The sequence below is a fragment of the Apodemus sylvaticus genome, chromosome 2 (genome assembly GCF_947179515.1).
Source record: "Apodemus sylvaticus chromosome 2, mApoSyl1.1, whole genome shotgun sequence".
NCBI lineage: Eukaryota > Metazoa > Chordata > Mammalia > Rodentia > Muridae > Apodemus > Apodemus sylvaticus.
This window is the reverse complement of record NC_067473.1, coordinates 149,991,497-151,144,929: the sequence shown is the minus strand read 5'-3', so window position 1 is coordinate 151,144,929 and position 1,153,433 is coordinate 149,991,497. Positions and strand designations below refer to the sequence as shown.

The window sequence follows — 1,153,433 nt, the reverse complement described above, 5'->3', positions numbered from 1 at the left end:
ATCCTCTCCCGGCTCCTGGGCCCCCAGTTGCCCTACCTGCCGCATGGCTGCCCAGAACTGGCGCTGCAGGTATTCTGCTTGCATCTGGATGCCCACGGCTGCAGGAGACAGGAAGGAGGAAGGCAGGGTCAGAGGAATGTTTGGGGAGGGAGGAGACAGTGAGAGAAGAAAATGATAGCGCCCAGGAAGACAGCCAGGAGAAGCACGGGCAGGCGGAAACAGTGAAGGCTGATCTCTGGTAAGGGGCGTCTAGGGCCTCTGGGAGCAGGAGCCTGGTGGGAATCCAGGCCAGTGGGTTGTCCCAGTGCGAAAAGCAATACCAAGAGAAATACCGAGAAAGGTCAGGCTCTAAGGCCAGAGATTCATGGGAATGGTTTCCTCTCGGGTCCGGGAGCTCAAGGCGCACTCGCTGCGTGCTTGTTTCCCTTTGACCCAGTTGAAAAAAAAAAGAAGCTGGGAGAGCATTATGCAAGATCATGGGACCAAAGGTGGTAAACCGAGTCTGGAATGAAGGCCTTTGAGAGTCTGGCAGCTCACGGGCCTTGTGGATCTCAGGCCTGGTGGAACCTCCTCTGTAAGTCCGGTCTCTGCTCATACGTGGGAAGAGAGCTGAGCTGCTGAAGGCCGAGTCATAGCCAGACCACCCGCGTTTGCGAGGCCATCAGTGCACAGATGCTACCCCTGTGATGTCTTCCATCACAGGAACCATCTGCCTCTTTGATTCCCAAATAGGTCTGGAGAACCCAAGGGGGCACTCACATACTAAGAGAAATCTGGGACAAAGAACGACAGGAGAACTTGGGGCCAAAGAATAGAACGAAAAGGCAGAGCTATGCGGAATAGAAGGGCTTCAAAGTAGGCCAACTTCTTAGTGTCTAGAATAATATTAAAGATATTCTGGATGCTCCGGGTGAGTCAGGCACCTTTATAGGCAGGAGGGTGTTTAATTCTTCACAGACTGGCGCTAGCCTCATTTAGACTTCATGGGCTGAGGGAACAGAAGCTGAGTAGAGGTTTCATGGCTCAGCCAAGTTGCCAGCCAGGAAGTAACAAATCTAGCTTCGGTCTGGGGCCCTGAGCCTGTAAGGCATGGTTCTGAGTTCTTCCCTCCATGTCTGGGTGGGAGGCCTGGCAGGCAAATCGGTCTGCAGCACGTGGGCAGGCCTCTCATACACACTGAGCACAGGATTGGCGTCTTCATTGTTATGACACCTGCCTAAGAAATTCTAAAGTCACTCAATGCCCATTCTGACTCTAGTGCCGGGGGGTGGGGGGGCGCTCTTCCATGATGCCCTTGAGTTCCAGTATGGCACAGAATACAGATCTGCGTCTTTCTCAAAGACAGTGGGAATCCACCTGCCATTAGCCTGGGAGATTTGATGGGGAAGGAGATGATGGAGTACTCATGCCAGTGGACTTCCAGCTAGCACAGCCGTAGCACTGGGCTTTCCAGGGCTAGAGTGCTGCTCTGGGTCACTTGGGCAATGAGTCGAAATTGCCATTTGGCCATTAAGCTGCATCTCCAGACTTTCTGGTGTTTTTCCTCTTGAAACTGGGTTTTGCTAAGTTGCCCAGGCTAGCCTTGAACTTGTGATGCGTCTGCCTCAACCTCTTGAGTAGCTGTGATTACAAGCCTGTACCACTGTTGAGACTCAGGGGACAGAAGTTGCAAAGGACTAGACCAGAGCCTCCTGGAGCAAAGCTGGAAGTCACTGCAGAGTTTTTACCCAGGGGGCAGGCTAGGACCGAGAACCTGGACTTTTTGTGGTGACAGGTGATTCTGTGGCAGGTCCCGGGAGCCCCTGACCCAAAGCTTCCCCATGTAGATGGGGTTTACAGGGTGATGGTGATGTCCTGTAACCACTAATTACCTGTGGCTGCTGGAAACTCTACATGTGGCTTGTGAGATTGGGGACCCGAATTTTTAATATTATTTCTTCTTAACAGAGATGTGGGTGTCCCTGTGTAGTTGGTAGCCTCCATGTTGGATAGGATAGTCGTTCAGCTGAGTTTGCAGCTGAAAAACCCTGAGGTCCTAAGAGGCCCCTCCCACAGCCTTAGGATTTCTGAGGTGGATATGGGGTGCTCTGTGATAGGGGCAGCCAGGCTTGAAGGTCCAGGTGGCCGAGAGGGGTAGGTGGGCAGGTAGGTCCCTGAGAAGAAGCACAGATAAGACCCGCCATCCCAAGTGGGCAGGGGCTCTGCCCCAGCAAGCATGGCGGCGCTCAGCTCTCAGGATGCAGGGCCCTCTGAGGATGCAGGGCCTGTCTGCCCTTCTCCTTTCTCACTGAGGTGCTCACTACACACGGATTTCCTTCACCCACGCAAACACTTCCTGCTTCCAAGCACAAGCAGCGGGGCTGATGTTGAGGACAGTCGACCCTTTGGGACGGAAGGAAGCTTATGGCTTCATCCTTGGCTCCAGGAGTCAAAGGGTCCCAGAGTATTTCTAGAATGGAACTCAACTCTTTCTTCAGTGGCTGAGGGTGGGGCGATTTCCAAGATGGAGGAGGTGTTAACGACTCTAATAGGGAAGTCTGAAGAAGGCAGGGTTTGCTTCTACCTCAGTGAAAGTCCGGCTTCAGGGCTCCTTGGGTAGAAATGAGGGCAGGGCAGAGGGCAGGCTCTGGGCTGTTCCAGCCCCAGCTCCTAAGAGGCCAACTGCCTACCTAGTGCAGAATTCGGTATATTCCAGGCGCCACCTGAGGCACTGTGTCATTGTGAGCAACACATTTTGAGAAGCTGAGCCCATCTTCTCTGTGAAGGCTGATCTCCTCACACTGTCTGCCTTTCAAGGCTCATTATCTCTGCGGTAGCCATTTCTCTTGGTTCACCTTGGTTCTGAAGACCTTGGTTCCAGGACTCCATACCAAAATGAGTACACACTGAACACACACACACACACTGCTCATTTCTGCTGTGACTGCCAAGCCAAACTTGTCTTGCAATGTGCTTTTAGGGTTCCAGTTTCCTCCTCTGGCCTTTCTTGGATCCATTCTCCATATGACCACAGGGATCTCTCAGAAGGCCAAACCCCACCACTCCTTGACTCTTACCCAACTTTCCCATTTAGAACAAAATTGAGATCCCTGCAAACCCACGAGGCGGCCTTGCTGGTGTCTTTGACTTCAGCCCGAATCACTGTCTTCCTCAAACAAGTCGGTTCACTTCACTTCAGAGCACCAAGTCTGCCATCTCTCTCTGGAATTTGCTTACCCCAGAGCTCAGCATGGCTGGCTGGTATAATCAGATCTCAGATCTTTATAAAACCAACTCAGGCCTCATCACCTGGCAGAGACTTCCTTGACCTCCTGAGGTAAAGTAGCCTTCTCTGTCATCATTTGAGGGGTCTTGCTGTCTTTCTCTGTCTCTCTCTCTCCTCCCTCTCTTTCTCTCTCTCCCTCCCTCTTCATCTCTTTCCCCATCCCCTCCCTGTCTCCCTCTCTCTATTTGCTCTCTCTTACTCTCTCTTCCTCTCCTCACCTCCCCCCTCTCCCTTATTATTTGTTCTCTCTCCCTTTCTCCCTTGCTTCCTCTGTCTCCCCCTCTCTTCCTCCTCTCTCCCCTCCTCTCTCCATCTTCCCCCTCCCCTCCCTCTCTCTTTCTCACTTTATGTTCTAAGTGAGGAGATTTGTTTCTGTGTTTGATGTCTCACCTCATGGACAGCCCGTGTGGGTTCACAGAGGGTAAGCAGACCGAGCTCTGATTCTAGACCTCGAGTCACACTGTCACACAACAGGGTTCAGCAAATGTTTCTTGGGCTAAGCAAATAAATGTGTCAGCCCTTGACTGGGAGGCGAGTTCACGTGTGGCCTCACTTCCCTGTCTGCTCAAGTTCAGATCTTCCCAGACTCCTCCTCCCCGTGGAGCATCACAGAGACCCGTCACCTAAGAGATTTATCTCTGTGTCCCGAGCCCTTTAGCAATCCACTGGGAAACGAGAGATTTAAGTGAGAACAAAGTGGACCTTCTTTCTGGCAAGAAGGGCAAGCATGGACACAGAAGAGGGCACAGGGCACAGGAATCTTCAGCCGGGGACCTGCCCTGCCAGAGGTGGTGCCCCCAGGCTTTAGTCCTGTCCTGTACACCCAGAGACAGAGCTCAGCCTTCAGGCCAGAATCCCTGTTCTGTCGCTGTGGTAGACCCTAGGGACCAGAGGCTCTTGGCAGATTCACCCAAGTGCCCGGGAGGACAATCTTCCTGAGTCACCTCCTGCTACCTGTCGTGTGGCTGCATCTGCCCAGGATTTTTGATGAGGAGAGACAAAGGTAAGAAGCCTCGCTGAGTGGCTTTCCTGGGGGGAGTTAAGAGAGCTTTCCTTATGGTTGGGTCTGATCGGTCCCCGTCTTAGACCTTGGCCTTAGTTTGTGAGAAACCTGCCGTAGATGAAGGATAAATCTCAGTCGTCTCTCCACCTGCCACAGCTTACCTGGGTCCTTCCCCTGCCCCTGTCCTCCCTGTCCCAGCTGCCTTCCCATCCTGCTGTCCTTCCACAGCTGGGCTCATAGCCTGACAGAGCACCTCAGTAAGACCACAGGTAGCTGGAGCCTTAATGGGGCATTCACCCTTGATCTGTGGTGCTGCTTTGTCATCAGGGATGGCAAAGCAAAGGACACACAGACCAGCACAAGCATTCGAGTGTACACACACACACACACACACACCTGGAGCACCAACGTTCCCCTGCTGGCCTCTGCACCGTGTTGATCCTTCTTGGCCTCTGACTGGCTAAACAGAGACTGTGAGGGAGGGGCCTGATTTCTGCAGCTGTTAGCTGTGGCCCTGGCAGGTACTCAGCAGTACCAGCAAGCTAGGATTCCAGGGTGCAGGTAACTGAAGAGCTCAGGCCACCTGCTTATTCTGTAAGCCAAGAACCCAGCAAGGGGTAACTGCTTAGCTGCTAAGAAGCTGAGAAGCAAAAGGGTGGATGTAACCAACAGGAGGGCCCAGTGATAGGTAAGGCGAGTTACCCCCAAACAGCTCACCACACAGGACAAAAAGCTACCATACAGATTTCTCTGTGATCAGAACCATAAAGTAGCACAGAGAAAATGTCCCTACAGAGGGGGTGTTGCTGTTATTTGTACTTATGTGGTGTGTGTGTATGTGTGTGTGTATGTGTGTGTGTATGTGTGTGTGTGTGCCTGTTTGTGTGTCTATCCCAGGAACAGCCTGTGGGAGTCTCTTATGTCCATGTGGGTTCTGGGGGGTCAACCCCAGGCGAGTGCTGTTACCTGCTAGGAGAGCCATCTTGCCCCCTCCCCCACCTTCCAGAGCTGAGATTTTAAGGCAGGGGTAGATCACTGTGCACAGAGATCACCATGCTCCTGAAGGGCCTGTTTTCCTGAGACAGGAGGTGGCAGTGTGTTAGGGTAGTGGCTGCTTGCTTTGTTGGAAGGGCAGGCAGAGGGGACTTCAGAGAGGATGGGGACTCTCGCAGCTCTCTTGGATTGCAGTCCTGAATTAAGGTGCCCCCAGCCTTCATCCCCAGGCCTGAATATAACACAGAGGAAGGACCCTGGGATTCATAGTCATGCTGTGTCACCTACAAGCTAGACCATCTGCTGGACAGGCAGAGTGTAAAGGAATGAGGCCCGTTTCATGCTGCAGGCTAGGAAGGCCAGCTCTGGCTCAGTCCCGCTTTGGAAGGAACCCTCTTTATGCCGGTGAATGGCAACTTGTTAGACTTGCTCTGTCTTGACTGGGAGAGAGGCCTTCCCATTCCTGAATGCAGCTTTCTGACCCTCCCTTTAGACCAGCAAGGCCAGGTCCTTCAGTTCCCAGTGGGCACCGAGGCACATGGTCTGCTCGTTGGGCACCTGGTCCTCCGGGTTGCAGCTGCCTGCTCTGGCAGCTCCTCTCTCCCAAACAGTCCTGGCCAAGGGTGATCACATCTAGAGACCCAGCCTCTTGTCTAAAGGGCGCTCTGATGCCTTGACATCTCTGAAGACCCTCAGCGCTCCTCTTGCAAGAGAGCTCAGTCTTTACGGAGCTGGCTTTTCCTTGTCACAGCTGGGGTCTGACACTGGCGACAGACCCAGTGTTCCAGCGGGTTTAAGATCCAAGACAGTCGGCGGGGCTGTGGTCTGGGTCCTGTACCCCTTGGAAGGTCCTGCCTTCCAAACAGAGATGGCCTCTTGCAGAATTGCTGGGAGGTGAGAGGAGACAAGGGTACCTCTAGTCGGGGACAGCGGAGATTCACCCACAAACGCACTCCTGCTGCCACAGAGCTTCGGAGGCCGGTGCGCGCGCCCGCCATCGCAGATGCGCCCCAGCTGTCCCTCTGCTGCGCGCTCTCCTCCCTCCGCTTGCTTGCTGTTGAGCACGCGCGCTCTGATCCTTCTGCCTCTCCCCCTCTTCGGTCTGTCTTCCTCCCGCCCTCCCTCTTTCGCTTCAGTTTGTCGCTGACCCTGCAGCCCCCTCCCCGGCAGCGGCAGCTCAGCCTGCGGGTCCGCCTCCTTCACAGGCGCTGCCCAGTCTCCCGCTGCCCTGAATCAGACCGGACATCCCGGCGTTCTGCCTGCCAAGCTGCCCGTGTCCAGCTACCTGGTCTGAGCATCAGGTCCCAGTGCAAAAAGGTGAGTTGTGAGCAGCTTCTGGGAGAGAATGGGGTTGGCGCAAAAGGCTTGGGTATGGGAACTAGGGACCACCTGTCCCTGCACGATTAGCAGGGCTTTCTTCCCAGGGCAGTTGCTGAGGTGGGGTGGGGGAACCACTTAGGACCAGATACCTGGGCAACGCCAAGGTCCAGAGCATTAGGAACTCTGACTCCTCAGTGCTGGGGCCATAGCGGTGCATTCTGCTAAGGAGGGGGTATGGAGGAGGGGACAGGGAGGAGAGCAGTGCTGGTGCCACATGATGGCCCCGGGTAACATGGAAATGTCCCTGCAGCGGGAGGAGCGGCAGCTATGGGAGGGGGAGACAGCTTGGGTGTTGGAAACAGGCTGGCATTCTGAGAGGCTTGAGTGGGGGGTGGAAGGTGGCGGACCCACGGATCGAGGAGGCAAGGGCTGGATCTTTTGACCAGTTGCTCTCGCTGGGCTTGCTGGCCTTTGGGTGTAGCTGTCCTTGGACAAGGGTGCAAAGGAGCCCTTCCTAGTTGGAATAGTCTTTGCAGTCCTGACAGAGCCTCCCTGGTGGGGGTGTGGCTGGGAGTGAAGGAGGGGTGTCTGGTAGCTCTTCCTTACAAACCCAGGCCTTGATTTTAGCACACTGGACGGCCAGGCAAGCCAGGAACCTGAGATGCTTAGGCAGTCCATCACTGCAGAATGGCCTTTGCAGCAGGTGGGCCAGCTGCCTTCGGAAAGAGCACTGGACACTTAGTGTAGGGCGCAGCGCACAGCGAGGTCACATTCACCTGCTTGCCTGGCTCACATGGGCACGGATGCCCGACTCGGAGGAGCAGGACATTGGTTCTTCAGGAGCCCCAGGCCCATTTCATAACGCTGGATTCTGCCCAGGAATCTGCAGTTCAAATTCCTGTATGGCCGGCAGGTCTAGGACTGGGCTCTGATTGGTTGCTCTGCCTCCCACCCCCAGCTGTCTGCATTCCAGGGTGGTGGTGGGGATGCTGGCACCAGGCTGCCAGGGTTTGTTGGGCATTGCCTTGTGTGACTCAGATTGACAGGCCCACAGCTTAGATAACTACAGCAGGTGGGGGGAGGGGAAGGAGCCAGCATGTGGCACTGGGCGGGGGAAGTCCAGCTGGTAGGGAAATCCAACATCAGCTCCCAAGCTGCCAAGAAGAGCCCAGCGCTCCCACCCCCACCTTCCCACTGCAGGAGGGCTCCGGCTCTGCCAGAAGAGGGAGACGGAAAACCGAGCCGGGCAGGCAAAGAGGGGGCTTCTTAAGCCCCCCAAACTGTGTTCTTTGAGGTTTGGCTAGAGGATATGTCTGCACTCAGGACAAGCTTACCCTATTCTCATTTTTCAAGTGCCAAGACCCAGAGCCAGGGTCTTCTTGCTTTAGTCAGGTGGGTGGCAAAGGAAGGAGCTCGGATGGGTGATTGTGTGTACGAGGTTGGGGAGAGCGGGGAGCCAGGATGGAGCTTGGGCGTGGGGTGAGTGATCTTTCTTGGCGCCTGCCCTGGGAGGCAGTTGAATGGTGGGAGTCTCCCGGGCCCTCAATGGCTTCTTCAGCTTCACAGAGCAAGCCCGTGTGTGTTGGGTTCCCTTCCCACTCTGCTTTCCAAGGCTTCTGTCAGAGGCAGGGAGAATTTGACAAGGAAAGTGGCTCAAGAGGCTGTTGGGAGAAGACGCTGTACCGAGAGGAACCCGGAGGAAGGCTGTTCTCAGCAGAAGGGGTTTCAAAACTGCTTCATGGGATAGTATGTGTTTAGGGGTGACTGATAGGGGACAGATGTGGGGGTATTTTCTAGAAGGGCCTCATGGCCGGACAGGTGACATCAGCTCGGGGACGGTTCAGTTTCCCGTGTTCTGGGCTACCAGGAATTCCAGGTGCCTAGACCAGAGGTCCAGACTCCCTGGAAGTCCTCTGAGATGGGACAGGATGACCTGCGGGCCACTCACTAGCCTTGAGCGTCCCTGAAGAACAAATCGGGTCGAGCATCCGGAGCCCTTTCTGCTTCCTCTCTGTAGGTACAGAGAGGGGGGGGGGATGCAGGAGCCTCGACCCTGGAGAGGCAGACTGGGAAGACAAGCACAGAGCTGAGGGCACTCCCTGCTGCATGTTGTAAATACTTGATTTGAGGGGTACTAAGAAGGAGCTCAGAGGACTCTGTGGATTCCAGGTCTGGGGTGAGGGTTTTTTTTTTTTTTTTTTTTTTGTCTTTAGTGGCGTGTGAGCCCACATAGTAGGCCTACATCTATGGGAGAAATTGGAGGGAAGGTGCACTCTGTCATCCTAACCTCAATTTTCTGCAAGCAAGCCTGGCTGGATGCTTCAAGCTGGGGTTGCAGGGGAAATGGCTTCCACGTCCTATCAGTCGTGGGTACAGCAGCCATTGGGTTAGCGGGAACACGTGAAGGCTCTGGCCGCCCTCTCCCCTGCCTCACCTGTCTGCAGCTCCAACCCTCCACGCCCCAACTTCCCCACCACATCCCCCAGATCCCAGCCCGGAGGGGATTTCTGGATTTCTTCCAACCTATGGGTGGGATGGGGAAAGGAAAGGCTGGTCAGAGGGTGATGGGGAGATGCCTTATACACCGTACAGTTCTGTATGGATGAGGGCTGTGTGTCTGTTTCTGAATCAGCTTTTACCTGAGGGATAGGACTGAGGCAGGAACTTGTGAGGGCAACCGGGTCGGAAATTTTGTGGGCAGGAAACAGGTCCAATTGGTATTCTTCCATTTGCCTAATCTTTTCCAGGCCTCAGTTTCCCTGTGATGCTGACAATGACTCTAGCCTTACTGAACTGTGTAAGGATCAAGAACACAACACTGGGTAGTCCTTTGTCTGTGGCCATCAACTTGTCCCCACGTCACGGGCTTGTAGGAGGCCCTCGGGTTGGTGCCCTTGTCTTGGCCTGCCTTAGGCAAGGTTAATTAATGTTCTGGGTGAGCCCTGGACTTATTTTTCTGTCACAGCTTCTCTAGGATAACTGTGTGCAGCCTATGCTGTCCCCAGTTGCCTGACCTAGCGCTGTACCAGCATGACCTTCTGGGTAGTGTTAGGCCCTGGCTGAGTCTGCTGGCCGATACCTCTCAATCTTGAATATGTCCCCCAGCTGCCAGGGATTTTGTTATGTGTGTGGGACCTGGGATTTAGCATTTCTGAAAGGTTCCAGGCTAGCTGATCTTATTAGCCCATCAGAGTCAAAACTGCATGTTTATGATTTGGTGCTTCAAAGGCTGGTTAATCCTAGCTTGCCTGCGCCATTCTCCAGCCTGACTCTGGGATCCTGCCCAGCCCAGCCTTGACCCTTTGTTCTGTTTGGGTGGCAGGGGAATAAGGTAAAACACAGGTTAGTGTTGGGTGCAGGTCCTGAGGATGGGGGTGGGGTGGGGGCGGGGGTGGGGGAGGGGTGAGGACCATTTCTTTCCTTCAAGTAGGACCTCCAACTTCACTCTGCCCCCCACTCCCACAGAGTGTTAATTTATTCCAGCAGTTGGCCAGTGCCTGCTGCTGCAGCTGTCCTCTGCCTCCCAATGTAGGTCACCCCTTTCCTGAGGAGTCTCTGCGGTTCAGGGCCAGAAGGGTCTTTTGCTGGGAGGTGTGTGTGTGTGTGTGAGTGGACTTGGGGTGGAAAGGCTAGGAAGGGCCCCTCCCCCCACATCCCTCCAAGGCTCAGGATAGCACTGACATCCATCAGAGGAGACAGGTCAGCTACCTAGGCAGAGTGGGGGTAGCTTCTAGACTCCTGGCCTCTTTTCTCCAGAGGATCTCGGCCACCAGAGTCCTTTCTGTTACTTCAGTAGACAACCAACACCCTAGGCCGCACCGTTGCCTCAGGGCCCCTGGGCATCACCAGCTCGGGGGCTCTGAGGGGGCAACATGGGAGGAAGAGCCTTGGTGGAACTTCAGGTGGAGGACAACCTGACGGAGGCTCGTCCATGGCCTGTCGCCCTGTGGGAGGGAGGGAGGGAGGGCACAGGCATGGGAGCAGAAGCTGGCCTGGGCCTTCATTCATCCCTGGGCCTGAACAGCAACAACAATAAAAAAGACGGGCCTGGCTTTAAGGCTGCCTCGTGGGGTGGGGGTCTCGGCAGATCTTCCTTGCAGGTTGGAAGTGCCCTGGGCCTTCCTGCTGGGGCTATGCGGGGACTCTGAGGCATCCCTTTGCTGCCTGAATGATGGCATCTAAGTGGTGCTGGAATGCTAGGCATGTGCACCTGTGTGGGTGTGCATGCGTGAGCCTACGTACATGCCTAGCTACTTGGGTGTGGGAGTGCATGTGTGCAAGCACATGTGTTATGATGCACTCAGTTGCATGTCTTTGTATGCGCCTACCGCATTCTGCTTCCTGGCTGTGTCTAGGAGCTCTGTGCACACACACACACACACGTGTTTCCCCACCAGGGCCCCTGCAGGGTGACAGCCATCAGGAAGTGGGTAACCAGCCTGACTCAGAAGCCTGTGACCCATCCTGACTGACCACGTAACCTTGGCGAGCTGGTTAGATAGCTGTGCATTTGGGTGGCTGGAGCCTGCTTGCTATTTAACAGGTAGTGTGACTGTGGTTTGGCTGATGTTTTGAAGGTCAGGGATGGGGGCGGGGGTGTTTCACAGCAAGAGACTGCTGTCTGAGATGGCAGGTCTGTGTGGGCATTACATGTAAGGGGGCAGAGATATATAGAACAAGAACATGGTGAACATGACATGGAGTAAAGACCTGTGACTGGTCACAGCCCGCAACAGGCTCAGGCATCCGTGGAATTGGCCTCCCTTGATGGTGAAGAAACCCACCACAGTCTGAGGGCCAGCTGGGCCTTTGCCGATGTTCCTTATGTGATGTCACTCATGCCAACTGTTTCAACCCACTGATCACCAGGTTCTCACTTTTAGGGTTGGGGAGCTGGGGCAGAGTTTAAGCAGTGTATCAGAAGGAGATGGGGGGACATGGATCTGAACCCAGAGATTCTTTGCCTGTGATTCTGAGCCAGGAGAGTCCCAGGAGAATGGAAGCAAAGCCACTGTAACCACTAAGATCCGGGGCCTGCCCACGTGGCTTCTGTCCTCAGCCTGCAACTGTGCTGAGTTATAGCCATGCCCAGTTACGGCGCACAAACCCGGCCGGACCCTTTGCAAGCGGTTACCTCCTAACTGGGAAGTGGAGGGGGGAGGTCAAGGCTGGCAGTCGGTACTGAATTCCTGAGCAAGCTGCCGTTGCCGGGAGAGCCGGGCAGAGTATCTGAGGGCCACAAAGGTCACAGCGGTACAGGTCACCTTGGTGGCTTCCTGAAGATCACTAGGGTGGCATGCAGTGGAGGTTAGAGAACGGAGAATGCAGCTGGGTGTGGTGGCACACGCCTTTGATCCCAGCACTTGGGAGGCAGAGACAGGGGGATCTCTGAGAATTTGAAGCCAGCCTGATCTACACAACAGGTTCCCAGTCAGCTTCAGTTCAAACAACAAAACACGGATTAAATGGGGGTCCGGATGGGGCCTGGGATGCCATGGGAGCCTTCTCTGAGCCTGAGGGGAACCTGGCGAGGCTGCCTGGGCTCACCTCGGTGTCAGCTCCGCTCACGGCTCACCTCAGTGTCGGCTCCGCTATCTATCGGCTGGGAGCTCCCGAACAAGACAGAATCATGAGAGCTGCAACCGGAACTCTACAGGAGCCACGGAAGGTGGAAACCTGCAGCTATCCTGGGAGGAGTGGTCCCAGAGAACGGTGCCCTTTGGGTCCTAAAAGGGAGCTGGGGTATACCACAGCCTCCTCTGTCTGACCCTTTCCTGGGAGGAGGAGGAGGAGGCTGGCAGGGTGCAGGCTCTGGCTCGCCACCTCATAGCTCTTACTCACATCTCACAGGGTGCTAAGGAGGCCTCGGGCCCCTTTAGGGGAAACACTGGGTTGTGGAAAACCCTAGAAAAAGTAAGTAGCCCACTTGGCCTCTTCTGCTTGGCCTACTGCTAGCCATTTTACCCTCTCCTCTAGGTCTCTGTGTCTCCTGGGACAGCAGCAGAAGAGCAGGAACCCCTGAGCTGTGACAGTTATAGATCGGCTAGCTGGCGGAAGACCAAGCCTGTAATTCCCCTCAAGGTGATAGTGGGCCCGGAAGCAGGGGGGCGGGGCAGCGGCTCACACCCCACCTGTCAGCAGCAGCAGCTACAAAGGGAAGGGCCTGGCCTCTGCCTCCCCACAGCTATGGTAAGCTGGGCACTGGGGGAATGCCAGGGCTGATGCATCTAGGTGGAGGGGCACAGGGGGGAGCTGGGGTCTCACTTATTTACTTAGGAGAGAGTGCCTTCATTTTCTCCCCTGTGGTGTGGCAACCCCGGGTGGGGGGGGGGGAGGAAGCACTATTGCAAGGGAATAATTTTTAAAGCTCACCAGAGTGTAAAGGGGCCTCAGGGGAGGGAGGGAAAGACAGGGGGTGTAGGGGGCTGAGGAGGGGTTCAGCTGGCAGTACTTGTACCTTCCAGCCTACTTCTACAGGTAAATATCTTGTTTGATCCTCTTGACCCTTCCTTATAGAGCACCAGGGGCAACAGGAGAGGGGCGAAGTATGTAAAGAGACACCGAGGCCTTGTCCCTGACCCCTGGGCTGGAACGGGCTCTCAATGCTTCGCTCCACCCATCTCTCTCTCTCTCTCTCTCTCTCTCTCTCTCTCTCTCTCTCTCTCTCTCTCAGGACTGACAAGTGGTGCATGCTGAGGGACTCTCTCCAGAGCTGCAGAGCGTGTGAGTTTCACCATGTTGGCACCAGGCAGTGGCCCAGAGCAGAGGAGCAAGCTTCTCCTGCAGTGGAGGCAGGTCTCCTGTGAGTATGCACTCAGCAGGGGAGTGGGGGTGGGGGTGTATCTGACAGGGTGACAACACCATCTCTGACCTTCCTGGATGCCCGCAGCTTTGCTTTGGAGGCCCAGACTCATACCCTTGTGAAGTAAAGACAGTCCCTGCAGAGTGCTTTCTAGAGGCTGGGAGACAGAGGCTGAGCAGCTGGCTCTGCCCCATGCGTCTCTCCGTCCCTCGAAGTCACAAGCTAAGAGTCCTGTAAGAGAGTCACCCAGCTGCAGTGTGCATAGGAGGTGTGGAGAAATCAGCCCCACTATGGTCACAGTGCCAGCCATACTCGGTTATAAGAACGCTACCTTGGCCTCGGCCATCTTGTCTGCCGGATGAAGCCAGAGGCCCCAGGGGGATCTGCATGCTGCAGAGTTCCCAGCTCTGTAGACACACTAGGGAGTTCTTAGGGTGCAGCAGTGGGAGAAAGGATCACAGGAACTGGATCCATCGCTCTCTCTCTACACACAGAACACTGAGGTAACTTGGTGCTAGTGAAAGCAGCCTTGTCTGGGAACATTCTCTTCAAAGGGACAAGGTCAGCCGTGGCTGGTTTGCCCACGGCTACACAGTAAGAAGTGAGAAATGGCCGAAGGGACATTGCCTGACCTCCCGTGGCCTTCGGGCCAGCTGCCCTGTCAGGGAGCGGTCTGAATTATTCACCAGGTGAATGGCGGATCCAGGGCTTCAGATCCCTTTCAACCCGGGATCACTCTGACACCTCTCAGTGCAGGGTTAGGCTTTCTTCTCACTAGAGCTTTGGTGCAAGTCTGAATTTGGTGATGGGGTGGGGGTGGAAGTGAGGGGTTGGGGGGTTGTTTTCTCCCTATCCAGCTGCTACTTTCTCCATGGAGAAAGCCCACATGGAGTGTGACTCTCACTGCTGTCTGTCCTTAAGGGTTCGGCTTCCTTCCTCCTCTCTCTCTCTCCCCTCTTCCCCGCCTCTCCTTTATTCTCCCCCCCCCACTGTCCCCTATCCTTCCCTCCTGTCTCCTCTACTCATTGGTTTCTCTCTCCTGTGCACATGCATGTGCATGCGTGAGTTTGTGCATGCATGCGTGTGTGCATGCGTGTATGCGTGTGTGTGTGTGTGTGTGTGTGTATGTGCGTGTTATGAGGCAGGCTAACCCTGTAGATGGTCTCAGAGGGGTTGGAGGTCATTTCAGGCTCAGGCAGCAGAGAGAGGTCTCCAGGTGACTGTGTAAGTTGTGCTCATTTTTCCACCGAGAACCAAGTAGCTCAGGTGTCGGTCTCACAGCATATCCTTCACTGTCATTAATCCCACAAGAAAGGGCAGGGAGAGTGTCATCTTGTCCTCCCTCAAACTCTCTGTCCTCTGGGACTTTAGATGAGCAGACACCCACCAGACAGACGGGAGACTGTCTCATCTTGTTGCCCTGGCTGGGTTGGCTGCTGGCCATTCAGCAGGGCCAGCTGGGAGGCGACCGGCTTTGGACCTCCTCAGTTCTCCATCTGGAGGTTGTCCTCAGGACTCACAGAACTGTGTGAGCTTATTCTCCCGGGTCCCCGAACAGGCGGGCCTCTCTGGCACTTGAGGCAGTGGGACTGACTACAGGGTCACTGTCAGAAAGGGCTGCTTTCTGGGGTTCACTCCCAGCAGCTGTCTCCAGGCTGGACCCATATATTCTACTCAGAAGGGTCTTGGGAAAAAAACAGGACAGGGCAGGAATCCTGTTATTTGATCCACCCAGAAATGCTAGCTTGCCCTCTAAGGCTGGAAGGACAGGATGGGCCTGGCAGCTTCAGAGTTCAAGTGCAGACTGAGCCACTGCTGGTCAGACTTCTTCTAGTATTGTAAGCTGTGTGCTTTACTGTGTGTTATCACAATGTTCCGTGGCTTCAGGTGGGGATGAGGTCCCCAGGAGAAGGACCCAGGCTCGTGGTGGCCACAGAATTTGAAAAGTTTCCCTGGTATTCTAAAAATTTGTATTTTATAAACAGTGGGCACATTAGGACATCTAAGTTCTGTGACACCTAGCGGTAGAGCTGTGAGCAGGAACTGAGAGCCTGCATGGTTTGTCTTCCGCTACTCCACTGACAACAGGTGACTTTTTGGTCACAGTGTGGTGTCACTCATGTTTAACGTGAGTGTCTCGCCTTCCTGTGTGGTGGTCAATGAATACCTGTGAACTGACTGTAGCTTGTGCCCAAGGAGACGAGGCCAGGAAGGCATTTGGGCATGAGCTGGGAAGAGGGAAACTGAGGCAGGACAGTCCAAGCCTGTTACTCTCTCCTCCTGACTCCTCCCTAGGGATCACCTGCTGGATTGCTCTGTGTGCTGTGGAGGTGCTCCCCGCCTGCCCCTTCTCCTGCACGTGTGACAGTCGCAGCTTGGAGGTGGACTGCAGTGGCCTGGGCCTCACCACTGTACCCCCGGATGTGCCCGCTGCCACCCAAAGCCTTTTGCTCCTGAACAATAAGCTGAGTGCCCTGCCAAGCTGGGCATTCGCCAACCTGTCCAACCTGCAGCGGCTGGACCTGTCCAACAACTTTCTAGACCAGCTCCCCCGGTCCATTTTCGAGGACCTGGTCAATCTGACCGAGCTCCAGCTTCGGAACAACAGCATCAGGACCCTGGACAGGGACCTGCTCCAGCATTCCCCGCTCCTCCGACATCTGGATCTGTCTATCAACGGCTTGGCCCAGCTGCCCCTGGGGCTTTTTGATGGGCTCCTGGCTCTGCGGTCCTTGTCCCTCCGCTCCAATCGTCTGCAGAGCCTGGACCGGCTCACGTTCGAGCCCCTGGCAAGCCTGCAGCTGCTTCAGGTTGGGGACAACCCGTGGGAGTGTGACTGCAACCTTCGAGAGTTCAAACACTGGCTGGAGTGGTTCTCCTACAGAGGTGAGTCCTACCACCCCACAGGCAAGAGGGGAGCTGGGATGGGGGCAGGGGAAGGAGAGCCACAGCCCCCACCCCAAACCTCGCCACTTCCTGCAGTCAGTGGCGGCCTGGTGCCTCTCATCAATGCCATTAAGACTCTTTAAGGGTGCTCTGAGCCTTCGCCTCCCCTTTCTTAGGGAAATTTCATATGGGAACTTAAAGACACAGATGCTTTTCCTATGCTCTCTACCCAACCCGTATGCCCCTGGGCTTCCCTGGAGGGACAGGAAGAGGAACACTTCCCTTCCTGGGAATAATAAGGTCATCTGCCTCTTACATGAGTGTGGCATGTAACTGAAACCCACAGACGTAAGTATTTCCCTCTGAAGGTGATACTAGCTTCCAGTCCCAAGAAATTCTGACAGAAAACTTAAGCAGATGAATGGTTTCAATTTTGCCTTCTTATCCTTCTTTTTTAAAAGCTTATTTATTTATTTATTTGCACACGGCTGCTTGAGCGCAGGTGCGTGCGCACACGCCACAGAAAGCGTGTGATAATCAGAGGACAGCTTTAGGAGTTGGCTCTCTCCTTCCACAGGTAGGCTCCAGAGATGGAACTCAGGCCATCAGGATTGCCAGCACGTGGTTCTACCCACTGTGCTATCTCCGACGCTCTTTACTGTTAGGCCAGAGCCGGCCTCTTGGCTCAGGCTTGGAATTCACTTTGTATTCTAGGTTGAACCTAAACTCTGGGAGGCTACACCCCTGATTTCTCCCCTAACTTTTAAAAGCTTTATCTATTTACTTAATGTGTATGCATGTGTGTGTACCCTAGTGTATTACACACATCATATGCATGCAGTGCCCTCAAGGCCAGAAGAGGGTGTCCCCTGGAGCTAAAGTAGGTGCTGGGAATTGAACTGTCTCCTCAAAAGAACAGCAAGTACTCTTACCTGCTGAGCCATCTTTCCAGCTTCCTCTTTCTTTAAGCTGAGAAAGTTCTACAATGAACACGTGAGTTGATCAAACGGATGCTTAGCCAGGCTCACACCCGTAATCCCAGCACTTGGGCGGTGGAAGCAGGATCAGGAGTTCAAGGGCCCACCTGGACTACAAGAGACTGTGTCTAAAAACAAATAACTAGACGAATAAATAAGAAAAGAGGAGATGGGATGGAATGGGAGGGGGGAAACAAGTACAGTGCCGAAAGGGCCAGGTCTTGTTTGAATTTTGGCCCTGCCACCTCCTAGCTGTGTGATCTTGAGACATTAATCAACATCTCTGTGGTATATCTGTCAAAGGGAGAAAGGCCAATTGTGAGAATTAAAAAGGGCAATGCGTATGAGGTGGTTTGAAAAGTGCCCAGCAGAAAGGAAGTGCACAGGGGAACACTGATTCTCTCCCGCACTTGCTCATTGGTATTCATAACTCAAGAGCACCCAGGAAGACACAGTCCGTGCCCAGCACGAGGCAGCTGTTTGGTGTATGCGGAATTAACAAATCAGCACCAGAATTCTGGAAATAACACAATGCTTTCCCTCACCCTGACCTCAGCCATTTCCTACCCAGCCACTAACTCAGTATTTCCACGCTACTCAAATGCATTAATTAAGAACACTTTACAAACTATAAAGTGCTTTGAGATGTTAGTCATTCTGAGGATGCTGATTTTGTAAGTGGAGAAGTGATTAATGCTGTTGTCTAGCTGCCAGTTTACAGATACCTTTTCATGCACATTATCTATTTTAATCTCCCAGGCAGCTAATTGAGATAGATATCCTCACTTAGCAGCTAAGAATCCGGAGATTCAGACATAATTCAATACTCTAGTTAAATAATTTTCATGTGACAACACATCCAGGATTTAACCTCGGATCTCTAGCCTAGGAAAATGAGGTCACTCCCTTCTCACTCCTAGGCTCTCTGCCAGTCTAACCAAAGGCGGCCATGGTTACAGGGCACATCCTTACCCTTAGCAGGCAGGAGCCAGTTTCACAGACCCAGTCTCCAACCGTGTACTCCTTAGAAAGCAAAACAAAAGACCAGACTGGATGTCTCCATTAGCATCCTGAGCATCCTAGGCTAAGATGGCATCTTTGTGAGATTGTACTTGAGGCCTCTGGGCTGGGAGAGGGAGCTAGCTCTCTTACCTTGCCCAGCTAGGTACTGATACTTGTCCTCAGCCCTGTCTGGTATGCCCAGTGTCGTGAGGGTGGTTTGGTGGCCTACCTAAACACCATAATCAACTCTAGTCTCCTGTATCTCCAGGATTTGCTCCATAAATATCCCTGTGCTGGTACACCTGACAGACCCACGAAGATACCATGCCCGCCTCTGGGTATTCACAGGCCACCAAAACCCTGTGTGGTGGAGCAGATGAGGCTGTGGCTTTTGCTTTCATTCTCTTTCTGAGAAGCGACACAGGCCAAGGCTTGTGTTGACAACAGTGGCAAGTGTTCAGGACATCAGCAAGCACTCAGGTTTTAGGCAGAGAAGCAGATGCATGGTCTGGGCAGGGTCATGACTGAATGTACCAAATCCATGTCCTGAGCATGCCCCCAGCTGTGGCTGAAGGTCAGGGTGACCTTGGAGAGACAGGCTTGAATGAGACGGCTGGGGGAGTCTCTGGGTAATAAAAGTAACAGTAACGTCCATTTTCAATGGCTTTGGCAGCAGTGGCAGCCTCCTCTGCGACACAGCCATCATAGCCCCTAGTGTACTGGTGCTAGTTCCTGCCTGCTCTTCCTCATCCGTAACCAGGACTGACTACATTACTGGCAGGACTGTACCTTTTGTGCCTTCCAATTTGAGGGCACCCCAGTTCTAGATGTTTTGTTCACCTCCTCGTTGTTTCCACCTGGATACAGGGGGGCGCCTGGACCAGCTTGCCTGTACCCTACCCAAGGAGCTGAGGGGGAAGGACATGCGTGCGGTCCCCATGGAGATGTTTAACTACTGTTCCCAGCTCGAGGATGAGAACAACTCCGCCGGGCTGGATGCTCCAGGGCCCCCATGCACCAAGGCTAGCCCAGAGCCTCCTAAACCTAAGCCCGGGGCTGAGCCTGAGCCCGAGGCCAGCACGGCCTGCCCTCAGAAGCAGAGGTACCGGCCCGTGAGTGTGCGGCGAGCCATCGGCACAGTGATCATCGCCGGGGTCGTGTGTGGCATCGTCTGCATCATGATGGTAGTGGCTGCCGCGTACGGCTGCATCTATGCTTCCCTCATGGCCAAGTACCACCGGGAGCTCAAGAAGCGCCAGCCGCTGATGGGGGACCCCGAGGGTGAGCATGAAGATCAGAAGCAGATCTCTTCTGTGGCATGAGAGCTGTCTGTCTGGCCCAGGTAGGACAGCAAGGAGACTCCATGGGACTGCTACCAAAAGGGCTGCCCTTCCCTCCATCACAGGTCCTGTCTCAGTCTGACACTGGTACTGCCTCCCTCAGCTCCCTGGTCCCCAATCTCTTTCCAAGCTTCCCAGAAGCTTCCCTGGGGCCAAAGATTCCTATGGAAGGCCGACTCTGAGCCTCTTGACTTTGGAAGCCCTGAGCCTCTCTGATCTGAGGCTTCTGGTCACAGGGAGGAAAGAACCCATACTGGAGACATCATGGGCACCAGGCTCGTCCCTCCTGCCCAGGGCCACCACAGCTGGTGACTCTCCCTACCTCTGCTCATTCCCACTCCAGTCTGCATTAGGGCCTGGGAGGGAGGGACAGGAGACCCAAAGCCAGAAAGACATTCTTAAGTCCTTGCAGTGTGAAGTTTGTCCAGCTCTCAGCAGCTGGTGCCAACGTGTAAACACCCCGGCCCTGTGATCTGGGTCCAAAGCTTAGAAAAACCAAAGTGGCTATAATGTCCCCCTTAGATGGATGTCATTATGTCCCTTTATTTGCTATAGACCCCTCTGACATTATTGCTCCAGGTTTATGAATTCTGTCCATACTTTTTGTTCTAGTGTGAGGTTTAGAGACAGGGCCTTATTCACTGTCAGACAGCGCATCACTATGACGGTCCCAGATCAAAGTCTCTCTCTCTCTCTCTCTCTCTCTCTCTCTCACACACACACACACACACACACACACACACACACACCGTGAGAACTTGGGGCAGAGGCCCACTATCCCCTGATCCTGGAGCCCACAGTCCCTCTTCCTGACTACAGTCTTCCCATGTCATCAGGGGTTGGGTCCTCAACAATAACACAGGGATCCTTTGAGACCCTTTAAATCGGGCCAAAGTATGCAGCTGGAAGAATTGCCCATTGCCATGGCAACCGCAGCACCTCTCCTGCTAGGATTACCAGAGGTGTGCGTGTATGCATCTGAGAGCTCAGCTGCAGACCCCTGGGCATGCCTGGGGTCTCCTCCCTGCTGGGTTCCAGGTACACCCCGGCAGTTTCTACTCCCACAGCCTGGCTTCTCCTGTCTCCTCTGTCAACTGCATCTTTTGTTCGTGACCTCAAAGGCTGGGTCTGGGCTGTGCTCTGAGACTGGTGTCTCCTCACCTTAAGGAAAGCAGATGTCAGGCAGTAAGTCCTTAAGAAAGCTGGCTGCCTTCAACACATCCCCAACAGACTGCAGGCACAGGAACAGGATGGCTACATTCTGTTCGGAGTCCTGGGTGACGGGGCTTTCTTCCCCAGGGGCTCATGGGCTCTGCCTGGTTTCCTGGGAGAGTGTGATTGCTCCTGGACTACCCAGGGTATACAATGGCCGCAGTCCTATTTGGGATGGAGATTGTTACCTCTGGGCTGTGCACATCTTCAAGGTCACCGCCCTCTGTTCTCAACTGCCCCCTCCTTAGAGACTGGATACCTCTGTAGGAGATGCCAGACTGATGCCTTGCCCTGGGCAGGGTCTTGGTAGTAGCCAGGTACACACTTAGGCACTGACAATACACCTATGAGGGCGGCAGGGCAGCCTCTCTGCCCTCCTTCTGGTCCTCCGCCACCTACTCAACTAGCAAGGGGTGAGTCCTGGGAGTCTCAGGAGAGCCTTCAAGGTTGTTCTCTGGCTGGCAGACAGAGAGCACAGGCTGCTCTTCAGGATCACAGGATCCTCTAGGCTGGGCCACAGTCTTCCTTCCTCTTTTGGCTGATGGGCCAATCCCAGAGCCGGGATTTTCTAAGGGCCTGGGGGAGGGAGGGTGTTGTCACTGGTGATATCTTTAGCCTGAGACAGAAGATTTTTAAAGGCAAATTATATTTCTGGTTTGTCGTTTCAGAAGACCAATAAAGACTATTTTCCTATGTATTTCCTTGCTTCATTGGGTGGGAGTCGGGATGTGGGCATTGGGAGAGTGGTGCCCTGTCTCTCTGCTGTGCCAGGTAGCCAAGCCATTTGTGTCACCCTGATGCAGAGAGCTCTATGTGACAGATGGGCCTCCCTGCACTATACCCAGGACCTCAGGGCTGGGAAGGACATGGGAGCAGCATCCTGGGTGTGAATTGGCTCAGGACAAGGGTGATGGGCACTGGGCAGGGCTGGGCTGGGATTTTAAACCTGTCCGTGTTCCTGCCTGGCAGCGACAAGTGTGAGCCTCAGGGCAGAGCGAGGCTTGTGCAGCAGAGGTGAGCAACTGTGTTAGACATTCCCTGGGGTCTGTGCGGGGTTGGGGCGGGGTTGCTGGAGTCTCAGTGAGCTAATGCCTGTCACCTTGGTCTTTTAGGACTGGCTATCTAAGTACCCCACACGTAGGTTTATGATTATGCCGCTTCAGCCAGTGGGAAGCTAGAATTAGGGACTGGAAAGCTGGGGGTACAGCACCGAAGAGAGGGGAAGAGAAAACCTGTCTTCTGGATTGCTGGTCCAGCCCAGGAGGACAAGCTCGGCTCCCTGCGGCCTCATCATCTCCAGCGCAGGACTGGCCTCTAGCCCAGTGGCTCTGAACTCTTGGCCTTCAGAGACTCACAGGGAACCTTCATCTTGGGAACCTTCTTGGAATGGCAACTCACTAAGGCAGGAACAGACCCCCAGGGAGACGTGAACCCCCAGGGTACACAAAGCCATGAAGCCAGAGAGCCTCTCTTCCTAGGTGTGGTCAGAGCCGGGGGTCACCCTCCTCTGGTCTCTATAGCAGAGCCACATCTGTTCTCCCCTGAACCCCCTGCAGGAACAGGACAGCACGGAGCAGCGCAACACAACACACATTGCTACTGAAGCCAAAGGCCCAATTCATAGAAGGAGACGCGCAGAGGGCAACAGTCCTGTCTATCCGGACCCGTAATGTGTCTCAAGACTCTCCAGACAGCAGGACAGGCTTGGCACAGTCCCTGCCTAGACACTGTGCACCATGGTTGCCTGCTCTGGAGGGTACCCAAGGCCCCAGCTTCCAGAGACAGCACACGCCACCTACTCCTCCTTGAGGTGAAGGTCCCAGCCGGTCCCGGGATCAGGGAAGTTGTGCCAGGGACCAGGGAAAGGAGGATACGGAATGAGATGCAGATGAATTCACAGTATCGGGTCTTCAGCGCCTCATGCTTTTCCTGTCACAACCGTGCACCCTGAGCGTCACGGGGACTGTCTGAAGGAGTTCAACTCGAGGCACTGGGACATGGTTTCTATGGCAACCCCTCCTGGCTCTAACTCAGCTCTGAGTTAAAAATTATATCAGGTAATTGGAGAGTGTGGGGAAGCACAGCCGGCAGGCTGGTCTCACACTCCTCTCCTTTGCTAGGTCTTCAAGGTAGAGGGGCTGAGAAGGCCACCTTCAGGCAGAACACAGTAGCTACAGGTCTGCAGGGACTAAACCACAGGAGGATTTTAGGGAGAAAAGTGGGCACCACTTCTGGTCTGGGATTAGGACGCCATGGGCTCTGGAAGAATTGTGCTGTGGGAGCTGCTGGAATGTAATACATCGATCGCCTCTACAGGGCTGGAGGGAGGCATCTTACAGTATGCTAGAGATGCCGAGGTGGACACGTCATTGGGCCTCCTGCCCCTACCTCAGCTCAGAGGAGACTACACAGAAACCCTGACTCTGGGTAACACATGCTCCTTGAGGAGACATGGGCCTTCCCCCCTTGTACCTCCCTACTAGATGCCTGCAGCCTTGGGAAGAGGCCAGGGTTCTGCCGGCCACTGCCCCCCCCCCTGCAGACCCCTGGGTCTGAGACAAGTGCTTGGCACCCCAGTTCCACCAGGTTGAGTAACCACTGGACTGCAGAGCTGCAGAGCTTTGTGAGGAACACGGAGGGCATGATCACAGAGGCTCAAACAGCAAGACACAGATGCCGTGGACTGGCCTCGCCACCAAGAAACTGCCAAGTCAGGCCAAGCTTATGAGGGCTACTGGATGCTCTCCTTCTCTTAGAAACCAGGCAACAGGATTGACTCTGGGTGTCAAAGAGAGCTGGTCTGAATCCAGGATCTACCTTTATTACGTGAGACTTTGGACAAGTAACTTATCCATGCCTCGGTTTCTTTGTCTATCATGTGCTCTCCCCTGGTCACCCCAAATTCCAGGTAAAAAGTGCAGAGTCACAAACTTAGGTCTAGAGCTCAAGGTAATGTCTTAGGGAAGTAGTGTCCCAGGGACAGGGTGGAGGTCTAGAATGCTCCTGTCCTGTGTGATCTTGAGCGGGTCTCTTAACCTCCCTGGGCTGCATTTTACCCCACAAACCTTTTTTTTTTTTTTTTGGTTTTATGATTTTACAAACAAAATGATATAAGCATCTACTTCCTTCCTCCAGCATTTCTCTTTGGAAAATTTAGAGTCCCTATATCCAGGGCACCTTTATTCTTCCTTCCTTCCTGTGTGTGTGTGTGTGTGTGTGTGTGTGTGTGTGTGTGTGTGTGGTGCTGGGGATGAAATGGCCTCAGGCCAGATAGACAGGTGCTCTAGCTAAGCCAGCCCCACCCTGCCAGCCTTCACAGTGACGTCACCTAGAAGCTCCCACCAGAGCAGTTCAGGGCAGCACTTACCTGCTGCAATGGCCGTTTTCCCGTCCACTGTCACGGTTATTGCGGTGCTGGCCCTTACCGCCACTGGCTTGCCTGGGCTATCTGGGAAAATGAGAATTATTGTTATTCTCGGCGCCTGCAGAGGCGGGTTGGGTGTTGAGCCTGTCTCTTGGAATGCGGGGCAAATAGGAATGCCAGGATAAGCTATCCTCGGAATAGCTGAGGTGGGAGGAAGGGTCCTGTGGCTCTCATGGGTTACAGCTGTCCACCACCTAACGGCCCCTTGCCATCCCTGCATCTGAACAACTCTGAGCCTGCCAGATCAACCCTGAGCCTCTGCCGGCCTGAGCCGAGACACTAGCACCACAGCGACCCCGTGGACTTTGCTCCATCCTGCCTGCCTGCTGCTCCTGATTAGCTCTCCCTTGCAGTGGCCGCAGGACCATGGCATGGCCTGTCCTCTGACGTGCCTTACCCATCAGAAGCTCTGTCCCAGTTTGTGTTTTTGTTGCTGGGGTAATCACCACAACCAAAAGCAACTTGGGAAGGAAAGGGTTTATTTCATTGTACACTTCCAGGTCATAGTTCCATCACTGAGGGGAGGCAGGGCAGGAGCAGGAAGCAGGAGTTATGGAGTAATGCTGGCTACAGGTTTGCTTTCTAGATCAGCCCGTGGTTCATGCTCAGCCTGCTTCTTTACACAGCTCAGGACTCCCTATCTAAGGATGGATCCATCCTTGGCAGTCTAGGCCCTTCTACACCTAACAATAAAGAGGCTAATCTGGCCAAGGCAACTCTTAAGCTGGGGTTCCCTGCCCTCTTGGCAGGTGACTCTATGCTATCGAGTTGACGATAAGTGCACTTTATATTAAAGGGAAGGCTGTAGGCATCCCAGGCCTGGGTGGTGGGTGACCCTGCCTTGTCTTTATGAGTCACAGAAAGTGACAGTGATGGTTCTGCTCAGGAGCCAGATACAGCAGAGGAGCCACCCCAGCAGTCAGGATGATATGTGACACACCTACAAGGCTTCATGGATCCTAGCTGGTGGTGCCCAACTCGCCACCAGGATGATTCCCTTTTCCATTCCTGCCCTTCTAGAACTTTCTGCCAGGCTCCTGGAGACCTGGGTTGCCTTTCACTTCCTTTAGAAGAACCAGGCCATCCTGGGAACAAGTTCAGGGGGTAGTCTCAGCTCTACATGAGAACAGCTTTCTGGTAGGCTGCTGTCTGGCCTCTGGCTTCCGTCCATCCATGTCCTTGAGTCAGCTTCCCAAAGGCCCCTTGTCTGCAGTCCAAGATTGTGTGCTGTTCTGTTCTGTCACACTGCCTGTGGTAACCAGCTCTCAAAGCCTCGTGGAAACTGCTGAGCAGGGGTGCCTCTGTACTGGGGCCATGCATGGTTTCATACGGAAAGCGTTCTTATGGTTTCCCCTGATACCCTGCTGTCTTCAACACGTCTCAAGAATCTAACTGTGCTCAGACTATAGGACTCCTCGAGTTGTTCTCTATTCCAGAAATTTGCCACGGCAAAGCCAAAGGAACCAGACTGGAGACAGAGACCAGATGCCTCACTTTGTTTCTGGAAACATCTATAAGACATGAGCGTAGGGAACCCCTGGTGGAGTCTTTGGCTCTGTAGCCAGCTTTCCAGTTAGCACAGACTTTTGGGAAACACTCTGTCAATCTCTGGGGATCTTGAGAATTTCAACGTTAGTGTCAATGGTCACATGACACAGGGCCTGTGTGAACAAGTCCAGGATGAGGCATGTGGGAGAGGCCCAGGCCTAGGTCCTTGTGCTGGCAGACTGAAGTGTACCTGCAAGTGGTATAGGCTCCAGCTACAGGACAACCCAAGTGGGCAGCAGTCAGTCTAGCAGAGCTCAGGCTAGCCTGGAGGTTACCCCTCTCTGCCTCTGCCTTCGCAGCTCCCTGACCCCATTGGAATGAAATTATTTTCTTTCTCTTGGGGAGGACTAGGAGGCCCAGAAATGTCCACGTGGCTTTACGCATGTGCTCGGGCTGAGCAAGTGTGTAGGGGCGTGGGAAGGGAGCGCGCTCCTGCCTCCCTCCCTCCCCCCCTCCCTCCCTCCTCAGCAGTCCCCTTTTGGGTTGCTAGCTTCCCTCTCTTCTGGCAGCTCCGTTCCCCACCCACCTGCCCTCCTACCTCGTGGACACATAAAGCTTCCATAGCAGCCAGCAGGCAGTTCTGGTGACAGTGCAGGCAGGAGGGGAGCCTGTCACCCTGGCTGGGCGGGGCTCAGGGTCTCACCCAGGGAACATCTATGGAGTCTGTGGGTGTTTGTCCTTTGGGAGCCCTTCGTGTGGGAGGAGCCGCCTCTCTGCCTTAGGTGTGCAACCTGGGAAGACCTCCAGTTTGGCTGCAGAGAACCTCCTCTGTGGGTCTTTTCTTTCTCTGTGTCCTGCCCCATGTCTGGGGTGTCAAAATTACCTGGACTTCAATGAGGTGGACCAGGCTCTAGCTTGCTGTGTAACCTGAGCAAGTCGCAGAGTGTCTCTGAGCCTTCCTCTCTCCCCATGTAAGAAGAGAGAGAGGAGCAACAGCACGTATCTCACATGGTTGCAGCAAGGAAATGTTTGTGCAGCACATTTAACACTGGTGTGTGGGCAGAGAGAGCTACACAAGGTGGAGTGACAGGCTTAGTAGCTAGTAAGGACACTAGGGTTATAGAGCAGGATCTCCCTTGTTGTTTTCTGCTTAGTGGGACAACCCTGGAAAGCCTGGGCTCCTGAAGCTGACAGTCCCAGGGCAGCCCTCCACCGTGTGCATGTGTCTCCATGTGTGCACGCAGGCAGACACACAGTGGTGTTTCTCTGCAGGCCAACACACACACACACACACACACACACACACACACACACACACCACTGGAGAGTGTCATCTCTGAGATGTCTGCCCTTGCCCTCTTGCCCTCTTGCCCCCTTGCCCACCTCATTCAGTCAACCACAAGTGGGTACTGTCCAAGTTCCAGCCCCTCTGCACTGGGCTCAGCCCCACTGTGGCAACCTGACCAATACTTGCTGCTTAGACTTCTGGGTCTTGGACACACTCCCAGCCTCTCTGGACCCTTTCCTCAAGGGTAACTAATTGTTTAAGGGTGCACAGAAGGCTCCACAGGCTCTCAGGAATCTGAGTTTCCTCACACCCAGTGAAGGTCTTGGCGTTCTTTTTTGCCATCCTCCAGAGTGACCAGGGCTGGAAGTTGGAGTCCCCAGCTTGGTGCTACTTCTCCCTGTCTGGTGGCCTGGGCCTATAGGGGTCTGCTGGCTGGTCTTGGCTGTCTCCCCTATGCCCTGGGAGCTGCCTTCTGGGTAATCTGAGAGGAGGGGAGACTAGAAGAGCCACGTGGGCAAGCCCTCTGAGGCTGTGGAGCTTTAAAGCTGGAATGTGGGCCAGGAGTCAGACTGGTTGACTTCCGGGTCAAATCTCTTTCCTTTGCTCCATGCTGGAGCTTGAGGGCCAGGTGGGGGTGGGAACACACAGTCCTACATTCTGTGTGCTGCACCAGGCGTGTCCCGAGCTGCAGGGTCAGGAGAGAAGGCAGGGAGGGAGCCCTGGGTCTTCCTCTCTTCCATATCACCCTGCCTCCCACTTTCTACTCTTGGGAAGAGCACAGAGGTGTAGGTTACCTGGTCCCTCTGCCCAGCGGAGATTGAAGACAAAGCTGCCTGGGGGCTGCTCAGAGGCCTGCCGATACCACAGTGGAAAGTGGTCCATGGTGAAAATACTGGCTTCATCTTCTGGGGTCAGGAACTTCCTGTGAGAGTAGGGTTGATGTCTACTCAAATCTGGGAAGATGTTTGTCCCTTTCCCCAGTGCCATATATGATCATCCTGGCTGTGCTAAGACCAGCATCCTGTGCTGGCTGGGTTGCAGGTAGGAAACAGCCCCTGCACCTAGCAGAGGTTAGCCTGGCGCTCCCAGGACTAGAGAGGATGTTCATGGTTCTCAGTTATGTCAGCTCCACGGCAAGACCTGTCTCAAGTTCCCTCACTAAAAGAGAATGAAGAGCTAGCAGCTCTTAAGTTGCTCCAGGCAGTTCCTGCCTTTCCAGAAGCAAATGCTGGAGCATCAGGGCAGCAGAGGCGGAGCTGGTACCCAGCGGGTACATGCAGCTGTATTGGCAACAAAGTACACCTCCTTTGGGTATAGATGATTTCTTTTGTTGGGCTCACTGGCAGATCTGAGTGAGGAAATCCCACAGTCAATTCGATCACTGCAGTAAAGAGGCACGGATTGCCCTAAATGGTTACTTTGAAAGGTTTTGGTGTACAACATTAGTCTCCTTTTGGAGAAGCTTTTCCTTGCTAATTATGGGTTTGCTTTCCCCGAGCACGCAAAAGCCTACAGAGGGAGGCTGGTCCAGAGCTGACTAGGAAGTGGGCGAAGCTGGGTGGGGTGCAAAATTAAGTGGCACCTGTGGGTATTTCCCAGGTAGAGGACTGACATTTGAGTGAGTGGTTTGCCTGCTCTGCAAGCAGCTCTGTTGTTTCACAGTCCCCAGATTGCTTATTGCATCATGGGCACACACAGTGCACCTGTGGCCCTCCAGGCAGCTGTCTGTCTTCCCAGCTTCCCAAAGTCCTTGATCGCCTGTTTGTGTTGCCACGGCATCCTTTAGAAGCTCTTTTACCTCTCAGCCCCCTTCTCTGGGAAGTAGGGGAGGGAAAGAGGAAAGGAGAGGGAAAACCCACCAAAACTGTTTTCCTAGAAAGCCTTCCAACCTTGCTCGGGGTGTGTGGACTTGTCGCTGAGTCCTGAGAGAGGCACTGAGGAGCTCCGTAGCTGAAGGCATTGGGACTTAGTGAGAGGGACCTTGAGTGGATGGGAGGAAGGATGGGGGTCTGACAGCACCCATCAGTCAACTGTTCTCCTGGTGTCTACGGCAATGGATTCACAGGGCACAGCAAATTGAGACCGTCTCTGCTCTGCATGCCTCAAAAGGGACCGAAGACTTGTGCCATGTTCCTTCCTCCCAGAGGTCCCCTGCCCCGGGGTGCCCAGCAAGACTCACCTATCAGAGACTTTCTCAGAGCCTACGAACAAGCTTCTTCTTAGAAGACCAGCCCGGGTCCCCAGAAAGGCCACATCCACGCCAGGCTCTGACTCTCTGCAAGGCAAAGCAATGATAACATGCAAGAGACATCTTCTCTAGTACCTGGGTTTGTGGCTACTTAAGGACATGGGCAGTAGCACCTAAGCATTGCCACAGTTGGAGATTACGTGGTTATGTGGTCTTCACTGGCAGCATCCACATCTAGACACAGTACCAGGCCTGGGTCAACACAGTTGGTGAGAGGCCTGGGGAGTCAGTCCCTGATGAGAAGGGTCTAGAGAGACGGGGCCTCTGCAGGTGGGTGTTGGGGTTACTTGGGGTTTAAACGTCACAGGTACCAGCCCCCGGTGGTAGCTGCACTGAATCAGACCCTAAGGTAGGGCATCTCTCAAAAGTACCAATCCAGTTTGCTGATTTTACTGAGCTCTTCCATAGGCTAGTTTCACACACACCAACCCAGGTTTCTCAAGGCATGACAGCAACCTGATATGCCCAAGCAAATCCTAGATATTTAATCAGTAAATATTTCAACTTATATCATCAGAACAAAACAAATCACAAGAAAACCCCTGGTGTTACCAACACTCCTTTAAAAACAAAACAAAACAAAACAAAAAACTCCACAATGCCCAGTGTCATCAGACAACCCAAGAGCTTCATGACATTAGCCTGGGCGAATCAGAACTCGACCACGGTCTGTTCAACACAGCAGCTTAACATCTGTTCTCCCTCTTCCCCGACTTGAGCTACAATTGGCATATAATTTACCATATGTCGTATACCATATAATTTCCACATCTAAAGTATTGCTTTCAGTGGACTCACCATACGGCATAGCCATTGCCACTGTGACTTTAGACTACTTATTAGAAACTCCATGCCCATGGCAGCCATCAATCTTTTTAACCTGACTCTGGGTCTCTTTGTCCCGGCTTCTCTTCCTGCAGATCACTTTCTGCAACACCAGACCACCTGTCGTCTGCGTGAAGACAATGTACTGTGTAGAATACTCTTTTTTCCCCCTTTTGTCCCTTGTATCTCTTCCCTCGTAGACCTGGATATGGGGTGGACCTGTTCATACCCAGCTGTGAGCTTTTACTCTCTGGTTTGCACGAATGCCCCTCAATACCAGTTACGGAAGGCTTGGTTCCCTGGGTAGTTTTATCAGGAGGCCGTGGCACCTTTGAGAAGTGAGGTATGGTGGAGAGGGTGTCTTTGATGGGACCCTGGTGCTCTCCACCCCCATAAGCAATATACTCTGCCACGATGTGTCACCCTAGCTAGCCCTTCAGCTATGGGTCAGCCTGACACGTGGTTGCCGTGGAAGCCAGGCAAACTTCCTCCTTTCTAAGTTATTTGCATATTTATATATATGCAGGTGCACACTGCCTGCTGACTGGGGACACTCACAGGCTCACCTCTTCATTGTCCCCTTGTTTTGCTTTTACTGGAAATACAATTTGCACGGAAGAGGCGAGAGAAGTAACTGATGTTTTTTGTTCATTTAAACTAGTGTTTGTCTTACACTGCCAAAGGCGACCAATGAATGGGCTTTCTCTTGCGCGGACTCTGTGGATGCAGGGTTTGGAGGTCACCCACTGCAGTCATGGCCACTTTCTGCCCTCATCCCATCCTTGCCTCATGAGCTCTCTGCAGGGGCTCTGAGTCTCATTAGTCTTGCTAGCTTCTCGCTTCCTGGTGTGACAGGATGCTCCTGGTCCACCTGGCTCATTTCCGGCCCCTGTCCTATAGTCAGGGATGTCTCCAGACTCTCTTTAATGAGGGCCAGCATTGCCAGTCACTGAGACAGCTGAGGTTGTGCTCCCCCAGCAGGACAGGCTAGGGACTCAGAGGCTGTACTCCCCAAAGCAGTACAGGATAGGGGCAGCCTCTTTATCTCTTGAAGAGAAAACAGAACATGAACTCAGATGGATGTTTACAATTCATATTTTAGTTTTGTATTTAAATATTTTTTTTGATTTTTTTGGAACTTGCATCTCTTTTGCTTTTGCTGGAATGTTGACTCCCACCGAAGCGAATGCAGCGTGACCTCAGGCCATCCACACCAGCATCCTTTCTAGCCGCCCGATTACCAAGCACAGGCCACAGCTCTATCAGTTTCTGCTCACAGCATACATGCTGCTGCTAAGTGTCCCAACAAGAGTGTTTGCTGACAGACTCAGTTCTGCACTGGCTGGCAAACAGGCGCTGTCTTGCGTGGTTTTAGATGCACTTCTTTTCTTATGAGCTGGGTCAACACATATTTAAGGACTGATCTTTTTCTCTTGGCTGCTGTCCCTGTACGGTTCTGTGTTCTGTTTGTCTGTCCCTGAAGCTCTCTGTCATCCACACAGTAGCTGCAGAGGTGGGACCTCCGCCCGCTCATGGCTGCAGCCCCCAGTTCCACTTCCCTTTGCACCCTCCCAAGACAGACATTTCCCGGCTGTTAAATATACCAGTCATCCCAGTGTTGCGGCCGAGCCTTGACTCAGTGTTAGGAAAAGCTTGCAGCCTCCCAGATCTCGGAGCAGCAGGATCACAGTTTCTGAGAGTGCTTACAAGGCTTCTTGTCTTGTGTGTTTGAGGATGAGTCACTACCCAGGTGTGTGGTGTGAGGAACTTGCCCAGTGGCATTAGTGTCACCAGCTATTAGGCCCACCTCCCCTCACTGATATGACACAGTCCCTTGGGATCTGTACCTCCTGGGTTTGGCTTCCCTTTTGTGTACCAGCACCATAATGCATAGTGGGCAGCGTTTGGTGATGCCTTCCTGTCTCTGTGGGACTGTCCCGAGGATTGAGACATTGGATGTTCTTGATTGTTCTTCTAATGGACTTTACAATCAGTCAGCTGGATGCAGAGAGACAGTCCCCAGGCATTCCCTTTGAGGTCCATACACTAGGAAGGATGGCTAGCTTCATCACACTAGAAAGGATGGCGTGTCTTCCCACTCAGAGATACTGTGGGCCTTGCCGTGTATTCAGGCCTACTTAACCATCCTCTACCCCCTAAGATTAAACCTAGGGCTTTATGCCTGCTGCCACCGAGCTGTAGCCTGTATTACTTTTTGAGTCAGTGTCTTACCCTGCAGCCCAGGTGGGCCTGGAGCCTTCAGTCCTCCTGCCTCAGTTCTCTGGGTAGTTGGACCTACAGGCTGGTACCACAGGCCAATGTTTTCTGTGTTTTGACACTTCTCACTCGGTATACTCAGCATGATCTTACAGTCCCAGAACAACATTTTTATTTTTACCATCCTAAAGAAGTCTTTTTTTATATTGTATCTTTTCGGAGGGGTTTATTTATATACATAAATATTATTAATTATTAAGATAAATGACATAAATGAACAAGTCTGTGTGTGGGTATATGTATGTGAGTGCAGACACCCACGGAGGTTGGAAGATAGTCTCAGCTCCCCAGGAGCTGGAGTTATAGGCAGCTGGAAGCCACTGAGCGTGGGTGCTGGGAACCAAACTCCGATTCTCTGTAAGAGCAGTATGTGTTTTTAACCACTAAGCTGTCTCCCCAGCTCCAGGTATTATTACTTTTTGAATATTGATATTATAACCTGCTACTTAACTAAATTCTCTTAATTCCTTTTCCTTCGCAGTCTCCTGGTATATTTAACATTTATTTATGTATTTATTTGCCAGTGTTGGGATGGTGCCCAGGGCTTCTTATTTGCTAGGCCAGTGCTCCACCACGGAGTCACCCTCCCCCACCCCAATTATGTCATCTTTAACCAGAGGTCATTTTCTTTTTCTCTTTCCAGTCCCCACGGGCTGTAAGTCTGTTCTCTTGTCCAGCTGGTTATACGCTTTCTGACCTTGCTGTACAGGAGTACACTGAGGCAGGCTTGTCCCTGTCTTTAGTGGGAGAGCCTTCAGCCCCACAGCATGTTGGTTTTCAGTTTAAGTGTGTGTTGTATCTGTGTACATGTGTTTGCATGTGTGCATGCATGTGTGTGTGTGTGTGTGTATGGGGCAGTCAGAGGTTGACACTGAGGGTCTTTTTTGACTGCTCTCTACTTTTTATAATTTTCACTGATTTGGCCAATGAATGTAAGGACCTGCCTATCTCTGTCTCCCCAGCACTGGGGTTACAGCAGTGGGATGCTACAGCCGGCCTTTTGGGGGGGGGGAGGCGCCAAACTTGGGCAGTCACAGTTGTGTGGCAAACACTTTATCAAGCCATCTCTCTTATCTCTCATCCCCATCTCATCCCCCACCAGACCTTTTTTTTTTTTTTTTTTTTTTTTTTTTGTAGTATAGGAGCTAGTGAGGGGCACTTGCCCCTCAGGACACAGTGTGCTAGTATCTCGTCCTATAGATTTTCTTTCAGTTTCAGGTTTATTTGTATTCTTACATTTATATGGTTTAAAGTTACATAAGGCCCATTCAGCAACCTAGTTTTTGAAGCAGAGAGCAGCACTCAGAACCCTTCCCAGATGACCTTCCGTGGACACCGGATGCACATGTGGAGGACATGCACATGAACGCTGTATTCCAGCCCCTCTCTCTCGAAGAAATGGAGAACACTGCACACATGCTTTTAAACACAGGAGATGGCTTTGGTAGAGGAGCAGCTAAGGGCTTGAGCGCTATGGAGGTTTGACATTTACAATTTTGGATTTTCCTATTCAGAAACAAGCGCTACAGCCCTCACGTCATTAACGTCACTCTGACCCCCACCTCCCGTGCCTCTTATGCAATACTCAGTTTTTTCTGTCTAGCCATGAAACAATGTCAACAAGAAAAAGCCAACAAGAGAATGAGGACCCAGGAGTCTGGGAAGCACAGAGGTCAAGGCCACTAGAAACTTTCCCTCAAAGGTCCATGTGTGGTGCTTAGTGGGGGCATTTATTGGGCGGTGGGATCCTGTGGCTGGGGACTGACCCAGAGAGCAAACCCAGCGTGGGTTTTGGACTGGGATGCAGTAAGGACACCTGCGTTTGCACCTGGGAAAGCCATACAACGTTTTTGAGTGAGGAGCTATCAGGAGCTGGGAGGTTGGAGGCATGTTTGAGAAGACCGTTCTCACCCCATTCTACCATATTCCTGTGTCCCTGGGGGGTGTGTATTTCTGAGGGTCCTGACTCAATCAGGGACCGCTGGGTTTGAATATGTTACCTGCTCTCCTGGGGTCACCCCCCTCATGTACATACTCAGAGATGTTGAGTGCCAGTGCAGTCCAATAGGCTTCCATGGGGGCTGTCACCACTGCATCAAACAGCACCTCCCGCACCAGCTCCTCGTCACCTGGGGGTGAAGTCACAGGAACCAGTCGCATGTCATCTGTTATCTCTGGTCCCACCCCATTAAGAAAAGCACACATCCTAGAAGCTGGGGACATAGCTCAGATGACACGGCACAAGTCTGGGATCCCAGCTCTTGCAGGGACAGGCTCAGAAGTTGGAGGTCATCTTTGGCCATATAGCAAGTTTGAGACTAGCCTGTCCAATAATATCAACCATGTCCACAGCACAGCCCCCTACCCTATAGTAGTTCAGGAGAAGGCTGAGCTATGTGTGTAGGCGTCCTGGGCGTTAAAGCTATCTGTGTGGGCATAAAGGTATCAATCCTCTCTGTTTTGCTTTCAAATTCTCAACTACAGAATAGACGTTGGTTGCCATTGAAGGCCCTCCCAGGTCAACACTGTGGAGTCTACATAGTCTCTTGAGCCAGCCAGAGCCTGTTCAGCCTGTGTCACCTCCCACCCTCTCTGTTCCCCGAGGCAGGACATGCTGGTGGCTGTGTGTGCTCCAGACCTGACCTGGTTCAGTGCCCCAGTACCTGCTGCTTTCCTGGCCTGGTTGCTCATCTTACACTCTCCACAGGCGGCATTCTCGTCTCCTCTTAGAATTGTTTTAATTTTTTATTGAAGGGAAATTTACATGGCACAAAACTAACTTACAATATTCGACTCAATTGCTACATGTGCACCACTGTATAACCCACTCCCTTCTACTTCCAAGATATCTTCATCACCTTCAAAGAGGATCCCAGACACTTGGGGCTCTTCTTCATCTGCAGTGACCCCACTTTCACCTGTCTGCACCCCGCACCCCCATCAGTACTCTGTCCATGGCATGTCTGACGGTAACACTGTGTATGTGTGTATGTGTGAATATGTGCAGACTTGCTCACTGTCTGGCTTCTCCCCCAAACTGTGCAGGCCTTGGTTGGCTTGTCTGACTCTCAGCCCTTGCCCAGGGCTGGTGCAAGAACATACTCACTTCAGCCTTGTTGACTGATGGATAGATAGATAGATGGCTTCCCTCATAGGTTAGTTTGGGAGAGGGTCTTTTCATGGGGAGAACATATATGTAGCAGGGCAACTGAAGAGGAGAAAGGGGCTTCCTGGAGGCCATGGTCAAGTGAGCTGGCCAGGGGCCCGAGTGCACAGACATGGAAGACCCTCCCAGTTTGTAGGATTGAGAAGACTGCCTGGCCAAATACGATGCTTGGTGGAACTGAGGACTTCAAGGCAGGGTCTGCTCCTTGCCTACTGGGAAGTAGTGGTGGGGACAGACTGGGCAAGCAGGAGGGTTGGAAGGGGCTAAGATCCTGGTTTCTGACACAAGGATCCTTGGTGCAGGCCTTGAGTTCCCAGAATGCCTACATCCCACACAGCCCACTGACCCCGCCAGCTCTGCCTGTTTCTTTGGGGATCTTCTTGCTTTCCTCAAACCACCCTTGTGGTCCCAGGGTAGGTCCATGGCACTCTCCACTCTTGGGAAGCCCTGGGACCCTGGCACCCACAGGACAACTTCAGAGGTATGGGTAAGGGGACTCACACTCCAGGTCTGGATCCACTGCTGTCAGGAAACGGACCACAGCTTCCAGCTGGCTGAGTTTCCGGTGGTCTGGGTCGATATCCGTGATACAGTAGATCCTGGAAGCCCCAGGAGCCTGGTTACCTGAGATCCTCCCTTTCCCTTCCCACCCAAACCATCTTACCTACCAGTCGCTGGCCAGGGTCAGATCCGGATGAAGCAAGTCGTGCAGGCCTGAAAGCAGAGTCCACACTCAGGCTGATACCCTCCCTGGGGCTTGGGCACACCCCAGGTCTGCGAACCCCTTTGCAGGAAGAGTTTGCTTGAGCATACCTTTAGCATCTTGCTGCAAGTTTTAGTGGCTACAGCCTTAAGACTCTTTAGTTAGCACTGCCTTGCACAGCCCCACCCTCTTAACACATCCATCCAAGGAGCTAACACTTTGAAAGCAGTGATTTTTGCCTTTTTTGGTTCTATCATACACAGCGACTACAGTGACCGGCCAGAGAGGAGCCAGGGGTGAGCTGTGCCTGCCTAGCGAGCTCCGGGCCTCACTGGGCTCTCAGGCTCTGTGCTGTGCACTCCGGACAAATGCTGATGGAATGAGTGAACCATCTCCTGGAAGCTCAGGGCTCGAACATAAGTAGGTGCTCAATAAAGCGTCAAGGAAGAGACAGCGGACAAATGACTGAGTTAGTCAGCTCGGGGACTTCAGGTGAGTGACAGACGGCTCCCTCTGTACCATGCAGGAATACAACTGAGACAAATCGGTCAGTGGGAGAAAGGTTGAGGGAAGAAGAGGTACATTGAAGACCAAGGGAGCATAGGGGCGTAGTGACTGAGGACAGAGGGAGGGAGCTCCAGCAGCTGGGCCTCTTGCTGTGGAAGGATGCTCCAGGGGCCACGGTGGTAGGGCAGGGCCATCCTGGGAAGCTGGAGTGGGCGGTGGCATCTAGGGCCAGGGTCAGCTGGAGGGAGGGTCCAAGAAGAGAGATTTCAGGGAAGCCTCTCCCAGCTTCTGTTAGCCAGCCCCTTGTCTCATCCCCACTACACTCTGAACCTCACCTTTGCTGTCACCACAAAGCTCCTCCCCTCAGCTGTCAATTAAAAACATTATTGTTATTATTTTATGTGTCTGGTGTTTTGCCCTCATGCATGGTCTATGTACCATATACATGAGGCCTGAAGATGGCGTCAGATCCCCTGGAACTGACGTTCCAGATGATTGTGAGCCTGGTATCCAGGTCCTTTGCAAGGACAGCAAATGCTCGTAACTGATGAGCGAGCTCTCTAGACCTTAGCCATCTGTTCCTTCACGAGACTCCAATCCCATGAGTCTGGCCCATCTGAATGATGTCCTCTTGGCTTGAGCACATCTACTAATACTCTAATCCTGAGAAGGTCACACCCACAGTTTCCAAGAGTCAGAACTTCTGCACATGTTTTGATGGGATCGGAAGGTTAAGAGTGTGACCCTGGGAGATGTGGCAGAAAAAGCACTGGGAGAGAAGGCACTTCTAGAAAGATTCTGTGTATGAAGTCAGAGACAGAGGTGAGGTGAAGAGCTGGAGGCCACCGTAATTGTCTAGGGATGAGGGGGCTGTGATTAGCCTGATGGTAGAATGGTGGGGGATGGGATGTACCCGAGGGATGGGAAAGAAGAATGGACAGACGCTGACGTGTCCCATCTCTCAGGGCTCCCAGAGGACATCTTGCTTCATAAGAAGGCTGATTCTCTAGAGGTGCCCAGGTAGGGTCATGGGCAGTTAAGGTGTGTTGACTGGTTTTGTGTGTCAACTTGACATAGGCTGGAGTTATCACAGGGAAAGGAGATTCAGGTGAGGAAATGCCTCCATGACATCATACCCCAGCTGTGGGGCATTTTCTCAATTAGGGATCAAGGGTGGGAGGGCTCCTTGAGGGTGGTGCCATTCCTGGGCTGGTAGTCCTGGGTTCTATAAGAGAGCAAGCTGAGCGAGCTAGGAGAAGCAAGCCAGTAAGAACCATCCCTCCATGGCCTCTGCATCAGCTCCTGCTTCCTGACCTCCTTGAGTTCCAGTTCTGACTTCCTTTGGTGATGAACAGCAATGTGGAAGTGTAAGCTGAATAAACCCTTTCCTCCAAAACTTGCTTCTTGGTCATGATGTTTTGAGCAGGATTAGAAACCCCGACTAAGACACAGGGTCATGAGCATCTGTGATAGGGGTGAGGTCCTCCTTCCCCACCCCACCTGGTGGGAATGCTCACTTCACCTGGTGGGAATGCTCACCTTGATTCCACCCTGGTTGATCCTGCTTGGCAACCTGGGAGTGCATCCCCACCACACATCATATCAAGTCAGCACATGGCTTGACCTACCTTCCTCCACAGATGTGTTTCCCAGGAGGATGTACTCCCCGTGGCCCCTGGTCAGCACCACGCCCAAACTAGAGAGAAGAGAAGGCAGCTGTGTCCACACTGGCTGTGTGCACTTGAGATGCTCACCGAGCAAGGAGATTTGGGGCACAGGGCAATGATACCCCCTAGATCCCGTCCTTTAGCCTGACCTCACAGGTTACCCCTTTGAGAACCAGGAAGGCACTGCTAATTTATCAGCCATTCCTCCCAAGAAGGGCCCTGGAGATGCCACAGACTATGATCCCTGTTGCACCCATATTCCTTAAGGAGGCCTTGAACTTCCAGGGATTACCTAAAATGTTCAGAGGTCTCATGATCCCCGTAGGTTCCTTTCCTACTGCACCCCATCTCTTGGTAGCATGTTAGATTTGAACCTGGGGAGCATTAAAAGACATGGTGCCTGGGCTCTGCCTCACAGCTCCGATGCAGTTGGTTTGCATGGACTGGGGAGTTAGCACTTTTGAGACGTTCTCAGGTATTCTAGCAGGCTGTTGGAGCAGGAGTCTGAGCTCTGCTGGGAAATGAGGGAGGGAAGCTTAGAACGATTTGACTCGGATCTTCTTATCCTACCAGCCTGTGTCAACATCTACACGGACTGTGTCACGTCACCAACACAGTCAAGAAGTAGCTGCTACTGTCACCATTCACTCTTGTAGGTGACACATTTGAGGCACAGAGAGTGTCTTGACTCAGGTCCCAAAGCCCATTAGTGGTGGAGCTGGGATTCAAACTAGGAGACTAGCTGCAGAACCAGACATTAGCTCTCATTTCCTGAATGCTAGCTGGCCAGGATCTTTTGCTAATAGCACAAAACTGCTAACACCACTCTCAAACCCGGAAGTCCTGTCTTGAGCTGGGAGTGCTTGTGCTTCATCTTGAGTCCCTGCCTTGTGACATCATCCCCTCACCTGAAAGGCGTGTCACTGATGTCTGTGAAGAAGTAGTCATTGGTCAGGAATAGAACTCGTTTCTGAAAGCAAAAGAAAAGTGTCCCGGTTAGGGGACGGTGTGGTGCTGGCTGCCCGCCCTCGGGCCACACCCTTGTCTGCTTGCCATCACTCTGGGCCTCCCCCACTCCTCACCCCTTCTCTAATCAACCACAACAGCCTCCTTCATGGACAGAAACAGCTCAGAGATCAGCAAACTGACTTTTTGGATGGCGTCTTTAAGGCGTAGGCTTGCCTAGCCCACGTGGCCAGCTCAGCACTTGAAACACCTTAGTTAATTTTAACCAGAATCAATGTAACTTAGATCTCCGGTGCGGCTGCCATGTTGGACTCAGCAGGAAGTGCGAGCCCGGGCTTCCTTTGGAACAGTGCGGTGACGACGCTGGGCCTGGAAACATCAAGAGCTGGGCTGGCGTGTATATGTTTGGTTGGGGTGTATATATTTGGCTAACATCTTCCCAGGGAAAGTGGGACACCGCTCTCTCCTGAATCTACCTCCTTAACTTCTCAAAAGACTGCTAGGAAAAAAATAGATCTACTCTAAAGAGTGAAAGAGAGAGACAGAAAGAGAGAGACAGAGAGAGGGGGAGGGAGGAAGAGGTGGAACACAGAGAAGTCAGGATTCAATCTCAGCCATGCAGCTCATGGAGGTAGAGGTGGGGTAGGGAAGCAGAAACCACAGCCTGGAAGAGTCAGCCTGAGGAAAGTTGGTAAGCCTGCCCTCAAGCATACCCACAGCCCCACAGTGAGCCCACAGCCCCACAGTGAGTCCACAGCCCCACAGTGAGCCCACAGCCCACAGTGAGCCCACACCCCCACAGTGAGCCCACAGCCCCACAGTGAGCCTACACCCCCACAGTGAGTCCACAGCCCCACAGTGAGTCCACAGCCCCACAGTGAGTCCACAGCCCCACAGTGAGCCCACAGCCCACAGTGAGCCCACACCCCCACAGTGAGCCCACACCCCCACAGTGAGCCTACACCCCCACAGTGAGTCCACAGCCCCACAGTGAGCCCACAGTGAGCCCACACCCCCCACAGTGAGTCCACAGCCCCACAGTGAGCCCACAGCCCCACAGTGAGCCCACAGCCCCACAGTGAGCCCACAGCCCCACAGTGAGCCCACAGCCCCACAGTGAGCCCACAGCCCCACAGTGAACCCACAGCCTCACAGTGAGCCCACAGCCCCACAGTGATCCCACAGCCCCACAGTGAGCCCACAGCCCCACAGTGAGCCCACAGCCCCCACAGTGAGCCCACAGCCCCCACAGTGAGCCCACAGCCCCCACAGTGAGCCCACAGCCCCCACAGTGAGCCCACAGCCCCACAGTGAGCCCACAGCCCCCACAGTGAGCCCACAGCCCCCACAGTGAGCCCACAGCCCCACAGTGAGTCCACAGCCCCACAGTGAGCCCACAGCCCCACAGTGAACCCACAGCCCCACAGTGAGCCCACACCCCACAGTGAGCCCACAGCCCCACAGTGAGTCCACAGCCCCCACAGTGAGTCCACAGCCCCACAGTGAGCCCACAGCCCCACAGTGAGTCCACAGCCCCCACAGTGAGTCCACAGCCCCACAGTGAGTCCACAGCCCCACAGTGAGCCCACAGCTCCACAGTGAGCCCACAGCCCCCACAGTGAGCCCACAGCCCCACAGTGAGCCCACAGCCCCACAGTGAGCCCACAGCCCCCACAGTGAGCCCACAGCCCCCACAGTGAGCCCACAGCCCCCACAGTGAGCCCACAGCCCCACAGTGAGCCCACAGCCCCACAGTGAGCTCAAAGTCCCCATGTTGAGATCACAGTCTCCACAGTAAGCCCACAGCCTCATACTGAGCCCACAAACCCCACAATGAGCCCAAGAGGGACTTGGTGAGACAGTGATTCCTCACGTGGATGGGTAGGTGACAGAGAGAAGTTCCATTTGGTCCTTGTGTGTATGGCTTGTAGGACAGAGGCCATCTTGATTGTAAATCAATGTTAAAACCAAGCTGCCCTGCTGGTCTAAGATAAGGGACCAAGCACAGGACAGGCTAGCCACAGCACAGTGATAGTGGGTGGTGTCAGGGTCCCATTCTCAGCAACAGACAGGTCAGCTAGGGGAAAAACTAATCAGAGACACCTCTGGAGTTAAATAACATCATAAGCCAAATGGACTTAAACATGAACAGAACCTTCCACCTGAACACATTCTTGCCAGTCCATGAAGCAGTCTCAAGGTCAGATTACATATTAGAACAAAGCAAATCTCAACAAATATAGGAGAATTGAAATAGCACCTTATATTGTATGTGACCACAATAAAATAATATGAATAACAATAGAAAGTGTAGAAAGTACAGAAACTCATGGGTATGAAACAAAACACTAGTGAATAATGAAGAGATTACTGGAGAAATCAAGTAAGAAGAAAAAAAGTCTAGGACGAGACACACAAGGAAGCACAAATACCAGGAGCTATGGGACACAAGGAAGGCCAAGTGTATCCTGAGTAACTGCATAAGAAATAGAGAACCCAAAGAACCTAATGATGCACTTTAAGGACTTGGCCAAACAAGAACAAACTAAACTCCAAGGCAGTAGATGGGGGGAAATAATTAAGATCAGGGCAGAAAGTAATGAAACTGTTTCAGAAAGAACGAAAACAAAACAAGGTATTGAGGAAATGAAGAGCTGGTTGGCTGAAAAGAGGAACAACACTGACAGCCCTCAGCCGAATCATCCAAAGGAAATGGAAGGGAGTGCCCCACAGTGACACCCTTAGACTTGAAAGGGGAGACACCATAGATACCAATGGAATTCAGAAAACCCTAAGAATACACCTTAAACATATATTCTAGGGTTGAAGAGATGGCTCAGCGGTTAAGAGCACTGACTGCTCTTCCAGAGGTCTTGAGTTCAATTTCCAGCAACCACACGGTGGCTCACAACCATCTGTAATGGGATCCGATGCCCTCTTCTGGGGTGTCTGAAGACAGCTACAATGTTCTCATACATAAGACTGACCAAAATTAAACCGAGGTGAAATAAGTAATCTCATCCGATCCATAACCAGCAATAAGACTAAAGAAGCAATAAAAACAATTTTGCAAGCTGGGCAGTGATGTCACACATCCTTAATCCCAGCACTCAGGAGGCAGAGGCAGGTGGATTGCTCAGTTTGATGCTAGCCGGTTCAACAGAGTGAGTTCTCCGATAGTCAGGGCTACACAGAGAAACCCCGTCTCAAAACAACAACCCCCTAAACTCCTTAACTTTATCTTCTGCCCTAACACTCAGGTGTTCCCCATAACCTGAATCCAGAAAATCCAGAACAATGACCCCAGGTGCTCAGGCCCAGCCTAACACACTGTTTCAGCTTGGCCTACACACTCTTGTCCCCAGTGGTCCCACAACCAGGGCAGCAGAGAAACATCCCGCTCTTCCAGGCTTGGCTAACACTCCAGCTTTTTGCTCACACCTCGTAACGGCACCCTGATGTCAGCAGGAAGTAGTCAGAGATGATTACGTTATTCATTTTATTGTCAACACTCAGCCTAGATGCTTCTCTTTGCAGAGAATGGTGGCTAATACAGGGGCTTGTGGTTGAGGCACTGGGAACGCGTAACTGCTGGGCTTTAAACAGAACACTCACAACTCCTTCAAGAGACACTTTGGAAGAAATGTCAGAAAGACTGTAAGTTGTGGACAGCAGGTAGGAGGGCCATCTTAAGGGCATGCAGAGCCCTTGCTGCTTCCTGGTGCAGGCAGAATGTGACCAGTCATTTGCTGTTCCGGCTGCCATGTCTATCCTTGTCTGTTGCCGTGCCTTCCCTGCCATCGTGGACTTTTTCCTTCTGGAGCAGAGACAGGCCACCTCGGTCGTGACCAAAGCGTACAGGATCAGGACTGCACAGTCTCTTCTCCGCCCTGCTGTACCTTCTGAAGCTCTTGACTTCTAGTTCTGCAACTGACATCTGACTGTGGCCAAGTGTCTGTCTCATGAGGGAGGAAGTGAGGAGCCCAGCTGGCCTTGAGCACTGTCCCCACACTGTTCTGGCTTCCCTCCTCCCTGCCCACCCCTCCCTGAGTCAACATTCCTGTTCCCACACAGGCAGTGCCGGGATGCCACCACACCACACAGTGTAACTCACTGAACTGTAAAATTTCACTGAGACGCAGCTTTTTTATTCCCCTTTTGATAATAACAGGTTTGTTGTCTACTGTGGCATAGCGTATCATCAGAGGAGAAGAAGAGTTATAAAACTTGGTAGAAAAATAAACCTGTGAATGTGTTATGCTCTAGGGCTCATAGAAGCTGCAGTTTCCTATGTGGAATGGGCACAAGGCTAAACTCAAGCCTTCCAGAGGGGGAGGGGAAAGGTTCGTGTCTTCATCCCACAGAGGAGAACAGCAGCCAAGTGGCTCCTGGGAGCAGACAATTCTTCAGTGATGTAGCCACTAGAAAGTCTCTCATCTTCCAGTGGATAGGTTTGCATCTATGCGCATGAGTGTCCCTGCATAAACACAGTGGGTCACAAAGCAAAGACAAAAGGAAAGCAACAGCCATGAAAGTGGAATGGGGGACTTGGTGGGGTCAGGAGATGGGGGACTCGGTGGGGGAGGGGAAGAGAGGGGTATATGGTGGGGGAAGGATGTTGGTGAGGGTAGGGGAAAGATAAGAGAGAAGGGAGAGATGAAGTTTTAGAAACTAAAAAAAAAAAAAAAAAGGAATGGATGAAATAAAAAACACGGTGGAAAAACATCCCCAATAGATCACATAGACTACCACACTGGAACATCAGTAAGAACAGAAGTGAACCTGATCGCAGCTTCCAAGAACTCTGGGATATATTCAAGAGACCAAACCTAAGAATCTCCATGAGCATTAAGAGCTGAGACTAAACACTAAAGGCAAAGAAAATACACGGAATGAATTATAGCAGAATCTCCCAGGTTTACAGAAAGACAGACACACAAATACAATAGGCATTTAGAACCCCAAATAGACACAGCCAGAGATCCTTGCCATGACATATGACAGACAGGAAGTCAACACTGAAAAGCAAAAGGAAGAGTACTAAAGCCTATGATGGCAGGGCAGAGAGGCGGCTCTGCGCTTGAGAGCACTCACTCTCTTGCAGAGGGCCTGGGCTTGAGTCTCATCACCCACATGGTGGCTTACAATCCCTATAACTACAGTTCCAGGGGGATCTCAGGCTCTCTTTTGGGTCTCCTAGAACATATGCACTTCCCTGCATCTACCCATATACATACACATAACTGAAAATAAAATTTAAAAAAGCAGTAAGAGGAAATAACCCAACACATCGACAAAGAGAGAGAAACATCAGAATAACATCAGACATCTTGTCAGCAGAACTCAAAGCCAGGAAAAGAGGAAATAATGTACTTCAAGTCCTGAAAGTAAGTAACTGCCCTCTAAGACTGCTGTGTCTAGCACTGATATCTTGAAAAATTGATAGAGAAGTAAGGACATTACAAGAAACACAAACTTGAGCAGTTCATGCCACCAAGTCAACAATGCAGGAGATTCTTAAAAGAATATTATAGACAGAGGAAGTGGAGAGACCATTTCCATCATGAGAACATAGAAAAGAATGTTTTATGAAAGAAGTAGATAAAGAAGAATCAGGAAGAAATCTGCACTCCAACACAGCAAACCAGCAGACCTCTAATAGACCAATAGGGAAGAAAACAAAGACAATTCAGCAAACAAGAAAAACAATCTGGAAAGATTGTAGGAATCAGTAAACATCTCTCAATAATAACCTTCAATGTGAATGTCTTCAACTAGCAACAAAACAAACCAACAAAACATAAAACAAAACAACAATAAACTACTACCAACAAAACCAAACCTAGACTGCTTGGCCAGGCATGGTGATGGCACACACCTTTAATCTCAGCACTTGGGAGACAGAGACAGGCAGATCTTTGAATTCAAGGTCAGCCTGGTCTACAGAGTGAGTTCTAGGATAGCCAGGGTTGTTACAGAGAAACTGTGACTAGAAAAAAATCAACCAACCAACCAACAACTAACCAACCAACCAACTAACCAACTAACCAACCAAAACCCAGACTGCTGAGTGGATTAAAAATCTAGATCTGTTTTTCCATTGTCTCCATGAGACACACCTCACTGGCAAAGACACCGGACTCAAAGTTAAAGGATGGGAAAAAATCTACCAAGTGAATGGAAACCCAAGCCAAACTGGCATAGTTATCTGATATAGACTCCAAATCAAACTTAGTCTGAAGAGTTAAAGAAGTCTGCTACCAGTAACAAGTGAAACAATTCTTCACAAAGATGAATGAAATTCCATTTTGTATATTACCATATTTTCATTATGCTTCATCTGTTGGTCGACACATAGACTGGTTCCATTTCCTCACTAATTAAACACACACACACACACACACACACACACACACACACACACACCAAACGGAGACTTTTAATTTCACAAAATGATCACTAATAGACCTAAAAGATCAGATAATGACTAATAAAATCACAATTGGTAATTTTAATACCCCACTCTCATTTCTACCTAGGTCACCAAAAACTCAAAATCAACAAAGAAAACTCAAGAACTACACTACAAGTCAAATGTACTTAATATATATACACAGAATATTCCATCTAATAGATGTAGAATACATATCCCTTTCAACTGCCCATGAGACTTTCTTCAAAATAGATCACATTCAAGGTAAAAAATCAGGTCTTACCAAATATAAAAGAATCAAAACAATCATTTATATTTTATCACATCACAGCACAAAAAAGCTAGAGTTCAAAAGCAAAAACCTAAAGCAATTATATATATATATATACATATATATATATATATAATTTCATATATTATATAAATAAAGCAATAAATCACTTTTCCAGTTTTAAATTTTTAAATTTTAATTAGCATGCAAAATATGCCCTGGCTGACTGTAACTCCTGATGTAGAGTAGGCTGGCCTTGAGCTCATACAGATCCCCTCGCTTCTCCTGAGTACCGGGACTAAAGGCGCGCATCACCATGCCTGCTGTAAACTTTTGTTATCCCTCCTTCTCCTCTTGCTCTTTCCCACTCCTGGTACCCTCTTACCTGCGTTCATGTCACACACCTCCTTTCATTCCCTGTACACATATCTCCTCATCCTCTGGCTGGTAAAAACACAGTACACATGTGCATTGAAACTTTTCTCTGCCATACAAAAGCGAACTTTGTATTGTGTTCTCTTGAGGCACATCTATTCCTTTAACAGACGACTTGTTAATTGGTAGTCTTGTTCTGTTGGTGCTTAATTTTTTTCAGTTTTTAATTTATTCTAGTTATTAACCACCTATCTGGGGCACCGATAAAAAAATTCTCCCAATCTCTAGACATCTATTTACTTTGTTCAAGTTTCCTTTGTTTTGCAGAGGCTTTTCCTATAGCCCCAGTAGTCAGTTCTTGGGGCTATTCCTGTGCTATTGGCTCCTGTTTAGAAATGCCTTGCCAGTAGGTGCACTTTAAATCTTAGCACTGGGGAGTCAGAATCAGGTGGATCTCTGAGTTCAAGGTCAGCCTGGTCTACATAGCAAGCCATAGGATAGCCAGGACTACACAAAAAAATTCCATCTCAACAAACAAAACAAAACAAAGCACAAAAAGAAAAAATAAAGTTCTTGCCATGCTTGTGTCTTTTGGGGGGTGGTATATGTGGACTCATTATTTGCTCTAATTTCTTATACAAAATTTTATTGGCATATATTGATTTATACTATAGGGTGTTTCCTTATGACATTTTCATAATGCACTTTAGTCATGTTCACCCATCATCCATTTCTGAGTGAGAATGTCCCCCGTAGGTACATACATTTAAAACTTGGTTTTCCCATATGTCCCTCAACAGAGGAATGGATACAAAAATGTGGTACATTCACACAATGGAGTACTACTCAGTTATTAAAAACAGTGAATTCATGAAATTCGTAGGCAAATGGATGGAACTAGAAAATATCATCCTGAGTGAGGTAACCCAATCACAAAAGAACACACATAGTATGCACTTACTGATAAGTGGATATTAGCCCAGAAGCTTGGAATACCCAAGATATAATTCACAGACCACATGAAACTCAAGAAGAGGGAAGAACAAAGTATGGATACTCTGGTCCTTCTTAGAAAGGGGGAACAAAATACTCATAGGAGGAGATACAGAGACAAAGTGTGGAATAGAGACTGAGGGAAAGACCATCCAGGGACTCTCCCTACTAGGGATCCATCCCATATACAAAACCCAGACACTATTGTGGATGCCAACAAGTGCTTGCTGACAGGAGCCTGATATAGCTGTCAGAGGCTCTACCAGTGCATGACAAATACAGAGGGGGACACTCAGCCAACCATTGAACTGAGCACAAGGTCCCCAATGGAGCTAGAGAAAGTACCCAAGGAGCTGAAGGGGTTTTCAGCCCCATAGGAGGAACAACAATTTGAACCACCCAGTATCCCCAGAGCTCCCAGGGACTAAACCACCAGCTAAAGAGTACATGGAGGGATCCATGGCTCCAGATGTATAGGCAGCAGAGGATGGCCTTGTTGGACATCAAAGGGAGGAGAGGCCCTTGGTCCTGAGAAGGCTAGATGTCCCAGTATAGGGGAATGCCAGAACAGAGAAGTGGGAATGGGTGGATCGGTGCGCAGGGGAAGGGGGCATGGGTTAGGGGATTTTGGGGGAGGGACAGGAAAGGGGAAAACATTTGAAATGTAAATAAAGAATATGTCTAATAAAAAATAAAATGAATTTTGAAAGTCTCTAAAAAAAAACAAAAAACAAAAACAAACAAACAAACAAAAAAACCCTTGGTTCTCAGTTGGGAACTGTTTGGGAAGGATTTGGAGGTGTGGCCTTGCTAGGTGTGTGTCACTGGGAGGTTGGCTTGAAGAGGGGACACTCTCAGCCAACCATTCCTAGCCTCCCCTCTCTTCCTTCTGCTCGTGGTTTAAACTGAGCTCTGACTCAGCCACCTTTCATCACGCCTTCGCTCTGCCTCCATGGCACCAAATGCAAAACCGATTAAATTCTTCCTTTTGCAGGCCGCCTTGGTCCCAACAATAGAAAGTAGTCAAGACACCCACCATTGCCTGCCCCCTCCCATGCCTCTTAATCCCCCCACTTCTCCCAATTATCTCCCTTCCACTTTCTTGTCTTCTTTGGCGGGGGTGACAGAATGAGTTTCATTAGGGTTTGTTTACAGGAGTATGGACATTTCCCCCGTGCCATGCTGATATGTCTGCAATGATAGTGCTTAAGATCAAAATTAGTATATATTACCTATTTTTGAGTTGATTTTTGTGCAATGTAAGAGATATGAACACATTTTATTCTTTTTCAGGCAGATATCCAGTTTTGCCAGGCCACTTGTTGCATAGGCTGTCTTTCCTCCACTCAATTCAGTGGATGTTTCTGACACTTTTGTCAAATATTTCTGTGTGTTTATTCATGGGTCCTCTCTCTGCTTGGTAAATGTCCTGGTGCCATTACCATGCTGCCTTGTCACTGTGGCTATGGTGTCATTTGGAGTAAGATACTGTGATATCCATCAGCATTCTCTCTACCTAGGATTGCTTTAGCTGCTGCTGGCTTTCTGTTTGTGTGTGTTTATTTCTATACAAATTTTGAACTTTTCCCGTAGTTTTGTGTAAATGTTGTTGGAATTTTGCTATTGCAATGGGTCTGTCCATTACTTTTGGTGGCACAGCCGTGTTCATCATGTCAATTCTGTCCCGTAAGTGTGGAAGGTCTTTCCACACTTACCATTGTCTTCAATTTATTTTTTTCAGTGCCCTAAAGCTTACATTGAATAGGCCTTTAACTTTCTGGGCTAGGTTTATTCCTAACTTAATTAAATTTCAGAAAACACTGTGAAGGAGATTTTTTTTTTCTTATCTTCTTTCTCACCAAGTTTGTTGCTGGCATTTAAGAAAGCTATTGATGTTTGTGTGTTGAATTTGCATCCTGGAACTTTAATGAAAGTGTTTATTAGATGGAGGAATCTTCTGGTGGAGTCTACAGTATCCTTTAAGTATGCAATTATGCTGTCTGCATATAGAGATAATTTGAATTCTTTCTTATTTTTATCCCTTTTATCTTTCTCGTGTCTTATTGTTCTAAAATGTTGAGAACTGTATTGGATAAGAACAAGGAGCTTGAGAACCTTGTTTCATTTCAGAACTCAGAGGGACGGCCCTCAGTTTCCACCCAGTTAGTATACTGTTGGTTCATGGTTTATTATATTTGGCCTCTAGTCTTTGGAAGTACTCCATCTTTCCCTGAGTCTTCAGTACTGTCTCAGTCACCGTTCTATTGCTGTGAAGAGACACCATGACCGAGGCAACTCATATAAAAGAAAGCATTGGAGGCTTGCTTGCAGCTTGAGAGGGTTGGTCCATTGTCATCACGGAGTGTGGGAGCACACAGCCAGCCAGCGATGGTGCTGGGCCAGTAAGTAGCTAAGAGCTGCATCTTGACCCCCAGGCAGCGGGCAAAGAAAGAGAGAGACTGTGCCTGGTATGGGGTTTTGATGCCTCAGAGCCAACTGTCAGAGACACACCTCCTCCAACAAGGACACATCTCCCAATCCTTCCCAAAGAACTCCATTAACAACTGGGGACCAAGCATTCAAGAACCTAAGGGGCCATGCTCATTCAAACCACCACAAGCACCTTAATTATGAAGTTATGCTGAACTTCGTCAAATGTGTTTCCTGCATCTATCTAGGTGGTTGTATAATTTCTATCTTTTACACTCATTTATATGGTGCTATTGGCACATATTATTGATCATTACCACATTTATTGATTTATGTATGTTGAGCTAGCTTTGCATTCATAGGATGAAAGAAACTTGGCTGCAGTCTGTGTTTTTAATGTGTTCCTGAATTTGTTTTGTTGGCATTTTGTTGAGAATTTTTGCATATGTGTTGCTCTGTGGTTTAATTTCATCTTGGTATCAGGGAAATTCTGATTTCATGGGATGTGTTTAGTAGTGTTCCTTCCATTTTGATTTTGTAGAACAGTTTGAAGAGTCTCTGTGTTAGAGCTTCCTTTAAAGTTCTGTGAATTCAGCAACACGTGCAAAGATCATTGTCTTCCTCCTCCAGCAACCATTACCTGCCCTTAACTCCTCTGTAAGAGGTGGACCCCGTTAGCTCCTCCTGTATTTCTGATAGTGATGACTGTAATGTTTGCAGGTGTTGGGGACTCCTGGTACAACAGTTGTAGCTTGTGTCTGGGAGATCGCATTTCACGACACCCCTCCCCTCCCTGTCTCTGCTGCTTGCATCCTTTCTACCCCCTTTCCTAGGATATTTTTTGAAGCTTGAGTGTAGTTATATTGATGTCCCATTTAGGGACACTCGACAGTCACTTGCTCTCAGCAAATGACTTGGGTTAGTTACAAATGAGTCTCTGCTGTAACTGTTGCCCAGAGCAAAAATGGGCTTTGCTTTCCAGAATGAAGAGAGCACCACTAATCTATGGGTAGAATCATAAATATTTAAAGGACAGCTCAACAGGCATACCATGTCAGCAAAACATTTGCGGAGACTTTCATTACCACTTCAATCTCCTTGCTTGTTATGGATTGATTTGAATTGTTTATAACTTCTGGATTTAATTTAAGTAGGTCAGCTGTAATTTAGTAGAAATTCATCTCTTTCTTTTAGGTTTTCCAACTTTTTGTAATGCAAGTCTGCTAAGTATACTGTAATGATCTTCTAGATTTCAGTGGACACCACAGTGACAACTCCCCTTTCATGCCTACTTTTACTCACCCCCTCGCTGTCACTCCATCTGTCTGTCTGTCTGTCTGTCTCCTTTTTTAAAGCTTGGCTAGAGGTTTTGTCAACTTTCTCAAGGAAGCAACTCTTCATTTTACAGATTCAAAGTATTGTTATTTCAGTCTTTATTTCATTCATTTTTGTTACATTCTTCATTGTTTCTTGTCACCTACTGGGTTTGGTTAGACTCTTATGATATTTTTGTAGCCATAAGATGCATCTTTAGTCAATCTACTTGCTATCTTCCTGATTTTTCAATGAGAGTGCTTGGTGCTGTAAATTTTCCTTTCAGGGATACTCTGGCTGCCACCTGGGGATTCTGGGAGGCTGTGCTATTGTTTGAGTTTCCATTTAGGACTTTAGAAGTCGACTACCTGATTTTTTTTTCAAGTATCACTGCTCTTGCATAAACCAATTGTTCAGGGCTAGTGAGATGGCTCAGGAAGTAAGGGAGCTTGTCCCCGAGGCAGATGGCCTGACTTCAGGCTCCAGAAGCCACATGATAGGAAGAGAAGTGACTCTACAAGCTGGTCTCTGACTTCCATGCACATGCCGCGGCACATATACATCCACATAGAAACGTACACCAAAATAAATAAACAAATAAGTAAAATCCAAGTCTCGGACAACACATTCTTGTGTGACTACAGAGTCATTAAAGAAAGCAAGGAGGAAATAAAAAAAATTCTAGTATCAAGTGAATACAAGCATATCTTATCAGAACTTCTGGGTTACAGATAAAGCAGTTGTCTATGTGTGCTTACACTAAAAAATAAGGAAAGTGCCACTGAGATCACTCAAGGGACAGACTGCTCGCTGCCAAAAGCTGATGACCCGAGTTTCGTCCCTCAAATCACATGGTGAAAGGTGAGAACTCCAACTCCCACAAGTTGTCCTCTGATCCCTACAGGCAAATTGTGGTGTGTGTGTGAATGTGTGTGGTACAAATATACATGTAGTAACTAACTAAACAAATATACATGTACTAATTAACTAAACAAACAAATAAATAAATATATTTTTAAAAGCCAGAAAGATTCAAAATAAATAACCCAATGGTGTACCTCAAGTCTTAGAACAAAATGAATCCAAACCAAAAGCAGTAGAAGGCAAGAAATAATAAAGACAATGACAAAAATTAATGAAATTAAAAAAATAATGTATAGACTTAATAAACTTGGTATTTTGAAAAAATAAATAAGATAAGCCTTTAGCCAAAACAAATAAAAGAAAGACCAAGATTAATAAAATTAAATAAAAAGTAGAAGTTACTATAGAGTTTAATGAAATCCAGAAGAACATTAAGGAATATTTTGAAAACTCATATTCTAAAAAAAATGTAAACTAGAAAATTTAGAAGAGAGAAATTTTTGAATACACATGATCAATTAAATTTAAGTCAGTAAGATAGAAACAACTTAAATATATTTGCAGCAATCAATAAGAGTGAAGTTGTACAGAAAGTCTCTCAAAAAGAAAAGCCCAAGACAGATGGATTCACTCCCTAAGTCTTATCCAACCCTCAAAGACCAATGCTGCTCAGAAATGGAAGGAACTTCCGAACATATCCTACAAGTCAGTGTGTGGAAGTCAGAACAGCATCTAGGGGCCAAAACTTGATGCCCATTTTATTTGTTAATACAGATTCTTTCTATCAGTTCTATTTCCAATAGAGAACCTTACCTGATATGACCTTGATAATCCCAAACAATTCTTGGCAGAAAGAAGAATGCTTGAGGTATCATAATTCCTTATCTCAACTTGCATTCCATAGTTATGGTAACAAACCAGCATGGTATTGGCGCAAACACAGGCATGTAGGTCAGTGGAACAGTAGAGAGAATCCAAAGACCAATCCATACAGCTACCTAACGTCTGACAAAGGCGTCAATATATACACTGGAGAGAAGAGAGACTTCAGCACAGGTGCCAGGGAAAACTGGATTTCTATATGCACGAGTTAATAGAATTAGATTCGTGTAGCTGACCTGGCTCAATAGTCAATTAAAAACAAATCAAGGCCTTTTATATAGCATCTAAAACTTAGAAGCTACTAGAAGAAACATAGGGGAAAAACTTCAGGATACAGACAAAGGAAGGACTTTCTGGAAAGGACTCTAGTGGCATAACATCCTAAGAACTGACAAAGGGATCACATGGGTAAAAAAAGGGATCCATGCACAGCAAAGGAGGCTGTCTCTACCAGGAAGAGCCTCCTGGAACAAATCTTTGCCAACTACATGTCAATCATGGAATTAATTTCTAGACCAAATAAAGAGCTGCAGAACCAAACACTGGAACCGTTATACAATGCCAGTGGAAAGAGAAACTTGTCTAGTCACCGTGGAGATCAGTATGGCACTTTCATTCCCATGTGACCCAGTCATATCGCCCCTGGGTGTGTGCCTGGAGGAATCCAAGCCGACATATCACATGGGCCTCGTCCTTCCTTGTTTATTGCTGTTCTGTTCCCAACCGCTAAGAAATGAACCAGGCTAGGTGTCTGCTGCTGGTCTTTGTTAAGTTGTGGGTTGTTTTTCCCACCCTTTATTGCCCCCCCCCATTTCACCCCCTAACACCAGATAGGAGAGAAACAGGATAGAGGGGAGAGAGATAGAGACATAGATAGATAGATAGATAGATAGATAGATAGATAGATAGATAGATAGATTCTTGAATACAATTTCATTATTCTTGTTTCTTTTTTGAGCACAACTACTGATAAACCACAACCAACACTCCTGAATGACCAACCACTAACCCCACACTTTGGGGCTCTAGCATTTATAGACCCTCTGAAAGATTCCCAGAATTCCAAATGTCACACAGTTGCAGAAACTATCTGCTGCTGGCAAAACCATGTTCCTCTGTTAGAGCACAAGGTAAATCATAGTCAGTTTCTGCAAAGCAGCTCTACATCCCTACACCTGGGATGAAAATAAAAACATATTCTTATAAGATTTTTAAAAAGAAACCAAAATTCCAGAATTCTCAAAACTTGTCACTACAAATGTCCATCAACAGATTTCAAAACAAAAGTAATACACACACACACACACACACGGGAGTTCTAGAACTCCCTAAAGAAAAGTGAAATCAGAACATCTGCAGGAGACTGGATGGAACTGGAGATCATTATGATGAGTGCAATAAGCCAGACTAATAAAGACAAATACTCCATGTGATCACCCATATGTGAGATCTAGATTTAAAATGACATATGGGTGGGCGCCTGTATAAACTTGAGTATTTATGTATCCATGTGCAAAGGCTAGGAAACTTTAAAGGGGATCCTAAAGAGCTGGGTAACATGGTGAAGGAGGGAGGAGAAGATACGGGAATACATGTTACATGAAGCAGAGGAGGGCAGGGTCTCTGGGGAGGAAGGGAAGTAGCCAAAAAGGGCACTCAGTGTGACAGGCCCAAAAGAGAAACGCTGTGCGTTTTCTATCACATGTGAGTCCTAGCTTCTAATTATGAATATATACCCCATATAATACACATGATTACATATTACATAAAAATATATAATTATGTATAACACATACATGTATATATATGTGTGTGTGTATACATATACATACACATACACACACATACATATACATATATGACCAAGTGTGTGTAGAGGCTAGGAAACCAGAAAGGAGCACATGAAAGGAAAAAAGAGACTTTAAAAGAGAGGAATGGGGAGGGTAATAGAACAAATGTAATGCAAATGTGGAAGAGACCCACAGACAGGGGATGAGAAGGGGGGAAGGGTGACTGGAGGGCTAATTACAAGTAAGCATGTAGGAAACTGCCACGGATACCTGCTACTTCATAATTTAATCTTATAAAGAAAAATATTTTTCCAGACAATTGGGAGTCTTTAAGACTGGCGCTGTGAGTATACAGGTCTCAAAGACTTCCTGTCTAGAATTTGTGATGTGCTGTGATCCTAGACTCATTTCTGGCTTCTCTGAATGTCTCCATCTCTAAGAATCAGACAGTTAGGAACCTGCCTTGTAGATCTGCTGAATAAATGGGCATCTGTACAGTCCCACATCTGGGAAATCTGACTGTCATTATCAGTGTGATTAGCAGTAGGAAGACTCGACAACTGTGTGCTCTGAAGCAAGCACCAAAGCTACCATTGCCACTAGCATCCTGCTTTCTTGATGCACTCATGTTAAAGCAAGTCTTGACACTCTCAAATGGCTTATTAGTAGCAACGAGCAAAATTCCCAGGCAAGAAGAAGTTCCTGTAGAAGTGTAGACTGCTGTTCTGGTTAGGACTCTGCCTGGTGACTTTGAGAGGCACTGGAGATGCCTTGAGAGGACCCTGGCCCTGGGAGAAAGGGTGAGAACAGACTCCACCCACTGTGTGCACCACTGTGATGGCCACAGCACAGCTGTTCTGGTTGCTAAGCGGGCATGCACACCTGAGGTTTCTCATGCTAGGTTCTATGTCCTGGTGGCTGGGTCTCACCAGGAGTCTTAGGACATGCTGAGGACACAGAGAAGGGACCATGACTCTTGAGCCAGTTATCTCTGTTGATCTGGTGTTACTGACATCCCCAGTGTGCCTGATGGGCACACACAGCAGTCTTGGTGGAGACCAGTACGCTGTGTAGAAGGGACACTGGCTGCGCCTCTCAGTTCAGTCTCTGCAGAGTTCTGTGTACAGGCAAGGACTCAGGTCTAATTGCTGCAGACAGATGCTTTGTTCTTGGAGCGGAGGCAGGTGGGTAATGAAGGAGGCGGTGGGGGTGGCTGTACAGGGGGAGGTGACATTTGTTAATATGTCAAGGGATGGTGTGAATTCAGAGGATGCGTCAGAATCGTTTGAGTGAGAAGATGAAACGGTCTTTTCTAATGACACACAGGTCTGTAGAGACAGCAGGGGGTTTCCGGTTTTGATTCTCTGTAGTAAGGGTATTTGTTTCCGTTTCTCAGTATTTGGAAGAAAATCAGCTTCAGAGAGGAGTGAATACTCCCAACCTTTCCCCATGCGACGCGTTTTAGCACAGCTTCTGGCGGTTTGCAAAATTAACTGTCACTTTCTCCCCTTCTATCATAAACAACCAAAGGGCCAAATAGCAAGCAGCAGAGGGAAGCAGGAAGAGCTGCCTGTGATCTGGCAGCCTCCATACCAGCAGTCTCCACAGAACGGAGCATCAGTAAGATCAACAGAGCACTTCCTACCCCATGCCTTCCCCTCTCTCCTCATCCCCCCAGGCCATGGTGAAGTCCAAGCCCAGGCTCAGTGCTGCCTGCCTGGACCTCGTGGCCACTGCCTCCAGCTCCTTACCCCTTTGTCCAGTGGCACCTTCACATCCATGGAGTGAGACCCTGTTTCCCCATTGATCATGGCGGTCCTCAGCTTTAAGAGGAAAGAAAAGGGAATTGGTTCCTAGTCACCTGGCTTTGGGCTTTGACTATGACTTAGGATCCCTGGGACACTGGCTCTTCCCTTTGCCTCTGAGCAGATTTCTAGGAGGGAAGATGGACCAGGGTCTAGGTGCCACTGGTTCACAGTCGTGGGCTTCCACTGAGGCAGGGCTCTAGGGATAGATGCTCTGGGATACAGCGTTGTGTTGCTGAGACATAATCTCCTCTAGGATGTAATATGGAGACTAGAAGTTAAGCACAACCCTGAAACCATGCTGGGCTCATAGGCACGAGCTCAGCCTGTCTCAGTAACCTGTGATGCCAGGGTCATGGCTCGACAGCCACAGTTGCTGAAAGAATCACAGGCACAGAACCCAACTGCTCTGTTTCAGAGCTTCCTGGAGGCCTCCCGCGGCACCCAGGGCTCCTTTGGCCACTACAGGGCTAACTGGGGGGGGGGGGAGGGAGGGAGGGGGAGGGGGTGCGGGGGGGGGGAGCTTCTCCCTCCCTTGTTCTTCACTCACGATTTCAGCTCGGTCCTCCCACTCCACTTCTGAGAGGTCCACACTGTTGTAGTTGGGTTTGGGTCTCAGCTTCTTTCCTTCTCTGTACTGGAGTGGGCCAGACAGGATGGAAAAGGTGGGGTTAGCATGAACCCTGTCCCCCTTCCCTCTTCTTTAAAATCTTCCAAGTACCCTCATAAAATCAAAGCATCCCATAATCTTCCAGGATGAGTCAGGCCAAACTTTTACTCAATGCAAAGCTTCTATGACCAATGTGTGCCACAGATGGCTTCCAAGACACACACACACACACACACACACACACACACACACACACACACACGTGTCATGACAGGCATCTCCCTATTTTGAGAGACAACTTGTCAGTTTGGACAGCTCTTATTACTAGAAAGTTCTCCCTCCTGTGGAGTTCAAATCTGTCTCCTAACTTTTGCTTCTCATTGTCAGCTTTCATCAGGAACCACCTAGAACCTGTTCCTCCTGACAAGGCTTGAGATGTTCAATCTTGTCACTTCTAAGACTTGACTGTCTCCAGCTAAACATTTCCAGTCTGAAGACACCTCAGTTCTCTGAAGATGCTCAGCTCTGTCAATGTCACCCTGAAAATGGAGCTGTCAGGGAAGAAATCAATATTGCTCATTGAGTCTGGCCAGGAGATGAGAGGGGTGTGGTTTGTGAGCTGAAGCACCGTGGCCTCTGCCTGGGTTTCTGAAGGCTGCTTGGACAGGCAGGCCAGCTTGGCTGCCCAGATGGTGCCATCAGCCAGGCAAATCCCCTTGGTGCTGTCACATGGTGCTCTCCCACACGTGGGTGTTTAGTTTGCAGAGCGCCCCCCTATTTCTCATGTATTTCATTTTGTTAATCTCAGATGATCATTTTAGAACGCTTCATGAGCAATCATCTTCTCCAGATTTTAAGGCATCTGCAGAAGTATCTCCTCTCAATAGATTTTTTTTTTAAATTGGTCAGATCCAAGGCAGATCTGCAGTGCTTAATAACCACCTGTCTCCAAAATTTGACAGAGATCCATGAACCAATTCTCGGAGCGGAATCATTCTCGTTTTTTCTCCCTCTCTCCCTCTCTTACCCTTTTGCTCTCTTTCACTCTCTCTCCCTGACAGATATCATCATGTTATCTGTAATTACGCCCATGGTACTTCCCTGATTTAGTTTAGTAGTGCCATCCATAAAGGAGAGAGGAGAGTTTATCACCAGAGTATATTATAAATAGCTCCATCTACTTCTGTAAATGGGTCCCCAGTAGATATTTGGGGGTTTCAGTCACTGTCACTGTGTATCTTATTTCTGCTGGTTGTTTCATTTACTTGGCTTTTATTGTTTCTCTCCTGATTGTAGTATGCTGCTGCTCCACTGTCCCTGCTGTGATCACCTCCTTACCCGTGGCCACACAATGCTCTGTCTTCAGCCTTCCCGACATCCAGGGTCATCAAGGCTGTGCTGTCTTCTTCTACTTGAGCTGTCTCTCTGGCAACATTCCAGTGCCATTTCCTAAGTCTCAGCTACACCTGACACATTGTAGCCCATCCTTAGCCTCTCAAAATAAACACATGATTTCATGTAGTTGGGGGACAGTGACATAGAAAGGGTTTTAGGCCCTAGTATGTCTCTTGACCTTTCTTGTTCTATTGCTAAGTATATTCTCTATTATTTTGCTTTCTGGAATTCTACCATTTGCTTTCCTGATAATACCTTCCTTACAGAGTATCCAGTGTAAGCCCTACTGTGTTCTTTGGTAAGCAATTCATATTGCTTATGTGCCTTCACGCATCAGATTTTGATTAGATGTACTCTTCTGTTTACAACACTCTTACTAGCATGATAATGTCAGGCACACAGTAGGTCCTCAATATGAACTGTGAAAGCATTCTTCATGTGAGTTACCTAGATGGATGCATGCAGGTGGCTTTCTGATTCATGTCCCTTAATTCTATATGTCCCTTAACTCTTTAAGTCAACTTTGGTATCAACCTACATGTCCTCTCCCTGTGAGTCACTTGATAGCACTGGTCCAAGGACCTGTTAGTGTAAGACTGCTCATTATAGGTTCAGATAAATGCCCTGCTGAGTCTGGGTTGGGAAGGCAGTGGGGATAGACCAATGCATCTCCCATCTGAGCCCTACCATTTGCCTTGAGCGGTTCAGTCAAACGTCTTAGGAGATTCTGTATCCACTTGAGCTAACTGCTATAAGACTCAGTTCAGCTGGTCTCCCCAAATAACTCCTGAGGCAGAGACGCCTCTTTGTAAATTCTGCTATCCAAGCCTCTTGGGGTTCCTCAGAAGACAGAAGAGGAGTAGGTTTAAGATGCCTCCAGGCCTTTAGATGCACTCCTCCCTTATGCCTCCAGCCTCACACCAGCAATGTGGCCACTGCAACTGCGAATAGGGCCAATTCCCAGGGCCAATCCCCAGAGGTTGAGTATTCAGACACTAGGTACTCGGGAGAACTCATGAAAATACCCACATCTCCTGGACAGAGTCACAGGGGGACAGGGGTCCTAGGCAGCATGGAAGGTAGACTCAGGGAACCTTCCCTGCCCTTGTGAGAGGCCTTGCTATTTTTGTTGTTCACATTCCCTCCTTGGGCCTCTGGGGCTCTGCTGATCCATCTGTCAGATTGTAGGAGGGATGGAGTCACCGAGACAGTGAGGGTTTGTCATGTCTGTAGTGATGAGACTTTAAAAAAGATTTATTTGACTTGAAATTAAGTGTATGTGTGTGTCCGTGGCTATGTCCATGTGAAGGCAGGTGCCCATGGAGACCAGAGGCATCCCATCCCCGGGGACTGGAGTTAAAGAATGTTGTGAGCTGGCTGAAGGGGGTTCTGGGACTGAACTCGGGTGCTCTTAGCTGCTGAGCCATCTCTCCCTCATGGTTTGGCTCTTACACAACTCTCGAAGGCCTCTTTATAGGCAGCTAGATTCCAGCACAGCACTGTTGGAAAATGCTGGAATGTCTGGGGATGAAAAGCTTAGTGAGAGGTTTGATGTCCTTCAGGAGGGGTACAGAACTGGCGTCTCTTTCTCATTGTTTTTCTGGGGTCAACAGGTTCATTCTGTCCCATGCTCCCACGCAGGCACGCCATGCTTGCTGTATGCACCCCACCAGAGCATAAAGCAATAGGCTTAGCCAGCTACGGACTGAAATAGTTCTTTCTTTATAGGCTTGCGACTGCAGATGTTTTATCACGGAAATGGAAACTGGCTGTCCTGCCGGACTCCACTCTCACAAGCCCAGCCTGTATCACTGCTCTCTGTTCTGTCCGCCAATCCTTCCATCTATTTTTACCTTGTGCATCCTCCTAGATAACACTTTGGAAATAGGTACAATGGTGTTGATGTTCCTCTTGTATGATCCAAGGAATTTTAGCCATTTTTTTTTCTTGTGAACTGTCTCCGAATGTCACATTGTTAGAATCTTGAGGCTGCACTTACCAAAGGTCGGAGGTCAGGATGAGAGAGGATGTAGCCATTGTTAGTGTTCAAAAAGGCGTATCCATGCACCCCAAGCTGCCAAGGTCAAGGGTTGGGGGCATTAGACACGTTGGATGGCTGGGCAGGGGAAGAGGAGAGGGGATCGTTGAAATCAGCTTTAAATAGGGATTCACAGTAAGCCAGTGTCACGCTCCCACCTATTGGTCTCTGGTCCAGCAACCATGGACAGAAGCCAAGACACTGAAACTGTGAGCCCAAATAACTCTCTCCTCCCTCTGAGCTGATCTCTGTCACAGCAATGGAGAGCTGTGGCTTAGGCACCATCCCCCTGGGGTCCACTCAGGCTCACCTTGTATCGGGGTGCCAGCTTCATGAGCTCTCTGAGGGTCACGTCCGAGCCCACTACACCCAGGAGAATGCCGTGGGATCTCTAGAGGGAACAGTGCAAGGGTCAGGGAAACTGGGCTTCCCAGACGAGACTCTAGGCCTCCTTGGATCCTGGAAAGGGAAGTGTTTACTGATCTTCCTTTGCAGTTAGATTGCAGGCTGAGTTCGGGGCCCCAGGGGCAAGCTCAGCTGTTAGGAAGATTAATGCCCTGCATTAATATTTAAGTAGTAACATTTAAATGAAACACAAAGCTAAGTGAGATATTAATATTCATGCCAGAGGATGAAATAAAAGGACCATAACTTACATAATTTATAAAAATTTATAATTTTTATATAGCCTCCAGAGCACAAATGACCCATAGGGAAGTGTTTTCTCGCCAGACATACTATGGAAAGCTCTAGAGATCCCCTCACTAGAGGCCTTCATGTAGAAGCCCACTTTGGCTAGTTAAGTGTGATTAACCTGGAAGGCTAGCAGAAACCCCGTAGCCTTCTATCATCTCCAGAGCAAAGCAGGGGCTGCCCCACCCCGACAAGCCTGCGGGAACTTGGGGGGAAAGCATGGACATCAGCCCCGTAGTTGGCCAGGAGGTTCTTCCACAGCTGGCCTAGGATGGCTGTGAAGCTCAGTGGGTAGAACTCTAACCTCCGTGCTGCAGCACAGGGAAGGGCTACTCACTGTTTCGTTCTTTTTGCTGAAGACTGGCATGGCCACTGTGGTGAGGAGCATCAGGCTTTGTGCCTCTGAGGTGAAGAGCTGTGGGGAGAGGGGAAGCAGACTAGGTTCACATCACTCAGCAAAAGCAATCTCATCTGGGCAGACCAAGGACGAGCCCAAGCCCAGCACACAGAGTACAGCACAGCACAGCTTTTCCCAGAAGCCTCTGATGCAGACCCGAGGTCTCTGCACCGCATGGCCCAGGCCAGCGGATAGAAAGGAAGACATTTCTGTACAGCGGCTCAGACACACAGACATGGGTCAGGAGCAACGGCCTGAGGGCAGGGTGTCTGAGCATCGGCTGCCTCGGGTCACCCCTAACACACATGGGGAAGACCCCTAGCTCTGTCCACTCAGAAGACAGAACCAGAACCAAATCAGGAAGGGACTCCTGCTACCCAGAAGGGGCCTGCACATGTGCCTCTCTCATAATGAAAACGACAACAGGCAAGCACCCTGTGCAAGGAGCCTGTTGCTCGGGTTGCCGAAGGCCATTGTGTGTGCCAGACCTCCTCGGGTCAGTGCCAGGTTTGCCTCTTCTCTTCCTCCGATGTCTCAGCACGGAGCTGGGAAGCCAGGCTTCCCTGCATGGACCCCACAGCATCTCCTTTACTCTAGGTTCAGTCTTCCCAGCTACACAAGACTTGTAGGACCTCGAGGAGCTGTGGCTCTCCCAAACCAGGGAAGCATCTTCAGGGGCGCTGCAGCCAAGGGGCGCTTGGCTGGGCCTCCTCTACCTCCCTTAGGCGTCATCTCATACTTGGGTAGTGTGAGCTGTCCCCACGCCCTCGGCTTTGGATCGTGGTACAGGAAAAGGTTACCTGTTCTCCGAGGACTACTGTCCTTAACCTGACGGGCCCAGGCATCTATCTGCACGTGGGCCTGGTTTTCAGACATGCTTGAAGTTTCAGAGGATATGTAAGGGGAGACTGGAGATGTGACACCAAGGGCTTTAACTGAGGAGACAGAGGTCATTTGTTCCTCACCTAATGTTTGGTCATTAGGTGAGGATAAAGCCAGACCCTGGGAGGCCATCTGAGTGTGATGTACCTCAGTATGGCTGACAGGAACTGCCTGAAATCATGTGCACAGTGGCTCACTGAAGCAAGGCTTGGTCTCTGCCACTGTCCCTTCCTTCCTAATTCTCTGCTGGACTCCCATCCACTGCTACCTAACTGGGGCTGCTATCAAGGCACGGCCGCCACTGTCCACAGCCCAGTTTCCTCTTACATTGCAAGTTCTCAGACTTCCTTCTGCCGGCTCCTCCGCATGCCCTTACTGTGCACATGGGAGAGAGACCCAGGGAGCACATGCCGGGCTGGGGGCGGGAGGAACGAGCAAGGAAGAATGAGTGTAAGCTCACAACAAGAGGGCATCGAGACAGAGCCACAGCAGGTCTCCGCCTCTCTCTTCTGGCCTCCCCCTTTCCCCTCCCATCTCTCCAACCAGGGTCAGATGGCCTGTGACCAACGAGCACCTGGACAACAGAGGGGACAGCAGATGGAGAATGCTTTTCCCATGGTCTCAGCTCAGGGAGTGGCCATCAGTGTGGGACAGATGGGGATCTCCTGGGCAAGGCTTCCGGGAAGAGCCCGCTCCAGCTGGTCAGGCGCACTGAAGGAACTTTAGAATGGATTCCTGAGGCTTTTGGCCCCAGCTTGGCAAAGTGGTTTATAGTTACAGTTCCATGCTAGAGTACATGCGCCCTTGTCCTCAGACACAGAGTACAGAAAAGGGTGTCTTCTCAGCCGCCTCGGGAGCTTGGGAGGCAACACAGATTTGTGGTGAATAAGAGGTGAGTGTGTGAGCCCTGAGGACTCCTGTGTGGTTGCCTTCTAAGGGGCTCAGCAGGACCGCCATGCTATCCCCTAGAAGCAGAGAGCTGGGGCTTGATCTGGGGAGTTAAAGTATGGCAGGAAGGAGCCTGGTTGCTGTGACCAGGAGCCTCACCAGCTGAGATGCCCAGAGACAAATCTCTTACGCTTCTTCTCTGCCTTGGTCTTACTTAAGCTGCTTATTTAATCCTGGTTTGTTTATTGTCACAAGGTAGGTGGCTACACACAGGTGCGATTTGGGAGGAGGTGGGAAAGTCTCCCTCACATCCCCCAAAACATCTTCAATGACCTCCTGTTTTGGAGATTTCTATTCCTCTGGTAAGACATTGCCTCTTCCAGCCTGTGACATGCAGGACGTGCCAGGATGAAGCTACAGAATGGTGGATCACTGCTGTGAATATTTTCTTCCCATGGCTGGTAGGAGAGGACAATATGGCGGGCGATGGGGAGTGGAAAGGAACACAGGGGTGGGGTGTCGGTTGCGCAGGGATCTAGGCCTCTGGGGCAGGTGGATACAAAGTGGTGCTCTGCTTAGGCTGAGGGCTGCGGGAGGGGGGGGGAGGGAGGGCGTGGAAGGCTTTTTATCACACTTGATGACTCCTCCCATGGAGGCACAATGTTGGGCTCTCCGGACCAAGGGACCAAGACGTCATCTTTTGCTCCTCTCCTTAACCCTGGCCTCCCCGCCCGTCAGTGTACGCACCCGGCTGTCCATATAAGCCTCCGTCCAGATGATGTCGTGGTCGTGGTTGATGACCATGGGACGGCTAAGCACGTGCAGGTACTCCATCACGTTCTCCTGCGCGTCAGCCAGTGTGGAGATCTGTGTGTAGTAGCCTGCAGAGGGCAGGGCTCTGTGACCACAGGACGCAAAGGACAAGCAAACCCTGCTTGGTCACTTGTAGAGTCCATGCGCACTCCCAGAGTCTGGGTGCTCCTACCTGGGCCCCCCTCCTTCCTGGAGGTCATGCCTTGTCTCCTAGTACAAGACAAAGAAAGGCCCTCTCTGCTCCAGTTTGGAAGATCTTGGAGGAATCCTCCCATCACTAATATTTCCCCAAACAGCAGCAGGGGCTTCTGCGGCAGCAGTGGCGCCCACCAACGAATCTCACACGTGTCATGCTCAACGAGAATCGGTTTGGAGACCCCAACAAGATGGCAGCTCTCGTCCTCCCGTGTCCACAGCTCCTAGTTTCCCTCCTCACCAGTCTTCCTCAGGCTACGGAGCAGTCTGCTCTATTCTTTTCAGGATAGCCACAGCACTATTGAGAAGGGCACCTGGCTAACGAGGCCGTGCATGGTTTAGACTTCCGGTCTCACTGCCCACTACCTCCCTGAGCCATGTGTTTCACATGCCAGCAAAATGGGACCGCTTTGCTTTCTACCACGCCTCACACCTGGGGCGTGCTAGTCCCCTGAGGTGAAAGGCCCTTCTTTAAACTCCCAAACTGGGGGAGTATCTTTCCCATTGGTCCTTGCACCCTGCCCAGCCTGCACCCTGTCCAGCGCATGTCCTGGTGCCATCATGACACATTCAAGTTATATTACACCCCAGGGCCACACACTGGCTCCACCAAGGTCAAGACTGAGCCATTTGTCCCATCAGCCCTTGAGCCACAGCCTTCGAACAGCACCGAGTACAAAGATCATGCACAGTAAATTTTGTTGAATCAACAGAATTATAATTGCAAGCCTAGGTCATGGGTTCTAATCCCATATAGAAGAGAATTCTTGGTACACACACACACACACACACACACACACACAAACCATTATTCCGTGGAAAGTGCTGACTTGTTGCATATGGTAACTTGTACATGTGATCCTAGCACTTGGGAGGCTGAGGCAGTAGGATCACCATGACTTGAAGTTGTTCTGGGATATCCAGCAAAAGCTTGTCTTGTACAACTAATGAATAGGGTTGGTAGGATGGCTCAGTGGGTAGAGGCACTTGCCAAGAAGTCTGACAATCTAGTAGGTTCAATGCCTGGAACCTCACGATTGAAGGAGAGAATTGACTTCCACATGTATGTGACTGGGCACGTGCACAGACAGATATGCACGCATACACAAAGAATAAATAAATGAAAAGTTAAAAAAGTTAACCACCTTCATAAAAAAAATCAATCAAGAAATAAAAAGGGGTGGAGTAATGGATCAGTCAGTGACACACTTGCCAAACATGAAGACCTGAGTCTCACCCCCAGAATCCATGTTAAATTTTTTTTTTTTACTGGCTTGCTCTCACAGTCCAGTGCTGGAGAGGCAGAGATGGGTGGATCCCCGAGCCTCTCCAGATAGCCAGTCCAGCTCAGTCAGTAAGAAAAATCCAAGATAGATGGTCTCTCCTCAGGGACGTCCTGTCTCCTGACATCCTCAGGCCTACACACACACACACACACACATACACACACACACACACACACACACACACACACACACACACACACACGTGCACACAGATAAGGAAGAGAAAAGGTGACTGTCTGCTTTTGTCTTTGAACAGAGTCAATGCCTTAATCTTCCACAACAGGAATGAAGGCGGGGCCTGAGACAGCTGATATTGAAAATGTGGGTCCCTTCTTGCTTCCCACCTGTCTTCTGTGTTGTGTATTTGTACAAGGCTTTGTTTGAGGAGACAGTTCTCTTGTGTAAGTGACTTCTGATTTGCAATTCGGATGACTGTAAGCCTGGAGTCCCTGCGGAGTTGACTGTCTGCTCCAGCTTCAGAGAAATCTGCCCTCCCTTTCTCTGAACAATGGGGGGCAGGCTGCACTGTACAGCTCCAGAAGAGGCCTGGCCCTCAGTATTGCTATCCCTCTGTCTCTGTGTGGACTGCAGAGCACTTCCCCAAGACATTTCCCTCTTGGTTGTGAGTCTAGCCTTTAATGGCCGAGCCATCTCTCCAGCCTGCTCCTCCACTGCTGGTGGGGTTGTAGGCTGGTGCAACCACTCTGGAAATCAGTTTGTTGGTCCCTCAGAAAACTGGGCATAATATTACTGGAGGACCCTGTTATACCACTCCTGGGCATACACCCAGAGGATTTTCCAGCATGTAATAAGGACACATGCTCCACTATGTTCAAAGCAGCCCTATTTATAATAGCCAGGGGCTGGAAAGAGCCCGGATGTCCCTCAACGAAGGAATGAATACAGAAAATGTGGTATATTTGTACAATGGAATACTAATCAGCTACTGAAAAACAATGAATTCATGAAATTCTTAGGCAAACGGATGGAAGTGGAAAATATCATCCTGAGTGAGGTGACCCAGTCATGAAAGAGCACACACCGTATGCACTCACTGATGAGTGGATAGTAGCCCAGAAGCTTGGAATACCCAAGACACCATTCACATATCAAATGATGCCCAAGAAGAAGGAAGAACAAAGTATGGATACTCTGGTCCTTCTTAGAAGAGGGAACAAAATATCCAGAGATGGAGATACAGAGACAAAGTATGGAGCAGAGTCTGAGGGAAAGACCATCCAGAGAGACTACCCCACCTAGTGCTCCATCCCACGTTCAGTTACAAAACCCAGACACTATTATCGATGCCCACAAGTACTTGCTGACCCGAGCCGGATATAGCTGTCACCTGGGAGGCTCTGCTAGTGCATGACAAATACAGAGGGGGACACTCTCAGCCAGCCATTGAACTGAGCACAGGGTCCCCAATGGGGGAGCTAGAGAAAGGACCCAAGGAGCTGAAGGGGTTTGCAGTGCCATAGGAGGAACAACGATATGAGCCACCCAGTACTCCCAGAGCTCCCAGGGACAAAACCATCAACCAGATCATACACATGGTGTTACCCATGGCTCCAGGTGCATAGGCAGCAGAGGATGGCCTTGTTGGACATCAAAGGGAGGAGAGGCCCCTGGTCCTGGAAAGGCTCGATGCAGCAGTGTAGGGGAATACCAGGACAGGGAAGCGGGAGAATGTTGATTAGGGAACAGGGGAAGGGGAGATGGCTTATGGGATTTTTTTTGGGGGGGGACCAGGAAAGGGGAAATCATTTGTAATGTAAATAAAGAATATATCTAAAAAAAAATACGCGTTTCACTTAAAAATTAGTCATTTACCTTTATTGTTGCAGGCAATCCACTTCATGCGGTCAGCGAAAGTCACTTCTCTTCCAATAAGGTAGGTGAAGACGCGGACCTGTCCGTAAGAGATGGGCTGAGCAGCTGCAGGCAGCATCGGTGTATTCATGCAGGGCTCACATCTAGGGCCATGCATGTCTCTGTTCTGGACTCTCCAGTTGCACCCTCTTAGGTTGGAGAAAGTTCAGAGGGGCCTGGCAGGGTCCTGATGAGCATGGAGCAGTTCTTAAGTCTCAAAACCATGCCCGTCCTATGACCCGCAGCTGTTACAGCCCTCCTGTGGGCCCAGGTTGCTGTAACTTTGGGATACTCAGAACCTAGGGGAACAGGTAAACAAGTCTAATGGGAAAGAATTTTGGACTTGGGGTTGCACTACACACAAGACTACTGTGACTTAGGAGATGGCTCCCTTGGCATCGGGAGAGGCGTCAGTCACCTTGCGGTCTGGCCAGTTATAGGTCTCAAACACGGGCTCATAGTCTTCCACAGCCCCGTCAGAGATAAGCATGATGGCCTGGTTGCAGAGACTTCCTTGTCTGGACTCTTGGAACTGAGGGATAGAAATGAGGGCTTCATGACGGGCCACAACCTGCATTTGTAAACAGTCTTCCTCTCTCCCCACCCTCCCAGGCTCCACCAGCAGTTAGTACCTGCTTCAAGATCTGGAAAGCTTCAGTTAGAGCTTGACTCACGATTCCCACGCCTTTGACCATCAGCTCATCCACCAACTGCTTGAAATGCTGTCAGGGCATGGGGGTGGGGTGGGGTGGGGTGGGGGGTGGGGAGGGTGTGTAAATACAAGGTGAGGCTAGGAGGATCAAATGGGTCCAGGAATCCTTGTCTCTGCTCCTAATTGGGGAGGGTGCTTAGAATGTTGTCAGTGCCTGGCTGCTCCACAGGGCAGCCAGACACACTCACTTGAGTCCATGTTTTTCAAATGCCCAAAGATGAACTAAGTGTGGAAGGCTTGGTGCCAATCTCTCTTCTCCTAGAAGGCAGTGCCAAGGATTTGGCTAAATAGAGGGTGTACAGTCCAGAGTAACCACTGTGTACTGGCTGGTTTTGTGTGTCAACTTGACACAGGCTGGAGTGATCACAAAGAAAGGAGCTTCAGTTGGGGAAGTGCCTCCATGAGATCCAGCTGTGGGGCATTTTCTCAATTAGTGATCAGGGGGGAAGGGCCCCTTGTGGGTGGTGCCATCCCTGGGCTGGTGCTCTTGGGTTCTATAAGAGAGCAGGCTGAGCAAGCCAGGGGAAGCACGCCAGTAAGTAACATCCCTCCATGGCCTCTGTATCAGCTCCTGCCTTCCTGATCTGCTTGAGTTCTAGTCCTGACTTCCTTTGGTGACAGCAATGTGGAAGTGTAAGCTGAATAAATCCTTTCCTCCCCAGCTTCTTGGTCATGATGTTTTGTTCAGGAATAGAAACCCTGAGGAAGACACACTGACTTGCTTTGCTCTTCCCAGGGGCCACGTGGGGGGCAGGGCACTGTATAGCAGCCTTCGCGGCTACCTTCTCTGACCCCGATGGGCGCTTCTGCTGTGGAGGACACTCACCTCTCTGTTGTCTCGATCTGCTTGGACGAGGATGCCTTTGAAGCAGGGCTCGATGTAGTGGACATAGTCATTGTACTGAGAGCCAAGTAAAGGAGAGAGAGAGAGAGAGAGAGAGAGAGAGAGAGAGAGAGAGAGAGAGAGAACATGTCTCACCTGGGCAACTGAGCAGCACTATCTTGGGTTGCCTGAACAGAGTAAGCAGAGGATCTTGACTCTACAACTGCTCCCTAAATCCTTGTTCTGATGTGAGGTGCACCTTCTTGAGTGTGCTGAGAACCCGCCAATCCTTAGAGAATTCCTGTGTGTACCAGCAGGCACTTTCCACCAATCCCAGAGCCCTCCTTGCATAGATCCTTCCCCGGCCTGAGTAGGGATTCCAAACTACTGGTTGCTGTTCTTTGATAGAAGGTCTTATCATGCAGCCCAGGCTGGCCTGAAATTTAAGCCATATCTCTTGGCTTGGGTTCTAGACTCCTGAGATTATAGGTTTGGGCCAACAGCTAGTTACATATATAGCTCCTCTTTGTCTGTACACATGTCAGTGGCCATTTAGCTATCCAGAGGGAGAAACGTGAATTATTATTGCCTCCCTTTCTATTTCCCTGGTAGTTTGAATACAGATGTTCAGGGTCTATAACCCACTGTCTGCTTAAGTAAGATGGGAGAGAGAAGACACATAATTACACCATGGAAGAGCTAGGGCTACACTGGGACTGCTGGGAGTTTCTCTGAGGAAGCAGAGCTGAGTGTGGGATGGTAGAGCTGCAGGCTGAGGGACAGTGGTCTTCCCCTCCCTGGTAGAGCATGGAACCTGTCTATGTGGCCATCAGACAGTACAGGCTCCAAGATGGAGGCAGAAGTCAGCCCAGGGAAGAGCTGTCTAGCAGTGAGGGAGGCCATGGGCAAGCTGAGCCTTGGGTAGCAACTCAGGGTCTGGACCCCGCAGCAGGATCATTCTGAAGTGAGACACTTTTGCCCAAGCCTGTCTACACGGTACATAAATTCCACCAACAGCTAGATATGGTAGCAACTGTGCAGACTGGCGAAGGATTTTGCATCAAGTGGCCTTCAAAATGACACACCAGGGTGGTTGTCAATGCTGCTTCTGTGGAGCTCAAGTGGTCCCTGTTTGGTTATACTTTTAGGCATCTCCTTTCCGCCTGTGTATCTGGGCTTTTGGGAAGAGGAAAGGGAGAAGAAGAATAGCAGAGTGAGTGTGCAAGGCCACCGACCTCCTGTGGATGGGATCCGCCAGCAGCCACCCTGCCAGGAGCCCACGGAGGGTACGGAGCACTGCAAAGGCTGGTGGTTCTCCGTAGCAGAGCCCAGACGCTGAGAAGCTGCTGGAGAATGCGGCCTTGACGAGGGGTGTGCACATTCACAAATTATTTCAGATGCTTTGAGGGGCCTTGTAACGCCACCTTGCAAAACCCCAGGCAGAGTGTGGGTGCTAATTCAGGAGTCCTCACTGTGGAGGAAGGTGTACCCCTTTATGGTGGGAAGCACTTGCGGCGGGAGACTCAGGCTCTTATGGTGAAGGGACTGAGGTAGCAGAATAAACTCCATTTTGTTTTTAAGACTCCATTCTAAGTTGACTTGCCCTTAGAGAGACATGGCCAACGAAGAAGCAAAAAACAGCAGGACAGATTCCATCCTTGTTCTCCAAACTCTATTTTAAGCTGCTGTCCTTGGAGAAAGCTACTGTCTAGAAAGCTACTGTCTGCTCTCCTTGAAGTGATATGGCCCTCACCCTTGGGCTCTGGGAAAGAGACCACCATTCCTTTGCCCTTTCATGTGATGCCAAAGCTTAGAAGCCCTGCTTGTGTTTTTTTGTCCTTTCTAACCCCCCCTCACCTAGAGCTGGGGGTGCTCTCCTTCCTGTTCTATCAGGAAGGTAGCATGCATGGCCCTGGCTCGAGTTTGAATAAAGACCCTCACGGGCTTGCATCGGAATTGTGGTTCCTGGTGGTCTCTTTGGGGGTTTTTGCAATCTGGGGACAACAACAGTACAGGAAAAAAATATTTCCCCAGAGCAGGTGAGAGCAAGGAGCAACTGTAGACCAGGAGGCCACCATTACCGCTAGGATGTTCACGAAGTCGTTCTCCCCCAGGGTGTCCAGTATGGTAGTGATGGTGTGCTTGGCAATCGCCATCCTCAGCCCTTTCATGCTGCCGCTCACGTCCACCAGAATGACGATGTCCTTGGGAGAAGTGGCGGCTTGTATGTACCTTAGCAGAAAGAAAGGCATCGGGAGGAAGGCCAAGGCTGCACTGCCCCTGACCGGGAGCCTCCGGTTCATTTATTTGGTCTGGACCATGGGTTTCCCCAAGTTTAGGCCAACGTCCCCTCGTCCCTAGGTTTCACTGAATGCTGTAACCCCTGGACATGGAGGCTGTTGAGGTGCTGAGATGGGGAATAAGCCTTCTTATTTTTGGCAGAGGACAGCCAGGGTCACTGAGGGCCTGGCAGCAGGAAAGGAGGGGGCTCAAATACACTGCTGATCTACCAGGAACAGGGCTGGGCAAGAACAGAGCTGGAGGCAGCCTGGGGTCCTGGAGGGAGGCCTGAGTTGGAGATAATGGGGAGGGAGGGAGGGAGGACGGTAGCCGGCAAGTCTTCCTATTCCTTGGTTGGATTAAATCACTGAGGTCCCCCTTAGTGTAGGGGAGGGTGGGAGGAAGCCACACAAAGCCCAGAGGATGGGTGAAATGCCGGGGTACAGTACCCCTCCTCTGGGGAGGGGGTGCTTACCAGCCACGGTTTCTGCAGTCGAAGGCGATGACTCCATTTTCATCAGGCGTCCACTTTATTCCTGGGGAAACAAAGGCTGCATTTCTCACCACCCAGCGAGTTGCCTGGAGGCCCTGGCTGTTGCTGACTAACCCTGGGATAGGTTCTGCTTCCGATACATGGTGATAATGCAGGTGATAATACACTGATAATGCAGGTGATAATACACGGCGACCGTGACATGGTGAGGGTACTAAGCTACACCCTGTAAACTGCGGCAGCTGGCAAGGTTGGCGGCCTCTTACTCTTCACAGAAAGGAAGATACTTACTGTCAAGACTGTCAGAGCCATAGTAGAGACCCACAGTGCCGGGGGCTTATTCGTGAGGCGAAACCTCATTTCAGATAGAGAAGAAGAGCTGTGGGAGCCATGCCCATCTGGCTGTGGGCACAGCAGTGAGATCCAGTGCTCTGACCTGCTCCCTCCCCAGCCAGGTGGCTCATTAGCATGCGTGGTCCCTCCTGGGCTGAGAACATGTTACTAGCTAATTTGATTTCAGGAACTCTCTCGTGATGGCAAAGCAGAGTTGGGGTTCAGTAGCTGTCTCCTGGATGGGGGGGGGGAGCCTGAGTAACCTTGCTTGAACCCTAGCAGAGTGCGGGTGTTGGATTTCGTCTCTTCTTCTAAACATGAGTTGGGACAAATGCACAAAAAACCCCACAGCAGCGTGCTGCACAAACCCTCCGTGGAGAAAGAATAATCAGGAATAATGGGTTCAAAATGAGTGAGAACAGATGGGATTGTGATATGCTAGACAAAGCGCTGAGGCGAAACCCAGCAGCCTTGCTGCCTTCTGGCTTGATGGCAGGTGGGAACCGAGAGGCTGGGGCTTCAGGGCCTTTCCCCAAGAGCACCAAGTGTCAATGGAGTCCTCAGGGTGAGGGAGCAGCCAAAAGCCAAGTTCTTGAAGGAAGAAAGCAGGGTAGGAGGAAAGGGAAGGCTGTGTGGGGTTGTGTGGCATGGGTTTGACCTAGGCTACAGGTCAAAGAAGAGCGAAGCCCTCCCGAGCCACACTGACAGCAGCGAGGTCATGGGCTGATCTCAGATTGACAGCGGTGGGGTCATGGGAGTCTGATCTGAGATTGGCAACGGTGGGGTCATGGGAAACTTGGTTTCAGAACGGTGAGGAGGAGGAGGAGCTGAGCTGACAATCTTGGCCTGAACCAAAACCTTAGAACAGAAGGCTTTGGCCACCCTGGAGGCCTTACCTTCAAGTTGAAACAGAAATGAAGGTTCCTTCCCTTCCTTCCTCCCTCCCTTCCTCCCTCTCACCCTCCCTCCTTCCCCAAGCCCTCACCAGTCCTTCCCTCATGGTTCCAGGCCTACAGGATTCCCCAGGGTTCGAGCAGCACTGGCTCACACAAGAAGATCAAAGGCACAAGGAACAAGAGTGAGAGGCAGAGGCAGTGAAAGCAAGGCCTTGGGAGGTGTCTTCCCCAGAGCTACAGATAGTGCAGTCACCAAATACAAAACACAGGCCGGGTGTGTTACATCACCCAGATCTGAAATGACCCCACCTGGTCCCCAGCACATGGTGTCCCATGGGGAATGTTGAAGTGTTGCCCGAGTGGGAGGAGGTTAGGTTACTGGTGTGTACACCTTCAAGTGGGTATCGGGACCCTGCGCCTATTTTTCCTTTTGATTTCCCTGTCACCATAGCGTAAGTAGCTTTGCTTTACCATGCACCCTATCATGATGTTCTGTATTGTCATGGGAACAAAGTGACAGGGCCAGGTGACCATGACAACTTATGGCAACATAAGCCACAATAACCCTGTCTTCCTCGTAAGCTCATTATTTCAGGTATTCTGTCATACTGAGGAGAAACGAATCAGCACAGAATGTTTGAGAAACCACAGTGAACAGTCGATGAAAAAAGACAAAAAAGTGAAAAATCAAAGCTAGGCAGTGGGCCAACCTGGTCTACATAGCAAGTTCCAGGATAACAAGAGGTATGTAATAGAGAGACCCCCTTTCAAAGAAAGAAAGAAAGAATGAGAGAGAGAAAGGAGAGAGAGAGAAAGAGAGAGAGAGAGAGGAAGGAAGGAAGGAAGGAAGGAAGGAAGAAAGAAAGAGAAAGAAAGAAAGAAAGAAAGAAAGAAAGAGAAAGAAAGAAAGAAAGAAAGAAAGAAAGAAAGAAAGAAAGAAAGAAAGAAAGAAAGAAAGAAAGAAAGAAAGAAAGAAAGAAAGAAAGAAAGAAGGCAAGCAATCTGGGAGTTGTGGAGCATGCCTTTGATCCCAGCACTCAAAAGATGAGGCAGGAGGATGTCTATGAGTTAGAGGCCAGCCAGCCTGGGTTGTGTAATGAGACTCTGTGAAGAAGAGAGGGTGGGGGAGGAAAAGGAGGAGGACAAGGAGAATAAGCTGGGACGTGCAGCCCTGGGTGCACGAAGGGACAGGGAGCAGAGACTGCAATTTTTAAGTCAGGTCATAGTAATCTTATCTGTGGGGATGAAAATTTTGAAATGCTAGTTGATGATAAAGTGAAATCAGGACAGGGGAGGGGTCAGGATAGGGGTGGGGGTCAGGACAGGGGAAGGGTCAGGACAGGGGAAGGGTCAGGACAGGGGAGGAGTCAGGACAGGGGAGGAGTCAGGACAGGGGAGAGGTCAGGACAGGGGAGAGGTCAGGGCAGGGGAGGGGTCAGGAGCACAGGACTTCTAAAGTCCTTTCTTGGAAGGAATTCTTTTGTTTGGAAGATAATAGTATGTATTTGTAGTGCTCTGCTGTGTTGAATATGCCTGAGGAGATCGTAAAGTAATAGCAGAAGGATTGGAAGCAGGTGGGGAGCTTATTTTTAAATGGATACACCAAGAAGGAGGAAGAAAATGGATGAAGGAGATTTATCAAAAAAGATGATGGTTTAAAAAAGAAAAAATATGGAGACTAGAAAAAAATTTAAAATAAGACTTTACACTCCAACAACAACAAAAATGCAAACACCATTAACTAGTCAGTACAAACAAACGACTGTCCACTTGGGTAAAAATTTAAGAGCTATAAAGTACTTTTAAGAGACATTGAGGTAAAATTGTTAGGATTCTGTCTGAACTCCTCCCCAAAAGCTCCCTGGCAACAGCCAGGTATGCCCCGCCCCACTGTTACCTGGCAACAGCCAGGTATGCCCCGCCCACTGTTACCTTGCCCCGCCCACTGCAAAAGGGGATGCTTGGCCCCTCCCCTCTCATCTCTCTTGCCCTCTTGGGCTTTTCCCTCCCCTCTCTCTCCACGTGGTCCTGGCCGGCCTCTACTTCTCTCTGCTCTCTCCCTCTCTCTGCCTCTACTACTGTCTTAACTCCCCTTCCCATGCCCTAAATAAACTCTATTCTATACTATACCTATAGGGATGCCTCGGCATGGGCCCGCTGAGGCACCCCCTTCCCCTACACACCCATAGAACATATTCTTATGCCTAGTTCTCTTTTTATGATCACAACAAAAATGACATTAAAAAGCTAAAAACAAAAAGATGGAAAAATGTGTCCTGTGAATGCCACTCTCTGACATCCAAGAAAGCAATTTAAAATGAAGTGTTGGGCAGGGTTGGGGGGGTGTGTGTGATGAAAATCCAGACACAATAAGCAGACACAGCCACAGCGACCCAAAACATTGAAACAAAACCATCAGTACGACAGAGCCAAAGATGCAGGGTTTTCTATTGACCCGAAGAACTCATACATTTCCTCTCTAGCACACACAGGGTGTTAACAGCTGGAGATGTACCAGACATTAAAACCAGTTTCAGTTGACTTCAGTTATTACCACACAGATCACAGAGCAACGGAGTCAGGAATTTATTGTATTATTTTTAACTAGACATATGTGTGTGGGAGCCAGAAGAGGAAAACGTGTCTTAGGACGCTGAGATTGCCAGTGTCCACAGAGGCCAAAGCTGCAGAATTCCCCCGAGCTGGAAAGACAGGCAGTCAGGACAGGCAGTCGTAAGACACCCTGACCTAAGCACTTGAGCCCTCTTCGAGGACAATGTCCATTCTCACCCACTGGGCTGTCTCCCTCAGCCAGGGTTTTAGAATTTATAGTGAAAACATAAGTTGAAATGGCTGTATGTTTGGAAGTTAAAATTATGCTTCATATAACTAAAGCATTGCTGGATAAATCATGGGAAATTGGAGATGCAGCGGGGTTGGTCAGTGCTTGTCTGGCGCGCACCGTGCCCTGGTCCATCTCCAGCACCACATAAAGCAGGTCCGATGGCACGTGCGTGCGTGCCTGCCGTCCTAGCGCTGGGGGTGGAGGAGCCTGAGCCCAGGTCAGCCGGAGAGCTGGCTTGTGGATAAAGGTGCGTCCTGCCCAGCTGATGACCAGTTCAGTCCCTGGGGCCCACAGAGTGAGGGCGAGACCTGAGTCCTGAGGTTGTCCTCCGACTCCACACTCAGGCTAGAGCATGTGTGTGCCCGCCAAACAAACAGTGTGACAAAACAAAAAGAGAAACCAAGGTCATTCTTGGCTACACAGAGAGTTTGAGACCAACCTGGACTATAGACTCTATAGACTGAAACTCTCTCTCTCTCTCTCTCTCTCTCTCTCTCTCTCTCTCTCTCTCTCTCTCTCTCTCTCTCTCTCTCTCTCTCTCTCTCCCTCTCTCCTCTCTCCTCTCTTTCTCCCTCTCTCTCCTCTCCATATGTGTCTGTCAGTCTGTCTGTCTCTAAAAAATATTTAATCATTTCTTGTGCAGTCCTTACTGGATTTTCAAAATTTTATTAGCTTCATAGACTAGATTGGAAAGTATTTTCTCTTTTTATGGTTTCTGCAATTATTTGAATAAGACTAGAGTGCTCATTCTTCTGAAAGCTTAATTAGCTATTTTTAAAAACATTGTTTTTTAAGAGAGACATTGTTTTGAAATTCACTTAGACCATCAATATGTTTACATGAAATTGATTATGTCTTTATATTTTTCTCTTTCTTTCCTTCTTTTTTCTTCCTTCCTCCCTTCTTCCCTCCCTCCCTCCCTCTCTTCCTTCCCTTTCTTCCTTTCCTTTCTTTGTCCATTTTTAACACAGGGCCTTACCGTGTAGCCCTAGCTGGCCTAGAATTCACTATGTAGAGTAGGCTGGCCTTGCAATTACAAAGATTTGCCTGCCTCTGCCTCTGGGGTGCCAGGATTAAAGGTGAGTCCATCACCATGCCCTGCTATTTCTTCTTGAAAATTAAATGAAATACCTTTTTCAAAATTCAAAATTAATTCATTCACCTGAGTTTTCAGATTGATTTGTATGCATTAATATCTTTGAAATGTCTCCTATATATGTAACTATGTTTCTTTTTATTTATAATATTTGACATTTTTAAAATTAATTTCCAAATAATTGGCTGGTCTTGCTGGGAACTCTCTGTTGTTCTTGTTCAGTGCTGGGGTGAAATCCAAGCCCTGGGCATGCTGGGAAAGTGCTCTCCAGCCCTTCAGACATCATTCTGTGTCTTTATTTCTTAGTTTCCTCTTTCATCTATTTTAGTTCTAACTTTTTATGTTTATGTTGACATGTTGGGATTACAATTCTCTCTCTTCTCTCTCTCTCCCTCACCCTCCCTCCCTCCCTTTCTCCCCCCCCCCTCTCTCTCTCTCTCTCTCTCTCTCTCTCTCTCTCTCTCGCTCACACACACACACACACACACACCTGGAACTCGTCGTGTAGCTCAGGCCGAGCTTCACCGTGTGTCAGTTCTCTTGTCTAACTAAGCGCCCTGAATGACTATTATAGGTGTGAGCCTCCATGTCTGGTAAGAAAGGAAAGTCACATGACCATTTTCTTTACAAGTTGCCTTAGTTAAGGTTTTATTGCTGTGAAGGGACACCACGCAACTCTTATAAAGGATATTTAACTGGGGCTGGCTTACAGTTTTAGAAGCGTAGTCCATTAGCATCATGGCAGGAAACATGGTGGCATACAGGCAGACATAGTGCTGGAGAAGTTGAGAGTGCTACATCTTGATCTGCAGGCAGCAGGAGACTGCCACATTAGGCCTAGCTTGAGCACAGGAGACCTCAAAGCCCACCCCTACAGTGACAAGCTTCCTGCAACAAGGCCACACCTCCTCCAACAAGGCCACACCTCCTCCAACAAGGCCACACCTCCTCCAACAAGGCCACACCTCCTCCAGCAAGGCCACACCTCCTAGTCATGCCACTTGCTATGGGCCAAGCATTCAAACATGTGAGTCTATGGAGACCATTCTTATTCAAACCATCACATTCTCTCCCTGGCCCCATAGGCTTGTAGTCATATCATGGGGCAGAAATATATTCAGTCCAGCTTCAAGTGCCGCTCCTTATGGACCAAGCATTCAGACACTTAAGCCAATGGGGGCCATTCCTGACCAAAGCACCATGCAAGTACAAATGCAAAAGTCATAGACAAGACATCAAGGAGTTCAATGTAGCGATGCATGAAAGGGTTTGCTAAAAGCAAGTCAGGGTATTGATAGGAATGCAAATACAGGTTCACAGTAGAAAATCCAAGAGTTAAGTGGGAAAAATGCAACATAACTTTCACAGAGGGGGAACATATCCAGTTAAGAACGAATGGAGAAGTGCTACTCTTACTGCTCAGGAGACTGTGACGTCAGACCACAGTGAAATACCATTATAGACTAACAGAGAATGTTGAGGGTCAGCAATACTCAGCTAAGTGTGACTCAGTACGATATCTTATTCATCACTTTAAGGGAATATAACTGATTCAAGTGTTTCGGAAAACATTTTTTTCCAAAGCTGAATATCTAGATATCTTAAGACCTAGCAAATTTATTCCTAGATACAGACTCAAGGGAAACCCCTGCAACATGCCTCAAAGGATGAGAATACTCACGGGTGGGGACAGGGTTCAGTGGTGGAACACTTGCCTAGCATGCAGAGGATCCTCTGTGTCATCCACAGTGTGTGTGTGTGTGTGTGTGAGAGAGACAGACAGACAGACAGACAGACAAAGAGACACAGACAGAGACAGAGAGAACGTGTCCAGAGCAATACTGTTCCTAAGGGTGAAAGACACGAGTGGGAAGCAGCCCATAGGGGACAAGGAGGATGGAGAGACTGTGACGCTGAGTCCTGGTGGCATCACACTGAATGAAAAAGCAAATTCTAAGAGTGCGTACACTAAGCGCTGGCTTCATATATTTTTAAAACAAGTGAAGCAGAGAAAGCCTGGAAGATGAGATGGCTGAGTGGGCGGCCCTGGGAGCCTGCCCACCTAGACAATAATTGCATGGTTTGAATGTGACTGATATCACTATTTGGGAACTTTTGAGTCTATTAAAGGCTTTCACCTTGGGGGAGAATTCTTGGAGGGTAAATTGTAGTTAGTGTCTATCAGTTTCGGCTCCTAGCATAGTAGCTGCCCACCTCCCATGCCAGTCCCGGGGCAGGCAGCTGTGTATGTATTCTTAGAGCAGCTAACGCACAGCTTACAGGAGTCAAGTTTGGCCCCAAAGATCCGGCTTTCCTAAAATAGAGGGTCCTGCCGACTTTGCTGAATCTGGTTACCAGGATGCACGCATGGAGACATGAAGACCGCTGGTGTCTCTGTTGTATTTCTCACTTTGGTGTGAGTCCCAACTCCTACCCCAAGTTACTCCTAGAAAATTTACAGATAAGGTATTTTCCTTCTCATCAATTCATTTTGCTGTTCTTGGAGACATGCATTAAAGGGAAGACTATTTTAAAACAACTGCACATATCAAAGTAGTCGTGCGTGTGACCAGAGATGTCTGAGACATTAAATATATACTTCAGACAGATCTTCAGTACAGAGTCAGCCTAGAACAATAAAGAAGGAAAAATAAAAAATAATAGCAAACCATGGAGAAGGTGTCTGATCTGCAGGATTACTACAGCAGTAGATTTAAATGTCCACTTTTCAATGAAAAAACAAACAAACAAACAAACAAACAAAAAAACCACCAGGCATACAAGGAAGTAGGAAAGTATGGCCCATTCAAAGGACTGGGAATTAATTGATAGAAACCATCTCTGAAAATAACCAGAACCTCAGATCTATCAGACAGAGAGACTTTGCAAAAGTCTTCAAGACATCCAAAGGAACAGAGGAAGGCATGGAGAAAGCCAAGCAACAATATATGAACAAAATGAAATATCAACAAAGAAAAAGATAAAAAAAATAAAAGGAAAATTTGGAGTTGTAAACACCGTAACTAAAATGAAAAAAAAAAAAAAAACCAAACAAACCTGACTACAATGTTTCAAAGGTAGACTCTGGCAGACAGAAAACTCAGTCAGTCAATGCACAGGTCAGACAATAGAGATTAGTGAGTGTGAAGAAAGTATAAGGTGTAGCAAAGAGTTCAGAGATGCATGAGAGGAGTGCCGGGAGGAGGAGAATGAGACAGAGACAGAGAGAGAGAGAGACAGAGACAGAGACAGAGAGACAAAGAGGAGAGGAAGTGAGGGAGAGAGACTATTTGAAGAAATAATGCTTCCAAACTTCTCAAAATTGATGAAGTATATAAATGGATAAATATAGCATTGATGATGTATAAAAATATAAACCTCCCCCTCAATTTTAAGTAAGATCAACAGAAAGGGACAATTTTAAGAGACACTATGGTCAAACTTTCAAAAGCCAACAAACAAGAAGGAAACAATGTTAAAGGCATCAGGAAAGAATGGATTCATCAATAAGGTAATCAGGAGATTTCTCATCAGAACTTAGGAGGCCAGAAGTCAATGGGCTGATTTATTAAAAGTGTATATGGATAGAATCATTACCATATCACAGTCACACATTAATTGTCACTAAAAGGTAGAAAGTGGGGGAGGAGTAATAATAGCAGATATTATACGATAAATAATAGCAGAGGGAGTGGTTTGTTGCTATTACATCTGTCCTACATGAGAGGCTCAAGGAAGTCCTGTACTTAAAAAGGAAAACACATTAGTTGTCACCCCAGATTCCAAGTCACAGTGCAGAGCTACAGCAATAAAACCAGTGTGGCACTGGCGTACAACCAGACACCCTGATCAACAAGGTTTCACATGTCAGCCCACACTCCTATAGCCGACTGATTTTTGACAGAGACCAACAATAAACATTGGAGAACAAAGCCCATCTTCAACAAACAATGTTGGTAGCTAAATGCAGACAAAAGAAACTAAGTTTTTCTTTCTCACCCTACTTAAAACTCAACTCTAGATGGATAAAAAGCCTCAACAAAAGACCTGGTACACTGTATGTATTCTATTCCAAAGCATTAAATACACTGAAGTGGTAGGCACAGGAAAGGGCTTTCTGAATGGGATCAGGATAGCACAGGCAGTAAGACCAACAGTTAATAAATGGTACCTTGTGAACTAAAACATAAAATATACCATCATTCACATGAAAAGGCAGATTGCAGAATGGGAAAAAAACATTTGCTAGCTGTACTGTCTGGTTTTGTGTCAACTTGACACAGGCTGGAGTTATCACAAGGAAAAGAGCTTCAGGTGAGGAAATGCCTCCATGAGATCCAGCTGTAAGGCATTTTCTCAATTAGTGATCAAGAGGGGAGTGCCCCTTGTGGATGGTGCCATCTTTGGGCTGGTAGTCTTGGGTTTTATAAGAAAGCAAGCTGAGGCAAGCCAGGGGAGTCAAGCCAGAAGTAACATGCCTCCATGGCCTCAGCTCCTGCTTCCTGACCTGCTAGAGTTCCAGTCCTGACTTCCTTTGGTGATGAACAGCAATGTGGAAATGTAAGCTTAATAAACCCTTTCCTCCTCAACTTGTTTCTGGGTCATGATGTTTGTGCAGGAAAAGAAATCCTGACAAAGACAAATTGGTACCAGCATAGTGGGGTATTCCTGTGACAACCTGACCATGTTTTGGGGAGGACTTTGGAAGGACTTTGGAACTTTGGGCTAGATGATCCATTTGGTGATAAGAGTTCTGTGGGATGTTATGTAGGAGCTTAGAAGATAATGTTGGGTACAGTGTAGAAGATGGAGGCCTGGCTTGTAAAATTTCAGAGGGAAGATTAAAGACTCTTATCAAGGCCACGTTTTGATTGTAAAGATTCTATGGTTTTGGTTAGCTGGGGCTGAAGAATCAGTTGTAATTAACAAAATACCAGAACTACTAAAGTGAAATCTTTGCATTACTGGGAGGACTATTGATGGTTAGCTGGAGCTAAGAAATTAGCAGTGATTAAGAAGAGACCAGCATCACTGAGGTGAAATCTTCTGGGAAGGGTTTCTAAGAGCACACAGAGGCTGTGTTCCAGAGATAGCTAAGGTTGTACCTTGTGCTGGTGTGGCTGGACTTGGTACTGTGTAAGTCACCCAGGTGGTACTGGTTTTAAAGGCATGAAGGGGTCATGAAGAGCAGCTGAGGCTTGGCACTGTGAGAGGCTGTGGAAAGCTATTGGTAAAGTGCAGCCTCAGTTGCAGTTGATGGCGCAGGACTGAAGGAGTCATGCAAAGGAGTTGAGGCTTGGCACCATGAAGAGAGCCTACGAGAGGTTATTGGTGATGCCTAGTTACAGCAGAAGACAGACGTGTTTTGGAGATGCTAGTGACATGAGATGACCACCAAGAACAGCAGCAACAGTGGAGTACAGGCAGCTGGAGCCTAGAAGACAAGCTGTGTGCTACAAAGGGCAGGGATTGCTCCGCGATCGTGTCTCCCAGCAATGACAGGGATGCTTCACCTATGACACTTCAACAATATGGCTGCCTAAACAAGACCTGACCAAGCACAACAGTAATAAACATGCTAACATGGAAGAGGTAAATCCCATGAAGTTTCAGTCCTACACCAAGAACTACAGGCAACTGAGAAATGCTGAGAGTGTAAGAAATTACACAGGGATGAACCTCCTAACTGGTTATCAGGTACTAATCGGTCAGCTCTGAAACTGTATCCATGCACTGAAAAAGTTGTATTTATATACTTATGCATATATGTACATATATGTGTGTGTATAATAACAAAGAAAAAGAAGCCATGAATTTGAGCAAGGAAGGGGGGCATAGAAGAGGTGGAGGAGGGAGGAAAGGAAAGGGAAGGGAGGAAATGATGCAATTATATATTAATTTGAAAAATAAGAAAAATAAAAATAAAAGAAATCATATAATTTGCGGGTAAATGGATAGAGCTGAAAACAGCCATTCTGAGTGAAGAAACCCAGGCCTAGATGGACAAGTGTCGCTCATTTGTGGAGAGTGATTCTGAATCTTCAGATACATGCACGCCACGTGCAATACCCACAGAGATAGAACATTAGCCAGAGACCACGGGGAACGGATTTACAGGGGAGGTAGTCTGCAGTGGAACCAAGGGATAAAGGGACCAATGGGGAAGAGTTACATGGCGTGGGCGTGGGAGGACGATGGCGAGGTGAGGATACAGGTAGCGGTAACTGACGCTACAGACCTTTTAAGAAAGTCACATGGAAACCCATTACCATAGAAGCTTCCTAGTGGAGTGACACAACAATGGGGTGACGATTCCTCCATTTGACACTGCAGGCTACAAATACAAAGCTCCGTGCCAGGGATAGGTTACCTCTTTTGCAGTTGACGTCCCACAGACCCCCAAACCTTTCATGATACTGCCAGTGCTCTTAGTTAGTCTCCAGGATTTGCTGGTAAGCCCCTATTGCTGAACATACCACATATGTGAGTCATAGAAAACAAAAAAAAAACCCAAGCTGATATTAATCTGGAAGTTTAATCCCTACTGGTTAGCTTTCATAGTGCTGGGAAGGGCTATGCAAGGTAGCGAGGGAGGATGGTAATCAGCAGTTTTACTATCCGTGGACTCTACAAGTGACAGCAATGATCAGCACAGAGAGACACGCCCACTGGTGCAAGGGTGGCATGAAGGTTCTGGGGGCAACCAATCACCCTCTGCTTGGATCTAAGGCCTTCTTTATGAGATGAAAATAGTTTAGCCGGGCAGAGGTGGCGCACGCCTTTAATCCCAGCACTCTGGGAGGCAGAGGCAGGCAGATTTCTGAGTTCGAGGCCAGCCTGGTCTACAGAGTGAGTTCCAGGACAGCCAGGGCTACGCAGAGAAACCCTGTCTCGAAAAACCCAAATCAAAAAAAAAAAATACCCCCAAAAACAAAAAACAGAAAATAGTTTCCAGCACTAATATTAGGGCTAAGAACCTGTGGTAGACAGGTTATAGGCCTAAGGGAGAACTGATTACTATTAATCTGTTAAATAGACATAGTATTAAACTGACTTGTAATGACCCTTATACCAAGAGATTAGTGCATTTCTCAGTCCTCTTCAGAGAAGCTGCTTTTGCAGTCGATGGTGATTAACACACTGGTCAAGGTGCAGAGTAAGAGGCTACCGAGTGCTCAGCCCTAAATGGGACATGTATATCTCTCCTCCTCCTCCATCTTCCTCCTCCTCCATCTCCCTCCTCTTTCTTCTCTTCCTCCTCCTCCATCTCCCTCCTCCTCCTTCTCCTCCTCCTCCTCATCTCCCTCCTCCTCCTCCCCCTCCTCCTCATCTCCCTCCTCCTTCTCCCCTCCTTCTCCTTATCTCCCTCCTCCTCCCCCTCCTTCTCCTCCCCCTCTTCCTTCTCCTCCTCCTCATCTCCCTCCTCATCTCCCTCCTCCTCCTCCCCCTCCTCCTCATCTCCCTCCTCCTTCTCCCCTCCTCCTCCTCATCTCCCTCCTCCTCCTCCCCCTCTTCCTTCTCCTCCTCCTCATCTCCCTCCTCATCTTCCTCCTCCTCCTTTTCCCCCCTCCTCCCCCTCTTCCTCCCCCTAAGGCTCTGGGATCATTGTGGAAGACTGGGTGGAAAGGTTGTAAGAGGCAGGGTTGATGACTACAGGAAACAGTGTTTTCCAGGCACAGCAGGACAGTTGTACACATAAGTCTATAACAGGAGACAACATGTACAAGGGTTGTGCAAGCACAAGCCAGACAAAACCCGAGCATGGAGAAAGGATGTGGGCATGAAGTCCCATCCCTACCTAAGGAGCTATTGGCATCTGCTAGCTACCAGGAGTGGGGAGTGGGCATTTTTAAGGTACAACTCAGGTAGGTTGACTATGCTCCAATGGAAGACCATTGAAGTTTTTTTTTTAATTTTTAATTTTTTAAAGGATAAACAAAATTGATAAACCATTAGCCAACCTAAATAAAAAATAGATCAAAGGCCTAAATTAGTAAAGTTAGCTATGAAAAGGGAGCCAGTCTGACAGACATCAATGAAGTTCAGAAAATAATTATGATATACCTTAAAAACATTTATTACATTGAATTGAAAAAATTTAAAAGAAGTAGGTGATTTTCTAGGTGTGTAGGGCCTACTAAATGAGTCAGATAGGATAAATAACTTAGACAGATCTGTAACACACATCATGTGCCTCAAAACTGCCTACAAACCCAGGTTTGGGGATCATCCTTCTCTTCTGGCCTCCATGGGTGCCTGTATACATACGGAATGAAAATAAATACACACACACACACACAAACACACACACACACACACACACATGAGGTCTCAATATAATGATGCATCTCAAGACTTTTAAAATAGTATAATAAGCCAATTCTAAAACAATAGCAAAAATTATAGAGGGAATAATAACCAAAAGAATACATAAATCAACCAAGCCAAGCACTTGTTCTTTGAAAACGTTCACATGATTGACAAATCACTAGGCAACCTGACAGAAAAGAAAGAGGAAGACTCTAATCAGCAAAATAGAGGGAAACGTTACAACAGACTCCAAGAAAACCCAGAACGTGATTAGAGAACACTTTCCTAACGCACACTCCCCAAAGCATGAAAACCTAGAAGAAATGGATGCGTTCCTAAATCCATGTGACCTGCCAAAATTAAAACTAGACTATATAAATAACTAGAAGCTCTCCATTACAAGCAATGAGACCAAAACTGTAATTAAACATCTTCCCTGAAAGAAAAGTTCAGGACCAGATGGAGTCACTGCTGGGTCCTATTAAAGGCTGGCTTAACAGCAGCTCTTCTTACTTATATCCAACTTATAAGACATGTTTATTCTTGCTAGATGTCAGAACACAGTTCTAGGACCCAATCGGGTAAAAGGACAGCTGAGGGCTGTCCTCGGTGTGCCCTGGGCATGGCCTCCTGCCTTGCTTTCACGTGTCTCCAGATATAATCTACGGTATGTGCCAGCCAATTGTGTTTAAACCAGTCTGTCCTGAGGATGTTGTAGAAGAGGGCTGCTGTGTAAATATTTAGTATGTGCTTATGGGGTTTACATGTCTGAATTCACACGACCTTCCTTGGATCACTGCTTTCTTTGTTACACTTGTGTAGAGAAGCACACCGCCACTGAGACAGAGCCGTCCACAGTATTAGACTGCAGTCTGCCCTGTTGTTTAAGGCTTTTCTAATCCCAGGTCTTTCAGAGAGATCTGCATAGGTCAAAAAAAAAAAATCCCGGATTGGCAGAATGAATACTGTGAAAATGGCTATATGACCACAACTAATCTATAGATTTAATATAAGATGTATCAAAATTTTGGTGTCATATTTTACAGATCTAGAAAAAAACAATCCAAGATTTTGCACGGAATCATGAAAGACCGTGAATATCCAAAGCTGTCTTAAGTAAAAAACAGGTTGGAAGCATTGCGATGCCTGACCTCACTTATCCTACAGGGTAGATGCAGTGTCTGATGCAGTCCTCCAGTGATCAGGACAGCTTGGCAGGCAGACTAATGAGACAAAATGGCGGACCTGGAAACCAGCAGACCAAGCTATGACCATCCAGCCTCTGACAAAGGAGGCAACCATTTGCAATGGAGAAAGAGCCCATTCAACAACGGTTCTGATGAACCCGGACGTCTACTGACAGAATGATGAAAGTAGATCTGAGGCTTTCACCTTATGCAAAAGTCAGTTGGAAATAAATCTTAATTTAAAATCTGAAACACTGAAAAGTCCTAAAGGAAAACTGGGGATACTCTTCAAGACACAGGTTAGGAAGGAACTATCTCAAACAACAACAAAAACAAAACAAACAAAACAAAACAAAACAAGAAACACAAAAAACAAAAACAAACCCCAAAACCTGCAACAGCACAAGAATAAGTTCCACAGATGGAATGGGCCACATGAGATTAAAAAGCAAAAGAAACCATCAGCCCACAGAATAGGAGAAAATCTACCCCCTACACTTTAGGCCTGGGGCTGATATTCAGAATTTTCAAAGAACTTCAAATATTCCACACCTTGAGCCCCCCAAGTTGCCACTCAAGAGGTGGCCTAATGAAATGAACAGCTCTCAAGAGAAGAAACACAAATTGCTAATAATGATTTCTTAAAGTATTGAACATTCCTCACCATCAAGGAAATGCAAATTAAAAGCACTTTGGGACACCTGCTCACCCTAGTCAAAATGGCTGTCATCAAGAGATATACAGCAAATATCCATGAGGAAAAATCTTTATCCACTGCTGGCAGGAGTAAAAGTTGATATAGTCAGTACAGAAGTCAGTTTGGAGGTTCCTCAACAAGTCAAAAATAGAAGTACGGTAAGACCCTGCTATTCCACTTCTGGGCATTTACCCAGAGAGCTCCATATCCTACTATGGAGATATGTTCATATGCATGCTTGTTGCTGCCCTATTTAGAATGGTTAGCTACCCAGCAGAGGATGAATGGACAAAGATCATGCTACGTATACAGAATGGAATATTATTTAGAGACAAATGACATAATACAGAGAAATGGATGGACTTGGCAGGTGTAGTATTTGGAGCTGGCCCAAACTCAGAACGATGTGGGTCGTGGCCTCCAATGTCTACATGCACACATGTAGACAGATGTAAGTGTGAGAAGGAAGGAGGGCAGGACGGGGTGATGCCAGGTGACAAGAAGGGACAAAATGGAAGCAGGAGTGCACAAGTCAAGACAGAGTACCTGACACTTAAATTAAAAAAAATTTCAACTCTGTAATTGTGTGTGTGTGTGTGTGTGTGTGTGTGTGTTTGATACCTGAATAAAAATGTAATTGATTGGGGCTGGGGAGATGGCTCAGGAATTAGGAGCACTGGACAGTCTTTCAGAGGACCCAAGTTCTATTCCCACATGGCAGCTCACAACCATCTGTAATTCTAGTCCCAGAACACCTGACATCCTCTTCTGGCTTCCGTGTGCACCAAGCATGCATGTGGTGCACAAACATGCAGATAAAACACCAATGGATATAACATAAGATAAAGTAATGGATAACGAAAACTCAAAGCCTCAAGGGAGGCTCCATGGCCTCACAACGGCCATTCGGACTGTAACAGAGGTTCACGGAGATGTGTGGAGTCTGGGGCGGGGCAAGAGTTGGAGTGGCTCCCTTAAACCGCCTGTGTGATGCTTTATGAATTAATTAGAATAAATCAATTCCATTTCTTTTAAAAAAGAAGTATAAAGCAGAAGAAACCAAGTACAAAGATGTAAGAAACTAAATTAAATCAGGACAGAAGATTAAATAAAATAATAAAAAACTACAGAGAAAACAAGTCAAATATTGACATGATCAATAAAACTGACAAGGCTATTAAGAAAAGAGACTCAGAGCCGGAGAAATGGCTCAGTGGTTAAGAGCACTGACTGCTCTTCCAAAAGTCCTGAGTTCAATTCCCAGCAACCACATGGTGGCTCACAACTATTTGTAATGGGATCTGATGCCCTCTTCTGGTATGTCTGAAGACAGTGACAGTGTACTCACATGGATAAAATAAATAAGTCTTTAAAAACAGACTCAAATTACTATAATAAAAAATGAAAATGGGCTGGTCATTCTAATTCTGTGGAAGTAAAAGAAAGTCTGGTGCAGTTACATGTCAACCAGTTAGACAGCCTATGTGAGACAGACAAATTGTAGAAACACAAGAGCTACCACAACTAAATCATGAAAATAGTCCAAACTGGCTCATAACTAATAAGGAGATTGAAACAAAATTTAAAAATCGTTCTACAAAGTGAAGTCCAAATCCAGTACCAAACTCTTAAAAGCTTCATGCAAATCTGCAAATTTTTCTCTAGATCTCAAGAGATTACTATTTCTTAATATAGTCCACGAAACCAGCATTGCCCTGATGCCATAGAAAGACACTCAAGAAACCTAGAGCACAGTACCCCCCAAAACAGAAATGATCGACTCAGAACTCCAAAACAGCCCAGCAAAGTAAATCCAGCAGCAATTTAAAAGATTAAATTTAAATACTATTCCTTGAATACAAGGATTTCCTAACCTGTGAAAGCAGGCTGATACAAAATGTCACATTAACAGAAGGAGGGAAAAACACAAAACAAAAACAAACCCAGCATGATCATCCCAAACAAAGCAGAAAACAAATTTGGCAAAATCCAACTCACTTTCATGACAAAAAAGGTTCAGTAAACTCTCAGCAGAAGAAAATCCACTGCAATATAACTAAAACCATGGATGGAAAAAGCCACAACATAAGGTTGGAAGTGCTTGCTCGTAGGTGTCAGAAAACAGACTCATCTTTAAAACGTTTAGCTTAAACCAGTACTGGAAGTTCTAGCCAGAGCAATGAGGCAAGAAAACGAAAAAGGGCAAAGGAAAAAGAAAGATGCTCAATGCTCACACATTGTAGGCTTGATTTCCATAGAGTCCAGAAGGCAGGTGTTAGGCCTCATAAACAAACTCAGCAAACAAAATCAGTTGCCATGAGCAACCTAGAGAGGAAGTTACTAAAATGATTCAATTTTCAGTTACAGCAGAAAGGAAGTAAAAAAATTGTGCAATAAAAACTAGAAACTGTTGGGGATCTGGAAAAATGGCTCAGTGGTTAAGAGTGCTTTCTGCTCTTGCTAAGGACCAGACTCAGCTTTGGGCACCCATAATAACCTGTAACTCCGGTTCTAAGGCGTCTAGTGCCCTCTTCTGGCCACCATGGGCACTGCACCCATGTGCACACATGTGCAGGCACACAATCATATAGATAAAGTCATACGTTCTGGCCCCCAATTGTGATACTTTTTCTGCTTACTGGACTGCTGTAAGCTGAGGGGTCTTGGTGACATGTTCCTGCTGCTATGAACTCTGTTATACTTCCCTTTCGCAGTGGACTGAGACCCTCTGAAGCCATGAATCAAGATACATCTTTCCTCCCCGAAGCTGTTTTGGACAGACGTTTTTGTCTCAGTGATACAAAAGTGAGGAATACTCAAATGAGTCATATCTTTTGATTCTTAGCACTTATTGTAAGGCTTCAGTAACCAAAATAGTATGTTATGAATACACAGATACAGCAACCCATGAAACAAAAGAGAGACTCTAGGAAGAAACCCTTGCATCGGGAGGCCAAGTCTACCTGAGAACAAACAACAGTCTTCAAACAAATAATGCTGAGAAAACTGGGCAGCCACATGTAAAAGACAGAAGTGGAACCCTTACTAACACAGTATACAGAATCAACTCAGAATGAGTAAAAGTTTTAGCATAAGACTCACAACTGCAGAATTCATACTAAAACACATAGTGGAGAATTCTCACACACTGGAACTGGCAACGATTTCTTGGCTGTAGCACCAAAGGCATCGGCAACAAAAGGAAGATGGGCTAATTTAAGTACTATCCATTAAAAGACTATAAGACAATATCAACAAATTAAAAAGGCAACCCACAAAATGGGAGGAAATATTTGTAAATCATTATGCGGACAGGGAATTAATAGCCAGGATATACAGAGAACTCAACAAGAAGAAAACAATCCAATTAAAAAACGAGCAAGAGGGTTCCACACAGGAATTCTGCTCTGGGGACAGCCTGAGTTCCTCGAGCATCAAGGGTTTGGAATCAGGGACGGTTAAAGGAATCCAGGCACAGAAGCAGATGCCACAGCCAACTGGGGGTGTCTGACAGACACAGGGAGCGTGTCAGTGATGGGAGCCACACTTGTTCCTTGCACTCTCTGAGAGGGGCTAACTTTCCAGCCTGGAGCCAGAGAGGACTGTTTTTGCCATTCCAGTGTCTTTCCAGAAGAGGAGACACCACAAGTCTTTCTGGACATAGATACCTGACATGAGGTGAATTTCTCTAAGTGGCAAGAAACCAGAAGTCAAGACCCACAAACATAAGTATGTCCATGTGTGGGTCTGTGCATGGGTCTGTGTGTGTGTGTGTGTGTGTGTGCGCGCGCGCGCGCGTGTCTGTGTGTGTGTGTTTATACATACGTGTATGTGGAGGATAGCACTAGTATGTGCATCTGTGGAGGCAAATGACCAACAGTGTGTGTCTTCCTCTGTTGTTCTCCACCTTAATCTTTGAGACTCAGTCTTCACTGAATGTGGCACTCACCAGTTGCACCAGAGTGGGTGCCCAGTGATTTCCCAGGATCTTCCTGTTTCCATCCTGCAGTACTGGGGTCACAGGTGTGCACATGCCCAGTTTTTCACAAGGGTTCTAAGGCTCTGAGTTCACGTTGTGTGGCACGTTGCCAGTGAGCTGTCCCCACCCACTGTTCTGTTTCTCTGTAAGAGAGCTTTTCCCACCATATGTGAGGACAGTGCACTCTGCTTCCAGACCAGGAACACCCCTCAAGTTGAGGAATTGCGCTCACCCAATATTGGTGACAACTACTATGATGCTCCCGCCATGTGTGACTGTCACAGTAGGTTGTCAGAAGGCAAGAGTGGGTCAAACATGCCTTGTCTATGAGGGCCCTTCATTCACAGGGGCTGAGTGCTAGGAGCTGTCTTCAGTACTTTATTTTCAGAGAACAAGCCCAGAGGTGACAGAGATGCCACTCTGTGCCTCACCTGGATAGATCCTGAAGAACCCAGTTGAACTGCCAAAATACTGCCAGGTCAACGTAGGGTCTCTCTGAAAGTTCTCCACAAACACGGGGTTCAGGGCTTCCGACATATAGACTCCATTTAAAATCTCTGGGTCTGAAAGTGGGAACATGGAAGGCACTTCTTGAGATGTGAAATTAGCATCACAAGACACATAAATACGGATAAGCGTTCTCTGCTTCCCCTGGGGTGGGGCTGCATCTGGCTTATGTGTAGCCCATGCTCACTAATTCAGAAGTATTACCTCCCTCCCAAGCCACATGCTGATGTTTGTCTGTACATGTGTGTGTTAAGGTTTGTATGTACATGTGTGTGCTGAAGTTTGTATGTACATGTGTGTGCTGAGGTTTGTCTGTAACACGTGTATGGTGAATGTGTGTGTGCTAAGGTATGTCTGTAAGCACGTGTGTGGTAAATGTTTCTCTGTAGCATGTGTGTGCTGAGGCTTGTCTGTACATATGTGTGCTGAGGTTTGTCTGTACATGCGTGTGCTAAGGTTTGTCTATAGCATGTATGGGCTAAATGTTCATCTACAGATGTGTGTGCTGAGTTTTGTCTGTAGCATGTGTGTGGTTAATGTTTGTCTGTAGCATGTGTGTACTGAGGTCTGTACATGTGTGTGCTAAATGTTTGTAGCATATGTGTGGTAAATGTTTGTAGCATTGTGTGTTGAGGTTTATCTGTAGCATGTATGTGCTAAATGTTCATCTGTAGCATATGTGTGCTGAGATTTGTCTGTACATGTGTGTGCTGAGGTTTGTCTGTACATGTGTGTGTTGTTTGTCTGTACATGTGTGTGTGCTGAGGTATGTACTTGTGTGTGGTAAATATCTGTAGCATGTGGGTGCTGAGGTTTGTCTATAGCAGGTATGTGTTTCCAGGGTTTGGATGTGTGATGTTCAGTACAGTCATAAGAGAAAGATGGAGTTTAGGGAGAGGTGGTTGGCTCATGGTGAGTGTTACCCTAAGACAGAGTCTGTAGAATTTTATGGACTCTGGTGAATTCTCTTGAAAGCATTGCTGTAGAAGAGAGAGGCTGGCTTTTCCCACTCTCTAACTCCCTGCTTCCCTGCATAGCTGAGCCCCTCTATCCAGACACCCACCATGACACCTTTGCCACAGTGGGATACAGCTGGGAAGTTCACCAATGCAGTGCCGCGCTGGCTAAACTCAGCCTCCCAGACCTTGAGCTAGGGAAACCTCTCCTGTGTTACTCAGCTTCAGGCATTTTGTCATAGCAACAGGGAACAGAATACTCTAGGCTGTGTAGAGTAATTTATTTTCTCATCGTATCAAGGAGGCTGGAGAGACAGCCAATGCTTCTTGGGAAAATGGACACAAAATGTTTAAAACCCTCTAGGATCCGCATCCTATCCCCTGGACTGCCCGGTGCCGAGGGGACAGTCACCTTTGTTGTAGACGTTGGTGGGCAGCTGCACGCTGCTCATGGAGACATTCACCCTCAGGTTGCTGAAGTGCGCGTCGGACTCGAGCAGAAACTCAGCTCCCAGCTCCACGTAGTTGCCCTTGTCATCCTTCTCATTGATCAGAACCGAGTTGTAGTAGTTAAACTGGGGCGAAAGGGGAACAGGCCCAGAAGAGTCAGCCGGAAACAAGAGGGGAGGGGAGGAAGCGAGTGTGGGGGAGAATGAGAGAGAGGGAAGGGAGGAGGGACCCAGGGAAAGGAGCCAAAGGAAGCAGCAGCAGGAACCGGAAGTGAGGCTCAGGGTGGGGTGGATTGCAGAGCTCAGTTATGCGCCCGTGGTGGATGGAGATGTGTGGACACAATGCTCATCAAGATTACTGAGGGTTCACTGGCTGGTTGGGGCCAAATTGGCCCAATCATTGCTTTGATTTTCCACTTGGTTTAGTGTATGTGGCAAAATCAACAAGTCAGAGATAGACAGACTGACAGACAGATGGAGACTCAAGGAGCCAGAAAGAGGCAAAGGACCTTGTGGACACTGTCCGATTCTTCCAGATGGCGAGGGTGCTGCAGAGCCGGATGGCTCAAGGAGCCTCTGGGGTCCTGCCCTGCAAGTGGGCCCATGTCCTGCTGTTTCCTCCCCAGAGGGCAGGAAGGCTGTGAGCCAAGGGATAATCATATCCGGTTCTTCTGACTCCCCACCCCCACCCACTACACGCCTCATTCCGCTCCATCTCTAGTCAGTATTAGCTCTGTAAGCCTGGGTCCAGCCTGACGCCAGCCCTCACACCCTGAGAGCTGCTTCGTTTCCAGTCGACTTGACACAAGTTTGGACCATCTCAGAAGAAAAATCCTAAACTGAGAAAAATGCCTCGGTCAGATTGGCCTGGAGGCCAGTCTGTGGGAGCATTTCCTTGATTAAAGATCAATGGGGGGGTGCGGTGGTCCACTGTGAGGGGGCAGGTGGTGAATGGTTATGTAAGAAAGCAAATTGAGAGAACCAAGGGGAAAACCCAGTGATCGGGGTTTCCCGCCAGGGGTCTGCCTCAGTTTCTGACTCCGGATTCTTGCCTTGAATTCCCACCTTGGCTTCCACAGCCATCAATGGGCTGTGACTGTGATGTGTAAGCCAGAGCTGCTTCTGACCCTGGTGTTTACCACAGTAGCAGGAAGCAGCCGGGACACCCAGAATCCCAAACCACATCTTGACCCTGGCCCCTCTCAGGTGATACCCCAACCTGCTGTCCCCCAGACACAGAGGGGTTGCATTGGTCACCTCCTCAAGCAATCTGATCCCTCTTCTTCCTGTGTGTTCTGTTTCTCAGCACAGAGATGCACCTTAGTGCTTCAGCCTGCCAAGTCCCCACCCGAGCTATCCCTGCTGAGCAGCCCCTCTTCCCTCTGCTTCCCCTGGCCCACTGACCCCCGCCCCCCTATGTGTTTATTCTATTCTTTCTCTGAGAGCCTTAGGAGGTGGGGAGAATGCCTCAGTGACAAAGCCAGGGCACAGCCTGGCACAGGGACTGCGTAGAATGCGTAGAATGCTGTAGAACAGCTGGTCCTCCAGCTGCCGTGGGGGTGTGGGGGGTGTGGGTGTGGGTTGTGGGGGGTGTGGAACATGTGGGTGTGGGTGTGCGGGGGCAGAGCCAGCCAGCCTAGCACCCCCTCCCTAGAGGACTTACCACCAGAGATGCATTGAACTCATGATTCAGGTCAGCCTCCTCAGCGGCCTCCACCAGGCTCTGAGGGAGGGGGCGCAAAGGAAAGGGAGCGTCACCAGCAATGGATCTCCTAGGCCTCCACAGCCCAAGCTCTCTGCTTCTCCCTCCCCTGTTCAACGCCTCTGCTTTCTTCTCTCAGCCTTTCCACCATGAGACTCAACCCTCTATGGTTGTTCTGAGGTACTTAGGTAACCTCGTCCCTGAATATCTACAAAGCCTGGCTGGGAACAAGAGGTGTCCCCTTCCTTGTATGACATGCCTACCCTGATGGCTGTGGAGACCTTGTTAGTATAACACAGTGTGAGCCCCACCCAGCCAGGAGAGAACCATCTACAATCCTAAAAGGGTCCATAAGGCCAGTGCTGGGGATGGACAGACAGTGTCACCTCAACAGCCTCGACTTTCCTCCGAAGCATGGTCTCCATGTCCTCTGAGAACTTCCTCACCAGCTCCAAGCCATCCACCTCTTTGATCTTCAGACTGGGTTCTGCATCCTTGTACTTCTGGGCAGGGTAAAGATGGAAAGGAGTACGTTCATCTTTGCTTGGGACCAGGGAGCCTGCACCTGAATGCACCAGGGTCATTTTTATGTCCTAAAACCTTACCAGCTCCCCTACACTCAGATACTCATGGCCATCAGTCTCCAGCTGTCTGCCTTCAAATGTCCTCTGTGTAGGCCTCCAGACACAGGGCAGCTTTTATCCTCAGTGGGAGTTGACTGACATTTGGTGGCGATTAAACTTGACACCAGTCAGAGCCAGTGAGCCGGGCAGCCTGGGGGAGACTGGACACTGGGAGAGATGGGATACCAGCAGTTCTGTCCTTGCATTTGCTGTGGCACCCGCGAAGGTGACAAACAAGCAGCCTCTGTGTCCATTCACCTCTGCTCAGCCCCCCAGAGCAGTACACTGTGTGAGTGTGCCCGCGTCCTACTACCAAATCCAGCCTAGGGACCAGCTTCAAGTTCTTATCTGCTCAGGGACAATCCTCAAAGAGTCACTCTTGATCAGCCCTGTAAACTGTTGGCCATGTGATCTTGGGCAGGCTCCTCTGTAAGACATGATGTTTCTACAGCTTTTGATAATGCGTTTACCCCTAATGACTATGCAATTCCTCTTCCTCACAAGGGGCTGCAAGGTACACAACAGAATGGGGTGTCTTGAGGGTTCCTGGGTTCTTAGGTCTGTGGGAGACCCCAGGGCCGACCCTGGCTCCTCCCACTTTCTGCAGCATAAAGGGGTTGAGGGAGGGCATCAGTGTGCTCACGGCTGGTGTAAAACCTAAGGATCCCGTCACTTGCAAGATGGAGAAGATTGGGATTGTGGTTAATTTCAATTAAAGCATGTCACACTCTCTTAGGTTACGGTACAGCAGAAGCCAAGCCCTTGTGAACATGTCCAGGGGTCAGATACTGGAAAGAGATGCCAGCTCATGAGCTGGCTGAGCACGGGCCAGCCATGGGTTAGCACTTGGACACTTAATGAACAAGTGTGGCAGGGTTGCCCTTCTGTCAGGCCCATTTCTGCTGGGAGCCAGGCCGAGGCTCAGCCTGCCGGAGTGCATGGATGCTGCATCCTTGGGCACTGCTTGGGTCCCAGGGCCCAGTGGAACTGCTCTACCTGCATTAAGGAAATTGATACCAGGCTGCCTGCTGCCCCCTCGGCCTGCATGTCTGTGCTCTAATCAGCTTCTCTCTCTCTCTCTCTCTCTCTCTCTCTCTCTCTCTCTCTCTCTCTCTCTCTCTCTCTCTCTGTGGCTGCAGGTTCGATCTTGTTCTTGGCTTCCTGTGCATCTGAACTGACAGAATGCTCTTGACCCCACTGTTCACGCTGGTTAACCCTGTAAGTGGAGTCTCCCCGGGCTCCATCTGAATAGGAGAAGATCAACAGACAAGGTCTCCCGGGCCTCCTACAGCTCTGATGTTGGGATGTCTGTCTCTGGGAAGAGGCCCCCTGACTCTGCTTGAGTTCCCTGGGAGAAGCCACTGACCTTCTGCAGCAGGAGAGAGCCCGAGTATCTGGCCACCGTGTTGTACAGATTCCCGCCGAAGGTATTGGCCCACAGCTTCACTCTGCATGATAGGAAAGCCTCTGTGTACGTTCTTATTGAGATCAGATGTCAGATCCTCCAAGGGCACAGCTGCATCACATACATGCAAAGCAGACATCTAACACATACAAACCCATATGGATGTAACCCACAGACATCCATATCCACGAACACGTACATACACCCAGCACTCCTGTGGTGATTAGCTTTGTCGACTTGACATAACCTAGAACCACCCAGGAGGAGAGTACCAATGAGAGACTGTCTACGTTGGGTGGGCTGTGGGTATGTCTATTGGGGAGCTGTCTTAATTAATTCATCTGGAAAGTAGAGGAGACAGAGTCCAAGTTCAGCATTTACAGTGAGGTAGATATTAACCTGGCGAGAATTTTAGGTAGAGAGCCTAGAGGAGGGGAACATGACTTGAGAGCCTCCATCTTGGCTTGTTGACCATAGCTGAGAATGCACAGAAGGCAGCCTGAGTGAATCAGGGAGAGAGGAGGAGGATGCTTGTAGCCTGGGCCATGTTAAATGTGAGCCTCCTGACACAGGGTCACTGGGTGTCATTGGGTAGGTTGTACATTCCATAACCTTAGGGGTTACCAGGACAAACTCCCATGATGCTCAGGAAGAAGTATGCATAGGCATGGAGTATGGAGTCTGACAGGGAAGAGAGTGGAAGGAGCCTTAGGCATTCGTGGGATTGAGAGACAGGGCAAGCGGACTCTTGGCAAGACAAGTGTGTAGCATGTGGGGTCAGGCTGTGGGACATCCTGTGGTTTCAGGGACATGCAGATGGCAAGGTTCTCATGAAGGTGGCAGAGAAATCACTTGGGCGCCTGTGGAAAGCCAGTCTCTGTGCTCCAGGAATCAAGAGGTGGGATATCAAGAGAAAAGGGGAGCACCTCAAGCACCCAGGTGTGTGGGCCATAGTCTCCAGGGGAGCACCTCAAGCACCCAGGTGTATGGGTCACAGTCCCCAGGGGAGCACCTCGAGCACCCAGGTGTGTGGGCCATAGTCTCCAGGGGAGCACCTCAAGCACCCAGGTGTGTGGGCCACAGTCCCCAGGGGAGCACCTCGAGCACCCAGGTGTGTGGGCCATAGTCCCCAGGGGAGCACCTCAAGCACCCAGGTGTGTGGGCCATAGTCTCCAGGGGAGCACCTCAAGCACCCAGGTGTGTGGGCCACAGTCCCCAGGGGAGCACCTCAAGCACCCAGGTGTGTGAGCCACAGTCTCCAGGGGAGCACCTCAAGCACCCAGGTGTGTGCGCTGTCTCCAGGGGAGCACCTCGAGCACCCAGGTGTGTAGGCCACAGTCTCCAGGATCGGGCACCAGGAGGTTTGTGGCAGCCTTGTATAGGGAGGGCAAGTGGCTAAGGCTGAGATGACTGAGTGGGAGGTTCAACAGGACAGGGGTGAAGGGCTGCTGGGGACCTGGTGAGCATGCGAGGGGAGGGTGTGGTAGAGCCCCGTCCTCCTGTGAACAGAAGGCAGCAGTGGGCCTTTGGGAGGTGGCTGTCTCATGCTGCTCTCGAGGTTTCTGTGTGGATGGACACCCTGGATACCAGCCATCTTTGCTTGGCCCCCTGCCATCCTGGAAATTGCCTTCTGAGATAAAGACTGCCCAGCTTGTGGAAGGCTGCAGGGGCTGTCTGAAAAGCCAGGCTGGCTCAGCAGTACAGATTCCAGCACTTTCATCTGTGGGCCTGCGTGCTTGGAGAATGGAATTACCTCCCTCGCTGAGAGATCGTCCGGCTGAAAGCCACCATTGGAACAGCGCTAAGCCGAGCCAGGGAGTAGGGGGTGGGGGGGTGGGGGGGGTCACCCAGTGTCATGGAAACCCATTCTTCCCAAATCACACACATGGCTTGGGCCCCTGTCCTATCAGCTAGGCACAGATGGGGACTGGGAAGAGTCATCTTAGGACCCTCGGCTACCTTTAGTGTCTGGAATGTTCTTGACTGGAGAGAGAAAAAACATCCGGGGAGATTGTATCAGCTGCACTAACTGTTTCTAAACACCAGCTTTAATGTGTGGTGCAGAATGGAAGCCTTGAAGGAGACAGGTATGGAGGGAAGAAGGCCAACAGAGGCCACCCTGAGTCCCTAGACAAGGCCCTGCCGTAGGCACCAGCCTGCCCGTGCATTTACAGGTATTTTACCCCTTCTTTGTGTTCAAGCACAGGTCACCCAATGAGCTCCGGGGGTGGGGCACAATGGTCATTTCCAGGACCACTGAAGCCCAGACCCACCTCTCTGTTGGATGCCTGCACCGTCATCTAACCCCGACATCAACTACACAAAGCCAGAGGGTAAGGGCAGGTGGACTCCAAAATCAGTAAGGGCATGAGGAGGCTGGGAGGTAGGAAGGAAAGGCTCTCTCTGAGGCAGGGCAGCTGGCCAGAGGGAAGAAGCCTCAAGAAGGGTCTCCAGGGTAGGATCAAACTCAAGGCTCACGTTTCCAGAGGAACTGTGGTCTGGCCCCTTGCAGTAGGCAGGGAGGTGTCCAACAGCAGCAGACACAGGATGATTGGCATCTTCCACAGGAAGGTCCTCACTGCTGTCCACTGTCCACTGTGGTTCCCGTTGTGGCTGGAGGAAAATGTAGGACATCTTGCCATGGTGTATCCACTGGGGGAGGGGCAGGGGAGGAGGACAGAGCCCCTGCGGTGGGTGAATTTGCTTCCACCCAGATCCCTGGGCATGCAAGTGTTCTGTCTGCTGGCCAGCCCCAAGTAAAAGATGCTGCCTCCAGCAGCAGCTGGCAGAGGGTCCCCCCCCCACCAGGTGATCAAACGGGGAAGCAGTGAGCAAGCCCCCCCTAATCCATTGGCCTCTCCTCTAATCCCTTCTTGTTGTCAAAGGAGGGGGCTGGTGCAGGAGTGGGGTGACCTCAGCAGGATTGCCCTGATTCCAGCTCTGAGCAGCTGGGCCAGCATGCCCTTCTGCTCCAAAGAGGCCAACCGATATCCACAGAACAGCCTCTGAACTGGGGGGGACGAGGAAACCCCACCCTGGTCACTGAGTTTGCTCAGAGCTGTGCCAGCGCCAGCCAGCCCCTGAAGGACCCTCGTAGCCCTCTGAGCATTCCCTAGGAAGGGCATGGGCAGCTCACTTTGTGGGGCAAGGCTCTGTGGGTGCGGAGAGATGGAAGGAAGTGGTGTGGCTCACTTTTCCAGGCCTGGAACTTTGGGGCCTGCCAATCGAGGCAGGCAAGCCCAGAGAATACCTTAGCAACCCGGAGGTCTGCCTGCCTTGGGGGCGCACATCCCTTTATTCTGATAATGCACTTGGAAACCTAAGGACCCTACCCTTCCATGCTGGGCACACATACTGCTCAGCAAACGACGCACCAGAGTTTCCGCCTGCTCCAAGGTAAACCTGCTAGACAGAGCTTCACTGTCTCCGCTGGAAGCCATCACCCCACCTCCTGTCTTTGATTTTTGACTGCCTCATTTCAGTCAAATGTCATCTTCGTCCTCTCACCATGGTCTCACCTTAACTTAGCACAGTGTCCTTAGTTCACACGTGTAGCACGCACCAGAAGAAGTTCTTCCCAAGGCTGTGTTGCTCTGCCTGGAGTATATACGTTTTGCTTGACTATCCAGCCCTCAGTAGACATTTAGTCAACCATCACATTAGGCAAAATCCTCTTCTTTCCCTCTACCTTGCAGCCCTTAGCCAGTGCTGGCCCCTGCGAGGCCACGCCCCTTTACTTCCCTGTCAGTTTCAGCAGGCATCCATCAGTCATGGCTGTGTGTCACCTGCTGTCTATGTGTGTCACCTGCTTTCCTCGCGTCTGGCCCCACCAAGAGCTCCTGTCAACCAGCTGTGCGTGGGTTATCACATGAAGTCCCTGCACTTCCTGTGGGTCTTGTCTGACTGCTGGTCTCCTTGGCCCTGGCCCCATCCCACATCAACCTGTATTTTAAAAATGCAGGAACTCTTTGAAAATGTAAGGCCTTTGTCTTCACTCTGCTCAGGGGACCCTGTGCCTGCCACCTGACTACAGGTTTTAACTGCAGGACACATGGTACCAACCCACTGGGCCTGGCTGGCTTCCTTGCTATAGCAGTCCCCCTCCCTGCTCTGGTCCCTGCGGGTCCTTGGGCACACTGGGTGATCTCTGCTTCAGGGCCTCCACTATGGACTCGGTGGCCCCCTCTGTGCTCTGTCTGCAATGCTGCCCTCCCCTTCCCCTGGCTGGCTCCCTCACATGGGTCAAGAGTCCTTCAGCTGCAGTTTGTTTTGAGTCTGTGACAGTGGGTGAAATGAGCCGATGGTTTCTGTCCATGGTCCTGGAGGCAGGAGGCTGGCTTCTGGGGAGGGCCTGGGCTGACTGTCCTCTCACCTCAGGAAGCAGAAGGGAGAGGTGAGGCTCACTGACAAAAAGTTACCAAGACAAAATGAAAATTGTATGTGCGCGCGCGCAAACACACACACACACACACACACACACACACGGTGGTGGGGGGAGGGAGAGAAGGGGTGTGGGGGAGAGAGAAATCCATTTCATGTTAGTCAGATAAATACTCCTAGGCATGGGGACTGCTCTGTAGTGTTGACATGCCCAGTGACAATCCATTGGAGAAAAGTGAAATTTCCCTTCTCGGCAGGCATCAGCAGCAAACAGCTTCTTGGTCATATCAAGGGGTTTGTGTCCACTTCTTCTCTGGAAGATTTTTTCTTCTCCAATTTGGGTATATTTGTAGTTGTAATAGGATGTTCCTAATCAGGGATTTGACATTTGAAGTCTGAGATGACCTGATCAAAGCCATCATTCCAGAGTCCCATCTTTCAGGTGACACCACCTGGTTTATTGTTACTTTGAAACAAGATCTCATGCATCCCAGGATGGCTTTGAAGTCACTATGTGACCAACAGTGGCTGTGAACTCCAGATGCCCCTGCTTCTACCTCCTGATTGTAAATGAACACACAACGTATATGCATACCCAGACACGTGCACATACTGACATGTGCACACACACATACACAAAGGTACACACATCAACATGCAAGCACATGCAAGCACACATGAAGATACACAAACATTTATACACACATGGACATATGCATGCATAATATATTGTTACTTTTCTGTTGTAATAAAACATCACAGCTAAGGCTGCTGAAATAAGGAAAATTCAATATCCCACCAGAAGGCTAGAGGCCGGTGGTCCCAGCATTGGTTAATGCAGGTCAAAGATGCCACCAAGGACCCAAGTTCCTTGCACTGTCATCATCTGTCATTCTCAGAATTTTGGATCATCCAGATGTTGAAATTGTTCCATGCACCGCACACATGATAACATCTTGACAGAGGACACTGACTAATTTTTCTGTAGGTCTCTTTAAACAAAATACTGCCAGCAGACTTTGATCAACCTGTCTTTGGGCATTCTCCACCTGTGCTGGAGGTAGTCAAGGAATAGGACACAGTGACTAAGTCAGAGCAGTCACAGCTCCCTCCTGGATGGGAGGAATAGAATTGCCACACAGGCAATCCCAGAAAACCTGGGGTCTGCTAGGATGTCAGCAGGCTGGGGAAGGACAGCTGCCTGCTATAGAACAGAACGGCAAGAAGTGGCTGATCAGATACACACATGGCAACAGGGACTGGAAGCAGCGATGCCGCATTTGGTGGGAAAAACAAAACCAAGTTCATAACACAATAGCATTGACAGAAATGAAAAAAATAGGGGGCTATTTCTCACAGTGCAAAACTCACTAATAGAAAAATTATAACATACTTCACGAGCAACATGAGCAGGTGTACAAGAAGCACTGTTAAGGTTGGAGGGTGGTGGTGAACAACAGATGGGAAGAAAGTGTTTCTGTCCTAGCCAACAACTGACACATGTGAGAATTTATGAAGAATTACAACCAATATGGAAGAGCAAATAGTCCACAGGAAAATAGGGATGTATGTTGGACAAGCTTTTCCCACAAGATTATCTACAAAGAGTGGTCATTCCATCTGCAGCAGGGCACAGACCTTAAGCTGTGCTCTACCAGACTGACTGGAAGGGTGGGCCGGTGTCTTGCTGTGATGTGGATGTGTAGCCTATGTGGAGTTCCTACGTGGCCCAAGGAAGAGTCTCTGGGCTTGGGAACATCTGTCTCACAGTTCTACCTTTGAGAATAAATAAGCTCACCATGGCCCTCACAAGTTCTACGTAACAGGTATTCTCCCTTTACTCAAGTAAATGAGGGCAGGTGTCAGATAAGGTCTCATAATCACATTTTTATGAAGTGAAGAATTATTTTCAAGATAAGAATCCATGACAGCATGAGTCAAGACAGTGGCATCTCATGCTGGGAAATCCCCAGCACTTACCTACACACCCCTAAGCTCAGTTTGCAGAAACTTGCACTTCAAATGTGGTTTGAGTTCTCTGGCTGAGAATATAATTAGCATAGCCAGTGGACCAGGATCCTGGTTTCTTCTCGGAAACATCTGAGATGCCACCAGTGAGTCCCTGAAGGTTACCTGTCAATGCAGGAAGGGCTCCTTGGTTTGTTTGAACTCCAGAAACACAGTTGCTTTAAATTGAATGATGTCACCTCTTAGAAGCACATGTTGAAGTCCTGGCTTTCCATGACCCTAGAGTAAGTCCTTATTTGGAAACAGGACCATAGTGTCATTGATCAAGGTGAGATCTTGCAGTTGACTGGATCCTAATCCAACATGGCTGATGTCCTTGCAGAAAGGGGCATTTGGACACAGCAAGGAGAGCAATATGTGCAGATGGTGGGGACATTGTGATGTGTGTGTGTGTGTATGTGCATGCACGAACACACACCCACACCCACACATGCACACAATTGTATATAAAAGTGTGTGTATGTGCATGTGTGTGCAATGGGCCTGAATGTGTGTATCATTACTTTTGTCTGCTTGTGTTATGGAGAAGTTGAGAACTTAAAGAAAAAGCTAAGGGAGGGACCCAGCTGGGGGCACTGGCCAAGTAAAGAATGTCAGCTGTCGGCTGCCAGCTGTCAGAGAGAAGGGAGGGAGGGAGGGAGGGAGGGAGGGAGAGAGAGAGAGAGAGAGAGAGAGAGAGAGAGAGAGAGAGAGAGAGAGAGAGAGAGAGAGAGAGAGCTGCTGGTGCTTTGGTCTGGATGGTTGGGCTCGAAAGCTGTGGGACAGTAAGTTGAAGTTTCTATTGTTAAAGGGACCCAGGTGGTGGCATCTGTTTAGGAAGCCCCAGAAAGAGAGGCAGTGTGCCACAGATCCTGGATCACCCTCCTGGGTAGTAACCCCTCTCTGTGTACCTATCCCATCCTCATGGGCAGAAAAGTGAAAGGTCACTTCTCTACAGCAGGGGAATGACAGCGGTGGGAGTGTGTAGGGCTTTCTGAAGTGGAACTTTTAGTGGAGGGGAAGGGTCATGCAAGATGACAAGCAAGATCACTGCTTTCCTCTGACTGCATCCATTCGGAAGAGCTGGTAGGTACCAATCCATCAGTGATAAAGCTAGGGACAATAGAACAACAGTGATAAAGGGTTCTGTGAAGGATGCTGGAAACAGCCTGGAAAAGTGTGTGTGTGGGCGTGCATGCGTGTGCACGTGCATGTGTGCGTATGCATGTGTGTGTGTGTGTGTGTGTGTTTGTGCACTCACACGCCTGTATATATGGGCATGAATGTGTGGTGTCATCACCTTTGTCTATTTGTGTTCTGGGGAAGTTGAGAACTTAAAGAAAGCGCTAGGAGAGGGGGAACTGGCTCTTTAAAGAATCCCCAAATTTCTCCTACTCTCCTTGTAGGCTCACTTTCTTAATTAATGCCTGTAGGGTGTGTTTAGATGCCAGAAGGAGAAGCAGCAGCTTTATAAATAAACCCAGACTTCCAAGGGTTGACTAATGGCGGAGCCTTTAGCTGGAGGAGAAAGGTGTGTGGTGTCTGGGAAGGGCCCAGTCCAAAGGAGGCTGTAGAGGGCTGAAGGTGCACCAAGGGCTGTGTCTGCACCCCAAAGCTGTGTCTCTGGGCAGCATACAGCTCCACACTGAGCTGGTGTCTGAGACATTCTTCCTTACACTCAACACTCTACCAATCACCTATGCCCAAGGTGGTACAGTTGTACCAAGCTGAACAGGAAAGGCATGGAGAGAAGTAGGCAGGCGCCGTTCAGCTGCTCCCATGTGCAGATGCGCAGGGCTGGCTTAGAACCGCCCACACACAGCCTGCTTATGGAGGTTTCGCGCTAGGCTTTCCAAGGGAGGCTTAGTCTTCAGATCCCAAGGACGGACAGCAGAGCTGGATGGGAATGCGAAGCCACCCACTGAACTCCCAGGAGTCCCTTTCCTGGCTTGGGGGGGAGGGCGCGGCTGCCATTGGGTGGTGGTGGAGAGAGGGTGACGGCCATTTCCCACTCTCCCGTTGGCAGTGATCTCTCTAACCTTATATCTTAACCAAAGGTGTGAGGCCCAAGCGGAGAAAGGCTAGATGTGAAGACTGGAAAATATCACATGTGGCTCAAGTCTCCTTCAGCAGAGATGAGTGTGCCTAGAATTTGTACCACCTGACTTTCATCCCGGGAAAGCAGAGTCTCAGCCTGGCTGGCTGGCAGTCAGGCTCCCTGTCTGAGGGGAGCTACTTGTCTGCAGCCTGCTTTCTTCCAGGCAGGTGCTCTAAGGCTAGTGTTAATTTCATGACTGAGTGATACAGTCCCTAGGGCTGAATGTGTGGCTGTGTGTCTATGGTGGTACATACAGTGACCATTTGTCCTTGTTCCCCAAGTACAGTCCAAGGTTATAGCTAGTGTCGTCACATAGACAGTTGACACTTAGAAGCATCTCAGTTGGGTAGACTACAAGATGGTACCCAAGAAGAGAGATTTCATTCTTCAGCATCCCTAACTTGTAGAACTTATGAGTCATTCCTGTCCTCATCAGAGTAGGGCACCGAGCCAGCTCCGGGAGGCTCCACATGGTTCCTAAGCCAGGCACCAGGCCGTCTTCCTGGTCTGCCAATTGTCTAATGTCAGCATCCGTGCGGTACTGGACTACCTAGTTCATGGATCTTGGAGTCTCAATCAGTAGAGCTATGTTTCTTCTCAAGTCCTCTCTACCTTATTCTTCAAACAGAGAAACAGATTTTGAGGTATGTATGTGCTTGTGTGTGTGTGTGTGTGTGGGTTTAGAGTCAAGGTCAGGAAGCTGTCCATCAGCAAAAATGGGCAGACAAGATGTATATCTTGTGACCTTTCCACAAGAAGCTATTTGTTTGTGCTTGGCTGTCCATATGCAGCAGGACAAGACCTTACTGGCATCAAGGTGGAGGCAGGGGTGGGTAGAGATGTCCTCATCTTCCAGAGTCCTCCTTTCCAGGTCCCGAAACAAAAGAATAATGGAGGGAGTGGCAGCTAGGGCAGATGGAAGGGTTACAGCACCTGTAACAATGCCTTCTGGGAAACTGAGAAACACACGGGCCCCCATCTGAGGGAGCAGGGAACTTCCAGAAAGGGCTTACTGAGCAGTGGGACCATCACAGGGTCCCCAGCACCTATCAGATATGCACTCACAGAATGTCAGGACCAGACCCTGGGAGGTTGTCTGACTGGGCCTGAGAATTCAGACCCCTCGCTCCTGTGACCCATCCTGTTCTGCCATCATTAGCTCTGGGGAGGCTCTTGGTCTTGGTGACTTGTGTGGTCTCCAGTTACTCAAGTCCAGGCCAGCCTCTGCTTCTTGCTTCCATCCAGGACAATTGGCACCCTGGGGAGAACATGTCTGCCTCTACAGAGGTTGAGGGAAGTGATTTGCTGAGGAGGGGACATCAACTCTGGCCTTGAGGTTCCTCAGCTGCACAATGAGAGGCAACACACCCAGAAGGACTTCGGTGGTGGCCGGATGACACAGGGAGGTCCGAGAACACTGCCTGGTTTGGGCACCTGATGCCGGCTGTTATTGTCAGTGCTAGCCAGCAGTTCTTCATTTTGGCTCAGTGCCGCGAACTTAGTCATCAAGGCATGACACCTGGTGTCAGTGACTACTCCCTCGCTAGCTACAGGCGATCTAGGACGAAACCTTGCCGGTTTTGTTTCCTAAATCTTAAAAACTCAAGCCTTTATAAACAAACAAGTAAACAAAAACAGCACCCAACTACCACCATCCTTTCCTATTTGGGATCACTACTGTTGTTATGCATTTAGATGGCCTCCAAAAGGCCATTGTTAAAGGTTTTGTTCCATTCTCTTGATGCCAGTGGAAGATGAGGGAGCCTTTAGGAGGATAGGGTAGAATTGGAGGAAGTTAGGTTATTGGGGTGTACATTTCGAGAGGATATTGGGATCCCTGAGTCTTCCCTGTGTGTTTCTATCCCACAGCATCTTCCTCTACCACATGCAGTCACCATGATGCGAACTTTGAGCCTTTGTGGAGGCTCAAAGCAATGGAGCTAACAGATATGGTCACAAAGTTAACCATGAAGCACTGTTACTCCACCGCCTCCCATAATGCCTTGGACGCATCCTCACAGAGAGGGACGAATGTCCGACGGTCACAGCTGCTTGTGCTCTCTTGCACTTTCCCTCTCCTCAGCTGTGAGGGAGTGGAGGAAAGGCGAGGAGCTGAGCAACCTTTCTCCTGGAATCCGCGCATGGCCTCATTGTCTGTAAGTCCTGACTGCTCTCTTCAGTCCCACCTAACTTCCAGCACACAGCTTTGTACTGTTTCCTGCCTACGTGGAACACCTGACTGCCCCCTGCCTTCCTCTCTAGGCCTCGAGCACCAACCCTTGCCCCTTGGATCTGCTCTTCCCATTCCTCAGGGGCTGCCCGGGTATTACCTCCTCTGAGAACGCTCGCCACACTTCCTATTTGCTTCATGGGCCTCACAACATCTCAGGCTCAATAACAATTACCCCGATGATAGTTTTATAATTCATTTCCCTCCATCCTGGACTGCGAGTGTGAGCAGTGCCACCCACAGCCTGTGCAGAGGCCGGATGCATACTGATGCCACAGGCGAATGGAGTGGGTTCAAACTCTGTATGGTAAGAAGGCTGGGAAACAGCCTGTTCCCAGAAGGTGGAAAGGCAGACGTGTTTCCTGGATACCTGAGGCCACATGGAGACATCACTCTGACCTGTTGGGAGTAAAGTGGAGGATTGGGAAAGGCAGTGAGGAGAACAGGAAGCTGTTAAAATTCCAAAGCCAGCAATGGCTGCCTCTCAGCTAATACCGCTGTCTGACATAGATCAGTCGGCAGCATCTGATGGGGCGTGGCCCGAAACACGAGGCTTGCTCCAGAATGGAGCCCCTTGGCTTTTTAGGGTTCATTATCATGGTGATTGTATGAAGCTCCCTTCTCTGTCCCTGGAAACACTGGAAGAACACAACTGGAATAAACTTAAATATAAAAGTGTCACACGGGCCATTTAAGAGAGGACTCTGGGTGGTGACAAAGAAGAGCTGGACCATGTGTCCCCTTTGAGATTGAGTGAAGCACTGTGACCAGGAGTTGCTGTGACAAGGACTGCTGTTGCAATCATGTGTGCTGTGAGCTGTGTCAACTCTAGGCTCAGGAACCCCCCAAACCCCAGACCCTCATCCCAGTACTTATGAGGTGGGAGACAGGTGGGATCCAGGTCATTCTCACTCAACGCAGCACCTGGCACCGCATCCCTTGGTGTGAGGAGCTCATGACAGCCCAGATCTTGAGCCTGCCATCTTGGTCTCAAGCCCTGGAATGACGTAGGTGCCAGTGTGCTATGTATACCAGACAGATGGTGGGGGTAAGGACAGATCTCTGACAGGAGTTAGCTACCTGTTGAGTGGCTGGTAGGTGTGCACAGCTGCTAAGACACGTCACAGAGAATGCCGGGACTTGTGTTGCCCAGTGTCTGTGGAGATGGGCTCCAGTTAACTCTCCCTAAATGACTGGGAGGCTCATCACGACCTTTTCACAAGTATTCTGGGCTCTTCCCTTGGTCCTCACACTCCTGGGGACACCGTCAGCACTGGTTCACGACGCCTTCCCTTGCCTATTTAGAGCACCCTTTACTCCCAATCTGTCATGCCCCTAGTCAACTTGCCAGGGTTTGAATTGAGTGCGCTTCTATCTGCAGCAGCTCCGGACTCAGCCTAAGCTGCATTCAGAGCTGGCGCAGAGCCCCCCTCCCCTCCCCCACCCCATGCTGTCTGCCTGGCCCCGGGACCCCATTCATTACCAACAGTGGACTGCTTTTCTTTGCCCCGTGGTGTTTTAAGATCACAGTCTGCACACACGGTTTTTATTTGTGTATTTTGTGTGGATCCCTAAGCTGTTGGAAGACATTATTCAGAACTAAATTTGGTGAAAATCTGTCTGGATAAGCAAGGTTGGGTTACACCTACTAAGAATCTGTAACCAACCGCCCTTCTCCTCTTGCTCCCTAATTGTAAGAGGGTTAGGGTGCCAAACATTCGCAATCTGCAAGTTACACCAGGGAGGCTCACCAACATGGGCAGCCAGCCAGCTTCACATGACAGAGCATGGCTGCCGATGACAAATTAACCTTAACAGTGACTCAATACTCCAGAGCTGGGAAGCAAGCTGATGCCTCTGAAACCAGGGAGGGCAGCCATGTCTAGATGAAGCAGACACTGTTTGGGGTGGTGGTGGTGCGGGGGAGGCTGCTGTGCTATAAGTGAATGAGCAGTGGGTTTGGCCACGTGACCTGGAGCCCTCAGCCCCGTGTGCCCCGTGTGCCCTCAGCCCCGAGCGCCCCTTCAGGCTTGTCTTCTCTGCACCTGTGCTGGCTGATGGCTGAAGGTGGCAAAGACTGGGCCTGGGTGCTTGTTTTCTATGTACCCTTCCCGTCCTTAGTACCACTCACAGGGCCCAGGCAAACAACTCAACATATAAAAAACGGTGGTCTCTCTTTAACACCCACGAGAGAGAACAGGACGGCTAAGGTACCCAGGACTGGAGTTTGGTGAGGAGAGGCACACTGTCTTTTGATTTGTGTGTAAAAGCTGACCACCACCACCAATGTGTGTCCCTGGGAGCTTCCTCGGCCTGGGCCACCAATGCCCTGGGTCTTCCTCTCTTTTTAATGGTAATTTTTCTATACTTTATGTACTGGGATTTCTCTTTGTATGAATTAAGTTTGATTTTAGATAATGTCACACATGTATGCACCGTGCGCCAGCCACTCTCACCCCCACCTTCCTTTCATCCCTGTCAACCCTTTTCCCCACAAGTCCAAGTTACTGTCTAGTCAGTGTTTTTTGACTCCTGGAAATCGCAGGGCCTTCCGTGCGCCCATGGATTTGGAACCACCTGTTGTAATCTGGTGAGCTCGGCAATGGGTCACATCTAAAGACATCAAAGTGGTTCCTCCCTCCCAAAGCCTACCGACCGTAGCCATTATTTCGGAGGTAAAGGGTGGGGCCCGTGAGCTCCCCCTCTTCCATGAGAGGAAGTCTTGGGTGGGTGTGCAGGTACCTCTAGCTGTGGGTGAATGGCCGGATGATGTGTGTCAAGTTCAGACAGTGGTGTCTTGTCGCCTTTCGCTCTACTCTGTGGCTCTTGCTTGCTTCTGCCGCGTCTTCCGCAATGTCCCCTGAGCCTGACGGATGGTGGTTTGTCTTGTTTGGAGCTAGCTATAGACCTAGCTTTTGAAAAGGCTGGAAACAGCTGGTTGCAAATAGCAAATGGCTAAGGAGCAGTAGGGCTGCCGGCAAGCTAGGCAGTTCGTAGAGATGTGCACACAGTGTCTTTCCCATCGCAGTGGCCACCTTGCCTGGTCTATGTGGGGAGGTGGAGGGGCGTGTCTTCAGAAGGTTTGGAGCCAATATGTTACTGAACAGCACGGCCTTCTCTGACTTAGTAAGTCGAATGGTGCTTGTAGCTTTGATTTGCAATGTGATGTTACTAGGAGGCAGAGGATAGTGTGAAAGAATTTGGAGGCATGCCCTTGAAGGGAATACTAGGACCCTGTCTAGTTAGGGTAACTGTTGCCACGATAAAACACCATGACCAAAAGCATGGTGGGGGAGGGGAGGGGAGGGGTATTTGGTTTACAGTTCCACATCGCTGAAGAAAGCCAAGACAGAAACTCGGGCAGGGCCAGAACCTGATGCAGGTTCTGATGCAGAGGCCACGGAGAGTGCTGCTTACTGGCTTGCGCCATACGGCTTGCTCAGCCTGCTTTCTTATAGGACCCATGACCACCGGGGCCCAGGGGTGGCCCCACCCATAATAGACTGGGCCACCCCTCATCAATTGCTAATTAAGAAAATGCCTACAGCTGCATCGATGGAGGCATTGTTTCAGCTTTCCTGCCTTCGGATAACACCGGCTTGTGTCAAGCTGACTTGTATCTAGCCAGCACTCGTCTCCTTTTTTATCTCTTTGCTTTCTGGCTGTCGCAAAGCAAACAGCTCCATTCCACTGTGGCCTTCTGCCTCGTATTGATGGACCCCCACGTTGGAGGAGCTACAGAGACCCCGGACTAAAGCCTGGGAAACTGTGCCAAGGCAGACTGTTCATCCTTTAAGTGGCTCCGACTCAGGTTTGTTGCCACGATGACTGAAACGTTCCGCAAGTTGGGGGCAGGCATCATTCCATCCATGTGACACCAGCACTGCGGCCCACGGAGGCCCTTCCTAAAGAAGGGACAGTGCTACTTCCATTGCATCAATGAAGCAGGAGGAGCACAGCGAGGTGGCCCTCAGGCATGTGCTGCCACTGTGGTGGTAGGAAGCTGTTGCTCCTTCCCAATGGCTGGCATGCAGCCCTGGGCGGTGACGTGACGTGACGTGACAATCTAGTCCTCTGGACTCTGTGAAGTCTCTCACTTCATAAACAAGGCGCCCTGCCTAGGAGCCTAAGGCGGGGCCAGGGGACTCCACTCTGCTCCACCTTCTACTCCCTTGGCTCTGCAAGGTGACTGTACTGGATGAAGCTGCCTTTAGCCACCCCTCCCCCACTCCCACCCCCCCACCCCCCAAAATTCAAGAAGATTAAAACTGCTGCTGGGGCAGAGACCCTGAAGTGAGGGCTGACATCCTGGATTCGAGGTGAGGAGGATCAGGGAAGATGAAATGCTGATTTACATAGGAAGTTCCGTCCTGGGGGGGGGGGTCTATAGAAAACCCCTGATCTGTCTCTTCCCACGTCCTCTGGAGAAGCACCTGCTGAGGTGAGGCAGTACGCACCCCACCTGCAGGTGGCCGGCCATCCACCTTGACTATCTTGCAGGTGGCCATCTTTGGTCTGAATGAACCCACCCATTGCCTTTAAGATGACTCACTACAGTGGTTGAAGAACATGCTGATTGGTCAAAACAGATCACTGTAGCATTGGTCTGCAAAGGCTGTGTCCTCTGACCTCGGGGTTCTGGCTTGCTCTGCTGTGGTGGCTGTGGTGGCTGTTTTACTTATTCATGTGAAGAAAGGGAAACTATTTTATGAAATGAAGCCATTCATTGCCTCAAATACATTAGAAATGTTTTTGGTTTTTTTTTCCCCTCTAGACAGGGTTTCTCTGTATAGCCCTGGCTGTCCTGGAACTCAGGCTGTAGACCAGGCTGGCCTCGAACTCAGAAATCCGCCTGCCTCTGCCTCCCAAGTGCTGGGATTAAAGGCATGCGCCACCACCGCCCAGCCTACATTAGAAATGTTAAGAATGAAATTTATGTCCCCCTGGCTATAGAAGGTTAAATGTGCCAGTATAGAGTTTTAAGTGTTTTCCATACTTTTTATTTTTTTTTATCACCAAATCACATTCCCAGCCCTCACAGATTAATTTTAAAGATTAGCTATTGGCCAAATAACTTTTTTTTTAAGCTCTAGGGATTGAACCAAGAGCCTCGTGCGCTAGGCTCTATCATGTGTGTGCTCTACAGAGGAGGTACACCCTAGCTGAATGCTGCTCCGATCTTAGTGAACACACCGGCAAGTGACACGTTTCCCTGGCTCTGGACCGCAGAACCATGGCCGGCTCTTGCTTTACCCTCCTTACCAGACTTTAGTGCTGTGTGTATTCACTGTCAAGCGCTGGGGAGAGTCCTCTGAGTTCAGCACAGTGCTGGATGCAGTGGGAGGCACGCACCCCTTCCCGAGGCCCACACAGTCCATATACGCTGTGCTGTTCAGATGAGCAGAGGCTGACCCCTCTTTAGCCCAGCTTTCCTCCTTAGGGGAAAGCATGCCCTCCCAAGGGCGAGGTGGTGTCCCAGCAGCCCCAGGCTGCTGCTAGGAGACGGGAACGAGGGTCAAAAGCTCCCTGGTCCCGGTATCAGAAGCTGTAAGGAGACCTGTACCCTGACTCCCAGCCTCCATTTTAAATTCTCCACAGAAAGAATAAGATTCGACTTTAAAGCGCTAACCCAAAGATCTTTTGATGATCCAGGAATAACTAAGGCAGTAAAAACAAGCTTTCTCCACTGTGCACACTCAGCAGGGCTGGCTCCCACACGCACTGTTTGGGGACTGCAAGGCGGCTCTGCCGCTTCCTCTAGGATTGTGCTTCTGGTCTCTCTGCACAGCATACAGCAGCGAGCTCTACAGAGCTCGGAGAATCTTCGACCCATTCTCACGTGGCATTTCCTAACTGGGTCTGTCTGGAAGCCAGGGCTGGCTGTTTGGGCCCCAACTTGAATTGAGAAACCGAGTATTGCTTCAAGCCTGGGCCACTGTCGACACCTAGAACCATTACCTTCTAGACGAAAGCTGGCTACAAATGTCTTCAGAAAGATTCTTCCTCCAAAGGCTCAGATCAAACATGCCAAATGGAGCTTTACAAATAAAAGGCTAACTCTGTTAAAGAAAAGTCCTCATTGCTTCCAAAATCACAGGAAACCCTTAGTAGGTAACTTGTGGGGTAATATTGCCCCCTGGTGGTTATCATGCACCATGGCACACAGAGCCCAACACTGGGTACTTCCATTCTCTACCCTGGGCTATTCTATGAATAAACAGCTCTGAGAACATCCCTTCCCCCGAAAAACCTTACTCTTCTTAAAATGGCCTTATAAATGGAAGAAAAATTCAATCTTATATGACCTGGACAAACCATCTAGCTACTCAGTTTGTAGTAAAGGGAGGGTGTGAGTTTTTTAAAACAAGGAACAAAAGCCCCAGACATCAGCAGACAGTACAAAACATTTTACTCTGTATCACTATACTTTGTTAAAAAGGCATAAATGTGTTTGGTCACACCAGTTCACATGAAGAACCTGGAAAATCAGTTCTCAGTCTTTGTTTTCATGTAGCTGGTTACGTGGCTTTTCTCATGGCTGCTTGTGTCACACTGAAGAGATAGGCTTCATAGATTATGCTTAAGAAGTTGTCATCATTCTGGAAAACAAAGCCAGCAGGCCCAGGGACCATTACTTGAATAGCAAAAGCCAGCACTTCCTGCCTGCGTGGAGCTGAGCTGTCCTTCCCCACCTGGGCTGTCTGTCGGTGCAGACAGCTGGCGGCTGGCTGGCCTGTGAGTGTGGATGCACGGGGGCTGGAGGCGAGGCTGGGGCAGAGCTGTCCATATGTGAAGGCCATGTGCTCAGAACACCCAGCACAGCCAGCAGCCCTGCCACGTGGAACCTAGCTGAGCTGTGTGCAGGCCAGGCCAGGCCAGGCCTGAGCTGCAGTGTTTCGGCCATAGGGTAGGAGTTAGCGAGTTGGATGGTCCTTCCTAAGCACCCTGCAGGCTGCCGGTAATATCTGTGCATTACCTTTTCAGGCATCCACTGAGATTTCACCCACAGTGTGGCTCTTGGTACTTTACCAAAGCCAGCACGGTTCTTCCCATGACCTGTGGGAAGTCTCTGGCCTTGGCAAATGAACAGCAGTAGATAGGGAGTCTCTGTGCTCTTGTCTGAGGAGGGAGGGAAGGGAACTCTGGGTCTGAGCAGTGGTGTTCTTGATGAACGCTAGAGGCTTTCCCCTCCCACTCAAACGCAATGAAGCTTCTGCAGTCACCTGCGTTTCACCCTCTCTGACTTATTCCCTCTCCACACCAGTCAGCGGCATGCTCAAACTATGCATAAAGAGATTATTCCTGCTTTTCCTACAAAGATGCCCTGAGTCACTTTTAGCAGTATATCAGGAATACCAAATCAGCCATGGAGAAGTGTGACACGCACACAGAGACTGGAGAGCACAGGACTGAATGGCTAAGTCACAACATACAGCCTTGGGTAATGTGACAGGAGGGGAATGAGCCAAGAAAACCAACCATCGTTAACACCTAAACTTATGTTTACATTTTTTATTGTTCTGATAATGAAATTTGCAGGCAGTTGTTCTAAATTCTCATGAACTTACCATGCCTAGGCTACCTTATTTATAAGAATTTCTATCTTAGTGCATATTTAAGCTTAGTGATATAATTAAACTGGGAAGGCTCAATCGTAGCGGACTGTATTCTCCTGCCAAACAGATGCTCATTCCCAGCCCCATCGTTTTTGTTCTTTCTAAAACATGTTATCTTAGAAATGTTTTCAGTAATAGGGATTAAACAGCAACTGGAGAACCAGAAACACAAAGGCTGGCCTGGTCTCCTGCAGCAGCCTGGTGATTACACAGCGCCTACAAATACCTTCAAGGCGGCCTACAAAGATTCCGAAACACACTAGTTGAGGTGTCTGCTTCTGTGTGGCTTCGAGCACTACCCTTTCCAAGGCCTATCATTCACCCGGGAGTATGCTCCGCTATACAATGGAACATTAATTTATAAAGTACACACAGGAGGAGATGGGAGCACGGCAGCCAGTCTCAGCATAACACCAGACCAAACACAAGCCTCAGTTTCCTTGTCTGTGGAATTAGACAAATAAGAGGGTCTTAACTGTTACTTTTATAGATTTATTTTGTGTGAATGCATCTATGTATCTGTGTGTGCACGGGTGTGTGTGTGTGCAAATGTGGAGATGCCATGATGCACACGTGGTAAGAAGACAACACGTGGAATCTCTTCTCCCATTATGTGGGCCGTCAGGCTTGGTGGTACGCACCTTCACCTGATCTCGTTGGTCCATATAAGAGGGTTTCTTGTAAGCATTATTAAACTTAAAATAGTGCAGCCTGAGTGACCACACAGTACAGCAGACACTCAAGGCAGGGGCTGACGAGGCCCCCTAGCATTTCCACCCTGTTCTCAGCAGCGGGTCTCAAAACCACAGCTGACTACATTGACAGCAGTCATAGCTGGTACAGCTTAAGACTGAAGCTTGCCCAAGATGGCTCTACGACTGTTCCCAATAGTGAGCTCCCAGAGTGCCCTGGTCAGTCCATTCTTCATCAAACGGTCCCTTCCTTTCTGGCTGCTGGCACCTAGGAGGCCTTACTCATTCCTCCAAGTCACAAATCTCTTGAAGGCTTGAGATATATCAGGCCCCAAGTAATATTCTAAATATCATCCAGTGACTTGAGTTCAGAAGCTGTTGGGGGAGGTGGCGGCACTCTACAGAGTAGACATCAGATAACTCAGTCCACCCTGGTCCCGACTGCGGGTCAGCAGTCTTACCTGGACGAGGTTCAGCAGTGCTTCCTGGAGCTGCAGCCTGGTGAGAGGCCTGCTGGCCACGGAGGAGGAGTCCCAGTTCTGCAGGGGCAGAAGGAGGCTGGAGGGGGCAGCAGGAAGTTCTTGGCCTCCTAGGGCCATGAGCCCCTTATCTGTCTCCCTCAGTGGGGCACAGGTAGACTGTGTGAAAACCACAGAGGGCGTGAGCAGAAAGCCACTGCGGCGGGGACACACTGAGGTGAGACGGTCTGCTCACAGCAAAGACACACAAGGCAGGGTTAGGAAGCAGCCCACAAGCTGTAGCTCCCGAGATGAAGGGCCACATTCACAATGGTGGTGGTGATGGGTGCTCGGATGCCGTGGGTGGGAAAGGCTGGCAGGTCGATCCCTGTCTACCCTCGGCACTTTCCTCAGTGGTTGTTACCTAGCTCTGGAGCCAGCTGCTGATGTCGAGACCTCTGTGCATGACACCAAGCCCCCGGGCGGGAGTTTAGTTTTCAGGCAGCATGCAATTAGGTTTGCTGGCTTTCCTCAGCCAGTACCGCTGCCCACTGCCCTGACCCACGTCCCATCACACACACGCTCGGGTACACACAGCTCCCCACTCTGGCTCAAGGAGACACCTCCCCTGCCACTAGGAGGGACTGTGATTTGTGCATTTGTCCCTTCTGTTCCTTCTCTAATTATCTACAGAGAGCATGCTTTCTGCTTCTCCTGGCTCTCATGAGCATGGGGACAGGGTGAGGGTAGGTCCTGGGATGAAGGGTAAGGTCTGGGCACATGGAGCGTGGAACACTGTGACCCATCTGTCTGCTGAGTCAATCTAATCTCTTGGCTGGCAGGTCTAAAACCAAGTTCTCAAATGGCTTTCCCAATTACGCAAGTGACATTCTGAACTAGGCCTGACTGACTCCTACAGCTGCCATGTGTCTCTAAGTCAGGTAACAAAAAGGCATCTTGTTTCTCAGCCTCCAAGTACTCTAAAACTCACGGGAAAGAAGCGTAGAGGCAGCAATCTAGAAGTGGCTGTAATTTTATCATCATTCTCTTGGTGTCTTTGGGGGCAGACAATGGCCGAGGAAGACAGGCTGTTGTCTCTCCTAGCTTTCCCTATTTGATCTCCCAAGGAGAGGTGTTAAGAGCTGATGCTCCCAAAGGGAGGAGTTGCAGCAGCAGCAGGAGCACAGCGTGGGCACAGAATGCACACTTCCCTTATTTGGTCCCTGGCATTTGTGAACTGAAAACAAAGAGAACTGTATCTGTAGAAACTTAGGTCTGATTGTTAACCCTGGTTTTCTGATTCCAAATCAACAGAGAGAAATGAAAAGCAGACATTTAAAAATGGAATCAATGCTGCCTTGCAATGAGAGAGGACAGAGCCTCGGTTTCCAACAGAAGGCACTCGCATCTGGGATTTAATAAAAAAGAACACCCTGACATGTTCACATACCCAAACATATACAGTGATGCCCACGGCCTTTGTTTTTAAAAAACATGAACAATTTCTGAGGACCTATTCTGAGCAATGTGATAAAACAAGTCAAAAAGATTAAGTTTTAAATAAATAAAATAAAATATAAATAAAATAAGGAGGGGGAACTTTCCAATCTTTAAAAGCAGGTATGTTTTCAGCCACTCTGAAACAGACCTGGCCAGACCTTCAGCTGCCGTTACAGGCAGCCGGTCAGCAGAGCCTGGCTCACTGTCCCGGTAGCTGGTGGGCAGAGACAACTCTCCTCCCAGAAAGATACACTAGCTCTAGCAATCACACTGCTCCCTTCTCTGGCAGTTTGTGGGTGCTACACTTGCTCCTGCCTGGTCTTCATAATATTGTTCACCTAGAAGGCAATAAAAACAATAGTATCTTTACTGTTATTTCTGTTTCCTTTAAGAACCTGCATGACTGTTGGCAGTGTAGAAAAGTGGCCACTAACATGTAGGAAACACTCAAAACCACACACCGGGCCAATGAGCAAGCAAAAACCAACCACAGGGTGAAAACCAGGAGTCAGCCAGATGTTTTCATCCTAAAATGTTAGAGATAACTGCCATGGGTCTTCATAGTCAAAGACTGGGTGTTTTCCCACATCTGGGCTGGTGGTCAGGCCTCATGACATAAGGAGTCAACTCTACAAACACACTCTCTCTGAATGGCAGAGGAGCAGCAGGCCGACCGTAAGCACACACAAGCTTCTCTACCCCGGCAAAAAGACAAGGTGAAAGCCAGAGACCCCAGGGGCTTTGTGCAGCTGCTCTAAAGGAGACCCACGTGATACACATTCCCTGTAGCACCGCAGCCAGCTACAGATTCCACTGGATTACTAGAGCAGCCGTCTCCCCAGTCCATATTTACCTGCAGAAGAGGAGCCTGCTTCTCCATGCTGGCTGTCTTGCTGACCCAGGCTTCCAAGGGCTTTTCTGTCCCTGATCCCTGGGCTGACACAGGGAACTTGGCTGCCAAGGCTGGCCGGGGGGCTGCCTGCTGCTCCTGTTGCACTACCTGGAGCTTTCTTAGCAGCTCCTGGGTAGGGAGCACAGTGGGGCTGCTCTCCTGGCTGCCAGAGACTGACAGCGTGTGTGCTGGCAGTGTGCCCTGCTCCTTCCTGAGAGCTTGAGGCCCTGGTGCGGGAGGTGGAAGGGGGCCGCCGAAATACACCAGCTGTGACTGGGCCACACTCGGGCCCGGAGCCACCCGAGCGGCCACAGCCGGACTGGCAGTCACACAGGGGTTACACTTATGCACTGCCCCAGGGACACCTTGAAGCTGCTCTAATAGCTTGTGGCTTCTGCAAGGGCTCTGTGTGCAGTACACAGCCCTACCATTCCAGGGGGACCACAGCTGGGCAGGACCAGGAGGAATTCCCCCTGCAGGACTCAGGCTGCCACTTTCGCAGGGCCACTGTTCAGGGTGCTGTGCCGGGCGGTGCAGCCCCATGCTCCCGACCATGAGTTTCTGAATGGCTGGGCACAGCTGCTTCTCCACTGGGAGTGAGAGCTTCCTGGGCTCCTCACAGGGCAGGGAGCATGCAACCCCGTGAGGAACTAGAAGCGCCTCTTGCTGCTGCTGCTGCTGCTGGTGATGGTGATGGTGGTGATGGTGGTGCGCAAAGGTCCGGGCTGGTCTCATGGTTTCCTGACAAGGAGCTCCGTCTTGTTTCCCAAATAGCGCTGTCAACGATAAGTGCTGGGGCTCTGGGTCCAAGGTCTGGGAAAACAGATATCCCAAGATAGGTTCACACAGTTCACTTATGGGAGGGGGAGGCCGTGAAGGGTAACTCAGCTAACTGATGGCTTCTTCTATTCACAAAGGACCAGTGACAGAGGTGAAACTTACGACCTTCGAGAGCCTGAGACCACCTCTGAAACATCTAACATCTTCAGAGCACCCTCCCCTCCCCAGGACGGTTGATAAAACATGCATGCGATCCTTGAGGGGTCTGCAGCTCACAGATCAGCGTGTAAAACTATACTCTACAGCGGAAGACTGCCTGTCTTCATGGTAACCCATCTCCCCAGCCAGGTCCATCTAGGGATGCTGAGAATAAGATGCGCTGAAAATAGAAGAATGTAGGAGCGCAGGTTCTTGGCTGCTTTCCAGAGAACTACAGAAAGCCAAGGTTGGAAAGAAAAGGGTATTCGAATCAGATGTGCCAGGCCCAGGTAGACACAGTGCCCCGGCCTGGCTGCCACGCCGCTCCCGCCCTCCTGCCCCTGCGCCCTGCCTCTTTCTGCATGTTCTGCTTGAGAACATGAGCCCCATTCTAAAGCTACTTGGTTTCCTCTACTAAAATGAAAGAAAATATTCTCATGGAAAGCAATAAAAAGCTAAAATAAGTTAGAATATACTTCCTTATTTTTTTTTTTTAAGAATTCAAAACATGATTTACATTGGGCAAACTATTTTATATCTTTTGGCTCATGTTCATTTTTGGAACTTATTTAACCCAATTCCTTGAAAAATACCTCTTTACTTAGGAAGAACTATGATGAAAGAACAGACATATTTCCTTTACAATCAATAATGGGCCCTGCTAATCAGTGACTTTTGCCTCTTCTGAATAGCACACAACACACAACACACATAGCACCACAGGCCTGTGGGGCATAGACGACATCCTGGCCCAGTGCTAACCCGGAACAGGCGCTCTAAGCTGCACGCAGTGCCTGGCCTTGCTCCTGGAACAGAGCAGTGTGTGCTCAAAACTTCTATCATAGTGGACTGCCACGGTGGTTCCTCCTCCAGGGGCCTAGAAGATCACAGACCCAGTGGCTTATGATTCTGTGTTCACCAACACTTGTCATGAGCCATGCGCACAGCACGTGGTAAGTGTGACAGTCCCCAGGAGGGATGTCGGTGCTACACATCACGGATGAACAGTGTCCTTCAGCACTGCAGGCCCTCCCTGCAGAGCATGGGCAAAGCTCTTTGAGAACACCAGAGAAGCCACAGATAAAGGCGGAGGGTCTCCTGGTCTGTAGTCACTCCAGGTTTCATGCTCAGATTTTGAGATCTGGAGCCGGGAGCATCAGTGAGAGAGACTGTGTGACATTTGTCTTTCTGAGTCTGGCCCGCCTTACTCAGTACTACCTGTTCTAGCTCTCCCCAGTTACCTACACATTTTATTTTTCTTTACAGCTGAGTTGTACTCCACAGTGTGTATGCACCATGTTTCATTATCCACTGTCATTTAGGATGGCTTCATTCCCAAGCCATTGTGAATAGACTGACTTGACACAAGCAGAAGGCAGGCTGGCATGGCGGGGGTGATCCCATGAGGCCTCGCTCCTAGACAAACAACTCCAGCAAATAAAGAGATCTGAAAGCAAGAGAAACAGTCTTCCCCAGGGAAGAGCACACCAACTGGTTATCTGACTCCAAATGGCCACCCTGACAACGTGTACATGTGAGCAACACTATATACATATACATAACAGAGCATGGACTGAACAAGTTTTACTTAGATATTTAGGAATATATAGTATTTAGGAATTAAAGAAATAGAAGTCATGAATGAGAAAGTATGGGGAACTTACGAAAGGAGGGTTGGAGGGAGGAAAGGAGAGGGAATTGTGTAATTATACTTAAATTTCAAAAATAAAAAATATTTTAAAACAGAAGACAAAACAAAATTCAGAGGATTCCTACCTTGCTGGACATGGGTTCTTGCAGCCTCTGGCTGCTGCTGGGTCTCACAGGGACAGGTTTGATAAGTTTAGGGTTGTCACAGATGGCAGAAGAACTGGTCATCTGTTTTGGCTCAGAACAGGTCTTACACTGGAATGGAAAAATGTAAAAACTTCATTTTTGATGTTAATAAGAGAAGCATTAGCGCTTTTACCTGCTCTTGTCTATCTAATTGGTAAACGGCTATTTTAGAATAAGTTTCCATGCATGAAGGACAATCTATGCTAACTTTCTGATGGGAGCTATAGTTGAGTAGAAACTAACTACACATTTGCTTTAGTGTGTAACTCAGTGCCCTGAAATACCACCACCATCAGGTAGCCCCAAGGATTCACACACTGCTGGAGAGTTGCAAAGCTATGTGCTTACTTAAGATGACATAGTTTAAAAACAACCAGGCTAAGAAGTTTCAATGGTAAGCAATCATGGAAATAAAATATCTAGAGTAGAATATGCGGAACTGCTACAAATATTTAACCTAAGCACCTAAACCTTTTTGGTCTACAAACTAAAATGCAAAGCTGTCTCAAACCACTGATTTAAAAATTGCTAACACCATCTTTATTTAATAGATGACTTCTTGCATAAACAGGATAATTTAAATGAAGTGTTCTGTGACACTCACTACAAATTAGAATTTCATAAGCAGACGAGACAAGCCTCATCATTTCAAATACTGACTCATTATCACCTGTTAATCTAACCAACCGTGCAACTGCTAACAGTAGGATTCATAACATAAGTGTCTAGCAATAATGCCGGGGCTTATTTTGTACACCTTGCAGACTATAGCGTTTGCTTCAGCTGCCAATCAAGGCCTCAGGCCTGAAAGCACTGTCACCACATCCGGAAAAGCATGAGAAAGAGAGGCATCATCTCACACCTCGGGAGCCCATAGTTCCCAAGGGGTTCCCAGGTCTTGGCAATAGCTAGCAGGCCTGGGGTTGGCTGCCCCTGTGCCCATCTGTTAGATCACCTAGACAAAAGTCTAAACTGCAGTTCCTGAGCTCTGTCAACTCCTTGGCTAGCGTTGGGCATTAGTACTGAAGAGAGTTTGGAACTGCTGCTGAATCATGAACTGTTATCTCTGCATTCTTCTCCTGTGTGAGCGTGATGGGGGTGTCGCTGCACCGGGCAGTGCAGGCAAGGCAAGGCCAGAACAGTAAGATACTCGGCATATAAAATGCCAGCCAGAGGAGTTGTTAGCCTCTCTGCTGCTTACAAGGAGGTGGGTGTTAATTCTATAGAATGACTTTATTTTAAGCAAAGAACAGACTTTCCTCACCTTTCCTGCACCCTGAGACATAGCTTTGCCTCTTGTATATATCACTCCTTAGATCTTCTACCCTTTCTCTTTTTTAACTGCAAAACACAGTCTGGACTCAAAATGGCACTTATGATCATCATGGAAATGGTAATCAAAGTTATAATGGGACCTCACATGACTCCAGGTAGAATGTGCACTCTCAAAAAGGCAAGAGGTCTGAAGAGATGGCTCAAAGGGTAAGAGGACCCAGCTTTGGTACCCAGACCCAGCACTCATAACACTAGTTCCAGGAGATCTGATGCCTGCTACTGACTTCTGTGGGGACTGGGTACACATGCACACAGACATAAAAGAAAAATAATTTTTTAAAAAGGCAAGAGACAAGAAAGTGTTGGTGTAGCTGGAAAGCAACTGGCACAGTACTGCTGGTAATCTGTGTAGAAAGTTCCTCAAAAATATAAAAATGTAACTACCAAAAGGCCTACCAACCCACTTCTGGGCACATAACTAAAAGGGTATGAAACAATTATGTCCAAGAGACATCTGTACTTCCATGCTTACTGAAACATCATTTATAACAGCCAAGACATGGGTCACTTAAATGCGTGGGTTGATTAATAAATAAAATCACACAGGCACACAGACCCAGACAGACACACACACACACTCACATGCATGGGATATTTAATTTTCAAAAAAGAAAAAAAAGTAGTTCTGTCATTTGTGATCACACGTGGATAAAACTGGAGGGTAAGGTGTTGAATCAATCCCACACAGAAAGATGTAGATGATGTGACATCACATCCACGTGGACTCTAGGAAAGCAGACCTCCAAGGACAGAGAGCACGGTGGCTGTTAGAGGCTTGGGGTGCAGGCTATTGTGGGGATGTTCATAAGACACCAGACAGGACAGGGAATTCAAAGGATCCATGCACACCACAGTGACTACAGCTAATAATAGCATCTGTGAAAGGGGCTGAGAGCGAATTTTAAGTGTTCTCACCACAAGAATGCTAAGCATGTAAGATAATAATAATGTAGGGAATGCCAGGCATGGACGGTGAGTGTGTGCTCACTCACTTGATCCAGCCACTCCACATGTATGTGTAACAAAACCTCATGCTTTCATTTATACAAATTGTACTTTTTAATTGAAGTTTAAAAAATAATTTAAAAATAAAACTGAACTCCCCACCAAATTCCAGAGTCAAAAAGGATCTCAGACGTCTTTGTTTAATTCTTATCGAGAGACATGGGATTCTTTTACATCTCTACTATGTCTCTTTAAGTATGTGCAATAATGGAGATATACTTCACATGAAGAATTCTGAGGAAAAAAAAAATCTTGTGGGTTTTTTTCATTACTGTTTCCATTTCCCACTTCTTCATACCAGACCTATTTTACTAATGATCTGCACATTGCATACTCTAACATACTTATATGCACACATGAAAGGTGACAGCACAGATGGGACAGGGCTTATGGAATGTGACTGATGTGAATAGGAGAGCCTTCCATCCAGCAGGGAAGGCCAGGCGTGGCTCCTGTGATGCAGGGTAGGAGGACCCTGAAGGGCTCACCTTGTTTGGATGGGTGCAGAAGGGGAGGAAAGGCAGGAAGACACGTTCAGGAAGCAACACTAGTTTCCAATGCTTAGAGAATACCCCAAAGACCATGTGATAGCAAGTCTGACGACCCCAAGAGCTCACTACCAAGAAGAATGCACAAAGGGAGTATTATGAGCTGACTAGTGGGAGAAAGGGGCCTGGCCACCGGCCACCTGGGTTTAATGCCTGGGCTTGTCAATGATCTTAGCTTGTTCCCAGAAGCCACAACCCACAGGACAGAGGGACCTGTCTTTTGAAAGGTGTTCTCTGACCTTCACATGTGATCTGTGGCTTGTTTGTGACTCTGTGTGTGTGTGTGTGTGTGTGTGTGAGTGCACATGTGCATACACGCATGTATGTGTGAGAGCACTCAAACATCAGTGTCAGAGGCAGGTTTGGTGTCTGAGTACTTTCAAAACAAGATAGCAATAGTTTATTTTTGGTAGAATTGGTCCACACTCTCTCTCTCATCCTCACCATGATATGATGGATTACTATACACAATTCCACACCCAGCACTCTGTCCTCACTGCTGCTGGGTTCCACTGGCTCTCTTGTAAGCTGGCTGCAGTGCCCATGACATAGGATCCCATTTGCCCAGCAACCAGGAACTTTTTCAGGAAATAACCCAGGGCAACAGAGGTGCCAACTGCTGCTGGGTGTCAATCATTTCTGAGTCTTTTCAGGAAGTCAGAAGTCTGTAGTTTTTATTTAACAACACATGAACTAATTTTGCTATCTCTACTTAATACTGAGGATGTAACTTTAACTTAGTTTGGTTTTCTTCTCTAATGTCAAGGTTTGGTCCAGGCACACTAATGTAATTTTTCATTTATTGTATCTGTAACAGCTGAAAAATTATAAGGTCAACATTTCTACTAATAACAAGACTACTGAATTAAGTTCCTAATTTGTATTCTTTTCATCTTTAAAGTACAATCTACTGAGACTGTTCAAACACTGTGACTTGAAGGCATGACTTTTCTAATTGTGTCAAAATGTAATATTCAGGTACATTTTCTTATTTTTTACCCAGTTTCGAAATCTAAGCTTATTTTACTTCCTTCTTTTATTTTATTTTGCTCATTTTTTAGAGTGTTAATCTTTTATATTTCAATTTTTAGGGATTTTAACCCATTCCTAGTTTTTAAGTGTGAATATTTCTTCTCATTTGTTATAAAACGTCATTTTGGGTTTTTCTAATTTGCAAAACGTTAATTTTTTATATAGTTAAAATTAATTTGTTTTGAGTTTTAAGGCACAGTTAGGAAGATTTATTTTTTTCTAGATTGCAAAGAGATCCAAGTACATTTTCTTTTGGAACCTGAATTTTCTAACATATTTGACATTTATCCTGGGATTTAGTTTGAGGTACAGTTTGAATTCTGTACTTTTCCAAATGGGTACCAGTTGACTCAGCACTCTTTAATTAATAATCCATTTGTATACCTGAGCTGAAACAGTTCTTTATTATACCATAAACGTGATCTATAATTACATCTAATTCCGGCCTCACCTATTCTGTTGGTCCATCCAGCTTCTGTGTATGAACACCCACAATCCACAGCACCCTCAATGTTCATAACCAACCTTCAGCATCAAATAAAGCCTGCTCCACGGTCCCTACTCCACCTCCTGTAACTGTTGTTTACAGCTCAAGCCCACTACTCTTTCTTGTCTATTTTCCTTTATCATCAGCTTGTCTGCTCCAAGAACAGAAGAAGAAAACAGCAGCATTTATTTAAAATCGCCTCAAATATTCAGACTAAAGGAGAAATGACATCTTTACAGTCACACACAACAGGGCATATACTTCTGTCTGTTCAAGTCTACTTTTATGCCTTTTGTTTTGATTTATACTTTTTAAATTACCTTTTATTTATTCCTTGGGGAGGAGTACCACAGCACATGTATGGAGTTGAGAAGAGGAGACACCTTGTGAAAGTTGGTTCTCTCCTTCCACCATGTGGATTCCAAGGACCAAACTCATGCCGTGAAGCTTGGCGGCAGGTGTCCTTACCTACCGAGCCCTGTTGCTGGGGCTCATGTTTTGAGTTATGAAATGTTTCACTATGTAGTCCAGGCTAGTCTGAAACTCACCATCCTCCTGTTTCAGCTTCCCAAATGCTGGGATTACAGGCTCACCTTACCAATGAAGACATGAATTTGGTTTACACGTTGCCACTGTAAATCTAGTAGGCCTTGTAACTGAATACAATCCGTACGACAGATACTGATTTCTTAGGCTCCCTGTAATTTACTTAAGAGGCAAACCCCAGCTCCTGCTCTGCAGACGTTCCCCGCTGTCCTCAGTGGCCGTCTTTGTCACCGTGGTATCACCACAGGAAGAGGAGACTCACCTTGGTGTACTCATCCTTGGCCTTGGTGAGCATCTGCAGGATATCGACTTCTCGACCCTCTCCTGACCCCAGGGCCACTGGGGAGGATCCAGCTCCGTGACAGGCTTTCAGCTGCTCGCACTGAGTGAGGCTAGAAAGACGGGAAGCTGCGACTCAGGAAACTAAAGTCAAAAGCGATGACGCTATTTATTACTCAGACTCTCTCCCAAGGGTGTGCATCCCATTAGAGCCATCTTAGAAGGACTGCTTAAGCACTTGGAATAGAAATGGAGAGAAGAGGCCCTGAGTCAGGACCCATAAGCAAATCCAGGGTAGGAGTCGGGAAGCTGTGGCCTGTGGACTCTAGCCTGCTCCATCAGTTTTAATAAAGAGGTAACAAACACCGGCCTGCTCATTGCTGGACACAGCAGTCACGGCTGTGTTTACAGCCGCAGAGCTGCTGCGGACTGTGGAGAGAGCCTTCTACAAAATATTCAGCAGGGAAGATCGCCATAGCACAGAGAGCCCCTTCCTTCCAAAACGCTGTGAGGTCAAGCAAGGCAGACTATAGCACCTCAGACCCTGCAGTTCTCTGGCAATTTGGAAATATGGAAAAGGTCCCATCCTAACTCTGACCCCATGGTCCTAAATTGCTACAGGGAAACATTAAAAAAAAAAAAAGCCTTTTCTTTGTGTGCTTTAATTTTCAGCTCAAATTCTTATGTTAACTATGAAGATAATGGTAAAGACCTGTGAAGTTACCAACAGATTTTATTCTAACTAGAGAACGCATCTGAATCCACACAAATCAACTGCTCCTTGCTACCAATAATCAGTTTCCTGCCCAAGGCGTGAGGCAATCAGTGCAGAACGCCACCAGGTTTACCATGTCCTCTTGGCTGAGTTACAGGGTATTTTTTAATCCATATGAAATCCTGCTATTATTGTCCCTTGCACAATTTACAACAACATGAAATGTTTAAGGAACTAGTTGTTATGGTGGTAAATACCGGTTTGAACACACTTAATCACCATCTGGGACTTGAGCTGGTTGCCTAAAATTAGCTCTCACAAGCGGGAGTTTCAGGAGTCAATTTTATTTATAAAAATGTGTTCCCTGGTTTTCATCTCCTTGTGGGGGTCACTTTTTCATTTCACTGCTCTGGGATTTAGAAACGAATACTGGTCCTTTGCAAGCAGAGAGCATCACATCCACCTGGGGAACAGCTATCCTAGACAGAGACCCAGCTTCATTAGGAAACGCCCTTAATTCTGAACTGATAGAGCAAACAGCTTGGCTATTTGCATAACCAGCAGCAAAACTGAGCAGCCAGGTCCACAACCGTTAGATCCCACCACTCAATCACCTGAGCCTCCTGTTGATGCAATTAGGGAAGCCAAAGTCAGATAGCACTTCAGAACAGCATGCGAGAAAGAGACTAATAAGGGGAGGGGGAGAGGGAGAGAGGGAGAGAGAGAGATATAGAGAGAGGGAGAGAGATAGGGATAGAGATAAAGGGAGAGAGAGAGAGGGAGAGAGGGGGAGAGAGAGGGAGAGGGGGGAGAGATAGAGATATAGAGAGAGGGAGAGAGAGATATATAGAGAGGGAGAGAGATAGGGATAGAGAGAGAGGGAGAGAGGGGGAGAGAGATATAGAGAGAGGGAGAGAGATAGGGATAGAGATAAAGGGAGAGAGAGAGAGGGAGAGAGGGGGAGAGAGAGGGAGAGAGGGGGAGAGATAGAGATATAGAGAGAGGGAGAGAGAGATATATAGAGAGGGAGAGAGATAGGGATAGAGAGAGAGGGAGAGAGGGGGAGAGAGATATAGAGAGAGGGAGAGAGAGATATATAGAGAGGGAGAGAGAGGGAGAGAGGGGGAGAGAGAGGGAGAGAGAGATAGAGATAGATAGAGAGGGAGGGAGGTAGAGATAGAGAGGGAGAGAGGGAGGGAGAGAGGGAGAGAGGGAGAATGAAAGGGGGAGATAGAGATAGAGAGAGAGGGGGGAGAGAGGGAGAGGGAGAGAGGAAGAGAGAAAGGGGGAGATAGAGATAGAGAGAGAGGGGGGAGAGAGGGAGAGGAAGAGAGAAAGGGAGAGATAGAAAGGGGGAAGAGAGAGGGAGAGGGCGGGGAGAGGGAGAGAAGAAAGAGACAGAAAGAGAGAGAGAGAGAGAGAGAGAGAGAGAGAGAGAGACAGAGAGAGAGGACTGATTGTGTACTGATTGCTAAACTAACAGGAACTGACTCTGACTTCCCAGAGACTGGAACGGAGGAGGCTTCTTCCTAAGCACTCAGTGTCTGAGGCATCTGGGACTTCTGAGCAAGAAGCCCAGTTTAAACGTAAAGCCGTTAAAGGTCAGGAAGGAAGTGGAGGGGACCAAGGGCTCTGGAGCCTTTCAGGAAGACTCTGCATGTTCATTTTACTGATGGACACAAAACTTTCCAGAGAAAAATACTATTTATTTACAAATGAAGAAAATCCCAAAGAAAACGGCCATGTGGAAGAGCTCACAGCACATGGAGAGAGCAGGAAGCCACAGCGTGAGCTGAGGGCGGACCTGCAGACTCTTTCTTAGTCTCTTCTCGCGCTAAGCAGTGTCTGGGTCTGGGGGGTCAGGGCGAGGAGGACAGCCGAGAACTACTTCCTGCTAGTGTTGATTCATACATTTAGAAATACGAGCCACAGTGCCAGCTCCTAGGACACGGTCCACCTTTTAATACTTACTTTTTCATTAGTTTTGCAATTCTCTGGCACTCTTCCTTATCATAAAACCAAATTCCATAAATGGACACTGGGGAAAAACACATCAAACAAACTGTAAGCATCCTTAAAGCCACGCATTGGGAACAAATTCCTTTTCCGTCTCAGAGGAAAATATATAATAATCAGTCATGGAATGAATTCATTCAATTAATTATTAAAGCGATGAAAGCAGTCATTGGAGTGGAAGCCAGGGCTACATGAGACCACGCGCCACAAGGAAAAGCACGTGCTATTAGAGGCACTGCTGAGCGGCCTGCACACCGAAGCCTGCTTCCCTGCCTCTACCCCACAGGCAGCTGGGAAATGCTTCTTAAACAAGCGGCTACAGATTGAAAACGAGATCAGGATTCTAAACTTCTTGGCTTGGAGACTTCATTGTTTCTATATTCCATTTGCACATTTCACAAACACATTTCATCTTTATTTTTAAATATTCGGAAATCTGATGCTCATATTATGCCTAGAAACCTCCTCCCCTCTCCCTTCTCCAAGGAATATGTTAACTGAAAAATTGGCTATGAGTTATTAGGGTAGGAAACTAGAAAAATAAAATTTTAATAATCAATTTCATTTTAAGATGTCTGTACAGAAAATTTACAAATGTCAGGAAGTATGATGGTGGTGTAACCATTTAGCCATGAACAGAAATAATATAATTGTGGTTGATTTTAATCATTTTTCAAATAAGCTGTCCATTAAATTTAGTGTCTAGCTCTATTAGTTCTGTAGTGCAGGTTAAAACAACTGCAGAGAACATCTGTAATTATCTAGTTTAGGTCCTGGTCTCATACGCAAATAATCAAATATGTAACACATGAGCACTAAACATAAGCACTAAACAACACTTCACTGAAAATAACAGCCATATCATGACGGAGCAATGAAAATTAGCAAAATGTATTTGAAAGGAAAACACAAAATTAGACCTTCAAAGCAGGGAGCTGCTCTGCATGAAGACAGCTCTGACTGGCTCACATCCTTTTCTTTTCCCAAGTCTCACCAATGCCCAGGATAGGACTAATAGAAATAGCCAAAGGTACAGGAAATGTCTTCTTAATGCTAGTTTAAGCAGGTATCAAAAAAAAAAAAAAACAAAAACAAAAACAAAACCCCTTTATGAATCCAAATCACCTGCTTGCCAAAAGTCATCACTGAGACTTTAAACTTTTGCCCTGATTAAGTGCACGAATGCATGCGAGAGCGCGTGTGCGCACACACAGAGGTCAGGAAGGGATCAGATCTAACGTTGCAGCTAGTTGAACTTCCAGATGTACTGGAAGCCAAACCTGGTCCTTTGGGAAAGCAGTAAATGCTGTTAGCCCCTGAGTCAGGTGACTCAGTCAGATGACTGAGTCAGCCACTTGTGTGCAGGACCATTTGCCTCAGACATCTACACATGAAGGCAAAAGGAAATGACACCCCAAGCTTTCTCAACCTGGTTACTCTCTCAGATAGAAATACACACATCCAACCCAGGGACTCTGACAGAGCTAAGGAAAATGAGCGCATCAATGTCTTCAAACCAGTGTGCTATCAGCGCTTGCACATCAAAACAGAACCTTTGCATCAAGACTAAATGTGTTTGTGGGAACTCAGATGTAAGCCTATTCCCACAAAATCCTGGCCTCTGTTCTTGTAAGGTCAGGCTGGATCACCAGCACCTAGCCCTGTGAGGAATCTAAGTATAGCTAACATTTTTTTTTGTCTTAGTCACAATAGGTGCTTTAGACCAATCAACCACAGTGAAAACTTTCCTTCTTCAGAGACTAAGTTTTCCAAAATGGCAGGTCAGGAACCCACAGTGCAACCAGACACTAAAGCCCAGTGGCAGAGAAGGTGGCAATGGGTGTATTACCAGGGAACTAAACTAACAAGCAGTCCGACTGCCATTCTTCCTCCTGTGTGACATCTGACATAAGGAACTAGAGTTCTGTAAGGGTAGGATGCCAAGGAGCTGTTGGCACGAACAAACACCTTTTGCCATCTTCATCACCATGAGATGCTGACACACAGGTTTAGGGTAGAAAAACAACAGAAAACCCTCAAGTGTTCAAACAGAACGAAGGAACGTTCACATACGATCATTTGAAACAGCTCTTTTTATCAGTTAATATTTAGCTTGAACATAAGGTTTAAATAGGCAGGGAGAAGGAAAGATAAAGCACACATTTACCAACATTCCTGGCTACTAAAAGGAGCACCAAGATAGAGGACTGGGCCTGCACTTTCTCTCCTTAAAATAGTTTCGCAGCCCAGCAGCACCGTGAATCCATGGAAGTCCACATTCCAGCTCAAGTTCTCTGTGTCTCGGGCCCAGGCCCCCACCTTCACCAGGCCTATTACCCTTCCACACAAGAGGCTGTGCCAGACAGCCTGTGCTGATATACAAAGACCAGAGCTCATCAGGCCTTCAGGAGGTGACGAGCTGACAGGCTGACAGAAGCCATTTGCTTCACATTTCCCTCCAAGGGCTCTACTGGGGAAGGGCTTGTCTCTGCATAGGTCTGAACGCAGCAGCAAAGTCAGAGCGACGCAGCAGAGAAGACCCAAGAAAAGAGGAGCCCTTTCAGAATTCTAAGCAGACGCTCGGATTCACAGCTCAGTGACAGGGCCACATGCAATTTTATGGCCTTCAAATGTGGCCACAGAAATTGTTTGTGAGTTTTTAAAAGATACAAGGAAAGATTACAGTGGGACACTTGTTCAGTTGTGAAGTCAGCTGTAGGTACCCAACTGGAAGCCACAATGATTCGGGCCTTCGTTCAGCCGTCTACGCCCCCATACCAGCCACTCTCCAGTCACACGTCTGAAGAAACTGAGAGGAAGTTCAAGGGCAAGGTGGTTCGTGAAGCTCAGCTCAACTGCTTCTACATTTCTCCGGGAGGTAAGAACCCCGAGGAGGGGCAGAGAAACAGACAAGTGAGTTGAGAGCGATCCTAGAAAGTAGGAGCCTAGAAGGTTCCTACACATGCTCCTGCATGTCTCAGCAAGGCCTTGTGTTTATCTAGAGCTTCTTGTTGCGGTTGTGAAGCCCTGCCTGGCATTGCCTGCCTGGCACTGCCCTTTCTACAATGCCACGTTTGCTCCGTTCTTCATAGGAAATATACTTTCCGCGGTGACACATGTGTCTTCTGTTGTTCTTTCAGGAGGGGAGTGATATTTCCATGTCTTCTGCATCTAGATTTGTGGGCACATGCAGACAAGCGTGAGTGAGCTGGCTGTAGAGAACTGCAGTAATTCTTCTTTAGTTTCTTCTGGAGGAAACTTGACAGCCAATCAGGTTTCAATGGGCCAAGTAAGCAGTCATCAGAGGCAGGACCACATGTCACTTAAATGCCCGTTCTCACTTGGGCCCTCTGACTTCCACTGGTAGAGCAAGCACAGCAGTTCATTTTGGATGAATGCTCACAGGACCCCTCCCCCAATCCTGTTTATGCTTCTAATAAATGTTTCTATTTAATATGACCTTAGAGATACTTACCATTTGTTCTCTATTTTATGCCAAGCATTTTTTCAACTTGAAACTATTTAATAAGGATTTGGGCTAAAATTTTGAAAGAAAGCATAATATATCCATACAGTTAGCAAGTGGTATGTGAATGTGTTAAGGAATAAAGAGAAAACGTTAAACGGGAGCGCTGGCGTGATTACACTTTCTCTTCCGGAGCACCCTGCTCTTCCTTCCTTCCTTCCATTGTCCGTCCTTCTCTCCCTCCATTCTTTTCTTCCTCTCTTCAGTTACTGCTGTCTAAGGGTCCAGCCATTAGCATGCCTTCGGAAGCCCTTCTCTTGCCACTGGGAAGCCGGCTATCATCAGCTCTGCACCTTGCATGGGTATTTGAGGACTCAAAAACATCAAATCCCTTCCGACCTCACTTACGTTCTGGTCTTTCTCAAATGAGTGAGATAATGATCTCTAACCCAATTGTGTAACTGCTGTACACATCTGCCTGGTGGACTTTGTTTTTTATTTACTGTCCTGTTTACCCAGTTCAAGCAGTTGTGTGCTTGAGCAAGCTGAAGATGTCTACTTCCTAGAGACAGGTGGCAGGCACTCCCATAGCACCCACGGTTCTAAAGACCTACCGTGCTTTAGAGGAGACAGACAGGCGTGAAGGCACTGCAGCCACTAGGAGTGTAGGGCTCAGAACTCCTCCTCCTCCTGCTCCTGTTCCTCCCAGGAGCCTCTGTGGCCACACAAGGCTCCACGACCAAAGTCAGCCAAACATTTCCCCTGATTTTACCTATTTTCTCTAAAATATTCTCCTGCACATCCCTCTAAATTAGACACAGGTTTACATGCTTTGATTTGTATCACCTTTTGTTTATTTGTGTGTATGTGCCTGGAGGTCAGAGGACAGGAGCAGGCGCCAGCTCACCTTTAACAGTGTGGACTTGGGATGTACTCAGGTCCGCAGCCTTGGCCTCAAGCACCTTTACCTTTGCTCAGAGACAGGGTTCTGGGAAGCAGCCTTCGCTGGAGTGTTCCTTACTTTGTAGGCTGTGCTGTCCTTGACTTCTGGGTAATCTGACTTTGTGGATTACCTGGGATTTGTATTTTTTAGGCCACGTTGTTTTTCAGAATAAGAAGGGGGAGGGGAGGAAGCCGGAGAGGCTTGTATAAGCTGCGGGGTTTACAGTAGGAAGCTCTAGAGTGTCACCTGAGGACTCTGTCCTGGCTCCATAGATGGGAAGGCACGGCTGTGGCGGCTGACTGGCCTGCGTCAGTCCTGTCCTGCGCATGTGGAATGCCTGGACTGAATGCTGCTTCCTTCGGTGTGCGCTCTAATGCCTTTAAAGTAATGTTCTTTCATCCACCTTCCGCTCTGGCTTTACTGACCAAACACGGACACGTCTTGTAAAACACACTCTTCACGGCCTCAGAACAGCTCTGTAGAGTTGTTATCTCTCGCTCTGGGTCTGGTTCTTTTCATATGACATAGTTTTACTGCAACTCACAAATCAGCAGTCCTGATCCCATGATCTTTGGACACTGGAAGGTTCACAGCAGATGAGAAGCGGTCGCTATTTAATGGGAACTAACACCACTGAGCACTGGGAGCCAAGAGCAGAAACCCTGACTAGTAAAAACAAACTCCCCATTCTGGACAAATGAACTGTCTTAGAGAGTTAACACTATTAAAACTGGATAGTTAAAAACTCTATACCCAAAGCATTATGTTCAGGTGAATTAATATGCATTTCCAACCATCTATAAGAACCTGCTACTTGAAAAGTAAAAGCTGTATTTAATTTTTAGAGAATCTCATTTATCACCAAGGTTACGTGTACCATGAGCCTGCCTCCTCTCAGAACCTCTGCCCCCTCTCTGCAGTGGGGAGACAACCTCTCCTCAAGGGCAGAGGAGTCTTCCAAATACACTGACTACCTCATTGTATTTCTCTCAGGGGAAAGTTACTTTAACAAGTTCAGCAGCACAAAGAAATGCCCAAAGAAACTAAGAATCAGGAAAAGCGTAGGTTAACCTCAATAGAAATAGGAACAGTTTACTCTTCCTTGTTGACCACTTAAGTATGTCTCCATTTTATTCCTAATTTTGCTGATAATTTTCAAAATCTGAGCCACAAATAACAAATGGATTCCCTAACCCATTTCCCCATGGCTCCGAGCACCTATTTATCCTTGACAACCCAATCTTCACTGCTCCTGGGGTAAACGTCCAATGGTTTTCGTTCCACCCAGTCTTTCTGTGTATCTTTATGCTAAAAAAAATGTCCTACTTAAGCATGTACACATCTGCTGCCTGGGTCCGACCACAAGCTCCTGGAAGACTTCAACAATGCAGTGCAGTGAGCGGACTGTGCAGCCCGTCAAAAAGTGTCTGCTGAGTTAAACTAGCCAAAGACTTTATTCTCCCAATAACCCTTACCATGGCTAATATCCGTTCTGGCTTAATTCACCATCACGGACCCAATAGGCCAGAGTCCGCTGCCAAGTGATCTGCTCTACCAGACAGTAGGCAGCTGTTCATAAGGCCCTACAGTCTTCTAACTGTGCTGAGAGGTGACTCTGCTTCAAGCACTTTGCATTCTTAGGTGACAGGACTTTGCCATTAGATGTGAGTTTCCAGAGATGACAGTTTTCGTGTCTTGGCACTGGGCTGATGCTCATGTACTTATTTTATGTGTGTTATGATTACAACTCATTCTTCCTGACGACTACTTCTCCCACTGGCAACTGAGAGATGAAGCACATACTTCTCTTTCTCACAGAAGGTCAGTAGGACTTGGTAGAGCAAACAACTACTATACTCACACGCTAGCCATGTGTTGCAACAGTAACCTTGAACTTACACCTGCCTAAGTCATCTTAATTGTTCCAAAAACACTCTGAAAAGCTATTATCAAAAATGATAATCAACAAAGGGAAATCTTACCTCATAATTAGACTTTGTGATGCTTAAAGCTAAAACATAAAACAATATTCCTACAAGTCAAAAATTGTTCTCAAAAAAAAAAAAAAATCCCAAAGGCACAGACGTCTTCATATTCGAGCTGCATGATTTGATCGGGTGTGTGATGATGAAGCTTTGCTGAACAGTCTAACTAGAAACCACCTGATGACTAGATGGCGTCTAAGGCTTGGCACAGAGGCTATGCAGCCAGGAAGAAGTGGAGTGAATCAGAGGCTCTGCGCCTCTGTCATTCTGACCTTTATCTACTGTGGATACCAGAGATACCAAATGTTCCAAAGTCCTTTATGTTGAAAACAATTAGGTCATGTTTCAGGTCTGTCCTGGGATGAGGACTGGGATTGTGTATGCAATTACTCGTGGCCACCTTGTTTTCTTTCTCCTGAACATTTAAGACTATAGAACAAATACAAGATTCCTTCTGCAAGCAGTTAGCCTTGATTCTAGAACATGATTATTTGCATTATCTTGTGATTTTTGAACAAAAATAAGCAGTATAAAAATAGAATGCAAAATGCACACCAACTCTCTGAAGCCATACTGCCCACTCTCTGAATGCCGAGGCAGGGAGACTGAAGGATGCTTCTCTCATAAAGACAGAGAAGAGTGTTTGGGAACACAGGTTTTCTCTGCCAAGATTTAGGCTTTTATCATATCAAATTTGGCTCTCTAAAACAAAATATAAAATACTGTATAACCACAAGCCACAAATGCAGCATATGAATCGAAAGAGCATCACTATGTGAATACTTATTTCCTTGGATGCCAAGAATCTCACATCTGCATGGCTGAGGACAAAGCAGAAGTGACTTCACTCAGAGTTCACTCCACGGTAGCTGTGGGTTACCTGTGATGTGTGAGTTCGGCTCATGAATTCTCTCTCACCCAAGCATGCCATGTTATTCCATGAGTGAGCATGTGTATACAAGTGCACACACACACACACACACACACAAAACCTGCTCATTAAATTCTGTAAGCTCCCCCCCCCCAACGAGTCCCCTAACATTCTACAGTGAGGCGCAGAGTCCTCAGGCTGGGTGCTCTGGATAAACAGGATGGCTTGCTCAGGTAGTGTGGGTGGGGTGCAGATAGGAACCTGTTTCCAGAGCTATCGGATGTCTTACCTCAATGCATAGAAACCAAAATTATGACACCCAATACTCAAAAGTGAAATATTGCTTTACTTAACATCCTCTGGAGTTTTCTGTAACTGACAGAATGCCAGTTTTTACATAAATCATATCCTTTAGAGTTTAGATCCTCTCAACATGAGCACAGTCCTGACAGATTCTAGATGTAAAGTCTAAGTGACAAATTTCATCACTTAAGTCAAAGGAGGAGGCGTGCAATCCTTAACCACTCACTAAAGGGTAGCAGCCCTGTGCACAGGCCATAGTAAAGAGGCTGGCTCTCACTTGAAACAGAAATGGTGGCTCAAAGACACCAACTGAGATTCTCTGACCAAATAATGAGTTTTAACTTTAAGGGAACTTCTTTCTCTTTTATTAAGAAGTACACCGCAGCCCCTGAAGGTCACCAAGGGTGGCAATCACACGCACCACATGCAGTAAGAGCCTGGGTTTGTGAAGGTTCCTACTCTGACTAAACACAAAATGTCAAGGTCTTGTCTCCTGCTCTACATTATTTGGGTGAGTTTCCCGTGAGGATCTTATATTACTAGACAGATCTGGGAGAGAAAAGCATGCTGTCGTTATTCTTGCAAATATCAAGTTTCTGTCTAAAAAGGATGCAAGGACTTTCAGCTGTCTCATTTAAAGGTGTGTGTTGACCTTAGATGGCCTCAGGAGCTCCACAGCATCTCTAGAATTGGGTCTATAACATGGTGTGCACAGACATTCCAAGGGTGAGACATGACACACGAACCTTAAAAGGATAACAGGCGCATAGAAGGCAGTCAAAACCATCTGCAGAGGGGCGGGGCCTGGGGGAGGGAGGGAGAAGAAGTAAATAGGAATCAGACTCTATGGCCCCCAAAGGGTTACAAATTAGTACTCAAAATGGCTGGAGAGAAGGTGGAGAGATAGCTCAGTGGTTAAGAGCACTTGCTGCTCTTACAGAGGAAAGAGGTTCAGTTCCCAGCACACACATGGTGGTTGGCAACTATCTGTAACTCCAGTTCCAAGAGGATCCAATCCTCTTTTCTGACCTGTATGGACACCAGGAATGCACACACACACACACATACACACACACACACACACACACACACACACACACACACACACACAAAGGCAAGCTATTCATACACATTAAAATAAACAAGTCTCAAAATGAAAACTTTACCATTTGAGAATATCAATAGAGCAGCAAATATCCTAAAATGGAAAAAAATAAGCACAGCTGTCTGTGGGCAGGCGACAAGGCTTTCGTTCCCTTTGTAGTGTGTTTCCATAAGGCTCAGTTGCTTTTATTTATTTTTATTATTTTTGTTTTTCAAGATAGGGTCTCTCTGTGCAGAACTGAACTTCCTCTGTAGATCAGGCTGGCCTCAACCTCATAAAGATCAGCCTGCCTCTGCCTCCCAAGTGCTGGGATTAAAGGTATATATGCTGCCACCACTTCCCACCCTGCTTGGGTTAAAGGTAACAAATCTCAGGACTTTAGAACCTGCGGAGGTACAAGACTTTTATTCCTTTAAACACATTGAAATATTAAGAAGCCTAAATCTCATTCCAGAGGCAGAGGCAGGTGGATCTCTGTGAGTCTGAGGCCAGCATGGACCACATAACAACCAGGACTACATAGGGAAACCCTGTCTCAAAGACCAAACTAAAACAAGAGCCCAGACCCACGAGGGGACCACACAGTTCAGCCTGCTTAGCGCCTTGTGTGAGTTTAGGAGGCAAGTTGGTCCCTCTGACATGAGGTGAGGGTTAGTGAAGAATTCCTGAAATCTGGGCAATCCTGTAGCCATTCTAGATCAATCACTCCATGCAGAATATCTTCCAAGCTTTGTCTAAAGCGCATTTGACTAGAATGCTAGACAAAAATCACTAGGTGTACCTCACACTCACACTCACCCACCCATACATCCAGATTCTGCAATTGGTACAAACGATTTGGGAATTACTTTAAGTCTGCCTGTCCATTTTTTTTTTTATCCTGACTCACTTATTTACCAGGCCCTTGTGGAATCACAGAACACAATTAAAATATAAGATACAGTCTCTGTCCACAAGGGACTTGAAATTTATTACTCATGTCTACAAAGCAACTTACTGATTTATGGTAGTATAATGGCAGAGCAAAGGGTTCAGAGAATACATTCTTATTAGAGTGAGCGGTGCTTCTTCCAAATTATGCCCAACCTTTATTTGTAAACATATTTCTTACTGCTGGTGTGTGTGTGTGTGTGTGTATGTGTGTGTGTATACAATTTAGCTAAAGCTCTGGAATAAAGTATATTCTTTATAATGGCCATCAAGAAAATACTTAAAATTACAGAAAACTGCATCTCTGCTAGAAAACTGACTATTTTAAAAAGTGAATTTTGTGACAAAAACAGGCAAAGAGTCAATGAAGATGATAAGGGAGACTCTGGTCTCACCTGCTCTTCCTAACCTAGCATGCAACTCACATTATGTCACAGTTAATACAAGGGGCTGGGTAGTGTTACGGTGCTTGTCCATCACGCCCAAGGCCCTAAGGTTCCTGGGAGAGGGTAAGAAGAGGGGCAGAAGAAGGGAGGCAAGGGGCAAGGGAGGAAAGGATCAGAGAGGGAAGGGAGGGGAGATTTTGCAGTGTGTAGATCTGTTTTTCCATTTCCTAATCAACACTGGCTTTGTGCTGCCAGTGTAACTGTGTGTCCCTTAGGAGAAACACTTGGGACCAGGGTGTTTTAAGATTTCAGAGGGTTTTTTGTTGTTGCTGCTGCTATTATTGTTGTTGCTGGAATATTTTCATAGACTTCACCTGTAATTCAACCTGAAATTCACCTGAAACTCTCCGATCTGAAAAAGTTAAAATTTGCATAAGAAACAATGGAAAATCCCAAATCCAAATCTTTGTACTGTCATTTCAACACTTAAAACATTTTGGACATTTTGTTATTTCTTAAAATTTATGTGTATGGGCATTTTGCCTCCATGTGTGTCTGTGTGCCACTTGCATGCCTGAAGCCCACAGAGGCCAGAAGAGGGGACTGGAGCCCCTGGAACTGAAGTTACAGACAGCTGTGAGCAACCTTGTGGACGCTGGGAACTGAACTAGGTCCTCTAGAAGAGCAGCCAGTGATCTTAGCCCCTGAGCTATTTTTCCAGCTCAGTATCCTCATTGGTCAAACACAAAACAGTATTTCCAACAAAAGGCACAAGAATTTATTAGGCTAACGCATACAAAGTCCAACACAGCACCTGGCAGACAGTAAGTGTTTGTTGAACAAATGAATGCAAGCAATCTCACCTCAGATTTAACAACTATCTTATTTGCTTTTTACAACTTTGTTTTAAAAGCTGTGCATGACCGTGCATGCACACAACCCAAGCCCTAGAGGAGAGGGAGAAGTATTAAAGACAGGCGCAGTCTGTGAGCTGGCAGGCTAGCCATCCCAGTAAACACAGCAAGTTTCCAGTGTGTGAGAGACCTTGTCTCAAAGGAATAGGGAAGGAAATAATGGAGAAAGAACTCTGATATCTTCCTCTGGTCTCTGCATGCACTCACAGGTCCATATCCCTGTACATCCATGTGTATGTCACATACACACACACACACACACACACACACAAAGCTCACTTAGGTCAAATCTCATTTCAGTCAACTCTAATAAAGCTTAGACTATGAACCCCTTTATACAATAATCTATTTTGTATTTGATTAAAATTCTAAATTACCTATCAAATTTTTTTGTTTACTAATTAGGGGAAGAGAGTTTTGGATTTTTCTACTTTCTTATTTCATTCTTCTAGATTCATCTAATTAACTTTTTTTTTTTCCTTTATCCAATGAGTCTAAAAAATCCTGTGAGGAAAAATCTGCCATGAAGCTGTTCCAGCCCTGCTGCACTGCAATGGCAAACACGACTCAGGAGCTGGGTGGCAGAAAAGGCAGAGGACCTCGAGAGGTCTGTACAGAGTCCAATGACAGTTACTGGGATGCACAACCCTGGCCCAAGGGGCAAATGCAATGGTTACATAAATACCTGAGCTGGAGGAAACACTAGAGAGGGAGGTGCCCAGCCCCTGACTTCACGCTGAGAGACCTTCTGTGGATGGATGTCAGGGGCTGAGAAGCCTGGAGCAAAGGCCTGGCTTCACAGGCAGTCAGCGGCAGATAGTAAGGAGAACAAAATGGGGCAAAATGAATGCAGAAGAGTAAAAAAGACATTGCACACACTCTTCTGTTGAACCCATTTCATTTTTGTATATGGAGACTGACCAGAAACAACCACACATGCATCCCAAAGACTGGCTTCCATTCGTAGCCATGCTCAACAGCAGAGGGAGCAGTGCAGAGTGTGGAGCACAAGCAGGGGCAGGGCCAGAGGTAAAGTGCTGGGTCCCCACCCACTCACCCACCCACCCACACACCCACCCACCCACCGCAGCCTCCATTTTCACATCTGTAAGCTGCCACCCAAGAGCAGGGCAGGCTTCTATAGAAACATAAGACCCGCAGGTGTGGATCGCCCCTGACATTTTAAGTTAGAAATAACAAAGTAGAAGGTACAAGTAAATTTAACAATACATTTTATTTAGCCCAATTATCCAAATTACTATCATTTCAACATTAAACAATATAAAATTATTAGCTCGCTCTCTCTCTCTCTCTCTCTCTCTCTCTCTCTCTCTCTCTCTCTCTCATGCTAAGACTCTGAAACATGTTGTGTGCTTTAAACACATACTCCTGTGCCTCCAGACAAGCTGCACTGAGGTAACAGTCACGGGGCTGCAGACTACCATCCCGAGCATACTTAGAAACAGTGAGTGTCCTGTGGGCTCACTCACTCCACACAGCACTTGCTGTCAGACAGGCCCTGTGAAACTTAGGAAATTATTTTCAAAATCAATGCATTAGAGAAATTAAAATTTTTGGTATAGTTTATGCCATAATCATATATAAGAATTCAAAATATCTATAGTGGCTAGATCAATTATTTATCCAAAATAAGAGCAGCCAGGAATGATTATAAGCCAGGTCACTAGTATTCATTTATTCTACATTCATTTTTAAATATTTATTTTTATTTTACTTACATATTACATGCATACACACACACACACACACACATGAGTACCATTATTGCCTGGTGCCTGTGAAGGCAAGAAGGGAGTGTTGGGTCTCCTGAAACTGTAGTTACAGATAGTTGTGAGCTACAGTGTGAGTGCTGGGAATCGAACCTTGAGCTTCTGGAAGAACAGCCAGTGTTCTTAACTGCAGCGTCATCTCTCCAGCCTCTGTTCTACATTATTTTTGTGGCTTCTTTATCAGTATTTGAATATGTTAGTTTGACACAGGACATAGCAGTTTTGGGTGTTTGGGTAGATCTCTACTTTAGCATCATTCTTTCTAAGGTGCTGTCCTCTTGTCTTTTGAGGCGGGCTCTCTGGCTTAGAGCTCACCAGTGAGTGAGGCTAGCTGGCCCATAAGCCTCAAGGACCTCCTGTCTCTGCTTCCTAGGATTATGAGCACAATCTCCACCTCGCCCAGCTTTTTTGTATGGGTTCTGAGGAATTGAACATAGGTGATAATGTTTGCACAATAAGCTCTTTACTGAGTTAGCTCCTTAGCTCAAATATAATATCCTTTAAAAATTCTGACATAACTGTAAACATACAGTAAAGAAACAGCAAGAAACCATTTTTTAAAGTTATTGCAAAACCTTTCTTTTCATGAGACCTACCATTGGTAAATCATGTTACAGTTTTAATAGTTCTAATTTTTTTCTCATAAAACTTTAAGGAATGGACATTTATCATGACAACCTAATTATGTACAATTAAATATAGCATCATATTTAATGTATTAAATGTTACATCTAGTTTTAAACTAGTCATTGGGATTTTCTTCACATATTACTTGTATTACATTATTAAAATTCTGAATTCTATACATGCGGCAAGTTCTGTGTGTATTGGAGGTGTGTGGTGGATCTATGTGCATATGTGTGCAAGTGTGCTCACCAATGTGTGCATATGTGTGCAAGTGTGCTCACCAATGCAGAAGCATGTAGAGGCTAGAGGCTGATGTCAGAATGCCTTCCTCTAGCATGTCTCCATTTTATTTTAAAGATGGTCTCTCAGAGAACCTGTAGCTAACCTTCAGGCTAGACTGAATAGGCACAAGTCCCATGCCCTGCCTATCTCTGCCCCAGCACTGGGCAAGTGGGGTTGGGCAGTGGGCAGTCCAGGGCACAAGCAGAACATACACACACCGCCATGCTGGACTCTATGTAGGTGCTAGGGACTGGGACTCAGCTCACCATGTTTGCAGACCAAGGACCTTAAACACCAAGCCATTTCCTAACCGTTTTGGTATTTGTGTGTTGTATGCAACTCTGTGTGTGTGTTAGGCTGTCAGACTTGGCAGTAAAGGCCTTGACCTGCTGAACCATTTTGTCAACTACCTTAGTTTTTGAGACAGGGTCTCTCACTGAACTTGGATCTCCCAGGATTAGCTAGAGTGGCAGACCAGCAAGCTCTGGGAATCCACCTGACTTTGCCTTCCAATACTGGAATTACAAATGTACACTGCCACCCCGACTTCTGGTGTGTGTGTGTGTGTGTGTGTGTGCTGGAGTGTTGAACTCAGGTCCTCATGTTGTAAGCACATTACCCACTGAACCATCTCCCTAGTACCGACTTCCTGTATCATCAATTCAAAGGGTAGAAACCATTCCTAGATTGCAGTCTCTCTGAAAGTCACCCTCAAGCCTGAGAGCGTGCAATATTTACCTTCCAGGCAGTCTGCTCCTGTGGTGAAGGAACACCGAAGCTGACAGCTTCATTAGTCTTTCTCTGGTACAACACAGGTGTCAGGTAAGACACATGAGGGAAACAAAGGCACAATACTACACAGGCCACTGCTGTTTCATCTCAAGACCATCAAGGACCAGTTAGTGATCTACTCTAATCTCACCATTACTAACAATTAAGAGAATCAAAAAAGGCCAAATTATTTGGACTCTGGCTTTTCAATGACTACATATTCAAAAGACAGTTCTTCAGAAATACAGACCCTCTCCCTCAATCTCTCTCCACTATACTTGGTCAGAGGAGATACACAAGGGAAAACTTCCACTAACCAAGTCATTAGTTCTGTGTTCAGTGACACATCTGCGCCCCTCTCCTGTCTCCTGACCAAGCACCCCTCCCCCATTCCGGGATTAAAGTCAGTGACTGGTTCATTCCACCAGGCAAAGAGCCGCTTAAGACAGGGCTTAAGGGGACTCTCACTTTCTTTTTTTTCTTTTTCTTTTTTTTGTTTTTTGTTTTTTTGAGACAGGGTTTCTCTGTGTAGTCCTGGCTGTCCTGGAACTCACTCTGTAGACCAGGCTGGCCTCGAACTTAGAAATCTGCCTGCCTCTGCCTCCCAAGTGCTGGGATTACAGGTGTGCGCCACCACCGACCGGCGACTCTTACTTCTCTAAGAAAAAAGCCATTTCCAAGCCAAGAAACGCTAACCCCTCAGTCCCTGATACGAACTGCAGAACACAGGAGGACATTGTGACTTTCAATATCTGACCAGCTGTCAGAAACATGACAAGCACTGTAAGAGACTCACGTGTGCCATTTCTGTAGAGGAGGAAAGGGTCCTGGAGCTGGAAGTCTAGGTCTTTAGTAATGGGTTCTGTTCTGTTCTCCATGCTGAGCCTATTCATAATGGTGAATCCATGCTTTGGAGAGGCAGACCTGGAAATCAGGGAGCAGGGGGAAAGATAGATTGCTAAGCATGGCATAGCTGCAGGGTGGCCACATTCCAGTGTGTCTGTTAACTCTGCTGTGAGCATCCAGTTTCCCAGAGCTGTCTGTACACATATGAAGCAGTACTTCTTTACTCTTGGCATCTTATACCAACAAGACTCTCCGCACCACAGACTGTCCTGCAGGTCATCGTTTCTAACCTATGAGCCTGTGTATATTTTGTGTGTAACGGACATGCCTACCTAAGTTGTACTTTCCTTTAAGACAAAGATACTAACGGCTTTAAAAAAAAATCCTACTGGCAGATACTTTCAAAGGATTTCAGAGTTCAACAAGTGGACACCATTCTAAAAAGATAATTTTCACTGAAAGTGTAAATGTTAGTTTAAAATTGAGAACTTCAGGAAAACGATGCAACTCTGTCAGTGAACCTGTGAGGCAAGGTACCAAGGCAGCTCATGTGATGGCCTAAGGTGCAGATGCCTTGGTCTATGCAACACAAGCAGATGGCTGTCTGGACAAGTCACTAGAAAGCGTTTCTCAGTAAAAGCATGACCTTCAGTGAATTTGATTTTTCATTCCATTCAATAAATCTTGAGTACCCCCCTCTGCCAGGCACAGAGGGCCCTGATATATATCATGTGTACCTTTGCTTGTGCTGGGGTGACAGCTATATCATAATTCAGCCATGAGCCATAGGCACACATCACATTTAACAGAAGTCAGCGGGGCTCGTTCATCGAAGCTAACGAGGCTGCCGAGACTATCACTCACCATCAGGAAGAGAATCAGTTTTACTTCATTTGTAACCACTGTATACTGATAAAGTACAACACTGCTACCTGGACACTTACAGGATTTTATTTTTAAACCCCAACTTTTTAATTGATGGAAGGCAATCTTTGATAAGCTTATTCTATAAAAAAGCACTGGCAGGCATTGCCCCAATTCCTCTAAAGACTCACAGAGGGCCCAGAACATTAAATTTCTGAAATGCAGACATTCTGAAGACTGTCTTCATGAACTGTATCTCAGAGACAAAGACATGGAAAGGCAGGGGTGGTCCTTAAGGTGGGTGAGGCATCTATGTACATCAATGGAAATGGGTCTCCTGGCATGAATGGCAAGAGATGACACTGCAGGCCAGGAACGAGGACACTGGGGCATGACTGAGAGTGAAGCCAAGGTAAAGCCTCCACGGTCAGTGCCTTGGCTCCAACTACTATCATTCCACAGTAAGGCAAGGCCGCGCCACAGCAGACACACACGGGCATTTGGGATGGGCAGGCGCACACTGGAGGAGGGCAGGAGCCGCAGGCATCATTTCAGAGACAGTTGGGAGCAGGAGTGAGAACCAGGCAAGAATTGTTTTCTCAGTTTAGTGGTGTAACTCATTGTTTCATTAGCAATGTGGAGTCCAGCATATTGCTGTAATTGCAGCACTTGGATCAGAAGTTCAAAGTGGTCTCAAACACAACCGGTTAGTTTGAGACCAACCTGGTCTGCATGAGTCACTAGTCCAAAAATAAAATAATATGCTTGAAAATTCCAAGCTATATTTAGTTTGGGCACAAAAAAAAGAAAATAATTGTATAATTTAGCAGAAAATACCTTAAAATCACCATTAATATATATTAATGCATCATTCTCCTCAAAAGAATCCTTCTTAGGAATGAAAGAGAATTTTCATTGTGTGCTTTAGTTTTTCTCTATACATTTTACATTCTGAACAGTATTCATGCCAAACAAATCCATGTGGTGGTTCTAGAATGTTCTGAATACAACATGGACTAAAATGTCAATAATTCTTGGGTATTCACAACCCTAAACTGACTTGCTGCCTGGCCTGCAGCCTGGCTAGGGCCCCCCCTTACCCCCCCCCCACTGTTCCCATACTGTGCCCGCAGTTCTTAAGGTTACCCTCCTTCTGCTTCTTATGCCCCTATTGACCCCAGGAGTCCACCCTCAGCTCATACCCACTCCTCTTAGGTAGTCCTTTAAGACAGCGCCAAGCTCTCCAACAATCACCTTATGCCAAGTGGCTGAATTCCTTAATCTGAATTCAGAGACCACCAAGGAAAGTGTTATGTCAAAACCTCGAAAACTAAAGGCTGGGGGTGGGGTGGGGGTGGGGGTGGGGGGTGGGGGGACGGGGTGTGGCTTGGTGGGAAGAGTGTGGAAGCTTGAGGCCCTCGAGTTCCCAGCGCAAAATACACAGAGATCAAGTAGAAACCCAGCCCCTCCTCCCTGTCGCTGTTTGAATTCTGCCAGCAATTTTGTCATTCAGTTCAAAGGCTGGCCTTTACCCAGAGGGCCCATTTCTCAATGTCACTGTCCCTCTGTCCACGCACTTTCACTGCAGCTTCAGCTGCTCTGGCCCCAGCTCTAGCTTCCCCTGTCCACTTCAAGGCAATCACCCTCTTAACACCCGAACTCTAGTTTTAGACTTGAGTGTCTCCTTGTGCTAACACACTGACTCTCCACACATTTTCTCACAGCTTATATGTACATATTCTTGTGACCATAAGCCTTCAGTTACTCCCTACTGCTTGCTAGAAAAATAAGCCTCAGAATCCTTAGTCTGCCATAATACAAGCCCTTTACACCAGAGTAAATCCTTACTCTCCCTTTATAGAGGAGGCTCTGTGTCTCTACTTTTGTCTTTCTTCCCGTTGAGACTTTCTGTCCTGAAGCCCAGCCTAAGACTAGTCATTCATTGTACAATGCCTACAGCAGCCCAGGGAGTCTTAGATAGGAACCAGTCCTTGGGACGGCATATCCTGCATTGTATTTATCTTAAACCGGAATGTGGGTAAATATGCTTACATTGATCAAAGTTTACACTAGTTTTGTATTTCATCTGTGTGCTCCCACTAGGTGACAGAATTCAGGGAAGAGATTTATGAAGAAATTTGTATGAATAAAATGAAGTCATTAAGACCATATATGTACTGCATGTTTGCGTGAATGTGTGATATTAATGATATCTGATAAAAAGAAATGACTTAAAAGCATGAGCTTATTAATTAAATTAATCCTGAAACATCATTAACTAAACAATGGAAGACTGAGAGACAGCCTCAGTCTTGGGGTGTGTGCTTTTTTAAGCAGTTAAGGGTGAGGGAAGGTGAACCTCAAAGCCCTTTCCAACCGCTGACTAATTTAGCTTTCCTAACAGTGCACCTCTTATCTCTTGGCAGTGCACAGTGTTCAAGAACTGTGTGCAATTCACTGGCATCAAACGATGAATATGTTCTGTTAAACCAAATATTAAGGTTGAAGTTGGAATTATGGCCTGAAATTAGTATCATCAGGATGTAGCAGGTGACATTATATGTTATTTTATTCCTCTTGCTGATTAGTAATTTCAGATGGATTTGGTTGTTCTTTCAAATAAAACTGCCCTTCAAGAAGTGACAAAATTACATTAAAATATTTCAAGTCATTTTTCTAAAAATAGAATATGCTTACCTTGTATAAACAAATAAGGTTCCTTCCACACCAGTCTTCTCCTAGAAACAAAGCAAACACATTCCATCTGTACGTCTCTTCATTCTAAGGCAGAGTGTGAACTGACACAACACCAGGGAAACACACCCACTCTCTAGTGGGCAATGTGGCAGTATAGAACAGAGAGGCCACCAAAGGGGAAGGTGTGGGCTTTGATATGACCAGGGCCTGCGAGTGGGCACTACCTGGTCACTATTCTCTTTTCCAGACATGGTGTGAGTGGCCCACCTGGCTGGAAGAGAGAAAGTGTGCCCCAGATCTCATCAGAAAGAGATGGTGGGTGTGCGCCTTCTCCTCCATCCACCAAACTTCATGCCCAGCAAGCTGTCGAAGAAACTGTTATCTGGATCTCATCACCCTTCGCTGCCTCTTGAGTTCACTGCCATGTCCTGTCTCAAGGAGAACAGATCATCTGTCAGTAACTACTCTGACTACGACACAGGCAAGGACTGTGCTAGAGTCTTCAAGTAAACAAGCCCCTTCTTGGCATGAACTTTTCTGCAGTCATTTTGGCCAAAGACTTGAAATAACACTACACAGAAATATTACCAAGTTCGGACTTGAGAACAGTCAGGGAAAACCTGGGGGAGGTGAAGCTACAAGGAGAGTTTGGGTTCTCTGGTTTTCCTTCCATTTCTCCAAGATAGGAGGAACTTGGGCTCTCCGGGCTCACACCACAATGCAGCTCTCTTGCTTAACTAGTAATGAGATTATTGTAATTCAGAATTTAACGTGCACTTTTGGCATTTACATAGTTTAATTTCAGCATTCTATTATCCTACTTAAGGCCTTAATATTTTATAGTATTCATTACCCAAATCATATAAAACTAAGTACTCTATAATTCTGATGCAAGATATACTCTTTAAGAAAAAGGTGTAACATTACAGTCACATTTGTTTTAAAGGCAAGGAGGTGAAAGCATGATCTTTTCAAGTAATCTTTATGATTACAATTGTTTTCTGTACTAATTGTGACTTAGTACAGGGGTTTTTGAAGGGTGGTGTCCAGATGAGAAGCAGTAGCGTCACCTGGGAGCCTGTTAGAAACCACACCCTTATGCCTCTGAGCTGACAGAACTAGCAAGAATTTAGGCAATACCTAACACCTTACAAGGAAATTGCAAAAGCCAAGCATTCGGTACTATGAGTTACATTGATGGGAAACTAAGGCAGAGACAGAGATTTCAGGAGCACGCACTGTCAGGCCCCCTGGCCACTGACCAAAGCAGTTTCCTGCTCTGCAGTAATTGACTTGGGCCTGTTCTCATGGAAATGCAAATCAGACCTTTCATGTCCTCAGCACACATCAACTAATTGCTTCCAACTGTATTTTCCCCCCTTGCAACAAAAATTCTCTTTATTTATTTATTTATTTAATTTTATTTCTTTTCTTTTTTTTTTTTTCTTTTCCCTGAGACAGGGTTTCTCTGTGTAGCCCTGGCTGTCCTGGAACTCACTCTGTAGACCAGGCTGGCCTTGAACTCATAAATCCCCCTACCTCTGCCTCCCAAGTGCTGGGATTAAAGGTGTGCACTACCACTGCCGGGCTTCTCTTTACTTTAAACACACAAAAAAATTTAATGACTTTAGTTTAGAATAATCCAAAATCAGAATTTTAACTATAACTCACAAAAAACCAATTCTCAAACTTGAGTCTTGTTTGGAGTTACGCACGGGAAGGAATTATGGCTCAGTAATTACAATATGGGCCTGGAGTAAGGATTCTGCCAGACCACACTGGGATAATTCACTTACTGTTCTCTCTTATCTTCTCCAATCAAAGGGTAACTGGCTTACACAACTCAAATCTTTTAATAATTAAAAAAAAAAAGCCGTATTTTAAGAGCTCTTGCTTGGCTAACGGGAGCTGTGGAAATGTATTTTGCTGCTAGATCTGTACCTCAGCCTGACTTTCAAAGGCAGCCAAATGTATTTCTTTTTTTCTTTTTTTGTTCTTTCTATACAAATCAGTGGATTTAAGGTATAGCAATTAGCTCTCCTCAGACCCTTAAGTAAGGCAGACTTATATTTGTAAGTTCAGCTCTGGAGTATTTTAGTCTAAACTCTGAAAATAAAGGTAAAACACACATATACACACAGAGTTGTTCATTATTCAAAATAATGAAGAGTATAACTAATGCTGTTTCATAAATCATTGGAAGTAAATACATTGACATATCTAGAACAATGAAAGCAATCTCAACGTCACTGAACATTCTAAGTTAAAATAATCAAAAGTGGGTCCACTTCATCTTTCTGAAGCAGTCTCTCTCTGTCACATATAGTAGCTTCCAACACTATCAAAGCTGTCTAGATCTCATCTAGAGATCTGGTCTGATGCACTGAGCTGCACCTCTGAACTGTAACTGTGATGCACAGAAAATTCAGAATTGTGACCTGAAAATAAGGGGTGCCCGTGGCTCTAAGACACCCTTCAACTTTGCATTGCACATGTTTTAGACTAATTCTATAATGCCTGCTCACTGCACAGCAGTTGGCAACACCCCTGCTTCTACTCTGCAGATGCCACCCACACCTTCATCCTCAAAGTTTCCTGATAGTGCCAAATGTCACTGGCGTGTATGGGTGTGGGGGGGAATCAAATCCAGCTGAGAAGAAATGGTCTGACCAGCTGTAGACTTTCATTGATACATTAGGTATTTTGGGGAAGAATTCCTTCCTGGCAAAAAGAAGTAAATTTAGTTCTAAAATTCCTATTCTAGTCATAGCAGATGACGTGTGTGTGTGTGTGTGTGTGTGTGTGTGTGTGTGTGTGTGCAATGCTGGGGATTAAACCAGGGCTGTGCACACACTACGCACAGGACCTACAGGGCTAAGCACGCGGCTCTATCACTTTGCTGTACCCACAATCCCTTGCTTCTCATTCCCCGTGCACCCATCATCCCTCATTTTGCCTCTGAACACCTCATGTTGATTTCCAGTGAGATAAGAACTCCCTGCTTGCACCTCACCTGTCTTCTTGTCATTACTTTCTCTTTCATTCTTAAGGATATTTTTATACTTCCGTCCAGAGACCTGAGTGATGCAGCACAGGGAAGCAGCAGGGACGACTTGACTGCCCCCAGTGACTGCTCTATTGTTGAACTAAGACTGTCTCCTTTGCCAGGCAACCAGAGCCTAGGAGATTAGGACTTGGAAAGAATGACCTTTTACTGAATGAATTATGCCCTGTCTGAAGAAAACAAGTCCAGGAAGCAGGAAAACAAAATTCCTGTAAATAATACAGTGTGACACTTTCGATGTAGCATTTGTTGCTGGCCTTCAATGAGTATTTGGTCCAACCTCTGTAGAGATTTTAAAAGGTTTCTGCCACACAAAGCTATGAAGAGGCTTTAGGAAAACTACTACCCAGTCAGGGATATGGTCCACTGTACATTTCAACAGCTTCTGATCTTCTAGATTGAGCCTTCTGCTGAGTCAATTTACACCATTAACTCTTATTGGGTCCTACTCCATATATACTAACTGAATTACCCCCATAATATTATGCATGGATGGGCAGGCAGAGGCCAGTCCAAGTAGAGAGCAAGCAAGCTGTGGGTTGCAACCCCTTTGGCATACCTCTGTCTTCAAACATATTTGCATTACAATCTTAACAGTATCAAAGTTACAGTTAAGAAGTAGCAATGAAAATAATTTTATGTTAGGGGTCACCACAACATGAGGAACTGTATTAAGAGTCCCAGAATTAGGAAGGTTGAGGATCAATGATCTAGAGAGGTAAAGCACCTATATGTACAATATCTTCACATAAACGTTTATCTTCATATATAAACATTTCAGTTTATTTATAATGGCCCATATTTTAATTTCCTCCGGTGTCCAAGAAAAATAGCCGTAATTAATCAAGTTAGGAATATTCAGACCTTTAGAGCTCTGCAGATTTCCCCTTTGAGTTTGGCTACTAGGAGGACAGACATGAATTCTTTGCCTCACTTCAGTTAAGAACTTAGATAAAACTATCGGAAAAGACTCGAAGCCTCTTTCAGGGATGCTGGGGATGGACACGGTACCTGCTCCAAGCCCTATATCCAAGAACTTCATTCTTTTGTGTGCATGGTTTTTGGGTTGTTCTTATTACAGCCTAATTAGTCATAAATCTGCTAAAAAAGGAAAGTTTTCTTTGTACACATTTTGATGTTTGTTTCAGTCTTAGCGACACACACACACAAATTTGAAATTTTGCAAGGTGTTTTTCATATACCCACGAACACCGTATTAAAACCATTGGTTATATACTGATGAATATTTGGACAAAAGTCACAAAAGAGGGGGAAGTGACACTTTTATATTCAAAGGGGTGGTTTATAAATGATAAGAACAAATGCCTAGGCCAGAACTAATTTGTCTCCAGTTGCAATTCCATACTAGTTGTGAGGAAACCGAAACTTCATCCAGTTACGGTAGGTTGGGGTTCGGTCTTGTTGGAAATGGACTGAAATGGTCAGGTAACCAACCCTGGTCTCCTACATCCAAGTCCGGGGTGTCCCACCCATGCCCATTTCCTCTTTATTCTCCCAGGCTTGCTCTCAGGTGGGTGCCTGCCCTGCATGTCTGACTCGGGCTTCTCCTCGTCGGCGAGGCGGGACTCATCCGAGCCCGTCTAAGCTTGGGGTTTCCGGTCTGCCCTCCGCTGCCGGAGAGCTTTTCTTCAAGACCTGTGCAGGCTCTCAGTGGAGCCGGCCACATGCGGAGACCCTCTTCCCCCACCTGCCGGTGGGCCCGCAGGTCGCCTTCCACCAGGACCGGCCCCCGTCTGCCTAGTGCCCAGCATCTCCCGCCCTGTCCCCGCCCCGCCTTCCGCACGCACCCACTCGTTGGCCCGATGAACAAAAGTGTACAGAGCCACCTGGCTGGCCACGTCCACGATGCGACTGATGTAAGGATCGTGGCGCCGCAGGGCTGCCAGGCTGATATCGTGCCCCTTCCCGGGAAGGCCACCTGCCGCCGCAGCCGCCATCTTCCCACCCACCCTCTTGCCCAGCCTTCAAGAAGCCCCCTCAATCGACCGCCGAGCGAGCGAGCGCGCGCTGCTGGGCGACCTTCCGGCATTTGGAGACCCGGGCTAGGCTTCGCCAATCGATGGCCGGGTCCTCTCGCGGAGGATCGTCGCCTCGGCAACAGGAAGCTCAGGAAGCTCATTTAATCTGCTGTTTCTTCCTTCAGGAGCCTTTGAGCCCTGTGCATTTCCTTCTTGAATAAGGCCCACACCTTTGCAGAACTCTTCTTTGGCTCTCCGATGACCAAACCCAATCAAGCATAGTAACTCCCAAAAAGAACTCTGAGAATTCTTAAACGGTGCTCCCCAATATCCATGAGAGAGTCCTTGAGTGCCTCAGAGGCCTGCAAGGTTGAGATTGTCCATGACAATTTTGAGACTTGTGTGATGTGTGCACAAGGACGAGTGCACCGATAAGGAACCTAGGGAGGCCCCAAACTGCACTGGTATCAGTGTATTCTTGCTACTGTGCATTCTCTAGAAAACTTGACGGAACCACTGAAGCCAGGTGTCTCTTGATCAAAGTATTACCTTTGTTAAAAATCAGTCTTTGGGTATATATACTTTTAAAATTAATGTGGGGGAAAAATAGAAAGTATGGATAAAGCAGAGCAGTTGCACACCATATTTGCCTCTAGGAAAACTGTTTTGTGCTTGAGATGGGTTGAATGTGTGGTTTTATTGTTAGTTTTGCTGGGGTTGGGGACTTGTTTCTTGAGACAGAGTCTTTGGTAGGCTTCAACCTGTGCTTTGAGGCTTTCAGTGCTAGGATTGCTGGAGTGTGTCACCACCCAGCCCAGGGGTTTTATTTTTGCTTCCACAGAGCATTAGTTTAACATGAAAGAAAGATGAACAAACTTATGGTTATTTAGATAGATACTGGACAGGCCTTTTCAAAACTAAGATTTTCCTGTCTCTTTCAAGAAACAGGTATTGTTGCCAAAGATATTTTTTTTGAGATTAGTTTTTTAAAAGGGGCCATGAGCTTGACAGTGTCTCAATACTTGAATCTTTTCAGATGAGACTGTGGTGCTATCAGTGAGCACACTTTTTAAAGATTACAGTCTTATGGAAACTGTCAACATTTGGAAGATACAGCTCCCTTAGCTCAGTTATTCAATGATTTTCAGATAATAAAATGGTGACACAAATTCACATATAGGTAGGAGATTCATTTAAGGTCAAGATGGACCAATGGATTTCAATGTGCCACGGACTATGAAAAGTTGATAGGATTTCAGATAACTAGCCTTCAAGAAACTGTACTTTGTCAACTTTTGATATATCATCAAAGAATAAAGTTGCATCCCTTGTACAATTACATTGTCTTTGTGAGGCTAGGGCTTATTCATGTATGCGATTTATTAAATCAGTTTACATTAAAACGGTAATATCAGCTGTCTCACATGTGGAATGCTGAGAATCTGGTAGTTAGTTGCTCAGTGCATAAAGCTGAGCCTCACGAGTTCCAATATGGCACTGAATACCTGGGGACCTGGGGACCGGGACAGCGGATGGTCCTTACTCAACAGTGGAAGCCTGGAAACACTGATTCTCATAACAGTATCAGCATCAAACCAACCCTGTGGCAATAGGGAAGACCAAAGCAAGAGGTGAATAATCTTCCTTCTGCCACACAGTCTATTTATCTGGGCTGCATTTAGAAGGCACTGTCCACACTTGGGGTAGATCTTTGCATATCAGTCAACTGGTGAATCAAGGCAATCGGGACAATTCTTCAGGTGAGGCTCTTACTCAGGTGGTTGTAATTTGTGGCAAGTTGATGTTAAAACCAGCCATCACAGATATTATTTGTTATAAATAAATACATAAATAGTTGGATAGCAGGGAAAGCACACACACACACACACACACACACACACACACACACACACACACTTTTTATTTAAAACTGTTGACTCTGACTCTATAAAGTTGATTTCATGATCCACTGAAGAAATGTGACTTGCAGTTTGAGAAACAGAGCAAAACCATGTTGTCTAAATAATGTTTGGTCCTCAGAACTTTCTATTTCCTTCAAGTGGTCACACAAAGCTGACTAGTGTTGCAGGCTAGCCCACCAACTTACTGCTGGTTCCACTAAGTTCTGTGCTTCTGGTCACATGCTTCTAAGAGTCAGTTTGTCACTCAAATTCCTTCCTTGCAGAGACAATGTCTACAACCTACTCATAAGGTCCCAACAATAAACCAAAGTTTGACTCCATCAAAGTTCACCTTGAAGAGCCAGTGACTTTATTGGTGTTACTGAGAGAGCATGGGTGGCCTTAAAGCTGTAGCATGGCAAAGTCTTTACCCAGCATTGGTGATGTCCGTGTTTCCTCAGTAACCTAGATAAATCCCTTTCTTTTTTCCCAAGCCCATATGCTTCAGACTTTTCATGAGACCCTAAGGCCATATGGCATTAGGCAAAATTGCATGTAAATTGCATGCAAATTGCTGAATACTTTAGGTGACGGTCCACTGATGTACCATGTCCCTCCTTCCTGGAGGAAATGTCAGTTGTCCACAGGCCCAGCTCTGACGAACTCTCAGAAGCAGGCACAGTAAAACTCTTGAAAACAGTGGCTGTTTTGCTTGGAGGATAACACTGTACATAACGTAAACAGAGTTGAATTTGCCATATGGGCAAAGCAGAATTTTCTGAGCCCTCCCTCAGCCCTCTCTTTCATTCTCTCAGCATGAGCACACAGATCCTGCTGGGTGCCTCCCTCATTTACAGTGGGTCATTGCTTTCTCTCCCCTTAGTCTTTCCCCATTGTTCCCACAAACCATTTTTCTCTTAATCTTTCAGTCTGTCCATGGTTAAAGAGAGATGAATAAATCCTGCTTTCCAAAGAATGGGCTGCTTTGAGTTCAGTAGAGAAGCCACTATGATCCCAGAAATACTCAGAAACACACCCAGGCCTTATCACCTGAGGGACCAATCCAGCCAGTCACGGGGTGCTAACAGAGAGTACACGGCATGACATCGGTTCATGCCTTCCCGGTGACATTCAGCGCCTTGACTTTCCCAGGCCTGAACTCACACACAAGGAATTACAAGAGCATCCTGCCACCTGCTTAGAGATTCACAGGTAAGTCTTAGTGAAGGATTTGTCCCCTGTCTCTGTCTGGTCTTAATGAAGGAAGTGCCCACCTCTGTTCAACCTTTCTGTGCTTTTGGAGTTTTCTCCCAGGTCCCTCACACGCTGCCATCTGGGTCCCTTCCTTCTCCTTGAATGACCTTTTCCCAGAGTGCTCACTCCCTCCCTGCCTTTCTCTGTGGAACTCTTTCTGCTTTGGAAACCTCCGTGTGCTCCAATGTCATTTTTCTTGTGGCGCTTAACTTAGTAGGCCCTGAATCAGAGCTATTCATGTATTTATGTGACATATAATTATAATTCTAAAAAGGATAAAATATGAATTTCCATGATAAAAGGGAATTATTACAGAAAGCCTAAAAACAGGTTTTGCATTCGTACAAACCTAGCTTAGAGTTTCTTTGCAAATAAGGACAGATTTCATACAGTAACATTTTTATTTCATATGTGTTTGGTTTTCATTCCCTTTGTGGTCCCTGTACTGCTTGGTCCAGTGCCTGTTGGATTATGGAAATTTCAAAAATGCTAACTCTGTTGGATGAAACCTGAACTGGTTGACTTTCTCCACTACATATCTTTTTAAGAGCCCTGAAATTACAGAGTATTGAAATCCAAGTTAAGATAAAGGAACACACTTTACTGAATTCTGAGCTTTCAGAGTTAAATTGTAAGGGGGAATGAGGAGAGCTGGAAAGAGGTTTTGTTTATTTTGTTTATAATTTCTCGAATCATTTTGATGTCCTAACAATCAGAAACCACACGTGGCAAAAGAAAAGCACCAACGACACTGAAATGACGTCAGCAGCAGCAGGCAGGTTGTTCCTCTCTGGCCCCCAGAGCATCGCTCTTTTTCTTTTTTTTCTCCCAAATGCTCCAAGTCTGGCTTTCGAGGGTGGTGCCAGGAGTCTGTGTACTTTCTGTTTGAATAATCTGTTTTAGAATCAGTTCATCACAGCAAAGGACTGCTTCAAACAGACAAAGACCTTTTAATCCACATCTCTTCCACTTCCACAGGCTCTACACGCTCCCCAGGCTTCCCAGAGCTGCAGGATTCTATTCTGTCTCTGCAGTCCTCAGCCTGGTGCTGCAGGCGGACAGTGTGCCTCCAGGTTTCATGGTTATCTTGTGGTTGTCATTATGCCAGAACTTTGTTCTATGAAGTTAGATACTGCAATTCAAAATAAGTATGTAGACTGATAAAGGATAGTGTCTGTGCCTGGGGTATTTATACCAGTGTGATGACAAGACAAAAATTGGCCACATAATTCAACAAGGTAATTGTAAATAGAAAATGCTAAAATTGTTTGAAAATATGACAGTATAGAAACAAATTCGTCTTTGTAGAGTGTATAAATGTTTGCATACAAATACAGGCAGTCTTATTTTTCATAATAATTTTCAAACACAAATACACAGTCTGCGTTCTTGTTCTCTTTGTTCTGTTAATCGACCTCTAAGTTAGACTGTAGCAGGCTGGGTATTTTATTCCAAACAATGGTAGAAACTGAATCGTTCACTCTCTCCCCTAGTAGAGAAGCAGCTTGACGAATGTGTTATTGGTTGTTTTCAACACACAGCTCACTTATTTCTTAGGCAGCTGAGCAAAGTAGAAAGCAACCCGCTCCCCAAAGCAAAACAATAGCTTAATCTCTTTATTTTAAAAATCGAGATTATAAATAATTAATTACATCATATCTCACCTTCCCTCCCCTCCCTCCAGCCTCTCCCAAACTCATGGCTGCCTTTTCCTTAAGTGATGATGATGATGATGATGGTGTGTGTGTGTGTGTGTGTGTGTAGCTCCTGTGTGGTCTGTATTACGTTACTTATATGTATGCGTTTCCATGGCTGACTATATGATATTGGATTACCAGTTAATGGGCTCTTTCTTAGGGAGGACTATCTCTCTGTTCTTAGCATTGCTTAGTTACATGTAAATTTTTGTCTAGGGTTGAAGTCCCACAAGTTTTCCCTTTTCCATTTCAACATGTCCACTGGTATCATCCTTTGTTCAGGTCTTGTTTAGGCAGCCATGTTTGTGAGGCTTCATGGGTATAGTATGTCTGACATTTTTAGAAGACACATTCTCACAGCAAACGTCCTGTCCCCTCTGGCTCTTACAATCTTCCCACCCCGTCTTCTGCACCGATCTCTGAGCCTCAGGTTCAGGAGTTGTTTTGTAGGACTCCCCAACTCTGCATTTTGATTGGTCGTAGTTTTCTGTAATGGTCCCTATATGTTGTAAGGATAAATTTCCTTGATGTGGAGTGAGAACTGTATTTATCTGTGAGCACAGGATGAATATTTAGAATGTAGTTAAGGATTGTGCTGGTTAGGTAACGTGGTCAGCTCCATAACTTGCCTAACCCCAGGAAGTTGGTTAGGTTTCCAGTACTAGGCGTGACTTCTCTCTTGTTGGGTTGGCCTTGAGTCCAATTAGAGAGCTGTTGGTTACCACGAAGGTCTGTGTGCCACCTTTGCACCATTAGGATTATCATGCTGCCCTGCTCACTGTGGCTCATAGGCGACTTACCTGGTCATGACATGGGACTTCTTTGCTCCTTTGGAAGTTTGCATGGTGTCTTATGCTACCATGAAGGCTAATCCTTAGGAAGAAGCTTTCAGGTCAGATCCAGCTCAGAGGATCTTCTGGGTCCTGTGTCTGAAGTGCATGGTGTCTTCAGCAATAGAGATGTACCTTCCACACTGGGAGGCAAACTTGTACACAGCACCTCTCCTTGCTGGTCCATCTTGCTGGTCACATCGTCTGTTTTCGTATTTCTTGGCCTCTCTTTACCAGCCCCATAAATGCTATTAATTTTAATGTCATTTTTAGAAGTAAAGGGAAGATTTAGTTGGTGTACACAATCTCTATCATAGTATCCTTTGAGTTCTGAGGCAAGAGAGAGTGCCTTTAATTGCACACGAAGAGATAATTGGCTTAAAATGCTAAGACCCAATGGTGGCAATTCAGATCCCTGATTCTTAGTTACAGCCAACTAGATGCTTGGTTAATAAGAAGGAGGAAATGGCGTGGAAAGGGTGGGCTAATGTTGCAAAAGACAAGTCTTTCTGCTTTCTGCTTAGTGTGCCACGGAAGGACCAATGGAACATGTCTCCAGGTAGCCTGCTGTGCCTGGGAAATCATAAGTGTCAGGTCATTGAAGGTGACTTAATGTTTTGTATGCAGGAATCTTGTCCTGGGCAGAGGGGAGGGTGGGAGTAGTTACTAGATTGTCCCACATTCTTGTCTCACCATGTAGGTATGGCCAAAATGACTATTTGGTTTGAGCAAATACAATTCTGGGCATATCAGCTTGCTTCTGTGTGGAATAAAGGAGTTGGATGTCTGCTTCCCAGCTTTCAATTCTGTGGCTGCCTCTTACATGCCTTCTGAGCATATCAAATGCACATCAAACTTTTACAGACATGTAGCTAAGTCTAGAAACAAAGCTAAACAATCATCACTGTGAAATTAGCTTAGGGTGGCAGCCCATTAAAGATGTCTTACTGTTGCCCAGAACTGAGGCTGTGAACTTTGGACAAAAAGAGACATTCTGCTTTCATTTTCTGTGTTGTCTTATCCTCAAGGAAGACAGTTACTGTGGAGAGGAAGGAAGGTTAAGTTTTGCCATGCCTTGAGTGGCTGACTGCCAGGGAGACCCGCCTTCTCTCCAGGCTGTCTATTCGCTGACTGCCAGGAGACCCGCCTTCTCTCCAGGCTCTCTATTCAGGTGAGCACATGTTCCACCTGGCCTGCAGTTGATGAGAGCAATAGAAAAGAGTTCCAGGAACTATGGGAACGCTAATTATCACATAGAGTAATGGCCTATTGCACTGGCTTTGACTTGTGCTTGAGTTCTCTTTGCTTACATGGATGTTTAAAGCCTGAAGGAAATGGAACTTATAGTAATGTAGGTGCTGAACTGAACTTTTTAAAACATTTAAAAAATTTTTTAATATATATTTTTATATTTTATCATCCTGCAATGCCTCCTAGATCTTTTACACCTCTCTAACCACTCAACTTCATGTTATTTTTCTCAAAAAAGAAAGAAAGAAAGAAAGAAAGAAAGAAAGAAAGAAAGAAAGAAAGAAAGAAAAACAAAGAAACAAGCAAAAAAATACTGGGCATGGTAGCACATGCTTTTAATCCAAGCATTTGGGGAAGCAGAAGCAGGCAGATCTCTGTGTATTTAAGGGCAGCCTGGACTACAAAGTAAATCCAGGACAGCTAGGTCTCTGTTATACAGATAAACCCTGTCTTGAAAAACCAACCAACCAACCAACAAATAAATAAATAAACAAAAATCAGACAAAAACCACAAAGATCAATAAGACAAAAATACCAAGACACACACACACACACACACACACACACACACCACCAACAACAACAACAACAAGGAAAAAATCCACAAAGAACATTGAGTTTGTTTTGTGTTGGCCAACTACTCCTGGGCACAGGGCACCCTAGTGTGATTGGTACCATGACAATCCACTGGAGAAGACTGATTTTTCTAACGTATATCAATTGCAAATAGCTTATTGGTTAGAGACTTTCTTTCTCCCTCCTCTTCTCAGTGCTGGTATTTTGTCTGTTTTGAACTTGCACAGAGTTAATTCATTCCATCACAGTCTGTGTGCGTTCCTATGTGTAGCAGTCCTGTTGTTCCTGGGAGATCCTGTTTCCCTGGAGTCATACACTACTTCTAGCTCTTTCAACCTTTTTGCTGCACCAGCAACAGAGACCTGCCTGCAAGATACATTGGTGTATACAATAGTGGCACAGATGTCAAGGAAGCAACCCACCACTTTGATTGGATTGAAGGTGTTCTTTATCAGATAAAACCCATACCTGACACTGTGAACGTAGTTGAAAACCTGATATTAGATGGATCATGGATCTAGGAGAAAGTCTACCACTACTATTCTGCTAAATAAGCATAAGGATAAAATAACTCCTAATGATACCTTCCTATACCCAGAGATCCTAACATCGCTCAAGCCTCATCAGAGACACCTCTTCTTACAGTATCTGGTAATTAACAAGACTCACAACCAGACAATGTGCAGACAGTGAGAGACTTTGAAACACTCAGCCTTAAGTGGGTTATGTTCACCACCCCCTCTCATCAGAGCTCAGGCTTCTTTCCAGAAGAGGAGATAGAAAGATTATACCAATTTTACCTTAAGTTCAAGGTGAGAGGCTTTCAAAAATGACATGTTTTAGTCAGAAGTCAGGACCTGAAAACATTGAGAATTGGGAGGGGCAAAGGGAAAGGGGCAGTAGAGAATCTACCTGCTGCAAAGCATGTGGAGACTATTTCCCTGATTAGTCTTCTAAGCCCATGATCAATAGTCCATGCTAGATGCATCTCTGCGAGCCCATAGGCAAATCTGTCCATTATATGTCTTGTAAATCAAATTTTACTGGGACACAGCCACAATACTGCCTTGTTCATGCCTGATTTTACCTCACAACAATACCATTGAACAGCAGCCACAGAAACCCTGTGATGTGTTAAGCCTACAGTATTTACTATCTGGGCCTTTACAGAAGAGGGTTTTGGTCTTTTCATCAATCTTTTACAAATTAATGAAGATCTTATGCTGATAATATTGAACCTTCCGAGCAGACATACAAATTTCTGTGCATTGTAAACATATAATAGGTTGGAAACAGTAACAAAATAATCTTCTACTTTCTATTCTCAAGGAATTTAAACTCTAATTGAAAAGATAAAGACAAGCACACATATAAAATGACAACAACAACAACAACAACAACTCCACAATATATAATTAGAAACTTAGCTTAATACAGAAGCAAGTACCAGAATTTGGAGAGGAGGGAAAGGTGGGAGGGGCAGAGATATCTCTGGTAGAAAGAGAGGGTTGTATGTGGTGTGATGAAATTCCAGGACAAGATTTGAAGTCTCCCTGGAATTATGGTATGATTTGTCTTTCCTGTATGTCTACAGTAGTAGAAATCTAAGTCACGGCTTAGAACTGAACTTTAGCCAGACCCTGAACCTGTTAACAATGACCATCGCTGGCCAGCCGGGCTGCAAGCAGCGTAGTTACAGCACTTTTCACCGCACTGAAGCCACATCAGAACTCTGCCTCCAGCCAGTCAGTTACGAGAGGCTCTCCACCATCTTGGCTCTTGCCAAAGAGAACTGACAGCCCAAGGTACGCAGACGTAGCCCCAGGCCAACATCGCGGGGTTCTAAGTCCGACAGGCATTGGCCTGCACCCAGGCCCTGAGTTGTTTGGGGGGCCATCAGTGTGCCAACCTGGCCAGGAGGTTGTTTGCCCAGCAGTCTGTCCTGGCACTTAAAGGAAGCACACACGGCCATTTTGGCTATCTGACAGAACCAGTTAGCAGTCATAGCCCGAGGCGAACATTGCTCGGGCCTAAGCCTATCAGGCTTTTGCCTGGACTCAGGGCCTGAGCAGCTAGGCTAGCCTTGTGTGCACCAACCTGGTTGGGGGATTGGCTGCCAAGCAGAGTGATCAGCATTCGGAAAAGGTCCCTGAAGCATACACCATCAGCACGCCCTGAAGGAACAAACGGGCATCACCTGGTTCACAGAGACAATCTGGGGCAAGGCACACTAGGGTTCCAAGGGCACCCAAGAGGAGGGCAGCACATTAGCAATAGGGGAAACCCAGCCATCCAGTGTTGTGAAAATAGTCTTACAGCCTCACAGGAGGCTCAAACACCAGCCAGAGACAAGACCAACAAACACCAGAGATAACAAGATGGCAAAAAGTAAACATAGGAACGCTACCAACAGAAATCTAGGCAATATGGCAGCGTCTGAACCAAACTCTCCAATGACAGCAAATCCTGGATACCCTAACACACCAGAAAAACAAGATTTGGATTTAAAATCACTGGTCATGATGCTGCTAGAGGAACACAAAAAGGACATAAATGAATCTCTTAAAGAAATACAGGGGAACATGAATAAGCTAGAAACCCGTAAAATGGAAACACAAAATTCACTTAATGCAGGAGAATAAGGCTCAAGAGATAGAAGTCAATGAGGAAGAAACGCAAAAAAAAAACTTAAAGAAATGCAGGAGAACTTGAGTCATCAGGCAGAAGTCATGAAAGAGGAAACACAAAAATCTCTTAAAGAATTAAAGGAAAACACAAACAAACAAATGAAGGAACTGAGCAAAGCCATCCTAGATCTAAAAACAGAAGTAGAAAGAACTAAGAAATCACAAAGGGGGACAACTTTGGAGATAGAAAACCTTGGGAAGAAATCGGGGGCTATAGATACAAATAACAACAGAATACAAGAGATGGAAAAAAGAATCTCAGATGCCGAAGATACTCTAGAAACCATTGACTCAACAGTCAAAGAAAACGAAAAATGCAAAAGCTTGTATCCCAGAACATCCAGGAAATCCAGGACACAATGAGAAGACCAAACCTAGGGATTATAGGTATAGATGAGAGTGAAGATTTACAACAGAAAGGGCCAGCAAATATCTTCAACAAAATTATGGAAGAAAACTTCCCTAACCTAAAGAGAGAGATGCCCATGAATATACAAGAAGCCTACAGAACTCCAAACAGACTGGACCTGAGCTGAAATACTTCCTGTCACATAATAATCAAAACCCCAAATGTATTAAACAAAGAAAGAATATTAAAGGCAGTAAGAGAAAAAGGTCAAGTAACATATAAAGGAAGACCTATCAGAATCACACCAGACTTCTCACCAGAGACCATGAAAGCTAGAAGATCCTGGGCAGATCTCATGCAGACTCTAAGAGAACAAAAATGTCAGCCAAGATTAATATACCCAGCAAAACTCTCAATCACCATAGATGGAGAAACCAAGATATCCCATAACAAAACCAAATTTATACAATATCTTTCCACAAACCCAGCCCTACAAAGAATAATAGGAGGAAAACTCCAATACAAGGAGGGAAATGACACCCTGGAAAAAGCAAGATAGTAACCTTCTTTCATCAAACCCAAAAGAAGATAACCACTCAAATATAAAAGTAACATCAAAAATGACAGGAAGTAATAATCACTATTCCTTAATATCTCTTAACATCAATGGATTCAATTCCCCAATAAAAAGACATAGACTAACAGACTGGATCAGGAAACAGGACCCTACATTTTGCTGCATACAGGAAACACACCTCAGTGTCAAAGACAAAAACTACCTTAGAGTAAAAGGCTGGAAGACAATTTTACAAGCCAATGGTCTCTGGAAACGAGCCAGAGTAGTCATTCTAATATCAGATAGAGTTGACTTTCAACCTAAAGCCATCAAAAGAGACACAGAAGGACACTTCTTGCTGGTCAAAGGAAAAATTCACCAAGAAGAACTCTCAATTCTGAACATCTACGTGCCAAATGCAAGGGCACCCCCATTTGTAAAAGAAATTTTACTAAAGCTCAAAGCACACATTGCACCTAACACAATAATTGTGGGTGACTTCAACACTCCAGTATCCTCAATGGACCAATCAGGAAGACAGAAACTAAACAGGGACATAGTAAAACTAATTGAAGCTTTGGACCAATTGGATTTGACTGATACTTATAGAACATTTCACCCTAAAGCAAAAGAATATACCTTTTTCTCAGCACCTCTTGGTACCTTCTCCAAAATCGACGATATAATTGGTCACAAGACAGACCTCAACAAATATAAGAAGATCAAACTAATCCCATGCCTCCTATCAGATCACTATGGAGTAAGAGTGGTCTTCAATAGCAACAAAAACAACAGAAAGCCCACATACACATGGAGGCTGAACAATACTCTACTCAATGACACCTTGGTCAAAGAAGAAATAAAGAAAAAAATCAGAGACTTTTTAGAATTTAATGAAAATGAAGGCACAACATGCCCAAATCTTTGGGACACAATGAAAGCAGTGCTAAGAGGAAAACACATAGCTCTGAGTGCCTCCAAAAAGAAACGGGAAAGAGCATACACTAGCAGCTTAATGGCACATGTGAAAGCTCTGGAGCAAAAAGAAGCAAATTCACCCAGGAGGAGTAGAAGACAGGAAATCATCAAACTCAGAGCTGAAATCAATCAAGTGGAAACAAAGAGAACCATACAAAGAATCAACGAATCCAGGAACTGGTTCTTTGAGAAAATCAACAAGATAGATAAACCCTTAGCCAGACTGACCAAAGGGCACAGAGAAAGTATCTAAATTAACAAAATTAGAAATGAAAAGGGGGATATAACAACAGAAACAGAGGAAATTCAAAAAATCATCAGATCCTACTACAAAAGCCTATACTCAACACAACTGGAGAATCTGGAGGAAATGGACAATTTCCTAGACAGATACCAAATACTGAAATTAAATCAGGACCAAATAGATCATCTAAACAGTCCCATAACCCCTAAAGAAATAGAAGGGGTCATAGAAAGTCTTCCAACCAAAAAAAGTGCAGGACCAGATGGTTTCAGTGCAGAATTCTATGAGACCTTCAAAGAAGTCCTAACACCAATACTCTTCAAACTATTCCACAAAATAGAAATGGAAGGAACACTACCCAACTCCCTCTATGAAGCCACAATTACACTGATACCAAAACCACACAAAGATCCAACAAAGAAAGAGAACTTCAGACCAATTTCCCTTATGAACATCGATGCAAAAATACTCAATACAATTCTTGCCAACCGAATCGAAGAACACATAAAAATGATCATCCACCATGATCAAGTAGGCTTTATCCCAGGGATGCAGGGATGGTTCAATATAGGGAAATCCATCAATGCAATCCACTACATAAACAAACTCAAAGAAAAAAACCACATGGTCATCTCATTAGATGCTGAAAAAGCATTTGATAAAATTCAGCATCCTTTCATGCTTAAAGTCTTGGAAAGAACAAGAATTCAAGGCCCATACCTACACATAGTAAAAGCAATATGCAGCAAACCGGTAGCCAACATCAAACTAAATGGAGAGAAACTTGAAGCAATCCCACTAAAATCAGGGACTAGACAAGGCTGCCCCCTCTCTCCTTATCTTTTCAATATTGTACTTGAGGTGCTAGCTGGGGCAATCAGACAACATAAGGATGTCAAAGGGATACAAATTGGAAACGAAGAAGTTAAACTATCACTATTTGTAGATGATATGATAGTCTACCTAAGTGACCCAACAAACTCCACTTGAGAACTCCTACAGCTGATAAACAACTTCAGCAAAGTGACAGGTTATAAAATCAACTCAAGCAAATCAGTAGCCTTTCTATACTCAAAGGATAAGCAGGCTGAGAAAGAAATTAGGGAAATGACACCCTTCACAATAGCCACAAATAGTTATACCTTGGTTATACAAACAGAGTACCTTGGTGTGATTCTGACCAAACAAGTGAAAGATCTGTATGACAAGAACTTCAAGACTCTGAAGAAGGAAATGGAAGAAATCCTCAGAAAATGGAAAAATCTGGGCGATGGTGGTGCATGCCTTTAATCCCAGCACTTGGGAGGCAGAGGCAGGTGGATTTCTGAGTTCGAGGCCAGCCTGGTCTACAGAGTGAGTTCCAGGACAGCCAGGGCTACACAGAGAAACCCTGTCTCAAAAAAAAAAGAGAGAAGAAAGAAAGAAAGAAAGAAAGAAAGAAAGAAAGAAAGAAAGAAAGAAAGAAAGAAAGAAAGAAAAGAAAAGAAAGGAAAAGAAAATGGAAAAATCTCCCATGCTCATGGATTGTCAGGATTAATATAGTTAAAATGGCCATTTTGCCAAAAGCAATATACAGATTCAATGCAATACCCATCAAAATCCCAACTCAGTTCTTCATAGAGTTAGAAAGAGCAATTCTCAAATTTATCGGGAATAACAAAAAACTCAGGATAGCTAAAACTATTCTCAACAACAAAAGAAATTCTGGGGGAATCAGTATCCCAGACCTCAAGCAATACTACAGAGCAATAGTGTTAAAAACTGCATGGTATTGGTACAGTGACAGGCAGGCGGATCAATGGAATAGGATTGGAGATCCAGAAATGAACCCACACACCTACGGCCACTTGATCCTCCACAAAGGAGCTGAAAATATCCAGTAGAAAAAAGATAGCCTTTTCAACAAATGGTGCTGGTTCAACTGGAGGTCAGCATGCAGAAGAATGCGAATTGATCTATCCTTATCTCCTTGTACTAAGCTCAACTCCAAATGGATCAAGGACCTCCACATAAAGAAACTGGGGAAGACCCTTGAGGACATCGGTACAGGGGGAAAGTTCCTGAACAGAACACCAATAGCGTATGCTCTAAGATCAAGAATTGACAAATGGGACCTCATAAAATTACAAAGTTTCTGTAAGGCAAAGGACACCATCAAAAGGACAAATCGGCAACCAACAAATTGGGAAAAGATCTTCACCAACCCTACATCAGATAGAGGGCTAATATCCAATATATATATAGAACTCAAGAAGTTAGACTCCAGAAAACCAAACAACCCTATTAAAAATGGGGCACAGAGTTAAACAAAGAATTCTCACCTGAAGAACTTCGGATGGCAGAGAAGCATCTTAAAAAATGCTCAACTTCGTTAGTCATTAGGGAAATGCAAATCAAAACAACCCTGAGATTTCACCTCACACCAGTCAGAATCGCTAAGATTAAAAACTCAGGAGACAGCAGGTATTATCGAGAATGTGGAGAAAGAGGAACACTCCTCCACTGCTGGTGGGGTTGCAAATTGGTACAACCACTCTGGAAATCAGTCTTGTGGTTCCTCAGAAAACTGGGTCCATCACTTCTGGAGAATCCTGATATACCACTCCTGGGCATATACCCAGAGGATTCCCCAGCAGGTAATAAGGATACGTGCTCCACTATGTTCATAGCAGCCCTATTTATAATAGCCAGAACCTGGAAAGAACCCAGGTATCCCTCAACGGAAGAATGGATGCAAAAAATGTGGTATATACAATGGAGTACTATTCAGCCATTAGAAACAATGAATTCATGAAATTCTTAGACAAATGGATGGAGCTGGAGAACATCATACTAAGTGAGGTAACCCAGTCTCAAAAGATTAATCATGGTATGCACTCACTAATAAGTGGATATTAGCCTAGAAAATTGGAATACCCAAAACATAATCCACACATCAAATGATGTCCAAGAAGAATGGAGGAGTGGCCTGGTTCTGGAAAGACTCAGTGTAGCAGTATAGGGCAAAACCAGTACAGGGAAGTGGGAAGGGGTGGATGGGGGAACAGGGCGAGGGAAGAGGGCTTATGGGACTTTCGGGGAGTAGGGGGCCAGAAAAGAGGAAATCATTTGAAATGTAAATAAAAAATATATTGAATAAAAAATATAAATAAAAAAGAAATGAAAAAAAATCTAAGTCACTGCTCTTTTTGGTTTTGTAATTACCCTACTGACCAGAATTATTTCTGAGTAACTTTAGTTGACTGATTTTTTTTTCTGGGATTTGGAATTCCTTCAAACTCTCAAAACTATAGAGAATTTACTCACAGAGATTAATGCTCTTCTATGGAGACAATCTCCATAAACGATCTTTGAACCCTAAGGGACCCTTCTAAATCTTGGCTCTGTCTCCTAGTTGTCTCACCTTGGGAGGTCTCTGGGAACACTGGCCATCGGTTTCTTCATAATAAAACAGAGCTATTAATAACATCAACCTCATAAGCTGTTAAGAGAGCTAAGAGGTTTCAAGTGTTTAGAATATAAAGTGCCCATTACAAAGATAGGTCTCCATACATATTTAGCCATTGATCATTGCCCTCAGCCATAGTAAGATTTATATTCTGGACAAGAGGGCAATATGGCTTACAAAACAAAATTGGCACTTTGCTGTATAGTATTTGATATACACAGAGGTCATGTGTGGAGGCATTTCTCCTTGTTCTTTGCTTACTGATTGGTTGTGACTTTCAGTGGTTGTCAGCACTAGGCTCTGCCATGTATCTGGGATGTCCTTAGGTACCCTGGGTCAGGAAGTATGGGACAAAAAGTGCAAATAATGATCCGCATGAATCAGTTGCTGCAAGACTCTGGCATTTTCAGGGACCTTGGTGGCTGGATATGAAGGTATGGCTGATGGTGGGGACACAGCCTCTGGAGTTTTTGTCTCTGCTATTCTGGAAGGACCGCAGAAATCACACCAGTTCTTATCTGTGATAAGAAGATAACGAGATTTATTCTTCTGGCTATTGTGAGAATTGCTGAAAGAGCTCTCTAAAACACTTTAAATGTTTTGATATGATCATAAAACACAAGGCTTTCAAAACAGGATCCGAGAGTCCAGAGGCAGCTGGGCTTTCTCTATGCATCAGGACTGACATGGTATTGTTCGTTGTTTTCTTTGTGTTGTTTGAGGATGAAGGGGAAGATAGTTTTCACATTTCCTGGTGATAATAAGTAGTTCTTCCCCAATGTGTTAGCCTTGCTGTGTAATGGAGACTTTCAGGTGTGGTAACTAGAACTCCACCCAGTAGCACAGGATATTGGCAGGATTATTTCTCGGACTTCTAGCACTAATGTGTTTATTAAGAAATTTAAATATTGCTGTTGGAGTTTATTTGGTTTTGTTAAGAATAATATGGACTTATAAAAGAAGACAAGGAGCTGTCAGAAAGGCAGATTTTTTTTTTTAATACAAATGAACCATGTTTAATCTAAATTGGGAGAGCAACCCATCCTGGTCATTCCCTTGTGAAAGAGGAAGTAGTTCTGTTTTCTTGTATGCCAGATAACCTTTAGGCTTAATTGCCCCCTTACCCCACAGATTTTTTTTTTAAAGATTTATTTATTTATTATGTATAAGTACACTGTAGCTGTCTTCAGAAACACCAGAAGAGGGCATCAGATCTCATTACAGATGATTGTGAGCCACCATGTATGTGGTTGCTGGGATTTGAACTCCGGAACTCTGGAAGAATAGTCAGTGCTCTTAACCACTGAGCCATCTCTCCAGCCCCCCTACAGATGCTTATTATGACTTTATGTTGGAAAGGATGCTGAGCGGGGTGTGGGGAATACTTCTATGAGTGACACAGACACACCCCTTCCCTCTTGTAACTTAGCACCTCATTAGATGCTCATAGATGAACAGGTAATCATGGTAGGGTGAGGTGATACATTTTCCAAAAGTTCAGGGTGCTCTAGGAGAGGAGCATGAGAGGCTTCAGTTACTTGAAATGAGTGACCCAGTGTAACAAAATGAAGAATACTACACCCTGTCTTTGTGCTCACACCAGAGTAGAATGTCCCTGATAGTCCTAGGCTGATCCTGGCTTTTCCAGGACACTAGACACTTCTGATTTGGTTTGGGATATAGTCCTCATAGAGGATCCAGAGACTTGTCTGAGTAAGGTCAGGGTTCATCTTAAGGCCGCCTGGGTCCCCACTGGTATTGTGGGCATACGAGACCAGGAAAGAGCGTCTGAAGAGCATCTAGAATTAGGTTGAACTCTTCCTCAGAGACTGAAGGCCTGGACCCAGTGTCCCCTGTATGAAGAAACCTGCCTTTAGTTTCACTTTTTTAACTTTCTCTTGTTCCTTTCCTAAGAGAACAGATTGCAATGCCAATGTCTTCACATCTGCCACTCTAAAGGAGCAAGTAGAATCCCAGGTCAGTCTGGAAAGGGCCAGCTGCATCTGGTATGCTTTTACCTTAAGATGAAAAGTCACCATCTAGTAGAAGCAATGAGGCATACTGTCTATGGGGCCATATTTGTTCCTTTGCTGGCAAAGGAGTGATGTGACATTTCTTTCTGTTAGTGGACATCACAAAACAAGACAGTGCTAGGTTATCACAGCCCCATGGTCCCTCTCTTAGATGCTGTAAAGTTCAGGGAAATGCTGGCTAAGCCACTTAGGAGGCTCCAGGAGCCCCTGATTTTCTTAGACCAGAGGCTGTGGCAGAGGGTGAATAGGGATGATTTCCAGACACTCCAGCTAGAATTATGGCTAAAGTAAGTGGCCCCAGCCACTCTTTGTACAGAGGAGACTAGCATTCAGAGAAGTGGCTTTCAAGTGGTCCCATCAGGATAGACTAGAGAGATGCAGGAACCAAAATTCTCATCCCTGACCACATGATGGAGTTGCTGGAAGGCATTTACAAAGAAGTACCAGAGACCAGAGCTCATACAGAGTCAGTTAGACCAGAAGGTTGACAAAGCTTCATGGGATTCTAGCTGCATGCAGCCTAAAGACAGAGCCCACTGGGGAGCATGTATGGTAGTCTCTGGGTCAAGAACAAACTTCCTGGTTGTGTTTAAATCTGAGTCTGCCAATGAAACTGTAGAAAGTCATGTGTCTATGCAAATTGCCACAGCCTTCTCCTTTGGATGAGGTTGTTAATAATGCCTACTGGGTGATTTGGGAAGGTAGAATAGAAGACAGTGAGTAAAGCACATGGGACACAACAGACCCTGTATGCAAACAAGTGACTGGCTACTGTTATTTAATGGCTTAGGGATTGGACTTCATATCTCCTGTCTTCCTGGTAAGGCTCTTTCCACCAATACTGTCCAAGGAGGCCATCAGTTCAGTGGAAAATGGAGTACTTACTTCAAAAGGATACCCTGGGTTTCTTTTAAAATTGGAAATGGTGACTTTGTTTCTTTTCTAAGATTTCTTTTTATTTATGTTTATGTGTGTATATCTCTGTGTCTGTCACAGGTATGTAGGTTTCCTAGGAGGCCAGAAGAAAGAGGTTGGATCTCCTGCAATTGGAGTAACATAGTTATAAACCTTCAGAAGTAGGTGCAGGGAGCTGATTTTGAATTCTCTATAAGTCCAAGTGCTCTTTGATGCTAAGCTAACTCTCTAGTCCCATGACCTTATTTTTGAAGTAATAAAGAATACCCATTTTAATTGAAAAATTTGTATAATGCATTTTGATTGTAATCATTACTTTCTCTTTTAACACCCTACCCCTATTCTATCCCCTTCACTCCTCACCCAACTCTGCCATTAAAAAAAAAAAAATCCACCAAGCTCAATTTGTGCTATCTGTATTTTCTTAGGTGTGTTAGTATCCATTGGAGTGCGGTTGATCCAAGGGACCATATCCTTAAAGAAAATTGATCCTCTTTCACCCAGCAGCTGTCAATTGACAATAGCTCTTTAGTTGGGGTGGGATTCCAGGCCCACATCTTCCTGTCTGTGCTGGAATTTTGTCTAGCTTGAGCTTGTGCAGGTCTGTGCATGCTGTCACAGCTACTTCGAATTCACGTGTTCATGAATACAACTGTTCCCCTGTGCGTGGAAAGCACATTTCCTTATAGTCAACCACTTCCTTTGACTCATAAAATCTCTGTCACCTCTCCCACAATGATCCCTGAGCCTTTGGAGGGAGGGCATGATATAGACACCCTTCTTAATGATGATCAGTCCACAGTCTCTTATTCTCTATATCTTGACCAGTTACAGGTCTTTGTATTAATTGCAGTCTACTAAAAGAAGCTTCTGTGGTGAGGACCGAGGGATTCACTTATATATGGGAATAGCAAAAAGTTATTAGGAGTTGGTATAATATTATACCCATTTAGTAGAATAATAGCAGTAGGTTCTCTCCTAGAGCTGATGACCTGTCACTTAGCACAGGTTCTTGGCCTTGAATATTGGTGCCAGATATGATTCATCTTGTAGATCAGGCCTTACAGTCAATCAGAGGCTGGTTGGTTACCCTTATGATATCTGTGCAATATTACACCATTGGGCATGTCTTGCCAGGCCAGTCATTTTCATAGTTTATAGGATTCCCAGATGCGTGAGCTTGAGGATGACTTGCCTCCTCTAATACTGTGCACAGTGCCTCCCAGCACCAAGAAAGCTGGCTAGTAGGGATGAAGTTTTCAGGTGAGTGCCAGCTCGATTTCCTCATATTCTATCCTCAAGTATGTGCTGTATGCAGGGAATAAGCACGGAGCTCAGTCCAGGACAATGGCAATAGCCTGTAAGGTTCGTGAGTCTACAGGATCTGATTGGCCAACAACTCCGAAAGAGGAAACCCATCACTTTTATCTGTTAGCCTCTGGGTCTAGTGGACCACTGTTGCCTCATTCTAGGGTAACTCAACTTAAACTCATTTTATATGTGTTCATGTATGTGTTTTAGGAAGCTTCATCAATAGTAGGTTCCCATGCTGCTTTTTCAGGTCTTTGTTGTTAGCAATCCTTCTGACATTCTCTCCTCCATGCTGCCTTCCCATTCCTCACCTCATTTAATCCTTCCTGCTTCATTATTTCCCATCACTCCTTTATACCCCTGTGTTCTAGCTCACCTCCCTTGGAAACACCTCTTCATTATGGTCACTTACTAACTGCCTGATCTCTATGGATATTCCAAAGGAAGCACACTGCATTAGTTACTGTTCTGTTGCTGTTACAAAACACCATGACCAAAAGTGTCATATAGAGCAAAGGGTTTATTATGACTTGCAATTCCAGAGGGTAAGAGTCCATCATGGCAGAAATCCACATGAGCAGCTTGTAGGTATGGCGGCGGGTGCACGAAGCTGAAAGATCACACCTTTAAACATGAAGTAGGGAGAGCAAACTGGAAGTCGGGCAAGGCTGTAAAGTTTCAAGGCCCAACCCCAGTGCTAGAGGAGTCTAGCAAGGCCACACCTCCTTAAACATCCTAAACAGTACCACAAAAATAACGACCAACTGTTCAAATGACTGAGTCTGTGTGTCACACCTTGAGTTCAAATTACCACACATGCATAGCTAAAGATGTAAATCTAACGTCCACATACGAGTGAAAACACGTTATATTGGTCTTTCTGGTTCTGGGTCACCTCCTTCAGAATGACTGTTTCTGACTTCATCAATTTACCTGTTAGTGTCATTTTCCTTTCTCTCTCTCTCTCTCTCTCTCTCTCTCTCTCTCTCTCTCTCTCTCTCTCTCTCTCCCTTCCTTTCTTTCTTTCTCTCTCCCCCTTCTTCCTTCTTTCCTTCCTTCCTTCCTTCCTTCCTTCCTTCCTTCCTTTCTTTCTTTCTTTCTTTCTTTCTTTCTTTCTTTCTTTCTTTCTTTCTTTCTTTCTTTCGTAAAGATTTATTTGTTATATGTAAGTACACTGTAACTGTCTTCAGACACACCAGAAGAGGGCGTCAGATCTCATTACAGATGGTTGTGAGCCTCCATGTGGTTGCTGGGATTTGAACTCAGGACCTTCTGAAGAGAAGTCAGTGCTCTTAACCACTAAGCCATCTCTCTGTCATTTTTCTTAAGATCTAATTGATATTCTTTCTTTCTCTCTCTCCCTTCTTCCTTCTTTCCTTCCTTCCTTCCTTCCTTCCTTCCTTCCTTTCCTTCTTTCTTTCTTTCTTTCTTTCTTTCTTTCTTTCTTTCTTTCTTTCTTTCTTTCGTAAAGATTTATTTGTTATATGTAAGTACACTGTAACTGTCTTCAGACACACCAGAAGAGGGCGTCAGATCTCATTACAGATGGTTGTGAGCCTCCATGTGGTTGCTGGGATTTGAACTCAGGACCTTCTGAAGAGAAGTCAGTGCTCTTAACCACTAAGCCATCTCTCTGTCATTTTTCTTAAGATCTAATTGATATTCCATTTAAAGTGTCCATTTGTCCACTTCATTTACTGGCTATTGAGGGTAGGCAGCATGGATGAGCAAGGATCTCTGAAGCAGGGTGTGTATATGCCTATCTTTCTTGGGTTTTATTGCTGTGATAGAACGCCTGCAGCAAAAGCAACTTGGAGAGGAAAGGATTTATTGAAGCTTACACTTCCAGATAATGCTTCATCACTGAGGGAAGCCGAATACTCAAGGCAGGACAAGAACCTGGATGCAGGAGCTAAAGAAAACAGAGAGGAATACTGCCTGCTTACCCGCCACGGCTGCCTTCCCAGGGGTGACACCACTCACAATGGACTGGGACCTCCTACATCAATCTCTAATCAAGGAGATTCCCTACAGGCTTGTCTACAGCTAATTCTGTGGAGATATTTTCTTGATTAAGATTCTCTCCAAATAACCCAAGTGTGTGTCAAGTTGACATAAAACTAGCTAGCCCAAAGCTCAAGAGTGGTCTCAGCAGAGTCATGCAGTAGGCTTATTTCTAGCTTTTCCCCCCAGGATTTCCAGAGTGGCTGTACCAGTTTGCACTCCTACTAGCAGTGAATAATTGTTTCCCCTTACCCACATCCAAGTCAGCATTTGTTGTCTTTTCTTTTTCTCTTAGCCATTCTAACTAGGGTAAGATTTTCTCTCAAAGTGGTTTTAATTTACATTTCCCTGATGGCTAAGTATGTTAAACATTTATAAAAGTATTTCTCACCATATGCATTCCATCATTTGGGAACAAACTCTGTTTAGTTCCATGCCCCATTTTTAAATTAAGTTGTTTTTAGCTCTTTATATATTCTAGATACTAACTCTCTGTCAGATGCATAACTGGTAAATATTTTTTTTTTTACCCATTCTGCAGGCAGATCTTCACTCCAATGATGGTCTCCTTAGCTGTAGAAAACCTTTTAGTTTCATGGGGTTCCATTTATCTCTTGTTTTTAATTAATGCACGTGATACCAGAGTCCTATTCAGAAACTCGTTTCCCGTGTGTGTTCAAGCCTATTTTCTACTTTCTCTTCTTTCTGGATCAGTATCAGATCTTTTGTTGAGGTCTGTCTTGGGGTTTCTATTTCTGTGATAAATATAATAACCAAAAGCAACTTGGGGAGGAAGGGGTTTATTTTGCTAACACTTCCACATCTCAGTCTATCACTGAAGGAGATCAGGGCAGGCACTCACCTGGAGGTGGGAGCTGAAGCAGAGGCATGGAGGAGCTCTGCTTGCTGCCTTGCTCCCCATGGCTTGCTCAGTTGGCTTTCTTAGACTACCAAGGAGCATCAGCTCAGAAGGAACATTGCCCACTGTGACCTAGGTCCTACCAGATCAATAATGATCCCACAGGCCTGTCTGGTGGCGACATTTTCTCAGTTGAGTTTCCCTCTTTCCAAATAAGTCTAACATGTCAAGTTGACACAAAGCTAGCCAGTCCAAGATCCTTGATCCATTTGGAGTTGAATGTTGTACAGAGTGAGAGAAAAGGATCAGTTTTAATTCTATTTATAGCTACACAGTTTGACCAGTACTCTTCGTCGGAGCGTTTGTCTATTCTCTAATGTGCATTGGCCTCTTTGTTAGAAGTCAGGCAACTGTATGCTCTGGCATGAGAGGCCTCCATGCTATTCCATCACTTAATGTGTCTGGTTTTATATCAGTACCATGTTGTTTTTATTTCTGTAGCTCTAGAGTATAGCATGAAATATGGGTGGTGATACCTCCAACAGTTTTTTTGTTTTTGTTTTTGTTTTGATCATCCAGGAATGTTTTTTTCTCCCTCTTCCTCTTCCTCCCTCCCTCCCTCCCACTCCCTCTCCCTCTCTCTCTTCCTTTCTCTCTTCCTCCCCCCTCCCTCCCTCCCTCTCTCTTTCTCATTCTCTCTCTCTCTCATTCTCTCTCTCTCTCTCCTTCCTTCCCTCCCTTCCCCCTTACCCCCTCTCTGTGTTTGTGTTTCTGTATGAAGTTTAAAATTATGCTTCAATTTTTTTTTGAGAACTGGGTTAGAAATTTGATAGAGATTGTGTTGAATCTGTAGATTGCTTTTGGTAGGATGACCACACAGTCAAAGTATTAATCCTACCAAACCACAATCAAGGAAGTCTTTCTGCTTTCTGGTATCATCTTCAGTTATTTTCTCGGAGTCTTAATGTTCTCATTGCACAGATCTCTCACCTCCTAAGATACATTTATTTGAAAATATTTTGTTTGTGGCTTTCATGACTGTTATCATTTCCCCAATTTTTTCAGTATGTTTTCATTTGTGTATAGGAAGGCTACTGATTTTGCATGTTAATTGTGTATCCTTCCATTTTGCTAAGTGTATTTATCTGTTGAAGGAATTTTGTGATGAACTCCTTAGGGACTTTTCTATACAGAACAATATCATTTGCAAATAAGGACACTTTGACTTTCCCATTTGTATTCTCTTTGTCTTCATTTGGCTTCGGTGAACTTCAAGCACTCTATTAAACAGGAGAGGAGATTGAACATCATGTCTTGTTCCTAATTAATGGAAATGGTCTGAGTTTTTCTGTTTGCCATGATTTTGGCTGTGGGCTTGCAGTATATTGCCTTTCTTATGTTAAGATATTTCTCATATATTCCTAAATTCTTCAGCAATTTTATGTTGTAGGAATGTTGGATTTTGTCAAAGGCCCTGTCTGTATCTAATGAGATGATGGTCTCTGTCCTTGAGTCTATTTATCTGGTAAATTTTATGTGGTAGTTTTATTTATTAATGTATGCATATTAATTCATCCCTGCAATCCTGGGACGAAGACAACTTAATCATGGGAGATTTTTCTCTTTCTCTCCCCACCCCCAGACAGGGCTTCTCTGTGTAGCCCTGGCTGTCCTAGAACTCACTCTGTAGATCAGGCTGTCCTTGAACTCAGAAATTGCCTGCCTCTGCCTCCCACGTGCTGGGATTAAAGGCATGCATCACCACTGCTAGGCTGAGATAATTTTTTAAAATAATCTTTACTATAAAATTTGCATGTTGATAAAAGTGTCACACCCCCAAATTAACGAGATCTAAAATGTTATATAATCTTTTTGATGTGTTCTTGGAATTTGTTTGCAAGTTTTTATTAAGAGTTTTTGTAGTTGGAGGAGGGAAAAATGTGACCAAAATATCTTGTATGAAATTCTGAAAATATAAAACATTTTAAAACAGATTTTTTGTATCCATCTTCATTAGATATTGGCATACATACTTATTCGTACATATGTAAATAAACATACATTAGATTTTTGGTTTTACTTCAGGGTAATAATGGCTTTCTAAAAAGAATTTGAAATGCTTTTTCCTTTTCTATTTTATTAAATAATTTGAAGAATATTGGTAATTAGTTATTTTTTTGAAGGTCAGACAGAAGAATTCTGCTCTGGCCTTGGGTTTTTTACCTGGGAAATTTTAATTACTGAATCCCTTTGTGTGTTTAATTATTTGTCTATTTAATTATTTACTTCATCTTAATTTAAATTTGGTCATATATATCTAGAAATCCATACCTTTCTTTTAATTTTCTAGTTTCCTGAAATATAGATTATAAAGTCTATCCTTATGATTCTCTGAACTTCTTCAGAGTCTGTTGTCTCTATTAGATATTTAATTTTATTAATTTGTGTCCTTTCTTTTTTTGTTAATCCAGCTAAAAGTTTATCCATGTTGTTAACTTTTTTAAAGAACCAACCCCTTGTTTCATTGAATCTTTTTTTTTTTTTTTCATTTCTATTTCATCAATTTCAGTCCTGATCTTATCTTTTCCTATCTAGGTCTTATTTTCCCCCAGGGGAAGGGTGTTGTTCTTCTTTTTCCAAGTTCTTTATGTACATTATTAGGTTACTAATTTGAGATTTCTCAAATGTTTTGATGTAGACATTTAGAGCTATAAACCAGCACTACTTTCATTGTGTGCTACAAGTTTTAGATGTTATTTTTATTTTCATTTAATTCTAGGATTTTTAATTTTTCCTTCTTGATTTTTCCCTTAATCCAGTTACCACTCAGTAGTGTGCGGTTTGGTTCTCAGGAGTTTGTGTGCTTTATGCAGCTCCTGTTGATGTTGATGTTCAGCCTTATCACATCATGATGAGAGAGAACGCACGATGGTATTTCAATCTTCATATATTGCAACTTGTTTTGTGTCCTAATACGTAATCTGTTTTGGAGTAAGTTCCATGGGCTGCCGAGAAGAAGATGTCTTCATTGGTGTTTGGGTATGTAGGATATTCTGCAGGTATTTGGTTAATCCACTTTATTTATGGTGTCATATAACTTTACAGCTTCTCTGCTTAGTGTTTTTCTAGATGACCTGTTTGCTGTCAAGGGCAGGATACTGAAGTCACTCACTCTCTCTGTGTTTTGGCTAACTTGTGGTTTCAGAGCTAGTAATTTTTCTTTATGAAGTTGGGTGCCCTTGTACTGGTGTGTATAGAATTAGGGTTGTAATATCTTATTGGTGGGTTTTTCTTATGAGTTTGATTTTTAGTCCCATTTGCTTGGAATACCCCTTTCATCTTTGTAGCCTAAGGTCGTATCTGTCATTGATTGTAAGGTGTGTTTCTTGGAGGACGTAAAAGGATGGATCTAGTCTGGAAGTCTGTCTTTTATTGAAGAATTGAGGTCATTAGTATTTGGAATTGTTATTAAAAGGTGTATATCAATTCCTGCTATTTTGCCGGCTTTGTGGTATGTTCTCAGACGTCCTTCATTTACCTACCCTAGCATTGCTGATTCAGTCTCTGTGACCTGTTGGATACGTTTATCCTTCTTCAGACTGAAGCATCCTCTTTAGAGCTGGGCTAGTAGTGAATTCCTTAAATCTGTGATTATCATAGAAAGTTTCCCCTCTCAGTTAGGAATGCTGTTTTTTTCTGAATATAAATCACTCTGTGGCCCTGTGGACTATTAGAACTTGTAGAACATTGGTCCAGGCTCCTATACCTTTTAAAGTCTCCATTAAATTCTGCTAGGCATGCCTTTATATGTCTTTTTCTCTTCATGATCTCAATAGCCTTTCTTTGTCTTGCACCTTGAATGCTTTGATCATTATGTGTGTAATGTAGGAAGCTTCTTTTTAAGTGCTATTTAATGTTGTATATGCCCTTTATACCTTTACAAGCATCTCCTTTCTTTAGATTTGGAGATTTTATTCTATGATTTTGCTGAGAATACTTTTGTATGACTTTTACTGGAGTTTCTTCCTCTTTAACTACCATGCATAGGATTAGTCTTTTAATAGTTTCCCAGATTTCTTTCATGTTCATTTCCTGGGTGGGTTATTTTATTTGTTTGTGTAGAGTTAACATTTTCTTTGAGTAATTGAATTCCTTCAACTTTGCCTTCAATTCTCAATAGCCTTTCTTTCACTTGATTCGTTCTTTTCGTGAGGCATTCCATTAATTTTTAAAAATTTCTCTGACTGAATTTTTTTTTTATTTCAAGTTGTATTTCAATTTGGCTTTTCTTAGAAACTGAATTCTCTTTAAGTTTATCTCTTCATTAAATTTTACTTCATATCACAGTTTGTTTATTCACTTATTCATGTTTTCTAGTCTTCATTGCAGAATTGATGCATATGGTCTTTTAGTTCCTTGAACATACTTACAATAGATGGCTACTTTGAAATCATTGTCTTATTCATCAACTAAGTTGCTTTCTTCAGGGAACACACCATGGGGATACTAATTTCTGAAGGATATATACATATCGTCTTGGTTATTCATGTCTGTCTTTTGTGATGGGACCTAGGCATCTGGAGTTAGGTTGTTGGTTCTGGTTTTGGCATTAGTGTCTGGTCTCACCTTCATTGACTGAGTGTCTGGATCTTTATTTGCTGTTACCTTACCTTGTACGTTTGTGGACCAGGTGAATGATGCTTAGGTTCAGTCTTAGCACACCTCTGTGTTGATATGTGAACTGGATGTCAGATGCGTTCCCAGATTACCTTGGAATAAGGGAGACTCCTTTACACAGGAAGAAACTTTCTGTAGCAGTAGAAGAGCCTTGCTGATGGTCTTTAGGAGTCTGTGGAGGGCTTCCTGGGTTCTACAGGTTGTCCTTGGGTTTCAGGGGTTAGAGTCATGGTGCTAGTGGGTAGTGCTTCCTTAAGGTAGGGTACAGGACACTGCACCATCCTCAGGTGGAGTGGAGGCTGGGCTTCTGGGTCTCCCCCGGCAGTCAGGACCAAAGATTGCTGTGTGGTTCCTAGGTGGCATATTAGGTGGTATGGTTGGCAGGCAGGTGAGAGGTCCCTGCTTTGGAGGGTAGCTTCCTGAGGGTCAGGGTTGTAGGATGCCATGGGGTACTAGGGTGGCATGGTGGGCATCATCATTACAGATTTTGAAGTTATCTTACATGCTGAGTATTGCCTTAGCCTTGATGTTCTGATTTAAATGATATGTGTGATTTTGGCATGAAGACATTTTTAAGCTCCCAAAAGGTCATGCTGTGTACTAAAGTTTGAGAGCCAGTGATTTAGAAGCTTCATATTTACTAAGGACTCAGTTAATCCTGGGCTGGAAGTTAAGGCGCCATCTTCGTCCTGTTTTGGACTTTGAACACTGGGAATAGATTCTCTGGACAATGGAGAATGCAATGGATAATTTTTGTTATGACATTTTTATATAGACACCATGAACTTTGTTGTATTCACTCAACCTACCCACCCAAAATCTTTTTTTCCCCAAAATCTTTTATAGTGTTTGACTTTATTTTTGAGATGTGATTTCATGTAGCCCAGGAGGACTTTAAATTCTCTATGTGGCAAACAATGATGAAGAACTTCTGATCTCCCCACCTCTGACTCCAAGAGCTGGGATTACTGGGTTATTTGATGATGGTGATGGGGTTCAGGGCTTTGTGCATGTCAGGCTAACACTCTGCCCACTGAGCCATATCCCCAGCCTTTGAAGTTTCTTTTGTTTTGTTTTTATTTTAGTTTTTTTTTGTTTTGTTTTTAATGAGTGACACAATGATTAAGTTTCAGAAAAAGACCATAAGTAAACCACAAGTGAGGCCAGAGACAGGAAGGTCAGGTAGGATGGAGTGGCAGCAGCCAGGGCCTAACTTAGGCTCTGACATCATGCGATGGGGGAGTAAAAGAAAGGGTCTGAAATCTATTCTTTTCCTTGTTTCCAGTTGTGGGGTCACTTTCTTGCCTTTTTGGTAGGCGTTTAGAGAACCCTAGTGGTTCTTCTTACGGGTTGACATTAAATAAGAACATCTGTCAAAACCTCACATATTTATTGGTCTCAGAATGGCACAGACATGAATAACCATCCCTTTAAAAGTTAAGGGATACAGTTAGCTTCATAACGACGCAGTTAATCTTGGCAGTGTAGATCATTAAGCTCCCATATGGATTTTTCACCAGGAGGGGGAAACATGAGCAGTTGGCTACTTCAAATTGATCCAACTACTTGGATGATTGCCAAATATCCAATTAAAGCTGTGATATGGAGATGGCTTTAGTCAATATATCTTTTTAAATGTTTTCCCCCCACTCATCTAATGCCTTTACCAGTTAAGACATTTTTACTGTTATCAGTTCTGGGGTGTTAATATGACTCTGGTGGTGAGATGATTGGATTTTATTTGCTATGTGTTCCACCAAAAGCAGTTGCTAGTGTCTAGCCCAACCATAGACACATCAGTAAGGTGTCAGCTGGTAGCCCACAGGTTGGCTTGCAGGTATCTAAAACCAATTAGAAAATTATGATTTGCCTTCTAAACTGATGCAACACAATATTATACTCTCTGCTTATGTAAGGTGATTTAAAAAACATGATCCTTTAAAATATATACACGAACTCTCTGTGGAATGTGTAGCTGACAATGATTCCCCCCATGGGGAAACTCTTCACTTAATTAATGATTTATTCTACAAAAGTATTCTAGTCCCATGAGATCCTGCCTGTTAACTGGTTTCACTCTCTATGTTACACTTTCCATGTTAGTCAGGAGGTCTTTTCCTGTGCTGTAAGGTGGGTCCTATACTCCACTTTCCTCTCTAGCTGTTTTGTTTCTCAGTGTTGGGTTTTATGTTGAGGAACTGATCCCTCTGGAGTTTTGTGTATGGTGAAAGAGAAGGTTCCAGTTTCATTTTTCTGCATGTTTAGATCTAGTTTTCCCATCACTATTTATTGGAGATCCTTCCTTTTCTCTAATGTATATTTTGAGCATCTTTATTAAAAAACTATAAGTAGTTGAATGGATATCTGAGTCCTCTCTTCTATTCCTTTGATCTGAGTGTCTATTTTCATGCCAGTCCTATCCCATTTTTTAATATAGTAGCTCTGCAGTGTGATTGAAGCCAGGTGGGATGACACATCCTGTAATTATATATACCTTTCCTGGAACTCACTATGTAGACTAGACTGGCCTCAAACTCACATAGACCTACCTGCTTCTGCATCCATAATGCTTAGATTAAAGACGATCATCACCACACCTGGCTTTGTAGTATTCAATATTTCTTTGGCTATCTTTGTTTGGCCATGTACATGTTAACATCCTTGCCTCCTCCTCCCAGCTCTGCCCCACAGTGACTATGAAGAATGGTCCTGGAATTTTGATTGCGATTTCCCTGACTCTGCAGATTACTTTTTGTGGGCTGGCCATTTATCAAAGTTAATTCTTCCAAGACATGATCATGAAAGGTGTTTCTTTCTTGTTGTGTCTTCCTCAATTCCTTACAACACAGTCTTCAGGTTTTTTTTTTTTTTTTTGTAGAGGTCTTTGTTCCTTTGGCTAGGTTTGCTATAAAGCATTTTATTTTTCTTGTGGCTTTTGTGAATAGGATTGCTTATCCGATTTATCTGATTTCTTTTCAGATGTTTGTCTTTGGTATATAACAAAGCTACTGATTTGCATGTGTTAATTTTGTATCTTGACACTGGGCTGAAAGTATTTATCAGCTGTAAGAGTTTTTAAAAATATTTTAAAAATTTGTATATTTTTCATGTCAGCAGAAGGTCCCATGCAAGCTTCCAAATGAGGGAAACAATCAACAGTCATAGCCAGCGATGACTTCTATAAAGCATAGTCATGAGCAGAATTTCACAATGGCCCTAAGCATGCAGTGTGAGATTTCTTTACGTGTCATTGAAAATGTTCTGGTGGTTGTACAGTGTTACAAATTTACTAAAATCACAAAACTCCATTTGTGTTTCAAATAGAGTTTCAATGTCCAGAAAGCAATCAAATAAATATCACTTAAAGTTGGGCTCTCTCCAGTGCCTGGTAGATGCTAAGCACCTGAAATATGGCTGATTTCAAATTAAATGTGCTACAAGTAAATAATGAATATCAAATTTAAAGCAAACTAAACTAGATAGATAATGTATCTCAACGTTACAAGATGAAATGGTAGCACTTTCAGTGTGTAGGTTAAAAATAAAAACTAAATTGAAATTAAAATTAAAGTTCTCCTTTTAAAGTACTGTCTTGCTCAACTACCAACATCAGAGAAGCATCTTCCTGCAGGAGATGGGGATACATAAAGAGAGCCACAGCTAGACAAAGTTCAGAAAATAAGACATTGGAAGACTCCATTGTAAACAGGATGGATTTTTTCAAATCACTCCCTTTGGTTCTAAGGAAACACAGCAGAAGAGGAGGCAGAAAGATTGTAAGAGCTAGAGTATAGAGGATACCAAAGGAGAATCCAAGACAATAAGGCCTTCCAATCACAGCAGAACCTATGAACATATAAACTCTCAGAGACAGTGGGAACAAGCAAAGGGCAATCTACGTCTCATGGGACCCCAGCACTGAGGAGGAAACACAAGCCCTCACTCATAACTAAGAAACTATCTCCACTTGATATCCTCTGGCAAATAGTAAATGAGCCACACAAAAGAATTTCCCCATCACTTTTGGACACTCTTTGTTTCATGATGCTTTGTCAGGGCTCTATTTTTTTTTTTTAAACCTTACAGGTTCTTTGAATATATATCAGTGTTTCCAGTCTTGCATTTTGTTTTTCTTTGCTTTGTTTAATGAGTTTTTTATGTGTGCAAACATGTGTCTTTGCATCTACATGTCATTCTTGTGCTTCTTTTTCCCACCTTCTTCTTTTGACTATTTTATCCTATTATGGTTTCTTTTTATATTATTATATCTTATTAATATTGTAGATGCTTCTTTGTATTCTAACAAGAGAATGAAAAGGTGTGGATTTGGTGGGTGAGGAAATGTGGAGGATCTAGGAGCAGTTGGGTGACAGGAAACTGGCAAGAATATATTCTATGAAAAAATCTATTTTCAATAAAAAATGATTGTCAGAAAAAATTTTTGTATATTTTATGTGTGTGAGTCTTTGAGGTGTATGTGAGTCTTTGGTGTGTGTGTGTGTGTGTGTGTGTGTGTGTGTGTATGTGTGTGTGTGTGTGTGTGTGTGCCACATGTTTCTTGGATGCTGGAGGACATCAAAAGAGAACATCTGATTCCCTTGAGAGTGGAGTTATAGATGGTTGTGAAACACTAGGTATAGTGGGACTTTTGTCTACTTTGTGGATCCTTACTTTTTTCTGCCGTTTCAACTCCCTAGCGCTAGACAGGAGAGAAAAAAGGATAGAGGGGGGAAAGGGATGTTGTTATCATTAGACTACTTCCTGCTGATTAGGGCCATTGAACTCCTTGGGGTAAGTTTGATCTTTACCATTAGGCTATTTAATTTCTTTCTTTCTTTCTTTCTTTCTTTCTTTCTTTCTTTCTTTCTTTCTTTCTTTCTTTCTTTCTTTCTTTCTTTCTTTCTTTCTTTCTTCCTTCCTTCCTTCCTTCCTTCCTTCCTTCCTTCCTTCCTTCCTTCCTTTCTTTCTTTCTTTCTTTCTTTCTTTCTTTCTTTCTTTCTTTCTTTCTTTCTTTCTTTCTTTCTTTCTTTCTTTTTTTTTTCAAACAACTCCTTAACAAACTGCAACCAACAGTATTCTACCAACAACCAACAACTTACCAACAACAACCTTACCTCTTGGGGCCCTAGAATTTGTATACTCTCAGAAGAATCCTCAGAATTTATAACATCATACAATCATAGAAACTGTCTGCCTTCTGGCAAAATCATGCCCCTGCTAGAGCATGAGGCAAATCATCTGCTGTGGACAATCTGCAGCAGCCCCACATACCACACCTGGGGTTAAAATAAAAACACATTCTTATAATATTTCTGGATTAAAAAAAAAAAACTAAAATTCTTAATATGACCGTGTAGATGTTGAGAACTGAACTAAGGTCCTCTGCAAGAAGATCAGTGCTCTTAACTGCTAAGAAAATTCCCCAGCCCTTTTAGAATCTTTAAGGTTTCTTTTGGAGGAATCATACTGTCTGCAAATATGGATATGTTGACTCCTATCCCTTGAATCCGTTTTATTCTGTTCTCTCATCTTATTGCTCTCATTAAGACTACAAATGCTTTGTGAAATATAAGAGGGGAGGGCAAGCAACTGGTCTTGATCTTTATCTCACTGGGACACCTTGAATTTTTCTTCATTTAGCATGATATTGGTTATAGGTTTGTAGTATAAAACCTTTAACATGCCGAGGTATGTTCCCACCATCCCTAGCCTCTCCATGTTGGAATTGCTCAAGGCCTTTTCTGTCTCTATTGAGATGATCACATGATTTCTGTCTTTGAGTCTACTTATGTAATATATAGCAGTTTTTGTTTGTTTTTGAGACAGGTTTTCTCTGTGTAGCTCTGGCCGTCCTGGAACTCACCTTGTAGATCAGATTGGCCTCAAATCAGAGATCCACCTGCTTCTGCATCCCAAGTGCTGGGATTAAAGGTGCGCCTTACCACCTTCCAGCTATGGATAATAGTTATTGATTTACACACAATGAACCTATCCCACATCTCTGTAATAAAATAAACTTTGTTATGGTGAATGATCTTCTTGATATGATCTTGACTTGGTTCTGCTAGTACTGTATAATTTTTGTATCTGTTCAGTGGGGATATTAGTCTATAATATTTATTTGTTGTTTTGTCTTTATTTGGTTTGGGTAATGGGCAAAGCTGACTCTGTAAAGTGTTTGGAAGACTTCCCTCCTTTTTTATTTCATGGGATAATTGAAGTAGTATTGGTGTAAAATTCTGTGGTGAATCCATCTGGTCTTGGGCTTGCTTTTTTTTTTCCTGCTTCAAACCCATTGCAGGTCTGTTTAAATAATTTACTTCTTCTTACTTTAATTTTGGTATGTGACATGTATCTAAAAATTTATTCTCTTCTTTTCAATTTTTCAGCTTAGCAGAATGTTCTTGTGATTTTTTTGAATTTCACTGGAATCCGTTGTAATGTTTCCCTTTATATGAATATGAAGTTTCTCAAGTAGTAGGTTTCCATATGGCCCTTCCAAACATCCTTAGCATTAGTTATGCCATCTCAGCCCTCCACCTTTCTCTTCCATCTTGGCTCTATAAAACCTCCTTCCCCAATGAGACCATTGATATTCATAGATATTATTGGAAGATGTTATTCCTTTCATTTTGTCAATTTGGAAGATTTTTCATAGACTTCTTTTGGTGAGTTATTCTATCATTATTTATCACTGTGACATTTTTGTTGTATTTATCCCTCTCTTCATCCTAAAGTATTTCTTGTAGAACCCTCTATATTAGGGTTAGTTGTCATTAAATTACTTTGGTCTATTTTTATCATGGAACATTTTTATTTCTCTCTTATTTTAATAGATAGTTTTTCTAGGTATAATACCCTGTGTTGATAATTGTGGTCCTTCAGGGATTGGAAGATATCTTCTTAACCCTACTGGTTTTGAAAATTTCCATCAAATTTCAGGTATTTTTCAAGTCCATATTTATAGGCAACTTGACCTTTCTCTCTCTCAAAGCTTACAATATCCATTCTTTATTCTGTGTTATTAGTGTCTTAACACTAATATGCTATGGAGGGTTTCTTTCTTGGTTCTCTCTATTTGGTGTTTTGCATGCCTCTTGTACCTAGATATGTCTTTCTTTGGGTTTGGAAAATTTTCTTCTACAATTATACTGAAGATATTTTCTATGCCTTTGGTGTGGTATTCCCCTTCTTCCATGCCAATAATTCAAAGAATTTAGCTTTTTATGGTGTCCTAAAGCTCTTTCATGACTGTTCATATTAAAATAAATTAATCATTGACCATTCTGATTCAATTCCTCTGCTTTGCCATCCTCCTCAGATACTGTTTTTCACACCATCTATTCTATTCATGAAGTTTTCTACTGAGGTTTTTGTTCAGATTTACTGAGTTTTTTATTTAGAGTATCATTTCAGTTTGGATTTCTTCACTAATGCTGTCTCTTTATTGGATTCTACTTTCGCATCTTTGACTTCCTCATTTCATTCAGCCTTTTGTTTTTGTGGTTTTCTTGAGGTATGTATATTCATCTCTTCTTCAAGTTATTTGAATATAGTAATAAATTTTATGAATTTGGTCTAGAGTTTCTTTCAGATCATTTTCACTGAGGTCCATGACTATGGGTTTAGACATTTTTGAAGGGGCTAGGTTGTTGTGGCTTTTTATGCTGTTTTATTTTTCCTATGTGAGGACTTGACTACTTTGAGTAGTTGAGTGTGTCTTTTTTCCTTTCTCCTTTCTTCTTTCTTTCTCTCTCTTTCTCTCTTTCACCCTTTATTTCTTTCTTCCTGTGTTTCTTTTTAAAGTCACCTTTACTGTAGTTATATATAGTATTCAGGAAGAGAAGTTGTAAGAGGGTTGAAACATTGTTTTTCTTTATGAGATCCATATTTGAGGGATGTGAGTTCTATCTTTAGTTTCCTTTTAATAATCAGCTACTATCATAGGATGGTACAACACTTGTTTGTCCTGTTCTCTGCCACCAGATGGCTTTTTCCACCTGGATACACTACCTTGAGTCAGCTCTGGTCAACTGAAGTTTAGGTGAATAAGATTCCTGGAAGTCATGTCTGGAGTTGGAAGGCCTAGAGAGTAGTGAGGAACAGTGGTTACTGTATGTTTATATTTTTCAAAACCTAGTTTAATAAGGGTATTTAAATGTTTTAACCTCCCTTTTAGTCCACCACCCACCACGGGTAATGGAAAGGAAAGGTTAGTAGAGGAAAGGAAGATGTCTGCCTTTTTAGAACTAGTTCTTTGGAGCCAATCCAATCTGCATTGTCAGAATATAAGCAGTTTAGTTCACATAAATCAGTAGCAGTAGCTAGATCCATTCACAGACACCATCCACAAACCAGCAATGGCAATTCATTCCAGAAGAAACTTTGAGGCTCTGTCAATTGGCTCAAGTCTGAGGAAGCAGCAAGAAGCCAATGGAATACCACCAGAAGTTCTTTGATTCATTTCTCTCTATGAAGTTATGATAATGATCAGCAAAGAGTGGCAAGGTGAACCAATGCCACACAGGGTCGTCTACTGCCTGTTGGGTTATATTTATTCCCTTTCCAAACATCCTGTGTTCTCTTAAACATCCACTCTAGCGAAATATCACATGTCCCTTTTCCTGGCAACTTCCAGAAAAACACCACTTGTCTGTTCTCAACAAAACATCCTCTCATAAGAAAATTTCCAGCAAAACATCACATGACACAATGAGTTTCCAAAAAAAACCCAGAAATTTCCACTTCAGGTTACTTTAGCAGAATGAGAAACAAGTCCCCGCCCTATGGGATGGTGTCTTAGTTGGGGTTTTACTGCTGTGAACAGACATCATGACCAAGACAACTCTTTTAAGAACAATGTTTAATTGGGGCTGGCTTATAGGTTCAGAGGTTCAGTCCATTAAATCAAGGCAGGAACATGGTAGTATCCAGGCAGGCATGATGCAGGAGGAGCTGAGAGTTCTACATCTTCATCTGAAGGCTGCTAGCAGAATACTGATTCCCAGGCAGCTAGGGTGAGGGTCTTAAAGCCACAGTGACACACCTACTCCAACAGGGCCACACATACTCCAACAGGGCCACACATACTCCCACCTACTCCCACACAGCCATGCCCTCTAATAGTGCCACTCACTGGGCCAAGTATATGCAAACCATCACAGATGGAAAGAAATGAAAAACTATCTCATGGTGCAGTGAGGTGGGATCTCAGAAGATCTTGGCAGCCTATGGTGTAGAAAGGAGTGGATCCTAGCTGGTGGCATAGGGGCATGTGATCTGGGAGAAGCAGGGAACTTTGACAGATCAGGGAAGTGAAATCATGGAGGTGCTTCACCACCTATGGAGTGGGAAGGGGAAAGCCCTATTTGGATATAAGAGGATACAAAATGCTAAGGATCCAGGTGGGTTGGTGGTACAGAAAAGACAGATTCTGGAGAAACTGATCAGGAATTCTGGTGGCCTTGGGGCACAAGAAACCAGGTAGCCAGGCAACCTAAGGAAGCTGGTTTTTGCATTCATTATATATTTATGTGTGTAGGAGGATGCAACACTCACAGCACAGAGTGAGTGGAGATCAGAGCATAGCTCACAGAAACTGGTTCTCTCTCTTCTTTAAGTGGGCTCTGTGAATTAAACTCAGTGTTGGTAAACAGGGTTAGTGGTATGAACCTTGGCCCATTAAGTTTTCTCACTGGCCCAAGCTTGCTGCCTTTGTAACTACCCGTGCTGTTACTTGATCTCACAGTGCTAATGTGCTCATCAATGAGCATGGCAGACATTTGCAGTAACACGGCATTATTTAACCAACTGTAGATACAAAAGATGTAAGTTCTTCAGAGAACAGAGATGATGCTAAGATGCAATAGAATAGCAAGTGATGAAATTTTGAGTAGTTCTAGCTTATATCCCTAAAGTAAATCAATTGATTTTAAGTTGGTATGATTTCATTTTTGTTCTGGCTCACAGACGTTCTGAAAATTTAAGTCTTCTCTCACAAGCCAGTATAAGCTGGTTTCAGCACATCGCTGCTGGGAGAAGTCAGCTAGGATCAAGTTGAAGGCTAATACCCCAGATAGCACCAAGCATAGGCATTGCACACACGAGTGGCTAATGTTATAGACCTTGTTTCGGCTTTCTATGTTGAGCATGATTTAACTGATTAGAGAAGAAAATAGTTTAGCTGGACTGATTGGCACACAATTGAACTTACTATGTGGTAAATCTGACTTTTAAAATACAGCACTAAAATTTATGTTGAAATAGAATTATCTTAGTAAAACAATAAAGTTTTCTCCTCACAGTAATGTTGAAGTATGCTAGTTATTTTGTTGCTGCAATGACAAAAACCAACAAGAAGCAATGGAAGGGAGGATTTACTCTGGCTTACAGTTAGAGGGGATACATTCCATCATGATGGGGAAGGCAGGGCCTTGGAAGTGAAAGAATGGCTGGTCATATTGCGTCTCCAGTCAGGGAGCAGAAAATGAACTGGAAGTGGAACAGGATATAAAATGACAACCCCCCGCCAGTGACCCACTTCTGTGTGTGGGAAGCAGAAGCCAAACTGGGTGACTCTCTAGGCACTGTGCGTGTGTCTTCCAAGGCCCTGGGTGGCATGGGAAGGAATGATTGATAGTTGGGCACAGGAAAGGGAAGAACAGAGGCCATGTCAGCTGGAGGTCAGAGAAATTCATGCGATTTTCTCACAGACTAGTGTATGGTACTCATGATGTGCTAAATATTATCTGATAGGAAGTATACACCTTTAATGTGTACATTTACCATGTAATGACATCTCTAACATGTCAATGGTTGGGTGGTTTTATGTTTCTTTCTCTTTAAAAAATATCTTTAAAATATTTTTCTTTGTTGTGTGGGTATGACGTGTATGAATGCAGGTCTCTGTGTGCTTTGGCATGGATGCAGAGATCAGAGGACAACCTGGGGTGTCAGTTCTCACCTCCCATTGTTTGAGAGCTTCTTTGTTTTTGAGGTTCTGTTTTTCAGGCCAGTTGGCCTGTGAGGCTCCAGGATTCTCTGTCTCTACACCTCACCTCACCATAGGAGTGCAGGCATACAGTATATCAGACCATGTGGATACGGATATCTGAGCTCAGGCCCTCACATATGCAGAGCAAGCACTTACCCCTCAGCTTCACAATCGTGCTGAACACAATGTAAAGGGAGTAGGATTTTTTCAGGGTCCCCCCAATTACCCCCTACAAACAATAAAAGACATGAAAATATAAGAGTAGGACCCCACCAGAAAATATCCTTAAAATGACTCCACAAACCAGTCACTGACATTATCCAGATCTTTCAACTGGTATACCAATGAAGCCCAGAGAGGTTATATATACACCCAGGGTCACACGCCATAGATGGGGGCTGACATGGGTGCCAGGGTTGTCTGTCTCTTCGCTACACCACAGTGCGAGCTCCCGCCTTAATGAATCTGCTAAGCAGACTAGGTTTCCTGAGGTGAGAATGAGAGGGGAAGGTTTGAGCACCAGGCACAGGTGGACTGCTGCCGTCTCATAGAGTGCGGCAGGAGAAGAAAACCTCAGGCTTCCTGAGACTGGATATACACTTGGCTGTAGCGAAGTGGTTGAGCAGGAAAGGAGGGAAGACAGAAGGCTGATTTGGTGGAGGGCCATGGCAGGAGTAAAATTAGTCACTGTAGCTACAGAATAGAAGCCCTGAAACTACATGGCATCTATAGAGTCTCAGGGTGGGAAAAATCTTGAGAGCCATCTGCCTAATACATAAATTTGCTCTGCATATTGACAAGGTGGTGGCTCAGCCTCCTTGGATGTCCTTGGAAATGGAGAACTCATTAGCTTCTTTCCACAGATGGCACAACAGACAATTCTTCCCTGTGTGGAACCTCAATTTGCCAACTAGTAATTTCTACTCTGGCCAGGAGTAGGTTCTTGGGTCACACACAAGCTTCTTGCAGAACAGTCTCTGGGGCCATCACCTTGGAGACCTTGTTTACTGGTCACTGACAAGCTTCTGAGGCATGCCTTTATGCACACTAGTTAATATACCACATACAGGCTGATTGAACGTGCTTCATGGTAGTGGCTTTGTATAAGTTTATTTTTCTGTATTGGTGATTGCAACAAAGGCATGTAGTACTATGCTCTTTCCTCTTTAAAACATTTTTTAAAGGTAGAATTTTGGTTAATGTGAAGGTTTTGAAACATGAAAAGACCAGACTGACCTTGAACTCACTCTGTAGCCCAGATAGATCTTAAAAATGTGATTCTCCTGCCCCAGCCTCCTCTGCCGAGATTCTATGCCTGTGCCATCCAGCACAGCTTGTGTACTTTTTCTGTGTCATCATTTCTTTACCACAGTTGTGCAAGATGAGGACCAGAGCTCTTCCATGCCTTGCTCAGGGTCGATTGGAGACCTTGCACCTGTAGCAGTCTGGGCTTGTATACAGACAGGCTCATCTTCTGGCTGGTTTGTGCTGCTACAATAGAGTTCTCAAGACTAGGAAGTTTACAAAGAATACAAATGTATTCTTACAGCTCTGGAAGCCAAGAAGTCCAACATTATGGTGCTCTAGGCTGGGGTGGCTACAGTAAGGGCCATCACATCACAGAAGGTACTGGGACAAGAGAGGGCAAAGCTACAGCATTTCTCACCGTGACCTTAGTCCACCAGGGGTTGTCACTTTCAAGACCTGAGCATTTGTTCCATGGGCACATTTGGAGGATTAACTTTCCAATGCATCAGTTTTCGGGAACACATTCAGCTCATAGTGAGTACCTAAAAATAAAACCTCCATTTTACCTAGAATAAAAAGAGAATGCTCTGGAAGGTAGGGTCTACTTGGTGCTTGCAGCTTGTACAGTCCCCCACCCCCACCCCACAGAAGGTCTTCATATTGGTTTCCTACCCTGATACTGGAAATGCTTAACATATTTTGAACAGGGAGCTCTGAAGTTTCACTTTGTATGAAGACTCAAAACCATTACCTGTTCTTGGTCTACTGTGGAAAAGAAGGAAGAGAGTGATCAGCTGATGAACAGCCCCTCTTTTGGCAGCACACTGTGTCTAGTGTTCTGCAGGCTAGTATGTGTCTGAGTCCTCTTTAAGACCCACGCCTCATTCGGTGCTCCTACTCCTCCCACCAAGGAAGTCCTGGGATGGGGGCTGCAGGGTTGGGGCACGGAGTAGCAAGGTCTTCCTTCCTTGTATCCTTAGTTCCATGCTGGGGACAAGCTGAGTTCTGGCAAGAAGACTTTCATGGTTTTGCCTCATTTGGCCACTTTCTATTTCTTTAACATAATGTCTCCTGTCAAATGAAATTTATGGATATAGAATAGGAATTAGAGTTTAAGATCTTCCCTGGAGATCCCAGGGCCTTTACCTGTTCAGGCAACAACTCCTCATGACTCTGTCTCTGTCTCTCTGTCTCTCTGTCTCTCTGTCTCTCTGTCTCTCTGTCTCTCTCTCTCTCTCTCTCTCTCTCTCACACACACACACACACACACACACACACACACACACACACTTCCCTCACTTGCCCCTCCTCTTTCCTCTGTCTCCTTCTTTGCTCTCTCCTCTTTCCTTCCTCCTTCCCCTCCCCTCTCTCACTTGACCCTCCTCTCTCCTCTCTTTCTCTCCTCTTCCTCCATCACCCTCCTCTCTTCTCTCTTTTCTTCCTCTCTTCCCATTCCTCACTATCCCCTCCTCTCTCCTTCCTCTCTGACTGTCTCTCTGACTCTCTGTCTGTCTGTCTGTCTGTCTGTCTGTCCGTCCGTCTGTCCGTCTGTCTATCTGGAGGGTACCCTGTTTCTAGGCATCCTTGTAGACTCAGTTTGGTCAGTGTACTCTGCCTAAGACTGACAAGAGCACACATCCACACAGCCCTTCTTTGCAACCCCAGTGCGTGTCATTACTATTGCTGGCCAGGTGTCACCTTGATTACAGATTCCATCAAAGTGTGTATTGGGAGAGAGCACTGGAATGGGGCAGGAAACTTGGCTTCCTGCCCTAGTGTATCTTTCCAGAGTAGATGAAGAGGTGAGAGTAGGCAATGCCCAAGGCCTTTTCTTGGTACCCAGCACAGAAGTTTGTGAGGCTTTGTGGTAGGGAATGGAGAGATGCTGGGTTTAGGTTTCCTTCTCTTGGCTCAAAGTAAACAGGCTCTCTCCATCAATCAGGGTGTATTTGTTGAGGTCCTTTAATTTACTACACTGTGATCCCTATGTCAAAGTGATAAGTGGCCTGTCCAGGTAACTGGAGGCTCATTGGGAGGAAAGTGCGCATGGGTGATCTCCCAACTTTCACTTACCCATGGGGCTGTCTCTGTGCCAGTCACTATCCACGCAGTCTAGGCACCTGTCCATGACATCCTTAGAAGGGGGAATGCAGACTCAGCTGCTGTAATAGTGAACTAGTCAGATCTTTCTTGCCATCAGTAACTTCCTGTCTGAGACGATCGGTTGAGAACACTGAGCTCACCATTTTGAGGTTCTAGTTTATAATCAATTGATCCCATTGCTTGGTGGCAGAACATTGTGGCTAGAGTATGTGGTAGAACATACTCTCACGGTGAGAAAGTGAAATAAAGAGGAAAGGGCTAGGGTGCCATCAATGCTTTCAAGGTCATATCCCCAGTGACCTGAAAATGTCTCCTTACTCTCTTAAAGCATCAAGCATTGCTCAGAAGGGTTACGCTGAGTATTCCAGATGTAGCCTGTATTCTCTACACATATTTTGTTTTGTGGCTGTATCAAAAATAAGGAGATCCATTTTGATAGGAATGAATATTTGTTATTTAGATTCAGAAAGGAAAACTGACCATAAACCATATAGAAACATGCTCCATGATTCCATGTTTCTTGTAACATCTGGAGAAACTGATGTAAGAGATATCTCAGTGAAGCTGAGGTGTTGCCATCTGATCTCCTTTCCCTTCCCAAGCCAACATGATCAGCAAGTGTATTAGGGTTCTCCAGAGGAACAGTGTGTGTGTGTGTGTGTGTGTGTGTGTGTGTGTTTATTAGATTGACTTACATAATTAAAAGCTGGATAATACCGTACAGATACCTTGTATGCTGTAGAGCCAAAGAATGTTAGCTTCTCAATCTAGGAAATTAGAAGCTCCAAATAAGGGAAGTCAATGATGCAGTCCTGGTCCGAGGCTAGTAGCCCAAGAGCTCCCTGAAGAGTTGATAGCATCAGCCATGCGATGCTAGCTTTGTAGACACAAAGAATGCAAGAGTTACAGGGCCATGGAGGGTCCTACTTAGAAGGCCTGGGGAGGGGTCTGAAAATGTGTGGCAGAGTTAGAATTCTTGCTGGTGGCATGCAGGAGAGCAAATGTGTGAAGCTATGAGGATGGGGCCCATGTTACAGTCAAGACTGGTGGTTTTAAGGAAAAATGTACCCCTTAGGCTCAGATATTTGAACACTTGGCCCCCAGGTGACAGTGCTGTTAGGGAAGGCTGTCGGATGTTTAGGACATGGAGTCTTGCTGGAGGAAGTTCATCACTAGGAGCCAGCTTTGGGAATTTATAGCCTTCCCCAGTCCCAGTTTGCTCTCTCTCTACTTTTTGCCTATGGTTGCAGATATGATCTGTCAGCTTCCTGCTCTGGCAGCCTGCTGTCAAACCGCCCCCCCCCCCCCCCAGTTATGGACTCTCCCTCTGGAGACCTAAGCCAAATAATAACACTCTTTATTCCATAGATTGCTTTTGGTCACGGTGTTTTATCACCACAACTAGAAGTAACTGCAGGGGATTAGAGAGTCTGAGAGCAAGGCGTATGAGCTAAGAAAGACTATAGTTGCTGAGCAGAGTCAGGTTGGGAGTAAGGTGTGTGGGCTGCAAGTGACAAGGCAATAGGGTGGAGGATACCCAGGCCTTTGGAGCTGGTACAATGCCAACATGTGTCTTGGGTGGAGCTATAGGGTTTACTGCTTGCCCTGCTGGCTCTGGGTCTTGTACTCCTCTAATCTTTCCTTACTATTCTCTTACTCCTCTCTTTTGGTGTGGGAATGTTTCTTCAGTGTCATTGACTTAGCAGTATATGAACTGTTATATGATTTTTTTGCTCTGAGTCTCAAGATATTTTGGATTTGGACATTTGAACACTACTAAAACTGCTGAGATTTTTGGTGATGGAAGTTGTATACCTTTTGCTTGTACTCAGAATGGTCACGCCATGCAGAATTGTGAGTTGGTCATTGCCTTTACTTGGAGGATGAAGTTTGGTATAAGGAGTTGTGCTGAGGTGTTGAGTTGCCATTTATGAAGGTTGATCTTGGCTGCCAACTTTATTGGACTGAGAAGAACTTAGTCAATTAGTAAAACATGCTTAGTCAATTAGTAAAAAAAAAAAGGTGTACTTTTGAGGGTGCTTCAAGAGAGGACTAACTGAGGGTAAGGTGGGGGAGACTGGTCTTACATGTAGGAGGTACCATCCCATAGGCAGGGTCCCCCAGTGCAAGGAAGAAGACTGGGAGTCCAGAAGCTCCGTCTCTGGTTCTTGACCATCACACAGTGAGCTGCCCCTTCTGCCCATGCTTCTGCTCCTACGATGCTCAGCCTCACCTTAGGGCCAAAGTGACAGGGTTAGAGGACCATGGTCTAAAGCCTCTGAGACCCTCAACTAGAACGGTTCTTCCTTTTAACTTGTTTCCTCAGGTGCTTGTCACAGTAAAGGAGAGTTTGGCCAACACAGCAAGTAGCACAGACGCTGTGCGTGTGAATATGGGGACAACGATCCCACGCTCCCTGCCACCTGCAGGATGGAACAGTAGAGAGAGCTTCTTGTTGGAGCCAGTGACTCTTAGCCTTCCAAAGTGCTTCTGTTTTGCTTTCTGTCTCCAAAACTCCAAGGGTTGAGCTTTGCCACTTTCCTTTCCTTTGTTTCATCTTTCTGGAATGCTAGTCCAGCTTGTGACGCACGCACCACTCAGATGCTTTTCCCACTCTCACCACACAGAGGTCTCCTCCTGGGGAAGCTTGTCTGCAAACATTCCCGAAATGTGATGCCTCCTGTTGACTCCTTATCTCTATTGCCCGACGCTCAACTTTGTTTTTGTGTTTGTTCAGGTTATAAACTGCTGGCTTTCTAACCTATGCCTTTGTCAGTCACCTTTGCTGTGTGAGGCACTGTCCTGTGCACAGAACACACTTCCACTTCCTGGCCGGGAGAAGGGAGGAGATGCAGACATGGGAGACAATAGGGAAGAAATGTGCTTTTCTCATGGCTGCAGATACACAATCTTTTCAAGGGTTAAATCACCTGCATGGGAAGGTAGGGAAACCTCACAGAGGGTCTGACATTTTTTTTTTTGTTGGCCTGTAAGGGTGGGAGCTGTTGCTGGCTGCAGGCATATACAGGGTAACCATTCAATAGTCTGACAAAGGAGGGAGATGGTGGAGGATCAGTGTTGGTGTTGGGAAGGGAAGATGAAAGAAGAGGATGAATGGGTGAGACCAGAAAGTGTGTTGGTATAAAAGTGGCTCAGATAAAGCTTTGGATTGTCATCTGGATAGCAGGGAGCTTCCAGGGTCTTCCAAGGGGTCCTCCATTGCTTCAGAAGGTTGATATTAGATTTGAAGTGATGGAGGATAGGAGCTGAGCATGGAGGCAGGCTGTTAGGCACAATTCTTGTTGGATGTTGACATCCAGCCAGCCAAGGCTGAGGGCTGAGGAGGAACCTGAGTGAGTGACAGCCACAGACACCACCAAAGCTGTAGCTCACTCGGTAGGATCAGACTCTGACTGATTTGTAACCATTGCATAAAATATATGTATTCTTCAGTGAACATTTTGTTTTTCATGCAAATCCCTGAAAGTAGGTGACTATTCCTTTGCAGACTGCTTATTCAGACATCCATGAGAGTTCACTGTGGGAATTGCAAGCTTGTGCAGTGCTGGTCAGTCTAGTTGGTGGGCAGTAGCTTCTTACCAGTGTGTGTGTGTGTGTGTGTATGAATGATATTTTGGGGTTTTGGAAAAACGCAGTCAAAACACACATTCTGCCATGTTTTAAAAGAATCAGCCCTGCCAAGGATGCTTTTCTTTCGGTTTAAAAAAATGTCTTTCCAATAATTTCTTGTCATTTCTCCAAAAAAGGTACTGTAGTATTTCATTAAGTCCATTCTGTTATCTGTGTTGTTTATTGCTGTTTATGGGCCAACAATATAAGCAATGGGGGTAGGTCATAAGGAGAAGGACAATGCTTTCTGATGTAGTCGTCTTGTAGTGAAAAAGTGTTATCCTCTTTGCATGGCACACACCACCCAAAGGACAGACAAGGGGGCTTGGAAGAATGTCTTTTCCTTCTTGCCTGGCATTGCCCAGACCACATAATTGCTTTTTGGTTAATTGGTTTAGATGATGCCTTGTAATCAGTCTTTTTTCTCTGTTTCTTTCTGCCCTTTTCTGTCTCTCCATGCGGTTAGCTACTTTGCCTTAGTTCCTAACTGCTTAACAGTCTATCTACTGATCCTCTCAGCTTCCAGATACTGAAAATAAATTTTCTTTATGTTAAGGTTGCTATTAATATATTCCTGTTTGTCTTTGACTGAGTTATGAGTATCCCTCTGCCCAGAGCATTGCATCATGGCCATTGTGTAACCTTGTCCAGCACTGCGGTAACTTCAGGGTAGAAATGCCTGTAGAGGGAAAGCAGAGAACAGGCAGGTTTGAATGTGTGGACATTGAAAACAAAGACTGTTCTCTCTAGAGCAAGCAAAACCTAACTTGTCCTGTGCTCCTGATGCTCTTCACCTCAGTTACCCATTGGTCATATTTAGTTGTAGAGACCATGTGAGGCCCCCGCACCAAGTTTTGTGAAGCACCCTTTAGTACTGTCTCAATGGTGAACAGCCTGTCTCCAAAGAAGGCCCAAGTGGGTTTGTTATCTGAGCAGGTATGAGGGGTGACAAGGCCTGTGAAGGTTTGGATATTGAACATTGCTCCTTGTCCTCAGAGGCTACCTATGCATCTTACCTAGGACGTCACCTCAACTACTTCAATCTACCAATCTGTCTAGTTTCTATGGGTAAAGTACTGGGACAGTGCTGATCTTTCCTGTGTTAAAGGATGCCACAGAAGCAGCATTGGAATTTAAGGTTTTTTTTTTTGAAAGAATTCTCAGAGTGTCTGACTGAATAGTCAAGTACTTTGAACTGTGTTTCAGAGTTACATGGAATCCAGGACAGTGACTTAGGAAGCTTTCCACCTGATTTTACTGCCACAAAATATTTTAAAACATTTTAATAGAAAATTCAAACTGAAACTCAAGCATTTTGTGACAAGTTTCTACTCATGCATTTTAAAAAGTTTCCTCAGGTTTCTCTTCAGCCTTCTAACTCAAAGTGTAAGCTTTCCACCAGGGAAGGAATCTTGCATCCTGCCTCTTCCACTAAAAAACAAAACCAAAAACAACAAAACAAAACACCCACTTTATTGAAAAATCATTCTGTGCGATATATTTTGATCATGTTTTCCTCTTCCCCAATCCCTCCTAGATCCTCTCCACCACTCTACCACCCAACTTAATGTTTCTTTTTTACTCACTTTCTTTCAAAGCAAATGGCCAAAAGAAACAAAAATAGTAGCACAAACCAAAAATCAAAACAAACAAAACACCAACATGACAAAAAATGCTCAAACAAAACAATTTGAAACAAGAAGTCCACAAAAATACACTGAGGTCATTTCATGTTGGCCAACTACTCATAGGCATGGGGTTTGCCCTGAAGTGAGGTTGATATCCCCGTCAGAGTTGATCAGATATCAGTTGTACCAATTACAGATAGCTTCTTGATTGGGGAGGAGGTTCAGCGTTTGCTTCTCTAGTCCTGGGACCCTATCTGTCTTGAATGTTGTTGGTCTTGTGCTTGCTGCCACAGTCTCTGTGAGTTCCCATGCATATCAGTCCTGTTGGATCTGGAAGACAGTTTCTTAGCAGTCATCTATCATCTCTGACTCTTATGATCTTTCTGCCCTCTCTTATGCATGGATTCCTGAGCCTTGAGAGGAGAGTTTTGTGGGGCACTGGACTGTGCCAGGAAACTTCGTAAGGTTGAGTGGGTTCAGAGACCCCCCCAGTTCCCACCTGAGGATGGTAGGAGTTTCCCTTCTCCTAACCAGATTCCTGGCCTGGAACATGTGACTATAGCTCCTCACATAAGAACATGACCACTGGTCACTTAGCACAGCACACCCAGTTCTCCATGCTAATGAGGTATCTAGATGGGCCCTGAGGGTTTAGCCAATGAGTGTTCCTTCCCAAGCATTCCTTCCTGCAAAAGATGTTTAATCTCTAGTACACCCTGAGGAAGTGGCATGCACCCATCTTCCATGAGGAACAGTCAATAAACAGTATGGCAAGCTAGGATTGTCTCTTTCATCAAGAACAGCCACGGGAAGCAGGGAGACATCTACAGAGCCATGCCCAAGTTTTCAACAGAAGGCACCTCAAGGCTCTGGACCTTCACCCCTGAGCTAAGTCAGAGATCCCCCTCCTCTCAACTTTCCGACCTCATCACAGGCCCTCAGATCCCCTCTGTTCCTGACTCCTCCTGGTGATTTCCAGTGGTGTCTGGATGCCTGGGAGTCAGGGAACCCCAGCCTCAACCTTCACTGTTCCTAGCTCAGGCTGGATTCCCCATTTTAGGCTGCATTTTCCCACCCCTGTGCAGTGTATTGGCATTTCCCACAAGCCCAACACCCATTGTCGATGTTGACATAGGGTGAATGGAGTCTAGCATCCTGCGTTTCATCTGTCTGGTGGATTTCCTACAGCTGGGGCAGCCAGACAGAATGCAGAACCACAAGTTTGCATGAAGACATTCCATTTAAGACTGAGTGCTCCAAAGTCTCCTGATCTCTGCACATTGTCCAGTTGTTGATATCTGTGTTCATTCCTATTTACTGCAAGAAGTCTCTCTGATGCAGGTTGAGTGTTGGCTCCTCTACTTGGAGTGAAAATGGTGATGTTCTTCATTCTCTTTGTGGCTTGTGTTGAGTTTTGGCTATGTTATGTTCTTCTTCATTGTGTGCCATTTCTTCTTGAAGAGCCTGGCATAGTGTTGCATAACTTTAATCCTACTGCTCAGAGCAAGGAAGATCTCTGTGAGTTCCTGGCCAGTCTGGTCTATATAGAGAGTTAGTTACAGGACAGTCAGGGCTATATAGACCATGTCTTAATAAAATAAAAAAAAAACAAAACCCTCAACAACAACAACAACATCAACAACAACAACAACACCAGCACCCTGGTTCTGATTGGATTCTCTTGTCATGTCCCTGCCTCCTCTTCCTCCCCAACCTCAGGCTTGATAAGGCAGTAATATTGATAGGACTCCAGGTCCTCTCATAAATCTGTCCCTGATATCTCAGGTCATTCATCTATTGTTTCTGAGAGTCTGCTTACACACACCTGTGTCTACATCCTGAGACAGAAGGGATACCAGGGGCTGGAAGACTCTCTGTCAAAAGATTCTTGAATTTGCACAGAGCCTATATGGTGGTAGAATGCTTTTGGAATGTTGAAGGAATCTCCTTTGTTAGGGGGGAAAATCTTTGAAGCTAAAGATGGATGCCTGACTGGGAAAGGACATATTTAAAAACTGTAACATTGGAGTAAACCGGGCCCAGCAGGCCTTGTGTAGCTTGTCTATAACACTGAGGAATCCCAGCATTCTTCCTAAGAATCAGCTGCACTCAATTTCTTCATGTTTACATCTGTTAAAGGAATATTGTCAAGACAGACTCTTTGCAGCATAGTTTGTATGTTCATGAATGTATGTGTGTATGTGTGTGTGTGTATTTAAATTTTTTTACTCTCATAAACCAAACACTTCATGGATAATTTTGCCAACAGCGTACTTCTAAGCCACACCTATCCGATGTGTTGACCTTCTGACCCTCACTGGGAAGCTACGATCCCTGGTTTTCCCCATGGTCTCCATGTGGGGTCTGCTGAGGCTACAGCTGGCTTACATACAGAGCCTGTGTCTTGGCTCTGTAGCTCTAGTGGGGGGTGTCTGTCTTAAGAGTGGGTTTATTTGTGCCCATCTTTCTAGGGCCCAGGCATAGGACCCATCAGGGCAGAGTGGCCTAGAAGGGACCGGGTTCTCAACCAGGCACCTGCTGACCTGTGGCCATCATCCACAGGGCTGCAGGGCTGACCAGTGCTGTGGGTCTAGGCTTGCACTCGGGTAACCTCACTGAGGAAGAAAGAATCAAGCATCTAGAGACCAGAGGGGAGGCAGTGAAAGCTGGAGATCCAGCAACAGAAGGGGGCTCTAAAACCATGTTAGGTCGTAAGGCAAAGGTTGGCTTTATCCTCTCCTGGATTTTATTTTTTGTTCCTTGTGTTTGAGGGAATCTATGCTCTCCAGAGCCTGTCTCTGAGGAAGACAACAGTGGCCTAGACCTTTCCAGAGCATACCCAATGTGAGTTGCTCCTGAGATATTGCTTGTGAGCTGAGACAAAAGGACACATAGGCCTGCTGTTTATCTGCCTACAACCAACTCTGAGTCTGTGCAGCCAGATAGACCATAAAAATGCTCCTAACACTGGGATGTCTAATTCCCTCCAGGGAAGACTTCCTTATGACCAGTATTATAGTCTTCAGGGACTCCAGAGGCATTTATGCCTCTGAAATGGTGGCTCTGGTTCTGGGAATGAATCAGTAGATTTCGGTCTACAAAAGAAGTATGTGGATACCAGTTTTGGAGTAAATAGCTCGCTAGCTTCTTTTCCAGACTTCTGATTTTCAAGTTTTTGTAAAGAGTTCTCCAGATTCTGCATAGTTTTTTTTTCAAGATGCTTGGAGAATCCCAACTTCTGCAGGGACAGCTGTTTCACAGGAGTGAGAGAACAGCAGGAGCTGTTTCTGTTCAACCCACCTATGAACATGTGGTGATCATCTTTGCCATCTTTCCATATAGGGACAAAAATGTAGTATTCTCTCTCTCTCTCTCTCTCTCTCTCTCTCTGTGTGTGTGTGTGGGGGTATGTATGCGATCTGTGTGGTAAATAACACACATATAAGCTTGTATGGTATGTGTATGTTTTGCATTCAGTATTTGTGTATGATGTGTGCATGTGTTATCTCTACATGCATATGATATGTATGGCATGTAATGTGTATGTGTGTGGTATGCAGGTTGTATGTATGTGTGTGGTATGTGTGTTCTGTACAGTATGTGGGGTGAGTAGGTTGTATGAATGAAGGTAGGTTGTATGAATGTAGGTAGCATGTAAGGTGTACAGTGTGTGTGTATGTGGCATGCGTGTGGTGTCGTATGTGTGTCTCCTCATGTGTATCTATGAGTGATTTGGAATGAATGATGTGACCATATGCTCCCACTTGAAACTCCCCCAAGCTACCAAGCTAAGCAGGGCTGACTCAGGTGACCTTGAGTCACAGTAACTGGAGATGGGGACATGTTCTGGGTGCAACCTAGGGAAAACTCTTCAATCCTAAATACTCTCCATCTCCGATTATGTTAATTCCCTTTTAGATTTTACGCACGTGCATACAGCAGTATGGTACGTCAGCCTCAGTGTCAAAGACAGTGCTTGCCTGAGCAGTAATTTCCCTGCCACCCACTGCTTTCTGAGTGACCCAGGGAGTCGGGCATAGCCAGCCCGGATGCTCATCTGCATGCTTAAAGATGAGCATGTTAAGAATGGCCTCTTTTGCTCTGAGCAAAAAGATTTGAAGATGAAATTAGCATCTGCTTTTGCTTCCATCGCCTCTCACTGTCACTGGAGTCTGGGCGAGGACAGTTGATGTTGCTGAATGACTGACAGGTGTAAAAGCTGGCTGGAAGCAGCAACGTTGTCAGGAGACCGTGTCTGTGGGTGTTCAGACGGGAATTGAACCAGTCCATTACACTTGTTTGGTGTTCATTGGGGCTGCAATATTTTTATGCAGAACTCGAGGCACAGTTCAGTAGTGTTTATTAGCGACCTTGTCGCGTCCTCTGAGTTATGGACGAGTGGCTCAGAACAAGGGGGGGGGGGGCTGGGGTAAATAACTGGGCCACCGTTTCTCCCGTTCCGTATCCCTGAGGTGCTGCTGCCATCTCGGGCCTGGATTTTGAAGTAGATGATGCGAATGTGGTTTTTCATATCAGAAATATTTATAGAATTCAGTCTGATAGAACAATTTCTAAAGCCCCTGTGTTGGAAACAATACCAGTCAGGAAGGGAGAATCTCTTATTCTTTAAAGCACACCCACAAGGACTTAGATGTCTTTGGGGTGCTTTTTGGTGAAAAAGTAAGGTTTACCAAGCTGCTCGGCTGATTTTCTTTTCTTTCTATTTGTGTGGGTGTGCTTGCGCATGTGTGCATGTGTAATGTTGTACGTATGTGTGTATTACGATATCTGTGTATACAAAGGTCAGAGGTTGACATTGGTTTTCTTCTTGGATTGCTCTCCACTGTATTTTTGAGTCAGGGTCTCCTGCTGAACCTGGAAGATTGCTGATTGGCTAGACTGGCTGCCGAATGATTTCGGGATCCGCCTCCTGGTGCTCCACTTACAGACTCAAACCACCACACCCAGCTTCTGTGAGGGTGTTTAGGGATCTGACTCAAGGTGCTTGTGCTCCTGCTGCAGGGCACGTTGCCAGCAAAGCCATTTCCCAGCCTTGGCAGACCGGGTTTAAGCTGCAGGTGTGGGTGATAGAGTGCCCGAGAACTCCAGGGCACTGCCGGGAGTATTCGTCTGGCATGGTAATGTGCCCACGCCATCTTTGAGGGAGTCCTGATTCTTGATGTGGTTGGGCTCCCTATCCTCCACTTCCCAAGAATCCTGAGGGAGGTGTGAGCTGGATCTCCCTGGGCCTGTGGAGCTCGGCCTGTTTCCAGCTGGATTCCTGTTGATGGTGCCGAGGCAGGGACAGGCTTCTCGACTTGTGTAAACCCACGTATCCTGTAAGTAACAAAGTTAGGGTTCACATCAAAGGCTATGCTCCTCCTGTGTCTCCCTGGAATCTGGGAGAGAGAGAACATTTTCTGTGTGTGAAGCCAGAGAGCCAATGAAAATCACAGGAAAAACTTGCAAGGAGCAGACAGTCCATGGCCTGCTGTCAACATCTAAAGGTGGAAAGGACCAGGCATGGGACAAGATGAAGGTAGCCAAGAAAACGGACCTAGTAGATTATAGTATACTGTATCTTGTAGTATATATGCATTCCGTAAAGATCCTCTCTTTTTTCATTTTTAAAATTAAATCCCCAAACATGCAAGCACAGTGGAGTCAGTGAGGTTTGCCGGGCCAGCTTCTGATTAGTTGGAAATAATGTCTCCTAGTTTTAGTCAAGGTGGTAGTCTTGCATTCATTCATTTATCTACCAACTTATCAACAAATATTTTTTCCAAGTGCTTCCTACGTGTCAGGTTCTGGACACGCAATGTTTGACCACGGTGCCTGTCCACAAAGAATCCGCGGGCACCGTTAGGATACAAGTGTGGTGGTGGAGGGCTTGCCTGGCATGGACGGGATCCTGGATTCCATCCTGAGTGCCGGGGCCGGGGGAGGAAGTTTGAATGTAAAAGCGGAGAGCCATGTGCACAGGTGTTTTGAATTCCATGTATAAAAATTTACAAGGTATAGATTGTGGAAACTTGACCCAACGTCAGGGCAAAGAAGATTTAGGATCTAGCAAAAGAGCATACAAGATCGTCTTAGTGGGCAGAGCTGGAGATCACCATGCGAAAGGAAATAAGTTCCGTTTGTCATATGCGAAAATACATATTTAAACACACGCATATACATATGCACACGTGCATATGACACGAAAGTACAAGGGACTCTGAGGAGGAATTTTGAGAACCGTGATGGGGAAGGAAAGGGCCCAAGAGAGAGTGGGAAGAGGAAGGGGGATGTTTTAGATTTAGATAGGACGTGAAGGTGAAGGGATGCTGATGGCCGTTGGAAGACCGGAGGAGAGACAGAGGATGGACGGCGAATATGAGCAGGGTACAGTGATGCATGTGAATGTACGAGAATGAAAACGTTATTATGAAACTCATTATTCTGTGTGCTAACTGGGGGAGGGAGCATGGGTCTCTCGGTGGGTGCGCCCCCTGCTGGTGGATGGAGGCTTACTTGCCCCAGGGGGCAGAGTTTTCTTCTGCCCAATCTAGGATGTTCGGTCCCTTGTTGCTCTAGTGTCCAGCTTTAAAGTCCTGAGAATAAGCGGTGTCTCTGAAATTTTCACCTGGCCGGCTACTGAATTAAAAAAACAAAAAACAAAAACGGGGAAGCTGTTGTTCAACTCCTATTTTGTGCTACGTTTTCTCATTGAACACCGTGTGCCTATGTTTAGTAGAGTCCTTCAGTCTGCCCACAATAGCTGCAGTCTGTTGTCACAAGCTAGGGATTGGGAAGCAAGGTGTTACAAGAGGTCCTTGGCGGGTGACAAATAGACATTTACCTCCAATTCCTTTCCCTCTGCCAGAAGCCCCGTTGCAGAATCTCTCAATGCAGGTACCTTCCGATCTCAGCCAAATAGAGCTCTGTGGCCTCCTGCTTTCTCGCCAGAATGGACTCATCTGAGCCCTGGTTGGGGACACAACCAGATTTAACCTGGGATCCCCGTATCATATGCATCCACTCCAGGTGTGATTATAGAAGCCAGAATGCGGCAGGTGAGCGAATTGACTTCTTGTTTTCCTACCTCCAAGGCAGGACTGTACTTAAATCATCTCAGACAGATGGTTAACTGTCCTATTTTAACAGGTCTCCAGGGAGGAAGATTTCAAAATTCCCCACGGCTGTCTGTTCTAGTATTTAATCATCTTTATTACCAGAGAGTTCTTCATCCCCATTCTAAGTCTCCTTGGCTGTGATTTAAGCCCTTTTTTTCCTGGGGGGGGGGCTAGGGATCTTAGGCTTTGGGGGAGGAGGCAGACTCTGTTTTTAATTTGGCTGTCTCAGGGATCACTTATTTGAACACCCGTTGCAGTTTGTTTTCTTCGTTGGTAAACAGGATAGAATTAGGATGGTTCTCGAGGACTCTTCTAGCTCCCAAAGCCGTGAGTTCGCAGTTTAAAGTGCTGCCCTGTGGCTGTGTGCACAGCCATGTTGTGGAAGTATCTGTGCTTGGCTATGTAGAAAGCTCGGAGCTGAACTTGGAAGCAATGACGTGCAGTCCCGGTGTGATGCCTCTCACCCCCGAAGACAGTAGCGCTGCACGGGGTGGGGTGGGAGTGGGGGAGCAGACAGCGAGGGACTCTAGGCTTTTCCAAAGTCCCGTTGCAGTTAGCTGGCTGGTAGGATAAGGATGGCATGTTTCAAAGGTGCTGCCCTGCCTCCAGCTCCAGAGGACATATGAATAACTGGTTAGATTTTCCCTTTCTACCTCCTGACCTTTGAAGAACAAATGTTGGAGGATAGTGACACCACCAATCATTATCAAGCAATCCTTAGGTGGCCTGTCAGCTCCAAACAGGAAGCAAGTCATAGAGGTATTACACGGTCTACGGACAGCAGGGATTAGTACAACAGGATTCCAGGTGCCGTTGGGAGGCAGCCATGCTAGGGGAAGGCTCTCTCAGGAAGCCAGAGGGTATTCAAGACAATTCACCCCTTTCCTGCTGGTTCTAAAAATTCTGGTATGTGTCCTGAGAGCCAGGACTTGCTGCACACAGCATTTGTAGCTTTGTTTATGGGCATGCCAGTTGTTCATCCTGGGCAAAGTTCTTTCAGCTGAAGGGCCAAGAGCCCTGGGCCGTGCAGTAGGCAGGAGCAAATACGGGGCTGCCAATGACCCATTCCACCATGAGATATGCTAATCTGTCAGTTGTGGTATAGTCTTACCTCCTCAAGCTCCTTAAAGGGAGAGAGGAGAAAGCCCTTCTTGTTGAGTAGGCTGGCAAGGAATGTTAATCTCTTGCATGTGACAACACAAGGCAGTAGAATTCTACTGCCCTGGGGCCTGCTATCACTGACAGAAATTCACATGGTATTTCAGAGTTAGCTTGAGGTTATAGTACCTCTGACCCAAGCCAGTCTTGAAATTGTTCAAAAGTGTGGCATTGGGTTACACCAAAATGGCCTTAGGCCTCTGGGGGTGTACTGAGGGAAAGCACTGATTCCAATGTAGGTGTGGCTCTCCTGAGAGGGGCCAGGAATCTCCACTTGGTGTAGGGATGCCCTACAGAACTGTTTCTTACCAGAATGACAGCAGAGAAGGATCACTTTAGTGTCAGATTGTGCTCCACTGGATAAATAGCACGGAGTTTGCAGATTCTTGAGGTTTTTGTTGTTTCTAAACATTTAGTTTTTCTTGTCCCCAGGACTAAATGTCTGGCAGAACTTTTTTTTTTTTTTGGCTTTATTGAAAATAGTTTTTTTTCATACCATACACTGTGATTATGACTTTCCTTCCCTGAACTCCTCCCATTTTCTCCCCATCTCTCCTCCCCTCCAGATCCACATTCTTTTTCTGACAGAACAATTCATAATTTCAGAGGACTCAGTTCAGAAAGGCTTGGCTCCACATGGTTGGATAGTGCATCACCAGTAGTAGTAGGTCTGTGTGGGAGAGGTTTACTGTTCACTTTAAAATTGCATTTTAAAATTGTGTGTGTGTGTGTGTGTGTGTGTGTGTGTGTGTAGGTTGTAAGTCAGAGAGTAATTTAGAAGATTTTGTTCCCTTCTTCTACCATGTGAGTTCTAAGGACAGAATTCATGACCTCAGCCTTGGTAACAAGTACCTTTACCTACTGAGCCACATTGTTAGCCCTGTTATTCACTTCTTGATAGATGAGAAACAAAGAGAAGGATAGCAGAAGGGAACAGGAAGCTTTGTGACCCCCAGGGACAGGCCCCTTCCTCCACCTAGGCCCCACCTTGTCCCTTCACCTACCTCCTTGTTTTTTTTTTTTTAATGAGTTATCTAATTTTTTCCCATATATTCTTTATTTACATTTCAAGTGATTTTCCCTTTCCTGGATCCCTCCCTGAAAGTCCTATAAGTCCTCTTCCCTCCCCCGTTCCCCAATCCACCCCTTCCCACTCCCCTGTCCTGGTATTCCCCAACACTGCTGCACTGAGCTTTTCCAGGACCGGGGACCACTCCTTTCTTCTTCTTGGGCATCATTTGATATGTGCATTGTGTCTTCGGTATTCCAAGCTTCTAGGCTAATATCCACTTATTAGGGAGTGCATACCATGAGTGTTCTTTTGAGACTGGGTTACCTCACTTAGGATGATGTTCTCCAGTTCCATCCATTTGTCTAAGAATTTCATGAATTCATTGTTTCTAATGGCTGAATAGTACTCCATTGTGTTTTATTGCATACATATATGAAATACTCAAGAATAAAGAAAAATAATATTAAAAAAGAAATGTATCCAGAAAATGGATACACATTTTCTGTATCCATTCCTCCATTTAGGGACATCTGGGTTCTTTCCAGCTTCTGGCTATTATAAATAGGGCTGCTATGAACATAGTGGAGCATGTATCCTTATTACATGCTGGGGAATCCTCTGGGTATATGCCCAGGAGTGGTATAGCGCCACCTACCTCCTTGTAATGGTGGCCTTCAGATGCAATGCATAGGCTAGGCAATCCAGAGTTCTTATGATCTACTAATCTCTGGAAATTCAACATGGACACAACCTAGAGGTATGCCTCGTTCATTCTGAGACATTTCTTTTTTAATATTATTTTTCTTTATTTTTGAGTATTTCATATATGTATGCAATAAAACATAAGCATATCCACCTACCATTTTCCCACATTTTCTTCCCCCAACTTCATGTCATATTTTTACTATAACCCACTAAGTCTAATTTGCGCTGCATATATGTATATGGATATGGATATGGATAAGGATATGGATATGGATATAGGCATCTATTGGAGCATGAAAAACTTACTAGTGGCTATTCACTAAGTAAAAACAACAACAGGAACAATTTTCCCTCCTCTGGCAGGAATCACTGACAATAACTCCTCAATAAGGGGCAGGGCCTGGAGAGCACCTCCTCCATCTATGCCAGCCTTTTGGCTGGCTCAATCTTGTGCAGATCTAAGGATGGTAATCCCAGCTCCTGTGGATTACTGAGTGCAGTAGCCCTGTCAACACTAGATGTTTACATTTCAAAGCATTCTTTCCACCATCTGGATCTTTCCTTCTGCCTCTTCTCCCAGCATGTTCTTTATACCTTGGTGATAGTGGGGAAGAGGTGCTGAGAAAGATGTCTCACTTAAGACTGAGCACTCTGTCTCTTATTCTCGGCACTTTGACCAGGTACACATCTCAGCGTTGACTGTTGACATCTGGATCAAGGATATGCTGCTTACACACTCATGAGTAGGGGCCATCCCTCGTGGCACAGTTGATCTACTAAAGGCCATACCATTAAAGAAGACTGATTCTCCCTCCCTAGAAGCTGTCAGTCACCAATAGCTCCTCATATAGAAGTGTGAAGGTATCAGGAGCCCATTCCCTCTCTGTGATGGAATTTTTACTAGCTTGATCTTGCATGGGTCTTGTGCAGGCAACTACAATGCTATCAGCCCATCAATCTTGTCATATCCCGAGGACACCATTTTGCTCTGGTTCTTGTCAACCTCTATCTTTTATATTCCCATCTCCTGTAATGGCCCCTGAACTTTGGGGGGATGTTGTGATATAGATGTCCAACTTGTAGTGGATCATCTCACAGACCCTTTTTCTCTGCATTGAGTTTCTGCTGTGTACTATAAAGAGCTACTTCTCTGATGAGGTCTGAGAGCTGCCTTCATCTGTGGTAGTGATATAAATTTAGAGGGCAGTATGATGCTAGGTCTGTTTAGCAAAATAATAGCAGTTGGCCCTTTCACGGAGTCTATGAGCTCCCCAAACAATGGGTTTTTGTCAGGTTTATAGTACCAGGATTGCATTTCCTTCTGTGGTAGGCATGCCTTAAGTCCAATCAGGAAGCAGTTGGTTACCTTCATAACATTCATGTCGCCATTGCACCTATGTCATGTCTTGTTGCACCAGGTAGGTCAAATTGGGCCTCTTCTTTCCCCCAACAATCACTACAATGAAAGTTAACTATTCTAGAGCAAGCTTCCTGGTCATTATTAACAACTTGGCTTCTCCTTGTTCTGTGATAAAGTGTGTGGTATCATCAGTAATTGGGTCTTACAATGGAGTTCTTGTGGGCAACAAAAATCAATAACAATATCCTATATTATATTTGGAGCCTCTAGGACATGCCTTACTAACATTTGGGTGGGGTATATCTCTCCCACACCTAGCACTGAGTTTTTATATGTTAACTGATAGGTTCTAAGAGGAGCATTATCCTCTGTGTAGGCTATCCCCATATAAACTAGAAATTCCATATAGATTTTGGCAAATAGCTTTAGTGTTAATTATCTTTTCTTCTAGCTATTCCTCCCACCCCTTTCCACTTAAACCTCCCTTACCCTTGAGGAGACCGTTAATATTCAGAGTTATTGCTAAAAGATAAATATTGATTCCTGTCATTTTATTGATTTTGTGGCATTTTCTTAGATCACTTTGGATTGATTATCCCAGTGTTGCTGTTATCCCTGTGCCATCTTTGTTCTGCTTATCCTTGTCTTCAGATGAAACCATCGCTTCCACTCTCTTCTGTAGATCTGGCTTACTGGTCATGAATTCCCTTAGTCTATTTTAATTATGGAAACTTTTTATTTCTCTTTCTATTTTAACAGATAGTTTTGCTGGCTATAATACTCTGGCTTGGCAGTTGTGGCCTTTCGGGGTTTGGAATATATCTTTTGAGACCCATATGGCTTTAGAAGTTTCTGTCAAATGATCAGGTGTTACTCTAGTGGATTGCCTTAAGAGGTGACGAGACCTTTCTCTCTTTCAGCCTTCAATGTCTGTTATTTAGCTTGCATTTTTGGTGTTTGTACTGGCTGGTTTTGTGTCAATTTGACACAAGCTGGAACTATCACAGAGAAAGGAGATTCAGGTGAGGAAATGCCTCCACAAGATTTAGCTGTAAGGCATTTTCCCAATTAGAGATCAAGGTGGGAGGGCCCCTTGTGGGCGGTACCATCTCTGGGCTGGTAGTCTTGGGTTCTATAAGAAAGCAAGCTGAGCAAGCCAGGGGAAGCAAGCCAGTAAGTAACATCCCTCCATGGCCTCTGCATCAGCTCCTGCTTCCCGATCTGCTTGAGTTCCAGTCTTGACTTCCTTTAGTCATGAACAGCTGTGTGGAAGTGTAAGCTGAATAAACCCTTTCCTCTCCAACTTGCTTCTTGGTCATGGTGTTTTGTCCAGGAATAGAAACTCTGACTAAGGCAGTGTTTTAACTATAATTTGTTGTGGGGAATTTTCTCTTCTGGTTCTCTCTATTTGGTATTTTGCATGCTTCTTGTATCTGGATAATATCTCTCTTTCATTAGGTTTGAGAAACTTTTCTTCTAGGATTTATTGAAAATATATTCTATGACCCTGGTTTGGCAGTCTTCTCCTTCTTCTATGCCCATAACTCGGAGATCTGAGCTTTTCATGGTGTCGCAGAACTCTTCCATCATGATGGTTTTTCCTAAGTGAACTAATGGCGCTCATCTGTGCTCGCCATGTTGCTCTTTTCCCACACAGTCCATTCACGGGCGAAGCTCAGCACTGAGCATGTGGTTTGGTTGTGGAGCAGAGCGTCACTTTCAGCACATTTCAGGGTTTCCCTCGGTGATTCTCTTTTCACATTTGGACTGAAGTCCTATTTCATCCAGCTCTTGGCCTTCGTGCTCTTGATGTGAGCACACAGCTTTACATTGTTTGAACATAATTATAATTATGGTTTTAAATTCCTTATCTGGAAGTTCTTCCAATTTGCTCTCATTAGGGGCCATTTCTCTGGGATTGATAATTTTGGGGGAGGACATGTTATCTTGGATTTTCTTATTGTTTTTGTTTCTATGCTAAGACTGGTATATCTGGACCTAGTTGTTAGTCCAGTCTTCTTCCTTCCTTCCTTCCTTCCTTCCTTCCTTCCTTCCTTCCTTCCTTCCTTCCTTCCTTTTTTCTTTCCTTCATTCCTTCATTTATTTCTTTTCTTTCTTTCATGTTTTTTATTTTTAAGTTCAAGTATCTTTTCTTCTTTGAGTGGAGGCATTTACAATGTTAAGGAGAAGGCTAAACTGTAGCAGAGAGTTTGTTTTTCCTGTGTGCAGCTTCACTGTGCACTGGGAATTGGGGAACTCCCCATGTTTATAGGCTTTACTCTGGGTCACCTCAGTCTCCGCCCTCGGTCTATAGCTTCCACTGCCCCTGTGTGCGCCCGTGAGCTTAAATTTGAGTGAGACTACATTAACCCACTAGAACACAGAGTCATTCTTGCAGATAGATTGTGTGTGTGTGTTTGTGTGTGTGTGTGTGTGTTATCAAAAGCAGTCTCTTGAGTGTTATAGCTTTCTTGGAACCACACCAATCTTCCTGTATTCTTTTCTCTCATCGCCGTTTTCTTCTTACTCTACTGTACACCCTTTCCCTAGTTTACTTTTTGTTGCTGTGATAAACACCATGAGCATAAACAACTTTTGGAAGAAAGTGTGTTTGGTATACACATCCCTATCACAGCTCATCCTTGAGGGAGGTTAGGCAGGAACTCAAGCAGGGTGCAAGCATGCAGAGGCCATGAAGGGGTGCTGCTTCCTGGCTTTCTCAGCCGCTTTCTTATATAACCCAGGACTAGTTGCCCAGAGATGGCACTGCGGGGACCCAGCCCTCAGGCTGCCTATAGGTCCATCTGATGAAGGCATTTTCTCAGTTGAGGATTTTCTTTCTCCTAGATAAGTCTGGCCTGTGTCTAGTTGACAAAAAACTAACCAGCACACCTCTTCCTACCCACAAAACACAGGCAAGCAAATTACAACACACACTGTGCACTTAACATGGCCCAAGCTATACTGGACTTTAGAGTTTTGAGAGGATAGGACTCTATCGAGCTGTTGTGACTTAGAAACAGGAAGAGTTCTTTCTCAAAGGGATATCACACTTTAAAATAGGTTACTTCATGAGTCACTGTTTAACCTAAAGATTCCATTTCCATTCATGGAACTTGAGTCACTATGACACTCTGATAGAGACTGTGGATACCCAAGGGATACTGTGACTTTCTTCTTCATGGGGATGACATTGTGTGGGTAGCCACTTAACACAAACCATAACAGCAGACCCTCACTGAAAGGGCGACCCAGACTTTGAAAGCTTCCTCATTGCTTGCAGTCAGTTCTGTTAGCTGTTTCCTAGGCAATTGCTTTCTTACCTTTGCTGATATACCAAGCCACTTGAGACACAAAGTTCATGGGGCTGGAGAGATGGCAAAACAGTTTAGAGTACATACTGTTCTTGTATAGGGGCTGAGTTTAGTTCCCAGCACCTATGTTGGGTGGCTTCTAACCACCCACAAGCCCATGGCCAGGGACTCTGACACCCTGTACTTGCCCTTGGAGCCAATGGCACTCCTGTGTGCATACACCCCCACTATGCATTCTTTTTCAAAAAAGATAAAAAGTTTATTTTTAAAATAATTAATATATTTAGGGCAAGTTTTTGACAAGGCAAAGAACCACAGAATGAGAGGAGTGTTGAGCTGTGGTGCAGAAGCTGTTCCTGGAGATGGCTGGACCCAGGTTATTAAATGCTATTACGCATGCTGGGTCTGTGCCTGGCATCTCGGAGTCAGGATGACTGCTCAGGCAGCTTTAAGTGTCTGTTTCCAGTCATCGCAGGGACAGGTCTGGCTTCTACAACATTTCTTTTCTTCATTGCCTGATCTGATTTTTTTTCCTCAGTCAAGTTATTCCCCAAGGGTCCAATCCACTTCCATAGCAATGTCCTGTCTGCTCGGGTCCAGATGTTTAGCAGCACATTCCTCTCTGTGACTTTTGTCAAAACAGAGCTTATAAAAGACAGACACAAGAGAAGGAAAATGGGCAAATCCGGCTGAAAGTGTTGTGAAAGCAAACACACCTTTTGTGGGTAAGAATTGCAAAAGACAGAGGCTGTGTTTGATGGTCCCTGGGGCTCCATGCACACAATGCAGGCCTCTTAGTGGCAAGATAAGAGCCGAAATATTCATGCAGAGTCCCAGCCCCCCAGTGAAGGGTCTGCTCAGCAGAGCAACTCACTGAAAACTGATGAGAGGACAGTTTTCTTTTGAACTAATCTTCCTGATAACCTTCCAGGGAGATTATTATTATTATTATTTTAGAAACATTATCTACCAGCTCAAGGCCAGCCTTTCATGTACATACTTCTGTGAAGTGATTGAAAGAAGGAGGGCAGGTCTCTTGGTCCTCGTTGCTTTCCCTTATCAGCCTGAAATTATACCATTAACTATTAGCCACTTATCACATTGTATTAATTCTCCGCTACCTTCAGTGACAAAGAAATCATCCATCTATTCATTCATCCACCTATACATCCTCCCTCCTACCCATCCATCCACCCATTCACTCACTCACCTATTCATCCATCCATCCATCCATCCATCCATCTGCCCACCTATCCACTCACCCACCCATCCACCTACTCATTCATCCACCCGCCCATCCATCCATCCATCCATCCATCCCCATCCATCCATCCGTCCACTATCTCACCTATCCATCCATCCATCTATCCATCCATCCTCTCACCTATCCATCCATCTATCCATTTACCCACACACACCCATCCATCTGTTCACCCACACACCTATCTACCCACCCACCCTCCCATCCATTCATCCATCCATCCATCCATCCATCCACCCATCCATCCATCCATCTGTCAAATGTTTCATAAGTACTTTCAACTTCAAAGGTTAGGTGGAACAGAGTTACTGCCCTTGGGCTGCTCACAGTCTAGCAGGAGGTGCAGGAGATGAGTTGCTCACAGCCACTGTGACCAGTGTTTCCGTAGAGGTAAGGGTATGGTTGTTTGAGTGCAGAGGAAGAGCAGTCCAAGCCATGTCTTTTGGACTGCTCTTAAATGATAAGTAAGATTCAAGGGACAAAAACTGTCAGGCCAGGTATGGGAAAGGAGAAGAAATAAGTGTTGACTCTGAGCCTAGAGCCTCCTGAACACTGTGTTGGTGTTGGATGCCAAGGTGTGCTCAGAGTGCTAGTGAAGAATGGAGGTGGAGCAGTCTGTCTCCTGGGTACTGGTGCATGCATGAAGGATTCAGTTCCCCTGCCCCCCAAATAGCACTTCTCCAGTTGCCTTGCAAACCATGGAGGGGCTCCCACCCTGGGGGCACAGCTAGCTGTTAACTTCGCCAGTGTGAGTGCACCAAGAGGTCTTGAGGTTGGACATAGATCTGTTTTTCTTTTAATATTCATAATTTGGACATTTCAAAACTATGGAAGATGGCTCGAGTGAGGCCCATGTGTGATGGGAAATGATTTTTAGCCCTGTGTTCCCAAGCCTTGGCAGCAGCCGTGGGCCTCAGAGGATAGAGCGTGCGGATCTCTTGTCTCAGAACACTGCCAGCGAAGGGCCTTTGCCAGACACTTAGATGGAGAAGCGAGTACTAACCCAAGTACCCAGCCCCACCCCTGGATTGCTTTCAGAGCTTTAAGGGAAATTTTCAAGATCAAATTGTTACTTGGACAAAATAATCGAAATTTAATTTGACTTTTTGAAACATTTGGCAGAATTTGGCTATGAAAATCTCTCTCAGCAGTTGGCTGGGCACTGGGGAGGTATCAAATACCCTTGATTTTCATTTATGAAGATTGGCTCCATACTCTCTCTCTGCAAATAGTGAATTCTTATTTTTTTTTTCAAAAAACAAACTGTTTACATTTATTTGTGTGTATACTCGTGCATGCATGTGGGTGAGTGTGTCCCACAGAACATGTGAGGAGTTCAGAGGATCAGTCGGCTCTCCTCTCTCCTTCTATCCTGTGGGTCCTCATAGAAAATGGCTTTACCTGCTGAGCCACCTTGCCAGCCCTGCCCTCCCCCCCCTCTCTCTCCCTCTGGGTGTGTGTACATACACACATGCATGTGTAGCGTGCCTGCTTGTGTGCCTATGTGGAGGCTGGAGGAAGATACCAGGTGTTCTCCTTCACAATGCTCCCTCTCATTTCCTTGAGAAAAGGTCTCTCATTAACTCCGGATCTGAGATGGGAACTGGCAGGTCACAGTGACCTCTCTGCGTCCCTCTCTGGTTACCCTAGCACTGAGGTTGCAGGCATATGCATGGCCAGGAGCAGCTTTTTTGCACAGGTGTTAGGGATTCGAACTAAGGTCATTATGCTTCAAGAGCAAATGCTCTTACCAACAGAACCTGTTCTCAGCCCAGTGTAGCCTTCCTTATACACAAGAGACGATGACCCACATATGTCCATTTTGGACTAAGCTCCTGTGGTGCTGGGGTTCTAGCTTGCTTCTACCACAGGAGACCCGAAGCCCCGTCTCTAACTTAGAGGTAAAGCAGGGAGAACGTTTTGTGGCTCCTCTTAGGCACAGATGATGTCCCTCACCTGCACTGGAGAAGTTGTAGGAGACTGATAGATCCTCATCCTTCTGTCGCCCCAAAAGATTCTTGGGACCGTAGCTCTCTGCAAGGAATTGTGGTAGGAAGAGTAGGATTGGGGAGATTAACACCAAGGTTTACATATAAACGATATTTGTTGGGGCTGGAGAGATGATGGCTCAGTGGTTAAGAGCACTGGCTGCCCTTCCAGAGGACTTGGGTTTGAATCCCAGCACCTTCTTGGTAGCTAACAGTTTTCTGTAACTCCAGTTCAATGACATCCAACGCCCTCTTCTGGCCTCTGTGGGTACTGCATGTATGTGGTACCCAGACATAACATGCAGGCAATACACCTATACACATAAAAAAAAATTAAAAAACGGAATGCCTGCCACACCTAGGCTATGTGTTGCAAACAGAGAAAGCATAGAAAAAGCTGCTGCTGTGCTAATGTAGAAGAAGATGGGCGTGAGTCTCAGGAGACTCTGCCCAGCCCTGCTTCTGAGTGTATGCTGCTTCCCAGCTCACTAACCCAAACCCATTTTCGGGAGTGCCTTTTACTTCTTAACAAACTGCCTCTATTTCTAGTATTTCTATTATTTTTTTAAAAATCCACCAGTTGTTCCTTTTTTTTCCCAAAGGAAAGGAGGGTAAAACTAGAGGGCTGGATTTTTGGTAATGATATTTAGGTGGGAGCAGGAGTAATTACTGGGTGCTATAAAAGATCATTGGAGACATAAAACATTTCATCTTCACAGTAGTAAACAACCTGCTACTTCTATATATTTTTTAAGCAACTATTTTCATGCTAATATTTTATTTTGTACCCAAACTCTATTCTTGGGTCCCCAGTTTATAGTTAAAGGAAATGAGACTCAGCACACAAGCCAGACAGCAACAGACACAAGTTTGCTGTGAGCACTCATTCTACTGTGTGACCTTTGGCTTCTCCACCATAAACAAAGACACAGCACATCCAGATTTGTCCAATAAACTGCACAGAAGGACAGACTCAAAGAATTTCTTTGGCAGCTTGGACTATCCAACCTTTGGAAGATTAGGTAGTGAATTTACAGTGTTAGCTCTGTCTGGCCTCTCTGGATTAAAAACACATTTAAAAAAATAGAGTGATTTCTCATGGTATGAAATATAAGCAGCCCACGGTTCAAGAGCTGCCTGGGAATTCGTGGGTGGCAGCATCCCAAGGGTAACAAATGTTGTGTTTCTTGGAGATGTGTTCAGCACTGATATCAAGGAGATACAAATCCTTGACAAGGGACGTAAACTGCTTCTTTAGATCATGTTGGGGACAGAAGGCAGAGTGGGAACGAGGACCAGAGTTGTTGGTTTCCTGAGTGCTCACTTACAGGTCACAGTCTTAAGGGCTTGCTGCTCTCCCACCAGCTTAGCATCCTGTGTGGTGTTCAGAGGCAGCCCGCGGCTGGGCGTGGCCCTTCCGGGGTCTCAGCTTCACCTTCCTTCCTCTCACTCAGTTTCTCAATTTTGGGGAAAGTGTAAGCTGTATCAGCCAGTCTCAACTTGCTTGTGAATGACGCCATTTCCAGCACATTGACAGGTTTTTTTTTTTTTTTTTTTTTTTTTTTTTGTGGAAAAACTGGATTGTTTGGGAAGCTTCCAATCAAATGCAAGCACCAGACCTACCTGATGTCATTTGGTGGCACCATTTGGGAAGCTTTAGAAGGTGTGGTCTTGATGGAGGAAGTATGTCACTGGGGACCCACTGTGAAAGCATACAGCCCCTCCCTACTTCCCATTGGTTCTTTCTGCCATGACCTTGCTGTTAAAGAGGTGACGCAGTCTCCTGTTCCTGTCTCTAAGCCTGCTGCTTAGTGCTGTGCCTTCCCACCATGATGGACTCTACTCCTCTGGAAGCACAATCCAAATAAAACAGGTCCCTCCGGAACTGCCTTTAGTTACTGTGTAATATCACCACAGCAGAAGCATGGCAGAGACCCCTTCTATCATCCCTTTACAAATACAGAAAGTTGGGGGCTGGAGAAAGATGGCTTAGAGGTTAAAGGTACTGGCTGCTCTTCTAGAGATCCTGAGGTCAATTCCTAGCAACCAAAAGGTGGCTTACAACCATCCATAATGAGATCTGGTGCTGTCTTCTGGTGGTGTGTAGGCATACATGTGGGCAGAACACTGTGTACATGTCTGTATTAAAAAAAATACAGACAGTCTTGTGTTTGGTAGTCAAAGATGTTGCTTGACTTTCTTTTTGCCTTGGAAATACACTCCACTTCTTCCTTAAAAATATCCTACCTGTAGTGTGTGTGTGTGTGTGTGTGGTGTGTGTGTGTGTGTGATTGAAACTCTTTCACTAACCATGGAGTCACTCTGCATCAAAAAGAAGTATAGAAATTGAAATTAATCATTTTTATGTGGCCATAAGGCTCTCTTTTACATAGTTTTCTATTCAATATTCTTTCATTTTTTAAAAATTAAAATGTATACATGGACTAAAAATATGTATGTATATCCAGTGATCACAGCAATTAGTATTTCCATTTCCTTGAACATTTATCATTTCCATGTGTTGGAAACCTCTGAACTCTTCTGGTTATTTTGGGATATATCATTAATTCTAGACTGTTAATTACATTACTGTGCTATATAGCAGTATGACAAATTCCATCTATCTACCTGTGTCTTGGTACCTCTTATTTAACCTCCCTTCCCATCCTCACTCTCCCCTCCTTAATCTCTAGTGACCACTGTCTCATTACAGAAATTATTAATGTATGATTGAGCAAAACAATGTACTCACATTATGAGCTTTTAAAAGTAATTAGAATCGTGCTGGCAGCATGCCTTGTGGAAATCTAGATAATCGGAAGAGTGTGGTGTCTGGTTACAGAGGCTTTCTGGATCCTCACATCAATGTGTCCCTGGTGGGTGTCCATCCACAGGAGGACATTGGTGACAGGTGGGAGGAGAGGGATGTCTGTGACAGAAATGAGAGGCAGCAAGTGGGTTCTGGCTTCCTCTGGCTGCCCTCTCCAGACTAAGGTGGAGTATATATAAATGCTGGGTGTCTGGAAATGGATTCCACATATGTCAGGAGAGCTGCTTTCATAGCAACTGGAAGAGGTTCTAAGCCACCCAACCACGAAGGGTCACGTGGGAGACTGGTGACAGCTTTGAATCCTTCCACTGGGGAGCAGTTTGCACAAACTGCTTCACAAGAGGAGAAACTTATTCTGTATGTGACACCATCACAAGATTGCTAGGGTTACAACTTGTCCTATCTGAGGAACAAGTGATGGACACCTCATTGATTGGAAAGGAAGTCAGTTTAATGAGGACAGCTTAGCAGACTCTCATCGCCTGCTGGTCACATGCAGAGAGCAGTTGGTTTATTCCAGACGGCTGGTCAAAAAGGGCAATGCTATACTGTGACAATGACTTCCAGATTCCTGGGGCTTCATATAATAATTGTGACTTTTAAACCTTTTAATTTGAATTTTTATGTTCTTGAGAATTTCACCTTTGAGTGCACACTTATTTTTTATGTATTTTAAAGTAAGCTTATAAAATAACATTTCCTTATGGCTTTCCCAAAATGTTCTTAATGTTATTTAACCCCCCTTTTGTATTACCTTTCTTTCACCACCACAGATAAAGCACCCGTATCTTTCCCACCTCTCCCCCCCCATAGCACCTGCATCCTATACTCTCGATCCAGAACCAGATAGTGTGTACTTCGAAAAGTCACATAGGGTTCCTGACTGAAGGATGCTTCTCCATTTTGTAGCCACACCATTTGTATTTCATGGCAGAAGTAGAGACAAGAGAATTGCATTTTTAAAAAGTAACCTTGGGGCTAGAGGGATGGATCAGTGGTTAAGAGCACTGACAGCTCTTTTAGAGGACCTGGGTTCAATTCCCAGCATCTGTATAGCAGCTAACAACCATCTGCAATTCCAGTTCCAGGGGATCCATTGGCCTCTTCTGGTCCCCAGGGGTGTTACATGCATGTGGTACACAGATATATACACAGGCAAGACATCCACATGTGTTAAATAAAAACTAAATCTCAAAAGATTAGAAAATATAAAAAAACATTTACAAAGTAATCTTACTAAAAGTGACACCTGTCATGTCATTACTCAGAGCTTGTTCAAAAGATGCATCCAGATGCAGAGTGACTGGGAAGGGGACAGAACAGCATCTTATAAACAGCATTGGTCATGTTAGGGAAAAGTGCTCACTAAGAGTTGTTGTTTAGTAATCACTCAATACAGCTATATTATTTGAAAAGATGATTACATAAAGTTGAACCAAGTATGGGTGACTATCCTGGCCCCACTGGCCACTCAATCGAGTCTTAATGTATAAATGTAAGTTTCATAAGTGAAGTAAAGAAACAGCCATGGTGAGCTTTCTAGGAGTTACAGAGCTCATAGGTGTTAGTTCTGAGTCGCAGAGGAGTTTGAGTGAAGGGCCATTAGCTTTGATGAGGGTCCGCGGTAGCCGAATGGTGGTCTACCCAAACAGAAGCCAGTGTCCGTGGAACGGCGGGCACCAATACATTTGGAAAAAGGATCTTTGCAGATGTAGCTGCCTTGAGGATCTTGAGATGAAGAAATCAACTTGGATTATCCAATGACCCTTCAATCCTAAAGCAAGTGTCTTCATTAGAGTACAGCAGAAGGAGATTTGGCAGTTAAGAAAGAGGACAATGTGACCATAGAGTCATCTGGCCACAAGCCAAGGGTTGTGCCAGCCAGCAGAAGCTAGAGGAGAAGAATGGGCCTTCCCTATAGCCCCAATGACACATGACCCTGTCTGGTTTTGAACTTGCAGTCACCAAAGAAGGAAGAACACGTTGGTGTTGTTTGAATCCTCTTATTAGTGACAATTTTGTATAAAAGCCTTGGGAAATCTATTCACTCTGTAGTGGCCACCTCCTTAATGTTAGATGTTACAAAATGATGATATTCAGTAACTTCATAGTGAGTAGCCTGGTGAAAGGGGGACATATTTCCCTGACACATCATTTAAAGTTTGATGGGGGAAGCCGTCCCATTATATAAAATATCGAGCAAGAGTTTGATAACGGAGCTTGGATCTTGCTTGTCCAACTGTGGGGCTAGGGAAGAACCAACAGAAAGCTGCACTCTGTAACCAGTGATGGGTCTGAAGTTGCTGTAGGTGACAGGACCAGAAGTGTGTGTGTGTGGGGAAGCCAGTAAGATGTATGAGTAGTCATGGTCAAATGGACAAATAGCTACAAAGACAACTGGAATCTCTACCTGTTCTCAGCACTTTGGGCTTTGACTCTGAAACAAAGCTGGAATCTTTCTGTAAAGCTGGCTTCCACGCAGGCCCCTGTAGCTGGAGGAGAGAGAAGAAAGAGGGCCAGGAGGAGCCGTGGTTCTCCAGGAAGGATGCACCAGTGTTCCGATGAGTGTGGCCACACGCATAAAAGCGGCTGCTTTGCTTCCAACGTTCAAATGTTCCCAGAGACCTCTGTAGACAGCTGAGACCTGGGGCCAAGTGAAGAGGATGGTGCTGAGGAAGAAGTCTCCAGCGGCTAAGTTGAGCAGTGAAGGATAGCTATGATGGTGCTGCTTCAGACAGCATGCTCTGAGGACCCGTGGCAGAAGAGAGCAGTCTGCTGACCATTCTGACTCCTCCCTTCTCTCCATTTACTGATCTGATCTGTTACCTGGTTTCAACTGTCCATAGTTGACATGTCCTTTGTTAGGAATTAAGTAACAGAACGCCGCTTACCCATGAAGGCTGATGTTAGATTGTCCCCGACACCTTCTTGCCCACAGCTTTCTGCTTAATTTCTGAATGATTATTAGCACCTTGATGTGAGGGAGGACATTTAGGCTTGGAACATTGATCAGGGAATAGTTCAGGTTTTTGGTCTTGTTGCTGTGACAACACATCTGGCAATGTAGTTTAAGGAAGGAGAGATTTATTTGGGTTCACAGTTTGAGGGTACAGTCCATCATGGCGGGGGAGGCGCAGCTGTGGAAGCTCCAGACAGTTAGTCAGAGCCTCAGCATCAGGAAGAGATGGAGCCTGGCCCTCCAGCCTTCTCCTAAACGGTCCACATTTCAGATGAGTTAAGGTGGGTCTGTTCCGATAGATGAACCTAATTTAATCAATCCCTCCAGGCCCACATAAAGGATCGCCACAGAGGTGACTGTCAGGTTGACAACACTGATGGTCAAAGGGAACTTCTGCAGGTGGGTGATATGTTGAGGGGAAGTGCTTGTCAGGTGCGCAGAAGGACACCTTGGGGCTCAGCTTCTGTCCTCTAGTGCAAGGCCACAGGGTCCTCTTCCCTATGACTGGGATGTGCCTGCTTAGTCGCCTGGCTCCCCCTACGGTCAGACAAGAAGATGAGAAAAAACTTACTTATTCGTGCAGCTCCCCAGGGAGTTACTGCCAGCAGATTGGTGGGACTCCTCCCCTTGTTCAAAAATTCATATCCTTAAAAAAGGGAACCATGCACGACGTGATATTTCATAACTGATTTTTCCCTTGACACTAATACTTCTCTGTAGTATTACTTATGCTAGTTGGATTGTCTATGTTCATGTGCCCTAGCTTACAGGTAGAGTGGTTCAGAGACAGGTGGAGGAAGAGAGACTGCCGGGATCACTGGGGTTTGAACACCACACGAGTCTGTCACAATGTGAGCAAGTGAACAAACCTCTCTGCTTTTGTTTTCTTCCTCATGACAACAGAAGCACCTCACAGGGCTGTGCTTCACACACACACACACACACACACACACACACACACACACACACGACACAAATGATTTAAAAATATTATTTAACCAACGTTATGTTTAGATTATTTTCAGGTTTCCTCACTCACACAAATACACTGCAATTAACTTGTTCGCTATACCGCTATACCCTTAATTTCTTCCAAAGGAAGCATTTGTGAACATGGAATAGAATCTTATCCTGAGTAAGTCACACACAAAGAGTATCCATATGTACAGGAGGGAGCACAGTTCACTTTAAGACATGGAAGGTGTGTGTGTGTGTGTGTCTTGGGGATGGGGGAGCATGCGCCCACGTCCAATACTGTGAGGCAGGCCTGGCACAGGGGAAGACTTGGGGCGAAGGTAGAGAAGAGAGAGCACTTGTAGCTAGGGTCAAAGCTCTCAGGGAGAGAGGCAGGCGGCTACTCCCCCCCCATGCCACCTCCCACAGCCCTGCATCACAATTCTAAATGGTTTCTGGTGGTGGAGAATTTGTTACCTTGCAAAAGAACACCCAGGGCTGCCTTCCAAAGTTATAAAGTGGGAAATGGGTGTACTTTGAAGACCAAATACTTAGGAAACACTTTTTTTTTTTAAAGGAAAGAATACACTAAGAGCCGAAAAGAGGAGCGAGAAACAAAATGGAAGCAGCACAGAGAGAGTATTTGCCTACTTACAAAAGTTAGGCTGTCAATCAAACACGTGACCCCAGCATGCAAGGGCTTGGTTCTCAATCCCACAGCAGTTTGTGAGGTATATTCTGTAGTCAGCTCTTGCGACTCTACCCTCACCATGTCACCCTTGACCATCCGCTCAGCAGAGAGCAAGATAAACACAAGAAAGTGAATTTGGTGCCAGGTTCTCCTGGGTGAAGTCCCAGTTGGGTGCCCCTGGCCATGGAGCATGGGTTTCGGACTCCCCCATCTCTAAAATGGAGACAATAACTGCTCCCTCCTGCTGTAGCAGCGTGGACTCAGTGAGGCAATGCCTACACAGTACTGCTCCCCGGCTGCCACGGAGTACGTGACAATATTAGCCCTCAGTCTTCCTGGGCCACAGGGCACGATGGGACTGCAGACCAATTTTGTTATTGGCTTATACAATCAGCCACACTTGCCCTTGAGGTACAGTCCAATAAGCTCCCCAAATGGGACTGTGTAATTCTAATTTTCTTTCTCAGACTGGAGGTTGGAAATTGAGTAATCAAATACCAGGATGGCAAAGACACACCCCTTAGAACAGCAACTGCAACAACAGTTAGGCCACTGTTGAGTTTAACACCTTTCCTGGGGGGCGCGGGTGGGAGGCTTGCATTTTAACCTGGTGCCCAAAGCACTGCACAAAGGAAAATGAGGAGCCGTAAGGTTCTGGGTCTCAAGCAGTGGTCAGGGAGGCGTTTTGAGACAATGCAGTGAATGGTACTCCTGAATCTTCTGGAAATATCCATTCATTCATTCATTCATTCATTCACTCAGCATGAATGTATTAGGTACCTGCTACCTACCAGACATTGCTGTATAAACTGATAATGGACAAGATACCTGCCTTTGAGGAGAGAGAGAGAGAGAGAGAGAGAGAGAGAGAGAGAGAGAGAGAATAAAGTAACAAATACATAAGCTATACTCTGTTAGCACGAAGAAACACAGTGAAAAACAGTACAGGGATGTGATGCTGGGGGTTGGCAGGTTGCAGTGTACTCGGGGTAAAGCTAAGAGCAGGGGACAAGAGGTTTGTGTGTGCAGGGCATGTGTGCAGGTGAGGGGATAGTTTCTGGCATGCTTGGAGGAACAGCAAGGGGAAGGAATAGGAAAGTGTGTGATGGAAGTCATACCTAGCCGTTCCTACAGTCCTTGTAGGATAGTGTCATTTTCGCTAAAGTGACAGAGGCCACTCGAGGGTCTGGGTTAGAAGAACACCCTTTGACGTGGATTGTTCCAACTGAGGTGAGGAGAACATACTCGAGGAGAGGAGGGTGACTAGAGAAGCAGCCACTGCAGAGCGCCAGGTGGAGACCATTGGCTCAGCCATGGACAGTGGGGACAGCAGAAAAAGCGAGAGGAGGTTCCACTGCGTTCTATCTGAGGTGAATTCCTCGATCCGCTGATGTGAGGCGATGGGAGAGATCAAGTCAAGATGACTCCAGGGTTCTTACATGAGCAACCAGAGGAGTCAGCTGAGTTGGGGGAAAGCTGTGTGAGGAGAAGGCCTGGACATATAAGGTTTGATTCTCAAGTGGAAAGGCCTGTTGGCAGGCACGTATGGGTCAGATGGAAGGTTTAGACTGGAGGTTTGCAGCTGACAAATACTTAGCCTTGCTTAAAGCCAGGTAGATGATAGGGTCTTTTAGGGAACCTGGAGACAGGGCTTGAACTCTTCTAAGGGTTGATTTCTATCTAGATCGGGTTTTCCAGTGGTAGGCCCTTCCAAAATGGTCTCACCAGCCCCATCTAGAGGGTCGTGCGTGTGGGAGGTGCCATGCCTGTTTCTGTGACGGCGAGAGTCAGGGAGAAGTGCTTCGTAGCTCCCTGCCAGGCTGGCAGAAATAATTAAGAGAAGTAGGTAAGGAGACAGTGGCAGAACACGTGTTCGCCTGACCCTCAAGAAGGGAGCAAACCTGGCTGTATTAATCTGTTCAGACATCTGGGCACCACCGCTGCCTTGCCCACGAGGCTCCGCCTCTTGGGCTCTTTCTCTCTCCCCGCCCATCTGCCCATCCTCGCCTGTATGTGTCACTTCTACAACCGCTCTGATTGTAATCGATCAACAGAATCACGGCTCATTTTGCTGTTTCGTTCAGTCGATGTGAAAGAGGCCGGGAGTTGGGCACATTGTAGTCCGTGTTGCCGGGATTCCCTTCCCAGGCCTTGCTGGCGTGGCGCCCCCCCCCCCCCCATAACCCCCAGGGACGCGCAGTGGCCGCGGGGCCTCGGGAGGGTGGGGGTCTTGCAGCCAGGCTTTCGGAGGTGTGTCCGCGCCCCGGCTCGTTCTCCGCCGTCGCGAAGCCAGGGGGTTCTCGCGTGGCGCCACCGCTCCACTCGGGCTCCGGTCCCCGCCGCGCGCCGCCGCCACATCTGGAAGCGTTCAGCTCGTCTGCTCCGGCGCGCCGGGCGGGCGGGCGGGCGGGCGGGCGCGGGCAGGGGCGGGCGCGGGCGCGGCGGGGCTGGAGGGAGGAGGGAGGCCGCGCCGCGCTCTCGCGCCCGGTGTCTCCCTCTCGCTGCCTCTGCAGAAACAGCTCCTGCCAGAACGGCGCTCGGCGCGGCGCGGCCCGGAGCGGCGGCAGTGGCGGCGGCAGCGCTTCCCGCGGGCTCGCCCTCAGGTGTTCGCGGCTGCCGTCGCCGAAGATCGCGGGTCCGGGCCTCGCAGCGATCGCCCTGGGCGGGCCGGAGACGCCTCGGGCCCCCTGGTGGCTCGGGGTCCACCCGGCGCCGCGGGCCCGCCGCTCTTCCTCGCCTCGCCTTTGCGCCTCTTCTCGCTCTGCCTCTTCATTTATTATTATTATCATTTTTATTTTCAAATGGTGTAGCCGCCAGAGGTGCGGTGCTAAATTCTTGGAAGGGGCCCGGATGTACTGAGGATGCATTACAATCTCACGAAAGGAGGCGGTAGTGGAAAGCAGCAGTTTTTGGTGTTTGGTGCAATAATGGGGATCAGGTAATCACCCGAAGGGAGCAAGAACCACTGCGGATCCACGGCTTCCTGGATTTACGCGAGAGCCACCGGCCTCGGAGGAGGGATCCATCCCGAGCTGCTCTCGGCTGTTGCTGCATTTCTTCCTCTTTGTGGCTTCTCCTTTCCAAGCAGTTTTTGGCCAATGGTCAATGAAAACACGAGGATGTACGTTCCAGAGGAAAACCACCAAGGTAAGCGGGACCCCAGCGCCTCGCCCGGCTCGCCCGCGCTGCCCACGGCGGGTCCCGGTGGAGCGGCCCGCGCCGCGTGCGCGAGGGGCGCCAACGCCGCGCGCGGGAGCCCGCCGGAGCCGGCCGAGCCGCCGTGCGAGCCGGAGCGGAAAATTCCCGCCCCTCCCCCTCCGCGGCCCGGGTTCTACGGAGCATGTGGTTCCCATGAAATCCCGAGCGAGGGGGAAAGTTCCCCAAGTGTCGGCGCTGCCTGGATTTCTCGCCTTTGCCTCGAAAGCCGGCCGGCCAGTCTGGCCACGGCAGCGAGCCGGGGAGCGGCTGCTTCGGGGTCCCTTGCTTTGCTGGGGCGCGGCAGGGAACGCGCGCGATTGCGCGCACCCCACGGAGACCAGCCCCACGCTGGTGGCCCCCCAGGCTGCCCCGCGTCCACTCTTCTCTAAGCCACTTCCTCGGGCAGTGCGCTCTGGGTCGCGGGTGGGGGTGGGGGCGGGGGCTGCAGCTGTGCGTCTCAGCGCGCCTCCTCTCTCCCAGTTCTCGGCTCCTGGCTTCTCAACACCGCCCACCTCTCCACTGCCATTGACCCCGAGCGAGCCCACGCCGGGTGTGTTACTGTTCGCACCCCAGTGTGGACTCGCACCTGAGGAGGGAAAGCGGTTAGAAGCCCCAGTGATGTGTGGGCTTTGCTTTTCCATGTTTTCAGGGAATCATGAAAGGGTGTGACTAGCTCTGAGGCTCCATACTTAGTGTTTCTCTAAGCATCTTCATCCTGGGCATCAAGTGTCACTAGCTCCCCTCTAATGGTGAATGGCTTTCGGGTAACTCCCCACTTCTTGGAAACTTTCTCCCTCTCCTCCCCAGTCCCTATCGACAAGTTAATATTTTTGACATTGCTTAGTGATTAAGGGGATCAAGCCGAAGTGTCTTGCAGTTCCAAGATGCCCTTTCTACGGGCTCTCTGCCCCGCTGGTTGACTGTTCCCTTTCTCTTTCGCCCTCAAAGGCCACTATCGCTCTTCCACATTGTGTCTTTCCTTGCTTTGCCAGGGTACTTCTTAGTGACTCTCCAGAGCCCAGCCTTGTGGAAGTAGTCTCCAGGCCAGATATTGGTACCCAGCCCCTTCCCCCTTTTACCCTATTGTCACCATCTGGGGACAGGGCCATCGCCTTTGCAGATTAAGGCTGCTGGGGAGCTGGCTTTACAGCTGGTCTTCTGATTTGGGGCCAGCTGTCTTTCTGCTTCCCATCTTGGGTGGCAGCATTGGGATTTTGGCCTCCTTAAGAAGAAAGACTTGTCCAGGGTCGTGGATACTAGGTCTTTTATGTCTTAAGTCTCAGTCTCTGGATTAGCTATCCCCATCCTTCCTCTGTCCTCAAATCCCTTTCCTAGCTGATGGAGTTATGGATGGTTTAGGAGGAGGAGAGAATGAGACACAGAGGAAAGGGTGATATTTTTGAAGAGTGGGGGTGGGCTAGCTTTTTCAGGTCCTACCCATGCCCTCAGTGTAAACAACTTGGCAGAGGAGAAGCCAGCAGTGTTGTCCCAGCTGTTACTACCCAGGGCAGGACATCTTTGTAAAAACAGGTATGCCCATAGTTGACAAGGTCTCCTGGTGGTGTCGGATAAAGCCCTTCTTAGCTTATTTCTTACTCTGCTTCTTTTCTCTTGCTACTTTGCTTCTCAGTGCCATCCCAAATCCCTTTGCAGGGAGCAGGCATTAAATGCAGGAGCAATAGCCCTACAGGTTCTGGAGAAGGATGTAGGGGAAGAGGAGGTAGCAGTGGCCAGGAACTCTACCTTTCCAGCAGAGAGTCAGCAGGCACTATAGAACCTGGATGGCACTCTCCCTCGAGCTGCAGTGGTTACATAATTCACAGGAGCACTTTCGCCTCCATCCCTAGATGCGGTTCTTAGGTAAAAGAGCGCCAGGGTCCTTGTCCCTCTCTGCCTCCCACCTTTTTGCTCTTGATTGGCTAAGGCTTCTTTTGAGGAGGGCTGGGGAAGGTGGCAGGGGTGGGAAGGACAGACCTGGAGGAGTGTGAATATTTACAAGAAAGAAGTGGCTGCCTTAGTAACTCCTGGCTGATGAAACATAGTTGGGGGCTAGAGTTTCAGGAGGCAGGGAGAAGAGGAGCCAAGTGATGACCTCAGAACAGCAGCGGTGACCAATCAGAGCAGAGAACCAAAGAAGTTGCCAGGTGGCTGTTTTCTTCTCTCCTGACTGGCTTGCAAGGATTGAGTGCACCTCCTTCTCACAGCTTTTCAGTGGTGTATGTGCACCTGTGATCAGATTGTGGAGGTCCAAGGCCAGCACCACGAAACAACCTAGAAGTTGAGGAAAGGAAGGTCTCCGCCCTCAGGCTTCAGGCTGGAGGTTATGTATTTGCACAAGCTGTGCCTCGCTTCCGCTACTCTCTCGGCTCTGGTCCTGTTCCAACCTTCTCCTTTTCTGGGTTGATTATCCAGTGTAAGCTCCAGTTAGCAAGTGAATGTCTTAATAGTCAACCATTTAACACAAAAACATCAGCATGTCCCCTATCTTCTGGAAACAAGGCAGAGGGGAGGGAAAAACACAGTGTGCCTTAAAAAAAAAAAAAAAAAACTACTTAGCCATACAAGAGAATAGCAATTATCATTTAAAATACGGTAATAATACAATGATCACAGTTAACTCTTTTCAAAGAGTCCGAGAGCTGTGGGACTTGCCCCTCAGCTTGTGAAGCTCATAAGCAGGCTTCTTGACATTAGTTTCTCCTTCTCTGAAAGTTGCAGGGAGGAAGCTGGAGAAAGAAGGCCTTTTTTATTTTTTTTTGCTTTCCAAAGGCTGTTCCTGGGAATGGCTGGGTGATTTTCAACATACCAACACAGTATAAGAGAATCAATGATTATTTCCATAGAATACATCTAATGATTAGACATGTGCACACGCAGAGAATTAGAGAGGCCTCTGGAAGCAGATCACATAGGACTTAATACACCTTGCCCTGAGTGTTATGCAAAGGGATGTTGAGTAGTAGTCTCCTAAAATGGTGTGTGTGTGTGTGTGTGTGTGTGTGTGTGAATCTTTTATTAAGTAGAGACTCATTCTGTTAGGGTATATGCCACGAGGGTTGCAGTGCTTTGTCAACGCAGTGGTGAGCCAGAACCCCTGCCCCCAGTTACCTTTTAGAGACTTGGAAAGGATTTAGTATTTGTTTAATTGCCTCTTCTACTCCAAACTGCTTTCGGTGGGCTTGTCTGTGAATAGGATATACTAAAGGAGCCAGAAGGAGTACCAAATGGAGGGGTTCGAGGCCTGGCTGATCTTCGGATTCTACTTCCTAGTATAAGTATGGCTCATTGCAGGGACCTGGATGTCTTATTGACAATAATCTCGCAGGAACGGACTTCCTAGGACCACCAGTACTTCTGCCTCTACCAGTAGGTGGCGCTACAGGGCTTAAGAGTCAGGCCATGGGCTCCAGGGCCACAGAGGTGAGAAAAGACATTGGAGGATGGAGAACCTGTGCCCTGGTGCAGAGGACCTTGAAGACCACCATATGTCTCCATGGCACTATTCACCAGAGGCCTTGTAGAATGAGGGACTGCCCCAGTCCCTGCGTCGATCTTCCCCTTTGGATTGTTTGAGTACATTGCACGTCCTTACCTTGGACTTCTGTTGACCTGGGATGTAGACAACACCCCCCACAGAGGCTTGAGGAAACCTTTGGATGGGCAGCTGAACACAGCGTGGACATATGCTGATTTCCTTCATGCTTTGAAAGGGATAGTCCAAAAACTAGTAGTCCCACTGTCCGAAAGCTAGACAAGTCTGAGATAACCTGAAGATGCTGCGGGCTTGCAAAGTCCATCAGTTGCTCCACAGTAAGAAGGCATTTCCTCAACCTTGATAAGGGGAAGACTAAGAGCTGTGGGCATATTTCTCCACTGATTTCCACCTCAGCCATCTCCTGTCAGGTGGTGACAGGAAGGCCCCGGAGACCAAGGCAGGAAGTCACTGAAGTTCATTCTGCCACTGACTGCTACTTTCCAACCCCTGACACTTTCTTCTGATCTCTTTTGCCCCAAGTTTTTGAGTCATATGGCAGCTTCTGTTCGGACTGAAGAACCTAGCTAAGAAAGTGTGTGAGTGGCTGGCAGTGCTTCCTTCCTTTTATAGTAGTTGTGGCAGCCTGGTGTTACAGCTCTGGGCCACGGCAGCGAGCCATACCAGCTCTTTCTCGCGCTGTCCCCTGAAGAATGGAGAAGATGAGTTTATTTCCAGAATAAACTACAGAAAGCTCCTGGTCTGTTGGGGAAACCTGGCTGAAGACATTAAAAGCAAAGACTGATTAGCAAGATAGCCAGAGTTTAGTCTGTCTTCTCGGTTGCTTAAGCTAATGTTAGGTACCACAGAAGATAGCATAACTGAATCAAAAAGAGAGAGGCATGGGGAATTGTTTAGCAACATATCAGGTGCTAAATGCTTAGCAGCATGCTAAACTAAACATTCTGCTAAATGAAATGACATTTAGCGTCCTGGCTGTCAGCATTAAAGTAATTTAGTAAACACTTGTTTACTGTTCCTCAAGGTTAGGTACTGAATGAAATGAGTAGTAGTGACAGGACAAGTGACAGACTCCCTCAGGGAAAATGAGATGTTGTCAGTGCCCTTCCAGAGCCCAGTGCCTAGGCTTCTGATAGGCTCTTGCAGAGGTAGCTAAACAGGGTGGATGTGGCGTTCTGTGGAACTGATTGCTACTTGGCTGCAGTGTGCCTGTGCCTAGGCCTTGCTGATCCCATGTAGGTGAGGCCAGAGGGCCTCAGCAGGCCAGAGCTGCTGCCACAGTTTGGACACTCTTAGAGGTAGTCACTTGTCATGGCAACAAGTGAAGTGGCATTGACTCTGTGCTGTCCCCCTTTTCATAATGAATATTGGACCTTGGGGACATTCCAAGGTGCTGCTAGAGTTCCCAATGTGTGTTATGTGGGAGAGGAATCCCAGTGGGGTGACTGGGGGCCGAGGGTCACCTCACAGAGTGTGCAGTTGTGAAAAGACTGCTACTTTAGAAAGTCAGGGTCCCAGAATATGACAGAAAGGGACAAGAGGCCCAGCTGACCATGCTGTGTGCAGGGAGCATGGGGAAGGTCACAGGGCATACAGTTCCTACCTGTGGACTTGGGCTCAACTTAAGAACGGACTTCCGGTTCTACAAGAGGGAAGGTTTGGACCTTGGCATCTGAGAGCCAAATGAAGGTTGAAAATAGACTGCTTCTTCCCCAGGGAACGGAAAGAATAGTTAGGTTGGCTTTGGCCAGAGGATAAAGAAAGCAGGGGTGACTGGCAAACTTGGCCCCTCTGTTTCTACCCTTCCAAAACCCCACAAAATCTCCACGATACCTTAACTGCTAGATGGTCTTATGCTGTGTGCTTGTGTGTGAGTGTGTGTGTGTGTGTGTGTATGTGTGTGTGTACACGGGACAGGAGTTAGAATTTCTGAATTCATGTTCTTAGAGGGGCCTGTCAAACATAGAAAGAATAAGATGTCTCTTTAGAGTTTACTTTCTAGGTTCACAGTATTTGATGGGTAAAGGAACCTCAGGAAAAATTTCCATTTTCATTTGAGGCTCCAAAAGGGTCATTTGGGCTGGATGTTATTAGAAACTTGTCATGAGGCTCCATTCCCTGCCTTTTCCAGAGCATTCTGAGGGCAGCCTAAGCACCTGTGCTGTTTTAGGGGTGCTGGTTGGGCTTTGTGCAGTGAACCCCTCTACCTCTCCCTCTTCTTGGATCTCCTGCCTCTGCTTAGGTACTGACTTTAATTAATGTCTGAGGCATTTGATTTTAGGAACAGAGTTGAGAGGGGGTGGGAGGTATCTATCATTGGAAAGGCTTAAAAATAACTTCTTAAACTGCAGAGTGAAAGTCCATATGTGTCCATAGAAACACAGAAGCCATGATTTTGCACCCCCTCCCTAGTAGATGTGTCTTCAAAACTGTTTTTGTTTGGGGACTTCCCATCTGCACCAAGCTCTCTTGGGTTCCAGAGGTAGAGTATCTGAGTTTGAGAATACAACATATGGAAACAATGCTGGCAGCATTTCACAAGTGTTACCAGAGGCCTCAGGTACTCCAGAATTTTACAGATGAAGACATAAAATCAAACAAAAGAGTCTGAGTTGGACTTGCTTATACCTGAATAATCAAGGAAGAAGCAAATAAAACCAAAAACCAAAAACCTTAGCCCAAAACAAACCAGGAAAGATAAGTCTATTATTTTGACATTGAGAGCTCTTCTTGACAACTGGCAGTTGATAACTTATTGATAACTTATCAGTAAGATGCTGGGGCTAAGGCTCCATTTGTTCCAACTTGGGGGGTAAGGACCTGGGGTGTGCAGAGGCTGGGAGTTACCTTATGGGGCCAGCTGACATGTCACCAAATGGGCCCATCTTTGGATGGGCAGGCTATGTACAGATAGAAGTGGACCAGAGACTACTTGATGCTAGGTTCCCCTTTCCAATGTTGAGTTCACCAGATCTTGTCCCCATTGCCCTGTGCAGATGGTCAGACATCCTGGAAAGAAAAAAATATCTTTGCTTCAAAAATACACCTTACTTTTAGAAAATGGACCAAGTTCTTCTTTTAATTGGCAAAAGTCTTGGTTATTTGTAGATAAAGAGACACTTATTAAATGGGGAAGGGCTTGAATGTTCCATCTTAAGTTGCAGGATTAACTTTTTAATCTCCTAAAATAAGAACAGTCTCGTCATCAAAAAATATGCTGGGAAATTTTTGTATATACTTTGCAACTTGCTCTTCTAGCCTCTGGTCCCAGGATCTGTAGGGCCATTCATGTTTTAATTTTGTGTTGTGATCTTTACGTAAGGGGGGAATCCTTGTACAGAAACAATCGACCTTTTTATATTTTACAACAGACCAGGAGTATTACCTAATAGTCACTGAACACATAGCATGTTCCAGGTACAATTCTTGGAGTATCACTTGCTTGTGCTTAGTATAATTCATCTTTATAATGAGGTGGGTATTCACAACATTTCCCACGAGGTTGAGAACTATGTCTGTTGGGACTTAAAAGTAGAACAGATAAAAATTGTTCTATTACTTTTCCATTGTCAGCTCTCACTTAACGATATCTGCAATAACCAACTTATACAGAAGGAAGGGTCACTCTGTGGCAGCCTCAGAGGTCTATTATCTCCATGGTCTGTTGGCTTTGGGGCCTGTGGTGAAGCAGGACAGCATGGCCGGGAGGATATGTGGAAGTGAAGATGCGCGCCTTGTGGCAAGGAGGAAAGAAGGGCTTAGAGTTCCAGTATCTTCTTCAAAGACTTGCTTCAATGACCTAACATCCTCCCACCAGGCCCCACCTCCTAAAGGATTGCTATGTTTATGTATGGCTGAAGGCTGGTAAGTAAGCCTTCAACACCATGGCCTTGAGGGACATTTCAGATCAGAACTCTAGCAATTCATGTCGGGAAGAATTGGAAGGGAAATCTGCTCCCCATGTTGGGAAAACATCTGTAGCCTCATGGAGCTGCCCTCAGACTTGCTTTGTTTCTCCCGTGAGAGTTGTGGATGAAGAGCTGAAGGCGGGGTCTTCACTAACAGGGGCTCTGGGGTCTTTCTCTGGCCTCCTCTCTTCAGCCTACATTCTGGCCAATGGCTTTGTCCAGTTTCTGCCAGGTCTCTTTGAGCCCTTTCAGTTCACTTAAGATTAGTTCTAAGGCCTATGGAAGTGTAGCCTTGTTGTAGCCTGTTCTTGGAGAGCTCTTGGTGACCCTCTAGGGAGACAGGCAATCTCTCTCTAGCAGGCTTCTAGTACACTTGCTTGTCCTTGCCGCAAACTCCCCAACACTATACATTATATACATTTACTTACTTAATTTTATTTGTTTATTTGTTTATAGTCTTGCTCTGTAGCTAAGGCTAGCCTGAAGCTCCTGATTCCTCTTCCTGTGTCTTTCAAGGATAGAGGATCACAGGCAGGTGCCACTATGTCTGGCAATTTATTTTTAAATAGCAACTTTGTTGAGATACAATTCACAAGGTATAACATATATTCACCCAATGCAGCTTTTAGGGTATTTAGAATTTTGAGGTCATCTCCACCATCCCAAACAGCTTCATTGATCTTAATAGGAGGCCCTGGACTCTGGTGGACACATTTCCTTTCTGGTCCAGATCTTGGCTTCCCAAGAGTTTGCTTCTGCTTCTGTGGCTTTTAATGCTCTGTTGACAGCAATAGTAATTCTACAGGTAGAGTTATCCACATAGATAATGCTTGGTTGTACATAGAAATATTGGAATGTTTGTGCTAACCTGTGTTAGACAACAGAAAGAAACATGGAATAGGTAGTAGAGTCCTAGCTCATCGTGGAATGGGATCAACAGGCAAAATCCCAGGATGAAAAGGGAAATAAATGGTCACTAACTTCCATCTCTAATCAAGAAGCGGTTTCATTTTATACCTGCTAGGAAAGGAAAACCCCATTTCTCCCAGTAGAGTGTCTCTGGATATATCAATCGTACTTCAGGGCAGGCCCCAAGCCCAGGAGTAGTTGGCCAATGCAAAACAGATGTGTATGTGTGTGTGTGTGTGTGTGTGTGTGTGTGTGTGTGTGTGTATGCTTTTGTTTTGGCTTAGTTTGTGTTTTTCATTGAGAGTTTTTTGGGCTGTTGTTTTTTATTTTCATTTTCTTGTTTTGAGAGAGAGAGAGAGAGAGAGAGAGAGAGAGAGAGAGAGAGAGAGAGGGAGGTTTGGCAGGTAGAGAGATATGGGAGGATCTGGAAAGAGTAGGAAGAGGGAAAGCATATTACCAAGATATGTTGTATGAAAAATTTAAATAATAAGATATTAAAAATGGAAAAGAATATCAAGTGGGATTTAAAATGTTTTTATGTGAGTCTGCACTGCTGCTAAGTCTGTGAGACTTACGGATTACTACGATCTTTTAGAATCTGTCATGTAACATGGGCTGTTTGAAGCCTGTGACCTGGCAGCATTGACTATATTCACAGTGCCGTGCAATCTTCACTATTCCAAAATGTCTTCTTTGCCTCTAATAAAAACTCTACAGTCTTCAGAGAGTGTCTCCCTATGTCCCTACTCCCTCCCGTAGTCTGATGACATTTAAGCCACTTTCTGTCTGGATGAGTTGGCCTACTCTGGATACCTCATGTTCTTTTGCTTCTGGCTCATTTGCTTAGCAGAGTGTCTTTGAGTTTCAACCACACTGCAACTTGTGCCCGACTCTATCCTTTCCTTTTGCTGAATCCTCCTCCGTCAGTCTATCACACTTTCTCTCTCTGCTTGTCTGTTGGCTGCTTGAGCATTTCTACTTGTGGCTATTACTGTAATTCTGTGTTGTAGGTTGGACCATGATCACACATATGAGTTCCTTTGGGCCTGAACTATAAAAATAACCATTGTGCTGGCCATCTCCTTATGCGGATTCCTGGGTTTGAATCCCTTGGGCTTAGGAAATCCCACTGTGTCAGGAGTAAGGGTCTGGTGTAGCCACCGGGTACCCAACCCCCATAATCTGAGACTCAACATTGACTCGCTGACAGTCAGGCAGCTGCTTTCTGGTGAAGACTGCCTATCTCTGCCCCATTCCCCAGAGATAACAGAGCTTTTGCCTTGAGTTCAGCCCTCCCGTCCCTGCTCACAGGGCTCTGTAATTGGACAAGAAATGGGTATGGCAAAACAAAGCTAGTTTCTCTTGTTCTCTTTCAGTCTCAGTGGATTGCGTGTGTCAGTGTTAGCTGAGGGGTGTCATGTGGCCTGTGGATGACAGCGTCTGCGTCTAGCCGTACTGCGAGAAATAGCATCTTAGGGCTCTTACCTGTGCATGTTCAGCTGAGAACTGGGCAAGGAAGAAGATCAGAAATGGTTTTTTTCTTACTCTCTCTTTCTTGTGTGTATGTGTGTGTGTGTGTGTATGTATGTATGTGTCTGTTTTGTGTAGTGTATTTTCTGTGTAGTGGATCATGAAAAGAGGATAGCATAAAAGGAGAGAGCAGGGCTGACAGACCAAGGGAAATAGTGGTGTGTGCTGTGGACTGATGACCAAATGACTTTGAAAGCTACTTTCCAAACTTGAGGTAATCATTAAATTAATTAATTGATTGTTAAAATGATTAAAAGTAACTATTTTATTTGAAAGTAGTAATATAATCATCGTGCTTCTGCCTTGGATGGCCCTGTGCGTGGAGGTGTGTGAAGGCCTATGTATGTGGTTTGACCCCCACACTAATATGTTTCGTCTTGTAGGCTCTGCCTTAACTTTCTTCCTGGTCTCGTGTACAGGTGCATCTGGCCCTGTTCAGAGTTGGAGTGTGGTTGCCATGTTTCCTGGGTTTTCCCAGGTTGATGTTACGGTTGCCTTGTCTGGCTTTAGCAGACATCCCGGGGATCCACGTAGATTTCAGTGACTCAGACTTCATGTTTGGTCTACATTGGACAGGATCTTACACTTCCAGTTTTTAAATATTTAAAAGGCAAAAAATTTGACCTGTGCCCAGCTGTCTGAAAGACATGGAGATAAACCTTTTGAGGATAACTGCCTATGGAATGTTTCTGAAAATGGGATATGTCAGACCAGCTGTAATGAAGACAATCCTAAACAATTCTCCACACAGCATGGGGTAGTTAGTCATTAACAGAAAGTTATAAGACATCTACTTCTTACAAGGCAGTTTAGTTGCAGGATCTCTGGCCTGAAGGCCATAGGCTGTGGACATCCCTCCTACTAACAAAGATAAGACATCTACCCACATATATAGACACATAGACTCTAGTTGTATGAAAATGCAGAATAGTCTTGCTGTTACAAGAAGGTTAATGTCTTTTAAACTGGTGCAATGACATAGCAATAAACTGCTCTCTAAGTTCTTGTCTGTATCCTTACTGTATCTCTCAGTCCTGAGAGAGACGCTTCTTTGTATAGGTAGGTAGCCATTAATACAACTGGTCAACCTGCAGAAGATAAGAGACTATGGAGTGTTCAGCACTAAATGGGACATCTATATCATACTCCTTCTTACCAAAGTTCAGGGATCACTGAGGAAAAGGAGATGCAAAGTTTGTAATAGTCAGAGGTAGTTGGCATCTTCAGAGAAACAATGTTGCCAGACAAACACACGAATTCACAACTTCTGGGGCTGGACACACAAGCTGGCCAAAATCCCAGCCTGACTGGAGAAGGTGCTCATGAAGTCTTGCCCTTAGCTGAGGAGCTCTTAGTAATTACAGCTGGTAGGGGTGGGAAGAGTCTGTTTTCTTTAAGGATTTGGTTCCTGAGAGGATTACCCTGCCTCATAGGATGGCCCTATACCAATGAGGATATAGACAGCATTAAGTAGACTCAATGGATTTAATTTAAATGGAGTGTATAAAGTTGTAACTGAAAATTGGGAGAGGGGATAGGGGAGCTGTTCATGGGGGGAGGGAATGTGGGTGGATTTGGTCAAAATGCATTATATGCATGTATGAAATTCTTAATTAAGAAACAGAAGGATTCTATCTGGCCAGTTGGTATTATTAGTGGTGGGAGCTTTGGCCATTTGGGCAAAATGGGGTAGAGATGGGAGGTAGACGTATTCCTGGTACAGAGAGCAGTAATGTGATAATGGCACAAAGATTGGGTTTTAAAGGAGCTCAGTTGAGCTTGGGGACTATGCAAGGGCTGTGGACATCTGATGGGAAAGAAGTAGGGAAGGGTGGGGAAGGATGGATGGCTGTGGAGGGCCCTTGTCTGAGGCGAGAGCATTTGTTCCCATTTGGTAGACGATGGAAAGACATTCAAAGTGAGTGAGGGGTTCCTATGATTGATGGTGAGGAAGGCTTGCTAAGGCTGCAGGTGTGGGCTCATCCTGGGGTAAGTGGCATTGTCTGTGCAGGACAACAAGAAGGAGAGGGTTTCCTAAAGCACAGCCAGAGGAGCCCCTCCAGAGAGTAGAATTCTTTTTAAAAGGTGGCAGTTGATGGGGCTGGGGGAGACAGCTCAGTCAGCAAAGTGCTTGTGTGCAAGCATAAGGAACTGAGTTTGGATCCCTGGCATCTGGGTACAAGCCACGTGTGGTAACACAAGACAGAAGACAGACAGACAGAAGGAAGCGGTCTGCTTTCAAACAGATATGAGCTATCAAAAGGTGAGGACATATGGAGTGGCCTTGTGGGGAGAGCCTGAAGCTTGCCCCCTAAGGCCCTCAGGAGCAGTGCTGCGTGTAGGCGATGGAGTGCAGGCTGGGGAGAATGGAGCAGGCAACAGAGGGACTTCTAGGGACATCCAGAGAAGTCACTAAGGCTTCCCAAGTCCCCAAGGGAGCTGGCTTGTGCTAGAGGGCAGCATTTCTAGTGAAAGGCTTTTCAGTGCCATGTGGCCAAATGAGACATGTGCTAGCCAGGCCAAATGGGCAGAAGACTCTGGCCCTTCCAGGAGACAGGGCAGCTAGAGTCCGTGTTGGAGACTTGGGATGGCTCTGGCCAGTTGAAGTGGCTGGTGGAGTAGAGGGTCACAGGACATACAGTGCAGGAAGAGGCTTGGGAGTTTAAGCCATACAGCCCGCCTGGTCCCACAGTCAGCCCCTTGACATTTTCTCAGTGAAGGTATGGGATAGGAAGGCTTTCATTGGGAAGCTTGGAACACAAGATACCAAGCTCGGGCAGCAGGACGGTTTCTGTTTCAGGGGGTTGAGTGTGTGGTCTGAATCTTTTTTTTTTTTTTTTTCCGAGACAGGGGTTCTCTGTGTAGTCCTGGCTGTCCTGGAACTCACTCTGTAGACCAGGCTGGCCTCAAACTCAGAAATCTGCCTGCCTCTGCCTCCCAAGTGCTGGGATTACAGGCGTGAGTCACCACGCCCGGCCTGTGGTCTGAATTGTAACTCTCTCCCAAGGTCCCTATGTTAAAGGCTGCTCTCTGGTGGTAATTTAGGGAGGTGGTCCCCTTAAGAGGTAAGACCTAGTGGGAGGTCTTTGGGTCATTGGGAACATGCCTCCTAGGGGAGTCCTGGGTGCCTGGGCCAGCTCTGTCTTGACTTCATGGTTATCAGGCAAGTGGATTTGTGCTGCCAAACTCTTTCGAGACTGGTCAAAAGGGATGCACCAACCAGCCATAGGCCGAAACCTCCACATACCTGTAAACCAATACAAACGTTTGCTTTTGTTGGTTGGTTAACTTGGGTATTTGTTCCCAGAACAGCTACCTAGCCAATGGCTTAGTGCGGGCGTGGGATGCTGGATAAGTGTGCGTGTGTATGTACGCATAGACACATAAAGATGAACCTCACTGGCCTCACACTCTGGCCTCCCCAGTGTCTTCTAGATGCTGAAACCGAGTTAAAGTGCATGGCTTAGAGACCTAAGACTGTATTCAGTATGCGGATTGAAGGTTAGCTGGAGGACTACTGGAGGCGGATGTTAAACTATAGTCATATGATGTCCAGCCAAGTGACAAACATGATACCGTGGGGATGTGGACACAGAGCTTGCTCTGCTAGCCCCAGTCACAGGAGTCCTGTGTGACAGGAGAGAATAATGTCCCAGCACTGCATGTGGGGAGTGCCATCCTTAGAAGCTGTCACCTGGGGAACACCCATCTCCCTCTTTTCTTCCTGGAGTTCCCAAGTTTTCCATCTACACTGTCCTAGCCTTCAGCCTGAAATATTGGCTCTCCGAAGGGCCCATGTGGCATTGAAGCCCCGTGATTCTTGCAGAGTATAATTATTGCAGAGTATCAAATCCTGAGAACAGAACATTTTATTGCTTTTTCTTTATCCTTGCCACCTTATAACACTGTAACTGAGATGTTATGACCATGGGAAAATCTGGGTTGGACCCTTAAGCTTTGCAATACTTACATTTCTCTGTAATTGAGAAAAAATATATCTGGAGCGTTCCGTGAAAAGGTTTGAGTGTTGGGTGCCAAGGACAACATTAGAACCCCCTGGGTGCCATGGGAATACAACTGCAGGATGGCTCTGGGCTTCCTCTTTGCAGGAGGGAGTTAGTGGTCATGAGGTACCTCTTAGGTCCCTATCCAAGCTCTGAAATGTGTGCAGGGATCTGTGATCGAGATAATCAGGTCGACATCATTAGTGGGCAGAAAGGTTGGCTTTCCCAGTTGGGGGAGCTGGTACCCACACCCAACAAGTTCTCTGCAGTGGCCCGTGCTGCTGGCTTGAATGGTGAGTAGTTTTGTCCTCATATGATGAGAAGTGTTAGTTTCTCACCCCAGAGGACAATCCACATTTGTGCAGAAAAGGCCACTGTGAGAGGCACACACAGCCCACCAGCCTCAGAGCTTTGCTATTTGTCTTTCTTGGTAGGGAGTAGTCATACGTGGTAGGGAGTAGTCATACTGACAGCCTTACTTGGAAGTGGTGTCTTTTTGACAGCCTTCCTAGGAACTGCACGGTCCCTGGGCAGCTACCATCTCACATGGTCTGTCTTCATCTGGAGTTTTACTTGCAGAAAGTAACTTTTTTCTAGTGACCATGGCAATGCTGACCCACCTCTGTCTTATGCGGAGTCTGGGCAGCAAAACACTTTGGGATTGTTCTTTTGCTTTCCCACTTTAGTAAACTTGAGCAGAATGAAATGTTTTCATCGGAGAGTCAGCTGTGGCATGAACTCAGGGTCCAGATGGGCAGGCTTCTTCCATTTCAGTTGCTGTCATGCTCTGTACAACTGGCTTTGACATGTCTTTGGAGTTTGGCTTTTGTAAGACAAAGGAGAAAAGGAATTCTAGAAGACAACATCTCAAAGAAATACATACTTGTGTAGAGAGAAGCAGAGGGATATGCAGAATCTCCGACGAGGGGGCAAAGGCAGACTGATGGGCTGGGTCCTCACTGCAGGGAGAGGCAGAGGTGTGGGCTGGATCACGGCAGGCATCTTGGTTGTCCTAGAGTCCCGGGGCATCTGAGGCTGTTCTCAGGTCCATTTGTTGAGTGGCACAACTACACCTGCTAATGGTTATGTTTAGGTCATGATTGATTTGTAAGGGGATATGCCAGATATGGTGACTTGGGTCTAACCACAGCATTTAGGAGTCTAAGACAGGAGGAGAAGCAAGAGTCTTAGGACTGAGTTAATAAGGGAAATTCTGTCTCAAACAAAACTAGTCTGGGCTCTCTAGGGAGAGTCTGGCTTAAAAAGCAAGCAAGCGAACAAGCAAATAAACAAACAAAACAAAAAGAAAGAAAGAGAAACTGAGAGGAGGAATGTGTCTTCCAGGCCTACAAGTTCTCCAACAGAAATTCTAAACTAGGGACTCTGAGGGACAGGTTCTAACCCTGGCCCTACTGTAAAAAGAATTTGCAGGTGTGTGTGCATGCATGTGCATGGTGCATGTGTGTCCCTTATGGGTGGGGTTAGCAAGGTGTGTGAGAGAAGAGTGTGGCTTAGCTTGAAATCTCAGGATGGATGTTGTTACAGATGCAGCCATGTCTGGAATAAGGACATTTTATGTCTAGAGGGACATAAACTTCTGTTTTGTTCATTTTGTTTGTTTGTTTATTTTATTTGAGGGGGGGTTGGTTTATTTTGTATTCTCCTTGTCAATAGTTCTTAATTCTTCTTACCCTGCCTCCAACTAAGAACCTGTTTATTCTTTTAAAGCCATTTTATAAAGGACAATTTGAGAATTGCAAAAGGATGGCTTGAAATACAAGAGGAGAAAACCTCGTGTCTGGTTCCTTTTGTATCATCCGCTACATTGGGGAACTGTAAAATAGCCCCGATATTTAAAGAATACTCCTGAGCTGAACGTACACTCCGTACAAATGTTTTGAGGCTGAGCAGGAAGAATATAGACGATCCCCCTCTCTCTACCTTGCAGAGCAGTGCCAGAGGGTTGGTAGCTTTAAAGGTGTGGAACCTGCAGTTCCTCTGCTGCCCTCAGCCTCATTCCTTCACGACAAGGTCTCCTGTTGAGCCAGAAGCTCACCCCTCCGGCCCGACTGCTCCCGGCATCTGCCTGTCTCTGCCCCACAAGACTGAGGATATAGACATGTACAGCCTTCCCCAGCTGTTTACATGGGTGCTGGGGACGCAAATTCAGTTCCCCAAGCTAGCACAGCAAACTCTTTACCCATTGAACCATCTCCCTATCCCCCTGACTCACATTTCTGTAGCTTCGTGTATGAAACTATTGAGGGCTGTTGATTCAGATATGCAGTAGTGGTGACTAAGAAATCACACCCACTTCTTAGAAAGTCTTAGGGTGGATGACTTCCTGTATCTTGTTGTATTTCTTCCTTTTGGATTCTTCTTAGTTCTCTCTCTCTCTCTCTCTCTCTCTCTCTCTCTCTCTCTCTCTCTCACACACACACACACACACACACTCACACACACCATCATATATTCAGTATATTAAAGTGTGTGTGTGTATGGGGGTACATGTCTGTGCATGTGTGTGTGGCTACCACTACTGAGCTATATCCCTGGCACCCCCTCCCTTGTATCCCTTCCTCTCTCTCCCCCCCTTTTGAGACCAGATTGTTAGATTATCTAGGCTGGCTTTGAACTTGGACCTGTCTTCCTCCCATCCTAGCCTCCTTAATAGGAGATTACAGGCCTGCGCTCCCTGGCCCAGGGGCTTATTTATTCTGATAATGGTTTAGACAGGTGTATAACTGTATCAACAACTATTCTACATCAAATTAAAGATAGCCATTTCCTGGACCCTGCCGTGTACACGAAACTTCTGCTGTCAGCACTATTCTGCCTCTGCCCATGTGGCAACACAGTGCCATAGTGTTGTGTTAAACCCATCGGCATTGGTAACAGCCTGCCTGGACCTGGTAAGTGGTAAATTCTACCACTATCTATTTTCCTTATAAAATGTATACTTATTAGTGGGTAAAATATAACGTATCTATACCACATATATTATGTGATTAAATTGGGTTCAGTTATTATCTTATCAAATGTAGCCTGCCATTAGATGGTTTTATTCTCCTGAAACTCTATTATTCAACAATATATTGACCAGGTGTGGTGGTGCACACCTGTCATCTTGTGATCCTGGAGGGTGAGCAGGCCTGTAAACTATAGGCCAAGCCTGGGTTTCAAGGCAAGGCCTTTCATAGAAACAGCCCTGCCCCACAATCTCTCCCCTAAACCCACAAAAATCTAAACCAAGAAAACAAAGTCTGTACTGAAAGTCCTTATTTTTTCCCTTTTCCTTAGAAGCTCTCTCGTGTTCTGCATTGCACTATCTCTTTGCTCTGACTGTGCACCCTCTTGGCCTCTCTCTCCTAATTTACCAGTTTTCCTCGCCTGAGAGTAGTTTTGGTTTCAATGACATTTTGTTTTTAAAATTTCTACTTTCTTATTATATAGTTATAAGGTTATATAGTGTTTCCTCTTTACGCTTCTACTTTATATTTCCGGTTTTTAATGGAGCACTCTGTTTTGTGGGCTCTGGCTCTTGGGGAACAGCAATTCTGCTGTTGAGTCTGTAGACCTTTGTAGATTATTTGTGTTTCCTTATGTGATATGAATGTGCTGAGGCGATCCCTCCCACCCTGTGATTTCTGCCCCATGGAGTTCTGAGCACCTTGAAGTTTGAATGTTTTGTGCTATTGCTGCTTTGCCTGGGCGTCTTCGTTCTTTTCCCCTGTGTGGAAACTGTTTTCAATGTTTGCTTCTTGATTTTAGAGCTAGAGCACACCGGTGCAGTAAGTTTCACCACACAGGATCCCAGTAAGACTAGGGTAGCCTATGTGCGGAATAACCGAGTTCAGTGTATGTCCCCAAGTCACTTAACTTTTGACACTTGTGCTCACGTTAACCCCACGGGACTCCCTGTTCCTGGCCTTTGTTATGATCTATGCCGGGTTCACTTCCTACTCACACCCAGGTTTTAGAAACAGTCTCATCTCAGTAACTGGGATGCGTTTACGGTTAATAGCTCCGCTAGTCTGCTGGGATAGAGGCTCTAGCTTCTATCTTAGGCCTTCCTTGTCTGTGGCTTCAGAATTGGGCAGAGGAAAAGGACCAGGGGGACCCTCTGCCTCTTTCCTGTGCTGAGGCTTCCAGGCTTAGGGAGGGGGAAAGTCACAGAGGAACCAGGGCCAGAGAGCTTTCCCTCGGTGGTGTTTTTGCCTGACCTTGGCTGGCTGCCATCTGTGTTAGCCAGCCCAAACTAGCACTTCCTTGGGGCATCTGTGTGAGTTCTCCGAAGGCTCCTCCTGGACTCTTTCATGTTGCCGAGAACCCTGCAACGTTGATGGTGATGCAGTCTCTGGCAGAGCTTGGTTCACTTTTGCAACCTCTTCTGGAGAGGCAGCCTTCTTGGGAAGAACTTTCTAGTGGCTTGGAGCCAGCTGCTCTTGTATCATCTACTCGGGCTGGTGGAGGACACCATATTTAGTTAGAACTCGGAGTCAGGCTGTTTCCCATTGTTACCCTCCCTCCGTGCTTTGCCAGAAGTCCTGTGAGAATTCTCTAGGTAGAAAATAGGTACCATCTTGGTTTATATGCAGCCGTCAGGCTCAGCACGTGAGGCAGGAATGCTTCAGGAATATGCTCTGCTCTGTTACATTGGGAGGTTACGGGTTCTGTTGCTGGTAGGTGCCACACAGGGCATGAGAGGCTAGCCTGTTGATGGCATCACCCTAATCCCTAAAGAGGCCCACCCTGAGGCCTGCAGCCTTTGCTTGGGTAGCAGGAGGAAAAGGTGTCTGAGTTCATACTTTGTCTAGCTTCCATGTCTCTGACTCTGTGATTATATAGATAGTGTGGCTGATAGAGGGATAGTCTTAGGGCCATTTCAGCTCCTCTGGTCCTGCAGCAAGGTATCTAGCTCTGTTGTGAGAGGAACATGTTATCAACGGTTCTTAGGTTTAGGGCTCCAGCTAGGACTCCAAGATAGCAGGAAAAAGTCCAAGTTAATACCTGTCTGTCCATATTTCCTGCTTTTCCCTGGGCAGGCAGGAGGAGGCTTTGGATCCTTTTTACTGAATAGAAGTTGTTTTCAGCTCTGGGCTTTATGCCAGAGCTTAGTCCTGGCCCTGTGCTTGTGGTGTCACAGCTACATCTCCTGTCCCATGGAGAACCTCTGACCCAACCCTGGCTCATGGTCGTGTGTATGACCAACCCGCACCCTGGCTTTCTCAGTGGCACTGTCTCAGCCGTTTACTCACGTGTCACCTTCTCACTTCCTGCCGTGGAAGGGTTCCCTCTCCTTTGTGCTCAGTTCACATTGCTTAGCATTTCTCTTCACTGTAAAAATAACAAACTCTCCATTCCTTTTGGGCATGCGCTGGGAATGAGTGTTAGAGCTGGAAGGATGGGGCTGTGCTCCGAAGGCCACTAGCAACACCTATGTTTCCATCACAAGGATGCTGAGAGGACGGCGAGACAGTGGCTATGCTTTGAGAGTACGGAAGCATCTATGGGGATGAGATTATGGGAACAACTTCACTTGGTTTGTTAAGCAGTTCTCCCGAAGATCGGATGTTTATAGACACTGTGTTTATAAGGAGACACTCAGAGACCGATGCGATGTGAGGGTTAGTAGTGTACTTCCTTAACTCCACCTCAAACCCTGTGAGCTCTGGTCTGTGTGCTAGAAAGTCCTTGTTTATAGACGCTTAACCTTGCAGGCTATCAGCTCATTGTCCCTTTCTAAGTCATTTCTATAAAAGGCACAGACTACATCTACATTAAAATATGCACTTAGGACATGAGGTGTGTTCATTAGCTTTTTATTACTGTAACAAATATCTGAGATGATAAGCCTATAGAGAAAAAGTGATTTTCATTATGTTTCTGGGAGTTTGAGGATCAGCTGGTTCTGTGACTCAGCTCTGGCTCTGCCTCTTTTTGGAGCCTTTGACGATTTAGTTTATCATGAGAGCTTGTATTAGAGCAAAAATGCCCACTTTTAGGGCCAGGAGGGGGAGGGGCGGAGTGCAGGAGGAGAATCAAAGGAAAGGGGAAGATGAGAGATTGGGGCCCCAGTGTCCCTTTCAAGGGCATGTTTCTAATAACCCAAGATCTCCTACTAGGCCTCAGAGTTTCCTTTACCTCCTAATAGCACCAAGCTGGAGAAGACTTATCACTTGAGCCTTTGGGGAACATTCAGAACCAAGCAAAACTATAGCCTTAGGTAAGTTGTGCGTGTCAGGTGTGTACAATACACCAGGCACATCAGGCTAACTTACTATGTGTCTTACTAAGGGAACAAGAGTTGGGACATCCTAGCAGGTGTCGATTCAGTCTTTTACCAGTGTGGCCGGAGTGCTTCCTTGTGAAACTGTGTGGCGCTGATGGACGTATATAAAAGCATGACCAGTTCTGGCAGTCAGGCAGTAGGAACCAGCAGGCACTGGACAGTTGAAATGTTGGGCACATTGGTGAGTGAAGCAGATAGGCACCTGCCACACCAGAGGTGCAGGTTGCTGGTGTCCCTTATTGTGGCTGCACTGTTAGAAGCAAGTGGACCTCTGCACCCAGAAGGCCTTGCGGGGCCCTGAACGCCATTCTGATTGATACCTTGAGTTTATCAAGCACAAAAATCACAAACTGTAAATTCAGAAGCTTTTGACAAGGTAGGTGGGACACAGTGGGGATGACATTCCGGGAGTGATGGTGAAGGTTCCACCTTTGCTTGTTACCTGCCTGGACAGGTCCCTCACTCTGGAGCTTTTGCAAGGCACTCTGGGTAGCCCAGGGCTTCTGCCCCTCACCTCTCTTTTCCTACAGCAGGAAGGAAGGACAGGAGGGAGGGAGGGAGGGAGGGAGGGAGGGAGAGAGAGAGAGAGAGAGAGAGAGAGAGAGAGAGAGAGAGAGAGAGAGAGAGAGAAAGAGAGAGAAAGAGGCCTCACAGCAGTGGCTTCCTCCTCCTTCCCTGGCAGTCCTGGGCGTGTCTTGGATGAGCTTGGCGGTCTCTGGAGGTCCGCTGTGTGGGGAATAGACTGTCAGAGGAGACCTGCCCTTTTAAGGAAGTGACTAAGACTCCACTGGGAAGGGCTGGGCCACCTGGGCCCTGCTCAGAGGACAGCTGGAGTCGTCTATTTACGTTTTATATAAGTTTATCATTTTATGCTCTCTCTGAAGTATTTGCACGTTCAGCCTTTTCTCTAATTGTGAAGTGAACAATTCTGTCTCCTAACCAGGAATTTCTGGCATCAGCAAATAAGTTCAGGGAGAATGAAGAATACTCAAAATCAGGCTGAGGAGATTCTATTGAGCCAGGCTTTTCAAAGTAAGGCAGAAGAAATTCTTAAGGTGACAAGTAGGTTTCAGATTTGTAACTGGCTAGGACTCCCTGGGCTGCTGTGTTGAAAGAATTTAGAACTGCTAGCTAGCTCCACAGGAAAGTCCTCGCTGGCAGATGAGTGATGTCTGCTAGAGACAGGGGGAAGATAAGACATGTAGCCTGTCTACTATTTTGGCCATTGGTTAGTGACGGCACACAGGGAGGTGGTAGGGTAAGACAGACTGCATGTCTAGTATTTTGTCAATTCCACACAGTTAGAGAGGAGCTTATGTTGTACTTTGTATAGTTGGTTGAATCTGTCATATCTGTCAAACAAGTAGCCCATTCAATCAAAGTAAATATCAGTTGAAATATGTGTGGTATAATGTAGAATAATAACAATAATAATTATTTAAAAAACCCTTTTACCTTTTATTCAGCTAGGTGATAAATATAGACACAGTTTGAAAGGTGAATTTCATCCAAGAGCTTCTTTTATCTGATGAGTTATTTATAGTTTTAGTGTGCTTTCTTTCTCAGTATTTTTCAGAATAGCTCACATGTATTGTCTCACTTTATTGGCACTTGACCCTTGCGACAGCGTTGTTTCTAGTAGGGACAGGAAACATGCTCAGATAATCCTGGCTTGTCCTAGGTACCATAGCAGTCAGCAAAAGGTGCCAGTGAACCCGGTCTTCTTGCTTGCTAAGAACTCTCAGGAACCTCTCTGGGGTCTCCAGGAAGGGTGGAAATTTCCATCCTGTTGGGTCTTGAGGTGCTCTCAGGCAGGGCTGTATGCTGGTGTCCTGACTCAAAATAGCCGTCTATTCCCTGCTTACGAGGCTGCCCTTTTTATAGCAAACTGATGAGTTAGACCCTACTGCTTTGATAACATACTTTGGGGTTTATAGGATGGAAATTTTTGCTTGGAAATGAAAACAGCCCGTAGCCACTCCTGCCTGGAAGTGGCAGCTAATGCTGTGACTCACTGCTCACAGACTGTCTCTGGCCCTCGTGGGGGGCCTCTCTGTGGTCCACCTAGAGTGGTCTGAGTTTAGCCATATTTGGCTTTCTCAAGCGCTTAGCTTTGGAAGTGCCTTTCAACCTGCCAACACCCAAGGGCGACCTGAGCAGGCCATGCATTTAAATGGCAAGACTTCGAAAGAGAGCTCCAGGGGAGGCTGCCACTGCCTTGGGGCCATTTACTTAACATAAATCAGCTCTCAGGGTGCAAGCGCCTTCATACATTCCTTTGCCTCTAAACAGTTTGGAGTCCTTTCAGCCGCAGTTCCTCCCTGGCCTCTTTAGCCTGGGCCTTCATGTGGACTTGAAGCTGGGAATCTGGTGATTGCAATGCATGGTGAGGGGGTTACTCTGAAGAACAAGGTTCTTGGATTCCATCCTGAGCTGCTCATGGGGACAGACACAGCATGAGCCCTCAGCAACTCTTGGCTGAGTGCTTCATGCCTTTCCGCATGTAATCCTCACGTCTGAGTTATGGGGTGAGTCCTACTGTTGCCCCCATTTTACAAAGGAGGAAATCAGAGGTTCTGAGAGCCTGAGTGCTTTTACATTGGTCACAGAGCGGAACAAACAACAAGGCTGGACTCTGACTTTGGAAGACCTGCTTCCTGTGTCCATACCATCCCTCTAGGAGAGGGTGTTATCGGACCTTGGGGACTTCCCCCCAACCCCTGTTGTCATCACTTAAGTGAACAGAAGAAACCTGTAGATACTGTTGGATCTGGAACTCTGTCCTGGAAGCTCTGTTAGGCATCAAAATGATGGATTCATTCTGGTCCTACCCTCAAATGTAGATCAGCTAGGCTGGGAGCCCAGAGTTTTAGTCTCCCCACATCCCTAGTTTCCTCTGGGAAGCCATTGCACTAGGGCTTGTATTCGAGCCTGCCTGCACCATGAATAGCCAGGGAATCCGTTTTGGTATAAACAGGGAAGGGTATATTTAGACACAGTCTCCAGAGGCTGTCATATGTGTTTATCTGCATGCTCTGAGATCAAAGTCAGGGAGGGGGTCAGGAAGAAAATGCTTGGGTTGACATCTAGTTGACATATGGCTCTTTCTCAGGGACACAGGGCAGCCTGAGACACAGAGCCTATTTTAGGGTCTTCCTTTATCAGTTGGGAATTGGCGCTGTCTGTTCTGCAGTAAATGACTACCTTGGATCAGCCTTGCCTGATAGAAAGGAAAGATCACGCTGGTCGACTCTCTCTACCTCACAGACTTTCCACAATATGCTCACGTGGTGCAGTGCTAATCCCCCAGCCCTGACCCAAGCCCACCCACAAGATGTGACCTTCTGATTCACATCTAGGGCAAAAACTTGAAGAGCAATGTCAAGAGGGTCTATTTTCAAGGCTGCACATTACGCATGCTGAATGTTCTGCCTTTGAATGTGTTCCAAGAGGACACAACAAAACCCCTAAGTCAAAAACAAAAACACAAAAAACCAAAACCAACCAACCAATCAAAAGAGAAAGAAGCCATCTTAGTGGCTGCATTGCTAGCTGCTTGAAGGAAGCCCATTTCTGTCTCTCCCCTCTTCCCTCTCCTCCCTCCTCCCCTTCTTTCATTGAGCAAAACACATTGTCGCTCATTAGACAGTTTCTAAGAAATGGGGAGTGGGCACAGAGACCTCCCCAGCACTAGGGGTTACGCCCTATAATCATCTGCTTCCTGCTCTTCTTCCTAGTTGCTTGCCAATCATCCTGGAGTCAGCTACATCTGTACTGGACTGTTGCTATTTCCCATGAGGTGACCGATTAAGACAATACTTGCTTTGTATGATGCAACTCTTCACTCTCTTTGGAAGGCTCAGAGACTCCAGACACCTCCTGCCCTTCGCATGTGCAGTAACTTGTATTTAGGGAGCGCCCTGGTTCTTTCTGCTGTGCAGTCTGCTTTGTGCACTGACAAGTGCATCTGGGATCAAATGCCCTTGAAAGTAGGAGAGGGATGAAGCACCAGCTGGGGCAGGACAACCTGTCACAGTCAGGATTAGGACTCAGCTTAGTCAAAGTCCACCGTGATAGTCACAGGAGAGATGAATGGACAGTTGGAAAATTTAATTTAGGGACAACAAATAGCTGTGCCTGCGACTTTTGAATGGTGGATTGCTGAGAGCTTCATATGTTGTATTTAACTTAGACAATTAGCTGACCTAAGCAGGAGTTTGAATCTGAGATACCTCACAAATTACCATAATACTACTGGATGGTACAGTTGGTTATAGATATCTGTTGTCTAAACTTTCCCTTTTGCCTCTTCCAAGGCAGAGGAAGCTTTTAATATACGGCTAGACTGTGGTATGTGATGTTGAATTTTACAGTTTTAATTATTATTTTAGGAAGGAGGAAAATAACATTGGCTAGACTGGGCTGAGCTGAGATTTGGAAGAAAAAACAGCTACATTTCCTTGTCTATATATGACAGTCTATGCTGTGTGTGTGTGTGTGTGTGTGTGTGTGTGTGTAAGTGAACATAGTAAAGACTACACAAAAAGTAGCAGGTGATCACAGAGGTATGGATCTCGATATAAGGTATCTAGCTTGAAACTTGGAGGTCTAAGAGTCATGGCTTCAGGCCTCTGAGGTTAGAGGGGTGGGAATGCAGCCCCTGACAAAGGCCAGACCTTAAGGAACTTCCTGGTTAGGGAGGTGAGAAGAGAAAAGCTGTCGACTTCCCTAGGTCAGTAGCAAGGATGCTTTCTGCCAGTGGCTTTGCCATATCACCCATAAGAAAGGATTCCCAAGTTGAGGCCATTTACAGGCATAGTGTTCGGTTCTGTGGACACACGCCACACTCTGGCTGGTACAGGATGGGTCTAGTAGCCTACTGACTCAGGCACACTTTTGTAAACACACTACAATGTTTTGCACTGATGAAATCACCTGTCATTGCAGTTCTCAGGGCATGACTGAACTTGTACTTTGCAGGAAGCTCTAATAAAAATTCAATACAACGATATGTATGATGTCAATGAATAGATAAAGTTTCGTGTATGAATATTGCTGTGGACTGGATTATGCCTCTTCAAATTCCTGTGCAGGAGCCCTAGCCTGTACTGCATATGGGGATGAGGCCTTGGGCAGGTTCTTAGGTTTGTATCAGACAATAAGGAGGAGGCCTTGTTTTGGTTGTCTTTACTGTCAACTTAACTGGATTTTGAATCACCTAGGAGATACATATTTAAGGGAAGACCTGCCTTAAACATGGCCCCTTGGGTTGGCGTCTCAGGGTGAATAAAAAGGGAACAAGGAGAAGGAACAGATGAGCGGTGGCAGCCCTTTTCTCTGCCTAGGCTCTTAAAATATCTTTCTTATAAGAGGTACCACATAGCCAAACTCAGTGGATCAAAGAACAAAACAAAGAGGTCTGTGGGGGAGGGGACAAGTCGGTAGGGGTAGCATGGAGCTAGAGGAAGGCGGGGAAGCAGAGTGGTTGGTCTACATCATAATCATGTGACATTATCTGAGAACACGTGTAATAGAAGTGAAAAGCAAACAAAGAAAAAACTAAAAATGAAAAGACTTCTTAAAAAGGACCTAGACACACACACACACACAGACACACACACACACACACACACACACACACACACACACACACATTTATAGAACTAACCATGTTGCAGTAAATATCTTAATGGCTGGGTTAAACATAGCAGAAGATAAAATCAGTGTATTAGAAGCTAGATCCAAGGAAATTGCCCAGAAACAAACAGCAAAGAGATAAATGGTGCATTTACGGGAAAGCAATGGAGAGAGTTTAAGGAAAGAGGGCAAAGATTCATTGTATCTTTCCAAAGACTCCTGAGCAGTATTGGGAGTGATGGAAAGGTAGTGTTTTAAAAGCCAGCGCCAAAAATATTTTAAAATTTAGGAAAGGTAACAATTTTTAGATTGTGAGAGTGTACTGAATATGGAGAGGATAATTAGCAGTATACCCACCAGTGTGGAAAACAACTCAAACATTAAAAGGAGGTCATAATAAAATGGGTGGATCCCCTCCCCACAGACAACAATTCTTCCCCAGCATAGCAGGGGCCATAGGGCAGGGCATATATTTAAAGTGCTCAACTGAGTTTCAAACTTGAGTTCTGAGCTCAGCTGGGTTCTCCTTTATGAGTCAGGATGAAAAGACACTTTTTACAGAAAGAACAAATGCAGGACATTTGCTTCTCAACTGATGCTTGTTGAAAGAGCTACCAAGGGACGTGCTTTGTAAAGATGCTTTAATCTTATTTTAAAGAATAGGATTCAGAGTGTTTTAAATACGAACGACAAGGTGGATGATGTGAGCCGGGCTGGGTAGATCAGCATTGAACGGATCCCAAGGTCTTGGTATTTTCCAGAGGGAGAATGAGTTACTATTGAAAATATCTCATAATTCAAAAGAAAGAAAGAAAGAAAGAACCTAGACTCTGACCTTCGGGCACTGTCATTACCCATGGAGTAACGACTGACACGCACCGAGTTCTTACCGTGTGCAGGGTGTCTCATTGATGTTGTCTTACCTGGTCTCACAGTGACCACATGGAAAAGGCACTGCCTTTCCTTTGAAAGGGAAGAAACAGGGCCTATTTGCCTTTGTACGTCACGCTCAAGATAATGACCAGCAATGAGATGTGGTTTTTAAGTGTGGGTGAACCAAGGTGAGGTGAGGATCAAATCCAGTGCATCCTGTGATGGTTGAGAGATGCTGTGGAGGTGTTCCGATTTGAGCTAGTATAACTTCAGAGCCCCTGCTGTGCTCTCTGCAGGGCCCTGCCCTTCACTGTTCCTTTCTCTGAGCAAAATGCCTTTCTGAAAAAGTCTGACACTGGTCTTACCCTCCTGCATGTGCAATGCCGCACTTCTCCCCTCACATTCTTGGGAGCATGGAACTTGTCGCATTCAGACCCAGTGCTGTGTTCTTCTGTGTGTTCTGTGGACCAGCTGGGTCTCCTCAATCTTTGTTTTGATTTGAACGAGCCTGGGCTTGCTGTCTCCTGAGTTTCTGTGTGGTACTCAGACATTATCTCCAGCATGGTGTTGCTAGGAAATGCGGTAATGATCATGGTGCTGGATCAGGCTCTCTTGCCGCCCATACACACCTGCCTTTGCCATCTGCTAAGGATGCTTCTGGCACCTTGACCCTGCCATGCAGAGACACTCTGCTGTGCTTTGGACTGTGGATATTAGTTTGGCCGAGAAACTATTCAGTGACACAGATCCAGTGCTGGGGTTACTCCTGGCTGGGGGTTACTCTGTGCTGGGGGTTACTCTGTGCTGTGGACCCTGTTCTAGCCACACTCTAGAAAAGAGGTGCCAAGAGCATTCAAATCTACTTTATACCCTAGATATGTTTATTATCTGTAAGTGCGCACATGTACACTTAAGTGTGTATGTTCTCATATATGTATATACTGAATTGATTGGGTAAGTCTGTGAAAAGTTTTTGCCATTTGTTGATTTTTTTCCCCCGTTGGATTTGTTTAATCATGCACTGTTTTACCAGTTAGTTTCAGGCTGAAAAAGTTCATTGGTGGCCCCAGACGACTCCATTCAAATGCCGAAAGAAAGGAGAGCGTCTGTTCCTGGTTCCTGTGTCATCATTCCTCTGAGAATGTGTGTGTGTGTGTGTGTGTGTGTGTGTGTGTGTGTGTACGTGCGCGCGTGCACTCTTTTGGGCAGACCTGAGACCACATTTATCCCAGCGGGGCTCCTGGTCTCACTCCCCAGCACTAGCAGGTCTGGGGACAGATGGTGAAGTAAAGGCAAACAAAGGCTCTTGGCTTGCTGCTAACGGAAGCTGTGGGCATCTCCAATCTCTGCTTTCCCCACAAAGGCCCTGTCTGCAAATTCCAGCTTTGCTATAGCAGCCCATGCTGCGGAGGCCTGTGTGTTTGGTTCTGCATCTAACACAGAACTTTCTGACTTCCTGGAGGTGTAGTGGAAGGATCCAGTTGTTCCTTTCCTGGGAGACAGCTGAGGTGAATGGAGGCAGTAACCATGCAGCTCTGGAAAGCTGGGTTTATGTTTGTACCCAACTAACCCTCTCTGATGCGGCATTGGTAAGGGTGTGGCTCCTTGGCCTCTCCAGTTGGAAATGATGGTATTTACCATTTTATTGCGAAGGGAACTTAGTGAGAGCATGCAGGAGACAGGCTTTGTAAACCCTAAGACAATACAGACACAAGGCATTGTTTCTCCCAGTCCTCGGAGGATGGATTGTGGGAAGCTAATGGCCCTTACTGTGCCATGTTTCAGTGCCAGGAACAGCCAAAGATGTCAATAACTGTCCATTAGTGATAGGGCAGAGAAGCTGTCTGACTCCGTGGAAGCAAGTGCTTTATAAATTAAGTGCGCACGCTCATTTGTCATTCATAGGGCAAATATTTATTGAGTGTCTACTAAATGCTGGACCCTGGGAATACAGCAGTGAGGAAGGCGGGTGGGACCGTGATTAATGTCTCCTGGAGCTTTCCAGAGTTGGAAGCCTTCCTGTTGGTGGTTTCTCTACCTCTTTGGTGATAAGATGTCTGTTCTGGGGCAATGATAATGACAGCCGAGAACTTCATAGGGCAAGGAAGAAGATGTGTTACTGGAGAAGGTGAGGAGCTGCTGATCTGCCCTAAGCTCCTTCCTAATGTGGACTTGGCTTTGCCTTGGCGTTATACACAGGGCATCTGGTGGGGGACCTTATTGCCTTCCAAAGTCCAGCTAGTTTTAAATAGCATTTGTCTTTGGAATGTTCTTTCTTATCCTGAGTAGAAACCCGCCATCCATTATTTCTGCCCATCAGGCCTTCCTCCTCCGTTTGGAGTGGACTGAAGCAACTGCTTCGTTAAAAGATCCACCATCTGATCTCCCTTCTTCCTTGTTCTCTATGTGTACGGTATAGATGCAAATGTGTGTGCTTGTTTGCACATGTGTGGGCACGCCAGAAGTTGGCCTTAGTTGTTCCTTTTACCGAACCCCACCTTATTCACTGAGGCATGGCCTCTCATTGAAACTGTGTCCACCTGGTGTGGCCAGTCTGGCTAGCCAGCCTGCTCCAGGGATTCCCTGTTCCTGTTGTCTCTGTCTTTGGAGTACTAGGATGACAGGTGGGCCGATGTACTCACCCAGCTTCTACCTGGGTGTTAGGGATAGGAATTCAGGGCTTTGTGCGTCAAGGTGGGTCCTCAACACCCCATATTTCTAAGTACATTTTCCAGTTTCCACGCCCCTTTATTGACCCGTTCTTCTTCATGTCCTCATTCCCATGATCATCTCTACCCTTTGCCCTCCTGCCTCCTCTCTCCTGGTCCCCTGTGCTTGGCCGGGGTTCCTGTTGGAGGCTACCACCTGAGAGGTGCCAGGCTTTAGTGTGAGCTGTCTTGTGCCAAGAGCTCAGCCTGCTCTTTCTACTATTCTGATCTTTGAACACAGAACAAGGAAGCAAAAGACATCTTTTTGGCAGATGAGCTATACTGCTGACTCACTGAGTTAGAGTCTTCTAACTCGGACTCCTTGTTGGGTCCACGGCTACTAAGCTAGTATTCCTCCTACCCTCTGCTTCAACTGTGTGCCTTTCTCATGCAAACACAGGTCCTGACAATCAGCATATGCCCAGTCTCCTTCATATTATCAGTTTGGGTTGTGTTCTTAGCATGTTGAGGTCATTGGATCCTGACCTAACCTTCTAGCATTAGCTCTTACTCCTAAATTTATTTGTGTCAACAGCGCAGTTAACAGCACATTTTCCCTTGAATGTCGTAACTCAGCGGTAAAATAGGGAGAGTCAAAGGAAGAGCCCTTAGTCACATCAGTAGAAACCTCCCTGTTTCAATGTACCTACTCAGTGCCTTAGCCTCTATGCACAGAATCAGGTAATCTATGGATGTGTCATTTGTCACCAGTGTGTCTCATATCCACCAATTCCACATCTATACAGTGTCTTGTCCTTGTTGGCGCTAGCCATCCTGTGCCTGATGTCTTCTGCCCTGTGATGGCGCCTGTGCCCACTGTTGAACTCTGGTTCTGGGGTGGTTAGGGCTTTTACTGCTCTAGCCCAGGTATCTGTTTCCAGTTTACCTTACTTTTACTAGTTACCAGTTCACTCAGGGTGCTTCTGATCAATCTTCTCTCTTTAGAGACCCCTTCTTCTTTAAGGGAGTTATTTATGCCCTTCTTAAAGTCCTCTATCATCATCACGAGAAGTGATTTTAGATCCGAGTCTTACTTTTCTGGTGTGATGGTGTATCCAGGACTTGCTATGGTGGGAGAATTGGGTTCTGATGATGCCAAGTAACCTTGGTTTCTGTTGCTTATGTTCTTATGCTTGCCTCCCGCCATCTGATTATCTCTAGTGCTACCTGCCCTTGCTATATCTGACTGGAGCCTGTCCTTCCTGTGATTCTGGTTGTGTCAGAACTCCTCAGAGTTCAGCTGTCTCTGTTGTCCTGTGATTCCAGGATCCTGTAATTCTGAGACCCTGGGTGTGTCTGAGCTCCTGGGAGTCAAGCTGCCTCTGGGACCCTGAGTTCCTGGTGTAACCAAGCTCCTGTGATCCTGGGATCCAGTGATCCTGGATCCTGCGATCCTGGGTGTGTTAGAGTGCCTGGGTGTGGAGTTTTCTCTGGGTGTTATGGGACTGGCTGCAGAATCTGCACCCAAGGTAAACCAGCCCAGACCGGAAGGCTGAGATCCCTACTTCTGTGTCTAGAAATGCTACTTCATAATGTAATCACCACGCCAGCCAAGTGAGGTTCCCAGGAGACATTCTCAATATTTTTGTTTTCTTCTCATTGTACAGCTAGTTTGATCCGATTTAGAGGTTCGCCCACCTAGTGCCATATATACCTTCCCCAAGCTCTGGTGTATACCTGCATAGCTCTGACAGTCCCCTGGCTACAGTCTTTATTCTTGGTCCTGCTTCTTCTAGATGTTGCAGACTATGTTATCAGAAAGCAAAAACCATAGCAGATCTTGTCATTGGTTTCAACTCTGCCAAGTGCTTTTCTAGCTTGCCCCCTGCCAGTGACGGTTGGGTATCCATCATTAGACTGTTCTGCTGACCTCATTTCATGCTGTCCTTCCTACCAGCCCTTCTCTTGAATTGTCCTTTGCAGCTAGCTCTCAGGTAGGCAATGTTGGCTCATATTATACATGTGTAGCCTTATACCTGGGGACACTTGGCCACTCTTTCCAGTTGGTTAACTTTTGTTTCTTCTTCAACAATGTCATGTCTGTTGCCTCTCCTAGCACGCCAACTCCAGACCACACTGGAGTGAAGGCACTTGGATGGCTGTTCGATAACTTGTTTCACTGTAAAGTAACTGCTGTCTGTATTTCCTATTGGTTGGAGGGCTTTAGGGAAAGAATGCCAGGCTTATCATTTTAGCAGAAACTCCTAGTACATATCGACTGCTCAGAATTTGAAAGAGCACCTAACCTATGTTTTTGTCTAATTAATCTAGACTGAATGTCCATTAATTTCCCTTCACTGTAATACACTATGACTCTGTGCCTGTGGTAAACTTTGCTTTACCGGCCTTGGTGTCTAGTAGAAAAGGCAAATGGGCATTGCAAAGCATCAAACATTTCTTAAGCTGTTCTTAACTCTTTCAACTTTGCTGTAACCCTTGCTTGTGTGTTTCTCTTGCCCTGTGCTACTTAGAGAAGGCTGGGCTGTAACAAGCAGCCCTTAGATCTCGTTAGCTTCACACAATGTATGTTTTTTTCTTTTCCATAGGTCACAGTCTGGAGCAGGAATTCCTCATCTATGACCTCCCTCATAGGGCTTTGGAGACCCTGGTTACCTTTGTCTATAGTTCTTCCATCTTAGATGTTCAGAGTCTTTCTTACTAGCTTAGGTGTTGGGATAGAGAAAGGACTATAGGCAAACAGATGCAGGGATGGGGATAGGAGTGTCTGGGGCCTCTCCTGGATACCATGCAATCCGTTCTAATATCACCACGTGGGCATATCCAGCGACTTGGGCAACTGCATGTGTAGAGCAGCAGAGGTCCTGAAACAGGAACAGGAAGAAGCACTAGGTCCCTGCTGCGGCTGTGCCCTACATCTGACCTGATGTTTTCCAGGCAGCCTTGGATTCCTGAGCCTCTTGGTTTTGGTATCGCGACAGAGTTCCAGTGCAGGCCCAGGACCCTGTGGGTGCTGGGCAGAATGGAAGGATGCTCCTCCTTCCTGCCAGGACTTGTCACCCCAGCAGCAAATACAATGATGGGAGCAAATAAAATTCTAGGGACCCGATGACCCATTCAGTGGTGTGGACAAAGAGGACTCCCAGGTGGACTCCAAGACCCTGAAGTTTGGTCTCTGCTCATTGCTTCTGTGATCTTAAGCCCTCTTCTTGGTTCAGATGTACCTCCCCATTGCTTGCCTGAACTTGACTCTTGATCAGTTCCCCGTTGCTTTGTGACCACATCACAGATGCTCTATCAGGTCCTTGGAATCTCCTGTCATTGTCACGTGTGCTGCTGGAAGGACAACCTGTTTTGTTCCAAGTCCTGGACTCATTCTTTTCCCTTTTTCTAGCACCCACAGAGTCCTGGGCCTGGGTTTGAATTCTGTGTTGAGGTAACAAGGTAGCAGAGTTGTAAAGCCAGAGGAATCAGCACTTGTTTTGCCTTGTTCTGATGCATTGGGAAATGGAGTGGGGATGACACCAGAAGTTCCTACCTGTAAGCTAGGGCAGACTAAAGCCGTGAGTGAAAGCCAAGCCCGTCGTCCGTCACAAGGCTACTTGGTTTACCCTGCCTGAGAGCAAGTCAGTTCATCTCTGCCTCGGGCTTCTCATCTGTGACGTGGCAAAATAACAATGCTCATCTCAGGGGATGTTACGGGGAGCCAAGTACATGAGTAGATGCTTAATGGTGGGAAAGGTCTGCTCCATAGCAACCGTCTGTAAGTGTCGACTGGTATTCTTAGCAAGCACTTCAGAAAGATGCCCTTTCTCGGGTGCTGCCTGCTAGACAACCAGCCTCTCCGGGTATTGCAAGCCTCCTGTGGACTCAAAAACAGGCTCATCACTGTCCTCCGGTTGGCTGAACTGCATGCAGAGAAGCCAGCTTTTCAGTTGGTAGGGTTTAGTTGAGGTGTTGGTTCTATGTAGCTGGAGTGTGGAGTGGTTCCTTGGTGTCTGCCCGGCAGCAGGTAGATCTGGGCTAGTGTTCAGCTACAGTTAGTGCGTCAGGATGGTGTAAGTGCAGTGTTCTGGACACACATTGCTGCTCCTGGTGGAGTCTGCTGGCCTGAGGCTTTGCGTTTTAGAGTTGAAACAGACTGAAGTCTCTTGTGAGTCATCTTGCTTTAACCTTGGCTCCCGTGCTCTCAGCATTAACCTGATTAATATGGATGAGGGAAACTGGGCATGAGCTGGGTGATGGCATGGTAAGGGTGCACACAGCATTACCCTGGCCACTCTTGTTCTCCTTGACTGGAATCAGCCATGGCAAAGGTTGGGGTTGGGGCAAGTGCCTTTTCAGAGGAATAGGAGCTGTTAGTAGGAGACGAAGGTTATACTATTGAAAAATTGAATCAGCAGATGTTTATTGGGCCTTGCCATGGATACAGTGTGAGGTACTTGGAGTGGCAGCCATTGCCTGTACTGGAAGCTCTCTTGGTTGCCTGTGGGAGATGAACACTTCTATAAATCAGGTGGTGCTACGTTTGGGCACAGAGGTCCAGGCCCAGAGGGTCAGGATGCACTGTTGCAGCCTTTGAGTCTTTGGTGCTGCTGGGCTGTGGTTTAGGCCCAGAGATGTAATATAATTTCATTTTCAGTAAAGAGCACATAGCATGAACTTTACCATCTGGACAGTTAAGTGTACCACTCATTAGTGTTAAGTGTGTTTACAGTTTTGTGAAAAGCATCGCCGGAAAATGTTAATCTGGAAAACCTGAACCCCAACCCATAACTCCTCTCCACTCTCCCCAGCCCCTTCCCTGGTTCTAGGAGCGCAATGCCTGCAGGCGCCTCAGTCTTGTCTGTTTGTGGCTGGCTTGTTTCACCGTCTGTAATACCCTAAGTTCATCTCTGTCATAGTGTGTGTCATATCCCATTGCTCTTACGGCAGAGGACGTCCCCCTGTGCATATAATCACAGGCTGGGCTCGTTCTTCTATCTGCAGGCAGATCATTTTCACCTCCTCACTCTCGTATGAGCATGGGGGTGCACACACTCCTTTTGAGTCTCTGCTTTCAATTCTCTTGGATTCCAATCCAGCAGTGTGTTTTCTGGATCAGAGAGTAGTTCTATTTTTGTGGTTTTGAAGCACCACCATCTATTTCCCAAGCAGTTACACCACTTCAGATTCCCACCAACACTGCACAAGGGTTCCAACTTCTCCGCAGCCTTCCCAACACTTGTTTTCTGTCTTTTGATAACAGCAGCCACCTTAATGGGTGTGAGATAGTAGCTTCCTGCAGTGTATTTCTTTGATATTTTGTAACACTGGGTGTTTTTCTATCATATTTTAAGAAATGTCTTTTTTTTTTTTTAAAGAAAACATTTTGGGGTTGTGAAGTGGCTTAGCAGATAAAGAAAGATGCCGTTCACCAAGCCTCTGGAACTTGTGTGGCAGAGAGAATTGACTCCCGGTTCTTTGACCCCCACCCCCATTGATATATAAATGAATAAGTAAAGAGACGTAAACTAAGTTGGTGGCTTTTGTTTGTCTGTTGCTTTGTTTTTCAGACCTGGGGTGAGCCTAGGACTTTCTGCACGCTCATGTGTGCTGGGTCGAGCTTCCCCGGACTCCTTGGTCCATTCTAAACTGATAGCCTTTTCTTTCTGGACCACGTTTCTCAGACTCTGGAGATTGTTCACTGCAAGGCGGGCTGGCCCAGCTCTGGCCCAGCAGAAATGGAGAGTGAGGGCTTCCTGTCTGAAAGAGAAGGTTGAGGTACTCATTTGCTCTGGCCGAACAAGACTCTACCCGCCTGCTGATTTTCAGTTTACAGATTTTATGCAGAGAAGACCAGGGTGTGTATTTTTCCCATTGCCGTCCTAACAAACCAGGGCAGACTTAGCTAATAACAACGATGTATTATCCTTCACTCCTGGAGGGCAGGTGCCTCACTTGGGTCTGCAGGCTTGAGGTCTCTTGGGATGCTGCAGGGAGTGAGTTTGTTTTCCATCTTCTCTAGCATCTAGAAGGTGCTCCTTCTCTTAAGGCCAGGCTAGCACTGTATCTGTTCCCTGTTTTCCAGACCTTTTCCTTGGCCTGCCTAGAGCCTACAACAAGAGGGCTGGTGTATGAGTGGTTGGGGGACAGGGGATGGGGGGGGGCAGGACAGGTGTTCTCTGGTGCCTCCCAGTTCGCCATGCTGAGTCTGCCTCAGTCCCTAGCTTCTGTTTCTCTCCTCTGGTGCCTTCATTATGCCTTCTCTCCTAGGCTCACGGAGCAGTAAAGCTGCCCAGAGCATATTGAGAAGGACCATGGGGCACTGGGAGAATGGCTTCTCGGTGCCAATTAATTAAAGGGAAGGTTAAAGAGAGTGGAAACCAACGATGGCAAGGCAGCCAGGTCCTGCCTGGGCACTTCCTCCAGGTCCTGCGTCAACTCCCTCGGGTCAAATGAATGGGACTGACATTACCCTGTGAGTGGCATGTGCTTGTGGACTATGTGTAACTCGTGCAGTGGCTTCATTTGAAACTTTAGCTATGCTCCAGTTTATGTCTGATATGGGAAACTATTGTAAGCTGCTCACCATCTAGATATAGGAGTATTTCCCCGCACCTGGGATGGTCTGTAATGAATTGTGTATGGGAACTATGGGCTGCTGCTCTAGATGGTAAGTTTGGTAGCCCAGGACGTGGCCTTGAGGGGAAGGCTCTTCTGAGATGCTCTTTGTTCTCTTTGAGACAGGTGGCCTGACTTTACTGTGCAGGGGCTGAGAGGGGTGGCCGGAAGTGAGGGGCAGCCGGAAGCAGGGGTGGCCGGAAGTGAGGGGTGGCCAGTAGTGGGGGTGGCTGGAAGTGAAGGGTGGCTAGAAGACATCTGGTCGTGTCTGGGAAGGAGGAGTGATTGTGGTTGCACATTTCCCATTGCCAGCTTGGAACAATGTTGCTGTAGAACAGCTATTGTTCAGTAATCAGGCATGAGCACTAATGCTTCATATTTGATCCTTATTACATCACGTTGTTCCATTTTCCTGAAAAGAATGGCGAGAGTCCAGGAGGCAAAGTTAGTTTCGGGAATATCCTGCAGTTGCGGAGAGTTGAGACATACTGAGTTGAGTCTGTGTAGATGCCCAATTCCCATGCACCTTCACAAATGTCACATGCATCTCCTGAATTATTCCTTACCCGAGTCAGGGCTTAGGGATGGGAGATATAGGAGCCATGGATGAAGGGGAGGAAACAGCTGTCACTCACACACCAGATGGGATGGCCTCAGATTCTGGCCAGCCAAGTTTCAGAAATTCCAGCTGCTGCAGCTAACCTTCAGGCCCATCTGGCCTTGGCTTCTTTGGCTTCCTGTCTAAATTAAGCTACACACTGAAAGAGGAATGTCCCTGGATGGGCAATCATGTGTGTGTGTGTATGTGTGTGTGTGTGTGTGTGTGTGTGTGTGTGTGTGTGTGAGAGAGAGAGAGAGAGAGAGAGAGAGAGACAGACAGAGAGACAGAGAGAGACAGAGAGAGACAGACTAAGCGTCTGGATAGGTGACAGCTATAGTCAGTCTTTGCCTATGTGGCTCAGGGACTATTTTGTATTAGGTACATCACCCTCAGTTCATGGTGTGAGGGACCCTGGGAGCCACACAACATTTCTGGGTTCCTCACCTTGTATTTTGTACTGAGGCTACAGTCTGGAAAGGGACCTGGCTCTACCCTAGGTTATGCCTGAGCAGGGGTGGGAGGCCACAGATGCACTATGTTTGTATGCAGGAAGCATGGCAAAGGCCATGCCGTACACAGAGAAAGCAGCAGTGCTCCGTGCCTCTGTATCCCTCATGGCTGACCTGTGTCTGTGTGCGCACATCTGCCTATGAAGATCTGTATTCAAGAGCAGCTCTGCGGTCCTGGGAGGATCTTGCCTTATTGCCCCCTTTCTTGAGTATGAAGAAACAAGCCTTCTTTTTTCCATGGGGATCTCTTTTCATGGCCATGTGGTCACTGCCCTGAAGTCTGTGGGTTTGGTTTCATAATTCCTTGGCATCACACAAAGGTTGGGCCAAGCACTGACCATCTTGAATGTGAGCTCTGCCTACAGTTTTATGAAGCAGCCCAGGTTTATGTCATGATGCTTAGAGTGCAGAGTCTGCAGTGGGAAATCACAGGAACCAAAGTTGTGTCGGCCCTCTAAGTTTCATTCTAGAACTGGAGTTCTTTCAGCCACCTGCTGTGTATGGAGTGGGTGGTCTTTATTCTGCTGCCTCCTGCTCCTGAGGAAGCCACCAGGGAGGGCAGGTGACCACCTGTAAATCAGTGTCAGCGCCATTTAAGGCTGACTGGGTAGGATATAGGTGTTGCTAGCCACTCTCAGGGGATTCTGCCTTAGAGACTGGGACACCCTAGGAAGTGCCTACCCAGTAGAGCTGAGACTTTGCAGTCCACTTTATGTCAACATTCAAGGAGAAACTTCAGGGGTGGGCGTGGGTGTGTAGCGACCTCAGGATCCATCTGGGAAGCTGAGTCCTTTTGACAACATGTTCCAAACAATAAATTCCTCTACCGCCCACATAAGAATTTTAGAATCTGTGACTGTCAGCAAAGCATGCAGGACCTTAGAGATCATTTGGTGAACTTCTTCTATTTGCAGCCGAGGTCACTGCACACATGAGGGAGGCAATCTTGTTCAGGGTCAGATAGCTACTTACTAGGGGAACGGAGCTGAGATCCAGGTATCCATCCAGCTATGCTAAAAAATTAACCCAAGAGGGAAAGAATGCTATCCAGGAAGTGGGAATGGCTGGGATCACACACAGCTAACTCAGTGCAGATACAGGTATGAGTTTCAGACACTGGACAAGTTCATCCCTGAGCATTCCCAGGGTCCTTTCCTGAGCCTTAGAAGCTTTTGTAATCACAACATGATGCCAGCAGTGCCGTGGTGACCTCGGAAGAAGCTGGGCCAGGCTGAGTGCTTATGGTGACTTTAAATGCTTGAGCAGCATGCTGAGGTCACAGAACAGGCAACTGGCTGTTCAGGACAGGCCCTTGGGGCTTTTATGACCATCATCGATGCTTTTAACCACTAGTCATGCCACTTTGCCTTTGGGAAGATAGTTGCTGTCATCCTTTGCTATTCAATCCCCTGAACTCAAGTATTTCCACATGCTACACTCTATTCTCCACTGCTTGCTGTCATCATAGAACAAGACTAGATATGCTTTGTCTTAAAGGTTATAACCTTCCTGATTGTGAGGACACAGAGGAGAGGAACATAAACAAAGGGACAAAGTCACAGGTTAAAGAGCTTTACAGAAGCTTTACAGGCCTTTCTCTGCTTTGTGAACCTTGTTTTGAGCTGAAGAGCAGCAGGCCTTTGGATTTCTGCCTTCATATTGAGGGTGGTGTCTAGGCCTTTTTGTCTTGGCCTAAATCAACTGAAGCAGAGGAAGAACAGTGACGTGCATTGACCTGCACAAAGGACCAGGATCTCCAAGCATCTACTTAGTGGTATCCATTGCCCCAAGTCTTGTGTGTATTCAAAGGTGAAGGCATCACGTGCTTCCTCTGCCCTAAACGAAAAGGGGATGTTGGAGTAGAGGACCCCCAGGCAAGAAAGTGTCAGAGAAGTTGGGCAGCTGGGAGCACAGGAAGGATGGGGGAGAAAGGAGGAGAGAACTCAGGGTATCTCTGTACATGGGATCGACAGCACAGGCTTAAGATGTCAGAGATGGTGGAGGATTGGTCGCAGATTAGTCAACCCTAGCCTGTGTCTCACTGGACAGAGCCACAAGCATCTCTCTGCCTCAGTGTCCTGTCAGCAAAGGCATTGATGCTGTGTCTTCTGACATGCAGTTGTCAGTTCATATAACTGAAAAGGCATTCCTTCACCAATCACTTCTGTATCCCGTGTGGGCCAGCTCTGGGAGAGGTGCCAGAGTGTCAGAGTGGTCGTACTGTGGTCTACCCTGTAGATGGCATTGGGCAAGACTGAAGCTGGGTAGGTACCCAGCCGAGGCTCTGACATCTGGTATTTAATGGTGCTTGAGATGTATTTAGGCAGGTGTCTGGTTTGACTCAGTTGTGAAGGCATGTTTGTGCATCTGCATGTATGATTTATTTGATATTTGAAAGTAATTTATAACCAAGATTCTCTGAATCCTCTGGGCCCGTGTCATTGCTCCCTGGAAGCATTTGTGGAGGGCCTGGAATTCCCTCAGTATTGGTCCAGATACTCTTGTTATTTCTGCTGGAAGGATCCTTGGGTGTCTTAGACCACAAAGTCTTTACCTCCTTATTGAGTTATATGAGGGCTACTTCCAGAGTGTTGGTGAGGGCTACTAACAAGAGCTTGGATGACCTCAAAAAGCAAACTGGTGAGTCTACCCAGCACAGATGCTGGCGCTCCCACAGCTGCACAGATGGACGCCTGCACACCTGTCTGCCCCAGGCTATGAGCCATAGCCCCTCACTAAAATCTGGTATGATGAAGATGGAGACAGTTTGATTTAGAGTGTAGGCCTGAATAACATCCAGGAATGGAATCTTGTTATATCTGGCTTATTTCAGGTATCATAATGTTTTCCTTCTTGTTGGAGCATGAGCCAGAATAGCCTTTCACTTTAGGGCTGAGCAATATTTCAGTGTGGAACACATTTTGCTAACCTGTTGATCCATTGGTGAACACTTGGTGTTGTTTCAGTCTTCTGTCTCTTGTGAATAACACTGCTACAAACCCTGGTGTGCAAATACTTGTTGGACCTTTTAATTTTTAATAATTTTGACTGTATGCCCACTAGTGGAATTGCTGGGTCATGTTGTAATTAAATATTTAAATTTTGAGTAACTGTCATCCTGCTTTGCACAGTGGCTTGTACCATTCCCCTCTGCTGACAAGACATGTGTCACGGTTCTGCTCTTCCGTGTTGTTACCAACACTTGCTACCTTCTAATGTTAACCATAGAAATACTATGTAGTATGGTGCCTCTCTGGCTTTGCAGACTTCCACATAACTGTGATGGACATAATGAAAGAGAAGAGAAAAAGATCTCCCAGGGTCTTCCTTGCTATCCTTCTCAGGTGAATGCTTGTGGGTTGCACTTGGTTCGCAAGTGTAGCTTTCAGGAGGTCGTGAGTCCCTCTGCACAAGCTAACAGGAGGCAGTGACTAGATTAGCAGGGTGCTCTCTCAGGTTGTCTCTGCATTGGAAAGAGTCCAACTGTTGTTTGAGGGAGGGGAGGCTGGGTGATCTTTATTTATATCAAATATTGGGCAGGAGAGGCATGGTTGGGTCGGGCTAGTTGTCTAGAATGTGAGAGCCGTGTGATGCTGCCTGGTCCAGAGAGTGCTGGGGCCTGAGTGCTGAGGCAGAGGATTTCTCACAGTGTTAGGGTTTCATTCTGAAGATGAGGAAGAGGAGAGCTAAGGATGGGACTTGTGGGAGTGAGCACAGAGCAGGGGGAGGGAGTAGGGCTCAGAACTCTGGGCTTTTGCTCTTAGCACTCTCCACCAAATGTCGGGAACCTCTGGGCCGAGACAGCGGTGTGTGGTGTGGAGCGTGTTCTCCTGTGACTTTATTGCTGCTGCTTTTCTGCCTTCCGCCTTGTTGTTTGCCTGTTGGTAGGGTTTTGGGGGTTAACAAGACAAATGGGTGTAACCCCCATTGTAAATGAAAGAAATATTACACTTCACACACAGCATTATTAAATGCCCAGGGACTGTGAAGCAATAAGGAAATGGTGTTTTCTTCTTCTACTTTGGTGAGGAGGAGAGACATCCAGAGAAGTAAGAGCAGCAGGCCTGTGGGACTCTATTTCAGTGTGCATATTGTTTCCCAGTGTGTGACTCTGAGGGGTAGCACCCCTCCTCTCTGCCATGCAACCCCAATAGTGGAACGATTTCAGAGTCTTCTTGATGAACTCCTTGGAAAGGAGGTGACGTTTCTTTTCAGGAACTGATTCTTGATCTGGTAGTATGGAATGCGGCAACTTTATGATATGGTGCATAAACTGAAGAATGTGCATAGGGAGAATATTTAAAATAATAACCCACTTTTCATATTCATGTTTCTTCATTGAAAGAAGGTAGTCTTCCTTTGTGACCTGAGGCACTCTGGGTGGGGATCTGGAGCAGTTCTTATTAATAGCTGTTGCTCTACGGGTAGAACTTCCAGACATACAATTTCATTTAGTATTCTTCGTCATCCTGCAAGGAATGCATTGCTAATTCTATTTTTCAGAGCAATTGACTGAGGCCCAGAGAAATGTCTATTTATTTGGTACTTTATAGAATCAGGAACCTGGGTGTATGTTGTGTGATAAAATTTTCCGTGGGGAGTGCCACACACACACATCTACTCACCCCAGATGGGGAACCTGCAACAGACAAAGTCTATGTACCACCTAGGCCTGTTTTCAGCTACCTTTCTATCTTGTATACCTTCAGGTCACATAGTTTTGTTCTGTAGAGCCACTGCTGCAGATACCTAGCTGTGTGTGCCCTTTGTCTAGAGCCTTGGCTGCAGGTGGCACAGAGTCACCAGGAGTTCATGAAGAGGCCGCGTGGAAATCCCTGCTTCTCTCTATGACAACAGGCAGATCTTTGCTAGGCGGGACTAGGCCCCCTCTACAGGGGCCTTCAGCAGTGGGACAGGAATTGGGCACTGGTTTGGCTGTGGTAATTCTGGTGGTATGTGTAATTTATAAAACAAAATCAGGCCTGTCTTTCCTTACCATTAATGTACAGCATTTGGGAAATGCAAAAAGAATGTGAAAGTTTGAACTCTCAGGTATTCTGTCAGGGTTTTGCCAAGCTGCTGTGACACTATCCCCAGATACTAGTTATCTCAAGGACTTCCTGTTTGTCCAGCATGATGTCTGCTCCCAGTCAGAGCCAATTACATTGCTTAACTACAGAGTCTGAAATGCTGACTTTCAGCAGAACAACTCTGAGCTCACTGGATTTCAGTGTGTTGTCAGCAAGTGGTGGTGTGAACAACAGAAATGGAGGCCTCCCTTGCCTCTGTGCCAGGGAAGAAGACATAGAGGAGTAGTCTACCATTATCATGGTTTGCCCTCGGTGATGGGAGCCTGTGATTTAGCTGCATGCATCCAAGAGTTTTCCCCCTTCATGGCTGCTGGTGCTGTATCATGGCTGTATAAAGCTGTATTATGATTAGTGTCTAGTGAGGACAGGTTAACCTTGATCAGGAGCAGATGGTTCTTTCCTCAGTAGGACTCTCTATGGAGGTTCCTTTTCCTCTATCACCTTCTTGACTTGCTACACTGCAAAGAAGAGGTTCCCGTGCTGGTCTGAGAAGGTGTGGGTGCCATCGGCCGGGCCCCCTTCCGGTTAGTGTGGCCTCTGAGTGGCTTGGGTTTGCTACCTACCTTCACCCTGTCTTTGGCGGGTCATCAGAGGAAGGTGCTCTATTTAAGGCAGCAGCTGATCTGCTGAGTTAGGGAGATGCTGCAAATGTCCTTGCCCCTCGCTGTCCCTTCATGTTGGAACAGATGCGACGGCTGTGGGCACGTCTCCGCAGCGCTTCTGTTCTGGAAAGGTGAGGTAGGGTTGGAATACTGCTGTATTGTGTTCTAGCAGTTCAGATGCTCAGCTCCAAGGCGGACACACTCACAGGAGGAGGCTTTCATTTCAACCGCCCCTTTCAGTCTGAGGGACAGTATCAGGTTTCTATCAGCCCATTGAGGAGAATTAGTTTTTTGAGTGTCAGACAGGTAAAGATAGTCACAGCCTTATTGTTTGTCAGAGCTGAGAATTCTTATGCTTTGGTAGGTCCTTTTGCAGGCAGTGGATTTTCAAAAAGAGCCACCCATCTATCATATCCAGACCCATTCTTGGTTGCCCTCTTCCCTGCTTAGAAACCAAGTGCTTCCTTATTCTCTTTCCTACCTCATACCCCAGCCTTCTCTGTGCTCTGCCCCAGTGCACAATGGTACTGTCCAATACGGTAGTCCATGTCTGTTTGGATGGAGATTGATTGAAATGTGATTCCTTCATTGTCCCCAAGACGTTTCGTGTGCTTTATAGACACATTTGACTGATGGCCACCATATTGGATAGTTCAAAACGACATAGCGTTTTTCACTACTGTAAACGTTATGATTGGGCTGGGGAATAGTGGCCCGTCCCTACAATCCCAGCATTTGGGAGGCCGGGGCAGGAGAATGGCCTTTTGTTTGAGATCGGCTTGGGCCATAGAGTGAGTTTGCGGCTTAACTAGGTCTGTAGAGTGAGACTTTGTGTCAGAAAACAAAAATCCAAACCCAGATAACAACAACAGAGTTGATTGCATAGCATGATGCTGTAGGCTGCGGCGTCTGGAGCAGCTGTGGCAGTTTTAGGAAGAAAGGATACAGGATACAGGAATTGAAGGACTTTAGAGTTAGCTGGAAGGGTTGCGGGAGGAGGCCCCAGGGTTGTCTTGTATGAATGACATCTAAAGAGCACTGCAGAGCAGGTCAAGGGATCTGCATTTGGTAGGGAGCTGGGGTCGTCATGGCCTCCAATGCACATGGGGTTAGGAAGCTGTTGGCAGGACCTGCGAGCACTGTACCAGTACTGAGCAGAATCCTGCTCCGTCAGTTTGGGTATTGGTTGTACATTAGGAATTCTGGCTTCAGGGCAACTGAGACTTGGCTTTGGTCCTTGCCTCTGTGGTCCAGAAGGCAGTAGGAAGAAGCAGGAAGAGCATCCTTGTCAGCTGTCTGCCTGTCACTCCATGCCACAGGGTGACCCTGTCAGGCCTGCTGGATTCATCTCCTGCCAGATAAGCTCCTCCAATCTGGTGAAGGGCAGTCTTGACTGGCTCAAGACCCGGAGACAGGGTCCTCTTGCTTTCCAGTCACCAGGTTTGCGGTGGTTTGAGTCAGTGCATCCTCAGTTTTAGAATGGCTACAACACTTACAGGGAAATATGGGTAACCTGTCATCCTTGAGGGCTTGATAGATGTAGAATCCTGGCAGATGGCTGCAAAGGGTTTTGGTGACTCCTGACCCAAAAGGAGGCCATTGCTGTGCACCCAGGGACTTGTGTGACAAGAACTGCAGCAGGGCAGCCATTGCAGCCTTCTCCTTCCTGGGGCTGCCTTCTGATCTGACAGTCACTTGGGCATTCTTCAGGAGCTCTATTTGTGGCTGAAGTCACATGGCCACAGAGGAGGCTATGCTGTTGAAGCACATACCTTTTCCATGTCTGTGGTTCATCTGGAATCCCTTTATGTTGCCCAGGGATCTGGGCATCTTTACCTAAGGGTAGTGTGGAGGAGGGAGGTGGCAAGAATGCTGGATCCTACTGGTTAGACTCTGTGTCCTTGGATTAGATGGGTTCTTAATAGTTTTAATTAATTTATTTTTGCACATATTATATCTTGACCACAGTTATTCCCCCTCCTCTCTTCCCAGACACACCCTCCTCACTTCCCTTTCCCCATCCACTCCTCCCCCATTTCCTTTCAGAAAAGGTCAGGCCACCAAGGGATATCAATCGAACATGGCATATCAAGTTTTAATAAGACTAGGCACTTCCGTTCATATTAAGGCTGGATGAGGTAGTCCAGGAGGAGGAAAAGGGTCTCAAAAGCATCAGAGACAGCCCCCCACTCCCATTGTTAGGAGTCCCACAAGAACAGTAAGCCACACAAGTATGGCATATCTACAGAGGGCTGAGGTTAGACCTCCTCCCTGCCCCCCCCTACTGTTAGGAGTTCCATAAAAACAGTAAGCCACACAAGTATGGCATATCTACAGAGGGCTGAGGTTAGACCCATGCTTGCTCGCTGCCTGTTGGTTCAGTCCCAGTGAGCTCCTGTGAGTCGTGTTTGCCGATTCTGTGGTTTTTCTTGTGGTGTCCTTGACCCCTCTGGCTCCTAAACTCCTTCCTCCCTTCTTCCACAGGGCTCACTGATCTCTTCCTAATGTTTGACTGAGTCTCTGCACTTTTAGTTGTTGAACGGAGCCTCTCTGATGATGATTATTCCAAGTAAAATAATTTCTTTACTTCTTTTTTCCCTGGTGTGTTTGGTTCTACATCTCTGAACCATCTGGCCTCTGGGTTCTGGTCTTCCAGGTATGTCAGGCATTCTCTCATGGTGCGTGTCTCCAGCTAGACCCATTATTGGCTAGTTACTCTCACAATTTCTCTGCCACCTTTACTCCAGCATGTCTTGCTGACAGGACAAAGTGTAGGTTTTGTGGTTGGGTTGGTGTCTCAGCCCTTCCACTGGAAGTCTTGCCTGTTTCTGTGGGATAAGAGGTTTTAAGACAGAATTGTTTAAAGTCAGGCATGGAATATGAATAGAAAGCGCAAAGCAAGGGGCAGAGGGATGAACATTCTAAGTACATGGAAGTGCATGATAGCTGACAAGACCTGGACATATTTGAGGGATGAAAGGAGACTGGATGTAATAAGCCTGCGGAAGTTGGCCTGGGCTAGCATACACAGGTTTTAAGAAACATGATGGGAGCAGGGCAGTGGAGGTGCACGCCTTTAATCCTAGCACTTGGGAAGCAGAGGCAGGTGGATTTCTGAGTTCGAGGCCAGCCTGGTCTACCGAGTGAGTTCCAGGATAGCCAGGGCTACACAGAGACACCCTGTCTTGAAAAAAAAATTAAGAAACATGATGGGAGATAGGATCAGAGGTGAGGAGGACTCAACATCTGTCCCAACACTGGGAGTAATTGGAAACAGCTGGACCCAGGCAAGCACAAACTTTGCCAGACCAGTGGCACGGGTTCCTTCAGGTCTGTCTGGGCTGGTGCCCTGAGCAGACCTTGGGCACAAACTCTGCAGCCAGTCCCACAACACCCAGAGGAAGATCCACTCCCAGGTGCTTTTACATGCCCAGGATCCCAGGATGCCAAGATCCCAGGAGCTTGATCACACCAGGATCTCAAGGGCCCAGAGGCAGCTTGATTCCCAGGAGTTTGGACACACCCAGGATCTCAGGATCTCAGAATCACAGGATTACAGAGACAGCTTGACTCTGAGGAGTTCTGACACAACCAGGATAACAGGAAGGACAGGCTTTGGTCAGATATAGTGAGGGCAGGTAGCACCAGAGATAACAAGATGGCGGGAGGCAAGCTTAAGAACATAAGAAACAGAAACCAAGGTTTGTTATTTGGCATCATCAGAACCCAATTCTTCCACCATAGCTAGTCCTGGATACACTATCACACCGGAAAAGCAAGATTTGGATCTAAAATCACTTCTTATGACGATGATAGAGGACTTTAAGAAGGGCATAAATAACTCCCTTAAAGAAATACAAGAGAACACGGGTAAACAGCTGGAAGCCCTTAGAGAGGAAACACAAAAATCCCTTAAAGAATTATAGGAAAACTCAATCAAACAGGTGAAGGAATTGAACAAAACCATCCAGGATCTAAAAATGGAATAAAGAAATCACAAAGTGAGACAACCCTGAGGTTAGAAAACCTAGGAAAGAGATCAGGAGTCGTAGATGCAAGCATCATCAATAGAATACAAGAGATAGAAGAGAGAATCTCAGGTGCTGAAGATACCATAGAAAACACTGACACGGCAGTCAAAGAAAACACAAAAAGCAAAATGCTCCTAATCCAAAACATCCAGGAAATCCAGGACATAATCAGAAGACCAAACCTAAGGATAATAGGAATAGAAGAGAGTGAAGATTCCCAACTTAAATGACCAGTAAATGTCTTCAACAAAATTATAGAAGAAAACTCCCCTAACCTAAAGAAAGAGATGCCCATGAACATACAAGAAGCCTACAGAACTCCAAATAGACTGGACCAAAAAAGAAATTTCTCCCCGCACATAATAATCAAAACACCAAATGCATTAAACAAAGAAAGAATATTAATAGCAGTAAGGGTAAAAGTTCAATTAACATATAAAGGCAGGCCTATCAGATTTAAACCAGACTTCTCACTAGAGACTATGAAAGCTAAAAGATCCTGGACAGATGTCATACAGACCCTAAGAGAACACAAATGCCAGCCCTGGCTACTATATCCAGCAAAACTCTCAATTACCATAAATGAAGAAAACAAGATATTCCATGACAAAACCAAGTTTACACAATATCTTTCCATAAATCTAGCCCTACAAAAGATAAAAGATGGAAAACACCAACACAAGGAGGGAAATTACACCCTAGAAGAAGCAAGACAGTAATCTTTCAGCAAGCCCACGCAAACATAATTCAACTTCTAACAACAAAAATAACAGGAAGTAATCACTTTTCCTTAATATCTCTTAATATGAAAATTAATATTACCACCATATCCTAATCAATTGAAATTTAAAAATATGAGGAATTAGAAATTTGTTGGGTGTCACCCAATGGTCTCTCTAATTTGATAATTGGAGAAGTATGTCCAATATTGTACAATTCATATACACTTTCTGTTTGTACGTGATAGTGTCTTGCTGTGTACCACATAATGGCCTTGAAATCATGCTTCTCCTATTTCAGCCTCTCTATAAGTAGGATCATTTATTTGATGTTTTTATACTATACTATGGTTTTCAGAACTGCTTACATATTTCAAAATTATTTATATAGCCAAAAGAAAGGTAGACAATTAATTTGGGAGGTGGTTTGTAAGAGAACAACAAAGAATAAGACTGAATCAAATGTTTTGCTTAACATTTATAATTATTGTATCAATTTTGAAGAAGATCAACTTATAAGTTACTCTGTTTTGAGATCAATGCTTTTCAAAATCATCACAGCCAATGAACCAGAATCTTACCCTCACCTAATGTCTGTGCCTCTAAGTAGAACCATTGTTCATTGAAACAGTTGATGAATGAGTTCATGGATAGACCATCTTAATACACACACCATTTCTTAAATGAATGTAACCTGTTCCCTGTGGGCTGAGAATGATGACAGTCACTGAAGTCCAATAGCTTTGACCATAGCAGGAAATCTGTATCCAATTAATTGTGCCTACAATTCCTTCCTTGGTGCAGCAGAACTGACAACTCTTAGCTTAGCTGCAATGGAGCTAAAATCCTTTGGTGATGGGAGGGACATTGAAGTACAGCCTTATCACAAAGAACTCCAATGTCTAAAAATTTTTCATATTTTGGGTTTGTACCATAGTAAGAGTCAAGATTTTAAGTGCTACTAAAACCAAAATGAATAAACAAAAAGACTTTATCTTTTTATGTTCATTTAATAACATGTCCATTATTTTTTATGATTGGTATAAAATATATATTGTATTGAATATAATAAAAATAAATTAAAAATTAACATAATCCACTTAAAAAAGAAACACAAAGCTTGCTTCAATAAAACAAAACAAAACCAGCCATGTGTGGTGGCATACACCCAGTTCTTAGAAGGAAGAGGCAGGCAGGTCTCTTTGAGGTCAAGGACAGCCTCATCTACTCATAGTGAGACCCTGTTTCAAACAACAACAGCAGCAGGAGCAGCAACAACAAGAACAGCAGCAGCAGCAGCAACAACAGCAGCAGCAGCAGCAGCAGCAGCAGCAGCAACAAAACCACTGCCACCAGCACCCCAGCATCCTTTCTCTTTGGCACTGTTGCTACCCCACAGTCAGAGTCCTTGGCATTGCTAATAGTCCCTAAACTTGAAGTGAGGTGCTGGAAGATCTAGATGTGTTACTCCAAAACATGGCATTGTGGCATTTCAGAAATCATACAAGGTCATACAAGTAGGAAGGTCACTTACTCTCTGACTTTCTCTTGCTCAAACTCCTGAGGCGAGTCCTCAGTTTCTCTTTAAAGAAGAGAAAGACTGTTGACACTTGAGACACAGAGGATCTGAGGAACAGGCTTGCTAGCTCTTAGAGTTTATGAGATTACACTGCCTTTGTCCAGCCGTATCTGCACACTCTTGTTTACTTGTCAAACAGCATAAAAAAAAAATCACACAGGTGTCTCCATGTCTTTGAGGATTCATCTAGAAAGGCTTCTTTGCCACAGGAAGAATCACAAAATCAATCTATATATTTTCCTTTATTTTACCCAAAAGGTTGGGTTATGATCCACTCTGTCTCGTGATAGGGGCCTCAATTGTGAACCTAGTAGTGGCAGAAGAAAATTATTTTCTTCCTCTTCTGAGAGTCTTAGGGCAGATACTATTTTTCCCAGCCTCCCTTGCAGCTACTGATGGCCATGTGATACATTTCTGGATCTGAATGATTTGCTGTTAAAGGCACAACTAGACAATTCCTTCTCATAAAGGAGCCTTGCCATGAGATGTCCCAATCCCCCACTAAGCTGGCCCAAGGCTAAGTTGCCCAAGACACCAAGATGTAAAACCCTTGTGGAAACCAGTCCTTTTGGGAAATGGAAACTGAATGTTCTTTACTTCCCAAAAGCCACTTGACTCTTATCTCTGTAGAACAGCCTGACCACAGCATCCTGATACCTATTTTTAAAAATTTCCTTATTGTTATTTTATGTGTATGTATGTTCTGCCTGCATATATGTCTGTGCACCATGTGTGTTCAGTGCCTACAGAGGCAGAGGAGGGTGCTTTGCACTCTGGAACTGGATTCACAGATGGTTGTGAGCCACCATGTGGATGCTGGAAAATGAACCCAGGTCCTCTCCGAGAGCAGTAAGTGTTCTTAACTTTTGAGCCATCTCTCCAGCTGTACTCTCTGATACCTTAAGGACCGGAAGTCCCCTCATAAAGAGTTTTTTCTTTCAACAGTTATTTTTGCTCACAGTGGTTCTTTTCCCCTGATGCCTTCCTACTGCTTTCCTGCACAACGAAAATCACCCTAAAAACCCCAAACTCCCCTTTAGGCATGGGTGCTCTCCTTTCTCTTGGGGGCAGTCCAGCAGTTCACACCTAAAATAAAAAATCTTTGTTAAAAAAAAAAAAACATGATGGGAGGTTTGGGTTTGAAAATGATTGACAGAGGGTCTGATTTAGTGTTTGTATTTCCTAAAAGATCATCGTTGACTGCTTGTGAGTGAGGCTTGGGTTGGAGGGGGGAAACTTGGACATGGGAGAAATCTCAGGGATTCCTGCAGCAGGAAATGAATAATAGTCTGGTCTAGGGCATTGGTATGGGATGTGGAAAGCGCCGGTCTCCTCTCTCTCCTCAGAGCTCCGCTCCTATCCGCAGAGTGTGGGGAAGGACACAGTGCTTAAGGTGTAGATAGACAGACTTCATCAGGTAAATGTTTAATGTTTACCTGTGGCCTATCTTGTGTCAGTCAGCTCTCTGTCACTAAGGCACCACCATAACAGAGGCCACAGCATGTAAGAAGCAACAATTCACTTTGACTCACAGTTTAGAAGAGTTGGTCCATGGCCTGTTGGCTCATTGCTTTTGGATCTGTGGGGGACACTACGTTATAGTCAAGGAGTATGGCTTACACAGACCTTTTACTTCATGGTGGCTGGGAAGCTGAAGGACAGCTCAAAGCCCTATCTCCAGTGACTCAAGTTTTTCTCATCTGACCCCTCCTCTTGGAAGGCTTGACCCCCTCGTGTAATGAGGACAGAGTGTCTGGGCTGTCGGGGGATACTTATGATACAGACTGTGGCAGCGTTCTTACTTATCAGAACATCATCATCATTATAGTCACTAGCAATGGATTTTGAGCATCCTCTGGGATGGAGAATTTAAAAACCATTGTGTCACTATTGGACGTACTCCTGGCTGGGAGATATGCAGCACCAAGCTACTCTAACATTGACCGTGAGAAGCATGTGCCATTTTCCGACTGGGCCTTCTCTCTGGGCCCTTGTAGGGCAGGGCAATTCAAGACTAGTAGGTCTGTGCTGGGGCCCTGCTGTGTCCTTGCTCTTCTGAGAAGAGTTAACACACCTTTGTGAAGTAGGCAGGGATGCTGCTGTCTTTGAGGGAGTCTGACCATTGGAAAAACAGGAATCAATTTTCTTATGTCTGGAAGAGGTTGGTGCTGCGGAGGTCTTACACGTTTCCAGGTGGTCTGGTCTGCTGAGCTGCAATTCTGGAGTTCTCTTGGTCATGAAAGCATCAGGGGATGTAGCCCAGTAAGGCTGGAGCCAGGTCAGACTTAGCTGGTGGCATCAGTTCAGCTGGCAGTCAGGAGGCAAAGCTTTGAATCAGCCTTATAATTTGAAAATTGGTCTTTGCATTGGGTGGTGATTTTGTGCTAACAAAAAGCATCAGAGGAACAATGTGGGGCTGCCCTACCTTCATGGTGTTACTCTGGGTTCCGAATCTTTGCTACAGAGATGGAAGTTCCCCACTCCTCAGACATATGAAAGGTTGTACTTCCCATTGCAACTGTCCTTTAGGCTCTCCTAGAACCTCAGGTCAGGGTGGGCAATTGACTTGGAGAAGCCAAGGCCATAGTGACCTTAAAATGTATCCATCACGGAGACTAACTTTGGAAAATACATTTCGCTCTTTCCTGCATGTGGCCATTTATGGTGGGACCAGCCTTTATTACTCAGAGGCTATAGCAGTATTCTAAGATAGCTGTATTCTTGTCCTTAGGTGAGGGAGGAGGGGATACTCTATTCCTCTGCACACCCAGGCCTCTTAACATGTGCTTTCTCCAGATGGTATTCCCCGGAGGTATCCTCGTGTTCTGGGACTGGGTCTCAATATGGAGTGTGAGGGTGCTCAGGAGTCCATCCCAGTGCCTCCGGGCTTGCTTAGGGAGTGTCTGCCTTATGCCCACGGTGCCCAGGACCCCTTGCTGGTTTTCACAGTGGGGCTCTCTTCCTTCTTCTCAAGAGTCACCCCAAAGCCCTGGCACTGCTTGCTTTGTGAACAGGCGACTTATATGAGAGAAATGAAAGTGGTGAACTGATGTGGATAGAGAACTGGGGTGTGCCAGGCTTAGTAGGGAGCATGGCTGCTGAAAGAAGTAGAGGAAGATAAGTCCAGGAGCTAAAACAGTGTCCACTAAACGTTGTCAATGCCAAATAGAGTCTACAAAGTCAAAATTGCATACCACAGACAGAACAGAGTCAGGAAGACTTGTCAAGCAAAGGTGGGACACGGGGCCATTTTGGACTTGCTCACTTTGGTATAAGAAAAAGAAGCAGGGATGCTTTGCACTCTGTCACGAGGGAGTTGCCCTGGGAAGTCACCATAGGTGTCCGTGTTAGAGCTGCTGATCACGAACTATAGTTATTCGCCACTTTCTGCTCAAAAGCTTGTGCGCATGTGCGCGCGTGTGCGTGCGTGCGTGTGTGTGTGTGTGTGTGTGTGTGTGTGTGTATGTGTGTGTGTGTGCAGTGTTGAAAGAAGTGAGGAGGAAGGGATAGAGTCTAGCAGTTCACTGTGAGCCCTGAGTGCAGGAAAATCTTCCATTGTCTCATTTGGTGACCTTTAATGAGTCACATGCTCCTTTATTTTCTTGGGTGTCGAATGGAGACACTTATCTTGCTGCTTGGAGAGCAAGCTGTACTTCAGCTGCCTTGGCTAATCCAAACCTGCGCTCTCAGGTCTGTGCTCTGGGGCCTCCGTCCCCAGCCTCTGGGCCTTCATTGAAAGGAGGGCAAGCAATGATATGTTGTGAGAGAGGGGACTTCTCAGTCTCGGAGAGGTCTATTCTTCATAAGCCTGATAGTCTGGTAAACATATTGTGCTCCTGAGGTACAGGAGCTGCCTGGCACCACTGGGCAGAGGGATGGCAGAGTGTGAAGGGAATCTGTGGTGAGGTGAGTATGCCAGGGCAGTGGGCACAATGGAGACACTTTACCAGGGTCTGTGGAATGAGGTTAAAATCTAACGCCACAGATGTCACCCAACAGCTGTGCAGGTGGCCGATGACAGCTGGTACCAAGGAAGGCCTGATGTGCTTGCCTTGGTATCCAGTGGCTGATGATAAGCACACAGCATCTGTGCATTTCTCGCTCCTTTTCCTCTGTTCATGGGAGGAAATGATAATCTACCATGATACGATTTGCTGTTGTGCCAGGGAAGGCTCAGAACCCCCTCATCAGCTTCTTAGATACTGATGTCAATCATTTGGCGTATAGTTGAAGTTTACTATCTCTGTTGCTGTTGTGTTGGGGAGGACAGAGACTACGGGAGCCAGCAAATGTGTTGGGCACTGTGCAAGCATGTTGGTTGGGTCTCTTTGGATTGCATGAGACAGGTAAATGACTCATCTTAACTGAGAAGTAGCTAGGTTACTAAAATAACTTAATCATTTCAGAGGTAGAAGGATGTGGCTCTACCACTAATGTTTTATTACCTCCCAGGAACCATATCATTGTGGTCTTAGAGGGGGGCATTCAATGCCCAGATTACTTCACTGGAGATGAGCTTCCTTTGGTCTAACCTTCTCACTGCAGAATTTAGTGTTTCTCACTCTGGGGTGCACTGTGTCTTTGCACCATCAGTTCTGGTGCTGGGATGACTGACTGCCCATGCATTCATATTTCCTTCCTCCTAATTCCCATACCTTACCCTCATCTTCTTCCTTTTCTTCTTTACCCATTCTATCTAAGCGAATATCCTCTTATTTTCATGCTCTTATGAATATGTATTTTAAGGGTCAGAAGTTGCACTGATTTCACCATGCCCTATATATTCTCTCACTAGCTCAAGTGCTATGAATGCATGCTCTCACCTCTGGTCTGCCTAAGTCAGGTCAGTGAGACTAGGTAAGCGAGTAATAGGCCCAAGTTCATCCTGGCTGAACTAGGTCACACAGGAATAGGGCCTGGAATAGATTTCGGTTATATTTCCTGGAGCATACATATTGGTGTTTTTGTATGTCACCTCTCAAGTTCCTGCAATAGCTTGGGGAAAAAAAAGATTTTTCTTTGTCCAAAATTGTGTCTAGAATCCAAAATGTGTCCCCAATGCTCCTGTATTCACCATAGTAACTGCTGTCTTCTCTCTCCTCGCAGGTTCCAACTATGGGAGCCCACGCCCAGCTCATGCCAACATGAATGCCAATGCAGCTGCGGGGCTCGCCCCAGAGCACATCCCTACTCCAGGGGCAGCACTGTCCTGGCAGGCAGCCATCGATGCCGCCAGGCAGGCCAAGCTAATGGGCAGTGCTGGCAATGCAACCATCTCTACCGTCAGTTCCACACAGCGGAAGCGGCAGCAGTATGGGAAACCTAAGAAGCAGGGGGGCACAACTGCCACACGGCCGCCCCGGGCTCTGCTCTGCCTGACTCTGAAGAACCCCATCAGGAGGGCATGCATAAGCATTGTTGAATGGAAATATCCTTTATGCTGTGGGCAAGCTAAGGTGTTTCTTAGGCCTGCACGTAGGGGCTGGCCCTCTGGGGCCTTATTGGGCATAGACTGGAACTGGTGATGTTAGGGGTATCTTCTCCATACTACTGCAGTGACAGGATTCTAGACCTCCCCCTAGACTCCATGAGCCACCAGCTCATGGGACAAGGTCCCAGAATTTGTTGGTATTACAATCATCCCTGAAACAAAAATCTGAAATATGAATTCTTCTAAAATCTAAAACTTTTGTAGTATCCACACAATGACATAAAAGGGATATCATCCCCTCGATCTCATGTGACAGGTAGCAGTCAGAATGTAGACACTAAAATCTGTGTTGTCTGTAGGGGTAAGGTATATATAACCTGGCTCCCATTCCCAAGACATCTCATTATGAATCTGCAGAGATTCCAAAATCCAGACAGATTCTAAGTCTAAACACGTTCACTCCCAAGCATTTGAGACAAGGGATGGACTCTCCTGCTGCTACAAGCGACCTTAGAGAGGACAGTGTGGAATATGGTAGATTTCTCTCTACCTGGGCCCGCTGGGGTGGCTGCTTGTTGTCATTGCATGCTGCTTCTTCAGAGCTTTTTTTCCTATGTCTTGGTGCTGGGGCAACTCACAGCCTGACCTCTTTCTAGGGTGAATGGGCCAGGAGCCACATGAGGACGTAGTGGCCGGTGGCTCTAGCCATTGGCTTAGCACTTAGACCAGAGGTTCTCAGCCTGGGCACTTCACTGGAATCACCTGGAACGTTTTTAGCAAATTCTAGGTGCCACAGGTCCCACTAGTCCCCAGATACTCTACAGAGTTCTCGGGGCAAGGCTGTGCTATAGCCAAAATTGAAAGCATCATCTCTAATAACATGTATCTACACTGAGCACACAGAGGGGGTAGAGGGGACTTTAGAATACATGTCTTTGAAGGGATGGACTGTCACCATGGACACAAGTCTTGACTTCTGAGCATCATGGAGTTACATTGGATAAAACATAAACGCTCAACCCTGACTATCACTAGGGATGGAATAAGTCACATCAACCTTTCTAGGTCACGTGGCCCAGAGTAGACAGTGTTAGAACCCCGAGACTTAGTGCTGGGTGTCTTTTTAAAACCTTGATTCATTTAGACAGAGTCCTAGGCTTCCTTTCACCTGGAGTGTTTGGTTTTATTTGTGAGTTTCTGGGGAAAGATTTAAAGATCGTTGGAAGTGATTGGAAGGTAAAAGAGATGGCCTAGAGCAGAATTAGAGTTCTGTGGAGCAAACAACACTCCTTGGAATACCCGAGTTCCTTTCCCAAGAGTAACTATAATAGGAGACGGTGCTAAGCGAGGGTGCTGCTGGAATGTCTCGTTGGCTAAGCCGCACACAGACCACGGATGGGTGAGACATGGAGCTTGGGCAGTCCCACCAGGCCGCCTTCAGAGCCGCAGGATGACTGAAGTGGGACCCCGAGAAGAGCAGGGAGGCCCTGGGATCCAAAGACAACCTCCCAATTCAACAGTTGACAAAGTTGGTTTTAAATCCAGATTCCCCACATTCCAAATCCAAGTACGTCCCCAACTCTGCACTACAGTGCTAGATAGTGTGGCTGAGGGCTAGGAAAGCCTGGATAGTTTACTAATAAGTGATACTAAGTAGATAGTTAGTAGGTGGGACCAGAAAGAGAGTTATTAGTTGGACAAGATAGTTATCAGGTAGGACTAGACGGCTACTTTGTGGTACTAGACAGTAAATTGCTAGGTGGGAATAGATAGTTACTGGGTGGGAACAGAGATAGCTATCAACTTGATACTTAGGAAGTGCACTCCAGTGTAGGTCTACAGGGACCTGAATCTGCAGCCCTTGCTGCATGTTTAGTGTGACTGGCCTTCCTGAGAGAAGGTGCCCCCGGGGAGAGGGAGGGAATGCGGCCCTTAGTACTAGCTATATGCAAGTTCCAGACTACTTAGAAGGGAAGGAGAGAGACTGATATACTCAGCGACTCTTGAAAACATGGGGCCTGGGGCTGCCATCAGGTGAGCAGTTGAAGGGATGGAGCTAGCACGGCTGCGTCAGGCTTGCTGGGCCGCTCCTCTGCATCCCGGCTGCAGCTCTCCCAGTCTGCCGGGTTGTCCTCTTGGCAAACAGCATCCTCCAGCATCAGCCTGGTGCTTTAGTGTATGGTGATGGGTGGGTCGCTTGTATGCTTGTGTGCATGGAGCAGGGAAGGTGGTGGAGGGCCCTTGAAACATGTCAAGCTAGGTGGGAATAATAGTTACTTCCTAACTGGCCCCTGTAGTTGTCTTCTGGTGCCCCTTCCTGATAGAGCACCAGACTACGAGAATGGAACCTTGTGGCCTGGGCTGAGAGTCACTGTCCTGAGCAGGCTGGGGCATGGTAAAAAGGGGATGCAGGAGAAGGGATGGGAGAACCAGCTTTCTGAAATGTCTTCATGGCTACCTGAGGCAGATCAGCACAAGGTGGTCCCGAAACTGACTTAGTAACCGGCTTTCTGGGTCTGGGTTCCGCTCTGGCTGGTAACAGGATGACTTCACGCACAGCACCACCTCCACCAGCTTCAGTTTCCGCCATTAGCAGAAGAGAGTACTGTCTCTTTCCAGATCAATGGGAGTATGGCCATCACAAAGCTGGGCATGGAGGCCTGGGAGGCGTGCCAGACTTGCCCCACTGCCCTAATACTATTTTCTGTCACCATTGCTTTGGCACCCTGGTCACCTCAGGGCAGCAGGCTGTTAGAACCTATTGCTATGCTCGGGCTCTGGGCCTGGCTCTGCTGCTCGCCTCCTGGGGATCTTGGGCAGGTGTGATGTTGGCCACGATTGGTCATGTGATACCAACACACATCGGAACCATGGCCCGTCTTAGGACGCATCCTCAGCTCTGCCATGGGGCTTCTGGGGATCCATTGTGAAAGCAGTCAAGCAGACTCCCTCTGAGTTCAGCCTAGCAGGCCCATGCACCCAAGCTTGACGACTATGGCATGAGGCACGCACTGGGCATGTGGTCAGGGTTCTGGTACCAGTGCTCCATGGCCACTAGATTGTTACAAGGCTTTGGGGATTTTTTTTTTTTTTTTTTTTTTTTTTTTTTTTAGCTTCTTTGGGCCTCAAAGATTTGAACTAGATAATCTCTAGGGCCTGTTTGTGATTCAGAGTTTGTTACTTCTGTGAGCACAGTTAGTTTTTCTGTCTATAATGCTCACCCATTCCCTTCCTCCTATTAGGTTCTGTGCTAGTTAGTCCTTTATCAATTTAGTACAAGCTCAGGTCATCTGGGAAGAGGAAACCTCAATGAGAACTCCTCCATCAGATTGGCCTGTAGGCAAGTCTGTGGGGCATTTTCTTGATTAGAGATTGCTGTGAGAAGGCCCAGCCTCACTGGGCAGTGCTGCCCTTGGGCAGGTAGTCCTGGGTTGTATGAGAAAGCAGGCTAAGCAAGCCTGAGAAGCAAGGCAGTACCCAGCATCCTCTGCGAACTCTGCTTCGGATCCTGGCTTGAGTTCCTGTCCTGATTTCCCTTTGTTTACAGCTAAGAGCTGTAAACTGTAGTAAACCCTTTCCCTTTCCAAGATTCTTTTGGTCATGGACTTTTATCATAGCAATAGGAAGCTAATTAGAAGAGACTAGGAACTTGGTTGTGGGAGCATAGATTAGAACTTTCTTGCTTTCAGTGGTGGGTGTGGTGTTGTCTCAGTAGACGAGTGCTACCACATGTTTACTGCTCACCGTGTCCTGTCCTGGTGTTTCCATGAAGTGGTCATGGCAAGAGAATTTCATAGCACTGGCGAGTGAACCCTTGGTTGATGCTCTAAGCTCAGGCCATCACCATGTCCTATGAGGAGCTAAACTGGTACGGGGATACAGTCCCTATCTCTGAAACCACAGCACACATCCTACCTGACTTTGGGGAGTCCTAAACCCCAGGGAGGTAAAATATTCTCACTTTGTTTCCAAAAACTGAAAAGCAAAACCTGTAGATTTCCAGGAAGGGCCACTTGTTTAAAACCCCATTCCACTCATCTTCCTTCCATGCTCGGGTCCATAGGTGACAGTTCATGAACCATGTGGAAATGGGGTCCTGTGGGGAATCCTTCCTGGGGCAGACAGAGCTCTTTACCCCAAGCCCACATGAGGGGAAATGAAATCAAATGTAATCTAAATAAATAAAAGAGGAGAAGAAGTTATTTAGAAATCTGTGTTTACTCTGGCACGCGACTGGCCTCCACTGCTCTTGACATATTAGGAAAAAATTTTGGCGGGGATCCACTAGAAGCACTTAAAAGGCATATGTTTCTCTTCAAAATACAAGGGGCTTGGAATGCATTGTTTAAACAGAATTCTTAAGAATCTTTGATTCATTTAAAAAATATAGGTAGATGTATGTTTGTTTCACTTGTGTTAATAGTGGCGTTGATTTCCTTAATTCCTTTCTCAGACCATTTGAAATAATTATTTTACTGACTATTTTTGCCAATTGTGTGGCCTTAGCAATCTATATTCCCTTTCCAGAAGATGACTCCAACGCCACCAACTCCAACCTGGTAAGTCTCGAGCCTCTGCGTGTCTTTTTATTTGTTAGACTGAATTTAGGACACAGATTCGGAGTGCAAGGTGGGAGAGACATGAGACGTATGTTTGACAGGTGCCAAAGTTTGATGCCGCACAGATCTTCCGGGCCATTTCGCTTTTTATTCAAATTGGCACCTGCTTGATCACAGGCTACCTTCAGAAGAATATTCCAATCAGGCGGCTGTGAGCTATATGTGCATGTATGCGGTGCGAGCTGTGGGCCTTATAAACAGCGTGTGTTACAGATGTACTGCTTAAGTCTTGAGCACAGGTGTTCGCTAGAGCGAGCATTCTTGGATCATCAGTTGTGAGTATTCTGAGTGCCGTTGTTCCATTGTGAAACTCTGCCTGCTTGATCATAGCACGATTGCATGATAAATAATTTCTAGAAAGCTTTTAGCGAAGATTTCTTTTGTGGCCGAGAGGTATCATTGAGTTAAAATGGCTTTATTTTCTTGGGAAAGGTGGCTTTCCATTTGGATGTAAGCGAGGCCAACCCTGGCAATTTGGGGTTAGCATTTGTCCATGGAAAAAGCGGAGAGAGTGTTTACTTTTGGCTGAGTGTGAAGTCATTGCAAATGCAAAGGCCTTTGCTGCTCTGGGCATGAGAGGCAAGCTCTGGAATGCACTTGGCAGAGCCGGGGCTGCCCGGAGAGCTCCAGCAAAGCCTGCAGAGAAATCTCCACTTTCTCCTGCCCTGCCTGAGACGTCGGTAGTCTTCATGTGATTTTTCCCACAGCATGTTTAGTCACCAAGCCCACCATCTTCCTCTGTCACCAGTGCCTTCTAGTTAGCTGAGATTGGACTCTTGGTTGGGATTGGTTTAGGAGAAGCAGGAATGTTATGTGACTCTCCTTCCTGTAGTTGTGACATCAACTGTGGCTGCTGATGCTGTCAATGGGGAATCTCTCTTCTTCCAAACATTTGATATTTCCAAAGAGATGAAGTCTCTCAACTTATGGGTCATGACCACTTTGGGGGGAGTTGCATATAGGATATCCTGCATATCATATATTTACATTATGATTCACAACAGTAGCAAATTTACAGTTCTGATGTAGCAATGAAATAATTTTATGGTTGGGGTCATCACAACAGGAGGGACCATATTAAAGGGTGGAAACATTAAGAACTACTGGATTAGATGTATATCTTAGAGTTACAGTTTTCTCAGTTTTTACAGTTAGCTGCAGACCGGTAGTGGGGAAAATGTTCTGTATATGTGTGTATATACATATACAGTGTCTCATGGTTAGTGTGGGGGGCCACGTACTGGGGATGGCTTCCAAAGGTCCCAGACATAGGTACCAAATACTAAATGGGGACATGGCTCGAGTCAGGATGAAGAATGTGTTTGCTCTAGTCCATGCAGCCAATGGAGATATGACCTTGTTTCTTAAAATAAAGAAATCTTTCCCGTGTCAAATATTATAAGCCAAAGTGTCACCCCCAAGCATGAGCTCCTTCCGTTGACTCTAGCTCTTCAAAGTGTTTGCCTCGCTCTCCTGCTGCCCTCCTTTGGAGCTCTGATCCCATCCCTTAACTTGAAGGTGCTTCAGAAGCAGCTCTGGCTAGGCACAGAATTCATATCTGTTCTTAGACCAGTGCATCGGTGGATGTCTAAGGCCCCAGTATCTGTCTCTCTGTGAGAGTGAGACCCGATAGGTGATAATAAGGAATCAATGGTGAATTTGTTCTTTGGATGGCTAGCTTCAGGAAATGTTGGGGGAGGGGTGTGGTGGTTTGTTTTCAAGCATGCAATATTCTCCAACTAGAACTTACAAAAAAAAAAATCAAACTGGATACTCAGTGAGAGACAGAGGTGTGTCTGAAGCCACGGTTTTCAGCTCTCCTGGGGAGACACATGTTCCACCAACCTGCCCCAATTCTGTGAGTCTGGAGTAGGGTCCATGGAGCCTGCATTTTAAAGTTTCCCTTATTGATTCTGAAGAAAGGGGGCATGCGCTGCTCTTCCTGAACAATCGAGAATGCTCTCTATTGTATGCGTGACTCCACCTTCAGCTCCCTACACAGTCGGCTTCTGTCTTCCCACAGGTCTCTCTATGATCCAAACAGACAGATGACACATGTCAACTGCTGAGAGGTTTCCCACTCTGCTGGGTTTAAGAGCAACCTGTTTAGCGAAAGCGCGTTACGCACCTCCCCCGCCACGCCCTCCAATACAGAACCTGTAAACTCACATGTGCGCCTGCTCCTGTTCGCCGTTTCTCTTACAGTTCTACCAGCTTCCACCCACCCCCGTTCCTCAAGCTTTGCGTACTTTGTTAACAGATGAAAGGCAATCCAGAGTAGAGTTGTATTTTTGTTTGTAAGGCAGCTCCTTCATCTGAGTGAGTTCATGCATCATGTGCTGCATCTAGCACACAGCTTTACGCTTACAGTGCCTTGGTTATCTTTTCTGTATACCAGTGAAGCGCAGTGAGGCTGACCCGGCCAGCGACATGCTATTTTCTTCTTTACCAATCATTGTCCTGGTGTTGACCATGCCACCCACTGTGAAGTACATTAGTTAGAACACAGCTACTGTGAGCCCGGCTTGCCGACAGCTGTTACTCTGTAGGTAAATTCTCTGGTACCTGGTGAACAGCCTTTGCCAGCTGAGAGAACCTATTGTGTGAGCAGAATGTCCGACTCTCCCTTAACCCTGAAGTTCACAAAGACTTGGCTGGGCTTTGAATGTTAAGAGACGATGTGCGGGCATTTGACTTTTTGCGGAGAACATGCACCATGTACTTTCTGAGTAGGAGCCAGGCTCTGGGCATCATTAGGGAGGAAGAAAGAGCAAGAGGGGAATATATGAGCTTCACCTTTTTTCTCCAGAGTTTGGACTGATAAGCTTGAAACACTACGGTCCTGCACATTATTATTGTAAATTGGGGCGATGAGATTGCAAAGGTTAAATGAGAGGCAGGGAGCTATGCCCTGGTGCCCTAGGCCAGCAAACACCTCTGTCCCTTAGAACTAAAGAGCATCACTGAGGTTTCTGGGAGTTTGTTCAATCTATAGTTCCCCAGGGTGGGGTCTGCTTCTGAAGGACTCAGAGGTGGTCAGAAGTCAGTTTCCAGGCTGCTAACCTGGGTCTCCTGATGCCTAGGAAGGGCCCGTTGGCGGGACAGTTCTGTGGACTTCAGTCCCTCTCCTGCTGCCTAGTACTAGACAGTCAGCTCAGGGTCTCTGTGAGTCCCTATTCTTGGACAATGCTAGGTTGAAGACTGGCCTTGCATTTGGACTGCCCCAAGTCCCTAGTGAGTGTGAGTCCTGTTGGCCAAGTATGAGGAAACAGTGCATCAACCGTGTGGGTTTCTCTACACTCCTCTCAGTGAGCTGCAGTTACTTCCAGAGTCAACTTTGCCAGGGAGTGAGGTGGTTTTGCATTTGCATAGCTACAACAGCGGCATGACCAGCGGGCTTCAATGGTGCCATCTGTGTGTCATCCCAAATCAGCAGACGCCATTTGTAAGTGTGTGGTGTACTTACTGCGCAGCCACAGTAACGAGCTGGCGCCGCCCCTGCTTGCCTCTGCACACATCTCTCTTCCTGTAGAGACGTAGTACCGGGACTGCGGAGGGCAGCCAGTTGTTAGGTGAGAGAAAGCTTAGGCCAGTACACATGAAAAGACTTTTAGAGAGCAAGGCCTCCTCAAACAGACAGACAGACAGGCAGGCAGACAGACAGCAGCAGCAACGAAATCAGGAAGTGGGTGTCAGCATCGGAGCTGTCTTGAGCTGTGCTGTTCAAGGGTCAGAGCAGTGGCACTGACCTGGGAGAGACCTTCACTGTGGCCTGAGGTCAAGCACGTGACTGTCTTTTCTGGCAGAGAGAACACAACATTTTTATTGCATCTCCTCCAGGTGCCAGGGACTTGCATATACTTAGAATCCCCCAGTGACACATGGCAATTTTTATTATGTCTTACAGTGGGGATTTAGTTCATCTTGCTCAAGCCTAGATCCCCAATGGCTAGCGCGCGCCTGGGTCCTGATAGATGGGTGGTGAGTTAAATTTCCTAATGACGGATGCCACCAGGCTTTGCACTCCTCTCCCTGTGGACGAGGAAATGGAGGCTTAGAGAAGAGAATTGGTGAACAAGTTGCAGGAAGAGAATTTGAGCGAAAACTGGTACAAAATGTAGCACGGGCCCTCTGCTCCATTGTTTGAAAGAAGGTTTCAAAGATGAAAACTGTGACAGTATTAGCAGATATTTTTAAAAAAATCCTACCAAACCAAAACAAGATCAAACTTGTTCTTTTTCAAAAGCAAACTCAATACATCTGAAGTAAATGAAGTTAAACAAGTTGTTATAGGACTTCACTGAGCCTATCTAAAATTGTGTGTGTGTGTGTGTGTGTGTGTGTGTGTGTGTGGCGGGGGTATTGGGAATGCAGCACAGGGTCTTATGCCCATGAGGCAAGTGTCCTATGTCTGAACCACAGTCCCAACCCCATCTTCTGCTTTAACACAGTAGCCACAGATAGAGCTGACAAATCTGTGTTGTCAAAAACTTTGGGGTGCTCCACATTGGGCTCCACATGATACTAGAGAAGTCGAGGTCCCTGCTTGGGGTCTTTAGTCTCTTGAATTAAGGAATTTAAGAACGACTCAGAAGGAAGTTTGAAGACAATTTTATTAGAGTTTAAAAGGAAACCATAAGCAAGAAAACTGTAAATTTTGGTGGCTCTCCAGAGGAGGGAGGTGGAGAGGAGGAAGAGAGAAAGCCACAGTCTTCCAATTTCCATTTCCACTTCCACTTAGAGGTTCAGCCAGCAGCCACGTGGCAAAGGGGCGGGGCTTAGCTTTAGAGAACGAGCGAAAAGTCCCCAGTCTATAGAAAGCATACTGAAGCTCCGGACAACAGGACAACACCAGTAAGAGACAGAAAAGAAGGAAAAGGAAGAGCTCTGACTGCCTCAGAAAGGACAGAACTAATAGAACCTCAAGGTAGCTTCAGAATGACTATGCAAGAGGCAGGAGGATCTCTTGGAGTTCAAGGACAGGCTGGTCTACAGGTTGCTTTCCATGACAGCCAAGGGTACACAGAAGCACTGACTTTAAAAACAAACAATTGAACAAACAAACAAGAAAACAGTGACTATGCAGAGAGCAAAGACTCTTGGAAAGAAAAGCATGTTGTCTCATTAAGATAATAATTACTCCTGAGCATTTATGTGTGCAGTTGCTGTCCTATATGCTTTTGGACACAAATATATTTAGATACCATAGTGATGATGTGGACCAGATATGATTGTTGCTCCATTTCATCGATTGCACCAATGCTCAGAGAATATAAATTATTTGCCCATGGAAGGTTAGTGCAAAATGATAACGGGCTATGTAGATGCTGTGTCTCTGCTTCTCTGTATTCTTATCCACTGGGCCACAGGTTTAAGTGTCCCATGACTTTTGGAACTCCCATTTCTGGACCAGGTGGAGAAAGTAGAAGCTCCTGCTGTCCCTACATCTTGAGGAGGAATGGATTCCTCAGAACATTTCTTGGTGATTGTTATCACCAACATTTATTTTGAAGCGTAGAGGTTTAAACCATAGTTTAGGTGCTTAACCCAAGGACCGTGCATCAGAAGAACAGAGCTGGATTTGGTCTGGGACCTGGTAAGACAAGGGTGGGAAAACCCAATAGAGAGCCTTAGACTGCTAGTCGAGAGCATGGCAGTTCCAGTGGGTGGTGAGATAGACGTGCGGTTAATCAACCCTCGGGGTGCCCGGACTATTGTTCCACTCGGTGTTTGCACACTAAATATTTCAGAGGGAGCAGGCGGCGTCTGCCCTGCATTTGCCCGTGGATAGATGCACAGGAGGAAATAGTTTGAAGTCTAAACATGATGTTTTCATCCATCTTCATCTTTCAGTCAACCTTACTCAACCTCATCCATTCTGGGGAAAATGCTACCTTAAGTTGACTCCTCAGGCAATGGAACCTTTCCTCAGGTACCAAACTCCTTGGAACTTATATTTACATGAAGAAAGCCCTTCTAGAATATAAAATAGAAATCCCTGGGTCCATCAGGGAAGAATAGTGGCATAATTTTATTCTCCTTTTGGGGACCACGTCGTCACTGAGAAGCTCAGCTTTTAGACCTGCAGTAATATTGTGGAGCCGGGGCAGCTTGCAGTGTGCCTTTGAAGTGTGTCATAGTGTGAAAGGTTTTGCATCTACTGCTCCAGTACCTGTCAGCTTCCCTTGCTGCTCCTCTCCCGTGGTCTTGGGAAGTTCATCACAGGGTCCTTGCTAGCTATGTGCAAAGCAAAGGAAGGCAGAGAGGTGCCGATGGCCGGCTTACATATGAATGAGCTGTGTTAGCTCTGGGGACTTGGCAGCATTGATTTTGGCTTCTTGGTGCCTTTCCCCCAATGCTCCCTCTGTTCTCATGGTTCCCGTGTGATTGAGACACTTGGATCCCTGCCTCCTGACAACTTTAATGTCGGCACGTACTCTGTTGGCACTGTTGGGAGTACACGACATGTGTTAACTCATTTAGTCTTTTCAGCAACTCCACCAGACTTCTGCTATAGTAAGCCTCCCTCTACTTATTTATTTATATTTTTACTGACATGCAGTATGTGTATGTTATTTATTGTAGTCATCCTCTTTTAAAGATAAGGGAGAGGCAGAGGCACAAGAACACCTGCCTGAGGTCACAGGCTGGGAATGGAAGCAGTAGTTCTGAGGTCTCATCTGAGCAGATGGCTCCTGAGTCTGTACCCTTAACTGTTGTGTGGCATGGCCTCTCTGAAGTGTGGGAGGGAGTTGGTCTCCTTGGGAAAATGGTGCTTTCTTGGAGTCAGTGACTAGTGAGTGTACCACGGACACTGTTTCTTTTACCAGGGGCATCAAAGGAGGAGCTGCGGTTCCTATCAGGAGTGGAGCTTCTCAGGCTGTGCTGTGCCTCTGATGGTTCTAGGGTCAGGCCATTTCACACTCTCACTCGTCTACCAGAGGAGGGCACAGATCATCCCCAGGCGGCTGAGAAGTAGGTGTGGCTTTGAGGCCTGAATTTCCCCTGGATCAGCGAGACTCATATTAGTTGATGTCCTTGGTCACAAAGGGCTCTGGGCCTTCTCTGAAGCAGAGCACATATTATAAACTGGAGTGAGGGGCAGACTTCCTGAGATAGAATTACAACCAGAGAGAGAGAGAGAGAGAGAGAGAGAGAGAGAGAGAGAGAGAGAGAGAGAGAGAGACAGAGAGACAGAGAGACAGAGAGACAGAGAGAGATACAGAGTCACAGAGAGAGACACAGAGAGTCACAGAGAGACAGACATACACACACACACACATATACAGAGAGAGAGAGACAGAGAGAGAGAGAGAGATGGATCTCAGAAAGCTACATGATGTGAAGGCTCCAGGCCCTCTTGGGACCTGTCAGTACTTGTGTGGTTGGAGGGCTGGGAGCCTCAGGTACGAAACTGTAAGGACATACAGTTATAGACATCCATCCTAAGGGCATCCTTTTCCCACCTTTCAAGGTCCAAGAGGGATCCTCTACATACAGCCCCTTATGCAGTAAGGCTTTGCTGAAAACGTGTGAGCAGCCCAGGTTCTGTGGAAATCCCACTGAGCTGAGCTAACAGGCTATGATGACAACGAGGAAGTTGAACGGGCTGTTATGGTCCTGGGGTGTGTGGCCCTTCTGCCACTGACTACCAGTTAGACCTTGTCACGACACTGCCTTGGACTTGAGATTTTTTAGTTGTGAAATACAGGTACTAACTCAGTGAGCTGTGGCCTGTCACATCAGAGGACGCCTAGGAATGCTGGGAAAGACACAGGACGACTTGCATCTATGTTTCTGCTCCTCTCAGAGCCACGTGGCTATTCCGTCTTTGGAATTTTTACTCTGTTTTTCTGGCACATTCCTCTGTGAACCGTTTCCTTTAGCCTCAAGATAACTTAAGAGATGTAAAAGAATGAAATTCTAGGTTCCAAATTTAGTTCCTGACCTTTCTAAGATGGATGCAGAGCGGTGTGGCTGTCACCTGCTGGCTGGAGAGCTGGCCGGACTGCTCCAGTTGGGAAAGTACTTTGGGTCGGTGCGCAGGCTGGAGCGACTGTCCCTTACTCTGTGTCTGGAGGGCTTAGTCAGTATACTTATTTCTTTTGGATCCAGCTTAGTTCTCACCCATTGGATCTGGACTGACCCACGACACATCAGAATAACTTCATTTTATCCTGGTCTGTCTGCAAAGACTATTTGCAAATAAAGTCATGCTCCCAGGCTTGAGAATGGGATCATAAATAGACCTTTCTGAGGGGGCACAGTTCAGCATCTGCTCACAGGAAATGGGATCACATGCACACAGAACCTAGGGCAGTGCCTGGTAAGAGTGACTTAGTCAGGAGTGACTGCCCAGCCTCGGCTATGCTGCTGTTGGGACGGTGTGGGCCAAGAGCGTACTTCTCCAGGGAGGTTAGGTCTGATGGATCTCATGCTTTTAGTATCACTCCCAGTTTCCTCTGGGCTCCTTCCTTGTCCTTCACCTTGCTGAGTGGCCTCAGGCTAGCATTTGCCTTCTGTGTGTCCAGAAGAGTATAGTTCACCGGTTCTTAGATATTCTGGACCTCTGTGCCTCCTTTTCTGATGAATAAGCCTTCTGACAAGATACTGGTGTATCCTTGTACACATCAATTCAAATGCTTATCGGATGGCAGCTGTGCTCAAGGAATGTGTTGGGAATACAAAGTTGCACAAAGAAGGCTGGCCAGCATCACAGGGAAGTCTCTAGTTTCCTCTGGTCACTACCCCAATAGCAGGCTTGATTCTTGTGCTTCTGAAAGAGGAGAAATCAGAAGTCACACAGTAGTGAGTCAGGAGTCAAGATCACTTAGAGGGAGTAAGGATACCCTCTGTAGGCAGAGTGGGCTGAGTTGAGCAGCTATCCTAGCCAGGCGCCTTTATCTCTCCTCCTGTTGCCCTGTCCCCTGTGTCTCTCTCAGTATAGGCACTTCTAGGAAAAGAACTGTATTTTTCTGGGAAGCCCATTCTATGCAGAATTCTAAGTAAATATATACAGATGCAAGAATATGTAGAGGGGCTTAAGCATTCTTAAAGTTGAAGTATCTCCTTGGGAAAGGGCAGAGGCACTCTGCGCATACTCCCCTGGCTAGGAAGTCTTGAAGTTGCTCTCATTTGACCTAGCTATTGCAGACCTGGATCACTCATTACCCCTTACATCCTGTTTTTGAGGTCCTGAGCTGGCCCGTCTGGAATGGATTGTCCTGACTCTCTTTACACCTTGACTACCATTCAGGCACCACCATTAGGTTTCTATTTTGTTTTAGGATCTTGAGTAGGACCACCTACCATTTATTGGGATGCCTGTTGGATAGTCCTCAGAGATAACCTCCTGCCTAACACATGAGCCTTGTTTGGTGATGGTGCTAGAAACCCAGTAGGCAGTCATAAGTAAAATAAGCTTAGGGCATCATAGACAGCACAAAGAAGGAGGTGAAAGAGGCAAAGAGAGGGGTGTCACATGATTGATCGGAGCAGGAGAGTCCTGGTGCTGAGAACTGCCGGGAACCAATTCCATGGGGAGAGGAACTCAGAGTATTTCTCACACCGAGAGTCAGCTAATCAGCTAACGGATGACTTGAGCTGGGGCGGAGGTACCTTGGCCCTGGAGTTTGTTCCAAGGGAAGGGCTGGTGGTTGGTTAGCTGCCACCAGCCTCCAAAGGAGCAGGTGTCCCAGTGGGGTTAGAAGAAGCTCCAAAAGCTGAGTGACTGCAGGACTCTTTGCTTTCCAAGAGAGTGCTCGGCCAGCCTATCTCACGGAGGGAGCACGGAGGGAGCACGGAGGGAGCACATCGGGAGGCACAAGAAGGGAAGATAGAAAATGTGTCCCAAGGGAGAGGGACATGAAGGTGACCTCCTGGGATGAGAATTCCCTTTTCTGTCCACTGGGTTTTGGTGACCTAGACCTCCTTTGCCTCACTAACAAGGGGACCTCCAAGTATCAGCGTATCTAGATGCCCTTGGGTGCCATCCATCCATCTGGCTGTAGGGGGAGGGCATTCCTATCCCCATCTCATCCTTTGCCATGGATAATTGTATAAATGAAAACCAGATGTTTAAATGTCCAGTGTGCTTTAGTTCTGAGGTCTCCTCTTTGTGATATCTATGGCCAGAGTATACCTTTTATTTCAGGTCTATTCATTTGTTGTCACACATGTTTTTTCAGCATTCTCTGGCCAAGGGCCACTAAACTGGGCATCTGTTACATTCTAGTCCCTGGGCCAGGGGCATCCAGTTATAAAAGATATAGCATGTACTGGCCTAGGTGCTTCCCGGTTTTATGAGGACAACCAGAGGGTCACTCGCAGTGATGTGGGGTTCAGGTATGACCAAGCGAGTGGTTTGGTGGAAAGCATGCGTTTCCTGGCATTTCTCTTTCTTTCCTCAATTTGCTTAATGATCATTTCTTGCTAATGGTGCTTTAAGGAGCCTGGAGAGGCCCCAAATTGCAGGGGAAAGTGCCAACAGGAAGAGAAGTGCTGACCTGGCTCTGTGCCCCAGGGCAGGTCTCAACCTCCCGAGCCTCAGTTTCCATGTGTTACTTAGAGCTAATTACACCTACTTAACTACAGACTTCGGTGAGAAGCATTATCTCATTAGAGATAATGTTCTTAAAAGTGCTTTGAAATTTTGCATAGCATTCATTTTTCAAATGCTAAGCATTGTCATATTTATTATCGAGTGCTACTAATTCTGCACCAGAGGTAGTGAAGAAAGAAGGGGCCGTTGTTATCACCATTGCTCTGCCACAGCTGGATGTGGGATGTGTTTGGATGGATGGGCCATGCAGGGAAAGGCCATGAATCAGCCATGGAAGAACTCATGGTCAGACAGGTCGACGGGCAGTATAAAAGGAACCATGAATAGGTCTTTGAGAGGCTGTAGGTCTTTTTTGCTCCAACATTCTTTCCCTGTCATCAGGAAAGGCTTTCCTGGGAAAGAGACCCTTGAACTTAGCTGTCACTAACAGGAGAAGGAGAATTAACTTGGGACTATCATTGATCAAATGAATATTTATTGGATGAGAAGCAGTGTGTGTCAGGAGATATGTAAATGCATTTTGGTTGGGGAATCAAGTACTTCCTAGGAGAAGGTAAACATGGCTACAATATTTTTTCTTGGCTACAGAGCACAGAAGGGCTAGGTGCCGTGGGAGCCAGAGGGACACCTTGTTCAGGCCTGAGATTCTAAGGGAAAGGTTCAGAAGGCAGGATGTTCTACCAGAAAAGCCCTGCAGGCTTTTGCTGATAGTTATCCTTTGTTCATGGCCTACTCCTAGTAGGCTTGAAGCATTTGCTTGCCATCTTCAGCCATTCTTGCCCACATGCTCAGTAGGAGGAGCATGAAGAAATCAACTCCGCAGCCTCCCCACTGTGCCCTTTGTGGGTAGGATGGATTAGCAGGGACCTGGCCGTGAATTTTAGTGATGCGGACTCATTCAGGATACATGTCTCAGGGTTTGTGACCTGAATGAAGGCCAAATGTTGGGAAAGATGAACAAGGAAAAGGACTGGGAAGTCGGAGGGTGGAGAGCCCGCGTACATCCTGAGATGGGTTAGGAAAGGGGGTACCACACTCCTTGGGATCACTGGGTCTTCCCGTATCACAGATCGGCTCTACTGAAGACTCAGCTCTGTCCTGGCTCTGTCCTTGTTCCCCGCCCTTGATCTGTAAAGCACAAGGCTCCAGGGTGAGGACAACAGTAGGAAATGACAACATCTAGCATGGCTTCGTGACTGCCTGGAGTGCCATGGCCTGCTTCTTTAGTGTTTAGAGACTTCAAAAGAATCCAGCTAACGTTGGGAAGCCAGGCTGACCAGAGAGAAGAGGTTAGAGATACAACACTGCCCCGTTGCAGGAGGGGAGAGGAACGTGGATGTAAATCCTGCTTGTGAGCCATCCTGCCCTGAGAGCCAGGACAGGTACCAGAGAGCCAGCCCGCCTGCCTCTGCGTGACCTCAATACGATGGAATGATTATTGACAGCAGCTTTAGGCAGCAGAATGCCAATTCCAGCAAAGCAGGCTCTTGGCTTTATTGGCACTGGGCATCCCCCAAACACTCATTTCCTAAATGCTTCCCAAGGGCATGTCAGACCATTTTATGGCATGAAACATGCTATTCTTTACCAACTTAGAATGGTGATCAGATGAGAGAACCTCATCACTGGAGAAATGGGGATGAGAAGCAGCAGTGGAAGCGTGTACCCCAGGATAACAATGTGTAATAGGAACAGAGAGGAAATACCCCTATGTGGTTAAAGGAGACAACTTCTTACCCTCTCCAACCTCGCAGAGACTGGGTTTCAGTAATTAAATGGGCAGAAGGTTTCCTTCCAGGTGAATGATTTGGAAAAGTTACTCCCTAATGTGTGCTTTTTGTACTCTTTATCACTGATCTTGGAATTAGCGGCACAAGTGTGCAGAACCGCACTGGAAAATCATAAGCCTGGGCACATCTGGGAAGAATCAGGATGATGCCAAGGATGGGAATTCATGCAACTTCCGGGATTATGGTATTGTTCGCTTGCTTATTTGCATGTACAGACAGTTATGCACAGACAGGCTGACAGATACATATGCATGTACACATATTTTTATAATATGCATGGAGTCTTGCAAATAAGGAAGCCATTAGAAGGACATGTATGAATGTGGAGAAAGGCCCACATGCACTGCTCTGCAGCAAACCTGCACAGATCTTTGTGACCCAAGCCTGGCAGGTCATCGTGGAGGTGTTGCCAGCATGTATCATATTAAAATACAGTTTTGCAAAGATCTGCCTTAAAGACACACTGATTTTAAGAGTTACCTCATACATAAAGAAACATCTGAACTTGTCTTCCAGCCATTGCTCAACAACTGCACATTATCATTTTGTGTAAGTCACTAAGCCTCCAATCCATCATCCCAGGCTCCTGATTCTGAGGAGCACATTATAGTCTTGGGCCCTGTGTCACATCTTCTCTTTAGCTCCCAGTTACCATTGGCTACACAAATATCACCCCCTAGTAGACTCCTAGAACATAAAGTATTTGCCAAGAACCTTTCCACTTGTAATTTTGTAATCTTTAATCCAGGTAATAAGCTTGCATCTGAGATGTTTTCAATCCTCATTCATCAAAGAATCAGTTCAGAGGCAAAGCAACCCCCCCAGGAGGTCTAGGAGTTGGAGGAGCCAAGAATTGAATCAAAATTCTGTTGTATTCAAATCACACGGGGCTTATTCTTTGCAGGGTATGGAATCTTCTGCTTCCATGTCTACCCCAGGTAATGGAGTAAAAAGGGGTTGAAGAAGATGGATGCATGCTTTGGTGTCTATAACTGCAAGAAGGAGTATGAACAGGATGTGCTGTGTCTCAAACCGGTGCTTTCTGGCCCTGTGCACCACTCAAGGTGGCTTGCTGGGGACCCTTGCTTTGCATCATGTCTGGATCGGCATGTTTCCTTCTTCCTCCTCTTCCTCCTCCTGCTTCTCCCTACCCTTCTTTTTGCCTTCTGGTGGTACACAGAGTCAGAGTTACAGAGATTATATATATTGAATTAGAAAGTGATATTTTAGATCTGGGCAGATGTGGTTCTTTTGGATGGAGGTCATTTGAGCAGCAGCAGAAGCCATACAAGGCAACGTTTGGATTAGAAGTGTAGGATTCCTTAGACGCCTGTTGAGCTTGCTTTGTCCTAGAACTTGCAAAGTGCGCGTGGGGGTCTGAGATTGAGGGAAAAAGGATAGAAAACCTGCCATGAGATTTTGTGCTTCATTCTCTTGACCCTGTAGACGTGTACACGGATGCACATGTTCAGACCGGCGAAGAATCAGGCAGAGTATTCATCTGTCCCAGGCTCACGGCCAAAGGAATGAGAATGACTTGGCAAGATAGCATGGGAAATGTCATGGTCCCTTCTGGACTCACTTAAAAAGCCCAAGACCCATTTACTTTTGATTTTAAGACATTTCTATTTATAGTCCTTCGGGAAGCTGGAGTCTAGGAAGATCCTGGCTGTAGGAATTGTCAGTTGCATACAACAGGCTTCTGCCTTTTCAGGTTTCACAGCGCCATAGCCTTGACCTTAAATGCTCTCTAATGCCCGGGTGTTAAAGCATGGTGGCCCTTTTGGGACGTATTGGGACCTGTAAGAAATATGGCTCAGTGGGACATCATGTAGTTATTGTGAGTGTGCCCTTGAATGGGGACAGGGAGGCTGAGGCAAAACCCCCCACTTTTGATGTGTGTTTGTTCATTTATACTTAACACTGTGACATTCTCCTGACTACATTACAGAGTCATGAGGCTAGCATACCATGGGTTGGGACCTCTAAAAATCATGGGCTGAAGTGAACCCCTCTGTCTTTCTTTTGTATCTTGGTTATCTTCTATGTTTGTTGTAGTGACAGAGAACACAGACAGAATGTTAGTTTTCCCATGTGATCATGAACGACTTTGTCAGGATGGCCCACATCAGGACTGTCTTTGAGAAGAGATGGTAACGGGAACATAAGGGAGGAGAATTTCCTTCTGCTCAGGGCAGGGAATGAAGAGAGCCCATGCTAAACGGAGAGGGCAGTCCTTCTTAGGCGTGTGCCCAGGCTGGTTGCAAACCCCAAAGCAGGGCTGCCAAGGAGGTGCAGGCTGCTGAACGGAATGTCAGCAAGCCCGAGGCTCAAGAATGTGGACAGTGGGCAGGGCTTAAAATTAAGCTGGCTTTCTGAGCGAGGACAAGGCAGCAAGAGGGAAGCAAGATGAGGCCCCAGATGTGACCCCGTGACATCAGTAAGAACACGGACTATATAAGAGGCAGTCAGAGGTGCCGCCAGAAGCCCAGGCTACAGATCAGTCATGTGGTGAGGGAACAGGGGACAGTGTCACAGCCCTCAGAAAGGAGCCTGCAGCCATGCTCACCAGCCTGGGAACTTTCCGTGTTTGTAAGGAGGGGGTTGACTAGCATGGGAGCTTGCAGATTAAGGTAGATCAAAGCAGGCTGGATTATTAAAGAGAAGCAGCGATGCATCCCTCTCCGTAGGAGACTTAGACGAAACCAAATTTATTCTCTCTAATTCTTGATGGGAAAGGCTTTGGGGGAAAAACTCTGGGGGCTGAGCTGGAGTAGATGTTTGTTTAAATGGCTGGCACACATCCTCAATTTGGCAATTGTGAGGCAGAGACAGGCAGGCCTCTGTGAATGTGAGGCTAGCCTGAGCTACATAGTGAGCTAAGGTTCTATATTGTCTGTCTCATCACACACACACACACACACACACACACACACACACACACACACACACACACACCACAAAACAGTGATATCAGGAACTTAAGTTTTCAGTTTCTTCTTTGAGGAGTAGAGGTGGCATCTCTCTTTCCATCTTGCTTCCTGTTCAATCCATCTCTTAAGACAGTATTTGCAGAGTGTGCCCTGAAGTGTAGAAAGAACACTTGGGCAAACCTCTTGGGAAGATGATGTATAAAACCCAGTGGTATCTGTTATCATCGGTGCCAAGGGCCTGAGGCCGCATGCCTTCTTGTATCCTGTGTGCTTTCTTTGTGTCGATTGGCTCCTCTGGGTGCCTTCATTGTGCCATTTTTGACTGAGTTCTCTTAGACCTTGTGCTTTAGTCACGGCAAGCTCTCTGAGCAGCAGGGCCTTTGTTGTTCAAGGCCAATCTCCTCTGTGGCAGGAAGCAACGTTCATGGGCAGCTCAAGCTAGGAAAAATCATAACAGTTCAATGTGGTTTCCTGACTGTACAGAATGAGGAAACTGAGGCCAAGTTAAATTTTGTTCAAGTCCAAATGAAACTGAAGCCACATTTGCTATAACCTATGTACTTTGTATGCATTCCTGGCTATCAACTGGTGGGAGCTAGAAAATGGAGTTTTGGATTTCCGACCACCATTTTTTTTTTTTAGGTGAAAGCTACATTCATTACTCTTGAGACATTTACACAGGCTTAGAGTAGCAGAACCCAAAATAGACTTTCTTCTTTCAGCATAAAAGACTCACTGGCTTTGGATTAGGTCCTTGTCACATCCCTGGCAGTAGCCAGACCAAGGGACCTGGCCAGGAAGCTGGGTATGTCCCAGACACTTGTCAGAGAACAAACACTTGTCATAGGATGAGTCGTGTCATTGGGTGGAGAGCCAAGTTTGCAGAATTGGCTTTGTATTGATGAAGAAGGGATTGTTGCACTTTGTCTTGACCTTCATCGTGAGACAGTTACAGCGAAGTAGAGAAGACACCAGGACGCTGTGGGAGAGCTTTAAGCATATCTCTGTCTACACTAAATACATGGCAAGTGAACCCTCTGAAAATAGAGGCGAATGTTCCCAAAACAAAGAAGGCATCCAGTGTACAAGAAGGCATGCTGCCCTCAGGCCCTTGGCACCCACCCAGAGGTAACATTCATCAGCGATTTTTCACCTTGTTGTAGAGGGTATGGGCCAAAGTTTAGACAGAGATGCATTTCAATGGCTTGTTATCTGTCAGCTTACCTGACCTGTGCTGCACAGGGTTATCACAGAGATGTGAATGCAGCAGGGATTTGGCAACACATGAGAGACTTACACTGACCCTTCTTGCGTAGACTTGAACCTATCTGAACTCAGAACCCTGTTGCATATGAGAAGAACTTAGTTTTTTCTTGCTAACTGTGGTGATGTCTGAAGATAGCATCATATATATATATATATATATATATATATATATATATATATCCCTAGAGAATTGCGTGCCCATGGACCCTGCTAAAACACATGCGTTATTGTGGAGTCATTCATGTTGAAGAGCAGACTGCTTATTAAGAGTCTGGTCTCTATAATCTTCCACATTAATGGTGTTTCAGCAGAGCACATGATTTGTTTCATACTGCAGCTCTTAACCTCTCTTGGAAGTGACTGCTCTTGTATAATAACCAAGACCTACCCCGGGGCAAATCATTAGAGATGAAATGCTTAGCTTCCTGGTTGTACATTTGTAGGGAAGCGATGGGCCTTTTTCCTTCTTCCTTGCGTGAATGTAGTCACAGGATGTTCTATGTCAGATAATGTAGATTAAAGCAGCACCCTGGGATTCAGAGCAACAACATGGAAGGGACCTGGGACACTAACCACTAATGGAGAGGTTTCGTGTGTGTCTCCCATATAAGACCAATCATTTTAGTCTCCATCAGCCATAGCTCAACTTATGATTTAAGTTATACATGATTTATTAGGAGCTTTTACTTCAGAATAATAAAAGGTAGCAATTGGATATGGTGGTGAATTCAAGAGACATGGAAAACAGACTAAAGAATGGGACCATTCTTTCTCTAAGAAGCCCTATTTCTGGCTTCTATCTCATATACAGGGCTTGTGTGGCCCTAGGAAATATAGGTAGAGCCTACTGATATGGGTGTCTAGGGGATTTTTATGTTAGGTAATTTTATGACTTGCTTTTCTTGGAGACTGCATGTGGTGATGAAAACATTAAAGTGGAAACAGAGACTGTGAAATTAGTTTTGGAAAAAGCATCAACTGGCCAGTGTTGGGCAACAAGCTGTCTATCAATGTGCAGCTAGGGTAGTAAGATTAGCAGACTATGGGGTTAGGAGAAGGTCTAAGAGATGACCCACTTTAACCATCAGCTTTAGTGTCTAAGAATCAATGCACTGGGGGGCTTTTCCCCTTTAATTCTTGAGTCCAAAGTGGCAGAAAGAGCCGCTGTAACTTGCCTGACCTGGTCTTCTTTGAGAGCAGTGACAGTGTTTCACAGTGACATTGTTCTTATGTAACTCTTTATTTTAGGATGGAGGTTACTTTGTTGTTGTTGTTGTTGTACTAAAATATACACATGGCAAGGCTTGTTGTTTTAACCATTTGGGGGTATGTATCCAATGCCATTCAATGTATGTAAAGTGTTGTGTAACTATTACCAAATCCCATCTCTGATGGTGCATCTTGTAAAACAGAAGCCCGGTGCTCACTCCTCTCCACTTCAACCCCTACTGTACCCTCTGTCCTTTTGGATGTGCTCTGCCAGGACTGCATAGTGCAGGAGTCATGCAGCCCATTTGTGAGTGGAGGTGGAGCCATGGCTTGCTAGTCAGAAGGAGCCAGGGGTCCATGATGAGCCGGAGTGGGGGAAACTCCTGCAGGGTGACATGCGGTAGCCTCATGTCAGAATATCATTTACCACTTCACTTTTAACTTACAACACGGAGAGGTGTGACACACATTCAAAGTCCTGAATAAGTTAGCTGGAATATGCTTAGCAGGACATTGAGAGGCAGGTAGCTCAGAGGTGGATCATTTACTGGCATCTGGGAAGCCTGGGTTTACCACCCAGCACTGCAAAAAATTAAATGTCCTCAGAAACCTTAACAATGGTGGTAGCGATGGCCCCTGGAACCTGCCTGGTTCCAGGCTAATCACATGACCTGGCCAGCTCCAGGTTAATTACATTCTCATCAGATCCTGGTACTTTTCTTGTTCTGACTCTTCCTCTTCTCCATGGCTCCTAACATCCCGTGTTTAAGTTCCTTTTAAATTAAGAAAACAGTAAGACTTTGCCACTCAGTGCAGAGGTGTCCCTTCTCAACTCAACAGTAGGCTTTAAGTCCTCTGATGCTGCATCTGGCTCCCTTGGTGTGTAGGTGCCCCCTTTGCTTATGGATACCAGGAGAGTAATACTATTCTGTTGGTGGCATTATGGAATACACACCCAGTCAGACTGATGTATAATGCCCCTTTTCTGCAGCAACAATGCCCAGCCTGAGGTCTAGGTTCTGTGGCAGATATTTCTGGGGTTAGAGCGATTGGCTTGCAGTCGCAGGAGTTATGGTGTCAGTATTGTTTGGGACCATTGGACTTCCAGCACCATTCCCCACTAGGAGCCTTGAACCAGCTGGCTTTATGACTTGCACACATTTTGTTTTGTTGTTTCTTTGTGGTGCTGAGTATTGAACACAGTTGTGTACTAGATGAGCACCAAGGCTACAAGTCATACCCCAAGCTCTACATGAACTATTTTAGTATGCTTAGAGCTCTAGGGCTATGTATTTGAAACATTAGAATTACCCATCATTTTAGACTCTCTGTCTGTCTGTCTGTCTGTCTGTCTGTCTCTCTCTCTCTCACACACACACACACACACACACACACACACACATACACACACACACAGGTCATTCTACAAGTGCCATCTACCTGTTTTTTGTTTTGTTGTTGTTGGCTTTTTTGTTTTTGTTTTTTGAGACAGGACCTTTAATGGGTCTGGAGCTTTCCAAAGAAGTAACATTGGCAGGTTAGCAATTCCCAGCAATCCTTCACAGCATTGGGATTCCAAGCAAGTGCTACTATCCTGAGCTTTTGGTGTGGGTACTGGGAATTGAACTCAGGTCGTCCTGTTTGGAGGGCAAGTGCTTTACTGAATGTGTTATCTTCCTAGTTCCCATTCAATGTGTTTCTATGACCATTCAACTGTCTTTGACCTTTGGTGTTTGTAGAACTGTCTAGAATGACTAGACTGTTGAGGCGTTTCTGACCACAATCTATTTTTCCCATAGAATGAGTTACTCCTCTGAGGAGACTAATATTGCAGGGGTCTGGCTCCCTTAAAAATACTATATGTGAATGCGTTGCCACTTTGGGAGGCATTACAGGCCAGAACCAGCATGTGCCACTTTCTTTTTAACAAAATTGGGGAGATAATGTTTAGACTAATGTGGACATGCCCTTGGTGGGGGAATGATCCAGACATCCCTAGAAAATAATTTGAGGAGAGGGGCTTTTCTCTTGCTGTGAAATACGAAATCATGTTTCACACTTAAGAGAAAATAATCGGGAATGTAATTTTCTCTCTCGAACTTAAGAGCAGATTATTATTTTATTTTCTTTTTTCACACACTTTCTCCATATCTTCCCAGACCTTTCATTTTATCGTTAATGCTGTGGAGTGTTTCTCTTAACAGAAAATTCTAAAAGCTTACACATAACATTAGTAATGCTGACTAGCATAGAGTTAAGTGAAAGAAGACAAAGAGAGTATGTTTAGGAGGACCCCATTTATAGCATATGAAAACAGACAGGACTATAAAGTTACAAATGGTTAGTGCAGGCTTAGGAGATGGAGGTAGGAAGATTGCAATCTTCAAGAACTACCTGAGCTACAGAGCGAGTCCAAGGTCAGCCTAAGCAACTCAGTGAACTATAACTCACAGTACAAAAGGAAAAATAAATAAGAAAGCAAGTAAATTAATTAAAAAAAAAAGGACTGGGGATTCACCTCTGGGGTAGGGGGCACTTGCACAGCATTTAAGAGGCCCTAGATCATCAGTACTATTCCCAAGTGGTTATAGCAAAGGGTGGTGGAATTGGTTGGAAGGAAAAGAGGCTTGTCATGGGGAAGGGAATACAGAAATATGTTCCTTAGAGGTTGGTAATATTGTATTCCTGGATTTGGGTGGTGCTCTATTGAGACTTTATTTCATTATTATTTATTAAATAGTAAAATATGTTTCATCTCTTGTTCTAAATACATGGTGTATTTTATATAAATATAACAAAGGATTCAGAAATCAGAAAAAGTCCCAATACTTATGAAATACAGATAAATATATCATATTGAATGATCTTTTCCCAAATCCCACTAGAATGATGGTCAAGAAATCTTTAAGAAATGCTTAAACTACAAAGACAAAATGCAATGTAAAGAAGAAATTAATAACCATATTTGCACACTCACGCACAGTCCCACACTTTCACACACTTTTATACACACACATGCACATACAGTCACACATACATACACACACTCACACATATATTCTCATACACATAATCTCACACATACTCATACATACATAATCACACACCTCCACACTCTCACATACACTCCCACATACACCCCACACACTCATACATACATGCATTCATACACACACACACACACACACACACACACACAAACACGCACGCGCGCGTGCGCGCGTGCTCATACACACTTTCTGTAGGGTTTGGTTTTTACTAGTTTTACTTTTTCACTTGGTGTTCATTTTTTGGTATCTGGAATATTCATTATAATTTTTATTACTTTGTGCTTCTATATCTGTTTGTATGAGTGTATGTGAGCGTGTGGGCTCATATGCCATGGCAGGTGTGGAGTGTAGAGGACAGCTTAGAAGTTGCTTTTCTCCTTCTGTCATGTGGGTCTCAGAGACTGAACTCAGCCTCCAGGTCAAGCGTGCTTTTGCATTGGAACCATCTTGATGATCCCTGAAATATTCTTTGATAACATATTTTGCCTGAAAATTTTTGTGATGATATTTAACAACCAAACAGCTGTAACCACTGCTTTACTAGGAACTGATTTTCTGTTGATATCACAGAAAACTACGCATCCTCTAGTTTTCTGTTTTGACTGACTTCCATTATGTCTATTTGGTCTTAGCACTCAAGTTTTTCTACAGAGTCAAATGCACAGAAAGTCCTCAGGTAGTCTGTGTGGAAGAGTTTGGTTTCCAGTGCTTCATTTGAATTGATGTCTATGTCCATTTTACCCCAAGGCCTTCCTTGGCCCTGATCATCAGTAAAGGTTAGAGCTGAGTCTGGAACTCACCAGACATTATCCTTTTGCATGCAGCAGCAGTAAAGAAAGATGCAACCATGTTCTGTGAGTTGGAGAGTTGATGGGAAATTCACAATCGATTTTGTGTACATAAAGTAGCTGAACCCTAAATGGCAAAGGAGAAAATTCAGATCTTTAAAATATAACTCATCACTTCTCCAAGTTTTGGGAATTGGTCATCAGGCAGTTTTGGAAATCGTGGCTGAAAATGTGGTTAAAATTTGGAGAATTGGTTTAAGAAATAATTGGACAATAAGTATCCTTACCCTCTTTTCTCTTTCTTTCCCAGCTAGTTTCTTTCTTTACACTAACTGGATACTGGATGGTCTCCAGTGAGCATAGAGCAGAAGCCCTCTGGACTGGGGAGGATATGAGTAGAACCTACCAGAGGTGCCTTTTCTAGTTGCTTTTCCAGGTGACTGAGCACAAACCTTTAACCTTCAGGTAGAAGGCTTGAACTTCTCTTTAACCAGGGAAGCTCAGCCTACAGAAGGAGGCCTTGGAGTTTCAGGAAGGTCTACCCAGCAAAGCCATCCACAGTGAAACCTACAAAACAAGTTCCACCTGTCATTCAAAATACTGTCTTTGTTGTTTCACTCTAAATAAAAAAAAAAAAATCTAAGAAAGTATTTAAGGTGAAATTAGAAACCAAAGTTAAATATCTATTTAAAGCAGAATCTTATGGAAGAAACTTAAAAAAAAAAAAAAAAGAAAATAGAGATTGCCCTTAATCCCATCTTTAGAAAGACAGAAATGGGAGCTAATTGCTCTATAGAAGAAACATTCAGAAGGCATGAAAAAATTGAAAATAAAATAATATGATCACTGAGGGCTGTGAACAGTTGCAAATCAAAACTTAACAGTCTCTAGAAAAGGGCAAAACAAAATCAGTGAGGGGAACTAGAAGGAAAATCATGACAATTAGCCAATCAGAATAAGAAGTCTCACATTTGAATAATAGGTGTCTTAGTTAGGGTTTTACTGCTGTGAACAGACACCATAACCAAGGCAACTCTTATAAGGACAACATTTAATCAGGGCTACTTTACAGGTTCAGAGGTTCCATCCGTTCTTATCAAGGCAGGAACAAGGTAGTGTCCAGGCAGGCATGATGCGGGAGAGTTCTACATCTTCATTTGAAGGCTGCTGGGAGATGACAGGCTTCCACATGGTTAGGAGGAGGGTCTCAGTGACCAGCCCCACAGTGACACACTTCCTCCAACAAGGCCATACCTACCCCAGTAAAGCCACACCTCCTAATAGTGCTATTCCCTGGGCCAAACATTCTCAAACCACCACACTAGGAATTCCAGAAAGGGATAAATGAAAAGAAGAGGGGAGAAAATATTAGTGAACATCTCCTGTACTAGAAAGACATGTATTTCCCTGCTGAAGGGCTCCCTCTGTGCTCATGCCAGTGAACATGCTAACATGATGGTACATCATTGCAGAGTTTCAGGGAAGTACAGATAACTGTAATGTTATATGGTTTCCAAAACTAACAAAAGTGTATTGCAAGAGATTAGGAATCAGCTATATTTAACAGGAGTTTGGGAGGCTGAGGATAGTAGAGGAATGTTCTAAAAATTCTGGAAGAAAAATTATTTCTAATGGAGAATTATGTACCCAACTAAACTATCACTACCAAGGAGGTAGAATAAAAGCATTTTCAGATTGTTACAAATCCATTACAAATAGAGACTTACTTGAGGAAGTATCCATGAGGAAAGGTCAAACCAAGGTCACCACTGAGTTCAGGAAGTTAGGCTCCAGCACAGGAGAGAGGCAAATAGAATCTATGAAAAGAGATTCTCATGCAATGAAAACGCAATCTGCTGGCATGAGGTGCACATGCCATAACCTGGGGAAGAGTGGGAAGGAGGTGGGGGAAACCCCTCAATTCTCACTTTACCTAATGGGCAATAAGTGAAAAAATCGACAAGAACCATATTATTTTAAATATGGAATTAAATACAAAAAGACATAGTTAAGGGATTGAAAGAGGTTTGTTGGGGAGGGGAAAGAGTGAGTATGAAAGATGGAGTAGTATTTTTCTTCTTGCTGTGACCCAGTGCTGGGGAAGAAGCAACTGAAGGAAGAGGGCTGATTTTGCCTCACAGTCTGAAGTGCAGTCCACAGAGGCAGAGAAGGCACCGCTGGGGGGGGATATGGCAGGGCAGGTGCAGCTCTGCTTATACTGTATCTGCAGTCAGGGAGCAGGAGAAACTCAGTGTTCAGCTAACTGTTTCCTTCTAGTGTCCAGTACCTCAGCCCATGGAAGGCACAGCATACGTTCAGGGCTGATTTTCCCACCTCAGTTAAACGTTCTTGGAGGCATTCTCAGAGACACACCCAGAGATTTATTTACATGGGGATCCTAAGTCCAGTCAAGCTGACAGTGAAGAGAGAGTAACCACTATGGAGGAGAACTCCAGTTCTCTCTTTTTTCTTCTGATCTTCATTCCTCCTCTTCCTCCTCCTCCTTGAAATGAACCTTTCAGATCTATTTGACTTCTATACGTATGTCTCATACCAAAAAACTGGAAGAAACTGACAGATTACAGGTGATAAATGGCTTCGTCCTTTGGGATTATATTACGTAAATCTTTTATTCCATATATAGTTTTCCCTTTAGTATATATTAATATACATTGTAGCAATTTCCTTTCTCAGTGTTTCCTGCCCTTTCCATTTTTAACTTTGTATGATGCATGCATATGCATGTATGTACACACATACATATGTAGGTATGTATGTATGTACACACACACATATATGTAGGCATGCATGTATGTACACATACATGTCTGCAGGGGCAGTAGGGGGATGCTGTGTGTCCTCATTTTGTTCTCTTGAGACAGGGTCTCTGGCTGAACCAGGAGCCTGTCTTTTTTTATCTCCTCAGCCAGGCTGGCAGCTAGCACACCTCAGCGACACTCCTCCCTCTGTATTGTTCCCAGTCCCCGATCTGGGGTCTCGGGGTGCAGCCATGCCCAGCTTTTATGTGGGTACTGAGGGTCTGAGCCCTGGTGTGCTTGTTTGTGCAGCCAGTATACTATTCTCCCAAGCTGTCTCCCCAGTTTCACACCTTTCCCCCCCATTTCTTCTTTTTTAGACCAATTTGGTAGGATCCTAAACTGAAGAAAGTACTGATTTCATAATGGGTATCTTTATTTTATCATATGTTTATGTATTATCACAGTACTTCATTTAATCAGTATATTGAATATAAAATGCATATGCAGTGACATTTCCTTGCTATAAGTGTAAGATTCAATGATTTTTTTTTTTAGTTTAGCAGCAGAGCAGCAAAAGTCACTGTAATCTTATTTTAAAACAATTTTATTGAGTATGTTTTTTTTTATTTTTTCCATTTTATTAATTTTTTCTTTGACATTGTTATACATGTGTAAGATACATTTAATTATCAGTACTTTCGTGAAGCACCTGTTCTCCCTACAAAACCCTTTCTCACACTCATGTTTTGTGATCTGTTGAGTTTGACCAGGGCAGTCTGTATAACTCTCCTTTGGAGTCTGGTGGACTCCCCGGTGGGTATACCACACGTAACCTTGACTCCACATTTCCCAGAATCTAGCCATAGCTAGGAGTTTGGCAGGGAGGGGTAGGGCCCCACAAACCCCCCTGACCCCGTCTGACAGTTGATAGGACCAGTCTCATTCAAGTGACTGCAGTTGCTGTGGGTTCATGATTGCAATGTCTCTGTCATGCCCAGGAGACAGTGTTTTCCAGCACCCCCATCCTTTGACTTATATTCTTTCTGAACCCTCTTTTGAGATATTCCCTAGCTTGAAAGGTGGCGATATAATGTTTAATTTAGGACTGAGCAGTCTCCATACCTGAACAGCGGTATAACTCGGCAGTGCACTGTAGTTCTCTGCAAAGAGAGAACTTCTCTAATTAAGGCCGAGAGTGGCTTTTGTCTGTGGGTATAAACATAGATATTTAGGAGGCGGTCGGCCACTGTCAATTTAACTGAGCAGTGGTTGTATGTTCTCTGGTCGGGCCTGTCTCTCTCATAATTATTCTTCAGTTGCTGTTGACTGTGACTCTAACACAGTGTGGGCAAGTCTCAGGTATGCTACTCCAGTGGTAGGTTGTCAGGGGTGATACATTTTTGCTTTTAAGTGTAGAGAAGCACATCCTAGCCTTAATCTTCCAGGAAGCACAGAATATGGTTTATTTGCTAAGCATGATGCCTATAGAACATCATGCTTATAGAAACATATAGAAGCATATAGAAAATACCCATCAGGTGAAAGGGAATGCTAGTACAGTCCAGGGCTGTTGTCTGTGTGGGCCAGCCATCCACCCTGTGCATCCTCACCCCTTCAGTGGCTCTGACAGCAGGCAGAATGGGTTTCAAGGTGGAATCACCAAAGCCTTTCCTGTCCCCTAAGTACTTACAGTTTTGCTTTCTGGGAAATAATTATTGAGGTTTAATACTTGGAGTCTTGAAGGGTATTTTGAATTTTAAGAAAGTACAAATGCCTCTGAGAGGAAACATCCTATGCATCATTATAATAATTTCCAATCCGGAGTTCCCACACCCCAGTTTCTCATAAAGGGCAGGATGGTGTCTAGAGAACTTGTTAATATTTCAAGCTACCTAAGTGGAAATTGCCCTTTTATGCCAGATAAAGCTACAAAGAGCAACTGCAGTGTCAAGTTCCTTTGCTTCCAGATGAAAACGTGCTTTCCCATTTACTTGGCCTGGCAGCTCCAGTACATCTCTGCCCGTCCTAGTAGAGTCCTCTGCTCCGTAACCACCTATCTTTGGTAAACACAAGGACAGGGCAGGCCATCATCTTCTGTGGTTTATTTGGCTGACAGCATCTTATAAATTGCATTGTTGATACGATGGTCTGTGGACAGGGCCTTTGGGAGTGAATAGATGTGGAACCCTGTAGGCGACTCATTCAACCCTGTGGGCTACAGACTGCTGTCAGAGAAGGTGTACAGAGACCGGGGGTGGTCCAGATCAAGGGGTGCACGGAGCTGTATCAGAGCATCAAAGGCCGGTTTCACTGGCCTGCCCCATCGTTTCGTTCAGGGCTGGCTTGAGGTGCCAGTATTCCTATACCTCTGTGTGCAGTCTGGATCCTGCTACCTGCTGCCTGGCAGCAAAGATAAATGCTCCAGCAAAGCAAGTGAACCCACAGGGAATTGGAGCCTCAAACCATGAAAAATGATGGAGATTATAGCCTACTTTTTTCTTTGTAAAAGTCACTTGCACTTTTCTGGGACATTGCCTGGCCTGTAGAAAGATTTGCAAGAATGCGGTTTGGAAAACAAAGGGCTCTCCATGGCATCCAGAGGCTCTGCTTCTGAGTATTAACAACAGAAGAGGACAGAGCTGGAAACTGTAGGACTTTACAAGCCATTTACCTCCTGCAGAGCAGAGAGCAGGAGCTTGGAGCTTGTGCTTTGTGTTGCTGATTATTAAATGAAGAAGCACTCAATTACTACACCCAACCTCCACGGCCATTGGCACCTTTTCCGAGGGGTTTGGCGCCCAACTCTTCCCCATTTGTTTGGTGTGTTCTAATTCTGTTGCCAGCTAGATTGCAAGGTCACTGACTTCAGTGTATTTACAAGCAAGCTACAAGTTTTCTGGTCTGTGAAATCAGGATGAAAATGTCTATTTTGTAGCTTTGCTGCGAGTGTTAGAGTTTGAGGAGTTTAATTTTGGTTGTAATCTCCCCTATCCCTTCTTCCAGGGTTCTTGGGAAAAGACCTTACTTTTAGAGAACAACATCCAACAAACACCTGAACAGGAATTGGGTGGTCATGCTCTAGGTTCTCTGTTTTCTGAGGCAGGGTTTCACTGTGTAGCCCTGTTTAGCCTTGAACTTGTTATGTTGACCAGGCTGGCTCTAAACTCATAGGTCTGCCTGCCTCTTCCTCCTGAGTGCTGGCAAAGGTGTGCGCCACCACACCAGTTGGTTATGTTCATAACGAGATACACCCACCACTTTCTGTTAGGCCTCTCTGCCCTGTCCACTGAGTCCCAGCAAGTACATGTGGTGATGGTTCATCCTTAGGTCCAGTCTAGATGAGGATTCTGATGTTTGCCTCTCTAAGGAAATGGACCCTGCCAAGTTTGCTTTCTGCAGAGGCTGGAAGCAGGCCATTACAGAGGGAAATGGTCCATTGCTTCTTATTATTTACAAAGTAAAATCCAAATGAAACAGTAAAACGGGGAGGACTATCTCTGAGACCCCTTCCTAATGCACCGTGAATGTCCTTGGGAGTGAAAGCAAGAGCTGCTCTCTCTGTGTGGCGTCCTGGAGACAGGGTAGAAAGCAGGTGGCTCTGCTTACCCTCCATTAGTGGACAACGGAAGTTTGAAGGAGGCCCTCTCCTTTACAGGAAAGTTAGAGGACACACAGAAGGCTCAGGGTATTCTGCCTGCCCTTTGAGGGTGCTTCCCAGAGGGCAGCTGTCATTAGCCTTGTGCCTTTATCCTTAGCATTGCTGAGTGTGTGGTGAACAGGGCCTTGGCTGAGATGAAAGCCCATGGTCTTTGTGCTTCATCGGAAGACAACACAAAACCAGGGCCTTCTTGAAGATCTCCGTGCAGCAGATTGGTTGCTGCCATCCCTAAGCCCCTGCACGTGGACGACTGATGGCTATGTCTCTTCCGGTTAAAAATAGGATGACTCACATTTTTATAATGCTTCAAACTGACAGTAAAATTTCCCATAAGCCAAATGGCAGGCCTGTGTGGCTGGTCAGTGGAAGAGCTGTTTTAGGAGAAAGGAATCAAAGGTGTCATGATAAGTACAAAAAAATAGATGGTGTGTGTGCATGCAGTGTGTGCATGTCCATCTGTGTGTGCGTGCGTGTGTGTGTGTGTGTGTGTGTGTGTGCGTGCATGTGTGTGTGTGTGTGTGTGTGTCTGTGTGTGTGTCTGTGTCTGTCTGTTTGTCTGGACTCCACACCTATTGCTCCTTTATGGTCATGATGCACTGACACCATTGTTGACAGCCTAGAAAATATTGTTTCCCCTTCATCATCCCTTGATGGGAGACATCACATCAGATAAAGCCTATCTGTTTCCCAGACGGTAAAGAAAATGGCTTCTCGTTAGTGGTGAAGGTTCACAGAGAAAATGCCGTCCAGAAGTATTTTCAAACCTGGTGCAGGTGCCAGGAGAGTTTTTGAAACATGTTTCTCACAACATAGCCACGGCTCACTCTCATCCCCATTGCTTGGAGGTAGGCTAGTTTTCGAGGACTCTGGTGGCTGTCTATGTATTTCCCGTGGCCTGAGAATACCCTAATGATGATGATGGCTTGTCAGGGTCATGGCCCCAGTGAAAGCACGGGCTATTTGTGGCCGATCTCAAATATAACTGGCGCCACCTTCGCCCAAGGGTAGACCAAAGTGAAGTGACATCTACCCTATGTGGTGGATATCAAGAACAGCATCTTTTTCTCTGTGTTTGTCCAAGTAATTGGAAAAACAAATCATCTCCTGCCATACTAGGTTCCGTCAAGCTGCCTGGTTTCCATTCCTTCCCTGTGACACAGCCCTGCATGCTTTGAAGACCCGGCTCCCCCCTAGAGTCTCAGTGGTCCTCTGACTCATCCTTTAGTCAGGTCTTCGGTGAAGCTGTTTGTGATGGCCATAATGACAGTAATCCTGGCTACTTTCTTTTGACAATTTTTTATAGGCAAACAATTTCTGGAAGCCCAGAGGTCTAGTTTTGTCACCTAAGGTCAATAATACCGTCCCCTTGATTGGCTAGATAGCCATTGTTTGTAAAATGAAGGAGGTGACTCAGTGCGGTGCTGAATACCTATAATCTCAGATCTTGGGAGACAGAGGTAGGTAGATCTTTGAGTTAGAAGCTAGCTGAACTCATCGTCTCCACAGTGAGTTACTGTCCTGCTGGGGCTACATAGTGATACCCAGTGTCAAGTAAGAGGTGAACTGGGATGGTCTCTGAGGTCCACTCCAAATTTAAATGCTATAACTAATTATAGATTAATCAGGACTCATCACTGTCCTTACGTCTCTCTATATTTCTTCACGTGACAGTCTTTTAAGCTGTCTTTGTCTTTCATCTGTACCATGACCTTGGCTTTATGGACCTAAAAAAAGAAAACCCACTTATCTGTGTTATCAGATGGATGTCACAGAAGATACTGAGCAAGAATCAAAGACTGTTTAAATTTAGAGACTCAGGAGTCAGACAAGCCAGGGTTACGCCTTAAGCCCTAGCACACAGTTGTGTTACCCTGACCAAGTTATCATTTATCATCCTCATCATCAGAGGTAGGGGCTTAACACCCGTTGTCTCCTCAGTAGAGGTGGCAGTCATCTGTCACAACTGGGAAGGGGCAGGAAGCACAGGTGTGTGGCTTCTAATACTCCCGTGAAATTTTCTGATTTGCACACTATATTCTACGACTATGCCTTTATCACTTCAGCAAGTAAGTAATGACTTGAGGAAATTATTTTAGTTCTACTAAGAACAGGAGCACTGTTAATTATGTACACGATAGCGTCTTTAATAGAGTGCTATGATTTATGGAACTGTGAGATATAAACAAGGGTTGACTCTCTAGAGCCTCAGATTACTAGGGAGTGATTCAGTCACCTGTGCTTCCTGTCAGCACAAATATTCCACACTCAAGCCTTAGCTTCTTAACCAAACACTGAAAAAATGGAACATGTTCTATGACAAGAAAGGGTTTTAACAAGACGCAGTGTTCTTCAGGTGCCTGCTAAGGAAGGTTCTTCAGTTTGCTCTCAAATGATGTTGTTCTGGCTTTGCTTTATCTAGACCAGTGGTTCTCACCCTGTGTGTTGAGACTCCTTTGTGTGTGTTTGTGTGTGTGTGTGTGTGTGATCACATATCAGATATCCTGCACTTCAGATATTTATATTACGATTCATAACAGTAGCAAAATTAAAGTTATGAAGTAGCAATGAACTAATTTTATGGTTGGAGGGAACTGTATTAAAGGGTTGAAGCATTAGGAATGTTGAGAGCCTCTGCCCTAGACTTCCTGCTTTGAAGCTCACAGAATCCATCAAGTGTTAACAGTGGAGGGCAGTTCAGTGATAGAAGCAACTAAGAGGAAGGAGACTTTGAATTTGAGGCAGAAGTTTATAATTTCTTAGTTGGGTGTGTCACTAAACTTGATACTTTGATCTTGCCAGTTGAAATTAAGAGTTGAGAACAGGGTGGACATGCCCTGACTTTAGGAAAGAACTGACACTTTCGTCATCTTTTTCCATTTAAGTGAAAAAAATTACGTTTGGTGAGTGTCACCTTTTGGATAAGTTCTGTACAGATTCCAGAGGTGTGTGTGTGTGTGTGTGTACATGTACATGTATGTTCACTCAGAGTTTAAGCATTTAAAAGAGTGCCAGTTCAGTGTGCTCTGTACACAGAGACAGAAGTCTGATGAAAGTTGTGCTTTTTGTTGCTGATGGGTGAGTTACACACAGGGTCCCATGCGTGGCTTCCTCTGCAAAGCTGTGGGTGACAGAGCCTCTCCGTTAGGCCCACTTCTCACTTGTCTCAGGCTTGCACTTTATTGCCCAGCCTCTAAGCCTCTAACCTAAAAGTGTAGGTTACATTTTTACATGTCTGAAGATTTTGGATTATATTATGAACATTGTCAATGATACATAGTAGTTTATGAATTCTGTTTTATACCTTCAAAAAGTGTTAAGTTTTTATTTTAGCAGACATCTAATTTAGGTAAACTAAAAATCCCAAATTTATGTACTTCATAGTCAGCAGAGGCTGCAAACCTTTAAAAAACTATCTATCTATCTATCTATCTATCTATCTATCTATCTATCTATCTATCTATCCATCCCTCTCTCTCTCTCTCTCTCTCTCTCTCTCTCTCTCTCTCTCTCTCTCTCTCTCTCTGTCCTGTGTGTGTGTGTGTGTTTAGTTCACACACATGCCAACATACAGGAGGGGAGGCCAGAGGACAGCTTGTGAGAACTGATTTTCTCTCTCTACTATGTGGGTTTAGAGACCAAGCACAGGTTGTCAGGCTTAGTAGCAGAGGCCTTTCCCAGCAGAGCCACCTTTCCAGCCCTGACTTTTGTAATCTCTGCTGCATTGCTTGGAGAGCGCCTCGTAGATTTCTCTATAGCTCAGGAGTCAGCCAGCAATGCAGATGCTGGTTCCATGCAGGATTTGGAATCCCCTTTCTCTCTGTTCTTTGTTATATCTCTCATTTTCCAGCTCCCCTAAATTCTGTCTGTTGATTTTGCAGGTTTCTTTGTAATTTCAGCCTTTGCATATAGTATAGCTGCTACCTGTTCTTGAGGGGAAAAAAGGTTTGAAACCTAAAAAACCTGTTCAGTGTTCTCTTCTCTCTGTGGCATTGAATACAAAGCTCCCATGGGAATAGTTCAGACCCTGCAAGCGATTTTGTGGTTGAAGGGAAATGTGTGTATTAAAAGGGACTGGAAGGACACACAACTTACAGGAAGGTAAAGGTCAGGTCATCCGGAGCCCTGTGCGGTATACCATCCATCCTGAGGGCTGTGATGAAGTGGTGACTCATAGCAGGAAAACAGGATTGAGTCTCAGAAGAGTCTTTGCTTGGAAGCTGTCTGAGGGATCCGTTAGAAGAGATGGTTGGGGATTCATATAGAAAGCAGAGCACATGTTTCTCCTCTGTAAACTGATGATTAATCTCTCTTACGGCTTGAATCGCTTGGCTTTCCTGGAGCTTGGAGTTCTTGCAGGGTTGTGTTTTGCAGAGCCCCAATCACAGATCTTTCAGTCTAAGCTTTAACTGCTGCCATTAGCAAAAAAAGAAAAGAGAATGTTTGCTGGTATTGTAGTGGCTTATGAATAAATTAAGGAAGTAGGCAAATGACGGCACATACCAATTCACTGTTTAGCAGCCTTTGAAGTCACCTGGCTTTGGCTCACATCTCTGGTGTCTCTGTTGCTGTCGGTGCCCTGACTACTCTTATCTGCCCCTCCCCCCTTCAGTCCTACTGGAGACTGTGGCCATGCTGGGACTTGGAATGCACAGTAGTGTTTCTTTACACTTGGAGAGGGAGGGATGCGTGGCCCTCTGGTGCCCAGAGAACCCCAGGCAGTACTCATGGTAGTAGGAAGGCACATCAATTTATTGGTTCCAAACCAATAGAATATTTTAAGCTCTGAATCAATAGAAAACTAGATTTTACCACTGAGGAAGAGTTCCTCAGGTGGTTTGCAGGCTTCCTGGAGAACCAAGAGCTTAGGCCTTGCTGAGTCAGAGTGGGGTAGCAGTCTGTGATCTGTGTCCATTGTTTGAAGGAAGGGTGCCTAGAGGGTCAGCAGCTGTCTTTACCACTCTGGTCTACTCCACCTCGGTGGGAGTTCAGGTTTCAGGTGTTTAAAGTTTGGATGCTGCCTTGGAAAGTAGCATCTCAACGACTTCTGTGGGGGCTGTGGGGGCAGCACGCAATCTCTTTGAGCTGTTGTTAACACACATGTAAGCCAAGGTTTTCCTCCATGAAGGGCAAGACCCAGGGTGGTATCCTGTGAATTTCCCTTTTGTGTTTTTATTTCCACAAATGTTGTCTTTTTCAGAGTTGGCTAAGTGAGATCTTACATGGCTCGAAAATGTATCTCTGATACATGTGCAGTTTGACATAAGCACAGTGGTCCCATTCTTTACAAGGTGGCTGGCTGTGCAGGGCAGGCTCCTTATTCTTGGGAGGCCTGAGGCTAAGTATTTTCTGTCTGTCTTTCTACACAGTATGCTGAACTTATAGACATACTATACTTTTCTATATTGAGCATTTTCTTAGCTCTTTGTGAAAATATCAAGAAGTGGGAGGATGGGTCTGTGACGTAGGATGTTCTAGTGTGATCACACCACCCATTTGCTAACCTGTTGGTTCTGGAGGAATCAGACTACTGCTTGGACCACCCTTTCTTTGTGCTCTGAGGTCTCTTCCAAGTTGCTCTCTTGTTCCCTTTGCCTTTGCCGGAAGCCTCTGCCACGGCAGAGCCCATACTGATCCAGGCACTGCTGCCTGCTTTTACCTGTTGACAACTGCCCAGTATACTGGAGCACGGGCACTGAGGAAACAGTCAGTTGCTCATGGAACACATGGTGTGGGTTCCTGGGACCAGGGAGAGAGACCCAGAAGAATGGAGGCCGGAGGGAGGGTGCCGGAAGTCTCCCACCCAGGCTTTTGTAGATTTGGAGCTTGCTTTCTTGTCCCTTTGACTCAAGCACTTAGCATTATGTTTGGATATAGTAGATGCTTAGGCAATAAAAGCCCAGGCCCAGCCATGATTGGCTGCTAGGTCTCTGGTTCTGCCATGACTTTTGTCTGTGCAAGGCTGAATCATTTCAGGAGACTTTGCATTTTGGGAGCTGGAATTTTTGCTCAGTCTCATCCTTTTAAACGTGGTTTCCGAAAAAGGCGCCTTTGGAAAGGAGTATCTTCTTCATATGGGGACAGACCCCTCAGGAGAAACACCCACTTTAGGCAGAGAGCTTGGAACTGAAGCACAACTTATAGAGGGGACAGGCCTGGCTGCCCCGCCCTGTGTTCCCTTAAATAAGCCAAGCTTGCCTCAGTGTTGGGTCTTGGCCCAGGATGGAGAGTATCCACTAATGAGGCAAGTGACTTCAAGAAGATCAAAATAATTAGTCAGTTCTCACTGCAAACATGAGTCACCACTTAAAGACATCATGTTCTGGTTGGCGAGCTAGGGGGTTGAGATAGAAGACTCCTGGCTCCTACTCCCCAGGGGTGCCAAGTGTGTCTGAGAAGCCTGCTAGCTGTGGATAATGGAGTCAGACTGGAGTTCCACAATGCCTGCTTTTGACTTTCTCTCCTTCCATATCCAGTGGAAAGGGAGATGGACTTGATGCACAGTCCATGGTCTTGGGCTAGCACAGGTGACCTGGATGCAGATGGGTATTCTGGCGTAGAGAATGCTGGCGCTGTTTGCCAGATCCCTCTGGCTCTGGAGAGCTTGATAGGCCTGTAGGGGCTTCCAGGGAGTGTTTGGTGGGCTCTTTCTAGCCAGAGTGACACCAGCTCCAGCTGAGGGACAGGGAGAAAGGCTGGGTATTCTCTGGATCTTGGATAGTCCTATCTGGCAGGGGAAGATGACCTTGGCCTTGCGGGGCAAGTTTACATCACACAGCTTTTCCCTGGCGAATCTCAAGTGGGTGAGTTGGCCTGGTCTGGGGAACTAGTTGGCCTCTTCTCCAAAGGCTGACTGGGGATAGGATGACCTGATAAGGTCATAAGTTCTGCCCCGTCTAACCAAAGTCAGAGGTGGGTCTGATGGAACAGAACTTACTTTAGAACCGAGAACACTGGCCCCAGAGAGACCAAGCCTGCCACTTCTGTTCTCACGAGGAGCCATTCCAGCCAGATGTCAAATGGGATGGCACAGCTGTTACCACACCACTGCCACCGCTTGAGCAAGCATGTGCTCTCTAGTGTGTCTGGCCTGAGTGAGTGAGGGCTGGCCACTCCTCTAGTGAAAAAAAAACCCCACAATGGGGCCCTCCTCTGCCACTTTCTGAGTAGGTGACCATAGGAACCTCACTTAAATTCCTTGGGCTTCTCTCCCCTCCCTCCCCCCTCCCCCGCCCCGATGTCTTTTCAATGCTCATTGGAATGTAAGAAGTGCTAGAGATGCAGTAGGGAGCCATATAGAGAAGGTGGACGTTTAATATGAAGAAAAAGAGAAAAGAGAAGTGAAGCAAACATCCTAACTAAGACAACTTCAAATTTCCCTAAGCGCTGTAAGAACAGTGTCATAAGTGAGACCTATGTAGGTAGCACATAGGAGAACCTTAGACCACATAGGAGTGAGGTCTCCGAGAAGGAGCTCTGTGTGGACATGATTGGCCTGGGAGAAAGTCCTAGTGTGGCGGAATTGGGAAGACAATAGCCCTCAGGTGAGCAAGCTCGACCTGCAGGCGGCCATAATGCCTTTGCTTGCATGCAAGGAAAGAACTATTGTTGTGTTGCAACATGTAAATGCCAGCAGCATCATTTGCTAGTGTTTAGCTGCAGCCTAACTGATAGCATGTGAATCTCTGTAATAGTGCAGATCTGAAGCAGATGTGAGACCGACTTCAGCACTGAAGAGTAAATGTGCCATGCGCGCCTCCACACTGGAGCGCGTAGACCAGCCAAAGGGATGCTTGCCTCCACCCAAGCTCAGTGTTGCGGTGATTTCAGCTCTTCTAGCTGTGAGCCAGAGGTCCTGGCTCATGTAATGTTAGCTCTGAGGAGCATTTCCAGATTCTTGTCACCAGGAGCTCTTGGTCCTCTAATTAAGTAGTAATGTGCTTGTCCAATAAGTACCATATGGTTGCAATGAATCAAGACCGGATTATCTTAGCTGTAAAAATTAATATTAGTATTGATGACAGTAACACTAATGATTTTATGTTTACTTTTTGCTTTAGAGCTCAGAATACAAGTATTAAAAATGAGTGTCCAGATATTTTACCAGTTTAACCTATAGGGTAAAGAATTATCTGCAGAGAAAGCAGGGAAAAATTGGTTTAAGACTCCAAGAAAAGACTCAGACCCTTTTATTTTATTTTATTTAAAAAACTCCAACCATGTAAAGATAACTGTTCCCCTCTAGCAGTAATTGGGACAGTGACAGGATCAGGGAAGCACGCTTATCAGTGCCACAGAGAAGGGATGTGACATAAATAAAGGACTAAAGATAATTGTCTTGCACAGCCTGACAAGAGGGGAGAAAATCAGAATAGACTCGCACTAGTGAACCGTGTCTGGAGGGAGGACACGGTGGAAAGAGAGGGAATTTCACAGACTGGGCAGGGCAGGTGAAGGCAGAGGGGACAGGGAGAAGATTCATCAGGAAGTAATGAACTATGAGTGACAGGGGCAGTTCCAGTTAAGAGACTGGCATTAATTCAGGAGATAGCAGGATGTAACGTGAGATCTATTAGGAGTGAGGTGACATCCAAGTAAGGGATAGGATGATAGGGCACACAGGTGAAAGGTCAGGTGACAATCTGCCCACACAAAGGGTGGGGTGACAATGACCAAGGGAAGGGTGGGTGACAGTTATCCAAGTGAGGGGGCATGGAGGGTGTCTAGGTTAATGGTTTGGTAAGTGTTGCTCAAGGGAAGCTTGCCTTGGCGAAGGCGGTGGACATTTTGTACAGGACTCTCTTGCTTAGGAGTGACATCAGACAGCACGAACACTTCCGTGTGTCACTTGCCCCTAATATACATTTCCACGGAACAGAGAGAGATGCTGACTGGCTGGCAGGCAGAGGCAGGTAAGAATTTGCATTGGGAGTTTAAAGGGCAGTAGGAAAGAGCTGCCAGGCACAGACTTCCACACAGTTCCTAAGAAAACTGGAGTTGAGTTACTTAGTCAGCCTTCCATTTCTAGAAAGGTCCATCACCAGAAAGTTTTTTTTTTAAAATCCATCTGGTATTAGAGAGCTGGCTGTTAAGTGCTGACCTCCGCCCATCGTAGCTTGGATTTAGGGCGCTCCTTCAATGTACCATCTTTCTCATTTGAGATGCTATTAATAACAACATAGGAACAACAGGAATATACCCACTGGCTCAGGTGAGACAGAAACTTCCGCCACCCTGCGTATGATCGCCAAGATGTATAGCACACCGTGGCAAGCAGGTGCTGTGAAACGAACATTATATGCTAGGCATTTTTTGTCAAGAGTGGGACTCCCTTCCTCTGTTCCTGAGCACATTGTTCTTGTCACAAGGCCTGTCACCCCTATCCTACTGGGTTAGGCTTGTGCCTCAGTATCCCAGCAAAGCAGGGGCAGACGGGCAGTTGTCTGTTCTTTGCGGTTGTAATCAAGCTGAGATTAAAGGACCATGGCTCTGCGCTAGACAGAGTGAGCACGTCCGCTGTCAGCAGGATTCACCCAGTGACTTGCTACTTTGTTTCCTCATCTGGAAGCAGGGGCACTAACACCTACCTTTTAAGGGCCTGGAATTCAATGAAAATCACCTGGGTACTCCCGGAAACTCAGTACCAGACATCAAAGGATGGCTTTAATACCTTCCATGCACGTTTGCAGATTTATTGCACAGTTTATTTAGACGTGGAATACCTCTCTAGAGTGGCAGAGGAACTGCCGGAGGGGAAGGAAACAAATGAGTCAATGTGTGTCCTTACTTGGGAAAAGAGGAGCAGGGTCCCAGAACGACAGTGAGCCAGACTCCTCGGTACCGGGGCAGTTGAACTCCCAGAAGCAGGAGAGCAGGTGCCCTTTCTTTGGGATGAAAAAGCGAAGGGGCCTTCCTTTTCATCTGATTAGTAGCCAGGCCTGACCCTGCTTAGCCTCCAAGATCAGATTAGATGGCAAGTGGGCATTAGAGCGGGGCGGGCACACACCAGATGGGCTTTCAGGAAGAGATGCTTTGGGACCTATCTGTGCTCGCAAGGTGGCTGGCTCCTTTACGGCTAGAATCAGACCTCCTCCAGAAAAGATGGGCACTGAAACCTCTTCTGTGTGTTTTGAATATGATTTTTACTTCATTAAGTTACACTATAGGGTAGGAGTCATTTAAAACTGTTTCTGTAATGGAAAGTTTCCAATATAATTAAAGAGTAGAGATTCACAGTGGAGTCTCTGGGTCCCCACTTCCCAGCTCCAGCAATTAGCAACACTTGCCAATTCAGTTTCAAGCATTTCCCTCCAGGTTTGCTCGTTCTTTTCTTTTCTTTTCTTTTCTTTTCTTTTCTTTTCTTTTCTTTTCTTTTCTTTTCTTTTTTCTTCCTCCCTCCCTCCCTTCCTCCCTCCCTCCTTCTTTTCTTTCTTTCTAACATTGAATATTTGAAAGCCAAATTCAGCCATTATATTATATAATTTCACCTGTAAGTACGTTAGTATGTAAGTACTATTTTTTAAAAATATCTGTATTACTCCAGACAACAGTAACAGCCAAGATCCTTGCTATCATTTGATGCTCAGGCACATCTATTTTTTTCTTTTGTTGAAAATATATTTTTCTCATATAATATATCCTGATTATAGTTTATCCTCCCTCTACAATTCCCAGTTGCTCTTTACCCTGCCCCCTAAACCAGATCCAGCCCCTTTCTGTCTCATTAGAAAACAAACAGGTTTCTAAGGGATAATAAGAAAATATAATAAGATAAAACAAAACCAAGCACACCAGAATAGGGCAAAACAAACAGAAGGAAAGAGCTCGAGAAAAGGCACAAGTAACAGATATAGACGCAGAGAACCGCTCGTTTGAATACTCGGGAATCCCATAAAAGCTCAACTCTGGATGCTATAATATATACACAAAGGACCTGGAGGATTGAAAACAGAGAAAAAAGATTTAAAAAAAAATCCCTTCCACAACTTTGTGAGCCAAGGAACCTCCGAAGACGCCTGTGGGTACATTTCTGTTGGCATCTACTGTTAGGCAGGCCGCCTACCCTTAGGAGGAGTTTATTTCCTGATGGGAACATGTTGGCAAAAAATAAACTTTTATCAGTGGATGTCAGTCGGAGATAGCTTCTGGGTTAGGGATGGGGGCAGGAGTCCATTTCTTTCGGCTCTAGGATTCCATCTGATGCAGACCCATCCAGGTCCCGTTATGCTGCTCTGTCTGAGAGCTCATGCTGCAGAGATCCTGCTGATTTAGAAGGCCTGGTTTCCTTCTTATCCTCCATCCCCTCTGGCTCTTAGACTATTTCTGTCTCCTTCTGTAGGGCTCTGTGGTCCCCTGGGAAGGGATTTGATGGGGACATCCCATATAGGGCTGAGCGCTCCAAAGTCTCTCTGTCTCTGCAAACTGTCTGGTTGGGGTCTCTGTGTGTGCTCCCAGCTGCCGCAGGAGGAAGCTTGTCTGATGATGCTTCTGCTTCTGCTTTTGCTGCTGATGGAAGATGGATCTCTGAGTGCAGAGGGACATCATTAGGAGTCCTTTTATTGCTACATTCTTTTAGTAAAACATTAGTATTTGGATACTTTGTATCTTCTCTCTCCACCTACTTAATTTGGATAAGAATTTGTCAATCTTACTGATTTTCTCCAAGGGCCATTTCTTCTATTTCTTTGATTTTCTTTGATTCTTTGTATTTTCTGTTTCTATTTTATTGATTTTATCCTCAAGTTTGATTATTTCTTACCATCTGCTTTTCAATGGGCTTTCTTCTTTTTGTTCAGGCGCTTTCAGTTGGTTGTTACGTTGCTAGTTGTTAGGAGATTTATTTATTTATTTATTTATTTATTTATTTATTTATTTATTTAATGTATGTGAGCACACTGCACATCAGAGGAGGGTATCAGATCTCATTACAGATGGTTGTGAGCCACCATGTGGTTGCTGGGATTTGAACTCCAGACCTCTCTGGAAGAGCAGTCAGTGTTCTTAACCACTGAGCCATCCTTCCAGGCCTCTAATTTTTTTTAAATGTAACCATGTAGTGCTATGAACTTGCCTCTTCAAGCCAACTCCATTCTGTCCCATAAGTTTGGGTGCATTTTGTATCCATTTTCATTCATTATAGAAAGTCTTTAATTCCTGTCTTAATTTCTGTCTTCATGTTTGTCAAGGGTCAAGTTGTTCATCAGTTGTTCAGGTTCGGTGAGTTTGCTCAGCTTCCTGTTCTTCCTGTTCTTCTTGATATCTCTCGTTGTGCTGTGGTGTCCGGTGGCATGCAGGGAGTTGCTTCAATTATCTTGTATCTATTGATCTCTCTCTCTCTCTCTCTCTCTCTCTCTCTCTCTCTCTCTCTCTCTGTGTGTGTGTGTGTGTGTGTGTGAGAGAGAGAGAGAGAGAGAGAGAAGAGAGAGAGAGAGCATGTTCAATTTTGTAAGGAGTTTTATTGGCTGCTGGGAAGAAGGTATATATTCTTTTGTGTGAGAGTGGGGTATGACGTCTCCTACTATCACTGTGTGAGGGTCAACATGTGATTTAAACTGTAGGCGTGTTTCTTTTACAAACTTGGATGCCCTTATGGTTGGGGCATAGGTGTTAAGAATTGAAACATGAGGGGGCTGGAGAGATGGCTCAGTGGTTAAGAAAAATGGCTGCTCTTCTAGAAGACCAGGGTTCAATTCCCAGCACCCACACGATAGTTCCCAAGTGTCTGTAACTTAACTTCTAATGGATCTGACACCCTCACATAGACATTGATGAAGACCAAAGCACATTCCCATCATGCACATAATAATGACAAATTAAAATAAAAGAATTAAAACATGTCCTTGGTGGGGTTTTCTTTTGATGTGTGTGTAGTGTCCTTTTTCCATCTCTTTTGATTAGTTTTGGTTTGAAGTTTTAAAATGGCTATACCAGCTTGCTTCTTAGGTCCATTTACTTGGAATATTTCTTATCTTTTCTTCCCTGAGGTGGTGTCTATTCTTGAAGGTGTGTTTCTTAGATGTAGCAGCAGAAGGATGTATCCTGTTCTTATATCCATTCTTTTAGTCCGTGTCTTTTTATTGGGGAAGTAAGACTATTGATAGTGAGAGTTCCTGATGTGCAGTGTTTGTTGATTTCTGTTATTATTATTAATTCTATGTGTGTATCTGTATGTATGTCTCTGTGTATTTGTATCTCTCTCTCTCTCTCTCTCTCTCTCTCTCTCTCTCTCTCTCTGTGTGTGTGTGTGTGTGTGTTCTTCTGAATCACTGGTTCACTGGTTTGGGATTTTTCTTGGCTGTTGTTAACTTTCTCAGGTTGAAGGTTTCCTTCTAGGACCTTATGTAGGGCTGGATTTGTAGATATCTAGTGTTTAAATTTTATTTTATCGTGATAGAGTACTGGGAACTGGCATCTATGGTCTCTTTGAATTTGTAGAACGTCTGGCCTTTATAGTCTCACTGAGAAGTTGTGTGTTATTCTAATAGGCCTCCCTTTATATGTTACTTGGTTCTCTTGCCTTGCAGTTTTAATATTCTTTTTATTTTTGTTCTGTACATTTAGTGTTTTGATTATTATGTGCTGAGGGGAATTTCTTTTCTGGCCCAGTCTATTTGGTGTTATGCTTCTTGTACCTTGATAGGAATCTCTTCCTTTGGATTAGAGAAATTTTCCTTCATCATGATTTTGTTGGAATTTTTTGTGCCTTTGACTTGGGTTTCTTTTCCTTTCCCTATTTCTATTATTTTGTAGGTTTGGTCTTTTCATAGTGTTTCAGATTTCTTAACATGTTTTGTGCTAGGATTTTTAAAGATTTAACATTTTTTTCGACCAGTGTATCTATTTTTTTCCTATAATGTCTTCAATGCCTGATATTCCCTCTTCCATCTCTTATATTCTATGGGAGAGGTTAGGCCCCGTGGCTCCCGTTCCAGTTCCAAATTTTTCATTTCCAGATTTCCCTCAGTTTGGATTTTCTTTATTGATTTTTATTTTCCCCTTCAGGTCTGGACGTATTTTCTTAATTTTCTTCAGTTGTTTATGCTTTGCAGATTTCTTTAAGGGATTTATTAATTTCCTCTTTAAGGACCTGTGTTGTCTTCATAAAGGCTATTTTAGGGACTTGTTTTGTGCTTCAGATGACTGGCACTTCTCAGGTCCTGGTGGAGCGGGGCTACTGGGTGCCAGTGGATACAGATTGCCCTGCCTGTTAGTGATTGCCATTCTGTGCTGGCATCTAGGGAGGCATCTTGGCTTGGGATCATTGTAATTCTAGGTGCTAATGTCCGGCTTTGTCTTTGTTGGGTGTGTTCAGTTCCTTGGTTTCCCTTGCTGTCTCTGATCTTACGAGGATATGGTGACTGTGCGTGGCCTGTTAGGGAGTTCTTCTGGGACCCTGCCAGGTTTGGCCACTTGGGTTTCTGGGTAAAATATGTTTTTAGGTGTTGATAGCTGATACTTATTAATGGTGATGGACTGGAGGGTCTGAGTGCGTTCACAGGAGGGAGGAAAGCAGGATGTTCCATCAGGACCTGATGAGTTCCTTAGAAATGGAGGCAGAGTATGTGGTGAGCCTAAGACATGGAGTCTGCTAGAGTTGGGGATGAGACTGGATTTGGAGGAGAGAAGGGAGGGAGGTCTGAACCCACCTGCTCTGCTGGCCTACCTGCACTATGGCCTACTTACTTCTCCAGAAGGCTTATCTGGCTGGGACCCAGGGAATGCCTGCTGGAGTCTGGGTGGGGATAACAGGATGCACTGGGAGGAAGATTAGAGAAGACCTGTGTGCTCTGCTGGAGATGGGGGGGAGATGGGGGCAGGGAAGAGGCGGGAACTGCAGCAGGTGCCTGCCTGCTACAGAGCTGGGAGTGAGGTTTGGAGGCAGGAGGGGATGTGAGGATCTGCTGTAAGTGAACCCCCTTCTCTGTGCAGAGTGGCCAGAGGTTCCCAGGGAATGCTCGCAGGAGCTAGGGCTGTATTTACATTTTTATGAAAAGTTGAGAGCTCCCCTCCCCCTACATGTGTGCGTGCTCATGCATGTACACACACCACACGAACACACACCACACATGCTTTCATTGAGGTACACCTCTGCTCTCAAACATGTTTTGACAGTTGATTTAGCTCAGGACCCCAAGAAAAGTATGCATGCGATGTCTGGTTGTTTGCTTTGAGATCCCTCCGGATCTGTAATCTTCTGCACCTTCTACTGAGAAGTTCGTTTGTTTGTTGAAGCAATTGGTTAGAATTGCCCACATTTTGATTTGGTTGGTTATGCCTTCATTTTGTTCTTTAGTTTGTTACTCTGTGGTCCATGTTTTCTGCTGCAAGAAGATAGCTTCAGGCTCTTGTGTTCTGAGGGATGGGGGTAGGGTGCTTTGGTTTGGGCTGTATTCTACTAGTCAGGACTCTTCCACCAGGGTGGACTCCAGGATTGCGTGCACATGTATGCAGTGTGCAGTGTGCAGTGTGCTGTGCACATGTATGTATACAGTGTGCTGTATGTGGAAAGGAGTGTCTAGTGTTCTTCCCTCCCTACCTGCATCTGCAGAGGACTGTCACCCAGGCCCACCATTTCCTTAGAGCATTTTGAATCGCTTATTCCTCTCACTGTTAAAAAATATATCGAATAAAAAAATAAAAGAATTCACCCATCTGTCTATCATTTGACAGACAATTCAGGGCAAATGCCTCCTCATTGTTTATCAGGGGGTTTTTGTTTGGTTGGTTTTTTTGGTTTTTTGGTTTTTGGTTTTTGGTTTTTTTTGGTTTTTTTTTTTTTTTTTTTTTTTTTTTGGATTTGGTTTTTTCGAGACAGGGTTTCTCTGTGTAGCCCTGGCTGTCCTAGAACTCACTCTGTAGACCAGGCTGGCCTTGAACTCCGAAATCTGCCTGCCTCTGCCTCCTAGAGTGCTGGGATTACAGGCATGCGCCACCACCGCCTAGCTGTTTATCAGTTTTAAGGCAAAGGGTTGGCCTCCTGGCAAAGGATGGAAGGATTTTATTTACTGAGTTCTGGCTGTAGGCTGGGCATTGTTCTAAATCCCAGTGAGCTCAGCAGTCAACAAAATGACACAGAGCCTTTGCTTTCCTGAAACTTGCGGTCTAGTGTGGGGAAGATGGGAGACAGACAAGTGAACTTATAGCTGAGCTAGGAGGTGACAAAGGTTATGAAGAAAAGCATGGAAAGCAAGCGGTGTAGGGATTGTAGGGGCAGTGGGGGATTCGGGCTTGGAGTTTTGAATGGGCGGGGGACAATCGGAGGAGCCACCTCCTGAAGTAACACTGCTAGAGCGGAGCTTGGAGTGGAAACTTGCCTTAGGACGATGCTGGAGTGGGGATCTCATGGAGGACCTGTTAGCCTGGATGATATGAGGTGAGCAGAATTGACGTTCGTAAAGCTGTGGCCAGAGATGTGGAGATGGATGTAATCATACGTGGCTTACTGGCCATTTTAAGGTCTTTGATTTCTTCCCTTAACAAAATGGGTAACCACTGGAGAATTGCCCATTCTGGAGCAATGACTTAATATTTTTTTTTAAAAAATCTAATCTTAGTCAATTACTTGGGAGTTTCATACATTTATACAATGCATTTTGAAAATATTTATCACCCATCCATCTCCCTAACTCCTTCTCCCAGATTACCTCTGTTTCCCAGATCCCCCCACTCCCAACTCCAGTTCTCCTTTTTGGTGCTGCCTATATGCTAATGAGCCACCCACTGGGGTGTGGTCACCCTATCATCACCACTGGCCACACCCATTAAGAACTGACTTTGTATTTCTCAGAAGCCATCAGTTGTCAATAGCTTCTCAGGTGGGACGTCAGAGACCGTTGTGGAAAAGGGGACAGAAAGACTGTAGGGTCCAGAGGACAGTTGCTTCTGGAAACAGAGATTGATGCATTGGTGAACTTGCACCAGGTCAGCCATGGTTGCCTGAATGAGGCTTGCCATGGACTGACCAGTCAGGGCAGTCACAACTGAGGGAAAATCAGGGCTTTGGTATTCAGGAAGGCACAGGTGTGGCGAGATAATGACAGACAGACACACTAGAGAGCAGTTTGAATCTGCTGTAACTTTACTTTTTAGTCAGGCATATTTATAATATATTGAGGAACAGATCGAGGTTGGCACACCTCCAGAAACACTCAAATAATTGCTAAACAAGGTACATTTCCATCTTAATTTGAACAGCAAGTAAGCATGACATGATGTCCACAGGAACTCTTACTCTGTGAACCGTGATCAAAAACAAACTATGATCATGAACCTCAGACATATAGTGTTCGATTCTAACTTGTGGTTACTTATTAAAGTTGTATTAATAATCAACAGGAAAACTTGGGCCTTCAGACCAATTTGTATTGCTTAAAGCCTTCTTCTGTCATCAAAAGTCAAAATGCTTTAAAAATGAACACATATATATTACAAGAGCCTTCTCTACTGCCTTGGACAGCAAACACCAAGGTGGTCTGGCTCAAGCTAATTTATGTCCATAATCTCAAGAAAATTATAGGACCTTCTTTTATTTTATTTTATTTTATTTAATTTAATTTAATTTAATTTAATTTATTTATTTATTTATTTATTTATTTATTTATTTATTTATTTATTTATTTATTTATTGGTTTTTCAAGACAGGGTTTTTCTCTGTGTAACCCTGGCTGTCCTAGAACTCACTCTGTAGACCAGGCTGGCCTCGAACTCAGAAATCCACCTGCCTCTGCCTCCCAGAGTGCTGGGATTACAGACGTGCGCCACCATGCCCGGCTATTATAGGACCTTCTAACCTTCAATGTTTTTATCCGTCTATTACTTTCTTATCATAAGTACCTGTATAAAGCAATAGCTCATCAGTAGTCCTATACTTTTTCATATTGTTTTCTTCCTGTTATAAATTATTCATCATTACCTTTGCTAAGGCTAGTGATAAAGACGACCCTGTTGACAAGCATTCCAAGACTTTCTTTCACTAAGGTTCAACATGAGTTCATTGAGTTTAGGGCTGGAAGCAGTAGGCATAATCGCCATATCCTCTTTTTTTTTTTTCCCACCGGAATACCAAGTTCTCTTTTATCAATTAACCAGCTTGTAGGCTGGGATCGTGCTGTATAAAGAATTAAGAATGGGAAGAAGAAAGACAACAGTGCAGAACCCATAACCCAGGAAGCACAACATCCTTAGAGAACCTCAAGGCCCTTTCTAAGGCCAGAGGTGGGTACACTGCCAGGGACCTCCAGGGAGCCTAGCCCCGAGGGGCATTTTTCTCCTGTCTGCGTTAATGACATACTGTCATGTCACACATTGGAGTTGGTGTGGCAGAGGCTTGTGCAAGACTTAGCAGTTTTTAAAGGATTCTTCCAGCTGCTTGGGGAAGGGGGTAGAGGCGGGTGAGGGCAGGAATGAGTTAGAGTTGAAAGCTGGCAGCTCTCTGCAGACAAGTTTCCTTCCTTGTCTCGGAGCACCTGGCAAGGGTGCTGGAGGTGATTTACTTGCTCGAGAGGTATCCAGAATCTGGGGAGTGTTTCCTACTTAACTCCATCCTTAAAGATCCTAGGCATTGTGTTCTGGGCACTGCTGAGCATGCCAGGACACAAAAATCCCAGGATGGAATCCCTCTCACTCGGGAGGGTGGTGCGTGGTAGAGATGCTACCGCTTGTCCCGACTCCTTTATGTATTTACATCTTTATGCGATTCCTAACTCGTTCAGTCCAGAGCAAGCTTCTGATGGTCTTGGAGTTAAGCGGTGTTGGTCATGGGGTGAATCATTTATCCCTACCAAGTCATGATTGAACCGTGGAGAGTACCTTACCTGTCATGTCCCCGATGTTGTAAGGCACAGATAAGCTGCATGCTTTCTCCTTGACATCTGGGCTCACAGAATACCTTTTCATCTCAGCAGTCACCTCAGCTTCCAGAGAGCCTTTGCACTGGTGAGGATTTAGCTTTGCTTGGAACTCCTGCCATGTTACAGTCTACTTACAATTTTCTGGCGTTTAGCAGCCAGGAGGGCCTGCGACAAGCCTCCATCTCCTGTCAATGGATTGTTCTCCCTTATTTTCATTTCCTCTCTGGGTTTGCGCATGGAACCAACGCAACCAGAGACATACTCATTCTTACCAGAAAAGGGATTTTTAAAAAGTAAAATTTAACTCAAGTAGAGTTTTCCTCAAAGGAATACTGTAAGCTTTCCTTCTTGTCTTTCCCTGTCATTATTTCTGGTCCTTCCTGGCATTCTTCTAGATACTTCCTCCAAGCCCTTAATGAAACCGAGGCACACACAAGAGGAGTGGAGGTCAAGGGATGACTGAAGTGTCTCCCTGAGCTGCAGGTTCTGAAGACACAAAGCAAAGGGGTAACCAGGAAACCAGATGCTCCCATTCATAAATACCGTCTTAGGCTAGGATTCCCAGTCACTCCTTAAAGAAAAGTTGCTTGCTACATGAACTGGCAAGAATTTCTGTTGGACTGCAGTTCTTGTGGTCACCAGTATCATCAGCTTAGGATAAACGGCAGGAAGCTGCTTCAAGAGCCAGTTGCTGCTGAGGAGAGAGGGGGATTAGCGTCTCTCTGGACATAGGCTGGCGACTGTCTATCTTAGACCCATGAAAAGTATAAACCCCTACATATGGTGCAACTTGGCTCAGAGTCAGCCCTGAGTCTAGGGCTATGCTCTTCAGACCAGCTAGGGATGCACTCTCACCTTTCTAGCACTGTGCCCCTTTAATATACTTCCTCATGTTGTGGTGACCCCCCCAACCATAAATTTTGCTGCTACTTCATAACTGCAATTTTGCTACTGTTATAAGTCCTAATGTAAATATGTGATATGCAGGATATCTAATAATCAACCCCCCATGGGGTCTCGATCCACACATAGGTTGAGAACCCTCTGCTCTAAAAGATGACTTGGAATGTAAGCATGCGTCTTGTAGAACAAGAAGCCTGGAGTTTCAAAGGTAAATATGTGGCCTCTAGTCCCCTCTAGGATTGGTTAATAAAAGCCTATTCACATCTCTGCCCCTGGAAAATGCCTTCTTTTATGATCACTGAGTATATTGTATAGATTTCTTTAGGGCACAGATCTCAGCAAGATGGATACCTGTGAGGAACCCAGGATCAGGGTCTTAGCAGGAGTCCTAGCAGTGAGCTCAATGGGGCCTGAGAAAAAAATGAGAAACCAGAGGTCTTGGAGCTCTTTTCTATAGGAAGAAGAGCCTAACATAAACAGTCCTCAACATGGGGGGAGGGGTATGACTTTACAGTGGTGTGAACATGATAAACCCTGACCCTGACCTGACCCTGACCTGACCCTGACCCTGACCCTGACCCTGACCTGACCCTGACCTGACCCTGAACTTGATCCTTACTTCTAATTTTAGTGCCCAGGCTGGTCTCACACTCCCTAACTCCCAAGTAGTTGTGGCTACAGGCATGCACCGCAGTATCTTGTGACATAGAGACCGAGGTTTAAACATCTTTGAGGTTATCTAGCCTACTGCCTTATAAAGTACTTGGTTAGGAGTTGCTGAAGTAGAGAGACTGATTGGAATTACTGAATTACCTTCTGTAATATTGGCTATAGACCTCAACCCAAGAATTGGATTCATTGACAAATCATTTCCAAGGATGTCCAGAGGAAGGGACTGATGTGATTGAAGTGAGAAAGAAGATAACAGAGTTGAGGCAGTCAGAGTCGCTGAGGAGTGACCTCTGTGAGCATGAGTGGGCGAGCCACTAGCAAGAGTGCTTATTCCACAAGCACTCAACTCTAGCCTTCACTCTGAGAGAGCTCTCAGCTTCCTGCCTTGAGCTTGTCTAATCTCCAAATGATCATGTCTACTGCTACTCCGCTGCCCAAGAGCTGGCCTCTCCCATGTTCCCAGCTCCATCCCTCTTGGACTGAACCTTCCAGCTTGTCTTTCAGTTTCTTGTGGTGCCCTTGGTGTCCATCATGAGGTTGAAGGCGTGGTGGGTGAGGGAGGGAGGCGGGGAGCCTTCCTTTTTGGTAGACATACACATGAGCACAGTACCACATAGCCCGGGTCCTTCTTCTTTTCTGGTGTCTGCAGAGGTGAAAGTTCCATTTCTTGTTCCCCTTCAGAACCACTGTCCACCAATGATCACGCAGAGCCTGGTCATAACAAGTTGATGGAGCCTTCTGCCTGTCAGGGAATGAGATGTCCCTGCAGGATGAGTCAGTGGAGGCTGGAACCCAGGGAGTGAGTCACGGGGCGGAGATGTTTAACGTCTTCTCTGTGCAGATATTTAGGTCTTACTAGGCTCCTTCTTGGTGATGTGATTTGTATTTAAGGCAGGGTGTCTGACTTCTGTGTATAACTTCTAGGGTGATCAAAGTGCTCCTGCATACTATGCCTGGTGCTTCTTTCTAGAATGTTCTACAGATAGGGAAGCAGCATTGAAGGAGCCGGTTGTATAGCCGCAGAGTTCCAACACAGCACTTCCCCCAAGCAGCTGATGAGGCTGTCAAGTGAGATTGTAGACTTGCTTAATAAAGATATCTACTGAAGACCTAGTGTGTGTGGTCAGTGTTGGGTGCAGAGTGAGTATGAGAGTTATTTACATTAGAGTAACAACTTTTGGAAGTCAGAAAGTATCTTTGCATCAGTTTTGTTATCTATAAAACAAACGTAGAGCTGAAAACAGATCATGTCAAAGAGGGAGGGATCCTCAAGTCTTCTGTGTCTGGCCTTGTTCATCAGGTTACTAAGCTCTTCACCCAAGGTCATCACTAATATGAACCCAGCAGTCTGGGGTGCTAAGGAGAACACTTGAGCCCCACATTTAGGATGCCAAACCCTGTTGCCCAGATTTATGATGGGGACAATCAGTTTGAAGAGGGGCACATGAGAAAGCAAGCACAGAAAATATTTTCCTTTTACGATCAGCATGGCTAAAATATGGTGCAATGCCAAGCTGCAGCCACAGCCGAATAGTGACTAAACCAGCAACAGAAAAGTGAGGGCAACAACAGCAAGGTCTTGAGCTTGGAATGGGATAAGTAACTGATGCACATGCTATCATCTGGCTGCAGCTTGTTTTCCTCTCCGCCACAGCCCCACCCCCACCCCTGCGGGGGCGTGGTTGTTGTTACCATTCTGGACATGGGAAACCCATCGAAGGGGATGCAGTGCCCGGGCAGGGCCCATGTTGAGCAGCTGAGGACTCAGGCAAGAAGATGCATTTCCAGAGGATCCTGTAGGGAGGGAGTAACCTGAGTTATTGTTGGTGGAGAACGGGCCTGTAGAGGTTACATGTGAATTCAGTGATGGACTGTTCAGAAATAGATCAGATAGAGAGAACACAAGCGTTTCCACCCTGAAAGCATTCAAGCAAAGAATACGTTGCTGTCTTCGATATCACAAAGGAAAATTTAGTAGCAAGAAGAAATTGGCCAGATGATGGGGTAGTTGGGGGGTACCTGCCTTGAAGCCACTTAATAATACCGCCAGTGATAAGTTCCCCCCTTGAGCTCATGTGAGCCAGTGAGGTGGTGCTGAGCAGATCTGGTCATCACCCTTTCCATGTTGTTCGGTCCCGTCCTGGCCTCTTTGCCTTGTTTCTTCCACTGGGTCCTTCCTGATGTCTTTTCATAGTCTTCCTTTTTACTGGGAATTCCCCCTCCTATGTCACCTAAACTTGAAATTGGCTCATATTTCCTGAGATTTTTACAGTTTTGGCATATTGGTGAGGCATAGGGATGTCACTGGTGTCTAATATTACCAAGGTCACCACACTGGAGTTCATCCTGGGGAAATGGCTCATCCACTGAGGCTTCTATAGGGGAGGTGACCAGCCCAGCCCTTCTCTTCTCCACCTTGTGTCTCCACATTTACCCAGAGAGCCTTTGTCCAGTCACCACTGTGGAACAGACTGTGCCAGGGGCTGATTTCTGTACCCGACTCTAAGGCAACATGAGGACATTAGGAGACATTGAGGACACAATACAAAGAGCCTTGTGACTAAGACTTATGAATCCCTGTCACAGCTTAGGAGACCACTTACCAGAAACCACAAGCCCTAGCAGGGTGGGACTTTATGGTACTTCCTTTACTATCCAAGGATAGACTTGGGAATCAGGTACTCCTGGTTCATCCTGTCTTCCCCTTCCATGCTGGTAAGCTCTCAAGCCCTCAGGCTCACTTTCATTTTGCACTGGTTAAATGTTAAGAGGGGAACTAGTCCTTCACATGTCTATGAGGATCAGGTTGAATGAATTAACTGAAGAAAACAAAACAAAGCTTCCTTCTCTTCCTGACTTTGGAGGAACGCAAAGATTCTTCCCCTGGGTCCATGCGTCTCTATGCCAAAAGTTCCTAACAACTTGGTCTCAGGCTGATGTCCAGTCACCAGGATCTGCTTCCAAGCTTCTGAATTACAAAGTCCCATGTGTTAGTAGGTTATATCGAGGGACTGCATAGAACTAGATAATCTGTGCATGTGATTCTGTAGCCGGGTTGGGAGACATGTTGAAATTATCTAGGTGTTCTCTGACATGTGGGCTTTTGATGCTGAAGTCATTGACATTTGACATTGACTGTCTCAGTTGAAATGCATCAGACACACCTAGCTGACCAAACCGCTACTCAGCATTCTGTCCATGTACTGTTGGTTGTTTCTCTTTCTGGTCTTGGGGTTGGCAGCAAGAGGTCACATGATGATATTACCCAGTATCTTAAGGATGGATTGAGCCAGATTTTACTAACCTAGAAAAGATCGAAATTAAAAGTGTGAAGTGTAGTTTCTTCTAAATACAGATTGTTTCTGTAATTCATCAAGTTAAGGAACTTGAATTCATCAAGTTAAGGAATTCAGGGCCTGAGAAATAGCTGGGGGTTAAGGACGCTGACTTTGCAGAGGACAGAGGTGTTGAGCACCCCACAATCCTCTCTGTCTCTAGCCCCAGGAGATAGGACATCTAACTTACATGCACCTTCACTCACATGCAAATATTCCCTTCCCATATGTGTACTTAATTAAAAATAAAATAAATCTATTAAGAATTACATTATGATTCCTGACTCAAGCCATTATAAATAGGGGACTACCTATGCAAAAAGATCCCTTGCCCCGTGTGTGAATTCATTTTTATAGAGTCCTCCAAATTTCCATTTATTCTTGTGGGTCTAGGAAATGAAGTGATGTGGCCTCTCCTCCATGGCGTCCCCAGGTTGGTGCTCTAGCAGGCAGCTGGGGAAATAGAGGTTTGTCATCACTTGTCCCCAGAGGTCCTTAGAATTCTTAGTTGTAGCCTGTGAAAAGAGTTGACATGGAAACTGTCTCAACCTGCTTCTGGTGAATGTTAAAACTGTGGATGAATACCGTCCTAGTGAAAAAGAGGCAGAAAGACAGATCCAGCCTGTGCCTGCTCTGAAAGCTTTTCTAATTTTCCTAATTGGCTCATTCCTTATCTGAAAGGAATGTCCTCCCCACTCTGTCCCCACTGCCAGCTGCTTCTGACTTCCTGGCACTCAAATGCCAGAGCGGATGTAGCTGCTTTGAAGGATTTTCAGGTGTGTGTGTGTGTGTGTGTGTGTGTGTGTGTGTGTGTGTGTGTGTGAGTGTGTGTGTGTGCGAGTGCGTGCACACATGTATTTATATGCGTGTACATGCCTGTGTTTGTGCAAATATGTGTATGTGTGTACATGCATGCCTCTGTATGTGTGTGTCTGTATGTCTGTCTGTGTGTCTGTGTATATTGGGCAGCTACATCAGCTACATATTTGTAGCTGAGAGAGCTGGTTCTTCAGCAGGTCTCTTGATCTGGGAGACTTGGAAATTTTTGACTTTTGTCTTTATTCTTAGTATATATCCTCAAATACTCACCATGGATGAAAGACACTTCCCCCATTTTCTTCTAGCAAGTTCTTGATGGCTCACTGATGAGGGCACAGAATTTTCTAGCTACTTATGATCACTGTGAATGGCTGGCCCCTGGTTACCATGTGTAAATTTGTCTTGGGTTAAGACTCAATGGTATAGATTCTTTTGGTGTTTATAGCCAGAATTAAGTGTAGACCACCCTGCCCTGAGACTGTAGCTTGCCTCTGTTACATCTATAATATGGAAGAGCCAGTGCTTGCCTTGAGTACCTTTCCAAATGTTGGTTTATTTATGTTGTAAGCATTTCTGGCTGGTCCCCCAAGTACCAGACACAGTTATGGACTTTGAAAGCCCAGTGGAAGAAAAGCTAAATCCTGTTCTTCTGGAGGACAGGAGGATAAAGTGACTTGGTGAGGTATGCAAAGAACCTTGTCCTTAAGCTGTCACTGTCAGATGCACCATGTCTTCATTTCTCTTTGTCCTTTATCCCCCAGAGGATTCATTACTATTAGGCTCTAAGTGACTCAAAGAACTGGATGTCTCCTTTTTTCCAATTATCTGCTTCTTAGCTGGGGTGAAAGTCTTCAGGAGAGGGCTCCTGAGCAGGCTTCCTTAAGGGGCCTGGCTCTAACAGAAGCCTTGGGCTTTCAGGACCAGTGACTCATTTCTCCTGGGCCAGCCCGTACTTATAACCCAACAAAACTGTAGGTCATCCATTATGTCTTGCCAAGCAGTAAATTCAAATGTCACCATCTCAGCCACCTTCCAAGTTTCCTGTCACCTGAGCCTTCTGGTTTTGTCACTGACACCTTATTGGTTATAGTCCAAATTACTCCCTGTGTGAATGTATGACAGACAGGATAGAGCTAGGACAAGGGATCCCACAGCATGATGGGGCACATCCCTCTGGCTTGTCACACCTCCTCTATTTCCCCCTCTACCCCCTTCTTCCCATGTAAGAGCCTGGCTGAGCCCCTGCAGCTCACATGTGCATGACCATGTATGGCTGTATGGGTGAGTTCTGACCCCTCAGATTCACACATTGGACTCAGATACTCAGAATGCGGCAGTGTTGGGGGGCAGGGTTTTAAAAGGTAATTAAGTTGCAATGAGGTTGATAGGGTTGGCTCTAATGCAATGTGATGAATGTCTCTATGAGAAGATGAGACTAAGTTGGGGGAATGGGAAGAGTGATCATGGTAGGATACAGAGAGAGACACCTCAAAAAGCCAAGGAAAGAAAGCCTCAGTGTCAGAAGCAGACAGTGCTGACTAGTCCTGATCACAGACCTTGAGCCTCCGGAATGCAAGGAAATCTGTTTTAGCAACTGAAGCTTTTTTTTTTTGTCATAACTCACCAGGACACTACCTCAAGCCCTGTGTGTGACCCTGGTAGTGCAGTGCTTTTCTGCCCTTGCCTCTAGGATCTTGGTCTGGTTGGTTTCCAGCCCACTCCTTGGGAACTAGCCTGACTCCTGGCAGCACTGGAAACTCTGGCCTTAATGAGAGGAGTGTCCACAGATGCCTGTGGGCTGATGGAGGTGACAGGCAGCCAGTTGCTTCCGGAGCATAGTCTGGCTTCCATTTCTAAGCACTTGTCTTGACCCTGCTCTCAGGGAGCAGTGAACAAATTCGTGTCCACGGCTGCTCCTGGTGTGTCTGTGGTTTCTGGTGAACTGCTCTTAAGGCCTTCCCTTCTTAGGACACAGCAGCCCAGTTAAGGACTAGTTAGTATTTGATGGTCACGGTAGAGGTTTCTCTTTCTAGAGTGTGCTAAGCATGTCGCCTTGCTTGATCTCCCCAGGGCCCTCTAGTCACAGGCTCAGCCACCTCAAAGACTAGAGGGAAAAGTTGTTCCTGTGTCCTGGCCAGGGCAGGTAGATGGGGGTGGGGCAAGGGGAGTCAAGAGTGGCTACCAAGCCATAGGGAGACACCTCTGCTGGAGAGGGTGCCCCGCAGTGGTCATTATGCCCTCTGCCCAAAGAACTTTAATCTGCATATTTATTTATTTATTTATTTATATTTTATTTTGTGATGCCTGAGGGCAAATCAAAGTCCTTGTATATGTTAAACAGGTATTCTACCACTGGGCAATACCAACAAGTCCTAAATTTTTATTGTAAAGAAATGAAGAGAGGAAGAGAACCCTCCGGGATTCTTCTAGAGAATCTAAGGAAAGAGAGATGTGGGGCTTGGGACAGAGTCAGAGAGAAGAAACCTACAGGGACCTGGGTGATGGTGATAGACAGATCGATAGGAGAGAAGAAACAGGAAGGTAGATGGCCAGAGAGGAGAGCAGGGGGGGAAGATGAAGTACGAGGGGGCAGAGAGCCCAAGAGCTGCAATGTGTGTGTTGCCTGTGAATGTTTGGATTCTGATTTGTTTGTAGGGGATTCAGTACTTAGAGATTTCCATAGTCTGAACGTAGTTTGGATTTAAATTAATACAGTGATTCCTTTGTGTACAGCTGTATGCCAGGCTTCATGCCAAGGCTCTGATGGGCATAACCTTTAGTTCCCTGACAGTTCTGTGACGTGGCTTTCATTAGCCTCACTTCATGAACAGGGAGCTAAAGCTCAGAGTAGGTCACATGACTCTGAGAGCACTGAGCTGGACTTTGTAGTCAAGTCTGTGAGCCCAGTGCTTGTCAGGATAAGCACATGGGCCACTTCTCTGGTCTCTTCTTGGTACTAGCCATGTTAGCTTTCGGCCCTGTCCTCCAGACCAGCTGTGGGCATCAACACTGGCCATCCCACACCCTGCCCCTGCTCTGGGCTTTGACTGTTGCCAGCCTACCTATGCGCAGAGACTCTTGGTTCACTTCTGATCCATGCTGCATTTCTGTTTGTTGTTTCTCAAGCCTTTCCCAGGTGGTGTTTGCAGAGATGTTGCCATCTTTCTGGGAGTGCAAATTGCTCTCTGTAGATGAGAAACCAGTGGTCTCCAGAGGTTTTGTGATCATTTAGGATTTCTGTGCAGTGCCTAGATGGTGGGACTTGGACACAGCTCACTGTAACAAAGTTCCAGTCCAACACATCTGCACTGTCCTGTGCCCTGAGAAAGCCGCTTTCTCCATGGCAGCCCTTGGGTCAGAGGAGTCGAGCTATGTTGATGATCTGTATTTAAAGTAGTGAGGCATCACGGGACAGAGGGAGTCCACAGACCCTTCCTCTTCCCTCGCTGTCTAGACCGGAACCTTATCTATACCTTCCTCAGAGTTCCCACATGGTTCTCTCATAGGTGGGAGGACAGTGTTCCTAAGGGAGTGCAGGGCTTATTCTTTTCAGTGTGTGGATCAGACCCATAAGCCAGAAGATAGGGAAGGGCCAAGCCTACAAGGCTCTAGGGAATGGGGATGGCCAAACCCTGCTGGGCAGAGACATGACGAGTGGGGCTCATCGCTCTGCTTTAGCAGGTGATGAGACACAACAATGTCCTCCCTTTACACAGGTCACTGAATTCCTCATACTTGAGATGGAGGAAGCTCCAGGGCCCTTGCATGTTATTTTGATCTCAGAGTCAATCAAATCTATGACCCTCTAGATGTTGTATCTATCGAACCTTGGCTTTGGTCAACAACCCCAACAATTTGGGGCTGCTGCTCTTTTTAGCCTGGTTCAGGTCAGAGAAGAATGTCTGTCAGAGGAAATGGATACCTAAAGAACATGGGCTCGCAAGGAAGTGTTTACACACACACACACACACACACACACACACACACACACACACACACATAAGTCTTTCCACGTATACGCGCACACACACAAACAAAAAACCCCAACCACCTTCTAATGGGCATGAAAGCCACCTGTAGATCCCGTCATCTCCCCTGGTGGTTTTAGGACTGTAAATTCCTACAGCCCTGATGTCTGGTAACTTACACTCTGTAACACACCAGACATACTACAGCGCATCCACAGCCCACATCAAAGAGAATGTATTTGCTGTCGTGAAATTACAAGGCATTGTTGTGCTTTTTAGATGAATGAGCTTTGCTAAGATTAAATCATTCAATTTGGTCTTTCAACATAATCTTTGACACCAATCAATAACTCATCGAGTTGAGCTATGTTTTCCTAACGGACGCAGTGTAGATACTGAGTTAAACATTCACTTTGATTGTACCGTGTCATGTGTTGAAGCCAGCATAGCTGTTTTGTTTTCAATTTTTAAGGATTTCACAGGACAACGAGAAGCTTGCGGATACCGGGACTGAGCCTGTTGCACGATGGATTCATTGGACGGTTTAAATCTTATCTGTCCCAGTCATCCCTGTTGCCAGAGAAGGAGGGAGAAAGAAACCCTGCTTTAGCCACTCAATGCTTAGTTTCTAGCCTAGATTCTGCGAGAGTCACAGGTCCTGTAAGGTTTGATGGTTTACTTGTAAGGATCAAATATAAGTAGCTGTCATGGTTTGGACATGAAATGAAACTCAGAGGCTCACGTTTTTGAGAGCTTGGCTCAAGAGTGTTGGGCTGAGTGAGAGGCAGGTACGGCATGCTCTTGAAAGCTACTGGATGCCTGGCCTCTTCACGTTTCTCTGCCGCCCAGGTACTGTAATGTAGCTTCTGCTGCGCTGTCCTGCTTCACCACAGACCTAACCGAGCATAGGTTCTGAAATCCTGAGTCCTAGTAAAACTTAGCCCCTTCAGGTTGTTGAGTGAGAGAAGGTGTTTTGTCATAGCAATGGAAGGCTGACTAGCGCAGAGGTGTTCTCTGAGGACTACACAAAGTGTCCCACACAGGTGATATCAAATCGGTTGCCTCAAATTCATTAAAAGAGAGAGCTGGTTCTCCATGAGTCTGCAGCGATAGAGGTGTGATGTTCTCCTTTGCCCCATGAAGGATCCTCATTCAGATACAGCGAGGACAGAGTCACTCTTTGGAGGGTTTGCAGCTACTCGACACTACTGGTGAGCACAGGAACGAGGAAGAACTAGCTTGGGATGAGAGTGTGCTGGAGCTGCCCCTGCAGCGATGCTCCTCTCATTAACTCATTATCTGCCAAGGTGTCCATGGTCATGCGCTCAGCTCCTGCCCATCCTCCGTGCCTTCCTGGTTGCATTTCAGTTTCAAAATGCAAATGCCCATTGTCCATCAGATCATCTACTCTAGAAAGGAAATAATATTATCCTTACCCTGTATGCCTTCCATTTAAGACACCTAGCAAGAGTGGGTGACAGAGTGAACTAGGCCAACACGAGCTACCAAACTCAAAATGATAATATAACAAGCCCAGCAACAACAGATAGCCATGCTGAACTCAAGACCTGTTAAACCCTGGCTTATGGGAATGAAAAGGTTTGGAAAACACAGCAGGCTGGGAAGATGGGATGCCCTAGGTTTTCCCCGGGCAGGCACATGCCAAAGCATGCTTAGGAGAGCACTGCCTGGCAGGAGTTTCTCCTGCTTCTCCATCTTTCAGTGTTCTCAGGTCTTTTGTTTGAATCGATTGGCAATGTTTAAATGGCACATTTCACCCAGAAGTACAATATTACTAACAAGGCGATAAGAAGTAAGACATTTTATGGTAATTTATTATGTTCAAGAAAGATATCCTTTCAAGTAAATTTTAAAAGGTTTCATTCATACCATCTCATTTTTTTTTTTTAGTGCGAAAGACGATCTTGTTTCACCAATGAAAGTCAGTTCTGATGAGGTGTGCTCTTCCCTTCATAAAATAACCAAAAATATTTCACCTGTACTTGACACCTGTGCACAGATTTCCAGTCTGAGCATGCTCAGACGGTTCAAGACCTCTGCCCTCTTGCTGGTGGCTTCAGGTCATTGAGTTTCCCGTAATAAGTTGCCCCAGGTATTCTTAGCAGGTCTTTTCTTCTTCCCTTTGGTTTCTTCAGATGCACCTCACTAGCAGAGCCCTTAATGAGCATGTCACTTTAGCAGGGACTGTCACATTCTCATGCTGGTTTATTTGAACTTGTCTTCTGTCAGGTGAGTCACTGTGGCTGAGGCAAGCCAAATGTTCCCTCTCCCCTACTGCTTCCTTCTCAGTGTAGGATAATTTTGCAGATGGATAACAGTCCTTGATCTTGAAGCAGCCTTTGAAAGCTAGACATGAGCTTCTTGGCTTAAGACAACACAGCCAGACTCGACTATCAGTCCCCAAATAAGAAGCCACGACGTCCCCATGCAACAGTGACTTCCTTCCTTTGTGGACTAGATCCTTCTGCATGGTTATCCGAGGCATAGATTTCTCCAGGGGACACTGTAGCCTTGGGCTTTCTGTGGTGGATGGCTTTGTTACATTCTCTTTTAAGGTATGGTAGCTTGGGCTGGCTCAGCTAGACTTCGTCATCTGCTGCTGTTTCATTTCTCATGTTATAAAAGCATGTGTTAAGTGCTTCAGTGGGAAGATAATCAGAAGGAAGCAGGATAAGGGCAATACTGTGCCCTTCCCAGAGTAGGTGGTCTGATGGGAAATGGGTACCGTTGTTCCAAAACTGACAAACAACTGTGTAGGCCAGGTGGATGGGCAGGAGATAAACCTCTGGCCATGGAAGCCTTGGGAAATAAATGAATCAGAAGAGCCTCAATGAAGTAACACATATCTCCAATTCATTGAGTCTTCACAGGAGAAAGGTTGCTCCTATTACAACCCAGGGGCCTTATTGGGATGCCAGAGGGGCAACCTGGGTTCAAGTCTCCTGCCTTGCAACTGTGCTGTCCACTTGGGTCTTGACGTCTTTCTCTGGATGCTCTTTAGCTTACAGATACAGAACAAGAGAGGCTGTGGAATGTTGTAACCAAGTTTTAGGGCACAGGCAGAGAACCGGTTCCTGACTTCCTACATCCCTGCCCCCTCCAGGAAACTAGAATGGCGTTTAGCTGGGAGCCCAGAATGTTCGGTGGACACCTGCAGGCTATTTGCTACACAAAGCTATTTACCCACCTGGGAAAGCCAGGGGAGGCACAAGGCTAATGCTAATGCTGAGGGCTGAGCAGAACTTTCCCGTGGAAGAAGTAGGGTACTGTATGCATCATGACCAAGAGTAGTCACGCAAAGGAAGCAGGGATAGTTTGGAGTGGGCCTTCATAGAACTGTGCTCTGGCCCTCAGTCTCTCATGGCACAGCCTTGCCCTGGCCTGTAGAGGTAGAGTCCAAGATGTCTACTTTCGCCCTGATACCACATCTCCTTTTTGAGATGGGGATGTTGTCTGGGACTGTGCCTTTTATGATTACTTCAAGTCCCATTAGGAGATTCTCTGTCCCCAAAGTTTGATTCCTTTCTATTCTTAAATTGGTCCTTCTCCTGGATGTATTTTTTAAAAATATCTTTATTAATTCTTGGTGAATTTTATTTCGATCATATATATGTTCCCCTTAACTCCCCCCAGACTCCTCCCACCTCCCCCTTAAACTTTGTGTCTCTCCCCTTTTTAGTACCTCATTGACTCTAGTTTGTGCCATTTGTATGCTTTTGGGTGTGGGGTCACTCATTAGAGCACTATCAACCTGCCAGGGGACATGCCTTTAAAGGAAAAATGGCTCTCCCTTCCCAGAAGCCGTAGTGCTCACACCTCCTCAGTCAGGAATGTTTCCCAGTCCACGCTGGGAGGCTGATTGGCTTGGTCTTGTGCAGGTCTTGTGCAGGCGGCCACGCGGCTGTGCTCTCATGGGCACTAAGGCCCTGCCATGCACAGAGGACACAGTTTTGCTGCTGTCCTCCCCATCCTCTAGCTGTGCAGTCTTTACACCTACTCTCTGACGTTGGCTCCTGAGCCTTGAGGATGGGGTGTGGTACAAATGTGGAGGGCTGACCCCTCCACGGTCACCTATTTGCCAAATGCTTTGAATTTGCAGTCTCTGGCCCTCTCTTCCTTTTTTTCTTCCCTTCTCTCTTTCTCTATGACTGTTCTCACATACTTCCCCAAAGTGAACTCTGTGTTGCAGTGACTAGAGGAATTTGGGACTTTACTGCTTTTAACTGCCCACCAGCAGATGTTCCCTCTGGCTCTGTCTGTTGCATTATCCCACGTAGGGACATTCATCCCCAGGGGCCTGACCTGCCATGGAAAACTTCAGGGCGGGGCCCCTGGGCTCACCACCTCCAACAGTGCTCTTCAGGGTTTGCCCTGCAGCCTTATTTTTACACTGGAGAATCTGCAAATTCCATCAGATAGGAATAGGAATGTTGTCCAAGCCAAGGGCTTTTGAGGACACTGGGGACACTTTATTCCCAAGAGCAGACACTGATTTGGGTATCTGTTTAGTTCTAATGGGATCGGGGAAGAAAGGTTCCAGTCACTAATATAAAGAATATGTTCTAATGTTGTTTCTAAAACAAAACAAATGTTTCCCTGAATGGAAGAGAAATGTGCGTGCATGCGTGTGTGCGTGTGCGTGTGCGTGTGCGTGTGTGTGTGTGTGTGTGTGTGTGTGTGTGTGTGTGTGTCTGTGTCTGTGGTGTTTAGGAACGCTGATAATAACAGCCAATGTACAATGACCATTTATCATTATCATGCTGTGCACTATGACAGTTGTTCTGCACACCTTTGTCCTTTGGTTCATTCAGGTGACACATGACGAGGAGGAGTTGGTCTTAGCCTCCTAAGTCCTCAGAAAGGTCACAGAATCTTCCCTGTCACATACTTGGAGGGCAGAGAGCTAGGGTGAATCCTAGGACCTCACCACATGCTTCCTTTTAGAAGAAGCCACTCATAATAAAGAAATGTTGTTTCCCAGCCTGTACAGCAGCCGTCTCTGCTGTGATGCAGGCAGGTGGTTTAGAAGTGCCTACAGGCTTTTTGGGCTCCACATCCAGGATTCAGAGTTCCTATATGGGTTTGTGTGTGTGTGTAATATTATTGTCACAAGAAAAGCAAAACCTCTTTTAAAATACCATCTATTGGTACCTGACAAATCTAATAAGGTTAAGCGAGCATTCCTGTGAGGAACTGGGGTGGGTGAGGGCGAGAGTGAGGGGACAGAATCTTCAATAGTCACAAATTTCCTTGACTTTTTAGGAAGCCACAAGGTAGCACAGGTTTGAGTATGTACTCTGTCCTGTGGGCTTAGGACAAGAATGTCCGGATCAATAGGGTCTTCTTGCTGGCAGAGTCTGTGTATTGGGCCTGGAAAGGGACTCTAATACTTAGTAAGACCATGTTTTCACCTGATTTCTGCATCACCAGAAAGACCCAACCCTGGGAAGAAAGGGCCTTTTTAGGATGTGTGGTCCATGCTCTTGGGACTTCTACTCCACGTCTGTGGCCACCAAGTGCACTGTTCCTGCCGTGCCTCGCAGGGCTTGGCAGGGCAGGGCGAGCTTCAGGGATGCCTAACGTAGGAGGACCTGCTGGCCTCTCCCAATAACTTTGACTTTATCAGTTTCGATGACATTTGTCTTGAGACACTTTTGTGCTTGAAGTGGACAAGCTAGGCTGCTCTACTCAGTACTCCTGGACCAGGGATCTGGAACTTACTGAAGGTTTGAGACGCTCCTCTTGTCCCTCCCATTTGGGGCCTGTAATCTACCAGCTCTCTCTCTCTCTCTCTCTCTCTCTCTCTCTCTCTCTCTCTCTCTCTCTCTCTCTCGGTTGTCACAGAGCTTACTCGGTAGCCTAGGCTGGCCTGGAACACACAGAGACCCACCTGCCTCTGCCTCCCACGTGCTGGGATTCAAGGAGCGAGCCACCACACCTGGCTGCCAGCTCACTCTTTTAACAGTTAAAAGCCTTCTTAGCAAGAGAAATGGCCTAGGATTCCTTGTTTCTTCTCAGGTGTTATGTTGTGATAAAATTCAGTCAGGATTTCTGAGCCTAGGTGTGACAAAACTGAATGAGTTTGATTGCTAAGCTGGTTTGAGTTTTTACACATAAAAGTAATTTATGTAGTCCTCAGCTTTTGAACTGCTCTCATTCATTATTAAGTGGATGTTTCTAACATAGAAAGCTGTGACTGGCATTTAGTTTCCCAGGCTGGCTTGCCTAGCTGTAACTCTGCCGGAACATATATAGTTGCTATGAATCATAATGGAAGACAATGTTTCTGTAAATGAATAATGTGGCATTGTAGCTACAGACTCCCTCCATGCTAACTCGTCTTGAGAAGAAAGGCTGGCGGCAGTTTTTTTCAGAGAACAAGCGCATCTCCAGCAATGATAGAAGATATGAAAAGGGAGCGGGAGGCCATTGTGGTTGTGGCCGGGGATATGAGCAGTCAGAGCTGCAGGTTCTGTGTTCTGCTGGTCAGGGCCTTGTGTACCCTCAGCTGTGTGCACTCTTGTGTCCTAGAGATGCTGCTCCCTATTTCCACAGTACACACACACACACACACACACATCTGCTTCTTGCTGTTAGGGCTAGTGATTGGAAGGGAGTCATGGGGGGGGGGTCTCTGGATTCAAGCAGGACAGGGCATGTCAGCAGTTTCTCTTTTATTAAGAATGGATGGTCAGAAGCTGCTCAGCAAAGGCTATTTACCCATTGCAGGTTAATAATTAATCCCAGGCCCAGCACTGCTTCCACAGCTTGTGCTCCATCAGGCACAGCTGGCTCCAGGCACAGCTGGCTCCAGGCACAGCTGGCTCCAGGCACAGCTGGCTCCAGGCACAGCTGGCTCCAGGCACAGCTACCACCCTCCTCTGAGGTTGGGGGCTCAGGCTGTGAGAGCCAGGAGCATGCGCAGGATGCGCAGTTCTGCTCAGGTCTCACATAATATACACAGAAGACATATAAATCTCACGCAGCCTCACCGTCTCCATGGAGCCTGGGATGCTACACCTGAGAGTATATTTGTCTCTTCTGGGATGCGCATGGTGTCCCCTGCCCCACCCCTTCTGCCTTCTTGTATCTTGGGTCACTGGAAGCTCTCATGGGCCATTGAGAACAGCCAATTAAACCTAGAGTGCTGTGCAGTTTAAATCCAAATTATACCCCAGGAAATCTGTCACAGTGTGAGTTTCCCATTGAATTAAGACTCAGTGATATAATGTAATTATTTATTATGTAATAAAAACCTATTATGGATAGCAATTTTTCAGAGACTAATTTAATTTTACTTATTAGTGTTCACTTAGGCCTTAGCTTATGATATGTTTGATACAGGTACTGAAACCATTTGTTTTTGTTAAAATTCAGCAATTTGAAAATTTTCAAGGCTAAGACCTACCGTCTCCTGAAAACATTGTGGTAAGTGAGGTTTTTCCATGCTTAAGTCAGTGACTGGATAGAGCAAGTGAGGCATAGTAAGTTTTGTCCAGAAGCACCAGACCAAAATGAATTTTATTAATTTTTAAATCTAGAAGGTTTGAGGATGCCTTTAAAAACAATAAGTCTCTCTAAACAATGTTGTACAAATGAATCCAGTTTAAGAAAGTTTAATCCCAGCACTTGGGAGGCAGAGGCAGGCAAATTTCTGAATTCGAGGCCAGCCTGGTCTATAGAGTGAGTTCCAGGACAACCAGGGCTACACAGAGAAACCCTGTCTCGAAAAACAAAAAAACAAAACAAAACAAACAAAAAACAAACAAACATAAAAAAGCCCGGTGTGTGTGGACTGGCAACATCTCCACCCTGAGCCTAGTTGTCAGTTCACCAGGAGTCTGCCCTTGATTTACATTTAGTCAGTTTGATTCATATTTATTTCTTCTTTAATGAAGTTTTATAACCCAGAAGCCCTCATTTGGAAATGGATCTCTGTTCTTGGAGGGACAGCCTCCAGGCTACTGTGTTGGCCAGTCTGGGAGCGTGGTGGGTTCCTGTTAAGGCTGTGAGCAGTGGAGGCAGAGGCAGAGCTGACTTGGAGGGGCCAGCAGGCCAGTGTACACCTCTGTCCCCGCTGCTGCAGTTTCGCATCTACCAGCCCAGACACCATGGTAAGGCTGGCCACTTGGTGCTCCGGTTGCCCTCTTGACACCTCTACCACCCTGATTCCCAAAGAGACATGGCTTTTCAGGAAGCTGCTATTTTTGTGACCAGGAGAATTCCTTGACTCCCTGGAACCAGAGGTTTCCCCTTCGAGCTGTTTAAATGTGTTCTCTGGCCTTAATGGTGATTCAGCGTTTAACAGTTAATTACAGATCCATAGGTCATGTAGTTGCTGCACGTATGTGGGGGTGTGATCTCAGAGTTGCTGGATGCTAACGAGTTTCTCCACATTTCCAGACTGTCAAGACCAGGTTTGGAGGAAAAGGCAAATTCAATGGCACCTTTGATTTGTAACCTGCTTTCTTCCCAGTGTCTTCCAGGTTCTACAATGGTGAGACAAGGGATAGGGGAAAGTGGGCAAGTGGCCCTGGGGACGTGAAGGACGTGAAACTGCTCACAAAGTATCACCACTAGTGGCTGCTGGGGTTGGCATTTATTGTCACAAGCTCGCGCTGATGTGACAATCTTTAAGGGATGTGCCCTTATAGTTTGTCATTTGATTTTTAAAAATGCATTTATGGTGAGGATGCATGTTGTTAAGTTTTTAATCCAATTTTATGATCTCTTCCCTCTGACCTCTTTTCTAAGCCTTTCCTGCTCTATGTTAGCCTGAGTAGTATGTGTATTGGCCACTTGCATGTGGTGTTCCAGGGTAAATGTGACCTTTCTGGGTCACAGGGTGGCTGGGTTGGAGTTCTCCGAGTCTCCAGAGGCTGCTAGGCAGGTTTCTCCAGAGTCCCCGACAGTACCCTTGGCTGCTAGGCAGGTTTCTCCAGAGTCCCCGACAGTACCCTTGGTTCCCCCACCCCCACCCTACCCGGTCTCACCAAGCCCTAGCTCAATTGATGCTTCCATACTTACACACTGCTCCTGCATGTGTGTTGCATGTGTATAGGTGTTGTCCATTTGTCACTTCCTGTCAGCTCTTGGTACAAATGTTACCACCCAGGACATTCTCCAGTTACCCAGGGTGCATGGCCACTGTCTTACTTGCTTCTTAACTCATGGGGGTTGCTCCATTATCTTAGGAAAAGGTTGGTGATTTAATTTACCAATTTTGTCCTTGCCTTCTGCCTCCATGGGTGCTATAGGCCCACACCTGGTGCCTATAGAAAGGTAGAGTGGCTGAGCGGGGTGGCTCTGGGCTTCCCTTTGCTTGATATTAAAAATCCAGTACACATCCCACCAGGTATGTATTAGTGTATCTACAAAGAAGACTGGCAACACATTACAAAACACTCTCTGTAAATACACTCGCCTTCTTAAATATATGATTTGCAATTTTCACATTCAACTAACTGAAGACTGAAAGAAAAATGGAAAATATTGGGTCTGTACCATCCAGGTTCGTTTTACCATTACTCCCTAAACTGCATTATGACAAGTCTTTTTATGTGCCTTTTGCATGGTAGCACATGTTTTAAACTAGTTGGAGATGTTAAGATTGTATGTCAGTTCAATGCAAAGGGCCCGAATATCCCTGGGGTTTGGTACTAAGTGGGGTTTAGAAGCCAGTTCCCCACTAGATACTGAAGGATGACTGATGCCATTCAATATTCCCATAGTGCTTACCTTGTTCTGGGAGGGAGTGAATCCTAGGGGACATTTATGGGTTGCCTACAGAGTGCTAGGGGCCATTTTGAGCAGTGGTTATCAGGGACAGGTTTTTTCCACCAGGGGACAAGGGTCAGACTCTAGAAGTGTTATTGGTCAGCGTGGGTGGTAGGCATGCCAACAGCATCAATTAGTTAGAGGTCCTGATGCTGTTTTCCACCCTGATCAGCACAGGGCAGCCCAGTGATGAACAGATATCTGGCCTGAAGGGTCGCTAGTAAGAGACCTTGGAAATCAGGGCTGTGGCAATGAAGAGACAAGGCCCTTCCTCTTACAAAGCTTTGTTCCTGTTGGGGAGCTAGTGCTAATAAACACTAAACAAGTATGACTATTTCTTTTTTTCCCCTTCTTTTCCCTTCTCTTCTCCTCCCTTCTCCCTCGTCTCTCCTCTCTCCTTCACTCTCTTTCTCTACCACCTTCCTTTTTTCTCTTTCTTTGTTTCTTTCTTTGTTTCTTTGTTTCTTTCTTTGTTTCTTTCTTTGTTTCTTTCTTTGTTTCTTTGTTTCTTTCTTTCTTTTCTTTTCTTTTCTTTTCTTTCTTTTTTTTTTTTTTTTTTTTGTGATAGAGTATCACTATGTAGCCCAGGCTGGACTTGAACTCTTCATTTTATATGCCTAGACTCTGGACTGTTAGTGTTACAGGCATGTGCCTCAAGACTCTTCCAGCCTCTTCCCCTTCCACACTGGGATGTTTGTGTATCTGCCACCCAGATACAGTGGCAGGATGGGCTGTGGCCTACAGCAATGGATAAAGACAAAGCAAGCGTGACGTTCTGTTAGTTTGCAAGGCGCCTCGAGCACAGCACCATTATAATACAAGGAAGAAGTGTCACTGCTCCCTGAAGTACCAAATGAGTAGTCACACTCAACGCTTTTCACCTCTTCCTCCATCTTCTCCCAGACTGGTCAGAAGACGAGATCTTGACTTTGCTGCCCAGCTTGGATATGTTAAGGGAATCCAGCCTTTAAAGAAATGTTTTGACTTTCCTTAACTTCCATATAAAGATAGTATTTCTGCTGCTGTGAGTCAGGTGAGCTCCCATGACTTTGCCTGTTCTCATTAGCACTGTGTCGGTGGGACAGGTTTCAGTGGGCAAGTCAGGAGAGGGGTTTCCAGTCCTGGGTAACCAGCCAGGCAACTTTGTCCCCAGGCTCTTGCCTTTCTGTCTGTATTCTGCCACCTTCTGTGGCGAGGCTTGACCCTTGGGAATCAGATAGTTGTCACAATGTCTGCGGCACCAGCAGTGGCAGTGGTGTGGAAGAAATAAGAGGGACTACATCTTGTCTTTGAGAGTCTTTTAGGAGGAGGAACCCTTTCCAGATGTTTTGTGGCAGACTGCACCGTGGTTTATTTTCTAAGTGCCTACCACACACCTCTCTGGTGTGGAGGATGGGGCTTTTCTTGCTTGGCTTGGTTGCCTTAGACTTTATAGCTTGGATGCTGGGAAGGGTCGGATACCTGGATGCTATCTGGACCCTTTGGCAAGGGAGAGCCTGTGCCTGTCTCTTGGCAGACATGCTTCCAGCGTTTCCCTTATTGGGTTGGGCATGGAACTCAGAGCATTGAATCAAAGCATTCTTTACATATTCAAAACATTCACGGGCTCGTCTGAAAGTTGTCACTCGAGGAATGGCAAGGCTGACCTCAGACCACATGTCCCTCATCATTGAGGGAGACAAATTGCGTTGACCTATAGAGTTTAAGAGTTGACAGGCCTTAGTGACCATCCAGCTCGGTCTCAGGGAAATGGAGGCACAGCCTGCTGATCACCGCGGCCAGTGCTTTCTAGCCTGTCATTGAAGCCTGAGCATTCTTGGTCCTCACGGCTCTCCATTGGCCTCACCCTTCTTCCACAGCCTCAATTCCTTTTCCTCCAGTAATCAATACTGGTGTGCACTTTGAAGATCTTATCTGAGCTGAAACCAGAAGAACTAAATAACTATACAGAGCATTCATAGCTCAGCATATTAGATAGCTTAAATTTTGTATCTTCTTCACTTGGTTCATTGAAAGACATTTCCCAGACTTATTAGTATATATAGGTGTTATTTTGGTCTAGAGGGTCTTCAGATTGCTTCTTGGACATTCATAGTTATACTGTCTAGGTATCACTTCTTCCTGCTCTAAGATAAACCCTACCCTACCTCTTACAATCCCAGCAGAGAGGAGAAATCATCCCGTCTGACATGATCCCCCGAGTCCTCATTTAATTTGAAAGTGTTCTGTGTGTGAATTCCAAGCTTTGTGCCTCTACCATCAACAGGGCATGAGTAAGTCCCTGAGGATGCTGTGGCCTGTGGGTCAGGTGTCTTGCCTGGCAAAAGTCTGTGGCCTGTGAAGACGCCATGCTTCTGAATGCCTTGTACCTGTTAACAGACCAAGAGACTAGCTGGACAGAGAATCATCACAGGATCCTGTCAGCATTTCCTGGAGCATGAGAAAGTAACTTGATTTCCACTCTTGGATTATGTCTCTTGTCTGAAGTGAGGCCTATATGCTTGGACTGCCACAGAAGCAGCAGGCCAGTCCCAAGGGAATGATGCAGGGCTCTCTGTCCAGTTCCCCATGCTCAGGGCTGTCCCCTCTAATGGCACAGATATAGCCATAGGTATGGACTTCTTGCAGTATTTCTGAGTTGGGGTGATGTTAAAGTATCATATCTATTGGATAGGCTTCTGCTGGGGTGTGATGTCTCTCAGTTAGGGTGCTGTTAGGGTACAGTGCTTCCCGCTTCCCAGATACAGAGTTTTGTTGGCCTTTGACCTCAGTTACCCACCCAGGGATCACGACATCCAGAAGTGGCCCCACTTGATTCTTGCTGTCTGCTGGGGGCCAGACAGTTCCCACGGAGACTGTGTCACACAGAGCTGAGTCATAGACCTGGGGGCCACATGGCCCTGTGCTCAGCTGGCCTCCTTGCCTCACCAGTCCTCAGGAACTGGGGGTGACACGAGTTTGGAGACATTTCCATTGTGTTCATCCCGTTGCCAGCACGCCTTGGCTTCCTTAGCGTGTTAGTGACACGGACTTGGGCTAAGCTGCCTCTTGCCCTTCTCCCCGCATGCTGTGGTCTATTTGGATATGTAATTGAGAAACTTTTTTTTTTTTTTTTTTTTTTTTTTTTTTTTTTTTTTTGCACCAGAGAGCTTGCTAAACAGAACCCAGGAGGCCAGAATGGGATGTTGTGACTTCAAGGGTCTGCTTCTTGTCAAACCTCAGGGCCAGAGCCCTGGGCTCAGTCCTTCAGTACTGTGCAGGCTCTGTGACGTCCGCACAGCTGCCACTTCAAAGGGGGAAAACAGGGTTAGGGAGGCTGGGCAGTTTCTTGAACATCAAATGGTGATTGCAAAACAATAATTTGGTGAGTTATGAATGAATCAGAAACAGACCGGTCACATTTCTCCCGGAATGCTTATTTAAAACAGACACACATACACACTCATACTTACACTCTTGCCCCAAAGAACATTCATTCCTTCCCAGGGGAGGGGGGCCTTAGCCACATGGTCTGGAAGATTATAAAATTGGAATGCTTTCCCACCCAGCAAAGCTTCCGGGGCCCACTTCCTTCTTTCCTTTCTGCCTGCTGTTCTTCCCAAATGAACCCATTCCTGTCAGCCTTTTAAAGGATAAGGTAAAACCACAGGGCAGAGTTATTATGCATTATTTGTCCAGTGTACTGGGTGTCCCCTGTCCCCTTGGGAGGCTACGTTCTTGCATTCCCATATGGGAGCTAGACTGGTAGAGGAGGGCTTTGGGAAGGGTCAGGGTTATAGGGAGGGGGTGGGCTGTCCAGGGGCACCCACTCTCCTCCTGTTCTGTTTCTTTTAGTCTAGGTGCATATCCCTTCACCTGAGAAGCCTTTCTTCCCTGAGTGGCATTCCCTTTGTCTCGCTGTGCTGTGCACTGGTCTCTGGCAGCACTTAGAACAGTTTGTATCTGTGTTATTAAGGATTCTCAGAGTGTCCCTAGTTCTTAGCCCAGTACTAGCAGTGGATGCTGAGCGGATGACTAGTGATTGTCTTGGGTGTGTTTTTGTAACAGGAAGTAGAAAGCAGATTTGCTGTGCTCAGTCTGTTCAGACACCTGTGATGGAACGCTGTAGACCAGGTGGCCCATAAACAACAGAAGTTCGCTGCCCGCAGTTTTGGATCGTGGGGAGTCTGAGATCAAGGTGCCGGATTTGAACTGTTTCTTGGATCGCAGAGGCTGTCTCCCCATTGACCTTTACATAAATAGGAAGTGAGATGACCTTCGTGTTCTTTCTTATACACAATAGCTCTTCATTCTCTTAAAGGGCCAGTTTCATCTTTCTCAAGCTTTCTGACCCGCTTTGATTAATCCTGCCATTCCAGCCTACCCTCTTAGTCCATCATTTCATTATGGAAGTAAAGTTTTACCCTGTGATGTGTTTCCTACACTTTGGTTTTTAAATACCCCAGCTTTATATTTTATATGCATCTCTGAATAAAATGACTTAGGTTGATGGTTTTATTAGAAAAACTAAAATTCCAGTCCCCAAAGCTCAGTAGAACTTTGTAAAGATATATCTGGAGTTATATTTCGAACACATTGCTAAAACAAAAGACTTACCGTAGGTCTTGTGATGCCTGCTGAATTAACAGGACAATGTGCGGGGTATTCACTAGCTGAGGCTGATATCTGGGAAGCCTGGCCCAGCACTAGGAGGTCCTTGCCATGAGGGTCAGAGGGTTTGCAAAGCCAGTAATGCAAGCATCTAGCCTGCACTGGCTACAGCTTCTGTTTCCTTGCCTTCTGCTTCTCCTAGAAACAGCTTGTCTCTTGGGTCCTCCTAAAGGACCAATGAAACCGGTGGGAAGGATTTCACACATTAAACCGAGGGATTAGCAAGCCCCTTCTGAGTCCCTTCCATGCAGTCTGAGCCTCCATGGGAGGATTTCTAGGCCGCTGTATAACAGACATTCCTCGCCACGTTTGTTACATTTTAGGAACTGTATTGTTAAGTGGATTTTGTTGATGCTCAAGAAGTGGTTTGAGGTTGAAGTACAGAGATATATAGGATTTTTTCCTTCTACTTAATATAATACGATAGATCATTATTCCCAGAACAGCAGAAAGGGGTGTTGATGTGCCACACCCCACCCATGAGTAGCTTAGAACAAACTTTCTTACATAGAGCTTAGCAGATTACACAAGGTAGTCAAATCAGTCAGACAGACAGGGTGTAGACAGTGTAGTCTATTGATTTATGAAGTTAGAAAAAAATTGATGGGAGAAGGGGCTAATCATGATGGTTGTATGGAGGGCACTGGCCCTTTGCCAGAGACCTGGAAGGCCTGGCTAGTGCCATGGGTGCCTGACTTCCAAACGCAAGTTTCTTCCAGTGAGGATTCTGAAGTACCTAGCATGCGCCCTTTCCGTGTGAACTCTCAGCTGATAAGGAAAGGAGCAAAAGACACAGTAGGAGGCCTGCTCTCATTTTCTGAGCCTACATTGAATTGAATGAGGGAACACACACACTTACACACACTTACACACACACACACACTTACACACACACTTACACACACACACACTTACACACACACACAAAGGCAGGAAAGTGATAGCTGGCTGAAGGAAGGGATGACTGGATAAACTGTGGCTCTGTAGAAAGGAGAGGAGATTCTGGGTGTCCTGAGAGGCTGCCCTGACTTTAGTGGCATGATTGTGTTGACTGAGATAGTCTTAGGTAAGGTCCTGATGGGACCTTTGTAATAATGCCTGGTGCTGCCGTGGTCCTCTGGAGCCCCTTCTTCCATGCAGGGGAACCTGATTCTGCAGCGTTCCCACCTCCCCCACCCCCTCACCCTTACCTTCATTAGGACAGATGCACTTAGGACTAGCCAGAGGAGCAGGTGGCTGGGGGCCCTTGAGAATTGGGGAAATTGCTGTTTACCATCCAGCGAAGAAAAGATGACTTTTTAATGGCCATGGTATCATAACTGTATATGGTAGCTAAGATATAAGTCACATTTGAGCCCTGGAGAGGGCAGCCTAGTGAAGCTCAAGTGTATGCTGTTACCCACTTCCATCCAGCTGGAGAAGCCTGTTACCTGAACATGGTTACTAAGCCACATGCAACTCAACTCCGCCCCTTGCGTACAGACAGAGGGTGTGCACTGGATAGGAGCTAGCCAGGGCCCGTCAACAGTGGTATTACATATCCTGGTACTGCATGTCCTGAGGTCTTCTCCTTTTCCAGTCTGTGACAAACAGTGTCAGTGTCTAAGACCCACTGACATCTGGGCTTTTCATGTGCATGGTAATTCATAAAAACAATAATACTCAAATAGCTCGAAGATTTTGCAAGCATCCCTTCTATAAATCTCAGTGGTTGGACAGCAAACCAAAATTAAATAGACAGCAGTGAGCCTCTCCACAGCAGGCCTAGAGTGTGTGCTTGAAAGTTATAATAAGAAATCCACCGAGGGGGCCTGTCTTGTGCCGAGATTTGATGATTCTCAGAAGACAAATTGTTCCACGGTGTTAGTGTGTGCGTGCACGTATGTGGGCATGCTTTTGTGTGCGCGCGTGTGTGAAGCAGACTGGAGGCCTTTCTGCGGACCGTGTGCCACTTTGCACGGTTAGCAGCTGGCTTATGGTGGTTGTCAACTGCATTTTACACAGCGCCCTGTTGGCAGTTGTTTGGCTAAGGGTAAAGACTGTAGTTTAGAGATACAGCAAAAGGAGGTGGCGTCTAAACCCGCCGCCGCCGTCTTGAGCTTCAGAGACCTTAATCTGTGAAAACTTCGTGGAAATCTGTTTGTATTCATGGGGGAACCTGATGGTCACAAAGCAAGTCTGGTTCTTTCATCTTTAGCCATCAGTTCCTTAAGAATTATTCACACATTTCTTCAAAATAGCCATTTTTTTTGTTTTCTTAAGAGCCCAAATCTCTCTAGTTCTCAAATCAAATTCTCAACTCAAATCAGAAGGTTTAGAATTCAGTTATTTTAAGTGACACATACTCTTAAAATGTGTGTTTCTACTAAGGCGCTTGTATTGGAGATGCGACAAATCACACTTCATAAAATACAGGAACACATGTTAGAAGAGGGGAGGAGAGTGGAGGGAGGGAAGGGGTGGACACTGAGGAGGAAGAAGGGAGGGGAGGAGAGGAGAAGGAAGGCTTAAGTTTTATTTCAACCCCAAAATGGCAGACGTAGAATAAGGGAACAACTTGCTCCATGCAGGCAGAGTAAGGCAGGGTTAGCAGGAAGTCCTTCTGGGACCTGCAGTTTCTGTGACTTCCTTAGAGACAGTGTGTTAGCTTTCATGGGAGCTGGAACTGGACATAGGAACTTCCTATGACATATAGTCAGTTTCTAAGACCCACCAACATCCGGGCTTTTTGTGTGCATAGTCATTCATAAAAACAATACTCAAATAGCTTGAAGATTTTGTAAGCATCCCTTCTATAAATCGCTGTGGTTGGACAGCAAACCAAAATTAAATAGACACAAGTGACATAGGGAGTTCAGGGTAAACTGGGGTGATGTAATGACCCCAAATAGCGAGTACTATTGTGGGAAGATGGGAAGATATCTAGTTACAATGACTTTGGAGTGATAATACTTTCTTTGAAAGTATTCAAGCGGCTTGCCTTGTTCCCTTTCCTCTGAGGGAGCCTGGGTTTGCTGGTAGCACCTTCGCCCTGAAATTGGTAGTGTGTGTGTGAGAGAGAGACGAGGGATACATGTAGTGTTCAGCACAGGTCACCCAGCTTCTCCTGGCATCCCCCTGGTGTGCTAGGCGACCTGAGAGTCAGGAACAAGACAGTGGGATAAGGTTACGGCTCTCATCAGTCATCTCTCCAAGGCGTATTTCCGCTCACCACACGGATGACATTTGGCACTGACTAGAGCCAGATTCAGTGAGTCCTTTGCATCTTAGCTTGCACTGGTAACTGACTTTGGTACCATCCAGCAGGGACATACATGGTTGGGTTGTAGCTCCTGCACATCAAGGTGGCAGCTTCCTAAGGGAGAGAGCTTTAAAGTCGGGATGCATTTTACCATAGACCATCCAAGAAAGGCCTTTTCTCTGGGCAGTGTCAGACCCACTTCCCTGTGCTCTGCAGTCAAGGGGAACGCCCTGCAATGAACCCATGGGTCAGGGCAGATGTTGATATAAGAGACAGCATCTGTCGGCAACCCCACTGCATCAGACCCCCCCCCCCCAGGGTTTCAGCTCAAGGCCACATGATTAGGGAGTTTGTGGTTGACAAGACACTACCCCCTTTCTGAGCATGTGCCAGTGGAGAATGGCACTACCAGATTGATGGGTCGAGCCTGGGTACCGGACCATCAGCTTTGTGAACCCATGGCCTCGGTAGCAGAGGTCTGGAGTGTTGTCCTTGGTGAAGTGTCTGGAAACTTCCTGAGTCTGTTTGTAAAGCCATGAGCAGCTCTGAAAGCTTTTTATGGACAGCAGTCTTACCCATCTTCATAACTTAGCTAGTTGGGCTGATTTGAGGCTAGAGACCTCAGCAGGGAGTGGGACTGGATTCTTAGAATGCAGGGCTTAGACTCTCAGAGAGAACATCTTCACTTGGGCCAGATGGCACTGTTGCCTGTGCCTTTCCATTTGTGCCTGCTGTGTTTGAGTCAGGTGCCTCTCCCCTCGCCCTCCCCTTCAATCTATTTATCATGTTCTCATGATGTGTACACAGTGACACCAGATGCCGAGGTCAGAAAGTTAAATGCAGTTTCTGCCCTCTTGGAACTGAGTCTGGTGGGAGGGACAATGGACCAAAGTCATGATGGGTCCTTGAGGCTTTGCTACCAAAACCAAATCAGCAGACTTAAGATACGCGTCTCGGAGATATGTACCTGTCACTGACTTTGAGTGTCTGCACGTCCTACCTTCTCCATTATTACAACAGTAATCTCCAGTTGGTAGTGTAGTTATAAAAGAAGCCACAAGTGTCTGACTCTACTGCTGCCGCTGGGAAGTGGATCCGTCTTAGCATTTCTGGAGAGGAAAGTATTGTGCTGGGGAGAAGACCATTTGCCATTTCCTGCCTCTCAGAGTACAGGGGTTGGCTGTTCCTCATCCAGCCGAGAACTGAGGTGAGCACTGGAAGCTGAGGGAGGAAGTGAGGCCCCTGGGTTTGCTCAGTGCTTTGGGGTGTGGCCTTTGCCTCTGTCAGGTTCTGTCCCTGTGTCAGATCCTCTTGCTCTGAGGTGGGTGCTGTCTGTCCTGTGTGCTCCAGGGTCAGGCCACAGTGGGGGCTGCGGAGAGGCTGGGTGGAGAGGAGGAGGCAAGCTTACTGCCTGCTAACCACGGACATCTAGATGGGGAGAAACAACAGCTTTATTTTTAGGCTTTGCTAATTCTCACTCTTCTAGTTCACTGCTACCTGGCAACAGCTTATTGTCATGGCAACACCAATGTTAATGAGTGAAGCTCTTCCGTGTCTGCCCTACCCAGTGCTCTGTGACAGATACTCAGAGCAGAACTATCTTTCTGGCCCTGCAGGGCTCAAATGCTATGGTCCCAACACCTCCACAGGTCTCTCAGAGCCTGTCTTAAAGAAAGGGAATGGAGTCATTGCCAACAAGGGGCCTGTGGCTCTGTTTATGTGTCACCATTTACCAGTATGCCCACGGCCTTCCTACTCCCTGCCTCCCAATAGCTTGTCCTCCTCCTCACATCTTAAGTGGCAGCCACAAGCTAAGGAATAAGGAACTGGTTTATCTTTCTGGGGTCCTGAGGTTGACCTGGTTTTCAATGGCAGTTACTCATAAGACTCCCATGTTCTCTGGTACTGCCGTTTAAGGGATAGGTGACCATAGTGTGATGACCTGTACCACGCCTGAGTTGAGAGTCAGTGGTCCACCCCACTGTCCTGTCCCCTTTCCTGCCATCTTCTGTCCCTCACTGCTTTGCAACACTCTATGAGGACCAGCTGTCTGTTCCCACTTCTTTGTGCCTCAGTTTCCCACTGGAGGCAGGCAGCAGTAATCCAAACTCTTGATGGCTCTTACTGTCTTGAAGGGATGTGTAAGGTATTATGCGCTCCTGTTTTGTTTTTTGTTTTTGTTTTTGTTGTTGTTGTTGTTGTTTTTAAGGTGTTCTGTGATATGGGTGACTTGCTGGGACCTTGATTCAGTTTCTTCACTACAAATCCTGGATCACAACAGTCCTGCCTTCTGAACCTGATCACAAGCCCTCTACCGGGACAGTGTGTGTCTAGTGCTTGAGGCAGGATCTAAAATAAAACGATGGTTCCACAAGTATTAGCTCTTATTATGGCAGCTTATTACTTTTGCAGTCTAATTTTGTGAACTAAATACTGTTACGATTCTGAACTACAAAGAAGGAAACCCAGGCAAACTGGTTTAACACCTGACAGGGTCACTGGAAAAGATGGAGCGGTTAGGACACAGAACCTTGGTGTATCCACACCTGTGTGTGGCGTAGGAGTGCACACAGACTCCCATTCCAGGCCCTGGAGGTTCCCTTTTTTCTGGAGGTGGCCTTGGGGCCTCAGGAGCATGCCCAGTTCCTTTGTACTCTTTGAATTAAAGGTGCTATTCGAACATGGCGTGCTGCCACCATGACTAAGTGTTGCTTCCAGAGAGGTGGCTCATAACTGTCACGATTGTCTTGAGGGTGGTACTGCAAGGCCCCGCGATGAGCAGTGGGGATGGTGCTTCTTCCTACAGCCACCGTTTCACGAGCTCCCTGGCTTTGCTGCTGTGTTGGCCAAGGAGAGTATATGTATAGTTGGGGGTCTCCTGCCAGCTCCTCAGAGTTCTCAGCCATGCGTCACAGCTTTACCACTTACCTCTTCTATAGTCTTTGAAGGCAGCACACTCACATAGTATAAAATAAAGAAACACACAAAGGGTGTTTGGTAAGATGCTGGCCTCCTCCCCTCCCCCTAGCCTCCCTGGAGATAAGCTTCTCAGTTGACCATAAGCATATTGATTCTTTATGTCTTCTGCCTTCCATGTGTTCAAGTCCCCACAGTACATGCCAGTGCATCTGTGGACATCCTCGTGCTAATACACAGTGGATGATTTGTTCGTTTTCAGCAGATGCAGCGAGTATTTCATTACTCCTGCTAAAGGAGCTCAGCAGCACTAACCATTGTGAGTAACCTTAAGTAATCCTACCGTCTAGTTAGTAATGGGGAGCAGTTATCGCTGCAGTGATGTGAACGTAGGATTCGTGCCATTGCTGACGGTCTTTTAATTTCAGGCTTATTTTGAAACCTAAAGAGTTTTTCTGAGAATTTCATGTATGCATATTGTATTTACATAATTTCCACCTCTCCCTCGCTTCAGTCCAATGCCTTCGTGTCTCCCTTTTCCTTTCAAACTCATAACCTCTTATTCTTTAATTATTATTGCATATGTATATGTGTATGTGTATGTATATGTATACACACATATAAATACAGCCTGCTGAGTCCCGTTAGTGTTGTTTAGATGTTTAAGTGTGTAGGACTGATCACTCGGGATTGGATAACCTATGAAAGGGCTCATCCCTAGAGAAGACTTGTTCTTATCTTAAGAGCCATTAATTACCTACAGCTCTTCCTCCAGGGTAGGGCCTCAAGAGTCCCCCCTCCCATCTACACTGGCATGTCTACAGGTGTGGTCACTGTTGAGGTCTTGTTTAGGCAACCGTATTTTTGAGTTTCATGGGTCAGATATAGAAGACACTATCTTATAGCACATGGCCTGGTCTTCTGGTTCTTACGGTCTTTTCACCTTCCCTGAACCTTAAATGTAGAGATTATATTGATTATATATAAGTGGGGGTTGGGCACTCCACGGTCAGTTTTTCTCTGTGTCTTGATCAGTTGTGGTCGCTGTGTTTGTCTAAGTCTATGTATATGTACAAAGAGACTTGCTTCTTTAATGGGGGAATGGAGCTACATTTATTTTTGGACAAAAGGTAATTTCAGGAAAGCCACATTAGCAGTTTGTCCTTTAAGGTCTCTGGTCTGGGGTAGATGGCTAGATTTATAGCACCACCAAGTATGACTTTTATCCTATTGAGCAGACGTCAGCTCAGTTGAACAACTTCTGGTTACCGAGATCCAAGTGCTTCTATTGACTCTTGGGGATAGCTTGCTGTGCTGGCCGTTGCTGTGGTTCAAGGGCTTTGTGGGTGGTTGAGTGTTTTTCTCCACTGGTGGTACACATGGCACCTAGGATATCACAAGCTGCTTCTCTAGAGGGGCCTTCTAGTAGTTAGCTCCAGCGCTGTTCCTCCAGCTCCTGTGTACAAAGTGTGCAGTGTCTTTAGTCTTATCATCAAGTTCTGGGGTCATTCAAGAGCCATGGCAATATCCTGTATCATTTTTGAAATCTCTGGATCCCCTCACAACTCAAGGAGAGGTTTCTGATGTCTGGCAATGGTTTTGCTAGATAGTCTATGGATCTTGGGGAAAGAATATTACATATTACTACTCCAAATGTGTAACCTCATTCAAACTGTCTCTTTGTCTGCCTATGTATCTGTCTATGTATCTATCTGTGTATCATTTATCTATCTATCTATCTATCTATCTATCTATCTATCTATCTATCTATCTATCTAATATCTGTCTATGTATAATGTTAATGTATATGTACGCATATACATATATATTTCACTATGCCTTAAAAGAAGCGTAGTGCAATTTATCCCTCTTCTTCCTTTTACCTCCCTCTTCCCAGTTAAACTTTCCATTTCCCCACTTCCTCCTTCATAACACTGGGGGAGCTTTGCAATGCAAAGTAATAGGACCTTTGTCTACCTGAAGGTGCTGTCCCTGTGTCCTCAAAGCAACGGTGTGCTCCTTCTCATCTATAAACATACTCAAATTGTAACACAAACACAGCCTGAGCTGGAGGACCACTCCTTGGGTGACACTGTGATCTTTTAAATCGATAAGTAGCACCTATCGTTCTGCATGGCTTGGTGTTAATCCTTGGACACACAGTTCTGGATAGTTCACAGTGTTCATTGGCATGAGCAGTTCATTTGAACTCTGTCCCTTCTGTTTCTGTGGTGGTCTATATGATTTTTTAACCTAGACCTTGCCTGGGAGATACTGAAGAAGAAATGCAAACAGCACCCAGATGCCTTCTTTCTCCTCTAACATGCCAGAAGGGTTCTGTTTAGGGCTGAACCTGAGCCCCTTGTGAGTGGGAAATTGTGCAAAAGGTGAGATTTAAAACTGGCATATAGGGCTAGCTAAGGATTGGACTCATGATCGAGTTTCGGCTTCTCGAGGCCCTGTGTTCTATCCCTAGTGCCATAAAAAGAGGAACAAAACAAAGCATTCTGGAGGCAGTCCAGGCCTAGGCCTTGCAGCTATGCAGTGGATGCTCGGGTGTTTGCAGAATGATGGGGAAAACCAATCCTACTCAGCTGTGTATTTGGGCTTCCCTGTTCAGAAACATGCCAGAGAGACACTGGACTGAAGTTCTTTAGTCAGAATATTGGTCTTTGTTTTCCTTATTCTTTTGAAAACTCCTTCTTTCTCACCTTTGCTATTAGCGTTTGTGTTGGTTGAACCAAATAGAGTCTGGTCAGCAGGCCTGGCACCAAGCATCCTGCTGTTCACTAGCATGATTGAGAGGCTGCAGGGAGAACTCAGAGTTGGGCTTGCTCATGCCCAGACATTCACAGTTGGACCATTTGCCCTGGGGACAGGCCAAGCCCCATCTTCCTCAGCTTGGCTCCATCAGCTATATCCACCTCTCTTTCCCTGGAGCCACCTGAATGGTCTGCCTCATGCTCTTCCTATTTCTCTTTCTCCTACGATAGTTCTTGTCCCCAGCATTCCAGGATCCTCTGTTTCATGGTCAGCGTCATAACCCCCTTGTGTGTGCAGTTTCTATATGTAGCCCTGAGGTGAGGTCTTAGCTATTAGATAGGGAACCTGTCCCCAAGGAAAATAGAAGCAGACACAGTCTGCCATTGTCTCCCAAACTTCCCCAGAAGTAGCCGAGAATCCTTCTCGCTGAGAGTGACTGGGCATGGTGCTGCTGGGCACAGTGGGATGGGTAAAGGATGCTCACAGACCTGTCTGCACTTCAAGTGGGCTGGGACCCTGCACCTTAGCTGGCATATACATCATTCTGGTCACATTGTACAGATGCTCTTGCTGCCCTCCTGCCTTAAGGACTAAAAAGTACACTCACCTGAGGACTGAGTAGGCCTCCTTGCCTACCTGCTGGCTCGCAAGTGTATTCCTTCCATGAAATATGCATATCTTGTTGCATGGTAAGATAAGCGGGTTATCTGAGTGGGCAGATATGAACAACTTTCTTAGCTTAAATGTGGTCAATATGGCCACTGGGATAACTGCTTGGATAGCAAACCCTTCTGGGTTTTTCTGAGAAAAAAAAGCAAACATACAGGCCAGAGATTTCCTAAATCTATAGCCCTAGGAAGGTTTACAATGGTGGTCTCCATTCATCACTAGAATAGTCTTGGCAGCGTCTAAAAAATATCCTTTGGTAGAGGTTGGAGAGAGGGCTCGGTGAATAAGAACGCCTATTGCTCTTGCAAAGGACCCAACACCCACATGCCATTTCACAGCTGCCTATTGCCTCAGCTCTCAATGATCTGATGCCCTGATCTCCATGGGCTACTGCAGGCACACACATGTAAAATACATATATACATGAATATACATACATACACACACATATATACACATGTATGAAGGCACACATATATAAAATACATATATACATGAATACATACATACACATACATATATACATATATGCATACACATGTATGAAGGCACACATATGTAAAATAAATATGGTTTCTCTATACACATATATATGTATATGATATAAATGATATATGTTTTATAGGGGGAGAGAGAGAGAGAGAGAGAGAGACCCATTTCCTCTGCCTCTGCCCAGAGGTACTTGATTCAGAGGACATCGCAGAGCTATAGCCTCAGTGTAGTTTAGAAACAGTAGAGATGATTCTATTGTACAGCCAGAATGAGAATCACCAGTGTTGAGAAACAGAAGAGGAAAAATAGATGCCAGTCTCAGCAGGGAACTTGCTCTGCTTGTCACACAGGGGACAGTAGAAGACATGTCCTGATTTTAATGTTCAGAAGCACTGTCTGGAAACACACTGCAGGATTTTGAAAGCTTAGCTGCTCAAAAAATATTTGTATATTCATGTTCATAATAGCCCCAAAGTAGACACAACCCAAGTTTCTATCAAGAGATCAGCAGGGACAGTAGATTTCCAGTGGGATGCTGTTCAGCCTTAAAAGGAGTGGCGTGCTGACATGTGCTTTCATGGGGATGAACTTGAGGATATGCTGAGTGAAATAAGCCAGTCACACAGGCAGAGAAATGACGTCATTTGCATACCTCCCCAGAAGAGGTAAAGTCCTGCAGGCAGAGAGCTGAGTGGAAGCTGCCAGGGACGGGGCGAGGGGAATGCGGAGGTGATGAGCGGGATTTCTTCGGGTTTTCTGCTGTAGGTGGTGACGAGGGTGGGCAGCGATGTGAAATGGATACTTATGCATGGATGCACTGGTGGGTTTTATGCCATGTGCATTTTAATACATTTAATATTAGTGACAAATTTGTAAGAATGATCTCTCATTTGAATACTTTAGAGAAAATCATGAATAAGAAAATTTAAAAATCACTTTTTAGTGTTTAGACAAGCTTTCTTTCTCTCTGTGCTGAGGCACACACTTCAGAGCTTGCTCTCGGGGGCTCGGAAGCTGGGTTTTTACTTGGCCGCCTTTGCTTTCACACCTGTTGCTTGCACTCTTTGCTGTGTTAGGGGAGAGGCGTGTGAAGTGGATGTTTGGGGTTCGTTTCAGCATCTACAACTCAGCTTCCCTCTGCCAACCCGCCTGCCACCTTTGCTTCTCCATCCACCGAGGTGCCCTTCAGGAACGTGCCCTTCCCCAGATGCTCTCCTGCTGCAGATCATCTGGGACATCCCAAAAGATGCAACCACCCCCGAGCTGGCGTCCTTACCCCTCATAGAAGGGAGCCATTGCAAGCCCATCTCCTCTCAGGCACTGGATTGCCAGGAGTACTGGACTATGCCCTGGGTTGTCGGGTGAGGAGAACACGGGGCATTCCTCTTGAATACAGTGCACAGTGTCATGGATAGACCTTTTGGTGCCCACAGTGCTTACCTGGGCAGAAGAGGCCGATAAGCCCTAGGGGCATGGAAGAAAGTCTCAAGTCCAGCCCATTTTCCCACCTGGCAAGTAAAGGTGTTGTCTGGCAATGCTGAGAGGGACATCAAGCTAAGGAGCCTTTTCCAAATGCATTGCTATGTTTAACTTCACTTTGGGAAACAGTGTCTAGCTACTACAATACATGAGATATATTTGAAATTTATTGTGTTAGATCAACAGAATAAAAGAAGTGTGTGTGTATGGTGAGTGTGTGTATATATGTGTGTGGTGAGTGTGTGTGTGTGTGTGAATGTGTGCATATATGTGTCTAGCTCTGTGCATGTGTGAGTGTCTGTGTATCTGTCTATGTGTGTATGCTGTATGTGGGTGTGCATATGTGTCTGTGTGTGCACACACACTTGTGTCTGCACATGTGTGGGTGAGCGTGTGTGTGTGTGTGTGTGTGTGTGTGTGTGTGTGTGTGAGTGTGTATGTGTTTCCCAGGTCTACTGCAGTTTTCTCAGAGCATTCAGATCACTTCAGTTTGGTTTCCAGTCATCCAGCATCTGCTTGCCAGGGACCACTGGTCAGTGCCCGGTAGCCGGCCTGCTCACCTGCCTTCTCCATTGCCCCCTCTCACCACCTCTGTGTCCATCGTCTAGCTTGAAAAATTCTCTTTGGGAAAAACAAGATGCTAGATGCAACAGTGGAATGTTGTAGATGTAAGTGAGCATTGGAAGTTTGGTTGCTTGTGTTTGGAAGGTCGGGGTTCAGTTGGAACCTGTGCCGGGCAGATTCAGCACTGCCGAGGAGCCTGGAGGAGTCTCCTTCCCCAGACCACTGCCCCATTGCAGATATTCCAACGCCAGCTATGTCCTGTCCTCCCCATCCCTTCAGGGCCCATGGGCTGGAGGCCGTGTAAGACTTGGTTAAGGAGCTGCCAAGGAGCTTCATGCCCACATTGCCCTGTGTCTTCCAACTCCCGTGTCCTCCCTAACAGCACTATTACTTCTTAGCATGATGTCAATGTTCTTCCCTCTTTGGCCTTCATTTTACCACTCAGAGCCCTTGCTGAAGAGAGGCCCACTCTGCTGCTTACCCTTCTCACGGTTCAGCAAGATGCCTGACAAAAGCAACTGAAGAAACTAAGGAAGCAAGGAAGGAAGGAAGGGAGGAAGGAAGGAAGGAAGGAAGGAAGGAAGGAAGGGTTTGTCTAGGGTCACAGGTGGAAGGGATTCAGTGTGTCACAGCCCAGGAAACAAATGGAGGTGGGAACTGGTTCCGTTGAGTCCATACTTTGGAAGCAGAGAGTTGACTATCTGATACCCAGCTACCTTCCTGTCTTTCTACTTTTTAATCTGTCCAGGACCCTAGTTCACAGGATGCTATTACCACAGCCAGGCAGAACTTTCATCTCAATTAAACTTCTCTGGAGACTTCCTCATACACATACCTGAGGTATCTCCTAGGTGACTCCAAATCCAGTTGGACTGACAGAAATGGTTACATCACACTCACAAACAAGGCTCTAACTCCAGCCTAGGGCTCCTCTTTCTTATTTATCTGACCATCTAGAACATAATTTTGAGTTTTGATTCATTTTTTTAAATGCAGAGTCAAGTGTTGCTAAGCATCTCTCTTGAGCTATAAATAAAAATGGCCCAATCTGTCCTGTGTCCAGTTTCTTGTTGGAGGGAGCTGGAGACTGGTACCCTCAGCATAGTTTTGCCTCTGGGTGATGACATAGAGTGAAGATAACCTCCTCCTTAAATGGCTAGGGTGACTTCTCCATTAGAAGCCCTGGGAATTTCTCTCACTCACATGCAAACTATTGTATGTGAAGAGGATTTCCAGAGGTTATTTCTAAGACACCAAGAGGGGTGCATTGTTTAGTGACTGGGGCCTGCTGACATGGTGAAGGAGAGCCAGGGAGCTAGCCTTCAAGAGCATCCTCTGACCTTGGGTGAGCTCATATATCACGGCTGTCATGAGAATCAAACTGATAGACAGTGAACAGAAAGGACCCTGCTTCTCAGGCATTGACTATAGTGTGGTACTGTGCTCAGGATCAATGGGAGAGTGGACCAGACTTCCTAGGACCTAGAACAGCACTCTCAAATTGGTGGTTCTGTGTCTGGGCTCCCAGGGCCACTGTGAAAATATCTATTTGCAGTTATATAGGCTGGAATCCTGACTGACCTTTGCTTTCCTTATTTGTAAGAGTAAGGAAAGGCCACTGCGAAGAGTGCTGGGGATTCTATGTGATAATGCATGTGCTGTGCCTGGTCCAGTGCTGGCATAGCACGGGCAACTGGCACAGGCCTCACCCCTGTGTGTTGTGGGATTTCAGGTGTGCAGCAGCTGATGCAGTTAACAGGGTTCCATGCTCACTGCTATTCTGTTTGGAAGCTAAAGATGTGACTTACACATTTTATATTTTCATCTTTTTGAGACATGTCGATTCTTGAAATCCTGAGAAGTAGCTATGCAGCCTGTTCCTAGCTGATCGAACTAGACAAATCATTTTTCATTCAAAAGTAACTGAAAAGATGTTCTTACCTGTGTGCAAATTGTGAGTTTTTTTTTTCCCATTCAAATGATCTGTTCTTCTCGAGGAATCTTTCTATAAGACACAGCCTCACAGTAAGCTACTTCTTGGTGTATGTGGATAGCAGTGTGAAGTTTGGTGGGATTCTGCAGGCGGATGGGATCCCACTCAGAGTAGGCTCCCCACCACTTAGTGCTTCTTGCCTTCTCACTTGCTCCTGAAGGCGGCCCGCAATGTGTTTTACTACAGACTTAGCTTTAATATTCTTCTTGATGAGGGCACTGTTCATTCATTCATCCATTGCACAGGTGTTGACCAGGAAGGCTGTGGGCTGTGCTTCTGGGCTTGCACTAGTGACATAGCAGTGAGTAGGACTTATAGTCTCTGCCTGGAGAGGAGGGCGGAAAACAGAGACCTAGGCATACGTGAGTAAGAAGTCTTGATGGCTTGGTGAGTGGCAGGGTAATGTGGTAACTCAAATAGCTGGCCAGGAAAGACCTTTCTGGGATTCAGAAGACAAGAAGGAACTAATCCTGCAGAGAGAGAGAGAGAGAGAGAGAGAGAGAGAGAGAGAGAGAGAGAGAGAGAAGATACAGTTTGAAGGAAGAATAACTCCTAATTTTGTCTACCACTGTGGGTTATATGGGGTTTAATAATGCTCTAAAATTGCTAACAAGGAATATTTTGAATGTTGTCCACTATATCTGAGGTTACAGGTACATCCTGATTTGACCATCATATACTGGACATATATATTGAAGTGTCACATCAAATCTACATAAATATGTATAATTTCTTTGCCAATTAAAAATGAAAATATCTACAAAGAAAGGGGAAACAAGACTTGAGGGCAGTGCAGTGAGTGGGGAGGGTGAGAGGTGGGCAGCATGGTGAGTGGGGAGAGAGAGGCGGGGCAGAATGAGTGGGGAGAGAGAGGTGGAGCACGGTGAGTGGGGAGAGAGGTGGGGCAGAGTGAGTGGGGAGGGTGAGAGGTGGAGCACAATGAGTGTGGAGGGTGAGAGGTGGAGCATAGTGGGTGGGGAGGGTAAAAGGTGGAACATGGTGGGTGGGGAGGGTGAGAGGTGGAGCACTGTGAGTGGGGAGGGTGAGAGGTGGAGCACAATGAGTACAATGAGTGTGGAGGGTGAGAGGTGGAGCACGGTGGGTGGGGAGGGTAAAAGGTGGAACATGGTGGGTGGGGAGGGTGAGAGGTGGAGCACTGTGAGTGGGGAGGGTGAGAGGTGGAGCACGGTGAGTAGGGAGAGAGGTGGGGCAGAGTGAGTGGGGAGGGTGAGGTGGAGTACGGTGGGTGGGGAGGGTAAGAGGTGGAGCACAATGAGTGTGGAGGGTGAGAGGTAGAGCACTGTGAGTGGGGAGGGTGAGAGGTGGAGCATGGTGGGTGGGGAGGGTGAGGTAGCAGCATTAGGGGATGGAGAGAGGGGAAAGTTTGGCAGGTAGGATGGGGGCATGGTTACTGATGCTTCCTTCTTGAACGATCCTTTTTTTGCCTGTGGGTTGGGAAATCGGCTTGGCAGGGGTGACGAGCCATATGGGAGGCCAGCTGCTTGGGAGGCATGGAGGCTGGCTCCAACAGCCAGCCGTGGATGTGGGATGGACGGATGAGGACATAGTTTTCCCATTCTGTGAACGAGGCCGGTGCTCTGGGGGGTAGTGCCAGGGCATGCTGGTCTGTGCTGCTTCTGAAGGCCTCCAGGTGCTGGGCGGCATGGCTGCAGCCCAGGAGGGATGCCACCGACGGGAGTGTGGATGAAGGTATTGTAGGCTGTGCGTTCTCACCCGTGGCTGGAGGCAGTGTAAGCAGCTTACTTTTTAGGGTAGTTTGACAACACACAGAGAAGTGTGAACAATGTTCCCTCCCTTTGGTTCAACAATTCTGTAAGACTTTACCCTATGAGAACATGCAGAGGGGTTGGATTGAGAAGAAGGGAGAAAGGATGTAACTGGATTTTAATGACTGGATTTCTCTCCAAACAAAACCAAACAACCACCAATCAGAGATACCCGAAACTTCATTTGCTGGAATGTTTTAGAAGTCTTGGGACAAACTTGGGACAGTTTAATTTTTCTCTTATTAGTCCTTTGGGTAATGACCAAGTTACAATATCTCCACATGAAGGAATGCCGTGCCTCTTTTAAATATTGATATGGAGGGATGTTTAGTGTCATAGGAAGATGCTCAATTGGATTGATAAATGAAATGGTAGATTATAGAACATTGATTAATATGATCTTAATTTTGGGACATGTATGGGTGCAGATAAGAGACAATCTTTTAGAAAGCCCGGAGGGTATATGCTGGAGTTCAAGAAGGAAAAAAAAAGCAGATTATTTTATTCTTTTTGCTTCCACCAAACTTCTACAATAAACACTTGAAGTATAATGAAAATGGAAGAGAAGGAGGGCAGAAAGATGGGTCTGTGGTTATAAGCTCTGGAACCGGAGTTTGATTCCAGTTCCCACACGTGGGTCGCAGTCATGTGTAACCAAGTTCTGTGACATCCAGCATTCTCTTCTACCTTCCATAGGCACCAGGCACACACGATACATAAACATACATACAGGCAAACACTCATACACATATTAAAGAATAGGGGAGAAAACGTGTTATTCTTTTGAAAATTGTGACACTTACACCTTAAGTGGAGTAGAGAGGGTGCTGACAACCGAGGAGGGGTGAAGGAAGTAGACACCGGCTGTGGTACCCCCTTTCAAGGGAGGCGTTTGCTTTCAATGGACTGGATGCTGCAGTCTGCAATGTCAGGAGCCCGAGCACTCTGGCTGGAGATGCACAGAAACGTTGAACAACTCAGCAGGCACACGCTATTTAGAACCTTGAGTTGTGCGATGCCAGGGACATCCTGCCTGCCTATTGGACCCAGGGTGTCCTGGATAACGTGTCCACATGAGGATGTCTAAGGGAAGAACCCCGCTCGGAGAGAAGCCGTGCAGAATATGAGAGCAGAGCTATGGCAGAAGGCTTGGGCTCCCATGGCAGCTGGCGGTTCCTGGGAAAAGGAAGACAAAGCAAGTCTGCCTGGCTGACCTTTGAGGTTTATGTTTCTGGTGAATCACTGCTCCAATGAGGCATAGAAAATACCTTCTCGGCCAGTTTTAGCCAGCTGTGACTGTGAGTGGTCCAAATGCTTATTGAAAAGGGTACTGGTGGTCACTGGTGTCTTTTAAACCTGAGTAGAAACTGACTTGCCATCTGAACTAGCATCCTGATAAGCTACTGATGGAGGTGTCAGGACTGCAGTTCCCTCTGATGGAATGTTCACTGTCCTGAAATGGATGGCCTTACCGACACTGCATGCAGATGAGATGTTCAAGGATACGGACAGGGTCACACTGTTGTTGACGACAGTCATGCCCTCTGGGTGAGCACTGTGGACCTGGGAGCACTGTGGACCTAGTGGTTTGCACACACCATTTCTTTCAGTACTAGCAACCTTGCAAGGCTGAGTATTGTCCCCATTTTACAGATTAGGAAGCAGGTTAAGTAACTGTTTCCAGGTCACACACCTGAACAGTCCTGAATGAGGGGCGAGATCTCTTTGCCTCTAAGGCTTATGCCCCAAACTCTTCTTCTTATTAACTGATTTCTAGAACTAGGGTTTGTTTGTTTCTCGTGATGTGACTGTGTGTCTAGGCTGCAGCAGCTGAAAACACAGAAGGCACGAATGACTCTTGCCTTCAAGAAGCGTCCATTTAAGAGTTCTATAACAAGAGTTCAATAAATAATTTTTGAGTGAGCAATAATGTATGAACACATTCTGGTTTAAGTTGACAGGCTATCTCTAAATCCAGTCAGATGCACAGGCAAGTCTTTGGCAGTTTAAAGAAGGGAGAGGGTATCTCTGAGGAGCCACAGAATAAGAAATTATAGACAGGACTTAAGTGGTTTTCCTTGGTAAGGGTAGATGGTAAGGGTGACTTCTCTGGCATTGGCATTTGGGCTACAGATTGGCCTCCTGCTCATTGGTCAGTCTCTTAGGGCCAACCCTATGGGTCCCAGTCTTGGTTCCCTTCTCTACTTCTTCTTGTGAACACTGCTTCTTCAGTGCAAGCTCAGCAAGGAATCCCTTGTCATAATAAAAATGGTGGCCACAAGTGACCTCTGTGTGAAGGGAGAATTCCCAGCTCTGGTCATCACTTCTCTGTGAATGAGTCACATGCTTGATCTGTATTCTAAGTCTCCTGCACCTGGCAAAGACCTAAGCATAGTTCTCCAGCGTTCTCTGAGATGCAAGCTCAGAGCACACCGTGTTCCCTCCCACGCTCCCTCCCTCCCTCGTGGCCCCTGGCTCCTCAGCTTCCATTGCACTTGTCTTCTCATGGCGGACAAGAGATGGCCGATCCCACTATATTTTAGAGTCAAGCAGAGAATGGAGTGGTGGGCCTTTGTCTGTGTTAAAAGGTGACTTTAGAGACTGAGTTCCTATGCTGCCTCACCTTGACATTCTGGGCTCTCGTAAAGTTTCCCATTCATTTTTGGACGAGTCAAGGAGAGCTTGGCTTTCTTCCTGTGAGCATGCAGCTTGGAGCTGGAGATATTAAAGAACCCCAGGGTATGAAGATGGAAGGTTCCATGTAAGCACAGATCTGACATTGCCAGTGTGTCATGATGGGGTGAATATGTAATGTTTGCTTATTGCCAAGTGGATGTCTGAGGTTGGGGTAAAAGCCGTAGTATGTACTAGAGCCAACTGTAAGGGCTATTTTTCTTCTAGGACAATTTAAAAAGTGCTTTTTATCACACCCGAATGTTTCAGGACTGAAGAACTTGTATGTTTGGGGTTGTGGCTTTTTGGAATGAATGGGTAAACATTAGCTCTCCAGAAGGAAGAGCAGGGGCCTGTTGAGGCTCTATTTCTGATTCTGTGTACGTCAGTTCACCTCTGCTCCGCTGTGTCTCCATCTGGGAGATGTTGTGCACTTTGCCAGGATATCTTCAATGTGAATACGATAGTGCGTGGGGCCCTTTCCTCTGCTGCCTCACTAGAAAGCATTTCTTCAGCACTTGTGTGTGTTACACAGGGGGAATGATAAAGCCTGCTTTGTCTACAGTACTATATTCTAATACCTTCTTTTTAAAGTCAGCCACCAAGGAAGTAGTGCACAATCATTCAAATGTTATGTTCCATGTTACACCCAACCTGACAGCATAAATTATTAACCAGAGCTCATACTGAAAGGAATTTACACTCATCAAAGAGTACAGAGAAACTAGTTAGGAAGTTCTCCTGTGTCAAGGACTAAGCTACACAAGGACTTTGTTTCATGCAAATGAAATTGCTAAGTGTTGCCCACTGAGACTTGAGCAAGGCGGCCCCAAAGGGGGAAAGGGAAAGTCTTTTGGAGAATTTACCCCGCCCCCACCCTGGCATTATAGCTTCTGTCCCTGGCTTAATCTTCTTAACTTTAACTGAGACTCTGACAACAGTGGTGTGGGACTCTCTTTAATGATGCCTCTGTAAAATAGCAGACAGCAGATTTTGTGGACTTTATGGAACTGTAGGACTTTTTTGAGAATGAAATCCAAATCAAGCTGGACCTGGATGAAACCCTACTGAGCCAGGAAGACACAAGGGCACTCACTGAGCTGTCAGAATGGCTTCCTCATCAAGTAGACAGGTGAAAGTGGAGCCCCAGAGAGAAAGTGACATAGGAACTTAAAGAGGAGAGCTTCCCCTTGCCTCACAATTTGGGGTATTTCAGCCCACAGTTAGTGGGCCCCTACTGCTTTGGGCTTGGGGCGGGGCTCATCTTGGCAGGAGCGAATGATGGAGGAAGAAGCTAACCCCATGGTCAGGAGCCAACGAGAGGACCAGACCAGCATCCACAGTCCTCTTTAAGGGCATATACTTACTGATATGACCTCCAAATAAGACTCACCCTTTAGAAGATTCCAGAAATAAAAAATAGATTCTTGTACCTCAGTGTCGAACTTGAGAGCCTGTCTGGTGGTGGCTTCCTCCTAGGCAAGTGACTCTGAGATCAGAGACCTGAGTTTGAAACCCAGCTTCACTTTTTCTAACTTTTGGCGTATTATGTCACCTTTTTGGGTCTGAAGAGTGGTGATGGTGATGCCACCTTATGAGATGGAGCACCGACACAGGAAATGGTACTCAAGAGCTGTGGGAAGTGGTAAACGTTCTTAGCGCAAGGTGATCCACCGGGGTTCGACTCTTTCTTTCCCTTTTAAAGAGCCTCTTCATAGGACTTTGTGATGGAAGCTAGTGATGAGACCTCCTTCTGTCCAACAACATGTCTAAAGTGTCACTTTGGTTTTGGCGTGACATACAGGTGCTCAGGTTGAATGCCCTATTCCAAAACTCAGCATCTGAAAGGTTTTGAGTGCATTCCGATGCCACATGTGCAAAGTCGCAGTAAAGATCTAATCTTGATGCCTTAAAGCATTGCATAAATGACTTTCAGGTTATATGTTTATGAAAACAATGAACAAATTTTATATTTTGTCTTGGATTCCAAGGAAAAAGTCTGTGCTCTAAAACATTTCAGGGAAGGGATTTTTCCACCTGTGCTATGTGGCTAATGCATTGCCTGCTGTGCTAAGGAGTACCTGAAACAAACTATACTGTGCTTTATTGATTCTGCCGACTGTAAGGCATTTGACACCCCACATTTTAATTTCCACAGCACCAAGACACCTTTAAGTGGCAGAATTTTTCCTTCTTAATGGTTTTTAAAAATAATAGGTATATCTTACAGTCAGTGAGCCTGATTCCCTGCTCTGTGTCACCTGCCCAATGTCCATGTGGCACATGGACATCTGGATAAAGAAAGAGTAGAGGAACAGTTTCTGGGTCTTTGGAGAAACATCTACACAAGGAACAAAGGACCCTCAGGATCACATTTTGGTGTTAAGAGTTCAGATGGCTCTTTTCTCCCTGGTGCCAGGATGCCTTTCAAACCTTTATACAGGAGACTTACCATCATTGTATTCAGGTTGGGGTATCTATCTATCTATCTATCTATCTATCTATCTATCTACCTACCTACCTACCTACATACATACATACATACATACATACATACATACATACATACTTACCTATATCCATCCATCTATTCATTTGTTGTTTCAAGATAGGGTCTTACTATGGAGTCCTGGTTGGCCTGGAACTTGCTGTATAGATTAGGCTGGCCATGGACTCACAGAGACTTACCTACTTCTCCCTCTCAAGAGCTAGGATCAAAGGCATGTGTCTATGTGCAGCCTAGATTGGGAGTTCTTACAACATTAATGCTGACTCTATCTTGGACAGGGGTTAAATCATTTAGTGAATATAAACGGTTAACACAGTAACTCCAGGAAGTAGATACTTCTCTTTCTTATTTTACTGATGTGGAAACCTAGGTTTGGGAGTCTTGCTAAGACCTTGACCTCACACCTCTTCTGTCCCAGATGTTCTATGGTCTGAACCACTCTACCCAATTGGTTTATTTCCAGCACGAGTCAGTAGAGTGATCCCTGAATCTTCAAATGCCACAAAACATGGAATTAAATTCGATTTGCAGTCACCCAGGAGCCTTGCTCACAAGTGGTAGGTTATAGATTTTAGAAGAATGGAAAAGAAGACCTAGGCCTTGTGATGACCTTCTGGGTCAATTCTCCCCCTCCCTTCTCTCGAGCTGCCTCCTTCTGCTCCTTCCCTCTGGTACTGTGTCTGCATGGCCCCTTGGGTACAGGCAACAATGGCTAATCCACTTTGCCCATCTGTGATTTTCATTCCCTTAAGACTTGAATCAGATATGCCCTAGTTGCCAGGAAGAGAGGAAAGTGCAGAACTATTTTCCATATTTTTATGTGTGATGAGGGGCTTCTTTGATTTGGTACAAATATGTTAATTATTTTCCAAATATGACTTTACATTTCCCTGTAAATCTGGCAAATAGCTTCCCTGACTGGGTGATTCTGGGTGCTTTGTCTTCCCAGCCCTCCTATTCTGTGTCCTCTCTGTATGGCCACATGACGAGTGCTGGAGAGAGGACCACCAGTGCAAATGTTGCGTATTCTATGCCCATCGGCCCGCACCAGTTCTCCCTTTTAGCTCTCTGCAGAAAGTCAGGCACAATTTAAAAATATTAAATAGAAAAGCATGGGAAATATCAACAATTCCTAAGCTTTAACTTCCATGACATTCTGAGAAACACAACACAGTCGACATGGTTTTGTGCTTGCTGATCTAGCCTACTGCTGCCTGGGATGTCTGGAGTATCCGCTCTGTATGCCGTACCTGCCGGTTGCACTCAGTACCCACCCCCACTGCAAAGTAGCTGTCCTAGTGCTGGAGTGATGGTGCTTAAAATGTTTCCTTTCACTCAGTAGCAGCTCCAAACTGGAAGACTGGGGGCGCCAGCAATATTATTTCAGTGCATTGTTCTGTAATCTCTGTTAATGTCTTTCCTTTGCATCCTCTGTAAATATACTTACAAGAAAAATTAAACCTATAGAGTTCACTGCTGTGCAAGTTTTCAGATAGCCTCTCAATGCCTGCGAATATATCCCTCATGATCAGGGGAGTGCTCTAGGTCTATGTGAATGCTTGTGTCTTCATATCTCTCTGTGTCTGCCTGTTGATGGATAAGATACCCCCTGGAGACACAGATGACAGAAGCATTATCTGACAAGGGCATGGCTTGGGATTAGCCAGCCTGTTACAGGGGACAGCAAGTGTCTAGCTCAGTTAGCATTCAGTGCTAAGTTACAAGGAATATATGAACTGAGAGTTTGCAATGATAGAAAGGCAAGGTGCAGGACTTGCTCTCCTGAAGAACATACTCAGCCTCTCTTTTCCTTACTGGCTTACTTGACAAGTAGTGCTAGCGTTTTTGGACTTAGGATGTGGAGTAGCAGAGGTTTTTTTCCCCCCCCCCACAGCCTCCTTGAGAATATTAATTAAGCATTCAAACAGAGAATGGTTCTCCTTACTGCCCCTGTGTAGGGACATTTACATGTGTGCTTGTGTATGTGGACAACGTATGTATTATATTCTCTTGGTGCCGTTAATATAATAGCAGAGCAGCCTCAGATTGGATTCCAGTGGAGAGAGACAGTACACGGTTACTCAAATAATAAGTCAGTTTGTTGGATGGGATCAGTGCTAGGGAAGAAGGCAAGCAGAGGAATATAGGTTGTGGTTTTCCATTTCAATAAAACGACCAGGGAAAGCTGCCCAGTGGGGTGTTTGAGAATTGGCAGAGGCCATTGGGATTAAGAGGTCTAGTGAGGTGGACACTGAGGGAATCGATTGCAAGAAGAGAGAACAAATGTCCAGAAGTAATATTTCTGCCATGACAAGGACGTGGCAGGGAGGAAGTGCACCAGGAGTGGCCTGAGGGGTGGGGTGGGGGGCAGAAGGGGTGAGAGGGGAGTGAGACCGGATGGAGCAGGGCCTGAGAGCCCACTTCGATCTCATCTGCTGTCACTTGGAACAGGACCCGAGCTATTGGAAAGCCCGAGGTGAGGATCAGTGGCATGGTCTCCTGTTATGAGGGTGACTGATATCTATGAGAGAACTCACATGGGGGTGTGGTGTGTGCGTGCAAGATGTAAGATGAGAAGATGAAACCAAATCATCTTTGGTTTCAAGGCCAAATGTAAATGGACAGGAGAAGGAGGACGAGATTGGAGAAATGTGGTTCGCATTGTGGGTTTGGCTTTCCCTGTCCCCGTTCTGAATGGTTTCCCATTAGTGTGGGCTTGGAACATTGCACAGGAAGTGAGAGGCTGTTGGGCTGCTTACAGCCCAGGTCCCACATCCAGATTGTGGTTGAACCTCGGGAAGGCCAAGAGCATTGGTGCAGGTGAGAAACCAGAGCCGAGCCTGGCGGCTGAGACTAAGGGTGTGCTGAGGACAAAGAGGGGGCTTTGTGCCCTGTCTTAGCCCATGGGGCCATGGTGGTTCTCTGGGATGTGTGAGGCCGGGATTGGAAAGCCCCATTCCCATTGGCGAGAAGGTATATGTGTACCTCTGTTATCTACTGCTGATTGGTTTTTCTCCCTTCTGGCATTAGGAGGACTGGCTTTGTCTGAAGCAAAAAGGCATTTGCAACTGGAAATCATTCTCCACACCCCTCTCTCCTTCCTTCTCTCTCTTCCTCTGATCACACCTCCCTCTCTCTGTTAAATTACATCTTTTGTGTCACTGAGCAAACGTGTTCTCAGCATGCAAAAACTGCACACGGGATCCCGCCGCTCACGGCTCCCAGGCAGAAGGATCACCAGGCTGCGGCCTAGACTGTTGCTGTACACCCTGTGGTTGGAACTGAGGATAATAGGAATAGTTTGCATTTACCTTACAAGTAAAACAGTCCCCAGGGACCTGACAGTCTGATAGTTATGACAGAGAAATGGGCAGTATGGAGCTGAGCCCCTAAGCAGCTCGCCGATGACCAGGGACCGAAGGTTAGCAATAGCAATGGCTCTTCGGTGTCACTTGCAGTGTTTATGCTGATGATGTTTGCATTTTAATCCGTGATATGCAGCCTAGAGAACAGCAATGTATGTCCCTTCTGTTTGTAATGCCCTACCCTTGAGAATCCTGCCCTTGAGAATTTTAAATCAGTTGACCTACATAACCTAACTTATTTTAATTAAAAGTAACAGCCTATAGATTGGCAAGAGAATGAGAACAGGGGCAGAAGCTCCCTCCCGGAGCATTGCTTCAAGCCAAACGATAGGTATGCAAGGAATTCTGGGAAAGATTCATGCTAGTTCTCGTAGAATCCTTCATTCCGGCCTTCGTACCTCTCCAAGGCTGACGTCCCTAGGAATGTCACCTCCTCTTGGCATCTTGCTAGGGACCCAGAGGAAATGCCCTTCAAGGGAGACTTCCTGTAGCACTGCTCCTTAATTTTCTAAACACTGTCCTTACCCTTCCAGCTATCTCTGTGCTGGATTCTCCAAGGCTCCTTGTGGGGACATGGCATGCCATACAGTCTTGCTTTCTTATTTCCATTTTCCCCCTCTATGTCCCAGGGTTTTAATTCCACAGAAATGGACAATTAGCTCAATTGCTCTATAGTAACAAACCAACATCTGGGGCTACCACATCAGAAAAGCCACATGGCCCTAATCTAGCCTAGATTCTCTCTTTTTCACACCCAGATTAGCAGCTGGTCCTTACTCCAATTTGGCATCAAAGGCGGAGCTACAAAGCATGGGAGCAGCTTGGGCTGATTGGCTAATACAGAAAATCATGGGCTACTTAGCCTGAAATTGTTGCCTTATTTTGAAGTGTCCTTCCTCCAACCCCCTCGGGTCCCCTCTCCACTGCCTCTCAAATCTGTGGCTCTGTTTTTTTTTTTTTTTTTTGTAATTATTCTTACAGTAAATGGACTCTGAAGACTGCATTTATATATTTATTTTAAATATATTTTGAACTTTTTGTTGTTCTGGTGGGAAAGGGAGGGACCAGTTAATCATGGAGAAATGACCTTCCTTATTCATCAGAACAGCATTTCTATTAGACCTCCTAAGGTTTATTCAGGCGGTTGTATAAAGTATATAGTGTTCTCTGGGTTATATCTGTGTGCCTACTTAAGGACAGGGTCCTGACAGGGTTATGCCAAATGTGAGTTTGGTAAGGGAATAAAACTCCACAAAGGACTCGACTATCGGGTTATATGGTGGTTGTCAGGTATAGAAACCATTTCTAGTTCCTTTAGTCAGTTCCTTTTACATCTGTCTTTCCACGTATCTGCCTTCTGGGTAGTTGGCACTCTCACATTCAACCAATAATCAGAAGATATTTGAAAAAAAATCTCTACTAAACAATGCACAGACTTTGGTCATCTCCACCCCCCCCCCAACAGTATTGTATAATACCAGTCCAGTGTTAGATATTATATATAGATGTTTTTAAATATATCAAGGCACAGGCAGGTACATGCCAATGATGATATTATGCCGTTTTAAAAATAGGGGACATGGGCACCTGTGGATTTAGATCCTTGACAGATTCTAGAACTCCACTTCCTTAGATACTGAAGAGAGCTATCATGCTAACGACATGGCTGACATCTGGTCCTCATAGGACCTGATGAAACAGGTGATACTCTTTCACAAATAAGAATATTGAATTATTCAAGAGTTAATAGTTTTGCATCTCAGGAATTGCTTTGGGAGCCAAGTCAGGAAATTTGGCCTTAACATCTATCCTGCAATATCAAAGTCATTCTACCAAGACTTTCCTAGCCCAGGAGGCTTCTCAGATGAGAATTCAGTCTTGGGACGTTCCACCCTCACTGTCTGCATGAATCATTTGGGCATCGTAGTGAGCTCTAGCATCTGAGTCAGCAGGTATGGAGTGGGACTGAAACTCTCATTTCTATCCAGATCCCAGGTAATGTTGTATGGCTGACTGAGGAAGAGGTGTTAGGTACCACAGCAGACCATTTCATCTGTAGACTTCACTGTCAGGATTATCTTTAACCATGCACTTAATAGTTGGATTTTTGAGCAATAGAGTAATATCAATAAGACTTTTATTAGAGGTGTGCTGGAAAAGAGAACTGAGTTGCAGAAGATAATGATTTTGCTTATAAACTCATTTTCTTGAGACTTGGATGCAAAATAAAAGATTATCACTCAGCCGGCCTCCTCCAATGGGCTTTTGTAGTAGTTATTTTCTTGGGTTTCACTTGGCACTTCTGGGCTATTTTCAGTCTTTACTTCTTTTGAGTTACTCCATAAACAATTCTCCCAAACACATTCTGGCAGTGTACAAGAGGTCAGACACAATGTTAGATTCCATCACAAAGCAGAATTACCATGGCAACTATTGACTTTTGAGTGTGCCCAGCAACCTAAGCAGAGCTGGTAGGGGAATTGAACCAAGTTCTGAAAATGGAGAGGAGTGGTATGCCCTGCCGCACGAGGCTGCTTCACCCTGCTGCGGGGACTTCTACTCACTGAAGAACCCACACATACAGAATCTCTCCCTTGGAGTCCTGCAGTCAGCCTCTGTAGAGGGCCTTTGTGGCCATGCGGATGCTGCAGTGCCTTGGGATACTCTTGTTCTTCTGGTTCGAGTTCTGGTGGATAACCACATCTGAATCTTGCTGTGTTAATGTATCAATATTTTGGTTCATTTGCTTATTGGTGGTGTGGGGAATATGGCAAATCCAGTAGTTAGTGGACCAAGGGTCACCAGACCATGCCATGTGGTAGACTTAGGAGAATTCTGATGTTAAATCAGAGGTGAGCAGCTCCCTCATCTGAACCATCACTCCTTTCTGCCCCTTTCTCTGGTGGCCTCCCCTGCCAGGGGCTGGTAATGTGGTTCACTTTGTCTATCCCATTTGGATGATATCATCAGAGAAGCACTCTGTTCCTCTCCCGCGAGACCCACAAGAAGACTGATATTGGTTGGAGCCAAGGAAAGAAGAACCCCCAAGACCCAACGGCATGCAAATGTTGATCTACTGCTGTTCACTAGAAGGAATGACAGACTCAGTTGTGTTAGCTGGTCACATGGTGCCTCTCAAACTCGTTGCTATGGAAATGTGACAGAGAGTTGTAGCAAATCTAAGAAGGCTCAAGTGCTCTGATCTCAAGGGTAAATATTTGACTTCCTTTGAGATATTGCCAGCTGGAAGGAAAGATGAATTCTCCTGCTGCCTATAGAGCCTCATCTTCCATGATGTGGTTCTTAAGAAATAAGAGAGAACCTTTAATCCCACCTCACTTCAGTTTCACATTGAATCTTCAGTGTATGTGTACAGAAGTATGCATGCATCAAGCTAGCCAACAATACCGTTTTTCCAAGGAGAAGCAGAACTTTAGAAAAGAACATCTTTTGAAAGAACATTAACAAAGTGGCCAACAGACTGAATTAGTAAGACCCACAATGCCTTCCTTTCCCTTTTCCACCTCTATTCTTACATATTTCTGAGTATGTCTATGGCATAGAGATGATCATGATAGATTGTAATATTCAAAGCCACAAGTAATAAATGCAGTTTTGACTGATCTTCCTGTCTCTGTGAAGGTGTGTGTGTGTGTGGGGGGGGGGTGTTTGTGTGTGTGAGTGTGTGAGTGAGTGATATGTAAGTTTATTCCGAGACCATGAAATTCTGTTGGCTCCATAGACTCTGTGTTCTAGCTTATCAAATGGAGACAGTCTTGTTTGGGATGAAGGCTCAAGCACTGAAACTAGGAAGCCTTTAATAAATATATTTTTTCCAGAATAACCAATGCAAGTACATGGTGCTACAAAACAAAAAACTAGTAGTCCCTGTGAAGGAGTGGCTGGATGCTAGTTCATTATGATATGCTCACCTTACAGAAGGAATGGTGCTGGGATATATATATATATATATACATATATACATATACATATATATATGTATATATGGTACCATATATATATATGGTAAACAAAGCTGCCTTCACTGAATTTAGAAACAACTGGAACATTCAAAGAGGCATCATATTTCCTCACCCTTGCCTTGCGTATGGTTTCTGAGCTTCAGACCCAGATGTTTCTCACATTCTGTTATCATATGATGATGGTAGGTGTGGCTTAAAGGTTTGGCAACTGGGGAGTTTGGAGAGAAATTCTACCATGATCACACAGCACCTTAAAAGACATTAGAAAGTCTGACTCCTTTCAGGGAAAGAGCCAACAAGCAGCTCTGAGTCTTGACAGCCCAGTTAATGAGGACTGGGTTTTGACATTGAACCTTGAAGTGTTGTGTTAGGTTGCTCTCTTGGAGGAGAGAGGGGCATTCTGAGGTACTTGGTCCTGTGGTAGTTTAGTCACTTATATCCAAAGATGGTTTTTATGGTTTATGTTTTTACCCCTCCACACACCCCTCTTCCTACCCCCATTTCTGTACGCATGTTCCCTTTCTGTACAAATGCGTATGTATTTGTGGATGTAAATGTGAGCACACATGTGCAGGGGTGTGAATGTGGAGGTCAGAGGTCAACCTTAGGCGCTGGTCCTTACCTTCCTCCTTGTTCGAGATGAGGTCTCTTGTAGTTTGCTGTTTTGAACACCAGGCTGCAGCCCACCAGGTGCCAGGCATCCTCCCATCCCTCCACAGAGCACCGCAGGAGCACTGGGATCACAGATGTGAGCTGCCACATCTGGCTTTCTGTGGATTCTGGGAATCTGAACTCAGGCTCTCAGGCTTGTAAGGCAGGTGTCTTACCCACTGAGCCCCCTCCTCAGCCCCCACAGACAGTGTTCTCATCAAAGGGGAGGGAGATTCTCCGTCTTTTCTCCGTGACATGAAATATGAGGACTCTCATAAGTGCAGAGAGAGAAGAATCTCCCTGGCTGTGGCTAAAGTGGGGAGTAGTGAACCAGAGAAATTGGGAGCCCCTGACTCTGGTTTTGGATGTCAAAAGCTTGTTAAATGTCCTTAATCAGATTGCTTCACGGCAAGCAGTGTTCCCTCATCAGTAACACGGGAATAACCCAGGAATAAACATGGGGATGGTGCTTGTTCTGGGGCAACGCTACATGCAGGATACACAGATGAGAGCAGGAGTCAAACCCGTAATTTTTACCTTGAGTTTATATTGAAATGTGTTGTCATTGCCCTTGTACATCTGGAATAGAGACAAGGGAGAGCAGAGAGAGCTGAGCGCTGCCGTGCTGGTCACATCGCAGTCCTTAAAAGTTGGGAAGCTCTGGTTCTGTGGCAAGAGTGCCACCCTGAGTCCTGACGAGGGCAAGGAGGGGTATGGAAAGAGGAGCTGGGCATTAGAGTGAGGCTGCTCTGAGCAAAGTTGCTGGTGGGGGCGCAGCGCCCAGCTTGGCTCCCGTCTCTGGGACCCAGGAGCCATTGTGTGTTTCAGTAGTTACCAGAGTGGCAGCAAGGTTTGAGACAGCACTTAGCTTCCAGTCCCTGAGGGTGTCACTCCATGCATTTCCTTTGTTTATGTTTGAGAGACAAGGTCTTGCTCCATAGCCTTGGCTGTGTGTGGCTGGCTGGGAACCACTGGGGGTCGGCCTGGTTCGGCCTCTGGAGTGCTGAGACTGAAGGCAGGTGTCCTTTGCTCCCCGGTGCCATGCTTTTTTAAAATTCATGCTTATCTCATCATGGAAGGGTCTTGAAAGCTGGGTTTCTGGAGGATGCTTAGTCCCTAATACCATGTATTTCCAGGCTTATCTAACCAGGCCCAGGCGTTTTTGTCTCCCTCCCAGGAAGCTCAGGTTTCCTCCAGCACACCCTCCTCCCTCTCTGTTTTAGCCTGTTCTTCTTTCCTTCCACCTGCCTCCTTTCCAATTTCAGTGGTATTCCCAGAGCAGCTTTTTGGGATGCTTCATTGGCTCCTGTCCGGCTGCTTCCACGGAGGCTGAGTATGCAGGTGCCATTCACTGCAGCTCAGCAACTGTTTCCATCTGTTTCTCTGGCCGGGGCCTTTGAGCATCTGCAGGGCTGGTACAGGCTGACAGGGCTCAAAGAAGGGGAGGGGAGGACCTGGCCCACAGTGTGACCAGTAAGGCGAGTTGCTACTAGAGACTTAGTATAAACGTCCTGTGGCATCCATGGATGGGAAGAAATGGAAATTGTAGATAAAATTGAAACTGAAATGTTTGAAAAGGTGATATGTAAGGAATTAAGTTTCTTCAACTTCAAACTGCTTTATTACTCTCAGGGATTGTATTCATCAACAGCAAGGGCTAATTTGCTGAATCCGCTAAAAAGTTGTTGTTGCTTAAGAATCAATGCTAACAGAATCCTCAGGATTCACAAATGGCCCACATGATAATTCTTCAGAGAAGCTGAATGCTGCCTTTGTGTTGCTTGGTGGCCTGTTCCACTGACTCAGACATGGTTTTCTTACTCATAGGAATGACAAGAATGGAGAAGGTGAAGTTCTCTCCCTTGGAATGAAAAAAGAGAGTACTACTAAGTGATGGTGAAGGATCAGATATAGGCAAAAGGACATGAGTCATGCAAGATACTGTACAGCTATGTTTTATAAAATTGGTGGGGTATGTGTGTTAGATAAGTAAGTAAAATGCAATTAATAATAAAAAGCATAAAATCCTGAGCCAAGTTCCATGGCTTTAGAATAGCCATTCTAACTGTGTAGAAGGTCACTGAGATGCATGAAATTTGGGGACAGGCTGTCTTAAACCATCTGTGTGATGTTTTTATTTATGAGTTGATTGGAATAAAGTAGCTTAAAAACTTAATGACCTAAACAATCCTGCAGAGGGGAGAATAGAATAGGATTGCATGTTCTATCTTCTGATGAAGCCCTTGGGTGTAGAAGAGTGCTTGTCACTTTCCTGGGCTAAGAAGAAGCTAAACCAACGCTATCCACGTGGCCCAGAATTAGTGGCAGACCTGTTTTGGAAGTCCTGTGGACAACCTAGATCATAAGGACAAGTCCCATACAGCTAGAACAGCTACTCTGCAAAGCAATGCTTTCTTTAAATCTCTGTGCACAGCATCCAAGCTGGGCCCACTGACCACCAGGTACCTTAGACCAAACTTGCTAAATGGTGGATGTGATAGCTATTGACCAAAACACACGGTAGCTTCTTCACCCTTTCCTGCTCCATACCGTGGTACAGTGGGCCTTTCATGGTTGGCCTTCCACTTGCTTCTCCCCACCCTTTTGTCCACTTTCTCTGCTTTGTCCTTTGCCAATAGCACTCAGTGGACCTGCTCAGGCCCTTCAGTTTCTCACCCTCTTCCCATGCTTTGACCAATATGGAGTTCCTCCTGACACACACACGGTTGCATTTTAATGGTGCATTGTAGATGTGTGTCTCAGTCCCCAGGGGACACCTTCAGTGTTTCTCCACTGGGAGGTATAGTGTGCACGAGCAGCCTGTGCCGCGTCCCTTAGAACAGTGGGACATAATGTCAGTGGGAGAGGGAGGCATTGTTCGGAAAGGCTCCCGGCAGCTCTGCTTCTGACTTGATTGGTTCTCGAAGCTTGCCTCCTCCACATGAGAAGGAGCAGAGGTGCAAAGTGAAGACAGCACTTGCCACAGGCTCCCTGGGCCTCAGGGTGGGCAAACAAGGCTCCATGTCCTTACTCATTGTGCCAGTTCACCCTCAGAATAATTCTTTGAGGTAAATGCCATTTTTAAATACAAGGAAACAGAGGCTTTATGGTGAAGCAGACTCGCTTAAAGTCTTAGGAAAGCGCTGAGGTTAAAGCGGCCCCGGGTCTACATCTTCCCATTACGCCATGTCAGTTAATTCTTTTTGCCCTGCTTCTCGCCTTTACCCGCCACCCACATGCTGACTCCAGAGAACAGGTGAACAGGAGAGAGAGAGCTTGTGAGGGGGATAGATACGTGATCAATCATCAAACATGGACAGTCTAGGAAAGTAGGTCAGAGGAAGGACAGGCCCCACAGCATCTGCTCGAATTCTGAAGCTATCCAATGACTGTGAAGATGAATGAGTGGGACCTGGGCTGCTTGGCTGTTTGAGTGTTTGTTGCTGCCTGGGCTACAGATCACAGGGGCCTGCTGGCCTCCTGTGGTGAGCTCTACTTTGGGACTACCAGTGGTTCTTCCTGTTTGTCCTCCTGAACGGAGACACTTATATATAAGGCATGGGTCACAGACTATGAGGCCACAGCCCCTCTCCCTGGTTCTGTTGCAGGCCTCAGTTTCCTTTGTGAATGAGAACAGTGACTGGCCTGCCTAATATGACTGCACAGCTGTCCTTCAGAATTCTGAACCATTCTGGCCTTCAGAAGGGTTTTATGCCAGCATAAAAGGCTTCTGTGTAGTAGTATGGAGGAGCATTGCTGCTGTTAATTTAAGATGAAGGAGGTGAATTGACTCGCACAAGGTCACAGTGTGTAAGTGGTAGGGCTATCCCTGGCGTTTGGGTATTTTGTCTGGATAGTTTTCTGTTTTGTTTTAGAATAGCATGGAAGGAGGTCTCTTGTTTGGGTGAACTTTTAGTGTTTTGTAGGTCCTTAAGCAGTAAGGATTATTTGTACACAGCTATTGCTAACTCATGATATGTTTATAGGATTTGCTTATAGGAACTAAAACTATGGTTATCTGATGTGATGGTGTTACATTTCTAGCCAAATAGTGAGTGTCTGGACGCAGGGACACACTACAAGTCAAGTGTCATGAGGTTTTCAATAAGTAATTACTGATATCTTGAATTAAAGGAGGGCTCTGCTACCTCAGAGATAACCTTTCCCATTCTCAATAAAAGTTATTCATTCATTCATCCATTCTCTCTCTCTCTCTCTCCCTCTCCCTTTCCCTCTCCCTCTCCCTTTCCCTCTCCCTCTCCCTCTCCCTGTGTGTGTCTGTATGTGTACCTTTGCATGAGAAACACCACCATCTCATATAACCTAAAAAGGCTCTAGTCAAAGGTCTGCTGAAGGAACGGACAGACACTTCCTTTAGGCTGTGTTTACATTGCACAACCCTGTGATGTCCACTTTCTGGCTTCTGGAAGTTTCTTTACAACACATTCAAAGAGAACTCTGTCCCATGCCAGTTCCTCTCAGCTAAGGAGAGGAATGGATACATAAAGAGACAGCACCACATGCTGGGAGTCCTGTGTGTCCTTTCAAGGAGAAATTTCCTTTGGGTGGATCAATGACCCACGGGAACATCCCTGCCCACGATGAAGGTGCTGCACTGTCCCCATATACCTCATCGGGTTTCTTGGGTTAGCAGCTCACAAGTGAGATGGTAAGTCCTGAGGGTCACAGGAGCCAAGAGATGCTATGTGCTGCCAAGTGACATCCAAGCCAAATAAATGACACAGGCAAAGTCATGATTTCCACTGGGGGGACAGAAGTGCGCCTTCCTTTTCTCTGAAGGTGAGACAGTCCAGTTAACCTCAGGGCAGTACAGAGATGCTCCCAAAGGCTTAGTGGGGATAAACTCTGGAAGAGAGCAGTGTTTAATTAGATGCAGGCAAAGAAGTGAACCACAGCCTCAGCTGTATTTTCCAGGCCAACCAAGGTATGATTGTGGCTCTGATGCTTAACCAACCCTGGGACTTGAACAAGTGACAGCAGCCCTCAGTCTTGGTTTCTCTATTGGTGAAGTGAGCACCATGATGATACCATAGGCCTTGTGGGCTGCTGGGAGACTGGTCATTCTGGCTCCATTCCTAATATCCAAGAGATCTCAAGGCATGTTGACTTGAACCACCGCCACTGCTGCATTTGATTGACACCTAGACTCACTTAAGAGTTCTCGTGTGCCATTTCTAGTGTGTTGAGGTGACTAACCACATGGAGGTAAAACTCAAACTGATGCTCTGATTCAACCCAGGCCTGAGCATTCTGGAGGCTCCAATAGGAAGTCCCTCAAGTACTTACTGAACCAGCCAGTGATGCTCCTTGTGAGTCCCTTCTCATGGCTGTGGTGGAGTTTTGTGTGCTGTAGGGGATCACTGTGGCCTCAGTAGAGATGAGAAGATATTTGACATAATAGCCACCTTTTAGTCTTTGAACTCAAAAGTTTCCCTGGTGGCTGTCCTGTCCTGTGTTTTCTGAGAAAGAGGCCATCACATCTCCCACGGTATTCGGTACTTTGAGAAATCTCATGAGGCAAGATGGTGTAAGCAAGTTAATAGTGTGAGCTACTCAGTGTACACTGTGAGAGGCAGAGGGGAGGACTCTGTGTACCACTCTCCTATGTGTGAGTGAGCCAGCACCACTCTCCTGCGGAGAGGTCTGGCCACTTGGGAAAGGTGTGAGTTGGACTGGTTTATGTTTGTATTGTTCCCTGCCCCTCCACCCCCTCTCGTGTGTGTGTGTGTGTGTGTGTGTGTGTGTGTGTGTGTGTGTGATACTCCCCATCTCCGTGGTCATTGGGGAATGAAAGCTAACTTCTAAATGTCTCTGAGGAGCCTAGACAAGCACCACAACCCTTGTGACAAGAATGGAGGACTAAGCGGAGAAGATGACTTATATAATGGCCTCCCAAGGCTGCTGTTTGGAATAGGGCAGACCACTGATAGCTAGAGGAGCTACCTTCAACATTTTAGGGCAGCGAGGTTAAAACACACACACACACACACACACACACACACACACACACCTCTGACCTTGTTGAAGCCCCTCACTGGGGTGGAGGTTGCTTTGAGGAAAGAAATAGCATCAAGATTTTCAGTTGAAATGCCCAAGTCAGGGAGGTTGACTTACTCGGCAGTTACTAGGAAGGAGCCGGGTGCCCTGGTGCTCATGTGGATAGAACTGCCGTACCTGAGTGTCCCCATTACTAACCTTTCTGACATGGATTCAGGCAAGTGTGCCCAAGCCCCGCACTGGTCCCGTATGAGTGAATCTTATAGATTCTGGTGGGCAGAAAAATAAACTTCTCTGTAACCCAAATCCCCTTTGCTTATGTGTTACGCTTAGACAAGTAATTAGAAACAGCTGCCCTGGAGTACTTCCGAGAATGGAATCTACCTCGTCTCCATAAAGTGAAAAACACTTTGGTGATCAGAGTCAAGTTAAGTGGGAGCTAGGTGGGGGGTGGAGCTTAGGTGAATGCCTGACACCAGACCCAATAGATCCCAGTCACTGCCATTCTCTTGGGTTTGGCATCTGTGAGGTAGGGCTAACAAAACCTGCCCCTTCCTGCAACTCTACCCCAGGAAAGTTCCCTCACTCTGTGGCAGTCCGGTCCAAGTGGCGCACCACTTGAAACAGCTCAGGTCCTTGTCATGGTGATAAAGACTGCCTAAGTTCATGTTTGTTCTGCAGTTACCTTTTGTGATGTTATTTGTGGAGAGTCTCCTGGAGTTCTGGAAGAGCCTGCATACCATTAAATCAAGTCAGCTCATTGCCTGCTGCAGTTACAAGGAGAACTAGAACCCCAATTAATAATGATGTCTTTCCACCAGAGATGGCTGCTTGCATGGATGTGTTTATCCACAGGGTGGCCTTATGGGGCTCGGAGTGTGCAAATACTCACCGTGCCGAAAACAGAAAGTCCAAAAAAGGCTTGGTTTACACAGAGTGGCCTCACTAATCTGGCTGCAGTCAAGGGCCTCTTCAAGTCTTTAGCTCCGATACTGTATGTATATCTCTGGGGTTTCAAGGCTGTCTGGAAGGAGGATCAGGGAAGAGAACAAATCCTGAATGGGAAGTGGAAGGGAGTTGGGAAAGGATTCTTGGGGGAGAAAAGGTTTATCTGGATTATATGTCCTGATCTTGGTCCTTCATTGAGGCAGGAACTCATGGTGGATCAGAGGCAGAAACAGTAGAAGAATGCTGATTGCTGATTTGTTCTCCATGGCTTGCTAAGTCTACTTTCTTATATAAGTCAGAACCACCTGCCCGGGGATGGAATTCTCCATAGTGGCCTGGGCTCTCCCAAATCAATCATGAAGAAAGTAACCCATAGACAGGTCAAACTGGTGGAGAAGATTTCTCAATTGAGGGCTCCTCTTTTTGGGCAACTGTAGTATGTGTCAAGTTAATAGTAGATAGCCAGCACAAGTGATCGGCCCACAAGCTTAGGCCCTTCTAGGACTCTTTCTCTTCTAGGACTCACTCTTCCTTAAAGAAGAATTTGTCCAGTTCCTGGGACCTGTTCTGGCCTGGACGGGGAGTTCTGTGAGGGCCTGCCTTTTTGCCAGGGTGAAGAGGTTTAATTTTAGGTGAAATGCCAGTTCCCTTGAAGTTGATCTAAGCCACTTCCGTTTTTGAACTTGTTTGTAATAAAGCTTTATTCTGGGTTAATCTGTATGCCTCCTATGTATTATTTATTAATAGATTCTGAACCTCAAAAGGACAAAAAGTATTTTTTACTGGCCACTGCCCAGAGCAGCAGACACTGTTCAGTAGGACAATGACATTATTTCGGGGGAAAAAAGATATCATTATCTCTATAGCTCTATCTTCTTTTCAAAACTATGTCTGCCTGCCTGACAGGAGGGTATACAGATTCTCTGAAACACACAGTAGGTCCTCAGAAGGTGCCGGTGCCCACCCCTCCCCTCATGTCTGTGGCTGTGTAAGTAGTGCTTTTTTGCAGATATTTATTCTGAAGTCTAAACCATCCCCATCTAACTGCAGTTGTGACCGTTTCTTTTAGAATTAGCTCAACACATAGTAGGAAGCCTGTCCTGTATGCTTGATCTAGAGAATCACTGAGAATAGTTTGTAAATGAGACGTGAGGCTGCAGACTGAGTACAGGGGAAAATGCAGAGACCAGCCAATGGGATTCCGACGTGACTATCTGTGCTGTAAGGCACAGGATGATGAACCTCGACACATTCCTGGGCTGACCCTTCCGGTCACTCTGGGTTGGCCGGACCACATTTACGATGAAAAGGAGCAGGGACAGAAAGTCACGAGTTGTGCTCTGTGAACCCAGCTTCTCCCCTGCAGCTCCGGGTGCCACACAAACTCTTTTCTAGAACTGGTCTCATGGTCTTCACTGCTGGGGACCTGCAGATGGGGACATCCATGTACCTCAGGAAGGAGGGAAGGAGAGGACAGAAGAGCGCCCTGGTGACACACAGGGCTCTTCCCAGGGGATGTTGGGGACTCAGGCTGAGACTCATGGGTAGGCGTAAGCCTTTCCATTTCTTTCTCACTAAACCTGCTCCACCTCCTCATCCTGAGCATCGTGTAAACTATCACTAACCCTGTGTTTTGAAAAAGTTTTTTTAACTCTCTCTCTCTCTCTCTCTCTCTCTCTCTCTCTCTCTCTCTCCCCTTCCCCCCCTCTCTCTCTCTCTCTGTGTGTGTGTGTGTGTGTATACAAGAGTGCAAGTACCTGTGGAAGTCAGGTACCCTTGGAGTTGGAATGTCAGGATGATGTGAGCTGCTAAACACAGGTGCTGGACACTAATTTAGATCGTCCTGGAAGAACAGCAGATACCCTCACCACTGAGCCATCTCTCCAGTCCCAACCTTTAATGTATTGTCTTTTAGGGCAGAAATGGAGATTAATGTTCAATAAGCCAGTTTAGAGCTGTGTCTTTGGCTCCTTTGCCTCTCTTCCATCCAAGCTGTGTTAAACTGGGGTCCACTGGGCTCCTCACCATCCATGCTGATTGTCTTGAGTTAGTGATCCCCCAAGTCTACAACAGGATACCTGTCCCAGAGGACCAGGGCAAAGGAAAACTTCACTTCAGCAACTGCCCTTGGTGATTGATTGGTTGTAGATGAGGATTGAAATGTGGCTGGTGGTCTTGTCAGAGTGTATGAGAAAGGAAGACATGTGGAGGAAAGCCTCTCTGTTCTGACCTGCGCCTCGCACTCTGCTGTTAAGAGAAAGGTACCGTTATCTCCTTTTCCTCACACTGGATGACAGTTGAGGAATTGTTTCTCTGAAGGACTTATAGATGAGGGGATGTCCGGCGTAGCCTGGCATCGCTTTTCTGAAGAGCAAGAGGCCTGAGATATAAGGCAGTGGGTGCACAGCACGATTTTAATATTCCATGGTCCCAGGCCCCACAGACGCAAATGAGCTTTAGCTGTGTGAACAGAGCTGGGTGCATGGGGCTTGGTTGTTCTTCCTGGCCGGCAGGCCTAGGGACCTTGGATAAGTCAGCTTTCCTTTCTGTTTGCCATCTGCAGAATGTGCAGGAAGGACCTGGATACAGACTGGTCTTACTAAGGCATCAGAGGCCTGGAAAGCACAGGAAGGACTGGGTACCAGGCCTCAGGACTGGGCACCAGGCCTCAGGATGCTGTTGTAGGAACAGAACCTACTGTGAGAAAAGAAGGGCTTCCTCCCTGGGTCCTGTCACACCAGGGTTGGTGACTGGTGGCTCTCGCTCTTGGGTGTCAGCATCATGTTCCTGCCCATTTGCACCTGTAGGAGGATGACCGCTAGGGACTGTCAGGTTGTTGGGAGTACAGATGGTCTCTGGCAGAGTGAAAGGGAAATGTCAATCAAAAGGTCGGCCTCCTTGCTTAGACCTCTGAGCAGATGGGCCTGCAGCAGCCTGGAAAGATACTTCCTAGTTACTGTGTGACAAGTAAGGTGGCCTTCAGAGGACCAGACGGTCACCTGCGTCACATCTTTTTTTTTTTTTTTTTTTTTTTTTTTTTTTTGATTTGGGTTTTTTTTTTTTTTCCGAGACAGGGTTTCTCTGTATAGCCCTGGCTGTCCTGGAACACACTCTGTAGACCAGGCTAGCCTCAAATTCAGAAATCCACCTGCCTCTGCCTCCCAGTGTGCTGGGATTACAGGGGTGTGCCACCACCACCTGTAGTGGAGGGAGGTCGGTATTTAGGATAAGCCAGAAACACAAGGGCTGGGATTTTTCAATGGAATCAGCCTAGTCACCCATGTTACGTTCACACCTATAGTTTCTTGTCACTTGTGTGCACATCATGGGTGTGCAGAACTCTTGGCCCAGCCTACATTGGGGTTAACCTCTAAAGTTCTTCCGTGTAGATTTGAGAACGGGTCACCTCTCCATCAATGCAGAGGGTGATAAGTCAGTCTGAGCTTGTTGGTACTGTAAGAATGAACTACACAGAACTGCCAGCCAGGCCCGTCCTCCGACATCTTGGTTGCTAGAAAAGAGCTGTCCCCACTGCTCCTTCGTTGTATATACCAGACTGACCTCAAGCCTGTGCAGGGTGTGGCCTTTAACCTTTGATCCTGCTGCGGCTAACTTCTGAGCGTTGGGGTTATAGGCATGCACTGCCAACCTGGGTCTAAACCTAGAGTATCATGCATAGGAAACAGCCCATATAGGAACTAAGCTACGCCTCCAGCCTGTACTTTCCCTGTTCTAATGGCACAAAGACAAATGGTGTAAACCGGCGGAATTAAGTGTCTGCTGAATCTTTATCATTTGGTGGGGTTCACACTCCAGATACCGCTCGGGCTTGTCGAGTTGGTGAGAGGCTCTGGGTAACTGGATAGAGGTGAGGAGAAGATATGTCGGAGCAAGGGCTGAGTGGCAGCCTTGGAGTCCTGTTCTGAGAACGCCAGAGTGAATGAGTGACTGCAGCCGCTCCCTGCCCTTTGGCTCGTAGGGCTCCTCCATGCTTCCAACAATGACTGAAGGGTCCATGGTGTTTTTATACATAGGTATGTTTCACTGTTGCTTTAGCTAAAATTTAACTTATTAAAAATAGCGAAGTCAGTAGAGATAAATATAAACAATGCGCTCAATTAAAAATAACCATTTTCTGGAAAGAAAGGCAAATAAAATTTAGTGATAAGGGCCCTACTTTACCCTTTTGTATGTCTCTCGGGAGTCCTGCTTCATGCCAGCAGTTGGATTTTTGTACTGACCATCACTCAGTATACTACTGTGTCACATCAGGTAGCCTCTGTGAAGGGACATTTGTGAGGACATTGGAGTAAAAAGCCAATAGCACCTTAGAATCACCAGGAATCCTCACAGAGGAGCTGCAGAGGTCTCTGGGGCCCTCAGATTCCTTGAATAAACTTTGCAGAACCACCGAGCTGAGCTGTTCTGACGTGTGTTTAGTATAATTCTTGGCCTGTGGTAGTCACTGAATAAGAAATGAGTGTAGATGTCACCGTGAGCTAGCAGACAAAATGTTATGGGGAGCTTCTTACACATAAGTGGGGCCAACCTCTACAAGGATGCCCAAATAACCCAAGCAGCAGCAAAGCCAATGTAGCTTCTGTAGAGGGGTTCCCCACCTTCTCTTGTGGCCAGAGGGAGCTCGGAAAGCCTTTTCATGTGTCTGCAGCACTGTCATAGGCTATGTATATATGCACTGATAGGCAAATTATGCTAAGTAGATGTCACCTTCCCTCCTAGGAGTCTTGTCTCCCTAGGACTTGCCTCACCTTGCCACCATCTTGTCTCCTTGGTGTCTTTGAGAGGCTGAGATGTGGTGTGGTCATTGATAAATCAATGGGGGCGGGGCTCCACACTTCTAAACTTTACCTGAGTTCCTGGTCTCTGGTCAGTGGCAGGAGGCGGCTGGAGAAGTAGCTTTGGTCTGACAGAGGTTTGTCCAGGAGCATGGTGGAGAGCTTTGAGGCTCAGGAGAGGCCAAGACAGGAGCCCAGGACCTTGTCTACCCACCGGGAGATCTGAAAGCCCTGCGACAGTCAGCGGGCACTCCCAGGCACCGTTTGTGGAGTCCAGAAGCCATAAGGCAGGCACCAGGCTGAATGCCACAGCAAGCCGCTGTGTTGGCGTACAGTTTGGAAGTCCTTCTCACTTAGCCCTCTATTAAACACCTGGTATGTTTCAAGCCGCAGTCTGTTTCCTCCATCATCTCCAAGGGGGAAAAATAAAAATTAAAGAACCCCCAGGCCAGTGGGAGCAATGGCTCTGCCTTTCAGTGTGGTAGAACCGTCTCTCCTTTTTAGTGGTCGCTGATCTATGGTCATAGGTGGATGACAGGGGACTGAGAGTCACCCCAGGAACCTGACAGTCCACTAGCTGTAGTCTCTAACAGACTAGTATCTGTGTCTGGTAGGGTCAGAGTCAGTCAGATCCTGAGGAAACCTGGTGGCAGCTCAGAGCTAGTGTACTGTTTCCCAGGACTGAGGTAGGTTTATAGAACGCTGGCCAAACACTGAATCCAAAAGTTAGTAATAATGAGGAACACGACCAATCAAGCTGAGCACAAAGAGAGGCATCAGTTCCGAAAGCTGATTCCCAGCCCCACAAAACAAACATGATCTTTTAAAAATGATTTCCTTCTTATTCCATGTGTGCGGGCGTTTTGCTTGCACGGACGTATGTGCGCCACATGTGTGCTCGGTGCCCGTGGAAGTCAGAAGAGGCTGTCAGATCCCCTGAAACTGAAGTTACGGATATCTGTAAGTCATGTTATGGCCGCTAGGAAGCAAATTCAGTTCTTCCACAGGAGCAACAAGTGCTCCTAACTGCTGAGCCAACTCTCCAGCCCCCATCCTGTCTTTTTTTAAACCATTCTTGATGTTCCTATAGGTAGTGAGAGCTACCGTATACTCAACGAGTATTTGGCAAGCAGTTTTGATGTGCCAACATTATGGTATGTGTGTCAATAGTTACATCAGTGAACAAATCTAACACAAAATTTTGCCCACTGGGAACTTGTGCTTTCCTGGAAGAAAATAAAGTATAGGAGAAGGGAGACAAGATGTATAAAGTTAGATGCAGAGGGGAATAAGTGGAAGGAAGGCTGTAGATGATTCAGGATGAGGCCACGGTCTCAAATGGAAGATGTCAAGAAAGTCCAATTGAGCAGATGATATTGGATCAAAGACGGGCTCAGGGTGACTCAGTAAGTTCTGGACATATCCGGGAAAGGACGTTCAAGGGCTGAGGAAACAGCAGGTGCCAAGAGAATGTGGGGAACAGGGAGGAGGCAGGTGTGGCCCGAGTCCTTTGGGATGAAATGAGGACAATGAGCAATGGAGGAGAAAAAAATCAAGCAAGTCATTTGGGCTGCAGGTGGCTTTTACTCCCGGTGAAATGCGGAGATTGTGGGAGCTTTGAGCTAAGGGGAAGGGGGTCATGGCATGGTTATGTCTTAAAGAATAGTGAGCTCTTTATGCCTTTAGGATCAAAGATCTTGGGGGCTGGTCCAGATGTGATGATACATGCCTTTAGCCCCAAAGCTTTGGGGGCACAGGCAGAAGGATCTCTGGGAGGTTTTGTTTTTGTTTCTTCGAGACAAGGTTTTACTATGCAGCCCTGACTAGTCTGGAACTTACTATGTAGACCAGGGTGGCCTTGAACTCTCACCTAACCAGGACCACCTAACGCTCTCTTCTTTCTGTACTGTGAGATGGTGTCGCTTGCTCACCTAGAGGCTTCAAGATGTAAGGACCCTTGCGACTGCTCTAGGCTGAGAACCCTGGGTTAGGAGAGCCTGCATACTCATATTTCCTCTGAGTTCACCCTGGGTCTCCTCCACTTAAACTCTCTGCTTCTAGAACAAGGTTGGGAGGAATGGCAGACCTGAGGTCTTCCAGCCCCTTGATAGTTTACTACCTGGTGTGTGAACACGGTTCTTTCAACAGTATTCCTTAGAAAGGACCTTCGGCTGCTCTGTGCCTGTGCTCTCAGTGTGGGTGGTTAGCTCTGTGCCAAGCCTGACTTTGTGCTCTTCCACACCCACTTCACTGGACTGAGTTGCTTCCTCTGGCATGCCCAACCCCATGCCAATCGATTGTTTGCAGATCACCCTCCTATGCCAATAGTCCCAGCTGCTCTTTCTAGACCGTGTCTTCAGCTTCTGGATTTCTCCTTAAATGTTGGCCCTCGGGAGCCTTCCAGTGGAGCTGAGGTCATTCTTGCCCACAAGTGACCCGGAGAATTAGGCAACAACATCAGGGAATTCCAGGCCGGTGAGGCTAAGATTGCTATCTCTGCTGGCCTGGTGGCATGAGGCCTTGATCCCTGTGATGGAGGCAGGGCCGTACTGACCTGCACAGACCTTAGGAGGGGACTGCTAATGACCGCCGTTGTCTGGCTCTCTTGGTGAAGAGCTCCACTCTTGGCTTGTAACCACCAGCTTTTGATTACAGAGCTGGGAGCCAGCAATCTGGAGCCCTTGGCCCGTTCCTGTTTCAGGCAAAAAGCTCAGGTCTGGGTATCTCTGAATCCATAGGTGCTTGGAGCAGCCTTCTACATGAAGGAAGGAAGGAAGGACGGTGTCCCCATGTCTACATCTTGTTCTCCCTGCTTATGCCTCACTAAATAGTGGGGGAGGCAGAACGTAAGGCCTGGAGAGTCCTGTACCCTGCTGGCGTTTCCTCCCACACCTCTCCCTTCTCAGGTAGTCAAGTCTCCTCCATTCTGTGGTAGCTGGGCAGCAGGTCTCCTCAGGGACTCCTTCGCAGAGAACGCAGCAGCTTCCATGGAGTCTTGCCTCATCCAGGGATGCCTTGGAGCAGTGGCTTGAGCCCGGAAGTGAGGAGGGAGGGAGGTCTGGGTTCTGCAGGCTTTGCCTTTGGTTTTGTTTTGGTTTCCTGAGCGGCCCATGGTTCCCCTCACTACCAGCACCTTCCAAGCCCTATCTGATCGCCAAGGGGAGAAGTGGGTGGGCTTGGTCATGATGTGCTTCTTGGAGGCTTTCCCATTCCCTGTGAGTTTCTCAAAGACCCTGTACTGTTTATCTTGGTGTCTGCCCTCTCTCTGTACCCTGCTCTGTGTACTGATGGCATCAGAACTCCCACACTACATCTGGCAGTGTGAGGAGTTCAATGCCTCATCCTTGGGCTTTGTGGACAGAATAGCACTTTTCCTGATCTGCTACCAAAGAGCTCCAGAGCGGGCAGGAGGGTGAGCACAATGGGCGATGGGCGCACCGTCAGAGGCTCAGCCCCTCAGTTCCCCACTGCCTCCTTGCTTTTCCCTTCTCTGTCTTCGGAATGAGCCTCTCAGGCACACTTTTTAGAGATGGTTTTGGGCTGCCCATTGCGTGAGCATATGGCCTCATTATCCCGTACAAAACCTGGGTTGGAGCATTAGCAACTGGCAGGGGTCCGGAGTCATTAAACTAGGTTATTGATCCAGGGGATGTGAGGGCTTTGGACACACTCCAACCTTTGACACCTGCTCTCTTCCCTGCCCCTGCCCCTCCCCCCCAGCCTCCTCCTCCACTATTCCGCTAGTTCTCCAGGCACACATGCTAGGTGAAGTTTGGTGTTTGAGGTCAGTGCTTGCCAGAGTCGGATGTGGTCTTTATGTGCCTTCCCCCTTTATGGAAGACATATTGGGGTCAGACAGAAGCAGAAGCTATTGCTATCTTGTAGTGAAAATAGACTTGGCTCTGTTGTGCTGAATGAGAAACTTTGGGCCTGGCTTTCTATGAGGCAGAAAGATAAAAACAAGATCTTGCCGCTTCAGTAAACATCATAATAAACACCCAGGAAGACACTGTGAAGCTCTTAGGAAAACGTGGAGTTAATGTGTTAAGACCTGAGGTGGAGGGGGAGGCTGGGGAAGGAGGTGGGGCGGGGAGCTGGGAAGGTCCGGGCCTGGGTCCCTCTGTCCCTGCAGGAAGAGCCACCTGAGCTGTGAGCCACTCTGTTCCTAGCCTTCCTTTGCTCATCTGTGTGCCAAGGGATAAAAACTAATGGGGACAGTCAGTAAGAACCTTCTCGAAGCCTATGGTGACCGAAGCAGAATCTTCAGTCCTGTGTGGCTTTGCAGAATGTTTTTATTCTTTTGCTTTTGTGCACTATCTCCCTGATCACTCCACAAGAGGAGGCCTTCCAGTGGGCATTGCCTCTTACCATGCTCTGAAGCCCGGCCTGTCCCCCAGCTGTGGCTGCTCACAAGGAATTATGGTAGAAGTGGCCTGTGGGTTGGACTGACTTTCCTCCTGTCTGTTCACTCCCACAGCGAGCACATTCGGTACAGGTTGCATGTGTCCAGACCGAGTGTTTGGGCTTCCAATCTGGGGTTTTGACTGCTTGCATAGGCACAGTAAGGGGTATGTGTGTGTGTGTGTGGGGGGGGGGTGATGCACACATATTTAAGCACAGAGCTGAAGAAGCTTACAGTCGTTTTAGTAGTGCACCTGCAGTGTATCTGTGACCAACACAGAGTTCAGGAATGGAACTTTCTGCTTGTGTCCTCCTGCTGGTTCTCAAAAACAGTTCTGCTTTTGGGTCATCTCAGATTTCCAGTTTGTATTAGGGATGCTCAACCTGGAGATCCGATCCCTACCCTTGGTAGGGCTGGTACTTGCCGGCTCCATAAACCCATACATTTGATAGTGTACCCCTTCAACATAGCCCATGGGCAGCATTACACTGCCCATTGTACAGATGAGAAGCTGAGGCTGATCTGGGAGGGAAGGAACCAGAAGGAATGCTCAGCTCTGGTCTAGGCTTGGGGCTATGTCCAAGGGAAGATCCTGAACCATAGAAGGGGAAACCCTTTGTCCAGGATCTGTAGAGAATGCTTGGAGCCTGTTCTTTCCCCTTCCCTCCCTCGTTCCTCCACCTCCCACAGAGGAGGAGAAATAGGAGGAAGAAGAGGACAAGAATCTCTAACTGTGGCATTGCTTGTCTAAGAGTACTGCCTCCTTTGTGACCAGGAGGAAATATCCTCCTATGGCCACCCTGCTTCTCTGACAGACCTTTGGTCTCAGATCACTGCCAAACATCTGGCACTGTTCAGGATTGACTTCATGTAACGTGAAGAGAGGGTTTTTTAAAAACAGGGGCTTTGTGCCCCTCCCACATCGTTAATGGGTAAGAAGGAGCAGGATGTTTAGGATCTTTGGTTCTCTGCTATAGTAACTATGTGGGCCTCCGTTTTTGAACAGCCTATGTGTTTTCTAAGGACTAGTTTGTCTTCCTCTGTCACTGACCCTTGACATGCTCCAAAATTTTTCTGTCAGATGGTTTCTGGAGAGGGAGATGCTGAGAAGGTTGACTTGCTTCCTCTGAAGAGTCAGCTTTCAAGGATATGCCTGGGGTGAACAGAGGCAGAGCCAAAGGCAGGCTGAGGAGCCTGGGTTCTGACAGGGTCCATACTCCTCTGACCAAAGCACAGAGCTTTTGATTGAGGCTGATCCTCTCATAGGTGGCCCCAGCAGCCTTGGTTCCAGAGGAGTGTGGAATCTTATCCTAGGCTTTCAGTGGCTTCATAGAAGATGCCCCTGGGTAGTCTGGGGGGATTGTAGGAGACTTTGTGTTTAAGGGGGGATTATCAAGACCTCCAAGAAGGCAATACTCATGGAGTCTGTTGTCTTGGGAGGGTTCCTCCATGTCCTCTCTTCCTGTGAGTGTCCTGGGTAGTGGGCCAGTCGAGTTGTGGGCAGCTAGGGAAGGCTGCAGTGAGGACTTCCCGGGGCTGGAGGTTGCTAGGCAGTGAGGAGGTTTCCCAGGGAGACCGTGGATAGAAACACCATCTGCTAAAGATGATTTAGTTCCGGAAGAGGCAAGGGAAAGAACGGAATGGTCCTTGCTGTCCCACTCAATCTTACACTGCACATTCGTGCTAAGCATTCTGGCCACACTTCAGCTAGGCAGATCCCAGGGTCCTGTAAATGGTTGAGGTGTTCCAGGACCTTCTCTTGGCTGTCCTGGTGGCATGCGCCAAACGCTCCTGTGTTGAGCAAGGGTGATAGGCATATGATTAAATACTTAGACTTTATCAAAACACCGACAATTGCAAAATGCCTCCACCTCTACGCAGGAAAGGGTGAACAATGTGAAAAATGACTTTAATATGCAAAACTCATTCTGGAGAGGGTGGAGGGGATGCTAATCCCAAATCAGGGAGGGAACAATGGGGATCAGGGTGTCATTTACAGACTGGCTGCAAGAAATCAGCTAGACAAGCCCTGCTGCCATCCACATGGGAGCCTCAGGAGTCAGGAAGGCTTCTAGTGGCCATGATAGTGAAGTCCCTGGATTTGGCTGAGGGCAGAGCAGTTCTGAGTGCCTGGTTTCTGGATTTGGAAGCATGTTCAGCCCTCTAGGACAGAGGATGCTGGGCAGACATTTTGAGATGTGGTGTCTTTTTAGGATGGGGTCAGTCACCCGGTACAGCCCTACATATACTCTTAGTTAAATGTCACTCTGAGCATCTAGTGTCCCGTTGGTGTCACAATAAGAAGCACCATCTATACAGGTGAGGAGTCAAAGGGCATCTTTATAGAGAGTAAAGAAAGCAATGAAGGCAGGAGGTGCCATTTTGCTAGCTGGCATGGACATCATTACCACCCCAAGTTCCAAAGGTGCAAGGACAGAAAATCACGCTTCTGGTATTTTGTGGGGAACATGATGGGAAGGAGGGACCATCAAGTGGAACCGTTGGTTGTCATTCAGAACTTAACAGCAAATGAGAGCACAGCGTGCTCAGTAAAGCTTCTCATTGCTCAAAACCAGAATCCAGACTATCGGGGGACCACACAGATGCCAGTAGGCCACAGGCCGAAGAGGGGGAAAGAGGCAACTGCATGCCAGGCCAGCCAGCAACTGTGTGTCGATTTAGTTTAAATCCCTCTCGGAAGTGCATCCTGTGATGGAATGCTCCCTACCTTCAAATTATTCTGTCTTCAGGCCTTGCATGTGAGCTTGTAAAACATACTGAGCAAATTGTTTGGGCCTCAGAAAAGTCCCCACAGCATTACTTCCCTGAGACAGTAGCATTCTGAGGGCAAAGACAGAGCCACTTGCTACCAGGTATTGTGAGTGAGAAGCATCAGCTTCTGTGGTGTTCTGTGGTGTTCAGAGATTCACAGATCCCAAGGCCCAGGAGTTCTCTGACCTCCTTGAAAGCCCTCAAACTGGCGTATTGGCACAGCTGGCCTTCTTGTCACATGACCTGAGACTCTGGCGAGAGAATAGGAGAGGAAGTGAGGAAATGAGGGTGGAACACTCAAGGCTGATGAAGGGCTCTGTACAGGAAGTCATAGTCCTGAAGGACCCATGGCTGAGGGCTGTGAGACCAAGGGCAGCAGGCATATCGCTGGACTTGCCTTGGGTGAAGGAGAGCCATGGGCCTGCAGGATCAGGCAGGGCCTCATCTCTTAAGGCCTTTCATGCCCGTGCTGGCTTGGTGGCTTCTTGCTCACTCTCCAGGCCCTGGGCCCCACGGTCAGGACAGACATTGTGCTTCTGTACGGCCCTTCCTCTTCTCTTCCCGCTGGAAGTGGAGGGGACCGGAGTGGGCTTTGTCTCTCAGGAGATCGGCGTCCCAGCCATGGCAGCCTGCACAGAAGGGCCAGGAGCATCTTCCAGGCCAACAGAGGGAGGCTGTGGTTTCCCCCACATTACCCCCTTTTGCACTAGATGGAAAAAATAGCTGTAGGCTTAGTCACGAGGTACAGTGCAGGGACATGTGGTTGCCATCTTGCTCTCTGCAGATCCTGTCCGGGGAAGGACACTCCTTAGGAAGGAAGACTCCTAAGAGAAGTGCCAGGCCTGGTGCTGCCGCTTCATGGCTGAGTGTAATTTATTCAACATCTAAGACCTTTGATTGCTCCACCTGTAGGTAAGTAGGTAGGAAGCAGTATCTGCAGGAGGGAGCTGGTAGTCAGATAATCTTCAGTGACAGGTACTGAGAGCTTGTGCTTCTTGAATACATGTGCTGGGGGAGCATCTTCACAGGGCTCTGGAGAGATGGGATGCTGGGGAGGCCACCATGGCAACAAGCATCTTCCAAGGATCAAGTTACTTCCTATATATCTTTCTTCTTCGTGGCAGTGGGTCATCATTCTATAAGACCCTATTCTAAGCCGTACACCCATTCCCCCACCTGATGAACTTCTGAAGACCTGCAGCATCCATTCAGAAGTCAGGAAAATGCCTGAGGGGTTTCAACAAGAACACCCAGGATGCTTCATCTGTTTTCTTGGAAGTATCCATCAGCATTCCTAATCTGCAGTTTCTTTTGGGTAATAGAAGGAAGACTGGATCCACAGTTGGATCTGTGGATGTTTCTCTTCTAGCCATTGAAAGAAATCCCAGGGCACTCTTGATACTCTAGGCTTGCTTCTAAGCAGCTGCCGGGCTGTAGTCTGAAGGATCTAGAAGTTGGTAGCCTCTCAAGTCAGCTTTACAAGGGTAACAACAGCTACGATGTCTAACAGTAAGCCTTACCAGTCACAGATACTGTATGCATGTTATTCTAATGCCCCTGTTGACTGTCCATCATTGACATTTGTTTATTTTCTCTTTGATGAGAAAAACAGGATTAGAGAACTCTGGGATCTTGCCCAAGGTCACCTGACTAGGAGCCCATAGAACTGGACCCATCTGACTCTAGGATATACTATTGTAAGCCAAAAAGCCAGTTTCTTTGCAGAGTGGGTGACAATAGTCATCCTTAAAAGAGCCCCAGGAGATGGGGCTGAGAAGGATTGGCTGGCACAGTGGCCCCTAGCTGGTATTATGAGGCACTCTCTCCGGCTGCAGTTCTAAGACTTGGGGATGGGATGAACATCCTTGTCAGAAGACTGATCCCCAAACCAGTGTGGTGCCTCTTGAGGGAGTGGCAGGCGTGACTCAGTGCTGGCACCAGCGGCAGCAGAGACATAGTGAAATGGGAGAAAGGATTGTAATTATCTCTTAACACATCTCCACATTTCTCTGCTGTCAGGGCGGTTTTGTTTTCTGATTTATTTTGATCTGCTTAGAATTTAGTTGCTGCAGTGCACCGAGTATGTAATCCATGTCCTGTGAGCTCACAGCTATCGGCTCAACGGAAGCCGGGCAACACGTGGCTCTTCTCGCCTTTCCTTAGTTTCTGTAAGGCTCTGCGTGTCTGTGGACTGCCTGTCTGCCGTGACTCCTCAGCGTGCCTGAGGAGCTTGCCCACCAAGCTTTCTGCAGGGCTCGTTCCGGTGGTAAACGTATCACCGGAACTGCATTGCTCTGCTTCTCCTAGCTTCACATCCCCAGCCCTCTCTGTTCCTCTCTCTCAGCCTCTACAGGTACCCTTCCTTGCCATCTACCCCACAGGTAGCTCCCCCACTCTGTTCCAGCATGCTAAGTTTCCCTGGGGAGTTGAGAGCAAACATCTCATCATCCCCGACGGGCACCGGCAACAGGCAAAGTATGACTCCACCAAACCTAGCTTGGTGGCAATAGTGAGAGCTTATGGGGCTTTCTTATAAATCACAGGTGAGGGGTTAGCACTGAGGACCCCCAAATAGCATATCACGGCAGAGTCCCAGCCCATCACGATGAAGACCTCACGGAAGTTGAATTATAGCATCCTGCTTTCAATTAACCTTCAACCTCTGAATTACACTAGAGTCTCTCCAGATCCCTTGCAGCTGCTTGAGTGGGTAAAGGCTAGAATTTCAAGTGCACGTCTCGAGACTTTTCCATCTTCCATCTATTAGGGAGTGTCTGTAGCTCCCACTATTACTACAGACCTGGATATAATTGTATTTTTCTCTTCTAGTTGCCATGGCTACTAGGACGAAATCCAAGATGGCATCTTATTATGCCCAGAGGAAGAAGTACCACACAGCACAGCCCCACATAGCCCTGGTTCTTGCCAAGGATGTGCTGTCACCTCTGTCTGTATTTATCACAAGCCTGGCTGCATGGAGCAGCATGGGGCTGACTCTGACAGCCTCTGCACTGCCATAGCCTGCGATTACTCTCCGAGAAGGTGGCCGGCTCAGACCATGTTATTGCTTTTCTCATGATCAGGCCAAGATGAGAGGGAAGCCCACTTGCTGCAGGGAATTCTCAGTGTAGAGAAGGGAGCTGACCCTGAAGTTGGAGGGGCCCAGTGTTTTCAGAGTTGGACATTTATCAGCACAGACCTTCTCTTGAGAGGTCACCCACCATGGATGCTCTGCAAAGCACAATCTTAGGAGCCAGAGGAAGCTTCCGATGGCTACGTTCTCAGAGTGGAAACTTGGGCCTGAAGGAGGAGGCAGGGTGGTACTCAGGGCACACAGTTGGGCAACCTCTCTGGGAAAGAATCAGATCTCTGCTGCTGCAAAGGGGAGGGGAGCTGCTTCTATGCCTTAAAAGACAGTGAGTGGGTGCTGGAACTAAAAGTCTGCCCCTTCTCTGAGATTCCCTGTTTTTGTTGTTGTTGTTGTTGTTGTTGTTGTTGCTGCTGCTGCTGTTTTAAATAAGTCTTTCTGGGTAGTGGTGGCGCATGCCTTTAATCCAAGCACTTGGGAGGTAGAGGCAGGTGGATTTCTGAGTTCGAGGCCTGCCTGGTCTATAGAGTGAGTTCCAGGACAGCCAGGGCTACACAGAGAAACCCTGTCTTAAAAAACAAACAAACAAACAAACAAAACCAAAAAACAAACAAAAAATTTTTGAGGAAGGTCACAAAGTAGCAAATATTTTATTACCAAAAATTTCCATGGAACCATGGCTTTTCCTGCCTATTTGTCCCAGCTACTGAGGCCACCAATATACAAATACATGATGCCACCCAGGACTAGCTTGGGGAGCCAGTGGGTTGTTGCTTACAGGGACACAAGTAGTTCGATGGCAAACTGTACTACTGAGATTTTCAAACAACATTTCTAAAGAGACCCATTCCAGCAATTGCTTACATCTGATAACCTCGGACGAGGATGAGAGGAGCCTCCTGAGGGTTTTGTGGCCTATGAACCTCTCCCACATGGGGGTGACAATGGGCCATGTCTACTGGAAATCTCATTCTCCTATAAGGTAGCAATGGCCAAGTCCAATCGAGAGGAAATAAATACACTATGCTTTTCTTCTGGTAAGACATTCCTTCCATAGTGCAGTAAATACCTTGGATCAAGTGCATGGGGAAGACGTGGTCACCTCTCCTGATTACCTAGGAGAACCCTCAGGCATCTGTCTAGGGTTCTTAGAGGGATGTGGTGAGAAGACACTGTAGCCAGGGCAAGTGGGTCTGTGCTTCCATCCTGTAGCACATACTTATTTGGCAGAATGACTAAAAACAGAGATCAGTTTTGTGAGGGATGGGGCTCCCAACAGAATCATTGCTGACTGGGAACTATTTGGAGAGACAAGAAATACAGCATTAGACACAAGTTTAGCTGAAGTATACAGGAGTGGGAACGGAGATGACTCAAGGGCTGTGTGTAAACTAGGTGCTCTAATCAGAACACTGAAGATCATAGGGACTAGTGAAAATCTCTAAACAGTGGCTACTCCGAGAAATCACGTGGAGTTTTCAAACCCTAACACCTCTGTATGACTTAAGTTTCAACCCATCACAAGTTCCTGAACAATGACAGCCTGGAACTCTGCTGTCAGGTACTATGCCTAGTACTAATAGTTCTTACACACAGTAAATCAAACAAACATATATGCATACATACACACACATGTTTGCAGAATGAATGCAAGTTAGAGAGGCAACAGCACAGTGCTAGAGGTTTCAGAAATGAGCTTATAGAAATTTAATAGGTCTGTATAAGATAAGGAACCCAAACCTTAGGGAAGAAGCTGTTCCAGTGGAAATCAGGCTACAGGAGAATCAGGTTTGAGACTTAAGTCTAGTCAGCCTTAGAAATGGAAGGATGGACCTGGGTGGGGAGCAGGAAATAGCAGCTCCAGGTCCAAATGGGGGTGCAGGTGGGTGAACAGGCATCAGTTAGGTAGTTGTATCAGCACTGGCTGACCTAGCCCAGCTGTGGTCCCAAGGGAAGTAGGGAGGCTTCCTGTGGATCTTTAACACACATACCAAGTATCAGATGACATATTGGTGGAGGGACACTGCCATTATAGTGCTGTCTGCCACTTAATGGGGGTCACATGAGGGAATTACACACTTACTTGGTCTATCTGACCTAATAAATTCTGGGCACAGTTTCCTTGATATGATTTTAATAGACTCGTGTGTATTAAAATCCTCCCAATAAATATATAGGGCAGCATTCCTTTCTATGCCCAGGAATAAGTCATTGGTGAGTCTCTACCATTTGGGTGTTGCTAGACAAATGGTGATGTTCACTTGTCTACCTGAGTATGTTGTCCTCTGCCCTGGAATCTCTCAGGGCAAGGAACTGTCTGAATAAACATTTCTGATATGGAATAACTTATCCTAAAACATAGCCTGACCTCAGCAGGCCACCAACAGCCCAGGCAGCCCCGTCTGCGCAACAGCTTTGGGGGGAGGTCACTCTCAACTGTCTCCCGTCACCCAGGAAGGAGAGCCATGCCTGTGCGGACTGACGGAGAACAGGAATGCACTCTGTGCACAGTGCGTGGCCAGATGTGCCCTGAGCTTGCTGCCGCCCTGTCCTGCCTATCTTGAAGGGACAGAGACATCCACCATCAGGCTGTGACAGGTCTCAGTAGATTTTGGTTTTCTCCAGCTTGGCTCGGTTGTCTGCTGTGAGACACTTCCTCATGCTAATGGATTTGAGTGCATTCAAGTCATATGATATTGAAGTGTGGTGGTAGCCATAGGATGGGCCTTCCATCTTGAGATGCCACTGAGAGCCAAGATTCTTCACCTCTTTCTGCCTATCCTTACGTATCCTTAACGCCCTGTTGTCTGTCTGTACCCAGACCTACTTTCTGTTGGTGGCCGGGAGGTAGACACAGGTCCAGCACCATAGCCTCTTTCAAGGCAGGAATAACAAAGAAAGTATTGGTGTCAGTAATACTCTGCCTTCTGTTTTCCCAGAAGCCCTGATAAGATAATATCACCTGAACTTCAGTGTGCCCCAGCATCCCTTGGGAGAACCTTGTTAAAATACAGGCTTAGATACAGCAGATCTCCAAGGGAGCCTGGAGCTCTGCGCTTTAACCAAGTGCAGAGAGCAAGACAGGCTGCTGGAAGTTGGATCCTTCCGAGCAGCAAGGCACGAGCAGCAAGGCACAAAGCTTCTCTTTCATCTTGTGGCCAGAATTCACTCACAGAGTAACGAACCGCTTTGAAGGACGGGGACAGTGCCCTGTGCCCTTTTCAGCTTTGATAGCAGAGTGCCAAAATGAGAAAGTTCACTAGCCAGTCAGTGTTAGCCACAGAAGCCCACTGCAAAGGCACTGGTCACAAGGGTGGCCTCAGAAGAGCAGAGTTTCCTCCTCCAGACTGTCCCACCCAGCCCATGGTGACACAAGCCAGTCTATCTTACAAGTTCACCAGAGCAGGGATCCTATTTAGGGAAGCTCATTAGCATCAAACAGAGCCTGCACAATAGATGTTGGAAAGCAATAAAAGCTGGTTAGCAGCTCAGTGGTGTCAAGCCTGCCTTTCAGACTTTAGGGAGATCCAGTTTGCCCAGGAAATCTGGTTAAAATGTAGATTTGGGGCTCATAAGATCCAGAATGGGGGATCAAGTATGTCACATCTAGAACTAGCTCCCAATGGAGGATGCTGTCACCAATCTTGGCTCCTACTTCTAATGGACCGATCCCATACAAAGCCAAGTCAACCAGGGCCCATTCTGGCAAGTGGGAAGCCATGGCTAAGCATGCTGGCAGACCTAGACGGGGCCCCTGTGGTTGGAGTGGGATCCGAATGAGGCCTAGCATTCCTGGCTACCTCCACATCTGCGGCACCAAAAGGAGCATTCGAAATAGAGGCCTAGCAGGTAGCGTTCCCAGCCTCCTCTGGGGCTGGGTTTCTAGAACAGGCTCTCAGCTCCGGCCTTAGGGAATGATGCCTGAGGGACCTGGAGACTGCGCTGTTCAGCTGTTTGGGCTGTGATTGAAGGCAGCAAGCTGAATAAGAGGACCAAAAATCAAAGAAAAAAAATTTTTTTTCGGAAACATTTGTCCCTGTGGGAAAAAAGCTGAATTCTCAAAAGTGGATTTTTTTTTTGAATTTTTTTTTTTAAAAAAATCAGGAACTGAGTTACTGGAATTTCTTCTGAATTAGAAGCCAAACAAAAAGTTGGTGTGGTTTTAGTTACACGAGGGACTGCTGCCAGGGTGGAGTGAATGAGAGGAGTCGCTGAAAGAACAGTCAGCAAGGAGGCACCCTGGGGTGCTGGGAGGAGCAGCTGGGTGCCCCGCCCATGTGTCACTGTGACTGCCAGTATTTCAGGGAGAAACCCATGCACCCATCTTCTTGCCAGGATCAAAAGGAAAAATTAATTGCGAGGCTTGCTTGTGTCAGACACGTACACATGTAAACCATTATCGTTGCTTTGTAAATGACCATAATTCAGGGCTTTGCCCTCCAGGGGGTCCTGTTTTATTTGCCCGCCTGCCTGTCTGAGCTACAAACAGCCCTCAGTTCAACTTGACTTGAGTGTTAGCCTGAGGCTGGGCCATCATTAGCTTCCTTGGGCCATCCCCAGACTTTGCTTTTTCTCAGGGCATAGCATCCTCCTAGTTGTCTTCCTTATATCTACATCATGGTCTCCTGAGTTTTCCAGACTGTCACTCCAGTCTCCTGCCAGCCTGGCTTCTCTCTAGGTCCCCTGCAAAGCAACAGCCACTAATTGATAGCAGCCGTTCGCTCTCAGAGCGCCATTCCCTCTCTAGCAACGCCGCTACCCCTCCAGTCCACCTGTGTATGCTTAAGAAGCAGGAGTACAGGAAACAAGCTGGAGTAGCCATTTTAATATCAGATAAAATTGACTTTCAACCCAAAGTCATCAAAAGAGACTCTGAGGGACACTTCTTGCTGGTCAAAGGAAAAATACAACAAGAAGAACTCTCAATCCTGAACATCTATGCTCCAAATGCAAGGGCACCCTCTTTCATAAAAGAAACTCTATTAAAACTCAAAGCACACATTACACCTAACACAATAATTGTGGGTGACTTCAACACTGCACTTTCCTCAATGGACCGATCAGGAAAACAGAAACTAAACAAGGACACAATGAAACTAATTGAAGCTTTGGACCAATTAGACTTAACTGATATATATAGAACATTCTATCCTAAAACAAAAGAATATACCTTTTTTTCAGCACCTCATGGTACCTTCTCCAAAATCGACCATATAATTGGTCACAAGACAGACCTCAACAAATATAAAAAGATAGAACTAATCCCATGCCTCCTATCTGATCACGATGGAATAAAAGTGGTCTTCAATAGCAACAGAAACAACAGAAAACCCACATACACGTGGAAATTGAACAATACTCTACTCAATGACACCTTGGTCAAGGAAGAAATAAAGAAAGAAATTAAAGACTTTTTAGAACACAATGAAAATGAAAACACAACATACCCAAATCTATGGGACACAATGAAAGCAGTGCTAAGAGGAAAACTCATAGCCCTGAGTGCCTCCAAAAAGAAAATGGAGAGAGCATACATTACCAACTTAATGACACACCTGAAAGCCCTAGAACAAAAAGAAGCTATTTCACCCAGGAGGAGTAGAAGGCAGGAAATCATCAAACTCAGGGCCGAAATCAATCAAGTAGAAACAAAGAGAACCATACAAAAAATCAACAAAACTAGGAGCTGGTTCTTTGAGAAAATCAACAAGATAGATAAACCCTTAGCCAGACTGACCAAAGGGCACAGAGAAAGTATCCAAATTAACAAACTTAGAAATGAAAAGGGAGACATAACAACGGAAACTGAGGAAATCCAAAAAATCATCAGATCCTACTACAAGAGCCTGTACTCAACACAACTGGAGAATCTGGAGGAAATGGACAATTTCCTTGACAGATACCAAATACCAAAATTAAATCAGGACCAACTAGACCATCTAAACAGTCCCATAAAGCCTAAAGAAATAGAAGGAGTCATAGAAAGTCTTCCAACCAAAAAAAGCACAGGACCAGATGGTTTCAGTGCAGAATTCTACCAGACCTTCAAAGAAGAGTTAACACCAATACTCTTCAAACTATTCCACAAAATAGAAACAGAAGGAACACTACCCAATTCCTTCTACGAAGCCACAATTACGCTGATACCAAAGCCACACAAAGATCCAACAAAGAAAGAGAACTTCAGACCAATTTCCCTTATGAACATCGATGCAAAAATACTCAACAAAATTCTTGCCAACCGAATCCAAGAACACATCAAAACGATCATCCACCATGATCAAGTAGGCTTTATCCCGGGAATGCAGGGTTGGTTCAATATACGGAAATCCATCAATACAATCCACTACATAAACAAACTCAAAGAACAAAACCACATGGTCATTTCATTGGATGCTGAAAAAGCATTTGACAAAATTCAGCATCCTTTCATGCTTAAAGTCTTGGAGAGAACAGGAATTCAAGGCCCATACCTAAACATAGTAAAAGCAATATACAGCAAACCGGTAGCCAGCATCAAACTAAACGGAGAGAAACTTGAAGCAATCCCACTGAAATCAGGGACCAGACAAGGCTGCCCCCTTTCTCCTTATCTTTTCAATATTGTACTTGAGGTACTAGCTCGGGCAATTCGACAACATAAGGAGGTCAAAGGGATACAAATTGGAAAGGAGGAAGTCAAACTATCATTATTTGCAGACGACATGATCGTCTACCTAAGTGACCCAAAGAACTCCACTAGAGAGCTCCTACAGCTGATAAACAACTTCAGCAAAGTGGCAGGTTACAAAATCAACTCAAGCAAATCAGTGGCCTTCCTATACTCAAAGGATAAACAGGCTGAGAAAGAAATTAGGGAAATGACCCCCTTCACAATAGCCACAAACAGTATAAAGTATCTTGGGGTGACTCTTACCAAACATGCGAAAGATCTGTATGGCAAGAACTTCAAGACTCTGAAGAAGGAAATGGAAGAAGACCTCAAAAAATGGGAAAACCTCCCATGCTCATGGATCAGTAGAATCAATATAGTTAAAATGGCCATTTTGCCTAAAGCACTATACAGATTCAATGCAATACCCATCAAAATCCCAACTCAATTCTTCACAGAGTTAGAAAGAGCAATTATCAAATTCATCTGGAACAACAAAAAACCCAGGATAGCTAAAACTATTCTCAGCAACAAAAGAAAATCTGGGGGAATCAGTATCCCTGACCTCAAGCAATACTACAGAGCAATAGTGTTAAAAACTGCATGGTATTGGTACAGTGACAGGCAGGAGGATCAATGGAACAGGATTGAAGATCCAGAAATGAACCCACACACCTATGGCCACTTGATCCTCGACAAAGAGGCTGAAAACATCCAATGGAAAAAAGATAGCCTTTTCAACAAATGGTGCTGGTTCAACTGGAGGTCAGCATGCAGAAGAATGCGAATTGATCCATCCTTGTCTCCTTGTACTAAGCTCAAATCCAAATGGATCAAGGACCTCCACATAAAGCCAGACACTCTGAAGCTAATAGAAAAGAAACTGGGGAAGACCCTTGAGGACATCGGTACAGGGAGAAAGTTTCTGAACAGAACACCAATAGCGTATGCTCTAAGAGCAAGAATTGACAAATGGGACCTCATAAGGTTACAGAGTTTCTGTAAGGCAAAGGACACCATCAAGAGGACAGATCGGCAACCAACAAATTGGGAAAAGATCTTCACCAATCCTACATCAGATAGAGGGCTAATATCCAATATATATAAAGAACTCAAGAAGTTAGACTCCAGAAAACCGAACAACCCTATTAAAAAATGGGGTACAGAGTTAAACAAAGAATTCTCACCTGAAGAACTTCGGATGGCGGAGAAGCATCTTAAAAAATGCTCCACTTCATTAGTCATTAGGGAAATGCAAATCAAAACAACCCTAAGATTTCATCTTACACCAGTCAGAATGGCTAAGATTAAAAATTCAGGAGACAGCAGGTGTTGGAGAGGGTGCGGAGAAAGAGGAACACTCCTCCACTGCTGGTGGGGTTGCAAATTGGTACAACCACTCTGGAAAGCAGTCTGGCGGTTCCTCGGAAAACTGGGCACCTCACTTCCAGAAGATCCTGCTATACCACTCCTGGGCATATACCCAGAGGATTCCCCACCATGTAATAAGGATACATGCTCTACTATGTTCATAGCAGCCCTATTTATAATTGCCAGATGCTGGAAAGAACCCAGGTATCCCTCAACAGAAGAGTGGATACAAAAAATGTGGTATATCTACACAATGGAGTACTATTCAGCCATTAGAAACAATGAATTCATGAAATTCTTAGGCAAATGGATGGAGCTAGAGAACATCATACTAAGTGAGGTAACCCAGACTCAAAAGGTGAATCATGGTATGCACTCACTAATAAGTGGTTATTAACCTAGAAAACTGGAATACCCAAAACATAATCCACACATCAAATGAGATACAAGAAGAAAGCAGGAGTGGTCCCTGGTTCTGGAAAGACTCAGTGAAACAGTATTTGGCAAAACCAGAACGGGGAACTGGGAAGGGGTGGGAGGGAGGACAGGGGAAGAGAAGGGGGCTTACGGGACTTTCGGGGAGTGGGGGGGGGGCTAGAAAAGGGGAAATCATTTGAAATGTAAATAAATTATATCAAATAAAAAACAAAAAAAAAAAAAAAAAAAAAAAAAAAAAAAAAAAAAGAAGCAGGAGCTGCAGGAAGACCCTAGGGCTAGCGGGGGCTCTGATGGCTCAAACACAAACCTTTATCCAATATCACCACAAAGCCAGCCAAGATGGAGCTGCCATGGAAGGTTTACAGTGGGCAAATACTACACCTAAAGCTTCCTTGCCCCTCCCCAAAGCCGGCTGGACCCGCTTAGGAAGGAAGGAAAGGAAGGGCAGGGCGGTCCAGGGTCTGAACTCCAAGGAAACCTTCACCACCTCTCTGTAGGCCTGTGTCGTGCCGGCAGCATATAGGCGCTTCTTGGACGTCTCCTGGCAGTTCCCTCCCCCAGGTGGCTTGACCCAGTTCTAGGAGAGGCTGTGTTCTGGTGCTTCAGTGGAATACCTAAAGCAGAGACTTCCTCTGTCTGCCCTGCCCCCAGCGTCCTTCTCTCTCTTCTCTTTGGAACTCTTATGTGTCCTTATTTCTGCTTTTTTTTTCTTGACCTGTTGCTGGTGTGTGCCTTCCAGGCAGGCCTTTTGCTGGATGATGAGAACTATTAACTTTTGAGTCCCAAGAATACCACAATGGGGCAGAAGGCTCAGGATTTTCCCAGTGGGGCTGGGGTGTGGCTTGGAAACTGCACAGCATTTCAGGTCTTATCCATCACCTTCAGGTTTAAACCATCACCTTTTAGGGCTTCAGCTGCCTCGTTTTATAACCAGAAGGCAGAGGCCTGCAGAGGTCCTCAGGGTCTGGACTCTGGCTAAAGTTAACATCTCCTCAGATGAATCCCTGCTAGAAGCTAGAGCAAGAAGGAACATATACCAAGCGCTGGGTCCTTGACATTTGTACTTAGCCACTTCCGGTTTTGCATGTCCTTTGTCATCACAGAAAGCCTTGGGACCAGACTGGCATGTCTGTCTTTGCCTTTAGAACAAGTCAGAGTACACCTAAATCAGCAGGATTGGCTAGCTGCTTGCATGGGGATGGAGCAGGAAATAGGAGCCTCCTGCTCTTTGGTAAAGACCAGGGGATGCCCTGCATTCTGGTAATTAATGGAAGAGAGTTCTTTTGAGTGAATTGAACAGATGAGAAGATGCCAGAAGCAGATAGGAAGGACCCCTGTGAGCTGAGACTTCATCAGTGATGTGAGGCTGTTGACCCAGCAGTCTCTCTGGCTTCAGGGAGGATTTTCTCAGAGAGTGGCCCCGACTGGGTGCCACAGTCCTTGACCTGTGAGCTCCCTAGCTGGTGGCCGGTGGCAAGTGAACAAAAGAGTTCCCTAACTCTCAGAATCCACAGAGCAGCTCTTTTCTGAAAACAAACGTCGCCCAGGGGTGGTCTTGGTTTCTTTGCTATGTTTTCTTCCATTAAAGGATAGCACAGCAGAGGAGTGCATTGCTCCTCCAGAAGAACGTATTTGCCAAAGTGTTGATAGTGACTTTCTCTTATACCTCTATCCTAGGGCTCAACAATCCCAGTGGGACTTTAAAATTCTTGTTTTCTGGGGATAAAATCCAAAGTTTGGGAGGAGGGTAAGGCTCATATAAGCAACTTTCATTGCTGTATGGCTGAGCCTTATACAGTAGAGGCACAGGATCCAGAGGTAGGAAGTGCAGCAGGAGCCTCCCCCAGTGGCAGCCCTACCACCTCAGCTGGGGACACAGGTGCCCACTATATAGGTGGCTTGGTTTCCTGGTACTTTTGACTCCTTTCTTCCTTCTTCCCAAGGAAAGTTCTAGGGTGGGGAGCATTTGAGGATGGGTTCCCTTCTCACTTGACTTCCTTCCTCAAGGGAAAGAGAGAGGGGGAAGACCCGAGTCAACCTCTTACATTGGGACCGTAACTCAAGCGTCTGTGCCTCCATGATTGTCGCTGAGATAGCTCTGTGCAGAATACTCCTCCACAGAAACAGCACAATAGAAATGAATGTGACTTGTCTGTCCCTGGGATTGAGGAAGCTTGAGGGCAAAGAGTGAACACCCTGAGTGGCTGCTTTATCTCATATGGGCCCCCTTTGGTCTTACCCAGGAAAAGCTTGGTGATTCTGGCAGAGGGGGCCAGGTGCCTTTGGCAGCAACCCTGTAGGGCCTTTTGTTTGTTTCTTTCTTTTTACATTAATACTTCTCATTTGTGGCCAGGCCCGAGAGCCATCTAGGCTCTTTAAACCAGAATTTCCAGACCCTCTGTCTGATTTGAACCATCTGGTCTCAGGTCACCTGGAAGGTTTGTTGGCCTCAGGTTCTTGGTGGCTCTGGGCCTAGCTGGGGAGTCAGCATTTCTGACCAGCTTGCGGTCAGGCTGAGCTGCTGGACTCACACCGTGCTGCTTCGATTCAGTTGGACTCTCCACAGGCAGGATCTGGGCATCAGAATTTCTTCAGATTCCCCAGTGATTCCAGTGAGCACCTATCGATAAAAACAATTTCAGATCACCACCTAACCCCCTCATCTGATAAGTGTTCAGTGGTCATGTTGTTCAGGGTCTTTGTTGTTTGTGACAGAACCTCTAGAGGTCCATTGGTCACTGAATTATGAAAGACCAGTGGGAAGATTTAGGGTGTCAGTGAATCGAATGTCTTTGATTACATATGCACCCAGTGTGTCCCCTATAGGAAGATAAGTCCTGGTCCTGGGCAGAGTGGTCCTGAGCCAAAGCACCCAGAAGCACTGGCTGGCTTTCTTGCTGTGTCTGGTGGCAGACAGACTAGAGGGAGTATATGCACATCTGGAAATGAGTTCTCAGCGGTCAGCACGCGCTATCGCTCCAGGAGAACGTGTCAGGGCATTGTACCTCGTGTTCATCCTGAGTTTTCTTGACTGCCCAGAGATGATGTAGCCAGAGGCAAGAAGCCAGCTACCTCCAGAGGCAGCTTTTGTTGGACAAAACTCAACATTAGAGTTATCATAAACTCAGTTGTTGTTTTTTGTTTTTTTTTTAAATGAAAATCTACGGGACAGGGATAGAGAAGAACTAAACTATCTAATAACTGAGTGCTTGCTTCGGCCATCTTACCCGTAGTGTATTTAAACCTGTATTGAGTGTGTGTCATGTGCCCGCAGTGCTGGGCACCCAGACTACAGCAGTGAGCCCCTGTCATCAGGGAGACATCTGTGCTCACAGAAGCTGCTTGCCTGGCCATATGGGTGATGCACCAGGGCACTGGCGTCCATGAGATAATGTTTTAGGACTCTGAGTGGCTGGCCGAGATATTCTGTTTACCCTTCTGACGGTATGTGCTCACACCGAGCCCAAGTTAGTCTTTACTGGTAAGAGGACATTTGTGTCGAGGCATATAGAATCGCCAAATGTTTGCCTTTAGAGATCACCCGATCCAGCCCATTGGCTCTGAGCAAGAAGATACCCAATCTAGAGAGAGCAAGCTACAGATGCGAGGCCACATTGTGTGGCTTTAAATCTTGACACAAAGCAGCCATCCCGATGACCCACCCAGTATGTCACCTTTCCTGCCACCTTCAGAAAATGAAGCCAGCTCAGGGAAAGTTTCTGGGTCCTTCGGACCAGGGGCCCTCCCTCTGAGGAGGTAATGTTTTAATTGGCCTAGCGGAGCTGAGGCCTGCAGGAGGGTAAGCGAGGACAGGTGGAGAAGCAACAGCAGAAGGGACCCTTCTGGCCAGCACCTGCCACCTCAGCAGATGTCACGGCAGTTGGAGACTGGGGCTGACTGTGACCAAGGGGAAGCGAAGATTCGATGGCACTGTCCTCTGGGTCCTCCAGGGGCACCAGGGCAGGTGCATGCTTTTTTAGAGAGGGATGGGCTGACGTTTTCTGCATGTCCCATGGTGGGGCATTCCCTGGGGAAGTCATGGCTGGGTCAGAATGAGAAAAGGCTGGTGGGGGACAGAGAAAGTGCCCTCTTTTCAACAGAGAGATGAGCTGGACTGAGGAGCCTCCTCACCTAACTGACTATACAGACCTCGGAAGGTGACCACAAGACAGGGTGAGATGCCACGGCATGGGAGCTGTGGTGGGACTGTCAGCAGAGAGTGGCCCGAGGAGCTTGTGTGCCTGACCTGCTCAGGGTTCCGCCTGTATAACTGGGGATTCCTTTGCCTCGTGGGGAATGAGGACACTTGAGGACTTGAAGTGGTGTGGAGTTTTGACCTTTTCTGGAGCAGTTGCCCGTGCTACGGGGGTCTGAGGAGTACTCCAGGAACTGGATTACAGTATGATCCGTGTGTTGCAGTATCTGCGGGATGCAGGCACGCCTTGCCGACTCCTATGGGAGAGCCTTCTCCGTCCTGCACATATCAGGTTATTCATGAAACGAAGGCTTTTAAGAGCATGAATATTCTCTGGACGGGATTTAAGGCCCCTTGGTTCGACCAATTGCTAACCACGCACACGAGACTTTTACACTAGGCAATCCCATTTCCTTTGAGTTATGAGGTAGTAATGAATGTATCACAGATTTTGAAGTATCTGAAGCACCTAGGAATATGTCTGGTACAAGACACTCTTAGGTGGTAGCCCTTATGAGAATAAGAATACTTAAGAATACTTAAAAGTTCCTTATTTGAAGAAAAGTTTGGAAATGGAAGTTATTTAATGAGGGGTGGGTTTCTCAAAATCACAACAGTTACCTGGATCTCAACATGGAACCGGACAGGGAATTTTCAGAGCCCTGGGCTCCCCTTGCAGCCCACACGTAGAACTTGCCAGCACCACCTACTGGTATACTGTGGGAACTGCAAGCCCCTTCTAGACCTTGTTTTGGCAAGGTGTTGGTGGAGAGGGGAGGAAACTGGTGGTTTGCACCCCTTTAGATTACTTGAAATGGTGTTGCATGTACCTAAGACGTTAAAGTCTGGAGACTTTTGGTCTTGTTCTCCATGTAAATAGGTTTTTATTAAAATTTGTCACTTGGCTGGCAAAAACTGGACACAATGTTGTGGCAGCATTTGAAGCACTTTCTGAGGTCAGCCCAGCCTGTTTCCTATTTACCTTCTCCTGGAGAAGCAATGGGAGCTCCCAAGGCTCTGGTCCCCTTCCCCCCCTCCGCCTCACCTGGCCTTTGTTTTCTTCAAGGCAGTGACACAAAAGCCAATGAAGAATGGTCCTAGAAGTCTCCTCCCCCATTCCATCTCCTCCCCTCCCACCCCCACTTCCCCCGCCCACTCTTCCCTCTACCCTTCCTTTTCCTTCTGACCTCCCCCTTCTCTTCCTCCCCCTCCCCCACTCCCTCCCCAGGCTCCCTTACTTCTTCCACTCTCTTTCCTCCCTCCCATCCCCCACCCCACCCCCACCCTACCCCCACCCCAGTTTTTCCCATCCGGTCTGTTCTCCTTTCCTTCCTCACACCTCTTCCACCTGTCTCATCTGGATTCTGCCTTGGAGATTCCCCTCATTACACACAGCTCCACTAGTAAGCCTCTGGTGGGTGCCCCGCGGGGTCTTCCCTGCCTGCTCTGCCCTAGTACCTCCTTACACAGTTGTGGCTTCGCTCACACCCTCCTGCCCTCTCCTTACTCTCTGTTAGCAATGCCCCAGCACCTCAAACCATTCATTTTAAATTTGTGTGCTGCCCTTCAAGGCTTTGCCTAACCCTTCTCAAACGCCCTGCCGCCTCCAGCTCCCATTAAAGTTCTTTTAGAGTTCTTCCTCCAGGACGAACTGTGGTCACGCCTCAGCCCAGCACCCTTCCTGTGGTCTCACAGCCCTTACTACGCATGTCATACATTAGGTCACGGGTGGCATTCCTGTGTGCCTTGTGTCTTCCCAGCACAAGGGAGTTTTGTAGCTCTCTTTACTCCCAGTTCCTAGCAGAATTCCCTAAAATAGTAATCCGTTCAATGAATGGCTGATGATCCGGACGATTCTGGCTGGGCTTGAGATGCTGAATAGGAGGTAATAGGGGACAAGTGATATCCAGAGAATTTAGGGCTTCAAATTAATAGCAGTACTGCCATGTGCTTGGGACAAGCTAGCCACAGCACCAGACCCTTTGTTAGCATTATGTCATGTAATGTGATCACACACAGATTGGTCCTGCCAGTGTGACAGGTGAGTGAGAAATGCCACTCCTTCCAGGACACCCAGCCTGACCCCTGGGCCTGTGTCCTCTGTCAGAGTGCAGGGGGATTTTGTTTCTTTCTGATCAGGCCTGATCTTTCGGGTCTTAGCCCGTGATGGGAAATGGCCTCTGCTAAAGCCAAGAGAAGGGAAGAGGTGTCACACGCCAGAGTGACCCTGAAAATGAGCTTTCTCATCAGGTGTCATCAAAATGGATGCTTTGTTCCCTGTGCCTCCAGGACAGGAAAATGAAAGGGGAGCGGGGAAGGGATGTTGACAGATGGGGAGTGAACACAAGTGTTTGTCCATGCTAATGGAGTGGAATATGACGGGCGTCTGCTCTAATGGGCCCGAGGAACAGTTACTCAGCTGTAAAACCCAGAGGCAGAAGACGCCAGAGCCCCCCGGGTTGCAAACAGTGGCTGAAAGCATTTCCACAGCAGTCTAGTTTCACCGGTTCAACAGGGAGGTCACAGAGAGCAAGGTGCTTGATACTTAGGGAAGCTTAGCCTCCACATTGCCCTCTGCCTCTCTGGGAAGTCCAAGACCTCTTGCCACACTGCCCCGAGACCACTAGAAGGCTGGGGAAAAATTTCGAGGGTGAAAAGTGATGCAGGCCTAGCTTTTCTTACCACCCCAAGGTCAACCGGAAATCTCCTCAGCCAAGATACTCAGCCCCCACCTCCTCCACAGAGTTCGTTCTTTGTTCCCACCCTCTGTCTGAAGTTCCTTATGACACCGGAAGACCACAGCGAGAAGCGAAGGGGGTGGGGATGCCAGGGTGATGCAGGACATAAAGAGATTCGGAATCCGCGGGGGGGGGGGGGCGGGAGGGGGGGCGAGGGTGTTCTGTGGTTCAGTGGTAGGGACCTGTTTTCAAGGAGTGGAAACTTCTCTTCTTTGTAAGCCCCAGCGCTTGAAACATTGCTTCCCTTGGCACAGGCTCTTCCTGATTCTCCAGGGAAAGAGAACACATCCATTAGCTTGTATCAGAACCATCTCATCCCAGCTCACGTAACCTGAAACAACTCTGACAATATAGTGCTTGTCCCTATCACCATTTGGCCTTGGGAAAGATCCCTGTTTGGGGGGGAGGGGGAGGGAGCGGAGGCACAGATTTCCTGGGAACCCCTGCAGTGCATGTTTGGGAGCATCCTTGAATGCCACCCATCCCTTCAGTCTGGCCCCTCAATTCTGTTAATATTTACCTTCTAGAGACAGGACACATAGCATGTGAGGCAAGGGGGACAGTCTGAAAGAAAGCGGCCTGGGCCAGGGGCATTGCTCTATCCCAGCACTGTGCAGGCTTTGAGGTACTGGCTCTCAGATACTGTAGAGTTCTAAGCTTGTCCTTAATAAACACTTGCACTAGCTTGGCCCTTTAGTGCTGTTACTGTGGTTATTTTATTAATTCTTCAGAGACAATGGGCCGACTGAGAAAATGTGCTGTAACTTTAGCCTCCTAAAAAGGTGCACAGATAGGAGAGTGGTGTACGGGGTTGTTTTTCTCACCCAGGTGTGCATTCTTCTCATGATCACTACATGCTTGTGAAGTTAGTGAGTGGCATTACAGTCTCCAAACACGCAGGGTACATCTTTGAGAACCCTGGGCCTCTCTTCTTCAGAGTCTAAATATGAACATATATAAGTATGTGCATTCATGTATGTCATATATGAATATTTCCCAGCACCCTCTGCATAGATAGGCCTGTGCATATAATGTATATCCATTTTTATATTTGTCTAACCATTAGATATGTACAGAAATGTGTTGACATTCTAACATTTCCCAAGAAGCACACATATGTACACCTCATACACACATGAGGAAGACAGAACAGCCAAAGGGCGTTACCTTTTCTATTTCATGGACCGTAATAGATCTTCCATCTTGTGCCCCCTTCCCAGCCGACCAGCGAGTATGAGGTAGTGTGGTGTGGTTACAGGACAGTCACTTTGAGTCGACACTATAGTTCAGATGTTCAGAAGTGTTGTGATGTTGGGGCTTCTCAAGGGGTTTTCTCATCTGAGGAACATAGCCACCCCCTCCTTCTGCTCACTGGGTTGTTGTGATGCTTAAATTAAGGGAAGCTTTGAAAAGACCTGGCCTGGTGCCTACCAGGTGTCTGTGCCCACCCAGAAAGGGCTATGGACCCTGTAGCAGGAAGCAAATGGTTCATTCTGTGAGTCAAGCCAGAGTTTAAAATTTAAATATTCCTGAGGTGAAAGAGGCTTCAATGACCAGTATTAAAATAATCGTGTTTTTCTTTTTTCTTTCTTTTCTGTTTCTTTTCCTTTTTCCTTTTCCTTTTCCTTTTCCTTTTCCTCTTTCTTTCTTTCTTTCTTTCTTTCTTTCTTTCTTTCTTTCTTTCTTTCTTTCTTTCTTTCTTTCTTTCTTTCTTTCTTTCTTTCTTTCTTTCTTTCTTTCTTTCTTTCTTTCTTTCTTTCTTTTTTCTTTTTGCCCTGGCATTATTGGGAAACTAAAAGACCAGAGTACATAATCCTCAGACATATAAATGCTGGTCACAAAGCCATTTGCAGCCACAGGATCGGGCTTTGGTCACAACTGGTTTTGTGTGGACCACAGTTGACTGTCAATGAATCCCTGATCCCTCCTAGTTTTCCTCAGATCAGCATGGAGACAGCCACTCAAAGGATGAGCCACTTTCCAGAGACTCAACTTTCTGAGTTTGGGAGTGTGGGACTATAAATCTATTTCATATACTTAACCCAAAGAAGCTAAGGGCAGCCAGTGGGGGCATTGAAGACTTTAGAGCTTTTAGTTTTGAGATTAGCTGGAAATGTCAAGGAAAGCCCATGTACACCCTGTTTATGTGGGAAAAGAAATTTCAAAGGCTGAGACTGGATGGCCAGAGTCTTTCATCCTAAAAAGGACAAGGCTATGAGCTACACAGCAGACTCAAGGTGGACCTTTGAAAATGCAAAAGTTGTGACCCAGGACCCACGTCTTTCTTTGTTCTGCTCACCTTCCCCAAATACCAGGGTGTAAGGTTTTGTTTGTTTGTTTGCTATCCTCTTCTTCCTCCTTCCCTCCCCCTCCCCCTGCCCCTCTCCCTCCTCCTCCTCTTCAGTTGCTTTTAAAAGTCCTTGGAGTGCCCCTAACATGCAGCCAGTGTTGAGTTCTACTGAGTTAATGGGAATTCAGCTCCTAGGGAGGGATGGAGGGAGGGAGGCTGGCACACCATCCAGCCCTTTTCTGTTGCCTACCGGGGGCACTGGCAGTGCATGCTGACTGGTAGCCCCATGTCAGATACAGGCAAGTCCTACTTCAATGCTGTGGGCACTGGGCATTCATGCAGGGTCAGGTCTCTGTGATCACAAATGACAATCAGAATCGCCCAGTGGTCTTAGGAAGGATCCCCAGGCTCTGCCCCAGGTAAACATGAAGACTGCATCACCATCACTGTTGCTGGAACTGTTATCAGACTCAAGCTTCCCAGAGAACCCATAGATTCAGACTCACAGAAGGGGAAAAAGCAGTCCTTGTTTGCAGCAGAAGACATTTCATATCTTTCCTTGTGGTCACCGTGTGGCTCTGAAGCCCATCACACTGGTGAATGTTGGGAGTGGGCCAAAGCACACAGCTCTTTGGGCTTTGGACTCGTCATTCCCTAAGCAGAGGCTTCTGCTGTTTCTGTCTCACAAAAATCTTTCAAGAGAAAGAGGAAGAAAGGCACACGGATGTTCGTAAATCATAGACATGCTACTGCACAGCATTACCATATCACATCACGATTAAAGTATGATGCTATGTACACAGCATTATCATCACGATTAAAGTATGAGTCAAGTAGACTTGACAGGCTAGAGGAGGAACCTACAGGCTTTAAGAGTTGCAATAAGTAATTCTGGCCTTGAAGCCTGAGGCATACCTAGAGGCAAGAGGCGGGTAAATTGGCTTTTACCTGAAATTCGAACCAGAAACTTCCGAGGGGAGAGCTGGAGTAACATTGCATGTGTCAGGCTGGAGACATACTCATTAGAAATAAAAGCTTTTCTTGAAAAAAAATAAAATAGCCAGGTCCTGGTCTCCATCCCAACAAATCAGTTAGCATGTCTTTATCAAGTGCCGGCTGTTGATGTGGTTTTGAGGTACTGGTGCTGAAGATGTTGGGGGTTGGGGTTCACCTCTTTCGGATAGTCAGCACCCCGAAGAAGGAGGAGGAGAGGGTATGTGGCTGAGTGCCTTTCATGTCACTGGGGCCATCCTGAGCTGAAGAATTCAGAAATGGGAACAGACTGAGCTCTGAAGACTGCTAGAGAAGGCCACTGGGGGAAGGGTGCTACAGAAATACAAAGACAGAGGTGGCCAAGGAGAGGTCTTAGGGCAGCAGTCTGGGACGAGAGGAACCATAGTTGTGGGGGATAGTGAGTGGCCAGGCTACGGGGGTGGGGGGGTGGGGGGGGTGGGTGGGTCGTGTGGGTTCCTATGTCACCTTGGGGCAGCTTAGACATGGGTGTCCGTGTCTATGGCCTTCTGCCAGCTGCCATGTTCCACAGGCATGCACATCTGTTCCTTCTATGAACGAGCTCCTTGCTGGGTCTGTGGTACCCACCATTCTCAAGAACACTGTCTCAGGGGAGGTACTTAGGTCTGGCAGCTGGAGTAGGGGGCAGAAGACCAGGTGGCCTTTATCCTCTGCGTTGCCACTTAGGCATCAGTAAAACTCCTGCCCCAGAGGTCCAGCTCTGCACCCTGCCTTGCTGCCTGTAGGTTTTCAAAGCATTCTGGCCCCCAGCTAGAGCTTTAGAAACCGGTTAAGCTTCATCCCTTAGGTTTATGATCAGGCAAGATCTTTATGTGGGGTCATCAGCTGAGCAGAGACCAGAGCAGATTTTCCATCTGTTCTGTCCACCCAGAACAGTTCCAAGACCATGATTTGCTCCAGGTCAGGAAATGGGCAGGTTTTCATGCTCATGAGGACCAGAGGAGAACAGCAAACCCTTCTCTCTCCAAGAGAGCCATAGAGATGCTCAGAGCAGCCTGAAGACAGAGCCCCAGGAAAGGCCCACATCACCTCTATGGCGTTTCACCAAGGCACTGTGTTCCCACCAGTACCAGTGAATATTCTGAGCCCCTGCAGTAGAGGGTCTCACAGAGAAAAGCAGAGCAGACATCCATAGACCCTGCACAGGATAGAATGCAGGCCCTGCACCCTAGAGAGAGGCCCCAGGCTGTCCTCAGCATGAGCAGAAACCCTGGGTTCCAGGTCTGGTTTCATATTGCTTGGTTTTTCATCAGCTGGAATTTAGGGTGAGTGGGGTTCCTGTAGGAAGGTACTGCAATAAAAAGTGATTGAAGTGACTGGGAGGCTGTAAGGAGATATTTTAGGTACTTTTCTGGGTCAATTACTTTACAAATGGAGTACGATCCCGTGGATGTATTAGGAAAACTTGAAAACGTTGGTCTGCTCGTGTGCATTTAGTTTTCTGGCTAAAACTTCTGCTTTTAAGGCTAGGCAGTGTTTGTGATTGATTACCTGGTGTCCAGGTGTGCTTTAAATTGCTGTGATGAACACCTTCACCAAAAGCACCCGGGGGAGGGCCGATTTACTTCACCTTACATCTGCAAGTCCATCATGCAGGGAAGTCAGGACAGGAACTCAAGCAGAAACCTTGAGGCAGGAACTGAAGCAGGGCCCTGGTGGACTGCCGCTAACTCCCTGGCCGTCTCAGCCTGCTTTCTTATACTACCTGGGCCCACCCATCCCAACTAGCAGCTCAGCATTTTCTGTGCCTCCTATGCCTTTGACCTTCCAGGTCCCCTGGCAAGCCACCGGTAGGGTGGGAGGGGGAGCGAATGTCGATAAATATTGGCTACTTCTTCTCCATGGCATGTCTACTTTTTCTTTAGAAGGGTTGAATACACTATTAGCTTTTCCCCCAGAAGGCCAATCCGATGGAGGCAGGTTCTTAACTGAGGTCCCTTCTTCCTTTGTATGTCTAGGTTTGGATCGTGTTGTCAATAAGTAGCCAGCACAGCTAGCATTGATGAACTGAAATCTGGCCATCTCTGTGGAATACACACTGTGTTCCTTCTGTGTGTATACCTTCTTTTGTGGCTGTTTAACTAGCACACTCTCCTCAGCTCTGTCTTGATGGTGGAGCTTTAGTTGGAGAGTCTTGGTCCAAATCTTAGAGGCCCATGGCAATACTGAGATTGCTCAGCCCTTTCCCCTCTTGGATGGCCTCCCACCAAACCAGTTTCCGCCGACTCTCATGCTGAGAATCAGGGGCCAAGCACGCTCTCCATTTCCTTCCCAAGACATCTATTCCTAGAAGTTTCCCCATAGTGGCCCCAGCCCATGTAATCCCGAGGACACCTCTGCCTTGCTGACTGTGGCTGCTCCTCCTATGTCTTTGGCTTACCCCCCAAGCCTCCTAACAAGCCCTTGGTGTGGGGGAGGGGGAGTGCATGCCAATAAGGAGTGGCTACTTCTTCTCCTTGCCATGTCTACTTTGTCTTTAGAAGGGTTACATACACCATTAACTTCTTCCCCAGAATGTATCCAGACCTATTTTTAGTGCTTTGAACATGTTGACTCTTACATAAGATTCATTCAGTATATATAAACTATTCAGTAAATATTCCCTCGTGAGAAGAATGGTATTTTGGTCTGTTTGGTTTCTCAGTCCTTTGCTTTTTAATTTAGGGTCACCAGACACAGCAGCTCTGCCTGGGTGCTAGGATGTAGGCTAAGTGTTTGGGCTAGATTTTGGCGCCCCCACAGTGGTGAGGAGCTCACTCCATCTCCAGGGCCTTCATAGATGTAGAGAGGGACAGTCGCAGACAAAGCCACAGAGATGGCACTTCATGCCACAAGGCAACAGGTCTGTGCTGGGAACACTCACCACTGGGTGGGGACCGTCTCCAAGAACCCTCTGCTTGGGTTTGAGTCCCTGTTTCTGACTCCTTTTATCCCTATCTAGCCAAGGATGGCGACAGGCATCTGGTGTGGGAATTCTGAGCACTAACTGATGGGAACTATGGTCTGCCTCAGAGGTGACAGGCTTGGGCGTTAGCACAAGCATTCTATTGCCTTGAGGATTAGTTTGTTAGAGTTGATGGATCTACGGATCATGTCCCTCAACTGGAGGTGCTTTTTCCCACTGCTCTAGAAGCCTGAAGTCTAAGGCATGATTGCTTTCTTCTCTGGCCTCTCTTGGCCTATAAATGGTCATCTTTTTGTGTCTTCATGTCACCCCCCATTCTGTGTTATCTGTCAACAGCTAACCCTCTCCTTTGGAAGGGACATTAGCAATATGATAGGCTTACCCTAATGACCTCATTTTAACTTAATTTTCTCTTTAGAAACCTTGCCTCTAAGTATGATCACCACCTGTGGCACTGGGGCTTTAGGATCTAAATGCAGGGCTTCCCTGCTCGTACCAGACTCTGCTCAGGTTGCTGTCTCCTCACAGGTTAGGTGGCTATTCCACAGAGAGTTACCTAGGCCTAATTCCTACCTGTGAGCTAGAAGAGGCCTTGGAAACCAGTGTAATCCCTCCAGGTTTGGGGAGTAAGCCAGTGGGGGGGGGGAGGAAATACAGGCCCTACTGGCCTGACTCCTACCTGCTTCCTGCTTTCCCTGCACTTTGGATGGAAGTTGAGCAGGCTTTCTGCCACATCTCCCAGCTAGGGATCTGTAGTGTCTCCTAAGCAAACAAGGTGAGATGTAGGGGCGGGCAGCCAGGCCTCCCTCACAGCCAGGGAGCTGGAGGGGGAGGCAGTTTGTCACTTCTGTCAGAGTGCTCTTAGAGTTCAGACAAGGACAGGTGAGAGATGTCTGCAAGGGCTCAGAACTCCAGTGGGAAGTGGAAAGGGATGGGGTGGAGTGGCTCTGCGAAGCCGCCAGTCAGGGGATGTAAGTTCATGCGCTCACAGGCACAAGCATATGACATGGCAGTGGGGAACAGAGAAGCTCTAAGATGTCTGGAGAGTCACTGGCCTAGGGGAATCTGGAACTACAAACCTCTCTGGACAAGTAGGTGGTTGACTTGTAAAGAGGAAATAACAATAATAAAAACCATGCTCAACACATTAGTCTCACACTACAGGAAGTTCCTTAGTAGCTTATCTGACGTTGTGCCCTGTAGTGTTCCCCTGTGCTGAACAGTTCAGGCCCACAGACAGGGCTCACAGGGCTAGGGGAGGCAATACTATTTCTTGTGATCAATTCCCGGAGGCCTCCTGGCACATTCGACCGTTTGAGAATGAGCCTTCTGCCCTGCACAGGCTTCTAGTTCTAAAGATGCCCCATACCCTGAAATTCAGAGAGAAGGAGAAGTTTGCACAGCCCTAGCACCCGGCCTAGGCTAATAAGCCATGCTAGAAAAGCAGTGACACCCAGGGGCCTCGGCTCTGCAGAGCTGTGTTCTCCAGTGGAACAGGCAGCTTTTCTCCAGGAGAGCAGGTACTCATTGGACACATGGGAGCTCCGTCCTGTTTGCAGAAAATCTACCCAGTGTGGGTACCACGCGGGGCTATTTAGAGAACTGCTTGGCAGGGACACCTCAGGGGGTATTCATGCAACCATCCTTTTTGGTCTTCTTACCACATAGGAGTGTACACAGACAGGGACATTCCTCTACTCCATCTGACCTTTTCTGTTGCCCTCAGCCCCTGCCTGAACCCAGCCGCTTGGGAGGGGCCCTGCGGCCACTTCATTAACCTCATCTTTTTCACCCTGGTGAAAACTGAGGCTGAGGAAGGTTTGGGGACTTGTCCCTGGCTGTGAAGCAAAGGTTCCTTTGTTTCATGGTAGCGTGATATGGAGTGTGTTTCTCTGGGCTCCTGGCAGACACTCCCTTCCCAGATGACAGTGCGCCTTATTACCTCACCTCCTCAACTAGACATACCTTGTACATGCTCTCCACTGTCCCACCTCTCGCTACACCGGGCACATTTGTGGGGAGTCAGACACAGCTCAGACTCAGACAGCCCATCTGCATCCCTCATGAATATCCCCTGACTCCTAGCAGGCACGATGGGGGATAATGCTAACAATACAGGCGTCTTCCCAGCATTCGCTATGCCTCAGGAACTATTTTGAGCCAACTGCTTATGCTGGCTCAGTTATTCTTCCTATTGTCCTCCATTTTTCTAGTTGAAGAAATCAAGGAACCAAGGGTTAAGAAAGTTTCTGGAGACAATATTAGCTTGGCTAAAGTAGCAATTAGGGCTTGGGCCTAGGTAGTCACATTCTAGGCCCATGTCCATAATTGTGTATAACATTCCATAAAGGACCCGATTGGCTACTCATGATGCTGGCTGTCAGATGACTAGGCTGTGCATGGGGCTTTAGACCTTCCAGGAGTTACGGTCATGTTCTGTAGAGATGTGTTTCTCAGCCTCCAACCCAGAGAAGCAAGCTCTGAATGGGTAGACATGACTCCCTTGAAGTCAGCATGGTACCCTCAGGGATAGCTGGGGACATCCTGTTAGAAGAGCATGATCAGGAGGGCCTTCGGTTGCCACAGCAGTACCTGCAGGCCCCAGAGATTCTGGGGAGTCCTCACAAATAAATAGTTTGAGAACCAACATTTACATAGTGAGATAATTAACCTTGGTGACCTTTAATCCCACTGAATATAAACCTAAAAGAGGGAGAACCCCCAAATAATTATCTTACTCTTTCTCCCTCTAACACTTACAGCACATCTGGCTCTACACATCTGTATAGCATATATGGTCTCCCAGAGAACGTTGGGTAAAATTTACTTGCGAAAGTGTCTTCTCATCTAAAAACCAACCAACCAACCAACCAACCAACCAACCAACCAACCAACCAACCAACAACCAACCAGAACAATATAAAACAAACAAACAAACAAACAAACAAAAAACCACTTGTAGGCTTGCTGCTTAAAAACAGGATGAAATCTTTGATTTGCCTACCACAGGATTTATGGAGGCCATTATTACACAGATGTCCTTTGGTGGGGGGAGGAAAACAAATTCAAGCTTGGTTGATTCACAGAAGCCCTTTTTCTTATCTCACAAGCAGCAAAGAGGATTTTCAGGTCTGTTCGCACCACTGCATTGATGGCCAACTAAATAGTGTCAGTTGTCCAGAGGAAGTCTGGACCACCCTGGCCATCCTGCATCAGTTGGACCCCAGAGCCAGCCTTCTGCCCGCATCCCTTCCCATCCTTGAGCATCATGCCTCTTGTGTCCTCCCATCCTGGGGACATGCATAGCTATGAGTCTGGTCTAGATGCAGGCAGCCCTCAGGAAGTCCTGTGTCCCATGGAAGCTCTTCCAGCTTTCTGCTTTACTCTAGCCTCTTTCCTATAGGCAGGGTCTGAGTCCATTTCTTTGGGAATTTGATTGCTGAGTTCTTCAAGCTGCTGATCTAGTTTAATTCCATCATTTGGCAGTTGAGGCAAATTAGGGCTCCATGCTGCTCCAGGGCCTGTGCGGGATACCAGCCTCTCTGAGCTGCAGAGCTAGGGTTTTAGCACAGCTGCCTGCTTCCCGGCATCTGTGGGACTTTGGGCTATGGAGTTCTGCCTATGCAGAGGTGCTGGGCAGACATGAGTGGCTTTGAACTCCCTTTGTCAGAGTTGACTGTGCAGCAGAAACACCCAGGGTGCTTCCTAAAAATTACAGAAGCGTCCATCTCAAAGGACCACAATCATATGGGACAGAACCAGGGGCATCACCTAGGGATAATTATTGCTCGTTTTGTGGCTCTGAAGTGACTGCTTCTGAAGTTGAAGCCTGGGGGGAGGGGCTTTACCTGCTTTCTAGTGGACCTGAACACACACAATCCATATATAGGACATGAGGTGCAGACCCCTCTTGCTCTAGTTCACTTTATGTAGCAAGCTCTAATTCAGAAAGATCAGTGCTGTCTACCGTGGCAGACTCTGAAGAGTTAAGTCTGGAAACAGAAGCTGTGGAGCTGCACAGACTCCTTTCCATGGGTCTAGTTCAGGGGAAGAAACCTGGCTGTGTCTCCAGGGGTGAGCGCTCATCCCAGGCAGCCTGTGAACCTGCAGCTGTGCTGAACACACAGTCTTCTCTCCCATGGCTGTCATGCAGTTCCTCTCCAGACTGCCTTTGGAAGAAGCTGACATACCTGGACATAGTGATTATAGCAGCCACTGAACACCACGGCTGGAATCTGAGGCTGGGATCTGAGGCGTGTGACTGCCCAAGTTGGCTGGAGAGAAGCTAGGCGTTTGACGTGTCAAGCGCAGGTGGCATGGGACACCGATGATGGGTGAAATTATTCATTTGGTTTTGGGCTATTGAATTCTACAAGTTCCTCACATATTGAGAATATTAATTCCTCGTGAGAGTATATGCTCTGCACATATTTTCTCTCATTTCCTAGTCTGGCCAATCTTGTTGAATGTGTACTGTATAGAACCTTCTCTAGCTTGATGTGATCATATATATATATTCCTTTTTCTTCATTACCATGGCAATGAGCCTTGTCAATCAGCCCTTTTCTTGTTTTCTTCTAGTGGTTTTACAGCTTTTGTCTTACATTGAAGACTTGGATGTAAGCATCGCACCTCATCTTCTTGCCTATGATATCCAGGCTTCCGGGACTGTTTCTGGAAGAGATTACCCTTTCCACTCTCTGTGTAGTATCCTAATTCCTGTCTGACATTACCACTAGCTGCTCTCCTCTGCACTGTTCTGCCTGATGGTCTGTGTGTCTACTATGCCAGTGCTGGGCTGTTCCAATTGCTTTGGCTTTAAATACAGTTAAAACCCAAGAACAGTGACACCTCTAACTTCGTTGTTCTTTTTCATGAATGTTTTGTCTATTTGTGCTAATAATCAGAGTAAAAATGGTCTTGAAATGGTTACTGTTCATTGTGAACTTGAGGAAACCCAGGCACCTGACAGGTGGGCTTCTGGGCCTGGCTATGGGGATTGTCTTGATGGGACTAATTGAGGTAGGGAATCTGTTCACTATGGTGGGGCGAGCCCCTGGGTAGAGGTCCTGAGCTCCATAAAAGGGGGAAAGAGAGCTGAGTGTTTGCATCCATCTGTCTCTGCTCCTCTACTGTGGATAAAGTGTGAGCGGCTGCTTCAAGCTCCCACGGCCTGGGCTTCTCCTCCAGGGTGGACTGACTGTACCTTGAGCTGTGAGCCCAGATAACCCCTTTTCTTCCTTGAGTTGATTTTTTTCAGTGTTGTATCAAAGAAACAGGAAAAGACACTAAGACAGACCTGAATGGTCCATTTATGCTAAGCATACATCCAACCAACAGGAAGAGCAAAAGGTAACCTCCATCCCTAATCAGCATAGAAAGAGAAATCTCAACCACATAGTGCTGTCATTACATGCTTGTAAGGGTGTCTGTTTCCAAAAACAATAAAAAACAACAATAACAAAAAAAGATCTACAAACATTGAAACAAACCCTGAGAGGCTATAACAAATGTTGTTGAGGGTGTGGCAAATATAGAATCCATGCATAGTGCCAGAAATCTAAGTTTTCACAGACATTGTAGAAAATACTATAGGGATGCATTTGCAAATTAAAATGCCACATGGCTCAACAATCCTGTATTTGGGTACATGTCCAAAGGACATTAAGACTGTCACCAAGAGATAACAGTGCTCCCGTGTTCATTGCCGTGGTAGTCCCAAGAACACCTGGGCTGCTGGGGAGATAGCGCGAAGCCTGTTGAGTGATGAACAGAGGAAGGGAATGTGACTCAGATATAGACAGAATATTTATTGTTCTGTTTTAAAGAAGCAACCTCTGCCATCTGTGACAACATAAGCAAACCTGGAAGACAGGGAGTAAGTGAGGTAAGCCAGGCATGAAGGTCAGACTCTGTCTGGATTTGTATATGGACTCTAAAGACGCCTTGGGGAAGCATAGCATGGACCTGTGGCTACTGCGGTTGGGGTCCTGGGGGGCAAGGGAAATGGGTAGCATAGCAAGAGCACATAGAGAACAGCTGAGATCCAGACACAGCTGAGGAGCCCCGTGAGCTCCTGGGAGTTCCTATCACCAGAGTTTCACCAGGAGCCATTCTGGAAACCCCAGCGCATCTATGCATCTATGATTCGGGATGTGGTGACCTAGGAGTCCTTAAGAGCTGCACTCACGTGCTGCTTGGTTCTCAGAGCGACTTGGCTCACTGTCCGGCTGTTGTGTGTGGAGCGCCTGGTATACAGAGGCCCTGCAGGGATGGCAGCCCACCAGAGAGGCAGTAGGATCATTTTATAGATTAAGGAACAGGCATCAACCCAGCTCTGTTTAATGAGAATACCTGCCCTCTCTTCCCCCTGTTTCCTTAACTGGAAAGCGAGGTGCCACCCTGTTCCCACCCTCTTTGTGAGAATGCAGAATTCTTGAAACATTATCAACAAAAGCAACTGGCCTTTTAACGAGGAGGAGGAAAATACCACTGACAAATAGCGGCATTTTTGCAATTTTGATTTGTTCAGAGATGCTGTAAACCCTTCGGCATTGTTGAATCATTTGGAAATTTGCCTTCCAAAGGAGCAAATGTTAAGTCTTTTTTCTACCAGCCTGGATTTCCTGAGATCTGGAGAGGGAAATGATAGAAAAGGCAACCAAAAGCCTGTGGTGGTGATAGGTAGCTCTGTCCAAAGGCAGGAGAGTGGGATCTGAGGTCTTTCTGCTCACAGGAGCTTTTCCTTTGGTGTGAGCCTGTTCTAGGCTGTGAGATGTTCCATTGGGTCCAACAGGTGGGAGATGACAGAGCACTTCCCTCTTCAGCAGAACTAGGGCTGGGACAAAATATAAAAGTCTTAGGAAATAGATCCTGATTTTAAGTATGATGATAGTTTTCTCCAGGTTTCTCTGCTTGGTATCCAGGACACCTGCCTTGCTCAGGAGACAGCCTGTTTGGCAGTTCAAGGAGAAGCTCTATCCTTGTCCCTATCCTGAAGTGTAGCTAACTGTACCAAATAACAAACTTGGGCTCTTTCAGCTAATGACTTCCAGATGCCGGGAGCAGTGGCCAGTGGAATTTTATTGCCCCAGACTGTGGTTCTGGGCCGCATATTTCTGACTTGAAGGTAATTTGGAATGTAAACATTGCAAAGCATGTACTAGAATTAATTAAAGCTACCCTGTATTCTCCAGGCTTGCAAGCCTACAATGAACTGTTTGCATGAGCACCGAAGCAAGCAGAGCAACTGGAGGCTGCAAGAACCTATGATTGTCACTAGCTACTACCTTTACCTTCCAACAAAGCCATGTCACAGGACCTGAGCTGACCTATCTGTCTAGGTAGCCACCAGTCCTAGCCTAAGAAGAGGGGTTCCAAGATGCCCCCCACCACCACCACAAGCAAAGGGTGTTCAGTGCACAGGAAGCATGGCTGATCATCACATGTTCATATAGAACCAACCTCAGGTCTAGAGCACTTTACAGACTTGCCAAAAGCTTACTTAACGAGGAATGCAAATGTGCATATGGGCAAGATCAAGAATGGCCAATGGGCAGGGAAAGAAAACCATGGCATCTAGTACTTGGCTGATAAAACTAGAAATAGCTTCTGGAGGTAAATTTTAAGTTCACATTGACATTCAGACGTGACAGTGTGAGTGTGTTTAATGTCACCGAGCTGCAAACTTAAAAATGGTTCACGTGGTGAATTTTAAGTTACATATAGTTCACCTCCTAAACTAAAAGGCAGAATATTCAGGCAGTAAAAGTTCTTTACGGTTATATAAACCACCAGAATCTCTCGAATATCCCTCTCCTCCCATACTGTAAGAAGGGAGGTCGTGGCTCGTTGGGAACTGTCCCGTGCAGTGCCAGGATGTTTCAGGAACGTGATGGAAGATACCTGAAAGCCACACCCTTAGAGCTGAGCAAACATCCACAGGCCCCTGTGTCTTAGAGTAGTGACTCTTAAGACAGGGAGCTCTAAGAAAGGCCGAGTAAGTTGAGAAGTTCGTAGTTTTCTGTCACTGTGATAGAACACCCGAAGCAAATGGCTTATAAAGAGAAAAGGAACAGAGTTGGAAGGATCTGGTGCACTGTTTCATAGTTCCATTGCTCGGGCCCCTGGGAGAATGGTACATCTGAAGGTTTTAGCGGCAGAGAAAAGTAATCATCTTATGAACTAGAAAACAAAGAGAAAAGAAGAAAAGACTGAGATCCTAGCACTCCCTCCAAAGGCAAGTCCTCACCGATCCAACCTCCTTTTATTAATTCCCACCTTAAAGATTCCATTATCTCCTGTCCTAGTCTCTGCTCTCTTGCTGTGAGGAGACACCATGCCCAAGACAGCTCTTGTAAAAGAAATCATTTAATTTGGGGCTTGCTTATAGTTTCCAGGGTTAGTCCATTATCACTGTGGGGATCGAGCAAGCATGAAGGCAGATGCTGGGGCAGCAGTAGAGACCTACATCCTGATGCACAAACAGAGAAAGAAAACCTGGACCTGGCAGGAGCTTTTGAAACCACAAAGCCCACCACCCAGTGACATATTTCCTCCAACATGGCCACACTTACTCCAACAAGGCCACACCTCCTGGTCCTTCTCAAATACTGCCACTCTTGGTTGACTAAGCTTTCAAATATATGAGCCTATAGGGGCTCCATTCTTATTTAACTACCACACCTCCCAATAGTCCTGCTTTAGGTGCTAAGCCTCAACACATGTGCATTTGGAGGACACTGTAGTGATCATTACTGACAGTAACTGCCACAGGGCTCCAGGAGTCAGATGGCTTAGCTCAGCTCTGGAAGGAGAGGAAGGGGAGGCCATAGTCGTCTTCACTGTGGCTGGGTCAAGGGTGTTGATGTGTGCACATATACTAACTTCTCTGTTGATGGACCTGAGTGTTGAAGATTCCTCCTTAGGAAGCAAAATTGTGTGTACTGACTGCCATTCCTCCATCTGATGTTACGGAAAACTGTGTGTCAATTCCTATTACAACGGTTCTTCTGCCCTTGTGCAGCGACTCCAATCCTACCAGAACCTTCACTTGCTCCCCTTGGCTCCTTCAGATGACCTTCATGTGACTGTCATCCTCATCATCTTCTCTAGGTATACAGCAGATTTAGGGTGACTCCATAATCAAACACAACACAAGTAGATTAGATGGGGGAAAGGAATCCTCTGTGTTCTCTGTCCTCTTGTATTCCAGTGTTGCCCAACATCGATATTCAAACATTATCACTCCTGTTTAAAAACAAACAAAAAGAAAGCTTTTGACCATCTCAAGCTTCCAGTTGTTTTTACATGAATGACTTCAATAAGTGGTTTCAATGCTGAAATTAAATAAATTTAACACATATCCAGAAGTTTACTGCCAGCTTCATTATGACTATGCTTCATTATGAATATCAGTATATTTACTGCTGAAACTTCACTCGTGGTCTCCTCCAGCACCCTTCCCTCATCTCCATCTGAGTTACAGTGTTCTGTCTCTCATAGTTTGGTGGTAGTGTTGGATTGGATTGGACCAGGAGAGCCCCTTTGTTATCACAATGAGCCATTCGTTGGCCATAGTACCAAAAGATAGCTGTCAACCCCAGGTCACACCCAGTTGTTTCTCCACCGTGTTTCCAGATAATTTGACACAGTATTGGACAGTCTCGAAGTGCAGTGTGGGGCAGGTGGCCAGTCCATTCCATGGTCTGTGGTCATCGTGAAGCATGGGGTCCAGTCCATGGTCCATGACTGTCTGTGAAGACACTGGTTACCCTCGACATCACTGTTATTGAAGATCCAAATGTCCTATCTCCACCCAGAACTTCTCTTCACTCTGTTCATAATGCAAACTAGTGCCTTTGAGCTAGATTTCTCCCAGAGCCCTCTGCACCTAGCTTGCATATCTTGGACAGAGAAATCAGGGTCTAGACAGTTCTCTCCTCCGAAGACCATTCTTGTAATCAGAAAAGAAAAGAAGGTTATGACAGGTTGGGGATGGCACTTGCTTCTATTGGTTCCTTAGCAGAGCGAGCGGCGTGTCCCCTGACTTTAAAGAAGTCAGGCTCTTTGTCTCCAATTATGAAAATGCACTGGCTCCCCCCCCCCTTAGGAGAGGGGCCTAATGGGAAGGACTGTAGCACTCAGGGCTGAGGGAACAGCACTTTTGGCTGAAAAGGTTCTCACCGCTTTTTATCTACTGGCACTTTTTCAATTAAGGAGTCTCCTCTGAGATGATCTATCACCTCCCTGTCTGATAAGGAAATAATTACCATCAGAGCAGCTCCATTACACATCTCATGTCCTTCCCATGCTGTGGACAGCAGAAAAGAATCAATTGCTTCCCTCTTGTAGCCGCTTCTCCATGAGCATGGGTTTTGCAGCCTTGGGTACCAATTTTCTGCAGGCTCCTGATCTTTCTAGCCCGCCTCCTACCTTTTTGATAGTGGAGTTTGAATGCAAGTTCCTGTGTGTGCCAGGCAAGCATCTTGCTGCTGGGCTATGACCCCCCCCACATCCTCTTTGCCCTCTTTCCATGCCTTCTCCTCCATTGTCTGTCTCTTCTGGGCTAGGGACAATGGTTGAACGTGTGTCAGTGTGTCAGAGAATTCTTGCTTGTATGCCATCTCCTGTCTCTGCCACCATCTTCTGAGGCTGTAGCCCCGCTGACTGGTGTCTTCTGGTCTGGAAAGCACTGGTACTATATTCAGATGTATGTCAACACTATATGACAGTTTGTTAGCACCGATGGTTAATATTCTCTGTCAGCTGGATTGGATTTGGAATCACCTAGGACATACACACATGACTATGTCTGAAAGGGCATTTCCAGAGAATATTAACTGAGGAGGAAGCACTTAGCACTGCCCCATGGTCTACCACTGCACACTGAATATAGGGGGCGGAGGTGAGGTAAAGAGAAAGCGAGGCAGGCACTGAGGTCCCTTTCACTACTTCCTGGTTGGTACCACGAATTAAGCTGCTTGTGTTGCCATGTCCTCCCCATCATTATAGATGCATTTCTCTGGAAATATATACCCTTTATCCTTTGGCTTTATCCATGTATTTGGTCCCAGTGATAAGAAAAGTAGCTAAAGCACTGTTCACCATGATGAGAACAGGGCAACATTTAAAAATCAACAGAGGGAGTGTTGTAAATGCTCCAAGTTCAGCTTAACAGCCTTTGCTCTCCCTCTCCCCCTCTCCCCCTCTCCCCCTCTCCCCCTCTTCCCCTCTCCCCCTCTCCCCCCTCTCCCCCTCTCCCCCTCTTTCTCTTTCCCCCTCTCCCCCTGTCCACCTCTCTCTCTCCTTCTCCCCCTCTCTCCCTCCCTTTCTCCCCCTTTCCTCCCTCCCCCTTTCCTTCTCCCCCTCTCTCCCTCCCTTTCTCCCCCTTTCCCCCTCTCCCCCTTTCCCCTTCTCCCCCTCTCCCCCTCTCCCCCTGTCCACCTCTCTCTCTCCCTCTCCCCCTCTCTCCCTCCCTTTCTCCCCCTTTCCCCCTCTCCCCCTTTCCCCTTCTCCCCCTCTCCCCCTCTCCCCCTGTCCACCTCTCTCTCTCCCTCTCCCCCCTCTCCCTCCCTTTCTCCTCCTTTCCCCCTCTTCCCCTTTCCCCCCTCTCCCACTTTCCCCCTTTCCCCCTCTACCCCCTCCCCTTCTCTCCCCCCCTCTCCCCCTCTCCCCCTGTCCCTCTGTCCCCCTCTCTCTCCCTCTCCCCGTCCCCCTCTCCCCCTCTCCCCCTCTCCACCTCTCTCTCTCCCTCTCCCCCTCTCTCCCTCCCTTTCTCCTCCTTTCCCCCTCTCCCCCTTTCCCTCCTCTCCCACTTTCCCCCTTTCCCCCTCTACCCCCTCCCCTTCTCTCCCCCCCTCTCCCCCTCTCCCCCTGTCCCTCTGTCCCCCTCTCTCTCCCTCTCCCCGTCCCTCTCTCCCCCTCTCCCCCTCTCCCCCTCTCCACCTCTCCCCCTCCCTCTCTCCCTCTCTTTAAAACAAGAGATCATGTATCCCAGGCTGGGCCCAAACTTGCTATGTAGTTCAGGCTAGACTTGAACTCCAGTTCCTCCTGCCTCCACTCTCCCAAGTGCTTGGATTTCTGGCATGTGATTGGGCAGTTTCTCATATGTGTACAGAGTATTATTCTGGCATTCACCCCAAATTACTCTCTGGGATTCCCTTTCTTTCTCCAAGAACGCCTTCTATCCACTTAGTCCCCCAGTGGTTACATTATTAGAAAATGACACAATTCCTCTAGCTAGTAACTGTTATTAGTCGTTAACTATTTTTCCCACAAGGAAAAAATTCGTGAAGGGCCACTCTTCAGCTCTGCCCTCTTGCCTTAGAAGAAATGCAGAGATTGAGACTTGCCAGAACTCACAAGAACTTGTCTCTGCATATTACCTAGTTATTTGTCCATGAGCCCCCAGAGGACCCTTCATCCTGGGGTGAAAGGGTGGTGAAAGAAGAGGGTGTGGATCCTCCACCTTCTCCTGCACATGGGAACTTTCTCTGAACTTCAGGGGTTTAAAGCAAGGCAGGAACGGCCTTTCCTCTGCTCACTGAGGATTTGGGAAAGGTGACTCCCTGGTACTCTCCCGATGGAGAGGACCTGATTTCCATCCATGCCAATAACAGGGGAAGGAGAAATGAGTGCTTAAGACTGAATTTATGAGGAATCCCAGGCCCCCTCAGCTAGACCAATGGAGAATGTGGCACACGCTTGTGCACTGTTTTTCCTTGTGTCACCTGGCCTTTCATTGTCAGGAAGGATTGTCACCTAGCTGTCACATACCTTCAGGCTATAGTTGCTGCTCATTAAGGAAAAGTACCCTGTGCCTCTGGCATGGAGCCTAAAGCTAACAATTTCCCCAAGCTGCCCATCCATCTTCCTCCCTTGGACATGAAGAAGCTTGAGAGGGGAATAAAAACTGTTGATTCCATAAAGATCAAGTTCAAGCCGTTGTTTTCACTCTGCACATAGAACCGACTGAGCAAAGACATGCTCAGGTCATTAGGTTTGCATTGTAGTCAACAGAGCCTGGATTCTCTCCCCAAAACAGAACCCTTGGGGAGTTTTACTTAGATCTCCCAAAAATAAAGTGCTCTGAGGAGGAGGTGTGGCTATTTGGCCAAAGTCTCGCATTATCACCAAAGCCCAGGGAAATCCCCTTTTCATAGGGTAGAAAGACAACAGAAAGGTCAGTGTTGTGCTGCTTGGGTGTTAAGATTCTCCTCTTCCTTCCACATTCAATCCCCAGGATAAACATCACAGTGCCAGGAGGCAGGACTATTATTGATGGAGATTGAAGACCTGGGCTCTGTCCCAGAAGGTCCTAGGATGAGAACCAGCTCTAGCCTGCTTGTTGTCTACCAGTGTGGGACAGGCATCTATCTAGAGAGATGGTAGGGCAGAGCAGTTAAGAACAATTTGGAGTCAACTCTCTTTGGTGCTACTTAGCTATGTGTCCTTAGGAGGGGCCCTGTGCTTCTCTAAGATCTCCATTTCCTAATTCATAAATGGTGGCTAAGTGTGCCTGTCCCACGGGGATGTTCTGAGAGGAAATAAGTGCATCTAATGTGTGGTGCAGGTAGGGAATATTGAAGCTCTTGACTAGTCTTATAGAGGTAGGAAATGTTTGTCTAGCATCTGCTATGTGCAGACATGGGACCAGAGAGCACAGGCCTTCATAGCATCTGCTTTCTGCACCACAGAAGTGTGCTTACTTCAGTTAGGGCTGGCCATTGCTCAAGCGTGTACTTCAGGGACTTGGTGGTCCTGAGGGAAGAGGCTTAACTCAGGAGAGTAACATGCATGTGACCCAAGCTTTAGAGATCCCCCATGGCCCCAAAGAGATGCCCTTGTTCATTAGTTCACAGCAGACTGTTGTGTCAGAGTCTTAGGACACCCCATATGAATATGTATACTTACTTGTATGTACACACATGTCCTATACAAACTGGTATGCACCGGGAGAAAACATATATGGACAGAAAGATAGCCAATGTCACAGGGGAGAAATCAGCAATTGCCAGCCAATTGTCAATTTTATTCTGTAGGTTAAATGAGATTATTTAAGCCAAGTACTCAAAACTGAGAATCTTTTTCACATCCACTAAGATGACTACCATTTAAGATCCCAAACCAGCCAGGTAGTGGTGGTGCATGCCTTAACCCCTGCACTCAGGAGGCAGAACCACGCAGATCTCTAAGTTCAAAACCAGCCTTGTCTACCAAGTGAGTTCCAGGATACCCAGGGCTTTACAAAGAAATCCTTTTTCAAAAATCAAAATTAATTAATTAGTCAATTAATGATTATTAAAATAAATAAAACCCCAAACCAAACAAGAAATAGAAAAAAATGGTGGTTAAGATGTAGGGAAACTGGATTCCTTATGTATTTCTGGTGGAAATGTAAGGTGGTATAGCTACTACAGAAAACAGAATGGTGGATTTAAAAATGAAAATGTGAATTTCTATACATATCACTAAAATAATAGAAAGTATGGTTATTATAGAGATGCTTGTATGCCATTGGCCACTGCATCATCATTCACGATAAACAAAGGGTAGAAATGATCTACAAATCCACAGACAAGCGAATGTCTTGTCCACAGACAAGACAGAGCAAAGCATTGTGTGCATGGGCCATTACACAACATGTTACTACAATGCGTATTAGTCAGACTTTAAAGAGAAACATGTCCTGACATAGGCCACAACCTATGATGCACCTAGGAGATACTATGCTAAGTGAACCAAGTACCCCAAAAGCCAACTCCACAGAGATAGCAATAGAACAGCAGTCACTGGGGCCTAGATCAGGAAAGAGTAGTGAGTTCATGTGTAGTGAGAAATTTCAGTTTCTCAAGGTTAGGAGAATTCTGGATACTGGTTTTACAATAATAATATATGCAGTACTACTGAGCTTTCGCACTTACATATAAGTATAGCAGGCAAGATCTATAATATGTATCACCATGGCTTTAAAAAAATACACAAGGACCTGGAAAGATAGCTCAGTGGTTAATTCCCTGGTTTGATTCCTGGCACCTTCATGGTAGCTCACAACTGTCTATAACTCCAGTTCCAGGGGATCTGATGCCTTCTTCTGGATTTGGCAGGTGCTGCCTGCACACACTACACAGACATACTTACAAGGAAAGCACTCTTACATGTAAAATAGATAAGTAAGTTTAAAAAACATGAAAGGGCTCAGAAAATTAACTCTTTGCAGCAACTGAATCTAGTTGAGCCTTAGTCCATTTCTGTTTCAAACACAAAGTACTCAGGATTGTGTAATGCAGAAATAAAAGTTCTTAGCTCATGGTTTGGGGAAGGGGAGGTTTAAAGTAGAGCAGTAGACTCTGAGAGGGGGTATTGTAGGTATCTCACTGGCAGAAGTGCTCTTGGGAGGGACATAGCATGTCATGAGACAAAGAGAGAGAGAACAGGCCCAACCTGCTTTCATATAAGGAATGCTGAGAACTCACCAGGTTCCCATGAGTCTATGTTGGTCCCTTTCAAAGGCAGGTCTTTGCCTAATGACCTAGTTACTCTTCACCAGGTTCTACCTTGTAAAGGGTTCACCATGCCTCAGGCTGCCACACAGGGGGCCAAGCTTCTAACATGGAAATCCTGAAGGACCAGTCTCATGCAAGGCCATGTCAGAGTGAGTGAGAACTGTGGTCCAGAGTTGTACTAGGTGGACCTTCTGATACCTGGATTTAGGAAATTATGGAGGAGAGAGACCCAGGCGAGGGACGGCTGCTACCACGAGGTCCCTTGCTCACAGAGACAGTATGGAGAGATTTCAGGAGCACAGAGAATAGCTCCCATCCCTTTTGTTTCATAATCAAATTGAAACAGCCCTGGGAGAGGTGGTATCTCCGTGACTTCAACTCATCCTAAGGAATGAGTACTGACATCCTGTTTTAATTAGCGGAGAGCAGCTAGGGACACAGGCCTGAGGAAATGTATGTACCTACTCTGCTGTGCAGACACAGTGAGGGTGTGTGGCGGGGGCTCTGGGGCACAGCTCAGGGGCACACGGGGTGGGGCCTATGTCAATGGATAGAAGCCACTTAGAATAATTGGCCTGTGGTTTGGAAGGTCCAGAACCATCCTCCCCTGATTCTCTGGGTCAAGTGCATACGGTATTCAGGAAAAATCTGCAGGGCCTTTGCCTGTCTTTATTCTTCTTGTGCCCATGATGTTTTTTTGTTAGAACTGTGAAGTGTAATTACAGACCTGACAGGCGACGGCAAGTCAGAAGAAATGTCTTATTCTGTAGACACTGAAACAATGATTTTAAACAAGGTGACAGTGGAGGACTCTCTGGAGCACCTGAGACATTTGTGAGCAGCACCAAATCCTCAGATACAGTCATTTCCAGGACATGCAACTTCCTTCTTAGGAGATCAGGAAGATAGATTCCAGGACACTGAGATCAATCACCTTTATCCCTAGAGTGTGGGGCAGGGCAAAGAGCAGTGTCGCCGGCTGATGTCCCACCAGCCACCACTCCTCTTCTTCAGCACTGCCCCTGGGTCAGCCACAGTGCTGGGATCAGGCTGCACATTCATACTCACGGAGCTCCTGCATCAAGGGTCCTTGTCCAGCGCGGGCTTTGCTGAGGAAGCAAAAGGAGGGCCAGAGGCTGGCAGAGGCTGGCAGAGGCTGCTTTTCTATCTTCCTCCGAGGCTAAGAATAGAGTAACTCAGATTCAAGTGCCTTTTGTGACAGCAGGGTATTGAAGAGATGACCTGGGGAGGTGGCTTTTCTGTTAGGCCCATGGCAGCTAAGATCACACCATGGAAGGTACAAGGCCATGGGAACTGGCTAGGACAGGTGACAGAACTCTTCACATGCTACGGAGCAAGAAGGGGACTGAATAGATCTCACCCTTCTAGGAAAGCTGCTAACGACACAGGCGTTGCTCAGAAGACAGGACTCAGCCTCAGAAAGCATCCTCACTCAACACCCAGAGACGCTTTCGTTCTTGGCTTACACCATACCTGTGCTCCAGTCTGATCCACAGCGGTGGGAGGCAGGGGCAGGGGCAGAGGGTGTGGGGGGCCTCAGGGATCCTGACTGCCCAACCCCTCAGATCTTTGCAGGCGCACTGCCGGGTAATCAGTAGGGCACAGCTGCTGTTATGTCCCCTCTAAGTAGACCCGTTTCTCAGATATTCCTTTTCCTCTTTGATTTGCTCCCTCTGTGCGTTTTATTTGATATTTTAATTTTCTTATGTGCCTGTATGAGTGATTTCCACCGAGGCCAGAGGAGGAGGTTGTTACCTTGGAATTAGTTCTGAGCCATCAGATAAGGGTCCTGGGCATCAAACTCTTTAATACTGAGCCATCTCTCCAGCCCCTGCACATTTTAATTTGATTGGGTGTCTACACGTGTTCGATCATAGGGACTGTGTTGGGCTGAGGCGGGACTCTGTCAGAGTGCATACGAGGAGGGCCCAGCACCTGTGATAGCGCTGCTGTGACCCCTCAAACATCTCACAGGAGGTACAAGTTACTTCCAAAGGCTGAGGAAACTCCCATGAACTCTTCTGGTCTTGACCCCAGCACTTCCCCATGTAGTATGCAAGTCTCTGGACCCATGGGTTTTGCTGGGAGTTGGCCTCTTTATTCCCATGGATTTCCCTTTTCTTTTCAGGGAACTTTTCCAATTCTCCTTCTACTTGGCCATGGTATGTCCCCTGCCAAAGGACAAGCCACTCTGTTACTGATCTTTGGGTGCTGGGTTCCAAACTCTCCCGTGGTTTGATACTGGAGATCAGTTCTGCTGTATCTGATGCTAATGTAGGCTTGCTTTGTCTCCCACTTGTTTCTTAGAGTTATATGTGCATATATATGAATGTATGTTTAGTGAGAAATAAAAGCGAAAGTAGCAACCCAAATCTTAAGTCCTCATCCATCAAGCATGTATGTATGGCTTTCAGGCTGAGAAATGCACACAAATCATTAAATAACAATTATCATAATTAGCAGGGCGGGCGAGCATATGACTAATCACCCTGGTGCCCAGCTTTTCCCATTCACCTTGCCAGTGGATTAATGGGTAGATATTGTGAAGCTATATAAGAAGATGATGTCTGGTCTCTTTGGACTTCTTCACTCCAAGGCCATGTTCTTTCTCAGAAAAGGTGTCACGATTATATTCTCTGAGGCCACCAGTTCCTGTTCCTCAGGTACCCTCCACCTAAGATTCAAGAAAAGCATTGCAGCTACCAGCAGCTCAGGGGCAGCCATGGTCAGGCACACAGGCCAAGGCTTCTGGGGTCAGCAGTACACAGCGCTGCTGTGCCTAGAAACCAGAGCACATCTGCCCCCTGCATGCTTCCTGTTCTTATGAAGCCTGAGAGTGTCCCCTGCCAGCTCCCCGTAGCACTCACCTTATTAAGGCCTTCAAGGGCAGGAACACTGTGGCAGCAGGTGGTTTAAGGTCATGGATGGCTGGGGCTATAGCCTATGAGCACATATTTACAGTTGCTATGATACTAGGATGAAGGAGGGGGGGTCTGTCCTCTTTCTTTAGCCACAGGCCAGCCAGGCACTCAGATTGCACCCAGTGACACCTGCAGCTATGACAGTCTCTCTATCTAGCAACAGCAACGGCCTCTTGAATGTTCTCTGTCCGTTTAAGAGCCTCTCTCTGCCTAACAGAGGTACAATGGAAAGAAGAGAGACGATGTAAATCTTGGCCCTACCTGTTCATCAGCTATGGGTGGCCTCTGCTGTGTGCCTTCAGCTAAGACAGTATTAGTTTTATAGCCCCTTCCTAGAAAGTTGCATTTGGCAGGGCCAATTTATCATCTGTACAGTGGAAACTTGGAACTTTTTATAAAGCTGAAGGGATGGTGAAAGGCATTGATGGCCAGTGCTACACTGACACGGGTCGACCAGTTAACCAGTCCCAATGATGTGATAACCATTGGGAACCAACTGTGGGTCCCATGGGAACATTTGTATGTTCTGAGAATAGAGCAGTGCCTAGACACGGTTCACATGTAATGCTGTGGGGGAGGGGTGGGTGGAAGAATTGCACTAGACTAGTAACCAAATAGGACAATTTGAGGTAGCGTTATGTGCTGTGAAGAAAGAAAAAATATTGTGGAATTAGAGCTAAGGACTCTTTGGCAAAGTGACATTTCAATCTGAGACATGAATAAAACTGAGGAACCAGACCTATAAAGATCCAGAGGCAGGGCTGCCTGGATAGCAAAAGTTCACACAGAGGCCCTACGGCAGGGGTGGGCAGAATGTGCTAATAGGAGCTGGCTCTCCCTCAAAAGAAGAGAGCAGGTCTATATACGTTTCAAAATGACCAAGTAGTACTTCTGTAACTCACTGAAAGTGAGGGCTGAACTCACGGAGGACCCCTGCATTGGCCAGATCCACCAGATCTACATGCTTCCCTGGGGCTTATGTTCCCCCCAGCAGACAAGCCTAGCTTATTTATAGGACATCATTAGGAATTTAAATCGAGGGATTAGAAAAGTAGCTTGGTGCTAAAAGCGCTTATGCTCTTCTAGAGGACCTGAGTCTGGTTTCTAGGACCTAATGTTGGATAGCTCATAACTGCCTGTACCTATAGCTCCAAAGGGTTTGAATCCCCTTTCTAGACTCTGTGAGCACCCAGAGTGCTCACACGTGGTGCGCGCACAAACACACACACACACACACACACACACACACACACACATATATTTATAAATACACATTTAAAAAGAATTAATCCAAGATGTTCTTCTGGGTGGTGGCCTTGCCCTTCACCTGTGTGTGCAGAGTTCAGTCTTTGCAAGTTATCCACAGTGCTGGTGTGCCTGTTCTGATTATGAGCCAGGGGTAGTTCCTGAGACCCTGGGATGGGCCACTTGCTTCAAGATGGATTCTTGGGTGTGGCACAAGGCACAAGGCACAAGGATTCAGGTGTTTTGTTGTTGTTGTGTGTTTGGTAACTGAAATCATAATCATTTTCTTGACATTAAGGTAAAAAATATTACTGATACCTGGGGTGGTGAACTAACTCCAGGGACTGTGTATCCTTTCCCCCTCCTTGTGAAGTCCCTAGTAGCCAGAACAGTCATCAAGCCCCAGGTATTTGTGTAGCCAAAGAGTAGGAATGACTTCTGCCTGTGGCACCATATTTCTACTTGAACAAACGCGTGAGAACCACCAGATGAGGGGGGACTGCTATCAGTGAGGACAAAATCCTTAGCCACGTCCTGTGGCTTCGCAATCTCACCCCTTCCTTCCCCTCTCCTCCTCTTTCCTCTTTGTGTGTAGAAGAACATGAGCACATTCCCACCCCTCTCCAGAGAGCACCACAAATTCCTAGTTGCTGCTTCTTCTAAGCCAGCTTGTTCCCTGTCTGGTAAGTTACATCTCCATGTAAATGTTGAGTTTAGAAGATGAGAGTTAAGCTTACAATCCATAAAAAACGAAAATAAAAACCAACCATAATGGACAGCAATATGTGGGAGATGGCCTCTCCTTTGGGCCAGATAAATATGTGGCCATATTCAGTTCCATTCTGACAAGAACCATCGGGAAATGTAGTGGAACAGGAGAATGATGACAGATTTCAGGGAGCAAAGTGGAGTACTGTCTTAGTTTAGCATTTTATTGCTGTGAACAGACGCCATGATCAAGATAACGCTTATAAGGATAACATTTAATTTGGGCTGGCTTACAGGTTCAGAGGTTCAGTCCATTATCATCAAGGCAGGAACATGGCAGCATCCAGACAAGCATGGTACAGGAGGAGCTGCAAGTTCTATACCCTCATCAGAAGGCTGCTAGCAGAATACTTACTTCCAGGCAGCTAGGATGAGGGCCTTAAAGCCCACACCCACTGTGACACACCTACTGCAACAAGGCCACACCTACTACAACAGGGCCAGCTTCTAATAGTGCCACTCCCTGGGCTGAGCATATACAAACCATCACAGGTACCATGACTAGAAGTGGGGAACACAGCTACCCAGACTTTGGTTGGACACAACCAGACCAGGGCAGCCTCTCTGCTAGCCTAAGCTCCACCACACTGTCTTACATCTCTGAACATGCTGCCCTGGACCTGTGCCATGGCAGCCCTCCAAAGACCAGGCCTGGTGCTTTCTCTACCTTCTGTGAGAGACGCAGCTTACTTAGTTCCTCATAGCATTCTAATGGGTCTTCTTGGGTTTTGTCCCTGGGCCGTGGCAGAGCATTTTGACAGGGGCTTTGGGAACCAGTGGATTGACTCGGGTGAGTTAGATGGTGTCAGGGAGAACATGCTAGGAAGTTGTTTTGGGGTTTCTCGCATCTTCCTTCAGAGTATCACTAGAGCACAACATGGGATGGGAAGACCGTGCATCTCTCAGAACAGGACCCTGTCCTGCCAGCAAAGCTGGTGGTATGAGGTGCTAATGGTGAATTGGTTGCAGGACATCTGAGCTCTGCTGCCCACTGCCGGGGCATTGCTGCCCTTGATCTGGTGAGTGGGATCCAGAGTCCTCTGGCTGTTTCCTGTTTGAGAACAAACCATATGGCTCTCTATACTCCTTATGTCCAGAATGTCCAGAAGATTGTCAAGCCTTCCCTTCAAGACCAGAAATGTGAATCAGGCCCCAACTCTGTGGCTTAAAAGTAGCTCTCTCAAGTCTGTTTCTTTCCCGGGAGGAGGGCACTTCCATGGGCTTTGCCTAGGTAAGAGATGCACAGAGAGCCTGAAGGTGCATAAATCTGCCTTCTCTTTTCCCTTTGGAGGCAGTTAATTTTTTCTAACCTTTCATTTGCAGCCCAAGGAAAGGCTTACCATGTTGACTACTGGTGAGCTTTGCCTGAGGGCATCTGAGCAGGTGCCCAGCGGACACACTAGATCCATTCCATTTTCCCCAAAACCATTCCCTGTGTGCCTGAAGCTCACCCAACCACTCCTTCAACTCACATTCCCAAGAAAATGCCCTCTCCACCTGCCTCTGCCTGGAAGCAGCTTGCCTGACTTAGGCTGTCAGATGCCCTTCTCCCTGTGTGCATGGCTGCCAGAAGAGATAGGGCAGGCTTACTATTGGACTCCCCAATTGTTAAAAATATGAAAAGGAAATCAGTAAGTCTTCATAAATCATTTTTCTGGTAGGTCTTCACGGGATGAGGAGGTAGCTGTCATCTGGCCCAGGCTCTCCACAGGGTAATCACAGGTAGGAAGGCACTTACAGGTCTCAGCTGTTTACCAGGCATAGCAGGCATCTTTACAGTAGATGCTTTGTCTTCCCTACCACCTGCAAAGAGGGAATTGCTGTCTCTAATTTTAGGAATGAGAACAGTAAGGAGGTTCTATGACTGACCCAAGGGGTTGAGTCACGCAGATGAAAAATGCCCCCAAGGCTCCTTCCTTTCCCAGGAGAAATCAGTCTGTCATTCTCTTGCAGATCATATAGGTCCCCAACTTAGTATGTGTGGGAGTACCCTGCTGCCCTCAGATGACAGGGTCCATTTGTCACAAATTTCATCAGGCAAGGACCCTGCCTCATATCCTTCCATTATGGCCTCCATATCACTGACTGAACACGCTGCAAATCTCAGCGCTGTCCTTGGCAGCAGAGGGCACACCCCACATCCCACCTGAGTCTTTATGCTCAGCGACACTGATCGGCACACCGGATTCACTGCCGGAAGCAAGACATAGCTTGGCGCTTCATTGATCTCTCCGGTTCTTTTTACCCAGAATGGCTCGTGGCTGGAAGGTATCTTTGAGTTAATCTAGCCTAATTGTCCTAACTAGGATGTGCTTCAGCAAACCACAGGAAGCTCTCTAAACATACCGGTGAGCTGGGAGGCTCGGGATTCAGTCCACATCGTCTCTCTAGTGCTATAGGAGATGCATGACCCAGCTTCTGGTGTTTGTTCTTTTCTCTCCTTTGTTGCCTGCTACAAGGTGGAGGGTAGCTGTCAAGGACCACCAGTAACTGATGATAGACCAGCAAGCTGGAAGCAATTGGTTTCTATAAACTGCCCAGAACAGACAGTTTCACACAAGAGGAAAGAAATACAGTTCCGTTTTGTTTAATTCACAGAAAGGACGTCCTTTGGGAGTCAGGAGCCGAGTGTGACGTTCCTTATCCTTTATGTTTTCAGTAGCTTTATACATCCTCTGCAGTATCTCTTACACTCATTTCCCTTCGACAGCCATATGGAGAAACACGCCATTAGGCATGTACAATTAACCAGCAAGCATTCACCCGAGTGGAAACGGTACCCTAGCTCTGTGGCCCTGAGTTCCTTGGGATCCACTGTGCGGTGACAGTTTTCAACTGGATGACCACCATCCTCCATTCATTTCTAATACCCACCTCCCCTCGAGGCTGCCTGAAGTTCTGAGAGGCATTGGTGTCCATGTAGCGGTTCAGAATATATACACCTGACTGACTGAACTCACCTTATGACAATGCTGGTTGAAGGATGACCGGGAAGAGGATGGAATTGGGATGACACAATAGTGTAGTTGGAAGCAAGATAATGAGCTTAGGGTGCCCTGTTATTATTGAAGATGAAGTTTCAGTTTCCTTGTTATTAGTACTTACAAGAGGAACTCAGCTCTGGTGGCTGAGAAGCTGGGAAAGATGCCAGTACACCTCCCTTTGTCCTTCACCTATGGTGGGCACTCTACATGTGCCACCTGTTTCTTTACAGAGAGAAATTTGGTACAATTTCAGCTAGAAGGGTAATGTTTCTTTCTGTTTTTCTGTGTTTGGGACTAGGACCAAGGGCCTTATCCCTGTTAGCTAGACAAGTAGGCACCACCGAGCCACCCCCTTTTGAGTGGGTATTTTAGAAACAGCTCTTAAACTGTGTATCCAAGGCAGATGTTGAACTTTCAGCTTCCCGTAGTATCTGGGTTTATAGGCCTGTACCACCAGGATGAGCTCAGAGCAGTCATACTAGATTGATCTAGAATCAGGACTAGCTAGCTACAGTGTTAGTTGCACTGAATAGAGGATATTGGTTGAGATTTCTTATCTTCTTTGTAATCTCTGAACTTTGAATGGTATTCTAAGCAATGTGGTCTCTTAATGCTTCCTGTCCTGGTCAATAGACTCTCCTAGGGAGTACTTAGTTCCCAAGTGTGGAGAGTTTCTGTCTAGTAGACCTTTGGGCTGCAGTCTACCATAATTCTCAGGATAACATCACAGCAGTTACTGGAAGACCAGCATCCACCACCCCACACTTTGTCTTTAGTTTGTTCAAAGTCACACAGTTTTGAGCCCTGAATGGATGCTAGCTACAGCAAGCTAACAGCAGAGATGGATGGATGGAGTCAAGCCATACACGCAGCCCAGATCGTCAGATTGCTTGTACGGTCCCTAATTGACACTCCTCACTCCAGGGTGGGAATGTGGACAGCCGTAGGAATGACATATAGGTTCTGGTGAAAGTTGGGCACTACATCAGCAGATTTTCCTAGGGTCTGTTCTCAGGGTATTTATTTACATCCTGGTATGGATTGAAGCTGATGACTAGATAGGTTTTCCTGGTGTCATCTTCCATTTAAAAGTCATTTTAAATATTGTTGATGCATCTTTATTGGGCCATTGATCACCTGCAACATGCATTTTGACAGCAGAGGTAAAAACAAGATCACTTAGCCACCACTGAATGACTAAGAGCAAATGACATGAAGAAGAGCCTGTCTGTATACGTGTCAGGTGAAATGAAGTGCCGTGTGTGGTCGTCCCTGTTCTATTTTTACCTCTCTGGGTGATTTGTTCAGTGGCAGCAACAGCTTCCTGAGCACGAAGAGAGCTGGCTCTGGTGGGAAGGAAAGACCCCTGAGAAGTGGGGTGAGTGTGCCGTGCCTCCTGGTCACTTGGTCATCACTGAACATGCAGGCACTACTGTCCCTTGCTAGATGCTAACTACATGTGCCTGCCTTTTAGTCTTAACACATTTTCTTTCCAAGAATCATGTCCTTTTCTTGTATTGAATGTTAGAAAGGCTTTGATGAGTGGGTCAGCAGCAGCAGCAGCAGCAGCAGCAGCAGCAGCAGCAGCAGCAGCAGCAGGATCTTCTGTTTCACTCCATTTATTTTCAAGCGTAGAACCTGCAGCTGGATTAGGTAGTCTGTTTTAACAGTATAATGGCTGCATGCCGTACTCACGACCCGAGTGTGGACTGCGCCTAAGGAGTACTTCCTACCTCTGCAGTGTCTGTACCTGCTGCCAGATTGTCACTGCAGTGAAGTAGCATCGCGCCCGGCTCATTGATAAGCAGTTCCTATAATACCTCCTACCGGGAAAGCCTGTTCCATTACATACATTCCATGTCACCTGACCTCACTTGTCACTTCAGATTCTTTAAGTGGCCTCCTCTTCAAATACTATCAATTCTTAACACTTATCATTTTGGCAGTGCTAAGCCAGTTCTTCTGGTCTGGATGTGGTGTGTTTGTGTGGTGATGGGTGGAAACCATTGGGTGTATGGAAAAGATACAGGTCTGTGTGCACTTCATAGAACTTATATCAAAGGAAGCAACACTGGAAGTGGGCAAGAACTAAAATAACCAAAAGAGCACCAGTCAAAGGCTTCAGTGTTCCTATTACAGTCTTGGTTGCAAGTAAATAATCAGGGTTGGGTAGCCTTTGAGGAGGGTCCACATAGGTGTCCAATCTTTTACCAAACAGATTCATTTCAACACTGGGAACTTACCCAGCAGGGTGAGATACTGGAATTTGCATAGCATAAAAGCATTGGTGATAGGAATGCGGGAGCTGCCTGAAGGGGCCTACCTTCATGTCGGAGATGTGCAGTGATCATCTCATGTTTGTAATGGTTCAGTGTCCTATCCAAGAAACAGAGGGGTTAGCATTAAAAGCCACAGGGATTCCTCAAAAGCAAGAGCTGACTCCCATTACACTCTTTTGTGCACTATGCTATTTCAAATACTATATTGCTAAGACCCCTTAAAATATTATGGTGTCCTGTGAAGAAAGTTCCCCTATTGTCCCCATTCTGCTGGTAGAGAGCTGTGAGCTTGTATTTGCAGAGGCCAAGCCATTTAGCTAGTATGTGATCCCCCCCTCCCCAAGTCTCTAAATTAAACAAAATTAGGAGAGAGTAACAGTTTTACCCTGCAACCTTTATACAAACCACTTGGCCAGACGGAGTTATCAAAAGCAATTTCTAAAAACAACAGCGATAAATCCATGATGAAGGGAAGGCTTACATAATAAACAGCACTAGGGCAATCAGTTAGCTGCTTGAAAAAAATATTAAAGAGGTTTAGATCTTCAACTCATTCAATTTGCTACACTGTAGTCTAAGTTAATTAAGTAGATTAATGGGAAAAGAAGAAGAAAATAGGAGTGAGTATTGAATCTCTGCTTGGGATCGGCCTTTAGATAGCTCCAGACAATAGAAGAGGTTATAAATGTTGACAGCTTCTGCTTTACCATGTTAGAAACATCATCAGAAATAAAGAAGTAAATAGAGAACTTGTGAAAGTGCTTATCACAAACATTACATTTTTTTTAATATTAAATTAAAGTAAAAATGTGCCGAAAGCAATAGAAAATAGGAAAGGTCTGATAGGAAAGTAGGCAAAGGAGCCATTCAATATTCTAGTTGCAATATTTACAATTCTAATTTTAAAAGAAATGCCATATATACAATAATAATTATATCTGTATATCTGTATTATATATGCATGTACCTCTGTGATTGTGTGTGCAGGATTGAGAAGGAACACATCTCCATATCCTCTGTCATCCAGACCTTGGCTCTCCACCAAAAGAAATCAAATCAAAGTTCCTACAGGAGAACCTCTTGTAGTATCTGGTGTGAGAAAGTCTCCAAGAAGTATAAGGTGATAAAGATGTATCAAAGGACACAGGCCAGATCTGAGGAACCCCCTGGCCCAGCCTGAGATACTTAGCTCATTGAGAGGAGCAAAGATACTAACAAACTAAACAGGAATCCACCAGTCTGTACTGACATAATTAATAAACAGTGACTAATGAGGAGAATGTCACCAGGGGTCACACTAGCATTAACAAAAGTGGTGTTAGAATGTCACCCACTCCTTGGCCACCACCCCATGGCTTCTGAAGAATCATGAATATATATTAAAACTAGCAGGTGGCCCTTGGGTGAGGAGCATGGTGTTTGTATAAATTATTGATATAATTGAACAGGAGAAACTAGACATCATCTTAACCAGATGACTTAAGTTAACCTTAGCGCTCCTGGATAGACCAAAACCACACAGCTCTGGATTCACACCTTGAGATGATCACAATGCCACTTCTGTGGGAGACTTGCCCCAAACACACAGTCTTCATTTAATCAGGAAGAAATAGCAGGCAAATCCAAACTGAGGGATAGCATGAAAATATCCCTGTGCATCCTTTCCTAAATGCCATGGTCATGAAAGGCAGAGCTGGAGGGAACCATCGCATATTAAAGAAGGCTCAATGTGTAACAGCTAAATGCAATGCATGATCTTGGATGGGTTCCTAGACTAGTTTATTTTCTTTAGAGCTATAAAGGATATGGAGTACAATTAGAGTTTTACAAGATAGATACCATCTTGCATTAATACCAGTTTTCTGATTTTGCTAATCATGTTATTTGAGAATCCTGGCATAAAATGGTATCATATTTGGAACTCACTCTCAGATGAGTCAGAAAATCTATATACACATATGTATGTACGAGGTCCATATGCATATCTGTGTGTCTCATAGAGACTTTTGAAGCAAAAATTTTAAAATAATGTTAACAATTGGGCAATTTGGTTGAAGGGGAGTTGGGGTGTCTCACCATTCTTCTGTAAATCCAAATGATTTCAAAACTACAAGTTAAAACCCAAGTGCAAGGATAAGCCACGGAAGGATCAGGCTATGACAGCTAAGCAGGAACTCCCGAGGAGTGTCAGCAGGATGGGTGTGGCCAGGTTTCTCTGGGAATACAATTTGCCAATTTGTATTGGGAGTCTTAGGATAACTGACTACCCTTAGCTTCACTGCCATACAAAGAAAACATGCAAGATGATCTCTAATGTCTCTTGAGAAAAGACTGCTGACGTCACAGAGACAGTATGGAGTATAGCCTTGAGGGGCCATGGTAGGCTGTGGCAGGTACGTGGAACCTCATCTACCATGGATGGATGAGGGAACTAGAAGTGGAGACAGAGAGGCAGAGACAGAGAGAGAGAGACAGAGACAGAGACAGAGAGAGACAGAGAGACAGAGACTGAGACAGAGAGACAGAGACAGAGACAGAAAGAGGGAGGGAGAGGGAGGGAAAGGGGGAGAGAGAGAGAGAGAGACAGACAGACAGACAGACAGAGAACGCACTAAGGCCAATATGTAACTAGAGATGCAGCTGGGACCCAGAGTGGCGCTGGGTAAGCTCTGTAACTTTCTTTGATAAAATGCACACCTGAGATACTATATAAAGAAAATGTTTTCTTTAGTTCCAGTCTGCGATGAGGCTCCCCCACTACTCTGGGTCAGGTTGCCATGCCAGATGCCAATGGGCGGGAGCATGTGTTACAGTAAAACTGTTTACCTTGTGGCCAAGACGACGAGAGAGTGGGAAGGGCTGGAGTGAGTCGTACCATCTCCTTCAAGAACGTGACCCCAGTGACTTACCTTTTTCCCATTTGGCCTTATTGCTGAAGATCCCACCACCGCATCTGTGGCACCAAAGCTGGAAACCTAGCCTCTAACACATGAGCCTTTTGGGGGCACTCTGTATCTAACCCTTAGCAGTGACTTTAAAACTCCTAAGTGACCTCCTGCCTCAGGAGAACAAACAGTAGGTGAACTCAGGGTCGGCCATCATTCTCTGATCCTGACTAGTCAACTTACATGTTTTCCCTTCTGCCCCTGCTTCCTGTCTTGAAAGGCAAAGTTACTTCTAATAGGCTTTTCCTCCTTGTAAACTCTTTTCCCTTGGGTTGCCTCACATCTAGTGAAATTCTCCATTAGGCCACTCTCAGGACTTCCTATTGCACCTGATAATGAGGTGCCACTGTGTTACTGTAATTTGGCACTTAACGGCTCATAGCAATGACATCGCAGGCTCTGAGATGAGCTAAAAGCAGGAAAATGTTTGCCTGGGGTTGACTCCGAAGGACTCATGTTGCTTCATTAATATGGCTCAACTCCCATCTGGTCATCCGAGCAAGTTCTCCAGGGAGGAATGGTGGTGTAGCAAAACAAGGATGGGCTTTGATTCCCTTCAAGTTGGGACTTCATGTCTCGGTAGCTGCGATACAGCGGAATTTGTTGGCTGTCACTCTTATTGTTAAAGATAACAGACTATCTGAAGCTTTAAGTGAGAGGGCAAGTACCAAAGACCTGTCTTAACTAGCTTTTGCCAATTGTCTGTTCCTCCTAGCTAAATGGTTATGTTGTGCTTTGGAGTTTCCCCTGTGCACTAACTGTCTTAAGCTGCATTTCTAGGATTTCTGATATGCTGCACCTCCATAGACCTATACAAACGTCCTATGATTGAGGCATCCCACTCGGAGATCATTAGATGTGCTCCCCAGTGGGTGGAAGTCACGGATGAGCTCCAACCTCATCCTGCAGGTGAGCCGAGCCTGGCAATCCTAATGTTTCAGCTACAAGCCATGTCACTTTTCTGTGCCCTAGTGGATGGGTGTGATTGTTACTACCTGTCATCACCCAGAAGCCTGTTCTGTAAGTGGCCTCTGTGATCTACGTCTCAAAGCTGAGTGGTCGATGCTACAGGCCTGCTGCTTCTACTTGCATTGGGGTTTAAAGGCATCGTGAAGACAAATTGCTACACTCTTTCAACAGACACTCCCTTCCTCTTGAAGACCATCTCCAGGGATGATCTTTCTTTGGATCGTCTCCTCTGTGGTGAGCATGTTAGGCCAACATGTTATCAGATACATAGAGAGTTCCTATGCAATTGTATAGGAAGAAAGAAAGAAAAGGGTTTTAGTGAGTAGCCACCTACTAGGTGACACCTCGGGTGCTTTGTGTCCAGGAAGTAGACCAGCCCTCTCCCTTCATCAGAATCTCTAAGCTTTGCAGCTTAAGAGTGAAACTATGTGTAAAAGCCTGTCAGGGCCCCACACCATGTGGGCACTTAACCGGAGTATAGCATTTTCCCAGAAGGCTTAGGGTGGTGATGTCTGCCTGTTTCACAGTAGTTTGCACTGAGATCAGTGAGACGTCAGAAATAAAGTCTCATGCTGAGTTCTAAAGTAGATTCAGAATAAAGTAAGATCTCAGAGCTGTTAGTTAACTACAGAGATGTGCATGCCCTCCACCAATGGTCAAGGTTACTCAAATACAGATAATGTTTTAGTATTGAAAAGGTTATGAGGTTTTTTAACAAAGCAGACCTCATAAGCCTTGAGAGGAAATATAATCACACACACACACACACACACACATACACACACACACACACACACACACACACACACACACACACACAGAGAGAGAGAGAGAGAGAGAGAGAGAGAGAGAGAGAGAGAGAGAGAGAGAAAGAGAGAAACACTAAATATCCCCTTTGCTTCTTAGTGGCAACTTCCCAACCTATTTTAAGCTACATTGATTCCCAAGGGAGAAACTACCACCAAAGCATGGATGGAGTCTTGCTTTCCTGCCCCTATGTGGAAATGCCTCTCTGCTAATGTAAGGAATACAGTTTTCTAATAAAAACATTGAGGGTGCATTAGAAATCATTATTCTGACTCTGCCTATTGGCTTTCTGTATGCTGTTCCTCTGCTTTTCTGACTTCTCAAGGATCGGAGATGATCTTATTAAATATAAGGTAACATGAACAAGGTCAACTGTAGTCCCTCTTTGATTTCCATGTAATATAGACAGGGCAGTGGTTCCAATACAGAGCTGTGTTTGTCACTGTCCTCTTTTGCTGCTCAGGTACATGACGCCTATTTTTAGCAGCTTTGTGGTATTGTGAATCCCAGACTTCAACCCCCAGTGAGTCAGAAGGTCTGGCTGCCCAGAGATATGTGACTCAGATGACAAGAATAGTCCAATCACCAGGAGGTGAGGGCTTAGAGCAAGGCTTTTGTGCTCAGTGGAAAACGTAAATGAAAACAGATGTTTAAATAGAAATCTGTTGCCCTTCTGGGACGGCTCTTCTCCCTCATCCCTCAAAGTTTTCATCCTCTTCCTGGGGAGGAGCCTGAGCGGCTGGCCTAGAAATAGGGCCAATTCATTAGCCATTTCCTCCACCTCAGGAGCCTTCCTGGCAGCCCAGGGGAGAGATTTCTGGGTCACATCAGCATCAGGAATTTACAAAACAATCTCCTCGTGGTCAGAAATGGTGGGTCAGAGAAGCAGAAAACAGAGGTAGGAGGGGCAGTCGACAGACACACAGAGTCCTGAGATTTTATCTTGTTAGGGGTAAGACACTAGAAAAAAAAAGGTAGAGTCTCAAAAAGACCAGAAGAAATCTAGATTAGATATTAGATAAGAAATTATCATAATTTATATACCTATCAGTCCATGCATCCAGATATCTTCAAATCCATCTAGCTGGCTATCTGCCCATCCATCTATTTATCCATCTATCCACACTGCCCACTCTTGTATTCATCTCTCCATCATTCTAATAATCTAGCAACCCACCGGCTATCCATCTGTCCATCTAACTATTCACCCATCCCTCCATCCATACACTCGGCTGCTTCCACCCACCTGTCACTCATCTACCCAGTCCTTGTTTGTTTACCCACTTACACACTCACCTACTTTTTATCCATCTATCTACCCATCTATCCATCAATCCTTTCAATAGTCTACCAAAGCATATTCACCTATAGCTTATTCCTCTATTCATCCACACATCCACTTATTCACCCACTCACCAATAGATTTCTCTGTCCATCTGCCACACATACCCATCCATCTATCCACACACTCACTCATCCATCTATCATCCATACACCTCTACCTTCATCCATCCATCCATCCATCCAACCATCTCTACCCATCTGTTTCTCCCATCATACAATACCCCTACAATCTACTACCCATTTACCTCTACAACATATTATATATGGAAATCAGACTATACATTAAGCTCTTTGCTCAGTAATAGGAAACAACACCCATACCTGAGAAGCCTACAGAGTGCTTGGAGGAAAACTGGTACAGAGGCAGTCTTGCTACAATATGCCTTCCAAGGTTAAAGTTTCATGATTTCAGGTTATCAATACTTGTACACTTAAAACATCTGTTTCCTCTGAGAAGTTCTTCTCCCATTGATATAAATGGGCATTTGGGATAAACCATAAGATAAACCTGAACAGATGAAGCCAGGATCAGTTTGTGTGTGTGTGTGTGTGTGTGTGTGTACCTTGTAACCCTTTGTTGTTCCCTGGAGATGCCTTTCAGAGTTAAGACCCATACCTGAGATAACACATTCTTTTAATATGGGATTTAGGGGTCTTGGGGGGGGTGTCAATACTTTCTTTCCCAAAGAGCTGGTCAGAGTGAAGATTCTTATCTGGAAGCTTCCGTAGTTACACTTTTAGCTGCTGTTTTGATTTTCCAGTGTTCCATGAAAGCTCCAGAATCTCTTCCCTAAATAAAAAGTCATGTTTGGTATTTGGTAAAATGTTTGTAGCATAGTGCTCAACCAAGCAGAACTAAGCTACTGACAAAATACTGTCTCAGCCATTTAATAATAATAGCTAACATTTGTATAGCACTCTACAGTTTAACAAAGCACCTTTAACACACTCAGCCTCCTGAGCTCTTTGCAGCGGCCCATGGAGGCCCAAGGGCAGGTTATCCTGGGTGATTTACCCATGATATCATCTGCCCTGGGGAGCCCATTCTAGGACTACAGAAGATGAGTGAGGTCACATGTGGACCTCAAAGCCAGAAACTGTCCATAGTCACTTCCTCTGAAGTCTTTGATCAGACCCCCAGCTCAGGTTCAGTTTCCCTTTTTGCCTCTGGTTTATGCAACCTGCACTGTCTCACATGTCACCAGGTCAGACCCCTCAACTGTCCTCTTTCATGCAGAGACTACTCCTAGGATTAGGTCTAAGATCTCAGAACTGTTGTTTTCTCTAAGTGGTCTTTTCTATCTCACTGCCCCTCCCCCACACAACCCCCAGCACATTCTCTGCTCTCAGCTGCATGCACTTGGTTGGACCATATCATACTCTACTGAGATCCCTGGGTTGCCCAGATGCAGGCTGGAGAGAGGCTGATGTTTCTTCTGCTGTTCATATGGCAATTAATTAACAGCATTCCTCATCTGAACCAGTAAGTCAGAGACTTTAAATTAATGAGATGTGTCTCAATGTGAGCCAAGAATTGGGTTCACTAAGGTGGATGCTGTGGGCCAGAAATAGCTTGACACAGATGCTAGAGGTGGAAAAGGGGTTTGCCCACAGGTCCTGGCTACGTGGCTTTGGGTGTGTTGGAACTGGGGAGTCCTTCATGAAGAAATGTTCCCATTCCACTGGCATGGCAGTTGGTATAGTGAAAGTAGTCACTTCTTCCCAGTCTCCATACTGACCACAGAAGGTTCCTCTAGAGTGTTCTAGAAGATCTCATTCCATTGCCCCTGAGGACTGGGTGAGGTCTGAGGAGATAGGGTATGGACTGGAAAGAGAACTTTACAGTGGGTACCAAGAGAAAAGAGTGATAGGTGCTACCATGCATGGTCCAGGGCCTAGATGCATGAGAGTGTCCTGAGGCATGAAGGGTGCCCTGGAAGTGGGAGGAGATACCACGACAATGAAGGGGCCCCTCCCCCATCCTTTCTTCCAGCTATCTGTCCCCTTCCCTCAGTTCCCAAAATGAAGCTATCATCCGTAGACCTCAGAATCTTTTAACAGGCCTTATGGGCCAAACTGATAATCTTACTATAAATTGCAAATTGATTTATGAGAAAAGATTCTCTTCATCTTTTTGTTCTCCAGATTTGAGCAATATCATAATTTGAGAATTAATGAATTCAGAACAACTTTGGAGTTATAATTCCCCATTCATATATAATAGACAAAGAAAAATTTTAAAAATATGTTAAGCAGGAAAAAAAGTCTTAAACCTTAGGGAAACTATGTCCTCTTTAATTTTATTTAAAAATTGCTATTTATTTTGTGTGTATAGATATTTTGCCTGCGTGTATGCATGGCACCCTCGGAGGCTAGATGAAGGTATCTTTGGACCTGGAGTTTCAGACAGTTGAAAGTCATCGTGTGGGTGCTGGGAACTAAACTCAGGTTCTCTAGCAGAGAAGTCAGTGCTCGTAACCGCCTGGCCATCTCTCCAGCCTCACAGGCACAGTATGAAGTAGTCATGTTCCTCAAGTCTATGCTAGTCAAGCATTAAAGGATATACTTTTAAAAATTCTGCTATATGTAATTACTATGCAATGTGCCATTTACCCTTTAATAATATGCTATGAATATTCTTCTTTACCATTAAGTATAAATCTACAATATTATTTTAATACTTGTGAAAATCAAATTATATAAAGGCACTGTAATTAATTTAACCGATTTCCTGTTTTAAGAGTATTTTGAGAAAGGGCTGTTTTCACTACTGTCAAGAGCATTGTTAAGAAAAACTTTATATTTTTACTAATAACTTAGTAACATATATATACTTATAGTTATATATAACAAATTCTATATACGCCTCTTTTTGAAGTTATGTTTAGTGCACTTTACAGTTGGAGAGTTCTGCCCTTTGCTATATTGTTGTGCCCAGATATGCCACAGTAGAACATTAGCCCTGGTGCCCCACAGCCTTCCCAGCTGGCTAAGTGTCATCTTCATCCATCTGAAAAAGAAAAATGAACACACAGGATGCCATATTGAAAACAAAAGAGTTTTCTGAACCAACCCAAAGTCCTGAAAATTATGACTGGAGACCTTCCCATAAAGCCGCTGACAAGATCCAGCTGGGCCCTAGTGAGAGAATCCTTATGGCTACCTTTGGTTTAAACAAACATGGCCTCCAGTTGCGGTAGAATTTAGAGAATTTATAATTCAGTCACTGTCCCATAGCCCTGCTTTGCTTCCCAGTCTACTTGGGACGTTTAGTATGATACAAGAGAAGGAGATTCTGTGTGGGATGCCAGTTACATTCACCTATGTGCCCTGGATGAGGCCTGGATATGTCACCCCTCCCTTGTGACCTGGAACAGCTCTTTCTGTCCTCACTGGGTGGCATACAGCAGCATGAGTGAGTTGGACACTGGGCAGGGTCCTGAGTTTTCACATTGACCTCCCAGCCTGTGACTCTGGTGAGGTGTGTGCAGTCCATCTCCTGTGGCTACTGGGGCTCAGATAACGGCGCTGCGCTGGGCTCTCTTTCCCGTTTTGCATTTGTGCAATCTAGGGATTTCCACATCTGACTTGTGGGGACTAGCATGGGTCTGCTTCATTGGATTTAGGAGAGCCTGCCTTTTGAAACATCAATTTAGGAGTAGCCAGGGAACTTGGCTTTCTCTGGATTTGTATTTTGCATCGATGGCCTCAGGCCTTGAGGCTACTGTAAGAGAAGTGGCCTGTCTCCTTATGGTAACGTTACACAGGTTTCTTTAGCACACACCTGTACTTGTCTTATTTATTGCCTTGATAGGTTTTGTCTGGTAGCTTAGAAAGTGAATTTCCTGAGGGTAAGTCTATGCCTGTTTTGTCATTTGACAATCCCCTGCCCTTAAGTTATAGTTTAGCCAGTATGAGTCTGTGCTGTGGGGCACATTCAGGGTAGTTGTTTAAGTGTTAAAAGGTTAGGCTGGGAAAGAATGTCTTTTGGTGGGCCAGCCTATTGGTCTGGCTGTAATGTCTCATTCGTGATTTCAGCCCAGCATAACCTCTGGTGTGCCCATTCCAGACAAACTACATTTATCTCCGGCTAATATTCTAGGTAGAGAGTCTTCTGTCTCATTCTCCTCAGGCCACTTTCTGATTACCCTCCAGCTTTGTACATTAGAGTATGGTGAGGCCCAGCCATTTGTTTGTGAAAACTCCTGAGCTATCTACCTATGTTCTACATGTTAATGCAATAGATGGTTTATGAAAAACCAAGCATTTGAAGTAATCTTAGTTTCACAAGAGCATCATCTGAATGGGTGCAGTGTGTCTCCAACTGCTCACTTGAATTTGCTGCTGTATGACCCACTCCTGAGTGATTCCACCTCTCCCTCATTAATGGAGCAGCGTTCTTGTGTCCATTTGGGAGCCTACTGGAACCTTTTCTTTGTCTTTCTTTGCTCTGTCACTTCTATAAGGAGCGAATCCAGCCTCAGCATCTGCCACATCCTTTCACATTTCCAGCACTTTGTAATTCTGTGGGGGAATTGATCATCCATAGTTTGGTTCATTTGTCACTGAGATACTGTTATCAGTGGGAGATGCTAACCGATAGTGTGGACACAGGCTTTCTAAGCTCTGGAATGTGAATAGCACAGTGCCTGGCCCATTGGGGTTCTGAACATACTTTAGAAGTCAAGTCTCATGGTTCTTGGTTGGGCTATGTCGATTGCTGAAGGACTTGGGTCCTAATGGGTTTTCCTGGTTGGAGCACTTTCCTGCCTCCTAAAAGAAAGTGAGCATCCTGTGATCGTTGTGATGCCACACAGGGCTGTCACTGGGAACACCAATGCTCCTAGAATTCACATGAGGCCCTGTAAGAATGAGTGCACAGAGTCCTTGTCTCTAATACGGGGTAAGAGTATTGACTTTGTAAACACCTATATTGGCTTTGTCTACGTTGTCTCTTTCTTGACTAATTTCCTATTGCATGTCTCCTTGTGCTAGCAGGCCTCTTCCAATATCTTAGCAATTCTGTATGCATCACTGCATTAAATCTTTCCATCATTCTGTTGAGTAAAGAAAAAGGGGAAGGGAAAAAACAGATAAAACTTCGAGAGCTGAGTAATGTGCTCAGAGGACACATTACTGGAAATGCACCCTGTCCTGAGAGCCTGGTTTCCTGATTCTGATCTGGGGATCTTTCCTTCACCATCTGCTTAGCTCCTTCTAGTGTGGTGCAGATGTTCCACCATGAAGAACAGGGTGTAAATGTCTCAATGAAGGTCTAGAAGAATCTTTAGAATCTTAGAGGTTTAATACATTGTCTTTTCTACCTCTCTTTATTTGGATTTCATAGACCTTTTTCTTCATTTTTTACCTTTTATGTGTAAGCAGAACAGATGGATAGCAAGGATTAGCAAAAAAAATAAAAAAATAAAACAAAACAACCAACAGAACTAAAACAAACACAAGATGCCCGATTAAATGTGAATTTCAGAGAACAAGTAATTTTAGTATATTTTGTGTGATATTTGGAACATATTTATAAAAATTATTTTTTCTCTTCTCTCTATCTAGCTGGCAGTTTTTCTTAGTCTCCGATAACAACACTCTGGCTCAACAAGCAGTCCAGAATGTTTGTAAATTTCCTTTAGGTGACTTGAGGGAGTGTGTGGGCTGGGACTGTGTTGGAGGATTTCAGAATCTATCCTGTTAATTAGATAAAGCTTCCTGGAAAAGATGTGACTTGAGCTGATTTACATGGCGTTAGGTGGTCGGTTTTGTAACTGGCTATAGAAGGAGCTATTAGTACAGTCACTATGGAAAACAGCATAGAGGTCCTTCCAAATAGCAAAAACAGATTGCCACATGATCTAGTTATGTCACTTCCTAGTATACATCTTAAAGGGATTAACTTAGTACACCAACAATACACCTTCATGGAATGTCTATTTCAGAACTATTCACAACAGCTAAACTGAATAAAAAAAAATGTGCTCTGTATATGCAATGAGGAAAGAACTATTAAGTCATGAAGAAGAATAAAATTCTGTCATTGGCAGCAAAATGGTTAGAACTAGAGAACATCATGTTAAGTAAAATAATCCAGACATAGAAGGACGGGTACTACACCTGTCCTTTGTCATGGGCAGAAGCTAGAGTAGGGTAATCTAAAAGTAGAACAGGAATTACTAGAGACTGGGGAGACTTATGGGCTGATATATATATGCATGAAATATCACAAAAACTCTCTTAATTTATTTTATTATATGCATTAATGAAACTATATTGTAGGGTACTTTGAAAGCAACTATTCCTATGACAAAAGAAGAGGAGACAGAAAGGTGTTTCTTTATAAGCCCAACAAGTTTGTACTTTGCTAAGAGAACGTTTCTGTATGAACAGGATGAAGTTTGTCTCCTGCCCCATGATGTGAGCACTTGATGTTCATGCTGGGGATGAGAAAGGCCATTCCCCTCCATGCATGCTCAGGTGCATTGGAACACCTTGCAGTCCTCAGGTGGTACACTGACCTGCTGTGTACTGCCTGGTCAGCCTTGGTCACACAGTCAGGTTGCTGACAGCATCTTTTAGGAAGTCCAGCGTTTCTTGAAATCTCAGAAATCATATTTCCCCTAGGACATCTTTGTGAGTTCTCCCAGGCATATGCATAAAGATGATTGTTCCCTGCATTTAAGAGACGTGTCTCGGATATCTCAGATGAAGAGGGTACAGAAAAGAAAGGTCTCAGGTGTGCAAGTGTTGCTCGCCCTGTTTTTCAGTGTCTGAAGAATGAGGATTGCCCTGGGCCCTCTTACACTCTAGGGAGGAAGGGGCGTGTTCCCGGCTCTTGTCTACACTCTCTCTTCTTTCTTGGAGAGGAGGTATATTTATATTTTTAAAAATCTGTAAACCATACAATGTGCTTTTCAACTCATTTTATCAAGGGCTAATTATGTACCAGGCACCTATAGATGGGCACAGTCTAAACTCCCTCCCTCAGCTGGTTCTTGGGTGCTGGTTCTGCAGCCACCTTGGGACGGAGCACTCAACTTTGGATCTTCTGCTCCTCGCATGTGGGTCTCCATGAACTTGCCTTATATACCTCAGGGAATACTAATCTTGAGACTCAGGAGCACCTCTCCCCTTTTGAAATATGCTACCCGTGTTACTTGCTCAGCCAAGGCAGTGACTATCAACAGCAGAGGGAATTAAATAGATTCAATTCCAACTTCAAGACTATTATGAATATGTGCTATGGTCCCAAAGGAGTAGCTTTGGGATTTTCCAAGCTTTACAACAGTATAGACGTAGATTCTAGCCTTTTCCAAATATCTCAGGCCTAAAATTGACGCTAGGAGCCATGTAAGGTCAAGATGTCTGGCTGTGAGCCCATGTCTCTGGGTTTGAAACATTTGCAGAGGAAGTGCATTCTGCTTCTGACAACCAGAAGAAAGCTGAGCAGGTCCCTCCCTTCTCACCAGTATATGTGGAAACCTGTGGTGCTCAGTGAAAGGCTTAGTGACCAGGAACAGGGTTGGGTGCTGTCTAAAGTATGTTGGAGGTCACAGAGGTTGATGGGGCGGGCAGCAGATTATTGGAGTCTAGAGAGTTGGAGCAACATTCAAAACTTCACATCACTGGGTATAGTTCCCACTGCAGTTGAAGGCTTCCTGCACCTGAGTGCCAGGCCTTCACTCATGAAGAACTGTATCACAAGGAAGTTATGGGCACCTTAAAGAAGGACCCAGGTGTAGGAAGACTCTTGGGGAATCAGGACGTTGATTGGTCAGCAACCTATTCTGAAATGTTATAGAGTTCAGTCAAGGCCCAAATGCTTCACCGTGTGTATTAATTCTGCCACCATCACGTGGAACTCTAGAGGCTAGAGTCTGTGAGTAGATGCTTCACATATGAATTGAAATTGTACCATGCAGGCTAGTTAAATAGCTTCCTCAAGATAGTGACTAGAAAGTGCCAAGGTGGGGCTGGTGAGATGGCTCAGCAGATAAGAGCACTGACTGCTCTCCTAAAGGTCTTGAGTTCAAATCCCAGCAACCACATGGTGGCTCACAACCATCTGTAATGAGATCTGACTCCCTCTTCTGGTGTATCTAAAAACAGCTACAGTGTACTTACATATAATAATAAATAAATCTTTTTTTTAAAAAAAAAAAAAGAAAGTGCCAAGGTGTCCTGGGATAGTCTGCCTAATTTTGATGACTGTACAAATGACTGACTTTCCTCTAAGGGGGACAGAGACTGCCTGCCTGAAACAATTCCTTTCTAAACAGAGACATAGAGGTGATTGTCTGGATGGCTCATATAGAGCCCAGTATCCTTGAGGCCATGAGGAGGATGAACTTTGTAGAGTTCATTTTTTGATGGAATAAATTCCAAAGTTTGGGGGTTACAGAAGGCAAGACATGCAAACCAACTCACTAGCCCAGCGCCCTGCTCAGTGCCCTGCTCAGTGATTCTAGCTCCCCACTTCCTGCTTTGATGTGCATCATAGTCTGAAGAATCTTAGAACCTCAGTGTCAGGTGACCAGGGATTTGAAGATATGCTTAAGATGAACAGTATGCTTCCTTTCTCTACGTCAAGGGACACCAGGGAAGCCTAGGATCTCTAAAAACTGTCCTGTGTCCTGGCTTTCCGGTAGGGGAATGGCCTTGGTCTGGCCAGCCATGAGACTGCTCTCTGTATCTATGAAGCTGTCTGTTTATGACGACTATACTCTACCCTTTTTCTGAGCCTAGAACAAACTTTCATTTCATGGGTCTTATTCTCTCGGGCTTTGGGGAAGTGGACTTGCTACTTTTAAAAGGTGTAACCCCAGCAGAAGGTAGTGAACAGGCCAGAGAAGTAGGGCACTGCCAATGTTTCTTCAGCTTTTTTCTAAAGCTGCTTTCTATGTACCTTGGAGCATAGTCGCTGACCCAGCAAGCCTTGCAAGGCCTCCTTCCTCTCCAGAGTGATAAAGAATGGGTTCAGTAACTCCATAGTCAGTGATGGGAAAAGCTTAAAGATGACATTTAGGAGTTAGGAGTTAAATATGTGGACAAAACCCTCGACTACATATGCTTTGTGGGACCGGCCATATGCAAGTATTACAAAGGGAAGCAGTGTGCATGTGACAGTCGTTCAACTTTCTTTGGGTTGTCCATGTTTGTGCCAACACTCTTCTAAGTGCTGGTTCCACTTGAGTTCATGTCCTCTGGCCAGGGTACTGTAGGACTCAAAGTTAATCTAGCCTCGGCTGGTGAGAAGAGCCACCCTTCTTGCTTGGGATTATAATCTCTACTTAGTTTTTTCTGATTCCTTCTGGTATTGGCCAAGCTTTCTCACCACCCTGTCTTCAGAGGTGCTTCTATTGGTAGGCAGTGACCATGAGTGAGCAGGTGAGAGATGTTCCTTGCCTCTCCACGCTGTGGTGACCTCATTCATCAGCAAGAAGAGAATGTAATGGGATTTTTCTGGGGTCCAGGCAGTCCACCTTCTAGATGGCTTCAGCTTTTCTCTCCAGCCAACATCTGGATGCGGAGCCCAAGTATAGAATCCACTATTTCATTTTTCTCAAAGACAGATCCTGGAGCTCTATTCCACCTGCCAGGTTCATGCTTTCTGGGAATGGATAGGCTAGGATGTCAGGCTTCATGTGTTTATGCATGGGCCCTGTGAAAGGCTGCAGAGGAGACTGCAAAAACATCCCAGGTCACCACACCAGATCAGTGGGCTCTGGGTCTCACGCCTCTATGACCTGTTCACCTGGAGACTCTCAGAATCCAGGAACCCTGGAGCCACGGGGCTCTCCTTTGAGCTCAGGATCTGGGTGTCCTAAAAGGACTGGTGTTCTGGAATCCCTTGTCCCAAGCCTTACTCACGTGGTGAGGCCACACCTGCCTGGTTCAAGCCTGAGTTTGAGTTACTGGTGCTGAGTTGTCTAATGCCTTTGGCTGGTTTCTGTGGGAAGGAAAATCTGTACTTTAAAAGATGAATTATCTTTCTCCCTGCTTCAGAATACCAAGCACATGGAAAGCCAGGGTCTTAGAACCCAAAATAGCTGCTAAAGAAAGTCCGGGAATCCATGAACAGGAATCTGAAATATGAAGGGTTTACTCCGGGACGGTTGGAAACAGCTTTCCGTGCCTGTTGGGTGATCCAATGTAAGCTAGGTTCTGAGGAAGGCTCACGTAGAGAAGCGTGTCCTAGAGACCACAGTGGGGTGACATTCCCTGTGAATGAACCCTGTCTGTGTGCCCCTTCTCTCTTGTGAGAGTAGGAGCATCCCGGGCCAACTTCCAGAACTGATGGCTCTAAGTAGGGAAGATTTCTTCTCCTGAGGCGGGACTCTCCCATAGGCCCTTCTGCAGCAACAGAGAAGGCCTGCTGGCCTGCTGAGTCCTGCTCACTGGGATCCAGGCACTTTGCTTTAGAATGTGAGGGCCTTCTGCTGGTTTTCAGCCCAGGACTCTATCATCCTACCTCTTGGCAGCTTAGTCAGATGGTACAAACGAGGAAATGCTTGACATATTGAAGAATACCTTTTTGTGGTCAGGTATCATGTCTTATTTCCAAGTGAAGATACCTGGTCTAAATCTATGAATAGTTTCCGAGTGGGAATGGGCCTTAGGACCTTAAAGAACAAGGATTAGGAGCTGTCAACACAGGCAAAGAAGGCTGAATGGAGGCCTGGTTATACTTAAGGAGAATCCAGAGAATGTTTGGCATGCTGAGAACAAACTGCCAGTCACACTGCTTAAAGGATTTAACCCTCAGGGACCCAGAATGTGAGGCTCCCTAGTGACAGAGCTGGAAGTGTCTTGAGGACAAGTTCCTTTCGTGGCCCTGTGGAACTCTGGGAAAGTAGCCGCTGAGATTCCTCCTCCGTGGACTTGGAATGAGAGAGCAATGAGTATGGCTCCCTAGAAGAACATCATCTGAGCATGCTCATTCCATCGCCAGCACTAAAAAAGGAAAAAACAAAAAAACAAAGATAGGATGTGGATAGATGTGACCCAGTAATGCCAGCACTCAGACTCCTGCAGAAAAGCCTTTCTTTGAAGTTGACCCAGTTCCTAAATGGGTGGATAATGGATTGCCTCCTGGAGCTAGGCATTACCTTTAGGATTTACACTTTGGAGTTCAGTAGCTCTAAACACTCAAATGACTGTCTCCAAATCCATACAAAATAGAAATATGGTGGTCCCGGGAAAAGACTGTGTAACCTTTTCCAGTTCCTTCATCTTTCAGATGGGAAAACTGAGGCACACACCCCAGAGAGTTTGGCGGCACACACTGCCGTTCAGCAACAGTGCCAAGACTAAAGTATAATTGTGAATTCTTGGAGACTCGGGATGTGACCAGAGGATGTCCCCCAGGTCCTGCAAGAACTGCATCCTGCTCTGAGAAGGATGTGGTCCTTGAAAGATGTAGGATCTGGTAGCAGTCTGGGCTCGACTCTGGCTAAATGGGAGGTTTGGGCAGATCATCTGAAGACTCCCCAGGATGGGGTCAAATGTAAAATTGTTCTTTTTAAAGTTGAAGAGGAGAATGGAAGAGTTTGCATGCAAAATGGGGTGTGACATGCAAAGAACAGAGCTCCCATTTCTCTGCCCTGCTCCCCTCCTGTCTGGAAGCCTGCGCTTGACCTCACCAAGGATGAGGAAGGCGGAGCTTGAACAGTTGTGGGGGGAGGGGAGACTGTGGAGGAATTCACAACATCACACAGGTCTGCATCAATATATCCCAGCTCAGTGCTTCTGTAGCTGTGGGATCCTCAACCCCTCTAGCTCTCTAGAGCTCTGGGCCCTCACCACAGGGCAGGGATGGAAGGGCATCATAGGTGGGAAGCTTCACGCAGAGCATCAGACCCTTGGAAAGAGCTCTACCTGGGTTAGTGCATTGCAAACAGGAGTTTACAAGTCTGATTCCCTGGGACTAGAGGAGAGAGGGATAGCTTCCCATAAACGTTGTGGCTCCAGAGAGGATCAGGGGGAAGAAATGGAATCAGGGAAAGGAGGTGCTTCTGCATGTACAAGTTTGGATATGACATTCACCTTGGGAAATGTATTTACACAGTAAGTGGCCTGGCTCAGAAGCACTAGTAAAAAGTTGGCCCCTTTTTTAAGATAACATCATTTTTGGTGGTTTATAAAGAACTCTATTGCTGCAAATGCCTCTTTTTATCATGCTGTATAAGACACACATTTTACTTAGGTCTATTGAGGAGCAAAGTCAAGTAGAGCCCCAGGCTGGTCCTTCCCCAGCAGTGGGCTGTGGCAATATTAAAATCAATCGATTGGGAGTTCATTTCACAGTGGACACTGTGCCATGTGCTCATGAGGAAGGCACTGCTGTTGTCCCTGTTTATAGACGGGAATGGTGAGGCTCTGCAGGAGTCTTCTAACTTGCCAAATTCATAGAACTATTCAGTTGGCAGTGCTGGAAGCTGAGCTGGGATATGTGTCCCTAATCTCTCCCTCATGGTACCTTTCAAATCCAAGAAAGAAATATTGAGGAGGAGCACGGGTCTGTACTCCCCTGGATAGCAGAAGTAGCAGGGGAAGGAGCTGGCTTGGACAGCCAGGTTGGTTGGAGTTTTTTGTTTTGGTTTAGTTTTTTTGTTTGTTTGTTTGTGTTTTCTATGAACTATAAAGGCCAAGTCACCCAATGTTGAGAACCACCTTAAATGGGTGGCATGCTCTTCCTTCAAGCTCCATTCTCATTGGCTGAATGAATCTCCAGTTTTCCTTATCACTAAGTCACTGCTAAGCTTAGTCAGCCCCCCTCCTCTTTCTCTTAGTCCCACAGCCTGACAATCATTTCGCACTAGTCTTCTGAGTTGAAAGGATACTGCAGCGCACTCACCCATCCTTCTCCTGAACTCCGCCTCCTCTCTGTCATCTTGGCAGGATGGATGGGACCATCCCAACATGACTGAGGTGCTTCACATGCCCATATGGTTTTGCAGAAGCATCAACTGCAGGACACCTCACAGGGGACCTAGCTACTGGCTCAGCTCTGGTCTGTTCCTTCGAAAGCCGTTTTCATGCAGAATGAATTTTCACCTGCTACTTACCTTCTTCTCTAGGGTTGAGGGAGGATGGCATGGGGGAGGGCTACTTCCTACAGTGCTTGTCCTTAGTACACATGACAGCCATTCACTCAAGAAAGAATTGTGAGTACATGCAGCATGAGCAGGTCCCGGCTTGGTGATCCAGGACACATTTCTTGCCATGTGTGATTTGCAGCTCTGCGTCCCTTGAACTGTCCTTGTCATAGTACCCACTGCCTCTCCGCATATGTTCTCAGGCATGGACATGTTCCCACGAGGAGTATGGAACAAGGAGACTTGTTCAAATCCTAGCCACAGAAAGGCCTGAGAACAGGTGCCAGGAGTTTCGGTCTCCCCAGGTCTTCTGTCTACTGCAGAGGATCTGAGCAACTGCCCTGCTCTCTGGGACCTGGCTCGGGAGTACACTGGCTGCAGTGTCTACCTTTACTCCAAGACAACACAATCTCCACGTCTCCAAGGCCATACTTTCTCTCTGCTTCTGTTTCCTCTAAAGCATTGTGGCCAGGAGGTATACAGCATGGGGTGTCACCCATTAGACCCTGGCTTGATGCCCTGTGTTTGGCACTTGAGTTTGGCAAGAGATGCCCAGGAAAGATGCTGCCTGTGCAGCTGTTATCCTCCCCCGTCCCTCTCCCGCTCTGCTAACAAGGCTTCTTTTCCACTTAAGGGTGTCAGGGGGTCAAAATAGTGGGCCTCCATCCACAGGCCATCTGGAAATGCAGTTGCCCTGTAATTAAGTTGTTCTGTTAGCAACGTCATAATCAATTACACAGAGTAAGATGCTTGTCTCCGATGTGCGCAGGTTTGCAGGAAGCGGGGTAACATGTGGTAGGGCATTAGGTCCTTGATGAGATGGAACAGACAGATTTTGCCTTACTGCCGCTGTCCCCATTTTTGTTGGTAACTTCTTCATTTTTTTTTTTTTAAACTGTGAGGGGAGAGATTTGCTGCTTCTAAGAGCCACCAAGCAGCATAAGCGCTGGTTACCTGTTGGAGGATATGGATAAAGGTGGTTCGTCTGTCTGACCCCCCCCCCCCCCTCAGCCTTGCCAGTCCGGAAATCCAGAGTCTGGTGCTCACTAGACTTTGTCAGAGCATTAGGGTCAAATGAGACTTTTTGAGACAAATTAATTTTTTACTTAGAAGTGATAGATGGATTGTTACCCTGAAAGAAAAGGATTGGGTATTCCATCATGTGCAAGGCACAGCACTGTAGGGAGATCTACATCCAGCCATGGTAGGTGGGGAGGCTTTGCAATGGTCCTCAACCTCTGGGTCATGGTCCCCTTGGGGGCCAGACAGTCCTTTCACAGGGGTTACATAGCAGATATCCTGCATGTTATGTTAGATTTACATTACTAGATGTTCATATCAGTAGCAAAAGGATAGTTAGGAGGTAGCAATGAAAAGAACTTTATGCTTGGGTATCACCACAACATGAGGAGCTGTATTAAAGGGTCCCAGCATTGGGAAGATTGAGAAGCACTGGATTAGAGAAACTATGAGGCTGGGGGCTGCTGCCTTAGTAACAGAGGGTTCAAGCTGTGCCCTGAGGGTGGGCGGGATTCCACGTGACCCCTGCTGTAGAGACCTGTACGTTTGAGGTAGGCAGTACTCATCCCCTGCGCATCTCCTCTGTAGAGGGGGAGATCCTAAAGCCCAGGGTAAAGAGGAAGAAGACATAAAGGGTTTGCTCTGATTGAAACACTGCCCAGAGGGGCAAGACCGTCCATCTCCTCTACCCTTTCTTGAATCTGCCAAGTCCTTCAGTGGTATTGGGGTTCAGGTAACATACATCAAAGTGGGGCACTGTCTGGGGGAAGTGTGGTATAAACCATGTGCCCAGGATTTGGGAGAGAAGTTGAGGCCTAGGTCTGGCCTATGCTGGGGATTTGTTTGCAGTGTGCAGAGCAGCAGGGTGCAGGACTGGAGGGGACTGGAATGGCCACCCTCTGGCTCATGTTGGGTTGTTTTTTCACCATCCTTCTGTAGACCATAGGGCCTATGGATGTGCTCACAAAGGAGGTGTAAATCTCTAGTCATGTTCTGGTGTGGCATATCTGGCCACTGCGTTTACAGAATTTAGAGGAAGAGTGTCTGGAGATGACACAGACATGGGTTAGCCCTCTCAGGTTAGGGGCTAGGGGAAAATGACTCCTCAGGAGTTTGCTTCTGAAGGTGGCAGGGGTTGTGGAAGCTTATATGGAATCCGTTTTCTACAAACTCTTGAGCTATGGGAGCCTTTCTTTTGAGTCTGGGTGACATAGTTAAATTGCCAGAATGTCCCCCAATCCTTAGGCTACAGTATCTCATGTCTCTACTCTCCTGCCTGTACTTTAACAATCCAGGCTGAGCAGGCTTGGAGACCGGGTTGTGCTTCCTTCAGTGACTCAGGGCCACTCTGCAGTCAGTGCTTCGACTTAGGATGAGCTGAAGCTTTCTCTGGAAGAGCTGCTCACCAGCAAGCCAGGCCCCCAAGGTGGTTGCAATCATGGTGGAAACCTCAAGAAGGAGGGTATTGTTTTCAAAGGGGACTAAGCAGCTAGGATAGGGAAACCATCTTGAGGGTGTCTTGCTCCAACCCACTGGTGCACTCCTTCCTAACCCACTCCCCAAGAACCAGGAGAAGGCATTGCATTTATCTGGACACTCAATAAACAGGGCGGAATTGAATTCATTTAGTTAAATTGAATCAAATTGAATAGAACCTAAGTTGCCCCACAGATCATTAGGCATATGCACCAATTACCCAGCAGAAGTGCAGTCATTCCTCTGCTTCCTGTCAAGAACACTGGGCCCAGATCCAGCCTACCTGGTGGCCCAGATCAGAGACCACCCAAGAAGGTGGATTCAGGGCCTTAGGGACAAAGGGGACAACTGGAAAGGCCTGTGAATTTTGGTAGTGAAGGGGCTTGGCTTCTCATTGGTCACATACCTCTGGTCCAGAGAGTAGATCTCTGAGTTCATGATTGTCACGGGAGTCAAGACTAAGAACTGTAGCCGCTCAATTCCCCTTCAAAGTTCGTTGCAAAATGGAACTGTCCAGAATTGGTCCCAAGAGCAGTATGAGAGCCAAGTGTCCCAGCATTCTTACCTGTGAATGGACGAAGAGATTACTCACTTTGGACTTGTGCGGAGTCAGGATGAGGCTGACGGTGACCTGGTTGCTTCTGCAGGTCTGGGCCCTCTGTTCTGAGGCTGGCAGAAACAGAAGCCTGAGATCCCAGACATGCCTTGAGGGCATCCACTTTGGGGGAGTGCAGATGAAGGAGAAATGTGTAGCAGAGAAGCAAATGACCTGTGTTTTGGCCAGTCTCTTCTACCCCAGGGCCAACAGTCTGACTCTGACCTGTGGGATTAGTGGCCTGATTTGCAAATGAGAAAAATCAGTTCTTACATAAGCAAGCAGGGAAGCTGGACTTGATTGTCTTCCGTGTCGTCCTCGGAATCCGCGCTGTGTTCTAGATGTTCACTCTCTGCTCCGTAGACAAAGGCAGGGATGAGTGTGTTGCTCCCAGGCCTGGGACTCAAGCCTTGCCTGCCTGCTCTGCGTCCTCTCCAAAGGGCCTTGCTTTCCCTGGGTGTTTGCCTTGCATCATACACCGTGAGTTCTAGGCTCCACATATTTCTCTTAGACAGGATTAGAACTGGGCTTGCCTTCCCTTCACGTTTAGCCTTGCTGTTCCATCCAGCACAACCTGCCATTCCCCAGCTGTACTCCCTAGTTGCCAGCATGTCTAAAATTACAAGCATTACCTTGCTTTAAGGCAGCTGCTATTTCTATACCCCTGATAGAAGTCAATACTAGAGAGTAGAGCTACCCAGAAGCCAGGGGGTGGCGTGTTGGCTAGATGGATGCAAATAAAGCTGTTCTGTTTCATTGGCCCAGTCAGGATGTGTCTAATTTGGGGGCCTGCTTTGTTTACTTGATCTTGTTTCTGGAAGAGGTTCTGCCTTTCCCCACTAAATGACATCACTCTGAGGCACAGAGTTCCTTCTCCTCAAGGTGAGCAATTCCCCTCTCCAGCTGTTCATAGTGGGTAATTAGTAGAGAAAGAGGCTAATGACAAAATTACCTATTGAGCCAGGGTTTATGTGAACCAAAGGGAGGAAAGATCTCCATTTACTTGTCACATGTTTTATTTTTCTACACACACACACATACAGAGAGAGAGAGAGAGAGAGAGAGAAAGAGAGAGAGAGAGAGAGAGAGAGAGAGAGAGAGAGAGAGAGAGAGAGAGAGAGAGACCCAGACTTTTCCTGCTGCTGATTTAGCAGTCAAGTCTGAAATGTTCCTACCCAGCATTTCCTCCAGGTGGTTCCAGGAGACGAAATGGTTCTTGGTTGTGTCCACCCCCCCCACCCCCACCCCAGTTATATTTGACTCAACATTTTTTTTTTGCCATGTGATTACATCATTTCTTTCCAGCCTCCTTATATCCCTTTCCATCTGCTAGACCAAGAAACTGAGGCTAGGGCGTGCAGCCTTGCCCAGGGGTGTACCTAGTAAGCAGCAGTACTAGGAACTAACTGGTACCCAAATCCCAGTACTCATCATCTTGGGTGTTGATAACTAATCCACGTCCATTTTGTTTGGAAGACAGAAACAGCCTACAAGAAGAGATTAGAACGCGGGCATTGCCAAGTTACAAGGTACTGGCTATTCTTGGCTCTCTCTAAGCTGCACACTCCAACTTGGCCAGAAAACGGTGGGTAACGTGAGGGTGGCCAGACAACGCACTGCCCACAGGCTTGTCCCCTAAGCTGACCTCTAGCCAATGTTTAGAGCTCTATTAGAGTTCTAGGCCATTGGGTTCCACTCCCACCCTGCCCCCAACCCCCACTGCAAAGCCCAGAGTGCCTCCATACTTGGTCATTGTCCCAGGTTACTGGAGGCCGAATAGTCAGGCCAGGCCTCCTGCAGTCCCTGCCCTTCCTATGTACTGCCTGACTTCTGCTGTCTCCCCCACCCCCCTGCTTGACTGACTTTCCTGCCATCCCTTTGAGAAGGGCCTTTTGCACCTCTTAAAAGTCCCTTTCAAAGTGCATTTCTGCTTAAGGTTAAAAGGCCATTGTCACCAGAGGTTGCTGATGATCCACGGTCTCTCCTCCAGTTCCTTGTTCCTTGCCTTGATATCAAAGCTCTTGTATCCAGCATTCTGCAGTCCCATTGGTTGGGTCCCATGCCAGCCTACCCTGCTGGTTGCTCCTGGAGTCTCTGGAGGCCTCAGTAATCATGCCTGCTTTCTGGTGGCCAGTGGGTAGACCTTCATGCTGGCAACTGCTGCCTAAGCTAGCACTTGGGGAGATTTGGGGGCCTGTTGCTATGGAGATGATGGGGGTATCAGCTAGTACCTTTCTCAGGCATTCTTATGCAACCTGCCCTCTTTCCTGGATCTCGGGGATGCTACATGGAAGTTTCTTAAATTAATCCTGTCAAAATAGCTTTTGAATTCTTTCAAAGCGGGTCTCTTTTTTTCCTCTTTCTTTTTTCTTTCTTTCTTTTTTTGTATATTGAGAGACACAAACTGTTCAAGGGAAGAATTGAGAACAAAGCACTCAGGCCTGGGGAGGAGTGTGGGAGCTTTAGAAGACAAACGTGGAGGTGATTGACAGGAGAACAGGGCCTTGGATGGGAGGTCAGAGGGACTGAAAAGGCTAATGGGGACTAGAGAATCTTCTTGGGCCTGGGAAGAAGCAGGGCCGCGCAGGCTGGAGCCTGGCTTGGACAGGGAGGCTGGCTCGAAGCTGGAGCAGGAAGCAGGGCTGCTGGAGGAATTCTTACTCCAGAGGCTGGGTAAGTGAGGTCAGTATAACAGCAACAACAGTGTGTACGGTCCAGAGGATGTGAGGCGGCCATACTTGCAGTTTCAAACAACGAGGGAACAGATTAAGACCAGAGCAAGCACAAGTAAGAGAGGAAATAGCAAGTTGCCAACAGGAAGTCAATCATGATCAAATCGGATTTACAAACATCCAGCAGGAACTGATGGGGAGCTGAGGCAGTCAGGTGGAGTTCTCCATTGAGCTTGCTCTCCATGGCGAGTGTCCCAATTCTCTTTTCCACCACAGACATTTTTATACCATGAGACCAACAGTAGCTTCCGCTGGAAATAGCTTGCATTCTAGCTGATGTCAAGCGCATACTGTTTTTAATGCCCTAGCTGCTTGCTCTTTCCCCTCTGCCTGTTGTAGATCCAGAGACCCAGCCTGATCTGGAAAAGGAGAGTTTGGAAGAGATCAGGAGGTTAAACAGCACATAATAATTTACCTACACACACACACACAGAGAGAGAGAGAGAGAGAGAGAGAGAGAGAGAGAGAGAGAGAAAGACACACACACACAAACACACACAGACACAAACATACACAGACACACACACAGACACACACACACACACACCAAACAACAGCAACAGCAGCATGTCCTGGAACACACAGCAAAGTTGTCTGTGTCTGGGGTATTCATAAATGCCTATAATCGTACCACTCTGAAGACTGAGGCAGGAGGATTGCAAGAGACCCAAGTGTTCAGGCCTGGGAAACAGCAAGAGCCTAGGGTTTGTTGTTTTTGTTGTTTTTGCCTTTTTTTTTTTTTTTAATTTAAGCTTCTGGCCAAAGCTTCATGGATTTGAATTCCTAGAAGAGAAACCCAGTCTTCTCCCAGGGGACACATCTAAATCAATGAGAAATGCCATGATCTGGAACTTGGGGGTCCTCCACAGGCTCTGGTATCAGACACTTGAGCTGCACCATAGAGGTGGAGACTAGTGGGACGTTCAGTCATTGGGTGTGTCCTTGAAGACAGATGGTAGGTTTTGGTCTCTCTTTTCTCCATTTGGCTTCTGGCCCACCACATAAGAGTACCTCACACTTACTAGAACGTCTCACCATACAACCAAAAGATCTTGAACTAGAACTTCTAAAATTGTGGCCCAAATAAACCTTCCCTTTTGGAAGTTGGCAATCATCCATATTTGTTGTAGCTCACTGACTCACGAACCAAGGGGCTCGCTGTGTGGTGAGAGAAAGACTTCTCTACATGATTCTCACTGCCCATCCTGTACCTGGCAAATTCTTCACCGCCCATAAACTCCTTCAGGACCCCAGTCTACAGGCATCCTATTGACTCTCTCCAGTGCCCTTGTTAGCTTACCAGAGTGAGCCCAAGCTGGGCCGAGCATCCCTGTGGCTCTAAGGAGTCCTTGTATTTGTCCTTGACATGAACTCACAAAGTTCTGGAGAGAAAATACTCATTCCCACATTTTTGTGGGCACTCCCTGTCACAAAGGCATCGTGGAGTTTCACTAAAGTGCTAATCAGCACAAAGGACCAAAGCTTAAGGACCCTGGGAGCTGGTGGCTAGTATCTCCTTAGAACCTCAACAGGGGACTTTACTTTTCTAGTTACTGCAGCTCTTTTCTCTGGAAAAGAAGACGGTTGGAGTAGCTATCCCGTAAGCCCCACCAGCTCTGTGTCTGTGGTGGAAGAACCCCTTAAAGATCCCCAGGAGGGCAGAGTCAGCTTAGTGTCTTACTCATAGTGGATTGTTTAAACCTGAATGCTTCCCTTCCATCTCACGATCCCTGTGTGGGAAAGGCTGGGATGGATATAGCCGATTCAGTGATGTCCTCACTCTGGTTGGCCTGGCTGAGGTAGGAACCTACTGCTGTCTACAGCATGGGTGTGTGCATGACCTTTGTCACGACTCAGTGACAGAAACATGGATTCTGTGCCTTGGCCTGGAGACGGTTGGTTCCCTGTGTGCTCTAGATGTCTTTCATTTTGATCAAAGAGTACTGTGCAGAGGGACAAGAGGAATATGGAGGTTATCCTGGCTTTGTTTGCATTTCTGCCCAGTGTGTTATAGACTCCTGCAGCATTACAGAGGAACAAAAGCTCCAGAGGCAATTATTAAATTTGATTCAGAGTCATTGGGGATCAGGCTCGTTCTGGTATTGGGGAGGGGGAATTAAATTGTAGCACCAGAGAAATACCTAGCGTTCTTTCTACCTCACCCTTCCTCAGGAGTGGAACCTTGTTGGATCACATTACTATTTAGATGAGAAAAAAACAAAAACAAAAAACAGCTCTTTTAGGCTTCAAGCCTCCATGCCTCTCCACTCGCAAGGGACTGCTATATGCAGGTGCCCCTCATGTACATGCAACAGGACTTTCTTGCCGTGCTATAAAGAGCTTCGAGAGCCTGAAATTCAGTAGCCGTGCTGCTGCCCCCCCCCCCCCCACGCCCTGGGATGCTCTCCCTTTGAGCAGCTCTTCTTTGAGAGGCAGTTAAGTCATGCTTTCATTTGCACAGTAAACTAATTCCTTCCAGATCCTGTGGATTCCAGGGCGAGTCTCTTAGCTAGTGAGAACCAAGGTAAAGCAAGTGCTGCCCCTGGATCCCTCCCTGCAATGGTCACTCAGGACAGCACAGCCTGGAAGAGAGCCCAGGCTTTAGAGGTAGACAAGATGCAACAGACAGTGCTGCCTCAGATTAGCCATGACCTTGATTGAATGGAACCGACCCCTTGAATCTCAATGCAGTCATTTGTAAATTAGAATGAAAGTCTCCACCACCACCATAGGCTGTGAATGGTTTGAATAGGAATTGAACTCCATGGGTACACAGGGTTGAAACCTAGGTCTGTTTGGATGGTGCTATTTGGAGAGGTTCTGGAAACTCTAGTGGGTGGAGCCTAGCTAGATGGGTGGAGCCTAGCTAGAGAAAATAAGTCACCAGTGGTGGCTCTGGAAGGCTGTATCTGGTCATTCCTCACTTCTTTGCTTCCTGCCTACCCAGAGGTAAGTATCTTTTTTTGCCCCCAATTTCTGCCATCAAGATTTTCTGGGAAAATACCTTGGGGCAATGCACCCATGGCTGACTTCTCTAAAACCATGGACTCAAATAGAATCCTCCTCTTTGGAATTTCAGACATTTGGGTCATAGCAATAAATAATATTCAGGTTACCCAAGGTAGAGGTCATATTTATAAGCTATCTTGTTTACTTAGCACACAGTAGGTGTTTCAAAGTAGTGCTACATGCCTCTTTTGTGCTGAGCTCTGGGGGGTCTACATATAAACATATAGCAGCTTCCACTCTCCATGACCACTGAATGGGAATGTTTTAGTGTCCTGAGGTGGGGCCAGGCATAAAGCCTGTGCTGTCTGCTGTTGTGATATAGGAAGGGTGGGGAGCAGGCCACATCACTTAGTACGTCTGCTTACTGGGATAGAACTCCCTCTCTCCCTTTTACTTCTCTGAGTCCTGTTTTATTGCCTTTTTTTTTTTTCTTGGCCCTTCCGAAGACTTCATCTGTGGAGCTGTGGGAACTATTCTGGCCAGTCCTTGACATTTCACTAAGATTATTTCAAGACTGTGCTGCTTAGGGCTGGTCTGTTTCTGTATCCCCATCTCTCTGTCTCTCTGTCTCTTTCTCTGTGGTGTGTGTGTGTGTTCTCCACATGGACTAGGGCAAAGACAGGCTTATACACTCTATGCTGAATATATAGAAGGACTCGGTACTGTTGGGGAGAAAACAGAGCTTCCCAGGTTAAGTTTCCCTTTTCTAGGCAAGTATAGATCAGGCCTCACCCTAAGGAAACCTTTCGCCAGAGGACTCCTTATTACAGTCCTATTGGTGGCTGCACCAGGCTGCCAGTCAGATGTGGTGGTGACCCAGGGGTGGTCAGGTGCCAGGTAAGAGATTAAATCTCCTCTTAGCGGGAGTGACCCTCGAGGTCTTACATGCTGCCCTCTCAGCTTTCCCCAGACCCTAAGTCTCTGTTCTTTTCCTTGCTTGCTATCTGGGTGCTGTCTTTGAGGCCACAGACAGGACAGCATGGTGCATTTCCTGACTGGAGGCCAGCTGTTCTCCAGGAACCCACCTGTGGGGTCTGAGAATATATTGGGGGAAAACTTGGGAATGAGAATAGTTTCTGTTCTGTATCATTTCTGTTTCCCTGTTTCGACAGATTCTCATAGTCTGGATTTGTTTGCCCCACCTAAACCCTTAGAGGAACTTAACCACTGACTCAACACTAACAAACCAGCTTCAGTGATCAGAGGTCGTGATTTACCTACCCATCTGCAAACACCAGTTTTCTGGTGATTTCTTCTCCAATCTGCTCTGACTCCCTTGGGAGGAAGGCTTGCGTGCCTGCTAGCACCAAATGCCCACTAGCAGTGAGATTCTCTGCCCTCCCCCATGTTACAGAACTTTCCAGAATTCTGTTCTTTCGTTCCTGGGTGGTGGTTTGTGTATGAACAGAGACAGGATGTGAATGGTGCTGAACAGAGGAAAGAGCTTCCAAGGAAGTCTTCTGCAGCCTCAAAGGGCTAACTTCTCAGGAGTTGTTTTGGTGATAGTGGTCTTGTGTGCTAAGGCTCTTTGGAAGAAGGGATGTGTGTGGCTGGAGGAAACACAGTCCTGTGACCTTTGGAAGAGAGAAGGCTGAGTTTCCACATAATGGATATGTCTCAGGCCTGGAAGCTGTGAGGTCAACATCATGGGCAATCTATGATGTCTGTGACCTGGAGCCTGAATTGCTACTCAGAGGAGTGTGAGATGCCCTCAAGCATCCTCCATAGTAATCCATCCCAGCCCTAGCATCTTCTGCCTCTGCCACCGTCAATTCTAAACGACAGATAGAAACCCATTGCTCCTTTAGCTCTTTTTGATCTCTCTTTCACTTCACCTCATGCATGCATGCATGCATGTGTGTGTCTGTAGTCATGCGTGTGTGATTGCCTGAGTCTCCGGTATGTCCCCCTTCTTCCTATAGGAGTTCTGGAAATACAGATGTATTCTACCATCTGTTGGGTGGAGAGATATTGGAGGAATCTCATGGGACTTGTCTTTCTCATAAGACCTGAGACTGCCATGTATGTAGTGATCCTGTTGATCTCAGCAGATCACAGTTCAGAGAGCAACTTGTGATGCCAGCCAGGAGGGTGTCGGGAAAGATGGTTCCAGAGCTCAGTCCTCTACAGGCAGAGACTTCTGTAGGTGCTCCTGAGAGCACCACGGGGCCAGGCAGTAAATTCAAGGAAAGGAGAGCAGGAGATGCAGGAGTCCAATTTGTAGAAGAAAGGTAAAGGCTGGAAGCAGGTCAACAAAGGAGGCTGGGGTAAGTTTTGAGCAGAGACACACTGGGTACCTGTTTGCCTTAAAGAGTCCTGCTCTCTTGATCAGTTTTACACTAAACACTGGTGGATCCTCCTGGTGTTGTCTCAGAACTTCCTTCTAGCAGTGCTCTGGTGAGAACATTGAATCTGTGCAGAGACAGAGAAGGCAGAGAGTCTATAGGGTCTAAATCACGACTGTTCTTAGAATACATTCATTAAAAGCTGCTGCTGCTTTTGCTGCTGCTGCTGCTGCTTTTGCTACTGCTACTGCTGCTGCTGCTACTGTTGCTGCTGTTGCTGCTGCTGCTGCTGCTGCTGCTGCTGCTGTTGCTGTTGCTGCTGCTGCTGCCACCTCTGTTGCTGTTGCTCTTGCTACTGCTGTTGCTGCTGCTGCTGTTGCTGCTGTTATGCTGTTGCTGTTGCTGCTGCTGCTGCTGCTGCTGCTGTTGCTGCTGCTGCTGTTGCTGCTTCTGCTGCTGCTGTTGCTGCTGCTGCTGCTGCTGCTGCTGCTGCTGCTGCTGTTGCTGCTGAATGTGCCCATACTCTAGAAAGAAGCCAGTTTATTTGGTAACTTGTCATCGTCGTCGTCATCGTCGTGTCATCTAGTTTCTCTTTGGTAACGGTGACCAGTGCTTGCCCCAAGAGAACCCCAGCGACTGTGCTCATTGAAGGAAGAATACTTCTCATTATTTCTTAGCAATGGGTTTGTAGCTGGTGAGCTGGTTGGTAAGTGTAGACAGAGTAATAGTTAAGCGTGATGGGGCTTAGGTCTGCTTATCATGTCTAGACTTCACAGAACTATAAAAAGGAAGATTACTCAAATTTGTTGAGGACACAAATGGGAGAGAGATGATCAATGCCACAAATAGAAAAAAATGTTTATAAAATCTGTGCTGCCTTCACACTTAACATGACAGGAGACCAAACATGCTTGATATGCTTCCTAAGAACTTCCAAATAAAATACTATAAATATGCCAGCAAGCTTGAAACTGGAAACCACACTGCAAATCAGCATCTGTAGAAGGCTGTCTCAAGGAGAAGGCAGGTGTGCAGTGAAACAAGGTGTGGCCTCGTTTCCCCCAGGGGTGTGGCCAGTGGTGAGTAGCCGTGGCTCAATAAATAACCCACAGTCATGCTCAAGGAAGCAGCTCAAGTCAAAATCAGAGCATCATAGAAGAAACATGAAAGTAGAGGGGAGTTATTGGGAAACATAAGAAGATCAGAGGAATGGGGTGGGTGGGTGGGTGGGTGGGTGGGTAAGACACAATGAAGGGAGAGGGTACCTATAACCAAGTACTTGTGTGAGATTGTCAAAGCATAAGTAAAAATGTGTTTAAAAGCCAATAATAAATAGAGTTAGGCCATCACAAGCAAGATCACAGCCTCTGCCCAGGAGCCCCGCCTCTGCACATGAGCCCCGCCTCTGCTACTGCTGTATTTGGAATTGTATAAACTTGACTTAACCTTTGTGAGCCTCATCAAAAAAGTATGACTTCTGTAAGCATTACACAGAAAATGAAAAGCACACAATAAATTATAACTTGTATCAACTCTATTAATGCTATTAATAAAATAACTATGCTGTGGTCGCAGCATATAAATCAGAGGGCTAGGGTACAGCCCAGTGGTGAGAGTGCTTGCTAGCACTTGGGAAGGCCTGGCTTCTCTGCTCACTCCTTTGACACAATCAAGGTTTATTCTACAACTTATCTTGAGAAATAATTAAATTATATGCTAGAAACTACTTATACACATTTACTTAATAATGGCAAACAAGTACATAATGCTGGGAAATTGGGTATTGCTTGTATTTTAGCTTGTTTCGGTGCAGGAAGCCATAAGTCACAGCTCTGTTTTGAACTTTGTACATTTGGAAGTTTAGGTTGTGTATATATTTAGCAATTAAAAAGGTTAAAAATCAGGTTTCAACTTTCGAAAGCCATCAAAACCCCAAAATAGAACAAAGGATACTCTGAAACAAAAATGCAAAATAAATGCACAAAAATATCAGTAAGCATAGAAAAATAGTAAATTCAGGTCCTAACATGTTAAGTATTATGCAAGCAGGAGGGATATCTTCTGCAGAGAGGAGTGTGGGACAAACTGGCTGTCTAGTAACAAATGGTAGTCATGAAAACACAGATACAAATACTACTCTATAGACAAAACAGGTTATAGATAGGCATACGTATGCATGTATGTATACAGAGAGGTGTATAACAACAATTAATGAGAAAGGGGATATGAGTTTGAAAATAAGCAAGGAGGGATATATGGGAAGCTTTATATGTAGAGGAAAGAAAAGGAGAAATGATGTAATAATATTATAATGTCAAAAAGAAAAGAAAAACCTAAGATTTGAATAATTAGGTTAAAAATAAAATCCATCCATTAAAAATACAAAAGATACATTAAACCAAGTGATGGGAGTGGGGTTAGAGAGGTGGTTCAGTGGTTTAGCACACCTTCTCCTTTTCTGACCTCCATGAGCACCTGCATTCATGTGTACACACACACACACACACACACACACACACACACTTAAAAATACGAACAACTTTTACAGAAAGCCCTAAAATTGGACTAATTATTTAGGAAATAGCTTATGAATAGATTTGATAACTGTACCAAGGAGCTTGTACTATGAAATAAATTATGTTACCTTAGGAACTACAGAAATAATAATAATAATACAAAATTAACAAGGAAACACACATTGAAGAAATTTTAAGATTAAGACAATTATTGCTAGTGATTTTATATGCTAATGAATATTAAAACCCAACTTTAGGTAAACAGATCAAGGCACCTGTTGTCCAGCCTGAGGTAGATCCCAAGGACCCACATGGTAGAAAGGTGGAGCAGAGTACAGCCAAGATGTCTTCTGCATGTTATGTGTGCACCATGACTGCATCAGTGCACAGCCCTGCATGTACTCACGTGTGCACACATGCAAATATCTAAGTAAATAGTCAATGCATTTGTTCTTTAAAAAATACTAGAACTGTAAATACAGAGAGAGAGAGAGAGAGGATGGGGGAGGGAGAGAGAAGGAGGGAGGGAGAGAGAAGGAGGGAGGGAGAGAGGGACAAAGAGAGGAGGAGGGAGGGAGGGAGGGACAGAGGGACAGAGAGAAGGAGGGAGGGAGAGAGAGAAAAGGAGGAAGGGAGGGAGGGAGAGAAGGAGGGAGGGAGGGAGGGAGAGAGAAGGAGAGAGGGAGAGAGAGAAGGAGGGAGGGAGGGAGAGAAGGAGAGAGGGAGAGAGAAAAGGAGGGAGGGAGGGACAGACGGAGAGAGAGGAGGGAGGGAGGGAGAGAAGGAGGGAGGGAGGGAGAGAAGGAGAGAGGGAGAGAGAAAAGGAGGGAGGGAGGGACAGAGGGAGAGAGAGAAGAAGGGAGGGAGGGAGGGAGGAAAGGAGGGAGGGAGAGAGAGAAAAGGAGGGAGGGAGAGAAGGAGGGAGGGAGAGAAGGAGGGAGGGAGGGAGAGAAGGAGAGAGAGAAAAGGAGGGAGGAAGAGAAGGAGAGAGAGAGAAAAGGAGGGAGGGAGGGAGAGAAAAAGGGAGGGAGGGAGAAAAGAAGGGAAGGAGGGAGGGAGAGAGAGAAGGAGGGAGGGAGAGAGAAAAGGAGGGAGGGAGGGACAGAGGGAGAGAGAGAAGGAGGGAGGGAGGGAGGGAAGGAGGGAGGGAGAGAGAAGGAGGGAGGGAGAGAGGGAGAGAGAAAAGGAGGGAGGGAGGGACAGAGGGAGAGAGAGGAGGAGGGAGGGAGGGAAGGAGGGAGGGACAGAGGGAGAGAGAGGAGGGAAGGAGGAAGGGAGAGAAGGAGAGAGAGAAAGAGGGAGTGGGAGGGGGGGAGATGAGACATATATATCTTAAGTGAGCTCAGCCTAGTCAGAAAACAAGCACTCTGTATTTTATCTCATGTAGGGTCCTAGCTTCAAATCTTTAGTTTCGTGTGTTTAACATGGAGGGTTTAACACATAGGAAGCTCGGAAACAGGCCATTGGCCCGAGGGATGATTATGGTTCAGAGGAAGAAGATGTGTAAAGTGAGCATACAGAGGCTGGCCCTGGAGACACAGGCTTCCTCAGGAAATGGAGTGCCAGGGATGGGGGAAGGAGGGACAGGAAGGTGTTGACAAACTCAGGTGTGCAATAGGAACCTCACGGAAACCTAAGATCTTGTGATTCTAATGTAAAAATAGGGTAAGAGGAGCTCTTAGAAGACATCGAATGAAAGAACAGAGAATACCAAAATCAACCAGGGATGGGCACAGAGAATGGGAAAAAGGAAAGGTAGGGGGCATAACTAAATAAGGATGTATGGAGAAGCCTCATGATGTCCCACTAATTTGAAAGAAAGCTAATTAAGCTTTTTTTCTAAAAAAAAAAGGGGCGGGGGATTGAACAAGAGTAACTCACATCAGTGAGCAATGCTAATCCCAGAAGACAGGGGTAACAAAATGAAAATCTCAGTGCCACACATGGGTCACCTCCCTATAAGATAATGGTTAAAAAAATTCCCAGAGGCTTCCACACCAGTTAGTTATCCTCTGAAACTAGAGCACAGGACCCCACTGCAGAAGCCACCTCATAATTTGGTTGTAGGACACATAGAAATCAGTCTTGAATTGACCAGGAAATTCTTTATACTGGCTACACTTCAGTGCTGGAAGATGCTATCCAGGCCAGTAGGGGAGAAAGGACATCAATGGTTTATCTGTAGCCAGACTACTATACTGAACTGCTGAGCAAAATGTGTCTATTGGTGTAATACTGGCAAGACTGTCAATGGGGATAACTGTTTAGGTTGGACTGATTGGATATGAGACCTACTCCGCAGAAGGAGTTTTATACCTGGTATTATAAACTGTCAAACATCTAGAAAGAGGGACCAGAAAGAAAAGCAGGAGGATGGGAAGGAATGCTGTGGGATGCTGTCCTCCAGACATGATGTAGCTATTGCTCGTGTGAATTCACAGCAGCTAGGGCTGCCTTCCCAAGACCTGTATAACATGAAGCCAGTCAGAATCTTCCAGCATGTAAGAGGCAGGGCTCCTGGAGTGTCACCCTTAGCTGAGGAGTTAAAGTGTGGACATCAGGGTTATTTAAAAGGAGGTGTCCAGGGTAGCTCAGTGCGTGGTGCTGGTTTAAGAATGGCAGCCAGTGGCATCAGCAGCTCATCAGTGTCACCTCATGATGGGCCAAGTGTATATGCTGTGTCCCCACAGACAAGGTTGACCTCCCTGGCAGGACCAGTTTGAAGTTACCTGCAGTCTGTGTGTGACACAAACAACTAAACCATGACATGAGGGTATGTCTTCTTTGGTATTGGTACAGCTAATGCGAAGCTATGATAAAGGAAGGGCAGGGCCCGTCAGGTTGGTGGGGAAGGGTTCTGGGTTGACAAGTCCGTAGGAAGAAAACTGCTTTTCATGCTGACTGGGAACATTGACCCAAAACAAACCACCAAGGGGTTAAAGAGCTAAATGTAATATAAATGCAAAAGCTGTAAGGATGGAGAAAGAGCATTTAACTGGGCGCAGCATTAGCAGGGGTTTTTAAAGCACAAGGCTAAGGTGAGACATGAAGGTAAGCAACAAAATATAAAGCTTAAAATATAAAACACAGGAAAGCGGGCTGGAGAGAGGGCCTAGCCATTAAGAGCACTGCTTGCTCTTTCAAAGGTCCTGAGTTCAATTCCCAGCAACCACATGGTGACTCACAATCATCTATAATGAGATCTGATGCCCTCTTCTGGTGTGTCTGAAGACAGCTACAGTGCACTTATATAAATGAAATAAATAAATCTCTCTCTTTTTTTTGATAGTCCCCTTGGACATTTTTTTTTAAGATTTATTATATACACAGTATTCTACCTGCCTACATGCCTGTACCCCAGAAGAGGGCACTAGATCTCATAATAGATGGTTATGAGCCATGGTGTGGTTTCTGGGAATTGAACTCAGGACCTCTGGAAGAGCAGTTGGTGCTCTTAACCACTGAGCAATCTCTCCAGCTCTGAAATAAATACATCTTAAAATACATACACACACACACACACACACACACACACACACACACACGCACACGCACGCGCACGCACACGCATGCGCACATGCGCGCGCGCGCGCACACACACACACACACACACACACACACACGAGAGTTACAGAAAATATAAAAGGCAGAAAGGCATGTACAAAGTGGAAAAACACTCTTCCACACAATGAAGACGGATGGTCAGTGCCTAGAGATCCTAGAAAGGCAGGAAAAACATTGTTTGGTAAGAGTCACTTAGAAGTTTAATAACTGAATCATAGCATTGTGTGTGTGTGTGTGTGTGTGTGTGTGTTAATGACATTTGTAAACAGAAAAATATATTAAAGATTCTGTTTTTGATGCTTATTAGATTGCCACTGATTTTTTTTTTTAAATCATTGTGTAATAGCAAAGCCAGGGGTGAAGTAGGTTCTCATATACATTGGTCCAAAGAAAGAAAAACTACAGCCTCCAGGAAGCAATTGAATAATACACATCAAAGTCTTTGGAGTGTTCCTACTCTTTGCCAGTCATTTTCCTTCCAGGAATCTGGACTAAGAAACTAGATTTGTATTTTATACATAGTGTTGTTCATTGCAGCATTAATATAAGACAACAGCCAAGAAAGAAAGAACTTACTATCAGGCGGTGCTTAAATCAATCAGTAAATGGTAACCACTCCTACGAGCTGCTAAAGAATGTTCTAAAGCCGACAAGTTGAAATGTTCATTTTATATTAGTTGTAAAATATAAAACATATGGAGTACAGTCATAAAGTTTAAAAAGAAAATAATTGTACAGAGTGCCTTATTTTCAATTTTACATGAGGATAAATTTAATGGTATATGAATAAAAAAATCTATACCACAAGAGCTAGGAGAAAAATTTATTATTAGAAATGTAAAATTATATGCTCAAGCTCCAAAATATAAATAGAAGAGGACTTCAATTATAGCATTACTTAAATGACCAGGGGATTTTGCTGCATGGGCCAGGTGGGTGACTGTAGCAGAGCAAGGTGTCCTTGAGGACTGTCCCTTGTGTCCAGGCAGCTGGGGCTGCCGTTCCCATGCTCTGTGTAAGTCACATATGGCTGAGATATGTTCTTCTAAGCTTCCAGTGGTCATATTTGATCATAGGCAGGGAGGAATCCTGCAGGCCCAACTAGAACCCTTGTTATATCCAAACTACAAAGGAAGCGGTGGATGTTTACCCCGGAAACAGAGAAATTAGGGGTCAACATTTCAGTGATTGCTAGTGTAGAGGAAGAAAATTGTAAACGGTTACAGAAAGAGGAACTGGTGTTCCTGGTTGGGCAGATGTTCAGTGTGGTACAGTCAAATGGTCATCATGCAAAAAGGCTGAGCAGGGTGGGCCCAGCAGCATCATTAGGGAGGAATGATAGCAGGCTTAGCCAGGAAGAAGTTGGACAGGAAGGTCTTAGCCTCTCCCTCCCGTGTGAGTCTATAATCCCAGCTGATGGCTCACCTGGTGCCCAGGTAAGCTGAAGAAAGATGAAAGTGTGGAGGGTTGCACAGCCTGTCGCAAGCCCGTGGGCCTCAACTCGCCTTTGCAGTAGTCACCTGCCGAACTCGCTCACCCAGACTGCTGGACCTATCCCAGAGTTTCTGAGTCACAGGGCTGGCAGGAGATGTCTGGATTTGCATTTTAAATACGTTTTCCGATGCCATGGCTGCCTGAAAAAAATCACATTTTGGGACCCCAAGCTTCAGGCCAATTGCAACAAATAAACTTGTTCAAGTTTATACTAGCTCTTACTGGTGTAATAGAGAGCTGGGCAACAGTCTGTGGCGTTGGGGTGGGGGAACACACACTGAAGAAGCACTTCCTCTCTTGTCTAACTCCTGGGAGACACTGAAGTGTGTGGAAGGTGCTGTCAGCTGTTTGGTGGCCCATTCTTCCCAGAGCCACTTTTCTGCCCTGACGCTGGGGCAGTCCTACTACCACATCAAACCTATTGCCACTGATTATTTGGGATGAGGAGGAGGACAAGCATCCTTTTCGGGCCTTTTCTGGACAACATTCTTCCCTACCACGCATGAAGAACTGGAATCTTTGGTTTAGAGAGGTGGTTCTCAGCCCTCCTAATGCTGTGACCCTTTAATATAGTTCCTCATGCTGGAGAGAGCCCCAACCATAAAGATATTTCATTGAGACTTCATAACTGTAATGAATCATAATGTTGTAAATATCTGATTTATAAGATAGCTAATGTGTGATCCCAGCCCACAAGTTGAGAACCACTGATCTGGAACATCAGGATGATGGTGTGCATACTCTTGGCTGCTGTTGGCTGCTTCTTGTGACCTAGGAAGAAGCCTTTCTCAGTAAAGCACCTTGTTCTGATCACAGCAGATCTGTAGATATGCTACAGTGTAGAGAGCCACAGATAGGCCCCCAAGGTTTGAGAGAGATACAGGAGCTCTCAGTGTCTCTGAGGAATTTTGATGAAGATGTGTGGTCCCTGCGATCCACTCTGTTCAAACTGAGCCTCATGTATTTGAGTTTTCAGCTAATTGGTTTAGGAAAATATCCATGTGCCCACCCCCACAGCTTCTGCTGCTCTCTTCCCCAGCTTATGGCTTAAAGTGTGAGCAGACTGTGTGCTTAACACACTTTGGAGTCTGTTGCTATGGTGCTGGGGAGGAATCTGGTTCTCATAGCAACATCAGGTTGACTTGATGCACCTCAGGCCATTGGCAGAGTGCGGCCAGTGGCTTATGGGATTCCCGTGTAGTTGGGGACTGATGGCACTTGGTGTCCTGAAAAATATTCTGATTGCCCACAGCCCATCCACCCCTTCCTGCCTGCACACCTTTCCCCTTTATCTCTCAAACAAACATAATAATAAGAAAGGCTCTCCCCCACCCCGACCCCCCTCTGTGTGTGTGTGTGTGTGTGTGTGTGTGTGTGTGTGTGTGTGTTGGTAAACCACAAGAGTAAACCAAAGCATTGCTTTGGCATTTTCATCAGGTTAAGTTGTCATTTGAGTTAGCACTCCCGAATGCAAGGCCAGTCCCTGCACTGGCATGCCATCTAACCCTGTAGCTCTGCCGACTGGCCTGGCGGATTGCTGGGCAATCCAGTCAGTTACAGAGGTCCAGGGTCTTGTGAGTGGGAACGGCTCTCTGATCAGGACCAAGAGGGCTAGGGTTTCTTCACGCAACTTCCTTCTGGGGGCTCCGTAGCAGTGTTATGACACTGCTGTGAGACCTGCCCGAGGAGAGGCCAGCTAATCCAGGTTGCCGAAGCTTTTCAACTCACTGACACAACAAACAAAGGGTCTCAACCCTTCTGCATTTCATGCTTAGACCTGGCCTATGGCTTTAGGATACATTTATGATTTCGGCATCTGGCAGAATAAATGACAACACCGCGAATCCATCATAAGAGGAAGGAATCTGGTTGGTCTATGTGGTCCTTTGGTGAAGGATGAGACACACTTTTCCTGGCTGTTTAGTGCCTTATAATGTCCCTTATGGGAAAGAACCATGGCTTCCTATTCATGTTCCTCACAGCTTGTCAATCCCTCTCCCTACAGATGTTCACTGAGTTTCTTATGTTCGAGGCTGTATTCTAGACCCTGGGCAGGAAAGAACACAGGGCAGGGCTTCTCTGCTGGTGCCTGCATTCTAAGGGGGAAACAGTCAGTAAGCCAGGGAGGAAAACACAGGGATGGGGACATAAGATAGGGTGATGTATTAGAGAGAAGGAGGGGAGCTGCAAGCTGGATGAGTTAGAGAAAGAACACCTCGGGCAGCAGTGGGTGAGCAAGGGTCACTATTCCCGTGGGGGACAGTGGGTCAGCGGTGGGGTCAGAGGGACATTGTAGCACTCACCCACCATGAGGAGAGATGAGTCCCCAGTAATTAGCATGGAACTCCTGACAATGTGTAGATGTAAAGAAAGGGAGAGGGGCCCAGAGTTGTAAAGTTGTCCCCCTCCTGCTTTATTGCCTTTGCTTTTCCATCTGTAACCGTGTTCCACTTTTTATAACTGAGTCCTGGGTAATTTATAATGACGAGAGGACTCTGACTGGTAGTGCTCGCCCTTTCTTGGTATCTGGTGAGGACCTGCTTGCTTCGTCATAACACGGGATAGGATGTGACATGGAGAGACAGCAAGATTTTAAATCTTGAATGTTTCCTAAAGGTCCATGTGTTAAGGGTCTCTCTGTAGTCTATGGGACTATTAGAAAGTGGTAGGATTTTTAGGAGCTAGGGCCTAGTGGAAGGAAGTTAAGTCACTGGGCCTGTGCCCCTCAAAGGGACTTGGAGATTCCAGCCTGTCACCTTTCTCTCCCCAGAGACGGTTTGTAAGTCAGGAGACCATTTGTAAGTTACACCCATCATGTTCTTTAAGCTTAGCAAATGAGGTTCCATTTTCTTCTCTTGCAGTTAGTGGGTTTTTGTTATTTTCCCTGCATTCCAAGAGCTTTATGATTCCTTTCTCACAGGTTAACTTACCTGTAGGTTAGATCCCTTTCCTGCTCCCCTTCCTTCTGAAGAGCCCTTGGCTGTGGCTCGGTGGCTACCAAGGAAAGAGCATCACCGAGTCAAGGAGAAGCGACAGTGTCTTTCTTCCCTGTGTTGTGCAGAGGTGAGGGTGGAGCTGTGACCTGTAGGAACTGGCTGAGTCCTGAAGGCTCATGGACTGCAAGCTGTGTTTCACAGAACACGAGGCTTAGCTGCCCAGGGAGCAATGTCCCTCCTTAGGCAGGGCCTTGCAGCTAGTGGGGCTAGTTGGGGTCCTGGAGCCCAACTTCTGCCCCTTTGTCCGCTGGCCTTTCCATATATGTATTTTTTTTTATTTTCGCTTCCTTTCCTGATCAATTGTCTACTCTCCACCAAGTCCTGGAGGGGTCTTTGCTCTGCTCTGGTGGTCTAGTATTGGAATGTTTATTGCATCCTGAAGAACATTGGCCACTGTTACTATTGAAGTCTTCATTGGGGGAGGGGGGGCAATTGCTGTCTTCACCCTTCTTGTTTTGTGGACATGGGGCTCTTCTGGGTTTCTCTCCCCTCTTCTTGGACCTACATCTTGCTGCTGTTCCTTTGACTGTGGGGGGTGGGGAGTTCATGCTACTCTTTATTCTCTAGGCTCATGGGCTGGTGAGGCAGCCTGGTGTCTTTAAAGCTCCCAGTCCTTTGCCACCTATGACAGTACATCATAGCCTGTGCCATGCTGCCTCCTGTGGGCCAGGCTATGGCGTAGAAATTTGGACAGAGTGATTTCCTCATTCCTAGATTTTGGCCACATGGTCATCTCTCTCTGGTGCATACCCATGGAGAGGTCTCCATTCCTGCGGGGCACTACCTCTCCGCCATCACTTCAGAGAGGTCTGTATACCATTTATGTGGAAGTCAGAGAATCTAATAATAGGCAGGACCCATGTCTGCAGGAAGGATGCATTGTCAGTGGACGGCAGCAGACCAGCTCCTGTCTCTAACAGCCCTGATGGATCCAACTAGCACAGCTAAGAGATGCAGGCTTGACCGCAGTCATACAACTATTAGATGTTGGATTCTTTGGAAAGATGGGTGGCCCCACATGAAGATCCATGGCAGGAGAATTCCAAGTTTGGCAAGTTCACTGTGACCCGAGCAGTGGCAGACAATAGGGAGCTTCCATTGGTTGTCTGTGCCTAACTCACACAGGCACCTGTTCGCTTTGTTGTTTGGTGACTGTGTATCCCAGAATGGGCTCAAACTTTTGATCTTTTTGCCTCCAGCTCTCGAGTGCTGGGAGGACCCATTCCTAACATCATCCACCATGTATAACTTTCAAGTTTCTAAGTGTAAGGGCCTGGCCTGACTTTCTGATGGAAAAAGAACTGAGAGAAGACAAGATTCACCCAGGGCCTGTGGTCTCAGAAAGGTCAAGCTGGTCCCCTACCTGCTCGCCTTCCGACCGGACAGCACTTTGCTGTGACTCGGTGATGACCAAGGAAAGAGTACAGCTGGGCTGGTGCACAAGGGACAGTCCTTCCCGTGCTCTGCAGAGGTGCCGCTAAGCTGTGACGTGCAAGATGCAGGCAGTGCCAGCTCAGCCACACAAGCCTGGCACAAAGCACCAGAGGTACATTTCCTAGGTTCCTGCAGAACTATGAGCAAGTCGTTTTGTCATAGACTGGCCAAGCTTAGCTGTCTCGTGTAGAGTGAAAGGACCAGACTGGAAGTCCTCAAGGTCACGGACAGTGACAACGTTCCTAGATTTAAAGCCCTTCCTGCATGGTTGCAGGCTTCCTTTCAAAGTATTTCTGACTTCTTGTACGTAGTGAATGTGCAATTGTCACTTGGTATTTTTCTTGGCCACTACTGCCTCTCCTTTCTGCATATTCTACCCTAAGGATGCTTTCCGTTACTGCGACTACAGAGCAAGCCTTCAGCCTGCCGTGCATATATTTTAATATACGGGCTGCACCAGGGATTTTTCTCACTGCGGCTGTCATTAGTTTGGTTTCTGCTGCTGTGAGAAATGCCATAACTAGAAGCAATTCGGAGAAGAAAGGGTTTATTTTATTTTACACTGTACAGTCCGTCATAGCACCTACTATGTTTAACTGGGAAAGCCAAGGCAGAAACTCACTCAGGGGAGGATCCTGGAGTTGGGAACTGAAGCAGAGACCACAGAGGAGTGCTGCTCACTGGTCTTTCTCTCTGTGACTTGATTCTCAGCCTGTTTTCTTACCTACCCCAAGACTACCTGAACAGAGGTGGTACCACCCCAAAATGGGCTGGGACCCCCTTATATCAATCACTAATTATAAAAATGTCTCCCCCGACTTGCCTACAGCCTAATTTCATGGAGGCATTTTTCTCAATTGAGGATCCTTTTTACCAAATGACCCTAGCTTGTGTCAAGTTGATGAGTCTAACCAGCCCAATGAAGCTGCAGTTAACAAGATGCCCCCTGCCTCACCGCTGGCCGGCCAGGGCTCCGCAGTGACTCAGGCTGGTTACACTGCAGAGAATATTGTCTTGGCACACCAGATCAAGAGGAATGAAGATGGACAGGAACCTTCCCACCTGGGAGGACCATAGATTAAACCAACCTCAAGTTGTTAGAGAAGGATCAGATAAACAAGCAAGCTAAACGGGTGGAGAATTAGACCAGGCAGGGAAGCAGGGCATCATTCCCTCACACCACCCGCCTCAGCACAGCGTTCACCAGCGGCTGTTTGGCGAACGTCACGGAAACTGCAAAGATTGCTCATGTGGAACTCACTGCCACAGCTGCCCTTAGACCCTACTGTTGTTTGGGGAAGTGGTATCTGTGTGCCCGCAGAAAGCACACTACAGTAGAGAACACACTGACTGGATCAGAGGTCCGGTGACTTGGGGCAAGTCTGAACTCCATTTAGGAATGAGTTCCTTGTCATGCTCACAAAGTCTCTATAAAATGACGTGTATGACACTCCCAGGAGATCTGTGCTGGGTAAGGCCTCCCGGCCCTTGTAACTCCAGCACACAGCGCAATGCGCAGATATACAACGTTCTCAACAAATAATAAGTGAGCGACAGTTGTTCAGTGGTTACATTAGGGACAGAGGGAGGTAAATACACTAGAAATGCTGGGATGCTCCTGGAGATTCTTGCCGCTTCCTTCTAAAGGGTTGCCTTGCCCTCCTGTGACAGGCAATGAGGCTCTGCCATTTCTGTCACAATAGGGACCATTCGTGTCCCAGGAGTCCTCTGCCCTGGGGACGCTGTGTAAGGCTGAACTTTTCACTCCTCTAGGAGGACACTGGCCCTGAGCACTAACCAGGACACAGAGGCCCTGGACTCAACAATCCTTTATGGCTGGCCGGGTGTGTTCCTAGCTCACCTTTCTGCCCAGAAACCCCCACTTGTGTTCACAAAGAGAGGACAGCACCCCTAAGAGCAGAGTTGCCCAGGCCTGTCTGGCTGCAGATGGATGGCAGTAATCACAGAGAAGGGACCTGGCCTTTTTCTGAAGGGCCACCTGCTGCTGCCATTGTCACGTTCTGTGCACTGCTGCCATCCTCTGCGGGGGTGGAGCTGCATCTTGGCAGCCCTGGGCTAATAATTAGGGGTGGGGCGACTCCGCAGCTGGTGAGATATTTGGGGAGGAGCCTGGAGGAGAAGGGAGGGCTGGGATCCAGCCAACAAAAGGAGAAATTAAATGGGCTGGCCTAGGAGCCCATAGTTAGCATTTTCAGCTCCAGCAGTAGCTGTAAGGCTTTCATGAGTACTCAGTGCCCTCCCTCTCTGGGGTGCCTTCTGCTTCTCAGTTCCATTTTTTTGGGGGTCAGTCATCCAAGCTACTGACAGAGGGCACCGTGCTGACCAGGCTCAGGATCAAGACTGGGCTTTCGGACGGTATTGCTGTTCCCATCTCATCTGAGCAGGCCACCCTCCTGGCTCACAGGTGGTGCAGGAGGCCCTCCCAAGGAGAGATACAGTGTTTCATTCACTCATGCTATCAGCATCCATCAAACTGTCATTATGGTTACAATGTGACAGCTAGGACATTCCGAAAAGCACACTGCTTCTGTCACTGCAGCCACAGACCTTGTGCACAAAGGCAGTGTGTCTTTATCCACATACCTGACACTGTGCACTTAGAAGCACAGCATGTAAGCATTTATTCATGTAACATGTGCACATGGTATGTATGCATTTATCCACAACACTACTCACGTAAAAACCATGGCATCTCGGCCCCATTTTGCTGCTGGCCGAAATGAGGTTCACAGATGTTTTATGGCTGGCCCTAAGTCACCCTAGTATCGAGGACAAAGATGGGAAGTTATCTGTGACTCCCAGAGTTCTCCCTGGTTCTGTGTGCCATCTGAGAGTGGTGGACAGGGTTTCCCCATGTCGCATGGGGGTGTCGCCATCTTCTGCATGGGAAGGCAGAGTGAGAAGTAGTCCTCAGGGCCCCAGGTGAACCACTGTTCAACAGCTGAGTGGCCTGGTGTAGATTCCAGTGGTCTCAATGGAGAGAATATGGAGGAATGAACGCATGGGCAAGATGCAGGGCTTTGCATAGGTAATGTGTGCTCATAATCCTGAGGACACATTCACACATCTCTTAGCAGATCAGGGATACTGTTGCCCTTCTTCAGGCTTCTGTGTCTTCCAGCATGGGCACTGAGATAAGGTGGACATAACACAGCAAGACCCTGGTGACTGTGGAAGCTCAGGCCTTAGGAATCAGCTACCAAGGTCAAGACAGCCTCAGGAGCACAAGGTGGACAAAGAAGATCAGCTTCCAAGGAGTTCTGGGCGTGTCCCGGACTACAGGCCCTTCTATCAGGGTGGGAGGGATGCCTTCGTGGACAGACTCAGCAACCTCTCTCTGGCCTCTTTTGTCTGAAGTCTTTAAAATCTCACTTTTCTATCAGAATATCCCAGGGCTGGAGGATTCCTTTCATAAACCTATTCCCAGGATGCTGGTCCCTCCAGTGGTCCAGCCTAACACTTTTAGGCCAATGAATGAGTTTAAGGGCTTTCCAAGGGATGGACTGATGGGGCCATCTGCCCTCTATGGTCTTTAGAGACTTGTTGTCTATGGGGAATATAAAAGTAATAATAAGACTGACAAAAATGTGGGTCTTTTTCAAAGTTGTCATTGCATCCTGCAAGTTCCAAATACTGCCAGCAATAAAATTCGCCTCTCCATCTGGGTGGAGTGCCTCCACACTGGACACTGACTTCATCGGTCCCTGACCCTGGCCACTTGTGTGCCTGGCGTCTGCCTTCTCTCTTATTTCCTTTCCTCTTCTATTTATCCCCTTTCTTTTTCTGTTTTCCCTCCCTCCCCCCTCTCTCAACAGTCCCCCATGGTCTGTCTCCTCTGTCTTCCTGGCCAATTCCATGTTTACAACACAAGTTTAATTTTCTTTTTTGTGATTGTGTTTAGGAAACTACCTAGAGACCGGTGATAACCACAGCGGGGAGGAGGACAAGGGAGAAAAACACTGTTTTCTTCTTTCTGTTGTTTCCTGATAAATGTCACAGAAATATTTCTATTCATTTTGTGTTTTACTAAAGTGCTTTTTTTAAACCAAGGCCTAAATCAGGGCTCTTCTTGGCAGTGTCCCTTTAACAGGGCCGGGAGGACGGCGTGGCAGGGATGCGTGGGGCTGCAGAGGCTCATGTACTGTACAATTTTCTGGGTCCTGACTGATAAATTATCGTGCGTCTTCTGTGCTTCTGACACGCAATACAATTTGTCCGTGCAACAGTGATGATAGGCTGTCCTGGACTAATAATCACGAACCCTTTATTTAGCTCCTCCAGCCTTTTAGAGAAATCTTAAGTAACCATTTGCATCCCTTTACCAGTTTCCTTTTCCACATTTTAGCATAAGCAGAAACAGTTTTTAACCTTGAGAATTTTACTCACCCAGGGCTTGGGGCTAAGAAGGGGATTTGTTGTTCTAAAAAGTGTGAAGGCAGAAGGAAGACAGAGACAGATCCAATGAAAATGGCTTCCTTCTTTCTTTTCTTTTTTTCTTTTTCCTTCCCCATAAGCTGTAAGACTTTCCAACTCTTAGATGAGGTCCTGTCCCTTTCCCATTCCATGGGTGAGAAGACGTGACCTCAAGACATAAAAGTAAGTTTTTCAAGTTCACATGGCAGAGACGTAAGGAAGTGGTGATGAGCTAATCTTCCCTGTCACAGACAGCTAAACCACAATGCCAGGATGTCCTTGGTCTGGGTCCCCTGGTTCCCAGCACCATCCTTAGAATGGCCCAATCAGTTGTAACATGTATCCAGCACCGCCCAGTGCTTGGGGCCTCTTCTATGTCTGAGTTCTTAGACGAACATGTGCTCTGGAGGGGAGATGCTGTCCCTGGGTTAGTGTCTTTTGGTATCATTTGTGTGGTTCAAATCTGCTTCATGCAGAACAGAATTTGTCATGTCACTTTTTGGACTCATTTTTGCTGCTTTAATGTGTAAATCAGCCTGTTTCTTTATAAGAAGAATACCTGTAATTTGGGCAACTGAAAACCAATATCTAGACAGGTGTTTGGTTTGGTTTGGTTTGGTTTGGTTTGGTTTGGTTTGGTTGGGTTGGGTTGGGTTGGGTTGGGTTGGGTTGGGGTTGGTTTGGTTTGGTTTGTTTGGTTGGTTTGGTTGGTTTGAGTTGGGTTGGGTTGGGTTGGTTGGGTTGGGTTGGGTTGGGTTTGGTTGGGTTGGGTTGGGTTGGTTGGTTTGGTTTGGTTTGGTTGGGTTGGGTTAGTTTAGTTGTGAGATAGGCTCTAATGTATCCCAAGCTAACCTTCCTTAGTTCTCCTGCCTCCACCTCATAAACGCTGCCATTTTAGGTGTGTGCCACTGTGCTGGTTTCTGTGGTGCTGGAGATCAAATCCTGGGCCTCGTGCATGCTAAGTCAGTGTTCTGCTGCCTGAAGTACATCCTAGCCTCTAGACAATGGTCTGTCACCTATAAAGGTCAGGATCATGGTTCGAGGCATGGGAGCATGGAATCTATGTACTTGGGGTGTGTCACAATGTTGAGCATCCTCCTCCACTAACTGGTGATACTTGACTGAGTATCACCTCTCTTAGAACCTTCTATCTGCTCTTAAAAGCTGGGCCTATGATGGATCGGCAAGGTCCTAGATGTTTCCTCAAGCCCCTCTGCTCCGCACAGAATGAATGCACAAGCCATTTGAGTCAGCATCCGATGTGTCATCCGGTTGTAATAAGACGGCTGGGACATTTGCATTTTCAACACTCTCGTTCTTTTTGCTGGGAACTGAGACACTGGCTGGGGGTTGGGGTGGGGATGCGGGTGGGGGGTAGGGTACACAGAGAGAAACTCTCCCCAACAGCCTCTCCTCTAGGCTCCTCAACCCCAAGCAGAGGTGCTACCCATTCTGGACACAAGAAAAGCCCAGCTTCTACAAGGCCTATCCCCGTGCACATCACAGAAGCCTGTTCTGGGCTGAAAGCTGGCACTGAAGAGCTCTGCCAGTGAGCAACATTAGAATTACAGACATAATAATACTAATTAACTTCCCCAGGCTTGTGCTCTCTGCATTTATTATTTGTAGAGAGACAAAGCCTTAAATAACAGGGCCAGCCTCTTTGGGAGCCCCACTTGGGGTGAGGACTGTCCTCATTACAGCAAGTGAGATGGATGGTGTTCTCAGACCAGGGCACATCCCTAGGAAAGCCTGCAGCAGGTGTAGCCCGCTTCTCAGCCAGCCCTGAGGCTATCAATGAGCACTGTGTGGGGCAGGGATGGGGACGAAGAGAAACAATTTCTAGTGGCCTGGCCTCTCCTAAGGTTCAAGTCCGCAGCGTGTGCCTTCACGGGCTGCCATGACCCCCTGTGACTTAGTGCGAAGGGCCCCTACTTCCCGGGCCCCGCCTTATTGGTCATGAATGAGGAGCGGTGAGGAGGGAAGGACCTCTAATGTCTTTGACCTGGACATGCTTCAAAAGGCCCTTGAAGCTCCTGGAATCATATACGTATGGAATGAGTTTCTGGCAACTGTCTGGAAGGCTCACCATCCATCGCTGACTGCTGGTTTCAAAGGGCCTTCGAACTCAGGGTTAAGGCCATGAACGCGTTGTTCCCTGAGGACCCCTCCAGTTCTGCCAGTTGATGACTCCAGAGCACTCATTCTCAGCACTTGGGTCATGACCCCTTTGGCAAACCCCCATCTCCAAAAATATTTACATTATGATTCATAACAGTAGCAAAAAATAGAGTTCTGAAGTAGCAACAAGGATAATTTTATGGTTGGGGGGGTCACTACAACATGAGGAACTGTATCAAAGGGTCTCAGCATCAGGAAGGCTGAGAACCACCGCTTTAGAGCTCTCAAAGCTAATGCGTTTTATCAGCTGAGTCTGTGGAGCCATGTGCTAGAGCCTTGGATTAGAGACACCCTATAAATTAGCTACTTTAAAGGAGCTGACCTACTGGTTTCCATCACATAGGTTTGCCATAGCATTCCTACCCCCCTCAGCACCAGCTCTGAGATGCCTTCCCAGGTTGTCCTCTATGTAACTTCTATCAATCTGGGGGGCACTTTCACTGTTGGGCAGCCTGCTTTGTGGTAGTGAGCTAAGATGGTCTCCCTAAGCTTGCTACCTGGGGACCCACGCTACCGCTCAGGTGTACATGTACATGAGATGTACATGTCCCTTACATTCACGGAGCAGTAGACAGCATTTCTTACTGGAAGTTTTGCTAATAAGTTAATAATAAATGGATTAACTTTTGGAAACGCTTGGGAAGCTCTCTCTGAGCTGTTGCAAGTATGCTGTGAGAAAATCCAAACAATTGCCTTTGAGGAATTCCAGGAGAATCCGGGAGACTAACTGGAGAGACCAATTTCCAGGAACTGCCCAATGCTTCTGAGTTGGAACTGCTGCCATTCAGCCACAGAGAGTCTCTCTCTGCTCTGACCACATCCTTGCTCTGACCACCAGTTCTTAACCATGGTCCAGGAGGTCTCTAGGTAGAATTCCAGAGTATCCCTGAAATAGCATGCAAATGGTTAGATCTTTGCTTTCAGCCTTCTAGCTTGTATTCATCATGTCTTTTCTTTATGAATGGAGGCAACATTAGCACTTCTATGTCTTTATCCACTGCTAGAAATCACTTTAAATCGAATGAAGGTAGGTGCAGGTACTCAAAAGTTCATGAGAGGTAGCCACTTAACTCCAGGCCATCAGTAAGTAAGAGGCGATTTATCTTAGGGTTGGGATCATATACTCTAAAATCAGCAACCCTGCATTTAACCAACTGTAACATCATGTGTGCTGTTCTGTTAGCTTTCTCGTCATTAAATGGAGTGCTCTTCCTATTAGGCATGCCTGGGCAATCCTAAGTACCAAACATGGAACTATTGCTGATGCCACACGCAGATAGCCACTGCTGTAGTTGGAGAACTCAGGAAGAAAGGGGCGATGGGATATGATGTGTCAATCAGCTTTCTGTAGAAAGAATAATTACTGGAGACAGTCAGGAGAAGGGAAGGGGGAGGAATACCAGTATTTCTTTCAAACGAATACTGCCAGTGACCTAACCCAAGGTTTCACTGCTTCTCAGTAGAACCACAAACTGGGGACCAAGTGTGTAGTACACATGGACCTCTGGAGAACACTGAAGGTGCAGACGGCAGCAGATAGTGAGAGGAGAAATGGGACTGAAGCGTGGGGTGTTGGAAGTATAGTGAGTCAGAAGTCTGGAGTTTTCCTTCTGATGCTGCCATCATCACGGGCCCTTGCTAACAAGAGCAGTAATGTGGAACACCCTTGTAAGGGAATTGGGAGGATGCCCTTAATCCTTAGGTTTTAAGTCATGTCTTGATGGCTGGTGGAGTCAGGGGTCAGCTGTGACTCTGGAGTAAGCCATGCCTGTTATAAATAGAAGGGTCAAATTCCAATCAGGGAGGAGGGGGCAGAGCCACGGAGGCAGCCTAGCAAGATGAGGGTTTTTCATCAGAATCATCCCAAGAAAAGGTTGCATGTCAGAGTCAGTCAAGGTGAGGAGCCTCTTCCTGTGACTTCTTGGAAAAAACGGAGACCCAGAGTTTGAAAACAGAAGGACATAAAGCCAAAGTGCCCTTTACCCAGTGGCTTTCACAGAGCAACCATCCAGGATAACCCACTGGAGAACGGGCTCAGAGCAGGAGAGGGAGGAATCAGTTCAGACAGTTTGACTCTGCTTCCTTTTTTAGTCACCGAGCAGAACTGTTTAATGAGCAGCTTTTCACCTCCTGGCCTCACTTCCTGCCAGAGGTGCTGATGAGCAGGGAAGTGGCAGATCCTTCAGAAGCTAGGATTTCAAGCGGTCACACAGTTGCAGTGTCTAGAGACAGCAAGCTTTCTGCCCCCACTGATCATACATCACACAAGTTCGTAGTGCCACCATACTCCGTCCTTGCAGCCCAAGGTCCCTGCAGCTTTCTGCCCTGGCAATCATGTGCCACTATTTATCTGAGAGGTCTTTATCTTTTCAAAGATGGTTCATGTTCTTCATCTTTCTCCTCCGTTCTCAGCTTGCCTGGTGGCGCATGCTCCGCCCTTTGTGCCAGCATGTTCTTTCTGACCCATTCACTTTGCAGTGTCCTGCTTGCTCGGGTCTCTGTTTCCTGCTTCTGCTTCGCTTGTAGATCCTGGAACTGAGCATAGACTCCCTGAAGGGGCTTAGCAAAAGTGGGTTCAACTGGATATCTATCCCCCCAACACTCCGCTGTACTACCTTCTTTTTGAAACAGAAGCTGGATGGTTGTCTTCTGCTGTGCACACCCAGGGTTGGCTCACCAGAGCTCTCTCTTCTTTTGTATGCATGTCCACCTCACCATCAGTACTTATGAGCACTTCCAATCACCAGGCACAGTAGGCCAGGCAGACACATCAACCCTGCTTTCAAGGGATTTACATTGCAAAAGGGGGTGGGGTGGAGATTCACCGCATTTAAAATGATACTTTTGTTTGGTGTTTTCTGTAGAGTACTGAGGAAATACCTGGCAGTGCGTGAGCTTTGGGTATAACTCAGCTCTGTGGTTATTTAGAGAGGAAAGATTTTAAAGGCAGACGAAGAGCGACCATTAAGGATAGCTAAAGTTTCCAGGGTGATAACACAGTCTCATCCATGGAGAGATGTGTAACAGGAAAGAGGGCGAGGAAAGTTTGTGGGGTAGGAAGCAGGTATAAGACCCCACAAAAACCGAGGGTGCCCCAGCACCCCACACCCCGGAAGGCAACACCCAAATTACCTCGCAAGAAATGGTCTCGATGCAATAGCATGAGGATTTCTTTATTCCAGAATTCTGGGTTCCATAGCCGTGCACCACACAGGGTTAGAGGACTATGGACCCCCAGTGCCGAATTGCGACAGCTTTTATAAGTTTACCACAAAGCCCGAGAATCACAAACCAATCATTTCTTAGCATGGAGAGCCCGTGAAATGCGAGCCAATTGATTTGTACCACTCCATAGTTTTTAGGCCAATCAGTTTAAATTATCAGAGCCCGCGCTCAGTGGACCAATTAGTTTCCTATAATGTCTACAGCTGCATGAACTCCTGCTTAGGGGTAATGGTGTAAGTTTACAGAAGATAAGCTTAGCCCATTTCCAGTTACCCTATGGGGCCAGGATCACCTATTCAAGGCCTTTCTGCTAGGTCTAAACAAAGGGCGGCTCTGGAATGTGACCTTTTACCTAGTTTCTAACAAAGCGAGATAGCATTTTAAACTCCTGATTTCTTGGGGGTCATTAGAGTTAGGCTGTATTATTTTCTATCCTTTCACAGGTATTATAAACACTGGGTGGAGCCAGGAAGATGACTTGGGCTTTTCTTATGAAATCTGCCACCAAATAGTAATGATTGGTGACAAGACAGAGGGCTAGAAAGGAAGATGGTATTGTGCACCTGAAAAATAGAAATAATAAAGAAGTTCTTTAATTAAAAAAAAAAAAACACAAAAACAAAACCAGGAGTGAGCCAGACAGCAGCAGTGCACACCTTTAGTCCCAGCAGTCAGGAGGCAGAGGCAGGCAGATCTCTGTGAGTTCCAAGCCAGCCTGATCTATAAAGTAAGTTCTAGGATGGCCAAGGCAGACAGAGAAACCCTGTCTCAGGTGGGGAGGGGGGGGGGGGAGGAAGCAAAGAAAAGACAAGAAGAGAAGAAAGGAAAAGGAAAGGAAGGGAAAGGAAAGGAAAGAAAAGGAAACCACCAGGAAGGATTCAAAAGCACAGAACTTAATATCACCAGGTGTCACAATGAGCAAGGAGCAGCTGTGGCTTCTTATGTTAGAAAACTCACTAGGCCAAAGTTGTAAGTGGAACCTATCTTTTGCCAGCCAGTTTCCCTTCTACCAGGGGGAAGAAAAGAACTACACAGCATTTTGGGGGGATGGTGAGAAGGAGAACATAGGACATGGTTGAGAATGGTAGCTATGTAGTCTCGTCTGTTGTTATGACACGATTTGCATTTAAACTTGGTAAAAACCCATTAGCTGCCAAGAGGGAATAAGGAATCAATTTCCAAGAATGTACAATTTCCTCTAGAGAAGTTTCAAAACCAAAATACTAATTTACATGAAAAGCTGTAAAGAAAGTAGTTGAAAAGTACATTCATAAGAAATTTTTATTACACCTACATAAATTTAATACATGTGTTCTTAACAATTAGTTTTGGATTATTCATGAAAACTTCATAAAACATTAAACAGAACTGGCCATCCTCTCAAGTTATTTCCTTGCTGAATACTTTCTACTTGTAATTTATGAAATCATTTTCAATGAAATATGGCATTCTAAGGAAAACATACAATATTTTATAAATAAAATTATACTTCTCTGGGATACTTCTTGACAACTAAATGATTCAGTAACGTTTTTCTTTTGTAAAAAAAATTATATTTATTTTAAAGTATACTTTCATTTGTTAAGGCTTTTCATGCAGGAGCGCAACATATTTTGATCCTATTTACTGACACTTCCCTTGCCTCCTCTCTCAGGATCCCCCCCCCCCCCCCCCGTATGAATGTCATGTCTTTTTTTTTTTTTTACCCCACTGATTATGATTGGTGCTACCTTTATATAAATGGCTAAGCCATCCACTGGAGGACAGAAGCCTATCAAGACCCAGAGTCCCTGAAGAAAACTGACCCCTCCCAAGGAAGCCATCTACTGCCAGTAGCTCTCAGCTTCCCCAGTTCACACTGAGATTTTGGCTGGCTTGATCTGGGGAAAGTTTTAAGTGGGAATCAAAGCCTGCTCTGGGTTCATGTGTGCAGTGAGCGTGTCATGTCCAGAAAACACTGTTTCATATCGGCTAAATATTTTTATAGAACATGGGTGCTAGATAAGTATTTAAAATAAATCACGGGCAGAAAGAACTAAAAGAACTCAGACACACGGGATGTAATAAACTTTGCTGCTGTGCTTGATACGTGAAACGGGAAGCAGTTTGTTCTCACTGCCTCCTTACTCTTCGGATTGTTCTCCTTGGAAACATTTAAATCTAAGTAAGGCATGTAGCAAGAAATAATAAAAATAAACAGTGGGTAACTTTAAAAACAATGAATGTGAACGGCTTCTGCCTTTGTCCAAAGTAAATGAGTCTCAGCAACTTCTAAAGGGTCACTTCTACAGCTGCAGGCACAGGTGTGTACTTGCAAAAACAGATGGTTCCAACGTGTGTCCCCTGAGTATCTGTCTATGCCACAACCCTGTAAATACTTTAAACCTTAGAGTATCTGCAGTAACTGCCCCAGTGGCTGAGCCGATTGGTCCTTTTATTCCCTATTAGTGCAAACAAATACACAGACCCTGTATACATCGAATATTATGCCAGCTGCACAGAGGTACACTTCTTTAATCCAAGCATTTCGGAGAGCCCAACAGGAAGATCTCTCTGTGTTCCAGGCCAATCTGGTCTAGATAGCAGGTTCTAGGCTAGCCAGCACTACATAGGAAGACCCTATCTCAATAAACAAAAAAGGGTGCTATGCCAAATATTTGTAACGTGCATAAAAATCCCACAGCCCCAGATTGGCCACTCAAGATGAAATCAGTAACCTTCTAAATGTTTGTTGGCCCCACTCCCTTGACAGTAAACATGAAGGCCTCATGAGAAATATAGAAGTTTAAATAGAAGTAATGGAACCTGTCGTGAGTCATAAAAAAATAATTGTCATAAATTATAAGCAAAAACCACATGTGGCACAGCTCAAAGGATATTCTACTGTATAAATTTTAGAATGAACAGATGAGAGGCAGAAGGCTGATTAATGTCCCCGTTTTCCTGCCCCTGCCTCTGTGGTCACCCAATGTCCACAGCCCAGCAGGCATCAACCAGGAGCTGTGCTCCTCTTTCTGCGACTCTTTACTTGACGTTTCAGGTTCAGCAATGGATGCGTCAAAGTCTGTCTTTGCAAGGGAGCAAACTCCATTGCAGGGCCATGCCCAGTCTGATGGGAGGTTGCGTTGTTTCCTCCTTGCTGTCCTAAAACCTTCTTGGTCTACTTGTTCCATCTTACCCACGATCCATTTCTCCTCGGGAAGTCTTGGTTGTAGTCTCCCTTTATTTCTCAATAGAAACACTGAGGATCTAGAACTTTTCCAAAGAGACAGTATGTTGTCACAAATACCTCTAAGCTCAGTCTCATGTTCTTATGTTCTGGAACCATCTGTTGCTTTTTCTCAGCACCTTCTGTATTTTGCTCAGTACTTAAGATAGCTCTGCAAAATGACCCTCGGGCTCCTACAACATTTTTATAAGTATTAGATACTAAGAATATAGACTGCTTCACAGGCACGCATGTCATCCTTACACAGGGCCATGTGTGTATCTGGGTCTTGTTCCAATTTTAGTTTATGTGCTGCGGAACCGAGCACAGTCGTTTGGTTTGGTTTTGATGGTGCTCAGTTGTGCAGTTTCCCTCCCTGAGCAGAGTAAGCAGGGATAGACAATCACCCTTGCCAATGGGAGCCATCAAAGCCAGATAGCACACTTCTGGGATCGCCGGGTCTAAACAGAGCCCATCGCTGGGCTTAGCAAATCCCTTTCGGTTTGGAGGGTTTTTTTTTTTCCCAGAGTGATTACCCACAAGGTATGTCTGAGCCCCATGAAGTAGGTCCACTTGGTGCCCTTCGGGAAGGGGCTGAAAATGTTCACTTTTAGAGGTTGAGAGCCAGCTGCCAAGAGAGACAGAGAAATAGGTCCATCCTTAATGAAAGAAATTGGTTCCATCTTCTAAAAACAGACACAAATGTAGTGTGGATTGCCAGGGCAAAGGAGCCTTCTACCTGCAGCAGCGCAGCATGCGAGTCACGGAGGAAGGTAAGGAAGAGGACATGAGAGGGGAGAGAAGGAGGACAGGGAAATGATAGCAAGAGCCCGAGGAGGAGGAGGAAAGCAGTCTCTAGCAGGATAGGGGTCCAGGGTTCTCTTACTCTGCCGCCCTCTGCGGGCGGGAGGTAGGCTGCCCAGGCTCCACACTGGCTCCCTGCACTAGGTAGGGACAAAGCGCTGTTCTCTCGAGGGCCCCATCCTATTTCTAGCCTTCCTGTCTTAGCAAATGAATCTCATGGTCTATTTCAGAAGGGCTGTTGAGGGAAGGGGCCTTCAGAAAGCGCTTTCCTCAGTCTTCTCAGTGGTCAGCAACAGAGAATCAGAGCTTGCAGCCTTTCCTTGTTCAACAGTGTGCCTATCTCCCCGACCCTTCTTCCCCACCCTCCCTGGAATGTCCAACTTACTTCCAGACCTCCTTTATCTGCACACCTGCTGCTGATCCAACTAGTCCCCCTGCCTCCACGGTCAACCCAAACGTCTGAGAAGCTAGGTCACTCGGCTGAAGCATATGCTAGATTAGCTTGCTGCTGTTTAAGTCCTAAATCTGTCAGCAACCTCAGCTGCCCATTCTGTGACTATCCAAGTTTTCAGTGGTGCTTACACATCAGTGGCACTAACCCATGGTACACATTTCAACCACCTGGATCTTTTAAAAATTACCAATGCCTGTGCCTAACCCCTGGTGATTCTGCATAGTTACAATGGGGTTGAGCTCACAGTATGTAGCATAGAGCTGGAGCTAGCCCAGAATGTCCTGCGACAGCCAAATGATTAAAGTCTCAGGATTCATGCAAATGGGTTGTTAAATACAGCCATTGTTAAAATTAAATTATATAGCTTTCCTTTTGGCAGTATACAGTGGCAAGATGGTGATGCAAATTTCCAGGAAGAGGAAATTGGTTGCTAATAGCATTTCCAAAGCTGACTAGATGAGTTTCCCACAGAGGAGCTAGCAGAAGATGGCTGCGATGACCTGGGCAGTAAGCATCCTTTCGGGCACTGGGATACAGAATGCTCTTGGTGAGATGGGTTGGTGGAGCTGGGAATTGATTAAGGTAGTCCAGAAGTGGTTTGCTTTCCATGAGGACAAAGTCGTTGCCCAGGTTACAAACACTAGGCCAGCCTGCGGTGCCACAGGATTGTCATGGTGCCCTGCGGTTTATCATGGAGAGTTCAGCCAAGGGCTAAAAGGTTGTTGTATCTGGGAAACTCTAAGGACTGATAAATGATCCATGTAGGTGGCCTGGTGACCCGACATAGCGACTGTTCCCTGCTATACGAATACTCTGCATACAATATCCTGCTCAGATAAGGTGTGCCGGCCATCAAAGTGTGCCCTGGGACCCAGGTGGTAAGACTGACCTTAAGAAGCTCTTGCCAGACCATGTGAACATAGAAGATGGTCTCCTGCCCACCACTCCCATTTCAGAACAGAAGTCCCTCCCCCCATGTCTGCTGTGCCTCAGCCAGTCCCTACAGCACACCACGGTCTCCCTGGCAACTATAGCTAGAGTCTGATGTTAATACATAAAGACATTTAATAAAATCTTACAGAAAGACCTAAAAATCATATACATGAATAGGATAATAAATAATATTAAAAACAAAGGTAATAATGTTCTAAAGTCACCATTTCCTAATTGTTTTACTATATTTTATTATTGACTATGCTGTTAACATTATTTACATTGATTTGAATCTGTAGGGAGGGAATATTATAGTGTGCTATTACCAAACATCCCTCCAGACTCTCCTCAGTAACAGAACATTGGGAAGTTGAAGCTGACCGTGGTAGAAATAGTTTTACCCTGAAAAATGGAAAATGCTACTCTCATGCACATCCACACACATGCATGTACCGTGCCGTGCACACACACAAATATATATGCACCTATAGCACACATGCACCAATATAGAATCATATATATGTATATATATACATATACATATACATATATATACATATACATATACATATACATATACATATATATATATATATATATATATATATGGCATAGATCTTGACATAACGTTTTTTTAATTTACCCCAATTGATTCTAATGAATAGCTGGGGTCAAAAGGCTCCAGTCAGAATCTCGCTCCTTTCTTCCTCCCTTATCTCTTGGAAGCCCTGCTCTTCAGCCTCCTCCAGCTCCGCATAACTACCTGTGGTGGAGCAAACACATCATGTTGCTCTTATTGATGTGTTTTTACTCCATCACATGCAGACTCTTCTGCCTGGAACTCTCAGTGCCTCCTTATTTGCATGATTAAACTTTTCAAGGTTCACCAACAACCTAACTGAGGGGAGGCTCTGCCTCCTGCCTCCTCCTCCAGGAAGGCTTCCAAAGTAGGCAAATCCTAGAGGTGACTCCTAAGGCAGAGAGAGCAGCTGAAAGCTCTTTTGTGTACCTGGAGGATCCTACTTGAGGGCTTCAGGGCCAGGAGGAGACCAGCAACCTTAAGGATGAGACGAATTGATGCTATCCTTTGAAAGGCAATGACAACTGGCCTAGAGAGTCGTTCAGGGGCTAGAACGAAGCCATTTTCAGAAGTCTGTTCTGTATCCTCAGAGAATTAAGGCTCCACCACAGTATAAATCAGGGAGCCTGTTTCTCAGGTCTTATTAGAACCCACCTTTAGCTGGACATGTTGGTATACACAGTTAATCCTAGCGCCTGGGAGCGGAAGGAGGCAGATCTCTGTGAGCTTGAGATCAGCTGGGCTGCAGAGCATGTTCCAGGCCAGCCAGAGGATACAGCTTCAAGTATAAGATGAAAACTTCTAGAAAACAAATACATAGAATAGCAATGTATTCAATATAATATATAGAATATACAGAATAGCAAAATATATAGAATGTGCTTTTATGGGTAATAGAAGCACATACTTGAAATGTTCTGCAAATAAATAATTGCTTCTGCTGTACACACAAAGGTACAAGTGTGCAAGCCGTGGATATGAGGCTTGTCTTGATTGTGTCAGTTGCCTCATAGTGAAAATGATACCAGAACCTCGAGATATAAACAGTCTATGTAGTATTAATTGCACCTACAAAAAGCCGGAGACGTACAAAGCAGAATCAGAGAGCACGGTGATTAGGAGAAGCAAACTGTCTAAGTTTTGAGTTAAGAGAGAGATTGTTAGCTCACTCTCTGGGAATGAAGGAGACTGACCTTTTGAAACAATGGATGGCAGATTTCACTTCATAACTGCCGCCGCCGTGTTCAACCTGATAAGCTTTTAGGGTTGTCAGTGATGTTCCCTGGCTTTTCCTCCTTTTATTGGCAAAGGCTTCTGCAGACAGCCTGCTGGCTGGCCATATACTGGGCCCATGTTTTTCTTTTCATTGACAGATTTTTAAGAGAAAGGAAGCAAGCTTCCTGTTGCCAGCCTCTGGGAGGCAGTATTCTCTATGTTCATCCTGTCTCTGGGCCACCAGCCACCGGTCCCTTTAACTCTTTGGGCCTGCATTATGTTGTTCCTTCTGTGCTAGCTGGGCAAGCTCCAGTCTGTGTCTAGCTCCGGCTCTTCTTTTCACTATCGGCATGAGCAGAAAACCACCTTGTGGTGCCTCCAATTCCCAGGCTGGGGAAGTTAAAATGGATGATTTTTTTTTAAAGTCTCTCAAAAATACCTCTAGAAATCATAGACTCCTGGAAGCTCATTACTAGAGGAAGAGAGGGAAGGTCCCATGACCCTTTCTGTGCTTGCAGGAAGACCAAGCCTGATAGGTAAGGCAACTATATAGTTTAACACTTAAATGGGAGACCTGTAAGAATTAAATAGATCACCAGGATGTGCCCAGGAATAGCCTGAGCTAGCTGGGACTCATGGTTCCCCTATGTCTGATGGTTCTGTGATCCATAGAGCAGAGTCTCACTTTGGCTGGTGATTGATTTTGGTGGATAACTCGTTGAGCACCCACCCTGGAATAGGGTTGTTTTACTTACAGGGAACAAAGATGAAGGAGATACATCTCTGCCTTAAAAGCTGGCTGGGGAAGAAAGATAAAATGCCCCCACAATCTTGATTCACTTTGACAGGCTTTGTGGGGAAAAAACATTGCATTGGAAACTTCTAGTTTGCTTTCAGCGGCAAACATGACCAAAACAAATTGCCTTAGACTTCCAGGTCAGAGCCCATCACTGAGGGAAGTCAGGGTAGGAGCTCAAATAGGAACTTGTAGGCAGGAACCGGACCAGAGACCACAGAGGAATGTTGCTTACTGGCTTACTTCCTGCCTCTCAACCATCTGCCTTTCTTATATAGCTCACAGGCCCACCTGCCAGGGAATGGTCCCTCCTGCAGTGGGCTAGAACCCCCAACATTAACACTCAAGAAAATGCCCTACAAACTGATGGCTACAAGCCAGTCTGATAGTGGAAATTCTTCAGTTAAGATTCCCTCTTCTAGGTGTACCCGGTTGTCAAGCAAGATGTTAGCCGTAACAGGAACAAAAGAGGCTAGGTTGGAAGGGCTTAAGAGCAGAGGTGCTGTGAAACCTCAACTTTAGAGAATGCTTTGGGTTGGAGGTCTCCCCAAAAGCCTACTGTGTGTGGTATTCTGGGAGATAGTGGGGTAGGGTAGAGCAAACATGTGAAGTTAGAAGGCTTGGGGACCCAGTGTTGATCTTCTGAGAATGTGTAACTTCATGGAAGGCTCTCTAGGGTCACAGAGAGACATAACCCCCCCCCCCCCCAAAAAAAACCTCAGGAGGCCAAGTGGGAGGAAAAGCAAGGAGAAGGGGCTCAGGGACCCCAGAAGTGGCTCAGAGGACCACTGTGTCTCAGACTAGGTAGTCACCTGGGGTCTTAGAACAGTTAAAGGAGAACGCCAGATGAATAGCCAGGTTAAGTCTTAGGAGACACCGGGCGGTGGTGGCTCATGCCTGTACTCCCAGCACTCTGGGAGGCAGAGGCAGGCGGATTTCTGAGTTCGAGGCCAGCCTGGTCTACAGAGTGAGTTCCAGGGCAGCCAGGTCTACACAGAGAAACCCTATCTCTTGAAAACAAACAAACAAACAAAAAAGTCTTAGGAGACATTGGTGTGCAGACAACCCCTTCAGATACTTGAAGTTAAGGCAAAGGAGGAAATCTAAAAAGTAAGTGTGAGCTCAGCTTAGTAAAAAGATTCTCCCTTTTCAGGTTAATGAAGTTTGAAAAAAGTAAGTCCCTTTTTTACTATGAAAAAAAAAAAAAGGCACTCTAGGTGTCTGCAAACAGAATGTGCCAAGTTTGGCTCTACCCATGCATGGTCCTTTAAGTTCAAATCAATTAAAATTAAATATAAATCAAAATCCATTTCTTCAGTACTTCATACTTCATACTTCAGATAGCAGCACTATCAACTACCTGCCAGGCGCTCGGTAGCCTTCTGAGCTGTGGCCACCGTCTTGGGTGGCCCAGATCTAGGGACCCTCTGTGGCCTCAAGGGGCTTTGCTGAGCTTCCCAGCTCAACCCCAGGACAGCCCATCGAGCTCCCAGCCCTGACGCTTATAACTGAGCATGCTCCTCTTGTTTCCAAACTCAATTCTAATGTGAGGAAAGCCAGAGGATGTTTTTATCAGAGTTTCTGAAGAACTCGGATCATCTTAAAGCCAACACTTCCCCCAGACTCTGGCTTATAATAAAGAATCCATGATGTGAAGCAAAGGAGAGAGAGGGGGGGGAATACACAAATTATTTCTATTACTCTCAGGCTTTTTATAGTTACCTCAGTAACTCTTTCCATTTGATAATTAGCCTCTGTGCATCCATACAACTTTATTCCTCTATTTTTTTTTTATTAAAAAGCTATGTGTTCATTAGGAAAATTAGAAAATGTACTTACTTCAGTCTCTCCTTGGAAGCTACAGGACCAGCTGTCTCAGCACATTAACCAGGTCTTGTCATCAGTAGGAAGAGACGTGTCCAGTTTCCCAGGACCTTGGGTGATTCCGTTTGCTGTAGTAGATTTCTGAGAGACTACTTGTTGGCCAAGAGTATTCTTTTCTTTCCTTCCCAATCCAGCGTTTCCAATCATCCCTCACTGGAAATTCCTCTTTGGGTAGTTTTATATCTCCCGGGGATTTATGTTTTTAAAAGTAACAATTTTCTGTTACTTTCCCCCCCATTGTTCTTTATACAAAATGATTCGAGCTCAGGTTGTAGGGAGCCTCTAGTGTCCACTGGAGCAAGTGCTTGGTTACAATCTTCTACCTCCAGCCTGAGTACCAGTCCTTACATGTAAGCACACTGGCTGAATGTCTTGGGGGTTGGTTTAGGGAGACATTCCGTAGAATGTAGCAACTGCAGGGAGTTTCTTAGGGGACATAGGCCTTTGATATATTACTTGGATTCCCGAGACAATCTACATTTCTAAGAATCACTAGCTACCATATGCACTTTGGTATACCCAGTCCTCAGCCAAAGCTCACCCAATAGCTTCTCCTGAATTAGCAGTCCATGAGTTGCCCCAGCTTCCAACCTGCACCGCTGCTGGCTAACCACACCCTGAATTCTTGGAGAATCATGTAGCTTTTCTTCAGGTCTCCCTTCTCAGTCGAATTCAGAGATGCAGTCATTCTCCAAAGGGCTGTGGACAACCGAACGTTAAATCATCTGCCCTAGTAGGCAAGAAAATCGGTACCCAAAAGGATTTAAACATGGGAGAACAGGGAACTGAGTAGCGTCGGAGCATCTGTTCCGGGCATTTGACATGCATCACTGAATTCTGTAACAACCCTGAAAAATAAAGAGCTCCTCTCCTCTCACACAAGCCAGAGACAGGCTCATAGAAGTTGGGCGGTTTGCTCTGAACCATGGAAGGGGTGGGGGTGGGGGTGAAACATGGGCCTTCAGGATCCGAAGCTCTCCCCTCTAACAGCCTGCTCAAGATTGTTCAGCTGGTTGATGGTCACAAAGAAACATAAGCGGGCCAGCAGCAGTGGCCCCTGTACACAGGCCGGCCATGGGGCACATGACCTTCTCTGGAGGAGACACAGAGGTCCAGTCCAGCAGAAGATGGACCAGGCTTAGCGTCTCCCTGCTCCTGACAAGGCTGCTGTGGTATGAGTGCGAATAGCACCTCCTATTTTATGGGATGAACCTGGACTTTGCCATGATGAATACCATATTAGAATCTAAGGCCGTTGAAAAAGTAATTGTGACTAATAAAGTAAAACGTTTCTCAGTCTTGATGCTTAAGGAAGAGGCAGGATAAGTGTGAGATGCCCCAGGAAAAGACCTTTGGTTTAAAACTTACAAAACCTAGAGAGAATAAGGCCTAGAGAGAATAGCCATCTTCTCTCCTTGGTGACACAGATGTCACCCCATTTACTAGATATGTAAATTGAAGAGTTTTCAATACTGGCAAACCCTGGGTTGGGTTCTGGAGGGTTCTTCCCTGGGGTCCAGAGATGCCCTTCAGGGGAGTGGACAGAGCCCAGCAGAAAGGCTGCAGAAATGGAGAATACATGAAGCTGGTGAGAAAAGGGAGGGCGTGCGCTCCGTAATGAGTCTAAGTGTGAGTCCTAAGATCACGGAGCCAGGCCAGCCTGCCAGTGTTCCGTTACGGACTCACCATGTTTTGTGTGTTTTTGCATTGTTTTCTGCTTTTGTTGTTGTTGTTGTCTGTTTGTTTCCTAATGAGATTTTCATGTGAAAATTCTCAGCTTTACTGAGCTCAGTGATGGGAAAGGATCTTTTCATTCCCAAGCCTTGAAGGCAGCAGGAATCAGCAAGTGTGCTCTTAAAGGATAGAGAGGTTGCAGTTACAGTAAAGGCGAGATTTTTCTTGGGTGAGCGCTGTGTCTTTCGTGTGACCTGAAGCCTCCCCTGTATTCGTCACAGAGAAGGACACCAGGGCATCTCTGTGAGACCTGTAATTTGGGCAAGGCAGGCAATGATCCAGGTGTTGGCTCTGCCTTCTCTTCAGCATTTGCATTAGCACGGGCAGCTCTCCTGCAAACGTCTGCCTCCCACTAAGAGCTTACAGTGTACATGGCACATATACTCAGCTGGTGTTAGGGTTCTCTGTCGTCAAAGACTTAGCTTGTTAAGGCCTATGATGAGTAGATCCTAGTGGCTCAGTAGAGCCCAGGTGCCTACCTGGCCTTAGGAACTTCAGCGGTATAGGACTGGCCAGTTTAAAGTATGATAATGATATCTTCTGTATTTGGTTCTTTGAGTCCAGTATCCTGCTTGAATAGATAGGACCTCTAGGAAAGAGCGCTTTCCTGGGGGTTCTGTCTGTTGAGCCGTGTATGCCTCAGTGTCGTGTGTCTGTGTTCCCAGTGTTCTGAAAGCAGCAAGAAGTGATGAGAAGCATTAACCTGGGAGATGCTGAAATATGGGCTGCCGAGTTAGTCCTGCGTGTATCACAGCAGCGCTTGGGAGTCTGTTTCCTGGTCAGAAAATGGATATGGATATCTGTTCAAGAAGGAGGAGGATTGTTTCTTTCTGTGGTTGAAAACAGAAGGACCATCCAGGGGAAACAGTGGCCTGTACAGGCCTGATGGGGCCACTGGCCTGGGAAATATTCTAGGCTTGACGTCAGCTAAACAGTGGTGTTCTTCCCGAGGTTCCTGAGCCTCTAGACACGACTCCCAAAACCTAGATCCTCTACAAGCCCAATGAGCTGTGGCCACTAGGACTGGCCTTGTCACTACCTATTAAATTTTCTTAGGTACCTAACAGTCTTGGCCTCCTGCTGACCCAGAGCTCTGGCATGAACCGAGCCTCCCTGACTATTTAACATTTCATTAGTGGTTTTCTGAAGGCACAAGTCCAAACTTGGCTGGAGCATTCCATTTAGAAGTACAGGAACATTTAACAAAAATGAAGTGTTGAAGGATCACCATCCTGGGAATCTGGTCCCTTCGAAGTCCCAGCTGGAGACCTAGGAAGGTTGCTACATCTTATCTGCAGCCCCCTCCCAGCGGGGGACTTTTGTGTCACACAGCAGTCCAGCCTGGTGGTAGTTCATTGCTGTTTTGGTATCCTGAAGTGTGCTGGCTAGTTTTATGTCAACTTGACTTTGGCTAGAGTTATTTGAGAGATGGGAGCATCTCAATTGAGAAAATGCCTCTGTAAAATTGGACTGTAAGGAATCCTTGTAGGGCATTTTTCTAATTAGTGATTGAAGGGGAGGGCCCAGCTCATTGTAGATGGTGCCATCCATGAGCTGGTAGTCCTGGGTTCTCTAAGAAAACAGGCTGAGCAAGCCAGGAGAGCAAAGCAGCGCCCCTCCATGGTCTCATCAGGCTCCTCCCCTGTTTGGGTTCCTGTCCTGACTTCCTTCAGTGACATGGAAGTGTAAATCAAATAAATCTTCTCCTCTCCAACTTGCTTTTGGTCCTGGTGTTTCATCAAAGTGATAGCAACCCTAAGTATGAGCCTCTTTGAACACCTGATACAAGCTTTGGATTCTCCCCAGAAGAACATAGTTATGCACATGCATTGAACATATAACTCCAGACTTGAAACTGCAAGTCAGACATAAGCCAGCCTCTAGGGTCGGCAATAGAACCCAGCGGATGTTAACACATAGTTTCTTCAAGACTTAAACATGGAGATACAGACTTTTGCCACCCAGAACAGAATGATTAGGCTGTGTTTGCTGCTATTTGGGTTTATTTGTTTAGAATCTGTAGAAGTCTGTAACTTGTACAATGAGGGCAGATCACTACCCTCACCTTCAGAGTGTGTATGAGCTCAGGTTAACAGGCTCATTCCAGCCATAGTCACTCTGTGGCAGCTGTGCAAGGACAAAGGCATTCTGAGCTTAGGGACAAGAAGGGCAGTAGGGCTTGGGAGTGCTTTTTGAACTAATACTGTTGACAGCAGGCTGGCAAGGAGGGGAACACACAAACATTGGAGGGGGTAAACCTGCATTCAGGTGTTCATTGCCATTGAGTAATCCCCAAGGTGCTAGACGAATCTGGAGTGCACAGTTCTGCATACGAGGAATTCACAAGTGCAAAGTGATTGGCCTGAAGGGGAGCTCAGTAAACCAAGCAGTGAATGTTGGTGGACAGAAGATTTACACACCGCTGAAGGTAGGACATCCCACTCTGAGGAGTAGGATCAGTGCTGGCGGGTTTCTGAACCTGAAGCCTTCAGAGCTCAGGATTTAGGAGGAGGGGTAGACCTTGGATGGGAAGCAGAGTGGGAGGGTGTGGCAGCCAGCACGGACACAGTATCCTTTGCCCTGTAGGTTTCTATGTGACCAGGGAGGCTTTGAAATCTGGGGCCCAAAAGAGATAGTGAAATGGTTAGTCTTTGAACCTTCATTTGTGTATGCAAGAGGGTGTTGGAGAGGGTGTACCATAGCGCATGTACAAAGGACAACCTACAGACATTGGTTCACTCCTTCTGTCATGTGGACTCTGAGTTGTGAACTTGGGTTGAAAGGCTTTTTGGCCAATGTCTGTACCACTTGAACCACCCCACTGGCCCACGGTGGATAGTCTTGATTGACAGTTGATTGGACTGAGTTCTGCAGGAGATCATTAGTACAGCCTACCTGGAGATATGTCTAGGAGGGTGTTTCCAGGTGTGGGATGATTAGATCATGAGAGTTCTGATTAAGGCTTAATCCATTGCTGGACTCAGACTTTGAATAAATAATTAAGGTGTTAGACTCTTGTGGGGTACAGCCTAGAAGAAAGTGGGTCAATGGGGGTGTGACTAGCATGTCTTTGGGAGCTACATCTTGCCCTAGCCCCTTCCTGTTATTACTCGCCTCTGCTTTCTGTCTTTCATGATGTTAGTTACTGCCTCACATTCTCCCAACCATGACGGACCTAAACCCCTAGGTGTGTGAGCAAAAAACTCTTCCCCACTGCTTCTGTCAGACATTTGGTCATAGTGACAGTCAGGCTAATACAGTTGGTCCAAGAGGCCTGTGCCTGTCCCTGAGTAACTGTGTTTCCTAAATCTCCATGATCTGCCCACGGGATAAGGTAAATTCAAGACAGAGTAGGAGGGCACCTAGGAGAAGAAGACCGTTTGGCCTCTTCCCAAGGATTAATGCATTATTTTAAAGCCATTGTCTCTGTCTTTTTTTCCTATATTCTTTGTTTATATTCCAAATGCTTTCCCCTTTCCCGGTTCCCCCCTCTCCATCGGTCTCATAAGCCCTCTGCCCTCCACCCATTTCCCAATCACCCCCTCCCATTTCCCTGTCCTGGTACTCCCCTACAATGCTGGATCAACTCTTTTCAGAACCAGGGCCCTCTCTTTCCCTCTTCTTGGGTATTATTTGATATGCTAATTGTCTTGAGAATTCAGAGCTTCTGGGCTAATTAATATCCACTTATCAATGATTGCATTCTATGTGTACTCTTTTGTGATTGGATTACCTCACTTAGGATTCCAATCATTTGCCTAAGAATTTCATGAATTCATTGTTTTTAATTGCTGAGTAGTATTCCATTGTGTAAATATACCACATTTTCTGTATCCATTCCTCCATTGAGGGACATCTGGGTTCGTTCCAGCTTCTGGCTATTATAAAAAAGGCTGCTATGAACATAGTGGAGCATGTGTTCCATTGCATGCCAGGGAATCCTCTGGGTATATGCCCAGGAGAGGTATAGCAGGGTCCTCCGGAAGTATCATGTCCAGTTTTCTGAGGAACCACCAGACTGGTTTCCAAAGTGGTTGTACCATCTTGCAATCTCACCAGCAGTAGAGGAGTGTTCCTCTTTCTCCACATTCTCACCAACACCTGCTGTCTCCTGAGTTTTTAACCTTAGCCATTCTGACTGATGTAAGGTGAAATCTCAGGGTTGTTTTGATTTGCATTTCCCTAATGATTAATGATGTTGAACATTTCTTAAGGTGCTTCTCAGCCATCTGAAGTTCTTCAGGTGAAAATTCTTTGTTTAGTCTGTACCCCATTTTTAATAGGGTTGTTTGGTTCTCTGGGTTCTAACTTCTTGAGTTCTTTGTATATATTGGATATTAGCCCTCTGTTGGATTGAGGGTTGGTAAAGATCCTTTCCAAATCTGTGGTTGCCATTTTGTCCTTTTGACAGTGTCCTTTGCCTTACAGAAACTTTGTAATTTTATGAGGTCCCATTTGTCAATTCTTGATCTTAGAGCGTAAGCTATTGGTGTTCTGTTCAGGAAATTTTCCCCTGTGCCCATGGTCTTAAGGGTCTTCCCCAGTTTCTTTTCTATTAGTTTCAGTGTGTCAGGTTTTATGTGGAGGTCCTTGATCCACATGGAATTGAGCTTAGTACAAGGAGATAAGAATGGATCAATTTGCATTCTTCTGCATGCTGACCTCCAATTGAACCAGCACCATTTACTGAAAAGGCTATCTTTTTTTTCCACTGGATGTTTTCAGCTCCTTTGTTGAAGATCAAGTGACCATAGGTGTGTGGGTTCATGTCTGGGTCTTCAATCCTATTCCATTGATCCACTTGCCTGTCATTGTACCAATACCATGCAGTTTTTATCACTATTGCTCTGTAGTAATGTTTGAGGTCTAGGATATTGATTCCCCCAGAAGTTCTTTTACTGTGGAGAATAGTTTTAGCTATCCTGGGTTTTTTGTTATTCCAGGTGAATTTGAGAATTGCTCTTTCTAACTCTATGAAGAACTGAGTTAAGATTTTGATGGGGATTGTGTTGAATCTGTAGATTGCTTTTGGCAAGATGGCCATTTTAACTATATTAATCCTGCCAATCCATGAGCATGGAAGATTTTTCCGTTTTCTGAGGTCTTCTTCGATTTCCTTCTTCAGAGACCTGAAGTTCTTGTCGTATAGATTTTTCACTTGTTTGGTTAGAGTCACACCAAGATACTTTATGTTGTTTGTGGCTATTGTGAAGGGTGTCATTTCCCTAATTTCTTTTTCAGTCTTCTTATCCTTTGAGTATAGGAAGGCTACTGATTTGCTTGAGTTGATTTTGTAACCTGCCACTTTGCTGAAGTTGTTTATCAGCTGTAGGAGTTCTCTGGTAGAGTTTTTTGGGTCACTTAAGTATACTATCATATCATCTGCAAATAGTGATAATTTGACTTCTTCCTTTCCAATTTGTATCCCTTTCACCTCCTTATGTTGTCTAATTGCCCTAGCTAGTACCTCAAGTACAATATTGAAAAGATATGGAGAGAGGGGGCAGCCTTGACCTTGGGCATTGTTGAGAAGTCAACCCCACTTAGAGCCAGTGCCCACATCATCTATTGCCTCCCTGGGGGATCCCCAACACCTTCTGTGAGTCCTATGACAAAGAAAAGTATACTGAGTTTTTCCTCATGATGTTGTTTTATAAAAGCAATAATTTTTGTTTGTTTGATCATCTCTAAATATCTAAGTTAACACACTGATAAAACTGTTCCAAACCTATCTTAATATTTGGGTTTGTGGAGGAGTGTCCTTGGCACTGGAGTCCCTGGAACTGGAGTTACAGACAGTGGTGAGCTCCATGTGAGAGCTAGGAACTAAACTTCGAATGCAGCAAGTGTTCTTAGCCCCTAAACCATCTCTCCAGCCTATTGCTTTTTTTTTTTTTAAATTTTTAGACTGAGTTTTAATACATGAGTCTTATCCCTGACTAGCCTGGAATTTACCATGTAAACCAGGCTGAGCTTGAATTGACAGAGACCCACCTGCCTCTGCCTCCTGAGTTTAAAACTCACTTCTTTGTTCTGTGTATTGTGTTGGTTCTTACATTGTCATTTGTTCGCTCTCTGTGGTCTCCTGCCTGTGCTTAGGTCTCTTTCCAATCCAGTGTGTTGATTCTCTGTAGGGCGGGTTTGGTAGACATGGATTCCTGCTTCTATCTTGGAAAGTTTTTCTCCTTCAACTATGGCAGATAGTTTCAGTGGGTAAAGCGGTGGGCATCTCTGATCTTTTAGGACCTGGAGTGCGTTGCTCCAGGCCCTTCAGGCTGTAAAGTTCCCATTGAGAAGTCAGCTGTTATTCTGATGGGTTTAGCCCGATGTGGGACTTGTGTCATTTCTCTTGCAGCTTCTAGTACCTTTCCTTGTTCTGTATATTTACTGTTTGGTTTAATATATGACGTGTGGAGTTTCTTTTCTGGTCCTGTCTATTTGGTGTTCTCTGTACCTGTTGTATTTATATGGGTGTACCTTTCCTTAGTCTGGGGAAGTTTTCTCCTACGATCCTGTTGTAGACCTGCTCTAGGCCATTGGCTTGAAATTCTTTTTCTTCTGTGCTCATAATTTATAGATTTGGTATTTCATGATGTCCCAAAGTTCCTGGATATTTTTGTGTGTATTTTTAAGAATATTGTATTGTTTGATTGTGTCTAATCCCTCTACTTCATCTTTGCTTCTTAACATTCTAGTTTTTGCTCGATTCATTCCACAGGTAAGCTACTCCCCCTGAGTTTTCTAATTGGGTTATTCAGCTTTTCAACTTCATCTTAATTTTAGTGGCGTTTTCCTTAGTACTTTTTATCCCTTTATTGGATTTTCAATCTTCTCAAATCTTGGATTGTCTTCATTAGTTCATTCAGCTGTATATATTTGTGTTTTCTTGGGCTTCAATTGGGAGTTTATTCCTGTACTTTAAAAGGTCATTCAGATATTTGTCCCTGTTCTCTCTAAGTTCCACAAATATCTTGATCATGTTTATTGTTCTTTTAAATCTGTGTCTTGAGGCTCATTTAGGCATTTTCATAGAGCGTTTCTGTGGGAGAGTGGTCTTTGAGGAAGAACATAATTTCTTAGTCTCTTGTATTGCTTTTATTTTCTCACAGGGACCTAGGTTAGGTACATGGATTTATTTCATTGGTTGTGTGTCTGGTCTGAAGGTCTAGTCTGCCTATGTTGAATAGAAAATTAGCTCTGGTTTTGCTGTTGCTCGCGTTTGGCTGATTTCAGGGCAGATAGGAAGAACTTGTAGGTTAGTCCTTCTAATGCTAGGCATTGATTTTGACTAGAGAAACTGGGGTGGTTTCAAGCAAGAAGGTACACAGATACAGTGCCTAGCTGGCTCTGAGTATCGAAAAACAGCTAGGGACTTGGGATAAACTCAAGGAGAGAGTATACACGTGCAATTTCTGGCTGAGCTTGGGCATGGAGGTACAGCCCAGGGCGAGAGCCAGAGCAGGCTTATGGAGGGAGAACACACTCTGATAGTATTTTTGATTCTGTCTGCAGGGCCTGGGGCAGACTCGCCAAAAGAACACATGGTCACAGGTTGGACTCATGGCTGTGCCTTAGTGCAGAGGGACAATACTTGGCATGGGTTTGGGGCGACTCACCAAAACAGCATGTACATGGTGTGGCTTCCAGCTGGGCCTCAGCATGAGGGAGTGTGAGGAGGCAGGAAACTGGGGTAACTCGCCCAGAGAATCCTAATAACTCCAGGTTAGGTCTCCAAGGCCTGGGGCAGACTCCCTGAGTGCTTTTTCCTAGGTGTGACTTCTAGCTCCCTCTGGGACAAGGAGTATCTGTTAAAGGACAGAATCTGAAAATAAAGAGACAAGGGGGCAGGCTGTGATTGGACATGTCTCTGGGAAACGAGAGGACTGAAGTGGGTCTTGCCACTGCTGCTGTGCATAGCAGAACTGTTCTGAGTCATGCTAAACATGTTATCCTGGAACCCAGAGGGAGGCCAGTTAGATTACCTTGAAAACTGATTGGACTGGGGATTAAGCACACTTGGCAAGGCCCTAACAGACACTGGAGTGGAGAGCTGGGAGGGCCCACGGCTGTGCAGGGGAAGGTGCCTGTGCCATGGCTGTGAGGCCGTAGGAGGATCAGGCAGCTCATTAACCTGGAGCCCAAGGTGCCACTACCTGATCTTGAATGCATCACTTCACCTTTCTGACCTTTGTGTGTCCTAAGGAGGGAATGAATGAAAGATGGAAGGGTCTGAGCGTCTCCAAGGACTGTCGGGCAAACAAGGGAGCTGTATGTGCACAGACCCTGGGAAGGGACATGGAGACTGCTGCAGGTGTGCCAGGACTTCCTGCCCTCCTGACAGCATTCCTTCCTGACCAATAGCCTGAGTCAGCAGCAAACTCTTCAGCACCAGATGCTTCAACCCTCTCTATCTTAAAAGTCCCAGAACTTTCCATCTGTTTCAGAGTTGATCATCAATAAGCCCACATTACTGAGGGCAAACAAACACCAGAGGCAGTTCCGAGGCTACCTACCCCCACTCGCCCTAAAGTTTCCCCACATGATCCCCAGGACCCACTCTATGCCTCCTTGGTGTCTCCTTACCATTCTTCCAGAAATGCCATCCAACCCAGTTATGGCTCCGAAACAAGCACAGGAGAGTCCAGATGTGTCTGGGGAGCCAAGCCAGATGTGTCTGGGGAAACAAGCACAGGAGAGTCCAGATGTATCTGGGGAGCCAAGAAGTAGCTTCATTGCCCACTGTGTCGGGAGTGGCTGAGGTGCTGTCAGGGCCCAGTGTCTCAGGACAAAGGCTGCTGTCACTGTCACAGACCTGAGGAAACGGCAGCTTCTGTGGCTTCTCTGAAGCTTCCTGTTTGGCGGAAGAGTTCCTGTACAGTATCCTCGGTGCCTTCATTACTCAGAATAGGCTGTTCTGTGCTCTCTGAGCCCTGGCTTTCCTGTCCCATGGCTGTTTGGATTTAATGCCAGCATCTGTTTTTTATGCACCATGGGTTCGGTTCTCCACTTAGCAGGGATTTAAGAGATTTAGATAGTCTTGTAGCAGTCACAGCCCATTTAAACAAAACAACAAAACACCCTCCCTAAAGGTGAATACTAAGGTGGATGTGCAGGAGGGTCCTGAATCTGCCTTGAGTCTTTTTACCCAGGAGAGAGCTGAGGTTGAACCATTTGGCCGTAGAGCCTGAGTGTGTAGCCTTTTAGCTCCAGAAAACAGACCATTTCTTTGTGTTCCGTCCGCATTTCCTATGGAGCAGGCTAACTCCTAGGGACGAATGCATCTCTGAGGACAGCAAACCAAGCCACCAATCTCAGAGGGTACCTATGCAGGAGGTGGTATGGCCCATAATAGGCCTCTGCTCTGTTACTCGATGAAGATCCGGGGTCACCAGGATTGGGTTTGAGGGTGGTTCCACCACTTGCTGTATCTTCTGTTTGGCTTGGCCTTCATGAGCATCGTGTGCTCATTGGGACCACACTCACCTGGACAGGGCTGCTGGGAATCCGACCAGCACAACGCAGATAAAGTGCCCGGTCCAGCCGCCCAGTCTCTGATCCCCTGGGCTAGTTTGTGGTCTCCCATTCTGTACTCTGTAGCTGTGTTTGCATCCCACATGACCCAGCTCGTGAGGCCACACAAAGGACCGGGCCCCTGGAAGACAGTTTTAAGAACCTTCTTGGCATCTGGTCAGAGCAAGCCAGCCTTGGTGGGGCTCTTGCAGACTAGCAGAAGGCAAAGCTGTAGTACTTGTTCTCCGTGCAGACTAGCAGAAGGCAAAGCTGTAGTACTTCTTCTCCATTACTGTGGTTGTCTTGGGATCCCATGTTCAGGGACATACCAACCAGCGAGTGAGGATGTAGGTGGGACGGTCTCCCCTGTGAGCCAATGAGCCAACTGTGGGAGAGAAGCTGAGGATCCAGCAGATAGGAAAACAGAGCACCGGAAATGATCAGACAGGAGAGCAGAGCACACTGAGACAGGGCACCTGGGTGGCCATACAGGGGGAAGCACAGCCCTGCGAGCCAGACGGCCAAAGCGAGCCCGGATCATTTCCCTTGGTCTGCTGTGTCTCCATAGCCAAATAGTTTACTTCCCCATGTGTGTGTGTGTGTGTGTGTGTGTGTGTGTTTCCCATTACTGAAAAAGAACATAATGTCCATTTTGTTTCTTTGTACAGATTCACTGAGTTAATGTCTACAAATGAGTGTCAGCTTACGTGCCTTACGTATGATCAGCCTGAATCTTTGCTTAAATAAAAACGCCCCAGGCTTTTCAGGTGCAGCCCCTCTTGTTTCTGGAGCTCTGAGGCTCAAAGCAAGAATGAGTGCTGTGTGCAGTGTGGCCAGCGGGAGCACCAGATTGAAGGGGGCAGCTCTGTGAGCTTCTCCGGGTTGATGTGCTGCTCTCTTGCTAGCAGGTGGTGGCTTAGAAAGGAAGGCAGAAAACAGAACGGGCTGAGTGACTATGGAAAGTAAGGGGTGGGCGATCTCAGGCCTCTTTCTGTCACTAGCTGCTGTGTGACCCTAAGCAAGACAGTCACCCTCTCTGAGTCTCAGTGTCCTTTCTATAAAGTAAGAATTGCGATGCTGGCCCTGCTGACTCCCCATGTGAATCACAGATGTGGATCTTAAGGTGCCGATGGGATGGTGGCAGGCAGCAGTTTACTAGCAAGGACTTTACTTGCCGGCAGCAAGGTGTGCTCCGCTTTCTTGTTCTTTTGCTGAGAGCCAGCCTGGGGCATCCTAATGCCAGCGGGAGCCTCCTCAGTCCTGCCTCCCAGTCTCTGTCACCGGAAGGCTTAGTGCTGTAGTCACCGGAGCATCTCTCTCTTTGAGGTTCTTCTTGGGGAGACTCATGACTTTGTCGGTGATAAGACCTTATGAGCAATAGGTTCCTTAGTTGTCTTTCCCGTGTGACACTGTGCAAGGAGCAAGGCTTTCTTTGGGTTTTGTTTTGTTTTGAGGCATGAGTTAAAAAAGACATCTGCATCTTCAGAGAACTTAAAATGCCATCATGGGGAGGGGAAGGGGCAGTCCGGATAGAGGGTTGGAGTGACAAGGGACAAGCCACAGACTTCCCAGGATTTCTCGAGGGTCAGCCCTTCCTCCAGGTGAAGGCAGAGCAGACCCAGCTGCGAAGACTCGAGCCGCTTTGTTTCTGACCAAGGTCTTTGTCTGACAGCTCACTAGCACTGAGCCATTGCAGGGGCCAGCTGCGGGTTGGGTGGCAGGGGTTGCTAAGTGTGCAGATGGTTTCTGGAGACAGGACTGCAGCTACACAACCCCCCACACTGCTGTGGCCTCTCTGCCTCTGAGACTCCAGGTCTGGGCTGCTATCCCGAGGCTGCTTTTCCTTCTTTGACTGTTTTTTTTTTTCTCTTTAATTAAACTTTCTTGATGAGGTGACAGCTTTCATCATTCTTGGCAGCTGCTGAGAGACAAGATAATTTATAGCTGTATTGGCACTATATGATTAAGACGGCAGCGATAAATAACAGATGAGAAGATGGCTCTGGCAATCTGAAGACCTCCTCCTCCCCTCCCACCTCTGTCCCACAGATCGCAAGTGAGCCGCAGGTGGACTTCTGCTTGCTTCTTGGCGACACAAAAACAGGTGCCTCCCCCTGCAATCAGAGTGGAGATGGTTACTTATAGCTACGCTGCTGTAGCTCTTGGTCATTTACACTGTCCCAAAGATTCCCCTCAGCAGAGGGCTCAGTCCTTCCTTCCAGGCCACAGGAGAGGTTCTACATTTTCACATGCCGTTATCCCGGGCTCAACAAGGACTGGGCTCTTCCCTTTCAATGAACAGGACTGTATAGGTTCAGTGCTACTGATGTAATCTTGGTTATCACACCTACATGGTGGGCACCTCAGGCAGCGCCTGCTGAGTAGGTCCCTTGTGACTCAGAGGGATGCTCTAGAGAACACACAGGAGGCTAGTGTTGAGAGCAGGAGATGGGGGAAGAGTTTCATCCAGAAAGATGCTTAAGACTGACACACACCCACCCACCCAGCCATGATCAGTCTATGAGAGAAGCAATACCCCATGTTCTCTTGCTACAGACTATCATTCACTGGGTCTCTCTCTTCTCTAGAGCTCCCAAGCCAACTCACAAATGGTCCAAAAAGCAGGCTTGGGTGCTATTAAGGCAAGATTAGGGCTGTGAAGCAATGTGCGGTCCTGTTTGTTGGAGGAGAAATCCTGCCTTTGTAGAACCCTAATTCGTGGTACTCAAACCTCCTAATATAGACCCTGCCCAATGCCTGGGAAGTAAGAATGGGGACAAGCATAGTGAATGGATTAGGTTGGCTTCCTGGAGAGAGAGCAGCCAGATATACAGACCATCCAGCCATCTGGGAGATGGTTTGGTTTGGTTTGGGGTTTTTTTGTTTGGTTGTTTGGTTTGGTTTGGTTTGGTTTGGTTTTTTTGAGACAAGGTTTCTCTGTGTAGCCATGGCTGTCCAGGAACTCACTCTGTAGACCAGGCTAGCCTCAAACTCAGAAATCCACCTGCCTCTGTCTCCCTAATACTGGGATTAAAGGTGTGCGCCACCACTGCCCGATGAGGGGAGATGGTTTGTTAAGGTAGGTGAGAATTCCCAGTGGATCACGTGTGGCTGGTTTTGTGGCTTTGCTTGTGGAAGGCCAAACATGAATGAGTGGAGGGGCTCAGGGAAAGAGAGGGCTTTGGGACATTTAAGGGAGATCGTGGCACAGTGCTAAAGACATCTTAGAAACAGAGCAGTCACCCAATCAAATCTATGTCTTCCCACATGACAAATAGGGCTTTTCAGATTTTTCTTTGGTGGTGAACTGAGCTACCAGTCTTGAAAGATCAGGAAGAACTGGGGAAGGAATCCAGATCTACTCTACTGATCCAGGGCATTTTAGTTTTTAGCTTTTGAAAAGTATGGAATCATAGGAATTTTCAGAGAAGCCCTTTGTGCCCTCTTGTAGGTTTTCCCCCAAGGAAACCTGCATAGTGATGGTGTAAGATAAAAGCCAGAAAACTGACATTGTGTGTGCCTGTGCATGTGTGTGCCTGTGAATGTGTATGCCTGTGTGTATGCTTGTGCCTGTGTGTGTGGTTGTGTCTCATTCCATCTTGTGTAGATTATGAGATACATAATAATCTTGACGTGCCTGCATCCCATCACTCACACCTGCTCCCCCACCCCCACCCGGATCCCTAGAATAGTCTGGGCTTCATCTCTATAATTTTGTCATTTTATTAATGTTGTATGAATGGCTTCTCCTTTTTTGCCTTCCTAAGGATTATGGGAACGTTTTCCAGAAGCCCATTTTTTTTTTTTTTTTGCTTATATCTAGTACGTCTGTATATAGCTCTAAATATTATATATGCATACTTTGTCATATTTATTGGTATAGTGATATTACTTTCCCCCACTCAGGTGAAGCATAGCTATTTTATCTCCCTTTACCCACTTTATTTATAATACAATTCCCTTAGATATCTCCTCTGCATGCATGAAAAACTCATCGGAGCTGCGGCTTTTGTTCCAACCATCACACACAATTTAGAAAATTCAAGGTGTTTGTGGCATTTTTCTTTTCCACTTAGGGAATTAAGCTATTCTTTTAGGGCAGGTCTGTGAGTGACAGATTCCCTGTGATTTCTTTCTTCTGCGTAAGTACTTTGGGCCTTATTTTCCCTTTATTTATAAAAAAAAAAAATCTTCCCACTGGATGTGGAATTCTAGTGAATGGTTCCTTTCACTTAGTTCTTGAATTTTTTTTTTTTTACCTACTTCCTTCGATGGCCCTGGTTTCTAATGAGGAATCTGTTGTCATTCCTTTTTTTTCCCCATCCAGGTAACACGCTGTTCCCTCACTTTGTCTTTAGATTTTTTGACTATCAGGCGTTGGAGTACGATGTGCTCCGATTTAGATTTGTTTTGGGTTTATTGTGCTTCAGGTTACTCAGCTTCTTAATGTGTAAGTTTATGTCTTTTGACAAGTCTAAGATGTTTCCGGCTGTTATGCATCTCAGCATCTTTGTCCTCTTTCTCTTCTCCTGGTACTAAGGTGACTCAGATGTTAGATCTTCCACTGTAACCTCACAGAGCTCTTGAACTAGGTTCATCTTCAAAGTCTGTTTTCTCTGTGTTGCTGTCTTAGTTTTGTTCTTTGGGTTTGTCCTTTGTTTGTTGTTGGTTGGTTGGTTGGTTGGTTGATTGGTTTTGTTTGTTTGTTTTTACCTGCTGCCATGATAAAATGACAAAAAATACTTGAAGGAGAAAGAGTTCGTTTAGCCCACAGCTGCAGGTGTGAGCCCAGCGGCGCAGGGTGGTCCCGGCAGCAGGAGCTCGAGGCGCTGGCTACAGATGTGCAGTCAGCGGAGTGTGTGCTGAAGGGCTCACTTTCTTATGTGTGCCGCCTAGTTGCCATCCACGACCAAGACCTGCCATCCCACATCTACTAACGTGATCCACACAGTTCCTGTCGGCATGCCCAGAGGCCGGCCTCCCAGGAGCTTCCCAGTCAGGCTGCACTAACCACCGCACTTCTCAGCCCGTCGGTCGTTCCTACTGTTCCACCTCAGCGGTCACAGATCCCTTCCCCTGTTCTCTCCAGTTCCCCTCTGAGCCTGTCCTAATGATGTCCTGTGTTGTGGTTTTCAGTCTTTCCTGTTTTCTTCTTAGATACTTTCTATTTCTTTCTGAGTTTTCCTGCTGCTCACTGGCATTGTCTTACGTGTGCTAGCAATTGTGTGTCAAAGTATTTTTAATTGATTTAAATTAATTATTTTTAAATTTAATTTTTTTTAATTACTCATTTTGCTCACTGCCCCACTCCTGGTCACCCCCTCCCATAGTCCCCTCCCCTTCTCTCTGAGCAGGTGGGAGCCCCTTGTGATAACTGTCTGAGCTTATTCTTGTTAGATAATTCTAAAAACTGGGTCACTTTATATTAGGATCTATAGATTGCCTTTCTCAATCCGATTCAGTTTCCCAATTCCTGGTGAAATGGACGGTTCTTATTTATGTCTGGATTTTATGTATTAGGTTATCCTGGTTATTATTTTAAACCAGTTACAGCTGCTTCCTTTGACCCTTATGGGGTGGGGGGAAGCACATTTCCATCTTGTTATCGACAGGTGGAGGTTGGAGCCCTGTTCCCCATTTGCTATTCTTCACGCTCGTGTTCCCACGGGTCTCTGTCCACACCACCCTGAAAAAAGAGGGTGCAAAGGGCAGGGGCGCCTCATTGCCACTGGGCATCAAGAAAAATCCTATCTCCTTTCTGGATAGAAGTTCTGTTTCCTCCCTGACACCAAGGTGTTGGGATGCCTCCTTGCCACATTGGGAAGTAGAGGCAGGCATATTTCTGAGTTCAAGGTCAACCTGGTCTACAGAGTGAGTTCCAGGACAGCCAGGACTACATAGAGAAAACCTGTCTCGAATTAAAAAAAAAAAAAAATATCCTGTCACCCTGCTAATCTTGATCCCACCCTGCAATAGGTATTGGGTGCTTCCTTATAATTTGGTTAGGTCAAAAGTCTAGGATACCCTACTCGGCCTGTGCTAGGACAGGATGGGGTGGATTCATACAGTAAATGGCAGGATTAGAATGACTGTTGTCTAAGCTCTTCTGTTTTAGTATAAAAATAGGTGAAGATGTAGAGAATAGCTCAGTGGTACTATACCCGCCTAGCATGCAGGAAGCCCTGCATTTAATTCTCAGTACCACCAAGATCTGAAAAACTAACAATTAAAATAAGGTAAAGGACTTGAAGAGATCCACTTCCAAAGAACATGTAGGAACAGCCAAGATGCGAATGGAAAGGCACTCAGTGACGAGAGGTCAGTCAGTCAATCCACAGTAAGGCATCACCTCATAGCCACTGGGATAGCCACAATGAAGAGACAGTAAGCAATGGTGGAGGCGACGTGCAGAGGCAGGGGCTGCTGCCTGTCACGGGCAGGAGCATGCAGACTCTGTGGAACACAGAAGACCGATGCTTGACGCTGCCTACCACAGGGCAATTCCACTTCTCGGTGTACACTCCAAAGATCTATAAGTGGATTGAGAAGATATTTGCACACCTATGTTCATAGCAGTGTCGTTTACAGCATCCAAAAAGCACATATGGTGCCCATCAACGCCACCAATGGGTGACAGATCAGCAAGAACAGTATATGCAAATAGTACAGTATTATTCCTCCTTCAAAGGAAGGAGAGTCTGGTAGATGTTACAGTATGGGTGAATGAATCCCGAAAACATTGTACTGAGTGAAATAAGCCAGCCTTGAACATTCAAAGAAGGTGTGATTCTATTTAGAGGAGGTACCTTGACCACTTAACTCAGAGACAGGAAGTAGAGAAGTGGTGCCGAGGCCCTGGAGACGGAGTCGATGAGATGCTATCCTTTGAGAGGCTCCAGGCTTTAGTTTGTGATGAAGAATGTGCAACGATGACAGCAGTATCACAATGAAAATTAGCTAACATTACAGCACCAGACACTTAAAAACGGTTAAAACAGCCAACAGATTACTTAGCCTTTGATCATTGTGACGTAGTGAGGTCATGCATGAAAAGAAAGGTTTGTCTGGGCTCCTGGTTTCAGTCTGTGGCCCTTGCCTCCGTGTTACAGGTCACAGTGAGAAAGCAACAAGAGACTCCAGAAAGGAGACAGGTGGTAACACCCCCTTCGAAGGCACTGCTCCATGCCATCACCTAACTTTCTTCTCCCAGGCCCCACCCTCTAAAAGTCCCATCACCTCCAAAAAGCACCAAACCTTCAGCATGTGGGACTTTGGGGAACAGTCAAGATTCAGGCTAAGGAACTACAGACAACCAAAAATGAATACACAAAACAAAACTTCTGGGCATAGGGCCATGCATTGTAATCTCTGTATGTGGAAGGTGGAGGCAGGAGGATCATACATTTGAGCCTGAGCTACATAATGAGATTTTACCTGGAAAAGAAAAGGAGGAGGAAGAGGAGAAGGAGGAACAGGAGGAGGAGGAGGAGGAGGAGGTGGAGGAGGATAAATCAAACACTGCAGTGAATTTTGTTATGTTTCATGACACTATTTAATAAAATGGTTTTTTTGATAGTGTTCTCTTTCTGATTGTTTGGCTGAGGGACAGAACTTTAATTGGGCTTGTCTTCTCTGTACGCACTGTGATTCTGGGTTGATCAAGAGCATAGCAAGGTACCATTCCTCAGGGCCCGTGGGTCCTAGCCTGTCAGCTTTCTCTGCAGGCTGTTAGATCCTTTCCCTTGTATTTTTCTGTACTGGGAACAGAACACAGTGCCTTACGAGTGCTGGGTGAGCGCTCTGCTGCTGAGCCCCACCCCAGCTGATGGGGTGTTAGCTGTACTTAAGTGGGGATACAGAGGAAAATTCCTACATATTTCCAGAATCGGCCTCTCCAGGCTGCTCCATTTTCTATGAAGAATCTCTTGTCATCGTCTCTTTCTCCCCCTCCTCCTTTGCTAAGTAGCTAAGTCTCATTCATTCCACTCTAGTGCAAAACTTACACTTGAAAACAAGCTGTTTTCATAGACAGAGATCCTGCTGCTGAAGTCTTCTGTCAGCATTCGGGGACAGCAGTTGTAGCGTCAGATACGTTGCGTGTTGTCATCCACCAAAGCATATCACTGCAGAGCATCCCTCTCGCCCATGTGTTAGTGATGCCGACCACAGGTGGCTGTAGCTTGTGCCCACTGCTACATGTGCCATCATAAGCCAGTTTATTCTTCTTATGCTGTCATGTCTCTTCGTTCAGCCCCTGGCCATAGTCCCTTGCCTGCTGTGTTGTTGTATGTGATCAAACCATGCTTGTTTGGCTTTATCTGGTCTTCATAGTGACTTCTAACTTTTAAAAATGCTCTGTGGATGACACAGTCTGGTGTTGCTGTAATACAAAGGGGCTCTGGTGGGATATTTGGGTTGAAGTCCCTGTTTCGTGACAGAACCCATTCCCAGGGTGACTGCTCCTCAGAGCCTCCTCATGGAAGTGAGAGTGCATTAGCTCCCCTCTGGCCTCCTCTTGCAGATACTTACAGATCTCACAGAAGGATCTGATCGCCTCTAGTCAAGACAAAGGCAATGAGAGCATGAGACTGAAGCAAAGGTGTCACTCTGGTTTGTGCGCCCTAGAGATATCTGCTGATGGATATTCACCACAGTGTATGGTGGTCTGTGTAGGATTTTCATTAAGGCTCCCATTTTCAGGTCTTGCCCATAATTTTTAATTCTCTTTGTGCTTAGAGAATCACAGAAGTTCTCAGTGACATTAGAGCATTCATATCAGGACCTTTCCGTCTTTCACTGCTTCTGTCAAGACCTTGCACTCTCTTTCCTGATGCCGAAGTGTTCCTCTTAACAAAGCGATTCACCCGTGTTTCCTCCATGCCAAATGCAACTCGGGCCATCACTGAAAGGTTCTTAGACTTGCTGTCAGGATGAGAACAGAAGGAAATAAGGCTTGAAAGAAAATCTGCCAGGAGAGGAGGCAGCACTGTTGGGAGGGTGGGCATGGGAGAGGCTGGAGCAGGGGGCTCTGGGGACTGGACTCTAAGCAGGAGGGGGTCTAGCTGATGGTGTGGATCCTCCCTGTCAGCTCTCAACAGGCCGGCACCCTGCTGCTCTCAGATGCTTCACTGCAAAGTCCCTACCAGAAGAGCTTTTCAAGACCTGGACCTTAGTGAGGAACTTGGTGTGTAATATAGCTTTTGTCTCTAAGGGGCCACGATTCCTGTGAATCCTTTTGTGCAAAGGAAACCATGACTGTTTCAAGAGAGCCAGCAAAAATACACCTGTAGTGAAAAGAATCTGGACCATATATGTGTGAGTGTATGTGTGTGTGAGAGTGTGTATATGTGTGAATATGTGTATGTGTATGTGTATGTGAGCGTGTATGTGTATATATATATACATAGATATGTGTGTGAATGTTAATATTAGTATATATTTGTATGTATAGGTATGTGTGTATGTATGGGTATATGAACGTGTGTATGAATATGTACATTTATGAATATGTGTGTTTGTAAATAAATGTGTATAGATGTGTATGTATAAATGAATGTGTGTGTATATGTACGTGTGTGTGTGTGTGTGTGTGTGTGTGTGTGTGTGTGTGTGCACTTTCCAGGAGGTGACCCCCAGCTCTCAGGATGGTTCCTGTCCTTCAGTTCTCCTTGAGCTGTCTACTGGGGCGTGGATTTTTGCTCATCTTTCTCCTCCGACAGCACTTTGCAGGCAAGAGAAACCGTCCCTTCCCATGCCTGCCGGTACAAAGGACACCATCGGATGCCTCCCAGACTCCCTAGATACATGTGCTGGGGACTTGTTTCTAACTTCCCTGAGCAAAACCTACTTCTTCCCAACGTCCTCGACTCCACGGGAACAACCACCACTTGGAAGGGAAAGAGGGGAGTTAGAGTGTGCGAGCTGTTGCCTCTCCCACCTCTGGGGAGTGTGGCCAGGCAGTCATGCAAGCAATGAGTTGTTATAGGAAAAGTGACCAGATAACTCAGCTCCCAGGAAGAACTGGAGCTGGGGACCTTTGAGGATGAGGCACTTGAGGGAGAGGGACAGCAGAGTAAATACTTTTCTATTTCCTACAAAATACACCCAGCGCCACCATAGAAACCTTTTTCCCTCCAGGCTCTTGGGTACCTTGGTGGTCTCTGTGAACACAGTCATTAAGAACACAGAAGAGACAGGGAAGGCATTGCATACATTTGATCCCAGACCTTGTGAGGCAAGAGGCAAGCTGATCTCTATGATTTCAAGGCCATCCTAGTCTGCGTAGTGAGAGTTCGAGACCAACCTGGGGTACATGGTGAGACCCTCAGTCAAGCAAGCAAATGAACCCTGGAACATATAGTGAGATCCCCAGAACAAGCAAAACCAAAACCTGAGGAACAGACCAGCAAAGGGCTCTTGTTCATCTCCCTTGCCTCAGCCTCCCTGGCCCTGTGATACTGAGGTTTAACTGGTGGTTCAGGTCTGGGTCAAATGTTTCCATGTTTTGAGCTTATGAGCCAAAGAATTAAAACTAAGGGCTTATGCAGACTCACAAAGAAACAAGATGATTTGGAGTAAAGCAACAGTATACCTTAAAGGGGGCACTGTTAGGACTGGCACGGGCAAGAGACTCGAGGGCATTTTATGGGTCTAAGGGAACAAGGTCATGCTTACTAGGGACATAGTTTGAGTCATCTTTTGTTTTGATTGATATATTAGGTTATTTAATTATCTCTGTACTTCCCATGGTGCAGTACAGAGGTATGCATTTCCTATAGTGCATTTGATTATAACATAGACATAAGGTAGTAGATTCTCCTTAAAAGGTTAATGGAGGACATAGTTTTGCCTTACTGTGCATGTAGCCAAAACTAGTTCAGACCAGATCAGTTCCTTCAATACTTCATACCTGGATATACTGGGAATACACTTGAATAGGAGCTGTCTAAATTAAGTTGTGGAGGGGTTGCCAAATGTGAAGGTGTGTGTTGGGGGAAGGCTGTTCCACAGATGCTCAGTATATTGTGTGGAGAGGGTTGTGTGCATAGGTGTGCAGGTGAAGGGACTTGGGTGCCAGATACATTATTATAAGTGGGGGAGGGGTGTATGCCAAGCCCAAAACCAGCCGGAGGCTCCAGGGTACTAAACTTTGCTATGCTTCCCCGACTCCGCAGTCTCTGGAGGGGCCTTTTCACTGCTTCAGAGAGCAGCCATGGCTTCTTCCTCTCAGACAGCTGCCCTAGAAGTCCCTGAGTACACTGGAGGGAATTCTAGTGAGGATAAGATTGCCAAGCCCTTGATGGTGGGAAGGGCATCAACCCAGTGAGCAGCTCCCTCTGCCGCCCGCTTCCCCCATTCCCAGACCATCCGTCCCTCTGGTGATCAGTTTCTCTGACTCTGAACCAGGAAAGCCTAGTGCAGGGGAGGGACTACTATGTCTGTTTTCCTTTGTCAGGGGTCGGGGGGAGAGCCTCGGGCCATCTGGATCCCCAGTCTTTCCTGCCGGCCAGAGCTGCCTGTCCTTGCAGGTTGGCCCTGATCCGCGGCCAGGGCACCCATGCTGCTCCAGTTCCTCTTTAAAGCTGATTGGTGCTGCAATTCTCTTCATAAAGAGCACACCCTTGCTAGTGCAGCAGACAGGCAGCCTCTCTTCCTTCATGTTCTCCTTGGTCCTGCTGGGAAGCAGGCTTGGGGCAGGGGGTTCTGGGTGGTGGCGGGGGAATCCGTAAGCTCCTAAGAACTCAAATGGGATCCTGTGCCCGAGTAACCTGTGTCCCACTTTGCTCCTGAGCCAGGCTTTGTGAGTACAAGGGTGTTTGGGTAGCCTCGAACTTGTATCCATCAACCTCAGCACTTAGCAAGGAGTGGGACAACCTAGACTGAATCCTGTGAATGATTTCTAAGAAAGGGTGGAGGGAGGCAGCTGCCAGGAAAGTTGTATTTCTGCCCCTCCCTTTTGGTGAGGTTCTGCTTGTCATCACCCTTGTTAGAAACCTTCTGTGCATTCTTTTCTCTGTTTTAGTAGCAGTAGCCCCTGCATACAACCACAATGGCAGGCTTTGTACATCTTATGTTTGGAAAGTGACAATAGCGCAGATCACAAGTATGGAACGTTCCTGCCCAGCCAGACAGGTAGCAAGCGAAAGCAGCTGGTGCCCACACTGTGCAGCCGGTGACCATCAGCCGGGCACAGGTGTTACCTTCACGCCTTACGCAGCCGTGCTGACTGGGTACCTGCACGGTCCTTTTGTGATGCTCGCTACAGGTTCATACAGCTGGCTCCTCTCATCGCCGCTTGCTGCTTGCAAACACGGCCTCCCTGACATTTGTCCCTGGACACTTAAGTGATGTTTCTCAGCAGGGCCAGCAGGGCAGGGGTTCTGTGAGCCTCGTTCCTGATGAACACCTGGGAAAATACGCTGGAAGTAGACCTTGTGAAGGTGCCGTGGACATAGGCACCCAAAGGACCGTGGAGCAGGATAGCTCTTGGTCTCTTCAAGGTGCATTCCTGGGGTGGGCGGTGTCCCGTTCTGGGTGCACGTGTCCCATGCCTTAGTGAGTCACATCAGGTGCTAAGGTGTGCGATGGGCTTCACTAAGTGCTGTTTTCTGAGTTCTGACAGCAGGTGCAGCTGTGGTGGCCCACACCCTGCTTTCCAGGAAGGAGACAGTCAGAGTCAGCCATGAGGCGAGCATGTGTATCTTTAAGCTGAGGGCCGAGCTGCACATTCTGCTTCGAAACTTCGAAGCACTGAGGTACAGATGACTCAGATTCTGGCCCGATGGTGGCCATCTGGCTAGTCTGGCCACTTTTAGTGCTCGTAGAACGCTCAATAGATCATTTCAACCGGAGAGGGACTATCTGATGGCTGTGTAAGGAGCTGTTTAACCGGGGACCTATAAAATGGATCTAATATGTTGTCAAGCTGCTGGACCTGAAGGAGGGCACGGAGTGGAGAGAAATGCAGCTCCAGAGCCCCGGCTTTCTCCTTGGAGGCACCAGTGCTGTGCTGTGGGGATATGACAGTGCACGCGCAGCGGGGCGTGGAAGGCAGGCCACTTAGTCTAAGATTAACAACCGGAATGCAGGTGAAATGGATAGGATGAACTAGCAGAAATGGTCATCAAGTCAGTGAGCTCTTGGATGGAGAGCTCAATGTGCCCGGGACACCCCCGACCCAAACAAACTTCCCTCCGAGTTTCTCCCCACTTTCTGTGGGGATTGCCATGCCAATGATTGCTTCTGTGGAAGTGTGCTGAGATCGAAGGCTTGGTTTATGGCACCAGCTTGCCAGCAGGGCTGCTGGAGTCCACTGATGCAACACTCCGAAGCCCATTGTCTTGACGCCACTTGCCCCACCACTACCAAGTCCTCATGCTAAAGTCTGAGCCCCCCTCTCCACCTCACCAAGCCCACTCCTTCTTCCTCAATTCCACATGGCTACAGGGGGTCCCCAAAGTGACCCTGCCCCTCTCAGCTCTGTGTTTGCCATGTTCCTGTCATAAAGAAACCTCTCCCTGGCTATCTTAGCCTGCTCAGTATTTGTGCATGTAAGCTTCTTCAACAGTGGGGCTCTAAATCACTCCCACTGCATATCTCCCCACTCACAGTGGCACCTAGCATGGGGCAGTGACAAGAGAACGGGGCTCAAAGTGAGGCCATCCCATAATCACATCCCAGGTTCATCCTGTGCTAACTGTGGGATCTGGGGGTCAATTTCTTGACTTCAATGAGCTCCACTATTCATGTCAGTCAAATGGGGTCAAGACTGTCACCTGTGCCATGAGAATTATCTGATCTGCTTGTTCCTTATTTGGCAGCCACTTGGCTCCCCTGATATCCATGGCTTCCTGTCACTTTTAGTATTTCTCTTGAAAGGCTTACCACCTGCAGAGCATAGCCTCCCTTCAGGCCCTTCACAGTTCTGAGCTTGACAGTGAGAGTTTTACCGCAGTGATCTAAAGGTCACGAGCCACAGGAAGGGCACTGGCTGCCCGGATTGAACAGATTTTAGTCACTTGTATAGTGGACAGGCTGTGGGTTTGGGAACTGAAGGAAGAGGCCTCAGGCCCAGTACCTTATGCATAATGTCCTTATGCATAGGCCAGGGCCTCCCTTGGGAAATCCAGTGTCCTTTTGAGCTATAAAGAACTATTCTGAGATAAAATCCAGGATGTCCTAACGTTTATACCCCTGCCTGTTCCTCTGGATGTCACAGGGCGTGTGAATGCACAGACACTCTAAGAAGTCTTGCAGCGAAGACACCTCTAACCTTCACGTCAACTGGTGTTTTCCAAACGTGTTTTTACTTCTCACTGAATATGGGCAGACCTGAGCAACAGATGTGACCTCGGGCCAGAAGGAGGTCCAAAGCCAGGAATGACTCTGGTTCCTAGTCACAGGCTCACTTTTCTCCGAAGCCAGCGCATCTCTCAGAGACATCACAGCCCCGCTCACCACCCACAGCTGCAGTGTGGACTCCTGGAGCCAGATGTTAGCCAGGGTCGTGCTAGATGCATGCCCACCATGCCTTTGCCACAGACCCTGAGGTACTACTGACTTAGAGATCACCACTGAGGATACCATGAGCTCCTCTTACCCAGCTGTGCCCCTGATGTTGGACAGGTCTCCTGGAAATTGTGATCATGGGGACTTGAACTGCAGGTGTCCCCATTGTCCCATTTTCTGTGCTGTCTCTTGTGTTTCCTCTTCCTGGCAATCTTACCTCTTTATTCTTTGCATTTTCAGATTTCCTAGGATATTTTACTTGCCTTTTAATCTTCTGTTCTGCTTCCCCATCTTTGATGGGAATTATTCACTTCTGGTCCCAGAGCCAAAACTCCACTTTGCTGTCCAGAGTCCCAGTGTGGCCCCCTGGCCCTGGTCTTGACCCCTAGCGCCCTGAGAGTGGACTTCCTTCTGAATGGGATCGTCACAGGGGAACAGACAGTCGCCTTTCTCCCATCTGGAAAGTTACTCTAATTCTCTCATGCCTAGCGAAGAGGAAAGTGAGCAGCGGGGCAGCAGCTCTGACTCGGTGGCACACGGCACAGTGGTCAGCAGGAGAGGGCAGAGCCCCGTGGCTCAGGGACCCTTCCATTCTCCACTCCATGTGGAGTATGCTCGGTCTTCCTGTGTCACGACCAGCTGTCTGGCAGTGTTCTGCACACACACACACACACAAACACACACACACACTCCTAGCCAACAGACCTCTCTCTTGATGTCTCAGTCAACCTGCTGAGTCCTCACAGTCTCTTCCTTAGACCCCTTCACCCGCCATCGTCTCCTGCTGATCTTAGCTGCATGCCCATGGTAGCCTTCTCTTCCTGCCGCTCAGAGGAGTTGAAGGCAGCTTACATGCAGAGGATTTCAGGAAAGGAGGGCATCCCGGTGTGCACATAGAGGACTCAGTCCAAAAAGCCCCATACACACACACACATACATATACATACACACATATACATACACATACACACATACACAAATATACATACATACACATACACACACATATACACACATATACACATACATACACATACACACATATGTATGCATACACACATATACATACACATACACACACATACACACACATACACACACATATACACATACATACACATACACATATACACATACATACACATATACACATACGTATGCATACACACACATACACACACACACACGCACGCACACACACACACTTTGTCCTTGGGCACAGACTGGCTTTGAATGGCACTGAGCTTGTAACAGCTCGCTGCTATTTTCGAAATGTGTCGTATGCTCTCTCACTTAATGCCCAGTTCCTCTTGCCGAGTCCAATCGGTGAGAACAGGACCGTATGCTGCTTGTGCTGCTCGCGCTCTCTCCCTCCTCCTGCTCATCACTGCCTGGGGCTGAGAAGGTGTGAAGCACACTGTGGAAGCTACACTGGGAGAGGCCAGAGCACAGGGCAGAGAAAAGATGGAGAAGCTGTAAGAATCACAGGTTCCGACCCTCCGTGTCCTCCTAACAGCAGCATGAGCTCAGTCCTGCCACCTCTGCTGTCTAAGTGAGGAAGTTTGAGGTGTGGCATTGATGCAACTACTCACCCGCATTGATGTGCTGATTAGGGCCATGCAGTCTTCCTCTCTGGAAGCCAGACTCACAAGTGCTATGCTCTGATCCATCTTAGCCTCAAGTCCTGACAGCAGACCAGGGGTTGTTGCCCAGCATAGGAGGATAGTTTGCAAGCACTGGGTACCTAAGGCAGAAGTCACCACTAGGTACATTTCATTAGTGTCACAACCTTTGAAGAAGGCCCTGCCATCTTGGCCCTTTTATAAATGAAAACTCAGAGGTAGAGAGCCTTGGGGCTGGATCCGAGTTCTCTTGGCTTCTTTCTTTGAAGTCAGCAAGCCCCCTTCACTTCCCACTGCAGTCAGCGTCAAAATTCTCCTTTTGACTTATGGGCGCTTTTTCCTTTTGAAAACGTATGTCTATACGCACGTCACATGGACATGTTTATTAGCTGATTAGTGTGGTGCTGAGGTTATTATACAGAGTGTTGGACATGAAGCGCAAGGCAGAGGTGTAACACAAGCCATTCAGACATGGAACCAAATGGAACTTCCCCCTTGTACCTAGTACTCGATACCTGTCAGTCCCACCCAGAACTTTCCTAAGACAGTAAACTTCAAAATCGGACCAATCACCATTGCTGACCCAGGCCCCCAGTGAGAGTGCTTAAATACATACGTCTGGGCCAGAGGTCTCCCCCTTGACTGCCATTACAGTCCTGTACTGTACTTTTTAAAACGATACCCTCCTTCCTGTTAATGCTGGCTCTGGGACAGGACTTGGCACTCTGTTCTCCAGGAGGACAGCACTGATGGCTTCTTCCAGCCTGTCGCAGCAAGGAGCCCTGAATTTCCATGGCCCCTGTTCCTGGCCTGTACCATGGCTGTGTGATAATCCATCAGCAGAGAAGGGGAAGCTGAGGGTACTCTCAATCAGAGACCTGCAGTGTACACTCCCTCCTGGGAGTCTAATTCAGTTACAGATCACTTCTCCTTGTGAGAGCCCTTGAGAAGGGAGTGGTGTCAATGCTGAGGACTTCAGGAATCAAGTAGAGAGTTATTTTGAGCAGACTTGTCATTACACCCTGCCTTCCCTGTAAATGGTCACCTTTCCTGCTTGCAACAGAAAAGAATTCCTGGTGGGGGCTTTCTTCTGGCATACCCATACCTGGGAGGGCTACCCTGGGGTAGGCTGGGAGGGCTACCCTGGGGCAGGCTCACTTGCAGATGAAGCTTTAGTGGTGACCAGGTCCTGTCCTCCTCGGACTTGCAGATAGTAAGGAAGTAGATGTTGATGGAACAATTATTTTCACCATCGTGGAACTACAGGGCTGCCCTTTCCTGAGTGTGTGATCCCACCAGCTTCCTGTAACACTGAGCCATGATGTGACAGCAGCTTTGCTAAGGATGAGACGTGCCCCTTGATTTGGGAGCCTCTTACAAACTCCCCCAAAGTATTGTGTACGGCTGCTGCACGATCCTGACATCTTTCCCTGTTTCAAATGGTGCAAAGACAATGCATGCTAATTCACTTACTTCCAAGACAAGGGAGCTCCGTGATTCACTTTGTAGTTATGTGGAAGTGACTAACACTTTATAGCAGGTGTTTTAAGAATCCAACCGAGGGAGGGCTGGCAGAAGGCTGGGGAGCCCCAGAAAACACCGTTCTGTCCAGGTCAGCTTTTCTTTATAAGACCAGGAGGAGACAGGAGTATAGAGCTTGAGAGGGAAGGATTATGGGAAGGGGAAAAAACCAGCTTCCTGGAGACAAGTCCATCCCAGAAGGGCATAGGATCCCTCTCCAAAGTAAAGTGACCCAAAGGAGATGCTAGGAGCAAAAGCAAAAGACTGGGTACTGGTCAACTGGGTAGCAAGAGTAGTGGAGGTACATGCTCCTGGTGCTGGAAATTAGCTTTGTGTTTGGGCTCTCCCTGCTTATCCTAGAGGGAATATGCTAAGTACCCAACTCTATCCACTTGAAAGGGACTTAGCAAAGGAATTCTCCACCTCCTGGGCCCTGGTGGAAGCATGCTCACAAACAGCAAATGTAATATAGGATTTTATATTTTATTTTATATTTGCCCCGGGCAAAGGTGAGGATTGAGGTTTCGCATGTGATAGATTAGGAAATGCAGGCCAGTAAGTAGCCTGCTGACCTGTATTACGGTTCTCAAAAAAAAAAAAAAGAAAGAAAGAAAGAAAGAAGAAAGAAACAGAACTGAGAGTATGAATATATGTATATCTGTCTGTCAGTTGATTCATAAATCAATCAATAGAGAGATATAGACATTTATTAGCTTGACCTACTGTGATAGAGGCTGAGATTCTGTAGTAGTTCAGTCCAAGAGGGCCGGATGTCTCAGCAAGCAGCAGTCTGAAAGGAGGCTGGGAGGATTCCTGGAGAGCTGTGGGGTATCAGATCTGGAATCACCAAAACGTTGATTCTGATACTGCTGACGTAATGCGGGAGCAACAGGAAGATGGACTTGGCAGTGAGAGTGGGGGCAGCAGGCACCAAGCAGAGTTAGAAGGAGACTCCTGTCCTTTGATCTGGGCTGCCACCAGAAGGTGCTACCCAGATTAGGGTGGGGTCTCCTTGCTTCAAATAATGTGATCAAGATGCCCAGCAGCTTGGGTTTTCATTGTTTCCAGATGCAGTAAAGTTGACAGTCGAGATTAGCTTTCACACCACTATTCCATGGCCCTTCCTCCCATCCCAAGCCTACCAGGAGCCTCTGTACCTGCCAATGAGACTCTGTAGGGCACAAGCAGGGGCCACATAAGCCTGGGATTGTCCAAGCTCTCCAGGTACCACATACTCTGCCTCTGTCTGTGTATTCTGATTTGGAGGCTCAAAGAATGTTCCTTCCACTTAGTAGGAACCCGTGCTGTAGAATGGTCCTCTGCTAAACGTTTGCAGTGGAGCATGACAGTGGGATTTTTAAAGGCATACTAGGTCTTGTTTTTGAAGAGATGTCAGTGTCACCTCCCTTGGAGAGAGGCAGCCAGTTAGACTTGGGGCAGGGGCTGCATCACAGATGTCCTAGGGATGCCAAGGCCAGAGCTTACCTGTGCAGGGCTCTCTCCCAGACCATCTCTGTGTTTCTCACAGGCTCCAGTTGAGCCTTGCCCTGGATGCTGCCAGGCTTGTCCTACTGGGGCCACTTTAGCTTCAGCTGATGTGTTTATAAAAAGATAAGGAGAGGAGAAATATGTTTTGGTGGAGGTGTAGTCAGGTATGGAGAAGGGGGTATAGTATAGGATGGTATAGTATAGTATGGTATAGTATAGAACAGAGTTTATTCAGGTCATGGGAAGGAGAGTTAAGAGGATAGTAGAGACAGGAAAAGGCAGAGAGAGAGAGAGAGAAAGAGAGAGAGAGAGAGAGAGAGAGAGAGAGAGAGAGAGAGAGAGAGAGAGAGAGAGAGAGAGAGAGAGAGAGAGAGAAGAGGCATAGAGGAGTAGGCCGGCCATGAGCACGTAGAGACAGGGAAGGGAATGGGGGGAGAGGGGACAGAGCACCAGCAAGAAGGAAAGAGCAAGAGAGAGCAGAGGGGGCAAGCAGCCCCCTTTATAGTGAGTCAGGCACACCTGGATGTTGCCAAATAACTGTGGGGGCAGAGCTTAGACAAAATGCTAACAGCAGCATTGTGCTTCGATGGGACAAGATGATGTCACTGGACATAGTACCATGTGCTAGGTGGGATGGTATGACTACCACTAGAGGGGGAGGGGGGGGGAGAGGGGGGGTACTATGAGAAGAGGAAAAGCTAAAGAGCTGCAAACAGGCCTGAGCTGAGAGCCCCCCACCCCCACCCCCACCCCTGTTCCCATCACACTCTTCTCCTCTCCCTCAAGAGGGCTTCTCTGCCCTCCTTCTGTGAAATCTCAGTTGCCACTGTTAATTTGTGTGAGAGATCTGCCAAGGGAGGTGATCCATCCTGTCCTTTGCCCCAGCTGTGATGATGGAGGTGGAGGAGGGGGAAAGGGCTGATTGGTGACCTTTAGAGCTGGTGTCCTGATGAAGGATCACTCATCCCTGCTGAGTTGTGCTCTTTTCTCTGGAATTTTTTTTTTTTTTTCTGACATAGGGGCTGTCTGTCTGAGTCCTGAGCCAGGTAACCTGGACCAAGGTGCTTTCGTCCCTTTAAGTATGTCCTCTGAGTGAAGAGCAGAATTGAAATTTGTCCTCCTCATAGGTGCTCTGTAAGCAGGTTTCTAGAACATTCTTAAGTATTTTGAGGTCTTGGATCACGGCTTACTTACAGCAGACATTCTTGTCAGAAATTGGATAGCTCCCTGGGAGCTGGGAGAACAGCTGGGGTAGAGGTCTGGGCAGGGTTCTAATTCTGCCTCTTTCTCACTTTCTTCCAGTGACACAACCTCCCTGAGCCTAGTTTCCTTCTCTGAAGAACACCTATTTCCTATAAAAGCTGTAAGGACCTTACTAGACCATTCTCCTCAGTTGATGATCTTTATATAAGTCTCGATCTCCCAGTAGCTGCCCTGTGTTTGACCTCCTTCATGACCTGAGCTTCCTGCAGTTAGGTCTTGTGGATATAGTTTTAAATGGCCATAGAAATAAGGTGGCCAATGGAGTTGGCTTCCACGTTGGCAGTAAGACTTGTGGCTGGTCTAGTATCAGTGGACTGTCATCAAAGACTTATCATTAATACAGCTCTCATAGTCCCAGTAGAGTAAGAAAACATAAAGCTAACCAAAAAAACATGTTGTAATTGAGTTTCTATGCTAGTTGGCATTGCAGCTGTTTTTTACCAAATGAACTGCCCTGTTCTCCCAACAGTTAGATAATGTCTGAAAACTCTGTTTTATAGATGAGAAAACAGAAAGGCAAAGAACAAGACAGGCAGACAGTCATCCTCAGTAGTAGCCTGGCCTGGTGACACAGGCCTGAGATCCAAGCTGTAAGAGAGGCTAAGATGGGAGACTTGTGAGTTCTAGGCCTGCCTGGGAAACAGACCTTTGTCAAGGTGAAAGACAGAGGCGGATGCTAGGGAACAGCTCAGGAGAAGAGCCCTTGCCTGGTGTGCACACTCCGCAGCACTGTGTGTAATGATAACTAAAAGAAATAAAAGCAAACTAGAGGGACTGTGGAAGTATCTCAGTGTGCGTGCCTTAGATAATGGGTGAGGTCACGAGCCTCAACCCAATGACAAAAGTAAATGAGAGAAAAATAAAAAGACATCAGAAGCAATCCTGGTTAGAACTTTCTATACTTGGTATTTCAGCCTGTTAGTTAAGTTTCTTTGTTTCAAGGAACCAATGGGATTCCTCACAGAAAACAGCTATCTCTGAGGGGCCTCCAAGATGGAAGACAGCAGCCAGGACAGCCCAATAGCATAGCCCAGAGGCTGAGAGGACTGAGTAGCCCATTGCAACTGTGTACATGTCTTATTCATTGGGCCACATTCCTTCCTGCAACCAGACTGTAGTCATGAGTCCTCACAGGGTGTGAGAGCGTGGTCAACCTGGCCAGGAGCAGAGCCCCCTTTCCTGTGCGTCTGCTCTTGGGACTCTGTCATAACAAGACCTTCATTTTTATGCCTACCCCTCTAGGAGTAAAGTGGCTGTAAAATTTCAGAATCGGAAATCTAAAGCAGGCTATTTAATTATTGGGTAAACTGAGCAACTCTTCCTCCATAAGATACCTGAAACATTCGTAACTGGCTAATTCAATGCAGAACCAAGCATCCAGTATAAAGAAAGATCGGAAAAGAAGGAGAACAGGAGAGCAGACCTGTGTGCTTTTCCAGTGGGAGAGTGGTGGGCATCCCAGCAGGCAGGCCGAGGAAAAATGACTCTGCAGACCGTCACCCATAGGCCAGAGTTGTGCCTTCCTCTTCTCTTACCCAGAGGCTTCTTCTGGTCGTTCCCTCAAGTGTCTCCCACCACCTGAGTGGATGATCAGCAAGTCCATTTTCAAACCAGGTTCATGGCACTGCTACCTTAGGAGCACCAAGACCTGTCTAGGATGTTGACCATATTTCCCAGTTTGCCTACTTTACACCTACGTCTCCTCACAACTGTTAATAGTGCTCCCATTTCATTTTCTGAAAGGCCCTTATTTGAGTGACAAATTGTATGTCTTTCCACATAATCTGTGGAAAACAAAAGAGCATTAACTTCCATCAATGTTGTGGGCTGTTAAGGAGTCTGAGGTCCAGCCATAGCTGAGGTACATCAGCAGCATCTCCTCGTTGGGTTGAGCACCGGGCAGGAGTCAGGATGTTTGGGTTTCAGACCCAGCTGTACCCCTGCTTTCTATCTTATCTTGGGTCGGTCATTGTCCCCTCCCCCCATCTGACCTGGACCAGGTTACTGTTAAGTCTCTTTCAATTTCATGATTCTAATTAAACCTTAGTGGGAAACTGTGCTAGGTGACACCTGAGCTTCCCACCCCACCCCGACACACACACCAGAATTGTGTGAGCCTGTGATATGTGTAAGAAGCCCTCTTGGCCACAGTATGGAGGAATACTTCGGGACAGATGCCACCTGGTATTTATATAACACACTTGACAGTTTACAAAGCATTTTTATGTGTGTAGCCATAGTCACATGGCTCTAGCTTTTTGTTATTCTCATTTTGTAGATGACAATTAAAGCTAAGAAAGATTAAATTATAGAACTTAGCTAGATGCTAGAACTGTCCGTGCTTGTCCTGGTATTGATAAGCTGTATGGTTTGAACAACTTAGTGTCATGTTCTAGTAGCTGATTTTCCTAATCCCTGGGGAGCAGGAATGACATGTTTACTTGTTTTGGTCTTTGGTGCTTGTTTGAAGTTTGTATTCACATAGGGGCCTGGGGTCAGGGCCCAGGGGCCAATGACTAATGGTTGTTTGTCACTTGTCAAATTGCCACAACCTTCAATCATCTGAGAAAATGTCTTTTAAAAAATATTTTTAAAATCAATCATGTATACATGTGAGCCTCCATGTGTTTGTATGTTCTCTGTGTGTGCACTCTGTGTGAGCAGGAAGCCAGAGATGCCAGAAGAGGGTATAAATCACTTGGAACTGGAATTACAGGTGGTTGTGGGAACCAAACCCAGGTCCTCTGGAAGACCAACAGGACTCATAGTTCTCTTTCGAGGCCTAAGTGAAATAATTCAAGAAATGTTCTGGAGACAGTGGTTGCGCTGTAGGATGAGTTGACAGAGATGGTAAAGGTGGTCATGGTGATAGGGAGTATATGGTAATTGGTGAACCTAACAGGGAGGTAGCCTCCTGCACCTCTTCTTAGACACTGTCCTAAGACTCATGGCACCTTGTCTGAAAGGGTCTGTGTTCACAAGACACAAGCAGCCAGTCCCATGGGAAAGACAAAGGTGCTTAAGGACATTCTTCCTGCTAGGGCTTTGTGCTGAGTGCACATCACAGGCTCCAGGGTTAAAAGTGTGAGGTGGTAGGACTCCAAAGGGGGACTCCTGCAGGAAGGCTTGAGGTCGCTGTGGGGTAAGGGCTCGGACTGGGTTGCTCCAAGGAGCTTGTGGAACAATTGCCCGTTCCTTTTCCTCTTTGGCTTCCTCACCACTGGGGATGGGGAAGCATCCCCCATTGTTGTATCACATGCTCCCTGCCACCTACTTCTACTGCCTCACACGAGCAGCTGTGCCAGTGTCACAGGCTAAGGCCACAGTGGTAAGCATCTCTATTGCCAAGGTCTGCTCAAATTATAGGCAAATGTTACAAGAAATCGCTCAATTAGCTGAGTTCTTAGGGACTGACTGCCCATCCATCACTGGTGAAAGTTAAATATGAGATGGCCAAAGAAGACATAAGGAATGGTTTGGAAAAGGAAAGGCTAGAAAGATCAATAGGATGGAAAAAGAAACACAGAAGGGAAGAGAAACTAAAGCTTACCCAGACACAAGGACAGGACTGTCTTCATGGGGAACGAGACAGACTCTTCCACATCTGTATGGAGAACAAGACAGACTCTTCCACATCTGCGGCTTGTCTAAAAGTAGGTCAACTGAGTCATGTCAAAGGACTAGGAGATGCAAAGCAGTGTGACACTTCTCAGAAAGGCTAATCTGCGGAAGAACAGAGCCCAGAGCATGCGTTCAGTCTAGCATTAACGTCTCATGGAGTTCCTAAGCTGAAGCCCCTCAGCTTGCCTGCCTCTGCTGCTGGCTTGAAGGCAACCTCATTGTCATTGGAAAACTGAGCTGGCAGAGGCCATGGTGTGGAGGCAGAGGGTCAGGGAGGAAGAGTATTCACACTGGTAAAGGGCCTTGTCAGTATGGTAGGCTGGGAACCCCCTGAGGGCTATTTGTAGTCCAAGAGAATGCAGGGCCCCTTTCCTGGATAACTGAGTAGTAAGGAGAGAGTTCCAGCTAGGGTCAAGCTTCAGAGCCCCCTGAAATAAAAGGCCTAGAGAAACCCCAGCACCAGAGCAGCACACACACACCACATGCATGTGCGCACACTCGCACAGGTGTGAACATACGTGTACACACACATGTGTGAACATATACATACATGTACACACACACACACACACACACACACACACATCCCCATAGGAAAACCTGCTCAGCTGAGGATGGTGCCTGGGTAAGGACAGAGCTCAGGTTGGAGGGTGGAGGGAGAGCCAGCAAAACACTTATTCTTGTCCACAAAAGAAAAGGAAGGCCAGAGGTGAGACCAGCAGGGCCTCTGCCTTTTCCCTCTGCAGAGTAACCTTAGCAGCCTGGCTTCCTCAGGCCTGCTTTAAATGCCTCCCTCTGTCTTGGCTTTGGCTCAGTTCTCCTCATTTGCAATGCTAAGCTTTTTATCTGTCCTCACCTCAAAGCTCTGTAGTTAACTTGAAAAACCTTCGTGAAGACAGAAAGCTGGAAGGCCACATTAGCCAAAGCCAGGGTCCAGGACAAATGGAAGGTCACAGGAATAAAAGGGGGAAGCTTCCAGAGAGTTCAAGAAACCCCTAACAGATTCGAGAGACCACATTTTGCAAGTGAAGTTTTATTTGCTTTGGGCTAGGGGTGCTTCTTCTCGTTGTCTAGGTGCTTAGATCTTAGCCTTCAAACCACCATAAGCTAGGCTCATTAAGATACTCCCCCCTTTAAAATATGCATTTATTTTTATTTTATGTGTATGGATGTTTTGCCCACATGTGTGTCTGTGCAGCACATGTGCACAGTGCCTGAGGAAACAGAAGAGGGAGTCAGAATCCCTGCGACTGGAGTTACAGATGGTTGCCAACTGCCATGTGGGTGCTGGGAACTGAACTGGGATTCTCTCCAAGAACAGCAAGTGCTCTTAACTACTGAGCCATTTGTCCAGTCCCAAGACTCTTTTTTTATATATTATTAGATGTGTGTGTGTGTGTGTGTATACATTTAATAATTTTTTAAAAATATGCATGAGTGTAAATGAGTTTATGTGCATCAACTGTGTACAGGAACCCACAGGAGCCAGAAGGGGGCATCAGTTTCCCTGGAACTAAAGTTGCAGGTACTTATGAGCTCCTACAAACTGCTGGACGCCAAACTCGGGTCCTCTGCAAGAGCAGTAAGCACATCTGACCACTGAGATATCTCTCTAGCCCATAGAAAAGAGTGTTAGTGGGGAATCGTCTGGATCGGGTTGGCCTATGGTGACTGTCTTGGTCATTGATTGACGTAGGAAGACCCAGCCCATTTCTACTATACTGATTTCTAGGCTGTGGGTCCTGAATTATGAGACAGGAGAAGGCTGGATGAGAGCAAGTGGGTAGCTTGCTTTCTCTATTTTTGACTGCAGCTGTGATATGACTTCTCATTCATGTTTCTGCCCTTCTTCCCTGAATGATGGACTCTAACCCAGAACTGTAACCCAGACAAACGTTTTCCTTCCCTATGTTGTTTTTTGTCCGGAAGTTTTATCATAGCAACATGTAGGAAACTAAATCAGTGACCACTCCCCATGTTTTCAGGCTCCTTTGTCCTAGATATGCTCCCAGACCTGGTGTAACACTCTGAAGGAAGCAGAGTGCAGCTCAGAGACAGATAGGACACTGGGGAGAAGCACCCCAAGGCTTGTGCTCAGGTCTCTGTGGGGTGCCAGAGCTCACCAATAAGAAAAAAATGTTGCAATTCCCTGCAGTGGAGTCTGAATGAAAGACAAGACTTTGCCCCTGAAAGACTGCAATCTAAGGAGAAGGCAGCATCCAACGAACCATGTAAAGTTCATGTAAGTGTGTCTTACAGGTTGGTTGTTGGTATTGGGCTCAGTTGTGTGTTTTGTTGGTTCTAACATAGAGGTCTTAGCCAGGTCTGTCGGTCATCTGTGTACTGTGAGCTGCTGGGAGGCTGGAGCTGGCTCAGGCTGGATTGGCTGATTGTGTCATTGCTTCTAGTAGTCTAGCTGAAGCTTGTTCCTACAGAGAAACAATCCAGAGCCTTGAGAGTCCAAGACTTAGTCGTTGTATCCTCTAACTTCTGCAGTGTTCTCTTGGCCAAGCAACAAGTGAAAGAGCGAGCTCAGCTTAAAGAAGGGAGGGAATGAGAATTGACTCTTGATGAGAATCGCTATGTAGCCCTGGATGACCTTGAACCCATAATCCTCCTGCCTCAGCCTTCAGAGTCCTGGTAGTAAAGGTGTTCACCACAGGACACAGCATTGCAGCTGTTTTTAACAGCTTCCATTGGTGTGTTTGTTGGATTGGATGCCTTCATAGAAGAGATTCAGGAAGTATCCATTGAACCAGAGAGTTTGACCATCTGTGGCCTGTGCCGTTTGCTGCTCCTTGATGTTTAGCAGGATGAGAATAGGAGTGCAGTCTGCATGTGTGATGGTGACGGGCAGTTAGTGGAGGTGGTGAGTGGTTGTTATTCTGGGATTATAGCTGGTGATAGTCTCTTTAGCCATTTCTATTGGCAGAATAATAGATCGGCAACCCTACGCTTGTCTGAGGATGCTGCATGGGGCAGGGGCAGAGCTTAAGCTGTAGGGATCAGATGAGGGCCAGCAAAATACTTATTCTCAGCTACATAAGAAAAGCAAGTCCTAGGCCAAGACCCAGTGGGTCAGCAAACATCCCCTGAAGGGACAGAACTGGGATTAGCAGGGTGGTAGAAACCTCAGGCCCAGAGCAGGGATTGGTCTCACACACAAACAGATGCCACACAAATAGACACACATATGCCCCTTCCCACGCCTCTTGGATGTTGCAGAGTGACTGTGTATGTTATAGAGAAGCTGAAGAAGGGCGCAGGATGTGTAAATACAGTGCGGGGAAGGTATGATTACAGTCTTGAAGCAAAACATACACAACAGTAGATTAATCCTAAGTACCGGAATGATAGCCACGGTGATGGGACATTGTTCTTTCTTCCCTAAGGGGTTTGTCAAAGAATTTTCTTAATATGAAATTTACTGTTGTCATTTTTAAAGTGAGCCCATCAAACAGCTCTGACATGCACGTTTGGGTCAAATTACCTCACGTCTGTCACCTTTCCGTCTGTCCTGTCCACTGCCTGGTTCCTACCCCACCTCCTTCAGGGAACCCATGCCTGCTTAAGTCACCAAGGACACCTACATCATATCTCACTTGTTCTTTCTCCTTCCTTCTGTTCTCTCTCTGTGTGTTTGATGTGTGTGTATATGTGTCCGTGTGTGTCTGTACGGCACTTGTGTGACATGGCGTGCAAATAGAGACTAGAGGAAAACCTCTCGTGTCTGTTCTTGATCCCACCCTGTTCCAGTCAAGCTTGCTGGGTGCCATGTGACAGAACATAAGCCCACCACTGCTCACCCTTAGGGACCGCGTACTGCTCACCTGAGCCCAACTTAGGTAGTGGGTGACCGTGTCTTTCCTATCAAGACCTGGGATCTGAGCAGCGCTGTTAGCCTGGCTGTTGGACTTCAGCATCTGAACCAGGGGTGGGGCAGGCACAAACACTCTGACAGTAACAAGTGATGTTCCTAACTTGCCTTAGATCTGCTGTTAAGGCTCATCCTGAGTGAGTAGGGTCAACAATCTTCTTAACTGGGAGGCAAAGACATTGAATGTCTTACCTGAGGATCAGAAATTAGTTAACTGGTCTGGAGGGCCTATCCCTACTTGTTCATCCTTAGTGGAGTCCAGGGGAGGCATAAAGGCGTGGGACCAATGCTGGACTGTCATGTATAGAAGCACTCTTTGCTGTCCCCCTTCTTGCCTTACATTTGAACAGCCTCAGTCTGTCCTTTGGTCAGCGCTTGCTTCTCGTATCTTCCTGGATCTATGGTGGTCACAGTGTATGGGTAAAGCCGGTGTACCCCAGAAGTACAGATCACCCTTTCTGAGTGTTCTCCACATCCCTCAACAGGAAGCTGGGTCCACGAAGCCTAGTCAGCACACGCCCTACCTCCCTGCCCTTGCTGGCTGTCGGCCCCCTGAGTCAGTATCTTGCTGCTCTAACTCTGTCTTGCTGCCCCTGCTGGCTGCTGGCCCACCCCAGCCTCTCACCTGGAGGCTGCTTCCTGCTGATTCTGCTCTCCCATTGCCTCCGCCTCACACTGCCAGTCTGTGGGCAGCTCTTTCTCATACCCCGCACACGGAGCCCAAGCTGTTCTGCTGCACAGCGTTCTCCTCCTGGGTGCCAGAGAGGGCCAGGGGTGGAGAATGCTTATGAGCAGAAGGATACTGTGGCTGGAAGTAGCCATGGAGATAGTTTACATTCTCCAAGCTGGGGAGCTTGCCAGACGTTCTGATAGCTGAATCCCAGAGACTCCAGCTCAGCGGATCTTGGATGGAGGCCCAGAGCAGGTCTAGGTGCCTGCGTGAGCCAAGTTTAGGAGCTTCTGATAAATTAGCCTTTTCATTTCATGGATGAGGAAAATCAGGTCTGCAGAGGCTGGCGACCTCCCCCAGGTCATCAGGTAATAGCAATGAGACTGAAAGTGGAACCCAGGGTTCTGACTTCCAGCACAGAGCTGCTACTGCTTCAGCCTTGTGGTTGCCTTGCTGTTTTATCCAGAGGGAGTAAAACTCAGAGGCCATATGGGATCCAGCAACTCAGTGTGCTCGACCATGCTGTAAGGGTCAGTGCAGCATGGTCAGCCAGGCAGACCTGGCTTCTGATCCTGTTACATGTGACAGCGAAGATGTCTGTAAAGATCTATATAAAGAACAGAGCCCGGAACCTGGAAGGAAGCATGAACCAGGAGCGAGGGAACCTAATTGACTGAGCCACCTCCCCACGATGACAGTGACCAAGGAAGTCACAGCAAGCAGCACTTGGGTGGCTGACATGCTGCTTTACAGTGAAGACCCTGTGACATGGGGCTTAGAAACCATCTCGGGGGTGGGGGTGGGGGTGGGGATTGCAGGGATGTGCAGCTCTTAATGCTGAGATTTCTTACCACTGAACTCAACGGCACCTGGGAAGACAACCCAAAGCTCACCTCCCCCTGCTAAGGTCCCGGAAGGAAGAGACTGTGAGTCACCTTGACGATACACTCCGTTTTAAGGCATGTCCCACCATTTTCTGCTTTCTGTTTTATGTCATCCTAATTGAACCGATCAGCAGGCAGGTCAGACAAGTTTTTATGGGGAAAAAGAGACACCCACAAAGATCCAAAATTATCACTGTTTATAGCTCACAAGAAACATTTTTAAAATGAGGTCTGCCTTTGGGATAGCCAGGCACCCGTCTGTCCACCGATGGCTTTTCTGTGGCCTGTAGGCTGTGTTCAGTATGCCTGCTCTCCCAGCTACTCCTGCCTTCTCCAGTCAACGGTCACTATCTCTCTCTCTCTCTCTCTCTCTCTCCCTCCCTCCCTCCCTCCCTCCCTCCCCACTGTGGTGTCCTCTCTCTCCCTCCCTCTCTTTGTTTCTGTGTGTTACTCTCTGTGTCTGTGTCTCTGTATTTCTCTATCTCTCTCTGTCTCTCTCTGTCTCTCTCTGTCTCTCTCTCTCTCTCTCTCTCTCTCTCTCTCTCTCTCTCTCTCTCTCCTCCCTTTTTCCCTCCCTCTTATGTCCCAGAGATTGGGGCATAAGGCCAAATATGGACTCTGAGCTATCACTCAAAGCCTGCTGTAACTTAAGCCTTTCTTTCTCCCTGGTGTTATAAGTACAAAATACGAGCAGCTCCTCCATTGTTGCAGCAAACACTGTCACCACCACCATTATGCTATTTCATATTCATATATTTTTCACCAAATAGTGCTACCATTTTGCGCTATGTGAAAATTAAAGCAAAGATATCCTGCCTTTTGTGTTTCCCGGGGAACCATATTGCCCACGAATGTGTTTTCTCACGAGCCTAAGACTCAGCTATCCAATGTCAGACACGCTGGCCACCAGCCTAGCAAATGCAGCCCGTCTCCTGTCCTGCACTTCTGGTGTCCGCAGTGCTCACTGAAGGGCTGTTCACAAGTAGTGCTGCATGATAAGTTGTCTACATGGCACATGCCATCCAGCATCCTATAGACTGTGAGGCCACAAGGGTAGAGGTAGCACCCTACTCGCTTTAATTTCTTAATTGATATATTTGTGAATATTTAATGGGGTGTGATAAAGTAATTGTGAACATGCCTATAAGGCATAATGATCAGCTAGGTGGGATTAGCATTTTACCCCCCACCCAAACGCTTTTACTTGAGTGAGTAAACAACTAATTGGCTCTCTCTTAGTGGCTGTCCTGCAGCCACTGCTCAGCCTCTGCTCTCAGTGGCTATCCTGCATGGTTATAGACCAAAGTCTCTGTGCTGTGCTATAAAATGCCAGAACTAGTTGCTCTATATTATTGTATGTTGGTACCTATTTCCAGGTCACACTTCCTGCCTCCCACCCCCCAGGCTCTAGTGATTATTCCAGTCTTTTCTATAAGACCAACCCTTCTGATCTTCACATGTGAGTGAGGGTACACCATACTTACAGCTGTAGTCCATGCTTCTGGGGTGAAGGGCATATTGACAATGATGGGGCCGTTTGTTTAATTCGCATGGTGGGGCGGAGAAGGGCTGCTTAAGAAGGAGGCCATCTTTCACTGTGCCTGTAGTTGCGTACCAAGAGCTGAGCACCACAGCCTGGCTGAGCATCACCACCGTCCGCTGTGAGGAGCCTCCAGCGTGACAGGAAGGCCAGGACTGGGCCATTAACTTTGGTGACTCTCACTTTCTCTCAACCTCGGTGACGAGAGTTGTGCCTGTTCCCAACTCTGCACCAAAGCATTGTGGGGACGGAGGATACAGCTGTGATGTAGCTCCAACCCTCAGAGGACCGAGTTCCTGGAGTGAGCCAGGCGCTACGCTCAGAAAACTTGTCATGCAGGCTGTAGATAATAATATACTAAATGAGCAGACAGACAGACAGACAGACAGACAGACAAGCTAAAAGCTAGGATGAACACAGGAGAAGGAGGTGACTAGGCCTAGAGAAGGCACAACAATCCTCTCCTAGGAGATGGATAAGTTGGCCCCTAGGGTAGTGAGAACCTCACAAGCCAGGAGCCCTTAGTAGGAGCAGGAAGGAAGGAAGTAAACCCCTTCATGGGTGGTGTGGTGCTGAAGGTTGAGAAAGGACAGACAGTGAGGAGGGAAGAGAAAGTGGAGCCTGATGAGCCAGGCCTAGGCATCTCTGTGAAAATGTGCATCGCTCACTGTGAGGTTATGGGACATTCCTCCCTCAGAAGTCCTTCATCCTTTGAAGGTAAGAAAAATACTGGGACATGACAGGGGGGGGGGCCCAGGTCTGTGTCCCCACATTTTTCGTCCCTGGGTGTCCGATGATGAGATAGTAGAGGGCCGTTGCAGCCCACCCTGGCTGCTTTGAGGACTGGGGTGTGAGTTTCTGCCTCCTGTAGTGTGTCCTTCACATGCACGCTGCAATGAGAGCTGAGCTTGGAGTCCTGCAGGCCGCCCCCTGAAGGACTGCAGCCTGGACCAGTGACTGGGGACCTAGCCAGTCCATGATGTGAGATGTTCTCTGCATGTAATGCTTATATGCTCTTTTTGCTTTTTTCTGCTGTATGAGAATGAGCTGAATTTTAATGTGATGTGGACTGTATAGGATACAGTTGGAAATGCAGGCCCAGAATAGCGTCCAGTGAGACGAGGGTCTCAGTAAAGGATTCCCAAACTAGGGCAGCATCAGAATTAACTCGCCTCTCAGCAACTTTTCTCAGACTCCAGGTCTTCCCACCCGGCATTTCTGTCACTCTCAGCACATTGCACCTGCTTCCCTCTGTACCATCTGGGTCTTCACTGTGTCTCAGCCTTTCATACAAACATGGATGTGGCCAGCCCCAGAGCCTTTCTCTTTGAGGCATCAATCATAAAACTTCCCTTCACACCACATTTGTTAGGTTGGGTCAAATACCACAGTGTATAATGACAGGGGATTCCCTGTGAAATCAGATCAGTGCTTGGGTTATAGCTAGCTGTAACCCACACAAAGTGGTGGGTAGGGTTGACCAGTTGTGGGAAGGACTGTGGGCTCAGTACAATAGCCAGTGGTGACTTGTGCAGTCCTATGTAAGATGCCATCCGTGAATCATGAGTATCCTAGGCTAGCAGGCTGTGAGTGTCACAGGCTTGCTTATGTTGCTGGATGTCACACAGAAGCCAGTCATTTCATGTGTCACCAGCAGGACCCCACAAAACATTCTCATTCTGACAAACATGATTGAGCCCTAGGGTAGCAAAGTAGGCAAGTGGTGGCCCTGAGCTAAACTTCGGGATAAGAAGGAGGCAAGTGGTGGCACTGAGCTAGACCTCAGGGTGAGAAGGAAGCTATGGAGGTAGGAGGAAACAGGAGTGGAAATGGGGGAGGGGATTCTCACAACAGCCCCATTTGGTTTGGGTGTCCCGAGCTTCTCGTTTGGATGGACCAATGAGTGGTCATCAAGGATGAGGCTAGACTGTGGTAAATCCTGGAGCCATACTCTGAAAGGGCAGAAGGGTGGTGGGGGTTGTCATGGCAACGATCACATGGGGTTGTGTGGTGGTGGTGGTGGGATGGAGGCGAAGATAAGAGATAATGAAGATAATGCATCCTGATCATGATGTCATGTCAGTGGAGATGTGACGTTAAAGAGGAAGAGGGGGAGGAGAAAAGCGATTGCCCTTCCTTTTCCACATGGGCCATAAGACTCCACAGATAGATGAGAAAGTACTTACTGTGTGAGATCAAGTTTTGTACAGTGAGTTCTCGCTGCGGTAATGATTATAGAGTTATCAAAACTCCTAAGAACATGGGATCTTCACTCTTAAGAACTTCCTCAGTCCCTTCATTCATACCAAGGGGGAGTGGGGTTGCAGAGATACAGAAATGTGCAGAGCTATGGGTTGGGAGTGTGTGAAACCAGAATGGAACCTATTCCTGTGCATCAGAGGGAGATGCACATGAGGGCTCAGACTCCAAGGAGCTTAGCAAACAGATCACAGGGGAATTGTGGTTTTGATAACAGAAAGTAAATATGGGCCCCCATGGCTGTTGTTTTTGTTGTAATACTGACAATCAAGAGGAGCAGGATTATGCCACCACTTAGAGGAGAGGACAGCTGATGCTGTGTGACCAAAGAGGAGAAGAGACAAGGTGACAGACAGTGTTGCTGACTGCTGCCCTCTCAGCAGAGGCCCCAGGACAAAGGAAGGGCCAGGGCCCCAGGGAGGACACTCAGAGCCATCAGAGCAGAGATGGTGGGTCCCCTCAACAAAGGTGTGATGTACATTTTCTGTGTGCTAGCTACCATATGTGCAGGTGTGTAAAAGAGCAATCACCACCCAATGTGACAGCTCTGGTTTCTCATTCTCAAGGTGACCAAAGGGCATGTCTAATTGTTCCCATTCCACTAACAAAGAAGTGGGAGCTTAAACGATTCTGTAGCTTATAGTTTGGTTCCAGTGCCAAGTCTCCTCTAACCCTTTTCCTTTTGTGTAAAAACCCCTCTGAGCCATGGGTGACAAAGACACTGCTTCTGCCCTGTAGGTGCTGTGTCCCTGCAAGGGAGAAGAACACAGAAGCCACATGCACCATAAAGTACACCGTGATGTGCTGTGTGCAAAGTGTGCTGTGACCCCAGGATGGGCTCCTTCTACCTGTTGGGGCAAAGGATGTGGGTAGGGACACTGAGCTAGACCCCAGGACGAGAGGGAAGCTGCGGATGGAGGAGGGTGGAGGGATGGGAAAGGGAGATGTCACAACTAGCCCATCTGGTTTGGCTGTTCTGACCTTCAGGATCAGTGAGTCAAGGATGTAGCCAGACTGGGACAAATCCTGGAGTCACACTCTGAAAGCTGAGATCACTTGGAGGACACAGGGGAGCTACTGAAGGCTTTCGAGCAGTGGAATTGCCTAGATAGCCATGAGCCAGGCAATAAGCTGCTTTACTATTCAAATAGTCAGTGACTGGGCCCGCAGCGGGGTAGCATAGGTGTGAGCAGAGAATGGGCCTATAGCCCTGGCTAGGTGTGGGTCACCTCAAATGAAGAGAGGTGGATAGTAAAGATCTATATAGGCTTTGGCTGCCTACTCTCCCAAATTGGAAAATTACCCACCAGCCCACAATGACTAAACCAATACCTGGTATCCGCGGGTAATCCAGCCCTGATTGGCAATATTTGTTATCTATTGTCAATATATGTTGCCCTGAAGAAAACATCATCTCTTTTTCACCTCTAGGAGGAAAGGGTTCTAGCAGACTCCTATGAAATCAGTGGCCCGGGGTGGGGAGGTTCAGTGGGGAACAGGAGACTGCGCGGGGTGACTTTCATTCTTCCTTTTGTCTCCAAAACAGAGGCAGCAATGTGCAGAGGTTGATGGTTCAAATGCTAGTCACCAAGCAGGAATGGAGGAGACAACCTCCTAAGGGGGATTTTACACTTAGAAAACCATGTGCTCAGGGAGAACACAGGCCCAGGGTAGGGTGGGGCTGGGAGGTGGTGAGCAGGTCCAGTGCCCCATGCTCTGATCTGAGCCCCTGTGCCTCCTGTTATTCCTGGGCACTGAAGCAAGACAGGTCCTTAGGGGAGGAGATGTACAGGAGGGAAATGGGTAGATCACTTCAACTTTGCATAATAGCAAGTACAGAGAAATAGACTGCAGGGTGTGTGTGGGGGGGGTGCAACTACTATAAAGCCAGTGGAACTGGCTTACCGTTCAACGCATCCAGTTGCACTTGCTGCTTGCCCTCAGTACGTAGGGGTTTTTTTGAGGCTACTCTTGGGACATTGGTTGGTTGGTTGGTTGGTTGGCTGGCTGGCTGGCTTTTGTTTTTTATTATTCCTTTGCCCTTTACAATAATGTTCAAGAATGTTAGAAATACCACACATTTTATAAATGAAACTTCTGTAGGAGACTTACCCTTAAGTTCCCCCACTTTTATATTTTGAAATGTGGACTCCCCACCCACATCCAGGCAGGCTCCCAATCCAGGAATCTGAGCAGCCCACCCCTGTCAAAGTGGAACTCACCCAGGTTTAATTCTTACCTTAGGACATTACATGAGCAGCTGGGAAGCACTCCGAATCCAGAAGAATGTTTCTGTTCCATTCTCACAGTGACAGAAATATACAGCATCAACCTTGCCATTCTGACCATCTGCAATGTCCGACTCAGTGGCATTAGGAGATCTGATACTAGGTACCAAGAGTCATCATTGCCTCAAGCTGAAACTCTGCATCTGCTAAACATTGGCCTACCTTCCTTCCCTCCCCCCCCCCCCCCCCCCCCGGTGTTTTACTTGCTTTCTTTCTCTGTGAATTCCCTGGCGTAGATATTCTACACAACTAGGACCACACAACATTTGCTCTTTTATGATTGGCTCCTTAGACTTTGAATGAATACCCTTGTTGTAGCATATATGAGAGCTTCGTTCCTGTTTACATCTAGATGATCTTCCATCGTGTGCACTTTCTATAGTCTGTTTACTCCCTGCTCTGGGGATAGAAGAAAAGCTGCATTTCAGGCACAGGGGGCACCCCATAGAGTCCACTGCCCACTTTGCTCACCATGCTTAGGGGTGGCTCTTTATCTACTAATGGACATAGTAAGTCAGGGCTTCTTTAAATCAGTGCATGGACAGCAACATTATAGCTCGTTGTCTGGACTAGATGCTCGTCCAGATGTGGCCTTCTCTTCTGTGTAGGGAACAGTGGGCATGTGAGCCTTCATCCTTCTGGCTTCACATATTCCACAAGCCCAGCACTGTCCTGAGGAAGCAGTCATGCGGTCTGAGGCAGAGCGAGCCTCAGGAAAGAAATGTGACACAGAACAATTGCAGGAGAGAAAACCGCACAGCACAGGGCTAAGGTTCCGCTTCTTGGTCTCTTGGCTAGAAAACAGACAGAAAGAAGGCTGTGCCTAGAGGCCAGGATAAATGGTGCTGAAGTTACACAGCAATCGGGAATATGGCATGCTGCGTAAAGTGGGGTCAGTGTGCTCATTGTCTGCGTACCTTGTACTGAGATGAAATTGTGCAGTGAGCTCATCAGTTCTGCTTGGGGCAACTTCTTGGTGGCTCTGATAAATCCACTTACATAAATTGGCATTGGCACCCACAGGCTCTCTGGGTGTGAGTTCTTAACTTTAAGTGGTGGTATCTAGTTCCTTCTAACTCTTTCAGTGTGCTGTATAAACACACATATGTGACTAGCCTGTCTGTTCCTCCACCGCTGTCTCCATCCTGGAAGACCTACACTAACATGGCTTCTGTTCATGGATGTGATCCTAGCATACCAAGAGCAATTCTTTCACTAATGGTAGATATCTTCCACTCCCTGGTGTCCATCTGACTTTAACAAGATCTGAGGTTCCATCCTCCCTCACTACTGGATTTTAGAGACTAGAGGTCTATAAGAAAAGGCACCAAGCAGCCAGCGGTCCTCTTCTGGATTGCATCCTAGGCAGACACCAACAAATTAAGTTGATAAAAGTCTTCCAGACTGGCCGATGAAAGGGAGGCCCTTGTAGTGTTCTGTACATGCTTTCTGTTAACATCCTATCAGACCAGTCCCCCTGGACTCCACCGCCCTTTGGGAGCCAGTATTGAGCTAGCATAGCCAACAAATAAGAGTCCTACTGCCACTGGCTTCCCCTGCCCTGTCTCTGTGCTTTCTACAGCCTGGGATGCTCAGGGCTCAGTGCAGCAATATGGATTTTCTTCTCATTTTACCTATGATAAAACAGAGACAGACAAGTTAAGTGACTTGGCTAAAGATGCAAGCCACTTGGTGCCAGAATCAAAATGATTGATTGATGATTACCATTAAAACATCACTGACTGTGTATCCCTTGGGAACCTACCATGAGGTCGAATGGTAGTTGGCAAACATAAATGAAGGATAAATGGAAAATGAGGAAGTCCATACATATCCATGTCAAGGTCTGTGGGTGTTTGGAAACTGTCACATTCCTGAACATGGCTCTTTCCAGTCAGTTCTTCCAAACATTTAAGACTTGAGTGCAATCTTAGGCCTCCAGTTGTCAGTAGATGAACTAGAAAATGGCCCAAGAGAGAAGGAAACAGGGAGACAATTCAAAGGAAAGGATGCTGGATGTGGTATTGGGTTGCAAGAGGAAGAAGGCAGCCATTATGCTGTCCTCAGGCAGGGAGGACCGACTGCTATCAGAGGAGTCCACGGGATACCCAGGAAGCCCTGAGAAGCCGCTTTGGGTACTAACAGCTTCAACAGCCCATCCTTTAGTCTCTGCTGCAGGTGCCCATTCCTCCTCCACCCAGAACGATGCAAGCAGGGATATTAGTCTACTCAAGTTGGCTTCTGACAGTTCTCAAGTCCCAGGATCACAGAAACCAACGGGTCACATGTCAGACTTATACCATGGTCCCAGGGAGCTGTGTGCTGCTCAGAATCCAGACACACACACACACACACACACACACACACAGCCCCCTGGTGCCGGAACTGAGGTCTTGGGAGGGCTGTGAAGGACTGTGTCTGTACACAGGTCCAGAGGCATCTGAACGCCTGTAAGAATGGCCTTTGATGAACTTGATTTCTATTTCTCCCCTGTGAGTCCTTAGAAGTTTCTGTGGCAGTGTATGCTCTGGAGGGATCAACCAGCCGGCTGCAAAGATGGTTTAACACCCGATCGCATGCAGGGGCTGGGACGCAACTGGCCGCTAGCTGTCCCTTCTCTGCATTCTTGTCCAGACCCCCTTTGACTGGTTCCCAGTCCCCCTGCATCTTGCTGTGGTTATTTTGTAATGAGCTCATAAACAAAACCATCACCCAGCTAGATGAAGACTGCCTCTCAGACAAACACTCGCTCAGTTCCAAGCCCTGTGCATCTTAGTGAATAGCTAGTCTGAATCCATAGAGCTTTGCTTAGGTTTTACACCTTCACTATCAATTATTGTTAGGTGACTTATCCACAGTGAGACGTGGGACAAGGAGAGCAGAGTTAAAGCAAGAGAAACAACTAGCTTTATGCCTTCCTGCTTAATAGCTGGGTGTGTGAGTGGGCATGTGAATGAAAACAGAAAGGCGATGAGAACATTTATGAAGACATGAAAACACGTGAAGCCCAGTGGTGCCTACCCAACTCATACCTGTTCCCTTTCGCTTTCTTATCACACCTCCAACTGAGGCAGATTCTGCAAAGATTTCAGGGGTACAGATAGGAATGAAGTTCTGGAAGTTTGGGGGAGTATAAAAAGAAACAGAGTTGTTATCTGGTGCTAAAATGCAAACACTAACTATCCCGGGGTAGTGTGGAGATGGACTGAGTGGCGACAGCTTCTTCACCATCCTCAGGCTACATAGCAGCATCTTCTGTAACCTGCCTTTCCCTTCAGTGGGCAGAGCTCTGTGCTAACCTGGTACCACTGACATGCAGATGATGACTGATCTACTCACTAGAACAAGGACAACACTCTGTGGCTAAAATAAGTAGAGGGTGACTGACTGGAGGTGCTGATTAAATCTGACCCTTTCACCCCCTCCCCATTATCACCATCTGCTTGAGGGTCTCATCAGCATGTGAATTGGTAGTTCTTAGAATTTGAGGTGTCTCAGACACCCCTAGAATTGTGTAGATCACACATTCCTAGTTACTACAGCCAGGTGCCCTACTGTAAAAAGTCTGGAAGGGGCCTAGAAGCTGCAGTTTTTAACATCAAAGCCTCAAATGGTTTTGCCCAGGACTATTCATGGTGACCCTGGTGCTTCCAAAATATCTAGGGGTGGGAAGAACAGCAAGAGGCACTGGGCATCCATCCTGGCAGTTTCCCACTGAGCCCCCCAAGCCCCAGGCTTAAACTACCCCACACAGAAGGTCAATTGGAAGGTGGCGGGCCATGATGTATGTGTGTGAGTCCAGAGGTCTTCAGTAAACTCTCCTAGCTTGGTAGAAGGGGAGAAATGGGTGTTAGGACTTTGAGCTGAGTGCCTCCTCCTGGAGGCTTTGAACTGGCCTAGGCTGGCTGCTCTGTGAAGGGAGATAGACTGTCCCTGGTGTTCTATGGCTCCAGGAAGTCCTGCATGTATACATGTGCGTGTGCGTGCGCGCGTGCGTGCGTGTGTGCGTGTGCGTGTGCGTGTGCGTGTGCGTGTGCGTGTGCGTGTGTGTGTGTGTGTCCTGCAAGGGTGAGGAGAGGAGCACGAAGGCGCCTGAACTGTCTCCACCAGGTGGTACCTCTAGAGTACTCTAGAGGAGACAGGGAGAACAGTGGTTAGGGAGGAAAGCAGGTGGGCACCAGCAGTCAGCTTGGTGTGGTTATGGTAAGTGCAGGTCTTTTTCCTACATAGGGAGGAAAGGCAGCTCTGCCCCTTGAGTAAAAAGGCAAGCTTTTATTCAGCACCTAGTACTTGCTCAAGTCATTTCTAGATTCTTTGTCGTACTCACCTAGAGCAAGATTGGACAAACAGCTCTTTTCTCACTGAGAGAGAGAGAGAGAGAGAGAGAGAGAGAGAGAGAGAGAGAGAGAGAGAGAGAGAGACCTCCCTATTGACACCTTCCCTTTCCTTGAGGCAGTGTTTTTGCCTTTATTTTGGATATCAACTAGTCCCCTCCTCAGACCCAGTCTGCTGCCCTTGGGGCCTGTTAACAGAATCACCTCTCACTATCCACCTGCTTCTCAGCAACCTCCACTGTCCTGGTATCAATCCCCTGGAGATCAAGACTTATATGAGCTCTCATTTTAGAAGCCACAACAAAATGTTAGCTGGTTAAATGGGACTGGGGGCGGAAGGAAGGGTGTGAATTGTCGCAATCCTTTAAATTACATTTTAACGAGGGCATTTGAGAACTACAGCAACAGGTTCCTTTAAGTCAGAGGCTGGAGCTGTGGTGTTGGAGCTGCTGGTTAGCTTTCAGGCTGCGTGAGCAGACCTGACCTCTTCCACCTATCCTCACCTTTGCTGGCCACAGCGTTGCATTATGGGAAGTGTATCACTAGGCTATTTCATCACTGAGCAAACTTCACAGTGTACTTTTATAAGCGATGGCCTTGCAGGCCGTGGGCTTTGTGGGGAGCACACAGTCTGCGGCAGGCTGAATCCTTGGGCTGAGTGTGAGGCCACCTGTGAACTCTGCTGCCTCTGAACCTCCCAAATCCCTGGACTTAATGATTTATTTCTCTCCCTTTTCTGTTTGTTTCCTAGGAACGAGTGGAGTATCTCTTCCTCATCATTTTTACCGTGGAAGCATTTTTAAAAGTAATTGCCTACGGACTTCTCTTCCACCCCAACGCTTACCTCCGCAACGGTTGGAATTTACTAGATTTTATAATTGTGGTTGTAGGGTAAGTGCTGATGTCTTTTCCTTTTCCCAACCTTACTCACCCATGCCTCTTTCCCTCTCCAGTCCTTCCTCTGATTGGAGCTAACTGAACTTGCCTTTTGGTTCAATGAAAGAGTCTTTTAAAAATCCCTTGAACTCAGACCTCTCCCAAGAGAGAAATTATTAATGAAGGGTCCCTCTTTGCTGTCCCCACACATGTCAGTGTATGTGTGCATGTGCATGCATATTCACACAGACATGCTTGTGTATGTACACATGAACACACTCGTTTGAATGAGTGCGTGTTCACTCAGGTTGCCCAGCTGAGAGAAGGAACTGAGAGACTTTACTGCTGGTCTGCCCCAAACAAGAAAACACTTTATCTTGAGGTATGTGAGTTGGCTTTTGTGAATGTTAGTTAAAGCTTCTTTTAACTAGAACCCTTATTCAAAGTCTTATCCCAAGGCACCCCAAGAAGTGTGTAGCCCATTCTGCCCTGGCCCTGCTGTCAGAGCTGCCCCTGGCCCTGAGGATTTCCATGAAGAACTTGGAAAACTCTTTATCCAGCCCTTGTGGCCTGGTTCTGCCTGACTCTGTGCTTCTGCAAAGTTATATTTCCAGCCTCACTTGGGCCCCGTTACCATGACTGGTCCCCGACACATGAGTCATTGACTCAATGTGGCTTTGACTCAATATGGCTCAAGATGCAAAGTTACCCCGTGTCTGTAGCTAGTTTCTCTGTCATGACTAATAAAATACCCCCATCCATCTGCAGGATGCTCCTAGCCACGCCTCCTCTCTCCATCTTACTCCTCAAATACCGTGATGCCAGTGGGTCTTCTCTCCTTTCACCTCTGTCTGTACCCTTTCCTCCCCGAGTCACACCCTTTCCCTCTGCCAGTCGATTTAGAGCCACTGTCCATCATTAAAACCGCACTAGCATGTGTGGTTGGCTGACTTATTCTAGTCTTTGTTTGACATGTTCACCTGGAGAGAAACACCAACCCAGATCCCATGTAACTACGTAGAAATCCCGGCACGGAGAAATAAAAAAACCTGAGTATAGTTCAACTTCCCACTTGTGAGTGCCAGTGTCAAACTGGCCTTTGGTTAGTCCCCCAAATCCCCCCTCGTGTCCCTGCCCCTGCTCCGGCCCCTCGTCACACTCTTGGGTGAGTCTTCTCTGGCTTTACTACCCTCTTCAAACTTCCTGTATGCCTCTCCCTTCAGATTTCCCACTGGTACCCCAGGTAAGGCCTTCCCCAAGGACAACTGCGAGGTGGTGTGTCTCCATACCACACCTATGACCTAATAATGTGCCTCCCTAGGTCTCATTTCCATCACACTACCTCCTCACTAGTCCCACAGCGAGTCCTACTAGCCCCATCTTAAAAATAAATTCAGTGTTGGATCCTCACCAGTCTCCAAATTACCACCCGGCCTGAGCTCCAGCCTCTTAGTGGGCCACTGCCACAGCCTGCTCTGGCCCCGCCCACTACTGGCCCCGCCCTCTGATGGCCCCGCCCACTGCTGGTCCAGTTGGTATCAGTTAGACTTCTCTCAGACTGTGTCCCTTTCCTGCCTGGTTCCTGTGGGGCATAGCTTTCTTATCAAGTCTCACCGTCCCTCAGTTTTCTCTGTCCTAGTTGTGCCGACAGTTTGTTGGCCCTAATGTCTCTGTGCCTCTCCCTGATCACTGCCCCAACTGTTTCTCTGGCTGGAGAGGTCCCACACAGCTACGGGGCCACACGCTTACCTTCTTTGGGCTTCTTCTAAAGCATCACCAGAGCAGGGTTCTTTTCTGAGCTGCCCTGTGTTCAAAGGCTGCTCTCTTGCCCTCATCACTGTGGACCCCTCCTCTCTCCAAGCATCACATTCTGCAGAGTCTAGTGACTGACAGCTCAGATCCTGACTGCCCCTAGGGGTGTCAACTCTCAAGGGTCAGAATGTGTGTCTTCTCCTCCAACCTAAGTAGAGTAGAGTGCCTGTACACAGTAGGAGCCTGTGTTTGTTAGAGAAGTGCTGCTGCATATTGTCAGAGCAGAGACCTGTGTGTTTCAGCGCTGTCCCTTCATGTGCTGTTGGTCCTGTTGGAAGCCCTCTCACTAACCCTTCCCAGCCAGCCAGCCACTTGTTCAACACAGGACTCCTCAGTGGTACTTCTGTGCCTGGGTGAAGTTGACTTCTAAGGTTATTTGTGGAACAAATCACACCAAGGTTGTCATCAGGATGGAAGAGTAGGCAGGGAGCACACGCCTATTAGCACCCACAGCAGGAAAGTTGGGTTCCACAGCAGTGAAGACATCACCCCACAAGACATGGTAGACTTCTCCGCTTTATTCCTGTGCCTTGACAGGTGTGCCAGGAGCCTAGCTCACCCAACCCAGGTATGTGCACACACTCTGACAGCGAAAGGCTACCCCAAACCTCACTCAGCTCTCTCTCTGTAATGTTTCCCCTCCCCATGTGTGGTGATACTCCTGCTGATCGAATTTCAACTTGCAGCATTTTTTGGTGGGTCTCCAGCGGCCATGCCTGTGACAGACTCCAGCAGTCTTGGCTGTGTTCTTGGATTGGAGCCCAGCCGAGTAACCAGCTGGGGTCCTGACCACTCCTCTCTCTCCCCTCTTTTCTAGGCTATTTAGTGCAATTTTAGAACAAGCAACCAAAGCTGACGGGGCCAACGCTCTCGGAGGGAAAGGAGCTGGATTCGATGTGAAGGCACTGAGAGCGTTCCGTGTGCTTCGTCCCCTGCGGCTGGTGTCTGGAGTCCCAAGTAAGTAAAGCCCTGTCCCTCTTGACAGTGTCCTTTCCTCATTGTCCTCTTCCCTTTACCGAACTCCCAGAGCACTTCTGGAAGGACCCAGGTTTCTGTGAATGGAAAGTTTTCTTATAGACAAGTCTCTGATAGAGTTCTTACAGAGTTCTGGTGCAAACATGCCAAATGCTCGAGGCCCAGCTTCTGTAGAAACCCAGAGAATATTTGTAATAGTCACACAGCCAAAGAAAGACAGCCTGCATAGACAGGGACTTTTGGGCTATATGCTCCTCACGTGCCAAGGTAGGCAGGAACACATTTACGGTGGACGAACCTGGGCCTCAGAAGGCTAGCCCCTAGTCTGCCTTAGCTCATGAGATGTATTCTGATCCCCACGGAATGTCAAGAAAGCATCACTGGGTATTCTGAAAGCTCGGCCTTGCTATTTCCCTGTTCTCACACCCGTGGGGTGTCCTCAGCTCCATACACAGGCCTGACACTTGCCATTCAGAAAACAGGTTTCTGCTGATGGGTAGGACTGAGCTCTCTGCACTGGGCATGGGGCTGTGGAGACTTGCTGCCCTCCAGGGTATCGGCCTCAGGCACACTCCTTCTCTCACCCTGTGGGGACTCTGAGATCAGGAGCTTCAGCACCTCTTGGCCAAAGCAAACTCTGGGGAAGCAGCCTCTGTAGAAGTCTTCTCCCTCATCCTGTTCAATCTGGGAAGAACTCTGGGCTCATTTGCTGATATAGGATGTCATGGGTCAACCAGTGACTTAGGTGGCCACATGGCCAGAGGCAGGGAAACAGTGTCCTCTGAGAAACACCCCTTCCTGTGTCCTCTGTGCTGAGTACCTGGCTTCATTCTTGCTGCTTGATCACATCTTAGAATCATGAAGCCCCAGAAAGCTCCTCCTGGCTTCTCTCCTTCCAGTATGTGTAGAATGGGGGAGGGGGGAGGGGACCTTTAATTAACTGTCAGCAGAATCAGGACTATACCTGGTCTCCCAACTGCCCTTCCTACTGTACCATGCCGCCCTTAAAGAGTTGAGGCTACTACTCCTGTCTGATTTTGGCATGTACCTTGACTGCAGTAAAGCCCACCCACTCCCGAAGCCCGGAGTTTATTCTCTGCAATCTCTGTCCAATGGTTAGATTTAAGTCTTGCCCATGTCCGGGAACTTGCTGAGTAGGTGAAAGCAGAAAGTGTTGTCTTAGTTAGGATTGCTGTGATAAAATGCCATGACCAGGAGGGGCTTGGGGAGGCAGGGTTTAGTTTAGCTTACAATGTTCTGGTCACACTCCGTCACTGAGGGAAGTCAGGACAGAAATGTAAAACAAGAACCCGGAAGCAGGAACTGAAGCAGGAACCACAGGGAATACTGCTTCCTGGCTTGCTCCTCATGGCTTGCTCAGCCTGCTTTCTTAGTAACTCAGGACCGCCTGTCCAGGGGAGGCACATCCCGGTGACTCCTCCCATACCACTCATTAATCATGAAAATGTACTACAGACTTGCCTGTGGACAACCCTGTGGAAACTTATCCCCGCTCAGGTTTTTCTTCCCAGATGATTTTAGTTTGTGTCAAGTTGACAAAACAGGCCCGGAGGGTGGTTGTTTACTGTGCACAGGGGACCCCCAGGGCAGAGATCATAGAGCATCTCAGACTGAAAAGTGACCGGGAGAGTAAGTCTCTCAAGAAGTTAGAATCGTCACTGTCTAGACTCGGCCTTGGCCATTTCGCATTAGTTTTGGTTTATATGATGGTCACACCAAGTTGCACTGTGGTGATGCCTAATGATCTGAGTGTGCTTGATTATCCCTCCGTAATCTACAGAGTGGCCCTGGGATGTAAGATGGGAGACAGAAGTAACTTTCAACACAACTCTAAAGGAGCTCATGATAGAGCTGTCCGTGTGTGAGAGACAGGAGCTATCAATTAATCGTAGACTTATACCACAAAGTTACCACGGACAGGCTGACTCTCGCCATCACATACATTCTCACTAGGGACTTGGGACCTTAGCACACTGTGAGGGACATCAGGGCTTATTGTTCTGGAGGACTGGGACAGCCCAGGAGAGGAGCACACCACTCAGCTTTGGCTGCAAGAACAGATGATTTCAAATGCCATGGAACCTGCAAAAGGACACAGCAAATCTCATTCACAGCCAGCCTGAGTGGCTCTCGGGGATAGACAAGGCTGGCTCCTCATGGTGTCGAATTCCAGAGCCTCAGCTACAGCAGCAGCCACTGTGCTGTCTCCATGGCAGCGGATGATCTCAGAGGCTAGCCTGGACTTACAGCACACAAACAGTCCCAGGCTATGTCTGCAGGTAGCTCACCTCATAGTTGCTTGCATTCCATTGGACAAAGCAGCTCATGTGTCTGATGTCAACCATCATGAGACAGAAGACTATAACTGGCCTTCTGCACTGTGGCTCCTCATCAGAGATCGCAAGCAAATGTCTTGGTGAATCACTAATACAGAGAGACCGGCTCTTCTCTGAGTTTCAAGAAAGGGCTTGGCCTGACCTTTTGCACCGTCTGAGTTTCTGTTCAGCTTTGGAAACAATGAATAATAAGACCATAGGGACCAAGTCCATTGGACTAAATCACCCCCTTTGCTCACAGCCTTTAGCAAAACTCTGTCTTAGTCGGGGTTTCTATTGCTGCGATGAAACACCATGATTAAAAACCAAGTTGAGGAGGACAGGGTTGATTTGGCTTACACTTCCATATCTCTGTACATCATCAGAAGAAGTCAGGATAGGAACCAAAACAAGTCGGGGACCTGAGGCAGGAGCTGATGCAGAAGCCATGGAGGGGTGACCCTTTCCGACTTCCTCAGCTTCCTTTCTTACAGAACCCAAGACTCTCAGCCCAGGGGTGACCGGCGGTTTCCCTCATCGATCACTAATTAAGAAAATGCTTTACAGCCCATCTTGTGGAGGCATTTTTTTTAACTGAGATTGCCTCCTTTTAGATAACTCTAGCTTGCGTCAAGTTGACATAAACTAGCCAGCACATGCCTCATAGGAGTGCCCTGTCCACACTGTCACCATTTCTTGTTCTCCTACTCTCTGCTACACATCTGTCTCCAGGCTTTCTTTCCCCCTGCTGTGCCAGAACATCTCTCGTCAGGACCAGCTCTCTACTGTAGTGGGTCCAGTGGCCTTCTCTGCAGGCCCACTGTCCTTTATCTCTCTGTGCACTGGGTAGTTCTGCATAGCTGACCCTTCCTGGTCTTGAACTTCTCATCACTTGGCGTCTGAGACACTCTTCACTCCCAGCCCTGCTCTTGCTCCCCTTGCTTTTCCTTATTGTGATTTCTTTCCTCGTTCTTCTCCTTGGTAGCCCTGGAGCGCTCCAGTTGTAGTCTCGGTACCTCGTCTCCGTCTCCGTCTCCGTCTCTGTCTCCGTCTGCACTCATTCTCCACTGTTTCCCTGTATTATCCAGCTTCATAGCATCAGACAGCACGCTCTTATCCTCTGCGGACTCCTTAAGGTCTAGAGTCACACACCCCATTAACCGCTTCCTGCTTCTAATCATGTCCAGTGGATGTGATAAATGACCACGCCACACCACCACCCTCCTGCTTCCCTGATTCTTTCGCACCTTAGGAGATGTTAGCTCACTTTCCAGCTTCTCTTCTCAGGGCAGACACCTCTGACTTACGTCTTTTTTCTCATTCTTGGCATCAGATCCATGAGAAGATCCTACCAACTTTACTTTCAAAATATATCAAGAATTGATTACTTGTTGTTTGTAATCCCTTCCTTTCCTGCCAACCTCACCTCTCATGTGGAGAGAATTCTCTGCCTTGACCTGTAGCATTAGTATTAGTTAGGATGCTATGACTGAGATCATAGTATTAGGTTGGGAGATATATAGGATTTATTAGAGTGATTTACAGGCTGTGGTGCGAATAATACACCAATTCCTGTCTCCTGATGGAAAGACCAAAGATCCACATTTAAGATGGCTCTTCTGCCTTAAATGATTCACCCAAGAAAAGCAGGCCTCTCATGGGCCCAGCAGCTCGTGTTTTAGTTAATCCCAGATGCAGTCAAATGGACAACCAAGAATAGCCATTGCACACAGCCTAAGCGAAATACAACAGCCTACATTTCCCTCTTGAAGTCCAAGTCATGCCAAGCCTGTGCCCCACTCAGAACCCCCTAAGGCTTCCCTAAGAACCCCCCCCCCAGAGTGGAAGCTGGAGTCCCGGTCCATGTTGTCTCTCATTCCCCCTCTTTGTCCTCACCTCTCTCTACTCTGCCTTCCTCAGCCTTCTTGCCATCCCTGTAGAACCCCAAACTCTGCCGAGGCCTGCTCGCCTCTGTTGTCTCTGCTGAGATATCGCCTCCTTCTAGCATGCCCTTGCTGCCCAGTGTCAACCATTCCCTTTATTCCCTGTGCTCTGTGCTGTCTTGATGGTCTCACATCGCATGCCACCTAGCCCATACTAATTACGTCTTTATGCATTTGTCATCCATTATTGCTGGGGTTTACAGTATCTTTGTTCATAGCCATGTCTTTAGCTTCTACAGTGGTGGATGAGTATTGTAGCAAGTGTGGGAATTATTTCAGACCCCCACACTGAGTGCCATACAACATGGTGGGTAAAATGGCCTAGCTTCCCAGATTGGGGCCCAGATGTGTATGTGCTGCACTGATAGGTCCAAAGTCTGAACTCTCTGTTGCACTAGATCTGCATGGCAGTTGTGTGAGCTTCAGTAATAGACAGATGTTATATGTGATGTCCAGGGTGCAAGTTTCTTAGAAGAAAAAAAAGGTTAATTCCATGGTTTATGAGACTTGCAACTCTAAACTGCGTGGGTGAGGGGCCCCAAAAGTTGCTGCTGTTTTTAAACATATGTACAAAATGTCACTGTATTCTTGATTGAAGGTTATTCAGGGAGAGGGAAGACTGTGAGCGTATAGGCCTGTGATTCATCAACCAGCCTCTTTTAGACCTTACCTTATGGGAGAAGTTTCTGGCGAAGGTACAGACGTGAATCTATGCTAAATGTTTTCTCAAAGGTTCTGTAGTAGGAAAAAACACCAATTAAACTGACACATAAAACAAAAACTAGAGGTCCTAAAGAATATTTAGGTATGGAGTAAAAAACACTATAGTGAGTACGCTTTGGGGATGCCATATTTCCAGGCATAGAACCACGGATCAGAAAAACTTCCTAGAGCAGATAGAACTTGGACTGGATCTCAGTGGGCAACCGAAGAGTGACATCCCAGGACATGGCAAAGAGAAAGGACAGTGTGGTCCCGGAGATGTACACCGGAGGATTAGGAACCAATTATAGTAAAACCCAGACTGACTGCCACTGACGAAATGTCATGTAATGGGAAGCTGTGGTGGCTTTGTAAAGACTTTCCCCTTTGTGAGGCCTCCATTCTTTTCCAGAACGGAGCACAAGGCCTACATGGTGTATGGAAGGATAAGCCATTCACAGCAAAACGCATGACACAGTATATGTGAGCAATAAATATTGAGAGCTGTGATCCAGAATTTACAATGTATATGAAGTGAGTATGCTTGCTTATAGAACAATGGTCCATCCCACGTGACCTCGTGTGTGCTTCTAGAGAAGACCTCCCAAGGATGTACTGAATCAAGGAAGACAGAAGATGGAAGTGTTATCATCCTTCGGGTTCAGGAGACCTTTGATAAAAACTTGGAGCAGTCTTGCTCTGATAGGAGAATGCAGTGATTGGCTGTCTACATTCAAGAGGGGCACCAGCTAGGCTCCATCCCCACGATCACCTGGGAGCCAGCCACAACGCCAGGCAGTAGGACACACTGGAGATAATGGGCCTTGTAGTTTATGGTGAAGAGGTAGGGCAGACGTAGAAGGAAGTGAACCTTTAGGCGCCCTATCTGCTTGGGACACCAATACATACCAGCCCTGGCCTCCTCATAAATCCATGTGTAGACTAGCCCCACACTCAAGAAAGAAGCTGTGAGCTGTTGTTGAGAAGTGAACAGGGGGCAGACTGAGGCGGACATGGAGCACCATGGCTGTAGGCAAGTCTCTAAGTAGCTACTGCTATCTGCTGTACTAGCAAAGCCCCAAAGACTGCACTGGAGAGAGCCATAACAGGAGCAAGGATATCCGCACTCAGTGATTCTTGAACCATAGAGAGGTCATAAACCTACCAGGGACTCAGCTGGCAGAGTCAGACCAAAGCAATCACACCAGAATGAGACAGTTAACTATGGCTTAGATCTTCAACGTTTCCCAAAACCGATGTGTTAAAGGCTTGAGCTCCAACCTATGCACTATTTGAAAGTGGCAGGCCTTTAGGAGGTGAGGCCTGGCAGAGAGAAGTTAGCTGCTCTCTCACTATGCCTCTAATGAGACACTAGCATGAACTGACTAGGTTTCTTCCATCTTGCTCTCCTACCACAATGCACTGTACTGCCACAGACTCAAGAACAACAGGGCCAGTTGATCATGGAGCGAAACCTCTGAAACCATGAGCCAAGATAAATATCTCCTTAGGCTGACCCTCTCAAGCCATTTTTCATAGCAACAGAGAGTGTATGACAGAATCTTTAGCTTAATCTTTCTGCTACAGGGGCTAGAGAGATAGCTCAGCAGTTATAGCACTCGTTGCTTTTACAGAGGACCTGGGTTCAATTCCTAGCACCCACATATCGTCTGATAGCTATCCCTAACTCCAGTTCCTTTGAGTTCTACAACTTCCCCAGGCACCGGATATTCTCATGTGATACACATATATACAAACAGGCAAAACACTCGTACATATAGAAGAAAATAATATATCTTAAACAATAATATTTAAGATGTCTGTTACAAAAGTAACTCTCCTGTGTGCCCAGTTCCCAAGCTGAGGCATACTTAACCTCAGACCTTTCTGTAATTATGTTACCTACTGTCTGCCTCAACTGGTTCCCTGTTCCCTTCTCTCCTTCCCCTCCTAGGGATTAGTAACCAGGCTCCTCATGATCAGCCTAATTAGACTGATGATATTCTGTTTCTACACCTTCATGGTCTAGAAATGTCGTGATTCAAGCCACCATCATGGCTCCCAGACGGTTTTCAAGACCCAAGGGCATTTTCTTTCTTGTAGAAAGGGCTGCTCAGCCTGCATAGGCCTTAGCAAACAGTTGATGCTATTCAGAGTCAACCTTGCAACATAGCCCAACCTACCTCCTCGACCCCATGTTCCCAGGAAGCAGGCAGAATAACCACACCTTGTCACAATCATTAACTTCTACCCTTCCTCCTGAGTCAGAATGTCCACCTGGGAAGCAGCCATGGCTATCTTGTCAACCACTATCCAAACGGGGATTCTTTAGTCAGGAAATTACAAGGCTTACAATATTGTAGAGCTCTCTAGTGGCAGCAGGTAGGACTCAGATTCATATGCTGTCTGCAAGAGTCTGCCTAGGAACATGGTAAGCCTGTCATTTTGTAGATTCTGTAGAGCCCATTGTACCTGTAACACATATCGATGCGAGCACACATGCATATACAACACACTATTCATGCGTGTGTACCCTGTGGCAAGAGGCAGCCAAGGATGGTGATTCTCAGGGTACTCCAGAGTGCAGCTATGAACAGCGTGGTCTTTCCACAGTCCACATGGGTGATTTCCCAGACAAGCTCCTGTACCTATCCCCTGGTCTGGTTTGTTTCAAGAATCCCCATGAAGGTCCTGATACTGATGTGGCTACCATGAAGAGCCACGGCTGCCTGGAGGAAATGCTGCTCTTTCTCCTGACCTGACTGCAGACAGCCCTCTCCTGTGCCCTGCTCTTCCTTAGCTAAGCATCTCTTATCTCCCTTCCAGGTTCTCCGGTGGCACAAGTCTAGACCACATCTCTAGCCCTAGTTCTGTTGCCTACAGTTTCTGTGTTTCCAGATCAGCCACAGTTTCTCTGTCTACAAACTAATCATTGTGCACACCACATATAAGAACAAGCCTTTTCCTGGTAGAGCCCTGTTCCCTTCCAGCAATAAAGTCTTTTAAGTCCTCCCCTGGACAAGCTGCAGCATTTGTAAGAGAAAACAACAAAAAGGCCACAAAGTCAGTGAATTCATTCAGTGAGCATCTCATGCCTTCTTGCCTCTGTTGTCATGGAGTTTTATAAGAAATAAATAACTGTATGTGACTAAGCTGGAGAAATCAGATTATTTGGTAGAGCAGGGTAAGAGAAAAATATCAGTGACAAACAATACACAACTCCACCAGCAAAGTTAAATGTACTGTGGAGTACAGCCCTTGCCCAGAAATGAAAATCCACCTTCACTCGAGAACCAGGTAGCAGGTGATAACAGGACACGGTCCATTCAAAGCAGTGTACAGCCTCAAGGTAAGCTTTGCCATCGAGAGCTGGATTCGGTGATTTCCTAGCCCAGTGGTCTAGGAAGCAGGGATATTATCCCTGATTTATAGGCAGGAAGCATAGCCTCCAGTGCATCACCCTAAGGAATGCAGGGAGATGGGCACTGAAGATCATGCATCCCCAAGGATGCTCAGGGCTGCCCCACAGACAGAACTGGCTGGAGAGACCGAGGTAGCTGATAGTCAAGGTGTGAGACATGTGCACTTCACAAAATCCTGAACTCCTTGGGCTACAAGGGATGGTGAGAAATGGCTCTGTTGCCGCCTGTGGATTCAGTGGTGAAGCTGGCCTACATACAGGTCAGCAGAGAGTGAATCTGTGCCTGCAGTGGGTGAGCTACTTGATTTCCATTTGTCCAGGAGTCTTCGGATCTCTCCTCTGTGAAATGGGAGAGCTAAACTATTTTAGCATTAGACTCCTGAGCACTGCCGTTCAGTATTTTGAAAATAGAGAACAATTGTGATCTAAGACTTCTTGAGACACTAATTTCAGAACTTTGGTAGTCATCAGCAAGGTGTGACCTGTGCGTATCTCCCCAGTCATTAGCTCCTAAGATTGTAGCAATGAGACTGTTCAGAGGTGGGAGGTATGCCACATGATAAGTCAACAGGCATGATCAGAGGGGACAAAGATGCCACGTGATAAGTCAACAGGCATGAGTAAGCACTGGCTGTGAATTGAGGACTGTGGCAGGTGGCATTTATTCTATCACAAAGGTCAGGTGAGATTCTTAAACCTCCTGAACTGAAGCTCCGTGACTCATCTCTGTGCCTGGTCCTTTCTTGGAAATCACAAACATGCAAAAAAAAAAAAAAAAAAAACCCAAACAGCCAATGTATCACTTATTAGAACTAATGCTAAAGGCACGTCCTCTCAGACTAAGTGTTGGAAAGCAAAAGAAAGAGAGAATGAAAGAGAGAAAATCTAGGGAGTTGAATGTTCCAGGAAGCGGTCGATGAACAGAGCATGCGCTATGTCCTTTCTTGCCCTCATTTCCACACCAGACTTGTGCAGTTACTAGATAAACAGACAGCGGCACCACTGCTTAGGATGTGAAAGACAGAGGAAAAGGCTAGAGTCTCACAGTCCCCATCAAACTCGCACTGGTGACCCAGAGACTCCCCCTAGATCCCACCTCTGAGGTCTCCACCACCTCTCAGTAAGACCAGCCCAGGGCAGTAATGCATGGGCCTTTAGGATGTAATTAAGGTTCACACTACACCAACTTTTCTGAGGTACAAATGAAACTAGCAGATCTTAGAGATACAGGTACAAATGTAGTACTCTTACAACCATATGATAATACACTTTTATTTACAACCTCCTGTCCTGTGGTTATATATATTTTATAATCACACCCCATATTGCTGTCTCACAATTGAATGGCTCAAGTAGGTTACGGAAACACAGTGTTTTATGTGTGCCCACTTACCTGTCACTTCTGAGTTTCCTGCTTTATAAGCGGGTTCTGATGTCCTCGGACACTGTGGTCTGCTTCACTTTCATTCTTATTTCTGGGGTTCTACGTGCACGTGTGATTGGCCATCATGTATTGTTCCATTTGGTCAGTTTTTTCCCCAGTTCTTCTTTGGTCTGTGGTCCACAGATTGGCTAATTTCCTTTGTCATCCCATCTCACCTGCCTTTGTTTGTTTGTTTGTTTGTTTGTTTCCTCTGCTGCTGTTTCTAGCTTCATTGAGCTTATTCAGTGATTTTTTTTCATTCAGATCAGTTGCTTTTTAATTATCGAGCTTTAATTGGGCTCCCTTTTAGGTACAGTTCCCACGTACCTGAGGCATGCTTCTGTTTCCTCATTAGTACAATACACCTGTCACTCACCAAATATGGTTCCTGTGTGTGTATACACATGCACATAACAACTATTTAAAAAATTGGTCTGTTAGATGTAACATATTACAGTTTCATTTTTTTATTGGCTATATATCACGCTCCCATTTCTTTGTTTATTTAGTGATTTTTATGAGGCCTTCAATCTGCTATCTTCCTAAGCTTTTTAGTTCTTCAGCAAAAAGCTTAGTATCTGGGCTTGTAGAGACTTGGTTTTATGCTTGTCAGCATAGACCAATTGAAAATCCAAGCCCCCTCAACCTTCAAATCCCATTTTCCCTTTGTACTTAGTTGGGGCCTGGTTTGAAGATTTGTCCTGGTGAGTCTAAGTTGGGGGCTCATAGTTTAAGGTTCTTGCCCCCGAAGTGTCCTTTCTGGCACTGGAGTTGGGTGCTAAGATCTCACTGACAAGTTCCCTTGAGCTTTCTGTACGAGAGAGCCAGAGCTCCAGCCTCTTACCGCTCTCTCCCCTCTGCCATCACCGTCCCCAGCACTGATTATGATGCCTGTGGCACCTCCATCCTGCCCTCTCCCCAGTGGCTGCCATCTGACACAACAGGGTAGTTGCACTTGCTCGGGTGTAATTTTGCTCAAAGCCATACCACGCAAACTCCCAGGGCCCCCACCTCCTACCCGGCTCCTTGCTGATGGCCCAGCCAACTGCTTCAGCTTCTCCCATTCTGATCCAACCCCGCTGTGCCTGGACAGTGGTCTGATGGACTTGGGGCTCAGGGAAGTGTCCATTGTCAGAGTTAGGGTGACTGTGCTCACCAAAGTGTCTCCAGGATTCACCTTTATAAACATTATGTCCACTTCATAAGAACAGCTGCTTCTTATTTTTGTTCAGCTTTTTAAATGTTTATGCTGAAATGGCTAGGTGGTACTTAGTGCTCTGAAATATGTGGAAATAGGAGTGAACTTAATTTTTAAATTACAAAATGAATGATTCCTCTGTTAGCAGTTATAAAAATATTCTCATACATTCAGTGTTACATATTGATCTTTCCTCAAAAAATTATTGAGAATTTATTATGTGTAAGGCAGGGCAGTAGCTAGAGGATAGAATGATTAGAATTTCTTTCTTCAGATAATTATGAAATACCAGTTCAGCAAATTTGAAAACCAAAGAGGAATTTCTCATAGATGGTGATGGTATGTTACTATTAAGACACTGAAAGCCAAACTCAAGTGTGACATGGTTTGTCAATGGCAGAAGGCAAAATAGCTTGAATGTTTTTTACAAATCTAAAATACACATTTATTGTTGTTATGTGATAGATGGGTGGATGGATAAGTAGATATATAAAGACAAAGAGACAGACAGACAGATTATTTTTCATCTACACAGTCATCTGTGTAGGCCAGTGATTGATGTTGGAATATCTTTCCTTATTCATTTCTCAACAATATTTTTTGAGACAAGGTCTCTTACTTAGCTCCCCATTCAGCTAGACTGGGGCGCCAGTGAGCCCTCAGCACCTGCCTCCCTCAAACATGCAGCACTGGAGTCACAGGGGTGCTCCACCACACCTGTTGGGGTCACAGGAGTGCTCCACCACATCTGGCTTCTGCAAGGGTTCTAGGGACCCAAATTCAGGCTCTCAAGTTGCCCAGCAAAACCTTTTCCTGCACTGAGCCAACTTCCCTACCTGAAAATATATAGGCATTTTTGTTGTATGATTTTGGTTTCCACCTCTATGAAGATTATCAGTGGCAGCGTGTCTTGCTGTGTTAGTTTGAGCCAGAATGAGGAAATGATGAGCGTTTTGTTTAAACCGTGTAAGAGAATGAACAGAAGCTGCAGGATCACCATGATGGGACTGCAACAAGGAACCGTCATTCTTGCTCTCCCAGCACCTGAGTCAGGAGAGAGGGAGTTATGAACACTTGGGTAGGAAAGTGTTTGTTGGAGAATAGATATAAAGATGTAAAAGGCTAGCTTGGCGACTCAGTTTGGTAACTCTGCAGTGAGTGGTTTACCAAATCCATAGGGGAAATTATCATTTTACCCCAAAGCTGTACTTTCTGTGCATTGTTCTGGCTAATCTTACTATTAGATGATCATTCTGCAGATAGCCAGTCTCCAGAAATTTCATTCCAAAAGTAGCCAAGGTATGGTCCTAAGAGAACCTTCTAGAATCAGTATATGCATTCAGAGACTGATTCTCTAGTTCAGAGAGTGACGTCTGCAGGAAAACATCAAGGAGACCCTATGTGATGTCACTCTTCAGAAGAACAGGCCACTTTTGCTTTTAGCAATGTCAGGTGATGTAATTTCGATCAAGTGTCCAGATGAAGACAGCATTTGATATACTAGGAAAACATTCTAAATTGTATAACACCAGGAAAAGATGTTTGACAGTAACAAACATGAAAACGTCTCTGGAGAAATACAACACCATCAAAGCTGTCAAATTATTTTGAAAATCAGTTTTGTGAAAATAAGATCTAACTCATTATATAAAATAGCTAGGTATGCACGGAAACAAAATAAATAAATGAAAATAAGCAAAAACTATAGATAATAGAAAGAGGATGCATGGGAGAACCTGGTACTGATAATATTCAGCTATAGGATGTGGAATGTTGTTTATTGCATAAAGAGACCAAAGACAAGGTCAGGAATTTCCCAGAGAACCAGAAGTTGTGAGAAACAACCAGATGTAGGCTTAGAAGTGAAGACTATAAAAGCTAAGATAAAAAATTTCAAAGTAAATGTTGACACAGCTAAAAACAGAATTATCAAGCTGTAGAGAAAATAGAGAAAGAAGACTAAGAATAAAAAACTGAGAAATCCAGAAAAGGAGAAGACAAAAAAAATAAGTAGTTATTAAAGTTTATTAAATGTTTCTTCTGCATTTATTCATGATGATTATTATATGATTAATCACATCTTAACTTGTCAATGCAGTGACTGTCTTGACATAATGGGGGACACTGAGAAACACATAGGATGTCTACAGAGCTAGGAATCGTCTGTCTTGACCTGAGTCGCAGTTGACAGGATGCCATCCATGGTGAATCACCCTCTGTAATGCCTTCACTCTGCAGTTTTTATTTTAAAGAGAATATGAAACTGTAGGAACTGCTGCATGAGCCCCCGGAAGTTGCCAGAGGCGGGTTGCTTCTCCTCTGCTTGTGTCACAAGGATGCAGTGTGCAAGCAGAAGGAGGAAGCAAAGCATGACACCCTGTGAGGCGGCGACCTCTGACAGATGAGAGTGTCTTGGGAAATGTGCTATTAAGAGCCATGAGGCCTCAGTGAGAACCAGAGGACAGAGACCTTCACCTGGCATGGCACTGTGTAGGGGGAGGGACAGGGAGGTTGATTTATGCAGCTCATTTGTGATTTTTGTCTGGAGACTTATTAAGGAGTGTGAGTTTCAAAGGTTTAACTTTTAACTTCAGCTCTACCATTAAACAGATAGGTTGAGTTGGACAAGTTATTTATTACATCCAAACTTTGTTTCATGTCTATTTAGGAGGGCTGTGGGACAATTCTGTGGAATGATATATGTAGTGGGCCAGCAGAGAGCCGAGCCCGTACTGAATATGCAGGGAGAGAGCCAACTTTGGACTAGCTTGTCTCCATACTTCCATGTTCAATTTTCTTCTGATATCAAGATTCCTTTTGTATCCTCTTCTCTGAGCCTTTCTTCCTAATGCAGATTGCCAATATAACGATATAAAAGTCCACCAAAGGTGAGTACTTTAGTGGCCCTTAAAGTTTCTAAGTCATTAGGGAGCAGAGTAACCACATCTTTCCTAGGGACACAGCTGTCCCTTAGTGTTCAGCAAACCTCTGTTCAGTACAGAAATGTATTTGAACAAAAAGATTAACCTGAGAATAAATGAACGTGCACATCTAAATGACAACATGAAAGAATCTTAAGATTTGAGATTTTGGGAAACGCTCCAGGCAAGAGCTCCTCCCCCTACAACAGGAAGACTCTTGCAGAAAGAGAATACACTAGCTCCCTAAGCCCAGTGTGGCCAGTACTCCTTGACCCAATAGAGAGCTCTTTTCCTCCTTTCCTACTTTCTTTCAAAAGCCATTAGGGTTATGAAACTATTAAAGAGTGTCTATTGTCCCATTAGCTAAAGGAAATCACAGACTTCAGTTCTGGAGATTCATCAGACTCCAATTTCTAGTGAGTATAAACAGGTACCTATAGATCAGAAGCAAGCACGAGTCACTAACTATAACCTCTAGTGCTTGTGAGTAGCACATCCATCAGTGGTATAGCTCTTGTACTTTGTACTAGGTTAGCTACAGCTTTGGGATGGGGACCCAGAGTTGACTAGTGAGTTAGGATCAGAAATTGTTTACATTATCATCTTCTCATAAAGGAAGCTATTGGCTCACACTGCTCAGCAGGTTGCCAAGTAAAATAACTCCCGCTGGCTTTGATGGATTAGTGATATTGTCACATAGATCTGATACTTTGACCCCTACTCTAGTTCATCTTTGCTTCACCTTGCTGTCTCTCTGCCCCTCCCCATTCTGCTGTCTGGCCAAGGATGCCAGCCACAGGCACTCTGTTATTAAGCTGCCTCGCTTTCCAACTTCCAGTTGGGTTCAGTGGATGAAGAAGCAAGTGAGAACGCAGTAGGAGGGAAGGAGGAACTTGTAGGTATCTTGTGCTCCCAGGTCCTTCCTTGAGGGCATCACCAGGTGGTCTTTGCCTCCTTGCTCTGTCACCAGGGAGCCTCAGTCACCTCTCAGGATGTGGGTAATTACTGCTTCTCCTAGGATATTACTCTGCCTGTGGTCCTTTCACCCTTTACCTACATAGAAAAAGGGAGCACCAGGCATGATCCTGATCTGAGAGTGCTCCCTGCTTCTTGCTGGAACCTAATATTCTGAGATTTAAGCCTCTCTGAAAAGATTGTTTACTATGTGCAAATCCTATATAGAAGAGGGTTTTATAGATGTATTCTAGGTGGAAAACTTGTGTAGGGTTCTGGGCTAGGCCATGATATGATGGACACAACATGGGTTGAGGTTCAGAGGAGTTAGAATGTCCTGTGTTCCAATCCAAGCAGGAGTCAGGAAGAACAGAGGTGGCTGCAGTGGAGACTGGCCAGGGCAGTCATGTTTAAGGCATAAGTGGCATTCGTGTTCATCTTTATGGGAACTGGATTTAAGAACATGAACTCAAGTTTAGGTCCACAAATATGATGGCATGGTAAGATGTGGTAGGAGAAGCGTAGGGTAAAGTTAGAGGAGACGGCAAAGAAAGCGTTTGTGTAGATTCTGACTTGGCATGGTAGTGACTACTGAACTACTTTTTATATATTTTTATGGATTCTTTGAGAATTTCATACAATGTATTTTGGCAACTCAACTCCTATCCAACATTGGGGTTCTCTCTCTCCCTCTCTCTCTCTCTCTCCCTCTTTCCCCCTCTCTCTCTCCCTCCCCCCCTCTCTCTCTCCCTCCATTTCTCTCTCCCTCCCTCCCTCTCTCTCTCCCTCCATTTCTCTCTCCCTCCCTCCCTCTCTCTCTCCCTCCATTTCTCTCTCCCTCCCTCCCTCCCTCCCTCTTTTTCTCTCTCCCTCCCTCCCTCCCTCCCTCCCTCCCTCCCTTCCTCCCTCCCTCTACTTCCCTCTTAATTAAGACTGGTGTGTGTTGCCCAAATACTCTTTACTATGGGGCCTGCCCTAGAATATGGTCAATCTACCAAGGGTCATACCCTTAAAGAAAATTCACACTTCCTCTCCAGTAGCTATTAACTGCCAGTATCTCCAGGATGAGGGGACTTCATGCCCACCTCCCCCTCTCCAGGTTGATATTGTGTCTATCTTAAGCTTGAGCTCATCTTGTGCACAATGTCCTAGCTGCCATGTACGCATGTGTGCTACTGCACTTTTTGTGTCCAGCAAACACCATTTGTTTATATTAATCCACTCCCTTTGGCTCTTACAATGTTCCTTCCCCATTGTTTATGATGCCTTAGAAGGGCATAGCATAGATATCACATTTAGGGCTGAGCATTCCACATTCTTTTATTCTCTGCCTATTGACCATTTGTGAAAATCTGTTCTTTACCATCTAGTGCAAAAAGAAATCTCTCTGGTGAGGGTATAATGGTAAGTCATTAGGAATTGGTTTAGCTAAATATGTTCACTTAGCAGAATAATAGTAGTGCATTCTTCCTGGAGCTATAACTGTCCAGCCACAGTTTGGTTTTAAATTTCGGCAACAGTCTCAGGTATGGATTCCATCTTGTGAATCAGGCCTTAACACTAATCAGAAAGTGATTGGTGACCCGCTTTCATGTCACTGTGGTACCAGGGGGCATATCGTTGTAGCAGGGGTCATTGTTGTTGGGCATGATTGGTGACTAGTGTGTTTTTTCCTCTCGTAGTGTCCATGGCACTGTAGCAGTGTTAAAGCTAGCAAGTAGAGATGAGGCTTCCAAGTCAGTACCTGCTTGGTGTCTCCGTGTTTTATGACTCAGGTTTATGATCTCTTTAGCAAGAGGATCTTGCCATCAGATTCAAGATGGTAACCAAGAATCATGGCAGTAATTTGTAATATTTGGGGGTCTCTGGGACTCCAAAGGCCAACATTTTAAAAAAGATAAGTCTCATTCCTGGGATTGAGGTTCTTATTCGTTAGCATATGGGGTCTAGATGAGGTATTGTCCCCCTGCCATAGATTAATTCCTTTTAAACTTTTTGATGTGTATATATGTTTTAGGAAGCTTCTATAGTATTAGGTAAGTCTTTGGCTATGAGGGTTTTGCATTTGAGAATTTCATATGTGAACACCTGTATTTGTGTCACTTCCTCTCAACTGTAATTCTTGGGACTACAGTTAGTTGGCTCTGCAGTCAGCTGGCCACATATCCATCTCCCTGCCTAGCTGGAGACTGCTTGTAGCCAGGCCTGTGTCTTTGTGCTTCCAATATAGACTGCGCTCAAAAAGGTCCTCAAAGGAATGAGTAAAGGAGAATGAATTGTCCAGGTCAAAGAGAACTGAGGCTACATTTATGGAAGAAACGGGGTGAGAAATATTTTTTTAAGAAAAGGTATCATCATAAACAAATAGGTGAGGGGAGAGTGGTGGAGGCACAGGCTGGGCTGGCTGGTGAGAGGTGAGAGGCAGCCCTGTGCATGGCCACTGTCAGAAAAAAATCATGCTACGTGGCTCTTACGTCCATGCCACAGTGTTGGATGCAGTCCTTGGTCTCACCCATAACTCTGGGGAATGGCTCTTACTGCTGCCGGAAGCAGTGACCCCAGTGCTCACCACATGTACTCCTGGGATGAAGGGTACAGGAATATATCTTCCTGTGTCATCCTCTTCAGTGCCCATATGTTCAAAAATAAGTAAACAAAAAGCTTAAGAAGTCACCCTGTTGGTGCAGTAAGTATAGTAAGACTGTAGTACAGTCAGGCTAGCTCTCAGTGTCCAGCATGGTCATTTCGTGCTCTACTAATCAAAGTGTGATGTTACTAGAATCAACGCATCCCTATACAGCATTTGAACTGTCTTAGAGCATCTCGGGAAGGCTACGGATGCAGTTGCCCATGGCTCCTGGTTGACCAGCTGCTCCCGGGCTTTGCCTTGCACAGTGGTGGCTGTATCCACAAGTAGCATCAGTATTTGCTCAAACTTAATTAGAAATGCAAACTCATGTCCTACCCTGGAGAAACTAAATCAGAATAGTCTTTGGCTCTCGGTGCCGCCATCCAGCATCATGTAAAGAGGTGACTTCCCCCCTCTCTCTACTACTTCGTCAGCTCTGGTTTACAGCATCTGGTTGTCAGCCCTATGACCAGAAGGAACTAGAAGAATTCAAGTAGAATATTGACAGCTGTGCCTCAGCTATGGTGTTCTCAGGACAGGATTTGTGGTGTCACAGAGCTTTGATATGTCAGAATCCTTCTTCATCCAGTCTTTGCAATCCCCCAAGCCCTTTCACAAAAGTGCACTGTCAGTAAGTGGGCTGCCCTGAGGATACTGAGCACCCAGGAATGTTCTTGGATAGGCTCTGTCTCTAGATACTTCCTAGTTACTTCCATCCTGTGGTCATACCAAAATAATTATCTCCCATCATCCCCAAAACAGCACCTTACATGTGGCAGTCATTGACATCAACAAGCCCCTGTCACCAGTGTCCTTGGCCCATCCCATGAGTCTTATCTTCTGATGTAACACTTTCAGTTTTCCAAATGATCACAGTGCTTGCTGGTGTGCCTGCTGATGCCCCGTTCGCTGGGTCTGAAGACACCCTGCGCTTAGTGCTATTTCACTCTGAGTTCTCTACATGCCTCAATACAGAGATTAGAAATCATGGTGAGACTCAAGGGGCTCTGGAGAGGCAGGCAGGGGGCAGCATCTCAGGCAGGGAAACAGCAAACATTGAGACAGGGAGGCACAAAGCCAGGGACCTCCAGATGGCTGGCCATGCTGCTGGAGTGTAAGGAGAAACTAGGAGCCGTAGAAGCCAAAACAGCAAAGGAAGAGGTGAACTTGGATCTGTAAATGACAGAGATCACTGGTGTGCTTTCAAAAGTGACATGTCTCAGTGCGTCCTTCCTTCCATAAGGACAATCTAAGTGCTGCCTGAGGACAGGGAAGACATGGAAGTTGGAGGGCTGATTACCATCTGAGAGGATAGTAAGGTGGGAGTGGGGGTGGGGGATGTAGGGGAGTCACACACTGAAGTCCCCAAACATGCATAAAAAGATTGAGACGGTAAGCAATTGTACCCCCCAACTACATTTTCTAATTTCTCTTTCACACGTATTTTCTGATTTCTCTATAATTAGTATGTATTATGTATTTAGTAAAATCATTTGTGTATATCTGTTAGTTGTTCAAACTCAAGTAAGCAGGATTTGGAAACTGGTTGGTGCGAGACTGTGGGTAATGCACCCCCTAGGCCAATGCTCAGGTGGGTAGTGTGCCCAACCATGAGGTAGAGGCACACAGAACAGAGCTGGCATTGCTGGTGACTGAGGGCAGCCATGGACTTCTGTGACTTCTAGTTGATATCATCCTAGACCATGGTTCTGTAATTCACTCTCTGTCCTATACCAGCTGGACAACTAACTCCATTACTATAGAGCCCAGGACTGCTGTAGCCACTCAGAGGACACACTTCTCCCACTGCCAATAAATGTTTACCAAGTGCTCAGGGGATGGAAATTAGGCAGCGTCTATTGTCACAAAATGCCACCTAACTGGGAAGGCAGATAAATGGTTTAAAATCCCTTTAAAGCACATACCACTTAAAACATACAATTCAAATGGAGTGTTATGAAGAAAGCAACTGATTCTAAGAGTGCATACATCAGAGGAAATGGCTGTGGCCAGGGGTTTGGGGGAGAGCTCTTGGGAAGGGAGATGCCTGGGCTGAGAGTCGAAGAACTGATGCTGGAGAAAATCCAGACAAGGCATTCTGAGGGGAAGGAACAGTCCCCATGGCTGTGCTGTGGGATGGAGGTACAGCTACCCTATCCTAAGCAATACTGTGTCTGAGCAATGTACATTAGGTGATTCCATCATCGAATGAACATCCTACAGTAATCTCACAAACTTCCTTGGTAGCTGTCAATTGCTGGGGGAGGTCTCTTGATACAGAGAAGTAGCAAGTGCAAGATGCTCTGCTTACTGATGGTACCACACAGCACACTGTTTCTATGAGCATTTCAAAAACAATAAAACCTGTTTTTACACTTATTTATTGATTGATTGATTGTGTGTGTGTGTGTGTGTGTGTGTGTGTGTGTGTGTGTGTGTGTGTATACATGTGGAGGTCAGAGGACAACTTGTGAGTATCAGTTCTCTCATTCCACCATGTGACTCCCAGGGACTGAACTCTGACAGCAGAGTCAATACATAAGCAGCCACACAACCATCTACTGCCATCTTTAAACACCATATACTGCTAACTGCTTGTGCCATGCTATGATTCTTATAGGAAGCACCAGTCACGTGAGGGATACATGCTTGTACAGTGATGTTATGACAGTCATAATATCAGTAAGCCTTAGACACTTTTAGTTCCATTAGAATCCTCTGGTGCCACATGTTTTGTGGCACATGACTGAGGGCATCTTTGAATCTGAGTGAAATGCTGTTTGATTGAATTATAGAGAGAGGAACAGGGCAGGGGTTGTATGGAGAGGGGGATGGAGTGGGCACTACAGTGCTTTGTAGGTCACTAGGACATCCTGGTCTTGTTCCTAAGAGTCACTAAAGGTTCTGGAATGGCTTTTGATGTGGCCCATTTAGCTTCAGCCCAGATCACAGTTCTTTCTACATTGTCACCTGTCTGATACTTGACACTTGAAGCTGCTGGTGCTGGAGGCCTGATCCCTCCTCAGTGGCCTGACAGTCAGATACGGGACTCCCAGTACAGGAGGCACACTCGGAAGTCTCCTCAGCACCTTTCAGCCTCTCCTGAAAGTTGCTTTACAGCTCGACTTTCCTCATGGCTTGGCAGACTTTAATACTAATGTGTGTACAAATTGCTAATTAATGGAATCGTTTGGATCTGAAAACATCTCACTCTAATGGGAGCCTGCAAAGTGCTCACATTAATTCACAGGTAAAATTATTCTAGCTTTCTTTTTTTTTTTTTCCCTCAATTCTCCTCAGCTCAGCTTAATAGCTGGGGAGAGTTCTAATTAGCCTCGTGGAAACCACTGGCCATAGCTCGGAGCAGTAGTGTGTGCTTCTGAGCTTGAGAAACGTACACAGCTGTGGTTATCCAGGGAATAACAGGGCCGCCGATGGGTGCTGAAGAACAGAAGAGAAAGACTTTGGGGTCTGAGAGGATAGATGGGAGAAGACGACAAGCCCAAGGAAGACACTAAGAGTGAGCCAGTCCCATGTGGGACTCACAGGGGCTCTGCCCTCCTATGTGTGCTAGAGGGCCCCATGGGATGATGTCCCTCCTGGTTGCCATCACCCTGACCTCCTGGGATGGGGACACCTAGTGTACTTGCTGTTCACAGGAAGCTAACAGGAGCTGCCTTAGGCTTCAAAGTACCCCGTTTTTATTACTGAGCAGGCTGCTGCAGCCCCTTCCTGCCATCATTCCTGGTGAGCATGCTCAGTGCAGCCACTAAATGACCTTCCCACCCGTGGCAGAGCAGAACAGCACCAACCACTGGGCTGTCCATTCATTTCTTTTCCTCCTAATGATAATCCGGCTACAGTTAGTTTGTTCTTGGTGATAAGCACAGGACAGAGTTTCCTGTGTCTGCTCCTTTTACAAGTGGCTCCAGGGCACTCTGTGTATTTGTGGGAGTGTCATATAATCTGCAGAACTTTCTTCCTTCCCCAAACTGAAATTCCAGGCTGTTAAATAAGAAGTCCCTTTTTATGGAGCCTTTGAGTATGACATTCAGATGATGTGGCCCCTGGTAGAACTGAACGATACCCAGTGGTCCCTCATTTACTACTTAAACTGTGCCCGACACCCTTGGCTCTGATTCGTGGTTCTCAGAAGTGCCCTGCTGGTAAGGTAGTTTCTTCACTGGAAACTGCACCCTCCTGGATTCCTTTCCACCAGGCAGCTCTATGTTTGAGAGCAGGTGGGCTGGTGGTAAGCTCTGGTGATCCACCACCCAGAAGCCTGAGATGACTAAGTCCTGTGTGACTGTGGGTAGTCACAGTGAGTTCTCATTGTGCTGAGCTCTACTCTAGAAGAAGACACACTAGGGTGTCTCTGCGATGGGCTATTTAAAAATCTTAATAGTTACGGATGAAAACAACAACACGTTCTCCCCCTCAGAAGTACAGCGTCTGCTGCCGATCCTTTTATTTGGAATGTGCCTCCAGGACAGATCTGGAGTCAAGCCAACCTGAATTTAGATCCTAGCTCTCTCTCACTCGCTGGCTGTGACCTTGAGCCTCTGTTTCCTCATCTGAAGCATGGGACTAGTGAATCCCACTTGAGCTGCTAAGAAGATTGCGGGAGATCCTGTTGGATCCAGTGGTGCCTAAGGCAGTACTGGCTCACAAGGGGAGGCGGAGGGTCTGCTGCCGCTGCCGCTGCTACCGTTGATGCTTTTGTTGCGCAGGTCTCCAGGTGGTCCTGAACTCCATCATCAAGGCCATGGTGCCTCTGCTGCACATCGCCCTTCTTGTGCTCTTCGTCATCATCATTTACGCCATTATCGGCCTGGAGCTCTTCATGGGAAAGATGCACAAGACCTGCTACAACCAGGAAGGCATAATAGGTAAGAGGCGGGGCTCTGGGCAGCAGCAATCCAGTAGGGCACCGTTCCCTCTCATAGCTGCTCTCCCTTGGAGTGGATTGCTGCAGCCACCTGTGCTCCAGAACCGAATGAGGCATTCAGTTTCCCCATGGTGGCATGAAAGGCGGGGTCAGCCTTCTCTCCCTCTCATTTCCAATGTCTGCATTCACTACTGCCGATCTCTGTTCAAGCAGCAGGTGTAAGCTTTGTCTAGCACTGATAATGCGCCATGTGATGGATGGACACAATTGGAGAAGCAAGATTAAGCACCCACCATTCATCAGTTTTTTTACGCTTGAAGCAGATTCTGAATGTGTGAGCCGCCACTGCGAGCGGATGGGCATACGTAGCCAGCAGTCCACCAATGTGGTTGAGCATCCAAACCCTCAGGGCATCTGTACCACCCTGACTCCCCATTGCCACCCATCTTTCTACTCTCTTAGAGTTGTCCCTCTCTCCATCACAGTCAGCATTTTCTTCTCCATCAAAAGCAGAACCCCAGGGTCCCTCCCTTTCCCAGAGTAGATGAAGAGGCTGTCATTAAATAAGCGCCTTGCCACCAGTTCAGCTCCGTGTCACAGCCATCAATCCTGCCTTTATGAGCCTCTCCTCTTTGTGTTCCTTCCATCAATCAATGCATTTAACAGGCAGCGCTGGCTCGTTAAGCACTTTAAGTGTCACCAGAGTTGGGGTTTACAGGATAAACCACACACTGCTCTCTTATGTGACTAACATTTCAACTTGAACTTAAAAAAAAAACAAACAACCAGGATCTAGAGAGGTGGCTTAGCAGTGAAGAGCACCAAGTCTTTGAGAAGACCTGGGTTCGATTCCTAGCACCCACATGGCAGCTCACAACCTTCTATCACTCCAGTTCCTGGGGAATCATATGCCTCTTCTGCCCTCCAAGGGCACCAGTCATGCAGAAAGTATGCAGATGTACCTGTGAGCAAAACACTGAAACATATAAAAAAGTAAAAGAACACATTAACTTTTCTCTTTCTTAAAAAAAAGTGGTAAGGTTTTAAATGTATATATAGAGTAGTCTAATGTATATGTATATATGTATATACATGCATACACATATGTGTATACAAACACACAACATTGGAAATTCCCATTCCAAAGCTGTGCTAACTTATATTATCTCATTTTTAAAAACAGACCTGTGATTTTCATTTGGATATCCCTGAGGAAAATGGGGAGCATATGAGCATTTGTCTGGAGTGCTAACAATGGAGGCTTCCCTCTGTCCTCTGTATCTTCTCCATCCCACGTAGCCGAAGCTGCAAGTTAGGTGTGGTGGGTGATGGTGACGCCAGTCTGTATGACAGAGTGAGATGAAAACTTTATACCCAGAAGCCAGCATCACCACCTTATATACAAAGGGTACTGTGACTAGGCGGGCTACTGGCTTCTGCAAGGTCACTCAATCGATGTCACAAGGTCACAGTAAGACAAACAATGCCTATGAATCTATATTTACAGAATCATCTTATTTTTACTTTTCAATGAAATTGTGTTTAGGATAAAGTATTCACCCTTGAGAATTTTCAAGTTATTTGAGTTGTAACTGTGTGAAATTGGGTGACAATTTAAAATGTTAGCTGATACATAATTTTTAATAGGCAGAGCAGTTCTTGCCTTCCACTAAAATTCAGAGACATTCAGCCTTGCTTAGAGTATATCAGCCAACATAATGATCAATTGCCTTCCTTTTATTCAAATTCCTCTTTTCTTCTCAATTGATCTGTAGCTAACACCAAGCCAATAACTGACATAACTAGTCTGTAGCTTACCCTGAGCAGTAACTGATGTTAGTGGTGCAGCTTGGCATGCTACATAATTATGCTACATAGTTGGTGGTCCACTGGACCTAGGCTCTTCAGACTGCCACAGAGGGACCAAATCTCCATGATTCCTCATCGGTTTGGCAGTGACCAATGGTGTGATACTCACCAACGAAATGGGAAGGAACTCTGTCATAAAAACAAAGACAGCCACTGCCATGCCATCAAATACTGGTGTGCCACAAAGCCTTGGATAGCTGCTTAAAATCTTGTACTCACCTCTGTCATCTTAAAGGGGAGATGGCAGGCATATCACTTCTCCTTCCGGCGAGGGTCTTGCAAGGTTGTGAACAAAGTGCAGCCTTGAGTAATTCTTACAGTACAGTGTTTGTTACCAGGCCTCAGAGACTCCAGATGACAAGAAAATGATGGACATAGTAGATGAGGAAAATATGGTGGGCTCTTCCTAGGGTACATAGAGAGGCCCTGTGAGAAGCCAGCCCCAGCACCTCAGGGAGAAGAGCTAAGTTGGCTTCAACTTTTGGAGGGGCCATCTTAAGGTCATCCTGGCCTTGATAGTAAGCAGGGCCAGAAAAATCGCCTGATGTATCTCGTGCACCCTTCCACAGAATTCACAACATCATCTTTGTGATGAGTTTCATTTCCATCCTGTAACTTCAGAGACCAGGTAGTCTCCTGGGTGGAAACCAAGTAAGTGAGGATATCAGGCAATGAGAGTAACGTCCCTCAGAAAAGAACCATGAGGCTCCAGTAGAAGCCAAAGCCACTATTGGGAAAGGGGCCAAAGATTCCCGGCTACAGCAGCTTTAATACAGAACAAAGCAGCTGAAGTTCCCATCTTCCTTCCTCCTCCCACTGTCTGCCACAGCCCAAAGTCTTCTAGATTCTCCTAAAAGAACACCATTTGGTTCCCACAGGTGAGTATCCCCACTGAGGCAGAGGGAGAACCCACAGGGATCTGGTCTCCTTCCTATTCGTAGGCTCGGAGGCAGTCCATGCACCCTTCAGCCCCAGCATCAGTGGGCTTCAGGTTTTTGTAGAACGCTTGTTGGTTTTGTCCAGAGTTTAGGCATTAACTTATTTTCTGCCGTACATAGATTTTACAAAAGACTCAGTGAGTCTTCGTTATGGTTTTAATCTTCTTTTTAAACTCTGATATTATTTCGCAGACTGAATTTTACATTCTTCTAAATCTTCGAATCCATGTTTCTTGTAAGATCCCAGCAAGGAAGACTGGGCCTGCCTAGGAGCCATTGTTCTGCCCTAGGCTGTTCCGTGTCCAGGTGACAGACTTAGAAGAGGCTCTTTTTTCCCAATCTCTCCAGCAACTGCAAGGCACCTCTCCTGGTTGCTCGGCAGATACATTGCCATATGCCAATACCTTTTGTTTCTGGGTGTCCCATCTGTCCAGTGGATCTGGAGCCAGGGCGCTCGGTAGCTCTCCCCAGAACAGTAATTACCCCTGAGACTGGCACAGAATTTGTTGGCTAAACCTAGCAATGAAATCACTACCATTCTATTTTGCCTTCAAGTTGAGATCTAAAAACATAATTGCTGTTGTCTTAGTGGTTTGGAGCTCTGCTGCAAGCTCCCCTGGGATTCTGTGTTTTGCTGAAGTTGAGTCCATTTCTAAAATCTCCTTTATGTTACCGAAGACTTAATTTGATCTTTCCATACGACTACCTTCTCCAGTTCTCTTCTGAAATGTATACCCCCCGTGGCTTTACTCTCCATCCTCACATTCCTATTTCTCTCTCTAGGACCTCTGACTCTTTGGAAGAAAGCCAGTACATTTTTATGGTTATGTTTATTTCCCTTGCCCTGGGGTACATGTCACTAGGCCCTGGTGATCTGTGGGTTCACGTTTTTCAAGGGTTCCTTTTTATAGATACCTATTTTTACTGGATCATCGCTGCTTCTTAATTGTTCTGTGATTTTTTTTTATTATTGTTCAGGGAGGATTTAAAATAGCATAGCAGCCTTTGAGCCTGTGGCTGATCTTCCCGAAGCTCATTCCCTGCCCCCCTCATCCATGAGATCACTGTCCCTCAGTGTCATTTCTGCTAATAGATGTGTATCTGTAAATTCTCCAAGTATGTCCTCCCCATGAGCGGTCAGAGCTGGCTTTGGCAGCGCCACCCACCTTCCCTATCTCTACTGTTTTAGGAACGGACGACGCAGGACAGACTGTCAGCTTAGGAGCTACCTTGTAAATAGATAGCTGACATCTTTATGCTACAGATAAATAGAAGTATAGAATGCATAGAAATGCAAGTTTCCCTTTATCTTTTCATCCTCTTCTTTGTTCGCGCTCCAGACTCTAGAAAGCTGGCTCCAGAGTAAGAATGGAATTAATGATCTATTTGGTTCCTGTTTTTCATTTCTCAGCTCTCGTTTTTAGGTGCTTTGCTTTGCTATTTTTAACGTATTATTTAGGTTTGAAAATAACTTTCATTTCTCTTCTTTCAACAGCATTAAATCCACATCTCTAAAAATTTGACAATTTTAAAAGTCATGAAAAGTTGTAACTAGGGGTAGCCCAGTTCAGCTACCTTAATATGTAACTTCTGGAAGCCAGACCATGGGTAAGAAAATGGTATGGACACTTGCTCCCCTCAGATAGCTGATTTCAGTGACCTAGTCCTGTCCCCTTGGTCACTGAATATAGCACTGGGCAGAAAATAAGCCAGGAAGCAGCCTTATTCTGAGCAGTCCTAAAGCTGGGAGTGAGCCAGATGTTTATCATCTGGAGAAAGGTAAACGTACGCTGCTCAGTAACACCAAGGAGTAGACCAGACTGGAACGCAGCACTGTGCTTAAAGAAGGATGAAGAAGGAATGGGCACAAAAAGGCCTCTTCCCATGTGACGTTCCTTATAGGAAACTTAAAGGAAAGGCAAGCTATGAAGACAGAAAACAGATCAGCTTGTTGGGGACAGAAGCAAGAATGAACTACAAGCAAGCACATGGAGGGGGGGAAGTTGGGGGTGACAAAGGGGAAGTGATAGGTGTCACTGCTGTCCCAGGAAGATACTGGCACATGCTTTCAACTGCAGCACTCAACTCAGTTCTCCTGAGAAGCCTCTCACGGTCAAGGGTTAACATTTCCATGCCCCTCTTTTCTTCTTGAGAGTAAGCAGTTTCAATTAGAAGCCACAGACGCCAACAGCCATCTCGCCAGTCATCTTCCATAAAGAGCCCATGTCCCATGGGCAAAATAACCACCCTGTGATGGTTTGGATCCTTGTAAAAGAAGAGAAGATTCTGGGCATCTTATTATCTCTAAATGAAGAACCACAGGCAGATTCTCTCAGGAGTTACATTTTGGCTGTTGTCAAAGCAATTGTTTGTTCAAACGCGAATCTTCTGTTTGTTATTGCCGTGATTCTTATAGCTGCCAGATAAAAACCCTCAGTCTCACAGACTCTGAGCTCCTTACATTGTTTTCTGTTTTCCAGAACAATTTATGCTTGAGACGGATGAGCCATTATCACTTTCTGATTGGCCACTTGGACGTGCTGCCATGCTATGCCCCAGCGGACAATACCTTAGTGTCTGTGAAATCAATTATGGTTAAAATGCAGTGTTCGCAACATTTGGTTGAAAATACTGACCTGCGTCATTGTCCCCTCTGAATCGAATGTCTGGCCTCACGTGGTTTTAATCCCCATGTGAGGGCGCTAACCGAAAAGTGTACGATCACCACTGTGGGTGCTCGTGTCGGTCCAATCCTGTTATTTTTCTCTCTAATGTCTTTTCTTCATTCTCTGCCCATCATTATCCCTCCTCCCCTCCTTCTGTCTCCTGTTTCCTTGGTGGTGGAGATGTTCCGGCAGAAGAGGATCCTTCCCCTTGTGCTTTGGAGACAGGCCATGGGCGACAGTGTCAGAACGGGACCGTGTGCAAGCCCGGGTGGGATGGGCCCAAGCACGGCATCACCAACTTCGACAACTTCGCCTTCGCCATGCTGACCGTGTTCCAATGTATCACCATGGAGGGCTGGACCGACGTGCTGTACTGGGTACGCAGACGGGGCACTCAGAGGGTGGGCACGTGGAGGGCCAGCGTCTTCTCCTCACCTTCCTTCCCATGATATCGGGTCACACGTGCCCATATATGCTGAGGGGGTGACTGATGGATGCCTTTGATTTGTTCCAGGGTTTTCCTGAGAAACAAAGCTTAACATGTCCACCTCTGCAAAGTTCCCCTCGCTTCAGTGAGGGTCATGTGTAGCTGGCTCTCCACAGTGTGGATCTCTGGTGTGCAGATGAGCTGGGCTATCCCCAGCATAAGGGCGCCACCCCGCTCCAATTCCTGCTCTATACTTCTTTCTACTCTTAACCTTCTTCTGCCTCTTACCTAAAATTTCCTAAAAGGTAGCTAAGGCGGAATATGCAGAGAAAGCCAGGGCTAATCTAAAAGGAGACACCATAGGAAAACTGGTTTCGTATTGAATTGTATAGCCTGTGGCGTGCTCCTAGGTTTAACCCTCACTTTAAAGTCTTAACCTATAAGACCACGCCATCAGAGCCTCTCTCACTGTCAGCCAGAGACTCTGCTTATTGTGTGATGCAGATTTAGAATGCCCCTCGTTGGCTCTAACCAGTTACCCCTGCTTTGCCACCTTTGAGCCTTTGAAGTGCCGTTGGTATGTATACCGTATTTCAGCTGCCTTCCTTCTGGCAGAGTCAAGTCCATTATTTGTAAAAACCCACGGAAAATACCATCTTCGTGGTTGGTGTTTTCCACTTCCGCATGAGAAATGACTTGCCAGAATCCAGTGTTGCTCTTCAGAATTTGGGCGAATAAAGCATGATACCAGTCTTGAAAATATCATCATTCCCAAGTTTCTCAAATCGTCAAATCCATTTAGCCCTCGTGAAAACATTTAAGAGACTGTGTACTGTCTGCAAACCAGAGCCGGAAGAGCAGGAAAGAGGCAAGGGAGTGTCCCCATGCCAGAGAGAGGAGCAAAGCCAAGAGACACGCTCACTTCTCCCAGAATCTTTGTAACTGCACAGCATTGTAACTTCCGGTTTCCATGCACCCTCTCCCATAAATTCAAAGCCTTTCCCTTCCCAGCCTTGACATCACTGTTAGCATGCCAGAGTCCAGAATTGCTGGGTAGTCTGTACCTCCCTCTATGTGACTCTTCTCACCTTGCCTCTACCTGGTTTCCAGCTAATGTTTACCAGGTATCCTCGTGAGCCTGGGCACTTGAGGTGCTGAGGATTTGGTAATGTGTAAGATTCAGTTCTGTCTGTGGAACAGATGAGATAGATTCTGAGCTGAGTAGCGCCGAAGCCTGCGCCATGGCAGGGTTAGCTTGTTCTTGTGCTGTCACCAGGCAACACGGGTTGACATCCATAGCGACCTCAAACTAAAATGAAACATGGGGAACCATTTTCAGGCTTGATAAGAAGCTGGTAGGGTATAATTTGAAAGATAATGAGGCGGAAGTTGGATTTTCTCTAGTTAGGCAAATTCTTCTGTTTAGTAGAACAGGTAAGCTTCCTAGGTGTCCCTAACTATTCCTTCTACTTTGCTTGAAGTACTTTTACTTTCACTTTCTACTTTTACTTTCTGCCCTGATGATCCATGGATAGAAAGGTCTCTGAAAATAGTCAGTTTTCACCCATAGACCATAGACCATGTGACTTATGGTGCCGGGCTGCAGCGTCTCCTCCTGTGAATCCTAGCCCCTGCCTTCAGTCACCATGGAAAAGCTGACTGTAGCATCACATTGAGGGCAGGTGCAGGAATGGGGGCCATGTGTATAATTTACTTTGCTGACGGCCCTGGTGTACTTTTCTGATCTTCCTTTATCATTCCCTCCCTCTCCCTCACTGCAAGCCATTGATACCACACCAGCCAGATGTGACCCTAAGATGCTGTCATAGTGACAGCCAGAATGGGGACTGCGCAGAATCACACAACAGTAACTACCAATTTTCAGCAGCTGTGTTGTATCTTCTTTCCTGGGGGTGTGATGGAGCTCAGGCTGGGGACAGAAAAATTGTCAGAGGTGAAGGAGCTCTGGGGTCTGGGGATGTGCCTCACTGTTGCATTCCCAGCATCTTCCTGAAACAAACAGATTGTGTGAGTGCACATGTGTGCTTATATGAGTTGTGTGTGCATGTGAGTGTATGCTGCACACATGCGCACACACACACACACACACACACACACACACACACACACACACACACACTGTGCTCCCTACTGGTTATTCATGATGAAGGCACCTCCTAGCTCAGTGTTCCTGCTGTCAGACAATTCATCTAATTACTTTGACCTTTCTACTGCCATTTCATTTTCTATTCTTTTTCTCATTCCTTTCTCTCCCTTAGGCAATCCTCCTCCTCAACTCTAGGCTTATATCACTAACCCAAAGATTCAGATCTCAAAATGTTTTAGCATCAAAGGTATAGAATTCCTCAGAGCTGCCTCCACCAGTCCCTGGCTAGGAACTTAGTGTCCACAGAGGAAGTTCTCCAAGCTGTTGGTATTCAGGTTTGAGTTTGAAGCCTTACTAGGACCAGCTGAAGCACCACAGTGCTACTAGGATACTGCTGGATTTGAACCAATGTCAGGCTAGTTTCTAGGGAATATGGGTCTTCCTCTCAGAAAGATTCCTTTCCCCTCAAGTGTGAAGTTCAAGTCTAGAGGACCCAGAAAGAAGCAGCAGAGACTCCTCTGTGTAGCAATGAGTGGGACCCCCAGAACTGGGCTCATCTTAAACATCTAAACAACTGTATAGAAGTTTCTAGAGAAAAAAAATGAAACTAAAACTCAGGCTTCCCTGTAGTTTTCTTATGAAATCACTCTTCAAACCAAAGCCTCTCCATGTACTCCCAGAATGCCCTAGTGCAAAACGTAAGGCAAACAAACAAGCGAAACAAGAAGGATAAGGAGAAGAAAAGAAAGAATAAAAGGAGGAGGAGGAAAAGGAAAAGAAGAAGAAGAAAGAAGAAGAAGAAGAAGAACAAGAACAAGAAGAAGAACAAGAACAAGAACAAGAAGAACAAGAAGAAAGCAAAGGAACTCTAGGGACAAACAGCATCCCCATTGAGTTTCTTATCTTTTTTTGGATGTGGGATTTTTTTTAACCTTTGAACCAAATAGCTGCCTAACACAGAGAATCTGCTGGCTGAACGCCATGCTGGAAGGTTGCAAGTACAGTGATGAGGAGAATGGGCACCTCTCAGAGCCTTCGTCTGCTCACTCACACACCCATCCATTCACTCACTACATTCATTTTACTCATGTTAGGTGAATTCTTGCAGTTTAGTAATTCAACTTAACATCTACTTACTGAGCATTTCTTATGTTCCCAGAAACAGGGATGGCATGGGGTAGGGGGCAGAATAATAAGTACAGCCTTCCAAGAGTTCAGAATATAAGGCATGCAGTATTTACAAAGGAGTTTGGCCCCTGATAGAATTGCAGGGTTGTATAGGAAATAGACTGCTCTGGGGGACCTGGGAAGTTTAGTTGTGGGGCTGGACAAAGAACAGAGAACAGATATCCATATCTTGGGAAAGCATTCATTAGCAGCTTTGGACATTGAAATAAATTGCTTTGGTTTCTTAACAAACCCAAAAAAGTACCGGGGCACCCCAGTGTTCTTGTGCACTGTGCTGGTGGAATACAGTGTCAGGCATCATCTAGAACCATTCACCTGCTAGCAGCCCTTCCCCCTGGGAGTCAGCTGTTCCCAACATGGTGATCAGACCAGAATATCACTCTCTCTGCTCATACCCTCCCCATGAGGTCAGGAGCCCAGCCCATCTGCTTACAGAGGTCATCTGAATGTGCAGTTTTGTTTGCTGGCTTGCCCAGCTGTTAGGCTCAGTCATTTTCTCTTACCTAAATGAACCCCTTACTGATTTAGCTGCCTGGGGAATTTTCAGCAAAAAATGAGTAGGAGGACTGGGGCAGGATTCTACTTGCTTCTTACCCCGTGACCCCTGTGGTAGCCATTTATATTCTAGCCAACATAGATCATCAAGAGTCAATAGTCCTTGGTGGGTAATGGCCTCTCTTGGTACTTGTGGAAAACATCTAGTCTGTAGATCCTCAGAGCTTGTGGTGAGAAGGAGAAGGTACAGATGATGTGAAAACTCATGGAAATCATCTTGGGTCACAGAAGCCTTGAAATGTTCATGGTGGAACATGCCTCCCCTCCCCTCAAGGAAGAAGTTTGGTGGGTTTGAAAGTATAAGGCAGGGACCCTTCAACCCAGTTAGATGCTAGTTTCAGATGGTCTTTGGTATTCTCCTTTTAGCACCCCTTTTGTCCAGTCTTGGTTAAATAGGGAAGCTCTGTATCTGTTTCATCAAAGGAAATGCGAACCCAGTTTCCGGTCTGGGGTCCTGAATGCTGCTGACTTCAGACATGAGGAACCAGGATGCCTCCTGCCTTCTTTAGGGAAGCTATAGAGCCCCTGCTGTATAGACCCAAAAACCCCTACCAATGGCTTCAGGAGACCTTCCCTGATTGCGTCACCAGATAAGGGTGACAGCAAGCTGGGTCCCTTTTTGATGAGCCTTTATTAATCTTTTCTTCAGAGTAAATCTAGTCCCCAGCTTGGAGATAATGATCACATTACTCCAGCATCACCTTGCTTCAGAGATAAGCCACCATTGTGTACTCTCCACCCAGTAAGCCCAGAAAGTAGGTGGCCTGGAACAAGAGGGACAAACAAAGGATGCTTTCTTTTCAGACTGAAGGAGCTCCTTCAGATGGTTGTCTGCTCAGGCATGGTGGGGTAAGATCCCCAAGAAATGTCCTTGATCTTCATCTGTCCCCAACCCTTCACCTGTCTTGAACCCCTGAAATACCTATCCCAGAGCCAAGGAAGGGACCAAAGCAGAATATGGGATTGGGTGTGAAAACCCTGAGTTTCCTCTTTCTGGTCCTGGCTTTCTATGGACCCATGGGCTTCAGATCTCTAGTTCTAACCACTGAAGTCCTTGATGAAACTAAGCGATCTTGTCTTGGGTGACTCAGAGGAAAGGACCCATAGGCTAACCAAGAACCCAAGGGATCTTCTAAGACAAAAGGGCTGTGTGGCCTGGAGTACTGTTTTGGTGGGAGGGGTCCATTCTAAGGAAGCTAGAGGAGGCCACTAGCCCTGCCTCTGTCTCACTGTCTGCCCAGGCTCTGGAGGCGGCTCTGCTCCGAGACCCCAGCTGCAGAGAACATGCCGGCACCTGCTGGAGCCTCTGTTCCCACCTGTCCCATGGGATAAATAAAGGCACACTACTCATAACAGACCATATTACCTTCTGTCGTTTGGGATTAATGTAGCCCAAGCCAGAGAAGTTATTAAGTAGCTTATTAATGCAGGAGCTGGGTATGGGCTCTGGGGGGTGGCACACAGCTGGACAGTGCCCAGACTCTGTCTGTCTGCCCGTTTTCTGATGAGACTTTATCATTGTCACCAGCTTTGCTCAATCTCAAACCTCACCCTAAACACGACAGCAGTGCTGAGAGCAGTGGATCTCAACCTTCATGAGACCCTTTAATACAGTTCCTCATGTTGTGGTGATCCCCAACCATACATTATTTCGTTGCTACTTTACAACTCTAATTGTGTTACTATAAGGAATCATAATGAACATATCTATGCTTTCCCATGGTCTTAGGCAACCTCTGTGAAAAGGTTGTTTGATCCTACAAAGGGGTCGTGACTCCCAGGTTGAGAACCACTGACTTGTAGGAAAAGGAAGAGCCTGCTTCTGCTTCTGACCCATGCCAACAAGTAACTGAAGAGGCAAAGCCAGAATGATGCTCAGGCCTTAAAAGTCCAGCTTCCCCAAGGCTCCCTCCCTTGCCTAGCACCCCAACCGGGGTTGCTTTACTGCAATCCCAAGTCCAGCACAACACCCAAATCTTATACATCCCACATCAAGCACTTGGTGAATAAATACGGATGCTCCGTGAGCAGGCAGAAGGCTCCTCCCCATGTCACAGTGTCATGTGCAGGCCCTGGCGTGGAAAGCCACGTGGCCGGGTACACGACTCCCTTGTTTTTCTCTTTCCAGTCCTATTTCGTCTTTCTGACTTGTGTCGATTGCTTTTGCTTTCCTTTCTGGCCTAGAGACAAACTGAACAACTAGTTCTACTTCCACCAGTCTGCCTTCCCTTACACTCTCAGCAGATCCCTCCTGGGCTCAGCAGATTCCTCCTGGTCCAGGAAGGACCCTTGGAACAGAATCCACCTGAAGGCTAACTGCCCCGCCCCTGCTGGCCACTGCTGTTTTGCTTTCCTTCACCTTGACCTGTTCCATAGCCAGGAAGGCTTTACAGCTGTGTGCATGGGACTAACAATGACCAAGCCCCTGAGAGGTTGGGGATTAGCTACTGCTACAACAGGGTCTTTGGACCCTGGACTTTCTTCCTGCTCCATAGCACCCTCTGCTGTCATGACTCCAGTGTGCAAAGTCCACACAACCCTATCTGATATGGCCCTTGAGTTTGCAGCCTCATCCAGCAGTCTTCTCTATTTCCTGTTCCCCACTTTTTACTCTTTTCTACAACTGCATGTACTACCCTGCATTTATCATTTATACACACACACACACACACACACTTACATACACACACACATACATACATACATACATCATACATACATACATCCCCAGCTAGCAAAGGCGTCCTATTTATAATACAGAGCCTAGTCTTAAATTCATCAATCCCACTCAGACATCTCCTGATTAACTATCAAATGAAAGGCACTGCTCCTGGCACATGGAATTCACCAGTGACACAAACAAACCAAAGCCACCGGTGCTCATGAAACCACACTATAGCCTATAACACAGTAGATACCCATTGTGACCTACAAGGAACCTACACAATCATGAAGTGGTAAATGATATGAAAAACTAGAGCAAGGCACATAGGAATGTGAATGGTCAACAGGTGTTAAACTGATTTGCCCTTCAGTGTGGACATACCTGGGGAACTCTCCCTCACGGACTCAGTTCAAACCAACGGGCAACGTGCTCAATTCTTCTACAAGATCTCTAACTAAAATAGCAAGCCATTCGGAGCAGCAGGTCTCTGAGCACTTCCCTATCTTTAGTCTGATCACACAGAGGACAACACATCCTCTCAACTGAGGTACGAAGGTAGAAATTACATTGAGGTGGCAGCTGTCAAGTTTTATTATTCCTCAGGAAAATCGCTTGGGGTGTCCATGACTACAATTATAATGCTGATGTACAAACCACACTGAACTCCCAGGCTTGGAGACGAGACTCAGGGGTCTACTTTCACTGGTTATCACCAGTTGTCCCAGCATTGGCCATCTTAGGGCCCAGTGTACTGAAGATGCACAGTCCTGTCCTTCCAGATACAATTGCTAGCATGAAGATAATGGCAGAGCTTGTGGACTCCACCTCCATTCAACCTATAGTGCTTGTAAACGAGGGTCGGGAAGGTCAGAGCTCTAGGGTAAGATGGAGCATGGCATTTCTAGCAAGCGCCTGATGGTGATGGTGGTTGAAGCCACACTTTGAGAATGTCTGATGAAAGTCGGTCAGGAAGCCAGTACCTTCAGAATCTAGAATTTTATAAGCTAGGTTCACCCAAGACAACCTTGGGCTCATTTCTTATAAACCAGAAGGGAAGTGTGTTCAGTGCTTGGAAAACATCAGAAGTAGATTTGAGGAGGTGATGCAGAATGTAGAAATGCTGTCCCTCGACTTGTCTTCATACTCCTTCCTGCCTGAAGTGTAGGGAAATGTCTGACAGGCCCTTCAAGGGGCAGTGGGGAGAGGATGGGAGTCAGTGGACAGGGAGTTCTGAAGAGATGCTCGTAGCAAACTCTCCTTAGCCCAGAGGGGCCAGTTCTGGCTCTCATTGTCTCCAGTTCCTTCAGGGGCCTGGGACTTGCCACAAAGTGCCAGTCCAGTAGTGACAGGCTGAGTGCCTCGTCTGTCCAGGCTGTGGTGTCAGTGACAAGGCCCGTCTCTGACACACAAGCCAGGCGAGTACTGCCTTTCCTGGCTCATTTGCTTGTGGGGCACTGATGTCGAGCCCTCCATTGCCCAGAATCCAAGAAGAAATCTTGTTTTCTCGTGATGTGAGCCTCAGTCTCCAGCCCTGTCAGTGAAGCTGGGCCTTTTCACAGCCCAAAGTCAGACGAGATCAGTTACATCTTAAGATGTAATGGCCACAAAAGTCCAAATGAGCTAAGCCCATTCCAGGATTGTGAAAAAAAATATTTTGTAAAGCGACCCACTTTCTTAGACAAGTCTGTAGGAAAAGCACCGGAAAACTATTTCTTTTCCAGGAAATAGAATAGCAGGAAGGATCAGGCAAGACTCCCGCCCCACCTCCCTAGACTCTGTTGCTCAGGTCAAGATTGTAGGGAAGGATTTTAAATAGGGATGAAGCCAAAGATAGCACAGCTCCTGGTTGCCCTAACAAAGGCCCAGACTAGCCCTTTGGCCTCCTGTGGATCTATTCACACTCCCTGTCTGTCTATCTTGCCCTCCACTTTGCTTGCTCTGTCCTAACTCTCCTTCATCTTTCCAGATGCAAGACGCTATGGGCTATGAGTTGCCCTGGGTGTATTTTGTCAGTCTGGTCATCTTTGGATCCTTTTTCGTTCTAAATCTGGTTCTCGGTGTTTTGAGCGGGTAAGCTGACCACTTCTGTGTCCTCTTTACAATGCAGCCGAGCAAGGTCCCAGGTTCCACTCCGTTCAATGCAGAGTCCTCAGAGACAGGACCCTACTAGGCCCAGGAAAACGGGGGAAAAAATCTCCATACAAGGACAGATTCTGACCATTGGCTGCACAGGCACTTTAGCCTCTGAGGTGCACCCTGAGGATCCCGGGTCCCATGCTGCTCAGCTCAGCGCTGGGGAGCCGGTGGCTGGCGCTTGGCCGTGCTCGGTTGCTGTGTGTGCCTGACTAACTATCATTCCATTCTTCCAGGTCAATGATGCCGTAGGAAGGGACTGGCCCTGGATCTATTTTGTAACACTAATCATCATAGGGTCATTTTTTGTACTTAACTTGGTTCTCGGTGTTCTTAGCGGGTAAGCAGGACCAAGGAAATGGTCTTGATTTTTCCATTAATTTGTATTTTATTCTCTTTGCTATTCCTGGCACTCTTCTATTTCTGGCTCTGATGAACCTGGGATCAAGGGTCACTCAGGAGCCTTGAAGTGAAGGGTTTTGGCCTGACTGTGAGGAGGGTCGGATGGATAGGAGATAACTCATCAGAGACACCCGGTCCCACCCCTATCACACCACACACACCAAGACCTTCCCAGTTTCTCCTTGGACCATACTCACTCAGCCTGAGGAGCAGCACAGAAGGAGACTTGAGTGGGGATAATTTCACAGCAGGGATCTGAAAGAAGGTTCCCGTGCACACACAACACTCACAGTGCCCTTGGAAATAGACACTGGCCTGAGCTCACGAGGCAGCTATCACGCACAGGCAAGAACAGGCACTAAATCACTTTTATTGAGTCAACAATCCAGAGAAGGAGGAGTTTGGTTTAAAATAGGAGAAGAAATGGTAGGATAGCTCAGTGGTAAGGTATTTGCCTAGCATAGACACTTTCTGTGTTCCATACCAGCACTGTCAAACCAAAGACACACACACACACACACACATAAATATAGACTAAAAGTCTAATTCTCATTTCAAGGTCAAATATCATTGTTGTTTACTTTTCTGAAAGTGAAGTACACATCGCTATTTAAAGCCACAGGTTACGAGGTTAGAGATGAGGCATAATTCATTTTCCTTTAAACTTATCTCGATGGCCACAAACACAGACTTACCTGTTGTCAGCCCTTGCTCAGATGCAATTTAAAGCAAAAGAATGACTCGTGTCTGGGCGTCAAGACCCCTAGGATGGCTGCCTTCTCGCCACAGACACCTGGGGTGTCTCCTCAGCCACCCATCTTTCACTAGCTCATGCCAGCCATGCCAAGACCTGACACCTAAATGCTCCTGGTGACCCTCTGGCCCTCTGTAGGGGACTCGCCTCCTGACTTTGGTATAGAGGGAGGTGGGGGATCTGTTTCTGCTCTGCTTGGGACGGGCCAACTCTTTTCCGGGAACCTAGGGATTTCCTGCTGGAGGAGGGAAGGGAGCTGCTGTCAGTGCAGACTGGGCAATGTTCTGTCTCCCACTGTGGTCAGGGCATGGGGTTCAGTCTGCAATAGGGTGAAGGAGAAAAACCCTCCTCCTCCCTTTTCCCTCTCATGGCCCTGGAAAGCATCTTGCCTTCCGCCAAGGTGAGATCACATAGGAGAGCAGGGGATGGAGTCATGTATAAGCTCCTGGTTAGCTGCCTGGAGGTTGCAGGGGGGTTGTTCTTGTCTTCCACCACAAGAAAATGGCCCGTTGTTTATACATGAGTCTCGCTGACAGCACTGGAAGAGAATCAAGCTCATTATCCCCTTTTAAAGACAGAAATTTGGCTATCCTTCTCAGCATTTGCTGGATGTATCATATCTGGCAACCTTGTCTTTTTTAATCTTTGTTTTCCATGTCAAAAAATGAAGATAACATCAACTCATAGGTTGCTGTCACTGTAGGATGAACAGAAATGTCCATGAACATTAGGCACAGGACTAGTATACAGTCGGCATCAGCAGCAGTGCTGACTGCCGGGACTGTTTTGACTTTTAAAGATGAGTAACTTGAGCCAAGATGTGTCGCTTTTCTGGCAGAGCAGACTTGGGCCTGAAGGCTGAGTTTGCATCCTGCTTTCTTATCAATGTCTGCTAGATTGAGTAAGTCTGGTTGTAGTGTAGCCCAGATCTCTAAAACAGACACACACACACACACACACACACACACACGTAACTTAAATTTCATTTTCTTCCCTCAGATGTTAGGAACCAAGTCTTAGCATGTAGGAATCCAATATGGAGAATGAGAGCCAGACTCCAAAGGCTCCTTTTTCATCCTACAGCCATTGCTGTCCCCATCTCCCTGAGGCACGGTCAGTCTGCTAGTATCAAGTCAGAGATGTCAGAGGAGCAGCTGCTGATGCTGACAAAAGATCATTTTGAAATGCCACCTTGATCTCATTTAGATCAAATGTTTAGATTAATGTGCATAATCCAATGTTTTGATGCTTGATGGTTTTCAGAGCATTTAATTGACATGGGGCAGGAATATAAAGACTCTTTCACCTCCGCACCCGTGAACCATAGTTCAGTTGGTCTCTTCTGGGGTCTGCTGGCACCTGAGAATCCTTAGAGTGACAGCATGCTTCTGACAGCTCCAGAAGCATTGGTGGACCCTTTGCCCGGCCAGCCAGATGTCTGGAAGCACTTGCCCACCCCTTCTGGCTTTCATCAAGGGTCAGTGACTTAGTGCATTGCCTCTAACCCGTGCAGTGGCAAACCTGGGAACAAGCTCTTGTTGGCTGGCCATACTGGTGACAGTTTGAAGTTGGCATCTTGATTAATCAGGACAACACTGTAATAATAGTTAACCTCAAATATCCAGGAGGAAAGCCCACGTATTCATCAGCTAGACTTGAGTTAGGGCAACCTTCAATAATACCGAGGGAGTCTTAGAGCCCATGAAAGCACTATCCTAAGGGCTGCACGGTCTCCTCACACTGTGCCAAAGCCTGTGCTCTACATAGCTCATGGTAGTTTATTTAGTGTTCATGACAGCTTCATGAGCTAGAAGCTACTCATGTTTCCATTTCACGGAAGAAAAGACTGAGGTTTAAATGAGGGAGTTGCATCCATTCTAATGGAAAAGTTCAAAGAATGGAGGCCTGGGCCGGAACGTCATTGACCCACAGCCTCTTCTTTTAACTTCCACAGTTATGGGAGGAAGTGGGATCAGATTCTACAAAGGTGGGAGGGGTGAAGGAGAGGTATAGTAGAAACAGTCTTCAAGGGAACAAACAAGGCCAGGAAATGCTGACTGGCTGACCTGGTGTTGTCCGTTGTTCATTGGGAAAACTGGAAACTGCAGAGCTTCGAGGCCCAGAGAGCAGAGGTACCTCAACCACAGCTGTGAAGCGTTCTGTGACTGGAGGGTTCGGGTGTGAACTCGGCGTCCATCAATTAAGAATAGCACCCCTACAGCTCAATGAAGTAACCCATCGACACAAATTATGTCCGCTTGTCAGCAAGGAGAGGCTAAAGTGTGCCCACTGTCTTCTGCTCGGAGCAGGGATGGCATCTCATAGTTTCTATTGTAAATGTAGGAACTCCGAGATTTTGACTACCTGATGGTTCTGCATCCTTTATCTGAAACCCTTGCTTATCCAGAAGGCCTTCATTCTGACGAGGCCACCTAGAACAGACCATGTGTGAAGTGCACACAGGTCTTGGATTCCCTTCAAAAATCTTCCACATTATATAGTGACCCCCCATATCCACCCTATGTAAGGCATTGGTGTGGCATCAGTATAGGTAACAATTGGATTAGAACTACTTTCTCCTCCAGAAATCCAGTCTCCAGCCTATTAGAATCTAAACAGTGACTGTGAGACTTTCAAAATTGCATTTGAAGCTATGGGTAGGAGAGTGGAAGGATGGACTCTGAAGTCTGGGCCTTTGGATGTATCTGTAGAATCTCTTAGCTGAGTAACTGCCCCCATCCTTTTTCACATCAGAAGGCAGGCATGTCTCTTGCCTGAGACAGCAGAGACCCTGATGGGTGGTAGAGTTACAGCCTGAAAGTATACCTGAGCTATGATGTTAAGACAGAACGTCCAGACTGTGGCATCCCCACGCAGAAGAGATGACTACACAGTGTGGACCCTCATCCTTCAGTGGTTGAACTCTATCAGGTCACGTAGGACAATGCATCGGTGAATACTGATCACTGATGCCAAGTACAGAGTTAGATTCCTGCTAATAAATATCTGGTCGGACTTGGCAACCAATTCAAACCTAGCCCTATGTGTGTTTCTGCACACAGCTTATTCAGTAACTATCACTTCTTTGTTAACATTAGACTCACCAGCACTGTAACTCAGGCCGGTGTGAGCTTGATCTGACACGCATTTTCTCCATAAGACACAGCATAGCCTTTCACTCTGTAGAGCTATGCTTGGGGCCATTTGAACAGTGGAATCATTAATCAATAGCCCCAAAATACAGCAACAAAATGCTAGTAAACAGACCGACCATAACTAAAGACATTTGCTACGTTATGAGAACTGAGTTAGGGAAGAGTGTCTCACCTTGTCTGACCTTAGCAGGAAGCATGTCACATGTTTTTGTTTTACTTTTGTTTTGCCATCACATGTATATTCATACATGAGTCTAAAAGTACCATGAATATTGATGTGGGGGTTGCAAACAAATTTTAGCAAACTCAGAAATAGCAGAGTTAGTATTTACCTCTTCGGTATTGATTTTGAAAGGGCCTAATATCACATGGTCGGAGTGATTAGTCCCATCCACATCTGTTGCCTGCTTTACACAGTGAGCACCGACCACCTCTCCTCCCATATTTTATCTTAGCCATTTTGTTAGTGACAGATGCACTCCTGCCATGTGACAAATCCCACAGTAGTGACTTATTGTCTTGCTGACTCTGGCCTCTGGGCTGGACACAGCCTATCAGACTAGGGTTTCATGTCTTTGTTAGCTCAGTCTCAAGAACAGGCACACGGCAGGCATCCAGAAGAGGAAAGAGAACCAGGGGCTGTCACCCAGTGTTTCACCAACACGTGCAGCCTGGAGTTCTGTGCAGCCCATGTGGCTGTGTCCCTGCCCATGGTACTGTGGAAGCACCAAGTTACCTTGCTGCCCAGGCCACGTTTTCAGCCCTTCTGCCATAGTATGTCCTTCCTCTACAGGAGCAAAAGCAGGCAAGTCACACAGAAACATGCGGGCTTCTCTTGCCCCTTTAGTCCCTGTGACTATTTGGGTTTCCCATCATCTTCCCTCCTAACTGCAGCCCAGTCCATGCCTGCCCTTCCAGCTCTGTAAGAAGGATAGTGGGTGTCTTATAACCAGAGCTTGAACTCTGAGAAATTATCCAGAAGAGCGAAAGGACTCTCTTATGCCTTTGAAACTCACTCAAACCCACTCCAGAGGAAAGGGGCAAGAAAGCATGTGGGTATAGGCAGAAACATCGAAGGAGATGTTCTTCCAGGTACATTTTATGGAGTTTATTTGCATAGGGAGAGAGGTGCACTATGAATCTATTGTCTCTAGAGAGTAAGGTCACAGTGTGGGAGACTTCACCATAGAGAAGGTAAGAAGGCAAGGCAAACAGGGGCTGGCATCTTCCCATGTCCACCCCAGTAACAAAAGCGGGAGGAGCAAAACCAGGGCAGTTCCTACCTTCACTGTGATCTGTCAATCCGGCGCCTCTTCCCTGGCATCCAGCTTCCTGGAAAGGAAATAAAAGTACCCACTGGCTGGCAGGAAGCCCACAAAATAGCAAGTTCTATCCGATTATAATTGGATTCAATCAGATTTGAGAAGAAAATTCAATCCAAACCAGAGCATCGTTAAGGAGGTAGTTGAAGAAGACTCATTAACTTGAGAGCCCCCGGTTTTCAAAATTAAAGCATTCCCTAGGCTCCTCCCAGGTCTCAGCCCCATTTCACCACAATGGTGATTGCTAAATCTTGAGCTCTACCAAGCTCCACAGACAAAATGCAGCTACTAGGTGGTATCTGGTGACAGAGCCGCCCTCCCATACAGAACACTGAGCTTAACTGAGCCCTAGAGGTTTTGCTGGTGACAATTTCCCCCAAGGTGCCTTTCTTCCACAGTACTTCACTTGTGCATGAAGCTCTGTTGAGTCTGTTTCCATAGCCTGTTGTCCTGAATCAGGTTCTAACTGAGAAGAAACACCGGGGCCATGACCCAGGGATTAGTCAAGACACCAGAGAATTCACATGTACACCCCTCCCATCTACCCCACCCTACTACCAACAACTCCATTTATGATAGGTCAGGCAAACAAAACAAAGCAAAACAAAGCAAATCAAATTCTCTTGCCACCAGTAGGAAGAAGGGGCTAGTTTCTGCCAAGGCAGAAAAGGAACTTTCCTTCTTCCAGCAAGTCCTTGAAAAACTTCAATGTCTGCCGATTATTCCTTTAAACTACCACATTAACTTTGACACCATCATCATTTTTTACATATTTTTCTATCCTGGGTAGGCAGGCACAAGGCAGGCCTTAGAGCATTTTCTTGTGTTTGGAATCCTTATGGGAAATCCATGTGATTTGAACTCCCTCCAGGCATGCTAAGAACAGCAGAAGGAACTGTAGCCCTGAGAACTGAGATCGAGGAGCTCAAATCTTCTGAGCCCCTAGACAGTGGGAGATACGGCCAATATTTACCATCCTCCCTTGGTGAACAAATTCCCTGGTCAATCATATTGGCTGGTTTTCATGGTGTAAATATTCCAAACTTGGCTGTTATTGTACTATCAAGGAGACTTCACTGAAACCAGAGTTGGGAAAAGAAAGCATTATTTATTGGCCTTGAGACCCAGTATAAGTTAAGTGGGCTCTATCATCACTGAGTCTGAATAATCTGTGTCATTTGAAGATAATTTGTCATTTCTTTTAAAAGGTGTCACCTAATCCTGGGTGACAAATGTTTCCTTGCTGTTGTAGAGGACCATTAGAGCAACTGTCTGGAAGGGGTTCCTTGCAGAACAACTCTTACTCACAGACAAAGCCTAGTGTGATCTAGAAAGTAAATGAATAGCCTTCACCCCCTTAGATTTTCCTGGACTGTGTCAAGAGTATGCTCACAGGGCTCCCCCTTCTTGTGGATGTGAAGACAAAGCTAGGGGTGGAGAGAGCGGTCTATAGAAAGGGGATGGTTTGGATGGTCTTCTCTACACAAGGCACTAATACCTACCTGTCTTCCCCTCTCTCCATCTTCCCTCCCGGCTAACCCTTCTGTGCCACCCTGCCCCCTCCCCTCCCTCTCACACCAGGGAGTTTTCCAAAGAGAGGGAGAAAGCCAAAGCTCGAGGGGATTTCCAGAAACTTCGGGAGAAGCAGCAGCTAGAAGAAGATCTCAAAGGCTACCTGGACTGGATCACCCAGGCGGAAGACATCGACCCCGAGAATGAGGACGAGGGCATGGATGAAGACAAGCCTCGAAACAGTGAGCAGCCACCTCCCCTTCTGCTGGGGTCTGGGATGGGAAAGTCAGAGAGCCAGGAGACAGTGCTTCACACCAACCTTTCTTCTGGTTGGTGTTCACGAGAGGAACGTCCTTCTCAATGGTGGCTGTCATCTGCTGTTCAGAGGAATTAGTCAGATGGGAAATCACTACCACTACTGTAGAAAGCCTCAAATTCCATTTAGAAACTTTGCCCTGAAAACACAGTTGTGTTTGTGCTAAGGCGAGTGAAACATGCCTCTCCTGTGGGCTCTTAAGGTGTGGCCAAGCATCCTGTTCCTGTTCCTTGGGATCAGTTCCCACTAGCCAGATTCTTAGAAAGATGTGTACCTGAGTAGGATTCTTTCCACAGTGGCAGAGGTTTTCCAGGTACACACACACACACACACACACACACACACACACACAGATTTTCTAGGGGAATAGAATCAACATTTCTCATTGTGTAGGTAACTTAACTTATCATCTGAGGCAGTGCTTCTGGGAACATTGGAGGAAATACAGAGGAATTCCACTGAATCCATTTAGATTATAGACACAGAGCCAAATCCCTTCCTTTGGGTTTTCTGAAGGCAGGTTGCCAGAAAGCATACAGCCAGGATACAAATAGGAACAGCAGGTGCCTGTAAATGTTTAAGATAACAAGTCATGGAAAGTCAAACTTTATTCTGATTATCCCAGTAGTGTTCAAAGTAGGATCCCTGGACCAGTGGTGGTAGCTCAGACTTGGTAGAAATGCAGGCTCTGTGGCTCCTGCCTAAACCCACTGACTTAGGAGCCCTAGGGTGAGTTGACCAGAGACTGTGATGCATGGGAGGCTCAGAACCTTTGAGTTAGCTCTAACTACTGCTCCTGTTTCCTGTGACCTTGATCTCTGTGGATCTAATCCTCATCCTATTCTCTGCTCAGCATTTGTCTTGCATTTTGCTTATTTGAATAGTTGCTTTTCTGTCCTTTGAAGCAGCATGATTTGAAAACAAATCTTGAAGTTTAGGCACCTAGTGCATGGAGCCATGTGGCTGAGGGTAACAAGGCAGAATCTGCCTCTAAATAGAGAGGGACTCAGGGAGAGAGTTTGCCAGCATGAGAAGAGCAGGTGGAGGAAGAAGACTGCCAAAGGTTCTAGCAGACGCTGCTCTCTTGCTCCAAAGACTGGTGCAATAAATCTACCAACTACTCTCTTCCTGATAACTCTGCTCAAGACACAAAGACAAAATTAAAACACATAAACAGCAAGGGACTGGTAACAACACAATTTTATAGCCCAAGGAAGCCGTCATGCTCCACTAAGTAGTTTTGCAACCTGGAAGGGGGGGCATTGATAGATTATTACAATGAGCCGTGATGCCACTGAGAGGTGTTCTGGGAAAACACATGGCCACTTTGGTTGTACTGTTGATGGAACTACATGATGGTTGATTACTTTATGGGATTGGGTAGAGTACTAAAGAAGTTAGTTGACCTGTGAGGCACAGAGGAGCTTGTAGAGGGTTTGACACCCTGGCTAAGGATTAATCATGATAAACATTTTGTTGATATGTGTCACATAAAAATGGTCAATAGACGCTGCTTGCTTCACAGCCAGTTGCCATTCACAAGGATGAATGGCTGTGTTGTTCCCTGTTAAACTGAGAGCTTCCAAAGAACACAGGCTACTTCTCCATCTTGCCTAGTATGTGAGTGAATTCCAAAGAAAGCTCCCAGCATGCCATGCACCTTGCTGTTGGAGCAGATTGCACCGACAGGCTCATTCAGTACCTGCTCACTGCCAAGGTCTGCTGAAGCCGACACTTTGAGAGTTAGACTCCAGAGACTTCCCTCTCCCCTATACTTCTTCATTATGTATGGAGGAGGAACGTTTGGAGATTGCTTTGTGTCCCTGGTCAGCCCTGTCCTAGGAAGACTGGAGTAGGATTCTAGATCCTACATAAATGGAAATGTTGGAGGGACTATTCCAGGGTGGGGGGCAAATAACAAAGATCCAAAGAAGCCAGAAATGAAAAATAAAGAGTTAATATGTGAAAAAAAAAAAAGGAAATATGGAACTCAAGGACAAAGGTGGAGTGAGTTCATAAGATTCCCAGTAAACATGGAGTAAATGTGATTTCATTATTGAATTCAAGGAAGACCTTGCAGAGAGTAGACCTTTAGTTCACTGTGTCTGTGGATGGATGAAGAGATGAGCTGGATTCTATGTTTATATACAGTTATATTATTTATATATAATTTACCTGCCGAAAAGGCTTGCAAACTATATTCTTCTCTTTAGGATTTACTTCTTCATTTGACCTTTGAAACACATGCAAGAGGAAAAATGCTTGTGTTTAAATAGTGTGGCTCTAGCTTTTGAAATGTCTAAAGATTACACTGTGGAATTTTCCTACTTATTTTCAGATCAAAAACAAAGGTAGGGGTGTGTGTGTGTGTGTGTGTGTGTGTGTACATATGTGTGTTAGAAACTGTGTGTGTGTGTGCATATGAGTAAAAAGGTGTGTGGATGCATACCTGCACCATTACATGCACATGGAGGAAAGGGGTCAATCTTGGACACAGTCCCTAAGGCCCCATCTACCTTGTCTTTTTAGACAGGAACTTTCACTGGGACCTGGGGTTGCTTGATCTGGCTGGTTAGCCAGAAAGCAGTCAGGATCTGCCTGGCTTCACTTCCTCATCACTGGGATTACAAGCGCTTGCTGCACTGAGCCTATGCCCCAGCCAGCATCCCTTTCAGCACACACCATGAGCCACTAGTGTGAGTCACTTGGAGGCATTGCTGGCTGCATTGTGGGGACCACTCAGTGACACATCATTCTGGCTGAACAAACCTCAGTGGAACCATCAGTCAACTTTCCTAAGAGGAGACACAAAGCCATTGAGAGGGATAAGAAGTAGAGGTCGGAGGGTATCAGTGAGAAAGCATTTCGTTGGGAGACCTCCCCTTAAAAAAAATTAGAGAAAGTCAAGTAAACTCTGTATAAGCAGTTAACTCTATATAAACAGACTCCGGTTATTCTTACAAGCCATCAAGCCATCCATAAATGAAAGGTCTGTTCTTCCAAGCACTGTTTTGGGCACTGCTGAAATAACAGTGACTGAATAGTTAAAACCCTCTGCCTTTGTAGAAGTTCTATTGTAATGGGGTGGGGTGGAGAATAGATTAAGTAGTATGTGAGAGTGGCAGGTGTTGAGAGGTGGCGGTGGCTGAGGAGGTCAAGCATGCTCTACGGAGAAGGTGGTATCTAAATAAAGATGTGTAGGTAAACAGGAAGTGCACAGCTATTTGGGAAGGGATCCTTCCGGGAAGATGGAAAGGTGAGGGAAAAGGAAGGCACGTGATTGCTGCATCCAAGAACAGAAAGCAGGCCCATGCAGGTGGCTCTCGGGGCAGAGGTGAGGCAGGAGGTGGTGGAGAGGATGCCGAGGGAAGCTGAGAGAAGATCATGTGATCTGGTGACACGAGAACCTGGATCTGAGCTGGAAGGGAGCCAAGCAGCCACTGGAGTGTGTGAGAAGTGATGAGTCAGGCTAGCATTTAATGACATCCCTGTGGTCACCGTGTACAGGATGGAATGGAGACCGTCAGGGCAGCAGCTAGCAGAGAGGGGACTCCTTGGAGATGAGGGTGTCTTACAATGATTTTATCTGTCAGCAATGATGAAGGAACAAGGTCGGAATTCAAGGTGATGTCATTGCTGACAGATAAAATATGGGACGTGAGAAAGAAAAGCTGAGGCTATCCCAAGTCAGTATAAGAATGGACTTGCCATTTACTGACATAAGGAAAACAACCAATAGGGAAAGGATATAAATTTAAAAAAGGCAACTCAGACCTCGAGCTTTAAAATGGCTATGAAACGGGCAAAGAGAAATGTGGAGTAGGTGCCTGGCAGTCACTGAGTTCAAGAGAAAGCTTTGACCCTAAGCTGTGATACAGGGGTCATCAGCATAGATAAGGCACCAGAACACACCCATCTGAGTGAAATCACCACAGAAAGAGCAATTAGAGATAAAGCAACGCCAACCCCTGAGACAAAGGTTTGCAAACTGGTTGAAAAGAAAAGAACCAGTCACAAGGATTTGCCAGGTGAGACCAGAGGACCAGAGGGAAACCAGAGGATGAATCTCAGTGCTGCCTGCAGACCAGTGAGATGAGAGCTGGACATGATGGCAGGAACTGTTGGCCAAGCCTGAGGGCCGTTCTTCAGTTCTTAGGTTTTTAGTCTTCCCACAATGGCCTCCAGCATGATTTCATCCTCTTCAGCTGGCATGGTTTAGCTGCCAGAGATGTAAGAACTCAGGCCTTCATGATACCATAGAGAAGGGAGGAAGAGATTCACACATTCAATCCAATGTACCTCTTGTCCAAACAAGACCCTGGTTGGATCCCACTCTTTAGTTGTGTCCTATCTATCGCCACATTGGTGCTAGGCCTTGCCACAGCAACTGCTCATAGATAACCTTGACAAAGGATACATGACAGATACTTAAAAGCCACCCTAAGACCACACAGGGAAAAACGTAAGAAAGGAGTATGTGTAGCTTCCATGTGAGGCAGCTCTCTTGGTCCCCAAGTTCCTCTACGGCAACAATGAGATCTCATCTTCCCACTGGCTGCTTCTAGGCTTCAGTGAGCACCCCTTTCCAAGATGTCCATCAAAGACTATTGCTGATTCACATATCACATTACCATTAGTGTGGACACCCTGCTCTAAGGACACCGTCCATTTTCCAGCTTCAGTCACTCTTTTGATAGAAGGCATTACAAGAGAAACTGGGTATAGAGAGATGGGGAGCCCGGAATATGGCTCAGCAGTGAAGGTATTCGCTGTGCATGCCTGGCAGTCAGTGTTCGATCTCTGGGACCCACATAATGGTCTGGAAGGAGAAAAACAACTCTGCAAAGTTGTCCTCCTGTGTCACATGAACCCCCTCCCACATTACACATGAATAAACACAAATTGTAAAAAAGAGACCTATAGGAATATCTTTTCTTTAGAACAACAAAAAAAGATAATCTGTTAAGTACCTACTCATATTGGAATTTCTTCCTTGGCCATTAAGACAACTTAAGTATAGACCCAGCCTTCTGAAACTAATTATAAGATAGATATTCATCTGGACAAGCAGATAAAGATGGTAAATCCCAAAGTGGGGCTTCCACACAGATAAAGAAGATTAAATATTTGTACAAGTGATAGTTGATGATGTGACTCTCTAGAGTCACTCTGCAATCATCATTAACCAACAGAACCGCATGCCCGCTGTGTGCCCTGCAGGATTCAGAATAATGCATTACTGAAGGACAGAAATTTGAGGGCCTAGGAGAGCTGCAGGTCGCCCCATGTGGCTTGCAAGCATAATCTGAATATCAGTGGTTTACATTAGATATGTGTCAAGGACATGTCCATAATTATTTGATCTTAAAATGATTTTTTAAAAAAAATTAGTATAGTCAGCATTTCCCTGGATCCAGCTTATGGCCAAGGGTAGTCCCATGTCTCTATGGTGACAGAGGTCTGTGGAGCATTGGGCTCAGGGCTCAGGAGACATAATGCTTCCACTGTTTTCCTTGGTGCTCTTTCCTGAGCACTCAGAAGTGAACATGCTCTAGAGGCCACCCTGACCTCACACTGCTCCCAGGAAGCCAAGGCCATTGAGCCACATGCAGGTCCTCTGGCCCCAGCAATTCCAGTGAGAACCCTAAGCCCTAAAAAGTTGCCTTTAGAATTGGGTAATGAAATGGGAGCCCTAGACAGAGAACCACTTTCTGGGTTAATTATTAGAAAGAGAAGTCAGCTCTCTAAACACATGGGTGGGCTCTGATGAGATCATCAGACAAGGCTAAAACCAAGGAATCCATTCAGATACCCCCTGGGGGTGGGGAATGTATGTCAAAGCTTGAGCCTTCTACTTCATTAAGAATAAACAAGAAGTTACTGCAGTCTAGACTCATTTTATAGTCAGTCCTCAGACTGACAGCTTCTCCCATCGAACATCTGCAGGACTCACCAGATAGATAGCAAATAGGTGAGGGCTTTGAGGGATAGGGCATGGGTTGAGATGGCGGCTCATTTAGTCCAGGCTAGTTTTGAACTCCCCATTCTCCTTCTTCTACCTCCTGAATATTGAGATTACAGGCATGCGCTACCAAGCGGAGCTTAGATAAGCTCTGATAAGGTTAATTGGTCATCATTTCCAAGAATGTGTTTGAATTCTGATAATTTTCTTTGGTTTTGGCTATTTTACACACACACACACACACAAGGAGAGAGACAGAGAGAGACACACACAGACATACAGACAGACACACAGACACACAGAGACATAGGCAGACACAGAGAGAGAATAGTAAAACTTTTTAAAGTTTCTGGACATCTTGCTGGCCTTACATCATTTGGCTAAATATAAGTCATCAAGGGCGTGGCCTGGCCATTGTCACTGAGAACTCAGCAATGCATTTATCTACACTGGGCCTGTCTCTAGCCAGTCGAGGTTCAGGGTAGGGCTCTTGGGGCTCTATTCCTTTCCTCGTGATGGATTCCAGGTTGTATATTATATTCAGATGTGTACCCACTGGTGAGCCCACCAGGGTCCATTGGATCACACCATACCCATGGTCACTCAGAGGAGTGCCCTAGTTAAACTCAGTGAATAGCTAAGCAAAACACACATGAACACAGGAACGGAACCGTGGGGGGTAAGGGCTGACAGGATCAGCAGGGAGGAAAGGGGAGCTAGGGAGGGGAAGTATTCAATAGTCATTGAGATGAAGTTTAACTAATATGCTCCAGGTCTCACTCTGAGGACTTCCATATTTCTAAATACAGCACCTCGTGTAGTAGATTAGGAAGTCACTTCAGCCACCTAGGTTTGCTGCTAGCTTTTTCTTAGGAGTGATAGAAAAGAGCTGTCCTCCATTGCTTATTCTTGAGGGGAAGAGACACATCAGCTTGTCAGGCTGACAGGAGGAGAAGAGCTGTCGTTGCCCTCCTCCATCCCTGGTACACATCAGCAGGTCCCACTCAGATCATAAGCAACTCAGGTGACTCATGTGATGTAACTGTGATATCCAGCTTTTATGTTAATAGTCCTCTTAAACTCAGACACATGCACACATGCATGCACGTGCGCGCGCGCACACACACACACATCCACACACACCAGAACACTAAACACAGGACAAAAAGAAATCCTGCACCCATTCATTCTCCCTGTATTTGTTATCATTCACTAAGGTCACTGGCTCCAGGTAGTGTAGGTGTCTTCTGTGTCCAACAGAGGCAAAGTGTGAAGAGGTCCTAGGCGTGAAAGTCAGTCAGCGGCAGAGAGTCTCAGAAACCAGGGCCCCAGCTTACCCTGACCTTCTGCGTGTAATAGGAAATTGTGGGTCAGCTGCTATTGATAAGGCAGAGTGCCCATATTTCCCCCTAGGAGGATCCCAAGCTTTATTGAAACTGCAGCACTTCATGTGGAGCCTGTAAAGGATATATAGTCATTTTTATCTACCTATGATTTCCACAGTCCCATCAATTGTCCTGTGAATTCAAGTCCTCTCCCATCCACAAGGAGTTGAGTATGTATTGTAAGAGTAACCCCCATCCCAGGGAGATGCTCTCCAGGCCTGACCTGTCACTGAAGAGCTATTGACAGTTGATATCTCCATCTTCATCTTCTAACAAGATTTTTAGAAATTGGGGCCCCACCATTATGTTGGGATAAAACTAGAGAGGCTGAGGAAACAGGAAGGTTATGCCCTCAGACCTCACTCAGTAATTAATCTGCAACTTGCCCCTCCCATACTCCCTGAGTTGTCCAGTGAGGAGGAAGATGAGCTGTCACAAACAGACTGAACCTTCTAGTTCTGGTGATCTGCTCCCCTGAACTTAGGAGATGTATATAAGCATTAGCCTTACATGTCTTGGTCAGATCGGGAGTGGTCATTCTAGTCTATCAGACCCTGAACGCACTCAAGAAAGTCTGGAATCCTGCCATCCCTGGGCTTCTGGAATTACCTGGGGTCTCTGCATGACAGTCTGTAGCCCCCAAAGCCACTCTCTTCCAAAAAAAGCAACACACACCCTGACTTCTCTGCATAGAAAGCCTGGTCTGACATTTCACTTTAACCCTACCTCTCCTCTCCTGCCATTCTTTCTTGGTAGCTCTCCCTTTTCACTCTGTCTCAGGAACACCACCAGCTAGCTAGCCAAGAATAGCAGTCAGCAAGTGAGGAAGAGGCTAGTGGGACAAATGCCCTGTGGCTTCTTTGAGTCCAGAACACCAAAGGCATTTAAGGCTTTCTAGCCTTTCTAGGCTGACCTAGCTTCCTTCAGTGGGTGCTCCCCAGCATAAGGCTTAGTTCATTCACTGGCTTGCAAAGGAGATTGACGGATGGAGTGAGTGTTATCGCCAGCTGAGACCTAATGAGATCGCCACTATACCTCCTGGATGGAGTGGAAAGCAACCATTGTGGTAATAAACAGAGAACAGCATCTAATTTGTAAATTCCTCTTTTCCGTAGCTAAATTTAATCTGATCAGTAAGACTGGAGGGAATTGTTGATAACCAAAAATTATTTTCCATGTCTTAATCTGGCCAGGAAACTTCATCCCTAATGGAAATGGCATATCGCTCTGGCAATAGTTTGGGAAGGACATTTGTCATTGCACTAACTCAATTGTTGCATATTGAAAAATATAACTTAGACTGCAATCTGCTTAAAGTGGAACTGAAACTGCACATTGCCTTGTTCCTGGTTCATAGAATCTAAATCGCTTTCTAGTTAAAACACAGAAATATGTGGTAGAAGTCTTCCAAGATGTCAGCTTGACCTCACTGATTAGCTGGCAAAGCCAGATGGCCCGCCGTGGAGCCCAGATGCTGGTCACAAATAGCTTTTTTGACATGATAGAGATCAGGCTAAAAGAGCAGAACACCATCTTCAGCACAGCCATGACTCAACTTAAGGTAAAACAAACCAACCAACCAACAAAACAAGCACAGTGCAGTGATACACATGGGAGACTGAGACAGGAGGATTGAGAGTTTGAAGCTATAGACAGACCTTGTTTCAAAAGAAGAAATACTCAAGAGGCCCACTGGAGAGTTGGAGACGCCCTTTTTCCTGTTGTGTGTAAATCTTCACGTTAGCCAAGGTCTGAGACATCTGACCTTCTTCTCAGGAGGCCTAAGCACTTCTAGGATGAGAACATGCCGTGGGTACGTTTCAGTTAGCACAGGACAGGAATATTTTTCTGCTAAGAAGACAGCAGAGATCGGTGCATTGAAAACCCCACAAAGGACCAGGCAGCTGCAGTCATACTTAGGTCTGAGCCATCTGCTGTCACAACTAAGTGCTTAGATTCCTGCTGCCTTGAGACACGCGCTACATGACCCTGGGATGCTCTACAGCACCCTCTTTGTTTTCGTGCTGCCCAGTGTCCAGTGTCCACGCTTTTTTGTTTTTGTTTTGTTTTGTTTTAGTATTATAACTGAAAGTATTAAGCCATGGTTAATTAAACTCACATCTCAACTGTCCTATCTTTAATCCTCACCAAAGCCTCCCGGAGTGATGGGATTATCTCACCATTTTCGGAAGAAAAGTTCAGGTTCTGGTCATTTACTTTAGAATGGATGATAGCTTAACAGGAGGCACAAACCAGCTCTTCCCGAGGTATATATCCCTGGATGTACATGGATATACATGGATGTACATGGATGGGGGCATCCATTCTTCCTGCCAGATGAGACAGAGCAAGAGGCCTATGAGAAGTCTTAGAGAGCAAGCCGGGAGCCCTGGTTTCTGGTCTTGACTTCAACATGGATTAGCTCAGGGTCCAAAGACAACTGCTCTCTCTCTTGAGCCCCATTTTCCTGCTCTATAAAGTAATACACAGATCAGCTCAATATTTATTAATGTATTAATTATATATTAGGGCTTTCCAACCCCCTTAATGACCACTCTGGTGCTCTCCATCCCTTCAAGTCCCCTGTCCCAGGATGAATGCGTGGCTGGCCTGGGGAGGAGACAGTGCTAATTTTGTAGAGGATCACTGTCCCCTTCCTGTCTAGGTGTCAGGCAGCTGCAAAGAGGAAAGTGCTGGCTACTAAGGAACCTAGGGCACTTCTTCTCATCCTCAGTTGAGGTCTGTAGCATGTGACTTCCCTATGCTTGACCAGGGTGCTGTGCACACAACACTGTTGATAGCTCTGGTAATTATCTTTGCATGATTAACTATTTACTCTAACTGCTTTGCTTTCTCTCTGCCTTCTCGATGCTTCCACCAATGGTTATGTTTTTGGAAGTATCTTCTGCCTTTTTCCCATTGGTCAGTCCCCCCCACCCCCCATGGCCCTCTGAAGCACAAGGCTGTTATATCCCACTCTTCAGTGGGGCTGCTGCAGATTCCTGTTCCTGCTGGTGTTATAGAAAGGTAGGCCAGCCTGCCTTCTCCCCTTTCTACCTCTGTCCAGTCCTGTCTCTCTGTGCCTGACTGTTCCCAACCTTCCTGACTTTCAGCTACTTGTCCTCACAGTGATTGCTCCCTCAGTGCAAGAGGCAACTGTATCAGAGCTGACTGAATTTGCCCGAGGGGCCCCTCGTACTATTTTACTGCTCACTAACCTCTGCAGGCCCACAGGACTGACCCTCCCCTCCCTTCCTTGAAGAGCCGTCTTAAGGTTCACCCACCATGACCAGGACTCTGTCTAGTGGGGGATTTGCCTAAAGAATTTTGGTCTTAGATGTAGACCTCTGGTTCCCAAGTTCATGGTGTTCTGTGTCCTGACTTCCCTCTTGGCTCCAAGCTGTCAGCATGCAGGCTGTCATCAAATAAGGGGCTTTTTCTTTAGTGACCTGGGTAGCTGTATTACCCTAACCCTTTTCTTGATTATAAAACACAGATCATCAAGTATACACAGTAGCTAAGAAGAGACTAGGCACATGAACAACCAGGCTTCAAATTCCTCATTCCTAATTAGCCACTTACTTTGAACAAGTGATTGAATTCCAAGCCTCAGTTTCCTCATCTATAAAATGGGCCACTGTGATGATACCTTACTTATGGTGTTCTCAATTCATATATGTGAAACATGAAAGAGAGGCTAGAACCCAGAAAATACTCAAAAGTCTGAACTGTTAGTATTAAGACAGAAGCTACCACCTTGTACACTACTAGGACAAAGCCCAAAACAGACATGTGCCACACTGTAAGATACCCCTGGGCCAAGCTAGAAAGAGATCAGGGCACACATCTCTTTGGGCTGCAGATTAGCATACCTGGACCTGTCCTTCCTAGTGAATGCAGACATTGTGGGAAAGGAGAGATAAATGTACACCCACCTTCCCAAGCTTGTCTGGTGCAGCTGAACGCCCTCCCTGCCTCCTCCTGTCCTGTTCACCCTCCCACAGCCCCAGTGCCATTGAGGTGGAAAGGAATTTTCTGCTTGAAGTGCTGGATGTTTATAACCTGCTGGGTTCATAGCAACCTTGGCTTTCTTAGGATTATGACTACAGATCCAGGACAGCCATTCATACCCCCTCCCAGTCAGCAGCAGCAGTAATACTTATGATAATGGCACTCCACACCTGCATTGCACTTTTTTAATAAGTAAGGTCTCTCTGTTTGGATCCTTAATATTTTATCTTGTTTTATATTTAACTTGTTAGCTTAAGATCAGTGTGGTATTAGTTTTATAAGAGGCAGAAGCTAAGCTGGGCGGTGCTGACAGAAAGTGATTGAGAAGGTTCTGCAAGTGGTGCTACTTTTTCCTGTGACCTTCCCACTCGGGCAGGCTGCTGTCACCTGGTACCCCTTTGCTTCTCACCGCCCCCAGTCTCTTTCTCTGTCACCTTGGTCTCTTCCTATCCACACTTCCCTTAGAGAGTCGTTCTTTAATTGTCTAGATTAATCCACTCACATAAGAGATAAAGTGCACAGGGTTTTAGCTTGTCATGAAATGTGTGAGTGTTCTGGAGTTGCCTAGTGTCCAAGGCCAGAAGTACCTTGATGTGTCCCAGACTCGTGGCACTGGGGGTGACAGATCCTGGATTTCCAGTTGAGCCTAAACCTGCAAGAGCTCTCTCACCAGCAAGAGATCTCTGACTGTGTGTTGGATTTGTCAGTCATAGAAAAATGATGAATCACTTCTCTTCTGCAAGAGAAAAGACATGGGAAACACCACCACTCCTCCCAAGAAGCAGTGGAGTAGCATCCATGGCCAGGACATCTACTTCCTTCCTGGCTGGACTGTGCAGTGCCACAAAATAGGGAACCCCAATTATTGTAGCTGTCCAGCAGCCGTGGATGAAATGGGTTACCTGAAAGGGAGGCTGAAAATCAAAGAAGACAGGATGGGAAAGAAGGATGAAGCCAAGACATAGGTTCTGATCAAGGCTCAAAGTTTAATTCTGAAAACCACAAAACCTATCTTTTGTTTCAGCTATATTATGTTGCAAAGCAAACTCAGTGGGCAGTCTATTCTTCTAAATTCCTGTAGGAACAGCAAGGCAGATGACTCCACCTAGATCATAAAATCTATTGTGGCAAGCACTCAAGGTCTGCTTAGCCTGCTCAAGACTGGGGGAAGGGCACAATTCTCCCTTTTTTGATTTTTTAGAGATGAGTAGTATCAGTAGCTGGACAGGAGCACAAGATTTACTTGTTTTCCATAATCCCATCTAGGGTATAGAGTGGCCAGGCAACCGTGCTCCTTCTTACCCATCAGGGATTAAAGCATAGCATTGATGTATGTCTCTGTCTTAGGTCAATAGGAGCTCAAGAACTCTTACCCATCTCTGACCAGCAACCTTCTACAGCACACTCTTTCCCATTCAGACCAAAGCCACGATGGACATATGAATATGCACTCAATGAATTTCTTCATAGCTATGGATAACTGCCATGGTGAATAGCTGAGCTTGCTGAAAACAATCCTATATGAAGGCAACCAATCTGTTGAAGATACAAGGTCCAAAAGTGAAAAGCAACAAAATTATAATTAATGGTCCAAGCAGTATAGAAAGTTGTAAACAATGGGGAAGTGGAGAATCAGGATTCAAACCATCCCTAATTCTGTCCTTTTTCTTCTTTTCCTTTTGGCTAGTCCTTCTCAAACTTTAGCCATAGAATACTATTCCTGAATGATTGGTGTAAAAGTGACATTCTTCAGGGAGAGCTGTACATAGTCCCTCCTGTTGAAGGAATAAAAGATTAGGAGCTTAAATACATGCACTAACACTTGTTCGAAATCCAGACCCTGTCCAATTTTATCCACTGCAAATGTAACTTCATAAAAAACTGCAACTAACTTCCAAATATGTCTCTGAAAATGTCCAGAACCAGCCTTCCAAATGAAGACAATTGTTTCATTTTTCCCAATACTGATTGATTGTTAGACCAGTCCATGTTTGAGTCAGAATAACTGGTCACATTATAGAAAATAGAAGAGTCATTATAACTTCTCCTTTTGATTAATTTTTTAAAGTCAGTTTCCATAGTTTCCATGTTCTCTGTCCCACAAGGTCTAAAAGCTTGAAGCAAGGCAGCTTGTCCAATCTGGGATATAGGGAAGCAAAGGTGGGTCAAGAACATATGTCTAATACAGCTTCCCAGTCACCATTGTCAGGGCACTCAGCAAGCTCACAGATCAGCATCATTCTTTGTCCCAGCATCAGCATGTCACACCAGTCACTCTAGCAGCTAGCACACTCCCACAGCATCTTACAGAAAAAATACAAACATCCCCTCTTCCCCGTATTAAATACCTGATTGGGATCATACCATGTGCCAGTAAGTGGATCCTTCCATTTCACCTAGGCATAAGTATTCGTAGTTGTAGGGTGCCATAGACACTCAGCAGAGAGTTCCTTGGCATTTAAATTTTAAAATAAAAAGCATGATTTTAAGAATTTTGCGGTGTATGGGAATATGATTCCCCTTTTTTTGTTTTTTATGAAGATATTTGTAGGTACCCGAGGCCTGCAAAGCTTGTGACACCATACAAGCGACAAGAAAATGTATAGGTCTGTTGCCAAGGCAACAGCTGCCGTTTACCCAGAATTCCATAGCCTACCTTTACCTGTAATTACGTCACCACCGGTATATAACTGGGCAGCGCTTCTTCCCGTTCTCTTTTTCTTCTCTCTTTCTCTCCTTCCTTCCCTCCCACTACCCCTTCCCCATCTTAAATAAAGTCCCACGTGGAACTGTTTGGCCTGGTGTATCTCATTGCAGCCCACGTCTCCCCGCCGGCCCAAGCACGCACAAGCGCACAGCGAGCAAACTGGATCTTTTGCGCAGAAACCAACAATATTGTTTTTCAGTTCAATGGGCCTGTTCCATAATACCCTGTCCTTTAGGGTAATAAGGAATCCCAGTAATATGGGGAATATTAAATTGTCTACAAAACTTCTCAAATGCTTGACTGTGATAGCCAGTTCCATTATCTGTTTTAATCTGATTTGGAACACCAAGCATAGAAAAACAGCACAGCCAATGACTAATTACATTTTTAGTTGCTTCTCCTGTTGCCAGAAAGCCTAAAAATGTGTCAATAATCACATGTACATACTTTACTTTTCTAAAATCAGAAATATGAGAACCATCCCTTTGTAATAATTGATTAGGAACAAGTCCTCAAGGATTAAAACCATTATGTGGTACAGGTAGAAACTGAGGACATTGAGAACAAGTCTTTACAATTTGACATGCATATATACTAGAAATACCAAATTGTTGTCTCAAACTATTACTATTTTGATGATGTAATCTGCCTGGTATGCAAACCTGCTGGCATTGCCTGTATTAAGGAGTCTGGGTAATACAATATGAGCTCTTAAATGTCCTATAAAATAAGGAACAGTACATGTTTCTTAAATTAAGCTGTATTTGTATAAATAACTATAAATTTTGAGAATTCGCAGTATCTAAAAAAGGAACAGTTTCAAACAATCGTAAACCATGAGCTATATATTAGCTATCAGTATACAAATTAAAAGCTTGATTTTTCAGCATTTCAAAAACTGTGGCTACAATACAGCACAGAGTTCAATTATTTGTGAAGCAGGGGGGACCTCAAGAGAATGAACATGTGATCCAATCACATATTCATTCCCATTAGATGAGCCATCTATAAATACAGTAAGTGCATTTTCTATGGGCTCCATGTGTAAATTCACAAGGAATACAAAAATATGTATAGAGGCAAATTCTAACAACTTGTCTTTGGATAATGATCATCAAATTTGCCTAAAATGGTTTGCCATGCATTGATACTTGCCAATATTCTTCAATAACCAATTTAATTGCTGTTTGGAATAAGGAATGTCATCAGGTTCTGAAGACATTCTTTCCAAAATACTTTCATGATTCTATCCTATAATTCTGTATTAACACAACAACAGTTCATAATGGGGTGTTCAAACTTTACTTGGAGATGAAGAAAGGTGAATCCACATTAATGGTCCCTTTGGACAAAGGACTACTGTAAAACAGGCAACAATTGATCACAGTCTATATAATGTATCTGTTGTTGGCTAATAGCTTCCTATACTTTCTGCAAAGCTATTTCTTCCTCATCAGTAGTTGTCCAGGGTAATTAGAATTTGCATACCACTTGAGAATATCAAACAGAAGTTTAAGTTTTCCTGTGAAAACTTTCTTTCCTTAAGAAGTTAAGCTTAAGATGAGGTCTTAGCCAATTACATCTCCTAGAAGCTTTTGAAAATCGTTTAAAGCAAATAAATTATCTTTTCTTACTTGAATTTTCTGTGCCACAATTTGTTTCAGATATAACTGAGGCCCCAAATATTGAAAAAGATATTGCCTTTGAATCTTTTTGAGAGCAACAACGTCACCAAAATTTTAGAGCTCTTGTATAAGAGAAAAGCTCCTTCAGAGAGATCAACTAATAAAATATCCATATAATGAATGATATACACTAAAGGATTCAAAGTCCTAACTTCTTGTATTGACGCAGAGACAATTTTTTTTTTTTTTTTTTTTTTTTTTACATAATGTAGAGCTATTAGTCATTACTTGAAGCAAAACTTTCCAAGGATATCACCTCATGGGCTCTTCAAAATTACAAGCTCACTAAAAGCAAACTGTTTGCATCAGGATGCAAAGGAATAGTATAAAAACAATCTTTTAATTCTTATAATAATTCTATATGCATTTCCTGGATTGGCAGCTAGAGTAGGTAAGCCAGACTGCAATGCCCTCACAAGCTCCTAGTTTCATTAACCTTTCATAAATATTAAGTTTGGAACTTTGCTTTGGATTAATGGAATAACCAATCCCTTGGAGGTGAGTGACTACGTCAGTTCCGGTGTCTATTAATCCTTCAAAGACCTTTTTTTTCTTCAATTAGTAATTTGAGGTTAGATCTCTTATTAGTAATAGATTGGACCCTGTACACATCAGAGGAAACAAAGCTACCTTGTTCTCTCCTACTCTTAACAAATTTAGAAGGATGGAAGCAGATGAAAGGGAACTAGATTAAATTGAGCAATTCTTTTATTAGCAGGTACAGTTATGATGCCATGGGGGGGAAGCAGCCGTAAAATTTTTCTCTCACATAATTATTATCTATAATACCTGGATAGATCTGTAATCCTCTTATAATGATGCTACTTCAGCCTAAAAGTAATCCCCAGGTCCCTGTAGGCAAGGGCACAAAAAATTCTGTAGGCAGCATATGAACCCCCATTTCTGGGGTCAGTACTTTGTGGGTGGTGGAATTGAGGTCCAATCCTGCACTTCCTGGGGTTACTCTGGTAAGTTCAAAAGTGGATTTTCTTGGCTAGGAAGCAGCTTCCTGGCCCCAAAAGCTGTCTGTTGTGAGTCCCATGGGGTATGAGACTGACCCCTTCTCCCCAAGGACTAAACAAAATCCAGTAAACACTTTTCTAGGGGCTAGTCAGGAGGACCAAAACAAAAGGGGTGCCACAGAAGCCTCTGCTGAGCTTGCTCTGAGTTTTGCATTAACTCAAATGTTAATGTTCTTAATCTGGGCCTATTTTCTAAGGCCTGGCCCAGTGATTACCCTTCCTGCAGCAAGGACAGATGCCAGGGGAGGAATTTTGCTGCCTGTCTATACCTCTATTTTTTGGACAGTCTTTCCTTAAATGGCCTATGCCCGCATACTTAAAGCATTCCTTATCACCTCAGCACTGTGAAAGCATTGCTTGTACTGTAGTTCCCTGCAAGGCAGCAGCCATACCCAGACCCTGATTGTATGAGGGTCCAATTTCTGTACAAAGGTGAATGTGTCCAGATAAGTCTGTTTTTGCTTTGTATTGCCGATGGCCACAAGGCAGGCTGCATTGGCATTTTCTTGAGACAGTGGGGTAACAAAAGGGACTCCTGCCTGAGGATCCACAAAAATTCTACCAGCTGCTTTTGGCAGTTCCTCAGAACTCAGTTTGATCTCCTCTCAGTTTGAAAGATCCCCTTTCCAGTCTTGGGGGTTAAACTTGCTTCTACTGTAAGACCCCCAAAAACCGAGGGCGCCCCAGCACCCCAGGCCTCGGAAGGCGACTCCCAAATCACTTGCAAGAAACAGTCTCGATGCAATAACATGAGGATTTCTTTATTCCAGAATTCTGGGTTCCATAGCTGTACACCACACAGGGTTAGAGGACTGTGGATGAGTGCCGAATTGCGACAGCTTTTATAAGTTTACAACAAAGCCCGAGAATCACAAACCAATCATTTCTTAGCGTGGAGAGTCCGTGAAATGTGAGCCAATCAATTTGTACCACTCCATAGTTTTTAGGCCAATCAGTTTAAATTAGTTTCCTATTTTCTTGGAGTCTATAGCTGCGTGAACTCCTGGATAGGGGTAATGGCGTAAGCAGTTTACATAAGCAAGATAAGCTTAGCTCATTTCCAGTTACCTTACTGGACCAGAATCACCTATTCAAGGCCTTTCAGCCTAGCTCTTAAAGGGCGGGCTCTGGAATGTGACCTTTTACCTAGTTTCTAACAAAGAGCACAAAGAGCCGGCTCTGGAATGTGAAGTCTTTGGGGTTCCTTAGAAGGCCAGAGTTAGGCTGTATTTTCTATTCTTTCACTACCACTGTATCCAATAAAGCTTGTGTAAAAGGGGCAGCAGGTCTTTACTGTGCTACAGATGTTTTTAACACTTTTATTATTCTTGCAATCATCTGTACTTCCTTGGTTTTTTTTTTCTTAATTACAAATATGGGTGAGTTAAAAATCCTGATCCTGCAGCTGCAAACTGCAGCCAATGGAACATTGGCAATTCAACAATAATTTTCAAGTTTCTTTTGCAATATTAGAGCAGAACCATAATTTTGGAAAACAAAAACTATTTTTTATTGGATATTTCTATATTTCAAATATTTCTATATTTCAAATATTTTCCCCTTTCTAGGTCTCCACCTTAGAAACCCCCTATCCTATACCCTCCCCCTGCCTCTATGAGGGTGCTCACCCACCCACCTACTCCTGTCCTTCCGAACTGGCATTCTCTTACACTGGAGTATCGAACATCCTCAAGCCCAAGGGCCTCTCCTCCCACTGATGTCCAACAAGGCCATCCTCTGCCACATATGTGGCCAGCTCCATGGGTCACTCCATGTGTATTCTTTGGTTGGTGGTCCAGTCCCCGGAAGCTCTGGGACCTGTTGACACTGTTGCTCCCTCCATGGGGCTGCAATCCTCCTCAGCTCCTTCAGTCCTTTCTCCAACTCAATCAGGGACCGCTGAAATCAGCCCAATGGTTGGCTGTGAGCATTCACCTCTGTATTTGTCAGGCTCTGGCAGAGCCTCTCAGGAGACAGCCATTTCAGGCTTCCATCAGCAAGCACTTCCTGGGCATCCACAATAACGTCCAGGTTTGGTGTCTGTATATGGGATGGATCCCCAGGTGGGACAGTCTCTGGATGACCTTTCCTTCAGTCTCTGCTCCACAATTTGTCTCCATATTTCCTCCTGTGAGTATTTTGTTCACCCTTCTAAAAAGCACTGAAGCATCGGCATTTTTGTCTTCCTTCATAGGCTTCATATGGACTGTGAATTGGATCTTGGGTATACTGAACATTTTGGCTAATATCCACTTATCAGGGAGTATATACCATGTTTGTTCCTTTGTGACTGAGTCACCTCACTCAGAGCAATATTCTCAAGTTCCATCCATTTGCCTGTGAAGTTCATAAAGTCATTGTTTTTAATAGCTATTAATAGTATTAATAGTATTCCATTCTGTAAATGTACCACATTTTCTCTATCCATTCCACTGTTTAGGGACATCTCTGTTGTTTCCAGCTTCTGGCTATTATAAATAATGCTGCTACGAACATAGGGGAGCATGTGACCTTATTATATGCCAGAGCATCTTCTGGGTACATGCCCAGGAGTCGTATATCTGGGTACTCAGGTAGTACTATGTCCAATTTTCTGAGGAACCACCAGACTGATTTCCAGAGTGGTCATAACAGCTTACAATCCCACTAGCAATGGAGGAGTGTTCTTCTTTCTCCACATCCTCACCAGCACCTGCTATCACCTGAGTTATCTTAGCCATTCTGACTGGTGTGAGGTGGAATCTCAGGGTTGTTTTGATTTGCATTTCCCAGATGACTAAGGATGTTAAACATTTCTTTAGGCGTTTCTCAGCCATTCCAGTTTCCTCAGTTGAGAATTCTCTGTTTAACTCTGTTCCCCATTTTTAATAGGATTTTTGGTTCTCTAGAGTCTGGCTTCTTGAGTTCTTTGTATATATAGGATATTAGCCCTCTATCTGATGTTAGATTAGTAAAGATCTTTTCCCAGTCTGTTGGTTGCTATTGTGTCCTATTGACAGTGTCCTTTGTCTTATAGAAGCTTTGCAGTTTTATGAGATCACATTTGTCAATTCTTGATCTTATAGCATAAGCCATTGGTGTTCTGTTAAGGAACTTTTCCCCTGTGCCCATGTGTTCAAGATTTTTCCCCACTTTCTTTTCTATTAGATTCAGTGTATCTGGTTTTATGTGGAGGTCCTTGATCCACTTGAGCTTAAACTTTCCACAGGGAGATAAGAATGGATCGATTTGCATTCTTCTACATGTTGACCTCCAATTGAACCAGCACCATTTGTTGAAAATGCTGTCTTTTTTCTACTTGATGGTTTTAACTCCTTTGTCAAAGATCAAGTGATTGTAGGTATGTGGGTACATTCCTGGGTCTTCAATTCTATTCCATTGATCTGCCTGCCTGTCACTATACCAATACCGTGCAGTTTTTATCACTATTGCTCTGTAGTACAGCTGGAGGTTAGGGATGCTGATTCTCCCAGAAGTTCTCTTATTGTTGAGAATAGTTTCCACTATCCTGAGTTTTTTTGTTATTCCAAATGAATTTGAGAATTGCTCTTTCTAACATTATGAACAATTGACTTGGAATTTTGATGGGGATTACATTGAATCTGTAGATTGCTTTCAGCAAGATAGCCATTTTTACTATATTAATCATATCAATCCACGAGCATGGGAGATCTTTCCATCTTCTGAGATTTTCTTCCATTTCTTTCTTCAGAGACTTGAAGTTCTTCTCATACAGATCTTTCAGTTGTTTGGTAAGAGTCACACCGAGATACTTTATATTGTTTGTGACTATTGTGAAGGGTATTATTTCCCTAATTTTTTTTTCTCAGCCTGTTGATCCTTTGAGTATTTGAAGGCTACTGATTTGTTTGAGTTAATTTTATATCCAGCCACTTTGCTGAAGTTATTTATCAGCTGTAGGAGTTCTCTGGTGGAGTTTTTGGGGTCACTTAAGTATACTATCATATCATCTGCAAATAGTGATATTTTGACTTCTTCCTTTCCCAAGTTGTATCCCATTGACCTCCTTTTGTTGTCTAATTTCAAGAGCTACAACTTCAAGTACTATATTGAATAGATAGGGAGAGAGGGCAGCCTTTTCTATTCCCTGGCTTTAGTGGGATTGCTTCAATCTTCTCTCCATTTAGTTTGATGTTGGCTACTGGTTTGCTGTGTATTGCTTTTACTATGTTTAGGTATGGGCCTTGAATTCCTGTTCTTTCCAAGACTTTTAACATGAAGAGGTGTTGAATTTTGTCAAATGCTTTTTCAGCCTCTAATGAAATGATCATGTGGGTTTTTTTCCTTTGAGTTTGTTTATGTAGTAGATTACATTGATGGATTTCTGTATATTAAGCCATCCCTGCATTCCTGGGATGAAGCCTACTTGATTGTGGTGAATGATCATTTTCTGTCTTCTTAGATCCGGTTTGTGAGACTTTTATTGAGTATTTTTGCATTGATATTCATAAGGGAAATTGGTCTGAAGTTCTCTTTCTTTGTTGGGTCTTTGTGAGGTTTTGGTATCAGTGTAACTGTGGCTTCATAGAAAGAATTAGATAGTGCTCCTTCTGTTTCTATTTTGTGGAATAGTTTGAAGAGTATTAGTATTAGAACTTCTTTAAAGTCTGATAGAATTCTGCACTAAACTCATCTGGTCCTGGGCTTTTATTGGTTAGGAGACTTTTAATGGCTGCTTCTATTTCTTTAAGGGTATGGGACTGTTAGGATGGCTTATCTGAACCTGATTTAACTTTAGTAATTGGCATTTGTCTAGAAAATTGTCCCTTCCATCCAGATTTTCCAGTGGTGTTGAATATAGGCTTTTGTAGTAGGATCTGATGATTTTTTTAAATTTCCTCATTTTCTGTTGTTACAAAACACAATTTTTAACAGTGTAAATAATCCATTCTCTTTAAAAAAAATCAATACAAAGAACATTACTTTCATGTTATAAACTTTGGCTGCCAGTTCTTATATGCATGACAGTGCAACTTTTAATATCTCATTAAAGAGACATTGTTTTAATTCCTATCTGTTATAAGTCTAGTTTCTACGATAAGAATTACATGAAATATTATCCCAATTTAGAAGTATCTTTAGAATCTTGTTTTCCTGGGTCGACTGGTGCCATGTGTTGTTCTTTAGAATGACTCCAATCCCGAGTTACCAGTTTTAAGCTAGCTTTCTGTTACCAATGTTACAATTTTTTAACCATACCCAATAACTTATAAGCCCATACTCTATAACCAAAACATGCAGAAAATATTTATACTTTTAAAACCAGTAAGAAACAAACAAAAAGTGACTATATGCATCTTAAATATTTAGACCAAACAATTTTTTTTATCCTTTCTAGCTGTAATTTCAAGAGAAAAAACGCGCCTTGTCACTTGCTGAACCCAATAAACACAATTACAAAGTTTTTTCCTAGAAAAAAACAGCCATCAGCTTCTTTACCAAAGATGCTGAAAAGCTTTTGGTCCCTTTAAAAGTGTCTTGGCAGATAATCAGCCCCTAGCAGGGCTCCTCTAGCTGTGCTTGACTCCCAGCTACAGTGCAGGGTAACTTACCAGTTTCTGCTATGCAAATTGAGACTGCCTTTTAAACAAGTTAAACTAAATCAAGGGGTGGACAACCAGCAGATAAAGTTTTAACCATTTTTTTCTTTTGAACATGAAATATGGGACAACAGCCATTCAAACAACGAAATAAAAACAGACATAAATTGACACACATGGACAGATTGATGCACCAAGGACAGACTATAGACAGAGAAGAGAACTTGATGTCCCAATGGGATCTAGATATAACCAGAACTAAGGATATCTGCAGTAGGAGCCAGAGAGGAAGCAGGACAGCTCCTGATTTCCTCCTGTCCCTAGGAGAGCTCTGAAATAGCTTATATCCTTTTTCCTTCTCTTGCTAATGTGTCCTGAACAGGGGACAACTGCCTTTCTGAGACCTATTCTCTCTTTCATTCTTTCTCCCATGTCATTTATATGTTACCATTTCTACTTCTGGGAACCATGAACACTATAAATCTACTTGAGCTAAGAATTTTTCTAACATCTGTTTTTTAAACCCTGCTCCTCTCACCTGGTGCAGCTTTTGACTGTGGACAAATGACTATATAGAAGTCCCCTGTCCCATTGAGCTGTTACCCCCAGGGAAAATTGGTGTTGTGTCAACACATCTTCAACCTACCCTGTATCCCCTCAAATGTACCCCTTGGAAGAACAGCCTCCAAAAAAATTAGAATTTATGACTAGTGCAAGCATTAATACTGTTCATTGCTTACAGTGCAGGATACTGTTACTTTTCTTCTGTGGAGCTCCACCCAAGACAGCGTTTCTCAGTGGGTCCCCTTGCCCCCTGTTTTCAGGTCCCTCATTCAGGCGCCACCTGTACCTGTCCGGTGTCCATGGAAAAAGAGGATTTACCTGAAAGTAGGACTGGAAATGAAAAGAGACAGGGTGTGAGAGAAGGATGAAGCCAAGACAAAGATTCTGATCAAGGCTCAAAGTTTAATTCTGCAGCTCCAGCTTATAAAGGGAAAACCACAAAACCCATCCTTTGTTATAGCAGGGATTATGTTGCAAGACAAACTCAGCGGGCAGTCTATTCCTCTAAATTCCCATAGGAACAGCAAGGCAGGTGACTCCACCTAGGTCATAAAACCCGTTGTGGCAAAGCACTCAAGGTCTATTTAGCCTGCTCAAGGCTAAGGGAAGGGCACACATTATCTTTCACCCTTCACTGTGGGCGTGAGCACACTTTCTGGGTCTTATCTGATGTGGTTATAAGCCCTGCACTCATGGCCCACCCATTCCCTGCCACCTTACCAGCTTTCTCCTCAGGCACATATCTTCTGGAATGTCCTTGGGGAGTAATGTCCTTCCATGTTACCCCAGGAACACATCTGTCAGGTTCTCAGGGAGAGTGCTTTCAGATGGTGGTTTAAGGAGATTTTGATAAAGGATAGTCAGTGTAGAAGAAAGTTGGGTAGGGGATTCAGGACATCAGAGCAGCACCCTAAAATATCAGTAGGGAAGCTGTTTCTATAGGTCTGCAGAAAGGAGAGAGTAGCTGTGTAGAGAGGGCTATGTGGCCAGACCTTTGGATCTATGTGGCATGGATTTTGGGATCAAAACGCAACCAATGTGCCCTATATACCCAGAAGCAGCGGATGAGACCTGAGCCCTGTCTCCTCTGACCTACTCATAGATTCTTCCTCATGCTTCCCCACTGGGAAGCCTCAGAAGAAGACCCGTTTGATGTGGTATAGCCTCCTGGAGTCCACAGTACGAGGAACACACAAGCAGCATAGAGGAGTAACCTGGAACCGTGGCGATCCAAAACATTGCTGCTACGGTTCCACAGAATCAGACTAAGCCCAGAGTGTGCCAAGATGAATTCCAAGAATCCCTAGACTGGAGAAAGTTTGGGCTTCCTTGAGAAGACAAATCTAATACTTAGGAAATAGCAAACTTTAAGAAAAACAGTTTAAAATTAGTTGGTAATACTAGAGAGTGTTTATGTTAATTACCATTTTACAAGGTTCTTTTTACAAATATTATTTTAGCTAACCCATACCAAAAGATCTTCGAGTAAATACTAGCACAGTCTTTATGTGGAGGAGGGAATGTGAGTTCAGAAAAGTTGGATAACTTACCTGAAGCTGTGTGGTTGCTAGAGGGTGGGACAAAAACCAGCATCTGCATTTTTACTCAGTTTTAGAAGCAACACGAGTGAGTGCTCTAGGAGATGGAAAGGAAATATTCTGAGCAGTGGATGGTTCTGGAAGCCACCAGAGGCTAGAATTGGGTTCCCAAGACCAAATGAGTGGATAAGGCATTGCCATTGCTGGTAATGGTCCAGCCAGATCATGTCCCTGGTTTTGCAGGGCCTGCAGAGTCTGTTACAGGTCTTCAGCTCTGCTCTCTAAAGAGAAGTGACCAGTAAACGCCATCAAGAGATGGCCAGTGCCAGGACCCAGTCAAACTTTACTCACGGGAATAAGGGGTGGGCTGAATGTGCCTCTGAAGCAGCAGTGTGTGGACCTGCAGGGTATTTGGTAAGGAGACCAGACCCTCCCAGGACAAAGGATGGATGCCATATGGACAGAAGCCCAGTGCAGCTGAGAGACAGCTTGCCTGAGACTTCCTCAGAAGGATGGAAACGGGTGGCATTGTAGCCTAGGCTGCCTAATAAATACTGCTGGCTTAAATGATTGAAATGGATCATTTCCTGGTTTCTGGAGGCTGGAGGCTGAGGTCAAGGTGTGAGACTGGCTGGCTCCTCAGAGGCTGTGAGGGAAAATGTCCATTGCAGGTCTCTCTCCTTGGCTTATAGGTATTGTCTTCACCATGTCCCTTCCTATGATCTCCCTTCTGTCCGTGTCCAAATGCCTTTGTTTTATTAGGATTCAAGTCTATTAGATTAGGAGCTGGCCCTTGTGGCCTCATTTTAATTAAATTGCATGTTTAAAGACCCTGTCTCCTAAAACAGTCCATTCTAGTTAAGAAGGTTTTAAACACTAGCATGTGAGTTTCTAGGGGACATAACTCAGTCCATAACAGATGAGACAGCCAAGTCACAGGGAGTGGAATCTGTAAGGCAGGGCACCAGGAATTCCTTTGTTTGCTAGCCATATTGCCATCAGTACTTTGAGGAAATAAGTGCTTTCTATACCATTTTTAATATAAAAATATAATAAAATAGGCATCTGGCCAAATGGCAAGGAGTAGATGGACCCGAGACATTGCAGCCCAGCAGGCTGGATACCAAGAGTCACCCCAGGACTCCTGCCAGCATTCTGCCTCAGGGGGAAATTCAGGGTAACGTCCAAACACTGGCAGCCACTGCTGTGTTGGTGTAGTAACCCTTTCCCAACAGGGAAGGTAAAGAGTTGCAGGCAGCAGATGAATTCTCTGAGCTTGGATAACAGCCTAATGGCTACATGAAAACATTATTTTTCTTTTCAAGCCTCAGGAGAAGCTGGGCATCTCTGCTGATGTCCTATGAAGATCTTAGAGAGCCCCCTCCCCCCACCCCCATCCTCTACCCCCCACCCCGGGACAAAGTCAGAGCTGTTTGGGGCCCCAAAGGTTTCAGAACTCAGCACACTTCATCTTTCTCCCCAGATTCATGTCACATCCTCTGGTGCTCCATAGGTGGTAAGGATATACGGGAGGCAGGTCCAGTCTAGGGATCTTATATGGGACTGTTTTCCCCTGTATCCCTCTCAAGGCAAAGAAGAAGCAAAACTAAAAAGAAGGAACTCCCCAAAAGTCCTCCATTTCCTTTCCTAAGGAACCATGTCGACATGTTTTCTTTACTACAACACAATTTATTTTTGACTCCGAACCTTTGTCAAAGCCCTTCTGAATAATTTTGCTTATACTCATGTGGATTCATTTGTCTGTCTTCTGGTGCACATATTACATTATGTTGATGTCATGATGGCTGAACTAGGTCTGATTTCCTTTTAAGGAAATTAAGGAAATGTGAGCTTTGATTCTCTGGCCCAGTCTGGCTCAGCTCTGCCACTTGGGGATTTGTTTCATGAGGATCTGTCCAGAGGCAAGCTGTAGTTTTACGGGGAGTTGGCTTCCTGTAGGGAAGGTCATGAGCTGTAAACCTCCCTGTTGATCATAGCTGCAGAAAGTCTGCCCAATGGTCTGTGTCATCATATACCTCAAAGACACCACGTGGCGTCTCAGGGTGGAGTTCCAGAGTTCAGTGGATAAGATTTCCAAGGGTTTGTGAACCCAAACATGCCAGGAAACAACAAGAGCTGAACAACAGCTTAGATCTAAGGTATATTATTGTGTGTCTCCGCATTATTCTTGGAGAAATTTCATGTGGAGATTATTATAATTTATTACCACTTCCACAGCATCTGCCCAGTTGCAGATCTCCAAGAAAGCTGAGGAGAGACAATAACTGTGCTCCTCACCAGAGACACAGAAGCAGACTATTAAGTGTCATTCAAGCAAGAGTGGTTACTGAGAATAGATGCTTAGCAGAATGGAGGGTTAGAACATATTAATTCAAGGACGAAATGGGCTGTTGACAAGATACTGCAGAAGTGGGTATGGTGGCTCCTAGCTAGCTGGAAGCTGGAGAAGGAGTCTTAAGTTCTGAAGTGCAGGCATCCTGGTAGCATCACAGGACCCCATGTGTTAAATAAAAAGGGAAGAGTAGAATGTATACATTTTTAGCCATTGCTGCTATAACTAAGAAAAGAGCCGTGCCACCCATTGCTTACAATGACAACTGCAGATTGTTTCTGAAAAAATCCTTAATTTTTGTTTTGTTTTAGAATTCCTCCCAAAATCCACATTTGGTGATAGTTCCTGTTAGCAATAAAGTCAGAAAATGAGCTTCATCTCTAGGCTGTTTCTTCAGCATCTTTCTTCAAAACTGCATCATGTTGGGCTGGGGAGATGGCTCAGCCAGTGTTAGCCATGCCAGCATGGAGGCCTGAGCTTGATCCCCAGCACCTGCACCAAAATCTGTGTTTCCATTTCACACCTCCCCAGAAAGCACAGTCCTCAGGGGGCCCTTGTTCTCAGGTTAGTTCCTGCTCCTGCTCCTGCTCCTGCTCCTGCTCCTGCTCCTGCTCCTGCTCCTGCTCCTGCTCCTGCTCCTGCTCCTGCTCCTGCTCCTGCTCCTGCTCCTGCTCCTGTTCCTGCTCCTGCTCCTGCTCCTGCTCCTGCTCCTGCTCCTGCTCCTGCTCCTGCTCCTGCTCCTGCACCTGCACCTGCTCCTGCTCCTGCTCCTGCTCCTGCTCCTGCTCCTGCTCCTGCTCCTGCTCCTGCTCCTGCTCCTGTACCTGCTCCTGCTCCTGCTCCTGCTCCAATACGTACCTCTCTAGAAGGGAGATTTGCTTCTAGTGCTTGACTCATGTAGGGATTTTTAGAAGAAAGAGAAGCTCCTACACTAATTGGAGAGTTACTGTTTTGACAATGAGCACACTAGAGACATGGAACTCCTGATGGGTTAGCCACAAGTTCAGCCTCTTTCTAAGAGGAGCCCGACTTCTGAATCCTCACCAACCACAAGAATATATCTGGAGTCACCTGAGACTGGGATGAAAGATGCCCCCTTCACAGATTTCTCTAGAGCACACAGGGCCACTTCCTGTTTCTCATCAGAGCACATATTCTCTTGTAGAACTGTCTGGCATCTTCTCCTGTCTCCATCCACTGCTGCTCCCCACTAAGTTGTCGTCAGTACATGCCCATCTCTTATTTCCAAAAGCTGCCTCTGTGGCTTACCAGAAGCACTCATATGCGAGTGTTACCAAGAGAAACATCCTTTCTGGGGAATTAGCTAAACCATTGGACCTCAAGACCTCAGGACCTCAGGCCATCAGAGGTTTATCACAGATTGTTCTTCATCCATGCAATAGGAGATTCTTCACTCCCTCCCTTAGCCCCTTCCTCTTCAGCTAAGCCTGGACGTGAGAGGAGCCCAGGGCTTTCTGCGCACAAGAAACTTAACTCAGAGGAAAAGTAGAATCCAAAGACAGCTTAGTCGTTCTATACCTGAATCAAGTTGTTCCTCTTCAAACCATAGAATGTGAAGTATGCTGTATGGGAATTGCATGCCTATTTGCATACAAAAGAAAATAAAGAGTTTGTGAGGTCAGAAGTAAAGCAGATGCATGTGCCTTAGATATAACCAAGACTGAGGCATGGAGTGGACCCTTACTGAATGAGGTACAATGACTGGGCCAGACAAGGGGCAAGTAGATCTGTCGGCACGTGACTTCATCCAGGGCTAAGTGGAAGGGATGCCCTGGAGCCCACTGCAGCTGGCATGTATGGCCTCTGTAAGGGAGAAGCTAAGCTAGCTAGCCAGTGGGAGGCACTAGCTTGATCTCAGCAGCTACTTAGTTAAATCTATAAGAAAGAACGCCACGCTCTCTCTGTGTGTCTCTGTCTCTGTCTGTCTCTGTCTCTGTGTGTCTCTGGCTGTCTCTTTATCTCTCTCTCTCTCTCTCTCTCTCTCTTCTCTCTCTCTCTCTCTCTCTCTCTCTCTCTCTCTCTCTCACACACACACACACACAAACACACACACACTCAGGAGACAACAGGGGCAAGGAAGAGCCTTCTGGAAAATCTTCCCAAGTCTCCACTTACATATGCCAGTATAGTTGGGAGCCTCTTTAGCAAGGATTCTTCCTTTGTTTTATGTTGTTAATTCATGTCATTTAAAGGGGTTTGACCAGATTTTGTTATGTTTTCATATATGTTTTGGTTTATACTTTTCATTGTTTAAGTTAATTTTTGGAGAACCGAGTTGTTTCTTTTGCCTGTGCTGACTGCATGTTCTCTGTTGATGTCTTGTCCCTGATCTTGACACTGGCCATCTTGTCTGTGAAAGGAGGCGTTCCAGCGGGCTTGCATGATCAGAAGAAAGGGAAATTTGCTTGGTTTAGTCACTCTACAGAAACCCATGGTAATGTCTCCTGTGCTTTCTGTGTGTAAATGTGTGTTGGTCCATACAGATTGCATGGGAAAATATTTCTCTTGACGTGTGTGTGTGTGTGTGTGTGTGTGTGTGTGTGTGTGTGTGAGAGAGAGAGAGAGAGAGAGAGAGAGAGAGAGAGAGAGAGAGAGAGATCTGTATGTACATTTTTGTGAGGAGAAGACTGCTGACCCTCATCCCATTCTCTGAAAAGAGCAGCGAGCAGACAGGCAACAGCAACTATTCCCTGATAGAAGGTGGAGTCATTCCTTTGGAGAGTGGCAGCCAAAATTAAAGACACATAAATGCAAAATTAGTCCCAGGACTGGGAGTGCCTGAACTTTAGAAGACGTGCTTGCTGTTAAGGCCCAGGATACTTCTTTCTAATCATGGTCTCTTTTTGAGCCCAGCACTGCCCTTCCAAGAATGAGACCTAGAGAGTCAAAGGGCCTGGGTCAGGTGGCTAAAGATAAATGGACCAAGAAGCAGAATGCTCCTCACTTTTACAGTTTATTATTAAATACGAATTGATCACAACCCTTGGAAAACTCTGAGGGTTCCTGTTCCCAGATCTGAATGCTAAGCTGCTTCAAGTGACTAGTCCCACCCTCAGTCCTTATGTTATGATGTGGATGTCAACGCTATAAAACCAAACAACATTCTTAGGCTATACTGTGCCATCCAGTGGTGTGCCCGGGGCCTGGCTCAGCTTCCCAGTCATTGACTTACCCTAGATGTAGAGAAGACATTTTGTCAACACTGCAGCAGTCAATGAGAGCATGGGACAGGGACAATGCCCAGTCACTTGTCCTTTCTAGGCATCCCATATGACCTAGACCATTGCTTTTCTTTCTTGTGGACTAAAGGGACGTAGCAGAGCTCTGGGTAACTTCTGTAGTCTCATCCAGTTCCTAAAATCCATGAGATGATGCCTGGATTCTTTTTCCTCAACATATTTGAGGAAGAATCCTAAGCCTAATTAAAGTGCTCTGTGTGACAGCCAAAGCACAGTAAGTCATGAGTGTTCTTTTTGTATCTTCTATGTTCTTGAAATGAGTCTCTTCTCATCCCGACTTGTCTTAGAGACTTGGGAAGTCCATATCTGTCAACATTTCCATATAAGTAGGGAAAGGTCTCCCCTGAGCTGTGGTTGTCCATGGGGACTTAGCACTACTGTCACATTCCCGGTAGTTATAGATGACGTGACTGCTGAGGGCTAGGGAGATTTTACCAGATGGGGTCTATTCTGGAAGGACTGCTGGTCCAGGTTGCTCTAAAGAGACATTGGTAAAACCAAGGACCCTGGGAGTTGTGGTATATAGCACTAATCACGGCCCTCAGGAGGCTGATGCAGGAGGACCACAAGTTTGAGGCCAGCTTGGAGTATATCAAGACCCTATATTTTTTTAAGATAAAAATATAAGGTATTTATTTTAATCTTAAAAGGATGAGAGAGTTCTGAAGAGATTTTTAGCTGAACTTTAATTTCATAGAATAAATACTATTAATAGAAATGACCTCCTCTAAGCCACCATGCTAAGTCTAAGCTAGAAAACTCCCTTCTGAAAGTCTAGCCTGCTGCTGCCTTAGAATAAGGCAATGGGCATGGCTTGGGAAAAATTGGTTCCTTGAGAATCAGGTAACTCCGGTCTCTGTTTAGATGGGAGTGTTGGGGCTTTTGAGAAGGAAGATGGTATCTTACAGGCTCTCTTTGAGCCCCATTTAGGTGTGTGTGTGTGTGTGTGTGTGTGTGTGTGTGTGTGTGTGTGTGTGTGTGTGTGTGTGGTGTGTGTGTGTGTGTGTGTGTGTCCTGCAACTAGACACTGCCATTCTTAGTGTCTACCATGTTGTGTGAGGCCCAACCCATGAGTTTGGTGGTGGCTAGTGACCTCAAGTCCATCACTTCAGGTATGGTCCTAAATGTCATTGCTTTATAACACTGTGCACTGCAGAAAATAAAATTGTCCTCAGGTCCATCAAAAATCTGAGTAACAAAAGAGCCCTTTTTACAAACAAGATAGACTCCAGTCATGGGTTAGAGCTGGTAGGGGAAAGAAGGTAAGGTGGTGAAATGAGCTTCTCCCGCTGTGGTCAGTGAGAGAGGAGCAAATGGAAAACGTTCACAGCCTTTCTGTGGCTATGAAGTTGAGGGTGGAGGAAGGACGTGACTGACTGCCAGTCTTACCCAGATGTACCTTGGAAGGGAAAGGTCTGATCACCAGAGTCCCTCCTACTTTGGCAGCTGACTTTTCCAGCCTGTTGAGGACAGTGCCAGGGCCCAGCCCCCACAGACAGACCAGCAGATGGTGCCCAACTGGCCCTGGGCTAGGATGGTTTGTCATGCACTAATGTTCTTTTCTTCTCTTTCATGCCTCCTCTTCCCTCACAGTGAGCATGCCCACGAGTGAGACTGAGTCTGTCAACACTGAAAATGTGGCTGGAGGTGACATTGAGGGTGAAAACTGTGGAGCCAGGCTTGCGTGAGTACCCGCGGCAAATGATGTAGCACTGAGTTCTTCCTGGGGCACGACCTGGGAAGCTGCTTCGTGGTGTTGAGTGGGGTGGCTCCCCAGGGGCAGAATCAGAATGCTCTGTATGGAGAGAAAAGAGGCCTGGGGTTAGGTAATGGCCTCATACATGGTGGTGGGCTTTTCAAATTCAGTCCCATCTTCAGCATGTCTGTGGGGGCTGCCAGACTCAAATGCTGAGCCTTTCACCCCACCAGTGAAGCACAGAAGGCAGGGTGCTCTGATATATGTTTTATGCCCCCCCCACACACACCTATTTTTCATACAATCCAGTAGGTCAGCATCCCTGGCACTACATGGCTACCCTTTCTATTCTGACAAACATAGCTTCAAAGAAAATCATCAGCTAAGAAACTAGCCAGGTGATGAGCCTGTTGTCCCTGTGAGGCTCAACCTGCCCTTCTAATGAGGGGGAGCAAGTGCCTGGTGTGGACCACCGGCAATGTCCACAGACTGGGTCCTAACGCTGTGACCTTTCATACAGTTCCTCCTATTGTGGTGACTCCCAACCAAAAAAAAAATTTCATCGTTACTTCATAATTATCGTTTTATTACTGTTGCGAATGGCAATGTAAATATCAGAAAACAGGATTTCTGATGTGAGAGCCCTTAAGGGGTCTTGACCCACAGGTTGAGAACCCACTGGCTTAGTGGTAGCAGCTTTTACAGTGAATCCTTCCTCAGCTCCCTGGTTTCTAAGAGCGAGCGGGCTTAGCTCTGGGCTTAGCTGGCTATGAGAGAGTAGGAACTGGTATCCATGGGAGCAGTTCACAGCTGAATTATCACAGTCCTGAACCCAGAATCAAGTCATCCAGGTCAGTGACCTAAACAAAGGGGAGAAACTGAGTCATTACTAAGACTTGCAAAGCTGATTTGATTACTACTGTCTCAGAGAGCAGAGCCTGGGAGCTTTAAGCTTCACTCTGGAAGGTGATGACTGCTTTTTCTACGGCCCAGGGCATGACAACTGTACCTGTGTCTTGGCTCCTGGAAGGAATCTCAAACAGAAAGCTGAGTAGGATTAGCTCAATTAAAAATGCATCCCCAAATGTTCCATGGGTAGAACAGCTCCTTCCCCTGTAGCATGCCTCACTGCTGTGTGTGCATGGACCCAACCTTCTCACAACCTAGCTGCAGACAGATCCCAGTGTGCCTGTGAGCAAGCCAGGAGGGAGGTGAACGGGACTGGGGAGCAGAGAGAGCAGCACCAAGGTTTCGGGGTACGGTACATAGGGCTGAGGCACCGCTCACTCTGACAGACAGTGTCACCGGGGAGTCTGCACTGCAGATTTCTCAGCATTATCAAGAAGCAATTATTGTCCAAGGGTTGTTAAAATATGGTGCTAATTACATTTGTAACAGTGCTCCCTGCTTTTTTCTTCTTCTTCTCCCTTTTGGAATTTTACAAAATAAACACTTGGGTTTCTAGACGTGCCCCCAGGTAGCAATGATCAGGGCAGGCATATGCGACCCTTCTAGTCAAAAAGTTCTAGGCCTTCCTGTTTGCTAGACATTAGGGATGGAGAGGTCAAAGAAAAGATCATCAAAGTTATTATAGTGCTTTGGGACATGACCCAAAGTATAAACCAGAAGGGACTTGAGAGCTGGCATTGGGAACACATTTAACTACATTTTAGGAGTACATGATGTTATTGGAAAACAAACATGATTATCCCCCGTGGAGGAAAACTGGCATCCACTAGTCTATCTGTCACCTCCTAGGAGGATGTGTTCTGCTGGCTGAGAGAGTTTTCCAGAAATGGCTGCTCTTATTCCCGTGCATAGCCAAGTTGATGCACATCTACACTGCATACAAAAGATGTAATTGCTGTGCCAGAATTATAATACACACTTCATCAACTGCTGTCTTTGCCCATCTCCAAACAAGACAGCAACGGCTAAAACTGCCACTATTCCTGTCCATCAATTGGATTGAGAAGAGAAGCCAGCTGAGGCCAGAATGAGAAATCCTTGACTTAAAAGGTCTGAGTTAAGAGTCTTGAGGTCGGGATGAGGATTTGCGTGTAAGGAGAAGGCTGGGGTAAAGAGGTTTACCTGGGTGGTAGAAGAGTGTAGCAAAAAGCTGCAGTGTTATACAATGCAGTACAAGGAAGGAGATAAAGGAATGACTCACCAAGACTTGGTAAGAGAAACTGATAACAAGGCTGAAGCAAAATTTGAAGAGGGGTCCAGCCTAAAGGATGTACAGGTGCAAGGTGGAGAGCGGGGGGGGGGGGGAAGCTGAGTAGAGGTAGAGACTGGCGTTTGAGTCCATCGATAAGGTCATAGGACAGAGTTTGCTCAGAGAGATGGGGATAGAAAGAAAGGGACCAGGATGAAACCTTGGGGAATCTGATACCTAGAATAGGAAGAAACAAGAGAACAGACTCTTATGCTGAGTGATGTAGGAGGGAGATGTCAAGACCATTCTCTCTCTGTGAACTTTCATGGTAGCACACAGCCTATGTTGGATGGTAGAGATGGTAGCTATCCAATAAAGTAGCACTGACTCCATGGAGCTAATCATCTAGTGTGGAAGAGGCCCTATAATGTGGGTTGGAGAGATGGCTCAGTGGTTAAGAGCACTCACCGCTCTTCCAGAGGTCCTGAGTTCAATACCCAGAAAACGCATGGTGGCTTACAACCATCTGTTATAAGACCTGAGGCTCTCTTCCAGAGTGTCTGAAGAGAGCTACAGGATACTCATATAAATAAAAAATAAAATAAATAAATATTTGAAGGAAGAGAAAGAGGAGGAAGAGGAGGAGAAGGAGGAAAAGGCAGATGTAGAGGAGGAGGAGGAAGAGGAGGAGGAGAAGGAGAAAGGAGAAGGGAGACAACGACTACTACGACTAGGACGACGAAAAGGAGGAGGAGGAGGAGGAGGAGGAGGAGGAGGAGGAGGAGGAGGAGAAGGAGAAGGAGAAGAAGAAGAAGAAGAAGAAGAAGAAGAAGAAGAAGAAGAAGAAGAAGAAGAAGAAGAAGAAGAAGAAGAAGAAGAAGAAGAAGAAGAAGAAGGAGAAGAAGAAGCCCTATCATGTAGCAAAGAGTCCTCATTCAGATTGCCAGGTTAGGAAAATTATTTAAGGGATTAAGATTTAAGCAAAAACTAGCCGGGCAGTGGTGGCGCACACCTGTAATCCCAGTACTCTGGGAGGCAGAGGCAGGTGGATTTCTGAGTTTGAGGCCAGCCTGGTCTACAGAGTGAGTTCCAGGACAGCCAGGGCTACACAGAGAAACCCTGTCTCGAAAAACCAAATCCTATGGTTCTGTAAAGAATGTGAAGTCAGAAGCACGCACACTGGTCAGAAATAGAAGCACTGTCAGGTCCATCATCTTTCACAGGATAAGGGCAGATACTGCAGAAATGTGATGGATAGCCTAGGGGATCCAGATGGGAAATGTGGAGTCACTGGCTGTGCAGCCCCTGGACATTCTGGAGACCAACACTGTCAATATGGACTTGGCATCTTTAAAACATATTTTTAATACTTTTTTATAACTGAAAAACACTAAAAGTCAATTGTGTGAATCTGGATGGGGCGGTTAGCCACAGTGACCCAGCTTAAGACCGAGGGGACAACCTGCCTTATGTCAAGGACATCGCGGAACAACAAGTTGAGCTCTAGAAGTGAAGCTTGTTGTGTGTCTGGGGACCTGGAAGAGGCGGGGCGAGTCAGAGGATCGATTCGAGGCCAAGCCTGGCTTCCGGGAAGGAGGTTCAGGCTGGAAATGGAGAGCAGCTGGGTTTCGTATCCAATAGCTGGAGCTATTGGACAAGCTATGCTCAGCAAGGACAAGGGTTGTGACCAAGCTGTGGAGTGGGGGAAGCTGCGTCAGCAATCTGTCTGACTGTGTTACAGGCAAAATAGGAGCAATCCAGGAAAATACCCCTCCCCACAGCAGGTAGTGAGTGAGCGGTGTTTATTACTCAAACGAAGGAGAAACTAGAAGTATAAATGGCTCCCAGGGAGTTCAGATACCTGCCAAATAATGATAAATACAAAGCCAGTGAGCAAGGGGGAAGATCGTTTGGTGGTTGCCTTTAGTTTTGAATGTCAAAATCAGGAAGGAAATTTTTGGTTTTCCTGGTTGTCCCTAGCGGAGAATAAGTGGAGCCCAGCCCTGGCCCAGAGGCTTGGTCTGGAGTCCTAGAGTTCTCGCTAGTTATCAACCTCCTCCACTTCCCTGCTCTTATCAAATCCACCTGAGGTGCGGCGTAAGGGTGGCATTCTACATGACTCTGAGTGACAGGGAAAAAAACCAAGAAACTTTCAAGCAAGCTTCTTATGCCCATTGAGTTTGGATACACTGGAGGCTTCTGCTGGTTGCAGGACTCTGCAGTCTGCACTGATTTCAAACGTCAGTAGGAAGCAGGCATGCTAAGGTGCTCGGTGATCTCTGGTTCATTTTTTCCACAGTGGACACAGCTATGCAAACCGAGTCTATCTCTACTGCCAGGCGATAGGGGGCTATGCACAGTGTCCTTCTATTTCATGTTGTAAGTCCTGTAGCTAACTGCTCCTGCATACCAGGAATGCAGAGGAACCAAAGCCTGTAATCTAACAGGAAGCTCTAAGGCCAGCTCTCCTGGGACCCATTTGAGTGACAGTGTTCCTTTGTTACGTGCATCTGCTGAGTGCCCTGCTGATGGATGTCTTTGGATACAGAGAATCTAAACTCATGTTCACAGGCTCCTGTTAGCAACAAGAAACCTTCCTTGTGTGAAGCATACAGGGTTAGACATCAAGACTTGGGGCCAAGTAGGCAGGAGGCTAATGAGCCATTTCCTTTGGCCCAGAATGTGCAAGACACCAAGCAGTGGCCATGTGTGAACAAGGAAGACTATTTGATCAGCTCTGATCTTCTCTTATCCCACATCAAAGATCCATTTCCTTAAGAGTACTTCCGAGTTCCTTACTGGGGGTGGGGGTTGTCTAAGATCTCACTTTTGCTTATGACTTAATGGGACGGAGAGTAAAGGTAAGACTTGCATCAGGGAAAGGGTCTGGGAGACCATGAGACTCACTTGCAAGAAAGCCTGGAGCCAACCAGACAAACTTAAGGATCTCTGAGCTCAACATACCTTCGCCACAGAGAGTAACCTGTCTGCCTGTCTCCATTTAGCAGCTAGCAAACATTTCTTCCCCCATTAAACCAGGACTCTAGATAAAAGCTGCTACCCTGGGCTCTAGGTCCCCCTCCCACACACTCAGTTAAGTTGTGATTAAACCTACAGCCTAGCAGGCAGTCCTGGGGGTGGAAAAGGGTTGTTGGTGAACAGTTCAGAGCACTCACGGCTCAGCTTCTCAGCGCCCCGGAGATATAATTATCTCACGCACGATGGCTTTGCCACCTGTCATATCTTCGGTTTTTAGTTTGTTTGGTTTTTTTTTTTTAATTAAAAAATAATGAGAAGGGTTTGTTTTCTTGTCCTGTGACATGGCTTGCTTTTTTGCCTGACTGGGACAACATGGCTTCAAGGAGTCACCTTCCAACATCCTACAAGGGTCTCTGATCATTGTCATTTCTCATCTGCATTCCGTTCTTTATGACCATTTTTTTAACTTAAATTTATTTTGTTTGGGAATTTCACACAAGTAGTGCATTTACATAATTCCCACTTCTCCCTCCCTGCTTTCAAAGCCTTCCGTATCTCCCTACTCCTCACAATTTCGTGACTCCTTGATCTTTAATTATTATCAATATATATTTGCGAATATGTAGCCCACTGCATCCATATAGTGTTGCTCATGTGGAACGTGGTTAGGGTCACCACCTGGTGCCAGGTAACCTGTGAGGTACCTCATCCCTGGAGAAGAAGGATTGGTAGCAAGTGCATCCTCTAGGAGGGCAGTTTTCTGAGATTCTCCCCATCCTCATTGGCTTGTCAACTGCGCATCGGCAGCCTTGATCCTGGCTATTTAAGCAGCCTCAGACAACACGCTATTCTGCCTGTACTCACCTTTCTCTTACCTTCAAAGTTTTGTTTTTCCCCTAATGATTGTGTGCATTATTTATGAAGAAGTACTTCCACTGTACTCTAGCAATTGGTTCAAAGTCTTTTCTCAAAGAAATCCTACATGCAAGATTTTCAAGTGTTTGAACATGCATAAGCATACATATTTTTTTTTAATTTTCTACATTCTTTGTTTACACTCCAAATGATTTCCCCTTTCCCGGTTCCCTGCTCCCCATAAGTCCATAAGTCCTCTTCCTTCCGCCCATTCCCCGATCAACCCCTCCCACTTCTCTGTCAATCTTACCTTCAAAGTTAAGCAGGCATGCACCTTCAAATGTTTTGGTTCCTTTCCCAAAATCTTTTGTCATAGGTGCTTCTATTCTCCTGTCCTCTTGTCCTCTCCTCTCTCCTCCTTCTTTCCTCTCTGCCTCCTTCCCTCCCCTTTCCATACTTCTCATTAACAAGCCTCTCTCTTGACCTCTTCCCACTTCCTAACCCTGAGTAGCTTTCCTGGAATCTGTCCCAAATGAACTGGACAGTCTCAAAGCCTTCCGAGGACGCTGCCTTTCAGGACCCTTCCTGTGCAATGGTCCTTCAAGGCAGCTGTCAGCGGCACACCCTTCCTGCACTTCTGCCCAGAGTTGCCATAGACCCCAGGGCTGCACCAACTTCTGCATGCACCACGTCCCTTTAGAACCTGAGGCTTTTTGTCCTAGTCTGGTGAACAGCCCGGAGCCAGGGAAGCCATGGCCTTTCCATTTCCCGCCGGCAGCTGGCTCGTGTGGTTTGCATGTGCCTCCTAATCCAGCTCTGGAAGAGATCCTGGCAGACTGACCGCAGTGGGGTCAGCACTTCCACCTTTCTGGTGCTGGGGTCCTCCTGTCTGCAGAAGAAGCTGTTCATCTACTGTGGCTTTTCTCAGAGGCTATTGTTCTTAGCTCTTTATGGAGTTTATGGGCAGATACGGTCCTCTCAGAACTCCTGTGCTTCCCCTCCCCAGTGAGGATCACCCACACTTAGAAGATTCTAGATGTGTAGAAGTCGGTTGGGTCAGCCATATCCAAATACACAGAGTGTTCTCTCTGCAGCATTGTAGTCCTAGCAAACACCGCATTCCCCCGGGATAGCTAATCACTCTGTATGTGGAAGAAAATGAGTTCATTGTCTTTACTAATATTTCCTTTTGCTCTTTCAGCCACCGGATCTCCAAATCCAAGTTCAGGTGAGTGAGGTGCAAGTCATGTCTCTTCCTTTCTGCCCCATCCAGTTTACTCCCAGCTACTGTGTCGGAAACTGAGGTAATTCCTACTACCTTGGGTCTCCCGGGCTATAACTGCTTCCTTTTGTATGGAGGTTCATGGATTGGTCAAGGGAACTGACTCAAGGGTAGAGACTTGGCTTCTCTTGGGTAGGCTCTGAGAGGTTAGAACAAATGTATCTACCTCCTATAGGATTAAGTTGGTTAAAATAAATGTGAGAACTTTGTTATTACTTGGCTTCCTTCACAACTTTGAGGATTACAGAAAGAATGTAAATTCTGTCAATGCTTTGAAAGGGTGTCAGAAGCTTCTAGAATACCCCACCCTGTGACCTGCCTTTGGCTTTACCTTCTGTACTTCTGCACAGACACTTCCTTCCCACTGCTTGCAAGCTCCTTGCAGGCTCCCAAATGTTCTCTCCAACCTTGTACAGTAAGACTTTTTGCGGAGCTTTTCTGCCACCTAAATCACCATCTATGTCTACCTGGAAAAGTCAGGCTTGTCAAGCAGCTCAGGGTTGCAGCATCTGTGACACCCTCAGACACTCCCCGGAAGACTAAATGGCATCCTCACATCCTCTACTCCCACGTGCTTCCTCGTGCCCTTGTCCTAACGTTTACCACACTGTACTCTAGCAATTGGATCAAAGGTCTGTTGCCCCATTGTCCTTTGTCTGCGCCTACCTAGCTACCCCATGGTTGAGTCCTCGAGCCCCTGAGTGCTTGACCCATTGCCTATGTAGGATGGGTGTTGGCCATTTCTTTTCCTTAACATAGTCTTGCCTCCCTAGCCCTATCTCATATGTAGTGTAAGTAATACTAAACTAGTTCAGCGAGGTGTTTTACCAATAATATTTTTAAGCAGTTCCTAGAGGTCACATGTGCAGTCACTCAGAGTTCCATCTCCTGAAGCTCCTGTCTAAAGCAGATCTTGATACCCACGGGGAGGAGGACCACAATCCCACCAGGGCTTAGTGAGCAAGGTCCTGGAGTTCTCAAGATCCTCTTGAGATGATTCTTGCCATCTCTGACACATGGACTAGTATGACATATGGCAGGTCTCTCTGATGTAGACATCCTCCACTACATGTGTGCAGCCCTGCACTCCTCCAGCCTTTGAAATTTCCATTTCTGTTCTTTGACTCCAAAGTTCTGTGATCCACCCACTTCCCCACACTTGACAATGTCCATGTCTCTTGTAGTCCAAAAATGAGCTCTGGGAACTGGGAGCCCCGGAATATATCCTTTCCCTACTTGCAGCTGGCTCTCTGTGAACCAGCCAGATAGTGTTAACTGAATTACTGACATTCCTGTCAGGGCCTTTCCCCAAGCTCTAACTCCCATGGCCCCTTCCCTATGACATCCAGGTGTTTCTAAGCAAGTCCCTCTGACCCCATGACACTCAACATCCAAGCATTAAGATTAAGCAAGGAATACAGTGTCTGTTACTACTCCAATTTGACACACATCTTTTCTCCCATGCTCTACTGGGACTAGAAAGTGCAGGCTTCCTTCTCCCTATTGTTCTTTCAAAGCAAGGCCTCCTTAGTGGAAAAATACCAGTGCTGGCATTTATTATGTGAAAAAAACACTCTTTAGAATCTTCTTTAGATTTTCCCTCATCGTCTCCTACATGTGGAGTAGTAGCCAGTGCATAATAAGGATTTAATAATATAGATGGATAGATGTGCGGATGGATGGATAAATGGGTGGTTGGATGTGTGGATGGATGTGTAGATGGATTGTGGATGGATGGGTGGATCATCTGGTCTTGATAAGACAATAGATTTGATAGACATTCAAACAAAAAGTCATATTTGACAGGTATATATTACTCTGAATAGTTCCACAGCCCCCACATAGTAATAGTAAAGAGATTAAAAATTGCAGTAAAAATATTTCCCAAATTCTATTCTTGCTACATGTGAATGAAGGGATCATAGATAAATGAATGGATAAACACAATCTGGAGAGCTGTGGAGACAATCCCATATTGGTGGACACTCCTGAGTTATCAGGAAACTCTAAAACCTTTCTTTTGAATTGGGTAAATGTATGGCTTCAGGTATGTCCTTGAAGATTATAATCTTGATCTTTGGGGCATCATCTACTCTGCATTTCCCCACCCACGGGGCTCTAATTGCTTACTTTGGATAAGAGGGTGCCCCCCCCTCTCTCTGCATTTCCAATTCAAGAGACACACAGAAATGACCTTACATTCACAAATGGCTTCTTTTCAGTTGGTTGGCACACTCCTTAAAGATACCTGTAGACAAGTCTGGTCTATAGACTCTGGGCTTAGAGAAGTGCAGTCACAGCTCAGGAATAGCCTTAGCTGTGTACTGAACCTGGCTGGTGTACTGAACCTGCTTCTGTGTGAATGTTTGAAAATTATTCTAATGGCCATGTCAAAGAAGTACAAAAGAACAGCAGGAAATGAAACCTTTTCCTTTAAGAGTGTAGTGAAAACACTGTAATTTCAACATGATTTAATGTAGCCCATTTTAGTTAGATAGCTTGTGTTCTCTTTGCCTAAGACTTTGCAACTTAGATGTACATTATATTTACTCTCTGTTGTGGTTTGGATTGGCCACATGTTGCTAGCAGTTGCCACTCAGACAAGGCGACCCCAGAAGTTCTGAGTAATATCACAAGCAGCTGGCTAACCTCAGTCATTCAGTATAATGATGGTAACTGACTATAAAATAGCTAAGGCTGGTAATGGATTGAAAATGCCAGGAGAATTATCAACATTTCCCAAATAGTTCTCTCAGTTGGGGAAACAATTTAATAACGACAGTAATAGAATTTGAGCTTCAAATTGGCCTATTTTAGGTGCAAGACTGGATGATACAAAGTCATAGTTTTGAAAGAATGGTTCAACAGATCTTGCCAGAGATGGGGGGATATGAGAAAAATTAGATGATCCTTAGCTATTTTGAAAATTCAAACTTTCAAGTAAAGGAAAATAAAGAACTGGCCACATTCAAGGCTCACTCTGCAGCATAGACCCAGAGACCTGTTGGAGTTTTTCTGAGCAAATGATGCAGAATTTGGAGCAAACCGTACGGGGTTCCAAAATGTGAAGACTGTCAAACCTAGTCTTCAGGAAGAACTGCCGCCCTCTTCACTGCCACAAACAACTGCATGCAAACAAAAGCCAAGTGTGCCCCAATCTCTAAAGGCCCATTTTTAGGCTACTTACTCATAAAAGAATAATTTGGTGATCTTTTTTCTCTGCCATTTGTTCCCGGTTCTGTTGAAGATGGAAACTTAATCCCAGCTACCAGACAGCCTGCACAGCTCACTGTCTTCACAGTTCCAGTCTGTCAGCATTTGCATGCTAAGGAAACCAGTTGAGGAGTATTGTCCTTTCCCTACTCCCACTCTCCTTCCTGAAGCTGGAGGTTTTTCAACCTTGTCTTTTTCAGGGACTTAGACCTTGGGCATGTCTCTGTAGCTCACACAAGCTGTGCCTAATACTACAGAACTGTAACAAAGAATAGGCCCTGCCTCTTGTGTGTCTCATCATCTCATAGAAGAGTCAGGAGCCATACGTTAAAGGTTAACTGATAATACCAGGCAATGGAAGCCCTCTGGATGCCTCCGTGGCTTCCTAAGATGTGATGTAGGGACACTATTGCAGAGTTCAACAGTATGTAGCATTTGTACCTTCTGCTCTGTGCCCTGGCTGGGCCTTGTGTTGACAAGGACTGTGTCTATTAACTGTTGATAAACCTTGTCCATAGTAGATAGATTAAGTGTTTCTTGATTGCACAGATAAAAAGCATGATGTAGACAGGCTCTTCGGGGTGCCAGGGCTAGAAGAGTACACAGTCTACGGCAGAGAAGCTGAGGTTTGGGTTGAGCCCTGAAGGTGGGCAGGAGCTAGGAAGATGGAAGCCTTTAGAGTTGGGAGGGAATTATGTTTTGCTAAAAATGGTGCAAAGCCCTGTGCTAGAGTGGGGGATGAAGATAAAATGAGCGGAGGGAGAGGGAGCAAAGAACAGTGGTACAGACAATTAAGTATAGTCGACACGTTCACTTCCATCCCCTCCCTCTCTCCTGTGTCAGTATTTCTAGAGTAAATGACTTCTGGCTAATGCAAAGAGAACATGGATAGCAGGTAAATTTCTCCTCCCTGTTTTATCATGTAATTTCTATATTCTCCATGCATATGTAAACATACAAATAAATTTACACATTCTAATAAACTATTGCATTTATTATATAGTAGGAAGTGTTGCCAGGGAACCAGCTGTCAAGTAAAACTATATTTGAAAAGTAGGAGATGTACAATTATCCTTAAATACTTTCCCTGGATAGTAATTACTCCCATCCCCGCCACAACCCAAATCCATGTGACTCTCCAGAATGGTTCTGCAGGAGCAGCCACATTTAACAGAGCCAACAGAGCGCAGTTCTAGATCCACGTGATGGGCCAGACTTTACAGCAACCCATGCCCACAACTTGTAAATGTAAGGAAAATGGCCTGGATCAGATTCTCAGTATTAAACTGAGACCAAGTTTCTACCCATATAGGTAAAAGCAACCTTGACTGCTTTGTAGTCTGCATGGCAATTGTCAGTGATTTCCACAGTACGGGATTGTGTCTATTTTAAAACATATCTTTGCAACTAACATGTTTTTATTCTCCTATAATATTAATACTCAAAACCAATAGGAAGACATAGAGGTGTTTCCTGATAACACAGGACTATGCAGACTCAAGTTCTGGCAAACACAAGAGATCACCTCTCATTACAGACTGCCTGGGACTCTGTTATAGTCCCTTGTCCCTCCACAGGTTCCCGTATCCTCACACTTGCATGGGGCATGGAGAGATGTTTCAAGCACCCTGAAGGACACCTGCAGACTAATCTCTGACTGCACGCTATCCCTTCTGTGCATAGCGAATTCTCTACAAAGCATCAGCTAAGCTAAGTGTTCCCTGCAAAGCTGGGGCATCTAGTGGAGAATAATGTATCAGGCCAGAACAAGAAGATGAATCCATCTGCCCTAAACCCAAGGCCCCCTGGTAGTTCTCAGGGAAGAATTCAAGTTCCTAGATTTCCCCCAGCTCTTCCATTCTCACTATAGTATTCAGTTAAGTCTTGGTAACAGGATTTTTCCATGGAACAAAAGGGAGAAAAATTAATAGTGTTAGAGACATAGGTAAAACCGAGCTATCCCCAAAGGCAATGTGTGTAAGTAGAGAGAATCATCATAGAGTTCTAGCTCCCTGGGACTACAAAATACAATCTGCCCTTGCATGGAGATGATTATTTTAAAAAGGTCTCCCCTAAGGAGTAGGGAGCTGGGTTTGGGGACCGAATATTTAATATATATAGCCAGCCCTATGCCTCACTCCTGGCATGCTTGCATATGGAACTATGTGATCCTGAAGGCCATTTTAGGTTTTTCAATGCTGTACCTCCAGTACAGAGAAATAACAATATGCTTCTATGATTATCTCTGGCCAAAAGACTGCAGATAAGGACTCATGACATAGACTGATTCAGAGTGTTGGACTGTGGTTCAATTTTATTGCCCTAAAATAGAAGGGTGATTTTTGTATCCTGGCCCAAGACAACACACAGACACACGCACACGCACACACACACACACACACACACACACACTGATAAGGATTTAAGTATCTCTTACTACTTATTTTGAATCATGCTTTGATATTTTCAATCTATTCCTTTTCTCAATGTCAATCACTGTCTATCAGACACTGTTCCGTCCACTTTGGACTGCGGAATGCAGGGTTGCAGGTCTCTGCTGCTGCAGGCGGGTCTTACCTGCTTGCTTAGAGGTCTAGACTAGAAAGGGACAAGTAGAAATGATCACATGTAATGTGCAGATACCTGTGATTGTCTCACCGCAGCACTGCCTCTGTTGCTTCTGCCTGCTGTCCCACCCAAGCAGGGACCCCGCATGCCTGATGATCTTTCTGCACACATGTCGCCACTGCCCTGAGCCATATTTGAAGCTAAATACCCTGCCTTTCCTACAGCTGTCCCCCTTTCTCAGAACACCCCTCTCTGGCATTTGATTGACAGGGGAAGACAGCAGAAGACAGCCATTTTGGTGCCCCGCCCCCTTTGTACCTTTCTCTGTCTTGAATTCCAGTCTCCAATGGACTTTGCGTCCACATCTGCTATGTCCTTGGTGTCCTTTGTGCCACTGCTAAAGTTTGCTTACATTATCCCTAACCCAGACAGCTGGAGACTAATTTCTTCTTTGTTCCTACCTGATCTAGAAGCTCGCCATGTGTATGCATCTGTTGCTATCTGGTTTTCTGAAATCAAATCTGATTGTGGGTTTTGGCTGGTGGTCTATAGCCTGACTCCCCACACTCCTCCACTGTATTCCAGGCAGCTAGCTGTTAAATACATCATCCTCTGAGCCCTTCAACATAGCTGTGTGTTGTGTGGGGATAAACAGTGACACACTCTCTCCTAGAGTCATAAAATAGGAGTGTTGGAATCATCTAGCTCAATAGCTCTCAACCATAATTATACATTATAACTAGCTAGGGAATCTAGAAGGCACCAGTGCTATCTTTTGGGTATTTGAATGTACCCAGCACCCAGTTGTAAATCAGATTGGTCTGGCAATGAGGTGAGGTACCAGGGGCGAGGTGGCTGGTTGGTTGTTAAAGCTTTCCTGGGTAGTTCTGTGCATAGCCACACTTGAAAACCATTGACAGTCCTTGACCGAGAGAGCAGGAGAACACTATGTGACTATGCTGAGCTTCAGGAGTTCTGTGTATGCATGGGGTGAGGGAGGGGGAGTATAGCCATTGTTCTGAACAGAAAATCTAAATGTTTGTTGAAATCTCAGAAGATCCTACTACCCTGTAAGTGTAAAGAATCTCTAATGCAAATCAACTTTATCTTCTGCTTGATCTAGTGGGATCCATGAGGATCCAGTGGGAGGGGTTGAGATGGGGACAGCATCACCCTGTCTCAGCCTCCCTAGGATATTGCACAGGTTGCTCAACCTCAGTGGCCTTTGGGTTTTCTCCTCAATATCGGGTAACACATGATTGGGAGAGATACTTAAAGACTTTTGGAGAAGCCCTGAGATGTTCCTAAAATACCTGCAAGGCCCACAGAAGTCTTTATTCATAGTAACCATCTACTAGTTCTGTCGCTGCCACTAGAAAAATGACTAATTCCTCCCAATACTTGCGGCACCATTTCTGATAGTACATTTAAAATAGTTGGAAACTTCTTTTCTTTTGGTACTAGAGATTAAGACCAAGGCTTATCCATACCTGGCTTTACTGCTGAATTATATTCCCAGCTGAGAAAATAACTACTAAGTTAAGTCATCTCACTTGTTGGGCAATTTCAATGTCATGCCAATGGCTTGTATGTCATTGTTTTCCATGTTCACAAGAATCCTGTGAAGTTAGCCCTGCTCTGTTTCAAACTGAGGCTTAGAGCTGGAGGATGGAATACCCAAGGTCTCAAAGATAACTAAACAGTAGAGCCCAGTTAGCTCGGTAGAGGCCTGATCACTCCACAACAAGGTTGTGTAGTAAGGCCACTCCAGTGACAAGTGAGATGTCACCTGGTATGCTTTGGGCTAGCGGAAGTTTCCATCCCCACCAACCTGTCTTTCTTGCCTTGGCCTTTTCCAGCCGCTACTGGCGCAGGTGGAATAGATTCTGCAGAAGAAAGTGCCGTGCAGCTGTTAAGTCCAACATCTTCTACTGGCTTGTGATCTTCCTGGTGTTCCTCAACACCCTCACCATTGCCTCTGAGCATTACAACCAGCCTCACTGGCTCACAGAAGTGCAAGGTGAGCAGCCCCTGGCTCTGTTCTACTCACTCTGGCTTTACTGCTGAATTGTATTCCCAGCTGAGAAAATAACTACTAAGTTAAGTCATCTCACTTGTTAGGCAACTCTGGTCTGGGTTCTGGCAGGATGTTGGCAGGAAAGCTGTCAACCGGTGCTTCTTGGCTAGTACTGTCCTGCATAGCCCAAGGACACTCTCAAGCCCCACATTAAAATTCAGGCCTTTCTTATAAACAGATGTGGCCCTTCAGGCATGTGATGTGCCTGTCACTGTGCTCCCCACCACAGTGATCACTGAGTCCCAGCAGCAGGACAGGAGCTGATGCTTATCTGGCTATTTCAGACCCTCAGCAGCCAGCTTCCCAGAAGTGATTTTCAGTTCCTCTGGCTCTTCTATGGCCCTAGGTAGCTATATCCAGGCCATAAGAAAATAAAGGCAAGAATCAAACAGAGCCTGGACAAGGGACAGTATCCCCAGGGACCACCACCTAAGGCCCCTCACCCTGCCTGGACCCTTATGAAGACATGTCTAAGCATCTCAGCTGGGAGTGAGGCAGCCTCGTGGCAACAGGATACAGCACAGATAGCCTGGTCCCAACTTTGGCTATTGGCTTGGATGAGCCACTGACCCCTCTGAATCTCCTGTCTCATCTCTAAAGGCTTGGGTTTAATAAAAGCAATTGCGAGGCTCTCAGATTCCTACAGAGATTAAGGAGGGCGACATATGCTAAACATCTGATGTGTAGTAGATGCTCGACATCTGCTTCTGCTGGTGGAAATCAGACCTAATTGTTCTTCCAGAACCTGGCAGAGGTCTCATGGGAAGGAGGGGAGGAGTGGATGAGAAGAAGGGAGAGAGGGAGGGAGGAAGAAGAGATAGGTCCTTTTCTCCAGGTATGACAATGACTGTTTGGTTTTTTTTATTTCTCCCCTTCCTCTTTGATCTTCTTCATTCCTGGCTTGAATCCCACCCCTCTACTCCACCTGTTAGACACGGCCAATAAGGCCCTCCTGGCCCTTTTCACTGCAGAAATGCTCCTGAAGATGTACAGCCTGGGTCTGCAGGCCTATTTTGTATCCCTTTTCAACCGTTTCGACTGTTTCATTGTGTGTGGGGGCATCCTGGAGACCATCCTGGTGGAGACGAAGATCATGTCTCCCCTGGGCATCTCTGTGCTGAGATGTGTGCGGCTGCTCAGGATCTTCAAGATCACCAGGTATGTGGCTGCTCTTTGCCCTTTGGGTGTGAGACTTAGGAGACGTCTACTGGAAGGCCAGAGAAGATGAGGCTGGATGAGGGAAGAGGTGCAATTTCTGGAATGGTCTAGCCTCTGACTGTGTGCAGCAAGCAGAGCTGTGGTTCATTTTGGAGATGTGACACTCAGAAATCCCTTTGGCAGAGGGCTGCTGCCACTCGAGTTGCTTGCATTTATTCTGCTGGATTACTAGATAGTCCAGAGGTAGCCAGCCCGGTGGCTTTAGGAGAGCCTTGGGCTTCAGTCTCTCCTTATCCTTGGTTTGACCAGCATTGATGTTGACTCAAGTGTAGGGTCATAAGATGGCTTTTGGATATCAATCCTAGATGAGAAGAAAAGGTCCTGGTCAGCTCTATTACTCCTGTAAATTGCAGACAGGCCCATTATTAGAGATGCTATTCAAAACCAAATAGGGCAACAAAATAGCAAGGACCAGGGAGGACATGTAAAACTGGGACTCTGGCACTCTTGGTGTGCGCTAGCTACTTGTCTCAGTGCTATGACCAAACATCTGCCAGGAGCAGCCTGAAGAAGGAAGGCGTTGTCTGGCTCAGAGTCCATCCAGGTGGGAGGATGTGGTACCCAGAGTGTCAGGTGGCTCAGCACAGTGCAGCAGCACGAAGTATGGAGATGAGCTGCTGCTGGCTCATTTCCCCCTTTATAGTCTCCGTGTCACTCCAGTGTGTAAATGGTGCTGCCCACGCTCCACGTCGGTCTTCCTGCTCAGAGAGATGCCCAGAGGTTTGCACCCTAAGTGATTCTAAATTTCCCCAAATCAGCAGTCAAGATGAACTACCTTGTGGTAGACATGTGTGATGAATGGTCTAGCAGCTGTGAAAAACAGCTAGTTTCTCGATTAACCAAAAACAGGAGTACTTTCTGAGTGACCCAGGAACTTTGCTTATGGGTAAAACCCACAGCACTACAAAGTGATATGTGCGCACTGGCATTTATAATGACATTATTTACGACAGCAAGAAAGCAGACATGTCCCAGATGAGTGGAAGAATAAAGGTAGTTTTTACAGCCAACAGAATATCACCAAGCTTTAGAAAGGAAGTTTTTATATGTGGTACTACATGGATGAACTTTAGCAACATCAGGCTGAGTAAAATAAGCCATTCACAAAAAAATAAGCAAACAAGTGCTGTTTCGTTACACTTATTTGAAGTTCTTAGTCATAGCCTTGCAACCACTGAGGCAGAAAGCAAGACAGGGGAGAGGAGGGAAGGAGGGAGTACTGGTTACTGTAAAGATCAGGGTTTCAGTTTATAGGATGTAAAGAAACATAGAAATAGGTGCTACACCCGAGAAATATATTTAATATCCTTGAACTGTAAGCTTAAAAGTGGATGAGATGGAAATTGTGTACGTGTTTTAACACAATTTAAAAGTTTGGAAAAAAAATGGCTGCTGAGATGGCTCAGTGGGCAAAGATGCTAGCTACCAGATGGCCTGAGTTCAGACCCTGAGACCCACGTGGCAGAGGGAGAGAACTCATGTCTCTCACTTCTCCTTCTCCACCCTGGCTGGTGACTTACTGTCCTGTCCTCTATGTCTTTGAGATCGGTAGTTTAGGCTCCGTGTTCCTCTGGGCCTGGTGTAATGTAATATCCCCCAACTCCCTCCACAACACTGCAAGACAGAATTCTATCCTTTCTTGTTGCCACCATTGCTTTTAATAAAACAATGAAATTGGCTGGGAAAATATCTGAAGGCCTCCCAATCTCAAGAGCATCATTTTATAAAAGCCTTTGAGACACCTATGTTGTGTGAAGTAGGCTGTGGTCAACTTATAGAAACATAATTAGGGCTCACTGGAGGGAGTCATTCAGCCCTTCTGCAGATAGGAGTCCCAGGTCCCTCAGGAGTCTGCTTTCTGGGCAGCCTGTGGAAACAGGAGCATTAAACCTGTCGCTTGCATTGTGTTAGGAAACGAGGATGGGGACTGGCACCTCTAGGCCAAGGACAAGTGTGTCACACCTCACACAGGGTGTTCCTCTGCATGAGTCGCCAGGCCCTAGGAAGCATCCTAGCTGTCACTATCGTCACAGTTCTCTGGGCAGCTGTCTGAATGCACAGTGTCATTGAGACTCCAGTGAGGTGCACTTGTACATAAGTTCAGTGCTGGCGACCAGAGGTCCCAGTTTTCAGTCCAGTGCAAGTTATCACTGTTGTTAGGAGAGGACAGTGAGGTGGTGAGACTTAGAGTGTGTACCAGGGACTCTGGCCAGTTTGAGAGGCAGAGCTCTTAGTGAGCTCCCTAGGGATTCTAACGGCTCAGGAGCCATGGCCGCTGCTCACACTGCGCTGTTAAACAAAAAACCAGCCGGGCGGTGGTGGCACACTTGGGAGGCAGAGGCAGGTGAATTTCTGAGTTTGAGGCCAGCCTGGTCTACAGAGTGAGTTCCAGGATAGCCAGGGCTACACAGAGAAACCCTGTCTCAAAAAAACCAAACAAACACAAAAAACCAACAAAATTTCTTCAGTGTGTGACAGTAGTGAGACATGGTTAGATATTCTCCAAGAGATTTGAGAAGCAGAAATATACTTGCTTAATGGAAGGACCACACATAGGTGCTCCTTCTCCATGCTCGGCTGGAGGTCACAGTGCCCACAGCCAGCCCATACTCCACACATCTCTAGTATAAGCTTGGATGGAGACAGGTTCACAGGAAGCAGGTGCCTCCCCAGCAGTTGGTACACTGCACAAATAGCCTGTCTTTCATTACCTTACCACTGTTCACCCTTGTGCATTTGAATGTATACATTTCCAGATGGCTTGAGACTTGAAAAAGTAACCTCCCATTAGACAATTATTCTGCTTACGGACTCTGAGGCCTGAAAATACTGTTAGTTCTTCTTGCACGGGGAGGAAAGGGGTAGGGGGGGTTGGGGGGGTGGCTGTGTGATGCCCTTGAGTCAAGCCAAATTTTAAAAAGTTCTTTCTTGTCAGTATTTCCACAATAAGACTACACAAAACAGTTAAAAGAAAATCAATAGACAATCACACCAAGATGTTATAACAATATCCAGCAGTGATTCCTTTCCTAAACGAAGGTGAAAAGAGAAAACCCACATCTCAAACATGGGATGTGTCAAAATCACTTAAGATGCAGTGAAAACTTTAAAGCTAAAAATAGTGTTCATCAGACCCAGGAAAAGCAAGCAGAATCAGCAGCCAAGTAGCACAAGACAGCATGAAGACAATCCCTTAGGTCCCGTCTCAGGACTCAGACAAGAAGACTGCCTCACCCACCAACTCTGAAGCTCACGGTGGTCTAGAGGATGTTCTGAGAGATGCACCTGCCTTTTGCTGCCACCAGTGTGATGCTTAAACAGTGATTCCTTGGGCAAATGACTCGCTCTTTACCTCAGTCTTCTCATCTGTAAAATGGATTGTCTTTTCATCCTCTCTTAGGTATGTGAGGCTGAGTTGCTCTGAGGATTAGCATGGAGCTACCATATCTAACAGTGTACCTTAGTACATGTTAGCATCTATTATTGTTAGTTCTTCTACTGCATTTGTTATAATCCAAAATACACCTGTAGTCTCCTGCTCCTCCCCTGCAGCTGCCTCCCACATTCTCAAATGCGCCAGTAGACTTACTTAGGAAGACCCATTCACCCTAAATCATGACCACACATGACAGTGGTTCTCAGTCTGTGAGTTGCAACCCCAGTGTCAAACCTCTATCTCCAAAAAAGATCTTTAAATTACAATTCATAGCAGTAGTAAAATTACTGTTGAGAAGTAGCAGTGAAAATAATTTTATGGTTTGGGGTTACCACAACATGACTAACTGTACTAAAGGGTTACAGCATTAAGAAGGTTGAGAACCACTAACGTATGGGCTGCCGGAAGCCCTATGTGAGGACCACTTGTGAGTCTTCCACTCTGTAACAATCTCTAGGTGTTTGCCCAGAGTCTTGCCCCCATCCCCAACCTCCCAGCTTTGCTTCCTTCTAAAGCTCTCTGCTCAGAAGCCCATGGAGCCTCTCACCTCCTTCAAGGCCACCAATAAACAGGAATGCACTATTTATAAAGTTCCCAGGCAAGAGTCTGTGGAGAAGATGCTCAGACCCAAAAGCCACATGCTGTCTTTTGCAGAAAGGAAGTTACTCCCTGCAGTGGTAGCTGTCACCTAGAGGAGCTTAAGAAGATGCATAAAGATTATTTGAATATTCTTCCTCTCGACCCCTGACAAGTTCATGATTTTAGGGGCCAGTTAGGTAATGCTGAGCAAGTCTGGTATAGAAGCTCAAAGAAGCACCTTCTGAAGCCATCTCAAGGTCAGGACCAGGCAGTCTTGGCATCTTGACTCCACCAGGATGGCGAGGACAGAGGACACTACTAGGAGGAATTTTGCCTTCAGCCCAAACTGTCCGAGCCCCTAACCAAGACACTCTAGAATTCTTTACAGCTCCTTCCAGTGGACCTATACCACTTTACACTCCTTTCATACAAGTACTTTCAGAATCTGCCGCATCCTCAAGGACCAGGCTCATGATCCCTGCAGTTCTGGTCCAAGGACTCCCACTGCTGGGGTCCCAATGGCAGGTACAGGAAAGAGAGCGGTTGTACTTACTCCCTGCATATTCTGTCCCCCACATTGCCTTACTGGGTCCTTGTCCCTTCTTCTGTTCTCCCTATCACAAGGCACAATCATACACAAATTTACTGTGTGAAATTCTGCTTATAAACACATCCTAGCAATAGGTAACTTGTCATCAAGACCAATAGAATGTTTCCACATTTCAGCATTAGAATGTTCTGGAGAGGTACCTGTAGTGGTGACCCCCTCTGGAACAGAGCAGTAGGGTGGAGCACTGCAAAGCAACCTCAGCAGCTGGTCCTGCTGTTTCCAATATTGTTCATTTATAGCAAGCTCAAGGGCTGTTGGACACCACAGTGAAGGTAAAGGGCCGTCCTGAGATCTTTGAAGCAAAAGGTTTCTGAGCTGAAAGGCTCTGGAAAGTCTCAGATCATTATAGAAGAGGAAAGAAAACTCTGCAGAGCCCTGAATACCAAAACAGATGTACAGAGGGAAATGAGCTGGTGACACTGTCCTTGAACCAAGGGTTGTGATTCAACCCAGGAGGCCGAGGGAAAAGCTAACGGAAGGTCAGGGAGTGAAAAAGCTGAAGAAGGATAGCAAGGCAGAAAGGAGAGAAGAGGGGAGGGTTTAGGTAGAAGGGAACTCAAGTCAGGCTCCCTCAAGCGTGCCACAGTTCAGGAGCAAATGGTGAGCCGGAGGGGCGGGGGTGGTGGGGGAGGGACAGGTAGGCAGAAACACACACTGGATATGATGGTGCGGCAGGAGATTCACAGATGGTGCCCGGTGATGGGCAGAGCCTGGAGGTCCCAGCTGTGCCGTGTGTGGACTCTGTCTGGCCATTGTTCTGACCACAGATGCTTAGGACTCCCAGGTTTTCTATGAAGTCTGCAGCTGGAGACCTAAGGATTTCTTCACCAAATCTCTCTTTGTTGGTGTGTGAGACTTTAGTTTATGGTTTCAATCAGTTAGGAAAACAGCTGATGTGTCATTCGACCTTCCGACTTGCCACCAGCTAGCTTCCTGAAAAGGACAGTAGCTCTTGAGAGGGGAGCTACAGTCCGGTGCTCAGCAGTAGTAACCTTCAGACACAGGTCAAGAGCGTATGTAGGGCTGAGGCCAGTCACCCTGTATTGTCAAAGGTGCTGACTGAATACATACAGATCTCACCATATTGTCCCTGGTGACCCCACCCCACCCTGTGCCCCACTGTCAGCTGTGGCCTGCTGGCCTCAGACAGCCAGATACCTCACCTCAGACCCACACTACTGTTCTTCTTAAAAATTACATTTTAATGTTATTTTAATATAATAATTTATTAATTCTTTGAGAAATTCTTATATAATCAAATGCATTTGGATCATAATTACCTCCCACTCCTCCCCTTAGCTCCCCCTAGCTCCACTTCCCAACCCTCCCCCTCCCAACTCCAGGCCCCTCTACCCTTACCCCTGCTCTCATCTCATAACATGTATGCAGAGACAAACACACGCCTGTGAGGCTCACTGCCTGTCCCTCAAGTAAGTACAAATGTCTTACATTTATAGTAAAATTCATTCATTCCACAGAATACTCATTGATCACCTCCTGTGGGCCAAGGACATTTAAGAGAATAAGGGACAGAATATGTGACTTCCTGACCCTTCTTCCCACAGACCTCAGTTCTGGTAGGGGAAAAGAAACACTAAGAGAAGAAATAGATATTTGTCTGGTGGTGATATTTCTTATAAAACTAGGTGAGCTGATGTTCATCAAGAACTTGCTAAGTAAGCCCGATAACATGAGTTCAATCCCAGAACTCATAGAGATAGGGCAGGATGATCCAAAACACTGTCTTTGGACCTCCACGTGTATACTGTGGTGCACCTCCCCCCACCACAACACACACCCACACCACAACCACACAATAATAATAAATGCTAAGGGAAAATGTAGAAGAAGGGGCTAAAGTAGAGGTCAGGGAAGCTTGCCCTAAGATCAGAGGCAAGGACCTAAAGGAAGCAGCCCATACCCTCTTCGGAGAGAGGACTGGGTAGACCATTGGTGGAAACCAGGATCTGCTCTCAGAGTATCTGGGAATGGGAGGTGTAAAGGTCATATGGCTGAAGATAATGAGTAGAGAAGAGACTAGGAGCCAGGCCTAGGTCATAAGGGTTCAGTGCAGGCTCACTGCCTGCAGCCTAGACTTCCCATGATAGCTCCTAGGCCGGGATGCAGACTGGAGTAGGGCATTCAGAAAAGGGCTTCACTCTAGCTGGTGCTTGCCCTTGGCCAGCCCCGTGCTCTCTGTCTGGCTCTCGGGCGAGCTCTTGTTTTGCCCCATACTTCAATCCTCTACCACAGGCTCCACCTTCCCTAGAGCTTCAGGTCTCAGGAGATCCTGGATCAGGAGCTGTTCTCTGTCCTGCCTTGATCTTCTGCCTCTTGGCCTGCTCTCTAGAGTTCAGAACCTCCTTGGCTGACATCCCTGAATATCCCCATGGCTCTCAGAGAGAGAGCTGAACCCCAGTCCAAGCCCTGTATGCCATTTCCCTCACTGCTGTGTACTTCATGGAGGCTAAGACTGTGACTTTCCATGACAGTCTAACTCCACCTACTTGCAGACATTCTCCTCTCGGTGTAGCTGGACAGTTGTGCTCTGAAGTTGCTGGTTTATGAAAACCAATTTATTGACAAGCACCTCATTGAGTGCTTGGGAATCACCCAATCCCCAGGATCAGAGTGCAACCTCATGCTTCCTGTGTGACCTGAGAAGAAACATTTAGGACATGGTAAACATCCGAGGAGCCTTTGATCTCCAACGGGTTTGGAGAAGCTGTTTCAAGTGTAATCAGGAAAAGTCTTCCAAACCCAAGACTTTCTTAACTTCTTGCATAAAACAAATCAACATTAACTCTGGCCTGTGTGGACCCCAGGGAGCCTATTACACATCAGGAGTGTTCAGAGCAACCCAATCCTATTGTATAAGGACGGACTCCAAGGTACCTTGAGACTGAGGAAAGTGAGGGAAACATTATGGTTATGGTTACATACTGCTGAATTTTGGGGGTGATTTGCTGGCAGGAGGGTGGCCTGAAGGGGTAGCCAGGCAAATTGGATCCTGTCATTTGATTCAGGAAAAGGGATGAGTTTATGAGTTAGGAGTTAAAAGTTACTTCATCCTTACCATTAATGGAACTGCTATCTTAAGACAGTGCCAAAGAGTGAGCTCCATCTCCAGAGCCAGGGATTGAGTGTACAGCCCTGCGGGCCATTCTATTGGTTTTATCTCTGTAGTTTACTCCCAAATTATGCAAGAAAAAAATCAAGGGTTACTTTGTGGCCATTATCACAGATAAGGCTCAACATGGCCATGGTCATGTGAAGTTGAATCAATAGTCCTTACTCCCTATGATCATTGACCTAATAAACTATAAACCCAAAGGATGCCCTGGAGGCCTCTTGCCTGGAGCTGTCCCCAATGAAGTGATGGATTAGTTGTAATCCAAAATTATCAGAATCCTATTGGTTCTTATGAAAACTAAACATATCTAGGCCCAGATACTGGGTGTACGTTTCCAAAGGAATGACTTTTGAAAAACCAACCTTAGTGACAGGGAAGGCGGTGCCACCACTAAGCTCCTCCCCACCCTCTTTACTGTGAGTAGTACTCTTCCCACCCAGATACCTGCTGCTGGAATCTGTTCAGACTGGCATTTCTGAGGAGGGGAATGTGTTTTCTCTGTTAAAAACCAGAAGTGTTCACGGTAATTATAAACTTAAATTAGCTGTGTGCCAGACAGAATACTGAGCAACGACTTTAAGGAGAGGAAGGGAGTAGCATCTTCCAGGCTACCTCATGGTGTTCACACTCCTGTTATCTCCATTTGCTTTGTTTTGTCTTCAGACAGGAAGGTAGAAAATGGGGGAGAGCTAATGACTCGTCCAAGGGCATCAGCAGCTGGCAGAGTGGGTGGGAACATCTGCTCCCTGAGCCCTCTCTCCTTATTGTTGTAGCCTCTTACTGATGCTAAATTTACAGCTCTACACCCTAACTGTGAGTCCCATTCACACCACGACCCAAGCCCAGAAATCCGAGCTGGAGCTTTGTGCTGGACCTGCAGGGGCACGTGGGTGAGGGGTGACGGAGGGCAGCAGAGGAGAGGCAGCTGAACGCCCTGTCGTCCCCAGGTACTGGAACTCCTTGAGCAATCTTGTGGCGTCCCTGCTGAACTCCGTGCGCTCCATCGCCTCCCTGCTGCTGCTCCTCTTCCTCTTCATCATCATCTTCTCCCTGCTGGGGATGCAGCTGTTTGGAGGGAAGTTCAACTTCGATGAGATGCAGACCCGCAGGAGCACGTTTGATAACTTCCCGCAGTCTCTCCTCACTGTGTTTCAGGTATGAGCTCTGCTGCCATGTCACTGGGAGGGTTGCTCAGCAGGGAAGTCAGAGGCGGGCAAGAAGCAGCCTTGAAAAGGCGGGGTGGTGAGGGCGGTGCCTTTCACCAGGCGTGGTGCCAGCCTAGGTCAGCCCTGGAGGGTGTTTCTGTCATGTCTGTCTCTCAGCACTCCATGGAGCTGTATAGGTGGACAGACTAAAGATAAAACAACAGATAATTGATCCGTTTACAAATGTGTGTATGACCACGGCACTCATTAGCCACGCCCTTGCCACCGGAAGAATTACAGCTGGCCCAAAGCCATGCTTTCATGAATGCTTTGGCATATGATGGGGCTAGAATAGTATGTACTAGGCTTTAAAAGTAGATTTATTTATAGATCCAAGGGAATAATGTTTGTATCTCGCTAAAATCTTAATGGTGGTGCCAATAGATTCTGTTGGCAGGGTGTGGCCTGACATGGGTGTGGCCTGTCAGTATCCTCAAGATCACAATCACCTAATACTGCTAATGATGGCCATCTCTTACTCGCTGTGTGAAGGGCAGCATACTGTGTGGACCACAGAGCCTTTTTATTTGCTAGTGGTCATGCACTCTGTCTGTGGGTAGGGGTTCACTTTCCCAGGCTTGTAGTTCCTGGGAATAATTGGGAGCCAAAACGAGGAAGAAATGAGAATTGGGACATTTCTGTTAAGACTGTGGGACAGGGCGGGGCAGGCAGGGCGGGGCAGGCAGGGCAGGCAGGGCGGGGCAGGCAGGGCAGGGCAGGGGAGTTGGGCTTTGCTGTTGGTCTAACGCTGTGTCCCTATTGGTGGGAATGTGTCATTCAGATCCTGACCGGGGAGGACTGGAATTCGGTGATGTATGATGGGATCATGGCTTATGGCGGCCCCTCTTTTCCAGGGATGTTAGTCTGTATTTACTTCATCATCCTCTTCATCTGTGGAAATTGTATCCTTTGGTGCTGATGCTGCCCCCACCCTGCTGCCCCACTCGGCCTTGAGCACAGTGCCATGCGTGTGCTCCAAGGCCCTGGCTGGGGCTCTGTGCTGTCCATCCATGGGCTAGCTATGCAAAACTGCTCTTGGCAGGGAGGGTGGCCCAGCCTAGAACCGCTTCAGCCATGGGTGTGGGTCAGGGTGCAGGCTGCCGCTGGGACACAGGAGACAGTGCACCTCACAGTTCTGAACTGGGGCACCCCTCTCTAGGACGTGTGTTCTGCTCATAGTCTAAAGGAATGACGATGCCTCCAGGCACTGTGGTCTGTGCAGCTAAACTTTCGCAGGCTGGGCTGTAATATGCCTGGAGGTATGTGCCCTGCTCATTCTGCAGCTACTGAACCTGCTCAAATCTCCACCCCGTGCATTGATCAGTTTCCTCCCTGTGAAGCTGTTCTTGGGCCTAAAGTCACAGGTAGAGCTGCACAAGTTACCAAGGGGCCCTGATAGCTCCTTCCCTATCTGAGACAGGGACAGGACCCCAGAGTCTCTCGCCCTTGGATTTTCTTCTCTCCCACTGTTTGAGCCTGTGAAAGTGGAATCCAGAGCTGGGTGATAAAATAGAAACACTCTAACCCAAAATTTGAGTGAAATTCTTAGTTTATGTACTTCAGAAATCAAGAGCACTATGCCACCTGCAGACAAGATTGGCATCCTATCAGCTGGGGAATCTCTGACACATCAAAGGTCTTCCTCCTTAGTGAACATGCAGTGTAAGACAGGCTGGGCATCCCTATCCCACAATGCACTATCTGGGCCCTTCTAAGTGCCTATAGGTTGCATTAGGTAGAAAATCACATGAGCATTTCATCCACAAAATTATTAAAGGTTTTTATAAAGTAGATGTCAAAGTATGTATAGAAGATGTATTTTAGGCCCTATCCTCAAGATAAATCCCATTGTGTATATTTCAAAATTTGAAAAATAAATTGAAATATGAACACTTTTTGCTCTAAGCATTCTGATAAGGGACTCTGAGCTTGCAACAGAAGGACCAGAAGTAAAGCTTAAAGGGTCTCAGTAAGTTGCCTGCGGAAATGTACAATAGACCCCTCCATGTCCCCGGGTCCCAGGGTCAAGGGTCAGTAGTCTTCTAGAACAAACCCCTCTTCTGTGAAGTTTTAGCTCTGTGTAAGAATTGGTGTGAATTTATGAATGTCCTGGGCTGGGTATGGGATTGAACAACTAAAAACTTTTCCATCTACCCTATCTTTGTGTTTCTCTGGCCCATAGTGTTTCTGTTGGTGGAAAAGCGGGGCATGGCAGGGTGGGGGAGACAGGCAGATAGCTGCTTAAGTGAAGAAGTCTCGAGTCTGGCCAGCTCTAGTCAGACTCTCTAGGGGCGTTTGTATACACAGGTTCACATTAAAAGCTGACAGAAATTCTAAGCCATCTCTTCAGTGCCATTAGGGTGACTAGGTTTTATTAGCAATCTCCTAGAGAGGGAGCTGCCTATGATGTTGGCCAGAGCCAACTATTTCAGTGGTAAAAACAAATAATGAAATCTCGCAATGGAAGAGCAAGGCAGGGCTGATGCTTGAGACCTGCCCTGCTCCCATCCACAAAGCCAGTCTGTCTCAACCACTTAGAAAACTCCAAATAATAAGCAGGATGATTGGGAAAGAGAAGTCAGTCTGCCCTGGGTAACTCTTACCTCTGCATGCATATACTCTCCCCATCCCCGGGGGCAATCATTCTTCCCAAAACCAAGGGTCGTTTTCTTTAAGAGTGGACACAAACAGATATCCTACTGAACGTGTTCTTGGCCATTGCGGTGGACAACCTGGCTGATGCGGAGAGCCTGACCTCTGCCCAGAAGGAAGAGGAAGAAGAGAAGGAGAGAAAGAAGCTGGCCAGGTAACCCTCTAAGCTTAGAATGCCATCCCCACTGGGTTTGAGAGAAAGGACTGGTGCTCATTATGGCCGACACGGCCTGGAGTGAGGCTTCTACAGTAATGCGGCCTCTCCTAAAGCTCCTTGTCATTGTTCTGTAGCCTCTGCAAGGATGGCGCATTTCCCCCCACCAGTCCGGGGAAGTGAGGAGCCATCCTTGGGGAAGAGAACCCACTCATAAGAACACAAAGAGGAGAGAAGGGAAAGCCACCTTCAGAAGAAAACCCAACTCCAGCTCAGGAATATAGGTTCTACGTTCCATCCCATAATTATCTAGCAAGGACAATCATATGCCACGCCTCTGGTGGACACTGAGCAGAGGTCCTCTAGGAACCAATCATAAGTGAGATCCAGAATCCTCTGTTTTAAAGGGGAACGGCCAAGGCTCTGGATGAGGTCAGATGGGTGCCAGATAACCAGGGGCGCCCCAGCCCTGCGGAGCTAATGGTGGATCTACAAGTAAGGTGTGCCCTAGAGAAAAGATAGTCTGTAGACCCAGGGCTGGTCTTGCTGCCCCTAGAAGAGCACAAAGCAGCTCCTAGCTACGCTGTCCACTATCATTCCAGTAAACATCCCTCTCTGGGTTTTTTCCCTGCTGACCGGCCAGGACTGCCAGCCCGGAAAAGAAGCAGGAGGTGATGGAGAAGCCAGCAGTGGAGGAGAGCAAAGAGGAGAAAATTGAGCTGAAGTCCATTACAGCAGATGGAGAATCCCCACCCACTACCAAGGTGAGGGGCCATCACTAAGTCAGGGAGGGGCTTCCTGTCCTGTACCGGAAGGAAAGGGAAAGAAGGAACAGGGGAAGGGAGGAGAGGGTGACGGGCAGAATTGAGAGGAAAGAAAATGCACACTGGTGAAACCTCAGCCTTTCTGATGTTCTGAGGGTCTCTGCAAGATAGAGGGACAAAGATGCACGTGTTTTAGCTCAGCAGCCCTGAGCTGTGTTGTAATTCCAAGGCTTCCAAGGCTTCCAAGGCTCTACTCAGCCCAACTTGGCCCACATCTAACTGAATTCTTCTTCCTCTCTTGGTTGCCTAGATCAACATGGATGACCTCCAGCCCAGTGAAAATGAGGATAAGAGTCCCCACTCCAACCCAGACACTGCAGGTACCTTTGCACTGCTGACCCGAGACAGGAAAGGCTGAGTACAGACTCAGCTATGGGGGAGTGGCCAAGCACTGGGGACCGTGCCCTGGACTTCAGTATTACCTGTTGCCATCTGAGGGAAATATTCTTCCTGGTTTCCTCATAATATTAAGGGAGACGATACCTTCAATTTTTGAAGAAAGCTTTTTAAATTATAATTACTTTGACTTAATCTTTTTTTAATGGCTGTTTTGTTGGTTTTCTTTTCTTTTCTTTCTTTATTTATTTTAATTTATTTACATTTCAAGTAATAATGATTACCTGATTTACCCTTACCCGATTTTCTTCCCTCCCGAAAACCCCCCTATCCCATCCCTCCTCCCCTGCTTCTATGAGGGTGTTCCTCTACCCACCCACCCACCCACTCCTGCATCCCCGCCCTTGATTCCCCTACACTGGGGCATCTATCAAACCTTCATAGGACCAAGGGCCTCTCCTCCCATTGATGCCTGACAAGGCCATCCTCTGCTACATATGCAGCCAGAGCCATGTGTACTCCTTGGCTGGTGGCTTAGTCCCTGGGAGCTCTGGGGGGTCTGGTTGGTTGATGTTGTTCTTCCTATGGGGCTGCAAAGCCCTTCAGCTCCTTCAGCCCTTTCACTCCTCCATTGGGGACCCCACACTCAGTGCAATGGTTGGCTGTGAGCATCTGACTCTGTAAGGCTCTGGCAGGGCCTCTCAGGAGACAGCTAAGAGGGGCTTTAGCTCCCCCATCAGTGGTAATTCAGTGTGTGCACCATGTGGAATTAGGGTAGCTAACATTTCCATCATGGCTAAGCATATCTAAAATATTTAGTAGCCTGTGACAATTGCACATTGTTTTGAAGCACAAAGAGGTACACTTATCCATGTATGATATACACTGATCAAATTGGGTGATTAACATTTCTATATCCCTACTTTTGGAGGCTTTGACCATCTCTTGTCTAGTTCTTCATAAAAACCAGGCTACTGTGAGCTGCAGACTCATCCCCCTCCACCATGGGCAGTAGAACTCCTTCCTTCCGTGTGAGTGTGAGTGTGAGTGTGAGTGTGTGAGTGTGATCTGCCCTCACCTCCCTCCACCCTAAGAGGGTCATGACATTTTCCACTTGTGTTCTCTTTATTTTAGAGAACATTTTGTTAAAAAATATTTTTTATGTGTATTGGTGTTTTGTCTACATGGATATCTACCCTCTGTGTGCATGACTGGTGCTCACAAAGACCAAAAAGAGTATTGAGTCCCCTGGAACGGGAGTTATAAATGGTTGTGGCCATGTGCATGTTGGGATTTGATCCTGGGTCCTCTTGGACATCGTGCTCATGACCTCTGAGCCATGTTTTTCAGCCACACCCAAAGAAATTTTATGCCACTTCAAGTATATAGGTATATAAAATAAGTATACAAATGAGATATTTTCTAATAGAAATAAATTTCATAAAGAACTATCATAAAATAATTCTTCCATATACATATAATTTTACCAGCTATTAAAGACTAATGCAAATTTTCATGCTAATGAGATGGATAGACTTATTTTTATATAAAGAAACAAATTTAGCTGAACATTTGATGCTGTAGAACACAGAGCATCTTCAATATTTCTCATAATTGATCAATATTTTTATTTTAAATTATCAGTGATAATACTGTTTCATATAAAACTCAGTATAAAACAATAGACCTATGCTTAGGGCCAGATATAGAAATCGTTAGAAATGTCATCCTAATCCCAAACCAAAACTCATTTCAATTTTTTAATGACACTCAAGTCAGCAACTTGAACATCACTTTTTAAAATCCAGCATTCTAGCACATGAGAATCTAAGGAGAAATAGAATCTTACACTAGAGGAATGATGATAGTGAAATTTTACCTGTTTCCCACAACTAAACCATTATGATTCAGCAACTGCGGAAGATTCTGTATGTACCTCACAATTATCAGTGGTTTTAAATCTGAATCGCAGTGTCTCTGCAGGACTTGCTGGCGTAGCATGGGGTGGTAGCACCCACAGTGGAGGTGCATGCTGGGTGTTAGAACCTAGGCCTCCGTGAAGCTGTGTGCTGCCAGAGCATCTCCAATTCCTCTCATGTCTCACCTGTGCTTCGGAATTCTATTCTGGCAACTGCACATTCATAAACCATTCACTATGGGCAAAGTTTTTGTAACCCCCACATTCATTTATAAGACCCGTTATGGGGTCATGACCCACAGTTTAAGAGGCCGTGCTCCTATGCCACCGCTGTGTTTTAAGGTTTCATTACACTGTGTGTTTTGCTATCCCTGTCAACTTGCGTATTTTATTAGTATAGCATATGTTGCTGCATTATGCTCACCTAATAATAGTCAATCCAAAATCCATTTTATCATTACCCAGGAGGCTTTGCTCACTATGAGGACAGCTGCCATCACAGATGTCCCATTTGTGGCTCCATAAAATCCTTTCAGGTCTCTGGTTGCAAAGGGAACTCTTGCTGACTGCATGCTGTGCCTCGGTCTGATGCGTGACTGACAGGCTGTCTCCTTTCGGAGGGTTTTAAGGTCGGAGGTCCTGGCTCTCCCTCCACCGTATACGTTCCCAGCTTCTGGAAGCCCCGTCCTGGCATAAGCCTTAGGCTTGCTTCCTCAAGCTGCCAATCTGTCACAAACTCCAAGCTTGAAGTCAACACGCAGGAAATGACTGCGGATTCAAACAACCTTTCTCCTCCAAACAGGTCAGGCTGCTTTGGCCTGGTGTCCCAGGGAGGTGGCAGAGAGACCAAAGCTTTTAACCAAAGCTGTGTTTCCATATTGCTCTGCCTCCACTGGGTTCCTACTGGGTCTCCAAAGGTGTGATAGGCCGCCTCCCTGGAAGCTTCCTCTCTCCTCTACCCACATGCCCTTCTCCCCAAGGGGAAGTGGGATTTGGTGTCTGTGGCTCACATAGAATGAAGAGCAGAGTGTGTCCAGGGTTTGATGCCGTAAAACCATCAAGGGTTTATGTGGAAGGCTGCATAGAATTTTAAAGACTTGCTAGTGATAATGACTCAATGTGATGGAGAGATTTCGTCTACATCCCTAATAAACAATTTCTATGTTAAAATGAAATGTTTGAGATAATGAGGAGAAAATTAAATATGGACTAGGAGCTAAATTATTTTAAGTGGATTTTGGTTAATCATGTTAGTATAATAATGTGGTGATTCCGTTTCTAACATACTACAGTGTTTATGTCTAGAGTCTGAAGTGTTTGGAAGTTGCTTTAAAAAACGTTTCTGCAATCTCCTAAAGTGAGAGCAGAACGGGCAAGTCAAACTAGATCAGGCAAATGGTGGGAAATGATGAGAGCAGGTAGACGGACAGACAGACACACAGAGCCACTCTGCAAGTCGCTCTACCCCTGCGTATGTTTTTTTAAAGTTTAAATAAAATTACAGCAAAATAAACACACCACTCTTTGGCCCAAGGATGGTCCGTCCCAACCTGGGACGGCCTGTAGGCTGCAGTCCCCTGTACACTGGGGTTGGAGGAGGATCAGTATGGACTGGAATCTTTTCACAGAATTGCCAACTGCAGCCAACCCCCACCACACACTTCCGCACAGCAGAGGGATGGCAGCGCTCCTGTGTCTGGGACAGTGGCTTTGAGCTGTGTTGTTCCAAGCTGAATAGAGTGTGGGCATTTGCCTTCATTTCTCTTGGTCCTTGCACCCCTTTCATTTCTCTGATGGTCAAAGATAGTGACTCTGTGAGGATGAAAGGCTGACTCATTCACAGTTAGAAGTCGGAAGTCTGTGGTCATTTGAAGGGGTAACATGGGCCTTTGGTGAGGCAACACAGGTCTAAGGTCATAGGTCAAAGAGGTCTGTGTTATGTTGCTTCCAAAAGTGTGGAAATTTAATCATTATTAAAACAATGGTCTCCTGGGATGGAGATGTGGCTCAGCTGGTAGAATGCTTGTCTGCCTCACAAAGCCCTGGGTTCCACCCACAGAGCACATGAGCACCACATACACAGATGTGATCGCACATGCACGTAGCCCCAGCACTTGGGGGACAGGACAGAGGGGTGGGTGGGAAGGTCACTGCTTGAAGCCGGAACACTCAGGGTACTGGGGTAAAGGCTACTCTCTGAAACATGATTTCTGGGAAAATACGGTGGGTTTTTGTTTATTTGATTTTGGATGTTTGATATTTTTTGTTTTTTGTTTGTTTGTTTGCTATTTCTTTGAGTTGGCCAGAATTTTGATGAGATTTTTGTTTATTGCTTTCTGGTTTTAGTTTGTGAGACAAGATCCCACTCCATAATTCTGGCTTACATTGTAGACCACGCTAGCCTCAAACTCACAAAGAGATCCACCTGCCTCTGCCTCCTGAATACTGGGAGGTGTTTGGGTCTTTTTGGTTATTTGGTTAATTGGTTGGTTGGTTGATTGATTGGCTGGGTAGTTTATTTTTTTGTTTTGGGGGGTTTTGTTTTTTGTCTTTTGGGGGGTTTTGTTTGTTTTTCAGTTTGAAGTATAATTTGTTAATTTTATAAGGAATATTTTTTATTAAATTTATCCCTTGGCAATGTCATCCATATATGACATTGGTTACTCTCACCTCCTTACCCCCTTCTCCTCCCTCCCACACTTGTTAGTCCCCTCCCCTTTTCCCGTCTAGCCCCTTCCTCATATCCATGTGTCTACACTGACATCCTTGTCAGCTCTGCAGAGAAGGCAGTGAAGGGATGCTCAAAGAAGGAGAGCTTTAGCCTAGAACACGTGATATCACAGCTTCCTGGCCCAGAGCACGTGGTATCACAGCTTCCTGGCCCAGAGCACAGCTTCTTGGGACCTGAGAAATAATCATTCATCAGATGCCTGAAAAATCGAAGAAGTCTGTTCTCTCTCGCTTAAAGTCTGACATCAAGTTTTACTGGAGCTATCCTCACTCTGCTGACGAATCCTTGCTTGCCTCTTCCTAATTCCTGTGGTAGCCAGAAGTACTCGTGTTACAGAGCAACCATGCTAATCTCTGTCTCTGTTTTTATTTACATAGCCTTCTAACTTGTGTGTGCCTTTAAACCTTCTTATAAGAGCAACTTCTGTTAGACGGATGGCCCAGCCAAGTGGATCAGAATTCATTGCATCTGCAATGACACTGTTGCTAAGATTGTACTCTAGAATTCTGGGTGTGCATGGAGAATACAAGTCGCCTCCCTAAAGTTGCTAGCCTGGAAATGATTGGGCTTGAGTAGATAGTTTGATAGACATTCAGATCAGGGAAGGAAGAGACTAAGGAAGATGCTGAGAATTAATTTCATATGCTCAGCATCTGGTCCTGTGGGTAGAGAGGCTAGTGTGAGAGATGATGCTTCCTTCCACAGCTTCAGCAGCATGCCAGTGTTCTGAAATATCCATGCACTATTACTATTATTCCATCCTAGGCGAGGCTGAGCACAGGGAGACCGAATGCAGGAGCCACATTCAGAAAGAAACAGGGCCGTGATTTAGACAAAGGTGTTTCTGGAGCAGCCATAGTGCTGCTGCCGCCTTTCCCAGGCCATGCATTTTCCAAGAACGTTTGACCAGAAGCACACATAGTGAGTGCCTTCTCCATAGATGCCATGAGGCAAGCTAAATAGGAACTGCTTGACTCCAGTTTCCCGAAGCTGCACCACTGGCCAGAAGAGCCAAGGAGCCCCTTCACTTGATGTCAGTGTGTAGCCTCGGGATGAAAGGCCTCTTGTCATTGCCTGAGCTCTACTCTCCCTGCCTTCTTTTTTGAGAAATCCTGGGAAAATCCATGGGGTGTTGAAGTATAATTTTTTAAGTTTTTAAAAGTGAATTTTAATTAAATTTGTTGGATGGCAATTTTATGCATGAATATAGTGTGTAGTGCATTCTGGTTACTCTTACTCCACCCCCGCCTCTTCTGTCTCCCTTCCACCCCCATCATACACGCCCCCTTCCCTACATTCCTGCTTTTTTGTTTGGTTCTGTGACTCACTGAGTTTAGTCAGAGCTGCCCGTATGACTGTGGTATTAGAAGTGTCCATGGCAGCCTGATGAGCTCTTCCATGGGTATACAGCTGAAGACAATAACTTTACCCAGAATCCAATGAAGCTGGTAGTTCAACAGGGAGAGGTAGGGCCCATGTGTCCCGCCCCATCCATGATAGATTAATGACAGGCCCAGTCCTATGCAGGGCATACCCAGATGATAACCTTCTGCAGCCCTTATTCCTAACTTCAGGCACACGGATTCCTTCCATCCCTTCTTTTGTCATGTTCTCTGAGTCTTAAATATAAACGTCCTATTTAGGGCTAAACACATGCAGCAACTACGAGCCTCTACGTTTACTACCATCCATTGCAGTTAAAAGATTCTCCGATTATGGCTGATAGTAACATGTGTTCATAGGCATAAAAATAAATATTTAGAAGGCAGTTCATAGCCATGTCAATTTAGCTATAAGGCAATAGTAAGTTCCCTCATTTGATCAATGGGTGTTTCAAAAAACAATTGTCCATAAGGGATTCCACAAGTAAACTAAGCCACCCCCTTTACTCTCCTACAGCTAAGATGAATGGAGGACACCAGGCACTGCCTGGGCTTACCCAGCCTGTTCTCTAGCGCCTTCCAACCGGGGTAACCAATCGTCTGTTCTTTTGGGTTTTTTTTTTTCTTCAGTACTAGGGGATTTCCAAGCATATGGGATTTTCAGTTTTAAAAACCAGAACAGTTTGAACAGCCACGAATACATCGCTCATCTTCCGTCCATCCCCTAGTCCTGTATGCGGCCAGCAATGTTGATCTCTAACAGAGGTGCCCTAGGATAGCCTCAGGAGGCGGGGCGGAACACCTGCCTGCATCAGCGGCCTGGCCTGTAGTTCAGACGTGATGTCTTGATCCTCAGTAGGATGTGTCTGGAAGTGAGCGCAGAGGTGGGAGTGGGTGGTGGGCGGAGTTGCTGAGAATGGAGCTTTTCTCTTCCTTACAGGGGAGGAGGATGAGGAGGAGCCAGAGATGCCCGTGGGGCCACGCCCCCGGCCCCTGTCTGAGCTGCACCTTAAGGAAAAGGCAGTCCCTATGCCGGAAGCCAGTGCATTTTTCATCTTCAGCCCAAACAACAGGTGTGTAAGGATGGCTGGGGGGGGTGGGGGGCGGGGGGAGGAACTCTCTTTCTTTCTGTTCCCAAACCTAGCACAGGCCTGTATCCAACCTACAGGAGAAACCTGAGTGCTCCCAGATCCCCCCAACTTATGTGGAGACACCAAAACTGGAGAGTCCTAGACTGTAAATCAGTTGGTTTACAATTACTCCCCTCTCCGGGTCTGAGGGTATGAAGTATTTCTCCTTGGCCAGTGATTCCCTTTCACACTTCGCTGTGTCTGTTTTACACGAAGACACCACGGGCTAAGCGATACTGAAACAGTCCTGCTTGTGTATGAGGACTGAGGGGACAGACTCCTGAGGCCCGAGTGGTTCCCCATCTTTCCTGACGCATCTTTCTCTCCCTCTTTCCCACGTAGGTTCCGCCTGCAGTGTCACCGCATTGTCAATGACACGATCTTCACCAACCTCATCCTCTTCTTCATCCTGCTCAGTAGCATCTCTCTGGCTGCTGAGGACCCCGTCCAGCACACCTCCTTCAGGAACCATGTATGCACGCCATTTTGTTCTATGCACCCTGTCCTTCTGAGAGTGGAGCAGGCCCACAGCTTCTGCTGCTGCTAACCCCGTTCGTTGCTCAGTTAGGAGGCCTGTTGTGAACTTCATAATCCGTATACAGTGATGATCCCCTTAAGAGATTAGGACTTTGGTAGAAAACCCAGCCTGGGATTTTTCCCTAAGCGAGTGAGCATGTACCTAAACGCATCCGGCTAGTTGGTAATGGACAGTGGCCAGGTGTTCTGTTGCCTGTGGATGTTCCCCAGGAAGCTCGTGTTGCCTGTAAGTCAGCAGTGAGGCCACTGGTTCCAGGCCCTGCTCCCATTTCCTCTGACCAAGAAGGAGTGCTGGCAACTCGGTGCCAGTGGTACAGCTGGCATTCTAAGAAAGCCGTGATCATCTTTGATAGTGGAAATCTGATTGGAGCTACCCAAGGTTCCAGTGATCAATATTAAATACTAAAATAAGAACTACTATACCTCAAAAGCCCAAAACGCTTTATTAAATCTCAGCCACATAGGCCTGAGGAAAAGAATCACTGCTCCAAAGCCATGCTCATAAACGAAGTTCTCAGCTCTGGGATCCTGCCTGGTCCAGGCTGTCTTGCTGAGGTCAGCAGGAGCAGCCTCATCCCTGGTCCATCTCCCAAGATGAAATCAAGTATCAATCAGCTTGTCCTCAACCTGGGTTGACCTGGAGGACTTCCTTCCTAGGGCCCAAGGCCATGACAGCAATGTAAATGTCCTCCTCTGACACAAGATGCCACACCATGTGAGCATCGGAGTGACCCTGCAAAAGCAAACCCATTCCTCTGGTCCTTTGACCAACGTCCCACGGTCCACTCTGGGTTTGTAAGTAAATTGGTTGATGGAAGAAGCATCCCAGCGGATGCTGCTTACACCCAGGTCCTGCTGAGGCCTGCCCTGGAAGCTCCCCACACCTGCCTGCAGACACCACATGGAGCCAGAGCCACTTGTGCCAGCCCTGAGGAGAGCGGAAGCGGAGACGTCTTTCCTGTCTCCTCACCTCTCTCCACATGCAAAGGCTCTGGTCCTGTGTTGGGGCGGGAATGCACCTTGTTTTGAAGTGCTTTTCCTTTTCTGGTGAACATCCACTGACCTCTCCCCCTGCCCTGCTTGTGCCCCGCCCCCCTGCCCTCCCCATCCTGTTTGTTTCTGTTTTGCAGATTCTGTTTTATTTTGACATTGTTTTTACCACCATTTTCACCATTGAAATTGCTCTGAAGGTAAAGCCCCGCCCCCCTCTCTCTTCCTTCCTCTCTCTGCCAGTCCCAGCTCTCGGCTGCTGTCTGTCTTGTCGCTAACACATGCTCCTGTTGGTGTTGGGTGCACTCCCAGAGCCACTAATCCAATTCTGCTTATTTTTCAGATCCTAGGCAATGCAGACTATGTCTTCACTAGTATCTTTACATTAGAAATTATCCTTAAGGTAATGCTCCCCTGAGCCGTGTGTCTCTGTCTCTCTGTGTCTCTGCTCTGTCTGGCTGACTCTCCTGTCCCCTTCACTCTCTGATTCTTGTGGGTCATGTCATGCTACCACTGCATCCCAGCTCTGACGCCAGGAAGAACCTACCCTACCACAGTGCTCCCTTCTGCTCCCTTAGCAACGGTTCTAAGGTCTAGGAAAGTCACAGGCTGGCTGTGTCACTGTGGGCGCTGTCCCATCCCTGGCCAAGCATGGTGGCTGTCAAGGTGTCGCATGTACCTTCTCCAACCAGTCTACAGCTGAGCCCTACTTGGAATTCTCTCTCCCTGCTCCTGCATAGAGGAATGGCACATAAGCTCTAGAAAGGCGAAACCTCTGGAGCATGATGGAGGCACTTTGGCCCCTCTCTTTGGAGGCTTATATCTTCCATACCTTCCTCCCAACCAAGGCAATCACAAGAGCTAAGCAGAAATTGGGGCCATGTAACAGTAATGGTGGACCTGAAGCAGGATTGGGAGCCAGCATCCCAACTGGATCGTAGAGCTGAAACTAGAAATTGCCTTTAACCCTTTGGTGACCTGCTGCTCTAATCCCCTGCTACCCCGCAGTTCTGATGAGAGACCCTGTTATGTATATGTATGCACATGTAAATCATTGCACGGCCTTGGCAGTGCATCTGGGCAGTAGGACCTTGGGTAATGTTGGCTTCTCCCTGGGCAAGGTGGAGATCTTTCACCTTTGCACAGAACAGAAGGGTCATAGTCTCTGACCATAGGCTACAGCTTAAGCATCTTCCTGGGACACTTGCAGGCCTCTCTCTAGTTCATCCTTGGGGTAGATACAAGCTGGTGTCTGCTCTGTGCACCAGTGACAGCAATAGACCTTTCTTTCCCTGATGAAACCCCTCGTATCGTGCCCAGGCTTTTAGTGGGCTTGATATTTCTGCCTCATCCAGATACAGCTTGAGCTGCGAGTTTCTGCATGCCTCCCAGGATGTCCTCACACCTCAGAGGCTCCGTTTGCTGACCCTTAGCTTCCCTTGCTCGCCAGCTGCGTGGCTCAGATTTTTCTTTCCTGATCAGAGAGTGTAGATAGGGGACAGCGTCCCTTTCTGTGATGAGCTGCTTTGCCTTTGTACTCTAGACTGAGGTCGCATGCAGGTACTGAGAGCTCTTTCCCAGGACACAGCAATCTCTGAGGCCCAGTTCTCAGGAGCCCACGCGAGCTTCACTTGAGGATTTCAATGGTGCTTTCTCCTTAGGATTGCCATGCAAGCGGAAGCTCCTCTAGCGTTGCCATGGCAAGCCCTTCCCCCACTTCTTCTTCCTTCTGCTTCCAGTCTCTTTTCTGCTCACTGTGCTTCTCAACACCCCTCACAGCACCCCCTCTGCTTCCCACGCCTCCCACACCTGGGTTTGTCTGCCCAGCTGGGGGGCCCCATATCATGCCAAGGCACTGACTGTGGTGGTGCCCAGAGCTTCATTTGCTCTAAGGGACTATTGAAGGGTCTAGGGCCATTTGTCTTTAAAAAGACAGGATGGGTAGGAGCACACTAGCTAGTCTGAATAAGGGAAAGGATTATTCCATAGAAGGAAAGCAGACTCAGGACCAGCTGTGGAAATGACCAAAGTGAGGAGAGGATTTCTCCCTAGAGGTACACCTTGAGAAATGTGGGTATCTCGGATTGGATGGTAAGAGACAGCTTCCCCTCTAGCTCAAAGACCTTGGAAGCTTGTGTCTCCTAGCATACCTCCTTTCTCCGTATGTAGATGCTTAGTCTCAGGACAGTCCTGAGAAAAGCCTGAAAGCTTTCAGGAAGCAGGGACCAGGTAGGTGACCATCACAAGGTAGAAGGCCACTTGTCCAGATACCTGGACCTGGCATTTTCTGGCACCATGAATCAATATAACTTGGGGAAAAAAAAATGTTCTCTCTTCCAAGTATCTCCTTGCCCTTCCTCAGAACCAGTCTTACTCTGCTCTCGCCTGGACTCGTGTCCATCACTCTCACCCATCATTCTCATGCATTCTGAAGGGCTGGTCTGCTTCTAGGGCCTCAGACAAAACAAACCCCAAGTCAGTAGACAAAAACTGCTGTGAGCTACATTATCCCCCCTGTCCAAAACTTTCTGGTGACTATGAACTGTGGCAGCCACGGAATTCTACTCTCTGGGATCCAGGTCTTTACAGAGACACAGGACAGTGAGCCCTCCAGATTGTAGCCTTTGGGAGAGATCTATAACCATATTACCCTAGACCCCTTTATGTAATCTCCCCACTTCTAAAAACTGCTACAGAACACAGCTTCTCAGTCCCCTGTGATCTCCTGCTGCAGGAGATAAATGCAAGAATTAGGTCACAAGAGCTATTTTTGCCAATTTCCCCATGTTGGCTTTTGTATTAGTCTTTGGATGTCCCACCCTAGACATGCTCTGATTCCAAAGAAAAAAATCTGGACTCCAGATGACCAAGAAACTTCTCTCGGTCCCTCAACTATCAATTCCAGTTTTTGTTTTAGGCAGATGCTTCATGACCTGTAGCTTTACACAGGCTCATCCTGGGTATCTCAAACCTTTACTTCAGTCAGCAAAGTGTGAATATACAGAATGCAGTTTCTTACAAGCAGTGTTAGCACAGGAGGCAGTGCTAGCCAGATCCTGTAATGATAACCTTCCACGGTCTTGTTTTGAACATTTCCAGAGGATGTTCGCTTTGCTTTGCTGTCTGATCCTTGAAAAAAAACATGAAATATTACTCAGACTTTATAGATAAGGACACGACTTCTTTGTACAAGAGGAATATAGATTTCAAACTCGAGTTATAGCAAAGCAGAATGTATCTGTGGAACACACCTCTGTGGAACACACCATGTATGAAAATATGTCCTAAGTATTTTATGTATAATTACTCCACTGGTGCTCATGACCCATGGACAAGTGTCACTATTGCACCTCAAGATGCAGATGAGGAAAATGAGCCACAATAAAGTTCTTTTTCTTTCTTTTTTTCTTTTTTCTTTTTTTTTTTTTTTTTTTGCATGAAGTGCTTGAAATATAGTAGAGTTTGTATTTGAGTCCAGGTCATCTGACTTTAGAGCTCATATTTTACACTGCTGCGCCTTGTCCTTCTGAACATAGCTCCTAGTCTTTAAAAGACCCCAGATACAGTCTAGAAACCAGACCTTAGCACTAAGGCTATGCAGTTGTCAGAGATCCTAAGCACTACCGAGACCAGGGTGGAAAGCGAGGCTAATGACAGTTATTAGCAGAACTCACTAGACTCTAAGGAAAGCTGACCAGGGTGCAGAAGAAAGACATTATGTTATGAAATTATGAAAGAAAGTATGAGGTTTTTTTTCGTGGTGAAGCCAACTAAAGTCCTGGATAAATCAGGATGGTTGGACACCCATCTGGGCATGTCTCATCCGTCCCTTGATGCCAACTGTCTCCACTGGCCCTGAGGGTAAAATGTGGAAAGGAAGTTAGGAGGTGTGCACATCGTGGAAACATAACCCCTGAAGAAGCAGCAAAGAAAGGGCCCCGAGGGCTGGAGCCATGTTGGCCTGGGTGTGAAGGGCAGAGGAGTGATACGGAAGCCTGGTGCTGCCAGTCTGGAAGGGCTTTGGGCTGAAGGACCTGACACCTGTCCGGAGCTGGGGAAGCTCTTTGGTGGTGGAATGAATGGCTACAGGGTTTCTTGGCAGTGTGTCCTTCAGTCCTTCCTGCTGTCCCTGTGCCATGCTTGGGCTCTTCCCTGGGGAAGCTGGTGCGGTAGGCAGATGCTTGGAGTCTGAATGTTGTCTTCAGAGCTTGAGCAGGTGACTCATTCATGTTCTCTGCCTCCTGCAGATGACTGCTTATGGGGCTTTCCTGCACAAGGGCTCTTTCTGCCGAAATTACTTCAATATCCTGGACCTGCTGGTGGTTAGCGTGTCCCTCATCTCCTTTGGCATCCAGTGAGTCCCTCCACCCAAGATGGGGCAAGCAGCTACGAATGGGTGTCAATGAAGTCAGCAACGTCGGGAGGGAGGTTTCCTTCTGTGACTATGATTGGAATGGGGTGGGGCCTAAAATAGCCTATGATGTTTGTTTGATTCTTCCTCCTCCTCCCCATCCTCCTCCTCTTCTCCTTCCTCCTCTTCATCTTCTTCTCGTTTCTCTCCTTCTTCCTCCTCCTTTCCTTGTAGTACTTGGGAATGAACACAGGGTCTGACTTGCTAGGCAAGTGCTCTGGCAGAAAACAGCGGCATAGGTCACATAAGTTGCCAGTGCTGGCCTTGAACTTATGATGTTCCTGCTTTAGCCTCCCACATAGCTAGGCTTATAGGCCTGCACACCAGGTCTTATGTAATTTCTTTTATCTATCTCTTCCATGATCTGACACTTGAGGTATATTGATCCATAAGAATTTGTTTAAATGTCTATATTATTGTCATAGCAGGTACAGGCCCCATTATCAAGAAACAGATGTCTGGGTTCCCTTTCTCTGTCTGAGTCTCTCTCACTGTCTTAAGTCCTGAGGCTGCCCTACAGCTGCCCAAACCTGCCATTGCTGTGATGACTTTGGCCTAGCTCAGCCTCTTTCCATGATTCGTCCCTCCTCCTCTGTCCTCAGTCAAAGCACACACCACACCACACACACACACACACACACAGGCACACAGATACACAGACACACACACACATGCACACAGGCACACATACACACACATACACAGAACAGGGGATTGTACACACTTGTGTTATAGAAAGAAAATGGAGAAGAGAGGGTGTGGAATACTGATTCTTAATGTTAGCCGCACAGAGCCTGCTGGGTGAGTTAAAAAGAATCTCTGCCCTTGGAGATTTTGATGGACTTATACAGGCCATGAGCTCTAAAGCTCTCTAGCCTGATTCCCTCTAAGGTCAAGTGTCAAACCTTGCTCAGGCCTAAAAGAAATTTGACTCTGAGGTTTTTTCTATTTTAACAGCTGTGCTTATTGATCGTACACTTTGAGTTTTAAAACATTTTCACATATGTATTCTTTCATGGTGTACACACACACACACACACACACACACACACACCTACCTATAAGGTGGTCAGGGAAAATGCTATTATAAAATGCTATTATAAAATTTGGTGTTCAGGGCATTGGGAGATTTATCCAAAGCTATATATACCCAACAGAGAAAGGCTTGTATCCCTAGCTCCTTGGGTCTTCCTTCCCAGAGTTGGTTCATGGTTAATCTCCATGGTAGCATGGGGGACAATGAGATTGAGGGCCTATTCTTTGATCATCAATTATATTACCCAAAATTTCTCTGGGACCAAGACATCTAGATTCCCATCCCAGTGCCACCACAAGTCGCCATGTCACTTTGAACCAAACCTCTTGGTTGTTTTGATTTTTGTTTTGTTTTTCCATTGGTCTCTTAAGCGCCTTCCATTATGATTCAGTGCAAACTGTCTGCCTCCTGGTGATGCTTTGGGAACAGTGATAGATAAGGATGTCCTTTGTGTCTTTTGAAATAAACACCCATGAACCAGAGAAATTGGATTTTCGCACTAGCTCCCTCTTAACCCAGGAAGAATAAAATCAGCACTTGCTTGCCCATCACACTCCTTTTTGGTCCCAGGCAAGTTTGAGTCCTCTTGTCAAGTGCTGGAGAAGATACTTTATTTAGCACCTCAGGTCAGAGAACACTGCAGAGGCCTGCCAACACTAACTGTGGTTAGTGAGTTCTGCTTAGGTGGGACCCACAGAAACCATCTAGCTGCCTTCCAGAAGGGCTTGTAGGAGTGTCTGTCACCAATCCCCACCAGAAAGCAGCCACAGGCTAAGGCTCCCAGATTCTCTGCTTTGACCTTAGCACCCCATGTTTCTTGGGACTACACTGTTTCTTGGAAGACTGAGCATGTCCTGAACCATGGTAGAATGATTATACCATAGCGGGCGAAGGCCTGGGGATTGTGTTTGGAAATATTCCATAATTCCTTGCACATGCCTACCAGCTCCAACCTGTGGTTGGCCTGGAGTTTATTTGGTATGTAGTGTAGTGATGTTGGGGCAGGATAGCAGACACACCATTTTACTCAGTACTTACAATATGTGACCAGACCCTTCTCTCTAATCTCCATAAATCCTCCTTCACCCTGGAAACAATCCTAATTACTGCTCCCTTCTCCAGATGAAAAACTAGGGCACAGAAAATTAAGAACTGTGTCCTGAGTGGTTTGGCTGGTAGGTGAGAGCAGTGGGGACTGAATTCAAGTCTGGCTTGTTTTCCTTGTTCTTTTTGGCACTTCTCCTTTTGTGTCTTTAAGATCAGGACTATCCCAGGGTCACAAAGAGGCCCCTGATTCTTAGCAGTGAGGGATAGAAGTTTGAGAACTTCTAAAACTACCTGCAGTCCTAGAGACAGATTCTGCATTTGATTTTAGTCTAAGATATCTTAATAACATCGCCACATGTCATTCTCTGCCCTAACCCAGGTATGGGAACTTACCACCTGCCCTGTTTCTCTCCCAGGTCCAGCGCAATCAATGTTGTGAAGATTTTACGAGTGCTGCGAGTCCTCAGGCCCCTGAGGGCCATCAACAGGGCCAAGGGGCTAAAGGTGAACTAAGAGGGTCTGGGAGGGCAGCCATCAATGCAGTAAACATTAGCTATCCCACTGCCTGGTGCAAGCTGAGGTGGAGGATGGGCTACAGGATGGAGAGATTAGTGTCTGCCACAATAGAGTCACTCTCTTAAGCAAAATATTTCAGCAGGTAACATCCCACAAATGGATAGTACCTCCTGTGACAAGTCAGATTTTGTGTATCTGACTCTTGGTAAGATGGACACTGAATCCAGGGTCCCAGAATCACTAATTTGTATCAAGATGGCATAAGCAAAGAATTTTACTGACTTGATATAGACATAAAGGGGCTAGGACTAGGAAGTTGTTGGCCCTATCTTGCTACTGTCTAGAGTTTATATAGCATTCAATGGTTCTCCCAGCTGGTTCCTGGGGGGTGTCTACAGTGTGATTAAGGGGCTGCCTCCACGGAGTAGCCTTCTGGGCAATGAAATTTCCTTCATTCCATTAACCTTAACCTGGGTAAGCAGACAGATGCCACAGAGCACACACAGTACTCCTCCACTTAGGTAACATTCATGTAGGTAGGACCAAGGCAAAAGAGAAGTTACCTTTTGAGTTAACCAACATATTATTTGGTCTTCCAAACCTTTGTCAAGGAAATAAATAAATAAATAAAGCAAAACAAACAAACCCACATATTTTCCCTGAAGGAGACTAAGAGGTAGTTTATTTTGGAGTAAAATATGAGTGATCACAACCTAGGTATTCCAAATACCATGTTTTTGTTGTCGTTTAATTCCTTATTCATTTATTATTTTAGTTGGCTTACAGCATAGCGCGTTTTCTCCTTATGGAATTTGCATATTTCATTCTGATTATCTTCTGTCTCCTCACTTCTCCCATCACGCCCGCCCCTCTCCCCGTTGTATCTTTTCACCCCCATATTCCCTCTTCCATTTTCCTATCTCATGTGCTCTGCTGCCTTTCCCAGCTCTTTCCTTGAAGTGTCTGTCTTCCCATCTCACTGTCTTCTCTCCTGTTTCCTGGAGATTAGCCACATTTGCTCCCACCTAAATACGCACACTTAATTAAAAGCCAGGGTGCAAATGAGAGAACTTACAATTAATGTCCTTGCATGCCTGGGTCACCTTGCATAATAAAGTGTTCTCCAGTTTCATTCATTTTCCCTCAGATTTCATTAACTTGTCCTTATGACTGGAAAAAGAAACTCCTCTGTGTACATGTTTTCCACTCAGCTACAAAGTCCATGCCTTCATGTGCTGCCAGTTGTTTAAATTTGAAGATTGTATACATGTCTACAATGCACCTCAGCCCTATCTGTCCCAACCCTTTTCCTTCGGGTCTTCCAACCTGCTACTCACCACCCCTATCAGCATCTCCTGTCTCTCTCCCAACTTTTTGTCTTCTTAAATTACTCCCAAAATAAGTCCCATTACTGTTATTCATACATACATTGGGGGAGGGTATCTACTGGGCCATTGGCACTCTACTAATGGCCAGCCCCTAACCTTCAATGAAAAATGACTATCTCTCAGAAGCCATCAGTTACCATTAGCTCTTCAGCAAGGGTCAGGTGTCAGGAGCCCCTCCCCCTCCATGATAGAATTTTTAACTCTTTTGATAAAACTAATGGGATTTGTAAGATTTCTTCATATGTCCTTAATTTTGGTTAAACCACTCACTGTGTCTGATTTTTGCAACCTCCGTGCCCCATCTCCATGTAAACCTTTAGCTTTCAGTGTCTTCCATGATGCCATTCCTGCATATGTGTTCTTCTCTCCCATTTTATTATAATATTTGCTTTGGTTATGAGGTCAGAGTTCCCATGTCGCCTCTTCATGCACACTTCACTTTGCATAATCCTTTCCCCTCCCCTTGTTTCCTCAGCCCCATCACTTCGATGCCTGCTTAACCATTTCTGTCATCAGGATCTCCGTCCTCTACTTTCATCTATCCTCTTATAATTGTTCTCCTCTTCCTAAGTGTGTTTCCCATCCACTAGCCCATTGATGGTTCCCAGACTTCCATATCTACTGTAGGATAAATACACAAGACATGAGTGCTAACAACCAACGTAGAAGAGAAAACATGCAATGTTTGTCCTTCTGAGTTGGGGTTACCTCATTTAATATAATACTCTCCAGATCCATCTGTTTCTCTACAGATTTTGTAATTTCATTTTCTTTACAGTATATGTCTCTTTATGACAAAATGTGTCTTAGTCAGGTTTCTGTTGCTGTGGTGAGCACCATGACCAAAGGCAACTTGGAGAAGAAATAATTTATTTCAGTTTTATTTAGCCCATCATGAGAAGAAGTTGGGACAGGAACCCAAGGCAGGAACTGAAGCAGAGACCATGGAGGGGCACTGTCTACTGGCTTTTCTCCATGGCTTGCTCAACCTGCTTTCTTATTCTACTGAGGACTACCTGTTCAGGAGAGGGAGTACCTCCGGTGGGCTGTGCCCTTCCACATCAATAATTAATCAAAAAAATGTTGCATACACTTGCTACAAAAATCTGATGAAGGCATTTTCTCAATTGAGATTCCTCTTCCCAGATAATTCTAATTTGTATCAAGTTGACAAACTACCAAAGACAATTGGCCCCTTGTTAATTTGACACACAAGCATATCACTGTTAAACTATAAAGTTTTCCTTCTTGTTTGTCCCCAGGATGTCATGTTAATATTAATATCATATTGTAAAACATAGTATAACTTTATAAGTCCCATGGTCTTTCAAATTTTTACAACACTTAAAAGTTCAAAGTCTCTTTAAAAATCCAATGCTTCTTTGAAAGCTCAGCTTTTAACTGTGGGCTATATTTCAAAGTTAAATGCTTTCATAATCCAAAAGGGAAGAACCCAGGCACAATCACAATCAAATAAAAGCAAAACCAAAATTAATCAGTGTAAGGAGTTCAGTGCCTGACATCTGGGCCTCGCTCAGGATCTTCTGAGTTACAAATGGCCTGGACAGCTTCATTTCCCCAGCCCATCTCACAGGCTTAGGCTGGTCCTTGGTAGTCAATCCATGGCACTGCTATCTCCAAAACTCTGGGGTCTCCACTGCAACTGAAGCAACGCTTTTACCAATGGACTCTCCAGGTCACTCTTTAAAGACTCCAACCCATCAACCCAGGCCAAGCCTTAGCTACTCTCCAGGACCCCTCTATGCCTACCAAACCAGGTCCACCTTTAGCTGCCAGCCTGAGACGTAGTGTCAACATTCTTTGGGCCACAGCTTCTGTGTGCTGACCCTGAGAAAATACTCCCAAAATATTCACCTCAGTGATGCTGATCTGTTCTTAATCACTGCTGATTTCTCAGCTCCAGCACTGACTGCCCCACCAAATTGAAGGTTGCACCTCAATGGTACTGGCCTCATGTTAATCACAGCTGATTTTTCAGCTCCGCCTGTCCAAACCACACATCCTCATTCAAAATATCCCTCAAACATCCCTGGTAGTCAATCCAGGTCTCCATTGCCTACTTCTTTTTCAGCACTTCTGTCTGTAATCAAAGCTCCTATAACAGCCTAGTAAAGCTGTGAGTACTCAATGATTTTTCCAGCCCAAAGTTTCAAAGCCCTTCTACAGTCTTGCCAAAAACAGCATGCTCAGGTCTGTAACAGCAATAGTTCATGAACGTGGTATGAATTTTTGTACTTGGTTCCTATCACTATAATAAACACTATGATTGTATTAGTCAGGGTTCTCTAACAGGACAGAAGTGGTAGAATTATATATATATGGGATTTATTGGAGTGCCTTATGGTCCAACAATATGGATCTTACAGTGGGAAGGCCAAGTACTCTCTAGTTTGCTGAGTCCAGGAGACTGGGTGTTTTAGCAGTCCTATTCTCATGCTGAATTCCCAAGAAAGTCCGAGAGGGCTACCAGTTTCCATTCTACATTAGAATCCCAAAGAAGTAGGCTCTATCACCAGCAAAGGGATGCCACAGATAGACAGACTGGCCAACAAGAGAGAGTACAAAGTAAAAGCTTCCTTTTCCCTATCCTTTTATGTAGGCTACCACCAGAAGGTATAGCCCAGATTTAGAGAGATCTTCCCACCTCAAATGATCCAGTCAAGCAAATCCTTCATAGGCATGTATAGTTACTTTGGTTTTAATTGATGCCAGATATAACCAAGTTGACAACCAAGATTAGCTTTTCCAACGACCCAAAACAACTTGGGAAAAAAAGGGTTTACTAGTACTTAGAGTTATAGTCCATCATCAATGGAAATCAAGGCAGGAGCCAGAAGGCAGGAGCTGAAGCAGATGGCATGAAGGAGTGCTGCTTATTGGCTTACTTTTCATGGCTCGCTAAGCCTGCTGTTTTATACAACTCAGGATGATCTGCCTGAAGTGGCACTTCCCCCAGTGGGCTGAGCCATCCCACAGAAATCCTTCATCCGACATTATCGGCAATCTGATGGAAGCTTCTTCTCAGTTGAGCTTCTCCTTTCCAGATAAGTCTAGCTTGGGTCAAGTTGGAAAACAAAGAAAGAAAACAGAACAGGGTGATTCATTGATTTACCTAATTTTAATGGGGCACCCAATACTTTTTGAATATAGATAATTAATGAATGCTTTCCAAGAGGTGTAAGTAGATTTTAGATTTCAAAGAGACAACAAGAACGTCATAGGCCAAGGAGGCCAAGGCTTTAGTTACTTTGGCAGTGAGTACAACTTGCTTACCTATCAATCTAGAAGACAGAAGATCACAGGCAGAGGGATAGAATTTTGCACAACCGGTCAAACTTTTAAAATAGATTTAAATATTGTCAACTACAATGAGTTTTGTAATTGTTATGTGATTTAACAGATATGTCTCCGAGTACGAATAATTTTTGCTTAAAGAATTTCTCCTACTATTGAGGTGGTGGCCACCCAGCTAAAGACTTTCCCCCATTGGTAAACACACAATGTCAGCATTTTAGCATTTGGATGAAATTTAGTCATCAAGTTTTAAATGGCTTATTTGATAAAAGAATAAAATAGAATATATTCCTTGTTCTCTGGGCCTTTCCTTCTTTTAATTCTCCTCAGACATCAGTTTTATCTCAGGGTACTGAGTTTTGACCTTAAGAATTTGTAATAACCTTTCATTATAGCCAATTTAGTCATACTGATGTCATCTCTTTTTCTTTAAGTTTTAAGCTTTACAGCCGTTTTATTGAAAATATTTTAATAATATTTTATTAATTTTTGAGAATCTCATCCAGTCTTTGTACCTATTCATCCCCACTCCCATTGTTCATCCCAGGTCACCTCCCTGACCCCCACAACTGCATGCCCTCTTTTTTTAAACCCAGTTTAATGAATGCTGCCCAAATATTTTGGCAGTGAGGCCATCCCCTGGAGTGTGGTTGATTGACAGGAGTCACACTCTTAAAAAAAAGAACTGTCTTCCCAATATCTATCACTTGACAATAGTTCCTCAGCTAGAGGTAGGACTGTGTGCCATCCTCTCTCCTTCGTGCTGGAGGTTTTATGGCTTAAGCTGTGTAGGCCATGGGCCTGTTGGTGCAACTGCTGCAAGTTAGGATGTATAGCCACCCTGTTGTGTCATACAACAGTTTTACCGCAGGTCTACACTGCACCACCCTCACTCTGACAATCCTCCTGCCTTGAGCCTTGGGAGAAGGGGATGTACTATAGGAACAGGAATGAATGATGAGGTAGGGGTTATTTTGGTGGGGTAGGAACACATTGGCAAGGTAGAAAAGGGATCACTAGCACTACCACCCTTTTGAAAAAGTCACATGGAAACTATTACTGTAGAGGAGTCCTCAAATACATAATATAAACATATAAAATAGTTTCAGTGGTGTTACTCTAAACCAGGGGTAGGAACAAGCCCCTACTGGACAGCATGGGATAGGAAATATTGAGTCCAGGAACAGAATGGGTTACCTCCTTTGGATTTGTTGGCCAATGGGGTACCGTGAGCCCCCAGACATTATAGACTATTGCCATTATTCCTGGGTGTCCTCTAGAACTTGATGGTAAGAGCCTACTGTTGAAGGGACCACATACTTGAGTCATAAAACATGGAAAAATCAAGTTGACCTGAACCCTGTGAGGTAAAATAACAGGGTCTGTCCTGGCAGAATTGTCCCACTGCTGCAAATGATGGCATGGTGTCATTGGAATAACCAGCTAGCCAAAACCAAAACAACCTGTCACCTTTGGCCTCTACACAGATAGAAACACTGCTAGTCTCTCAGTGTCAGGGTGTGTAACCTGGCACCCTCTGAATAGTAAGTAAATCCTTTTGGAAAACTCCAAGAGATCCCAAACTTTTAGCAACTGATGGCTAAAAATGCCATCAGGCGACATCAAAGGATTATGATAGAAATTTCCCCACTTTGTACCCTACTTAGATCTTGTTTTCCACCACTGTACTTGAAAACACAGGAAGGTGAAACACAAAATATGAAAAGTTCTGGAGACACTTTCTTCAACAGACTTAAATTATTTGTTAAGAATTTTTATTATAATAATAATGTTTACTATATAAAGTATATTATATATGTCTTATGTATAATATAGTATATATACCTATCTATAATATGTAATATACTTACATATATAATAAGTCTTATATAATGTTTTAATATATAAAGTAAGCCTGATTATAGTAAGCATTGGGAAATTGTCTCAGTTCAAACAGACTCAGTACAAAAGCCTTGCCTTTTATGTCTACATGGCAAATGGAAAGTGAATCATTTTGTCTCTCATCCTTTTTGTCACCTTTACTTTGGGGTCATCCATTTACCTTTACAGTAAAGATTTTAATCACTTAACAAGTGTTTTATTTAAAGTGTTTTCTCCTTTTTTAATTTTCTCCTTCTTTAAACCAGAAGACTCAGTAAGTTATTGCTCCAAGTACAATACCAAAGAAAAATTTTATTTATATTGTAAGGGAACATGTTAGGATCATCTGAAAATTATAAGATGCCATTTTCTGTCTTTAAGTAGGATAATCAGTTTCCAAAATGGCAGGCTTTTTTTTTTTTTTTTATTTCCATGTTTTCATGTTGTTCGTCTAGCCTTGGCTAGATCCACATCTTGAAAATGTGTTTCGTCAAGAGTCAGTAACAGTTAAAAATAATCTTTGAAATGTTCACATTTACATACATACATATAAGTCCTAAAACTAAGCATATCCAAGGAATGGCACCTGATAGCTTCTTGAAAGATATATAAATGCAGTAGCCACAGATTTTGTTGTTCAGCTCTTCTTTAGGTTACAAAGTGACACATACAGATAATTTCATGAAAGTAATTATCATAAACAGACAGGACATAACCAGAAACAAGTAGAAAACAAGTAGGAAATTTATATCTCAAAGATACTGAGTTTCACTTAAACACTCAGAAGGGCACAGTGAAGGTGATAATGAATAGTGAATTCTGTATTACTTAGATTAATGGAAGTAGGCCAGTCAGTGTTCGTAAGAAATGTTCAAATGAGAGGGGATAGTTTCATTTATTGAATTTTTCATGTGATGTTTCCAGGCAAATGTGTGAGAGAGTGCATCTGGGAAGTGAGCCTGAGCAGATGAGAGCTTTGCTTCAGATCAGAGGGACAGGAAGCTAGATAGGAAGGTGAAAGATCACAGGAAGAGGCCAGAGCAGGAGGTGAGACTGCAGGCATGGCTGGTGGTTGCAAGCAAAGAAAAGCCACATTGTACCATTAGTTTCCAAAATTATAAAGTCTCGGGTGTAAGTCAGAAAATGAAGGATTGGAATATTAGATGTTAGAAGGAGGGAAATTTATCATCCTGGGGAAAATGAAAGTCTGGCTTCCTGTAGGTCTCGCAGACCAGAAATTCTGACCAGGAAGGAAAACTGCAGGCACAAATGTCAACATCTTAGCCACGTGTTCTGCATCCTCATGCTCTGAGAAGAGAAGACAGCCCAAAGGGGGAGTCTTTTGTGGACTCAGTTAAGCATTTCCCATGATAACCCCCAGGGTGTCTTAGCTGCTTTTCCTGCATCTCAGTAAAATAAATACTCTGACAAAGGTTTATTGAGGAAGAAATGATTTACTTCACGATCCAAGGGCACAGTGCATAATGGCAGAAAGTCAACCAGGGGGAGCTTGGAGCAGCTGGTCATATCCCATGATATGAAACCAAAGTTAGGAATGCCTGAGTTCATTTCCTTCGCTTTTTTATGCAGCCCAGGACCCAAGCCCAACGAACATTGCTCCCTAAATTTTAGTGTAGGCTTTCCCACCTCAGTTAACCCAATCAACATAGCCTCTCACAGGTGTGCCCAGAAGTCAAAGAATCCCTCATAAATGTGTCTGCAAGATGCCTTCTAGGTGGTTCCAGATCCTGTCAAGTGATAACATTAACAGTCACATTGAAGAAAAAAATGGTGATGAGGATTGAAAGGGGGGGAGGAAAACAAAGGGGACACTCTCACCAGAACCCCAAGGAGAGAAGTAAAGCCTTGCTGGTGAATGAAGGCCAGAGAGGGGTGTCCCTAGTTCACCAGAGTCTTCTTGAAATGGGAGACTCCATCCCTGAAAAGATTCTCCGAGCTGTCTCTGACAAGCTGAAGGAATGCGTAGAGCCGCACTAGGGCACATCAAGTGAAAGACGAAAAGACACTTACATTTGAAACACTGAACTCTTCTCTCCCATCAAAAGAGTCAGAGCCTTCCTCTAGAATATCCCTTTCTAACTTACAGTATTCCTGAAGGAGGGTCACCAACAACCAGGTGCTCCACGGAGGTCTGGTAGCATTCAGAATACAGAGAAAGAATAGTAAGAGGGAATAGAAAAATAAATACACAGGTTGGGGGAAATCCTAGGAGATTGCCAGAAAAAAAAGAGAAAGTAGCTCCTAACTCATTGTGGCTATAGTGAGCTGTTCTTTTTCTTACTCCTCTAAAGAATAGCTTTTGTTACAGTCTGTCCATCCATTGCAAATGTGAAATAAGGCCTTCTACATGGAGGCAAAAGGACTGCCGCTGCAGAATCACACACCCTGCAGGCCTTCGGAGATCACGAAAGAGTAGCCCCAGCCACGGATCTTCAATTGTCCACAGGATCCGCCAGCTACTATAAACTCCAGAGTTAGAAGAGATCAAGGAAAACAAAGCAGGGGCCTTATTTAGGCCTCCATAACATTAGGTGGAAACCACAGGCAAGATCACAGACTGCAAAGATTTCCACCAAGGTAGCATAAGCAAAGAATTGTATTCAATTTCTCTGAGAAAGGCCACTAAGGAAAGGGTTGTCCCTCTTTTCCAGGGGCTAGGACTTATGTAGGGATGTGTAAAGTTGGTTCCTAGAAGGTGTCTACATGGCAGTTACAGGGCTGGCTCCAAGGAGTGGACTTCGGGGCAATTAAATTTCCCTTATTTGTTCCTTACCCGGCTCAGCAGATGTCACAGAGCGCACATGGTAGTTTTGCACTTAGGTAAGATGCAAAGGTAGGGTTCTGGCAAGGGAGGAGCTACTTTTGAGTTAATACTGTTTTGACCACTCAGATAAGAGTGTAGAAGGCCTTATAGTTCTGTTATCACTCAGAGGCCAAGGAGCCCTTTGCATCCCATGAATTCCATCAGTGCAGCTCTGGAAAGGTTTCCAGGCCCCCTGGGAGCCTGATTTCTCCCACTTGGAGCATAGGATCTGCCTGCCCTGGGTTTGGAGGGGCCCAGGGATTGGTTCACAGACACTTAGGCTGAAACCTTATCCCCTTCTTCTGTCCCTTCTTCCCACTGCAGCATGTGGTTCAGTGCGTGTTTGTGGCCATCCGGACCATTGGGAATATTGTAATTGTCACCACTCTGCTGCAGTTTATGTTCGCCTGCATTGGGGTCCAGCTCTTCAAGGTAAAGTCCTGACTCCCTCCTCTCCCCAGCATTCCCAAGGAAAGGAGCCAATGAATCCAAGAGGGGACAGCAGTCTGAGTCAGGTGTACAGAATGGTGGAGCCTCTGACCACAACCTTCTTGAACTTTCCAGACCAAGAAAGTAGAGGGAAGTTAGCCCTGCCTCTCCCAACTAAAGACCAGTGTGTTCTCTGCTGTGTCACCCTTCAATTGGCTACTCTTCTTTCCAGATGACTTTCATGCTCTGGTACCTATGTGTCAGTCCTTGGCTTAAAGTCCACAGCAGTTGTTAGCAACGGCATCATGTCCACACTATACTATCTAGCCTGAGGCCCAATTGGTTTCTTCTTTTCTGCCTCCATCTCTTTAGTTCTTCTGGTCTTTCCCATGAAGCACTCTTTCTCTGTCCCCCCCTCACCCCCACTGTACAAATTTCCACTGACTTCTTCCCATAAACTCTCTCCGGCCCCAGTTCCCCTTTCTTCTTCCTTCCAAGACCTTCCCAAAGAGCAGAGCCTTCCAAGGTTGGTGCTCCCTGCTTTGGAATCTGGCTACACTCTCAGCTCTGAATGTGAGTCATGTTCTCTGCATCTGGACTCTGTTCATCCTGCTCATGTTATCCTCAAAGCTCAAACTCAGAACTGTGCTATAGACGTGCACATTGGTTGTCTTCTGCTGAGTCCGTCCCTTGAGAAGCATCTCTAATCACTCCATTCTTCTCTTCTAGGGAAAGCTCTATACCTGTTCGGATAGTTCTAAACAGACGGAGGCAGAATGCAAGTGAGTTTACCCTAACAAGCTCCTGGATCCAGGGCTGTTAACTGGGCATGGGGCAGTGATTTGGTTAGAGGAGAGTGAAGACTGTCCTCTGGCCCATCCCACTACCCAACCTCATTTTTGTGAGGTGCGACTTCATCTATCCCTCAACATTCTGTCCACTGACTCTTCTGATGGGTGGATAGTTTGGTTACATCCCACCCAGCATGCTAGGAATCATTGGTGGTAGAAATATAGGACACCACATGATTCCCTCTTTCTCTTGCTTTCTCAGGGGTAACTATATCACATACAAAGATGGAGAGGTTGATCACCCCATCATCCAGCCTCGAAGCTGGGAGAACAGCAAGTTTGACTTTGACAATGTTCTGGCAGCCATGATGGCCCTCTTCACCGTCTCCACCTTCGAAGGGTGGCCAGAGTGAGTATGAACTCCAGGGCTCACAAGGTCCAGAACTTGGCTGTCCGGTTATTACCAGGGTCTTATTAATTCTCTGGATTCTTCCCAGACTTGTCCCCAGGCAGGGAGGTTGTTTCGAGAACTGTAAAATATGATCACTTCTGAAACATAGACTTTTAGTTGGCCATGGTGGGGCATGCCTTCGATCCCAGCACTGGGGAGGCACAGGCAGGCAGATCCCTGAGACAGGTGGATCTCTGTCACTTTGAGACTTAGTGTAGTGAGCTCCAAGCCAGCCAAAGCTACACAGGAAGATTCTATCCCAAAAACAAAAACATACTCTTAGAAAATATTGTACTGAGAGTCAGGCGTGCTGAGTATTTCACTGAAGACCTTGTGTATGTTGTACAAGTGTAACACTCAGTATACCTGTGGCATTTTAGGAGCTCCAACCCAAAATGGAAACCTTTTAACTCCTTTTCCCAGGCTCAGTATGAGGCTCAAGATTAGGAGTCTGCCATTCTATGTATGCCATTTCAGAGTCGAGTACAGAAAATTTCTCTGGTGTTAACCTTTGATCATCACTGAGTTCCATATATAGGTGACAAGGATAAAGGTAGATGAGAGAAATCTCTGTCTAATTAGACTCTGTGCCAGTCTCCACAGAGAAAGCCTTGTCTACATTAATAGTATCAAGTAAGAAAGAGGCGAAAGCCAGGGTTCCAGTCCCTCTGCAAATGTGATTCTTTCTCTACCAGCTCAGTGGTCTTAACACAGCATTGCAGGTAGCAGGCAGTTGTTTATGTGCAGTTCTTTGTATCTTCGTTTAAATACCTCTGTCCCCATCTAGCAGTGCATAGACAGAGTTTACCATCATATGGCGATATATAAGTGATACTCAGAGAATAGTCACATACTAGGGTGATTACAAAGGAAGAAAGAACATCATCCTGGCCCATGAAAAACAAGCTCAACCGGTCCAGACTAAAATGGATGGCAGACACATGCGCGTGTGCACACACATACACACACACACACCCCACATAAGCATACTCTAAACTACTGTGGATGATGTGAATAATCTGGGGTGATGTTCATTTTATTATATCTAAATGAATTTCTTTTCCAGATTTACTTTTTCTTTGGCCTCACCTCCTTTGATCTATGCCAGTTTACAAAGCTGTTTCAATATTTACCGATATTTCTGTACTTGAAATTGGGGTCAGTGATGAATGTTACAGTTCAATAGCTCTTGATGGTTTCAAAGTACTGTGTGTATATTATATCAGCTGCACTGCAAGTTAGGAAAGTAGGGAATTATCATTTCCACTTGACAGTTGTAAACTCAGTGCCAAAGAGAATCAGTGGTTTGCCTGGATGGGGCTTGAGCCCAGACCCTCTGGCCCCAGCCTGGAGCTGTTTCCTTTGATTGCAGGGACCCCTGGGAGCAGTGGTGCCATCATCTTATGGAGGTGACACTGCTTCTCCAGGTCACTCTGTGAGCCTATCTCCTCCTGTAGGCTGCTGTACCGCTCCATTGACTCCCACACAGAAGACAAGGGCCCCATCTACAACTACCGTGTGGAGATCTCTATCTTCTTCATCATCTACATCATCATCATTGCCTTCTTCATGATGAACATCTTCGTGGGTTTCGTCATTGTCACCTTCCAGGAGCAGGGGGAGCAAGAGTACAAGAACTGTGAACTGGACAAGAACCAGGTAGCCTTCTGAGACGGAGCGGAGGACAGCAGGGCCCACATAAGGACGGGAAGGATGTGGTTGCCCAGGTTCCGCTCAGAAGTGTGGCTAGGGTCTTTGGAGTGTGGATACCAAGGTCCTCTGTCCCACCATCCAACAGAACAGGGTATTTGCACCAAGATCCTACAGAAGAAATATGAATCTTGTATTTCTCGGACCTGACAGACATTAAAATTTCAAAAATCCCATGTCTGGAAAATGTGTTCAACCATCAAATATTTGTTAAGGTTCCACTTAGCAACACTTTGTTTCAGGCAATGTGGAAGAAAGAAATTTGCGTCTTATCTAGAGACGGGAACATTATACTATACCCAAGTGTGTTGGTACCATTGACAATAGAGAAAGAAACAAGGACAATGGAGGACAGAGAGCTAGTGGTGGGCAGGAGAACAGTTTTAGGAAGCCACTTAGATGGCTTCTCAAGCAAACAGAGGTCTGAGCAGAGGGCATGAAAAGAGAGTCTTAATGAGAGTGTCACAGTGACACTGAGGACTGGAGCGTGTTTTGGTAGCTTATAGGATGGGCTAGCAATTCCCCCAGGGGAGTGATGTACTGTTAGGATTGGACACAGATGTGGAATCCAAGATAGCTCTCTTTGCACTCCCAGTGGAACCCATGTGGAAACATGTCCTGAATCAAGCCAACTCATGAGGACACAGCCCAGTATGCCCAGCCCCAGGCATGCTGGGAAAGCTGGACCCTTTGTGGGCCTTGATGTCTGCTACTTGGGTTTAGATTCAGTGTTTGGGCTACTGTGTAGACTTAGCGTTGAAAGAAAGACAAGGAAGGAAGCCAACTGGGAAGTGTAGACAAGGCATGTGAGAGCCTGACCTAACATCAGTTAATTGTAGTAAAATGTAAAAGCAGGAGCCTGGGGTGGCAAGACTTGGGGATTAGGCATGGAGGCCAGGGGTCAAGCAGACTGGAGTTGCTTTCTGCTTTAGGGATTTGGGTGTTGTGCACAAAAATTGACTGACATTTTCTGTTTTCCCAAGATTCTAGTTAGAAGACGAATTCTTCTCTTGACAGTTCTGGGTCTTCTGATTTTGTAGGTACTAGACAATAAGGAAAAAGGATGCAAGGTAGAAAATGACAAATTAGGCGAGAGATACTCCGTGGAGAATCTACGGTGTGAGGCATAACTAAACTAGAGTAGCTATGAGCCAATCAGTATTTATCAGGCACCAGATACTCGCTGAGTAATGCTCCAATCATTACCGGTTAGGGAAAAGGAGCTGAGCTCCTTACTTGCAGTCTAGATAGGATTTGATGGTAAGGGAAGCCAGAGAAGTCAACAGCATGTTTCACATTAGTGTCACAGCTATGAGCTAGAGCCCAAGAATCCCTTCCCGGGTTGTGGTTTAATGAACATCCTACTTTTGACTGTCACGCATCGCTCACCACCCCCACTCTCTATTCTTGTACCTTTATTCTCCTTTGTTCCTTCCAGAGACAATGTGTGGAATATGCCCTCAAGGCCCGACCCTTGCGCAGGTACATCCCCAAGAACCAGCACCAGTACAAGGTGTGGTATGTGGTCAACTCTACCTACTTCGAGTATCTGATGTTCGTCCTCATCTTGCTCAACACCATCTGCCTGGCCATGCAGGTCAGTCAACGGTGAGGCTAGTCCAGGGAAAAGGCTGAGGAAGGATGTGGTAAAAGGAGTTACAAGGCCAGATCAACTGGTCACCTGCCTGCAACTGGGAATGTAAAAGAGGCAGAAGAATAGGGGCTTGGGGGTGGGTATTGCTTCTCGAGGATGAAGGTTCTCTGTAACCATATGAAAGAATCCCTGGGGCCCTGGATTGATAACAGAGAATAGAGTAGACACCCAAGAGAGTAAGCTTGGAGTCATAATCACAAGCATGGGACCTGGAGGTAGATTCAACACCTACCTCTACTACAGAAAAGTCAGAGTGCCAGGGCTCTCAAGCACCAGAAACCCCCAGAGGTCAACATGGAATTGTCAGAAACTCAGATCTTTCCCACCCCTGTTACCAGAAAGGGTAGGAAAGGCAAGAGTTTACAGAGTCTCCAGAGTCCACTTGGATGCCCTGAGGATGGCTCAGGGGAGATCTCTGTAGAAATGGGGGCATCTGAGAAGGCCAGACAGAAATGATGACGAGCCCAAAGATGGCGGGTTCTTGTTGGCTCTTGTTCATGGGCTTCGCCTTCCCTCCTCTTAGCACTATGGCCAGAGCTGCCTCTTCAAAATTGCCATGAATATACTCAACATGCTTTTCACCGGCCTCTTCACAGTGGAGATGATCCTGAAACTCATTGCCTTCAAACCCAAGGTAGGCCTCTGAGAGAAAGCTCTCTGCTGGGATGGGGTGGACACGTGTCCACTGGGTGAGGGAGGTAAAGGGAGACCTTCCCAGCGAAGGGACATCCCTTCTCTAAAGAGTGCTCTAAAAGCTACCATAGCCAAGAGGAGAACCAGGCCAACTCCTTAAAACAGCCATGACTGGGACATACAAGAAGCAGAGTCCTCCATGAGCTAAACTACTGCCTTTCTATGAGCTAAGCCCCAAACTTTCTCCTTCCATTCTCCACAAATGGCAAGCCAAACTTCTCCTAACCCAGCCCCCCAGATCTAGGAAGGTCCCCAATTTGCTCCTCTCCCATTTCATTAGCTAGGCAGAATGAATATTTGTGAGAAGTCCAGTCCTCACTTTGTCTGTCCGGGGCACAGGGCTCCTGCCATGGACTCCTCCCAGACATAGTGCCGTTGCTTCCTCATCCACCAGCACAGGAAGAGCAGAGCTTGCCTGCATATCACTTTTTGCGAGCAGCGCCTCTTCGAAAAGAGGAGGCTGGCACTGTCTGAATGAGATGAGGCTGACAAGGTTGACTACCTGTCACTCAGCCTCACTAACCCTGCCCACTGTCCCAGGAGATGTGTACTGTCCCTGACCTCCCTACACAGGCCAGAACCTCTGGCATTCAGGGCTACCTCAGAGAGCGGCTGTAACCAACTGTAGCTGCCCTAACACTTCCTGGAGAGTAGTGAAAGGCTGGAGGATCACACTTGGAGACTTGAAACATTAACCTGTTTTCCAAGAGTCCTCTCCTCCTCTTCCTCCACCTGCTTTACCAGATGCGACAGGAGGCAAAAAGCCAGGTCTCCAACTCTATCCTGTTTGTTTATTTGGCTTGGCTGAGGATTAACTGGTTGTAGGATTTCTCCTGGGCTATTAGCATCCCTGCTATAGGGAAGAAGGAAGTGGCGCACCCAACAGTCTTAATATACAAGTATTAAGAGAGAGGGCTGTGATGATCTCCGTCACATGGACCTGTTGGAAAGGGTGCGTCCATGCAAAGGACTCTGCTGGGTACTTTTCAGAAAGAGTGGAGACAACCTTTGAAGCACTTAAAGATAGTGCATACAGACTCGCAAACGCTGCATCTTGGAATCTTTCATACTTTTTGGAAACTCCTAATGAATCAGTCTCATTTGGTATAATGATAATAATTGTGTCTCCCTACCTCCAAGAAGGAACTATGCTCTTTATCTTATAGATAGATAGATAGATAGATAGATAGATAGATAGATAGATAGATAGATAGATAGGATATAGATAGATAGATAGATAGATAGATAGATAGATAGATAGATAGATAGATAGATGATAGATCCAAGTTCAGACCATTAGGGGATAAATTGTGCCCTGGCCTGGGGAATGCCATGTTGTCATGGTTGCCTTCTGTGGGGCTCACAAGCATCACCATCCACATGTTGCCCTAGTCCAGGTTCCATGCCTGAGAACACAGAAGCATCACCGGTAACATCCTGAGCCAGGCCAGGAGAGTGGGGCTGCTTAGCTTCAGTTCCCAACCTCTAGGGATCTGTTATCACTTTCAATCATCCCACGGAGGAGTCAGGCATGTTCCTGACTGAGGCAATCTCCAGAACCTGCCGTCTCTAGCATACACAGTGCATCAAGTCACCTGCTCTGGGAAGCCCATGAGATTGACATTGGCCTGAAACACACATTTGATGTATCCTGCAGATGAAGGAGCAAACCAGTTCCTAAGATATAACCAGTTAGGTTTCCTCTTGTCTTCAATGCCTGTTTTTCTGTCCTGAGAAGACAGGATAAAATATGAGTGATTTTTTTCCTGGGTGCAGAAGAGAGCCACCTCACACAGCCGGATAATGGCAAGGGGGATCTCTTCTATGAATTCCTCAAAAGGAACCCCAACAATAGAGGAGTGAAGACTATTAGTGTGGGTGGCCAGAGACAGTTGACTAGTTAACTGAGGAGAAGATGAAGGGGAGCCTGGTCGCCTACACCCTCATTAGCTGTATTCTTCACTGATAAACAAGCTAGAAAATGTGCCCTTGAATTTTCAGGCAGCACACCAAACAGAAATCCTCATAACTCTGGTAGAAATACCTACGTAGAGTTTTCCCAAGAACCATGACGTGAATGGCTTCTCACAGACCTGAAGACTAATGGCTTCTGGACTTTTACCTTCCCTGGTGTGTGGTGTGAGTGAGTTCCCTGTGAAAGGGCACCAAGTCAACAAGAAGAGAGAAGGCAGATGTGTTAGTCAGCCTGCCATTGTAACTATAGAGTGCCTGGAGCAACTTGCCAGAACACAGTTTTGGAGGCTTGAGTGGAGGATGCTCGCATCAGCACATTCCAGGGAGAGTGGTAGATGGTGGCAGGGTTGTTTATAGGAGCAGTGAAGTTGCATCTGTAACCAGGGATCAGAGCAATGGAGCACCGTGGAATCCTACAGTCCTCAAAGAACAGGCTTTCAGTGATCTACTTTTTCTTACCTTCTTCCCCTTCCCCATCCCTTTCCTCTTCCCTTACCCCTTCCCCTTCCCCTTTTCCTTCCTCTTCTCCCTCCCCTTCCCCTTCCTCTTCTCCCTCCCCTGCCCTTCCCTTCTTCTCCCTCCCCTTCCCCTTCCCTTCTTCCCTCCCTCCTTCCTTCCTTTTCACTAGGCTCCATTTCTTTCTCTAACCTTACCTTCCCCTTCCTCTCCACTGCCCCTCCCCTTCCCCTTCCTTCCCTCCCTCCTTCCCTCTCTCCTTCCTTCCTTCTCTCCTTCCTTTCACTAGGCTCCATTTTCTGGAGATTCTACTCTCCTCCAGTAGCACCTCCCTGGGGACCAAGCTTTTAGCACATGGTCCTTTGATGGACACTTAACATCCAAACCCCAGCAATTGGCATTACTCATAGTTTGGACTATGTCCTCTGGAGGGATCCCTGATTTGATTTCCCTTGCTGTGTCCTCTTCATATCTGATTGGTTGATGGGTTGATCTATCACCCCCCCCCGCCCCCGCTTCTTTCTTCCATTTTCTCTACAGTGATTGATGCGGGTGATCTTTATTTATTCACATCTGTTTTCCTTACTTCTCTATGTAAAATGAATTTACTCAAGAAGATCTCAGCCCTGAATCCAGCTACCCAACTCCATAAATTCATACTTTTTTCATACAAAAAAAACTATTTAAAAAAAAGATGAGATGTTACTATGCACAAACTTAAAGACCCTCTGCCTCCCAGAACAGCTCGGAGAATGCACACGGGTAATCCTAAGAAAAGGGTTGGTGACTTGAACACCTCACAGGATGCCAAAAAAGTGCTGTCCTTAGATGTAGGAAAAATGAGAAAACTTGCCTAATATTTAATTCTGCATGAGTATGCAGGTGCAAGTTGGAGAAAATGTTTGTTTGGAACAGTTAAAAGGTAATTAAATAGTTGTTTAATTAGATTATATTTCTATCGTGACCTGAAATGTCAATAATTACAGAAAATTAAGATAATTTTTATGATAAACACTGAAAAAAGTCCAGTGTCTAAAAACATAGCAAAAAGAAAACTAAAATTTTATAGCAATGATTAAACAAAAATTAATAACACAAGAGATGTGTTCCCACACTGGAAAACTCAATTGCTGAAACATTATTTCCCCGCAACTTTTATCTATAAATTCAAGACATTCCCAATTAAAATTCCAAAGGAACCCTACTCTCGAGAAAAGCAGGAGAGAGAGATGCACACAGCAGACCAGGGGGTTGTTAGGCCTTCAGGTTCAAGGTTTCTGCCTGTGTGGGCAGCTCTGACCTAACTATGAAGGACAGTGTATCCACAGACATTCCAGTCTTAGCAACAGGACTGCATGCCAGGAGATAATGTTGTCAATAACTGCCTTTCTTTGCTATTGACAAGGTTCAGCAAGGACAACAGCTCAAAACAAAGTCTTGAGTTGCTGTGCATGCATCACAGTAGGTCTAGGATGGCCTGAGTGGCCCTAATGGGAGGCTTTTAACCTCTCTACTTCCATAAGGTTTTCAGTAGGACTGCTAGTCCTGAATCCCACTCTACCCTCCTTGGCTAGAGGCATCCCTAGGGGAGGGGGCTGTTGTCTTCTAAGAAGTCCCTGGGGCACCAACTGGGGGATTTAGGGACCAGTGTGTCCGTTACTTAGTAAGGAGTAGCCTGGTGGAGGAGAAGAGGAGAAGAGGAGGCGCTGTCTACCAGAGCCTCCTGGAAACTTAGCAGTGGAGAATAATGACAGCGTTGTGCGGACATCTTCTGATGATGAATCAGCCAGAGGAATGAAAGGAATGAAAGGTGGCCCCAAGCTCCCTCACTTTCCCCTCAGGGACTGGGCCAGTGTAACAATTCGCTGACCTTGAGGAGACTAGGGTGAGGCCTGCCTGAAGGGGCCGCGAAGATGGATTGGGTTTTAAAAGCTATTAAACTCTGGAACAGGCAGTGTGGACAGGAGATCTGTTTTATGCTACATATGGCCCTCCTAAGTAGACTCTTCAAGAGAGCTGCTCTGGCCTCTCCTCTGCCCAGAGAGGATTGCATGATGAGCTAACAGGTGGGACGCTGAGGAGAAGGAACTGGATAGAGGACATCTGGAGACTAAGAGCTAGGATGGCCAAAACAAGAGACCAAGACGAACCACTGTGTCTCGGGCTGAAGGGCTGTGTGAGGAACGCCAGCTACAGAGAAGAAAGGGAGGGTGAACAGAGACCCGGAGTATGCACTGCCTGTCCTGAGAACAGGAGGGGACCCTAGATGTTCAAGTCCCCATACTAGTCCATTCTGTGAGAAGTCCAGAGGACTGTTTCCTCATAGTCACCTTGACCTAGAAAAATTTAGTTTAAACAACTTCAGGAGTAAGTAAAATATTTTCTTTTAAAACTTGTATTAGCCTCTATTTTAGATGAATGGTCTTAAACCCTTTCTAGACTTACAGTTTATATGTCATGATAAATATTCTGTCATTTATAGTCTGTAATTTTAATTCCCAGACATTCAACATAAAATGTAGAAAATACAGGATTTCTTAGCCATAATGTAAGTGAAAAGGGTGTGTATAGTAAAAGATTCATCCCCCCCCTGCCCCCCAGAAACTGAAGGCAACAGAAGACCAAAGGCATGGGACCTTAGACTAAAAGCTGAAGTTGCAACAGGCCAGTTTAATGTGTGCACGGTATCTACATACGTGTCCTTCAGAAGACATGTGGCTACATTGCACTTAAGACACAGCTGCCCCACACAGCAGGATATGTGGCATCCCTAAATCTGCAAAGCTGGCTTGGCCACCAGGACCAAGTAGCTCTACCCAGTTCCACACTGCCCCCTGGAGGCCAACCAGTGGAACAAAGAACAAGGAACTTCATAGAGCCTCTTAACTGAATGTAGTTGAAATCTGTTTACCTCAGCTACTAAGAATCACAGTGTCTTTAGCTGTCAGTGAAACCCATGGGACCACAGACTCACCACACATGTCACTTAAAGAAATAGGAACGGAAAAGAGGATGGAAGAGGGCACTGGCTAGAACCTACCACAACCCCTTCTGCTCCTTCTGGCCTCATTAGGAGAGCCCAGTGGCTTGTGGGTGTACAGCCAGCTCTGGCTTGCTCTTTAGCAGCTGATTGGTAAGGAGGCATTCCCCTGATTATTGTTTATTTGTGGTGTGCCCACGGACACCTGACGTGCACAGTGCCCAGCAGACAGGCACAAATGGGCTCCTCAGGAGAGGCCTCCTCGCCACAGCTCTTGTACCCAGAGATTTGCATATTGTTGCAACATTGTGACAGGTTTCTTTCCTACATGGTGCTTTTACCATGAACGATAAAAAATAATTATATGACTTACATAAAGCCATAGTGTGGGAAGGGACGTATTAGCTATTACGTTTAATTATTTAATGTGGAAACGTATTCACACTGTGTAAAAGCCCAGAGGGAAGGTACACTGTGGCTCCCTGTCTCTGATCCTGCCACTGGAAAAGAAACTGAAGGCATGAGAAAAGGGATTCCCAAACCCCAGAGGGCGCTGAGCCATGAACTCAACCCACGCAAAACAGTGGCCCTGACGGTGTGCCCGCAGAGTGCTGGGTCACTGGGCATGAGGGGCCCTCTGTGAAGCAGGAGCCATCAGGAACTGAGGCAGTGAGGGCAGCAACAGTGGGCACTGAGCACTGCCTCAGAGGCAGACCTTGCAGTACTTACCATACCTGACACTGCACGAACTTCGAACAGCTCTCCAGACTCTGAAAGTGAACGCAGCCCACCGTTACATTTGTGTCTTATTACGAAGGTGGCGCTGGTGGCTGGATCTAATGATCTTCACAGCATCGTGTCTTTGGAGTCAGGCACACATGGGGCTTAAGAGAAGATGATCAGACAGGGATTGGGGGGAGCTGATGAGGGGTGTTAAGCAGGAAGGAGCGTGTCTTGCCTGGGTTTTGAAGGCTTCCCGGGAGCCTGTGCTATCTCAGAGATTAGAGATCTGCAGCAGGACCAGGCTTTTTCCCACTCAGAAAGGGCAGCCTGCCTCTTTCTCATAGACTATCGTGCAGCGTGGGCTTGAGCCTGAGCTCCGTGCCACGGCTGGCTCCAGGGATACAGCCTTCAGCACTCTAATCTGAGAAGAGTCCTTTGTATAAATGTGTTCATTTATTCTAGCATGGGTAGGGAGAAGCAGCTATGCAATCCTCCACTCTACCCAGGTACAACTAAGGCGTTGGGGGAGACGCTCCTGAGTCCCCCAAAAGGAGCTTAGCCCATAGCCCCTAATTCCATCTGCTCCAGTGGGCAGACAGCCAGCTTTGGGGGTCAGTGTCAGGTCTACAGGCTCCATCCTTGCAAAGTTCAAGGTTCTTGGCAGCCGACATCATGTGTGATGAGATGAATGTATCGATGCCTTCCAATTTTTCCAATGGAACTCCAGGACAGGTGTCTATGAAGAGCACACATCCCCAGGTCTATGAACTCCTCGGACCATCCTCGGAGTACCCCATCCCTATCCCAGCCAGTGCCCCCTCAAAGCAAGGACCCAACCCTGGCCTGCTCTTGCCAACTGTCCTACAGCAGCCAGCTTTTGGTGCAGGAAGCTGTCCAGAGCTTCTGAATTAGCACACCACAGGATGAGCCTGACAGGAACACAGGAGTCTTCGCTGCCTCGCAGACTATAGGCCATGAGCAGCTGTGTGCTTGGTTATGCCTTCTCCATTAGACGCCGCTAATCTCCATGATTAGTTATATCTAAGTGGCACCCTGATGTAATGTGATTTATATTATCTCTGCTTGGTGTCAGCTAACCGTTGATTCCATGATATTCTGTAAAATCAGCCCTTCACAGACACACTGAGGCTTTGCCATCGCCACTGCTGTTTCTGGCTGGATTCAGCACCTCTCCACAGTTTATCAAGTGTCCCGTCTCTCAGTTCTGCAGCCTGGGACCCAGAAACACCACTGGTTCTAGAAACAAGGCTCAGCCTGCCATTAAGCCTGTGTCCTCAACACCACCTCAAAGTGTGGCCTCCACAGCAGCCCTTCACAGCTTTCTCCAAACACTTGTTCCCGCCAAGCCAGGAACCTCCATTCTCTACTGGGACCCCAGGTTGGGTGTAGGCCTTGTTTGCTGCTCTCATTTTAGATCCAGCTTTGCAAGGAGGGTTCGGCCACACCCTCTAGTCTCATGTTGACTGATGTTTCTTTTCCCTGTCAAGGTTCTGTGGTCATTCCAGAGCCCTGGACCCCAACTTCGAGCACTTCATATTCAGCCCCACTACCAGCCTCTCTCTACTCCTCCTCTTCTTCCTTTTCTCTTTCATTTTCTCTGTCTTTTTTTCATTTCCTTGTTCGCGTTCTCCCTATCTCCTATAGAACGCCCATGTGTTCTGTGTCTCCCCATGGTACGCAGTCCCCCCATTTCCCACTGGCCTTAAGTGGCCTTTTCACCACTGCCAGGCCCAGCTCTTGCTTTTCACATAATTCCTGTGATTCCTGAATGTGTTTGCGGTCTGCATCCCATGGCACCGAGTCTTCCCTCGCCTGTGTTTTGTTTTTAACTTATCTTTCTGTCAGCATCTCACATCTAGCCTCAGCTCAGATCTCTCATAGCTTTCCTGGGTGTGCCTTTGTGGCCTAGGAGGGAACAGTCCTGGGCCAGTCCGCATCAGGTACCAGGAAGGTCCATATTCTTTGCTTGGCTTTACTAGACCTGTATAAGATGATGAAGGTGAGCAGGAAGGAACATAAAAGAGAAAGTAGAACAAATAGCAGGGAGGACCTAATTTTTACCTTAGAATTTCTATGAATAAGTATCATAAGCTTGGCATACCAATGAAAGTGTGCACAGAGGGTTCTGTGGCTCCCTGCATTACCATCATGTTATGAGGTTTGTGCCTGTCCTGAGAGAGGAGGCTTCTAGTCTGGGCAGAGGAGAAGCAGAATCCAGAATTCTGCAATGTTGTAGGTCTACAACCTCTCCTGCAGTAATCTTTCTCTCTGTATCAGAGATGGAGCTCCCCGGGCCCCAGAAGCCCAGGACTTTCTCCACAAACTTCTAGCCCAAGAAGTTCTCCTCTGGCTTGAACAGTTGTTTCCTAAGAACTTGACAGTGTACTCTCTATATGAACTTGAGTGTAATAAGATTAAGCCATGACAACTTGCACACTGTTACAATGTCAACACTGCCAACCTGACTGCTCTTAAGAGCATCTCAAGAAGAGTAGCCAGATAGATGGTGAGCAGAAAGGGCTTTGGCCAGCCTAAGAACCTTCAGCTTCTTCCTGCTCCTTCTGCATGCATTGCTTCTAGATGCCTGGTTTTGATTTCCCTTTGGCTCAGCCCCACATGAAAACTGAGCCTGTGAATGCTACTTAGCAGTGAGGCAGGCAGGTTGACTCTAGCTAATGATGACAAAACTAATATGAATTTAGACTAGGTGCTGGTCCGAGTGCTTTGTGTGTGTAGTATCTTTTAAATATCACCTTAACACTATGGTCAGCTGTAGGGAAAATGGATAGGCCTGGCCCGTATACCTGTGAAGGCATGGCGGGTGTCCATGTACCTACAGAGGGAGGCTGCCTGGCTAGAGGGGAAAGTCCCTGCCCAGAATGTGGGGCCATTCTGGCGCAGGCCCCATGTACCTGTGGAGGAAGCCAGGGAAGTTCTGAGTCCTTTCTGGTGGCTGGAGATGCTGAGGCCTGTTCCATTTCTCCTACAGGGCAGGTTTTGATAAGAAGAGACAGTCCATAGTTTTAAAGCTTTATTATAGAAAAATAAGAAAAGGAAAAGATATAGAGAAATAACAAGAGAAAGAAAAGATAGGGGGTAAAAGCTGGCCGTGACCACGTGGAAAGAGGGGAGAAGAATGGGGAGAGAGGGGGAACAGGAGGACGAGAGACCAGAGATAACATAAGGGCAAGAAAACTTGAGGGGCCAAGAAGCCCCCTCTTATAGTGGGCTGGGTTACCTGGCTCTGGCCAGGTAACTGTGGGGTGGGAAAACCTGGTGGGGGTGGAGTCCAGCCAGAACACTGGGCCTGGCCCTAGATGACCGATGGACACAGGATTATGGAGTTGAGGAGTCAGGAGTATAGAGTTGGTGTCAGGAGCCTTAGTATCTGGGAGCATGGCTCACATTCCGTCCCTTGTAGAATATTCTACTGGGTCTGCGGAGTAAGCCTCGCTCAACCAGGCCACAGACTGCTTTTCACAGTCCCACAGTCAGCCCTGTTTTCTACATAGGAAAACGGACACAGAGAGTAAGCTATTTGCTCACTCTTAATGCTACAGTTTGGATCTTGACTCTATTGAGATGCAGTTGGACCTTTAGAAATAGAGCCCTAGTGGTTAGGTCCTTGGAAGAGTGTCTTTCAAGTATAGAGGCCCTTTCTGTTTCCTTTTCTTTACCACCATGAGATAAACAGACCTATTCTACCTCTTTGAGCTGCCTCACCAGGGACCCAAAGCAGCAGAAACAACACCATGCAGTAAAACCATGAACCCAAATCACCTTCCTCTCTCACTGATTCCCACACATACTTCATCATGGTGATAGGAATCTGACATACACAGCTGCCCAGTTAGAAAGCGGCAGCACAGGATTTAAGCCAACTGCCTCCAAAGATCATTTTGTTAGGAACACTGCCTGTGTCAACAGAGTAGGGCTCACATGACATCATTGAATCAAGGTACAACTAATCCAAAAAAGAAGAAAATACAAAATCCTTGGGAAAATAAAATGTGAAACTTTTGTAGTCATGTTTCCTTCCTGAAAATGACGTGTTGAAGCAAATGCTAATTAGCTGTCCATTACTCAGCTCTGCCCGGGGGGAGGAGGCTACAAAGCAATGATCAGATTTTGACAATGGGGGCCATGCCCAACTTTCCCTAGCTAGGCCAGAAGGGAGACCCATATTCTGTTCTCATGCAGAGATGCTGGTAATTTGAAAAGGGGAGGTCACTCAACATGTAGGATGTTGTGGGTGGCAAGAGAAGGTGTCTAGCTACACACACACATACACACACACACCATCTTTTCTGCATGCATCTCTCTTCACTGGCTCTGGGGAGTTGGGAAGTCAGAGGTTTGGTTTGCCACTTCTAAAAGAGCCAGTACAATGTTCTCTAGCCCTGATGTTCCAACTATATGGAGCCAATATAAGCTGGTCCTGGTTAAACCTATTTTATAAAATAAAGGGTCTGTGTCCCCCCACTTTCCTCTCTGTTCTACTCCCGAGCCCCAAATGCTCGTGGAAAAATGAAGGGTAGGAGAAATGGGCATGCACTCATACATCTGTGTGCATACAAAAGAAAACACATAGTTCTTTCACACCATCGCATATGGAAGAAATGCTCTTCCAGACCCCTCCTATAAGGACTTGGCCAGGTGTCTCCCTTGGACAACCTATTTATTACCAAACTGGTAGGTGTGGGCTTTGTTTCTGGAACTGGTGTGGGGCAAGTAGGAGGTAATGGTTCTGGAACAGCGGGAAGAAGAAGAAAGAGACGAGAGGAAGAGACCTTGAAGCTGGATCTGAAGCCATCCTCAAGGTCCAGCTGAGAAGACCAAAGGATAGAGGATGGGAATGTGGGTCTATAGGTCAGGGTGAAAAGCTGCCTCTTAAAGGGACAGAGCTGACCCCTCTGCATTCCAGCTGTGCATGTGAGTGCCAGGACTGGGTATCCACCATAGCCGTTGGCAACAAGGGAACTCGGTTTCCACACCCAGTTATTTTCACAAAGTAATTTGCTAGAGGACAGTGAAGTCTACCAAAAGCCTGGGACAGGCAACCAGGAGGTGGGATTCATCCCAATAGGCCTAGCCAGTCCAGTGCTGTGCAGCTACGGCCAGGGGAGGGTGATAACTGAGGGTCATTTCTTTCTCTCTGAACATTAAAAAAAAAAAATCAATCCAAGAGAAAGGGAAAACAAATGCACATCTGGAGGTCGACGGTCCCTTTAAGTCTCGGCCCCTTCCCCTGGGATGTACCAGCAGATCAACTGTATGCTTTTCACCACGGAGCCCAGGTTGCCTTCCTCCTTCTCTCTCCTGCTCGCTCAGAGGCATTGCAGACTTCTGGTCAGTTTATCCATTTGTTGCAGGTCTTTTGTGGATGGAAATACCCCAGCTCCTCTTCATTGTTTGAACAGAGACTCCCGCCCTCTCTCTCCTCCTATTCCCTACCCCAATAACATTGGCTTGCCATGTTTTCTAGGTTGGTGCTGAACATCCTATGGTTTTACTTTTGGTCCTGTTTCTCTCCCTTCTCTTCTTTGGCCTCTTTTCCGTTTTCCTTCTGAAGTAGCTCTATTCCCAAACAAATGACTCACATTTACTGATAGTCCCCAGCAGTTTTTCAAGATCCAGTTTTGAAGCATACAGACATGTGGGGTTGACTTGGGAGATTCACCCCGACCCACCCTCTCCCAGATTAGTATTCCTGAGCAGTGTGTAAGAACCCAGGAGTGCACTAGTTATTTTCTGCTTAGAGCATATGACGTAACCAGAAGAGAGAAGTCCCTGACTCAGGCTGACCCTCATCTGACCTGTAACCTGGGCAGCCTCAGCCCCAGTCCAGCTACCCAAAGCCTCCTGGGGCAAAGTAGGGTTTTTTTGGGCAGAAATGCCTGGGAACTTAGAGTCCCCTTTCCCTGTGACCTGACATCCACTTCTAAGAATAATAGCCCCAGGACAGCCTGTCTTGTAGTTTACTCTAGAAGGAGACGGCTGGGAAGCCAGACAACTTAGGGCGCTGGATAAAGCCAGGAGGATGGAAGAACATAGGCTTAGCTCTTAGGAGAAAAAAGTGCAAAAGAGAGCTAGCGGCCTCTTTGGGAGCAAAGAGCTAAGACACACAAATACACACACACACACACACACACACACACACGCATGAGTACTCTTCCTGCTTCCAAAGCCTCTTGCCAAACACCATCTCTAAGAGCCCAACTGAGCAAGCGCTGATTTGCCCCTTTGGAGTGTTTTCTTTGGAAAATGAAGAGGGCAAATGTCATTGTTAAAAGAAGGCAGGGCTCCTTGGTCCTATGTCCTCTACATTCCACCAAGGGCACCGAGGCTCTGTGCTCTGAGACAAGGCCCTTTAAGCTGCCGTTCTTCTCATAGAGACTTGAGAATGCCACTTGTGCTTTCCAATGTCCCAGTGGAACATCAGTGAAACCCAGGCAGGCAACAAGAGCAAAGTTGGGGCCCTGGTCTTTCCCTCCATGCCTGACTCTCCTCTCCAGGGCTCTATTGCCTTCCTAAGAAGGCAGCAGCCCACCCACCAACCAATCCCCCCTCCCCGAGCCTATGCCCAGGGAAGTCTTTGATAACCCCCATCCCTTTGGGCAGCATTCTCATTTTGCTGAGACTTTATATCATGAGCCTGGGGTAGCACTTATGAGACACCCCCTGAGGGTACTGTCTAGAAAGGTTTCTAGACCAGGAGACACTTCTATCCTGTCAGAAAAGCCAACCTTGCCCTGAGGCATACGGACTTGACCAGTGCAGGAAAGAGGCTAAACCTGATTGCACCTACACAGAGTCAAGCTTACTGTGGACACTGCTTCAGTGATCTGATCCTTTGATTATCTCTAAGCTTTGATTACAGACTTATCAACCACAAGATGACGTCTCTCCCTCCTGATAGCTCCTTCTAGTAGACTGAACTGAAGGTATAGGTCATATATGATATACAATAGACTATATGCTATATACAATATAGTATATATGATATACTATATACTAGACTATAGGAGATGACACATAATCAGTGTAGTCCAGCCACACCCTACACACACACACACACACACACACACACACACACATACACCCGCGTCCCATTCACACTCCCTATACTCATGGCTACTTCTGCCCTGAGGAAGTGGAAGGGTCCTCTGTGGAGGAGGCGGAGAGGATGTGGACCATGTGACCCATGAAAGGCAGGGCAGGAGGGTTGAACTGAATGCCTCCCTGCTGCTCCTAACCCAACCAGGCTCCTGGCCGGATGCTGGTGTTTGGAACTCCCAACAGCAACACTCAGGTGCCAGGACAGTGATTCTAATAGTGATGTTGCTCTGTTCTTGTCTGTCTAATATTCCTTTTTAATCCCCGTCCTGCCTGCCCCTCCCTCATGTAGGGTTACTTTAGTGATCCCTGGAATGTTTTTGACTTCCTCATCGTCATTGGGAGCATAATTGATGTCATTCTCAGTGAAACTAATGTGAGTATCACTCTGCCCTCCCCAGGGGCCCTGGTCCTTCCACCTCTCCTGCCTCCTCCACTCCTCCCTCTCTCTCTCTCTCTCTTTCTCTCACTCACTCTCTTTGTTTACCTCTTTTTATGTTTTTGTTTTAATTTCTGATTTTACCCACCTCCAGTCATGCTTTTTATTGAACCTGACGTCGTCTTGTGAGGGGGAAAAAAAGCAGAAATCTATTCTCCTTTTTTTCCCACGTGTCCTGGCTACGCTGGGGCCCAAGGGCGCAGAGCTGAGCAGAGGGCTGCACACTGGTTGGGCCAACCCTGGCTGCCTTCTGGGGTGGCTGCCGCCCACCCAACCTCGGAACTAACCTAGCTTTTGTCAGGCCTCTCCATCCTGCGAAAACCAGGTTGCCCAGGTTTGAGGCAGCAGCATGTAGAGTGGTAAGAGAATCTAATACACCGCGTAACCTCTTTCTTCTCTCATTTTTTTCTCTTCTCTCCTTTCTTTCATGCCTCTTTTGTTTTTTGTTTTGTTTTGTTTTCATTTCCCTCCTCCCTGTGTTTTTTTTTTTTTTTTTTTTTGGTTTTTGTTTTCTCCTCTTTTGTTGGTTTGTCCCTTTCTCTCTTTCCTGGCTTCCCTGCCCCATGCAGCACTATTTCTGTGATGCATGGAATACATTTGACGCCTTGATTGTTGTGGGTAGCATTGTTGATATAGCAATCACCGAGGTACACGTAAGTACATGGCGTCTGTGACCCAGCCAACCCCGCCTGCTTAATGTCCATCTATTCCCCCTGCTTTAATTTTTGTCTCTCATCTTTACCTCCTATGCCCACCTCCTTATTCCTATTTCATTTTTTATTCATTTAAATTGGCTCAAATTGGTTTTTTTTTGTTTTGTTTTGTTTTGTTTACTTTGTTTGGAGATTTCTTTTTTTAAAGTTACTCAGTTAATCTTTGGAACGCACTAAGACTTCCTTTTAAATGTTGGTTGCTGCATCTTTTTCTCTCAGCCTGGCATGACTCACACCGTATAGGAGGGTGCAGCTATGTGAATTATGGAGGGAGGAAAAAAAAATGAAGGGTTCTTTACAAGTTCTGGGCAACCACTGGAGCTGGGACCCAAGCCTTTTCTAACCCCAGATCATCTCCAGACCCCGCCTCACTTCCTCTTGATTGTCCATCCTCATAACATCCTACAAAGATGTGCTCTCAAACAGAACACCCAGAGTCGAGGCTAGGAATATGCCTGCATTGTCAGCCATGACCTTCCCTCTCTGAAGAGCTAGCGGATGGTCTTCCCACTGAACAGACTCTGTCTGCTTTGACTAAACTCTATTAGCCATGTTTGAGACTTGCTTATCCTCCCTTTCCTGGAAACAGTAAAGAGCCTGGTGGACGGGTGATTTACTGAAAACATTTTGGATGGGTTTTCTCTTCCCATTGTCATGGACACGGGATCCATGTAAGATCCTCATGCCCATGTGAACTCACCATAGAGCATGAACTGTGCACCACCTGCTCCCCTTCCCCTTCGCCTTTCATAACCTGCCCCCGGCTCTCGGGCCCCAGGCAGACCCCTCAGCCACCGCCCTGTTGCCCTCTCCTCCCCAGAGCTGCCTCCTTCTATACAGTTCTTGCACATGTCTTCTTGTTACCTGGCATGTTTACGCATCCTCTCTTTATCTATAAGCAAGTCCTCTTGTAGTTATTCCTTAACATGTCTTGTTTAGTTTTTGTCATTATTTTTCCATAAGTAAGAGACTTGATGATGTGTGATAAGCCTTTGATGGATAGAACCGTTGAATGAGAGCACAGAGCACCTGATTCTGTAATTCCACCATAGATGATTGGAATTCCCTCGCTGTCCTCCACACATCCCACACCCTCCGTGCAGCCTGATCCATTCCCAAGAGTTTGAATGGACATATTCTCTCACTGGTTTGGTTAGCCACATGGCTGAGGAAGGACGATTTCACGTTCTCTGTACAGTCCTTTCTTTGCCCCTTGCTGATACCCTTTGCTTACCCTATTGCTCCAGCCTCAACTGCCCCTCTCTGTCTCTGAGACCTTGTGTGTGAGTGTGTGTGTGTGTGTGTGTGTGTGTGTGTGTGTGTGTGTGTGTGTGTGTGTAAATTATAGGATAAGAAAGTGAAGGCTTCCTTACAGCAACCACTGGAGCTGGGACCCAAGCCTTTCCTAACCCCAGATCATCTCCAGACACAGCCTCTCCTTCTGTTAGTTTTCTATCTTTACAACATCCTACAAAGATGTTCTCTCCAAACAGAGCACCCAGAGGATACAGCTATGTGTGTGCACACATACATGCACTCACACGCCTATATGCATATGTGTAAATCCTGGGGCTTGCCTCCCTCCAGTGAATTCCCAGATAAATAATAACAAAACTAGTCTTTCACAACTGCTGCCTCCTTTCACAACTGCTGCCTCCTTTCTGAGTAGATGCCTAGCATGCACCTAGGGTTAACTGTGTGAAGCCTAAGTTATATTCGGGGTGTTATTTAAGTCTCAGAATTTAAAGGCTAGACTCTGTGCTTAGCACAGATGCCACGCAGTGCTGCCCTGAGGGTCCTGCAGGGAAACCGGAAAAAAGAAAGACAAGCTATGGGCTCTGCCACCTGTATGCAGACAGTACTGCAGATTTGTACAGAAGTCAGTGTACAGATATGCAGTGGGAAAGCATAGGAAGGACCCACTGTACCCCAGGAGTTCCTCTTGGGTTCTTTTACTGCTGGCAAAGCCCATAGCTCTCATCCTGCTATGACATCTCTATTTCTGTTTTCAATTTTAAAAAAGACAAAACAAATATACCGTTCTCTATATAAAAATGTAGACAGGGATATATGTGCATGCTTAAATAACAGCATCTATTCAAAAGCCTTATGCCAACTGTAAAGATCTATGGAGTAAAACTACAGCATCTAAGCAAATCACACTCTCTCAAAATCCCTGATCTTACTAGACTGTCTCCTTGGCGTGCCCATAACTTAGAGCCTACACGTACCAGAGGTAGCCCTTTTCCCAGCGGCTGTTAATTAGGCTCATGGAGGTGAGCAGAAGGTGCAGCCCATCAGAGAAAGTACAGGTCATCAACAGCCACAGGACCAGAGCCTTGAGGGGCCTGTAGCCACAACTCTTATCATAAAAGCCTGCACTGGGCCAGTAGCCAGTAGTACATAAGAACACCCGGCACACATTTCTCTGCCTTTAGGTGAGCTACTCTAAGCCCGGTGCCAGGTTTTTCTTAGATCACAGTAAAATCCAGGAAATTCCACATCCCTAGCCCCTGCTCCAAGCCTTCCCAGACTTCTCGACACACATATTATCATCACAAGCATAGATTCTCCAGACCCACGTTCTATCCAGAAGCTACCCACGATGGCTTTTCAGCTGTAAGCTGCCCCTCTGGGACATGGCTGTCATCATTTCACTGAATCTTGTATTCACCCTTCCTTCCTTCTTCCCTCCCTCCTTCCCTCCCTCCCTCCCTCCCTTCTTTCCTTCCTTCCGTCCAAGTGTTTTGCATGTTTAAATCCATCTACCTTTCCCCAGATACTTGTCATCAATTCTGGGGTCAGTTCACACTCATCTTGGTATGCTCACAGTCTCCTATGAGTAGACACTTCTTTAGCCACTTGGTATATATATATATTAGTGTCAAAAGGAACCCAGTATTCATGGGTTTGCACTCCAGCAAGGAAGCAGTAAGTTCAGAGAATAAAGACAAGACCGTCTAGAGAGGGCTGGTGAGGGGCACCAGGCATGAACAAGTGGGATTTTATATTCAGAGCCACTTTGGATTTACATTCCTTTTTATCCTAAATTTTGAACTCTGGAGATTCAGATTGGGATCCTCCAGTAACAGCAGCAGGCTGTTTCCAAGTGCCCTTCCAAACCTCCACTCCGCCTTGTAAGGCTGCCTCAAACCCAGGTCTCTGCCCTTCTCCCTAGCACTTCATCTTGTCTAAATCTGTCCCGTTCTTCCAATGTGAGCTCTGTAGAGTCAAAGTGTTGTGTTGCTCCACTTTAGTAGGGTCTTGCATCTTCTCCAGCCCTGGAGTAAGAATGTTCCTACTTCCTAGAACACACTTCCTAGAAATGTTCCATAGTTGTTCATAGAAATTCTAATGGCATTCCCCTCCGAGCACTCCCTGATATCCCAAATGGGAATCAGTTTGAGGATGTGACCAGTAGCCTTTCTGAACTTCTTCATTATGCCTCTGAAAGGATATTGAATGATAGAAAGTTTTAGAAGATCTTGTTTCCTACATTATAGGTATGAAGAACCATTAATTGCACATTATGAAGCCATGGTTATGTTTCCAGCCTAGGCCCCAGGAACCTGGTATCTTAGGATAGTCAGCCCAGGTCCCTAGGCCTCAGGGTGTTTGAGTGTGGATGGAGTTGGATGGAGAGGCCTGAGGGTCTCTTACAGCTCCTGGCCTTTGTGATCCAGCATGGTGAGATAAGAGTTTCCTGCTACATTTCTAGGACTCACAGGTCCACACTGTGCTCACCTCCACCTAGGCTCCCATGTGGCTCATTAGGGGATTGTATAGAGGCAGGGACGCGAGAGAGCATTCCAGGAAAGCTGCAGGCACTGGGATAGTACCTGGAAAAGGCCACCAACCCTTGGGGACTTCTATGCAAGTTTAGGGGAAGAAACATGGAAGAAGGGCTGGATACAAGGTGTTGGGCCACAGAAAAGGCCAGAGCATGAAAATAAACTAAGAATCTATGGCATTTGCTGTGACCTTGGCTGATTGGAAGGAAGAGGAAATAGGGTCAACATGAGACCTAGTCCTTGACTGTGTCCATCATCAAAACAACTCCATGACTCATGTGATTGAGTCAAGACCAAGAACCCCCTGCACGTATGAAATCTAGGCCCAGGCAAGGCAAGCACCCTACCCAGAGTCTTAGAGCTAATTGATGACAGGCCTACAATTCAAGCCATTTCTCAGTCAACTCTTACATGGCCACAGAGCAACAGCCATGAACTGAGATGGCATCAGCATAGCATCACTGAAAGTAGGGACTGGTGGCTTCTACCACTCACGGGCCCTCATCTGGTGCCTTCCTGCAGCCGACCTACACAGACCTGCTTACCAACCTCCCTGTACTGACTCTCAGCCAAGGGATGCTTGCTACCCTTGGGATACTCACACAAAGCATTGTCTAGGAACCTCCCAGAGGCAGCGGCAGGAGAGAGACTCCAGAGAGAGCAGGCCTGGAGATGGAGTGCACACCACACCCATTGGCCAGATCCACAGAGTCGAGAGACAAGGAGAGAGTGCAAGAGAAGGGTGGAGAGCTACAGGACTGGCAAGAGGACTGGTGTCAGCTTCAGGAAAGGATGGGTTGTAGTGCTAGCTTCAGGTCCCCCTCAGCACCATCTCTGGCACTGCCTTTTCCCCACAGCATCTTTCCACCACAAATCCACAGGTGTGACTTCCAGTTCCCAGCTGTTCCTTACTGGCTTCCTGATATTGAAGCCTGTTGGCTCTTTCCCTGGCTCCAGTTCCTGCCTACGTTGGAGAACAGCCTGGGCATGGAGAGTGCTGCCTGCTCTGGATCCACCACTACAGATAGGAGGGACTCACAGAGTAGCAAGCAAGACAGACATGACCATAGGCTTAAACTGCATAGCATGAGGCACTGTGGACATCCACTCTCAAGGGCTCCAGTACCCCTGTAAAGTACCACCAGGTGTTTTCCCTGCAGCTAGGAAGATACTAAAGACCTTGATGGTCACATGAGGTTGTCTAAGGGATACCATCTGGCCTGCCTAGGCTTCTTCCCACACACAATTCACTCAGTGATTACATCCTGACTCTGTTGGGAATGGTGCTTCTGAGACCATGTAAGCACAGTGTGTGGGGGATGCTAAGGAGATGCTACTCCAGCCAAGCAAAGCTTTCTGTGTAATATGGCTTTAAGGCTCAAGAAAAAGTTACCCCAGACTTTCTCAGCTTTCTTTGCAAAGTTATCATTATCTGGGATGGGGAGACTAAGACACAGGTCTCAGAGAACCCTCATCTCAAGCTGCTCTGAAATCTTGTGTCCTGCTGCAAAGACATGAGCTAAGGACTATCAAGCCAAGGCATGATACTAAAAGAATAAAATACCAGAGAGGTAATCAGACCTAAGCCTGAATTTTGAAGTAAAATATAACTTAAGTAGATGATATCTTAATCCAGGTAACAAAAAGCTAAAAGAGAAAGCATCAGGAGGGATAATAACCATGGTGAATGGAGGATCCCCACTGTTTGAGTGGTAAAAATAAACTGCTTTATTTCTTTGTGATGGATAGAAGCTGGTTTAGTGGGACCAGTTGAGCCGGTGAATTACTTGAATTGCCTCCATCTTATTTAAGATGAGGTTGACCCAAAAGTCCTTTAAGGACTTACCCAAGGTCCTGGGAAGTAATGGGTAGATGGGAGGATATTAGAGTATTCCTAGGAGCAAAGCAAAACCCCAGAACAATTGCACTGCAGAACCCTGGCATGTCTACTGAGCAGATGGCCTTTGTGCGGCTCTCCAGTTCCACTGCTGAATCCCCAGAGACACAGAACCCTTTTTCTAGAAATCCATGAGCAAAAGCACTGAACAAGCCAGGGGTTAGAGGGGTATGGATGTGACAAATAAAATACATTTGGAGACATAGGCTTGACCATCATGACAGCTGACTCATGCCAACAGAAGAGGGGCTTGGGTGCTTGGATAAGAAATGTCCTGTGCGTCTGAATGTGTATGTGTGTGAGTGTGTATGTGTGTGAGTGTGTATTTGTGTCAGAGTATATATGTCTGTTTGTCTGTTCCTGTGTTCTCTATCCACCCAGTAGCTATAGCCTACTGACCCATCCCCTCCAGACATGCAGCCTTGCCAGCCGGCTGGCAATCAGAATAGCACTGACATAGACTGTGTGCCATCATGCCTAGAAAAGGCCCTTCTGCCCCCTTCCTCACTCTCTGTACCATCCCCAAAACAATCAAAACCAACTCTCTATGGGGAAAAAAAGTTTTTTAGTCAATTGCTATGAAATATGTCACCAAGAACTATTTTCAGACTGCAAGTAAATATCTAACTATGAACCGTTCTTTCCTTCAAAAACCCTATTCTGTGTTGCCTTGTGTGTATCTTAAGAACAAACACAGGGTAACATCTGAAAGTAGAAGGCACGGGCCTAGGCCACAGCACCAATGGTTGAGATCAGTCAGGGATGATTGCTGTATACCAGAGCCAGTGCAGGGGTTTCTCCACGGGGAAGATTGCCAGGCAGGCTGTGACAGGAGGGCCTAGGGGTGCTCCTGTGAACGTCGCCACCAAGCAAGCTCAGCCATCTAGCCCAGGGAAACAACTTCTTTGGGCACTATTGGCACTGTCCTAAATTGTGTACAAAGCCCTGGAGACTAAAGGCAGTTCAGCATCCTTCCATGTCAGTGGCCAAGGGTCTCCATCTCCGAGCTGAGCTCTCGGCAAGGCCATGTCCAGCCTGAGCCTGATCTTTTGGAAAAAGTTCCTTCTGGAGAGGATTGAGGACTGCCTCCCTAGATCTTCTCGTAGACAGAATCAGGATTCAGCCTTCTCTAACCTGAGGAGCTGTTTCTGTACAGCTCCCTTGCTTAGCTGTGTGTGGACGCCGGTGGGCACACATAAGCTAGGGCTTGCCCTTCAACCGGTACTACATAGAGCAGGCTAGAGTGTAGAAAGTGGGAGTCCTAAAAAGGTTAGCTTGAAAAAGGCTGAGAACAAAAAAAAAAAAAAAAAAGAGCTCCCTCCACAAATCTGGAAGACCTCACTTCCTCCTCTGTGTCGGGGCTGAGTTGTTTCACACACAGCCGGAAGTGGTCACTGCATAGAGCAGGAGAATCCTGTGTGTCCTTGTTGGCCTTGTGGCCCAGTGACACCTCCCGCCCATGTTCTTATTGGAGTGCCTCACCCTGCCAGGCCCACGCTTGTTTATTTCTTTCACCTGTTTCCTTATGCCCTGTCCTACCACTGTGTTGTTCCTCTGTTAGCCAAGACCTAGAATACCAGGCTCTTCGTTGGAGACTCATTACAGCTTATCTCTGTCTGCCTTTCTTTAAAGCCAGCTGAACATACCCAATGCTCTCCCTCTATGGTAAGAACAACCCTCCAGACCACATTTTCCAGCTTCTGTGGCCCCCCTCTAGCCACCCACGTCTTATCCACCCCAATTTCCAGAGCCCTGGGAACCCAGCCCAGCTCCCCATTGCATGTGGCCACCATGTCTGTTGTGTGCCTTACCTGCCTGTGCTCACGTGAGCTGTGCAAGGGTGTGTGTACAGTGGTGTTCCTCTACGTCCCCAAGCTTCCTTTGGGTGGAGTCACCGTGATCCCCTGGGAGAGAACTGGACCCATGCTATTTCCTGTTAAACATCCCAAGGACGGTGTGGTTCATCTGATGTAGGAATGTGTGAGGGATGCTTCTGAGAACTGTAACTAGGGCTCCAGGGAGAAGACAGAAGCAGGGGTGGGGTCCAGCTAGAAGGAGAGGCAATTCTGATTGGTTCTATATTGATCAGCCTACCCCTGAGCTTCTTGTGGAAGGCTATGAGATATACAAGCTGGGATTTGCTATGGCACTAGGGTTGGCCCTATAGACTCTCTGCTGTCACCCTGAGCCTTAGTCTTGCATCTTTCTAAGTTCCTTGAGCTCATTACATGTGCACCAGAATCATTTTTCTGTAACATATGGGAAGCAGGAAAACAAACCATCCGAACCACCCCTGAGAGAGGAATGCTCATTTCTTTTGGCTGAGTGGTAGCCATGCCTCACCACATGACCTTGAAGTCTCCTTGGAATGGCTTCCCCTAAGAGCTCTACCACAGCTTTCAAACCAGGCTGCTGATTCCCCAAACCCTTGACAGCTAGATTAAGAGATGGAGTAGTGGTCTCCATAGTGGTCCACCTTGGCCAAAAAGCTGCCTGGGACATTTTTGGGTTTTTTTTTTAACTCATCAGACCTAGGTGTTCCAGTGGCCCCAACTTTACAAGGGCTTTGCACCCACAGCTGAAGTCCCCCACCTTAAGCCTGTTTTGTGTTTTCTTGTGGGTGGCTTTTTTTTTTTATTCCTTTCTTAAACATGGTAGAACTGACAGTAAAAGCTCTGAGCTCCCTGTATGCTGCTCTGAGGAGCAAGCCTCCTTCTAAGGACAGAAAACAGAACTTAGAGGAGCCAAACAGATATAAGTTAAAGAAGCCAAAGACTTCCTGGGGAGGACCAGCAGCCCACATTGCTGGGTCTTAGGAGGTCCCAACATCTGTGGATCTGTCCACTGCCTGGAAGGACTAGAGTCTTAATGGCAATTGGGGTGCCTCCAGTTTTAAAATATAAGGAATGTTCTGACCCTGGCCCTATCTGGAAGGTCTGAAAACCAGGGCCCTCTGGCTTGGTTTCTTCAGAGCCCTCCCAGTGTGAAGGGTGGAGCTAATTTGGAAAATCTGTCCCAAACTACACTGCCTCCTTTAGGGGATGGAGATAATTAGCATGGAGGTTGAATATGTCATTACTCCAACCTGTTGCCCCTTGCATATTCCTAAAGTTCATTGCATATACCCCTCTAGACAGACTTGGGATAAAGTCATCCAAACCTCGGGGATGGACCAGAAGGCCATAGAAGAAGAACTGAAAGGGTTTGCGGAGCCTCAGGCTTTAACACTAAGGAATATTCCAGGGTACAGACAAGCACAGTGCTATGAGGAAGGGCCTGATCTAGAAACACTGCCCGGCATAGGAAGAGGACAAGTTAAAGAGATGGGACAGGATGCGAGAACAAAAATCTTCAGACCCCCTCCTCCGAGGGGTGCCTGGGATGGGAGCCATAACAGGAAATTCTAGGGTCCTCTCTCTCCTGGTGCTGCTGCCAGCAGGGCTGGGTAGGCTGCACTAGCCTCAGGGAAGGCATAAGGGCTCATACCAGCTCTCAGGGTTTTGGAACACAGCCAGTTGCTCACATGAGCAGAGGGGACCAGGGTATAATCAGTTCTTGTTCTCAGGTGTGGGAGCCATGACACTTGTGCCCCCGAGACCTGGCTAGGCCTGTGTCTGTACCCGCAAGCTCCTTCGGACTAAGACACCAGTCATGAACCTTTGGCCACAGATTCCAAGCAGCCCAGAAATTCTAACCTCTCCTCAGCTCCCCTGACCTCCTTGCTGCCTCCATCTCTTTTTCTCTATCCATGACCACACAGCAGATACCTCGGGAGTCAGGCACCAGGCTCAGCCTTTCCCCGGACTCCGTACACAGATCCCTTTCCTGCCTTGTCCTGGAGGCATCACCAGGCTTCCAGACTACAGTCCCCTAGGGAAGGTCATAGCCTTTGAGGGCAGCAACTCCAGAGGCTGTAATGAAGTCTGGGACTGTGGCCCTCCCCTTGTAATACAGCAGCCCACCACCACCATTTCCCAGCAGCCATTTGGGCCAAGACCCTGGGAAATAGAAAGCAGAGCCTGAGAGAAATAAGACTTGAGTAGCCAGGGCATGCTCAGAGGCAATGTCAGACTGCTGTGTGGGAAGTCACCACCATCTAGCCTCCCAACAGAGCCAAGTTCCACCCGCAAGGCAGAACTGAGAAGACAAGAACTTCTGGGTTGCTTTCTCCCAACACAGGAGGTCAGGAGCGTCTGGGGCCGTAGCTCTGGGCTCAGATTCCAAAGCTTATAACATTTGAGAACTTGGAATTATGAGAAAGAGGAGGATAGGAAAAAACCAAGTCATGGACTCGGGGCTGTGACTTAGCATAGACCTTAGGGATGGGCTGCTACCTGGAATGGAAGGTGCTGGCCTCCCACCTCACAAGCAGAGAGGTGGAGCCTAAGAAAAAGAGTCTAGTGCAGCTGGCCCCACCCTGGCCTGCCTCCTGTCAACCAATGCTGTCTCTCAGAGGATCCCTTCCTTGCCCCACCTTCTTGCTGTGTTAACTGCACCCCCTATTGCCAACGGGTTCTAGAGTGCAGAGGAGAACTCCCGCATCTCCATCACCTTCTTCCGCCTCTTCCGGGTCATGCGCCTGGTGAAGCTGCTGAGCCGTGGGGAAGGCATCCGGACCCTGCTCTGGACCTTCATCAAGTCCTTCCAGGTAACCACGTCCCCTCCCCCTTGTAAAGTTGCTAGTGAGACAACCTCCGCTGCCCCCAGAAAGTCAAGTGTTCCAATGTCACTTTCCCTAAGCCTCCCCAACAGGGGCAGACCAGGAAAGAAACAGCTCCAGCCCAGTCAACAGGGCCCAGGGCTGGCTCTCCCTCTCTTCTAAATGGCTGTGTGAGTGTGTGATGGCACCCGGATTTCCTTGTTTGGAAGAGAGAGGGGGCGGGGAGAGTAAACCTGAGATTCTAAAATCCAGGGCTCAACACATTCCACAGAACTTACTGGAAAGGGGGGATTGCAAGGCCAGTTCTGAGGTGTGCTTTGTAAGTGGAAAGCTCATAAGAAGCAAAGCTGTTAGGGCACTTGGACTCTTGGGAAAGGCCTGTGCTTCCCGGATACCATGAAAGCCAGCTTCTCCCACACACATCCAGTCTTAGACTACCAGAGACACTGAACCTAGGGCTTTGTGTCCCCTGCACTGGACAGCACAAGCTCAACTAGGACATGGAGGCCGCCCCATCCAGATGGGCTCAAGGGTGTGTTGCACCCAGAAGACTGTGGGTGTCTTGTGGTTCCTTGCCTGCCCTGATTGTTGCCCCTTCCAAACTCTTAGCTCTATGGGCAGTGCCATCCACAGCACTCTGATGAATGACCTCAAGGTCCAGTCCAGATGCACAGAAAGGCACTGTTCTTCTAGCCACGGTCCACCCTGCTGGCCCTTTGACCCCTAATGAGAACCTGGGGCTCCCCACCTACCCAAGACCCTTCACAGGTCAAGGTAAAGGGAGTTTCTAAGGATTTGGATCCTTGACCCTAATGGGATCAAGACAGGAGGCTGATCCTAATAGAGGCCCCCGAAACACCCCAACATTTCTTTATAATGAGGAGTGGCTGGAGTGACCTTGAAGAATGGAACTTGATCAGAGAACCCACCATACACTAAAAAATGTTGTGATCTCTTAGTGCCACCTAGTGGTGTATGGTCAACATACTTCCTAAGCCAGAAGGCCAGGTTCCCAGGATCCCACAAGCCACAGTGGCCATGGCTCTGTCTAAGGGGTATACCCAGTGACTAAAATGTGTCGAGCCAAATCATGTGTAGGCTGTTGAGTTGTGTTTCACAAGCCTCAAGCCATTTAAATGGCAAACTCCCTGCTAAGTTAGCATTACCGTTTCTCATATTCAGATCAGGAAACAGGTCCAGAGATGCTAAGTAATAAGTCCGAGCTCCAGAGTTAGAAGTGGAGGAAAGAAGCTGCATTTCTCCTCATTAGATGTCTTCATGGCAATAGTGCTGACTGCTCGCTTCTGTGGAAGTAATTGGGTAAAGATGGGATGTAAGCTGCCTCCTCTCCACTGTTCCCTGGTGACTACAGTCATGCTGTTGTGTAACTTCCATCACCCCCTCCTTCTTTGTGCAAATATCTAACTGTAGTCTAAGGAGGGATGCTCTTTGATTGTTCTCACTAAACAGTATGGGGCTGCCTCCATTACTCTGAAGCCTGTTTTTAAAACAAACAAGCAAACAAACAAAAACAAAAACACTGTGGACTAGGACCAGGGTTCAGTGGTGGAGGCCCTTAGCTCCATTCCCAGAAGATGGGTGGGTGGGTGGGTGGATGGATGATAGATAGATACATATAACATACATATAGACAGTCAGACAGACAGACTAAACAAATAGATTCCTGAACTGGAAAGCCAGAGCCAACCTCTCAGGTTCTCTTCATGGTCCTCAGTCCTTCTTAGCCAAACAGCAGTTGACTGCCATGGACCAGAAAGTGCAATGCTTTCTGGGAAAGGATCCTGCTGGGCTGTACTGCTGAGTCTTACAGTCCCTCCTTGCTTCCTTCTAGGCCCTGCCCTATGTGGCCCTTTTGATCGTGATGCTGTTCTTTATCTATGCAGTGATTGGGATGCAGGTATGAGAAACTCTGCCTCCTCGGTCCCCTCCCAACCCCCCAGAACCATAGACTCTCTCCTTTCCTCCCTCTCTCCTGGCTTGTGTTCCTCCCTGTCACTCAATGTCCAAAGAGCTGGAACTTCCCCCAGTAGGATATGGTATAAGCCATGGGCAAGAGACAGCACAGAATTCCTCCCATCTTACAGAACCAGGCTTGGGTTCTGCAATGGGAACATGCTCATGAATTAAGCAGTGGGCTTCAGGAAAGAACAGCCTCATCTGAAAGGCAGCAGGAAGTGGGTGTGGTTCCCCAGCACCCCCTGCTTTGCCCACATCTGATGGATGTGCATGACCTGAGGAGGGGAGAGAAGAGAAGTCACTGCCCATTAGACATGCAGTCCTTTTCGGGAGCCCCCTTCCTAGGGGCCTGCTGCACTTTCTCTGTTCCTTCAGTCAGAGTTCCCCTAGCCCTTCAGGACTCCAGCCGAGTCTTCTCAGGTTCCGTGAGAGCAGCACCTCCATAACCATGCCTGTAGCATAGCCAAGATCTTCCCTTAGCAGCTCCCTATATAAGATCTCTAAAAGTTGTGGAGTGTGGGGTAGGAGCATTTGTGCTTTAAAAGACAAAAAGAGCTACCTTGACATCACAGAGCAGGGAATAAGACAAACAGGCCTCTGATGTCAAAAATGAGTCAAGCTTGTCCAAGCTCTGGACCACTCATTCCGTATCACTGCAAAAGCCAAGAATCATTGTGCCTTTGAGTACCTGGAGATGCAAAGGCTAAAAGGCAGTGGGTCCCTGTCCTACACTGAGTATCCTGATCTCAGCATCCACTTACTATGCCCAATCCCAGTGTCCCCTGGGCCGAGGGACCTTTCCGGAGAGACAGCTGAAGGCATGTTTCCTCCTAAAGTCATCCATGCTGAAGCTGGATTCCAGGGGTCATCAAACAGCAGGTGTCTTCTAGGTCACATCGGAGCCTGATTGGCCAGCTAGTCCCAGAGTTACTGGGACCAGATAGACTATTAGACAGTGGCTGGAGGTGTGCGTGCTCTCCTTCTCTGGTCCCTCAAGTCCTCTTTCTTCAGGTGTTTGGGAAGATTGCCCTGAATGACACCACAGAGATCAATCGGAACAACAACTTCCAGACGTTCCCCCAGGCTGTGCTACTGCTCTTCAGGTGGGTCCCAGATGATGATGTGTGTGTGTGTGTGTGTGTGTGAGAGAGAGAGAGAGAGAGAGAGAGAGAGAGAGAGGGGGGGGGGAGGCTACTGCTGTTCAGGTGGGTCTTTGATGGCATAGGTGCACACAGGCACACTTACAGGATGGTAGCCCATTCCTGGGAGAACCAAGGGAACAGGAAAAGAACAGCTTCTTCTTCCCTCCCGGCCAGGAAGTCTCATTACCATTTACACCAACGTTCCGTGTGCAGCCACAAGATATCACACACATTTTCAGGAAGTCCTCTGCCCCCCACCATTAGGGAGCCAAAGATAAACACCAAGAGCCCCGAGACTTGGCATCTTACCTGGCACCCAGAATGGACCTGAGTCCATCTCTCACATAGCCATCTTTCTCTCTTGGCTCATCATGATCTACTTATTTGCTTCCATCTTCTTCTCTCCTCCCTGCTTTGCGTGGAGTCACACTCTAAGCTCCATCTAGTCCCAGGCTGGAAGGTGAAACAATTTCTCTTCTCTCCAAAAGAAATGCCAGGTCCGTGAGGCCCTTCTCCAGAGCATACGGGGAAAAGGGTTGCCAGGTGATGTCACCTCCATCTCCTACAGGACCTGGTCCCATGCCCAAGATTATTACCAATCAAAATGCAGTTATCAAAATGATGTACATCCTAAATATCAGCCTGGCATCAGCACCTCCCAGATCACATGAGCTATCCAGAACACAAAGCTAGCTAGAGTGATCTGACACTTCACAATGGTAAGCTTGTGCCACATGCCACATTTAAATGCAGGAGTTGGTGGCAGACCTCAGACTGGCCACCAGGCTGGTCTCTCCCTCTTTTCTAAAGTTCCTTACGGCAGCAAGTGTCTTTTCAAAGAGCAAACCTCTGATGCTGATGAGGATGGAAAAGAAAACGGTGAGAGGGAGCTCCAGGTGAACCGGAAGTGCTGAGAAACTTCTAAATGATGACGGTAGACAGGTTCAGACCTGAAAGGATGAGACATGGGAGGAGTCAGTCAGTGTGAGACCATGGAGGGTGAGGCAGCAGCCAAGGGCATCTCCAGCCTGAGTGTCAACAGATTCAGGGACAGGAGCAGCCTGGGCACTAGGTGAACTGATCCTCCAGGTCTTATAATCTGGGGAAGCTCTGCTGTGGTCAATAGCATTCGCCATCGCACCCCAGACACCCCACCACATCTTGCCTTTGGTCTGGGATCCCCAGGGAGCTCCCATAATAAGAATTTTATTCAAAGACCTGGGTTCCCAGTCACAAAGAGCAAGTGACAATAATCCCAAACATCTAAGGAACATCAGAGAGGAGAGGTGTCTGTGTCATGCCCAATTTACAAATAAATGAACACACAGGGAAAAGGGAGGGAGAAGACCCAAAAGTCTGAAATTAAACACAACTCACATTATGAGGGTGACTGAAGACTGTAATGCTTCTGTTAAATTGCTAAACAGAGCAAAGAAGGAAGTGAAAACACAATGGTTAAATATTTTTATTTCCTTTCTAAAATATTTTTTTAAGTCGATGAGATGTATAGCATAAAGGATACAGCTAAAAATGAATTGATGAGCTGAAAGATCAACAGGGGTTCATTTGCTGTACAACAGAAGTGCAGTGAAATATAAATCATGAAATAAAGAATAAGACAAAGAGAACAGAGATGGAAAAATCCTACCGTGTGACAGACATTCCAGACAAGGACAGAAGCAATGAAGGGAGTAAAACAACAAGCTGATCAAATAACATTTCAAAAAAAGATGTAAGCCTTCTAATTGAAACAGCCTACTGAGTGCTGAATAGTTAACAGGAAAACCTTTAACCCACCAGGGGTGGTGTCTCATGCCAACACCCTTAGAACTGGTGCAGGAGGAGCACAAGTTCAAAGCTTGTTTGGGTTATAAGACAAGACCTTTTCCCAGTCTTCTTTTCAAATGCCTTAACTGTTTATGACTTAGAATGCTAACAACAAAAAAACTTCAAAGTTTTCAAAGTTCAAAAACTCTTTTAACATATTGAAGAAGGGGAAACTCTTCAAAGCCGTTTTATTGTTGTTTTATTTTGTTTCTGTTTTTGTGGCTAGGGTCCAAAGACATTCTATCCCTAATTAATATAAATACAACAATCCTCAACAGAATACTAGCAGGCTTAATGAACAGTATGTTAAAAACATCATTCAACGTGTGTGGGAGAGATTTAAACATGGAATGACAGGGTGGTTCCTCGTATGCAAATCAGGAAATGCAATTCAGCACATTAACAGAAAGGACGTAAACTATGTGGCATCTCAGTGGCTGAGAGTTACTGTGTGATTCATCTGTGTGTCTAGGGGTAAAGGGCATGTAAACATATATGTTAAATTTTGAAAGTCAGCAACTAGACATAGAAATTGAATGTCTACACTTCAAGGCACATGTAGCTCAGTGCGCGGTGCTTCTCTGACAAACCCAAGGTCGGGTTCTGAGCACTGCCTGAACGCAAACCACTAGCTCAAAAAAAACGGACCAGGGAAACTCCAACAGTTTATCAAAAGAGAGGGCAAAGGTGGCACTTAAATACAGAAGAAGAACGGAGAATGAAGTAAAAGGGAAGGAGAAAGACAATACAAACAAAGATGCTAAAAATTAAGCTTGTTAAAATTTTCCATTAAAACGCAAGCATTGCAACCAGCAGTATGGTTCAGTAGGTAAAGGTGCTTGCTGCCAGGGCTGACCAGCCGAGTCCAGTCCACCAGCCCCACGCACGAGAAGGGAGAACCGGCTCCCAAAGTGGCCTCTGACCTCCACACAGATGCCGTGACACACCACACAAAAAATTAATTTTCAGGTATCTGATACCAATAAAAAGGTTAATAAACCAAAATATATAAAATATATAATATATAACATACAATAACATGTAATATATAACATGATGTATGTAATAATATATAATTATATATTAATACAATTGATTATTATAGTGAACATATTAATAATTATATATTATATTGTGTATAATTATATATAAATGTACTGGCTGGTTTTGTGTGTCAACTTGACACAGGCTGGAGTTATCACAGAAAAAAGGAGCTTCAGTTGGGGAAATACCTCCATGAGATCCATCTGTGGGGCATTTTCTCAATTACTGATCAAAGGGGGAGGGCCCACTGTGGGTGGTGCCTTCCCTGCACTGGTAGTCTTGGGTTCTATAAGAGAGCAGGCTGAGCAAGCCAGGGAAGCAAGCCAGTGAATCCCTCCATGGCCTCTGCATCATCTCCTGCTTCCTGACCTGCTAAGTTCCAGTCCTGACTTCCTTTGGTGAGGAACAACAATATGGAAGTGTAAGCTGAATAAACCCTTTCCTCCCCAACTTGCTTCTTGGTCATGATTTTTGTACAGGAATAGAAACCCTGACTAAGAATACATATATATGTGTATATACATATATATATATATATATATATATATATATATATATATGTTGAAGAAGTTGTAGAAGTTGTTAAATTCCTTATGACCTAAATTGAATGCTGAATAAGAATATAAGAATAAGTTTTGCCATTTATTGAGGGCAGAAATAAATATAGTAGATAATTATTAATACATTCACTACAATCATCAATTATATTTAATATATAATTATATATCAATTGCTATATGATCTAATCTATAATACATATTATATATAATAATTGCAAACAATAAAAGCTTAACAGTATATTGATTGGGAATGCATATAGTAATAGAACACAAGAAGAAAATAAACACATATCAGAGTGACTGAATATACAGCTCATAAAAAGTCATAGTTTGGGAATGGGCACACCTGCGCAATGGGTGCGTAGGCCACTCTTCCCTGGTGGGCAGCTGTCAGCTTTATGTTACAGCCCTGGAAGGCAGCTAGGGAAAGGTTCCCCCTCCCACCCACCACCCACCCCACCACCACCCACCCCACCCACCCCCACACCTTTGATCTCAGCCATAGCTTCCCCACCAATGGACCTTCAAAACCTACCGCTGCAACTACGGAGCTAGGCAGTCACTGTCTCAGCTCTATGATGTCCATTCTTCCCTGAGAGACTGAGGTCTGCCAACAGGGCTGCTCATGAAAGACAAGTAAAAACCAGTGGAATGGAAATAAACTGCTCTGAGCGCCCTGGGTTAGGCCCACCGACGCTGTACAGATTCCTGCCCGGCCTTTTGTCCATTACTCTAAGCTCAAGTCACATTTCTGGTAAAATACTCTGCCAACGAAGAGAAGAAGTGTGACCATCCCTCCGCTGTGAATGTGTGCTCAGAGCTGATGAAGCTGATCCTCTGTGTACTAGTGACACTCTTGCATCATAAAGAAGATCATCAAAGTGGACATTTGAGATGTACGTCCTGGAAGGAATTCTCAGGTTTCGTGAACTGGTCCATTCCTGCCTTTCCGTACTTCCTGGACAACTTGACTATCTCCTATGTCCTATCCTATCTTCAGCCTGCTTTGGCTGTTCTCTTCTCAAATTTTAGCATTATAACAACAGCTCTTCTATTCAGGGTAGTACTGAAGAGAGACTGTTCCCTAAGAGACAACTGTACATCAAAGGAGTGGACTTTCAGCAAAGTCCAGTGGAACACCACAGCCAGAGATTATGGTCACATCCGTTTGGGCTTGGACAACGTTCTGATTGTAGTTCAGTGTTTTATTTCTCCAATGGCTAATCCTGAAGGAGGGGACACAGCTCACAGAGAGCATCTTCATACAAAATAGCAAGCTTTATTTCTTCGGCATTGTTTTTAATGGGCTGACCCTGGTCCTTCAGAGCAGTAACCATGATGAGGGGTTTTTTTATGGCCACAGTGCATTTTCAGTAGCCCTTATTTTCATGGCTGCCTTCAGTGGATTTTTATCTTGAAATTCTTAGATAACATGCTTCATGTCTTGATGGCCCAGGTGACAATTGTCATCACCACAACAGTGTCCATCCTGGTCTTTGACTTCAGGCCCTCCCTGGATTTCTTCCTAGAGGCCCCATCAGTCCTCCTCTCCATTTTTCTTTATAATGCTATCAAGCCTCAAAATCTAGAATGTGCACCTAGGCAAGAAGGATCCGAGATCTAAGAGGCCGTCTTTGGGAGCGTTCCAGTGGGCATGGGGAAGAGCTCAAAGACTTACCAAAACCGAGAGTGATGACTCAGATGACGACACTTTGTAATCGAACCTGGTTGGTGGGCAACTCCCACAAAGTGTGTTTGCACATTTTCAATGTTTGTGGCAATTGTCTTTTCTGATGATGTTTGAAAGTTTAACATTCATTGCACGTATCTAACCACTGAATAAACAGCTCCACCCAGGGCCTATAGCAGCCACAGGGTGGAAGAGTTCTCAGATATAAACACAGGACTGTGCTTAACAGAATGCCTGACGAGTCGACAGGACCTGAGTGCAGGTTGTTTTCCTCAGCCTCCAGGTTCCAGAAATCACGTTAATTTGACCCTACAGATACACAAATGGAGACCGCTTGCCAGATACTAATCATTGTGTCATAGCATCTGCCTGCCAAGGTCACCTGTCTCTGTCATTGTTATATTTTCTAGGTTGTCTTTCAGATTTTGGGGCCTTAGCAATAGCCATTTTGCTTTTATTAGAGAAATAAGACTCTAAATATTTTGGCTGAAAGACCTAAGTATCTGGCTGTGCCATAGATTCTAAATAGCATCCTTTGTGATACGTATTTTAAAACTATTCTTCAGAAATAAAATTTCAATTTTTATTTGGTTTTTTTGGAACTTATAAGATATTATATTCTTAGTAATTTCTTTTGCTAAAGCTTTTTTTACATGAAAGTTGGTTGCCACATTATCATTGTTAGCACTCATATTTTAAACCACCTCAGCTATTGTGGAGTTGTTTGTTTGTTGGTTTGCTCCATCCTCGGTTTGCTCATTTACAGAATCTTGACATCATTACCTTTCAATGTTGAGTTACCTTGCTGAGAATTCAGTTGTTTTATTTTTAGTTATTAATTGAACTGTGTGACTGTTACCTATCTTTGAATAATATCCTATTCTAAAAGTCAAGACTCTGGCTTTAGGACACCTTTGTAAGAATCCTTTTGTAAAAGCAATGACTTTTAATGATATCTAGATAGGGCCAGTAATCAGTAAGTCACCTCTCAACAACACGTCCTACTTATAAATGCACGGTATTTCTCAAGACAGCTTTGCATGCAGCCAGTTGACTCTTCATTGGTAGAGCAGTCATGTGACAGATAGTTAAAACGTAAGAAAATGTTATTTATCCCAGGTCTTATAGATGAATGGTAAGAGAAAAAGCTTCAAACCTGTGTGTTTACAAACTCCTATACTTTAATGTGAATTATAAGCTACCATGCAGTTTGCACATTCCTTTTTCAAGTTTCCATGTATTTATATATATAAGCTGTTACTATTGTTATAATCCATCAGTCTACCCAGAATTATATAACTGGCAATCGTTGCTAAAACTTTTTAATTAAAATAATTACTAAACTCAAGAAAAAGTCATAATTTGACACAGGTGAAAGACCATCTGAATAACACAATTAAGAGGTATCATCCTTAGATCTGCCCTCAATCAATGGCAAAAGACATATTCTTATTTAGCACTCAGGAACATCCACAAAAGTACCTACAATTTAGGTCATGGGGATTTTAACAAGTTCTAAAACTTCCTCATCATTAATGCAGCAAAGCTAAAAATTATGCACGGAAATAACCCCTTTAAAATCTACCCACTTAGAATATTAAGTCACTCTACTGTTCAGCTGAAAGTTGAAAGAACAGCTTCTCGGCTGTGGGAGCAGGAGCCAGCATGGGCAAAGCTAAAGAAAACCAGAGCCCGAGCATCCGTATTTAGGAGATTATATTAAATAAACAGATAGGCAAATAAACATGAGAATAATCCCAAATTATAAAGGAATTCACCCATCAAAATGAAAGTTGAGGAAATAAAAAATAAATAAATAAAATTTTTTAACGATAGTTTTTAGAAGGTGATTTTGAAAATACCAGTAAGCAAATATGCCTTTATGAAATATAACCACTAATAAGACAGGAGTATAACAGCAAGCATGGAACGTCGCATCATCATGGATGTGGAAATGATCATTTGATTGGCAAGCAAATGCCTCATTTTGCCTCATCTCTGAGATGATCAGCCACCTCAGAGTAAAGCTGTGCATCTGTCTGGCCCCTGGCTGCCAGAAACTCTTGAAAGCAGACAATGAACACAAGTGTTGTACCTCCTACAAGAAGCGTGTGGCACTGAAGTGGCCCGTGGCAGGCACTGAGGTGAAGGCTGGGAGGGTTGTGTGGGCTGGAGCAGGGCTGCTGTCTTGCACTTAGGAGTGGGCCTTCCTGTCTGCTCTGGACCAATGTGCACTGGAGAAGAGCTTTGCAGACCCTTTGCCAGGTTGCCTTGTGTCTTTGCATTTGGTGATTTCAGGGTTGGCGGGGGAGGTAGAAGATATTCCTGATCATCTGGTGCTGGTGTGTCTCATTACCTGGACCCCGCCAAAGCTGACAAGAACCACAAGCATTTCAATCTCTTACAGAGAGATTAACATTCAGCAATATTTTGTGAGAAGGCCCACAGGAGAAGAATGTAAGACACATAGAGCCAGAGCACCTAGGCCTCCAGATGCTGCCTCCATGAGGTATCCTGTAACATGATGCTCTAGGGGAAATAATATACTTAAAACGGAGGAGGAGGAGGAGGAGGAGGAGGAGGAGGAAGAGGAGGAGGAGGAGGAGGAGGAGGAGGAGGAGGAGAAGAAGAAGAAGAAGAAGAAGAAGAAGAAGAAGAAGAAGAAGAAGAAGAAGAAGAAGAAGAAGAAGAAGAAGAAGAAGAAGAAGAAGAAGAAGAAGAAGAAGAAGAAGAAGAGACCAAAATACACTAGAAAATGAATAAGGCAAGGAAGCCACAAATCAGCTTCCAGGCGATGCAGCGCTTCTCTCTGAGACCATTCAACTTTCTACTGCTGACCAAAGCCAGCCATAGAGGGTTTTCAAAATAAGAACAAGCTGTTTAAAAGACGCAGACAAACAACAATAAAAGTAAAACAACAGAAAAGGAAAGAAAGTATTATGAACAAATTAATGCCAATCTAAGAATCTAAATGAAGTGCTTCATCATTATTGTTATTGTTGTCTTTGTCATTATTATTATTGTTGTTATTACTACTACTACTATTATTATTATTATTATTATTATTATTATTATTTTAAGGTAGGATGTCTACCCATTCCTGGCTAGCCTGGAACTCAGTATGTAAATTAGGCTGGCCTCAGACTCACGGACATCTCCCTCCCTCTGCCTCTGTCTCCAGAGTGCTTTGATTAAACGCGTGTACACCACACCCAGCTGAAGTACATGCTTTTATCTAGGAAATATTAATTACACAAATCTTATTCAGAAGAAAAGCTTTGTTCCAGGGTAAAACCACACATCCAAGAATATTTGGGCAGCAATAAATTGATCTTGATAGGCCTTTTTTAAGGAAAAAAAAAGATTAACTAGAAAAGCATTGATAAATCAAGAAACTACAAATGTAGAGAACAAATTATTTGAAATTTTTTCCATGAGCGTAGATTTCTGGACTGCCACTAATCACATAAATCAAAGTGAGAAGAGCCATTTAGCTCAGGCTTATCAGAGGAGCAGCCTTCCCTGTGAGGTGCAGATTAGTGCTAATTTTAACACTGAAATGCTCTCAATAAATAAGTAGCATTAACTACAATAGATATTGAAAAGGTTGTCAAAATCCCAGCCTTTTACAAAGCCCACGATGGTGTGTGGCTTTGTAATAAATCATCCTCAGTCATGCAAATGCAGAAATAGAAAGAGGCAGGAACCTCCCCACTCAGCCTGGAAGATGTACTAATACAGATGTTTAAAAACAGAAGCAAGGAGCTATAAACACTAAAATGTGAGGCACAGCCGTTCGAAGACAAGGGACAAAGGCAAGTGTGGGAAACAAATCAAATGGTGGTGAGCAAATCAGCTTTATGAAGAGTGGGTAGGATCAGTGAGCTGCGAGAGCCTCCAAGCAGATCATCATCTTGGGCTAACCAGTTAGTAACCACATTAGACAAGATAATGTGCTCTCACTTTTTCTGGTCAATATTTTGTTGAAAGTTCTATCCAGTGCAATAATGTAAGAAAGATGGGCTGGGGCGATGGCTCAGTGGGTAAAGTTCCAGTCTTGTGAGCACAAAGACCTGAGTTTAGAGTCTCGGTTGCTATGGTGGCACTCTAAACGGTGTGTGTGTGTGTGTGTGTGTGTGTGTGTGTGTGTGTGTGTGTGACTTGAATGTATTACAATTAAAATAAATAAAGCTAGAGACAAGCCATGCTGGAGTGAGACACTTTTAGTGCATGTAACTAACAGGAATTATTGTGGAAATATCAAGGAACCTTCAAATGCACAAGGAGATACATAGCCCACGACTCTAATGAGCCAAAACATGAGCGTGCAGTCAAGAAGAGACACAACCCCAAAACTCTCAACCTGATAATCATTTTAAAGGCAATTTTTTAGAAAGGTATTTCTTTTATTTCTTTTTTAAGACAGGGCCTCATGTAAACCAAGATGTCCTAGAAAAGCCAAATTTAAATAGCAGTGGAAAAGCATTCCACACCATCACCTAAGGAACATCCTTTAAAATTCACTAACACCAAGAGCTGATTGGTCAGCAGTGGCACTGACGACACTGGTCTGAACTAGACAAGTGCCTGCCGGACAAAATGAAGACACGAAGCATCCCCACTTGGTAAATCCATCCCCAAGCAGACACCCAAGACACAGACCTGCATGCTTACTGCAGTGTCAGCTGTGACAGCAAGGACAACCTTCCTGAGAAACCCACTCCCATAGCAAGAGTAGATTTTTAATACACTCATAAAGAGTACACCTGTGTTGCAGTGAAAATAAACATCTATATGTCTACAGAGCCACATCTAAAATTGTCATGCAGATAAAAGACCAATTTTTCAGAAACTTACTGTGTGTCTACAGTTTTGAAACATTTAAAATAAGGTTTCATATCCCCATATGTGATGAACATGATTGGTGTTCGGTGGATGAAAGATAGAGGCTCAGTTCCTTTTAGGAATTCATCCTGGAAGGTGAGGCTGAGGAGGCCTTGCCTGCATGGAAGAGAGTGGTCAGCTGAGGTCGGACGCTCTCCCCTCTCTTTGTAGGTGTGCCACTGGGGAGGCCTGGCAGGACATCATGCTGGCCTGCATGCCGGGCAAGAAGTGTGCTCCAGAGTCTGAGCCCAGCAACAGCACGGAAGGGGAGACCCCCTGTGGCAGCAGCTTTGCTGTCTTCTACTTCATCAGCTTCTACATGCTCTGTGCCTTCCTGGTAAGCTGAAGTAGGCCTCGACAACACAGAGATGGGCACAGTTCCAGGGCAGGGTGGGGTCAGGGCAATCCCAGCAAAAGAGTTGGGAAGACTGAATTAGTAGAGATACCTCAGCCCTGAAAAGAGCTAGAAGCCCAGAGCAACTCAGCTAGATTCTGCATCCATTTGTGGTTCTTGTTATGGTAGCATTGTTGTACAAGACAAAGGTGTGTGGAAGCGTGGCATGAACTTGTATGTCTCTGGTACGTTAATCAAGAGTAAGGGAAAAAGATGCCTGGGCAGAGCTTCTCTCTGTCTCTGGATTCTTGGTAGAAAGGAAGCTGTTCTGTCTACATGAAGGGTTCATCCCTCACAGTGCTCAAGGGAACAGTGTTGAGTTCGTAGCCAAGGAACCCGAATTCTAGCAGTTGGCATCCTAGATGCCAGCACAATGCTGATACTTGAAAACATTGCCTTCTGACTTCCTAGACACTAGCTGGTGAAGTGGACTTAGTGTGTAAGAGTCACTTCAGTGTGCCAACTGTTCCCTGCAGATCATCAACCTCTTTGTAGCTGTTATCATGGACAACTTTGACTACCTGACTAGGGATTGGTCTATCCTTGGTCCCCATCACCTGGATGAATTCAAGAGAATCTGGGCGGAGTATGACCCTGAAGCCAAGTAAGTTTCTAGAGGGAAACATGGCTCCCCACGCTGAGTGGCCTGTGGAAGAGATCAGAGAGGGGTCAGCACTGGGGATGCTAACTGAGATAATCAGAAAGCCAACAAGATGAGGTTGATTACCATTCACTGAGCTGGGGAACATATCAGTTGAATGGAAGAATAAAGACTCTAGTGTCAGACAAAACTAGACAAATGTACATTGGATCATTGAGGGACAGGTAGACTTTAGCTCCATCTCAACCTCTGGTTTAGGGAAGCTCTTATTTACCCATAACTGTTAACTGACCATCCCTAAATCCCTTCTGGACAAGCTGTTAGTTGACTGAGCAACAAAACATACTGGGATTTCATTGCACCACAAATGTCCATTCTTCCTGGAATACAGTGCTAACAGACATCTGAGACGAACTCCAACAGGTGCACTCGGTTTCTAGTTCCATCCAGGGTCTCTGTACTGCTCAGAGCCTGCAGGCAGCCCTGAGGAAACGCCCCTGCATCTGGCCCCACCCCAGTATGTGTATGCTGGCCTTCTGAGCACCCTTCCTTTGTCCTTCCTTCTCTAGGGGTCGGATCAAACACCTGGATGTGGTAACCCTCCTCCGTCGAATTCAGCCCCCATTGGGTTTTGGGAAGTTGTGTCCTCACCGTGTGGCCTGCAAAGTAAGAAATGATTGTCCCTGAGGGAAAGAACAAATATGGGAGGCTGGCTCCCTGTTTGCCTTTGTTGTTATTAAGGGAATAGAGATATTTTAGGTATTTAAAGACTTCCAGAGGACCCTGCTATACCTCTCCTGGGCATATACCCAAAGGATTCCCCAGCATGCAATAAAGACACATGCTCCATTATGTTCATAGCAGCCTTATTTATAATAGCCAGAAGCTGGAAAGAACCCAGATGCCCCTCAAAGGAGGAATGGATACAGAAAATGTGGTGTATTTACACAATGGAATACTACTCAGCAATTAGAAACAATGAATTCACAAAATTTTTAGGCAAATGGTTTGATCTGGAAAATATCATACTAAGTGAGGTAACCCAATCACAAAAGAATACACATGGAATGCAATCTCTGATAAGTGGATATTAATTAGCCCAGAAGCCCTGAATACCCAAGGCAGAAATTGCATAACAAATGACTCCCATGAAGAAGTATGGAGAGGGTCCTGATCCTGGAAAGGATCGATCTAGCGTTGGAAGGGAATATAAGGACAGAGAAAAAGGAGGTAGGTGATTGGAGAAGGGATGGAGAGAAGAAGGTTTATGGGACATATGGGGAGAGGGGATCCGGGAAAGGGGAAATCATTTGGAATGTAAACAAAGAATATAGAAAATAAAAATATTTTTTAAAAAAAAAGCAAGAAAAAAAAAAGAAACCAATGTGAGCAAGATTTAAGGACCCTTCCATATCTACATTCCCAGGGCTATAAAGGAACAGCAGTCATGGTGAATGTCTTGTGCCCCAGTGAGGGAAATAGATATCCTATTTGAGTAAAGGATTGATTCAGTCCATGGGGCTGCCCGGGCATCCAGGTGACCTAGGGTGATGGGTTAGGAATTTTTTTACCTGAAATCAGAGAACCAATTAGAGAGGCCACTAGTGTTCTGTCACCTCACTAAAATGCAAACTTTACCCTGACAAATATCTGCTGGCTTTTTATCAAGTTCTAAGTGAGTCTATGATCCAAAGCCAATTGGGACAAACACATGGGGCTCTGATAAGCACAGCCTCTGATGGAACTTGAGAGTAAAATACCCGTAAATCTGCTCTAGATCCTGCCACGTGGCCCAATAACTGCTGAGCGCCATCCCCTCATTCCATCACCATTCCTCCCCCATCCTCTGAGTCTATGTTTCAGTGAGAATCGTGATCAGAAAGAGTTGGGGAAAATGATAGCAGAGAGCCAAGCTGTAGACAGGAAGAAACACCAATGGCCAAGCAATTGATCTCCCTGGATAATCATTCATGAGTATCAGAGTTGAGAAATGATAGAAAACATTCTTATGCTCTGTGTTCGTCTTAGCTTCCTAGCCACTATCCCCACGCTATTCCATAAAAGCTTCTAGAAGTCTCCAAGGGTCCAGAACATATGAAAACGGGAGCCTTAAAAAAATGAGTTTCTTTGGTTCACAGTTTTGTAGGCCTCAGTCTGCATCACTCAGGCCAATGACTTGGGTATGGTTGGAGTGTTTGGAAGAGACCCACTCAACACAGGGCCTCTTTACCTCAGGAGCAGAGAAGGAGAAAGAGAAAGAGACCTAGATCCTAATACCCTCCTCAAGGGCATGGCTTCCAGTAACTTCTGCCTACTAGACCCCACCTCCTGAAGGTTCCACCACTTCCCAAGAGAACTGAGGCTGGGAACTGAGCCTTTATGAATGGCCTTTGGGTAACATTAAGGAGTCAAGCTGTAAGAAGTCCAAATCAAATGTAAGACTAAGCAGGCTAGAGGGACCTGAAGGGTGCAGGTCATGACCTCCAGATGGGCCTGAAAGGCCGAGAGCTGGGACTGAAACCTCCTAGCTTGGTATCTGAGAGACTCAAAATGATGGGTTCACTCAGGGAAAATACAACCCTTAGCAAACTATGCATAGGAAGACCCCATGTGGTGTTAAGAGGTGACATCGATGCCATTCATAGTGGGCATTCTGCTCTTTCTCCTGATGACCCCTGTGTGTGCTGCCAAGGGAGCAGGACACCAAGGGAGCAGGACAGACACCAAGGGAGCAGGACACCAAGGGAACAGGACACCAAGGGAGCAGGACAGACACCAAAGGAGCAGGACACCAAGGAAGCAGGGCAGACACCAAGGGAGCATATTTTAGGGGTGGAGAACAACATAATCCTGTTGGGTGAATGATTTTGAAATCAGGTTTGAAGTCGGGGTAAATGTGTCTATATTCAGAGCCTTCTCATATTCCCACTCCATGGGAGTATGGATACTTTTGTCTGGCAGGCAAGTAGTGCCTAGAAAATGCTTGGCACATGGTTGTTCTTGCTGCAAGTAGATAGCGCAGCCGTATCTATAGGTCTGAGCACAGAGCAGGAAAGAACCCTTAGAGGATGCAAGGGTCTAAGCAATGTGGAGGTACAAGAGTGTTTAACCACAAAGCCCAGTTTCTCCCTGGAAAAGCTTTATAAACACTGGTGAGCCCCTGCATCCCACTCCCATCCCCAGCTGCACCCATCCAAGTTTCTAGGAACCTCCCAGCCTTCCTGCCACATGGTTGTACAGAGCCTTTAAGAACTGCCTGCCCTTGTCACTGACTCAGCCTCCTTTCCCTCCAGCGCCTGGTGTCCATGAACATGCCTCTGAACAGCGATGGGACAGTCATGTTCAATGCTACCCTGTTTGCCCTCGTCAGGACAGCCCTGAGGATCAAAACAGAAGGTAATAGCTCCTGCGGACCACCGGCAGGAGGATGCGTAGGAAGGTCTGGCATCCCCACCGGAAGGATGCTCTTGCCTGCATCCTTGCATCAGTGTGGATGACACTGACAGCCTGCACGCTGACTGAGAACTGCTTGCATTTCCCTTAGTTCCTAAAGGGCCCCTTGCCACAGCCTATTTATTTTGAACTTTTCTTTTTCCATCAAACCCTAGAAACTGCCTCATAACCTTCTGAAGACTGAGGGTTTAGTGCACAATGCAGAAGAGGCAGTTGTTATGCAGAGCAGGACCAAGCCCCATACAATAGACTTATATTAGCAGCAGGCACATCTCCCAAATACTCAACTCTCTTTTGAAATTTAAAGGACCTGTGTTGGAGGTGACCATGACAAGCTGTGACTCTGGTAAATAGAAGTCACTGAATGCAATAGCTAAGGGTTAGGATGCCACTTGTGCTGACTACTCAGACTCTTCCCCCGGGCTGCTTACAATGCAGGACCCTTCTAGTTTGCTCTATAGGTCAGCAGAAGCCCTGGTGAAGGCATCTGTTGTCCATCTCACGCGTGAGTACTCTGGACTGCTCTAGGATAGGCTACATGGACACACCCCAAAAAGATGCTTCTGCTCCCCAAGACACCCAACTTAAGTGCATTGTAAGAGTGGTCAAAGAACAAAAGCAGTGAGCTGCCAAAAAGGCTGCTTGCCTCTGAGCAGCATCTGAATCTGAACGCCCATGTCTGAGGAGAGCCTGGAAACCTGCATTTACAGCAGGATGAACTAAAGTTTGACATCACTGTTGCAACCTGAGAGGCCCAGGCTTCCAGCCAGTGTCTCGGTGCAGCAGAAAGACACTGGGCATCACACACAAGAGGACACAGCGTGTGTGTAACTACTTCCTGCCTTGCTTCAATTTCCATAATGTGAAATAATGCAAGGGGAGGCATCGGTCTTTCACTTCCCTAGGTCGCCCAGAGAGATGTCCTCTTCAGTTATGTTCTTCCAGAAATTAACAGACATGAGGGAGTTGAGAACCAATCCTGCAAGACAGGTCAGGATAATGGGTCAACCTTTCAAAAATAAAAATGAGTCAAATTCTCCTGGTAAACTAAAAAGAAAGCAAAAACATTGGCATTATTAGTTAGTGCAAAACTTCATTCTGAGGTAGGTATAACTAGGCCTGTTGCTGATGAGAGAATTCAGGGCACACTTAACGAGCGTGTATAGATAACAGACAACAGGAAGGATGCCTGCTGCTATATCAATATTGAATACCACTGAGCGGTGTGTATCCACATGTCAGAGGGTGGATCAGAGCTGTTCTAGCTAAATTTTTTACAGTGGCTATTATTTCCTTTCAGTTCCGAGGGAAGGGGCTCCTTCTCCAAGGAGAAGACAGAATGGTTGCTAGAAGGAGTGTGTTGTAATACTTAAAGCTTTAGTGCAAATCAATAATAATAATAATGTAGGTGTGGGCTCCGAGAAAGAATACAAAGCATTTGTGCACAGAGACCAAAATTTAGCAATGCTGAAGATGCACTGCATAGGCAAACCAGATCGCGGTGAACTGATGCCAGGACTCGAGGGCCACACTGGGGGCTGCTGAATTCTCAATCACGTCTAACCACTGCTAGGAGGTGGGAGTTCCTGAGGAGAGAAGCCAGCCTGTGGAGCATACAGTTAATTAAAGGTTTAAAAAAAAAAGCAAAACACTTAAACATAAAGGCTCTTGGGGATAGCCACCAAGGGCTTATACACCCCAGGACTCAAGGCTGACCTTCATCCAAACAGGCCTTCTATGAACCTGCTACGTAAGTCTGGGAGCCAGCACCATGCTCAAAGAAGAAATGGGAGGAGACACCATCATTTGTCAGGCTAAGACAAATCAGTCTCCACTCTCCCTTAAGGCATTTGTAAGTGGAAGTAATTAGAAAGAAATTAACATGAACCTTGAGAACCAGAAGCCAAGTATCCCAAGCCAAGTGTCAAGATGAACAAGATGTTTTATTGGAACACTGAAGGAGAAGAAGCTACTTAGATATGTTATAATCAGGGGTGGAATGGTGGCTAGCGTGCGCAAGGCCCAAGGCTCAGACCCCAGCACTGGAAGCTGGCAGATAAACATAAGCATATACACGATGAACTGATAATCCGTGGAGCTCCAGGTTATGTGGGTTGCTATGGAAACAAATGAACATCTAAAAGATGTGGTAGATCCTTTGGGATTTACATCTGGGCCTTGGGTCTGAGCAAATGATCTCGAATGTGGTTCTTCTCACAGTTCAAGAGAGCAGACACCCAAAGTGAGGGGTTGGCAGGCTGGCTCTTTCCAGAGGCCTTGGGGGAAATGACCTCCATCTCTCTGGCTTCAGTGGTCTCAAGTACCTGGCTCCATCCCTCAGTCTCTGCAGCTCTCTTCACGGTGTGCCCAATCACGTGGGATGTGTGGTCCTCCTAACACATCATCACTTCACGAGTAAGCTCTGTGAAGACCCTGTTTCTAGGTAAATTCACATTCTGAGGTTTCAGGGAGTCATGAGTTTGGGGTATTTTTTTTAACCCAATGCAAAAGCAAAGTTCATTGGCATGTTGGTTTACTCAGGATTCTTTCACTGTATCAGAACCAACAAGTCCAGAAGGGTTGTACACACCTCTAATCCCAGCGTTTGAAAGCCCGAAGCAGGAGGATCATAAGTTTGAAGCAAATCATAGATATATAATAAACTCTTGTTTGAAACAAACAAACAAACAAAAGTCCTGGACTACCTTTAGGGAAGGGAACTGATGACCTGTTGGGATGCCCTGGAGGGCATCCAGCTGCACTGTGAATTTGATGCTCAAGGCACTCAGGAGCCATTGCCCACCCCTCATGACTGCCTCTGCTTGCCGCCCATGTACCAATCCAGAGCTGTGTGTGAACTCAGGCCGTCTGACCTCCGAGCTCACACCGTCTGCCATCCCCTACCATATGGTATCTGCAGCTACCAGCCATGTCCTCTTCCCATCGCTTGGCAGTAAAACCCCATACACTTCACAGCTTCAAGCCACACCCAATTATTAGCTCCCAGGTCTATCAGAAGTCCAGCCACAGAGAAGTGGGGGCCTCTGCTCAGGGCCTCCTAAGACCAAACTCAGAACACTGATTAGGCCATGGTCCCTCCTGGAGGCTTGGGGGAAGTTGCTACCTCCAAGCTCATTCGGGTTGTGACTGGGATCCTTCTCCCTCTACTGTGTGGGAGATCCACTACTTTATAGATCACTACTACGTGGTCCCTGCTTCCCCACTAGTTGACTGTCAGCTGGGGGGGGGGGTATTTTAGCACCCGGAGACTGCTTTCCTCAGTACACAGTATTCATTCATCCAGGTCTCTCAGGGTCTGTGTGTCCTACCTGTCTGCTCCTAGCCAGAGAAGGCACTAGACTTCTTTTAAAATAAAATAATCTTTTTTAGTAAATACACAATGAACAAAGTATACGCGTGCACACATACATTTGTGAATTCTGGACGTTTAGTAGGCTCCTGTGATTAATTCAGAGGCATCATTTCCCTTTGGCCAGGTAACAGGTGCTGTGTGACATAATCTAATCACAGGAATTCCATCTATCATATCCTCACTCCAGGGATCACACAGTGTGTGCACATTGGTGGCAAGGGAAAGTATCCTTGGGAGGAGCGTGGAATCCTTCCTAGCATATCCCCTCTTACAATTGTCTCTTAGCTTTGTTTCTGCACCAGTAGGAGGCTCGTGTCTTAGGCAGCGTGCATCTAAGGAAGCCTGTTTTACCAGTGGAGAGGAGAAGTCTGAACTACCAGAGTATAGGCCTTCTGGTTTCTTTCTCCACTGTTAGATTTCTTTACTTCCTTCCCTGGGGAACTCAGCAGAGAGCCTGTGGATACATATGTGGCCCCTGTTTTGTCTATATATGAGGGAGGAGTGGACTGTCCTTCCCTCAAAAGGTCTCCATTTCCTGCAGCAGCACAAGGAGGTCACTATGAAATGTCGCCATTGTGATCGACCTTGATGCTGTCCTGCAGGCAAGCAGTGTCTGAGACAAGAGTGTCTGCGGGCATCACAGGCTCTTCAGGGCTAACCGGGAAAGAGAGCAGCTTAGGGCCTGGGGAAGGACTTTGGTCTGGCTTGCTTGTAAGGAGGGAAGGAGAATGGCCTAGGACAAAGAAGAAAGGAAAGTCACAAGGGGGATAAGATAATAAGATAGAGGGGGAGGGGAGGAGAAGGAACTGGAAAATAGGAAGGCAAGGGAAACAACTGTGGTGGATCAGGGCGATTTGTGGGGCTAAGGCCTCCATTCAAGGCTTCCTGTCCAGGGGAGGTTTTCAGTGTGCACTTCCTTCTATCAGGGAACCTAGAACAAGCCAATGAGGAGCTGCGGGCCATCATCAAGAAAATCTGGAAGAGGACCAGCATGAAGCTGTTGGACCAGGTGGTGCCCCCTGCAGGTGGTAAGTGTTCCCTGCATTTCCAGACCAGGGCTCTTTGCCCAGCCTGTGGGGTTTCTCCACCTTCCTGCCCTCCAGCTGTGCCATCCTGAGCAGGGCAGACACAGCCCTTGAGACTTCCATGCTTGAGTCTCGAGTGCTTCTGGACCCTTCTATTCTGAACCCTTCTGTGGGCTCAGAAGCCCTACCATGTTGCAGACCTGTATGCAAACTGTCAGGTTAGAAATCTGCTGTAACCCCACATTCATCTGTAGGAAGAGGCAAGCTCTTCCATGCTACAGGCTTGGCAGAACTGTCATGGGAACTCTATAATACATGGATATATGTTTAGCCCTGGGCCACTAGAGTGAGTGCTCTAGAGTTGCTCAAGAACTCTGGGAGGAAAGTTGCCTGAGACTTGTCATATCTTTTCTAAAACCTTATTTTTTTTCCTAGAATATCATTTCTCATGCCTACCAGGCCACAAGGCGCTTTTCGTAGCATTTACTTCATACTATCCCTGCTAGAATCCCAAGTTGAAATCATATGTCAGGCCAGGAAGTGGTGGCTCATGCCTTTAATCCCAGCACTTGGGAGGCAGAGGCAAGCAGATTTTTGAGTTCAAGGTCAGCCTGTTCTACAGAGTGAGTTCCAGGACAGCTAGGGCTATACAAAGAAACCCTGTCTCAAAAGCCAATAAATAAATACATACATACATAAATACATACAGAAATAAATAAATAGAAATCGTAGGTCGGGCTATACAAAGAACCCCCCCGCCCCCCGCTCAAAAGCCAATAAATAAATAAATAAATAGAAATCGTAGGTCACAAGCCTGTGCTTGTAATTTCCATAACACTAGTAGAATGCTTAAAGTAGGGTGTGTTAAAAGCCACTGCATCCAACGTACAAATGCATGGTATGCCTATACAAAAAGCTACAGTGACTGATGGAGTCCACACATACACTTAGAACTTGAAAGGAAACAACACAATGTGAATATTGTAAAGACTTTGTCATGTACATTTTATTAACACTTTAGTTGAACCCACGCATTCTGGAAACATCTTTAGGAGGTGATTCTTCCTGTTTGAGTCCCACTTCCAAGAGGGAAAGCAGGGTAGGCTGGGAGTCACCGTGTGTCACCTCACGGTCTCCTGCATCGTTCTCTTTGCTGCCTGAAGCATCTTTGTGAGGTTCACGCCAGGCACTGGTGTTCGTAGAAGCTATGCGGGTTTTCCAGAGAATTCATTGTAGTCCTTGGCGTCCAGCTCAGGCCTGAAGGAACCTATGACTCCAAGTCCATTCCCAGTTTCCCTCATCCAGGATCTCTAGGGTTTTCTCTTCCATGTAGAAATGAGTCCCTGCCCCATGGCAAGCCCAGAACTTCTGTAGAGTTAGCTACTTGAGTTGGCTACTCTCAAAGAACAGTGCAGATCAGGAAAGCCATCACAAGTTCTGAGGCTCGGCCCAACCATCTGTCTCTCTCACTCACACTCGGCAGGAGACAAGATGAAGGGACCACTTGCTTGGCATGAGACATTGTCCTTGGAGCTTACAGCTTCCTTACCATTTAGCTCACTCCTAAGATCTGGACTATTGTCATGTGTGGTCTGGTGCACCCTGCCTCACAAGGACACGTGTCAAGCCAGTCTGCCTGGCTCGCAGGGACATCACCAACCTTGTGTTGGCAGTTAGGAGACTCGACATTTCATCGTAAGTGGAATCAAACAAGACTTAGTTATGTCCATTTAGGAAGGGTGAAAAAATAAGATGGGAAGTAACCTTGACAATATCCTACCTTTTCTGTAAAATGAAGAAAAAAAAAAACATGTGCAGACAGAAACATAGACTTCTGGTTTCAGCCACTCAGAAGGGAATGGGCTCCTTGATCCCAGGACTTGGAGACCACCTGGACAAGATAGGGAGACCTTGTCTCAATGAAAAAGAAGGAGAACAAGTTGCTTGTTTCTGGAAAGGTACTCAAGGAACTAATGTGACGAGCAGCCAAGAGGCAGTGAGCAACCAGACGGCAATGTGGTGACTTCTCATTGTGTGCCTTTGTGCATGCTTTCCTCAGGACTTAAACTAAAGCTAATATGTTTTATAAAAAAAAATAGTTTTAGATGCTGAAAACAAAATCAAGGTGATCTGGTGGAATCACTCATCTTTTTCTCCTCTCCGTGTGCCTTAGATGACGAAGTCACAGTGGGCAAGTTCTATGCCACCTTCCTGATCCAAGAGTATTTCAGGAAATTCAAGAAGCGAAAAGAGCAGGGGCTGCTGGGGAAGCCCTCCCAGAGGAACGCCCTGTCCCTCCAGGTGAGGGGTGAGGGGGCGCCACACCCAAAGGTCACCTCCTGACCCTAGTGAGGGTCCCGCTAGCTACCTAGAGGCAATGTCCCATCCCAAGAGCACTTGTGAGCACCGTGACCTTCCCGAAGGCGGCTACGGGGAGGCGGGGTGCTCTTCTTCCCCCTCCCCCTTGCGTTCTGGCCCACACGCTTCCCTCAGCAGTCCTGCTGGCTTTCCCAGCCCCTCGTTCTTACTGATCCTCTAATATACCTTCATTCCTCCTAGATAGATGGATAGATTCTTCTGCTCTAGGATGGTGGGGACAGGAGTGTCCAGGGAAGCTCCCTGCTGTGGAGTCCTGGATGCCTGGCAGAGCAGAGAGGCGGGGACTTGGGGAGGAACAACAAGGTCCTGGCCACCTAAATATCAGTAGAAAGGACCTGGGTCTTCACATGTCCTTCTGGATTCCAGGCTGGCTTACGCACCTTGCATGACATTGGACCTGAGATCCGGCGGGCCATCTCTGGGGATCTGACTGCTGAGGAGGAGTTGGACAAGGCTATGAAGGAGGCGGTATCTGCTGCCTCCGAAGATGACATCTTCAGGGTAAGTGCCATAGCTGGGGTCCTTCGTGAAGTTCGATCTGGGGCAACAGTGCACTGTGTCAGTGTTTTACCTGATCTCTCTGAGGACTGTCCACTCTCCCTGATCAGCTAACTCTCCTGATCCCCTGCCTCCTTCCCAAGCCCACTCCATGCCATGCCATCCTCCTAGGACACAGAAGCTCAAAATACAGCCAGCTCTCAGAATACAGGAGGAACTTGTTTCTAGAAAGAAATTTTCCTGGAGAAGTTTCTCATCAGAAGGTTTGGAATAGGAACTCCTGAGCCACATCTAATCTGAAAACCTGTTTTATTCACCAATATTTGAATATCTGGCATATCTAAGTAAAAATATAAACTTCTGGCTTTTCTTGGAGGATAAGTGGTCATAAGTAGGTGTGGGCTCTCATGTGGCAGATAGACAAACAGCAGCTGCCCTGTTAGGATGGAGCCCGTGATGCCGGGGTCACAGTGGTGCCTTCAGGTCTCCTCTTCTTCTGGAGTAGTATTAATGCAGAAAGACCACACACTGCTGTGCCAGATGACGACAGTCTCCCACCCTTGTTCTTTCTGCCAATCCCAGTCCGTTTCCCAGACTATAAGCACATAAGGAACCAAGCCCAACCCACCCTGCTGTGGCCAGCCTTGCATCCTTACCGGCATCATTGAGCTGTCCATCAATGAATGGCCTCAGAGATACAGAACACCACTCTCATAAGACCCTAGACATCAAGACGTGTCACCAGAACCCAAGGGTCTTCAGATATCAAGGATTAGACAAGCCTTGCAAACCATCACTTCCCCCACCCCTTGCTCTGGGACAAAGTAGGAATATTGGAGGAAATCATTTATCCCTGACTTCAAATCTTAGAGGAGCCCCTACAGGAAAGGGAGCCGTGATATAATGGATACTGTAGACTCTTCGCTCTTAGCTTCAATCTGCCCAGTGCAGCATCTAGCTCCACGGACCAGTTTTATTTCCACTAAAACAATCTGGTTCACACCTTCCATTCCATCTCCCCATCCCCTGGCACTCCCAGGAAGCTCCCCAAAGCTGAGCAGCTGGCTTCTGTGGAGGATGCCATCTCAGACTTGTCCTTGAAACCCAACCTCCGTCACCATTGCTCTTTTGGGAACAAACTTCCAGGAGGCCTCTAGACCAGCAGCCTCCTGCCTGTCCAGGTCCATGAGGAATTCCTGTCCTGGTGCTGTGGGGGGGACTGTGGGACCTTGAGCATCTGAGTCCCTCCCTTCACCTTGTGTCCAGAGTATGGTAGAGGTCAAGCTTGCTCCCCGTGGCCTGTGCCTCTCAACCACTGCCATCCCGGGGAGGCAGGGTGAGTGGGAGAGGAGAGAGATGATAGGGGAGGCAGGATGGTGGGAGAGGAGAGAGAGATGGTGGAGCAGCCTCTCCACCTACACCTCTGTCTTGTCTACAGCGGGCTGGAGGCCTGTTCGGCAACCACGTCAGCTACTATCAGAGTGACAGCAGGGGCAACTTTCCTCAGACGTTCGCCACCCAGCGCCCTCTGCACATCAACAAGACGGGGAACAACCAAGCTGACACCGAGTCACCGTCCCATGAGAAGCTGGTGGACTCCACTTTCACCCCCAGCAGCTACTCATCCACAGGCTCCAATGCCAACATCAACAATGCCAACAACACTGCCCTGGGCCGCTTCCCCCATCCCGCTGGCTACTCCAGCACGGTCAGCACTGTTGAGGGCCACGGGCCTCCCTTGTCCCCTGCTGTCCGGGTACAGGAGGCAGCTTGGAAGCTCAGCTCTAAGAGGTACGCAGGCGGGTAGGCCTAGGGATGGGGGGGCTCACATCCTTACCCAGATGACACCAGGAAAGACGGACTTAGTCCTTCAGCCTTCTGCTCAGCCTTTGAGCCTAGAGAAACCACGGCTCTAGGGTAGAATTTGAAGCCAGCTTGCTGCCCAGAGCTGCCCCTGCTCACACATGGCTGATCACAGTAAAGGCAGCACTGTTCTGTTTCCCGGGTGTCTTCTAAGATACCACACCTCTGACGGTCCTCCCTCCTCTCATCCCTCCTCAGCAGGTTGACCTGTGACCCTCCAAGATGTGTGACTTGGGCTTATATAACAAAACCTCTGTCCTTTCCCAAATCCCTAAGTTATTTAGCCATTCATGCAGTTGAGGTTGGGCAGTGCATTCATTTCTATAGCAGTAGTGCACTGTGGTTCCAGGGACCTTCCATGTCTCCTACCTCCGGGCCCACCCTTTGTCCCCATTGCCCTGTGCTGTGGGACACAACACTAGGAGATTCAGGTGTGGTGGGCTCTGTAATTGCTCTAGGCCTTAAGGAAGATGGTCCGGGCCTAGGCAGGTCCCCTCTTTATCTGCCTTATCAAATGTAGACTTCCTGAGCCAGGGTGGCGAAGGACACCCTCTAAGTCTTATTACTCCACCCTTTACTAGCTGCGCTTGCAGCCAGCAGCCCGCACAGATCCTCAGCCCATGGGTCTTGATGAGACTGCCCTTTTCCTTGCCCTCTGGCCCAGAATACAATCAAGAATCTCAGGCGTGTGTCTGAATCCCAGGTGGCCTGGTCTGCTCTTCCAGGAGCAACATTCTTGCTCACTGGTTTTCACACGATCCCACTTCCAAAGGACTGCAAGCAAGTCTCCACACCCATGCCTTTGGATGGCTGAGTCCAGAATGTTGCTATGGCATCCATCCGACCAACTAGTCACTCGAGGACACCAGCTGCTTCACCGCTCAGCAGTACTAGCTGTGCCTTTGTCCCCAGGACTGCACACACAGGGCACCAGACTGTGCGCTGCTCTGACAGCTCGCTCCTTGGGAGATTATTAAGATGAAGCAGTTATACCATGCCTATTCTGGTGACCCTGCCTTTTTCTGCAAACACTACACCTGCCCCACCACCTTTGAGGACTCAGTCCTAGTGCTAGCTATCATTCCCTCTATGCCTTATGAAAACCTCTCCCTTTCTTTTTTAAACTCTAATTTTTTCCTCAAAAGTTTCATACACACACACACACACATACACACATGCGGGCTTATTCTATCTGCCCACACACACCTTCTGTGTGGAGTCCCTGCTCTGTGCCATCCCTTCAGGGTCAGAACAGAGAGGTATTGAATAGGATTCCACGGACTTGCCATTTCAGTCGAGCCGCCTCCTAAAGGCTACGCTGCTCACAGCTAGTCTGCGGTTTCTTTCTTTCTTTCTTTCTTTCTTTCTTTCTTTCTTTCTTTCTTTCTTTCTTTCTTTCCTTCTTTCTTTGTGCTTGTTTTATTTATTGAATATCATCTTCATTTACATTGCCAATGGTAAATCCTTTCCCGATTTCCCCTCTCCCCAAAGACCCCCAACCCCTCCTCCCACCCCACCCCTGCCTCCATGTATGTGCCCCTCCACCAGACCCACTCCCACCTCCTTCCCCTCGATTTCCCTTTGTTGGGGCTTCTTTGAGCCTTCACCTGACCAGGGACCACTCCTCCCATTGATGCCCAACAACGCATTCCTCTGCCACATTTTTGGCTGGAACCATGTGTACCCGTTGGTTGATGGTTTAGTCCCTGGGAGTCCTGAGCATCTGGGTTAGCCTGCAATTTTTTGTATGGACTGCCCAGACCAGGATGCTGCTTCAAAACCAAGTCTCCACTTCTGTCTTTATATGTTCAAGTTTGTGTAGGGGTTCATGTGCTTGTATGTGCATGTGTGCAGAGGCCAGGGATTGACATCCAGTGTCTTCCTTGATTACTTTCCTTTGAGCTGGGATCACTCACTGAACCTGGGGCTCACCAATTCAGCTAGTTCCCAGCTTCTCCTCATGGATACTAAGGATTAAGTTTGGGTCCTCATGCTTATATGACAGTTGCGTTACAACTAAACCCCGAGTCAGGCATGTTACTCTGTCTAGTATTATAGAGGAGAAAATTGAGGCATGGGCTGAGCTAAAGGACTTGGGCCAAAGGGTAAGAGTTAGGAACAGAATTCAGACCTCTTTGAGTCTCCCACACACAGCCTTGACACAGCGTGTGGCATCTATGGCTCTGTGGCTTCATCCGAAGCTGTGGACTGGGTCTCTGTGCATACCCAGTGTTGTCTTCCTTGCTGGAGAGGAGGCCGATGGCCTGATGGATTCTGATACTCTCCCCACCCTCGGATGCTGCAGGTGCCACTCCCGAGAGAGCCAGGGGGCCACAGCGAGTCAGGAGATGTTTCCAGATGAGACCCGCAGCATGAGGATGGGTGAAGAGGCCGAGTACTGCAGTGAGCCCAGCCTGCTCTCCACAGATATGTAAGCCTCCTGCCCCGGTGATCCTAAGTGTAGAACAGGGAGGGGACTGAGCAGTGCCGAGACCCTCCTCTAGGCCAGACCATGGCATGTGTGTAACACCTACCCAGGATTCCCTCTCCAGTTTGGAGTGCCTCACTGCAGAACACTTCCAGGAAATCTTCTAAACAGCGCTTTTATTTTTGGGGTGGGAGGGACTGTGGTCAAGGTGTATTTCCTAGTGCAAGTCAGTATACAAATATACTGATGCTTAAATAAACTTGTTATGGAACAGGTTCTTTTAAGGCTGCCCTGAAGGAGCACAGTTGACACACTTAGGGATGCTAGTTCAGTCCTCTTGGGAATATTTGGCTTCTGTCTAGATCCACTGAGTGGTTGTAATGCCCATCTGGTAAGAAGTGATGTTCTGAAGAGAAGGACCAGCATAGAGTTTATAAATAACTAACCAAGAGGACCTCAAAAGTGTCAAACACAGTAAAGTTAAAAAAAAAAAAGGAGTAAAGTAAAGTTAAAATAAAAGGAGACGTTTATTACATATAATGCATGACTGTTTAACTATCTCAGTGCACCAGATAAACACGGTGCTATTACACAGTGCTAAACTGTCAGTGAACTTTACTATTTAAGGAAATGTGTGTAACTAACTAGACTTAGTCATTACACATTATCTACATATACCAAATGGTCACACCAAGCCTCATAAGTATGTGGTTAAATTAATAGTGATTGATACAAATAAATAAAACGGAATGACAACAGAAGGTGCTGGATCAGATCCTATAAAAATGAATATTGTTTAAGAAGTATGTATTTAAATACATGCCTCTCTAGGCTCCCTATAAAACATTTATGACCTCTGCAGATACCCTTCACTTCCTGAAAGAGCTTTAGTATGCACCAGCTTTTGAGACCCTTGAAGTTGTTTTTTAAAAAAAAAAAAAGCCACAATGAAGAGATTCTTATTCTTATTAAATACTTGCCTGACTCCAAATAAGCCATCTTTGAATCCAGGAAATTTTTACTAACCAGTTAGGGAGCTAAGAGATCACAGAAGAGGGGGAAATGAGGAGCACAGACATGCAAAACAAGTCCATCAGCGGGGTCGCTGGAGTTGTGTACCAGAGCCAAGCAGCAGTCAGGTCTGTGAGAGAGGGCACAACTGAGGAAGAAGAAAATGTACTGGAGAGGACTTGGAAGCAAGGCCGGGGCAGCATCTAAATATGAGATCCTCGTGGCCCAAACTCCGCCCCCTCCCCCCTAGCCCACCTCCTGCAGATATATACATTCTCTGAATCAGTGTGCTTGATTGCAGGGCTGGGTTCAAAGCAAACAGGCTGTACAGTGTCAGCCTTCAAGATGCAGAGAGTTCTGCGAGCATAGCTCAGTGGTAGTGTTTGCTTGGCATGCTTGTGGTCCTGCGTTCCATCATCAGTACTGCAGAAAAAGAATCAACAAAAGCTTGTTAGTGATAGCGCCATCTATGACCTAATCTACACCAAGGACTGGGATACGTCTGGGCTCCTCAAACTGAAGACTGGTCAGTGGAGGGTCATGCAGGAACTTCAGTGGGTGATAGCCAACAGTCTTTGAAAAAAAAAATCAACTAAAGTAGTCTAGAAACAGAGAATGGGGTGCATGCAACTAGGGGAGTGTCTCCTATGGCTGGGGATGTCTATGGTAGTAGGGATATGTATACTATATTTCTCATTGTGATTCAGCATCTAAAAGTTTGGAAGTCACCAACTTGGCATCATAAAGCCTGCCACTGTTCTGCTGTCTATATGACCACTTCAGGCAGTGGGCTTTTGATAGTGAAGGGATAGCCAGGCAGGGGAGAGTTGGAGGGGTAAGGGATATTGTGGTAACATTGAGAATGGTCATAGTGAACAGTATAGACCTATGTAAAGTCAGGCATGTAAGGTCCTCCTAAGAGAATGTTCTATGGGCCTAGAATTCTTTCTCCAACTTTCTCCAACACACCCAAGAAAGCCTCCACTGGCTGAAATCAGAAACACAAGGAAGGATAGGAGCTCAGTGGTAGGTGCTTATGGACCATGCATGAGGCTTTAAATTCCAATCCTCAGCCTAGCAGGGGAAAACAAACAAAAAATCAACTACAAGGCTCCTGCACTGGATATATACCAAGAGCCAGGACCCCAACAAGCAGGTCTAGGAAACAACTACGATGCCTGAGAGCAGATACAGATTCCTTAGAGTATCCTGATACCTGCTCCCCACACCATAATGCAGGCACGCTAATGGGCAATACCTTCACTAAGGAAAGTAGAAACTGCTTTCTGGGGATAGCAGCTGTCCTGACAGGTGGCACCTCTGGGCCGGCCTTCAGGAACAAACATTAATGCATCTCCGTTCCAGACTCTCCTACCAGGACGATGAAAACCGACAACTGACCTGTCCAGAGGAGGACAAGAGAGAGATCCAGCCATCTCCAAAGAGGAGTTTCCTTCGCTCTGCCTCTCTAGGTAAGCTCACACCTTGCTCTGCAGATGTGGACCAGAGTCACCCCCAAAGTGGCAATATCCAGACAGCAAGTGACAACCGAGAAACTATTTGGGCCTGACTTAGACAACCTCTAGAGATGGCCTGGTAGACATGCAAAGTGACAAGATAGCTCTCCAAAGACAGAGTCTGTTGGGATAGGACATCGGCTACTCAGATGCCTCAGGCGTATAACAGAGCTTGGGGCTGATATCACTGACCCTGGTACCTCAGCAGAGAGTGAGCCTGGGTCAGCTGCCACTGTCATAAAACACTTGAGATGGTCAGCTTAAAGTTGAGAAAGACTGATTTGAGCTCAGATTTGGAAGCTTGTCTCCTTACGTTGGGGCGTATGGCATGGAGGCCCTTCATGACAGGACATGTGTCCTTTGCCTCCTGGCCTGGAACATAAATAAAGGAGGGAAAGAGACCAGTGCCCCCACGGTCACTTTCAAAGACAACATCCCCCTGGTAGAAAGCCTCCCATGAGGCTCCGTCTTTTAAATAGTCAACCAGCCTTTCAACTATACCAAACTGGGCACTGAGCCTTTAGTGCATGGTCCCTGGCAGACACTGTGATGCAGACTGTAGCCGAGCTGTCCTGGGGCGGTGCCATCACCGGTGTCCTGATTCCAGTTCTCTGGCAACTTTTGCAGGACGAAGGGCCTCCTTCCATCTGGAATGTCTAAAGCGACAAAAGGATCAAGGGGGAGACATCTCTCAGAAGACAGCCCTTCCCCTGCATCTGGTTCATCATCAGGTATTAACATCTGTGAACAGGCCACCGCCACACCCCCTAGGATGTCAGTAGCTCCCCAGATACCTTTCTGTCTTCCCTTCTCTGTGCATCAGCCCCTGAGTAGGGCTGTCCGCTTCTCTGCATGTAGACAGGTCCCTGCGAAACTCTAGTGAGGATTCCTTTTCTAACTAGAAGCTTTGGGGCTCGTGAGCTTTCTCCTTACAGTGCACAGATATCCTCTCCCCCAACCCCCACGCTGCCTTATACTGTGTGCATCAAAATGGATACAGTATACCTAGGGGGTTATGGAACTTGAACTTCAGAGCACTCTGTCTGTCCACTGCAATGCAGAAGTGATGGCAGCACCTGTCAGCAGCGTAGCTGAGAGTAGGAAATGTTAGGCATGCTGTTGTGCTTACAATCAGAGCATTCTAAGACTAAGACAAGAGGATAAGAGAGTTCTAGACTAGGCTAGACTGAGAGAGACTGAGACAGAGACTGAGAGAAGAGGAGGAGGTGGAGGAAGGGAGGGAGGAAAGGAGGGAGAGAAGGAAGGAAGGGAGGGAAGGAAGGGAGGGAGGAAGGAAGGAAGGAAGGAAGGAAGGAAGGAAGGAAGGAAGGAAGGAAGGAAGGAAGGAAGGAAGAAAAATTAGGAATTGTTTCCAAGGAGAAAAGACCCAGGGAGACTCATTGTATAAAATCCATCCTGTCATGGCACAGCTCAGAGAGGAAACACATCATACTCACTCTGAGAACAGGAACAGTTCCTCTGAGGAAGAACTTCAGGCAGTATATTACCAGTAGCAAATGGGCTCTCACCTGAGCACCCCAAGTTACCTTTTTAATTACAAACTCTCTTTGGGGCCTGTGCTTTCAAGGTGTCTGTGTGTGTGTGTGTGTGTGTGTGTGTGTGTGTGTGTGTGTGTGTATGTGTACCCTTGTGTGTGTACATGTGTGTGCACATGTAAACACATATGTGTTTTCTAAACTGATAGCACTTCAGCTCAAAGCCAAAGCATTCTCTACATAGGGCTTATAGTCATAAACTTTCCATCACAATGCACATAGCATTATGCCTCCCGTAGATTTCTGGGTATCCAGAAGCTGGGGACCCTCGTGAGCTGAGAAGGAAGAAGAAAAGCAGGCTGTAGGGACACCGTGCGTGCTATTTAGAAAGGTTTCTCCAAGTTGGTTTGCTCACCCGTCCACATGCCCATAGGAAAGAAACTAGTTATGCCACCTTCAACCCATCCTCTCTGTCTCCCAGAGATGGGCATTTCCACCATAGGATGACAACAAACATATCACATCTGAGCAGTGGACAGTGCCAAGAGTCACAGTAATGGTGGGAATTCAGACCTACCCTCAGGAGTCTCAGGAACATTCAGGGACAGAAGGCAGGTGTGGAAATCCTTTAACCATGATGCAGTCTATTAGGAATAAAAGGAGTCCAAAACACACTCTGTTGAGAATGACAGAGTGTTGTCAACAGGTCTGTCTCACTATAAAAGTTAAAATAATGACTACCAGTATTCCTAGGTCTCCATGATGGACACCATTTCTCAAAAGCCTTATTTCACTTGACATCACACGGATATAGGTTCATAGAGTGGGCGCTGGCAAATTGCGGCCCTGTGGACCCACACATCATCGTCCTCTCTGTTCTGGTGGGAACGCCAGAGTGATGGAATTCAGATGCTACAGATGGTCTAAAAGTGGCATGATCCACGCTGTACTCAGTTGTAAAGTCCTGAAGCTAAAGGGAACTGCTATTATGTCAGAAGGAAATCCTCATTAAAATATATCTGGATATTATTAAATATTACACCAGGTCTCAGTGAGGTAGTCCGGAATCTTGACTTCTAGAATCCTAAGCAGAACTCACTGGAAAAATAATAGCTTCAAAGTTACTCTGCCGGCAGAGGGGCGAAGCCTCCTAGTAACTCCAGTCTTTCGTGTCCACAGGCGTTGGCAGTGGCAGGCTTGAGCCCCCTCCTGCAGAGAAGCCATTCTCCTACCACATTCCCCAGGCCGTGCCCCACGCCCCCTGTCACTCCAGGCAGCCTCCACGGCAGGCCCCTACAGCCCATCCCTACCCTACGGCTGGAGGGGGCGGAGTCCAGCGAGAAACTCAACAGCAGCTTCCCGTCCATCCACTGCAGCTCCTGGTCTGAGGAGACTACAGGCTGTAGTGGGGGCAGCAGCATGGCCCGGAGAGCTCGGCCCGTCTCCCTCACCGTGCCCAGCCAGGCTGGAGCTCCGGGGAGACAGTTCCATGGCAGTGCCAGCAGCCTGGTGGAAGCGGTAAGTGAATTCAAGCTCTTCAGGGGAAGGGGGGAGGGATGAAGGGGGGAAAGGGGGACCCAGAAAGCACTTTGGTGCAGAGAGCCTGGCTCCTTCCTAACTAGATTGGGTGTCAAGTGTGTAAACTAGAGAAATTCTGAGGGAGGGCATGGCCCGCAGACAATTACCGCCATGACCTACAAGCCCCTGGGCACTGGGTGTGATGCAGAGGGAAAAAGCCCTTGATAAAGCTGGGGGGGGGGGCGGGTGTGCGGTTGTCCGGTGAACCCTAAGAAAGCTCCACTGCTTCCCAGGCCACGCTCACTGACAGCTCAGGAGAACACCCGAGTCTTGGAAGCTTGCCTAGGGTAGCTGGCATTCTCAGGGCTTCCAGCGATTCTAATGCACCAGTGACCATGTTCAAGGTGGCACTTTTTTTTTTTATTCCTCCTGAGCTTCTGTTCCTCCTTTAGAGATATTAGTGCCACAGTCCTCTGCCCTAGCACCACACTTTAGAAGCCATTGACAAACTATAACAAACCCTAAGGAGCACAGTCCTTAGAAACCATCTCCTAGGAGAACTGGAGGAGGGAAGACTTGGGCAACAGAGCTCTCCCCAGTACGGGGCCTGTAACAGAGTCCGTCTCCACCACTGGGCATGTCAAGCAGAGAGGCCATATCTGTCCTGTGGTCAAACTGACCTAAGAGTGGAGTTCACTGGAGTAACCTCTGCTCCTTTCCAGCTCTGAAATCCCAATTCTTCAGTTGAGCTTGGATGTCTTTTATTGGTATCAGAAATCTGAGACTTTTTCAAGGTGCAGAGGCTGTAGGTGGAGGAATGGGTGTCGACTCTCATGATCGCCCACTGTGTAAGCACAGTGTGGCCAGAACAGGCAGGGTGTCTGTAGAATGACCAAGCAAGGTAAGGAGAAAGAGATGCAGGCAGAGGAGGAGGAACAGAATCCTGGGGGGCGGGGGGGGGGGGAGGCAGGGAGGGGGGGCTCTGCCATGTTTCTCAAGCCCTCGGCTCAGAGACTTAATAATCTTCCCTCTAACTAGTCACTAACGCAGCTGGCAGGAAGGGTGGACATCTACAGCCCTCCCAAACCACTGCAAACAGTGCATCTTACCCTGAGGCAGACAGCTGGCCAGTTGTGGGAGGCAGGGCTTAACACTCATGAAACCGAAGTGAACGCTTCTTGGACAGATGGGGCAACATGAAAGATGTCTTGGGGCAAAGAGGAGAAAGAAAAGAAGAGGCATGCTAAGATCTGCCTGTGAAAGAGCAGAGCAGAGCCCACAGCCCCTCTGCACGTTTCTCCTTATTTGGTGATAGTGGCTGAATCCTCTGACCTTTGCATGTTCCACTTCCTTCAGTTCCGCCCATACTCCATCTCTACTTTCCTGTGAGTGTCTCTCTTAGCATACAAACACACACAAATATGCATGCACACACCCGGCACGCATGCACACGTACACACAGCGTGCACACATAACCACATGCACATGCACAGATGTGCTGCCTGAACACTAGCCTGCAACTTCCTCCCCAAGGAGCTTGGAACGCCAGTGACCACGCCCCTCTCCTGTCTTCTTGCCCCTCCTGTTCAGGTCTTGATTTCAGAAGGACTGGGACAGTTTGCTCAAGATCCCAAGTTCATCGAGGTTACCACCCAGGAGCTGGCCGACGCCTGCGACATGACAATAGAGGAGATGGAGAACGCTGCAGACAACATCCTCAGTGGGGGCGCCCAGCAGAGCCCCAACGGCACCCTCTTACCTTTTGTGAACTGCAGGGACCCGGGGCAGGACAGGGCTGTGGTCCCAGAGGACGAGAGCTGTGCTTATGCCCTGGGGCGAGGCCGGAGCGAGGAGGCGCTCCCGGACAGCAGGTCCTACGTCAGCAACCTGTAGTCAGCAGGGCTGGCGAGACGCGGGTGTTTTTTATTCGTTTCAATGTTCCTAATGGGTTCGTTTCAGAAGTGCCTCACTGTTCTCGTGACCTGGAGGTAACCGGAACAGCGTCTTCATTCACTGCTGTCGGGATAAGCCTCAGAGCTGGGCGGTGTACGGAGTCGGCTTTTCAGGGGAGAAGGCCAAGGCCGTGGTGCGGGGCTCCAGCACCTCCCGCGGCAGCACCGCCCAAAGGACCCCACCCCTCCTAAGCAAAAGGGTGTTTTCCCCTTGCTTGTATAAACAGTCATTTGCACACGTTCTGTCTGAGCCTGGCCGTCTCTATGGAGCAGGGCCCCGGGGATCTATGGCAGGAATGGGCCAGCGCCCCCAGTAGGAGCCGGGAGGTGGCTGCAAGGTTCCCAGCAGTGCAGGTCTGGTCCCTATGGTCCCTTCAGGGATCCTTCCCCTGCAGGAGCTGAGATGCAGGTGGCAGGAGCCAGTGCAGACCACACCCGCCCGCCCTCAGCTAGCCAGGCCAGGGGGCGCAGGCTGCTGCCTGGTGCTCTGGGTTTCATGGTTTGATGGTTCTTGTCAGCATGTTGCGGTTTTCTGGGTTTTGATTTCTTTATTACTATTTGTTGTGTTTTCTCATGGGGAGGGGAGGAAGAAGAGCGTTTACAACGGCGCGGCCTCACTTCACTGTTTCCACATTTGTGTATTTAAGTCGGATTTGGCTTTAATTGTATTCTTTAAATGGTGCGGTCCACCCCACCCTCACCCCGCATTGGAGCAAGGGTTCAGTACCACCACAGGGAGGTTTTACCTGCTCTGTGTATGCCCAGTAACTTGTTACAATTTCCTTAAGTAAAAGCAACTTTTTTTTTCCTTTCGGGTTTGGTTGAGCGTCACAGTCTGCCGGTTAACAGGCAGTTAGATAGGGTGGTGTGCACCTGGGCAGTTGAGAAGGGCTCCTTTCTATGCTAGGCATATGGATTGGTTCAGGAGAGAAGAAATATGGGCATCTTTGTGTCACACGTGTGTCCATAGTGGGTCGTCTGTGTTTATGTGCACCCACACAGTATGTGCACACCCCACCCCACCTCCGCACAAAAGTCTGTAGATCCCCTTTCAGGTTTGACTGCAGGGAGTTCTAAATCTGGGGCTATTCAAAAGCAAGAACAAATCACTGTCTCTGCTTCTGCTTCTGAAACAAGAATCGGTAACTGCATTTTTTCTGTCCCACGAGATATGCAAAAGCAATGCAATAATATCCATTTTAAAATACGATTGTTGAGTTGTGTCAGCATTAAAATTCTATTTTAAAAAACACGAAATTTAAGGGAAAAACTCAAGAAGACATTTTGCTTCGATATATTCTGTGTAATGTTTTATTGCATTGATAATGTTTCTGTTGAAGAAACTGTTATACTTGAATTCAGGTCAGTTTCAGTATTTTTCAAATATTTTTTTAAAACCGAATTGCAATTGTGCCAAGCAGATATAATGACTTAAGTTTGTTTTAAAATTCACTTCTTGTATATTTTGCTGCATGTAAAGTAAATCATTTTGTATTTGGAGTGTGACAAGCTTTACCTTTGAGCTCTTAAGTGCTTTTTCTATATGTGGCTGGGGGAAAGATGGTTTTTCTTTCATTTGCAAAGAGAACAAAGGTGTCTCCTGTGTAAGTCCTCTCCACAGGCAGGTCTGGGAGGTGCCATTTTGCATCCCTTGTGTTTTGTTTCAACATTCCTCAGTATTTCCAAAACCCGGTGGTAAGACTGCCCATGCCACAGCTTGCTTTGCAAGGTCAGGACGTGTTCCACCCGAGTCGTCTACCGACTTCTGCTGTTCTCTGTGGATACTTGTCCGAGATGCTCCAGCATCCGGTAGGAAGAGGTGGCTGGCTTTCCCGAGCACTCCCACAACACATGTCTCAACTGAGAGGATGAGGTGACCATCAGACTGGGGCAGTGGTGACATAGACTCACCTTTGACCCATGATTTACCCAAACACAGACAGCAAAGTTGGGGGCTGGCGAACAGTGACTGGATGGAACTGTAGCCCTTATCAACTCGTCCTTTCCTTCTCCTGAAGCAGGGAGGCAGAGAAGCAAGACATCTTGGCCAGAGTGGGAGCATCGGGATCCCACAGGGATGAAAGGAACAGATGTGTGGGGCTATCATTTAGATCCTCTGTATCTGCCTTCAACAACCCTTACAATTAGTGCTAGGTCCTTTTATCGTGTCTTAATAGGAATGGTTTAAAAGGAAGGGCTTTGAGGAAAATAAGATTCAACCATTCGCTCAGAGTTTGCCTATGGAGTAGTTTCCAGTCCCAGTGCCCTTCTAGCCTTTTGTGGAGATTTTGTGAGAATCTGCTAGAAATCCCAGCAAGGTCGTTCCTCAGCGGCAACAAGTCTGCTCTTGTGAACTGTTCTATGAAAATACAGAGAGATACCCAATGCTCACAGGGTAACCGGAGTCTAGAAACAGCCTTTTTCCTTGGATTCCCATGATGTGCTGTTGACCAAGCATGTATGCATCCTTTGTAGTACCCATAAGGGCTTCTAGAAATAATAATTAGATGGTGTCCTTTGTCTTGTTTCTGATAAGTTCTACACGGTGTTGTTGAGACTTTAGTGGTTGGAAGGGAGCCCTACTGACTGTCTGTCTGCTTCTTGTTTGCCCCTCACTCCCCGCCCCCGGGGAAATATGGTGTCCTGATGGATCCTCCATACAAGCAAGCACACTCTGCACACTCAGTCTCCTCTTACTGCTCTTTGTTTTCCTTTGGACGCTTCGTTTCACATTGCCAGATTCCATTGACCAATGACATAAGCTACAGGCTGAGTTCCTGCCATCCCCACCAGAACTCTGCCCAGGGTCATTCCCAACCCACTCCCCTTTCACCAGCTATACCCACAGGCTGCTTTCTCCTTGTGGCCAATGAAACTGGAGTAACCTTTCACTCATACAGGGATAATGGGCCCCTTGCCCTTTCTTGCTAGAAAGAAAGAAGGTTCAGTGGACAGTGGGTCTTTCATACTTGGCTTCATGACCACCTGAAGAGGATTCATACACACTGACTGTCACCAGGACAGTGGGGAACAGTGTCTAGGCAAGCCAGTGAACATCCACACCAGATTATCTATTCTTACCCAACACGGAATTTTCCCAATGACTGTTTTGAACATAATTATCAAACCTTCTGCAATCCTGACAGTTCCTGAAGTGGTGGGGGAATTAGCCTGTAGCTGGGGACCAAAGGAACTCGAAGGAGTGTAGATCATGTGTTTTTATCTGTTCCATGAATGCCTCTGTCTCCTTTGTTTCTGATCTTGTCATGTGTGTGGCCATGACACAGTTCAAGTAACAGACAAGTCCAGTTAACTTCCTTTCTGCCCGGTACTAGGTTCTTCATATCTTCAGATGAAAAAGAAAGAGATTTTCTTAGGCCTTGTTTGAATCATAAATGGTTTTTTCTATTAGTTAGGGTTCTGATCTTCTTAATCTGACTGGGAACCCAAGGCCCAACTGTGTCTTCTACCCTCCTCTGGTACATTGGTTCCAATTCTGGACTTTGTATGAAGAGAGGGTCTATGTTCCTTTCTCATAGTTCTCAACCATCCAGAGCTCTGAAGAAACCCAACTGAACACAGTAGACAGCCCTTCCTTTGCCAAAGTGAGCGCATTCCTGGAACAGTCTGGAAGGCAGTAGAAGGGACATGGCTGGTATACAGAGGCCGGGTGACACACCCCTACACCTCCTAAATGGAGACCAAGAGAACAAGGTCAAGTATCAAGTAAACTCTGGTAATTGGGGGTTTTAGCCTTATCATACCACTTTCGGGACATCTCCAAGGAGGATGGCCCTCCATCCCGGAGTGACTAAAATGTCCTCAATCATGCCCTGTCCCCCTGTGGGTCATCTCAGTGTATGGAAAACTCTTCTGTGTGGTCACCCTGATGCCAGCCTTAGCAAAGGCTGGTGGCTCCATAATCTGGAAGTTATGGGGAAAACAAATCCTACCCTAGATGTTTTTCCAGCCAAATTAACCTAGCTAGAGAAAGTTGGTCCTTGTGTGGCCATGTGCCACCCCCTCCTCTGCATCTGCCAAAGAGTTTGCCAGTGGGGAAATAGTTGGGAGAAGCAGTTGGCTCTCACTCACTAAAGTGCGTGTTCTACAGTGGCAGCCATGGGGAAAGGCATTCTGGAAGCTGGGAGGGGCAAAGCACCCTGCCTATGATGTCAGTAAGGGGCACCTTCCCCTCCCTGTACATGTCACCATTCCTACCCTTCCTCTTCCCCTTCTTCTCCCCCTCCCTCTCCTCCTCTTCTTCCTCTTCATCTACCTCCTCCTCCCTTTCCCCTTATCTCTACTTCCTCTTCTCTTTCACCTGTCCTCCTACTTTTCCTTTTCTACAAACCTAGTGAAGGGAACAGAGGTTAAAGGAATCCATTGGATATTCTTACAATGCTTTTTGGTTTTGTTTGTTTGTTTGTTTGCTTGCTTGCTTGCTTGCTTAATATGCCATATTGTCACCTGGCTAAGGAGAGTCAGTTGAATCACACACACACACACACACACACACACTAAGATATAAGTGCTGGAGGTGATGGACACATAGTTTTCTACAGAAGAGGAAGGCTGTGGTCAACATTTAATTTGTGGCTGTCTATCTCAGAACAGCTATGAATGTGACCCAGCACATAGATAATGTCCTATTATAACAGAAAAGCACTGGGCATCTTTGAAGAGGGACACGTGGAAGAAACTAGGACAGTTTCCATGGGTAGAAATGGCTCCCGTGTTCTTCATCTACAGTGATAAAATGGGGCCATTCTTAAACTTACCCTTTTCCTCCAATTGTCTTAAGAAGTTTGATCCACACAGTATGTGGGAAAGAGCCTGGTCTTCCCGGTGTGTCAGGAAAACCTGTTGAGCCATCTCCAAAAGGGAGCTGGAGAATGGAGCTGAGCATATCAAGCATTGCAAATCAATTCAATGGTGTAAGTAAAGTCTGAACTGAGATCTTTCTATTATGTTTCTCTTAGGTCTCCGCTAGCAATAAGGAAGACAAGGACAGGGAAAACTCAGTGCAAGTGTGAGATGTCATATCACCAGAACCAAACTGTCTCAGATGCTCACTGCTTTAGAGGTATAAACCCGAAGTCCTCATGGGACATTCTAGGGACTGCAATTCCCCAGAATCAAAATGACTTGATGTTGTAAAGCTTACAGAATAGGTGACATGCCACTTGCTCCAGCATAAATGAGGCAGTTCTTGAAAATTTGCCACCTTGGATCTCCTCAGGCTCATTACAGAGGTGGTTTGGGAATGCAGCAGCCATAGGGAATTGGAGGGCTGTTTCTTTTCTTTTTCTCCTTTTCTGGGGAACAATGTGAAGGTACTGGGGGTTGAACCAAGGGCTTTGTGGATGCTAAGTAAGTGCGTTAGCTTTTATTTGAGATAGTCTGTGCCTCCTAGGATTTCCCAGCATCGAGAAAGACACCAAAGTTAAAAGCAAGGAGAAACCATTGGTAATTAAGGACAGGTGATTTATAAGCAAGTAGTTCCTGCAGAGGGCCCCTTAGAAGGTGTCACAGTGACCCATGAGCTATGGGTACCTTTGTGTTCTGCACACCGCACACATCCACAGCTGCACCCCGTCCCTCAATCTTGAAATCCACCTACCAGACCATGTACCCATCTGGCCTGCCCTGCTTGGGCATGTGCTATTTTTGGTTTGGTTTGGTTTTGGGTTTTTTTTGGTTTGGTTTTTTCAAGACAGGGTTTCTCTGTATAGCCCTGGCTGTCCTAGAATTCACTCTGTAGACCAGGCTGGCCTCTAACTCAGAAATTCACCTGCCTCTGCCTCCTGGAGTGCTGGGATTACAGGTGTACACCACCACCGCCTGGCTCTATTTTCTTTTTTTATTTGCCCAGTGCCCTGAACAAAGCATGGATGACAGAAACAGCAGGGTTTACACTTCTCTGTGATGACAACAGTTAAGAACAACCCGTGGGAAGAGGGCCATTGAGAAGTGGGTGTCAGAGCCCCGGAATGAGTGCTGCAATGTCTGCTGCTCCCAGAAATACTACAATTCTACTTCCGCCTGCCAGTGTTACTAAGGAAAACTTCCCTCCATGAAAAGCCAGTCTCTCCCTCCACACCATGTGTGTACTCTGTCCACTTTTATGTCCCCGAGAAAACCTGTCATGTGCCGTGCCTGTCCCCAGAGAGGCTTGGAAAGATAACCAGGCTTCTAGACCACTCATATACACCTGCCCATCCCACACCTGCCCCTCCAGGCTCCACGACACCACAGTCTGACTGTTGTAAATATTGTTGTACAGTTTGTAATCAAATACTCCTGTCATCAAAGGCCCTGCCTGCTGCGCCTTCTCCCCCCTCGAGCAAGGCCAGGGAATCTAGAAGGGAAACCCTTCAAGGAGAGCTTCAGGGTCCATCTCTGTGTGAGACGCTACTGTATATTCCTGTAAGATTGCATTTTTATCTAAGGAATGATGTTATTTAAAAAACAAACAAAAACGCAAAAAAGAATTGCAAATAAATTTCTTAACAATGTCGATCTTGGTTTAATCGGTATCTCTCCTCTTCCATACCTATCCTTTTCTCCAGTTTCCTACAGGTCATGAAAATAGATTTAACCCTCAATATTTCACTTCGGATCTTTCAAAGGTGCAGGGAAGGGGCCAGGGGGAATCGGGGATGTGACTCCAGCATAATCCTAACTTCATGACCACAGTGATCTTACTGTTTATTTCTTCCATCTATGAAAGTGTCAACCAAAATGGCCAAGGGCAAATAAGGAGGCAGAATGGGATAAATAAAATGGTTAGTCCAGAAATTAGAAGCACTCTCCCCTAAATAACTGATTTCGGATAAAGTGTGGAGGTTATAATAGGGAAGACACTGTGGGGATAAAGTGCAGGACTTTGTAAGCTATCAAACACAAGGTTCAGTGGTTACTAGGACTAGAACTGCCTCAGACAAAGCTTCCAGAATAATCCCCATGAAAAAACAGAATAGTTGTGGGTGATTCCAGGAGGGACGGGGAGGAGGGGAGGAGGCTCAGGAACCTGTCTCCTGCTTAGGGAATGACTCTTCTACCAGACTCGGGCTCCCTGAGCTCCTCTGGATACCTTGAAATCCCCAAAGAGGAAGGCCTTAACAGCCAATTTATCTTAGCTTTGGGTAGTTCAGCTTTTAGCCCAGCCCAGCCCAGCCCAGGAAGTGAACCCTCATCCAGAGCAGCTGGCATGGAGCCTGAGATTGAAAAGCAAATCTTCCCAAACATCAAAGATCCATAACCAGCAGATCCCTGTGTCTAGTCACAGTGCAAACATACAAGCGGGAAGTCCTTATTGTAGCCCCATCCTTGAAAGCTGTTTCCCAGTCCAGCTGAAGTGACTCCCTAGATTTAAAGGGCCAGAACCCATTTCCATCCTCTTTTCCTTTTTCCTCCTTTCAGAAACTAGACATTAAAGACTAATGCAACCAAAAGTAACTGTACATCTGGAGAACATCAGAAAGTGATTGCCCATTACAAGGAAAGATGAAAAGATTAGTCTCAGAGAAAAGATGCAAGAAAGCCTAAGTTTATCATTGTACCCATCAAACCTGATCCGTATAGGCTTATAATATAATCCCAGTACTCTGGGAGCCTGAGGCAGTAAGGTGACTATGAGTTTGAGGCTAGCCTGGCCTATGTAGTGAATTTCAGGTCAGCCTGAGCTACAGAGAAACCTTGTCTCAAAACAAAAACAAACAACAGGTGAAAAAAATCCACCAAACAAACCAGACCTCACAAAGGAAGAGCAAATAAGAAATGTGGGGGAGGGAACATCTGATTTACACACAAATAAAAATGTAGTAAAAAGAGCTACCACATTTTTTTAAATTCAACTGTTTGTTTTGCACCAAAGAAATCAAAAAACAAACCTGAAATAGGCAACTATTTCAGGGGGGAAAAAATCAATTGACCATTTCTGAATAAAACCTGGATGACCTACTAAACAAAGATTACTTTTTAAGCTTGTTTGTTTGTTTGATTGATTGATTGATTGATTGGAACAGAGTATGTATCCTCAAGGTACATGTGGCAATCAGAGAGTGACTTTCAGGAACCAGTTCTTTCCATCGAGAGATCTAAGTTTCTTGATGATCTAAACTAAGAAAACTGTAGAGGAAGTCAAAGAAACGGCGTACAACTAGAAGGACAAGTCTGTAATCCTAGTGCAGGAACTGGAAACAAGACGGCTCCAGAGGCTTGCTGACCTGCTAGTCTAACCAGTGAGTCGGTGAGAGAAGCTGTTTCAAAAATTAGAGTGCTAAAGAGAGGGGGTGGCGTGGGGAAAGGAATAGAAAAGAAAGAGAAAGAGAAAGCTGGGTGGAGGCAGTGCACTTTCATCCCAGAGTTTGAGGACAGCCTGGTCTACTGAGTGAGTTCCAGGACAGCCAGGGCTACTCAGAGAGACTCTTGTCTCAAAACCCTACTCCCCCACAAAAAGAATTAAAGTAAAGAATGATAGATGAAGACACCTAACTTGGATGCTATATGATGTAGAAAATCAACCACAGATAAACAGTTATCTGACCCAAAGAACAACTCTTTTAAAAGTGAATGAATTAAATTTTCCAATTCAAAGATAGGGATTGGCAGAACAATTTAGATTTCTGTTTCATTTTAGAAACAAGCCAACTGTACATTATCTCACAGACATCTCTTGAAAAGCTTAAATTGGAAGATCCGGTCTTAAGGGGAAAAAAATCGTATGATCATCTCGATAAATACAGAGTTTCTGGCCATTCAACGCGTCTGCATGATAAAGGCCGTGGAGAAATTAAGAATAGGCAACATATCCCTGAAGACAGCAAAGGCTGCATCTGACAAGCCTACCGACATTATAGGAGGGGAGGGCAGCAGAGAGCATGTCCCCTAAGATCTGGAGAGAGACAAGGGTACCCACTCTTTCCACACATGCAAGAAGACGAAAGATATTTAAGGGATAAAATTGGGAAAGGAAGGAATTGAATTCTCCTCATTTGCAAATAATTACACTTAAAAGACCTACAGAGTCCACCAGAAATCATCTAGATTGAATTGTTTCAGTAAATTGCAGAATTACAAAACTAACACAAACGTCAGCAGCATTCGCACATACCAAAAAACAAATTGAAAACATTCCAATCACTAGGCATGATGGTGCAGGCCTTTGATCCTAGCACCAGAAGACGGAGGCAAGCCTCATCTACAAAGCGAGTTCCAGGACAGCCAGGGCTACTCAGAAAACTATCCCCCTCACCCCACCAAAAAGAGAAAAAGAAAAACTCTATATTTAAAATAGCCCCAGGCAAAATAAAATACCAAGGAAGAATCCTGATGGCTGACACTTAAATCCCTAGAAGACGTTTAAAAAAATTAAAGAAGATACTAGATAATGAAGAGACCTTATGTGCACCCAAATTGGCAGACTTTATTCTGTGAAAATGGCTATACTACCAAAAGTGACCTATAAATTCAGTGAAATTGCTATTAAAATTATACTGATAATCCTCACAGAAATTGGAAAGATATCCAAAATTTCATATGAAAACATAAAAGACCACAAATAACCAAAGCAATCCTTTGAAATAAGAACACAGTTGGGCAGTGGTGCTGCACACCTTTAATCCCAGAACTCAGAAGGCAGAGGCAGGCAGATCTCTGAGTTCAAGGTCAGCCGGGTCTACAGAGTGAGTCTCAGGACACCCAGTGCTACATAGAGAGACGTTGTCTCAAAAAAGTAAATAAATAAATAAATAAATAAATAATAAAAGTCATTTAAGAAATAGAACCAGAAAAATTGGGTATCCACCTGCAGAAAAGGGAAATCAGAATTTTTCACAAAGTCTAAAACTGCTAAAGAAAATATAGATACTGCACTCCAAAAAAATGGATACAAACAGAAACCTTATAAACAGGAAATAGCCCAAAGAACTAGCAATTTGGATCACAATAAATGAAAGGATTGTGCATAGCAAAGGAAACTATCAGCAGACTGAGTAGATAGGCCAGGGAGTGAAAGAAAATCTTTTTCAGATGTGGTTAATATTTAAAATATACAAAAAAGTAAACATTCCCAAAGACCAAAGCTACCAATCAATAAATATACTATGAAATGAACAGACAGTTCTCTAATGCAGAAACACAAACGGCAAATAAGATTTTCCTTAAAAGCCAGGCAGTGGTGGCACATGCCTTTAATCCTAGCAGAGTGAGTTCTAGGACAGCCAGAGCTATACAGAGATAGATAAATAAATAAATAAATAAATAAATAAATAAATAAATAAATAAATAAATAATTTTCCTTAAAGACAAAAAAAAAAGATTTTTGATTGGGTAGTTTGTGTGGATGGTTTTGTGTGTGTGTGTGTGTGTGTGTGTGTGTGTGTGTGTGTGTGTGTGCTATTTTGTTTTCTTGTTTGGTTTTGAGACTGAATCTATGTAGCCCTGGCTGGAACTTATCCACCTGGCTTTGCCTCCTGTGCACAGGGAGTAAAGTCATAAGTCACCACACCTGGCTGCCTTGAACAACCTTCTTAGCTACCCAGGAAACAGAACTAAACTGTTTTGGGATTCAACCCCGCCCCCGCCACCAACAACAAAACCAACAACAAATGCTGTTTTGAATGTAGGGAAAGTTGATCATTTAATCTCCACTGGTAGGAGGGCAAGGTCAGATAGCCCTTGTGGAGGTTTCTCAAAGAATTAAAGACAGACTTCCATATGACCCAGCTAAACCACTCCTGGGCATTGACTACCATACAAATACATGCACATAAATGTTTATTGCCGCATTATTCATAATAGAAGAAGAAATGAAATCAATCTAAATGTATATCAACAGATGAATAAATAATGAAAATGTAATATGTATGTATGCATACACACAATATAATTTTATTCAGCTGTAAAAAAATAAAATTATAGATTTCAATAAAATGGGAGGATCTGGAAAGTCATATATTAATTATTTGAAATGACAGAAAAACAAAGCAAAAAACCTCTACATGTTCTCTCTATGCAGGTCCTAGCCTATAGTGTCTATTATGTGTGTGTAAGGGATGTGAGTGAAGTATGGGCAATGAGCTAGTAAGGAGAGTGCAAGAGGAAAACAAGGAAAATGAGGGCTTGCAGAGAGTGTGCAACAGGAAGTGTGTGACACAAAAGCAGAAAGGAGGCTACTGGGGCTGCTCAATCAAGGGAGGCTGAAGGGATCAGGGGACACTATGGAACGGGAAATCAACAGAGATGAAGGGATCAGGGGACACTATGGAATGGGAAATCAATAGAAATGAATTTTGTTTAAAATGTTATAATGAAGCCTACGATCAGGTATACTAATTTAGATGTTTTAAGCTGGGCACACCTTTAATCCCAGCACTTGGGAAGCAGAAGCAGGCAGATCTCTATAAAATCAAGGCCAGCCTGATCTACACAGTAAGTTCCAGGACAGACAGAGCTGAGGAGGAGGAGGGGTGGGGACAAAGAGGAGGAGGAGGGGGAAGAGAAAGAAAAAGAGAGAAGTAGAAAGAAAGAGAGGAAAAGATTATATAAGAGTAAGGCCGGCAAACTGTTTCTCAAGGGCATCAATGAAATTTAAAAACCTTTAAATAAACTGGAAAGGATTACGAGAAGCAATGGGAATAAATCTGATCAAAATGCATTATATGCATGTATAAAAACATTTAAAGAATGAATTTAAAATACTATATTATTAGAATAAAGAAGCCACCTTTATATAATAAAAAGCCTTGCACAAAAAGCCCACAGTGCACATCACACCCTCAATGGTGAAAGAGAAACACTTCCCTCTGAGATCCGGATCGAGTCAAGGAAGCCTACTTCTGCTGTGTCTATTCAAAACAGTTCAGTAGGCCCTAGGCAGGGCAAACTCAAGGCACCAGGGTATAAAGCCAAGTATAAAGTATAAAGCCAAGCCATCTGTTTTCAGGGACATGTAGGAACCCTGAACGATTCCACACGCATGGAAACCTGAATTAATCCACGAGGTTAGCAAAGTAGCAGCAAACAAAGAACACTTGAAACTCAGGTGCATTTCTTGGTGTTGGGAGAAGAAAGTCCTCACTTTATACAGAGCAGGCAAGAGCTGAACTGCTGTGCTATAGCCCTGCATTGGTTTTACATTTCCACACACTACAGAAAGGAAAGTATGAAAACAGTCCCATCTATGATAGTAATAGCAAAAAGAACGAAATGCGTAGGAAGTCATTTAAGGAGGTTAAAAAAAATTTGCACAAGAGAAACTACAAAGTATTTCCAAATGAAAAGGCATAATAAGAAGAAACACATCTCACATTCACAGATAAGATGTCAAAACTACTCAAAGCAATCATAAAACTCCATACAGCTCCTATCAAACGCTCAATCATACTTTCTGCCAACACAGAAAATCCATTCTAAAATTCATGAAAAACCACAAAGGGATCCAAATGTTCAAAAAGTAAGAGCAAAGCTGGATGGAGCCTTATGCTTGCTTATTTCAGAACCCAGAAAGCAGTGAGGTTGTCGGCTAATAGATTAAACACAGACATATGGACCAATGGCTGGTACAGAGATCCCAGAAATAATCCCCCATGCATGTAGTAAATCATCCTTGAGGAGGACTGAAGACCATTCATTGTGGGAAAGGTCAGAGCCTTCAACTAATAGGTCTTAGAAACTCCAACGTCCATGTAGGGGAAAAAATAAAATTATATCCTTATCTAACACACACTATGAAAACTCAATCAAGGCATGTATGTAAGAGCTAAAATTACAAAATAGTTTAGAAGTAAATATAAAGAAACAGAATTATGACACTGGATTGGACAATGATTCTTTTTTATGTAACACCAAAAGGATAGGAAAATAGGCTAATGATTGGACTTCAAGAACAAAACATTCTTAAAGCAAATGTGCCTTGCTAAGGATCAAGGCTCATGTCTGTAATTCCAGCATTGAGAAGCCTGGGGTAGCAGATTTCAAGCTGGAAGCCAGGTTGGGTTACATGTGAGACCTTGTTTTAAAATGTTTTAAAAGGAAGCCTAGCGAGTGGAAGGAAATATTTGTAAATCATATATTTGATACTTGTGGCACATGCCTTTAATCCCAGCATTCAGGAGGCAGAAGCAGGCAAAACTCTGTGAATTTGAGGTCAGCTTGGTTGGTCTACAGAGTGAGTTCCAGGGCAGCTGGGGATACACAGAGAAACCCTGTCTCAAAAAAAAACCAAAGACAGAAGAAATAAAGATAAGAGATTAATATTCAAAATATGGAGAGTGTTAATATTCAACAATGAAAAATCAGATAACTGATAAAATTATAAAAGTTGGCAAAGAACTTGTGCAATTTTTTTCCAAATGTGTTTGTGCTTCCAATAAGCACAAAAGAAAATAACCAAAATTACTAATCAGTTTTGAAAAGACAACCTGAAGCCACCAAATGGTGTGGCCAGAAGGAGGCAGTGGAGAGGGAATAAAAGGAAGAGGAGGGAAGCATTGACTGGGTAGAGACTGTCAAGGAGAATGTAAAATGGTACAACTGTCAGAGAATGACAGCTTCTCGGCCCTCAAACACAAAATTGCCACGTGACCAACTGGTGCTACTTCTGGGTGCGTCCAAATAATTGAAAGCAGATTCTTGGTTGTTAATAACAGCCAGAACAGAGAAGAAACCTGAGCACCCCCAATAGTCAATGGAAGCAGGAAGTCCAGTGCCTGCGTGAAGCAGCATATTATCTGGCCTTAGAAAGAAAGGACATCTTGACACATGCTGCAGGACCTGGAGGGTGGGGCCAAGTGTGACGGGAGGTCATCAGGATGGTTCCACGCACATGCTGCATTGTATGTGGCTAAAAATCAGACACAGAAGACATGGTTGAAGAAGTTGAAGAGAAGGCAAGGGGAGGTTTCTGTATGACAAGTAAAAAATTTGGTTTTGTGAGATAAAGTATTTCTAGACAAGATTGTGGTGATGGTTGTATAAGAAAGACTATGGGAGAATCAATACTATTGAACTATCTAACTAAAAGTTGTTACTGTGGTCAACTATATACTGTAGAAAAACTTCCCACAACTCAAGAAACATATGTGAAATAATTTGAATATATTTGCAAAAGTGGAAGAAACAATCTACTCTCCCTGTTGATAACAAAAACAATTTTTAGAATTGCAGGTATCAGCCAGTGACCCTCTCTCCTCCAGAGCCTTCTCAGTCTTCCCAACTGCCAGGACCTGATCTCAGTATATGGAGTTCCAGGGCTGACGAAAGGAACAGGGGATTGACTCTATCTAAATTTGCTGCTTGCTTCTGTAACAGACACAGTAGATGTAAGCTTGCCAGGACCCAGCCTATAGGATCACCACATATTGGTGGAGAACCATCAGTTGTAAGTAGCATCAATCAAATGCTAAAGTTTTCAAGTTGTACTTTTAACGACTAGACTGGAGTCGATGAAATTTCTCTGTTGCAGTTGGGCGTGTGTGCTCTCTAGTGGGAGTAAGAAGAGATGTATAACTCATGGCAGAAGTTGTGTCTCTGTGGACGAGCATCGCCAAGGTGAAGATCACCCACCTTATGGGCAGGGACGCTCTTCTGCTGTATAATGGACAGGGACGCTCTTCTGCTGTATAATGAGCAGGGCCGCTCTTCTGCTTCAAGGAAGACAAGACTTGACTCTTTTGAGAAACTCAATATTGTCACTATTCTGTATAATTTCATCATGTATAACAGGTGTTAGACATGCATATCTAGTCTGGCCTTTAGCCACCTGATCCTGCATGACCTCTACTTTTGCCCAATTCTCCTCATATTCCCCAACAAGATATGGTTACTGATCTCACTGACAGAAGTGTTAATTAGGCCACAGTTACTAGTGAGCTGAATTGCTGTGTAGCAAACAGTCAGCATATGCATACAGCATATAAAATCTTTTATACAGTTTCTCCCCTTCATATAGTGAGCCGAAACAAGCATACTCTCCATATATGTATTGCTACCTCCATTATTAGCATATGGTATCCCTACTATGGTCCTACGCATCCCTACTATGAGGAGTTAGCTCAGCAGTGTCCCGATGCTGTTCTCTTCGCAGGCCTGTGAAGACCTGAGTCTGTGAGGACTGGCGAAGCAGAAGCCACTGGCAGGCTCCAATCCAGCCTTTGCCAAACTCTATGCTGTGTTATTAGACAACATCTCATAATAAAATGATACTTGGATTTATAATTGGCTACAATTGCATGTATATAATTTCCCATCAAATTCCACAGAAAGGGAAGGAAAGCAAGAGTTGACTCTTTTGAGAAACTCAATATTGTCACTATTCTATATAATTTCATCAGCTATGTTGGGCTAGCTATGTGATTACCTGTGTGACGTAGCTCTGGATACCCAAAAAGCAGCTCCTCCTACAGTGTACATATTCAAGTGTAACACAAGTGTCTCCTTTATTCAGCCCATAAGGTATTCTCAAAACCTGATTCCTGAAGGACCTAGTCAAACAACCTGTGATTCTTGATTAAAACACAGATTCCAAACTGTTGTGTGACAGACTTTTCCTGAGAAGACACAACAACAACAACAACAACAACAACAACACACACACCTACTCATCCTAGATAGGGTGCCCACAGTTACCACCAAAGTGCACCTTGATGAAGCAATGAGTTTGTTGGGATTCCTTATAGGAATACAAGTGAAGGGCTGCTCATCAGAGCAGTAATGACTCTATGACAACTGTATCACCAAAGCCCATCCCAGTATGGGTGACAACTCACAAAAGCTGGGGACCTGTGTCATACTACACAGCCTGTGGATTACTCAAAAGGTTTAGAGAGCATCCATTCCAGGTGTTTCCATTGGTCTGTGTCTCTTCCAAGCAACATGGCTGGTCTGTCCAGCTGGCCTCTGCGTCTTTCAGGCTGCTTGGTTGATCTCTATGTTTTGCAGGTGGCTGGGCTTGACTTAGAAGCTTTGCAGCTTTGCTTAGCTGAGTCTTCCTCACATCTTGGTTTATATGAGAGTGTTTCTGAGCAGTCTTTTCTGTTTTATACACTGAGGAGGGAATGGCCTAGTGAATTTTGTCAGTTTCAGGAACTTCCTGAAGCTATTTTGAGATTTTTTTAACTTCCGGTTTTATTGTGCTTCCTTGCAAGATGAAGCATCTCAATCTGCTAGGAAACAGCGACACAACAGGAACCTCCTAGTGTGGTGGCAGGTGCTGGAACTTCTAATACTCAGTAAACTGAAACAGAAGAATTGCCCCAGAAGTTCAACGGTAGTCTAGGCCACAGAGTAAGATTCTATTAAAAACAAACAATAACAACAAACCCACCCCACTCCTGGCTTCTCCATACTTAGGTTCCCAGGTCTACTGAGTCTGCTTCTGAGGAGTTGTGGCCCATGAAGATATATTTCAGACAAGTTCCTCGGGCAGTGCTTCTGTAGGAAATGTTGGGAAACACAAGCATTGGACTTCAATTTCAACAAAATGTAAAGGTCAGCAGGACAGAAAATACCATTTCTGTGACTCCATAGAATAATAAGCCTCTCCAGGATAGTGGGATAGTGAACCTCTCCAGGAAATTTGACTAAGCCATCTGAGACTTAGGCGACTCCCTGCTGCTCCCTGTCAGATTCCTGGCCTGGAACACATGCCACATTTACCACATCAGAAAACTGTGACCTGTGGTCACATAGTCCTGGAACAGAGTTCCATGCTAATGAGGTAGGTTCCTAGAGGCCCTGAGGGTTTAGCCAATAAGCTTTACTTCCCAGACATTCCTCCTTGCAAAGGTATTTAATCTCTGGTCCACTCCGAGAAGTTGGTATACAGTCATTTTCCACAATGAACAACCATTAAACAGTTTGGAACCAAGGACTGTCTCTTCCATTGAGACCCACCATGGGGAACATGAAAAAGGCCTTCTCCTACAGAGCCTAATTCTCCCACAGAAGGCCTCTCTGTGCCTCCAGACCAATTGCCACTACCTTTGCTGATGAGCTAAGCTGGAGCTCTTGGCCACAGCCCTGGGCTAACAGCCCTCTGGCCCCAAATGGTCCCAGCCTCATTGTGGGCCTAAATCCCCTAATCTTTTGTTCCCAACTTCTCTGTGAGGTCTTCTAGGGGTGACTAGATTCCTGGAAGTCAGTGTTAGCATTTTGTCTAAGCTCTGCCCCCTCTGCTCTCTCTTGTTCTTGTTTTCTTGCTCCCTATCTGTCCTCTCACCCCTTCCTCCCTCTCTTCCCATTCCCCTCCCTGCTCTCTCTCCAAGTGCTCATGACTGGCCTCTACTTCTCCCCCCCCCCCCTCTCTCTCTCTCTCTCTCTCTGTCTCTTTCTCTCCCCTCCCCCTCCCCTCTCACTTTCCCTCTCTTTCTCTCCCTCTCCCTGTCCCTCTCTCTCTCTCTTTCTCTCCCTTTATCTGTCTCTACTACCCTCTCAACTCCCCTCCCCATGCCCTAAATAAACTCTGTGGCTGGTCTGTTGGGGGAAGGGAGGCCCCAGCATGGGCCCTCGAAGGCACCCTCTTCCCCACATACCTTACCACACATCCACCAAAACATATTCCTTCTCTCTCTGTCTTTTTACAAAAACACTACAATCAGGAAACTCCAACTTGGGCTCCCCACATCTTAGACTGCGTCTTCTCACCCCTGAAGCCCAGTCCCTGACAGCAGTGGCTTGAGACAAGCACAGTCAAGCTCTCCGAGGTTCACCTCCTCAACAGCGGGGCAGAACGTGGTACCACAAGGGCCTGAGAGTATAAAAAAAATACAGATTTGAGGGAAATACTCAATGGACCATAGGACAAGGGTTGTCAGCACCAGTTGTGAGGCTTGAGTAGTGGCTGGGGAAGATGGCCACAGGTATCATGGGACATGCTTGTGTTTCACCCATCTAGAAAACTTGGCTATGAAATTAGTGAAGAAAGTCAGCAAACACAGGTTATCTGCCCTCTAAGAGAAACCAAAGAGGGATGGTGTAACCTGCATGTGGCCGTCATCTTTAGCATCTTGTTGGGAAAATGAAGGAACTCCTTGAAGAGCTTTATGGTCTTTGGAATGGGAAGTTGTCATTTGTGACAACTTGTCCTCCAGGGCACCTATTGCAAGGGTTTTTCCATCACAGGAACATCTTGACAGTCTGAAGCCAAGGGATACCTCAAAGTCACACCATGCAACAAACCTAACACAAGAGATTTATTGGGGAGAGACACAGAACAGCTCTGCCTCTGACCTAGAACAGAAACAGCAGACTGTTGAGTGGAGGGAAGGGCTTTTGTAGGTTTTTGGACCATGCAGTGAGCTAATGGAAAAGCATGTGGCAGGAAGTGTTGTTTGGTCATTAACTCCGAGTTACAGGGAGAGGGATTTCCAAGTCTCAGGAACTCCAGGGAAAGTCAGGCAAAGTGTTTTCCCTTGGTCTTTGTCTTACGCTTGAGGTCAAGTCAGGGGCAGGGTATTCTTTCCCTGCCCCCCCCCTTTCCTACACCTGTGTCAAAGGAGTGTCACCTCCACTACAGAAATTAGACTAATGTTCAGGGATTTGACAATATGAAGTAGAAGAAAAAGAAGATTTGCAGGTATTAGGGGTTCAGAAAGGGGTTTTAATACATTCCCTGTACTTCAGCATTATTCAAACATGATTATGACATGCTATGACATGGTGTCACCTGCAGGCATTCTGCCTAGCACTCTTGAAGTCCCAAAAATGTTTTCAAGAAAAAGTGGTCATGCTATATGCGGAATGTATGTTATACCCAGGGTGACTATATAATATGTCCATATATAATACAACGACAAAGGAATCCAAACCATCCTGAAAAATAAGAGCAAAGCTGGAGCCTTATGCTTGCTTATCTCAAAACCTAGAAAGTGAGGTTGTAGGCTAATAGATTAAACACAGACATATGGACCAATGGCTGGTATAGAGATCCCAGAAATAATCCCCCATGCATACAGTAAGTCATCTTTGAGGAGTGTACTGGCTGGTTTTGTGTGTCAACTTGACCCAGGCTGGAGTAATCACAGAGAAAGGAGCTTCAGGTGAGGAAATGCCTCCATGAGACCCAGCTATAAGATATTTTCTCAATTAGTGATTAGGGGTAGGAAGGGTAGGAAGTGATTGTGGGTGGTGCCATCCCTGGGCAGATAGTCTTGGATTCTATAAGAAAGCAATTTGAGCAAGCCAGGGGAAGCAAGCTAGTAAGAAACATCCCTCCATGGCCTCTGCATCAGCTCCTGTTTCCTGACCTGCTTGAGTTCCAGTCCTGACTTCCTTTGGTGATGAACAGCAGTGTGGAAGTTTAAGCTGAATAAACCCTTTCCTCCCCAACTTGCTTCTTGGTCATGATGTTTTTTCCAGGAATAGAAACCCTGACTAAGACTAGGAGAACTGCTTTCCAAGTTCTGTGTTTAAAGAACTCTATGCAGAAATCCTGAGAGGAAAGAATGCATGGCCTCTTGGCGACCTCAGACCCACTGAGACTTTTGGACCCTGAGAAGATGGAGTGTAGGTGAATTAGCATTTGGGAGTTAGAGCCTGCTGGGCTCCCCTTTGTCCTGTGGAGTCATGTATTCAGGTGACTTACAGACTGGACTTTTTAAAAAAAATAACACAGTCCTTGTCACACGTCTCCCTTCACGGTGCAAAGCTTTCCCTTCACACTTGGACTACAGCAGAGGCCGTGCTACCACACTCACCGCCTCGTGGGAGCTGATGCTGCCTGTTTCTTGGACTTTCAGACCTCATTTCCCGCCTTCGCTGCCCCGCCCACCTCCAGCTATACACCAGCTTTATTCACCCATGCCATTTACCCATGACTTTTTCTCTCGGCTCCAAGTGTACTGTTGTACCTTGCTTCATGATGCTAGAGCTTGACCCCATAAGCATGTCTTCTCTGTCAGGCAGCTTGTGGTCAGTAGCAGGGTTGTCAATAGCGATCGAGGAAAGGACACTGTAGTGCAGTTTCAGAGTATGGTGCCTTCCCTTTCAACTTGGGAGGACTTTCACGGCATGACCTGAACCAGCAGGACTCAGAGTCCTGAATGGCAAGGTATTGAGTGGGAAGACAGGATGAGTGACAAAGAAGACAGGATATAAAGAAGACAAAAGCAACAGCTGGGACCAGTAGGTCTTGCATAAACTGATGACTTAGGCCAAGCAAGTTTATTAAGAAATCCAGCATCAGCTGGGTGCTGGTGGCATGTGGGAAAAATGAGTGGGGCCACAGTGGTCCAAGAGGCTGGGAAAACAGGGGTGGGGGTGGGGAGGGTGGGGGTTGGGCGAGGTCTGCGACCCCAAGTGGGGATGGCAGGTGCTGTGTATCCGAGGAGGGGAAGCTGCCTGACTAGTGGAGAGAAGGTCTTTGCCCAGAAGGTGGGGCCATTCTCACAAGGCCCACCCGTGTACCTGTTGAGGAAGCCCGGCTGGGAAGAAGCTTGGGTCCTTTCCTGCGGCTAGAGATGCTGAGGCCTATTCCATGCTCCTATATGGCGAGTTTTGATAAGAAGAGACAGTCCATAGTTTCAAAGCTTTATTATAGGAAAGTGAGAAGAGAAAAAGAGATAGACAAGTAAAGAGAGAAAGAAAAGATAAAACGGTGAGAGCTGGCCATGACCACATGGATAGAGGGGAAAGAATGGGGAGGGAGGGGGAACAGGGGGAACAGGGGGACAAGAGCAAGGGCAAGAGAGAAAAGCAAGAGAGCTAGGAGGGGCCAAGAGGCCTCCTTTTAAAGTGGCCAGGTGGGTGGAGTCCAGCCAGAACGATGGCCCCGGGGTATGTCCAACAGTGGCACACACCTTTATTCCCAACACTCAGGAGGCAAAGGTAGGTGGATCTGTGAGTTCAAGGCTAGACTGGTCTACAAAGTGAGTTTCGGGACAGCCAGGGCTACACAGAGAAATCCTATCTTGAAAAACAAAAGTATAACATCATATATATTATTTGCAGGGGAAAACACTTGAGATCAGCAAAGAACTAAATCAGACTATGTTGGTGATGAGAACACAGGATACTTCAATCACAACTGAAGGACTGATAACCACAGCCCAGGGGGAAGAGTTGGGTCCCCAGAAACTACAACCTTGACTCCTATGAGGAGGCACTGGCTCCTGTGTCAGACAGACCTTGTCAAGTGTGTTCCTGGATGTGGACACAGAACTAAAGTTCCCTTTGTCCTTTCATCAGGGCCACTGAGACAACCTTAGGTTGGTCTGGTTCCCCACAGGTCAGGTGCCAGTGATGCTCAGCTCAGTGCTAGTAACGGGCCAGTTCCAGCCCATCGTGTTTCCAGCATCTCTCTTCCACCCAGCTCTGGGCCATGCTCCTAGGTAGGAGGACTCTTTACCCCTAACAGACTGTGGGAAGGGCCCTTCACAGCTCCAATTTACATCTCAAATCACTCTGCCCCAGAGGCAAGAGCTGAATTTTGCATTTACTATTTCTGATTTTATAATTAAGATGTTTTTCAAGTTACAATTCTTTACATTAAAAAAAAAAAAAAAACCACTCCCGTTCAAATTTCTAGTGTACTTTCCGCTTGCAGATTGGTTCCTAAACCAGAGCTGACAGTAGGGGTGGTCTTTGGAGAAGGACTCTCAGCAGTAAGGGCAAGAGGCATGTTCCCGTGTCATGCCCAGGTTTGAGGGCGCTGCGGAGGTTCTGGCCATGGGAAACCACAGGTCAGCATGCCACACATTCCACTCTAAGCGATTAAATCACCACCAGTACCTGGTTTTGATAACCTGCTAACTGAAGCAATTTCCTGGGGAGCCCAAGGGCTGCTTGGTTGTTATGGTAACGGCGCTGCAACAAGTCTGCAGCATGTAAGTGAATTTCCTGAGCGCAGTCTACACTTCAAGAAACAAAAAGAAACATCCATGTTTACAGTATGATTATCAGAGGGTTGCACAGTGGCCCTGACAGAGTCTCACTCCTGGTAACCGCAAGACCACTGTTAAAAACAAAACACAAAGTCAACTATGCAAGTAACTGGAGTAAGTAAGTAGCAGGTGAATTCATGACCTTTGCAAGGCTTTCCTGTGGATGTTAAGATTAGGGTCTTGATTGGGAAATAATGAGACCCTGATTCTTAGGATTGGGAAACCTGGCTTTCTTTTCCTGGAAAATGCTCTGATAATGTCCGAGTCAGGAGCCTGGGAAAGAGCTCTCGGTAATTCCTTTCTTTTTCCTAACTTGCAGCTTGAATGAAAACCCAGCCTACTTCAAAAACTCAGGTGCACCGGATGGATGGCCGAGGAGGACACACTTTAATTAGTAAAAATATTGGAAAACTTCAAAATGATGTATTGGCAGAAACGTAAGAAATGTGGGTATGACTGTAAAGGAGGGAGACCAATCAATGAGGGAGATGAAACTTCATTACAGCCATCTTGTTTATATGGAGTGCTAACAGATTCTGCGTCATAAAGTATACAACTGGATATATCTGACACTTTCATATATCAACAGCCTTTCATTCACTGTAGAAGAGATGCCATAGCTTCCAAGGCGTGGGAAGGGAGGAAGAGACCATGGTATCCAGGCCACATCCCCAGAGAAGGTCTAGCAGGCTCTCTCGTCACCAAGGTATTTACAAAGCAGATAAAGGAACACCAACAGATTTTAGGAGTCTGCGGGTGCTTTTTTAGTATCAATATTCGTGAAAAATACAAGGGCAGGGGTGGGAAAAGTCCCAGAAATTAAAATTGAACTATGATGCAGGCTCAGCTAACTGCTGGGATTAAGGTTTCATAACTAACCACATAAATTCCATCATAGAGCATTATAATGTATTTATCTTCAAAACTTGCTGTTAGAAATAAATGCTGATGACTGTTTACCAAAAGACAAAAAGAAATACTGGAGCAAGAACTGTATGATATGCATGTACATAGTTAATTATAAAGTCCTCTATAAAATTCATTCTTACAAATTGCATAGAAGCAGTTTGACCATTACTTGAAAAGGATATTTTTCTAAATTTCTCATCATAGTCTATTCCCATTTTCACTAATGTAAATTCTTACCTTATTCTCAGAGAGTTAATATTTAAATTTGCTAAACTAAAAAAAAAAAAATGTGTTTCTTTTGGTTGGGATGGGGGCTAGGCTGGAGAGATGGCTCAGTGGTTAAGAGTACTGGTTACTCTCCCAGAGGTCCTGAGTTCAATTCCCAGCAACTAAATGATAGCTCACAATCATCTATAATGGGATCTGATGCCCTCTTCCAGTGTGTCTGAAGATAGCTACAGTGTACTCATAGAACAAACAAATAAAACATAAAAAAGAAAAAAAACAAAAAAAGAAAAAAACCTTACTCCTATAATATTAGTAAATGTTCAAATATTATTATTATTATTCTTTAGTTTTTGAGACAGGGTTTCTCTGTATAACCCTGGCTGTCCTGGAACTCACTCTGTAAACCAGGCTGGCCTCAAACCCAGAAATCCGCCTGCCTCTACTTCCCAAGTGCTGGGATTAAAGGCATGTGCCACCACTGCCCAACTAAATGTTCATTTTTTTTAACGTGGTTTTTAAAGAAAAGCAGATAAGCCTTTAGTTTCAACTATGGAAATCCCTCTTTGGAATACACGGATCAGGGACAGAGCTTTGTCTTTTATCTGTATAAATTCTCGGAGCCATGCAGTACTGGAAGTAGCAAGAAACTGAGCTTCTGAAAAACAGACACAGTTCTTAATTGGAAAATTATAAGCATAAATCTAAAGATGCAACCCCAGTAAATTTAGGCCTTCCCCTCCCAGAAGACCGAGCTGTGCACGCAAGAGAACACCACAACTTAAAATTCTAAGTCACAAGAAACCATTTAAAATAACATTTATATCAAAGCAGAAGAGAAACAGAGGAATGCAAGTCCACTACAGGACTAAATAATCAATCACAGTATTTAGGAAATAGGTAAAACATTGCAAAGCACCCCAGTCCTAAAAATACCATTAACAGGTGTGGAGAGATAGATGGCTCAGTGGTTAAGTGCACTGGCTGCTTTTCTGGAGGCCTGGCTTTGATTCCTAGCACGCACATGTCAACTCACAATCATCTGTAACTCCAATTCCAGGGGAATCCAGCATCCTCTTTTGGTCTCCACAGGCTGCAGGCAAAAATGTGGTGCACAGACATACATGCAGGCAAAACATTCATACACTTAAAATTTTTTAAAAATTAAATCATTATCACCGAAAAATTACATAGAAAATTTGTGAGAAAGAATATGAAAAACTGATTGAAGATAATGAAATAAATTGCTGTGAATACCAGTTTTCAGATACACCAGCAATGGAGGAGTGTTCCTCTTTCTCCACATCCTTGCAGGCATCTGCTGTCATCTGAGTTTTTAATCGTAGCCATTCTGGTTCCTGTGAGGTAGAATCTCAGAGTCTTTTTGATTTACATTTCTCTGATGACTAAGGACTTTGAACATTTCTTTAAGTGCTTCTCAGCCAATCAAGATTCTTCTGTTGTGATTTCTTTGTTTAGCTCTGTACCCCATTTTTAAATTGTGTTATTTGGGTTTTTGGAGGTTAACTTCTTGAATTCTTTGTATATTTTGGATATTAGCCCTCTGTCAGATGTAGGGTTAGTGAAGCTTTTTTTCCCAATCTGTAGGCTGCCTTTTTGTCCTAATGATGGTGTCTTTTACCTTACAGAAGCTTTTCAGTTTCATGAGGTCCCATTTATCAACTGTTGATCTTAGAGCTTAGGCCATTGGTATTCTGTTCATTACCCCCCCAGCCCCCCACCCCACCCCACCCCGTGCCAATGAGATTAAGGCTCTTTCTTTCTCTTCTATTAGATTCAGTGTATCCAGTTTTATATTGAGGTCCTTGATCCACCTGGACTGGAGCTTTGTGCAAGTTGGTAAATATGGATCTATTTTCATTCTTCTCCATGCAGCCTGCCAGTAAGACCAGCACCATTTATTGAAAGTGCTTTATTTTTTTCCACTGTATGTTTTTGGTTTCTTTGTTAAAGATCAAGTGTCCATAGGTGTGTGTGTTTATTTCTGGGTCTTCGATTCTATTCCATTGATCGACCTATCTGTTTGTCTCTGTACCTTTGTTTTTATAGGAGCCCATTAGTTAAGAGACTTTGGATTTTTATAGAGATATTGGACATTTAAGTGTTGGCATTTTTAAAGACCATGGCACTTTTAAAAACTGGAGTGTGTTTTAGAGGGCATGACAAAGTTGACAAGGGATTGAATGTCACAGTTTTTGCCAATAAGACACCAACCTAGAAGTAGATAAGTAGAGGAAGTTTCAACTGAGGAATTACCTCTATTCAGACTGGACTGTGGGCATATCTGTGCATTTTCTTGCTTGTTGGTTGATATGTGAGAGCCCAACCAATTTCAAGCGGTGTCACCCCTGGGCAGATGCTCCTAGTTTAAGAAAGCATGCTGAGCAAGCCATGAGGACCAGGCCAGTAAGCAGCACCCCTCCATGACCTCTGCTTCAGGTCCTCCTCCTCAAGGTTAATGCTTTGAGTTTCCTTAGGTAATGGACTCCAATCTGTAAGCAAAAATAAACCCTTTCACTCCCAAGTTATATTTGGTCATAGGGTTTCATCAGAGCAACAGAAACCCTAATACAAATATAACAAATACAATGTCTAAATCTACATGTAATTTTTACTTATTTTTTATTTCATACACAAGTGCTCTATCTGCATCTATGCCTGCATGCCAGAAGATCCCATGACAGATGGTTGTGAGCCACCATGTGGCTGCTGGGAATTGAACTCAGAACCTCTGGAAGAGCAGCCAGTGCTCTTAACCACTGAGCCATCTCTCCAGCCCATAATTTTTAAATGTCAAACAAAAAATCAGGAAAGAAAAGCTTGACAACTATTCTCATCAATATACAAAATTAAGTAATATAAATGAGTATTTTAATTTGTTTAAATAGTATTAAGCTTATTAAGGACATTAAGTAAGTAGTATATAGGTGACAATTTTGTTCTTAATTATACAACTATTCACTTAGAAAACTCAAGACTACTATAAAAATTATCACCAAAATTCTTAATTTATAATAGGATATAGATACATGATAAAATTGGCAAAATTGATAGCTTTATTCACATTAGGAAAATTTACCAGAAAAGGCAACCCAGGGCTGGGAGATGGCTGAGTGGGTAAAGGCTCTTTCTGCTAAGCCTCATGATCTAGTCCATAAAATAATTACATTTAATAAAAATGAGTTCTGTAAACAACAGTAAAAGTACAGCATCTAGAAGAAATATAAAAACACAATCAAGGTCTCAACAAAGAGAAAAATATTGTTGCTGGATAACCAGACTTGATGGTGTGAAAAAACTGTGCTTAGGGGACTGTGGGTGTAGCTGAGCTGTAGAGTGCTAGCCCTGGGTGCCATCCAACTGGGTACCAAGAGGTACTGCCTGCCTATGATCCTAGCACTGGGGAGGGAGAGGGAGGAGGATCCCAAGTTCAAGGTCATTCTCAGTTACTGGGGTAGGAGACCCTATGTAATAATAGAAAAGGTGATGATTGTACTTCAATACACAATGAATAGCAAACTAGTCTATTATTACTAATCAACTTTTGGGAATTTCACACAGTACCGTATTACATCATTTCTGCCTCCTCATCCTCCCTCCCTCCAATTCCTCTCATACCCCCTCACTCCCTTTCAAATTCATGATCTGTCTACTTTGTTTTATACACACACACATGCATGCGTGCATACACTCACATTCACACACATGCATATATATTTATATCCTGCTGAGTTCCTTTGGTGTTGCTTGTATTTAGGCCTGACCACTTGAGATTAGATAAGCTATCCTGGTTTGTACTGGAAAGAGTGATTCTCCCTGCCTCAGCTGCCCTTAATTGCCTGTAGCAGTTCTCCTAGGGGCAGAGCAGGGCCTTGTGGAATTGCCCCAACCACTTTGGCAAGCCAATTGGTGGTGTCATTATGCAGTTGTTGTCTGGACTCCCTTGATAAGGTTTCATGGGTGCACTTCCCTCATATCATATCCAGAAGACCCTAGCAGTTGTTTGCTGATCCTCTTGTTCTAACAATCATCCTATATTCTCTTCCACGGAGTCCCCGAGGCTTAGGTCTGTAGGGGATTTGTTGTAGATGTATCAGCTGGGATTGGGGACCCTATGGTCCACTACTACCAGTTTCCTAAGCCACTATTATATCTAACTTAAGTATAATTTTACATTTGAGGTTTCTAATTTATGGGTATGAATGTCCCTTTTGCATGTCTGTCTATGCGCCACATATATGCAGAGCCCATGAAAGGTAGCAGAGGGCATCCGATCCCCTGGAACGTGTATTACTGACCAGTGCTAGTCATCATCATGTGCTGCAGCAGTCAGTGTCCTATTGGCCGAGCCATGTCTCCAGTCCCCTGTATCTGAGTCCTAAATACCTACCTACCCTTCTACCCATAGATGAGTGCAGTTCCCACCCCTTCTCAGAGAAGCTTCTTTCTGCAACAGATGGAGGTTATTATAGCGATCCACGGCTGGTCTTAATGCAGAGAATGAACATAACTAGCTGATAGACAGACCCAGAGCAAAGCCCAGAGAAGTATAAGAGAATGCATGAGTAGTGGTCTACACCCAAAACACCAGCTTTCCCACGCAGAGGTAGGAGAATCACTAAGGTTCAAGGCAAGCTCAGGCTAGAGTGACATTCTGTTACACACACACACACACACACACACACACACACACACACACAAAGATAAAAGTAGTAATAAAACTTATCTCAATTTTTATTACAAAAAAATATAGTGAAATCATTAAATAGTCAAACCACTACAATTGAGTGCAGCTGGTAAAGCAGACCCACATTGTGCAGTGGGAGGTTTCCTGGAAGGAAGCTGTACCATAGGAACTGACGCATCTGCACTACAGCCACGGCAAGTTTTGAACATTGCAAGTCCAGAACTGAATTATAGAGAGCCATCTTGTTCTCCTGTGCGTGTAACCTAGCTTCTTTATGACTATTAGGTAAAACCTATGGTCACTAGGACTCCTTGCCTCCATCAGCCAAAAGGGGTAAGAAACACACACACACATACCAAAAGGGGTAAGTTAACACACACACCTTACCTCATGTTCCCACCAATGTATTTGAATAGTGTGTTGATCTGTTGTTGGTTCTATTAAAACTAGAACATGAAACAGAATTTGGGGTAGCCCGAATCTGGGCTCCTGGAGCCACTGGGGATTATATTAGGCTCCAGAACGAATGGTATTTTATTCCCTTTGAGGTGAGTCGTAGTTTTAGATTGCCAAAATTTATTAACAATTTAAAACGTCAAGGTGAATACTTACACTGGAAAACTGTTTACTACGTATTACTTTTTCCAAGTCCAAAACCAAAATTTTAAGATCGCATTGTTTTATTCAGGTCCCAAATGCAGACAATTTACTCTTATCTTCCATCAACTTGTCTAACTCACACATTGACTCCCTAGGCTATGAAACACAACTGTTTATTGCACTAATTCCCAAACTACTTAACGGATTAGCTTGACAAACTCTCTTCCCTTTACTCTTTCGCGCCATAATTCCATCCACGTTGTTTGTAGTTTACTTTACTTTTTGATTATCGCCTACCTAGAGTCCAATAGGTTTGCTCCCCATGACCTTTTAACTGCCACTGAAATACAAGGCCAAAGCTAAGCAGGGAAGCCGGGTTCCTGCTGCTCCACAAGGTTCTGCGCCCATTTGCCAGGCGCCCTCAGAGCCCGCAGTTTTGGAGTGCTGGGTCTGGGTTCCGCGGTGGTGAACCCCTCTACCCCGGACCCCAGTTCCTGTTGAAGTCTTGCAGCGATCACGCCCCAGCTGGGGTTAGTCCGGGCCGCTGGGAAGACACTTTCCACCTCCAGGTTAGAGTAGCCGCTAGGTTGCAAAGCCCTGACCTCCGAAACAGCAGAAAAGGCGGAGCTTGGCCTTACGCATGCGTGCTGGGCATCGGTCGCTGCCGGGCCTGTGTGAGCATGCGCGGCAGCTAGAAGGCGCGGGTTGCTAGTTTGCAGCTTGGATTATCGTGCTTTAAAAACCTGTGGGGCCATGCCGCGTCTTTCCCGTTGGGATCCTGTGAGTCTAGGCCGCCTTTTCAGTAAGTGCTAGGGCTGCATTGTGGAGGCAGCTGAGGTCACGCGGGGAAGAAGGTGCCTGTGAGGGGCGTACCCTCTGCCATGAAGAAGATTTTTGGCTTCAGGAGTAAGGGCCCATCGCCCTTAGGCCCCTCTGCCCGCCCGCGCAGCAACTGCGTGGGCTTTGGACGTGAGAGTGCTAGTGGCTCCCACGTGCCTAGGTACCACATTCACGACAAGGATATGGGCAAGATCCACAAGGCTGCAAGCGTGGGTGATGTAGCCAAAGTGCAGCATATCCTTATCCTTGGGAAAAGTGGCGTGAACGATAGAGACAAGAAGGACAGGTAATAAATGGCCCGCGAGTTAGCGGGTCGGGACGAGGCTGGTGGGGAGCATGTACCTTGTCTGGCTTTGGGGCTGGAAGACAGAGCTAGAGTCTGGCTGGCTTTCACTATGGAAGCTTGGCTCTTCCCACCTTGCTCTGATAACCTAAGTCTTGGTGGGGTCTAAGCCCCGCCTCTAAGCAGGGACAGCAACAACAACAAAAAACACTCCAGCAGGCTTCCGATCCACTTGCAGTTCCCTTCACCGGCTATGTAAAACGAGTTAACTAACAATTTAATTTTCTGCATACATATTGTGAAAATACATAATAGGAGAAATGTTTCTGTTCAAGGTTAAAAATTCTTACACTAATGTGTTTTTTTCTTTTTTACTGCGTTTTGAAGTGGGAAAATAGTTCCATGTTCTCGAATCGGAGATTGATAATTCGCAGAACATGAATTCCGAGTATCCTGATCAGTTTTACTAAACCAAATATGACTGTCAGCGTTTTAACAATTTTGAGATTCTTATACTGCTTTTGATTGTGGGATGACACTAGAAAAACATCTTTCTAAAGAGTCAAAACTACTAGTTTTCACAGATCAGTCACTTACTAGCAGCCAAGGAGCTGCAGCAGTGAGCAGAGCGGAATAGAAGGCCCAGATGTACCCAACCGAGTATATGTGGGAATTTAGAAATTGATTCTCTAACACCCCAATTAGGAGGGGACATAACACTTAGGAATGAAATGGTTGTTAACGTGGAAACAAGCTACATTTCTTTCTTTTTTATTTTTTTTATTTTTTTGGTTTTTCGAGACAGGGTCTCTCTGTGTAGCCCTGGCTGTCCTGGAACTCACTCTGTAGAACAGGCTGGCCTCGGACTCAGAAATCTGCCTGCCTCTGCCTCCCAAGTGCTGGGATTAAAGGCATATGCCACCACCGCCCAGCTCTACATTTCTATGTTACTAAAATAAATTCCTAATAGAATGTAATTTAAGCATTAAAAGAAAACACAATGAGAAAAGTACCAAAACCAAACAAAAAGACCAAGAATGACTGCAGAACCACTGTGTGTGTGTGTGTGTGTGTGTGTGTGTATTGGTGATTGAATGCAAGTTTGTGGTGTATCCTTAGGATATATTCTAACATTGAGCTTTTTAAAATGAAGCATTCTCAAGACCTGATTAAACAAAATATGAGGATAAAATGACTGTATACTTGGAAAGTATTTACAGTACATATATATGAACATCACATGAAAACCATCTTCATATTACAAAAAATTCTTTTAAGTCGATGAGAAAAAAACTTAAACAATGAACTCTTAATTTTTTTATTTGCTCATTCATATATTGTTGCTGGGGCTCAAACACAGCCTCCCATACACTAGGAAGTTCTCTAGGACTGAGCAGGAGTCCTAGTCCCGGAACTCTTCATTTCATAAAAGCTTTTTGTTTGGTAGATTCACAAGTAATCTGTGGACATTAGAAAAAATATTTTGTGTCCCTGGTAAGATGAGAAAAGTAAGTTAAGAGAGAAGTGAAATGTCAGTTTTCAGGGACACAGCGCGTGAGGACGAGGACGGTGTTCCTGCTGAAGCTTGCGTGGCTTAGGGCTTTCCAGTAGACACACTGATATTTATGTTGATTTGTATCTTGTGTGTGTGTGTGTGTGTGTGTGTATGATTCACTTAGGCAAACAGTCGTGCTATTATTCTAGGGTTTGCTGATTTCTGTGAGCTGGGGAGATCACTGCATTGGTTCAAATAGGGTTACGCTTGTGTGTGCATAGCATGGGGCTTGCTGGCGTACTGTTAGGCCTTTCCACCCCAGGTCTCATCTGTTTATCTGCTCACTGTCATACCTGTCCCCCCGCCCCCACCGCCCACACACACACACACACACACACACACACACACACACACTAGAACTGCGGGCTTGCCCTGTGACCTGGGTTGTCACTCTATTTTCTTTCTTTTTAATATTCTTAGAGAGACAGAGACAGACAGACAGTTTGTGTGTGTGTGTCTGTGTGTGTGTGAATGTGTGTGTTAGTGAAGACACACACTTGCCATGCTGTGCTTGTGGAAGTCAGGTGACTGTCAGGAGTCAGTTCTCCTTTTAACATGGGATTTAGGAAGTGTGAATGTGTGTGTGTGTGTTAGTGAAGGTACACACATGCCATGCTGTGCGTGGAAGTCAGGTGACTGTCAGGAGTCAGTTCTCCTTTTGACATGGGATTTAGGAAGTGTATCCAGGTTGTCAGGCTTTCATGCCAATGCCTTTGTCCAGAGAAAGGCTAAGCGATGGCTGTTAACAGCAGACCTTAAAGCAGTGTTGATACCCAAGTCAAGCTACAGCAAAAGGCTATATATACTTCTTTGCAAATTGGCTCCTTTGGGCTAGGAATGTAGCTCAGTTGTTGTTTGCTTAGCAAAAGTCTCAGGGGTTCATCTGCTGTAACACACACACACACACGGTTGTAATTTCAAGAATGCACAGTTGTCTGAAGAAAAATATTTTCTTTTGAAAGAAGACATTTAGGTAGTGTTCTACATTGCATGAAATGTATTTTTAGATGATACTTTGTAATTTACTAAGAAGTGCTCTGTTTTCATAGGACCGCTCTACATCTTGCCTGTGCTTACGGCCACCCAGAAGTGGTGACTCTCTTGGTAGAGAGAAAATGTGAGATAGACGCCCGTGACGGCGAGAACAGCACAGCCCTCATTAAGGTACTGGCACCCAGCACTGCCAACTGAGATGCGTCTGATTTAAATACCTGGGGCAAAAAGATATCAGTTTGATTTAAATACAGTAATAAGTAAAACCTAAAATGTGTTTATCGTGAAATTCTAAACTGATTATTTTTTTCTTGATGCAATAACGACAGGCCGTACAGTGCCAGGAAGAAGAGTGTGCAGCTATCCTGCTGGATCACGGTGCCGACCCAAATGTGATGGACAGCAGCGGCAGCACCGCCCTCCACTATGCCGTCTACAGCGAGAACACATCCATGGCAGCCAAACTGCTCGCACATGGTGCAAATATAGAAGCCAAAAACAAGGTATAACGGTGATTCTGTTTCCAAAATAACCAAAGACACAGAGACACATTGTGAAGGTCATTCTTGTCCCCATGGCTGGATTGAGAAAACACACTTATGCATATTTTTATAGGAATGTTTTCAGAAATGATCAGATCATGAGGTCTCTGGATCTAAGTAACATTTGAATCTATTGGGTGGAATCTAAGATTGAATAGAATTGCCCCTTGAAGATACTTTCCTTGTGATAAAAATAATCCATACATCAGTCAGGAATTCACTCATTAAGCCAGTGTCTCTTTTTGTTATTATTGCAGCCATTTATTTATTTGTAGGGGTAGGAGGTGGGTATGCGCCACAGTGGACATGCGGAGATCGGGGGACCCTCCTTCTACCATACGGGTGTCAGGGATGAACTCGGGTTGAAGGGCTTAGCAGTGAGAACTTTACCTGCTGATCCATTTCTCTCCCTGCCTCCCAACCCAATTGCATTTTTAAAATTTTCCTTTTTACCCTTTTAGAACAATTAGATGTTTTAAGGGCTAGAGAAATAGCTCAGTGGTTAAGAGCTCTTACTGACTTACAAAAGACCCGGGTTCTGTCCCCAGCACCGGCATGGTGGCTCACGATCATCCATAACGCCTCTTCTAGGGACCCAGTCCCTCTGGTTCCTTGTCTTCTTCTGCTTTTGTGTTAGATTCTTTTTCTTTCCTGAGACTGGGAGGTGCATTGTTGGGTTATTGATCTAAGAATTCGGACTTTTTGGTGTAAGCACCTAAGGCTATAACCTCCTCCGCTAGAACCTCCTCTGTGTCCCAGAGGCTCTGCTGAACTCCGCTTTCTTTGTCATTCCATTCTGGGAACTTTTAAATCTTCTCCCTGTTTCTCCCATCTCCTGATATTTATGTAGCTTCTTTGCTTTTGATTTCTAGTTTTCTTTCACTATGGTAATACAAGAAATGATTTTTTTAAAAAGATTTTATTTATTTATTATATGTAAGTACACTGTAGCTGTCTTCAGACACTCCAGAAAAGGGCATCTGATCTTGTTACGGATGGTTGTGAGCCACCATGTGGTTGCTGGGATTTGAACTCAGGACCTTTGGAAGAGCAGGCGGTGCTCTTAACCACTGAGCCATCTCTCCAGCCCCGAGAAATGATTTTGTTCCTTTTGTATGCGTTATACTTGACTTGGTCTAGAATGTGGTATATTTTAGAGAAGCCAGGAGAAGCTGCTGAGATGGATGTGTGCTCCATGCCTCTGGTAGGGACTATTGCATGGAAGTCACTTAAGCACATTTGGTCTGTGGTGTAGTTTAACTCTGAAGTTCCTTCTTTGCATCTTTAGGGCTACCTAAAGATGAGAGTGGGGTGTTGACGCTGGTCTATTTTTTGGACATGACAGGTCTCCTTTGTTCCTCTTATGATATTTGAGGGTCCGTTTTCTCTTCTCACTGAGGGATCAGTTCATCAACAAGTACTTTTTCCCCCCCACTGAGCCATCTTGGCAGCCTCTTGTAAGGGTATTTTGCAAGGTGCCTTGCTAGTTCTGAATTGCCTTAATGTGTGTGTTTGAAGTGTTCTTATGTCTCAGGCAGTTATAAACGATAGCTTTGCTGGATATAGCACCAGAGTTGGCAGTCCCTGACTTTCGAGCTTGAAATAATACTGTTCCCTATATGCAGACAGCGTTACTGGCTGGTTACTGATGAGAACTGTGGTATGTTTGTCTTTTGGGTCAGTTGGTGTTTTGACATCTTGACTGTTATCTATCATGGGGCAGGTCTTCTATCATTGTGTTATTGATGCCTCTTGTTTTGGGATGCTTCTGTGTTTTAGATTTGTGAGTTTTCTTTTGTAATTTCATTGAACAGATTCCCCCAGTTAGTATTCCTCTCAGCACCTTTGTCCAGCCCACTGGTTCTTAAGTATTACATTTGTGTTGGTGATTTATCTGAGTTTCAATTAAAATGATGCCAGAGTGAAAAAACAAATGAAAAATAGTAGGTAGGGTATCCAGGCTCTTCACGAGCAAGAGTGACCGTGCTCCTGCGCCTTGCAGTGGAAGCAGCATCCTTCACACTGCAGGAGAAAACCAACAGTCTTTTTAGTAGTAAGCAGTGGATGTGTGTCTGCATCTAGGCCTTTTAATTCAGTGCCCATTTCCTTAGTGACTCACTTGAAGCAGGAGTGTCTGACACTGGATCCTTGAATCCTGGCATAAACAGAGGAGACAGTGCATTGCCTAGAGGGAACTTCCTCACTCTTATAAAGTGTTTCAACCTGTTTCCTCAAAACTTACTCCTTTTGTTTTAATGTTTGCCACAAGAAATAATTTTCATATAAAGCTTGAATAGAGTTAGAGATTACCTTTACCTGTTGTGTCAGTTTATTAATGGATGTGATCACGGAAAATTCTGACACAAAGTTAGCATCACTGCCTTCAAGAGATGCTTGACTGGGTGTGTCGCAGTCACATAATTCCAAAGCATAGTTCAGTCGAGTAGTTGGTAATTTGTGAATTACGGGTTGCCTGTGATGTCTTACAGGATGACCTAACACCTATGTTACTTGCTGTAAAGGAAAATAAACAGCATATTGTGGAATTTTTAGTGAAGAAGAAAACAAGTATTCATGCAGGCGATCAGCTTGGAAGGTATAGTAGTTTTTTTTTTTTTTCAAACATTATAAGAATGCTTGCTGTGAGTTTAAGTCCCTAACACTCACGTAAAAGCCAGGCATGGCCGTGTGTGCTTATAACACCAGTGATGGGGAGGAACTGGTCTCAAGAGCTTGCTTGCTAACTGAGGTAGATTGGGGAATTTCAGATTTAGTAGAAACCTTGTCTCAAAACAGAAAGTGGAGCCTGATCAAGGAAGGCACCTACTGTCCTCCTCTTGCCTCTGCATATGTGCACACCTGCACATGTGCGCACCTACACGTATGCGCACCAGCACGTATGCGCACCTGCACATGTGTGCACCTACACATGTGTACACCTATGCTTTACACACCTGCACATGTGCATACCTACACATGTGTACACCTACACGTGTGCATACCTGCACATGGTGCACATGCACAGGACACACACACTCTCTCTCTCTCTCACACACACACACACACACACACACACACACACACACACTAAACAAGTAAAACCTGGTGTTGTAAAGTGATAACAACCACTCAGAAATACAAGTGAAGAAGAAGGAAGAAGAGGAGGAAGAGGAAGAAGAGAAGATGATTAACTTAATTTCTGAGATGTGTTGGAAAAACATCAGCACCATTAGTGGTGGACAAGCAGTTGTTCACACTAGGCAGCACAGTCTATAGTTGGAGTCACCTTCCCTTCTCCTGTGAGTGACCTGATCTGTGAGCTTATGTTAGCCATGCCAATTGCACATTAGTAACATTGAACTCTCAATTTTTTTGTAACATTTTAAACCTCCCTTTCCTTTTACCTGAGACAATGCAAACAAACTTGCAAGTCAGTCTGTCTTTTTACTTTTTGTTTTAAATTACTTTTGTGAAGAACGCTCATGTTGTCAGCATTATATGCTCTTCTTATTTTTTCTGTTTTGTTTCGAATACTCTAATGTATTTTTTAAGTAGCTTGAGCAGAGGAAAGGGATAATCTTTAATGGATAATTTTTTCCTTTAATGAAAATAAGTCACGTGAATAATAATGGGTAAAAAAGATAGTTTTAGATTCAGATATTACCAAACTTAACACCTGACTTCCTCCTGTAGATAGGAAGATTCTCTATCCTTTGGATTATACTGCACTTGAGGAGGTAATTCAGTGGGTAAGAGTGCTTGCTGTGTAAGGAGAAGCTTAGTTAGAACCTCCGGTCCCCGTGTAAATAGCCAGGCCAGGCTGAATGCCTGTGTTCCTCACACTGAGGGGCAGACATGGGCAGATCCTGGGGTGGGACCTGCTGGGTTTGACTTAGCAACCAAAAGCACATCTGGTTTAGTGAAACCCTGTTTTAACAGAGCAATAAACCAGGAGCTCACTTTCTGGACTAGACAGCCTGGCCAGCAAGCTCCCAGGATCTGTGTGAGCTTTTCAAAGTCTTTAAAATTTAGATTAACAAGGAAGCTTTTCAGCAGACGTCTCTTAAGTCAAAGTCACTTACACTCCTACAAGACTTAGGTCCTCATGACCAACCATGTATAAAAGAATAATTTATCTTCTACTGTAATTAGCAATAAATGTAGAAATTGAGCATTAAAGAGAAAAGTACTGAATCAGAGTTTGATTAGACAAGGAACAGTGTCCAGTCTAAGTCTTAGTCGTCATGTTTTCTGCCCTTGGTGATTAGATAGTTCAGTCATAGAAGAGTTACCTAGTTTAGTGAGGTATTTACCAATACATTCAGTTTCTAATTATTATGTAACTGATTTGGCTCAAATGGCCACAGAATTGAAAGCTAATATCAAGGTGACCCTCAATATTTTGTGACTACTACAACATTATTAGAAGCTGTGAACCCACGCTCATGTCCATTCTGCTTGGAACAACAAGAGAGCTTAGTGTGTGTTTACATTTAGCCAGCTGCCTTCAGTTCATCACAGACATTTGCACGTTTGGATCATGTGGGATATGATCCAGATATTAGCTCTGATCTTGTCTTTAATGCTGTTATGAATTTAATTAGTATGTTTAGTATTTTTTTTACTTACCAGAATTAAAAATAATAATTTTTATCATTTTTTTACATAGCAACAGGCAAATATTTGAATATGATGGAAAAAGACTAAAAAATTCTGAAAATAGCAACCAAGGTAAGATTCCTCATGAAGCATCGTGCTGTGGGCGCTCCCTGGGTAGCCATGGAGATAACGATGTTTCGATCATAGGAGAGCAATATAAACCACAAATCAGTATGGGAGTGTCTCTTGTATGCTTTTCTTTATTTATGTCTAAAGTGGAGGATTATGTAAGAAATTAGTTAAATGAAACTTACAGTCTAAAGCAGCATTCCTGGGGATGGAAATCTTTTCATTCGGGCCCTGAAATCTATCAGAAAAATGATTTTTAGTTATTTCATTGTATGCTTCCCCCATCCACATTGTGGCAAATTAATTTAGCATAAGAATGGATTTCACAAGTAGATTACTTTATTAAGAGAATAAAGTATTGCAGCTCAAAGTAGGTACAATATGTTTTCAATAATGTTTACTGTTTCTACCCTAGATATAGAATTAGAATTGTTCTCTGTATTTTCAGATTCTTCAGTTTAGGAGATACTACCATATTATTCCTTTGACTTTTTTTTTAGTAGTAGGCTTACTAAATATTTTTTCAATCAATAAATTATCTCTCTTTCTCTCTCTCTCTCTCTCTCTCTCTCTCTCTCTGTGTGTGTGTGTGTACACGCACACACACACACACACACACACACACACACACACACACACATACTCTGGCACTTTGGAAGTGAAACCTGGGGCCTCGTGTATACAAGGCAAATGTTCTATTGTGGATTTAAATCCTGCCCTCTAATAACTTTAGTTTTTAGGGAAGTTTTAGGTTCACAGCAAAATTAACAGAAAGAAACAGAATTTCCCACACACCCTGGGACTCCCAAACATGCATAGCGTCTTACATTGTCTTTAGCATCTACCTGAGTACTGAGTAGTGGACATATCTATTAGCCCAGCTGGGTGGTGATGGTGTGTCTGTAATCCCAGCACTTGAGAGGCAGAGGCAAGCAGATCTCTGGGTTCCAGGACAGCCAGGGCTGTTACATAGTTACCCTGTATCTAAAAACAAAGAATGGGAAGTAGTTAACCCTGCAATGACACACCATTATTATTCCAGCATGTCAGCTTACGCCTCACTCTCAGTCTTGTAGCCTAACGGCCCGGGAGAGCCAGATCCCACCATAACAAAGTCACTGTGCTCCTGTGATTGTCCCCAGTGCTGTTAGTCAGAAGAATCCTGCAGACGGCGTGGCTTCTGCTAATGATGCCAGTTACTATCAGTCTGATGGTGTTCAGTCAGCTGTGGTCAGAGTCCTGGCAGTCTTCCTTTAGGTATCATAGTTTTATAAATTCTGTTCCTTCTTGGATTTGATAAACATGAAGGGGAGACAAAGCATTGTTAATAGATTAGTTACCTATCAGTAGCATTAGCATTCATTCTAGGATAGCCTCTATCTAGGTGTGGTACCAAAGAGAAAGCATTAATAATAATAACATCTTATTATTTTACATTGTTCTGTTGGTTTAAAATGTACTTTTTGTTTTTCTTTAATAGTGGATAATGGTTCTGAAGATGGCTCTTTAACCAGGTAGGTAGGCATATATAACATTGTTAAAATTAAATGTTAATGGCTTAGGGAATACTGAGGAAAGAAACTAGGATTTGTTAAGTGTTCTCTTTGTGTGGTGTGGCTAACATTTCTTACAGTGGTCACAAGAGCTTTGAAATGGGGTCTCATATAGTCCAGAGTGGCCTCAAACTTGTTATGTAGTCAAGGATGTCCTTCATCCTTCAACTTCTAATCTTCCTGCCTCCCTCTCCCTGGTCCTGGGATTACAGGCATGAACTGCCAGGCCCAATTTTATACTGAGAATGGAACCCAGGCTCTGTGCATGCTAGACAGGTACTCTATGACTCCTCTGTTCTAGTCAATGCTTTAAATTGATTTATTAACTTAGAAATTTCAGAGAGAGAGAGAGAGAGAATGAGAATAAATGGATGTTTTTAGGTGTGTGACATTGAGAAGGCTTAAGGTTGATAGTGGGAATCATCCTTGATTGTTCTTCAACTGTGCCCATTGAGGTAGGGGCTCTGAATTAAACCCACAACTTGCCAATATGTTTGGTCCTCCAAGCCTGCTCATTATGGGGATCCTGCTTCCACCTTCTGAGGCTGGAATCACAGAAGGGTGGCCACATCCCTCCGGCATTTATGTGGGTTCCTGGGGACCCCATTTCTGGCTGCTACACTTGTGTAGTAAGCACCTCTGATTGCTGCAGCATCTCCCATTTCACTTATTTCCTTAACCATTTTGAACTTGTATTTAATTTTCATAACTCATTTTTCTCAAATAAAATAAATTCTTTCCCATTTTCTCTCTGCCAGTTAAGTATTCCTGATACTCTTTAGGCAAAGTAAAAATCAATAGAATTTCAGAATTTTTAGGAAACTTAGGAGGTTTCTGCTGAAAACTGTGACATAGTTTGAGCTGCTAGGTAGACTTTTAGTAGACAAGAATGTGGCTCCACATCTGGTGCTGGCCCATTTCACAGAAGGTGGCATAGAGCCCCTCAAGAACCTGCAGACTAGAGGTGCATGTGTCTGAGCCTTTTCCAGCTGACTGATGTCCTTGTGTGAGCAACAGAAGGGGTAGCAGAAACCTGTAAGTCATGAGCATCTTGCACCTGGGTGACAGGTGATAGGTCATTCCCAGGATGGAGTGTCGCTGCTTACTGTCATTTGAGCCCATCCTTGTCTCAGGAGCCGCACCTTTATGAGATGAAAGTTGCCATTGAGCCCCACAGAAAAGGGACCTGGGATGAAGATATTTAGGTTGTTCATGCGGGGGAGAGGAAGGTACAATGTCTGGGTACCTAGGACTGATTTCTGACAGAAGCCATCTGGGAAAGGCTACAGAAAGCAAGTGAGTTTCCTGGAGATGGCCCACCATTTTGCATGGCTGTAGTAAGTGTTCTCTGCAGAGGCATGGCCTAAGAGACTTTATCCCAAGATTGCTTCTCACTGCTGATGAGTCTTTCCTGCCACTATTACATGGCCTAATGAGTCCTGGGCATCAGCCCACCCTACTGGACAAGTTTCCTGCAGATCAGCATGAATACGAAGTTTCATGAATTAATTCTGTTTAGATGAATTAGTGACTTTATAGCATTCCTGATTTGATTCAAATAATTTTAGGAAGAAAGTTAAAGAGATGGTTTTAGTTGTTTTGCCAAAAAGATGTAATAAAGATAGAATCAAGAATAGAATGTGGAGCTGGAGAAATGGTGGTTAAGAGCATTGACTGCTCTTCCAGAGGTCCTGAGTTCAAATCCCAGCACCCACATGGTGGCTTACAACCATCTGTAATGGGATCTGATGCCCTCTTCTGTCATGCAGCCATACATGAAAATAGAACACTCATAAACAAACAAACAAAACCCAAATAAATAAAAGAGCTTGTCTTACAGTTTTCATTGGCTGTTGTTCTAAGGTCTTCTAACACACCTGACCCTGCTGACTCCTGGCCGACATCAGATGAGGATGACTATAACTTTGGCGACACCAAGGTAAAATGCAGTTTTGCAAAAATAATGGTTTTGCTCCGAATTTGTTTTTCTGAGTGTTTGCTCTTAAAATTTAGTGATGGTCTATTATTGTTTTATGTGGAATATTGATCAGAGAAACATTTTGTAGAACAATGTAGAACAATGACTTGTTAAATAATTTTTTTATTTTGGTTACTATTGAGGACTGATTGTTCCCTTGGATACTTCTAAGTATGATACATTTTTACCTGGATGTTTTTCTATTTCTGTCCTTGGTCTGCATGTGAATTACCATACAATCAGAAATTAAAAATATGCAAATTTAATTTATACAAGTTTATTACAGTCTATGACCCATGTCATTCCCTCGGGACTGTTACACGTCTTCATCTGTAGACCTGCAGAGTGGATGTTCCGCCTGAACAAAGTCTTGAGTTTCTAGAGCCACGGCTTACCTCTATACTCCTTTTACTGTTAACTCAGGTGCATTATTTTGAGGAAATGTCACATATAAAACCATGAAGTCTATTCAATTCTTAAAAACGTGCTTACCTTGTGATGTTTAGATGCAAACTTGTGTGACACTGAGGAAATGTCATGTTGCAAAGACAAAAGTAACAAAAAACAAAAGCAGGTTAGAGAAGTGTCATGTAAAGGAGGGAAATGCAGTGCATACCTACTGTCTGAAACTGGACTTAGATCATGAATGAGACTAAACTATCTCTGCCTTATTGGATTAAACAGTACATGTTTGAGTCTGTATATTACCCATAGAGTTCTAATTAGCAGATCTTCTCCAAGTAGGAAATTAATAGAGCACTGCTTTTCCCAGTGTCTTCTTTATCCAGTAATCATGGCAGCTAAACACCATTAAGCATTATGTGCTTATAGTACAGAATTAATTTTTCATTATATTAATGCCTTCAAAATGTAACTACAAATCATTATTAGGAATGTATTATGAATCAAAGTTCTCACATTATGCTGGCTAGTTTTATGTCAGCTTAACACAAGTTAGAGTTATGTGAAAGGAGGGAACCTCAATTGAGAAAATGCCTCCACAGGATCTGGCTCTAGGACATTTTCTTAACTGATGGAGGTAGGTCCAGCTCATTGTGGGTAGGGCCATCCCTGGGCTGGTGGTCCTGGGTTCTATAGGAAAGCAGGCTGAGCCAGCCATGGGGAGCAAGCCAGTAAGCAGCACCCTCCACGGCCTCTGTGTCAGCTCCTGCTCCAGGGTCCTTCCTGCTTGGGCTCCTGTCCTGACTTCCTTCAATGATAAACAGTGATGTGGAAGTGTGAGCCAGATAGACCCTTTCCTCCCAAGTCTCTTTGGTCATGGTGTTACATCGCAGCAGTAGTAACCCTAAGTAGGCCTGGCTTTCCTCCTTTCTTCTTCCTTTAAACTCATTTATGCATTCCCTCACTCCTTCCGTCCCTCCCCTACCTTGTGATGTGACTTCTCCGCAGCCTGTGCCTTCCTTCAGACACACGGCACCTGTCAGTGGTGTCTTCCGTCCCCGTGTGCAGCTTTGCCCCACAGGATTTATTCTTTTCCATCCTCTTTGTTAGAAAGAGCTAAATGTGTAGAATTTCATGTTACTTTTGGTACAAAGGGTTGAATCACTTACACTGTTTGTAATTTCAGCCCATGAACTACAGAAAGTAAGCCCTCATAGTTTCTCCTTTAGAAACAATCAAGCAAATACAGGTCGCAGTGAAATGTTCAAAGTATTTCTTTTCTTTTCTTTTCTTTTTCTTTTTCTTTTTCTTTTTCTTTTTTTTTTTTTTTTTTTTTTTTTTTTTTTTTTTTTTTTTTTTAGTTTTTCGAGACAGGGTTTCTCTGTATAGCCCTGGCTCTCCTGGAACTCACTCTGTAGACCAGGCTGGCCTTGAACTCAGAAATCCACCTGCCTCTGCCTCCCAAGTGCTGGGATCAAAGGTGTGCGCTACCACTACCTGGCTGTTCAAAGTATTTTAAATCTCTTTAAATGCTAGTGTTTTCAGAAGTACTCTAAATTGTGAATAAATTTTTGTTTTAGGTTATTTCACTTAAATCATATACTAAAGGATGTCAAATAATTTGTGTAATAATCAGGTATAAGGAGAGTACAATTTTGATATTTCTATCCCATAATCCTCATGCACTTCAAATATGTAGACTAGTAAATGGCACAATTAATATTTGAATCTACCTTAAGGATTCAGAAACACTTTTGGTGTTAGATGAGATACGAAAAGCCAATATTTACTTTATTATCATGTTATTTTCAAAATTATTTTTGTTTTTCTAGAATGTCCCCAAAATTAATTTAACGGAGTTGTGGACAGCTGCTCAGCAGTCTAAGAAAAACCGTAAGTCATTTAAAGATGGCCTATTCTTGTGCTGTTCATTGATTTAGAAGTAAGTGTGTATTTCCATGTATTCTTTTTCTTTTCATAATAGAAACAAAATGTGGCTTTGAGGAAGTAGACAATAGAGCCCTGTTTGACGATAGCAATTCCACTAGTGAAAATGAAGATGCCATTGAGATTGAGCCTGCATCGTCGGTCAGAGTCCAGACCCTCTCCCCATCCTGCCAGTCACTTGACCCCGGGGTGCGTCCATTCTCTTATCTTTAAAAGTCAGCATACCTTTTGATTGTTTTGGGGGGCTCCTTTCTCTTTCCATGTAAATACTGGCTCCTAATTCTCTTTTTGCTGCGTGTGCATATGCATGTAGACCAGAAGCATCAGATGCCCTGGAACTGGAATTACACGTGGATCTGAGCTGCTGTGCATATTCTGAGATTACAGTTGTGATCTCTGAAGACAGCAAGTGCCCTAACTGCTGAGCCATCTGTCCTCCAGCCCCCCAGCGTGTGTGTCGTCCTCTGAATGCACTCTTCGTTTGGTGAAATCAGGTAACACGGGCCGTCCCCTCACTGACTGCAGCCTGTGTTACCTGATTTCACCAAACAGTGAAGAGCAAGCACCCTGCCAGCTGCAGAGTGAGTCAAGTTGCTGTTTTCTCCCCTGTAGGAAGGAGCAACTGAGCCAGCAATTGAAGGAGAAGAAAACGGTGCTGATATTATTGAGAGCACGCCACAGCAGCAACCAAAGCAGGACAATTTAACCCATGCTGATGCTTGGCACAGAAGTAATAAAAGTGGTGAGTTAGTGAATATTTCCAGACATTTCCATGCTTACACACTGTTGCAGAGCACTGAAGTGTCGAGAATCAAAACTAGTACCTGTTTCTTCTAAATACTTTCTTCTTTTTTTTAATTAATTTATTTATTTTATTTATGTGAGTACACTGTAGTTACCTTCAGACACACCAGAAAAGGGCATCTAATCCCATTAGAGATGGCTGTGAGCCACCATGTAGTTGCTGGGAATTGAACTCAGGACCTCTGGAAGAGTAGCCAGTGCTCTTAACCACTGAGCCATCTCTCCATTCCTCTTTTGTTCTTCCTTGCTACTGCCAATTCTGTGTGAAGCTGCTCCAACCCTCCAGGACTCCTTTCTGATATCATCTTTATTGTAATTGTGTGGATATAGATAAACATACATGCATTTGAAATTAAACAATAAATGTTCTCATTAATGTGTGTGTGTGACTGCATTTTACAGAAATGATGTCTGCATTAGGATTAGGAGAAGATGACGATGAAGACTCACCTTGGGATTCTGAGGTACGGACGGCACATAAATGGAACTGCTCACTCTCACCTGCATATGCCTTTGAGGGGCTGTTTCCTCTCATCTTCAGTCCATAAATAATACCTGTATACCAAGGACTGACCGTAACACAATTCTGCTCATCTGTATGATTCATGTAAAGATGTAGAAGTCAGAGGAACCACTTCGGATTAAGTTTAAGAGCAAATTAAAAAGTCACGTAAACCTGTGACCTGAAAGATCTGTGATGGATGTGTGTGTGTGCAAGTCCTATGGGATTCCGAGGGAAAGTGTGAACTGTGAGCTTTTGCCCCTGAAACATGAAAAGATAACAGGTGGGATAACAGGAGTATTATCCACCTGGGTTATCAAGTATAAATCCACAAGGGAAATACCAGGAGAAAGAAAAGAATCAGTGTGACTTGAGTTGTAGCAATTTTGGTTAAATTTGTTTTAACTTAATTTCTTCTGTAATAGATGTACATCATCCTCAGACATGAAATGCATTTAGTACCCAGTGTAGGATCGATCCACCCATAATGATCCATTTTAATGACACCACCATAGAAAGAGTCGGGGTGGCTCAGACACAGCAGCCATGCATCCTGGAACCAACACAATCAAGAGGCATGGCCATACTTGGTCCTGGCGTTTAGTAGTTATAGAATTTGGGGGGAAGTTAACCTATTTGGACGTCAGAGACTGTGTCGTGCCATAAAGACGTGAGATGCACAGTGAGAATGGGAGCGCATCCTGTGAGGAGTAGAATGTGTCTACACATGTGGCCCACAACCCTAGTGCTCCTCAAAACAACAGAGAGACGCAGTGTCAAGGAAAGGGTGGGAAGGGGCAGGGACAGCCAGCTCTTCATTTCCGAAAAGTCTCAACAGATCACTGATTGAGGTAACCTGGAAGATACAGGGATTCCGTGCACAAGGTCTTTTTGATGGGGTCCTAAATGCTCTGCCCTCAGTACACTTCTGTGACAGAGTCACTGTTGTAGCTGAGGCAGCTAGACACTGAATACTACAAGTGAAGGCGCAGTGTTAGTGTAGCAACAGAACAGAAGACCTCACAGCTCACTGCCAGTCGGGCTCATTGCTCCATACACAGGAAACAGGCAGGAGTCTGGGATCCAGATGGAGTGGGGGTGGCATTATTAGGGCTCTGTCTGAGGATGACATTCAAACTCCCAACTAAAAGATGAGAGCAGCAGCCAGCCCATGGGAGTCGAGAACATTCGAAGGAACGGTGACCCGCATTTGTCCATCACTTTGCTCTGAATGTCCAGAGATGAAGCACGAAGTTTAATTTTCATTTATATATGTATACTATACACTATACAAAATAATTCCTTAGTACACTGTAAACACTTCGGGATTTTTACATCCTTTCTTGTCCAAGCTTAACTGCATATTTTGGAAGTTCTTTCTCATTGGAAGGGATCACATTCTGCCTTTAATGTTTGTGGGGTTTTATTTATACAAACAGAAAAGAGGTTCTTTATCATTTTATTCAACCAACTTTTGCTGACTGTAAAAATTTTGCACAAAACTACTTAGATTTTTTCCAAGCCTTGGTTTACCTAAATATAGCAACTTCTACCATGCCCTCTGTGTAATCATTGTGATATACTCTGAAGTTTCTTACCATACAGGCCAGGTTTCTTATTCTGACTTTATATATTTCTGTCATTGGACATATCTTAAATGTTTCATATTGTATTAAAGCAGGTGTTTTTACAAGAATTTCTTAAGATACCTTTTTTTTTAGTTGTCTTCTCATATTGCATGAAGAATGAGGAGCAGTGCTAAGTGCTTAGTAGCTTGCTGAAGCGTGAAACCAAATTAATTTTTTATGAATACTCTCCTCTGACCTTCCTGCTTGCCTTCGTAGTTGGTAACAGACAAAGAGCGAAGGTGGGTTTGATCTAGACAGGTCACCTTCTTTATTGACATGTTTCTGTTCAGTGCATGCTTCTTATTTTTCTAACAGTGTTTAAACAAGAAACTGAAGCATCATCTTGGAAAATGATTTAGAAATCTCTGTTACTTATTTTGATCTCTGCTCCAACAGAGTATTTCCGAGAGTGCCTCGCTGAGAGAAGGAAGTCACTTAGCCGAGACTGCAGATCAAACAGGGAAAAGGAAAGTACACGGGCAGATAGAAGGTATGATGGTGTTATGCTTAAAAAGTCAATTGGCAGATGTCTCTTTAGAATATGTGGCAGATGTCTATTTCGAATATGTTTTGAGCTGAGGACAAATACTCAGTAACCCGTGTAGAATAAGCCGTGGGAAGCTGTGTATGCATTTCCAGGGTTCAGCCACCGAGTAACCTGTTCCTGACAGCTGCGCTGCACTCCTTGTTCATCTGAGGCATGGGGGACAGGACAGGAAAGTTAAGAATGGCAGACTGTGCTGAGGGCAGATAAAGGCTGAGAGGGTGCATGTCGTGCTGGGCGGGAAGTACAGTAATTCTGTAGCTAATGCGCAGCAGAGGCTATGAAGGAAGCTTCAGTTCCAAAGGCGGGAGGGTCAGAGTGAGCCGCTCCTCTCTGGCTGGGAAGAGCTGGATCAGAGCCTGGGCAGCAGAGCTATCGCTCTTCCCACAGACACGCATGCACGTGCCGTGCGTTCCCTACTCCTTCCATCACCTGCCGAGTGACTGACGTGGAGCAGTGTTGGGATTATTTGGATTTGCAGCTTACAAATGATTTATATTTGTTCTTTTCTTCTGGCCAGATGAATCCAATTCAAATCCTCTATCAGATTTCAGGGTGACAGCTACTCTGTTACGGTGAACTGGTATTGCAGAGTAGCTTTAATTTGCATTTTCCTGATGACCAAGGATATTCAAGACTTTTAAAAAGAGTTATTGACCATTTGTGTTTCTTCTTTTAGAAGCTGCCCATTTCATCAGCCCATTTGTTAGTTGCTAGTTTTGGTTCAACTTTTGCATTTCTTTGTAAAGTCTCAGTATTAGCCCCCTGTTTGAAGAGTTGGTAACTTAGCCTTCATATATATTTCTTTCTCTCAGAGAAAGAAATTTAAAAAATACTAGCTTAGACGAGTTAAGAGTGCATGGAATATATCTAACCAAACAAGTGAGAGACCCTTCCAGTGAGAACGCCAGGACCTGAGAGGGGATCCAAGCAGGTGCCAGGTGATGAAAGAGCTTCCGGCTCTGGGACTGCAGAGTGGCTGCGTGACAGTGCTCTATGCTGTGGCAACATCCTGAGTTTTGACCTTGGGAATTTTCAGTTTTATGTACATCGGTGTTTTGATGGCATGTATGTCTATGTGAGGATGTGCCATCCCTGGAACTAGAGTTAGAGACAGCTGTGAACTGCCATGTGGGTGCTGGGAATTGAACCCAGGGCCTCTGGAAGAACAGCCAGTACTTTTACCTGCCAAGCCACCTCTCGAGCCCCGATGTCAGGAATTTTTAATAACCTTTAGTTATAGCTAACTTAGTTGTTATATACAGCACATATTTTTAAGGTTTAAATTTTCAAAACTCTTCAGGACAATTTTTAGCCTTCCAATTGTTTATCATCTATTTTCCTTTCAAAAAAAAAAAAAAAAAAAAACCTTTACTTTCGGCCTCTTATTTTACTATACAAAATCTTAACCCAAAACAAAAATCTTTAACCAAAGACAAATTTTATAAATTTTACATCCCCTTTTCTTTCTGACTGTTCCTTCAGTCTTTTTGTTTTTATACAATTAGAAAACATTTCTATATTCTAAGTAAAACCCAAGAAGTTGTATACGAAACACAAGGAATTTGGATATTGTTTTAAATATGTGGAAGTTATAAATACAGACTGACCATGCTTCCAGTTAGGAAGTTCACAAGAAAGGAGAAATAGGGATTGTAATTCAGTTACTGCTGAATACAAAGAAAAGAAGGTACTGGATTAATCTACAGAAGACATGTAAAATGAAAGCCACGCATGTAAGGATCTAGAGATCACTAGAGAAGAAGAGGAACTGTTGTGGGAAGGAGGGCGGAGGGAAGCAGCGAGGCGCTGTGGGAGCCGACACGGGGTGCTGGAGAGCTCATGTTGGACTCTTGCTGCTTCAATGTTACTGGAATTCAGAAGTGGAGTTAGAATTTGATTTACTATAGCCTCACAGATGTCATCTGAACAATTAACAGGCACTAGAGACCTGAGTCTCATTAATATGTTACTTAGATTAGATTATTAAATATGGAAACCTTTGCTGTCTTTTGAGATAACCGATTTTCTGAAGACATAGTTGTTTCATGAAAATCTATCAAAGACTAACAGCTAAACCAAACTGATTTTAAAGTAAAGCATTATGGTTCACTTCTTAATTATTTTAAATATTAAACCGATTTTGAAATAAAAGTTTATTAATATCTCTGGTTCTAATATCTGGTGACTCAGTTTACTTTTCCTTTGTAATAATCATTTAATATTAAAAACATGTACATTATTTCTTAGATGTGACTTATATACCTTCTTGCATGAGTGGATCAAGAAACTTTAAGATGGCTAAACTAGAGGAGTCAAGAAATGTAGGCATTCCAGTAGCCCACATGGGTATGGAAAAAAAATGGTATTTTTATTAACTATTATTCTACAAGTATATATCTAAGTCTAATCAATTTTAAAAATCTTCTCTGGTAAGAAATGAATTGTATGTTCAACTGAACTTTCTGTCTTTCTACTTTTTAAATTATAGAGCAAACTGAAAAACATGATAAATGCTTGTAGTATAATGTAATAAACCATTCTGGTGTGCTCCATTAAAGACACGCTTTTACCATCGTCTCCGAAATGTGTCTTCCCAGCCATGACTTGTTTCTCTAACTAACGATCATGTTTCTGTCTGTTCATCAGCATGTTCACATTGGCGAAAACACACAGCTCTGTTTTATCCATGGTCACTGGACATACCTCACTTTGAGTCCTAACTGCATGTTTTGTCAAACTTACTCTCTTGTTCTTTACTGAATATATTTCTGCTGCGTGGGTGGCCTTAGCAGAGGGGCATAGCAGAGCTGATCATTTTCAAATGTATCATGAGGGTTCAGCGCCATAGTAACTGCATAAGTAGATGGTTGGTTTACCATATTTGTGTATAATAAATTACACATTTTCCTTTTGCTTTTCAGAGGCCCCCAGGAAATATGCAGTCATGGAGGTATAGTAATATTTCATCTTGAGTTTTCACAGCATGTTATATGGAGCATACACTTGTTAAATGCTATTTTCAAACCCATCCAGCCTACCATCGAAAGGAGGGCTCCTGTTCTGAACAAAACAGAGACAGTGAGAATGAAGGATGCACAAACTGTCAAATCAGGTAAATCGTGGAGTGCTCTAGGGGAAGGTACATTACACACTGGAAGTGCTGCTCAGTCTTCTGATTCCTAAACATTTTTACTCCCTGTTTTATTAGAAAGATTTGAAGTAAATAAAACTGCATTATTATCGGTACCTGTCATTGGTAGGTACCACACAGTCCTTTGGAAGCCAGGAATTACCTTAATTGCTTAGGGGTTTCATCTAAGTCAAACTCAGGATTTGTGGCTTTGACATAGAAAAGAGTGTTCAGACTAGCCAGGATGAAACAGAATTGAGGTTTTTACTAAAAATAGAGAGGAAGACACTCAAGAGTGAATAAAAGCACACCCGAGCATGGGTACGCACGTTTCCCTGAGCTGTGGCTCATAAGCAGAGGAGCTTAAGAGACACGTAGGAAAGGAGGCGTGCCCACGTGTGAGTGTGGGCTTCTCAGGAGGATCCGAGTGTATCACTTTGGTGACTCTCAAGTTACATCTCAAAGAGTTGTTTGGAAACGTTGATTTTTTTTTTCTCATAGTTTCCTCTTGTTTTGATAACTGAGATTGTAAAGTGGCTCTAGGGCTCCCTTGAATGGGATTATGATCTGATAAGGCTGTGCAAGGGGGTTGTATCTTTTAGTGTAAATAGGATTTCTGGTGAGACCTCTACCAGGTTTACAGCTGAGAAGACAGAAGTCTCGGAAGCAGTGGTTCCCAATCTTCCTAATTCTTTAATACAGTTCTTATACAATCCTTTAATACAGTTTTTATGTTGTAGTGACCCCCAGTCATAAAGTTATTTCATTGCTACTGTTATGGATTGTACTGTAACTATTTGACATGCAGAATGTCTGATATGCAGCCCCTGTGAAAGGGTCACTCAGTCCCCAAAGAGGTTGTGACCCACAGGTTAAGAAACAGGACTCTAAAGCAAGTGGTAATTACACTTGTCTCTGCTTCTCAGCTGACTAGCCATGTAACCACATGCTGTGGTGGTGGCTTCTTTCTTTCCTCATATCCCCATAAATGTCAGTGTCTATCACTCTTCTGGACTGGGCGGGGCTGCAAATCCCACCCCCACAGTGGCACACTTTCTCCAACATGGCCACACCTCCTAACAGAATCACTCCCTAAGGGCCAAGCATATTCAAACCACCACAGTGTCAAAGGACTAGGGGACTTTAGTGGTGAAATGGTTCTTACAGTTTCATCATATTTTCCCTTTTGTCTTAGAAAGCTTAAGTCAGCCACTCTGCTTAGAAAGGGAAAAAGAAACAAATACTTTTGTTGTGTTTGTATTTCCTGTCTCTTGTTTATCCACTCTTTGATTTTATGGGCAACAAGACTCATTTTGTTTTTATGTGAGAGACAGGAACTCACTTTGGATATCATTTATTCTTGTAAATCTATGATGTTTATCCACGTCTTAAGAAGGGAATTCTGAAAATACTTGGTGTGCATCAAATAAGTAGTACTAATAGACAGAAAGAGAACAGATAATCAACCATCTCTGAGTGAATGGAAAGGGACATGTGACATATAGGAATTCATGACGAGTGTTGCGTTTGTAAGGTAAAGGAGGCTATGGGACTGCTTCTTCAAGGAAAACATTGTGCAAATTATACTTGTATCATTTATGTCCTAAGAAGTGAAAATGTTATGCTCAGATTTATCAGATTGTAATCCCAATTTGACCTTGCCTAAGACTCATCAAAGACTGTTAAGCTGAGAATAAATGAATTTGTAGCAGAGTCAGGGTCAAAAGCTCAGGTGCCAGGCACAGAACTTGGCAGAGCTGTCCTGAGGAGGGCATGGAATGGTGAATACTGAATGTATTTTTTCCATTAGGAAATTATATTCTGCATGGCTTGTGTGACTCATAGCAGACACAAAACAGAATAAAGAACTTTCAACTCTAAAGTACTTATGCATATATTTATAATACTGTAGATATCATTTTCAAACATTTTGTTAAAATTATGAATGAAAGAATTCCTTTAACACAGAAGATGTGAGGCCAAACTACCAAATAACCACAAGCTAACAGTTCAGGTAGTTTCTTTTTGCATGATATTTGATACTTTTTTCATGAAAAGAATCTAATATTTAAGAACTAAAATTTGTACATTTCTTTGTTAGATGAAATTTGGTTCTCTTCTAAGCCCGGCTAATGTCATGTCCTAAATACGTTCCCTTAGCCCAGCGCCCCGTCCCCTTTGCTTTGCTGCTGACTTCTACTGATTATTGCCTTCCGTTCCTCTGGCCCTCACATGTACCACAGGACCGTAAAGTTTTACCTGTAAAACACACACGCTGACTTCTGGCCAGCTTGCAGTCTTTGACTCTTCTGTTTCTCTCTCACATTTCTGACATTACTAAATTTCTGGTAATGTCATCTTCCGACCTTCTTCCTGTTTGGCACCGCTCTCACACCGCTGCCATTCTTGAACTCATGATCCCTTTCTGCCCTTTGTCTGGCTAACCTAGTGGGTTACCTTTAGAAAAGTTATCCTTCACACCTTCATTAAATGCTTTCAACCCCAAAGCCTAGCACTTAGTAGGAGCTCAAGAACTGGTTCTCAAGGAAAGGATATAAATCTTTATATGCAGATGGTTTTTAAAAATTGACCTGTCTAGCCAGGCAGTGGTGGTGCACGCCTTTAATTCTAGCACTTGGAAGGCGGAGGCATGAGGATTTCTGAGTTCAAGGCCAGCCTGATCCTACAGAGTGAGTTCCAGGACAGCCAGGGCTACACAGAGAAAACCTGTCTTGAAAACCAAAATAAAATAAAATAAAATAGACCTATCTAGTACAGCAGCAAAAAGAATATACGTGTAAGGGGAGAAAATACAGGTTAAGTGGTAAAGATGTGGTGGGGAAATTGCTAAGATAGCCCCAAGGAAAGCAACGCCTGTTAGCCAAGAGAAGGACAACTCTACTCAGAGCTTGAAGTAAAAGAAACCCATCAGAACAGTGGTGGAAGCGCTTCAGATGTAGTGCGGTGCTGAGTGATAGGGTATACGGAGTAACAGTAGTTATGGAAGCCGAGGTCACTGTTAGCTCATGGAATGATGTCCTTTTGAGTTTGTGCTTTTGTTTATGTTATATGAGACTGGCATTTTTAATGTTCCTCCTCGGGATGTATTTATGTTGAGTGAATATGTGCATGAGTCATTGGGATTTTATATGTAATGAATTTGGCTCAGAGAGTGTCTGAATGATCTGTTGAAGTTTTGGATAATTAGGAGTATTTCCCTAAAGTAGTAAATATTTAGCTTTATGGCTAAGGATTAAGCTAAACTTAAACTCTTAGATATTGTTTTTTTTTTTTCTAGGTTGATAAAGATTTTATCTAGTAAAGAAGTTTATTTTAACTCATTGTGCACATTTGATTTCAGAGCCAGAAACAGTATCAAGAGAAGAACAGACAAGGCTCAGTGGCCGTGAGGACAGCCAGCAGACGGTACGTGGAAGCTGCTGCTGCTCTCCCGGGCTCTTTGCCTTAGGAAGGGAGCGGGTTGGATGGGTGTCATTCAGACTAGCCTTTTAGGATCGGTGGATAATAATTTAATATTCAATTTTAAACAGGTTTTATTTTTAATTACATGTATATGTGTGTGGGCAAGTGTGCAGAGGCCAGCAGGGGGTGTCGGAGCCCTTGGAGCTGGAGTTAGAAGCAATGATGAGCTCAACGGGTTCTGAGAACTGAACTCAGTGTGTGCTCTTAACCACTGAGTCCTCTCTCCAGCCTCTAATACTTCATTTTAACAACATTTTAATTAGTTATATAATTTGTAATAGGGTTAGGGATTTTCGTCCTTGGGTAAGAGTGCTTGCTGTGTAAGCGTCTATAGACCTGTTTAAGTCCCCAGCATTCACATAGAAAAAGCCCAAGATGGACATGTGTGTTGATGACCGCAGCACTGAGGGGCAGAAGTAGCAGCGTGTGGGAGCTCAGTCAACCCACAACATGACCTTTAAACTGTTCTCTGAACCAGCACATAAAATAACCTCCATCACCTCATAGAGAATCACAGCTCTGGAGTGAGGCCTCGGTGTAGGGGTACTGGGCAATAGGCATTAACTCTCTAATTTGATTTACCATCAGAAACTGGCAAATATCCTAAATGGCTTCACCCACCATCTTTATTGAATAGGAGGCTGTATTGTAACTGGACTTAATACAAATGACTACACTGTCATAGTTTATTATGGGAACTAGTGTTGGTCTTTTTTTCCAGTATTTATTGACCTTGGCGCTTAATAAAGTTTGCCTCCACTCCATTTGTTGATCTTTAGAAAAAGGGCTTAATCTACTCTTTAATGTGTGATGAGGGTAAGCCTTTGTAACACTAAAAAACAAAACAAAACACAGCCCTTCTTAGTCAGGGTTTCTATTCCTGCATAAATATCATAATTAAGAAGCAAGTTGGGGAGGAAAGGGTTTATTCAGCTTACATTTCCACATTGCTGTTCATCACCAAAGAAAATCAGGACTGGAACTCAAGCAGATCAGGAAGCAGGAACTGATGCAGAGGCCATGGAGGGATGTTCCTTACTGGCTTGCTTTCCCTGCCTTGCTCAGCTTGCTTTCTTATAGAACCCAAGACTACCATCCCATAGATGGTACCACTCACAAGGGCCCCTCCCCTCTTGATCACTAATTGAGAAAATGCCCCACAGCTGATCTCATGGAGGCACTTCCCAGCTGAACCTCCTTGCCCTGTGATTACTCCAGCCTGTGTCAACTTGGCACACACAACCAGCCAGTACACTTTCCAGTCTGTTTTTAGTAAGTGTAGCACATAATTGGGTGTACTGCAAACAAACCATAGGCACATTAAGTCTGCTGGTTCACAGTATCCTACTGTAGACTGAGGAAATTACAGAACTAACTAAACTGAGAGGTTTTACTTCTTAGCTACAGTCCAGTGATTTAAAATTAGCTAAAACATTTTTATTGGTAAAATTTCAATTGTTTTATTTGTATATACTCTTTGATTATTTAAAAATAAAGTTCTTTTAAAAATATACAGCCTTACATAAAGAACTCTTTTTTTTATTCGATATAATTTTTTATTTACATTTCAAATGATTTCCCCTTTTCTAGCCCCCCACTCCCCGAAAGTCCCATAAGCCCCTTTCTCTTCCCCTGTCCTCCCACCCACCCCTTCCCACTTCCCTGTTCTGGTTTTGCCGAATACTGCTTCACTGAGTCTTTCCAGAACAAGGGGCCACTCTTCCTTTATTCTTGTACCTCATTTGATGTGTGGATTATGTTTTGGGTATTCCAGTATTCTAGGTTAATATCCACTTATTAGTGAGTGCATACCATGATTCACCTTTTGAGTCTGGGTTACCTCACTTAGTATGATGTTCTCTAGCTCCATCCATTTGCCTAAGAATTTCATGAATTCATTGTTTCTAATGGCTGAATAGTACTCCATTGTGTAGATATACCACATTTTTTTGCATCCACTCTTCTGTTGAGGGATACCTGGGTTCTTTCCAGCATCTGGCAATTATAAATAGGGCTGCTATGAACATAGTAGAGCATGTATCCTTATTACATGGTGGGGAATCCTCTGGGTATATGCCCAGGAGTGGTATAGCAGGATCTTCTGGAAGTGAGGTGCCCATTTTTCGGAGGAACCGCCAGACTGCTTTCCAGAGTGGTTGTACCAATTTGCAACCCCACCAGCAGTGGAGGAGTGTTCCTCTTTCTCCACACCCTCTCCAACACCTGCTGTCTCCTGAATTTTTAATCTTAGCCATTCTGACTGGTGTAAGGTGGAATCTCAGGGTTGTTTTGATTTGCATTTCCCTAATGACTAATGAAGTTGAGCATTTTTTAAGATGCTTCTCTGCCATCCGAAGTTCTTCAGGGATTTATTTATTTATGTTTAAATTTATTTTGCTTGCACGTACACTTGTGCACCAGAAGAGGGCATTGGATCCCATTACAGATGGTTGTGAGCCACCATGTGGTTGTTGGAAATTGAACTCAGGACTTCTGGAAGAGCAATCAGTGCTCTTAACCCCTGAGCCATCTCTTCAGCCCCAGAAAGAACTTTTGAGAATACAATTCTGCATATCATTTTTCTTTCTCAATATGCAAAACAAGTGTCAAATCCAAATCCTGGCTAAACTGTCACATGATAAAAATCAATGAAAACTAAGAGCTTTCAAGAAAAGCAGGAATTCCTTTGCCATTGAATAATGACTTTTTTAAGATTTATTTTTATTTTATGTGTGGGCTTGTCTGGCTTGCATGTACATATGTTCACTAAGTGTCCCCTGTGGCAAGAGGTACAGAGGGTGGTGAACCAATCAGCGCTGGGAACCAATCAGCGCTCCAGCCTTTTCTTCAGCCCCTCCCACAAAAAGCCTTTTTTCTTTTCTTTTTCTTTTTTCTCTTATTTGAAAATCAAGTCATCCTTCTGTCCACTTTATGTTAAAGGTTGAAGAAAAGAGAAAGTACAAAAATAAGGAAGCAGAACTGTCAGGAAATCTATATAGCGGTGCTGCTGACAGTGGTGCTGATGTAAAACCACCGAGTGGAGACACGGACAACCAGCAGTTTCCCAGGAAGGGGAGTGAGGGGCCTGGCAGGTAAGAACGGGTGACGTTTGACATGGATAGCTCTTACTATAAAACCCATTGTAATTACCATTTGGGCTATTACTCATTTTTAAATAAATGTTGTGCATATATGTTAGACAGATTAAACCTTACATGATCACCAGAAAAATATTAAAGCACATATTTTTAATCAATTATATTAAATTTTTGTTTAAAAAATATACCTAAAACATACATACATTATGTTATTTACCTATAACGTGTAACACAATATTCAAACATATATATGCATGTAAGCATTTATAAGTCATGTATTTTTTTTTTCCCGAGACAGGGTTTCTCTGTATAACTCTGGCTGTCCTGGAACTCACTCGGTAGACCAGGCTGGCCTCGAACTCAGAAATCTGCCTGCCTCTGCCTCCCAGAGTGCTGGGATTACAGACGTGCGCCACCACTGCCCGGCAAGTCATGTATTTTTATTCCAGAAGGATTTGATCCCAGGAATGAAGCTATTAACTGTTGGGTTAGGGAGTATTTCAGATTATGATATATGCTATTAAACTATTTTCAAAAATATTTACTACTTTTTAGTAGTAATATTTGCCATTTTCAGTAGTAAGAATTTTGGTTTCTTTCTTTCTTTTTTTTTTTTTTTTTTTTTTTTTTTTGAGACAGGGTTTCTCTGTGTATCCCTGGCTGTCCTGGAACTCACTCTGAAGACCAGGCTGGACTCGAACTCAGAAATCCACCTGCCTCTGCCTCCCAAGTGCTGGGATTAAAGGTGTGCGCCACCACTGCCCGGCTGAATTTTGGTTTCTTTAAAATTCAGTTATGTTATGTGAATATGTTTCTGTTATTTTAAAACTTTATTTCAAGAATAGCATACTATTTTAATATATCATTTTAATAAGTCTGGGAATTCCTTTTCGAAGAGCTACTATTAGAGATTAATAATACATGTTAAGTACTAATGTATACATACCAAATTAATTCCAGTTAAACGCATTATAAATATAATAAATATAAAAACAAGCTACTCACATAATTGATATATAATATTTTTTTTTCATTTGGGTTTGAATGAGAATGGCCAGCATTAGATTTGAAAATGTCATTTTCTTGTTAGAGGTCCAGCACTGGGAGTGACTTTTGAGGTTTCCAAAGCCCATCCCGGGCCCAGTCTCTCTCTCCCTCTGCGGCCTGCTAGTCGGATATCGCCCTCAGCCGCTTCTCCAACACCTGCCTGCCTGCCTGTCATCATGCTGTCTGCCATGATGATAATGGACTAAACCTCTGAAACAATAAGGAAGCCCCAATCAAATATTTTCTTTCATAGGAGTTGCCTAGATCATGGTGTCTTTGCTCAGAGATAGAAACACTAAGACAATATGTAAATGTATCTATGTGTATACACATACATAAATGTGCAGGCAAGCTACACAGAACATTTTCTTCAGTGATAGACCGTGTTAGTAGTGCGGTTGCCACCTGAGGTTGTGTAAATACACTTTGTCAGTTTCTCACATGGCAAAGTCTCCTAGTGGTGCATGTCTTAGGAAAGATCATCCTGAATAAATGTGAGGAAGAGGGAAGCGTGAGAGTGTGCCAACAAGAAGAAGAAAACTATATTCAGGCGCATCTCACTTTCCCGAGTGTAAATTAGACCAAATACACTATTAATTTTGACAGTTTAGACAAATAGGATAAATTCTACTTTTGCAGTGTCTTCAGATTTTATTTCATTGTAATTTAACATCACATTTAAAGCTGTTTAAAGTTATTCACATAAATAATTTATAAATATCATAAGTACAGTTTTTGTTTAATATCGGCTTAGAGACACAGTTTACTGGAACCAGCATCTCATATACATCCCTGTCCTCCTGTTTTAATCTCGGGTGTGGGCTATGGGGCTGCTTCAGACTGTCCACAGCAGCTGACCATGACTTGTCTCATGCTCTGGCGGGGGCCGGATTCTGCCAGCTGAAGATAGTTTACACTTGGGATTGGGGGACTCTTGAGAGTGTATAGAAATGCCAGAGCCCCAAGAGGCTGGGGAGGCTGCTGAAGGAGATCAGCTTTGTGCCCCAGTAAACGATCAGTTTGGGAGAGAATTTCCTGGGGTGCTGAGAAGACTGTATCTTTAGTGTTTATATGGATTGTTGTGTAGCTGTCTGTCAGGGCCTTATTTGACTTATTAAATCATTTAGACAAGCTGTCTATTGGGAAGAGTGGGGTACTGAAGTCCCTCACAGTAACTGTGATGAGCTACTTTATGGGATTACAGGTGTGCGCCACCACGCCCAGCTTGTGCTACCCTCTTAGGGAACTGTTCCTTTAATGAGCAAGCAGAGTCCCTCCTTAACTCTGCTGACAGTGCTGTTTTGAAGTTTATGTTGTCAGAGATTAGAACAGCTATGCCTGTTTGTTTCTTAGTTCCATTGGCTTGGAATAAACTTCTTCATCCATGCCCCTTAAGATGCTGTCTGCTGCTGTGGTGTGCTTCCTGAAGTCCATACAAAGATGGCTCCTGTGCTGTTCTTCAGTCTGCTTACAGGTGTCTTTTTATTAGGGATGGAGACTCTTGATATTCAGAGTTACTGCTGGAAGACATTGTGTTAGTCTTTAAAGGGGCAGATCTGAGAGAACAAATGCCTGTATTAGGGGCTGTGTTAGACTGGCTCCTGTGTTAGGGGCTGTGTTAGACTGGCTGTCTCCTGAGGAAAAGGATGAGACTCTGGCAGTTGTTCAGTCTCTAAGGCCGGATGTCTATGCAGTCCAAGTCTGGCACTAGAATTCAGAGGATTTCTGAGGAGTGGTTGGTCTATTCTATGCTGGACAGACATTGACAATTAGTGGGGGCAAGCTGGCAAAAAGCAGTGTTTTCTTCCATCCCTTTCCACACAGGCTGCCACCAGTAGGTATGGTCCAGACTTAGGGTAGGTCTTCCTGCCTCAGATAATTTAAGAAAATTCCTCACAGGAGTTCCCAACAGCTTGGGTCGCGGGTATTTCCAGATGTGGTCAAGTTGTCAGCCAAGATTAGCTGTCACAGATGTGTGAGCTCTTGTCACATTGTTGCTTTGTTCTGTTTCCTTAGACTTGTTTTGCCAACTCTCTTGGCATTATTGATTTCCTGTGATCTCTTGGGTGTGTTCATCTTTCCCTTCAGGTAGAAGTAACCATTCTAATATCCTCTGTAGCACTGGCTTAGTAGTCATCCATTTCTGTAATTTCTTTTTATCTTAGTCGTCTGAGCACAGTTATACGTATTCTGTTGAACTTATTGCCTAGATGATCTGGGTCACTCTCAGTGGTGGCTATTGCTGTAGAGCTAGTAATCTGGGGAGCACACAACTGAGTTTTTTATGTTTATTTCTGTGCAGGAACTTTCACCCCTGAGGAATTTGTGTTTTTCTTTTGGCTCAGCTGTCTTCATTCAGTGTAGCGTAGGCTGTGCTCTGGGGAGGGGCGGGTTGTAAGCATTGAGACTTGGTTTGTTTACGGCACTTGTCTTGAATGCTGCAGCTCTGAGTGGCCTGCTGTCTTCACAAGCAGACTTTACCCAGCATCACCCGCTTGCTGCTCCTTCTGCAGCCTTCTAGTGTGACTCCCAGTGTGAGCCACTTGAGTGAACTGGCCAGTGAGCCGTTGGGGGCGGAGATCTGGGGAGCTGGGTGTATAATCAGGTGGCCTCAGAATCAGGAGGGAGGGGGCCATATGGGAGCACTTACAGAGTGGGAAGGAACAGGTGAGTGTAAGGGATGGGGTTGAGAAGTCCTGGAGGAGCCAGAGGGCCTGGCAGCACTTAGTCAGGGTCTCTGAGGAACCTGAATCCATAGGGGCAGTGGAGTGATGCCAGCTGTGGCTCTGGAGGAGAAGGCGAAGAAGAACTGAACGGGAGGAGCAGAGAGAGAGAGAGAGAAAGAGAGAGAGAGAGAGAGAGAGAGAGAGAGAGAGAGAGAGAGAGAGAGAAAGGGAGAGGGAGGTGGGGCGGCCACGGAGAAGGATGAGCAGGGCCACCTGGCCGTGTAACTAAGGGAAGTCCTGGAGGATCCCAGTGGGTCTGCAGTACAACAAGCAGACCTACTGCGGGGCGGATTGCTGGGGAGGCTATTCCTGGATGGGCGGGGCAGGCCCATAGGGTAGTAATGAACAGACCCTGCTGGAGGGGAGGGGAGGGGTCCCCAGTATGTGTATATTCTGTTAAAAGTAATCTCAATTGCCCATTGGCAAAGTCAGCTTCAAACGTTTTTATTTTATTTATTCATTTGTCTGTTTACGTGTGTTTTTGCACATGTACTACATTTAAAAACCAAACTAAAAATGTAAGGCAGGGAGCTCTGCCCTCTGGTGGCCTGTTCAGGTTAGATTGCTGGCCTCTTGGGTTTGCTTGAGGTTCATGCTCCTATATTCCTACAGAGCACCCAGTCTCTGTGCTTGTGATCCCGTCTCTTCTGTAAAATGGTTTCTGTGGCTTTCATTTCACAGCGAGCTGAGCTCTTGTGATTTTACCTCCTCTGAGAAACTTTCCTTGTGCTCAGATAAAGCGTCCCACAGATCAGCCCTGGCACATTCTGCCAACATGCCCTATTATGGATTTGTTCACTAGCTGTGCATGTGCGCAGTTCGTGCACAGAGCCAGAATTATACCAAGATCACTTTTCCTTTATTCTTTGTCAGTAGAATTATTTTTAAAAAAATATTTTTTTAAAGATGATTTGTTTTTAAATAGTGGTCCTGCCTTGCTTATGAAAGAAGTGAAGAAAAAGGAAAATGAAAACTGGGTATTCAAAGAGTCTGCTAGGATGGCAGTGACTAAGAGTGCTGACTTACCCACTGGTGGCTCACTACAGTCACAGGATGGCTCCCACTGGAGTGACACGGACCAGAGTGAACCCAGGTAAAATGCTCATCAGATTTCTGTGCTGGGAACGATAGTGATGACTGAAGAAAGGTGTCGGGTTTGAGCCAGATGTGGTAACATAGCAGCTCTGGAGGCAGAGGCAGGCAGCTGTGACCCAGGCTACCCTAAGCTACAGAGTTCCAGAACAGTAGGGTTACACAGAGAAATTCTGGCTCAAAACAACAAAAACAAGATTTATTCCAAAATTGTGGCAGTTTAAAGGTTTTTTTATTTAGAAAATGTTTACAAGATTCAGAAATTATTAATAATTACAAGTAGTAAAATAATATGAATTCATTTGCTACTGTGTCAGTATAAAACCCTTGGATATAGGCCTGTTTTCACACTGTGTAGCATGCTCCTGGGTTTGCTGGGTGTCATGGTTTGAATATGCTTGGCCCAGGGAGTTGGAATAGTTGTGTAATATGGGTGTGGGCTTTAAGACCCTCATCCTAGCTGCCTGGAAGCCAGTCTTCCACTAGCCGTCTTCAGATGAAGATGTAGAGCCCTCAGCTCCGCCTGCACCATGCCTGCTTGGATGCTTCTGCCTTGATAATGGACTGACCCTCTGAACCTGTGAGCCAGTCCCAATTAAATGTTGCTGTAAGAGTTGCCTTAGTCATGGTGTCTGTTCACTGTAATAAAACCCTAACTAAGACACTGGGTCTGCCACTGATCCGCTGTGTGCTCTAGAGCTTTTTTTGCCCCACTTTGTAAAATGTCTTAACCTGTCTTAACCTGTCTCATAGGACTGTGAGGACTACTGTGAGATTAGCACATGAACAGTGCTTATGGTAATGCACAGTAATTGTAGGTCCAGAAAAGGCTACATTTTGTCATCATTTAAAAAACTAACTAACTAACTAACAAAAACAGTGTTTCTGGGGCTGGAGAGATGGCTCAGTTACTTAAAGCACTGACTGTTCTTCCAGTGGTGCTGAGTTCAATTTCCAGCAACCACATGGTAGTTCATGACCATCTGTAAAGAGATCTGCTGCCCTCTTCTGGCAAGCAGATGTCATGCACTCATACATTAAAACAAAACATTAATTTCAGTCCAGGTGCGGTACTTTATGCTTGCAATTGAAGGCTAGGGCAGGAGGATCATCATGAGTTCAAAGCCAGCCTGAAGCACATAATGAGTTCTAGGCTTACCTAGTCTACAGTTACCTGCTGTAGGCAGACCTGTAGGACATTTACCTTTATCTCAAAAACAAAATGGTTTCCTATGTAAGAACTTCTGAAACACTTTCCAGATAGTTTGAAGAGCCCACAGATGACAGTGACAATGACAAATGAGGCAGATAATATGGCTTAGAGGATGAAAGCACTTGCTACCAGCCTGAGGCCCCAAGTCTGATATCCCAGAACACACATGGCCCAGGAGGGAACCGCTTGTATACTATGTTCTCTGACCTCACTTGTGCTGTAACACATTTATGCATGTGCATATACACACACACACACAAACACACACACACACAAGAAAGAAAACTAAAAAGCTTTCTTCTTATGATATCTTTTTCTATCAAATAAAGCAGGTAATGTGTTTTTCCTTTTTCTGTGATCATCGGAACTTTGGCCTAAGTTTAATTCTTTCTGGCCTGGGGATATGGCTCGGTAGTGTAGAGCTTGCCTAGAACACACAGAACCCTGCATTTGATGACCACCCACCCACTGAGGGCCTTGGTGGCACACAGTTCAGACTCCAGCTCTGGGGGCCGAGGCTGAAGGCACAAGGTCATACTCAACTGAATAAAAGAAATATGTGTATGTTTTCAATTTCTTATGATAGTAATATTTTTATCTCTGACTCTGTTTATAACTAAACCCCCTATAGAAAAATTATTATGTAAATAATCTATAAACTTTATTAGTAAAAGAAATAAGTTTCAAATGTAGAGGTTTTGTATAAAAGCCAGTAATCTTATATATCCTTTATATTTTACATAATATTAGTCTTAAAGGATTCTTATGTTTTTTTTTTTCTTTTAGGCCCACAAAGAAAACATCTAATAAAAATAACAAGGTAATGTAAAAAGAATAAAAAAACCAATAATTTGTTTTAAAATACGAGTAATGTTTAAAAATGTAAGTTAAAAGATATAAAAGACAAAGTCAAAACAGGACCTTGTTATCAGGTATGAAACAGTAGCAGTTGATAAGTGTCCTTTTGACCACAGTTGAATTCCTTTAGAAAGGGCCGCTTTCTGCTTGTATAAGCAGAAAGCTTATATATTATATGTATAGTGTAACTATCAGGGAACAGTTTAAAATAGTGTTTATTTTACAGGACAGCAAGCAGACAGCTGCTGTGGACAACCTTGATGACTTTACTGAGTCATCTGAAACAGCCTCTGAGGACCATGAACTGCAGGCCCCTGATTACGAGAGCATTTTGTGTGAAATCGAGCATCTCAGACTGGAGTGTAAAGGTGTGGTCACTGTGCAAATGGAAGGCCTTTTGATGTATGGTGATATATGCCAGTTAGCATTGCCCCTCTACCCCCGATGTGTGACAGTACTGCATTGCCCCTTGACCCCCAATGTGTGACAGTACTGCATTGCCCCTCGACCCCCGATGTGTGACAGTACTGCATTGCCCCTCGACCCCTGATATGCGACAGTTCTGTTCCTGTCAGAAATACTCATTAGATTAGCATAGTCTATAAGCTGCTCGTTACGCTGTCAGCCTAAGCACTGCAGTCCTCTCACCGGACCCACACATCCAATCGTTTTGTTCACCTTGCTTTTCTTCTGTGTCTTACTGTCACCGGGTGTCGTTACCTGGTGTGCTGGCTGGTTTTATGTGAACTTGACACAGGCTGGAGTCATCAGAGTGGACGGAGCCTTAACTGCGCGTATGCCTCCATAAGCTCTGCTGTGGCGGACCTGTAGGACACTCACTTAATTAGCGGATGACGAGAGCGTCCATCCCATTGAGTAGTGCTGGCCTAGGCTGGTGGTCCTGTGATGAGAACATCATGATGAGCAAGCCACCGAGCAGCAGCCTCCATGCATCAGCGCCTTCCTTCAGGTTCCCCCCCTCCATGGACTCTGCATCAGCGCCTTCCTTCAGGTTCCCCCCCTCCATGGACTCCGCATCAGCGCCTTCCTTCAGGTTTCCCCCCTCCATGGACTCCGCATCAGCGCCTTCCTTCAGGTTCCCCCCCTCCATGGACTCCGCATCAGCGCCTTCCTTCAGGTTTCCCCCCTCCATGGACTCTGCATCAGTGCCTTCCTTCAGGTTCTCCCCCCCCCCCCCATGGACTCTGCATCAGCACCTTCCTTCAGGTTCCCCCCCCCCCCCATGGACTCTGCATCAGTGCCTTCCTTCAGGTTTCTCCCCCTTTATTCCTGTCCTGATTTCCTTCAATGGTAAACAGTCATTGGAAGCCTAAACCAAATAGACCCTTTACTCCCCAAGTCGCTTTGGTCATAGTGTTTCATCAGAACAATAGTAACCCTGAGGCACCTGGTCTCTGCCTAGAAAGCTGTAAAACTAGAAAGCTGTTTTTCCTACTAACCTACCTCCTGCAAACACAGTCTCTCATTTAACTGTAATTATGTAATTGTAACGATTCAGATCTGATCATATGAACCCTTGGCTACGAGGTTAAATTGCTCAGTATTTGAGCTTTCGCCTGCCTTTTCTGGGTTTTGGTTGTCTTAGAAGTTGCAGTAGGTAGGGCAGTAGTATATCACGCCTTTAATCCCAGCACTTAGGAGGCAGAGGCAGGCAGATTTCTGAGTTCAAGGCCAGCCTGGTCTACAGAGTAAGTTCCAGGACAGCCAGGGTTACACAGAGAAACCGTGTCTGGGGGGAGGAGGGAGAAGTTGCAGTAGAATGTTTTTGTTTTATACAATTTCAGCAAGGCATATTGATATATAAAGGGTAATCTGGTTAGTTTCAACATTTGTATTAAACACGTATTTAATTACCGTAATCAGCATAGTTAACAATCTATCAAAGAAGCCTCCATTTCTCCCCACACTCCTTGTTAAGAAGCTGACAGATTGTTCTCCAGCATGTCCCACGAGATAGGTGAGAGCCAGTGTGTGTGTGTGCCCTCAAAAACACCTATATCAGCACTTTAAATCTCAGCGAGTCTAATGGCTTCATAGGGTGCAGCTCATGCTGGTCCTCATGTGCACTACCCTACTAATTAATGTCAAGCATTTTCCATGAATTTCTTTTCCTTAACTATGTCTTCCGTGAACTCCTTTTTATACATTATCTTGTAAGTTGTATTTGTCCAGCCTGCCTAAGCAGAATAGATATTCTTCTTATAGGAGCAGTGCATGAGATCTCATCTAATCTTTTCAGATAGTTTATCCTTGGTTGATGTAGTTTCTTGCTATGTGTGGAGTGTTCAGTACTTGGCTGAGTATCCCGGGCCCTCTCCAGACCTGCAGGGTCTTTATCTGTGTTGTGGTCTCCTCTCTGGTCTGTCCTGGGATCTCAGCTGGCTTTGATGATCAGACCCTGAACCTAGTCACCTCCACTCAGCAAGTGTGGGGAGCTCTGCTTCCGTTCTTTGTTCTTTATCGGCGAGATATCGGCGAGAGAAGCAGCCTGGCACGTTCATACATTTCATCTGCCATTAGGATCATTGCCCTGAGAAATATTATTTAAGATTTTATCTGTCTCTATCTGGGTTGTTTCAAGTGGGAATATGGCTCCATAACTGTTACCTCATCTTAGCTAAAAGCAGATTGTAATAGAGACTCATTAAATGCTTTTTGTTTTCCTGTTTTAAATCTAATGTGGAATGTTTGTCTGAGTTTAGCTTAGCACAAAGCTCTCCAGTTCTATCCAGTTTTATAAGAACAAACCCCATTGTGTATAAAGTCCACATTTTCTTTTAAGCTGACCCAGAGCAAGTGTCACCTGTGTTATTGGCAGAGCCTAGTGTAACGTGTTCCACAGTGTAAGCGAGCGAGTGCGAGCATGCCGGCTTTAATTTGCACACTCATTTATCTGTCTCTTATTCTCTCCTGATTCAGATACCGTTAGTCTGTTGAAAATCCGGGATGCCATTTATTCATATAGGAGAATAATAGAACTTAAAAGAAGCCACTGTGAACTACTTACAGGAAAACTGAAAAGAATGGAAAATAAATGCAAAGGGTTACAGAAGGAGGTGTCAGAGACAGAAGAGGTGAAGTCACGGTTGGAGCATGCAAAGGTCGGATGGGAACAGGAGCTCTGCCGGCTGAGGTGTGTGGCTCTGTCTTTATGAATGCTTAATGCTCTGTTACGCTCACTTATTTATATACGAGTGTATAGATACACCTTGGCAAGTGTGTGAAAGTCAGGTGCTAACTCGGGAGGGTCAGTCTCCTTCTACCGTGTGGGTCCTAGAGATCCAACTCAAGTGGTCTGGCTTAGACAAGGGCCTTTACCCACTGACCACATCAGAGAAGCTTTATTAGGACAGGACATCACCAGCCCGAGGTCCAGGTCACAAAGTGATCTTCATTTTGTATAAACAAGTTAATTTTAAGATATGCATGCTTAACTTCAGATTTGCACTGAAACAAGAGGAAGAGAAGAGGAGAAGCGCAGATGAGCTTTCTGAGAGAACCGTGGAGCAGCTCAGGAAGAAAGCCCAGCAGGTGCAGAGTGAGATGGAGGCCAGGCAGCAGCTAGAGGCCTCTCTCCGAACCCTGGAGATGGAGCTGAGGACAGCGAGAAGCCATCTCAGCCAGGTGAGCTGTCCCCGCTAAAAGAGTCTCCTACCTTTGTTGTATTTTAATGTCACTTCAATTATATAACTGTATTTACACACATACATCTGTGTATGCAAACGTACATACATACGCCACTTAAGATATGCTGGTTTCCTTATTATGCAGACACCATGAGCATGACAGACATCAGCTCTATCACTAGTTGATGTAATTGTGTGGGGCTCTCAGGATGTATGCAGGCCATTGTCAACTGGTGGTGCCTGGTGCTGAGAGTAAATCTTAACATAGATTGCTGAAATTATGTATTGTGACTCTTGGAAACAGATGGGTACTACATATATCTTTTCGAAGTGAAGTAATGGAAGATAAGTTGAATATGGAAAATAAAGTAGTTTAGCACTCTTAAAAATAGGAGCTGACAGCCAGGCGGTGGTGGCGCACACCTTTAATCCCAGCACTCTGGGAGGCAGAGGCAGGCGGATTTCTGAGTTCGAGGCCAGCCTGGTTTATAGAATGAGTTTCAGGACAGCCAGGGCTATACAGCCTGTCTCAAAAAAACAAATCCAAAAAACCCAAAAAAATAGGAGCTAACTTTGAAACTGTTAAAACTAGTTAAATATTTGTAATAATCTGTAGTTTACAATATACTTTCCACCTGTAAGAAGTGGCTTTGCTTTTTTAAGCCATTTAACTGTAATATGCAGCACAAATTGAGTGTTTTGTATGGGTTCCTGGTGTTTTCATTGGCTGTGTCCGGTTTGGTTTATGTTCTGGCCCTAACTAAGCTTTCAGATACCATGTCCGCAGCAGGCACAGAGGTACGAGTCTGAAAATTTCATCACTGTATCTCTAGGCTTTAGAGGAACGAAATGAGACTCAGAGGCAGCTTTCCCGAGAACAGAATGCCAGAATGTTACAAGACGGGATTCTCGCAAATCACCTCTGCAAGCAAAAGGAGATAGAGATGACGCAGAAGAAAATGACTTCTGAGGTATTTTCTGTAGTTTTCAAAAGATGTGTGCATTTATGTATTTACATATTTTCAGAACCAGCCTTATGGACCACAGAAAACATACAGGATTTCTGAACCATATGTGTGCATACATAATAAACCTGTTTCAGGAGGTTTCCCGCTGTCTGAAGTAACATAAGGAATAAGTGCTCTGGTGACGGAGCAGCAGGCACAGTGTAAGGGGACTGGGGAGTTCTGAAGCTTGTTACATTTTTAATCTTTCCTTTTTACAGTGGTGGTGACAACAGTTCACTCACGTGTACAGACCTACTTATTTGTATAGTGCTTATTTTTAGCATTTATCAATAAATGTGGTTTCAATGACAGATTAAAAACAGTGTTAGAAAAGTCTTTCTGGATAAAAAGAACTAAAAGAACTTTGGGAAATTTCTGTGTAAATGAAAGAACTAAAGGTCTTACTTATTACTGACTGATTATTTACCCTAAAGTGTAAACCTGATTTTTTTTTTGCATGTATGTTTGGTATGTTTGTGTGTGTTCATATTTGTGAACACATGTGTGCATGTGTGTAGGGGTTAATGGTAGGCGTCTCTGGTCTTCTGTACTTCACATACTGATGCGGGGGCTCTCTGAACCTTCTTGGTCAGGGCCTCGAGGATCTCCCATCTTGGCTTCCCATGTGCTGGGGTTGCAGGTGCGTTGCCAGGCGCCCAGCACTTACACAGGTGCTGGGAGCCATGCTGTGGGCCTCACTTGCATAAAGCCAGCTTCTGCTGTGAAATGTCAACAAATTTAATAATCTTGGACTTGGTGCCTGAAGCCTGTTGTAATTCAGAGAAACACTTTCTCCAGTGCTAAGTTTCTGAAAAAGTATTTCTCTCTTAATTTCATGAAGTTGTTGTCTTCAATTACATTTATGTACTTTTAGGAATTAAACTTCTATAAGCATAGAAATTAGTTTATTATTTCCAGTTGCTATATGTGTTTCAGTGCTTAGGTTGAAGAACCTTACATGCTGTCCTTGAATTCTTGAAATTGTGACATTTCACAGACGGCTAACTAAACGTCTCTTTCCTTACTTAGGTTTCTGTTAGTCATGAAAAAGAAAAAGATTTATTGCATAAAAACCAGAGGCTGCAAGATGAAGTTGCCATGTTAAGACTGGAAATGGACACAATAAAAAACCATAGTCAGGAGAAGGAAAAGAAATATCTTGAGGACATTAAGATTGCAAATGAGAAGAATGATAACCTTCAAAGGATGATGAAGCTGAATGAGGAGACACTTACGAACACAATATTCCAGTACAGTGGGCAGCTGAATAGTCTTAAAGCCGAGAACACAGTGCTGAGTTCTAAGCTGGACAGCGAGAAACAAAATAAGGAGAGATTGGAAACAGATGTTGAGTCGTTTCGGTCTAGACTAGCTTCTGCCCTGCATGATCATGCTGAAATTCAGACAGCAAAAAGAGACCTAGAAACTGCTTTCCAGAGAGCAAAAGATGAGTGGTGTCGTTTGAAAGACAAGATGGGTTTTGATATGTCTAACCTCCGAGATCACAATGAGGTTCTCTCCCAACAGCTTTCTAAGACAGAAAGAAAATTGAATAGCCTAGAAACCGAGTTTCATCACACAAAAGATGAGCTCAGAGAGAAGACGCTGGCTTTAAAGACTGCGCAGAGAGACCTCAGCCAGACCCAGTGCCAGATGAAGGAGGTGGAGCTCATGTTTCAGGATGAGCAGGGGAAAGTAAGTAAATACATGGGGAAGCAGGAGTCCATCGAGGAGAGGCTGGCGCAGCTGCAGAGCGAGAACTCCCTGCTCCGGCAGCAGCTCGACGATGCCGCCAGCAAGGCCGACAGCAAAGACAAGACAATAGTGAACATCCAAGACCAGTTCCAGGATGTGCTGAACAGATTCCAAGCCGAGAGTCAGAAGCACAGCCTGAGGCTAGAAGACAGAAATCAGGAGCTAATCAGCGAGTGCAGCCATCTGAAAGAAAGAATGTGCCAGTACGAGAACGATAAAGCAGAGAGAGAAGTAAGTATCAGAAAAGAGAAGTGTGATGTAAACTTTCCTGATTTCTGTCTCACAGGTATGGGTGTGCGCCTGCCGGTATGTCTGTGCACTGTGTGCATGCTGAATGTTTGCAGAGGCCAGACGATGGCATCCGAGCCCTTGGAATGGGAGTTACATATGGTTGTGAACCGCCATGTACGCGGGTGCTAGGAATCGAACCAGGCTCTCTGGAAAAGCAGTCATTGCTCTTAACCACTGAGCCATCTCTCCAACCCCAAGAAAGATAAATATTCTTAAAACATCACAAAGGGAAATTCAAAATACTATTTGGTAATACTATGTTAAGTCTAGCTAAATATGAAAAATCTACTGGCTCTGCCAGTAGCTGGGCAGAATCCTTTGGTGCTTGACCAAAGGACAATAACTGAAGACCAAGCACAGAAACACGAGGACCTCATGACCTTATAACAAAGAATCTTAATAAGCTAATTTCTTAAAAGCTCCAGAGTACAATAGTGGTTCTTGGGGCTGGGGGTGAGATGAGGAGAGAGGCATGACAGGAGGCGTGGGTCAGTGGGTCAGTTACAGTGACGAGCAGGAAATGTGGAGCTACTGAACAATAACATACCCTGCATTTCAAGCATCTAGAAGAAATTATTTCACCATAATGAAATGATCAGTGTTTGAAGCCATAACTGTCTAAATTGATCTAAGCCCTAGATAATGTGTATATGTATCTAAACAGTATGTACACTGTGTACAATTTTATGTTTTTACATGTCAGTTAAAAGATGAAAATTTTAAATATGAGTAAATTAAAAATAAAATACATAAAAAAGTTTCACAATGTAGAACTCATCCCTGCCATCCCCACTGACAGGCACAACTCTATGCAATGATATTCCTCAGAGTGTGTGGAAGAAATAAATGGTATTCCTATATGTTATAATTTGTTTTATAAAATTAGTAACAAATGTCTTATCAGGTAGTTGTGAGGCAACTCCAGCAAGAACTGGCTGATACCCTAAAAAAGCAGTCGATGTCAGAGGCTTCGCTAGAAGTTTCCTCCCGTTACCGCAGCAATTTAGAAGAAGAGGCACGAGACTTAAAGATGAAACTAGGTCAGATCAGAAGTCAGGTACGTACGAGTTTGGTTTGCCAGCTGCTAAGGATGATGCCAGCAGACAGCTTTCCTTTAGATTTTCATGTTATCTGCCATTACTTTTATAATGAACTTATTTCTTAAACTCCACTTTTATTCTACCATTTTTTTCTTTGACTTAAAAAGATAATGCATTTATTTCTTGTGAGGGAACATGCTAAGCATGCCACCTCGTTCCCATGGGGACAGAGGACAGCCTGTGGCATCTGTTCTTGCGTTCCCTCACATGATCTCTAGAGGTCTGGCTCATATCATCATTGGCCACAGACATCGTCAGTCTCCAGAGCATCTCACTGGTCCCTTTTTTTACTTAAAGCTTCATCTTTCTTTAACATATTTATCCTTGTGCAGATTGAGAGCTATATATCATTCCTCAGAGATTTTTCTATTCCAATTGAGATAAAGTAGGTTAAACTTAGATGCGGTTTATGGAAAGTTCCAGAAAATCTGCCTTCTTTTCACCCCCACTTTTGTGAGTGGATACAGTATCTTTGAAACTTATTTAATGAATTTCAAGATAACTTGTACAGAAAGGCCGTATATGTTGCTCAAAAATGCAGATGTTAGTCAGGTGTGGTAGCACACTTGTAATGTCAGCTGTTTGGAGGACTGAGTCTGAGGCTGGCCTGAAAAAGTTTTAAAGGGACTGAGAGTGTGCTCAGGTGTAGTGCTCAAACCCTGAGTCCTTATGCTCAATCCTTTGTGCCAGAAATAAACCTAAAGCAAATGTTATACGATAATTTAAAACCTGTCCCCAAAGCTAGGCATTACTTTCATTTAGAAATAAAATCATATGAAAATATTCAATTCATATATAGTATTCATATCTAAAACAAAATGAAAACAGTGTCTGGGTTTTCCCATCTGTTTTGTGTGTTTGTTTAAAATCTCTGTAGTGCCAAACTGGTCTAGAAGTAACTGCATGAAGCAGGCTGTCCTGCAGGTTGCAGCCTTCTCGTGCCGCCTCCTCTCAGGTCTGGGCTTATAAACAGGTCCCAGTATTCCTGGCTTGCGAAGTATAGCAACAGTATTGAGTTGTCATGAACATACAATGCACAGCTCACCATTTAAAGCAAACACTCCGCATCGCAGTGTTTTACAGATACATAGTCGTCAGCACAGTTGTGAGAACCTTGTCTTCACAGTGAACAAACCCTGCGCCTCTCAGTTTTCACCCCTGTCCCTTTGTCTTTCCCAGACCTACTAATCCGTTTCATGTCTGTATATAATTTCTTTTTTCTGAGCATTTTATATCATACAATGTTTACTCCTTTTGAACGCCTCTGTTCTCAGCACATTGCTGTCAGTCATTGGTATCTTCCATGTACCTCCTGTGGCTGCTCTCCCTTCATCAGCTGGTGGGTGTTAGGCTGCTTGTGTCTCGACTGTTGTTAACGCTGCCATGGGAGCGTGTGTGCGTGCGTGCGTGCATGCGTGCACTCTCCATTACAGGGCACTCCACCGCTCACCATGCTGCAGTTCCCCACCTTAGTTACCTAGGCCCCCTGTGCTACCTGCACTTCTTTGCTCATGCCAAGCTTTTAGTCTTTTTGGTTTTTATTCATTTTTACCTCATTTATCCAGAACTGACTCACAGCTAACCTTTCCATGAAGTGTTCCGTAAATACACCTTACTCTTAACATCCTGATGTTTCCATTACTCTTAAATGGTTTTTGCTTCTTTCTTTGTTATTTGTATGAGAAGTAATCTTGTTGGGATATAAATTTACTTAGACAGTGAATGATGTCTGGTATACATATACCCTTGAATAAGTCAAAAATGTTTTTGCTTAATAATCATTAGAATAGAATTAGGTATTTATACCAGTACTCCTTTTGAGACCTTCAGTTGATAAGAATTTTTTTTTTTTGAGACATTGTCTCATGTATCCTAGGATGGCTTCATACTGTACTATAGCTGAGGATGGCTCTGAACTTCTGACCTTCCTGCCTCTACCTCCCAGATGCTATAGTTATAGACAAATGCTATCATGCCTGGTTTGTGTATTGCTGAGATTCAAACCCAGGGCTTCATGTGTACCAGGCAAGCGCTCCACCAATGTGATTTTATACCTACCCCTTAAGAGTAGGTAACACGACTCTTACTCTAAATATATTTTAAGGAATTGCATATGAAATGGAAAGCACATAATCTAATAGAGGAGAAATGTTCTATCAAACATTTTTTCTCACCATGAGAAAAAAGTAACTTCATTTGCCTTCTTTCACTATGTGGCCGGACCTGGGATCTGTAAGTCTAGAGGAGGCGCCGACTGTGAAGCTGTGTCTACAGCGTATCTGACATTCCTACTGCAAAACCTTCATGTACCATTAGAGGACTGGCTAAAGCAACCCAACACACTTTTAGGGAGTGTATTGCGTTAAGGACCTCAGTTTCTCCACAGAGCCCCTATCCTCAGCCTCTGGTTGCCATGCATTTACTGCTTATACCAGGAAACAGAGTGTACTGCCCTGTGTGATCGGTGCCAGCTGAGTCGTATGGAAAAACAGAAGCTAAAAACTGATCACATGGACAAAGATGCTGGCAACCTGAGAGATTTCTGGAAGCCGCAGGAAGTCCTAGGGACAGTGTGGGCCTCAGTCTTCCCATTTCCTCCCATGTTCAGCCAGTTTGCATAGAGGACCTCAGCTACAGTTGCCACAGCACCCACCTAAAATCTCGCTCACTGCCATGTGTGCTTCAAGTACTTTATATTCCCTAATTAATCATCTCAGTAGTCCATTGGCATGGGTAGGATCATGTCCATTCCACAGATGAAGACACTAAGATACAGAAAGTTTATTTGCTTAGAATCTATACATCTAGCATCTGGAGGAGAGGGTTTAGACCCAGGCATTCTGGCTTCCTTGTGGATATACCTCCACTGAAGCTATTTCATAAGGCAACCAGCTATCACTAAAATGTTACATTCATCATAACTGGCAGAGCTATGACAATTTATAGATATATAAGTAGATAGCACATATACATAAGAATTCTTAAAATCACAAATGACAAGATGCTGTTAGAAAATTCTTGCCAGGCTGTGGTGGTACACACCTTTAATCCTAGTATTGGGGAGCAAATTCTAAGTTCAAGGCCAGACTAGTCTACAGAGCAAGTTCTAGGAGAGTCAGGGCCCTGTCTCAAAAAAAGAAGAAAGAGGGCTGGAGAGATGGCTCAGTGGTTAAGAACACTGATTACTCTTCCAAAGGTCCCAAGTTCAAATCCCAGCAACTACATGGTGGCTCACAACCATCTATAAAGAGATCTGATGCCCTCTTCTGGTGTATCTAAAGACAGCTACACTGTACTTAGATATAAATAGATCTTTAGACTGGAGTGAGCAGGACCGACCAGAGTGAGCAGAGGTCCTAAATTCAAATTCCTAGCAACCGCATGATGGCTACAACCATCAGTACAGCTACAGCATACTCATATACATAAAATAAAATAAATAAATCTTGGAAAAAAAAAAAAAGAAAGAAATTCTCTTTTGTGGTTTCACCAATGTTGTCAGTTTACATATCTGGTTAGATATGTAAGACTTTCCTGCTCTGCTCTCTCCGCTAGCTGAGCACTAGTAAACTATGATTTACGAATGGAACTGTCAGTTACAGCAGACAGCAGTAAACTTTTCTGTCCAAAAGGACTGGATAATATTTTAGCTTTTGAGACTGTAAGATCCCTGTTGTAACAACTCAGTTAAATTTGCTTCCATTCCAGGGATGCGCACGTGTGTTCATGTGTATCACGCGTAGATCACAGGTATCCTTGTGTGCCCGGAAAACCTCAGCACAGGAACAAAGTGCAGATTTAGAACAGCATATTAGTAAAGGTTTGTTTTATTCTTTATTCCAGTTGCAGGAGGCGCAGGATCAACACAGAGACGCTGTGCAGCGCGCTGAGAGGATGGAAGGACACCTACAAAAGTACCGTTTACGCAGTGGGGCTCCGGTGCTTAGGAAGCAAATAAGCAATGTATTGTGGCCGCTATGTCAGTTATGAGAGCTGTAGCTCTGCAGCCAGAGCACGGCTTCACCTCCACGTTCCTTAAAGTGCATAGTGCTAAAAACGGAGGAGTTAGGGCTTAGCCTGTGCATGAAGATGTGTGCTTGATCCCGCAGCCACACAGCATAGCTAGAGAAATTATAGTTTCCAAGCCATCTGCTTTTCAGACCTTTAGGAATTTATTAAGTGACTCTGCTGATTTTCAGAAATTAGGTGATGTTTTTTTAATTGCTTTATAAATGTAATTTTTTTTAAATATAATTTTAGGCTTGAACTTGAAAATTCCAAGTTCAAAATTACAATAAAAAAGCAATCAGAGGAAATTGAACAACTTCAGGAAAACCTGTCAAGTGTGAATTTGGTAAGTGGTGCTCTTCCTTGATTCTTTCATGCTGAGAGGAAGGTTCTCTGCTCTGGGAGAACACAGCAGGCAGTCTTCTGCAGCAGTTCTGTGGGAACACAGTGGGCAGTCCTCTGCAGCGGTGCTGTCAGAACATGACAGGCAGTGTATAAAGTCTTGGTGTTGTTTCTGTCCACACTGCTTGCTCCCCACAGTACAAGTCCACTCTGCAGAGGAGTTGGCTAAGTTCACATATTAATGATTTCAGCTCTAATGTTTCAATAAAGTACTGTGATAGTCTGCTGGTGTATACAGACCATGCTCTGTTTCTGATCTGTGCGCTGGTAGGCTTGCGGGCTAGCTCTGTCTCTTGGTGAAGAGATGTGATGTTGCTGTGGACAACTTCACACCACTAGAGCTTTACAATAAATCTTTATATTCTAAGAAATTTGAGTTATTTGATCTAGACTTCTAAAATTTTCTAGTAATCAGAGTCTTTCACTGAGATTTTAAGAATGAATTACTTACAGTTTTTATTTATACAGAGTAGATACCAGATCATGCATGGATCAAGTGTTTTTCCCTAGAGAACTATGTTTACCACTTTGAATTTAAAAAAAAAAAAAAAAAAGCTACCACTAGAAAAGGTCACAAGATAGACGCCTTGGACACCAACTCACAGTGCTGTTGTCACCACAGACCGAAGCCACTGGTCACTGTTTGCTGTGTGACCAGTGGCAGCACACTCTTCCTACAAGACAATATGTTGATGAGTCTAGGAGACTGGCAGGAGATGACCAGCCTTAGAGCCTTAGCCGAATGTATTCGGAGTACAAATTTAAATTTATGGTTTGTGTCTGGTTTTGTTCTAGTTTTTGAGACAGGATTTTACTGTATAGCTCTTGTTGTCCTGGAACTGAGCATATAGGCCAGGCTGGCCTCGAACTCACAGAGATCCATCCACCTCTGCCTTGCAAGTGATAAAATTAGGGGCACTATGCCCAGCTCCTGTTTTCTTTACTTATTTCCTTTGATGGAAGGAGAGATGTGCACATGCCACGTCCTGGGTGTGGAGGTCAGAAGACAGCTTAAGGTGTCGCCTTCCATCATGTGGGGTCCAGGGATCAAACTCAGGGGTCAGGATTGGCAGCAAGCACCTTCATTCACTGGGCCTCCTCACTGCCCCTCGGCGTGTACGACAGTGCTTCAAATGTGTTAAGCTTATTGCAAAGTGATGACAGATTTTCTGTAGCATTCTAAGAAAATGTTAAGAATTCAGAATATATGATATTTTAAAGTCTTTTCTGTGAATTAAGAGTTCAATAAGGAGCCAACACTGTGGTTTACAGCTGTTATCCCAGCATTTGGGAGACCAGGCAGAATGGCCAAAAGTTAGGGCCAGCTTGGGCTGCATAGTCAGTTCCAAGCAAGGCTGGTTAACAGTTGATCTCTCTGAAAAACTTAAAGTAAAGCAAAACCAAACCAACCAACCAAAGCCAGAGTGCTGGCATGAGGGTCAGGCAGATAAACACTCTTGCCGCCAAGCGTGACCTAGACTCGATCCTGGGAACCTGCGTGCTGAAAGGAGAGCGCTGACTCCTGGGAGCAGTTCTCTGATGCACATGCACACACACAAGAGAGCACTGACTCCTGCAAGCAGTTCTCTGATGTGCGTGCACACACACATGCACACACACACAAGAGAGCGCTGACTCCTGGAAGCAGTTCTCTGATGTGCGTGCACACACACATGCACACACACAAGAGAGCGCTGACTCCTGGAAGCAGTCCTCTGATGTGTGTGCACACACACATGCACACACACAAGAGAGAACTGACCCCTGGAAGCAGTTCTCTGATGCACATGCACACACACATGCACACACACAAGAGAGCACTGACTCCTGGAAGCAGTTCTCTGATGCACATGCACACACACACACACACATGCACACACACAAGAGAGCACTGACTCCTGGAAGCAGTTCTCTGATGCACTTGCACACACACACACATGCACACACACAAGAGAGCACTGACTCCTGGAAGCAGTCCTCTGATGTGCGTGCACACACACATGCACACATGAGAGCACTGACTCCTGGGAGCAGCCCTCTGATGCACATGCACACACACATGCATACACACAGAGACCCAGAATCACACAGACATACACACTCCCATGGGTGCACACACAGACACACGCACAGAGGCGCACATACAACGCGCATTCAATAGATACTTGATTAAAAAAATTATTTCTCTTGTGTATCTAATAAAAATTATTTTCTTTAAAAATTCTTTTCCAAGTCTGAAGAGGATAAGGAAAAACTGCAAAAGCTTATGGAGTTGAAAGAGTCTCTGGAATATACTTTGGATCAAGAACAGAAGAGAAGTGGTGCATTAGAAAAGGAACTGACAGAGTAAGGTTTTAGTGTTTCCGTCTTCTCAGCCATTCTTGACTGATTTAACTGTAAGCATACTAAAGCCTACGTACACGTTCATTTCTATCTGCATTTTCATAATTAAATTACTTTAAAATTTACTTCAGATACTGACGATACTGAGGTTTTTTTCTCGCTAAGGTACTGCATTTACGCTGTTTTCTGAAACAGGGCAGTGCCTTTGGTGGAGAGTGTCAGCTGGACTGTTCTTCAGCTCGTATGTTTCACTTCCGACTCACTCTCCAGCTCTGTCCTTCCTTTGCAGTGAGTGTCCTTCTCCTCACCATCTAGGCATTTTGATATCCTAAAAACCTACTTGTGGTTTTCTTTAACTATATCATAAATTACTTTTATATAACATATTTTCTTCCTCTCTTCTTAGTTATAAAATTTTATCATAGAAATAACTTCTTCCATGGGCATCTCTCATATGTATATGAGGTTTACATGATATTGAACTTTTGTTTTCAATTTTTTAAATACATACACATATATAGTATATAGTCATGTCGTCTGTTGGTACTGGTGCCAGAATGTAGACAGAGGCCTGACTCTGAAAGTCTCACTCCATTTGACCAACGGGTAAAAGGACCGGGGAACAGAGGGCAGGAAATTGTTCGATATACTCATAAGAAATTGTGGTGCCCTGCAATCCCGATACTGACAAGAGCATCAAGACTAAGGATTGGGGATGGGAGAGAAATTCTCATGTGGTCAGACTGGGATCCAGTTGACCATTTTCTTAGGTGCTTGGAGACTCTTACCACTAAAGCAGATGCTGTCTAGGAAGAGCTTCAACTGTTGTCACAGTAGTTTATAGATAGTGCTTACTATCCCTAAAATCAGAGAAAGTCTGACAGGGAAGGCGGATTCAGTCCCTCGGACTCAGAGTAATGGCTGGAAAGTTCCAGGCCCCACGGTAGGGACCTGGAAAATGATGTTGTGAAAGTTGGCATTGGACGATCTTTTCATTATCTTGTCCCTGAATATCTTAACAAGATCCTGTTACTCATGGCTTGTCTTTAGTCTTACAGGAGGATTGCCAGATAGCTGTGTATAAACTCTGCTTAAGTGACTAGCATGGCTGCAGACTTGAACAAGAATGTGATTAGGATCACAAATAGGATTAAAAATGATGCCCAAACTTTTATCTGCTTTGAGTTTCCTATTGGGCACCCAGGGGCCTAAACAAGGAGGGTGACTTTCAGTAAAATTAAACTCTGAGTCTCTGCTATAGTATCATTAGGAGATTGTATCTAGGATACTATAGATAGCAAAATCTGTGGATTCCCAGGTCCCTTAAATGAAATAGGGTACTCTTTGCATTTAACCTCTTCCCAGCCTCTCCTCTCTGAATTACTTAAAATACCAAAATTAGTGTAAATGTTAATTATTTGTTCTCTGTTGGTTAGGGAATAATGGCAAGGAAAAGGATTTGCACGTGTTCAGTGTAAATACTGTTTTTCCTTCTTCACCATTTTTAAATGCAAAGTCAGTTGAATTCTTAGATATGGAGCCCACAAGTACACAGAGCTGACATTATCCGTGCTTTACAAATGTGTATGACTTAAATACAGTGATGTATGTGGCATTTGTGTTTCAGTCATGAGCGCCCCCCCCCCCCCATTGAAATACATTCTTCTCTCCTACAATACATCCTGATTACAGTTTCTCTTCCCGCTGCTCCTCCCAGTTCCTCTCCATCTCTCCTCCCATCTGGACTCACTCCCCTTTTCTCTCATTAGAAAAGAACTGGCTTTTAAGACATAACCACAAAACATAACAAAATAAAATAGAGCAAGATAAAACAGAGACTGACACATCGTTAGACCAGAGCCCAAGGGAAAGTACGGGAGTCAGAGAGCCACTCTTTTGCACCCTCAGGAGTCACATAAAAATAGGAAACCGAAAGCTGTGATATTCACACAGGGGACCTGGCGACTGGCCTCATTCTCTGTCACTAAGGGGACCTGGCAGACACGCCTCCTCCCTCTGTCACAATCTCTTAAAGTGGAATCTTTCCCAGCGTTTGCAGCTTTTCTGTTCGTTCCTGAAATTTGGGGTTTTCTGTTGGGATCTAATCAGTGCCCTTTTTAAAAATGTAACTGTCTGTGTGCATCACTTAGTGCTTTGTACACCAGCCCCGGTCTCTGCGTGCAGTTTTACATCTGTTGGGTTTTGTAGATATCCCTATCAAAGACTTAGATTTTTTTTTCTTTTCTCTATAAGTCTTCCTACTCTGTTTTTCTCTCTCATTTCTTATGAAGTTCTGTTTAGTTTTTCCCTCTGCTCAAACTACAAAGACTTGTTTTTCCTTTCTCCTTTCTGCTTTGGATGATCTTGATCCTTTCTGGGTGTGGATGCGAGTCATTCATTCTACACCACATCCTCATGCTCAGCTGTGCCTGGCAGAAGAGGGCCGGCAGTAACGGCATTCAGAGTTACCACTATCGGAGGTTACAGCTAACATGCAAGAGTGTTTTATAGTAATATACTAGAGTGGATATAAATAATTACAGGAATTCTGTACATGATTACAATATTAGCTCTACCTCTCATACATAGCATAAAATTGTCTTCATATTTACCTAAGATTTTAATTTCATTACAATGCTTTCAGATTTTAAATATACAAATGAAAAAGGGTCCTAACTTACAAACTTCTCATCTTGTTGTTGTTGTATTTTTCGAAACTGTTTTCTCTGTGAACCTCTTGCTCTTAAAGAGATCTGATTATCTCTGACTCCCAAGTGCTGGGATTAAAGGCATGTGCCACCATGTCCCCAAAATTTATCTCTTAAATGACAGAACTTAGTATCTGTTTAAATAATTGTTGAATGTACTCTTTAAAGTCTTCATTTATTCTGTTCATTTTTGCAGATTTAAGGAAGTCTTAAAAATGACTAAAAAAGAATTAAATGAATATGAAAACAGAGAACTTAATCTTCATCAAGATATAAAAAACAATCAACTTGAAATGGATATCCCAGTTAATACACTAATAAAAAAGGTAATTTTAAATCAATTTTGGGGATGAAAAATAACTTAATTTTAAGTAATATAAATCTCAGGATGCATTGAAGTTTTTATATTGCTTCATGGACTTTATGTCAATGAAAATTGTATTATTTTCTATTAGAAAGACATATTGTTGATTCTTACATCTTGAACCCAGGCTGCTGTCCATCACTGTGTGATCTTAAATCATGAGTAACACGTCTTCTGTATTTATTTATTGGTAGCAGTTTTATTGGAATGCAGTTGGCATGTCCCATACTACATTCATAGAATTTTGTGATCCCTTCCACGTCAGAATATTTCTGCTAGCCTAAAGTGACACTCTCCTCTATCACGTGTCTCCTCTACACGGCCTTAAGGGTCCCCCAAGTCAGCTTTGTGCCTGTATCTGCCTGCTCTGGTATCCATGTCAGTCACACAGTATGTGTTCTGGCTTCTTTGCTTGTTGAGTTCAGGGTCTATCTGTATTGCAGCGAGCATCCTTACATAGTGTCTTCCTGTTGCTGAGTATGCACTGTTGTATGATAGAACATACATTATATTTAACTTAGATCACATACTGCTTCGCTTTGCTTGGGTATTAATAACATTGCATCTATTTTCGGTTTTTCCTTGAGTACTTAGGAACCACAGAGTTGTGTGCAAACTGTAGATTTGAGCAGCTCCCACAGTGTGGCCATGCTTTGTAACCAGCACCATGGGGTTGACAGTTTCTCCATAGCCCAGGACCCATGTTTACACGTTTCCAGCCTCCCTCCCATTCTCGCTCCCTTCTTTCCATTTCTCCTTTAGGATCTTTTGATGTAGCCCAGGCTAGCCTTAAACTCATGGTCCTTCTTTTGATGTAGCCCAGGCTAGCCTTAAACTCACGGTCCTCCTTCCTCAGTCTCCTGAGCCTGGGGCTACAGGTGTGTTCCACCAGACCCAGCTCATCTTCTCTCAGCCTAGTATCTGATTCTTAGGAAAAGCACCAGAATCCATCATTTTCTTGGCACAGAAAACAACTAAAGCTTCATAGCTTAGTACAGAATGCAGAAACCTGGCACTATGATACACCTCCAGATCTAGAAGCTGAGGCAGAAGAATTGCAGTTGAAAGCCAGCCTGGACTAAATAAAAACACTAGGATTTGTGAATTAGATTAAGAAAATGGTTTTCAGGAGCACAGCACTCAAAAATCAGGTGATGTTTAGGCAGTTCACCAAATAGGTTTCAGAGTAGCCATTTAAATTTCCAAGCCAGGCTGGTGAAGTGGCTTGTGGGTAAAAGGCTTTTTTTTCCCCTAAAAGGTATTATTTAATAAATAGTAGGCATTCCTTTAAACATCCTCACTACTGGATCTTTTTCATTAATTAATTTATTTACTTTATATCTTCCCTTCCTCTTTTACTCCCAGTCCCCTCCCTCTTACCCCTCCCCATCCCCCTCCCTTTCTCATCAGAGAAGGGAAGATGTTGCATGAAACTAAGCTGATTCCAGAGTTCAACTTTGAATTCTGATATCAACCCACACTCCTTGTCATATCAAGTTGTGCTAGGATGCATCTTCTTCTGTTGAGCCTAGACAAGGCAGCCCAGTGAGGGGATAGGAACCCAAAGGCAGGCAGCAGAGTCAGAGTCAGCCCTGCTCCTGCTCTCAGGTCCCACGAGAAGACCAAGCGACACATCCGTTACATGTGAGCAAGGAGCCTAGGCCTGCCCTGTGCATGCTCTCTGGCTGGCGGGCGTTCTCTGCGGCCCCTTTGTGTCCAGGTCAGGTGATTCTGCAGGTCTCCTCGTGGTGGCCTTGACCTCCGTGGCTCCTTCAATCCTTCTTCCCCTCTTCCACAAGATTCCCCGAGCCCTGCCTAATGTTTGGCTGTGGGCCTCTCTATCTGTTGTCAGCAGCAGCTGGGTCAAGCCACTCAGATGACAGTTATGCTAGCCACCTGCCTGAAAGTATAGTAGAATATTATTAATAGTGTCTGTGGAGGAACTCTAAGCTTAGTTGGCTAAAGCACTTGTCTGGTAAAAGGCACTTGATGTCAAACCAGAGGACCCCGTGGACCTCAGAACCCATGGGTGAGAAGAGAGTGGTTGCTTCACAACTGAACTTTGACCTGCACACACAATAAATAATATAGTAAAAAAAAATTAATTTATTTCAAAGCCAATATGGAGAAGTATTGTGGTACAGCATGGAAGTGAAATGGTCCCCATATGAACAAGCATTAGTAAAGAAGTGGACCATTCAGAGAATGCTGCATTTGTTTGCACTGCTAAGGAGATGAGGGATTCTATAAAGCTCTCCATCACTACAAATGAAATGAAGATTTAATATTGGATCGATCAGAAACACTCAGAGCTTCCTCTTAGAATCAGCTGATTGAAAGCAGGGGGAACTTGTTTCGATTGTTAAAGCATTTCTAGCCATTGCACTACAGATCATTCTTCCGTGCTTCCAAGCCTCCATATTCCCAAAACTGAAGGGAGATTCCGAGGAAGTACTACGTTGTTATGAGAACTGACTCTAAGAGGGATGAAACAACCACCAGATACAGACTTTGTCTCAGCAGTTGCTTCTCCCTGCTGGCTGGATGCCTCTGCTTTCTCAGTAGGCTTGCCATGCCTGAATCAGCCTCCACATTGTTGGGTCCTAGTTGACAGGAGAAGAATTCCTACCGGAGTTATTTCTCCTCCTTTTAGGATCAGTTTGTTTGTTTGTTTGTTTGTTTGTTTGTTTGTTTGCTCTTTGCCAAGGTCCAGAGGCCACTCTTCGGTTTTACTGTTGTGGTCTTTGTCTGCACTTGCAAACTGTGTTTCTCCTGAGAGCCTTGAGCTCCTGTGTGTTCTGTTGGGAGTCCTGTCCTTAGAAGAGCCACTTCACAGACCTTTGAGATGGGCTTCTCCAAGACAGTGCCCTTAGAACACTTAAAGGAATTTGAGGCTTTGTCCTACAGTGTTCCAAAGTCTTGGCAAATGGTTTTATAGACAGTCTTAGCTTCAGTTTTAGACCATGCACTCCACGCGTCTGGATTTCTTACCTCAGAAATTTCTTTTAAAATCAGTTGGCAGTTTGGTATGTAGAAAGGCTACAGTTAAGAGAAACATTTGAACCCAGTGAATCTTATTTTTCCTTGGTTACATTCCCCCCTTCCCCATGTGTGCATTTGTATCTCCTATTGGTTCTGTCACTTGCTGTAAAGCAGTGGATTTCCAGGTTACAGTGTCATTCTCTCCAGGGGCCTGAAGCCCTTGTCAGTCTCTGTAAAGAACACGAGGTTCTCCAAAGATCCCCATAGCCCTTTGGTTTTCTCTTTCTAGGACCTTTCTGCTTCTTTCTACCTGATCTAAAGGTAGAAAGGGTACTACACCTTTAAGGGTTTAAAAAGATTAGTACCATTATCTATTCCACTTAGTGATTATATAATACAGCACTTCAAGACTTAGTGTCTCAAAGCAACTTACATTTGGTTCACAGTCTGGTCTGCTCAGGCTCACTGAGTCAGTTCATTTCTCCACCACATGCCACCATCTGGATGACCCGAAGTTGGGGACCAGTACTTCATTTTCATGCCTTTCAGTTGAAGCTGACATTTAGGAAGGGCACTCTCAGAAGGGTTCCCTAAATAATCATTGTAACTTAGTAAATAATTCTATTGAAATCCTAGTTATTGTTTAATATGTATTATATTTTTTGTTTCAAAAAACAGTTACTGGGTCAGTAAGTTTATACTGCAGGATTTCACTGCTCCTCACCAGAGTAACTGAGGTTGTCAGTGTCTGAGCAACAGTCTATGCCTAAAACTTCTCTAGAAATTGTGGAGCATGAAGATGGGGAACACAGTTATAGATTTTTTTGTTTGGGTGACTTTTTTTCTTTTATTTTGAGACAGGGTTTCTCTGCATAGGCCTGCTTGTCCTAAGTTGGCCTTGATCTCACAGATCTGCCTGCCTCGGCGTCTCTGCCTCTCCTTCTGCCTCTGCTCCCAAGTGAGCGCTGGGTTAAAGGGATGTACCACCATGCAGATTTTCCTAGGTGACTGAGAGTCATTTTGAGAAGGAAAGATAGGAGACATTCACATAATAAAACAAATCTGACGTGAGTGCTCTGCTGCGTAAAAAATAACAATCTCAAAGACTATGCTTTGTGACAGCTGCTGCTTTTGATTAAACCTCATTATGAGCCAGACATGGTGGCACATGCCTTTAGTCTCAGTGCTCAGGAGGCAGAGGGAGGCAGAGCTCTGAGTTCAAGGACAGCCAGGGCTACACAGAGAAACCTTATCTTGAAAAACCAAAAACAAAGAAACCTGATTCTAGGAGTTACTGCAAGCTGTATTTAATCGCAACTGAACCGACGTGGGATCCGTGATTGCTTTATGCTGCGCTGTTCTCGGCTGCCTTCTTCATCACCAAACTGTAGCTTTTTATTCCTGCAGATTGATGATCTTACAGCAAAACTGGAAACTGCATCTTCAAAGTGTCTACATCTGGGTAAAAAAAATCAGCTGCTTCAGCAGGAATTACTATTGATGAGAACTATTCAGAAGAAGTGTGGGAAACTAGAGAAGAGTAAAAAGCAACTGGAGCAGGAGGTGGTGAACCTCAGGAGTCTCATGGAAAAGAGCGTGGTGGAGCACAGTCAAGTGCAGCAGTATGCGCAGGAGGTTGAAGAGCGCGCGAGGCAGGACTTGGTGGAAAAGTTAAAACAGGTCAACCTCTTCTTGCAGGTCAGCATGTTTCTGGGGTGTACTGTGGTTCTTGCACTGCAAGCGAGAGATTGGGGAGGTATGCTCTGGGTGTGTGCACAGTGAGTGTCTCCTTGAGTTTTAGAAGAGGTCACGTGCTCATCCCCAGAGGTCAAGAGAGAGGAGGACACATGCTCATCCCTAGAGTTCTAGAGAGAGGAGGACACGTGCTCATCCCTAGAGTTCTAGAGAGAGGAGAACACATGCTCATCCCTAGAGTTCTAGAGAGAGGAGGACACGTGCTCATCCCTAGAGTTCTAGAGAGAGGAGGACACGTGCTCATCCCTAGAGTTCTAGAGAGAGGAGGACACGTGCTCATCCCTAGAGTTCTAGAGAGAGGAGGACACGTGCTCATCCCTAGAGTTCTAGAGAGAGGAGGACACATGCTCATCCCTAGAGTTCTAGAGAGAGGAGGACACGTGCTCATCCCTAGAGTTCTAGAGAGAGGAGGCACATGCTTATTGCTGTGTTCAAGTATCTTTGTTATTATAACTCAGTGGACCTTTCATTACAGAATCATTTGACTTTTAAAACTAGTTTGCTAAAAATGATATTGTTGGAAGTGGAACAAGTTGACATGAAATACACCAAACTCTTGAGTTACTATTCAGTCATCTAGTTCAGACTTTAAATTCTGAGCTGAGTCGGTTCTTTACAGTATCAGATCACTGGGTACACGTGCCATTCCGAGCTGGGCATGCCCCACAGTGCTAAAGTGTTCTGCAGTTAGCATGCACCAGGCCCTGGATTTGAGTCCCAGGGCTAAATAAACCAAAGAAAATGAAGAGGATCCCATTTTTTATAATTCCCATCTTAAATCCCAGCATCAGCGTCTGTTTTCACAGGTTTCATTCAAAACAAACAAACAATAATGATTCTGGTTATAATTACTTCTAAAGTGCATTTTCCACCTGCCGTAGGCTCAAGCCGCATCCCAGGAAAACTTGGAGCAGTTAAGAGAGAACAGTAACGCTTCGGTTAGAAGTCAGATGGAGCTCAGGATTAAAGACCTGGAATCCCAGCTCTACAAAATGAAAGCCCAGGAAGACTTCGATAAAATAGAACTAGAAAAGTATAAGCAACTCTACCAGGAAGAGTTCAGGGTTAGAAAATCGTTGTCAAGTAAACTAAACAAGTAAGTCCTAGCATTGGATCTCAGAAAGTCAACTCATGGCTTTCTCTTACAGCATCGTTTCCATGAGACTAGAAGGCCGTGAAAGCTAACTACACTACACAAATCTGCAAATAACGTTGTATGTGACCCGCAGAATGTTGATTTGGGATAGCGTATATTCTTTTCTTTTAATCCTTTTGTCTTAGTTAATATGGTCAACTTTAGATATTTTTGAAGCTTTATAGTTAAGAAAGTTATATTATTATAAAATTGCTTATTCATGTTCCCCTTAAATAGAACGATTAATATTTTGATTGTGTTTTGTTTTGGGAAGATGATAACTTAGTCCCAAGAATCGGGTACTGTAATAGTCTCCTCTGAGCAATTTCAGCATTTGTTATTTTAATTTTCTTTGATTGTCATCTGTACTATTTCCAGTAGAGGGCCCTATAAGCTGTAGTTGACAGGCTTTCTAGTCTGTGTCTTCACATGAGCGTGTGATGCAGGGAAACATTAATGTGAGATGGAGGCTGCAGCACGGCGCCCCCTCCTCTCTCGGCTGTGGCTCTCAGTGATTCCTACAGTCATTTGCTTGGTTTGTCCTGAGTGATGGGAGCGAATGCTTACATGTCTCCACTTACATGTCTTCAGGGAGTGAGACGTGTAAATTACACACAGTGGCATGGCTGCTGGTGAAGCAAATTAATACATCAGTTATCTCCCAGTTAACATTTAGTGCAAGTGTCTCTGGTGAGGTCCTCAGGAAGCCAGGAAGCAGGCCTTCCAGAAGGCTCCACGGTTGCAGGGGAAGCTGCTCATCTCCGCAGCCCTGTCCCTCCCCCCTGCTTTGCTGGAATGTCTCACAAGTTCCCTCTAGAAATACCTGCAGTTTTTAGAATAATTTTAAACCTGTAATCCTTAGGACTTACATTCTGACAGGTTTTCTAGGCCGTGAAAATCTGCACTGTTGACTTGCAGATTCCTTGTATTCATGGCAGCCTTAGACAGCCCTGACTCAGGGTTCATTTGGGACACTAAGTGTTTGCCTTCTGTGGTCTTCCCAGGACGAGTGAGAAACTGGAGGAGGCCAGCACCAAGCTGCTCCTGGAGGAGCAGCAGAATAGGGCTTTGCTGCATGCTCTGAGTGCAAGGCCTGCTGTGGAGTGTCCTTGTATTGGAGGTCTTCACAAGAGTACGGTGTTCAGCAGAGCTCTGCTTCCAAGAGAAAACACAGTGGTCCCTACCTCAGGCCTACCGCCGACAAGTAAAAGACTGGAGATCTATCTGACCAAGGTTAGTGTATTGCTTTTTTCCTTTGGGTTTCGAGTTTCTGGTCAAATTCTCACTTTTAATTTAATCCATGATGCCAAGTTGTTTTGTTCAGCCAAGGCACGCTGTCATAGTAACTCATGCTAAAGGAGAAAAGATTATTAAAGTTTCTAGAGTTCTCATTTCAGTAGGCACTCACTATTGCTTGGGTCAGCAACTGTAGTAAGCCACATCTCTTTAAAAGCTGTGCCTAAGTTGCAATTTGGAAAATAAATATGACTGTGACTAAAAGTATAGCTTGAAACATCATGGCACACCTTCTAAAGACAATTTTCCTGCAGCATCTCAAGTTTTCCATTCTCCAGGCACATACATGTAGATGTGTATCATTTACAGGCACTGATACAAATACTATTCGCTATTATTAATAAGTAAATGTGTTGGGTTTGGGATTTAGCTCAGTGGTAAAAAGGCCCTGGGTTCTGTTCTCTGCTCCAGGAAAAAAAAAAGATAAATATGTAACATTACATAAGATTCATTACTGAGTTAAACTCTTTCCACTTCCTTTTTTATTGTTAAAGATTTATTTATTTATTATATGTAAGCACACTATAGCTGTCTTCAGACACTCCAGAAGAGGCAGTAGGATCTCATTACAGATGGTGGTGAGCCACCATGTGGTTGCTGGTATTTGAACTCAGGACCTTTGGAAGAGCAGTCAGTGCTCTTAACCCCTGAGCCATCTCTCCAGCACCCCACTTTCTACTTTCTTAACCATTGTAAATATTCATCTCATTCCAGATGCATCAAGAGTTGGAAAAAAGTATAAATAGAGAACTTAAAGAAGGTATGTGTTTATGAATTAAGGTTAGATTGACTAATTTTTAAAATAAATTATAAATATTAAATGGCATTATTTTCCATAGATAGATGGAAATAGATTTCTAGAGTTCTCACTTCAGTAGGCACTACTGAATAGATTTTACAGTCAGCATTGTCATACACAAAATTAAGGATGTAAAGGTATTTCCTTTGAGGTTTAATTCAGCAAACGTTTATTTCATATATATAAGTACACTGCATTAGCATCATTTCTCCCCTGCCTGTAATTCCGCCCATGTCCTCTGTCCCCTCCCTTCAAATGCATGACTCCCCTTCTCATATATTCAGCCTGCAGGCCCGGTTAGCGTCACCCTTACTTGCCTGTGCTCAGGACTGACGACTTAGGATTGAGGTCTCATCCTAGAAGAAGACTGGTTGTCCCTCTCCTGGCAGCCATTGCCTGCCTATAGCTCTTCATCTCAGCTAGGGTTGCCTTAGGTAGGGTTTCTGTTGCTGTGATAAAGAACAAGACCAAAGCAACTTGGGGAGGAAAGAGGTGATTTCATCTCACAGTTCTGTCGCTGAAGGAAGTCAAGTCAGGAACTGGGAGTGAGGAACTGAACGGAGGCCATGGATGAAGGCCACCGACTGACTTGATCCTCGTGGCTGTTCATCCTTCTTTCTTATACAACTCAGAGCCACTTGCTCAAGGGTGGCACTACCACAGTGAGCGGAGCCCTCCCACATCAGTCAGTAATCAACAAACGCCCACACACGTGCCAATCCAACAGGCAATCTGTTGGAGGCTTTTTTTTTTCAATCAAAATTTCCTCTTCCCAGATAAATTGTGTCATTTTGATACCTCCCTCTGCCCCTCCCCCCAAAAAACGTACAGGCTTTGGATTTTTCCTCCATCCTTGTAGGTATACAGATTGATGGGGTCTTTGGAGATAATGTGGAAGTAGCCATATTGTTGGGAGTTCATGGTTCTTTTCCATGATGTGTCCTGAGCACTAAGTATGGGCTTGTGATAGAGGTGTTCTGTTTGATGACAGGCAACACAGTCACTTGGTCTTTGATTTTTGACCAGTATGGGTCTCTATGATAGTCTCCATGTGCTGACAGATGAAACCTACACATATCTACGGGTATGAAGAACGAGAAATTTACAAAGCTGGTAGAAAGTCTTACCCTAATAACAACAGTCGCGGGTTCTTCTCTAAGGTCTGAGACCTGTCCAGCCACAGCTTCTTGGCTAGGTTTACAATATCAGGCATGAATTCGCTACATGTGAGTGGGCTTTAGATGCAGTTAGACACTGTTGCTTACCCCCAAGGTACAAGGGCCACTGTTGCACTGTTGGGGTATCCTGCCTATCCAGTTGTGATTCTCAGGTTTACAGCCAGGTAGGGTTCACTTCCTCCTTTGCAGCATATCCCATACCTTCTGACACTGCATGCTGGCCTCTGGGAGGAGCTCTCTGGTCAGATCCAGCTCCAGTCTTCAGTCTTCATAGTCCTTGTCCAAAGTCTTCAATGTCTTTGGCCACAGGGGTTTACCAACAACCTCTGCAGGTAGCCAAGGGCTACGTCAGTGGGCTGTGCTGGTGTGGGAGTCACCTGGTACCTTGACCAGCCATTGAGAAGGAGGACTGGCTCTCAGGACTGTGACTGGGTTTCTGCTGATTCATGGTTCCTGTCATGAGCATTGTAGCTTAAGCAGCATAACTTCCTTTAAGGTTTCATACACAAGTCTTTGTACATCAGGGAGCATCTAGTTTCACAGAATTCGCCAGAGCAGAAGGAGAAAGAAGTAAGAAGTCAGATATAATAATTATGCCCACCAAGGCCAACTGAAAAGCAGTCATGCACAAATGAAATCTATACAGCCATTGTCTGGGGCTAAGATTAGGAGAAATGGGAACAACTGTTTTTTACAAAGAGCTGACGGAAGCTACCGAGATGTCTCCATCCAGGCCTACTGCAGGCAGTCCCTTATTTCAGATGGCGGGTCCTCTAGAGGGATGTGTCTCCTGCTTCTCAGGGTCACAGACACCATCCTTTTCTACAAGGAGCTACTGTGGGCTTCTGAGGCGTCTCCATCCCAGCCTACTGCAGGCAGTGCCTGTCATTGTATGCTGTCCCCAGCATTCCCTCCCTCTCCTTCTGAATTGCCTTCTTCCTTCTCTGAGTGGAGCCCCTCCTCTAGTGTTCCACTTCCCACTTCCTGCGGCCTGCATCCTGCTGCTCTCCTCTCAGTCCCCTCCCACCTGTGCTCCCTTGGACTTTTCTTTCCTTTTTTCAGACTCATGGTTCATTTTTAATTGGGTTATTGGTTTTCTTGATTCTTTGGTATTTATATATCCTGAATATTAATCTTCTATCAGCTGTATACTAAGATTCTCTCCCATTCCAGAGGTTTCTCTTTACCTGATGTCTCCATTCCTGTATGGAAGCCTTTTGGTCTATGAGGCCCACTCTGTCAGTTGTGCTGACTGAATCCTATTCTGGAAGTCCTTTGTGCATGTGTGTATCTTGTAGGGTGCTGCCCGGTGTGTTCTCCCGGCAGTCTCTGGTTTCTCACTGCCGTCTTACCTGTTTGAGCAGATGCTGTGCAGGGTGATACAGAAGACTCGAGTTTCACTCCAGTGCAGACACCAGCTTTCCCAGCACTGTTGTCAGAGAGCTGTTCGCTCCTCCAGTGTGTATTTTTGGAAACTTGTCATAGATCGGCAGCTATCAATATGTGGTCTTATGTCTTGGCCCCAATGTTGTTGTGCTGCACTGGTCTGGGTGCCTGTTTGTGTGCCGGAACCATGCTGTTTTCAGTACCATGACTCTGTGATGTAACCACTACATGGTTGTTAGAGTGGGCCATATTGTCTCATCGTGTTATTCCTGTGCTTGTTACTGTAGCTTTGCACATGATTGTTGAATAAATGGGTCAACACAGACACTTTGGTATTCACGATGATAATTAAGTATGCACCTGCAAACAAGATAAATTTAGTCATGACTGTGCACCACAATTACATATGCATATTACCAATTCAGTTTCAGCTCTTCTTCTGACTTGTGCTTCATTAACTGGGAACTCTTTGATATATATATCTCCCTTCCTTTCCAGCTACTGCTGAACTTGAATCTGAGTTCTGCAGAGTTTCTCCCCTTGGATCTGCTACTAAACCAACCCAAGATCTACTCTCAGAAGCATCACAAGAATATATAGACATTTTAAAGAAAAAATACATGATCTGCTGAATTTAAAAAGAGAAAAAGGAAGAAAAGGCATGAAAGTAGAAATGGGACTGTTGGGGAGAAGGACCGAAGGAAGAGAGGACCAGAGAAGATAAAGGGGCATGCGCCGTGAGTGTCTGAAATGTCTCAGAGGCCTGGGTGTGGTGGCATGTGTCTCTGACTACCAGCAGAAGCAGGTAGATCCCCGAATTTAAGGACAGTCAGAGCTACGTGGCTCACATAGAAAAATAAATTAGAATGAAGCCTACTGTTTTGTACAAATAATACACATTAATATATATGATCTAAAATACAGCATTGTGGGCTGGAGAGGTGGCTCAGCCGTTAAGAGCACTAGTGGCTCTTCCAGAAGCCCTGAGTTCAATTCCCAGCAACCACAAGGTGGTTCTCGACGGTCTATAATGTGATCTGGTATCCTTTCCTGGCATGCAGGGTTATGTGCAGATAGAGCTCATATACATAAAATAAATAAATCTTTTAAAAAAGAAAACAAAGATATAAACATTAAAATAAAATAAAACATTGTATTTATTAGACTGTCTATATATTTTAATTGTATTAACTGTATGACTTGAAAACACAAGTAAGAAAAACTTTTTTGTCATATGTATTAGAAATTAATATATTTACCTGGTGTTTTTTGGTGGTCCTAAGCAGATTTTGCAAGTATTATTAAGCCAGTATTACAAACTTTCACATACGAAAATACCCTAAAGCAAGTTGTTTAAACAACCAAGTCATCATGAGTACTTTGGTGGGATTAAATATCATCTTTAGTTTTCTGTTTTTATCACTATGCATGAGCCAAAAGATTTAGCCAGACATCAGTTCAGGATGCTGCTGCCTTCACCACCATTACTGTTTTCATGTTTCCCAGCTATAGTATCACCATCAAACTTAACTTTAATTGTAAGCTCTGATAATTGTAAGTTCTTGATCCTGTGGAAAAGCACAGTTACCTAAGGCTTCCACCTCTTCTGTTTATTCATTTGCTTGGTTCACCCTTGATATTTTTTTGAAGTCATAAAAGTAGGGAGAAGTTCAAATAATTCTACCTCACTCTCCTGAACCATTGAGAAAGCCTTGCTGCTGTCCCTTGTCATCCTTGACTATTTCAGTATTTGTTGCAGTTAACAACACTAAGTAACTGTAGTGTTGCCTGTATGTTAAGAAGGCGAACACTAATAGATCCTGAAGTTTAATCCTGAGATTCCTTTCCAGTTTGACTTCTTACCTACAGTGTCCTTTAATAAAGACTGGTCCGATTCAGACCGATGGGTCCCAGTTACTGAAGTTCTTAGACTCCTTCAATCTGGAACATTGTTCAGTCTTTCTTTGACTTTCATGACCTTAAATCTTCAAGGAACAATTCATGCAGTATGTCCTTCAATTGAACTTTCTGTTTCATTATGATTAAGTCATGCATTCTTGGCAAAAGTATTACAGAAGTAATTTTTCTCATTTAATCCTCTTATGTGATCTACAATATAGATTTTCTCTGTTATTATGATGTTGATATTGATCACTTTTCCTTTATATATTTACTTTTGTAATAGTTGTTTTGTGGAGAGATAATTTGTGACTGTAAATATCTGTTTCTTATCAAATGTACAATATATTCATTTACTAGTATTCATGTAGATTAATGGTTCTTCATTGTATTAATGAGATATGTTGTGGATAACAAATTATTTTTATATTTTAATAAATTAAATTTTTGAGAATTTCATACACGAATCCTATATACCATTTCCACCCTTTTCTCTCTCCCCTTCAGCTCGTCCTATGCCTCTTCTGACTCCCTCTCAAATTCATGGCGTGTATATATATATATATATATATATATATATATATATATATATATATATATATATATATAAAGAGAGAGAGAAGCCATGAGTGTGTGTGTGTGTGTGTGTGTACCACACACCTTGTTGAGTCTATTTAGTATCAGGAGCTTATAAATGACCCATTTTGATAAATGGACCACTATAGAAAAATTTTAAGAATAATACAAAGAAATCTTAGTTATCACCACTCTTCCCTAGACGTAAATATTTGTTTTTATCCTCCTTCTTCTTCTCTTCCTCCTTCAAAACAAATGCAAGTAAATGGATATAAAAGAGCGTTGTTCCTTGCAAGTTGCAGACATGACACATATTTATTCCTAAATACATATCCCCTAAAAACAAGGGGCTGTCATTATGTACCTGGAGCAGAGTAATCTTGAGTCAGGAAGATCAATAGCTAATCTGCAAACCCTTTTTTGATTTTAACAGTTATCTCAGTGTTCTTTGTATAGAGAGAAAATTCAAAATGAGACTTTGTGCCCACCTTCTCTCTGTGCTGGGATGCTTGTCTGGCAAGAGCTTGCAAAGGTCTTGTAGCATGCTGACACAGTTGCCCTGTTGTGTAGGGAAAACACTTTTCTGGCATTGTCCACCACCTCTGGCTCTTACAGTCTTTCTGCACCCTTCCATGAAGACTGCTGCCCCACCTAGGCTCAGCAGTGCACACTCCCGGACCTAAGGTTGACTAGTCAGGGTTTCTGTGTTCATGACTGTCTCTGCAAAGCGAAGCTTCTCTGGTGAGGGCTGGTTCTTCCCTAGGCCCTTTTACCTATGGCCTGCCAAGTGCAGGCTCCTGACTGGGAAGAATCCTTTGAAAATTGTTGGATCTATTAAAAATTACGTATTTTACTGCACTCACTGGGGCTCTGAGAACGCTGCTGAGGAGCTGTGGTGAAAGCGGCAGCCTTGCATTGTCCCTGATGTCAGCAAGGACACATCTGTATTTGAGGCATTGAGTGTGGTGTGCAGAGGCGTTGAGAGATGACTCAGTGGATAACAGTGCTTCTTGCTCTTTCAAAGGAGAGCGTTTGGTTCTCAGCACCCACTCTGGGCAACTCACAGTTGTCTGTACCTCGAGCCCCAGGGTCCCCATCCCCCTTCTGCCCTTTGCAGGCACCCTTATAATGTTACACACACACACACACACACATACACAGAGGCACGCACAGAGAGGGGTGTTGAGGGGGAGAGGGAGAACAAATCTGTTTTAAAACATGATGCTGACCGGGCAGTGGTGGCGCATGCCTTTAATCCTAGCACTTGGGAGGCAGAGGCAGGTGGATTTCTGAGTTCAAGGCCAGCCTGATCTACAGAATGAGTTCCAGGACAGCCAGGTTCTACACAGAGAAACCATGTCTCAAAAAACCAAAAACAAAACAAAACAAAACAAAAATGATGCTGGCTGTAGTGTATTGATTCTTTCCTATACTGAAGTTCCTTTCCCATAGTCTGTTGGCGGAGAGCTTTTCTCATGAGTGGGTATTGAATATCATCAAATGCCTCTTTGGCATCTATTGATATGACCAGTATCAATATGATCACAGTTTGCTACCGGCCGATTGATGTGATAGGTTACACAGATTATTCAATGTTGAGCCAGCCTAGCGTAAAGATGGCTATGGGGTAAATCCCTCATGACAATACTGAGTGAATATTTTTATGCACAGTTGATGTTTGATGAGGATTTCTTCATCATTTTCATGATAGATTACCAGTAGTGCCGAGAGCCATCATAGGACAAGCTGATAACCAGCAGGTGATCTTCCTGAGATCATCTGCTTCAGATTAATCCACAACAGATTTGCTCTACAGGCAAGGCCCAAGAGCATTCATTTTAGGAAAGATTCCTGCTATCAATATGCTTTTCCTGTTATTATTAAACACATATAGCAATCACTAGGTACTAGCCCACCCTTTTTTAGCAGATCTCTGCAGATCTATGAAGATGCACTGTCTTGTAGTGATGTTTTATAGACAAATAGATGACTTAAGTCCTAATGATGATCCTACAAAAATTCCTAAAATTATATCAGTGATTAATAAGCTCATTTATAGTGAGATTAATATTAGATCCTTTTCAGAGAGTCAAAGGTGCAATAAGAACTCTGCCAGTCTCCCATGTGTCACCAGTTAATTGCTCTTAGAAAGTCACCAGACTTTCTCCTACTCAGAGCACATTCCAAGAGGTTGTAAAAACATTAACCAAAGGTCATAAAAAGGGAACTAACAATTTATTATAGATACTAGGACAGAAAATGAAATATTGACTGGGTTTATCAATACAAAACGTCACTAATGACTTAGTTGTTTTCTAACTCTTCATGAACCTGTGGAGCTGTGACGACAGGTGGTGGATATTTAATTACTCCAAATGGATATGTATGTAAGCATTCATTGTTGTAAGCTTCTATTTCTTTTTATTTATGATTTGAATTTTATGTGTGAACCTGTGATGAACTTTTTAACATGTGATCATGTATTCTGAAAGATATATAAGTACTGAGGACAGAGAGAGGAGAGAAATCTTTCCCTTGCTCTGCTTAGGATCTTTCTGCTTCTCCCTTTTTTCTTAGCTTTAATAGGAAACGTTTTACAACTTAGTAGTAAATGCTATAATCCCCTTTTAAAGCGTCCCTTTTTCTTCCTACAACTTCCTACTAGCAGGCCAAGCAGTTCCTGCTGAGATAGAACAAAGGCTATTAATCCCTTGCTGTTTTAGGATGAGGTGCTAAGTGCCAGAGTCAGGTCAGCTACAGTAGATAGCTAAGTAGATTAGACTTAGATAAGTAAACTGTTATTATGATACAGCAACAGCAACCCTAAATATCTCTCTAAGACAAATTCTTACCCTCTGCCAATGCTTCACTGCCTCAAGAAGAACCAACAAGAAAGAAGACACCCCTCCCCCACCTCCCCAACCCCTGCTCTAGAGAGATGGCTCAGAGGTTAAGAGAACTGACTGCTCTTCCAGAGGTCCTGAATTCAATTCCCAGCAACCACAGGGTGGTTCACAACCATCTGTAATGGGATCTGATGCCCACTTCTGGTGCGTCTGAAGACAGCGACAGTGTACTCACATACATGAAATAAACAAATCTTTGGGAAAAAGGGAAAAAAGACGACCCCACTGAGGCTGGACCCCCTGCACAGTAGTTTTCACTTTTGAAATGTCTGAGTAGGGTCCACATGCTGCTGGCCACACAGCAAGTCAGGGAGCAGCATGCCTTTTGTTTATTTTTGTTTGTTTGGTTGGTTTTTGTTTGTTTGGGTTTTTTTTTTTTTTTGATTTTTTTCAAGACAGGGTTTCTCTGTGTGGCCCTAGCTGTAGACCAGGCTGGCCTCGAATTCAGAAATTCACCTGCCTCTGCCTCCCAGAGTGCTGGGATTACAGGCGTGCGCCACCACCGCCCGGCTTTGTTTTTGTTACATTCCAAAAAAAAATAGAACTGCTGGGACTTCCATCCAAGATATTGGGTAGAATTCACCAGTGGTCTCATCTGGTTCTGGGATTTTATGTTTGGAAGAATTTTATGTTTTAAATTCTAATTAAATTCTTAAAATATGCCTATATATTAATACACACATTCAGAGTTTATCCTTGTATGAGTTTTGATAGAATCCATCCTCATAGAATCCATCCATTTAAGCTAGGTTGTCTGTTACTCTCAGCACTGTACGCAGGGAGCACGTATATATACCCCACCCCTTCGTGCTGGGGAATTAACTAAGTGTCTTACACATGCTGGGCAAGTATTCTATAGACAGACTGAGCTGTCCACACCCAAATCAAAACACACTTTCTATGCTTTAGCCCTTGGACATAAGGAAAGCCTACACATATTAAGGATTCTTCCCATAGATGTGAAGTGGAAACTTCTAGTTTCTTTGGAAAACTGGTAATGTCAAATGATTGTTTGCTGGGGCACACAGGTGAAAGGATGCCTTGCTAAAACAAATGCGTGAAAGGCTTTTCCTGAAGCAGACACAGGTGGAAGGATGTTTTGATAGAGCAACCACGTGAAAGGACCCATGATGAAGGACCCATGATGAAGCGTGAGCCCACACAGTGGGGGATGAGCACTGAGCGTTGGTTTGCTCTGCTCTGCCCCCCTGATCTTCTCTAAAAGACACTCATGTGTTGGTTTGCCTTACATAGCGCTGCTGATCTCCACTTGCGGTTACACCGCCATTGAGAGAAACTCACCCAAGAACTGCTCGTGAGGTAGCTTGTCACCTCTGCAGCCTCACCTTAGGCCTTTTGGCCAGCATGGTGTTTTCTTCAGGATTAAACTACTGCTGTCTGTGTCTGCCTGCCTAGAGGACTGATCTGTGACTGCCTAACCAAATTCTAAGTGTTTGTGACGGGACTGAACTATTGAGAAAGAAGGTTGAGCTTGCTCCCAGAGAACTATTGCTGAACAGCTCCACAACCCCCACATCCTAATAACTTTTCTACTACCTCTGCTGGGTGGTGGGCTAGAGGAGAGGTTGAACCCTTATTAAAAGTAAACTGCAAAAACTGTATTCCTACATAGATTTTTAGGGCTATTGTATTCTTCAAATATCTGTTTTTAAAGCTCGTCAAAATCAAATAATTTCCAGGTTTAAGGATGTAGAAATGGGGGTGTTTTTCCATTGCGTGGACTCTGAAGTGTAGATAAACGTTCACATATTCATTCTGTTCATATGACTTCTTTCTTGTGTGTGACTTCTGGCTACAGTGAAGTTTAATTTTGACAAAAGGTTTCCCCACACATTTCACATTCATTCAGTTTCTCTCTGTGAAGGAATGTTTAGCAAGGTTTGATTTACTGTAAAAGATTTTTCCACAAACAGCACACTGGCAGATTTGTCCCGCATGAGTCCTGTGATGTTCTGCGTGCTGTGAGGCATGGTTTGTGATTACATTGTGAACCCACATTTGTATGTTTGCTCCTCCGTGTGTTTATTCTGATGTAAAACAAGACCTGGCTGCACACAGAAATGTTTTCCATGTTCATTACATTTGTAGCGCTCTTCTTCCGTGTGAATTCTTTACTGTACAGTTGGAGCTGGTTTAAGTGCAATGCTCGTTTACCCTGAGTACACGCATAGGGTTTCTCCCCTGTGGGGATCCTCTGGTTCTGTGCTCTAGGGTCGTGACTGGTGGAGGAAATGTTCCCAACGTTCACTGCGTTCATGTGGCGTCTCCCTGTGTGTGGCTCACTGTGTTTCGTCGGGTGTGGTTCATGGTAAACTATATTTCCACATGTCTGACACTCCATGGTTTCTCCCCTGTATGTGTTCTCACATGTTGAGAGAGTGCTGACTTATGGCTGCAGAATTTCCCACATTCTGGAACATAAAGGGTTTCTTCCCCGTGTGAGTTCTTCCCATGTGCTGTGAGGTCTGACTGGAGGCAGAAGTTCTTCCCACATTCACAGCATTCATGAGGTTTCAGTCCTGCATGATACCTGGTGAGTAGTTTCATGGTAGAAACTTTCCCTACATAATTTACAAACATAGGGCTTGTTCCCTATATGGATTCTCTGGTGCTGCGTCAGATATGGCTTTTGACCAAAAGATTCCCCACAATCTGGACCTGAAAGAATTTCTCTCACATGTTTGTCCTTTCATGTACTCTGAAGTGTGAACTCATGCAGAATGATGTTCCACATGTGTGATAATCATAGGGTTTCAGCCCTGTGTGTGTGTGTGCACTCTGATGTACGGGAGGTCTGACTTCTGGTAAAGTGTTTTCTCACGAATAACACACTGGTAGGCTTTCTCACCTGAGTGTGTTCTCTAGGGTAATGTGAGAGCTGACTTATAGCTAAAGGCTTTCCCACACTGACTGAATTCATGGAGTTCGAGTATGTGATCTCTGATGTGTTATGGGTTTAACTTCTCCCAGGTTTTCCCACAATTGTTTCACTGGAAGATTTCCTTTCCTGTATGTACCCTCAGATATCACATGAGATGTGATTTCTCCAATTCATTACACACAAAGCATTTCCCTCCTTTATGAGTGCTCTGAAGTTGGGAGGGAGATAATTCATTCCTGACATGGTTTTTGATTTTATTATGGGTACAGTGTTTCATGTGCATGCCATCATGTTTGGAAGCAGCGGACTTCATATACAGTTTATCACAATCACTGAATTCATGGTGATTATCTTCAGAGAAAGATGCCTGAGGAGTCAAAAGGGACAAGCCATTGAAGAACAGTCTCCCATATTCATTTCACTCGCAACCGCTGTGTCCTGCCCTCTCACCATCTTGAAAGTTAAGCAGCTTCTGTTCCAGGACAGCCTCCTGCACACAGTGTATTCAAAACTCAGTTCTATAGCTTGGACCGTTTCACACTGAGCAGGAGTTCCATGACTGCTGGCTATAGCTTATGTTTGATTTTTTATTAGGTATATTCTTTATTTACACTTCGTTTTTTTAGTCGATATATTCTTTATTTACATTTCAAATGATATCCCCTTTCCTGGATCCCCCCCCACCCAAAGTCCCATAAGCCCTCTTCCCTCTCCCTGTTCCCCAATCCACCCCTTCCTGCTTCCCTGTCCTAGTATTCCCCTACACTGCTGCACTGAGCCTTTCTCGGACCAGGGGCCACTTCTTCCTCCTTCTTGGGCATCATTTGATATGTGAATTGTTTCTTGGGTATTCCAAGCTTCTGAAGTAATATCCGCTTATCAGTGAGTGCATGGTAATGTGTGTTCTTTTGTGACTGAGTCGCCTCACTCAGGATGATATTCTCCAGTTCCCACTTGCCTAAGAATTTCATTAATTCATTGTTTTTAATAGCTGAGTAGTATTCCATCGTGTAAATATATCACATTTCTGTATCCATTCCTTCATTGAGGGACATCTGGGTTCCAGCTTCTGGCTGTTATAAATAGGGCTGCTATGACCATAGTGGAACATGTGTCCTTATTACATGCTGGGGAAATCCTCTGGGTATGTGCCCAGGAGTGGTATAGCAGGGTCCTCCAGTAGTATCATGCCCAGTTTTCTGAGGAACCACCAGACTGATTTCCAAAGTGGTTGTACCAGCTTGCAATCCCACCAGCAGTGGAGGAGTGTTCCTCTTTCTCCACAACCTCTCCAGTACCTGCTATCTCCTAAGGTCTTTATCTTAGTCATTCTGACTGGTGTGAGGTGAAATCTCAGGGTTGTTTTGATTTGCATTTCCCTGATGACTAAGGATGTTGAACATTTCTTTAAGTGCTTCTCAGCCATTTGATATTCCTCAGGTGAAAATTCTTTGTTTAGCTTTATACCCCATTTTTAATAGGGTTATTTGGTTCTCTGGAGTCTAACTTCTTGAGTTCTTTGTATGTACTGAATACTGTCAGATGTAGGATTGGTAAAGATATTTTCCCAATTTGTTGGTTGCCGTTTTGTCCTATTGACAGTAGCTTATGTTTTAAAGCTTCACTTTGATTGCTAATAAGATTACTTTCACATTTAATGCTGAGTAATAATTTTCCATGCGCATTGAATTCATCAGGATATTTTTTTCTTGAGTATGGTTTCCTAATAATAAATTCTGAAATTCAGTTAGAAATTATTCCTTCCAAGTCACACTCACGGAGTGATTTTGTGGAAGGAATAGCATTAACATCTGGGTTGAGTTGTTCTCTTTTTGCCTCATTCTTCAGGCAGCATTTGTTATTGGTGAATATAAATATTTAGGTTGGGTTTTATAGCTCCTGTCCTTCAACTTTCCAAAGTTGTAGAAATATGACAAAATCACCTTCCCATGTGAACACAATTATACCGCTTATGAAATGACACTTTGCTACAAAAATCCTAACTTAGTCCACTGTGTTTTCTTTTGTCCAGTTTTCAGGAATAAAAATGATTGCGTGTGAATATTTTTCCCTATTTTGTGGGTTGGTGATAAAATAAAAATTTCAAAAAGGTGGTCTGGGGCAGCGGGGAAAGGGAAAAAATGTAATCGTGATACAACAAAAATAATGTTATTATGATAAGATATATTTTTGATTTCCAATATATGGAGACTATAAATATTGACATGAGGAAAGAGCAAATGCCATTACCCATAGGTAAACTTCTGACTTTAGCACAATTAGGGGACAGAATACTATGATAACTTTGTTTGTTCGAGACCAGGTTTTTCATGTTTTTTGTTTGTTTGTTTGTTTTTTGTTTTGTTTTGCTTTTTTCCTGTATAGCCCTGGCTGTCCTGGAACTCTGTAGACTAGGCTGGTCTTGAACTCAGAGAGCTACCTGCCTCTGCTTCTCAAGTGCCAGGGTCAAAGGTGTGTGCCACCACAGCCCAGCATACTATAATAGCTTAATTGCTACTAAAGAGATAAAAGTTTAAATATAGAAGAAACTGTCTACCCACATCTATGAAGTTTTTTGGAGATTGTTGATAACAAAGAGAAAACAGTCTACATGTGACAAGTCATTTCTGGGGATTATTAACCCCCAAACGTTTATCTCCAAGTTGGAAAATACTGACATAATCTCTTAGTCCATTGGTATCACATTCTTTTCCAGAGCTCCACCCGGGGAGAGCCTTTTTGACACTTGGCAAGAATCTGACAGACATTGGCCAAGAACAAGGAAACAGGCTTCAGGCAGGAATCTGACATTAGGGCATGGTAGGGAAGTAAGTTCAAGCAAGAATCTAACTCAGGCTATAATAGGGAAGTAGGTTAAGGCGGGGATTTTAATTTTAGGGCAGAACAAAGGAAGTCGGCTTCAGGCAAGATTTTGGGCTTGGACAAGGAAGTGGGCTCAGGTATTTGGTCATTCTGACACTCCCTTGGAAACAACTGTCTCTGTGGAGTAAAGGCAGGACTTTGCTTATTGCCTTGACTATTTTGTGTTTATTGTCTTGCTTGTTCCTGTACTGCTATTGCCCTTGGTACTTGCATGTAATTAAAGTGGTATAAAAGTGGATTGGAAAAATTAAACCTGCCTGCAGTCTCAGAATTGACTGGGGTCATGCTACAGCAGTGTCTAATCATCATTTTTCTTTTTCTTTTCTTTCTTTTTTTTATTCTATGTATTTTTTTATTTACATTTCAAAATGATTTCCCCTTTTCTGCCCCCCCCACTCCCCGAAAGTCACATAAGCCCTCTTCCCTCCCCCTGTTCTTCCACCCACCCCTTCCCACTTCCCTGTTCTGGTTTTGCCTTATACTGCTACACTGAGTCTTTCCAGAACCAGGGGCCACTCCTCCATTCTTCTTGTACCTCATTTGATGTGTGGATTATGTTTTGGGTATTCCAGTTTTCTAAGCTAATATCCACTTATTAGTGAGTGCATGCCATGACTGATCTTTTGAAATTGGGTTACCTCACTTAGTATGATGTTCTCCAGCTTCATCCATTTGCCTAAGAATTTCATGAATTCATTGTTTCTAATGGCTGAATAGTACTCCATTGTGTGTATATACCATTTTTCTTTTGGATCCTCGCACCTGCGCTGGAGACCCTGCTGGCTGACTGAGCTGGCTTGGTCATCCATCTTGTGATACATGTGCTCTGCTTAACTTTTCTCCATCTTAAAAGGTGCATTTGCTAGCTACACTTTTCTCTCATGTATCTTTGAATACCTTTAGTTCCCTTTATTTCATGAACACTTTCCCAGAAGAGCTGTAGGTCAAATCCTCTAAAACCCTTTTGTTTCCTACTCACAGAATCTGAGAAGCCATGGCAGGAGGAGGATGTGGTCCAAGCAAGCTGAGGCCATACAACAGCCTTTAAAAAAATCACTTTAAGATATAATTTTAGGCTGATGAGGTGGTGTGTGCATTTAGGGGGCAAAGTTAAGAGGATCAGGAGTTCCTGATAATTCTCAGCTATGTGGGAATTCCTAGCGCAGCCTGAGTTACATGAAATCTTGTATCAAAATGACAGTAACTTTTCCATTCTGCATTTTTCTTTACCATAACAATTACTAGTCTTATTTTGTTGTTTCCTTTCCATACATAGCAACAGTATTAAATATCTTAAGGTACACAATAATTGGAATTGAAGTAGTAATTTTTTTGTTTATTGTTACATTGATGGGACCACCCTTACAGTTGTATTTTGTGTGGATGGCTCTACTCTCAGTGTAGTACTGAGAACTGAGCATAGTCCCCCAAACACACAGGCTGAGAACTTAGCTACTGAGATGAACCCAGTCTAGCCGAGAAGTATGTAAGACATCTCAACCCTACCACAATCTAGTCCACCTCAAATATTGCAAGTATTTCAACGGAATAATAAGGTGATTAAAAAAAATCCAACCAATGACTTAGCCCACATGCACAGGACTCAAAGAGAAAAACAAGAACTGTTAAAAACAGAGGCCCTGGGGCTAGAGAGATGGCTCAGCAGTTAAGAGCACTAACAGGTCTTCTGAAGGTCCTGGGTTCAAATTCCAGCAACCACAAGGTTGTTCACAACCATCCCTAATGAGATCTGATGCCCTCTTCTGGTGTGTCTGAAGACAGCGGCAGCGTACTCATATACATAAATAAATAAAGTAAATATATCTTAAAAAAAATAAAATGGAGGCTCTGTGATGGCTTAGAAAATAAGTTTCCACAAGGATGACCTCTACAGAAATCAGAGAGAAAGCAAGCTTCTACATGAATTTCAATAGAACACAAGGAGCCGCATGGAAGAAGGCAGCCATTGCGGCGTCTGAGCATGAAACCCAATAAAGAGATCAAAAAGAAATCAAGCTGACACACTGGAAATGAGAAACGTAATGACTGGAAAAGCCACGGAAGCCCTAGAAAACCAGTTACCTCCATACCACACCCACAGAAAGCCCAGTACAGTGGGCGGGCACACCTTTAGTGCTAGCACTCAGGAGGAAGAGGCACATGGAGCTCTATGAGTTCAAGGCCAGCCTGGTCTACAGAGTGAGTTCCAGGACAGCCAGGGCTACACCTGCCTCAAACAAAACAGAACAACAACAAAAGAACCAGGCACAGACACAACAACAAAGAAAATTAAAGGTAAGTTTTACTGAAAAACACAGATGCAAGACTTTTCAAAAAAGTACCTGCAGGCTGAATTCAGGAACACCTAAAAAAGATCATTGACTGTGATGAAGATGGCTTCATTTCAAAGATGCAGGGATATTTCAAGATATACACGTTAATAAGTGTAATCCATCACATACATTTACTCTAAGATTCAAATGGCTATGTCAATGAATGAAAAACAAAAGGCTTTTGAGAAAAATCTAACTTCTATCAATGAAAAAAAAAAAGCCCCAAAGACCCTGGGAATGGAAGGAACATATTTTAACATAATAAAAGTCTACATATGAAAAGCCTATGACCACCTTTATACAAAATGGAGACAAACTCAAAGCATTTCCACTAACATGGAAAAGGTTTTCTTATGGAGTCCTTAGGGTCTGCAGCATAACACCTGCTGATTTAATTTCTTCCTTTCCTATTTGTCTTCTCTTGTTGTTTTGGTTTTCTTTTTGGTTTGGTTTTGATTTGGTTTGGTTGATGCGGGGTTTCTCTGTGTAGCCCTAGCTGTCCTAGAACTTGCTATATAGACCAGGCTGTCCTTGAACTCTGGGATCCTCCTGCCTCTGCCTCCCAAGTGCTGGTCGTTCAAGAAATAAGGCTAGCAATTGACAAAGTGGTACCTTATAAAATTTAACTGCTTCTGTATAGCAAGGGAAATAGCTAATCAAGTGGAGGGAGCCTATAGAATAGGGAGAAAAAAATCAATCTTGGCTGGCTATCCATGGACCAGAGAATCACTATCAGGATTGTACAAAACTATCAGTTCTAGGCTGGTAAAACTATGAATGAAAGTCCTGTGCCTTTCATTGAGTCTTCTGCAAGGCTACTGAGCTAACTAGAACTTCAATGGTTTTGGAGAATTTGGAATGCTACAAGTCCAGAGTCAAGATATCATGGACTATCTTCAGTGAGTGTGCGCATGTGCACACATACACACATGCCCCTGACAGACAGGATCTCACTATGCAGCCCTGGATGGCCTGGAACTTGCTCCAGCCTGGCCTCAAATCCAGAGTTCTACCTGCCTCCCAAATGTTGGAATTCAAGGCATGTACCACCATCAAGTTCCTCCACTCTACACCCAGCAAAGTTAGCACTCCTTACAGTTATTTATCACTCTCTGCTATGTGTGAGCTGACATCCTTGTGGTAAATTATTTGGAGTCTACAAAGAGACAGCTAGTCCTCACCAACCCAAGCCTATTAGAGTCAGCAGAGAGCATCTGAGGCTTTTAGCCTTTCCCATTTTGTTTTAACCTACTTATCTAATGTCTCCACCAACATGTGTAAGTGTCCTGATTTATGACTTCTTTTGTTCTATTACAATTAGGGACTAGAGAGATGGAGCAGAGGTATAAGCGCACTGGATCCTCTTCCAGAGGACCGAGGTTCAGTTCCCAGTGCCACATTATGGCTCATGATTGATCATAACTCCAATTCCAGGGGTTCAGATGCCCCCTTCTAGCTTCATCATACGTAGCTCATGTGTGGTGCACAGACAGATATGCAGGCAAAACACCCATATACATAAAATAAAACAGCCCCATGAAGCAGCCTCCAGGTTGGAAAGGAAATTTGGGGTGACCTAAATCCATGTTCCAGGACCATGATCACTTATCTGGCTCCAAAGTAACCTTTTTGTTATCCTCTTAGAGGCAAGAGCTGTGTTTCTGTGCCAAAGCCTTTATCCTGAATCTTACAGGCTCCCGTTGTCTCTTAAGTTGGCCTTTTCTTAGGGCTGACGGGGTTCAGCCATTGATCTTAAAAGGTCTGGCACCATATATACTATATGTATACATTTATGTGTATTAATTGTACCTTTCTTATGAAGAATTTAATATTTCCATATTTCTAAGGTTAGTACAATGCGATCTGTAGTTATGGCCAGGGACATATACAAGTTGTTCTCCATATTTAGGATATCGTTCTTAGATGATAAGAAAAACATTGTGTATCAGTGGGATAAAACTTTCAAGTATTTTTTGGGGAACTAACATGTAGGGCACTTGGTGTCTGCTCTTTTGGTTTATATATACAACACACACACATTTAGTTTCTCACATTTCATGTTATCGTTTACATAGTTTTGAAAGGTAGAGCAATCTTAAGACAAAATTGTAAGCTCTTTGGATTGTAAAATTGCACTTCGTTTCAAGTATTTAAGCCAACCCTCGGTACCCACTGCAGGCCCTCAGACAGCCTTCTGTCTTCCTCCCCAGGGTACCCATTGCTAGTTCAATTATCCCCTGCTAGTTCAATTATCCCCCTAAAAGACCAGGCCTGCAGAGAAGCGGTGCAGCTGTCATCAGTGAGGTACTCAGCGCCAAACTTCATAACGTGATCACAAATGGAGTCGTCGCAGAGGCTTCTGGAAAGCGTAGTCCAGAAAGGAGGACCGTTAGGCGCATGGGCAGAGCCCTCTCCTGTCAGCAGAGGAACTTTTGTCCTTCATCTCTGGGGGGACATCGAGCCCCGCGGCATCCCCCTCCACCGGCCTGGGGGGGTTCTCCGATTGCGGTGGGCGAGCGAGCGCGGGATCCTGCTGGGCGGACAGTGGAGGGGAGGGAAGGGGAGGGGAGGGGAGGCGAAGAAAGAGGAGGGGAGATCAGCGGGAGGCAGTCCGGTTTGAGCCACCGCCCGGGTGACGTGGCACCCACCCGCCTTGTCCGCCGCCACGTCGGCGTCAGCCCGCTTCTCAGCCTACCCCGGGCATCTGCAGCGGAGGCCGCGGGACTCCCTAAAACCACTGTCACCGAGGTGAGAATCCTGCTCCGGTTGCACGGAGCGGGGCAGCCATGCAGAGTGCTGTGGAACTAGCTGGGCGGGCTGCTTCCCTTCTAGCAGAGCCAGTTCCTTTCATTTGGGTCCCTCAAGGCTGTTCACAGGGGCTATTTGGTTTACCCGGTACCTGCAGGTGGCCGTAATCCTCTTTTGTTTAACTCCGTGGAGGTTGTCTCTTCTTGCAGTCCTGTCTGTGTCTGCTTTCTGTGCTGCAGCTAAGGACATAGCCTTGAAGCATGCTTGATCATACCTGGAGTCTTCTATTTCTAAAATTTCTCGAGCCTCCTTTGAATCCCTTCGTGTGAAAGATTAATTAAGGCTCTCCCCCATAAGTCTCCCTCAGCCAGCCTTTGTTAGACTGTTGAACAGTTATTTGGAAGTACAGTATTTTAAAATATACCTTTCAGTATTAAATTTTACCGAGAAGCTAAGAATTGTATACTCTCTCTAAGGGAATAGAAAAGAGACAGACTTGGCTGGAGGGGGCGGGGGGGGGGGCGGGAGGAGGGGGGCGATCTGGCCTTGGGGCTCCAGATTTGTTGAAACTGTTGAGCCTCCTGCCTCTGCCTCTAGAACGCTGGGTTTACAGGTGTGTGCCACCACGTCCAGCAGAGACAGATCTAAAAGATGGGAACTGTTGTTCATTTATGTGCTCTGTTACCAAGGAGATTTCCTAAGACTGATGGTTGACTTATTTGTGTCTGGCCTTATACATTAGGCCTTTCGTAAGCACCTGGCTGGCTGGAATTGAGCATTTGGTTTTATTTAAACTGTAGACATGACATACCTGTTTAGGGAATATGGTACTAAAACTGTTGGCTAATTAATTAATGACTTTATTTATTTATTTATTTATTTATTTGAAATAAGATCTCACTATGTAGTACAAGCTGGCCTAGCTCTCCATCTATATCCTAAACCAGCCTTAATCTTGCTATCCTCCTGCCTCAGCCTTTACAGTGCTAGGGCTAAAAGTATGCCTTACCCCATGTGGCTTCAATTTGCTATTTTTAAAAAGTAAATTTGTTTCAAAGCTTCATTTGTTTCAAAGCTTCATTTGTTTCAAAGCTAGATTTGGCAGCAATGCAAAAGTTCATTAAAATGTAGTTAAATGTCACTCCACCCCCATGTCAGCCTGTTTCTAGAGGCCAGTCAATTACAGGGATCTAAGCCTGTTGTGTGTCTGTCAAGACTTGACTGGAGGCTGCACACAGGGTTATTCACCGTGATCTAATTCCTTTCATTTTAAGAATAATAGCATTGAAACTAAGTCCCAATGCGAGTAGCAGACACAGGAACAGAACTAAAAGCAAAACTCCTCATATGTAAGAGAGAATGGAGCATATGTAAGGTTCTTGAAGAAGTGCTTCATTTTCTTTTTACTTTAAGAAATTGTAATTGTAGAGAAGAAATGCCTGTTTGAAAGCGTTGAAATGACTTTCTAACTTTGGAGGATTGTAATATTAACACCCAACATAAATACCTGTATTTCAGGGTTCTCCAGAGTCACAGAACTCGTGGGTAGTCTCTATATAGTAAGGGAATTTGTTGATGACTTACAGTCTGTAGTCCAACTCCCAACAATGGTCAGCAGCAGCTGTGAATGAAAGTCAAAGGATCTAGCAGTTGCTCAGTCCCACAAAGCAAGCAGGCAAAGAAGAGAGTGAATCTTCCTTCTTCCAATGTCCTTATGTAAGTCTCCAGCAGAAGGTATGGTCCAGCTTAAAGGTGTGTGCCACCTGGCCTGGATCTGGGACTTGCTTTGTCTCAGGTGACCTTGAACTCAGAGATCTCCGTCTTACTTTGAGATCCATAGCCACTATGCCTTAAGATCTCCAAGCCAAGATCCAGGCCAGAAACTTGTATCTCCCAGCCTCCAGATTAGGATCACAGGTGAGCCTTCCAATTCTGGATTGTAGTTTATTCCAGATATAATCAGGTTGACAACCAGGAATAGCCACTACAACACCCAAGTTTCCCTGATTGCATATGTTACATCCCCTTTGAAACTAATCTGTTATTTGGTGTTTACATGTTGAGTTCTTTTATGTTAGTCAGTAAGTAGACACATGCTTTTCAAACAGACAGTAGAAATGTTTAGATTTAGGAAAAAAATAAATGCCTTAGGCTCATCAAGACTATGTGAGAAGCTGAGCACTGGTGGCGCACGCCTGTAATCCCAGCACTCTGGGAGGCAGAGGCAGGCAGATTTCTGAGTTCGAGGCTAGCCTGGTCTACAGAGTGAGTTCCAGGACAGCCAGGGCTACACAGAGAAGCCCTGTCTTGAAAAAACAAAACAAAACAAAAAAGACTTTGTGAGAATGCTCACTAGAGAGGCCAGTAGTACTTCATCATGGTCCTTCTGATTGGGTCAAAAGGACAGCTTCTCAGTACTAAAATGTTGTATGGAAATTTCTCACAGGAGACCTGGAGCTGTGGTGTATGGTTTGCTAGGACTTCACTTAAAGAGTGGAACCCGCTCTAAAAACAGAAAATGCCCAAGTTCAAGGTGAGTCCCTTAATTTGTTTACCTCTGTGGGTGCACACATCTGTGGGTGCACACATCTGTGAGTGCACACATCTGTTCAATGAGGGTTTTTGAAAGAGAATCTATGGGCTTGGAGAGTTGGCTCAGTAATTAAGAGCAGTTGTTGCTCTTACTGAGAACCCAGGTTTGATTTCCCAGCACCCACATGGCGTTTCAAAATCATCTGTTAACTCTAGTCCCAGGAGAGCTGATGCCCTCTTCTGGCCCCTGCAGGTACCAGGCATTTCTATGTAGCACATACATACATGCAGGCAAAACATTCATACACACAAAATAAGAAAAATAAACCAATCTTTAAAAAGAAAGAGAATGTTTGTGTTAAACTAGGAAAGCATGACTGCTTTCAAAGTACCTTCAGGGTTGAATAAAACAGCTCTCAAAGTATGGTCTGAAGGACCCCAAGTGCCCTCCAGACCCTTTCAAGGGACTCTGCACCACCACAGGTCATGCTATCAAGGAGACAATTGTATTTGCACTAATGGTGCACAAGCAATGATATAGACCAGGGACTGTCCTGCATCACTGAAGGTGATGGTGGGGAGCAGCTGAGGGAAGATGGCGGACGTTGAGCAGCAGAAGTGGGAAGTAATGTTTACATATGAAATGTATTGTTCCTTCGGGATCTATATTGTATAGTGTTTACATATTAGCTGTATTGCAGAGGAACTAAAGTTCTTTCCTATTTCCTTGCTGAAATTTCATCTCAGATACACTGTTTATAATATTTGTGTCATAGTAAGTAAGTCAGCATTCTGCGCTGAACTAAGAGCAATCCTTTAAAGCAGTAGTTCCCAACCTTCCTACTGCTGCAACCCTTGAATGCAGTTCCTCATGTGGTGACTCCCAACTGTAAAGTTATTTTCGTTGCTGCTTTGTAACTATGATTTTGATACCCTTATGAATCGTAATGTAAATGTCTGTGTTTTCTGATGGTTTTAGGCAACCCCTGTGAAAAGGTCATTTGACGGCCCCGAAAGGGTCATGACCCACACAGGTTGAGAATCAGGGCTTTAAAGACGTAGGTGACTCTGGTTCATATTTAACTTTCAATATAGCATGAAAGTAAAGAGCTTGCAAAACGTATGACAGTAACATATTGTCAACAGATTTTTGCAAAGAGCTAAGTAAAAGACTTCTCATTTCCTTAAGAATATCCTCAATGGAACAGTAAAAACTATTACTTTTGGGTGATTAAAAGATGATGAGCAAACACTTGTAATAATAATAGTACCAATGCCTTGCCTTTCCTGGTTCTTCATCACACTTTACATTCACATTCACCCTTTTTTGTTCATTTGTTTTGTTTTTTTGGATTTGTTTTTTTCGAGACAGGGTTTCTCTGTATAGCCCTGGCTGTCCTGGAACTCACTCTATAGACCAGGCTGGCCTCAACTCAGAAATCCTCCTGCCTCTGCCTCCCAGAGTGCTGGGATTACAGGCATGCACCACCACCTCCCAGCTCACATTCATCCTTAATGCTACAATAAAAATTATTAACTTAGTTAACCCTTGAGCCTTAAGTGCACATCTTTGAAACATTTTTCTGTGAGAAAATGGGATGCTCCCGGAAGGCCCTTCTAAGCAACTCCTGTACTGTGATGATTGGTACCCTAGGGCAAGCACCTGTGCTATTTTTATGCAAATATCTTGACAGTTTTTCATGGGATATTTTTTTATATTTGAAAGAACCGAACTGGCAGAAAAACTACGATTATTTAGAATTCACAAAGTCTCACTGTGTAGCCCTAGCTGGCCTGGAACTCACAAAGATCCTCCTGCCTCTGCCACCAGAGTGCTGGGATTAAAGGCTTGCACCACTACCTGCCCAGAGATAAATTAAAAAAAAAAAATTTATAAGGTAAGTCTGTCACTTCCAGGGAGAAAACTGTTAGTATTTCCCCCACCCTTTTTTCACTAATGTTAAATATTTGATAATGTGAAAATTAGAACTTGGGAAATCCTATGACCTCGGTGATAAATGTGACAACTTCTCATTTTCTGACTAGGTCCCCGCTGCTGCTAAGAAATATGATTTTAAAATAGCTGTAAAATTCACCAACATTTGACTTGTGTTTCGGGTTTATGTTCAGAGTGGTAGTCAAGCAATTTGGAAGCAAAAAGTGAAAAAACGTGTCATGTGTTTTATTAGGGAATGTTGTTTTTGAAGGTAATAATCGAGGAGACTCCTGAATTTGCTAAGAGGGAACTAACTGGAAATCACAAATGCCATTGTAAAACCATAGCACCGAAAGTCAGAAGGAAGAAGAGATATTTCGTTGAAACAAAATACGGGTGACTGTGGCTTAGGAATGCAGACTCAAGATATCTCAAATGACGTGTTCCAATTTGGCAACAGTTTTTGAATGACAGAGCGAGTCATAAGCCAAGGTACATTAAAAAGACTTGGGTCTCTGTGCTGGTGAAAGTTGGGGTCTGCTTGTGTATTCTAGAGGAGTTAACAAGGAGGGATGTTAGGTCAGACACAAAGGTGGGAAATGAGTGGCTATTAAGAAGGCTGAATAATTGAAGACAAAGGTAATTTGCTTTGGACTTGTAATGTCCTAGGGCTCTATAGTTACAGTCGTACTCAGGCAGTAGACTCTGTAACACGGGCGCAGCCCTGTCCCGGGCTCTTTAGTTCATAGTTCTCCTGTGGCCTAAGCATTACCATCTGCATGTGGAGAGGGCAGATGTTGTTCGAGTCCCATGATGGTAGAAGGACTCATCCCTAGCACCTGATCCAGGGCCCCTCATCAGGCAGGGATGTGGGTTCCCTCAGTAGGCAGGGATGCAGGTTCCCCCTCCCCAGTAGGCAGGGATGCAGTTCCCCCGAGTAGGCAGGGATATGGGTCCCTTCAGTAAGCAGGGATGTAGATCTCCTCAGTAGGGAGGGATGCAGGTCCCCTCTGTAGGGAGGGATGGAGTCTTCAGGAGAAAAGAGCGTGGGTCAAAGCATAAAGGAAGCAATCCCTGGATCAAATCCACTGGCCATCATGATCTGGATCTGACTTCCCCGCCCTCTGCCTCTCACAACATTTACTAGTGACATTAAATAGGAATAATATACCTAAACTTAAAATGGACACAAACACAGTATGACTGTGTTGGGTCACATACCCTCAAGCTGCCCCTTTCTCCCAGAAACCAGGCCATGTTGTTCTGTAGCTCCCTCTCTAGGACGGAGAGTTGTATGAAGTCGCAAAGACTGTGACTGTACTGCCAAAGTTCAAACCAGAAAAATAAATCCCACTACAGAGATGGGGAAATGGACTCAACATCCCACCCCAAACCAAGAAGCTGTCTGTACTCAATACCTGTTTGGAGAGGGACAATCAGTTTTCTCCAGTAGTGTCACTGGGCATATCACCCAGAGTCTTGGGGAGGCCCCATGCTCAGGAGTAGTTGGCCAACACAAATTGACTCCAAGCCAAGGCTTTTGAATGAGATTTTTTTTTTTTGGTTCGTTTTAGTATTTTTTATCATTTGGCTTTGTTTTGATTTCATTTTCATTTTTATTTGTGGGGGAGGAGGAAGAAGAGGAGGAGGAGAAGGAGAAGGAAGAAGAGAAGGAAGAAGAGGAGGAGGAGGGGGAGAGAAAGAGAAAGAGAGAGACAGAGACAGAGACAGAGAGAGAGAACACTGAATTTTTAAAAAAAAATTTAAAAAGCCAATAAAAAGGATAGGCATTCTCAAACCATATTGGGAGACACTGCAAGCTTTATTGTGTGTTGAGGTTTCATAAAGGTATATAATGTGCGTGGAATGTATTTTAATTCACATCTCCACCCTTGCAGTGGTCAGCTTTGTCCCCATGCAGATTCACTTTTATTCTTGTGTCGTATACACATATCTGATTTTATGTATCTGTGTGATCTAGGAGCCACACTGTCTTATTCTGAGGATGGCTTGACTCAATCTGTCTGCATCTATTTACCTGCAAAGCACCCTGACTTCTCTATCTTATGGCAGAAAATCCATTGGGAGTCCTTGCCACCTTTCCTTTACCCACTTTTCCACTGCCGGACACCTAGGTTGGTTTTATAACTTAGCTATTATGAATAGTGCTTCGATAAACATTGATGTGCAAGCATCTTCCTGATACGTTGATTTAAGTCTTCATTTTTATTTTGTAATCAGAGAGGGAAATGGGACCCCAGTGAGAATTGTACCATGATCTACTTTTGATTAGTACAATGTCTATTTCATATCTTTTTCAGTCTTGGCTAGCTATATAATAGGATACCTTAAATGCTCATTTAATCAAGAAGCATGGGATCTTAAGATGTAGGCATCATGAACACTGTTGCCTTTTGGTACTGATTGTTCTTGTATAAGAAGAGGGAACCTGAATCGTTGGATACTCTTTGGATAAGGGTGAATGAAGCTGAAGATACTCTGTATAGAACTCTGAATATGTCAGGGAGCTTTTCCAAGCCTTTAATTGGTTGTGTATTAACATTTCAAAATATTTTTTTAAAATTCTGTAAGACTTTAATACAATATATTTTGATCAAGTTCACTCCCTACCCTCAACTCCTTCCAGATCCACCTCCATTTCCCTGATCACCCAAATTTATATCCTTATTTTTAAGAAAAAACATTAAGTCCAATATCATTTGATATATATCACCTTCCATGGGAGCCATCCCACCCACAAGGAGTCACATCCTTAAAAAGGCTAGGGGAGGAGCTTCATACCCACTTTCCCTCCACAGGCTGGAATTTCCTCTGTCACAAACTTGCACAAGTCCTACACATGATGCCCTAACCACTGTGAATTTGTATGTGCAAATGCCTCAGTGTGCTTGGGAAATATTCTTTAATTGTAGTTTTCATCCACTGTCTCTGGCACTACAATCTCTCCACTAATACCTGAGACTTGGGAGGAAAAGGTGTGATATACCTGTCCCAACTGGGCCTATTTGCTGTCTCCTAGAGTCTACTGTAGTCTTCTATTCTCCATACCTGGGCCAGTTATGGGTCTGTGTTAATCAATCAGCGGCAGAAAGAAGCTGCTATGAAAAGGGTTGATAAATGCCTTAATCTTTGGATCTAGTGATAAAATCATAGGGGGTAGTTTATCACTACATCCATTTAGCAAAATAATATTAGTAGGGAGTTCTGGAGGGCCTTTGACCTAGCCAGCAACTGTTTTTGTTTCAGCTAAGGATACCAGGAATGAATTCTATGTGTGGCCTTAAAGCCAGTGGGTTACTCCTATAACATTTGTGCTGCTACTGTTTCAGTTGGCAAATCTTACTGGGATAGTCATTATTGGGGTTGAGTAAGGTGACTGGTGGCTTTTCATTGTTCATAGATCCTCCAGTACTATGAAAGCTAGCCAGTAAGGATGCAGTTTCCAGATGTGTACAAGTTTGATTTCTTCACGTCTTATGTCTCATGTATGTCTGCTATCTTCAGCAATAGGGTCTTACCATCAAGCTCTGTGGGTAACTAAGAGTCATGGCTGTAGCCTGTAATATTTGAGTTGTCTGTGAGACTCCACTCAAAAAGCCTAGCACTGGGATTTCTATTTAATAGTTCAGTGTATCTAGGAGAGGCATGGCCCCTGTTACAGAATGACTCCATGTATACTCCTTTTATAGATGACTTATATGTGTATATTTTAGGAAGTGTCTGTAGTAGTTTTACATACTGCTTCTCAAAGACATGTAGTGTAGGTTATCCCTTTCCATACGTCCTCCTCTGCCCTGCCTTCCTGTTCCCCACTCAGTGTTCTTGTTCCATTTTTCTTCTTTCCTCCTTCTTACCACTTGTGTTCTATTCCCTTCTCTTGAGCCACTTCCATAGCCTCTTACTAGCTTCCTGCTTTCTATCGGAATTTAAACATGTATCTAAAGAGTCAAAGGTAACGTTCACATATGAGAGAAGACATGTGACATTTGTCTTTTCTTGGTGTGGATTACCTCACTCTGGATGATTATTTTTAGCTCCATTTATTTACCATCAGATTTCTTTCTTTTTTACAGCTGAATAGCATCCCCTTGTGTTTATTTACCACACTTTCACTCTCCACTCACCATTTGATGGACACTGAGGCTGTTTCCCTCTGCTGGCAATTGTGAATGCAGCAGCAGTGAGCACAGATGAGCAAGCATCTATGTAGTAAGATATAGAAGCCTTGGGTGTAGGCCCCAGCATGGCATAGCTGGAACACATGATGGATGTATTGCTAGCTTTCTGATGCGCCATGTTGTAGTTAGGGTTTTACTGCTGTGAGCAGACACCATGACCAGGACAACTCTTATAAAAACAACATTAAGTTGGGGCTGGCTTACAGGTTCAGAGGAGGTTCAGTTCAGTATCATCATGGTGGGAGCATGACAGTGTCCAGGCAGGCATTGTGCAGGCTGAGCTGAAAGTTCTACATCTGAAGGCTGCTAGTGGAAGAATGGCTTCTAGGAAGCTAGGATGAGGGTCTTAAAGCCCACACCCACAGTGACACACCTACTCCAACGGGGCCATACTTTCTAACAGTGCCACTTCCTAGGCCAAGCTTATACAAGCCATCACACACCACCACACTGGTGCCCACAGTGTGCATTGTCTCACTCCTACCCCCAGTGAATAAGTGTTCCCCTTTCCACATACCCATACCAATATTGGTCATTGGTTTCTTTGATCCCAGCCATTCTGATTAGGGCATTAAGAAATCTCAAAGTCTTTTAAATTTGCAATACCCTGATGGCTAAGGATGATGGACATTTGTTAAAACATATTTCTGGGCTAAAGAGATGGCTCACCAGTAAGAACTGGCTACTCTTCCAAAGGTCCTGAGTTCAATTTCCAGCACCCACATGGTGTCTCTCTGTCATCTGATGTCCTCTTCTGTTATGTAAGCACACATGGAAATAGAGTACTCAGCAAATAGAACACTTATATGCTTAAATTACATAAATAAACAAGTCTTTATTTTATATTTTATTTTATTTTATTTTATTTTATTTATTTTATTTTTATTTTATTTTATTTTATTTTTATTTATTTGTTTATTTATTTATTTTTATTTTCTTTTATTTTTTTTTTATTTGGATTTGGCTTTTTTGAGACAGGATTTCTCTGTATAGCCCTGGCTGTCCTGGAACTCACTCTGTAGACCAGGCTGGCCTTAAACTCAGAAATCTGCCTGCCTCTGCCTCCCAGAGTGCTGGGATTATAGGCGTGCGCCAACACTGCCTGGCTCGGGCTCCTTCTCTTAAACCCATGAGTTGTGCAGATGATCCCTAAGTTGTCATGGAGACCCTAGGATGTTGGAGATGCTGGGACTGTAGGATGACTGCTGAGAAAAATTAAAAGCACACAATGGAGCCAATTCAGGAGAGACTTTATGTGTGCTGCAGGTATCCTAGATCCTAGACATGGGGCTCAAGGATCCGGTACTTTCCCTGCTAGCTTTCTAGTTTGCTTCCATCCGTTTCCCTGCTTACATACCACACCTTCCTCCCTATATTTTAGGATAGGAATGTTTACTCCATACTATTGTAGGTTGGAAGTATGTACTGTTTTTTTTTTTTTTTTGAGGCAGGGATTATTTGTGCAGTCCTGACTGTCCTGGAACTCTGTAGACCAGGCTGGCCTCCAGAGATCCACCTGCCTCTGCCTCTGAGTGCTGGGAGGTACATGCCACCTCTGCCCAGCTATGTTCTTGTTTTTGATGTTAGAAGGACTCAAAGATTAGCTTTCGTTTCAGAGGAGACTGAACTTTTAAATATTGTCTGAACTGTGAGAGACTATGGGGACTTTTAAAATTGGACTGGATGCATTTTGCATTCTAAGATTAGAATTATGTTAAATATACTGATTGGTCTAAGACTGACACAGTAGTCTTCCAAACTTGAGTCTTTGAGGTTTTTCTTCATTATTGTATGGTTTTCTTCATATAGGTCATGGACAAACTTGGTTAAACCAATACTTAAGTATTTAATAGTATTATATATAGAAATACATATTTAAATAACACTGACTTTAATTAACTCAATTATCAGTCATGGAATGTGTTTTAAAGATTCTTTGGAATTGTCTGGATGAATGAATACTATCTACAAAGAGAATGGTTTTATTTCTCCTACGATAGTTTCTAGTCTGTTATTCATAGCACCGGCTATGATGTCTATCCAGGAATGCTGAGAGTAGACATTTTTGTTTTCTACCTTTACCTAAGGGGAAAGAAGTTAGACATTCACTGAGTATTACAGAGGGTGCAGATTATAGAGAAACATCTTAAATCGCATTAAAGAAGTCCCCTCTGTGTCCATCTGCTGTCACCTATACCCTGACAGCTCGTAAGAGGAAAGGGGCTGTTTGGGTCTCATGGTTTCTGAGGTTCTAGTCTGTGATCACTGACTCAGTTGCATTTATGTCTGCGACAAACCACCTCATCATAGTGGGAGTCATGGTGAAGAAGAACTCCTCATACCATGACTAAAAGGGGACCAGGGTTCCCTGGTGCTCTTGAGTGGCACACACTCAGGGAATGAATATGTCTAACTAGGCCCTCTAAGGATTCTGTCAGCTCCTGACAAGACATTTTGACAGGTGCTTAGAAACCAAACCATGGCGCCACCTTGCCCTAGTTTGGACAGTTTACATTTTTCACTGTGAGCAGATCTTTTGAGATGACAGTGCCACTTTCCTCTTTGAGCTTGTAACAGGTGATGAGTCACGCCGACACTAGAAAGCTGAGCCAGTGTCCCTCTGCTAGGACATTGTCAGTTTTACAGATTCTGTACTCAGCCTGCTCAGACGTGATGTTGCTCATCTCTAGGGAATTTAATGCTGCTTGTTGCTAAATTTTAAGAGAGTATATATAGTATCTGGTTTCACTTTGCCATTTTCATTCAAAAATTGTTAGGCTGATTCCCCCACTTCCTGTTCTCCCCCCTCCCCATGATGTCCCCATCCTTGTCCCCCCCCCCATCCCCATAACTTCCTCTCTGCATTCAGGCTGTGTGTGTCCTAGTCTCTCCCTCCCCTAGTCTCCTCTAGCTCCATGGCCCTACACCCCCACACACCTCACCTACACATGAATAAACATTGTGAGCTAATGTCTTAGCTTGTTTTCTATTGCTGTGGTAAAAACACTGGTCAAGACAAACTTGAGGAGGAAAGGGTTTATTCAGCTTACACTTCCGTGCCATAGTCCAGCACTGAGGGAAGCCTGCCCGGGAGCTCACACAAGAACCTGAAGACAGGAGCTGAAGCAGAGGCCACGGAAGACCTCAGTTTACTGGCCTGCTCTTCCTTGTCTGCCCGCTTTGCTTTCTTATACACCCCAGGACCACCTTCCCGGGGATTTTTAGGCATATATAACTTCCTTTGCTAACAAAAGAACATAATTTTAAACCTATACTTGAGCAATATTCTCATACCGCATCATAATAAAATCCACTTTTATTGTTACTTGATCATGAATAAAATAAATTACTAGAACACAGGCAGATAGTTTAGTTGGTAAAGCACTTGGCCAGGCAATTATGAGGACTTGGAATTTGATCCCCAGCACAGATTAATAAATTGGGTATATTAATAACTTTTCTCTCACTGTGATAAAGCACCATGACTAAAAGAAACTATGGAAGAAAGAGTTTAGCTTGTGGCTCCAGAGGAATAAAAGTCTATCGTGGTGGGAGGCATGCCAGCAGGCAGCATGCATAGAGGCAGAAAGTTGGGACCTGAGGGTTTGCATCATCAAGCACAAACGTGAAGCAGAGAGTGAACCGGAAGGAGATGCTGCTGTGTATAATCTCCAAGGCTGCCCCAGGGACATGCTCCTCTCAGGAAGACTACACCAGCTAAACCTCCCCAACCCCGCCACCAACTGGGAGCCAAGCTCAGTGAACTTCAGGCCCAAGTGAGAGACCCTGTCTCAAAAACAAAACAAAACAAAACAAAACAAAAAATGAGATGGATACATGGCTGGGCAGTGGTGGCGCACACCTTTAATCCCAGCACTTGGGAGGCAGAGGCTGGTGGATTTCTAAGTTCGAGGCCAGTCTGGTCTACAAAATGAGTTCCAGGACAGCCAGGGCTACACAGAGAAACCCTGTCTCAAAAAAAAAAACAAAAACAAAAACAAAAACCCAAAAACAAACAAACAAACAAACAAAAAGATAATGTCTAGCCTGGCAGTGGTGGCACATGCCTTTACTCCCAGCACTTGGGAGGCAGAGGCAGGTGGATTTCTGAGTTCGAGGCCAGCCTGGTCTACAGAGTGAGTTCCAGGACAGCCAGGGCTACACAGAGAAACCCTGTCTTGAAAAAAACAAAAAATTCAAAAGAGAGAGAGAGAGAGAGAGAGAGAGAGAGAGAGGGAGGGAGGGACACATGTGCACATGAGCCTGCAAGAACACACAACACAGACCTGCACATAATCTCTCTCAAAAGAGGTTGCCAACAGTCCTGTAATACTAATGCAAGGATACGGCAGAGTGCACGAGTGCTTACATGTTCAATTGCTGTCAATACTTTCCAAAGAAAAAATGAGGACCATTGTAATATAATTCTTTATATTAAAGAGTAATTATGATAAGAAAGAACATTAGAAAACAGAAATTTAAGGCTTATGGTAAAAAATAGAAAAATAAATAAATGCACAATGTAGATTAACTCAGGAAAAGAAAATAACAGAACAGAAAATGACCTAAAATAAAAAAGATTCGAATATAACATGCCTAGGGGAGCACAGGCATGAAAGAAATTATACTGCATGATATGCCAGAGAAGAGAAGTGACAAGAAACAAGTCAAACAAGCAAAGTGACAGCGGAATAGGCAGAAAAGCAGATGAATAGTAGAGTCCCCAGGTAACAAAACCATGCAGCCAAAGAGAGTGAGATTTCAGAAATTCATAAAGAACTCATTCTGTGTGTTCTAAAGGCCCTCTCCAAACAGTAATTGCCATTCTTACTTAAAAGAGGAAGGTTGTAGCCGGGCAGTGGTGGTGCATACCTTTAATCCCAGCACTTAGGAGGCAGAGACAGGTGAATTTCTGAGTTCAAGGCCAGCCTGGTCTACAGAGTGAGTTTCAGGACAGCCAGGGCTACACAGAGAAACCCTGTCTTGAAAAAAACCAAAAAAAAAAAAAAAAACCCAAAAAACAAAACAAACAAAAAAAGAGGAAGGTTGTCTAGTTTCCAAAGGAAAGTCCAATTGTCCAATTCACTAATGACTGAAATGAGAGAAAATAAAAGGCGTATAATTCCTTTGTTGTTTTGGTTTTCAATTTCAAGTGCAATTTTATCAGCATTCAAAAGAAAACACAGTGCAGGTTGGTTAGGTAGGGTCCTTGCAAGCTGGGGTGGGGGAGGGGTGTGGGGGGAGATGAGGAAGACCAGGCCCTAAGTCAGGTAAGGAACAGACATAGCAGATGCAGAGAGGAAGAGTAGAAGCAGGCCAGTGAAAGAGGATGAACTACTGTAGCCAAAGGAAAATCATCCCCATTCGTAGCAAACAAACACATAGAACAAAACAGTAGGGAGCGTTTGCAAGAAATCAAGAAAACTAAAAATGAAGTTGTGTGTGTATGTGTGTGTATGTGTGTGTGTCTGTGTGTCTGTGTCTGTGTCTGTGTGTCTGTGTGTGTATGTGTGTGTTTGCAGCCAGCCAGGCAGGAGGATTCCATGTTTCATGCCAGTTGGGTCTGTATCAGTGTTATCCTGCACGCACCTTTCCTCTTTCCCACCCCTGAAGAAGAATGTATACCCGAACGGTTTCTTCAATAAAGTACTACATTTCAGATCTTGTGGGGTATAGAGACAGCTAGTTTAATGGGGAATTTTGTAGACTTAAATCATTTCTTTCAACAAAATGAAAGAAACTGGAGTTGGGTATGGTGACAAGCATCTGTAGTCCCATTACTCAAAAGTCTAAACCAGGAAGATGGCAAGTTTGAGGCTAGCCTGGGCTATTTAGTAAGATCCTGTCTTAACAAATTAAAATAAAAATGTCATTAAATCTATATGGAGAGGATGTGCCTACTCTGGCAGAGACTTGGTGTGGGGGGGGGTGTTGGGGGGTGGGAGGCAGATACCCAGAGGAGGCCCTGCTCTCTCAAAGAAGGGGATAGGGGACGGGGTGTGTCTCTGTGTTATGGGGCAGGGGTGGGGAGAACAGAATGAAGGCAGTGTTTGGGATGTAAATAAATGTTTAAAAACCCAACAACTATAGTTCCTACCAAACTATGTAGACACTATAGGACTTCCCATTGGTTATTAACATCCAACTAACTTAAAAAGTAAGACTGTGCAGGTAGCTCCATCAGCAGAGTGGTTGTGCATACCTGGGAACCTGAGTTTGGAGCCCCAACATCCTGGTAAAAAGCTGGATGTAGCTGGATCTAATTCCTTGCTGGAAAAGACAGAAACCCAGGGATTCCTGGGTCTTCCTGGCCAGTCATCCCAACTGAGTCTATGAGCCTCAAACTTAGTTAGACTCCTTGTCTCAAAAAAGTAAGGTGGGGTGGATTAGTTATTTTTTTATTGCTGTGATTCAACACCATGACAAAGGCAACTTATAAATATAAGAGTTTATCTGAGCTTGTGTTTCAGGGTGGGGGCAGTAAGAGTTCATCATGGCAGAGAATCATGGCACCAAGGAGAGAGTTGTGACAGCAGGAATAGTGTAGCAATCACATTGTGAACCACAAGCAGGAAGCAGCTAGCAGACTGTGAATGGAGCTTAGCTTTGAAAAGCCCATTCCCTGTAGCACACCTCCTCCAGCAAGGCCACATGTCACAGGCCTCTCAAACAGCACCACCAACTGGGACCAGGTATTCAAATGCCAGAGTCTACAGAGGACATTCTCATTCAATTACCACATGGAGAATAATACAGGAAGAGACACAATTTCAGCCTCGGGCTTACACATTTGCACACACATGAGCATGTGTACCTCTGCACACAAACACACACATATACATACATCACGTGTACACAATTGTGCTCATATACCTTTACACACAAACATATACATGCATGCATCACTCACACACTTGTGTTCATGTACCTCTGCACACAAACACATACACATGCATACATCACATGCATACATCTCACACACACACACATGTGTACATGTACCTCTACACACAAACACCTACACATTCATGCATCACACACACATGAACACCCAAGCTGTGTTATCCTTCATTTCTCTAGATCTGTGATGGTGTGTGCATTGCTTCTATCTCAGAGACTTGCCGTGTGCTCTGTCTGTCTGAGTTTTCTCTCTAGATAACTAATCTGCTCCTGTAACTCTACCACGCACTTCTGTCTCATAAGCTGGTTCTGTTGTCTGCATTTGCATCTGCAGTGGGGGCGCATCATCAACCTGTCTAAGGCAGTCCACATGACATAAAACTCAGGAATAGCTACTCACAATCTTTTCTTATATACGTAAATGTGAAAAGTGCTTTAAACTCTTTGATTACCCAAGTTGGACTTTTCTAGAATTGGTTCCCTCTCTGTGGTGAGTAGGCATTTGTTCATGTCTCCCTACAAAACATTCATGTACCATAGTAAACATGTATGACCTGAGGTCTGTTACATGTATGTGAAAAATACCTTTTATTGAACCAGAGGACAAGCATCAGAAATTATTTGCACTCTGTCACCTGATTTCATGAACTAATAACTCAGTTTTACGCATCATTTTCATTCTGTGACATTTACATTTCCCTGAAGGTGCTGCCCCTAACAGGTCCATATCACTGTGGATTATGAACTTTATTTCTAGTTTTTATTAGATGGTTTGACCATAAATAAATTCTAACAGCTATACCACAATGCAAATAGCTCATTGCTGTCAGAACACTAGCATCTGCTACACATATTGACTTTAGGATTTACATCTTTACCTCCTTCTCAAAAGCTAAGTTCCTTGACCAAACGTGTAACTGCTTTATTGTTGCTCTCCAGAGTAAATATAAGGAGGGGACTCGGAGCTGGTTTAATGCTGTAGTGCTTTCTTTTTCTTTTTTCTTTTATCCTGTGGTTGAACTCAGGGCCTTGCAGATGCTAAGCAAGTGATCTTCTGATCTACCTCCCAACCTCTGTGTCTCCCTGAAGTCACTTCAAATTAAGTTCAAATTTGTTTTTTCAGGGACCCATAACATTAAAGGATGTGGCTGTGGAATTCTCCAAGGCAGAATGGAAGCTCCTGAGCCCTGATCAGAAGTCCCTTTACAAAAATGTAATGCTGGAGACCTTCAGTAACCTGTTCTCTGTGGGTGAGGAGATCTTTCTTATGTGCAATGCCCGGTAGTTTCCATTTCTTCTCCCATTTGCTGGAACATGTTAGGTTTCTATAAAGTCAAGTGATACTTTGTTTCATGATTCAGAATTCATCTGTTTAGGAATACCAGAAAGAGCACGTGTGGGTTCCTAACCAATTCATTTAAAGAATAAATTTGTGAAGCATAAGTGGGATCGTCTCTGTTTTCCTGAAATTATTCCTCACTTCCAAGGAATTTATGTCAGTTCTCTTATCTTTATCATTAACAGGTTATCGTGTGGTTAAGCCAAGTGTGATCTCCAAATTGAAGAAAGGAAAAGAGCCATGGCCACTAGAAGAATTTTTTCGTCAGAGTCGTGGTGGTGAGTTAGAAAAAAAAATTAAATTGCACGTGACCCTTTGAAATATCTGTCAAGAATGCCTTTTGAACTGGTTACAGAATCTTCCTAAACTCTTGATAGTTCTAGAAATGGTTGAAGATACTGTCTGCATATATTTAAATCCTAAATCACACCAACTTTACTTCTCTCCATGTAAATCTTTTAGTAGACATTTTTTTAATACTGTATTTTTATTTCATGTGCATTGATGTTTTGACTGCATGTATATCTGTATGAGGGTTCCAGATTACAGAAAGTTGTGAGCTGCCGTGTAGGTACTCTGTGTGTGTGTGTGTATGTGTGTGTGTGTGTTGGCAGGGTGGGGAGTGAATTCCTGCATGCCTCTGGCTCATCTAGATTTCTCTATCCTTGTACAATTTAAGACCAGAACCTAGGGAGCAGTGCTCCCATTTTTAGATTACTTCTTCCACATCCATTAACATAATCAAGATATGTCTACAGACATATCAGCAGATCTTGCTGACCTCTCTTTGAGACTCTCGGGATTGTAGTAGACGATGGTATAGAGGACCATTTCTTTTGAGAGTGCTTCTGTCTTGACACCCTTTCCTGAAGCCTAAGAAGGATCAACCTTTAGCCATGATGGTGTGTTACAATCTTGATTTGTTTGTAGGCAAGCGGCGGACCACTCAGGACAACTCCAGAGCCAAACATCAGGAGCAACAGGCTGGAAATGCAAGGCAAGTTTAAGAATTAATATGTAGAATAGGAGCTTTGTGAGGAAGAATAATCTTGTTTGCAATGCTGGAAGTAGGAGAATATAATTACTAGCCCAGGAATGAACCCCAAAGAATGTGACCCAAACAGGAATGCCTCCCTGAGGGGCGTGATGTAGGGTCAAGAGAGTCAGACTTTGTAGCTGTGTTTTCATCCTTCTGAACTACACGCTAGAGGAAGCTGCATTATAGAAAGCGCAGTCTGGCCATTAAGAGGCCCTGAGACTAGAATTTAGGAGACGCCTCATTCCGTACAGTGCTTGGTCACAGTGTAGATTAGTGTCACAGGGGAGAAGCCCTATGAACCTGACAAACAGGATTATGGAAATCATCATCAAAGGTATTCAGAGAAAGCATTGTATTGGAAGAGCTTTAAAGTCCTATAAATAATGCTTTGAGAACTTTTTCTCTAGGAAAGGAGAACTCACAAAGCATCAGAAAACTCCCACCCAGCATGAAAGCTACGACTGTAGTCAATGTGGAAAGTCCTTCTGTCAGAAGTCCTCCCTGCTAGCGCACCAGGAAACACACACCAAGAAGTCCTATAAGTGTGAGAAATGTGGACAAGCTTTCTATAAAAGTGAAGAACTCACAATCCATCAGAAAGTTCACACCAGAGACAAAACCTACCCATGTAAAGAATGTAACAAAATTTTCTATCACCTGTCATCTCTCACTAGACATCTGAGAATCCATGCTGGGGAGAAACCCTATGAATGTAGCCAGTGTGATAAATCATTCTACCAGAAGCCACACCTCACGGAACACCAGAAAACACACACAGGGGAGAAACCTTTTGAGTGTAAGGAATGTGGGAAGTTCTTCTATGTGAAGGCATACCTCCTGGTGCATCAAAAGACGCACACGGGAGAGAAACCTTTTCAATGTAAGGAATGTGGGAAGTTCTTTTCTCAAAAATCACACCTCACAGTCCATCAGAGAACACACACAGGGGAGAAACCTTATAAATGTAAGGAGTGCGGGAAACTGTTCTCTAGGAATTCACACCTTAAAACCCATCAGAGAACTCACACCGGGGAGAAACCCTATAAATGTAAGGAGTGCGGAAACTGCTTCTACCAGAAGTCAGCCCTCACTGTGCACCAGCGAACTCACACCGGGGAGAAACCTTTTGAATGTAGTAAGTGTGGGAAACATTTTTACTATAAATCAGATCTCACCAAACACGAGAGAAAGCATACAGGGGAGAAGCCGTATGAATGTGCAGAGTGTGGCAAATCTTTCTCTGTGAACTCAGTCCTTAGATTACACGAAAGGACTCACACAGGAGAGAAGCCATATGAGTGTGAGATCTGTGGGAAGTCCTTCTCTCAGAAGTCACATTTTGTCATCCATCAGAGAAAGCACACAGGGGAGAAGCCCTACGAGTGTCAGGAGTGTGGGGAAGGCTTTATCCAGAAGTCACAACTCACATCACATCAGAAGACACACTCCAAGAAGGGAAAAGCTAGCAAATAGTGTGAGTTCAGAACCCCCGCAGGAGTTCACCCTTTGACTGTAACCCACACAGAAGGAGAACCTTCTAAATATGGAGGAAATGATATCAGCCATGGTTTTTTTTCAGAGAATTATCAACAAATGTGCAGAAAGAAATTCTTCCATGTTATTAGGTAGACCTTTACAATAGGGTCAACTTTCATAAATATCAGGTGGCAGAGACTGCAAACTACAAAATGTGAATGAAACTTTTTCTTTAGAAGTCACACTGATGCCATATAGAAATAACATGGGGCAGAAATCCAGTAAGTAAGTGAATTTCCAGAAGTTTCCATCAGCATCTAGCACTATACATGCAGAGTCCACAGTGAGGAACTCTCGTGGGTATCTGGCACTCAGAAGTCTCCTCATATGGTTGCACTCATCTTAAAAAGATGAAGGGGAACTCGTGCAACAGATATAAGAGCCTTATCGAGAATATGCCCATCAAGGAATGTTAATTGTGTGAATACTTTAATTGTTCCTATATGTTATTTTAAATATCTGAAACACCTTCAACAAAAATTTAAAACAATTTACCCCGAAGGCAGTGGTCACATTCCAAGTCTTGCTTCCAGTTCCAAGGTTATTTTTACTTCCTAAGGAAACATATAATATAAACAGAAACCAACTAATATCGCATATGTCAAAGGTATTTAAAGAGCGAAACACAGGGACTGGAGAGATGGCTCAGTGGTTAAGAGCTCTGATTGCTCTTCCAGAGGTCCTGAGTTCAATTCCCAGTAACCACATGGTGGCTCACAACCATCTGTTATGGGATTTGATGTCTTCTTCTGGTGTATCTGAAGAGAGTAACAGTGCACTCACATACATAAAATAAATACGTAAATCTTTTTTTTAAAGAGCAAAAAACAATCAAGAAACATAATTAAACAAAGTCTTGATATGTAGATGTAGGTGTGTGTGTGTGATTATCTATAAAAGTAATTTCTAAGTGTGTGACTTGCTGGTGGAACCCATGGTGGTTGGTCCTGAACTCAGTAGCTGGGTAAGGACACATGTCACATTGTATCAACAGTGATTCCTACCTGCGGCATTGCTCCTGTAACATATATTGGTGTACACTTTAAATGCATAGTGTGTCTTTTTTTTTGTCCTCTGGGCACTTACAAGTGGGTTCAGACATTGTTATTAAATGGACCCTTCAAAAGAAACACTTTTTGTAACTTTTTCCTCTATATAGTGATGGGCTGAACTTGCAGTTGGACATGCATCTGAGCGGTCTGAGCTGTCTCTAAAGGAGCAGTATTTCTTTATCTTACTATAGATATGTAGCAGTGGCGTCTGTGTTTGTATTGTGTATGAAAAATACCTCATGGTTTTCCTTCCTATTCTGGGTAGCAGAGGCAACATGACCAGTGGCTGAAAGTGAGAGTCTAGGTTCCTACTGCCTTCTTTGACCCAGATCCCAGCATGGACAGATCATGTAACTTCACTGTGCCTCTCCCTCTGTCTCTGTAAGAGAAATGATAGTAACATCCTAGAATTGCCTTGAGGTTGAAATGTGTTGTTATTCTGAAGCACTCAGAACAGTGTCTGTAAAACATAAGAACTCGACATTAGATAGTATTCTCATTAATTTGCATTTCCCGAATCACACCGTGAAAAGGTTGGCAACCCTGAATTTATCTCCCACCTTCTTCCTGTTAGTGCCTTGATTTGATTCGGCTGTGTATCTCCCCACCTTGGCTGTGGAGCAGAGCCTGAGTAGGCAAGGCCAGGGGTTGGTGAACCACAGTCCATCGGCCAGATCCACAGCCCATTTTTGTAGCCTGTAAGCTGAGATTAGTTTTATATGACTCAATGATTGCAAAAATTAAATATTTTGTGACACATGAAGGTTGTACAAAAACAAAAGTCCCATGTCTGTAACTAAAGCACTTTGAGAACACTAATACAGACCTGTTTGCTTACATTCTGCCTGTGCTGTCTTTGCCCTGTGCTAGCAAGGCAGACCACATGGCTGGCAGAGCCTGAAACATTGCTGACTCAGCACTTTACCACATAGGTTTCTGTTATGTTACCACACAGGAACTGGGCACGCTGCAGCCCGTCCTGAGCCCTTCCAAACGGTCTGTTTACCAAATGTGATGCCTCAGTATATGCGTGGGTGAATTCTGTGCAGTATATTTATTTTGTGCATTGTATTTATATGTGGAAAAAGCCTGAGCTTTGAAGTACTTTTTCCCAAAGAAATGTGGTTTTTTTTTACTTACTGAATTGTTATGCTAAAACATGTCTCCTGATAGAATGTAACAAAAATATGAAATAAACATTGTCTCAATTAAATGGAATTAAATTTTCAATTAATCTTTTCCCATGAATTCATTTATTTTCTTCCAAGTCAGTGACTAATTTTTCTTATACAATTTATAATTTTCTTACTGTCTCATAATAATATGCCATTTCTATTATTTTTAATATGTGTATGTATTTGTGTGTGTGTGTATGGGGGCAGGGGCACAGGCATATCATATGTAGCGAGGACTACTTCCAGGTGTCTGTTCTATCCTTCCACTGCGGGTTTTGGGGATCAGAGATGCCCGGCTTGTGCAGCGAGTGCTTTTATCTGTTGAGCCATCTCACCCCCCTCCATCTATATATCATTCAACTAATGTAATGTGACAACAACACACAATGCTTAAGTCCAGTTACTTTAACTGATAACCTATAAAAGGGTTCCTGTATTTCACACAGATGAGCCCTGACGTACGATGTTTTAAACTTGGCTTTATAATAGGAAGAACACAGTGACCACTGGGCAGAAACCATTCTTCAAATGTGAAAGCTCAGATTCTTCCCAGGTAACTGGTGAGAACGTGATACTCTTTTTCTCCAGATTCAAACCTGACACCATCGCATAGCCATTGTCTCAAGCCATTAATCAGTAACCACAAAACCTGATCAAAGTCAACTATGAGATGTTGACGGTGACTGATCAGGTATCTCTTTGCCAGGGCCACAGAGGCCTGTGGCGGCACCATGTTTCTGAAAGCCTGACCTAGCTTTCATTCTGACTGTTCTTTGGAAGTTAGCTGACTGGCTAACACCTTGGTCTAGTGTTATAGTTTTTTGTTCATTTGTTTTTTTTTTTTTTACACTAAAACTCAACCATTATCTCTACACTGTTGTTTTTAAACTAGCTCCTATCCCCATCCACTTTGTATCATCTTTGCTTTGTCAGCAATTTATAAATATACCCCTCCCCCATCTTAGTGTGATATTTAAAAAACTCACTGTCGCTTTGGCTTGGGAGAATGAGATCTATGCTAGGGCTCATTTAGGGACTTTAGCAACTTACACTATCCTTGATAAAGCTAACCATCATGCAAAACACTAGGCTAGTCTGAGACCAGGCCATGAAGAAGCATGGGCTGTCCACAGAGTCCACTGACCCTTAGTCAGTGAGTACAGATTCCTTAACCCATCCAATCCAACCCACCACTGGCTGGACATGACAGACTCTAGCCAGTGCCAGGTCCCTTGCTAGATAATGTGCAAAGAAATAATATTAATTTAAATGATTAAATTTTGAGTGTGTGATACTGAAACATGAAGGAAATAAATAATTTTTGTTGTTGGAGACTACGTCTAGTCACTTGCTTTGCAGGGACGGTCTGGAGCATCCGTGGCTATCAAGGGTATGCTAATATTTATGCCAATGCTTGATTCTGAGTTATAAGAAGAGCTTACCCAAGTGTGACCACAGGGATGAAAATCATTATTGTTCAGATTAGACCATCACCCCTGCCTATGGCTAGAACTTGAAGTTGTGTAGCAAAAATAAACCGAGTAAATATCAGAGAGTGAGAGTCACTTTTCGTTGGGGGTGGGGGGAGCATGGCCACTGGAAGATTGCCTGAGTCCCAGGAGATGTTCCCACACCCATCTCCACGTGGGAAGCACTAATTAGAGTCAATGGGTTATTTTCTAAAATAGTTAAAAAGTTGGGAGGGAGATGTGTTGCAAGGAGGTGGGGAGAATCCAAGGAAGGAAGTAGGATAAATATAATAAAGATCTGTGTATATGTGTATCAATTTTTCAAACAAAAATAAAACCTTGGAGGATAGATTTTTATCTAAAAGATTCAATAGTTAGCTAGGTCTTGCTGAAGGATATATGTCCCCGGGGGTTGGCTTTGGGGTTTGAAAAGACTGGTGTCAACTGTTCTGGGAATTTCCACAATGGTTCGGAGTGTTTCTAAGAAGAAAACAAGGGATCCTCTCTGGATAAACCACAAAAGTGAAATTATACAAATATGTGTGGATAGTCAAAGTTAACCTCAGTCCAGCAAGACAGTTTAAACCAACACCAGCTACTTAGTTACGTAGAGCTGGACTGCTTTCTTCTTCCCATGCATTGATACTGTTCTGACCACGGTGGATGCACCTGTGGTCAACTGCCAAGGGCATGCCTGAGGTTTGATTGACACATCACAGGCAAGTGTATCTAGAAAAGCCTCAGAGGAGCTATTAGACACTGCACATCCAGAAACACTTTACTCTTGCCAAATATTTCATGAATTCCCAATATTTTATGTAACCACACATAGATTTGTAACTTGGATAGGTGAACACACATTTGGTACCTCTATCTGCTGAGAAATTTAAATATCCTTATGCCCCAGAGCACTGAGTACAGTTTGAGAGCTAAGACATCCAAGTCTCTAATAATAGGTTCTTGGGAAATGGCTGGATCTAGCGCTATATAGTGAAAATTCAAGTTGAATCTGTACCATCTTGTTATATCAGAAGGTCAGGAAATGCTTTTCAAAAGTAACAGGGATACATTAAAAGGTCTAACAGATCCCAATATTCAATGTTTGAATGCTGTTGGTCAGAATAACATACTATTGTTAGATCATATCACAAAATAGAAAGTGTAGGAGGAATGCCCTGACCAAAAACATCGAATAATATCATGAATGGGGGCTGGAAAGATAGCTCAGCAGTTAAGAATACTGACTGCTCTTCCAAAGGTCCTGAGTTCAAATCCTAGCAACCACACGGTGACTCACAACCATTTGTAATGAGATCAGATGCCCTGTTCTGGTGTGTCTGAAGACAACTACAGTGTACTTACATATAATAAATAAATAAATCTTAAAAAAATTAACATGAGTGGATCTGAAATGATTTTGGTGTATATAAAAGAAGCCAAATTCAGAAACCACATTAAAACCTGCTTGCATTCATTTGGAATTCTGGGAAAGGTAAAACTATAGGACAGAGAACAAATCAGCCTAAAGGGAAGAAGGATGGGAGGAAAGTGGACAGAATGATAGCCACTGAGAACGAACTAAATACAAAGTCCATGTAGGTAACATTGGATAAACCAACAAGAGCAATGAAATGCTTTATCTCAAATATCCCAAAGCAAGGAAAGCAGGATGCAGGAACCATTATGAGTTGGGAGAACCTGAGAAGGCTCAAGGCCTTCAGGGCCTTCTGGTATTTTGGATTTGTTCCTGCAGCAAAAATAGAAAATCACTAGAAAGAGGAGAAATTTGAATAAATCTTGTAGTTTACTTCTTTTCATATTAAATGTTCCTCAGAGACACCATCTGCTAGCAGAGTTAAATATAGGTGAATGCTATGTTAATCTGCTTTCCTCCCTAAGATTTGAGATTCGTGCAGCTCAGGTCGGCCTTGAACTGGCTATGTAGTGGAAGATGGCTTAACTCCGGATCTTCCCGGGGATGCCACGCCTGATTCAGCAGGAACAGCCAGCCTCTCAATGCTATTCAGCAGTAGGTTTGTGGCTTCTCCCTTTTATCCAGAGAATACTCACGATGATGATCTTTCAGCTTAGATTACTTTCCAGGATTTTATATAAATTTGTTTCACATTCATAAACTAATTTATTTAGTTAAAATATTACATAATTTCCCCCCCTTCCCTGTTCTCCTTTCCCTACCTCTTCTTCCCTATATCTACCTCCCCTTCCTCTACAGCTTTTTCTTCTTTAACCACTGTTTTTACACACACACACACACACACACACACACACACACACACACACACATGCACACACACATATGAATATAAATTCAACCTGCCACTTCCCTCCAGTATTGCCTGCAGGTATATGCCTTTGGGGCTGTCTGACCATTGGTATTGGACAACAACTCAGGGAGCTCATCCCCGCAGATGACTAAATTTTTCTCTCTCAGTTGTTGATTGTCTGAAACTCTTCATCTTGGGATGACAAGAGAAAAACTAGTCCTATAGCAGATGGCTAGTGAGATCATGAATCTTATAGGAAACCCTACTACTGCCATTGTCCTAATATAATTCCTAACTACATTCCCTATTCTTATCATTATATCCACAAATAAGCATAGATCTCATCCCTTAACAAAGACGCTTCTTTTTACAGCAGCTGGAGACCATTACTACAACTTGTCAAAATCCAGAGAGCAGCTGAGGGTAGAGTTCTCAGCCCAACTGATATATCACTCCTGCACCTTAGGTTTAGGCAATACTGCAGAAGACCTGGTGAAGATTTTAAGAGCCCGAGGACCAGAAAGTCTGATGTGAGATTGTGTCTTGTAGGACAGGAAAGCTATGCCCATGAAATCTCAACAACGTGACCAAGTCCAGAACTATTCCAACACCAGTTGATATTCCAACATAATTTTAAGCACGTCTTTCCTTCTTTTTAAGTATAAAGAATATACTGATTTGATCCCCAGCCTCCAGAGTAGTGACAGAAGGCTGGCGCTAGATGGAATAAAGATATGGAAAACTGTTGTGGTGTACCAGAAAAAAAATGAGAACTAAGTCTGACAAGGTCGTGTTTACACTGTAAACGCTTTTACTTTTTACATAACGCAACCCTGGTTTCTAGACGCTTTCAACAGCGTCATTTTACAATACAGAGTGAGACAGGAGCTGACTCCGTTTTCCAGGCAACAGTCCTTCCAACACTGGACATAGAGACCCCACTCCGAGCACTGCTGGGCGCACCGCCCCTTCCTCTGCGCATGCGCATGCTGCAGTCCTGCTCCTGGTCCATCCCTGGTTTGTGTCCCTCCTGGGAAACAATTCCTGGCCTTCGGCTCCGTGCACTGCTGGAGCGGCGGGTGAGCCCTAGATAGCATTAAGGGAGGAGGGTTCTGCGAGCTCGGGACCATCCAGGTCGCTGCAGGCAGCAACCGGGGACCAGCAGGGGTGCTGTCTGGGGGAAATGCTGGAGAGGACTCCAGCGCTCCGCCTTGCAGGGTCCGGATCATCCCGCACCTCTGCAAAGCTAATCCAGGGCCTTCAGTGCGTGCTGCGCCTGCGCATTTTGCGCACTAGGCGGGGAAGATGCAGGGTTGTAGGGCGGGGACCGTGAGGAGTTGACGCACGCATGGCGCGAGCGTGACGCGGTGACGCATGCGTTCTCTGGCTGCTGGGGCCAGATGCTTGGATGTGGGGGACAAGCAGGCAAGCCAGGTCCCGAGTGAATGAATTACTGGGTTAGAATAACCTACGCGAGACTCGGTTTCCTTTTGTGCAAAGTGTGACTATTACGAATACTTGCTGTAACTTTTTTTATTTTAAAGCTGCTACTACTTCTCGTGCAGGCTACTACTTCTCGTGCAGGCAATAACCTGCGGTGGTCGCAGGGAGCCCACCCTCGCTGGAGGCCTTTGGATTGGTCCCCAGGGCTCAGTGTTTGGAGTGGAAGAGGAAAAGTGGTTAGCTAGCCACCAAGCCTCCTGCCCCGCACACACCCGGGATCCCAATTCTGAATTTGGTACTCGCTCATGTGTTTTGTGTAATGACACAGTATCCTGAAACCATGGAAGGCTGTGTGCTCGCCGAAAGTCTGGGACAAGTTTAAGGAGAGAGGTGAGCTGGAGTTGAGAGAGATGGGTGCAACCATGCTGTACAAGGAATGTCATTTCTTAGAAAACGATTGGGGTGAAAGGCTCACCAGTCACAGGTCCGGAATTGCTATCATCCGCCCCTACCTACACACTTAAGCATCCCTCCTACCTTGTTGGCTGTGGAGGGGCGGTCCCTTAGAATCTGACTCATCTAAAGGTGGCACTTAGGGAGATGCTGAGGGCCATGCTTTTCTGGCCATAAGTTCCCTCAGACAGTGGTGTATGGGCGGGTCCGGAGAATCTTAACATCTTGCAGGTTTTTTAGTGGCACAACCAAGGTCTGCAGATGGTTGTACATTTTGTCTCCTTGAGGTGAAAGTTTCTTATCAAACAATAGTTTTGTGACTCGTAAGCAAGCAACTTGCAATGTAAGCAAGTACATTTTGAAATTTTTACCTTGCCTTAAAACCCTCGTTCGGTTTTCTTGACTTATCTGACATCAAGGGATTAATGGTGTTAGATTTAACAATACCTCCTGATTCCCTCCCCTAACTCCGCACTCCCTCGATTATCTGTCTGGACAAGTCTGTAGTCTTTCTTCCTTCAGATTATCATTTGTTGAATTAAAAAGATTGTTTCATCTTTGTAATTCTCCTTAAGGTGGGTGCTAACGGGAAACAAGTGTTGCATTCATTCAGCGCAGAGTATCTAAGCAGCTTGTGTTAGAGCCACACCTGAAGAAGTCCCGCCCTGCTTGGAGCTGCATGCAGGGCAGGCCAAGTCTCTCCTGACATCATTCTTCCTTCTCCCTCAGCTTTCCCACCTCTACCCAGAGCAGAAATGAAGAAATCCAAGGTGAGTTTTTGGCTTTTTTATTCCCATTTTGTTTATTGTTTTGTTTTTTCATGAACACGGAAATCAGGCAAACATTTACAGCCACAGTAAAAATTTGAATTAGGTCAGTTGACCGAATTAGGTGGAGGCTTTTTAAAGTCACAGGAATATCAGCTGACAAAAATGTCTTTGTTTTCTGGTAGTCACACTGAGGTGGATGTGATCTGTTGTCCATCATCCTTTCTTGTTATAAACAGACACTAGTGCATGCCAGGGGTCGGTCTCACCACCAAGGCTGGAGTAGGCTGCTGTAGCCCTCCCTCCTTGTCTAAGAACAGACTCTAACGGAGGGGCCAGGATCTGCAGCCCTATGTATTCTCAAAGTAGCTCTCCTAAATGTTTAGCCAACTCATTTGTGTCCTGGTAAATTTGCATGTGGGAAGATTGTGTTTATGCATTTCTCATTTACATTCAACCTGAAAAATAAGGCCATATTCCCTCACCATCATTCACCCAAATTAGTTCTGGAAAAGGCCACCAAATCACCTTCGAGGGAATGTTCTTGTCATTGCCTTTCTTGACTGTCAGCAGCATTTGCTAGTTTTGACAGTGGACTGTTTTAAAGTTTTTTTTTTAATAAATAGTTTTTCATACAATGTATTTTTATGATATTCTTTCATCCCTCAGCTCCATCCAGATTCTCTTCACTCAACTTCATGTTCTTTCTCCTCTGCCAAAAAATCAAAAGAAACAACATCAACAAAATCAAAAAATCAAAAATAAGACAAAACATACCTAAACTAAACAAAAAGTATATATACACATGTGCACACACATATGCATGCACATACACAAGCCTGCACACACACATGCACAACCCTGCACACACATGTACACACACACATACACAAACCTGCACACACACACATACACAAGCCTGCACACACACATGTACAGCACACGCAGAGCCTGCACACATACATGTGCATACACATGTACAAGCCTGCACACATGTGTACACACACAAGCCTGCATACACAAATGTGCGCACACGTGCACAAGCCTGCACACACACATGTATACATACACACATGCACAAGCCTACACACACGTGCACACACACACATATGCGCAAACCTAAACACAAATACTCACCTGACTGATTTCTCACCAGTCTGTGTGAAGGCATCTTTTCTTTTTGCCCAAGACATTTCTTTCATCCTTGACCCTCTACTCTTTGTTTACTGATGTGTCTTCTTTTTTTCTTAATGGTTTTGAATCACTAATATACTAACATTTAGAATAGTATGTTCTAATAAAATTTTAAAAATCTGAGCCAGGGAAAAAAGCTAATGCAAAAGATACAAAAGTATGTAACACTTTCTCCTTTGCCATTTCGGTGTCCTGTAGGTGTGGTGACATTAGTCCTCTCCAGACGTTTTTTCACTGAGCATTGAAAATATTCTATCAGTAACTATGCTAGTTTGCAAAATGTAGAACAATTCCAGATATGAATGTATGGTCATTCTACTGTAGTTACTCAGCTTTGTAATAGCTACTTAAAAATAATTATTTATTCAATTAAAATATACATGACTCTTCTTATATATCACTTCCCTTTATATTTACAAATCTGATCTCAGGGCTTCTCAACCTCAGATGCACCTATGAATCTGCAACATCCCCTAAATGTGGGTTCTGAGATAGCAGATGTGGACGGAGCCCTGAAGCTCCCCGTTGTCCTCCTTCCTTTTCTCTACCATTCCTTCTTCTCCTCCTTCTCCCCACCCCCTTCATCTTTTTCTCCTTTCCCTTAGAGATTAAATCCGAGGCCTTGAATACATTCAACAAGTGCTCTGGTACTGAGGTACACCCCAGCTCCTGAGTTCTTAAAGCAGACCCTTGCTGTGTAGCCCAGGCTGGCCATTAACTCATGACCTGCCTCTGCTGTCCTAGTGCTGGGATGTCATGGACCACAAGCCCAGCTGGATTCTGAATTTCTGCAGTCAGATGCTTTACTCCTGAGCTGTGCCCTCTGAATTCTGAATTTCTAATAAGTTCGCAGCAGAATCCTCTCTGCTGTTCTGGGGACCACTTTGGAAAGCAAGCCTCTACACTGCATTTTCCATCATTTCACAGCGCGTGCCAAAATTCTCTGACAATGCACAGATTACTGCTGCTGTGCCTTCTCTCTCTCCCTCCCCCTCCCTCTTCCCTCCCTCCCCCTCTCTCTTTTCCTCTTTTTGTCACAATCCCATGACAGTTGGATATCTAATTGTCTAACATACACGTTTATTAAACTAATGCCTTTCTAGCTGGGTGATGGTAGCACATGCCTTTAATCCCAACACTCAGGAGGCAGAGACAGGCGGATTTCTCTTGAGTTCAAGGCCAGCCTGGCCTACAGAACAAGTTCCAGGACAGTCAGGACTACACAGAGAGACCCTGTCTCAGAAAAACCAATAAAACAAAACTGCTGCTGTTTTTTCACATCTCTCTGTCTCTCTGTCTCTGTCTCTGTCTCTGTCTCTCTCTCTCTCTCTCTCTCTCTCTCTGTGTGTGTGTGTGTGTGTGTATGTGTGTGTGTGTGTGTGTATTGCGAGTGCAACGGATTTCCAGAGTAGTTTTACCAGCTTGCAATCCCACCAGCAATGGAAAAGTGCTCCTCTTTCTCCAAATCCTGACAGCATCTGCTGTCCCCTGAGTTTTTGATCTTAGCCATTCTGACTGGTGTGAGGTGGAATTTCAGAGTTGTTTTGATTTGCATTTCCCTGATGACTAAGGATGTTGAACATTTCTTTAGGTGCTTCTCAGCCATTCAAGATTCCTCAGTTGAGAATTCTTTGTTTAGCTCTGTTCCCCAATTTTAAATAGGGTTATTTGATTCTCTTGAATCTAACTTCTTGAGTTCTTTGTGTATTTTGGATATTAGCCCTCTATCGGATGTAGGATTGGTAAAGATTTTTTCCCAATCTATGGATTGCCTTTTTGTCTTATTGACACTGTCTTTCACCTTATAGAAGCTTTGCAATTTTATAAGGTCCCATTTGTCAATTCTTGATCTTAGAGCATAAGGTATTCGTGTTCTGTTCAGGAAATTTTCCCCTGTGCCAATGTGTTCGAGGTTCTTTCCCAGTTTCTCTTCTATTAGATTCATCATATCTGGTTTTATGTGGAAGTTCTTGATCCACTTGGACTTGAGCTTTGTACAGGGAGATAAGAATAGATCAATTTGCATTCTTTTACATACTGACTGCCAGTTGAACCAGTACCATTTGTTGGTCCTATTTCCATTGGATGGTTTTAGCTTCTTTGTCAAAGATCAATTGACCATAGGTGTGAGGGTTCATTTCTAGGTGTTCAATTCTATTCCATTGATCTACCTACCTGTCACTGTACTAATACCATGCAGTTTTTATCACTGTTGCTCTGTAGTATAGCTTGAGATCAGGGATGGTGATTCCCCCAGAAGTTCTTTTATTGTTGAGAATGGTTTTTGATCCTGGGTTTTTTGTTATTCCAGATAAATTCAAGAACTGCTCTTTCTATCTCTGTGAAGAATTAAGTTGGAATTTTGATGGGGATTGCATTGAATCTGTATATTGCTTTGGGTAAGATGGCCACTTTTACTATGTTAATCCTGCCAATCCATGAGCATGGGAGATCTTTATGTTTTCTGAGGTCTTCTTCCATTTCTTTCCTCATAGACGTGAAGTTCCTGTTATACAGATCTTTCACTTGTTTGATTAGAGTCACACCAAGGTACTTTATATTTTTTGTGACTATTGTGAAGGGTGTCCTTTCCCTAATTTCTTTCTCAGCCCATTTATCTTTTGAAAAGAGGAAGGCTACTGATTTGAGTTAATTTTGTTATCTAGCCACTTTGCTGAAGTTGTTTATCAGTTGTAAGAGTTCTCTGGTTGATTTTTTGGGTCACTTATGTATACTATCATATCATCTGCAAATAGTGGTATCTTGACTTCCTCCTTTCCTATTTGATCCCTTTGATTTCCTTATGTTGCCTAATTACTCTGGTTAGAATTTCAAGTACTATATTGAATAGGAGAGTGGACAGCCTTGTCTTTTCCCTAATTTTAGTGGAATTGTTTCAAGTTTCTCTCTATTTAGTTTGATGTTGGCTATTGGCTTGCTGAGTATTGATTTTATTATATTTAGGTATGGACCTTGAATTCCTATTCTCTCCAATACTTTTAGCATGAAGGGGTGTTGTGTTTTGTTAAAGGGTTTCTCAGTATTTAATGAGATGATTGTGTGGGGTTTTTTTCCCTTTGAGTTTATTTATGTAGTGGATCACATTAATGGACTTCTGTATATTGAATCATCCCTGAATCCCTGGGATGAGGCCTACTTGATCATGGTGAATGATTATTCTTATGTGTTCTTGGATTCAGTTTGCAAGAATTTTATTGAGCATTTTTGCATCAATATTCATGAGGAAAATTGGTCTGAAGTTCTCTTTGTTGGGTCTTTGTGTGGTTTAGGTATAAGTGTAACTGTGACTTCATAGAATGCATTAGGTAGTATTCCTTCTGTTTCTATTTTATGGAATACTTTGAGAAGTATTGGTATTAGGCCTTCTTTGAAGGTCTAATAACATTCTGCACTATAACTATCTGGTCCTGGAGATTTTTTGTCTGGGGGACTTTTAATGACTGCTTCTATTTCCTTAGGAGTTATAGGACTATTTAGATGGTTTATCTGATCCTAATTTAACTTTGGTACTTAGTATCTGTCTAGAAAATCACCCATTTCATCTAGATTTTCCAGTTTTGTTTCATACAGTCTTTTGTAGTAGGATATGATGATTTTTTGAATTTCCACAGTTTCTGTTATATCTGCATTTTCATTTCTGATTTTGTTAATTTCAATACTGTCTCTGTGCCCTCTGGCTGGCCTGGCTATGGGTTTATCTATCTCGTTGATTTTCTCAAAGAACCAGCTCCTAGTCTTGTTGATTCTTTGTATAGTTCTTTTTGTTTCTACTTGGTTGATTTCAGCCCTGAGTTTGATGATTTCCTGCCATCTATTCCTCTTGGGTATATTTGCATTATATCTATTTTTTCTGGCAGCCTAAGCTAAGGGTGCCAGGCATCCTGTGTGATTTCTGCACAATCCCTAGAGGCACATAAATCCCTTACCCTTCCACTCTCTCGAGTCTCAAACCACACCCACTAGGCTCTGTCACATCTTTCTTCAGTCACAGGAGTCTATTAACAGCTTTCAGCATCTCAACCACTTAGTGTTACTTGATCCCTTAGGTCTTTTTCTTCTTGGGACAGAAGCCAAGGCCTTACTCAAGCATGATAGGCAAAAGTGTCATTACACTGTTGCCAGCCCTTTTAAATATCCTCTTTTATTGTTTAACATATTTGCTGCTGTATACTTACTGTATATTCTGTTGAATTTTATAAAGATAATTTCTTTGACATTTTTAGTCCACTCTGAACATGTTCACCCTATAGCTTCCTCTCCATTCTCCCAGCCTTTTCTCCTAATCTCTTTCTATCCCCCAGTCTCTCTTCTGCTTTCAAGGGACATGTGTAAAAGTGGCAGTATCCAGTGGGCTGTGTGCATCGAGCCGAGTACATCTAATTAAAGTTATTATCAAAGGAACAAAAGACATTATCTAAACGTGGTGTTTTCTGAGTCTGCATTATTATGGTGATAAGATGCTGCATCCATTTTCTGCAAACAACATAATCTCAGCATGTTTAAGGATGAAGAACATCTCACTGTGCCTGTGCCATTTTCTTCATGTATTCCTCTGTTGATGGACACTTAGATTGTATGCTGTGACCCGGCTAATTTAGATAGGACCACAGTAAATGGATATGTGGGAGTATGTCTGTGTTCTCTTGACTTAGAGCATGTATTAGTTTTCTCTGTTGCCATAAAGACCATGACCAGAAGCAATCTGGGGAGGAGTGGGTTTGTTTGTTTGCATGTTCTAGTTGTAGTCCATCCCCGAAGGAAGTCAAGGCAGCACAGGAACCTGGGTGCAGGACTAAAGCAGAGACTGTGGAGGGACCCTGTTCACTGTCTTCCTCTCCATGGCTTGTTTTCGTGCTTTCTTTTACATCCAGAACTACCTGCCCAAGGTGGCACCGCACACAGCAGGCCACACCCTCCTACATGAGTCACTAATCAGGCCAGCCCGCTGGGGTCTTTTCTCAGTTGAGATTTCTAAATGACCTTGACTTGTGTCAAGGTGAAAAAAAAACTAACGACACAGCTCTTTCAGTGCAGACTCAGAGTGGCATGGCTGGGTCAGTAGCGGGTCTCTTTTTAGATGTATATTTAAAATTAATTTATTTTCATGTGTTTGTTGATTGGGTTGTTTGGTGGTTTTTTTTTTGTTTGTTTGTTTTTGAGCTCTTTTATTTTCTGTATGTAAATCCTTTTGTCACATGTTATCTCATTCTGCATGCCATCTTCCCTTTGCTCGTTTTCCCTTTGCTGTGGATGAGCTTTCTAATTTTGTGAAGTGCTGTGTTATAGTTCTTGGTATTAAGATCTTTGGTCTATTTTGAGTTGATTTTCATAGAGTAAGATGTAGAAAACACCATACCCTACCTGTGAATGTTCATTTTCCAAGTGGCATTTGTTAGAGGCTGGCTTTTGCTAAGGGTGTGTTTTTGGCATCATTGTCAGAAATCTCACGACTATACATAGCCATATGGTTTTCATTTCCCCTCATTCTTGGTCTGCTGTTCTGCTCCATCATGTCAGTACCATGGGGTCTTTGTTACTATGGCTCTAGAGAGGACTTGAAATCAGGAATTGTAATAGCTCCAGCGTTGTCCCTTTGCTCACAGTTTCTTTGACTGTTGTGGCTCTTTGATTCCATATGAACTTAGATTCTTTTTTCTTTTTCTCCAAAGAATGTCATTTGAATTTTCATGGGCGTTTCACTCACTCTCTAGATTAGTTTTCGTAGTATAGTCACTTTTTGCTATGGTGACTGTGTTATCCAGAGGTATGGGAGGTCTTTGAGTCTTCTGCTGTCTCTTGTGTTTTCAAGGTTCTTTTGTGTAGATCTCTCATTTCCTGGTGGTTGTTTGAATAAATATAGCCCTCAAAACCAACATATTTGAATGCTTATCTAATAGGTAGCACTATTAAGGGGTGTGGCCTTATTAGAAGAAGTATGTCACTGTGGAGTCAGACTTTGAGGTCTCTCTCATAAGCTCAAGCTAGACTTAGTGGGACAGTCTCGTTCTGCTGTATAGATTGGCCTATCATTTTCTTTTCTGTCCTGTCTTTACCTGTTTTGTTATTAGAATAATGTTGGCTTTGTGATTTTTGGAGTTACTTCTTCTCTTTCTGTGTATGGAATGGTTTGAGGAACACTGGTGTTAATTTTCCTTTAATGATCTGCTAGAATTCTGCAGTGAAAATCAGTTTGGGTCTCAGTTTTTCTTTTGGGAAACTATTGTTGCTTCAATCTTACTGCTTACTGTGCAAACATTTAAGTTGGGCATGTTCTATTTGCTTAATATTTATAGGCTGAAAGTCTCTGGAAATGTTCTCATTTTTTTGTACACTATTTTTATTAGAATATAGATTTTCAGATTATGCTGTAATGATCATCTGCGTTTCGTTCCTGACTGTTGCCCCTCTCACCTCTAACCCTGACCGTCCAGGTGAGCCTCTTTGGTTGGTTTGTGTGAGGAGTCTCACCCTTGCTCATCGCAGTTCATTGATTTTGTTTCCTGTCCTACTTCCACTTCCTTTGTTTCTTCCCTTCTGCCCCTTATCCTATCTCCTGATTGCTCCATCTACTGATTGTGAGTTTGCAATGTTCTTGTTTTCCTTAGATGCTGAAGTGCATTAAAACTGAGGACTGTCTTAAATCACTCAACGCACACGCACACTCGTACCCCTGTGCTGTCTTGTCCTTACCCTGCTGGCCTTTCCTTCTACTACCCAGTCCCTGCTTACTTTTATGCCTTTGGTTTTATTTTGTTTTTGTGTTGTGATCTTGCTGGGTTTAGCCAGGGCTGCCGTTCTGGCATGGGTGTGGAATTATCTGGAGTGTGAGTAAGTGGGTACGTCACAGCAGATGATGACGTCCCCTCTCCAAGAAACCCTCAAGTGCCAGCAGCTCCCCTGACCAGGAGCCTGTCCACTGCCTGGGAATGTGCATTTGTGAGTTCAGTCTTGTGCAGGCCCTAGCAGGCAATCATGGCTGCTGTGAAGTTGTGAGTGCCATGCCTATGGTATACCTATAAAACAGCATTTCACCGCGCTCCTGCCCACTGTTCAGCACTCTCATGGTGTTCATTGAGCCTTAGAGCCGCAGTTTCAGCCTGTGGGTCGTGACCCTTTGGGGGTGTTCACATATCAGATAGTCTACATATCAGCTATTTACATTGCTATTCATATCAGCAGCAAAATTTACGGTCATGAAATATCATCGAAATAATTTAATGGATGGAGTTCACCACAGTGTGAGGAACTGTAATAAAGTGTCGCAGCCTTAGGAAGGTTGAAAGCCACTGCCTCAGAGGAAGTGACAGATGTCCTGTTTCAGGCGAAGTATCAACGGTCACTTGTTCTCAGCCCCTTGGCAGCTCTCTGCATTCACTGCTGTTTGCTGCAATGAGCAACTGTGGGAGAAGTTTGACCGCACTAGCCTGTGAGTGCAGCAGAAATGTTAAAAAAAACCCAAATATGTAAGTCATATATTTGGCATGTTCTTTTACCAAAACAAAGGTAGTAGACTTGCTCCTAGTATGTATGACTTTCCTGGCCATGAAGCTTTGCCATGCCAGCTCCACAGTGCTGATCAGCTGCCTGCTGTGGGGTTGGCACCCCTATAACATTGTGCCAGCATTGTACCAGTAGGCAGTGTCAGGAGCCATCTAGGAGAAGCTAGGGCTAGCAGGTGACTCTCCTGGAGGTGGCCCACCTTTTTGCATGGCCTAAGATGGTTGAGCCCTGAGAGGCAAGGTCCCTTGAGACTTCATCTCAGAATGGCTTCTTGCAACTGGTATGCCTTTCCTGTCACTATTACATAGCCCAAGGGTTCCTGGGCATTAGCCCACCATATTGAGAAAATTTCCTGCAGAGCAACATAAAGATGAACTTTTACGAATTAATACCGTTTAGATGAATGAATGATTTTATAGAATTCCTGATTCAATTCAAATAATTTTAGGAAGAAAGTTTTAAGAAATGGTTTTAGATGTTTTGTGAGAAAGACATAAAAAAATTAGGATCAAGAATAGAATGTGCCTGCTCCTCATAGAAGAGTAAGTAAAGGCTGCATGATAAAGAACACAATGAGTTTTCACAATTACACTAAGAAGAGAAATAGGTTTGGGACAGATTTGTGTTCAAGGAAAAGCATTCGTTCTAGGTCAGACCCAAGGATGGAGCTGCATGTGTGCACTATGTTACAGCCAGGCCATGGGAAACTCTGCTTTGCACTTATAATGAGCCTATAGAATGAAAAATTGCTTTGAATTTAATATCAGCATCCTCCTGTAACTCCCCTTTGTGTAACATTTTATCTATGAGGTAATTTTCTAAGAACTTCTGTCTATAAAAAAGGCCAGAGAATAGAAGTAAGGTTGCAGCTTGGCTGGCTCTGCCCTATCCATACATCCACATGTATGTGCATGGTATTTGAACCTTAGCCCCATCCACCAAGTGTGTGTGTGTGTGTGTGTGTGTGTGTGTGTATGAGAGAGAGAGAGAGTGTGTGTGTATGTGTGTGTGTGTGAGAGAGAGAGTGTGTGTGTGTGTGTGTGTGTGTGTGTGTGTGAGAGAGAGAGAGAGAGAGAGAGAGAGAGCAAGCACATATTTGCCTACACAAAGGACTTTATTTTTTTTGTAACGATTTATCTATGAGGTAATTCTTACATAGAGAACTAAGTAATACAAAAGGGTGTGTAGCCGCTTTCAGCTTCATCCCATGCATGTTTTATCTGTGTGAGTGACTTCTTTCCTCCCTGGTTCACATAGAGGTAATGAGCTCTGAGCCTTCTGCCTGGCCAGCTAGAGGCTCCTGGATGGCTTGCAGAGAAAGGAGCTCACAATAAATCTTTTACCTAATTCCGTGTTGCTAAAAAGCATGTGTTAATTGCCACAGAATAAGCAATTAAAAGTGTTAAGTTTCCAGACACCCTCAGCTTCTAGCCCCCAGTGCAGTTAGAGTTACAAGGGATCATCACTCTTTTGGCTTTCACTCAACTGTGTTCCACCTCGGCTCATTCCCCTAAAGTCGGCAGGCCCCTGGCAAGGCAGATCTTACCTAGCTCATTAGCACTGTAGTATCCAGTGTCCAAAGATGGGAAAGATGATTGCTGGCCTTTCTCCCCTAGCTCCCTGCACAGCAAGTTCTAGCGCTCTGAGTACTAGCCAGAGGGAGGGAGTTTGTCATTGCAGTGTGGATTCTGTATTCTGAAAGCAAGGTGTATGATGTACTCAGCAATCAGGACTTACCGTCCAGTTCTGTGGGACAGGCAATGGCAATGGCTTGATCTGTATAGCTTGGGATAACGTCTGGGCAACAACGCCTAGGAAGTTGCATCTAACACTTGGCCTTGGGATTTCAATGTTAAAGCCCATGGCTTTGGGCACTGCCCTCCCATGCATGGTTCAGACACTTTTAAAAATTATATTGTTTAGATTGGTTTATAATGGGGCTGGCAGGTGACTTGTGGGTAACAGGGATTGCTGCTCACAGTGCCAGTCTGACACCTGGGTTTGATCTCTAGGACCCATGTAAAGGTGGGAAGAGAATGAAATTCCACAGAATTGTCCTCCAAGCTCCACTTGGGAGGCATAGGACATGTGTCACCCCATACTAATAATGCATAAAAATAGAAGACAAAGCTATAAATTCACTTATAAAGTAGTGTTGTCAGTGTGGCTTTCCCATACAGCTTTAGTTTTGGTCAGTGTTCCTCCATCCTTCTTTCCAGTGCCCTGCTTCTGTTTAAACCTCCCATCCCCAGTAGTTCTTTCTTCTATTTTGTGTGCATTCTACCATCCCTGCCCTTTGGATGCCCTCCCCTTCTACCAAGGCCCCTTCTTTTCTTCCAAGACTATAAACATATCAAGTTAAGGATACACACACGAATCTGAAGTTGTGGTCCACACAACAGAGAGCATTTGGGTTTTGACACTGTGGACCTGGATTACCTCACATAGTATAATATTTTTTCAGTTTCACCAGTTTTTCTACAAATGCCATATTTTTATTTTTATTTATAGATGAATAAAACTCCATTGTGTGTATTGCCACATTTTCATTGTCTGTTCATCAGCTTGTGGTCTTTTACATGGGCTCCACCTGTTCCCTATTGGGAACACACATTGTTCAGGAATAACTCCTTTTTTAAAAAAGGATTGATTTATTTATTTTATGTATATGAGTACATTGTTGCTATCTTCAGGCACACCAGAATAGGGCATCATCCCATTACAGATGGTTGTGTGCCACCATGCGGCTGCTGGGAATTGAACTCAGGACCTCTGGAAGAACAGCCAGTGCTCTTAACTGCGTAGCCATCTCACCAGCCCCAGGAATAACTCTTAATGGTCTTAATAGAACAACAGTGAGCCAGAATGTGTAACTAGTTCTACAATAGGATTTGGGATCCTTTAGTGTATGTTCACAAGTACTATAGCTGGGTCAATGGAGTTCTACTTTTAGGCTCTCCCCCACCCCCAAATCACCAGACATATTCAAAGTGGCTGGCTTAGTTTACACTCTGCTCATAGTGTATAAGGGTTCCCTTTTCCCTAAACCCTTGCCAGCATTTATCTTTGTATTCCTGATGATCACCATTCTGACTGGGGTACAGTGGGAGTTTCATTTCCCTGTGGTTAAGGACTTAGCCATTCATACTCTTTTGTGAGCTCTGTTCAGTTCTATGCCAATCTCTTAATTGGGTGATTTCTTTTCTCAATGTTTAGTTTTTCAGTTCCTTGAATATTCCATGTGCTAATTCTCTTTCAGATGTATAAGAAAAGATTTTTCTCCTAGCTGATGCAGGGAGTGGACCAGTCCTGAACCAGGGTTAGGACTTTTGGTGCTCAGGGCGGTCTAGCAGTTCAGGAGAAGGTGTGGACCCAGGCTAGTGATCAGATTTGACTCCAGGGCCCACTCACAAGTGGTCAGGACGTCCTACATCTCCCAGCAGCTCCAGCTGAAGCTGTGGATGCAGAGTGTGTCGGTCCTGCACTGACTTGGTGCTTGTCCAGTTCCATGTCTTTCAGTGGCTTCAGGGGAAAGTTTGGAACTAGGGTGGATTTAACTTTGCCCACAGGCATGTTCAAAATTCCACATTTCTCCGAGCGGCTTCAAGTGAAGCTTTAGACCAGGATAGACCAGGGTTGACTCCAAGTAAGAACCACAGACATGGAGAGTTCCCCAAGTCCCTGCCAAAGCCACAGATCCATGCAGGAGGCCCTAGCTGACACAGGCTAATATGCAACCCTTGGAGGAAGATTTGAGCTAGAACTTCCAGCCCTAAAGATCAGTCCTTCTAAGAGAATGACTTCTCAATTTGGCTAGGACTTATCTCTACTGAACACTGGAAACACCACCCCTGAAAGAAAGTAATTGACTTACATTTTAAAAAAAAAAATTGAAAGAAAAATTCAACTAACCAACAAACCAGATGTACAGATGCCAGCACAGAAACCAAAAATTATAAAGGCAGACACAGTCTTAATTAGGGTTTCTGTAGCTGTGATTGAAACACCATGACCAAAAGCAACTTGAGCAGGAAAGGATTTCTTTCTTTCTTTCTTTCTTTCTTTCTTTCTTTCTTTCTTTCTTTCTTTCTTTCTTTCTTTCTTTCTTCTTTCTTTCTTTCTTTCTCTTCCTTCCTTCCTTCCTTCCTTCCTTCCTCTCTCCTCTCCTCTCCTCTCCTCTCCTCTCCTCTCCTCTCCTCTCCTCTCCTCTTCTCTCTCTCTCTCTCTCTCTCTCTCTCTCTCTCTCTCTCTCTCTCTCTCTCTCTCTCTCTCTTTTGAGACAGGGTTTCTCTGTGTAGCCCTGGCTGTCCTGGAACTCACTCTGTAGACCAGGCTGGCCTTGAACATAGAAATCTGCCTGCCTCTGCCTCCCAAGTGCTGGGATTACAGGCATGCGCCACCATGCCCGGCTTAAGGATTTATTTATTTTTTTTACACTTCTACACCACACTCCTTTATCATCAAAGGAAACCAGGGCAGGAACTCAAGGTGGGAACCTGGAGGTGGGAATTGAGGCAGAGGCCTTGGAGAGATGTTGCTTACTGGCTGGGTCCTTATGGCTTGCTCAGCCTGCTTTCTTATAGCACCCAGGACCACCAGCCCAGGGGTGACACCACCCACACTGTGAAGCACCAGCTTGCCTATGCCTGATCTTATGGGGGAATTTTCTCAGCAAGATTCTTCCTCTCAAGTAGCTCCAACTTGTGTCAAGTTAACATAAAAAATATCAAGCACAGGCAAAGCATTGGGATACAATAAAAATGTCTTTTCAAACAGTTCAAAATAATGAGAAGTCTGTTCAAACAATGATTAAGTTTAAACAAGTCAAAGAGGACATGGTTACATGTCAGGAATACAAAGCTACGCCTAGATGGCTGATAAGGAAGTCAGTCTGAGTTATAAAAATAGAATTGCTGAAGAAAACCCAATCTAAAATGATACTGGAAATGACAAACTCAATAAACCAATTAAAAGCCCAAGCAGAAAGCCTCAGCAGCAGAGTGAGTCCTACAGCACACAGAATCAAGGCTAGACAACAGGTGAAGAATGTGGATCATTCAGCCATGGAGTGGCACATTTAAAAATAAATGTGAACTGAAAGAGGGAGCATACTGGGACACCATGAAAGACCTAATATTTAGATTATGGGCATAAATGATAATACCACAGATAGGACATAAAATATTTTCAATAAAATTATAGAAAAATATGCCATCTAGACACAGGAGACAGAACTCCAAATAGACAGAACTAGAAAAGAAACTCCCTGTAACATATTAAAACCACAGAATAATGACAGGATATTAAAAGCTACAAGAAAAGCCCATCAATATAACACTTGATTACAGAAGAAAGAGTTAATGTGAGAAGGGCCAGGAAAGGTGTGTTCAGAGTTCTGAAAGGCCAGCAACAGTCAACCAGAAAAACTATTAAAATTGAAGAAAAAATAACTCCCCACATTAACAGATTAAAATGTTATGTGTCTGCTACGCCAACTCTACAGAGGATACTAGAAGAATACTTGAGTCTGAAGGCAAGGGTAAATACACTCAAGAGTTCAGCTGGAACAGTTTCAGAACAGGTAATCAAAAAAGAAGAAAAGAAGTATAAAAAAAACTCCAACAAAATGGCAGACACGAATACACATTGTTCGGTAATAACTCTTAAAGGTCTCAATACTCCAAACAAAAAACACAGACTTGCAGTTTAGTTTAGAAAACAACACTGATACTTTTGTTACCTCCAAGAAACATACCTCACCATCAACAATCGATTTTACCTTAGAGTTAAAGGATGGTAATGGTGTTCCTGTCAAACAGAACCAGGAAATAGGCAGCACAGGTGTTCTATTGTCTAACAAAATAGACTTCAAGTCTAGTTAGAAGAGTTAATGAGGCTTCATACCCATCAGAGCAACAATTCACTAATAAGACTCTGTAATTCTAAACTCATCTACACCAACACAAGTGGTCCCAATTTTATAAAAGAAATATTATTAGATCTAACGCTACAGATTAGTCCTAATACAGAAATAGTGGGTTACTTCAAAAGTGCTCTCACCAGTAGATGGATGAGCTAGACAAAAACTAAACAAACTTGGAGTTAAATAATGTATTAAATACATCTATTAGGGATCTATTAAACAATTCCACCAAGACACTAAATACACGTTCTCAGCCAAACATATAGTTCTTTCCAATGTCAACCATATATTAAAACATAAAACAGGATTTAACAGATACAGGAAAATTGAAAAAAATCTGTATTGTGTGTGAGGGCTAGATATCAACAGCGGTAGAAGCTGCTGTCCAGTTTTATGTCCACTTGAAACAATCTGGAGTCATCTGAAAGGAGGGGCCTTCAGTTGGGAAAATGCTTCCACAAGCTATGGCTGTATGCAATTTCCTTAATTAATAATTGATGGTGTGGGCTCAGCCTATTAGATTGTGCTATCTCAGGTGGTCCCAGGTTCTATAATGAGCACATTATGGAGAGGAAAGCCAGTAAGAAGCACTCTTCCATGGCCTCTGTATCAGCTTCTGCCTCTAGGTTTCAGCCCTGCTAGAGTTTCTGCCTTTACTTCCCTCAGTGGTGGACTGTAGTTTGGAAGTGTAAGCCAACTTGCTTTTGATCATGATGCTTTATCACAGCAATAGTAACTAATTAGGACAGGAAGTAAGGAAAATATACAGACTCGCAGAGACTGAACACACTATTTTATGATAATATAGTCAAGGAAGACATTAAGAAAAAAGAAAATCTCAGAATTGAATGAAAATGAAAACAACATAGGAAAGTCTGTGGAGCACAGTGGGGGTAATCCTAAGAAGAAAGTTTATAGCTCCTCAGACCCATATCAAAATGTTTGAGAGATCTAAACAACTTGATGATACACATACAAACCTTGGAAAAATACGAATAAACAGGATCACAAAACAGTAGAAGGGAAGACGTAATAAAAACAGGGCTGGAATTAATAAAATAGAAACAAAGGTACAAACAGAGATGTTGATTCTTTGAAAAAATTAATGATTGACAAGCTATTAATAAGAAAGTAAACTACTTCCCAAAAGAGAAGATCCATTAGTAAAAAATTACAGATGAAGAAGAAGACATTAAAACAGACACTGAGAAAATGGAGAGATTCATTAAGGGTATTCTTTTTGTTTGTTTGTTTGTTTGTTTTGTTTGTTTGTTTGTTTGTTTTGTTTTTTGTTTTTTTGAGACAGGGTTTCTCTGTATAGCCCTGGCTGTCCTGGAACTCACTCTGTAGACCAGTCTGGCCTCAAACTCAGAAATCCGCCTGCCTCTGTCTCCCAAGTGCTGGGATTAAAGGCATGCGCCACCACTGCCTGGCCATTAAGGGCATTCTTTAAAATTTTGTACTCTAGCAACTTAAAAGTCTAAAAACAGTGGATGAATTCCTAAATGTTCCAGAGTTATATATGGATGAGATAAATAGTTATAGATTAATAACAGTTGATGGGGTGGAGGTAGTAATTTAAAAATCTCCCAACTGGAAGCATGTCCAGATAAATTCAGAGTGGGACTCTGACAGGTTTTCAAAGAAGAATTAACACTAGCATGTGTCAAATTATTTCATAAAATTAAAAAATAAAAAGGATGGAACCCTTCTAATTAATTTTTTTGAGACAAGTTTTCATTGTCATCCTTGCTGGCCTGAAATTCACTCTGTCAACCACGCTGACTGCAAACCCACAGAGAGCCCATCTGCCCTGCCTTCAAGTTCTGGGATTAAAAGTGAGCACTCTCATGCTTTCCCCAAATTCTTTCTGTGATTCAGTATTGCCTTGATACCAAAACCAGGCAAAGACCCAACAAAGAGAATTATAGAGCCAATCTGATGAACATAGACACAAAACATTCTTTTTCGATAAAGAACTTGCAAAGCAAATTCAAGAACATATCAAAAAGATCTTCTACCCTGATCAAGTCAACTTCATCTCAATGACAGAGGGATGATTCATCATTCATAAACCAATAAATATTATCTACCACACTAATAGTTTCAAGTACAGAAACCACGTGCTCATCTCATTATGCAGAAAAGACCTTTGACAAAATCCAACATTATTCTTTCATGATAAAAAGTCCTGGATAATAAAATCTATGACTACAAGGAACATATTCTAAAGACAATGTACAGGAAGCCGACAGGTGTCATCATGCTAAATGGAGAAAAGCTAGTAGCCTTTCTGCTTATGTCAGAGTCAAGGTAAAGACGCCCACTTTATCCACTCCTGTTCATAGTGCTTAAAGTATTTCCTCAAGCAGTAAGAAAACAGGAGACAAAAGGAAAGAACAAAGTCATAATTACCAATATTTGCAGATGATACAATTCTGTACATAAAAGACCTAAAGATTCCACTAGAAATGCCTTAAAGATAATAAAATCAGCAAAGTAGCAGGACACAAACACGCAAAAAAAAAAAAAAAAAAAAAACCAATTGCCTTTTTATGTGCACCTGATGATTCCATGAAGGAAGAAAGCAGGGAGGTGATCCCATTCACAGTCACTTCAGAAAACTTAGGGAAATGCAAATCAAAACAACCCTGAGATTTCACCTCACACCAGTCAGAATGGCTAAGGTCAAAAACTCAGGAGACAGCAGGTGTTGGCGAGGATGTGGAGAAAGAGGAACACTCCTCCATTGCTGGTGGGATTGCAAGATGGTGCAACCACTTTGGAAATCAGTCTGGCGGTTCCTCAGAAATCTGGGCATGACATTTCCGGAGGACCCTGCTATACCACTCCTGGGCATATACCCAGAGGATTCCCCGGCATGCAATAAGGACACATGCTCCACTATGTTCATAGCAGCCCTATTTGTAGTAGCCAGAAGCTGGAAAGAACCCAGGTATCCCTCAATGGAGGAATGGATACAAAAAAAAAATGGTATATTTACACAATGGAGTACTATTTAGCCATTAGAAATAATGAATTCATGAAATTCTTAGACAAATGGATGGAGCTGGAGAACATCATACTAAGTGAGGTAACCCAGTCTCAAAATATCAATCATGGTATGCACTCACTGATAAGTGGATATTAGCCTAGAAACTTTGAATACCCAAGACATAATCCACATATTAAATGATGTCCAAGAAGAATGGAGAAGTGGCCCCTGGTTCTGGAAAGACTCAGTGCAGCAGTATAGGGGAATACCAGAACAGGGAAGTGAGGAGTAGATGGGGGAACAAGGGGAGGGAAGAGGGCTTATGGGACTTTCGGGGATTGGGGAGCCAGAAAAGGGGAAATCTTTTGAAATATAAATAAAGAATATACTGAATTAATAAAATAAAATAAAAGGATATATCTAAGGAATTGAAAGACCTGTACAATGAAAACTTAAAAAACGAAATTAATGAAGATGCAGGGAGGCAGAAAAAACCCTCCCATCTTCATGTACTGATAGGATTGATATTGTGAAACTGGCCATCCTATCAAAGCAGTCTACAGGTTGAATGCAGTCCCTTAAGCATTTCAATGAGCTGGGCATGGTGACACATGCCTTTAATCCCAGCACTGGGCAGAGGTAGGTAGATCTGTATGAGTTGAGGCCAGCCTAGTCTACAAAGTGAGTTTCAGGACATTGAGAGCTGTTCCAAAGAGAAACCCTTGAAAAAAAAAAACTAGCTAACTAACTAAATAAGTTGATGCAAGTCAGAGAAATTGAAAAAAATCATTTCAAAATTCATATGGGAGAACAGAAGACCCAGGGAAACCCATATACCCCAAAAGAATAAAACATACAGCCAGAAGAATCACTGTCCTTAGTTTTATTATGGAGTTGTAGTAATAAAAGCCATATAATAACACATTAAAAATAGACACATCAGTCAATGGAATAGAATTGATGACTCAGAGAAGAACTAGCTAACTTTAAAGCCATGTGGATTTTGAAAAAGAGCCTAAAATTCCCATTGGAGATGACAATATCTTCCACAAATGGAAGTGGTCTATCTGAATCGCTACATGTTAAAGAATGAAACACCATCCTTCTTTCCTATTCCTAATAAAACTCCAAAATAAAAAAGTGGATGAAGGACCTCAACGTAAGAATTGATGTCCAGAACCTATTACAGGAAATGGGCAATACTTTTCAACTAGCTGGTGCTTGTGAGGCCATTCTGAACAAATACTCTGATAGCTTAGTCCAGCACCCATTGACAAATGGGACCTCATGAAACTAAAATGCTTCTGTACGGCAAAGACATCATCATCCAAGTGGCTGCTTCTGGGGTCTGTCTCTGGTCCTCCCGTGGGGACTGTTTGCTGTCCACTCATTATTCAGAGGTACATACACTGTGAAAATAGAGTTGCCTGTCTTTGTTGAGAGCATCATCTCTTAAGTACCAGCTTTAGAGAATGTAGGCATACAAATAATAGTGGTTTGTGTAATCATTTGTGTGAGTGGGAAAAGAGACCTAGAAGAAGTAGGAAACCATTAGAGGAGAATAGCTTTTGGTCTACTATCTTAACCTTTTCCTATAACCACGCATCAGACCCCTCTATTAATATCTCCCATCCTTTTGTTATTTTTTTCCTGAATTTCTTGTTTCATTGAACTACAATTTATTTTGGCTATTATTAGCTACAATTTATTTTGAAGTTCATACCTAATCATTTCAATAACCAGATCATGCATGGCTCTGCTTATATTGCTTATTTTATTTCTTGTTCCTTATTGGGTCACATACCATGAAACTATTTTCTCTGTTTAATAAAACCACTGTGCTTTCTTTTTTTTAATTTATTGATATATTTATTTACATTTCAAATGATTTCCCCTTTTCTGGACCCCCACTCCCCGAAAGTCCCATCAGTCCGCTTCCTTCCCCCTGTTTTCCCACCCAACCCTTCCCACTTCCCTGTTCTGATTTTGTTCAATACTGCTTCACTGAGTCTTTCCAGAACAAGGGGCCACTCCTCCGTTCTTCTTGTACCTCATTTGATGTGAACCACTGTGCTTTCAAAAAACATTTTACAAGACTCCAGAATATTCTCCTTAAGCAGGGAGGGCTCATCCTGCTCTGCAGATGTTAGACCACAGGGCGGGAACTTCAGTCAGACACGGGCTTTTCTAGTGGGAGCCTGTCTCTTGTTTATCAGCATCATCATTTATTTAACCATTTCAAGTATACTTCCTAAGAAAAAGTAAAAGTCTATTGCCAGGCTTGAACTGTCCACTTACTAATAAACACATGTATAACTGTCCTGACTAGGCCATAGCACTTTTGAGAATAGGCTGCATTTTGCCAGCCTCAGCAGTATTCATAGCAACTGAAACACTCCCAGACCTTCAGCAGAACCTCAATTTCTACAAGATATTTTATTCTACACAGTGTAGCAAAAGGAGGGTTCTTTCATTATTTTTCAATAATTTTAAAGAAACTCATTCTGCTAAGTCTTTTCTATATTGCTCAGTCTTAACGACTTTATACAGAAAAAGAATATTTTGTTACAGGAACAAGTGTCTTTCAAGGATGTATGTGTGGATTTCAGCAAGGAAGAGTGGTATTTACTGGACCCCGCCCAGAAGGTGCTTTATAGAGATGTGATCCTGGAGAATTATAGCAACTTTGTCTCAGTAGGTAAGGGGTTTGTTTTTAGTCAGCTGACAGTCACATGTTTCCAAAGCTGGGAGGGAATGCTTATAATTTCCGATTTGAGGCTTAAGAGTCAAGGGCCTGAGAGGACTGATCGCTTTCTGATCTGACAATGTTGTATTCTCACCTCTGCAAAATGTTGAGGACCAACTGACCTAACAACCAACTCCCTCCCTCCCTCCCTCCCTCCCTCCCTTCCTCCCTCCCTCCCTCCCTCCCTCCCTCCCTCCCTCCCTCCCTTCCTCCCTCCCTCCCTCCCTCCTTCCTTCCTTCCTTCCTTCCTTCCTCCCTCCCTCCCTTCCTCCCTCCTTCCTTCCCTTCCTTCCTTCCTTCCTTCCTTTTGGGGGGTGGGGAATGTATCTTTTTTCTTTTTGCTATCTTTCTATTCATTTTTTTTTTCAGTTCACAGAGCACCTGTCCTGTGTTATTTTGTCTTAACAGGGCATTGTGTCACTAAGCCAGATGTAATCTTCAAGATAGAGCAAGGAGAAGATCCCTGGATACCAGAAAATGGATTCCAATGCTACCCAGGTACAGTAGTTAATTTACTGGCAAGGGAAAGTAACCTGTGTCACTGGGTAAGCTAGGTTACCGCCTTAGTGTTCAATTACAGTGAAGAGACACCATGACCACAGCCACTTGATTAGGTCTGGCTTACAGATCAGGGGTTTAGTCCATTATTATGGTTTAGTCCATTATTATAGTGACATACAGGCAGACATGGTACTGGAGAGGTAGCTGAGAGTTCTACACCTGGGTCAGCAGGCAGCAGGAAGAGAGGAGCTACTGGGGCTGGCTTGAGCTCCTCAAACCTTAGAGCCCACCTCTGGTGACACACTGACTCCAGCCAGGCCACACCTCTTCACCCCTCTCAAGTAGTACCGCTCCTTGGCATAAGCCTTTAGAGGCCATTCCTATTCAAACCACAACGCTTACCTTTGGACTATTGTTCAGACACTCCTGTTTTACATCAGACCGTTGGAAAGACTGGAGAGCAGCATCCCACAGCTTGTCTCAGGAGCTCCTCCATCTGTCTCTCGGCCAGAGACACCTTTGCTTTTGTTTTGACACTTTGGAGTGATTTATTTTTACCTATAAATCCAAAGTCAGTTGGCCTCATTGTAGATACTTTTTCTTGGCTAGTTTTCCTTATCTTTAAGAATTATGCACCTTCTCTCTGTCTTTGAGCACCTGTCATCAGCTAGCATATCCCCATGTACTTCTGGTATTCCACTTACCAGATGTATAATGGTGAACATTTACTCTGATACGCTTTAATTGTTGGTCTCTGGAATACTGGAGTGCTAGAGAATTTTTAATTAAGCATATGATTATTAACATTCTTGCATTGAGCACCAATAGTTAAGAATAGCCAAGATTTTGATGGTAAAGTATATTGGAAGGCTCAGTAACAGATACAGAATATGATGTTTAGGGGTCCCACACTTGAAAGATACAATTACATGTTAAAGCAGAAAATCTATGTGTAAAGGAAAAGCCTAGAAATAAAGACAGACTTAATACCCAGTATAGAAAAATATGTATGTACACTGAGGGCTTAGGAGTAGCCAGGACAGGAACGGTGCCCATGAAGCAGAAAAGATGAGCTGGGGACAAACCCTGCTTGGACGCTGCCACATGTGCGCCCTCCACAGAATACGTTTCTCAGATATTCTGTGTATTCAAAATTATTCAGCTGCTCCCCTGTAATTTTTTCTGTTCCTTGGATAACAGCTCTGCTAACCTCCATTTACTAGTTTGGAGTCTATTTCACCTTTTCTAGTATGCTTTCACACAGCATTTCAGGAAACTCCTATAGATAAAGGCAAAAAAAAAAAAAAAAAAAAAAAAAAAAAAAGAACCCCAGGAGCTGGAGAGATGGCTCAGCAGTTAAGAGCACTGGCTGCACCCCTAGAGGCCCCAGGTTTAATTCCCAGCACCTACAAGGCAGCTCACAATGTGTCTGTAACTCCAGTTCCAGGGAATGTGACACCCTCACACATGTGGACAGAACACCGATACATATAAAATAAATACAAATAAATACATCTTTAAAAAGAAAAGAAACAGCAGAAGTCCTCTAGATCCCAGGCTCCCAGACTGTCCTTTCCAACCTAAAGAAGAGGGTGTTTGCAGAACTCTAAGTAGCACCTCATGTGCAGTGTAGAAGCCAGGCGTCTGACGGGGACCTCTTCAGTGCTCCGTGTGAGGCGTCAGGTGCTTCCACTGTGTCTTGTTCCAGCCAGTTACCAGTGCAGTCCACCCTCTGGAACCCCTTGCCTGCTGATCTTCGCTTCCACTTTGCTGGTTTTCATAGTTTGTTGGGCTCAACTATAAAGAATTCCCATAAAAGTTCACAATCGTAGACATATGTTAAGGCATTTTAGCTTCCCAGGTCCTTCCTCTGTTTTGTGGAGGGCTCTTTTCTCTGTATGCCTGCTGTGTGTTTACTCATCCTTAATAAAACCCTTTCTTAAAAAAAAATAGAAGAACAAGTATTACAATTCATACGGCGTGGTAATTCTTTTTCTCATTTATAGAAAGGAAATGGAGAGTGGACGGCATATTAGAGAGCAGCTGGGGAAGTCAAGATGGGCATTTTCGGCCACTCACGCTCACCAATACGATTACAAATCTAGAGAGCGGGGGTAGCTCAAGAAAAGCTTCCAGTCCAGACATTGACTCTGTTTCTTCAAGAAGTTTTTTGCCCAAAGTATGTGACTCATGTGAAATGAATTTAAAGAATATTTCAGCTGTAATTATTAGCAAAAAGAACTATGCCAGAAAGAAACTTACTGAGTTTAATATATATAAGAAACCCTTCCCTGACAGTAGACATGAGAACATTCCTGTGGGTACAAAGTCATGTGACTTTGATGGGAAAAGGGGTGGCCTCGGCCTCTGCCAGGATCTCACTCGGCCAGATTCTGATCGGCCTTTTGAGTATCATGGAGCAGAACAAGGCTTCTGTGAGGATGTGGCCCTTTGTACACATCAGAACTCTCAGCTAGGGGAGACTCTCTGTAAGCACATGGAATGTGGAAGAACTTTCATTGACAGTTTGAAGCTCAGTGTATCTCAGAAAACTGGTTTGCATATGGAGCCTCATGAATGCAGTATTTGTAGAAAGCCCTTCTGTGTGGATTTGCAGTTTGGACATCAGAGAGCTCTCTCAGGAAACAGTCCTTATGAGCATAATGAATGTGAGAAGCTCTTCTGTGCCAGTTCAGCTTTCATTGTTCATCAGGAAGCTTACACAAGAAGGACCGCCCCAGGGTGTAGAGTGAGTAACAGAACTTGGGGAAAGCCAGCTCTCTTTAAACATCAGAAAATACAGATGGGAGGAAAACACTATGACTATAGGAAAGTTTTCAGCCAAAAATCACATCGCACCCAGTCTCGAAGACCTCATATAGGAGAAAAAACATTTGAATGTGGTGAATGTGGTAAAATGTTTTGGGAGAAATCTAACCTTACCCAGCATCAGAGAACACACACAGGAGAGAAACCATATGAATGTACGGAGTGTGGGAAAGCCTTCTGCCAGAAGCCGCACCTTACCAACCATCAGCGGACACACACGGGAGAGAAACCCTATGAGTGCAAGCAATGTGGGAAAACGTTCTGTGTCAAGTCAAACCTTACTGAACATCAAAGAACACACACTGGGGAAAAACCTTACGAATGTAACGCGTGTAGGAAATCCTTCTGCCACAGGTCAGCCCTAACTGTCCATCAGAGAACACATACAGGAGAGAAGCCATTTATATGCAATGAATGTGGGAAGTCATTTTGTGTGAAGTCAAACCTGATTGTACATCAGAGAACTCACACGGGGGAGAAACCCTATAAGTGCAACGAGTGTGAGAAAACCTTCTGTGAGAAATCAGCACTCACTAAACACCAGAGAACTCACACGGGGGAGAAACCCTATGAGTGTAACGTGTGTGGGAAGAACTTCAGTCAGAGGTCGGTACTCACCAAGCATCTGAGAATCCATACCAGGGTGAAAGCTCTTTTAGCGTCCTGAATGTTTAGCTTTTGCATGCCTGTCAAGTCAGTTGTACAGTTTTAAAAATGAGCTTAGAGCCTGCCAAAGAATACCATGGAGTACGAGAAAATACCATTTTGTTGGAATGCATGAAAGTTTTCAAGAAAATAAAACTGTCATTGGAAAGATTATATTGAAGGGAAATTATTCATATAAATAATATAGTAAAAAATACCTTAGAAATTAAATTGTGTAATGTCTTCCAAATGTGTTTCAAATTTGTATTTTAAATATGATGACTAATATTAATCTTACTTGTATTCATAGGAAAGTATGAATCTTAAAAATGAGCATCTACAGCATTAATCATACATGTAACGACCATGTGGTGTTTACAGACCCTGTGTGGGTATGTTAATGTAATAGAAGTCTAGAAAACCCTCAGTTTGCGTATTGGAACCCAGAAAGGATGTGAGAAAGAATTTGAACCCTTAGTTTAATAACTGTTATGCTATACTTTCCACACTAAATGCCACCAGCATCTTTATAGGTTGATAGGATTATGTATGTTTCTGAACATATTTGTGAATGTAATCTAGATGTATGTATATGTAGATATACTCATATGCATGTACCTGTATACAAATGTTGTTGTCATAAAGGCAGCTCATACCACTTAAAAGTGCTAATGATTGTTAAAATGTCAGGAACTTTGTGGATCAGTTGTTTAATACTACATGAAATTGCAGTTAAATTATACTGAGAGCAAGGGAAATAAAGAGCACTCACCATTCCTAACACTTTGCTGTATTTCACGGTGTCTTTGCTGTGCACCATTGGTCTACATGCTGAGAATGCCGTAGCATGCTGTGCTATTTCATATTTCCCTCAGAGACCCCCTACTATCCCTACTCTCTTGTTGATAGCTTAGCCTTAGACTATCTATACTGTGGAGACTGATGAGCATGTATCAGAGTTGGATTTCCTCAGAGAAGCTGTGTGTATTTAAAGTATGTGGTAGATTTACAATATAAATTGCCCTTCTTTGTATTTCCTAAAATAAGTAAATGGCTCTGGTCATTATTATCAAATTTACTCTATAGCAAAGAAGCCAAAGATGGTTTATTGATCCTTTTAATTACCTCAGAACTATCCAGTTCTAAATACTACCAGTCTCTTGATAGCTTGGTCAGTATATGCTTCAAGTAACATTACATTATTTCTCTCTGTCTCTGTCTCTGTCTCTCTCACTCTGTCTCTCTCTTCTCCCTGTCTCTCTCTTCTCTCTCTCTCTCTCTTTCTCTCTCTCTCTCACACACACATACACACATATACAAACATTATCACAGATTTTTCACTGTTGTGGACCATGAATAAGTACAGCCATTATTACCAAGCTACCCATTTGGTGAGGAAATCAAACAGTATATTTCTGAGAGTTTTTCTTAGCTACCTCTGGTTCAGTCATAAATGCTGTTAATAAAAATGGTATTTACATTACTTAACCTGAGTTGTAAATGGCAATACTACAGTCTACAAATTTAAAATGATAGTGTATAATAAAATGTTCATATTATACCCTTGGAATTTCATTGTGTATGTATTTAGGCATGATTACATGTAAGTATAGTCATATGTAACTCAGTAACTATATACTGTATTTAGAATTACAGATGCCTGTATAGTCTCTCTCCCTCCTTTGTTCTATTCCCAGTACCCTCTGGAAATACACTGATCAACAGCTTAAGAGATGCTGGTCACCTTTGCTGAGCTGAGTTTTCCTCCTCCTGGGATGGTTTGGGGAATAAATCCAGACTAGTCAAAGCTCATCGTGGACACTCCATTCTGGCAGCTTTGCTTAGGTTAGAGAATGCTATGCAGTACTGGAATTGTTCTCAATGATGAAGTTGTCATGAAAAGACGAGAAGTCAAAAGAGACCCAGAAAGAGATGAGACCTTTTGTATGCATTTATAGACACAGTGCTGGCATATAGTCTGTGGTCTGGATGGTCAGTGGCTCGAAGAGGACAGTGAAAACAGCTGAGCCAGAGATGATGTCAAAACCTGTTTAGCCCTTTACAAATACTTTTTGTAGACTTCTGGGACTTTGTATTATTTTCAGCAATACTCATTTCTTGTTTATTATCAGGACTGTCTGGTACTTGGAGCTAAAGGTATTCCAGCTAATACCAGAGATAACTATTCCAAGTGATAATAGTCTGTATGTGGTTTGTAGGAAGAATTTCATTTAACTGTTTGATGCGGGGGAGGGTGCTTTTTAAAACCATAGTTCTTTCTAATGGAAATCAGAATTCCTCAAAAAGATTTTAATGATGACTTTCTTTAGTATGTGGTCCAGAAACAAGGGATGTTGCAACACACAAAGCTGTAAACTGAATTACTATTTCCCAGTTTAAGCTGCTGTCATTGAGGAGATACTGACACTACCAAAATCATGCCTCCGAATTGCTAGTACCTTATTTTGAAGGGTTACATAGTAAGACCCTATTTTTATTAATGCAGAAATTAATGAAGTAGAAACAAGAAAACAATCCTAAGAGCCAGGTTTCTTTAAGAAGATAAACAAAATCAACAGAACTTTGCCCCAACTAATCAAAAGAAAGAGATGACCCAATTAACAATCAGAAATGAATAGGGAAGCATTATACCAGACTCCAAAGAAATGTGTTATAGGAAAATACTATAAAAACTTGTACTCCATTAATTTGGAACATCTAAAAGAAATGGATAAATTTCTAAGTTCATCTAAACTCCCAAAGTTAAACCAAGAAATGATCAAGAACTTCAGCAGGCCCATGGCACAAGGAGACTGAAGCAGTAATGAAAGGCCTCTGCCTGAAGGAATGCAGGCCTAGGTGGCTTCACAGTAGAATTCTGCTGGATTTCTGGGAAGAAACTACTATGTAGCTACATTATTCAGCAGAGCAGAAATACAAGGATGCCCCCCAATCCCTTCTGTGAAGTCAATATTACTCTAATACCTAAACTAGGAAAAGACACAACCCAAAGGAAAACCTAAGACCAATGTCCCTGAAGAACATAAATTCAAAAACCTTCAATAAAATATTTTAAAACAATATGGTATAGAACAAGAAGCTCAACTTGGTTTTATCCCAGAATGCAGGGATGGTCTATATACATGTCAATAAATGTAATAAAGAAATGAACTTACAAAATCTCATGATCATCTCAGTAGATACAGAAAAAGCCTTTGATAAAATCCAAAATGTCTTTATGATAAACATCCTAGAGTGTAGTACTAGAATGAACATACCTCAACATAATAAAGGTTATGTATTAAAAAACCCACAGTCAAAATCATCCTAAGTGGGGGAAAATGGAAAGCAACAAGATCAGCAACATAAGAGAAGGAAACTAAAGACATCTGAATAGGAAAAGGGAAATCAACTACTCCCTATATACAGATGATATATGGAAGAGTTCCCCCCAAATCCACTAGAAACCTTTTACAAATTTTAGCAAATTGTTGGATTGCAATCAACTTACAGAAATCAATAGCCTTACTATATACCAGTAAATATGCAGACAGAGAAGGAGAGAGAGAGAGAGAGAGAGAGAGAGAGAGAGAGAGAGAGAGAGAGAGAGAGAGAGAGATCATGGGTACACTCTTATTCACATCCTTAAAGAAAATAAAGTACCTAGGTATAAACCTGTTGGGGATTGGTTCTACACAGTCAGAGAAACTTCTCTAGTAACGAACTATAGAAATGATCCCTGAAAGTATAGTCTTGGGGATTGGTTCTAATGCTTTGTCTTAATTCAGCTCCCCAAATTACACATGTCCAGATGCTGAGGGTCCCTGTCACCAGTTGGTTTTTGATTGATCAATGAAGAGCCAACAGCCAATGGCTGGCCAAGGTGAAAGAGGTGAGATTTTTAGGATTCCCAAGCAAGAAAGACAGAGTGAGAATGACAGTGGTGTAGGTTGGACCACCTGCGACGAAGGAGCCTGCAGCACATAAGAATCTGGGAACATGGCCCCAGGGCCACTCCCCTGCCTGGGTCTGGGGCAGCAGAGATAAAATATAGATTTAGCAAGTATTAATTCAAGAATTCCAGAAGGGACTATTTCTAGCCTCAGAGAGGTTTGGAAGTCCCCAGCTCTTGAAATAGTCAAAGCATATCAAAATATAAATGGTGTGTGTGTGTGTGTGTGTGTGTGTGTGTGTGTCTTCTTTCACAAATTCAAACTCTTTGGTAGGGGAAGAGCACATGCAACCCATCTGGAACTCAGAGCAGATTAACTATTCACCACTACATAAACCTAACCAATAAGGTAAAGAACCTTGTAATGAAAAGTTTAAGTCTCTGAAGAAAGAGACTGAGAAAGACACCAGAAAATGAAAAGCTTCCCATGTCCATGACTTTGTAGAATGAATATTGTGACAATGACCATTCTACTAAAAGCAATTTACAGATTCAGTAGAATCCTAATCAAATTTCCCACAACATTCTTCAAAAATTTGAGGAAAAGAAATCCTGGAAGTCCTATGGAAGCATAAAAGATCCTAAATAGCCAAAGGAATCCTGAGCAAAAGAACACTGTCAAAAGGATTACACCCCATATTTCAAGACACATTACAAAACTATAGCAATAAAATTTATAGTAATGACACAAAGCAAACATGTAAGCCAGTGGAACAAAACAGACACAAGTACACATAGCTATTGACATTTGGCACTTGACAGGGATGACAAAACATACACTTCAAGGAGAAAAACAAGGAGAAACTACAAGGAGAAAAAAACAGCATCTTCAAAAAACTTGATATCCACAGACTGAAGAATGAAAAAAATCACTTTCCACAAAATTTCACTACAAATGAATCAAAGACCTTGGTATGAAACCTGACATCTGAAACTACTAGAAGAAAATTTGGGAAGATGGTGTCAGTGTAGGGAGGGACTTTCTGAATAGGACTCCATTTGCCCAGGCATTGTGGAACCTTTATGATGTGGAGCCTTGCTGGAAGAAGCAGCTCACTGGGAGTGGCATTTGCCAACTTACAGTCACACACCACTCCTGGGTCTCTGCTTCTTGGGTGCAGATATGATCAGTTTACCAGTTCTACCAGCATCATCTCCCAGGTATTATGGATCCTAGTTCCCCTAAAGTGTAAACCAATCTACATTATTTTTAAGTTGCTTCTGGTCCTGTTATTTTAGCACAGCTATAGAAAATTAACCAATACATTGATTACCCCTCTATACTGAGTGTGTAGTCCCTATAATGGCCCATTAGTAGATTCCTGGCTTTCACATGTACCCCAAATTAAATACATATAATAGAAGATTTGAAATTATAACCTTGTTTTAGTTAGGGTTTTACTGCTGTGAACAGACACCATGACCAAGGCAACTTTTATAAAGAACAATATTTAATTGAAGCTGGCTTACAGATTCAGAGGTTCGGTCCATTATCACCAAGGCAGAAATATGGCAGCATCTGGGCAGGCATGGTACAGGAGGAGTCATATCTTCATCTGAAGGCTGCTAGCAGAATACTGGCTTCCAGGCAGTTAGGACTAGGACATTAAAGCCCACACCCACAATGACACACCTACTCCAACAAGGCCACATCTCCAAATACTGCCACTCCCTGGACCACACATGTACAAACCATCACATTCTACTTCCTGACCCCCATAGGCTTGTTCAAACACATGAGTCTATGGGAGCCATACCTAAACATAGCATAATGCAAAATACATCTAGTCCAACTCCCAAATCCCCCATAGGCTATAGCAGTCTCAACAATGTTAAAAGTCCAAAGTTCAAAGTCCCTTCGGACATTCATCCAATTACTTAACTGTCCCCAAAGCAAGAAACCAGCTGGGCAAACTCCAAACATCTCCATGATTGATATCAAAGTGGTCTTCTGATTTCCACTCTTTTTTCATCTTTGTAGAATGCAACAAGCTTCTTTCTCCTGGGTTCGGCTGGTTCCACTCCTGGTTAGGAGCTTTCCTTGGCAGGTATCCCATGGCTCTGACATCTTGAACATCTTTGGGTCTCAAAGGCAATTTCAACCTCACAGCTTCTTGTTCCAACATCTGGGATCTACACATGACCTGGGCTCCTCCAAAGGGTTTGGGTCAAATCTCCAGCTCTGTCCTCTTTAGCATTCTAGGCTCTGGGTGATGCCACGCATTGCTGCTGCTATTCTTGGTGATCATCTATGGTCATGGCATCTCCAGTACTCTTGGGTATTCTGCCGCAACTAGGCCTCACCAATAGCCTCTCAAAAGCTCTCTTCATGGTGCTAAGCCTCAAATCCTTTACATGACCTCTTCAGTCCTGGGCCATCAACTACAACTGAGGCTGCACCTTCACCAATGGCCTTCCAAGGCCTCTCACAATGCCAAGCCCCAGCTGCTCTTTATGACCCCTTTATACCTTCAAAACCAGTACCACCTGGGTGACTCTTACACATTACCAAGTCCAGTTGCAGCACGATGTATAACTTTTGTTATATATGGAACACAGCTTCTTTGTGCTCTCAGAAAACATTTCCCTGAAAATTTCACTACAGAGATGTTGGTCTCTTCTTAGTCACCACTAATTTCTTAGCTCAAGCTAACCAGCATCAATTGTCCCAATAGTCCCTTCTGTACTAGACTCTAAAGCCAGAGCCACATGGTCAAACCTTGAGTTCTGCTGCCTGCTGGGGCTGGATCATGGCCCTCTTGTTCTATTACATCATCACTAGCTTTCTGTTTTCCACCTCCTTCACTGTCTAACCTTGGCTGTCCTGGAACTTGCTCTGTGGACTCACTTTGAACTCAGAAATCTGCATGCCTGTTTCCTAAGCACTGGAATTAAAGGCATGTACCACCATTTCTGGACTTAAGCTTTTCTTTACCTAGAACTTGCTATGTTCTAGGTTGGCCTTGAACTCAGAGATCTGCTTGTCTTTACCTCCTGGGATTAAAGGCTTGTACTACCATGCCTAGACCTAAATTTAGCTGAGTGGGATCTTGTCCCAAGGTCACTACTCCCTTAATTGAACTTAATATCCTTAAACACAGGATTCAGCTCCATTTTATTTCCTGGTGTCATCGGAAGGCAGAAGCAGACAAATCTCTGAGTCTGAAGCCACCCTGGTCTACAGAACAATTTTCAAGACAGCCAGGGCTATACAGAGGAACTCTGGCTTGACCACTCCACACACAAAATAATATTAATGGCCAAAAATGACCTTATTTAGTGTTATAAATGTGACTTGTCTATTTAACTAGAGCTACACACTGTTCACTCAAAATTTTTTTTCATTGAGGATTACATAGAACACATTCTCCAATATCTCAGGACTCAAGAGAGCTTACTCCCAAAGTCAGATGCCACATCTATCTGGCACGGCAAGCCCCAGCATGCCTAAATGTCAACATTCATACTGCACACCCTTGGGCACCTTAACTCCAGTGTCTCAGAATGAAAGCAAATCCCATTCTCTACGTTAAAAGTCATCTCTCTTGCCCCACCCCTTTCCACTAACTCTCAGCATCTTTGGGCATCTACCTTGTAACAGAATATTCTGCAGCTCCATGTCTTAGCCATTGGGTTCTAAGGAACCATTTGGGGTAATGAAACACACATGCTAAGATCTCTTAAGTATGCCTAACTATGAAAAATGTCCTTACTGTTTTAGTGCCCTAAGAAAAGTCCTAACTGACTAGTTATCTAGTTACCTTTCAATGTCCACTTGACACATTCTAGAGTCTTATGCTCATCCAAGAAGAGAGTCTCAGTTAAGGAATTGCAAAGATCTGATTGGCCCATAGGTACGACTGGAAGGCTGGGCTCTTGATTATTAAGATTATTAAGTGATTTAGGATAGCCAGGCCCACTGTGGGTGCCACCATGCCCTGGGCAAGTGGTCCTGTGCTGTACAAGAAAATAAGCAAGCCTAAGCCAAATGAGTGAGCCAGTAAGCACCATCTCTCTATGGTGTCTGTCCTGAGTTCCTCCAGTGTTGGACTGTATGAGAAATTCCTCATAGGCCATATTTGGTGGTTCAGCTAGGGGCACAGGTGCCAGCCAGGATGACACTCTCACAGTCGGGACTGAGGGATGTCTGATTTGTTCAGTAGGCACCTCCGTTTGCCATTTGTCCTCACTTTGAGATCTTACATCCCAACCCTTTTGTTGATGGTAAAGGGCAATGTAGTCTTTTCTATAGCTACGTCCTGCAGAAGTTGGGGCGTTGCTCTGGAATGGCCAGAAAGGCTAGAATGATGGTCGTTGGGATGATAGTCAAAGGATGGAGAGAGAAAGGCCAACCTCAGAGACTATAATTTGCTAAACCTTTGATTTTGTTTCATAATTTCTATAGGAACCTTTACAGCTGTTTTGTGTTGGTGTGCTGTTAAAAGGTACAAAACGAAGGAGTTTGAAGCAACTGAACCCACGTTCTTGGCTCATTGAGGTGAGAGTTGTGTTTTGCATGATCATGTTATTTTGTGGAAACCTGAATCCGTATTCCCAGGCCGCAGTCACTCATATTGGGCGCATGAAAAAAAAAAACCTACTTTTTTTTTCTCTTTTGGTTTTTCGAGACAGGGTTTCTCTGTGTAGCCCTGGCTGTCCTGGAACTCACTCTGTAGACCAGGCTGGCCATGAACTCAGAAATCCGCCTGCCTCTGCCTCCCAAGTGCTGGGATTACAGGCGTGTGCCACCACCGCCCAGCTAAAAACCTGCTTCTTACTCTCCTTGAGATAAGAGTCCAGCATAGCTGTAGCAAATAACTGGGACTGGGGTTTTGAGGGCTTTTCCTCAGGAGGGATTGGACTGAGTCCTGGGAACGCAAGGCTGAACACACAGAGACACAAGACAGACCTAGACACACACAAAATGGCAAGCTATGACATTTCTCGAGAAAAAGCCCTCTCCAGGAGGCACACAGTGGGCCTTCCCGCAGCCCGTCGGTCTTGGCACAAGAGGGCAGTAGAGAACTGAAAAAAAAAACAAAACAACAACAACAACAAAAAAACAAAAACAAACAAACAAACAAAAAAAAAAAAACCCGTGAGGACAGCTCTGGCAGCCATGACAGTAAGCCATAGCCTGTTGGACCTTAGCTGGGGGGAGGAGAGGTTCGGAGCTTTCAAGTTGGGACTGACGATGGATGACCCGAGTGCTCTTCCATGTTCCTCTGATACTCAAATCAGCGGTCCAGGGCACAGCGCCGCGCGGAAGCCGGCGTCGCGCAGGTTGAGAGCCAGATTCTAGCACGTCTGGGGCAAGTCTCCCGGAGGGACTCACGAAAGTAGTCCGTGAGAAACCTGAAAGTGCGCTTGCGCAATCCTCAGCCAACCAAGGGCTTACTTCCGGCTTTCCCCTGAAAGTCGTCCGTCCACGGGTTTTTTTCTCTCCCCTGTTTCTAGTTTCCCTCCGACCGCGACAAGCGAAGGACAATTTCCGTTTCCGGTGTCGTGCTTGTGCTCTTGAGCGGTTGCTGCTGTGAGTCTGAGTGCTTTCGCGAGCCCGGTCGGCGCCGTCAGTCGGATTCCGGGTTAGGTCGGTCTTCGGCTTCCCGACAGGCTGCTCCGAAGTTGCGTCTGGGCTGGAAGGCAAGTTTCCCAGCCGCCGGAGAGCTGCTCCCGGGAGTGTGGAGGGAGTCGGCTCGTGCAGTGAGGGACTCTGAGGAGGTGTGATGGGGAGCGGGTCATTCTAGCAGGGAGGGGTCGTACCCAGCTCTGCTGCGTGTGCTTTTCCCAGCAGAAGTAGAGCAATAGGACGGGAGAAAATGTGCTTCCTCCGGTTGCTGGGAGGCGGGTCTGTCCAGCACTGTTCTGATGTTTTAAACTTTTATGTGTATTTTCGTTTACATTAAAAAGACACTTAAGCCCAAGCTGTCTAGAGTAGTAGGCACTAGCCACATGCGACTGTTTAGGTTTAAAATTAATTAAAACTTAAGATTGTTTTCAGTTTCCCAAGGTACACTTGAAATTCTCTGTAACCACGTGTAGTTGACAAGTATTGAGAACTGAAGAAAGAATATATTTGTGTCATCACAAACATGAATACTGTCGATGGCTTCAACATAAAATATAATAAAAAGGATAACGTTGATGTTGGTAACTCATACTTTATAGCAGGCGTAAGAAAGAGGAGTGAATTTGAAGATACTGGCTAAACATTATCTACTTCTATTCGGAGAACAAACCATTTACTTAAACAAGTAAATTAAGTTACTGCCCTCCCATGTTGCCCCGATTATAATATATTCCCACCACCATGCCACCCTGTTCCTTGTAGGTAAGATTTGTTTATAGTTGATAAGTAGCCACCATGGAGGCCACGGATCACAAGAAACACAGAAAGAAGCACAGTGGGCCTAAAGCTGAGAAGAAAAAGAAACGGCACCTGCAGGATCTACAGCTTGGCGATGAAGAGGATGCCCGGAAGAGAAACCCCAAAGCCTTTGCAGTGCAGTCTGCTGTGCGGATGGCTCGGTCCTTTCACAGGTATGTTTGCCTGGGGTTCGTTCATTAAGTACTAGGAGCCTCTCTCAGTAAGTCCAGTTCAGGTCTGAACGACGTAGGCGTGCCATATGGCTTTTCCTAAAATGTCAGAACTCTGTCAAGGAAGCATTTTCCCTCTAACACCTGTCCTTTGCCTTTCCTCTCCCTCTTTTTTTTTTTTTTTTTTTTGATTTCTGTCTTCCTTCCTTCCTTCCTTCCTTGTCCAAGAGGAAAAAGAGTTTATAAAATTTAGATCACAGAAAAATCTCCTAAACTTTAAATATCTCCACGGCAATAAAAGTGTTGGTGCTTAAACCTCCTGTTCCATAGCTTTCATTTAATGTAAAATATTAAAATAGCTGTATTTAGGGAGATACTGATATATAGCCAGCAGTTTCCTTTAAAAATTACCTAACTGAATTCTTTCCACAGCATTAAGAAGTTAGGAATTATTTTCATCTGTGGATAAGAAAACAGATTCAGAGCACAAGTTAAATAGCCAGTTGGTAGAACATTTGCCCTATCTCCTGTACCTCTACTTGAGTTATAACATCTCGGCAGTGTGGTTGCCTTTTATTTTCTTAAACATTAAAGTCAAGTCAGTCTCATTTATGATGCGTTTGATTATTAACTTTATTTTCTAGTCATCTGTTTTATCTTTACTGAAGAATAATTTTTGGGTGAGGAGGGGATAGAAGTTAACTAGTAAAAATAAAGTTCATTGTATCTATGGATCATCTGTTCTCTATACCATCTGGACTTTAAAAAGATCTTTTGTGTTTTGGAAGAAAACTTTCTGTTTTGTTTTGTTTTTGTAAACAAATAGGACTCAAGACTTAAAGACAAAAAAGCATCACATTCCAGTGGTTGACAGAACTCCACTGGAGCCTCCACCAATAGTGGTGGTGGTGATGGGGCCTCCGAAAGTTGGGAAGAGCACTTTGATACGGTGCCTGATTCGGAATTTTACCAGACAGAAGTTGAGTGAGATCAGAGGCCCTGTGACAATTGTGTCAGGTAGGGAGTGCTGCCATAGACCACCGTGAAGAGCGTTGTTGCCTGAGGGATTGCTGTTTTTGTCTTTGGCTCCAAAGTGCTGGGATTAGAATCTAGGTGCTTCAGTGAGAGAAAATGAAGTAAATTCTCCAAAAGGTAATGGTAGAAACTGAAGTGTTTCTACCTTGTTAAAGAAGTGATGGAGTAGGACATTTCTTTGTGTTTGGGATATCCTTGATCACTGTACTTATAGTAACCGTATAGGAACATATGACTGTCCCATGTACATACCGTTTTGTTAGGTTTGATGTTGTTTTTAGCTGTATTGAGAGTATAGGAAAATTTGATGGAGAAAAAGAGAGTGGCCTATAGCTCAGCAGGATCATGGTCATTAAACTCTGTATAGAATTGTATTGTAAAGGTATATAGTGTTTTACTGGATACAGTTAAAAACATGAGCATTATAGAGTTAATGGATAGGGCATTTTCAAGTATTTTTAAAAAGTAAAGTTTCATTCTTGTACTTACAGGTAAAAAGCGCAGACTTACCATTATTGAATGTGGGTGTGACATCAATGTAATGATTGATCTGGCTAAAGTAGCAGATCTGGTAAGTCAGTGAGAGTGGCCTGGGTTCTCAATGGAGAGGGTGACAATGGGATGGGTTATTTATCTCATTTGCAGGGAAATACTTGTGATTATTAAGGACAGATAGAATAGAAGTGGTTGGAATTATGGTAACCATTCGTACTATCAAAAAATGAAATGTTCATGATGAAGACATTCTAAAACCTAAAGAAAAGCGTAGGGTGAGAACATAATGGACAAGATTAGTATGTGATACACACATGCACAGGCACACATACAAGACAAGGTTATAGCAACACACACATGTACAATACAAGATTAGTATATGATATACACATGCACATGTACAAGGCAAGATTATATTGATACACACACACATGTACACTTATAAGGCAAGATTATGCCAATACACATAATGCACATGCATGCACATACATACTTGCTTGCACAATGCCTGCCATTTTTTTGAATGCTTTCTAGATACTATGCTAAGGGCTTTCTGTAAATTTAGTTCACATAACCACCAATGTGTTCATTCAGGTATTATGTGCACTTTACATGTAATGAAATTGAGGCTCCCATAAGTTAATTGTTTTGGGATGAGCCCTTTATTTTTCTTTCTTGTTTTGTTCTGTTTTGAGACATGATTTCTCTATAGTCCTAGCTGTCCTGGAACTACTGTATAAACCAGGCTGGTCTCAAACTCAGAGGTTTATCCACCTCTGCCTCCCAAGTGCTGGGATTAAAGACAGGTGCTGGGATTGATCAGGAATCTCCATTCCCTTTTCTTTTTAAGTATAAGTTTTCATTTTGTAGACTCTTCTTTGCATCACTGTTTGATAACTTCCTACATGTGTATAGAGAATTTGCACATTTTCATCCTCCTTTGTCCTCTCCTGCTGAAATCTTCCCAACTGGACCCCTTTGACGCCTTTTTGGTATTTTGTTTTGTTTTGTTTTTGTTTTTGTTTTTTTTTTTTTTGAAACAGGGCTTCTCTGTGTGACCTTGGCAGTTCTGAAACTCTAGACGAAGCTGGTCTCAAAATCACAGATCTACCTGTCTCTGCCTCCTGAGTGCTGGATCAGTGGTGTGTGCTACCCACCTTAGCTAGTGACTATATATCTATTTAGCTAAGGATTTATTGACCCACTGTGTTTAATTTTGACTGCTTATGTGAGTAAGGTTATTTACTGGAACCCTGGTTTCTCTTCCCAGCATCCATTAACTTCCCACAGTACATGAAGGGATGCTGATGGTATCAGTCTTGTCAGCGAGCTTTTGAATACACTCTTCCCTATCTCCTGGCTTTTAACATTGTTTTCACCCTGTCTTCTGCAGTATTCCTGAGCTAGGGAGAGGGTGATACGTACTACTGATGTCTTGTTTAGGGCTGTGCATTCTATAGTTGTTTGACCAGTCATGAATCTGTATTAACTGCCACCACTAGCAAAAAGGATTTCTGAAAAAGGATAAGAGTTAGACTATCAATTTTTTTGTTGTTGTTTTTTTTTTTGTTGGTTGGTTTTTTATTTTGTTTTTAATTCCTGGTACAGGGTCTCACTGTGAGCCCCGAGTGCTGGCCTAGAACCTGTTATATATACCAGGCTAACACCAAACTCAGAATACTCCATGTCTCTGTCTCCCACTAAATATAACTACTTAGAGGGCAGTCCTTTTAACAAAAAAAAACACCAGTAGTAGATTCTCCTCAAGAGCTTATATTATCTCTCCAGCCATAGGCTCTTGACCAGGTTTACAGTGCCAGGCATAAGTTCTGTAGAACAAGCCTCACATTCAATCAAAAAGCAGTTGATTACCAGCACAGTGGTCATCTGAGTGGTGAACATAACTTGCCTGGCAGGTCACCATTGTAGCTCATGGGATTCACAGCTGGGTAAGACGGTTGATGATTTCCCCACTTCCCCCAGCAACTTCCATTCCATAGGATTTCCATTCTTAATGATTATGGTAGGGTGAAGTGGTCAGGGTTTATTAATAGAAAACCTATATAGTACTAATTATAAGAAAAGCATACTGCCTGAATTGGGTTTTCAAAATGATGGTTTTCATTACTTATTTTTTAAAGCTGTCCCTTAACCTAGCTTGTTGGGATAACAGAACTCTGTGTCTTGTGTGTGTGTGTGTGTGTGTGTGTGTGTGTGTGTGTGTGTGTGGTGTGTGTGTGTGTGTGTGTGTGTGAGAGAGAGAGAGAGAGAGAGAGAGAGAGAGAGAGAGAGAGAGAGAGATTTATGTTACTTTATGTGTATGAATAGTTTACTTGCATGTGAATCTGTGGACCTTGTGCATGATTGGTGGCTGCAGAGGTGAGAAGAGGGTGTTGAATCCCCCAGAACTGGAGTTTATAAATGTTTGTGAGCTGCCCTGTCAGTGCTGGAAATTGAACCTGGTCCTCTGCAAGAACAAATGCTCCAACTGTTGAACCATCTCTCTCTGACCACATCAACCTATACTGATTCCCTATCACTCTTAATATATATATATATATATATATATATATATATATATATATATATATATATATATATATATATACATATATATGTATATATATATATAAATTTATATTTATATATTTATATATTTAAATATACATATATATGTATATTTAAATTAGGGAGTTACTTAAGTGTTACTCTTAGTACAATGTAGAATAAGCTTGCTAAGCCTTTTGTTTTTAAAATGACTGAAATACTAATAATTTTGTAATTTTGAGGACATGAATATTAATGGAGATATCTTTTGTGACATTCTTTTAAATATTTAAGAAAACAAGTGAGTTGCTTGATGTGACCATGGGATGTAATTTGCTGATTCTTGGTCTGGGTGGAGTATTTTTGTGGCTTCAGTGAGAAATTGTGTTTTTTTTTTTAGGTACTAATGCTTATAGATGCCAGCTTTGGGTTTGAAATGGAGACATTTGAGTTTCTAAACATCTGTCAAGTACATGGCTTTCCTAAAATTATGGGAGTTCTCACCCATTTAGACTCCTTCAAGCATAACAAGCAACTGAAGAAGACAAAGAAGCGGTTAAAGCATAGATTCTGGACAGAAGTCTACCCGGTAGGAAGAAAATTATTATTGGGTCCTGTCACTTTTAATTCTTTAAAGTAGCCAGAATGAAGAGCTATTCATAAAAACTCTAGTGTTTACCTGTATGCATGCGTTTCTAGCCCTTGGTCTGTTTCCTCCACATGGCTTTTGTCAGGGCCTCTTGGTACATCTCGTTTGCTTCTGTGCACATGAGACAGTGCACTCTTTTGGTCATGGTTTGATGTAGTCGTGTCTCACTTGCTTCTGTGCACACATAATGTACACTATTGGTCATGGTTTGATGCAGTGCTTCAGAAGTTTCTGCTAGCTAAGGACCAGAGCCTATCATTTCTCCTTTTCATGCTGCTGTGGCCTGTTGGTCACAAAATCCTTTCTCTGCTCAGGAACCTCAATGCCTTCTCCACATGCCAGTGTTTAACTGAGAGAAGTTTGCTTTGTGAGGCCCTCACATGACAAGTTCTGAAGAAGGCAGCCAGCTTTAAAAACATGAAGACAGCAGCTTCCGATGGCCTTGCTTTTTATGGTATTGATATGGGTGTTGACAGTCATTCTTCCTGTTTTGTGTGTTCAGGGTGCCAAGCTATTCTACCTTTCTGGAATGGTGCATGGAGAGTATCAGAACCAGGAGATTCACAACCTGGGCAGGTTTATCACGGTGATGAAGTTTAGGCCTCTCACGTGGCAGACCTCTCATCCTTACATCTTGGCAGACAGGTAAATACAAGGGTGACGGCCTTCCTTCCTGCTCTGTGTATTTCTTTTTAACTCTTAAGGTTTAAGAAAGATCAGTGATAGTACCCATTGTGTCACTGGAAGATGCAGTGCTTTGTAGAGTAAATGATTATGGAGTGTTTACAGTGTTGGGGTATAGCTCAGTGCATACAGGGCTGAATCCCAGCGTTGTTCTTTTTTTTTTTTTTTTTTTTTGAGACTGGCTTTCTCTGTGTGGCCCTGTTTGTCCTGGAACTTGCTCTATAGACCAGGCTGACCTTGAACTCAGGGATCCCCCTGCCTCTGCCTCTGCCTCCTGAGTGCTGGGCTTTAAGGAATTGACACTACTACCTGGCTTTTTTTTTTTTTTTTTTTTTTTTTTTTTTTAAACCAAGCCAAACCAATCAAAAAAATAAATAAATAAAAAAAAAAAGGGGAAGATTTTGGGGCATCCGTGATGGTGTCCTTGTGCCCAGGGTTCCAGTCATTCAATACCTGCTTTGTGTTTTTCTTCATGCTTTCTTACCCTGGAGTATCCTTCCTTAGAGGAATCCTAGCTAACCAAAGGCCTCAGCCAGCAGGCTAATCTTAACTCTTCCATAAGGAAGTTTTCTAAACATGTTCTCTGCTTTTCCCTGACGCAGTGAGGGTATCTGTCGGCTCCCTTAGAAGTGCCTTGTGGAGTGCATCACACACAGAGCCAGGTGGAAGCAGTCTCGCTTTGCTGCGTGCTCTCTGGTGGGGACCATGCTTCCTTGTTTTTGTGTTTCGGAGCTTTCTAAATGGTGTGCTAAGGAGCCAGACTTGGTTTTGTGGTGCCTGAGATTAAACTCCAGGCCTCCTCTGCTGCCCAGTGTTGGGCCACTGAGCTGTGCTCTCAGTCTGTGAACGGGAGTTGTCCACACATGAAGAGAAGCATACATACTTTTTATGTTCCTGCCATGTGGTCGTATGTTATTTTTCTAGGATGGAAGATTTGACAAACCCTGAGGATATCCGCACAAACATCAAGTGTGACCGAAAGGTGTCTCTTTATGGTTATTTACGAGGAGCCTACCTGAAAAATAACAGCCAGATCCACATGCCAGGTATCGTCTGCTGTAAAGCACTCTTGGAACACTGAACAAGGCAGAACCATATTCTGGAATTTTTAAAAACAACCCAACTATGCATCATCTGCCAGAAGTGTTGATTGAATGCAGTATTGTCTAGGTAGCAAGGTCCATTGCTTAGTGGTACCTTTTCTGTGTCCTGCCTCAAACCTTCAAACACAGGAATGTTTTTTCCAGTAGTTGACACTTGTTTTTTTTTTATTGATATATTTTTTAATTTACATTTCAAATGATTTCCCCTTTTCTGGGTCCCCACTCCCCACAAGTCCCATAAGCCCCCTTCTGTCCCCCTGTTCTTCCATCCACCCCTTCCCACTTCCCTGTTCTGGAATTCCCCTATACTCTTGCACTGAGTCTTTCCAGAACCAGGGGCCACTCCTCCATTCTTTTTGGACATCATTTAATTTGTGGATTATGTTCTGGGTATTCAAAGTTTCTAGGCTAATATCCACTTATCAGCTTGTTTGTTTTTTGAATGCTTGACTTCTTGCCAAGTTGATTCCTGGGTTCTGTCTTCCAGGTGTAGGAGATTTTGTTGCCAGTGATGTCAGTTTTCTCCCAGACCCCTGTGCTCTTCCAGAACAGCAAAAGAAGCGCTGTTTGAATGAGAAGGAGAAACTGGTTTATGCACCTCTCTCTGGGGTTGGGGGTGTGCTGTACGACAAAGATGCTGTCTATGTCGACCTAGGTGGCAGCCATGGCTTCCAGGAAGTGGTAATTCTGGATTATGTATCCTCTATGAATCTTTTCTTATCAAATATCATGTTGATATTCTTCTTACTGAAGTTCTTTTCTTTTAATCCAAGTTTATGATAAAACTCTTCAGATTTGAAGTTTGCAGTTGTTGGTACTACTGCCTGTACGATGCCTGTCAGCACTGTCTTCCTAGAAGGCTGTAGTGCTTTCTAGGTCTATAGTGCTGCTTTAGTCTGTCTCTTTCTTTCTTTCTTTCTTTCTTTCTTTCTTTCTTTCTTTCTTTCTTTCTTTCTTTCTTTTTCTCTCTCTCTTTCTACTTAGCTCTGGTTGGAGTATCTGTGTGTGTATGTGTGTGTAATTGGTGGCATTTTTATTCTTAATTTACAACTTATAAAAATCAAAAATAATTAAATCACATCCCCTCTTCCCTTTTCTTTTAACCCTTTCCATTCCCCCTTCCCTAAATATGTGGCCTCCTTTTTTTTTTGATTATTATTGTTGCTTATAAGTGTGTTTGTGTGTATTTAAGTTTAGGGCTGACCACTTTGTATGGGATAATTAATTAGGAGCCTCATCCCTAGGTACCCTAGGTAAAACTAACTATTTCTCCCTCAGCAATCATTAGTTTCCTGTAGTTCTTTTTCTACTGGTGGGATGTGAGATCCCCCCACCCCCACCACCACATTAGCATCTCTATTGGTGCTATTGTTGTTCAAGTCTTGACTAGGTAGCCATATTATTGAGGTTTCAGGGCTGTAGCTTCCCTGTCATTTCTAGGAAATAAAATCTTATCCACAGAATTTCTGGTACTCAGGCTCTTAAAAGCCTTTCTGCACCTTCTTCTTTGAACCTTAGGTCAGGAGTTGGAGATATATCTGTTGGGACTGGGCTCCCCACCATCTGTTGATGAACTGGCATTGTGGGCGGTTATAGCTTTCTATAATGGTATAAAGAGAGGCTCCTTTGATGAGGTGTGATAGCTACCCTTATCTGTAGGGATAAGGATGTTTTAGAATGCAGTTAATCGTCATGCTGGTCTAGTGGAGTGGCAGTAGTGAGTCCTCCAGTCTCCCTGACTTATTAGCTCCTAGTTGGTTAGCTTACCAGTGCCAGACATGGTTTCCCTCCAGTTGATCCAGTCTTAAGTCCAGTTAGGCCACTGTCGGTCATTGTCCAGATAGGAGCACCAGCATTGCAGTGAGGACCATCCTGCCACACTGGTCACTGTGGGGGTCATTGCTATCACAGTGGGGTCGGACTGTTCATTGCCTCCTTCCCTTGGCTTGCTTACTCTTTTCTGGTGCTATGAAAGCTAGGTCTAGGAGCTTTCAGGTTGGTCTAGTTTGAATCCTCTGAATTCTGTGTCCTAAGTATGCAGTATCTTTGGCAATATGGACGTTCACCCTCTGAGAAGCAACCAAGGGCAACAGCAATGGCCTCTATTGTTTTAGGAGTCACTTGGACTCCCCTGACCATTTCATGTGGAAATTTCTCATCCTGGGATTAGAAAGTCTGTGACTCTTTAAATAGCAGTGTCAGACTAAGTAGCATACTTCATTTAAGATCTTTAATCTCGTGTGTGTGTGTGTGTGTGTGTGTGTGTGTGTGTGTGTGTAGATATATGTATACATGTACTTGTATGCATTATGAATAATTTTAGGCAGATATAAATTAGTGACTTCTTGAGGCTTTACTAAACATCCTTTGTTATTTATCTTTTCCTGTTGAACTTTCCTAGGTTAGAGCTAGGTGTGTATATAAGAACTTTGAGATACTCTTCTTGTTTTGAAATACTTATTTGATATTTTTATATATGTTTATGTTACATTTTGATCTGTCACCCCAATTACCTTCTCTTCCCTCACCCCATCAGGCATATGTATGTGATGGATTTCAGCAGTTCTCATGCTTGCTTCCCTCCCTTGTAGCCCCTCTCCTTTCCTGCTGAAATTCTTTCCAGCAGGCCATTTTTTATAATCACCCACTGAGTTTAATTAGGGTTATTTGCATGAGAATAGTATTGGTGTATTTACTGGACCTAGACTACAGTGGTTAACACCACTGTCTCCTCTACCAGAGGATGTGGGACCTTTCCAGCACCCCCATGGTGGCTTACAACTGTTACTCTAGTTCCAGGGAAACTGATGCCCTCTTCTGGCCTCTGCAGGCCTAAAAGCATGCAAGTGGTACACAGATGAGAATGTACAAGCAAAATACCCTTATCCATAAAAACCAAACCAAACAAAACAAAGATTCCCCCTTAGCAGCCATTACCCACTATTTGCTCCTCCGGGAGGGATGTGGACTCCTGAACCCTGCCCTGACCTAGTGAGAACGTTGACAGGCTCCGTCTTGTGCAGAAGAGCGGTGCTGTCAGTTCATGACAACAGTGGCCATACCATGTGCAGAAGAGTGTTACACAGCATTATTCCTGTCCTCCATCTCTTCGGTTCTTTCTACCCTGTATTCCAGTGTTCCCTGAGTCTTGGGGGTGATAGAGACTTTAGATTTTTGTTAGTTTTTTGAAATGTAATCTTACTGAGTTAAATAGTTTTTACCTACAATGTTGAGACCTGGTGTTTTCCTAGCTAAGTGCTTAGGGTAGATTGATGTGCTGCATGAACTTGAGAAGCACTTACAGTGTTGGGGGTCAACTTTAGACTTCGTCGAGAGGATTTTCTTCTCTCTTAAGACAGTGAGAAAGGTTTTTAGAACTACAAGTTTTTAAATTTACTTTTTGTGTCTCTGTGTGTCTGTTTGTATGGATGGATGGATGCATGTATGTGTGTTCAGGTAGCCACAAAGGCAGAGATGTCAGATCCGTGCTGTGGTTACTGGTGGCTGTGAACTTCTGGTGTGGTGCTGTGCTAGAAACTGAATTCTCAGGTCTTACACATTAGCAGTGTGCAGTTGTAACTGCTGAGCTGTCTTTAGCCTGTGATGAGAAATGATGAAGCCAGTATGTTTCCAGAATCCTTTTGCTTTCCTCACTAGCACAGTTTTCCTGGCTTTGACAGGAGGAAACGGGCCCTACACATGAACTGGTTCAGAGCCTCATCTCCACCCATGCCAGTATCGATGCTAAGATGGCTTCAAGCAGAGTGACACTTTTCTCTGATTCCAAACCTCTGGGGTCAGAAGACATAGACAATCAAGGGTAAGTCTGCCATTTTGCTAAGTTTTTTTTCTTAATTTTTTTTTTTAACATTTATTTTCTGTGTATGTGTGCGCACACGCAGATTGTTAGAGTTGGTTCTTTATTTACTATGTCAGTTCCAGGAGTCAAACTCAGAAAGTCAGGCTTGGCGTCAAGTGCTTTTACCCACTGATCCAAGTTTCTAGCTCTTTTCCTAATTTTTAATTTTAAAAAGTTAAAAGTAGAAATTATATTACCTATCATTCTACTGTCACAGTTGGGATTTGACTCCAGAATTTTTGGTTTACAGTGAATATTCATGTGTTTCCTGACAGTTTTTTCACTTATATAATATTATATAACATTGTATTTTTAGTAAAAAATAATACTTGTTTTCAACAGAATATTCAGAATAATCAAATACTATACAAACTTTTCTTTTTTTTATTGAATATATTCTTTACTTACATTTCAAATGTTATACCCTTTTCCAGTTTCCCCTGACTCCCAGAAAACCCCTAACCCATCCTCCCTCTCCCTGCTTCTACGAGAATGTTCCTTCACCCAACTCAGTCCCATCTACCCTCCCTCAATTTCTCTATCAAGCCGTCATAGGACCAAGGAGGACCTCTCCTCCCATTGATGCCTGACAGGGCATTCCCCTGCTACATATGCAGCTGGAGCCATGTATACCCCTTGGTTGATGGCTTAGTCCCTGGGAGCTCTGGGAGGTTTGGTTGGTTGGTATTGTTGTTGTTCCTATGAGGTTGCAAACCCCTTCAGCTCCTTTAGTCTTTTCTCTAACTCCTCCACTGGGGACCTCACTCAGTCCAATGGTTGGCTGCTAGCATCTGCCTCTGTATTTGTAAGGCTCTGGCAGGGCCTCTCAGGAGACAGTTATATCAGGCTCCTTTTGGCAAGCATTTCTTGGCATCCACAATAGTGTCGGGTTTGGTGACTGTTTATAGTGAATCCCCAGGTAGGACAGTCTCTGGATGGCCTTTCCTTCAGTCTCTGCTCTACACTTTATCTCCATAATTGCCCCGTGAGTATTTTGTTCCCTTTCTCAGAAGGACCGAAGCACTCACATTTTTTTTTTCCTTCTTCTTGGAGCGTCATGTGGTCTGTTAATTATACAATTTTTTGTATTGATTGCTTTTAATTTCCTAGGCGACCACTTGGATATCTTTTAGTGACTGAAATTCTAGAGTAGTATCTAGAAGTTTATTCACATTCTATCCAAAGGCACGTGCCTCGACCCTGAAAGTCTTTCACACATCTTTTTGTCTTTATTACCGTGGTAGGTGTCTACTAACATGGCTCATTTTTCAGCCTGACATACCCTTATGTACCAGTATACTTCCTGGGTGCCTGCTGAGCATTGACTTTCATTCTAACCCATGCCTCAAAACCAGTTTACCTGAAAATGATAAACTGTGTACAGTAGAGTTTATTACACTATGCATTATTGCTTAGCGTGGTGATATGGAAAAATGAAGAGTACATTTAAGGGTCACTATTCCCAGGGCTTTTGAGATAGTGCAGAGGTTGAGAGCACTTCCTCTGCCCACTTCTGCAGAGGACTTGGGTTCAGTGCTCACCACCCATCTGTTGCTTCACAAAAGCCTGTAATTCTAGGTCTAGGGATTCGTGACACCACGTACATGCTCCTGGTATGCCTAAACTCAGTAGGCACACACATACATATACATAACAAATAACCTATCATTTAAATATTGTGAGCGTTTTCTTTGTGCATTTTTTGGGTTTTGTTTTGTTTGTTTGCCCCCCCCCCCCGCCCCCCCAGGGTTTCTCTGTGTAGCCCTGGCTGTCCTGGCTGTCCTGGAACTCACTCTATAGAGCAGGATGGCCTCGAACTCAGAAATCTGCCTGCCTCTGCCTCCCAAGTGCTGGGATTCAAGGTGTGCGCCACCACTGCCTGGCTCCTCTTTCTGTATTTTTTATACTGTCATTATTTTGTTATTTGTGTTTCCGACTTGGGGACTGTTTTATGGTAGACTTTAGAATTTTTTTTTAAGATTTATTTATTTTATTTATGTGAATATACTGTCTTTCATCAGATACACAAGAAGAGGGCATTACAAATCCCATTACAGGTGGTTGTGAGCCTTCATGTGGTTGCTGGGAATTGAACTCAGGACCTGTGGAAGAGCAGTCAGTGCTCTTAACCACTCAGCCATCTTTCCAGCCCCACTTTATATTTTTATAATTGATGGTTTCACAGTTTTATATGTAAGACAACATTGGATAGCTTTGTTTTATTTTAATTTTATCCCATAGCTTTACTGTCTCAATGATTCTGTACCAATTAACGGAACCTAGGTCTTCTGTAAGATCACTGACTACTCTGAACTGCTGAGGCATCTCCTCAGCCTGTGTCATCATACTCTACAAACTCAGCAACACACAGCAGCTGAGCCAGCCGACCCACAGAGCCCTGCTGGGAACTCTGTCCAGCTGCCATTCTTTACCAAGGGTTTTCCCTCCCTGCTTGAATTTTGTATCAGGAGTGACTGGACTTTGGATTTGTTTTATTTGTTACCATCCCATTGCTGTCATTTTTCTCTGATGCCTCCATTGTCTCAGATTTGACCCTCAGTATTGAGTCTCCCGTGTCTTCTAGGCATATCCCCATTATTCTGTGAATATGAGCATAGTATTTTCTGACACAACAGGGTGATCCAGGCTTACATTGTCCTTTGGACCTGGAATCAGTTTTGAATATGTGCTAAATACTAACTTCCCTTTTGAATACTTTTCTTAAAAGATAAATTATTTCGTTTATGTCTTAACAAGAGTCTCCATTTTCTATTAGTGCTTTGCAAGTGTGTCATTAGAGGGCTGTTGAGTTTGCTTATTCATTGATTGCTTGTCATCAATTTTCTGTGCTATCTGTGGGACTATGATGGTACTGTTTTCTTTAGTAAATGCTAAGGAATGAACACAAGGCTCTATATAGGCCAGCCAGAGTTCTACCAGCAAATTCTGACTCCAATCCTTTTCTGTCCTTTCTTTCTTTAAATTTCTATTTGGGGATAGGGTCTCACTAAGTTCCTGAGTGTCACATGAAGTCTTAACTTACCCTGAACCCAGGCAGGACTAGAGCCTTGAACCCTCCTGTCTTAGCTTCCCATTTCTTTGCATAGTGGATTGACATTAGCTACTTACTGCAGTTTGAATTGGTTTTTATCTCCTTGAACTATAGGCTGTGGATGCCGAAAGAGGAAAAGCATGTGGATATGGAAACGGGCCGAGTGCGTCGGAAAGCCATTTTTGGAGACACAGAAGATGAGTCTGGAGATGAAGAGAGTGAAGATGAAGAAGAAATGTCTGAAGATGATGGGACGGAACATGGCTCTAGTGATGATGAGGCGGAAGAGGAAGAGGGTGCTGATAGCAGCAGCTGTAAACGCATGACTGTTGGGGCCCGCAAACGACCAAAGCTTGAGGAGCAGGATGGAGACAGTGAGGCAGATTTGCCTGCGTTCGCTGACAGCGATGATGACCTTGAGAGGAGCTCTGGGGGAGAGGAGGCAGATGAAGCGGATGAAAGCAGTGCTGATGGCGCCTCCACAGGGGAGAGGGACCCTGGGGAATCGGGCTCTGTTGGAGGGGCTAGTGGGGCAAGACTGTCAGCAGCCCAGCAGTGGAGGCACCGTCCGGATGCGCAGAAGCCTTCCCCAGTGAGAAAAGCAGCCCTTACCACTTCAGATTCAGGTCACTGTACCGCCGAAGAGGCATTTCCATCTGAAGATGAGTCTGACGAATCTGAGCTCAGTTCAGAGGAAGAAGACTCGGAATGCAAAGAGGTTAGGGGAAAGCTTGCGGGCCCTCAGCAGGACCCTGGACAGAAACTTGAGTCAGAGAACCTGGTTGAAGAGACCAGCGACATCGAAAATTTACTCAAAGAGGAAGACGATCACAGGGAGGAAAATAGCAGCTCTGTAGAAACGTCAGGTAATTACTCCACAGAAACCCCAGGCATCCTTAAACCAAGTTAGCTCCTCGTATAAATTTGGGACTTAAACAATTGTTATTAACAGGATGTTTATATTTTTGAGTCTGCTCTTTGGATTTGTCTGAAGTGTGTCATGAACATGTTTTAGAATGCGTGAACTTGGAGTTTGAGGCAGGGGCCAGTGAGCGTATGTAACGGGGTGTTGGTTTTTCAGGTGCCCTCAAGTGGAAGGAAGACCTTTCCAGAAAAGCAGCAGAGGCCTTTCTGAGGCAGCAACAAGCAGCTCCGAATCTTCGAAAGCTGATTTATGGGACAGGTAAAGAAAGGACTCTGGTTTACAGTTAAAATGGTTTAGGTCCTTAGAGGATTTCCTGAGAAGGAAAAGAGGCCATTGACATGAAGATTGGGAGGAGATTTTGACATTTATTTATCAGATATTTTGCAACATATTTTAAACTTTTTATTTACTTGCAGTGTGTGTGTGTGTGTGTGTGTGTGTGTGTGTGTGTGTGTGATGTATATGTGTACATTTATGACATGGGAGAGCATTGGTGCCAAGTGTGTGCGTGGAGGCTCAAGGACCCGTGTGTGGAGCTGGTTCTCTGTCCACCTTTTTATGGTTTCAGGATCCAGCTGAGGTCCCCAGGCCTGTGTGCTGAGCGCCCTTGCCTGCTGAGCCTTTGCTGGCCTTGGCAGGTGTTCATAATCATGTCCCAAGGGCTGTAAGCTGGTCTTAGGACATATATTGCTCAGATGCTTTGGCAGTTTTAATGAGACTATCATTCATTATGTCATTTTATAAAGTCCTTCATGAGATTTGTTTGACTACTAAATTTAGTGTTAGAACTATGAAAGGTGCCCCCCCCCCCTTATGAGAATGAGAGCCCTGTGTTCTCTTTGCCAATGTTCACTTATTTTTTATAATTTATTAAACTTGTTTATAAGGTCTTTTTGAAAAAAAATGCAGAAATAAGTTGCCCTTTGATAAGAAAATTGGCAAGTGATCTGTACTGATTTTTTCTTAGATTTTGTTTCTAGACATTTAGGGATGGATGGGAAGTTCTGGGGGAGCTGTGCATAGAAGATCTTCTGTAAGAGCTTTTCCTTTAAATAACTTCCCCTCCCCAGCTCCAATATTCTCACTCCTCTGTGGTCTCTGCTGCTACTTTGCAAGAGGATAAGTTTTCCAGACACATTAGTTGGTCAGTTTTGGGCTCTTTGGCCTTTTGGCTCTTAGTGAGTGAGTGACCCAGGGATACATGTCTGTAATGAACAGGAACCCACAATCCCTTGAATTCTAAGAAGTGTGGTTTAACTAGTTCAGGGCAATGAATCTTCTAGGATGAAGTTTTTATTCTCGTCTTTCTCTTTAGTGACAGAGGATAATGAAGATGAAGCTGGAGACACCTCAGAAGAGCTTGGAGGGCTGTTCCGTGTCAGCCAGCCAGATAGTGGGTGTAAGCACAAGGCCGACTCTCTGGACTGCTCCAGGTTTCTGGTGGAGGCGCCTCACGACTGGGATTTGGAGGAGGTAATGCTGAGTGGCTGTTGGCTTTGGAAAGAATTGTCTGGAAGTGTGTCAGTGGTAAGCGGGGTGCTCACCTAGCATCTAGGTGCCCTAGACTCACAGTCCCTAGCATCCCCTTACCTCCCTCACACACACATTCAAATGCAAGGAAACGACTAAAGAATTAGGTTAGAAGAACATTTTCTGACTTCAGTATTGCATATTCATCACTGGCTTTTTGTTTCTCTAGGAGATAAATTCCCTGTATCAGAGTGCTTCTTGCATCCGAGCAGTAACTGGTTCTGAGTTTAATTGGACTCTGAACCTGTGTTGTACTGGAAGGAAATGGCCAGCGACTGGTGGGAGAGCACTGCTGCCCCCACCCCCCCCTTTTTTTTTTAAAGCTCAGGCTTGCTTTGGCTCTGGGATCTTTTTGGTTCCATATGAATCTTAAGATTCTACTTCTGTTTCTATGAAGATTGTTTTGGTTATTTTCATTGGGGTTGCATTGACTATGTTAATAACTTTTGGTCAGAAGGTCATTTTCACAGTATTAACTCTCAGTTCCTGAATATGTGATGTCTTTTCACTTTCTAGTCTGTTTCTTCAAAGATTTGAAGTTTTCATTATAGAGGTCTTTTACCTCCTTGGTTAGGTTTATTCCAAGATATTGTACTGACTCTGATGCTGTGGTGAATGGAGTGTAACCACGCCTTTGTCTGTGACTGTGTTTCTGGTGTATAGGAAGACTACTGAGTTTTTTGTTCAGTTACTCTGCCATTTTGCTGAAATTGTTGATTATTTAGAAGTTTTCTGGTGGGATTTTTGGGATCTCATATATATTATTTGCAAATAAGAATTGTTTCACTTCCTTTTCTATTTGTATCCCTTTAATTTCCGGCTCTTTCCTTACTGCTCTGGCTAGTATTTCTGTTGCCATATTGAAAAAGAGTGGGGATAGTGAGTAGCTCTGTCTCATTTCTGACTTTAATGGAATTGCTTTCAGTTTTTCTGTTTAGGATAGTGTTGGCTGTGGGTTTGTCTCATCTAGCAGAGTTTGCTGTGTGTGATCTTTTCCTGATGTTGATTCCTTGATTAGAATGAAATGCCCTTCTTTGTCGCTTCTGATTGGTTTTAGTTTAAAGTCTGTTTTCCCAGATAATAGGGCAACGCCTGCTTGCTTCTTGATCCCATTTTCTGGGATACTGGTTTCCATCCTTTCACTTCAGGGTGGTGACTGTCCTTAAAGCTAAGATGAGTTTCTGGTAGATAACAGAAGAGTGGATTTTGATTCTTAATCCAGTCAGCTAGCCTGCATCTTTTGGTTAGAGGGTTCGGGCTATGAATAGAGTTATTACTGAAAAGGTGTATGTAGCTTGTGTCGGTCTGTTGCTTATTTCTGCTACTCTGTTCTTAGCCCTACTTTGTATTTCATTACATTTTAGCTTTGTTTTCTTCCTAGAGTCTCTTGGCTGTTTTTCCTTCTTCAGTTTAAAGTATTGCTTCTAGTATTTTGTTTCGCCTTTTTCCCCCCTGTTATTGGAAATGAAATTTTTTAGGCTGTTTGGATCATGGGAGATTTTTTCCTTCTCAGTTCTGGTGGAAGTTAGCTGAGTACAGCAGTCTTGGTTGGTAGTTGCGGTCTGTAGGGGTGTATTGCTCCAGGATCAGAGCATCTTTTGAGAAATCAGGTATTTCTCTGATGGGTTTTCCTTTATAGGAGACTTGTATTTTTCTCTCTTGCAGCTTCCAGAGCTTTTTGTTTGTTCTGTAGCTTTAGTATTTTGATTATGATATGCTGTGGGGTGTTTCTTTACTGGCCTTGTTTGGTGTTCTGTGTGCTTTCTTTATCTGCTTGGGTGTATCTTTCCTTAATTTGTAGGAAAGTTCCTTCTGTGATCTTTTTAAAGATCTGGTCTCTGTCATTGATTTGGGATTCTTTCCCCTCATTTATACCTGTAATTAGAAGATGTGGTCTTTTGATAGTGTCCTACATTTCCTGAATGTTCCTTTCCTGTGCCTTGATATTATTATTTCATATTCTCACCTTCTTTCACCCAGCTCCTGTGCTTTCTCTTCCAGTCCTGACATCCCATCTTCTGATTCATTTGATCTGCCAGGCTTCCCTTCAGCTTTCTAATCAGGATATTGAGGGTTTTTTTTTTTTTTCTTTTTAATTCCATCTTCATTTCGGCTTGTGTTCACTTCAGTGTTTCTCTTTATTGAATTCTGCTTTCAAATTGTGATTTCTCTTTATCATTTCATCCATGTATTTGTATTCTCTTGGACATCACTCAGGTGTCTATTGTTAATTTCCTTTGTGGAGTTTAATGATGTTTTTGTTCATGCTTTCTTTGAATTTCTTGAATTCTTTGATAAAGTTTGTGCATGTGCTTTAAATTTTGTGTCCTGGAGTTCATCTAGGTGGTTCTCCTTGGAGAACACTTCTATAGGACTACTGAGTTAGATAGGAGACATGCTACCCGGGCTGTTCAGGTTATTTTTTGTTTGGGTGATTTTGCCTGGGCATGTGGACTTCTTTGCTTGGTTATGTGTCTGAAAGTGATAATCTGGCCTTCCTTAGATTGGGCCAGTGCAGATGTATGAACTGAGTTCGGTCAGATAAAATTGGTGGATGAGTTGTATAACTGGACCAGGGAAAAATGGCTCCCAAGCCATGGTCTAGAGCTAAGCCTGTGTTTCCAGAAATAGCAATGGGCAGTTGGAAACGTCAAAGAGACAAGAGATGTCTCAGCAGTCAGAGATGGCTCTTGAAGAAAGTGGGTTCCAAGGCATGGACTGGAGCTAGGCCTGTGGGTGTGGAGATGGTGAAGTGTGGGGAGAGAATGCGGGGGATGGTTACCCAGCAGTGGTGTCTCAAGAACAAAGAGGGTTTGTGGGCCTTGGTCTAGAACTAGCCTTCCCATTTGCAGACAGTGACTGGGGGGGAGCCAAGGGGAGTGGTGTCTTAGGCTTTCCACTGAGGGAATGAACACTGGGATCCAAAGCAACTTGGGACTTTAACTTTCTACTGAGGGAATGAACACTGGGATCCAAAGCAACTTGGGACTTTAACTTTCTATAGTGAGAAACCTCCTATAGATTTTGTTGTAAATAGAAACTGTGTGTGTGTGTGTGTGTTTGTGTTTTAGTGAAAATAATAGTCATGGAAAATTTAAAGTAAATGTACATATCAAAAGCAGGAAAGTTCAAAAAGTATGTATTTACTAAAATTACTATGTATGAATGACCTGTTAACATTTTGAGATCTTTTCCCCTATTCATTTAAAACTGTTTGTGTATAAGTTTACTTGTTGCCATGAGGTTTCTTCTGCTGTGATAAAACAACTTAGAGTTCACAGTCTATCAACCAGAGAGGTCAGGGCAGGAACACAGAGGCAGGAGCTGGTACAGAGACTGTGGAGGAGTGCTGCCCAGTGCCTTGTTCCTCATGGCTTGCTCAGCCTTCTTTCTTATGGTACCCAGACCACCAGCCCAGGGGTGGCGCTGCCACAGCAAGGTGGGCCATCACATATGAACTATCAATCCAGAAAATGTATCGTGCTTGCCCGTAGGCTAATCCAGTAGGGGCATTCTCTCAACAGAGGCTCCCTCTTCCCCAGTACCTGTGTCAAGCTGGCAAAGGGAGGAATACACTTAGCAGGCAGGGATGGTTCCCAGGTGAGGAGGGGTCAGGCCTGGAACTAGGCTTGTTCTTTCACAGATGGCTGCCGGTGGGCGGAAGGTGGGAAAGGGGAAGAAGTTATTTTTCCAGGAAAGGTGGCTAGGAACTAATGCTTATTCTCTGATAATTTCCTATATATACCATGTGTTTTGATCATATCACCCTGTGCTACCTCTCATGTTCTTTATGTCTCTACAAAGACAGTCGGTCCTCTTAGAGAATCAGCCCCTGGTTGAAGGAATACAGTTAGGAAAACTGTGTAATCTCAGTTATCTCAGTCATGAACAAGCTGTCAGCAGTATGTTAGTGACTGCTGATAAGATTAGAGAAAACAACTCTTTCCCTCGTATGCTCTCCATTCTTTACAGTAAAGCCCTGCAAGCAGCTGTGCGGGCAGCTGTGCGGGCAGCCGTGCAAGTGCTCCTTCCCACCAGCAGTATCTGGGGGTTGTAGTTTATTTGTGTCTTCACCAGGAATTCTTTTTACCTATCTTTTATTTTTAGCTATACTAGAAGGTGTGACATGTGTCATATCATCATTGTTTGCATTTCCCAAATAGCTGATGCAGTCAAGCATCATCTCCAGTGATCGCTGCTGTCTTCTTGTCTATACACTTATTCATACTGTTTGCCTATTTTAAAAATTTGTACATTTAGTTGTAAGAGTTGTTTACATATTCTGAGAACATGTCCCTTACCAGTTTACATATTCTTTGTACATGGTCCTTCTATACATGATTTGCAGATATTTTTCTAGTATTCTCTAGAAATTATTTCATACACTTATATAGAATGAATGTATCCACAAAAGTGTACCTTTACTTTCTTATTAATTTTTTCAGACAGTCTTTATAGCCTGAACTGGCCTAGAGCTCACCATGTAGTCTAGGCCGAGCTTGAGGGTTCTCCTGCCTCACCAGCCCAGATGCTGGAATTATAGCTATATGCCACCAGGGCCAGCTTGAAATGGCCTGGGAAATAGAGGCAAATTGTTGTCTGATAACATATTTTAAAAATAGTTGTTTAGTGTAAATTTACTAAATGTTGATCTTTTCTGTGTAAGGTTATGAACAGTATCAGAGATTGCTTTGTGACTGGGAAATGGGAAGATGATAAAGATGCAGCCAAGATCTTAGCTGAAGAAGGTAAGTAAGGGCTGCATATCTGTTGTATGTTTGAGTGTGCATGTGCCTCTGGAGGTGGGCACGCGACAGGCAGGCTTAGTTGTCTTCTCAGGTGGTGCTCCTCAGACACTGCCTTCCCAATTGTTTGCTTATTTATTTTTAGACCTGCTCTCTTTATTTCCCTGAATTTACTAAGTGTGGTAGGCTGGCTGCCCAGCAATGCCCAGGGATCTGCTTCCCTACCTGGGATTGCAGTTTACATGGAGTCTCGGGATTCCCAGTAAAGTTCCTGCATGGCTTGCATGAGTGCGGAGGACAGAGATGGCCTCTGGAAGTTCAGGGCCCTGGGATTGAACGCAGGTACTCAGGCGTGCCCACAGTTCTGTGTTGCTTTTTTAGTGTGTAAATTTCTAACATGGTTCTGGTTTTATGCTTATGTTTTATAGTTTTTATTATAAATAAGAGCTTCCTATTTGTTATGCGAATATCTTAATAACAGTAAATGTCTCCCTCCCAAAAGCATTTTTAACTTATCTCTTTTAAAGAGGACAGCCTATAACTGAACACAGAACCCAAAAAATAAACAAAGAGATGAATTAATGGACTCTTGCTGTGAGCTCAGCATTGTTTTGAGGCCTACTTTTGTTCCAGGTTCTATATTTACATAGCCTTTGCTCTCCCCAAAGCACGGTACACAACGTGTTGGCTTCTGTCACACACTTCACATGAACTGTGACTTTTTACTTATTCTTTGAAATGGTGGTTTGGAGTTGTACCTTCAAGGCTGCACTTGTATCTCACACAGTGTCTGTTACTTAGGCGTGAAAGCTAAGTGAGCAAAGCAATAGCCCATAGCTAAGTGAGCTTTCAAGTCTTGGGTCCATTTACTTTTCCTGAGCAAATAATGAAATTCTTTTTTAAAAAAGCAATGTAAGTTTAAGACTCTTGGTGTATATAGTTATAGGAACAACAGAGTTGAAGTTTGGAATACAGAGCACAGGTTGGCCGGGGCTGGGCAGTGCTAGTGTCATGGAAAAGATTTATAAATGCTCTTTTTCAGAGGAGCTCTATGGTGACTTTGAAGACCTAGAAACGGGGGATGTGCACAAGGGAAAACCAGGCCCGGATACTCAGGTACGGCTCTGATGTAGCCTCTGCTAGCTTGCTTCAGTTAGTATGTAATGAAGAGATCTGCTTTGGGAAATGTAGGTCCTGACTTCCCTGTCAGATGGATAGAAAGCTTCCTACAGAGTGGCAACAGATGAATGGCTCATTTGTCAGCCTATGGTTACCCACTACCCCTCCATGTTGTAGTCACTACCAAGTTCTCGCTTTTTATTTGTGTTTCTTTTGCCATCATCCAATAATGAAATTTAGAAGCATCATTAAATCCCTTATTCTTTCTGACAGTGCTTTGAACAGTGTCTCAGAGCACCTATCTGTATCTCACACGACCCAGTGCTGTCTGCCGGCTGTCTTTTGGAGCAGCCCCAAGTCTGTTTGTGAGGGTCATGACAGTCTTGTAGCTCAAACATTGTGTTCAAATCTGCTTTGTTTATCTAAAGAAAGGTCTTCAAAAGCTTCTTGGTGCTTGTATCTGGAAATTCTAGAGTGAAGATATAGAAGAAGAAGTGAAGGAAGAAACTGACCCAAGTGAGGAGGAAAGTGCTAAGAAAAAGCATCTGAATAAGAAGAGAAAGCTGAAGGAGCTGTTTGATGCCGAGTATGATGAAGGGGAGAGCACATACTTTGATGATCTTAAGGGTGAAATGCATAGACAAGCACAGGTAAGAAGGCAGGCCTACCTGCCTGCTGTCTACCTGCTGTCTGACTGACTGCCTGCTGCCTGCCTGTCTGTCTACTGTCTGCCTGCCTGTCTGTCTGCCTGCCTGCCTGCCTGTCTGCCTGCCTGTCTGTCTGTCTGTCTGCCTGCCTGCCGTCTGCCTGTCTGTCTGCCTGCCTGCCGTCTGCCTGTCTGTCTGCCTGCCTGCTGTCTGCTTGTCTGTCTGCCTGCCTGCCTGCTGTCTGCCTGCCTGCCTGCCTGCTGTCTGCCTGTCTGTCTGCCTGCCTGCCTTCTTGCCTGCTTGCCTGCCTACCTACCTGCCTGCCTGTCTGTCTGCCTGCCTGCCTGTCTGTCTGCCTGCCTGCCAACCAAGGCAACACCACCTGCTGACCCACTTGCTCCCTGTTTGCCTTTGAGCGCCCAGGTTGAAATTGTGTGATGGGATTCTCCAGAACTTAGTTGTTGCTTCTTCTGTCTCTCCAGAAAGTATCAGCAACGCTTGTACCAAGCACCGCCTGCTTAGGAAGCAGTGAGGACTGAGACATGGTCTCTACTACTCAGAACCTCATGCACTTGAGACAGGCTAGAAAGATACTTAAGGGGAACTTAAGGGGATACGGGAAGGGCTGTTAGCATCCTGGGATCACTTTATAGTGAGAATCAAGAAACAACAGCTGATAAAATGAAACTGCCCACAAAGACATTACCTCAAGAATGTCAGAACCTTCAACTGTGTTTATTTCAGGCCAAATGTTTGTGGCTTTGAGCCATACTAAAGGAGTGTTAGCACTCCTTTCTGAACTCATTTCTAAATCTAAACAATGCATCACATAAAAACCATTTTACAATTTCGCTTACAAAGGAAAAATGTATGTGTGTGTGTGTGTGTGTGTGTGTGTGTCCGTCCGTGTCCGTCCGTGTGCGCGCGCACTCGTGTATATGCATACGCATGTGTGCGTGTGTGTGTACGTGTATACACACTGAATGAGTGCATCTGTGTGCACAGCTGGAAGAGAACATGTGTCACACTCTATCATCTCTGCCATAGTCCTCTGAGACAGTCTCTTGCTGAACCCTCTGAAGCTCTGCTGGTATCTCCCAAGCCCCAGCAATCCTCTCCATAGCCATGCTGACTTTATGTATGCTCTGGGGTCTAAACTAAGACTAAACTAAGGTCTTCCCCGTGCCTGCATGGAGCTGCAGAAGAAGCTGCTTCAGGATGAGTGCATGAGCCAGCCCATGTATATTTTCACTTAATAAAACATCAATTTTTAAGCTCGATACCTTATACATTACATCCTTTGGGAAAAAATGTAACTTTCGAAGATGCAGACTTACCTGCCATTATAAGGACACCTAAATATGACTCACGCTCAAGACATCCACACCCCGACTTGTGGCTGTAGACTGTTCATCTTTCTTAATCTAAATACATAATAAACTCAGTGATTTAGCCTCTTTCTAATTGCTCTGAAGTTCTTTTCTATGGCCTAGTTAAGGATCTGGCTTACCTAAGTGGATGGTCCTTCAAAGGAAAGGCTACTGGTGGAGGTGCTGGACTGCATCTTTTGCACTGACACGTTGATCTGAGACAGTACAAGTATAGGTTCAGATTCTGCTCACTTCATACTGCTTTCAGTGAGTAGCTGAGGTGACCTGTGTGGCTTATGTGTATAAAGTTCTTTCCAGGAGAGTTTTTGGCACATCTTGGTTGGTGTTCAGAAAGGTGGTGCATATAAAGTCAGATGCAGATTGGAGAGGGGTGTGTGCAGGAGCAAGGCAGTGGGCTACTCCTGCCTAAGGCCGCTCCAGGTAGTGCGTTCACCCAGAAGCAGATACAAAGCTGTGCCCGGTCTTCATGGAGAAGGAGTTGCACTGTGTTGGTGGACGCACTGAGAATTCCTTTAAACTTGAAGATGTGGTTGGCAGGCTTTGCTCAGTCTAGGGCTTCCCTAGTCCGAGAAGTGTCTCCTCTGCTGGCTTCAGCACACACTCAGATTGGAAGGAAGGAGATTAGTGTGGCTCCAGGGTGAAGTGTCTCCGGAGTAGTCATAGATAAGGGATTACTAGTCTCTATTGACTTTTGACAGGAGTGACTAAAAAATACAGAGATAATCTTTGTAGCATGCATTTTAAGCCATTTACAGTTTAAAATCTTGTGGACCATTGTATAGGACTTTGTGTTTTCCTGTGTTATTTGGGGCCTATGGAAGTTTTGGGCAGAAGGAGACATGCATGATCACTTTTTGAAAAGATGCAGGGGTTGAGGTGGGGGTGGAAGTGGCAGTTGAGGTGAGGTCTAGAAGGATGCATCAGTAGGTTTTCAGGTGGACTGTTGTGGGGTAGAGAGCAAATGAAGGCTACCCCTGAAAGTCCCTGAAAGGGTCAGCTCTCGAAGCAGGGTAGGAAGGCTCTAGTTAGCGCAGCTTTGTTTGAGCTGATTAGGTTAGGGATGATGCTCAGACACAGTGTAAGTTCTGTCAGGGCCTTGATGCATGGGACTCAGGTCTTTCAAGCCGTAAGGTAACTTGGGAACAGAGGGAGAATAGGACTGTATGTGAATGGAGGCGGGGGATAGGGCTGAGAGAGGCCAACAGAGAGAAATTTCAGAGAGGAGTGCTAGAAGCCAGTGACATATTACTTCAGATCTTACTGCTACCATAGCTATACTAGGGAAAGAAGTGACCCTTAGATAAGGCTGGCAAAAGTCTGCAGTGATTATAGATGCTTTCATGCAATGGTATGTGAAAGCAGCTTCAGAGAATAGCAGCCAATGGTCTGGAGACTGACTCATAGGAAACATGGAGTTTTGGTCAAAGTGAGGTAGAAAAATGGAGGGAGCAATAGTTGAAGAAAGAGGACTCAAAAAGAAGGTTTTGAAAAGACGAGAAAACAAAAGGGAGACCTTTGGGGGGCTGGAAGTTTGGCCTTCAGTAGTGGTGGTCAGGTAATCTGCAGATGCCCCTGTGCTGTCACAGCCACCTTCTGAGCACAGGAATGACTGAGGGCTGTAAGGGTAGACGTCAGTTCATCTTAATTCATGGCCCAGCGTGGTGCTCTACAACTGGGATTCTTGTACTCAGAGGGCTGGACAAAAAGATTGGAAGCTACATAGAGCTTGTGTCCACTTTTTTTTTTTTTTTTTTATAAAAAACAAATAGCTACTTGATGTAGAGGGATAATAAAAGACTGTGTGTGTGTGTGTGTGTGTGTGTGTAAACACCAGAACACAGCTGACTGGAAGCAGAAACAGCCATCAGCTAAGAGTGAGGAAAAGGGAGGATGTATTGACTGTTGTAAGACTGTTGATGAGTAGAGGTGTATAGAATGATTGACAGGTGAACCAGCATTCAGGGATCTTGTTGGAGTTAGTGCCTGTCACTTGGAGCCACAGAAAATACAGTTGGTGCATGTCTTAAAGCATAGTGGATATAACTTACTACAATAAAACCTACATTATTGTGTCCTTGGTTTCTTTGTATTTTTAAAAAGTTCATCTTAATTAAGAATACTGGTGTTGTGGGTTTATTGTGCTTCTGGTTTTGTCTCCTTGTCTCATCTATAGCTTAACCAGGCTGAATTTGAAGATCAAGAAGATGAAACCAGAGTTCAATATGAGGGCTTTCGACCTGGAATGTATGTCCGAATTGAGATCGAAAACATCCCCTGTGAATTTGTACAGAACTTTGACCCAAACTACCCAATTATTCTGGGTGGTTTGGGCAATAGTGAGGGCACTGTGGGATATGTGCAGGTAGGTGCCCATTGCTGCGAGCTTGGGGACGGGTTACATGGATATGCACTCTGTTTTATTGAATGTTTTGTCTCCAGATGCGCATCAAGAAACATCGTTGGTATAAGAAAATCCTCAAGTCTCGAGACCCAATTATTTTTTCTGTAGGATGGAGGAGGTTTCAGACCATCCCATTATATTATATTGAAGACCACAATGGAAGACAAAGGCTTCTAAAATACACCCCACAGCACATGCATTGTGGAGCAACTTTTTGGGGTAAATTGTTTCTAATAATTATAAGATCAGTTATGCTATTCAGGCTACCTATTTTTTTTTTCCTGTCTTGAAACCCAACTTAAAAGATTTGTTTCTTTGAGAAAAAGGATTGAAGTAAAATATGTGGTTTATAATTTTTCCTTTTCTGTTTTAAGGTCCTATCACCCCACAAGGAACTGGATTTTTGGCAATACAGTCTGTCAGTGGTGTGATGGTAAGTATCAGAGATGCATTCTTTATCAATTATACAGACGAACTAGATAGAGAATATAAATTGTATTCATGAAGCTAAGTTGGAAACCATTTTTTTTATGTATGTTGACTAAATTTATTTTTTTATTATTATTTCTCTATATTCTTTGTTTACATTCCAAATGATTTCCTCTTTCCCTGTTCCCCCCTCCCTATAAGTCCCATACGCCCTCTTCCCTCTGCCCATTTCCCAGTTAACCCCTTCCCACTTCTCTATCCTGGTAATCTCCTACATTGCTGTATTAAGCCTTTCCAGGACCAGGGCCCTCTCATTCCTTCTTCTTGGGAATGATTTGATACGTGAGTTGTGTCTTGGGTATTCCGAGCTTCTGGGCTAATATTTACTTATTGGTGACTGCATTCCATGTGTGTTCTTTTGTGAATGAGTTACCTCACTAGGATATTTTCCAGTTCCAATCATTTGCCTAAGAATTTCATGAATTCATTGGGAAACCAACTTTTTTTTTTTAAATATTTTTATTTTCTATATTCTTTGTTTATATTCCAAATGATTTCCCCTTTCCTGGATCCCCCCTCCCATGTGTCCCATAAACCTTCTTCTCTCCATCCATTCTCCAATCACCTCCCTCCTTTTTTCTCTGTCCTTATATTCCCCTCCAATGCTAGGTCAATCCTTTCCAGGATCAGGACCTTCTCCATACTTCTTCATGGGAGTCATTGGTTATGCGATTTGTGCCTTGGGTATTCAGGGCTTCTGGGCTAATTAATATCCATTTATCAGAGATTGCATTCCATGTGTATTCTTTTGTGATTGGGTTACCTCACTTAGGATGATATTTTCCAGATCAAACCATTTGCCTAAAAATTTTGTGAATTCATTGTTTCTAATTGCTGAGTAGTATTCCATTGTGTTAATATACACAATTTTCTGTATCCATTCCTCCTTTGAGGGGCATCTGGGTTCTTTCCAGCTTCTGGCTATTATAAATAAGGCTGCTATGAACATAATGGAGCATGTGTCTTTATTGCATGCCAGGGAATCCTTTGGGTATATGCCCAGGAGAGGTATAGCAGGGTCCTCCGGAAGTCTCATGTCCAGTTTTCTGAGGCAGACTGATTTCCAAAGTGGTTGTACCATCTTACAGCCCCACCAGCAGTGGAGGAGTGTTCCTCTTTCTCCACATCCTTGCCAACACCTGCTGTCTCCTGAGTTTTTGACCTTAGCCATTCTGACTGGTGTGAGGTGAAATCTCAGGGTTGGGGAAACCAACTTTTTATGTGTAATTTCACTAAAGTTTCTCCTTGCTTTGTATCTTCCTGCGTCCTTCGCCTACCATCTGCCTGCTGTGGCACTCCCCCCCACCCCCCAACTCCCTACTCCTCTCTTTCTCTTTCTGACAAGGTCTTGATATGTATATAGCCCAGGCTAGCTGAGACTCTGGATGTTAGCATTGCTGCCTGGCTTTCCTAAGTAGAGTGTAGGGGTCAGGAGAGAGGTAGGGTTGTAATGATGCTATGGCATTTGATATTTTTGTGCCTTGTTTGGACTTATTTAAAAAATATTTAAGCAGTATTCACTGGATACTCAATATTAAACTACATTTTATGGATCCCTCATAACCCTACAGATATGATGCTGTCCCTTAGTAGTGCTATGTGGACAAAGTATCTTCAGAGTTGTGTTTGCCCGAGCAGACCAAGCTTCGCTTATTGGCTGTACCTAATATAATGAGAAAATGAGTGCTAAACAGACAATCCACCTGGAGAGCCAAAATCTTATTTTTAAACATTGCACCTGAATTTGCCTTTTTCCTTTGGTTCTGAATTGATGATGTTCTGAAATGGTTACCATGAAATCACTCTTGGGAGGAGGTTCAAGTTAGCAGCAGTGCCTTAGCATAACTAAAATCCTGGTTCACAGCCAGGGTGGGGGAGGCAGGGAGATGGGAGTTCTAGGACATCCTCCGCCACATATGGTGAGCCTAGGCTATTAAACCCTTTCTCAAGCAAACAAAAGTACTAGTAAGTACCTAGTAAGAAAGTAAATTAAATTCTGTCTTTTATAGCTAACTGAAAGTAAAAGGACTTGGGGCATTATTATAACCTCACAGAGAATTGTAATTTTTCTTCTCCTGTTAGTCATATTTTTCAATTTTGGGTTTCTTTTAGCCTGAGTTTCGGATTGCTGCCACTGGAGTTGTCCTCGACCTGGATAAATCCATAAAAATTGTGAAGAAATTAAAGTTAACCGGTTTTCCTTTTAAAATATTTAAGAATACTTCATTTATTAAGGTCTGTATATCCATATATTCATGTTATAAATGTATATATTGTTAAAGAGTAAAAGATTCTTTATTTACCTGAAATGTTTACAGCTATCAGTACTTCCAATGTGAATCTTCTTTTTGAGTTTTGGAATGCTTTTATTTACAGTGGACTGGTTTCAGGATAGAGTCTAAAGCCTAACTACAAGTTCATCTGTGTGGCAGTGACACACTGTCCACAGGCGTGAGGGTCCTGCTAGGCATGATTCCACATGTGCCTTTGTTTGGACTATGAATCATCAAATGGGGTTAGGTAGCAGATTTTCCTGTACTTGTAAAATATAGATTTCAAGTTTTTAAAAGAGTATTGACATTTGATTCTTTTTGTTTTCTTTAAATGATTTTGTCCTGTACTTAAAGGCAGAGCTTCTTAGTAATTGCAGCTGTGACTTCTGCATGAGACTGTCCTAGAGCCAACACAGACTCATCCACTGGGTTTTCTTACTACTTTAAAGCTGTGTTAGTAAGGAAAAAAAAACCTAAGTTTGTCTTAATGTTCAACAGAGAGTAGACAAAACAGTTTGCAGCAAACAGCAAGATTTCAGTAGACTTCACACTTAACTTCACAGTGTTTGGAGAAGGTAGTTTGGAAGTTTATTTTGGGAAAGAGTCTCCATTAAAGATACAGTTAAGACCATACGGACTAGATGGCACTCAGTGATGGAGTGCGAGGATAAGGAGGGGAGGTGCCTAGTGACAGAGTGCTTGTATACGGAGGTACCTAGTGACAGAGTGCTTGTATACGGAGGGAGGGAGTACTTGGTAACAGAGTGCTTGTACATGGAGGTACCTAGTGACAGAGTGCTTGTAAAGCCTAGAGCTTGTTTTTTAGCTCTACACAAAAGAAGATACCAAGGCTGTCCAGGCCAGTTCACGCCTGTAATCCCTCTTTCCTCTTGTAACAAGCGTGCCGATGAGCTCCTAGGAAGGTTTTGATTGTTAATAAAGTTGAGCAGTGTATTTTTTGATGTAATTTCACTTTTAATGAGTTGGTTTTTGTTTTTTAAGCAAAGCTGTAAGTAGAAATGCATGTCTGTGAGTGTTTTTATTTTGTTGCCTGTAGGGCATGTTTAATTCTGCGTTGGAAGTAGCCAAATTTGAAGGTGCTGTCATTCGAACTGTCAGTGGAATAAGGGGACAGATCAAGAAAGCTCTCCGGGCTCCAGAAGGAGCCTTCCGCGCTAGCTTTGAGGACAAGTTGCTAATGAGTGGTAAGGATCCTTTGTGGTGTGTTCAGATCACTGTTACCATTCATTATTGAGTCTGGGCACTGCTGATTAGAGTGGGTTTTCACATTCAGAAGGCCAGGCAGCTCCAGCTCTGTCCAGTTGCAATGTCCTGTACTTAGCTGGCTCACTTCGTGTTTGAACTGGCTGAGCTCACACCCAGATCTTTGTGATATTTAATTGTAGTCCAATATCACAGTCTAACTATTAAGTTTCAGTACTATTTAATGAGGTAGAAGTGTTGGGGTGATTTGGGAAATGCATGTGTGTGTATTGCTTGAGATAAAAATCTTGTGAAACCTTTCTTCTAGATATTGTTTTCATGCGAACTTGGTACCCTGTCTCCATTCCGGCCTTCTATAATCCAGTAACATCTTTGTTGAAACCAGTGGGCGAGAAAGATACCTGGTCAGGAATGCGCACAACACATCAACTGAGGCTTGCCCATGGAATCAAATTAAAGCCAAATAAGGATTCACTGTATAAGGTAAAGGCCCTGCATGTCTGTTTCTAGACAGCATTGTACAGGTGCTTTACTTGTGATGGTTTCTACGGTGCTAGGGATTGAGCCCCAAGCTCTGCTCTGAGCCGGCCCACCACTCTGTAGTGACTCATTTTTGACTTGAGGTCACACGTTGACACGGTGTTGTCCGGTTGATCTGGTTCCCTGCCCCACTTACTTGCCTTGTGTGTGATTTGCATAAGAGTTCTTTTTAAGTTTTGGTTACTAACCCCGTTTACAGGTAGGCAGCTCACAAATATTTTTTCATATTTAACTTTTGCCTTTGCCTTTTGCTGATTGTTCTGTTTGTAGTACAGAAGCTTTTTACTTTAATATGATTTCTCTTGGGAGTTTTGTTTTTTGGTGTGATATCCAAAAAAATCTAGGTACTTTTCTCCATTTAGGGTTTGGGTCTAACACTTAGCCGTGTTGAATTCCTTTAGTCCTTTAGGAGTTGACTTTTCTTTTTTAATGAGCTACAGTTTCTGCATGTTTGTGGACAAGGCTCTCCCTTCCATGCTTATGATCTGTGTTTCCATTTTCATTCAAATACCAAACTATCTTCATTACAATAGCCTATGCATATATGTGTATTTATATTATATAGGTGATATAATACATACATATAATTATATATATGCGTATATACACATATATCTATATGGTATGTCTTGATCATATCCATTCCCAGATATCTCCAGTCCTCCTCCAACAAATCTCCCTCACACCTTCATGTCTTCTTTATCTTAAAGAAAAGTGTGTTGATCCACGTGGATCTAAGCAGTAGACTCTCCTGCCATTGGCTACACCTCCAGAACAGTCACTTTCTCTCCTTAAGCTATCAGATGCCAGTAGCTCCTCAGTCAGGGGCTTTCTTATTAAGAAAGGTTGCTGATCTTAGGTTTGTTTTTACTAGTTGAGATGAGCATGCGAGTTTTTATCTTATATTCTGCTAATGCTACTGTTAATTTAATTGTCACTTTGACACAGTCTCAGAACCACCTGAGAAGAGAGTCTCAGGGCAGACTGTTTAGGTCAGGTTGACCTGTGGGCTTGTCTTGATTATGTAGATTGAGGTTGGAAGATCTGCCCACTGCTGAGGCCACCATTCCATCGCACATTCCTGAACTTCATAAGAGTAGAAAAAGCCAGCTGATACTATTCCCGTGCTCTCTGTTTTTGACTGGGTAGTGGCTCTTAAGTTCCTGCCACCTTGTCATCCCCTCAATAATGGTGCACCAAAAGAACCTTTTTTGTTAATCTCAATAACAGTAAACAAAACCATCTGTTTGGTTTTCCCTGCATTCTAGGGATAAATCCTACATGTAGTCATAGAAATTCTCTTTAGTTTTGCATTTCATTTCATCTGATATTTTTGAGAATTGACATCAGTGTACATCATAGATGCCTATGACTTTCAGCATGCACATCGTCCTTGGATTTCTTTTCTTGCTGTCATTAAGAGATCTGCAGTAAACATGAAGACAGGCACCTCTGCAGTTTGATGGAGATCTGAGTATGTGTCCATGATGGTGTAGCTGGGTCATATATGTGGAAGACCTATTTTTAACTTTCTGAGAAAATTCCGCACTGGTTTCCATAATGGCCGAACAGTTTAATCTTCTTTCTCTTTGTACACTCGCTCTGTTTCTTGTAGTCATTTGTTTTCTTGATGATAACATCCTGAGGGGTGATATAGCATCTCAGAGTAGTTTTAATTTGCATTCCCCTGATGGTTAAGGATATTGAACATTTTTAAAAATAATTTGCTAGCATTGTATTTCTTCTTTTAGAAAGTCTGTATTTAGCTTCTTTTCATGTGGGAGAGGTTTTTTTATGTTTGTTTGTTTTGTTTTGTTTTTATTTCTTTATCCTAGTAGTCATCTGCCAGATGTATAGATGGCAAAGATTTTCTTCCATGGTAGGGTGTCTTTTCACTTGGTTAACAGTTTTCTTTAAATTTCATAAGGTCCTGTTTGTTTGCTACTGGTCCTGTTTCCTGAGTGCCACCTGTGCCCGTGGTGAAGATCCACCTGCTGCTTCCCTGTAGCTGCTTCAGGGTTTCAGTCTTAGGTTAAGAACTGTGCCCGTTCTTCTTGTCTGTGGCACATGCATATATTTAAGTTCTTGTATGTGAGGTGCATGTGTATGTTCACATTTGTGTCGGCATGGTCACACTTTTATCATTCAGATCTTTGTCATCTTGTAACAGTTTTTATCTTAAAAATTATTTTTATTATTTTTATAAGAATGGTGTTTTCCTTACCATCTCTGTGCCTGGTGTCTGCAGAGGCCAAAAGAGGGCATAGGCTACCCTGGAACTGGAGTTATGGACGGTTGTAGTGCTGGGAACTGAACCTGGGTCTTTGGGAAGAGCAGCAAGTGCTCTTACCAAATGAACCCTTTGGTAATAATTTGACTTATCTGATTTCTATGGTATAAGCCAATAAAAGATAATATGGGAGTTGAACACAGCTGTTAGGGATGCAGCAATTAGTGCAATTGGAATGGCTCAGGTGTTAGCCCAGGATGTATTAATGGCTTCTGTAATCAGGTCTTTGAATGGACTACTGTAAGAACTAGGGTATTCATTCAGTGTGCAGCTGCCAGGTCAGGGAGGGTGAGGTCAGTAAGCGGGAGAGTTGTTATTGTTCCTGGTGTTCAGATGTCCTGTGGCTGAGGAGGCCGTGGATAGTAGATCCAGAACATGTAAAGAGAGTTCCGCGTGACTGTGACATTGGATGTCTTCTGTCCCTCACCTTACCTCACTTAGGTTTATTTAGGTGTACTTAACTCCAAACTGCATCTCTGCTAGGCAGCATGTGATGTGATCTGATTTTTAAAAAACTTATTTAGCTATTCTATGTGCATTAGGTAAAAAGTTATTTCTGCCTTTTTGATAACTGCCTTTTAATACCCCCCCCTTTTTTTAAATATCCATGTTTCTTTCCTTTTCTGGGTGCCTAGAATGTTCTAAAGTCAGACAGGTATAGGGTGCGCCCCAGGTTCCACAGGTACTTGGTTTCCTAGTGTACTGAAGCAGCATGCTCTGAGGTTCTCAGCAATTATCACTGACTTAACTCATGGCAGTGACCAAATGCCTGGTAAGAACCAGCTCAGGAGGAAAGCTTGGTTCACAGTTTAAGAAGAGATGGAGTTCATCTCGGTAGTAAGACCAAGAGATGGCTGGTCACAGTGCAGACAGTTGGGAAGCAGAGGCATAGAAAGTGGGACCAGGATACCAACCTTAAGACCTCTCTCCGGGGACCTGCCTGCTTCAGTAAATGCTCTACCTCCTTTTTGCAGAAGTTTTTTTTTTCTTTTCTTCCCCTGAGTTCTTTTCAACCAAGATTTTGAAAGACACTGGGTGATGTCTTTAGAGAGAAAATAGAAGCACAAGAGAGTTGTTCTCCACATGCGTGGTTCTGACCTCTGCCTTGTCTCTTGCTGAAGTGCTGTTTATCAGTAATTTCTGGAGTGGTTAAATATCTATGTAATACTATTTAATTTGAATGTAGAATTCAGTGTATACATTGTGCCTTATGTGCTGATTAAATCTTATTCTGCCTTCCTTCCATCAGAGTCAGTTAACCTTTGGCTGCTGAGGAAGAGAGTTTGATAGAATGAACAGCTAGTTTGTTCTTGTTTCCCTAGAGGTGAAACACCCCAGATTCCCAAAGAGAACCCAAGCTCTCTGCTCAGATGAGCTTTGAATGTGTTCTTATGTTCCATTGGAGACCATAGCTTGACTCTGTTTCAAGGAGGCTCAGTTGATTTTTCAGAAGACCTGTAAATGTAATGTGTGAGCTCTTTTTGTTTTGCTTCTCTGTGTAGATGCCCATTGAGGCTGTCCACAGTGGATGGTGATGAATCCGCATTTCTGGTAGTCAGAAGATGTTAGTGTGAAAAGCCAATCTGCAAGAAGGGTTTTTATAGTTTTAAGTGCATATTGGTTGTACTTTAAATATGTCATAGTCTATTTTGTTTTGTTTTTTCCTTTTCAGCCAATCCTGAGACAAAGGAAACATTTTAATTCACTGCACATTCCCAAAGCCTTGCAGAAGGCTCTGCCATTTAAGAACAAGCCCAAGACCCAAGCAAAGGCAGGCAAAGTGCCAAGGGACAGGCAGAGGCCGGCCGTCATACGTGAGCCTCACGAGAGGAAGGTACTGTCCACGGTGACTTACTTGTCTTTGCATTAGTTATAGAGAAAGCGCTCTCAGCAATGTATTTGTCGTTCCCACTGTCTTCCTGTCTTCATTGGAAAGGCTTAAGGGCCAGGCTTACACAGGGCAGTTGAATGCGAAGTTGGGGGGAAGAACCAGAGGCTGTGTGCCTTCCTCAGTCATATTCCCCATATTTGAATAGGGGGTCAGACCCCTGTGTGGTGGACCACTTAGCTAGTTATATATGGTTCCATACAGGATAAATGTAGGTGGGTTTTTTCATAAAGGCAAATGCATATATATGTATATGCAGATTGTGATGAATTTTCACTAAATTAATTTCCACTTGAGATCGAATCTGTTTGATACCATCATGCCAGTATAGTGAAGTCCTGACTAGGTGACAGGCAAGCTCAGACTGGCTTGTGCTCACCATTTTTGTCTTGTCAGGTCCTGGCTCTGCTCGATGCTCTGAGCACAATACACAGTCAGAAAATGAAAAAGGCCAAAGAACAGAGACGCCTGCACAACAAGGAGCACGTGAAGATGAAGCAGAAGGAGGAAGAAGAGAAGCTGAGGCGGCAGAAGGACCTGAGGAAGAAGCTCTTCCGGATCCAGGGTCAGAAGGAAAAACGAAGTCAGAAGTCTAGTCTGAGAGGAGCTGAGGACACTTGAAGTGTCTCCAGAATGGAGGGGTGTCTTCCAGAGCTGCAGCCTCCTTGGATGACGTCAGTGCCTGTGACAAGTCATGATGAGAGCCTGTGGAGACTCTGGGACATGTGGTCCAGCTGAGCCTGGAGGAACTGTAGAAAGCCTGCTGGTGGCATCTGTGCTCAGTCACAGCGTCCAGTGAGACAGGCTTCACTGCTGGGAAACTTGGGGCTTTGTGAGTTAACTCACTGCTTCTTCCTGTCCCGGTTTATTTTGTGCTATAAAAATATTAAACTATTTTCCCATTAATTTTGGCCTAATATTCATTTGGGGATGAATACATGCTAGTTTGCTTATAAACAACTGCTTACTCTACCATCTTTACGAGGCTCCCAGGAGGAGAAATACTAAGCTTTTGGATTGTATTGATATTGACTGAGTAGAGAGGCCACTGTACCCAGTCACAGAGCTGGGTAGGTGGGGCTACCCAGTCCTGTTGCAATCCAGATGAGAGCACCAAGAGCCTCAGTATGACAGAGATGGAACTACAGGGTTGTTGGCCTTGCAGAGTTTTTGTCTTTTTTGTCTAATCTTTCTATGCAGTCTTCCATTTTGGAGCTGGAAAATCTACTCTATGTCATTGTTGACTCAAGCCTGTGTTGGCCCTTAGTACAAGGAATTAAGTATTCAATCTATTCATTAGCATAGTTTAAGGTAAGCCTGCTTTCCTGAGGGTGGTCCTTAGTCAAGGAGATAGACCCGAGTTCTTAGAGGTACCAGCATTCAGATCTTAGAAGGCAAGTTCCTAGAGGGGCCTGTAGCCTTTTCCCAGGAAAAGTGTACCCTGGAAAAGGAAACGGTCAGACTTTTTGTGGACTATTGCACACTGAACTAGCATTCATTGAAAAGACCCACCATGTCACTGTAGTCTACAAGTCAAAGTCAGGGTTCACAAAGGTTAAGCAATCGATGGACTCAAGTTTAGAGTTGGCTCTCGGCGAGGAAGCTCATGTGCCGGCTATTTTCCTAGATCCAGACGTGAAATTAGACAACAGCTGGGAACTGCGGAGTTCCACATCAGCTTGTGTTGTTTTTCTCCTTGTAACAAACAGCTCTGACAATAAGCAGCTTGAAGGATTCCACTCATGTCCGGAGGGTACAGTGCTCACCACAGGGAGGGAAGCAGCAGCACTTAGGCAAGGAATTAAACTCTACTTCCCCACCTTCTAAGACTTCCATACCACACACACACACACACACACACACACACACACACACACACACACACGAAGACTTTTACACACGTCTGCTACATTTCTCAGGTTAAATAGTGGACCCCTTCCGTTTTGTTTCTGTGTACCTGTTCTTTTTAGACTGGCCACTTGAATATGAGGTCAAATTCCAGTGGGGGAAAAGACAGTCACCACCCGTTGTAGTTTCTGTTGCTGTGAAGAGGCACCATGACCATGGCAACTCTCATAAAGGAAAACGTTTAATTGGGGCTGGCCTATGATTTCAGAGGTTTTGCCTGTTATCACGGCAGGAAACATGGTGACGTGCAGTCAGATGGGAGAAGGAGCCGGAAAGTTCTGCATCTGGGTTCATAGGCAGCCAGAAAAGAACTGTCACACTGGGGGTGGCTTGAGCAGCTGAGACCTCAAAGCCCACACCCAAGTAACAGCATCCCCAATAAGGCCACACTCCGAGAAGGTCACACCTCTCAATAGCGACACTCCCTATGGACCATGGACGCTATTTTTATTCAAACCACCACAGCACCTTCCTTTGAATAAAACTAAGTGTACTTCCTGTTTCCTTGTTGGCTCTCTGGAGCACACTCTCCTGGCCAAGAGTAAAGTTTGCCTTGTCCAGACACTTAAGTTGGAATTGTGGCCACTGTCTTTATGACCCTGAACTTATTTCTGATACCACCCACAGACAGCTACCAAGCCACAGTTTCAGTCTCTCGCCTGAATCATCTCTGACTCCGTGTCTATGGGGGTCTGGAGTGATCGCCTTACTGGGACAGGCTGAAGCTAACACTCTAATCTGTTGATTGAATGCATTATAAGAATATACAAAAATGCTGCATGCCTTGATGTGATGGGGGAAGGGGCGGAGCTTCATCTATGCCAGCCAGAGTCTGCAAAGACCCAGACTGGCTTTTTCTGTCCCCTGCGCTGTCATTGTCCATACCCATCGGGCGCCACACTAGTTACCCTCTTCAGTGTTCCCCACCTTGTGGTTTAGGCCTAACATTTAACCACTCCCTTTACACGTTTTTGCTGTAACAGCGTTGATATTCTTGGTTAGGATTTCAGTGGCTATGATGAAACCTCTGGAGCAAAGGCAACTTGGGGTAGGAGAAGAGGATTGTTTATCTTACCCTAGATGGTGTGGGCCGCCATCTAGGGAAGTCAGGGCAGGGCAGGAACCTGGAGACAGGAACTGAGAGATAGGCACGGAGGAGTGCTGTTTACATAACGGCTCGTCCAGTCTGCTTTCTCACACATCTCAGGACCTCTTGTCTGGGGGTGGTACCACCCTCTGTAGGGCGGGCCTTCCCACACCCATCCTTAGTGAAGACAGACTTGCCTTCAGACCAAGCTGAGAGAGGCAGTTTCTCGGTTGGGGTTCTCTCTTAGGTACCTTGTGCTAAGTTGTCATGAACCTTAGCACAGTGAGGCTTCCTGGAGAGAGTGAGTCAACTCTGTCCCCAGCACAAAGCTAAGCTCCCGTCTCCCAGGAGCATCTGGACAGCTGTCCCTCCCGTCCTCCCCAGCCTTCGTTCTGTGGTCCACCTGCCCCGCGACTGTTTTAGACTCACTCCTGCTTGGGAATTCTGTGTCCTGGCCCTGGCTCCTGAGTCTGTTCGTCCCCAGCGGTGCCATTCCATCTCTTCTAACTTTATTTACATCTACTAGCTGAACGATCACAAGCCTGGAAGGTTCACCTATGTAGGGTACTTTCTGAGGCTCCGCTGAAGTGACTGAGAGGCAAGCTGGTGGCTGTTCCCTTGTGTTGTCTTTCCAGGCCCAGAGCTGCTCTGAGGCCCTCTAGGCAGACCATGCAGGGCAGCGGATGCTAGGCATACACACAGCGGAGTCTCGGTTTCCTTATCTATATGGTAAGCAGAACCAGGGATATGCCGGAACCAGAAGCAACATCTATTCCCCGTGTGAGCCACTGTATCTCCGCCGGGTGTGGATGGGAGGGAACGAGTGAAATGTGTGTACAGCTGCATGTGAGCATCTGCAAGCGTGCGCAGCTGAATGCACTCGTGAAGAGTGTAGTGTATGTGTATGGCTGTAAACAACACACGAGCTCATATCTGGTTTGTACACTCAGGATTTTTTTTCCCCTCTAGATCCTAGGGGATTAAGGGATGTGAGTCCCGTTCCCCACACCTCCGTGTGAGGTTATTAGCAGCTGCAGCAGTGGTCAGAGAGACTGCATGCTGCTCTGTGGAACAGTCTAAGGAACCCCCATCAGGGTCTCTTCATTGGGAGTTACAGCAGCGGCCACGAGATGGCGCCATAGGGCAAGCGCTGCAAGAAGAAGCCCAGCCTAATGGGGGGCTTCAGCGCTAGACGCCCCCTCCAACTGAAGGCTGATGGTTGCGGCCAGCTCCGGATGCTGACCCAGACATACAGTGAGCACTGACCACGAGAATAATCGCTAGACAGAACACTTACGATTATTTTGTGCTTACATTCCCAGGACTGACCGCAGAACGTGAGTTTACTCTTTTTATATGGAACTTTGCACGTTTGTTGTTTAAGAAAGAAAAAAAAGCATCATTTAAAACATCCAGTGTTGAGCTGAAAGTACAAAAGAGTTTAATTTTGCCAGTCAGTAGCTATGTGACTTTGGAATTATCTTTTTTTTTTTTTTTTTTTTTTTTTACTTTTTTTTAAATCTTTTTTTTCTAAATTCTTTGTTTACATTCCAAACGATATATCTTTGAAAAAAAAGTGTGTGTGTGTGTGTGTGTGTGTGTTATAATCAATTTTTAGAATACATGTGGATGAGAATGCATGGGTATAATGTGCAGCTACACCTATGGGAATGCATGTGTGCGTTGAGTATGACTGCCCTGGATAGTTATAGCCACCTTACATAAGCTGGAGTCATTTGGAAAGAGGGCCACTCAATTGGGAAAATGCCCCCATAGGATCTGCCTGTAGACAAGACTGTGGGCATTTTCTTAACAGTTGGTGTGGGTTGGCCAAGCTCGCTGGGGGAGCTCTGCTCCTGAGTTGGATCCTGTGTGGCTAAGAAGGCCTCGAAGAGGAAGCCAGTAGCAGTGCTCACCGTGGCTTCTGCTTCAGCTCCTGCTTCTCTGCTTGAGGTCCTGCCTGGCTTCTGTGAGGAACTCAGATGTGGAAGTGTGAGCAAAATAAACCCTTTCCTCCACAAGTTGCTTTTGGTCATGATGTTTTATCACACCAATAGAATTCTCTAAGTTGTGTATTTGCAGTATAAGTTAATGCTATAAGGGAGGGAGGGAAGGAGGAAGGGAGGGAAGGAGGGAGGGAGGGAAGGTTGAAGAGTTGAGAAGAAATATGCTGAAGTTGGTAGAAAACATTTGTTGCCAAGGAGAGAAGCCACTGCCTAGATAAATCTCAAGGGTCGTTTTGCCGGTGTAAGGCAGGGAAATGCATTTACAGTAAGGAGAGAGGGCTGTGTGTGGGGAGCTGGATATGCAACTAAGTTTCATCCCATGCTTTGGGGGACAGAGAGGAAAACACAGCTAAGGAAGAAAGTGAGCAGAACAGGACCCAGAGGCACAGGAAAGGGCGTAGGCATGGAGAGGGCAGCTGGGTGCCTGGGTGCCTGGGTGCCTGGGTGCCTGGGTGCCTGGGTGGCTGGGTGGAGGGCCTTCCTTTGGGAAGAGGCCAGTGCAGGATTTTGCCCTGGACACATGGCTGTGTTCTGGCCCAAGGCATCCTTCAGACGGGAAACCTTGGTGTCCAGCAGCCACCGAAGAGACACAAAGACACTTCTCTGTGCTATGCCTTAAAATAAACTCCAGGGGGATTAAAAGTTTAGGAAAGATAAGTAAATACGTGGATAAATAATGCTCATAGCTCAGTGGCACAGCACTTGCTTGGCTTCTGTCAGGCTCTGATTCAATCCTGACTGCATTTTTGAAGGTACTTAATTTTGGGGCCAGTCCCGGGGAGCCGGGGAAGGGAAGCAGACACAGAAGGTCATCCTGCTGCTGACCTAGGCTCTGAGGAGCCAGGAAAACATGCTGGACTCAGGGACGGCATCCCAAGCCCTGTCCCTGGGGGCTGAGGTGAGTTCCTGAACCAGGAAAGGGAACGCTCAGGTGAGACAGCAAGGGGAACCCAGCCCTGGACCCAGAGCCGCTCACCATGTGGGTCTGGGGAAGGGAAATGTGCCCTGACCTTCAAGTCGACAAGGAGATGCCATCTGGTGAGGGATTCCAGAGGTCTCAGGAGGAAGAAAAACCCAGCGGAGGGTGGTGTAAAACAGCAGAGACAAGGGTCCCAGGCCAGGCCCAGCAGAGGAACTCTGCTGGGGGCCACAGCAAGCTGAACTTGGGAGCTGCAGAGAGCAGCCAGCCTGCTGGATCCGCGTTCGTCCTTGTGTTGGCTTCTTCATACAGTCGAAACCTAGGAATATACTAGGTTCCTGGGAACTTTCAGGAAAAATAACAGTGTTCTTAGAGAAGAAACTTGGAAACATTGGTACACGATATATCAAGTTATAATAACTTGGACTTTTGTAGATTGAGTTAATAGAAGCTGTGTCTCAAATCTTCAGGGACTGCAAAGGGAAAATGTAGAGTGGAGATTCCTCTCAGGGCTAAGAAAGCTTAGACAGCTCCTGTCCTCTGTTGTGGCTCCTCCCTCCCTCCCTCCCTCCCTCCCTCCCTCCCTCCCTCCCTCCCTCCCTCCCTCCTTCCCTCTCTCCTTTTCCCTCTCCTCCCTCCCTCCCTCCCTCCCTCCTTCTCCTTCTCCCTCTCCTCCCTCCCTCCCTCACTCCTTCTCCTTCTCCCTCTCCTTCCTCCCTCCCTCCTTTCCTCCCTCCCTCCTTCTCCTTCTCCCTCTCCTCCCTCCCTCTCTCCTTCTCCTTCTCCCTCTCCTCCCTCCCTCCCTCCCTCCTTCTCCTTCTCCTTCTCCCTCTCCTTCTTCCCTCCCCCCTCTCTTTTTTCTTTCTTTCTCTCTGTACCAGATGAGGTATGATTTACTTGACCTTTATTTTGAGCTCCAATGCAGCCCTCATGCTTCACAGACAAAGTAACTGAGCAAAAGAGAAGCTAAGTGGACGCTCCCACAGTTCTCTCAGCCTTTCTTCTGTTGGGTGGAGGTGCAGATGGACTGAGGCTTAGACAAGGTCAGTGGTTCTCAACCTTCCTGACGCTGCTTTTAATGCAGTTCCTCATGTTGCGGTGACCCCCCCCAACCATAAAATGATTTTCATTGCTACTTCATAACTGTAATTTGCTACTGCTATGAACTGTAATGTAAATATCTGATGTGCAGGATATCTGATATGTGGCTGCTATGGGGGTTGTGACCCACAGGTTGAGAACTCCTGTGCTAGAGGGTGTTCTTTCTAACTATGGTGACTACGGCTTGCAGGAGCTGCTGTGGGACCAGATCCTGCCCTGTGCAGCTATGCGGGTTCTCAAGGTAGCCCCTGACCTGTACAGAGGACCCCTGACAAGATCGCCAGGATCTGGCTTATCATGCGCCTTCACAAGCTCTCTGGGAATGGACAGTCCCGAGCCATCCAACCGGCTCTGCCTCCTGGCTTGTGGGCCCCTTAACCCCCCGGGGGAGGCAATAAGACTTCTGCCTTTCCTGCCTTGGGTCCCAGGACAGATCCTCCCTCCTGCTGCATCTGGGCCTGATGGCCCCAGCTCTGCCACGTGTGAGAGCAGCCTTTCCAGAAGCCACCCTCTCCAGGGGGATTCGATTAGGTCCTGGTGGTGTGACCTTGTTAATGCAATCAGGAAGTTTTCTCAAGACTTCAGCTGCCTCGCTGGCAGCCTGGCCGGCTCCCAGGGCGAGCATGCTTCTCCAATGCTTTCCTCGAGACAGGAAGGGCTCAGTGCCTCCAGGGACAGCTGGATACGAGACAGGAAGCGCCCAGGTTGCCTCCACCAGCCGTGCTTGCCCACCCAGCGCTCTTCTTCGGCTCTGGTTTTACTGGGAGTGACTGAGTTTCATTAGTTTAGGGAAGAACCCTGAACAATGAGAATCAGTACTTTGGAGAAGTCTCCAGAAAATGGACCTTTTCCTATTAAGGTTAGGTCCTTAATGGAACATTTTAAGAAAAGAAACTTGGGAAGGGTCCAGAAAAATCTCTCCATTAGGGTAATGAGCTGTAATCAGACTCTGAGGGTTGTGTTCATTCCAAGGGTTTCTTCCTAAGACTGCCCATCCGCCAGGGCGTCCTGGACAGACTTCTAAAGCAGGTAGGAGCTGGCAGAGGAATCAGGAGCATTCCAGGGAGCGAATGAGGGGCATCTGCTTCTCAGGTGTCCTGACCGGTGTCCCAGTCAGCTCCGGATTGACGTTGGAAATGACAGCTTCGTTTGTAGGAACAGGCAGAGGGACAGATGGACAGACAGTGTAGCAGGGCAAAGGGGTGGTGCAGACAGCTACCAGAGCCTGAGTCTAAGGTTTCCCATCAAGGGTGATGGAAGTTGGACCACAGAGGGGCAGGGGCCCTCCCTCAGACAGGGCGTGGGACGGCAGAGCAGGGAGGCATTGGTGGGACCACAGGTCACACACAACCCTCTTGGAGACAGAAGATGCTCCTCCATCTCCATCCTAGTGGTCACTATGCCATCTGGTCATAGTGTTCCTCTCTCTAGTGGGACTGGTTAGTAAAGCCCGGCCTCTTTACTCCCTGTACCAACTGGATGTTTCTCTGTGGGTTGCTATGAGTACAGCAAAGATGCCCATTGGTGCCCCTGGTCCCTGCAGGCCTCCTTGGGACCTGTGATCACTGGCTTTGGCAGAATCCCACCCCTTGGTCCTTGACTCTGACCATAGATTGGCTACTGCTCATAAGATGGGCAACTTGGCAGAGGACTTTGGAAACCCCAAAACACTTAGGTAATGGTAAACAGTGTGTGTGTGTGTGTGTGTGTGTGTCTGTGTGTGTCTGTGTGTGTCTGTGTGTATCTGTGTGTGTGTGTGTGCGCACGCACGCGTGTGTGCAGGATCATAAAATTCAGTGTCACTAGACTCTATCAACCTTCCTCGCTGGCAGTCCCTCTGACGTCTCACTTCTTGGGCTTTTTTTTGTTGAATATTTTGGAGGCACCAGGCCTCAGAGAAAGAACAGGATGCTCACTTTCCCCAGGGTTAAGATGAGACCTAGGCAATTACCCAGGTTCTTATCCCCAGGGTCCTAGGTTGATCTTGTCTCTTAAGCTCCGTCACCCCAGGGAACTGGAGGATAAAGCTCCAGGAGGAGTTACCCACCCTGGACGACCTGTCCCAGATGACCTGTCCCAGATGACACAGAAAGCATGAATCCTGCCCGTGTAGCTGTGTTGTGAGGGGTGAAGGACAGAGTGGTCACTTTGTGATCTGCATTCCAGGCATGCCTCTGACTGACGGCTCACAAGGGAGTGTTCAAGGCTGGTGGCCCTCCTCCTTTTTGTCACCTGCCTGTGTCCTGTTGTGTCTCAGTGCAGAATCAGGACTTTGGAGCAGGCAGAAGACATCACCACCCCCTCTTAGCCTGAAAGGGGAGCTGCTAACTGTTACGTTTCTTGCCACACTCCTTCCTCTTGTCTGTGCCTCCCCCACCCATGGGATGAAAGCTAGCTCTAGGCTGAGGAGCCAGCAGTTGTGACTGTGCCGCTGATAACATTTCTGACTGAAACTCAAGCTTGAGTTAGCTACTAAGTGATAAAGAGTGCTAGGGAGCCAGGACTTACCATCTTGTTTTGATGAGTAAGTTACATAAAGAATGTATCTTCAGGGATACATTCTAAGTCTCTAAGTCTTTCTAAGATCCAACCGTGGTACTACTCCTTGGTAGGGCCTAGGTGACATCAGCTTTTGCCACAAATGATGATGGCTCTGCTCATGGATTTCCTTTGGCCTCCAGGAAACCTAGCACCATTTTAGGCTGACACCAGATTTGTTCCATTTGGCTGTTGCTCTGCTAGAGTTCCTGTACTCTCTTGGCTTTTCACTGAAGGAGACTTCTGTTCAGTTTCTGTACACCATGATTGGCAGTTGCAGGACATCATTTCTGGAAGGAGGCTGGACACGAAGAATGAGGAAACGTGGCTGTTGAGATGTCTCGGTGGTCATGTCCCTTAGCACCAAGCCTGATCACCAGACTCCTGGCATTCACACAGGAGTTGGATATAGCCAACTTCTATAAGGTGTCCTTTGACTTTCATGTGTACACCATGGCATGTGCATGCACACACATGTGCATATGTGCACGTACACACACAAACCAACGTAAATAAAGCAGAAAATAGATTTTAACATTCTGAGGAAGAAATGGTAGGTGGCGGTGTTTCTTCAGAGGTTGTGGGTCATGGTGATTCTGAATGAAGAGGGTCAACCCTATTTCTCATGCACAGGTGACCAGGGAGCCGTGTCAAGAAGCATAAACTCACAATGTCATCTTGCCACCCCTACTCAGATTGGGAGGCTGCCCTTGCTGCTGTCAGGCCCAAAAGGGAGTGGTCTTTGGGGCAGGTCTCGGGCATCTGTGGCAGTATCTGGGTGTTGCACTGTGCTCAGTTCTCATTCAGAAGAAGAGCTTGGGACACCAGGATCATGCAGTGCTAAGTTCAGCAGCCTGTGCCTCCTGGTTGAACCAAACCTCCTATCCATCTCAACCATGGCTAGGAGGAGCAGGAGAACTATGTCCAGCAGGGGGCGTCGTGCAGCTGCAGAATCCACAAAGGGATGGGATTGCATGCATGGCCAGAAGACTTCAGCTGCCAATGAAGACCCCACCCCCTTGGCTCCCTATGACATCTCCTCTACAGTGTCCTTCACCCTCTGTGCTGTCCCCATCAGTTTATTTGTCTCTGTGACAGCCCCTCTGACGCTGTACCCGTCCTGTCACCTACACCAGTCTCCTGCCAGCTACTGCAGCCAGTCATTTGGTTCCCACCACACAACAGTATCTGCCCAGTGTCCCAGATGTCCTAGCAGGAGTCTGGCAGGTATGGGACTGCAGTGTTCCTGTCTGCAGATCCATCTTAGGTGCTTGTGGCTCTTTGGCAAATGGTTGGATCTCATCCAGATTTCTGCAAAGCCTTATGGAATTCCCTAGATGTCCCATTAGGAGTATCTTGGGTAGGGAGACACTACCCTGTTTCTAGCCCTGGCTCTGCAGAACCTGGCATACCTTAGAAAGGTGACCAGCTCTCCCGCCTTGTCTCCAGCCCAGTGTGTGCACAAGTCACCATCTGGAATGGACCTGCATTTGTTTCATTTAAATGTCCCTCCCACTCAGCCACAGAGTGCTGCCACCAGCCTGTCTCCCCTCCTTCCCCGTGCCTAAGCGAGGGGGTTGGTGCAGAGTGCTTTGCAATAAAGCACTTCCACTTCATCATCTCAAAAAAAAATTCTTAGTAGAAGCAATTGGAAAAATTTACTGGCTTGTCAGAAGAGCCATTGCTCATCAGACAAGAGAGAGGAAAGGCAAAGGCCATCAATTCATGGGCAGTGCCTCAGGAAGAGATTAAATCATTTAGAGACATGTCCTTAAGAAATCATTGAGGCCTGGAGCTGCCGTCTTCCTCAGCCTTGCTGTGGATTCGGGCTCCAAGGGAGAAGTGAAATGGACACAGACGGCCACTGCCTAAGACTCTACCTTCTGTTTAGCAGTCTGGGAGCGGTGTGTGTGTGTGTGTGTGCCTGTGCGTGTGCCTGTGCCTGTGTGTGTACGCGTGTGCATGTGTGTGTATGTGTGTGTGTGTGTGTGTATGTGTGTGTGATAGACCCCCACGCGTGCCTTCAAGTAAGTACTGGTGTGATTGGTTATGTAAACTAACCCTCACTGACTAGCTGTGAGGGTATTCAGTTTTGTGACACTCCTGTTATGTTGTGAATCGGCACAACTTATCCAGGTAAAGAAGGGTACACACACATATAAAACTTCCACTTCGGGTCTCCAGCAGACACGTGAGAGTCCCCAAGGATATGTCGTCTGTCTTAGGATTGAGCACAGCCAGCCTGGTGCTGTCCTTGTTCATTCCAGAAGGCAATGGAGCTAGGTAAACAGTGTGCAGCTGAGCCCGACTGTCCCTGAAGAGTCGGTGGCCGGGGGCTGGCAACCTTGAAGCTACTGAGCCTGGGTTAAAAATCCCATTTCCTCTCCTGATGGTTATGAGTCTGATCTTCCTCTGCCTATCCACTCAGGGCCTTGTGAACCAGGAATATGTGTTGCTGGGCCTGGTGGCCAGGTCCAAGGATAAAGTTCTCTTGGTCCTTAATGGACCAGATATGGAGATGGCCAGTCTCAGCAGCTAGCCTGGCCAATGCAGGTGAGACCAAACATGAAGAGTAATTACAAGGTGACTGACTGCGACATCGCACAGGACCGAGTGGCACTTGGGTTCACCAGCATTCTGAATGTCTGTGTGGGGTTCCAGAAAGGCCCCCACAATCTGGGGCCTTCCTAGAAAAGAAGGGCAGAGGAAAGGGAATTCTCTCCCATCCTGCCTATTTGGGTTCCGGCATGGCTCTCTTGACAGATCTGTGACATCAGTTGTCCTGGCGCTGGCCCTGTATTGCCCGCTGTCATAGGTCTACAGCTGGCAGACTATCAGCTGTGGGGCTTTTCTGCCTCTGCCACCATGTGAGAAAATCCCATGTTTTAATACCCGCCCACATCTCCTATCGTCTCTATTCCTCTGGAGAACTCTCACTACTCCAGCTGTGGCTGTGGGAAATGCTGTCTAGCCTGCGAGTTTGTTCCAGCGAAACGGAAGAAGGTCTTGACATCTATGGACTGGAATAAGAAATCTGTGGGTGCACTCATCCCTCCTGTTTGTCCCATAAATGCTGACTACCAGGTTTAGTGCAGGCTAGCCCATGTGGTAGCAGGCAGATGAGAACTTAAAGAAAGGTGAACAGGGCTATGGCTTGGAGGCTGAGGATGGTGACCTCTTACCTGGGCTGCCCTGGCAAGACCCTGGCCATAGTGACTTCACCAACTTCATTTCCCTTGTCTCAGCAAATCCACAGAACAAAGGAGATCTACAGAGGTGCAGTCTCCACCAGAAGACCCCTGCAGACAGGGCAGCAAGCTCAGCTGGACAGACACTGCATCCCGGGTTTGTTTTTATCTTCTATGAGTCCATGAAAGCCAGCGTGGCAGCCTCTGCTTACTGCAGGGTCTGGGCTCTTGCTCAGGGACTCTAAGCATAGCCTGCTCCTGGCTGCTCTACTTGAAAGCCTCTTCTCCTCTCCACACAAGAATACCAGCTTCTCTCTGACGGGTCTGCCTTCTTTTTTACTTCCTGTATGTGTAACGTTTCTGTGGACTGGCTGGTATGGCCTGGGGAGCCAATCATGGCCTCGGCCAGTGAGTCTGACTGCGTCCTACAGTCACCTGGGTGGCACTGTGTGGGCTTCTGGTCCCAAGACCTCATGGTCAGCTCTGCGTTCCCACGAGGCTCACTAGCTGCCCAAGCCGTCCTTTGTTCTCCAGACTGACACTGCTTGGCTGTCGAAGGCAGTCCCATCCATGGAGCTCCTATGTGGGCTAAGCCGGTGGCTGGTGGCGGGAAGGCTGGCTGCTGGGTCTGCAGTTATGGTACATGCTCACATCCTGCAGAAGTGACGGGCTCTTGTTCTGACTGTAACCTCCATTGAAACTTGTCATCAGCATGGCTACGGGAAGGGCAGAGGACGAGTTCCCTGGGATGGACACCTTGGACCAATCGTGTACGTAGATGAGAGCTTTCCCTTACACCTACTGTGGCCTTAGCTTCCCTCTTGGGGCGAGTCACCAAGTGCTGTGCATTCCCTAGAGAAGCAGGTGGCCTGTCGCCCTCGGTGTGTTCATCATCCATGATTCATATAGGCTGCCTGGAGCCATCTGAGTCAGACCCCCGTCATGCTCAGGGACCCAGCACTTCACAGCTTCTCTCCTGTCCTTACTTCTTCCTTGGGTCTGTGGGCTGGTAGATATTGGTCTCTCTTTGAGCTTCCTTTTCACAGATCCCCTGGACCAAGAAGGATAGTATGGGCTTGGAAACACAGCAAGACCACCCCTCATGCTTCCTAGAAAACAGAGTGCAGATATTTCTGAAATAAAAGAGCCAACTGATAAAGCTATCAGCTGAACAGGAAACACAACCATCAACTCCACAGTAGAAGACAAGCTCACTGCAGTGGTAAGCAGTGGTGGCATCAAGCATAGACAGTACAGAGAACATTTTGGGAAGGCTCAACAGGCTCTTGGTGCGACTTCTCTGAGGGCAAAATGCCAGGAAGGCAGCAATGTACACTGACCAGGGCGCAGGGATATGGCTTCCCCTCTTTTGAGACTACTCTTGTTTTAGTATTGAGATGTGATTAACCCTGGACTTCATGGGTGGTTGGTTCCCTGTGTGGACAGTGGACAATGGATATATCATAAGAAGAGAGGCCATGAGTACAGGCGGTGCTCAGATGTGAGACGCATGCTCACACACCTGATGGTGTGGATCAACATGATAGGCTCTGAGTGTTTTGGAAAAGACCCTGCTTCAGGAAGGTTCTTGGAAGCAGGGGGCAGGAAGGAAGGTCCTTGAAGGCTGGGGGATATAGGGCCCATCCAAGAACATCTGGGCTACGCAAGCTGGACCTGGAGGCAAGCGAGCTTTAGGTGGAGCCCTCTTTATCCCAGGGAGCTGACCTGCTGTGTCTGAGATTTTGAGGAAAGAAGAAGACTGCATCTGGATAAGACGGAAATACACAGGACCCAGGCTTGCAGGCACAAGGATCAATAGGTCCCAGTGAGTTAGTCAGCAAATGTTATGGGAAGTCCACTGGGAATGCTCGGGGCAAGAAGGGCTGTGACTGCTACAGAGAGGGGTTGACAGGAGAACCAGAGGCTCCCTGGGGAATTGGAGTAGGGACAGTCACTGTGGGGACTGACAGTGGCAGCAGCCTGTAATCTAAGCACTTAAGAGGCAGAGATAGACGATCCCCAGAGCGAGCCGGCTAGCTAGACTAGCTAGAATCGATGAGCTCCGCATTCAGCTAGGGACCCTGCCTCAGTAAATAAAATGGAGAGCAACTGAGGAAAACACCAGGCATCAACTTCAGACCTCTGCATGTGCACACATATGCTAGGCACCCTACACATGTGTGTAGCCACACTCGTGAACAGACACACACCGGGACAGTATACAAAGAGTACTCTAGTCAATGAGTCAGCACTGGGCAGGCTTATCCAGGGGTGGGGATATGAGGTGTGTGTCAATCTCAGGCTCTGGGCAGAGGCTGGCTACTGCAATAGAAGGACAGGAGGCTAGACCAGGGAGGAACTTGAGACTAAGAGAAACTTCATTTTCTTCTCTTCCTCCCCTTGACCTTCCTTCTCCTGTTCCTCCTCCTCTTCCTAATTGTTTTCAGGAAGGAACTATTTAACCAATTGAATGCCAGAGATGGAAGTAGAGAGGAAAAAGAATTGAAGGAGTCATGTGGGAGGGTCTTTTAGCTCATGAGATGATGGGCCTTTGGTGGACCAACAGATGCCCTATTACCTCCCTCATGATGTCAGAAACCGTATGTGTAAGCATGTGTATGCATGGAAGCTCTCCAAATGCATGTGAGTTTGTGAGTATGAGTGTCAATTCATGTGTGTAGATGTGTGTGAGCATCTCTGCGTATGCATTTAAGTATGGCTATGTGTATAAATATATGTATTATGTATGTAGGTGTGTGAACATGTGGATGGGTGGAGCTTCAGTGGAAAAGGCAAGAACAAGGTGCTGGAGAGGCCCCTAGAGAGTGGATATTGAGTAGAGGTTAGGGATCGTGTCGGGTCAGAAGTGTGAGAGGTGCCGAGAGGCACAGGGCATGGTGGAAGCTACAGGGAGAGGGGATGTTCCATTCTGAATAGCTGGAAACTTCTGGGGCTAGAGGCAATAGTGAACTAGTAGCTAGCCACCTCCCCCTGACCCAGTGCATGAAGTACTGGAGTGAAGGGAAGCCCAGAAACAATGGAAGATCATAAGGATAACTCAGGAGAAAGGAGGGGAAACCCTAGGTTACTGGAGCCACTATGGGCATGGAGGGGAGATTCAGAGGAGCTTCCCAGATGTCCCCCACTTCGCCCGTGCTGAGCCCACCCAAAGGACACTGGTCTCTGAGAACAGAGAGGACTGTTCTTCACCAGACACAGAATGTCTTTGTAGCGAGAAACTCAGACACAACGTGAGGTCCAAACACATGTACATGAGTCACTACCAGCTGCCTTCAGTCTGGCCATCAGCTGTGTTATGGCCTACAAGTGGGGGCCTGGAGGTAGCATCAGTTTTAGTGGCATGATTTCCTGGGGCCAGCCTTGGCATGGGCTGCTGGTGGTGAGCAGGGAGCCACCTAGTGTGTGACCATTTCACACTCATCTCTCTTGGAGAAGAAGCACAAGCCATAATAACACTGGGCAGTGGGGCTTGCATAACCCAAGTGGCTGATGTCCCCAAGGGAGGAAGCAGAGCTCACAGTGCCAAATAAGCCAGGGCTCTGTGACAGGAGATTCTCAGAGAGAGCCATCTATGCCCCAGGACATAGCTGTATCAGGAACTTAAAATAACTGAAGTCCTCAGAGAACATTGTCCCATAGGGAGGATGTGGGAGATGTGGGGTGTGGAAACTAATCATTTAGTTTTTGGTTTTGTTTTTTTTTATGTGAATTATTTTATTTTTCTGTCCTCTCTCTGGTGTTCTGTGGTTGAATGGGTACATCATCTCTTAGTGAGATTTTCTTCAGCAATTCTATTGCAATCTGGTCTATTCCACTGACCAAATCATTCTATTCTATTCCACTTGGGAGTCTTCCTTTTCTGTGACTTAAATTCAGAAATTTGTCTTTTCCTGGTGTCCCAAGGTGACCACATATTCCTTTCATCTATTTATTTAACTCACTTTTTTAATTGAGCAGGACTTAAGTCCTGATATCTTGCCTTCTACTTGATCCAATCTGCTTGGAAGGTTTTCCACTTTCTGAGTTTTTAAAATTGGATTATTGAGCTTTATTTCATCTTGAGTTTTCTTCACTGTTTCCCTTTATTGAATTCACTTTTTAAAGCCTGGTTGTCTTCACTGTTTAATTCAGCCATCTGTGTGTTCCTCAGCTTCCATCAGGAGTGTGTCCTCACCCTCTTTATAACTTCTTTCGGGCATTTGTCCTCTGTAAAGTCTTTCAATTACATGATCATGTTTGTAATTGTTTTTTATTTGATTTCTTTTTTGGAACAGGGTTTCACTGTGTAGCCCTGGCTAACCTGGGGGAACTCTCTAGGCCTCTAGAGTGATGGATTAAAAATGTGTGCAACCACATCTAGCCCATAATGGGTCTTATACATTCTGTTTCCTGAGATTCATTCTAGTAAGTGCCATGAAGGACATTTTTATACGACTGAGTGGTCTCAGGGGTGGGAGGGTATATTGACTGAGTCTTACATTTATTTGTCTTTTTACAGTGGGACCTGGGTATGTGGAGTTAGGCCATTGGTTGTGTGTCTGATATGAGTTTCTTGTTCATCGACAAGAGGGATATGAGTTACTTGTTCATCTATGAGAGGGAGTTTGATCCTGTTTTTGCCATTGGGCTGATTTCAGATTAGATACAGAAGCATATAATTTAGTTCTTCAGATACTCAGTGTTGATTTCATATTATAGAGGGTGGGGTGATTCCAGTTCATCATATTATGGAGACTTGGATGACTGCAATCCAATGTGTCACAGCGGTCTCAATGGCAGTGTGAGTGATTGCTTGGATAAGGTCCTGGGACAGGGGTGATACAGGATCAGTTGGACAAGGTTTGGGGGCTGAGAGGGCGGGAGACTTACCAAAATGCCTCATCGATGACTGCCAGTGCAAGGTTCAGAGGGGAGGACTAACAGGACTCACCCTGAAGGCTAACGGGTATGGCTCTTTCCTGGGCCTGAGTCAGCGTGGGAAAGCAGCATGTGGTGGGAAGCCGAGAGGATTCACTCAGAAGGCTTCGGAGTGTGATTTTTTGTTGGGCCTGAGCTGGAGAAGCACAGCATGTGGTGAGGGACTGAACGGACCCACAAGAAAGCCCTGGACTGTGGTTTTTGGGTGGATCTCTCTCTCTCTCTCTCTCTCTCTCTCTCTCTCTCTCTCTCTCTCTCTCTGAATGAAGATATTGGTTGCTATATACTTCTATCTTAGAACAATTTTCATTCCACCTCACAGGTTTTTGCATGTTTTATTTACATTACTCAATTCTAGGAGTTTAAATTTTCTCTTCTAATTTCTTTGATGACCCATTTGTTATTACCCCTGCCCTCAAGGGTCTTGATCAGGGTCACAAGCAACAGTACTATATGAGTTTATGGATTTTTTTCTAGTTTGTTGTTAATTTCTTGTTTTAGCCATTGTGAACAACTATAAGAAATTATTTATATTTTCTTATATCGGCTAAAATTTGCTTAGAAATTTTTGAATGAGGTCTATTTTAGATGATATTCCATGAGTTCAAGAGAGAAAGAGTGTATTGCATTGTATTTTGATAGAGGATTTTGTAGATAATTAAGTCCATTTGATCTATAATGTCATATACATTTTATGTTTTTTATTTATTTTTTTATCTGGATGACTTGTCTGGGAAAATCATACAATATTAGTGTGTTGAGGTCAGTCTATGGTGCCTTTACATCTAGTAGTACTTATTTTATAAAGCTGTGTGTTCTGACAGTCAGTGTGTATATTTACAGTTGATATATCACATGATGGAGTGTATCTTTAATTAATATAAAGTGATATTTAAAAAATATTTTTGTTTAATTTTGGTTCAAAGTCTAATTTGTATTGTTGTGTTTACACCTGCTTCTCTTACAGTTTCCCTTGATAGCATGCCCTTTCCCATCACTTCACTGTAGGCTCTGTTTGTCTTTGCTAGTGAGATGTGTTTCTTGTAGGCAGCCAAGGTTTAATTCCAAGGTTATGTATCCGACTAAATAGCCCGTGTCTTTTGATTAGAGAATGGAGGCTGTAAACATTCAGCATTTTGAAGTATTTTAATATGTATTCAATATTTAATGTGTGTGTATACACCATGGTGTAAGTACACAAGTGCCTTGGTGTACATGTGGAGGGCAGGCGACAACTTGTGTGTGTTAGTTATCTCCTTCCTTTAATTAGGTTCTGGAGGTCAAACTCAGGCTTGATGGCAGGTGCCCTTACCTGCTGAGCCATCTCACTGGGTCTAAGGTCATTGAAAGGTATGTACCAATTCCTCTCAGTTTTGTTCTTTCTGTACTGTTTGATATTTTCATAATCTCCATTGACTTACTACTTTTCTGGTGTAATTTAGTCATCCCTGTAACCTCATATTTATCTTTCTTCTCAGTGTCTAGACCTCTTTGAAGTATCTTCTGTGGTGCTTGCTCATTGGTCATGGGTTCCTTTCATTTGTGTTATGGAAAGTTTTTCTTTCCTCTTCATCTTAATTTGGGTTACTATTGCTATCATGACATACCATGACCGAAAAGCAAGGTTTATTTGGCTTACACTTTCACAGTCATAGACCATCACTGAAGAAGTCAGGACAGGAATACAAACAAGATGAGAACCTGGAGGCAGAGTTGATGCAGAGGCCATGAAGGGGTGCTTCTTACCAGCTTGCTCGCCATAGCTTGCTCAACCTGCTTTCGTATAGAACCAAGCACCACTGCCCCAGGAATGGCACCACCCATAATAGGCTGTGCCCTCCACCATCAATTACTAAAAAATAAAAGCCCAACAGTCATTTTCTCAATTGACATTTCCTCCTTTCAGATGAGTCTAGATTGAGTCAAGTTGATATAAAATCAGTCAGCACAATTCACCCCTTGTCAACTCTATAACGAACATATCCTTGTTAAGCTGTAATCCTTTCTTTTTGTTCATCCCAAAGATCACACATGAAATCAACACTACATATATGCATTCCAAATTTTAAAAGTCTTACATAGTCTTTAAAAATTCACACACTTAAAAAAAATCAAGTCTCTTTAAGATATTCAGTGTCTTTTAAAATATAAAGTCTATAAAATCCCCAAATCTCTTTAAAAGTTTGAAGTATCTCAACTGCAGGCTCCTATAAAAATAAGCTAAACACAAGCTTCCCTCTTTACTTGAAGAGGGAAGAACTAGGACACAGTCTCAATCCGAATAAAGCAAAACCACTCTCCAACAGTGTAAATCACCCGTATCTGGGGTTCATGTATACTTTTCTGGGCTCCTCCAAGGGGCTTACTTCAGTCACTTCTCTGGGTCTTCCCTCTGCAGCACATAGCTTGTCTTCTAAGGTCCAGCTAGCTCCACCCCACAGCTTCTGCTGTTCTTGGTGGTCCTCCCATGGTACTGGCATCTCCAAAATGCTGGGGTCTTCTACTGCAATTGGGCTGTGTTTTCGCCGATAGCCTTTCCTAGGCTCTCTTTATGGTGCAAAGCCTCAACTTTTCTCCATGACCCCCTCAATTCTGGGGCTTCCACTGCTACTCTAGCAATAGCTTTACCGATGGCCTCTCCTGACCTCTCATAATGCCAGTCCTTAGCTGCTCTCCATCACCCCTTCATGCCTTCAAAACTAGTACCACCTGGGAGGCTATTACACAAAACCAACTTTGGCTGCCAGCACAAGGTACAACTGTTTGGGACAGAGCAGAGGATGTGGCCTTGGAGAAAGTGTGCCACTGAGGGTAAATTCTGAGGTCAAAGCCCAGGCCATTCCTAGTTAGCGCTTTGCCTTGTGGTTGTACCAAGATGGAAGCCCTTAGCTACTTTTCCAGTGCTGTGCCTCTGTCTGCTGCCTGCCCTGATGGTCGTGGGCTTTAACTATGAAACTGCAAGTCCAAAATAAACTCTTCTATAAGTTGCCTTTGTCATGATATCTGTCTTAGTTAGGGTTCCATTGCTGTGAAGAGACACCATGACCAAGGCAAGTCTTATAAAGAAAAACATTTATTTGGTCCTGGCTTACAGATTCAGAGGTTCAGTCCATTATCATCATGGCAGGAAGCATGGCAGAGTCGAAGCAGGCATGGTGCAGGAGGTGCTGAGAGTTGTTCTGAAGACAAACAGGAGAAAACTGTCTCATGAACAGCTAGGAGGAGGGTCTCAAAGTGACACACTTCCTTGAATAAGGCCACACCCTCTCCAACAAGGCTACACCTCCTAATAGTGTCACTCCCCGGGCCAAGCACATTCAAACCACCACAATATTTTATCAAAGCATTAGAAAAATAGCTAAGACAGTTTCTTTGCTCTTCATATTTACCACTTTAACCATTATATGATATGAGAAGCTTCTTCTCTGTTTGGTATTCTAAAGACCTCCTAGGCTGGCCAGTGGTGGCACATGCTTTTAGTTCCAGCACTTGGGAGGCAGAGGCAACCAGATTTCTGAGTTCGAGTCCAGCCTGGTCTACAGAGTGAGTTCCAGGATAGCTAGGGCTACACAGAGAAAACCTGTCTTGAAAAACAAAACGAGAAACAGAGAGAGAGAGAGAGAGAGAGAGAGAGAGAGAGAGAGAGAGAGAGAGAGAGAGAGAGAGAGAGAGAGAGGGAGAGAGAGAGGGAGAGAGAGAGAGAGAGAGAGAGAGAGAGAGAGAGAGAGAGCTCCTATCTGCATGGCCATCTCTTATCTCTTTTGTAAGTTTAGGACATTATCTGAATTGAATATGCTTTCTGTGCTTTTAGTTTGTACTTTTTTATGCCAATGATTCATGAACTGGGCCATTTAATGACATCTCACAGTCTTTCAAGCTCTGTCCATATTCTCGTTAATAGTTATCTGAGTGTTTTAACTTGTCCACCTTGTCTTTAAGTCCTGATAGTTTTGCCTTTGCTTGGTCAATTTTATTGGTAAAACTTTCCACTGTTTTTTATTTGATTAATTAACCATTTTGTTTTCAAAGTTTTAATTTTTCAGCATTTCTCTTGATTTAATATTCTTTTTATAGCCTATATTGACTTCCTTTGTTTTATTTAACTGTTCTCTTTGCATCTACTTACAAGTCTATTCATATCTTCTTTAATTTGGTTGTCTATAATTCTCTTGAAATTATTTGTCTGGTGTTTTACCTAATTCGTACCTCATTGGAATAAATTCCTATTGAACTGGTGACTTTCAGAGTCGTCATTGGAAGGCTTCAAGTTTGTGGTTCCAGGAGGAGACCAAGACAGATTGTCCTTAGGGTAAGAGAGTTATTAGAAGTTATTAATTCAGTGGACAGACAGAAGAATGGCAGGGGCTCTGAGGAGAATTCAGGCCCACGTGGCAAACCAGGGGCAGCCCTTTCTTTTTTTCTTTTTTATCAAGACAGGGTTTCTCTGTATAGCCCTGGCTGTCCTGGAACTCACTCTGTAGACCAGGCTGGCTTCCAACTCAGAAATCTGCCTGCCTCTGCCTCCCAAGTGCTGGGATTAAAGGCGTGTGCCACCACTGCCTGGTGGGGCAGCCCTTTTTTAAAGGTTTTACAGGAAAGTGGGGTTTCATGAGAGTGAAGGGAGGTCATCAGTGTGTGCTGTAGTCAGGCTGTCTCTGCTTTCTGAGTGGTGGGGGGAAGGGAGGGAGTCTGTCAGCCTGGGGCCGTGTGCAGAGTCACAGAGGGAGGGATGCAGCTGCAGGTGGATATGATCTGAGTAATGGCTAGTCTTGATTTTAACAGTTACGTTTCCTTGACTTCTTGTGGTGTGTGTGTGTGTATGTGTGTGTGTGTGTGTGTGTGTGTGTGTGTGTTAGCACATGTGTGTGCACTTTTGTAGCTCCTGGCACTTTCTGAGTGTTCTGGACAGACCTGTTTTGATGTGTTTCAAGTTTTGAGATCCCACTACTGCATGTATTTCACTTACCTTACCAGGGTATTTCCTTACCAGGGCTCAGGCTGCCTGTGTCGAGTTGTAGCTTGGTTTTTCTTGCTCTGCTGCTTCAGGTCAGCTCCCATAGGGTGTTCTGTAGGTCTGTTATTTTCTGGGTTTCTTGTTCTTAGTGGGTGAGGAAGGGATTTGGAGTCTGGGATGAGGCTGTGCAGTACTTTATACTCTTCCAGATGCACGGTCTGATTTTAGAGTTTCGCTATGGTTCTGCCCCCTCCCTGCTCCAGGGTAATAGAGAGCAGCTGCGAGCAGCCACCTCGAACAGCCACCGCGAGCAGCTACTGCGAGCAGCCGCAGTGGGTTATTTCCTAACACGCATTTCATGCTGTCGGATGGTCTCTGTCTGCAATTCCCTTCATTCAATTGCTCCCATGATGCTGTGGAACACCATGGGTTTCATGTCAGCATCTCCAGCTCACTAATGCATACGTCCCCTGTGGTTTTCTGGGTCTGTTGACTGAGTGAGTTCCCTGGTATAACCACTGTCTTCTTTTCTGAGGGCCTACTTTTAATTTTGTTTTTTCTTATCTTGGTTTTAAATTTATTTTGCTCTTAATTTCTAGTTTCTTAATCTATTGGTTTGAACATTCCCCTCATTTCTAACAAAGCTGTTTATTGATATTAGTTTCCTTTTCTGCATTGCTCTAGCTGTGCTGTAAGACATGTTCTCTTGCTATAATGGGATGCCATAGCCTGTATAAGAAATTGAGACTCACTTAGATCCTAATTCTGGAATCTATGACATCAAAAAACTCAGTACTAGCAGCTGTTGAGCATCTGATGTGTATGGGGCAGAGAAAGTTTGCTGCATCCTAACATGATAGAAGGCACCATGTACAGAGACAGAGAAAGCTCACATTTATGACTAAGACACTTTCTTGATAACCTAGGTAGGGTTACTATTGCTGCGATGAAACACCATGACCAAGAGCAACTTGAGGAGGAAAGGTTTATTTGGCTTACACTTCCACATTACCATTTATCATCAAAGGAAGTCAGGGCAGGAACTCAAACACAGCAGGAACTGGAGGCAGAAGCAGATGCTACCACACCTGTCTCATTTATTTATTGTCTTCTTGTTCTTCTGTGAAGAGACACTATGACAGGAACCAAGGCAACCCTGAAAAAAGAAGGCATTTAAGGGTGGGGGTGCTTACTGTTTCAGAGGGTTAATCTGTGAGCATCATGGCAGGATGCAGACAGGTGTAGGACTGGAGTAGTAGTTGAGTGCTTTAAATTCTGATCCTTAGGCAGCAGAGGTGTGTGTGTGTGTGTGTGTGTGTGTGTGTGTGTGTAGCGAGAGAGAGACAGTGAGAGACAGAGAGAGACAGAGAGAGACAGAGACTGTCTTGGGCTTTTGAAACTTAAGCACCCACTTCCAATGAGACACCTCCTCTAACAAAGCCACATCTCCTAATCCTGGAAGTCTGACTCCCTGGTGACTAAGTATTAAATAAATAGGCCTAGTGGGGGCATTCTCATTCCTCATTCAAACCAGCACATTTATGGGTATGGATGTTTTGACTGAGTGTATGAGTATGCACCACGTGCATGCAGTGCCCATGGAGGTCAAAAGGGTGTTGGATCCCTTGGAACTGGAGTTACAGACAGTTGTGAGCTGCCAGCTGGCTGTTGGGAATCAACCCAGGTCCTCTACAAGAGCCGCCAGTGCTCTAACCACTCAGCCATCTCTCCATTCTGTTTTCTCTTCATGAAAATTTGAGATTTGCCCATATTGGTGAACATAGCTATAATCCATTGATTTTTACTACTCTGAAGTTCAATTCCATCTCAGACATATGATGTTTTTCTGTCACTGATGGGCATATAAGCTTCTATTGTTTTTCCTCTGGGCTACTAGTACACCTTATTCCCCACGTATCTCCTGTCACAGTCACCTGCATTCTCTGTCACCTTTTCAGACAAAAACTATGGCAGCCTCCCCTCTGAAAGAGCCAAGATGTAAGGGTGACGGCTAATGGCATTTTCTGCCCATTTATTTTTTTATTTTTTATTATTTGTTTGTTTGTTTGTTTGTTTATCGTTGTTGTTTTTCGAGACAGGGTTTCTCTGTGTAGCCCTGGCTGTGCTGGAACTCACTCTGTAGACCAGGCTGGCCTCGAACTCAGTCTGCCTGCCTCTGCCTCCCAAGCGTTGGGATTACATTTTCTGCCCATTTAGTTCATGGCTCAGGATGGCTTTGGCATCTTTCTGTGGCTCTACCGTACTCTCCAGTGCAAACTTTGGTGAGTATGGCTCATTCATCCTGACCCTCTCGGTGGTACCCAGAAGCGATGGCGCCAGGCTCCCACCCACCTGCAGCTCCTTGTTCTTTTTCTGTGCAGGTGCAATCATCCCCCTGCATCTGCATCCATCTCTGTTCTGACTTTCCTTCTGCCTTTCTTCCTCTTCAAGGAACACATCAAGGAACCAAGAGCCTAATGTTTTCAAATGTTTCCAAAACAGACAAGAACTCACTTTTCAGACTAGGACTAGTACAAGTTTTAGATGAATTAATACTAGCAAATAATAACCACTATAATAGTAATTGTGTATATTTATTGTATGCCAATCATTCTTTAAAAATAATAGATGTTATTCTTCAAAACATCCCTACAATGTACTACTATTACATTCAGAGATCTAAATAAACTGATAAATCATAAATCTGGTAAGGTATGATGATTCAGTCCTGCTACAGACTGCATTGTCTTATTTTTTATAATAATAATAATATCATTTGGGGGCAGATGAGTGTGCAGGTGCACACACGTGCACCATGACACAAGTGTGGAGGTCAGAGTTTTGTGGAGGTGATTCTCTTCTTCAACTTTTATTTGGATTCCAGTGTTCAAACTCAGGACTGCAGGCTTACAGCAAATGCTTTTTATCCACTGAGCCATCTCTCAGCCCAGTATACTGCCTTTAAAAAAAACTAAGATAATGCTACTGAAGTTGGGGTAACAGTCTGTACCCCAGGAAGGCAGGTTTGGTCACTCATCTCAAGAAGTCAATTAAAGCAGATAAATATATTGAGAGAAGCAGAAGTGAGAGATTTATTCAGTGTGGCCACATTGGGAAGAGAGACAAAGGCATCCAATGACCTCCCTTTCAATTCCATCTTTTGAGTCCTGAGATGAGATTAAATAGAGGATCAGGGATACGCCCATCTCAGAAATCTAGTCACGGTGCGGTCTCTCCAAGCACTGACTCATCACTGTCTGAGCTCCAGTCTGATTCCTGACAACATCTCTGATGTCAAGTGATTTACTTTGGAATATTATTTATAAGAAAATGTACTATATCTTAGCAATTATACCAATCACAAAATTGTCTCATTTTTATGTTGACAAGCTATGTATATTTTAAATAGATCAAGGCAAAGAAATCATGCAAAAGTGTCCCTATATACAGACAAATGCTAAGAACACTAGGTTTGCCTATCAACATGTGTCATAGATATAATTTTGACCACTTATTAAAAGGACATCTTTTAATTCAGTCATGCTTCAAGTGTGGCACCAGCTTATACTATTTGGTAAGATCCCAATGGAATAGGTCTTTTTATTCACTGTAGGGATTAGATTTCCTGTAACTTTCATTTAAGAACCAAAAGAAATTTAACCTAATGATCTGATAAACAGGCAAATATATTTTGTATGTGCCATGGTCTTACCAAAGGATTTCTATTTACCATGAAATCATAGAAATAGCATAACAATATATTACTTAGAAATTCTTTTATCAATATAAACTATTTTGGAGTTCCGCTACTTTGTAAGTTCTGTAATAAGATTTTTTCCCCATGTTTGTAATTATTTGAAACTATTGGGTCCTCTCTGCAATCCAGGAAGCTCACCTGGATTTCTGTTAGTTAACTCTTTCAGATCTGTAGGCACCCCCCCCCCCCAGCTAAAATCCAGCTTTCCTTTTAGACTGGATTTTCTTGAATTTTAGGTAAGCTTCATTTGTGAAGGAGGAAGAAACGAAACAGGTGCACAAGTGTTATCTCCCATGGAGTCTGAAGAGCTCTTAAAGGCGCTTACACATGCTACTTATGCCAACTTCACAGAGGCATGCTGGGAAGCTTCATTTCCAGTGCACAAGGGAGTTGTTTTCCCAAAGAATTGTCAAATAAAAGTGGCCAGGAGTAGGAGTGAGGGTGGTGGTGGTGGTGGTGGTGGCGCACCCCTTTAATCTTAGCATTTGGGAGGCAGAGTCAGGAGGATCTTTGAGATCTAGGCCAGCCTGGTCCACACAGCTAGGACAGCCATGGCTGCACGGAAAAAAACCTGTCTCAAAAAAAGGTGTCCAGGAGTTTCTTGGGCACTCAAGAGATTGATATTGATTTTGTCTCATTACTGTCTTGAGTTTGCAAAGACTAGTCAGCTACAAGCCCCATTAGAAGGCATTTTAAAAGGTGGTAATTTTTTAAATTTAATTTATTTTACTTATTCATTTTACATCCCACTCACTGTCCTCCTCCTGGTCACTCCCTCCCATAAACCTTCCCCTCCCCCTCCACTTCTCTGAGCAGGCAGAGGAGCCCTGGGTATCTCCCACCCTGACACTTCAAGTCTCTGTGAGGCTAGACACTTCCTTTCCCACTGAGACCAGATAAGCTAGCTCAGCCAGAATAATATATCCTGCATACAGGCAACAGCTTTTGGGATAGCCTCCACTTCAGTTGCTGGAGACCCACACAAAGACCAAGCTGCACATCTGCTACATATGTGCGGAGAGGCCTAGGTCTAGCCTGTTTAGTTGGTGTTTCTGACTCTGTGATCCCCGAGGGTTCAGGTTAGTTGACTGTTGGTATTCCTGTGGAGTTCCTATTCCCGCCAGGGCTCACAATCCTTCTTCCTATTCTTCCATAAGAGTTCCTAGGCTCCACTGACTGCTTGGCTGTGGTGTCTGTATCTGTCTGAGTCATCTTCTGGATGAAGTCTCTCAGAAGACAACTTGCTCCTGTCTGCAAGCATAACAGACAGAGTATTATTAATAGTGTTAGGGATTGGTGCTTGCCCATGGAATGGGTCTCAAGTTGGGCCGGTTATTGATTGGCTATACCCTTAGTTTCTGCTCCATCCCTGGTGCCTGTATTTCTTGTAGACAGGATACATTTTAGGTTGAGAGTTTTGTGGGTGGGTCAGTGTCTATCTCTCCAATGGAGTTCCTCCCCGGCTACAGGAGGTGGCCTCTTCAGGGTTAATATCCCTAGTGTAGTGAGTCACAGCTACGGTCACCCCCATTGATTCTTGGGCACCTCCCTTATCCTAGGTCTCTGTCTTATCTTGGAAATGTTCCTCAAATCCTCACCCCTGTAAGTTTCAGATTTCCATTCATTTTCATGGGCATCTAATCATTTCTTCTGTCCTTCCCCATACCGGATCCTGAAGCCCCCATTCCTCTCACCATCCCCTCTCCCTCCCAGTTCCATCCATCCTTCCATCCATCCATCCATCCATCCATCCACACACCCACCCACCCATCCATCCACCCGCCCACCCGCCCGTCTGTCCGTCCGTCTGCCTGTCCGTCCATCCATCCATCCACCCATCTGTCTCTTATGACTATTATTAGACGCAAAAGGAGACCATGAAATAAATGAGGAAAGAATAAAGAGTTAGTGACCTCCAGAATCCCACCGCCAGAGTCCTGAAGTGATATTGGTCAACTAGAGGACCGAGGACATGTGAATCTAAGCAGTCCCTGTCACCTCATGGCCCTGCCTGCTGTTGGACACCATTGTCTGAGGCTTAGTTTCATCCTGTAAGATGGTCCAACAACTTGTTAGAACTCAGTGAATCTGTTTCTGGAAGACAGGTTCCTTCTCTGTCTGGTACTAAGCCTTGGCATCTTTTCTTCTTCCAATGTGAGAGTCTTGGGGTGAAATTCTATTTCTTGGGACCCATTGTCTTAGTTGTCTGGTAGCTGAAGTGTTCCTGTAGAGTTTGCTCATCTCTTGCAGGCGGGTGCTATAGCAGTAAGCTGTTTCAGATGCTTCTTCCTTATAGCCCTCTGCTTAGCACAAGCACTTGCTTCAAAGACCAAATAGGTTGTGAGCCCTGAACTGGCATGCCTGTCCTGGCTTTCAGGTTAACAGGATGGTTGGGTATAGTGTGCGTGCCTTTAATTTCACTACTTAAGAGATGGATCCATGTGAGTTCAGGGCCAGGCTGGCTTATATTGTGAGACTCTTGTCTCAAAAGCTTAGCAAGATTGACAAGTTAATCTCTGATGCCCTAAGCCAAAGGCCCCCCAGTTAGTGAGTATTCTTTCTCTCCATCCCTTTCCTTTTCTTCTCACCCTTTCTTTCCTGCCTTTTCCCTTCCCCTCCACCCTTCCTCTCTGTGTCCTTTCTCCCTCTTTGTTTCTCTCCCTCCCTCCTTCTCTGAAAAAAATTACAAACATCGCAATTATTCCCAAGAATTTCATCCTGCCTCTTAAAACAAGATGGTCACTTAGGCAAACTAATATAATTATCTTATTTTACACCGACTTCTTGACAACTGACTTCTTGACAGTACCAAGTGGCACAGGTCAGTCCTGTAGAAGAAGGGAATGTATTTTATTCCAATTTGACGCTCTTTTGTGATTAGATTCCAGTTCTACACGTCAGGCTGAAGTGACACTGTCTTTCTTAGGGAAACAATTGACACTGACTAGTTCTGTTGTGTGTTATTAACCTTGAGTCAAGCAAGACACTTTCTGCCAGGGTTTTCTATTGTGCATACAGATGTTTTTCCACTTTAAGATCTTGTGGAAGAGTTGGGGCAGGAAGATGACTGAAGGATCTTAAGAGGACAGGGACTCCACAGGAAGACCAACAGAGTCAACTGACATGGACCCTTTGGGGTTTTCAGAGACTGAACCACCAACCAAAGAGCAAGCATAGCCCCCTCCCCCACCAAACATATGTAGCAGATGAGCAGGTGACTGTCTTGTTGACTTCCCCTGAAATATGTTTTACTGGCTTTAAGAAAAATAGGTTTCTTCTGGTTAATGGTTCTGATCAAAGTCAAGGGGCTTGATAATGAAAGGCTTTCAAGATGGCACAGGGACCACAAGAGAAGAGACAAGGAGCATTGACAAGTCCTGGCCAAAGTAGCTCTTACAGAAAACTCTCTCTCGACCCATTAACCTGCTATCTGTTAACAAATGAATGGCTCAATCCACTCGTGAGGGAAGATACCGTCACTTCCTAAAGGTCCCCATCTGATCCCACTTCCCAGTATCTCATAATGAGGATTAATTTTTGACATGAAGTTGTTGTCTAGGGGACAAACCTTATATGAGGCATATCACTGGACACCCTTGCTCAGTCTAAATGATTCCTGAATTAATCATTACAGTGCATTTATCCCACCCACTCTGCATTAGTTTGTTCCCAAGGAAGCCTTGGCTCAGTTGAGTTGGGCTTGGCATTTAAAACGGGTCTGAACCCCAGCTGAGTTCATTGTTCTCAGCGCATATGTTTCTAGGCTCTTTCAACAAAGGAAGGGATTTTGGTCTATCTACTAAAATAAGAGATTACCGTTATAGGCCAATTGCAATTCAACATCACTTGATCCTCTTTGCTTTACTCTCTATTTTTGTTTTCTTCTCTTCAAAATAGAATTACTCGATTCTAACACACACATGCACATAAAAATGCACACACACATTTGCACCAGGGAGCCGGGAGACTCCACAGCCTTCTGTGCACAGCCTGCCAGAAGAGAGTGAACTCCCAGCAGCGCTTTCACTTCTGAGTGCAGAGGTGAGATCTCCACTTTCTCTCTGGAGGGGGACAGCTAGGAGCACACAGGGCATAAGATGCGTGGGGCAGCTGAGACAGAAGTCTTCCAGCCTCCACTTGCTCCAGGAGCCAGGATACTCCACAGCTTTCTGTGCATAGACAGGACAGAGAGATCTCCCAGCAGTGCTTTCACTTCCGAGCTCAGAGGAGTAAGGACACAGGCTTACAGGCTCACAGGAGGAACAAACTCCAGCCATAGACAATACCAACTAGCACCAGAGATAACCAGATGGCGAAATGCAAACACAAGAACACTACCAACAGAAACCAAGGCCACATGGCAACATCAGAATCCAGTTCTCCTACCACAGCAAGTCCAGGATACCCCAACATACTGGAAAAGCAAGAGTCGGATTTAAAATCGTATCTCATGATGCTGATAGAGGGCTTCAAGAAAGACTTAAATAACTCCCTTAAATAAATACAGGATAACATCGGTCAACAGGTAAAAGACCTTAAAGAGGAAACACAAAAATCCCTTAAAAAAATACAGGAGATAATGGGTCAACAGGCAGCAGCCCTTAAAGAAGAAACACAAAAATACCTTAAAGAATTACATACAGGAAAGCACAAACAATCAAGTGAAGGAACTGAACAAAACCATACAGATTCTAAAAGTAGAAGTAGAAACAATAAAGAAATCAAAAAGTGAGACATCTCTGGAGATAGAAAACCTTGGAAGGAATTCAGGAGTCAAAGATGGAAGCATCAACAACAGAATACAAGAGATAGAAGGAAGAACCTCAGGTGCTGAAGATACCATAGAAAACATTGACTCAACAGTCAAAGAAAATGCATAAAGCTGGTAACCCAAAACATCCAGGAAATCTAGGACATAATGAGAAGACCAAACCTAAGGATTATAGGTATAGACAAGAGCAAAGATTTCCAACTTAAAGGGCCAGTAAATATCTTCAACAAAAATTACAGAAGAAAACTTCCCTAACCTAGAGAAAGAGATGCCCATGAACATAGAAGAAGACTTCAGAACTCCAGACTGGACCAGAACAGAAACTCCTCCCGGCACATAATAATCAAAACACCAAATTCACTAAACAAAGAAAGGATATTAAAAGCAGTAAGGGAAAAAGGGCAAGTAACTTATAAAGGCAGACCTATCAGAATCACACCAGACTTCTCACCAGAGACCATGAAAGCCAGAAGATCCTGGGCAGACCTCATACAGACCCTAAGAGAACACAAATGCCAGCCCAGGCTACTATACCCAGCAAAACTCTCAATCATCATAGATGGAGAAACCAAGATATTCCATGATAAAACCAAATTTACACAATATCTGTCCACAAATCCAGCCCTACAAAGGATAATAGATAGAAAATGCCAACACAAGGAGGGAAATTACACCCTAGAAAAAGCAAGAAAGTAATCTTCCAACAACCCCAAAAGAAGATACCCACAGAAACATAAAAATAACAGGAAGCAACAATCACTATTCCTTAATATCTCTTAACAACAATGGACTCAGCTCCACAATAAAAAGACATAGACTAACAGAAATGTTTCTCATGTAAATATTCAATTTTATCAGAAAATTTATTTAATTCCCCTTTTAATTAATTTAGTAATGTTTTTATGTCTACCATTTTATCTGCATTATTTTTCATGATAATCTTCAATTTTAATATGTCTTTCTATATATTTCCTCTATCAGAACTGTTTTCAATGTAAATCTTTGATTTTATCACAAATGGTTTCTAATCCCACCTTCAATTAATTTAGAAAGAGTTTTTATATCTACCATTTTATATGTAAAATTTTCTATGAAATTGTCAATTTTAACGCGTTTGTCTATATATTTCTTGAATTTTACCAGAAATATTTTCCATGTAAATCTGCAATTTTATCTGAAAATGTTTATAATTCCACCTTCAATCAACTTAGAATTATTTTTATGCCTATCATTTTATCTGCATAATTTCCATAATAATCTTTAATTTTAACATGTTTTTCTATACATTTCTTCAATTTTATCAGAAATATTTTCCATGTAAATCTTCAGATTTATCAGAAAATGTTTATAATTCCAGTTTCAATCAATTTAGGAATACTTTTATGCCTACCATTATTATATCTATATAAAATTTTCCATGATAATCTTCAATTCTAACACGTTTTTCTACATTTTTCTACAATTTTATCAGAAATATTTTCCATGTAAATCTTCAATTCTATCATAAAATGTTTCTATTTCATAGTTCAATTAATTTAGCAATGTTTTACATGTCTACCACTTTACTCTTTAATTTTCCATGAAAATTGTCAATTTTAACGTGTTTTTCTATGTATCTCTTCTATTTTATCTGAAATATTTTCCATGTAAATCTTTAATTTTATCATAAAATATTTTTACTTCCCTTTTCAATAAAATGAAAAACAATAAAATATAAAATAAAAAATGCACACACACATAGAAATAGACAGACAGACAGACAGATAGACAGTTTAAAGGAAGTAAGAAGCTTAAAGAATCCTGCTATAACATGTCACTGGCTCAGCTGTGCCCTTTTGCAGATCCATTCCAGTACCACATGTGGGAAGGGAGAGCGGAAGCTGTCTGTGCTATTCTGGTGTGCGGGAAGGGAGGTTGTAAACCTTTTCCAGTGCTTCCCTCAGACCTCCACACTGCACCTCTTGTGATGCCACAGGCCTGCTGTGCCTGAGGAGCAGCTTCCTGTGGGGTTTCCCTTGTGCTCTGGCCAGTGTAGTACAGATGGCTATGGTCCTGCGGGCACTAATTCTCAGCGGTCCACTCTCCCTGGCTCAGTTCACTCACAGGCCTTGTCCCTTACAGGGAAAGAACTAATTGTTGATTATCCCGACTATTTTCTTGCACCAAGCATCAGGGAGGACACATCAAATCCACCATTTTATCTAAAGTTCTGTTTGCTAACTCTTGAGGCTATTTCCTGTTTGTAACATTCTATTAAAAAATGTGTTGCCTATATCTGTCCTGAAGTGTTTCTACTATCACTTTAGCAGCTTTACCCTTTCTGGGTTGAAATTAAGGTCTTTGATTCACTTTGAATTGATTTTTGCTCAGGGTGAAAAACACTGATATAATTTCATTCTCCTGCAAGGTGATATCTAGTTTTGCAACCACCACTTATTGAAAAGTCTGTCATTTTCTTGGTGCATGTTTTTGACACTTTCATTTAAAAAAAAAAATGTCAAGACTATGTGATTTTACCTGTGGTCTTCTATTATGTCCCATTGGACTATACATCTGCTTTTGTGCCAATATCAAACAGTTTTTTGTCACTTCTAGTCTGCTGTGTAGTTTGTGGTCTGGTGATGGGATGACCCTGGCTTGTATTTGTTGTTGTTGTTTTGTTTTTTGTTTTGTTTTTTTGCTTATAATTGTTCTTTTATATTTCCTTGTAGAGTTTAGAACACCCCACCCCCCCAATTCTGTAAAGAATATCCTTGTAATTAGAACATTTACTTAAAATTTATTCTCTATTTAGCTACCTTGGAAAGAGATACTCATATCAGAACTCACTGTCAAGTAGGGATAAAGCAATATCTAGCTTTTGCTTAACCCATTTGAATATAAGGGAGCTAACAGTTAAAGCAAGATCTAGCCGGACCTCTCTGCTCAGGTGCCAGTCAGATAAACTGGAAACTGATTTCACTCCATGGACCAGCCCACGTGGTACAGATCTTACATTAAATTCCTTTTCTGTTTATCTGAGATGTCTGCTTGGTCTTTGAACTTTTTAAAAAATCAGACTCTGCAATCTTTCCCTGGCATTTGTGCCCTCACCGCCGGCTTTGTTCCCAGCCTTGAGACGCAGGCACCTGGTGGCTTCCTGTGAGTGCTGTCTTGTGGGGTTTTAGCTCTTTGTTGTGTTTTGAACATCTGTTGGGAAGCATGTGTCTCCTGGTTTATAGCTTTTGCTCATTATTCCAATTTTTAAAATTTGAATTTTGGATATAAGTACGGTATTTACCTAATTTCTACTACTTCCTACCCCCAACTCCACTGTGTTCCCCACCCCATTTCCTCTCAAACTTATGACCTCTTCTTCAATTATTACTGTTGCATACTTAAGTGTGTGTGTGAGTGTGTGTGTGTGTACTGACTGCACTTAGTGTTGCCCATCTGTAAACGTGTTTAGGGCTGACCACTTGGGATTGGATAACCTGTAAAGAGGCGTGTCTCCTGAATCCCCCGCTCTGAGCAGCCATCATTATCACATCACCACAAGGTGAGGCCTTGTGAGGTTTTCCCCCAACCCACGCGGGAATGTCAGCTAGTGTTGTCGCTGACCCGAGGACCATGAGGACCATCTCGAGACTTCCGGCTGCACTTTCCTACCATCTATGGAAGATACTACCCCCAGACAGAAGTCCAGAGGCGTCTCTGCCTTCATTTATTTGCTGCCCTTGCGTCTCTATTCATGGCAAAAGTCAGCTGCAGTAATGAACACGACGGTTTGCCAGCAGCCCCGGTGTTACAGCCTGGGAGGCGTGGCGCTCTTGACTTGTGGCCCTGTACGGTTTCTAGGCAGGAGCTCTAGGGTGTTGGTTGGAGAAAGCAAGGTATGTTGAAACACTGAAAGGGAGAGACTCAGAGAGTAAGATGGGATGGGGCTGAAGAAAGAAGCAAACAATGCAGGTTACAAGCACGAGGAGCAGGACAGAAGATAGCATTCATCAGGCCGGGAGAAAGGGACAGACACGGACGTTCACAAGCCAATACAAGCTACAAGAGATCAATCATACATTTAAGAGGCAAAAATGTGCGTACTAAGAGAAGAAGGTAAGTAATTCTTAAAATTCAAAAGCTTAAAAATTAAAGCCATTAAATAGAATATATATAAAAATAGAACATAACAATAAAAGGTTAGAAAATAAAAATATATAAGCACAAATGATCGGTAAAGTGAAGTAGGCTATTATGGTCCATAAAATGCAATAAGATCATATTCTCAGTCAGTTCTTCCTGATTGGGGGCGAGTCTACCCCTTGTATTTTTCTCAGTTCTGACCATCAGGTCACTGCACAGAGTTCCAAACACCTCCTCCCTAGAGTGGCTCAGCCAGCCTCAGCTTCAGACTTCCTTATCACAACCTTTGTGTGTCTGGGGTCTGTGGCTTTCATCAGGAGGGAGAAGCAACACATTTCCTGTTCTGCCCTGTATCTCCTGTGGTTCTCGCTCCACAGTGCGGAAACAGGGGCGAAGAGATGCGCAGTGAGCGGGTCTCTTGCCCTTTCTCTGGAGCAGGTGGGCGGTGGGCGTGGCTGCTCCGTCGCCTTTGAGGTCCTGAGCTCTCCTGCTGCAGGAAGGTCCATCCTGCGGTGCCCAGCTCTGATCATTTTCTCTGAGGTATGACAGGGTGGGTATTGTGGGCATTGGAAACCTCTCCGGTACTTGCTGAAGTCCTGCTGGAGACAGTTCTGGCTTTGACTTGGGTCCCAGCAGGTGAAGTGTAGAACCCTCACAGGGCCCCAGACACCCAGGCCTTGCTCTTCTTATCAGGGCTTGTCTGTTAGCCGGGATCCACCTTCCGGAGCTGCTGTCACGGAGTTCTCCACGTTCATACCCCTCATCTGCTCCGTCTCTTACAGATTGCATATTTATAGGCTTGTATTCGTCCATGGATTTCCAGAGCTTTTTCTTGATTTCTCTCTTTTGGATCAGTTCTCTGTATTCTTACCTTTCTTCTCATTTTGATTCTCTTTCATGGACTCACGCTGAGGCAGCCTCTGGTCTTCCATCTTTACCAGAACCCTGTTCGGGTGTTGTCTTTCAGAACTGGAAGCACAACCCTCCCTCCCAGCCCTCATTTCTTTCCAGTTGTCTGTCCTCATATGCAACATTTCTCTTGCTACTTCCAATGAAATTTGTTCTGTGTATTTGGCAGGTCAGTAACATTACGGTCAAGGGAGGCTGTTTGGTATAATCTAGATGCCTTCTGTCCTGGGAATAGTATCTCTTTCTTTGATTTTCCAGAAATGAAAGCCACAACCTTGCTGAAACAAAACTCTTTTCCAAGCCCTTTGAATGCAACTTGTGTGTCTTTTTATGGCCATGGATTTTGGATTTTTTTATGGTGTGCTGTATATCTTGAAAGTACCATTTGTTGTAAATTCGCCTTTATCCTTGTTTGGCTGTCGCAGTCCACCCGCCCTGTCTGCACCTCAGCTATAATGGCTTCTTTTCCTCACAGCTTTTATTTCCCTTACTGGGTTTTCATTCCCTGGGTCTCACATCGACTCTTCTACAATGCTTCCATACCTTGGTGGAATTCTTCTGGCATTGACTTTCTTCATTCATTCATTCAGCTATTTGTGTTCTCCTGGAATTCATTCGGGAGTTTGTCTTCTTTAACTGCTTTGCATATACTTGTGATCACTCTTGCAAATTCTTTGGGATTTCCAATTTGTTAGAAGATATTGCTGTGGTACCAATACGTTTTGGAGTCACAGTGAATTGATATTTCTTGTTTCTTCTTATCACACTGGGATGTGTACGTGTGGTTATTTCTTTGTTTGGGTTTCATGGATCAGTTGTATCTGTCCAGTTGAAGTATTCACGGAGCTCTGTTGAGGGCGGGTTGTAGTAGAGTTGAGATTTGTGGCTCAGAGTTAGGTCTTCAGTCCAGGTGCTAGGATGATCTCTGCATTGGCCGCAGGAGCAACCAGAGCTGCTGGATGTGCCCATGGCTCCAACGTCAGACTAGTCAATAACAACACAGCAATTCGAGCTTCAGAGAGTGCGAAGAGATAAACAAACGTTGTATGGTGTTGACTAGAATTTGGATTACTGAGGTTAGAGTGTAAGAATGAAGAGATAATTTAATATATCAATGCTAAAACATCAGGATGGGAAGAGTAGTTGGGAGGAAAGCTACTGTTAAGAGTCCACAGATTTTAGAGAGTCTTAAGCTGTAGAAGGTTAAGAACAATCAAAAATATTATAAAAAAAAGGAAAAAGAAGCAATAGGGAAGAGAGAAGGGGGAACATAGGAATAAGAGGGGAAGTGTATCAGTTGTATGTGAGAACAGTAGACTACTTGGTATGTCTTAGGGTTTACATTGCTGTGAAGAAACACAATGACCAGGGCAACTTATATAAAAGACAGCATTTAAGTGGGGGCTGGCTTACAGCTTCAGAGATTTGATCCATTATCATCACAGTGTCCAGGCAGACATGGTGCTGGAGGAGATGCCTTCTTGATCAGAAGGCATCCACAGGCTCACATCCTCAGACAGCTAAGAGGAGGCTAAGAGAAGCTGGGTAGAGGCTGAGTATAGGAGACCTCTGTCTTAGTCAGGGTTTCTATTCCTGCACAAACATCATGACCAAGAAGCAAGTTGGGGAGGAAAGGGTTTATTGAGCTTACAGTTCTGCATTGCTGTTCATCACAAAAGGAAGTCAGGACTGGAACTCAAGCAGGTCAGGAAGCAGGAACTGATGCAGAAGCCATGGAGGGATGTTACTTACTGGCTTGCTCAGCCTGCTCTCTTATAGAACCCAAGACTACCAGCCCAAAGGTGGTGCCACCCACAAGGGGCCCTCTCCACTTGATCACTAATTGAGAAAATGCCCCACAGCTGGATCTCATGGAGGCACTTCTCCAATGGAAGCTCCTTTCTCTCTGATAACTCCAGCCTGGGTCAAGTTGACACACAAAACCAGCCAGTACAATTGACCCCTTGTCAACTTGACACACAAACACATTACTATTAAGCCTTAACCATAACTTTCTTATTCATCCCCAAGATCTAAATTACTTTAAAAGTCCCACAGTCTTTACATATTAAAAGTTCAATCACTTTAAAATGTCCAATATCTTTAAAATTCAAAGTCTTTTAAAAATTCAAAGTCTCTTAACTGTGGGCTCCACTAAAATACTTTCTTCCTTCAAGAGGGAAACATATCAGGACACAGTCACAACCAAAAGCAAAACTCAAACTCCAATGGTTCAATGTCTGGGATCCAACTCATGATCTTCCGGGCTCCACTAAGGGCTTGGGTCAGTTCTCCAGCTTTGACCTTTGTAGCACACAGCTTGTCTTCTAGGCTCCAGCTGCCTGTACTCCACTGCTGCTGCTGTTCTTGGTGGTCATCGCATGGTACTGGCATCTCCAAAACACTGCTATCTTCCACTGTAATTAGGCTTCACCAATAGCCTCTCATAGGCTCTCTTCATGGTGACACTGCTATCTTCCACTATAATTAGGCTTCACCAATAGCCTCTCATAGGCTCTCTTCATGGTGACAAGCCTACTATGCATAACCCCTTCAAGTCCTGGGCCATCAATTGCACCTGAGGCTGCACCTTCACCAATGGCCTTCCGAGGCCTCTCACTGTGCCAAGAGCCTCAGCTGCTCTTCATGACCCCTTCATGCCTTCAAAACCAGAACCATCTGGGTGACTCTTACACAGTACCAAGTCCAGCCACAGCAAAAAATACAACTGTGGCTGTCTCTGGAACACAGCCTCTATGCTCTCAGAATACACTTCCCAGAAGATTTCACCTCAGTGATGCTGGTCTCTTCTTAATCACAACTAATTTCTTAGCTCTAGCTAACCAGCTTCAATAGTCCCAGGAACACAAAAGTTTGCTTTAGTGGTTCTGGTACCTTATTACTCACAGCTGATTCTTCAGCCCCAGCTAACCAAAACCACAGAATCTTCACAATCAAAACATGGCCCCTTGAAGAATCTTTAATCTTCCCTCTGAAATTTCACAAGCCAGGCCTCCATTTTCTGCAATGTTCTTAACATTGTCTTCCAAGCTCCTGCAGAACTTCACACAGAGCTCTTAATATCCTAATGGCTTTTCTAGCTCAAAGTTCCAAATTCCTTCCACAGTCCTCCCCAAAACATGGTCAGGTTGTCACAGGAATACCCCACTATGCTGGTACCAATTTGTCTTAGTCAGGGTTTCTATTCCTGCACAAACATAATGACCAAGAAGCAAGTTGGGGAGGAAAGGGTTTATTCAGCTTACAGTTCTGCATTGCTGTTCATCACAAAAGGAAGTCAGGACTGGAACTCAAGCAGGTCAGGAAGCAGGAACTGATGCAGAAGCCATGGAGGGATGTTCCTTACTGGCTTGCTCAGCCTGCTCTCTTATAGAACCCAAGAACACCAGCCCAAAGGTGGTGCCACCCACAAGGGGCCCTCTCCACTTGATCACTACTTGAGAAAATGCCCCACAGCTGGATCTCATGGAGGCACTTCTCCAATGGAAGCTCCTTTCTCTCTGATAACTCCAGCCTGGGTCAAGTTGACACACAAAACCAGCCAGTACAACCTCCAAAGCCATCCCTCCAGTGACACATTTCCTCCAACAAGACCACACCCCCTAACAGTATCACTCCCTATGGGGCAAGCATATTCAAACCACCACACAGAGAGACATCCAGAGCAATCCTAAAACTGAATGGAAAACAAAGGAGATAATTATCTATAAATAAGCTGTAATTGAGATATGGTAAGTGGTCCGTCAAATCCTTTTACATTCCTTCCAACCTGTTTAATGCCCACTGCCCCTTCTGCAACTATCTGGGTGTCTTAGTCAGGGTTTCTATTCCTGCACAAACATCATGACCAAGAAGCAAGTTGGGGAGGAAAGGGTTTATTGAGCTTACACTTCCACGTTGCAGTTCATCACTAAAGGAAGTCAAGACTGGAACTCAAGCAGGTCAAGAAACAGGAGCTGATGCAGAGGCCACGGAGGGATGTTTCTTACTGGCTTGCTTCCCCTGGCTTGCTCAGCCTGCTCTCTTATAGAACCCAAGAGCACCAGCCCAAAAGTGGTACCACCCACAAGAAGTCCTTCCCACTTGATCACTAATTGAGAAAATGCCCCACAACTGGATCTCATGGAGGCACTTCCCCAACTGAAACTCCTTTCTCTGTGATAACTCCAGCCTATGTCAAGTTGGTACACAAAACTAGCCAGTACACTGGGAAAGGCAGTGATCATCTGCGTGACCTGTAGCCTTCCTTCCTAAGCTGAGGTTGCTTGTCATCCAAGTGGCCTTCACCATCCCACCACAGCGTTCAGCATTACATTTTCCATTCCCAGCTGTTGCTATTTGTAACAACAGATATTTAGAGTTTAGGACTCAATAGCTACCATACACATATTTGCTTTATTATGCTAATTCACCAATTTGAGAATTTTCTTTCTCTTAGTACTCTACTTTTCCTACACGTTTCTGACACTCCCTAGAGGGGATGCTTGGTCACCAAAGAAGCCACTTGGCTGCCTCCTCTTGGCTGCTCAGGATTTCCTGGACAGTGACTCCTTCCCAGTAGAGTGACTGAGCATGGTCAGCCAAGTGTGTTGACAGCTCATTTGTGCCAGCACCACACATTCTCTGGCATGACTTATGCCTTCAGATTTTGCAGGGTCATTCGTGGGAAAGCCATCACCATCAAATGACAAGTTGTCCCCAAATTTCAGGCACCTTCATACACTCATCTTTCCCTCGGGAGCTCAAGCAGAAGTGTCAACGGTGATACTCTGACACCAGCAGAAGATGCTGATGTCACCTGGAGCTCCAGCACTGTCACATTGTATGCAGCCACCTTCTAGCTGGTCAGCATTCTCTGGGCTCTCATGGGCATGGTGAGGAGGATAACAAGGCTGCCTGGCTCCTGGGAAATGTGCTTGTGACGGAAGAGCCCACCGAAGGGTTTTCAGGTCCCCAGGGCAGGTCTCCTCTGTTTTCTGTCTACAGAGCATCTTCCTTTCCTTGCCTTCAAGATGTGATAAATGAGTGCAAAGCACAAGTGTGTGTGTGTGTGTGTGTGTGTGTGTGTGTGTGTGTGTGTGCGCGCACACACACATACCCATGCTCCCTATGAGTTGATACACTCTTTGCTGGAAAGGAACTGCTATCCTTTGGCATGACTTCTCTAACTCTCCAAATACGCTAATCCGTTTCAAAAGAAAGGAAATCATTCTATGCCGAGGGGGATAATGAGAACTGGGAATGGGTGGGGAGGCAGAGAGTGGTTTGGAACCTCCTGCCTGTTTAGCCTGATGTTCAACCTGTCTTCACTGCTTCCCGTGTTCCCCGATGAGACCCCCACAGGCACCAAGCAGTCCGTGGGCTCCTCATTCTCCACCCCACACGCAGCTTCTCCGTTTTCAGAGTCTAACAGCCTTACATGCTTGCTGGCCCGGCTCACTGGTTTTATATTACAAATGAAGTTAGGAAGGCTGTAAACATAAGTGCAGCCAGTTTACATAAATACATTAAGTAAAATAGAAAAGTTCCTGCTTCCATTGCTCTCTATAAACACCATTTTCCATTTTTAGAGGTAGCCACTATTTAGTGGCAGCTTAGGTTGTATTCCAGACCTTTTTCTGTGAACCGGAACACATGAACATGCATGAAATAAGTAGTAGGCAGGTCCCCCAATTCTGTCCAGGGTCCCTCCTCCCAGCAGCACCTTTCTCTGGAGAATCAGCCTTGGCAGTTACTCAGAAATGTCCAGCTTCATGCCATAGCTACCCGTGGGGCCACCTTAACCAGTGACAGCATAAAACAGGTGTAGCCTTGCTCCTTGGCTCCCAGCTCTGTGGTGCCATTAATGGCCAAGATCCTCCCCTAGATTCTCACCGCATCTTTCTTCTCCCCAGCCCTTTCCTGCTTCCCCAAGTCCTTCACAGGTTTATCTGAGAACATTTCCCTCAGAAAATCCCTTGCATGTAACTGAGGACCGTAGATTTTCCATCTGTAAATGTATGTACTCAGAGTATACACATATACTGAGTATATTCAGAGGAGGGTATGTGTATCCTAAGTTTTTGGAAGTTGCTTTTTCCCCTCACATGCCAATATACTACAGACTCTGCAAAAAAAAAATCTACTTAATTTTGATGGCAGCAGGATTCTCTTGGAATTGATCAATGGCCCTGCTAATGAAATTGAGTTCATTCATTCATAAAACAAATGGTTCCCAAAGATCTCCTGCTTGCCAGGTGCTGATTTAAGCCCTGAGGTTGTCTTTAACATTTTTTTTCTTAGAAAAAAACAGAAATATTTTTAAAGCACACTCAAGCATTTGTGTAAGTGGTTTTGGAGGATGGATTCTTGGAGATGAAATCATGGGTCAGAGAGAAACTGCATTTACAGTTTTAATGGGTCCTTTAAAAGGCGATGTTCCTGCTTGAACTGCAGCCCAGGCTCCTAGCTCTGGATCTCCCTTTCTCTTCCCGCTCCTCCTCCCTGGAGGCATCTCACCTGCCAAGTGAGTTCTGGGAGGCGCCATCCACGCAGATCTTTCCTGTCTTCCTGTTTCCTCTAATACTCGGAGTGCAGGAGCTCATCCCCAGTTTTCACTTGGGAAATCCAGACCAGTGGCAAAGGCAAGCCAAAAAGGAGATGGCTTAGACAGAGCTAGGGGACTGAGAGAGTGAGTGACACGCTCTAATGTTCCCTGGGAGTTCACCTGCTGGAGACTGGTCCCCAAGGCAGCCATGGCAAGTGGCTGTTGGTTCCGGGGACACTGTACTTAGAAATGGATGCATCCGTTCCTGGGACAATGGATTCACAGACAAATCCACAGGAGAGGATTTGTCACATGAGTAGCTTCGTGGCCAAACTGCTGTGCTTCCCCACGCCTTCAGCTATGTCACAAAGCAACAGGGGGCCCAGCAGCTCCATACTGAGTCCTTGCAGGCCTTTGGACTCACCAGAATCATAAGCTGTATTCAACTGCATCCTTTAAAAAGTTTTTTATTTTACTTATTTACTCTACGCCTGTGTGTGTGCATGTGTATGCACATGTCTGTGCGTGTGCGTATGTATGCACATGTCTGTGCACGGGGAGAATGAGTTCTCTTCTTCCACTCCGTGTGTTCTAGAAATAGAACTTAAGTCACCAGGTTTGGCCCAGGCACCTTTACCTGCTTGAGCCATCTTACTGGGTTTGAATTCTTATTTGTTTATTTTAATTTTATAGACATCATTATAAAAATTGTCAATAAACAAAACACTCTTTATAATTACCTGGATTTAGATAGTTTTGGTAAAGAGGCAGAAAGTAGACTGAGACATCTACTTTTCCAGACCCATTTGTCAAAACTCCTACCCATATTATTTCACTGGCTGCCTTAGAATGCTTCAGGTTCAGGGTCCCAAATTAAGTTTTGAGTTTCTGCCTTCAAGCGTGCTTTTCCAGTTCCCCATGATCGATGCCCAGGGGATTGACTGGCAGCTCCTCATGTCTCCAGCTTACTCTCTCCCTTCCTGCCTGGACTCTGGATCCCTCCATGCCATCTCTTCTCTGGCTTCTCTTTGCTACTATCCCAGGCCAGTCCTGCTCTGAATTTACCATCTTGAAGGGACTTGCTGCCCAGAAGGCGATCTATTTTTCTCTTACAGTCTTGTGAAAATGTATTCAGAAGCCTGCACGTCCATATCACTTCTGGGCTCACGCAACCAGACTTTCAGAGCAAGGGAAACCAAGAGAGAGCATCAGAGACTGGTGCAGTCTGACTGGCTATCCCAGCCAGGGGCCTCTTGGGTCTTTAGGTACTAGGACTAGAACCATATACAAGTTGCGTATTTCCTCCAGCTAGCTACCACAGCGCAGGCCATCCAGACCCTTCCTATTCAGCACCCCCTCCCCACACACACTTTGTGTACCCTCCTCTCTTGGTCCCTTGGGCGGTGCCTCCTTTTCTCTTGGGTGTCTTCCAGCCCAGTGGATGTAAGGCATCAGAAGAAATGACTGTCCACCAACCACATGTGGTGGGAATGGGAGAGGAAAGGGAGGTGAGCCACAGTCACCAGGCAAGTCATTCTGCCACCTGTCTTCAGGTTCGTCATCAGGAAATTACAGCAGCAGAGAGTTCCCAAGACTCACTGTGTAGTGGTCTAAGAGTGTCTGGAGAACATTTGGCAGACAGACCATTTTTAGGAAGTCTTTGTTCTTGTCTTGAATGACTTCAGTAGGTTTGCCCTCCTGTGTGGCCGTAGTGATGTCTCCTTGCACAGGAAATATAAGTCTATGTACAATAAGTGAAGGGGTGAGACCCTGTGCTCTCTTATTAGGAAAAATGCATGGTACTCCTGATGTGACGAGGTCATTTGATTTCACATCCCTGGAGAATTGTTTTAGCAAGACCTATTGGGTCACTGCTGGCAACTTGTTAATTGATAGACATTTTGGAAAGACATTTTAAAATATACATAGGAAGCCCTAAACTTACCTGTGTTTAATTTTCTTCATTAAATTTCTGAAGGGGTACTTAAAGGTACAGAGTAAATTTTAGCTTTGGGTTGGTGAGCCGGCTGACTCAAGTCTCCATGCTATAGAGCGAGAACTTACCCCGGCAAGTTGTTTCCTGACTGGCGCCTGTACAGGTGCTCATGTACACATGTGAGTGTACTCAGAATAAAAATAAAAAAGCGCAAACAGAAAAGGTTTAGGTTTGTTAAGGCTTTTTATAATAGAAAAAAATTGAGAACAACTGACATCAAATAATAAGAGACTGGTTAAACAAATACTAGAATTTATCGCCAATGGAAATTGGTAGCTATGAATTATTACTGGAGTACATTTTTAAAAGATTTCTTTTACTTATTTGTATGTGTGTAGGAAATATGTGGGTGCCTGTGGGAGCTGTCAAATCCTCTAGAGCTGGAGTTACAGGTGGTGGTAAACTGTCTGATGTGGGTTCTGGGAACTGAACTGGGGTCCCTTTGAAAGAACAGCAAGCACATGTGTGTATGCGTGTATGTATGTACAAGGTTTTTCTGAGCAACCTGAACTCTCTCTGTAGATCAGGCTGACCTCAAACTCAGAGAGGTCATCTGCCTCTGGCATCAAAGTGATAGGACTAAAGGTGTGTACCACCACACCTGGCATGAAACATATTTTTAATGTGGATGAGGGGTCATAACAAGTAATTGGATGGAATCAGGTCATTTAAAAGCATGCATTTTTGGAGACATATTACAATATAAAATATATACATATCTCTAAAAGCACCTAGAAAGATCTTGAGGCTAGAGTGTGGCCTCTGGACCAACAGGATTTTATATCACCTCAGAACTCACCAGAAGGGTAAAATTAAAATTCCCGGCACTCAGGAAGAGGACAGTGAGTTTGTGGCTAGCCTAGACTAGATAACAAAATTCTCTCTCTCTCTCTCTCTCTCTCTCTCTCTCTCTCTCTCTCTCTCTCTCTGTGTGTGTGTGTGTGTGTGTGTCTGAAGAAAATGGACTTTTGTCCACTGAGCAGTCTACTCAATGCAAGTTCTGTATGTCTGCAAGGGGTTTTAATGTCTCCTTTTCATTTATTCATTCAGGATAAATATATATTATTGCCACAGCCAATAAAAAGATGACATTTTCTGCAAAGTACATAGATGGGTTTGGTCATTGAAGTCTTCTTGGCAGAAGACAGCAGGCATGAGAAGGCCAGGCCCACTCAGGTGTTCATTTAAAATCTTGCTCTTGTCCATGTGCATTTTAGTTCTACCAGGTAGACTGTGGCTTACAAGGTGGCATTTTCAGAAGCAACCTGCGCTTCCCAGGCAGGACAAATGGCAGATGGCTGCCGCCGCAGGAGTTGGCCATGGTCAAGCCTCCCCTCTGGGCACAGAGAAGCCCTCTTTCCAGCCTTCCCACCCTTGCGGCATGGTCTTCCATTAAGATTCAGGCTGGCAAGGCAGATTAGATCATTTTGCTTCCAGTAAGTGAGCTGGCTACTTATGCATTCTCCAGCATCCTTAGTGCCAGACACATTTCTCAATCCTCCTTTGCTGGTCAGCCAAGCCCAGGAACAGAATGTTTCCACCTTCCTTACGTCAGTCGGTCAGGCTGGAGCAGGTGGCTCTGTTGGAAGGTTCCCATGCTCAACTCTGGATGTTCAGAAGACGTCTGGTCCCAGCTCCACTGAAACTCGGCTAAAGCCCCACCTGGGGAACAGAGCAGCGGCCTCTGGGTTACACCCTTTCAGATCACCCCCCTGTATGTGTACATGTTGCGAGTGTGCAGCAACAGCTGATGGCTGTGAGTTGGGCATGCTTCCTGATGGAGGAGGATGCTCTCTGAAGACACCGAAGTGAGGTCATTACTTATACAAAAGCACAAATCAGACCCTGAGTAAGGGGGGGGGGGGTCTGGAAATTAAGTCTGCCCAACACTGGTCTGAAAATACTGAGGTAATGACCTTGGTTGTTAAGTTAGAATTCAGGGCTGGAATTAGAGTGTGTGTCCCCCCCCACCACCACCACCATGGGAAGAGTGGAGCAAAAGCAGGGATCCTAGACGGGGTTGTTTGGAGAGTGAGTGATAGCCAGACTGCAGACCTCCAGGAGGGAGGGTGTGGTGTGGGGAGTCGGCCAGGCTGAAGTCAGCTTTGGAAAGCTCAAGTGCGCACAAAGCAGGGCCTATGTCTTGAAAGGCAGGGTAGAAGAATGGCATTGGATTCAGGGTGCTTGTCTGGGGCTCACAGCCAGGTTCTAGAAGGTACAATGGTAAAAGAAATGTTGCTAGCTGAGTACGGGAGCCACTCAAGAGATGTTCAAGGCTGAAGAGCTCCTGGAATCTTTTATCTAGTTCACCTAAGCTAAAAATTCAGAGGGGTTGTCAGTGTGTGAAGGGGACATGGGATGTTGATCCATCCATCCATCCATCCATCCATCCATTCAGTGCATGTAAACTGGAGGTCAGGGAAGTTGCAGGATGGCCTGGAAGATGGGACAACTATGGATGGGTGATGTGGTTGGTCTTCAGGGTGAGGCACCAGAGCCTGCTCCAGGCCAGTAGCAGTCGGGATGCCAATGAAGTGGGTGATCAGTAGTCAGAATGTGGTCTCTGTCACCAGAACTTCCTGGCTTTAAGAATACAAGGAAAGCTACATGAGTAAGCAGACTGTATACAGGACGCAACTCCTTCTGCTCCTGCATCCTGTAAGCCCTGCTGATCTGGCAGAAGCTCCATGCTACCCTTCCTTTCCGCCTTGGTGCTTGATCTCTTGTAGGGAAGCAGCTTCAGATTGCTCTATCTCAGCCACTTTGGGGTTCAAGCTCCTCAGTCTGGAGCTGCAGTCGTCTAGCATTAAGCGCTAGCTCCTTTCAATGCCCATGCCTGACACCTCCTGCAAGCCACCTGCAATCTAAGAGGTGTTGCCAGTGTGTGAACTAATCTGATCTCTACCAACCGAATGATAATTTTTGTCTGATTGCAGACAGGGTCTCACTATGGAGCCCAATCTGTAGCCATCGAGTCTCTCATATTGCCAAGGTTGGCTTTGAAGTCTTGATTCTCCCGCCTCAGCTCCTCAAGTGCTATGAATTACAGATGTGTGCCTCCATGCCCTTCTTGGATGCTAATCTTAAGCCACTTCTCCTCAAGAGGACAAAATACCTGCTGGCTAGCAATCTATGGTCGTCTCTCCTCCCACATGGCCCTAGGTACAACCCGGTCACAAGCCCTTTAACCGACTGCTGCAGCCAGCACCACTGTGAAAGAGCCAGTGTCCATTTCCCTATTGGTGTTCTCTGAGGGTTCAATCTGCCCACAACGAGCTAGATACACTGAGAGTCTGGTATCATGCCTGCCTTCAGTGGTCTTCCCCTTTGTCCTGGGGTCCTACCTCTCATAGAGTTGTTGTAGTTCTCACATGAAGGATGTGGTGACTGCAGTTTGTTCTAAGTAAAAATATCCAAGACCAGGGGTCTCTGAGCTGGCCTGAGTATGCACCCAGCACCTCACTTGGTCAGCAGGCTTTGCATTCAGAAACACCATGGACTGAGATTCATTCTGTGGGAGTCTAAAGGTCACCAGCTAGACCTCAGGTGGATACCTGAAGGCCCCTGACACAAAAGTCAACCAAGGTCACTGTTTTGTTGCAATCCCACACTCTGACATGACCAGTGCACACACAGGCAGAGGTGGGTATGAACACAATGTCCCTGGGCATGGGGCTGGGACTGCATCCTCAGACAGATGCATGGAGTTTGTCCTTTTGGTGTTATTTAGATCTCAGTGTGAGCATTGCTGGCACAGTCCCTATTGATGACGCCATTGTCATCATCTCCACCGTGATGCTATTTGAACCCCCCCCCCCCATCACCTGCAGGGTCTGATGAGATCATCCACTGATGTCACAAGTTGAGGATAAATTGAAAGCGGCTTTCATGTTCCCCTCTCTGCATTGGGCTGAATGCCCGGGTACCTGTACCTTCCACGGCTCCCTCTGAAAGGTTAGTGGAAGCTCAGGAGAGAGCCAATAGCAGCCTTCAAAACCCCACTTGCATACAGTCAGAGGCCACAGGTGGAAGTTCTGACTCTGGCCTTGGCAAAGGCAGCACTTGACAGATGTCTCTAAGGAGGCTTGGCTGCCACATGCCAGCCACACACATCTGTGCCTCTGCAGGCGGGTGTGGCCTCCCCTGTCTCTTTGTAGAACTTGTCGCAGATAATGCATGGTGTGCTACCAACACCAGCCAGACCCCAAATGGATGCATGTCCCAGATGTCCAGGTGGGTGGCATCAGGTAAGTGGGATGTTCCCTTATGGCCTTCCGCATTTCTGTGAGTGCACATACACCTGGACACAAAGCCATGGGGAGCACCAGAGGTGTGTGTGCTGATTCACGGAGTAAGGATGTGGGCAAGGGGGATTTGACTTTATCTGTAAGGTCTGAGTTTCCAGCAAAAATATATTCATGTATTTGTTAGGTAATTAAAATACAGTAAATTAAAAAGAACTATCACAAGGAAATGGTTTTATTTAAAACAATAAGATCCTGGTCCTGGAGAGATGGCTTAGAGGTAAGGAGCATGTGTGTTTCTTATAGAGCACCCACGTTTGGTTCCCAGTGGCTGTACTGGGCAGCTCACAACCGCCTGCAATCCAGCTCCAGGGGATCTGATGTTCTTCTGGTCTCTGTGGGCACTGAACTCACATGTGTAATTTAAAAGATCTTAAACATAAACAGGAGCTAGAATCCTATAATTGCAAAACTATATAGAAAGTGGAGATACTTTCTTAAAATCCAACAAATAAATTGCTATAGAACTCTGATGAAAGGGCTAGAGATAAGGAAGTTGACTCTCATCAAAGTAGGTCTCCACGGTCTCTATTTATTGAGCTTGTACTTGGCGAGCACAAAAGTGGTCTCTAACCTTCTGTCAGGGCTGCCCAGGAGCGGCCTCAGTGAGCAGAGGGGCTCCTGGTCCCCCAGGAGAAGACAAGTAAGACTTTCAAGGATGCCTCTGAGTGAAAACAAACAAACATCAAAAGACTGCCACATTTATCTATGGGTGGGGCCAGGAAGCAGGTAGGAGATCCCTAAAGACCCCATAGATGAAGATTGATGTTCCCCTACCCTCCTGTCCCAGGATAGTGGTCAGTCCCTGACCAAGGCCTAGTCTTAGAGCTATGGATGGGCCAGCACTGTGCTGCTCATTGACTTGTCACACTGTCATATATTTACAAAGGATGTCACTGGTGCTCTATTGAACTCCCCACCCTGCCACTCCCCACCCCACCCTCAGCAGGAAGTCAAGGATCTCTCCTTTGTCTGCAGTTCCTGGAGCACAACCTTCTCAGGAATGCTGACCACAAACCCAAGATGTTCCTTTCAAGACTCTGTGGCCATGCAGACAGCCCTGTGTCACCCACCTCAGCTCCTCGGCCAGCTCTGTGTCACCCACTTCAGCCCTTTCCCACAGGACAATAGGTGCACAGGGAGAATCTATCAGATGAGAAGAAATTTGAGCCCGAGTGTGACGGATACAGCCGGTTAGGCCTCTGCCACTGGATCTTTCGAAAGCTCAGGCTTGGGGAGGGGAGGCTATGTCTTTCCTCTGGGGACCTGGACATTACAGCGATAAACCTGCTGTTTGTCCTAATTAGCAACCTTAATACCTCATGCAAGCCATTAACAGGCTGGTGCACAGATATACATCCTTAGATGTAATTAGTAATGTCGTTAGCCTAATCCATAATCAATACTTGGGTAATTGCTTCCTAGGGTTTATATTTAGTCTGTGGCGTTGTGAGAAACATGCAGAGATTCTAATGGACGGATGTATACAGATCACTGACAGCCAAACTCATGAGGGAGTCCCAGGAGTTGTGGCCTCACATCAGAAGGGGACCACGGTGACTCAAAGAGTGGGTTTTGCCTTCCCGCTACCTGGCCTTTGGAAGCTTCAGTGACCATGCCTCTGGCTCACCCCAAATTTGAACTGGAGCTCTAGAACAAGAGAGACCATTTCGGAAACTAAGACAAAGGGTGTCCCTGGGGCCAGGGAGACTTCAGACCACAGGCATAATCCAGTGCATATCACCTCCCTGCCAGGAGAATGTGAAGAGGGTATTGAGGTTGACACCCAGACCAGAGTGTTTGTCACATCCCATCCTTCTATGTGACTTCCTCTGCTGGCACTTAGGCCCTGCCGGGAAGGCTGTGGTTGGACCCAGTGTTTTCCTCTTTGACAGCACTGGCGGCTCAAGGTCAGGCTGGAGTGACAGAAGAGGAGCCTGTGGACAGCCATCTTATGAATGGGCTCCTATCTGACTGCAGTTGGCATGAAGAGCAAGCTTCCGCTTCCAGGAACGTCTCCAGCAAAAAGATGTGGGCCGAGAAGGTCTGGCTGGGATGCTCTGAAGGCTAGCCGTAAATCTCGCCCCACCCCCGCCCCAAAATGATGATGCATAAGCTAATTGCGCTGGAGGCACCCTGCTCACCCCTTGGAGCCAACATGTCATTCTGCATCCCTCCAGCTCTGCCACTCTCTGGGAACAGGGCCAAAGAGAGGTGGATGGGAGTTGGCAAAGTCACCACGAAGGAAAACATTTTAATTCATTTAATTACAAGACTCTCAGAAATCCAGGCTCTGTTTCTCCTTGGGCTGGTTAAAGAAAATGAGAAGTGGCTTGTTCCGACCCCCACCTTCTCCTTAGCCAAAGAGGCTCTGAAAAGTGTCGGGTGTGGGCAGCACGGAGCTGTGCACAGCCAGGAACAATAGCCCAGCGCGTACAGTGCGAGTCTGCCCACCACTGGCTTGCGAGATTCCCTCTGTGCAGTTCACATTTCCTTCTGTGATCTGCATTTTGCTGCACACTAAACTTTGTGCTTTCTTCCTTTTCCAAGCATACAGGTGACATCAAGGTTGTAACGTGTGAAACCTGTAGGTAATTATCAGCCTTTCCTTAGTGATCACAAGGCTCATAACAGAGTGTCGTTTACCATCCAGGTCACTGTCCTGTAACACAGACTCAGAAGGTGGAGAGGTTGTTTGCTTATCTCCGCTCTAGCTCCTGAGAATGGACACAGTAGCTACCACCGGAAGCTTACATCTCTTTAAGGAGAGCACTGAGTAAAGACAACTGTATCAAATGGTGGAAAGGAAGGTACACAAAATATCCCCCTAGTCAACACCAGCCTGGGGCGCCCAGTACCCAAGAGAGGCAGACGGCTCCTTCTGCTCTTCACCAGGGCAAACAGGAACCAGGTAGCTTGTGAGCCTAGGGCAGAAAATCCTCTAAACAGTGCCTCTTGATTTTAGTGAATAATTGCTGGGCCTTGGTGGCTGCCGTGGGCAAACAGCTGGGAAGCTTCTGAAGGACTCTACCAGGGATGTATAAGGCTCCGGGCATAGGTACCCTAAGCCTGGGTGGCAAGCTCTCTCATCTTGCTTGGGTAGCAGTGGAAACCAGGGTGAGTAGTGTAGGGGAGGACAGAAGGCCATAGTGGCTCCTGCCTCTATCCCCAATCCCTAGAGGAGATTGGGACAGGCCAGAGTTGGGATATTGCTAATCCATGTGTGGAGGACACAGTCTGTTTTTCCCAGGAGAGGAAGAATCTTCTCTCTGTCCAGTGGGTACAACTGTGTCCACTAGCAGGGAGTTTCTGCAGATTCCTCAGTTTTCCTGTTTCTCAGAACCTCCTGACCAGCTTGGCCTCTGGCTCCGTCTATCCAGGATAGACGGCCTCCCCAGACCCCACAACCTGCTAGCTCCAGCTATTCCACACTGGAGAGGAGATGGCAACCAGCAGTGTCTAAGGCGCTACAGCCTGAAGAGAGAATACCTTGTGTATGGATGGATGGATGCATCACCTGTCAATTAAAAAGCCAATGGCCTATGGCTGAGGCAGGAAATAGAAGGTGGGACAGCCGGGAGGAGACATGATTCTGGGATAGAGCGAGGAGCAGGAGATCTACCCAGGAAGATGTGAAGAGACAGACTCATGGTACCTGAACTCAGGTCACTAACCACATAGTAGGTTAAAATAATTGGGTTATTTAGTTATGATCTAGCCAGAGTAGAGCCTAGCTATATGGTCAAGGTACTTGTAAGTATATTTTCGAGTCTAAGTCTTATTTCTGGGATCATGGGGCAGGGAGGAAGAACCAAGCCTAACTTCTACAACAGCCACTGCTAAGTGCACATCCATGCTGCAACCCTTCACTGAGCCTGAGCTTGCACCAACAGGACCCATCTTATCCCACAGCCCCAGGGAGGAAAACCAAGTCACACAAACATACAAAACAGTTTCTGAGGATGCGTGTGCCATGAAGAGTATAAAACAAATCACGGGAATGCCAGCACCGGGCTGGCATGGTGGGGACAGCTCGCAAGCACCACTGTGGGGAAAAGTCACATCTGTAAACAGATGTCCGGAGCAAGGGAGCGGCACAGCAAAGGGCCTGTGGCAGGCACAGGTTTGGAGAGCTCTGGGCAGGAGGATGGTGTGGGACAGAACTGAGCAACCCAGGAAAAGGTTTGCCCTGGATGCCAGGCTGAGGAGGCAGGATGTCCTGGAGGAGACAGGCATTCCAGCAGGGCTGTGGCCCAATGTTCTTCCTCATCTCTATGCTTTTGCTCTATCTAAGTGTCAACCTCTGAAGGTCATGACCTTGCCCCAGCAGAGTGTCAACCTCTGTTGGGTTCACACTGGACTGCACCCTACCCCTGGGGGAGAAAGGATACAGTGAATGACTGCTTAATGGGCTTCCCCGAGGAGTGAAGAAAATGCTCTGGCACTGGATGGTCACATGACATAGTGAATGACCCGAGTGTCATTGGCCTTGCACTTTAAAATAATGCAGTTTGGGTCTTGTGTATTTTTGTGGCAGTAAAAACATCAGTTCAATGTCTTTCCACAATAAAGGACATTTCCCCAACTTGTGCACACACACACACACACACACACACAAACACACACACCACCTCTTACCGCTAACATTATACTTAATCACAAAAGACTATATGGTTCTTTTCCTGAGATCAGGAAAACAGGGATGCCGCTACTTGCCTCTGCTATTCAACACGGCACTAGCAACTCTAGATTGTAAAGCGTGGCGACACATATAAGGAAATAAAAAGCATTCCTGTTGGGAAGGAAAAAGTAAAATTGCCTCTATTTGTAGATGATTGTCCACATTTTAAAAAATCTGAGAAGGGCTAGGAATGTGACTTAGTCTGCAAAGTGCTTGCTGTGCAAACGCAGGGAGCCAAGCTTGATGCCCAGAACCCACATAAAGAGTCGTGCGTGGTGGCACATGCTTTTAATCACGGGACTGGCGAAGTGGAGGCGGGCAGATCCCTTGGGCTGGCTGGCCACCCGCAGAGCCTAATCAATAAGTCCCAGGCCAGTGACAGACCCTGTTTAAAAAACACAAGATGAGAGGCAGCTGAGGAACAACACCTAAAATTGACCTCTGGTCCACACATACATATGTGCACAAAATCCAAAGAATCTGAAAAAAGTAGGCAAGTGAGAATAAAAAAATACATCTTGTAGCTTATGAATTCAACCAGGCAGGATACGAACAAGGTAATATACTGGAAACTACAGGGACTGCACAAACTCATGGAGGACAAATGACATATCACTGACTGAGATCTGGGTCCCTGAGGACACAAGGAAAGAGTGAAAGTCTGAGAACTGAGTGAATGTGAAAATTCAACTCAAATCTGTGGGATACGGTGAAGACAGCCCTAAGAGGGAAATCTATAGTGCTGAGTATCTACATAAAAAAAGGGAGATTCTCAAATTAATAACTTAATGTTGCACCTGAAGACCTTGGGAAAACAAGAACAAACAGTATCCCAAAACAGTAGATTGGAAGAGATCGTGAAACTCAGGGCTGAAATTAATGACAAAATTTAAAAATATATTCAATGAAACAAAGAGCTGCTGCTTTGGCAAGATAAACAATACTGATAAGCCCTTTAGCCAAGTTAACAGAAAGAAAGGGAGAGAGAGAAGACTCAAAAAAAAAAATCAGACGAGAAAAAGCAGTCTATAAAAGATACCAATGAAACTCAGAAAATCATAAGGGCAGACTTTAAAAGCCTCTAATCCATTAAGCTGGAAAGCTTAAAAGAAATGAATGAATTTCTAGATACACACACTATACCAAGATTAAACCAGAATGAAATCAATGGCTGAAGCCGTCCATAACCAGCAGCGATTGAAGCGGCAAATAAAAGCCTGTCAGCTTGGAATAAACCCAGAACCAGACAGATTCACAGGAGCGCAACCAGAAACTCAGGGAAGACCCAGCACTGATAATATCCAGATTTTTGCATAACACAGAAAAGGCAGGAAGACCTGCAGTCTCTTTTTATGAACCTAGTATTACCTTGATATTGAAACCAAGTTAAAAAAACAAACAAACAAAGAAAATTATAGGCCACCTCCCTCTTGCACATAGATCCAAAAAAACCTCAATAAAACATAGGCAACTAAATCCAAAATAATATCAAAAGATCATAATCAATTTAGCATCGTTCTAGAAATGCAGGCATGAGTCATGCAGTACAGTTGCCTCTTGTTGCTTAAACAAAGACTCCGAGGCTGGAGAGATGGCTCAGCGGTTAAGAGTACTGTCTGCTTTTCCAGAGGTCTGGAGTCCAATTCCCAGCAACCACATGGTGGCTCACAACCATCTGTAAGGGGATCTGGTGCCCTCTTCTGGTGGGAAGGTGTGCATGCAGATAGAGCACATAATACAAATACATATTTTTAGAAAGCCTGAAAATATACAGTAGAGAACAACTGTGGTTGTTGTTCTCTAACAAATGTTGTTGGGAAACTGGATTTCAACAGGCAGGAAAAGGAGGTTGGATCCTTGTCTCTCTCCCTGAGTGGATCGAGGACCTCACCATCAGACCCAAGACCCTGAAACTTTTTGGAGGTAACAGCAAAGAGTATAAGTCGGCTCGTGAGGCAGGAGTAAGGGCTCTCTGCGTAGGACTCTGGCAGGGCAGGAAGTAGAACAAAGGACAGATGTGAACTCATAAAACAAAAAAAAAATACTTGGGGATGGGGAAGAAAACGGTTGGTTGATTGAAGAGACAGCCGGGGAATGGGAGAAAGGGATCCTTGCTAGGTAGTCCGCCAGCTGAGGAACACAAAGATCTCAATAAGCTAAACATTAAGAAAACGAAGAGTCCAGTTAAAAATTGTAGGGTTGAGCAAAAAAAATTGTCAAAAGAAGAAATACACTGACCAGAAAACACATTTAAAGGGGGCTCAGTGTCCTTAACTTATAGGGAAATTCAGATTAAAACCACTTTAATAGTTCATCTTGCTCAATCAGAATGGCCACCATCAGGAATACAAACAACAACAAATATTGACAAAGCTGTAGTCAAAGGATGGCTTTCCCACACTGTTGGTGGGAGTGCACACTGCTGTAGCCACTCTGGAATAAGGTGGAAGGATTATCAGGGGCCGGGGGCAGCAGGGGAGAAAAACTAGGAATGGATCTGCCACGTCCCAAAGGACTTCATATCCTACTACAGAGATATTTACATATATATAGTCATAGCCAGCTACTCATAATAGCTGGAAAATTTAATCATCCTACATGTCCACCAGCAGATGACTTGATAACAAATATGCTGATTTTATGCATGATGGAAAATGACTCATCTATAAAAAATGCATTCACGAAATTTTCAGGTAAATAGAAGAAACTGGAAAGAAATTATGAGTGAAGTAAGTCAGGCCCAGAAAGACAAATGCTGAGTGTTCTCTCTCGTATGCAGATTCAAATCTTTGTTTTGTATGTTCAAGTTGGAGCACAAATAGAAGACACAAAACTACAAAGGGGCCACTAGGGAGAGGGTGTGTTTAGAGAGAGCATGCTGGACGGAGGATTTTGAAATTGTGGGTGTGGAGATTGGGGGTGGGGAGAACATAGTTTGTTAAAGGTGACATGAAGTAGGGAGTTGGAATACCAGGTGTGGAAAGGCTTAAGCAGGGAGCCTCACAAGAGGATGGGGAGATTCGATGAGGTGTTTAACCTAAAGGATGTAAGGGGAAAAAAGTGTGTAAATCTCAATTGAGACTCAATTGAGCTGGAAATTGAATCTAATTAGAAGCATGGTAGACTATGTGTGTTATGAAAGAAAAGAGGGAGATGCTGGAGCTTAAATAGTTAAATATTTGAGTGTAGTTTGGGGCAGAGGAGATGAGAAAAAGAAGGTAGTGGACAGGGAAACCAAAACTAAGGATTCGTGAAAAATCCTTATGGAGACTCACTAGTTAGCAAGCTAATTTTAAAATGCATATATTTTTTAAGACTTAGTGCTGTTCCCAGAAAACAGAGGTAATTAAATGAAAGTTATGGTGCAAATCATGGATACCTCTCCTAGGAAATTGGTCAGGGAAGCCCCAGAGGTCTCCAAAAAACCCAGGTTATTACCATCGTTCTAAGACCCTGTTGTTGAAGACGCTGCGCACGTTGGATGCAGGCCATAGAAGCCATTCTCACACAGATGGGAAAGCTTTCTTCCTGCTGCCCAGCCTCCCAGGGCATAGATGCTATGCAGGTGAGGTGAGAAAAGTCACCGATAGTCTTTCCTAGTACTCGAGCTGCATGCCACATCCTCAGTCTGCCAGTCAAGATGGCGTCACCAGTGCACTGGTGGTGCGAGTGCTATAGAGGCAACCTAACACTTCTTGGGTAGATTTGAGGTCTGATCCACAGGAGGAAGATTAATCCCTGGTACTATATATCTTCTCAAAAGCTCGTGGCCAGGGAGGTCCTAGTCCCTAAGGCAGAACCAGCGATTGTTATTTTGCTAAATGTTCATAATTGACAAATTGCCTTATAAATACTCATGTTTATACTCATAGACCTGGGCTATTCCCTACCATACTTGGACAAGTGTCTGTGCAATGGGTGGCAGTCAGACAGAAACTCATAACTTTCAAAGTGCTGAAAGGAGGTGACAGAGTGCTCGGCCTTAAACAGCACATTTATCAACTCCCCTACCCACCTTCGAAGTCTCAGGGAGCATCATGGAACAGGGGGACAGAAAGACTAGGGGCACAGGATGGGAAGAAGTGCCATGCAATGCTGACTTCTGGATGTGACACATGTTTAATTCATGAGCTCACAGAAGTGGTGGTTACCTGCACAAGACCTGAACAAGATGAAAGCAAGCCAAAATCCTCGAGGAGGTAGGGGAGGAGGCCTGGAGGCCCCACCCTTACTGAAGAGCTATCAATTGGTGCTGGAGAGTGGAGAATCATTCTTATTTGAGGATGTAGTTGTTAGTAAGCTACCCGTGGTCCAGTGGAAAGCCCCAAACCTGTGCACATGTAGGCAGCACTGATGGGAGTTAGTGGTTTACAAAAAAGAAAAGAAAAAAGAGGACGTGAAGTTGGGAGGGGAACATGTTGAACGGAAACTGGGGACAGACAGATGACCATATTTCATTGTCTACGTGTATGACAGTCTCAAACTTAGAAACTTTAAAATATATGCTACTTAATTCTAGGTTTTATAATCATCCTTTTTCCTCTGTCATCCCTAATATGTTTTTATTTTTTTGAAACTAAAATCTATTCACATCCTTATCCCTTTTTCTTTTCTCCCTCCAGCCATTCGGATGCATTCCTATTTCCTTGGTCAGTCTCAACTCCAGGGCCTCTGTCTCTTTGTTATTGCACACATTCCTACTATATGCATGCAACCTGTTGAGTTCATATTATGTTACTAGAATGTATATGATTTCAGGCATGGCTTGGTATTAGAAAACCCAATTTGTGGGATCTTCCCTAGGGAAGACTATTTCTTCTGCTCCCAGCATTCCTTATGTAGTTCCTTGCCTCAGGTAGAGGGTTCTGGACCTCCTCTGCTTCCATGTCAAGTGTATCTGTTGGTGTCAGCCTTGTTCAGGTTTTGTTTAGGCAAAAGTTGTGACACTTCATAGGTGTAGCATCTCTGACATTTCTAGGAAACAATCTCATAGTAAACGTCCTATTCCTCTGCCTCTTACCATCTTTCTGTCCCCTCTTCTATGACTCCTGAACCCTAGATGCAGAAGTTGCCTTGTTAATGTATCACTTGGGGCTAAGCACTGCATAGCCACTTGCTCTCTGCATTTTGATCTGTAGTTTTCTGTAATGGTCTCCCATCTACTGCAAGGGGACATTTCTTTGATGAGGGGTCAGACCTATATTTATGGCTTAACAATTTATCACATAGTTAGAAGCTATGCTTGTTTAGTTTAGTGGATTTTGTAGGTTCCCTTCTAATACCCATGAATTCACTAGCATCAGATACTTGGCTAGGTTTCCAGTACCAGATACAATCTCCATCTTGTTGAACAGGCCAGAAGTCCAATTAGAGAATTGTTGTTTATCACCAAGATAAGCATGCCACAACTGTGGTCTTAGAGATATCATGCCACATTGGTCTTTGTTTGGATATTTACATTATGATTCACAACAGTAGCAATACTACAGTTATAAAGTAGCAATGAAAATGATTGTATCATTGAGATCATCACAACATGAGAAACTGCATAAAGGGTCACAGTGCAAGGAAGGCTGAGCACAACTGCCCTACAAGACATAGCTGTAGCGAAGGACTTTCTGAATAGAACTCTGTGTGTCCAGAAATTGAAGTCAGCAATTGACAAGTGGGGAATCGTAAAACTAAAAGGCTTTTGCACAGCTAAAGAAACAACCCATCAAGTGAAGAGGAAGCCCACATAATAGGAGAGAATTCTGCCAGCTATGTATCTGACAGGTTTAATATCCAGAATATATTAAGAACTTTAACTGGGGGGAGTAAAGAACTAGACAGCGGGGGGGGGGGGGGGGGGGCAGGAAACAGGCTATGGCTCTGAACAGAGAGTACTCAAAAGAAGAAAAAGATGGCTAAGAAAATATCTCAAAAATGTTTGTTGTTCCTAGCAATCAGGAAAATACAACTCAAAACCACATGGGGGCTGAACCTCACTCTAGTCAGCAGAGGAACCAATAACTACAGCTGATGACGGTTTTGGGGAAGAAGACCACTTAATTCCACTGTTGGTTGGATCACAGACTTATCCAGCCCCTCTGGAATTCAGTGTGGAGCATACTCATAAAAGTCCAAACAAATCCACCAAATGATCCAATATATGCCCAAAGGACTCGACAGCCCCCTCTGCTGATGTGTGCTCAGTCGTGTTCATTGCTGTTCTCTTCGCAATAGCTAGAAAACAGAAACACTCTAAATCTTCTTCAGCTGATGAGTGGTTAGTGAAACGCGGTACATAGGCACTATGGGATACTATTCAGCTGTAAAGAAAAATAAGATCATAAAATTTGCAGATAAATGGGTGAAACTAGAAAATATATTGAATGGGGTAACCCAGACCCAGAAACACAAATGTCATGTATCTTATCTGCAGTCCTTAGATCCAAATCTTCAGATGTGAGTGTACGACATGGAGTAACCACAGAAATCTGGAAAACTAAAAGGGACCATAGGGCTACATAAGAGATGGAAATAGCAGGGCTAATAAACGTTTAAAAGCAACTAAAAGCAAAGCAAAATAATGCCTTCAGTATTTATCAGTAGGCTCTGCACAGTGGGAGAGTCACCACTGTGCTCATGCCCGGAACTAGGGAGACCTCACTGCCACTTCAGATCTCCCCATCTATTGATCTATTTGTCTGTTATCCATCCATCTGTCCATCACCTGTGTATCATCTGCCTGCTCTGACTCTCTTAAGAAGAAAGAGATGGCTTAGTTGGGCAAGCTTGTGCCACACCGATATGACCAGAGTCTGATTCCCACCTTGCATTTTTAGTTAGGAATCAGAGAGTGAACAGAAATGGGATACTACTATGAAATCTCCAGGCCCGCCCCTAGCCATCCACTTCCTCCAGTGAGGCTCCACCTCCTAAAGGGTCCATAACTTTCCCCTGTAGTAAGCCACCTTTGATCATTCGCCATTACAAGATGGCGCTGACCGGATGCAGCTCTCTGGTGGTAAACAACTTTAGTACATGCGCAGTATGCTGTATATGTTATCAAACTTATATGCTAATGAAGAATTCACTTAGTTCACCTATTAGGAAGCGGCGCACTATCTATCTTCTGCAGATGAGGCTGAAAGGCTATATAAGGGTAGCAGGGAGAGGGCTCGGGGCCCCAATAAGAAGAACAAAGAAAAAGTCCTAAATAAAGCATTGCAGAGAAGAACCTGGTCCTGTTGTGTCTTTCCGTTCGGGACGAGGATGGGCGCGAGATTTCCCAAACTGCACCACCAGCTAGGGACCAAATGTCCAAACACTTGAGCTTATGGGGAACATTTCTCATTCCAACCACGATAGAGGAGCTGCCTGAAGCTTACTGTCAGGCACAGTAGCAGTGTGTGCAAGGAATGAAAATGGAAACCAGCATGTGTTGGGGGGAGAATTTTGGGTCCATGTGTTGTAAGGTTGCCAGCATGATGGACCTTATAGGATTCTTACTCTGCCATGCAGTAAGACCATTACTGTTGGATAAACTGCCTGAAAGTTTTTCATAGTCTAAGTAGTGGGTTCTTTCATAGATTTGAAATGGTGATGTAAAGGTTATCCTATATATCTAAGACACTCAGAATGACAATTTTAAAAACCATTTATACACACCAAACTTATGGAAGAATACAAGCTGTGTATGGTGGTCCAAGCCTATAATCCCAGCACTCAGGAGGCTGAACAGGAAGACTATAAATTCAGGACCAGCCTGGGCTACACAGTGAGACCAGGCTATAAAACAAACAGGAAAGACAACAAACAACTTGTGTACAACACAAGTATATGGTAGTGAGAATACCTCATGGGCTGCAGTGTAGCTCAGTGGTTAGGCCTGTGTAGAGCTGGTGCAATCCCCAGAACAGGGAAGGTTTTGTCTTTCATCTTCCAAGTATCCAAGGGCATCACTGGAAATTAAATTGCCAGTCTGAGGGCTTTAGAGCACCCTAATTTTATTAAGGCTAGGATCCTACATAGAGATTCATTTGAGTTCATTGTCTGTCTCCCCTGATCTTGTGGGCTCAGGCTAGGGTCCTATATGGAGACTGGGCATTTGATTATGGAGTTCATTTCCAGAGGAGTCTGGACAGAGGCCCAGGGCAGGCAATTTCCCAAGGTGCTGTTGGGGGAGGTAGATTTATTTCCAGTCTACCTTTTATGTCAAGTTCAGCACAATCAGAGTTTCCTTCAAAAATCTGGGTCATGCATGGGCCAGGACTTCTGTCCACTCTATATCAGGAAGTCACAAAACTCAAGGATTCAAGTTCATCTCTTCTGGCAAGCTCCCTGGAGCTAACAGATCTTGGCTCGCATTTCAAGGTTTCAATAGTCTCTTCCTTTTTCCTAAATCCTTAATGCACTTTAGAAAATTAATTCTGTATTTCGTCCAGGTTTTCAGTTGTAAGAGACATTCAGCCCACCTACTATATCATTAAAGGGTATCCAGAATGACCCAAAGTTTTTAAGTTTCCAAATTATGTAATTTAAAAAATTATGCAGCAAGTTTTTGAAAGACAAGTCTTATTCCCAGAGGTTACTGACCTCTCTGCCTTCTTGGTCCACCCCAAGGGTGGACTGCCGACTCCATGGGTTCTTCCGGCTACCTTCACTGTGACTGTGGCCTTGTTAGGACATAAAGTCCTGGAGTCCTCTGTGGGCTACGCCATCTGGAGGCTGTGGATCTGCTTTGATGGAGTACTAGGAGTCTGGAGCTGACTTCCCTCAAAGCCACTCCTTAGCACTAAAGCATGGATTGCACATTTAAACCTGATTCCATGGCTTAAAGAAATCAGGCCATGTCCCTGACCCTTGTCTCTGGGACAGAGTTAAGAAGCTGTCTGTGCTGGGGTCTAACAGCTGCCTTGGTCTATGACCCTAACCAGTACCAGGCTCCTTCATATTCCTTGTGATGTGCACTATGCTGAACTAAATCACAGATGTGAAACTTCCCACCAATCCTAAAGAGTTATAAGAATTCAGACCTTTCCTTTGTTCTAAGAATTGGTTTGAGGCCAACTGGGGATTTGGTCCCGCCATGAAGATGGCGTTCTGAAGGAGCTCCTCTGCTTCTCTCTCTCTCTCTCTCTCTCTCTCACATATCTCGCTCTTAAATTCTTTCTCCCTCCCTCCTCCTCTTCCTCTCTCTCCTGTCTTTGTCTCATCCCTCTCTCTTCCTCTCTCCCTCTCCTCTCCCTCTCCATTTCCCTCCTGCTCCCTTTCCCCCTCCCCTCCCTCTCTTTCCTTTCTGTCCTTCTCACTCTTTTTAAAATTTGTTTTTGTCTTTGCTTTTGAGACAGTGTCCTTGAGACTCACTGGGTAGACAAGGCTGGTCTCAAACTCTTAGAGCCCCACCTGTGTGCACCCCCATGCCAGCTCATTCTTACTCTTAATGAAGCTTCCCTCCAGACTTTAAAGGGATCCTCTCCTATTAAAGAGAATGGTTGTAGTTTTCCTTTCAGACAGACTGGTGCTCCATCTTCTTTTATAACTCCAAGGTCATGAAGAAGGCTCCTGCTGGCAGATCCAGGGCCGTAGGGTCTGGCATGGGCCAGTCCACTTGTCTGCAGATGTTTTTCTATGACACTGGGCCTGTGACCCTGAGGGCATGAGGAAGACCTGCAAATGAGGAGTGAGAGATGGTGGCCTAGCCCCGCCTCTCAGCTCCTCCCGGGCTCCTCTGAGCTTCAACAGAGACTTTGGCCAAGGAGTGAGCACTATGGCAGACGTTTCCACGTGTACATCTTCCAGAGCATGGTCCTCGGCCGTGGTAATATGGTCAACTCGGTGCTTATAGTCTTTCCAACTCCTTTGCCAAGTGGGAGCAACTCAGACCAGGACTTTGCTTGCCAGTACACCAAATCCCATAGGTAAGGGGGAAATCAGAGCCCACCACTGTTCAAGTGGGAACCCACTCCCTACCGAAGCAGCCCTTTTGGCCTTGATGAAATCATACAGGGGACTCCAGGACAGAGGCCTGGAGCAGAAGCAGTCACATGTATTTCAGAAACATGAATGTTGGCAGGTCCTAGAGGAGAAGACAGCACCATGTGGTGGCCAGGACTCACTGAACCAGCCCTTGGAGTGTCCAGTGTGGTTTCTGCAGTGTCTTGGCCCACACACCCCTGAACCTCACTTGCTGGGAACTCAGCCACTGTTGACCAACCTGCTCAATGGCTGTTCCCAAGAAGACTCTGAGAAGCGATTGCTAGCATTTTTCTCGGAGCTTATAATTGTTGGCTGTATCAGAAGCCCTCTCAGCTGTCTTGGGGCCTGGCCATCCACACACATGGGAGGGTCCAAGCCCACAGAGGCAATGGCTTAGTGGTGCAGTCAAGAACATCTGTCCCAGAGCTCTGCAGGCACCTTTTCAGCATGCTTTTCTGTTTATGTAATATCTGCCCTTTGACTGTTTACAGCCAAACATGGTCTTGACACTCACTGTATTGTCACCGGGCCCTCACAATTTAGGCCACTCAGAAGTGATCCGTGTTGAGGATGATGCTTTCAAAACTGTTACATGGACCTCTTGAAACATATCTTGACACAACCCCTGATTGTACGTCACTCACAGGAAGATGGATAGCCTTGGGGAGCCTGGTGCCTAGAACCACAGAAGCCACATCTGAGTTCTGGTCTATTTTAATGCAAAAATTCTCTCTCTCTCTCTCTCTCTCTCTCTCACTCTCTCTCTGCCAGCATTTTTCTCATCATGAATGAGAGAAAATAATTACTGCCTAGTTTTGACAATTATATTTATGCCATGTCACTGTCATTTCTGGAGTGTTTCCAAAACTCCCTCAGATAGGCTGTGCCTCTTACAATTCCTCTTATATGTTCCTCTTACAATTACATATAGTCTGGTGATGCTGTCACTAGGAGTGTGGCATGCTGTGCTCCTGATAGGTAGGGGTGGGGAGGGAGAGAGAGAGACAGAGAGAGAGAGACGGAAGAGGGAGAGGGAGAGGGAGAGGGAGAGGGAGAGGGAGAGAGAGAGAGAGAGATTACCAGCCCCAGCCCCCTGGGATCTAGAGGCCCTGTGTATGTCTGCACCACCACCCCCTCCGCTCCCAGCCCATATCCATATCAGCCTCAGCCTGGTCTCTAGCTTAGGCCTTGTCACCAGCTCTAAATCCGCTGCGAAAGCTAGAGAAAAGGAGAGACAGGTTTAGGCTGGTGCTCTGCAACCCTGGACCCTCCTTCTGTTGGCCTGATTAATCAACTCAAACTGGGTCAGCCGGAGCCTGAAGCCGAGCCCACAGTCTGCCAGGTGGGAAGCACAGCTGTTTGAACCGGCCCTTCGGGTACTCAGAGCCCAAGCGTCCCCATAGCCTGTCTCTGCCTAGCCATCAGCTTGAGACCCTGCTCCGTGTCGATCCGTGCTCCTTCGTCCGGAGCTGTGTCTCTTCCCGAGCCCACCACGAAGGCACAGGAGCTCTCCTTTCGGGCTGGGACCTCTCCCCCGTTTCTGCAGGACCATGTTCTGTGTGTGTATTTCTCTTCCTGACCCTTTGCCGGGCCTCTCACCTGAGGCTGGGCCAGAGACAATGGGGAGAATTGAGAGGAAGGCCTAGGCCAGGAAGTCGCTGCAGCTGCTGCTTCAGGATGGAGACCAGGAGTTGAGTCCCCAAGAGGAGGTCCAAGAGGTGAAAGACTTACAGGAGAGCCATTGCACAGATGGGGGATTCCCATCTCTGGCAGAATCCTGTCCAAGTCATAGACTTCTGCGTCCAAAAACAAATGTGGACGGAGCAGAGGTTTCCTAGGGACAGCAGCTGCAGCTGGGTATCCGATGTGCTGGCTCTGGACAGGCCAGGAGAGAGATGATGTCACACTGCTATGCTCTCCAGTTCTGAGGAGCCTGCTGTGGGCCCAGCTGTATCCACGAGCAGCCTCTCTTGGAGAAGCCCAGGACTCCTGACCCTCCAGAAAAGAGTTCTCCCTTTATACAGCCTTTCTGTCCACTCACCAGCCATGGTGGCAGCTTCTTGAGGACTCCAACTGTCATGTGGCAAGAGACTGAGGGGAAAGAGAGGAGGCCCTGGGTAATTACGGGAGAACTTGTCCTGCACTGGCCACCAGCACTGGATAGACACAGGCATGGCTACACACCAGAAGCTCTCCTGTTCTCAGGGAGCAGAACATGTTGAAGGCTGGCCCCAGAGCTGACTGGAATTGAGGGAAATATTGGGAGTCAAGGAGGATTATCCAGTTCAGTCCCTTAGATACTGAGGACTCAACAGTTGTCTAAACCAGCTTCAGTATTGAGGGAGGGTATAAGGATGTAGGATTCTTGCAGCAGGCGCATAGGTCTCTGTGATGCACCAGGCACAGGTGGATGAGGAAGGCCATCTGGGGCTCTTGTGGATGCTCTGTCACCACGACTGACTTGGAAGGCCAACCACCTGGCACCAGACCTTGTCTGTGAACTATGTCGCCTGCCAGAGCTCTTTTTAAGTTTTTTTTTTATATAGTTGTGCAATAACCATACAAATATACAAACTTGTAAGAAATGGCGGGGAACCTTCACGTGCCCTTTATGTAATTTTCATCATTGATAACATCTTAGAAAGAAATATCCCAAGGAAGAAGTATCCCGATCAGAATACTGCGGTTTGAAGTGTAGACACAGACCATTCCTGTGGCAGCTGTGGCTGTAGTAACCTCAATGAATCACATGTCCATTGAGCAGTTTTGTCATCTCAAGAATGTTATGTAAATGGAATTATCAGATTGTGTAACCTTTTGGGCAGGGACTTCCCAACCCCCACTCAGCTCAGGTCCCTGGAGATCTGCCCAAGTTGCTCTGTGTGGCCACCGTGGATTCTATCTTAGTGCTGACCAGGATTCCACCGAGTGGATATGCCATGGGTCTTTAACCCTCTATCTATGTTTTATTTTTAAGTTCTGTTTTTAATGATTACAAATAGCTGTGTACTGTTGTGTATATTTTTTATGTGAATGTAGCTTCTTATTTCTCTGAGATAAACGTTGAGGAAAGCAAGCGCTGGGTGGCACCATAGCTGACTGTTTCTCACCTTCTAGCCCAGCAGCCGGTGCTGTGGGCTGCGGTTGTTCTGTAATGTGGGAAGCACTTGGAGTTATCACTGTCTTCCAGTTTTAATAGGTGATGTCTCAGTGTGCTCCCAAGTTCCATCTTCCTTTGGATAAAGACGATGAACATGTATTTGTGTGTGTGGGTGTGTGTGTGTGTTTCTAAGCAGTACATTTATGGAAAGTGTCTGTATCATTTATGCATTTAATTAGATTATTACTGTTTTTACAGTTAAGGTTTGAGAATTCTTTTTTAAGTGAAAAAGCCCTTGCCAGATATAAAGTTGGCAGAGATTTTTAACCTGTGTTGTAGCCTGACTTTAATTTGCTTGATGTGATGTTTCACTAAGTGAAAGATTTTAAAGAAGTCCAATTAGTTCCTGGGTCAAGTCTTAAAATCTGACCAGTTTTAAATTTTAGATTTTTCTTATTTCCTGTTTATATTATGCCCATGCTTCATGTTGAGTTAATTTTGCTACAGTTTGTGAGATTTCGATAAGGGCTTCTTATTTTTTGTTAAAAAAAAAAAAAAAAAACCTCTACCTTTAAATGAATTAACTTTAAACTCTCAAAAAAATTAGTGGGGTCCAATTGTGAGTCTGCTTCTGGGCTGTCAGTCTATCTGCCTGCTCCTGTCAATCAGAGTCTCACCTCACAGTCTGTAATAGTAGGAAGCCCGCCCAGACATCTTCCCATTTAGAGACTGCCTTTACTATTCTAGATCCTGAACCTTTTCATGTGAATTTTATGGGAAAATAGGCTTGTCCATGTCCACATTAAACACGTGAAAGAACTGACTCTTATCACATTGTGTCCTGGACATGTTTTGTCAAGTTATCACGTAAGGATTCCATTGCTTGTATAGTAATTGTAAATAACTATGTGTTTCTAATCTGCTCCCACACATTCATTGCTGGCATACAGGAATGGGATTGATTGGTAATGGTACTAGCTTGATAATCTCACTTATTTTCTCTAAGAGGACTTTTTTGTATTTATTTATTTTAATTAATTAATTAATTAATTAATTATACATTCTGACTGAAGTTTCCTCTCCCTCTTCTCCTCCTAGCCTCTCTCCCCACCTGCTGTCCCCCCCATCCTCTCCTCTATTTCTCTTCAGAAAAGGGCCTCCTTCCATGCTATATCAAATTGGCACCTCCTCCCCTATTAAGACGAGACAACCCAGAAGGAGAGAAGGGTCCCAAAGGCAAGCACCAGATAGATTCAGAACCAGGCCCTGCTCCCATTGTTAGGAGTCCCACATGAAGACCAAGATACACAACTGTAACATTCATGCTTACGGCCTATGTCAGTTCCCGGCAGGCTCCATGGTTGGCGGTTGAGTCTCTATGAGTCACTATGGGTCCAGGTTAGTTGACTCTGTGGGTTTTCTTGTGGTGTCCTTGACCCCTCTGGCTCCTACATTCCTTCCTCCCCCTCTTCCGCAGGATTCCCCAAGCTCTGCTTAATGCTTGGCTGTGGGTCTCTGCATCTGTTTCCATCAGTTGCTGGATGAGCCCTCTCTGATGACAACTGGGCTAGACATCAATTCATGAATACAGCAGAATATCATCAGGACTCATTTTGTTGACTATTTTTTTCTTGGCTATTCATGTTTGAGTCTGTCATGGGTTTTCTTTTTGTATACACTCTCTCTCTATCTGGTATTGGTATAGCCTAGGGTCATAAAACAGGTTAGGACAGACTCTTCATCTTCTATTTTCTGTAGGATATTTTGTAATATGGTATTCTTCATACATGGCTGACGGAAATCTGGGTATCTAGATGCTTCTTCCTGGCCTTGCAGGCAGTGTCGGGGGTGAGCCTCCTTTCATGCCATGCGTCTTAAGCAGGACCGGTCATTGGTTGGCCACTCCCACAGTTTCTGTGCCACCTTTCCCCCAGCGCATCTTGTAGGCAAGGCAAATTGTAGATTGAAAGTTTTCAAAGTGGCTCTAAGAGTTCTAATTATACCTGCAAATGGACTGTTTCTTTTTATCCTGTGTATTTGTTATTTTTTTCTTTGTCTTATTGTAGTGAGTTGGACCTCTCACTCACATGGTCACATGGAAAAAGAGAACTTCTGACACACTCTCCTCAGTCCCAGTCTCAGAGAAACGGCACACATATGCTCACGAAGCTGAGAAATGGTGACCAGCTTCTTGTGTATGATTTTTGTGAAGTTGAGGAAATTCTCCTCTCTTCTTCGTTCCCAGAGAATTTTATCTATGAATAAGTGTTTCTGCTTCAGCTGGTATCATGATGTGAGATTTTTTGTTCTCCACCCCATTGTGGGTCATATTACGTGGGTTAACTGTGTACTGTTGATCAGCTTTGAACTCCTGTGATAAATTCCAAATGCCTAGAGCATATAATCCTTATTACACACTGCTGACCCCATCTTACTAATATTTAATCGATGCTTTTCATGTTTAAGTTCATGATAAAGACTGCCTGTAGGGTTTTTTGTATGCTCTCTCTATTTGGTTTTTGGTATAGCCTAGTCTCATACTCTCTCTGTCTGGTTTTGGTATAGCCTAGTCTCATAAAACAGATTAGGACAGATTCTTCATCTTTTTTCTGGAGGAGATGTTGTAATATGCTATTAATTCTTCATAAATGGCTGATGGAAATCTCATGCTGGAGATTCAGTTTCTTTCATTGCAAAGGACACTTTGGTCCACGTAGCTAACCATTCAAGTCATGAAACAGGTATGTAAATCATACGGGTTGGGTTTAGTTGTTCATGGTCTTTGAGGAATTGGCCCATTTATTTTACTCTGTTAGATTCCTAATATAAATCAAGATGATTTGTACCATTTCATTTCTTGCTTTTAAATGACTGCAGGGTCTTCAATGACAGCTGTGTTATTCCTAGTGTTGACTGTGTGTTCCTCCTCAGTTAATTTAGGGAGTCAGACTGCTGCTTCATTGGTTTGACTGTTGTCCTGTTGGGAGCTCCATGGAGTCCTGCTCTTTGTTGGTACCTTAAGTTTACTTTACGCTGAGTTTGCCCTTCTGCTCCTTTTTCATGTTTCTAAGGGGAGTGGTGATTGGGTTATTGATTTAAAATGTTTCCTGGTTTCTAGTGTGAGCATTTACTGTTATACATTCTGAGCTTTGGACTTCTTTTTGCATGTGTGCACATGTGTGCCTGTATATGTGTGTGTGTGTGTGTGTGTGTGTGTGTGTGAGAGAGAGAGAGAGAGAGAGAGAGAGAGAGAGAGAGAGAGAGAGAGAGACAGACAGAGAGAGAGAGACAGAGAGAGAGAGAAAGAGAGAGAGACAGAGACAGAGACAGAGAGACAGACACAGACACAGAGACGCAGAGATATAAAAGATTCACTGAGGCATCCTAAACAGAGAACGTGATGGTTTGGGGGCGCAGATGGTTAGGGTTCATCTGTACACTGGGCAGCCTGGTCCTGGCTTAGCTGTTTCAGTTCTCAGCGCTCGCTTATCCAGAAAGTGAGGTGCTCTCCACCCTTAGGGAGTTCTGGGGTTGTTGACGCTTCTTATCTCAGATCAGAGTTCCTTCGTAGAGCAGATCATTGAAAAACAGCCTTTCCCCTTCCTTCCTTTTTTTCCCTCCAATTACTTGAGTCAGTGGTCAACTTTAAAATAACAGTTATTTTACATGATTATGAAATCAATACATTTTAACTGACTAAAATTTGAGGAAAATAAGGGTGGAGACATGTAAGAAGGCTGGAGAGATTCTTCAGTGATTAAAGTGCTTCTGTCTCAAGCTTTAGAACCCAAGTCCAGACCCCAGTACCTATGTGACAGGCAGGCATGGCTGTGCACATCTGTAACTGTGGCATTGGGGACGTGGAGATCCGGAGGCCCTGGACCTAGCTGTCCAGCTTGTCTAACTAAAGCAGCCACCCCCAGGTTCAGTGAGACTCACAATCTCTAAAAATATGGTGGAAAATGACAGACGAAGACAACCTGTGTCTGCCTGTAGCCTTTGCACATGAGTGAGTGCAGCTGCACACATATACACATATACTCACAAATGACAGACAGACAAACAAGCAGAGGAGCAGACAGACAGACAGACAGAGAGAGAGAGAGAGAGAGAGAGAGAGAGAGAGAGAGAGAGAGAGAGAGCTATTAAGGAAGCAGTGTGTGGACAAACCTTGTCTTTTCCACCAGGCCATGGCTTCTGCTGACCTTCACAGATTTCCTCCAGGCGTCTCTGCTGCAAGCTTATTTGTGTACAATGAAGCACACAAATGTTTTGGACACCGTTGCTATCACTTTACAATATTTCAAGCATATCTTATGTTATTAGATACTCCACTGAAATATCTTAGCATATGCAGGTAATTCCACAATTGGTGTACATTCAGGTTTATTTTAAATCTTTGTCATTATAAGTTGTATTGTTTGGGGAAAAAAATCCACATATCAGTGATTGGGTTCAGTTGCAGGCAGCTAAGAAGAAGGGCCTTGATCAGTGAAACGTTGTCTTGGCCCTTCTTTTCACCCCTTCCCCATCCATCCCTCACCTTCTGTTCCAGCAACCCAGTTCGTAATAGCTGCAGGCAGCTAAGGAATACAACAGGGTTCATCTTTGATGGTTACCTTAGGATAAATTCCTAGAAAGCAGATTTTGTGCCAAACATTGTGATCATGTTTTAAAATCCCCCCACTAGAAAAATCTCTTCCCCAATCCACCGTCAGACTCCCTATATTCCTCCATGTGAAATAATCAGTTTTGTTTTATCAGGTTATTGTTTTGGAGTCTCGCTCATGTAGCTGAGTTGGCATTAAACTTCTAATCTTTCTGCTTCAGCCTTTTGAGTGAAAAGATTACAGGTAAATATTTTTATTGTATTTGCCATTACGATAAAAAACCCTTATATTTTATTGTTGTAACTTATTTTCCTTGTTGGTAAAACAAATATGATTTTGAGCCATAATTCCCAAGCATGACAATCTCATTTCTTCCTTCCTGATGGTTTCAAAGACTCATCCTTTTTTTTGGAATTATCCCACAAGAAGGAGGCTGATTGGAGACTTTTTGGTCCCCCAGTTGCCAACCCTGTCAACACTAAGATCCAGTAGTTATTCCTTGTGTTCACTGGCCCTTTACGAAAGCATATTTGCTACCACAACCTTTGTCTGTGAATCTTTCCCTCCCCTAGCTGCAACCTGACCTTTAAAAGCATCCCCTCCACCAGCGGGAACAGGATCCTTGTGCCTGCACAGCCCTTGTCCATGCACCCTTCCCCTTGAGGTCACTAGGAAATTCTACTTCTAATGGAACACTGCTTCTTTTGCTCTTCCAAGTCTTGAGAGGGCAAAACAGGAAGCAGGACAGGTCCTTGGTCGTGTGGGTTCTAATCAAGGTGGCTTCCTGTCACATGACTGCTTCAGCTCCCAGCCATGTCTGCCCTCTCCTTACTGAAGTCTAAGTGCAGCAGACAATGGTCTTCTGTCCATTGCGTGTGTGACATCATCTCTTTCGATTTTCTTTGAACTTATCCTAGGCACTTTGCTCATTCTGCTTTGCTAACTAATTTTAAAACAAGTCCTCTTCCTCTTCCTCCTCCTCGGACTCTTCCTCCTCTTCCTTTCCATCTTCCCTTCCCTCCTCCTCCTTCTTTTTAAATCAGTTTCCCCACGATTTTATGACCAGAAAGGCCATCCACTCCAGTTACCTTTCCATTCTGTGGTTTCTTTGTGGACATAGAACTTTGACTGCTCCGAAATGCTCCTGTGTGGTTTACATGGGAAATACTCCCATTTCCCCACCAGCTAGTGAACATACCAAGGCCCGAGGAAACTCCTTTCTTCTTCTAGTTAGCACTTGCTGATCTTCTGTGTGGGAGGCGCTGGCTCTCCAGGGAAGCAGACAGAAGGACAAGGAAGCTAAGAAGCATCAAGTGCCTTTACATGGCACCCAGTGTGGCATCAGCCTTCCTGGTGACATTGGGAACCAAACAGGGACCCTTCCCTCTGCAGGCAGGCAAGGTAAGGCCCTGGGAGTGATCTACTTTCTCCTGAGCCTGGCAGCGTTGTGAATTTTTACCAAAAAGAAACTTTGCTGACTCTATAGTAGTCAGAGCTAGATCGCTGGCCCCTAGCTTCTGTATATCAGGTGCTAGGACCCCAAACAGGAAGCTGGCCTCTGTTCCTCCTTGCGGCTTTCAGTAAAATAGTACTACATTGTGGGGTGGCAGGGGGGTAGTGGAACAGGCAGGGAATGGCCCTGCAGGCCAAGGTGCTGGGGAGCGGATGCGATCCTTCTTAAGTTGTCATCTCAAGCTCCTAAAGTAAATTAGGAAGAGCTCTCTGTCTTAATTAAGGGGCACACAATTAGGCAGACAAGGGGCCCTGAACCCTGAAGAGTTAGCCAATGACACTCAACTTCAAGCGAAGGTTACCTCCCCCAATCATTGCTGTGACAGAGCTTGTCCTGTTGGCAGCTCCTGCCCAGAGCATTCCTGCTGTGGTCCCAACCCTCAGCAAGAGGCCTCTTTCAGGAGGGGTGGGGGGATGCGCCCCCAAAGCACCAGCAAAGAAGAGGCAGCTATCTTGTGTCTGGCATCTGAGCAAGATGGAGAGATCCATCAAGTACAATTAGGTGAACAGCTCCTTCCTGTTCTGTTCAGCTGACTAATTCAATAGGAGCTGAACAGAGGCCTGGGCAGGGTGAGGCACTCTCAAATCAAATGAAGGCCGGCTTCTGAAGTCTGCACGCCGGCATTAGCATGCCAGTTCCGCTCAGCCCCAGACTCGGAAGTCAAGTTAGGGCCACTCCCTGCCCCCATCCTCGGGCCTCTGCCATCCAGTCCTCAACCATCCACCCCCCTAGCGAGCTATCAGAGCCATGCCTAGAGAGCCACCATCCTTTGCTCCTCTTTAGAAACCCTGTTGGACTTCAGGGATGCTTTCCCAGGGTGGATGCAGACTAATGTAATTGACAGGGCACAGAGCGATCCCGTCTCCAGCAAGGCCTTCCTTAACACAAGACCACCCACAGCAGCATCTCCTGTCTTATAGCTGTCCAGTCCTCACACGAGTGCCCTTGCACTGAGTGAACAACATTGCCGGGCACTGGAAGAGGCAGGTGGAACTCAGCAAAGCGAGCTTTTCTGGGTAGGCATACCGGAGGGGCTCCGGGCGTATCTGCAAAGTGCATGGGGTTGGAAGAAGGGAGAACCCGCGCTCTCTCTCAAGGGAGGCTGTGCTCCAAACATACTCGTGTCCCTCAGTAACTGGCCTGGAATGTTTCTTCTTTAATGGCTGTTTGTTTTCTTTTTAAAATGTGTATGTCCATGTGGCTGCATGTGTCCGTGTGTGCGTGTGTGTCTGTGTGTGTGTGTCCGTGTGTGTGTGTGTGTGTGTGTGTGTGTGTGTGTGTGTGTGTGTGTGTGTGTGTAGGTGGCCCTGGAAGCCAGGGAGGACATCAGATCCCCTGGAGATAGAGTTTCAGGTGGTTGTGAGCTACTCCCATGTGAAGGATGGGGACTGAACTTGAACGCTTGTTCTTGGAAGCGCTCTGAGCCATCTCTCCAGCCCTGTTCTGTTGTCATACAGAGCGATCTGTCTCCTTGTGATGTTTTCACCCATGTGTTTCACCACTGTGCTTATGCTCTCCCCCCTCACCCTCTCCTGTCCCCTCCCCTCAGGTAGTTCCCCTCCTCTTCCCAGACAGTCTCCTTCTACTTCCGTGTCTTAAAAAAATCCAGACTCTGCATTGGTGAGAGAACATGACTGAACCAAGTCTTTCCCTACCCAAGGCTGTGACAGCCTTAAGAACAAGTCCCGAGTAGCAGCTCAAGTATGCAAGACCAGAAGGGTCAAGATGGGAGCCATTGCAAGTTAGTATGGATAAGACACTGTAGCACTTCTAAACTGACTGATAGGTGTTGTACAGGAATTTGAATCAGTGTTTGCCCAGTAACTTTCTATCTCCCGCTGCTGTCAGAGGTACTTCCCAGAAAGAAGGCATGTCCTTAGGGATAGCCAAGTCTTCCCCTCACACAGCAAGGCCACAGACATGGGACACCAGGGTCCAGCAATGCCCATACACCTCAAAATGCTGCAACCTTGCCCATTCCATCTCAATAGCTTAATACTTACATGGTTCTTAGGAGAAATAGATCTTTGGGCTCCCTCTGTTATAAAGTCATGAGCTTAGGGCTAGAACAGTTGTCTATCATGGTCAGGACTTAATCCTCAACATTTAAAATGGGAATGAACTCTTTTATTTTTGTCTGCTTTGATTTTTATTCCAAGTTATTTATGTGATACTATTTCAAACTACTGAAATATGTGAAATGTAAGGAAAGATAAACAGCTATTGCCAACAGTGTCTTTGTACCTGATATGAAACTGCTGTGAACATTTCTTGTAGATACTTTGAGAAAACTATCTGTGAAGATTGAGTACACATGCAGACAGGATGTTCTTACCCGTATCCCCTGACCACACTGCAGATTCAAGCCTTTTCTCATGCCTGGGTTTTGGATGTCCTTCTGACATCAGTGTGCTGGGCAGCAGTGACCTATTTTCCCACTGATGAACACTGACTGATGCTGTGACCAAACACTGGACTGTGTGGACAATCTTATATGACATTTTTCATGAAAAATTATAAGTATGCCCTTCAAATACATTTCTAGTAACAGCATCTAAAAGAGTCAGCTAAAACAACTGAGCCAAAGGAACATGAGTAACTTCTGAAAGGGATCTTGCCAAATTGTCAGGAAACACTTCCCAGGCTTACTAACAGAGTTCACTTTTGTCAACAAGTTCAGATTAAAAAGTATCTCATCCTAGTTTGCATTTACTGTATTTACCTATGACTACAGAAGAACACTTTATATGTATGTTTTTTTACCTATTTTTTTCTTGTGGTGTCTTTTGCTCACTGGTGCATGAGAACTCTGGGTCTGTTTGGGAGACAGGACCTTAGCTTCATTTGTGTATAAATATTTCCCCCACTAGGTTGTTTCTTTTACTCTGTCAAAGCTTTTAAATGTTTGTTTAAACTAATAAGAAAGGTATCCCCCTTTTAAAAAATGTGCTTACTTCTAGTAATTTTATGGTTACATATTTATGCTTAAATTGCCTCTGTGTCTGGTATTGATTCAGAGCAAAAAGCTTTATTCTATCAGAAAGAACCTCGCCTTTTCATGTGGCTGATCTGTTAATACCACTTTTTATTGAATTGTCTGTTATGGCCCCGATGCCACAAGGCTACTGTATTTCCCCAGAAGCTTCATCTGCCGCCTCCTGTTGGACTCTGCCCTGCAGTATCCAATGATTGTAAGTATAGTTACAGAGTACATGTTATCTTTGCGGTTCAAGGCCTTCACTGTCCTTCTACAGCAGGGTCAGGCCTTCTTCATGTAGGTCCTGCACATCTCTGATTAGTTCTGATATGAGTGGAAATCTTCATTCCTTTTATATCTTTTTTTAGTCCCAGTGTGTCAGGTGTGTTGGTGGCAACACAATAGAGTTCTCATACATTTAGCTGATTCTGTTGGGTTCACTTGGCAGTCAGTCTCACATCTGCGTAAGGATCACACTGTCTTCCTGCCTTCTCTGTCCCTTTCCTTGATCTCCATTGGTTGCCTCCAAGACAATATCAGACTGCAGTGTGATTCCTGCCCTTGGTCTTCTGCCTCCCTGATTACACAGACCTGTGACCCAGGTGTTTTTGTGTCGATGCACACTGGCAACTACATCTCCACCCATTCTCCTTTTCGCCAAGGTCGAAGGCTCTTGAATTATGTCAGGTTGTCTGCAGAACATATTAAAGCTGTGTTTTCTATTCTTCAGAAATTAGCATTTTGTCATTTCATTATTTCTAAAAAAACCATTCTTGTTATCTGACTAAAGCCATGCATGTGTAGTGTTGGAGACACATTCTTTGGACACAGTTCCAGGAGCAACTTTGGGCTGGATAAAGGACTTTCTTGGGTGCATCCGCCATGGTGGCTGGAGGGTATTAACAAGGCTGTTGGCAGCTCTGAGCCCATGCGAGCAGGAGGGCTGAAAAGGCTCTTAATAGGCTTTCCACAGTGTTCTGAACTCTGGGGACACAGTCTCAGAAATTCATCATTAAATGTATTTATTGTGTGACCACCATAGAGTGCACTTATATAAGACTACATGGGGTGGGTTAATTATTCAAGGTGGCAATTTGACCACATCAAGTGATGCAGGAAACAGGGTATGTATAATTCTGCTCCTGATTCCTTTCTGCTTCACAGTAAACACTTTGATAAGTGAGAGTATTCTATATTCTATATGGTATACTTTATAATGTATACATTTATCATTAGGTCATACATATTATGGTAAATCACAACAGTGGGGAATAGCCCACACCTCTTTGCAAATGGCCTCCAGTGGGAGGACACAAGACCAAGTTTACCCTGCTCTGGCTCAGACTTTAGGATGAATCCTGCTCATTTCTCTTGAGGATCTGATGCTGGCCTTCCAGAAAAGACTCCCACAAGGGAAGGCTCCATTCTATGGACATAGTCCCAAGAGCAACTGTGGGCTGAAAAGAGGCTTTCTTGGGTGCATCCACCATGGTGACTGGCAGCTATTACCATGGCTGTTGGTGGCTCTGAGGATCTGTGAGAAGAAGGCTGACAAAGCTTCACAGGCGCTCCACGGTGTTCTGAGGGTGAGTCCCAAGTCATCAAGAGAAATGGGTCACCTCAGCTTAGGGGGAGACCATGGAGCGGGGTGGCAGGGAAGCCAGGTCTTGCCACTCATTATGTGGTGTTCTCCAAGGGGACAGACATGGGGCGTGTAGTCATGCAGCCGCCCTCACTGGCCAAATGGCCTTGTGGGAGATAATAAAGCTTGGGTAAAGTAAGGAGATAAGGCTGCAGGCTGCTCAGGGACACTGGTGCTTGCATGGGAGGGTCCAGCCCACTCCAGGAGACAGCTGGATCAGTCAACATTAACCAAGAGCATGCCAGCACAGGAGCCATCCTGTCCTTTCTATCCCATTTCTTAAAAAGCAAGCACCAGAGCAGGTGCCATGGCCTTTAATGACACATTTGATTTTACCTTCTATGCCAAAACATCACTTGGATATCATAAAATCAGCACATCTAATTGAGATAGTTACAACCTTTCTTAGAAAGCCTTCAAATGCTAAGGTCTATTTTGCACTGCGAAGTCTGTCTCATCTGGGACCAGCACATCTTAAACACATCAGTTACAGGCGACTGTGGCTGCTGTGTTGGACAGCATGGCCCTAGAGGTGTGTAATCACAACGATAAGGCCATGAGGCTAGATAAGAATGTGGAAATTGGTATGACAAAGACGGTTCTCTAGTCACAGGTATACTAGTGACTAGTGTACATGTGCCCACCTATATCATACATGCATACATGACATATGTACCAACACACGTCACATATGTCAGGTACATACCTCACACATATACACACACATATGTATATAGCACATAGCATGCACATGTACAAACAGTGTACATATATCTACCATAAATATAACACATACCTTTCCCATGTGACACATGGACATACATCACATACATGCCTACCACTATTTACATACATTGTGTGTCCAAATATAACACAAGACCTGCATATAATAAGTTACACACACACACTCACACTGGTCTTGGAGATTTGAGATTCCTCCAGATTATGTACAAGGCGAGAGAGAGAGAGAGAGAGAGAGAGAGAGAGAGAGAGAGAGAGAGAGAGAGAGAGAGAACACTGAGCTTAGAAAAGTCACACAAACATCAGTACGATGCCTCACAGGCAGAGTTGAGCTTCCGTTTCTAACGTGAACGTGGCTCAGTGGGTCTGCCCTTTACCTCAAGTACCTTAGGGTGAATGGCGAGGAAGGGCAGGCAATGTCCCTTGACTTACATTTCCAGGGTGCACAGAGGAAGGGAGGCTTCCTGACACTCCTTGCCACACCAAGTGCCCTTCCGTTCCACAGAGGAGGAATGCACCTTCCCAGAAAGAAGCATGGGCCCTGTAGGTGAAGCCTTATGTCCTTGTGCCCTGAGCAATTTCAGTCAGTTGGGGCTTGGCTGTAAGCCTTAGTTCCACACCTGATCCATGTCACTGCTGGGCACAGCCTCTGCCTTCTACAGTGAGCAAAACCAGTGACAGATGACATTGTGTCCTGAGAACAGGGTTGGTCTCTCAGGAGCTCTGGAAAGGGCTTCCTAATGGGACAGCTGAGAAGACTGTCACATGAAGCTACAAACCACCTTCATACCCCTCACACATGTACATAGCACACATGTTCATAGTCCTTTAGTCTTCTTTTACATACACCACACACATATATTATCAACCTATACATACATTGTACAACTCAGAACCCACTCCATAGGATACCACAGTCATGGCACACATATGTGTGCTCTGTGTGTGTGTATGCGTGTGTATATATATATATATATATATATATACACACATGGTGTATACATACAGCACTTTCACATGCATATATACTATAAATTCTTAGACATACAAGCACACATATCACTCACCATCTACATCACACCATAAACATCATTAATACCTGCATATACCATACACATATGCACAAATATGCAATCACACCCCACTTCCACGTTATACTCTATACCATACCCACACACATATACATACCTTACATATCACATAAACATATGACACTACACATATACTATATACACATACTACACACATACATACATGACCTACTTTCTACACTACATACTTAAACATATACAGAACACACATACTACACATAAACATGTAAGCCAATCTCCACGCACATATGCATACATCATATCAATATATACATATACAAATACACATAAACATACTCAGTACACACAACACATACCACATGCATGTATATACATATACAACACATAGCACATGTTGTGCACATACATACTACTCCAAACCGCACATACACCATACCATAGCCCATATAGTCACATACATGCTACATTATACACACACATACCACAAGCATATATGCACCCCATCATACCACCAATTTCTACATGCAAATGTACTACATGCATCACAGTCTATGCTCACAGAAATTTTGTCACTGGCTCAAGCCTGAGGAAGATCTTAGCTGGGGAAGGGCAGGACCAGGTTTAGGGCAGGGGAGGGGAGCTGCTCTCCCTGGGGTCCCTGGATGAGAGGCTGCAGGCAGCAGTAGGCAAATTATTCAGGGAATTAGGTAGATGCGGGTCCAGTCGAAGCACTTTGGTGACTGTTATGGTGTAGATATGAAGTGTCCCCCAAAGACTCATGTTGAAAGCCTGGCTCCCAGTGCAGCAGTGTTCAGAAGTGATTAGACCGTAAGGGCTGTGATCTCATCCATCTATTGATGGGTTCATAATTGAGTGAACTATTGGGAGGTAGTGGATCTCACAGAGGGTGGAGCCAAGTTGGAGGAAGTAGGTCACTGGGAGCATGCCCCTGTGGTCTGTCTGATGTCCCTAGCCGGCTGCTTTCCTTCCAATCTCCCTCTTGCCTCCTTCTGTCTCTCCTTTCTTCCCCTCCCCCCCACTTTCCTTTCCCTACTTCCTTCTCTCCATCCCCCTCCTCTGTCTCACCTCCTCCCATTGCTCCATCACACATAATTTCAAGTATAACTTTGTCTCAGGCCCAGAATAACAGGGCTAAATAACTACAAACAACGCCCTTCCCCCCTCCCCCCCTCCCCCCACCCCCCACCCCCTGACTAAACCAAAGAAATATTTTTTCCTTTAAGTCATTTTTCTCACTCAATATTGTGACAGCAATATAAAGTTTGTCTAACTGAGCGCTCATGGGTTGGGATGCCAGCCAATAGTGGCCTTATTCCTTTCTCAGGCTCAGGTGTGAGCTGCCCCAAACAGGCTCTTGCTGCTACACCTAAACAGGACTGAGGTGAGCAGAGGCTGCCAGAGGGAGCTGGCTTCCCGGGGCTTCAGGGCCACCTGGGAGAGACCCCAAGCCTGCTCTTGAGGACTAGAATTATTTCTAAGAATTACTCTTGACCTGACCTTCAGAAGCCCAAAATTCAGATGCTCTTGGGCCTGAGCCTTCCAGCCGTGCCTTCCAGCTGAATTGCAGGAGAGCCCCTAGCCTGACCCTCCCGCTCATGGGCTAAGGGACTACCTGAAGTGAGGGTTTGGCCTGGTGCACCCCAGCAGGAACAGCCTCCAATTGCCCCTGGACCCTACCCAGTGTGAGCTTAAGTCTACAGGCTAGTGAGTGGGGAAGGGCCACTTGTCTATGTAGGGGTCTAACCTCCCTCCCAATTGCCCTGGGTCAACTCTAAGCAAGATGAAATGCCCCTGGGATTCCCAGGCAGCATTTGCCCTGGAGGAGAGCAGAGTGAAGCCCAGGGTAATCAAACAGGCCATCAGTCACAGAGCTCTGAGAGCCCCTGAGCGCTGCCTCTACCATCTTTCTCCTTCAGACAGCAGATGCCTGTGGGAGCCCAGGCGACACTACACCATTTCCAAGCTCAGGCAGGCACCTCTGGCAGCCACTGACACTTGTATCTCAGGATTGTACTAGGAGAGCCGGAGGCTTGAGGGGGACACAGGGAGTGTAGCTGGAGGCATGGGAAGGAACCGATTCTCCACACTATCAAACATGGTGCAAGCTTCTCCCAGGTCTTCAGAGTCTAGTGCTATAGCCACAAACACCTTCCCTAGAAAGGGACTGGGATTCTTGGGACCAACATTTACAACCTAAAGCCAAAGACCAGCAAGTCAGGAGCAGGAGAGACTTGTGCTGGGGCCAGAAGGGGGCTCCTTGTCACTTTCCAGGTACAGGAATCAGGTTCAGCAGCAAAGCCAGGCAGAAACAGTGCGGATGCTCCTACAGTGCAAGATGAAAGGGTGCTACGTGGCCCCTCAGTCCTGGAAGCTCATGCCATGCCTAGTATGGGCATAGTGAAGATCCCAAGAAGGGGAGGACTGGCAAATAACCTGAGGGGGAGCTGAGGGGGGGGGGCACAAATGCTCAGGGAAGGTAGATGCTCTTAGTGTCTCATACCTATCCACAGCCCCATAGTTCCGCAGCCCCACAGCCCCACAGCTTTCAAGAAGGACTACAGTCTTAAACAACAGGACCACAAACACACTCCTCCTGTTAATAGCGTGGTCACTTTTACCAGGCTGCCCGTGTGGCTGCAGCTGAGGCTGGGGTCTACAATATTGATTAACTTTCACTTTAGAGACACAATGCGGGCGGGTGAGATATTCCCAGTGGCTTGATGGTCAGGGTCTCTGTTCCCACAGACGGCAATGAGGAGATGAGGATTCCCCCACCTGCCACCTGGCAGCAGCTTCCATGTCAACAGCCCTACGAAGGGGCAATTGATAGGTCTTGTGACTCACTGTGGCAGTGGTAAAGTCGTGTTAAAACAGTCCAGACAGAGAAGGATCAAGGTTAACACAGCTCTCTTGGTGTCTTGCTGTGCTGGGCAAGGCAAGTTGCTCATGATTCAGAAGCCAGCTCCTCAGGCAACTGGCAAGTGAGATTGATGAGGCAGGAATGCTCTCCCGAGAAGCAAAGCATGTTGGGGGAATTGTGCAGGTAAGACACAAGTGACTGCCTGTGTCACCAAGGAGAGGGGCTGTTCTATTCATGGTGTGACCAGCCGGGGAAGGTCAGATCAGCAGCTGAGATAAGGCTGTGTCTTACTCAGTGTTCTATTGCTGCGAAGAGATGCCATGGGCATTGCAATTCTTATAAAAGAAACCGCTCAATAGGACTTACTTACATGAAGAGGCTAGTCCATTTTCATCATGGCGGCATATAGGCAGACATGGTGCTGGAGGAGAAGTAGCCGAGGGTTCACAGGCAGCAGGGAGAGAAAGAGGAAGAGGGAGAGGGAGGGGGAAGGGGAAGGGGAAGGGGGGAGAGGGAGAGGAGGAGAGGGAAAGGGAGAGGGAGAGGGAGAGGGGGAGAGGAGGAGAGAGAGAGGGAGAGGGAGAGGGGGAGGGGGAGAAGAGGAGAGGAAGAGGGACAGAGGGAAGGGGAGGGGGAGGGACAGGGGGAAGGGGAAGGGGAGAGGGAGAAGGGGAGGGGGAAGAGGAGAGGGAGAAGGGGAGGGGGAGAGGGAAAAGGAGAGAGAGAGGGGGAGGGGGGGAGAGGGGGAGGGGAGGAAGAGACTTGTACTGGCTTGAGTATTTTAAACCCCCACAGTGATCCACTTCCTCCAACCAGGCCACACCCCCTAATTCTTATGAAGTAACACTACTCCCCAGTGACCAAGCATTCAAGTCCCTGAGCCTATGGGGGCCATTTTTATTCTAACCTCCACAGGCTCACTCCATTACACTGCTCTGGGATCTGAGACACAGTATTTACCATTCTTTCACCCAGGTCTCCACAGCATGCGGATGACAAGGGGCAAAGAGGGAATGGATTTGTTTGCGACACACATGTGGTAAGAAACAGTATGGTTTTTACAGACACTCTGTGTGCTGAAGGCCTGGTTGTGCCCCGCCCGTGACACTTTGGGAAGATTCAAACTCTTATGAGGTGGGGCCTACTGGGAGGAAGTTGGGTCGTGGAGTGACAGGCTTCCTCCTATAGACCCAAGGCAGCAAGATCAAGCGACCCTGGATTAAGACATCTGAAGCTGTTTCTTGAAGCCATGGAGAACATCTGGTTATCAAGATGTCTGAGGGTAGACTCAGCTCCGTTCCTCTGAAGACTCCAAGAGACATTCTGGTGACTGCTGGGGTCAGATTCTTGGGAGAGCAATTTTACTTCCTGAGCATAGAACCAGAGAAGCAGAAATATAGATCGGAGGCCAGTGCCAAACACTTGAACAAAGTGTCCATTGGATGCGGCCTGGTTCTCTGTCCTCCCAGGACACCCTTGTCTTGTACAAAATCCAGGTCGCTCTCTCCCGGCGGCAGGCATAGCTTGTGCTGGGCGCTCACCCATCCTTCCATCACACAGTGAGTGTAAAGTGCTCCACAGCCTCATTTGAATACTTGGTCCCCAGGAAGTGAGGTAGTTTGAGGCAGTTGTGGAACCTTTAGGAAGCAAGGCCTTAGCTAGAGGGAGTAAGCCAGTAGGAGGCACCTTAAGGGTTAAAGGCTGAGGACAGAACAGATGCAGATACTGTGATTAGAGTCATTAATAAGAAACCACCCTGAGCAATGTGACCCGACCCGAGGACGAGACTCCACCTATCCAAGGCTACAGGGCGCACAACTGAAGATCAACTTGAAAACATCCATTTGTCAGGAAATGCCTGAAAAGATGAAGCTTCCGTGGTGTCCTCCTGGAAAATAGACACCTAGGGAGAGGCAGCAGGATGTGGAACCGTAATCCACACAGTGCCAATGTTGCATATGTGAGTTACGGGGAGATGCAGGTTTATCCCAAGGTTTCAAAAAGCCTTTCAGACGAGGAAAAGCATGACAGACAGGGTTGGATTTCTTTCGGGGAAAGGCCGTTGCACGAAGGCTAACTTGCAGTGGAGACACCAGGGGATTGGAGATGGCAGGAACATGTCAAGGAAAGCAGAATGCACCGAGAGGAGCCAGGGCAAGGGAGAAGCCAGGTGTACTTCTGGTTCCGGTGCACAAGGGGTGTGACTAGCCTAGCCGACTGGAACCCCGATGGTGCCACCAATGAGCCCCAAATGCTTGGCATGGAGCTGCAGGCTTTGGTTGTTCACCCTGCTGGGTCTTGGGTCTTGATTTGATTCAGTCTTTCCTTGCTATGGTACCATTCTCCTTTGGGGGGATGGGAAAGTGTGTCTTCCGTGCCACTCTAGAATGAAAGTGTGTGTGTGTGTGTGTGTGCATGTGTGTGCATGTGTACGTATGTATATATATTATACACACACACACACACACACTATGATGAATTCTCAAAAGTTAAGTGATGGCCTGAGTCTTGGAAGAGACTTTGAACTTTGGACTTTTAGTCACTATTAGAACTGTAAGACTTAAGTGGACCTTTGAAATGGAATTGAATGTTTTTTGCCTTGTGAAAAGGCCACAAGCCTGTGGGGGCAGGCAGTGGCTGAGGGTCACTATTTGGGTATGAATGAATCTTCACAGGCTTCCGTGCTTGGACTTGTTGAGGCTGTTTGGGGGCAGTTGTACAACTTACAGAATGGTAGCGCCTACTTAAGGTAAGGAAGGCACTGGTTTGGAGGAGGGCCAGGTGCCTTGTAGCCCTGCCCCACTTCCACACTCAGTATCTTTGCTTTAAAAAAGACATTCTCCTTTAAGTTGCTTCTCACAGCACAGCTGTTTGGTCACAGTACCGAGAAAAGTAATTAATGATCCACAATGTTTCATGGGGTGTGCATGAGTTTTCAAAACTGAGCTCCCCTCTTACCTACATCAGTAGCACTTAAAAAGTCCAAGATGGTGCTAGACTTTACTTCTGCATTTGTTCCTTTTAAAACATTCTATTAATTTAATTATTTAAAAACTTTTCTTGTTGATCACTTAATCAAGATCACTTAACGCTTTTCTCTAAATGCAACCTTATACTATACTAAGGCTCTTGTCCAAGTGCTGCTGTTATTTTCCTATCCTCCCATGCTGAATGGTTTGGATTACGATTGATTTTAGTTATTTCAGAGAACATTTCTAAAATTTCCAAGAGTACTTTTATGTAAGTAATCTTTTAAATTTTTAAAATACCATTTTATTTTATGAGGGGTTTGCCCGCATGTGTGTCTCTGCACAGTGTGTGTACCTTTTACCCAAGGAGCCCAGAAGAGGACACTGGATCTCCTGGAACACCAGTTACTGGTGGTTGTGAGATGCCATGTGAGTGCTGGAAACTGAACCCAGGTCCTCTGCAGGAGCTGCCAGTGCCCTCTGCCATCTCTGCAGCCCTGCTAGTCAATCTCAGTAGTTGCTTCCCGGTGACTGCACTGTGAGAGAACACTGGCTAATATCGTAAGCCTTTTCTTCCTTCTGCTTACTGGTCCTATCTGCTGCCCATCTGTGAAGTTTTAAGGCTTTCACCACGGTGACAAATGGGTCAGGCTCTTCTTATATCCCCAAATGCACGCATGCATGGCTAGTGAGTTGTATTGGCAAATACCACTGCGCTGTCCCTCCTTCTGTCCTCTGAGCTCTTTCTCCTGTGTTCTGCTGTATCTCTTACTGCCCTTGCTGGCTGGCTTTCTTAAGGCTTTGCGCTAAGATTATCTGGGTGGATCTTTTATCTTTCTACTATCCTGTGATCTGGGTTTGTGTACCTACCTCCGTGACACTCTTTCTGGAAGACTCAAATTCTGTTCTATGACAGGCACGATGACTGAGCAGAGACCTGGAGTGTGATCATTCGTTTTCACATGGCATGCACACTCACGTATACACTTGTGCTTATGAACCCATGTATACTCTCACGGATGTGTATTTCTACATATGCCTCGCAGGCTTACCCAGGCATATGCTTATGCACATACGTTCTTCTTTCTCTCATACACACACTTGAAGCAGTTTTAATTAATAGATTTCCTTGTGAACACGGACACAGCTCCTGCTTAGGCATTATGTAACGGAGAGGTGATGGCACACAGGTTCCCAGGCTAGTGGACTGCATTCTAGTCTCTTCTCTTGAGGGCCTTTGATTTGCCTCTTTAAGGGGGTTGGGAGCATGCAGGCATGGGCTATCCTGAGGGCACTTCCTGCTGAGTAGCCTCTTCTTGCAACCCTAAGGGGAAGAGCTCCCTGGGGCTTTGTCAAAGGCTCTTAACTCCTTGGGAAAGGGTGGTAAGAACAATAATCTCTCTTCCCCTCAACCCCACAGAAAAGAGGCCAGACCTTTGGGGCAAAAGAAAGTCCAGGTCTCTTTGGCCAGCCGCACACACCCAGGACACCCAGTTCTGTCTCGTGGGTGTCAAACAGGCAATTTAATTAGGTACAAACTGAGTAGTCAGCAATATGACATCATAGTTCCTGGAAACTGAATTGTGGCCATAATTCTAGATGTTCATTACGTCCTTCAGGAGTTTAATTTTTAAAAATACATGTTCTTCCAGTGCCCTGTGCTTCATTTGGTTACTTCCGGAGGATGGCTGTCCTGGGTCAGCCCTACCTGATTCTTAGCCGCCCCTCCCCCACATCACTGTGGTCCCACCAGTAATTAAGCTTGTTAAGGGGTGGGGGAGCTTCAATATCAGTAATTCAATCTCCCTGTTTACTGATCTCTGCCATTAGCAGAGTTGAAAGCAAAATGTTTTAATTAAAAAGATTGGCAATAAGTTGGTGTAATGCCATAATTTGCACAGGACCCCTTCTAGAAAATGACTTCGCCCTGTCTTGGTTGCTATGACAACTAATGGAGGGTGATTGTTCTTGCATGAGAAGCAATGCACAGAGAGGACAAGGAGTAAGAAGCTGGGCTCTCTACAGGGGACAGAACCAAGAAGTGGAATAGCCAGGCCTCTAGTAAGCTCCAAAGGGTCTTTTCCTGCAAACGGGGGGGGGGGGGGGGGGGGAAACTTCATTGTCGTTCCTTTGGCTTGAAGATTCCATACCTCAGCCTCAGCCCCAGCCCCAGCCCCAGCCCCAGCCCTTTGACAGATGAATAGTGGCTTGTTAAGGCTGCATTAGGACTAACCAGTTCAGTTCAGCCTACAGAGGATGAAAGCCTGCAGCCAGCACATCTGAATGCTTATGGGAGTTTTCTGCTTCTAAGCAGGACAAAGTAGTCTGGTATAAATAGGCCAGGAGTTTCTGAGTTCTTTCTTTCCTCAACTGTGAAATGGGATGGAGAATGTCTTTCTCTGGACGTTCCTCCAAGGAGTGATGGAGATCCCTGGCTAGAGTACCTGTTCTGCAGCTCTGCCACTGGTAGGCACCAAGGAAAGGTGCTGGCCACTGTCAGCTCCAGCTGGCCAGGCATCCCAGTGCTCTGCTTGTCACAGGGTATGCCCAGTGGCCTCAAAAGAACAGGATGCGAATCAGCAGAAAGCACGACTGTCACACCTCGAGAGAGGACAGACTGTCCAACAGAGAGCAGAGTGGGGCTGGGCACACACAGAACAAAAGCAGAACTTTGGGATGACACAGGGTGCAGCCATGAATCCTAACACAGCAGCTAGTACCTGCGGACTGTGCCCAAGGTCTCCATGGCTCCCAGGCAGACCTACTGAGCCACAGCTGGAGTGTTGTAGGGACTCGAGGGGAGCATTCTGCCTCTATTCACACCACCAGGGCAGGACACTCCACTCTTCAGGGTCGGATCAGGTCAGACCATTATCTCCACCTGTAGCCAAGATGGAGAGGTCATGACACCAAGTAGAACTTCCTGGCACTCCCTTCTACACTCAGAGAAAGTGACTCATGGGCAGAAGTTGGACGATTCCGAGTGATGTGACCAAGTGTGGGATCTAACAACAAGAGAAGACACATGAAAGCAAAGCCCCTGGATAGCATTCCCTCCGATCTGCTTGGGAAGACCCCAGGGGTGGTATACAGGAAGGCATCATTAGGTATCCACTTCCTACAAGGTCCACTTTGACTTGCTCCTAGTTCAGTACTTGATAGTAGGGACCTACCCAGTGCCTCAAGAGTGTCCCTCCCTCACTGAACATCACCAGGCAGAGTGGGGGCAGGGTCCAGTGGCTGGTAAAAAAAAAATGGCTCTTTGGAGCTGATAGGTCAGGAAGCCCTGCTTGGCGCCTGAGGGCTTGTCTGACCGCGCTGCGCCTGCTCCTTATCAGCAGTCAGGAGGGTGATCGATCACGCTCTGCCGGGCTGGTGTGGAAGGACAATAAAACAGATATTGACCATGATCCTAATCTAGTGTGCATGTGCCTCTGAGGCCCATAGAGTGCATCTCACTGAATTATGGGACCAGATGCGGGTGCAGGCAAGCACAGTCCGACCAGGAGTCAGATAAGGAAATGCCGTGGTGGATTTGATTTACTGTAACTGGCATCCTGAACATCCCTATTTACTAAGTGCAGTGGGGTGCAGAGATGAAGGAGATAGAGTCTAGCAGTGCCGGCTCTGATGGGCATGCACGGAATCCCACTCTGAAGAACTCAGAAGGAACAGGGGGACATATGTCCTTGGTTCCTTGGCAGAGGACAGGAAGGGCAGTATGCATCACTGCCTACAGGAAGCATCAGGCCCGGCCAAGATGTGGATCCAGATCTATAGTACAGAGCTACAGCCAGTGGCCCAATGGGAAGGGCTCCCTTTACCCTAAGGCTTTGAGTTTCCCAGGCCCCTAGGATCCATCGAGTCCTGACTCTGTCCCTGTCTCACTCCTCTGCTCTGATGGGCCCTGCATTGGCCATTGTGAAGTGAGACATTTGGTTGGTGACTTTGCCTGGCTTCCCAGGCTCCATCCTCCTGTCTCACGTGACACCCGCATACCACACAGCAGATGGCCTTTTACAGCGCTTGACCAAGATTATCACAGCAACAGGCATCGACCCTGAACAGCGCCCATTTGTGTGGCTGCTGTAAAGACTGAGCAGAAAAGGAACGAACAGACATCTTTAGGAGAGTGTTTATTTGATGCGGCTGTTGTGGATCTCATTAGCTTTGAGCTACTTTGTCTGGACAGAGTGATGCCGCGAGGCAAGATGGTGTCAGACTTCAAGGCTGTGAAGACCCAGCCACTTGCACCAGGACAGAGTCCCTTTCCCCCAAGTTTCTCAAGAACCTTCCAGTTACTTCTATCCAGTGTCTCTGCTCATTCTGTCTCATCTCTTTTGTCTGAGGCTCAGTCTGTGGCAAAGGGTTAGGAGGGGAAACAGGGGGTAGCATCATCGAAGCCTTGGGGATCCCCATTCACACTCAAGTCACATGTACCAGCCTGGCTTCTCATAAGCCAGGTCCTGATTTAATTTGGCTCTGGTCTCCCAGCACCCATCTCCCAAATCCTGGGGCCTGCCTCTGTAGAGAGTAATTGTAGGAAGTAACTCTATTTGAGGAGCAAGTGCTCCTGGAGTGTGCTAGAAGCTAATGGATCCAGTACTTCTGCATACTAAGGACACATTATAGCCAAACACAGGGTGTTCTTGAGAAAGGTCTCATTATCCATCAAGGCTCTGCCCTCGTGGAGCTATTAGCAGCTAGACTGAGAATATGAGCAGTGGGGGCTGGGGTGCAGGATGACTCCATCCACTCGGTTCCTTCCAGGCCATGGGCACACTGGAGCCTGGGTAAGGATTTTCCACACCTCACCATCTTGGCCAGATGCTATTGTGTTCTGGTGGACAAAGAACAGTACAGGTTATTTTAGGGACCTGGGACAGGAGTACTCACCTCCTGTGCAGTCCTGGAAACTTCAAGATCTCTCCCTGCCTTGGTGCCTGCTGTTCGGTGGAATCCCTTCCCTGCATCTTGCCTAGGCAACAGCCACGTGTGCTCTGGAGAGGATCCTGCTTCATGCCAACACCCTGGGCCTGCCATGGCACCTCTCTGCTATCCTATAGAAGTTTCTGCTTCTTTGGTTGCTCCACCCCTTGCATGGCTGCTTCCCCATAGCTGAAGAGTAAAGTACACAGGGTCGGAATGTGGTGCCCGGAGACAGATGGCTCACGCCTGCATTGTGCCTCCTGCTCAACCATCTCCTTTCCCCATCTGACTGATGACTGTTGAGGGTGCTGCGTTGGGTCGCCTGCATCGGTCGAGCTGCCATAGCAAACTACCGCAGCTGGGAGCTTCAACAACAAGCCCATCTCACTGTCCTAGGACTGGGAGTTCAAAATAAAGGTGTCAGCCATATGAAGTTCTGGTGAGGGCTCTTCCTGATTAAATAAAGAAGCTGTCTTTCATGGTATCCTCACATGGTAGAGAGAAACAATCTGCCTTCTGTCCCTTTTTATAGGGACTCTGACCCCACTCAGGAGGCCTCCACACTCATGAGTTAATCGCACCCCAAGTGTCTCCTCCCCCAATATTACCACACCAGGGATTTGGGTTTCAACCTAAGAATTAAATGGGTCACAATCGTTCAGCTCAGAGCTCAGAGCTCTGAACGCAGTCCAAAGGGCTGCCCTACCGAGGGGCATCTCAGCAGTGCAGACATCTGAGGAGAAGCATGCAGGGAGGGAAGCCCTGGAGTCGCGGCTGGCCCTCACTAGAGTCACGTGGTAGACAGAGATGAGAGAGGGGCCAATGGAGTGGGGGTAGCCAAGGAGAGCTGGAGAGGTGGCCAAGGAGATGTGGTGGGTCAGGGGGCATCCAACAGAAGGATCCTCATGGCGCTTCAGAGAAGACAGACCAATCTTAAAGCAGGTAGGTGGATGAGACTAGTGTAGGTCCTTGTAGGGGTTTAGGCCAGAGGGGGCAGAGAAGTGATGGTCAGTTAGGTTCTATGGCTATTTGGAGGTACAGGCCACAGATCTGCTAGTGCATGGGCTATGGGAGACAGAAAAGCCTGCGCCCAAGTGCCAAGACTTGTGGGTAAGAAACTGGGAAGGCAGAGCTGCTGTCGATGAATGGGGTGTGCAGCGTGCATGTTGGGGAGGGAGACAAACAAGCACCTTTTGCACAGCTACCTGATGTTTAAGGTTAAAATATCGCCTGCCTGTGCCTCAACCGCAGACCTGAGGTGCTAGCAGCATGTTTCTGACTGGCCCTTGTTCCTGACTCCCTTAAGAGGTCAGGGTGGCACAGTCACATGGGTCATCCCAGGGTCTCAGGCACTGCACTTTGGAGACACCTGGTCAGTACACAATCTCTTAGTCTTGTGAACATTTTCCAAGAACTTGCCACTTCCTGTCTCCTGTCCAGAAGGAGGCACAGGCCATGCTAATGTTTAAAAGCCCTACACATTTTTGGTGCCATGACTGGCGCTGAGGCAGTGACGGGTCAGTCTGGAGGCCGCTACCCCCAGATACCTGCCTCCCATCTGGCACATCAAAGCTTTCGGGACCAGGGGAACAGCTGTAGGTCTTCCCTAGAACTAGTCTCATGAGGGATGGGAGCTCTGCCTCTCCCTGTGCTTGGAGGATGCCTTTTCTTCCCTGCCCCCACCAGCCTGTAAATTAACTTATTACATCTATTTACTACCTTTGGATCACGATTTGTCAAATTCCTCTATCATTATAATGATCCATGATATACCTCTCCATTTCCTGATCGGAGAATCAGTTGATAATAACTTCCTGGTGTGTGGGCAGATTGAAAGAAAAGCCCAGAAGCCGCTGAACCACAGGGGCCGCTCAGCCACAGGGGCCGCTCAGCCACAGATGCCGTAAACTAGTTCTCAAGCAGGACAGTACTTGCCTTGCCAACAAGACTGTGTGGCTCCTGTGACACTGACAACATATGTGCACCACATCATGGGGCCATGTCCCCCACAGAGAATATTAATCATTAGTCACTTCTCATCCGTGAGACCCCATGGAGGACACACAAGCCGTCCATAGGTACAAGCCTGAACTAGAAACCTTCGCCATCTACGCAAGAGAACTTACTCCCTTTCTAGTTTTCCTTTTATAAATGTGTCCTGTTTGATCGCTGAGTGTGGATGAAATGAGATGGCCGGGGTCCTCCAGCTGGGCCTCTTACAAGCTGGTCAAGGAGGCTTAGCTTAGGGTCTTATTTCCAGGTTAGGATGAGCAGCCCCCGGCCTGTGGCCTCCCACCCCTCAGGCTCACTGAGACCACCTCGGCGTGAAAACACTTCACCAGAAAGTCAGAAGGCATAGCAGTCAGCAACACACAAGGCCCCACTATAAGCCCTGAGCCTCCCAGTTCTACAGTCATGAACTCAGACAATAGCCATGTTGCCTCAGTTTCCCGGCATCCAGTAGTGCCTATCAAGGCCAGAAGAAGTCAATGCTAAGAAAATCCCATATGGCATGTCGCCCTGCCTTTTTCTCTGCTGGTGTGACACCGGCTTTGGGGTACAATTTTGTGGGTGTGACTGCTCCTGCTGTAATGGCAGCCCTGGCACCCACCCAGGCCATAGTGACCTTTGTGCTTTCCTGACTCAGCTCCTCTGTAGCTCCTCTCCTGGCATCTTCGAGCTGGGCCCTTGGGGTAGAAGAACAGAGCAGGAAGCCAGGCCCCATGCAGATGTCAGGACCCTACTGCTCTGTACCAAGAGCAGAGCCCCAAGGAGAATGAAACTTAATTCAGAAGGAAGCTTGGGGACTGAAGGGAGCCCAAACATGGAGGGTCCCCCCAAGGGGTAGCCACCACTCCCTGGCCACCATCAAACACAACGTGATGCATTCTGAACCTTTAGCCGTGCTCCCTTGAGCCCCCTTCCCTCACCCCTGCCTCGACCTGAGCCTTTTAAGCAAATAAGCAATGTAATTATTGATCTGTAAAAGAAAAGGAATTAATACGGCCGCCCACATCCTTTGAACATAAGAGTATTTAACAATGAACTCTGCTTAAACTTCATAAAAGCCTCTTCAGCAAATCAGCGCACAAGTATTGATCTGGAGGTCCGCCTGTGATTCCCAGCTGTCTGCCTCGCCCACTGAAGACCATTAGTTTGCCTCATTGGATGTTCCCCTTGGCATTTATAGCCAACACTTGCCCCCCGGGATGCTTTCTGCTTCTCAGTTGGGGCTGAGCTACCCGCTTTTGCTGAGCCTCCCTTTCCTGGAGTCCAAGGTATTGACTGGACTCAGACTCATCTGAGGTAGGTGCTCTCTCAGCCTGGGTCCACCAGCTCCCATTGTCCCAGCACTCTGGCCATTCACCACACTGACCCCCAGGTCATCCAGCCGCCCTACTTTTCACAGTGTCCCACCTTTAATGACCCCAGGGGATGGGCATTCCTTGCCCTACTTTGCCGTGGACAAAACCATCTGCCCTCCTGAGTTTCTCACAGTGAGGGAGTGCCAGACACCAGAATCCAAGCTGATGGCTCGAGCAGCTTCCTCTTCAGAGATGTGAGGTTGGACCTAGCACTCTCCACAGTGTTTGAGTTGGGGCACCTGTCTATAGCACCTGTCTATGGTACCTGTCTATAGCACCTGTCATAGCACCTGTCTATAGCACCCGTCATAGCACCTGTCTATAGCACCTGTCTATGGTACCTATCTATAGCACCTGTCATAGCACCTGTCTATAGCACCTGTCATAGCACCTGTCTATAGCACCTGTCTATAGTACCTGTAGGTTATAAGGCTGGATAGGTCCCTAAAAAGCTTTGCCTGGGAAACTGAGGAGGCCAAGGTATCCAATAGAGAAGGTTGTTTGTTTTTCTGGCATACCCCTTAGCCCTGGCCTGCCTTTCACTCTTTCCTCCTTCCCATCACCTGGCACCATCCTGCAGTCTACCAGTGTCTGTGAACATGAGCTCCTGATTAGTGGCCTTGTCTTGTTGACTGGAGAGTGGTGGAGGTCACTTTTAAGACAGGTCCATTTATTCAAAGCAGAGCTTTGAGCTCACTGTTCGTAGCTTAGGGCCCTCTCGTATGCCAAGTGGCTGTAGCCCATGGCATCCTCATGGTTATACTCTCGGCCTGAGCTTCGAAACCATCTCCTGTCTTCGCAGACTCTGACCTCTAAGACCCTGCAATCCCTATAGTGAAATAAGTATCTAAGAGGGTCCCAAACCATATACTCAAGACACCAGTCCAGTCTCAATGCCTGGCAGTGATTGACACCAGATGTCCTAGAGAGTAGACCCAAGGCTATGTACCCAATGTCATCTACCCCACACCCAGCCACATTAACTAGCCACTTATCACCGCACCACCCGCGACCTGCCCTGAGTCCCTTCTCACTCACACCTCTCCCGCTCTGTTTTACCTTCTGCTCCTTTTCTGCTTGTGCCTCCACACCTGTCTTTGTTTTGCATTTTCTATTTTCTGTTCTGTGTTTTCCTTTCTCTGTCTCCTTCTTTCTTCTGCTAACAGTGATTGTCCTATCTGATATATTCTCACGGTGACCCATGTCTGGCATCTCCTGGAACAGGATGAGGAATATTCATAACCAGGTCTCCAGAAGGCCCTCATGTGGGGACTCACATCCGTGGTAGATTGTGTGTACTTCAAGTTTGGTCTGGGGCCACTCCTGAGGCTGGCCTCACAACTTCAGGGATCTGGAGGCTCTTAGCAGGGTGGTGCAGTGGGCAGCCTCCAGAGCATGGGAGACGCTATCCCACCTGGCCTTGCACTGGACCATGACTTGGAATCTGCAGTGTTGGGAAGGAGGGAGATGCTATTGTCTAGGAGACCACTTAGGAACCAGAGAGACCAGTTGGTACCAAGTCTCTCTTCCCTTTCTGATCTACTGGATGCTGTTTGTGAGAGCATCAAGGGATGCTATGGAGCACAGAAGGACTCTAGTTGAACCTCCCCTTGTTCAATCACTAGTCCCCAAAGACATTACCCTTGGTGAGTCAGGAGTTAGGGACACTTTGAGATAATGTCTCTCCACAGGGCAGGGACAGCACACCAGGGTCAGAGCCAAGAATCTATCTGACCTGCATCTACAGGACAATCCCAGGTAAGCCAGGCAGAGGCAGCCTGGATGCAGAACTCCTCAGAAGTGATTGCACTGGGAAGAAGGTACGTGCTGTGCCCTTGTGCTTCCTGTGGCTCATACTGAGGATCCTTAAGTCAGTCCGGCTGCCTTTAGAGTCTCTTCAGATTCAGATGGTCTTAGAAGGGCAGGGGAATCTCTGGGAAGAGCTGAGGTCTTAGATCTCACCAGAAAAAGTCTGAGGAATTCACAAACAAGAGTGACTAGAGGACGATGATCAATAGTAGAAGGGATACAGTCCAAGGATGTAGAATGCTCACCTCAGGCCACTCATAAAGAGAGACAAAACTTTTCAGGGAGGAGAGGGTTCCAGGAAATGTTTGAAAACAAATGATTCCCACTTTCCTTGTAATTGGTCTAGGTGTACTTGGGGACAGTAGAACCCTCAAGATGTCTACCATGACTACCTGGGTTCGTGTCCTTCCTCTGAAGAATGTCTGATATAGATACCGGCCCTTATCCCAGAGAAGCTTGGCTGTCCTGTGTCTTGCCCGCAGCACCCTGGTTCATAGACTCAGAGCCGGTCTACACTGGCTGTCAGAAAAAGTCACCTCCCCTTCCTGACCTTCCTTTTTCCTGCTGTACAGAGATCAAAGGACATCTCATTGGTGGCAGTTCCTGTCATCGTTCTAATGGATGTGGCCCATTAGCATAGGGGTTAGGAGGACAGGCAGCAGAGGGACAGAGAACCTTGGAGCTGACTGACCCTCAGGATAGAAGGCAAGAGGGAGGGACAGGAAGATCCAACCCCACACCAGTGAAAGAAAAGGGTTAAGGGTGCTCCCCCTACTGCTGCTAGATCTGCCCTCCTGGGTGCCTAAGAGCAGCCCCTGTGGAGAAGTGAGAGACAGCTGTGGAAGAGGTAAGGTCCTCTCTGAACTCTTCTAGCGCTGAAGCCTGCTGTTTTGTCCTGGTGACAGGTCCACAAAGCTGAGGATCAGTGGCCCAGTGCTACTCTGAAGCTAGACCACCAGGCTCTAGGCAGGGTGTGGGTAGACGAAATCTGCCCCGTGTTCCATCCGTGGGCAGTGCTATTCCCCAGCCGTTGTTTCCCTTGAACCTGCTCACTGGTCCTTGGCAGGATGCTGTCACCACACTACCTACAGCTGGTACCAACTGTCATCCAATCAGGAGTGGAGCTGGACTGGACCAGCGTATGATTCAGGGGCTAGCCTGGCACATCCGGGAACGAGCCATTCCCTACAATCAGTCCCCTTCCAAGGGCTGAGGATCTTGGAATCCCAGTGCCAGCACTCCCCAGCCTGGTGTCTGGCTGCTCCCCTGAGGCCTGGAGACCTGGCTCTGTGCTCCCTGGAAGCTTCTGTCTGCTGGCTTCCAGCACTGTGCCACCCCTGAGACAAACCACCAGTAATTCACTTTAATGAAATATGGAGACACTTTTATTGATGGGGATCCTATCTGGAGACGGGAGAGCAATGGTGAGACTGTACCTTCCGTGGGCCGGGCCACGGGCCAGTCTGATCTCACAGAACCCTGGGGACCTTCTGAGAGACAGTGCTGATGGAAATCGGGCAGTGATCTGCTGTGTCCTCATGTCACAGATGAGAGGCAGGGCAGGAGCTAATATTTTAGTCTCTTGAGTCCAGCAAGTTAGAGTTGCCCAGGGATCCTGCACTGTAGCCTACCTCTAAGATTAGGGCCAGATCAAGATGAGAAACCATGAAACGGGGAGGTGGGAAGGAAACAGAGCTGTGCCAGGCTACAGGACAGCATATATTTCAGGCTGTGGCAGGAGACAGGGGACTAGTCACCTTGCAGGATGACTGTGTCCTGGCTACAAGCAGCAGGTACCAGCAGAAAACTGCTGAGATGCAGGCCTCCTGTCAGAACAGGACTTCACCCCATTGCCTACTGGGGATTTGGATGCCAGCATCACTTCCTCTGAGTGAGAATCTCAGAGCTTCTTCCCAACATGGCCAACTAGGAGGACTTGGGAGGGCAGACACAAGTTCACAAAGAAGGACCCCCCCATTCCTGCCCACACTTTCCACCAGGCTTGAGCCATTGCTACCACACCTGGCCAGCCTAGCCCTGGCAAGAGCTGGGCCATCTGAAAATAGAAGGTAGATGTTCCTCTGAGGGGCCCTCACTACCCTGTCACCTCCTGGTAAACATCCCTATCTTCTTTCACCCAGGCAAGCCATGGTAGAGGCACAGACAGCCTTGGGGAAGGCAGTCAGGCAAGGCACGGAGACCAGCTGTCCACACCTGTGAATAGAGCCTGCAGGCCAAGATGCCTGGGAAGATGCAGGAAGTGCCTGTTTGTCAAATGAGGGCAGCCATGACAGGTGTTCATCTCAGGTCACCCGAGTGAGGGAGTGAGGCCGACAGCACTGGGAAATAGAGGCGTTAAGCTGGAGGCTGCAGAGCTGGCAGGGTTGAGGTCCAGGCCGGGGTGGGGCCATGAGGTAGGGCAGACCATGGTGGACTGACTGTGAAGAGGAGTGAAAACATTACAAGCAGGGGCAGGGAAGAAGGGACATCACATCTGTCCAGCCTGGATTTGCAGCAACGGACACACAGCTGTCCTATACTCCGCAGAGCACTTGCCTGAGAGAACCCCGGGTGGCGATGAGCCCGTGAGCTATCCTTCTTAGCACAAAGATTTCAGAGGTTCTCATCCACGGACCTCCATGGATCCCTCCAATCCTCTCCAAGGCGCCTATCGATCACGGAGCCCAGAGGTGGGGCAGCCTGTAAGCAAGAATCGCTGATGCTCTCCATCCATCGGCAGACGGCCTCATGCAATATGTAACACTACATTATCCTGTGCTGCCAGCGTGGACAGCGCCGAGGAGCCTGATGGTCCCTGAAAGAGGCCTGGGGCGTTCCGGACTGCTGAGCTGGGGCGGGAGGCCCCGTCCTCACTGCAGCTCCGTGTCTCTCATCTGTGGAATAAGATGGGTGCCATTGGCCATTGTCACTCTTCCCCAAACAGTCCCCCAGGCAAGCGCTAAAATCCTTACACAGCCACATGCTCAGATGCTTCCAAAGGATCTTTCTCAACACAGTATTCCAAATAGCTGTAATCATGCTAGCTGGATAGGTGAACTAAGTCAACGTCATTTTCCACTCTCCACGTTATGGCCCTTTTCAGGCAATCCCACAGGATAATTCTGGGGGGAGGTCCTAATAATTGTTACATCATGCCCACCTCCTGATGTTCCCAGTCTCTGCACTGACATGTTTCCGGTGCTTGATACCGCAAGGCCAGAAATGTACTGAAGAGAAGGTGCTCGACAACCCCGCTTACACGCCAGCATCCAAACCAGAGAGCCACCCAGCACTGTGCGCTCTGCCCAGACCCCTGTGGAGGGAAGTGGGGATAGAGGAATCTTTCTTGCTTGTCCTTGTTTCTAAGGACATCTTCCAGGACCCGTGTCTCCTGCCTGTGAGAAGCTCCTTGTTGCTTCTGTCCTGAAAGATGGATAAGACGGCCTAACCTGAAGCCAGAACTGAGCCCCACCTGCTGCTCTTCCTCATGTTCAACAAGAGAACGTGTCTCAGAAAACAAGATGGGGAGAAGATGCCCAGTGTCGACCTCTGGCCTCTACACGTTTGCATACACATGTGCAACATGCACGTGAACACATGTTTAATCAATTTGTGAACCATAAAACTCAATATTCAAAGGGAGTTCCTTTGTTCTTAATCCAGAAGACAGTGTCAAACTGGATGTCTAAGGACCTATTGTTAAATCTCAGCTCTGCCTCTATCCCCTGGGTGGCAGCCAGCGGGGGAGTATCCTGAGTTCCTAACATCTTGTTTACAAAAGGGCACAGTGGGGTCTGGGGAAATAGCCTAGTGAGTAGCAGTATCTGCCGCACAAGATGGGTTTCTGAGTTCGTGTCCTCAGCATCTGCGTAAGAAGGCAGACATGTCCACTTACATGGCTACTGTACTGGCTGAGTGTGGGGTGCCAAGGATGGCCAAGGCTTTCTGACTGTCACCTTAGTTCCAGGTTGAATAAGAGACTCTGCTCAAAGGAATAAGGCAGAGTGATAGAGAAGGACACTTGAGGTCCTTCTCTGGCTTCTTAACATATACACAGGTATACAGATCTCACACACAGGAACATATTGCCCATATACATATACCTATACTAGACACACACAGCAAGACACAGAGACAAATACACTCTCACACAGTCACATACACAAACCCACAGACTCTCACACACACAGACACAGACACACACACCACTGGACAGTGGACTCTGTCAATACTGTGTTCTAGAGGTCCTGGAAACCTTACCATACATACAGAGACACAAATATTTCAGAAAAGCTATAAGCAAAATATGACAGTATTTTAAACACATAGTGATGCTTGAGGGACATTTCTAGAGACAGAAATGAAGGAGGAATAAGAGGTGTAGATCCTGGCAGTACTATGAGGCAGGGGAAAGCCTCCTTGCTAAGGAGTGGGGAGTCACTACATTGTTGTTCTTTCTAGGAACCCATTGGCCTTGTCACCAAAATCCAATCAAGATTTTTTTAATGTAAGATGTAGCATTTGTACTCGACTTGCGCTCACTCTCCCAGGAACTACAATTTGTGTCTAGATGCCTTATGCACGTGTCACCATGCAAATCTGATCTGAATAAGCTATGTGGCTGCAGGAGCAAGCCTGCTCAGGACATGGAATTTCACCCCAATGCTTTCAACTCTAACCTAAGGGTTCTTTGGAAGAAAGAAAAGAGAACCTTCAGATTCATAGCAAACTGCAAGTCACAGGTAGCACGATCCTAAAATGACAACCGACTCCTCCTTTCTGAAGTTGTTACAAAGTTACAGCCCTCAACAGTGCACAGCCCACATTGGGATAGATATATAAACCAACTTATAAAACTAAGAGTCTGGTTTATGGGCAATTGATTTTGGCAAAGAAGCTAACCACGAGGTGGGGAAAGAGCAATCTGCAACAAATGGTGCTGAGGCAGGTGGATTTCCACAAGCAAAAGATGGAGTTGAGCCCCTGCCTTACAGCTTATGCAAAAATTAACCCTAAGTAGCTGGAGAGCCGGCTTGGTAGTTACTAGTGCATACCACTCCTGCCAAGGACCCGAGTGCAGTTCCAAGCACCAGTAGCTGGCAGCTCGCACTCTCCTGTAGTCTCAGGTCTGGGCTCAGGGTAGGGTTCAACACCTCTGCCCTCCTCCAGCAACTGTCTTTACATGTGCAGACTTTAACACTGACACATAATTTAAAATAATAAAAATCAACCTTTTAAAACCTTTAAAAATTAACTTACGGGGCTGGAGAGACGGCTCACAGGTTAAGAGCACTGACTTCTAGAGGTTCCCAGTAACCACATCGTGGCTCATAACCATCTGTAATGAGATCTAGTGCCCTCTTCTGACCCACAGGGATACATTAAGGCAGAATTCTGTATACATGAGAGAGAGAGAGAGAGAGAGAGAGAGAGAGAGAGAGAGAGAGAGAGAGAGGGAGAGATGACCTCTAAAAAATAAAAAAAAATTAACTCACAAGCATAAGCGTAAGAGAACACAACTCCTGAAGGGTAGCGCTAACACTTCCTGACTTTGATGTGGGAACAGTTTCTTAGAGATAGTATCTTGTTCGGGTATTTTCCATCAGTGTGATAAACAACCTAAGACAGTCAGTCACTTTAAAAAGAAGAACATTTTATTTGGCTCAGATGGTTCTTCAAAGATCAGATCATGTTTGGCTGGTTCTGTTGTGTTTGGGTCTGTGGGACGGCAGTACACCACAGCAGAGTGCTTGGTGGGACTAACCGGAACCGGCTCACCTCACAGGGCCCACAAAGGAGGTGGCAGGCAGAATCTCAACACTCCTTCTATGAACTTTAAAACTTGTCATTAAAGTGTTAAACGAATAAAAAGACAACCTACAGAACAGGAGAGGACGTTTGTAAAGTATATTTCTGATAATAATTTAATATTCAATATGGATATAAGAACTTCCACAATTCCAGAACAAAAGACCAACCCAATTTAAAAATAGGCCAATGACTCAAAAAGATATTTTTCTAAAGACAACATGCCAACAAGCTCAGGAAAACTGGCTCAACAGTCCTAATCTTTAGGGCAGCAAACGTCACAGCCACCAGGAGATCATTTCACACCGAAGAGAATGGTTGTGATTTAAAAACAAAAAAAAAAAGGATGATGATGGTGATGATGATGATGATGATTCCTTGATGGGGGGGGGGACTTGGAGAAGGCAGAGTTGTAGCCACCCAGGGCCACAGGTGAACTGGATACCTGGAAGAGAATTCTGGGGATAAACAGGAAGGGGACGAAAGAGAAATGAGTCAAGATGACAGTTGCCGATAGAGACTGACTTCACTATTATTTAGTCAATATATATAGTCTTTAGAAAACCACCCTGCCCCCCAAATGGCCAAGAATTCCTTGGATCTTCTTCTCAGTGGGTTGCCTGCTTCCGTCACGCAGGTTTTCGGCTGGTCTCCGGGTGAGACTGCCCTGAGGCAGTCTTGGTTGTTAAGGTGAAAGCGGCTGTATTGTTCCCAACATAACAAGGGCTGGAGATAACACCAAGGGGAAGGGTGGAGGCTGCCGGCCAGGAATGTCACAGCTTGAATAGGATGGGCTGAGAAGTCCAGCTAAATGCTGTGGGGGAAGGGACACAGAGTCTTTGCCTATTTGTGGGAATTTAACACAATTCATCCTCTGTAGACAATGGTTTGTCTGTTTCCTTTAAAGATACTGATATGACCCAGCAGCTCAAGTCTTTGGCATATATGCAAAAGAATTAAAAGTAGAAACTCAGAAAAGAAATGTATGCCAAAGTTTACATCAGCATTGCACACAAAACCAAGATGTAAAAACAGCCAGGTATCCAGCAACAAGTGAAGAAATAAACAAAATCTGGTGGATTCATACAGTGGAATAATATCACTCTACATGAAAATGACTGACATACGACCTCAATGCACACTGACTTGGAGCACGTGCTGAGGGAATAAACCAGGCACAAAAGTATAAATCTTCAGTAATTCTATTACATTAAATATCCAAAGCAGGCAAATGTATCATATGAAGTAACTGAAACAGGCAAAGCAGCTTAGAGGCTACCAAGGGCTGGAACGGGATGACTATTAGCTGAGGGCCTGGAGCGTTTATTCAGGGTGATGAAAATAAACAGAAGGAACAACACTATCTCCAAGTACAGAAAGTCTTCTAAGAAGTCAGAGCTTGTGACCTGGCTTCACACAGAAAACGGTATTTCCTCAAAGCTGTGAGGTCTTATCTGGCTGGCTCCTGAGGACGCAGCTCCACCCTGTCTCCCCCTCCCCCCCAAATATGGCTTCATTGTCCCAGGCTTCATCCAAGAAGCACTGGCAGGCACAGTGTGGTGGGAAAATCGGGATCTCCCCAAGTCATGTTTGTAGAGAGTCCATCAATGGTGTAAGAGTCGCTTCAGGAGTCAGTGTGAACTCAGGCATGTTGGAATCATGCTGTGAAGACAGACAAGGCCTTGGGCTGGGGCTGGGTAAAAGTGAGTTGATAAACAGAAAATGATGACATGGCTACAAGGACATAGGAGGAATAGACAGGAGGGGCTGCCCCTTGTGGTCAGAGAGAAGCAGTGACAAGTGTCTGGCCTCAGTGTCCTGGACCAGCAGAACCCTGCTTCTTCCTGTGAGACCCCGGAGGCCTAAACTGGGAAAGATGTGAGGCTGCTGGTCCTTGAAGCCATGGTTCATGAACTGTACATGGACAGAGAGCGTCAGCACAATTTAGTGCACAAGGCCTTCCCTGCCAAGGATGCTCCTTGATCATTCCCTCCCCAACCATGCACCTTCGCACCCCATCCCCTCCCCCACACCAGAATTTTGAACTCAGTCCCTTGAATCCCAGCATGTATTAAAACTATTATCCTGTTTCAGAGTCAGTATTGATCTTGGAAGGAGCGATTTTTAGGCTGTCTGAAGACCATTCTATCTGGGTTCTTGAGCTGAGTCTAGAGTCACGACCAGGATCACTTTATGAGGGGAGGAGAATTCCTCCTTCAAGCCTACCTAGCCCACCTCTGACTGCCTTTTCTGGGCACCCTCCACCCAAACCAGCACCTGGTAAGATTGTGTAAGAAATATAGTTTTCCCCGAGTAAGAGAAGGGCATTCACACTTCCTGCAGCACATTCTAGACTTTTCCAGAGAACTTAAGGTTGATCAGACATCTCCAGGGCTTCAGAAACTTTCATGGGCTAGCTAGATTAGAAGAAGCCACATGGGTACAACAGGAGAAAGGGAGACAGGTGATTTGGGGGTGAGAAAGTCCCCCAGATCCAGTTCATCTCTGAATGGCTGTGGGACCTTGGACAGTTGTCTGATCCCTCCTGGGCACAGAATCCTCAACTGGCCATAGCTTATTGATGGAGCCCACCTGAATAGGACCTTCATGGTGCCTCCATTTACTGGTGCCAGTCATGGGAGCATGGGACACAGGCAACTGTTAAAACGTGTGCAAAGTACTTACAAAGGATGAAGCACACGCCCAGGGACTTAGTAGAGAGGGACCCATCCAGGTTGCTGTCCCGAAGGCACCCTGAACCCTAGCAGTAGAAACTGGGGTACCCTGAGCTACTAGGATGGGATCCCAGAGCGTTTGATGGTTAAATCCATGTGTCAGGTTGACTGGGTCACACAGTGTCCGAGTCTTCGGCCGAGTATTAGCCTGGGTGGGTCTGTGAGAATGTCTCTGGGTGAGTAGAGCAGACTGAGTTCCCTGATGCTCTTGGTCCTCAACTAAACACTCGAAGCCTTAGGCTGAAAGAAAACATAGAGAATTATTTTTGCCATATACCTTAGTCTGAGACATTGGTGTTTTCTGGCCTTTGGATCTGAAACTAAAGAGAGGATCTTTCAGGGTCTCACATCCACTACTCTTCACACTGGAACTTATTCCTTCAGTTCTCCAGGGTCTCTTGCTTTTGTATATCTTAGGGCTTCTCAAGGTCTACATTAATGTGAACAAATTCTTTACGGTAAATCACTCTTGCCGTCTTTAGATAGTAGACAGCTATGTGTATATCTATTTTGCTTCTGTTCTTATGGAGAACTTAGACTAGAGGAAGGCCAAGGTAGGGTAGTGGTAGTTAGAATAAAAATGGCCACCATAGACCCACAGGGAGTGGCACCATTAGAAGGCGTAGCCTTGTTGGAATGGGTGTGGCCCTGTTGGAGAATGTGTGTCACTGTGTGGAGGTGTGGCTTCAAGGTCTCAGATGCTCAAGCCAATCCCAGTGCCTCACTCTCTCCCTGCTGCCTGCAGATCCAGATGTAGAACTCTTAGCTACTTCTCTCATAGCACCAGGTCTGTCTGTGTTCTGCCATGCTTCCCACTATGATGACAACAGACTAAACCTCTGACCTGTGAGCCAGCCCAATCTAATGTTTCCCTTTATAAGAGTTGCTGTCGCCATGGCATCTGTTCACAGCAATAAAGACCCTAACGAAAACAACCAGGAAGGCTCTGCCCTTCTACGCTATCAGGCAGAACTCCTCGTGTAGATCACAATGGCCCTTCCTCCTTGGCTGGCCATTCCAGGTCATCAGTGGCCATGTCCAGAGAGAGAACAGACTCTGTGGCCTGTGCTTCTGTAGAGAGGCACGATCTAAGCCATTGGGGTGACTTAAACACTGAAGCAACTATGGTCTCAGTGAGCTCTTATGAACCTTAGGTTCCTCACTGTGAAATAAGGCAGGACGCCTTCTTCCCAGGGTTGAGGTAGCCCATGCAGGGTCTGAAACATAGCAAACTAACATCAGAAAGTATTAGTTATAACCCTAATCACAGAAAGTCTAGGGTTGTCTTGATTATAGACAAAGGATCCCAGCTTTATCTACAGCTGAGAAGCCTAAAGATTGATGATATGCCCAGAAGCTTCTGGCCACACCCCAACAAAATGCCCAGGAGGACCCCCAGAAGATGAGCTTCTGGGATGATGGTTTTTGAAATCTTAGTATCTCTGGAGTCCTCTGTATGCCCAGCACTGCTGGGGTACCCAAGAAGCAAGGTCAAGCCTGCATCCATGTTCTAAGTCACAGCTTAGCCACTAGAATCCCTGGAAACCTATTCTTAGAACCCTCTCAATAACCTAGTCAGGACCAATGTCCCTGTCCCGTGACAGCTAGTCCAAAAACCAAACTCCAGGGCTGCTGCCTGGGCCTGACAGCAAGGGTTCAAGGGAGGGATGGACTAGGGCAGGGTGGTTCATGGCTGAATGGTACTCACTTGTACTGAACTAATCCCTCAAGAATACTGCCTTCCATGACCTTGGAAGGGCTTGGCAGCCTCAGGGGGGAAGAGATGGGTGGTGTGGTGGTGTGTATGAGCTTGACCCATAGGGAGTGGCACTGTTAGAAGGTGTGGGCTTTGGAGGTCTCCTCCTGTGCTTAGGCTCCACCCAGTGCAGAAGAGAGCTTCTTCCTCTCTGCCTGTGGATGCTAGTCTCTCCTGGCCACCTGTGGATGCCAGCCTCCTGGCTGCCCTGGATCAAGATATAGAACTCTCAGCTCCCTCTCCAGCACCAAGTCTGTCTATGTGCTGCCATCCTCTGAAATTTTGAGCCAGCCCCAATTAAATGTTTGCCATTTTAAGTGTTGCCTTGGTCAAGGTGTCTCTTCATGCTAATAAAACCCTAACTAGGTCAGGCAGTCTAGGAGTATAGCCAGACTAGGACAGAAGAAGTCCTCCAGAGGAGATGGCAGTGGGTCTGTGGGCCATATGGGTCTCCCATAGAAGTACACGACTATATGGCTATCCTGGCATGGGAGGGAATTGGTGGTCAAGGAGGATGGTCAGGAGATTCCCACCCTCTATAACAGCACTGTATGAACCTGAGACAGCTGGCATGGTAGCCACTGAAGCTAACCTGGGGTCAGACTTTCATCTCAGAATAGTTGGGGGAGTGAATGAAAATTGGCTAGAAAGGATTGTATGCCTAGAAAGGCGATGCCTCCTTGAACCTTTGAAGAATCTAGATGGGCAAGTGGCTTCCTGGTGTCTTGGGGGGTGGGGGCAAGTCCGGATATGCGAGCTTCTAACACAGCTCCATGGCATCGTTACAGGGATGCTATTAATGCCCTAGACTCCACTGCAAGCAACCCAGCCAGACTCCCCAAGGACAAACATTGTGGACTATCAGACCTGAGACTTGAAGCACAGAAGGTAGACAAGAAGGCAGAGTAAGAGGCAGGAGTAAGGCTCCAAGGCTGCCTAGACCGGTGCATATAGAGAAAGTCAGGCCTGGGACTGGATGTTCCTCATTAGTGTCTTATTTAGGGAGAAAGAAAGATGTCCTGAAAGTCTTAGCTTCTCCAGAGACCATTGTGGTGCAGGGACATCTCCCAGGACCTCCAGGTTCTGAGACAAAGTCCCTAGAGACTCACTACTGCCCATTGTCTAAACTATTGACAAAAAGATGAGGACATTTCCAAGAGTGGCAGCCTCTCCTACTGGCACTCGACTGGCCCCAAGAATGGGGACTTTGCCTTCAACAGGCTTCAGGTGAAACCCACTTGGCCATCTTCTGCAGTCTGGGTTGTCATCTTATGTACACTGAAGGAACAACACAGGCTAGCCACACCCAAGAGCACCATCTTTCCGGCTCAGAAAAGACAGCTCTCAGCAGCAAAGACCATAGAAGCATAGACATCTAGAATCATACATAGCCCACATGAGAGTGTCCCCGCCCCCCCTCTCTGAAGAAAACAATGGAAACTTTCTACCTCACATTTCTTCAGGAAAGGTTTCCTTGTGTTGCAGCGAGGTGGAACCAGAGTTTCTCTGGGAGATCCCTGAGGAGACTCTGCATCTCCAACTCCAGAGTGGGCCATCCAGGAAGCAATGGCATGTCCTTGAGTTGCTATCCATTAGGGCTGTTTGGGGGTCAGAAAAGTGTGTTGGCTGTCACATACTGGTCAGCTGGTACTTGTGAGAGGCTCCTGGGCTCTGGGCAAATAAAACATAGGGGAACTGTCTCCTGCCTAGGTTGGATGTCCTTTAGAGCAGCAGCTCGTGTGTCCTGAATCACTTCTTTAAGGTTCGTGGGTTTCCAGGAAATCTGGGGATTTGGGTCCATTGCGACTCTTCTGATTTTGATCCTTCAGCTGCATTATCATCTGTATTGAGTTCATGTCTGTCAGGAGCCTCAGGGCCGACTCTGAGCTCATGATCGTCCAGTAGGATGGTTCATGTCCCAGATTTTCTGAAGAATGTTTGAGATTGGTGGCGGGAATCAATAAACCTTCCACTTAAACTTGGCAGACTAGACACTTCACATAATTTCACTATCTGAAGTTCACAACAAAATGGCTACAATTAAATGCAAAGGTCTGAAACCCACAAGGCAAGGTAGTCACACACTGAATAATGACTTTTCTACCAACAGATGTGACAGTGGTTGCTTCAGATTATAATGGAACTGAAAGACCCTTTTCATGGTGACATTTTAATCATTAATGTCATAGCACAGCATACAGGTCACATATTTCTGGCGATGCTGGTAAAAGGAAGGTCTCTGTGCTACCAGTTGCATGACAGTGTTACAGGCCCTGGATTTGACATAACTGATGCCATGATGAATGTACTGCTTTTTGGTTTCTGTAGTTCCACTTCCAGCTAACTTTATTCTGGCCTACTGAAGTGTATCAACCAGGGATGTGGGTTTTGTGCTTCAAATGTTGAACCTGAGAAAGGCTCAGGATAGCATTGGGGTCTCAAATACCCAGTATAGTTGCTAGGCACATAGCACAGACATAGTGTTGGCTTGAACCCATGTCCGAGAAGTCTTCTCTGGTGGATACTCTACAATAAAGCACAGTCCAAGACTATGACTGTAGCTCAATGGTAGCATGCTTCCCTAGCAGGTGCGAGGCCACAATTTCAATCCTTAGTACCACATGTACAAGAAATATAACTGTGTCCAGTATGTGGTAATTGGCGGTGATAGTAAATAGCTATGCTACTGGTTGTGTTTCAGTCTCTGTTGTTATTTTAGTATGTACATCTGTCTCCTCATAAAAACTGGGAACAGTGAGCAGCTTCTGCTGGCAGTTTTCCACACTGCATGCTTGCTGCGTTTCTTTCCTGCATTCTTGATTTTATTTTTTATTTTTTCCTATGTATTTTGTGTGGGAGAAGGTTCAGGCCATGGTGTGTATGTAGAGGTCAGAGGACAATTTGTCCTTCTACAATATAGCTCTGGGACAGAGCTCAGGTTGTCAGCTTTGATGGCAAGTGCCATTACCTTCTAAGCCATTTATGATTGATTTAATTTCTTACTGTTTTGTTTATTATAGCCCTTATATGCACTGTGGCCTGGGAAACACACACACACACACACACATATCTCAATGTGGATATATAGGCCACACTGAATATATACCTCATATCCTAGATGTGTAGTGGAGGAGGTTACACTAGTCCCATGGAGGTATACTCTGACAATACAAAATGTGTCCTGTTGTGAGGCCATCTTGCTAAGAAACGCTGGTTGCAGGAGTGGAGAAATCAAGGTGGGACTGACTAGAGAGTTTCCATTCTACTGGCTAGTTCTTATAGTACTGGAAAGTGCTGTGCAGGCTGCTTGAGCAGCATAGTCATCAGCCTTCTTATCCCCCTGTGAACCCTGTGAACTTTAATATGACTGACGTGTCAAGGTATGCTTGCGGATACAACAGAGGCATACATAAAGGTAACCACTTTCCATTTAGATTTAAGGTCCATTACACAGGAAGAAGCATACAATCAGAACTGCAAATCTGGCCAAGATTTCCATGGTTGAGGAGCCCACATGCCTCAAGGGTCAACCCACTATTATAATTTTATTGTTAAATCGACCCAGAATCAAGCTGCAATCTAAATTATGTCCCTACTCATAGATTAGTGTAGCCCTCAAACCTCATAAGAGAAGTCTCTTTGTGGAGTAGATGGAGGTTGTTAACACATAAACTCACATCTGGTCCAAGTTCAGAGAATGAGTGACCATTGGAGTATGTGTCAGCCACAAAGAGGATATCTCCATCACACCCCCCCCCTCGAGATTTGGGAGCCATCGCAGAAAAAACCCAGAGAGATCATAAGAGCCAGTGGTCAGGGAGGACCAGAGTAAACGTGTCTTCTGGATGTGATAGGACCTCTTCACTCATGCACTCAGAGTCATGTGATTGCATGTACAAGACCTACAATAGGGCACGCCAACTCACTTCCCAGCATGCAGGGGAAAGGGTGAACATGAGCTCCCACTCATCAACGAGGAGCTCCAGTTGATAGCTCCGGAGGAAGAAAGAGTTTTCTTTAAGAGCATGGTTTCTGGTAGATTGACCACACTCCAAAAGTATATGGACAACACAAATTGAAGCCTATGGGTTATTACATTTTTTTGAAAGAAAGAAAGAACATGAATTTGAGGGGAGTGGGGAGGTGGGATGACTCTGGGATGAGTTAAGAGGAGGAGTTGGGGATGAATATAATCAAAATACATTGTATGAAATTCTCAAAGAATAAAATATGTTTTAAGAAGAAGCCCATTATTGAGTGTAACAATACACCGAGAAGATGTAAAATGTACAGATTCACAGACCAAATGTTAGCGCCCCCAATTTTATAAAATAAGCACTAATGGACATCAAGGGTCAGATAGGTCCTGCTATAATTACAGTTGATGATTCCAATACCTCACTCTCACAAAGGTCATCCGATCTAAAAATCAATAACAGCAACAACTGTCCGGAGTGACTGGAGAACAGACTTAACAGGCACGTAAGAATCACCCACATGCACTCATCTCCACACCCCTGGAGCCTTCTTTAAAACAAGCGACATTCTATGCCACAAATCGAACTGACAAGTGACATGGAATCAGAAGAATTCCTTGTATCTTATAAGATCATAGTAAAATAAACTAGAATCCCATAATGGGAAAGACTATAGAAACTATAAAAGCATGGACTCTGACCATAAGCCCCCTTGAGAGATCAGCTGGACATTGAAGACACCAGGGAATTTTAAATTCCTAGAATCAAACCAAAGAAAGAAAACATGCCAGAGCTTTTGGGATCCAGCTAAGGCAATCCTAAGAAAAAATGTATAGCTATAGGTACTTATATTTTTAAAAATCTGAAAGAATGGCCAGTTGCAACAATTAAACTTGACCTAATCATAAATAATAAAGATCTCAAACAACCTAATGTAATTCAAAGTCCTAGCAAATAACAATCCATTATGGTTGGAATGTAAAATGTACTCCACAGGCTCACCTATTTGAGCTTAGTTCCCACTGGGTGGTGCTGTCTGGGAAGGTTGTGGAACCTGAAAGAAGTGGGTCACAGAAGAAGTTTGGCTTCAGGCCTCACTTCCTCTTCACTCTACGATTCCTGAGTGCAACTACAACATGACCAAGCATCCTTCTGCTCTGACCAATGTGCTTGTCCTACCTGCTGCCATGTTTTCTCCACCATGATGGTGTACATCCCACCTCTAACTGGAAGCAAATCAAAGCCTTCCTTTCTTTGGTCAGGGTTATTTTATTGAGGAAATGAAAAAGTAACTAAGACACCATCTAAACTCCAAATGGATACATAGTAAGAGATAATTAATATCAAAAATTAATGAAATAAAGAATGGAAGACTAATACTTTGGCTTGATTGAACAAAAAGTTGACACTTTGAAAAAATAAAATAGAAAAGACTGACAATCCCCCTAGTAAAAACTAACCAAAAGAAAAAGAGATGATCAAAACTAATAAAATTAGAGATTAAAAGGGGAGGGTGTTATAGATTTGAATGAAATCGACAGGATCATGAGGGAATACTTTGAATTCCACGGACATGGAAGATCAAGAGTAAACTGATAAATTCTTATACATGTATGACCTATCAGAGTAAACAGGGCTATAGAGGAACAGAATGGATAGCATAAATACACACTAGCAAGGAAAATTTATTAGGTATGCTGTACATAGCAATACGAGCGTGGGTAGTCCACCAATGGCTGCTGGCACACAAGAGATGCCTGGAACCCCAGAGCTGCTCTTCACTTGAAGCAGAGTGACTTAGCAGTCTCTAGCTGGTGTAGTTGGCTTGAGGATTCCTGGAGTCAATGACAGGTAGTCCGTGTTGGAAGGCCAAAGCCAAGCTGGACCGTGACCTCCAGAAGATGGCAGTAGTGGCAGCAGCGGTTCCTTAGAAAACTGGGCACCTCACTTCCTAAAGATCCTGCTATACCACTCCTGGGCATATACCCAGAGGATTCCCCAGCATGTAATAAGGATATATGCTCCACTATGTTCATAGCAGTCCTATTTATAATAGTCAGAAGCTGGAAAGAACCCAGGTATCCTTCAACAGAAGAATGGATGCAAAAAATGTGGTATATATACACAATGGAGTACTATTCAGCCATTAGAAACAATGAATTCATGAAATTCTTAGGCAAATGGATGGAGCTGGAGAACATCATACTAAGTGAGGTAACCCAGTCTCAAAAGATCAATCATGGTATGCACTCACTAATAAGTGGATATTAACCCAGAAAACTGGAATACCAGAACATAATCCACACATCAAATGAGGTACAAGAAGAACAGAGGAGTGGCCCCTGGTTCTGGAAAGACTCAGTGAAGCAGTATAAGGCAAAACCAGAACAGGGAAGTGGGAAGGGGTGGGTGGGCGAACAGGGGGAGGGAAGGGGGCTTATGTGACTTTCGGGGAGTGGGGGACCAGAAAATGGAAAATCATTTGAAATGTAAATAAAAATATATCGAATAAAATAAAAATAAAAACAACAACAAACAAACAAAAACAAAAAACAACAGATGCCCTGCCTGGGTCGGGAAGAAGTAAAGGCAGGTAGGTGGGCAGCACTAGCTGCTTCTTGGACCACCTCTGCACTTCCCGTGGGAAGATGCTGAAGCTCTGTGAGCAGATGATCCTTGACGTAGTCACCCAATCCCCTTTGGGAAAGTCCTCACAGATGTGCTTCGAACTTTGTCTTCTAGATGACTCCAGTCCAGATCCCATCAAGTTGATAGTCAAGATTAACCATCCAAAAATCAATCAAGATGCTATAGACAACTTAAATGGGACCATAACAGTCAGTGAGGCTGAAATAATAATGAAATCTTCCCACAAAGAAGAGTCAGGATGAGATAGGTCCGCGAATTCTACAAACTTTTAAAGAAAAGCATACCAATGCTCTTCAAACTCTTCTATAAACAGAAAGGGAACGAACATTACTAAGGTCTTTATATAATGTCGGCATTGCCTTGATACCAAATTAGAAGAGCAGAACAAAAGGAAAATTATAGACCAATTTGTAGACTAATGTCCTTGATAAACGCAAAAGCTAGAAAATCCTGGCAGCCTGAATTAAAAAACAAAAACAAAAACAAAAAAAAAACACACACACACAAGACATTGGATCCAAGTTAGTTTCATTTTAGGGACTCATGGTTGGTTGGTTCAGTGTATCCAAATAAATAAGTGTAATTTAACACATAAATATACTGAAGGACAGAATCATGGGATCAACTTAATAGATGCAGAAAAAGCCTTTGATGATTCAGCATAATAAAAGCCCCAGAGAAATTAAGTAAAAGAAAAATATTTTTTTTATTTTGGTATTGGGCAGCAGTCAATGTTGAGATAAACAGCTGTCAAAATGTTGAGAATAATAGACTGGTACTCATCCCTAGAGAGGACATCTTTATTAACACCAGCCACCATCACCTCATCAGGGCTCAGGGGACATCCTCGAAGAGAATACAGAAAAGATGGAAGAGCCGGAGGATTGGGTATGTGTGTGTGTGATGCTGTGAAATGTGATCTTCTGCACATGACATGGCTATCGTGCACATGAATGCACAGCAGTACTTGACTGGCACAAAATCAAGCCAGCCAAAATTCCAACATAGACTGGGGAGGTGCTTCCAAGGCCCCACCCCTCACTGATAGCTGGGTGGAGGAGGAGGAGGAATAATTCTTTTATGAAGGCCTGGCTACTTGTAGATTTCCCATGCTTCAGAGAATGGCCCCTCACCCATGCAGCACTAACTGTACTTAGTGGGAAAGGAGGAGGAGAAAAATGGAAAGTTATGAAGTTGTAAGGGAGGGAGGGAGGGAGGGAGGGAGGGAGGGGGAGAGAGAGAGAGAGAGAGAGAGAGAGAGAGAGAGAGAGAGAGAGAGAGAGAGAGAGAGAGAGAGAGAGAGAGAGAGAGAGAGAACTTGGCACATACAGCTCTAAATGGGATATCTTCCTTCCCTCAGAGTTCAGGGAATCCCACAGAAGAGGATGCAGAAAGAGAGCCAGAGGGGATGGCGGACACTAGGAGAACATGGCCATCTAAATCAACTGAGAAGAGCTCACATGAACTCACAGAGACTGAAGCAGCAAACATGGGGCCTGCGCAGGTCTCACCATGCTCTCTGCATATATAGTATAGGTTTGGGTTTAGTGCTTTTATGGGAGGTCTGAGTGTGTGAACAAGTGGGACTCTAGTTCTTATAGCTCCTATTGGGGCTCTTTCACCTCTGTTGGTTTGCCTTGTGCCACATTGCTGTGACGGCTTCTAGTTTATCTTATATATTTTATTTTGTTATGTTTTGTTGATATCTCTTAGAGGCATATTCTTTTCTAATGAAAGATAGAAAAAGAGTGGATCCAGATGGGAGGGGAATGGGAGGCCTGGGATGAATACCTGGAATGGAAACTGTAGTCAGGGTATACTGTATGAGAAAAGATCCATTTTTAAAAATAAAGAAGAGGTATATACCTCAAGTGGAATTTTATTCACCCATAAAAAATGAAATCTTAATATTTGCAAAAAATGGCTAGAACTGGACGTCATTATGTTAATTAAAATAATCCATATCCAGAAAGAAAACTACTATGTTTTCTTTCATGTGCTCAATCAAGATTTAAAGTTGCATAGATGTGTGTATATATGTGCACTTATGTGTACATATTAATATAAGGGTTGCAGGGGTTCATGAAGCTACAGAAGTGATTGTGAAAATGGAGGGAAAAATCATAGGCATAAGGGGAAGAGAAATTAATATAGGAGAAATTTAAGTAGAGAGGAAAAGTCTTTGGAAAGTAGGGAACCAACCAAAGGCAAGCAACTTAAGGAGGAGTGTGGGAGTATATTGATATATATGTATAAGAATGCCCATAATAATCTCATTACTTTAAGTATGCTCACCTAAAAGACTAAATAAGAAAGTAAACCTGGAGTTAGTGATTTAGCTCAGTGGTAGAGAATTTGCCTAGGATTCTTGACTGGGTTCAACCCTCCACCCCACCAAAAAAAAAGTAAAATAAAATTATATCCCTTGCCCTAGGTTTCTTTCTGTTGCTGTGATAAACACTATGACTGTGGTAGTTTGGATGAGAATCACTCCACAGGATCGTATATCTGAGTACTTTTCTCCAGTTGGTGGAACTGTTTGGGAAGGATTAGGAGGTGTGGCCTTATTGGAAGAAGTATGTCACTGAGGGTGAGCATTAAGCTTTCAAATCACTGATTCAATTCCCAGTGACTTTCTTTCTCTTTCTGCCTTGTAGTTGTAAATCAAGACATGGCTCTCAGTTGTTCCTTTGCTCTGCCATCATGGATTCGAACCCTATGAAACTACAAGCCAATTAAGACTTTCTTGTATAAGTGGCCTTGATCACAGCATTACCATGAGGGCAATAGAAAATAAGACAATGACAGAAAACAACTCGGGGAGGGAAGGCTTCACTCAGCTTATAGATATAGTCCATCATCAAGGGAAGTCAGGGCAGGAACTTAAGGTGGGAACCTGGAGGCAGGAAATAAGGCAGAGACTATCAAGGAACACTGTATAAGGACTTGTTCCTCCTGGTTTGCTCAGCCAGTTTTCTTATAGAGGCCAGGCCCACCTGTGTAAAGTTGATGGGCTGGGACTTCCATCAATTAGTGATCAAGAAAATGCCCCCCGCCTACCCCCAGTTACATCCACAGGACAATCTGATGGAGGAGATTCCTCAGTAAGATTCCCTCTTCCCAGATATGTTAAGCAACAACAAAACTAACCATGGCACCCCCTTTGTAAAGAAACTGTACATTGTTACTGTGTCAATGACCACCTCACATGCAGTTCACTTGCTGATTCCTGAGTGGGGTGATACTGTGATCTCCCAGCTTCCTGCCCTAGCCACTGTGCCTCCTCCAATATTATAGACTCCACCATAAGTCAAAGTAAGTGTTTTATCACAGCAACCAAAAAGTGTTTGTTTTATCACTGGAAAGTTTATTATATGGATATTTGTTTACCCATTTGTGGAATATTATCACAGCAACAAAAAGGAGCTGATATGGCTGCTGAAGTAAACATGGAGAGCAGACCAGGGCAGGGGAACCACCAGCGTGTAGCACAGCTATGGCCAGGACACATGATCAGAGCAGACCAGGGCAGGGGAACCACCAGCGTGTAGCACAGCTATGGCCAGGACACATGATCAGAGCAGACCAGGGCAGGGGAACCATCAGTGTGTAGCACAGCTATAGCCAGGACATGTGATGGCAAGACTGCCAACCACAGGAAGTAACACCTGCCCCCGTCACCTCCAGGTATTCTACCAGGGAGACTGTGTAATGTGGAATGTAAAGTCATATCATGGAACTGAGTCTTCCACTGGTCCATGTAAAACCAGGGCCACAGATGGCCTTCCCATCTGTGAGAAGATGCTGGTTTGATTTGTCTGAGCCATTGAGACTAACGATCTTTCCTCCCACCTGATACAAATCAAACCAATGAGAAAAGAAACAGAGTAAGAGATTAATACTTTGTTTCCTGTTACTGCCTGTCTTAAAAATTTTCTAGTTTTTTCTAAATTTCTGGTTTTTAAATTCTTGTTTACATTTTTGTAGGTTAATTAAGCTATTGTGTTTTCACTTCTGCTGTAGCCGTTAAGAATTTCAGGGCAGTGCCTTATCCCCTACAGCTTTGAAAACCTTCTTTTCCACAAAGCTACAACCTCCACCCCATATCCTTTCTTTACCATTCACACTTTACCACATCTTTCCCCTTACCCCATAGCTCCACGATTTCACTATTTAAATATTGATACCCAGAACTTTAAAGATATTTATAAAACACACTTTCAAAAATCTGCACCTCAAGTCTCTGAATCATAAAAGGATCAAAACTTAAGTGTACAGTGTCTCCTACACTAAAGGAACATTGTGATTGCTGGTAAATCAGTAGGGCAAGCTACAGCCATCTCCCCCATAAATAGCAGTGAGAAATTCAATTTCTAGTGACGAGCCCTCTGGGAGGACATGCAAGAAATAAAACAAATTGAAGGGCAAACAAGGGGCCAAAGGTAACCCTGGAAAACATGTTTGTCCCAATAGATGCACAGAACACATTAAGGAAACATAGACTATAATACATCACCACACTGTGACGCAGTTCCAACCTTACAAGTCCCTAATAAAGGAAACCAAGTAATGTCATGTAGATAGCCAAAATGTCAGAAAAAGAAGTTATAGTCTTACCCTTAAAAGAATCAGCAATCATATAGAGGAGTCAAATAATTATATGAACAAACTGTGTCACTTAGGGTGTCTGTTGCCATGAGTAATACCAGGACCAAAAGCAACTTGGAGAGGAAGGATTTATTTATCCTAAAACTCTCAAGTCACACTCCGCCCCCAAAGGCAGTTAGGCCAGGAGTTCAAGGCAGGAACTTGGAAGCGGGAACTGGCGTAGGAGAAATGGAGGACTTCTGCTTCCTGCTTTTTCTCCCCAGGGCCTGCTCAGCTTGCTCAGCTAGCCAAGATCTCCTGCCCAGGAGAGACATAGCCAAGGATAGACTGAGCCCCCTCACAGTAATAATCAACCAAGAACATGCCCCACAAACTCACCTACAGGAGGAAGATTCTCTCTTCCCAGATTGATCTAGGTTTGTGTCAAGGTGACAAAACCAGCCAGCACACTGTGAAAAATCCACTCAATACCTCGACATGAGAGTGACGTAGTTACAAAACAGTAATGTGGAGAAACTTTTAAAATATAGAAGACCATACCAAAACACAAAAAAAGAACCCAAGCAAGCAAGCAAACAAACAAACAAACCTGGAAATGAATGAAGTAATCAAAAAGACAGATCAGAAATTATTATCAACAGATAAAATTAGCAGAAGAATGAATGTCAGTTCAGGCATATATGAATAAAAATTAGTATGCATTATCAATGATTCCAAGAATCCCAGGATATGTGTAAGACACAGAGCCTTAGAGTCCTTGGAGTAAAAGACAGGCTTGGGATAATGTCAACAGGCACAGACAAGTTATTCAATGAATTTAGAGTAAAAAGAAAAAATCCCTAAACTTAGGGAAAGAAATAAACATCAAACAAGACAGACATTTAGAATCCCAAATAAGAACAGCTAGAGAAGGCCCTGTCTGTCCATGACATGTCATAATCAAGACATCAAAGATACAAACCAAAGAGACAACACAAAATGCTGTAAGGGGAAATGCCAACTCAAAAGGCAGACATTTCAGAATAACAGCATCTCTTCCATTAGCAACTGCAAAAGTTGAGAAAGCATAACGTGATACACTTCGGGTCCTGAAAATAAAACCGCCACCTAAGACAGCTAGAGATAGCAAGACTAGTTCTTAAAATTAATGGAGAAATGGGAACACCTGAAGAAAATATGAATAAGGCCAATCCATTTTAACCAAGCTGACACTGAAAAAAAGTTATTAAAAGGAATGGAGGAAGAAGAAAGACACAGTCTCGACCACGAGAACTCATGAAAGAATGCATCACATGAGACGAACACATGGTTCATGAAAGCAGAAAGGAGTCTGCTAGGAGCAGAGGGATGAAAGAAGGATGGAGATGAAGGAGAATCCACCAAGAAATGTGTTACATTCAGAAATACTTAATAAGCCCTAATACTTTGAATGGTATTTTTGTTAAAAAAATATATGCCAAAATATTTGTTAAAAATTAAATGCCAAAGAATGCTATACATATATAAAAATGTCCTAATAAAGTCCCTTGCTCTGTATAATTAATTAACATATGCTAGAAAAGTAAAGCTGTGCCAATATCCAAGGCTGACCTTAAAGAAACCCTTGTTAATAGATGAAAGGGGGGGGGGGGAGTTCAGAGCATGGTTTCACATAGTCCAGGCTGGCTTTGAACACTGTCCTCATCTCTCAAGGGCTAAGATTCTGTGCATCTACCATCACATTGGGTTCATGTGTAGCCAGGAATCAAATCTAGGGATTCACATATGCCTCACAGGGATTCTGTCAACTGAACTGCATCCTCATCGCCTTAAAGGGACATTTTATAACGTAGAAGCATTTTATTAATTAGAAAGATATAATCATCATAATACATATACATAATTCATAGCTACACAATATATAAATCCAAAAAGGACAACAGTAAGGAAGAAATAGAAATTTTCACTTCCTTGCTTACTGCTGTCTTCAATAGTCAACTTTCAAATCTAAGAGCTGGCAAAGTAAGGAACTGCTGGAATTGCCAAACGGTGCTGGTGGCAGAGAGAAACTGCTGGTACCTTGATGGCCTAGTCTTCCCACTTCCTGTTGTTTCCTAGAACAACAGGAAACGTTTTTACACCGATGCTGTACATCGAAGTTAGAAAATAGTACTTACTGTGAGGAAGAATGCAGGATGTGCTGAGAAGGCAGATGAAATGATTGCCTGTGTGGTGCGGATGCTCTGCTTCGTGACAGGTGGTGGTTAGCTGATGTTCTTTTACAGTAACCACTATATGCATCTTGATCTCATTAAGCTCTATTCAATTACATAAAGTTTATTAACTAAAGGTCTACAGAGGTATGAGGACACTTGGGAGTGATGAATATGTTCTTTGTGTTAAGTGTAGAGGTGGTTTCAGGGGAGTGTATATAGGTCAAAACGGGAAGCATATCAAATAGACATAGTGGGTTTGGGCAGGTTCTCTAGGGGAACAGAAATGTACTGATATTATACAAGAGGATGTATCACAATGGCCTACACAACAAGGACTGGGTTCTTCCACAGTGGCTGTCTGCATGCTGGAGCGGTTGACAACCCATCAGATCTTCAGTCCATGGATCTGAGTGCCTCAACTGTCCTAATACTGAAGACCTGAAGGATCCCTCAAGAGCTACTGGTCTTCAGGCAATGGTGAAAGGTAGAAGAGGCTAGAGTCTTTCATGTGAAGGATGGTGGTATCGGCAGTCGCAGCATCGTCAGCAGCAATGCGCATTCACCATCATTAAAAGAAGGCAGGCAAGCAAACAACACTGCCTCTTCACTGGACTTCTTTATACCTGTGATGTGTCAGAAGATGCTGCCCCTCTATGGAGACCCTCTCCCTTCAGTGACTCCTTCCTGGAAATGCCCTTGTGGAACCACCGCTGGGCAGGAATCATAGTTGATTTCAGAGAGTCTCGAGTTCACAATGAGGATCAGTCATCATACAGTGTACTGTAAGAATGCACCCAACTTTCAAACAACAGGTAGAACAATAGTGCTGAAAAAAATCATGAAACATTAGACTTGAACAGTCATGTAAGCCAATCAGACTTAGCGAATGCACAGAGAGATCACACTCACAGCGCTTCAGTGGATTGTTTTCTTGAACACACATAGAACAGTCTCCAGGATAGACCAGGTTTTGGTTTTTGTTTTTGTTTTTTGGGTTTTTTTTTTTTCTTTTTTTCTTTTTTTTTTTTAGACATGGTTTCTTTGTGTAGTCCTGGCTATCCTGAAACCCATGCTGTAGACCAGGCTGACCTCGAACTCAGAAATCCGCCTGCCTCTGCCTCTCAAGTGCTGGCATTAAAGACATGTGCCACCACCGCCCGGCCCGGCCTGATAGACCCGCTGTTAAGCCACAATATAACTCTCAGTAAAATTTTAAAAATTAATGTTCTTAGTGTGTTGACACTGGGAGGTGTTGTGATCCTTAGGAGCTGAGTGGGGCAGTACCAGGTGACCAACTTAAGGAGCACTGTTCTCGTGAAGACAGCATCATTGGGTGTAGCTTCTTTCTGTCCCATGTTTCCAGCATGTTCCCTGAGCCTTAGGTACAGGAACTGTAGTGTAGATTTATCATCTGGGGCCCGGTACCACCATCAACTCTTCCCTGCATTTTGACCACTTGTGACTTTCTGTAATGGCCTCTGCTTGCTGCAAAGAGAAGCTTCTTTGATGTGGCGTGAGAGCCTGAGGGTCCAGGGACAGGTATGTGAAACACCCTTAGGAAGTACACTGAATGAGGTGCATGATCCTGGAAGCATTTCCTCTAAGACCCAAAATGTCCCCAAACTAGTGAGGTCCTGGCTCAAAAACTCCTGGCCATTTTGTCAGTCTAGAAATGTTGTTGGTTGTCACAGGAGTACTAGGAGTGTCCCCAACACCATGTGTGTGGGGGTCTGTGGCGGCATGGAAGGTGTTTGAGTATGTGTTTGTGTTTACATGTGTGTGTTTGTGTGTGCGTATATGTGTGTTTATGTGTGCTTGTGCATGTGTTCTTGTGTGTGTATGTTTGAGTATGTGTTTGAGTGTATGTTTGTGTGTTTATATGTATGTGTGTTTGTATGTGCTTATGTATGTTTACATGTATGTGTTCTTGTGTGTGTTTGTGTGTTTGAGTATGTGTTTGAGTGTATGTTTGTGTGTGTTTATGTGTGTGTGTTTGTGTGTGCTTATGTGTGTATTTATGTGTGTGTGTTTGTGTGTGCTTGTGTGTGTGTTCTTGTGTGGGTGTGTGTGTTTGAGTATGTGTTTGAGTATATGTTTGTGTGTGTTTATGTGTGTGTGTTTGTGTGTGCTTATGTGTGTATTTATATGTGTGTGTTTGTGTGTGCTTGTGTGTGTGTTCTTGTGTGTGAGTTTGAGTGTGTTTCTGTGTTTGAGTGTCTGTGTGTGTGTATCAGTGTTTTTGTCTGTGCTTTTGTGTGTGTTTTCTTGGGTATGTGTTTGAGTGTGTGTTTGTGTGTGCTTCTATGTGTGTTGCAAACAAGGAGAATGAGCCTGCATTCACTTCTGACCTCTTATGGGGATGATAGAAGCCACGCTCTCTCTGCATCATCCAGACCAGACCACTCAGCAGAACTGACCCTACTCCACATCCTCCCACCCTCAGCCTTGGCTCTTCCCTGCCGTGTAGTGAGGCTTCCCATCGCTGTGGCCAGGGATGCCTGAGGAAAACAGTTGCAAGGAGGAAGAGCCTATTTTAGGTCATGGTTTTGGATGTTCCAACCCATCCTGTGGGGAAGCATCTTGCACACGTCACTTGGGACTAAGCCTCATCTCTCGAAGGTTCTACCACATCCCAGTGGCACCACTCTGGGGGTCAAGCCTCAAACACATGGGACTTGGGGTGTAGTCAGCATCCAAACTCTGGGCCAGAACTGAGAGCCTAATGAGTGTGTGGCTCCCAGTATCTCTGGCCTGACCAGTGGGGTGGCTGGGCAGGTCAGCAACTGGCATTTGGTACAACTGGGAAAACACAAGGAGAGGTTCTAAAGACCCCTTAATACATGGGGTTTCTCCAACTCAGAACCCTCCTGGGTCCTCCTTCTATCTCTGTTTAGTCCTTGGCAGTAGGTAAAAGTGTTAATTATTTATTGCTGTACCCTGGCATTGCTATAGCTATTTTTGTGTTTGTTTATTTATATATTGTTTATCTTTCAACTTGAATTGATGGTTTGCTGAAGCATCCCTTGTACCTAGAAAATTACTGAGGCAAAGTGGATGTTCAATCAATATCTGTGGATGGATGGATAGACAGAAGGACTAACAGAGAAGAAAAGGAAATAGGCAAGCTGAGGGTCCTGGCCCGTGCCCATTGGGATGTCTAGTATTGACTGTCAACTCGACAGGGTCTAGAATAACCTGAGCGCACACCTCTAGACACACCTATTGGATTGTCTAGGTTGGTTAGCTGAGTAGGGAGAACCACTGAACTGTGGCCAGCACTATTGCAGGGCTGAGACCAGCATACAAAGGAGAAACTGAGTTGAACACTAACATTCATCTCTCTGTTTTGATATTCAGTTACAAAATGACCACCAACCTCAAATTCCTGCCACTGGGACTTCACCACAAACTGAGCTGAAACAAACCATTTTCATATAAGTTGATTTTGCCAGATTATTTCATCACAGCAAACAGAAAAAATATCTAATACACCTATAACCCCAGTAAAAGAAAGGTTAAACCAGGAGGATTGCCATGAATTTGACCTTCTTGAACAACAGAGCAAGATCTTGTCTTTAAAACTAATTAAAAAAAACAAATCAAAGACAGATTGACAAAAATGAATGGATGTCAGAAAGATTGATGAATGAATGCTATATGGGCGATTGGTACTGTGGACTCTTCCAAATTTATATATTAAGGCCCTAGGTCCCAATAAGATTTTATTTAGAGATAAAGATTTAGGCAGGGTAATCAAGGTTGAGTGATATTACAATGTCGGATTCAATAAGTCATTGTGTCCTTATAAAAACAGAAATGGAAACCAGGGATTTATCACTCCACATATAAACAAAAGAAAGGCCATATTAAGATAGCCATATACAATAGAAAAAGAGAGCCTTCTCCACAAACCTCATTAGCACCTTGACGTACATTTCCAGAAGTGTAAAACAAAATATCGTGATTAAGTCACCAAGGCTCTGGTATTTTGTTATGGAGATTCATGTAGACTAGGACGGGTAGGGTGGATGTGCACATTGGTGGGTAGGTGAAAGATGGATGAAGGGTAGGAGGATGAGTGGCTGGATGGATAGGACATGAGTGGATGAAGGATGATGGATGAATGGAGAATGAATGGGTGGGTGGGTAGATCATGATAGCATAGTGCGAGAATAGACGGGAGGCTAATGGTTGGTCACATGGTAGGCAGATGATTGAAGAGTGGATGAGTGTATAGATGACACTCTAGGTCTCCCTGTGTTGGACTCCATACATCAGGCACAGGTTGCTGTGGGAACAAGGCAAATGTTTGATGACAGCTTTGACTACCTGTCTTGGGAATTGATTTTCTGGCTTTTCAGCTCTCTACTACATACCTTAGTTCCAACCTGGAGCCAAAGGGTTCCTTTGCCACTGTGTTCATGCTTGCAAAGGAAACTCTGACTGAAGCCCCACTAGGATGGTCACACACTTCCAAGAATTTGAGGCTTCCCAGAGAAACTTCAAGGCACTCTGAGAAGCAGCCCTGCCCCAGGAGCTGAGAGCCACTTCTATCACCACCCACTTAGCCTTTAATCATCCACTGTCAAGCAGACAAGAGACACAAAAGACAAGAGACATGGGAGGGGCCATCATCTTCCTCTTGGAAGGCAGAGCCCTGGGGTAGACTCAGGGACACAGAGCAACAGGATGGAGCCAGGAGCCAGGATTCCAGCGGTCCCCAGAGATGGCGTGTGTTCCAGCTCAGCACAGCTCACTCAGGGAGACCCTTCAAGGATATCCGAGTTTTCATATAAAGCTCTCTCTTTCTTTTGTTGCTTCTTTTTGTGTCACTCACAAGTGTTTTCAGTTCTATTTAATATCAACTTATAGTCAAGAAAAAAATGTTTAGTCATCAGCGTGAATTTCACCATTCATTTTTATTTTTGCTTAATGCTGCTTTTAATTGCAAAACCAAAGATATTTAGTTTACATGTAGGGTCACCAATATTTTTGTAATTCATACACACGTGCCCACATATTTTGGTGATGTCAGAACATTGTAAATCCTTCATTGAACTAACTCACCTGAGGAATTTTCTTTTGGGGAGGCCTGCGTGCTCCACCAACTGTCTTTATTTTGGAGAGTGAAGTCTGGACCTCATGTTCTTTCCCCACTGCCCCCAGGATGCAGGCCAAGGGAGGGGGAGGTCTTAGAAGAGGAGCATCCCCCACCCCCAGGGCTGGCTCCAGCCTGCCAAGGAGGCCTCCCTGACACACAGCTGACCTTTCCTTCTACACAATTGATTTCCAGTTGACCTCGGCCTTCCATTTTACACTTCAGTGCTTCCGTGGCCTGTAAACCTCTTTGAACAAGGGCTTAGCCACCCAACAAAGCCAGTGGGGCCACGGGGTCACAGGGCCAGACCCCTTCCTGTCCAGTCTAGGGGAGTCCTTAGCCTCCAGCCTCACTATCCTCTCTCTCCTCTTCTTTTTAAATGATACAAATTACACCATTGTGCTACACCGATAAAGATACACTTTGTAAGCTTTCTGTTTTGAAAATAGTCTCAAACTACAAAGAAATTTCAGGCACAATTTTAAAAAAATCTCATATGCACTTTGCTGAAACTCACCAGCTAGTAACAAGATAAGGGCATTGTCTTATGGGACTCAGTATACTTCTCAAAGCCAGGAGGTTAAAGAATATGTGTATACTTGTGTATGTGTCGGCAAAGGGGGGTTGGGGGGGTAATACAGATGTGCACAGTGCCTGCAGAGGCCAGAAGGGGGCACTAGATTCACTGGAGCTGAAGTTAGGGTGGGCATCCCAGCATGGGTGCTGGGAACTGAATTCACATCATGCAAGAGCAATATATTCTCTGAACCACTGAGCCCTTTCCCCAGCCCCCAGACCAAGAAATTTAATGATTGAGGTGATATTGTTTCTAAATAATCAATCTATATTTAGAATCCTTCCATTGTCCCAATACAACCCTTCGTGGTATTTTGTTGTTATTTGGTTGGTTGGTTTCTTAATATAAAATCCAACTTTGGCCCCTATCAGTCTGTATCCCGTGTCCAGTGGTTCTTCTTTAAGACATTTTCAGAAAGGAAAGCGTGGTCACAGCACTGCGAGTGGGCAGGTGTCATCACCCACTCTCCATGGACCCCTGAGCACTTAGACACATGTGTGCACACAAGTGCAGATCCCTACACAGGCACACACCGGCCCCTGAGTCTGAAGGTGCCAGCTTGTGGCTAGAAATCAGCAGAGCTCAACAGTTCCACGACTCTCAGCTCCATGTCACCCTAGGCAGCCTCCCCGGCACCTGCAAGCCACAGCTGTCTTCTGAAAAAACAAAACAGAACAAAACATAAGAGAAACCTACCCTCTATTATCTTTTTGCACTCACGTCAGGTTTGACATTTTAAAAATCCTTTCCTTGGGGATGGGGCTGTGGCTTAGTGGTCAAGAGCACTTAGCATGCACACAGTCATAGGTTCAAATCACAGCACCAAAACATTGGCTTCTGTCTTGGATGCACCAGCTGCTCAGTCCAGCATAGCTGCCATCCCCCTCGCAGTCTCTTTCGTCCTTTCCCAGGGAAAGCACGGAAACCAGCTTGCCTTTTGACCCACACAATCAGCCCTTCTTGCTCCTAGCAGCCATTTGAGACCCGGAGTCAGTTCCTGCCAGGGTTCCTATACAAACGCTGCCCCTTCCTCCCAGGCTCTCCCTGGCTCCCTGCCCCCGTCCTCATTTAGGGTTTCTGTGAGTGTGAGCCTCACCTAGGGCCAAGCATCTCCCCTGCACACAGGACCACAGGCCACCCTGACTAATGACTGCTGGCTTCTCAGTGCTGATCCGATGATCACTGGCCTGCTTCCAATCATGTGCAAAATCAGAATAAGCACTTTCCCTTCCAGCTTGCAGCAGTCTTAAATTCACCCAGTCAGACCCCTGCTGTTTTAGACAGACTTGTGGGGTTTTTTTCCTGTCCATACGCATTTTAGGCAAGCCTTGTTCTCCTAAAAGCAGTTGTAGCTGTCTACAAAAATAGTCCCGGAACGTGAGATTATCACAGGTATTTTCAAGTGTATTTCTGTTTTCCATGTGTCAGAGACAAAAGCAGAAAAAAGTCAAGATAACAGCACCCCAGGATAAGGATAAGGCCTTTCCCCTCTCCTCTTTCCCCCAGAACTGTGAAATCAGCCCTCCGTGCCTGCCTGCGTCTGAGACACCTGGCAGTCAGGCTGGGGCTGTGGGGCTACTAAACCACTCCTTCAGGCAGGAGGCCCCGCCCAAGGACCCACTACTGTCAGAGTGACACCTACCTCCCAAATGCTCCTGCATGGCCAGCAGAGGCCCTCAAAGGTTAGTCCACCATCCAAGGCCACTCTGAGGGGCCTAGATTCCCAGCCGACGCTTTGACCTCAGCTACACATTCTAGAGCCAGGACACAAAGCAGTCACCCCACCATGAATGGTTGTCTCTAGTCAGAGCTTGGGATCGAAGGGAGCCCTCCAGGCCAACCACCAGTGTCCAGATGTTCTTCGTCCAGGTGAAGGCCTTGGAATTGCCAGATGTTCCAGATGTTTACTTGCTTGCATCTAGGCAGAGACTTCAAAGTTCTCAGACGGGTTGGGAACCATGTCTAGGGCCACGGGGGGGGGGGGGGGGGCAGATACTGAAGAAGCCACAGCCTGCCGAGCAGCAGCCGTGGAAGGGGGATCTGATCTGGGGCTGTATCTGGGACACAGGCTACAGAGCCCGTGCCCGGGGCTGGCAGGGAGCAAGGCAGGTTGAGGAATGTTATGTACGGCATTGAGATTTTTTTTTTTAAATTATTCATTCTACTTTGTTGTTTATTGCATATGTCAGCACAGGTTGGCTATTTATCCTTTGGGGGTATGTCTGTCCAAGCCCATCTGCTGTCACTGAGGGGACACTTGGTTTTGAAAGGATCTCTATGTGGTGCACTGGGTGTGTGGGTATGTGGGTGTGTGTACACATACAGGAGACTCTCCCTAAGTCAGTATGTGTGTGGCTTAAGTACACCACTACCTGGATATCTGTTGATGCCTAAGTATGCATAGCAGCACTGGGTGTTATCAGAAGCTCATGTTCACAGTGATCAAGGATGGAGCTAGACTTCTGATTTTGCCTGTCCCTCTCTGGGAGCAGCCTGCTTCCCAGGAACCCCAGGAAAGGCCTGCAGGCAAGCTTATCAGGATAGGTGCATATCCTGATCTGAACTAACTTGGCATGTCAGTACTCAGGGCATGGGATGCCACCCTTCCGTGTGTGCTTCTGCCACATACCTTCCATTCAGCTTAGTAAAGGCCCTGGACAGGCCACCTAGCCGTCCGTCCGTCTATCCGTTCATGTCACTTGTCCACCTATCTTTCCCCTCACTACTCACCCACCATTCAAGCACCCATCCATCCTCCCAGCGCCTGTCTGTAACAATGATTAATCTTGAGGTTTTACATCCATGAAGACACAAGTCCATCCTCCCTAGTCAATTTGGTGATGGTTATAACCATCCAGAAAGCAAACCTCTGGACATGCATGTCTGCGTTTCCAGACAGGTTTAACTGAGCTAGAGCAGCCTACTTTGAGTGTGGGAGGCACCGCCGCATGGGCTAGGGTCCCAGGCTGAATAAAAGTCAGAAAGTGAGAGGATCGCCAACACCCATCTGTCTCTTCCCTGACTGTGTACACAGTATGCCTCACATCCCTATTGCCACAGTGACAATCACTCTTGCTATTCTCCCTCCCACAGTGAGGTTCCTCGTCCACGGACACACCCTTCCACTCCTCCACCACCCACTCTACCCACTGGTCACCCAGTGACCGCACCAGAGTCCTCAGCTCCGAACTTCATGCTGCTGTCTACAGCTGTGTGAGCATGTCTACATCTGGGATACTGGGTCCAACAGTTCAATGGAGACCGGGAGATCCTCAGGACATCACTAGCCTGCTGATCCACATGGCCTTTCCAGTGCCTTTCCCAATCCTATATCTACCTGAGTGAGGTCTATCCTGGCCTGTGAGCCTAGGCACCCAAGGCAGCTGGGGGTATGGCCTTGGTGTGTGGACCTGCTGGAGGCTGAGACTGTTTGAGACACTGACATACCCCACTTCTTAGTGTAGGATGGGCACAAGGTGGAACTGCTGCTGCCTCGAAGGAGGGCACTGTCAGTGGAGAGATCCTTGGTGGTATCCTGATGTTGGCTGTACAGATGGATGGGAGGGAAACCGTACAACAATGGTAGCAAGAGTCATGTTTAGCAAATTCTAAGCACGGGACAGTATGCTGTAATGTGAATAGTTCTGGCGTAAACCTGGCTTCTAATCGCTCATCCCTGAAAGAAGAAGCTTATGGAGAGGGGAGGCACAAAACTCCAAGCTGCCCTGAAGCCTGGCATCAGGCCTTGAGGGAGTAAATGATGCTGATCTCTGGTCTACCACAGGATCCCCAGCAGTTCCCTAGACCATGTGATCTGAGAGCAGTGGCCTCAGAGAGACCTGGGCTAGGGTGCAAGGACGCTCTGTTTCGGGGCAGTTACTGCAGGGACTGTCCTTCAGGGGAGGAAGGAGGTGTGGCAACTCAGACCTAGTCACAGCTGGGCAAGTCTGGGAGTGAACCTCAACATCAAATCCTCTCTGTTTTAGATATAGGAAGGGATGGACCCTATCTGTCTCCAATATCACTTAACTTTGGGGGTGTTAAATTATTTTTATTGTATTTATTTAGGTTTTTTTTTTTAAAGATAGGGTTTTGCTCTGCAGGCCAGGATGGCCTGTACCTCGCAATCTTCTCTCTTACCTTCCTAAATGCTAAGATTATATGCACAACGAAGCCCTTAACACCTTTTTAAAGTAGTTTCCCCAGAATTCTCCTCTTTTTAAAAAAATGCTTAAACATTCTGTTTAAAGTATTTTACAAAGTAGAGAATAATATAACAAATATCAGTATATATTCCAGATACCCACAGAATTGGTCAAAGTTGACATCTGGCAGTCTCTAAACTATATGAGTTTCATGCTCACGAAGAAGCAATAAAATATACAGATGTTTCCCTCTGACTTGGAAGTCACGTGACTTCCCTCCTCCCTGGAAGCAGAGCCTGGCATGGCCTAGCAACCTAGTCAATCAACAGTGTGTGCTTTCATGGCTCCCTGCACATAATCTTATACATGCATACACATGCGTGGGCACACACAGAGGTCATGGACACAGAGGACCTTGTCTATGAACATGTTCTCTAAAACTTGATTCTGAAATTACCACATGATGACCATGACTCCACCCATGATAACCCATCCACGTGGATTCCAACCCAGAAGTATCTCCAAGTTTTTTCACCTGCTTCCTTAGGGACCCCCAACTTCGGGCCATGACAAATTGTGCCACGGGGCCTGTCCCAGGTGATGCCATGGGGCCTGTCACTTTGACTTCAGCGTCCCTACTGTGTAAAGGTCTGGCACTATTGGAGTTTCAGAGCTCAGAAACACTTTCAATGTCACACATTTCAAGTCTCTGCTTCTGTGGGCGACTGGATTAATTTACTCTTGTTCCCACCACAGGCCAGAGTCCACCCTGCTCTTCCTGTATCCATTTGGGATTTATTATCAGACATGATTTTTGCTTCCTAAGCTGTCAGGCCTAGAAACTGTATTTTATAGTTTTAATTTATAATTGCTATGATTACTGAGCACTGACTTCACTTTTTTAAAAAGCACATGTCTGACTGGTGGAGGAAGTGACAGACAGATGGACATTAGAGGACATCCTGTAAGAGTGGACCTCTCCTTCTGCCCTGTGGAATCCAGGGATCAAACTCAAGTCCCCCGGTTTGGCAGCAAGTGCCTTCCTTGCTGAGCCCTCTCCCTGGTCCCTGATTTCGTATGTTTTATCGACCACTCATCTTGCCTTTTTGGGCATTTATTTGTTTTTCATTATTTCCTCACCTTTCCTACAGACTGTATTTTTTCCATTGATTTTTACATCACTGATCTTCCATTTTGCCCCGTGTAGCATAAACTCAGTCTCATTGATTGCTTCGCTTCCTAAACACTACATATAGATCGCACATCTTAAGGTGCATGAATTCCCCAAAGTACAAAAGCCCACATCAGTCACTCAGGCCGCAGCATGAAGCTCTAAGTACCCCCTCCCCCGATGTACCCTTATGCTCCCTGGCCAGGATGCAGGCCCAGCCCGCAACAGAGTATCGGTTAACAGCTCTGCTCACTTCACCAGAACCACACCTTCACAGTTGTGCAGCATCAGTCTCTCAGTGTTCTCTGTGAGAGACCCACAGTGTTAGCTCCGTGTTATTGGCCAGCTCAGCCAATCCTTGGTATTGAGAGAGAATTCATTCCAGGACCCCTTGAAGATGCCAAAATCCTAGGATATTCAAATCTTCCCATAAACTCCTGCAGCACGGTGTATAGCGGAGGCGCAATCCTCCCGTATGCTTTAAGTCGCCTCTGCATTTGTCAAGAAATGCTGTGAATAGAGTTGTTATTCTGTACCGTTTAGGGACTGTTGACAAGAATGAGTCTGTGTGCCTTCAGGACAGACATAATCCCCACTCCACAGACATGCTGTTCTGAAAATGAACATGGAGAACTGACTGTACCATATGGGTTTCAGACCTATCACTATGAAGGAGAATGTTCTAGAGCCCTGTCATTGTCACCTATTGAACTATATTTACATTGATGACTTCTATAATAACGTTTTCAAACAACAGTTTATTGTTAATCTTTGAGTTGGGTTAGAGTAACAGAAAGGAGCCAAGAATTGAGGATCCCAGGAAGATTCCAGGTAGTCTTCAAGCCTGGGCTGGCCACAATGAGGCTCCCTCATTCTGGGCACAGCATAGATTCCCTAGACTCTCAGATCTCTGTCTGAGGCTGGAGTGCCCTAGTATGGCTCTCTAGGGACACGATAGATGCAGTGAATCTCTCAGCAGAAGTGCACAGGGTCCCCAGGTACATGAGAAGCACCAGGCTTGCAAAAGCTTCATGTTTTATGTCTGTAAGTGATTTTTATCACATCATTTCTCAGAACTTGTTCATATGAGTGTCCAGGAATGGGAGAAGCAATAATGTTCCAAATTCCATGAATGTCCAGGAATAGGACAAGCAATAATGCTCCAAACTCCATGCGACTTAGGCCTCTGTCTCCCCCCCGAACATGCTGGAAAGTAGCAGTAGCCCGTCACCAGTCAGGTATCTATCATGTTTCAATATTACTCCTGTCTCCAAGTGCATGGATTCCATAGAGGTTTTTGGCTTCCTGCCCCTCCTTGAGTCTTTTACAGGTGATGAACTGTTTGCCTAGCCCAGGACACAGAGTAATGGATTTGAACCACCAACAGAAGCCTACAGAAGGAGCTCCAGAACAGGAACAAAGGATCTGAATAGAAAGTGAGGGCCCTAAGCCTCCACACATAAAAGGAGATCTACAAATAGGTTTTGTACTCCATCCCTCTGATATGTCTATCCTGGGCCAGTACCAGAACCCTTTGGCTTAGTCAATGAAATCTGAGAGTCTAGTGTCATTATGAGGTCTAAGGCCCAGCAGGCTAACCCAATTTGGGCAGAAAAGAAGATGGAGACTCATCCACTGCCTGCTCAGTCACACACTTGTCATTTGTGATCTGTAGTTTTGATTGTCAATTTGACAGAAACTAAGATCACCTTGAAAGAGAGTCTCAGGGGTTGTTTACATCAAGTTGAGTATGTCTGCAATAGGGGACTGTTTTGATTCTGTTAACTAATTTGCAAACATCCAGCCCACTGTGGGTGGCATCACTCCCTAGGTAGGAGATCCTGGACTAGAGAGTGCCAAACATGTACACTCATTCTCTCCCAGCTCACGACTGTGGATAATTCACTGTCTCGAGAGCCTCATACTGTTTCTTCCTAAATGATTTCTCCTTTAAAATGATTTTTTTGTTGAGATGTCTTATCACAACAACAGACCTGAAAGTTGGAAATCATTCAGTCTACAGAATGCGCGAAAAGGGTCTGTGGTAGGAAAAGGAAAACTGTTGGAAAATTGAAAGATCAGCACAGACACAGGATGCCTCTCCCACCTGAGAGGCAGAGGACTGGACTCCAGTACAGAGCAGGCCCGGGAATGTGAAAGGCACAGCTCAGACAAGGCTCATGAATATTCATGAGGCAAAGACTGTGAGGTGCACAGGAATTACTGAGGGAAGGGCCAGGGCTACAAGATGCCCACAGGATGGAGACTGTATATAAAACGAAGGGACCCTGATCACTTCTCAGAGAACTGGCATGACCTTCCCCAAGTCTTCCCGAGTGGGAACAGGCCCTCTGTACAGGAGCTTTGGGGCTTTGGCTCTGTGAGCAAAGAGTACAGAATTCCTACAGTCAGTAGGAATTCCTACAACTGTCAGTAGTAGTATAGATGGTAATCAGAGGCAAGCAAGCTCCCTGTCTGCAGTTCACCCCTGGACCTCGTGGGGCTCCAGCGAGCAAAGAGAGTGCACCCGATACCCTTTGGAGACATGCCTGGGCCATGCTCAGTGGGGGCCTGGCTGTATAATCCTCAGGAAAACATGCCTTTGTTATGGAGGACATAGGCTTGGCATGCTCCCTACTCAGTCCCTGCCCTTCATGACAAGAACACCCAGAAACCGAGTTTCTGTAATTGCTCGGTTGATGTAATTGCTTGGATGATAATGGTCCCCATAGACTCAAGTGTTTAAATATTTGGTCTCCAGTTGGTTCAACTGTTTGTAAAGTATAGGAGCTGTGGCCTTGTGGGAGGAAGTGTGTCACTGGGGGCAAGCTTTGAAGTTTCACTCACTCTCCCTCTCTCTGCCTCCTACTTGGGGATCAATCTATGAGCTCTCAGCAGTTCCAGCCAATATATGTGCTGCTTGCTGCCACACTGCCTGGGCAAGATGGACTCTAATGCTCTGAAACCGTAAGCCCAATTAAACAGCTTCTTTTATAAGTTGCCTTGTTCGTGGTGCCTTATCACCGCATTAGAAGAGTAACTAAGACATTCAGTGTCGTCCCTTGGGTTATTTCCAGCTTGAAAAAGCCCTGGGAGAAAGCAGAAAAAAACACTCTGAATAGAAAACACTTCTGGGTGAGTGCCACATTTCAGAGAAGAAGCCACTGTATGAGAGAAAGGAGTCTTGGCCCCAGGCCCCAGCCAGAGGCCAGAAAGGGCCTGACCAGTACAGACTGTAGAGCTGAGGGCTCACTGTTGGGCCCCGTGCTTGTAAGAGAACAAGCTGTTCCCTAGACTCATTACTGAGAGGTGCCAGCTCAGCTCAATGCCAATTTGAGCATCACAAAGACCTGGAGGAGGAAATAACTCCATCGCATTGAGTTTTGTTGCTCTTAACCATTTGTCACTTGCACACAGCACTGTTACTGGGGATTCTTGTAGCCCTGAGGTCAGGCAGCACAGGTGATACCTTGGCAAGACACATGACAGGCAGGGCTACTACCACTTATGGCGCAAGGTCGTGAGAGAATCTTCCTACCAGGTACTGAAGATGGCCAGCACATCCTGGGGATGCATGGCGCCCCTGGTATCTGTACCCATGCAGGCCTGCCTAGAGAAGGTAGTGGCAGATTAGCAGAGTCCCACCAAGGATGGACCAAGACAACAGTTGATAGCCCAAGTTACTCCCCTGACCAAACCTTAATAGCCCTAAAACACCCATCTACCCTACCCAGGGACTACAGAGGGACAGCTGCTAGACCTGGGATGGGCTCACAATCATGAGCATGGTGGCAGGTGAAGGATCTGAAGCACCTGCTTCTCTCTAGCTTCCAGAGAACCCACTGGGCTCCTGAACCCTTGCACCCTCTGCCTCCTGGACAGGAGAAACTCTAGGATAGAGTGGACCATGTCAACAGCCCTGGCCTGAGCATGGCTCAGATCAGTCCTTAGATTTCTGACTCCTGCTTCCACATAGGCATCCCTGGCCACAGGGCCTAGTCAGCCAGGAAAGAGAAGACCATCCTGTAGAGACTTCTACCTGCCTCCCTTCCCCTTAGCTCCTGCTCTCCCCATACACAGCTGAACTTCCAATCTCTTCCATCCATCTCTGCCTGCCACATGAAGTCCATCTTGCTCTTCAACAGCACCACCTCTGAGTTCACTCTGGGTGGCCCTGCCCTGAGACCTTGCCATACGTTTCAGTCCATACTAGTTTATCAAGTACTTAGAATGTACTTTTAAAAAATTAGTTCCTCATTTGGGCCCATAAGCAACTAAAAGTAGAATTAAAAGACTGGCATCATCAATTTTTTATGTCTACTTAACTTTAGGTCAATTCTTTGCTTATGTGTAGGCATATTAGCAACTCAAGGAATTTCTCCTCCAAACCCATGATACCTAACCTACCTCACACACAAAGAGTAACTAAGGTATCGTGGCTTTAGCTTTTACAATGTCTTGTTGCAGACCTCCAGATGAAACCTAAAGGTTTGTCTTAAACCTGCAAGAAGTTTGGATCCAAAAAAACAGCAGAGAGTCTCAGGATAGACCACCAGGACGTCCCACTCAGATGAGAGCAATTATTCATGATGATAAGGTTGTGTCTTAGAGCCTAGTAATCATGGGAGCCAACATAATTTCCTCCAGAACTAAGGACTTCTCCAGACTACACTGCAGAATTAGAACTGAGGTAGTGATCAAGCAGGCCATGCCTTAACTAGGACTGATTCATTAGACATACATCTTGTCCCTATTCCAATCACTCCTCTAAGCTGAAGCTCCTATCAGTGTCTTAAAGGATGAACACAGGGTCTTTGGACTCCTTTGTTCTTTCTACTTCCAAATCCACATTGATTAATTTTGCTATGACTCCTCACTTTAACTGGTTCCTGGGACTGAAGCTATGCTATTTGGTTAACCTGATGGAGCTGCTGGCCTAGAGGCCTTTGCCAAAAAGCTCCAGTCTTACCATGAATCTGAGAACAGAGAACCTCCCTCCAACACTTTTACAGTGAAGTGTACCTGAGACCCGAGACTCTACGGTCGTCAAGCTACTGGTTTGGGTCATGTCTTTAGAGAATGAGCCTTGGAGTTCCCACAGTACCAAGGCAGCCTATGATACTGTCTCTTTAAAACATCGGAACAAATCCTGGTAATCTCCATGCAGCCCTCGAGGTCCCTGGCGAGGAGCTGCACAGTCACATACACACATCTGCAGGAACCTCCACCTCCCTAGGCTCATGGGAACTAATTACATCACAGGAAACTGCAGTGAGGATCTCACATCATCCTGGATGTCCCTAGTGGAGGGGTTGAGACAGAGCACATGTGGCAGAGCTAACAAGCAAGGCTCAGCTGCTGCAGATGTTTACCACAGCTGGAGGACAGCCAGGTATCATGGGCAGCTGGCCCAGGGATGAGCCATTCTGAGGCCAGTATCTGTAAAGTGATTCTGAGCAGAGGCCTCTACTCTGAGCTGTTCTCCACTCAGATGCCTGGCCTGAGGCATGAGGCTACAAGGATTTGGCACAGTGAGAGCATCTGCACTGGAACCCTCTTGATGATTGGTAGAATGCTCTGAGCATAGAGGCACAGACCACAAGAAGTGTCCATGATGAGAGAAACTTGCACTCAAAAATCAGCCAGCCTGCTGAGTGAGATGAGGTGCAGTACCAAATCATTGACGCACAGGCAATGTGACCTAGAACAAGAAAGGACACAAGACAATAACCTCCAAACTGAAACATTTTTATCCTGGGGAGGTGCGCCTTAAGACACATGACGTTCCAGCTTGAAATATTCCCTCCAGGTCATTAAGGCATAAAAACAAAACAAGTCTCAGCAAGTCCCTGAAGTTTACAAGATTCACAAGGTCTCTCCTTTGCCCAAGGTTACATAAGGGCTGCTGGGAAGAGAGAAGAGCCTCTGGTGCAATGAGCTGTCTACAGGTTATACAGAGAGCTCCAGGATGGCGCTTTCGAGAGTCATTCATTGCCCATGCTGTGGTGTCTATACTCTGGTAAGTAACTCCTCACTCGTACTCCAGAGTACCCAATGGCTCACCCAGGTGGACTCAGGTCGAATCAGATCTTGGGTCTGTTGTCAGTGTCCTGTTCAGGATGACAAGATGTTTGTTAACATCTCCCTAGGAAAAGTCTCACACCGCATAAAGGAGTCGGCTACAGAAAGGACCGTTCCACTGGAGAAGCCTTTCTGGAGGAAGCACATTTGAACTGAGGCTGAGAGAGAACCGGACAATTGAGGAGTGGGGGATTAGGAGAGCCCAAGGCAGGAGAGCACTGCAGGGGAAGCAGACAGAGCCACAAGGACCTGCTGCACAAAGCCACTTGCAGATGCCAGTACCGTGGAACCTGCTGACTTTTCCGAGTGTCAATCAGTATCGTGTTTGTTTGCTTGTCCTTTAAGTTACTTTTTTTCTTTTTTCTTTTTTCTTTTTCTTTCAGACACTGAAGAAAGCTTAAGCCTGCTCTCCCTGAAGCGTTGGGCTCTCACTCCTCCAGAGCCAGTCCTGACTCCCAGTGCCTATTTCTGCCACGTGGCTGCTTCCAACCTCCACTACGGAGCCTGCCTGCTTTCTTGAAGCCATAGCCGGCTTCCTCCCCACTGTCTCCCTCCTCCTGGCAGCTGCCTGAGGTTTACAGCTTGCCCACTCTGTTGTTTCTTCTCAAACGCTAATAAAATTGTCCTTAGTCTTAAAAATGGGCAGTGATGCTAGAATGGGGGCCATTGCTAGGAATGGGGGCTTCTACCTGCAGGAAGCTGCAGGAAGGTCTGTCTGGAAAGGGGCAGGGGCAGCCTGTCACTTAGGGGGGAAGAGCAAAGGAAGTCACAAGGCCGGTGGAGGTAGCCGGAGTGAGGGGTCCCAAGGACAACGGACTGACACAGCTGCTGCTAAGCTGTGGGAGAGAGGCCTGCTGTGCTGAGGGTAACAGATATCCTGTACTGGGGGAGCCAGGTGACCGTGGGGCTGAGGTAGTTGAAAGGCAGGGGTTGGGGGAGGGGTGCAGAGAGCTGTTGCAGTGCGTGCTAAGTGAGGAGAGAGACAATATAAGGCAGATAGATCATCATGGGCTTCAATGGTGCTGGGCTGGTGCAGAAAACAGGGTGATTCCCAGTAAGGCCCAATTGGCTGCTCTCAGAACTGAAACCATGGTTGGGCGTGTGCTCTGCCAGCTTTCACACCCCTGACCTTCCCCTGTTCTGTCTTCTCCAACCGACTGTTCCACACCCAGGGGTATACCAGATAGCTTGTCTGACTTGTGTTCTAGGGCTTTGGTGAGGAGGCACCTCATCTTGATAAAGATTACCACTCCACCACACACATGGAAAGCACCTCAGAGAAGACATGGGGCCTAGGTCAGGCTTTGGGAAATCAGCTTCCTTACAAACTGCTAATTCTTGCCAAGTCGTAATAGCTTCCATGCCCTAATCAGGAGCCACATGAACCTCAGTCATACCCACAGGGCAGGGCAGCATTTCTCAGTACTTCCAGGGAGCTTTGGAGATTTCCCAAATCTGTCTTCCTTTGGGAGTATCTTTGTCCCCTCTGCTTAAAGTTCCAGCTCCTCCCTTGGGCAACCGGAAGAAGCGGTGTCTCTCTATAGGCTCAGGACCTGCAGCCCCAGGTTGGAAGCCCCTACCCAGGTATGTCTCTTCCCTCCAGGCCCTCCCTCTCCTACAGAGAGTTCCCCAAACCTCACCTGGGATGATAGAGGCATGGCTCCCTAGGCATATTGAACCATACTACAAGAAGGGCTCCAGATTGGTCCCCCAGCTCGTCCCTTGTTCCAGAAACTTCTGTGGTTCCTATGCATGGAAAGAACGTGAGAACAGAAGGCCGAGATGGGCTGCGCATCTCTGTTGCTTTCCCCATCTGCCGCCCCTGGGGACCCCACAGCCCTCACCCTCGGGAAACAGAAGGGAGTGATTCTGGATGGTGGGTCTCCTAGATATGCAGACATGCAATATGTGCAGCTCTCCCATAGCTGGGCACGGAGCTGGGAAATCCTGTCAGCAGTCAGACCCAACACAAGCCTTGTGCCAATTAAATGGAGATGGCCTCTGTGTATATCTGGTGAGAGCCAGATTGGAGAGTATGGAGGGTGTTTACACAGACCTGCAAGGATACTGCTTGAGCCCATCAATTTACCTCAGTGCATATGCCTGGCCTGTGGTGAGATTTAATTAAGGCCAAATCAGCCACAATCTTTGGCTCTTCATGCTGAGGCTGAGCAAGATGGACATGCTGAGCTGGCCTTTCTTTTCTCCAAGACTGCACAGTTAGGTTCCGTCCGTATTTCTGTGTCCATGATCCTTCTGGCTGCCAGGCCTGGGTCCAGAACTTGGCCTCCGCTGTTTGACAGGCACTGAAAAGAGGTGAAGATGCCTGGCTGGCTGCTCTGGGAGGTGTGAGGGACGTAGCATGCTCCCTGGAGTACCCACGTAGGAAGCTGTGTCCTCTCAGCACAGCGGCCAGTAACAAGACCTGAGTTTCTTCTAGGTCACTCTGTATAGGACTGGGTACTCAGTCCCCCAAATGATGTGACGATGACTCTGAGGTCTTAATCTGGGAATGAGGCAAATGTAAGACAAATCTGAGCAGAATGAATCCCCAGAAGAGCCTCTGTGAGGGCCAAGAGAGGTGAACATAGGCCCCCTTCTTTAGAAGAGCACACCTGATGGCCGAGGGCCACCTTTCCCCTTGGAAGGTCCCTGTCAGGGTAAAGGGGTGTAACCTTAGTCATTCCTCTTCAGAAGAACCCATGGGAAGGCAAAGAGAGAACACCTCTGCTGAGTCTTCCGGCCAAAGAGACTTGAGGATGGATGCAGCTAAGATGGATCCTAAACAACAATTAAGAATGTCAGTTCGAAATAACATCTATATACAACCACCCATCTCATGGCTGTCAGGGCACAGACGCTGATATAAGACATGAAGGGAAGGAAAGAGATCAGAGCACCAAAGCCCAGGACAGACGAACACCCGGCCTGGGCTCCAGAGTCGGATGCTCAGCACACACATCCTGGACCTCTGCATTGGAGCCAAAGTTTCAGGAAGGAGCAGGGACCATAGGTGGCCTCTACTTACCATGTGCCCTGCCCCTCGAACCCTAGGTCAGAACCAAATGGAGACCTGGAGGATCACCACACTGCACCTGGGCTTAGAGTAGCCAGAGTCTCTGTCTGCATCCAGTGCCTACCTTCCTTTTCAGGACAGAAAAAAAAGATGCTACATCCCTGCTACCTTGCTGCGTTCTTGCCTGCATTCTGCACAGACTCTCCAAGCAACCGCTGGTCCCTGACGAAGTCCCTGTTCCCTACCCACTGCTCTAGGGCACCGGGGGCCAGAGGCAGAGGGCATAAGCTCTGCGCAAACATCCTGCCATCTCCCAAGGATATTTTCTTTAATAAAAGACTGTGGAAATGTCAGCCAGTTTAAACAAATAGCAAGTTTTATAGAGCTGGAGCTTGAACAGTCTATGTGCAATCCTGGAGGTGACTTTGGGAAAAAATCAGACCAAAAAGCAGGCACAGAACCTTTCAATATGGGATCATTTAGGGTCATAATGACTGAACCAGAGATAGAGAAGCCCCAGGAAGGAAGGAGATGTACCCCCACACCCTGGATGTACTGTGTCTGTTTCTAGTCTCTAAGGGATTGTCTCAGCTAATTTTCTATTATGACAAAACACCATGACCAAGGCAACTTATAGAAAAAAAGAGTTTATTAGGGCTTACAGTCCCAGGGGGTTAGTTCACAACCATCAAGGCAGGGAATGTGGCAACAGGCAGGCAAGCAGGCAGGTGGGTGTGGCACTGAAACAGTAGCCAAGAACACACATCCACAGCTATGAGGCAAAGAGAGATAATTGGAATAGTGAGGGCTTTTGAAACCTCTGGGCCACATCTTCCCAAACAGCTCCACTAACTAGGGACCAAGTCTTCAAACAGATGAGCCTATTGGGGGCATCTTCATTCAAGCCATCACAGGGACTAAAGTCACATCAGGGTTCTCTCCTGAAGACCCCAGGCAAGGAAACAAAGTGGGTGGGTGATAGTGAACCCCTCGTGGACAGCCTCTCACACACACTTCAAGGGCCTGCCTTCCTGGAGCATCAAAGTTTTGCATCATTTTCTCTGTGTCAGGGAAGTCCCAACTCAGGACTTGGGTCTGGGGGACCTGCTAAGACCAGCAGAGGGGAAGTATTTGTTCCCTCGTGCCTATGGGCTTGGGTCCTGCTGGGTTTAGGGGCAGGGGTTGAGACTCGTGGGGCAAACAGACCTGAGGAACTAGGTACCTGCACCCATTAAGGTTTGGAATTCAGCAGGTCATAAGCACCGACACGCCCCCCAGGTGGCATGGATCCAGTTGTAGCCATACTCAGTATGCGGGTGAGAAGAAATGGGTAGGACATCAGGCATGGATCCTTAGGAAAATTCTGTCTCTAGACCTTTCCTACTTCACCCTCAGCCTCCTAACTGCCGCTAGAAGAGTAGCCTCTGGGATGTGCTTCTGCCCCGTGATGTTCTGCCTCTGTGTGAGCCCAGAACCACAGTGCCCAGGGAACATGGGCAGAAACCCTGAGCCAAAAAGAAGCCTTAAGTTGTCCTACTAGATACAAGGATCACATCAGTAAGAGGGAATCAATATAATAAATCATCTAGGAGCTAGGACCAACATCAATGGTGAACTCTACAGCCACAGCTAGGCCTCCATGAGCAGTAGAGAGAAGGTAAAGGATGGGGTAGAGTTCTTGTCAGATGTCTGAGTGACCAGAAATCTGTAGAAAGAAGCAATGCTGAATGGGATCAGAGGCTGGGTCAGATGCAGACATTCATTTTCTGCCTGGGTCTCTCTTGTTCAAAAGACCTACCCTTGGCAACCAGCCACCATGCCATGAGGAAACCCAGGGTTCCTGGAAAGGAACAGCAAAAATATGTGCTCCCCAATCTGTTAGAGTAGCTGGAGTAGAGGCAGATGGTCCCCACCACACCCAGTCCAATGCGCACTTTCAGGAGCAAAATCCACTTTGTTGGTCAAACTGCCAAGCTTCGTGAGGCAGGGAGTTTAGCATCAAGGAGTAAGAGCATCAGTATTTGAGGTTCTTTTTCTAGTCTGACTCCCAGGCTGAGTATTAAGCAAAGCAAGTCGAGTTCCCACACTCTCCCCTTCATGTCAGATGCTCAGCCCAGAGCGTCCCTACCCTGAGGGACACAGGGTCAAAGTGGCCTTCTGTCCCTCCCAGCCTGAGACGCCAGACAAGGCTAGACCCAGAAGGCAGAATCCCTGTCCCTCTGGAGCATAGATTTACAGTAATGAGCAGACACACTGTTTCATGCAATGCACACGAGAAACCTGTGTTCAGGACTCACTTTCACAGAAGAACGAGGCTCCAGAATCAGCTAAGACTCTTGTCTCACGTGTCCCTACTTGACCTTGGAATAGGCACATTGGGGAATGATTTAAAAGCCCTTATTCTCAATTCCTCCCCAGTGGTCCACGGCTGTCTGCCCACCCACAGCTGGGACAGCATCAGCTCTTAGCCACAGCCACCTCCATCAATCAATATTTTTAATTACCTTTACATGATTGACTAATAAAATTCTCCACTGACTAATTGATTTTTTTGATGGGGAGATGAATTTTTTTCCCTCACCTAAATGGCAAGTTGTATTTCTTTTGGTCATTTTAGAAGAAGAAAAATGGAAAAGAGCAGGGATAAGGAAAGACCCAGAGGTCAAGAAGATTATAGGCCCAGACTGAGATAAATTATTAGGCATTCCCAACCACCATGCACCCCAGCAGACACCCAGAGGGTCCCTCTATGCTGGGGCACCATGCTGGTCAGAGGACATTGGACAATGGTTCTTCAAGCATCACAGGTGGCACTTTGCTTAAGCATCAACTGTTCCATTGTTTTTCAACCTGAATCATAAGGTTTCCTTTACATTTTATTTCTTTATTGCCATGTTGAGAATCAAACCCAGAACCCTACACATGCTCGGCATGTGCCATATAGCTAATTATATATTCCCATCTCTTTTTCTTTTTAGATGCAATCACTGAGTTTCAAATTGTTAAAGCAGCCTATTTATTGCCTGCAAGTTGGAAAAGGCGGGCAAATCTAATTAAACAAAAGGAGAGCTTGCCATAGGCCACGGTGTCAGTGAGCAGAGGCCACGGCTGAGTCTGGTTTCACTGCCAGTCACCCACCAGCTCCCAACAGCAGCATTGTCTATTCTGTTCACTGCCCTGGTGCCTAAAGTATGCCAGCGCAAGAGACATTCAGTCCCTCCCTTTCAATTGAAAAAATGAATCTGTTCCAGCCATAGGAAAAAGTGAGTCCCAATAGAAAATGCAGAGTAAGAGAAATATAATTTTGATATCTATTATGGGGGGAAATCAGACATATGGACAAGAAAAAGAGCAATATAATGAACTCCCATATCCCATCACTAAGAACCACCAATATCTACAGCCTCGTCGATCTTCAACGCTCGCTGTTCAGTTAATATAGCTCTTCTTAGAGACAAGAGCTACTACACACATTGGACTTGGTGGTAGAACATTTGTCAGCTGTGCAGAAAGCCCTGAGTTGGAGACATGGCTACAAACACAGATTGGCACACAAAGAACAACAAAGAGGGAAGCCAGCGCTTCTTTGCTTAGCATTTGGTACAGCACGAGGGACAGCCACCACCATTATCTATGCTTTGCAGGGACTTTGAGGCAGGTGGGGTGAGGTGCAATGGCATGTTTATAGTAGACAGAGGGGAGGCTTCTCATGTGCCGTGGGGACAGTGGAGGCAGCTATCTGGAAGCAGGGGTGCGTGGTTGGGAGCAGAGTTGGGGTGAACTTAGGCTTTTTTTCTGTCTACTCCTAAGTAGAGGGGGTTAGAGAATTTGTCATTATTGATCAAAGTCTGGCCCTTTTGGGTCAATTATTACACAGGTTATTATGCTGATTCTTAAGTTGTCCCTAGAGACAGAGGCTGGCTTCCTGCTTCTGATTGTGGGTCAGAGTTTGGGGGGATTTGGGGGGGGGTTCCTCACATTTTTGAGACATAGTTTCTCTGTGTAGCCACGGCTGTCCTGGAACTCATTCTGGAGACCAGGCTGGCCTTGAACCCAGACACCTGCCTCCTTCTACCTCCCAAGTGCTGGGATCAAAGGCATGTGCCACCACCATGCAGCTATTTTATAGCAACCACTGTCTTCATAGTCAGCTTCTCAATGAAGATGTGCAGATTCAGCTGCATGATGGTGATAACTGGGAACCGCTGTGTAATACATGGTATGTATTTAAGTTGTTTGTAATTGCTAAAACAACTCAGAAAGCGAGTAAGCAGTCTGGAAATATTGATTGAATGAAAAAAATGAAATGTGAATGAAGGAGAGATGAAATTTAAATCCCAGACCCAGATCACTACAGCACGGAACAGAGCTTGGAAGGAGAACCGTGAAAGGTTCTTGGCAAGACAGTGTCAGCATTTCTAATGGAAGGAAATGCAGCTGCTAAGTAGATTTCTTGAGAGGAAAAAAAAAATGACACAAACATCTGAATTCCAAATTCAAGAATACCTACCAGAAAAAATAAAACACACTTGGCAGCTTTCAGTAACGTAATAATAGAAAAAGTTTGATTATTTGGATTTGTTAGAAGGAAGACTGACCACATCCTTGGCACTGTTCAAGGTGTTGAAGGTACAACATCCAACAGACAAAAATTTCCCGCCCCCTCGAGTATATATCCTGTCGGAAAACCAGAAAATAATCAATGTTAATTAATAAATATGTGGTGTAGTAGCTGTTAAGCAATATTTTAGAAACAAGACGGAGAGGGAACAAGCGGGCACTGAAGGTGGTTTGTAGTTTTAAACACTGATTAGGGCCTCCGAGTGAGTACAGAGAGGAAGGACATGGGAAAGCAAATTATGTGGATGAAAGGAAACTGGGTCTCAGCCAGAAAACTGGAAGTTCAAGCAATCTGCTGGGAGGGTGTGACTGGTGCAGCAAGGGTGTGGCTGGTGCAGCAAGGGCGTGGCTGGTACAGCAAGCCTAGGTGGCTGGTGTGGAGTAAACTGGGGTGAACGGCAGCGGGACATGAAGCCACAGAGGAATCCAGGTGACATTTTGTGGATAGGTTGATGAACCTGGATGCAAATTCCTCAGTGGAACACTTGCAAATCGAATTCAAGAACACATCCAAGAGATCACTCACTATGTTGAAGTTGGCTTCATTACAGGGATGCAGGGAATGTTCAACATAATAAAATTAATAATCATAATTCACAAATAAGTGTACTCAAGGACAAAGTCATGTGATCGTTTCAACTGATGCATAGAAAGTACTTTGACAAAAATCAGACATCCCTTTACTATAAAAAGAGAGGTTATGTGTGGAGGGAACATATCTCAATACAATAAAAAGTATTCCTGAAAAACTGATAGCATCCATCATGCTAAATGGAGAAAAAGTCAGAACACTCCCACACTGTCAGAAACAAGACCAGGGTGTCCATTCTCCATTTTCACCATGTCTGTTCACTACAGTGCTTGAAGTCCTAGTTACACTAATTAAATAGAAGGATTAAAGGGATTCAAATTAGAAAAAAGTCAAAGTTTTCCTGTTTGCAGATAAGATGATTCTACTCACAAGAGACCCCAAAGACTCCACCAGGAAACTGCTGGAGCTCATAAACACCTTATCCAAATAACAGTTTACAGAAGCAGCATGCCAAAATCAGTAGTCTTCTTAAATACCAGTGACAAACATAAGAGAAACTGGACAGTATTATGTCTGAGGATGAAAAGAGGCAATTCTTGCCTCGTGGCTGTCTCCACACAACTGGAGTAACACATAGATGCTCAGTTTCTTCTTTGAGTCCAAGACAGGAAAAGCTGTCAGAAGCATTCTAGTCTTAACAGCAAGTGAATAAATAGCAGTAAATGTCACAGTCTGTGGACATTTCTGATGTTTTTGAAAACCAACTATCTATGTAAAGTAATCTGGACTGTTGTCCATTAACTACTCTCAGCTATTTCTAATTAGAATCTTGAAAACACCCTAACAGTAAACTCAGAGCCATGAACTTGCTATTTGGCCCTAAACTCACAGACTTAAACATCTCAGATCAGATTAAAATAACAGTTATAGAACGACTGGGTCAAATCCTTGTACTTAAAAATTTTTTCATCAATAGAACAAATTTATACCAATGAAACCCTTGATTTTGCATCAAAATAAATTATGTGCCACTTAAGATATTATGACTTCAGCTTAGTAACAATTAAAACGATTTCTACCAAATGAGATTATGGCTGTGCAGTCAATCCTAGCTATTCCTCCCTGTTCCAATTATGACCATTCTACATTCCCTAGAAAGACAACCTATAATAACCACCCCCCTGCCCCAAAGCCCAGGAAACTGGGATGACGACTCTTCACACCTTCTTCAAGATGAATATGGGTGTTGAGATATTTTAGGGGGAAGGGTAGGGAAAATAGAGTTGATGACTTTAAGAAGGCCACACCAATGATTGATTTAGTCTCTGATGTCTGTGTCTTGACTGGATCCGGCTGACAGTTCAAGACATCTGGAGTTCAAGGGAAGACTCACCAAGAATGTATATTTTGTAATATACAAATCTCAAAACAATATTTTAGTAGCATCAAGACAACTGTTCTCTGGAATCTAGTTCTTCAGGGGGTCTCCCTCTATCAAATCTGATCCATATAACTCTGGAAGGTATAAATACCTTAATCACATTTTCCAAAAACACAAAGACAAAACCTTTTCCCCAAACCAGCATATCCTTGGGCCAGTAACCAGAAAAACCTCCATTTTGACCTCTCTCCCAGAGGAATAATATAACTACAAAACTCAACATCACACCTATTTTGAAAATTAAAACAATCTAAAACAAATGAAGTAAACTAACATACTGTATGTGCCTATACTTAGGCCTTTTCTATGTTGCCAAGAGGATATAAAACCCAATATTCCCATGCAGCCCACGTTAGAATATGAGTATCCTGAGATGTGTGTTAGAGAAATGTATCTTTATACCATCTTAACACAAGTGATTCACACTTCTATCTATTCCTACTTATAAGCAGGTAGCTAGTCAAAGCAGGATTTAAACCCAGAATTCCCATGGTGCCCACATTAGATAGAATTTGAATATCCTGTAAGATGTATTAGAACAATATATCTTTATATCATCTTTAAATCAATTAATTCAAGCTTTCACTAATATCTACCTATAGAAAGCAGATAGTTTTTACTTGTTAAGCTCACTGCCTAGTGCAGCCAGCACCCCCACAGCAGGGGACCTCAGAGCCTGCTTTCTATGTTATGATTCCCACGTGATTCATCTCAGTGTTAGCCAGCTACTCACTTAAAAAAAGAAAGGAAATAAAATAAAACTCTAACTCTCAGGCTAATAATAATCTTAAATTTCTAGTGGATTCATGCCCAACCAGCACGTTGGTTTGCCATCTGTTGAGTAAAATATTAAAACAGTAGACCCGGCACTTTCCCACACTTGTGCCTCTACCCTGGTGGCCGGGGCAGAAAGTTAACCTTCTTTCTCACTCTGCACAAAAATGAGTTCCAAATAGGTCAAAGATCTCAGTACTAAGCCTGAAACTCTGGCATGTGCGAAGGGAAGGTTAAGGAGTGCACTCCAGGATAAAGGCTCCAGTGAGGACTTAGGAGTATGACATCAGACACCATCAAGTGGGACTTCACGGAATTAGAAAACTTCCATACCACAGAGCAAAGCATTAATTAACTGTAGTGGTGTCCAAGCAAATGGAGAATAAAGGGGGCTGGAAAGATGATGGCTCAGCAGTGAAGAGCCCTGGATGCAATTTCCAGCACCCAGCTCAAAGCAGTCTCTAACCCCAGGTCCTGGGGATCTGACACCCTCACACAAACATATATGCAGGCAAGACACCAGTGCACAAAAGAAAAAGAAAATTCTATCAGAATGGGGGAAAGAGGAAAAAATATTTGCTAACTATATATTTGACAGAGGATTAATATCTAAAATATATATTAAAGAAAACCAAACCTAAATGTCAAGAAAAATCAATTAAAAATTGTCCATGGAACTGAAAGGAGTTCTCAAAAGAAATACCAATGTCTAAGAACTAGTTCAAAAAGTGTTCATCATGCTTAACTATCAGGGAAATACAGATTAAAACTACATTGAGGTTTCATGTTACTCCAGTCAGAATGGTTAAGATGAAGGAAATAAAGGAAAACAAAAGGTGGTGAGGGTATGGAGAAAGGAGACCTTCATCACTGTTGTCAGAAGTGAACCTGGCACAGCCACCAGAGAGACCAGTTCTTGTCACATACCCACATACGGAAATGCATACACCTCGTGTGCATAGCTGCTCTGTTCACACTAGGATGCAAAAACGACTAGACGTCCACCAACTCATAAATTGATAATTAAAACATATAATTTTATATAACTGTTTAAAAAATGAGTAAAATTCTGGCAAATGAGTGAACTAGAAAACATTATCCTGAGTGAGGTAACCCAGACCCAGGAAGACATACATTGCATGTAGTCGTTCATATGTGGATTTCTGGGTTTATCCTGGAGTAACTATAGAAGCCAGGAAGTAGAAAAGGGGCCATTGTGGAGAAAGGAAAGACCCTCATATGAGAGAATAGTAAAATATGGGGGGTTATCAAAGGGAAAGGGGAAATACAGCAGGGAGTTTCAGCAGGGAAACCTGGGGGCAGGACAGGGAGTGCTGGGGGACAACTAACACTAAGAGTGTTTGAAAACTCCATGTGGAAACCAATTTTACAACTCTCTCTCTCTCTCTCTCTCTCTCTCTCTCTCTCTCTCTGTGTGTGTGTGTGTGTGTGTGTATGTGTCTGTGGTATTGTATGTATTCCTATAACAGAATTTGTATGTGTGTGTTATTGTATGTATTCATATAAGAGAGTTTAACTGGTATTACCCTATATAGGGATAATGAGCCTTGCAGAAGCCACAGACTTGCCAAATACAAGGCTCAGTGTTGGTGTCAGCTTATCTCCCTTGAAGTTGTTAGTCACAAGTGTTTCAGAGAGTCCCAAAACAATACAGATGACTGTCGTTGCTCTTGGTTGCTGACTGGAACCTGATAAGATCCTGTTGCTGAAGACACCATACACTGTGATCACTAGATAAATGAAGAATAAAAAACATTATTGATCAGGGAGCTTCCTCCATGCTGGCTAGCTTCTGTGGTACTGGAGAGTGTAGTGCAGCTGCAGGAGCAGACGATTCATCAGCAGCCTTGCTCAGCTAGACAGCTTCTGTGCTACAGTAGCTGCCCATACGGCAAGCTGTGTCCACCGGTGCAATAGTGGCTCAAGTGTTGTAAGGGTAATCAGCCACTTTTTGATTTAATTTAAGGACTGTTGCACAGGAAGAAACACATGACTCGTACTGCAAATCTGCCAAGAACCCTTGGCTGGGTCACTCATGGGCTCTAGGATTGAACCTACTAGTATTGCTTTGCTAAGTTTGCACACATCAAACTACCCTCTAAATTCATGTCTGTACACCCATGGGCTCACACAGCTCTCAGATCTCATTAGAAATGTTTCGGTGTGCCGTGTGTGATGACTGACACAGAAACTCATAGATGGCCAATATGTTGAAAACAAGCATCTGTGGTGTGCTCAACCACAAATAGGATATCCAGACCACACCCCCTTATTCCAAAGCCCAAGAATCTCCAGGAGCAGAAAGATTGTAAGAACCATGGATTGGAGGGGTCCAGGGCCAAACAGTGTCTTCTGTACATGACAAGACCACTCTGCTTATAAACTCTAAGCAACTACATTGCCTGAACATTTTTGTTGGAAGAGAGTAAAGTTCATGACCTCCTACCTATGACTGCGCGGCTGTTGGTAGTTGGTGGCAGCTGGTGAAGAGTGTCAGTTTTCTTCAAGCTTTTGGTAAGTCAACCATTCTCCAGCGACTGGTCCCAAACCCATGAGAATATGGTAGCATAAACTCTGTGCGGGTGGACTCTAACAAAAGAAGGGAGAGCGTGAACTTGGGGGGGGGAGATCTGGGAAAGCTGGGAGAGGAGCGAGAGTGACTGCGGTAGAATGCATTGCATTCATGTATGAAGTTCCCTAAGAGTTAAGGAAATGCATTTTAAATTAGTTTAAACTTTTAATTCTGTTTTTTGAGAATTTCATAGGATGTATTTTGGTGATAGTCTTTCCCCTTCCCCAGCTACTCCCAGATTTCGTCCCTTCCACCACCACCCCACCTTCCTATTTACCCAACTTCATTTCCTTTCTTGACCTTAAAAATAATCCAAGACAACAACAACAACAACAACATCAAAAGCACACACAGACAAACAAACAAAAATGGAGTCTGATTTGTGTTAGCCAACTACTCTTGGGCACTGGACCTGTCCAGGATAGACACAGTGTCACTCCACTGAAGAAAGCAGATTTTTCCCCTCTCCTAGAGTCTAATTGCAAACAGTGTCTTGACTGGGGCTGGGAATTTGTGCCCACTTCCCATTCTCCCTGTTGGGCTTTTCTATGACTTGAATCTATGCAGGTCGTGTGCATGCCATCAGTCTTTGTGAGTTCATATGTGCATCACCCGTGTTGTGTCTGGGAAATGCTTTCTCTTTGGAGTCATTCATCACCTCTGACTCTAATGATCTTTCACATAGATCCCTGAGACTTACAGGGAGGAATGTGGTACAAACATCCCATGATTCTGAATTTTCATGGATAGATGCCTCACTATTTACACATTACACACTTGTGGGTCTCTTTGTTAATTATCTACTGCAAAAAGAAGCTTTGCTGAGTTGGTCTGAGTGATAGGCAGATTTATGAGTACAGCAATATGTCATCAGGTGCTGTTTTATTACTGTTTTCATTTATCAAAATAATAGTAGTGGACTTTCTCCTAGACCTATGACCCATCTAACTCTCTGTCCTTGGCCTCGTCAACAATACCATGTGGGGCTTCCATCTCATGGAGCAAACCTTAATTACATTTCATCAAAAAGTGATTGGTTATTCCTATAATATTTAGGCCACTGTTGCTCCACTTGCCATACCTTGCAGGCAGGTCACTACTGCAGCTCACAGGGTTCACAGCTGGGTGATACTGGTGGCTACTTTCTCCTCTGGTAGCATGTATAGCACCTGCAAGCACTGTAAATGCCACTTAGTAGGGGCGAGCTCAACTTCCGGTTGAGCACCAACTTATTTTTGACACGTCCTATTGTGTAAGTAAGTGGTGTCTTAGTGTCCGGTTGTGGAGGGAAACCAATAGCATTGGGGATAACCTGTAATGCTTGGGTGGGGGTCTAAGTGAGTCTTTTGGGAGCCAACTCAGAAATGTAACCTATTCCTGGTAGTGGGTGTTTTCTTTTGTAGTATATGATGTTTAGTTTGGGTATTGCCTCATAAATGGAGTTATATTATAACTCCATTTAAACTCCTTTTTATATGTACATATTTGAAGAAATTTTCAGAAAGAAAAGAAAAATATTCAACTAGAAAAGCACTTGAGGGGCTCAAAGTTGTACAATTCCCATATTTGGAAGAGATGTCAGTGTGTAGGCTGAAGACATTGAGTAAACAACAAGCAGAATAAAATCAGATAACTCTACGCCAAGACGCACTGAAATTAAACTGATGAAATATGAAGGCAAAGGACAACTCCTAAAAGTAGAAAAAGAGAAATTACCCTCCAATGACAGCGGATTTTTTTCTTCACAATTATGTACCATGGAAGTGGTACTGTGTTTTTTCAAATCCTGAGAGCAAAAATTTGTCAAGTCAAAATCGGGTACCCAATGATACCAGAGTAGCCATCCTTCTTATCTTCATTCTCAGATGAAGTAAGGTTCATAGAATCTATTGCTCAGTACTATGCTAAAAGAATGGCTGGGAGGATTTATCCAAACAGAAAGAAAATAATGAGCCTTGGGACATCAGGAAGGAAAGAAGGCAGTAAGACAACGAGAGGATAGATGTAATCGTTTTCCTTCTAGTTTTACTAAGTCTGGTTTGATGATTAGAACAAAACTCTTTTTTTAATCTATATTTTTATTTTCTATATTCTTTGTTTACATTCTAAAAGCTTTTCCCTTTCCCAGTTCCCCCGCCCCCATATAAGTCCTCTTCTCTCCATCCATTCTCCTATCTTTCCCCCTCCCTTTTCTCTGTCCTGGTACTTCCCTACAATGCTGGATCGAGCCTTTCCAAGATTAGGGCCCTCTTCTTCCTTCGTCATGGGAATCATTTGATATGCTAATTGTATCTTCAGTATTCAGAGCTTCGGGGCTAATTAATACCCACTTATCAATGATTGCATTCCATGTGTATTCTTTTGTGATTGTGTTACTTTGCTTAGGATGATATTTTCCAGTTCCATCCATTTGCCTAAAAAATTCATGAATTCATTGTTTTTAATTGCTGAATAGTACGCCATTGTGTATATATACCACATTTTCTGTATCCATTCCTCCATTGAGGGGTATCTGGGTTCTTTTCAGCTTCTGGCTATTATAAATAAGGCTGCTATGAACATAGTGGAGCATGTGTCCTTATTGCATGCTGGGGAATCCTCTGGGTGCATGCCCAGGAGAGGTATAGCAGGGTCCTCTGGAAGTGTCATGTCCAGTTTTTTTAAGAACAAAACTCTTAACACTGGTTGTGCTCAACATTTAGAGGAAATTTTAAGACAATTACATTGCATATAAAACAAAAATAAAAAGCCAAGGTTTCCAAGCTAAATACCATTCAACTTCCTTCTTCTAAGTCCCACCCCATAAAGGTTCTTGTACCTCCCAGCACCGTGATAGGCTGCCAGTCTTCAACACATGCCTTGTTGGGGAAGATCCAATCACAGCAAGAGCTATGAGGAAAATAAAAGTTAAAGCCCCGGAGAGATGTCAAGATTAGAACTTCTAAGTTCAGCACCACCAAATTCAGAGGAGGACGTGGAAAAGCTGGGTTACTCATATATTCCCAGTCGGACTGGGAAATGGTTAAGAAGCTCTACAGAGTAAGTTGACAGTTGCTTTTTAAAGATTTAAGAGGGTCAGGTATGGTAACAACTGCTTTAATCCCAGTACTCAGGGGCTGAGGAAAGCAGATCTCTGTGAGTTCAAGGCCAACCTTGTTTACCTAGTGAGTTCCAGGCCAGCCAGGGCTCCATAATGAGACCCTGTTTCAAAAAAATTAAACATGCAATATGAATCAAAATTGTTATCACAGGAAAAATGAATGTTCATTATTTATACAAAGATCTACATGTAAAAAACACCTTATAATTCATTTATGGTAGAAACGTGGAAAGAACCTATATGTTCATCCTAAGGAACAAATGGGTGGTATAGCCACACCATGAATCTTGTTTCTCCACAGCAAAATGTATCAGACTGTTGGTGCAGGGAGCAACCTGGATGGACCCAGAAAACTGAACTAAATAAACCCCCATATTGCACAACGTGCAATGCTTGTTAAAATGAAAATAATTATAGAGATGCTGCTAAAGAGGGACTTGAGCAGAGACCTGGAGGAGGGACACAGTAGTGATTCTTGCGATTTGAAATGACATTTCTACTCTGTCATTCATAACAGGACTGTAAGTGAGCATATGGTAGATAGCTGTTGGCCTCCCTACTGTATCTTCAATATCCTTTAGCTTTGTAAGATTTTACCAATGGGAGAATCTGGGTAAAGGGCATAAAGATGATAAGTTATTTGTAACAATTGTATGTGAATCTATAATTATCCGGAAAAAAGATTCTTTTGTTTTATGAGACAGGATTTCTCTGTTTAGCCCTGGCTATCCTAGAATTTAGTCTGTAGGCCAGGGTAGCCTCAAACTCAAGAGATCAACCTGCCTCTGCCTCTCAAGTGCTGGAGTTAAAGGCGTGTGCCACCACCACCCAGCATTAAAAAATTTATTCTTGACAAATTCATGTATGTATATAATACACTCTGCCTCACTCATCCAATGCTGACATGAGCAGGCTTGCACACTGACACGGCTTAGAATAATCTGCCTAATCCAAACAGTGACACATTGAAACCCATGGTGGTTTTCTTTGCTTTCTCCTCTGATAAGCTGCCTTTGCTAAGGATATGTTGAAAGTGATGCGTCACATTCAAGAGCATGAATTATTAAGAGATAAGAAACAATTTATAGAACGGTGCATATACTCTTCCCTTTTAAATTTAAAATAAGATATCTGTGGTGCGTGTGTGGGTGTGTTTGTACAGACAGCTTTGTGCTCCATAAACAGGTTGCATGGGGAAAGGCTTGGCAGATGTACTCAGAGCTCTTAAGCGATGCCATTCTTTTGGGTTGTCTGGGTGGGGTAGTGAGAGTTATGATGCAGAGTTTGCAGATATCAAAGCAGAAATTGCAGTTTTGTTTTATATACTTTTTGTTTGTTTTCCTAATGTTATGTTTGTTAAGAAAAATAAATTCTTTTCTCGTACAATACATCCTGATTACAGTTTTCCCTCCCTCAACTCCTCCCAGTTCCTCTCCACCTTCCTCCCCTCTAGATCCACTTTCTCATTAGAAGTGAACAAACTCCCATGAGTATTTTGTTCCCCTTTCTAATAAGGACCAAAGCACCCACATTTTGGTCTTCCTTCTTCTTGAGCTTCATGTGGTCTATGAATTGTTATCTTGGGTATTCTGAGCTTTTGGGCTAATATCCACTTATCAGTGAGTGCACGGGAGCAAATATGGAGACAAAGTCCAGAGCAGAGACTGAAGGAAAGGCCATCCAGAGACTGTCCCACCTGGAGATTCATCCCAGATACAGTCACCAAACCCCGACACTATTGTGGATACTAAGAAAGGCTTGCTGAAAGGAACCTGATATGGCTGTCTCCTGAGAGGCCCTGCCAGAGCCTTACAAATACAGAGTCTGATGCTTACAGCCAACCATTGCACTGAGTGTGGGGTCCTCAATGGAGGAATTAGAGAAAGGACTGAAGGAGCTGAAGGGATTTGCAACCCCACAGGAACAACAATATCAAACAACCAGGCCCCCAGAGCTCCCAGGGACTAAGCCACCAACCAAGGAGTACACATGGCCCCAATTGCATATGTAGCAGAGGATTGCCGTGTCAGACATCAATGGGAGGAGAGGTCCTTGGTCCTATGAAGGTTTGATAGATGCCCCAGTGTAAGCATCTATCAAATCGAGGATGGGGAGGTGGGAGTGGGTGGGTTGGTGGAAGAATACCCTCATAGAAGCAGGGGAAAGGTGTATAGGAGAGGAGGTTTCTGGGAGAGGGGGAAACTGGGTAAGGGGATAACACTTGAAATGTAAATAAATTAAAATTTAAAAAAAAATAATAAAAATAAAAAATAAAAAGAAGAAGTGAAGAGACTTTTAAGAGATAACAAAAGGTAACAAAATATAATGAGATAAAACAAAGACTGTCGCATCGTTGGACCAGAGCCCAAGAGAAAGCACAAGAATTAGGGGCCCACTCGTTCACACACTCAGGAGTCCCATAAACACACTAAACTGGACGCGGTAACATACACAGAGAACTTGGAGCAGACCCATGCAGGCCCTGAGATTTCTGCTTCAGTCTCTGTGAGCTGACTTAGAGGATCTCATTCTCCTGGTGTCCTCTATCCCCTCTGACCTCTGGCTCTTACAGTCTTTTTGCCTTCTCCTCTGGGGTTCTGAGCTCTAAGGCGGCAGTTTTGATGGAGGCAGCCCATTTAGAGCTAAGTGTCCCAAATGTACTGGATGCATTCTTCCTTCTCCCTCTTCCTCTTCCCCTCCCCCTCCCCACCCTTCCCCTCCCTCTCCCCTCCTCTCTCTCCCTCCCCCCCCTCTCTCCCCCAAGCAGTGTAGAGTATGGGCTCCATCTCATGGATGAACCCTAAGTAAAATCAGATGTTAGCTGGTTACTCCCACAGCTTTGTGCCCTAGCTTTATGCCCCTCCCCATTGCCCTAGCATATTTTGCAGCCCGGAAAGATTGTAGATCAAAGGGTATTTTGGCTGGGTTGGTGTTAATGTTTCCTGTTTGATATCTTGCAAAGTGTCTTCCCTTACCAAAGGCACTAGAATATGGAGGTAAAGGGTCTATCTAGGCACCAGTTCAACACTTCCATGTTCAATGAGTTGTGTGGGACTTCAGCAATGGGGCATTGCTGTCAATTTCTGGAGAGCAACCTATGATATTGGCAACAGCCTAGGTTGTTTGGGGGATTTCCACTGGACTCCTTTGGCAACAACACAATTGGATGTGACCCTGTCCCAGTACTGAAAGCTTCATCTGGTAACAAGAGATGGCCAGTTGGGACTGTCTCCCCTATTATTTGGAGACTCCCTCAGGATCTCTTCATACATTTTTGGAAGTTTCCACTGTACTAGATTTCCATAGCACCCCTCAAGTGCCCCTTAATTCCCTCCTCCTCCTCACCTATCTTCCTGTTCTAGCCTCTTCTGCGCCCAGTTCATCTATAAAATGTATTCTCTACCCCCTCCCAGGGGGATCCACGTGTGCCCCCTTTGTCCCTTTTTTAGACCTAACCTCTCAGGCTCTTTGGATTGTAGCTTGGTTACCATTTACTTAATGGCTAATATCCACATACACGCCAATACACACCATGCTTATCTTTCTGGGTCTGGATTACTTCACTCAGAATGATTTTTTTCTCTTTGAAAATTGTATAACAGCCATCTAGTTCCTCTATAATGTTTTAATGTAAGAAGACATAATAGGTCAGAAGTGACAACCAGCTTATCCAGCCCACAACCTTACCCAGCTTCCTTGAAATACGCTAAAGGAGTCTTAAATGTAATTAAGGAAAGGGTGTTCCTCAGAAGCATGTGAGTCTGATTTCATAATAAACAAGAAGAGAGGACAGAACATATTTTAGCCATATTCATGAGAGATGCCCTGCACAGATCTGCCTAGGGTCCCAGCTGCCCAGGTGGCATGCAGGGTCCTCTTAACCTCTCACAATTATTGCTTTTTGCTGGAGTCCCCTGAGTGGTCCATGGGGGAAGAGTGTGGTAGCCATGAGACACAGAATGAGGCATCATGGGTGGCTGGACTGTTCTTTACTGTCTCCTCATCTCACAGATGGAGACAGGTGTATGTTGGGCAGAAGAACCAGCTGCAGTATAGACTCTCTGAAATCACACCTGCCCCACGGCTTTTCAAACTGGACTGCATCCTCAATTCCTCTGTGCCTCATTGCCAACATAGATAAAGAGTCTGCCCACCATAGCTTTGATGGTAAGAGCAAACAAGTACTGTCCCGTGCACGGGACAGCGTTCAAATGCTCATTTTGTGTGGAAGCGGTCAGCATTCTGTCTTCTTCTCTCGGGAAGCAATGGGAAGGAAGCCAGGCTTTCCCTGCCTGAAGCTGGCAGTCGCCTTGCAGTGGTGGGATGCCTCAGCTCGGAGCGCTTCAGCTGCAAGGATTCCAAGGGAAGCAGCTTAAACAAAGGAGGCTTTGCTGCCATTCACAGAGCCGGGCACTGCAGTCTGCAGTTCAGCCAATCAGAGCGTCGTCTCACAAAGCACTTAGCTCCTGGGCTCCTGCTCTGCTTCATAGTTGCACCCAGCTTCTCCTATCATCACATCCACCTTCAACGTATGAAGTGAAGAGATGGAGAGAACCCGGAAATACCTTTGGTTCTTTGTCAAGAATATGACCCTTCCCAAATTCTCAGCTAACTGGCAGTTGATGCCTGAGTCTTTTACTGAAACTGTATAATTTGCCCACAGTCTATTTAAGACAAACTGGGAATATGGACAACCTTTGGCTTCAATAGTGCAGATTACAAGGCGAAGGAGATTAGGAACATCCCCATGGGATGCCCTCCTATTTTCTTTATCCCATTAAGAAAATCTGTGTGACTGGTAATCTGTGGCAATGGGAGTGAGGCATGGAGTCCTCCAAATACTTCTGAGCTGTAAGTCCATCAGTATGTCCCTGCTCATCTCTTGGGACAGGGGAGTCCTGTTGGGAAACAGATAGGAATGGAAGCATCCAGCCGCAGCCGTGAGGCCGGCTGGGAGTTCACACCTGCTTCAGGACACAGGAAGCCTGATAGCCATGCAGCCCAAACGGGAGCACAGGAGACCAACCTCCGCTTGCCTCCCAATCACCCCGCTCATAGCTGTCCACTGGGGCTGGTGGAAGTGGCTAGAGGCCACCGGACTGCTCATTTCCTCCCCAATCATTCAACCTGCTCTCCGTGTGCTGTGCGCCCGAGAGCCCTGGGTGGCCAGCTTGAGGTCAGGGGCCCAGAGTGTAGCCACCACCTCCTTTCACATCCGCCAGGCAGCTGAACTGATGGTATCTAGTTCCTGAGACCCCACAGTGAACTCAGACCCCAGATAGTCTCTGTTGATAACAGCCTGGGCCCTTTTCATCTCTTAACAAACATCAAAACCTGGCTGAGGATCAAACTCGTGGCTGGGGACCAACTCCTGGCTCAAAATCTGTGGCTGCTTTTCTGAAGCAACCTGGTCTTCAGGGAATGGCGGGAGAAAAGAGTGAGCTCCAGGCCTATATGAGGTCCTGCTCCTCTTTGGTAAACTGAGGATCCAGACCAGACAACTCCTGCTCTGGTCTCTTCTGTTCACAGTCACCAAGTTTGGGGATGGTGTCCATTCTAGTGCCCAGGCTCCATGCAATTCTGGCTGGCATTTGGCACATCCTTCTCATGCGTGGCATTTCCGACATGGTACATGCCTGGCATCCTTCTCATGTGTGGCATTTCCAACATGGCACATGCAGCACATTGTCCTTGGCTTCTGGAAAGGGTAGCTCATTTTTCCTGAATTTATGGAAAACACCCCCTTTAACACATTTTCATCTGTGGGGAAAATAGCACTTTTCCAAAAGAGGAAAAAAAAAAAAGAATGAAAATTTACCTTATCTAGATGTTCAGGCCTGGAGCACCTGTAACTCCGTCCCCGCCAAGAACTTCCTGAGGCCGATGGTCTGATTTCTCAGCCAGCACAGAGACTCTGTCACAGAGACTGTGTTCCCTTCGTGCTCACTCGCTTTTGTACTCTGGGTGTCCCCCAACCCCCTAGGCCTTCTGGATGCCTGGCCATCTGCCGTCAAGGATGCTGCGATTAGCTATTACGTGTCTTTGAAATGCTCGCTGCTTGACTGCCTCTTCCCTTCAGCCACACCTCAATTCGTTGCTCCTCTTGGTGGTAGAACTGCTCTGAATATGTAAGCTTGGGTATTTGGGTTCAACCCTTGCACTTTCTGCAGGGCTCCACGATGCCATCAGGGCATCTGATTGTACCTGAGCTCATGATGGCCAGCAGTGAGCAACAGTTAGCCTCTTCCTTGACTCGGCATCCTCCCCTAAAACCTAAGTACCAAGCCCCTCACCTTCCTTCTCCCTCAGGCATCTCCTCCATGCCTTCCCTGAGCCTCCCTTTAGCCACAGTCTAAAAACTTCAGGTTCTCTGACTCATCTTCCACCTCCAGATTAAATAGGCTTCCTGGCTTTCCTGAGGACCCCAATATCCAGGACACCCCAAAACCTGCCTGCCATCACTTTCTCCTTTGATGGAAAGTGGCCCTCTTCCTTTACAGTCCTGTGGAGTGCACTGTGGTCTCCTTTAAGGTAAATCTCTGGTCTCGGCCATTTCCACTGCTGCCCACTCTCTAACCGACCTACATGGATGTCTGAACTGTGCATGTCCCAGACTCTTAAGGTTCCAAGTCCAAGGTGAAGCACAAATGCTAATGTACGTTCCCTCTTCCTCTTCCTTGTCCATCCCTCTTGATCTATTCCCGCCACCCCAGTCTCCCCAGCATTCTCCAAAGGGCGTCTCCAAATCGAGCATGCCCCAGGGCCCAGGGCTCCCTCTCTCCCTCGTTCAATTATCTTTTCACATAGCCCATCCCTGACATTCTTCATTTTTTTTCTTTGATCATGATCTGCACTCCAACAGTGGGATCTTCTGTCTTCCTTGTGTGGGTTAGCCATTTCTGGGTAACAGAAACAAAAAGCAAACACAGCTTAGGTGCTTACAATATTTATTATTCCAATTTCTGTAGGGCAATGAATCTGGGCCTAACCTTGCTGCTCCTCTGGTCAGGGTGAACCTTGGCAACCAGGACCCATCAATTCTAAGTATGACTTGAATGTATGGGAAGACAATGTGCGCATGCACGAGTGGAAGACAGGAAATCACCAAGCGGCCTGGGGAGGTGCATTGGTGGGTAAAGTGCTTGCTTGGCAAGCGTGAGGATGGCCTGAGCTCAGATGTCCAGCACTCATGCAATCGCTGGACAGTCGCACACGTCTATGACCTCAACGTGGAGGGCAGAGACAGGCAGACGTCGAGAGCTCGCTCATCAGCCATTCTAACAGAAACAGTGACCACGAGGCCAACCACAGAAAGACCCTGTCTCAAAGACAAGGTGGAAAATAATCAAGGAAGACATTGAGTGTTGACCTTTCCTACCCACACACAGACACAGAGGAGGAGGAGGAGGAGGAGGAGGAGGAGGAGGAGGAGGAGGAGGAGGAGGAGGAGGAGGAAACAAACGGAGGTGAAAAGGAGGGGGAAAGGAGAATTAGAAAATGTTTGGAGTTAGGGAGATTTTGCCTAGACCAATCTGGCAGGCTCATGCTAAAGACAAGACACAGTGATCAAATATCACTTGGGAGATGGTAGGTCAAGAGCCAGTTAGATCTCAAGATTGGGGAGTTATTGCCAAAATTGGGTCATAAAAGAAAGTGCCTGGGGTCTAGAAAAAGTTTGAGCAGCCTGCCTAAAATTTGGCCAAGCAGAGAAGGTAGTTCCATTCAAAGAGGACAGGGGGCAAGGGACATATAGTTCCACAGCTGGGGTGGTCAACCATTGGGTAAGGAGACAGGAGGCAGGCAAAAAATGGTGCCTGGGCATGTGGGGTTCAGTCAGACCTGCACAGGCAAGGGTCTCTACTTTGAGCCATCTTGGGGCTGAGTTCTGGAATATGATGCTTATGAGTCAAGGTAAGGTAAGGAAGGACTCAGTAATGAGCCAAATAAGGGCATGGATACTGACGTGGGGGGAGAACAGGAACAGCGATGGGAGTATTCCAAGTTTGCCCAGGACCCACACATTCTGAAGGCCTCCCAGGCTCAGGACTTCAGAGAATCTTAACTGGAGTGAATGACCTGGCCCTCATCTATCTTTATAGGCCTTGGAGACAGCTGGGGTGCTTCTCAAGGCTCAAACCCATGGTTTCCATCAAGAACATAGAGACAGAAAACATCGACCAGACATAGAAAGTACCTCCTACTTGCTGGGGTACTCACAATGTCTTTCCAGCACTTAGCCTCAGTGCCAGGTCCTCTAGATCTTGGATAGTCATAGGTCTCCATTCTGAGAATGGTTGGGGCTACAGAAAGACCTCACCACTGTGACCTGGGGTCCCAACCAAGGGCCTCTCAAGAACCTAGCACTTACCTTCAAAAACATGTACTTATCTTTGAAGAAAAAGAGAGGTCCCTGGAACCCACAACCCTGGGCCCTCATCCTTAACATGCCTTACACTGAGGTGGGAACCATTTATATAGCAAGGGAGGCAACAGCATCAGGTGGGCACACTGGGCAGTGGAAGAATAAGAGGAGGACCCAGGCCCTGCTCTTCCCATCACATCTGTGTACCGATTAGTGTACTTCCTCCTGTGCTTGCTCCTCCTTGTTGAGATTGAGGGGAACCCAGATCAGGGAGTTCTGCCAATTGCACAGGCACAGACCATGACCAACGATCAGACTGCACTCCACCCCAGCTAAGTGTCCTGGCTAATGGACCAATCATTCAGGTTGCCCTGATGAAGGTGGGCCTGAAGCCCTATGAGGTAGATAGCCCAGGCACAGTACAGACATCCCTCGCCGTGTGTCCTTGATCAGAGTTTGCCCTGATGACATCACCTCATAGCAGCATTACTCATAGAATTACAGTCTCCTACGCAGCTTGATCGGATTTATAAAGTGCCCCAGGCATGACGAATCCTCCTCGTGAGTGGGTCATTTCCTGAAGGAGACTCCAGAGATGGCTCACTGCACAGATGAGAGAGTGCTGGCAACTCCAGCAATTGGCACTTGAGATATGTGTGATCGTTTTCTGTGTGAATGGCCTGCAGGTCAGAGAGAATACTATCTCTGTGGGTGACTTGTACGCACTTGAGTGGAATGTGGAATTATTTTGAAAGACAGTGTCCCTAATGCCTACTAATATTTGGTACCAGACCTCTAGAGACTCCCTGAAGAGATCCCTAGCCCCTAGTATGATAGGTGGCAGTTTTTAAAAATGACTGAAATATTTCTGTCTCATGTGCCCTCCCAGGATCTTATCATTCCCAAGAGATGGGCCTTCTTTCCTCTCTCTTTGAGGCTGAGCCGGCCTTTCTGGATGGCACAATGGCTGTGGAAACTTCTGAGGCTGTGTCTCAGAAGGTAATATGTTTTATTCTTTTTCTTAATAGTTTAATTATGTTGGATGAATTTTAGTTAAATTTGGTTTTAGTTTTTCCTTTGACAGTTTTATATATGCATATAATTATTTTAGCTGTTTTAACCTCCATTGTTCTTGTTCATCTCCCACTGAAACCCTTTTTCTTCTCTGAGGTGTGTGTGTGTGTGTGGTTGAATTTAATTAGAATTGTCCACATGAGCAGGCAGTAGGGGAGCACACCTATAATCCCAGAACTCTGGGAGGCAGAGGCAGGTGGATTTTTTAGTTCGAGGCCAGCCTGGTCTACAGAGTGAGTTCCAGGACAGCCAGGGCTACACAGAGAAACCCTATCTCAAAAAAAAAAAAAAAAGAATTGCCCACATGAACATGGAAGAGAGATTATTTACAGGAACATGGGGGACTTACCAGAGGATACACCACTGAAGAAACTGACAGCATACTTCCAGCAACTATTAACTGTCAGTGATGATGAAATGTTAATGGACCCAATATGTGTGGGTCTTTTGTGATAACCACAATGGCAGCACACTTCCCCAACTCTTCGGCTTTACATTTTTCTGCCCCATCTTCCTAGATTTTCCCTGAGCCTTGAAGGAGATGACAGAGCTGTCCCATTTAGGGCTGAGCACGACACCAAGATAACATGCTTGTGATCGCCGTGTTGGAGGAAAGCTCAGAGCCTCCTGGAGGGTCCATGCAGTATTGCAGTGAAGGTTCCAGTTGACAGCCAGCACCAACCACTAGCTATCAGACACCAGCCATGTGAGAAGGACTCAAACAGTTCCGGCCTCAGACATCAAGCCACCAGGCCTAAGTCAGGAGAGATGAACAGAGTCATGCAACCTTTATGAGTGATGCCCGGATTGCCCATCCTTGACCAGAGGAAATGCCAGTGCTATTTTTGGGTGCTCCACTTGGGGATGATTTGTTATGCAACAATAAACAAAGAGAACAATGCCCTTGGGTGAATTCAAGCTTCAGTGAGTGTCCAATGCTTGTACATAACTCTAAGAAAATCCTAGGTGGATATAAGGCCAGCTCCTGATAGCATCGATGGCTGTGCATCCTGGTGAGCTCAGATTGGTCACAAGTGGCCTCCAGATCTCAAAGAAAGACTCTAAGTGCCACCTTTACAGTGACAGGAGCCCAGTGGCTATCGGATTGGAGGGGACATACTACATAGGAGAATCTCTGACTAGGGTTTTCTCTGTAATGATAAATGTCTTCATAGCAGCGGGAAGCTATATATTCTGCACCAGAACTGGGCATCTCTAAGAATAGTCAATGTCCTCAAAGTCACTGCAAGGTGAGAAGACACGAGTATGTCATGGAGCTTCTGGAGCCTTCTCTGCCTAAGGGCAGTATACCAACATCCAAACTTGATTCTATCAAGTTATTTCTATAAACTGGGGTGTGTGTGGTTGACAGAAATGAATGGGCCCCACACTGCAAAATATTTAGCCATATCTGCAAGGCAAGATGGTTATCAGGTCAGGTTGTGCTATAATAAACTGACTGACCCCAGGAGTGCATTGTATCCTAACATTCTCAGGATCAATAGCAACGTAGTAATCCAATCGTTGGACCCAGGAACGTATGTCTTTGTTTTCAGGCAGAAATTTCATTGTTTTTTTATTTAGATGTTTTTAGATAAAAAATATATAAATAAAAAGTGCCCCTCAAATGGAATTCCCTCTGGAAGATTTAAAAATAGGCTGTGGATCAGCATGAGCAAGGTATATTATCTTTGGCAACTTATGGCCAGATGCTCATAGAATTTCTTAGCTGACAGAACAAGATTGTGGTAAGCAGAAGACACAGGAAAAATTCAGAGTTAAATGCTGGAGGAATGGAACAAGATGTGCTAGCAAGCAAATGCTCCCTTGCAAATAAGACGTCCAATAAGCAGATCAGGACAAACCAACTGACCGCAACCAGACTGAAAGGGGGGTCTGGACCCAGAAAGAACTGAAAACCATCCATTCAAGGGTGCAGCAATCAGGCACAAGGAGACCATGCTGGTACCTGATGGCGGGACTGATCCAAGAGACCACTGTAAGGAAAGCGGTTGGTTGTCCTGGAGGCTCACACTGAGCTGCCAAATTGTCTACAGTGAAAGCAAGCCATCATCCTGGGGACACACTGAGCAGCCAAACTGTTGATGCAACTGCTTTTTCTCCAAAGGTCATACGATCATTTATTCTGAACCCAGTTTGATGATCTATGGTCTAAAAACACAGATTTGAGACACCCCAAATGACAAGTTGTGAAAAGAAAAACACAAAGTAGTTATAGAAACTTTTATAGACACAGAACAAGACCAGTAATAGATCAATGCATATGCCAAATACATTAGCGGGAACAGCAGGCAGCGAGTTACAAGGCAGGGAAAACTTTGCTTTTTTGTCTCATACATTTTCTAATGACCTTCTTAACTTTTGAATTGGTAGAAGTAAGGGGTTTGACTAAGGTTTATTCAAAATGTTTATCCAGTCACAAAAGAAATATTTGGTCAGATACTGAGGTGGGCAATAATAAGAAGCCATTAAAGGGACTAAACATAGGCAAGGTAATTCTGGCGCTCAGACTGCAACATCCATCACTCCACACTCAGGAAGTCAGACCAGTCGGTTGGCAGAATCTTTAATATAAGTATGGCTTTCTCGGGCAACTCCAATTCAGAAAAGGAAGTAAGAGCAAGAAATAAAGGAGTTTGTGGAGAAAAATAAAACTATCCCTATTGGACAATGGCATGATTCTATACTTTAAAGACTCGACTGGGAGGAACAACAATATGAGCCACCCAGTACTCCCAGAGCTCCCAGGGGCAAAACCATCAACCAGATAGTACACATGGTGTTACCCATGGCTCCAGGTGCATAGTCAGCAGAGGATGGCCTTGTTGGACATCAAAGGGAGGAGAGGCCCCTGGTCCTGGAAAGGCTCGATGCCGCAGTGTAGGAGAATATCAAGTCAGGGAAGCAGGAGGGGGTTGATTGGGGAACAGGGGGAGGGGAGATGGCTTATGGGACTTTTGGGGGGACCAGGAAAGGGGAAATCATTTGAAATGTAAATAAAGAATAGATCTAATAAAAAATAGACTCAAATGGAAAATACTTAGATATGATGAACACCTTCAGTAAAGTAGCAGAATACAAAGACAGGTATATGTCTATGTCTATGTCTATGTCTATGTCTATGTCTATGTCTATGTCTATGTCTATGTCTATGTATATGTCATTACCTTTCCTCCAAGTCAATAATGAACTTGTCAGGAAAGAAACCAGGAGGAAATCTCATTCTGAACAGCCAAGCAAACAGAAACACCAAAGAATAAATCAATCCGAGCAGGTTACAGACCTCTACAATTAACAGCACTGAAGGAAGAAAGCGCCGAAGGAAGAAAGCAAAGAGGACAGAAGATGAAAAGATCTCCAGTGGTTGTGGATTAGCAGAACCGACACTGTAGAATAATCTATACTGTTGAAGGCAGTATACAGAGTCAACATAAAATGTCTATTAAAAAATCAACATTTTCAAGGAATTAGAAAAAACCCACAAAATTCATTTGGAAGCACAAGAGATTCCAAATATCCAAGATGATCAGAGACAGAAAGAGCTAGAGTTTTTACAATTCTGAATCTCAAATTATACTACAAAACCATAGAATACAAAACAGCATGGTGCTGTCACAGAGACACGTGGATCAGAATAAAGAGCCCAGGTAGAAACACACAGAGATACAGCCACTTAGTGTGACAAAAGTGTCAAAATGTGCACTGGAGGAAAACAACAGCCACAAAGGACACTGGGAAAACTAGATTTCCACATGTAGAAAAATAAAACTAGGTGCATATCTCTCACCTCACCCCCCCCCCCAAAAAAATCTATTCAAAATGGACCAAAGAACTCAGTGTAACACTTGAAGCTGAAACTAGAGGAAGGCATAGGAAGATGTCTCCAGATACAGTTGTAACCGAGGATTTTCTGCAAAGGACTCTAAAAGTACAGGAAATGATCCTAAGAAGAAGGATTATGAGTTCAAGATGGGCCTGGAGAGATGGCTCAGCAGTTAAGATTACTTGCTGTTCTTGCAGAGGACCCAAGTTTAATTTATAGCACCCACGTGGCAGTTCCAGGAGATTCGCTGTCCTCTTCTTATCTCCACAGGCAATAGGCATCCAACGGTACACATACATAGATGCAGGGAAACACTCATATACATAAAATAAGTAAACCTTTAAAAAGAGAGTTCCAGGACATTCTTGAATGCATAGAGAATTTGAGATCATCTGGGTTCAAAAATTCACTGCACAACACACAGACACATACACAGACACACACAGACATATACACAGACACATACAGATACACACACACACAGAGACATACAGAGATGGCAGACAGATATGCACACAGATGACATACAGAGATATACACACAGAGAGACAGACACAGAGATATACACACATAGAGACATGCACATGCAGCATGCATGACAAGAAAACACAAGGAGACTATGAAGAGCAGTTCTAAAGAAAGGGATGGAGGAACAAGTGGGCAGGAGTGAAACAAAAACGTGCATGTTCTCAGTCATACATAGAATTTATATTCAACAATGTGTGTGTGTGTGTGTGTGTGTGTGTGTGTGTGTGTGTGTGTGTGTGTGTAACATGAAAGGAGAAGGTTTTGGAGGGCAGGGAGGAGACCAGCAAGGCAGAGGAGGGAGGGAGGGGCAACAGTGCTGAACAGGGGCGAAATACAATGTACATGTAACTTCACACCACAGTGAAACCCATTATTTTGTGTCCTAACTAAAAGTGACATTTTAAAGGACCCATCCTCCATGGAATACCTAGCTCTGTAGGAGTTTTGCACAAGGGTGTCAAGATCAGAGACCTGAGGACTGGAGGGACACTTGCTAGGTTTAGGCAAGAACAGAGGTGTTGAGAGTAGGAGGGAGGGCCTGCCACACAGGGTAAGAGGCTGGCGCATCAGGGCTTTAGGAACCCTGGTGGACAGTCATGGCTGAAGGAAGGGGACCCATAGGGGAGCCTGGGCCTTGGACGGTGGAGCTGAGGATGAACTCCTGCTCACACACACACACACACACACACACACACACACACACACACACACACACTGTTGATACCCCGAGGTTTCCAGGTGGAGGAACAGGTGCTAGCAAGCTCCTCTGGCCACAGAAGCAAGGCCAAGAATGGAAGGGAAGGAGCTGCCCGGGGACATAAGGCAGACTGGGAATAGCCTGTTCACATAGGTACTTTCTTCCATCTCTGTGGCAGTGCAGTCCTTACCACTGAGAGCATGGGGAACCCAACCCTCCTGGCCCTGCCCTGCAGGACAATCAGCCCCTCCCCTGCCCAGCTGTGAGGCTTATCCACTTGTGAGCTGGAGCCCAACCTGAAACTCCTTACCTTTCCCAGAGAAGGCAGAGAAGAGCCAGAGCAGGGAAGGCAGGGGCAGGAGCACAGCCCCATCTAGATGTGAAGGATTGGGACTCAGCGGCTGCTCAAGCAAGCTTCCTCAGAGCCAACATGTTTAGGCGATGGCAAAATTAACTGCCTGGTCTGATGATCATACATGTACATCATGAATACTACAAATACACACACAGTTCTGATGTGCCAGTAACACCTTACAAATAAATAAGACTGCACGTGCAATTCAAGTGAAGGTCTACCCCGAGCCCAGGTCCTGTACTAAGGCTGCCTGTACCAGAGCTGTGCCTCCCACAGCCCTGGAAAAGCTTACCAAGAAAGCCAGAACACCTGTCAGCTTGAACCAGAGCTTTCCAGAAAGGCATGGGGGGGGGAGGGCAGGGATTAGATGGGTCCCCTGTTCCCACTGGCCTCCAGCAGAATGCCTGCTCCCTCTGGCCCAACCAGGAGGCAGGCCCAGATGGCCCCATTTCTCATCCCTATCGATTATTGTGGCAGAAGCCCCAGGAGCAGAATGTAAATCAGTGTCCCTGGGGTATTTAACCAAGGAGGGTTAGTTGGAGGTGGCGTCCCTTATAAGTCCCTCATCTGATGTTTTTATATTAATTCCTATAGTGGCCAGATTAATTTTTATTCCACCGACTCTTATCTCTTCTTCATTGACTAGGAGACATTTTTCTGAAGTGCGTATCTCAATGAGTATCAGTCATTTAATGGGTGCTGCCCCTGGCTGGCTGCGAGGTTTTCATTAGAGAATGAACATCCCTTTGATCCAAAGACTCGGTCTTTGGAAATAACAATGCACAGGCAAGCCCGAATCACTGTCACTGTCATCAGTACCTGTAAGGGAGGGTGATAGCTGCCTAGTGGGACACACAACAGTGGGCATGGGGCGCCCTTCCCCCACCTGCATCTCCCGATGCCCAGAAGCTGACTCACCACAGAGGACTCAAGTGACCAAGTGCCCACACTTAGCAGAGGACCCTGACCACACCCCAGAGATGAGCATGGGGTCACCAGACTTTGCTTTGCACTAGGCACTCTCTCTTATCTCTCTTGGTCAGCACCCCTTTCCTTAAAAACATAGTATGGCTGTTGCTATAGCCTTCTGAAGGCAAAAGGAATTCACTAATTAGGGATTCCCCAAAGTTTAGTACTGTACATGGTGGCAGATCTTGGGCTCAGATGGCGACAATGATTCGCATCTTTCCTGGTGTGACATAAGGATTAGGCTGGTGAGTGTCAAGGAACCTGGGTCTGGGTCCAGATAAGTAAGCAGGGAACTAGTAAAGCGTCAGCACTATCTGCACATACAAGTGCCCACAGAGGACAAGGCAGGTAGATTTGGGGACTCTAGCCAAAGCCAAAGACTTGTGGGCACAAGTCTGAGGGCTAGATGTATAACCCTGGGAGCTGAATGGAGGAGAGGCACATGGTACTGCAGGGATATCTAGCTTGCCTGACACATGGGAGCCCCACTTCTCTCCCTTGCCATTGCTTGCATTAGAGCAGTGGGTCCTACATGTGGTTCCGAAACCAACAGCATCTGGAGTCAGAGAGCCTGTGATGTGGGCAGACCCTCTCCCACTGGGTACTTGCAGACTAGTCCTCCGCCAGCTCGAGAGGACAAGCACTATGGAGCAAGCAAGGCGTGGTAGTTTGAGTGACAAATGTTCTCCACAGGGTCAAGCATTTGAGCCCTTGTCCTTCCCGTTGTCTGGTGCTGTTTGGGGTTAGGGGTGGGGTTATGGCGCCTTGCTGGAGGATGTGCGTCACCAGAGGCAGGCTTTCAGAGTTTAGAGCCTTGGTGCTCTACTTCCATTTTTTTCCTCTCTCTACTTCCGATTTGCAGATAAAGATGTGGTCTGTTGGCTTCCTGCTCCTGCAGTCCATGCCTGCTACCTACCACCTTGCCTTCTCTGCCGTTGTCAACTCCCCTCCTGGAGCCATAAGCCCAAACAAACATGTCCCTCTATGTTCGCCTTTGTCATGGTATTTTATCCCAGAAACAAAAAGTAAGACGTATACAAGGCCATCAGAGAAAGATTGCATGCTGTTGTGGTTTGGAATTTAAATGATGCCCATGGGTTCATGTGCTGAAAGTGTGGACCCTTCGATGGAGGGTGGGGACTCTGGGCATGCGTTTTGATGGAGAGATTGAGACAGATCAGGTAAGCTGTCTCCTCTGACACACACCTGCTGCTATGATGTTTTTCTTTACCATAGGTCCCAAGGCAGCTGGGCTGATCACAGAACAAAGTTTTGAAACCCTGAGGCAAAGTCAAATGTTCCCCCTTTCAGCTGTTTTTGGGTCTTTTGTAATAGCAGAAAAAGCAGACTCACACACCTGAGCTTGTGCTTTGGTGACCTCCCCAGTAAAACAGATCCTGTCACCACTGTGTGGAGATGCTGTCTGGGAGGATCCTGATTGAGTCAGAGGTTCCCCTGGGTTCAGATGTACTTACCAGCCAGGCTGCTGCTTTTTCTAGAGGATGTGATTCCCACAGATTTACCTCTCAGAATGAGCTCTCTTCACTCATGCAGAGTCAGACATGTGTAATCAGACCCTGAGCCTTTAGGACCCGGAGAAGGTTGATAAAAAACAAATGCAAACAGGCAAGCAGGCTGCGCTCCCTCCCCAAGGCTGTGTGTCAGTCGCACAGATCAGCCTCTTCCCTCAGTCTACACACAATTCCTCTATAGCCCAGAAGGTGGATGCATTGATTAGGGGGCTGCTTCTGAGACACAATGGCAGTGGGCTAATGCTATGAGTAAGGTCTAAAGAGTCAGCTGCATCCATGGGCCTGAATTCTGCAAAGAAGTCCTCGAAGAGGTGAGGTCACCGAGGGGCAGGGCAGACCTGAGGACAGGGAAAGCCAGATCTGGTTCCCCTCAGTATCCACTGCCTCATCTCTTGCCCCAGAAGGCCAGATGGTTGGTCACACAGGATGCCGTTAACGAGCAATCTCTGGAGGCCCTCAGTGGGGAGAAGAAGACTGAGGCAGAGTGATGGCTGGGCTGGGGGTCAGGGGGCAGGGCAGCGAAATATCCACAGAGATGCGAAATCTACGACAGATTTTCTCCTAAGCGTGGCTTCAGGTATAAGAGAACACACTTGAGAGAGGTGAGGTTTGTGAAGCCCTCACCCACAGCCACCGTCAACGTGGATTCTCTAAATAAATGTTTCTCCTGTACTTAGGAAGGGGTCCCCCAAAAAAGTAGAGAAGTGTTTGGCCTTCTCTCCTGTTCCCCACCAATGACCTGCTAAGAGCCTCCTCTACCCTCCCCCAGCACAACCCTGGGCTTCCTCTCCTCTCACATTCCTGCCTGTATGCTCTCCCACAGGCAGATCCTGGGGCCATAGTGCCCCACCTCCTCCTGGGCTCTAGCATATTATCTGTGCTGCAAAGGCAAACCTACCAGGAGCCTACCCCAGAAAGTGTCTACGGCACTGGCCACCTGGTACATATTTCTTGATAAAATGCAAGTTTAGATCCAACTCAAGAGCACGCACACCCTCACATCCAGCCCCTGTCATGGAGGGGTTTCAGAGAGCACAACCACATGGGAGGGTATAACCACCTCACACATGTCTCACTTAAGCTGGGCAGAAGGCAGCTCAGGACCTGACAGAGCCCAGGATGGGCAGGTAGAGGCCTATGTCTAAGCTACAAGAACAACTTCCAGACATGATTGCATCTGACCTTGAATCTCCTGTCTCTGGCGCAGGGCCCATGGTGACCTCAGCTCCCTCAGCTCCCTCATACTTCTGCGCTCCGTTATAGAGAAGTTTGTAAAGCGTCCAATCTACAGAAAATCGCCAACTTCTAGAATCATCGGAAGGACCCACATCCCTTGGACAGAGCCCTTTTCATCCCTGATGACCATTTGTCTAGCCTCCCCTCTGGAGATGCAGTAGGCTGGGGAGGGGAGCTTCCTTGAGCCAACAAGACACTTCCAGCCTTCTCACTCAGGTTTCCAAGAGACCGCCCAGCCTAGCCCTGCTGGCCTGAAGCACTGAGGCCTCCAGAACTTTCCTGAACATTCCTCATTTGAGCAATCCCATCCCAAGTCAAATCCCAAGGGAACCTGGAGAGGAGAGAACCTGGAGAGGGTGGTGGGCCCCTCCCCTCTCCGAGGTGGCTCTGAAAGTTTACAGGGCCAGGGGAAGAGCATTCCTGAGCTTTTTAGAGTCTCCACAAAACACTTCCTGATGTCTGCCTGACACTAAAAACCTATTAAAGTCGTAAACTTCTCCTGCAGAACGGCTTCTCAAAAATGTATTTATCTAAAGGGCATCTGTGTTTGGTCTCTAACACAAATGCTCCAAATGCCGGGCCCCAGGTGATTTATTTGGGGCGCTTTGTTCTCCTCCTCCTAGAGCTTTTTCAGCTTCAGACTCTGGTTGCTTGGCCACTCCCTTAGCCCCTCTGCTGATGGTTAGACTTGATCTACTCTGAGGGGCAGCCCAGAGGGGGTGGGCACGGGGCGGGGGTGAGGGGAGAGCCTGTGAGCATCCGGTGGGAACTGCAGAGGATGGGCAGGGGCTGCTGCTACAGCTCTCCACAGCACAGAGCCCATCTGCCAGCCTGATCACATGCCTCCATTTCCAGCCAAGGCAGCCTCTCTAGAATGCCAGCCATGCTCGACGTGGGACCATTCGCTATGAGTCCTTGCTAGGTACTGAACTACATGAGATGCTGGATATTCACCGTTAACAAGCCAGTGTCCCCACAACACACAAATGTAGACCAGACAACATGCAAGTAACATTTGTACCACATAAAACATAAGAACCAGGTGCCCATGATCATCCCAAGACTGCCCTCTGCCCAGGGATTGTAGGTCAGCCTCGGACACTCAGACTGGGCTATTCATGGGGCCTCATGCAGTCTCCACAGGGCATCTGAGCAGGAGCTGACTTCTGAGTGAGAAAGAGTTGAACATAGAGGAGTCTGAGAATAGAAAAATGGGGGAGCAGTGCTGGGGAGCCCCTATAAAGTCTGCGTTGAGAAACTAGGAGGACTTTCCTCAAAGCGCTAAGATCCCAGCTTTGGTGAAGAGGCCCTTAGGCCTCAGGCTACAGCACAGAGTCCCCTGACAATCCTTCATTACAGCATCTTAATATGCATGAACTCATCAGCCCCTTTACAAAGAGGCCCTGGAGAGCAGGCCCTGCTGGAGCTGCACTGTGTTTGCCGGCAGTGGGAGAGATTTCAGAAAGCCCAGGAGGCTGGGGACTCTGCCTAGAGGGGAATCTAGGACTCCATGGAGGGCGGATGCCTGGAGTGTACTCCCATGATGCTATCCTTCTCTCTGGGGCTTTGGCATCTTCAAGCTGTTAAGAGTCCACAGAGCAAAAGCTGCCAGGGCAAGTCCCTCAGAACCACCACAGGACTCCACAGCACCAGGCTGTGTCTCTGCTTCTCCGCTGGCAGAGACTAGGCCAGAAGCCCATCTTGCCTCTACAAGAGGCCAAGAAGGTGGTTTTTGTTGTTGTTTTGTTTTTGTTGTTGTTGCTTTGTTTTGTTTTAGATTCATGCCTGCTGATAAAGATACTAGTCGCGTGTGGCTATTTAATTTTACCTTATTTTCAATTCAACATAGTTAAAACTTAGATCTTGGGTCTCGCCGCCACATTCCAAATGCTCAGAGAGCACAGAATGGAACCTAACCACCACAGCAGTGCCTTGTTTCAGTTGGACAATGCTCTTTCAGGCTGTAGGCTGGGCTGGCCACATCTGGTGAGCAGGAAGGGCAGTGTATGGTCTATGGGACAGATTGGTGGCATCATCAGGACCCCTGAGCAGACCTCCCTGCAGCTAGAGTTGGCGCTAAGAAAAGAGTAATAATAAACAGGAGTTCTTGTGGAGTATTTATGGCTCCAGAGCTGAATTGCAGAGGAACCTGGGGGTTGTAGGCAAATCAACATAGTCCCTGGTCCTGTTTGTGAACAGAGGGCTAAGAGTTACAGGGGACTGAATTGGTTAGACTGGGCTCCCTTGGTCAGCAGACCTGATTGGCTTGCAGCACCCCTGACTCCAGCTCGCGGCTGCTACCATGTGTGCAGTGGGCAGGCAATGGCCCTGTCAGTGGCCATGGGCCTGAGCTGACATGTCCCACACCTAGAACTGCAGCCCACAGAGGTGCTGGGGAAGGCCATTACAGGGCATTAAGTCAATGGACTTGTTATTTGTCGGTGTTCCAAACACACAGCAGGTGTTTTGACTCTGAAAGGTAGAAACTCCCAGAGGCCAAAAAGAAGGCTGGTGATCCAGAGTGGGGGCAAAGGCTGCAGCAGGAGTCGTGTGGCTCTGTCCCTTCCGGTTACTGTGGGAATTCCAAGCCATTGGTGTTACACTTTCTGGTGTCTGCAGGGCAGTGCTGTACCCCCAGATGCAGCTTCTCTGCCCAAAGGCACTTACCCCACCACCCCAGGCCTGACAGCCACCTCCCTCCATCCCTTCCTAGTTCACATGCCAACAAGCACGTGTCTGCCAGCTCAGGGAGTGTCTGAGAGAAAGAACATGGAGTGAAACACTTCATTTTCTTCACCATAGGGTCTCTGTTTTTAGAAAATGGTACCTCAGATATTATAAGTACCCAGTAAATAAATGCAATTTTATCCTCAAGTGGGAAATGAATAGATTGAACAAAATGTCGTTCCACACTGCCTGCAGGATGGACTGAGACCCTTACCCCCGTCCATTCTAAGAGACCTAGCCAGTGTGGGCTGTGGTCCTGGACCTGTGACTCCTGAAGACCACGAGGGTCGGATTCCTGTTCCTGAACTTAGCATTCTTGACATCTCTAGATACTCCCACACTGTGGTCCTGGAGCATCCCATAATACCAAGTCTCTATATGTTATCTCTGGTTTATCATTGCAGGGTCCATGATAGGATAAGGCAAATTATTAGCAATCTGGGCAGGACATTAGGAACACTGGATCCTGTCGAATGGCCTCTTCTTCCTGCCACAGCATCCTGACAGAGTCAGCATCTCTGGGTCACCTAGCATAAATCCCTCTGTCTCTGCCCTCCTACAGAATACTACTACCCAGTCATAAACACTCTCTCTCTCTCTCTCTCTCTCTCTCTCTCTCTCTCTCTCTCTCTCTCTCTCTCTGCCACTGCACTATAGACCAAATCTAGAAGCATCATCCATCCTTCCTGAAGGTTTAGCTATTTTAGCCTGAAACTTGAGAAGTTGGAAATAGGTTTTGTGATGATAAAGGTAAGCTTAATTTTTCATTTACCTTCAGCTAATAACTGACTGAAAATAGGCCCTCCTGGGCTTCCTGAAGGCAAGGGAAAGGAAAATGCTTCCTGGTGACAGGACAATTTGTCAGAAAGTTATGAGTGAGTTCAGCAGAGCTGTATAGGAAGTGTATATTGAACAATATGACACACTGGCTTCTAATTGCTTCTGTCTTTCTGATCAATAATACATGTTTTCAAAAAGCCTTCTGTTTGCATTTACACAATGGACGGTAACTACTGCAAAGGAGCCATTAAGACCTATTTTAAAAAGTGCATTCTTAAAAAACTTGTCTAAATCTGCATTACAAGGCAGATTATGAAACTGCCTTGGGAGACGTTTTTCTAAAAGGCAGTCAGGCCGTTTCTGCTGGACTTGCCAACTGTGCGCACTGCCCTCTCCATGGCTTGCTTGTGAGCCAGAAAGCTTTCTCCACAGCTCCAGATGACGCCCTGAGATGCGGCCAAGCCCAAGGCCTCCACAGTGGCCAGCGATGCCCTCCACCAAGACACAGAACGAGCAGATGCCCGGTAGCTCAGGTAGGTGCAGTCACACATCCACTTGCCACTCTTGAAACTCCGCTGAGGAGTGTGCAGTGTCAAAGGGTGGGCACTGGGATTCTGGGGCTTTCCTTCCGACACATCTGAGGGTCAGAAGGTCTGGGCCCCATGACCAATCCAAGAGGGCGGAGGGCAAGCATTGGCTCTGGCAGGCCAATGGGTGGGAAAGCCGGAACAGAGATAGAAGCAGGCGCATGGGAGGAGGGGCCACCAGGATTCATCAGCTTCCTTAGCAGGAGCTTCTGGTATTTGGCTTTATCATTCTATAGCTAATTGGAATAGTCATAATAGCAAGGTCTACTCACAGGAACTATAGTGGGCCCTCACGGAGGGCTCTCTCTCAGGCAACATGGGAAGAAGGAACTGCTTCCCAGGAGACCCCAGACTTGAGAAAGAGAAGAGCCTAAAAGATAAAGAAAAGCACCCACTGTCCACTGAGCCCATCCATATGGGATTACTTATGCTCAAAACGATACTGCTAGGCAGTTGTCTTGATGGACCAGTGTTACGGAAGAACCCTCTGGAAGATATTGAACGATGTAAGCAACCTGGACTTAGGCTAGGTGAAAAGATCAGGATGGGATTCCTCTAGGGGAAGAGAGGAGGCAGCAGGAAGAAGGAGAGGGGGAGGGGAAAGGAGAACCCTGCAGGAGGAACATATGGAATGCTGGGAAAAGAAATGAAGTCAGTCATGTTAAGGGGGGCTCTGTCCAGTCCCCGGCCTCAGATGCATAGGTCTGCCCCTGCTGCTCACCTTCATGAGATAGGGGCTCAGGCCTTGGGTATCTAGTCAGGTTCCTAGAAGCTACAAGAAGAATTAATGTCTTCTCACAGAAAGACTGAGTCCCATCTACAAGTGTCTTCACTGGGTGCCGAGGCAGGCAGCCAGGCAGGATCTGCAGAGGTCATACATAGCACATCCTTTAGCTATCCTCTGCCAGATCAAGCCAGGTAGCCTGGGAATGTTAATGATGGAGCCTATGTGATGAGGAGGTGCACCTGC

The 1,153,433-nt window shown here is 45.6% G+C and overlaps 8 protein-coding genes, 1 long non-coding RNA gene, 1 other non-coding gene and 2 pseudogenes across 25 annotated transcripts in view; 7 read left to right on the top strand and 5 right to left on the bottom strand.

Moving 5' to 3' along the window:
* Positions 1–99,535, bottom strand: part of Cacna2d4 (calcium voltage-gated channel auxiliary subunit alpha2delta 4) — a 120,333-nt gene extending 20,798 nt beyond the window's left edge. Inside the window, exons 1-27 of one of the 3 annotated variants that reach the window (XM_052174698.1) lie at positions 99,357–99,535; positions 96,840–96,921; positions 95,237–95,353; positions 94,812–94,871; positions 93,112–93,274; positions 91,668–91,799; positions 71,876–71,936; positions 71,202–71,352; positions 69,124–69,198; positions 68,218–68,307; positions 68,004–68,117; positions 67,547–67,625; positions 64,167–64,300; positions 61,590–61,667; positions 60,870–60,950; positions 60,521–60,595; positions 57,067–57,153; positions 56,463–56,534; positions 39,302–39,363; positions 38,355–38,422; positions 36,185–36,230; positions 36,018–36,115; positions 34,386–34,479; positions 29,180–29,275; positions 27,795–27,922; positions 24,168–24,248; positions 37–98 (exon numbers count right to left, since the gene is read on the bottom strand). In XM_052174698.1, the coding sequence (XP_052030658.1) occupies positions 37–98; positions 24,168–24,248; positions 27,795–27,922; positions 29,180–29,275; positions 34,386–34,479; positions 36,018–36,115; positions 36,185–36,230; positions 38,355–38,422; positions 39,302–39,363; positions 56,463–56,534; positions 57,067–57,153; positions 60,521–60,595; positions 60,870–60,950; positions 61,590–61,667; positions 64,167–64,300; positions 67,547–67,625; positions 68,004–68,117; positions 68,218–68,307; positions 69,124–69,198; positions 71,202–71,352; positions 71,876–71,936; positions 91,668–91,799; positions 93,112–93,274; positions 94,812–94,871; positions 95,237–95,353; positions 96,840–96,921; positions 99,357–99,520 (2,550 nt within the window). In that variant the 5' untranslated portion in view covers positions 99,521–99,535. The remainder of the gene's footprint in view (positions 1–36; positions 99–24,167; positions 24,249–27,794; positions 27,923–29,179; positions 29,276–34,385; positions 34,480–36,017; positions 36,116–36,184; positions 36,231–38,354; positions 38,423–39,301; positions 39,364–56,462; positions 56,535–57,066; positions 57,154–60,520; positions 60,596–60,869; positions 60,951–61,589; positions 61,668–64,166; positions 64,301–67,546; positions 67,626–68,003; positions 68,118–68,217; positions 68,308–69,123; positions 69,199–71,201; positions 71,353–71,875; positions 71,937–91,667; positions 91,800–93,111; positions 93,275–94,811; positions 94,872–95,236; positions 95,354–96,839; positions 96,922–99,356) is intronic. The other 2 variants (XM_052174699.1, XM_052174700.1) reach the window with 2 other exon arrangements.
* Positions 6,391–21,497, top strand: Lrtm2 (leucine rich repeats and transmembrane domains 2). 3 transcript variants are annotated; one of them, XM_052174701.1, is made up of 6 exons: positions 6,391–6,578; positions 10,979–11,124; positions 12,558–12,770; positions 13,255–13,383; positions 15,679–16,269; positions 19,116–21,497. In XM_052174701.1, exons 4-6 carry the CDS (start codon positions 13,317–13,319, stop codon positions 19,568–19,570), a joined length of 1,113 nt encoding a protein of 370 aa, XP_052030661.1. In that variant the 5' UTR covers positions 6,391–6,578; positions 10,979–11,124; positions 12,558–12,770; positions 13,255–13,316; the 3' UTR covers positions 19,571–21,497. The 3 variants fall into 3 exon arrangements, with proteins under 3 accessions (XP_052030661.1, XP_052030662.1, XP_052030663.1); XM_052174702.1 differs by lacking the exon at positions 10,979–11,124; XM_052174703.1 differs by lacking the exons at positions 6,391–6,578; positions 10,979–11,124; positions 12,558–12,770 and adding an exon at positions 13,001–13,058.
* A 14,450-nt stretch (positions 99,536–113,985) lies between the features above and the next one.
* Dcp1b (decapping mRNA 1B) lies at positions 113,986–153,344 on the bottom strand. Of its 4 annotated transcripts, XM_052174693.1 has the most exons (10): positions 153,181–153,279; positions 148,576–148,736; positions 148,309–148,349; positions 144,698–144,825; positions 129,484–129,550; positions 126,781–126,910; positions 121,506–121,634; positions 118,713–119,564; positions 116,363–116,539; positions 113,986–114,192 (listed from the first exon to the last, which is right to left on the bottom strand). In XM_052174693.1, exons 2-10 carry the CDS (start codon positions 148,645–148,647, stop codon positions 114,112–114,114), a joined length of 1,677 nt encoding a protein of 558 aa, XP_052030653.1. In that variant the 5' UTR covers positions 148,648–148,736; positions 153,181–153,279; the 3' UTR covers positions 113,986–114,111. The 4 variants fall into 4 exon arrangements, with proteins under 4 accessions (XP_052030653.1, XP_052030651.1, XP_052030654.1 ...); XM_052174691.1 differs by lacking the exon at positions 148,576–148,736 and having other exon boundaries at positions 153,181–153,344; XM_052174694.1 differs by lacking the exon at positions 148,576–148,736 and having other exon boundaries at positions 116,363–116,440; positions 153,181–153,344.
* A 75,086-nt stretch (positions 153,345–228,430) lies between these two features.
* Positions 228,431–773,608, top strand: Cacna1c (calcium voltage-gated channel subunit alpha1 C). Of its 3 annotated transcripts, XM_052174697.1 has the most exons (49): positions 228,431–229,020; positions 283,224–283,547; positions 288,004–288,107; positions 571,499–571,638; positions 574,253–574,392; positions 596,668–596,826; positions 602,479–602,675; positions 611,610–611,713; positions 618,588–618,760; positions 648,003–648,077; positions 650,476–650,566; positions 657,772–657,798; positions 665,493–665,653; positions 666,643–666,868; positions 675,634–675,841; positions 676,673–676,793; positions 678,583–678,697; positions 679,341–679,461; positions 679,772–679,841; positions 686,829–686,961; positions 687,361–687,490; positions 688,686–688,745; positions 692,793–692,899; positions 695,456–695,543; positions 705,288–705,395; positions 706,122–706,174; positions 706,446–706,592; positions 708,092–708,293; positions 709,783–709,941; positions 710,522–710,632; positions 724,254–724,337; positions 724,970–725,053; positions 732,434–732,466; positions 735,321–735,449; positions 737,314–737,379; positions 738,450–738,541; positions 748,757–748,922; positions 749,456–749,583; positions 750,150–750,246; positions 752,874–752,976; positions 757,333–757,434; positions 759,605–759,732; positions 760,177–760,311; positions 761,747–762,099; positions 764,477–764,602; positions 766,976–767,082; positions 767,755–767,858; positions 769,803–770,141; positions 771,732–773,608. In XM_052174697.1, exons 1-49 carry the CDS (start codon positions 228,972–228,974, stop codon positions 772,032–772,034), a joined length of 6,582 nt encoding a protein of 2,193 aa, XP_052030657.1. In that variant the 5' UTR covers positions 228,431–228,971; the 3' UTR covers positions 772,035–773,608. The 3 variants fall into 3 exon arrangements, with proteins under 3 accessions (XP_052030657.1, XP_052030656.1, XP_052030655.1); XM_052174696.1 differs by lacking the exon at positions 724,254–724,337; XM_052174695.1 differs by lacking the exons at positions 724,970–725,053; positions 732,434–732,466.
* On the bottom strand, positions 513,186–513,290 carry LOC127679490 (U6 spliceosomal RNA). Its single transcript, XR_007976796.1, has one exon. It is a non-coding gene; the product is annotated as a U6 spliceosomal RNA (small nuclear RNA).
* LOC127677212 (probable UDP-sugar transporter protein SLC35A5) lies at positions 739,573–743,729 on the top strand (annotated as a pseudogene).
* LOC127679110 (uncharacterized) lies at positions 765,108–771,972 on the bottom strand. 2 transcript variants are annotated; one of them, XR_007976681.1, is made up of 5 exons: positions 771,901–771,972; positions 771,251–771,348; positions 769,201–769,267; positions 766,869–767,783; positions 765,108–766,033 (listed from the first exon to the last, which is right to left on the bottom strand). It is a non-coding gene; the product is annotated as an uncharacterized LOC127679110 (long non-coding RNA). The 2 variants fall into 2 exon arrangements; XR_007976680.1 differs by lacking the exon at positions 771,901–771,972 and having other exon boundaries at positions 771,251–771,577.
* A 27,517-nt stretch (positions 773,609–801,125) lies between the features above and the next one.
* On the top strand, positions 801,126–865,826 carry Ankrd30a (ankyrin repeat domain 30A). Of its 2 annotated transcripts, XM_052174689.1 has the most exons (34): positions 801,126–801,542; positions 804,144–804,258; positions 804,417–804,590; positions 807,119–807,225; positions 809,299–809,360; positions 810,838–810,871; positions 812,774–812,849; positions 815,123–815,183; positions 815,275–815,426; positions 815,850–815,979; positions 816,444–816,505; positions 818,568–818,661; positions 820,966–821,064; positions 821,640–821,668; positions 821,752–821,830; positions 825,210–825,274; positions 828,272–828,423; positions 833,128–833,295; positions 835,294–835,327; positions 835,592–835,733; positions 838,306–838,519; positions 838,827–839,010; positions 839,846–839,983; positions 841,049–842,005; positions 842,970–843,122; positions 847,009–847,079; positions 847,426–847,519; positions 849,809–849,921; positions 852,823–852,952; positions 857,380–857,670; positions 858,609–858,823; positions 859,867–860,095; positions 860,873–860,918; positions 864,020–865,826. In XM_052174689.1, exons 1-34 carry the CDS (start codon positions 801,298–801,300, stop codon positions 864,151–864,153), a joined length of 5,049 nt encoding a protein of 1,682 aa, XP_052030649.1. In that variant the 5' UTR covers positions 801,126–801,297; the 3' UTR covers positions 864,154–865,826. The 2 variants fall into 2 exon arrangements, with proteins under 2 accessions (XP_052030649.1, XP_052030650.1); XM_052174690.1 differs by lacking the exon at positions 820,966–821,064.
* Positions 865,827–879,609: 13,783 nt separating this feature from the next.
* Znf25 (zinc finger protein 25) lies at positions 879,610–901,540 on the top strand. 3 transcript variants are annotated; one of them, XM_052174688.1, is made up of 8 exons: positions 879,610–879,768; positions 881,287–881,484; positions 882,215–882,301; positions 884,508–884,728; positions 896,459–896,585; positions 896,860–896,952; positions 897,605–897,671; positions 898,121–901,540. In XM_052174688.1, exons 5-8 carry the CDS (start codon positions 896,552–896,554, stop codon positions 899,184–899,186), a joined length of 1,260 nt encoding a protein of 419 aa, XP_052030648.1. In that variant the 5' UTR covers positions 879,610–879,768; positions 881,287–881,484; positions 882,215–882,301; positions 884,508–884,728; positions 896,459–896,551; the 3' UTR covers positions 899,187–901,540. The 3 variants fall into 3 exon arrangements, with proteins under 3 accessions (XP_052030648.1, XP_052030647.1, XP_052030646.1); XM_052174687.1 differs by lacking the exon at positions 884,508–884,728; XM_052174686.1 differs by lacking the exons at positions 881,287–881,484; positions 884,508–884,728.
* Positions 901,541–906,123: 4,583 nt separating this feature from the next.
* Znf248 (zinc finger protein 248) lies at positions 906,124–933,028 on the top strand. 2 transcript variants are annotated; one of them, XM_052174684.1, is made up of 6 exons: positions 906,124–906,309; positions 906,796–907,063; positions 907,702–907,896; positions 928,098–928,224; positions 928,681–928,770; positions 930,780–933,028. In XM_052174684.1, the coding sequence occupies exons 3-6, from the start codon at positions 907,882–907,884 to the stop codon at positions 932,267–932,269; spliced, it is 1,722 nt and encodes a 573-aa protein (XP_052030644.1). In that variant the 5' UTR covers positions 906,124–906,309; positions 906,796–907,063; positions 907,702–907,881; the 3' UTR covers positions 932,270–933,028. The 2 variants fall into 2 exon arrangements, with proteins under 2 accessions (XP_052030644.1, XP_052030645.1); XM_052174685.1 differs by lacking the exon at positions 906,124–906,309 and having other exon boundaries at positions 906,622–907,063; positions 907,856–907,896.
* A 2,892-nt stretch (positions 933,029–935,920) lies between these two features.
* LOC127679633 (uncharacterized) lies at positions 935,921–936,002 on the bottom strand (annotated as a pseudogene).
* Positions 936,003–941,641: 5,639 nt separating this feature from the next.
* Positions 941,642–978,528, top strand: Bms1 (BMS1 ribosome biogenesis factor). Of its 2 annotated transcripts, none has more exons than XM_052174683.1 (23): positions 941,642–941,842; positions 942,531–942,739; positions 943,563–943,753; positions 944,263–944,342; positions 947,214–947,402; positions 947,965–948,107; positions 949,071–949,192; positions 949,737–949,930; positions 952,930–953,069; positions 956,275–957,026; positions 957,242–957,343; positions 958,401–958,558; positions 963,282–963,363; positions 964,403–964,476; positions 964,953–965,129; positions 968,691–968,879; positions 968,957–969,137; positions 969,293–969,351; positions 971,520–971,642; positions 972,738–972,885; positions 973,212–973,387; positions 977,407–977,568; positions 978,019–978,528. In XM_052174683.1, exons 2-23 carry the CDS (start codon positions 942,564–942,566, stop codon positions 978,241–978,243), a joined length of 3,843 nt encoding a protein of 1,280 aa, XP_052030643.1. In that variant the 5' UTR covers positions 941,642–941,842; positions 942,531–942,563; the 3' UTR covers positions 978,244–978,528. The 2 variants fall into 2 exon arrangements, with proteins under 2 accessions (XP_052030643.1, XP_052030642.1); XM_052174682.1 differs by having other exon boundaries at positions 941,642–941,920.
* The last annotated feature ends 174,905 nt before the right edge of the window (positions 978,529–1,153,433 follow it).

What these genes read in the sequence shown, in the direction of transcription:
- Bms1 (XM_052174683.1), top strand. Translation starts at nt 942,564, where the DNA reads ATGGAGGCCACGGATCACAAGAAACACAGAAAGAAGCACAGTGGGCCT. An exon ending in AAAGCTGATTTATGGGACAG is followed by an intron (nt 957,344 to 958,400) that starts GTAAAGAAAGGA and finishes CTTTCTCTTTAG; the next exon opens with TGACAGAGGATAATGAAGAT. An exon ending in CAAGATCTTAGCTGAAGAAG is followed by an intron (nt 963,364 to 964,402) that starts GTAAGTAAGGGC and finishes GCTCTTTTTCAG; the next exon opens with AGGAGCTCTATGGTGACTTT.
- Znf248 (XM_052174684.1), top strand. An exon ending in TAGCAACTTTGTCTCAGTAG is followed by an intron (nt 928,225 to 928,680) that starts GTAAGGGGTTTG and finishes TTGTCTTAACAG; the next exon opens with GGCATTGTGTCACTAAGCCA. An exon ending in TGGATTCCAATGCTACCCAG is followed by an intron (nt 928,771 to 930,779) that starts GTACAGTAGTTA and finishes TCTCATTTATAG; the next exon opens with AAAGGAAATGGAGAGTGGAC.
- Cacna1c (XM_052174697.1), top strand. Translation starts at nt 228,972, where the DNA reads ATGGTCAATGAAAACACGAGGATGTACGTTCCAGAGGAAAACCACCAA. An exon ending in AATCCCCACCCACTACCAAG is followed by an intron (nt 679,462 to 679,771) that starts GTGAGGGGCCAT and finishes TTGGTTGCCTAG; the next exon opens with ATCAACATGGATGACCTCCA. An exon ending in ACCTTCGAAGGGTGGCCAGA is followed by an intron (nt 706,593 to 708,091) that starts GTGAGTATGAAC and finishes CTCCTCCTGTAG; the next exon opens with GCTGCTGTACCGCTCCATTG.
- Dcp1b (XM_052174691.1), bottom strand. Translation starts at nt 153,330, where the DNA reads ATGGCGGCTGCGGCGGCAGGTGGCCTTCCCGGGAAGGGGCACGATATC. An exon ending in CCAAGGATGAGTACACCAAG is followed by an intron (nt 121,635 to 126,780) that starts GTGAGTCTCCTC and finishes TTTCCATTCCAG; the next exon opens with TGTAAGACCTGTTCTGAGCC. An exon ending in AGCAGGCTCCTCTTCTGCAG is followed by an intron (nt 116,540 to 118,712) that starts GTAAATATGGAC and finishes GTTTTCACACAG; the next exon opens with TCTACCTGTGCCCCACTGAG.
- Ankrd30a (XM_052174689.1), top strand. Translation starts at nt 801,298, where the DNA reads ATGAAGAAGATTTTTGGCTTCAGGAGTAAGGGCCCATCGCCCTTAGGC. An exon ending in GAAGATGGCTCTTTAACCAG is followed by an intron (nt 810,872 to 812,773) that starts GTAGGTAGGCAT and finishes TGTTGTTCTAAG; the next exon opens with GTCTTCTAACACACCTGACC. An exon ending in TCTCAGACTGGAGTGTAAAG is followed by an intron (nt 835,734 to 838,305) that starts GTGTGGTCACTG and finishes CTCCTGATTCAG; the next exon opens with ATACCGTTAGTCTGTTGAAA.
- Lrtm2 (XM_052174702.1), top strand. Translation starts at nt 13,317, where the DNA reads ATGTTGGCACCAGGCAGTGGCCCAGAGCAGAGGAGCAAGCTTCTCCTG. An exon ending in GCAGTGGAGGCAGGTCTCCT is followed by an intron (nt 13,384 to 15,678) that starts GTGAGTATGCAC and finishes ACTCCTCCCTAG; the next exon opens with GGATCACCTGCTGGATTGCT. An exon ending in GGAGTGGTTCTCCTACAGAG is followed by an intron (nt 16,270 to 19,115) that starts GTGAGTCCTACC and finishes ACCTGGATACAG; the next exon opens with GGGGGCGCCTGGACCAGCTT.
- Znf25 (XM_052174686.1), top strand. An exon ending in CAGTAACCTGTTCTCTGTGG is followed by an intron (nt 896,586 to 896,859) that starts GTGAGGAGATCT and finishes TATCATTAACAG; the next exon opens with GTTATCGTGTGGTTAAGCCA. An exon ending in CAACAGGCTGGAAATGCAAG is followed by an intron (nt 897,672 to 898,120) that starts GCAAGTTTAAGA and finishes CTTTTTCTCTAG; the next exon opens with GAAAGGAGAACTCACAAAGC.